General features: G+C 33.3%; 1 non-coding gene across 1 annotated transcript; it reads left to right on the top strand.

Annotated features, from left to right (window-relative positions):
- Nucleotides 1-284,232: 284,232 nt before the first annotated feature.
- LOC138387674 (U5 spliceosomal RNA) lies at nucleotides 284,233-284,349 on the top strand. Its single transcript, XR_011233945.1, has one exon. It is a non-coding gene; the product is annotated as a U5 spliceosomal RNA (small nuclear RNA).
- The last annotated feature ends 869,084 nt before the right edge of the window (nucleotides 284,350-1,153,433 follow it).

Genomic DNA, 1,153,433 nt, shown 5'->3' on the forward strand with positions numbered 1-1,153,433 from the left:
AGGTGGAGCGGGAGGTAGAATGTGATCCAGACAGCCTATTTTAAGATTGTTATAGTGATTCCAGTGGGAATGTTGAGGTCTTTTGAACTGAGATCACAACTAAGAAAAGGATTTAAGAACACATTTGAAGAAGATTAAAAATGAGAAAACAGAGAAAAGTATGTGCTATGATGAATCAGTTTTCTAGCTTTGGTTGATGATGGTAATGTAATTAACTGAAACAGAATAAAGGAGAATAAATGATTGGGAGGATGGAGGAGCAGGGGTAATGGATATGATTTTAGTTATATATAAGTAATGAGAATAAGCCATTTTAAATAAAAACAGACTTGCTTGGGTTGCCTAAGGATGGAAGGGACAGTGAGATACTCTCTCTAGGCATATTGTAGTGTCCACTTAGTGCCAATATGCTCCTTGCTTCTGTCTCTTTTCTTGTTGACTGCCTAGCGACTATTCTTTGTCATTTCCTATGCTTTTGCCTCACAGGGTTCTGTCTACCTGTCAACAATTTTCTTCCAATCACAGTGAAAGGCCAGGACAAAATGATGTCAGGGGAAAAAAACTTACACAACTACTACCAAGACTTTAGTCCCAAAATAAGAATAATCAGGCTCTTCATAGAGTCAAAAGTTATACCATCCCTTTGCAAAAGAACTTGATTTCTAAGATTAAAATTATCAAATATCAAAGAGAAAATGTGTGATTCTTTTTAAACCAGGGATTGTTAATAAAATATTTAAGTGTTGACTTAGGTAAGTGCCACCCTGAGAGAGAGATAAGGAGTAACCCAGGTAACACAGGTGCAATCAGTATAGCTAGAATAGGAGGCTGCCTATTCATTATAATGTGAAGAAGTAACCAAAGGACTCCTATATATAACTATATAAAAATATATACTTACATATTTATTATTATATATTTAAAACACTGGTCCTGTCTTTAGGTGGTGAAAACATGATGTGGCAGGTGGCAGAGGTAAAATTGCCCCTGCTAAGACATAAACTAAATGGGTTTTGGTATTGGTTGTATTAAGGACTCTGTGAACTTAAAAAGCTCAGTTAATATCTTGAAGTCCATTATTTCATCTTAAAAAAATGGCAAGATAGTAGCCATCTTGCTTTTATAACAAGGCTATTATAAGTTATCGACTGAGATTATATGTAAAAATATTTTATACACTATAAAGGGATAAACTGATGTAGAGGATTAATATTATTGAGCCAACACAGAAGTTGTCCATTAGAAGAAAAATATGTCATTTTAAAGAGATACTATCACTATTATTTATGAGTTGAAATGAACAGATTAGCTAATAAGGCCAATGAAAAATTTATATGGGGAAGTAGGTTACGAATATTTAGCAGGAGACGAACATGAGAACGTTTAGCTTCTGGGGGAAAGGGAAGCATTTTTAGAGTGAGAACAAGTTACATGGTATGAAATGGAGGTCACCAAATCAGGCTTTTCCTGTAATTTTGCATACGGCTGTCCTGTTGAAACTAATATGCATTTAAAATCTTATATTTTAAGTTCTGAACACTAACTGGATTAATGTATTTAATATTAAGGATGCAGTAACTAGGATTGTGCATTCAGATAGTAACACAGGAAAATTGAGTGCTCTTTTCCAAGTAATTCTTATAATATCCCCCTTGTGTACCCCCAATACCCCCTTAAGAGACACATGCACACACATATTGTTTCCATATATTATGCTATTTCCTTTCTCCTGGAATGTAGCTTTTAATAAACTTCATTTAGATACTATTTATCTTAGATGTTTCAGGATTCAGTTCAGGTATCATCTCCACTTTCTCAGACTGCAAATGAGCTAACTAATCTTCCTTTTTGTTTCTCATGCATCCTGTGTATAATGTGATCATGGTGCTGACTCTATTACATAGTTGCAGATAACGTTATACATAACACACATAGTATGTTTAGATGTTTTCCTCCCCCAAGAATTATAAGAGCTCTGAATTTAGGATCACATTGAATTCATCTCTGTTTTCATTGGCTCTAACACAGTGTTGGGTATGTATAAATTAAGTGCCAATAAATGTTGATGTGACTGAATATAAAGTTCTTAGAGACTGGATGATGCAAAGAGAACTACTCGGTGAACTTGTGAAAGGTGGTGGTGGGGTAGTAGCAGTGGCAGCAGCAGTAGAGAAGACAGCGTTGTGTAGGAGAAACTTTCTAGGTATACATGAGATCCTCAGATTATGAGCTTTTGTTTTTTACTCATGTATTTATTTTGGGGGCGGGTAAGATTCATGAATTCTTTACTTTGCTTCTTCAGTAAAACTATGCAACGCTTGCTATGTTCCAGACACTGTGTGTGTGGGGAAGTGGCAGGGGGAGATAAATCAGATATAGGATAGGTCTTCAGCACCCTTGAAGACTAGAGGTAAATAGAATGTACACAACTGAATGCAAGGGATGAAAGGAAAAATGAGCAGGACATGGCAGAATGGTAGAGAGTGCAGGCTCTCAGTGTGCACTGCCCATGTTCTAATCTTTGCTCTGTTACTAGCATTGTAGCCTGAAAAACATTACTTAAACTTTCTGTGCCTCAGTTTGGTTATCTGAAAAATGAAGATAATTGCACTACATACATTATTACTTTGTTGTAAACATGATGTGAGTTAGTTTCCAATAATAACATTTCTAGTCATTGCTATTTGGGGGTTTCTAAATTATCTTCTTACAACAGTGGAACTATTGTGCCAGTGAACATCAACACATTTATAGGCTTTTGCTATGTATTACTAACTTGTCTTTTAAAATTATTATACCAATTTATTTTAACAAAAACTGTTAAGGAATTTATTAGTTTTCTTGCAACCTTGCCAATATTTGCCTTTTGCTAATTTAGATGCAAAATAACATTCCATACTTTAAAAAATTTTGTATAAATATAGTTGGTGTGATCAAATATTCTTTCTTACAACCCAATTCTATGTGTACTCCTCTTTGTGAATCATTTGTGGTTTTATTTTCCTTGTTGGAAGAATGTAGGCTGAACATAAAGAGATGATTCCAATAGCCTACTTGGCATTCTATAGTAGGTATTGAGTATTTTCTTTTTTCAAAACAATTTCTTCCCATGGTTTTCAATATTATGCTCTGCTGTGTTTTCTCTAATCTCTCTTGGCTACTCCTTCTGAGCTTTCTTTGCTAGCTCATATTGTGACTAGCTTATAAATATCAATGCTCTGTATTCTCCTCATAGATCAGAAAACATGTTTATGTACCATATATATTCTGATGACTCTCGTGTTTATATTTCCAGTCCAGACTTCTATAGCCCCAGATTTGTTTACTCCAAATCTTATAGGTCACAAAGGCGACCAGTTTTAACATGTCCTAAAATAAATCTTTCATTTCTCCTACATCCCAATCCTTGTTTTTTCATAAGGTTTAAAATCTCAAATGAATAATTTCCACTACTCATGCTATACAAACCTGAGAATTTATGGTCATTTTGATATCTCCTTCATTCAAAACAATCACTGTCTTTTAAAATTTTTCCTTTTCTATATTAAATCTGTTCCATTTTCTTTTTCTCTGTATCAATCAAACTCAAGACACTACTCTTATCTGAACTACTGAAGTTGATTTGAGAAAGATCTCCTTGCAACTTACATTATAACCACAATGATGCTTTTAACATGCAAATTTGACATGCAAATTTTACGGCTTAAAACTGTTCATGATATCCTACTGGCATTAGAATTAAGATTGCTGTCCTGAATATAGTCTTCAAAGCTCTGTGTTATCTGCCCTGCCTTCTCACCGCTCTCACAGAGCACCCCTACTCCAACAGCTCTCTGTTCAACCATGTGAGCCTGCCATGCCCCTTCCCGCCTCAGGATGTCAGCGCAAGCTATTTCCTCCACACCATCTCTCTTCAACTAGATAACCCCTATTCTTTACCAGTCAGCTCTGAAGTCATTTACATAAGGAAGCCTTCCTTGAAGTCATGTCTAGACCCTGTGAGCAATGCTTACTACAGGCTGAACTTCCCTTTATGAGTTGATTATAATCATAATTAAATATTTGATTAAGTAATTCATTAAATAATTGGTTCCTCCCATAGACTGTAAACTCAACAAGGGTAAGGCTAACACAGAGAAGAAACTAATAAGTATTGATGATTTTAAAAAATACATCTTGAGCTTGTTACTTAACCTTTTTAAATGTTATATATTTAGTTTTTAAAATGGAAATTTCTGTTTTGAGTACTTCACCAGGTTACTGTAAAGATTGTCTATGATAATATATATATATAAAATCATTTGCTCACGTGACAGTAATATATAAATGTTTTTCCAATCTTATTCAAATAGACTATTTCCCCATGAAGTCTGTGGGATTTGAAATGCATACTTGAATAATGTTTAATGTTTGAAGGCTTAAGTTAGACTTGAAGGAAGCTCTGTGGTTACCCAACATGTAAAACTGACTGCTAGTTAAACTTGCTCTCTCTCCCATTTTCTGGCGGCATCTGGCAGTGTGTCATCTTTAAAGGTCAGCTAACCTTGCTTGCCTCTGGATTGCACAGTAGCCTTCTCCTGAATTTAAAAAAAATAATGTGACAACCAAAGAGAAGATCTGGGTTCTTGCTGCCTTATAACCACTGTGTTTTAGAGAATTGATATGACAAAGGTAAAGAACGTGTTTCCCTATTTGATATAAAACATTGTTATAATTTATAACTCTCGATATATGGGATTCTCAGAGGCACATGGTCTGATTATAAAATGTCAAAGAAGCTCCTCAAAGGAAGCAACAGAGTCTTTCTTCCTACCTCTTTTGTTCTGCTCCATATGGGGAGCAGATGAGCATGGCATTTAGAAGAGGAGGAAGTGGGAGGCCATTGTAAGTTTGCTTTGTTGGATCAGCTGGATCTTACAAACTAAGTCAAGTTAGTTATGACTTAGTGAGCTCAATGATTGATATATCCACCAACAAACCATGGGATCCTAAGAGATCATGCCCACTTGAAGATTATACCAGCATCAGTAATACATGTAAGGGAAAGAGACTAAATTGGGGGGAAGGACACACTTATATTCAATACTAATCCAAAGGTAAAAGCTATGCTAAAGAGATAGAATAACAGATAAATATAAAAGTCTTCAAAGGAAAACATTTAATGCACATTTTATAAATTAATCCATTTATTTTAACTTAATGTGCACTGAGTGCCCAGTACTTTCTAATCAGACATGATTATAATTATATACAAACAAAATTTAAAAATTTGGGGGAAATAATTATTCTTTAAAATTACATATGTTATTATATATAGTAAAATATATACATTATATTTTAAAATAATGATTGTTTTTCTATGTAATGAGTACAGATCACCACCTTTAAATATGGTGTGAGCTCTCTTTTTATATGTGCATGTATCTGAGTTTGTGTATATATGTGCATATTCTATCATTTATATATTTATACATCTTTGCAGGAATATAGCAAATTATTTTAGACAATAACTTACTTTAGAATTTAGAAAGATCCCAACTCACTGGTCTACCAAATTCACTATACAGACATAGAATTAGATAAATGCTTGAGAAAGTGCTAATGACAACAACAAAAAATACCTTCAGAGGAAGATAGTCTAAATTGGTTTTCATTTTTTTTTTTTTTTGGATCCTGATAGTTTTGAATTAATTTAAAAGATTCATACCAAGTCTCAAAAACTGAACTAAAAAGGGTACTATTTTTATGATTAGACTTTTCAGACTGATCTTATTATATTTTTGGAAAATTTTAAAGAGACATGATTATATTACATCTTACTATAACAAAATTTTAAAAATTGAATAATAAAATATGCTTAATTGAAAATCTGTAATATAATTCAGTATTATAAAAAAGATAGCTAAAGTGAAATGCCCCCAAATTTTGAATTGAATTCTTTATATATGATTTAAGAGTTGTTTATACAGAACAAAGGATATATGTGGGTAATGTGACTTTGACATTTATTTATTTGTTTATTGAGAGACAGAGTCTTGCTCAGTCACCCAGCCTGGAGTTCAGTGGCATAATCATAGCTCACTGCAACCTCCAACTCCTGGGTTCAAGTGATCCTCCTGCCTCAGCATCCTGAGTAGCTGAGACTACAGGTGCGCGCCACCATGCCTGGCTAAATTTTTTTGTTTTTGTTTTTGTAGAGAAGGGATCTCATTGTGTTGCCTAGGCTGGTTTCAAATACCTGGCCTGAAATGATCCTCCTGCCTCAGCCTCCCATAGTGCTGGGATTGCAAGTATGAGCTACCCCACCCAGCTACATTGACATTTAGAATGTCACAAAGAATGACAATCCAGATAACTTAAAAATCTTACTGAGTAATTTTTAATCTTTATTTCCTGTTTCCCAAACTTTATGGCCCAGTTTGATTGGATAATTGAAAATTCTTTGGTTTGTGCTGAGGAGACCAAATGTAAATTTCCTAGAGCATTTTGCAAATAGATATTGTTTTAATGATGTTTTTATTAATTTATTTCCACATAGTACTTTAACTCTTTGTGTTGAATTGTTATGAGATCTCATAATTTTCCTTTACTTTATCACTAAGAGTGATGCTGAGTGGTTGGTTCTACTTTTGTAGTCACACATCATTGTAGAGGCATTATTACTCTATAAAATTGTATTTTACTTTTTCCTAATCAGTTGTATATTCTAGAATATTTATTATGTGCTAATTTAAAATAGTTGATGTATACATCTCATAGATGTTACATATGTACACCATATTTGATATTTATGCTCTATTATTTGCTTATTTTATATTATAATTGGTCATTAACAATTTATTATATCATTTGTCAAAAAGCCACAGAAAGAACTGGAATTATATGTCTAGTTTTAATGCTCACATATAATTATTTTTAACTTCTGATTAGTTATGAAACATGCTTTGTCCTACTGGTATTTTTAATTATTCATCTTCAGTTTATTAAATGCAGAGCCTTTATTTTTCCTTTCTTTTTATTTCTTATTTCATCTCTTCATCTCTTCTTTCATTCTTAAGAGGTGAAATTTTACTTTTTTTCTTTATTCTGTTTTTTCAGCATAGTAATGAGTATGTTTGATCTTTTTTTATGCAGACATTTCCTAACTTTTTGCTGGGTTTTTGGTGATGTTCTGTCAGATTTTTTTTTCTTTTCCTACTGCAGTGGATACATTGCCTGCAGATACAAAGTAATTGCTTGTAAAAACCAGGACAATGCTAGGAGTCAGAATACAGATCTGAAAAAATAAAATGACAATAGTTAAACATTCCTATGTACCACGAGGAGCAGAGCTCATGATAATGGCAGTTTCCATGTTTCTGATTAAAGTTAATCCACAGTTAACAAGAAGTCAAAATTAATGGATTATTTAATGCATCTTTATTGAGTATTCATGCCCTGATCCCCAAACGGTTCAGCATGTTTTAAAGAATTTCCAGGTTTCTCATGCTGCAGTGTTGTGGTGGAGTATGTCAGACACTCTGAAAGTTCAGTTAATTACTACATTAGAGTACCTATCCTTCTGATCCAGTGTCCTAAATTTTTGTTGCAATTCTGAAAGTAATAAATCTCAAGGGGCTAGTTTTTATGCTATAACAATCTAAAAAGGCTTAATGAGCAATATGGCAATTGCAGTTGGTGCTCATATAAAAATCAACTTCAGATTATGCAAGGAATAATATTTTCATTTTAATTTTTTGTTTAATAAAATTCAAATTGAAATGTATCTTTAGCATATGCTGAATCAGGATTGTGTGATCTGTCTTTAAGAGTTTCTTCTTACATTTAGAAAATTTGATGTCAACAGTTTGTCTATATGGCCATTTATCCATTTACTTGTTCTTAAATTAGGTCATTATATATGAAATGTTCAATTTTGAATCAAAAGTGTAGTTTATTATATCTCAAACAAGAAGCAGTACAATTAATCAAAGTATTTGCCTAAACCACTGATACAGTTTTGCCATCTTAATGGTAGCTTGTTTATGCTAGCAGTGAAGAAGCCTGCAGAGCAAGTGGTGATGAAATCACAAAAAGCATCTTCCACAACTTGTTGAGAATTGAATATTTTTCCTTGCAGGAGTTGGTCCAAAGACTGGAAGAAGTTGTAGTCAGTTGGTGCAAGGTCTGGAAACTCCTTGAATGACAGGGAGTTTCCAAGTCCAGTCTCTTTAGTTTGACCGTGTTGTTGAGCGACAGGTGGTCATGCATCATCTTGCAAGAGGATTGGCCTGTCTCTATTGACCAGTCTCAGCTGCTTAATCACAAGCATCCTTCTCATTTCATCCAATTGGTTGCAGTAAGCATCCCCTGTAATCGACTGACCAGGTTTCAAAAAGCTGTAGTGGGTAATATCAGTGCTGGACCAGCAAACAGACATCATTAGCTTTTTCTGTGGAATATTCAGTTTTGGAATGTGTTTTGGCACGTCATGGTTATCCAACTATTGTGCCGGAAGTTTGAGATTGTTAAAAAGAAGCCATTTTTCATCACACGTAACAATACAGTGTAGAAATGGTTCACCTTTATGTTGTGACAGCAAAGAAAGGCAAGCTTGGAGACGATTTCTCTTCTGATGCTCATTTAATTCATGTGGAACCCATCTATCCAGCTTCTTTTCTTTACCCATTTGTTTCAAATGGTCCAATATTGTTGGGATAGTAATGTCAAACCTTACTTCTAATTCATGCATAGGTTGAGTTGGATTCACTTGCACTACAGCTTTCAGCTGATCATTATCCACCTTGGTCTCAGGTCACCCACATGGCTCATTTTCAAGGTTAAAATCACTGGAATGGAACTTCTCAAACCATTGAAATACTGTGTGTTCATTAGCCACATCCTTCCCAAACACTTCGTTGATATTTGGAGGTGTCTGTGCTGCATTTGTTCCATGACAGAACTCATATTCAAAAACAACACGAAGTTTTTACGTATCCATGGTTTCACGAAAGTCGCTCTAAAAAAATTCAAACGATAGTCTCAAGCCAAAACATGAGTTTGTAAGACTGAGGATGATATACCTTCATGACAAAAATAAAACAAGAAATATCAAAGTGAAATGTCAGAGATACTGTCAAACTTAGCACTTAAGGAAATCAGACATTTCATACTTAATAACCTAAAATATAAAAACACCCTTGGTTTTTCATTTTATTTTTCAGTTCACATATGTTGTTTTGGTTAGAATTATACAAAGGACAAATAACATGTTTCTTAACATTTTCCATGTGTTTAAAAAATTCAAAGTTTTATTGTTTTATATTTTAATACTTTAGGAATCAGAATACATTGTATTTTATAACCTTTGTTAAAAACATATGACCACAAGGATCTTAAGGATGTATCTGCACTCTCATATTCACTGCAGTATTATATATAATAGCCAAGATATTGAAGCAACCCAGAAATTCATCAGCAGATGAATAAAGAAAATTTGCCATGTACATACAATGGAATATTATTTAGTCTTAAAGAAAAGAAAATCCTGCCATTTTCAATAAAGTAGATGAAACTGGAGGACATCATGCTAAGTGAAATAAGGCAGTCACAGAAAGACAAATACTGCATAATTTCCTTTATATAAGGTATCTAAAACAATCTCAAAAAAGCAGAAAACAGAATGGTAGAATGGTACTTGCTAGGGGGTGGGTGTTGGGGAATATGGGGAGTTGTTCAATGGGCATAAAGTTCCAGCTATGCAATATAAATGCCTTCCAGAATTCTGTTGTACAACATAGTGACTATAGTTAACAATACAGTATTGTGCACTTAAAAAATTTGTCAAAAGTGTAGATCTCAGTTGTGTTCTTAACACATGCAGACACACACACACACAAAACAAAACTAACAAAAAAACAAACAATAAGAACACGAAGAGACACATGAAAACTTTGGGAGGCGATGACTATGTCTATTACTTTGATTATGCTGATGATTTTACAGATGTATTCATATGTCTAAACTCATCAAATTGTATATTAAATATATGTGGTTTTTGGATATAAATTATAACTCAACAAAACTGTTTTAAAAAAAGTCGAAAATGAATCACCACCACCAACAAAAATGTCATGGAACAAGAAATAGAGCATATATATTTTATACATATAGTACATACAAATGTATTTGCCTTTGCATCTCATATAAGAATTTTTGTTAGATTGTCACCTTAGTTGAATTATTTGCTTTTGTAATATAATATATAGGTGGACCTTAATATAATTGTGAATTTCTAATTTCTCCTCTGTTTTCAGAGATAACACTATGATAGAGAATGAAAGCAAAAATTTATCCTCAGAATATTGTCTGTCACATGCCAACCAACATAATTAAAGATAATAGAGATTGTCAAATTTCTTATGTATATGCATATATAATAAAAAGTGTAATGCAGGCAAAGAGTGACAGATATGTGTCATGAAGGGCTGTCATTCAGGAAAATATCTTCAAACATTCCAACTGGCTTTCACATTAAGTAGTCTACCTTTTCCAGTGCCTAATACTCTAAGGGGTGGGTTATGTGGGACTAGACAAACTAAGGGATCACAGAAATTTAAGGTATCAAGGAAACTCAAGACTATCTAGCCCAATTTTCCAAATTGTAGAATCAGAGAAAGGAATTTTTCCCAGATCTTCCAAGAAGAGGTTATCTCTTCTATGTGCTCTCATTATTCAACACTGCAGCATTTATCATAAGATGATCATTATTGACTATTTACTTGTTTGTATCTCCCATTAAATGATAATTTTCTTGAGCACAAGCACTGTGCCTTGGGCTCTGTGTCCATAGAGCACAGAGTTGTGCCCAGAAATAGGAGTGAGTATCATTGAATAAATGGATGATGACTGATTCCCTTCTACAACAAATGACCATCAATATAGATTTGAAAACATCAGGACTAGGAAACTTAAAAAAAAAAAAAGAAAGAAAATTCCATCACCTCCATTTCTAGTAAATTTTTCACCTGTCTTGATATATGTTCTGTGTTTTTGCAACTAGTACTAATTCTGTATTAGTAATTATCAGTAATACTAATAATACTGTAAATTCTACTATCTTGGATTCATAAAAATTAGGTCTTTCCTCTCTTTGAATGATAATCTCCCAAATCTTTAAAGGCAGCTATCATAGTCCTTTTTTAGGGGGGGACAGAGTCTGGCCTTGTTGTCCTGGTGGCTAGAGTACAGTAGCATCATCATAGCTCACTGCAACCTCAAACTCCTGGGCTCAAGCTATCCTCCTCCCTCAGCTTCCCAAGTAGCTGGGACTATAGGTCACACCACTGTGCCCAGCTAATTTTTTCTATTTTTAGTTGAGACACGGTCTTGCTCTTGCTCAAGCTGGTCTCAAATTCCTGAGCTCAAGTGATCCTCCCACCTCCGCTTTTCAGAGTGCTAGGATTACAGGAATGAGTCACCATGCCTGGCACCCCTTATCCATTTTACACTCACTTATGCCATCTTTTTATTCTATTTAAATTGTTGTATATTAAGTTATATTTCTGTTCAGCTCAGCAGAAAGTTATCAATGTTCCAGGCACTCTGCTAGAGGACCTGTGATTTAAAGATGAATAGACATACATTGTTCTGGGGAAATAGCAGATAAATTTATAATTTTAAAATAAAATATAGGGTTTTATCATATGACATATTATTTTAACATGTTGTGTGAAATTCAGATATGTACAAGGTGCTATGTGAACATAGTGAATAGGCTTGTAAACCAACCAAAGCGATCAGATGAGCAACTATTTTATTATTTCATTTCATCCACTTAGATGTGGCCTGTTATTCATGCCTGTTAAGATCTATTTTGCTCTTTATTCTATCATACAAATTCTGTTCCTCCCAAACTTTTCTCATCATTCACAGATTTGATAACTTTTCAAATTATATCTTCATGTTAAAAATGTTGATGAATACACGATTAGGAACTGAATTTGATGATATATCTTGAGAAACTTTTCCAAGTTTGATTCACCCATTACATGACTCAGAGAAAGATTCCTTACTGTTGATGATGAAATATTTCCATTATAAAGTTTTCCTTAAAATAGTAACCGATTATGCTGTAAAAACCAATTTCCAATAAGTAACTCTGAAGAATTTAAAGTAGTTACTTTAAAATATTTCTTATGGACTGGTAATTGCTGAAGTTCTTGCCCTATGGTAAGTTTTTGATTACAGCACAACTCTTCTGTTTTTGAAAGGTAGAATTTTGAAAACACACTTTCTTCCTATTTTATACTTCCAGGTATGGTACACAGAGAAATCCTAGTAGAGACTTATATATATTTCATTTCCTTTAAAAAACTTTTTCTTTAAAGTTTGAATCGGTGAACCTGTGTTCTGCTGAAGTGACAGGTGAAAGTGAATCAAAAATATTTTCATTTTTTTTTTTCCATGAACATTTCTCACAATAGACCTACCCAAATCCTGTGCTCTGGACCACAACTGAGTATCAGTTAGAAATGGAACAGGAGCAAAAGCAATGTAGCTACTACATTTTCCCATGGAGACAGGTGTTAATTCAAGGAACACCTAACTTAATGTGCCTCCTTAAATATTATAAGGTAGTTTTGCTTTTATATGACTTCCCTGCAGCATTGGGCCTCACTGACCACTCCTTCCTCTTTCCCTCTGCTTTCCTTGACATGACGTGTCCCAATTTTCTCACTGCTTCTTATGAAATAAGGTGTTTGGCAAAACAGGCTGTGATTCTTTTCCCTTGCTGCCGATTGGAATCACTTGGTAATCTTTTCTTTCTTTCTTTTTATTAGAAATAATACCTATTATCTTGCCCACAAGGATTGTCACTTAACAGTTTGGGTGGGGGGCAGGAAGCTTGGGCCCTGGAATTGGTAGTTTTAAAAGTTCCCTCAGGTAATTCTAGTGTGTAGCCAGAAATCAGAACCATAGTCTTCAGTTATGAATTGAACTATATGCCATTGCCTACAAAAATGTCAACTGCACATGGTTCAACCTAATATTTTTTCTTTCTATATATTTATATTTGATACAAGTTAGAAAAAGTAATCATAAAAACTATTGCTTATTTAGGACTTACTCTGTGCAAGGCACTTTACTCCTGCTAACTCATGTAATACTTGCCAAAAATCCTGTGGAGTATACACTATTAATATCCCCTTTTTTGCAGATGAGAAAACTGAAGCACAGAGAGATTCACTAACTTGCTCAAGGTCACGTGGCAGGTATTCAGATGGTGTCTGTTTATTGACTGGATTGCAAGCCCAAGGGCAGGAAACCATTGTTTTGTTAACTAATGTCTTTCAAGTGCCTGGAACAGTGTCTGGCACATGCAGAAGTTTAATAAATATTTTTTGAAAGAAAATAAGGAAGGAAGAAAGAGCATTTCATTTTTTAGAGAAGTATATGTTTGAGGTTCAAATTTGTAGTACTATTTGTGATTTGAGATTTTTCTCCAATATCTTTGAAATATTAGCTATGTAAAAAGCTAAAAATACTTTTGATGTGTAGGAAATATTTTGTAACTGACTAATGGAAAATAAACTGTCTTGTCTCAGAAAAGTCTATAACTCGGTTGGTAAAATATTTAAATCCACATTTTTATTTCCAGTTTGAGTTTGTAATTACACGGTGAGTAGTTCAAGTTTACTCCAATAAACTTAGGTGTCTTTACTGAATGGTAAGATTTGCATTGGGTGTGCTTTCACACTTATATGGGAGGTTCTTATGTTAAAGATAAAGAAACTTTTATAATTGTATCAAACCTTTTACTGCAGAATTTCAGGGAAAGGGACCTTTCTTTTAAATTGTCCCACCCTGTCAACAACCCACACGGCTTACTCTTAAAGTAAATGTTGAAGAGCTACTGTTAAATGTCACATCCACAAACAGTAAGAAAATGAAAGCAATATCTATGTTTTTCTTAAGTGCGTGTTACTATAAAATATAAAAAATGAATATTTTATATTTTAAATTGTGGATTACCACTATTACCTTATTTGTAAATAAAATTTTATCCCTGAGACCACTGGCATACCAAATTTGTTTTGCTAAAAAAAAGAGAAATATAAACTAACTTCCTCCGTTTATCCTCTAAAAGCAGGTAGGGGGCATTTTGTGGTAATGTGTGCAAGCTTACAAGGGCAGAAATCTAATTTGAGCATTTTCTGTTTAGGGAAAGATAAAGGCCTTTTTGTCTTTAGAGTAGTTATACGGAGGGAGGCATAATAGGACCGATTGCTGCTTTCCAGATTGCTTGTGAGTCATTTGGTTCTTTTATTAGCTCTTTCTTACATTATCGCCTCGTCTCCTTCCTTGTTGTTCTTCCTGTGTTTTGGACAGCAAAATTGGGAAATATGTGGCACTTGGTGAGTGGTAGAAATCAGGAGTGAATGACTGCCTAGTTCCCATGTGGTAATGTTAGCTCGCCTGCACATCTGATATTTAAGTGTCTCTCAGCACTGCCAGATGGGTATGAATCTGGGCTCCCAGGACCTGAAGTCCTAAATTGATCAAGACACATTGTGAAAATAGTATTTGCTTTTCATTGAGCTGTCTGTTCACTAGGAATGTTGCGGCTGTTCTCTGATATCTACCATTCAGAGACTTTTAGACTTTTAATTTAATTCTTCTTTAGGAGCTTTGGGGGAAGGTCTGACATAACGGTTTTGGGACAGTGGTTGGCACATGGCAAAATGTATAAAATGTTATCTACTAAGAGAAAAATTAGTTTTAGTGACAAAAAAGTCTGTTCTAGAATTAGATTTCAGATTTAGTAATTAAATCAGTCTTTAGTTTGAGGAACACTGAAAGATATCTACTTTATATAAATGTAATTAACATATATTGATTTTTATTAATTACTGTTTCTGGTCTACTTGCTGCAATACATGAGGTATAATTTAAATAGTTATTGAGCACCTCCTACAGATTTGAAAGAATGCACACTTATGAGTCACTCATGGATTTGTTGTGTGCCGCAGTATACAGGGACCATCAGTCAGTTTACTGCCTCTTGTTCCTTCCAAGTTTTTGATTGCTTCTAAAATCCCCAAAAGGACTCATTAGGCTTGCTTCCTTTCCATTTCGAAGTCCCAGTGCTTACAGCACTTTTACAAATAATGATTTGAACTTGGGTGAAAGTTTCTGGAACGTGCTGAAGATCAAACCAATCATCTAATATCAAATATTTCCAATGACAGGACCTGGAAGTAAAATATATTTCTAAAATATCCAGCATGAATTTGTTAAGAAGTTTTGTGGTAATTATACCCCAGATAATACATCCAAATAGAAGAATTCACAAGTAACAGGGAAAGATAAGTACACTGGCACTCATGTGTATGTGCAGGTATGTGCATTCAGAATGGTACAGGATAAGGAAATTGACAAAGAATTAACAAGATAATTAATGTTCTTTCTGTTTATACTTCTTTTTACAAACATTACCACTTCAAATACAACTAATTGACTTGACTTAGGAATATTACAACTAGAATGAATATCCTAAGTATTCTGAAGTTATACAAATATTACATTTCATTCCCAGAAACCAGTGTTGCCCAAGACTTCAGTGATTGTATACTTAGAGATGGGTGAACTTGTCTGGGCAGCAGGCTTGTCCCGAAGGCCACTAGAGGGTTTTGAAAATGAATTTAAAAGTCTTGGAAGAGGCACATTCTTCCAGTTTTCAACTGAATAATATTCCTTATTGAATTATACAGCTTCAACCACATATGTTACATTTATGCCTATCTCTAAAAGCATTTGAAGTTTTAGACCTTTTAGATGCTAATACCTCTGATGGAGACAGTTCTTTTTAACGAAATAATGGACTTTTTGTTATATAAAGAAAATGAATAAATGTATCTAAATAAAAAAAATTAAATACAGTATACACTTTTTCTCCCTGGAAGGTACATGTCGTTTTTTTATGTGTGTAACTAAGTATATATTTACTAATACTGAATAATCTGACTTGTGTGAAATTTCTCTTTTTAGGCAGTAGAGGGTATTTCATGGCATTGATTAATTCATCTTACGGCTTCACCTAGAACATACATATATTGCACACATACAAAACGTGATGCAAAATAGTAGAGGGATATATGTGATGAACACATCATTCCTTATTCAAAGGTATGTCTTATAAGTGAGATCTTGAGAGCTCATAGAGAATAAATCCAATATTAACTCAAAATTTTATACATATCTTTTTATAGAAAAATACTTTAAGAGCGTTTTTGATTCTTTTGTTTAATTTATTGCTGCTACTTTTCATTCTCTTGATTTATTCTCTGTTACCTTAGTTACACATTTTTTGCTCCTAATTTAGTTGACTTTACAAGTTCATAAAAATAAAACAGAACATGGCACTAGTAAATTAAAGCAAAATATCATAATTTCCACACACAAAAAAGTCACAAATGGTTTCTTCTTTTCTGGCATTTCTTTTCCTTCTGTGTTGAAGACTTTGAAGGCACAGGAAAAGGAAGAGCTTTTGTGTGTTAGTTAATCATTTCCTTGTTAACCTTTTGCCGTCAGCCACAATGAGATTCATTCTTCTATCACTGTAGACCTCATCAGCAGGAATATGCTTTTATCTTTGCCGCCTGTTTTTACAGGGCTGGAGGGAATTGGCACCACTAGGGAATCATTAAAAAGATAACGGACGAATTATTTTCTCATATCTTCATTCAGACTTCTTTCCCACTGGTGTCCTCATCCTCAGTGAGCATCAATCAGAATTATTCATTAAGAACTGAGGGATAGAAGAGTGTTCTGAGAGAGAGGGGAGAGTGGTTGACACAAACTTGGAAGCCAGTAGGACTCAGATTTAATATGTCAAAAGGAAATTTTGGGAATTTTTTCTGTGGATGCATTTGAATTAAAGTGGTTGGGACCATACAGAGGGGACTTACTCATCTTAAAGCCACAAAAATATAGGTGGCTTGCCATCTTTAAAAATTCATCTTTCAGAAATGGAGCTTCAGCACTAACTAGGACATTTGCATTTTGTAGAATAAAAGTTTCTTTTTTTAAATGGCTGTTCATGCACTGAATGACTAGTTGTTAGTAGTTAAGTTTGAGCATCTGTCTCACTCTTGTTGAGAAAAAAACTTAGTGGTGTAAGAAAAAAATGCAATGGACTATTTAAACAGGCAAGGAAGACTTTATTCAAGAATATTGCAGTAGGGGAGAAAGACGAAATTTAACTCCACTAAAACAAAAGGGGGGAATATTTTTAAATGCTGGGCTGAACTGTTGGAAAAGTACTGGAGGACTTTAGGGGTAGGCTGGTTGATATGATCAGGCTATCTGTGTTTGCTAATTGTCCCTTACTGAAGTTAGGTTCTACCCTCTTACAGAGACAGATAGGGGTGCTATCTCCTTGGATGACTACATTTTGAAGGCATGGCTCCGAGGTCCCCGTGAAAGTCCTTCCTGGGTTGTAAAATTGGCAAGAGGCTAGGGGAGAGGACTGACATCTGAAAGAGGCACAAGAAAAATTTAAAATTGAAAGTTTCCTAAAATTAATGCTCTAAGAAAAGGGAGGTCAGGACCCTGTAGACAAAAAGAAATCTGTCTAAAGTTAAGTCAAATTGAAGGAAATGTTAAGACTGTCTCAGTCGATAGTTATTAAGTATCTGTACTTACCCTGGGACTTTTCATCCTTAAACAGACGGAAGTTGGGCAGCAAGGCTAAAGCTATGATCAGATGCCTTGGATGACCGGTGCCTCAGCTGTCATCTCCCAGACTAGGCTGATTCAGACTTTCCTAAATTAGGATACATTATGGGGAGAATTGCTTCATGAAAAACCTCAGTTTAGAGAAACAATATCCCAGTGCATTTTACAGGCTAATGTAAATGCATAGACTGCAGAGGAATATCTCTTTAGAAACAACATGATTTAGCATGTCTTCTTCAGCTGTTACGGCTTAGCATGAACCCGGTCATTCTATGGTCCGAACTCACACCTTCAGGCTGTGAGGAAAGCATGATTCTATTTTTCAGATATCTTTATCATGTGTTGGTGATTATCAGATGCCAAACAGATTTCTTGACACACAGCCATCAAAAAAAAAAAAAAAAATTCTTTCAGACAATGTTGTAAGTGGCAAGATGTTATTATCTATTTCTGATATCTTAATACACATAGAAGTGACACAGACTCATGATTATAGGAATAGTGATGGAGAATATTTTCCCCATTGGAAGTATTCTTGGTTTTTAATTTTAGTTTCCCACAAATAAGCAAAATAGTGTAATACTGTGTATTTTTTACACAGAAGAAGAGTAACGTAAATTCTTTCCAGGGGCAATGAATGGAAAAATTACAAATTCTGCTTGCAGTTTTAATGTAGCTTTTCTGGGAACTCTCCCATCTTTTTCTGTTCCAACTTTAGCAGGTGGATGCACTGTATTTAACTTAAAATTGTTGTAGGCTACTTTGTAAAACATGAGCAAACTGGGCTATGAATTGAATTTTGAGGCTAACATTAAAAATATGAAGAGGGAAAATGATAGCATCACTAATGGCCCAAAATAACAGGGTTATAAATAAACTGCTCACTGTTCTCATGTCTTTTTAGTAAAGAGATCCTGGAATAATGCAACTAATCCCCAATGCCCAATTAAAGTCTCTTAACTAATTTAACAAATGCATTGTAAATGTGTAGTTGGAGATACTTTAAATAAACATACACGGCACGGAGAAAGTTTAATAGCTAAACAAATGAAAAAGCAGTTCAGATGTTTTAGCTTTCTTATTGTTCCTAGCCAAATAATCGTAAGGAAATAAAAACAGCCAAGCACAATTAATAGATGAAGCAACAGAGGGGATTTTCTTTAGGTGGTGATATTCTGATGTATTTTCCTTTTAAGAAAATCTTATGCTAAGTCAATATGACATTTAAAGATTACCAGTAGTTTTTAAAAATTAATGATTCTTTTTGATATGATCTTATTATACATAGATATTGCTTATAGTGTGGATAAGGATAGATACACACAGACATAGAGATGGCTAACATACTATCCTAATCTGTTTAAACCAGATGTATGTTGCTACAATTGATTGAAAGCTGACACATACAAAGGCATAAGATTCACAGGCAGTGTGTCCTTCCTCTTTGGCAGCACTTTGTGCAGAAGCTGCCAGGAAAATGAAGCCTATGACTTTCTGGGTAGGCTGTTCCTCAATTTCTCTAGCACAGGTTTGGTCCTGGTGGAGTTCTTCCAAAGTGTGCAAACTGCACTTCAATTAAAGAAGTCTGCAGGGCACACAGAGCAGATGAACAGCAAGTGCACTGAGATTTCTCTTGACAAGACTTTGGCAGGTGGGAAGCCCAAGTGAAAAGTGGGCATTTGGAAATACTATATAGAAGCAAATATTCAACACACCAGGGGACTGGGAAGTAATGTTGGTTTCTCATCAAGTTTCCCATTTTCTTGGAATCTCTAGAAGGAAGTGCTTGTGTTTCCAAATGATATAATGAATCCAACACATTCAAATCTGAGCAATTGCAATATCCAAACCTTGTACTTTTAAACAGCTGTCAAAAGGAAAGACAGTAGTTATTACCCAACTAGCAGCATTTTTTCTAAACTTAAATACTGATTGCATTCATTTTGGCTAAGGTTGTTCTTGGAAGCTTTAAAAATTCCCAGTGAGAGTCTTTCATTTTTGTAAGTGCAAATGATTTTGTGTTGGTTTTTGCTTAACTTCAGCAGACTTTCATGTGCATGTACCACAGAGAGAAGGTTAAGATAGCCAGAGGGTCACTGCAAAATGTTTTTCAGACTTGAACTTTTTCTCCTCTTCCTCACTTCTTTCATGTGCTGTAATCCCAAATACTATGGAATTGGAACAGAAGTATAAATTATTTTGATGGATGTTCTGGCTGCTTTATCAGCTTAAAACAAGATAATTGAATGGTTTCATCCATTTAGTTGAGACTTTCACTTCTCTGAATTAGACATTCCCAAAGGAGCCTATCTGGTATCCTTTTAATTAGAATTGCAATTATAAGTAGTTATGATTAATGGCCGGGGATAACTCAATATCTTTTCTTTCTTTACCGTATTTGATGTCTAAAACTCAATACTGCTTCGATTTACCTAAGGCCACACGGAAAACCTGAGGAGGTACGTATAGAAGCTCTGAAAGAGACCTATATGGTGAATACAAAGAGTCAGAATGATCTAATTGTGCATCCTAATTTTGTTCTGAAACCTTCTGGGGAACAAGGGTAGTTAAGAAGATTGAGTAATTTGGTAGCTAATAAAATGTATGATCTAGCCTCTAAGCCTTGGTTTCCCAATAATGAGCATTGCAGAAATCCTTTAGTCTCCCTCAGTAGCAATTTCTTCATGTCTAAAATGAAGATACTATGTTGTTGATTGTTGTGAGTTATGTGAAGAATGCAATGGGCTACATAATTCAAGAGGTTATTATTTTTAATTTAATAATAAGTATAACAATCACCTAAGAATCAAGTTGGATACAATAAATATGGAAAATTAATGAATATATAAAATTCACCAAGAATGTTTGCTTTGCTAATTTAACATCAAAACTGATTAATGTTTATTAAAGCCTTTTATCCATGCAAATTAGATAAGAATTTATTTTCCTGGCATTTGAATCATATTTTGATTTATCTAATGCCAATGACTTTGAGTTCAAAAACAAATGTTATATGATCCTTAAAATATAAAACAATTAATATGGCTGAATTGTGTAGTGAGGGTCTTTTAAAATTTGCTGTTATATGAGGCAGAGGTAGGGATTGAGGTGGGGTTTACAATATTTATAAATTATTAAAGGTGGGAAAATACCTTACTTTGCAATATCACACTTGCCATTCACAGACATGTATAAAACCTCCCCAGGAACAATAGAAATTTTCTTGGATAACCTTCCTGGTGAAATACCACACCTGCCATGACCGTATTCAAACAATAGAATCATAGAATCTGAGAGATGGGAGAGACCTCAGAAGCTACAACTGTTCCAGGTACTTTGTACCAGCTGTTCCCCACACGTAGAATACATTCCCCACAGATCATCGTAAGGCTGCCTGGCTCTTTCTGGCCACCTAGGACTCAGTTTAAACATCATGTCCTGAGAAAGGCTGATGGATCACTCAATTTAATATTAACCCCTGGGGAGGCTCTCTTCATTCGATCACTTTATTTTATTGCTTCATGTCATTGGCTATTTGTCACGTGCTTGTTTATTTGTTTGTTGCCTCTCCTCACTGCCCCTTTCACTCCTAGAAAGTAAGTACATTGAAAGAAGGGACTTTTGACCATTTGGGTCTTACTGTGGCCCAAGCATCTGAGACACAATGGTAGGAAATCAACCAATTTTTGCAAGTTGGATGAATAAAGCCCTCATTTTACCTATGAGGAATCAGAGGATAAAGCCAACTAGGGGCTTTACCCGCAGTCACACAGGTGGTCAGTGCCACCTCCAGGAATACAGTCAGTTCTTCTGACACACAGCTCAGTGTTCTGCTTACTGCACTCCCTTCCTCTTTTGCAGGGTGAGCTAGATATGCTCGGCCCTACACAAAGGGCCAGTTTATAAGCTCTCTCCATTTTCTCCTGAGCAATGAACTTTAGCAGAATTTTTCTTCAGAATAGTAGCATCACTCATCATGGTAATCTGTCCACCTCTTAATTCAGATTCCATTAGTGTCCTTCTAGTCATATAGTTCTCCCATGTTGAAGCAACAGAGAAGTCCTGTCCTCTTTGCCACAGTGTACGAAGGTATACAGAAATAGCCCATTACACATTCATTTATTTGCACATTAATTAAAAAAAATCTATTGAAGACTTATAGGCATTGCTTAGATGAAAAAGACAAATCTTGATAAAAGAGTAGGATATGAGTATACATCTATGGGTGAGCCATTGTACCCTGAAAAGTGAATGAGATAGAAACTCTTGTTCATTGTTGGTGGGAAAGCAAATGGTACAGCTACTTTGGACAGTATGATGGTTTCTCACGAAGTTAAAAAATACTCTTACTATATGACCCAGTAGTAATACTCCTCAGTATTTACCCAAATGAGTTGAAAACTTATGTCCACACAAAAATCTGCACGCAAACATTTAGAGCAGCTTTATTAATAATTGCCAAAACTTGGAAGCAGCCAAGATGTCCTTTAACAGGTGAATGGATAAACAAACTGTGATACATATGTACAATGGAATATCATTTAGCAATAAATAGCAATAAGCTGTCAGGCCACAAAAAGAAAAATCCTCAAATGCGTACCACTGAGTAAAAGAACCCAGTTTTAAAATGTTGAATACTGCATGATTCCATTCATAAGACATTCTGAAATGTAAAAATTATTGAGATTATAAACAAGTCAGTGATTGCCAAGGGTCAGGGGATGGAGAAGGAGGGATGACTAGGTGGTGCAGAGGGAATTTTTAGAGCCATAAAATGATTCTGTAGGATACCTTTATGGTGGATACATGTCATTATACACTTGTCAAAAGACATAGAACTCTACAACACCAAGAAGGAACCCTAATGTTAACTATGGAATTCAGTTAATAATATTATATCACTATTAACTCATTGTCAATTTTAACAAATGTTCCACACTAATGCAATATTAGGGGAAATAATTTTAACCTAAAATTGTTAAAAAATAATAAAGTCTATTAATTTTTTAAAAATGAATGAGATCAAATGAACATTTCTGATGGAAGCATAAGAAATCTTTGCAATTTCTTGGGAAAATTATTTATTGATTCATTTAGGAGACATTTACTAAGTGCTTACTTGGTGCTGGTCTCTGTGCCAGGCACTGAGATTCAGAAATAAAATATGATCTTTGTTATTAAAGAGCTTAGAGTCTCACAGAAGGAAATAGCTATGCAAACAAGGCCAATAATATGTGGTAGATGTTTGGGTAGAAGTGCACGTGTGAAACAGTGGGCAGTTGTACCTGTTTGGAGTGAAGTTTCAGAAAAGTATTCCCAGAGTTTTTCAACCTGGAGCCAAGTCTTTACAGCTAAATAAGAAAGGTGAATGTGTGTTGGCTAATAAATGATTCTAAAGGACAGAAATAAAGTTATGTACCATTGATTTCACACTTGGTATGGAATAAAATTAGCACATATTAAGACTGATGTTACACAATATAAAGAAGTGGTTAGGGGTCTAGATAGCCATAATAAAAGGATGGACACAAATAGTGGGAGTTAACATATAAGACATGGAAAGATAGTGACCAAGGATTCATAGATTAAATTTGTAGAGCTTAAGACTAGATCAATTCAAGAGAAACAGCTCTTGAAATGTGGTTGGAGTTCTGGATTGATTTCCTTGCATGTTTCATGTTAGCAGCTTGAGATATCTAGAAAATTTATGGCTGTAATTGCCATAAAATCTCACCTATACTTTGAATGTGATACTCCAGCCTGTCCATCTTATGGTAAGGCCAAGAAGAGCCATGGAAAAGGTGCACTTATGAGGAATGTGAGTGAACTTTGTTAGAGCTTAAGAGGTCAAGGATATTTGAGGCTAGGTTACATGGTGGGTCATAAACACGGAGATAGGGAGGACAGGAAGTTAACAAGCTGGGGACCCAAGTTCTGGGCAAACAAAGAAGCATAATTATGAGGTTAGAAGACAACTGCAAAAGTAAAGCGTAGGAAGAGTAACATAACCAACTGTCATTACCTTAAGTTTATTATGATCATAATTATTATGAACTTATGGTTTGAAAGCCTCAGTAGGGAGCTTGCAGAATTTCAGTGCAATCCAGTATATTGGAGAATGGGCATCTTCAAATGAAAGAACTGAGCATGAGGGAAGAGATGGTCTTGTTGGAGAAGGGCTGGGTTTTAATTAAAGCAAGGAGACAGAAGGACTTACCTGGATGCAATTGTTTACTGTAGGTTGTATCTTAGGTTGAGTGTTATCAGTTAAAACAATGGGTAAAAAAGCACTGTAAACAGATGCTAGACGGTGAGAAGACCATAGACTGCAGGGCCTAGTATTTGTCCAGTAACTGGGAAACATAAAGGTGAGAGGCAATGGGAACTGTAGTGTTTGATTTCTGGTACTTCTGCAAAGAATCTCTCAGGCAACCTGGTTTTAATTCTTGACAGAGTATTAGCTGTCTCTAGTATAGAGACTGAAAGGTACCTGAGGTACATTAAAGGTACCACACTTGATCATCATTCTCTCTAGATAGAAAAGATTTTCTTTTATTGTGGTTGGAGGTCTGGACTGATTTTTTTTGCCTACCAATTTAGCAAACTGAGATAGTTAGAAATCCCATAACTCTGCTAAGGGAAATTGTCACAAATTTTCAATTACAAATGAACTGTTCTATTGCAACCAGCCTTGAGGGGTACAAACTGACACTGCCACCCCCCAGGGCCTGGATATTGAATAAGGCATTGTCAGTTTGAGTGCTGACAGGTGGATGGGAGAGAAGTAGGAACTGCAGGGAGGAAAACCGCCAGAGATTAACATAGGTAGGATATAAAGAAAGAGAAAGCAGTGAAGATTGGGTTAGACACAAGAGTTAAGGTTAACTTCAGAGGGGCATGCAGTGAGAGAATCTTTTTGGATTTTTATATAGAACTATTTTTGGAAAGAAACATATTTTTGGCTTAAGTTAAAGAAACAGAAGCTTAGTTCTGAAACGTCTAATGAAACTTATTATTTTCACTTTGTCGTGACAATAGAAATTTATTTATAGAAATTGCTCTGGACTAGAAAAATGTCCTTACATAAACACACAAAAATGTATTTCTTATACTTAATCACTCTGGGGGTGTTTGCAGTTTTCTTTTGGAAGTAGCATGTTTCCAGAAGTTTTTCTTTATGGTAAAGAATATCCTATTAGGATAGGATGGATTTCAAAGAAATAGCTACTTTTATAAAGAGAAAATTATGAAGAATTATGAAGTATACTCTTAAGAAAAATCAGGTTAAGAATGACAGCTGAAACATTGGAACACCTTGTCATGTATTGTGAGCAAATGCATTACCATAGAGGGGTGGGCTTGCTTTGGATAAAAGAGACTGTTTTCCATCCATACTTACCAAAAAGCCCAAAGGAGCCAAGAATTTGGGGTTTCTAAAGATAAAATATAATAATCATCCCCACAGCCTACTCACTGGGCTTGGCTACTTGGGCTACTTATTTAAGCTGTTGGAGCTTTAGTTTCCTCAGTTACAGCTTTCTCCAAAGGGTTGTTGTGAAGAGTAAATGAAATAATGCTTAGCAGAGTGTCTGGAATATAGGGTAAGACTTCAATAAAGAAATTAATTTTGGCCGGGCGCGGTGGCTCACGCCTGTAATCCTAGCACTCTGGGAGGCCGAGGTGGGCGGATCATTTGAGCTCAGGAGTTCGAGACCAGCCTGAGCAAGAGCGAGACCCCACCTCTACTAAAAATAGAAAGAAATTATATGGACAGCTAAAAATATATATAGAAAAAATTAGCCGGGCATGGTGGCGCATGCCTGTAGTCCCAGCTACTCGGGAGGCTGAGACAGGAGGATCGCTTGAGCTCAGGAGTTTGAGGTTGCTGTGAGCTAGGCTGACGCCACGGCACTCACTCTAGCCTGGGCAACAGAGTGAGACTCTGTCTCAAAAAAAAAAAAAAAAAAAAAGAAATTAATTTTAAATGACCAGGTTTTATAAATGAAAATGACCAATGGTAAATTTTACTAAAGTCCTCATCTGTAAAGTAGAGCTATTAACAGTATCTACCTCTCCTCTCATATTAAGGTATTATGCTATCATAATATCTGTTAAGAATTCAGACAGCCCTAGACCACAGAAAGCAATCCACAGATGCTACTTCTTATGCTTATTGTATAACCTATCTTCTCTAACTTGCTCACTACTTTCTGGGTTGCTTACAACCTCTGGGGTTGTTAGCTTCTAAAGCAGAGGTTGAAAAATGGCAGTCCACATACTGGAAATAGCTCTTGCTGTATTTCGTTTTGCCCAACATTATATAAGCAATGGACTTGAATGCATATGAATGTAGCATGTACTTACTTTCTAGGTTCACACTGTCTTTTGTATTGTACCTGGCACAGTGGACATACTTAGGCCACCTGTTTGATACCAAAAATTATTTATTCTAAAATAATTCATCTACAGTGTTTTACCCTGATACCTCATTTCACTCATTATCATTTTTTAAAAATTCACTGCTTCTTTTCAAACTCTATTTAATATATGAAGAATAAAATAGTTTATACATTTGCAGAAATACTGACAATACATTTTATTGACTTTGCAATAAGAAAATGAATATTGGGTCAATATGCCATCCTGAAAGTTGCTCCAAAGAGAATTCAATTAATTACCTTAGCTGGTTTTTCATCAATGTAACATAAATAAAATGAATAATATAGATTTTCATTTCCTCATTTTTCTTTTGCTTTATGAGATATCATTCTTGAATTCTGAATTGTTAGTTGTTCACAAAAGGTGTTTTAAATTTTTTATGTAGTAGCAAAAATAAGCTTAATATAAAAATCCAATAATATTACTATATCAAATGAATGCAAAGTAATGGATACATTGTCAGGGCAAAAGAGAGGCTTTATGGTTATACATTTTTTTTTTATTTCACAGGAGGTATTAATAATACTTAGTGATTCAATGTTTATATTAATTGGTTCACTAGAATCTGTGGAAATCAAGAACACCACTTGGTAGCAGAACTAATTTTTTGAGTGCAAAAGAATGCCCATGAGATTTGTTCACTGAAACAAAGCATTTCTCAGAATAACTGAATACACAAATTTAATGGAAGGAAACTTTCATCAGACAAAAGATATTAGCTGAAATGATTTATGTTACACTTTATATTATGTTCATTTTTTGGTGGAGGTAGTTACTATAAATACTTTTATGGGCTAATAAGGATGGCATGGTTGCTAGGAGGATCCAGGAATAGAAAAAGTAATATAGGCCTACATGCCTACATAGCTAAAGTGTTTGTAGGACCTCAAAACATAAGTTAATGTGTTTCTATTTTAGTGCTACTGATTCAGCCTCTCTCTGGCCAGCTAATTCTCCATATGTTGGACCAGTAATAGTCCCCCATTTTTTTTTTCTATTTATCCTGTATGGTTTTATGGTTTTTTAAGATATATTAAGACTTTTAACTTTTCAAGTGTTTCCAGATTTTGTCAGTACTACTTGTGTGTCCAAGTTTTTATAATTCTGAAAAGATTCCCTGGTCAAATATATTTGGGATAATGTTGTATAAGAGATCTAAGAAATTCACAAAACCCATGAATATATTAAAGAGGCTAATGATGATTTATGTGTTGTAAAACCTGTTAGACTTTTTTTAAAACTCAATTTCTCACATTTTTTAAAATTGCTGACTTGTTATTATTGAATATCTATTAACTTTTCAGAGAACTAGATCAATGGATGCTGTTATAGATGTTATATCATTTTATTGCTTTATTGTCTTATTCGTTTTCTTACAACTTTGGCTTAGGATACTAATATTAACTTTGTCTCAAATTTCTCTTTTCTGTGTATCCATATATTCTTAGTATCCACTGCTGATTCATTCTCTTCTTGCTTGCTTGCAGTTTGCTTTTTCTTAATACAGGTGCCCAACAACAGGATTTCAGGTACAAGCTATGATAGAGCAGTTTGTGATAGACCAATGTTCCCGCTGAGAAAAAAGTACACCAACGAGGTCTGGAGGGGGCAAAATCCTGATTAAGCAGATTTGAGCAGAGAAGTGAAAAGATATTCTGCAACCATTATTTTTCCCCCTCGGGGCATTTTTTTGATTCTCAAAACAGAGTAAAAGTTTATATCCAGAAAGAGAGAAACTGGTAGAACTTTTGATGGTCTCATGGGCCTAGTAAGTGAAAAAAAAATTGAGAATTCAGGAGGCAGAATTCCCAGTAATAAGAGAAAGCTAAGGACTAGGCTCAACATTCTGAGAGGATAAAAAGCGAGTAGAGTCTCACTGTGGGCAGGACCTGAGGATTCTAGCTAGCATCAGTCCCGTCCCTGGCTGGACAAAGGTGATAAGCTTCCATTCCATCTGCTTGCTGAAAAAAAGGGTGAACCTTAACTGGACATAGATGGGAGGCTCATCAGAGCCTCTACATTTTTTTATGTTCGACATCTGAAGAGAAACAAATAGAAAGTGGAAACAAACACAGATGATCTAGATACTGAAATGATCACACAAGCGATTCAAAATAATGGCAATTACTATATTCAAGAAAATAAGAAAGATATTTGAAATGATAGCAAGAATGGATGAAAAGATGGAAAATGTAATGAGTGAATTAAAATCCTTTAAACTATTTTCTGAAAGAGAAAATCTAATTGTATCAGATAATCCTCTAGTGCCATGCTCATGTAAGAAATATTAGCAGGCCACTGGTTACTTATGTCAGAAGATCATATACTCCAATTTCCCTGGGCTGGAAAAGGAAACTCATATCATGTAATAAGTTGTCTACATAAGTCTCTTAGTTTTGCAAGAGCTTTGGGCTGTGGGCAGTAAGGCATCATGATGTATCTAGTGCACATTTCATGAAGTATTTAAAATATTATATGCCACACATAAGAATATGATGAAGAGATAAGAATATTCATTGCAGTACTATTTAAATATTTACTAATAAGGGCTATTTATACCATGTTAATATATTAAACATTAAAAGGAAAACAGGTACAAAAATAAAAAATATCAGTCAAAAATTCTTCAGACAATTAAAATCTTTTAAAAATAGGAATTTATAATAAAGCTTGAAATTGATCACAGTAGTAGTCATATTTATAACATAAAAATTGGCAAATGCAAATGCAGACTTTTTTCCCACAGAAAGCTGGTTCTAAAACAATTTCCATCGAAAACCAAAGACCTAGATCCCCTTGGTGATAGTTTGTAGGTTTTATATATGGTTTCTATTCACATCAAATCTAAATAATAATCTGGGTACCTTCAATAGATTTCAGGGTGAAAATACTCACATTGAAAAGTAAAAATCTAAATCATTGGTTAGGCTAATTAAAACATACTTAACATGGGTTGAAATTATGATACAAACTTTGGATAATTTTTTTTTTTTACATTTGTCTTTCAGAATTTTCTGATGTTATAGGAAGTGTACTGTAACTCTTCTTGTAAATATTCACTGTTGATTTTGGGTGTTCTTTATATGCCCTAATCCTACTTGTTAAAAAATGTCCTTTAATTTCTTTGATATTATTTTAACATCTAATGAGACCTACTGCTAAAAGTTGAGATTGTTAATGGGAAAACTAACAAAATCTAACTGGAGGTTTTCATTACGTTAACATTTTGAACCTCTGATGTCATCCTTATTAATTAGTGCTTTACTCAGATTAAAACAAACTCCTTTTACAATTTTACAAACTCCAAATTCATTTTTCATACACTTGTTCATCCTATCTATGTGGCATTCATGTTACAATCCCTGCTATCTTGTTTTATTTTTAGTTTATGCTAATTTTTTTTTCTTCCAGACGAGATCAGAAATTTCAGGATCTACAAAATCAAGTTAGTTTAATGTTACATGTCATATGTTTCATAGTAATAGTAATGTTCCCTGATGATTAATAATGCTTAGGAAGTTGATAAAATGTAACTCTGGAATTATTTTTGAGCTCTTAGGTTTTACTAAAATTTTTCCTGATGTAATAATAGTTTTCTTTCTTCACATACTTTTGTTTTCACATATAACTATATATGTGTATATATATAGGAATAGATATGTACATATTATTAAAAAGAAGGATGCTTCCTCTTGAATTTTAGTATATAGTGCTAGTGTGTATCACTTTTTATTTTTAATTATATTAGCCATACAGTTATTGTTTGATTTATTTGGACCAATGGTAGTATTTTTCGGTTTCTAAACCTCTACCTATGGTTTTTCTTTTATTTTAATTGATGCATTAGCCCAACTTCTTAAAATTATTTCATAGGCCTTTGTCATGTCATTAATAAAATACATGGTATTTTTTTATGAACTTAAGTACAATTCTCATCATATATCTCACTATTTCCCTACATAATATATGTTTTTATCAAATTGCCCGGTTGGGTTGGATTAAATGTGTTCTATAAGTGGTTGGTAAATAGAAGGATATCAAAGGTCTCTGACAGATTATGTAAATGCAGCAGAATTTCCTATGGGTCTGTCTTCTGAAACCTAGCTATAGATTATCTTTACAACTTAATTTTGATATTCCCCTATATGATCTTTCTATTTTGTCCAGGCCCAAGTCTATTTTTTGTCTGAGGCCACTGGTAGTCTATAAAAATGCAATGGAAATTTATCACTTTGGCATAAAAATTATTTAAGAATCTTTGAATCAAAAACTTACTTTTTTTTCATTTGCTTTCTGTTTTCTTGACTTGTATCTGGAGTCTCTCTCTCTGTTTGGCAATTTTTGGTTTCTCCCTACATCACTGTCTCTTTGTTTATTGATCAATACTATTTCCTGACACCCAAAGATAAAATGAAACTTCAGATTGAATGATTATTCCTTAAATGCACTGTATAGAACTTTTTGTCCACAGATATGAACTACAGAAGTAGTTTTCACTGCACTGAATTCCTGAAAACAGATTAAAGCAATAGAAGAATCAGGGACACTAGCAGATCTGTGTTCTGAGTCTGCGTCTAGGAGTTCCAGTTCCCACCTATTCCAGGGCTGTTCTTATGGGTAGGCACTACTGACAGATTTCCATTGCTGAGACCCAGTGACCCATCAGATAATGACCATTAGCTATGCACAGTGGAGGATGCTGGGAGAGTAACATTTCCTGTATCTCATTTCCTAACTTATCATTGATACTTGGGCTCTCCTAGTTGGATATCTTCAACCTGTTCATTTTCTGAAAAATTAATGCTATTTATCTGCAATTAAAATGAAAGCTTCAGTTCTATCCAAGCAGACATTATACTTCTTTGTATTTGCTAGTGGTGAATAGATAGTTATTCAATGACCAAGCATAATATCTTTGGTCATATGACCATTTTCATGGTCTATATATCTTGGATAGCCCAATAAGTTGTACTAAATGGACTTAGTCACAATATAGAAATTGACTTGTTTTACACTTTGATGATATGAACTGTATCACTTAGATTTAATTACAACCTATATCATTGATCATGTTGTTATAAAATACACTTCAAAAGATCTAATCTTACTGCCTCCTCAGGTTCCATTCAAAACCTTCAAAATGATAAGTGAATAACATATAAAAATCTTCATATGCTTATTTCTTTGTGGTTCACTTATATCTGCCTTTTAAAAAGCTTAGACCCATTACATTGTATTGGTGATTTAAAGCTACTTGAAAATATTGATAGTGCAGGATTAATAGCAACATCCAATAATCAATGCAGAAGATGGTGCAGGATGCTATTTTTAAAAGTGCCTTTTCAATGCCATCACAATCCAAGCTGCTTTCTAGTGCTGTGTTTGAAGATAATAATTCAGACTTCTTTCAGACCTATGATATTTTCTAAAATTGACAATGTTGCATAAAACATATAGGATCCTCAACTAATTAGATAACTCTTTCCAGTGATAAAATGCCACACTTTAGACAACACTGAACCCAGCGTCCTTTTTCTACTGGTCTCTGGTCTTTCAGGCAAATGGAGCTATATAGAATACTGTGAAGTCTTTTTAAAGCAGTCTTTGAGAATAATCTAGATGCATAGTTATCTGTCATCACTTAGGTGAATCCTTCTCTTGTATCACATTTTGGACTGGATAACATTTAAAGATCTTTTCCAAAGTTCTACTTTCCCTAATTCTGTGACATAAAGTTTAATAGAAAGATAGCAAAGAGATAGAAGGAATTATCCAGAACTAGGTTTGCTACCTATCTCCTAAGAGACCTTTCAGGATGGCATTAAGTGACTTGCTGAAGCTGTACAGCCACCATCAGGGAAGGTGCCTAGTTATTGAATAATACCTCCAAACCCCATACCTACATAATCATACTTCACATTCTATAAGCTGTACCCCTTTGCATTCCTCATTCCTCTGGTTGCGTTTTTTTGTCAAGAAACATATTTGCCACTGAAAAAACCATTTTGTGGTATGTATTTCATAGGTCCAAATGATTTCTTCTCTTAAAACATGTCTATTATTATTGATTTGATAAGACATATCAAGAATTTTCTCTATTAATAAAATACTTCCTTTTGTTTCTCTATAGGTGAGGAAAAACATGTACACTAGTTTAGACTCTTTTGAATTCCTTACAAATAACTTGGTTGAGTCCCTGTCCTTTGTGACAGATTTTTATTAATCTGGGAAATATGCATACTGGCTTTTTTCAAGATATACAGTTAAAGTAGGTTTGTAATTCAGATAAAGCAGTTAAAGGCATTGCCATTTAGATTCATGTTAAACATAAATTCATTTAAAACATTTTTGTGTTTATATATGAATAAAGATAATACCATAAACTGATTACTATGACTACACAAACTTACATTGTAAATTTTAAAATGGTGGCATTTAATTATACCAAATAATGTAGAGTAAATGTAAATATTTTATTCTAACACATTAATGACACATTAAACTATTAACTTCTCTTTGTTTTATTTGTCATTAACCATGACTTAGATGGGGAGGTGAAATATACTTTATGGAATAGGCCAAAGAGGCATTCTTTTAAGCATTTAATCTGAAATACACTAAAGCATAAAATATTTCTTATTTATGTTTATCTTTTTTTAATTGGTATATCATAATCATACATATTTATGGGGCACTTGTGATATTTGGATATATTCATACAATGTGTAATGTTCCAGTCAGGCTATTTAGGATACCCATCACCTCAAAAATTTATCATTTCTTTTCATTGGGAATATTTCAAATCTTTTCTAGCTATTTGGAAATATACAATAAATTATTGTTAACTATAGTTACCTCGCAGTGCTATCAAGCACTAGAACTTATTCTATCTAACTGTATGCTTGTACCAATTAACCAACTCCTCTTCATACCTCCTCCAACCCTTTCCATCCTCTGCTAAATATTATTTTAATCTCTACCTCCATGAGATCAACTTTTTCATCTCCCATGTATGAGTGAGAACATGTGGTATTTGTCTTTCTGTGCCTGGCTTACATCACCTAACATAATGACATCCAGTTTCATCCATGTTGCTGCAAAGACAAGGTTTCATTTTTTAATGGCAGAATATTAGTCAATTGTGTATATGAGGTCTATCTGGAAAGTATCCAGCCATTATTAATACAATGAGAATGGTTTGCGTGCCATCTATTTAACCTGGCAGCCAAGGAGAGTGGACTGGAATATGCGTGTGTGAGCAATGACAACTAGTCAGTGGTGTGCTAGATGCCATTGAGTGAGCATGTGTACTGTGTGGGTGGCCATCACATTCAAAATGACTGAGTGAGTAGAACAACGAATCTGCATCAAATTTTGTGTTAGGTTTGAAAAATCCTCTGCGGAAACTATCCAGATGATTCAGAAGGCTTTCGGGGACAATGCAATGAGTGTAGTGCAAATAAAAGTGTGGCACAAATGCTTCGGAGATGTTCAAGAACGATGTGCACTGTCTAGGGAATGGACACGCTTGAAGCTCAGACTCAGGGGGATGGGGGGCATGGGCAATATATATAACCTGAACTTTTGTACCCCCACAATGAGCTGAAATAAAAAAAAATGCTTTAAAAAAAAGAATCTGTTGAAAGTGATCCAAGTTCTGAAAGGTCTGCAACAAGCAGAACACCTGAGAATGTTGAACGTGTACAGGTTAGGTTAAGAGACACTGGGAGAACTGTGTGAGGTCCCAAGGTGCCTGCTTTGAAGGGAACTGAGGCGTCATTGTCCTATGTACAATGTTTCTTGTATCTTGTATCTCCTTCAATAAATGTTTCTGTTTTTCCTATTATGTGGCTGGATACTTTCCAGACAGACCTCGCATATACTACATTTTCTTTATCTGTTCATTTGTTGATGGACACTTAGGTTGATTCCATATCTTTGCTATTGTGAATGGTGCTACAATAAACATACGAGTGCAGGTATCACTTTGATATACTGATTTCCTTTCCTTTGGATAAATACCCAGTAGTGGGATTGCTGGGTTGTCTGGTAGTTCTATTTTTAGTTTTTAGAGAAACCTCCTTAGTGTTTTCCATAATGGCTATAATAATTTACATTCTCACCAAAAATGTGTAAGAGCTCACTTGTCTCTGCATCGTTGCCAGCATTTATTTTTGTCTTTTGGGTAGTAGCTATTCTAAGTGGGATGAGATGGTATTTCATTGTGATTTTTATTTGCATTTCCCTGATTAATCATGTTGAGCATTTTTTTTCATATACCTCTTGGCCATTTGTATGTCTTCTTTTGGGAAAAATAAATTCAGATTCATTGCCTGCATTTTAATGATATTATTTGTTCTTTTGCTGTTGATTTTTTTGATTCTCTTGTATATTCTGGATATTAGTCCCCTGTCAGATGAGTAGTTTTCAAATATTCTCTCCTGTTGAACAGGTTGTCTCTTTACTCTGTTGATTATTTCCTTTGTTGTGCAGAAGCTTTTTAGTTTAATATAGTCATTTTTTATTTTTGTATTTGTTGCCTGTGCTTTTGAAGTCTTAGCCATAAAGTCTTTGCCTAGACCAATGTCCCGAAGCATTTCCACTATTTTTTTGTTTGTTTGTTTTATAGTTTGGAGTCTAACATTTGTCTTTCATCCATTTTGAATTGATTTTTGTATTTGGTGAGAGTTAGGAGCTGAATTTCATTCTTCTGCATATGATTATCCAGTTTTCCAAGCACCATTTATTGAATTAGGGTATCTTTTTCCCAATATATGTTCCTGACATTTTTTCTTGGATATCAGTTGGCTGTGAATATGTGGATTCATTTCTTAGTTCTCTATTCTATTCCATTGGTTTATGTGTCTCTTTTTATGCCAGTTTCATGGGGGTTTTTTGGTTACTATAGATTTGTAGTGTATTTTGAAGTCAAGTAGTGTGATATCTCCAGCTTTGTTCTTTTTGCTTAGTATTGCTTTGCCTATTCAAGATATTTGTGGTTCCACACAAATTTCAAACTTCATTCTATGAAGAATATCATTGGTATTTTGATAGGGATTGCATTGTATCTGTAGATGGGCTTGGGTAGTGTGATCCTTTGAACATTTAAAGTTTTGATTAACATTTTAGGATGCTGCAATAACTTTTCTATACCAAAATCATAATAGAGATAGTATAAAAAAATAAAATAATAGATCAATCCTACTCATGACTACATAATAGATATAGTCTATTATAAATAGTATCCAATTGAATTTAGCAATTACACAAAATAAACCCTTATATTTATAGATTATGACTAAATAATGTATACAGCAGGAAAGCTAAACAAATGTTGTTCAATATTAGTAAAGCTATATAAACCTTGTTCCATACTAACAGATAAAAACAGGATGACTCATATGAGGATTTTAATAGAAAAAAAGAGAGCATTATTTTTCACTAACTTGATGCTTTAAAAAGGAAAAAAGAAAGCATTCATATTATGGATTAGGAATTAAACATCAGTGGGTAAAAGATCATTTTTTTGATTAATGAATAGTAATAGGACAATTAGCTTTCCATATAGTAATAGTAAAATTAGATCCTAATTTTATTCCACATGGAAAAAATAAACTCCAGATGGTTTAAGGATCTTAATGTGAAAAATAACTTTAAAAATTTATAGAAAACATGAACAAATATTTTAATGAAGTCTAGGTAGAGATGAATTTCTAAAACAAGACACACAACGAATAAATTATATGTGAAATGAGTCATTGACTAAATAAAATTAAAACTTTGTATAACAAGATATAATGATAGTTCATAGACATATAACAAATTGGGGAAGATAATTGCAATATATACAATATTGGAAGGTAGATTACAAAAATATTCTTACAAATCAATAAAAGGAAGATGAACAGTCCAACAAATATGGACACAGGTTACAAATAGGGTGTTCTTTTCTATAAATTTCATATTTGTAACCTATGTCCATTTTTGATGGACTGGACTAATTTTTTTGTGGTTACTTTGTTTTATTTGAAATTCTCTTACAAACATACCATCCACCAGTATTACCACCAGCTCTGGAGTAATTGGGGGTACCCATTCCTAGGTTATACATGTGTCAAGTTCAACAGCTTGTATGATTATCCCCCAAGTTCAGAGGTAGGGTTGCCCTCCAGGGCACTTGCTGGTCTGAGCCAAGCAGCTGCAGAGTGTTGGGAACATGTTTATCAGATGAGGCTGGGAATGCTGGTGGTAATGTTCTCTGTTCTAAGAGTGAATCATGTCTTCCAGAATAGAGATGCAGTCTTGGCCAAATGCATATTCAGCAGTATATACCTCCCATACCTGTCCAGAGGAGATGACGACTTTTACCAGTATTTCACTAGTAGTGCGAGGGTCAAGAAAACATTCTCAGCTTAGAACAACAGGCTGTTATGTGTAGTCAATCTTATACAACTCTAAGTCCCTGGGCATGAATGGCATTTGTAACCAGCAGAGACACTCTTTATAGTAGTTCAATTTTTATGTGACATTAAGGTAGTGAGAGTGAGAATTGAGTGACAGAGAGGTGGAGAGGGAAACAGAGAGGGAGAGGGGAGAAAGTGAGAAAGACAAAGAAAAAGATGAATGAGAATGCATGGGAGGAAAAGATAAAGGAAAAGCAATATAAAGCAGAAAAGGCATAGAAATGAGGTAATGACTTCTGATAATTGTGGAAATACACCACGAATATAATTGTATAAGAGAAGCAATTAGGACAGTAAGAAGGAGTGTTGAGAGCATGGCTGTAGATAGAAGAAAAAAGAATTGACTAACAAGGGGAAAAGAGAGAAAAAGGAAAAGGGAAATACTTCAAGGAATAGGTAGGAAGCAATATGTGCATTTGGAATTTTTCTTTTTTTTTTTTTTAACTTTTTTTTAGAAAGGAAACTATTGCATTTATTTATTTACTTCATAAACTTTCATTTTATTTTTATTTCAAAATATTATGGAGGTACAAATGTTTTTGGTTACATGGATTGCTTTTGTAATGCCCGCATCAGGGTTAAAAGTGTTCCTGTCACCCAGATAGTGTTCATTATACCTGTTAGGTAGGTTTTCGTCCATCCTCTCCTTCCCCTTCTTTCCTGCTTGATTTCTGTTGAGTTTTACTGCCCTCTATGCACATGTGATGTTCATCAGTTAGTTCCAATTTCACAGGGAGTACATGTGGTGTTTGTCTTTCCATACTTTAGATGTTTCACTTAGGATAATGGTGTCCACTTCCATCCAGATGGTTGCAAAAGGCATTAAGTCATCCTTCTTCATGGCTAAGTAGTATTCCATGGTATACATATATCACATTTTGTTAATCCACTCATGAACCGATGAGCATTTGGGTTGATTCCACATCTTTGCAATTGTGAATTGTGCTGCAATAAACATTTGAGTGCAGGTGTCTTTTTGATAAAATGATTTCTTTTCCTTTGGGTAAATACCCAGCAGTGGGATTGCTGGATCAAATGGTAGGTCAATTATTAGTTCTTTGAAGACTCTCCACACTGTTTTCCACAGAGGTTGTACTAATTTGCAGTTCCACCGACAGTGTATAAGCATTCCTTTCTCTCTGCATACATGCTAGCCTTTATTGTTTTTGGATTTTTTTAATGAAAGCCATTCTCAATGGGGTAAGGTGGTATCTCATTGTGGTTTTAATTTGTATTTCCCTGATGATTAGTGACATTGAGTATTTTTTCATATGTTTATTGGCCACTAGTGTATCTTTTTTTGAGAAGCTTCTGTTCATGTCTTTTGCCCACTTTTTAATGGAGATGTTTGATTTTTTCTTGCTGATTTTCTTGAGTTCTTTGTAGATTCTGGTTATTAGGCTTTTATTGGATGTATAGCTTGTGCATATTTTCTCCCATTCTGTAGGTTATCTATTTTCTCTGTTAATTATTTCCTTGGTTGTGCAGCAATATGTCAATATGTTTTGATTCTTATTTTTAGGTTCTATATACTACCATAAGGTGACACATGTTTTTGTAACAATGGAATTTTTGGTAAAGTTATAATACTGATACTGGTGGCCAAATGTGTTAGTAAATCAAGTTAAAAACTCCTTTAGGTATAATACTGATGGAAAATGACTGGCTTTAAAGGAGCTAAATTATCTAACCATCAGCTGAATTTTATACGAAATAATTCTGAAAATGTTTATCATAAGATACAAATAGTGATAAATGAAGAGAATGACTTTATAAATGGGCCAGTTGTTTCTTTAAATCTTTCCCTCCTCTATACTGAATCCTCCAAATGTTAGACGTATTTGTAATGATAACATTTTTGCTGTTTCTGTCACATGAATGCTATACTAAATGCAGATGCGCAGGTAAGTATAATTATTTTGCTGTGAAAGAGCCTTGGACAAAATTCAGGGTGTGGCCTATGTACTAAAGAATTTAGACTTGCCCAAAGAGAGGTCTGATCTTTACCCTTGGTTTCTGGTAGATAACTTACATTATGCTTGATAGGAATGTTTTTGTTAGGGTGGAGGCTGGCTATTCCAGATTCTGGGGAAGGAGGGTAGTCATACACAGTAGTCTGGGGGCTGGCAATGCCAAAAGGACCAACACTGTGACTTAGGGAGGGAACTTTGAGTCACCAGTATCAGTCAAGCTGGCGAATGAGTCCCACCACATAGGCAATCAATCAATCAGTAATGCTTACATGAGAAAGCCCCAATAAAAACTCTGGATACTGAACTCAAATGATCTTCCCTGGTTGGTAATACTCCATGTGTACTTTCATATGTAGATGCCAGGAGAGTAATGTTTTATGACTTCATGAGGAGAGGATACCCAAAGATCCACATTTGAAACCCACCTAGAATTCACCGTATTCGTTTCTTCCTTTGGCTGAGTTTTTTTCTAATTTTTATTTTTAATTCTTGTGGATACATAATAGTTCCTTGGCTGATTTTAACCTGTATCCCTTTCTGTAACAAACTATAACCATAAGTATAATAGCTTTCAATGAGTTCTGTGAGTTCCTTATGAATTATCAAACTGAGGGTAGTTTTGGGAACCCCCAAAATTGTGGTTAGTGTCAGAAGTGAGAGAGGTCTTGTGGAGGACTGTGCACTCAAACTTTGTAGTTTAACTTTGGACATCCTGTATTCAGTGATTATAGTAACTTGTTTATTTTTGTATTTGTATGAGGGTGATTTGCAGTATTTATTTGGGAACTTTTTTTTAATATTGATCCTTCATACCATCTTTATGAGGGAAGATGTTTTTACTTTGTGTGTTTTGTAACTGAAAGAAGTGATGGTGTACAGTGACAATAAATTATAGGGTGTTAAGTCAGGTGTGAAAATGGATTCCAAACCAAGGTCTCTTGACTATGGAACATACTATTCCCCAAGATTATTCTTACCCTTGGATAGTGAAATATTGTTTGTACATACTTGATATCTTTTCCTTTCAAAGTAAGTATAGTGAAATACTGCAAAAGAATTTTATTCTCTAGTGTTTAATCTAAAAAAATGCCATTTATATAATCTGTATAAAGAAAATTTTCAATTGATGTCTCAGGATTTCTTAGTTTATTATATCTTACCAACTACATTTTTCAGAATTATAATATGTAGTTAAAAGTCAATGATGTTCAAATAAAGGAAATGTGAATATGGAAAACTAACTCTTTGCCATTAACACCTTTAGAACTGTTTTCCTTTCTAGCTAAAACTCGTTATCATACATTAGTTCAGAAAGAGTCCAGCGTGATTATTTTGAAGTTCCATTCAGCTAAGAAAGCATTCTTCAGCAAAGGAGACTATGAAATTTTTCTCAAATGCTTTGGATATTTTTTTTAATTATAACTATAATAAAATTCTTAAAAGTATAATGAATTAATAAAAACACTAGCTTTTTTTCTTTGATGGATGTTATTAAACTATGTTCACAAAAGAAAGAGGACCAAATGCCTTTTCTTTTTATTTGGAAGTTTCTAACCATTTTCAGTGCTTATTTATTTAGAAGAGGTACCCATAGTTCCTGAAAGAATTTTCATGAAAATATGTTTATTTTACTAATTTGATAATTATCACAGATACAGGATACCCATCCAATGTCCATTGTCATCTGTGGTGATCTTTTTCTTGCCGTTGTACCATCTCATTATGAGCTGGCTACGTATGCTTTGCTGTCCAGACAACAGAAAGACTTTATGGTCAGACGTAGCATTGAGACTTTATGAAGTTTTGGCCTTAAAGCATTCTTAGGTAAACTGATCTTTATTGTTCATGATGTGTCTATTCTCCCAATAATCTGAGTGCAGAGAAAATGGGAAACTATATCAGACTCACTTGAAGCACTATTTTATTATTCACAAAACCCATGCATAACTTTCTCTTCCATGACCTTCCATTTAACAACCCTTGGTCTAAATAATACTTGTGTAAACATGTTAGAGAAGTTCCTTAATATTATTCTATACAGAAAGCCTCCAGAATTGGTTAATTCATGAGGCATTTGCTTTTCCATTTTTGTTGCCGTAATAATTCTTACTACCTGCTATTATTATGTTTTGTAACTTGCTTATGGGCTTCTGCAATAGTGTAGAACTGTAGCAATTTAATGACATTTCTAAAACTTTCTTATCTTTTGTATACACAGTAAAAATGATTAAGTGGCAAGCAAAAAAGTCTGAGAAACAATAGCATCCATTAATTATAGTACTACTCAAGAGGAAGAAATAGGAAACCAACAACAAATAGACTCAGTAGCAAGAAGCCAGAAGATATAGACTATAGCACTAAGAAGCTAGAATGAGGAATTAGATTCCATTGATCACTGGTGACATAAACCTCTCTGTTTAATTGATAGATTGTTGGACTTAGCCAGACAGGTAAGCCTTGCAGGCTTCTAGGCTTCTTTCCAATTCTGCACCTGAGGAAGCTGAGAAGCCTTTATTTTAATAGCTCAGTAAATGATAGTTATCTGGGCTCTTAGGCTCACAGGAGAGAGTTGCTATGGAGCTAAAAGGGATTATAATGGCATCCTAGAGGAGGATGGGGTTTATACACTGATACCCAAGGAGCTGGATATGAGTCTGCCCTATAGGGGTGGGCTTGAGAGAGAAGTCTTTAAATAAAGAGCCAGATGAAATCAGATCTGACCAGGTTTAAATAAAACTGAAGAGAAGTTTTGAGGCTTGCTTGGTTAGGTAACACATTTTTTGACCTCAAAGCATTGGGAAATACATTGTGTATTTTTCGAATCTTGCCTATATGATATATATATACTGAAACTCCATTTTAAACTAATAGTTCAAGATGGGAAAAATAACTGCTGAATACATCACATGCTTTTGTGTAAACTTTTTTTTTTTTTTAAATCAAGGTCACAAAGCATTCTAATTCAAAAGCCAGTTGCTACTACATATAGTTTTTAAAACTCTATTTGCTGTTAAAAATACTATACTCCAAAAATTAGTACATATTTGTGATAAGCAAATACCTTTCTTTCATTTAGATCTGAAATTAAGGTAGAAATATAATATATACAGGCATACCTTGAAAACATTGCAGGTCCAGTTCAGATGACTACAATGAAGTGAATTGCAATAAAGTGAGTCACACAAATTTTTTGGTTTCTAAGTGCATATAAAAATTATATTATACTATATTGCAGTCTACTAAGTGTGTAATAGCATTGTATAAAAATGTACATCCTTTATAAAAGTACTTTATTGCTAAAAAATACTAGTGACCATCTGAGTCCCCAGCTAGTCATAATCTTCTTCCCTGTGGAAGGTCTTGCCTCAATGTTGGGGGCTGCTGACTGATCAGGGTGGTGGTTGCTGAAGGTGGAGGGGCTGTGGAAATTTCTTAGAATAAGCCCACAAGGAAGTTTGCATTAATTGATTATTTCTGTCATGAATAATTTCTCTGTAGCATGAAATGCAATTTGATAGCATTTTGCGAACAGTAGAACTTCTTTCAATATTGGAGTCAGTCCTCTCAAATCCTGTTGCTGTTTTATCAACTAAGTTTTTGTAATATTCAAATCCGTTGTTGTCATTTCAACAATGTTCATAGAACCTTCACTAGAAACAGATTCCATCTCTAGAAACCACTTCCTTTGTTCATCCATAAGAAGCAACTCCTCATCTGTTCAAGTTTTCTCATGAGATTGCAGTGATTCAGTCATATCTTCAGGCTCCACTTCTGTTTCTAGTTGTCTTGCTAATTCCACAATATCTGCAGTTACTTCCACCAAGTCTGGAACCCCTCAAAATCATGAGGATCAGAATCAACTTCTTTCAAATTCCTGTTAGTGTTGATATTTTGACCTCCCATGAAGCATGAATATTCCTATTGGCATCTAGAACAGTGAATCCTTTCTAGAAGGTTTTCAATTTCCTTCACCCAGATAGATCAGAGGAATCACTCTATATGGCAGCTTTAGCCTTATGTAATATGTTTCTTAAATAATGAGACTTGAAAGTCAAAATTACTCCTTGATCCATGGGATGCAGAATAGATGTTGTGTTAGCAGGCATGAAAAGAACATTAATCTCCTTGCACATCTCCACAAGAGCTCTTGGGTGACCAGAAGCATTGTCAATGAGCAGTAATATTTTGAAAGAGATTTTTTTTTTTTTTGAGAGCAGTAGGTCTCAACAGTGGGCTTAAAATATTCAGTAAACCAGCTGCAAACAGATGTGCTATCATTCAGCCTGTGTTGTTTTATTTATAGAACACAGACAGAATAGATTCAGCATAATTCTTAAGAGCCCTAGGATTTGGGGGATGGTAAATGAGCATTAATTTCAACTTAAAATTGCCAGTTTCATTAACCCCTAATGTGAGACTCACACTGTCCTTTTAAGTTTCGAACTCCTAGGCACTGACTTCTCTTCTGCAGCTATAAAGAGTCTAGATGGCATCTTCTTCCAATAGATGGTGGTTTCCTCTACATTGAAAAATCTGTTTAGTGTAGCCACCTTCATCAACGATCTTAGCTAGATCTTCTGGATAACTTGTTATAGCTTTTACATCCGCACTTGCTGCTTCACTTTGTACTTTTACGTTATGGATATGGCTTCTCTCCTTAAACCACATGAACCAATGTCCACTAGCTTCCAACTTTTCTTTTGTGGCTTCCTTACCTCTCTCAGCCTTCACAGAATTGAATAGAGTTAGGGCCTTGCTCTGGATTAAGTTTTGATCGTCTCTCCACACCAATACAACTTTTTCCATATCAGCATTAAGGCTGTTTTGCTTTCTGATCATTTGTATGTTCACTGAGATAGTACTTTTAGTTTACTTCAATAACTTTTTTTACATTCACAACTTGGTTAACTGTGTGATGGCTGGCACAAGAGGCCTACCTCCTGGCCTGTGTTGGCATTCAACATGTCATCCTTACCAAGCTAAATCATTTTAGCTTTTGATTTAGTTAGAGATGTGTGACTTGTCCTTTCACTTAAACAGAGACAAGCCATTATAGAGTTATTAATTGGCCTAATGTCAATATTGTTGTTTCTCAGGGAACAGTGAGGCCAAAGAGAGGAAGAGATAATGGAATGGCAGATTTGTGGAGCAGTCAAAACACACACAACATTATTGATTAAGTTCATTGTCTTATGTGGGAACAGTTCATGGTACCCCAAAATAATTACAGTAATAACATTAAAGATCACTGAACACAGATTACCATAACAAATATAATAATAATGAAAATTTGTTATATTGCAAGAATTAACAAAATGTGACACAAAGACTCAAATTGAGCACATGCTGTTGGAAAATGGCACCAATTGACTTGTTGGACAAAGGGTTGACACAAACCTTCAATTTGTAAAAAGTACATTATCTGTGACACACAATAAATAAAAGTGCAATAAAATGAAGTATGCCTGTATATATGTTCTCTATATATTTATAGAAGTACTAATTACTAGATAATCACTGGTAGGCAAATTGGGCTTTTATAAGTGGACTTGAATAAACAAAGAATAAGTATTTTTCCTCTTCACCATTTAAGTCAGCCTGGCTGGGTATTTGTAGTGACATAGGGAAGCAGAGACTTAACTGTCAAGACAGCAATACCTCATAGGGTGGGAGAGAGTTTAAGAAAACTAACTCAACTGTTAGAGCTGAGAGGCAAGGGAGAGTCTGATGGAGAAATCCTATGTTCAGATATTTCCACATTCTCTGGATTCTAAGTCAGAAAAGGCAAGATAAGGGTGAGGACCAGGCTGAAGAAATGTATTTCAGCAGATGGGATGCAAAAGGGAAGATGGATTGGGGGGAGGGGGTGGGAAGAGGAAAAGGATACTAAAATCCATGGGTTTAATATTGGGGATACTTATCCACGTGTACCAGGCCCTAATCATCCAGTTGTCTCAGGGAGGTTGCCGTCATTAGGAGGAGGTAGAGAGATGGAGCTAATATTATTTCAGTATCAGGTGGTACTTTTTAGTACCAGGTCTGTTGCATAATGTCCACATTATGTCAAGGCATTTAATCAAGGGACAGCTGCTTTCTGAGGAAACAAGATTTAGAAACTTGGCAATTTGTTTAAATTTTCATGGCCAGTTATTGCTGGATTCTGACCTAGCTGTGTCCAATGCCCAGGGCTACGTATTTCCTTCTCCTTAATATTTCTATAGATTGCAGCCACACAAATGACTGAAATTGAACTAGGGATAAGAAAACTAAAATTTAATGATAGAAATTGGAACAGTCCAAAAGGAGAGCAAAGGAAATTGGAGCTTGGGAACAAGGCAGGAGCCTAACTAGCAAATCTGGGGGCAGTTCCTTGGAGTCAAAAAACCAGTCTGAGAGACCTCAGGAAAGTGGGCTTTGGAACCCAATGACAACATTGGTTTATTCCTCCTGTCAGAGCCAAAGGTTGGCTTTGAGAACAGGGAGGAGGGCTTAGATTTCAGGTGTGCAACTGTGTAAAGATAGGGAACCAGTTAGGGTTTGGTATCTGTCAGCGGAGGGAGAACAATCAGTGCTGTAAAAGTCTCTCTACGAGTGAAAGTATTACCTAAGGCATAGTGAAAGTTATGCATAAGTGAATTGCCTATGGGCCATGCTTCAGGTCATCTGTTCCAAAGAGTGATTACAGGTCATAGATTAAAAGATCATATATTTGTGTATAGATAGCTACCAGCACTATATCATCTCTTCTGAGTCTCCTAGACGCTAACGTTTATGACCACAGCTGCTAACAAGCTACCACAGTGGTTATATTGCAGGTATAATGCCGTCGAGGTAATGTTTTTAAGCTAAAATCTTCTCATTGATTTATTTTCCTGTTTCTTTTTTATTATTAAATGTGCAATAAACTTGCAATGGATTCTGAAGCATGCTCTTCTAAAATTGTTCAAGAGTTTTGAAGAAATTTGAAATTGCTCAGTTGGAAAGAATCCATTATCTTTTAACTTCATTAAGACAAGGAAAGCCAGTATCTTATGATAAATGATCACTTTTAAAAACTTATGTTTTATGTAATATTTATAGACACTAAGTCTTACCCCAGAGCCATGCCCTCAAAATAACATTTTTAATTTCTTTCTGAAAGCTTTCTGAAAATAACTATTGAGGCAACTTTACTGGACAGTGTTCTGTGGGCTGAGCTGAAGGGGTTCTGTGAAGAAGATGAAACACTACTTCCACTTGAATTCTAGTTGTTTGAATAGGCCCAGCACAAATTGTCACTGGGACATATTCTCATGATTGATTCTTTTTTCCTTTTACTCAAAAAATACCATCAAGTCTTCAAGAGAATAAAAAGAACATAAAATTGATTTGTACTGGTGAGAGCTGTTCTTTACTCCAGCGGTCCCCAACCTTTTTGGTATCGGGGACTGGTTTCATGAAAGACAATGTTTTCACAGATTGGTGGGGGGAGGAGGCAGAACTCAGGTGGTGATGAGAATGATGGGGAGCACCACTCACCTGCTGTGCACCCCCCAGCCCTGTTCCTAAGTTTCATGGAAGACAATTTTTCCATAGATGCAGGGGTAGGGGTTGGGGAGGGGAAGGCAGGAGCAGCAGAGTTCTGTGACCCAGTCCCTAATAGGCCATAGACCGGTACCCATCCATGGCCAGCGGGTTGGGGGCCACAGCTTTACTCAGTCCAGAAATCTCTAGTCTTTAATCTCTAATGGACTGTTGTTCCAGCAAGTGCACATGGCAGAGTATATTTCCAACATAGTAACCTGAAATCCCATCCAGAGTGTGGAAATTTGTATAACAGTGTGAGGGAGGGTAAAGGGTTGGATAATAGTATTTTTTAGAATCATCAGAATGAAGACAAACCAAAAAGACCCTCTGAAATATTTATCTCTCTTCCTAGGATCCTGTATTTTTGATAAAACCAATTAGAGTTGCCCATAAATTTATCTGAAATGAAAAACACTCAGGAGATTAGAACAGTGTGAGAAAAGTATAAAAGCACTTTGGAATATTTTAATTAAAAAATTTAAAGAACGAGAAAAGATAGAAGATTGCAATTCTCATTATACAAGGTAAATTTTTATTTTATTTCGTGTTTATATGTTGTTCATATTGGAAAAGAATGAAAAATTTTACATAGGATTTTATCAGGGATATAGAGGCATTGTGCTTGTCTGGAAATTTTGCTTAATTCTATGATAACAGATAGTTTCAATGCCACTTTTTTCTCAATCAATATTATGCTGAACACTGCTGAGTTAGGTAAAATGTGTGTGCCAAGCAGTATTCTTAAGTTTTACACGAAATATTTTCTTTCACCTGCTCAGCAACCTTAAGTAACAGATACTAATGGTATTCCTATTTTACAGATTAGGAAAATGGAGACAAGAGAGAAAGGCAGGTTTTAATAAGGCAAATAAAAAATGGAAGTTTTGAATCCAGCCTAAAGAGCTTTTGCTTTTATCCACTAATGTGCTACAACTTCCCATTAGCTTGAAGTAACTTCTCTCTCCTCTGAACTCTGAATTTCTCTCGGGTCCCTTAACATTTTCTGTCTTGCATTACAATAATCTGTGTGCACATTTTATCTCTCTGACAGCAGGAATAACACCTCAATCATGTTTTTAACTGCTCTACTGTCATTCACGTGTCATTCATTCAACACTTGTTGATGAATGCATAATGAAGAATTTCATTTCAGGAAAAAGTTTCTGAAAAAAAGAAAATGAAAAAGAAAATCACAGCCAAAGATAAAGGGAAAAGTAATTCTTCAAAATGTCCAATAGTAAAATAACTCTGGCTCAGTTTAGTATTCATATAAGACATAGTTTCCTTGTGATTTTCTTGAAGATCATTAAATTTGACTAAAATATCAAGACAAATAATGTAGATATTTCAGTTTTGGATGCACAAATAATAGCATTAACTGTAATTGCTTAGAAATTAAATAATACAAATTGCTTTTGCTTTAGAGTAGACTATTTTGATGGAATGATTTGCATTGTAGAAATCTTGAAATTGTTAAATTTTCTTAGTAGTATGGAAGGAAACATAAAAATTATCAAAAGAGATAATTGTTTTTAAAACCTGGGTTTTTAAAACATTTATTCTTGATAGATGGCATTACTTTGTAAAATTTAGTCCAGCTGTTTTTGCAAAGATAATAGATAAATGGTATTTATCTATCATGGATACTATTTAGGTCTGCATGTATTTATATTATAATATCTGTCTACTTACACATGTATGCACATTTTAGAAAATGTAAAATCCAGAAAACTTAAGAAGATTAAGATTACCTACAAATTTTACACATATAAAAACTTTTGAAATCTGAATAATGTCTGCATTTAATTAATAGTTTGTACCAATGCCAATTTCTTGGTGTTGAAAATGTACTATGACTATGTAGGATGTTTCATTGGTAAAGAGGGATGAAGGACAGACACACAGGCACTCTGTACTATTTTTGCAACTTCTTGTGAGTCTTAAATTATGGCAAAGAAAAAGTAAAAAATAATTATATATAAGCTCACTACCCAGAGATGACAATACTTAACATTTTTTGAATCTCCTTCTAGTGTTTAAAAAAAAAATCCTCAGAACTTCTTTCTCGCAATGACAGTCATCCATCACTTAATGATGGGGTTAAGTTCTAAGAAATATGTCATTAGGTGATTTTGTCATTGTGCAAACATTATAAAGTGTATGTGTACAAACCTAGATTATACAGCCTATCACTCATCTAGACTACGTGGTACAGCCCATTGTTCCTAGGCTACAAACCTGTACAGCACGTTTACGTACTAAACGCTATAGGTATATATATATGTAATGTCCTGATATATGATAAGTATTTGTGTATTTAAACATATCTAAGCATAGAAAAAGTACAGTGAAAATACAGAATAAAAGATAGAAATGGTACATCTGTATAGGACACTTACCATGAAAGAAGATTTCAGGACTAAAGGTTGCTCTGGGTGAGTCAGTGACTGAGTGGTGAGGGAGTGTGAAGGCCTAGGACATTACTGTACATTATAATAAACTTTATAAACACTGTGCACTTAGGTTACACTAAATATATAGAAATATTTCTTTCTTCAATAATAAATTAAACCTAGATTACTGTCACTTTTTTACTTTATCAACTTTTAAATTTTTTAACTTTTTGACTTGTAATAATACTTAGTTTAAAACACAAACACATTGTACAGCTATACAAAGATATTTTCTTTTGTTATACGCTTACTTTATAAGCTTTTTTCTATTTTTAATATTTTTTTTACTTTTTAAATTTTTTGTTGAAAACTAAGACACAAAAAAACATTAGTTTAGACCTGCACAAAGTCAGCATCATCCATATCGTTGTCTTTCACCTCCATATCTTATCCCACTGATACTATAGGTCTTCAGGGGCAATAATATGCATGGAGCTATAATCTGCTATAATAAGATTTCTGGAATATCTCTTGAAGGACCTGCCTGAGGTTGTTTTACAGTTAACATTTTTTTATAAGTAGAAGGAGTACATTCTAAAATAATGATTAAAAAGTATAATATAGTAACTATGTAAACCAGTAACATTGTCATTTATTATCATTTATCAAGTGTTATGTACTATACATAATTATATAATTATACTTTTATACAACTGGTAGCATAGTAAGTTTGTTTATACCAGTATCACCACAAATATGTGAGTAATGTGTTACACTATGATTTTATGATGGCTATGATGTCACTAGGCAATAGGAATTTTTCAGTTCCATTATAATCTTATGGAAATATTAATAAATGTGGTCTGTCATTGACCAAAATGTTATGTGGTACATGACTGTATACAAGTTTGAATAGAGTTCTATAATCTAATTATATATATATATGTCTCTATTAACTACATATCTGCATACCTACAGTGAAATAAATAAATTTATAATCTCTGATAAAGAATAATCTATATTTTAAAAAGTAAAATTTAAATAATAAGAGTAGTTTATTTGTACATAATTACAAGACTCCCTAGCAAATAAACTAAACTGCATATTCATCAGATATTTTTTGGGAGTCTAAATTTAACCTCTTTTTACTTCAAAAAGTTCTAATGAGAAGCAACACTATTCCTTGGTAAATCCCCCTGGGGAAATGACAGAAGAAAGAAAAGACAGTGAAGATTTCCTGTTTGTTATTTGTGATATACTGTGTTGTCTTATGTTTTCCCAAGATGGTGTTCTTTGTTCCTTCTATTTTCTGAGAGCATAATTGCAACTTTTTCAATATGATTTTTCCTTTTATTATAGTTAATTGTGTATACTTGAATCTGTGAAATAAAGTGAGTTTTTTAATGACACATCCCTGCCATATTTATTTCTGTATATCTCCAGACTGCAGGATGATGAATGAAGAGCGAGTTGGTTGTGATTTGCTTACAGATACCACCTTTGCTACTTCTATTTTGCCTAAGCCAAATAATTCAGTGTAATAGAAATAGAGAGGAATTAGGGAAGATAGGAATTCTATAACCTAATCTTTTAGGAAAAGTAATATTCTTTTCTGGAGGTTCTTAAGAGAAATATCACCAAATGGAAACTGGGAGCCTTTGGTAAATATTTTTCTTCTTATCTGAATATATATAATATCCATATTTCCTAAGTAAGGCATTCTGAGGTTAATGCTCCGTTTCTTGTAGGCTAACTGTCTTTCTGCACAGAGGAATGTTGAGTAACATTCATATATCTTGGAAGTAACATTCTCTAGGCCCAGGCTCCTGGATTTCAGATATGAGATGGAAGACAAGGATGGTAAACCTGCTAAAATGGAGATCAGAGGCCTTTTTTCTATTTTTATACTCAGTCTAAGTCTCCTTGATTGAACTTTTCAGTAGCCTGGCTATATTAGAACTTATATACAACAGGTATTTCTTGCATAACTGAGTATACAGAGTGAAGATTCATACTTATTGCACATTTATTTAATAAAATGACTATATATATCCTATTGGAGTGAAGCACTAAACAAAAAAACCATTATCCAGTTGTCCACTGCTAGAAGTGGTAATATTTGAACTGAAAGTGAGGAAAAATTGTTGGTTGAATATAATTCCATTTTTTTTCTTTGTAAGCCCTGCTATTCTGCATTCTTTTGGTAAACCTAAAGGTTTTAGCACTTCTCTTGTTCATGGCCAGGGTTGTTTATGTGCAATCAGATATTATATACTATCAACGTGGCTTTTCTTTTATGAGCTTGAACATGATTTTTGGTCATCCATAGTTTTTATCACCAAGACAAAAAGTTTGAGATTTTATATGGTAATGATGATACTACATTACATAAGACACTGAAGCTAACTATAACATGTTTAAGTAGATGTTCTTTGAAGCTTCTTTTTCTGTTATGCCACTTGAAAGACATTTCCCCCAGAAGCAAACTAAAATAGGACAGGAGGATAGAAAAGAAGATTGCATTTTCTTAGCCTATTTTATTTTTCTTTTGATGTAAGTTTATTTTAGCTAAGTCTAAAAATGATTCTAGAGGGAGGCAGAGCAAGATGGCCAAATAGAATTTTTCAATGATTGCCTCCCTGCAGGAACACCAAATTGAACAACTATCCACGTAAGAAAGCACCTTCGTAAGAACCAAAAAAATCAGCCCAAGAAGGCAGGGCCTTTAATAGTTGGCAAGAGTTGCAATGTTACTAGTATTAGCATGTCCCCTAGGGTAGATATAGCTGCAGTGACGAAAGGCTTAGATCACAATACTCAATACCTTTTGAAAGAAAAACCTTCTCAAGAAGGATGGTTACAAATATGTCCAGATTCCTAAGATCGGAATAAATACCTAGCTCTTCATACTCAGATGTTGAGGAATATCCGCAAACATCAGGAACGTCCAGGAACACATGACTTCACCAAACAGAGCTAAATAAGGCACCAATGACCAACCCTGGATTAAAGAAAGTATGTGACCTTTCAGACAGAGAATTCAAAACAGCTGTCTTAAGAAAGCTCAACAAACTTCAAGATAACACAGAAGGAATTTGGAATTCTATCAAAGAAATTTAACAAAGAGATTGAGATAATAAAAAAAGCTGCAATTCTAGAACTGAAAAATTCAACTGAGAAACTGAAAAAAAAAATTATCAGAATCTATCAATAGCAGAGTAGATCAAACAAACAAAAGAATTAGTGAGCTAGAAGAGAGTCTATGTTACAATACACAGTCAGAATAGGGAAAAAGAATAAAAAAGAATGAAATATGCCTATAAAATCTAAGCTATTGACCTTAAGATGTAAAGAGAGACTGAGGTAAAAAATTTTATTCAAAGAAATAATAACAGGAAACTTTCAAAACCTAGAGAAAGATATGTATAACCAAGTACAAGAAGGTTATAGAATACCAAGAAGATTCAACCCAAATAAAACCACCACAAGGCATTTAATAATCAAAAACTCAAAAATCAAGGATAAAGAAAGGATCCTAAAAGCAATAAGAGAAAAGAAACACATAACATATGAAGGAGATCTGACATATATGGCAGCATCAGACTTCTCAGCAGAAACCTTATAGGCCAGGAGGGAGTGGGAAAAAAAATTAAAAAAACTTCCATCCTAGAATATTATATCCAGCAAAATTAACTGTCAGGCATGAAGGAGAAATAAATACTTTCCCAGAAAAGTAAAAGCTGAGGGATTTTGTCAATATTAGTGCTATACTACAAAACATGCTAAAGAAAATTCTTCAACCTGAGAGAAAAGGATATTAAAAAACAACAAGAAATCATCTGAAGGTATAAAACACACTGGTAATAGTAAGTACACAGATAAGTACAAAATACTCTACCACAGTTTTTGTGGTATGTAACCCAATCATGTCTTGAGTAGAAAGACTAAATAACAAACTTATCAAAAATAATAACTACAACTTTTTAAGAAATAGACAGTATAAAAAGATATAAATAGAGACAACAAAAAGTTCAAAAGTGAGGGATGGAGTTCCAAGTGCAGAGTTACAGTTTTCTCTTTCCTTGTCTACTTGTTTTTATTTTCTTTTTTTCTGTGATCAGAGTTAATTTGTCATCAGTTTAAAATAATTGGTTAAGGCCATTATGTGCAAGATTCATGGTAACCACAAAACAAAAATCTATAATAGATAAAAAAATGAAAAATTAAAACATACTATAGATAAAATTACTCTTACACAAATGAAGACAGGAAGGAAAGAGGAAGAAATAGAGAGAGGACCAACAAAACAACCAGAAAACAAGAAAAAAAAAATGGCAATAGTAAGTTCTTAGTTGTCAATAATACATTGAAGGCAAATGAACTATATTCTCCAATCAAATGACATAGAGTGACTGCATGGATAAAATAATAGAGCTCAACTAAATGTTGCCTACAAAATACCCATTTCACCTATAAAGACACAGAGGTACTGAAAATAACAGGATGGAAAAAGATATTCCATGCAAATGGAAACTAAAAAAGAGCAGGAGTAGCTCTATTTAGATAAAATAGATTTCAAGACAAAAACTATAAAATAAGACAAAGAAGGTCATTACATGATGATACATAGGACACTAAGCAAGAGGATATATAACAACAATTCTAAATATATATGCTCCTAACACTGGAGCACCCTGATATATAAAGTAAGCATTATTGGACATAAAGAGATAGGTAGATTCCCAATACAATAATAGCTAGAAACATCAATATCCCACTTTAAGCATTGGACAGATAATTAAGACAGAAATTTAACAAAGAAACACTAAACTTAATGTGCTTAATGTGCACTATAGACAAAATGGACCTAATAGACATTACAGAACATTTTACCCAACAGATGTAGACTACACATACTTCTTTTCACCACATGGAATAGTCTTAAAGATAAACCATATGTTAGACCACAAAAAAATTCTTAAAAATACAAAAAACAAATCATATCAAGTACCTTTTCTGACTACAATGAAATAAAACTAGAAATCAGTAACAAGAGGAACTTTGGCAAATATCAAAAAACCTGGAAATTAAATAATATGCTTTTGAATGACCACTGGGTCAATGAGGAAATTAAGAAGAAAATTTAAAAATTCCTTGAAGCAAATGAAAATGGAAATACAACAGAGCAAAACTTAAGGGATATAGAAAAAGCAATACTAAAAGAGAAGTTTATAGCAACAAATGCCTACATCAAAAAAGTAGAAAAACTTCAAATAAAAAAACCTAGTGATGCATCTTAAATAACTAGAAAAGCAAGTCAAATCAAACCCAAAATTAGTAGAAGAAAAGAAATAATAAAGATTAGTGCAGAAATAAATAAAATTGAGACAAAAATAATAGAAAAGATTAATAAAACAAAAAGTTGTTTTTAAAAGGTAAACAAAATTGATAAATATTTAGCCAAACTAAGAAAATATGAGAGATGATCCAAATAAATAAAATTAAAGATTAAAAAGGAGATTTTACAGCTAATGCCACAGAAATTCAAAGGATTTTTAGAGACTCCTATGAGGACTATATGTCAATAAATTGGAAAACATAGAAGAAATGGATAAATTTCTAGGCACATAAAACCTACCAAAATTGAACCAGGAAGAAATCCAAAACCTGAGTAGACCAATAACAAATAAGAAGATAGAAGCAGTAATAAATAGTTTTCCATTAAAGAAAAGCACAGGATCCAGTGGCTTCACTACTGAATTCTACTACTATTTAAAGAAGAACTAATACCAATCCTACTTGAGCTATTCCAAAAAATTGAGGAGGAGCAAGCATTTCCAAACTCATTCTATTAAGTCAGTATTATCATGATACTAAAATCACACTAAGACACAACAAAAAAAGAAAACTATAGGCCAATATATGTGATGAACATACATGCAAAATCCTCAAAAAAATAATATCAAATTGAATTCAGCAACACATTAAAAAGGTCATTCATCATGATCAAGTAGGATTCATCCCAGGGATGCAAATGTGGTTCAACATATGCAAATCAATAAATGGGATACAGCCTATTAACAGAATGAAGGACAAAAACAATATGATCATTTCAATTGATGATGGAAAAGCATTCAATAAAATTCAACATCTCTTCATGATTAAAAAAAAATCTGAAAAACTAGGTATTGAAAGAAAACACCTCAACATGACAAAAGCTATATATGACAGGTGATCCAGCAATCTTATTGCTGAATATGTATCCAAGAGAAAGAACATCAGTATATCAAAGAGATATCTGCACTCCCATGCTTATTACTGCACTATTCACAATAGCCAAGGTATGAAATCAACTTAAGTGCCCATCAAGGGATGAATGGATAAAGAAAAATGGTACATATATAAAATGGAATAGTATTCAGCCACAAAAAAGAATGAAGTCCTGTCATTTGCAACAACATGGATGGTGAAATAAGCCAGGCATAGAAAAACAAATTTTACATGTTCTCACTCATCTGTGGGGGCTAAAAAGTTTTGAAAAATGAACCCATGGAATGAGAGGAGTTAGGGTTACCAGAGGTTGGAAAGGGTATCATGGAGTGGGGATTAAGTGGGAAAGTTAATGGGTACAAAAATATACTTTGAATGAATAATATTTGGTATTCAGTAGCACAATAGGGTGACTATAGTTAACAATAATTTATTATATATTTTTAAATAACTAAAAACGTGGAATTGAAATGTTCCTAACACAAAGAAATGGTAATTGCTTGAGGTGATGGATACCCCAATTATCCTGATTTTATCACTACACGTTATATGCCTTTACCAAAATATCACATGTGCCCACAAATGTATACAACTATTATTTACCCATAATAATTAAAATAAAAATTAAAAAATTAAAAATAGTTCAATATGTCAATAAATTATTATCTATGAATTTTTAGAATTATATAAATATATGTCAATAATTAGTAAAATTATTCTCTTAGCAAAAATGAAAAAAGATGCTTCTTTATTTTTGTCAAGGAATACATTATTGAAATGATAAAAATAATAACCTATATTTAATGTTTCCAGTTGAAAAGGGTTCTTCATGAAAAAATAAATAGGTGTTTTTAAAATTACATAGTTAAAAGAGGAGCAATTCTTTGGGTTTGGGCAGGCTTTCAGAATTTGGATGTGTTGGTTTACTTGGTTTGCATGACACTAACCACTAAATGTTTGCGAATGTGGATAAGATTAAATGAAATATTTTGCTTTCTTTCCATATAGCTTATAAATTGTACATACAGTTAACTTTTTTGCAATCCCCAAAATACAACCACAGTAAATACACATACACACCTGTGTGTATATGTATTATGTATATACGTATAATTTTAAGTTAAAGATCAATTTCACAATATTACTGAAACCCATTCTTAATAAGAAATTAACATCTTAAAATATCGTGTTACATCTACTCCTTGGAAAGTCCAAGATTAAGACATTAGCATGTTCCATGTTGGTGAGGGCCAGTCTCTGCTTCCAAGACAGTGTGTTGTTGCTGTGTCTCACATAGCAGAAGGCGGAAGGGCAAAAAGTGTCTGAGCTATTTCTCTCCAGCCGTTTTATAAGGGACTAATCCATTCCTGAGGGCCTTTCCAAAAGGCCCCACCTCTCAATACCACCACAGTGAGGATTAAATTTCAATGTGAATTTTGTAGGGGACACATTCTAACCATAACCCTCCCTCAGTCTATCTTCTATTTTCCTACATTTCATAGAGAAGTATTTCTCTACAATTGGAAAAACAATAATGCAATCCTAATAACAAAATGTGGCAGATATTCTGCTTATTCACCAATGACCATTATGGAGAGGAGAGATTTGTGGCAAAAGGGAGAATTAATGCTGATGCTCCCACCACTGCTGTTAAGTTTTAAAAAGCAACCAGAAATATAGAGATTTGTCTGAAATCCCTTGATTTTTAAATGCTGATGATACTTTGATTTTTAAAAATATACTGTATAGACCAAACAAAGCACATCTATAGGCTGGATTCAATCTGTGCTGTAGTTTTTGAAATGTGATTTAGAGACTATCATTCCTTGGTATGACATGGTTATAATCTTTGAGATTTATAATGCTGTCTTCTCACTTGAGCAGGAAAACAAACAATATTTTTATAGTTATCATTATTTCCTCTTATGCTAGAAACTTTTAATATTTTCTTAAAACTCTACTGAAAACAAAAGGTAGTATTGTATTGTTGCCTTTCAGCCAATGTTCTGAATTTCTTTGCTTGTTTTAAGTTCCTCCAGTACCAGTGTCTTTGAAAATTCTAGTTTCCAACTGCTTTTCTCAGTTTACTGTCATATTCTATGTTTGTAGATTATTTGGATGAGTGGGTCCAATGTGTTTTAACTAAAAGCACTCACAACATTCAGATCATAAATTAGACTTACAGTTTCTAAATGAATTTTAACTTGTACATTTAACCTACCTATGAATTGTATAACATTTTCTCCTTAAAAAGGAAAAATATAAACTGTTGAATGATAATTGCTATTTCCTCAGCCACATGTGGTAGTAGACTTAAAGATTTTTATTTTCCTTGGAAACTACTACTACTTATAAAGCTCATCCATCATACATAATGAGAGCTGTCAGGAATATTTAGTGAGAAATAGCTGCTTGATATGCTAATAGCAGCCCCTTAGTGAATTCATTTTGTTCTGCTTCTTGACATTAATGGTTTTCATAATCTAATGAATGATGTGTGCAATAGAAGTAAGGCCACAGGGAAAGATCATATAAAGTTAAAGTAGGAAAAATCTTTATCAGTATTTGCATTCATTTAGCAGAATGCATTTTATGTATACTTATATTTACCTTGACTTTTATTGATTTCCATTTTAAGGTATGGTTTGGAGTTGGGGATTTGAGTTTACTTACAGCCAGTTTGCCTTTCCTCATATTGCAGTAGCTTTGGTGCCTGCACTTTGGTCTGTTTAGCAAAAAATGCCAGTAAGGTGTTAATTCTTACATCCTTAGAAGTAGATGAGAATTTTGAATCCTTAAGATGCTACTGATTTATAAGGAAAAAAACAGTTGGAGCCATGAAAATATTGATGGAATCAATAATAATTTAATTGGTTAAATCTGGAGTAGCATTCTGAGCTCTTTATTATCTAGAGCTATGTGTGTGGTTAATTTATATGAACTTCCTTTGCAAGCATGGCTTTAAAAATAGGATAGATGTACATTTGTCAGGGACAGTTAAGTAGGGTGCCGCCTGAGAGTAGAGACGTAAACGACCTCTCAAGGTCCCTTCCAGTCTTGTGATTTTATGAATCCATAGTAATTAAAATGGAGTCACCCAAATCAGTAGTTATGAAAGGGCATTGTAAGTGCTTACAAGGTTATAGATACAAACAAATCTTCAATCAAGGGAATCCGTAACATTTCTCAGCAGGTTTCAATTTCATTTTTAAAACAAAATATTTAAAAGGAATATTATAATTTATTTAAATGCATTAAAATTAACGCAGTTTAAACTCTAAACAAATCATAATTCTTTAGCTAGTGAAGCATTGGTATATTTAGAATACATTTTTTTTTTTTTTTTTTTTGCTAAGCCTATCTTGTATGAATTGTATTATCGTGGAAAAGCAGTACATTTTTAGAAAGATAAGATATAAGAAGGATCTTAATTTTTAGGTTATAGAAAAAAAGGGACTTTTTTTCAAGCAGAGGAAAAGAAATTTTATTTAACTAAATATCCAGGTTTTTAATAAAACAAGTGAGTAAAATTCATAAGTACCAATGGGCTAATAAATTTCCTGATTTATGGTATTTTTATAGCCATTACTTTTTTTTTTCCAGTTCTACAGAAGCTTTTGTATTTTTGTACAGCAGTTTTGCAGTTGGGAAGTAAGTACTACCTAATTTCATATTTGTATGCTTTTATGTCCTCTGCTTGCATCATGTGTGAGTATGTTTTGTGTGACCAACCACATTGTGAGTATCTAAGCAGAGGACATCATCTCTGAATACCTGTGAGATAGATCCTCTGGGTTAGAACCAAGATTTGCCAGATGTGCGATGGTGGCCAAGATATCTACACTCTCCTGCAGTTTCCTCAAGCACATAGTGGGGATTATTATGGTACCTTTCTTGAAGGATTGCTGTGAGATTTAAAAGATAAAAATACTTAGAACAAGGCCTTACACATTAGTGCTCAATGCCTATTGGCTATTTTTATTCATTTAACAAATATGCCTACTAAGATAAAATCCTTGATCTCATGGAATTTACATTCTCATAGGCTCAGAGCATTTATTACTGTTAGGTCATACTGTGAGGTACTGAAAGGTGTTCACTAACTGTTGACTGACTGAATGAATGAATGAATGGCTGATGAATGAGTGAATAAATGAAGGAATATCTAAACTGTCACCTGCTTTCTCTTATGTGCAAGGCAGAGTGAACAAACATAACCTGTGTTAACTCATCACAGAGAAAATAGACCATCAGCCCCAGAAGTGAGCTACAAATCTGGTATCCACATCCATGCTTATTCAGCAGTGTTTGATAAAGCCAGAGTGGAAAACACATTAGGAAAGAAGGCCTGATTGTGAGCACATCAGAATGTTTTTCACTGTACAGAGGAGTGCAACAATCCCTGCATGTCAACTATTTGGCTCCCTAGTGAGTAGGGTATCAAGGACTTCTGATAAGCTTTTGGTACAAAAATAATCTTCCCTCAGGAACATCTGAAAACTCACTATTAGCAAACCGTCCCTTGGTTTTGCATGTGGATACCCAGTTTGTTAAAGCATCATTTGCTGAAAAAAACCTGTTCTTTCTCCTTTGAATTGTCTTGGTACTTTTTTCAAAAATAAATGTAAAGACTTAGTTCTGGGGTCTCAGTTCTATCCCATTGTTCTACGTCTATCTTTATTCCAGTACCACAGAGTTGTGAATACTGTAGCTTTGTAGTAAGTTTTGAAATTAGGAAGCATGAGTCACCCAAATTTGTTCTTGTTCAAGATGGTTTTCCCTAATCTGGGTCTCTTGAATTTCCGTATGAATGTTAGTGTAGGTTTATCAATTTCAGCAAAAATGCCAACTGCCATTTTCATGTGGAGTGTGTTGAATCTGTACTATTGTCATCTTAATAATATTCTTCCAATCTATAAACATGGGATGTCTTTCCATTTTTTAAAGGTTATCCTTAATTTCTTTCAACAATACTTCATAGTATTCAGTGTACACATCTTACACTATTTTTGTTAAGTTTGTTCCTAACTACTTGATTAGTTTTTATACTATTATATAAATGAAGTTTTTTATTAATTTAATTTTTGGATTTTTATTGTTAGTATGTAAGAATATCATTAATTTTTGTGTATTGATCTTGTATCCTATAACCTTGTCGTGCTCATTTAATAATTCTGATTTTGTGTGTGTATGTGCGTGTGTGTGTGTGTGTGTGTGTGTGTGTGTGTATTCCTTGGGATTTTCTATAGAAGACAATGTATAAAGATAGTTTTATGTTTTCCTTTGCAATTTAGATACTCTTTATTTCTTTATTAATTTTTAAAAATGTAAATATTACCAAAACTTCTGTGAGGCATAACACATTTAAACACCAACATTTAAAGACATTGATTTTATCAGTTATTTCTGAGTTACAAGAAAGGTAGAGGCAAGAGATATCTCTAAATTACATTATGAAAAGGAATCAATGAAAGAGAAGCAAGGGCACAGGTGACCTGGATAACTTCACTCTTTCCCTAGAATGTGTTGAGTTCTTTGCTTACTTGGTCTCAGTTTCTGTCTTTAGGGAACTTGAGAGGTATGGTAGAGTTCAGTGCATCATCATTTACTAAGAGTTCATAAAAGAGGAAATTTATGAGTAGTTTTGATTACTAATTTGTAAACCTTATCCATTCTATCAACAGATTTAATTGGTGTTTCCATTTTCAATAAGAAATGCCAGCTCATGTAAGACAATTAAATCCATATTTAACATCATAATTCTGCATCAACTCTTATAAAATACAAATCTATCACATCTACTACATTCACTTCATCCATAAATTATGTAATTCAGTTGAGAAAGTAATTAAATTTGCCTGACATGACTGACTTTCACAAATGCATCAGGTTCATTACTCATGTTTCTAATATATTTCACTTATTTGTAGTTATTTTGGTTGGTAGTTTATGAATGATTCCACAAGAGATTGAGATTTGGCTCTAAGACAGTCTGGGTAGGAATTCCCAGATAAAGTTAGCAATGAGCTTCTTCTGCTGATTGATATTTTCTTAATTAACTTTTTCCAAAGTAATAGATAGTATATTAATAAAAATTACATTAACTGGTTTTTCTTAAAGATTGGGAAATATTTAAAATTCATTATTACATAAATGTAACTTTTTCTGGGTACATGCATATTAACCTTTATCAATATGCATATATTTACAAATCATTATGTGCAAAATACATCTTGGATTTGTCACAGATTATGTCTCTTGAATGTATTAAGTCTCTCTTACTCTGATATGGAAAAGTAAAATCAAGTAAAGAAAGTGAATTATTAAGTGATTATTATATACCAGGAATTATGTGTCATTCAAACGTATACAGTATTTAATTTCTGCCTTTGAGAAGGTTAGATTATCTATATAATCTTTAAAAAAACTTAATGTATTTTATTCATTTATTTTAAGGAATGAGATGTAATGTCTGATAGTCACTTTATTTTTTATTATAATATAGTATAGTCTTAATTAAAATCAATTCTATCAGTCCAAATATATCATTTTATTTCATTTTTAAACTTTTTGTTATGAACTATTTCAAATTATACAAAAATAGAATAAAATAATGAACTTCCATGTACTTAACACCCAATTTCAATAATTATCATCTCATGGCCAGTGTTTTCTCATTTATACACCCACTCATTTTCCCCCATTCTATATTATTTTTAAAAATTCCCATAACTTATGCTAATTCCTTAATAAATATTTTACTACTTCTTAAAAATAATCATGACACCATTATAGGGTTTTAATTATAATTTCTCAATACCAAATATCTAGTCAATCATCACATTTCCAATTGTCTCATAAATGTTATAAATATTTTTGGTTGTTTGCCTAAGTGTCCAAATAAAGCATACATATTTGATTGGTTTGTATGTTGCTTGTCTCTTTTTATCTATAGATTTCCACTCTATGGTTTTTTCTCTTACAATTTATTTTTTGAAAATACTAGGTCATGTGATCTACAGTATTTTCTGAAGTTTAAATTTTGCTGATCATATCCCTTATTGATGAATGATATGATTAATGTGTTCTAATATATTATTAATATGTTCTAACATAAGATTAATTTTGTTCTATTATCTATACTCATTGTATATTGGTAGTTGAATCTAGTGAACTGAAAAGATCAGGAAGAATTTTTTTTTTGGCAAGTCTACTTCATGGGTGGTGGTGTGTTCTTGCCTTAGAAGGCACACAATATTTATATAGCTTTCTTTTCATGATGGTGGTAACTGTTGATGTTCAATCTTTAGATCCCTTAATTTGTTATAATATACATGAATTTGCACATACATATATGTGTTATCTATATATAAATAGACATACACACAGATATATACACACAAACATGTGCATATGTATACACACATGTGTGTGTATATGTGTATGTTTATATATATATATACACACACACACACACACACACACACACACACAGATTGTCTCACCAATTTGGGATATGTGCAATACATGCCTACTATAAGTGGAGAGCTGACCTGTACATGAAAAAATATTGTGGTTTTGGTTTCTTATGAGTGATTTTTCCATCCACTGGGCCAGACAGATGCTATTAATATTTTCCTTGCTTGCTTTCCTCACACAAACTTATGGGGTAATTTTTTCCATTCCATCATGGGCACTAACCTCTCCTATGCTTACTCCTACCCATAATGTCTTATTATAAAACACCCATAAACCATTAGCCATGAGTTACTGTTTACTACTCTGGTTTTGAATTATCTCTTCATTACCCAGGGATATCATATCCCTCCTTTTGAGCTTAGCTATTAAAGACACAATATTATGTGTAACATTTGTTTGTGTTTGATAGTTGGTGTTTTTCCCCCATCAGCTCAGTCAGCCATATTTCCTAGAAGTTTACTCAACATATTGTGTGTATAACATTTTTTCCTGAGATCAGATATCTTTTAAATGTGTAAACATAAGCTGGAATATAAATATCTTTTTCCTTAAAAAATTTCAATTATTCATATATAACTTCTATTAATTTTAAGTACTGTGACTGAAGATTGAATTTATTATCATTTAGTATAATGCACTTCAAATTTTATAAAATTCATATTGTAAGATGATATAAATTATTAAAATGCACATATCAAATAAAAAACTGAGACACAAGACATGTGCCCTTACCTGAAGATATTTAACAACATGCCTTCCTATGTATTAATTTATTTATGAAAATCCTAATATGAATGATTAATACACAAGTTAGGATTAAATAATGAACTATTTTTAATATTCTATAATATTAAGTCAATTTCAAAATTAAATTTCACAAAATTCATGCTGCTATTTTTTTGGAATGACTCATTTTTGCAATGAGCATCACATCTGACCCATTGTTCTGGGAAAGGTACTGGAGCTTAGCTCACAGGGATGTGTTACCTCTTCAATAGTTACTGCTTCCTTTACATCACTTGTTAATACCATTTTGTGAGCTATGATTTTTGGAATTCCTACACTTCTAAAATGATAGGCTATGGAGGCATCATTTACATTGAAATTGTATATTTATTATAGTAGGCTGCTAATTTTTAAAGTTCAATATCTCCCTAATGGTGCTCATAAGAGATGCAACTAAGCCTAAATTATTATTTTGTAATAAATACAGGGGTGAATGTTCTTATCTTTTTCTTCTTACCTAATAGGAAAGAACATTGTAGATGTCTTTACAGCATCAATAACTAAGATAAAATCAGGTAGATTTCTATTTTGTAGACACATCAGATCTGTGATACCATCAGATACATATTTAATATTTCATTTAATGTCTTCTTGGCCAAAAGCAAAGAGGTTGAATTCTTTTTCCTTCATCAGTTATCAAAAACACAGAGCATGTTACCATTTTAAAACAAATATCTATGTCAGGTTATGTCCCTACCTGTTATATTGGCAGCAAAATATACAGAAAAGGCAAACAAGCAGAATTAAACCAGGCTTTGATTTTAGGGAGCCAAACTGTGACTCCCTGGGAAAGGAGTTGTATATTTCTCATATCTTCCTACTGTATACCCACTGCAGTTCTCTCTTAGCTCTGAACACTAAGAAAAATATGATTTTCAGGAGGCTCCACAGGAAACATAACACTGTATACCAATAACGCATAAGAACTAGTCTGGACTTGAATGACTTGTGATACATCTGAGTGAAGAAAATATCTACTTGGGACAAAAGAAATGTCATGTATGGTTTCAAAAAACAAACAAAAAAGCTAACAGCATAGGCTATGAGCTGGTTATCACAATCACAGCATTCCAGTATGATTTCCTAAACTAATTTGTTGTTACCTGATGAAAGGGAACAAAACAGAAAAAGAATCCCCAGCATGTCACCTTTCATTAAAGTTGTGTTTGTCTGAGATTTTGTTATTTGCAATTGCTCATCTGTTAAATTAGAAGTTTTAATTCTTCACAGTTTGTCACCTTTTAAATTCTGCTCTGTTCACATGCACTTTTTTTATAAATCCTAAGAAAGTTGAAAATGCAATTTAAAAGCAAATTAAGTTATGCCAGCTGCTAAAATAAAAAAAACCTCTCATGTGTCATCTGCATTATGTATGCTTTAAAAAATGAGCTAGCCTCGTTTTTTTCTAAAGCATTACATTAGCCAAAGGAATGGCTTGCTAATATTTTAAAGGTCTTTCTTCTGTCATTTCTTTCCTTCCATTATATGCCAGAGGACATTGGCAAAAATAAGCAAAAAAAAATCTATGTTAATAGATATTAAAGAAAAATAAAAAAGACATATAACAAATAGAAAATATAAAATGAAATAATATATAGTAAGTGAAGTGACAAAAAGGAAAAGTGGGTACATGATACTTCCAGGGAGTTTACCAAATTACAAAATTCTAAATGCTCAAGACACATGAAAAATAATATCTCTAATAGTAAAAAAATACAAATTAAAACCAAATAATGAAACTTATTTGTGTGGCAAATTTTTAAAAGTTAAGAGGCAGTGTTGACAAAGAACACTGAAAAATGAGTTCTCTTAGGTACTTTTGATGAGAATCTGAATTGTTATAATATTTTTGCAGTGTTTATTAACACTTAGGACTGTATCTCTGGAGAAATATTATGATACAAATGCATATGCAATCTCAAAACTGTATATCTGCAAAGGAATGGTTAAATGAATTGTTATACATCTCTAGTATAAGGACTACGCAAACTTTTTTCTTCTTTAAGTAAGTTCAGTCTGTGTGTATCACCTTAGAAAAATTGCCATGATCAAGTAAGTATAACAGCAAGTTGTAGACCTATATGTGCAGCTTTTCCCATTCATTACTGGGAAAGAAAAAGAAAGTTTTTTTTTATATATATATGTGTGTGTATATATACATATATAATTACCAGCATATTTATATACACACATATATATATGATTACCTGCATGTTTAATGTTTTTATACATATGCTAAAAATTCTGTGGTTTGTTGTTATTTCTCTATATACTAAAGACTGTCTTGTGTTTTGGTTTAACTATTTAAGGGAATATTTTAGGTGGGTATAATTCATGGGAAAGAAGAAAGTTTAGTGAGAGATGGAGAGGTAAAGAGAAAAGTTAGTGGCATATATATTGACTAGTTAATAGTGATCACCACGAGAGATCTTTTCAGAGGTTAAGTGGTGGGGTTAGGTGATGGGGTAAGGACAAGTGTGAGGGTCTTTTACTCTTTTAAGTGTATAAGGCAAATAAAAAAATGATGTAGCTCATTTCCCTTATTAAAAAAATGCTTATCTTGAAAGATTGTTGTGACAACTACTATGAATATAAAGTATCAAGTGCATTCTATAGAAAAGAACAGAGAATCAATAAATATTCACTACTACCACACATACTGTTTGGGCTACCATCCTGATGCAGCCATTCCTGACACCCAGAACCACTAGGGATTGTCAGAAACATGTATCAGGGCAGAAGGTTATTTTGAAATTACTCAATAGAAGAAAATTGTAATTAGTGTTTAGATCTTGTACAGAGATAGAAGACCCAGAAATATTTTGTGAGAGAGAGTTTGGGGATACAGAGAGTTCAGTGCATTGAATCATCCCAGAGAAGTAATGTTATTTTAACTCCACTTTTTCATCTTTATGGATGTTTTAGTGTGACTGACAGGCCATTACCCTTTCATTGTTATCATACTATAACATAAATATTTTAAATAAATTGTCCTAATTAAGAATGCACTTTTCATAATCTGTCATGGGATTAGTTAAAAAATAAAAATAATGTTTCTGTTTTTTCAGAAAGCTTCTAATTTCCCATCAATAAAATGACAAGGCACAACTGAGGAAGGATAGGATTCTGCAATTTGTGTTACCAGGTTTCCAAGTAATAACAGAGGCTGACTGTAAAGTCAAGCATTGAGCTCCACATTAAAACACTTAAATGCATAAATTTTGTGTTTAACATTTTACTGTTCATTCATTTTGAATACATGTTGAAACTAGTGCAGCCTAGGGCAAATGGAAAATAAAATTAGGTTATTTCAGTTTGCTTAATTTTGCTTCAAACTATCTTTATCTGTTAGTAATTCTTTTGAGAATGTCAAGGACCCAACTAACACATTGCATTGAGTGATATTCCAGCATTATAATCATTTGGATGGAAAAGAATGTAGCATTGTGGAGAAAAAAGGTGTTCATATTCGAATTTCTAATTTTTTTCTTGATTTTGGTTTCTTGTTGTCAGCTTTTTGTATTTCTTACCAATAAGCTTACTGGAACGTATTTATTTCTTTTCTAAAAAAAGATAGGCCAAGAGCAGTGTGAATTATAGCCAATATTTCCTTTTTAGAGAAGGCCTCCTACATTCCACATCACTCAACTTGGAAAAGGGTGACTTGGGGAATAATTGCTCTGAACCTGAAGCTTTTCAAAGCATTGACACAAGATTGAAGAACTTGGGGGAAAGAAAAAAATTAGACCCTGAAAATCTTCCCTGCTTTTGTTCAAACAATCAGTAAGAAAGATACTGGCCTTTCATGTTCTCAGCAGTCTTTTTGGAACAAATAAAAGTTAGACTTCTAATTTTTTTACTTTGTTGATTTTTTTTTTTTTTTTTTTTTTGTAAAGAGGGAACAGTATAAATAAAAATTCTTGGAGACAAGTCAGGATATTGCAGCCAGTGATGCCATCAAGGCCCGGGTGCCAAGTCTCTTTATGTGTAGGTTCACTGTCTCAGAAAAAAAGAAAACGAAAGTACTGTGATTTGACCTTCTTGAATAAGCATACAATATAATTTAACAATGTATTCAGACTATTTTTACCAAATTAAATTTTACACTGATACTAATGCATATAGAGTTAATATTGAATAGAAATATTACATTTTTTGCTGCCAAAAAACTGTGTTAGAACAGTTTGCTAAATGCCTATTTATGAATCAGTACACCTGCCTTTAGTTGCCCATTCTTTTCCTTTCTTCTTTTCTTTTTCTTTTTTTTTTGATTCAAACACTATCAAAACAAATCTGCTTTGTTTGCTTTATTAACCTAGGGTATGAGAAGGTTGGTAAACTTAGTTAAAGCTGAAATAATTTACAATGAAAGTCTATAGTCATTCTAGTGAAAATTGGTTGCAGTAGGCTAAATAATTATAGGCTACTAGACTTTTACAAACTATTAATTCTTATGTTTGCTATTCTGACTCCTAACATATTTTATACATACTGTTTTACAATTATTTATTCTTTGATTCCCCTGTATATATAGAGAATACTGGGCTAAAAACTTGAGTGGATGTATGTCTATAGGCAAATAGCTTCCCTAAAGAAGCTGTTCTGTCCTCTACAAAATGGAGGGAACATAACATTTTGAGATTTATCTCATATAAATAACATACCTCATATCTCATATAAATAGTACATGGAAATCTTTTAAGATAATGCATAAAACTGGAGAACATTATGTTAAGTGAAATAAGCCAAGCACAGAAAGACAAATCTCACATGTTCTCACTCACATGTGGGAGCTAAATATTAAAAATGATTGATCTCATGGAGACAGAGAGTAGAATGATGGTTACCAGAGACTGGGAAGGGTTGCAGGGAGGGGAAATAAAGTGGGGATGGTTAATGGTGCAAAAATATAGTTAGATAGTTAGATAGAATACAAAATATTTGATAGCAAAACAAAATGACTATAATCAACAAGTTAGGGCATACTTTTTAAAATTCTTTAAACTAAAAGAGTAGAATTGGGATGTTTCTAACACAAAGAAATGGTAAATGCCTGAGGTAATGGATACCCCAATTACCCTGATTTGATTAATACACATTGTATGCCTGTATCAAAACATCACGTGTACCCTATAAATATATACAATTTTGTACCTATAACAATTAAAAATAAAAAATTTAAAAAATGCAACATTTTTAAGGCAGTTAAGAGCCTGAAATATATATATATATATTATTCAAAAGATAAATTATGTGAAGATTTTATATAGATAGATATATGTCTAAGTGTGTGTATATGTATTTACAAAGACACAGATATATATGTGTGTATCATTTGTGCTCATCTGTATATCTCCATGCATATTTAGGAAAAATTATATGTGTTGAATATGTATGTGTGATTGTAACTCCATTTGAGCTTACTTGTATAGAGGAGTACATATTTAAATGTTCATTTACTCTTGCAAATGTGTTTTTCTCTGAAACTTTAACAACTGATGCTTAACTTTGATGCTTATAGATGCTGTGGCCTAAGCATATTAGTGATAAATTTTATCAAAGTACAGATTTTAGAGATATGGTAGAAATGGTACTGAATATGAAGTCAGAATAGCTAGTTCTAAGTCATAGCTTGCTCAAATACATTGAGAGTTTTAAAAATTTTAATTATATTTTTTGCAAAATAGTAAATATGTTTCCTACTACACAGAATTATTAGAAAGTTTAAATGTGATTATACTAATGAAGGTGCTTTATAAGACCCACATGGGGCACAAGGCTACTATCTTTATACCATTATTACTATGTCAAATTTTAGGAATGATGAGTCAGGATGATTTATGTCATATGTTAGTACCTACAGCAAACTAATATATTTGGGGGATAAGGTGGGGTGTGGACAGTGATACTTTAAGGAGTGAGGATTATGTGTTCCTTCTTCTTAAGTATAGAGTTTCCAAATTATTTTTAATTCTTCTTCATGGGAGATTTGTTTCTTCTCTCTGGTTTATTTATTTATTTATTCAACAATTTATTTACATCAGTATGGACTCCCAGGACATTTATTTTATTTTGGATTATAATCTAATATAATTTATTATCTTGATCCAATTATTCCAGTTTGGGCCAGTGGGAGCTGTTTCAGCTCTTTTACAAGAGCTCCTGTGTGTCCCTTTGGACACCCATTATTGTTTGGGTTTTTTGTTTTCTTTTTTTTTATTTTGTAAGCACTTGATTACTTTTTGGCACAAGATATTCTAGGCTCATCTTGTATATTTCCTGCCAGGGTCCTAGAATCAGCCATTTCTCAAAGGAATTCTTGTTCCTCTTGTTGGAGAATGATATTAGAAATCAAGATATAGGTGCTAGGTGTGCTTGCTGCTACTGGGGTGTATTGCTTCTAGGCCCCCTGGCTGACAGCAAGAAAATATATCTGTGTGTGTCTGTCTGTCTGACTATCTGTCTATCTGCCTACCTACACTTATCCATAAATATTTCTATATTAAGTATATATATCTATATTAAGCTAAATGTGATGTCTCCAACTCTATTCCATTAATGAATGGGTTGTTCTAGCCTTCTGCCTTCTTTATCTGTAAACTCCAACTCAAATAACAAGAAACCTGGCTCCTACTATCCAGCATCAATTTACTTAGTAGTTCAATTACACTGGACATGTGTAACAGTATCAAAATTTTAACTTCTGTTAATTTTTTCTGCCACTAGATAAAGATGTTTGGCTTTCCTATAATTTCTAGTATTTAATACTCTCGTCCAGTTGATTATTTTCTCTGATCTTCTTTCTTTGGTCTGACACATTAGCTTTCTCTTAAAAGTCTTCAAAATATATTTCCTCTTCACTTATATATAATTTCTCTAATTGTAAGTTTTAGTCTCATAGTGTTTATATTAAGCTACTTCAACTTCTTTTTGAATATGTCCAGGTTATAAGGAAAGATTTATTTAATTGGTATTAATCAAGGAGAAGTCATTAAGAAAATATAAAAAATCAGATCATTAACAAATTTGGAACTGTTGGATCCTCTTAGGATTTAAATAGATGATATTAAAGAAATAATAGAATTCACATGCATCTTGAAATATACTTAAATTTTTTTATTTCTTTGATTATATGTAATTTGGTACACACTTCTTAAGTCTGCCAAGAATAGAAAAAATTAGGTGGTATCTCTGGCATTGAAAAGATAATAACCTCCATTATTAGATCAGAGACTATATAAAGCTATGAACTGTGATGTCATTTATGATGCCTTTTTTCCCTATGGAAATGACTAGCATAAGACGGCTTTGGGAATACCCAAAGAAATATTTCAGTACATAACTTTAGAGAAAAGACTAGCAATATAAAATATTTATTGCATAAATGACCTGTGCGAGATACTATACAATCTTTATTCTAGGTATGGTGGAGGTGCTACGCCATTGAAAAAAAGGCTACAATGACAGTGAAATAAATGGAAATTTATCTAGAAATATATACTTATATGAAATGAGTATAAACTTACATATATTTATTCATTTATTGACTCCTACCAATGTTACATACCAAATTATTCCCATGTATAAATTTCCATGTTACTATATTAAGGCATTTATATGTAAATCAAGGGTTCTCAAGACTTTCAACATGTAGCACCATCTTTACAATGCCTAGGATAGCCCTCCACAAAAAGAGAAAGAATCTAGTTCAAAATGTCAATGATGCTGAGGTTGAAAAACTCTGATATAAATAGTAAGGGTGAAATACTTGTTTATACTGTTGAAGATGGTGAGCAGCTGCAGGTATACATTTAATTGGAGCAATAATTTCTGATACCATCAAACAGAATTAGGCTGAACTTCATAGGTAAAGGGCATTGTCCTCCACAAGGCTGCCCTCACTTAAGACATCAGCCACAACTTTGGGGATTCTTATGCACCTACACTCTGACTAACTGGCTACAAATCCTGGAGTTCCCATGACCCTTTCAGGTTTCATAATTCACTAGAACAATTCACAGAACTCAGAAAAACACTACACTTAAAGTTTTATTATGGTCAAAGTATACAAATCAGGATCAGTCAAAAGAAGAAACACATAGGATGAGGTCTGGGAGGGTTCCAAGCATGGAGCTTCCAAGTCTTCTCCCTGTGGAGTAGGACGCACCCTTCTTCTGGCACATTGATGTGTGACAATAGGCAGAACATTGTCAACCAGGGAAGCTCACCTAAACCCCGATGTCCAGGGTTTTTGTTTGGGTTTCATTACATGGGCATAATTTAATGACTTATTGGCTACATGATTGAACTCAATCTCCAACCACCCTATGATCCCAGAGGTCAGGCTGATATCAAGTGGCTTAAAACCCCAACACTCTAATAGGTTGGTCTTCTGTTCATGGCCAAACCCCATACTGAATTATCCCTTTAGCATAAGCTATCAGGGCCCACTATGAATAACAAAGATACTCCTGTCATCTGGAAAATACCAAGGATTTAGAGACTACTTTCCAGGAACTGGGAACAAAGACCAAATTCTTTATTACACAAAAATTTGTTTTCTAGATAGATGAATCTATAGTAGTGAAATAATATTACTATAACCTGAATATTTATCAAATATACTTTCTAACACTGAATTTTACCAATGCAAACAGAAAACAGTCAATTATTAATAAATACATTTTAAATATCACACATAAAATGTAACTAAATGAAAAAAACCCTTTAATATAGAGTTAAGTTTAATGCAGAGAAAAGGATGAGTTGAAGGTAAACCAAAAAATACATGAATTTGGATACTAACCTGAAATTTTTTATCTCTTGAAGAACAAAATGAAATAGCTTAAAAGCAATGTAGAGAATTTAGATTTGTTAGAAGCATTTTTTTTCCTAACAAAAGTAGGTGTAGTTATTGAAATTAAAATTTGAGATAAATGATTTTAAAATCTATAAAAACATATTAGACAGCATATAAATACAGTAAAAAAGCATTAAAAACCTACAAAATGAAAGATTTAAAACAAAGGAAGATGTTAGTAAATTATCTTTAGAAAACCTCAGGTATTAGCTGCTAAGGGACACAGATTATGGAAAAGTATAGTTGTTAAAATCCACAGAAATAAATGAAAAGCAGCATACCTAACTCCCGAGAGTTTATCTGTATTAACATAAAACAGATTAAGCCTTTAATGTCAATAAAAGGTATTAATAGAATGATATTTAGCTTCAGACAGATGCATACAAAAATTGTATGAGAGCAGAAAGGAGGAAGAAAATAAATCATAAATATGCAGAACCCTATATTACATACTTTTGATGAAGAATTATTGAAAACTATCAGGATAAACAGAGCAAAAGCTTTGTAAGAAAAAGTCCATTAGGCAAGAAGATGCTACTACCACATCTGGAAAATGTTATATCTTTAAGTGCCAGATCCAGTTTACCAAGATTTTGAAAAACAATGGCTTTCTTTTGTAGCTATGGTTACAAAGTTTGTGGGGACAATTGTTGAAGGAGGAACACAAAGAAATATGTCCTTGGAAAGAGTGCTGAAGGATATGGATAGAAAAATAGGTTTAACTTTTAAAGGAAAAAGAAAAGCTGAATGATAGAAAAATAAAAAAAATGTTCATTATTTTCAATTTAAAATATTCTATTGGTTTGTTTCACAGAAGGAAAATAGTAATGAAAATATTTTTCTATAAAATATGTATAATTTCTTTAAAAGTACTTTAAATGATGCTTCCAGTATCATCCAATTTGTACGCTAAAGTAAATGTCTTAAGGGTTTTTTCAGCCTTCTGGTGCTAGGACTTTAACCACCATCGGTTTTCTTCATTGCCATCGAGTATTTTATGGCCTGTATGCAGAAAAGTGTGAGAGTTCTTTGGGAAAATACATTACTCCTCACAAAGAAGTACCTCCATGACATGATTCATGCAATTTCCTTGACATTTTGGACATCATTTTGACTTTTAGTCTGATTCATTGATATAATGCAAAAGAAAAACAATCATTATTTGTTGCTTTATGGTTTATAGTGTCTTTACAGTTGGACTTACCTTTATACTGAATTTCTTAAAGTATTACTACAACATGGTAGTTAGATTAAAAGATGCTAGGCAAATAACTTTAAAAATCCTAATTTGCACTTGCAACTTAATTAACATTTAAAAAATAATAATCTTTGCTTTGGTTCACAGCCTGTAACCAACTAGGCACCACTCTGAGCTCTGCACTGCTAATACTCAAACACTTCTAGGCATCCCATATCCTGGGATTGAGAACATACTTTTCTCTAAATATATAAAAAATCATCATCATGAAGGCTTTACAGAATTACTCTCTGTTGCCATTTAAAAAAATGCCACACTCTATGAATTTGAATTACCTTGTCTACCATAAGAATAGCTAAAGCAATTTGAAGCAACTGATAAAGGAAAAAATATTACCATGGAGAGATAATGTAGCAATCCATTAGCACATATTAAGATGATTTCAGAAATGGCTTTTTGATAAAAGACATGCAAACTTTATCAGGAGTGTGGGTGTGGTAACAAATGCAATGATGGCCCAGAGCTTCTTACCAGTAATATTAACTAGGGAACTAGAGAGTTGCGGAAGACTAATGTGGGAATCTAACATTACCTACCATTCCCTGTTAGAGTTACAGAGGACCTTAGAAGGCATCTAGCCTGAGCCTTCCTTTCCAGATGACTGCCTGTCAAAGGTGATTATTTAATAAACATTTGTTGAATGCACAAATAAATGAGGTAACAGAGACTTCAAGAGTCTAAGTAAATGTAGCAGAATTTTATGGCTGGTTACTAAGCAAATTGGAATTTATGTCTTCTGAATCTCTGTTTTTTCCAACCATATCATTTTTTCTTGATTGCATAGTCAATCCTGTAGTAAATAGCTATTGGTGGATACATGTTGAATTATTAACCAAAACATAGTTTTAGAACTGCTAATTTAGAACTACTACTCGACTTTATGTTGTTTCCAATATTTTATTGCCATAATCAATAAATATACTTGCATAGATTCTTTTTGGCATAGTATTAACTGAAAATTATAAATAATTGTAATTTTTCTTTCTGTTCAGTAACATTTTTGAAATTTTCCTTAACAAATACATACTAAGATAAAAATGTAAGTAACATTATTTAAGAAGGAAAAACTTTGATAGTAATCCTGTTATATGACATGACTATTGTAATGATTTAGTAAAAGAAGGGTATGTTGAAAATGTTATATGTAGGTATATTAATAACATTTTACATTTATTTTTATCTTTATGACTTCTAATGTCTTTCGCACACATCTTCACAAATAAGAAACAAATCAAAGTATAATTTTTCTCATTGAAGATTTTGAAGTAGTAGGCTTAGTGGTTGCAACATGACCAAGTCATAAAAACCTGCTGTTGTCCTAATGCTATTGCTAGTATAAAATCTGAAAATAAATAATACTACTATTAATTTGTTCTCCTTGTTTATATTTCACTCTTAATTTAGGGATAAATAGACAACTTTACCAATATGAATACATTATTTTAATAGGGGCTTGGTCATTGGGAGAAAAAGACATCATATCTTGTTACTTTTATTGAATTCATAAAATACAGCTCTTTCTCCTTTTCCGAATTGCTATTTTTTTTAGAATTGTTTGTTGATGCCTCCTAGGAAATGAAATAGTATTGCAACTAAAGCAGAGGGAGATAGCTGAGTTTGTTGAAAAGTATGAATAATGTGAACCTTCTCTTAGTAACTTTTCAGTTTCAATATTCTTCTATTTTACTGGTTTAATTAAAGTTTTCTTGGAATTCCAATTTGAAGTCCACACTTGCTCATCCTAATCTTTTCAGTTACTTCTTATCCCTTCAGACTATTGTGCCTTTGAACTCAAAAGTGGAATTATCCCAATTTGGCTGGTGACATTATATACCAAGTTTGGTGTGGACCCTGAGTGTGATTCGTGTTTAATTGCTGATACTATTATGTCTGTGCTCAGTAAAGAATTTTTCTTGCAAACCTTACTGTGAACTACACCAAAAAATAACAATTTAAGCACATAAATTATCAGTTAGAAAAATCTAAACCACATAGCTAATTAATACCACCTTCAAGTTAGTGGGAGAAATTGTGTTTTGATCTTCTAATTCTGGAGCAGTGCTAATACAGGTAGTCACATCTTTTTAATTTTTTTTGAGAGAGACATTTATATTGAATTCATCCTACCAACTTTGAAGGTGAAGGTAAACCATTTTCTCAATTGAAGAAATAAGAACAACCACTTCAGAGATGTCCTCTCTATAGTTCTTTACTACAGGACTTAAACTGATATAGAAAGGTTTATGTAATAATTCTCACTGAGTCTCCAATCTGCTTTCAACATCTTAAATTTTACTTTTTTTACAATATGAGTTTGTGATTTATAGACCTGTTACATAGCCCTATTTTTCTATATTTTTGAATTTTGTTCACAAAAAGAATTTCACTAAACTTGGTCAAAATCTACATCAAACACAAGGCCATCTATACCTAGATTCACTCTACTTCTACTGAAAGAAGAAAGATCTTGGAGATGAAGGTCAATTTAGCAGGTACTCTGATGCAAAAGTAAAATTATCCAAAACAAAACGCTAGTGTTTCATATGATTGATGCATTGTCATTCAAAATTTGGTAATGGCTAGATTTATAAGTACTGCAATTTTATTTGACAGATAATTCTGAAACTAGAATGCATGTATAAAAATTTGATTGCTATTCTTCTTTAGCAGAAATTATTTTGTTACCACCTTTAACAGAATCTCATTACTGAATGCCTGTGGGGAAGAGCTGGGGCAGATATGAATAAAATGGGAACATTTTTTTAAAGTAATACAAGGAATGGATCTTAAAGGTGTATCATTTTTATTCCACTAAAACACTATTTTGGAGTATCTAAAACACTTATGACATGCACATTTACATTCTTTTTTGATAAAATATTAAATAGGTAGCTTTAAGTAACTACATTACATGCATCAAATTGTCATACTAATTTTAGAGAGAAAAAGCAGAGCTAGAGATTATAAAAGACTCTACTAAGATTATAATCATTTATTTAAATAATTTAAAACAGTCGAAAAGTAAAAAAAAATAATTTTTGTGATGAATAATCCACAATATTTTATTGCATTTTAAAAAGTTAGGTTTATATGCTGGTTACTACATTATACATTATAAAATATTATAACAAAAAAGTATTGAGGATTTAGTGATGGTGTTTATAATTACATGTGTGATTATAGAGTTGTCTAGAGGTACTGGTTTACACACAAGTAATGATTGTTTCATAAAATAGATATCTAATTCAAAAATGGCTAAATCAGGCAATAATCATAAACATGTAACAAGCAAATCTTTACAAATAAACAGAAAATTTTATGCAACTATGCAAGACTTAATATTGTACTGGAGTATATAAAAATACTACATATTATTAACACATTCCAAACTCTGTCACATAAAGTAAATATTTATAATTAGACTGGAGAAAAATCTAAAGTGAAAATGTGCTTTGGAAAAGTTAAAAATTCATTTTTTAATATTTTGTGGGTAGGCAACATACAATGCATAGATATAAAAAATATGAGACTGTCCAGCTTATGTTATAAAATATCTTGAACACATCAAATGTAGCACATATGCACAAGAAAATAACAGCCATAAAACATTATGTTACCAATTAAATAAAATAAATTATATCAAGAGAAACATATTCAACATGTGCCCAGCAAATTATATAAAAACATATTGATGAATTGAAATTTAAATATTAGCTATTAAATGAAAAAGTAATGTGCTTTGTGCTATAATTCTGCAAATATATAAAGTAGAATGTAATTATCAAAGAGTAACTGAGTAGTCTCTTTATAGTTGTCTTTCTGCAGAAGGAACAGTATTGTGTAAAGAAACACTAGCTGCCGTAAATAATAAACCCCACCATTTCAGTTTTTTAGCACAACAGAATCTATTTCTTGCACATGTAACAGCACAGTGTGGGTCTTCCCTGTCACTGACAGTGTCCACTTTATGATTTGACCATCCCCAGGGCCTCAGGGTCCTCTGAACTTGCAAAGAAAAAGTGCAGGGGAATAGGCTGGGAAGTCATGCCCGCTTCTTAATTGCCTCAGCCCAGAAACAACATAAATCACTTTCTTTCACATTACTTTGGTGAGTGTTTGAAAATGTACCTCTAGACTGGGCAACTGCTTCCCAAAAAGCACTCTGTATCCAAGGGTCTAAATATTTGTGCCCCTCTAAAATTCATATGTTGAAATTTAATCCTCCATTGATGGTATTAGTAGGTGAGGCCTTTGGGAGGTGATTAGGTCCCTAGGGTAGAACCCTCGCAAAGAGTGTGCATGCCTTTATAAAAGAGGCACCAGAGATTTGCCTCGCCCCTTCCATAGTGTGAGCACACAGGAGTAAGGTGCCATGTATGAACCAGGAAACAGGCCCTTACCCGACTCCAAATCTGCAGGTACCTTGATCTTGGTCTTCCAGCTCCCAAACTGTGAAAAATAAATTCCTGTTGTTTATAAACTACTCACTTGGTGGTATTTTGTTCTAGCAGCCCAAACAGATTGAGACACTGTACTATGGCAGGGGAAGCATCAGTTTTGGTGCACAGTTATCTCTGCTACCAGAATAAAATATGACTAAGTTTATTGTCCATGCGGAGATACTTAGGATAACAATTTCAAATCAGATTTTTAAGAAAAAGCTAGAAATAGTTATTCGTACATCTCACACACTCACACACACAAGTACACAAACACACGTATATATCCTATTATGTGCCTCTGCTGGTAGGGTTAATTTCAACAGGTCTGTAATTAGTCTGAACTAATTGACACAAATGAGAAGTGTACCTGCATGACTCTAATCCCTAAGCATGGAATAAAAGGTATTGAAAGTAGTCCCTCTTTGTAACCATGAATCCCAACAGTTTCAAGGCAGTTTGTACCAGCTCGTCAGTATTGTTTACTGTTAACGGTGAGACTGATGATTTGTACGTGGTCTCTGTGACCTTGGGAATGGCTAGGTAGTAAGGATATGCCTAAGTGCTCAGTAGGTTATAAGAAACCACACTTTGAGCTTCCTGGTTGTAAGGTATTCTACACACACTTCGGTTGTGGTTGTTCCTATTCTGAGAGAAGGAATTGTGTCCATGTGGCCTTCACAGAGGGAAGACAATTGCAGCTATCATGTGGCCTTTCCAGTCACCTTGTTGTGAGACAGCCTTTGACTGAGATGCATACACTGACTTTGATGCTCTTACTATATTGTATCCTTTTCTGATAATAAACTGCAAATTTTTAAGCATTATCATTTTGGTTCTTATGAGTCTTCTTCAGTGATCCAACCCTGTTTAACTGTCACCCATTAGTGAAGTGCCACAGAATTCTAGTCACCACAGAAAGAGTAATGAGTGACAGATACAAAGTGGGGGAAAAAAGCCCCTGCCATTTTTTAGATACAATAACTAATAATATAATTTCAGAAAGTGGTAAAACTACATGAAGGAAATGAAATAGGGTAACAGAATCAGGAGTTACAGGGACTAGGAAGAAGCTAGCTGTGGTGCTCAGTGAAGGGTCCTAGGAAGAGGAGTCACTGGACCAAACTATAAAGATATATTAAAAAAAAAGTTAAAACAACGATGTCAAGGTCTGAGGGATAAGTATTCCTGATGCAGGAAATAGCAGGAGTGGAGACTAATTGATTTTGTACCTACTTAGCATTCAGAAGATTGAAAACAGAAACTTTTACCCATGATCATCAGAGACCTTGATAAAGCTAGAAAGAGGGTCTGCGTGGCTGATGAAGAGTGAGCAAGAGGAGGGGCGTGAGAGCCCAGGTCAGAGCGCCCTGCAGTGGCCAGAACGAGAAGAGCCTCACAGTCTTTTGGGTGGTTTTCACCCTTAAATAATATATAATTTAGATTTTGAGAAGAGATTAGACTAAGATACTTAAATTTCTGCCATATAAATATTTGTTAATCTACAGTGATTTAAATTAATTTGTTCATTACTTTGAAAGACAGGTCTTCTGGCATCATGGTAGCTAGCTAACTTTATCAGATTCTTTAATCAGCACAGGTGAAAATTGCAATTTCCAATTTTCTGAGTGCTAAGTATAAGTATAAAGTCAATGATGTGACTGTTATTATAACTTATTATTTCATGGAGTTGTATTTACAGTTTTACCTACCTCAATAGGAGCCACTAATGATCAGCATCTTTAGAAATTAGATATTGTTGTATTTTGAAGAAAATTGTTTCACTTTCTAAATGATAGAATCTGGGAATTTCAGCTCAACATAAATGTTTTAAGGTTGATACCAAAGAGTATTTGACCTATTTAAAGGACTGCTTTTAAGAATATTGTAATGGCTCCTTGGGAAAGTGGCTTTTGGCAAAAAAGTCTTATAAGGGGTTTTACAAAATTCAAAGAAAATTGTTTTAGTTTTTCTTCCTCCAATTATGTATATCCATTGATTTAAGGAGCACGTTTTTCTCCACATTTTAACATCTCTGAAACAATGATACATCTTTCAGTCAATACTATGATATTTTTAAACTGGAGATGGTTTTTCTTTATTCATGGTACATAAAATAATGCTATTTCTTACATTCAATGATGTCTTAACTTTGAAGAAATTGAGTGTATTTTTAGTGGAAAATGGCACACTTCCAAAAAAGTCTTGAAGGATGTTAAGACACACAATTTACAGCTTGATTTCACACTAGCCTAATGGATAGCTGTCTAATTCCTAAGCATTAAAGATTTTTATAATCTTGTGTTTTGTTTCTTTTGGTATCTTGTGTTTTGTTTCTTTTGGTATCATGGCTAAGGAAAGACTCTAGAAAACATTTAGTAGAATACCCTTCTCTTATAATGCATAAAGTTTGGTTTACATAAAAGTGACTAATTGCAATTTTACATCCCTATCAGTTTTGTTTTGTTTAGTGTTTTAATAGAAAAATGGTAGAGGAGAAATTATGTGTTATTAGCTAGATACCATCTTTACTTGGAATTCTCCAAACATTGATTTATCAGGTAGATGAATTAATTCTATAGAAATTTGATGATTTGTCTAGAATTACACAAGAGGTCAATGGCAGAGCCATGTTTCTTGATGAGGTCAGTGCTCTTTTCTATGAAAACATATGACAGGTCTTTGCAGAAACATCTTTGCAAAGCTGGTAGGCAAAATTATTAGTGAAAACACAGTTATATTTTTTAAAATTCAGAATATCTTAAACCACATGTCATGAAGCATTAATCCATTGGGATTTTAATAGATGATCTAAAAAATTTCTGTCAACAAATAAATTTGTCAAATGCTGAAGTTTTAAAATTTAATTTGTTGTTAAGACTTTCTGAGAGGTTTCTTTTTATAAATAGGTGGCCAGAAATTAGTTCTTTTTTTTTTTTTTTTTTTTTTTTTTTTTTTTTTTTTTTTTTTTGTTGAGACAGAGTCTCACTTTGTTGCCCAGGCTAGAGTGAGTGCCGTGGCGTCAGCTTAGCTCACAGCAACCTCAAACTCCTGGGCTTAAGCGATCCTACTGCCTCAGCCTCCCGAGTAGCTGGGACTACAGGCATGCGCCACTATGCCCGGCTAATTTTTTCTATATAGAGTTTTAGGTGTCCATATAATGTCTTTCTATTTTTAGTAGAGACGGGGTCTCGCTCAGGCTGGTCTCGAACTCCTGACCTTGAGCAATCCACCCGCCTCGGCCTCCCAGAGTGCTAGGATTACAGGCATGAGCCACCGCGCCCGGCCCAGAAATTAGTTCTTATTTAATTTTAAAACACTTCACTATATAACACTTTTATCTTAGAATATGCATCTTATAACTTCAGATATTGATATTATACTAAATATTATTTATAGAGTACTGTTTATTGTTTTTCCCATAAATTCTATTAAACTCACTAGTGAGAGGTTATATTACCCTAATTGAAATTAATCTGTTATTTACTCCTGTTATTGTTGCACATTATTTGAATAACTCTAGAACTCTAGATGTACATTCTGAATAGCATCAGAGTTATTACAAGTTCTCCAGATCCTCCTGTTCCAAGAGAATGATGATGTCTTTTTTAATCATTGAACCATCTATTTGTCCATATGCTTCATAGTTTCCGTGGTAGATGCTCAACACATAGATGTTAAAATCCAGAATGCATTTTGAACACATTGTAATCTTCTTTCTCACATAGAATGGTTATAATTTCAGTCAGCAGTATCAAATGACTCTTCCAGAGGGGAGCTGTGAAGATAGTCATATTTACTAACCTACCTCTCTCCCTCTGTATTTATCTAACCACTTATTTTCAATTCTTCTACAGAAAAAAAAAAAAAAAGAAATGAGGAGAGGCCATCTTTATTGCTTTCTGAATTTATCAAATGTGACCATGAGCTGAAGCTTTGTTCTGATATAGCTTATTTCATGGGCTTTAGGTATTATTCTAGTAAGATTTTAGTAAAATTTAGTGATAGATTATTCATATAATAATTATTTTTACTCTTCCTTGAGTACTCTCTGCTCATTATCCAATAGGATCAGATTCCCTGAAGCTCTTTTCTGTGGGATGACTCTATGTCTTCTGCACATAACTAGTAGAGTCTAACACACAAAACTAGACAGTCATTGATTATCCTATTATGTTTGTTTCCAGGGAAGATGGAAGGCCAGAGATCAGACTGGCTAAGGAAGAGAGAGAAAATGTGAGAGGAACAAATGCAAGAGCCACACAGTGGCCTCGGTGGAACAAATGATTATGGTATCCTGTGACCAGCCACACAGTAAGTACTGAGATTTACAAATTTTAATCTATAATCACAACCTAGTTAGGGGTCTTTGTGGAACATGGATTAAAATTCAGGTGTCTACTCACAGGTTGTGTAACTCTGGATTATTAAAATGTAACTTTCTAAATCATAAATTTTAGCTAAACATAGGACTTGCTTAGAAACCAGAAAAAAATCCCAAATTTATAAAATAGTATTGGTATTAATAATATTTTGTAGTTCTATTATGAAATATGAAGTACAATTGTTACTTCATTCCAGTTATGCTCCATAAAACTGATGTTATGAAATAAAAGTATCCATAGCTGAAATTTTAGTAAGAAATACAAAATTGATTTTTTTATGTATTTTTAATATTTGGTAATGGTCATTAATAAAATAAGAATACTTCAAATTAAGCAAATGATTATGAACGACGGTGGGAGTATAATTGACATGAGTTTCTGACTTTGTTAATAACTCTGTTCCAATAATGTTTACATCTTATGGATTCACTTAGTTTTAAACTTTGGTAACACAGCTATTTGAGAGTAAAGTTATAATTTTTCAGAGATTTATGAATTTCAGTCTTTAGGAAAAACAATTATTTTTTCATTCATTTGACCCATGTTCTGATTCAGAGTGTTCCCTTGGTGTTTTTAGTGTAATAAATGTCTTTCCACATCATATAATTTGATGCCCAATAAGTAAAGTATGGTTATGCTTCATTTCTGAACCATGGGAAGGCCTTGCATAAAGTTGATTAATTGGATTAGAAAATGCAGAAGACAAAATATGTTTACTTTTCATTCCTTTTCTCGCCTCCTCTCTCTTTCTATCTTGCTTTCTGTGAGATGTTTTAATTAGCCGTCCCTGAAGTGCAGCAACACATCTGATATGATCTCTCAATATGAAAAGGTCATGTCTAAATGTAGAAGAAGGTGAAACTAACATGAATCTCATTCTAAAAATGTCAAGATGTTTCTGAAGTGCTTATAATTGTCCTTCTGCATATTTTATTTGTTAAAGATTTATTACTAGTATATAGAACTTTCATAGCAAAATGTGCCATAATTATGGCAAAATGCTCAAAAACTTATTAACAAAATTCCTAGTTATTTGTCAACTTTAAAATCAGATATGCTGGGAAAAAACACCTTCATACATTAAATGATTATTACTTGTTTTTGTACTGCTCCCTGTTTAAACTATTGCTCATTTTGCACATTGGAGGTTAGAATGAAAAGCCAGTTTATTCCCTTAATTTTTCCTGATGCTATTACCTATAAAATCATGTGGTTGGGAGAAATCTCTAATATTCACCTCTTCCATTAATTTTAATTAACATTCTTTCAGTTCAGTATGATTTGGCTTAAATTAGTTCAATTTTTCCATCAATATATTCGAAACCAAGTAGAAAGGAAAAATGAGAAAATTGAGTACAATGTAGAGAAATATTCCTGTTGTTGTAGTCCAGCTACGTGTAGTGGACATCAATTTTTGTGGCCAAGTTTCCATGACCCTTTTCCTGGTAAACGTACTCATTTTCCCTCCAAAAGATCACTCATTCCTCCCACTTGTCTGACATGTTTCCAAGTGGCAATTACTCCACACAGACCCAATACATTGTTCAGGCTACTATGGTGGGTTTAGGGATAGCCACCTAAGCCACTCAGAACAATGAAACAAAATGAGTTTGGTTCAAATGGTGGGGAAAGACTCTCACTATTTTTAATTGACTGTGAATATAGGTACTTTTGGCAGCCTTCTTGAAACCTAAGGATGAAATCACATAGAGGAACAAAGAAAGAAACAGGCTTCTGATGAAACACTTTAAGCCCTAATGTGAGCCAAGACCTGAGGTTTTGAACTAATGGATTCCAAACTCTGGAATGTTCACTTTTCTGCTTAAACCAGTTCAAGTTGGGTTTTTATTTTTTGCAATGCAAAGTATTTTAAGGAATACACTAGGCAAAAAAATATTGAAATAATTTTTGAGGGGAAAAACTCTATTAACAAAGATGAATAAATAATTTTTCTTGAATAACAAGAATTTTGAGCTCAACTACTTATCTTTCTTGTAGACAATGTATAGGTGAGTCTTGTGTATTTTTTAAAATCCAGTTTGGTAGTCTCTATCTTTTAATTGGTATATGAAAGAGAATATGAGTTATTATTTTTCTGCATGTGTCTTATTTCACTTAACATAATGTTCTCTGAGATTCATGTTGTTGAAAATGGCAGGATTTCCTTCTTTTCTTTAAGGCTGAATGGTAGTCCATTGTTAGATATACTATATTTTCTTTTATCTTTTCCTCCATCGGTGAACATTTACATTGATTCCATAACGTGGCTATTGTGAATAGTGCTACAATGAACATGGGGAGTGCAGATATCTCTTTTATGTACAGTAATGTCTCACTTAATGCTGTTGATAGGTTCTTGGAAACCATGACTTTAAGTAAATCAACATATAACGAATGTAACCAAATTGGCTAATTGATATAAATAAGAGTTAAGTTTCTATGGCATATTTCTTGTCACAAAACATCACCAAACTTCTAAATAAAGACCAAAACACTTCTAATATTAAACACTGAAATAAATGTGAGTTATACATATATTTAAGAAAGATTAATAAAAACAAGTAAGATAATTATTTTCCAATTATTCTGGTTCAGAGTTCCTAGTGGCTGGAACCTAACCCAGCAGCTCAGAGTGCAAGGCAGGAGCTCATCCTGGACAGGCCACCACCCCATTGCAGGGAACACTCACACATACACTCACTCACTCATCCTGGGACAATTTAGATGTGCCAATGAACCTAGTGTTCACATCTTTGGGGTGTGAGAGGAAACCACAGTAACCCACGCAGAATTGGGGAGAACACACAAACTACATACAGAGAGTGGCTCTGGCTGGGAATCAATTTTTTTTCTTATCAATTTTACAGTGAAGCAATGTTGAACAAAACGATGTCATTTGAGGACCAGCTGTATTGATTTTATTTCCTTTGGCTATATACCCAGAAGTGCCATTGCTGGGTCATATGGTAGTTCTATTTTTAATTTTTTGAGAAACCTCCGTACTGTTTTCCATAGTGGCTGTACTAATTTACATTCCCACCAACAGTGTGTAAGGGTTCTCTTTTCTCCACATCCTCATCTGCACTTGTTATCACTTATCTTTTTGATAGTAACCATTCTAGCAAGAGTAAGGTGATATCTCATTGTGCTTTTGATTTGCATTTCACTGATGATTACTTGGTGTCAGTCAGTAAGTGAGCTGGAGTTCGGTATTTTCCTTCCCTCAGGTTGGTTAGTCTTTAGAAAAAATCCTGATAAAAGAAAGTAATTATATTGAAATATACCCAGGATTCTCTGTTTTTAATTGGACCTGCCTTCAGGGATTTTATTTAGTAGAATAAGATAACATATATTTTTAAAGCCACAAAGTGACATACCAATGGCTATTCATTGTTATCAACCAGTACAAATGCTGTGTGGAGAAGCACACATGTCATTGGCCATCAAACCAAAGGAGTTGAATAAATCGGCAACTCTTGCTGCAAAATATTGGTGAACAGCAAGGACACTGGATATTTCTAAAGGAAATTAGTTTGTTAAATATAGATGTATATATTTTTTTTTTTTTTTTTTTGAGACAGAGTCTCACTCTGTTGCTCAGGCTAGAGTGAGTGCCATGGCATCAGCCTAGCTCACAGCAACCTCAAACTCCTGAGCTCAAGCAATCCTCCTGTCTCAGCCTCCCGAGTAGCTGGGACTACAGGCATGCACCACCATGCCCGGCTAATTTTTTTCTATATATATTTTTAGCTGTCCATATAATTTCTTTTTATTTTTAGTAGAGATGGGGTCTCGCTCTTGCTCAGGCTGGTCTCGAACTCCTGAGCTCAAACGATCCGCCCACCTCGGCCTCCCAGAGTGCTAGGATTACAGGCGTGAGCCACCGCGCCCGGCCTAGATGTATATTTTAAACATTTATTTATTGATCATCACCTTATATAACATAATGTTGATTTATTCATGTAATAAAAATTGCAATAAAAGTCTAATGTGGTAATTCTCATGACAAAATTTTTTTAATTTCAAAATTGAGCTATTACCAAAAAAAGAAGTAGGAGGAAACACGCTATTAAAATACTCTTTCAAGGCAAGTATACTGTTGCATTGTTGTTGTCAAGAGAGAAAGACGCAAAGAGAGAGAGATTGAGAAATTGAGAAATTGTGTGAGTGTGTGTTTTCTATTATCTGATTAGTAAGTGAGGTGAATGTGTTTTAATATCTTGAAATTGTATTTCAGTATCTTTAAAATTCCATAATTATGTAAAATTTTCTCTAGTTAGCATTTATTTTATAGAAGGGAAATATAATTTATTTTTAGCATGTGCCTTATATTTGTTCTTTCAATGTATATTCACATCAGACAAGTAAGCATTGTTATCCCACATGTTACAGATTAGGAGACTGAGGGTCATGGATTTCAGGGTTATACAACTAGTAAATAGAAGACCAGATACAGAAACTACATAATATGACTCAAAATTTCTTGTTCTTTCCACCACATTACAGTGGCTAATATCTGAAGTATCATATAATTTCATGGTTTAAAATACTCTAAAATCATCTGGTCCAGACACTCATCCAATGTCCTGTTCATGTCTCAGCCAGGTAACCTTTTAATCCAACCATTGTCAAAGTAACTCTAATGTAGATGACTATATCTGGAGAAGTAACATTCATATAGGAAGACAAAGAATACAGTATATGTAAGGCATATTATTTTTTCCCCCTGTAACTTATTAGTCCAGCCCAATTTAACTATATGCATAATGTATTCTTAGCATTTGTTTACAGTAGCAGTTTAAGGCAGTGAATGGCATCAACTGTGTTTTCCACTAGGGTATATAAGTTTCCTTTTCATGGAAAAGTTTCATAGTAGATAATATTCTCTGGTCTTTTTTTCTGGAGGCAAGGGAAAATGAATACTTAAAACAACACTGGAACTCCAATTTAAAAAGGATTTTTTCCTTTTGTCAAAACATCTTACTTCATAACTTCAGAACTACTTACCTAAGCAAAAAAGAAAACATCATAAGCCAAACTGCTATTAATACAAAACTAACTGAGAAATAAATTGTAATGTATAGAGTAATAGGGTGAAAGAAATTCTTTGCCTTGTTTTTTCTCTTTTACGTAGTTCTTAAAATCTTGCATTCTCTACTAATTCCTCTGTAAACTCATAAGATGATAAAACATAGCCTGTTTAGCTGTCAAATGATAATGATTTCTTTTTACCTACTGTATTCCACTATTCTCTCTCTTAACAATTATAAAGAGTAAATACAATCATTTTTCTATATTTTCTATATTTACTCAATATTCATTTTTTTTACTCACTTTGGGTCTGTCAGTGGTATTTATTTCATATTCTAACTTTTTTTAAAGATGACGAATATATTTCTATGTTAAGAGTTTTGAAACTTATCCTGTGATGGCTAGATGCAATAAATTATTCATGCAGACTGTGGAAAAGAAATGGATAGAGTTTAGGGAAAGGATCAAGCTTGGGCTTCTATGGCGAGTCTTTAAGCAGACCAAGGGATATTAGTGTTTGGTTCCTGTAGGATAATAAGTACTAACATTGCTTCTCAGAAAGTGGGGCACTAGAGCTAAGATCACCACTTAAAAGCAAAACAATTGTGGTGGTAGTGGGTAACAAACAAACCAACCTACCAACCAAACTCAAAGCATTGCCTCAGCTAAATCCCATATAAAATTGTGTACATTAGGGGCGGCTAGTGAAAAGGTTCTGCTATCTAGATACCTACTGGCAGGGGGGTTATAGCTGTTACATCCTCAATGCCAGGTTGTAGGTTTGAAATTTGTATATAAGACCTGATTTTAGACTGAGGGATCAGGGAGCCAAGTGAAGGCAAATTCCAAAATGGATAGGATGGAAGCAGATGAGAGAATTAACAAAGGAAGATAAATAACAACAAAGAACTTCAAATGAAAAGTCAGACATTTTCAAAATGCACAAAGAAATGTAATTCTAAGAAATGTAGCTGGAAAAAATCAACAAACAGAAAAATGAATTCATTTCACCTAAACTTGCAATAATGGAACATCTGAAAGAACTTTAACTATATTAAGGGTCACCAAGTATTAATAATTAAATACAAATGTAACAGCCACTAAAAATATTACAAAAGTTAGTGTATTAGTGTTCTCCAGAGAAACAGAACCAATAAAATATAGAGGGGTGTGTGTGTGTGTGTCTACACATGTGTGTGTGTATATATATATATATATATATATAAAGAGAAAGGGTAGAGGGAGAGAGAGGAGAGATATCATAAAGATTATTTAAGGAATTGGCTCATGTGTTCGTGAAGGTTGGCAAGTCCAAAATCTGTAGGGTAGGCTGGCAGACTGGAGACCTGAGAAAGAGCTGTAGTTTGAGTTCAAAGGCAGCCTTCTGGAAGAATTGCCACCTCTTCAGAGGAGGTTCAGTCTTTCTCTTAAACCATTCTATTGTTTAGATAAGGCCAATCCACTTTACTGACTGCCAATACAAAGTCTACTGACTTAAATGTTAATCCTACCCAAAAAATACCTTCACCAAAATATCTAGAATATTGTTGACCAAATTTCTTATACCTTAGCCTAACCAAGTTGACATATGAAAGTAAACTTCACAGTTAGGAAGAAGTATATAAAAGAAAAGATAGAAAATATAAAAAAAGAAGCAATCAGAAAACTTGGAAACCAAATTTTATATATGTATAAAAACATACATATACACACACATCTGCATACATATATACTTTTTAAGAATAGTGCCAAGTGGTAGTAAGAAATTTGGAAAACTTAAATGCAAACATTCATGCACTATTGTGAGAGTCTACACTGCTTTGGCTATTTTGATATGCAACATCTCAGTACATTGTCAAGTTATTTGTATTTGTACTCTATATACATCTATCTCCCATCTGGCTGTGTACATCAAAAACAGGGCAAAAAAAGCCAAATACGATGAAATGGTAGTTAAAAGTGATCTTTTTGTCCCTAATTGGAGATTGTACAAGTAAATTATGATGGATATATGCTATAGAATCCTAAAAATGTTAGAAATACAAGCTAGATATAAACTTAGCAGGACCAATAACTTTTAAAAACACAATGCTGAATGACTACAGTAAGAAACAATGTGGTCTTTTTTTTTTTTTTTTTTTTTTTTTTTTTTTTTTTTTGAGACAGAGTCTCACTCTGTTGCCCAGGCTAGAGTGAGTGCCGTGGCGTTAGCCTAGCTCACAGCAACCTCAAACTCCTGAGCTCAAGCGATCCTCCTGTCTCAGCCTCCCGAGTAGCTGGGACTACAGGCATGCACCACCATGCCCGGCTAATTTTTTCTATATATATATTTTTAGCTGTCCATATAATTTCTTTCTATTTTTAGTAGAGATGGGGTCTCGCTCTTGCTCAGGCTGGTCTCGAACTCCTGAGCTCAAACGATCCGCCCACCTCGGCCTCCCAGAGTGCTAGGATTACAGGCGTGAGCCACCGCGCCCGGCCGAACAATGTGGTCTTAATGCAAGATAATTTATGTGTATTTAAAATATTCTCACAAGACATCCTGACATATTTTTAAATGGACATAAAAAATACAAAGATATCCATTTAATGCAATAGAATATTTGGATTTGGGAGAATAAAATAAGCAAAAGGATGGGATTTTAAACAATAAATTAATAAAACAAAAGAGGTGCTGTAAATAGAGTAATGATTATGTCAATAGTATAATAATTTTTACTGTCTGTATATGAGAGAATCATAATAATAAGATAATAAGATAGATAATAATTTCAATTATTAATCAGGACCTAGTGGATTCACTGCTGAATTCTACTGACCATTTAAAAAACTAATACCAATTCTACTCAAATATTCAAAAAAATTAAGGAGGAGGGATTACTTCCAAACTCATTTTGGGAGGCTAGCATTACCCTGATAACAAAACCAGACAAGGATACAACATAAAAAGAAAACTACAGACCACTATCACTGATGAACACTGATGAACACTGATGCAAAGATTCTCAACAAAATACTAGCAAACTGAATTCAACAACCCATTAAAAGGATCATTCTCAAAGGTTTAGAAAGATGGCTGACTAGACACAGGTAGTATGTGCGTCCTCCATAGAGAGTAACCAGAATGGTAAGCAGATACTCACATTTTGAACAGATCAGCTAGGAAGGAATACTAGGATTCACCAAGGAAGCAATGGGAAGCACCAAAAGTGGATAAAGAGAGGGTTCAGGACAACTTGCCTGGCCTGGCTAAGAGCTGGGAGAAACTCCTGGATGTGGGGAAACAGTAAAGAGAAGCCTCAGGGCTCCATGTTCAGACAAGCTATTAAGATCTTGACTACCTAACCCTTGAAGGTCTCAGGGCTAACATAGGGAGCTGCCTGAAGATTGTATGGAGGCATTGCTCTAGGAAGGGAACCACATGGAATCCCACAGGCATCTGAGCCTAGAGCAGCTTGAGCCAGATGCCATTCCAAGAACCTAGAAACAAGGGAACTGTGGGTGTGCTTGCAGACACTGCTTGGCTTTGAGGAGGAATAGAGAAGCCCAGGTGCTCCCACACACTCCTGGGAAGGTCTCCCCTGCCATTCTGTGGCTGCTAATAAATTGAGGTGTGAAAAAACTGCACTTTTCACAAAGCTTGCCTGGGTGGGGGCTGAGCCTTAACCATCAGTCACAGGCCCAAGGCACCATGTTGAGAGTTTGACACTGGGCTGCACCCTGCCCTGAGGCTGAATTTCGGCTGATGTAGCAGCCTGGCTGGAGAGGGGCAGGAAAAACAGGACTTCCAATATGCATCTGCCCACCATCCTGCAGGCAGCTGTGTGGGACTGAGTTGTGAGTGGACTGCACTCTCCTAGCATCTTGCATACACTGTTTGTCTGGAAGGGATGACTCCCTCTCTGATGACAGGCCCATGTCGTCATTTTAGGGGTTTAAAGCTGGTTAGTACTCCACCCTCCACCCTCTGGCTGAATTCAGTTCACCCAGCTGCAGCCCTACCCAGTTGAGGAAGGACAGGGGTGTCCAAGCTCTCCTACACATACTTAAGACAATTCCCACTGCCCTGCTACATGCTGCTGTGAAACATGGTTGTGAGCAGACTGCATTCCCCCCAGCATCTTACACGGGCTGTTTGCATGGAAGAGATTCCACCCTCTGTAGTCATAGGCCCAGGGTGTCATTTTGAAAGTTTAATGCTGGGCCTTGCCCTGCCCTTGGGCCAAGTTCAAGGTGATGTGGCTGTAGTACCATCCTGCTAGGAAGGGACAGGAGACATCAAGGTCTCCTAAGCACACTTAGGGCAATACTTACCACCCTATTACAGGAAGCGGTGGGACTAGCCCACCCAACCCACTGCAGCTACCAATAACACCAACACAGACCACTTAAGTCTCAGTGGGTGGCTCCACAACTGCTACTTCCACCTCCCGCTTCACATCAGCTTCTCAGAGGCCTGAGAACCCACCCACACACCTGGCCCTCTGCTGCAGCTACTAGCACCTGAGCAAGACATCTAAAGGCCCAAGAATTGACCTCCCTGGTCACATTAACATCACTGCAAGCATAAGCTGATCTGGGGCCTAAAATCAGACATACTCAGCTCACTGTTTCCACCACTGGGGCCCAAAGACTGGCTCAGCTGGCATTCAGGTCCCCAACAAAACTTCATCACAGACTCAACTAATTACGGTTCTAAGGAAATCACAGATACCGCTGACCATGTATACCGCCTAGGAAAGGATACAAAGGTCATGCTACTTCAGGCACCCAGAATGAAAGCCAAAGTGTTCTACTAAGTGAACAACATATATGCATCTTCAGGAAAAAAATTCTCCGTTTCAAAATCAATTTCAAATATCAGAACAAGCAACTGCTACATAAGATATGGAGATATCAATGGAAGAACACAGGAAATATGAAAAAGCAAGGAAATATGGCTTCACCACAGGACCACAACAATTGCCCAGCAGTGTATCCCAATCAAAAAGAATTCCTTGTAATGCCAGATAAAGAATTCCAAACATTGATTCTAAAGAAGTTTAATGAGATGCAAGAGAAATCTGAAAACCATTACAGTGAAATCAGAAAATCAATTCAGGATGAATGAGAAATTTACCAAGAAAATAGATATCTTAAAAAAAAAAAGCCAAAAAGTTTAGAGCCAAAAAATTCATTGAAGGAAATACAAAACACATTAAAAAGCTTCAAAAAATAGACTAGACCAAGAAGAAGAAAGAATCCCAGAACTCGAGTACAGGTCTTTGGAAATAAACTGGTCAGACAAAAATAAAGAAAAAATAATAAAAAAGAATGAGCAAAGCCTTTGAGACTGAACTTATGAATGATCAGTATTGCTGTGGGGAAAGAGAGATCAAAAAGTTTACAATTCCTATTTAAGGAAGTAATAGATGAAAACTTCCCAGGACTAGCAAGAGAGTTAGACATTCATATACAGGAGTCCCAATGATCCCTACTACTAAACCTATTAACATTTTTTAAAAGAAACAAAAAATATCACTCTCTGGATCAAGTAGGATTCCTTTCAGGGTTGTAAGGATGGTTCCACATATGCAAACCAATAAATGGGATAATTATATTAACAGAACAAAGAACAAAATCCATATGATCATTTCAATTAATGCTGAAAAAGCATTCATTAAAATTCAAGATCACTTCATGATAAGAATCTCAAAAAACAGGGTATTGAACGAACATATCCCAACACGATAAAAGCCATATATGACAGACCCACAGCTAGTATCATGCTGAAGAGGGAAGAACTGAAAGCCTTTCCTATAAGATCTTTTTCATTTCAGTAAATGGATATTCAATTCTTTCTATTGGTCAGGCAAAAATCCTTGGTGTCCATCTTTGACTTCTCCTTTTTTTCATCACCCTCCACAGACAATCCAGGGAATTTATGTTAATTTCACCTTCAAAATATAGCCTAAATCCTAAGGTTATAGATGATGTTTAAAGCTATGAAAACTAATGAGAACATCAAGGGAGTATATGTAGATAGAAAAAGAAAAAAATATGATATTAAAACTAATGAGATCATTAAGAGAGTGTATGTGGATAGAAGAAAAAATATAATGTTGTTATTTATTGAGCCTTTACTATGTGCCAAACACTTTAACATAAACAAACCCTGTTAATAGCTCAGTGTACATAATACTAGTTGTCTGTATCAGGAGTGTGGTCTCCTACAGTAAAGGGAAACTCAAGTGTCTTAAATATTTTAACAGAAGTTACTGCACCTCTCCAATGCATATCAACTTTGCCTTCTCTACTCAGGTGTTCTTGACATACATAAAGAACTATGTAGTACTACCACTAAAGTGAGAATAAGTTCTCTCTCTCACTTCCCTTACTTTACATTAGATTCAAAGAAGTGTTTACTTATGTCCCTGATGTCACAGAGTTTTTAGTGAAATAGGCCTTGCTCAGGAGTCAGATATATTAATACATCCATGAGTTTAGCCTCCAATGATTCAGTAAAGGGCATCATGTTATACTCAAACTTACCTGCTTTTATTTATCTAGGATGGCTTTTCTCCGAAGAGGTTACAGAATTCTTTAGCTAAATAGATTCATGGTGGAACTCCAGACTTATCTGAACTAATTATTTCAGCAGTATTTATTGAGAACCAACTGTGCAACAGGTATAAATTTGCACTGCTTGGGTTCTAAGCCCCTGAAAAGTCCTTCCTGGACTAACTCTGAATTTTACCAGAATTTGCCTTTTCCCAAATCTCTCTGTGTTCCCTTTCAGTTTTTAATTTTTATGCCGATCACTTGCTGTTACTTTCATGACACTTGATTTTTTTCCCTTCAGTTGTTAGGCAAGGCACATACATATTATCTGTATCTCAGCTTGAAGTTTAGTATTAGCCGTTTTCTTTGCTACAGTGCCCTTTGATATTGACATGCCACTGCGGGGACAGCATTAATGATAAACCCCAATTTGTTACTATTTTAAGTCATTTTATTCATTTACTATAGTCTGAAGAGCTAAAAGGAATACTTTTAAAAAATGACAACTGATAATTTATCTTCACTGCAGCCCCTAGAGAGACGCATCAATATCAGAGTTCCAGGGATGGCTGAGAGAGTTGATTTGTCTCCCCACACCACAGAGAAGCCTTCAGGGACAATTTGGAAGTTTGTTGGATTTTTAAGCAAACAATGAAGAAAATAGTATCTGAAGAGTGGCAAAGATTGGGAGGGGAAAAGGGAAAAGTTAAAATTGAGAAGTAATTTAGTAGATCTATAATGTGAGTAACAAATATTAATCAGTGTTAAGATAATGTATATAAAGATAGCCTTTAGTAGTATTACATAGTTTTTAATTCATCTTTTAATCAGCAAAATAAATAACTCCCAAATTCTTTTCTCTACGTCACATTGGTTTTATATCTTATTTCCTTGCTAATTTGCTTATCTTTTCCTAATTTAATCTAAAATATAAAGGAAATAAAAAAGAATCTTGTTAGTATCCTGATTCTTAATTTTGATGCTAAGCCTATTTTCCTATAAACAATTGTGTGCTTGGTTATATATTCATGAGATACAAAATAAATTATAATCTGCATTGTCTAACATTTCCCCTCATAGTTTAGCCTTATGCATGGATCAGATAATTGAGCCTGAATAAATCTCATAAGTATTGTAAGATGACATTTACATTAAGGATTTACTTTCTTTCAAGACTCAGATTTTAGACTTGAGAATCTTTAATGTAGTAAAGGAAGTCCTGTTAATTTTTATTTTATTTTAATATTTATTGAATAATAAATAATCATATTTATTTGCTTATTATCTAAGATTGAGAAATTAATACCTGGGAGAAATCCAAACCCTTAAAGAGATTATAATCTAACAGAGAAAATAGACAAAGAAATAAAATTCATTATGGAATATACTATCATGGGTAAAGCACAGGTACTAAATAAGAACATAGGAAAGGCACTTAATATAATTGTAAAGTAGTGGGGAACAATTTCTTAAGGAGTGACACCTAATCAGAGACAAGAGGCTTCACTAGAAATTATCTAGGGAAAGAGAGAGGAAAATATATTTTTAGAACTAAGAGACTATACATGTAGAGATCCAGAAACTAAATAAAACACGATATATCTGAGACCTAAATTAAAATTCCATATAGCTGGTGTGGATAAAGTATAAAGGGAAAGTGCCGGGGTAGGAAACCACAGAGCTAATCAAGGGCGTCATCTATTACAGAATAGACTTTTATGCCATGTTAATGGTGTTAGAGTTAATGCTAGAGAAAACTGGGAACAGTAGAAGTGGGATGGTAGTATATATAATTTGTGCTCTCAAAAAGGTCTCCAGTTTTGTATAGAGTTTGGCTTGGAAAGGGGCAGACTAGAAGCAGTAAAATCAGGTGGGAGTCTTTATCAGTAAGCCAGGAAAGATTTAATGCAGTTTGAATGATTTGGCCACGTTTTGATATTTAATTTTATTTTATCCTATAAGGCTCTCAATTAAAGAAAAATTTTGTCAGAAGAAGTTTTAAAGGGATTAAATTTCTCCTCCTTTGAGTTTTTTAGTACCTTGCTTAATATTATGACATTAATAACATTCCATCTCTTACTATGACTTCTGGCATTTACTTATACCCTTTCTTCAACATTTGTTGAAACCTTGGATCATGTTATTAATTTCTGAAAATTGTAAGTATATACCCATCCTCTCCCTCCACCCCCCACATCTGCCAGACACCCAATTGGTGTTATTCCCAAATGTACATTTAGGTGATGTACATAATGAGTGCGATGCGCACTGTCTGGGGAATGGACACACTTGAAACTCTGACTCGGGGGGGGGGGGTAGGGGGCACAGGCAATATACATAACCTAAACTTTTGTACTCCCATAATAAGCTGAAAAAAAAATTTCTGAATATTCAGTTGTGTACTGAAGAAGTATCGATAAAAGTGGTGGTAAATTTTTAACAACTATGTTATTATTTTACCGGATATTTTTAAAATTTATGTTAAGTCAACAATTAGATAAATGAATATTGACGTGTGAGTCAATAGATAGCATTTATGTATATTTAACTCAATCCAAAGTTTGAGCATGTTTTAGGCTTTCCCTATCCATAAATAACCTTAGAATGGACTGGGACATTTTAGTGTGAATATCTTTTCAAATATATACTAGACAGATAAGTCCAAGAACCTTGGGGGATTTTATCACCTGTGAAGGGCACTGACATGTTAGAATTGTATATATAAAGGTCTAAAATTTTATTAAATTACAATGTAGTCTTAAATTTCCCAATACCACCAGAATATAAAAGTGGTGTTAAGGCTCTGAGTTCTTCTTTGGATATCTCAAATAACTGCTCCTTAAAAGAGGGCAACTCATTTTAATGACCCGTGTTTCTTATACTCAATATTTGGTAAGAGGAATGCCAGGTGCTTTATGGGAAGGATTGGCACACGTTCAGTGTTTATCACAAGATAGTTTTAAGTTATAAATAATTTTGGCTGCAGCAGTATTCTTAGGAAAATTTTCAGCCCTATAAAAAAGATAATGTAAAAAAAAAAAACAAAAATAGATATATGATAAATTGTTACACTGACTTCTGCTATGGACCATAGTCGTATTTACTGTATGGGGATAGATTATAGTGAGAAAGCTTTATTTTTTATGTTTAGAAATATACAGAACCATAAAAATGTAATGGTTGGTTTAGCCTATAAAGAGTTTTCTAATCAGTTAGTTCCTGACAGAAGGTGGAAATTGTATCTTATGAAAGATTTATTTTATTCCTCTTCCTTTAATTTTCAGAGCTCAGGAATGCTTTGAAAATGTTAGAGAGAACCTGATAAATTTTCACTGCATCATATAGAAGTGATGTGAATATAAAACATATCAAGAAAGTACTAACTTGTTTGTACATGCTTTCCAGTTTTATTAATTCATTACACATTCATATTGATACAGATGGAAATTATAAAAGAAGTGAATTTATGGATTGAATTAACAATTTAATCTCCATGGTAACATGCAAAAATTGAGAAAGTAATTAAATATAACATTTATAGTTTTCTGAATAATTTAGTTGTCTAGTAATTATTAGCATGATTATAAAATGACATAAACAACTGTGTGGCTCAAATGTGTGATTATATACAATATATGCCAAGCTGGCACTTACTGAACATATTTTGCTGATTTTACAGGCAATTAATAAGTACTCACACAGTGCAGCTGTGCTGAAACCGCTAAATAATTTACCAGAAACTGTGTGTGTGCGTGTGTGTACGCGCGCGCGCATGCTCACATGTGATCTCGATGCACTTGCACTTGTGCTGATACTGAGCTAAATAGTACAGCTCATTATATATCTAAATATAATTTAACTACTTCAGTAGTGAAAACATTTTAAGTGGAAGCAAGCCTTATTTTTTGATCCTGTTTTTAAGCCTCATTTTGACTTCTAGACTGAGCGTATTGTCACAATTATAGTAAAAATGTTCTATTTTCATATTTTACCAAAAATGGAATCAAACTATTTAATGTTTCAGGTTTTTGTTAAAATGGCAACCATTCTAATACATTTAAAAATAACAAATTGAAATCTATATAAAATTTCTTCTCAATCTTATCTCCTGAACAAGTAGGGCCCCAGGGTGCTGAGGTCAGTGTGGAGTAGAGTTATCTCAGTGCCTGGGTTTGGTATGGGAAATGCCTTAATACCTGCTTCACACCTGCAGTTAAGGAATCAAGACAGAAATATTAGAAGCAACATATCTGTGACAGCTAAAACCTGGAGTTCAGATCAAGTCTATTTTCTAGTCTGAAAGTGGCTAATTGGAGAATGAGAGTGAAATTCTGTAGTCCACAAGGCAAAAACTAGGACAATTCACTCAAAAATATGTACATGTGTTTATGTGCCCATACATGCACATACACACATAAAGGTTTGTAACAGAAGATGGGATTGGGACCTAAGGCAACCTCTGCACAGACCAGTGAATAACTGCAGTAATTTTTACTAGCGGGTATTCATGGCAATATCAAGATGGCAGGGAAGAGTGGATGGACAATACCATAGGTACAGTTGTGTAGAGGATTTTAGCATATATGTTAACATGTAGAAGTGTTTTCCACTGAGACCCAATCCTGAAGCATTAGTCATAGATACCATTTACTGTGAATCAGCACAAGACTGTATTAAAACAGAACAAACAAAAATGAAGCAAACAAATGAAAACATACCTCTAATTCATAATGCATAATATGAAGCCTAAATTAAAGAAATACTTCTGCTTTTGAAGGCTATGACTATTGGTGAAGACTTTGATGTTGAGACATTGCAAATGTTCAAGCATAAGCAAAATGAAGGAGCAAAAATCGCTGTAATGGAAATATATATTTGGAAAGTATCTCTAGGCATAATATAATGCATTGGAAGTAGTGGGTAACTAATGCCTGGGGAGATAATGTGTTAGGAAATGATACAAAATAATAAAAAATGCTGCAAAAGAAAACAAAACTTTTGGATCAGTAATAAAACCCCGAGCAGACAGAAAGTATTTTCATGTACTCAAAGGAACATCATACAGTGTGATTCCCATCATCTTATGGCTGTCTTTACCAAAGTATGATAGTCAATGGATAAATTATTTATTTTACTCTGCTCAAGGAAGACTAAAGTAATACAAGCACAATGAAACCAACAATGACAATAATGTGAACCTCCACGTATCTTCCTCCATTGGATGTCTACTGGTTGAACCAGAGTGAGAAGCAGAGAAAATCTAGGGCACTCGTGATGGCCCTAGTTGACAGACTAGTTTGTGTTTTGATGTAGTGTCACTTTATAGGTTCTAGAAATAATGAAGAATTCTTGAACAGGGCTAAATTCCTTCTTAGACTTGGATTCACTCACCCTATTATGATAAATGTAAACCTGATTTTATTTTTAGTCAGAATCATAGAATACTAGATAACCTTTACATTTACAGACTGGTTATGACTAAGTCATTGAGTAGAATTAAATGGCCATGACTGTTGTTTTCAATATTGTATGATCAAGAATGGATATAACTAAGAATTTGTTTATAATAAACGAGGCTGTCAATCTCTATAAAAACTAGTTTTCATGTTTTTTTCTAGTTTTTCATGTTTTACTATAGAAACTAGTAATACTAGAAACTAGTAATACTAGAAAATTAGCCATTATTTAGAACTATAGTCTGTGGAAACTTATTACCCTGAGTACATAAGAAGTATATGCAGTAAAAGCTCTATGCTGAAATGTAAACATGTTTGTGATATTGTTAAAAGTACTTTCCTACCTACTGCTGCTGTTTGGTTAGCACAGCTTAGCTGAGAGCAATCAGGATTCTAAATAGTTGACTTGGAGACACACTACTACATGATGGAACTGAAACCAGTAATATAAAATAAATTCTTTATCTTGTGTATAATATTTAAACAAAAGAATAACTGGGTTCTCAGTTCTGTTCCACCGGTCAATGTCCCTGTTCTTGTGCCAATACCAAGCTGATTTAATTACTGTAGCCTTGTAGTATAGTTTGAAGTCTCATGAATTAATACCTTCCATTTTGTTCTTATTGCCTAAAATTGCTTTTGCTAAACAGGATCTTCTCTGGTTCCATATGAAGCATAAAATTATTCTTTCTATATCTGTGAAAAATGATGTTGGTAATTTAATAGGGATTGCATTGAATCTGTCGATTACTTTGGGTAGGGTAGACATTTTAACAATGTTGATTCTGCTGACCCATGAGCATGGTATGGTTTTCCACCTGTTTACATCCTCTGCTACTTCCTTCCTCAGTGTTTCATGGTTGTCCCTGTAGAGGTCTTTTACCTCCTTAGTTAAATATATTCCTAGGTACTTTATTTTCTTTGTTGCTATTGTGAAGGGTACTGAGTCTCTGGTTCTCAGTTTGACTGTTATTGGACTTTATGAATGCCTCTGATTTGTGTGTATTGATTTTGTATCCTGAGACTTTACTGAATTCATTTATCCAGGAGTCTCTTGGTTGAATCCTTGGAGTTCTATAATATCACATCATCAGCAAAGAGTGAGAGTTTGATCTCTTCTGCCCTGATTTGGATGCCCTTAATTCTGCTCTCTTGCCTAATTGCTCTCGCAAGGACTTTCGGCACTATGTTGAATAGAAGTGGAGAAAGTGGGCAACCTTGTCTGGTTCCAGTTCTAAGTAGGAATGCTTTCAATTTTTCCCCATTCAGTATGATGTTGGCTATGGGTTTATCATACATGGCTTGTATCATTTTTAGGTAGGCCCCGTCTATGCCTATTTTGTTAAAAAAATATTTGAAGTTAAAGAAGTTCAGTATAGTTTATTTTGCTTCTGAAAGCTAATGTCTGTTCTTTGATAACAGAAATGATGGAAACTGTAGATAGGATCTCCAGCTTTTCTTGGGACAATGGTTCCCTGCTTTGGTGCTGTCTCTAGCAATTGCTCCACCTGGGAAGAAGGATGAGTGGGCACTCCATTTTTATGTTGCCCTACCCTCAATCCTATCCTGAGCAACTGCTACACCTGAGGAAGAAGGGAATGCTTTATCAATCTGGGAATTCCCCAGGCCAGGCATGATAGGATTGAGAAAGTGACCTAGAGTAACCTAAGGGTAAGTATTGTGCCATTAGCTTGAATTTGCATTGTGGTTCACACACCCAAGTGGGCTTTTGGAGAGGGAGCTCACATACACAAATGGAGTTTTGAGGACACCTGTTGATCATTTGATAACATCCCACACCTGCCAAAAGTCCTTCCCCACACGGGACTAATAAAAGGAAATGATCTGAGCAGTCAGTAAGAGAGTGGATGGGTCAAGTGGGTGAGTCAGTGAGTCGGTTTGTGTCTCTCACCACTCTGGGAGATAGACCCATTTTATTCTACAATAAATCACTGCTCTTGTGAAACTGCTTCCTGCCTGAAACTGCTTCCTCTGTTGCATTGGCCCTGCTGGTGATTTTTCCAAGCAAGAAGTCAGAGGATCAGGATAATAGTCTGGATGGGACACTCTGGTGTGTCTGGTCATTCTTTGACCAAGAGCACATGAGTTCAGCCTGCCACCCTGACAGTTGTAAGTACTATTGTGGTGTGACTCAAAGAAAAAAAATTGTTTTTAAATTTTACATCTTCTTGGAGTTTTGTAAATAATCTGAGACATATGTTTTGACAAAATAGTCAAGAATCCCACAGTCTAGGATTTTACCTTACTTACAAGCTAACAATTTAGTGTGCTCCTGTTTCATGGATGCTGGGTGAAGGTATGAAAGACCTGGGAAAGAGCCAAAGGACTTTCTTACAGAAAAAGCAGTGGCCAGAGTTTCATGTTCATTTATGTCATCCAAGTTCCATAGAAAAGAAACAAATAACCCGTGAGGAATGCCCATACACGCACTGAGGTGTGTTATAGGAGAGGAATCTTGAGCTTGAAGGATTCACCACATTTATTGTGAGCAGAAACAAGACTTCTGCAGACCTCGTCTCTTAAGCTTGCTCATTGCAAACACACCCCTGAGAAATGGCCTGGATAAAGAGAAACCAAGTTGGTCCTTCCTAGCAAGAAAGTGCAAGGATTGCCTTTTCCAACAGATTTGCTTCCTGTAAAGTAGTCACCTTAATATAAAAAGTAAATACATTCATCATATATCATTTTATTTTAGTATTTTTTTTCTTCTACATTCTTTCCTATCAAAAATCTGATAGACCATTTGTAAGTTTATTTACACAGGATCTAGGTAGGGTTAGGAAATTCATGTGGTGAAACTTAATACTCAGTATGATGGTATTTGGAAGTGGTGCCTTTGGGAAGTGATTAGGTCATGAGGGTAGGGCCCACACAAATGAGTTTTAGTGTCCTTATAAAAGGGGTCCCAGAGAGCTGCCTTGCCCCTTCCATCATGTGAGGACACAGAGAGAAGTAGGCCATCTATGAACCAGAAAGTGGACCCTCATCAGACATTGAATCTGTCAGTGCTTTTATTTTATATTTCCTAGCCTCCAGAACTGTGAGAGATAAATTTTTGTTGTTTATAATCCACCCAGTCTATTGTATTATACTATAGCATCCAAAAATACTATGTTGTCACCCTAGTATATAGGTATTATAATGTTTATGTATTTCCTCCATGATTTTTGCGAGTCTGTATCATTGTATGACACATACAAATTTGGAATTTAATGATAAATAAACTTAAAACAATGATTTATTTAAAATATCTAGGACAATTTGGTGCAGATTATTGTGGTGAAGCTCATAATGAAAAAGATTATCTCTTGTTTGTCATAAAACTTAAAAAAATTTTGTATTTATAATTTACTATGGGGAACTTTTTATTATATATATGCCTTTCTCTTTGTCTCATCTTACTACTGTAAACTTATTTTCCCTTTTCCCAGTTTGTTTTATCAACATAGCTTTATATTTTGTGGCATTGTATAAATTTTTGTAAGCCATCTCAAATTTTTTGTGGAATTTGTCATGAAATAAATGTTTAAATACTTAGATCTTCCTTGGAAGATGCTTCATTTGTACATATTTCTACCAGAATTTCAAATTTTATAAAATATATTTTGTGTTGTCACTCATGGAAACAAGGAATATTATTATAAGGACATCCTTGTATTAATTAATCTGATCTTATTCTATTTTAAATTCTATATTTAGACTGTTTATAAATCTTTGATGGATAAAATTTGAAAAGGTTGGAAATGGTCAATTAATTATTATTGTGGGAAATATAATAGCTTTTGGTGACTTTAATGTAATTAACAATATAGTGACATCACTCAGGGTATAATTCCTAAATTTTTACATTTTTTTGTTAGTACTTTTTCTTTCTGTACTGAAGATATAAAAAGGTAGCTTATATTTCTAAATAAAAATTCTGAAATTTAAAGAACAACTTTTTAATTGACTTTATGCCAATTCTGAGGTTTCCAAATAGCAACTTTCAGGAACACTGAGGGCTATGTTAAATTTTTAGGGAAATTTAGCAATATCTGTTGGACATCAAGAGGACTACTAGTTTGAAAAATGCTATAGACTGAATATTTGTATCACCTCAAAATTAATATGTTGAAATCCTAATCACCATGGTGATACTATTAGGAGATATAGAGCTTTTTGGCCATTTGTTATTTAATAAACAAAACTGTTAGCTATTTCTTTTGGCTAAAAGGGGCCATGAAAAATTACTGAGATACTAAACTACTGAGAACCAAGAAAAGTTTGATAGCCTCTGAGAAAATCAGTCCATTGATTTAATAGATGGGTGTTGAATCCTATGTGACAGGTGCTGTTCCAAGTTCTAGTACATAGTGATGAATAAAACAATCATGGTTGCTGGCTCCATGGATTTTACTGTCCAGTATAGGCTTTTGCCAAGTTTTTAATCTATGACAAGACAGTAAAAGTACATGAGTTACGCTGAATACAGAGGAAATGCTATCTACTATTTATATGCCTTTATATCACCTGCAATTTATGTTCACTCCTAGATTTTTTTTTTTTTACTACATTTATTCTATGTCAAGGTTGTTCCTGGGCAACACTGTAAGACAGATGGAGTCTCCTGTATCCTTTGGCATTCTCTTCTGTGGCCTTCATCCATTCATGGCACAATTGCTCCTCAAGTCCCTGGACTATTATTAGCTTTTGTGGCTGCAGAGAATTCTTCATTTTATCCTTTCTTGTAGGCTTACATTACCAGAAATGACCCCTGTTGCAGCCTTATACCTCCCAATTTTATTCATCTGTTAAAATACTCATTTCTTTGACTAACTTGTATTTTAACAAAATAATTCAAAGGAATGGATAGTGTTATTTGAATAGAAATGTGTGTATGTACACATAGAAAACACACACACACATTCATTGAGAGTGAAGTCAGGAGAACATTATGGGAAACCTTTGGGAGAGTTTCATATTGTACCATAATACCTACTCAACTCCTCCTTTTGTACATGGAAAGCTAGATATTTTATTATCATATTTTTTTAGCACCTATCCTCATGAAGTCTCTTTGCATTCCGCCTATACCTTACCTATTCTAAGTTGGTTTTTATTATTACCTGAAAGAAATTCTCCCCTTCAGTCTCCTCACTCTCCCTTTTATGCAGGTACAATCCAATAGCATATCCCCGGTCCAAGGTCAATATTCCCTGATGTGCTAAACTATCACAATCACACTGTTTCTCCCAATTCTTGTTGCTCTTATTATTTGTACCACACCTGCTTTTCCATATGGATTTAATCTATAATTGTTAATTCTATGTTAGTTAATATTCTGTATACTGTGCTTTACTGACTAGATTGTAGATTCTTTTCAAGTATTAGCCACTTCTTTTACTTGGAAAAATTTTGTCCTGAAGTAGAAAAGTATTGTAGCCTGTTTTCATTAGAGAAATTAAGCTTGAATAAGTATCTATATGCCAACACTTTCCTGAAACATGTAAGTTGCTATAATGATAAAAACAGGGATGTAAGGCAGAGAAGAAGGGAAAGCAAAAATAAGATGGGACCTTACAGAGCTGGATACGGCTTCAGCAGAAATCAGAGCTTGGCCACGTGGAGGATCTTTGGAGAAGTTGTATGAAACCATTGAGTCGAAAGGCACAAATTTGATCTGATGGATCCTTCCTATTTTCTGTCTCTCACTGGCCACGGTTTACCCCAAAGGGTAACTTCCAGTCTGTGTTTACCAAACCCTCTGGGTCACTCCTGGAGTTTTATAATAAATTATAAAATACATTTTATAAAATTCAAAATTTTGGCAGAAATATGTAGAAATGAAGCATCTTCTAGGAAAGATCTAAGTATTTAAACATTTATTTCTTTCATGACAAATTTCAACAAAAAGCTAATCTAATGTACATTATTTTTGTTTTTTTAAGGAAAAGTAATGTTCAATATTTGAAAAACATTTTGAAATTTTATATTATTTTAAGTAAAATAATAAAGCAAGTTTAGGTTTATTCATTTGTTTAAGTCAACAAATACTTATTATGTGCCCAGATCTACTGAACATTTGTTTAGGTGATGCTGTTAGGAGAATGAACTAGTAGATAAATTACCTGTCCTCATGTACCTTACATCATAGTGCAGAGAGATGAACACATCATAAGTAAATTATGTAATATTTTAGATGGTGATAACTGGGAATGAAATAAAGCAGTGAAGTAGATAACATGTGCTGAATGAGAATGCTTAAAACTTACAATAGTAAGGTTTGGGAAGGCGTCTTTTAAAAGGTAGCATATGAGCAGAGATTCAAAAGAGGTGAATGAGCAAGCAAAGATTCAAAGGCAGGTAAAGCATTCAAGGCAGAAGGAAGAGTAAGAGCAGACTTGCTGATATGGGGGTATTTCTGATGTGTTTGAGGCAGAATGGAGGTCAAAGTAAGTGAATGAATGGGAGTATCAGGAAATAAAGTCAGAGAGAGAACGGGAACCAGAAATGTTAGTCCTTTTAAGCAATTTAAGGATTTGGTTTTTATTCTGATGGAGAGGTTTTGAGCAGAGGAGTGACATGATCTGACTTGAATTTTAACAGGATTCTTCTGACTATTCCATGAAGACTAGTTAGTAGACTATTGGAATAATGATAGCTTGGATCAGACAAGCTGGTGTGAAGTTAGATATTGTAAGGTCTAGGATTCCATGTGCTACCTGAACATCTGTGAGACTCAAAGGGCCCTAAAAGGAACTGTGAGTTTCTCTTCTCTTACCAGATATGTCCCCCATCTGGTGGGAAAGACTCCTGACCCAGCTGGTTTTCCTAACTACCTGCCCAGCTGCACGCTGCCTGATCCTTAACTTAATGGGTTTCACTTTCCTGCCAACCCACAAAATTATTCAAATAAGCCAATCACCAATGGGAACCAGAGGCCACCCTACCTGCTTATTACTGGAAAGCCTGCTTTCTGTAGCCTCTCATGGTTCACTCTGCAGAATAAGATGGTAAGGTGGTAAAAGTGGATGGGAAATGAGAGCAAGTGGATGTTTCATGAGGAGCTTGTTTCTGGAAAAAAAATGCTCTGAAGACTCATGCTATGTTTGGGGGCAGTACTATGGAGGACTATATCTCTTGGGAGAATTATCATGAGGGTGCTCTCACGAGAACGGCAGGAGAGAGTAAAAAGTTCAGGAGACACCCCTCAACTTCTTTTTTTTTTTTTTTTCTTTTTGAGACAGAGTCTCACTCTGTTGCCTGGGCTACAGTGTGGTACATCAGCCTAGCTCACAGCAACCTCAAACCCCTGGGCTCAAGCAATCCTTCTGCCTCAGCCTCTCGAGTAGCTGGGACTACAGGCATGTGCCACCATGCCCAGCTAATTTTTTCTATATATTTTTAGTTGTCCAGCTGATTTCTTTCTATTTTTAGTAGAGATGGGGTCTCGTTCTTGCTTAGGCTGGTCTCAAACTTCTGAGCTCAAATGATCCACTCGCCTCGGCCTCTCAGAGTGCTAGGATTACAGGCGTGAACCACCGTGCCCAGTCTCAGCTTCTGATTGACTGATCACACAGTTCACAAAGATTTACACTGTTAGAATCTCTAGTTGTTCCATGGGACTTATTTGGTGTTTTAGAAGGCCCCAATTCTCTCTATCTCTTGACATATGTCTCATCCTTGAAACACTCATGCATCTTTAGTTTCTATAAAATTAGGGCATGCACATGGTCCAATGCAGTACCACCTTTCTGACTTTTTGAATAGAGAAATAAATTAGCTGTCCCATGGCCACTACATTCCCTAAGTGGAAATCAAGTCTTCTATTATAAACAGCTTCAACAAAGGTAAAAGAATGACCTATCTCCTCATGAAAAGATCATTAAGACTTAAAATGTTATTTTAACATTTAAATGTATAATCGATGAAAGTATGTCTAGATAATTTTGCATTAATTTCACATTTCCATAATCACAGGCATTTATTGTGCCTGCTACTCTAAGAACACTTATGCCCACATAGTACTCTTCTCTTTGTTCGGTTAATCAGCATTAACAAAGGTGAAGTAGGCATCGCTATTTGAAAGTGAATTAAGCAATATTCATTGACTGGATTTTAGATTTTCTAACAAGTTGAATATAGTTTAAATCCTTGGTGAAAACCAAAGAGCTTGTGATACTGTAGGATTATGATCTCTGTATCACTTACTCTTAAATAATATATGATGCAGAGGACTAAATAGCAACATATTTACTCCAAAATTTAGTCTAAAATTACTTTATACCAAATTGTTAACATAAGATCATTTTCTTATAATAAGGTTCTCTTCTTAAAGTTAAGAAAAGTCCTGATTAATTGAAGCCTTGGCTATGAGTTTCTGTTAATCAAAGTTTTACTGCATCTTCTTTCCAAATTCACCTTTGATGTTAATTAGAAATTTAATTTTTAATTCTCATACCTTTGTGACTATAACTATCCTCTTTAGATATTGATGTACTTTCAATTTTTAAGACATCATTAAAAGATCATAAGCTGCAAAATATTATTTCTGACATGGGAAATCTTAATAAAGAGAAGAAAATTTCAAGTAATATATTGCAGTCATTTGTTAATAAACAGTTTGGTTATAAGCCAATCTTATAATAAATAAAATGCATTCAAGATTTAATTTTTATTAGACTCTTTATACTTCATTCTCTTCTATGATTTATCATAAGACTCATTTGAACTACAAACACTGATCTCTGGCCATCAATTGATTAAAGAAAATAGAGACCACGAAGTAAATCAAATTATTCTGTCTTTTTATTCTCTATTCATCCATGCACTTTTTGAAATTTAGTTCTTCCTAATTACTCTATGGAAGTGTAAATTACTGACACATGGCCTTTGTCTAACTCGGGACATATTTTCTACTACAATAAACACCTCCCATTGGCCCATTTACTCACTCCTACAAAATGGATTGCATTATCCAGTGACAATGGCATAACTTAGGACATTTCTTAGGTGACCAGGTAAGAGCTTTTCTATGTGCAAAGCAAAATGTACTGAAATACCAGGCAGCCATCTAAGCCACAAAATGATCCAGACTCTAGGTTTCAAAATCAAGCTACGGCATTTTAGTTCTCAGTGGTCATTGACTTTTCTTGGAGCATGTATTCAACCTCTTTGAGACAATCATATCTAAGCAATGGGTATAGAAATTCTATCCGCCTGTTTTACAGAGTTACTGTAAGTCTGTTTTTAAAATTTCTTAGTTTTCAGAGTCTGATGTATGTTTTTCTTTGCTAATTATTTAACTGGTATCTATTAGAGACAGCCTTTACCATAAACCATCCTACTCAATTAGTGTTAGGGTCATTTGACATCAAAATAACTTGGTGGTTCTTTTTTATTTTTTACCAGTAGAAATAGAAACCCCCCCAAAAATTATCAATGAATAAAACAGTGCTCTACTTTGGTGCCTCTATGCTTACTAAGTATCTGGATTTCACCCCATATTCACAACAGTGGATTTATCAGCTACTTTGAGCCACAGTGAAATTATGACTTCACTTACTTGTGAACAGGTTGATCATTCCTGAAAGAATTAGAAATTGAGGAAATTGAGGGTGAATGTAGTACTCATAGCATGAAAAAATAAATAAAATAAGGGTAAAAACATAATTTAGTCCAAAAAATAAAGATGGTAAAATTGGATCTCTGTTTTAATTCATTTTTAGAAGTTGGACAGGTGTAGGATAAGGGTAAATGGAATCCCCTAAGATGCATTTCAATAAAAAGCACTTTAGGATCACTTCGACAATTTGATAATGAATAGAGTAAGAATCATAAAATGAATTTTTGCCAACAGAACTTAGTTCAGAAGCTCAGATATGCTGTATATATCAAATACTTGATTTATGCTTTGGGTACTAAGTTGTTTCTATCAAAATGGACAAATATTATTTGTTTAGCAGCATATGCAAAACTTTCCTTTGGAAAAAGCACAATATTAATTTACCATACTGTTCTTTCTTTCTGTAAAGCAAATATGGTGGCCAAAAGCTAAAGTTTTTAAATAATCCTTCAATTAGTAAGTGTCATATATGTATCAAAGAAGAGATAATACAAAGTTAAAAAGAAATAGAAAATTCCAATAGAAACTATCTTGTTGTGTTACGAAGATCAGATACAATACTAATAATCAAGCTAATTATCAAGTTAACTAAGACCAACAATGTCAACAAGTTTCTTAAAAGAAAAGATTTTATGCTTTTGAAAGTATTGTGCAAATAGTTTTAGGAAGCAATGGTTATTTCAAAATCAAAAATATTATACTAAGATTTTTTTTTTTTAGGTAATTGGTTTATTTGTATTTTATAGAGTCTGAACTTAATAGTTGCTATACTTTATCTGTGGGCATCTGGAAAACAAGAGGCTACCTTGGTGGCCTGTCAATAACCAAGTGGAGAGGTTAGGACCCTGTGCAGCTTTCTTAGTTTTATCTTTGGTTCCAATTTGTGCCTTTGTGCCCCTGTTTTTTAATTCCACTTTTAACTTTCATGACTTCACATTTTTTTTTTATTTCAGCTTATTATGGGGGTACAAAAGTTCAGGTTATATATATTGCCCATGGCCCCCCAACCCCCGAGTCTGAGCTTCAAGCGTGTTCATTCCCTAGACAGTGCACATTGCACTCATCACGTAGGTAATTTCACTCCTTACAAAAATTCAGGCCTTACCAAAAAATATAGGTTGTGAAAGACAGAATGATTACCCTTACCTTAAAATCATTTGTTTACTGAGAAAAAATTTAAAATAAGTTTTAAATATTAGGTTTAAAGTCAAATAAACCAAGCCAGTCTCTTTGCAAAGAAGTCACTAAACTGATACATTCATTCCTTATTAAAGGCCTACCCATTTTATCTTGAAATAAATGTGAATGTTAGTAAGCTGAATTGCTGGTTTATTTTTATGTTTCTTCTGAAAAATATGAACATACTCAAGTAGCCTAATAATAATTTGTTGGTAACTGAGTGAATTCATATAAATAGTTCAACATGTGAGTAATATTTAGACATTTATTAGTCACCAAGAGAAATGATCTGGGTCATAAGAGTTCAAGAAGAAGAACATAAATTTTCAATTTGATTTGATTCACAGGATATTAATTGTCATTTCAGAAGTACTGAAGGTTTTGAACAAAACAACATTTAGCAGCACCCCAGTGCCTGTGTTCCAGCTGTATCTGCATTCTGGACAGATTGGGGGTGTGTCGCAGTGCTTAAGGATCAGCTGTTCACCATAGCCCCACTGCCAAAATGAAGGGTCATCAGACAAACACGGCATTTCTACACCATTTGCTAAAATACATGGGTAGTAAAAAATACCATGTTCATATCCAATGTGAAAATACTATTTCCTTACTTGAATCAAGGTTATATGACCTGCATTGGGTTTTAACAGAAAAATTTTAAATCAAGGACTTAAAGAAATATGTACTTCTATCTAAACACGATGAAATTGGTTGCTAAGTTTACTTAATTTCTTTTCTATAGGAATTGATATTTACTATTTATTGTCCTTCATGTTTTATACATTAGACATTAGGTGGAGTCAATAATTGAGTTACTTTTATTCAGAAAAAATAGAATATAGATATTTTTAGATATAAGGTATTCCTTTTCCTCTTCCACTTCGTTCTTCTTCTAAGATGTGCAACTTTAATTTTTAGGCTTATATATATCCTCAGAAGACCGATCAGAAGCAATAATATATTCTAACCATCCCCTGGGGAATTTATTGTAGCATTGGAAACGGGGCAGTATTTGCCAGTATTTGTCCCACTTGATAATGACTCCATGGGCTAGCACTCCCACCCTCTTCCCCCAGCAAATTGCTATAACTTCAATTTCAGCTTTCTGGAAGATGCTATCTCTAGTTACAGTTTCCTGCATATTCCTAATATGTTCAATTAACATATTGTTGTACTAGGTTATAATGTCCTGGTAGCTAGATGTTCACTTTTGACTTTCAGGCAACACTTTCAAAGAGATGTAAATCAGCCGTTGTCTATAATTTTCCTTTTCTGTTTCCTTCTCTTTTAAAACACACTTATTAGTAATAGAATTTTTCAGGCTAGGATGAGTGTGCTTAATTGGACACAGAAAATAAAGAAATAAAAATTAACTATTTTTAATATTCCTCAAAAATGTAAGAGGAAGAATGATCTTTGAAATTTAGTTATTTATAAAAGAAGAAAAATAATCATTTTCTATTATTAAATTAACATTTAGAAAGTTTCATGACACCAAAAAATGCATGGATATTCATAACATTATTTAAGTAGAGAAAACCATTTAAATGTGCAGTTAAATATGAAGTTTATGTTCCATATTTAGAAAATAAAAAGTACAAAATTCTGTTAATAAATTAAGACAAGAGATAGAGGACAGTGACTAGGTTACTTTAGCCAGTTTTCTCAACTGGGGACTACATTTCAAGATTTCACTCACTAAGCCATGACATGGCTAACGCTGAAGTAATTGGAATTTTATTGGTATCATTCCTACAATTCTAAGATGTGGTATAGATTAACATTTGTATGGTAAGATGAACAATTAATAGGGAGAAACAGACTGTTATATGAGTTAAGCAAGTCTAATCCAGTCAAGAACATGAGATGAAATTATAGAATTCATCTAATAAATTATTTAACAGAAGATTCATATCTGTGTCTTTCAGATAAACCAATAAACACATAACTGTAAGAAAAATGGTATTTCACTAGTTTTTATAAAGGACAACTTGGATTAGCTACCATGGCAAAAAATTTTCAAGGTTATTTTCTGCTAGCCTATGACACACTGATTTTTCTTCCGTGTGAGGTTTCATGGTTTCGACTGACGTGCAATTGAGCATTTGACTATCAGTTCACATGCTGGGTTTGGTGATGTGTGCATGATCCTTTCAGTATACTTGAGATAAAGTGTAATTTTTCTGTGCTCAGATTCATTGCTTTTAAAGTAGAACCCCTGATGTGAGGGACAGTCAGGACATCCATGGGTTCTAAAAAGAGTTGCTGGAAACTAAATTAAACAAATATTAGTAACCATGAAGGTTTGTATGTTTCTTAGTTAAGGTCTGTGTAGATAACTAATATTTTCTATTCTTATCTTTTATAGGCCATCTTTTTTTTTTTTAAAAAAAAAAAAAGTCTATGCTACTGCTACTTGTGAAATTTCAGAGAAATTCTTTTGAGTTTTAGAATAGGTGACAATAAAGAATATTGCTATAGTTTGAACTTAAATGAAATATTAGTCTAAATCTTTTTCTTTTTTTTACTCTGCCTCTGCCTCCTCCTCTAAATCATCTTTTTGAAACCTTTATTTTTGCTGAGCAAAGGACAGGGCTTGCTATTAAAATCCAAATAAATAGAACAAGTATATATTCTACTTATGTTGCCTCGTGTGTGTGTGTGTGTGTGTGTGTGAGCTGTATGCTTATATATTCAGGGCTTCTTTGGCTCAGTCATTAAAGAAGGATATATTCTGTCCCTATTTCATTCCTGTGATGTCAGGATGAATCAGACGAACTTCTTTTTCCTTCTTCCATAATGCCTACCCATTGCACTTTATAGTGTGGGAACTTATAATTTATTATAGACATTTCTGATTGTAATAAAGTACCGAGTCTCCTATTATAGTTATATGTTCTCTTTGATCCATCTTTTTGGAAGTAATGATATAAATAAAAAAGCTAATGATTGGGTTGTTTTACCTTTGAGATGTGCTGTGCTTTATTAATCTTGAATTGTGTGTTGAAATCCCATTCCACTTTTATGTTTTCCTGGGTTAAGTCGTTGTTTTAGGAAGCTGAATAAATTTATACAGCTGGAGTTCATTCAGATCAGTGCTCCAATATTGCTTTCTTTTACTTTTTCTTGACAATTTTCTACTTTTTTGATATATGGTACACATTTTTCCTTGGTTTGAAACTACTTGTGGAGGTATACTTCTCCTTCTCCCATCAAATGGTTGGATAAAAACGGCTATTATTCCACTCTCCTGTGAAAATTACCTGCCATTTAGTTCACATTCCCTGTTTATCTCTCTTACTTTCTTAGCTTGCAGTTGATGACCAACAACAGGCAAAAGAGCCTTTCTCCCCCTGATGCTTATTTCTGTCATCACAAGTAAACCACTATAATATCCTAGATTTCTATTTCCACTGCTTATTGTTCATATTCTCCTAAGTTATATGTTCCTCTTTATGTATAGTGCTTTTCTTGCTACCCACAGTTTTAGGTAAAAAGAAATACCTTGATTCCTCTCATGTTGGAACTTACAGTCCTGTAACTTCAAGTCAATGTTGCTGCTGAATTCATTGTATATCTCAATGCCATGGACAATGATAATCCATTACTATTGCACTTTTTTCTTAATACAGCTCCAATTCAGATTGAGCTCCTTTCTTTTTGAATTACTATTGAACATGGTTTCTGTCCACTCAAAGACAAAAATCATATCTTATTTTCCTTTAAATATCCAAACTGCTTCAGCACAAAATATATAGCCCTTAAGTCATTTTGTATAAATGACTGATTAGAACAAAGCAGTATGAAGGGTGAAGAGATTTCTGTATTACTCTGGGTTTCTCTTCACTGTGGAAGTTCGGTGATCATTTAGATAATCAGCACTTTTTAAAAATGATATTAGTGAGGAGATAAATATCTCTCTACATCATGTCTCTGCTTTAACTCTTTACCTAAGTTACTATTCTTGCATAAGTTCCCTCTTGCTATCTACAAGAGAACCAAGAAAGGAATGTGAATATTTTGAGCCCATGTTCTTTTTTATTTTTAGTATTTTTAAAAAAATTATTATGGGTAAATAGTAGTTGTGTATCTTCATAGGGTACATGTGATGTTTTGATACTGGCATACAATGTGAATTAATCAAATCAGGGTAATTGGGGTATCCATAACCTCAGACATTTATCATTTCTTTGTGTTAGGGGCATTACAATTCCACTCTTTTAGTTATTTTAAAGTATACCCTAACTTATTGTTGATTATTGTCACTTTGTTGTGCTGTCAAATATTGTTCATTCTATCTAACTGTATTTTTTCACTCATTAGCCATCCCCACTTTATCTTCCCCTTCTTGCTACCTTTCCCAGCCTCTGGTAACCATCATTCTACTCTCTGTCTCCATGAGATCAATCATTTTTAATATTTGGCTCCCATGTATTAAATGAGAACATATGACATTTGTCTTTCTGTGCTTGGCTTATTTCACGTAACATAATGTTCTCCAGTTCCATCCATGTTGTTGCAAATGGCAGGATTTCATTCTTTCTTGTGGCTATATAATATTCCATTGTGTGTATGTATGACATTTTCTTTATTATTCATCCATTGATGGACACTTAGGTTGATTCCAAATACTGACTATTGTGAATAGTGCTGCAATAAACATGGCAATGCAGATATCTTTTCAATATACTGATTTCTTTTCTTTTGGATACATATCTACCGGTGAGCTTGCTAGGTCATGTGGTAGTTCTATTTCTAGTTTTTTGAGGAAGCTCCATATTGTTCACCATGGCAGTTGCACTAATTTACATTCCCACCAGCAGTGTACAAGGGTTTCTCTTTCTGCACATGCTCCCCAGCATTCATTATTTCCTGTCTTTTTGATAAAAGCCATTTTAACTGGGGTAAGATGATATCTCAGTATAATTTTGAGTTGCATTTCTCTGATGACTAATGATGTTGAACATTTTTTCATATACCTGTTGGCCATTCATATGTCTTCTTTTGAGAAATGTCTATTCAGATTCTTTGCCCATTTTTAAATTGGATTATTTGATTTATTCCTATTGAGTTGTAACTTCTTATATATTCTAGTTATTAATCTCTTGACACATGGGTAGTTTACAAATATTTTATCCCATTCTGTGGGTTGTCTCTTCACTTTTTTGATTGTTTCCTTTGCTATGCAGAAGCTTTTTAGCCTGATGTGATCTTATTTGTCTAATTTTACTTTGGTTGTCTATGTTTTGGGGATATCACTCAAGAAGTCCTTGCCCAGATCAACATGCTGAAGTGTTTCCCTGATGTTTTTCTTTTAATAATTTCATAGTTTCAGGTGTTATATTTAATTCTTTAATCCATTTTTATTGGATTTTTGTATATGATGAGAGATAAGGGTCTAGTTTCATTCTTCTGCATATGAATATTCAGTTTTCCCAACACTAGCACCATTTACTGAAGAGACTGTCCTTTCCCTATTGTATGTTCTTGGCAACTTTGTTGAGGATAAATTCATTATAGATGTGTGGATTTACTTCTGGGCTCTCTATTCTGTTCTGTTGGTCTATGTAATTGTTTTTATGCCACGCCAGAGCCATGCTGTTTGGGTTACTACAGCCCTGAGTATAATTTGAAGTCAGTTAATATGATTCCTCCAGTTTTGTTCTTTTTGCTCAGTGTGGCTTTGGCTCTTCTGCATCTTTTATGGTTTCCTATAAATTTTAGTATTATTTTTTCTATTTCTGTCAAGAATGTCATTGGTGTTTTGATGGGAATTGCATTGAATCTGTAGGTTTCTTTGGGTAGTATGGAAATTTTAACAATATTGATTCTTCTAATCCATCAGCATGGAATATCTTTCCATTTTTTGTATCCTGTTCAATTTCTTTCATCAGTGTTTTATGGTTTTTATTATAGCAATACTTCACTTCTTTGGTTAATTCCTAGGTATATTATTCGTCCATCAATCTCCTTTGTTACTACGAGTGTGATACAAATGTGGCCTTAAGGCTAGACAGAGACTGGGGTCAGAGAAGACCTAATGAGAAGTAGAAAAATAAAGATTTAATACACTAGCAACAAATAGACTTTGATTCTAAGACAAACTTCTATATCTGTATGAAAACTTTCATACTCATAATGATTTAGTTTAATTAACAAGTTTAGCAAATCTTGACCTGCAAGGCAGGGCAAGAAATTGGTTTCAGTATTTTTAGGTGATCTAGTCTATGTTGTATATTGGAATTTTGGTTCATATTCTTAGCAAGGGACAAGCTGAGGAAAAGATAGTTTTGCTAAACTCTTTGTTAGAAAGATGAAGTAATCTCCTCTATTAACTGATAATATTGGTAATCTTGATTGAGTCTCTTAAATTGCCCTTAGTTTCCCCAATGTATAAATAAGAAAATTAGGTTTACTTTGCACAATTAAATAGAAAAACTTGCATAAAATTACCTAGAATAGATCACCCTTTCTTCCTTTCCTTCTTCTTTGCACTTTCATTTTTAAGTTTTTTCTTTCTTGTGTACTTGCTTTCTACTTTTTTCCCTTCTGTCCGTCCATCCTTCCTTCCTCCTTTACTTCCTTCCTTCTTTCCCTCTCCCTCTTTCCCTCACTCTGCTTTGAATTTTGTGTGTATATGCAGGTGTAAATTTCTTCTGCTCTTTTATCATACTATGTATGTCCAGAGATGCATAAAATTTATATGTATTTTTTCAGTATGTGGAGAATAAGTTAATGATCACATTTACCTCAAAATAGCCAACAAACTTTTAATTCAATTATTTTAAAGGAAAAATCATTTAAAAATGAAGCTCAAGTATAAACTTTTATTATATTTTGTCTATATTTTCTAAAGATGTTACACTGAAACAAGTGGGCTCAAATGTGTAATGAAATTACTCACAGCAATAATACCCATCTCAAATTGCAAGTAACAAATCTGGTCAATAACTTCTAATTATTGTGATTACATTGGATTAAATCTAAAAGAACTATAATTATATCATTCATAGGTGCAATGAAAGCTTTTTTACATTACCATAGCATTTCAACATTTTTATTAGGATTTATTCAGTAATCCTGTGGCTGTAATATGCAAGCACTTATGAAATGCAGTGATTCTTCTCTAATGCAGACTAATTAGAATGGGAGTTAAAAATAATTTATAAAAATAAAATAATACATTATGTCTATGAGTTATCCACAATAATTACAAGCTAAAAATCTTGCCAAGTTGAAATTCTTGACCTATACATCTTGAAGGCTGTATAAGATAGCTATTTGTTGATATATGAAGAAGGCATTTTAGAGGAAGGCAGAGCTTGAGCAAGGGAACAGGAAAATGAACCTACAGGCTCTGTGGAAAGTAATATGGAGATACCTCAAAGAGCTAAAAGTAGGACTACCATTTGATCCAGCAATCCCATTTCTGGGCATCTGCCCAAAGGGAAAAGAAGACATTTCATGAAAAAGACACCTGCACTAGAATGTTTATAGCAGCACAATTCACAATTGTAAGGATGTGGAAACAACCCAGGTGCCCATCAGTACATGAGTGGGTTAATAAAATGTGGTATATGTATACCATGGAATACTACTCAACCACAAAAAAACAATGGTGATCCAGCACCTCTTGTATTATCCTGGATAGAACTGGAAAAACAAGCATCACATGTGCTCACCATCAAATTGGTATTAACTGATCAACACTTATGTGCCCATATAATAGTAACATTCATCGGGTGATGGACAGTTGGGAGGGGGGAAGAGGGCATGGGTATATTCATACCTAATGGGTTTGGTATGCACTGTCTGAGGGATGGACACACTTGAAGGTCTGACTCAGGCAGGGCAAAGACAATATATATAACCTAAACATTTATACCCTCGTAATATACTGAAATAAAAAAAAAGAATGTTGAATTAGGCACAAAGACATATTTCTCATTGACTGTTGAGTGAGATGAGTTATGAGGTCCATTTTCCCTTCCAAAATGTTAGATTCTGAGTATGAGATGCATGACAAAGAGTAGTATATAAGTGTAAATATTTAAGAAAAGATAAAAGCCAAAGTTATTTGAAATGAAGAACAGCTTTCTCATTTCCAGTGTCCTGGACACCCACATAAGCATGGACTTCACAAGATAAATAGGATTTTGTTACAAAAATTAGAGAATATATGGTCCATCTCATTCATTTGAATAATTGTCATGGAAGAGTTATTTGCCTTATCCAAGTTGGCAAATACAATGACTCACAGAAGGGTTATGTGACTTGTCCAAGTTGGCAGATAGCATTTCTCCAATTTCAGGAAGAGACTTGGGCATAATTTGATTTGAATTCTCTTATATTTTGCTATTCTACATTACAATTATTTGATAACTGATAATTTAGCATGGTTGGTGTTCTTCATTTTGTGAGGCTTCATATGATCTTTGTTATCAATGTATTAATAACTTCCCTCTTTATACAATTCAAGGAAAAAATCACATTAGCAAAAACAAAAGCACAATGGACAGTCTGTTTTCCTTAAATTTACAGTTTTAATTTGGTCTGACTTACATGTCATGCTTTCAGTGGTCAATAGAAAAAAGATAATAGGCAGTCTGGCCCTTTTGGTTGAAATATGTTTAGGTTCCATTTGATTAAAATCGGCCTTTGTCTCTGTTCTTCATTTCATGATGATTTCTGGGTTTTACTTTTTTTCTTATTTCCAGATCTTTTTTTTTTTTCAATCAGCTGTGTGTAACATAACACACTTGACTGATGTTTAGAACCCCCTAATCTGAACACCTCACCTAACTCTTAAAATTTCTATCTCTTTCCAGTAAACAGTCTTCAAAATCCATCTCTGGACCCTTGGACTCCACCTGGGCACTGGCTAATTTCTTAAATAATAGTGATCTAGATATGTTTACTTCATCACTTTTATGAAGATGATGAATATTAGTTACACTTCACAAAGATAATTTTTCCACAGATGCTAATACCTCCTTAGTGTAAAAAAAATATTAATTTTGAAGTCAGGACAGAAATGTTCAATTTCAATAGATATTAGACACCAAAGTAAGTTGTGAGAAAGATAGAACTTAAATTAAAAAAAAAAAAAAACTGGCTCAGAAAAAGTTCAATGACTCATAAAGCAAAAAAAAAAAAATAAATAAATAAAAATAAAATAAAATAAGCCTCATTTGGATGAGCAAGAAAAATTGACAGAATTAATAGATGGAGCATTCATAAGCAGATTTCCTGGGATGAGCTATTGCCCTGTGTAAGTCCCAGTTTTAACCAAAGGGAGCAGAGTGGAGGTGCTGCTTCCTTTATCTCAAGGGTAGATAAAATAGGCTTCAACAGAATCCCTTAGGGAGTTTGACTTGTTCCCTACATTGGAGAGCACCACGGACTTGTACCTGATTCCCACCCAAGGATGATAAGGATAGTGGGCAGAGGACGGAGGGTGTGAAGTAACTACACTCCCACCAAAGCCTAGGGAAGGACACAGTAGTTTAACCCATTGAGTAGATGTGGGCCTCTCTGGGGAGAGAAATTGTCTGCTCCTGTATTAAGTCCTAGCCAAAGAGAGCTTCTGAAGGGTGAGAATCTTCAACAGGAGACACTAGTGTAGAGCATATCAGTACATCCAGGAGAGCGTGAGGATACTGGGAGGCCCCAGTGGAAGAAGCACCATTATCTGCTTAGGAGAATACCAGGCATCAACTGCATGAAAACTCTGCTGCCTTGTTTCTACCAGCTCTCTTTCTTTCCCTGGCTGTGGGTCAAAACATTATGTTGAATGAAATAAGCTAGGCACAGAAAGGTAAATATTGTAAGATCTTACTCCCAGCAGGGCACTCTTGTTTTGATAGATGGTTGGCTGCTTTTGGTAGGTAGAGTTTATTCCTTTTACGTTCAAGGTTATTATTAATATTTGAGGCTTTGCTCCTATCATATTTTTAATTGTTTTCTAACTGTTTTATATATTCTTTGCTCCTTTCTTTTTCTCTTATTGTGTGTCATTGTGGTTTGGTGGATTTCTGTAGTGATGTCGTTTGAGTCTTTTCTCTTCCTTTTTTGTGTGATTGCTTTAGCAGTGAGTTTTATACTTTCATGTATTTTCTTGATGGTAAGTGTCATCCTTTTGTTTCTAGGTTTATGACTCCCTTGAGCATTTCTTGTAGGGATGATCTAGTGGTAACAAATTCCCTCAGCATTTGCTTGTCTGGGAAAGACTAGCTCTCCTTTATTTATGGAAGATCATTTTGCTAGGTATAGTAGTCTTGCTGGCAGTTTTTTCCCTTTAGCACTTTCAATATATCATCCCATTCTGTTTTGGCCTGTAAGATTTCTGCTGAGAAATCTGATGTTGTTCTGGTGGGGTTTCCTTCATAGTTTTCTCTTGCTGCTTTAAGGATTCATTCTTTATCTTTTACTTGAAACAGCCAGACTATAATGTGCTATAGAGAAGACCTTTTCTATTATATTTGCCTGGGGATTGCTGAGCCTTCTGTATTTGAATGTCTAAATCTCTTGATAGACTTGTGAAACTTTCATCTATTATTACATAGGTTTTTCTTATCTCTTTTTTCTCTCTTCATCCTCAGAAATAGTGATAATTCATATATTTTATCACCTTATATTGTCCCAAATGTCATGAAGGCTTTGTTCATTCTTTTTTATTCTTTTTTCTTTATTTTTGTCTGACTGGATTCTTTCCAAAGACCTGTCTTCAAATTCTGAGATTCTTTTTTTCTGCTTAATCTATTCTATTTTGGAAGCTTTCAAATGTATTTTGTATTTTCTTAATGAATTCTTCAGTTTCAGAATTTATATTTGGTTCTTTTTAAAAATAACTATCTCTTTGGTAAATTTTTAATTCATATCCTGAAATGTTTTTCTGATTTCTTTGTACTGTTTTTTCAGGATTCTCTTCTATCTCACTGAACTTCCTTAAAATCGATATTTTCAATTCTTTATTTGAGATTTTGAAAGTTACCTTTTGATTAAGGTCTATTACTGCAGGATTATTGTGTTCCTTGGGATGTGTCATATTTCCTTGCCTTTTCATGCTTCCTACATCCTTATGTTGCTATCTGCACATGCAATAGTCATTTCTTCTTATTTTAAATTTACTTTCATAGGGGAGGACTTTTTCCCAAATATATATCTATAATGATGTTTACTTAGGGCACTTTAGGCTTTAACTCTGGATGTGTGCAGTATGATTTCTTTGGTTGTAAATAGTGTTAGTGGTATCTGTGATTTCCTTGGTGAATTAGGGTGTGGTTATTAGAGTAAACTATGTCAAAGTTGTGCTGGGGAATGGGATGCTAGGTGGGCCAATCTTCTTCATCCAGTAGTGGCAGTGGTGAGCTAAAGATCCCTATCTTTATGCTCCTGGGCAGTGTACATTGGCGTCTGTGTTGGTGTTTGCCAGCAGGCTGATTCTTGGCCTCGAGATGTCTTGCTATGATGCTGGAAGTTGCAGCAATGGATTGGACAGGTGGGTGGGTTTTTAGGCCTCTGGGCAGCCAATGTGGCATGGGTGATGCCCATAGCAGTCATGGGATGATTCTCTGGGTCCCAAATGGTATGAATTGATGTTGGTGATGGCTGCAGTGGGCTGGGTGGGCCAGTCTCCAGGCCTGCAGGTGGCTCTTGCAGGTAGGTGCCAGTTGAGATGGTAGCAGCTGGGAGTTTAGGCCCAACCTCAGGCTCCTAGGAGAAGTGCTCAGGTGCCCAAGGTGGTGGATTTGGTTGGGCAATCTTAAGGATCTCAGGCTTTCTGCTATGTCTCAGAAGGGAAGTGAAGCCAGGTGGCCTTATGTTCATGCCCTCTAAAGGTGAGAGCAGCTGCCAGCCATGGTGGATGCGGGAAGGGTGATCCTCAGGCCCCAGGTCGAGTACTTGGGAACGTAGCTATTGCACTGAGGCACTGCCACTGGAAAGAGTAGGGCCAGCCTCGGTAGATACAGCCTTTGCCAGCGGATGAGGAATGTGTGTCCTTCTCATGCCCCAGTTCTGGTAAGGCTTGCCCCCAGTCCTGGTGGAAGTAGCCTGCACCTAGTTCACACCCCAATCCTGGCTGCAGGAGTTCCCACCCACCTCATGGCCAATTCCCAGCAGCAACTCACACCCTGCTGGCATTCCAGTCTCAGATCTGGAGGAACTCATTTCCTAGCTCCAGCCCATGCCTTGCTTGCTTCTCAGCCCCAGTTACACAAATGCTTTCATCTCATACCCCAGTTGCAGCATTGACAGCCCAGGTTTATCTAACGGTTGGGCCCCAGGACAACATGAAGTCTGCCAAAAGCTAGGTTTGAAAAATCATACCTTGGTGTATCCACTTAGGTCTCAGAAAGGGTGTGAGACACAGCACAAGCTCACTTCCTGGAGCAGTTCTGTCCCACAGTCTCCCTATAGTTCTCTTAGTTTCAGGGCTTGGGAGAGTTGAGAGGCTCTCTCCCATGGCCTGGACTGCACAATTCCATGGTGGATATGTGGACCACTGGAAGTCTCTAACTCTCATCCTTTCCCTGCACTGGGAATCACTCTTGGCTCCCAGATAATCCCAGCCACACAGGCTGCCTCTCTTCCTTCTCTTTTCCTGCTTTTGGTATTTCCTGTCACTTCTCTGTTGAATTCCAGTGTCTCTTGGATAATGTATTAGCTGTATGACTGTCTGTCTATACACTATTTTGCTGCTTCTAAGTGGAGGAGGTGGGCATGAAATGCTTCCAGTCAGCCATCTTGAAGCCCCTTGGAAAAATATAGATAAGGACAGATTTCATGTGTAACATCCGTTGTAGTCTTTTGAAACCCAGATTATTTTGCCAGATACTGTTTTGAACTTCTACCATAAAATACTTTTTCATGTTAAACATTTAAAGTGACTAAAACAGCATGAGAAAAAAATCTAGATTCTATAGGATTGGAAGAGAAAAAAGTTCAAATTCATGATATTTGAATTCATTTTTCATAAAATTAAAAAATTTTTAAAAAATGTAAACAGTGGTCACTGTTATGCTTTAGAAATGTATTCATACAAAAGTCATTTGTTAAACATATTTTTTAAAACCCTCGTATACAAATAATTAACTTTTTATCTTTATAGAATATATCTAACTAAAGAGGTAAAGGACCTCTATAAGGAAAACTATGAAACACTGAGAAAAGAAATAGCAGAACTTGCAAATAGGTGGAAAACTATACCATGCTCCTGGATCGGAAGAATCAACATTGTTAAAATGTCTATACTACCCAAAGTGATCTACAGATTCAATGCAATCCCTATTAAACTACCAACATCATTTTTCACAGACATAGAGAAAATAATTATACACTTTGTATGGAATCAGAGAAGACCCCATATAGCAAAAGCAATTTTAAGCAATAAAAACAAAATGGGAGGTATTAATTTGCCAGACTTCAAACTATACTACAAGGCTGTGGTTCTTAAAACAGCCTGGTACTGGCACAAGTGTCCCTGTGGAACACAACCAAAAATCCAAATATAAAACCTTCCTTATATAGACACCTAATCTTTGACAAAGCAGGCAAGAACATACTCTGGGGACAAGAATCACTATTCAATAAATGGTGCTGGGAAAATTGGTTAGCCACATGTAGAAGACTGAAACAGGACCCACAGTTTTCACCCCTCACAAAAATCAAATCATGGTGGATAACAGACTTAAACCTTAGGTGTGAAACGATTAGAATTCTAGAAGAAAATGTAGGAAAGACTCTTACAGACATTGGCCTAGGCAAAGAATTTATGAAGAAGACCCCTAAGGCAACCACAGCAACAACAAAAATAAATGAATGGGACCTGATTAAATTAAAAAGTTTCTGCACAGCCAAAGAAACAGTCACGAGAATAAACAGACCACCTACAGAATGGGAAAAAATTTTTGCATACTACACATCAGATAAAGGACTGATAACAAGAATCTATTTAGAACTCAGGAAAATCAGCAAGAAAAAATCAAACAACCCTATCAAAAAGTGGGCAAATGACATGAATAGAAACTTCTCAAAAGAAGATATAAGAATGACTAACAAACATATGAAAAAATGCTCAACATCCCTAATCATTAGGGAAATGCAAATCAAAACCACAATAAGATATCACTTAACTCCAGTGAGAATGGCCTTTATCAAAAAATCCCAAAACAACACATGTTGGCATGGATGTGGAGAAACAGGAACACTCATACACTGCTGGTGGGACTGCAAACTAGTGCAACCCCTGTGGAAAGCATTATGGAGAGATCTTAAACAGATTCAAGTAGACCTACCATTTGATCCAGCAATCCCATTATTGGGCATATACCCAAAGGAAAAAAGGTCATTCTATAACAAAGACACATGTACTCGAATGTTTATAGCAGCACAATTCACAATAGCAAAGATGTGGAAACAACCCAAATCCCCATCAATACATGAATGGATTAGTAAACTGTGGTATATGTATACCATGGAATATTACTCAGCTATAAGAAATAGCGGAGATATGACATCTCTATGGTTCTCCTGGAGAGAGTTGGAACCCATTATATTAAGTGAAGTATCCCAAGAATGGAAAAACAAGCATCACATGTACTCACCAGAAAATTGGTTTCCCTGATCATCACCTAAATTCACACCTGGGAACGATACCAATCGGATATCAGACTGAGGTGAGGGGTCAGGGGAGGGGATGGGTGTATGCCTACATGATGAGTGCATTGCGCACCATTTGGGGAATGGTCATGCTTGAAGGTGCTGACTCGGGGAGGGAGAGTGCGAGGAGGGGATGGGTATATACCTGTATGATGAGTGCAATGCGCACTGTCTGGGGAACGGACGCGCCTGGAGCTTTGACTTGGGGGGACAGGCGGTACATGGGCAATGTATGTAACCTGAAATTCTGTATCCCCCATAATAAGATGAAATAAAAAATTCAGATAGAAAAAAAAAAGAAATATTAAAATAAGTTATTTGGAATTTTCCTATTGTGTAAGTAGTAAATTGACTAAACAAGAATAAAAACATATTGCTCTGAACTTGTGTCCTATGTGACTATCATATTAGTCATGGTAGAAAAAAAAACTCAACAGAGTATTTCATAAGAATTACTGTACCATAGTCCATTTCAAATTAAAATAAAATTGAAAAATCTCTTTAGTTAAGTTACTGTAATATTTACAGTGCTTTGTAATACCTTAATTGGTAATTTTCCCAATTAAATTATTTATGTATAACAAGATACTGAAAATATAAAATAAAGTTTTATTTTTCTAAATTAGTTTTTATAGAAACTTTAAAATGTATATTTAAGGGGGGATAGCAAGTTAGTGTATAAAATGAAATCACAAAAAAAAACATGAGATTGAATTAGAGAACTATTTTTTCAGACTTTTAATTTTTTATTTTCCTTTTTTGTTCTCCACATCCTGACATATATACTGAGCCTTCAGTCAATGAGGCTAAGAAGGGATTTCTTAGATGAAAAAGAGATCTACGCATTATCTTTAATTTTATCTCTAGTGCTCACTGATCCCCAGAACAAATATTAACTCCTCTGGAGATGCCAACTGTATGAAGAGAAAGCCCTTCTAAATTATATTATGTACTCATACAATTTTTAATAAAGCTATGTGAAAAATTAGAAACACATCACATTAGAGAATGATAGACATATTTAGACTAGTTTGCTTGGAATAATTACTCATTTTATAGATGTTGTCATGGTTGTTCAGATTTTAGTTACTGCTCCTGAATCACATGCAAAATTGAAATTTGACCCAAACATCACATGTTCAGTACAGCATGGATCTTGTGCAAGTATTTCTGCAATTACTATTTTTGGACATCAAACAGCAAAATAATGTAAAAATAACTATCTTGGCCTTCTGTCTCCATGGTAAGTAAATATTTCCCATTTTACGGATAAGAAGGTGAGGAGGTAAACACAATACATAATAGTCTCAGCTTCATAGTATGGGCAGTGGGCTTGTATCCAGTGGTTGTATCCATGGCTTGTTGCCATGAGGGTAGTAAAAGATGCTATGTGGATATAAAGGAGCTCATTGACAGGTGGAGAAAGCATCTGGAAGCCTCACTGAGATGTTCACTTTCAGTTTGGATGTTTTGACTTTATGTAGACACTTTTATTTCAATCACAGCTGTGCTTTCTTTCTTGTAATTTCTAGGGATTTCTTGATAATATATTGAATTTTGTGGAATATTGGTTATAATCCCTGTTATTGATTCAACATTTTAATTCCCCTCTCACAAATTTGTGTATACGCAAGTGGAGAGCTCTAATGAGATTCACTAACATTAACTGGAAAATTTATATAAAGTGAGAAGAAAATGGATTAAATTTGGGTTTTGCTAACATAAAAGAACAATCTGATCAATTCATCAACTGAGACTCTGAGGAGGAGGTAAAAGTGTCAAATATCTAAACAGTTTGAGTAAACAGGAATTTCAGGCATGCTAATTGGAAATTAAAATACACTATTTGGTCATTTGCTGTGCCAACCTGTAAATTTTAATATTATCTCATTTAGGTTTTAGAAAAATGTTATTTCAGTTGTTTCAATAATTTTCCTTTAAAATTTCCATGCTTATTATGATTTTACAAGTAATTTTTAAAAATTATCTGGAAGAAGAAATTGATAAATAATATATTAATAATTGCATAATAAAATGTAAAATGTACTGAATATTTACTCTGTGCTGGGCACTGCTTTAAATTCCATAGTTCATTAACTCATTTAATTCCAATGATATCCCTATGAAGGAGGGAAGATAAAATTATATTGTCATTTTTCAAACGAGAAAACTGAGGCACATCACGAGTAAGTATCCTCTTGAATGTTACATAGCTGGCAATTGACTGAGCTAACTCAAACCCAGGTTGTTTGGCTTTATAGGCTGTACTTTCTAACCACATTGCTTCCAATTTATCTCCTAAAGATATTTACATTTTCTCAATATATTATCTTATGTTGTAATGCAACCTCATTTTTAAAAATCTAACAATGTATTAAAACATTTCAGAAAATTTCAAGCCTGGTGTAAATATCAATACATATAGGAACAAAAAACCAAATCAACCTGTAGCTAAAGATTTTAAAGGAGTAGAGAAATCCAGATACCTAAATTCAACTTGCCAAATACTTATTAAATATTCTATTTTACCTTATCTTTGTGATTTTTTTTAAATCTTAGTGAAGGATTTAGTGTTGAGGACATTAATAATTATGAGCAATATACTACTTTTCTAAGCCACCATGGTACTTGTATGGAAGAATCTTATATAACAGAATTCTATGTGGACTGACTATGCATCCATTAATATTTATTAACAGGAATCGGGAGGACATTGGTACTTTAAGACAGGAGTCTGCTAACCTCCTCATTTGCCAGCAAATTAGTGAACTCCTCTTTCCTTCTCCTCAAACCACTTATTCTCATTCTTCTGATGTGGCCTCAGGGACAAGTGCCAAACTTTTTATAACAGAATTTGCCATCCTTGGGTGGGTCCCATTCATACCCCAGTGGAATGGTACCCCACAACTACTGCAAGAGGCAGGGGGCAGCCCTGGGTCAAAGCCATGGTTCTTTGCAGGCAGGAGTAGCTTCTTTTTGAGGTCAGAGAGCAAGGGACAGCCCCAGCAGCTGCCAGAGACTGTTTTAGCTCTGAGGAACTCCCATCTCTGTCTTCCCAAAGTAGATGTGGCTCCTCACAACCTGAACTGAATTGAGGAGAAGGAAACAGATTTGGGAAGAGTTGCGAGAGCCACGGTCATTTGTATGTAAATTTCCCTGGACACCAAGGCCCTGTTTCCACCCATGTTGGGGAGGGGTGGTCAGACCTCCTTGTTGGATTTGTTTTGAGGTGCTGATTTGGGGTTGGAAGTCAAGAGGTTGAGTGGAACTGGGGAACCTGGTTTGGATTGAGTTCATCTGTGGTTCTCAGGGAACCAGGGGGGATTGGGAAATGTTGGTTCATTCGTCTGAGAGAATTTGGTTTATAGTTTGTCCCCTTTTGGATTAGGAGATGCTGATTCTCAATTGAGAATTTGGTTCTCATTTTGTGGTTCCCATTTGGTCCGCCATGGCATTTTGTGTTGGGGATTCCCTGTATTGTTTGTGTTTGTTTGTTTGTAAAGTTTTGTTGCAACATAGGAGAGCTCCATCTCAAAGTCCCTTAAGAAAAACTTTGGCTGGTTAACTTATAGCTACAAACCTATGTATAAAGAAAATGGTGTTACTGTAATCCAATATATGTGTTGGGGTGTGAGGAGATGCGCCTGTTAAATGAAAATTCCCATTTGATTGACAGGCCTTGTCATTTTAGGTTGTTCATGTTGGGAATTTCCTATATTGTATGTGTTTGATTGTGAGTTTTTGGTGGCCATTGCACCTATGTCTGAAGATTATTGTGATACCACGTGTCTGGAGTGTGAGGAGAAGTGGTGGTTGATGTTCTGTGGTTTATTATGAGCTGTTCTTCTAAAATTCAGAGTTCAAATGGTCAACCTGCCACTATAGAGTTAAAATGTTAAGTCTCAAGCTCTCTGCTTGAGATAAACTCATTGTTTATGGTATATAAAATGATATGTGTTTCTATGATTTTTGATATATGAGATCCTTCTGTCCCCCACTGGAATCGCCCAGCCAGCCAGGGCAGGGTGCTAGGCGGGGCCACAGCCCAGGGGTGGAACTGCTGAGCTGCCTGCAGCTACCATCTTGGTACCTTGGGCGGGGTTGGGGAGGACACTGCCTGAACTAACTCTTCAATCCCAAGCCCAGTAAATTATGACTCAGGGTTTTGAATGGTCTCTCCCAGCAGCAAACTCAATTTGGGCCAGAGGGAACCCATAGCCGGGGTAGTGGTTGGGAATTTGCAGCAATATCAGATAGGGGCTTGAGTGTGCAAGAACAACCGGCAGGGTCCTTTGAAACCAGCCAAAGGAATAGGCGAAAAAGCCACCTCAGACTCCCAGACTGACTTTTTGTAAGCAAGAAGGGTCTTGAAAGGAATATTGCCCAAAAGTTGCAAAAGCCTCTGGATAACAAGAAGCTGCCAGGAGAGAAAATGTTTTTTTAAATCCAAGACTCAGATGGTAAAGGAGGGGGCTCTGGCTACACCTGGTTAGAGTGGTAGGTGAGGAGCCAGGCAGCAGTGAGGCAGAGTAGGCAAGTGGCTGAGGAACTTGAATGGTACTCAGTTACGTTTAAATGGCAGGATCCTGGGACTGTGTTGCCACATGGGTTAAAAAGGGCTCTCCTCTGTTTGATAGAAGTTTAGCAGGGAGCTTGAATATCCTGCAATTGGACATATTTGTAAACTTATGTTAGCCTATCTGGGGTTCCTAGAAATGGCATCTAGATCCTAGAGTTCGGACAGATGGTAAAGCCCTTGTATGGAGAAAAACAAGGAATGAGCTTTATAGTCTTAGTATAGATGCTGGGAGGCATCCCATGGCCAGTGGCATGTCAAAGCCACTGAACAATATTGTGAGAGGATGTCCTTTTTGCCTCCAAGCAATAACAGTTACTTGTGAGTTGTGTCTATTCTCAATTCTGCCACCTTTTTGCCAGCCAAAGAGAATAAGCTTTTTACAACATGACTGTTCAGAGGTTCTGGAGGCCGTGTATTCTAGTTTAACGAATCTGTCAGATCAGCTGATGCCAGAGCAAGATTGAGATCTTTTTCACTGATGGGAACAGCTTTATAGACAATGAGGGGATGGATATGCAGTGATCACGGCAGTGGCACTGCCATCTGGGACTTCATCCCAGGAAGCTAAGTTGCAGTTATCAAGAGGAAAAAGGTAAACATGTATATGGACTCTAAATATGCTTTTATGATTGTGCATGCTCATAGTGCCACTTGAAAGAAAAGGAGTCTCCTGATGGCAGGAAATAAGAATATTAAGTATGTCACTGAAATGATGGTCTCAATACAGGCTGTGGCTGAGCCCAAGCAAGTGGCAAGCATGGGGCAAAAAGAACTCAGGCCACTGGCAGAACTGCTAAGGAGGGTGCTGGAGGTGATCTGTTCCTTGGGCCCTTGATAACCTGTCAAGATTTAGAGCCACTTACAAAATAAAGACTGGGGCTCTAATATTTGGGATGGCACAGCTAAACAGAGACAGAATTCTCATAGACTTTTCTCCTACCCAAAGCTTTTGGTTTGGCCTCTTATGATGCACTTACATGATTACACACATTGGGAGCATGATACTTTGTTGGATTTGGTGGGACTTCATTTGGGAGGACCCCATTTACAATGAACTGTTTGTGTGCTTGGGGTGGTCCAAGGACAGAAAAGTGACACGCTACACAGGGAGGCCAATATGTGGGGGTCCACCCTTTTGATGATTAGTTTCACTCAGATGCCTAGGCTTGTATTGGTAGATACATTTTCAGGCTGGGTAGAGGCTTGTCCTACCCTAAGGAAAGAGAGGAGCATCTAAGGTTACTGGAATCCTTCTGGAAGAACTCATTCCAAGATGGGCTCCTACTAGGAGTTTGCCGTGTTCCTGCACCAGTACAAGAATAGGCCTCAGAGGACAATGGGATGATGGGCATCAACAGTCCAGGGAAAGAGGCCAAGCAAATGGAGAATATAACATGCTGGTGATGGAGGGTATAGACAGTCAGCTACAGAGACAGCTCAGCAGCTCGCTACCTACAGTGAGGATGTCAGCAGACGCCCTATTGCCAACAGGACCCAGGAGCACACTCCATGGATCCCTGGAAATTTTGCAAGAGTAATAATAGAGACTTCTTTGTAGCAGAGGTAACCCAGCAAGTAAACAAAGCCCTAGTCCTGGATTAGAAATTGTGTGCATCCTAGAATTGATACAGGAAACCCATCTAAAGTTGGATAAGGTATTGCCGCTTGCCCTCCTCTGGATAAAGGTGGCATTTTAGAAGCAGGTGTAAGTTAAGCCTCTAAGAAATAGTTTATGAGAGACCCTGAGGTAAGTATGGTAATATAACTATGAGTAAAAGAAAAAAGAGTAAAACAACATGTCAAAATGAGTGGGTCAGGTGCTAACCACTCTACATGAGTTTATCTCTTTCAGCTCTCTGCCCCAGTTGGAAGCAGAGAAGTGGAAGGGACCTTAGGAAGTGCGTCTAAGAACTCATACCTCATTAAAATTGTCAGAAGTGAAATCTTGGGTCCATGATACCAAAGTAAAGAGATGTATCCCCCAGTAGAGGGGCCAGCATTTAGGCAATTTAAAGCATCTGAGAAAAAGGAAAAAAACAAAAATGTTGATATTTTTGCTTAAAAAACCCAACCAACCAACCAACAAATGAATAAAAAATAGGAATCTGTTTCTAAATAAATGGTTATAATTCAATTAATTATAATAGTTATAATTCAATTTAATGATTTTCACTAGGTTCTTATTTTTCCATATCTGATTGATCTATCACCATTATCTACGGTTATTCACATTTGTTAAATTGTGCTCTGTATTCCACATAGTTTACACATTAATCTTATTTTTTAATTGTTCCACAACCCACAATATGGTAGATTTTGGATAATATGTCTTCCTTTTGCTAAATGTGTCCATAATACTGGCCTGTGCCAATGGAAGCCCAGTTTTTCATAAGCTATTTCTAGGATCTAATTACCATACTTCTATTTTTAAAATTGACCATTTATTGTAGGAGACATCAATGAATTAATAAATACTACTTCACTGAAACTAGACATTGTAAAACCTATTGTTCAGGTCTAAGGTGTCACACCACTGAAGACTCAATTTGCTACACATAATCCTGATTATTAGATATCCCCTCCCTCTGTAGTGAAGATGCCTAAATTTCAGGAATTTGACAACAAAGAGTAGTGCTATTTCAGGTACTCAATTAAGCAGTTAAGTACAAAATTCAACCTTTGATTTCTGGTCAGTAAAATGAATTTTTAAATAAACTTTGTCTCAAATACAATTGAAAAAATGGGTAAACATAAAATAAACATGTGGAGCAAGATATGAAGAAATAAAAATTCCTAATGCTTTCAGATTCAGTAATATGAAAATGTGCATTTAAATGCTTTTTATATTTTGAGCCTGTCACTAGCTCATTTAATCATTCTTGCTAGAAAATATGTATTTTAGTTTCGGTTTTTATCTTTTTTTCATGCTTGTGCCTATAGCCGGGTAAAGTTAATGAGTTAATTTTCCAGCTCTGTCCTTTCACTTTTGTTAGAATTCTCTTGCTTTGAACCACATTAAGTCTAGAAAAGCAATTAAAAATACAAGCGAAAATTTCTTCATGGGGCTTTCCTGTAGGTCTCTATTCACTTTGTAAAATTTTAAAAGTATTTTCCTCATTTGTCGTCTTTCTCCATAGAAAAGACCTTTATGTACAAACATTATGCTTTCATTATTTCATCTATGTTTAGCTCCTTTCTGTTTATGGTTCAGATCATAGGGTAAGCAGTACTGTTACCCATGGCACCCAAACTAGCAGAAACATGTAATCTGTACTAAAGTTAATATCTTACTCTCCATTCCTCTATTTTTGTAATTGATATATGTTTAAGAACAACTACAACAGTATTATTGCAAGCACTTCATGGATATTATGGCTTAAGACCACAGATCAAATAACAAAAGCAATATACACTGATCTGAATCTAATAATACTGCTTTTTAGAATTTCAGTTTGATATGAAATAGTCAATGTCTGGAACATGTGTTATTAAAAATATATCCACTAGCCATTTTGTAGAAAGGAGGGAAAGAGGAAAGATTGTTAAAGAAAAAGTGATTACAAGGTCTTTGTGTAATGTTTAATAGTTACTAGAATTGAGATGCCACGTCATTATTTTGGTTTTCATTTCTCTGTTAGTTAATAAGGGCATCCATGAATTATGTTTTCATGTAGATTGAAAGGAGCAGAAATCATGGATACATTCTCTCTTTTAAAATATTTTAAAATTGCCAATTATCTGGAAAACAATTTTTAAGACTTTAGTAATTATTTCATTAAAAAATAGATTACCCTTACAATATTTCTTGTAGCCCTATTACATATATTAGAGAACATATTCTTCAGAAAATAGAATTCCTTAAGACATTTTTGGAAAAGATTATATTTCTGTCACCCTAAAAATATATCACTTTTTTGATTCAGGACAGAATTTATCACATTGACTTAATTTTATAAAAGGAGTATTATTGATTGTGTGTTAATAAAGATGGATAGACTTTTCCAATTTGGGCATATTGTATCCCCTAGCAGGAGACTATTGTTTCTTAGTAATGTGTTTCAATGTGTGAATTTGAACATAATTTTAACAAAGTATTAATAGTGTGGAGAATAAAGGATTAGTGGAGGGCTGGAGGTTAAGTAGCTGGTTCATGCGTTTCCAAATTCTGACTAAGGAATAGAATTTGATTGCAACTCTTTCTAGAGAGTGCAAGATTTAATTAACAACATTTATTACTATTAATATATTCATTATACAAGTCTACACCTCAAAGAAAGTGAGAGAAATGAAATTCACCAAACCCATTTTGACCCACATCCTTTAAAGTGGCTATTGATGAGAGCTTTTTGTTGCCACTAGGGGGCAATTTTATATTAGACATTTTATATTCTCCACTCTCAATAAAGCAACTTCAGAGATGTCACCCTGGAATTATTGACGGACAAAGTGAATTTTGAAGGTGTAAAATCTGATGTCTGATATCAGTGGCAGCCTTAAATACATTTCAGTATTAGGCAGGCTTTTATAGCCAACAGAAATAGGAAAGGTAGCATCAGTAGGAAAAGGAGATTGTTTTCTAGAGGCAAGAGAAATAAAATAATTTTGTCGTGGCGAGAAGGGGACTAAATAAAAGCAAACCTTTTGAAGGTGACTCTGTTTGAATTATTTTGAGTGGTATTTTAATTTTAGAAGCCCATGATACAGAGTCAGAAAAAGGCCTAAGAGTATTTTTATGGTAATATTTTTTCTCATATAATTGATAACACTAGTTGATCTACTTGTTTGATTCTAACATATTTCTTTATGAAACTGTTTTTGAACAACAACAATACCTCAGCAGGCTCCAAACAATTTTTACAAAGGAAAAGAAAAGTAAGTTTCATGATTTTAAGCACTGTTTTATTATGAATCAGGTACTTTCAAAAATCCATGGAGTGTATTCAACCTGCATCTGTATTTACTTGGCATTTAGTAACAGCAAGCCTGTGGAGTCTTTCTTACATTGAAACCCCAGCTACTCAAGACCATTGTTTATCTTGGCTAAGCCTTAAAAAGAACCTCCCTCCTTGAGATAATAGAATTTCACCACTATTATCAAAATCTCACAACCAATTGCCTAATCCTTCATTGCATGGAGACACAGCTTCAGTTGTAGGGAATCAAAAGCTTTCCTTTTAGTAAGACAAAGAAAAAGAAATATAAGAAGGAAGGTTCACATGCAAACGTGAACACACATGTATAAATACATACATGTTCACATGTGTCAAAAGGAAGGCATGTTCTATATTTATAAATTGTTTGCTTTCACTTATAGCATAATAAAATATTTGCAATTTTCTTCATTTGTAGTGGTGAAGTAAGTTCAAATTAGCTCATTTTCAATCACTTTTGTTTTAATATAATTATTTATTTTTATGAAGTCCATTAATTTGCTTTTTCTTAACCACAAAACAATTATCTGTGAAACTGGTGCAGTACGGCAGTTTTTATCTTTATTTATATAACCAAGCAAAATTGCCAATAAAAATGGCCAATATCAGGTTATTTATTCTTATTAATGTGTCAGTTGCAAAAAAAAAAAAACCTATCAATCTGTAACTTTTGATAGATGCAAACTGTTTATGAAAACCACGATTAAATTATGTTTTAAATTATTTTTGAGAAAAATATAATTGAAATATGCTTGTACTAGAAGTATATTTAAAACATAAAACAATCTGGAAAAATTTTGGCTGGTACTTGCTTATTAATTTATTGGGGAATGATTGCCTTAGACTGTAGTAGATTGAGGGATCTCTCAGTTACTTTTATTGGCAACAGAGTAACTTGTAGGTAAGTGATCTTATTTCTGAATAAAATGTCTACCTAAGGATGGAGAACAATATGTATGTAAAATCCTGATCATGAGTGCAATATATCTCCATTATTTTTGAAAAAGTTAAAATGTGTGTAAAACCAAAGGCAAATAGATAAACCTTATTTATTTTAGAAACTGTATACCTTTATATACCAACTTCTTTTATAAATGTATTATAAGTGCATATAATTTTTAAACAAATATATAGCACATATAATTGTATTACCTGAAGTCAAAAATGTTTTATGTAAAAAATTAAAGTAGCACTTACTATAGAAAATTAAAGCAGCACTTTAATTTACTATAGACTATAATTCATTAGGCCATAATGTAATTATTTATAAAATACCAAAAGGTCATTATAAGGATTATCTAAAAATGTTATGTGTGAAGTAGCTTTATAAACAAAAGTATAGTGTAAACTTACCCTTAAACTCCTTGAGGTTAAACTACACTTAATTCACCTGTGTGTGTCTAGAACCTAATGCAGAGCCTGGCGTAAAGTATATGCTCAGAAAGAACTTGTTGAAATAATATAGTATGAAATTTTAGTGGAGTGCTTATCAATTCTCTGAGATATAAACAATAAAGTTTAAAATCCTGATGAAGCCCAGAATTTGGAGATTTCAACAGGGAATTCTTACGTCTGTGGCTTGATAAATAGCATGAGATTCAGTATGAGCATGTAAAATATTGATAAATGCTCTACATTTCCACTGGCATCAGTCAGAAGTCAAAATCCTATTTAAGACCTTGGGAAAGACATTTTTACTGTTTAGGTATGGTTAAGAAATAGATGTATAGAGGTTAGTGATAGAGATTTTCTAAGAAAATGGACAGTTTCTAAAGCTGCCAAATATTGACCTTTTGGATAAGCAAAGAACACAATTAACTTTTGAAGAATTGGGCCATGAAAATATTTGTTCTTTCTTATATTATTGTTTGGACCTCCGAAAATTCAGTCAAGAAAAATATAAAATGATGCTTTCCTTGGGTGACCATTTGTGCTCAACAGATGTTTGTAGACATGAAAACTTTAAAATAGTTATTAAAACAAAAACATGGCAGTCAGTGGTTTCTATAAATCATTGAAACAAGGCAAATTAGTGCCTCAGAAAAGATCAGGTTAGATGTTAAGTTCCAGATTTAAGTATTACAAATACTAATTGCAGTAAGGTGTCATGTAAAGAAGCAGTACTATACATATTGGAAGATAATATCTAGAGTAAAATTACTTTAGCTAATGCCTTGGTCTTCTAGAAAAGATGATCACATTTTTAACACCCATGTTGGTAATCAGACTTTGATGAAGTATTTTTAATGCCCCTTTGCAATTTCACTGAAACCATACTTTGTGGTTTTCCTCCTACTCTGCCCCCAAATTATAATTATAATTTGCATATTATAATAGTTTTAGAATAGAGTTGACCTCATCCACTTGGCAAAGACAATTCAGAACTCTTTAATTCTGGGTCCAAAGTTGATTCCAGAACCTTTGTGACATGCATTGCATTCTATGGTTCACAACCTTTATTGTTCATAAAAATATTGGTAATACAATCTTATCGATAAAAATTTAATGTTTTTAAGAATACTCTGCCAGGCCGGGCGTGGTGGCTCACGCCTGTAATCCTAGCACTCTGGGAGGCCAAGGCGGGTGGATCGCTCAAGGTCAGGAGTTCGAGACCAGCTCTGAGCACGAGCGAGACCTCGTCTCTACTAAAAATAGAAAGAAATTATCTGGCCAACTAAAAAAAAATATATATAGAAAAAATTAGCTGGGCGTGGTGGCACATGCCTGTAGTCCCAGCTACAAGAAGAATACTCTACCAATAATGTTATTCTAGGAGAACTTTGATTAGATTTTTGTAAACCCAGATTTCATTGCAAATTCAGCAAGTAAAATAAAACAATGATCTTTTCTCAACTTTCATAATACACATGACTTTTAAGAAATTCCAGGCCGGGCGTGGTGGCTCACGCCTGTAATCCTAGCACTCTGGGAGGCCGAGGCGGGTGGATCGCTCGAGGTCAGGAGTTCGAGACCAGCCTGAGCAAGACTGAGACCCCGTCTCTACTAAAAATAGAAAGAAATTATATGGACAACTAAAATATATATATACAAAAAATTAGCCGGGCATGGTGGTGCATGCCTGTAGTCCCAGCTACTCGGGAGGCTGAGGCAGTAGGATCGCTTGAGCCCAGGAGTTTGAGGTTGCTGTGAGCTAGGCTGAAGCCACGGCACTCACTCTAGCCCGGGCAACAGAGTGAGACTCTGTCTCAAAAAAAAAAAAAAAAGAAAAAAAAGAAATTCCAGCAAGAAGGTTTTTTGATTTAAAATAGATACAGGGCAGGCTTAGGGTACAGCCTTCAGAGTAAACATTGATTCAGACTAGGTACACAGTGTGATTTGAGAACTCAAAGGCTCATTCAACACTTGACAAATATTATTGGAGAATGTATTAGATGCTAGAATATGAATATAGCAAAAACATCAGCATAATTGAAGAAGAGAGAAAATTAAAAATAAAGGCAATATTTAAAATGTCAGATGGTGACATAATAAATGGTGAAGAAAATAAAGCCAGAAAGGTGGGAGAGAGTACAGGGGTGGTAGTTAAATTTGTAAGTGTTTTGGTAAGGAGGGGCTTCAAAGAAAATGTCCTAAAAATCTGAAGAAGGTGAGAACATGAGCCTTATGTACATCTAAGGAAAGAGAGTTCATTCAAGGCAGAGGCTTGTAGGCAGAACATGTTTCTCCTTCACATGTACATGAAATACCACTGAGGCTAGTTAGCTGACATGGAGTAACTGAGGGAGGCGATAGAAACAAAGATAAAATCAGAGTGGTTACAAAGGTTGGAACATGTGAGCCTTTGCTTGGCACTGCAAGCAATCAGGTTTCTACTTGGAGTGCGAAGAGAAGTCACTGGACAGTTTTGCAGAAAGAAGTGGCATGATTTTACTTAAGTGTTTTCCCCACTGACTCTAGAGGAGCAGTAGTAGAATAATCACCAACTGTGAGTTATCATAATAATCCAGACTCAGACCAGGGTGATAGCAGGGAAGATAAAGTGAAATGGTTGACATATGTATACATTCAGAAGATTGGCACTAATTGATCAACACTTATGCGCACGTATGGAAGTAACATTCACTGGGTGTTGAGCAGGTGGGGGAGTAGGGGATGGGTACATTCACACCTAATGGGTGCGGTGCACACTTTCTGGGGGATGGGCATACTTCTAGCTCTGACTTGGGTGGTGCAAAGGCAATATATATAACCAAAGTGTTTGTAGCCCCGTGATATTCTGAAAAAAAAAAAAAAAAAAAAAGGGAAGATTGAACTGTGCCAACAGATCAAATGTTGAAGGTAAGAGAGAAAAGTAAGGCACAGCTACAAACTTTTTGGCCTGGGCAACTGGAAGGGTAGAGTTGCTATTCCTAAAATGATGGAGGTGGGAGTGTAGACTTGGGAATGTAGGAATAGTTTTGGGCAATGTTTAAAAATTCAATTTGGGGCATCAAATATGAGATATTTGTTAACCATTTAAGTGAAAGTGTTAGTCTCAAGAGAAAAGAACTGGGCCAGAGATACACATTTTGAAGCAGTCAGCATATAGATTATATTTAAATCCATGGAGTAGGATGTAATGTCCAAAAGACTGACATACAGAATAGAACCAAGAACTAACATTGGGGGAACTCCAAAATTTTGAGGTTGGAGACATGCACTGGGGATGGAGAAGGAATGTGTTCTAGATACCAGGTGAAGAAAGTGTTATATCTTCTCTCAAATATCTTGGCTCACAGATACGCTGCTCTGTCCACCAAAGTAACCTGAGAGTCTTCTTTTAGAAACGTCAGGAAAATACACAATCGTGAATAGAGAAGAAGAATGTTTCACAAAGTTTTCATCAAATGAGTTTTTTCTTTTTTATGGTAACCTTAAGCCCTTTTCCTGAAATACTAGCAACAATTATGTCACAAATGACAGATTGACTTTTGGGGCTACACTGTAAGAAATAAATTGATATGATCAGGACTATGGCTTTTATGAATCTTTACTGTCATAAAATCTTTACTGCTGGAAGGATGAAATTAGCAGGGTGATGTTCTTTACTGTCAAGTAACTTCCAAGAAAACACAATAAGATAACTGTAAACATGAGAAACTTTTGAGCAAATGCAGCCTCTGTGCCTTTTGGCTGAAATCAAGCCTATTGAGCACATGCACACCCTGATTAATGTTATAAACTCATACATAAAGGTGCTCTGTTTGGTGTTGGAGATATTCAGATAAAAGATACCTACTAGGTTCTAGTTCTGCAAAAAGAATATAAGTTTTATAGACACATAAGCACTTGTACCTCTGAGAAGAAGCTGTAGGTAATAGTCCTCATTAATTTAGGCTGAGTTGCAGAAGAAATAAAATCTTTATATATCCAAACTACAAAAAAAAAAAAAAAAGCTTTAAACTAGAATAAAGTGCTAATCCTAAACAAGTTAAAAGAGTATGATAATGTCAGTGAAATTTATGTGAGTATGTACAGGCAGGTTAGGTATCCGCCTAAGAGGAGTTTCGAACAGACTGTGCAGGTGGGAGGGAGAAAGGAGGGAGACAATCGAGGAAGTCTTTCTGTAAGAGGTGGTACATTACACATTAGTCTCAGAGACTGAATCAAAGTTACTGGAAAAGGAAGAAAGCATATTTATGACAAAAATAAATTTAAAAATTAAAATAAAACAACATGTATAGTACAGGGCCAAAAGTTCATCATCTTTCCTGAGGACCACTTTTGTGACTGTCCTTTCTCCTTGGTTATTTTTTATGTCTTGATAGACGGTGTTTCTTGAGACCAAAGGGGAGCAAGGATTAAATCTTAAACATTTATATTTCCAGCATTTGTATTTCCTGACACTATTAAACTTTTCATAGCATCTATGATTACAATAAACCTATTTCCCATTTTGCTAGGAAAGATTAATTATGCCTGTTTTTCTGGTGTAATTCTTAATTGTGTTTCCTTTCATTTTCAAAAGTATTCTTTAGATGATAAATTATGTTGTCATTATACCTATGGAAAAATAGATTATGTTTCATAGAAATGCATTTGAAATTGCAGCAAATTTGACTGATAGATACCAGGTAAAATTCTCAGGCAAAAAGAAAAATTTAAAAAGTGACCACTATATATAAAACTATCATGAAAAGCCTAGACTTTACAAAGGGAAAGTTAATCTGATAACAGATATTAATTTATCTCTGATCATGAAAAGCCAGACCTTGGGCAAAAGGGATTAGAAGGACAAAAATCCCATCAAGTTCTCACCACTGAGTTTTTGTTTGATTTGCAATTTACTTGCATAGCCTTTAAACACCACCACCTTCAAAATCTAAATCAAGTTGTTATTGAAGTTTATTCAAATACAATTTTTGCACAGATGAGGTTTAAAGCATAAAAGCATAGTCTGTTATATTAGTGAATTAAGTATGTGTATATATAATAAAAATGTTAAAGTTTAAATTATGAAATGAAAAAAATTATAACATGTTAGAAATTTTAGTCATATTCAATAAAGGGCTGTTTGGAATTACTTATTAAAATTCAACAAATATGGTCAAAGAACATAATAGTAAATTCATGACAAAAGAAATAAAAAATTTGTGAACATGAACAAAAATTAGTGTTTTTAGCAATTGATTGAAAAAATAGATGATATATCATTTTTTTTGTTGTTGTTGGAGTAGTTTGGAAATTTTTACCAAAATATCAATTTTTGTTCTTGTTGATGCAATAATTTTCTTGTATAAATTTATAAAGAAGCACATAGATTTATAATACAGCATATGTATAAATGTATATTTTCATCACATTTCTATTGATAATGGGAGAGACTTCAATCAAAATACTGAACTATAAATAATTGGTTAATCCATATGAGGGACTATTTACAAGTCAAAAATATAAAAAGTCACATTTTGAAATATTATTTAACAAAATGTTGACATGCTCATGATACATTATACATCAATTTTCCAACTTACTGTCCTCCTTTCAACAGTTAATTTCCTTTGGAGATGGTAGGAAAGTCGAGGTTCCATCTTAAGCCTCTGATAGTTGGTCTTCCCACTAACTACTACGTAGTATCTTAGTGCAATTTCTAGATGGGAGCTGATCTTTCAAGGAGCAGTCTTCACTTCAGCGTTGGTCACTGCCTAGGATTTCTAGACAGTATCCCCTTGACACCCAAACATCTGACCTAGTCATTGAGGTTAATCTTAAAAGGAATCGCTGAAATTCTTAATAGAGAATTCTCTTACTACCTTGTGTCCTGTGGTAGGGAGGCTGGTTTTATTCTTTTCATCACATTCAATTCTCCCAATTACACATTCTTGTAAAAAATGGTTATAAAATTACATATTAGTCTTACAAACAAAATCTGAATAATAGACCTAAATTTGATAGGAATGCAGAAGATTTTATTTTATCATGGATGTTTTCTAAGTAAGCATGTATCTCAAAAATATTTTTTGAAAGAAATGCAAAACTAAATGAGATACATGATCCTGGGTTAGATCTTGAACCAGAACATACACACACACACAAATGCGTGTATATGTAAAGTTCACTATTTGAATGACTGATAAAATGTGAAAGTCTTTAAAGTAGGTAGATAATACCATTGTAATGCAAATTTCTTGATTTTGATAATAATACTTTGGTTATGGAAGAGAATGTTCTTGCTTATAGGAAATAGACATTTCAGTATTTAGAGATAAAGTGATGTAATGTCTACAACTTACTCTCACATTGTGGAGAAAAAAGTCACAGATTGCTCTGTCATCTAGAAAAAGAGAAAGAAATATGATAAAATCTAAGCACATTTTTGGAATCTGGGAGTTTTTTTCTACTATTTTGGTAACTTTTCTGAAATTATTTCAAAATTTTTTAAAAGTTTGAATAATTTTTTTCACTTTCTAACTCATTTGTTTTTATTCTTGTTTCAGCATATTGTGGGGGTACAAAAGTTTAGGTTACATATATTGCCCTTGCCCCCCCATCCCCCTGAGTCAGAGCTTCAAACGTGTCCATCCCCTAGACAGTGCGCATCGCACTCATTATGTATGTATACACCCATCCCCTCCCCCCCCATCTGCCCAACATCCCATCAGTGTTATTCCTAAATGTGCTCTTAGGTGATGATCAGTGAAACCAATTTGATAGTGAGTACACGTGGTGGTTATTTTTCCATTCTTGGGATACTTCACTTAGTAGAATGGGTTCCAAATCTTTCCAGGAAAATACAAGATGTGCTATGTCACCATTGTTTCTTATAGCTGAGTAGTACTCCATGGTATACATATACCACATAAATGTATTTCAAAAAGAATAAGAAATACACAGGCACAGATATGAATATGTATACAGTACTTGAATCTAATATGTTTGGTATATTCTAGAATTAAGTGAGAAACAAAAATAAGTTGCTGATTATAAGGCATTATAATTTAATGATTTAAAAAATGACTTCAATTTGGGAGACTTAAATTGAACTTCTGACTCATTACATAATAGCCAGGTAGCCATAATTACTTTGAACCTCATCTTATTCAACTGCAAAGTTAAGAAGTAAGAACTGCCCTAAATAATTTATATATTTATTCTATTTATTCTACGTATTCGGTTTTCAAATTGGAATGATTTGACTTACTAAGTAACAAATGCTTCATAACTAGACATAGTCAAGAGCGTGTGTATGTAAAACTGAGGATGGTTAAGAGGAGATTTTACACAGAATTATTTGAGATGAATTCTCTCTATGTCTTTCTGTCAACTATGTTCTGTAAGTCTATAAAATGTAGATAATATTGAATAGGCTAAAATGCCATACATTATAGAGTGATATGGATAACTTTAAGTTTAAAACTATGTTCTATTAATACATTGTCATATGCTTCTTCTTATTTATAATGACTTAATTATATAGCTTCAATTTTGAGATAAATTGCATTGTGGAAAGTGGATTATAAAGCTAATATACTTGAATTTTCTTTCTTATATATTGATATATAATGTATATGTATGTATGTATACATGTACACACTACACACACACATATTCCATTGTAACATTCTTAAAAATGTCTAAGCATGTCACTGAGGCCTAGAGGACATTTTGAGGACAGAGAAGATTTAAGTGTTTCAGAAAAAACAAATACCACATTAAATCTAATATGGTGAAAATAATATGCATATATTATAATGCTTTTGAACTATGCAATCCAATAAAATTAATATAATCTTTCTACTAATGGCATCATTTTCTCTTAGAAAACATTTAAATTAAATCCTATGTTATTAGGAAATGCTATAACTTTTGGAGAATTAGGTCATGTAAGAGAGTTGCATCGTAATGCACTGTAATTTGCAACCAATTTAGAATGTGTCAAGAGTCATTCAGTTCTCTGAAACCATTCTGTCATGTAGTGTTTTTTTTTTCCTTTTTAAATAATTACACAGTATATAGTTCTATCAGTCTAATCACAAATGCATATCATGAGTAGTCTTGGAGAAAGCTAATTCTTTTAAAATTATGGATGAAATAATAAAATAATTTATAATATAGAAATAATTTGCAATTTCAATGATTAATTTTCTGTTAATTTTCTATTTAAAAATGTGTGTACTGATTAAAATTATGTTAATAGGATCCGTACTAAATAATCTAGGTTAGTTAGCATATTGAATATAATGTGTTAATTTTATCCTTTAACCAGTCCTTTAAAAGTTAACTTTTACAGATAATTTATACCAGAGAATAAAATGTCTCCTGCTTATTTTAATATTTTTCTATTTTAAATTAAGTTAATTCTCTTTTAAAATTAATTTTAAGTTAGAATCTTGTTTAGAATATAAAATTTGCAAATTTATCCAAAGGGGATCTGTTTGGTTAAATTTCTGCTTCACCAGCCATCATGTACCTTGATAAAGTAAACCTGTTTAGTGAAAAATGATAGTTTGAACAGACAGAATTTGCGGTTGTATAAAATCATTTCAGAAAGTTGGTAAGGAATATCACGAGGGAAAAAATATCTAAGAGTCTTGGCTTTCCGAATTCTTTATCATGCATTAACTGGTTAATAGAACAGGCTCTAGAAATGTGAAAATGTTATTACCTGGTTCATAGTAGATATTCAATAAGTATTTGTGGAATAAATAAATGAATAAATAATTGAGTGAATATATAAGGAAAATTAGCTTTAGGAGGTCCATTGCAATCATCATTATAGAATAATCCTTTTTAAAACTGGGCATAATAAAAATTATTTTTAATAGAGCATTATTATCTTTTTTTATTGTTTCAGAATATAATGGGGGTACAAATGCTTTGGTCACATAAATTGCCTTTGTATCACCTGATTCAAAGATATAAGCATGCCCATCCCCCAGACCATGTGCACCATACCCATTAGGTATGCATTTACCCATCCTCTCCTGCTCCATCCAGGATAATACAAGAGGTCTTAGTTCCCGTTTTTATGGCTGAGTAGTACTCTATGGTACACATATACCACATTTTATTAATCCACTCATGTGTTGATGGGCATTTCGGATGTTTCCACATCTTTGCAATTGTGAATTGTGCTGTTATAAACATTTGAGTGCAGATGTCTTTTTTATAGAATGTCTTTTTTTTTTTTCTTTTGGGTAAATACCTAGTATGGGCTTGATGGATCAAATGATAGTTTTATTTTTAGTTCTTTGAGGCATCTCCAGACTACTTTCCATAGAGGTTGTACTAGATTGCACTCCCACCAGCAGTGTATGAGTGTTCCTATCTTTCCTCACCCACACCAACATTTGTTGTTTTGGGACTTTTTGATAAAAGCCATTCTCACTGGAGTTAAGTGATATCTCATTGTGGTTTTGGTTTGCATTTCTCTGATGATTAGGGATGTTGAGCATTTTTTCATGTTTGTTGGCTGTTAGTCTATCTTCTTTTGAAATGTTTTTGTTCATGTATTTTGCCCACTTTTTAATGAGGTTGGTTGATTTTTTTTCTTACTGATTTACTTGAGTTCTTTATAGATTCTAGTTATCAGCCCTTTGTGAAATATATAGCAGACAAATATTTTCTCCCATTCTGTTGTCTATTAACTCTAATGGTTGTTTTCTTAGCTGTGCAGAAGCTTTTTAATTTGATTAGGTCTCATTTATTTACTTTTGTTGTTAATACTATCTTATTTCTCCACATTAATAGTGAAATTTTTCTTAGACTGTGAAGCTTAGAAATTTTTCTTAGAACTGACTTCACCTATTACCTATTCTTCCTATTTATTACCCTAGAACATCTGCTTTCTCATTACCCTTATGCATCACTTTGAGGGCTTTGATCCTAAATGGAATTAAAAATTCTTGTAACTTTACTCTTTAAAATATAGTAATCTACCTTTAAAAATTACTTAGCACTCTGGCTAAATTCTTAGAATACAGATAGTATTTTATCATTTTTCAAAAAAGAATATTCAGAACCATTTTATTTTATTTTATTTTATTTTATTTTTTTCTTAATGATCCATGTTTATTTCCACTTAAAATTAACAGGCAAACAACTAAAACACGCCTTCATTTTTTGATTGGGTTAACTCCCCTTCTTTCATCCCATTTGGAATAACCACACTCCTCCAGATAGTTCGCAGAAACTTATTAACATTGAAAGATGTTGTTTACTGCAGAACCATTTTAGACCTCCAAAAATGAGAAGAGCTTGTAGAAAGAAGAAATTACTATATTTCTGTAGTTGTTATTAAACTATGTATGTTTGCCCTAAAATGCTTTTGTTCTGGATGGCAGCATAAGTAAATTTAAGAGAGAGAGAGAGAGAGATTATTAAATAAAAATAAGAGGTAATTATAAATTTTATGAATAAGAAAAAATGTTTGAGAGAATAAAAATGTAATTGAAGAGGGTTAGTATATTATATAATGTTGTCAGAGAAGAAATGTTTAAAGAGATCATGTATTAACAATTACCTAAATGATAAGAAATAAGCCATGAGAAAACCCAAGGAAAAAGTTTTCCAGATGAAAGGACAGCAAGGGTAATGGCTCTCGGGTAAGGGCAAGGTTGGTGTGTTTGAAGAACTCCCTTGAAGCTAGAATTCTTGATGTAATTTGGGTTCCTTCAATTACATAGACTTTACAATGGGAAGATAGAAATGATGTTCCTTCTCTTCTGCTAGAAGGCAAGATCATAGAATCTTGGGTGTTTAGAAGCTGTTGCACTGGCCATACTTACCATGCCAGAGACCCGCCATCTTTGTAAAGGAAAGCGGCTCTTTTAAGAGAGTCTTGATGATCCTAGCAACAGATATCTGACTTCTAGATGTCAGCTAAAGCAGTAATGTCCTTGAACTTAAAAGGCCAGATATTTTTCTGGAGCCCTCCAGTGATTTCATGAGCACCTAATTCCTTGTATTAAAGCTCTTGCTTGAAATGCCCAAGTCATCACTCTTACTGGTCTTTAAACTAAGGTGAATTATTGTAATCTATTTCAGCTCAGGTAGTGAGCAGAAAGAACTAAGAACTGACTCAGATATAATAACTCATCATGATGTGCTCTTTTAAATACTATTGAACATGACAAGTCCTTCCTGAGAACCAAGTTCCATGATCTTACTGCCTTTTTTAAACCTATGATAAAATTCTCTTTTATTAATTCATATTATACCCAGGTTTCCTTAAGAAAATATTTCGATTACTTTTTGCTGTTTTGATTCTTTTTAAATGATGATTTAAAATTAAAAATAGAAAAAAAATATGGAAGAGGAAAAAAGGCCTACAATCTACATGCACTATTTATTTATTTCTCACATAAAATTAATGTAATTAATGTAAATATTTTGTTAGAAAATTCAAATAGGCAAATATAAAATGACAAATGAGACTTTTATCTCTGACCATGTTCTTCTATTAAAAAATAACGTCTATTAACCTTTTTGTGTATATATCGTTACAAAAACAGGGCTCATGCTCTATATACTATTCTGCAACTTGCTTGAATCACTTTATATCTCTGAGAATACTTCATGTCAGCACATACAGATCTACCTCATGATATTTAATGAACATCTACACATTAATAGTTTATTTAGTTAATCAAGCCTCTATTTAGGCTTGGCATTTAGGTGGTTTCCACTTTTTTGCTCTCGGAAACAATATTGCCTTTGCCTCTAGTAAGTTCTTTTTGTTCTGAAATCCACTTTATCAGATATTATTGTAGCCCATTCCTATTTTATTATTCTTAATATTTGCATAGTATATTTTCCTATCCTTTTACTTTCCACTTGCTTATGTCATTGAATTTGAATTGAGTTATTTTTTTCCTTAACAAATTCTTTATTTTTTACAAGCTTCTTTAGTCATTCTTAAGGGTGGGGATTTGCTAGCAACAAGTTTTTAAAAGTTTTTCTTTATTTGATAATATCTTTATTTTTCCTTTATTGCTAAAGATTTATTTTTCTGATTATAGAATTTGCAGTTTACGGTACTTCACATACGTTTTGTCACTTTCTTATGACCTTTGTGCCTTCAGATGAGGAAAAAAACAGGTATCATTAAAATTGATGTTTCCCATAAGTATGGTGTCATTTCTCTCTTGCTGCTTTTAAAAACTTTTCTTTAGTTTTCTGTATTTCATTTTGAGAAGTGTCTTTGCATTTGGTTTTATCCTGTTTGGATTTCACTGAGATTCTTGAATCTGTAGGTTAGTGCCTTTCATTAAATTTGGGAGGTTTTTAAGATATTATTTCTTTAATACTCCTCTAGCACCCTTCTCTCACTCAGCCCCTTTGGGACTTCAGTGATATAAATGTTAGATCTTTTGCTATTTCTAATGGGTCCCTGAGGCTCTGCTAATTATTTTTGAATTTTATTCTGTGATTTAGATTGAGTAATTCTATCAATCTCTCTTCAAGTTCATTGATTCTAACATTTGTTAGAATGGTAGAAATAAACCAGGCATAGAAATATTAGTAAACCAGGCAAAGAAATATTAATAAAGCAGGCACAGAAAGACAATACCACATGATATCACCTATACGTGGAATCTAAAAAAGTTGAACTCATAGAAGTAGAGAGAGAATGATGGTTATCAGAGGCTGAGGGCAGGAGGTGGATGGGGAAAGTGGAGATATTGATCAAAGTATACAAAATTTCAATTAGACAGCAGTAATAAACGTTTATGATCTATTAAATAGAATGGTAACTATGATAATAATGCATTATATATTTCAAACATTATTTTTATATTCTGGCTGTTTTGTCTATTATATTAGCAGACTCTGGGTCCTATTTTAGTTTTTTAAATAGGCAATCACACTGTTTAGGGTTTGTATGCAAGCCCTAGTCTACATTTGTGGGCTGTGGTTCTAATGACAATTTAATTTTCAGGCCTTTGTTTTGTTATATTGTTCTATGTGGTTGATGTCATGCCACCAGGGCTTCATGTGTCCATGATGGAGCTGCTAAAGAAGGAAGAAGGAGTTCCCCCAGGCCTACCTGCCCTACTGTTGCTCTATGGGGGAAGGGAGTCTTAGGCCCACTGGGTCAAAGAGACTTCCTTGTTGGGACATGGTCTCTCTTGCCTTGCCCTTGCTGTGCAGTCGTTCTGATATCTTTCAGTGGAGGAGGAGAGTCTTAGAAAAGAGAGTGCTTGTTCTAGATGCTAATCAATAGCAGAGTGCCCAAATGATTTCCCATTTCTGGTAGTACTGGGCTCATATGGTGCTTTTAGGAGGGTTCCTATTTGATTTGGGGAAGGAACAAGCCTACCCGGGCTGCCTTCTGTTGCTAGGTTGGAGTAGGGAAATGCTAGATCTGCATCACTTTCTTCTGTTAGTGATGCAGTGGGCCTAGGAAGGTAGAATACAGGTGTAAATCAACCTGTTGGTTCTTCGTTTCCATTGCACTGGGCTCCCAAACCAGTTTCCCTTCCTCCTTGGCATTTTAGATTTCTCTTTTAGTTGCCTCTTACATTATTTCCAGGGTTTGTAAGTACAACTTAGTCTGAGGAGCAGGGAGAAATAAATCAGTTTCATCTCATCTGGACCAGAGTCCTACAAAGTCATTTTTTGCAACTCCAATTTTATGATTTCATTTTCTTGTTCTTGTTTACACCACAGGCTGCAGAATATACACTTTCCCCTTTCTTTTCCTGAAATAAATTGCTAATTTATTTATTATGATTACTGATTTATTATGATTCAGGAATGACCTAATTAACTTAAACTCTACATAAAAATAGTTATTTTAAACCCTTAAAATACTCTAATTAGGATGGGTTACTGACAACACAAAGCAATTCCTTTATATATTGAAAGTTTCTTTAAAATTAGAACCATGCTACTTGAATAAGAATAGATTCTATTTGTATATGATTTTTCAGAAACATTACCATTATATATGGTTTTATATATCTATATCACAGCTATATCAACACAATCTGTATACAAATAGATGAAGCATATTATTTTTGTTATGAAGAAATTGTTCTTCTATGAAAAAATTTGAAACATTTCTATGTGAGGATGCTATTCTTAGAAAGACAGAGTGTGATTCTCCCAAATGCTTTCACGTCCATCTGTGAAGCTAGTAAGCCTTCTAATATTATTTCAGCCAATCTTTAATGTAAGCATTCAATATTTGACTTAAAAGTTTAGTTTTTATAAATTTTGCTCACCAATACTGAGTAAGATATATATTTGAGCAACAGAATGACACTAAGCTCATTAAATACTATGTCCGAGGACAGACATAGTTTCAGTTTTTTGACCTTCGGACTAGCAATATAATAGTATTCCATCATTTATTTTTTAATTTCTAGAATTTCAAACACTTCTTTTATAAGTTATATATTTTCATTTCCATCCTGAAAATCATAGAAAAAGAAAAAACAATATCTTCCCCCTTGGTGCATGAGGTGGCTATTTCTCTCTGAAGTCTTCCATTCCTCAGGGTGCTGCCAGCTAACCGCACCCAGGGTCTCTGTTGGAAAGATCTATAGTATTTTCGCCCCTCCTGACTCTCTCTTAATCCTTCTTCCTAACGGCCCCTCTCTTTTCCTCCCTTCTCTGTGACAACCCCAGATGGATGGTACCAAAGACAGGATGAGACGATGATTTCCGTTGTTTCTACTCTCAGCCTGCTGGATGCTCTGAGAGAAGAAAGTACAAAGCACTTGTTACCTTCCTAGAAAAGTGTAAATATGGGATTCTTAATATTATTACATCAATACATTATCCTACCACAGTGAATAAAGCACTAGCTAAAATCAAATGCTTGAATCAGACAATAAATACCATAAAAGGTTGACGTGTGGGTGAGGAGTGTGATTGGCATGGAGTAGGATCAAAGTAGGTGTAGCAGAGAGATGCATTTGAAATTATCCATACAATGTAAGGCTAATGGCAGGAAAATAGCATGGCCATGATGTTAAAAACCAATTATTTCATATGAAATAAAGAAAATGAGTTAACTTAAAATGCACTTAATTTTTCTGTTTTTTAGTGGATAGACTAATATATGAAAATATAGATTGGAATTCACAACTCATGAATTTATGGCAATGAGGACTGACAGAGTAATGACAAATTAGTTATGAAAGAGTAACTGTATTGATAAATATAAAAAGGAAATAGATGAGATGATCTTTATACCTTTTGCATTAGTCAATATGTCACTATTATACTGCATGATATTGTAAGCACCTCAATTGAATGTTTGCTGGCATGTTACAAATGGCATCAGTGACCTTTTTTAATAAGAATATTTTAAGCAAGCAAGTAACAAAGATCAAAGATAAGGAAAAAAAGGAACCATGTGACTGCTGGAAAATATCAATGGCTACTCTTGTAAATGCTATAGGATTGGGCAATCTTTAATGGTTTAGATGTCAACACAAAAATAAATATGTTTATTACATAATATTATTTTGAATAATAAAATGTAATAGTTGCATTATCTAAGTGAGAAAGTACATTATTTTATTCACATCATATCATTAAAAATATATTGCTGTTACATACAACCTGAGCTGAGATGCCTGCCTGTAAGGTTATAACATTTAATACATTTTGAAAGCAGTAATAAATTGAAACAAATAATCAGTTTAACAAACCCCAGAACCAACTTAATCATAGATTATATTGACTGAGATCCCACACCAGTTGCCTGGGAGTAAAATGAACTTGCCTGTTTGTAGAGGTAGATATTGTTTATTTCAGTCTCAACTGTTCTTTTTCACAAAATATCTGACATGCGATCAATGATTATCAGACACGTTAAAAATCAAGAAGCTACAGCCCATTGTCAAAGGAGGATATAATCACTGTAATTCATCTCAAAACGGGCTAGATATTGGGATCACCAAACAAGGGAATGAATATGATTAAGGTATTAAGCAGAAAAGTTTCATGTAGAAGGGAGAAACTTCGCAATAGTCATGGAAACTAAATAATAAGAACATGAAAATTCTAGAAGTGTGATTTCAGAAGGATTCATTTAAATGGCCTAATAGCAGACTAGCCACAAGAAAGAAAAGTATCAATGAACTTGAATTTAGGTATTTAAACTGAAATACAAAGAGGAAAATAAATAAGTAAAAAATAGTAAAGAAAATTAATGCATCCAAGGTTTGTAGGATAATGTAAAACATCTAATAATATAATTAGAGGTCCAAAAGGAGAGAGAGTGGCTAAAATCTTGCTAAAATTGAAAATTACACCAACCCACAGAATAAAGGTCTTCAGCAAAATCAAAGCAAGAAAATGCAAAGAAAACTACACCTAAATGACAGGAAGCACTTTGTAATCAAACTACTAAAAAAAGTAAAGCTGAACAGCAAATTATAAGATCAGTTAGTGGAAATAAAATACATAGATGGAAATAATGTTAATCATAATATTAATAGCTCATTTTCACAGTAAATGTTGGAAGGCAGAAAATAATTAAATGGCATTTTTAAAGTTCTGAGGAAGGGACAGGGACGGTCAGCCTAGACATCTAAATCTAGCAAATATTGTTCAAAAATGAAGATGTTGTAAAGCTATTTAGAGATAGAATAAAGCACAGAGAGGTGCTTTTCAGAAGAATGGCATATCATGGCAAATTAAATCATCCCTAGCAGACCTGAACTAAAAGAAATGCTAAAAGAAGTTCTTAAGGTTGAAGGGAAATAATATCAGATCAGATGGAACACAAGATCTTCAGAAGGAACAAACATCAGAAGTGGTGTATATCTAGGAGATAGCTAAATTGTGGGTGGTGTGTGTTTATTTTTAAATAATTTTGACTATTTTAATCAAGGCTTATTAAAAATAACAAATAATAACAAGACAATGACAATATATTGTGCTTTTTATAGCAAATAGAAAAATCAAATTATAAAACAAGTTCCCTAAGGGCAAAGGTAAGAAAATGGAATTATACTACAAAAGTTTCTTATACTGTTTTAAGTAATATAATAATACTAAGGTAGCCTATGATAATTTATAAATGAATATTGTAATGTCTATCGCAGTGGTTCTCAATTGGAGGTCATTTTACCCCCTAAGGGTATCTGGTAATACATGGAGGCTTTTCTGGTTGTTACAGCTGGCTTGGGGGTGATACTGGCATCTCATAGGTGTGGGATACTTCTAAAATCCTATAATGTATGGGATCGCTTTTCCACAACAAAGAATAATGTAGCCTAAAATTTCAGAGTGGTAGATTGAGCAATCCTGCTCTTCTACTCTAGAGTAACTATTGAAGGCATCAGTACCAGAGATGAAATTCAATTATTAAATAATAGTCAATTTATCCAAAAGAAGGCAAAAGAGGAGGAAGAGAAGAACTGGAAACAGATTGGGTAAATGAGAAAGGGTAGCCACGTCAATAATTATATTTAATGAAATTGGACTAAGCATTCTAATTAAAAGGAAAGATGTGTCAAACTGCCTAAAAAATTAAGACTTACTTACTAAAGTTATGTGGGTTACAACAAACATATCTTCTATATATTGACAGAGATTGGTTAAAAGTAAAATTGTAAGAAAAGATGTAGCATGCAGGGATGAGGAGGAGGGAATCGGCGCAAACCCATCCAATGGGTACAACGAACACTATCCGGGTGTAGGCACACTTATAATCCTGACTCACACATTACAAAAGTGATCAATGTAACCAAAATCATTTGTACCCTGTAATATTTGGGGGGAAAATGTACTATGCAAACAACACAGAAGGCTGGTGATGCTATAATAATATCATATAAAGTATGTAACAAGAGACAAAAAACAAATGATATTTCATAATGATAAGACAAATTCAACATAAGAGAAAATGGTCCTGAATGCAACTAAAAACTAATCTTAAAATACATGAAAAAATAATTGACAGAATTAAAAACAGAAATAGACTAATCCCCAAACATAGTTAAATATTTTAACACCTATCTCTGTACTATTAATAAAATATATAGACCAAAAATCAGAAAAAATAGAAAAGATTTGAATACCATCAATTAACGTAACTGATATTTATGGAATACTTCCCTCAAAAATTGTAGAATACACATTGTCTTTTCAAATACACAAAGAACATTCACCAAGATAGATTATATATTGGCCCATAAAAGGGATATTAATTAATATTTTAAAAGTGAAATCACATAGAATATATTGTCTTACTATAACATTGTTAGATTAGAAATTAATAATCAGATACCTAAATATTTACAGATATTTGAACCAAAAAAATACTTCTAAATAACCCAAGACCAAGAAAAAATGTAAGGGAATCTTTAAATTTTGAGGAACTAAATGGTGAGAAAGATACAAAATCAAAATTTGTAAGATACAGCAAAAGCAATAGTTAGAGGAAATCAAATGACTTTATATTATAAAAGTAAACAAATAAAATTAATGATCATGATTGTTAGTTTAAGAAGCTAGAAAAAAGCAAATTAAACCCTAAATAAATAAAAGTATAAAATAAGAGCAGAAATCAATAAAATAGAAAATAGACACAATAGAGACAATAATACCAAAGGTTGGTTATTTGAAAAGATATTGATAACTTGATAAACCTTAGAAAGATGATTCAGGAAAATGGAGAAAGCACATATTATTAACATAAATAATCCAGAAGAAAACATGAGTGGAGATCCTATGGAAATTAAAAGTATAATAGAGAAATACTGCAAAGACATTTATATCAACAAACTTGAAAATTTATATAAAATACATAAAAACTTTGAAAAACATAAATTACTAATATTCACTCAAGAAGAAAAAGGAAAACCCAAAGAGACCCTTATTTCTTAAAATGATAGAATTCATAGTCAAAAATTTTCCTACAATGCCATTTCCATGCCCTGATGGCTTTATCAATGAATTGTGCCAACATTTAATATAGAAATATCAATGCTTCACAGACTCTTTCAGAAGATAGAGGAGTGAACAATTCCCAGCTCATTTAATGGGGTCAATAATAATCTGTTACCAAAACCTACAGAAAAAACTATAACAAAGGAGAATTACATATTAAAATTCTACATGAACATGCATGCAAAAATTCTCAATAAAATACTAAAAAATCCAGCAATACATGAAAAAGTAAAATCATCATGACTAAGTTGAGTATATTACAGGAAAGTAAATTTGATTCACAAGTTGAAATCAAGCAATGTAATACCACATTAACAGATTAAAGGTGAAAAATATCATCTTAGTATTTCAATAAATGCAGCAAAAGCATTTGACAAAATTTCATGTCCCTTTATTTTGAAAACTATCATCAAATTAAGAATTAAAGAAAACTTCCTCAAGCTATTAAAAGCAATTTTTAGAGACTTTGAGCTAATGTATATGTATGCTTAATGGTGAAACATTAAAACAATTTCTTCTAAGATAAAGAAGCGTCCGAGCATATATGCTGTCCCCAATTCCATTCAACATTGCTCCAGAGGTCCTAGGAAATGCAGTAGGCCAAAAACAAACAAAAAATCAATAATTTGGAAAGAAAAAATTAAGGCTGTAATTTTTACAGACATTATTGTTTACAAAATAAACTATATGGTATCTTTTAAAAATCAGAACTAAAAATTGAGTTTACCAAGACACAGGATTCAATATAACAAGATTCATTTTAAACATCTCAAAGTATATAATATCAAAAAAGACATCAAATAACTGTGAATAAATCTAATGAAATATGAGCAAGACCTCTACTTTTAAACTATGAAGGTTTTTTTGAGAAACATTAAAGAGATCTATATAAATAGATATATTTATATACTGGAAAATTCAGTATTAAGATTCTCTCAAAATAGACTTATAAAACTTCATGCCAGTATTTAGGAAATAGATAATCTGATTACAAAATATGCTTGGATATGTATAGGATTTACAATACCTATTTTGAATAAGAATAAAGTTGGACATCCTATACTACATAGGATTTCAGGACTTACCATATAAAACTAAGGTAATATGGAGAGTGTTTTAAAGGTTACTTAGCTTTGAATATTTGCATGACTCACAAGACACCAGAAAACATGCTCATGTCAAGCTTTTAATAAAGGCAAAGTATAAGATACAATAAGACAGAGAAAATACAGGCAAATATTGCATTTGAGACAATTCCAAATGCAGGTTCCCTGGGTTCTTGCAAAAAGATGTACTTTGTCTCAGGATTAAGCTATCAGGATTCAAATTGTTAGGTGTATTAAGGGCTCATTCCTTTTTATTGCTGAGTAGTGTTTCCACAATACTGTGGATGAACCACAGTTTTTTTCAACCATTCATCTCTTGTAGAACATTTTGGTTGTTTCCACTTTTTTACTATTACAAGTAAAGCTACTTTGAACAAACCTGTACAGGTTTTGTGTTTTCATTTCTCTGAAATAAATGCCTAGGGATGTGACTTCTGGGTCATATCCTAAGCATATGTTTAGTTTTATAAAAAATGATCAAACTCTTTTTCAGAGTAACTACTGTTTTACATTTTACCAGCAATGTACGAGAGACTGTTTTTTCATATCCTCACTTGAATTTGGTATTGCTACTATTTGTTAGATATTTTAGTAAATATAGAGTGATAACTCATTGTAGTATTAATTTGTATTTGTGTAGTGCCTGGCAATGTTAAACATCTTTTCATGAGCTTATTTGATGTCACTATAACCTTTTTAGTGAAATGTTTTTTTTATGTTTTTTGCCCATTTGCAAATTGGATTGTTTTGTTCCTGTTGAGTTTGAAAAATTCTTCATATGCTTCAGATATGAGTTGTCAGATACGTGATTTGCAAATATATTCTCCCTTTTAACAAGTGTTGCTAGAACAACTAGACTTTCATATGAAAACAGAATAAAAGTTGATCTCTTTGTCATCCAGCACATAAAAATTAATTTGAGATAAATGTTAGAACTAAATGTAAACACTGAATTATGGCACTGCAAGAAGAAAACTTGAGAAATTATGTTTCTCCCTTGTCCTAAGAGAAGGCTTCTTGACCGAGCACATTGGAATCATTAACAGAAAAAAAAAAATTGATAAATTGGACTCCAAAAAAAGTAAAAATTCTGCTCATCAAAAGACATAATTAAGGAAATGAATATATAAGCCACAAACAGGGAAAAATTACTTGCAACACATTTGTGTGACAAAGAACTATTATCTGGAATATATCAAAGTCTCCTATAAACTAGCAATTAAAAGATGGAGATCCTACTGTCAGGTTCTATTCTGAAATGTCAGTTCTTGGTACACTCATAGCCAAAGATGTACCAAAGTTAGGCAAGCATGAAAATGAGGTTTATTGAGGAGAGAAATATAGGATTGTAGGGCAAGAGCAAAATATAGGTTTACAGAGCATGATACATATGCCACCAATGATGACCGGACCCATTGTCGCCAAAAGGAAGGGCAAAGAGAAAGAGATTGGCTATGGTCTGCATCTTATTTTATAGTGCCCAGATAGGGACCTCCCTTGTGGTTCAGAGGTTACCATGGAACCACTTTGACTGAACAGTTGGGAGTCACATGACCGGAGCCTTAACTATGCATGTGCATTCTAGGTCACTTTCTGGACTTTATGGTACCCAGGCTGGTTGGCCTGTGGGCTAGAGAGTCCTCTGCATTCTGTTGCAGCTGGCCTGAATGTTCTGATTGGCAGATTCATAGGGTGTTCTCTTCTCCCCCAGGTATGGAGAATTAGGGTTGGGCCTGACCAAGATGGAAGTAACAGCACCCACTTTTGTCCTTAGGAGACCCGGAATCCCTCACTATCTACCTAACACTACTTTTTAAAAAATGTCCAAAAGCTTGAACAGATGCTTTAAAAAAGAGAAGATATGTTAATGGTCAATAATAACATATAAAGGTCTCCAGGGAAATGCAAATAAAAATCACAATAAGCTATCATTTCACACTGACTACAAGGACTAATACAAAATAGACCAAAACATTAAATATCAGTGAGGATGGAGAGTTCAGAACTTTAAAAAAATTAATTTTTAATTATTATGGGTACATAATAGTTGTATATAGGGTACTTTTGTACATTGTTGTAGAAGTTTAAAATGATAAATTGCTTTGGAAAACCATTTTGTATTTTTTAAATAAAACAAAACATATGTTTATGATATGACCAAGTAATTCCACCCCTAGGTATTTAGCCAAGGGGATTGAAAACATGTATCCACAAAAAATTTGCACAGGATGTCCATAGCAACTATATTCATTATGGCCAAAAAAAAAAAAAAAAAAAATGGAGCGAAAGGCCATTAATAGGAGAATGCAGGAACAAGTTTCTGTATATTCATACAACAAAATACTAATCAACAATAAAAAATAATTTATTGATATACATGTCTGTCAAATATATTAAAAAATTCAGATATAAATGTGTATATACTGTATGATTCCATTTATATATGAAGTCCAACAAGAGAAAAATGGATCTACAATGACAGAAATCAGAAAGCTATTGTGAGCAGAAGGGTTTGAAGGAGGGGAGTCCACTGGAAAGAGATATGAAGTTTTCTGGTGTGATGGAAATGATCCATACCTTGATTTGTCTGGTGGATACACATATGCATGCAATTGTCCAAATTCATCTGGCTAAATATTTGAAATCTGTTAATTTTGTTATATATTAATTATACCTTAATGAAAATAATACCAAGTGAAAAATAGGGAAAGGAGCTAGGAAATGCAAATGGCCACTAAGTATTTTAAAATGTGTTCCATCTCACTAGCAATCAAGAGTTCTAAATTAAAGCAACAATACGAAATAATATTTTGTCTATCAGATTAATAAGAACAAAGGATAAATGATAATTTTTAGTTTTAGCAAGTTTGTGTAACAAGAAGCCGTCATTTATCTCTATTTGCTATTACCACTCTGTCAATTGTTACAACCTGAAGAGAATTGTGTTTCTAAAACCTTACAATATATCCCCCCCCAAGCTAACATTTCCATTAAAAATATGCATATAAAATCTACTTAATTCATAGCTTCTTCATCTGTAAAAATGAGAATAATGAAACTTGCTCTACCTTATTTTAAAATAGTTTTGTATGTAATAAAATAATACACAGTATTTTGGTTAAAGTGGCTGTCCATCGTGGGATGAGGGAAAGGAGGGAGAACCGGGGGATTAACTAAGTACATAGAAGAAATGTTATATAGACCTAACTTCTTACTGTGCCATGCACAGAGGCATATGATAACATAACCTTCTGCACCTGAGTCTAAAAGAAAAACAAAGAAGCCCACCAAAACAAAAATGTATAAGACAGTAGATATGAAAGATCTTTGAAATTTCAAATACTTTACATGGTAAAACCACTTTAAATATATACTCATTATCATTATCAATTTTATTCTTCCCCTGCTGTGTTGGTCTATTACTTACTGCTTCATACTAAATACACACTGATCTGTCAAAACTTAGGGTAATGCCAAAGAAAAGATAGGATAAATCAAGTGAATAGTATAAAGATTAACACAATGCATTTATTTTTAAATGACTCCAAATTCTTCAGAATTAACTGGCTAGGAATTCAAGGCTTTCAACTCTGGCTGTATAGTACAACCACCTGAAGAAATATACTTATATTGTAAACTGTTCTATGTTTCCACGCTAGACTAACTAAAACAGAATCTCTGAGTGCCTGAGTCTACACAAGGATAGGGTTTCAAAGCTCCCTAGGTGATTCAAAGGTGCTGCTGTGAGGAAACTGAGTTAGATAAAGTTGTAGGATTAGGGATTTTACTCTGCTGTTGCGGATATGAAGAATGCTTATTTGAGTTCCTCTTAGAAATACAACATGATTTACAAATATTGTCATGGTCAGAGGTTGACTATTATACTTCTCCATTCTTTTGCAGGTAAGATCATAGTTTTAGGCTAGAAATTGTCTCCTTTGACTTGTTTTTATCACAGTTGGTTTGTTAATTAGATACAGAGTCTGGCTTCCTTTACTGTGAAATATAATTCTGTTATCAGCGTAAAACCACATTCTGCCCAAGGTGATTTCTCCAATGGCTTTAATCCCCCTTTTCAAATCCATGAAATAAAGAGCCTTCCAAATGAAGGAATGAGTAGTCATTTGGGCTAAATGAGACTTTCAGTTTAGATTTCAGATATTCTAACCCTCTGTAAAAGTTTGATAAAAAATGAACCAGAGCTTTTAATTAATTGCATACAGAAAGTTGACAGAATTCTATTGGGAGACATTCCTAATAATCCATGCACGTAAAGTAATGGGAATTGTTTATAAATACAAATGAATTGAAAGGTTTATAGCTCTGGAACATGGGTGATGAAAAATCAAACCATGGTTGGCAACCACACAATTAAATTCTCAGTTAGTAAATGATTTACTTGAGAATTCCCTTTTATCTTTGTTTTCCAATATGCTACTGGAAGCACAGAGAAAAGAAAAATCTCAGCCAGAGCTTGAGTAGGAAACTCTTGGAGAGGCTATGTTACATACATATAACTTTAATAACTCTTGGTTGGTTTGAAGATTGCTGAATTTGCATGAAAATATAGTCTTTTTCCTCTATCTCTCTGCGTGTATGTGTGTGTGTGTGTGTGTGTGTGTGTGTAGACAGACACACATATATATATAGTGTGTGTATTTATATATAAAAAGCAAAATAAAAGTTAGGATAGGAATTTAGTGATCCTTCTACAGGCAAAAATTAAAAAAAATAAAATTGTGGATTGTGAGGAAAAACTGTTATTTCTGAAAAAAACATTAATGTTGTTTATGTGATTGATGTTTGTACATTTTTACACTTCACATTTCAGGTTGAATATTTCCTACAACTAGGTGTCAAACTATAATGGTAAGTCTAGGTACTGTTCTAATACTTGGCTGTAAAGAATTTAGCTGCTTATAAAATTATTTCATACTCATATTATTAAAACAAGGAGATTCATATGCTTAGTTATTCAAATATGAACAAATAAGTTTGCGTTAAAATTATTTAACTCTTTAAAATTACTTCTGATATTTCATTACATCTTCCCCAAAATTATGTCAAGAAAAAAGTGCAGGCATTGTTCACTCATTTTATATCAATGAAAAACATCAGTGTTCTCCTGCCTGTTGGTGCCTAAGTGCCTGCTTTTGTCTGTCTTCCACACTTGATTATTGCTTTCTTGAGAGCAGGAAGCGATATTCCTGCTACTCCAATACATTATCTAGCACAGTCTCTGGCAAATATTATGCAGTTTATACATTTCTGTTTAGATAAACTGAATTAAACCTCATTTTATCTATACATACTCCCAAGCTTGATAAAATCTTTCCATTTATTCACTGAAAATCCTGTTTTGATAACTCTGATTCAAAGGATGATTTTTTTTTTTTTCCAAAGCAACTTTACTTTAGATATACAATGCTATCCCATCTTATATAGATAAATTGACCTGGGACACTCATATATTTTTCAACACTTTTCTCCTTTGCTATCAAAATAAGTGTGATTACTAAGACAAAAAAAGCTGTTCGGTAAGAAGAAACTAAAACTCAAACCTAGTCATATTAATATCTTAACTGCTGTTGAAACCTAAATAAATGTTTAACAAAGCAAGTTTGGATTTCCTTGATCCTAAGAGTTCTTGGGAAAAACTTTGCAGAACCATAAAAATATTTTATACATGCAGTGGGACAAAAATAGAAATTGGCAAAAAGAAATAATTTCTAATTACTTTTGGCAAAAGAAATATGTATTCCTGCAGAATATATTGGGAAACATTTTATAATTAAGTCTTTCTTATGAATCAATAAATTGAATATAAATTGCTTAAGATTTTTTTAAATTTTAAAAGGTTATTTTGATAGGATAGATGTAAATTTGACCTAATGTTATTTACAATACTCTATATGCTGTATATTATTCTATATTTTTTTACTCTTTTATAGTACTTTTCATGCTTTGTAAGATAAATATTACCCCACATGCGCATATAAATTAATTTTTCTTTGGGAGTGTTGTCCAGGCACAGCCTATATTCAAATATTGAAAGTGGCGCTGTTTTAAGTTCTCTTTAAGTTTAATTTGATTCAGTAAACACTACATTTTATGGCCAATGAGAACTAAAACCTAATTTCCCATAAACAATTTGATCCAATGTTGGTTAATTCGTTTCCTTCCATTGCTAGCTACACAGAATGTGGCTCTTTTCAGTCCCACACTCATACATAAAAGATAAAAATGTAGTTGTTAAAAGACTGGGACAAGATGGGTCAATATTTCTTATTTTGCAATAACTTTGAAGTATTTCACAACAGAACTTTAAGATCTCTTTTAAAAAGATATATGTTTGACAGGATGCCATTAAATCTTTAAAATAAGAGATAGTGATAAGATTTTCTAAAGAGAGACAGTATTTTCTATTTTAGCTTCAGAACTAAGGTTACCATTTTTTCACAAACGAGGTGGTTACTTTCAAGTGAATAGCATAGCTTGAGTTTTAAAATTTGGTATAGTATTTAAGTAAGTTGGCTCTATGATTTGACTGGGTTTGAAGCTTCATTTGTACAATTACTAGCTGTATGGGCTTGAATAATTATTATATATCCCTCTGTACCTTTGTTTTCTAATGTGTGAAATACCAATAGTATTAGATCTTACCTTTATAATTTTTGTAATGATTAAGTGAAATCAATACTTGCAAAGTACTGTATCTGCCATGTAGGGAGTACTCTATAAAAGTTACATGTTATCACTCTTTTAATTTTATTGAATCTAAGATGTCATTGATTGTAAGATACACCATTATTATGTAAACCACTAAAAAGAAGATGCTACCAATGAAACTGTGATAAAATGTTTTATTACTTGGAATTTATACTTTATACTTACTGAAAGAGCTCCTCTATAATTAGATGCAGATTTTTAATCATGTATAAGTCTTTTGCATATATAAGAAGGAAGAAATAAGTGAAATAAATCAGATAAGGCATTTAAAAACTTTTTAACAGACAGGTTTGACTCTTGTGAATAAGTTTCGAGTCAGCATTAGCCAATGTCCACATTTTTTCAGCCATATTTCTCTTGCAGCCATCAAGGACATTATTAACGCTGCTTTTCTTCAGGTGGTCCTTGTCTCTGGGATTTCTTCCATACCACTCATACTCACTGTGTAACTGTTCATGCCGGCATTTCCTTAATTTCCCCATGTGGCATCCAGGAAAGATTTTCAGACAACATCCGGCATTTATATTCTCTTCTCAGATGATACCTAAAGAGGTGTAGTCATCTAGTTGTACCTTTCAAAATAACAGCCAGGTTAACCATGAGTAGGCATTGACAACGGTGTCATTTCTGCTGCTTGTCCAACAGCAATCTTAAAACATCATTGATTATTAGAGGCAGTATAGATCCAGGAGAGGTTAAAATGTGGGGGAAAAAAAGAGGCTCTTTAGAATCAAGGAATTTGCTATTACAACTCTGATCTCTTTTTACCCTGTCTTTTACTTCATCCCTAGAGATTGGAGGTGGAGTGGTTTATCCGATTAGTCAATTTGTGGAAAATAAACTGATGTTGCCCAGCTTAACTCCTGCCTTCCTTTTAATAGTTGGCTTCTCCCTGAAGCACAGATGCTGTGCTCTTTCTCCCAGGGCTGGGCTCTCGGTTTGGGAGAGGCTGTCCTTGGCCCAGCCATGCCAGTGCTTGTGTTGTGAAACATGCCAACTGCACGTTTGCTGCATTTCAAAGTTTGTGTTTCAACTGAGCTGCTTTCAGTAATACTCTATTTCTTTATTTACTGATTCTTTTGTCTTTCTCTCTGTTTTTATCTGTCCTCTTCCCTCACACACCCAAAGACCACAAAGTAACACGGCCAGCAAAAGGCTTTTAAACAGTGTTATCTCTCTCCTTTCTTCTGTCACTTCTGCTTGCCTAAGCTAGATTTTATCAATGTTGGTCTTATCCTATAAATTCTTTGAAGGGATTTTTTTAAAGCTAGTTGTCTATTTTGTAAGGGTAAGTTTAATTAAAAGTAGAAAATGTCTCAAACACACCAACTACAATACATTGAAAGAAAATCAAATACATTAGAGCTCCACTGTCAACTCTTGTAGGTCATGGAACTCTAATTTCCCTTCAGGTAATGTTTCCAGATTCCTGACTAATGTCAATCTTCAGGACGTGGAAATGAGAAATCAGAATTCCCAGATGTTTTAGGAAATATTCTAATTCTAGGTTATGCTTTGTTTATGTTTAAATATTAATGAGTGAGCATAACAATGAACATATCTTTTTTCTGAAGGGGCTATACTATAAGTTTCAGGGTTTTTCTGTAAGGCAAACTAATATAATGTAATCATAAACAAATATAATTACAGTATGAACTGATATATTTCATTACCGTGTAAAAATATCCCTACTTGATTTAGACATTTAATAAAGAAAATATCAAAAGAATTGCATATTATGACAAAATAAAATAAATGTCAAATAAAAATCACTTAAAATTGATTATTTAATATTTAAAAGTTGATATTTTTAAAATTAAATTTTTAAATACACAAAACATTAATTAGCTTATCTTTGTTTTATGACAAATAATCTAGGCATAGGGAAATTTCTTTCATATTTTTGTTGACATTGATTAAATTGTCAGTAAGACTTACAAAAAGCCTCTGCAGGTTGGATGTAAGGTAACGCGTTGCTGATTTCTTTTTAATAAAGAGGAAGATCTTTCTTCTGCTTTCCCTGAGTTTGCTTTTGTGATTGATACATTGCTTTCAGTAATTCAGATTATAGATCAGGTTCTGGTTTATATTGAAATATTCCATGTCAACATTCACATCTTCTTCTCTTTGTATTGCTTCTGTTAAAGTATTTATAAAGAACTATAGCCTATAGTGAATATTCAAACACTGGAAAACATCACCAATTTCTGAAAGCTGCAGAATCCAGTTCCTTGCTCCTCAGCTAGCCATCATCTTGATACTCTAAAATTCTTGTCCATTTATATTAATATTATCTAGTAGATATTATTTTTATGGTTCTGATGGACTGAAGTGAATTTTGCTCTCAATCCCAGAACTGTAGGTTAATAATTTGGATCAATTAACTCCTTTTTGTATTGACTTCATATCCCAGAATAACATAAACGATTGGAATCTCCCTTGTAACATAGAAAATAGCAATTTGCCGTGGGTTTATCATAAATGGACTTGATAATTTTAAGGTATGACCCATCTATGCCTATTACTCAAATATAAGAAACGACAGTGATCTAGCACCTCTTATATTTTCCTGGATTGAGCTTGAGCCCATTATCCAAAGGGAGGTATCACAGGATCAGAGGAATAGGCTCCACATGTAGTCGCCATCAGATTGGCACTAACTGATCAACACTATGGTGCTCCCACAGTAGTAATATACTCCAGGGATTAGGGGATTGGGGGGGTAAACTCACAACTAATGGACGCGGTGAGCATTGTAGAGGGGAAGGGCATGCCTCTAATCCTTACTTGGGCGAGGCAAAGACATAAAATGTAACCAAACTGTTTGTACCCCCATCATATACTGAAATAAAAAAATAGCAATTTGTTTGAAATGAGAGGTTTTCATAAAGGAAAGGGTATCGTTGGTTGTTTTTAGAAAGAAATTAGAATAAATGAGCCACCATACTTCCAGGAGAGAGTAAAGTCTCTCCCTACTTCTTTTATCTATTTTCTTTATTTTTCAGTGAAAGATATTTACTTCTACTTAGGGATAATTCCAGCCATGAACTGTCAGTTTCCAACTAGTTTCATACTATGTATGGAAGGTGAATGATAAGCAGATAAATAGTACAAGAGAAACTTGGATGCCTTCACACTGATTTTAAAACTAAAATAGTCAATTCTATTAAAAAATTATCTTAAAACTGATGTTCTTGCTGTTTACACAAAGGTAAGGCACATTATAAATCAGCATGAACCACTGGTGAATTAATCACTTAGGCAACAGAATTTTTTAAAAAAGGTCAGTGATCCATAGTAACCTTTTGGGAAAAATAGATGAAAATCCTAAATCTTAAAAAAAATTGCTTATCATTTATTTTTTATTGAGTTAAACATATTTCACCATTACTGAGGAATATATAAGAACCATTCTAATGGATTTGATTTCTAATATCCTCAGCTTCTCTGTTGCTTTGGCCTGAGACTTTTAGGCATAGAGACTATAAGACAAGTTACTATTAACTTAAATTCCTAAAGTAGCCAGATTGGACTAAAAGAAATCCATACACTTTTTGGAGACTTTTTTTTTTTTATTTCAGCATATTATAGGGGTACAAGTGTTTAGGTCACATATATTGCCTTTGCCTGCCCCCCCCCCCCAATTCAGAGCTTCAAGCGTGTCCATCCCTCAGACGGTGCGTACCACACCCATTAGGTGTGTATATATCCATTCCTTCCTACCCCCTCCGATCTGCCCAACACCCAATGAATGTTATTACTATATGTGCACTTAAGTGTTGATCAATTAATACCAATTTGATGGTGAGTACATGTGGTGCTTGTTTTTCCATTCTTGTGATACTTCACTTAGTAGAATAGGTTCCAGCTCTATCCTGGGTAGTACGAGAGGGGATAGATCACCATTGTTTTTTGTGGCTGAGTAGAACTCATGGTATGAATATACCACATTTTATTAATCCTAGACTTTTGACACGTAAAACCAATTAAGGAATTACCATGGCAAAAAGGCAGGTCGGGTCTGAGGATAACAATAAAAAATACAGTAGCAATTGCTTTTAGTTTTTTAAAACTTAACAATTTATGGCTGTTAGTACAAATTCAATGTATACCAACAGATTATAGTAATAGGTATCACTTCTATAAATGTAATTCATGTGTATTTCCAAGTCAAATAGATTTTGTAATGTCACAGGTTACTCTGCGATATTTCACAAGTTCCAGGGCTGTACTGGTGTCCTCGGAGCTTCAGAATTTACTAGAGGACTTCAGAAGTTTAAGAACAGAGATGTTGCCTTATAGATCTATATCTACAGCAGAAGTCTATAGGAGGACCAAGCATCCTTTCTAAAGAAACATAATTCCCACACTGCAGAACAATGTTAGTAACTCTCAAATCATATATAAGTTCAATTAATAATTCTTTCTCTTTGGTGGCATCTTTCATCTTTACAAACATAATAATATTTAGTTCTATGAAACAGAATTAAGACAGCCAATATACTGTAGTTTATCTAGCACGATGAAGCTGGCAACCAGGACACTTTTTTTCAGTTAGAAAACTAACTGAGGCATGCAATCAATTGTTGTGTTGTCTAAAAAGCCATTATTCCATCTTTAACAGGAAGCATCGTGACAGTGAATACTTAAAGCATTCCATATCGTCACTTACTAAAATTACAGAAAATAGCTGGCATTTTAACTGGATATTGATGAAATTGGAGATCTTTGAAATCTATTAACTTGAAATACATTTCCTGCTAAAACATGATGGGAGGGAGAGGCAATAGAGAACCGATTTATTCTAATCTCCAGGATATGCTTTACGTACTTTAAAAATCAGGAGTTTCCTTTGATATATCTCTTTGGAAGATTTTCCTTTGCCAAATTACTACTTCTTCGGTGAAGGCTGATCTCTAACACATCTTTCATGATGCTTTACTTATTGGGTACCAAGAAAGCAGTTTTATTTGATATACTCTCCACCTAATTCAGGAATAACTCCAACTACATTTAGAAAGGGTTTAACATGTTAAAATATACAGTTAGTACCACCTCCAGTGCCCAGTCATCCTACCTTCTTGTTATGTAGGTGTTACTTGTCGTATTTAGGAAGGACTGATGTATTAAATCAATTTATTTATATCTGATTTTTCTAAAATGGTATTTTGTACGTCTTCTATTTCTGTTTTCATATCTATATAGATGTAACATATATACACACACACAAATATATGTATCCTATATCTCCAAAAGGACAGGAATCATGAATATTTTAGTATTACCATTATGTGAAACATGATTCTTATTAATGATTTTTCACTTTATTTTTTAACAATAAATTTAAAAATTATGAGTTTACCATAATTTAGGCAGAAAATCAATTTAATCAGAATGTCCTATTCCCCAGGCTTTCTGGCTAAACAAGATTTTATTTCTAAAACCAACAAATTTGAGAATGCTATATCTGATGATTATTTTTTCATCCTAAACTTGGTCACACCTCTGTGACTCGCCTGTGATGAATTCTCAAACTCCCCTTAGCATTAAGCCCATGTCTGTTTAAGGAGGCATGACAAGTTTCAGGTAGAAAAAGTGACAAGCAAATGTGATACATTCTAATTAGATTTTACTGTCATCTAGGCTAGGACCTTTGGTAATAATATATCCACAAGAAGTAGAAAATTGAGTATTAAAGGCTAATGAAGGAATCTTAATAAAATTTATAAACACTTACCAACTAAGTGCAAAGTCAAGCTGTTGGGTTCTATCTAATTTTATAGGTACAACATTTTCTTAGACTCCCGCTGCCTTACAATCTGAGAAAATCATGTTATTGGATAAAGGTCTCTGTTGATCAATTTAGGATTATAAAATTCCTAGAGTTTTCTTTAGAAAAAAATGTTCTTCCACATGTTTATTAGAGTATTTCCAAGCTGTGCCTCATTAGATTTTCATTTGTTGTTATTGCTGTTGTTCAATTAAAAAAAAAAAAAGCCAGTTAGGCCACAGTAGGTTAATTTAGAGAAGTTCTTAGTAACCTTTCAGAAGCTTGGTGCCAATTTGCCTGTCATTCTGTCAAAGTGTGAAACAAGTGGAGTGTAGGTAGAGGCCAAACCACTTTCCAGAGCAGCTAGGTCAGGATGGATAATGGACTATCTACAGGCTCTTTAAAACAAGGCAGACAAGAACACAGCCGAGACGCCATGAACTTTGAAAGTCCCCTCGAAATGCCATGTTTGGCACACAAACTTTAATTGCCAGTTCCTAATATGGACTTAATTTCTCAGCTATTATTTACTTTGCCTTTGATGATATTCTACTTTTTGAAAAAGTGTTAAATTTCTATTCATATGTATTTGCTCACAATAATTTTCCTAATAGAGTACCGTGTTGCTAACATTTCAAGAATATTGAAGTAAAATGTATTTTTATATAATTACCAAGAATTTTTAAACTTGAGATTTTGTGTTTTATAGAATCTATAGGTACATTTTTAATTACATTAAAATTTGTAAATAGGACTCAAGTATTTCAGCTAGTGGGAAATTTTTTAGTTTTATAAATTCTTCTAGAATATTATAACTTTAAATATGACATCTTTTACATTTTCTCTTCTGTACATTTGCAAGGCACCATCTCAAGTCAAGCTTTGGACATTGACCTTTGCTCAAAGAATATTAAATGGTTACTCTAAAATGCTTTGAATTTTTTGAGTTCATAATAAATATGTAATGCTTCCCTTATTTAATTATTAATAAGAACAAAGATCACAGTCCTCCCCTAGATTCAGCTTGTGTGACAAAAAATACATCCCTCATATCTTATTGAAAATATTCATTATCTTGTGTTTTATTTTATATTTTATAGTAGTTGGCTGGTTTCTTGATTTAGGAGAAATGCCCTCTTTAAATAGCTGCTTTATTCAAATTTATGCATTGTCAACATCTAAGTATGCTTCTAAATTATAGTTAAGTAGTTTATTTCACAAGCTCACAGAATCACTCCCACAAGAAAAACCCAACATTTCCTCCCATCACTTCCCTCACGATTATAGAAACAGAAGTATAGCACAGAGAACTTTTAAGTTTTTTTTTGTAATAATATGTTCTGCAAAATATATGGATGGTAGCTTATGAACTTTATCTCTTTCTTCGTGAGAGATAAAAATGAAACTAGATACTTCTTAATATAATTGTACTTGGTTGCCTAATTTCTCAAGTGTTATTCAGGACACATGAATACCTGTCTATTATCACAGAGACATAATTGATTTATAGGTTATACAATTTATTTATTTATTAAAAATATTTACTGTAAGCCTATTAGTCAAGTTTGTCACATGTCTGATTTGGAAAGAATTGGAGAGATGACTGCAATCTAAATCTCTGGTCATCAGCTTTCCTTACAAGTTACATATCCATAGCCAACTCCTTGGCTTTCTGGAAGGAGATACTCAAGCATGCACAAAGGAAAATTACAATGTGCCCTGATTGTTAAATAAGAATTATGCCTCCAAGTTCCAACTTTATCTAAAACCTCTGCTTCTCATAAGTTTGCCTACACTCATATATGTACCAGGGATACTCCTCTGTAGGGAGGTGTAGGCACCAGTTTTTTATTGGATTATTTGAAGATTAATTATAATTTTTGATAAGAATTTCCTTAAACTTATGGATTTCAGCCTAATAGCACCTACACTGTTCTTGCTGTGATAGGGTAAAATGATAGAAGGTGTGAGGCCTGTAAATAAGAGGCCCAACAAGGTAGGAGCCCTTACTTAAGGAGTAAAGCAGAATTTCAATGAGTGACTTTGTTATTTGTACTTTTCTAGTTCATTTTCTATTCTTAGCCATAATACATGTCTTTCATTTATCATCTTATGCCATCTGTGTTTATAGTGTACTGATCTTTATCTGATTTTATCACTTCTAACCTATGAGAACATGAACTCTCTTGGTGCTTGGTAAATATTAACTAAAGACCCAAAACCATTTCTTAACAATGTATTAAATCAGTTTCCTCTAATTCCTTCATTCCATGAATGTATACAGACACAGTCTTCTAGGTTTTTCTTAGTATGCAATATATGCATTCAGTTAATGGGGATGCAGTTGTTTAAGCTGCTTGACAATGTCATTCTTGTTATATTTAGAGAAAAATCTAATGTAAAGTCATTAAATAAATGCTATGTCTATTTTGTTTCCTGGTCACATTTGCTTTTAGACTTAAAAATTATCTCTCAACTCTTTGATGAAAGATCTACATTGTAAATGAATTCAGTTCTGGAACTACTACAGAGCACTTTGTGATAGAATATTGTCAATAAAATATCCACATATGTGGACACAACATATACAGCCAAAATAAAAAAAAAAAAAACAAAAAAACCCAGAAAACCAAATACAATTATTAAGTTACCGTTCTATAGTTCTGGTATGGAGTCTTTAGGTGGCACTGTGGTTCTAGCAGTAAATCATTTACTATTAAAAAGCCTTCCATTAGTTCTAGGATTAAGCAACTCTGCCACTAATTTTGTACTGGTTTTCATAATTATATCTTATATTTATAGAACTTATCTTAATTTACACAACTTTTTGTCATATATTACTTTATATTATTTGTAAACCTAAGAACAAAGCAAAACAACCATTTTATTCCCTTTGACAGATGGCAGAAATAAAAGTTCAGGGAAGTTAAGCAGTTTTTATAGGCCCTATAATGTCCTATAACAAATTTTGAAAAAGCAGATGTTTTACATTTCTTCATGGGAAGTTTCCACCTTACTGTATGGGTTTTCCCAAGTCTTCTAGCTCTAACGTGATTGACCCTAACTTTGTAATGGTGTCTACTTGAAGATATTAGACATGGTACACTCACCTGGATGGTGTTTCTGTTGAACACAGAGAAGTAAAGGTGTCATGGTTCTCTTAATTTCTTTATCTTCTTTTTCTTCTCTGCATCTCTCTTCATGTCTATTTTTTATTTATTTTTTTAAATTTCCCATCAAATTGGTACTAATTTCTCTCCTCATGTCTAAATAGATGATGAGATTTGAATAAGTGTTATGGTATTTAATGAACATAGTATATAAAATTGAGAACTATATGCTAAACAAGATTTTTCACATAGTCCCAAGGGAAAATACCCAAGGAGATAAATTCTTCATATAGTATTCTTCTGAAGGAATTTCCTCTTATATGTCCTTATTTTCTAAATTTAAAACCCTCTTTTAAGTTTTTAACCTATCTGTAAAAATGTGTTCTTCCAAACCTTGAATATACAGTCTCCATCCAAATTTTGAGACAATCTCACACATACTTATGCAGTAGGTATGGGACAAAAATTTATCTCCACTTTCCCAGGACTTCATTTCCCCAAACTTGACATCTCCAAGCAATAAAGGATATCTGAGGTACCAACAAGCAATTCTGTAGGTGGCCCACAGAGTAGTCCATTAGACATTCCCAGGTCCATGATCTTTCTTGGGCTAAACATTTATAAGTCAATGATCTTTCTTGGTTTTCACTGGGGAGAGTTTCAGACATGGTGATGTGATTTTCTACTTTCTCAGTTCATAACTACAATATTAAATAAGACACATGTGCACACATACATGTGTTCGTACACACACACACATGCACCCCCCTATCTCTTCCAGGACAATTAGACATTATTTTTGAGACAAAGTTCCATCTAAGCTTTCTAAGAATGAGTGGACTATTTTAGTAATTTTCCCATAGTTTGCCAGGCTACCTGTCTTTCATGGATTTAGTACTTCATATTATTATGTAGAGTGTAATCTACTTTCAAACTGCGCTCCTTTTTCTGCAGAGAATGAGATTTGAGTCCATGCTGATCCATACTCTCTTAACAACCACTTCCTTGACTATAAGACCTAACTAAGGTTTTTCTATTTCCATTTGCAAGTACTCAATTAAATTTCTCTAAAAGGTTCTTCTCTTCCCCAGAGAGAGAGAGAGAGAGAGAGAGAGAGACAGAGAGAGAAAGGAAGTATATTGTTTTAATAATGGTTGGAACTGATAGATTGATTGCAAATATGCATTTTGAAAATGAAAGCCAATGTCAGTTCTTTTTTAATGATGCTTTATAAATCCCTTTATTCTGATATCCAAACTTAACTTTTCTCTGAGTTTATGCTATATGATATAAAGATGTGTTCTGAAATGTTGACTGCTTATCATCAAATGTTGAAGGAAGAGCAGAGCCCTTAATCATGAAGAATTCAGGGTGGAGGGAAAGGTAGAGCTAGAGAGATGGAAATTGTGTACCTGGCTTACTGGTGTCAAGCAGCAAATTAATTTCACAAAAACTCATCAGGTGTCAAAATTGAGTGATCTCTAATTTCTTAATGCCTTGCTTTTAATTTTATTAAGATTCTTAATCTCATATTTGAGCAAGTAACAAGGATTATGTCTTTTCTTTCCCTCTATCACAAGATAGCATCTTTTCTTTCTTTTTTTTTTTATTTCAGCTTATTATGGGTGTACAAAAGTTCAGGTTATATATATTGCCCATGTCCCGCCCATCCCCCTGAGTCAGAGCTTATTGAGAAGGTCTTACCCATCTAGTGTTAGGAGAACAAACTTATTTATTTTCACAGTATTTCTTGGATGGCTATAGCCCAAACAAAGTTTGTACTAAAAAAGTAAAAAAAAAAATTTTATGTTTAAACACTCTTATTCATTCTTAAAGTTCTTATGAGGACATATGTACATACCTTGCAAAGTGAGCAATTAATAGAGGTGGATTTAAAGAATCACCAAAACATCCAAAAGAAAAAAATATAAGCAAAGAAATAAAAACCCTTGTAAATTAACTATTTTGTGAAAGAAGCAGATGATATCTATTTTACAGATGAAAAACCTACTTTTCCATAAAGAAGCTAAATATTTTGATGGTTTTCACTGCATTTTCTACATGGTTATATTTCCAAAACAAAATTCACAATGTAAGAAATTGTAGTGGAAACATTTTCAGTTTTAAGTACAGAAGAAACAAGACTAATAATTTATTTTTTAGAGAATCTAAATATATGTGGATGTGAGATTTATACAGATACGCAGGAGACCTTAATATATTGAAATATGTTGATATGAATAAAGCATGTTACCTTTTGATATTGTCATGGAACATATATTATTTTGATAAGATGAGACATGTATTTGCAACATTGCATATAAATCCAGATTTCAAAGTTTCACTTCCACCAAAATTATTATTTCTTAAAAAATTCCAAAATTATATTCTGAATTATATTCTGAAAAATAAGTGAAAATTTACTCAAGAAATTAGATAATGACAACCTAGAGAGAAACAAAGAATGCATACATACATATATAAAATATTTAAAACAATACACATACATAAATATATAAAATCTATATATACATTATTGTATAAAAATATTGGCAGTTGTCTACAGTATTTCTTGTGTATTGATATTTATTTTAAATGAATAAAGTCAAGGTTAGTTTAGACTCTTAATGTCAAGGAAAATGAGAATTGGGGTGAGAGAGAACCAAATTTTAGTCAAGGCTCTAACACTTTCCAGCTAAGTATTTTTAAGAAAATCTCTTATCCTCTGAAAACTTGAACTTAATTATTTTAATAAGGAGTTTTGTACCTAGCTCATGAGGTTGCTGTGAAGATGAAATGATATAACATGTATAAAATGTCTAACCAGGTGACTGGCACAGTAAGAATGTAACATATTTTAGATGTTACTCTGTTATTATGGCACCTTATATCACAAATCTCAAGTCAGCTCTTGACGTACAAACAAATGATAGTTGGGCAGATGCATTTGCTGAATTTGGTTAATGAATTTTTAAAATATGTATATTAATAAGAGTACTTAAAAGTTGCGTTATGGTAATTTGTAGACTGGTTTTCTACTATTTACTCCTTTTTAATTACATATTTTCTTATAGACAGTGTGCTTTTGCAAATATTCCTTTGTATATATTCAAATTATGAAGGTGATATTTTCATTAGCTATATTGTGAATATTAAAATGATTAATCAAAAAGGGTAACATTTAACAAAATTCACCTAACAATAAGCAATAATAGCATTTTCTGTATCTTGGCTTTGAGTTTAAGCATTTGGCTCCTTGGTTATATCAGTGATTTTGAGGAACTCTTTAGTAAACATTCTACTCCATGGCTCTAAGATGCTTATTGTTTTTCTGCATTCTGTTTTAAAAAGGCATTTTGGGGGGCTTTTTCTGACTTTAACGAATTTTGACCTCATGCAAGTTCAATATTATGTTTTTTAACTTTATTAAATTTTCTTGTTTTTCCAGTTTTACCACTGAGTACACCAAAATCTCAAAGAAATCTAAGAGTTTAAAGCTTAAATTTATGACATTTTTGAATGATAAAAGTAAGTCATTATTTTGATTTGTCTCTGGATGAATAGCAGAATTCTGTGATACAAGAGGTAGAAGGAGGCTTCCCATCATGACAATTGCTTATGTCAGTGATCAACATAGCTCATGCTTTTCAACATATAGCGCTCAAAAACTGAGATCACATTATCAAAACACCATGAAAGAAATAATATTGGAGCCTTTGGTGTTGTTAACCTATCTTCAATGTTATGCCCAAAGCCCTATCGCCACATCCCTTCTCAGGCAACCTCATCCTACTCATTTAGAAGGATGAGAATGGAGAAAGGGGAGATGTTGGTTAAAGGATATGTTTAAGTTAGACAGGAACAAAAAGTTTAGTGATCTATTGCATAGCATAGTGACTATAGTTGATAGTAATGTGTTATATATTTGAAGTGTTCTCACCACAAAAATATAATAAGTAGATGAGGTGATGGATACGTTAATTTGCTTGATTTAATTATTCCACAATGTATACATATATCAAAACATCACAATGTATTCCGTAAATATGTACAATAAAACTAAATAAATAATTGTGCATTTTTCAGTGTGGTATTTATAGACTTAGTGCAGTGCCTAACACAAATTGGGCACTAAGTAGTGATTTGGTGAATATATATTGATAAATAATTTAAATAGTGAAAAATTATAGAATGAAAATATAAATTGGAAAAATATAATAAACAGATATTTCGACAGCAAGTGCTTGTGGTTGTTACATTAGGAAAGAGAATAGACTGCTTAAAAAATTAGACTGTTATAGTTAAGAGACATACGTATTAGAAATTCTGAGAATCATTTCTGCCACCGTTTTCTACAAAGGTTAATGCATCTAAAAGGCTCAGAGAGAGAAAGGATCTCCTGAGAATTGACAATATAATTCTCTTAAGAAGCTTGGTGATTGTGGAGTGTTCTAAGTAAAGTTGAAGGGACACTTTTGCTAGGATATAAGCTGTCAATCTGTCCGCTTTAATCCTGTGCAAGAAGAACCATTTTAAATCTTTTCTCCCATGTAAGCCTTGATTTGAATGCTCTCACCCACACTAAAGTTCTTCCTAACCTCTGCAGCACTTAGAGATATGTATGAGCTTCCCCTCCTACAACACAGGTGCTGTGTGTTCCAGCCTCTCCCCTGGAAATCAGGGCTCCTGACTCCCTTAGCATCACTTGAGTAACTGGAAAGACCAACCAGAGAAATTTCTTGTTTCCTGGAAGGTACTTCCAGGAAAAATTCTAAGAAGTTTAACTTGGTTGAGATTATTCTAACATATATTTCTGGACTCATTTCTCTATTTTTGCTTCAGCACCTTCACAGACCGTCCTTACTGCCAACCTGTATAGCATTTGGAATTCGGAGTTTTCTTCCAACCCCGAGTTTCCTTGCCCGCTCTCGCAGAGGTCTTGTAGGTTCTTTTTTCAGACACTTACCAAAAGTGGGTTGATTATCTACTTCCCCCTGATGCCACCAAGTATTACCTGTTTTCCCTAGAAAATGGACAGCTGTAGTGTCTTTCAGGATCCCACCACAAGTCCTCTTTTTGGAGAAAGTTCACATTCTTTAGCAACTAACCCTCCTTTGGCAACTAACCCTCCTTTGGCAACCAGACTGATGAACCAACCAACTAAACAAACAAAATACCTTAGTCATGGTATTGCTCTACTTTCCTTCTATTTAAAACACATTCATTCAAAAAATACTTTGCATTTGTTGATATCCTGTCTAGATTTTAACTTTCCTGAAGACAGAAACCAAATTATATTTATTTATTTTCTACATAGGTCCTACTTAAATATTTGCTAAAAGAAGGAATAAGTGGAAAGAAGTTATTAATTTTTTATTTGCTTTTAATATTAATAAAAATACAAAGACTTGGCAGACTGATGTATAAAGAACTGAAGGTCTAAGAGTAAACAGCACACGAATTCTGTAGCCTTAAAAGTTATAGAGTTCTCCTTTAACTGTGATTCTGTAAGAATAAGTAAACACACTGTGCTTGAGGAATATAATTAAATTAAAGTCCATTATACTGTAGGATATATGAGAAAATTTTAAGAAGACATTCTAAATTTTTATTTCAAGTAAAGTCTTTGCTAACTAGTTGTGATCCCTCCTCCTGTACAGAACTTCTCTTGAACTTTCGGTATCGAAAGAAGGAAAAATTCCATTTTAAATCATGATTATATTCCTCCTTCTATGTCTCAGAGAAGATAGCTTTTATTATGCATGAAGAGATTTAAATCCTCAAAATGTTCTTTGTGGCTTCAGTTTCTTAATTTCTAAAGTGCTCTTTACATACTAAAAGACACTCCGTTACTTAGCAATAACATAGATGTTAACCATAATAAGAAATAGTTGAGAGCTGAGAAAGAATTCTGGGTAATTATATAAAAGTTAGGACATAAAGCATTCATTTTTACTTACATACTGATTTAAGGCTTGTAGAGTAAATCAGTGAAATTCTTTGTCATTAAATTGAGGCTATTAATAAAATGACAAATTGAAAGAGAAAAAATACTAACAGTATTTGATTTATGTGCTTTCTTATACATAACCCAGTTCATTGCCAAGGAGGAGTAATAAAAACCTTACCATTTCTGCTAGTAGTGAAAACCTTGATTTATAAACAATTAAAGTTCAGTTTAAAATAAGTATATCAGCAAGTTGCATAATTACATGCCTATTATTTTTTTACAGCCCTAGATGACAAGAGTTAGAACAAGAAAAGAAAAATTCTGTGTTTATATCTGATGCTGCAATAGCATATGCTCTTATTTCTGCTGCCTGTTACTAGAATCTCTTTCTGATATTCATTTACTCTTGAACATTTCTTTCATGTGATGCTTGAGTGAATTGTATTTGTAATTATTTAATTTTATTTAAGCATTTACTTTTAGCGAATTATATTCTTCACAAAAGAATTTCTCCTTTAAGAAAATAGACTTAATTACTATTTATTGTTCATATTTATTTATGATTCTTTCTCAAGAATTTTTACATATTAAAATTTCATCCATAATCCATGTAGCTTGACTTTTAATATCATCTCTTCTTTATTCTTAAAGTTCTCAGAGGATAATGGTCATTATAGAACCTCTGTTTAATTTATGTGGGGTGCATTTAGTTCTTGAGGTAAAGAACTAAATACCACCCTCAACCCAATACAGATTCTAAATATTTTCATTAAAAAAAAAACCTTTCCTATTGAAACACTTAATTTAAGCCAGAGTTTTAATATCCCTTTCTCTCTCTCTTTCTCGACCTTTGCTATCTTTCCACACATCTTTGGCCTTGCCTGCCTCGAAAGCACTGCTTAGATCTCATCTCCTCTGAAGCTTTCCCTGATCAATCCTACTCATTTTCAATCAATCCATTTCCTTTAGCATCTCACCACCACTTAGGTATATGTTTCAATAAGAATACTGAAGGATTGCCTCCATGTTTCTTGCACATATTCAGTGGACTTTTTACTTTGAATTTGTGTTGGGTTGCCTTCATTATTTTGTAAAATCACCTATAATTGGTCATTTCATATATTGTACCACAATTAGAGAATGTAGTGGTTAACTTGATTAAAATCCCCGATATCCCACCTGTTGACCCATGATTCAATTTTTTTTTGTTAAAATAGAACAATAATTAGTATTTTTGATGGTGTCATCATATTTCATTAAAAGTATTAAGCTTGAATTAGAGGATTCTATATGGAATATAATACATGCTTCATAAACTTTGGCTTAAATAGTCTATCTCATATCATCAAAGATATGGATATGGAAAAGAAATTCTAAGGTAAGTATTTTATAAGATGTATAGACAAATACTTAGCCATTTATTTTTATTTATTTTTAATTTTTTTATTTTAGGAAATTATGGAGCTACAAACATTTTGGTTACATGTTATGACTTTGCCACATCCCAGCCATGATTTGAGACATGCCATTTCCCCCTCTACAATGCTCGCTGTGTCCATTAGTTGTGAGTTTACCCACTCCCAACCCCCCTACCCCCAAAGAATATTACTACTGTGTGAGCACCTTAGTGTTGATCAGTCAGAGCCAGTTTGATGGCGAGTACATGTGGTGCCTATTCTTCCATTCTTGATGCCTCACTTCGGAGGATGGGCTCAAGCTCTATCCAGGAAAATATAAGAGGTGCTAGATCACCACTGTTTTTAATAATTGAGTAGTAGTCCATTGTATACATATACCATATTTTATTAATCTACTCATGGATTGGCAGGCACTTGGGTTGTTTCCACATCCTTGATATAGTGAATTGTGCTGCCGTAAACATTCAAGTGCAGTTGTCTTTATTATAGAATGACTTTTGTTCCTTTGGGTAGATGCCTAATAGTGGTATTGCTGGATCAAATGGCAGTTACACTTGTAGCTCTTTGGGGTATCTCCAAATTCTTTTCCACAGAGGTTACACTAATTTGCAGTCCCATCAGCAGTGTAAGAGTGTTTCTATCTCTCCACATCCTCACCAGCATTTGTTGCTTTGGGATTTTTTGATAAATCTTACTGAGTTAGGTGATATCTCATTGTGGTTTTGATTTGCATTTCCCTACTGATTAGAGATGTTGAGCATTTTTTGTATGCTTGCTGGCCATTATTCTATATATTTTTGAAAAGTTTCTGTTCATGTCCCTCACCCATTTATTGACAGGGTTGTTTGATTTTTTATTATTGATTTTTTTGAGTTCTAGATAGATTCTTGTTATCAGCCTTTATTGGATGTGTAAAGAACAAGTATTTTCTCCCGTTCTATAGGTTGTCTATTTGCTCTAATGATAGTTTCCTTCGCTACACAAAATCTTTTTAATTTGATCAGGTCCCATTTATTTATTTTTGTAGCTGCTGTGATTGCTTTGGGAGCCTTCTTCACAAGTTGTTTGCCTAGGCTAATGTCTGAAAGAGTCTTTCCTACATTTTATTCTAGGATTCTTAAGGTTTCATGCCTTAGGTTTAAGTCTGTTATCCATCTTGAATTGATTTTTGTAAGAGGTGAGAGGTGGGGATCCTGTTTCAATCTTCTGCATGTAGCTATCCAGGTTTCCCAGCACCATTTATTGAAAAGGGATTCTTTTCCCCAGTGTATATTTTTGTCTGCTTTGTCAAAGATTAGATGAAAATATGTATATGGTTTCACCTCTGGATTCTCAGTCCTGTTCCAAAGGTCTATATCTCTATTCTTGTGCCAGTACCATGCTGTTTTAGGTACTATAGCCTTGTAGTACAGCTTGAAGTCTGGTAGACTGATATCTCCCAGTTTGTTCTTTTTGCTGAAGATTGCTTTGGCTATACGAGGTCTTCTCTGGTTCAATACAAAGCGTAGAGGCATTCTTATACACCAATAACAGTCAAGCTGAAATTCAAATAAAAAATGCAGTACCTTTTACAATTGTCTCAAAGAAAATCAAATAACTAGGTTTATATTTGATGAAAGAGGTGAGAGACATATACAGGGAGAACTACGAAACACTAAGAAAAGAAATTGTAGAAGATGTAAACAGATGGAAAAATCTACCTTGCTCATGGATTGGTAGAATCAACATTATTAAAATGTCAAAACTAACTAAAGTGATCTACAGAATTAATGCAATCCCTATCAAAGTACCAGCATCATTCTTTACAGATTTAGAAAAAATAATTCTACACTTTGTTAGCCATTTATTTTTATTCACTAATTAGTTAATTAAACTCATTTTAAAAGAGACCAGAGCTTAAAACATTCTAACTCCTTATTCACAGTTGGCAAAAATTGAGATCTGGCAAATGTTACACTGGAGGTAATATTCAGGTACCCTAATTCAAAATATGAAACTTTTCCTCTTATTAGTATTATTGAATGTAAGCAATAGTTTTTATTTAAATTTAAAATGCTAAAACTGTATATATACAATATGCACAATAATTTATTTTTTAAAAGCCAAAATCATGGATTTGATGCTCTCTTAGAGAAAAGATAAAAATGAGTTATATTTAAATTACAAACTTCCTATGTGTAAAGTGGAGAAACAAAATATTTTAAACAACAAAACCTCATCATACTTGGTATTTTTTAGTAAAAAAGAAAAGGAATAAATAAAAAAGAGAGCACCTGTTTACCTACAGGTCCTAGGTGATTTTATATTTTTAGGTATGTCAACAGAGGTGTCTAAATTTTTGAAAAATAATTATTAATTTTTCAAGATAGTAACATAATACTATTTGAAAGGAAACTTATTATATATCTAAACTGTGTTGCACAGTTGCAATATATTGAGTGCCCAGATGGTTATTTAGTGTTTTCATTAGGAAATTCTTTCTTGGCTTTAGTCGAGAAATTTATGATTTTATGAATCTCAAGTAAAAAAATCAGTCAAGAAATCAGGAAAAAGTAAAATATATTATAATTATGTGAAAAGGAAACCTGAATCACCAAAATAGAGATCTTACTGGTTCAAAGAAATCCACCTAAGTCAAGTTGAAAGTAAGAGTAGGGAATGCTGACATGCAGAGTCATGGGTTAAGATCAATATTTCCATTTCCAAGAACACAAAGTAGAAATTCAGTCATGATTTATTCTGATCAGTCAGTCTGGGTGATAGCTGTTGCTATGTTATCATTGTATGTTTTATGTCAGCTGCTCTTAGTCAATCTTGGAAATAAAATAAATAATTATATAGTTTATATGAATAGCATACTTTATGCAAGTTATATAAAAACTATCCCAAAAATGAGTTTTGGAAGCAAAATAAATCTTTAACTTAATAATCCAACATATGATTCCATATAGTGCTATTAACCTGTTTGGAGGTCTAATGCTGCATTATCTAAATACAAGCCAATAATGTTCTCTGGTATTTTTTAGTTTGACTATTTGCTATAGGGTAAAATTATTTAAATTTTAATGAAAAGACAAAAATTATGATTTTGGGAATTCTCAATAATTTCCAGAATTTGAACTTCTTGTTCCCAAATCCCATAGATTAATACTTGTCAGGAATTTGTTAGTACTACTGTTGTGTATAATTAGTTATTACTTTCCAGCACTACTTGTATTATTGTGTTAACTTGTGTTCAGGGCTTTAATCAGGAGCTTTAGTTTAGAGCAGGGTATATATTTTCAACACTTGCTTTGAACCCAAATGTACTTACATCCTAGGCAGTGTAATGTTAACACATAATTTTATAAACTCTGAGGATGAATAGTAGATGGTCAAAATATCAATTCAATTTAATATGACAATTATTAATTAAGCATTCTCCATCTGTAAAACCTTGACAGAGATTAAAAGATTCACAGATAGTCAAGGAAAATTCCCTTCCCTGAAAAGTTCATAACGTAATGAGGGAGGCAAACTCATGAATAACCATAATTCCTTAGTAACACATATGTAAATTATCTGTTAAGGCTCATGTTATGCTACATATTTCAGAATTGGGAAACAATTTGAGTGTCTACAATTGGCTCAACCTCCTATTTAGTGTTTAAGTCTCCCATTTTTTTAAGGTTTTCTGTTATGCACATTTTATGCTTTACATTTTGTAAATACAGGCAGTAACAATAACAACATATTCACTCTGTATTGAAAAACAACTTGGGGCCAACCATAGCAAGAAGATATTTATATTTATTAATATTAGTACTCATAACACAAACTTGCAAAATAGATATCATTATCCACATTATTATTTTATGGAGGAGGAAACAGAGATCAGAGAAGTTAAATTGCTTAATAAATTATCTATAGCCTCAAAGCTTTCAGATGGGGACAAAGAATTTTCAGCAATGCTTATATGTCTCTAAGACTTATACCAAGCATGAAGTGAGACCAAGAGTCTCTGTTACAAATATAGAGTATGAGGCAGTGTGTTGTGGGGGGAGAATAGGTTTACAATTATGGATTTCTGTGTTCATATTCAAAGTTTGCCTATTCCATTTTTTCAATTAAAAAATTAATTAAAAATTTTTAAAAATTTTAATAGATTTAGGGTATATAAGTGGAGTTTTGTTAAGATAGTGTACAGTCGTGAAGTCTGGGCCTTTAGCCTACCCATCAGCTGAATAAAGTACGTTGTACCCAATAGGTAATTTTTCATTCCTCAACTTCTTCCCTTTTCCCCTCTTTTGAGGGGAATGTCTATTATTTTACTTTGTATGACAATGCATATGCATAGCTTAGATTCCACTTATAAGCAAGAACATGCATTATTTGATTTTTTGTTCTGGAGTTACTGAAGATAAGTTGCCTCCAGTTCCATCCAAGTTGCTGCAAAAGACATTATTTCATTCTTTTTTATGGCCAAGTAGTATTCCATAGCATATATATGTACCACATATTCTTATTGCATTCATCGGTTGATGGACACTTAGGTTGATTCCATATATTTGCTATTTTGAATTTGTGCTGCAATAAACATATGGGTGCAGGTATGTTTTTGATGTCATGAATTAGTTGCTTTTGGTTAGATTCCCAGTAGTGGAATTTCTGGATCAAATGGTAGGCCTACTTTTAACTCTTTGCAGAATTCCATATAGGTTATACTAATTTACATTCCCATGAATGATGTATAAACATTTCCTTTTCACTGCATCCACAGCAACATCTATTTTTTTATTTCAAAATATTATGGGGGCACAAAAGATTTTGGTTACATGTATCAATTTTGCTATGCTTGAATCAGAGTTGTATGTATGCCCATCACCCCAATAGTGTTCATTATACCTGTTAGGTAGGTTTTGCCTATCCCCTCCTTTTCCCTCCCTCCTGCTTGATTTCCACTGAGTTTTACTTCCCTATGTGCATATGTGTGCTCATCTGTTGGTTCAACATTATTATCCATTGGGGAAATTAAAAGCATAATAAGATATTACTATATACCTAGCAGATATTTAAAATAGAAAATAAGGACAACATCAAATGAGATTGTGTGAAAAGAATCATTCATACCTTGCTGATGGAAATATAAAATGGTACAAACACCCTGGGAATTATTTTGGCAACCTCCGCAGCTACCGTATGACCCCATCATTGTACTGCTAGGCATTTATCCCAGAAAGATGAAGATTCATGTTCACACAAAATCTGTACATGACAGGAAATAACCCAGATGTCCTTCAATGGGAGAATGGTGGGTAAATCAACTGCAGTACAGCCATGCCAGGTAATACTAGTAACTCAGCAATAAAAGGGAATACTTTACACATGCAGCAGCATATATGAATCTCACAAGAATTGTGCCACTTGCCAAAAGCGTGTCCCAAAAGGTTACAAACTGTATGATTCCAATAATGTAACATTCTTGATATGACAAAATTATAGAAATGAACAGTAGCTTCCAGGGTTAAGGAGGCAGATGAATATGTAGGGTTGTAAAAAGGCAACATAAGGGATATTTGTGTTGATGGAACATTCTGCTTCTTGAATGTATCAATATTGATATCCTGATTGTATTATTATACTATAGTTTTGAAAGATGCTACAACTGTAAAAAACTGGACAGAATATCTTCTTGTATTATTTCTTATAACTGCATGTGAATATTCAGTTATCCCAAAATAAAAAAGTTTAATTGTAGAACCAGAAAAAAAAAACATGAATAGCTAATGCAATCCTACATAACAAGAATAAATTGAGAGGCATCAATTTACCAGACTTCAAATATACTACAAAGCTATAGTAACCAAAACAGCATGGTTTTGGCATAAAAACAGACATAGATCTGTGGGTCAGAACAGAGAACACAGGTATGGATTCATCCTCATATTGCTATCTGATCTTCAACAAAGAAGATAAAAACATACACTGGGGTAAAGAATACCTATTCAATAAACAGTGCTGGGAAAATTGGATAGCCACATGTAGCTGTCTGAAACAGGATCCACACCTCTTACCTCTCACAAAAATTAATTTGTGATGGATAACATACTTAAACCTAAGGCATGAAAGTATAAAGAATTCTAGAAGAAAATGTTGGAAAAACTCTTATAAATACCTGCCTAGGCAAAGAATTTATGAAGAAGACCCCAAAGCAATCACAGCAACAACAAAAATACATAAATGGGACCCCTTCAAATTAAAAAGCTTCTGCACAGCTAAGGAAACAATCAATAGAGCAAATAGACAACATACAGAATGGGAGAAAATATTTGCCTGCTATAGATCTAATAAAGGCCTGATAACTAGAATCCACAATGAAGTCAAGCAAATCAGCAAGAAAATATCAAACAGCCCCATAAAAAAGTGGGCAAAGAACATGAACAGAAACTTTTCAAAAGAGGATAGCCTAATGGTCAACAAACACATGAAAAAAATTCTCAGTGTCTCTAATCATCAAGGGAATACAAATCAAAACCACAATGAGATATCACCTAACTCCAGTGAGAATAGCTTTTATCAAAAAGCCCCAAAACGACAGATGCTGGTGAGGATGCAGAGAGAAAGCAACACTTATACACCGTTGGTGGGACTGCAAACTAGTACAACCTCTATGGAAAGTAGTATGGAGATACCTCAAAGAACTAAAAGTAGACCTACCATTTGATCCAGCAATTCCACTACTAGGTATTTACCTGAAGGAAAAAAAAAAAAAAAAAAAAGACATTTTATAAAAAAGACACTTGCACTTGAATTTTTATAGCAGCACAATTCATAATTGCAAAGATGTGGAATCAACCCAAGTGCCCATCAATTCATCAGTGGATTAATAAAATGTGGTATATGTAGACCATGGAGCATTATTCAGCCATAAAAAAAAAAATGCTGATCTAGTATCTTTTGTTACAACCTGGGTGGAACTGGAGGCCATCCTTCTTAGTGAAGTATTGCAAGAATGGGAAAACAAACACCACATGTACTCAGTACTAAATTGGAACTAATTGATCAATACTTATGTGCACATATGGAAGTATAATTCAAGGGAAATCAAGTAGGTGGGAGGGGGAGGAGGGGATAGGTAAATTCATACCTAATGGGTGCAATGCACACTAACTGACTGAAGGGCACACAATAACTTCGATTCAAAGTGTGCAAAAGCAAATTATGTAACCAAAATGTATGTACTCCTATAAAATTCTGTAATAAAAAATATGTGGGATAGAATTATGGTAGTTAAAACTGGAAATGCACCAGGAACCAGATTGTTTAACCATTTTAAATGCCATACTTGAACTCCATACTTCAGCCTTTTTTACAGGTGAGAAGGAATCTTCAAAAGATTTTAAATACAAAGTATTTATAATTTGGAAATATATCATTTTTCTCTGTAGTAATGTAATGTGGTAATTTTTATGAAATTATTATTTAAGTTTAGAGAGGATGAAATTTAAATAGAAAGAGAAAGATTTTGTGAAGCAGAAGAGTCAAAAAGTTTAGACTGACTAGAAGTGGAATTGATGGGGAAAGAGATTGAGAACGTAAAATCAAATGTGACTTTATAATTTCCAGCCTGAGTGGTTGGGCAAATAGTCATATTATTAACTGAAATAGGCAAAGCAGGCAGAGCAGCAGGCTTGTGAAGAAAGGATGATTAATGGAGCTAATAAAGATTTGTTATTATATTTTAATTTGAAGTTGGCTAAGTTTAATGTGTTTGTGGGACATCCACGTGAGATATGTAGCAGACCCGAGAAATTTGAGTCTGGCATTCTGGTAGACATTTAATCTATAAAGGTTCTTGGTAGGTGTTGACATATAGATGTGAATTGAAACCATGGAATGGAAGAGAGAGCTCCAAGATTAGTGAGAGAGAACCTCAAAAAGTAAAGGAAACTTAGATATCAGCAATATTCAAAGAATAGTGGAAGGAAGGGAAAATAACAAGAGACATTGAGAAAAATCATCAGAGATACCGGAGGGTACTCAAATTAGTGCAGTTTCCTGGAAATCAAAGAAGGAATGGTCAAGAAGAAAATAATCAATGAAACCATATACTTAACCTGCAGTTTTAAAAATCAACCATCAAATTTTCAACTAGCAGATAATTTATAAACTTTGGAGTACAATTTCTATTTAGTGATGTGAATGAAAATCATATTACAGTGACAATGAGAGCAAAGCGTTTGGAATTAAAAAAGGGAAAGGAGGAGGAAGGGTAGCTGTTAGAGGTAGAAGCATGAAGTAGGGGAGAATGGAACTGCAGTTGTAGGCGAGAAGATATAAGATACTTGAATTGTTTTAAAGATAAAAGAAACATCCTTAGAGGAAGCAGAGACAAGATTTGGAGCTAGAATGATTATAAATCTCCTAGCATATTTACAAAAAACATCCATTTTTAGCCTTGAGCTTTAAAAGACTTTTTTTTCTGCAGTAGATTTGAAGGTAAAAGCAATAGGCTTACAAGGCATGGCGGGTTTTTGATGAGAATTTTCATTGAAACTGGCAGGAACATTGGGAACCAGCTGTTGGTTGTAAGTAGATCATTTTAAAGTAATAATAGTTTAAACATCTAAGGGATAATTCTAAGTTTCTGTGCTTCAGATCATGAGAATTCCCTAAGCATTTTATCCAAGAAAATTACATATCTTTCAGATATAGAATTATTAGGTGCTGTGCAATTTTTCTTTATGATGTATTTTGTCAGTGAATTAAAGAAAGCAATGTGAATTCCACAACAGGTTATTGTGATGATTATTCAGTATGTAAAAGATTATAGAAGAATGCCCTGATATTTTACTAGATATTTCACTTAGTGAGTTAGCAGAAACACCTTTTGCTATAATGTCTCTATAACATGTTGTTATAAACCCCAGTACTTATAGGAAACTATATCTCTAGATATAGGGATAGAAGTCACTTACACTAAGTTCTGGGTAGTGTGAATTTCAGTGATAATGGAGAAATACTTTTTTTTTTTTTTCAAGGATCTGAAGAGTTTTATAAAACTCTTCAGTAAAAGCCCCCATGTTTGCAATGTTGCCCCCAGGTGTCCTCACTGCCATGGACAGTCTATTGGAGATTTTGTATTCTTTTGCACCAGTGACTGAACTTCAGGAATTTCATTGGCAACACTTTGTATGTTGACACTAAATTTGTTAAATTCTGGAATCAGACTGCTTAATTTCAAAGCCTGTTTCCACTACTTAAGCTGTGTGACTTTGGTCAAGTCACTGAATCTGTGCCTCAAATTCAAAACAGTTTCTGCTATACAATTAGAGTTGTTCTGAGGCTTAAATTAGGAAAGCCTCAGATAGCATTTTTAAAGCACTTTAAATATTGTCTGTCATACAGAAAGGACTTCATAAATAGTCATTTTGTAGTTATATGATCATTCTCCTTACATAATAAACATTTCCTCATATTTAACCGGAGACCAAATAAATGGTGTTAAAATGTTAAGAATTTCAAAATTTGAATATGTAGTGTTCAAAACACTAAGTGTGTGAAATGAAGAAATGTGAATTCTGATGATGTTTTGACAAGGGACTTAATAACCTTTCAGTAGGAGGAGGTAGTTAATTGTTAGCTGGTGTTTTTATTGCCTTGAACTTTTTTCTCCCTTAAAGTACATGGAATGCCTAAAGATAACTGAATGACTGAGATGCCACCATTTTTCTCCTTCTACATATTTAAAATTGGAATGAGGAATTATTTGAAGTCACTTGGCTTATAAATAATTTCCTAAGCTAACTAAATCCTAAAATAAGGTGGAGATTTTTGGTTCCCATTGCAAACCATTTTGAATGCTACTAGGGAGCTCGCACAGAATATCCCTACAGTACTTTGCAACAGGAAGACTGAATTTCTAGTGTCAGGAATGACAGAATGCAGTTCGAACTGGAAAGCCCTGTGGGTAATTTCATTTTCATTTGCTAGTGAAGCAGAAAAATCAACATGTTGTGTGTCAGAGTACAACGAGAAATACTTCTTGGCAGTTTGAATTTTAGTCATTGGCGAGGGGGGAAATATCTGAAGTGGGCTGTCAAGGTGTTACTTCACGTAGATAACTCCGGTTTAAAGTAGGCAGGTAGTCTGCATTTCGATACTATCAAAAATAGAAGGGCCCTTTAGCTTGAACCAAATGCCCTAGGGAATTACAGCTTCTGTGAAATTTGATGCTCTTACGGCTGATTGTCAAGTCTGAAAATGAAGTAAGTCTTAAAGTCTTCCCTTTGAACATTTCTACCCTGCTTGGACTTTATAAAGCTGGAAAAAAGAAGCTGTTAAAAAGGAAAGAATAGCTATGTTGGAAATTCACACTGATCTAGAGAAGAATTTTTCAATTAAAAAGATATATCAAATGGTAATGTGATAATTCTAAAATTTAGTAAGTTGACTCCTATTTTGATCTGTGACTAGTGTTTGCATTTATATTTTACAGAATGAGAAGATAATAAGGAAAAGTTAAGAGAGATTTTTTTAAATGTTAAAGACAAACACCTTATCATTTTAACTATTTTATATTTTTTATTTATGCTTTTGCAGATTGAGTTTATTATAAAATGATGGGTGCCTATTGTAAATAAAATAATTCATGATGTAAAATGTTATAAAGTTAAATAAAAGTATTTCTTCATCATCACTGAAAATCCCGATCTCTAGACCTGACCACAATAACAATTTTCAATTTTGGTGTGATGCTTACTTACAATTAACAAAAATTAAATATCATACATTTATGTATACACACATACACATATGTATAAAAATAGACTTTGCATTGGCAAAAATGTTATCAATCTATACAGAATTACGTGAATTGCTCTTAAGACTTAATAGTGTATTCTATATTAACATGTGAAATTACATAATTACCATGGAGAAGAATATTGAATAATAATTTTTAAATATCTTTGTATATTATTTGCAACTTTTATAGGGGACAGGAAGTATTGCAAATATTGCTGCAGTTAAAACACAGAGTTGTTTGTTTTTTTAACGTAAGTCTAACATTGGAATTGTTAAAACAAAAGCATATTCTAATTATTGATAGATAATGTGCAAAATTGTCTTACATTGAAATTGTAAGAAGCCTGTTTACGGAATAGTGATTTACCAATTAGGTATGTTCTTGTGTGAAATTTTCATGAAAATTTTATGTAAGGTTTATTAGTGACGACAACAGAAGTAATCAATAAAGGAGAAGATACCTGAGTTGCCAACACAATGATGGTTTGAACAGAGTGAAAAATGCCTACTGCTGCTGAGAAAACAGGACAACAAGATCACTTGTCATGTGTCTTAAGAAATCCTCCACTTCACTAGGAATCCAGTCTGATCCTCTTCTGTAATACTTTCGCATATCTCTTTAAATTTTTATTGGTCCTTATGATAACACAATTGGCTTGGGAAACTGCCACCTGTATCTGTTCTTTGTAACTCAAATGAGCTAAGCAATCAGAAAAATCCTCTTATATGTTAAAGTTATTTAATAGGACATAAGGCTCTCTTTTCCCACTGTCTCTTTTTTTGTCCTGTTCAGCTATTTTAATAGTAAAATTAAAGTCTTTTTCAAAATTCTTATAGGATGTATAAAATAGTTATACATTCTTTTTATCTTGTAAATAAATTTAATAATTTAATATTCAAAGAACAATACACTTGTTTTTACTGTCCCAAAGTCAATTCTATCACACAAAACCTATCATTTTATGGCCATTATGCCACAAAATGCAATTACTTATTCCTCTGCCTTAAGTTGCTGAGCAAAACAAAAAACATAAACATGTAAAAAAAAATTGCCATTGCCATTAGTTCTTATTTTTGTTAAAGAGTATCTTCTGTAATTTGTCATCATTGAAGTAAGTTATTATGCTTGCTGTCATTTATGATTTGATTAAATCTATCAGTGTTTGATTTTATATCTTTTAATCTTCATCACAAGCATTTATCTATTTTCTGAATTGATTTAAAGACATTCACACTGGGGTAAATCCTTATGCACCATTAAATCACCTACCATTCTCCATCATCATGAATCCTCCCACAATGATACTAATATATTACGTTGTTTGCATATCATTTTACCAACTCCAAATAAATCCTTAGCATTCTTTTTAAATAATTACATAAATATCATTTCTTATATATATATATATATATCTCCATTTTTAACTAAATTTCCAGAAGACATTATATCATTTTGTGTTCTTTTCAAAAATTGCTTTAGTCTGCTTTATTTAAAAAAGAAATACTAAATACATGAGGAGTTGGGTTGGAAAAGGAAAAAGTAATTGCAGTTCGTGCTTTTACTACTATTAGTGTGACATTCTTTAATATACAGCATACAAAATTATCTTATTGATTGTCTTCTTTTTTAGGACATAATATGTGAAATCTCCTAATCATGTTGAAAACCTAGGCCAGACATTCATGATGTGATTGCAATTGTTTTTTTCTTTTTCCTTTAGAGAATAAAGAATAAACACTTGGGAGATCTTCTACTTGTATGCCTTTCTAGTTTACGGGGTTTTGCATTTCCATTAATTTATTGTTTCTGTTTCCATGACACGTTTTCATCATTTCTCTAAACAGATTATTTAGAATAATACAAATGTTACTATTGTCGTTATTTCTAGAAAAAGTCCTTCCCTATAAGGAAAGCCTTGGAAGCCAAGGATGAGAATAAACAAACACCTTTTGTTTTTCCTTGTAGGAAAATATTTTATGGAGATATTTATTTGCATTTGTTCCCCTTGTATTTTTCTCTCTCCCTATTTCAAGCACATAGTTTACCTTGGTGTCACCTTTTTTGGTAGAAGATCTATAGGGAGGAGCTTGAAAGCTGAAATTGCCTGTTCTTTCTTAGTCATTCCTCTTTTTCTCTCTCTTTTCTTTGTCCCTTTCTTTCAATCCTAAAAAACCTGAAGACACGTAAAGTGTTCTAAGGAGCAAAGATTGGGGGGAGTAGCTGGCAGCCAGAAAAATAGATGAAGAAGATTTTCCTGATTGGTGTAACAAGGATAAGATCTTGTCATCCTTTAATCCCACATATTCCCAATGGTTCCACCCTGTGGTTTCAGTTCATAAGGATACCTTAGATCAGCATTTAATATCTATAGCATTTATCTGAAACTCTATTTTAAGATTCTTTAGTGCAAACACTCTACCTTATATTTTGAATCTTCAGCAAATGGATCAGCACTGTTCAATAGAATTTTCTGTAGAATGGAAATATTCTATACCTGTGCTGTACTGTAATACAGTAGCTACTAACCACATGGGGATATTTAATACTTGAAATGTGGCTGTTGTGAATGACAAAATAATTTTTAAATTTTATTTAATTTTTATTAATTTAAATTTAAATAGCCACATGGGCTAATGGCTACCATATTGGGCAGTGCAGATCTAGACTAATGTTTTATATGTAATACCCTCTTAATAAGTGATTAACAATAATGAAAGAAATTCACTCCCATTTTTATACTTAAATGCATCATTCTATCATATTTCTATTATATGGCATTATTAGTGGTGCCCACTAAAAAAGAACTGTCAAAATTTTATTTAAATCTATAAGTGAACTGATATTCATATGTCTAGATTTTCCCTTATCTTACCCCTCACCATTGAAAAGAATAAAACAAACAAGAAACATGAATATATTTTTCTTAAGAGAAAGTATTTAATTATAGTATTTAGTATGTCTTTTTGAAAATAATTGTAAAATACCAGCCTACCTATCACACATAAAATAGGCAAAAATAGCATAGGCAAAAGTTATGAGTTGCAGTATTATGACAATGCATTTCATTTGCATGTGATAATTAATTACTATTTTATATTATCAACAATTGGGCCTACAGGTCTTATTAGCCAAAAGGAATTCTCTTATAATCAAAAGCTAAATAATAAATTTAATGAAAGTCACAATTTTTTTTTAATGTTATTAAGGTTAATTGTAAAATTAATTAGACCCATTTATAACTCTGATATGAAAATTATGCATGCATTTGGGGTTGACATAAATTTTGGATAGTAGTGTAAATAGTAAATATTTTGTAAAGTTTCTTCCTAATATTTTAGTAAATAAAAATTTTAAGTTTTGAAAATTTAAAATGACAGTTATGTTCTCAATGCATATATAATAATATAATTTCTCTTAGTTTTTATTTTTTTCTTCTTTCCTTAATGTTATGTTTTTGTAAAATATGCTATATAAATGATAAATGAAAAGAAATGCAAACTTGACTAGAAAATTATCTTTCTACTTACAGTCAATAATAAAGTCCTTTTCAGATAGATGTATAATCTATGTTCACTAATAAAATTTTTCAATTAGAAAATTTTAGCCTCAAAAGTTATATTTACATGTAAATTAAATTACATCTCAATGGGGAAATAAGTTCTTCTCCATTTTATGTTTTCTTACTAGGAAGAGAACTTGGTCAGCATTACCCCGTCCTCTGGGGTTACTCCTTCCCCTGAAAGAAAAATGATTTATTGGTAGGCAGCTAGGGAGGAAAACAAGATGTGTGCTCTCCTCACCTTTTCTTTTCCTTCTCAGTTGCCTGACTGCAGGGTACTCTCTTCTGCATGGACTTGTCCACTCTTTAGGATCTTGCCCTTGTTCAGCATTTCCTGAAGGTGGATGGATAAGCCTGCTTACTTATGGCATCCAGTAATATATATTAGTTTTCTATTGCTTCTGTAACAAATCACCACTAACTTAGTGGCTTCAAACAAAAAAGTATTTTCTCAGTTTCAGAAGTCTGGGTCGTCTTGGCTGCTTTCTCTGTTCCAGATTTCCCAAGACCAAAATCACAGCGTTGGGTTTTTATCTGGGGAGACTCCACTTTGAAGGGGAGACTCCACTTCTAAACCCATTAAAGTCATTTGCAGAATCCAATTCCTTGCAGTTGTAGGACTGAAATCTCTATTTCTTTGCTGGCTGTTAGTCAAGGACAGTATTTGCTTTAAGAGGTCACCCATATTCCTTCTTGTTTGTTCCATGTGGCTGCTCTATCAGTAGGCCAGTTCTCTCTCAGGCTTCCAATATATTCAGCTATTTATTCTGACACATATCTCATACCCCAGCTGGAGAAAATTCTCTGCTCTTATGAACTCATGTGACTAGAATGGGCCTGTATGGGCAATTCAGAATAATCTCTTTAAAATATGTAACCTTAATCACACTTAGAAGGTTCCTTTTATCATGTAATGCAACATATTTATGGGTTCTAGGAATTTGGGTGAGAATATCTTTAGGGGGTCATTTTCTGCCTACCACGAGTGAGTTTTATCTGGCCCTCTCAGCCAACACACATAAAGCTACATTTCCTTGAACTACATTGTGAAGCAGTAAAGGTAATATTGTGGCCTTCACATTAGCTCTTTTATTTTCTCAATTTGTTATGAAACTAGGAAAGAAAGACATTTCCTGTTTATTGGGGACATACTCAGAGACTCCAAGACTTTCACTGAAATTTTTTTATGGAACTACTTCAGAGAAAAAAATAATAATTTTTTTTTCCAAAATGGTTATCAGGACATACAACAGTAAGTGTCTTATTACAGTCAATGTAAAGCATATTTGAGAGCTTTGACAATGCCAAATTTTTAAGGGAATTTAAATGTTTTCTTAGGGCTCCTTTGTAATTCCATTTCCTGAGATACAAGCAAGAGAAGGGAGAGAATAATATTTAACTGTCCATTGATAGATATGGGCAATCAACTTAGAATTACTTAATATCTATGAATTATGTATCAGAGATGCTTTAGGAGGAAAATCTTGAAGAATATAATGACAGATGAAAATTTTCTTTTTTGGGTAATATTCTTAGTGCATATGTCTACTTTATTTTATTGTTCTCATCTTCTCTCTTTATTATGTTTAAATACTTCCTCTTTTTGAGAAGGATAAGTCTCAAATGAATTTCATGTCATAGATTATTTTATTACATTAGAACAGATAAAAAATATTTGAGGGTAACAGGCATTAGAAAATTATTCGAGGCATCTTTCCTTTTCCAATGGTTATTTCACTATTATCCTTTTTTTCTTAATTTCTTAAAGTCTATAGCTCAATCATGAGATATAACTAAAGAGAATTCACATTTATGATGCATAGGAATAACTAGCAAGGTGGCGGACCTGATTCTAAATATGAAAGTGTATGTGTGTGTATAATATATATTTCTTTATGAAATATTTCTACTGCTTGAAATAAGACAAATTGATGAAATTCTTCCCATTACAGCAGAAATAAATCTGTTCTTAATATGTTCCAGAAAGAATTCACATTCACAATTATACAAAGACACAAGCATATTTTGACAAAACACATGTTAGAGAATGCACTCGCATTTTCAAAATTAGGACAATCATTTTAACAATTCCAATGTAGCCACCAGGTACAGAAATAGTTAAAATTACAGAGAGGTAATAAATTCTGTGAACAGAGGTAAGGTCAAATACACATTATACACATTCTATGCACAAATATTCTCTACAGATCTCTTGTCTTTCACGAATGAGTAAACATTAAGACAAACAGATCTTTCAAACAAACATGAAGAACAAGAGAAACAGTGAGAAAGGAAACATCAACATAACTAATATTCAGAAAAACAAAAAACTCTTGACAGTTATTAGTCAAAAGATGAAACTTTCAGAAGACATGTTTAACATTCCTAGGATGACCATAAAATTTATCATATCAAATGGGACACTATTGAGAATGAAAAGGCGTAGTGTTAATAATTACACTAGGACAACAGCCAGAAGCCAGGAGTTACTGGAAAAATTGAAATGTATAGTCACACTAGCAATAGAATTTAATGCTTATAAATAAATATCATATGTATATAATATCATTGGAAAAAATGATACAATAAGAAAAAGAGAATAAATAGTACAGACAAAAAGCTAAGATTTTTAAAAGGGTGGACTAAGATAAGAAAGAATTACAAAAAAAATTTAGTGGTAACTGTAGAACTGAAATCTCCACAGAGTAGTTTAAAAGCAAAAGTGACATTGATAAGAACTGAATCAGTGTTATGGAGTGAAGACCTGAATAACACTCCCAGAATGCAGACCAAAGGGAGCACGCAATGAGCATGATTGTATGTTATCTGAGAAGTACGGAGAAATGATAATGAAGATTAAACCTTAGAATTACAGGCATTCATGGAGAAGAAACAGGAATGATTTGGATAAAATGTTAATAAAAAATAGTTAAAGAAAACTTTCTCTTGAAAAGAAACATATCTGAGCACGGAAAGTGAAACGGCTTCTCTGGGGTGCAAGGAGAATTAAGGAATTTCATAGCCATTCAAATTCTGTCTATCTTTATCTGATTATTCCATGAATGGAAAAAGTATTATATGATTTTAGATGGGATTTTAAAGCTAAAACATAAAACAAAAATATAAAATAAATTTACCTAAGAAGTAAACATATCAATCTGGCCTCTAAATTCTCAGCAACACTGATAAACAGAAAAGAATGAAACAAATGAAGAACAAATTTGAAGGGAGAAATTTCTATCTAAACATTAATAAAAAGATATTTTATTATTTAAAGACTCAGAAAATATACTTTTGCATGGCTCTCTTAAAATGTTACTTTAATATATGGCATTGGACTCTCTTTTAATGAATCCAAAATCAGAGCTAAAGAAGGATATTTACATGTCTTTTATGTGCAAAACACTATGGCAGAAGCAAAGATGAAAAAGATGATGAAATTGTTTTCAAGGAATTTTATACTCTATTCAGAGAAAGCTATACATATCAATTAAGGAGAAAAATAGCCCCATAATAGAGATACAGATAACACAGTTGTGTGACTTAGATTGAGGCAATGCTTAACATGCACTATGGGGATTGGGAAAGTGTCTGAATTAGTGGCATTTAGGCTGGACCTTAAAAAAGAGTTTGCAAGTTTAAAAAGTTGGGGAGGTTATTCTGAAGAAAGAATGCAGGAAGATAATGTGTGAAAAGTTTTGAGATGCTCAGGAAAAGCACTAAAATTTAAAATATGCAAAAGACTAAATTGTTGTATGAAAGAATTAAGAGTCAAATTATGGAGGCATTAAGTGCTGCACATTTTTGTGAGCAGTGAGGAACCATTAAAAAACCTCTGAAGTGGAGTCACATGTTATTATTCATGACTTTGGGAAATAAAACAGATAAAAGTGTGGATATATTTGAGAGTTTAGCTGTTAGAAAATTGAGAAATCAGTCAGCAAACTGTAGATTTATAAAGAAGAGATTGTAAGGACCTGAACTCAGGTATTCCTAATTGAAATAAAACAGGTAGAATATATTTGGAGCAAGGTTATAGAATTGACAAGAGTTGGTGACTGATTGGTTGTGGGGATGTAGGAGGGGAATGACTATGACATTTATCATTAAAAATATGTTATCAGTCAGTAAGATAAATAGCTAACACACGGGCATAATTCTGAGAACTTTATGACATCATCTCAACTAATTTTCACAGGAACAAATGATAAAGTTGTCAGACTTTGAACCTAGGCAGTTTGATTCCAGAGTCTGTATTCTTCACCATGCCATTCATCAGATTCATTTGAAAGAATTTTAAATGATCAAGGTAATTTGAAATCAAAGCAATATTCAGAGGGATATGTGAACCAGGTGTACATCAGGGCCTGTTAGAGATCTCAGAGCTTACGGTATGTTGTAGGTGAAATTACATTGTGTTTGGAATTATATAAATAGACAATGCTTTCTTACAGACAACGCTTTCTTACAGACAACGTTATTTAGGCAGAGAGTGGATGTAGAATTGAAATAATGCAAACCTCCTCAATTAATTTTTAAATCATCTTAAAGTAAGGATGGACTTTTTAGAGTGTTATTTGAATTTTCTCTCTGTAAAATTGTACTTTTAGAAAGGAATAGATAATAAATGGTTATGTGAGAAAATTTTTCTTGTAAAATGAACAATTTATGGTCTTGCTGCTGAAGATTTCATCAAAGATATGTGAAGAAAGTACTTAGACTTTACACATAAACAATGTGCTTACCTTTCTGTCAGCTTCAATTAAGTCATAATAGTTTATAGAATATAACATATCTGCTGGATAGGAATGCCAAAATGACTGCATTGTATATATAATGTGTGTATACATATACATCTACCTATGTGTTTGTTGCCTTGTATGCTTTTCTATAGCTTATTAATGTTTAGAAAATTATGCTCGCTAAGTTCATTTTTACATTGATATTCACTGAAAGATGCTTCATATTATTTGTACTACCAGTGAACATGGAATGAAGTGGAGGTAACCGAGAAATAGGTCAAAAAATAGTGCTGGGTTCTTGGTTACTTTGAGACCCTGCACTTTGAGGCCCTGCACTTTGAGACCCATTCCTAAAAAGTTTGGGCCATTCTGATAGAGATGCCTGAGGTTGGGGAACAGGGAAAGGGAGCAGCTATCACAAGCTTTTCTATTGTATTCTTTACAATACTCCCTATTTTTCAATCCACCCTCCCTTTTGCTCTTTTATTTCAATTAATATGGATTAGAGTGAAACTTTAAAGTAGTATGATACCAATTCAGTTGATCATTAAATTAAAAGAAAGATTGAAGCTCTTTTGAATATTTAAATGACTATAATATTCTGTATGCACAGATGATTTCTCCATTTTACTCAATTTTTCAGAGATTCTAAGTGGGGAGAATATATCATGCAGAAGATAAAATAGGAATGTTTACTTAAAAAAATAAAAGAAAGTACATTTTAAAGCTCTTCAAAAGTTTTCATTGTTGATAAAATATCTAATATTTTATCCATAAAAAGGACAAGAACGATATTAAATTGGAAAAACAAATACTGCCTGAATCCAAAATGAAGAAAAATATATCCTTATTTGATGTTATGACAAAATTTTATTTTAGCAGAGATCTCACTTGATCAGAAGCTGCAAGAAAGGACAGAACTCTCATCTTTTCTATCAACAGATAAAATGTGTCCAGAAACAGTATACATTGCTGGAGAATTCAAAAGCTAACCTGGGCAGTACTTTCTGCTCTACATTTTTGGTTACATTATATTGTATCTATAATTATAAAAAACCTTTCCTTTATTTAGGTGGACTTTAATTACTGACTATGTTAGAAATATATCATATATTGGATTAGATAAGGATTTTTACTGTTATTGTCTGTGGAAAAGATATTTGTGTGGGAGTAGAGTAGCAGATTTATTGCAGTGGTTGAGATATTGCATGTTGGACAGAGCCTATCTAAAAGTAAATATTCCTGTGATAGCTGAAACCTCTTAAAGGTGGTAAAAAATTAGCAGATAATTTTTTCTGTATGGTAAATTTGATGATAAATACCCTTTCTGCAGCAGATACTGAGGCTAAAATATCTTGAACTTTAAAAGAACAGTAGGCCCTCATATCCATGAGTTACTCATCTAAAGATTTAACCAACCATGGATAGAAAGTATTCAAAAAAAATATTAAATAACAATACAACAATTAAAAATAATACAAATAAAACAAATACAGTATAGCAACTGTATATCATTTACTTTGTATTAAGTTTTATACGTAATCTAGAAATGATTTAATGTATGCAGGCGGTTGTGCAGATTATATGCCAGTGCTATGCTATCTCATACAAGGGACTTGAGCATCCATGGATTTTGGTATCCACAGGAGTCCTGGAACCAATCCCTCACAGATACTGAAGGATGATTATATCAAGGTGAATAATGTTTGCATTGCAAAAAATAAAATAGTTCTATAGTACAACAGTCAATTAAGAGATAGACTAGATTGACTTTATAAGTTTCTGTAAAAATAATTAAATTTACTATTGTCCTACACCCCTGAGTTTCTGTTTATAATTGATTCCTTTGACCTTTGGTAACAAGTATCCCATTGCTGCAAGGCCTTATAATCACTGTTAAATGTTAACAAGCAAAGACTCAAAATTTAATCCCTCTATTGAAGTTTAGATGCTTCATAGTCATTTATAACAACCAAAGTATTTTTATGGTCCAAAAACTCTGTGATGGTGGAATTCAGCTCCTGTGACAGAGGAAGCATATACGAAGTCCTGTAGGTCTCTGACCAGCATTTCATTATTTTTAAAGAAAGATAATTTTCACTGATGCCAGTAACAACTTTATTTAATCATCAGAGTGCCAGGTTAATATAGTCTTGCAAATTAAAGTTCTTATATTATAGAATAAAATTTTGTTGAGTTGGGTTTTATCTTCTTTTCTCCTGCTATTAACTCTGCAGTTTTGTCTGTAAATTATAGTGGGTGACTATTTGTACAGACATGTTCACACATAAAGTATAATTGCAGTTATTAAATAATAGACTTCCATGTATGCTTTTCTCTGTCATTTTAAATGGCAAAAGATTTGCTTAGAACTTTAAAATACCAAAGAAGTATTTAAAAATACAAGAAAGAAAAAAATCAACATGTATTACTAGATTTACAAGTTGTAGATAAAAGTAAATGCAAAAATTATTTTAAATATGTACAGAAAATCAAATATGAGATTTAAGTGAAATATTTTAAGATGTATTAACAGTGGAACTTCTCCTTCCTGCTAATATGAAGTAACAGAGACTGAATTTATCCTCCCTACTAAAACAAATGAACATCTTCAACAGCAACAACAAAACCAATGATACTATAGCTTATGACCTTGAGAGAATTTTGAGCCATCAGCAAAAGATGATAGAATCCCTTCAGAGCCCTGTGGACTCCCTAAGTTGAGGAGATAGACTTTAGAGTCCAGGGGTACCAAAACAGCTACAATTCACCCAAAAAGAATCCTGGAAAGGAGAGTGTTGCCCAAAGCTATAACTCCAAAAACTTGAATAAGATCCCTTAAGACAATTCAGTTAAGTACTTATCAGTATATGCATGTGAGAAAACTACTCAAGGGTCAGGGGAAAACAACCCAAAAGATTTAGAGGTGACATGCCTCTAAGAGAGCTGAAAATAAAGTTCATTTCCACAGACAGGCTAAAAATGGGACATTGTATAGGATATGCAGAAGAGTCTCATGTCTGTCTTGGAAGATAATGAGCTCTAGACTGAGTACTGTTCCAGTACTATTTAACAAATCTTAAAAGTTAAAACCCCAAGTCAAATTGTTTCCAAATAACGTAACTACATCCCAGAACATATTTCAAGAATATTTAGAGGAAAATAAGAACATCCTGCAGTTAAGAAGATAAAATCACAATGTCTGACATTGAATCAAAAATTACCAGGCGTGCAGAGAAGTAAGAAACATTATAACCCATAATAATAAGAAAAAGTAATCATTTGAAACTGACTCAGAAGTGACACAAATATCAGACTTAGCAGCCAAAGCCACTAAAACAATTTTAACTGTATTCTGTATGTTTATAGAGTTTACAGGAGACATGGAAAATGTTTTTAAAAGATATCTAAGCAGTGATTAGTGGAAGATTTATAGCATTAAACACCTGAATTAGAAATTATGAAATATTTTAAATCAATATCCTCAGATCCCACCTTGAAAAAATAGAGAAAGAAGTACAAATTAAACCCACAGAACATAGGAGAAACAAAATAACAAAGATCAGTATGAAAATAAATATAATAAAACAGAAAATATAAAAACAATAGAGAAAATAAATGAAATAAAATGATTGTTTTATGAAAAAGATAAAATTTATTACCTTTTTCTGGTTAGATCAGGGAAAAAGAATCAAGAAGACCCATATTACCATTGACAAAGCATCCTGTGTATTTTAATTCTTCAAATTTATTTATAGAAGTAAATAGAGAATAAAATATGTTTTACCAAAATAGGTGAACTACAATAACTAAATTTAGAAAGTCACTATAAATAAATTGTAACATAGAAATAAACACCATAACTAAGAATAAAGAATTAGAGAAAGAAGCCAAAAAACAAAACTGTGTCTGAAACACTGGCTGTCAACAGAATTTAAAAAATCAGTGTAAGTGATACTACCCCAAGAGTACCCTTTTTAAAAAAATTTATGTAAGAGAATGACTTTTACAGTTAATTAGCTTCCTTCGTAGCTAATTAACTATAAAAGGAAATAGTTGAATTAGTAGCTAATTAACTAAAAAAGGTAGAAGGAAGCAATTTATAGGAGAACAAAAGTAAAAGTTATGCTATGACTAATTATCTCCCCAAAGCCACATTATAGGCAAGAAGACAATGGAGTAATAGAGTAATATCTTCATATTACTTGAGAAAATAGAATTCCATACCCAGCTAATCACTCATTTAGGGATTAAGGCATAATGAATACAATTTCACAAAAAGACAAATACAGGTGGAATGCAGCACACAAAGACCTTCACTCAAAGAATTACATGAAGATATTCAACCCGAAAGGCTGCAGTGTGATGCAAGAAGCAATTGTGAAGGAATAAGTCAGTAAGCATGAACACTCAACTTAAATTGATGAAAATAAAAATAGTAAGTGCTGGGAATGGAAAGAGGACTTGTACAGACTAAATATGGTTTATTAGCTTCCTATAGCTGCTATAACAAATTACTAAAAACTTAGTAGCTTAAAGCAAGACAAATTTATTATCTTATAGTTCTAGAGGTCAGAAATCTGAAATGGGTCTTACTGGGCTGAAATCAAGGTGCCAGTAGGGCTGCATTTCCTCTGGAGGCTCCAGGAGAAGAAAATCTATTTGCTTCCCTTTTCCTCCTTGTAGAGGCTGCACATTTCTTGACTCCTGTCCTACTTCCAGCAATCCCATCACTACAACCTGTGTTTCATCGTCACATGTCCTCTCACTCTCCCGCCTCCCTTCCCTCCTTCACTTATAAGGTCCCTGGTGATTACATTGGGCTCACCTCGACAATCCAGGATGCTCTCCCTTTTTTAACGTTCTCAATCACATTTGCAAAATGTCTTTGCCATGTAAGCTAACATAGTCCCAGGCTCTGGGAATTAGGGCACAGACCATCTTTGGTGGGACAGGAGCTTATTCTACCTATTGCAGGAAACATTAAAATCCAAGCTACAGAAGTAAAATGACTGGAGGAATCTGAGCTTAAATATCTTTAGGCCTTTGCTTATATTCTTTGAGAGGAGAATAGAGATAATAATTAACTTTAAGCATTGGTAAATCAAACTTGTTAAGAAGTAGCCATGTTAAAAATGCAATATGTATCATAGAAACCAGTGGCAGGAAAAAGAGATTTTTTAAATTGATAATATGATACAAACAGAAAAACCTAACAAGAAATAAGTCAAGAATACCATAGAAAATGATATGGAAAAAGATGGCAAATTTAAAAAAAAAATGTCCAGAATATAAAAGAGCAAAATCATCAGTATATGGACATATAAATTCAGACAAAATTAAAAACAAATAAAAACAAAAAATAAAATTATGGTAAAAGATACAGCATGTAAATTCTAATCAAGAAAAAAATGATAGTGTAGATGTATTAGAGGCTTTAAACCTGGGTTAATTCTGCACCCTGAAAGAAATTTGTTAATGTCTGTAGATATTTTTGTTTGCCACAAATTGGGAAGAAGGTGTTCCAAACACTGTAGCTTTATAATGAGCCTCAAAATCAGGTAATATTAAATACTTCAATTTTCTTCTACTTCTCCAAAATTATTTTGGCTAAATAAACAACCAAAAAATACTTTTAACAAACAACTTGTAATATGCAGTTTACATGGCAAGTTCACCTGCAGCTTTCACAAATACTGACCATATTCTGAGCAATAAATTGAAAACAACTGAAATCATTCAGAGTACATTCGCTCACCAAAACAGAATGAACACAGAAAACAATAACTGAAAGATCATGAAATGTTCAAATATTTGGAAATTAGATAAACCTCTTCTAAAGAAAACATGGATAAAAGCAAGGAAATTCAAATATATTATAAAATAAATAAAAAAACACAATGTATCAAAATTTGTGGATTGTACGTACAGAGTACTTAGAGGAAAATTATAAGCTTTAAATGCTTATCACTTTGTCATTAAACTTCCAATATAACTCTCCTTCACATAGTTGTCTTGTGAGATTGATCCTATGGGAAAAATCTAGGAAAAAAAAGTGTAAAGATTCCAAACAGCAGAAAAGTTGCAAGAAAGAGTAGAAATTAATCAGAGAAAGGAAATACGAGAAAAAGGCTATTAGGAGTCATGTATAAAATTTTAACATGAAGAATTCCATTTTTTATACCTTTTTTTCCCATTCCTGGCTCTTTCAATTGCAGATAAAAACACAGATTAACTTAAAACAAAAGATGGATTTGGTAGTTTATGCAAGCTGAAGAAAAATTCCTATGTAATTATGTATTTTTGTTGGTTGCAGTACATTTAAGTATTTTTCGGCCAACCATGCAGTGGTAAAAATACTCTCACTAAACATAATGCAACTGTATCCACAACCAACCAAAATTCACTGGAAGGAAAATAACAAAAAACAAAAACAAAATAAAAACCAGTGTCACATTCACCTATTGCATTCAGTTCCAAGTTCAAGTTTTCTCATGGATTGCATACTTAATTAATTTGGGGTGTGGGTCTTAATATTGCAACATATGGTCTCAATATTCGCGTTCCAATGTACTCAATTTATAATGGTGAAAAGCAAACAAGACCACCATTTTTAAAACTCCCACTTTGAAAATAAGAAAAAGAAACAGAAACATGATGATCTCTTGTCCACATACTATATTTTCTGAACATTAAGGATACATCTCTCCAGAGCTGGAGTTAAGTTTCTTGATCTACTGATATGTCTGAACCATATTTTCATACTTTAAGCACTGAGAACATTCCTGGTCACTTTCTTCCATGCCTACAGCTGAAAGGGGGAGAGATCTCCTGTTGGGAGCTGGAGCACTTTAGCCAACCACTTTCTGTGGGTGTGATTATGGGGATCTTTGTATCGGCTTAGAAATTGAGCTAGGACAGGTCATATTTATACTCTGTGGAATTACCTGGAAAACAAAACAAAATATTTTAAAAAGTTCTAGTTAGTTTGCTGTTTATTTCTTTGTAAGTGGCCAGCAGGAAGTAAAAAAAAAAAAAAGTTTTTAATTAAGCCAGCTTATAACATTGAATTTATACTGGAATGTTGAAGATTCTGTCTCTTCCCTCCTTCTTAAACTGCTTATTAATGGCATTTCTCTAGGCTTTTGCATTGAAACAAAAAATGAAACAATGGAATAAGATGGTCAGCATAGGTGATCTGTCTACTTGCACCCAGACTGTATTACTAACAATTCCAAATAGCAAGAATAAGTACCTGGGGAAAAATAAGAGCAGTCAGATCTCACCTTTCTTTCCCCTAGCTCCTTGTTCATTGCCTGTTCCCGTTATGTAACTTTAATGTGAATTTGGAATTTTGGCATTTGCAATTTGTCAAGGTGCCTGTTTGATTCTGTATGGTCCTGAGTTATTTGCCACAGGAAGAATATTCATTCTGTATTTCATTTCAAAGAGACTAGCTTTGATAGATTCAACTCATTGAAGGCTGCAAGAAGTATCCAAAAATACTTTAAAAGTTGGACAGGTTTCCTCCAAGTCCTCCCAAACTGCAAATTTAAAAAGACACATATCTAAGAAATAGCAGGTAATAATTTAATCATCTGCATCACTGCCAGATTTAGGGTGGCATTTTGAGTCAATTTATTGATGTGAAGTTATAGTTAGGTGACTCCATAGTTCTCTTATCCAGGTACTCACATCCTGAGTTATCTTTACATTTGACTGTATATGTTTTTTAAATTTTTTTTCTACCCCCCTTGATTGTATATGTTAACTTTGAATCTTGATTTTAATTCATTACAATATCCTCCTCCACAGTTTGAATGTAAGACGTGCTATTGGTGGGTACTGGTGTGCCTACTGCCAAGGCAACTCCAGCTAGGATTGTAGCCAGGGCATGCTGCTTGTGCCAGCAGTTTCTGCAATGATTTAAAGAGGCAGAAGGGCTGGAGGATGGGGATGGTGGCAGTCCAGAGGAGAGAAATAGAGGGCAAGTGCTCTGGGAGTACATTTAAAAGCATTCCTGCTGGCATTGAGGGTGTTCTAAAGACAAGCAGCCAAATGTGTTCATAAAGGCACTTACTGGCAGAGTTGGCAGCTGCATTTTGTCAAGCGGCTAGAAGTCAGAATCCTAAAATAAAGCTTGTAGAAAATAAGAGATGGAATTAGAAGCTTTTGATCCCTGGTAGTAGATGAATTTCTGTTTCACTTAAGTCCACTCACTGTAAAGGAAATGGGGAAGCATCCTTTTATTTTGACTGAGACAAAGTTCACAGGGCTGCTCACCTTCATATGCCATATTGTTAAGAGGTGTGGAAAGTGAGGATGCCTTCTCTCATAGAATAATCCTCACAGATACTCATCTTGGATTTTCATGCCAGGAAGATTATCATAACTGCCAGAGAACAATCAGGGTTCTTTTAGACTTGGCTGCACATGAGTGACATACATAACTATGTCTTAAGTAACCATTTTATAAAGTGCTAATTTACAAATATTTTCTCAGGTAAGAATTGAATGGTTCTCACTAATTATCCCATCACTTAACTAATACCTGGGCAGGAACTGATGGCTCGTGGTTGATTCTGCATAGGAGAAAATGTGAAGGAAGAGATGAATGCTATCATAAGAGATATTCTGCAAGAAAAGTTGATAAATTTTGAACTATAAAATTTTCCCTAGACTGTGATATATAATGAGCATCCATAACTGGCAGCTTACATATATAACTGTACTAATAGCTCAGCATTAATATCTTATAAAAATAAAAAGTAAAAGACGTCTGCAGTTTCTTCTTTTCTATTGAGCGACACTATGTAAATGGACAATGGCCAGACCATATATGAGAATAGAATGCCAAACTTACAGCAACCTTCCCAGGAAACCAACCCGTTATCTATGTTAACTGGCCCAGGAAGCCAGCCTGCTCCAAGTTAGACTTGTAGGAAGTCAGACTGCTATCTCTACCAACATTCCAGGAAGCCAAACAATAAGCCCTATGATAATTGGCCTAAAATGACCTGGAGTTGATTAATAACTTACAGTTTCCCTAATCTCTGTTTCTGCTTCTAACTTTGGACCAACTGCACAAAGCAAAGATGCACTCCTAGTCAATCACAAGATGCCCCACTTGTAGTTAGCATGCCTAAAGCTTATCCATGCCACAGCCTCTAATGAGAGTATACCTGAAGCCCTCTTATTTTTTTCCCCCGCCACTATAAAGCTTTCACATTTCCTCTGCCTGCCTTTGAGTCTCTGCCAAAATGCAAGTGTTGGTGGCTGACTCCCTTGCTATAATAAGCTCTGATAAATAGCCTTTGCTGCTTCTCATTCGGTTGGTCTTCATTTATTTCCACACTGGAATATCACGGGACCACTTTATTTATTTTTTTTTTTTCCGCTCTACAGAGTTTATTGGGTTTGGAACTGGACAAAACCACACGTGTACAAAATGAAGCTCACACTACCCCAAAGCAGAGATTGAGGGCGGGGGATCTGTTACTGGCCTTTGGGGGAGCTCCAAGGTGAGGGGCAGCCAACCCTCCCACTCTAGAGGTATGGCCACAGGGGTGGGAAGGAAAAGGGGCTCACCTGGCTTTGGTCACAGAACTCAGAGCCTGGCACTTGGCCAGGACAGATGGATGGAAGAGCAGGAGCCCCAGAACTTCCCTGCCCAGGGAGCCCGGGGACTGCTCCACCAGTCCCGCTCGCAAAGTGGTTGGTCCAGACCTAGACTCAGGGGTTGGTGCAAAGGGAAGGCAGCAAAGCAAGGGGGAGTAGGAGACACTGCTATGTGGTGGTGGGGGGTGGAAAGGGGGTGGTATGCACACGTGCGGAAGAAGGTGTGGGGAGGTGGGCTAGCTGCCACTAGGCAGCTAGCAGCGGGTTTCATAAATGCCACTGCGGCCAATGTAGCGCACCCATTTGATGACATCATGGTCGCTGTAGTTCAGCTTCGGTTCAAACACCTTCAAGTAGCGCACCTTGAGGCCAGAGGGTGCGAATGGCACCTCAAAGTTCATGGAAATGGGGGGTCGAGCCCATTTCTTCTTGTCATTGGTGGGTAGAAGTTCAATCTCTGCGCTGATCTGCGATTCCTTCATGCCTGCCATGCGCTTGATCTTCCACACGATGGCGTTCTCGCTGGCCTTGTACTTGGCCTTCCCCTTCATGCAGATCACCTGTACTTCACTTCTGGCTCAGAAGATTGAGGTGAGGATCCCAACCTCACGGGACCACTTTATAGCACACAGTTATACAAAGTGAGCATACAATCACTTCAAGATAGTGACAAGGCTTCTGCGTTCTCTTTCTGCTTCTTTCTCAATTTGACAGCCTTGTCCTTCAATTCAACACCAAGAAACATGCTTTATATTCTTGTAAAGCCACATTTATTAACTTTTCCTTTAACATCAAAACTGTATGTATTCTCTGATACTTAAATCTTTAATTTGCTCTTTGCGTTTGTTCAATCTACTGTTTACCTCCATTTATTAAGTGTTTTAAATTTTTATTTTAAGGATTATAGTTTTCAGTTTTTGATTTCCAGTTGGTTCCTTGTTATTATATTCGTGTATATTCGATTCTCATCTTATCTGCTGAGATTCCCTATCTGTTTTTATGGATTTTGAATTTTATTTTGTAGATGCTATTACCTACTCTACATTTTTGAGGATTTTAAATGATGATTTTTAAGGTACTTTAAGATTGCTTTATTATTTTTAGTTCTTTGGACATAAATTCTTCCGTTTTTCAGGTTTATTGAATAAGCATATTAGTATTAGGTTTCTGTGTATATTGTGTTAATGTTACAGCCAAACCGGCTTGTGTTGTCCACTGTACAGAGAAGAGCCAACATGCTGGGGCAGTCGGTGTTGCAGTGCAGAAAGAGTTTAGTATCACAAAGTGCCAAGTGAGGAGACAAGAGGAATTTCTCAAATCCGTCTCCCTGAGAATTTGGGAGAAGGGATTTTTAAAGATACTCTGGCAGGCAAAGGGTTAGGCAATTGGGTCTTCCTAACTGTCTGGGTTTGGGGTAAAATCATAGGGATGTAGAAATCATCTTCTCATGTTAAGTCAGTTCCTGGATGGGGTTCAGAATGCCAGTTGTGTCAATTTCTTGGTATGAATTCACTGGTCTGGGTTGGTCAGCCAATCCACCAGAATGCAGGGCCTGGAAGATATCTCAAAAAGTAGCCTTAGGTTTCACAAGGGTGATGTTATCTATGGAGAAAGTTAAGAATCTTTATGACCATCAGCTATGTGCCTCCTGAGTAGCAATTTATAGGAAATCAAACTAGGGGACAAGAGTTGGCTATTATATATTTTTATTTATGCTTGTGCCTTTTCAGAGTTTAGGCCCTTACCACAGTTCTTGCCTTGCACCCCTTTAATTTGTTAAGAGAGGTTTCAGTAATGGGGTTTTAGAACTTTTATTTTCTTTCATCCCTTTTCTCCCTCTTTTGTTTTGTGGTTCCATGATTACCTCATCCAGAGACATCCAGATCTCAAAGGTATATCTTTTATTAGTAGCTCAGACCTTCACTCCATCAAAATATTGCACTACAATCCCCTCAACCTCACACACACAATCCAGTTCCCAGTTATTGCTCTCCACCAAGCAAACCCTATGGCAGCAGTTGGTAGTTTTTCTGTATTCATTGATGAGAGTGTAGGGGAATTTTAAACTTTCCCTGTGCTCTCTGAAGGTTTGATAATTTGAATCTCTGGAATAAATTTGGCAGTATACAGATTAACAGAAGAAAAAAGCATGTAAATTTATTACCTGCATATGCACAGAAATACCACAAAATATGATTCAAAGAAGGGCCCGATGGTTGAAACTTGAATAGTGTTTTGAACTTCAGAGAGAAATAGGGTCTTGGGGCTTCTCAGAAGGAGGTGGCCACACAAGCTATGGGAAGATGAGGGGAGGAACGGCACTGCAAACAAAGATTGTCTTGTTTTGCAGATAAAGTCTGTCAAGTGGCAACTCTCAGAGAAACAGGTGAAAAGTTTCTGTGGGTGTGGTGTTCTGGACACACAGAGCCTTGGTTTGCTTTATTGCTCTCCCAGTTAATCTTCTTCAATTAATGTAGATTCCAGGAGAGGATTCATGGCAATTGCATTGCTTTTGGAGAAACTTCCCTTAGTCAGATAAGGGAAACTTTAGAGAAAACCTTTTTCTGTGTGCTTCAAGACAGAAAGGGAATTGAGAGATGGGGTGGGGGATGGTCAGAGAGACCTTGCTTTTGAGGCTGCTGCTTTTGTTCAAAGTACTCAGCATGTCAAAGTGCCATACTTTGAAGCCTCATTTTCTGAGCCCCAACAAGGTGCTAATTTCTGGCTTCATCTAGGGGAGTTGACTCTAGTCCCTCATCTCATGTGAGGGGTAATCAATTTCGTTTTCACACTGGAGTAAAATGTTGATGCCCACTGCTTATTTTGGGTCCTAGATACTTCTGTTACAGCCTTGCCTCTTAAGTCACTGCTCATCTCTGAGTTTCCTATTCTAATTCTCATGCAGAGAGATTTTATTTTCATTGCTTTAGAATGTGGTTATATATCTTAACAAAATTTCAAATATTAAGTTTATAATTTCTTTTTGTTTGGTGTAGATAAAAGTGGTTATAACCTGCCTGCCGTCTTAGTAAACAGTTCTTTGTCAGCTCTATTATTATTGTCTAGATCTCAGTCAGCATGATTTTTAGCAACAATTTTTTATCTTAGGATCTTAGGATATATATATATATGTGTGTGTATATATATATATATATATGTATGTATTTTTTTAGACAGGGTTTCAGCCTGTCACCCAGGCTGGAGAGCAGTGGCCTCATCATGGCTCACTGCAACCTCAAACTCCTGGGCTTAAGCAATCCTCCTGCCTCAGCCTCCTGATTAGATGGGACTACAGGTGAGTGCCACCATGCCCAGCTAATTTTTCTATTTACGGTAGAGACAGGGCCTCATTCTTGTTCAGGCTGGTCTCAAACTCCTGGTGCCAAGTGATCCTCACCTCAGCCTTCCAAAGTGCTAGGATTATAGACATGAACCACCGCGTTCAACCATAGGATCATTTCTTTTGACTGGAAAATTATCTCAGACTAATTTTATTTGGTTAAAAATATGTACTTTGTGTCTTTAGTTGTACTGATTTCTGTCTGCCAAGTGTAGCATGGTTAAGACAATACAATTTGAAGTCAGATCTAGGTTTGAGTCTCTGGTTTTGCTCCTTAATAGTGATTTGACATCTGGCAAATTATTTACACCTGTTTCAAACCTCCATTTCCTCATATATAAAGTGGAAATGATGAAATTATCTATATCATAGGATCCAGAGAGATGCATAACAAATAAATGGCACTTAAGCAAACACTCAGTACATGAGTTTTTGTGCCACTTCTATTGCTTTTGCTATTATTATTCTCATGCTAAAACCAAAATGCCTCCATTCTACCTTTTCTTTCTTAAAACAATTTTATCTTTCAATCTCCCATCCTATTGTTTTTTTCTTGGAATTTTTGGTTATTGGTTTGGCAATTTTAATCTAGTTATGAAAATGAGTCTATTCAAAACCGCACTTTCTATTTCAACAGCTTTTTTTCCCTTTGAAAGAAAAAGGACTAATGATTTAATAAACAATGGTAATTTTTATAAATAAGAGATTTATAGACCAAGATATGCTTTGGTCATATGAGATGTACATCATAGAAATAAATATTGATATGTAAATATGTTACACATCAATATTGTTAATATATGGAAGGCCACAGTTCACAGAACCGTATCTACCCAAGGTCATATACACAATGGAACTTAATCAAGGCTCACTTAATAAACGTCATTGTTGTAGTCTTCCTTGAGATTTTGATTTTATTTTAATTCAATGAGCAAAGAGGTAAAATATGTAATTAATGAAAGTAAGTAACATTCCCAGGGATGGAAAGGCAGCAGCATCATAGGTTTAGATGTCTTTTTACAATCTTGCATCTATAAAAAATTTATAACCTCTCAGGAATATTTGGATTGCTATTCAAATGTAGAGTTATTGCAGGACTGGTGCTTGCATTCTGATTTTATTATAAAAAGGTGTGTTTGTAATTAAATGCCATAATACCATTTATGAAGGGCAAATTTTAATGCCTATGACTCTAATAGTATCTTTTTATAACATGATCTTATGCAAGCCAGTAAAATCGTGTTATTTTACCAAAACGTTATAAAGTAAAACACACACACACACATACCCCCACATACATGAGATATGAACCTTATCTTTTAGATCATGTCTTAATATTTTGCTTCCAGAACAGCTTTAAGAAGAGATTATACTGATATTACATTTTATTTTCCATTTCAAAAGCAGTTGAATTTTTTTTTTTTGCTGAGTTTTTCATCTAACACTGAATTCTGTCATTATTCTTACTAATAATGATATATTTCTTAACTTTATTAGAGTTCATTCAGAGGAAAGACAATACTTTTTTTAAAAGCAGAAAATAATATGTACATAGAATACATAGTATTCATAGAGACACACATATATATGATAAGTTCTACAAGTTTTGATTATGTATATTTGTGGCTATTTAAAAACTTGATTTTGATAGTTGTGCTTTTTTATAGGGAGTAAGATACTTTTAAGCCAAATTAATCTCATTTTTAGTGAAACAATGACCTTTGAGTTTACAGACAACATCTGGAGGAAACAGCTGGGTAACCGATCAGGTGTTTTTTCAAGTAGAAGTGCAATGTGGTGTTCCTGTGGTACTGTTTAGAGATTTTCAATTCTCACATCATGTAGCACACAGTGGTGCTATTAATTAGAAACTGATGGAAAGCCAGAAATAAATCCTTATGTCAAGCAGAATGTCTTACATGGAGGAGATTCGAAAGTCATGCAACTTTCTGGAATTGAAATGTTCAGGGTAACAGCAAGGATAACAGACTCCCTGCTACCAAGTCAATATTTTCCAACTGCTAAATGTTAATTTCTTTAATATCCAGTTTCTGTCTTAAATGCATAACGTTAAAATGGACTTTCCTACCCTTTAAAAAAATTAGTGATACAAAAATCTATTAAATTATTCAAGTTCCATTGTATATATTTTGTAAAATAAATTAAAAAACTATGCAGTCATTATTTTTGCAAACAATAATTGCAAAGGTAACATTATCACTTCCTCTCATTATAGAGCATTTCCCCTTTCTTTGACTCCTAGCAATGATTATATATTCCCCGACCATAATACATACATCAGATGTTATTTGGGACAGCTAGATTGAACTTTTCGTAAAACTTCTATTAATAACTGCATCGGTGTTCTTAATCCCTACCTCAATACAGTGGGTAGTCCCTAGTGCGGATCTTTCTATATTTACTTCACTTGTAATGTCTGTTAATGCCTAGCCTAATTCAACATTAAAGATGACATAGTTTGCTTTTACTCAGAGCGTTTGCTGTGTACCAGTAGCCTGTATATTCCCCCCAAAACTTGTCAGAAATGCAGGGCCCAGGCCCCACCCCAGAACTACTAAGTCACTATCTGCATTTTTGCAATAGTTTTGGGTGATTTGTCTGCACATTAAAGTTTGAGAAGTCCTGTCTTGGTGAAGCAATTCTCAACCATGGCTCCCTATTAACATGCTTCTGTTAACTGAACCCCATCCCAGTGAAACGGAATCTTTGGACATGGGTACTGTGGAAGAAGAGGATGAGCTAGGCAACTGCATTATTTAAAAGCTCATAGGTGAAACTTAAAGTTAAATTGTCTGGTGGATGACAATCTACCCACATAAGAATCATCTCATAGTGCCTGTGAAAATGCCATTCCTAATTTTTCTCCTGAGATTTGCATTCTTTATGCATAGGATAGTTGGTTGGAAGTTCCCAACCAATCAGTGCACAGTCCACAATTAAACTATTGCTTTGTTATAGCTGTTGTAAAAAAATCTGACCTGTCAAAGAATTAACTTTAAAAATTATAATTTTTCTTGTATATGGAAAAAATAAGTAAGAAAGGCTTCAGGCATGTTTGATCAAAGTTGGATGTCCATTTTTCCTAAGATTTTCACAATTTTGCCTCCTGTAACACTAGATTCATCCTTAGAGAGAAAAATGCCTTTAGCAATCACAGGTTTCACTTGTAGTCTCACATGCTATCTGCTAGAGGAAAAGAACATTTTTCAGAAATTTTGTTTTTTGTTTATCAGAAGAATCAAGAGATTTATTTCTGAGAAAGTCTCAGCAAATATATCGTTCATGATTGTCTTTAAATCAACTGCTGTGACCAGGAAACTTGAGATTGGCTAAAGCCCACTGGGGACTTCAGGACTGCTACAATACAGGGGAAAAGAAAACTCTACCAAAGGAAATCAAGATACCTGTAGCAGAAGAGAAAGGAAATGGATACCAGAGAAGAAATCACCAGATATTAATTCTAGAGTTATTTTGTTAAGTGTATTTTACAGAATTAGACTTTGTAAATAGTCATATTTTTATAAAATATAGTACTTGAGATTCAATAGGTAGTCATTCTAACGTAGAAACATGAAGATTCTAGAAAAATTTATAGGCAGAAACTATTTATAACTTATAACAATAAATAAATCTTCAAAATAATGTGTTTCCACTAAAAAGCTTGAATGCCATATGTATCTCTAATTGGTGTATAGCCAAGTAAAAGAAAACTGTTTCTCAAAATTTTGCATATTTTTGTATCATGAAACTGATTTTGCTTCTTTTCAGCATGTATTTAAATTCTAGTCACAGACTCAATTTCAGCATATGAAATTTTATAATATGAATTCTATGTTACAGTTGAGATAATCAATCATGTTTCAATGTAATCCACATTGCATAGGAGACTTTTATTATGAGCATTATCGTTGTAGTATAGTAAAGTGCATTGTTAATGAAGCATGGAAAAGGAATAATTTCAACTAATAGGCATATATGTCAAATTTCAATTAGGACTATGTTAGAATCCAAAAAGAGAGATGAGCATATAAATTTAAACCTTTGACCTTCACCATAAAGTACAAGGTCTGAGAGGAAAATTAAATTATTTTGATGTAGAATACAAATTTGAATAAATTAATGTGCTCTGAAACTTTGTCATGACTCAGACTCCATATGATTTTTAAAAATTTTACATACTTGCATTTTGTACCTTTGAAATGTTTACTTCGATTCCACATATTGTAATATTAATGAATGAAAAAAATCAACAAATTCAACACAAATTTGTTGTGTGTCTACTCTGTTAGATAAACAACTGGTCCTGAATTAGTGACCCATGAAACAGAGCAGGCTTACACATTTTTTCCCTAGAAGACAACAATACTTCTTTAGTATTATTAAGTATTTAGTGAATGTTCAATTTCCCTTGTTTGATGTATATTTTTTAAAGTTTTTTTGAAATGGGTTTATTTGAGTTAGGATCTAAATAAAATTTGTAGAATTGAATTTGGTTGCCCTCTGCTTTCATTCTATCTTAATCTGTTGGATGCCTTTCGCTCCTTGCAGTTATTTTCTTCATAAATTGAGTTCTTTTTTTTCTATAGAGCTTCCCACATTATCAACTATTCTGATTGCTACCTGTAATACTTTTTAAAACATTCTTCCTTGCTCCATGTATTTTCTGTAATTAGAATTTGAGGCTTGTTCTGATTCAGGTTTGATTATATTTGTTGAGAATATTTCATAGGAGTGCAAGATTATGCACAATTTTAAAAAAATGAGTATTTTATTCAACATCTAAATGTGAAGATACCTTTAAAATGTGAGCAAACACACACATGCAGACATACACATATATTTAGGGAATCATCTTTCTCAATATAGCCATACATTGATGTTATTTCATACCTGACTTAGTGACCTATTTTTAATATATCTTCATTTCTAAAAAGGAAAAGAAAAGGTTTTAAAATTTGTGCTTTATAATCTTTCTACATTTTGTTTTAGCAAAAGTATCTTTGCTATATGACATTCTCAAGTTTTCCCCTTACTTTTAGAAGGACCTTTCCTTTTTGCTTAAAAGTAGATTTTAGCCCCTGTCCTTGGTCTTAAAACCCTATCTTTTTCTTCTTCTCAAGTCATTTTTCAGACCCACAAATATAAAAAGCAATTTATTACATAAGAAATGAGATAAACGGCATAGAATTTAAGAATTGAGATCGATGACATGCTGTATATTCTTCTGAGCTGAGGTTACCAAGGTCAAGCAGAAGTAAGATTAAGTTGTTATCCTCTGGATTCTCAAAGTCTTTTCCAAAAACATGTAGGAATGAGACATGGAGAAATTTTAATTCAAATGCCAACGGAGACTTAGTAATTTATCTTAAATGCCTAGATACAGAAAAAGATCAACAAAGTTAAAGTAATACAACATGCTACAGGCAATTGATAGAACCATCTCACAACTAAAGAGCTTGTTTGAATTAATGATGAGGGATATGTTTGTTTAGTTGGAATTAAAAACAATATATTATCTACATCACTCAGTTTTATCTAGAAGTTTAACTGGTACACAGAAAGCTTCGTAAAATTTTAAAAACACAGGAAGATAAGAGTTATTATAATTAATGTAATGATCCTAAATCTAAAGTTATTGATAGCTCCTATAGAAATTATATTAATAATGGAGGGCACATCATTATGAAAATTTCCTGAACTGTATTCTTTGACTTATAAAAGTGTTAAATGTTTGTGTCTTGTGATTGTTTCTCTACTCTTATATATCATTTAAATTTATTTCAGGAAGAGCATGTCCAATAATAAATGTAAAGTTCAAAATTAAAAACTATGTTTCAAAATGGGAACCAAGTTTATAAGTTCATTGGTATGAAAAAGAGATACCATATTCTATTATTCAGATGATTATACGTATTAGTGCAAAAATCACTTGATGTGTATGATAAGAGGTTTCTAGCAGATGTTTCTTTGATGTAAGATATAAAACAGCACATACCTCATTAAACAACACATCAAAAGCATAAAAATGCAACCACTAATCTATATTTCATAATTTCCCTATAATAACTCTAAGTAAAACTCATTGAACACAAATGAAAGAGCTGTAGAAAAAGGTGATATTAAAATTTTTATATGGTTCAGTTTTTGTTCCTTTGAATTTTATCAAAAATCTGTTGGTCCAAATTAAATATAAAAAATGAAAAACAGGTTAATATATGAGAGATAACTTAGGAACATTTCCAATAGGAACAATGACCATTTTAATCAAAAATGACCAGTTCATCAAAAATGTACCTATTATTAAAAATATTAGACTTGAGTGAGATATTAAATACCATCAAACCTAATTCCTACATTTTACAGATGAGCAAATTGAGGCAAACAGCAATGAACTAACTCGCTTTAACTCATGCAATTAATCAAATTGGAATCTTGATTAGGATTGACATTTTTAGACAGATATTTCAAAGCTCTTTCCATACTCTACCATGTTATCTTAGAAGTATACTTTCTATCTCAGAGGCTCTTAAATTCTTAGAGTTGTAAAATGTCTTACATTAGATATGTTTGCTATTCGACAGCATAAACAGAGGTCAGAGGCAGGTGTAACATATGTCATAAAACAGTACCATTATGGCAGAGAGCGCCTTTATTCACCTGCTAACTACTGACCTTTATTATCCCTCAGTTATGTCAGACAGAACCTTCACAAAACTGCTCTGACACCTTGTTTCTTATCTCTGTCATTGTTATCTTCATCCTCACCAGAAGCCTGAGCGTCTTCCTTCTATATGCTCTTTTTCTTAAGTCCTCAGATGAGGAACACATATCTCTCCAATCTATCCACTTTTCTCATCCCTAACTCTATTACTTTTGCTGTTGCCACCACTCCCTGGTACTCATCTAGGGAACCACTGTATATACTCTTCCCTGTTTTCTAGGCTCTTTGGCCTTTCTCCAACATCTGCCTAACTCTGGGGTTCTTTTCCTGACACCCTGGGAACAGATTTGTTTTCTTCCACGGCACTCCCAAACCATTCATCCAGTGTTTATTGCCCTGGCCTGAGCTGACAGTGTACTTACCTGCCTTATCCAATGCATGCTCTTTCAGAGAAGGTGTTGTATCCAAGTCACTCTTGCATCTCCAATATCTAGAATTGTGTCTGGCTTACTGTAGACACTTACACAAATGCAATAATTAAGCCATATTTTAGGAATAAATCTCTGATTACTTATTTTCATTTCCCAATTGTCTCTGAATTGTGCAGGTTCCAAAGTTTTAATAGGGTTTAGCCTATTTATTGTGTTCTATTTAAATGGATTGCTTTTATGTACTACTGAGATGAGCTCATTCTCTGGAAAATCCTACTTGATCATGAATAATTGTCCCATCTTTTCCTGCCACTATAATGTAGTTTTTAGTTTGTTTCATCCTACTGGATCAGTAATAGTTATTTAGAATTTATTTGTATCAATCTTTAGTGCAGAGATAACTAATACAAAATCATTTTACTTACAGAAAGAGTGCCCATGCAAATATCTGTATTTTATTAAACATATTCAGGCTTCAAATTATCTGTAAATATAGTTGCCATCGTGAAATTTAAATAGTCATATAATACTGAGATATAAACAAAAGTACAAAGAAAAATGATGTCAACAAATATATTATCCACCCATAATATTTACCTTTGCGGCCTTGAAATCATGTTAACATACACAAACTGTTACGTCTCTTTACATGTGATAGTAAATCACATAATCAAAAAGTTTATCATATGTTTTTACTCTAATTCACATAAATAAAGAACTGTTATATGGATAACAGACTGATATTTACTATATAGTGTCTTTGTTATATATGGTATTCACTGCCTCCTTGAGTAACTTTTTTTTTCTGTATAAGGAGGGAATAATTTGTCAATTGCTATTTTATCTGCTCTCCTTTTCCCCAACTCTACTACCTGAGTTTCATCTACTGGCAGATTTCCATGTCTAAATGAGATGCATAGCAGTTTTTTTCAAAACTTAATTGTAGAAATTCAGACCTTAAAACGTTCAGAATAATTTTGGATGCATTTGAAAATAAGCTATTTATTATTAAGTCTAAACTTATTAAATCATTTTGAAATAATGCCGGCTAACAATTATTTAGTACATACATGTGCTTGCACTAATCTCAGCATTTTGTACACGTTAGTTTATCTGATCCTCATGTTCAAAGTCTTCGGTGCTATTATCATTCTTATTTTACAGATGAAGAAATGAAGCCCAGAGATAACAAACCCAAGTTGCACAGGTTATAGTTGGTGGACCCAGATTTCGAACCCGGGCAGATTTTCTCCATCCTTTTAACTTCTTCACTATTCTGCCTGTCTGAAGAAAAAAATATTTTCACCTCCTCTCAGGCAGAAAGAATTCTAGATGTCTGAAATAATTTCATGGTTATTTTAAATAGGTTTTTGTCCTTTTAAATGTGCTAAAAATCAAACTCAAGAAAATATAATTTTCTTACAGAAATGATAGAATTATAGTCAACTTTCAATGCTCGATTCTTTAATATAAGAATACCATATTTACTAAATTAAACTTATTCTTTCCAGAAGAAATTATTTAGACTTTTGGGACCATCTAGGCAAATTACCCATATAAAAGTTCAGTCAACAAGCAGTGCTATTTTTGAATTCCTTTTGGAGAAATTTAACTGTGGAAGGACATTTTTACATTCTCAGTTTTCTAAAATGGATCATTTTAATAGTACAACTGGATAATCTACCTTGCAGAGTCATTTTTAATATGTTAGAACATCATAGCTTTCAGTATAAAGTCCTAAACTTTATACTTTACTTATTTTTATTGTATCAAGTTGGGAGGTAAGAAAATAACTTCAGAGGCATGAAACTGAAAGAACTTTTCAGAGGCAATTGTTACAGACATCTTTAATAAGTCATTTTTGAAGAATTAGGACCATCACCTAATTTTTTCTTCTCTTTTCTTTTCTGTTTTAAAGACTTCTTGAGAAATTTCTTCCCTGAATCTATCTCACTGCCTTCTGTTTTACTGCTTTGAATTTTTTTTTCTGAAACCATTTATACATTTAAAGATGATGGTCGTTGAACAACTATGAAAAAGGTAACCTTTTTGCTTCTGTCAGCTGTTACCTCCTCAGAGCTAAGAGTTTCAACTTAAAGCCTGATGTTTTATAAGATACATTGACCTTGAATTATAAAATTTAACCCTTCTCTGTACCAGCTTGTTCTTTGTGCATATAATGCTCTCTCATATTTCCTAAAGACTTGAAGAAATGTTTAAGTTGTTGCAATTCAAAAGACAAAATACCCTTTTGAAAACTTCATTTAATAAAGAAACTAAAGAAAAAATTAAAAAGTTATACTTTTACTCAGATTTTCTCCAGATTAATGAGGAAACCAGGAGTAGAAATACAGTGGAGTGGGTGGGGTATGTTTGTGTTTAGCAGAGGGTAATATTTGGGCAGACAAATATAAAAGAATAGAAGGTGTGGTCCACAGATTATAAATCATATATCTACAAGGGCCAGGGAGGAGCAGAAATGAGGCAAAGGGAACCAGTAAGGGTTGTGGCAAACCAAAGAGATGTGCCCATTTAAATGTGTCAGCTTCATCTAATTGTTGGTCTGCAGGAAAGAGGATCCATTGTAGCCAAATCTTCTCATAGTTGAAGAGATGCCTGATATCCAAATTCCATCAACTAATCAACAACCTGATCCATTATAATTTTCCATATAACGAAAAGAAGTTATTGGACACATACCATTTAGTAATACACTGCTCCACAGGATCTAACTCTAGAGTAGAAAATTTACAAGGAAATAATAATTTTAAAAATGTGTATCAACAGGAAATGTAGTCATAGAGTGGTACACAAGGCATAGAGATGATTCATAGAAGAGAGTGATCATTCTTCTGAAAGGATGAATAATAGGTCTCACAGAAGCAACAATGCAATAGTGTTGTTTGAACAGCATTTAAAGGATGAATAGGAGTTTTCCAAGCAGACTATAGAGAGAACTTTTTATGAGTTCATGATAGTACTATGTAATCATAGTTCACGTTACCTAATTTGAGTTCAGTGGGTTTAGATGTCTCTTAACCCACTTAATTAAAATAAAGTATTCCTTTAGTTAAGAAAAACACTGTAAATCTAGACCTAAAGGGTAACACTTGATTATTGTTGGGAGAAGGAATACAACTTACAAAATGGTGTTCAAAAAGGTAAAATATATTTCTCTAAATGCCTCACAATTGGCTTTTAAAACCCATAAAGAAGCATGGTGTCTCAACTACCAATTCTTTCTAAAAGAATTCTTCTAAGGTATTATTCTTGACTTGCTTGTCCTTACTATTTACGTGGATTATCTAGGACTCTTGGCCCAATAGTCTTCTTTTTATTGTGTCTAGGCCCCTTGCAACACTTTGCTGTTTTCTCTGAGCATGATGGATTTGACTGGTCCTGCATAATCTTCACTGAATCCTACACCATGTGCTGCCCCTTGATACCGTCACTTGTTTTGACAGGATAACCCTCTCCCTAGCTACCCTGTCTGGAAGACTCAGTGTTCAGATAGCAGAGTCTATTTCTCATGAAGTAGATATCGAGGAGGGATTCAAAGAAAACTGGTTCACAGAAAGGGTTACAAGTTGATAACATGAATATACTTGTGCTGGAGTTGTGTATGAAAATCATCACATTTAATCATGATTTTGTGGCATTGCTTTGAATTATTACATCACTTAATAATAAGTCCATATGACTTTCAGGAGTAAAAGCTGATTTCTTTCTGACCCTTTTATCTTCAACTTTCCTTGCATAAGTAATTTTTTGTTAATGTGTTAATATAATCTAGGAGAAAAAGATGGTTAAAGATTTTATTTTATTTAAATGAAATACTTTCTTTCTTTCCCAAAAGATCATACCAGCTACACAGCATACACACACATGCACACACACACACACACACACACAAAGATGGCTGTATTTAATTGGTGGCTTGTGTCAGAATGGTAGGCAATATTATTTATTTCAAATGTGGAAATTGAGTTTAGAAAAGGGTTAAGAAAGATACTGAGGTTTATAGGATTATCATTTTTCCAGTACTACATTGTCAAGATGGTTTTAGTATTTTGCTTGAAAAATTGTATATTAACAAAAACAAGTTTCAGTTTACATTATTCATATATAAAGACATGGTCCTGGCTGGGCGCAGTGGCTCACGCCTGTAATCCCAGCACTCTGGGAGGCCGAGGTGGGCGGATCGTTTGAGCTCAGGAGTTCGAGACCAGACTGAGCAAGAGTGAGACCCCATCTCTACTAAAAATAGAAAGAAATTATATAGACAGCTAAATATATATATATAGAAAAAATTAGCCGGGCATGGTGGCACATGCCTGTAGTCCCAGCTACTCGGGAGGCTGAGGCAGGAGGATTGCTTGAGCCCAGGAGTTTGAGGTTGCTGTGAGCTAGGCTGATGCCATGGCACTCACGCTAGCCCGGGCAACAGAGTGAGACTCTGTCTCAAAAAAAAAAAAAAAAAAGACATGGTCCTAATTCTTATCAATATCAATTTTTTGACATTGATACTTGCTATTAACTTAAAAATTTAGAATACATTGTATTGTCCTTCTTAAGATAGGTGAGCAAAATGGTAAATGTAAAATATCAATCTGACATGAGAACATTAGTATTTTCATTATTACTAAGACTTTTCAAACATGGTTAAGTAGAATTCACTCTGCTAGATATGCTAGATACTCTCTAGGTATATAAAAGTAGAGGAAAGAGAACCTATACATCTTGGTAACTTTCTGACAGCTACAAACTGGCTAAGCTATTTACATAAATTATTTTATTCTCACCATAATGTTCTGAGATTTTTTTTATTTTTTTTAATGGGAAAATTGAAGTTAAGAGCTGCTAATTACCATGTATCTCAAATAATAAGCAGCAGAGCCAGGAATTTTCTGACTTAGTAGTTCATTTTTTGAAGATATGTCTTCTGCTCAAAAAAGCACAAATGAAACGCATTTGATAGAGAAAAAAAGAAAGAGAAACATGTAAAGTAGTATGAGTGACATGTCAAATAATTGATCTATAGAAATTTAGTGATTAACTCTGGACTTGTCAATAGAATGGTTGAGAAAGTTAGACTTGTTTGAGACCTTAAAGTGAATAAAAAGTATGAGTTAAATAGTGATCAGAGAAGGATGAGGGCAATACAGCCATCCACAAATAGAATATAAAAAGTTCCAAAGAGGAGATGGACATGGGTTTTTATAAAACTTAGGAGAGAAGTTACCCTGGGAAAAGGAGGGGGATTATTTGGGGAAATAAAGAAAGAGATGGTGGAATAACACAGGGTATAGTTTAAGCATAGGATAGTGATTAGATTTTTCTTGAACTTTAGTAATTCATTTGAATTTTGAAGAGAACTGAGAGAAAATAACATGGAGTCATAGTATTTATGTAGAAGGCATGTGCTTTATAATTTCTTTAATTTCTAAAAATAATCTAACAAAATACAGACACACACATGCACGTACACACACACAAGACGATTTTCCCAAAACAAAAAGACAGGCTATTTGCATATGTGCATTTTTCATTATCCTTTATACTTATAAAGGAGAATGGAAGGAATCATACAGTATAAATGAAGAAGACAATTATAGAAAAGGAAGTTTGAGAGGATAAAAATGGAAGTCATTTGTGATCTCGTTTTGCTTCCCAAACATATAACTACCACTGCACAATATTAGAAAGAAAAAACAATGAAATGTATTTTCATTTATTAGTGCCCCATCCCAAGAGAAGCAATTTCATCTTGCTACCTCTAAACTCAAGGACTCTCTTCTTCAGTTTCTTGGGGTGAGAAGAGTCATCACTTTGAATCCAGCACTCATTTCTTTCTAAATATTGCTAATAAAATTTCAAAATGATTTATCCAAATCCACAATAGATGTCTAAGTTTTTAGGAAATTATTGTCTGAACTAGTATGTGATTTATAACACATTAATAATGTTAGCCAATTTACAAAGCATAATATCATGATAGCATTGCTCTGACATTTTGAAAATTCAGTTGGTAAGCATAAACAGCACATGATTCATTTTTAAGCAAAATCTTCAATTTGCAATTATCCTTAGTTTTGATATTTTGTTGAGAACCACTATCTCTTACACTAGCTTTTCTCCCCTCCCCTCACAAATATTACAATAGTTTTCTCACCTGACTTACTTAAATGTGAAATAATTTCAATAAAACATTTAAGAATGGCAAAACCATGATTATACAGCTATATTTTAAGAAAGCCAATCTGTTAATGTGATTATTTTTCTATAATCATATCTAAAATTCTAAATATTTGTTCATGTTATTAGAATGTTTAAATTATATTTTAAACCTCAAATGGGATAGAAATTAAAAACCCCATATATCTAGTAAGTTTTTTTCTTACATGCATTTATTGCTCTTGATTTAAGACTGAACCAGAGGAAGAAAGCAGAATCATATACATATTAGGTTCATTTATTTAAGTAAAAAGAAACACACAATGACAGGCTACCAGTGATCTATAGGTGACAATAACAGGTTGTGTGGAAAACGATTCTATGGTGAATATTTTTTTCTCAAAATGAAGCCATGTATAAATTATGAAAGAGGTATACAATGCCCACAGGGAACCGTTGACTGTACACTAAGCCAGCTATTATTACCTCATTAATCTTAATTTCCTTTTTACCTAAGAAATATCTGTGTCCCTTATGGAAGACTGTTTTGTTGTTTACATCAATATGTTCTATGTAGTTCTGAGATTGAAAGACAGTAAGCTCATAGCTTACTTTGAAACAGCAGGGAATGTGCTATCATACCCTTCTACCTAGAACATAGCAGACAAGCATAAATATTCATTCCATCTATATAATTAGAAAGATTTCTACTAAAAAAGATAATATCATAAAATTCATTGCTAAAAGGACGTGGTAATAACAATGTCTTACTGTGTTTCACTTTGTAGCAATAATGCATTCATGATAGAAACATTGTGCCTGCTAATACTGTATGCTTCTGCTAATGTACTTATTCTGAAATTTTATATTCTATTTTATATTCTGAAATTACATTTTCTTTTATATATATTTTACCTATTTATTTCAATTTTCTTTCTTGTTCTGAGAATGCATTTAGCATAATATTTTTCCCACACTAATTCACCTTATTTTATGGCTTTCTTTCCTCTTCTCTTTGAAAAGCATCTCTAAATATCTTGTGTTTGATCCCTCCATGCAGATAATAGGTAAAGTGATTACAAAGAGCTCAGATGAGAACATTCAGTGCACTAGTTTGGATCACATTGTCTCTGTTTCCTCTCTAAATTGAGCTGAATTGCAGAACTGCTTAGCATCTATTCTCCCTACTCCACTTCATTCTCAAGGCAGGGACATTGAGAGGATTCCTGTGGCTCTCCCTTTGGATCAAATTTGCAAAAGCAGAAAAGTTATAAATTAAAATGCAAAGAAAATCCCAATTGTAAATGCATCTTTCAGTTTCTTGCAGTTAACCAGCCACTGTTATAGGTCTCTGAATGTGTTTCACTTACAAGCCTCAGCCTATGCTTCTTTTGTTCCTAGCAGGGCAGACTTGCTCAAAGGAGAACGGAAATGCTAGAGATTTAGATTTGAGCTAGTAATTGCCAGTATCACTCAATGAGTCCCTGTTTTCCAGTATATTTTGGCAAGGCTGTTTGGAAGACTGCTGCAGATTTGTGACAAGCAATGGAGAAACCAGTCAAGATATGAAACGTATAAACTCTAATCCATATGAAGGAATGTAGAGAGAAGAGGGAAGGCCAGACATTGAGGCCCATACTTGTTACAGGTGCAAAAGCAATTCCAAGAATAACTGTAGATAAGATTGACAAAATGGAGAGCAGAGCGACAGCAATTAATATAGCTAATGTGAAAAAAAAGGGCAGTTTTTGTTGTGGCTGTTTTATTTTTTGCCTAAACAGCAGGCTTTGCTTTTCAGGACTTGGAATCTGCAGCCTGTTTCACTAGCCAGGAGAGGACCTAGTGAGGTGCAAATTATGGATTAGCCCTATTAACTTATAGTGACCACAGCACCTTCTGTGGTTCTTCAGGGGAGGGAAGGGGCTGCATTTCCTTTGGAAACAGAATCAGCATGATAATCAGACTCAGCAGTAAAAATAGCAAAATCTGACTTGATCAAGTAAAAAAAAAAAGCTAGGCATATAATAAATATTATTTTTATATTTCAACAATGCTGTGGGGTAGAAAGGCCTTTTATTTTGTTCCTGTTTTATTATTTATTTTCCTTTTAAATATCCATGTGATGAACCAGGCAAATGAAGATCAAATTACTTGCTTAATGTCACATAATTCGTAAGTGTGTAGCTGGAATTAAAACTCCTGTCTGTATGATTCTGACATATTTTCATTCCAGTATGCCTCAAAATCAAAATCAAAAGACTGCTTAGAAAAGCTTTATTCATATAGAAAGAAATAGATATTTATCAAGTATCTACTTGCACCAGACCAGACTCTGGGTTAGGTGCTAGGAACAGAAAGGCACATGAGACAGACTGCCTGCCCTCAATAGGCTCAAATACTAAGTTGAAAGCATTCATCCATTTAACAAGCCTTCAGTAGACACTTTTTTAAAACACCTTTCTACATTTTTAAAAAATGAGGCTCAGAGAGGCTAAATAATTTACCCAAAGTCAAACAAGAGTGTGTTTTTTCCACTATACCTTGCCGACTCATTCTGCAAACCAAATCAAATGGACCCAAAATTATGACTGAACTATTTTATTTTTTCAGCATATTACGAGGATACAAATGTTTAGGTTACATATATTGTCTTTGTCCCACCCGAGTCAGAGCTTCAAGCATGTCCATCCACCAGACGGTGCTCACAGTACCCATTAGGTGTGTCATATATCCATCCCCTCCCTCCCCTCCCACCTACCCGACACCTGATAAATGTTATTACTATATGTGCACTTAAGTGTTGATCAATGAATACCTATTTGATGGTAAGTACATGTGGTGCTTGTTTTTCCATTCTTGTGATACTTAGTAGAATGGGTTCCAGCTCTATCCAGGTTAATACAAGAGGTGCTAGATCACCATTGTTTTTTTGTGGCTGAGTAGAACTCCATGATATACATATACCACATTTTATTAATCCATTCATGTATCGATGGGCACTTGAGTTGTTTTCACATCTTTGCAAGTGTGAATTGTGCTGCTATAAACATTCTAGTGCAGATGTCTTTTTTATAGAATGTCTTTTTTTTCCTTTGGGTAGATGCCTTGTAATGAACTTTTTTTATTTGAACACTGTAAGGAATAAGAAGTTCACCTTGCCCAGCATTTGAGGGTAAAAGCTGGTGATTAATTATCTCTATATGGCTCATTGTATAACTTATCCTCCTCTCATGCCCCTTGTGTAGATACCATTTTGCTATACCCTTAAATCTTTTTAGGTAGTCTTCTCCTTTATTTCTTCTTTTTTCCTTCTCCTTCATGCCTTCATTTTATTTTTTAATGTTGTCGGTTTTCTTTAATTTTGTTTATTTTCTTCCTAATTTCCAATTCAGGTCACTTCATTAATAGACAATAATTCTTCTGGAAAAAAACCTAACAGATATGTAGAATCTGAAAAGGAAAAAGTAACAACATTTTTTCTACATGACTAAATATTTTCCTATTCAAAGAATTTTATAGGTTGATTTTTAAAGCAGTTGTAGGTAAAAAGATGCAAAATAAATGCAAATTAGAGTCAGGTGATGAGTTATTTTCCTATAGGAAATAGGTACTAGAGATTTTATGTGTTTTATAGTTATTTAAATTTTCACACATCTATCTTCTGGTGAAAAATTATAAAAATGATTGAAAAACAAAGCATTTCAGAATGGACTACTATGCTTTGATACTTTTAAGGATTTGAAAAATTAACACCAATGAAACCTAAATATTTGTAAATCCTTTACTATTTTTCCTATTATTTTGAAAAAATATTTTGAAATATACCACCAGTTAAACATGCTTTACTTTTGAAAAACATGATTTAAATTTGCTTTAACAAAGAAATATTTAAATATGCTTAGAAATATGTTCTAATATTTTTATATTTTTACTTTTAAAAAGTTTCAGTATGTAAACATGTTTATTATAGAAAAATTAGAGAAAACATAGATGTGATTTTTAGGGAAAAAATGGGAACTTAAAAACATATTACCTTATAATCAATATTCAACTATCAATATTTTTATCCATATCTTTCTGTTTTCTGTTTTTCATGCATCTTTAATATTTATTTACATACAAATTATACTTTCAAAATTTTATTATAATTTACACATTATATGTACTTGTGCTGTCTGTATGTGGGTGTACACATGCCTGTGGGCTTCATGTTTTGAATTTTTGTATAAAAAGTGTGATCAATGAAATTCTCACTTTTTTTTGTTTAGGGGACCTAGGATATGCTGCCAACTGAAGAGATAAACAGGTAATAATCATCTTTTCTTTTTTATGTGCTGTATTAGAAAACCATAAACAAATATAGTCATATTTTCTTAAATATAAGTCATAAATAGAATTTATTTGTGGTTACTTAAAAATTCTAGTGGAGAATGCACATTTGTGAACTAGAAATGTTTATCCACTGTGTGTGTATATATATGTATATATATAAAATATGTCCAATGTAAGTAAAGGATAACTCATCTGAATTACTGATTCTGACTCAGCTATTATTAATAGCTAGCTTTGTGGAATTGGCCTAATAATTTATTTCTATTTTCTTATATAAAAGAGAAATTTATTTATGTGAACACTGGATTGTTTCTTATAGCTTCAAGGTAATATCGCTTGGTGACTTAACAAATTCTTTACTATGTCAGCAGATTAAAATAGTACCTAGTTACAAGTGGGAAAAATTCAATATATATGTTGTATTAAAAGAAATTATAAGATGTTTGCAGAAAACTACAGTTCTTTTAAGTTGTTCAATAACAGAGGACATTAATTTTAAAAACAAGTTTTAATGTTACTTCAATTATAGTAAATTTTGCTTGTAACTATAATGAAGAAATTTCTCGTATGTAAAAGTGTTCAAGTATTTCCTTTCAAATCCTAATTTTCTTCATTTCTCAAAGCTGTTCTCAGTCATAAATCCTACTCCAAATGAAGGTAGTCAATATTAATGAAAAATAGAATATGTGAAAGAATACTTAGACAATTTAATTTGTCAAATGAAAATATTAATATACTTTTTGAATCATACACAAATATTTTGCTTTTTAATAAGAATAACTTTAAAAAATTTCAAGTATTCACTGTAAAACTAAACTCCTATATAACAAATATTTTAAACATTTATTTCAAATATTATTTTTATATTTCCATAAAATATTTAGTTCTATTTCTTCCAAACAAGTCCTGTATTATATGACGAAGGAAGGGAAAAAAATGTTCTAAATTAATTAATTATTAAAGTATTTAGATGCATAATGGATACTCTGATTCCCATTGCCTTTTTTTTAGAATTTTGCCTCTGGGAGTACTTGGACTTCAAAGCATTTGCTGAGGAAAGGAGTTGTATTGATGGTTAAGCTCAGAGAAAGATGCACTTGTTTTATAAAATATTTTTTACTTCTCTACAGGTTTATTAAAACATATTGAGGACAGTTCAGTATAAATGTAAAGACAAAAAAATATGAAAAGTGAATCAGATTATTCAAGATGAACATTTCCCTCTAGATATTTTCAATTATTAGAAGACCATAAAGGAATGTGTGTGCTCTAATATATATTTGGAATAATTATATCATTCAACCAAAGATATGTATAACTTTAATGGTTCTAGTTAATTCTTTTCTTCAAGATGGAAAATAGTAGCTGTGATTGAAATATATTCAGTCACCTAATTTTTTATATAATGTTATTTTCAAGAAATGTCAGATCTAAACTTTTAAGTATACAGTCACACATTAAAGTTCTTTTCCTCTTCTTTTCTTTTTTTCAATTTACTTTTCATTTTAACAGCACGAAGAAACGCATAATGTTTTTAGACACTACCACCCACCACTTTTTATCACTGTTCAACTTTATGTGCAGTATAGAAGCAAAGAACTTTGGTAAGTTTAGCTCAACTCCAGGAATTTAAGAAACAAATATAAAGTAAAGAAAAGAGAAACCTAAAAAGAGTCCTCTGTTCTGAGGTTCTCAGCCATAATGGAGTTCATATTCCAAGACACAATCGACTCCAAACTTACTGCATAAGATTGATGTGACTAGAAAATTCAGTTTATTTCTACATGGAAGTTTTCCCCCATTCATTCCTCGTGATGCATTTTCCTTTGTTTTATGGTTTGATATGAATATGCTTATTTCAATATATCTCTTGTTGCCCCTCAGATAAAACCTATTTTCAATTTCTACGTAATCTTATCCTTTACTAAGCTTTTAGCTTCCCACTTCTCAGCTTCCCATAACTATCTCCTCCCTCCAGAGTTGTTATTATGTTCAAATTTTTATCTTGCAGATTTTCATTTTCAAATGTTTATCTTATCTTTATATATAAAGTCAACTATTTCTCTATTCATTCTCAATCTCTTATTTTATCTCATTATTCTGAAATATTAAGTTATCTTTAATGTCTTTTTAATGATCTTATTTGAAAAATATATCCTATAATTTCCCCTTTTATTCTTTGAACTAATTTGATTACTTTTTTTCTTTGAGTCCTCTTGTTTTCCTTTTTATTTGTATAAATTTATGGGGGGCGTGTGCAGTTTTGTTATGTGCATTGATTGCATAGTGGTCAAGTCAGGATTTTTATGGTATCCATCACCCAAATAACATACATTGTACCCATTCACCAATTTCTCATCATCCTCGTCCTCCTCCTACCCCTTCCCACCTCCTCACCCTTCTAAGTCTACATTATTTATCATTCCACTCTCTACATCCATGTGAACACATTTTTTTAGCACCCACTGATGAGTGATATTTGTCTGTGCCTGGCTTGTTTTACTTATGGAAATGACCTCCAGTTCCAACCATATTGCTGCAAATGGCTGAATAGTTTTCCATTGTGTGTATATGCCACATTTTCTTTATCCACCCACTCATTGATGGATACTTAGGTTGATTCCATATCTTTGCTATTGTGAATAGTGCTGTGATAAACATACAAATGCAGGTATCTTTCTGATGTGTTGATATATTTTTCTTTGGGTAGATACCCAGTAGTGGGATTGCTGGATAGAATAATATAATAGTTCTATTTTTAGTTGTTTGAGAAATCACTATACTGTTTTCCATAGAGGCTGAATTAATTTACATTCCCACCAACAATATATAAGAGTTCCCTTTTCTCTAACATTTGTTATTTTTTTCTTTTTAGTAATAGCCATTCTGACTGGGGTAAGATGATATCTCATTGTGGTTTTGATTTCCATTTCTCTGATAATTGTGACATTGCGTGTTTTGTCATCAACCTGTTGGCCATTTTGTATGTGTTCTCTTGAAAAATGTCTATTCATGTCCTTTGCCCACTTTGTAATGGGATTTTTTGTTTTTTATTGTTGAGTTGTTTTGAGTTCCTTGTATATTCTGGGTGTTGGTTCTCTGTCAAGTGAAGAGCTTGCAAATATTTTCTCCCATTCAATAGTTTGTTTCTTTATTCTGTTGATTATTGTTATTTTTTATTATTTTGCTGTGCAGAAGTTTTATAGTTAAATTAAGTTCCATTGTCTATTTTTTGTTTTGTTGGCTATGCTTTTGAGGTTTTAGGCATAAATTCTTTGCCTAAACCAATGTTCAGAATAGATTTCCCTGGTTTTCTTCTGGTATTTTTATAGTTTCAGGTTTTAGGATTAAGTCTTTAATCCACTTTGAGTTAATTTTTGCATGTGGTGAGAGATATGGGTCCAGTTTCATTCTTCTGCATGTGGCTATCCAATTTTTCCAACACCATTTATTGAAGAGGGTGCCTTTTCCCCAGTGTTTATTCTTGTTGGCTTTGTCAAAGGTCAGTTGGGTGTAAATATCTGGCTTTATTTCTGGGTTCTTTATTCTGTTTCATTGATCTATGTGTCAATTTTTATACCAGTACCATCCTGTTTTGGTTACTACAGCCTTGTAATATAATTTGAAGTCTTTGTTATATAATGTGATACATTCAGCTTTGGTCTTTTTGTTCAGCATTGCTTTGCCTACTTGGGCTCTTTTTTGGTTCCAAATGAATTTTAGGATTGTTTTTTTCTAATTCTGTAAAAAATGACATTGGTATTTGGTAAGGAGTGCATTGAATCTCTATTACTTTAAGCAATATGGTCATTTTAATGATATTAATTCTTCTGATCCATGATCCTGGGATGCTTTTCCATTTGTGAGTAATCTACAGTTTCTTTTATCAGTGTTTTGTAGTTTTCCTTGTAGAGATCTTTCACTTTCTTGATTAAACTATTCCTAGATATTTGTTGTTGTTGTTGTTGTTGTTGTAGCTATTGTGAATGAGATCACCTTCTTGAGTTCTTTCTCAGCTAGATCATCATTGGTGTATAGAAATGCTACTAATGTTTGTATGTTGATTTTGTATCCTGCTTCTTTACTGAATTCACTTATTAAATCTAAGAGTTTTATTGGTGGAGTCTTTAGGTTTATCCAGGTATAAAAATCATATCATTAGGAAACGGATAATTAGACTTCCTCTTTTCCAATTTGGATGCTTTTACTTTTTAAAATAAACTTTTATTTGAAAATAGTTTTAGATTTGGAGAAAAATTGTGAAAAGAGTACAGAGTTTATATACTTTTTACACCTAAATTTTTTTATTATTGACAGCTTATATTACTATGGTTCATTTGTCATAATTAATGAAAAAATATTGATACATACATCATTATTAACTAAAGTCCATACTCTATTTATAGATTTCCTTAGTTTTTACCCAATATCCTTTTTCTGTTCCAAGATTCTATTCAGGATACCACATTATCATACATTTAGTTGTCACTCTTTTTAAAGTCCTTGGGCTAAGAAGTGATGCCTCATTTTTCATTTTTGATATTGATATTTTTTTCTTCTCTCATTTTTCTTGGCTAGTATGGTTAGGGTTTTATTAATTAAATTTATTTCTTTCAAAGAACCAGATTTTGCCTATATGCTTATTTGTTATTTTTATTAACTTTCAGCCAGGTCTTTAATACCTTAATTTAGTTTACTACTTTTTCCTCTTCTCTCTTTATTTTTTGATTATGTATTGAATGATGGTTTAGTCATTTTGTGCTTCCATAGCAACATACATGAGATTGGGTAATTTCTAAACTTCATTAACTTATTGCTCACAGTTGTGGAGGCTGGAGAGTAGAAGATCAAGCTGCTGGCAGGTTCAGCGTCTGCTGTGTGTTTGGTCTCTGCTTCCAAGATGGTGCTTTGTTGTTGCATACTCCTGAGGGGGCAAACACTTTGTCCTCTCACATGGTAGAAGGGATAGGAAGACAAAAAAGGCCTAGCTAATTCCCTCAAGTCCTTGGGTAAGTTCATCAATCCTTTCATGGGGGCTGAGCCCTCATGCCTAATCACCTCCTACGTTCTACCTCTTAATACTATTACTGTGGGATTTAAGTTCCAACATATGAATCTAAGAAAAACACATACATGCAAACCATAGAAGATAGTAAGAAATGTTTCAAAAGGTTAATATCATTGAAGAGAAACATATTTTACAAAGAAAGCCATGATATGTGCTCTTTCATCCCAGCAGCAAAACTCAATTTCTGTATCTTTTCAGTGCACCAAACTTCATAGTCTAATTTTGTGAACAAAATTTTATTCCAGACTCTTTCTTTTTGTTACTCTTTTTCTTTTATCCAGATTCCTATATTTAATTCAAATTATATTTTATTTGGTTTTATTTTATTTATAAAGAAGAAAGGTTTACACAAAAATCAATACATGTATAGGTACGTACTAAAACAGCAATTGTCGGTGGCTCACTCCATATGTTGGTGCAAACTGAAAATGGTCTTCCACTGTACCATATGCACATTCAGATATAACTATGAGGACAGTGATAAGAGGTAAATCTTCCAAACAAGCTGAAGTGTGAGGAGTAAACATGGTTATCACCTTAGTAACATGGAAGAAGTTATGAAAGGCAAGGGTACACTCAAAATCTTGAAAAGTGGTAAATGGTTTGCTTTGTTAGTCAGTGGTCTGAAAGGAGCAAGAGAGAAAGTTCAGAGACTAAGTAAGAGCTCAGGAGAAGTGGCATTCTGATGGACATATAGGAGTGTACATAAATGCAGATTGTTTTTGTCTCATGTTAAGAGAGGCACTGAAAAACTGGGTAAACAAGATGACTCATCTGGGTTGGACACGATTTGGTATCAGCCATTTCAGTACTTGTGCAATGGACCTATGAATGAAATAGAAATGGCAGCAAGGAAGAGTCTATTCATGAGCCCAGTAATATGGGACCTCTCTCATTAAGACTGCTTTACTTACTGACATTGCTGAATTTGTGACAGATGATGAGCCTTGATGTGGTGTCACTCAGTGGAAAGCTGATTGTGTAAATCCCTACTCCACGGAGGGGAGAGAGGTCTGTCATTTGTGAAATTTGAATAGTATCTAGATATGGGTTTGTTATCTCTACCCTCAGTGCCTTTTTTGTACCTCTATGCAAAGACTTTCAGAAGTTTTGATTTTACTAGCATGTGTTTCTTCTGGTATTATCTAGGACCAAAGGATGTATTTAAAACAAAGAGAGTTTGACAATGAGTATATGACCATGAGATACATTGCTCTTATCATACACTGCATTACTGAGTAGCTCCTGACCTGAAAGAACAAGAAAATATCTTCTGCAAAGCTATATACTTTGAACCAATGACTGTTATATAGTGCTGTGCTCCCAACAGGTAGATTACATGGATCTAAAAAACAAGGGTGAAAGACAGAGTGGAACCACTTCTAGTCTAATCAAGTGACCCACTTGGTGACTGTGTATTATATAATTCTTGTTCCCTGGATTTTGGGCTAGATAGGATTAGAATTCTTGATCTTCAGAAGGGTATACTGCCATCAGGTCCTCAGTAAAATCCCAGTGAATTTACAGATACAGCTTTTACTCTGTCATACCAATAGAAAAGCAGGCAAAAAAATGAGTTACTGTAATGGGATGGGAGTAATAGACCATGATCGTGAGAAGTGAGGGTTCTTATGATATAATAGGATCAGTAAAAAATATGTCCAAAACTCAAGAGATTCCTAGAAGAACCCCATGATGATTATATGTGTGATAATAAAAACAAGCAGAGTATTACATCAGCCATGTCCTAGAAAGGACAAGGTAACTGGGCCTCACCTCTCATTGAGGAAGGTTTCATGAGACCTTGCAGAAAGAAACATAGACCTGTGGAAATGTTGGCTGAAGGTGAGGAGAAATCTAGAAAGGTGGAGAGGAAAGATAATGAATTTTAATTAAAGTTTTGAGACTATGGCTTTTAATACTAACCCTCCCATTTTAAGACTTTTTAGAGATTGTGCTTAATCATCAGACTGAAGTGCCTATAACAGAGCTCACTTACTGTGGGGGACAGGAAGATCTGACCAATATAAAAAGTTGACAGTGATTCATCTACTGGTCCTAAGTTGAAATGTAGTTATTATCCTCAGGGCTTCTCAATACTTCTCAATAAGTAGGATGCAAGCATATGGTAAAAAAGGAATCATCTATTGACTAAGACAAAAAAGAGGCATAATACTATACATGCTGTTTATTAAATACCCACAAATATACCCTCTGTAATTTTCATTTAGAAAATATCTTTGAATTGAATTTTTGAATAAATATTCCAAATATACCATCACAGAATATTTTTGCACAAAATAAAAGCCTCTGTTATGTATCATGATTAGTATTACGTGATGAGCTAAGTAAATAGTGGATATATATCAAAATGATGGTGACTCAAATGGAATAATTTACAGCCAAAACCGGCAAATGTTTGTTAGCTTGAAATTGAGTGACTCCCTTTTAAATAAGCCTAAGTTTCCTGCCATACATTCTATTTGACTAGTCAAAATACAAGTCTGAATACTGCTTATGATTCACTTGGCTTACGTTTAATCTATTAATTAAACATTGTCTAATCTGTGAAATATAGGATGCTTTTGGCAGCTGTGCCACACAAGATTTAATTCTTAAAATGACTAAATTCCAATCTACTAGCCATCCAATTAATTGTGTTTCAGCACTAATCAGATGCTCTGCAGATTTCTCTGGTTTCCACCCTATTTCCAGAAACAGAAATTATGATGCAGATTCTTATATATGAATATAGAAACTAGAACCTAATCTCTGCAGCAGCTGATCAAGTGAGAAAAAAAATACTCAAATTTTTAAAAGTTGCAGCTGGATTTATTTTAAATGCTTGGTGTCTTTCAAATTCTGATTAACCTCAAATGCGCTTACTCTCTGTGGCCATATAAATCCTTTAGCAATTACGAGCTTTTTAAATATTTTGGCTTACTCCATCTGATACATGACATCTGACCAAGGGTCTTAATGTTAATATTAAATATAAGCAAAGCTTAAGTGCTTCATTCATTTTTGACAAAAATACATATAAAACTTTTAGAATTTTATTTCTTAATTTCAATAGTTCCTCTAACATTATATTAGTAAGGACTTAAGAACCCCACAATAGATAGCAGTGACATAAGATAATAGAAGATACTTACATTATTTGCATAAAAGGAAACTCTAAACATAATAATTATAAGTGATACCATCCATTACAAAACTTATATTTACTGTTTCAGTGGTCAATTCAAGATAATGTGCTAAGACCATAATATATGTTTAGCCTATAGGGAGCCTAGACTTTTTAATAAATAATTTATGGCTGAAGAAACTTCGTTTTGCTATTTTTCAGCAATTTTGATGACAATATCAGCACACATTGACAAATTAGTCGCTCTAAATAAATATCAAACTGACCTGAATTCTGGAGGTAGAAGTGATAATACATAAAAGAAATGGCCTGGAAAATACAAGGAAAACTTTTGGCGTATCAGAAAGAGATTCTTATTTAGATAACTTGCATATTATATAAAAGTAAATTCTCTTGGATTAATAAAATATATTAATAGAAACTAAAAATACCTAAGTAGAATTGTCTTCTTCCTTTCATTTCATTATGATGTGAACCAAATGGAGAAGAGTTTAGTAAAACATCTTTCTCCTACATGCCATAATTTAGAAAGATAAGAAAAATGAGCTTAAGATTTTGACACTTATGTGATGTCATGACTACTTCTGGAGTTTCAATTGGGGTGTCCAGAAGGTCTAAGTCAAGAAAATTGGCTCATGGGTGGCCCTAGAAGTATTTAGGATAAAGGGTAAGTCTAAAACTAACCTAAAACTTTGAAGGCTGCCAATGTTTATGAGCAAGGGAATAACATGATATAATCTGTGATTTAGAGCAATGACTCTTAAGACAAAACCCCATGGGGCTGCCTGATGCTGAACTCAAGAGTACCTTTATCTTAGCTATCACTGTCTGCTCCAGTTTCTTAGCCTTTCAACTCTTGTCACTTAAGAATTATCCCATGAGAGAGAAGTAGGGTTAGGCTGACCTCAAAGAGCTTCTTTCTTTTCAGAATTCTGGCCTCAAAAGTCCTGGCTTCCTTGGTATCTTTCTGATGCCTTCGAATAGAAGTTTGCTTATTTTTTTGACTGTTCCTATTATGTCCATATTTTATTATTGCTTGTTTGTTTGGGGAAGGGATGATTTGCAGGAGGCTACTTTACCATCAACAGAAGCCAAAAGCCCTCTGCCAGATTTTAAAAATGATCTCTCAATGAATTCAGAATTGGTCAGAGAACAGATGTGTTATTTTTAGGGACCCCCAAAATTTAAAAGTAGGGATGGGAATCACATAGAATGAGCGAAAGAAAAGTAGATGGAGAAACAATAGATACAGAAATGGACAAGATGAAACAGCCCGCCATGAGAAACAAGCTTCCTAGAATCTCAGTGAGAGTTTAAGAATTGTGCACAATAGAATCAGTTGTATTAATACTAACTTTTAGGTAAACATCACAATCTAAAATACCTGTCATATGATACCTTTTCATGCTAACTTTAAAAAATGCATTTTCTATATGAATAAAGTTCATTCTCCCTATAAAGGTTGACTTTGTTATATTCCTTAGCTTTTTCAACATTTAAGAGTATTTTTTGCTCATTTGGTACCATAATCAAATTGGAGCTCAACCGCCAAAGGGAGAGAAAAAAAAATGGAGACCATCTTAATGGCAGTGATATTTATCTCCCAACAAAGCCAGTGATTCTTGCTTTGGTCTATGTTAGCCTGACAAATCTTATATCCTCCCATAACTATGCCATAAAATAGGTTAAATGAGCACCCTCATCTTTTTAAATCTTAGAACACTTTGATATTAGTTTTAGTCGAGTTTTGAAACCACACTTCTCATAGCTTCCATACTGTTGACTCAAAAATTTACTCTAGCCCAGGTGACAGATGAGACCCTGTCTCACAGAAAGAAAAACAACAAACAAACAAAAAAAATAAAATAAAAGAAATCATGCTCTGTATGAGTCACTGGTCATTTGTTGTTGTTATTGCTGCAAAAAGTGCAGGAAAAACAAGCAATCTGTAGTTTGAATATTACAGAGTCACAGTTTTTTAGGTGCCTTCAAGTACAAGATTCTTAAAATCTGTAAGCTTTGTTTGATCTTATAAACAAATAAAAAATAAGAGTCAAAACAAACTTGTGTTTTTCCAAAAGTTTTCCAAACCTTTGACTGATCTTTCTGGCATTCCCAAAGATACTTTATGAACCTCTAGTGCATCTTCTAGGAATTCTTGACCAAAGTGAACCTTAAAAAAGTTGTCATAAATTTGAGTGCCTGCTCTATATAACAGATATGCAAATAAAAGCATTACCAAAATGTATTAAGTGCTCCACTGCAAAACTTCATGAATCAAACATAGGCTAAGTCACATCAAATTCTAATTCATAATGTTGTGGTTTATTCAATTTCTATTTAAAAAGCTAAAAGATTTTCAAAAGCATTTAATTTATGTAGTCTCTAAAATTTAGATCTGAGAAAGAGTAATGTTATTTTCCAAATAACAAACAATTTGGAGAGGGAAGAAACAAAAGCCTAGATAAACGATTTACTTACCTAAGGCCAACTAGTGTGTTAATGTTGAGAAGGAAACAGCATCTTGATCTATTTCCTGTGCTGTGTTCACTTGAACTGATTATATGGAAGTAGAAGGACAGGAAGATGAGGAAAAAAAGATGAGTTTTCATTTCAAGCTCCAATGACACATTTTCTGCAAGGCATCAGGCTGATCTTTTTTAGACATGCAGTTAAACCATTTAAGTTTAACCCAAGATCCTAAAAGTACACATTGCTTGAGAGTATATGAGAGGTATCAGAGTGATAGGAACCAGGAAAAAAATGACTAATAATATATTTATACATCATGGTAATTAAAATAAAATAGAAGAAGAGTTCAAACTAAGAAAGCAAAATGTTTTGCACAATTTGTAGCCCTCAGTTTGTATCTCGAATTGATATAAGATGATGCCATTTTAGAACAAGGTATATTATTAGACATTTCAAACCCTGCGTTCTTAATTCATAAAACCTAGCATCTGGTATTTTAAGAAAAGATTGTGAAACTTCCTCAGTTACCCAGCATATGGTATAGAAAGTTCTATATAAGAAATCTTTATGAAAAATGTATGATTTTGTTGTTTATATATTAAAATAGCAATTTGACTTATAGTCCTTTATCTGCTTTTATTATTTTCTTGTTTTTGGGTATTTCCCTACAAATCTGAGCATTCAAAAATACTGTATTTTTTTTATAGATATTATGTTTAAAAACCAAGAATGTGGCCCAGCAAACCTAATTGTGAGATTTTTCCATTCTCATAGGATAGAGCTACTATTTCTCACTACTGAATTGCCCTCCCTGAGTCACCAAAGACTCCATCACTCCCAACCCTCTCATTTGAAGTTAATACCATTTTAAGTCTGGGGGTATTAGAAGACAATTCTTCCAATGATTGGATTTTTACGCTGAACTAATTTTACCAGCAAGATTTGGAGGATATCTTGTTTAAAAGAGAAAAATTCCAAATCTCCCTTTGTATAAACCTCCACTGCACAATCCTAGTATCCTTTGTGTTAAACATCAGAATTGATATAAGGAAAATCTAAAGATTTGCTCAACCATTTCTACCATTCTTTATATAACTATATATTTAAAATGCAACTAATTATACAACTATATAATAAGGATTATTAATAGCTATATTATTGTATAAATTAAGAACTGTGAGTTAAAATTTTCTTAATCCTTAAACAGTCAAAGGTTGAGCATATAATAATTCATGATGTAGAATTCTTGATATTAGTCTCTCTAGAAATAAGCTCTCCTGTGCCTGTTGAATTTAATCACTTAGTGGTGAATAACACAGGGCAATCCTTAGGTGAGAGTCATTTGGAACAAGCCAGCTCGAATAGGGTGAGATAAGATATTTTAAGATAAGAAAGATTAAAGAAGAAAGTTGAAGACAAGGATACATTTTTAAGTCACTGTGAAGAAAAGAAGTATAGGAAGCCTTAGATCAATGACAGTGATGAAAAAATGAGTAACTTCAATCAAAACCACCCAAAGCATTTTATGAACCTGGCAAAATAAATTACTGAAGCCTGGGCAATTCAGATCAGAAACATAAAAACACTAACATGTACATACAAATGAAAAAGCATCACTGGTCAATCCAGCTCTTTTCTAATGTTACAGAAATTTTATTTTCATTCTATATTTCATATGATCAAAAATAATAAATATGAATTAAAAATGAGGGTTGGCAAATCTAGTTATTTTCTGGTGATACATTTATTTCACTTTTATTCCTCATTTCCAGTGATGATCAAAAATAACTTGAGAATTGAATTACTTTTGCAAGGAATCAGTATTATATACATACACCTATCATTTGAAGCTCTTCAAAACACTCATGTAATTTTCAGACATCGTACCATTTCAGGAAAGATTAAATAGTTATAAGTAATCAAATTTTTTATTCAATATTCTAAAGGCACTATTACTGGAGGTAAAATATAAATAAATATATGAAAGTTGCTATTTTTGGATACATTATATGTAAAGCACTGTTCTAAGGACGTTGTGTGTTTAATCCTAAGTACAACCCTAATGAAGTGTGTAATATTATATTGTCCTAATTATACGGATTTCTGGTTTTTTTGTTTGTTTGTTTGTTTCGTTTTGTTTTGTTTTGAGACGGGGTCTCTGTCACCCTGGCTAGAGTACAATGGTATCATCGTAGCTCACTGCAACCTCAAATTCCTGGGCTCAAGCAATTCTGTCTCAGCCTCCTAAGTAGCTGGGACTACAGGTGCATGCCACCACACCTGGCTAATTTTGCTGTTTTCTGTAGAGACAGGATCTCGCTTTTGCTAAGGCTTGTCTCAAACTCTTGGCCTCCCGCATTGGCCTCCCAAAGTGCTAGAATTACAGGAATGAGCCACAATGCTGAACCCTAATTATTATATTAATATATAAATTTAAAAACATAGGCTCCTAAGATTAATTTATTTGTTGAAGGCTACACAGCACGTACTGAAACCAGGATGCACACTTACGGAGTCTGACTCTAGGGTCCAAGCTCTTCTTACTATTCTATCTATCCGTCTATCTACCATCTATCTGTCTCTCTGTCAAACAACTTCAGTGGAGAAGAATAGGAGAACATTTCACTGAAACTCATATGACCTGAATCTGTAGTAGGCCTTTCTGAATGTCTGCCCCTAATTTGAAAAGAGAAATAATTTCCATTTCTTTAATATATCATGTGTTGAAAACTACAGAAGTAGAAGCTTAACCTAAAATATATAACTGTGCATATTATGGAAATAAATAGAAAAGAATATAATTAAAAAGATAGTAAGGGAAGAGAGGAATTAATTTGAGCTAAATTATCTCAGCTTTTAAAATAAATTGATCATGATTATGATTAGCCATATTTTATTTTTAGTAGCCATTGTATGTATGATACCATCTAGGCCAGGGTTCCTCCACCTCGGCACTATTAACATTTGAGCCAAATAATTATTTGTGTGAGAGGCTGTTTGTGCATTGTAGGATGTTTAGCACATCCCTGGCCTGTATCTACAAGATGCCAATAGTACCCTTTTCCAATGTGGTACCCAAAAGTACCTTCAGAAGATGCCGATTATCACCTGGGGGGCAAAATCTCCTCTTGTTGGGCATCAATGGTCTGAAATACTAGTGTCTGACATCACTTTGGAGAAGTTTGCTAACATGTAGGAGATTAGTAATTACTCAGACTTTTGACAGAGACTCTCTAAGTCTGACATAATCACTCATTTATAAAATGACTATTTGTAGTGACAATCATACCTTTTTAAATGACAAAATTTGTTTTGCCCATGTAATTGAGAGTTAACTGGCTGTAGTTATTAGTCCAATTGGACATGAATGTTTCCTCAGAAAAAGAAAAACTGAAATTCTTTCATGTCTGTGAAAATTTCCTCTGAGCACGAGAGTGATGAATAATACATACAAGATAAAACATGCTCTGACTCTGGTTCATGGACCTGAGATCCACAGAGAGGCACAGCACTATTACAGACTTGCTAATCATCAGACCCAAATCATTTAAGCGTTAGGCCTTAAATAGACCAAAACATTAACTATTAGGCATTAATGACAAGAAATTTGACAGACTAGGAGCCAAGATGAAGTAACACAAAATAATTTATTAAAAAACAGGGAAGTGGATATGAAAGGTATTTTGACTTTAAATTATTTTCCAGAATTAATTCATATTGTGTAGCATATTAGATCTTTAGAAGCTCTCTTCAAAATGAGGCTTAAACTTTATAATATCATTCTGCTGTTATAGTTTCTAGACTAATCAATCTAATCAGATGTGGTTCCTGACTTATATGACCCTGATGTTTTAAGATTCTAGTGTTTTGTAGATAAACATTTAAATATCTTTGTGGTTTTAATTTATATTATATTCAAATCATTTATTATGTATGTGCCTACATGATATGATGTAAGCAATCTTACAAAATTAGGAAAAAATGAATTTTATTTCAAAAAATCAAATTAAAAACAATTTATGGATAGAATCTGAACTGTTTTTGAAATTGTAAAACATGGATTCTAAGTTCTGCCTCTGCTATCTCTAAGGTATGTGAATGACTCAGTTAATACTTTTCTGTAAATTGAGGATAATATTTCTCCTACATACTTCACAAAGTTATTTTGTAAATCATATTAAATGTAAAAAATCACATAATTAACTCTAAAACCAATTTTCTTACAGAATTACTCCAAAATGATTCAGTTGCCCCATGAAAGTGAGTTGAATTGGCCTGGATTATTGTTGATCATTCATTACCCAAGGGAAATAGGACTTTCTAATCAAGATGCAGGAGGATATTAAAGTTCTATTTATGCTTTTGCCCAAGTATTGCTGTGGGTCATTTTAAGTAAAAGACCAGAAATATTTTCATGGACGAGTAGTATACAGTTGGAACTGGTGAATAATTTTTCTACTAGTATTTGTCCTGAAAGCTAATCTTTTCCCTTTAATACCAAAAAGGACAGAAAAAGTATTTTTACCATTACTATTGTAATTAGGAAGGGATATTTTCTGTGTTTAATTATTCTGTGTAATTATTTATAGAAAGTTGTGACAGGAAATAAAGTTGACTTGGGGATTGGGAATGGAAAGTTGAGAAACAAAGAACAACATATGCATAAATATGTATATGTGTATCTGAATATGTATACACATATGCATATATGGACATATATTTTATATTTTTAAGTATATAAACATATATACACATATATATAAATATATATAGCTATGTTTGGAGGAGTCAATATTATGAATGTTTTCACATTTTTGATAGAGATTTTATTTTGCATACTGCATGATTTTGTAGAGATTTAGTAGTATAATTTAAATTTTTTTCATATAAAATTTGTATAAATCTGATGGAAGGGTAAAAAGGTTTTGGTCTTTTTAGTTTTTATTTGTTTTATTTTATTTTTCCAGGCTTGAATTATTTTATTTAGAGAATATTGGTCTTATATGTCAGACAATTATTTGCCTATTGTGCTTGGCATTTAAGATTTCTGAGAAAGTTCCACTTTATCATTTGAACAATTTCTTCCCCATTATGCACAGAGTCTCCCAATGCCAACAGTTGTTGATGTCTCTGGGAACAGATGGTTTGTGGGAGGATTGTTGAGTGAGATATTCTACATCTTGGTCCCAAGACTGCACAGTTGCTGTTGGAAAGGTTACAAAAATGACAACTGGTATAGGAGAAGTTGCAACCAGAGAGTGAAAATAGCCAGACAACTGTATGGAGACTATCCAAATAAAAAGACTTTTTGATGAAATCTTGACAGCTTTTACAGAAGAAAATGCAGTGATTGCAAGAAGTTTGGATGGTATTAAGGTGGTTGACATATTGGCAATACTTTGCACATCTATACTTTAACAAGTTTCACAATTCAACTTTAGAATGATGAATCTGTGGGAGACTCTACAGCAGGATTTTCTTTTTATTGTCCTTGAGTTAGAAGTAATGAATTTGTTCAATCCCATTTGCATGTCATTTCCCTAGGTAAGCTAAGAACATTTTTCTTTCTTTTTCTTCCATTCAAAAAATGGAATGGTTATGGAAATACTGCTTATCAATTAACTAGACAGTCTTTTCCAGAGAAAACATTAATATTTGGAAAATGAGATATAGTGACTCCTGGGTTAAAGTCGGTATGAGTTAGGAACACAGGGCCCATTTCTGGAATTTCATCATTCAGCAGCATCTCTCATGGACGTTTTATAAATAAGTCCCTTTCAAACCCCAACTTAGTACACGTTAGGCTAGAAACATCAGTGGATGTGCCTTCATTTTTTAAAACTGTTTTCCTTATTTCTCTTCATCTCTTGCCTCCCTCAATCAAAGTCCATTCAATGAAATTGTTAGCATCTTTCTTCAAATTACTGAGTATTTAAAAGTATAAGAAAGTCCATAGTAAATATAGTATTTTAATTATATCATTAAATATGCATTTTTTTCTATTATTTGATGTCAACTAAATCTTACTGTTAGACTTCAATAGTAGAAGATATTCCTACTGGATATTTGGAACTGCATTTTTGCTTAACATTCAACAAGGGCTCATACCGATGCTGTCAACAGTTATATAACTTAACTAGCATTAGAAAGAGTTAAATTATGAGCCCCAAATGATGTTTTCTACCTCTTTCTTCCACTATCTTCTTCTATCACCTCCCCTTCTTTCTAACAAACCTAAAAGATGGGCCAACAGCATATTTTTGAGATTTGTAGCATATAGAATCCCTTCTTTCAAATGTGAAGGAAGTATAGGAAGGCTTAATAACAAAAGAAAATAACAAACAAAAAATAACAAAGCAAAACAGTGAAAGTGAACATAATTGGACCCTGGTCGCACACATCCTGGGAACTAGTAATCTGTATAATCAACTCTTACAAGCAACGCAAAACGGCTGTTAAACACCTCTTTGATCATTAATTGATTGGTTTCCTTCAGAGAATTAAAAATGGAAATTTCAGCTCCACGATCCTTGCTGCATCCACAATGAAATTAAATGGAAAAGCCAATATAATGCATGTTATATATTTGTGTTGACAGAAATACTGCTTCATTATGACATTTTAGTTTGTGTCATTTCTTTCAGTAGAAGATTTTCAAAATTTTCTTCCTCACACATCTTGAAATTAATTTTATGAACTGATATACACAGTCATAGAGATGCGTGGAGGCAAGTGAGAGAGAGGATTTTTTGTTTGGTTTAAATAAATTTTCTTAAACCACTTTTTGGTTTAGACAAAAATGGAACAGATAGCATAGACCGTTCCCATTAACTTCCTCTTCCTGTCCCCCTGCCACTGTTTCCCCTATCTTGCATTGTTCTGGTACATCTGTTACAGTTGGTAAACCATTATTAATGCATTACTATTAATTAAAGTACATAGTTTACATTAGGATTCACTCTTCGTGTTGTATAATTCTAAGGGTTTTGACAAATGCATAATGATATGAATTCATTGTTATCCTATAGAATAATATGCAGAATGATACAATATCATACAGAATAGTTTCACTGCCCTAAAAATGCCCTATGCACCACTTATTCATCCCTTTCTCCCACCCTCAAGCCCTGGCAACCACTACTGAGCATTTTATTGTCTCAATAGTTTTGCTTAGTGAGAGAAAAGATTTTAATTCAAATACCTCTTTCTATGAAAGAATTCTTTTTCATAAAGGATATTTCAATTTTGAGGAAAAATGACAAAAGCTGAAAAATTATATGATAGGTGCATTTGGAAGGACCAACTGTGTTAAGCATTTGCTTAGGACTTAAATGTAGAAATTTGTGTGACTAATTTATTTTGAAAAATAAAAAATATGGGCTAATGGCAACAATATAAATTTAAATTTAAATGTAGCAGCTTAAAAATCCATGCCTCAAACAAATACTTTATTTAAGTAGTTATTTTTACTGATTCTTTAGTAACTCAGAAACAATTTACAGTAGCAAATGCTTTTTCCAACATAAATGTAATAATTGGTACATTTAGTTTATGGTGGTTCCATTTGGAAAATCAATAGTGATCAGAGCAGAAGAGATTGGGGCCAAAGAGGTAAGTGGTATATGGTCACTAAATAGTTGCTTTAAAATACTGAATGGCTAACCAAAGTCACAAACAACCATGGGCAGTAGAATTTTAAGATGAAAAACAAGCAATGTGATTCAGCTTCAAACTCACAAATGATTGCTTCTTTTATAAAGTAACTTCCAATAATTCTCTGAAGAATTTTAAAGCCTCTTAAATATTGTACTCAGGAGAGGAAGCTATTTTTGCATTGGCAGCGCTTCCAAGAATGAAATTTTGGCAGGCTCAGCTCTACTTTTTTGCTGTACAGTATATGGTAATGTTCATTATGATTGTATTGAAAATGATCCATTTTGGTGTAGTACTAAATCTGCTCTAATTCAAAAATGAATTTAAATTCCATAAAACCCAAGTGTGAAGCTGAACACATTTTTCTTCCTTTATTGATAATGATTTTATCAGACTTAAATAATTTTTTAAATTTTTATACATAATGTTTAAGAGTTTGTCACTTTTTTTTTCTAAAGTTAAAAACATTTATTACATTAGCAAATCAGTAAGGCATTTTATAGGAAACTAAGAATGAGTCATGACAATCCATTAAAGACCCCAGAATTTACTTAATTCTCAATGTGAGAATGAAACAAAATCCTTATAGATTTGCTATATCAAGGACTGTAACTCTAAAAGGTTTTGCATGTTAACTGATTTAAATTTTTACGCACTACAGATGATGCATTTATTCATTATAACATCATTAAAGTAGTCCCTAATTTGTTAAATAATAGTAAATACCTCATCTATTTATTTCACAGAAAATATTATATAAAGATCAAGAGACATATTTATAATATCCAGTGGAAATTAAGATTTTTAAAGTACTTTTTTTCCAAGATGTACTTTCAAAGACAAGGTATATACAACCTATTCTATTAGATGCTGACATTTAAAAAAAATTTAAACATGCTATAATTTTCAAGATGACCACAGTATAAGTCCCACAACATAGTATGATAGAAAATATACATAGAAAAGTGATTTGCAGTTGGGAAGGAACAAAATGCAGTTCCAAAGTCACAGTTTGATCATCATTAGCTTAAGGTAACATTACCTAAATTTCTTCTGTAAAACTCTATTCCTCAAGATTCTCAATGAAAAATAAATTTGTGTGTGTATGAATGTGGTTCTCTGTGTCTGTATCTGTGTATTTTTAAAAATATATAAGAAAAATATGCAATGATTCTCTATTGTAGATTAACATGAGATATTAATATATTAATGACTTTAAAGGTAACATGCATGAACAAATACTCCCTTAACACATGTCAATAGCATAAACAGATGGATAGAAAAATCTGATATAGACAGTATTTGAATATATCAAAATTTACTCATCTAAAAGATGAGGTACAAATGCTCCTCCACTTACAAGGGCATTATGGCTCAATCAACCTATCACAAATTGAAAATACCATTTAAGTCAAAAAATGCATTTAATACATGTAACTTACAAACATCGTAGTTTAGCCTACCTTAAATATGGTCAGAACATTTACATTAGCCTACAGTTGGTTAAAATCACCCAACATAAAGACTATTGTATAATAAAATGTTGAATATCTCATGTAATTCATCAAATACTGCACTGAAATTAAAAAACAGAATGGTTGTATGGGTACTCACCATTAACATACACCACTGAAAGCACACCGGGCCTGAAGAATGTTTGAAGCATTGAACCAAAATTAATTGCTGGATGATGAGGCTGCTACAGTAATGAGGTTATCAATTTACCTCTCTTCAGATGATGCTCGAGAATAGGTGGTAGGGGAAACTGAGGCATCCATATTGGTTGATGGTTTAGTAGGCATAGTGTTCTTCAGGAAGATGTCAATTATCAGCTGTTTACCCTCCTGATCACGTGGCTGACTGGGAGCTGTGGCTGTCTACTGTTACCCAGCATTGCGACAAAGTATCATAGTGCATATTTTCAGCCTGGGAAAAGATCAAAATTCAAAATACAAAGTATGGTTTCTATTGAATGAATATGGCTTTTGACCCATCATAAAGTTGAAAAATTGTAAGTCGAACCATCATAAGTCAAATTGTCTGTGTGGTAGTATAGTAAGAATGGAGAGAGAAAACTAACATTCTTTAAGGGCGGTGAATGATTTTTTAGCTCTCAAAAGCCAGTGGGAATACAAGTACAAATAGTGACCTCTGACTGAGGGTCTTAGCTATTCTGAAATAAGTACAACTATTTTTAGATAAGTTTTCAGTAGTCTGACATGTAGTTTTGCCTGGACATATGTTATAGGCCATGCTAAGTGAGCCACATCAATCTCAAAATTATATGAAGCATAGTATTGCTAAGGTATGACACATGATATACTTAGATTAAAGCATTTTTCATGTGCCATTCTCAGTCTTTCCATGATAGCACTACATGGCCCAAATATAATCCTAAAGTACTTTTGCATTCACTCTTTCAAGAGTTCCAATTATTTCTTTAGTCCTGGACCTAGTCTTTGCATTTATGGACATATAGGAAGCATAAATTTGGGTGACCCACCCACAGGTGACATGAACTTAAATATCAATTTTGCCTTCTTGGTTAATGGGAGAGGATATGATGTATGATCTATTTGTTTGATTCTATATTTCAAGCTAGCTTTTTTTATAAATAAGATATTTGGGCCACATTTTTCTGGTTACTTTGTGCAATGTCCAACACCAGTAGCATGGGGTCAGTCCAAAGGCCTAGGAACCTGGCCTTGGTGTAGCAAGTTCCATAGCTGCTTCTGTGTAAACTGAGTGCTGAGAAGAATTAGCTCAGTTTTGTCAGCAGAGAAGCTATCCAACACATTTTCACAACACCCTGGCAAAGGCTTCAAGTGCTCTGCTTGCATTACAAGTTTGAGAAGCACTGCTTTGGGTATGATGTGATCAAGAAATCTTGGGGGCTTGCTGTTCACTGTGTATAAACAACAGAAACAAACAAAGAAAAACCTAGTTTTATATTTTTGTTACATTGGAGTTCATTGTGAGCTTTTTTTAATTTATTCAGGATATTATGGGGGTACAAACATTTTGGTTACATGTAATGCATTTGCCCTATCCAAGCCAGGGCTACAAGCGTGTCCCTTCCCTATACAGTACATTTCACTTCCATTAGTTATGGGTTTACCCCCCTACCCCACCGCTGACTGGCACCTAGTGAGTATTACTACCAGGTGAACTCATTGGGAGCTTTTTATCTATACGAGTTTCTCCATGTATAATATTGCAGAGGTTAGTGGTAGAGTGTTGGGGGGTAGAGGTGGGTAAACTCACAACTAATGGATGTAGTGAACATTGTACGGGGGAAGGGAACCCCTCTAACCCTGGCTTGGGTGAGGCAAAGTCATAACTTGTAACCAAAATCTTTGTACCCCCATAATATCCTGAAATAATAATTTAAAAAAAACCCAGAAATTAGATCATAACAAAAAAGAAAATGGCCCATGATATATGGATGTCTGCTACTGTTCCCAGCACATAGCAGATGTTTGTTAAACATGAATCTGGTCTTCAGATCTTTAAAATCTACCTGAAGAGTGTGATGATTTATGTTGCTAAGACTAGCATGACTTATTTAAAATAGTTTGTCTCATATGACAATTGCTTTCAGTCCGTGAACATTAGCCACCAATGATAAAAATAATATTTAATAGTGAAAGGAAATTTGTTAATGAGCATTTGATGTTATAGACATATACTAAGAAATTTGAAAACATTATGACATTTGATAATTATAGCAACATAGACTGTTTGCTATATTATCATTTCCATTTTACAAGTGAGAAAGTGAAACTTTGATGAGTAAAGAGTTGCTCCAAGTTTACATGCCAGTAAGTTGACATGTTCTTATTTGAACCTATGTCTGACTCCAAATTCCATGGTCACATTTAATAAGTCCCACAAGATAGGCAAGCAGCACTGTAATAGGGGCATGAGGCAAGAATTCATGGTATTAGAAGGAAAGAGGAACAATATATCACAGCTGTCTAGGAAATATAAAACTTTTCAAGATTCGAATGTCAAGGCGATGTTGTTTAGAGGGAAATTAGCTTAGGATTTCAAAGCACGATTTTAAAAAACATCACATGAAATGAATTCTCGAGGTGAGCCAAGATGGCCGACTAGAGACATAGCTTGTCAGACTGTCCTGGCTGAAGAATAGAAGGTTGGACTGAGGAGAGCAGAGAACAATTGCAGCTCGATTGTGGATCACAGGGAGAGACAGCAGAGGCACCTGGGAACCCCACTGAGAAAGGCTGCAAAGCTGAGAAAGAGGAACAGAGAGAAGAGAGGACAGTGGCATGGACCAAATCCAGAGAGGCCTAGAGCCCAGTGAAAGGGTAAGGGGGCTCCCCTCCCTACTTGGGTGACTCTAGCGAGCAGTGGCATACAGAACTGCCACCTCCTGGGAGAATGCCACAGGAGACCAAAGGGCCAGCATTCTTATACCTAGATGCCTCCTCCTTTGCACTTCCTCCATTCCTGGCACCACAGGAAGTAATTTGGCTCAAGTCAGCTTGTAGCCATGATCCCTGCTATCCCACAGCAGTAGTGAGAGTGGTCTGTACTTAGAAGCCTGTTTCTCTGTAGCAGGGGCATGTGCCTGGCTGAGCCTGCCACTGAGAGTGGAGCTGCTACAGTGGCATTTCATGGGATCACCTGCTGGTGGCTTGGACAGGCATCCCCCAGGTCATGGGAGCAGTGCAAGAAGACCAGGGCCCTTCCCCCCATTGCAACTGTGATAGTGCTTGGTACTGAGAAACCTGTTTCTCTGCAGTGGGGGCATGTTTCTGGCAGAGCCTGCCACTGAGAGTGGAGACCCCACAGTGATGTAAACTGAGAGGTCCATCAAACCTGAGTTCCAAAGAGAACTCAGGTCTAGCACTACTCTCCCTGACACCATCAGGGACTGATCTTTGGGTGCTAAGAGACAGGTTCATAAAGGCAGCCCTAGCACCCTACCAGTTGATTGAGAGGGCTAATGAGAAGCAACCAATGAAAGAACTCCAGAAATATAAAAAATCGAAGAAAAAGGACACCCCTGCAAGAAAACAATAGCTCCTTAACAATGGATACCAACCTAAATGAAAGATTAAAATGACAGATGAAGAATTTCAAATATGGATTGTAAGTAAGCTCAATGAAATACAAGAAAAAATAGAAACCAAACACAAAGAAGTCACAAAAACAATGCAAGAAATGAACGAAAAATTCTCTGAAGACATCAAAATATTAAAGAAAAACCAAACAGAACTTCTGGAAATGAAAAAGTCATTCAAGGATTTACAAAACACAATGGAAGCCTTAAGAATAGGCTAGATCAGGCACAAGAAAGAATCTCAGAGCTTTAATATAACACTTTGAGCTAAACAAGTCAGCTGAAGAGAAAAAACAGAGAAATAAGAGGAAAAAACAAAGCCTATGAGAAATGTGGAATTATGTAAAGAGGCAAAACATAAAAATCATAGGCATCCTTGAGGGTGATGAAGAAAATACACAAGGGTTGGAAAATCTATTTGAAAGAATAATCGAGGAAAATTTCCCTGCCCTTGCTAGAAACCTAGGTATCCAGATATAAGAAGCTCAAAGGACTCCTGGGAAATTTATCACAAAGGGGCAAACGCCATGACACATCTTCATCACACTGGACAAAATAAACCTGAAAGAGGTGCTCCTACAAGCCAGAAGGGATTGGAGCCCCATTCTCAGTCTTCTCAAACAGAATAATGGCCAGCCTAGAATTTCGTATCCTGCGAAACTGAGTTTCTTATATTAGGGAGAAATAAAGACCTTCTCAGACAAGGAAACACTGAGGGAAACTTGTTAAGACCAGTCTAGCCCTGTAAGAAGTACTCAGAACTGCAGAAGACTGAAACAGGATCAGCACCTTTCACCCTCACAAAAATTAATTCAAGATAGATGACAGAATAATAAACCTAAGGCATGTAATTATAGGAATTCTAGAAGAAAATGTTGGAAAAACTCTTCTAGATATAGGCCTAGGCAAAGAATTTATGTAGAAGACCACAAAGGCCATCATAGCAACAACAATAACAATTAACGGCCGGGCGTGGTGGCTCACGCCTGTAATCCTAGCACTCTGGGAGGCCGAGGCGGGTGGATCGCTCGAGGTCAGGAGTTCGAGACCAGCCTGAGCAAGAGCGAGACCCCGTCTCTACTAAAAATAGAAAGAAATTATATGGACAACTAAAATATATATATACAAAAAATTAGCCGGGCATGGTGGCGCATGCCTGTAGTCCCAGCTACTCGGGAGGCTGAGGCAGTAGGATCGCTTAAGCCCAGGAGTTTGAGGTTGCTGTGAGCTAGACTGACGCCATGGCACTCACTCTAGCCCGGGCAACAAAGTGAGACTCTGTCTCAAAAAAAAAAAAAAAAAACAATTAACAAGTGGGACTTGATTAAATTAAAAAGCTTTTGTATTGCCAAGGAAACAATCAGTAGAGTGAATAGACAACCTACAGAATGGGAGAAAATATTTGCATGCTCTATATCCAAAAAAAGGGCTAACAACCAGGATTTAGAAAGAACTCAAACAAATCAGCAAGAAAAAAATCAAACAACCCCATAAAAAAGTGGAAAAACGCATGAACATAAACTTTTCAAAAGAAGATAGACTAATCGCCAACAAACGTGAAAAAATGCTGTCTCTAATCATCAGGAAAATGCAATTAAAAACCAGGAGATATCACCTAACTCCAGTGAGAATGGTTTTTATCAAAAAGTCCCAAAATAACAGATGCTGGCATGGATGTGTAGAGAAGAGAACACTGTTGGTGGACTGCAAACTAGGACAATGTCTATGGAAAATAGTATGGAGATACCTTAAAGAACTAAAAGTAGACCACTATTTGATCCAGCAATCCCACTACTGAGTATTTACCCAAAGGAAAAAAATCATTTTATCAAAAAGACACATGCACTTAAATGTTTATTGCAGTACAATTCACAATTGCAGAGATGTGGAAGCAATCCTAGTGCCCAGCAGTACATGAATGGATTATTAAAATGTGGTTTATGTATAATGTGGAGTATACTCAGCCATGAAAAATAAAATGGTGAGCTAATACCTTTTGTAATAACCTGGATGGAATTGCAGACCATTCCTCTAAGCGAAATATGGCAAGAATGGAAAAACAAATACCACATGTACTCACTATTAAATTGGAAGTAATTGATGAACACCCATGTGCATATATAGTAGTAAAACTCAACCAATACCAAGCAGGTGGTAGGTGGGAGGAGGGCATGGGTACATTCACTTGTAATGGGTACAATACATGCAATTTGATGATGGTCATACATGTAACTTTGACTAGAACTGCACAAAAAACATGTAACCAAAATGTTTTACCCCTGTAATATCTGAAATAAAAAAAAGAGATTCTCACTTATTTTCTACTTCATTTTAAAAATTTATTATATAATGTTCTCACAGTCATCATCCATTACTTGTAATTTTGCATTCTCTTTTATGTCCTGTAGTTTAAATGCCCCCTTTAAAACTTATGTCAGTGGTTAAGACTGCGTTTGTAGCCTGTATGTCTCTGACATTAGTGACTTTAGTGTTTTTTTCCATATTAGAGACTTGGAATCCCTGTATTTCTAGGTTTGTTAAAATGTCTATCAGTATGTATATACATCTCTCATGTGCTCTCTCTCTTTCATCTATCCTGCTTTTCATCCTTCTACTGAATATTATGTCAGTTGTTCATTAGAAAGACTACTTGGTCTTTGGTATCTGGCAACTATGGCTTCAATTTCTGACCCCAACAGCCACTAACAGTGTGAATTTTGGTAGATGTATTAGTCACCTCTTGTTGCACAACAGATGACCCCAAGCTTAATGGTTTAAAAGAACATACATTTGTTATCTCACGGTTTTTGTGTGCCTTGATTCCAGGTGCATCCTCTCTGCAGCCCTAGTGCCGGGTCTCAAAAGGCTGCCATCAAGGTGTTGGAAGGGTTGGGCATTCATTCATTCATTCCAGGCCTAGGGCACTCTTCTAAGTTCATATTTTTGTTTGAAAAATTCATTTCCTTGCTGCTCTAGAACTCATGGGTGATTGCTTCTTCAAGGCATGAAAGAGAATTTTTTTGACCACAGGGAAAGCTTAACGTTAAGTCTCACTCTCAAACCTGTGTTTTCTGATCTGTGAGTATACACCAGGACACATACCTCTTAGGGTTGCTTGTGAGTATCCAATGAAATACTAACAGAGCAGTGTCTGGCACATTAAAAATGTTCAAAATATTATTCTTTTTTAATTAAAATCCAACTTTTTCTTATCAAATTAATCTGTGTCATCTTCCATTCTAGATTATAGTTGCCATTAATATTATTTACTTACACTTCTCAATTTACTTACACTTCTCAATTTCTGGGAAAGCTTTTATTAGATATTTTGTTTTAGAGAGTTTGTAAGTAAGCAAGTTAGAAACTATATCTTCAAGTATAAGGAGATATACAGATTTGTCTAGAATTAGAAACCTTGGTTTCATTATGTCTACTTTCTCAATTTAACAGTCAAGATTATGGTGAGAAAATGTGAAAATGCTTTGTTAACTATGAAACATAATGCAAATATTAACAACAAATTTTAATATAAGGCCATTAGGACACAGTCTAGGGTGAAGATAAGGAATATGTACAAGAGGAGACCAGGAGGAAATATTATAAAGAAAAAACAGAATTTGTTATAACAACTCAATACCCGTGTAATTATGTAATTTATTAATCAATATTGAAGAAGGAGGAGATTGAGGTACACAGGACTTCATGAGGCTGCCCCTTAAAGGTGTTCTACAATTTTTCTGTCAGGTCAGAAAAGCGAGTTATCCTGAGGATAGATCATCTTGTTTAAGAAAAATTAATTTTGATTGCTCCCATTTGTTATATAAGTCTAAGAGTGGTAGATCTTATTGTCCTAGGAATCTTTCATGATTGACCTTTTGTGATTTATGATGGTATTTTTCATTTGTATTGGTGCAAAAGAATTTCATTGGTAGGAAAGGGAATAAAACCTGTCTCATTATGCTTTGAGGCTCAGGGTTGTTAGGATCATTCTGATAGACAGAAATGATTCTAACTTAAATTTGCTGTCTGTAAATGTGCCGGAGTCACTAATAGAGAACTCATCATGAAGGAAAGGGGAGTCTGGACTGATGTCCTAGCTTAATATCTAGGCCTGATGGGCATCACAGGTGGGCTGGGTTTGTCCCTGCCCATGGCTGCAGCTGGACTCTTCCCCTTGGCTTGGTCAGGCACCGCCCCCAGAAGGCCATATTTGGGAACAATGGCTGGACATGACAATGTAAACTAGAGTGCTCTCACTTTAGATACCCACCAAACAAGACTCCCAGCCAAACAAGGGAGTGAAATCATATTCCTCATTAACTACTGTGTTCTCTGAAGGGATATGGTTGAGTAAGGGCTTTATTGAAGAATAGATATACAACAAAAGGTATAAAATTAGTTTTAAATATGACTTTTGTGGCAGTGAAAGATTCAAGGACAGGCAACATTTGATGTCTGCTTTTGGATTATTAAGGTTCTCCAAGCAAACTTTTGGAAAAAGATCTGGCTTTGGACTGATTAAGACTCCAGCGTTTTTTGTTAAGTTTAGGTCCCAAGAAAGAGAAACTGGATGTTGTACTAATTTGGGCAAGTTGTGGCTCAAGTGATTAATTTGAATTAAAAAGCTGATGAAGAAGGAAAAAAACAGATGTGCCTACAAAAGTACTTCACTGTCTTATTTTAATCAATGCCATCATTGAGCCATTTAACAATTATTTAACAGACATTTTTTATAACTCCTATGTGCCTGCAACTTACTATTGTGTATCAGAAGGTCAAAAAACTTCTTTGCAACACCACCAGACTATATGAGAAAGTAAAAAAACAGTATTTATTTGAGTCACCTTGCAACTAATAATGTACAGATGTCGAACTCTATTCTCAGTGTATTTTCAAGGTAAACCAAGCAGTCACCCATGATTATTTTTCACATCCAATCTTTAAGTGAGTATCAACTTGCTTTGTTCCAGTTTGTGCTTTTTCAAAGCAAAATCTCTGCATTAAAAATACAAAACTGAGTGAAATGTGCATTGAAAAGGAAAAAAAGAAAGCAGAAATGTCAGGTGGAGAATCGAAACAAGAAAGAATATCATGGGATTGATTTGAATCATAGTATACTTTCAAAGCTGACTAATAGGTTTAGAGTGGTTTCTGGCTTCTTAATGATTTGGACACTGCTCCTCAACAAAAGATAATTTATGGCATTCTATAAAAAAAACTTTTAGAAGTTCATTGTAAGATAAGATGTTTTATTCTCAAACTGAACAAATATTTAATCCACCCATGAATTTTACATTTAAATTCAACATTGTGCTTGATATTTAAGTGTATTCCAAAGTATGGATGAAAAATGCATAATCCTTGCTTGCTTTCTACTAACATACCTAACAAACACATATTTCCTAAAAACTTAGACACATTGTGATTCAATAGTAAAAGACTGGAAAATAAGTCGAGGTACAAAGGAAGAATCTGAAGTTATGTAGTTGGGAGAAAACAAATTGGGGAAAAAATCAGTAATTTTCTTTGCTTTCTGTTTATTTCAGAAAAATCTTAAAGTGGTAATTGAGTTATATTTAATTTGATATAAAGCTACAGAGGGTCAGCATACAATTACGCTTTACTAGGGGGTTTACACTGCCATTTTAAGTAAATATTTTCTTTTCATTATTACATGAGAAGTACATCATTAGTCATTGTTTTCCTGTCTTTAGACAATATGGCCACCAATATTTTCAAGGAGGTACATCTTTTGTGATTCACTGAAATACAGTGATTTTTCATTATTTGTGGGTTCAGTACTTGTGAATTTCCATGCTTGCTGAAGTTTATTTGTGACCCCCAAATCATTAATCAGGGTGCTTTTGTGGTCATTTGCAAAACAAATTCTGACAAGTACGGAGCAGAGAAAAATTTGATCTTCCCACGATGCCTATGTTCCCAGCTGAGGTGGAACAAGGCAGCGCTCTGCCTTCTTGTTTCAGTTCTGATATTTTAAATGAGTGTCCTTTATGTGGTCTCTTGGTGTCATGTTTTTTGCATTTTTGTGCTTTTTCTTGGTGATACATTGTTTAAGATGGCCCCTAAGCATAGTGCTGAAGTGCTGTCTAATGTTCCTAAGTATGAGAAGGCTGTGACCACAGACAAAATTTGTGTGTTAGATATAGTTCATTCAGAAATATGTTATAGTGCTGCTGGCTGTGAGTTCAATGTTAAAGAATCAACAATACATATTAGATAAAGTGTCTTTAAACAGAAATATACATAAAATGGGGTTATGTATTGATTGGTGAAATATTGTGACAAAAGGCATGAAAAACTTAACCCTGTATTTCCCCTAGGAGCAATGGTTCAGTATTAGCTAATTCAATGTTTGTGGCAATTTTATAGATCCCAAATAATGTGAATAGTGAGAATCAGCTACTAGAAAGAAAAGAAAATTTGACATCTAGACGACTCTGGATGATGGATTAATGTGCATGTGTTTGTGAAGAAGCAGTGGATAGGAATAGTTTTCCATTATCATAAAATCCCCGATAGGTTCTGTTAGGATTCATAATAACTATATGCTGACTCACAAAGTTGTGTGATTTCACACTGTCGACACATTAGGGTGGACATTATATAAAAATGTTTTTGTGCTAATTGACACGTATACAGAAAAATGTTACTTCCATAGAATATTACAGTTTCTGTAGTTGACCCACAAATACAGCTAGTTGTGATGCAACAGCTAACTCTAAAATACCTGTAAAGTGTTATTTATTTACTCACTTGTTTATCTAACAGTTATCCAACACCTACTATATGCTATATACTGTTCTACTTTCATAGAAAAACACCTCACAGCCTACTGAATAACAAGTACATGATTAAATCCCAGTCCCTGAACTTGAGGGTTATTTGGTAATAAAAGAAAGAAAGCAACTAGAGAGATAAGGTTCTGAATAATGAAGAAGTTTCTTCAATAGGTTTAATCTAGACAATAAACTTTGATCCAACTAAAATCAGTGAAACTTCAATAACCACTGAGTGTAATACACTTTTTGGAGTGATGTTAGTATATACTCTTAGAATGATATGAAAGTGAATAGTCACTTCCAAGTAAAAGACATAGATGGAGAGTCCTATCTCCAGAATTTACAGTATTTCATAAATTTGTGAAATTGCACATTGGAATAGAAATAGCTAAAGCAATAAAAGTATCATTTTAAAAGCTTCTGTAGTAAAGGGAAAAAATCTTACTTTGAAGATTGAACTTAGATCATTTTAAGACATATAGAAATATATTTTTCTTCCATCAATATATCATATCCCGTAAGAGAAGTTACCTATTTAACATGGGCAGGCATAGACATGTACAGGGCAAAGAAGTAGATTAGAAATGCTCAGTTGGGAAAAGTATTGGTGGATCTGACAAGACTAATAGAAATATTATCCAGGCCACTTCTTACTCATAGTTAGAAATAATGCAATAAGAAAATATAGCCATTTAATACTACATCCTCCTTTTAATTACAGGTATTTTGACACCGTTAGTAATGTTGCATAGGTTAACCATATGGTTACCTATTTTATTTGAGCAGAGTATTTGAGTCTCCTTAAATAATAGCTATTTCCCCTCATAAACTTTATTTTAATAAGTTTAAATCTCACATCAAGTCTTTATCCTGATCCCTTCTAGGCACTCCATCAATCTCACTAATCCTGCTTCCTCACTTGTGATTGCTATGCCATTGCTGGCCAGATCTTTGCCTTTAGCCTAGTCCTTTTCTCTGAACTTTAAACATATATTTCTAAAAGTTGCCCTGAAATTTCCACTTGGATGCTTCAAATGTCACTCAGAAATGAATGTGTTCAAAAGTGTTTTTTTCCCAAATATTCTCCTGTGTTCAGTGAAAGGCATAGCCGTTTCTCTAATTATAAAAGGAAGATACCTTCTTCTCCTTCACCTCACAGTCAATCGAAATTAACTCATTCATTTTTTTTGTTGTATCCACTTATGAATCCATTGTTATAACCATAGTATATGCTATCTCAATAGCTTACAATCTATTCTTTCCAAATCCACTCCTCCTCCTGTCTAAATACTTCTCTCAGCCACTATGATTTCCAACAACTGTTGGGATGAACAGTTTTCAAAAATTACTGTTTGAAATTCATCTCCATTGACTCCATCCATAATGTTTTTGTTTTCCCCTCAATTCTTTATGTTCTTAAATATACTACAATGCTCCTCTCTACCACAGAGCCTTGGTACTTTTGTTGCATTTGCTTGGCTTGCTCTTCCCCACTCCCTACACCTGTCTTTATCTAGTTATCTCCTATTCATTCTTCAGAATCAGTTCAAATACCAGTTCCTCACAGAAAGTTTTCCCCAATCACACCTTCCTTCCACTGGATTGAAAATTTCTACAATAACCCTTCATATTTATCATTGCCTGTAATAATAAGCTTAGACATTGATTTTTTTTCTGTTTTATTTTCTATTTTGAGGAAATATCTGTGAATGTACTTATTAGTTTTAAATTTTTGGTATATTTTAAAAACAATAGCTAAACGATGCTATTCTTTTGGCAGGCATTACCAGCATTCTAGAAACAAGGTGGGGCCACTTTTGCACCCAGCAGCACAGATTGTTCTGAGATCAGAGGTTGACTGGATTCTCTGTAAGATAGGTCTATTTCCTAGAAAATTTTTTTGGTTCTAAAGCTGTGGTTCTCACTCACACACCAAAGACTTTGTCATTGTATTTAAAGAAAAACAATGAATTAAATATTGTACCCTAGTTATGTGGTTTCATCTTTACACCTCCCCAAAATAATATGGCAGCAATTAGGGTAGCATTGGGAAAAAGTTTTGTCCTGAGATACTGTGGCTTTTAATGGTGGATATTTTCAGTCAGATCTTCCCCAAAAAGTAAAGAACAATGACAATGACAAAAATGAGACATTAAAATCACCAAAATGAAAATATGCATATCATTGATAAAATAAAACAAACAAATCCAGAAAAAACACATATCCAGAAAAAACAAAACTAGCTTCCCTGAGTTCAGTTCCAGGGACCTATTTAGAGAATATTATTTTCCTTTCTGTTTATTCTAAATAGTTATTTTTGATACTCAGTACTGCTGGTTGATAGACTATCCCTCAATATTCACATGGGCTTATTAGATGTTTTTTATATGAAATGTACATCAAAATTACCTAAGAAGCATTTTTAGAATTCAGATATTAAAGTTCCATCTTCCATATTGGAATTACCAGTTATGAGCCAACACACATTCAATAAATACAACAGCAAAATCTTTAACAAAAATTTGGATATGTAGCCATGATGGGGAATCACTGTGCCAAATGTTCCACACATTGGGAAGTTTTAGCTATTAAATATTTTATATGCCTAAGAGGTTCATTGTGCTTTCAAATATACTTAATAAATCATTTTTAGATTCGCTGACTTTCTTAATTTTCTTCCACAAGGTGTCTAAACTGATGTTGTCATGGACAAGTAGGATTAATTTTAGATCTTTCGTTGTAATATATTAAGGCTATAATAACTAATGTATGTCAGGCAAAGAGTAAAATAAAATGTATATAATATTACTGTATGTAGGCTGTAGGCAAAGAGAAATTTATCTGAATTGAAAGGCAATTATACATTGTTATGAAATACTGATGACAGTTTTACTTTAGGGCTATTAGCAACATAAGTCTAAATCTGTCTGGAATTACTTTAGAATCCCCTTAAATATAGAGAACTCCTTGGGCAATATTTTAATCTCTGTCAGGCAAATTTTAACAGAGGTACCATTTTTGGAGTACAAAGCAAATTCAGAGAAATTTGGCTAAAATTGTCATTGTTGTACACTGGAGAATAAATGAGTTACCAGATAGAATATTCAAGGTGCATGTACACTGAAAATCAGAGTGAAATGTTGAAGTAGATAGTCAAGTAGGTAGTTGTATAAAGCAAAATATTGTTGGCTGCATAAAAGTATGAAGGAAACTGCATTGTTTCATATACCTCAGCAATCTAACAAAATCATAAAGGATAGTTTATTTCTTTCTGTCTTTTTGCTCTGCCATTCTCATCATGTTAGCTTTAGCCACTCAGAGTCGAAAGATGACGTTAGCAGCTCCCAGGATCACACGCTCATACAATTAGCAAAGGCAGTCAAGGAGGAAACAGCCTGTAAGTTTTCTCTGCGTGTGCCATTGACCAGAACTATCCTATATGCCTGAGCTTGATAAGAGTTATTAATATAAAGCCAACTATGTTTAGCTTAGACTATTCATATTTACCTCTTTGGAGATATTATTCATCTGTGAGGGTCATGGCTATTCAGATGAGACTGAATAAACCAGGGTTCGTTAGCAAAGATGAGGAGGATGATGACTGTTGTATAGGTGACAGTGGATTCACAGGTATCAATCAGCATGACTAAATAACAAACATATGGGCAAGATTTTGTGGTCAGCAAAGTTGGAACCAGACAGCATTCACAGATTGGGGGTATAGGGTAAAGTGAACGGACACCGATAGTTTTGATTTGAGTACAGTTCTGATGCCATGGGAACTTTTAACACAGGTTCACCTGAAAAGGAAACTTTTCTTGTGGGGAAAGCAGACTGGAACTCGTGGGCCAGACTCAGAAATTGGATATAAATGTCCAAGAAAGAGAATGTCGAGGTAAACCTTAAAGATTTGTTCTAGTCCTGCTTAAATTCCTCGTTAGAGTTGATTGCACATTGTACACACTGTAGATAATTAATAAAGTATTTGAACTGATTTCTACATATATTGGATCTTATATCAATGAATAAGAGCATATACTGGTTTTTGTAGCAATAGCAAGTAAGAATTTCATTATAGGTATCACAGGTAAAATGCATTACATTACTTTCTTGTATTAAAGTGAAAAAAAATACACCTCATTCTTTATTAAGTCCTGTAGTCATTTTATTTAAAGTTAACTGCTCAACTGTTATATTTTTGGGAAAAACAATTTAACCAAGAATGATCCTTGTAAAGAAGTGAGGGAACTCAGCAGGGGATGGGGACATGACTTGAAGATCTCAGTTTATGATATTAAAACTATTGCCTTTGGAAGAATATCTCGTCATAATATTAAATGTTTACATTTATATATTATATTAGGTTATTCAACTATGGTTGCATACCAAAATTGCAAAATAGTTGATAGTAAGTTTAGTAGATTGTTTAGAGCTTAAAAAAGAACTTAATAATATTCACCAAAAAAAAAAATAAATAAAACACAAGGAATGTGGAATTAAAGTCCAATAGGCTTAGGTTTATTTAATGAAATAAATAAACCTAAGCCTTCTCATATTGAAAAGGTACATTGAGATGGAAACTATCATCCTTTCACAGTGGAGGTAGGAATTGTGGGAGAGCATGGGGGGATAAGAAAGGTGAGCCAGATTAAATGACCTTTATTCAAGCTCCCTTGAAACAAATGAATAAGACTGGCAGACTGTAAAATACAAATAGAAAAAAAAAGTCCAAATATCAAATAACACGCTTTCATCAAATAAAGCTTACAAATGTATAATTACATAGAAAAGTATTTAGTCTGGATTTTTCAAGTTAAAAAATAACATTTATTGAAAATGATTTGTACAATTAGATTATGCATAAATTAAAACTTCAATAAAATACATTTCATTATTTAAACTTCAGTATATATTTAGAACATATACATTTATCCAAATATTTCTATGTGTTTAACTCTTCTAGAGAAAGTTTTATTTAGATCAACTGCCAGAAAACTAACCACCAAATTATTATTCTATGTGATCTTCTCTGATATTTCAAAGCAAATGATACAATCTAAAGTATTCAGATGTAATAACAGCAGCAAGGAAAAATCCCTATGCATTTCCTCTTCTGTTAGCATGCAATTAAGAACTTACTTTATTGGAATAATTTTTTTACTATATTCATGTACCATGTACAATCTGAGTTTTACTTTTCAAATAATTTTCTTTAAAGACCACATAATGAAAATTATCTTCTAATGAAAAAATCCAGGGCAAAAGTTAGCAATCTAAGAGTTCTGAGGGTAAATTGGGGTTTGTGCATGTGTGTACGTACATATATAAAACTTCAAAATCAGTATCTCTTTCTAAAAAGTCCTTTTTTTTTTTTAAGATTGCAAACTATTGGTAAAAACATCCTGGTATAATTATTTATGTATATATTTTAATTCTGTATTTCATATATTTTACTAAACATGATGATTAACACACAAAACTTGACACTCAATAAGCTGTTAAATAATTTGCACTCTTATTCCTTCTGTAAATATCATGGTTTATATTTTTACTTGAATCCTTCTTCTTATACATCTACTGAAGATGTCTTGATTTATAAAAAGTCATATCTTTTAAAGAATGTAATATACGAGATTAAATTATTATATTGCATTACTGGCTACATTAGGTGGAATCCATAGAACTTTGCTGTCCATTTCGGTAGCCACTAGCCACATGTGGCTATTTTAATTTTTATTTAAATTAATTAAAATTAAATAAAATTGAAAAATTCAGTTTTTCAGTTGTACTAGTCACATATCAAGTATTCAATAGCCATATATAGTTAGTGGCTCCCATAGCACTGATAGAACATTTCCATCATTGCAAAAATTTCCACTGAAGAGCACTGCAATAGATAATACTGCACTTAGGTACATAAGGCCCAATAGAAAATTGGTCTTTTAGCTTTATAAGTAAAAATATATGGTAAATATTTCTACAATTTGATAATTAATCACTTTAGATACTCTGTGGAAATTTAATTTCTGGAAAGTATTCATCTCAAAAATTTGGGCTTAGTGTTAGAAATAGACTCTCTGAATCTGAATGGGAATTTATATCAATTGGGTGAAATTAGCCATCTTCAGATATAAGATGCTCTAAAATATAATTAATGAGTATGGATCTAAGAAGGGTGAGATTTCTAGTTAATTGTAACATACCTGAGGTAAGGTTGTCTTATTAGAGAGGAGTCATTTAAATGCACTAGGAAAAGGACTTAATATATTGCCCAAGTTTTTGGAGCAATATTCTACAGAGAGAAATGTGTTTTAAGTGCACACACACACACACACACACACACACAAACGAAATAAAACTATGCCACATTGCAGAAAAATAATAAATTACACAATCCCAATTCAACCTACATAAGTATATCCAAGAGCATACAAATATTTTTGCAATGATATTATGACAAGAATAAAATGCCATTATTTATAAAGATGTAAATTCACAAGGTATTTCCTCTTATGTTACCTTACTTTATTCCTACGTAATGTGAGAGAGACAGGATGCATAATAAAATGTTGTAGGAAAGACCTTACCTATATATTGGCCCTACCCCTGTCTAGTGAAAGTTGCAATAAATCATGGTGCACAAGCATGCTTGTGACAGTTAATTTAGTATACCAGCACCTTGGTACTGGTTAGAGAAGTGTGCTAAATGAAGGAGAGGAGAATTCAAGTTATTGGAAAATTATTGCTCTCGTTGTTAAAATGTAGCAATATAATTGAACTCCCTATTTACAAATTAACAAATCAAGCTAATTAACATATGCGTTACCTCACACACCATTTTTTGTGGTGAGAACACTTAAAATCTACTCTCAGTACTTTTCAAATATACAATACATTATTATTAACTATAGTCACCAAGTTATACAATAGATTCCCTGAACTTATTCCTCTTATCTAACTGAAATTTTGTATCCTTTTACCAACATCTCCCTAATTCCCCCTCCCACCCAATTCCTGGGAACCACCATTCTACTTTGTTTCTATGAGTTTGCCTTTTTTAGATTTCATGTATAAGTGAGATCATGTGATATATGTCTTTCTGTGCCTGGCTTATCACGTAATGTTCTCCACGTTCACCCATGTTGTCACAAATGATAAAATTTCCTTCTTTTTTATGGATAGTATTCCATTGTGGACATACACTACATTTTCTTCATCCATTTTATCCATTGATGAGCACTTGAGTCCATATCTTGACTGCCATGAATAATGCTGCAGTGAACATGGGTTGCAGATATTTCTTCGGCATACTGATTTCATTTTCTTTGGATGTATACTAAGTAGTGGGATCGCTGGATCATATGATTGCTCTATTTTTAATTTTATGAGGCACTTCCACACTGTTTTCCGTAATGGCTGTACTAATTGAGATTCTCACCAATAGTGTACAAGTCTTCCCTTTTCTCTACATCCTCACTAACATTGGTACCTTTCATCTTTTTGACAATACCATTCTAACAGGTGCAAGGTGGTATCTCATTGTGATTTTAATTTGCCTTTTCCTGGTGATTAGTGTTGTTAATCAATTTTTCATGTACATGTTGGCTATTCATATGTATTCTTTTGAGAAATGTTTACTGAGTTCCTTTTATCCATTTTTAAAATCAGGTTATTTGTTTTCTTGCTAGAGCTGGGTTTTGAAGTATGAATTAAAGTTTGTGTAGTAGAAAGAATGGGGAAATTTTAGACAGAAAGAACAGCATGAGAAAAGTCACAGAATCACAAATGCTCATGAAACCAATTTCTTTTGAGGTTTTTTTAAATAGCATGATTTTGTTTTGTAGTGTCTAGATACCCCTGAGTGAACAAATGAATTTACTTTCCATATTGACAGAGTTGAAATCCTGATTCAGACTTAAGTAAAATCAATACCAATGGTCTCACACAATGTAAGACAGCCTGAATCTGCCAGACTTCTTCTCACCTATTTAAATTACAATAGTTGTCATGGAATTATTATCATTATGAGTAATGTTTTCTTGTTTTTAAGGTATCTAGAATTATGATCAAATGTTCCTTTTATGACAGAATACACCACTAGAAATATGTATATATTTCTATATATGTATATATAAATATACATATATGTATATATTTGTCTATATATGTATATAGAAATATACATACATGTACATATTTATCTATATATGTATATAGAAATATATATGTATACATTTCTAGTGGTATATTCTGCTGTAAAATACACACACATACATAAAATTCTTGCTGAGTGTACATTTTTAGTTACATGATTAATATTGCTTTGGTGTGTTTCATAGCATTGTTGCTAAATGTGAAGATTGTATAGTTTTATATATTTTAGGGCATTCTCACTGATGTTATCACTGGGAGAAGTAGACAGGTTTAATAAACTGTTCATTATTTCATGACATGTGAGATGGAGTAAAAGCACAGATAAAAACAGAATCACATTTGCAGTTACCTCTAGAAGCAATACTAACATTACATTCCTGTGAAAAAATGTATGGTGTTTGCTAATATCTTGTTTTTCCATAAAGAATACTGCAATTTGCTGGAAAAATCTTATAAGCTAAACACAAAATAGATTAGTTCACTGTCAAGAAATTTAACTAAAATGACAGATCTAGGAAGAAAATGTGAACATGATTCAAGAAGAATGAAGTAAGACAGACAAAAGAATACTATGAACGATAGCTTCAGTAATAACGGCAGTGGGACGTAAATGAAAGGAAATAAACAGGAAGTAAGAAACCTTTCAGGGAGAAAAGGTTTAGGAGCTTAAGTGAATTGTTCCAAAAAGAATGCTCTGCAAGCAAGAAAAGTTAAGAATAAAATAAGTAAATGAATCTTCAGATACAAGGATACATGAAAATAACCCTGGGTTATTTAATAGGTTTAACATTTCTAAAAAAGAGAATCTTGCAAAATAATAATAAATTCTGCCAAGGAAGGATGCCATTGAATATTTTGACATTTAGCTCACACAAATACAAATGTAGGAATATTTCTGAGTTGATTCCTTTTGATGAAGAGTTTTCAGAGAAGAATCATGTGATTGAAACTGGCATAAATTTTATAACTTTCAATTTCACAGGAGATTTATTCTGCACTAATTTTTTCTAGTGATTATCATTATACGATTAGATATCCAGGGAATTGTTCTTATGCCAAGAATGTAATACAGCATTCTAACTTTTCCACTAGGAATTCTGTGTGGGTTAATTTATTGAATGAATGGTGACAACGAGGATTTATGATAAGAGAATGAGTCACAGGTGTTCAATTGCTTTTGTTCGTATAAATATGGGAGTGTTTCCCAATAAGCCATCAAAGAGCCAATTCACAACTGAAAAATTCAGGTTTAATAGAGAGTAAAGCATTAGCATAATCGCTGATGGCCAATAGCATGTTATCAAGCATATACGGAGTATTTAGTAGGATTCTAAAAGTCATGAGGAATAAAGAAGAGATTTAAACACGATTTTTACTTGCAATTAACTTATAATTTATTTAAAAGAAAACATTAGTATATTATTGCACTAAATGGCAGGGTAAGTCTCATATTTGCATACTATGGAATATAATGCCACTGGAGTTCAGAGAAGGGATTGTTATGTAGTTTTGAGTAGTTCAGAAGAGTTTCTTCAAAGAAATAAAACTTTATTTTATGCCTTAAAAGATGGTTAGGATTAGTCAAAGGAGAAAAAGAATGAATTTATAGAAAAGGCTCAACCCAAAGCGAGGCATATGATTTATGCATGAATCAATAAGAAAACAGAACAAAATACCTGGCTTTAAAGGACGGCGTGCTAAGGAACAGGAGAGCAAAGAGAAAAATATATTTATATTTAACCAATTTCTACAAAAGAGAAAGTTACTAAAGTTTAAACAAAAGGGAATATAAAGCCATTAGCCTTAACTTTAAAAAGGCATAACACAGAAGCAATGGAAGTTTATTTTGTTGCACTGTATTTTTCTTCCAGTCAGGGAGTGACATGATTAAGTGACTGTTCTTAGAGTATTTGTCTGAGCACAAGCAGGTCCAGTTAAGATATTTTTTTTCTTTTAAATCTAGACCTATACTGCTTAGGAGCTGGATTAAGAGTAAGAAAGGAAAATAGATACTAATAGATGAGAGATATTATAAGGGAAGAAAAATAGGGCATCTCTCAAAAAGCCCAAAGGGCAAGACAACTGAACTTATTTATCTAGGGCCTAGTAAGGACATGGCCACAAAGAGACTGTTTTTATGAGTCGTAAATTTATTAATAGTAAAACATGATTTTGGACATAGAGAGCTAGAGGATTTCAGAGTGATCATTTTATCACAATTCTGAATTTATTGACACAGTAACTAAATTAAATAAGAATATAGTAGACAGAGCCCAATTGAAGGATAAATTTTAAGAGTTCATATTTATTTTATATTTTTCAGAGCAATTTATAAAATTGTACATGTTGTACAAATCAAATACTGAAGTATGTAACAAAACTTCTATCCAAAACAATGCCAATTCCTTCTGTGTCCTCTGCAGAGGTACCACCTAATCATGGACATTTTTATTGAACTATATTTTGTGTATACATATTTATATATATACATTGGATATAGTTCCAAAAGGAGATACATATTTTACATAAAATGATATTATTCATATCTTTCTGACCCTTATTATTTTCAATGTATATTCCTTTGATAGCTTTCTGTGGCAGGATATGTGGATCTACTTTACACTTTTAAAAAGTTTATTCTGGTAGATTGAATTACTGGTCCCAATTCTGCACTCCCCTCTAACAGTATTTTAAGTCCACAGTGTATGTATGGCCTCAGGGTGAATAAAGTGTACTTTTCTGTCTCTTGACTACAAGCTTGACTGGATGATTAGCTTTGGCCAAAGGAATGTTAGTGCATATGACAAAAGCAGGTGGCAGCACTTATTCCGGTATGTTATTGCCTTTCCGAGGACAAGAGCAAACCCTGGTGTGACACAGGTACATTCTACCCACAGCTGAAGTAAATGCCACAAAGAACCCATAGATCCTCAGCCTGAAACAGATTTCCTAACACAGGCAAACTCAGACCCATGAGGGAGAAATAAATACTTGTTTTTGCATTTCACATAGACTTGTGTTTGCTTTAATGCAACAATAACTGACTAATATATATCCCTCAATATATGGGTAGTATATTTGTCTATTCATGCTATTGTTAGGCATATTTGTTGTTTACAATTACAAACCATACTGAAATTAATTCTTGTACGTATAAAGTTGTGTATATGTGGGCTTGTATCAGTTAAGTGCTTTTATTTCCAATTAATAGAATGTACCATATATAAAAAAAATATTAGAAGTACACTCATAAAGTCATTGAGCTGCTTGGAGGAAAAGCAGCAATCAAGGCAGTTCCAGACCAGAAACCAAAACAAGAGTATATCAGAAAGAAAACTTTTGGCAAGACTAAATAAATTTCCAACACTTTCTTTTGTCCTGTGTTAAAGATTCATCTTTGTAAGGGACTAATTGATTGGTTTAACTTGAATTGAGAGTATAGGAGTGGAAGACATTGCAGTACTGTTAGGGAACTGGAAAATGGTCATCCACTTCCTCTGCCTTCCACTCCCGCAAAAAAGCAAAGGATCACTGTGGTAGCTGCATGCTGCTGCCTACTTAGCTAATATGGAACTAAATTTCCCAGATTTCTGTTCTTTGTGTAAGTTTAGGAAGACAAAAATGAAGCAAGGAGCCATATGTCTTATGTTGGGTGATACAGTACGGCAGGCACTATGGCATCTTGCTCATGTTATCGGTGATCTGCTAGCTTACCAAACGGTTTTCAGAAAAAAACCTAGACCAACAGCTACCACCAGAGTTAAATTAAGAGTAATTTCACTTTTACAAGCCTGGGCTAAGTGTGCTGCAGCTCTGTGGAAAGGGTACTGGTTTCTTCTGTATGTCATCCATGGCATGGAGGCTGGAGGTAAAAGAGAGTCCCGGATTATAGTTTGTAATCCTAGGTTCCAGTTGTTCTCATGGATTTCAGTTTGTTCTAGTGAATTCCAGTTGACCTTATGAGTCTTTACTCTTCTCCAACCATTCTTCTGATCTGTGGCTGATCTGTAGGGACTTGAAACTCAATACTATATACAGAGCCAATAGCCCCACAGACTACTTCAACAGCTCCCACAATTGGATAAAGTCGAAGTCCTATAATAATTCCTTAATGCTATATCACTCATAGTAGTTCTGCTTCTGATTCTTCTTGAGTCATAACTGATACAGCCAAAACTGAAATAAAAGCCTAGGGAATATTCATAGAAATGGAATTAAGTAAAAAGCTTAATTTTTACTTAGACACTGCCAAAATATCTTCCCAAAATACTGTACCAAAATATAAATACAAAATCTTTGTGAATAGAGTTTTGACAAAAATGGTAGAGCCTCATTCATTATAGCTACTGTGAACTGATAAGGATAAGTAATTCTTGCCATTTAGTTTTCTAGTACTCCATAATTCCTGTCAATCAGTTTTAATTTTCCAACTTTCTTATTATTTTATGAACTACTTCATAGAGTTATAATAAAGTGCTTTCCCTTTAATCCTGCCTGAGTCAGTTTCTGTTCATTGAAAATAATACAATATATTTTATCCAATTTGTATGGGCATACTTATTGCTTTTGTGTTAACTTAGTACACTTTGTATATGACAAGTGTTATCGTCTTTTAAACACTATTGACTTTTATATACTATGTAAATAGTTTCTCCAAGTCTACCTTTTTTAAAAAAATATTCTCTAACTAGTTCTACATGGCAACAATAAAAAATGACAAGTATTTTATCTTCATTTAGGATTTCTTGTTTTTTTTTATTTTCCTTAGGAATATTTTTTTTCTCTTCCAAAAGTATAAACTATTTTAAGCAGCCTGAATAATATTTGAATATGTAATTCAAGTCATTTGTTTCTTTGCTGATTACCTTCAAATTGTGCTTAAAATATCAAAAAAGCTCCTTAACATGCTCTGGGAAGATGTGCATGATTTCAAACCTACCTTATTCATCTCATTCCAGGCCCTTCTCAGTTATACACTGACTTTCTCTTGGTTCTTTTAACATTGTAAGTTCTTTTCTTCCTTGTTTTTTATTGGTGTAAAGTGGTCCATAATATTCTTCTATTATACCTTAATTATGATTGTACCTAAAACTTGTCCATTTTTTTCCTTAATACTTTCTTGTTGGATTTTTTCTTGCTGAGCCTTTCTTTGGCATTATAAGATCCTTTCTCAAGGGTACCTGGTTTTCCATTCTTCAGTTGCTGGGCTTAGATATGAAAACAATAATGGGAATACTGATTTCCCCTTATAACAGCAGACATCACTGTTCAGCTCACCCACTGTTGATCATGTTGGTTTTATAAGCCAGAAAATATCTTCATTGGCTGCCCATACATTTTGCTCCTGGGGAATTCAAGTGTTAGCCATTGCCTAAGTTGTCTAAAGGTCATGAACCCCTTGATGCCGTTTTAGCCTTGTTGTTGTTCTATATTCCAAGTATATCAAACTTGCCTTTGGTAGTTATGTACCACTATTTGGCCCCTGCTATTCCACAATCTTATTACTCCCATTAGCAGAAAGAAAAGCACGGCCTTTTATCAAACTTGGTCTTTGAAATACAGTCCCACTGAGATTCTCAAGAATGCTGACACTGTCCTCACTAGTGCTTACTAAAGTGGAGAGAATGTCTTCTGGGCCATCTGGAAACAGAGTGGCCTGATATATTCTCTGGTCTCATATACTAAACATATTCTAGCATGCCTACTGCCCTTTTTATTAATATTCTGCTCAGGCAGTTCCATGAACTCCACTTCATTTGCTATAGTACATCACCGTCTCTAAACTGAAGGAGACAGACATTGCAGCATTGTATTACGGCCAGCTTCAGGTGGCCTGCCAATGTGTTAAATTCTGAGTCAGAGAGAGTGCATTCCTGTCAATAAATTCTCCCTTACCAGTCTTATATTCTACTTCCTTGGTTCAGCTCCCTCAAGATTCATGCCTACGTATGTTCTCTTTGTTCCCGCTGGTAGTTTTTAGCCAGACTCAGCAGCTTTTTTTCAGTTAATAATTTTTCTTTGTACCAGGATCTCACTTAGGCCATGCTGAAAAGTGACTGGTTACTGGTCTGAAAACAGTAAGAGAAAGGAGAACTCCTGAAGAAGACAAGCATCATCTTTTGAGGCATTCATCTCAAGTGACACCTTTCCTTTATCTCCAGCCAAATAGTGGTAGCGCTGTGGGGCGATAGTCTCCTAGGGCATGAGAAGGGAATGTGATGGCCAGCCTAGAGGTTCTAGGGGAATCTGGGAAGTTTCAGCTACTCACATGAATGCATTCAAATGTCTCCAGCAAAGTCCTCAGGATATCAGTTTTTTATTGATCACTATGAAGGCCTTGACTTTATCATAAGCAATTTATCAGGTTATTAATGCCTCTTTTATAATTTCATCACTCTTACAATTAAATTTTGAGGTTTATTTTTGGTACAGTCTATGCTCCAGCTGCAGAATGTTCTCTTTAAATGTTGTCAGGGAGGTCTTTTGGCTTTTATAGTGTATCTTGAGTTAGTAGTTAGCCGAAACTGAATATTAAACATTGTCCTTTTTTTTTTTAAGCAGTTACAAAGGAGAACTGGCTTCACAATCATTTTAACCACTATTGGCCCCCATATCTTTCAAGTGGTAGAGCTAGTACATACCGATACCTCTCTTTTCATTTACACCTTATCACAAAGCACCACTGATGAGAATGTTAAGGTGAGAGATAAGAATGAATACAAGTAATATATTATGGAGATTATTCCAAGGAGGTGGATGAGGATGTGGGGAGGTGGTCAGGGAAAAAATAAAATTCAACAAGGTTTGCATTCATGAATGGTATACTGCTGGTGCAAATGGGTTGAATCTTTATAGGAGATGTCTAAATGTATGTGTAGAACACACCTCAAAGTTTTTCATCAAGGAGCAGGGGAGCTTAGATTTTTATCCATGAACACCTGCCTTCATTACTTGAGAGTTGTTCCTCAGGACATGAACTCACCAGCTCTTCTGGCTTGCTCTGAGCCCCACCTGAGCAACTCCTATGGCCTGAGAAAGTTCTGAGCCAGAGATGCAAAGGTGCTGAAGATAGAAAGCTGTTGGTTTATATCACAGTGGTCTTCCAAGCTACAGGTACCATGTGAGACAGAATGAGGAAACATTGTTATCATTACAGAATAAGACCATGATCCAAATTAACATTCAGAATTTAATTCATTTTTCTTTAGTATCCAATATCATGTGATTAAAATCTGGTGTTTTATTATACTCAATACACTTTGAATTTTTGTATTATAATTGTGAAGAATTTTAGAGAACATTACCATATATGACAGAGGATATTTTTATTTCTTAAACCAAATAAATAGTTTTCTTTAATAATGTATTTTATGAGTGTTAGGATTTTAGTGAATATTTCAAATACTTGGCAACATTAATCAAATTGAGAACATAAATACAGTTTACAAAGACCATTTAAACAGTTATAAACATTTTGCATCTTTGTCCTTATTGACACAAATTAAATCTGAATGATTGATTAATTTGACATTTCCTATGTGTTTATAATAGTGATATTCTGCATCTCAGGGTATCTTATTTTCAGAGATATTTTAGTATTATTTTTCAAATTTTAAGTCCATTGTTTACATCAATATCTTGAAATAATGTATTAATAGTTTGATTCCAAAATTGTTTTTCCATTATTCTTAAACAATTTGCATATGTTTTATTTTTTTCTGGCTATTTGGTTAGATTTTGCAATAGCACAAAATTTTTCACAAAATACCATGAAGATTCTAGTTGAGCTAGAGAGAATTGTCTTGTTTGTTATTAAGCATTAAAATTGATGTTAAATTGAAGATAAAATAGAAAAGAAATGCATTATGCAAGGAAACAATATGATAAGAGAATTGGAACAGGAAAACAAAACCCAAAAAACTTTTCTTAAGTATTAATACTTAGGAAAGAAAATTCAAATATATTTTTTCCAGTAACAATGCCATTGTTTAGATAAGTATCATTCTGAGAGTGTGTGATAATTCTAGAGTTATTTGAATAACCAAAATTAATGTGTTTACAGATTGAGAAATATGATAACATTCATTACAAAAAGTAAAATGTGTGACTGGTTTCAACTTCTGAAAATGAATACTGTATGAATATAATGATTTCATATTGTCTAGTAAATTGATGGATCTTGCTCATAAACTCATATTTAGGTATATTATTGCATATATGGATTATTTTAAGCATGGAATTGAATTATATTCACATTTCTCCAATTATGTTTTCAAAATGAAGGCCCACTGGGCAAATGAGTATAGGATTCACCACCTGCAATAGATTGTAAATTGCTATTAAGCAAGAAGGAAGGTTATTACTTACAAATCCAATGCTAAATTTACTTCAGAACTCTAGAGCCAGATATTTTCTGAGAATTTCCTCCTCTTTCTACTCACGTTAAACTTTTATCTGTATATTACTTTTATTTTTATTTATATGAGTATATTTGTTAGACAAGTATAACATTCACTTGCCTAAAAGGAACAAGCTCTTCAAAGAGATTCTATGAGGACAGCAGTTTGACTTCATCCATGCTACCTCCCATTTCCCAATTCTCATCCAAATATTAAATACCCTTCTGTGAAATCAGTGAGACCTAGAGATCTTGAGTCGGTCCTGGGCCTAGAGAGGTCTGGATACAGGGTGCTGGTCCACATTGTTTTCCTCTCTGGTCAGGAGAGAGCCAACCAAGGAACCAGAAGTAGAAAGCTTTTGATCAAGGCTAAATGTCTCAGAATCCCCAGAAAGATTGACTGAGGAAATTCACGGGCTCTGAAAATACAGGTTTGGCTGGTTCTATTATTAGATTGCTGTGACCATCATGCTTCTCATCACTCTTCACCTTTATGTTTGCTCTGCTGATCTTGTGTCTCACATATTAATAGAATCATGGCCACAAAATGGAAAATAACTCACCAAAAAGTTGTGGGCTTTAGAATGGCAGTGTGGGGAGCTCAGTAGACCCAATGAAACCCATTTAATTGGTGGAGATTATTTGGAAAAAAAAAATCAAAGTCTCTGAAAATTGTCTTCAGGGATACAGCAAATGGAGAACTACTTATTTAGGAAGATTTACTAATTCTGAAGAACTGTGAGTGTTTGTGGCATTTGAGCCATAATCTTCTCCCACTCCTCCTCTCTCCACTCTAGCTAAGAATGATGGAAGCTGATGGACGGGATGGTGGCCTGACAGAGAGCGGCCGTCTCGGTAATAGCCGGACACTGCTATGCTAAAAGCCCCTGAACACTGTCCTCCACCCCCTCCCTTGAAGAGTTTGCAATCTGTAGAAGAAACAAGGCAGAGACATGTACTTTTCCACTAAAAGAGAATTACGATTTTTTTTTTTTTAAAACCACACTAAGAGTTTGAAAAAGAAAGAAAGAAAGAAAAAACCTCAAACGACGAAAGTTGAAACTAACTAGCCGGTCTAGAAAGGGAAGGATGCTATCAAGAGGAAGAAGGACATGATCAATGAAAGTCTCTGATGAGACAAAAAGGAATTGGTCCAAGAGTACAGACAGAGGAGGCATCAGCCTTTCAGAGTTGTGCTTCTGATTGTTGCCGTGGCTGTCTTTGTTGCCATCACCATTGCAGAGGGAAGATGGCGGAGTGGCGGTGACTGCTCGGATCTGCGCTCCGGCGACGAACCGTGGATCCAGACCTGCCACAACGCTAGAGGACCGCTCCCACACAGGAACAGCGGTGTGAATCCACGGAGAATCAGCGTGGGACAAACAGAGCAAGTGAGGTCTGAGGTGAACAGAAATTTAGATCGCGGAACTCTGCGGAAGGCGCGGAACAGACAGTAGCCAGCGGAGCGCAGGCGGCTGCGCCCGCCCCCAGGTGGGGCGGGGGCAGTCTTTAGGAAAAGCGGCTTGCGCTCCTCACTGACCTCCACCCCCAATTGCTTGGAGACCCCCTCGCAAGCCAGAGCAGAATCTCCGAGCGAGACGTAGGGCATTGCAGACAGGAGGCTTTTTCGGGAGAATAGCTTGGAACCTGGGAAGTCTCGGCTGAGACAGTCCTTAGCGAGAAGGGACGGACCTGTGCCAGGGGGGAGGGGCACGATCAATCCCCGATCAGCGAATTGCGCTGTACCTCTGCGCTACTTTTGTCGGTGGTTCTTCAGCCGGTGGCCCCCGGCGGCTTTGCCCGCCAAACCCCCCGGCAGCGGCGGTCCCTGGTCTCTGCCTGCCGGGGAGCCGGTCCCCCTCCGACCCCGGAGCGCTGCGGGCGCCATCTTGAAAGCAAAGTCGGAACCGCTCGGGAGCCATAAGGTGCCCAGCAGCTCTCTCTCCCCGGCGCCCCCCGCTGGTCTCTGGGCCCGCGCCATCTCCGCCGGCGGCACTCGGCGTGAAGGGGCGGAGCTGCGCTAAGACTTAAAATAAACACTGAGTTGCCGCTCCGGAACCAACGGAGCGGGCGTGAAGGGGCGGAGCTGCGCTAAGACTTAAAATAAACACTGAGTTGCCGCTCCGGAACCAACGGAGCCGGCGTGAAGGGGCGGAGCTGCGCTAAGACTTAAAATAAACACTGAGTTGCCGCTCCGGAACCAATGGAGCGGGCGTGAAGGGGCGGAGCTGCGCTAAGGCGCAAAAACACGATCATTGAACCGCTGAACTGTATACTTCAGAATTGTGTATCCCTTCGTTTAGTGATGCGTTGTGGTGTTGTGTAGCTCTGTTTTTGTTCTTTTGTGTTTGTGTTTTCGCTGTTTCTGGGTTAGGTCTCTTTGTGTTATTTGTTAGTTTAGTTTTTGTTTTTGTCTTTGTTTTTTTTTTTTTTTTTATTTTTTTTATTTTTTATTTTTTTTATTTTTTATTTTTTTATTTTTTTATTTTTATTTTTTTTATTTTTTTTTTTCTTTTTTTCCTCTTCTCTTCTCCTTTTCTTTTCTCTTTCCTTTTCTTCTCCTTCTGTTCTTTCTTTTCACTTCTTTTCTTTTCTTTTCTTTTTTCTTTTTCCTTATTTCTTCTCTCTTTTTGCCTTCTAACTGGGAACCCACGCTGAGCTTGGGAACGGGCCAGGCCCCTGGCTCTGGTACATACCGGAACCTGAGTAGTCACTCCCAACGCCGGCGATCTACGGGCGCGCAATAGCCATCTTGGGGCCACAGCCAAGTCACTGCGGAGCAATAGGGTGCCAAGAGGCTCCCTGGACGGCCCCCTCCCCAGGTCCACAGACCTTATATAGGGTCCCCACCCACGTCTAAACATTGACTACTTCTCCAGAAGCGAGAGTGTGGAGCCTGGTCCCTGGGGACATTGGGCCAAGGCAGACTTTTGCCTGTGGGAGTTGCGGCAAATGGGGCGCTGAGCGAGCGAGGGCACCATCCACTCCCCACAACTAGTATTTTTCCTGCAGATAGAGACAGAAACCACCCCTATAGAGGAAGAACCAAAGGGAAACAAACAAACAAAGAGAATTTTGGCCCACTACTAGTGTGGACCCTGCCTGCCCCCTGAAAGACTACAACACAGTGTCCTAACTCACCAAAGCAGTCTTGGATCACTCCAATCCTCTAGGATTGGACCCATCAGAAGCAGTCCCCCAACTGAAATAGAAAAATTTCTAATCAATTCACAACAGTCTTCCCCTCTTGCCAAAGGAAGCAATATACCTAGACTACTCCACAGCCTAAGAATAGAGCACAGAGAGTGCTGTTAACCAGACTAAATCTATAAGTAAAGATCCAACGATTAATCTAGATGGGAAGGGCCCAGCGAAAAAACACAGGAAGCACAAAGAATCAAACAGAAAGCTCACCCCCAAAGAGAAATACCGGCTCTCAACCATTTGACACAAACCAGACTCAAAACACCAACATGTCACAGGAAGAATTCCAATTATGGATCATAAACAAGCTAAATAATATACAAGAATCAATGGACAGACAACACAAGGAAAATGCAAAAAAAATTCAGGATTTGGAGGAAAAATTCACTAAAGAAATTGAAATATTGAAGAAAAACCAAACTGAACTCCTAGAAATGAAGAATTCACTCAGAGAGCTACAAAACACTGTGGAAAGTCTCAAAAGCAGGGTAGATCAAACAGAGGAAAGAATTTCAGAAATTGAAGATAACTCCTTTCAACTAAATAAGTCAGTCACAGAGATAGATCAAAAAAGTAAGAGAAATGATCTGAGTCTTCAAGAAATGTGGGATTATGTGAAGAAACCTAACTTGAGAGTTATTGGCATCCCTGAGGGTGAAGAAGACAATAAGCAAGGGTTGGACAAGCTATTTGAAGACATAATCGAGGAAAATTTTCCAGGCCTTGCCAATACTCTAGACATACAGATTCAAGAAGCTCAAAGGACCCCTGGGAGATTCATAGCAAATAGGAAAACACCACGCCACGTAGTCATCAGGCTGACCAAAATATCCACTAAAGAGTCCCTTCTCCGAGCTGTAAGGAGAAAGAAACAGGTAACTTACAAAGGAAAACCCATCAGAATTACGCCAGATTTCTCAGCTGAAACCTTACAAGCAAGAAGAGCTTGGGGCCCCATTTTCACGCTTCTGAAACAGAATAATGCCCAGCCTAGAATCTTGTACCCAGCTAAGCTAAGTTTTCTATATGAAGGAGAAATCAAGACATTCTCAGATAAACAAAGGTTGAGGGAATTCACTAAGACAAGACCAGCCCTGCAAGAAGTACTCAAAAGAGAGTTACACACGGACCAGCACAAGAAAGATCCACGAATGTAAAACTACTCAAGAGCTAAAGATCAAATTCCAGATACCACAATGGCTCAGGAGAGAAAACATTGCAATGAAGTTCTACCCAACAAGCTGAACAAAAAACCGTCTCACTTATCAGTTTTCTCAATAAATGTGAATGGCTTGAATTCCCCGCTCAAGAGACATAGACTGTCCCAATGGATAAAAAAGCACAAGCCAAGTATCTGCTGTCTCCAAGAAACCCACCTAACGAGCAAAGATGCATTTAGACTGAAAGTAAAAGGATGGAATTCGGTATTTCAAGCAAACGGTAACGAAAAGAAAGCTGGTGTGGCAATCTTAATTTCCAATAACTTAGCTTTCAAACCAACAAAAATAATAAAAGACAAAAATGGCTACTACATACTGGTCAAGGGCACAATTCAACAAGAAGCCATGACTATACTCAATATATATGCACCCAACCTAGGTGCACCTAGATTCATAAAGCAAACCCTACTAGATCTGAACCAGATGATAGATAATAATACTGTAATAGCTGGAGACTTTAACACCCCACTGACAGTACAGGACAGATCCTCTAAACAGAAAATAAACAAAGATATAATAGACCTAAATAGAATGCTAGAACAAATAGGCATGGCTGACATCTATAGGACATTCTACCCAAAGTCCACAGAATATACATTCTTCTCATCAGCTCACGGGACATTCTCTAAGATTGACCATGTCCTAGGACATAAATCATGTCTTCAAAAATTCAAAAAAATAGAAATTATACCATGCATCTTCTCAGATCACAGCGGAATAAAAGTAACAATGATCACAAACAGAAACCCTCACTCTTACTCAAAGTCATGGAAGCTAAATAACCTTCTCCTGAATAATTATTCTATAAAAGAAGAAATCAAGATGGAAATCAAAAATTTCTTTGAATTAAATGACAATGGAGATACAACTTATCAAAATCTATGGGATGCAGCTAAAGCAGTCCTGAGAGGAAAATTCATATCCATAAATGCCTATATCAAAAAGACAGAAAACATGCAAATAGACAACCTAACGAATAGACTCAAAGAGCTGGAGAAAGAAGAACAGAACGATCCCAAACCCAGCAGAAGGCGAGAAATTACTAAGATCAAATCAGAACTAAATGAAAAGGACAACAAAGAAACTATAAGGGAAATTAATAAAACAAAAAGTTGGTTCTTTGAAAAGATAAACAAAAAAGACACACCTCTGGCTAGACTAACCAAGAGCTCAAAAGTAAAATCTCTAATAACCTCCATTAGGAACATGAAAGGAGAAATCACAACCGATGCTACAGAGATACAAGATATCATCTATGAATTCTACAAAAATCTTTATGCACACAAACTGGAGAACGTGGAGGAAATGGACAAATTTTTAGAGACACATAGTCTTCCCAGGCTCAACCAGGAAGAAATAGAGTACCTGAACAGACCAATATCAAGAACTGAAATCGAAACAGCAATAAAAAACCTTCCCAAAAAGAAAAGCCCTGGTCCAGATGGGTTCACACCTGAATTTTACCATACATACAAAGAAGAACTGGTGCCCATCCTACATAAACTATTCTCCAATATTGAGAAGGATGGAGTTCTCCCCAACACGTTCTACCAAGCCAATATAACATTAATACCAAAGCCTGGAAAGGACTCAACAAAAATAGAGAACTACAGACCAATTTCCCTCATGAATATAGATGCAAAAATTTTCAATAAAATACTAGCAAATCGAATCCAAGTACTTATCAAAAAAGTAATCCACCACGACCAAGTGGGCTTCATCCCCGAGATGCAGGGGTGGTTCAACATACGTAAATCTATAAATGTAATTCACCACATAAATAGAAGCAAAAACAAAAATCATATGATACTCTCATTAGATGCAGAAAAAGCATTTGACAAAATTCAACACCCTTTTATGATAAAAACGCTTAACAAAATAGGCATTGATGGAACCTACCTAAAAATTATACAAGCCATATATGACAAACCCACAGCCAACATCATACTGAATGGGGAAAAACTGAAAGCACTCCCACTTAGAACTGGAACCAGACAGGGCTGCCCATTGTCTCCATTACTTTTCAACATAGTATTGGAAGTCCTTGCGAGAGCTATCAGGCAAGAGAGCAAAATCAAGGGAGTCCAAATAGGGAAGGAAGAGATCAAACTCTCACTTTTTGCTGATGATATGATGTTATATCTGGAAAACCCCCAGGATTCAACCAAGAGACTCCTGGAATTGATTAACGAATACAGCAAAGTCTCAGGCTACAAAATTAATATACACAAATCAGAGGCATTTATATATGCCAATAACAGTCAATCGGAAAACCAAATTAAAGACTCAATACCCTTCAAAATAGCAACAAAGAAAATAAAATATCTAGGTATATATCTAACTAAAGAGGTAAAGGACCTCTATAAGGAAAACTATGAAACACTGAGAAAAGAAATAGCAGAACTTGCAAATAGATGGAAAAATATACCATGCTCGTGGATCGGAAGAATCAACATTGTTAAAATGTCTATACTACCCAAAGTGATCTACAAATTCAATGCAATCCCTATTAAATTACCAACATCATTCTTTACAGACATAGAGAAAATAATTATACAATTTGTATGGAATCAAAGAAGACCCCGTATAGCAAAAGCAATTTTAAGCAATAAAAACAAAATGGGAGGTATTAATTTGCCAGACCTCAAACTATATTACAAGGCCGTGGTTCTTAAAACAGCCTGGTATTGGCACAAGTGCAGGGACACAGACCAGTGGAACACAACAGAAAATCCAAATATAGAACCATCCTCATATAGTCACCTAATTTTTGACAAAGCGGGAAAGAATATACTCCGGGGACAAGAATCCCTATTCAACAAATGGTGCTGGGAGAATTGGTTAGCCACTTGCAGAAGAATGAAACAGGACCCACAGCTTTCACCTCTCACAAAAATCAAATCACGGTGGATAACAGACTTAAACCTTAGGCGTGATACAATCAGAATTCTAGAAGAAAATGTAGGAAAGACTCTTACAGACATTGGCCTAGGCAGAGAATTTATGAAGAAGACCCCCAAGGCAATCACAGCAGCAACAAAAATAAATGAATGGGACATGATTAAACTAAAAAGCTTCTGCACAGCCAAAGAAACAGTCCAGAGAATAAACAGACCACCTACAGAATGGGAAAAAATTTTTGCATACTACACATCAGATAAAGGACTGATAACAAGAATCTATTTAGAACTCAGGAAAATCAGCAAGAAAAAATCAAGCAACCCTATCAAAAAGTGGGCAAAGGACATGAATAGAAATTTTTCAAAAGAAGATATAAAAATGGCTAACAAACATATGAAAAAGTGTTCAACATCTCTAATCATCAGGGAAATGCAAATCAAAACCACAATGAGATATCACTTAACCCCAGTGAGAATGGCCTTTATCAAAAAAACCCAAAACAACACATGTTGGCGTGGGTGTGGAGAGACAGGAACACTAATACACTGCTGGTGGGACTGCAAACTAGTGCAACCCCTGTGGAAAGCATTATGGAGGTATCTTAAACAGATTCAAGTAGACCTGCCATTTGACCCAGCAATCCCATTACTGGGCATATACCCAAAGGAAAAAAGATCATTCTATAACAAAGGTACGTGTACCCAAATGTTTATAGCAGCACAATTCGCAATAGCAAAGATGTGGAAACAACCCAAATGCCCATCAATACATGATTGGATTAGTAAGCTGTGGTATATGTATACCATGGAATATTACTCAGCTATAAGGAATGATGAAGATACGACATCTCTATGGTTCTCCTGGAGAGAGTTGGAACCCATTATATTAAGTGAAGTATCCCAAGAATGGAAAAACAAGCATCACATGTACTCACCAGAAAATTGGTTTCCCTGATCATCACCTAAATACAAATCTGGGAATGACACCAATTGGACATCAGACTGAGGTGGGGGGTGGGGGAGGGGATGGGGGCATGCCTACACAATGAGTGCATTGCACACCGTTTGGGGAGTGGTAACACTTGAAGGTGCTGACTCGGGAAAGGGGGGGTGGGGAAAAAAATATGAAACTATTGTTTTTAACTTGCACTGTTCACTTAATAATTTATCATGAATATTTCCCATATTATTTCATATCATTGTACAAGAAATAATGTATACATTATGAGGACATACTGTATCTAACAAGATATACTGTTAGACTCTTTGATTCTGTAAAACTAAATTGAAAAAAAATATATATATAATAAAAAAATAATAAAAAAAAAAAAAAAAAAAAAAAAAGAATGATGGAAGCTGTACTTTAGGTGAATATAGCAAAGGAAACCAAACTCCCTTTCTTCCCATCTCCCAGGCTATGGCTATGATTTCACTCCAGGAGGGACAGGACACCGACATCTACCATACCCCTTACTTTATGTTGAAGTAGCTGTATTCTAGGAAGAAACGGCTGAAAGAAAGAGGACTGGGGCTTCCTTTCCCCATCTGTATATCACAGGGCAGAATGACTACCTCAGGTGCTGCTGGTTGAGGATATTTAGCCCCAATTGTCCCCACCCCAGCTTGCTTATAGGTCAAATGTTTTGCACAAGGAGAGCCAAGCTGAGAACAGGGGCTACCACCTGCATCACTTGTTCATAGAATAGTGATATTACAGTACAGGGAGAATCAGCTGCTGTCCCTACCCTCAGCTCCAGTGCAGTGGGTCAGGGGCTTTGCCTGAGAGGAGAAACTGGCTGTAAAAACAGTTTCATAGCTTACCCTAAGGCGGAATGTTTTTATTTGAAATGAACCATGGGAAAGTTTATGCCTAAAGGTTGTGTTGAAAATAAGAAACATGTTTTTGTTGAGTAATTAAGAGTATGTTGGTAGTTCCACAATACTAGTAATGACAAGAAAAATAGTAGAGCAATTAGAAGTTTAACACAAAAATATACTCGTGTTTCTCTTCAAAATGAATAAATCTTTCACCTTTTACTAAAGATTTCCATGGAGAGGGACAGTTATGAGTTGGTAACCAAATTTTTTGAGGTCTTGCTTAGGCAAGGCTAAGGGAGAAAAAAAAAGAAGTTTAACACAAAGAATCAGGGAAAGAGGTAAGAAAGATACTCCTCAAGTCACAGAAATCCTCAGGGACTGGCAATATCCTGTGTCTGCAAAAGGGCTCAACTTTAATTGGATCAGACAGACTATGGAGCAGTTTGATATCCCTGACACTCTAGGGCATTGTCAAAAACAATAGTGCGATCAAATGACAATTAGTGGAGGCTATCAGATGGGTTTGATAAAATAGAAGATCAGCCAAAAGCTTAGTGGTAAATCAAAGAAAGTTACAGTCAAAAAGAACCTGGCTAAAATGACAGTCATCCCTGTTGATCAAGGAGACTGTTCATATACCCAAGGCTGTGCTCTCTGAGGAACAACATCAGAGGCTGCACAATGCAGAGGAAATAGACTTCACTGAACTAGTTTGAGAAGAATTAAGTTCACAGGCAAACACTAATAAGCCTTGGAATAAAGAAATCTATATGCAGAGTTGCTAAAATATATCATCTAAAATGTCTGTAATAAACAACAATAAAAACAATACATGCGAAAATCATGAAAATTATCCCATACATAGTAAAAAGAAAGAAAGAAAGAGAGAGCAGGAAAATAAAATAGAAACTTGTCCATGAGAAGCCTAGACATTGGATTGAAAAGGATTTTAAATAAGTTATTATAAATATATTCAAAGAACTAAGGTAAACTATTATATATCTAAAGAATTAAAGAAAGCTATTATAATTTCTCCCTGAAGAGAGAACATTAATAAAGACACAGAAATTATTTAAAAACATAAACCAATTTGGATTTCTGAAGTTGCAAAGTGAAATAACTACAGTGAACAATTCACTGAAAAAGTTCCAAAGAAAATTTGAGATAAATAAAATTAACAAATATTTAGCTGGAAAGATACTGAAAAAAGAGAGAAGATACAAATAATTAAAATCAGAAATGAAATTAGGGATGTTAGTACTGGCCCTATAAAGATAAAAAGAATTATTAAAAGAATACTATGAACAATTATATACCAATGAATTAGATAACTTAAAGTAAGTGAACGGATTTATTGAAACACACAAATTACCTAAACTAACTAAAAAATATAGAAAATCTCAACAGACTATAGCAAGAAAAAAGATTGATTTATCCCCAGAAAGAAAAGTTCTGGACCAGATGACTGTGCTGGAGAATTTTACTGAACATTTAAATAAGAATTAATACCAATTCTTATTGAACCATAGCAAAGGCTAGTAGTTGGGGAATAACAAAAGAAAGAAAATAACATTCTATAGGTTTTTCTTTAGCTTTATAGTGATAGGAAACAGTAGGGAGATTGACAGTGGCAAAAAGTATCAGAAAAGAAAATGGAAAATGAAGCTGAAAAGTGAAAATTAAAATGGAAAAAACAGTGACTTCACCAGAAGAGAAAAAGTGAAATTGTAAACAAGTAACGATGAAAAAAATAAAACAAACTAAGGTTGAAGAAATAAAATTAAGTATTATAGCTTTTGCACTAAATAGTAGTAGGCTAACTTTTGCTATTAAATATTAAGACTGTTTGGAAACAGACAAAATAAAAAAAAAACTACATACTCTTTCAAATGCACATTGAAATAAAGGAAGAAAATAAAGTGAAAATAAGTAATAAAATAAGATAGAGACAAATAACAGAAAATAGAAATAATAGTATAATGAACAGTAAAAATAAAAACAAAACTAAAAATAAAGAGGGATGTTATGCAATGAAAAAACATAATGTATGAAAAATATTTGTTATAATTCTGTATGCATCAAACAGTGCAATCCTTTCTCTAGGTATGTATCCTTTCTATCATATATGTAATTTATATAATATATGTGCACAGCAAAACAAGTAGAAATGCAGGAAAAAGGAAAAATTATAATAATATTGGAAAATTCTATAAAACTTTCTAAAACAGACTTCATTTCTAGTAAATAAAAATTACAAAACATTTTAAGATAGCAATAAAATGAATAATGTGATTCATAGGTGACTATGGATATTTCTGTGGATAATTCATTTCCATAAAATTGGTATTTACAATCTCACTTTTCTGCTTTACTTTTGGGTAGACAATAAACTTATTTAGAGTACTTAAAACATTTTGAAGAACAATACCTTTCTCTCACTGAAGTGTGTTGTTTTATAGTTAGTATTATCATTTGGGCCTCAAACATCAGAGAAATATAGTTGATTTCATTATTCACGGTAGTTTCGTTTTATGAAATTGCTGCATACATTTAGTAAATGAATACAGAATGTTATGAACTGAATGTTTGTGTCCCCTAAATTCATATGCTGAATCTTTTACCCCCAGTGTGGCTGTATTTTCGATGGGGCCTCCAAAGATAATATTAATAAAGCTAAATGATGTCATTAGGATGAGACCCCTGATCCAATAGGACTAGTACTCTTACAAGAAGTGACATTAGAGAACTAGAGAACACTCCCCCCACCTCCTCGTCCCCACCACACACACACTCATGAACTCAGAGGAGAGGCCACGTGAGGTTGTAGTGAGAAGGTGGCCAGGAGCCTTCAATAGAAAATGAATTAGATGGAACTTGATCTTTTAGCCTCTAGAACTGTGAGAAAATAAATTTCTGTCGTTTAAGCCACCCAGTCTATGGTATTTTGTTATGGCAGGCAGCCTTAGCAGACTAACACACTGAACCATTGCTCCTAGGGGAAATACCGGGTTAGGTTTCTACTCACCTCAGGTAACAACAGTCATCAGTGAATCAGTACATTACCTTGTTTTATGTGGGTTTCTATTTAAATTCACCGTATTTAATATACAGTGGTGATTCATTAACATTGAAGTCATAGTGGACAGTACTATAACTCCTGCCTGAATGAAGCATATAAACATTTTTCTTTTTTCCCCTGTAAGGCACATCACAGCCTTCATGCTCTTAGGACATTAGATTCACCACTATGCTTGGGGACCATTTCAAACAGCAAAATCACCAATAAAAAGCACAAAAATACAAAAATTGTGGCACTAAATAAGACCATGTAAAGGACACTTGTTTATGGTATGAGAACTGAAACAGGAAGGCAGAATGTTGCATTTTTTGATCTCATCTGGGAATGTGAACATTGACCAATGCAAACTTTATTGCTCTTGTGCATGGTCTATGAGTAACCAGAAATCTCTGCAAATATTGCTATGGGGCTTACAAATAAATTTCAGTTAATAGGCAAATTAGCAAATATGGAATCCGTGAACAATGAATATCAACAGTATCTTCACTGCTTTTCATTTAAGAGATAAGAAAATTAGAGGATACAGAAATTAAGACACTTTGTATAGAGATTCCAAGAGGAGTGAAAATGATTAGTTTTCTTTTTTTAGTATATCTTATTTAAAAACTTATTAATTTCCTAGGTTTATAGTATTTTGAGTCCTGTGCATATATATTTTGCACACACAAATGTTAGAAGAAAAATATATTTCATTTTCTTTATTTTGAATACCTAAAAAATAACTTCTCAGTTATAAATTTTTCTTATGTACAAACATTAAATTATCTGGGTCATACTTGGGTAGAGAAAGTAATCAGAGCACAAACAAAACCTTAAGTAAGGATATATTCCCCCAAATGTATAAATGCTTTTATACAAAAGGCAGTATATTTTTCTACTCAGAATATCACTGTGTGCCAAATTTTGAGCCAAATATTAAATTTTTCTTTCACTCATAATCACTTCACTAGTAAAGAAAAAATAAAACATTTCCACTTTTATCAATGCTTATACATTCTGTAAATGATTGTGAAATGAAATACATGATATGTCTCTGTCCATTCCTATCTTACAAGACCATGAAAGTTTAAGATAGAAGATGTTACCACAAAGCCTGTAGGCATTAACTAACAATTAACACATTTTACAGTTTAGCTAACTTTACATTTAAAGTAATAAATGTAATTTTTGTAATCCATTTATACTGCAGGAGAAAAATTCAATTTTATATTATTGGTTTTTCAAAATTATATTTTGTACATAGAAGAACATCTGTCCCTCTGTGTGTGGGGGCACAGGAGAGAGAGGGAGAGGGAGAGAAAGGCAATGAAAGACATTGAGAATCTTTAAACCCATGCCTGTCTTGCAAGATTTCTAGTGGTCAAGCCATTTGGATATGGTTATATGATGATATATCCATTGCTTTGCCAGGCTAATTATTAGGTTTTTATTATAGGCATATTATGAGACCTTAACTAAGTACCTAAGATGGTGCCAAAAGTGTTTGTTTTTGAGGTTACTCATTCAGAAAAAAAGTACTACGGCCCCAACACTCTAAAAGTTGAGCGAAGAATTAGCATCTAGAAGAAATCTGCAAATTGGCTCTGTTACTCTCACAAAATTACAGAAAAAATACATAAAACAGTAGGATATAGTCAGAGTCAGACCCTAAACAGACATCTACGAGTGTTAAAAGGCTGAAAATCTGTAGCAGCAGATGTATTTATATATTTGTCCTGTATTTTATTTCACCACATATGGTTCCATATTACCACTGAACATGATTATAGGACTTCTGCTCATGTTGTTACAGTGAAGGCAGTAATGCCATTTATAAACATTTTTCCACCCAGGTGTTCCAATTATATTTAACTTTATGTATTTTTCTATAACTTTTATTTTGTCATAAAGTTAGGTCACTGGAGGCAGAAAATATCACAGTAGAAGATTTTCATTTTATTTCTTTTAATAGTCTTGGCATCAAAGCGTTTAGAAAATCATGTGTATTTCTATAGTCGAGTCTATCAGTTTTATTGAAAGGTTTTCAGAACAGTCAAAACCTTACTTACATACACACAGTTAGCCACATCCCCTGGAGCTTTTGACTCCTAAAAAACCCATTTCCACCTTACCCTTGGCCTCCATCTCTAACTTTCAGAGAATAAGAAGCTGTGAAAATATATGAATTAAGAGTCACCAACCAATGAGTTGGCTTCAATAAATGGCATTTGTTATATGCACAGGCTGAAAATCCTTTCTGCTGAAAGAGAACAGGTAGTGAGGGGTTGAAAATTGACATAATTAATTTTTTATCCCTATACAATGAAAATTATTGTACTCAAAAAGGCATTGGACTTTTGAAAATAGTTGACCTTATTTGAAAGATTTTAGTTGAAAAACTTGTTTGAAGAAGCTTTTTTAACCACACTATTTTAACATGAAATCATCATACTGTGTCCCCTAGCTATAGATTAGAACTATTGAAGGGATCAACTTTGGAAATGAACTCTTTGTAAACCTACTCTTCCATCAATAAATTATCAGGTTGCTGCAGACCTGGGCAGATCAAAACAGTGGTCTGGCCCCTTTCTTCATTCTCATAGTGAAGTAAAGGAACGAAAAGCTTTGTAGACCTTGTCATGCATGATTTATATTAGCCATTCTAATAAAATCATTTCATCTTATTGAAGAAAAAGGTTGACTTATACATCTGATATTCTAACATAAGCTGGTGAGGATTGCTACAATCTCAGTAAGCAGTTCATACCTTCACTTCACAGTCTGCTTCTACCCTTATCCTGTCCTCTAAGAACATACTTTGAGAAATCCTACTTGAAACTGCTGATATTCTTTTACATTTCTCTACAGAGATATTTTTAATTACCTCTAATAAATAACATAGAGCTATAAGGGATCTTACTTATTATTCTGGTTCAAGCACTGTATTTTACAAATGAGGAACCAATTATAACACCATTTTATAAAATATTCCCAGTGCCTCAAGATTTTAGATCAATAAATGGCAAACTATAACTAGCTGCTCCTGTAACTTTTTTAGTACTTCACATAGGTTATATTTGTCCTGGTTTCTCTACTAGAAATATAGCTTCTCTATGCAATTATTTTTATTCATGCTATATGAGCCAGTTTTAATATTAAGTTCACCAAAATTAATAATGGAAGATAATTTGTTATAATTACTACAGTTTGTTTAAATGTATCTATCTGATGTATTTCTTTAGTATTATTTCCTATACTCCTAGTCTTGAACATATTTTATTATCAATTAACTGATTGTTATATGAAGGTATATAATTTTATATTAATAGTTTATATTTTGATAAGCCCTTAAAACCAGAAGACATACAACATACACATAATTGCATATGATTAATTTTGTAAGGTAAAACCTGATATATAAGAATAAACAGACGAAAATAATGGTCATGGATTATTCTGACACAATTATTTTATATGTTAAGCAGAGAATAAAGAATATAGATCCTCTGTAATATAGTTGTAAAAGTTGAATAGATATAGGAAACCTCACCACATTTTTATAAACAACATATCCAATTTATATAAAATTGATTATATATTTGACTAAAATAAAACTTCAAGTAATCTTAAAAGTAATATTTATATCAGTAAATTCTCTAACAGCAAAGCAATATGGCTCTAGATTACTAACAAAATATTAATTTTAAAAGAACACTTGGAAATTTAGTCATATCCTCCTAAATTACTCTTAAATTAAAAGGGGTAATGTGAAATTGTTAGTCATTACAAAAACAAAGTGAAATAAAAATATTATATCCAAGGGATTTTAAAAAGGTACTTCTTAAGTTTAAAAAATTAAAACTTAAGTGAACTAAGAGTTCAAATGGAGAGGCTTATATAATTTAATGAGTTTTTATTATAAAAATAACCATAGGAAAAATAACTTTTCTGTCACAATTATGCTTTGATAAGATATTAAATATATTATATCATTGATATTTATGTAAGTTATAAAGCATAATAAATATAAGTAGAATGAGTGTAACAATCTCTTGAATTTTGTATAATTCATTCCTTAAACTTTAAAAAATAATTGATACATATTAAACATACATATATTAACATATACAAATATATACCTACATATATTGAAATAATTATATATTACATATAAAACATTAAAAATAATATATGCAGGTATATATGCTTAAACAATATATTGTTCAATTTTTGCCTGTTTGTGAGCTTTATAAAAGTGGCATTTTACTGTACATACTCTCCTAGGACTTTTTTTTTACTTATAATTATGTTCCTGAACACATTGTGTATAACTGTCAGTCATTTAATTTTACTTAAGCATGATATTCTATCTTAAGAATATACAGTTCTTTACTTGATAATAGATATTTAGACTTTCTAGATTTTTATGTAGTTTCCTAAGTATTTTTATACCTGTTTTTAGTTAAACATACATTTAACTTATAATATCTTTGTTCAAATAATTGTATATATTTCTTTAGTAGAACAAACTATATCTTAAACTCCTCAACATTCTGTGTTAAAAGATTCTCAGCATCACTTCTGACTATTGACATTTTAGCATAACATCAGGTTATTGTACTTCTTTTGTTTTTAACTCATTTATGAATTTTATCACCTGGTTATTTTAAAGATTAAAGTACAATTTAAAGTGGATTATTTTGCATTTTCCATTCCATAGACTTTATAATGTACATTGTACTCAGTTTAATTACGAGCACTAGGAAATTATACAGCTTATTCTACAATTTAGCCAGTAGTTTTGGGTATACAGAAGCCATCACAACCCATGATATCAGTCAACTCAAACACTTTTAACTTTAAATTTTATATATATATATAAATAAACAGTGGTCATGCCACAGATACTTTTGGAAATAAGATATACTGTGAGTAAATAAATATATTAAAATATATATTCAATTCTGTTCAATAAAGCCACTTAAGGGTTATATTTCTGCATGCATCATATCTGCCTATTTAAAAATTTCCAGTTTTTTGTTTATTAGTTTAATTAGCTTATTAGATTTTAAATTAAAGATTGTTAACAACTATCAGTGGGTACATTCCTGGATCATGCCCATAGCTATAAATGTTGCTTTATTTTTATTTTTTATTATTATTTTTATTTCAGGATACTATGAGGGTACAAACGTTTAGGTTACATTTTATGTCTTTGCCTCACCCAAGTGAGGATTAGAGGCATGCCCTTCCCCTCTACAATGTTCACCATAAATGTTGCTTTAATTTACCTAAAATGTTGAAAGAATACAAATGCCCAGAATGAAGCAGAATACACAGATGGATGTAGGAATCTGAGAAGAGAGGAAATGGAGGTTCTCCTTATACCTGGAACTCTGGAAGGTAGAAACCTGACATCATGTCGCAGGAAGGGTAGTAGTTTAGTGACAGGTGGCTGCATGGAGTGTCTAACGAAGTTCAGAGCATCTCGTTAGAGCCGTCTGGTTGAGCTCAAGTTGTGATAGTGGAGGGTAGCATGAAACATACAACTAAGGACCATTCACCTTTCCCTGATGCTTGCAAGGTCCTGAAATGCATATGCAATCATGGGGAGAAAGAATAACAGAGCTACACTTAGATTTGGGTTATGTTTTAGCCATCCAGCAAAGTTGGGATTCAGGAAATAAATTTATTCAGTTGTAAGAAAATGGAGTTACACTTTTGAAAACCTGAGTTAATAGCCTTTGAAATTTGTCACGGCAAATAATAAGGTAGTTCTTAAAAGAATTATAGCACGAACATATTGTCCTTGACAAGGGTTTGCTAAAACCCCTTCACTACTTTGCTTCATTTAAATAGGAACTCATTTTATGTTCTTAGAAAAACTCTTAGAAAAATGTCAAATAAAGAGCCCTTCAAAAGCAGATATACTTGTTCTTAACTAAACCCATACAGTCATAAGCAAATACTGAGAAAGTCATTTAAAAATATTCTGAACTGCTTAAAATGCAATTCTTTAATTCTTATTGACATTTCAAATTGTTAAGCTTAGCCTTTTCCAAAGTTAAAGTAATCAATTTTTGTTTCTACTGTTTATAACTATGTACACATTTGCACCAACTAATAACCTTTGTTTTGGAATAAAAGATTACACATTCATTTAACTTTGCTTAGGTTCTGTTTGTTTTCAATTAAGAAGGGAAAATCCTTTCAAGCACAATAAGTTATTTATGTTTTGCTTTATTTATGGGACCAAATAAAGCTTTTGTATTTATAGTCATTGATGTTATTGAAAAGAAATTGTATTAAATGAATAGGTTGTAGTAAAAGTGAAAATAATTTAAGAGGTAAAAAATTAAATTAATTTAAAGGATATATTTATCCTTTAATTGTAATCTCAAATTGGTAATGATGAAAAGTGTGAAATTTAAAAAAATCAGAGAAAATCAGTTTTCATTTAATTCATATATTAGGTATAAATTGTCATATTCCAAAGGCACATGCATACAAAATTGTTAATATCTGTATACCTACCAAGAATTTATTTTTCTGCCATATGCTCTATTTGATATATAACATTCTCAAAACATGCATATGAAACTACAATGCTTTAAACATCTGTATGGTAGGCAGAATACTATTCCTCCTCCAAGATGTCAGCATCCTAATCCCTGAAACCTGTGGATATGTTAATGTTCATGACAAAAGAGTCTTTGCAGATGTGATTAAGGTTAAGGATTTTGAGATGGAAAGATTATTCTAAATTTTCTGGGTTGGTCCACTCTAATAATATGAGTCCTTAAAATCAGAGACTCTTCTCTGGATGTAATCTAAAAGAGATGTGACTACAGAGAGAAAAGTCAAGGACAGATTCAACTTTGCTGGCTTTAAAGCTGGAGGGAGGGGCAGGGAATGCTGGCAGCCTCTAGAAATTGAAAAAGGCAATGAAATGGATTCTTCCTTGGAGTCCACCAACACCTTAACTTAGCACAGTGAGATCTTTATCAAACTTCTAACCTCCGGAACTGTAACATATAAATTTGTGTTGTTTTAAGTCACTACATTTGTAGTAATTTGTTATAGCAGCAATAGAAAACTAGTAAAATATACAATATTTCAGGTAGAAGTATTCACTTCGTTTTTTCATTTTTTAAAAAAATTTCAGAATATTATGGGGGTACAAATGTTTCAGTTACATGGATTGCTTTTGTACTGCTTGAGTCAAAGTTTTAAGTGTGCACATCACCCAGATAGTGTACATTGTACTTGTTAGGTATGATTTCACCCATCCTCTCTTCCCCCCTCCTGCCTGAATGATTTCCCTTGAGTTTTACTTCCATTTGGGCACATGAGTGCTAATAAATTAGTTCCAATTTAATAGTAAGTACATGTGGTGTTTGTTCTTTTATTTTTGTGATACTTGACTTAGGATAATGGTCTTCAGTTCCATTCAAATTGTTGCAAAAGGCATTAAATCATCCTTCTTAATGGCTGAGTAATATTCCATGATATACATATACCACATTTGTTAATCCATTCAAGAATTGATGGACATTTGAGTTGATTTCGTATCTTTGCAATTGTGAATTAAGCAGCAATAAACATTTGAGTGCAGGTGTCTTTTTGATAAAATGACTTATTTTTGTTTGGGTAAATACCTAGCAGTGAGATTGCTGGATCAAATGTTAGGTCCACTTTTAGTTCTTTGGGGAATCTCCATACTATTTTCTGTAGAGGTTGCACTAGTTTGCAGTTCCACCAAACCAACAATGTATAAGTGTTTCTTTCTCTCCACATCCAATGCCAGGATCTTTTGTTTTATGACTTTTTGATAAAAACCATTCTCACTGGGGTTAGGTGATATCTCTTTGTGGTTTTGATTTTCAACTCCCTGATGATTAGTGAAACTGGACATTTTTTCATATGTTTATTGGCCATTAGTCTATCTTCTTTTGAAAAGCTTCTGTTCATGTCTTTTTCCCCACTTTTTAATGGAGTTGTTTGATTTTTTTTTTCCTGCTGATTTGCTTGAGTTCTTTGTAGATTTTGGTTATCAACCCTTTACTGCATGTACACCATGTGAATATTTTCTCCTATTCTGTAAGTTGTCTATTTGTTCTGTTGATTGTTTCTTTAGCTCTGCAGAAAATTTTTAATTTAATCAAGTCCCATTTATTTATTTATTTTTGTTGTTGTTATGATTGTCTTTAGGGCCTTTTCATAAATTCTTTGCCTAGGCTGATATCTAGAGGAGTTTTTCCAACGTTTTCTTCCAGAATTCTTATGGTTTCATGTCTTAGATTTAAGTCTGTTATCCATCTTGAACTAATTTTTGTGAGTGGTGAGAGAGATGGAGCCTGTTTCAATCTGCTACATGTGTCCATCCAATTTTCCGAGTACCATTTTTTGAATAGGGATTCTTTTCCCCAGTGTATATTGCTGTCTACTTTGTCAAAAATCAGATGGGAATATGTGAATGGTTTTATATCTGGGTTCTCTGTTCTGTTCCATTGGCCGATGTCTCTATTTTTGTGCCAGTACCATGCTGTTTTGGTTACTATAGCTTTGTAGTATAGCTTAAAGTCTGGTTGGTAAAGTGATGCCTCCAGATTTGTTCCTTTTTGTTTTTTAAGGTTTCTTTGACTATTCAGGCTCTTTTCCAGTTCATCCAGGCCAGGAGGTTGTTAGGTAGCTTCCCTACTGTGGAGGTCTGCCTGTTTCCCTGGGGGACAGGGTGGCTCATGGTTTAGACACTGGGGACTTGGTCACTCCCACAGGCCTAGGCTCTGGGCAGATGGGGTGTTGGTAGTGTAGGCACCATATGAACATAATGGAAGATGACTGGGCCTCAGGGATGTAGGGGATTCATGACTACTGGCCGATAGGGCAGGACACACTCCAGCTCTGGGTCTGATTTCAATATGGTACTGTGCATTAGTAACTTAGGTTGTGGGTGTGGGTGTGCAAATGGGGCTCCTATTTTGGGGTAATACAGCAGTGTGAACTCCTGGAAGCTGTCAAAACTGGATTTGGGGAATCTCCTATAGCAATGACTGCAACTGTCTGTGGTGGTAATGATGGTGACCACTGAGGATCTTAGGCAGACCTCATCACTTATTCCAATCAAAATATAGTCGTTTATTTGTTGTTTTGGTCCCTTTTTGTAGGAGGAAAGAGTGCCAGGTAACCATAATTGCCCTTCTTTCTGATATCACTGTCAAAAATATTTTTTTTTAATCAGGAAAAAACTACACAATTTATTTTAAAATTTCAAAATGGAAAAACATCTTGATTTCCATTTCAAATATCTCATTTGCCTTTTTACTTCTTTCTTAATCATATTATCACTTTCTCATTTATTGTTGGGAAATGGAAGTTACAGACAAGAGAGGTTAAATCAAAGTTGGTGGTTCAACTTAGAAATTTGCTACTGAGGTGATCATGCATGTTATATATGTCCATATCTTCTTCCTCTAGAAATACATAATTAATGATTTCATTAATGTGATAAAAATTACTAGCTTCATAAAATGAATTCCATAAGATTAAAGCCATTATATCTCTTTTTACATTTGCAATAAGATATTAAATATGACTTCTTATCAGTATCATGAATTAAATACAAAAAAGTAGAACAACCATTTTCCGAAACTGTCATGGGTAATTTTAAACTTAACAGTAATGGTTTTATTGCCAATGTATTCATTAAATCTTTTTTGAAAAGAGATCATTGTACTTTGGAAACATTCTCCTTAGCCTCAAAATGTACTGTGAAATCTCAGTGTGCCTTTCTGTCTCTTGGTAATTAAATCTATAATGTAAAACACAACTTAAGGTTAGAAGAAATGAGTATGAAACAAAGTAAGGCAAAATTATATCAGTTGGTCATATTCATCTGATTTTAGCATTGCCCAATATATTCATGTGCTTTAGACAAATGAGTGAATTTAAATTTTCTCATTAACAATTAAGACTTTGAGTTAAATATTAAAATTCTTAGGGCAAGAGTACTTTATTCTTGAGCTATATCCTTCTCCTATACTTTATTAGGGATCAGAAAATAAGCTTTCAAATCCACTAACAACTTTGGCATGATGTGCCAAACCATCTCTTTAAAGTTTATATCTTCTCACTGATAGAAATGTATTTCAATGTGTGTCTATATAATTCTCTCTTTTAAATTGAAATTGTATATTTCATTTTTAATTACATGCTCATTTTTACATAAAATTCATTGTGTATCTTAGAATAAAATAAAATTAAGAGCATTTGTGGTCAAGGATCCAAAATACGGTATGCTAATTTATTTTATCCTCTCTTAAAACTCAGTACTTAAAAAGCATGTATTTAGTAAATGACACTAAGAGATTAATAATAGGTACTATTCCATATTATATTGAGTAATAGACAAGAATAAAGAAATGCATATACTGACGATACTTCTTAAGAGAGGTAAATATTACTCTGTAAGCAAAAACTTACCAACACTGAATCCTACAGTAAATGACATACAGAATATATGTATATTTGTGAAACTAACAAGAAATCTCCCAAATTATGTGAACAAATAAAATGCCAGTTTTACCTGAATGTTTTGCAGTATAGAAGTGTGAAATTCTGATTGTCAGTTTTGGTCAGCCTTTATAAAATAGTTGTAAAACTTATAAAATAATGATCTCAGTTCTTTATTTCTCATCTGTTGCATTCCATTTATAATTTTGGCAGAGAATTCTTGATTTGCACCCCTTTGATCTTGAACATTGTTTCTCTTGAGTTAAATGAACTATTCCACATCTATCTAATAATTTTCTTTTTGCTTAACTACTTGGCTAGTATTTCAAGTTTTGTTTGCCTGAAAGCAAAAATCCATAACTGATATGCCTACATGCTCCTTCTTATGCATTCTAATTAGGAACACACATGAACACAGCTCTAAAGCCTATACCATTCGCACTCACATCTTATTTTATAAAAGAGCCACAGAAGCACTTTATTGGATGTGAAACCTAGAAATGCAACAGATTCTGTAAGGTTTCTGTTTTGGGTATTTAGTGATTGCCACTTAGCTTCAACCTCACCAAACTATGCTCTGCTTTGTGATTTTGGGTTAGGACTCTAGGAAGCACATTTCTCTTTTCCAGTTGGATCTTTATCAGTCTTGGTCAACAGAGCATTAGAAAGAAACTACTAGACTGAAGGAAGAAAAAGGGACTTGCTCCTTTCTATTTGCTCTCTGCTGTTTGCCTACGTACATTCTGTTCCTGTGGATGCTACCTTACCAGTAATTCTTCACCCCAACAGGGGGAAGTTTCTTCCTGGCGCAGTAGCTGAATCCAGTTTTTCATTTTTCCAACACTCACAGATCAGGCTGTTTATAACTTCCATCATCTTCTGAGATGCCAAAACCATCTGGCCAATACACCCTCCCCATCCCAGCAAGTAGTCTGGATTCTAGCCCCATGATGACGCTGCTCTGAGATCTGAGGCACAAAAGTAACAGCCAAGCAGGACTCCCTCAGCAAAGAGTTAAGTTTCAGGTCTAGTGGGTCTTCCTTACTTGTTTCCAATTTTAATGATTCCATTCTCTTCTATTTGTTCCTCTAGTCCTAGGTATGGTATCTGCTTCCCTAGTTGATATCTCTCTGATACTTAGTGTTCTCTTATTGACTTTTCAGTTATTTAGTTCATAACTTTATGCCTCACTAACAGTTTCTGATTTAAAATTTTCTCTGTTCAATGAGTGCAGTGTTTTTTGTCTCTTGATTGGACCATTAATGACATAGAAATTGATGTTAGAATTAGTTCCAGAAAACAGACTTACAAAGATGAAATTTTGGTATTAATTTTGTTGTGCCTTTGAGTTTGAATGCAATGATGATCTGTTAAGCAATGAAAAATAGGATGCTGGTCGTCCATGCCATTCACTGGCATCATGATTAATCATATCACCTGCGGTTGATTCCAAAAATGGGTCTAGTGAAGTAACTTTTTGGGGACCCAAGTTTCTGCTGCTTGAGTCAAATTACAGTTAAAAGTACGGTGTGTGCAATGGATTCTTCTGAATACACTACAGAGCCTACAGAAAAGGGGGGCAGGCTCATGTCTTTAAATTCTCGCCTCTAGTGAGAGTCAAATAATAAGAAAATCTCTATGGTAGCCTTTAAAAATATTTATTTCTTATAGATGCAAGGTCAATACTCCTTAAAATCAAAACACAGAATTAAATTGTGTAGGTTACACAATTGCCATTTAAGTTTCATTCATAACCTCACTGAGTCTCTCATGTGAAAAGATTGAAGTGTGGATTGGGAAGGAGTGGGAGTATGAAACTAAGCTTGGGGATATCTGGTTGGATTCAGATGAAGCTAACAATCATGTAATCTTGTAACCATGAGACACTCTGGGCTGCCTTACCAGTGGAAAAGATGTGTCATTCTGGGTCTGAGGAGACTAGCCTTCTTTGCTTGAAATTACTTCACCTGAAAAAGTTGAATTGAAAGGAGATGCCCATTATCTTCAAGACACACCCCTTAACCCTTTATTTCCACTAGCCCAATAACTAGAGTAAGAGCTCTCCATGGTCTAGAAGGGTAAGTGCAGAGTCTTTCCTGGGAAGAAATCATTTTATATAAAAAGAATTACAAGATTTTGCTAATTTGTATTTTAAAAAGCCTGGAAAACATGCATGGGAATGGATTGTAAGGGTGTTAAACCAAGAAGAATGAAATATAACAAATACCAAAATCTATTCATATGTGTACATTTAACAGAGATTTTAGATTTAATGTGTCAGCTTATGCTTCTGGGAAATATTTTATAATATATTTGGTTGGTTGATACAGACTCATAATCACCTATGGCCTAAATTAATGAAGCTGAAATGCCTGACTTTCCCTGGCATAAAGCAGAGAAAGGAATCAAGAAGCCCTTGGACATAAGGAATTTGGAATAGATTTGCCATCTATGACCTATATTCTCACTCTTCCCGTTAAATATTCCTGGAGGTCCCAGGGGACAGATTCATAAGACATTGAGAGGTACATTAGGGAGGATAGTGGGAGCCTCCTTGAAGAGCTCTGTGTGATTCTTCTCTGTGGGCCACTTATAGTGAAGGAGATGCCATCAAGTTTGGCTTTTTGATTGATGAGATCCCAGAGTGGCAAAGACCAGGTAGCAAAACTACTGTCTCTGTCAGAGTTCGGTGACAAGAGACAGCCACATCAGTAATTTGAGCAGGTGAATATAGGATAAGGAATTATTAACTACTAAGGGGTAGGGATAGTGCTAAGAAATACAGAAATGGCAGACACAGGAAGCAGGCCAGGCTAACAAGCAGAGTGAAGCTTGCTAGGTATCAACATACAGGATGCTGCTGAGACACGCTGGAAAGCTGCTGGCAGTGGTGGCCCTGAACCCAGTGGGAAGATGGCTGGAGTCCTAGAAGAACTTATTGGGAAACTACCCATGTGGGCAAAGATGTAATATTGGTGCCACTAGGTAAAGGCAAACTGCTTCAGGCAGTACTTTTAAATTGTTATGGAGAAAAATACATTAGCTAAGTCAATAGCTCAATACCAGGGACTGTGTTGATTTGTTCCAGTAAAGATATTACATGTGGAATAACAAATGTGATTGGAATCACCACCTGATTATGTTTGCAATTATCCACAGTCATTATCTAAGATCCGTCTGACTTCTGTATAGGCCAAACTGGTGAGTATAATGGGGATGTGACACTACTTTCTTGGTAGGATGAATAAGTTCTAGGTGCTTCCATTAAGTCTTTGTCCCACAAGTTGGGAAATCAATATGGATCATTCTCTGTTGTGGAAACTTAAATATGACCTTCATTCTTCAGGTCTAGAGACATTTTCTATTACATAGTGTTAGGCAGGGATCAAATCTGCAGGTGGCAGATACAGGCCAGGAGAGTGGTTCCTAGGGGAGCAGAAGCTGAGGACCAATCATGGAAGGGACTGCAGGAAAACACAGAACACCCGGCAATCATGTATGTCAATCATCTGTTAACATCCCACACCCCCGCAAGCCCGCCCTCGACCAAGCCAATAAAAGGAAACTGCCTGGGAGTCCTGAACACCTTTCTCCCCTCATGGAATATGACCCATTCCTCTCTCTTTTGAAAGTATTTTCACTTTGTGTAGCTTTCTTCTTTCTTCCTTCTTTTCTATGATTAAAGCTGTTTGTGTGGAATTGCTGCCTGCTTGCGATTCTTCCAAGCAAGGGGCCAAAGAACCAGGACAACAGTCCACCAAGATGCCGGACCTGACAATAGAGTCAGCAGTTTAGCGGGATGGCCATCTATTACATTTCTAGGGACATTAAGATCAAATAGTCACAACCAAATATCCCTGTAAAACAAGGCATTCTCATCACCAGTACTTCCCTACTTTTTTGGTAATACTCCCATCTTGCCTTTGGCAGTTAGGTGTTGCAACTTTGCTTCTGCTGTTCTGGGATTTCATCATCCCCATTAACATCAGAAAACACACCTCAATTATGGTATTCTTTACAGTTGTATCTGGCCTATAGAGGAGAGAAACCATAGACCATTTCAAGGATGCAGGGCTCTCCCAGTAATGTACTTTTCAACACCTTAAGGTAGATAGTATCTTTGGATGTTTTTGGAGGATGTCATTTGCAAGTAGACTTACAGTTTGAATATAACAAATCCACTTCAACAGTCTGATCTCTTGAAGCGTTTGATTGCTTCGGTACATCATACTAGCTCTAACATCTCAACCTCATAAAACATTGGACTCCATTGAGTTCAACTTTCAGACATTCAAACCAAGTGAACTGTTAAAGCACTTTCAATTGTACAATCTAACACATTAAATCAGCATTAACTTCTAGTGAGTCCACCCAAATTAATAAATTTGCCTTGATCTCGTATAATATTAATATATCCCTACCTCCTTGCACTAATGGTGTCAGAATCTACTTTCACATATATTCCCAACATTTTTGCTGGTATATACATCTTGTAATTCTTTTGGTGCTTAAGGAATATAATTATAAATATATATACATATGTACTTTATATACATACATACACACACAAACATGTATTTTTTATATAGAGAGAGTAATTATTTGATGTATAATCTATTTTCTTCTGGGTTATAGTGTATAATTGATCCCTAAAAGTAGGCTGAGATGGGTAGTTGTGGTAATTCCTAATGAGAAAGGGCTTGCCCCTCCAAGGGAGGATAGGGCTTCTGCTCTAGGTTATGATATTACAAGGGCTTCAGGAAAAGGTAGACTAGATCTTCAGACACAAAAGGCCAAGCTGTTTGCACTAGCAATGGAAGCTCAGAGTGACTGCAGGGTTTGAGATTTTTAGTTTCATTTGGATCAAACAGAGGTACCCATTTAAAGTTTTAGAGTGTCATTCTATCCCATTTATTGCTCTGACTTTCACATAAGAGACATGGTGAGACTCTGACTTCAACCCACTCAGTTTAATTTTGCATTTCATCTTCTGCAACATCAACCCTGTGGCTACAAAAAATAGGGTTTCTTTTAAGGCTGTCACAGAAACTGCCTGGCTCTCAGATTACAACTTCAGCTGAGAGTTAAATTACCTAAGCTTGTCATTTTTCTGTTTGTAAATGCCCAGTGCACTCAGGACATTCCATTCACACCACAGGTTTGTTGTCACCTTACTGCCATGACATTCAAGTGCAACAGTTGCTTTGGCTCCTGAAGCATTTGCTTCAGTATGCAATTAGTGAAAATCAATCATGGGTGGTATATTGATTAACTGTGACACCAGTGCATGCCACAGATTATCATCTTCCTTTCTCCCATTTTAAAAAGCTCAGTATTGCACTCAAGACCAATGACACAACCAAACCAACCTTCACATGCTGTTTTTGCATTTCCTGGGACCATTCCGGGTACCAGTTCTTTATTAGTCAAGGTCCAGTCGTAGACAGAAATTATACAGTAATTTGAATGAGCAAATTATAATGTATAAGTATAGTAACTGTTAATTCCTAGTAGGGCTTAACTCCTAAGGAGCTAATAAACTCCAAAGAATGCAGAAATAGCAGATATGGAGAGTACCTACCACCTCAAAGTCTGAGGCAGAGTAACAAAGGAAGAAACAAATTTGGAAAAGGCCCTCTATAAAGCTGAGATTCAGACCTCATTGGAGAAAGTGTGATTGTGATCCACTGAATGGTGCATAAGTTTCATGAGAAGTTCAGTAAATACAGGGTGAGGCTGCCAGGGAGGAAAACACCTGCAGAGATGCGGAGAAAACTTACTAGGAAACTGACCACTGGAATTTTTTTTGACTCACTGGGAAGCTGGCAAAGAGATCCTGCCAAAAACCACAGGGAATTCTCTTCTTACTGTACCCAGAAAACTCAGTGGGAAGCCATCAGGAATATTGGCAGAACTCACGAGGAAATCACTTTTAGGGTTGCCGTGGAAACTTGCTCAGAAGTGAGCACATAGATGTTGCATGTCCCAGTGGCTGCCATGTATTACAGGAGCAAGCAGGAGGGAACCCAGGGCAACCGGGAAGAGAAGGCCCGTCCTCCTGAAATGTCTCTCTTCCACTCACTACTAATTATGCTTGTGAGTTTAACATTGTACCAACTGACAGGAAAGAAATGTTTATAGGGTCCAGCTCCAGCATAGAAAATAATGGAGAAGATGAATGAATGGATTATCTGAGAGGTAATTAGTTACTGGAAATTCATCAAATAAGAACCTCAACCAGCTGAGGTCCTAGCTTTAGGCGAAAGAAACCTGAAATGAACAACGGAAGAGTAAATTATAAATATCAACTATGGCCTCACTTGCAGTTACAGAAATGAGGACTGTTACAGCTGTAGATAATTTCTTCATTTGCTTGAGGTCTGTGTATGTGTATATGCATATTTGTGAAAATTATTTTTCATTCTCCTTCTTCTTTTCCTACCTTCTCCCTTAATATTTTATTGAGCATTAACAGTAAAATTTAGTCTATAGTTAATAGGATATTCAAATTGGACTGAGACTAAATTTGAGGAATAATTAAAACAATCTACAGGTGAATAGTATGACTGTTTTCCAGATATGGATCTTGTAGGTGTGGGTAGTTTGTAACCCTAATTTTAAGGAGGGGATGAGAATATCTTTATTTGCAAGAAGATTAGTTGCATTTTGCTGAGTGGAAACAAGAGTTTTTTTGGTGCTTTATGGAAGTTTAAATATGTGCAAAAGGGGGTGTAAGGATGATGAGTAGTAAAAAGAGTAGACTGTCTGTTACTTTGCTATCATCTCTCAGCTCCAAACCCATCCTACTCGTCTATTTTTTGTGACACATATTTATGCTTCTCCAGCAGTCTCTACAGCCTCTGCCAAGGCTGGAAGAAGAAGAAGGCATTTATTCCTTTATGTTTCTCTCCTTTGGGCTTCCTGTTTCTTCTTCACCCTGTAGAGGTAGTATCTTCCCAGAGATGCAGCTAAGTTTGCAGATTTCTAAAACTTGTAGAAAAGTCTCATTATGCCCCTCTCAAAGACACCAGCGCCAGCCGGCTCGCATCCCTCTTCAGATGGCTGAGTTTCTTCTCTGGAGCCCCTCCCCCAAGCTTCTCAGTTTTTATAATCCTATTCTTTTCCCTTGTTTTTGTAGTTTGTTGCAGACATAACCTAAGGTGACTCTAATAAGTCAGGGTTTTCTAAAATCCACTCTCCTTGAGTATAATCAGAAACTGTGACATGCATTTAACGAAAAGAATATCGCAATGATGAAGACAGACGCAATTCAGGTCCCAAATCCGTTGATTTTGCATTCATCAAAAGGAAAATTACCCTGGCCAGGCTTGACTTAATCAGGTGAGTGAGAGTGCTTAAAAGATGGACTTGAGCCCTCAGGTGAGGTCAGAGACATGGTCTTCTACTGGCCTGGAAGAAGCAAACAACCATGTTGTAAACTGCCTATGGGGAGGGCCCCCTCAGTCCATCAACTGCAAGAAACAGAATTGTGTCAAAAACCTGAATGGGTTGGAAAGAGTTCAGATGAGAAAGTCATCTGATTGACGCCTGGATTGCAGCTTTGTTAGACCCTGAGCAGAGGGCCCAGTTAGGGCATGTCTGACTCCTGACTCACCGAAAGTGGGAGATAATAAATGTGTGTTGTTTCATGCCACCAAATCTGTGATAATTTGTCACACAGCAATGGAAAGCAAATACATATTCCTAGGTTTGGCAGCTACATTCATGGTTAGTACATTCATCAATTGCTACTTCTGTGATATTTTAATCTGCTCTTCTTACTTTTTCTGTTGCCTTATTAACAATTTTATACCTAGTTAACTATTCCTTATATGAGATTTTCCCTTTCAATTACTGGTGTTATTTCTGCCTCCTGACTGATAACAGTCAGTTTAAAGTTATAGAAACAGGATTTCTTCCTAATTGCAGGACAATTTCGACAATTGCCTATACTATAAATGCATATAACATCTAATGACTAATACAAAATATTGTGCACTTGAGATTTTAATTATTTTTGTAGAAATACAGTAAATACAAATTTATATTTTATGTGCTGTAGTCATATTTATATATGCACATTTGTATATCTAGATTCCCTGTCTATAATGATTCTGGGAAACATACTCAAAGCTCAGTGTCTAAAAGAAATAATTAGGGACAAAGTAATGTAACATAATTCTTTTAGAAATGTCTTAGCAATATGTTAATGTGTTAATATGTCAAAATAAATTATGAATTCACACATGATAAATATTAATGCAAATGAATTCACTTTAATTATTCTTAATCAAATGATTTTATAATAAGAACTTCCTATATCAATGCAGTTTGGCCTAGATTCAGAACTAAGATAAATAATATCAGCAAAGGTAACAAAAGAAGGAAATATTGAATATAGTTTGACTGTATTTTCTAAAATAAGTAATAGTTCTACATGATTTTAGAAATATTTTTCCACAAATGCTATATTGCATTCTCTATGTTTCAGGGCATTTAAACATATAACACAAATAGACAGAAATGAAACTGAGTTAAAGCAGCCTGCTGTCTGGAGTGCCGCAGATTTGTTTTTCTTCCCATTCTGGCCACTAATAGCTTATTATTTTTAGAAGTCATGTTAGGTTGCCCCTACTCTATTATCTATCTGTAATAAAATCTCAACTTGCTCCTTCAAATTTGGATTTTACAAAGATGACAAAAATAATTAATGGAGAGAGCTTTAGTCACTATGGAATGAGGAAGATATTACACAGGAGAATCTTCAGATGGAACCACAGCTCTCTGCTTGACCTTTCTCCAACCTAACTGCTCTTTTCATGATCAGCATCATTTGTATTCTGTCTCTGTGTTTTCTCTCAGGCTGCTGTATATGTGCTGTAGAAGTATGAACTCTTTTATTTAATAATATTAACTAGTTACTGCTCCAATTTGAAATAGAACATTTATTATAAAAGTAATTACTAGGAGATGTGAATGACACTCCTAAAACATCCTTTCCAACCCACATGATTAATGTAATCTCTCTCACCAGTGATTGGTTTAGAAAGGCACCTAAAAGCCACTTATAGTAAATTAGATGAAGAAAATAATTCTACTTGGAGTTTTCTAAAAAAATTTTCCTTTTTCCTAATCCAGACACAAAAAGAGATAGTTGTTATACTGAATATGAAGCCTGAAATTGCCAGTTACATTCTACAAGTCTAAGAAGGAAGCCAAAACCAAAGACAGGACAGCAAAGATATGCAACTATAAGAAAAACTTAGGCACCTAAAGTGGAGGAGTCTGGGAAAATGTCCTATGGAGGGCAATATGGAATTCATCTAATTAATTATCTCTACTGACCTGTATCCAAGAAGGGCATTCTTATGAAATTAAGTGCTGCAAACTATGCAGAATTTAGTGATGCCTCATTCCCTTAACTCTTCTCTAGATTTTAAAGTGTTAGGGAGAAGGAATCTTTTTAGTGAGAGTTTACTTTTGTAAGGGAGATTATGCACAATTTGGTTGTCTGCCTTTAATTTCCTTTATATTCCACCCTCCATTTCTCCTCCACTTCACCTGTACTGTACATTAACTACTTTTTTAAAACACATCAAGAGTTTAAAGTTATAAAAATAGCTCATTATAAAACTATCATTTATAGGTGTTTTACTCTGAAGACTTTAGTCCTTTCCTGCCCAGGATAAAATGAAAAACATTATTTACAAACTATAGCAAAGAAGGCCACTACTTTTGCTGCTTTAAAAATGCTGTTTAGTTATTTATGGACTTTGTTTTTGCATTCTGTCTCTTTTCTTAATAATGTAAAATTGCTTTATATTTATAAAGGCAACATAACATAGTGGTCCAGATCATGGATTCTGGAGCTAGATTGCCCAGGTTTTCAAATTCTGTAACTACTGCTTGTTTGATGTGTGACCTGAACAAGTTACTTACACTCTCTACTTTTTGGTTTCCTCATCTGTAAATTTTGCAAATTCAAATATAATCACACCCACATCACAGAGTTGAGCAATAAACTTAGATAATTGCTTGGCATACAGTGTTGGGCTATTACTGTTATAATGCACTTCTGTTGTCTTGGCTCCTACTCTATCTCATCTTCAAGCTTTTATTTAAAGGCAGGTTTCTTTAATTAATTGAAAAGATAGGACTCATAAATAAGTGTATGGTCCTTTCTTTTCATAAAGCAATTATTTGGGTTATTTTGTTTCTTTCAACAAATTAATTTTGTACTCTTTACACAAAAATGTCTTTTTATAATTACTAAATTTTCATAGAGTTATCTTAGTCCTGTCTAATTATTTTCATTAAAAAATTGAGGGGTCAAGATATGACTTGGGGGAACAAGCTTTATTTCTATTTTCATAAAACTTTTCTGAAAATGTTATGATATCCAGGGTACCCTCTGGGCTGGATCATGTCTTCATTCACTGATGTGTTTTATTTTCTTCATTCTGAACAAAAATTGTAAAGCCTAATGTGCAGTGGAATTTCTTCATATCACTTAGTGCTTATTCTTTTCATTTCTCTTACCTTGCATTTCTCCTGTTTGCTGCCAAACAGCATATTTACCTTGATTCTCATTTATCTTATTTGCTAATCTTCAGTATAAAGAAGGATTAAGGAACACTCAGATTGTTAATAATATTATATTGCATATTGAAATATTTGTTAAGAGAATAGATGCTGTATTGTGTTCTTATCACAGAATAATAATAATAAAGAGGGCAGGAAGAAACTTTTCCAAGTGGATATGTTTATGGCATAGACTGTAGTGATGGTTGCATGGATGTATACTTATCTTCAAACTCATCAAGTTGTATACCTTAAATAGATACAGCTTTTTATATGTAAATTGTACCTCAAAAATTGTTAAAAACAAAACAAAACAAAAAATGTTTTTCCATCATCTCCAACTATAGTTCCCTGGATTCTTAAAAATCTGAAAATGCATTTTTATGATAGTATCAATATTTTTACTTATTTTATGATTAGTGATTCTATTAGAAATAAGTCCATTTAAGTAAGTGATTATTATAAACAATTTCTAAAAAGCATGTATCGTTTTTTAGAGAGCACTCATTCAGACTAATAAATGTTTTTATTCAAATGCTATCCTTAAGTGTCATGCCTTCAAATTCACAATAAGAGTAAGTATAAAACTTTAATAATTTAAAGTTTTGGGGTAATACTCTTAAATATATGAGCTGTATAAAGACAGAACAAATTTTGTAAGACTTTTGGAAACTGCCAATACTTTTCACCTTTATTGCAGTTGGGAAAGACACATACTTTGTATTTTATGCTTTAAGAATTTATCTGGGTCCTCAGCTGACATGTGCCAGGAATTTTACAAACAGAGCAACTTTAGAAATTAATTATTGTAAAAACCTGGATGCATGTATAAATTTTGAGGAGGCTGGAGTCAGCATTATTCTATCAGTGAAGCTGTGCTACACAGTCCCGATTCAACTCCAAACCCTGACATTCACACTTATTTCAGGAGGGTTTGCAAATTATGTTAAATAGATGTGATGTTAAATCAACTTCTTCTAATAATTCTAACATCCTCACATAAGAACATTATTCCTACAGTAATCTTGAAACCTAAGCTACCTCTTACCAATTTATAGACCTAATATGTAACAATTCAACATTATTCATCATTACTTATATATCTATGATTGCTTACAGGTAATTTTTTTGCTTGGATTCTGCTAGTGTGGCCAAAATTACATAATTTCTACTCTTTTTGTTTTCTCCTAGAAAAGTATGCCCCAACAACAAAGTCCTCTAAATAGCCAAACTTGTGCTAGAGCAGTTCTGACTTCTTTTACTTAAAACTCTTCAAGTATTTGTGAACGTTCTAAATGTCTAATAACTTTTAACTTTCTTTTATTATTTTTTTCCCCAATATTGATGGAGCTATATCACATTAAAAACCAATGATCCTTCTATGGAACCATTCATACCTCTTGAAAATCTTGAACCGCTCTTAGGAAGTTCCTCTGACTGAGTGTCTTTTATTATGAAAGGTTGGCCAAATCTAGATTCACTGAGCCAGAAAATGATCAATTCATTTTTAGTCTGATTATTTGCCAGAATGCTTCCTTTAAGGCCCATTGTATTTTTTTCTGACACACAAATATTAAGTTTTCTTGAATTATCCCTAGTTCATTATCTTTAAATAAAAACACATTGTTTAATTTAGTTATTTCTTCAATTTGTTTCTATCAATATTATATATTAAGTAAATTCTTTTTTTATATTTTCCCATTAGTCAGGAAAAAAATTACTAAGCTCTGGCTATGTGATAGTGTGATACTTCTTTTCCCTCCTTTGATCCACTACTTTGGGGAACATCTTTTTATTTAGTTCTTTTCTTTCAAATCCCTGTTATCAGCTAGATGAAATTCAACTTGATTATTGAAATATTTATTTTGCCCAATTCTCTTTATATCTTGCATTGAAATTCTTCATTTTCCAAAGACTAACAAGTATGAATGTACATATGATGTTCTTCAGTTAGATAACATTTGGTCATCTCCCCATACAGTTTTCAACATTCTGGGCTTTGAGTAAATATTAATTCCCCAACAAAGCAATGAAACGTATATGATCATCTATAGCTCAAGTCCCAAAAGCCCAAACTTACTGTAGTGTACCACTTCCATAAACTATCACACTCAAGATGAAATTATCCTTTATTGTTAATCTGGTCATATGAGTTTAGAACAGAGTACAATGATTAGTTTCAGTGAGAAATCTGAGACCAACTGCTACAATATAAAAGGACTTCAGGTTCCAACTTCTTACTCAATACTAACCAAGTATTCTCTGTAAGTTATTTGAAGTTTACCTTAAAATATTAATAAAACTCAGAACCTAGGGGAAAACACTTCAGATTGTTCAAAGTCTTCCAGAACCTTCAGAATTGACTTACCTTTCTTAAAACAAGAATGGATTTTCTTTAGAGATTGTATGTTTTATCAGTCACATTTTTTAACAGTCACTAATTTTTTTAGATTCTTTAAAAAATAGTTTTATCTTTTAGCCTCTCATTGATCACTCTGTATAGTTTTCTTGGGTGACCATACCCACTTCTCTGGTTAGGCTGGCTCCTTTTGAGGGTCTTGAGGAAGAATCTCTTCCATGCTTCCCTCCTAGTTTCTGGTATCCTCAGGCATTCCTTGACATGTAGATGCCACTTTCTCTGTTTCTTTACATGGTCTTTCTTTTATGTATGTCTGTCCACATGTCCAAATTTCCTTTTTTATAAGGACACCAGTCATATTGCATTAGGACTTACATAAATAATCTTGTTTTAACTCAACTCTGTACAGAGTTTGTTTCCAAATAAGGTCACGTTATGAAATATTGAGGTTTAGAAATTCAACATATATTTTTGTGAGAACACAATTCAACCCATAACAACTTTTTTCTTCAGATTTTCGGGTATTAGCCTTGTGACTTCAGTTCTCTGATGAGTCCAAAAATAGTTATTAAGTTTTAGTTGTCCAAATTTTATTGTTGTAAGAATGAGAGAGATCTAAGCTCTTCACGTGTTGGAGCATCCCAGGGCTTTTAGTATTTATATGCTGATAGTACTCATCTATTTTAGATAGTTCTCTTGATCTTGGAATCATCTAACTACTTACTGGACACCTAAACCTGACTCAAAGATTTCTAAAAAACAATAACATATTCAAACAAATCTTGTTACTTTCCTTCAACCCACACTCAATCCTCCTCCTTAATTACTTTTCACAAAGAATAATTGAACTATTTTTTTGTGTTCCAATAAAACTTTATTTACAAAATAGTGTGGTGGCCAGATTTGGCCTATTGACCGCAGTTTGCTGACCCCTGTTTTAATCTATAGGTGCTCCCTTTCTCCTGTTTCTCTTGTATAGCTTATTTGTTGAAGAAATTGTGTCATTTGTTTTATAGAATTTCCCATAGTCTGGATTTTTTTATTTCATAATATTACAAGGGTACAAAAGTTTTGCTTACATGAATTGCTTTTGTACAGATACAGTCAGAGTTGTAAGTGTGTTATCCAGATAGTGTGCATTGTACCTTTAGGTATGAATTCACCCATCCCCTTTTCCCCTCAACCTGCTTGATTTCCATTGAATTTTACTACCATATGTGCATATGAGTGTTGATCTGTTAGTTACAATTTAGTAGTGAGCACATGTGGTTTTTGTTTTTCCATTCTTGTGATACTTCACTTAAAAGAATGGTCTCTAGTTCCATCCAAGTTGTTATAAAAGGCACTAGTTCACCAATTTTTTTTAATGGCTGAGTAATACTCCACAGTGTACATATACCACGTTTTATTAATTCACTGGTGCATTCATGGGCACTTGGGTTTTTTACAGATCTTTGTGATTGTGACTTGTGCTGCTGTAAACATTCAGGTGCAGATTTTTTTTTTATAAAATGTCTTTTTTTTTCCCCCTTTGGGTAAATACCTAGTAGTGGGAATGCTGGATCAAATGGTAGGTCTACTTTCAGTTATTTGTGGTATCTCCATATTACTTTCCATAGAGGTTGTACTAGTTTGCAGTTCCACCAACATTGTGTAAGTGTTCCTTTCTCTCCACATCCATGTCAGCATTTGTTGTTTTGGGACTTTTTGATAAAAGCCATTCTCACTGTAATTAAGTGATATCTCATTGTGGTTTTGATTTTCATTCCCCTTATGATTAAAGATGTTGAGCATGTTTTTCATGTGTTTATTGGCTATTAGTCTATCTTTTGAAAAGCTTCTGTTCATGTCCTTTGCCCACTTTTTAATGGGTTTGTATGATTTTTTTCTCACTGATTTTCCTGAGTTCTATAGAGATTCTAGTTATCAGCCTTTTACCAGATGTGTAGCATACAATATTTTCTCCCACTCTGTAGGTTGTCTATTTGCTCTATTGATTGTTTCCTTGGCTATTCAGAAGCTTTTTAATTTAATCAGATCCCATTCATTTTTTGTTGTTGTTGCTGTGATTGCTTTTGGGATCTTGTTCATAAATTCTTTGCTTAGGCCAGTATCTATAAGAGTTTTTCCAAATCCCTTCTAAAATTCTTACAGTTTCATGCTATACGTTTAAGTCTGTTATCCATCTGGAATTAATTTTTGTGAGTGGTGACATGTGGCTATCCAATTTTGCCAGGACCATTTATTGAACAGAGCTTCTTTTCCTCTGATTCAACTATTAACCATGATTTCAAGACAAGAACATATAAAGCAGTTTACACCTTTTCCCATCTCTTATCTTTGAGGGGAATAGTTGCAGGTGCAGAATAAGGCAATAGAGATGAATAAAGCAATAGGACCAAATGAAGCAAAAGAAATAGAATAGAACAATAAAATGAAAAACTGTATGACTGATTTAAAAAATAATGGACACTTAATTATTTCTTGTACTTAGGATGCTTAGAAAAGATTGACAGGAAACAAAACTGGTTAACTATTATTAGGACCAGTTTATAGTGGTGTAATACTAGGGACAGCATCTATGACCCTATGGCAAATCTGGCTCACTGCTTATTTTTGTAAATTAAAGTGTATTTTAACACAGCCACATTCACTCATATGTATGTTGTCTATATCTACTGTCATGCTACCACAGCTTATTTGAGTAGTTGTCACATTAAACTATATGGCCTGTAAAGCCTACAATATTTATAATCTGGCTCTTTACAGAAAAATATGTTCAACCTCTGATTTATTCTGTCATGTTGAATTGGTAGAAGTGTGTTTGTTTTATTTAGTTTTCTTTCAACCTAATAAGAGATATCATTATTCAAAAGGAAAGGTGGAGAAGGATTTACAGAAAGATGTTTATAGTTTTGACAGAAAATTACAGGGATTATGAAGAAACAGTCTGAAGTAATGGAAAGAGAAGTGAAAGGAAGATGGCAGAGTAAGTAATGCAAACACTCAGTTGATTAATGAAGTGGGCTGTGGCCCACAGGACAGAGAGAAATAGGAGACAGAAACTTTTTTCCTGTAGTTTTTACTAAAGGAAATAAAATGCACTGTGGAAATTTGTGTATATTTTTAAGAGAAAAGTGTTACTGTATAACATAAAAAAATCATGAAAATATGCTTTATGAAATAAAAATGATTGGAGGGATTAAAGATTGTTTTGGGGTATAATGATTGGTTACCTGATTCCCATTTTAAAGGTATAGGTAGATACGGTAGATATAAATGTAGATGATATAGATGTAGATAAATGGAAAAAAATGTATGTATAACTATAGCGATGTAAGTTCAGTATAAATATTACTGACGTAAAATATATGTAGCACACAATTTATAAATAATAAAATATATAATACTCTTTATTATAAATTATATATAGCCAATTTATTTTACATAATGCTTTCTTTGATTTTTGCTGAACTCTTATATTTATAGCTTAACTGTAGTTATAATTGACAAATATAGTTTTAACATGCATATTGTTTGATATTTTCTTTTATGTGAATAAGATGAAAGTGAGATGATGAAGATATATGTCAGAACTTTACTTCTTTGTTAATGAAATGAAGTATTTCTTGTCTGAATCTGATAATAATCCTTGAAATATGGAAAAATATTTCCTCATTTTTTGCGCTATTCATATTGTAACAGATATAGGCAAGAGACACACTTTTAAGTTTAACCCGAAACATTAAACATTTTCTCTATTACTTCTAGACAATAAATAGAACAATGAATCAAGTCTTGATTTACAGGGCTTATTGATTTTCATGAAAAAAAACACTTCCATTAAATTTTCAGCTACCAACATGATGCCAGTGAATACCCAGTTGGAAGAGGTGTGCCCCAGAACACTATTATGTGCATTTTCATCATCATGCTATGAAAGATCTAATAGTGTCAAAATCATAGATAATGGTAAAATGTAAAAAATTAAAAAGTGATAAGTTTAAGTATTTATTATCTTTGCTTTTTTCATATAACTTATAGTAAATTTATATAAATTCATTTTTAACAATGGGTGTATTTAGAAATTGTCTTGCAAAATTCCTGAAAATTTCAAAATCAGCTCTTGTAAGGCAGGACAAGGGGGCTCCAGCATACCACTGGACAAAGATAGATAAATATTTAAACACTTGTTTCTTGGATATTTAGGTTAATATTCTTAATTCATATATTAGCATTTTTCAATGATTAAAGCTCTTATTGAGAATTCAGAGTCCTGGTTGGGTCTAATGTAGATAGGTTTGAACCATTTGAAAAGTCACAATCTCCTGGACCTTTGTTGGCTCTTTGATAAAAAAAGAATTTGCCAGATTAGATGGTTGCTCTTTTCTTCACTTTATTTCCTTTTTTTCTTGTTGCCACCCTTCATCTGGCTTGTTCTACTTAAAGAAATCTTGATATAAAACTATGCATTTTGAGGGAATTTGATTTTGTTATGTGTTAACCTTAGATGAAAATATATCTCCCATTTAACACAATTCTGGTTATGGATTTAAAGTTAGTTCTGCTAATGTTTCATATTAGTAATTTAAAAGACTATAAATCCACATTTCATTTCCTTCTTAACCCATAGGGATATGAGTAGATGTGATCTCTGAATTGGTTCAAATCTTACCATTTTCTTATGCTCAATAAAATTTGTGGTGCAAGTCATCCTTTTATCTTCCTTATTGGATGAAATTAAGAAAGGATAGAATCCACAACTCACTGAACTAAAACCATAAAATAAATTTCCATCAAATGATTAATTGTTTTTTTGATAAAAATGAGCACCTGACTCGTGAGAAGAAAGACAAAGTATAAAATACTCAAAATTTCATTTCGCTTGTATTTTATATGATTTAAAAAAAAAGTCTTCTACTTTTTTATTTGAAATTAAGCTAGGAGAAAACGTTTTGTTGAGTCTTTTTTATCAACTCCCTCCCCAAATGACTACATTATTATTAATATATAGTTCATTAGTATTTTTGTGTTATAGATTCTAATGCTTCTCATGCTACTTGACAACATTAGAAATAATCACGAATACTTTTTTGTCTAGATAATTGCTTTGTAAGACTTAAAAAGTTAACTTATAGATGCAGACAGTAACAGATGTAGTAAATATGTGAAAACTTACTATACAATGTTTTTTTTAATATGCTTTGAGGAATTATAAATTTTCTGGTTGAATTTGTTCAACTTCACATATTAATGTCATGATTTAAGCGAATTTGGCATAACATTCATTATATAAAGAAGGAATGAAAATAGAAACTGTCTTACAATTAAATTTTAATGACTCAAATTATTTGTTTATTGGCTCATTTTGTTTCTTTTTCTTTTTTGTTGCCTGGTTTTTGTTTGGTTTTCTTGCTTCTGCAGAGATGCTGAATATACAAATTACACAATGAGCTATTTTTAGTATATTTTCCTCATTAGAAAAAAAATTAACACTAAAAACAGTAGAAAGTTTTTTTTTACAATTTGAATTTTATTTATTTTAAGAATAATTTTCTAATATGATGGTTTTAATTTTGCCTGAGGGTTGAGAGAAAAAATTTTTAAAAAAGACAAAGCTTTTAAGGTAAATGTATATAATGGATAATTAAATTAGATTATGAAATATGAAATAATGACAACTCAAAGGTCTATTTTTAAAAAGGGGCTCCTCTAAAAAATGTTATGGGAAATTTTAGAGGTGCTTCATGTCTGACCTTATACATGGCTGAAATAACCTTCTACCATACATGGTTTATAGAACATCAGTAAAATCTTACTTCCCCAAACTATTTTATTAATGTAATTGAAGTGACACTCTTAAAAAATTTACTTGAGATATAAAGCTTTATAGCTATAGAACACAAGTAAGGATAGGAAAAAAAAAACAATATTAGTCATTACTTTCTCATTGAAGAATTATTGCCTTGAGAAAGTAAAAATTATAAGAAATTATAAAAAAAGAACTTAACAATAATTAAACTTTTACACAAGGAATTGAAGTAAACTATAATCTAATTTAGACAAAACGTTGGGCTTTCATATACTTCACACGTATTTAGTGAGCACTTTTCTCAGTGGTGAGAACATGGCAGTGAACAGACAAAAATACATGTTCCCATGGAGCTTATATTCTACTGGGTGTCACAAAAAAATAAGTAAAATATCTAGAATGTTAGACTATATTAAGTGCTATGAATAAATAACAAAGTAAAATGGATATTGCTGAAGGTAAGACTCATATTTTTTCTTAAAACTATATAATTACACATATTCTATTGTTTTATTTTATTTTTATTTATTTTTTTATTTCAGCATATTATGGGGGTACAAATGTTTAGGTTACATATATTGCCTTTGCCCCACCCAAGTCAGAGCTTCAAGCATGTCCATCCCCCAGATGGTGTGCACCACACCCATTAGGTGTGTATATACCCATCCCCTCCTTCCCCCTTCCATCTGCCCTACAACCCATGAATGTTACTACTGTATGTGCATTTAAGTGTTGATCAGTTAAAACCAATTTGATAGTGAGTACATGTGGTGCTTGTTTTTCCATTCTTGTGATACTTCACTTAGTAGAATGGGTTCCAGGTCTGTCCAGGATAATACAAGAGGTGCTATATCACCATTGTTTTTTGTGACTGAGTAGAACTCCATAGTATGCATATACCACATTTTAATTCTAACTTTTCTATAGTTTTCAAATAAGATTCACTGTTTTTAAGACTGATTGGCCTTACCTTTCTCCATGTCAAACTCAGCTATAAATTTACTTTTTCTCTTTACAGAGGTAGAAAATGCCATATACTGTGTAAGGCAAGGTGGTTAATTGGTCGGGAATATAAGCCTTAGATTCAGAGAAAATTGAGCTTATTCTCTGAATATTATTCTCTATCAGATCAATTTATTTATATTTTCAGTTTTTATTTCTTCCTCTGTAACATGGGACAAATAATAGCTACTAGAGTGTTGTGGAAGTTAAAATAAGATGGAGTGTTTGTGTAAAGTATTTAGTGTAGAGAAATTTCATGGTATACAAGTACTTGATAGTATTTTTATTATTATTTTTAAAAGATCTAATGCCTGCTTGTTTCTAAATCCAGGGCCCTCTCAGTAATGCCACTAATAGGTATCAAGAATCTTGCAACAGCTAGATTCCTTGTTATTTCTACAGATAATAAAATATTATCTCTCCTTAAGAAATAATATACAACTAGCTGCATTTAGTTTTTAGCCGTATGAAGCACTCTAATGGCTTAGGAAAATACTGATTATGATTCATCTCACTAAGATGTATATTTCTGGTAAAATTTTACCATATATGTTTAAAAATTACTTGTTGAACTGGTAATATTTAGTTGTTTGATCAATTATAAACATATATAATGATAACCCAATATAGAAGAAAATTTTTAACATCCAGAGACTTACAGTCACAGGCAATAAAACAAAATTTATAACTAAAACCCAGACAACTATTTTGTTATAGATATCTTTGATGCAATTGTGAAGGAATTTGAATGAAAATATATTTTCAAGGAAAACAAAGGCAAGAGTAATATTTCTGTAATTTAAAGCAGATTTTGCTAAAGAAATTTTAATAAGGGTAATGGTGATATAAAATTAATATTATATTCTTTCATTAGAAAAAATAATGACATAGTTTGTTTTTAAGTGGCAGTATTCACAAGATGGAAAAAAACATATTTCTGAAACTAACGCTTGAAGTTCTGACTGGGGGGAATGGAGGATGGCGGGCGGGGATGTGTTTATACCTACATGATGAGTGCGATGTTCACGTCTGGGGAATGGACATGCTTGAAGCTCAGACTCGGGGGGATGGGGAGGCATGGGCAATATGTATAACCTGAACTTTTGTACCCCCATAATAAGCTGAAATAAAATAAATAAATAAATAAATAAAAACTGAAAAAAAATTGTAAATATGCTAGAAATACTTAGCTACTTAAAAATATTTCAGGGTATATGTAAATAACAATTTAAAAATCTCTTGTTTACTCTCTCAACTTTTCAGTTAGTTGTATGCTCACCAAGTTACAAATGGCCAGCAGCAAGCTGAAATCCATTCTCTTCCTTTACTAGAAGTAGATATTTGTATCAGTCAAGAAAAAGAAAAGACACAATAATTTGAACAAAGTTTAATGTAGAGAAATATTAGCTAGTAATAAAAACAACTACTAATGGGTAAAGAAAATTCTAAAGAATAAAGGATAAGTACATACTGGCAATAGCTAGTATTAACACCTATAGGACTTATAGCACCTAAAAAATAAAAATGTAAAGGATTCCACCCCATGTCATCCATACAGATTGTAGTGATGAAGGTGCAGTTTTCAAGGCATATTATTAATATATTGGATGTTAGCAAAGTTTACTAATGTGCTGTGATCCAGGAATGGCAAGAAGGGAAGTGTGCTCTCAGGTGTTGGCACAGCCCACTGGGAAGCCACCCACGGGGGCACTTGTGAGACTCACTGGATATCTAGAGAAGCTGTTCTCTGAGATGCCATTGAATCCCTAGGAAGCTGCCCTCTGGGATGATTTCACTGAAGCTATTGGGAAAAAACATCATTGGGTACCCCACATGCTGCTGGCCTGGCATGTGCTTCAAGAGGAAGCAGGGAGAGTACACCAACGCATCAGCTTTATTTATCATTCTAGTGAGTGCCAAATAACCACCATGATCTATTTTTTTTTAAGTAACCTCTATTTCAGAACCTTGTTTCAATCAGAAAATTTCCTGCTCCTTGCCCTGAATCTAGAGCTTGTTACTCCTGTGTAGCTTCTGGGTCTGATCAATCCTGGAGAGCAGATTCTATGTCTACTAGTTCAGCCATTCTTCAGGTCGAGTAAGTGGATGACAAAGAGGGAAGGAATAGGAAAGGAAACAGTATCCTCTTCTTTGTGAGCCAAGGTGGAAATACTGAAAGAAGAGAAGGACAGTTCTTTTAAATATAAATGGATATATAATGTATGTGAACATATAGATATACAATGGACGTGAATATATTGCTTTAAAATTATTGAGTTACACTTAAAGTAGAAGAATGTATACAAAAGTTTTTCTCAATTAACTAAAGATCTTAATTTCACTGTAAAATATATTTTTTAAAAGGCAAATACAGTTTATATAACTGAATCATTTATACCCCCATAATATTCTGAAATAAATTTTAAAAAATTGACAGGTAAGGTTAAATGAATTTATCATGTACAACATGTTTGAAGTATATATACATTGTATAATAGTTAGGTCTAGCTAATTAATAAATGCATTACCTCATAAATGTGGTGAGAACACTTTAAAAAAAGGCAAATATAAAACTTTGTAGCTGATAGAAATAATTCTCTAATATTCTCTAAATAATTTTATAATATTTCTGCATGTTTTCTGTGCAGAGGTATTTGAGATTTTGTTCCGAGCAGAGGTATTTGAGATTTTATAAACATTTTATGAATGTTTATAAAGCAAATAGCTTTGGAAGATACAGTGTTCCTTCATGAGCAGAAGGAAGATTTATCTGTTTTCAAAAATAATAAAGATAATGCTTGAACAGGTTTTTCTAGCAGCCCAAGCTAAGATCAGAGTTTCTCAGCTATGAGACAGACCCACTATGCGTCCACCATCCCCCCAAGACACTCCACATAGAGACTTGAGAATCAAGAGCAACTGAGGTGAACATGAAACTCATGCTTCCTGTTGTGCCAGGAATGATACACAATCCATTGTTACCCTGGAGTCTGTTCTCTGCAAGAATCTCTGAAACCATGCAAGGCTAGCTCTTAGCTTATGAGAGAGGTAAAATTCCATACCCTTCATAGTTCTTGAGAGTAGCACAAAAGAAATAATGACTAGACTAGTTAAAAATACTATTCAAAGCTGAATTACCAACAAGCTAAGAGAAAAACAGTTTATAATAAAATAAATTTGAGATAAGGAGCAATGCCAATATCATGAAATTGGTAGACAATTATAGCAACTTCTAAAAGATTAAAAAAAAAAAAAGAAAATTAAGGTGATATTTTTCCTTCAGTTCTCCAAATAATCTACATTGGTTTCTATGATTCTGAGTAAAATATGCATAGAATGTTTTCAACAGAGTACTGTATTAGTTTTGCATTGTTGTACAACAAATTATCACAGACTCAGTGGCTTAAAACAAAATACATTTATTGCTAGTCCAGTCACAGCCTATCAGGATCTCCTGCTTAGGGTATCACAAGGTTACAATTAAGGTGTAGGTGGGGCTGGAGCTCAGAGTCACCTCCCAAGCTCATTCATGGTGCTGGCAGAATTCAGTTCCTTGTGGTTGTAGGACTGAAGTCTCTCCACTTTGTTGACTGGGCTCTGCCCTCTGATCCTAGAGGTCCCACATTTACTTCAAAGCCAGCAGGAGAATCTCTCTCTTCAGGAAGGATGGGTCCAGTTCCTGTTTTAAAGAATTCCCAGCCAGGCCTACACAAAATAATATTCCTTATGATTAACACAAAATCAACTGATCTGGAATGTTGATTGCACCTACAAAATTCCCTCACCTTTGTCCTGTAAAGTAACCTAATCATAGGAGACTCCATCCCATCATATTCACAGGTCCTGCCTATCCTCAAGGGGAAGGGATTTTATACAAAATGCATACAGAGTTATCTTAGAATTCTTCCTCTGCAAGTACATTTAAACATAATTATAATCATGTTTATTTTATGGAATTAACAAGATAACATTTTAAAAGATAAAAATTATCTTTGTTGAACATTTAAGAAACAATATAATGCAATGGAAAAAGAACCAAACTGAGAATAAGGAGACTAGAATGTATTCTAGTCCAGATTCTGCTATTATACATTTGTTCTATTTAACAAATGTATTCTTTATTGCATTTTTAATTCATTATTGGTTACCCACTTCTGAAATGTGTTTTAGATGACACATATACAATATAAGCAGCAAAGCAAAATATGAAGAAGGAAAAAAAACAACCAAAAAAAAATATGGCAATATTTGACATCTGTGTCAGGAGACATAACACCCTGCAATGACTCCTTGTTCAACCTCTATAGATTTACCAGGAGGCAAATGAGAAAAATAAATCAAATTTGGGTTTTAAGCACTCTAGATATGAACTTCTGAATAGGAGACCAGCAATACCAATCACAAGTCTGAAGAAACACAGTTGATTTAGTCTGGCATTTGTTCTAATCTAGGTGGAAGAAAGGCAGAACAATTCTGAGGAAATTGGTGATGCTGAGTCAGGCACTAGAAATTAATATTCCATATGGTCCATATGGTCTGGAAAAAATATTATTGTATTCAATATGGAGACTGAGTTCTATTCCCTCATGCAGATGCAGCTGGAAAAAATAGGAAAGAGTTAGGAGTTTCTGTCTCAAAGGGTATAAGAAAGTCTAATAAAGAAGTCAGGTAATTTATGAGATGGAAAATCACTAGGAAGATAGGAAAAGGAGGCTGGAGTGTGATGGGCAGAATGTATCTGAGAATAAATCCAGGCATGCCAGATTCTGGGCATAGAGCCTCAAGACTAATAAAAAACAGTCCATTGTTAGATACTTTTAGGTTTCTTCAGGAAAAGAAAACCAAGCACAAAGAGCTGCTGGTTAAGACATGAGATTTATGTCACTGAAAGGAAGGCAATTGTGAATAACTTTTGGAGTGTATCTCTTGAGTTGAGTCAAAAATAACCTCTTTGGATTCATGTTTGATTCCTAGGGAAGCAAAATTTTTGTGAGTACAAACTACATACCTGTAGTTTTCAATAAACCATCACAAAAGAGCACTGCTTTGGATCTTTTTCAAACTATTACAAACATTATGAAGAGGAATTCTTTATTTTCTTGCAATAAAGAACTGGTAGTTTTAATAGCACACGTGGTGCAAAGTTTATGGGCATAGCATTAACCAGTGAATGCCTGCTGGGAGATGAATGTTAAATTAAATTGCAATATTGCGCAGAGGGACTGTGTTTGTTTTATGATCACTTGATAACACTCTCTTGACACTCTCAGAGCATATTTTTTTGTGATGTCTGTATGTGTGTGTGAGGGGAGAGTTCTATCACAATGCACCTGAAAATCAAATACCATAAATATTACTTATTAAGTAAATAAGATCTCATATGTGTCTATAGGCTAATTAGGATTGGTAAAACTCAGCTTACATTAGAAACATCTAAAAATCACTTTGACAGCTTTGTTCATTACATCTATCTATCTAAGATGTTTTCCTCTGCAATATTCAATGAAAAGAGGCTTGAATAAATGGGGTTTATTTTTCCTACTTAATAATTAAGTTCGGCGGCTAGCTTTTGTGGGTATGCCAGATTGGTTCAGTGGTTCTTCATAAGGAATGTGGTTGATATCTCATAAATTTTCTTGCCTTTCTCCACGTTTAGGCAATGCTCTAAACTTTGTGTTCACACCTTGCATTCAACTGTAGGAAATGGCATAGATTTAGGGAAAAGAATACTGAATTCTCTCTTTCATCAAAGAAAAAAAAATCTCTCTGCAAAAAGCCTTTTAGTAAACTGTCCTTAAATATCTCAACTGCCTGACAGCCTCTGTTGAACTCTAGGTTGGAGAGGTCCACATTTACTGAAATAAAGTTATCTCTACCTAATTACTTGAAGAACATGAGAGGTTTAAAAGCAAAGATGGAGAAACAATAAACTTAAGGTAATTAGACTGCCACATAATTCATCATTTAAAAATGCAGAAGAAAGTTTTTTAAAGTCATGCTATAAAAATGATTTGTCAGTTTGTGTTTCCTGAGATACTTATAGGAACTCTACCGTTTGCTATGCAAAACATACTGTAATTTGTCTTTTTTCCATTAAAACAAAGCCTGATCCCCAAGTCATTTTTTTCCCTTCAGAAAAATCTTTATAGTTTCTTGGAAATGTCTTTACCCTCAAAGACAAATTTATTCCCAGAAGATGGAGCAATGAATAGTCATTAACTGAGACCCTTTGATTCTCCTGGACTGAGTTCCTCTGAGACTCCGTCTTTCAGAGTCTAAACACTGCATGGATGTTTGTGTGATACCATCTCGTATACTTCAGGGTCATCACAGCGTGGCCTGTGGAGAGCTGACCATCCTCTCAGATTCTTTCACACCATTAATGACTCCCTCAAGTATTAAAGTCCATCCTGATTGTGAAAAATTCAGCTTTCGATTCTGCATAGCTCAAAATCTGGCATCTGATTTTGAGTCTCGGGAAGTATTCTAATAACTGAGACCTGTCAGGATGCTTCCCCAGATGATATTCTCAACCACACCTCTTCTCAGAAATGTGTTCCACCACTGGAGATTTCAGCTCTCTGACACCCAGAGGGGCTGCAGACTGTCCCCGCCGAGGGACATACTTCCTGGCTCTTTTACCTAGAGTTCACAGAACAGTTTTTTCTAGCTTCCCGAGGATGGAGTTTCCCTGAGATGGCTAACTGCATGAAGATTCAGTGTTGGCACAGCTAGGCCCTTTCTCTGCACGTATACTCGTGTAACTGTCTTGGCTTTATTGTCCCAAAGTCTCCTAAGACACAAGGAGTGCTGTTGTCACTCACGTGTCTAATACATGGCCTTATTTGTGAAAAGGCCCCATGTGGCTCACAACTGTGGTCTTTGCTGATATACTCTAAAGCAGCTCTTAGTGTCAAATCACCAGAGCACCAGAGACAGGTTTTTTTTTTTTTTTTTTTTTTTGCTGTTACATATTGCAAGAAACAGACATTCTCAAGCAACTAGTAAATATTGTGAGTGTTCCTGCTTCACAGAATGCTGTACTTTGCTTCTGGAGCACACCCATATTTTTGAAGGACAATAATTACTTCGTGTTTGATATCTTTGATGTCATGGCTCAGATGTTCGTCTGGTCATCTTGCCAGTGTGTCTTGACTGACTGAAAGATTTTTCTCAGAGTAGCAGGTGGTGATATCTGACTGGTTTATGCTCATTTCACTCATGCTGGTAGCAAAATTGTGGGTACAGGTCCTTAAAGTGTCCCTATGATTTTCTAGTTTCTTTCCCATGGGATCTTCATTCTGGGAAGGTCTCACGATAACCCTTATTTCCGAAACTCTCCGTGATACAGTTCTGTCCTTGAGTTGTTGATCCATAGTCAAGGCAAACTATGAAAGGCCTCTAACGAGGTACCAACTTGTGGCCCACTCTCCACCCACTTTTCTTTTACAGCTAACTTTACTACAGATGAGCATCTGGGATGTCTCTCTTCGGCCACATGAACTCTGAACTTCTTTGGTACTGTTGCAGTCTGTGTGTCCCCTGCTGCACCTTGCTGCAGTTGAATCCATTACACAAGTCTAGTTCTTTCTTTCTTCTCTGCTCTGTCTTGTTCAATAACTTCACTAACATGGAAGATTTTTTTCCTTCTTAATTATGGCATGGGTTCAAAGTGATGTTAAGTTGTCAGACATGGACACTGAGGATAAGCTTCTTCGTGATCATGGATGATTGTAATGTAGGGACCTAGAGAATTTAATGCCATTTCCATCTCCTCAAAGCCATAGATTAAGCCAAACTCAAAAAACATTCTTTTCCAAGTATTAGCCCCAATGTTCTAATAACACACACAGCTTTTGGTACCTGGTGACTTCAGTTATGGTCTTTAGCACTTAACTTCATCACCTTTTTTCCTGATATTAGTTATTTTACAATCATTTTTAATAAACTTTTACCTGTCAGATAACTTGAGATTTATGCAACACTTGCAATGATAGTAAAGAGAGTTCCTGTATAACATTCACTCTGCTTCCCCTAATGTTAACATCATACATAACTGTAGTATATTTGTCAAAACTAAGAAATTAATATTGGAACAATACTAGTAACTATAGGCTCTATTCAGATTCTAACAGTTTTTCTATTAATGTCCATTTTCTGTCCCGGGACACAGTCTAGGTTACCACACTGCATTCAGTAATCATGTATCCTTAGTCTCCTCTGTTTGTGACAATTTCTACAACATTCCTTGCTTTCGATGACCTTGACAGCTTTGACAAGTACTGGTTAGATATTTAGTAGGATATCCTTAAATTTGGTTTGTTTGGTGTTTTACCTTGACCGCACTGAGGTTTTTGGTTTTGGGGGAAGAATATCAAGGAGATGAAATGTCTTTTTCATTGCATCATATCCCAGGGCGTATGATAGCAACATGACCTATTGACCTGACAACTTCATTAAGCTGTTGTCTGCCAAGTTTCTTAACTGTAAAGTTAACTAATTTTTTTAAAAAAATTCAATACATTGTTTCTTGGAAGTGAGTCACTAAGTCCACTCCACACTCAAGGGAGGTTGGGAATTAAGCTTTACCTTTGGGAGTGGGGGCTATCTATCTATGTATCTATGTATCTATCATCTATCATTTAGAATTCTTCTGTAAAGAAGATTTGCCCCTTCTCCCCCATTTCATTTTTTAATCCCTTTGTTATTTGTACCAGTATGGATTCCATAGATATTTTATTCCTTGAGTTATAATCCAATATTATCATTAATTATTTGTTGCTCAAATTATTTTACCTTTGCTCATTGAGAACTTTCTAGATTGTCTCCTGTGTCCTTTTGGCATTCTCCCAAGATCCTCTCTTTTTCTGTGAGCATTTACTTACTTTCTGGTCCTACACAAAGCCAAGATCAGCTTGTATTTCCTGTGTGAGCCCTAGAATCAGCCATTTCTTCAATAAGCCTTGATTCCTTTTATTGGAGAATGACATTTAAACACCAGAATCTGAACATTGGGTATGCTAATTGCTATTGTTTGGGGCATCACTTCTTCTAGATCACCTGAGAAAACATAACTAGGAAATACATGTATATTACCAACCCAGGTATACACATATCTGCAATTATTTCTATATATGTATGAATATCAAAATAAACATGAGTTCATATTAAATGCTGTCTCTAACTTTAGTACCATGGGATTATTCTAGCAACCTCCCCTCCAAAATTACTTATTTTAACTTCTTTTTCTGACAATATTGACCATCATTCCCATTATCTGCACTTCATTTACTTAAGTTGTTCAATGAAAGTAAGTATATAGTTTCAGAAGTGCTAACCCATACTCTTGTGAGAACAGAATCCTGTGTTTAAATACAGATTTGTTTGTATGTTTTTAGTCTTACATTATCTAGTCAAAATACCATTTTCCAATTTTGTATAGATCAGCCCTCTTTTCTCCCACACCTTTCAGTGAGCTTAGGTCATAAATTTGTACTATGGTTAGATTCACTTTTCACTGTCTGCTTTCCATCTTCTGATTCCTCAACATCCTGATTGATTTTTTCCAGGAGATTTGAATTCATTGTTTGTTTATGATCTTTACATATACTCCCAGATCCCTTTCTACTTGATATTCTTTTGTGATATTAGTGGTACCCAACTATACTAGATAGTTCAACCAAAATGCAAGCATATTATACTTTTCTGATAATCAAACTATGCATAATTCATTTTTTGCTGTCTGTATTCTACCTAGAGAGACCCTAATGCCAATATCAAAATATAGTGTTGGATCTTCCCTTTTTCTTTGATTTATACTATGAAGATTGGCACAACCTGTGTGGAAGTCGACCAGTGCAACACAGCACAATTCAGCTACCAATTTGATGAGCAGAGGGAGAATGCATTTCTGGATATTTGCCAGTAGTGATTAGTCAGTAGTACACATTGACCCTTCTTGTCAGGTCTGTCTTCTTAGCAGACTGTTGCCCTGGTTTTTTGGCTCCTTGCTTGGAAAATTCACAGGCAGGGTCACTGTGACGGAGTGACCACAGACAGGAAGCAATTCTTCACAAACGACTTTCAATGCCGAAAAGAATATGCCCATCAATTCATGAATGGATTAGCAAAAAGTGGTATATGTATACCATGGAGTATTACTCAGCTATAAGAAATAATGGTGATATGGCATCTCTTTGGTTCTCCTAGATAGAGTTGGAACCCATTCTATTAAGTGAAGTATCCCAAGAATGGAAAAATAAGCACCACATGTACTCACCAGCAAACTGGTTTCCCTGATCATCACCTAAGTGCACATTTGGGAATAACACCAATTGAGTATTGGACAGAGGTGGGGGGTGGGGGGAAGGGATAGGTGTATACCTACTTGATGAGTGCAATGCGATGCGCACTGCCTGGGGAATGGACACGCTTGAAGTTCTGACTGGTGGGGATGGGGGTGGGGGGAGGGGATGGGTGCATACCTATGTGATGAGTGCGATGTTCACTGTTTAGGGAATGGACAGGTTTGAAGCTCAGACTCGGGGCGGATGGGGGGGCATGGGCAATATATATAACCTGAACTTTTGTACCCCCATAATAAGCTGAAATAAAAAAAAATAATAAAAAAATAAAACGTAAAAAATAAAAAAAGATAAAGAGAAAAAAAGTACATACATAATCATGGGTCAAAAAATATAACAGTTTAACCACATGCACAGTCATTTAAAGATACCAAAGAAATGCTGTAGAAGTTTATGAGTTTAGCGTCATTTGGAAGATATTATATATGTGCTGAATGTGTTTCTTAATAGGAAATTTTAAAGCTTTTCTTAAGATTGAATATAAAATATTGGTTCAAGAATTATGATTATGAAATGCCTAACAAAAAGTATTCTGTGAAAAATGAATAGATTGTAGAGGAATGCAAACTATAAAAAAAAAAAAAAAGGCAGGAGTACATTTCAAAGAGGAATGTCTCCACCAGTGGAGAAAGACGTTGAGGATTCCCAGGTGGTTTCCTTTTCTTGTCCTGGTCCAGGGGAGGGCTTATGGGAGGTGTGAGTTGTTATCAGACGATTGATATACATGATTGACAGGTGTTCTTATAACAAAGTTGCAGCTCCACAGGTGTGTATGCCTCAAACCCTCAAGTTCCTGCTCTTTGTGGTTGTTAGCTGTGTTTTCCTGTAGTCCTTTCCCCCTCCACCTCCACCATGGCTTCTCCACCCCTAGAAACCACCATCCTGACCTGTATCTGCCACCTGCCTAACATTCTCAACAGTGTCAGTGCTGGTACCCTAGGCTTTACCAGCTTGGGAATAAAGATAGGGCTCCTAATTTTTATGGCTTTTTATTGAGTGATGCCAGAACTCAAAGCACTGTGCCAAATACCCTCCCAGTATTTGAAATCTCATGGTTTACCTTGCATGCTGTCACAATTGAATCAGCAGTCAACTAGTTGATGATACTACTCTGATGAACATCTATAAAGTATTGCTGAAACTGCGAGGGTTTTATTGTCTTACGTTCATCCACTGAGTGATAATACATCAACTTGGAACCTACGGTCTCACTCTATGGATATCTATGGTGTACTGCTAAGTAAACCAAGAATCTGATGTTTTCCTCTGGATAAATATTGGCTCGGTAGATTGTTGTTATAGTGGAGGAAAGTTTCAATTCCCTTTTGTGGTGTTTTCATAAAGAAATCCAAAGCAAAAAAGCCTATGTTATAATATTTTACACACTTTTCATTTTCTTTTCTATTTTATTTTGTATTTTAATTGATTGATTGATTAATTGATTTCTTCTTTGTTTTGGTTCAGTTTATTTTCATATGATTGGATTGAGAGAAAAGGGTAACAGGAAGGAAAAAACACCAGTAACATTATGTTCTTCTCAGTTTTTCTCATCGTATTTGATGGCTAAAGTTTTAATTTCATGTTTATAAATTATTTGTGTCTCATTTTCCAGGTACATTGCTGGTAATGTCTTTTGTCAATCTTTCAGTGTTTTATTTCTTGCTGGTTTGTAATACTTTATATATAAATATGTAAATATATATAATTTTATTATTTTTATCAGGTATATATCTGGTATATGCTTTATAATATCTTTTCCCTACTTATGGCTTTTTTATTTGTTTCTTTAGAATTTTATATGGACAGGATTTTTTACTTTTATGTAGTCAGTATTTTTAATACTTTATATTTATGCTTTTGTTTAAGAATTCTTTACTTTGCCAAGATAACCCTTAACGTTTGTACTGCAATTTCTATTTTCCTTTCCTACTGAGACTACCCAAAGGCAAATCATAGGGTTATAAAGATATTTGCAATGCATATAAAAAACAAATACTTTATGTTCAGAATATAAAACATACTAATTAATCAATAAGAAAAAAAACAAATACATGGTTAAAGAATCTAAAAATTCACTTTATAAGAAAGGGAACTCAAATGCCTAAGAAAGATGAAAATGTTCTTAACCTCATTAGAAATCAAGTAGATACAAATTAAAACCACATTGAGATGCAATCACATACCCAAGAGATTTGAATAAATTATACAATCTGAACAAATGTTGTAGAAGTGTGGAACAGAAACTATTATATGGTGCCAATATGTAATTGGAACAACTACATTATAAAAAGATTACGCAGTATCTAGTAAGGCAGTAAATAAACATACCCTGTAACTCAACAATTCCATGCTTGGGTATATATCCCACCGTAATGGGAGTTTATGAGTACCCATAAACATGCACAAGGATAATAATAGCAGTTTGTAATGCATCAAAACTGGAAGCAACCCAAATATCCACAGAATGAATAAACAAATCATGGGATGTTGATATGAAAAGCTATACACTCATGAAAATGAAAGTATTGCATAAATAAGTGGAAACCTGGAAGAATCTTAGAGAGAGAGTAGTCAGAAACAACAGAACAGATGCAGTGTGATTAAATTTGAACAAACTCCAAACTCTGTTTAGATACAATTAAAATGATTAAGAAAAATAAGGAAGTAAAAGTCATAAATGTTGCATTAGTGATTACTCCTGGAAGGATGAAGGAGGTTATGTTGATAAAGAGGCATGTGAATGCTTCTGAAATATTTTATTTTATTTTACTTATTTGAGAATCACAGGGGAATTCATTCACAAACATGCAATTTCAAATATGCAATTTTCTCTGGTTGTCATATTTCACAATAAAATGCATTTAAAGATCATTTTAGAAAATATTATGGTTAGGTTCAACCCTATTATCTAAATAGCATAAATGTGAATACAGATATACTAATAGAAATATCTATACTATGTTATTATATATTATTTTACATTTTTGTTAATTTATATTTTGGGAGATATATATGTAAATATATATATGCTATATATAATCAGGTTTTATTCATGCAATGTTAAACATTTAAAATGTGGATCCAAAAGAAATGGAATAGTTTGTAACTCTTCATTATGTTAAGCTGTTAAGTGTGAAATATATTTTGTCTTTAATTGTGTTTGCTGACATGGATTTTTGGAATATCTAAAATTCTATGTAAAAATAATATTTTTAAGCTGGCAGATCCAATGTGCTTAAATTATTTATCACTAAAATTCACTGAATAGATTTAGCCCTATTAAAATATTCTTCAATCAACTCTGTGCCCCAGTTTTCTGACACATGGACTATTTTCATTTACTTTCAGGGCATCTCTAAATTCTGCACAACTTTTTAGTTATAATTTAAATTTTGTTGAGCCTACATTCTGTCAACCACTGAAATTCAGATATACCTGGGGATGTCTGAGAGATCATTTATCCAAGACTCTACCAGAATGAGAAACTGAACAGCCTATTAGGAAACAATACACTCTGATGTTAACACAGGGTCAGTACTATGAGAGAGAGGCAGCATAAATTAATGATTAAGAGTGAAGGTTGTAAACCAGAAGCAAGTGGGTTTAAACTTCCCTCCCCACTTCTGTTTTACATGGCTTTGAACGTGTTATTCATTCTTTGAGGGCCACATTTTCTCATATCCAACATGGCACATTAATATTACCAAATACAATTATTGTGAGGCTAAAATAAGGTAATGCATTATAAAACCTAGCTAAATGTCAGATATGTAGCTCACTCTCAAGAACTGGTAGCTCTTTTATAATATTTAATTTAAGACCTGTTCATATTACAGTTTCTAAGTGTTCAGAGGGTTGGTCTAACTGAAGAGATTATGGTGTATCTACGCTCATTGATCATAGCAATGCCTCACCTCATTCACGTGGAAGTGGCAGAGTTGGGAGGCAGGGCCAAGGGAAGAATGTAGATTTTTAGATACCAAAAGCCTTGGAAGATAACCAGAAGAGATAAATTAAAGACTAATATTTCCAATTACCAATATTAATTACATAAATGAGGGAAATGAAAGTTAGACATTACTTGGTATCTGCCAATTTGTTTTTTCAAAAAAGATAAGGTGAAATTCTAGAAATAATTGGCAAAAACAATTAGAGCTGGAGGTATATAGGAAATGGCAAAAACCTATAAAATGTACTACATACATAAATAGCATATAGCACATAAAGCTGAAGGCGATATATTTGAAAAATTAAAAAATAACCAAATATCTGAAGTTCAAACTAAAACTAAGTGAGATTCCAGAATTAAAGCAATATTCACATTTTTAAATAATAACTATGAGAATTCTCGAAAAGAAATGATCCATATCTTATATCCTAAGATGAGCTTCCAAATTCTAATATGGGCTGCTAAAACTGAAAAGTATTTGAATGTTTTATGATTAGCATGATTCTAGGATGCTGAATAGTCTTACATTCTCTTCAAAATTACTAATTCATTCCAACATTATATAGGAAGAATACTATGAGAGGATGGGATTTTCAGGACTTAGAGAAGGACAGATTTCTGAAAGGAGTTATTAATCATGTTGGGTTTAGAATATGAAATTCTTGGTTAATATCACCACTTTATAACATGGTGTAACAGTCAAGATCAGCCAGGTTATGCTGCAATAATAAATTACCCCAAAATTATTGGTTCACAGAAACATATTTCTATCTTATACGGTATGATTACTATGTATATGAATATGGCTATTATTGATAACCATGGGTAATAGTCACAATTTATTTCTATATTTATTTTTGCCTCCAGCAAAAAAAATAAATCTTTAAATGTATGGTGAGCTGTAAAGGGTTTTTAGAATAGTGAAGTATAATTTGAACATAGGCCTTTTGGATCAATATCCTAAACAGTATATTTTTCTTTGCTTACATAGAATTAGTTGCTAACACCTTTATTTGCAACTTTATTTTTGCGAGATTATAAATACCGTGATGGCAAGGGCTAAGTTTAGGCCATTCACTGTTTCATTATTAGTGCATAGCGATAAATGTCTTGACTGAAGAAACCATTAAAACACAGTATTTCAGAACATGAGAAAGAGATTTTCTTTATGCTACTAGAAAGCATTGCTAGACTATTTTTATAGCAGGGATTCAAAGATATGATGAGAAATTGGAATTCGTGTGCGAAGAGTTTTCTGGAGCTGAGGGCAGGGAAGATCTCATCCCAATGACTTACTATTAATACAAAATCATAGTCTGAAAGATGCAAATAACTATTTTCTACCTTCATGATTGTTTTAGGACAAGAAAACATATGTTTGAAATCTATATAAATTTGTACAGAAGTAAGGGAACATGTTCTTTTTTATACATTTAAGCACTGTTTTCAATTCTTTAATAACAAACATAATAACATGCTGTGTTAGTCTGCTCAGACTGCCATAAAGTATCACGGACTGAGTGGCTTAAAAAATAGAAATTTATTTCTCACAATTTTAGATGATGGAAGTCCAAGATGAAAGCAGATTTAGTTTCTCCTGAGACCTCTCTCCTCAGCCCTCAGGTAGCCTCCTTCTCTCAGTTCCCTGGCCTGGCCTTTCCTCTGTTTCTGGAGATCTGTATTGCCTAGTCCTCTTCTCATAATGACACCAGTCCCATTAGATCAGGAAGCCATCGGTTTGACCTCATTTAACTTTAGTTACTCCCTTACTGGACCTCTCTCCAAATACAGTTACATCGAAGGTTAGAGTTTCAACATAATGGATTTTGGGAGGACACAAATCAGTCCATAATGCAGTATAATTCAAAAGGAAAGGCACTTTTGAAGGATATACCTTAATGTGCCTGATTCATAAGGTCTGTGAATTATAGACAATCAACATGACAAATGAAGATAATTGTGTTAGTAAATAAATTCTTGAATTTATAACAACATCGATTAGATTTTAAAGCAAGAGTTTTCTCACAATTTTTTGAGGGAGGCAATGGTTCGTTCTTTCTTTTCTATTTTTTTGTTGACACTTGATAATTGTACATATTTATAGAATACAGCATGATATTTTGATACATGTATACAATGTGTAATGATCAAGTCAGCCTAATTACCATATCCATCACCTCAAACATTTATCATTTCTTTGTGTTGTGAACATTCAAAATCCTCTTTTCTAGCTATTCGAAAATATAGAATAAATTGTTGACTATAATCATTCCATAGTGCAATAGAACACTGGAATTTATTTCTCCTATGTAGCTGTGATTTTGTATCCCCTAACGAACCTCTTCCTATCCTCTTCTCCCCACCGCATTCCAAGCCTCTAATAACCACAATTCTACTCTATACCTCTACAAGTTCAACATTTTTAGCTTCCACATGTGAGTGAGAAGATGCAGAATTTATCTTTGCCTGACTTATTTACTTAACATAATGTCCTCCAGGCTTATCAGTGTTGCTGCAAATTACATGATTTCATTCTTTTGTATGGCCGAATAGTATTTCATTGTGTACATATACCACATTTTCTTTATCCATTCATCTGTTGATGGATACTTAGCTTGATTCCATACCTTGACTATTTTCAATAATACTGAAATAAACATGGGAGTACAGATATATCTTCAATATACTGATTTCCTTTCATATGGATAAATCTCAGTAGTGGGATTGCTGGATCATATGGTAGTTCTATTTTCATTTCCTGAGAAAGCTCCACAGTTTTCCATAATGGCTATACTCATTTACATTCTAACCAACAATGTATGAATTCCCTTTTCTCTGCATCCTTGCCAGCATTTGTTATTATTTTTTAGTCTTTTTATAATAGCCATTCTGAGATGAGATGATATCTTGTTGTTTTAATTTGCATTTCCCTAATAATTAATGATGTTGAATATTTTTTCATATACTTTTTTTGTCCATTTGCATGTTGCCTTTTATTTATTTATTTTTTCTTTAATTGCATGTTGCCTTTTAAGAAATGACTATTCAGATCTGTTGCCCATTTTTAAATCAGAGTATTTGTTTTTTGCTGAATTATTTGAATTTCTTGTATATTCTGGATATTAGTCCCTTGTTGAGTGAATAGTTTGCAAATATTTTCTTCTGTTCTACAGGTTGTCTCTTTACTCAGTTGTTTGTTTCCTTTGCTGTGCAATTTTTAGTTTGATATAGGTTGATTTGTCTATTTTTGCTTTTGTTTCCTGTGCTTTTGTAATCTTAGACATAAAATCTTTCCATAGATGAATATCCTGAAAACTTTCCCCTATGGTTCCCTCTAGTAATTTTGTGGTTTCAGGTCTTACATTTAAAGCTTTAATCAATTTTGAGTAGATTTTTGTATATGGTAAGAGATAGCGGTATAGTTTCATTCTTTCACATATGAATATTCAATTTTCACAGCACAATTTATTGAAAGACTATTATTTCCCCAAACAGTTGACTATAAATGCATGGATTTGTTTTTGGGTTCTCCATTCTTTTTAACTGGTCTAGGTGTCTGTTTTTATACCAATACCATGCTATTTTTATTACTATAGGTTTGTAAAATATTTTGAAATTAGGTAATGTGATACCTCCAGCTTTGTTCTGTTTGCTTGAAATTGTTCTGGCTATTCAGGTTTTTTTTCGTGGTTCCACACAAATTTTAGGATTGTTCTTTTTAATTCTGTCAAGTACGACATTGATAGTTTGATAAGGATTTCACTGAATAAGTAGATTGCTTTGGGCTGTATGGTCATTTTTATGATATTAATTCTTACAGTTCATGAGCATGGGATGCCTTTCCATTTTATTCTGTTCTATTCCATTTCTTTCATCAGTGTTTTATAGTTTTCATTGCAGAGATCTTTCACCTCATGTGTTAAATGTATTCCTAGTTGTTTTATTATTTTGTGGTTATTATACATGAGATTGCTTTCTTGATTTCTTTTTCAGCTATTTTGTTAATGGTGTGTAAAAATACTACTAATTTTCATATGTTGATTTTGTATCCTGTAATTTTACCAAATTTATCAGTTCTAAGAGTTTTTTGGGTGAAATCTTTAGGTTTTTTTACATATAAGATCATGTTGTCTGCATAGAGTGACAATTTTACTTCCATTTTTCCAATTTAGATGCCTTTTTATTTGTCTCTTGCCTAATTGCTCTCACTTGGACTTCCAATACTATGTTGAATAAGAAAAGTGAAAGTGGTCATCCTTGTTATCTGATCTTAGAGGAAAGCTTTAAGCTTTTTTGCCATCCAGTATTATTTTAGCTGCGGGTTTGTCATACATGGCCTTTATTTTTTTAGTATGTTCCTTCTACACCTAATTTTTGAGTGTTTTTATCATGAAGCAATGTTGAATTTTACCAAATGCTTTTTATGCATCTATTGAGATAATGAGATGGCTTTTGTCCATTAGTCTGTTGATTTGGTATATCATATTTATTGATTTGCAAATGTTGAACCATACTTGCAACCCTGAGATAAATCCCACTTGATTATGACATATTATCTTTTTACCGTGCTGCTGAATTCAGTTCGCTGGTATTTGATTGAGAATTTTTGCATCTATGTGTATCAGGGATATTGGCCTGTTTTTTTTTGTGTGTGTCTTCCTTGTCTGGTTTTGTTATCAGGGCAATGCTGGCTTGATAGAATGAGTTAGTAAGAATTTCCCCCTCTTCAGTTTTTTTTGGAATAGTTTGAGAAGAATTGATGTTAATTCTTCGTTTTAAAGTTTGGTAGAATTCAGCAGTGAAGCCACCTGGTCCTGTATGGGAAGACTTTTTATTATTGATCAATATCATTACTTGTTATTAGTTTATTGAGGTTTTCTATTTCTTTATGGGTCAATCTTGGTAGAATATATGCCTTGGGAAGAGGAGAATCTATTTTTGTTTTAAATATCTTGCCTGAACTAAAGTGGCCAGAAAAGCTATGGAACCTTCTCAACATTTCATCAGGGAAAAAAGAAACAGCTGCAAACAATTATAGTTCAACATAGTTGCCAATAATAGAATGAAAATAATTTTTAAATTTACTTTATTTTTAAATTTACTTATTAAAAACAAAACACAGCTAACTACATATATTTCATCTTAGAAAATTCAGTGAAGTTTCTTGGAAGAGGTGAAACTTGTAATTTTGAGGAAAGATTAAAGGTTATCTTCAGAGGCAGGATAGGATATTTCCTATGATTTTAGTAATATGAATAATGAACTTGTCAACCTAAAGCAGCCTGGCAGAGGTGATGAGTAGGGTAAAATGTAAGAATGGTGGGAGTAGGTATGGTGGGAAAGGACTGAAATTGGGGATATATTTTCCCATGTCAAAGATTTGGGGGAATGGCATGCAGCAAGTAGCTATATTTGGGTATAGCAGTAAAGGGCAGAATTTTATGAGAACAACACTGTAGGCTGAAAGAATCAGTTTGGAGCCATAAGCAGGAATTGTTATCATTCACTTTTGAATCTTTAGCAATTTGGAAAGTAAATTTGTAAGCCAAAATTCAACATGAAAAGAGTCAAAAGGTTCGCTTTTGTATACTAGTTTTAAAGAGAATGATTAAAGGTGTTAGTTTATAGCTCTGCACAGCTGAATGCTTCTTTTCAGTTTTCACAACAATCAGAGTGACTTAAAAAATGTCTGAATAATGAAATAAAGAAAACAAATGTACCCTCCTTCGTGGACGCTAGTCTTACCCCTATTTTCCAAGTGCATGGTCCTTAGAAGCCCTGCTCCTCTCTTCTCTGCCATGAACAAGAAAGGCACACCTCCATGCAGTTTGGGAGCTCAGGACCCAGAGGCCCTGGGTGAACTTCTCCCTGGCCTTGCCGCTGCCTCCAGTGAACTCCTAGAAAAGAAGTCCTGGGGCCTGCTGCAGGGAGTAATATCACACCTATGACCTAGTGCTCTTACGGGGAAAATCCTTTAAAATCACAACCTTTTCTTCATTCCTTCCTGGGGGTACTTAATAAAAGTTTTGTTTGTTTGCTTTAGTGAATTTAGGATATAGAAAAATAAAAATCAGGAAAATAGTTTCCATGGATTTAAACCTTGTAATACAAACTACCTTTAGGCAAGAAATACAAAATGATCTGGTTACTTCTATGGCATGGGAGGTTGGAAATAGAGAAAAAAGAGGAAAAACAGTGCAATTCTGTTTCTTGTGATACTTTATTACTTAAGATAATAAATAATGAGATGTAAACATTTCTAATGGTAGCATTTATGCTGTGTCTCCTTTAATAAATAATTTTGTCATTTTCATAAATCTCAAACAAATACATCTCTTTTAATATTGTTGGGCTTTCTCTGCTACGATTACTTAATGGTTCTGATATAACAAAATTAAAACTTTATAGAATGTTATCTGAACACTTGGGAAAATGTAGGTGTTTAATAAATACCTGATGATTAAAACTGTGAATAAATCAAATAGTTAATTCAAATTGTAAATTAGTCAGTAAATTAGGTTATAAATTTCAAAATTAGGTATTTAATAATAGTTTATGATAATCCAAAGTTATAAAATATAGGCATTTAATTTGTGACTGAATAGAAAGAAATCAAGATTGGTTTTGTGCATTGCTCCAAATCATCAACTAAATCATTTCATATATGTGAGAGAAAAACTAATAGAAAACAAAATACAAGGCAACTTTATGTCTGAAAATGGTGGTAATTGAGCTATATAACCCAAATATAGGAAATGGACCAGTTTCTGTACAGTCTTCTCTTGGGATTTAGCTTTGCAAGTATTTTGGAGCCATCATGTTTTTAAGTATAATATAGTCTTTTTCTCACTGAGAAAGGCAGGAAATTTTGTAAAGTGGCAAAACTGTTAGGTTTAGATAAGCATAAAAATACCTCATCCAATAAAGAAATTAATATTTATTATAGAGACAGATTTAAACTGTTCAAGTGAAGCTTTATATTAATTTGCATAATATTTGCTTTTTAAGATTAATACTCTTTAAAACTTATGTACTATTTAAGACTTACAAAGAAACACATATTTGACCATAGACAATTCCTTTGCTCTTGAACACCAAGAGAACTGTGACAACCAGGCTAGATTTCAGTCTGCTTAAAAAATGTGGAACAAGTTGACTTAAAACTTATTTTCCTAAAGTAGGCTTGAGGCCAATTAATAAATTTGTATGACTTTTTCTGTCCTCCTTCCTTCTCCACTTTAAGAATATCCCTATTTTTTAACCTCAATTATGGTTTTCTGATCCATCAGGAGAAATTTTATTATTGAACCGACAAAAGCAAAAACAAAAATAAGAATTAACTTACTTGCTAGCCATATTTACAATACATATATTTTTAAAATGTATAAATAAATATATAAAATAAACAGAATTGATATTTTGAGAAATTTTAAAGACATAAAATAGTTTCAGTATCATATTAACATTCCTTGATTATTTTTGAAAGTTATATTAATCAGTTTTGGTCATCTCTCATTTTTGTGAATTTATATTATATGCAATAATATTCCTGTGTCTTGCAGATATTCTTATATATTTACCTGATACTTGGCTATATCAAAACATTCAGGCAAAAAATATTATTTCTCACAAGTTAAAACATTTTAACTATTAAAATTCTTATCTAGTCTTTACAAATTAATTGATTATCTATCTTATATCCTTATCAGTTCTACCAGTATATCATTGTGAAGGCAAGAGGGATGGCCTAAGTGTTTCTGATCACTGGCATTTCAGCATTATTTATTTTGACACTGGGGACTAGAGGAAAACTCACATGCCAGAAAACATGCTAGATATTTCCAAAGTAAATAAAATAAGCTATGAATATTTAAATCCTGAATTACAATTCATATTCTTTTCAATTCTATAAGCATGTTATTCTTTTTACCAGAAACAAATTAAATCTTTGGTGCATATGACATCAGCTATAGTTACTCTAGTTTTCTGTAAACAATGCTCACAATTTAATACAAATCATAAGGTATGCCAAAAAAGTACCACATAAATTTTAACAAGCAGAGAAAAAAATAGACAACAGAAAGAGAGCTATAGGAGATACAGATACTGGTCTTTTATAGTAGGTACTTTAAAAATAAATGTAACAAATAAATACAATAAAACAAAAGAAAAAAATGAGCAATTTGACTATAGAACTGGAACCTATTAAATGATAGAGAATAAAGAATTTTATAAATTGTTATGATAGCAGATTAGACATAGAAAAAGAGATTAGTCAATTAGAAAATATCCAAATTAAATCATGGAGAATGTACACACATTAAAGAGCATAAGAACTATGTGACGTAGTAAAACAAAACAAAACAAAATCAAAAAAGCAACTAACTTGTGTAAAGTTTCAACTGAAAAGAATGACAATACAGCATAAGTAATAATTTAAAAAAATAGCCAATAATTTTTCATAGCTAAGAAAAATAACAAACCAAAGATTGAAGATTTATGAACTTCAATCATGAAGAATACAAAATGAGTCATGCCTAGGTACATCATGGAAAAATGTACTGAAAACTTAAGACAGCCAGAGGATTGAAGATGAAGGGCACATATTACCTTTAAATGAGCAAGTAATTTTCAAAAGCCAAAAGACAATAGAATAACATCTGCAGAATTATGAAAGAAAATAAATGCCAAATGATACCTTTGTTCTATTTTTAATTTTTTTGAGGAACTTGCATGCTGTGTTTCATAATGGGTATTCTAATTTACATTCCCACCAACAGTGTACAAAGGTTGCTTTCTACACATCCTGGACAAAGCTTGCTATCTTTTGTCATTTTAATATTAGCTATTATAACAGAAGTGAGGAAACATCTCAATGTGGTTTTGATTTGCATTTCCCTGTTGGTTAGTGTTACTGAGCATTTTTTTAGTATATTTATTGGCCATTTGTATGTCTTCATTTGAGAAATGTCTATGTATGTTCTTTGCCCATTTTTAAATTGGGTTATTTGTTTTCTTGTTATTGAGTTGTTCAAGTTCCTTATATATTTTGGTGCTTTATTAAATAATAACTATGTGAGGTAATGCATTTGTTAATTAGCTAGATTTAACCATTCCACAATGTATATAAATTTCAAAACATCATGTACATGATAAATACATGCAATTTAAATGTCAATTTAAAAATAAATAAGTTTGCAGAAAAAAATACTCCAGCATCTAAAGCACTTCATAAAATCTAAAAATAAATAAATAAATAAATAAACAAATAAAATAAACAAAAGATCCCTTGCCAACTCAGAGTCTATACCAAGAAAGAATTACCTTCCAAATATTTAGGTGAAATGCAGACATTTACAAAGAAACAAAAAACAGAGATAATTTGTTACCAGTCCACTGGTACTGAAAAAAATTCCAAAAAAAAAAAAAAGAGAGTGAAGATCTGAGAGATGAAAGCTGAGTCATGAAGAATAGATTGGAGACCCCAGAAAAGGAACACATGTTACTTAGTGGTAGAAACCAGAGTTCTGGCTAGCTCCACCACCAGCTAATGAAAGTAGCTACAAATAAAATAAAATACCTAGGGACGAACTTAACCAAAGAAATGAAAGATCTCTATGATGAGAACTATAAACACTGATGGAAGACATTGAAGAAGACACATAAAAAAAAATGGAAAGATATTCCATGCTCATGGATTGGAAGAATCAATATTATTAAAATGTGATTTTTCACAAAGCAATCTAGAGATTCATTGCATTCTCCATCAAAATACTAATGACATTACTCACGTAAATAGAAAAAATAATCCTAAAATTTATATGGAACCACAAAAGGACCCAGAATAGCCAAAGACATCCTGAGCAGAAAGAACAAAACAAGAGGAATGACTTCAAATTATACTACAGAGCTGTGGTAACCAAATAGCATGATACTGGCATTAAAAACAAAAACATATACCAATGGAACAGAACATAGAACTCAAATATAAATCCGCACATCTATAATGAACTCATTTTTGATGCAAGTGCCAAGAACATACATACATTAGTCAAAGGACAGTCTCTCTTCAATAGATGGTGCTGGAAAAAACTGGATGTTCTTATGCAGAAGAATGAAACTAACCCCCTATTTCTGACCATATGCAAAAATTAAATCAAAATAGATTAAAGAGTTAAATCTAAGACCTGAACCTGTGAAACTACTATTAATAAAAGAAAATATCAAAAAAAAAAAAGTTCCAGTACATTGGTCTGGGCAATGATTTCTTGAGTAATTCCTCAATAGCACAGGCAACCAAAATGAAATTGGACAAATGGGATCACATCAAGTTAGAAAGCTTCTGCACAGCAAAGGAAATAACAAAGTGAAGAGACAACCCACATAATTGGAGAAAATATTTGCAAACTACCCATGTGTCTAGAGATTAATAATTAGAATATATAAGGAGCTCCAACAGCTCAGTAGGAAAAAAATCAAATAATCTGATTAAAAAAACAGGCCAAAAATCTGAATAGACATTTTTCAAAAGAAGACATTCAAATGGCCAAAAGGCATATGAAAAAATGCTCAACACCATTAGTAATCAGAGAAATACAAATCAAAACTACAATTGAATATTAGCTCAACCCAGTTAACATGGCTTTTATCCAAAAGACAGACAATAATCTATGTTTACTAGGACATGGAGAAAGGGAAACCCTAGTACATTGTTGGTGGAAATGTAAATTAGTACAACCACTATGGAGGACAGTATGGAGATTCCTCAAAAAACTAAAAACAGAATTACCACATGATCCAGCAATCCCACTGATAGGTATATACTCAAAACAAAGGAGATCAGTATATAGAAAAGATATCCATACTCTCAAGTTTATTTCAGGACTATTAACAATAGCCAAGGTTTGGAAACATTTAATGGATGAATGTATAAAGAAAATGTGGTACATATACACAGTGGAATATTATTCAGCCATAAAAAGAATGAAATCCTTTTATTTGCACCAACATGTATGGAAATGGAGAACATTATGTTACATGAAATAAGCCAACCACAGAAAGACAAATATTACATGTTCTCACTCACATGTAGGAGCTAAATATTAAAACATTTGATCTCATGGAGACAGAGAGTAAAATGATGAGTCCTAGAGGCTGGGAATGATTCCTTGGAGGGGACTAAAGTGAGGATGGTTAATAGATACAAAAATAGAGTTAAATAGTTAGATACAATGAACAATAGTTGATATTACAACAAAGTAACTATAGTCAACAATAAGTTATGACGTACTTCAAAATAACTAGAAGAGTGGAGTTGGAATGTTCCTACCGCATAGAAATGATAAATGCTTGAGGTGATAGATATCCCAATAGCCCTGATTTGATTATTTGCTTCTACTTCAGCTTGTTTGGCTTGATGTTAGAAAATGGTTTGAGGTTTTTAGGAAAAACTGTAGGTGCTGGTGCTCAGTGAAACTCATTGTTTAATTAGAAGCAAAGATTCTGGAGTCAGAAATCTGTGATAATGTCAGTCTTTGCTTTGTCACTTATTCATTGTATGCCCTTGGGCAAGTTATTCAGCCTCTCTTAATTTCTTACTCTGGCTTGTGTCTTGTGAGAATTAACCAAGATAAATCAAATAAACATTAAGTACACTTGAAAAAAAAAGATATTTCATCATGATAACATAGTCACTTTGACAGGAAAATAAAGCGAGCCTAAATATTTATGCATCTAATAATATTGAATCAAAATATTTTTGAAAAACTGACAACTTAAAAACCATTTCTCTGTAGAATTAATGAAACAATTGGACCAAATGTTAGGAAATATACAGAGTATTTGAGCTGCGCAATGAGCAAATTTTCTTTAATTGCCACATAAAAACGATATATCTAGAAATTACAAAAGATGCCTTTTACACAGTATATTTAGAACAATTACTGAAATAAAACATCTTGTGTTGTAAAACAAATATCAACAAATTTTAAACAATATATTCACACAAATAATTTTTCTGGATACAATGAAATGCAGCTAGATATCATCTTATTAATGATAACAAAAATGCCCACATGTATGAAAATTTCTAAATAATCAATTTAACAAAAATTAAAATGTAATGGAGATAGGAAATATTTTAACTGTATACAATGAAAAGATGACATATCAAAACTGGGATACAGTAAAATAAATAACTAAATATATAGCATTAAATGCATATTTAAAAAAGAAGAGGGGCTATAGTCAAAAATATAAGCATATATCTCAAGAACCCAGATAAAGAACAGCATACTGCACTCAGATAAAATAGAATAAATAAAATAATAAAAGGCAGAATTAATAAAATGTAAAAAGACATAAAAAAGAAAATTTAGAAGCCCAAAATTAATCTTTTGAAAGATTACTAAATTCTTTAGTTTTTAGAGTAATCAATAACCAATCAATCAGTAAAAGTGATAAAGACATTGAGAGACAACAAATTACCAATGATGTTGGGAGATAAATAGAGGGCTGTGACTACTAAAACTATGAACACTGAAAAAAGAAAAAAATAACACATATATTGTAAATAACAATACTGTTAAATTTGAAAATTTAGATTAGATGAACTAAAGAAATGAGAAAAACTGAGCAAAGAATGAGTAAAAAGTCCCAATAGCTCTATACCTATTAATGAAATTTAATCAGTAATTAAAAACTTCATAAAGGAAAAAATTTTAACTCAGCTTTTTTCCAACTGAATTTTTCCCAATATGTGACAAATTGTTGAGGGTTAGGGTGGAGACATGAGAACCCCAGGAGTGGGACATTTCTTTGCCACAGAGCAACCTGTGGACATGTCAGTTCACTGAGCAAAAGCTGCTTGACCTTGAGGGGGACATTCCACTGATCAGGGATGTCTGCAAATGGACCCTGCCTTGAAGCCTGAGAGCTACAGCCTGGATGTCTGCAAATGGATTTGTAATCCAAAGGCGAAGGGTGGAGAGAATGATCAAAGGATATCAGCCCAGCAGATAAGAGCGGTTTACTATTGTAAGCCTGAGGCAATGTTCCTATCTCTCTCTTGAGTTCATGTCTCAGTAAATGAGGAACTAGATAAATTGGAAAGAAGTACCTGGTCTCTTTGTTCCCATTTAGATTATACACTGTATTGCTAACTCATGAGCTTTTCATGTGAAATCATTGTAATCTATAACATGAAAAAGAGAATAAAAACCGGTGCTAGACTTCAGTCAGTACCACCTGGCTCATGGGAATGCTGGTGGAGCCCTGACCTCCCCACACCCTTTCCCTTTACTTTTTGTGTCTCTGTCTTTGTCTCTCTCATCTGTTGCAATGCACACTGCCCATGGACCCAGTTATATCGGGGACGTCTCTAACCCTGGATAACCAATAACATCAACCTTACATAAAAATTTCAGATACTAGAAAAGAAAGAACACCTTAAATTACTTAATAAACATAGGATAATCTTGATAATATAACTTGATATTACAAAAAGTAAAACTAAAGGGCTCTCATTACCATAGATGAAAAATCCTAAATAAAATATTAGTGAACCAGTGATATGTAAAAAGAATAGTTTATAATAACCAATGAGCTTCATTTGAATTATGTACATTCATTTAATATTAATAATTCAATCATTATTAGTTAACATAGCATGTGAATAAAGTGTATGATCTCAATTGATCCAAAAATATTGATAATGTTAAGATCCATTTATGATTTTTTTAAAAATCTCAGAAAACTGAGTTGTATGTTATATACTTCCTTATTCTGACAAGGGATATTTACAAAAAAAGCTTATAGCAGACAATATTTAATAGTGAAATATAGGATGATCTCTTCCTGAAGAGACTGGAATAGTCTGGAATGAGATTATAATTATTGGATACATCTATTCAATATTGTGTTGGATATCCTCTTTGGTATAATAAAGCCCTTCACTCAAAAAACAAACACACAAACAAACAAAAATTAATATAGTGATTGAAAAGGAAGAAGAAGAACTGTCATTATTTTCAGATAAAATATCTGTAGAAGTAGAAAATGAATAATTAATAAAGTTAATAAGTAAATTTTGTAAGGTCACCAGATATAAGCTCAATATAAAACAAGTTTTGTACATTTATAAACTAGTTAGTTAAACATACAAAATTTAATAAATAAAAATATTACAAAACATCAAAATATCAAACACTAAGCACCTCTACACCGAAAAATATATTGAGAAATCTACTGAAACAGATGTTGATCATATTTATGGATTGAAATATTAAATGTTAAGACAGTGTTTTCTCAAGTTGACCTACAGGTTTAATGTAATACCAATCAAAACTTAGGAGATTTTGTTTGCAGAAAATTTTAAGATAATTCCAAAAATTTATCAAAACTCAAAGACAGCATAACCATGCTATTTTGAAGAAAAAGTTGAAGAGATGCAGAATGAGGACTCTGATTTGGTATTAAGCTACAATATTTTTTAATTTTTTTTTTATTTTAGCATATAACAGGTGTACAAATGTTTAGGTCACATATTGCCTTTGGCCCACCCCAGTCAGAGCTTCAAACATGTCCATCCCTGAGACAGTGCTCACCACACCCATTAGGTGTGTATATACCCATCCCCTCCTCCCCCTCCCATCTGCCCGACACCTGATGAATGTTATTATTATATGTGCACTTAAGTGTTGATCAGTTAATGCCAATTTGATGGTGAGTACATGTGGTGCTTGTTTTTACATTTTCACACATCTGATAAAGGGCTAATAAACAGAATCTACGAAGAACTCAAGCAAATCAGCAAGAAAACATCAAAAAACCCCATTAAAAAGTGGGCAAAAGACATGAACAGAAGTTTTTCAAAAGAAGATAGAATAATGGTCAATAAAAATATGAAAAAATGCTCAATGTCTCTAATCATCAGGGAAATGCAAATCAAAACCACAATGAGATATTACCTAACCCGGGTGAGAATAGCTGTTATCAGAAATTACCAAAACAACAGGTGCTGACATGTATGCAGAGAGAAGGGAATACTTACCCATTGTTGGTGGGACTGCAAACCAATACAAACTCTATGGAAAGTAGTATGGAGATACTTCAAAGAACTAAAAGCAGACCTAGTATTTGATCTAGTAATCTCACTATTGAGTATTTAGCCAAAGGAAAAAAAGACATTTTATTAAAAAGGCACTCGAATGTTTATGACAGCATAATTCACAATTGCAAAGATGTGGAAACCTAAGTGCCCATCAATACGTGAGTGGATTAATAAAATGTGGTATATGTATATCATTGAGTACCTACCACTCAGCCATAAAAAAAAAAATGGTGAATCATACCTTTTGTAACTTGCAGATGGAACTGGAGACCGTTCCTCTAAGTGAAGTACTGCAAGAATGAAAAAACAACCACCACATGTACTCATTACTAAATTGGAAATAATCAGTCAACACTTAATGTGCACATATGGAAGTAAAACTCGACGGAAATCAAGCAGGTGGGTGTGAGGGTAAATTCACACCTAACAGGTACAGTGCACACTATCTGGGTGATGGGCACACTTATAACTTTGACTCAAACTGCACAAAAGCAAAACTTTTTTTACCTCAGTAATATCCTAAAATAAAAAAAAATAATAAAGGAATAAAGGGATATCTGATAGACTTATCTGGAATCATGGATATTGTGAGATTGTAAGTCATACTCTAAGTAACCAATAAATAGATTCAATACAATTGCAGTCCTAATTCTAGATGGTGTTTCCTGTGTCTTTACATGTGTGTGATGATTTATCAACTGATTCTAAAATTTTTATGGGGGGAAATTTATAGAGCCAAGAATTGCTCTCAAACCCAAAAATCTAAGTGGGTTTTTATACATACATTATATACATTTGTTTCTCCCTCAGTAATATATATGGTAACCTAGGGATTGTGGCACTTTCCGTCTTGTGGCTTTGTCATGCTCTAGAGCTCCAGAATCCCCTTAATGGTGCTTCTTTCTCTGACTGGGAGATGGGGAAAGATAAAAACAAAATCACAAGCAATTATTTTTTATGGGCAATTCCTTTTTTATTGCACACATATTTCAGCTTACCTTGTATTGATCATAAATAGGTCTCGTGGCCTCATCTAAAATTATAAATGAGGCTGGGAAAGTTATTCTATTTCAACTCCCTGGAAAAGAAGGGAGCACAAATACTAGAGATCACCAGCAATTGAATTCATAGCAATTGATGCTATAATGATAATTAAAAATACTATTTTTTTCTGGGGGAAATGCTGTATCAATTATATCTTACAACTCTTCAGGTTTCCATCACCAAGACGATTTCCTGAGAATTTAAAAGCCTGATGCTTCAAAATGGAATAGACTTGATTTGCTGACTTATCAGTTATTATGTAAAACTTCTAAGAACAGTCCTAAAGCCTAACAACTAATTATGAAATTCAATTTCATTGTGAGCCAGGGTTTTATTTGTCTGCCTTTCAGGGGATCAAGAAAAAGAAATCGTATGCAAGAGTTGTCAAAGCACTAATAATACAAACTTTTTAAAAAACGAAGCAAAAGTCCCAAGAAGAAAAATGTTAATGCAAGTGAGCAGAAATGTATTCCAAGTCTTCAGCTATTAAATATTTTGCATATGAAAGCCTTTGCAATATTTGCTATCATTATTGTAAGCTTCAAATACATCAGCTTTCATTTTCTAAACTGTAAAAAGGAAACAAACAAATGAAATTAACTCCACTATGTTTCATACAGATGTGCAGAGACACTTAGACTGTGTGTTCTATTTTCCTAACCAGATGCTTGGGGATATGCCATGGCTGGATGGTTTCTTTTTCATCCAGTTATTGTTTCACAGGCAGCATGATTCTTTGTGGACTACAGTGTAAAAGCCAAAGAAGAAACATGATAAAATGAGAACATATATCCTAATAGGTTTTACATTTTCAGTACTTAAAGCAACACATAAACAGAAACATTAAAAAAGTTTTTAAAAAGTGAAAAAATTATCATTCAAACTGAACTGTGCTTTTGTTGTGTGTCAGGAGCGGGGACAGAATTTTGCTGTTAATTTCTCAGACCCTTTGGTTATGGAGTTTGTGTGTGTGTGTGTGTGTGTGTGTGTGTGTGAGATTTCCCTATATGATGTGTTTAATTTAATCTCAGGGAAAAATAAGAAAACAGATTCAGGGGAGCCCTGCTCTCCAACAAGTCAGTGGGGAAAAATATACTTAACAGAGCAGAATATAAAAATACAGAATATAAAAATACAGAGTATAAAAATATAGACCTCAGAATTACCATATCTTGTAAAGCCTAGAAGACCCCAGAACAAACATTTTCTGTAGTTGTAGCATTACTTATTCTCCATGCTCATTAAATCGTATGATGTTCTTATTCACACTCAGTGATTTTTACATGTTTCTCAATTAGGCAACAAATATAATGTTTATGCAATGTATGGCAGGAAGAAGATATGTGTTTGGGGATACTCCAGTTAACTGAAAATGAGCTTCTGCTATTTGTGTATGTATCTCAACTATAGACCAATAATCTTTTCTTATATAGATATAATAGTATGTTTAATAGTATATTGTTTTATAGGGAAAAGACATTCTACAAATAGACAAATGTTTATTTTACCTGTATATGGCTGCACTAAGAAGAGCTACTTTAATATGTATTTGTTAAATACTATATTATCTAATTGTGATCATTTTCTAGTAATCACATCATTTAATACCATTATGGAAATGACTGATAACTCTATCCTTAAATCAACTGAAAACTTCAAGGATTCATATAACTCTTCATTTTAAATCCCCACAGATATTTTTACACTAAAGTGTTTATAGAAATTGGGAACAAACTTACTATTAATGGATAATATAATTAGATAAAATATAATGCTTTTATAATTTTTTTATAAAACAAAGGTTTTAAAAAACTAAATTAGACATATAAATCGACCCACAATATAATGTTGCTTGAACAGAGTAAGATAGCAGAAGTCTTTTTCTTTTTTTTTTTTTTTTCTGGTATTGGTAGAATTTTCTCTACCTCATTTTTTCTATGACATTCAATTGTTTTCTTTTGGCTCTAAGAAACACAAATAAAACTATTTGGTTCTACAGAGAGTTGCCAAGTATTGTTCCCTGACATCTAACAACAGATTTAGACATTTAACAAAGTCTGAGTTAATTAGAATGCTTTCCTGGTATTTTAAAAAATAGGATTAAGAAAAGAGTGATTGTTTCTCACTTTAGGGAAAGTTTGGTGGATGTGAGCCAGTGTGTAGTCGGTAAGAGGGAGAAGTTGAGATGAAACATAGAGCATGGTGCCTTATGCCACATAAGGCACTTGAGAATGGCGGGGCATGTTTATACCTTATATATTGCAGAAGAAGTAAAGGAGAGCATGCAAAGATGAAGAAAAGTAGTTGCCTGGTGGTGAGGGGCAGGTCCCAAATGCAGATAAAGAAAAAGAAAAATATGAATTGTTATGATCAGTTTAGGAAGGTTTTATATAAGATCCAGAATTTAAGCATCAACTAAGATATGCAGAAAAGAAAATTCAAAGCATTAAATACAATTTAACATGCTCTGTGTTGACTCACTAAGAGGAATTTGGGGACCTTCATATCAGAAAATAAATTAATTACATTAGGTGAAATCACTTACAATTACAGTGGAATCTTGCTATTTTGTAATTTTTTCACTTTCAATATTGTAACTAAATGCCAAATATTTACACATCCATTTGAATAACTTTTCAACTTAAAGACCAATACTGGAAAATTAGGAAATTGGGAGATTTTTATTTTTTAAATAAAATGCTGTTTTGTTGATTTAAAATTTTTTTCTTAAGAAATTTTTTAAACATACACAAAAGTAAATAAAATTGTATAATGAACCCTAGGTATCCACCAATTTGCTTCAGTAAATATGACCAATTTTTTCTGTGTTTAACTCCACCATCTACTTTTCCCAAGTATGTTATTTTGAAGCAAATCCCATAATATCTTATAACTTGTTTCTAATTCTTTCAGTGTTTGTCTGATGACATGGCCTATAAACAATGACATGTCAGTAGCAATGAGCAAATCTAGCACCCATATATTAATCTCTAAATACCTTTGCTCACTTAAAAAAACTAGAGCACTTCAGGGGAAATGTTGACTTTCAGGCTAGGGCAGAGCCTAGAAATTCATTTGCCATTGTAGCACTAAAACATAACAAAAGCAAAATAATGAACAAGAAAGGGACATGCCAAAAGAGCTCAAGAGAGCTTCCAATGGCCAAATTTAGGATATTGAAATAATTATTGCAACAACTTATACATTATTAAATAAAATAAGAATCCATAAGGCCATATTTATAATAAATAAGCATATATATATATACATAAATAGAAAGTAAAGGCTCTTTCTTAAATCACAATGCTCATTCACTAATGTAAAAGTGTTATTGCAATAGTAAATCACCATTTTCCTGTCATCATAGTAATACTTAATTCAGGCAAGAATGATCAATAGATGCAAAAACTAGCAAGGAATAAGGTATTTAAATACATTCAAAACTTCTGCCCACCAATTACTTATTAATTAAAGTAAGGAAAAAAGGAGTAATCTTGGAGTGGAGAAACCTGTCAGACACCATATTAAGCAAGTGATCAAAGTTAACTTCACTAATAAAGGTACCAACCAACATCGTAAGCCTCCTTGTGTGGTACTCTGAGAATGACACAATATTATTTATTATATTCTTACCAAAAATGTGTGACTTGATGATTATGAAGAAACATCATAAATACTCAAGAGGATGGAGATTCTACAAAATAAAGGGGTTAAGCAGCTCCTAAATATCAGCATAGTGGCAGCTATTACTTTGACATGTCACACCTCCATCAACTGGTAAGACATTAAGTTCAAATGGATTTATAAAATTGACAACTTACAGAAATAGTAACATATTGGTGCCAGTTTCCTAAGTTCCAATCCCAGAAGGTGACACAATGAGTGCCAGATGTTGACTGCATATAGTGGAGATGTTTATAGAAGAAGTACCCAGAAATTAGGAGATCCTAATCTTATACAGGGCTTGCTAGCAAACTTGAGCATTCTTTTCTCTGGAGTAAGTCATTTTGATTCTCTCTCTTTTACATTAATAATAAAGAGAGAGGAGAGAGAGAGAGAGAAAAAAAAAAACCTGAGCTGTAAGCAAATCTCTCAAAGGAGGCAAAAAGAAGTTTTCTCTTTTTATTACTTTGGGATGTATCAGGTGAGGAGGCTGTCTTGATCTTCACTACATAGGAATGCAAATAAATTTTCTCCAGAGAGAGTTACTTATCCATTTTCAGAGGAATGTCTGCTTATGCAAACATTCCTGAAAAGGTAGTCCTGGAGCAAATGAGCTGATAAAGCTTAGATGTACAGAAAGTGAGAGATTTATGGAGATTTGTCTCCCCCCAAAAAATGACCTCTACTGTTAAAACACAAATGTCAGTTTCATTATAGACAAAGTAAAACACAGGAGAAAAACAGCACAACCCTCAGAAAATCAGCTATTATGATGCTATATGAAATGGCAGACTCTGCTCAGTTCCTGCCCTTGCTATAAATAGTGCAGCATAAAATAACAATACAGCTACTTCTGCTTCTCAGAAGCAGGTTTCCTAAACAGAAACAGTAATTTCTAACAAGAAATTGCAACAGGAAACTGACTGCATAATCAAGAAGATCAAGTACATGGGGAAAATAACATCATGAAAAAAATCCAATGAACTCAATTATTGAGAACGCTGAAACCTTATTGAATACAATTAATAGAGTAATCTTGCTAATTCTTTAAATTAAATATAATGCTTGAATTCAAAATTATAAAACACGATGCCACTTAATGAAGGCTAGAATATGGTTGACTTCCATTGGCTTATGGATATCAACTAAATTAAGAGCTCAGAAATATAGAAGATCATTGTTTGAAACAAATGAACGAGCAAAGAATTGCATGTATAATATACAGATGAGCAGAGGATGAAAGTTGTTACAATGACTTCTGAAATCATTATGCTGATATCGCTACATATTTATTACAATAATAAGTGAATAAGAGTTGGATAGTATGAAAACATTAAGTAATGAGGGTAGATTGGGAAGTTCCAAATTCTATATAATCAGAGTTCCATTACAGGAGAATAAGCAGAAAAACAAGAGAGAATGATGAAATATCTACTAACAAAATTCTCAAGACCTGAGGAACTGACCTGTCAAATGGTGAGAAGCAATGAGTAAAGATTTCACAACTACAGCTATATTCATAAAACTTCAGAACGTTAATAATATTAAATCTTAAAATCTATTTGAAAGAAATAGGGAGAGATACAACCTTCAAAGTGGTACAAAATTCAGATAATTGCTATACATTCCATAGGAAAGTGGAGCAACTTTTTAATGCTCTCTTAAGGGCCAGTGTGCTTCTTAATATCAGTTTTATTAATATATGAGAAAATTCTAAAATTTCTTCCTATATGGTTTGTCAATGAAGCTACAGAACAGGTAGGTATTGCTTAAGATCGTGGGCTTCAGAAAAAGATGGCATGAGTTGAAATCCTGGTTCAACTGCTTACTGTCTAAGATCAGCCTTGGTAATTACCAACACCTTGGTCTCAGTTTTATCATCTACAAAACTGGGTAAATAATAGCAATCAATTCATGCGGCTTTTGTGAAAACTGAATGAGTTTGTAAAGGTAAGGTAAATAGGATAAATATTTATGGTTCATGGTCATTGTTTAATAAATACCAGAGGTTTAGTTTATTTTAGTAAACAAAGTCTTATAGATAGATACATTCTGCTATATATTTGTTTTTCATCTGACTAAAAAATATCAGTTGTATTTGAAAAGTTAAAAATTTTATTTCATATATTCCTGTTTTAATAATAGATTCAGCATTCACATTGAATTCCCAGGATCAATAGGATTATTCAAATATGTTTAAGAAATACAAGTGATATCAGCAGAAATGGTAGAAAAAGGATCTCTGAAAATTCTGTTCCAAAAGCAATAAAAAACCAAAAACCAGGCAAAAATTATAAAAACCAACTTTTTCAGGACTCTTGAAATTAACCAAAAGCTTGCAACAATCTGGGAAATATTTATTTAGAAAAACTGCTGAATATTTGCAAGAACAATGAGCACTGTTGCATTTTAGCTTGTGCTATCATCATTCCCCTCTCACCAGCTCTCTGGTGGCATTAAAACCAACGGCCTCACAATCATGGTGTCTATCAGCAACCTAGTAGCCAGTGAAGGGGGCAGAATGGGGTTGGAGCTTCTTCCAATTCTCATTCCAAGAAAGCTGTCATTATTTGACGTGTCTGGCAGGCCTGAGGAAAATCTCACTCGTAAGGCTTCTCTTTATTTGACTTTACTCACAGACCACCCATTGTGTGTAGTCTTTCTCAGTGCCATTTGTTAAAAATAATCAGTGTAGTTGTTCAACATGGCAGATGGCTGAGGCAGCAATGACAGGTTGGGCAAACAATACGATGAACAAAATATTTAAATGGAAAGGCTAGGAAATAGATCACCATAGAAGACAGTGGAAAACTGATACGTTACTGAGAATCTAGAAGACTCTGTTATGGTGATCTGAGATTAGTGATCTTTGATGTTACTATCTAATTGTTTTGGAGAGCCACAAACCATGCCCATATAAGATTGCATATTTAATTGATAAATGGTGTGTGTATACTGACTGTTTTACCAACAAGCTGTTCCCCCATCTCTCTGACTCTCCTTGGGTCTCCCTATTCCCTGAGACACAACAATATTTAAATTAGGCCAATTAATAATGCTACCATGGCTTCTAAGTGTTCAAGTGAAAGGAAGAGTCACATGTCTCTAGTGTGTGACTTTTAAATCAAAAGCTAGAAATATTTTTAATATTAGTGAGGAAGGCACATCAAAAGCCAAGAAATGTCAAAAGCTAATCCTCTTGTACTAAACAGTTAGCAAAGTTGTGAATGCAAAAGAGAAGTTCTTGAAGGATATCAAAAGTCTGACCCAGGGCGTGGTGGCTCATGCCTGTAATCCTAGCACCCTGGGAGAATGAGGTGGGAGGATTTCTTGAGCTCAGAAGTTGGAGACCAGCCTGATCCTTGAGCAAGAGTGAGACCTTGTCTTTACCAATAAAAAAAAAAAAAAAGAAAAAGAAAGAAAAAATTAGCTGGGCATGTTTGTGTGCACCTATAGTCCTAGATATTCAGGTAGCTGAGGCAGGAGGATCTCTTGAGCTCAGCAGTTTGAGGTCTCTGTGAGTTAGACTGATGCCATGGCACTCTAGCCAGGGCAACAGTGTGAGACTCTGTTTAAAAAAAAAAAAAAATCCTACCCAGTGAAGGCATAAATAATAAGAAAGCTAAATAGCCTTATTACTAACATGGAGAACACTTTAATGGTCTGGATAGAAGATAAAACCAGCCATGACATTCCCTTAAGCAAAAGCCTAATCCAGTGCAAGGTTCTAACTCTCTTTAATTCTGTGAAAGCTGAGAGAGGTGAGGAAGCTACAGAAAAAAGTCTGAAGCTAACATAGTTTGGTTAAATGAGGTTTAAAGAACAAAGCCATCTCCAGAACATAAAAGTGCAAGGTAAAGGGACAAGTGCTCATGTGTAAGTTGCAGCAAGTATCAAGAAGATCTTGCTAAGATAATTGGTGAGGGTAGCTTCACTAAACAACAAATTCTCAATGTAGATGAAATATCCCTCTCTTGGAATAAGATGCCCCATCTAAGACTTCCGTAACTAGGTAAGTGAAGTCAATGTCTGGCTTCAATACTTCAAAGAACAGGCTGATTGCCCTGTTAGGAGCTAATGCACATGGTGACTTTAAGTTGAAGCCACTACGTGTTTACCATTCTTAAAATCCTAGGGCCTTGAAGAATTATACTAAACCTGCTCTGACTGTGCTTTATGAATAGAACAACAGAACCAGGATGACAGCACATCTATTTGTAGCATGGTTTAATGAGTATTTTAATCCCATTATTGAGACCTAATGCTCACAAAAGATTCCTTTCAAAATATTACTGCTCATTGACAATGCACCTGGTCACCCAAGAGCTCTGATGGAGATGTACATGGAGGTTAATATTGTTTCTATGCCTGTTAATGTGACCTCCATTCTACAGCCCATAGAGCATGAAGTGATTTCAACTTTCAAGTCTTATTATTTGAGAAATATATTTCATAAGGCTATAGCTGGCATAGACAGTGATTCCTCTGGTGAATCTGAGCAAAGTAAATTGAAAATTTTCTGGAAAGCATTCACAATTCTTGATGCCATTGAGAACATTCATTATTCATGGGAGGAGGTCAAAATATCGACATTAACAGGAGATCAGAAGAAGTTGATTCCAACCCTCATGAATAACTTTAAAGGGTTCAAGAATTCTTTCAGTGTAGGAAGTAACTGCAGATGTGTGGAAATAGCAAGAAAACTAGAATTAGAAGTAGAGACTAAAAATTTAACTAGATTGCTGCAATCTCATGATAAAACTTAAAAGAAATCAATGAAGTTTTAAATAAATGAAAAGGCACCACATTTACATGGTTTGGGAGATATTGGTTGACAAATGCTATCCCTATCAAAAACCCAAGTTTCATATTTGCAATAATAGACAAGATAATTCTAAAATTCATATGGAAATGCAAAGAACTTGGAATGCCCAAAGCAATATTGAAAAAGAAGAAAAGTTTGAAGGAAGGACTCACACTTATAGATTTTAAAATTTACCAAAACGTTGCAGTAAGTGGGACTGTAGTACTGGCATAAGGATAGATATATAGAAAAATAGAATAAAATTGAGTTGAATAACTAACCCATGCATCTGTAATAAATTGCTTTTTGACAAATGTGCCAAAATCATTCAATGGGGAAAAGAATCTTTTTGACAACTAGTGCTGGGAAAACTGGATATCCGTATGCAAAACAAAAAATTTGGATCTCTATGTCATACCATATACAAAAATTAACTCAAAGTGGATCAAAGAACTAGTGAATGAGTTAATACTATAAAACTTTTAAGGAAAACACAGGATTCCATATTCGTGACCTTAGATATAATACCAATAGTGTAAGCAAGAAGGAAAATGTGTAAATTAGAATTCATCAAAATTAAAAGGTTTAACTGTAAATGATACCACCTAGAAAGTGAAAATACAGTACACAGAATAGGAGAAAATATTTTTAAATTACATATCAGGTAAGGTACTTGTATCTAATATGTATAACAAATTTACAACTCAATAATTTAAGAAAAACACAATTTTAAAATAGGCAGATAATCTGTACAGATATTTCTCCAGAGAAGATATACAAATAGCCAACAAGCCCATGAAAAGGTACTCAACATCATTGGCCTTTAGAAAAATCCAAAGCATAATGAGATATCATTTTACACCTACTAAATGAAAATAAATTTTATTTTTGGCTAAAATCAAAAAGATGCTGGTAATGATGTGGAGAATTTAGAATCCTCCTCATTGCTGGTTGAAATGAAAAATGGTTTAGCCACTTTGGAAAACAGTTCAGATGTTCTTCAAAATATTAAACATGGAGTTATTATCGGCAATTCTACTCCTAGATATATAATCAGGTAAAATAAAATATATAAATAATAAAATATATAGTAAATAAAATATATACATATATGTTGCATATATATATACTTGTATATGATCAAAAACTTGTACACAAATGTTTATAGAAGCAATATTCATATTCATAAGTGCCTATAGTTGGAAACTACCCAAATGTCCACCAACTAATGAATCGATAATCATTAATACAATGATAGATTACTTGCAATTTAAAGGAATGAAATACTGATACATGCTATAATGAATTATTCTTGGAAACATTATGTTAAGTAAAAGCCTACAAAGGAAAAGACCGCACGTTTCATGATTCTATTTATATGAAATGCCAAGAATAGACAAACTCCTGGAGGCAGAAAGTGGATTAGTTTTTTCCAGTGGCTCAGGTCTGGGAGGAGGAGAAGGAGAAATGACTGCTAATGTATACAGGGCTTATTTGTAGGGTGATACAAATGTTCTGGAATTAGCCAGTTATAATGGTTGCATAACTCTGTGAATACACTAAATACCACTGGGTTGCACACTTTAACACATTGACTGAGTTGTATTTAACTCAGGCTAGTTTTGAGCCCAGGGCATCATGAAACAAAACCCTGCAATAGGTTCATGAAAACTTACTTGTTGATGTTCTTATTGTTACAATTAATTTTGACATTTTAATTCTAAAAACGTGGATTGTGTTCCATATAACTCACACACAGAAAACAGTAAAAAAAAAAAAAAAATACAAATTAGAAAAGATCCTTTTGTTTTAATAAAAAACTGTGGCCCTAGGGAAAAATTTTTTTTTCTTAGTGTGGAAGTCAATGTGTTAAAAAGAGTGAATTTTATAGTATGTGAATTATATCTCAATATGAAAAGAAATACATGGGAAAATAGACTATATCAAATAACATTTTAATGTTTTCCATTTTTCTGTCTTAATTACTTTAATTATTAATAAATTCAGAGAAAGAATGGTTGTTAGAAATGGTGAACTGGGGATTGCAACAGAAATGAAGAATTCTTACACCTATGAATTTAAGAAGCATGGCTACTAACAGACATTACAAAGAGAACCCAGTATGGCATTGGACAGGTTACATAATGTCTCTGGAGATAATTTACTAATCTGTAAAATGAATGTGACTACCCAGTCAATGTCAGCAATGATAAAAAGAGTTAATGTAAAATGCAAAAGATAAAATGAAAATTCTAAAACCAAAATATTCAATATGTTTCTTAATCTGTCAAATATCTAGTTTGTTCCCTATATTTTTGAGATAAAATTCACGAAGATAGGCATAAATACATGCACTATAGAAAGTTCACTTATTAAAATATTTTGTATTCTGAACAATTTTCTTTTCATAGTAAATGCATTATTCATGATTGTGAAAGATTAAATATATTTCCATTTTGATACGAGTGACATTAAAGAAAAGAGATGTTAATAAATTAATATTTATAGTTTTTTATTCCCACAACAAACATAAAACCCAATATATGTCACCTGTTGTCACAGATTATTTTTATGTCTTTAAATAATGTGCTGTGCTTTTAATCAGGAGATAGTAAAGAAGAAATTTTGTTTCATTATTTTTTAAATGGAAAGGCATAGTATTTTAAAATTTAATTTTCAGATATAAAATTGTCAGGGAATTTCACAGTATCTTAATATATATTTCTTGTTAATGATATAAAATCTAGCTCAATGTTATTATGACAAGGCACTATTAAAGGCATTTTATGACTTTTAATCATTATAGTCTGTCCTATATGACTTTTAATAACATAATCATTTTAGCCTGTTCCTACATGACTTTTCATTAATAACATTTTGATTTTGACAACAAGTTTTTTAAATATTTTCTATTTAGAAATCAGTGCATGTATCACAAGTTCCAAATTTCTTTAAATCCTTCATCAACAGAAAGAATTCAATTCCTGATTGAAGGGAATGAGAGTTTTCATATATTTGGATGGAGAGTGGTAGTAAAGCAGGGTTTTTTTGTTTTGCTTTGTTGTTCTATTTCTATATTTGAAAGTCTATAATATAACTATTCATGAATAGTACCTATTACTTAATTTTATCTGATGTTCTCTACCTTTATTTTCACTCATGGCTTCTGTGGTTTTATCTTTTAACTATATCACGTGCACTCTTCTGAGATCTAGATAATGAAGCTTTTGTATAAAAAAATCACAATTATTTTTACTTTCTTTTTTCCTATAAATAAAAGGATAACGTCTTACATTGGGACATTAAATTGTTATAAGTAAGCTCAAAATACCCTTCAACCTGAGCTATGAAAGAATCAGTGCATTCTGAGGAGATTAATGGACTTATTTCAAATACTATGTTTATCTACACACTCAGTAAATAGTAATATGTGGTATATAATTTCAAAAAGTTTATGAAAAATCTAGAAGTTATTCTTTGAACCTTATTGATGATAAAACTAGAATGTTCTAACATTTGAGTAGAACCCTTTATTTTGATTATTATATATACTAATAACAGCATGATAAACATAATAATTTCAAACATTTATGTTTTATGTACCAGGCATTTACATATTTTGACTCATTTAATATTTATAACATATCACAACCTCCATAGGAAGTGGGATTGTTATACTTACTTTGCAAAATAAAAATGAGCTACAAATTGGTTAAGTAGTTTGTCTAACTTATCCCACACAGTAAGTATTAGAGCTGAAATTAAATCCCAATTAATGTTTCCAGTTTCTACCCCTTATAATATATGAGTAATATTAGAGAGATATTTTTTAACATATTCTTAATTTTCCCTCAAAGAACTACAAGTAGACCTACTATTCTATCCAGCAATACCACTGCTGGATATCAGCTCACCAGAAAATTAATCATTATATCAAGAAAACACATGCACTTGTATGTTTATTACAGCACAATTCACAATTGCAAAGATATGAAATCAACCTAAGTGCCCATCAGCTGATGAGTGGATAAAGAATACACAAATACACACATACATACACACACATACACACACACACACACACACAGAAAATACTACTGAGCCATAAAAAATGAAGTAATGTCTTTTGCATCAACTTGGATGGAACTGGAGGCCATTGTCATAAGTGAAGTAATTTAGGAACTGAAAAAAAATATTGCATATTCTCACTTATAAGTGGGAGCTAAGCTATGGGTAAGCATGGTCCTACAGATTGGTAAATGGACAGTGGAGACTCGAAAGGGGTTGGGAGGAGAGTGAGGGATAAAAAATTACCTACTGGGTACCATTTGGGTGATGGGTACACTAAAAGCTCAGACTTCACCAATATACATCCCATCTATGTAACAAAAAGAGCTTGTACCCCCTAAATCTACTGAAATAAAAAGTAAATAAATAATATAAAAATAATGTTCCATGAGAAGGGCTTAGGAGTGAATCAGTATCATTTAGGGACTTGATAGAAATTTAGCTATACTCACTTTGGACTTACTCAAACAGAAACCCTAGAGTTTGGGCCCAAAAATATGTGTTTTAGCAATCTCTCCAATTGATTGTGATGCTTGTTAATGTTTGAGAATCAGTGATATAGCTCAACCTTTAAACTTATAGATCAGGAAATTGAAGTTAAAAAGTTATCATGTACAATACAGTATTATTAACTATAGTTTTCATGTTGTACATTTGAGCTCTGGATTTATTCATTCTACATAATTCCAGCTTTATACCCTTTGATGGTCCCCCTTCCATTTCCCCTTCCAACCCTACCTCTGGTAACCACCGGTCTACTCTGTTTCTATGTAATTGATACAGGTAATTTTCCAAGAGAGTAGATTATAGGTATTCTTTCAAAAAAAAAAAAGGAAAGAAAGAAGGGGAAAAAAGGTACCTATATGAGATGATGTGAATGTTAATTTGCTTGATTGTAGTAATCACTTCACTATACATATGTATATCTAGATAAATTTATCAAAGCATCATATTATATACATTAAATATGTACAATGAAAATCAATGGGGAAAATTAACATGACTTATTTTGGGGCACAAAGAGGGCCAAGATAGAAGAATAACTTAGTATTAACTAATGATAACTGGAATTAAATATACATAGTAAAATAGATGATAGATGACAGGTTTTTATTCTGTCCTCCAAATAAAATGGGTTATAGATCTCCACAGGCGTTTGTGCAAGCTTTGAAAAGAACTATTGACCTCTAAGTAAAAGTCTAATGCCAAAATTTAAACTTGCTTCACTGCCACGGTGATTCATTGAACTTTTTATCGAAAAATTCTAAAGAGTAAGGGCAAGAATAAATGGATACAATGGTATTATAAATTACTTAAAGGCACAACAAGGCATAAGAAAGAATATAAAATGGATCTATTTATATTCAATTTTAATTTTGTAAAATAAAATTCTATATGGATGTGTTGGGTCTGGGTCCACTTCTGATGGTCTCAAATAATTCACCAATGAGCAGTAGAGGGTATAATCACATAGTGAAAACTCATTTTTTGGAGACCCATTACTGTGTATGCTGAGAGGGCATATTCTCAAATGAATGGATGCATTTTGAATTTGGAAGACATCCTAAAAGACAAAAGTGTTTCTAGTTTACTCAGTGATCCAAAGGAATACCTGTTCAAGTAACACCCACCTCATATGAATGAAGTCTTAGTCTGGAGGCAGGCAGACATGGGCTCAAATCTCAACACAACCACTTGTTATTTACATAGTTATGGAGAGATCCTTCATCTGTTTGCTCTTCCTTCTTGTCATAAACTGAGAATAATATTAACAACCTGTTTTTAGGTTCATTTAAGAAATAAATAAGCTAATTTAGAAGGCATATATTACTGATTCTCTGAATCATGTTGTGTTCAACAATTGTTATTTCTCTTCTCTTTTTTTAACCTTCTTTTCCTGGAAGCTCTGATAATTAGAATATAGTTAACCATACACTGTAATTAATTCATTAATTCATTCTTTCAGTAATTTTTTCATCTTCTGCACAATACAAGTTTTGTGTCAAATGCTAAGGGCATAAATGTGGTAATTGCATTAGTTCATGTCTGTGTGAAGCTCCCAGTCAAACAAATAGACATGAAAAAATAATTTCAATATAGAAAGGTTTAAAATATATCAAAAGTATAAAATGACTGAGGTGACTTTATATGAATTTATATCTGAATTAATCAGAAAGATTATAAAATAAGATGGCATATTGAAAATTTATGCAATTTTATCATTATTTGTAAATGGATCAATCATCTTTCTGAAAAAAAGGCAAGAGAATTATCTGAATGTTCCTATGTTTGGGAAAAATTATGTATTTAAAAATAGATACAAATAAATAACTTTTCTTTATACTTGCAATTGGTAAATATGCTAAGAAAATGTCCTAGTCACAAAAATAAGTGAACAAGATTTCTAAGAATAATCTCAATGAACATTATTTAAAACACATATGCATTTAATAAACATTGTTATTCATAATATTTGAAATGTATATGTGGCACTGACTAAATGAGACTTTTTTTGGTTCTCAAATTTATACAATCCTATAATATAGTTTTTAGAATACAGACTCTTTATTTGCCAGGAATTTATCTGTTTTTTCAATATTGTTTCCCTAGGAAGCATTAGAACAATATCTGAATCACATGTATGTGACTGATCACTTATGAAAGAGGGATCATATGAAAACAGCCAACATTGGAGGCACAGAGGGGAAAGTGAAATAATAAAGAGATAAAATCATTAAATGAATAGTAATCCAATTTTAAAAATAAATAGAAGTATGGGGCAGGTCTTTCTGAATACCTAATGGTTACAAAAATGTTTATATTACCTCTAAATTGAAATGCTTAGAAATCATAAAAATCGTATAATTAAAATTAAATTAAAGACAAAATTTAGGATATGATACTTAAAACATGTATGATATAATCTTATAAATTCTTGATTTCTTTTGTATGTGATATCTTGTGTCCTCCCTTTGAAAATAACTGGACTTCCTGTTGCCAAAAATAGGGTCAAACTAAAAAAGGAACTGTCTATAAATATAAGGGCTTGACTATGTAAAGATATGAATAAATTTCACATTTGTTCTCATCCTTATGTGTGGTTTTGATGACATAAAAAGTAAAATGTTAAATTTCAAAAAAAAATTAAAAATGCTAAACAACTTTAATAATTTCTTTTAGTAAATTTTTATTCAATCATTTTATTTGAAAGTATAAAATCAAAATAAAAATGAAAGAACTCACTAGAAAACAACCAGTAAAGGATATATGTAGTTCTAAAACTATGAAATAAGTTGTTATTATGTAAGTGAGAAATTGTCTAGCTCATTAAATAATTACAGAAATGCAAACAAAAATAAGCAAAACATAATATCTTTCTTGTCAAATTGTCAAAAGTTAAGAAATATAATGAATTTAATTGTCAGTGAGGTCACTGTAAAAATATCTCTTAGCAATTCTAGTAAAGTTTAAATGATAGATTACTATAAAACAAATTCTTGATAATTGCCAGAACCTTCAAATTATTCAAGGTTGAATTATATAGGGGAAAAAAGGAAGCAACATACATAATCATTTGAAGGAGAGTATTTAATTAGTGGTAAATGAAATTAAAATATTATACAGCCTTTAATATCATAATAGGTTGATGATTTCTGATGTTTTTAAAAATGAAATTATGCATATGAAAAAATTTCTGAATATAGCATTTGTGTTAAACTCTTAATGTAATTTTTTTGGATATTGCTGGTGAGGATATTTTCTTTATGTATCATGCAAAGTCCAAATTCCCTATAATTCATGCACACACACACACAAACACATACTTACATATATAAATTCTAAAAACTCTCTCTCTCTTGCCTACCAGTGTCTAATGGAAATAAAATAATAGACTAATAGACCCAGCTTTGAAACTTTACTTAAAAAGATATTTTTGGAGCATTTAGCATTTTCTGTACAATATCTTTAAAAATTGTGATACATTAATGTATTGGACAAATATATATTTATATACAATGAAAGTATTAAAGTCATCAAAGTTTTGTGAAGTAATTAAGTTGAGAACAAGTTAGAGTTATAAATGCACACCTAGTTTATTATGTATATTTTGTCAGCACGTTTTTGTTTATCAACATACTAGAACTCAGAGGGAAATTTTAATCTTGTTCCTGTACTAAATGCCTATGATATATTTGCATTACATGTTTCAGATAGACTCAAATCCTTATGATTAATCATTAACTCACAGCCGCAGAAACAAATTTGACTTGTCTTTTGAATTGACATGTTGCTTCAATGAGCAGGATTATTTGTAAAATGTTATAGACAGCCAATATCTGTAAAGGTGGTCTCCTAGAAGATAGACCAATTTTTTAAATGAAGGATTCAAATTCAGTTATCTATCTTAAAAGCAAATCTACTTACATTATATGGTTCACTTTTCTCAGCCACTTTCTGAGCATACAGGAATTAGAGATTTTGAAAGAGAATGATTATCCTGCAATTATTATCATTGTGGTGGCACACTATTTCTGTCATTGTAGTTAATATGAGTGATTATATAATTTGACCCTAAAAAAGGCATGACTTTGTCCAAATTTGAAATAAGAAATTATGCACTGGAAAAGGAATTAGAGTGAAATAAAAAAATCAAATCTTGGAAGAGACATACATTTTCCTGAGACTCACAAATAGTCTTTATGCCATTATCCATTTATTAAATTGGCCTATAAGTACATTCTCAAAGTTCAGATGAATGATCTGCTCACAGTATTAATCCCCGCTGAATATGTTTAGATCAAAGCTTTATGACCTCTATTTATTATGGCAGACAATGCTACCAGAAAATATCCGCTTTTAAAATCTTATTATTGTCAAATTCTTTATCTAGACCAGTGACTTGACATTCTCGCATGAGTGAGCATTAAAGCTTTTGCCTTTTTAACCTCATGATCCTAGAGCATAAATCATTTATAACAGATTCAATTCTCTATGTCTTTTCAGTGTTATTGGAGTCTTATCTTTCATTCTGGTCTATGTTTTCAGTTTAATGTATCCAAAGCCTGCTTTCTTCCCTTTCCTGCTTTCTTTCCCATCTTCTCTTTCTGCACTCTTTCTTTTCCTCTTCCTTCCTCCTTCCCTCCCTTCCTTCCTTCTTTCCTTCCTTCTTTTTACTTTTTTTTTGGAAACAAATAATTAGGATATTAATCTTTCTGGTAAAATAAATTATGTGCAATATTTTGATTTTCTGTAATGTCTCTAATGTCTTTGAATTTAAAATAATACATACTGAATTAGTGTTTATGTTTATTTTACAACACAACATTTGCGAAACATGAATGAAAGCCCTTATTTTGTTTTTGGTGTCATAGAAAAATTCCCTGCATTTAAAGAAATAGATATCACTACACTCGAGAAAATAGATTTTACTACATAAAAGAAAATAGAAAATACAGATGAGCCATAGCATTTTTCAAACTGAGTTGCTAATTCTTAAGTAGAACAATTTGATATATGCAATTTGGCCTTCATGAAGAAATAGGTTTTGCCAAAGAAAATGACTATATTTGGATGGCTTAAGATAATCATTAGAAAGTTTATATACTGAGACTACATTTTATGACTTTCTTTAATATAAAAATCTTGTACTAGAATATTGATTAAGGAAGGAAATGTAATTGTACTAATTATACTCTATCATGCACTGTTGTCATATAGTATTATACTTCTATATTATATACTATTAAGCTCTATTTTGCTTTATTATAAGGTAGTAAAATAACCTTATTCTTTATGTCACTAACATGTAATTCACATTGTTCAAAATAGTAACTGTCTCAGTTTTACAGATAAGACCACTTTCTTTCCCTATCAGTTTTTTTCTATACTATCTATTGGTAGACAGAGATGTGTTTATTTATCTGACATTTCCATCTTGTCTCTTATAATCATGTTGTTTCTTGTCCAGAGATGCATTTTTACAGTATTTCTCCTGCAGTCAGGCTCCACAGCTGCACATTCATTTCACAAAGATAAGAGATTTAGATCAGCAGTCTTCAACATTTTTGGCACCAGGGACTGGTTTCATGGAAGATATTTTTTCTGTAGATCTAGGGGCTGGAGGTATGGCTTCAGGATGATGATTCAAGCACATTATATTTGTTGTGCAGTCAAACCTTTCTGCTAATGATAATTTGTGTTTGCAGCTGCTCCCCAGTGCTAGCATCACTGCCTCAGCTCCAGCTCAGATCATCAGGCATTAGATTTGCATAAGGATCCTGCAACCTAGATCTTTCTCATGTGCAGTTTACAGTGGGGTTCTCACTTTTATGAGAATCTAATGCTGCCACTGATCTGATGGAGGCAGAGCTTATGTGGTGATGCAAGCAATGGGGAGCGGCTGTAAATACAGATGAAGTTTCGCTTGTTTACCCACCACTAATCTCCTGCTGTCCGGCCCAGTTCCTAACAGACTACAGACAGGTACTGGTCCGTGTCCTGGGGGTTGGGGATTGTGGATTTAGGTAATGATTTTACATAATGTTATTACAGGACATATTTCTCCTTCTTCTATTTTAAGGTGGGCCTAAGGCTATAGGGAAGAGTGATGTAAAAACTGAAATGCTTTTCTTTAAAACATTTGTCAAAGATTCTGTATAAAGTCCTTCTCTTCTCATAATCAAATGTTAATGAAAGCATGCAAAGAAATGTAGTGTTTTATGTAATCAACATTTGCTTTGGTAGTTTTGTGTTGGGTAAGAAGTCCTAGAAACATTATCAGTAATATGAATATTTGATATCATCACAAATTTTGCAAAATATGACTTCAATAAGCAGATACCTCTAAGTGTTCACTCAAATTATCTTCCTGTTAGGTCTGTAAGACAAATAGTACTCGATATTGTCACAAAGCAGAAATCACATTTAGTCCAGCTCTTACAAGAGTCTCTCACTCTGTATTAATCAACTTAAAATCTATTTTTCTTGGCCAAATATTTACATAAAAGCTTTGATCTCATATTCTTATGCCTACTAGATAGATAACATATGATTTTTTCCCATTAAGTTCTACATAGTGTCATTAATATATCCATTTATTACATCACCTAATACGTAGTGAAAATTTACAAATGAGTAAGTTATTTTTCAGACATTGGCTAGAACCAATATGACTAAATCACTTTCCATGTAGTTCTGATGCCTAAAATCTTACAGACCACAGAACTATATACAACAAAAGAAAAAAAAAAAAAGACTGGCACTGCTGGTGCAACATCAGGAGACAACATTTTGACTTAAAGCTGGAATCCTCATCAAGTGATATTTATTTTTGAAATTTTCTCATTTTTTGTTTTAATTTCCTTCTGTGGCTTTTTGTTATTGATAATATTATCAATTGTATATGATTACTATCTCCATCTCTTCTCTCTCATATTGGCCTTGCAAGACAATTGTCATACTTATTAATCTTTTTCAAATGATAGCTTTTGGTTTTATTATATCTATTTAATTATTTTCAGTTCTTAAATCATTTATTTCCATTCATCTAGCTGTTTTAGGAGAAGATAGGTTGCTTTTCTTTACAGCTTCTGTAGTTGAAGGTCTAATTTTTTATAGTGTTTCTAAATTTTTAATCAATGATTTCAAGAGCATAAGTTTCTATTTCCCAGTTGATTATTGCTCTTAAAATTTATCTTCATGGTTGTTATATTCTCTGATTTTAATATTTTTCAATGACTTAAATGAGAAATATATTTCTTGTTTGTTATTCTGTCAGCTACCTTGTCAGATTTCATTTTTCACAGAATGAAAACTTTTGAAATAATTAAAAATAATATGTATTTTCAGAGTTAGAGAGGAACCCTGTTGTAACCTAATGTATGTGCAATCTCTCTTTGACACACACACAATTGTTTATTATGCAAATGCTACTATTCTAGGTTTATTTTTCTCTTTTATAATTTAAAATAAATTTTATAGATTTTTCCATATCAGCATATATAGATCTGGCTCTATAAGCTGCTTTAGTTTCCATTGTAGGAAGTTATCATCACAAATTGTCATTTCTCCTCTAATTATTTTGACATTTGTGTTACTATCAGAATCAAAGAGATAACCATTGTGCATAAGTTTATAAATATAAAAGGAACTAATACACATTGAGTAAATTACTAACAATGAAATTGCTTAATTATTTTATAAAATTTTTCATAAATTTCTATAGCATTTTGAAGATGCTTATCTCCACACTCTCACAGTTACTGAGCATTATCAAGCTGAAGATGCTTATCTCCACATTCTCACAGTTACTGAGCATTATCAGGCTGCTAAGTTATTTGGAATTTGAAATTTATTAATTAAAAGTAGAATTGAGTATTTCAAATGTTTCATGGCTTTTCTATTACTTTCTGTAAACTTTCCATTTCTGCATTTTATCTTTTAAATTGAAATTTTTTTCAAAAAAACTATGGTGAAAAAATGCTTGTTTCATATTCCTGCATGATTACTTCCCTGTTTTCACTTTATTTTTCAAATATAGTAAATATAATAGACATTTAAAAAATTTTTACATTGGCTTTCCACTACCTTTTTGTTTATCATGTTTTTAGGTTTGTGCTTTGATTTGGCTTTAGACTTTCAAAATAGAGAGCCATAAACAAGTAATAGAGCCCTAAACAAGAAATAGGAAGTCAGAAGTAGTAATAATTTTAAATTGCATATCATCATGAAATAAGGCATGGTTTTTACTGTAATTTACAAATATTAATCACAAAATCCATTGGTTTTAAAGGTAATATTTTATTTTATTTTATTTTATTTATTTTTAAACAGAGTATTGCTCTGTCTCCTCTGGTAGAGTGCAGTGGCATCCTCATAGCTCACTGCAACCTCAGACTCCTGGACTCAAACATCTTCCTGCCTCAGCCTCCTCAGTAGTTGGGACTACAGGAATGCACCACCACACCTGGCTAATTTTTCTATTTTTTAGTAGAGATGGGGTCTTGTTCTTGCTCAGGCTAGTCTTGAACACCTGTCCTCAAGTGATCCTTCTGCCCCGGCATCCCAGAGTGCTAGGATTACAGGTGTGAGCCACCATGCCTGGCCTGGGCTCTTTCTTAAGTTTAAGATATAAAAAATAAAAATATCATAGATAGCTGCATTTGATTAGTGCTTACCATATAATTTAATATTCTTTATCAAGGAACAGACTTTAAAAACAAAAGTAAACATCTGGATATTTTGTTTTCCCAGTACACTGGAAGAATAGGAATTGCAAAGGAAACTTAAGAAAGACTTAAATAGTTAGAAAAATGTAGCATGTTCACACATTCAAAGACTCAACCTTGTTGATCTGACAATTCCCAATAAATTGGTCTTTTAAACCAAATAAATCTCAATCAAAGTTGTAACTGTCTTTTCTTTTTGGAAGAAATTGACAATATGATTTAAAAAATTTGTAGGCAAAGATAACAATAGCTAAATATTTTTGAAAAGCTACAAAGTTAGAGGACTTACAATACCTTATTTTAAAATTTATTAAAATTTACTCAAGTCAGTGTGGTTTTGGCATATATATGGATATATATATATATGCATGAACAGAATGAAATAGAAATCCAAAAATAAATTCACACTTCTATTGTCAATTGATTTTCTTCAAAGTTGCCAAGTGAATTCAATGACTAAAAAAATTCTTTTCAATTGGATGATAGAGAAACTGGATATAGTATAGAAGAAAATGAAACTAGGTCCCTACCAATTATAACCAATACAAAAATTATATGTTATGCATATAATTAAATATAACTAATTTTATATATAAAATATAATAACTCAAAATATATCATAAACTCAAACCTAAGAGATAAAACTACAAAACTTCTAGAATAAAACATTGGAGAAAATCTTTGTGACATTAGGTTGGGCAAAGGTATTTTAAACCAGACAAAATACAATAATTATGAAAAAATAATAAAAATGGACTTCCACAAATTAAAACTCTTGCTTTTTGAAAGACAAGCTATGAAACAGAGTAGAGAAATTATCTTATTTTAAAAATCAGGAAAATTCCAAAAGTACTAAAGCACATGAATTTTAAAGGGTCAAATGAGTGTTCAACACAATGGGTGAAAACAGACCATGTAAAAGCTCATTGTAATAGATAGTTTCGATGTATTGCTCACATTTCATCAGCATTCATCTTTTCATACCAAGGCAGCTTACGACAAACAGGTGTGACTGTCTTACTGAGGGCTTTTATTCCTGGCAATGATTGGTGGACATTTGGTCCCAGTGCATGGGATAAGGTGCAAGTGTCAATAACCCTGGACGCAGCCCCTAGTCATTGATTGATGGGCAGTTAACAGATAAATATATGGACCCTTTTTTGGACCCTTTATGGTTAGGTAAACTTTATCATATTTTCTACAATCTTACCAAGAATCCCCAGTGTGATTTTGATGCAGTACCCTCAATGATAATAAAAAAAACATTTTATGGGCTTCCTCCCTTCCCCTGTCTCACTTGTCCATCCCACAATCACTGTTTCCTGAGATGGCCACCCCAACTGCATGTAAATCCTTATTTCAATGTGTGTTTCTAGGAGAAATTAAATTAAAACACACATCATTCTCCAACTTCACAACAATTGGGTCTCAATCCAAACAAACAAACTAAAAGGCTTCCATGGAAGTTTCCAGGTTTGAAACAGCATCAGATATCAGAACTTCCTGAAAGGCCATAGGACAGTGATGCCATTTCTGCAAAGTTATTGGGGGAAGTAACTTCCAACCTGTATTTTAACACTGAACTAAGATATCAGTTAGATTTCAGGGACAAATACAAATATTTTCAGACTTTAAATGTTTAAAAAATATTATATCCAACATATTATTTCTCAGGAAACACTAGAGTTATAAGAACTCATAAAATTTAGTAAAATATTATCTAAAAGATGGAAGTATAGACTGTTCAGTGGATTTGAAAGTGTGGAAAGGACATATGTTCAACTGGAAAAGAGTTTAGGATTGAATATTTTTATAGTGTATAGAAAATGAAATAAAGAAAACACAAGACTGGAGAAAATAAAATGTAAAGAAAGGAAAACTAATATGGTATATGCCACATGTCTGTCGTGAATAGCATTTGTATATTAATGAAATATAATAAACATTTGATATATGTATATAGGAAGGAAGGAATGAGTATATAGATGAATAAAACAAAAGAATTAAACCCTAATTATTCATGTTATAAAGTCAATGGAGTGCACAGAGATTAAAATAATTAGCAAATGAGTATATTATTTAGCAGTATGGAGATAAACATTAAAATAAGCAATGGGAAAGTTGAATGTGGTATATATTTACCAAGGAATACTACTCAGCCATATAAAAAGAATGAAATCATGCCTTTTGTAATGACATTGATAGATCCAGAGGCCTTAAGTAGAATAACTCAGGAACAGAAAAGTCAAATGCCACATATTCTCACTGGTAAGTGGGAGCTAAATATTGTGTACACATGGTCATAGAGAATGAAATAATAGACATTGGAGACTGAGACAGATGTGAGGGTGGGACGGGGTGAAGGATGAGAAAATACTTAATGGGTATAATGTGCACTATTCAGGTGATGGCTACACTAAAAGCCCAGACTTTACTGCTATACAGTATATCCATGTAATGAAACTACATTTGTACCCTCAAAACTTATAAAATTAAAAAATAAAAATAAATAAATAAATGAACAAAATTATACTAACAGCAGATCCACTAAATGTAGTTATAAAAATTGATGAAAATAAAAAGATAGAAATATAAAAGAATTGGAATATAGAATATAGAAACATTGGAGAACAAAAATGAGAAAAATTATTGCATTTTCCAATAAGCTTTAGATATTGCCTGACTGTTTACGTTATGTATATGTTTGAACAATTTTAAAATGTTATAATTCTTAAAAGCGTGGTATTAATTTTCTATATAATGCTGCTTCTATCTTCTTGCTAGAAAGTTCAGTTTTTCCTTATTATGTAAAAGAGTTACTAAATAATTTCTAACAAGAGAAATATGAAAAAAAATACTTTTGTAACTTAAGTTGGTCTTTTATTTGCGAAAATATATTGATAATACTCTAATTACAATATTTCAATTTTATGTTTTGCTATTCCCTAGAATCCAGGTAACCTTTGACTGGTTCCGTCTATTCTAAATGCAGAGATTTAATCAACATCAATGTAAGTGTATTTCCATTATTTTAATGAGGATGGCTTTTTATATGCAAAATAATTTTGGGTGCCATTGTTTCCATTGACACGGAGGCCGATTTTGTGGATTGGATGGATAAAAATGAGTGTATTTTTATTCCTTTGCATTATTTTAAATCAGTAATGTGAAGTTTCTGTGTGTGTGCGCGTGCGTGCGTGTGGGCACAAGAGAGAGGTATTTTTATGTTATATATTTTAATCTTGTACATATATTTATAAATATACTTCTTATATCACTTATAGTTCTAGTCATAGAATTATCTTCTAAACCTACAAGAAAGTAAGATATATTTAGTATGGCTTTTAATGTTTAATAATTATTTTTTGAGTAATATCTGAAGTAGCAGTTCAGATTTCAGAATTCTTTTCATATTTCCTAAGATTCTTCAGGTCTTGCATGACATGAGACCTTTCTAAAATTTACTTGAACAGATTCCATTCAGGCATAATTTTCACCTTTGATTCTGGATATATAAAAAGAAAATAATGACTACTTCAAAGTAAGGGAAGAAGTAAAATTCATAACAGACATGTATATGTTAGAATTTATTGTTAACTTTAGTTAACACTAAAGTTAACAGTTAATTTTTAAGTGGAAAACCAAAAATAAAAGGAAAATAAATAATTTCTTTAACGAATGGTCTGTGATAGAAAATGGGAACATGTTACTATGGCAATAACATGATTAACAATTAATTTTTATTTTATTATATGTATGTATCTAATATGCTCAAAATGTATATATAAATTACATATATAATTTGGTAACCAATGTTGAAATTTATAATTATTTACGCATTTCTGAGATTATGTAATTTTATGAGTTCATATTTATAAAAGAAGACACATAGTGGAATTCTGACTCTCAATTATTTCAGTTTTTCAGTCTCATTAAACTATGGCTTAAACAGATGTGCCCTCAGTATGTAGATCCAGTTTATATCTTAGCTTGTAAGAGGTCTTCTCCTTTGTTTTTTAACAGATTTTTATAAAATCATGGCTTAGGGAAAAAGAATACATGTGAATAAATGATAAAATAACATTGTATTATACATAATTAGTAAAATTAAAAAAAAAAACCTATAGAGTATGAAAAAAATACATTTAAAGTAACAGCAAATGCATGTATTTTAGAAAAATGCCCTGCTGTTTTTTCAGGAAAAAAAATGGAGGATATTCTTCACAGAGGAACACTAAGAGGAAACTTTGAGTGGGTTTTCAAAAACAAACAAAAATAATCTGTTAAAGTATTTTCAACCATACTCATGATACTCAAAGGTGCCCTGAATATCACACTGGAGTACATGGTCCCTTTAATATTTACATACCTATAATAGTAATGGATGATTAAGATATGGTTTGATGAGATCATCCATTAAAATGATCTAATTACATTTCTTAATGAAGAGTTTATCAGATAACCTTTATGTTTCCCAGAGAATGTATTACATTGTCTGGGTGGTTGTTTGTAAATAATTATCAAATATTATAATCGGGCCAGGCACAGTGCCTCGCGGCTGTAATCCTAGAACTCTAGGAGGTTGAGGCAGAAGAATTGCTTGAGGTCAGGAGTTTGAGACCAGCCTGAGCAAGAGCAAGACTCCTGTCTCTACTAAAAATAGAAAAAAATTAGCCAGGCATGGTGGTACGTGCCTCTAGTCCCAGCTATTGGAGGCTGAGGCAGGAGGATTGCTTGAGCCCAGGAGTTGAGGTTGGTGTGAGCTAGGCTGATGCCATGGCACTCTAGCCCGGGCAATAGAATGAGACTCTATCTCAAAAAAAATAAAAATAAAAAGATTATAATTTGTTTTATAACAATAGCATCTTTCTTGGCTCTGATGTAATAGAAGGGTTTTCCTTTTTCTCATGTGGTAAGAATTAAGTTCTTTCTTGATTGCTCATTTTAACAGTTGAGCTCACCTTAACAGGGTTCTCTGTTCACCTTAAACTGTAATATGCCAACATTATTAGTTTTCATGCTTTAGCTTTCTGATTTTCATCATCTTCTGGAAAACATATAATTAAAAGGTAGAGAAATTATGGGTAGTTTGCTTGGGGATAATTCTACTTTTGGTTCATTATTTTGGACAATATTCCATACATGAAAATCCAAAAGACTTTTAATTTTCATAGGCTGCAAAACTAAATTAATTTAATTTAATTGCTTTGATCCAAATTACTGCTAAAAATATAACATTAGAAAATAAATCGCAACATTACTTATCACCCATAGTGTATAACAATGCAAATACAATGCTGTTCTGCACAAAATTACACAAATTAATAATCTTATATATTGTGAAGTTATTAAATTCATAAACATTGGTATGTAGTATTCATAGAATACAATTTAATATGGTGTATTAATATGCTAAGCACTTTTGGGTTTTTTATTTTTATATTTTGTTACACCAAGGTTTTTTCAATACATCACTACTATTGCGAAGATCTATGATATGATAAATTCCAGTTATAGATTTTAGATATTTGCTTTATTTTACAGTTTTAATTTTCTTATATTAAATATATTTTAATTCATCTCAAGAAAAAAATCACATTAAATAAAAAACTATGACTATCAATTGAAAGCATCCATTTAATCATTAGTTTAATTAGTTACACATGTTGTGACTACCTACAAAAATTCAGGTATGTACTGGTCACTGGAAACACAAAACTGAGAATGCATGGTCCCTGCCCTTAAGGACTTCAGAAGTTGAAGAGACAGACACATAAACCTTTGACTATAATCCAGTGTAATTAGATTGTAATGTAAAACCAGAGAAGGTTGTGCTTAGCTCTGCTTTAGTGGGGAGTTAATGATTTCAAAGAAGAGATGATGCTCACTTTAGTGTGTGGATAAAGAGCTTGTAGGCAAATGGAAAAATGAACAATGGCATGACAAATCCACCAGTTACATGGTACCCCTGTCATCTCAGTTTCCCTGGTAGATATTTCCTTACCCTTCACATCAGTACAGGACTACAGGCACAAATTAACAATAGAGAACAGCTTGCACATACACCAAGTTGTTTGTCCTGGGCTAAATTATGATACATCAACATGAAAGTCGATATTGGGTTCAGAATTCTTCAATTCAGTCTCCAAGTCTGGAGGGAAATCAGATGTGCACAAATGATTATAAAGGAGGCTTCATGTTACTTTGTTGCCCAACCATAAAAATTCTTTATATCCTTTTAAGAAATCATGATTTGAAGATGTAATGTAAAGGACACACAGGAACAGGTTTGCATTTTAGAAACAATTTTGGAAACAAGTAGGATTGGAGTGAGAAGACATTAGAAGAGATCAGGTAAGTTAAAAGTAATCAGAAAATAATCCAGTTGGAATATGATGTAGACTGGACTGTTAGTGGTTCTAGACAGACATTTTATAGATCCAGTCTGACAGACTTCTCATTGACTGGTGTGAAGCATGGTGCAGTAGCAGCCTGAACTCCTGGAACAAAAAGACCAGAGATTGAAGCCTGACTTGAATACTTACCAATTCCAGACCTTGCACAATATTCCTAGAATCTTCAAACCTCAGTTTATCCCTTCCTAAAAATGAGGTAATTGTTTTACTTCATAGATTTACTCTAAGAATTTAATAAAACAATAATAATCATCTGGCATATAACAGATATTCAATAAAATGCTGCTGGAACTATAATTGAACAATAGGGAGGGAAAGAGACAGCTATAACTTGAGACCAGCAGAGCTTTATTTCTGATTATTTGTTATTTGCTCATTGTTAGCCTTACACTAATGACTTACCCATCACACGTCTCTCCTTATCAACTGAATGAACATGCTGGAACAGCTCAGTGGTTAGTACAGAAATACTGCTGGTTTGCACCTCACCTACTTGTGTGGTTGTGCCTCACATTGCAGATGGCTTTGCTTTGGGACATGGCTTCATTCTTGGTTCACATTCTTCCCTTCAGTGCTCTTCATTTTAATTTCTCAATTCAGCCTAGAAGGAAAACATTTAGAAATGGCTTTTACTCCAATTTGGTCATGTGTGGAGAAAAGATCATTTTGCCAAATGGTAGTTCAAAATGGAAAACCCGCTATTCACATTTCAGAAATCAATTCTGGTCACTAAGTCTGTCAGGAGCAGAAACGAAGCCAAATGTCAGAGGGGTGAGGAACCTGCAAATTTCTGATTTTGAGATTGTTCTCTTTTAAGCACCAAAGGAGGCGAGAAAAGCTTCATCTTTCTCTGCTGTGCTTCTTTTAATAAAAAGATTTTGTTCTGTAAAATTTGGATTCAGTCAAAAGGCTGCACTCAAGGATTCAGAAGGACACAGGTTCCCCACCCCTTTTTCTCTTGTTTTTAAGGTATTATATCATGATATGAATATCTTGACTTCATTTAAATGGTTTTATGTTTATTTTAGGTCATATTTTTTCTTTTTAATTTGGAGGTAAGATCCACAGCATCTAGTTATAACTGAAAGTTTCCTCAAATCTACCAATACTTCTCATTTATTCACTACAAAAATTTGGTATAACACTTAAAGTGCCCAATCATGTAGTTTTGTTTTTTTCATAAATCAAACATGCAAACACAATGAATAAATAAGCAGTCAGTTGGTAGATTCATGGCAATGAATGGAGTGGAGAACATTTGTTCAGCTTGACAAGTACAAACATTTCTCTGCTGATGATTTATATAAATGTTCAAGGTGTATTTATTTTACTGGGAGAAAAAAACTGTAGAAACTATAAAGTGCACGGGAAAGTGTGTGTTATTGGAATGTCTGATATTATATATAAGTTATAACATGAATATATCAGAGTGACTTTGATAGTCCTACAACTGTAGTTTCTCAAAAAAGAGAAGATGGAATAGTCTCTGTGATTATTTAAATGCAAGTCCAACCCAAGGTTGCAATACATTATTTTTATAGTTTTCTGGTGCTAGAGAGTTTAAGTAAAAAATATTTCTAAACCTATCAAATTTCTAAAACCATGATATAAAACTTACAAAGATCTATGATATGGAAGAAAAACATTGGGACAACCAAGTATCCTTGATCAGACCCAGGGAAGAACAAATTATACTTTCAATACAAAGACCCCTGAGAGTAAATATCCTAATTTTGTCAATAAAAGAAAGCACTGAAGAAGGAAAATATCTTCTAACTATCAAATGTGTCACTGCTATAACTTGTATCATTGACAGAATGTGTGGTTTCTGCAAAACAAAGATTTAAAAGAGTCCTATTAAACATAAAAACAAAACCAATTATACTTTTGGTGTATATTAGCTTGGATTCCCTGGAAAGCACAGCCTGAGACACAGGCTTAGAAATATGATAGCAGGACATAGGATTAAGGGAGAAGAAAACAATGAAGGAAAGGACAATAGAAAGAATAGGAGTATTAAGATGGACACATGAAGGACAACTGAAACTGATTCTTTTAGGGCATTATGAGGAGTACTATAATGCACTTTAGAATTTTCTATCCTGCAGGGCAAAAGGGAGAGGCTTTTATCCACTGGACTGGCTTCAGTCCTCAAAGATCAAATGTGGTCCCAGAATCCTTAAATCCCCAATACTTCTGAGTTGTGCATACCTCCTCCGTTTTAGAGTAATCTTGTTTGTCAGTGGCTCTAATAGTTCGGAGTGGTGGGAATTAAGTATGATTTTTTGTTCACATCTCCTTCTTTCCTTCATTCCTGATCTTCTTCTGTGGTCACAGGGTAGGGAGAAAGCATAAAGGAAAGATCATATCTACTCAATTAAGTAAAGTTGTAGTCTTCTCCTTGGTTGACAATGGCCCATGCTTATGGGCTAGATGTGGGCAGAAAATGACTCAATCCTGTAAACCCACCTAAATAATGATTCTCCCTTGTGATATCTGACAGCTCTTTCAGCTGACTCACACCTATCAGCATGCACACAATAGCTTGGTTCACAACTCCGCACACCCACATTGATACCATTTGAACAAGATGGAAGTTCCCAATCTCATCTACCCTCTCCAGTCAACTTTCAAATCCTAAGACCATTATCTGTGTCACTCTTGGACCTTGAGAAATGCTGGGGCCAGTGGTGCCAATTCTGTCCTTTCTCTATTTGGAAGTTCTTGACCATATTCCTTGTGAAAATTGAATGGGGTTAGCAAAATGAATGCTACATTATGCTGCCCACATCAATCCCGGTAATGAAGGGCTTATTTCCCCAGCAGCTGGGAGTGTTGCTAGAAAACAGTCCTTAATTGTTAGTCTTAATGGGGATTTCCTTGTTAAAGAAAAGTGCCTTGTCCAAAGTTGTGCTTTCTTCCAGCGTGGCCTACATCCAATAACTTCACAATGTAAGAGTGTAAAGGACTGGCTTTACAGCTTACTTGTGGTCAACCTGGAATAGCTCTACTCTCTGTAGGGTTGACTGAGCCCTTCACTGTAACTGTATTGAACCATAGCTCAACTTCCCTCTCTGTCCATTCTTAATTCCTTGCCCTCCCTTCCACAGGTGTTGGTTTCAAGAGTGCTCCCTAACAAACATCCTTTTTCCTGCAGAATTTGACCTGAGAAAGATGGCAAGGAACCCTCTACTCTTAAGGGGAAGGAATATCCTCTTTCCAGAACACTAAACTCCCACAAACAGACAATATTTTCTCTGGGGTGGAGGTGGAGTAGAGGCTAGGGAATTTAGTGCCTGTTCTGTATTTTTTAAGAAGCTTCACAGAGTAAAGGTTGTATCCCATCTCTAATATCTCTCTGGACATACAATTGAAGAGTCATTAGCTCCTTTTGTCCTAGGCTGAGATTTAGCCCCCATTACTGGACAATAAGACAACTCTCAATATCTGGTTACATTTGATTTCTCTTTTTCCTTCTGAGGACACCAGCTCTTTGGTGTGAGTTTAAGTTTTATATATTTTTCCTCTTCAACATAGAAAAAAATATTTACTTACAGGTTAAATATTGCAGTAGCTAATTGAGAAGAGTAAAACTAATCTAATATATGATTTATACATATGTACATGTTTTACATTTAAGTGTCTTATATATTTAATGATATCTATTAGCAACACAGTTGAATATGTCTTAACTTTCACTAGACTTAAAAGCTAAATCCATTTCTTATATTTTTTCTTCAGTGAGTCAGCAAATACACACTATTTCTTTAGTGATCTTTCAGATTTTCGTTATAATGTATTACTGCTCTTTTGCTTGTATGTTTAATATTACACTGCTTTGTCTTAATTTACCCTTCAGTTACTGAGGTGAAAATTCTGACCTAGAGCATACTAATTACTCGGCTTATTAGCTTCACATTCTATCAGTAATGGGGTGATAGCCAGCATAATTACTATGACTTGAAAAATTATGCTTTGTTTTACTATCATGAACTCTGAGACACTCTCAATTTTTTGTACAACTCTTCTAAGGTTGTTAAACACAGTTGTTCATATGTTTAACTTTTAAGAAAAAGAGATTTAAGAACTTTTTTTTGAAAATGCCCTTTCAATATTAGATATCAGTCTATGTAGACCAATAAAAGTAACACAACTAGAATTTTCACAGCATCTTTCATCTTTTCAACTCTCTATTTTGTGTGGATTAAAATTTTCTCATTTAATAAAATAGTTTTTCTCCTATTAGAGTGTTTTTCAGATTATTATAAAAAAATTATTTTAGAAAATAATTCTCAATTCTGGACTCTTCATGGCATATTCAATGCAAAGTGAAAGTGAACAACCTGGAAGATACCACGAATTCCTAGAATGGACTCACCAGGTGGTTGGTTTATGTCCATCAACAAACCACATATGCCCCTCCTAAATCTGCATGCTTGTTTACTTGAAGGCAATACAGGAATGAAGTAACTGTCCTTCCCTTGCTAGAAACATCAATCCATTCTTTCATTATTTGTAGATTATGAAATCATAAGTTATAGGTAGAAATTTATTGAAAACAAATAGTTAATTCCTTGTACTATATAAGACTCTCATAATATTTATTAGCTTCTTTAAATTCAAAGGGATTTTATTTTTTCTAGTTATGTTTAATATTTTCTTCCATGCCAAATGTCATGTCTGACTCTCACTAAGTGTAGTTACAATTTTTGTTTACTAGAACAGAGTTTCATTCATTTTTATAGTGATTCATGTCAATGATTGTGTATTCATTTATTATTCTGTTTTAATGTAATTAATATGTTGGGTAATTACAAATCCAATGCCTGCAAAACACAAATCAAATTAGGGGAAAGAGGGTGAGGAATTTTAATTACATGAAATAAATAAATATTTTACATATAAAATAAATAAAATTGCTAACATTAATTAATTGATTAAACACTAATTTCATGTATATTCTGTGCCAGATATTTATTAAGTATTGGAAATATGGTAGAAAACAAAACAAAATAAAATCCTTCTCTCTATGAAGGTTACATTTTAATTTGGAGGTGGGAGAAAAGTTTAAAAAATAAAACATAGATATATAAATATTGTCAGTCAAAAAATACATTTAAGTCTGGGAAGACGAAAGGTAGTGCTGGGAAAAATTGGGGGAGAAGAGTTATTTTTTAAAACAAGATCATTTGGAAAAGTCTTACTAAGAAGAAATTTCTGTTTAATAAATCACCTCAAAATGTAGTGGCTTATAACAACAAATGTTTTTCAGGTCTTTCTTATTATTTTTTTTTATTTGTGTAAACTTATGAGGTGAAAATTGATTCTTGTTACATACAAAAATGAGCATTTTGTGACAAAGATTGAGTATGACTGGTGAAGTCAGAGCTTTTAGGGTATCCATCCCCCAAATAATGTACAGTATACCCATTTAGTAATTTCTCATCATCCACCCTTTTTCAGCTCCCTCTGTGTCTCCATTGTCTATCATTCCATACTCTACAACCATGTGTACGCATTATTTAGCTCCCATAAGTGAGAACATGTGGTATGTGTCTTTCTGTGTTTGACTTGTTTCAATTCACTTAAGATAATGGCCTCCAGTTCTAATCATGTTGCTGCAAAGACATGATTTCATGTTTTTAATGCCTGAGTACTATTCCATTGTGTATAAGCACCATATTTTCCTTATCCAGTCATCCATTAATAAATACTTAGATTCACTGCATATCTTTGCTGTTGTGAACAGTGCTGTGATAATCATATGGGTGCAGGTATCTTTTTGGTATAATGATTTCTTTTCCTTTGGGTGGATAACCAGTATTGGGATTGCTGGATCAAATGGTAGTTCTATTTTTAGTTCTTTGAGAAATTTTCATGGTGTTTTACATATTGGTTGTACTAATTTACATTCCCTTCAACAGTGTATAAAGAGTTCTCTTTTTCCCACATATTCACCATCTGCTATTCTTTGTCTTTTTAGTAATAACCATTCTGACTGGTTTAAGATGGTATCTAACTGTGGTATTAATTTGCATTTCTCTAATGATTAGTGATGTGGAACATTTTTTCATATGTCTGTTGGTCATTTGTATGTCTTCTTTTGAAAAATGTCTATTCATGTCCTTTGCCAACTTCTTAATGGGAATGTTTTTGTTGTTACTGAGTTGTTTTTCCTTTTAAATTCTTGCTATTAGTCCTCTGTTCAATGTACAGATTGCAAATAATCTCTTCCATTATGCAGGTTGTCTACTCACTCTATTGATTATATCTTTTGCTTTGCATAAGATTTTTAGTTTGATATAGTACTATTTTTCTACATTTGTTCCTGTTGCCTGTGCTTTTGAGGTCTTAGTCATGAATTAATTGCCTAGACCTATGTCTAGAAGAGTTTTCCCTAGGTTTCTGTTTAGTGCTTTTATAATTCTAGGTCTTTTGATTTTTGTATATGGTGAGAGATAGGGGTCCAGTTTGATTCTTCTGCATATGACTATCTAATTTTCCCAGCACCATTTATTGAAAAGGGTATGTTCTTGTCAATTTTGTCAAAGATCAGTTGGCTTTAGATATGTGACTTTATTTATGTGTTCTCTATTCTGTTCCATTGATCTATTTGTCAATATTTATTCCAGTACCATGCTGTTTTGCTTATTATAGCCTGGTAGTACAATCAGAAGTCAGGTAATGTAATGCCTCTAGCTTAGTTCTTTTTGCTTAGGATTCCTTTGGCTATTTGGGATCTTTTATGATTCCATATGAATTTTACAATTTTTTTTCTAATTCTGTAGAAAATGACAGTGATATTTTGATAAGGATTGACTGGAATCCATAGATTGCTTTGGACAGTATGGCTATTTTAATGATATACTCTTCTGATCCGTAAGCATGGCATGTTTTTCCATTTGTTTGTATCATTTTAAATTTTTTTCATCAGTGCTTTGTAGTTTTCCTTGGAGAGATGTTTCACCTCCTTGGTTAAATATATCCCTAGGCATTTTTTAATAACTGTTGTAAATGGGATTGTATCCTGATTTGGTTCTCAGCTGGATCATTATTGATGTGTAGAAATGCTACTGATTTCCATATGTTGATTTTGTATTCTGAAAGATTACCGAATTCATTTATCAAATCTAAGAGTTTTTTGGTGGAGCCCTTAGGTTTTTTTAGATATAATATTATATTATCAGCAAAAAAAAAAAATAATAATTTGACTTCCTCTTTTCCTATATGGATAACTTTTATATTTTCCTCTTCTCTGATTGCTCTGTCTAGGACTTCCAGTACTATATTGAATAGGAGTGGTGAAAGTGGACATTCTGGTGGTGTTCCAGTTCTTAGAGGGAATGCTGTCAACTCTTCACCATTAATATAATATTGTCTGTGGGTTTTTTGTATATTGCCTTCATTATTTTGAGGTATGTTTCTTCTCTGCCTAGTTTCAGAGGATTTTTATCATGAAAGAATGATGAATTTTATCAAATATTTTTATGCATCTATTGAGATTATTATGTGATTTTTGTCCTTGATTCTGCTTAGGTGGTGTATCACATTTATAGATTTGCATATGTTAAATCATACTTCCAGTTTGGGCCAACCAGATAATTCTACTGGTTTGGGCCATACTCAGTAAATCCTTGCTAGACTCACTCATACATCTACACTCACAAGGTGAGTTATAATGGCTGGGTGATCGAAGATAGCACCTCACAGATCTAGCAGCTTTCAGGCTATTGACTAGGGTGACAGAAATGACTGGACCACATGTATATCATCTTCTACGAAGCTAACTCAAGATTGTTCACTTGGCAGTTTGGCAAATTTACAAAGATACAAGCAAATGCATACAAGGCCTATTGAAGCATAGCCTTTAACTGGTACATTACCATATCCACTGTATTTTATTGACCAAAGCAAGTCACAAGGCTGGCTCAAGTTTAAGAAAAGGGGAAATAGATTCTTCCTTTCAAGGGAGAACTTGCGAAAAATCTATTGCTAAATACCATGGATATAGTCAGGGAAAAACTTATGGTCATTTTTTGTAACCTACCTCCATGACATTAAAGCGAAATCTGGAAGGACTGAGAATACAACCTGATCCTAAGATTTCTGTCTGACTAAAGGTAAAATCAATGTTAGTAACTCCCTTTCCATTATATTCCTCAAATCAAATCTAGAAATAATTATTATGAGATATGTCTTGGGTAATGTGTTTAACAATTTTAAAATGAAATGAAAGAGAAAGGTTATTTGTATATTAATTATTTATTCAAAATGATTCAGTGCATCCCTACTATAGGTCAAGAATTCTGCTTGATGAGCAGAACAGTGCTTTCCTGCAGCGAAAATTTTTATTTGCCTAATTCTCACTGTTGGTCAGGACTCTTACTTCATCTGATAGTCACATGGATCTTTGTCTCCTTTTCAAAACTCTTTCTAATTTTAATATATTTAGAGAGACAGAAAACAAACAATAAAAATAAGTTAAGTGTCATGCCAAGAGAAATATAATACACATATGCACAGGCAACTAAACAAGTGAGAAAGGTCAAAGAAAATGTCAAGAAGGGAGGGATGAGCTGGGTCCTGAGGATGAGTAGACATTGGCCAGACAGAATTATGGGACAGGAATTGACTGTACCCTAGAATCTAATAAAAAGTCTAGTATGATCAGAGGTTTTGGGGAGACATAAGACATGACAGGAAAGTTTATGGTTCCATAACTATGTGGTTATCTTTAAACTGATGTCACTAGGGCAGCAATTGTAAGCTTTAAGTTTTAGTAAATATTAGTTGTATGGAATTTTTATTTTTGGTATGTCATTATGCCTTATGTTAGCTTTAGCAATGGCTGTCTACAGAGAAATTAGCAAATTACAGTTTTGGGGGGACAGGTAAATGGCTACCATGGAAACCTTGGTAAATATGGTCACAGGAACCTCACTGTGTGGGCTTGCAACAGAAGACCTTAAACCTTTTGCTTTTTCCAAAAATTGCAGTGAGAGAGATAAACAGGGAAAAAAGAAAACATACGAGACTTTTCAGCTCAGTGAAACTACAGTAAGAAAAGGAGAGTGTTTCTGTAAAACTATTTCCTGTTTTTACTGTGATGCTCAGCAACTCTGCAAGCTGCATCTTTAAACTTCGGAAGCAACTGAGTCCCATAAAACATAATGATATTCTGGCACTACAACGTTAGCTCAACATATGAGTAAATTGTGTTAGATTCGCAGGACAGTTCCATTCCTGTTAATATTTTATAATTCATTTGGGTTGATTAAGGTAAACTTAAACCATGTGGTGAAAGTTGGTTCTGAGCCTGTTAATTTTAGAAGCCATGACCATGAGTTCTGTGTCAGAGTTTCATTCACAGAAGGGTGTTTAATTTTTAAAAAGAAATAAAGGAATATATTATTTAAAAATAAAACAGCACAATGAAATTCCTAAATCACTGTAAATCCGAAGGCAAAAGACAGTAAAAAGCTCTATACTTGAATACTCTGTCTTTGGGGATTATATTTACTCAGAAAATCAAAGAACTAAAGCTTCTTGGAAAAAATGCTTCAGAATTAAATATGAGAACTCATTAGCTAGAGAAAGTGAGACTTTTCCTTCTCAGACAAGCTTACATCTTAAAAGACAAAGTAGAGAGCTATGAAGGAGAAAATGAGAACTCGAGGGCATAGTAGATGAGTGTAAAAAAGAAATGGATATACACCCAGAACTATGTTCTTAAAGAGGGTGAGCCAGAAAAGTGGAGTGTTTGGTTGTTGCTAGATCAGAATTAGTGTCTGGGACTTAACACATAAAGGGAAATGAAATACCAGAGAGCAGAATACAATGACTACACTAGAGGAAACCAAGATTCAGATTCTTTTAAGATGCATTCACATAAAGTTGGATAAAAAACATTTTTTTAAAGAACAATTTGATGATAATCCCTAATTAGGACAATAGAAGCAAGTGGTTAATAATTGTTGATCATCAACTTATAAATACCAATTTCAGCAAAAAAAGTGAGTGTGATTGCCCAGTGAGACATTTCAGAGTGAGATGAGCAGAGCTTACAAAGTGATTCCAACATTTTTTTCTGGAGTTTACTGTTTGAGACACAGGTCTAAATGTTTCATATTGAATTTTTTGATATTCACAACAAACCAATGGGTTGGGTACTATTATTATGTCTATCTTATAGAGATATTTGATAAATTTTCCAAGCTCACGTTGCTTGTAAATGTCAGAACTGAGAGTCAAATTAAGCCAGTAGGCACTACAGCACATATTCCTATTTCATGTTCTAAAAAAGGACACTGATCTGGAGTCTACATAACACTCATGTTTAAGGATTGGAAATGGAAAGGACATATAGTAACTTTTGATATCTGTTGAAGACATGACATAGCACAATGATCAATTTATTCAAATGCAAGGGTAAGTACTATGTGCTCAAAATAATAATCTTCTAATAATGTAACTTAACCAAGGATGTCTTGATTTAAACTCATAGGTTAGTGAAGTATTAGATAAATTACATGATTCTCATGTTATCTTCTCTAGATTTTTCCCTATGCTAAGTTATTCATACAAGTTGGGGATAAAGCAGTAAGACTGCATTATATAGTAAAATTAATCAGAAGTGCAAACCTACTCATTAAGGCAGTTCTGAGTTTTAGAAATGAAACAATAGAGTGGCTGCGTTGGAATTTTACTATGAAAACTAAGTCTCATAACCCTGCTTTCTTACTGGAAGGGGCATCTCATTTCTACACAGAGATGAAATGCCAGGATGTTTGAGGCCTAAACCAGAATTTTTCTCAGGAAAATAATTTATTCCCCCAAACTATCAAGATTAAAATAAGTCCCCAAAATTTCACCATCTAGAGATTATTTTAACCTAATACTTACATGGGTGTGATAGCCATTAAATCAACCACAATATGTCGATTTCTGACTAATATTGTCTTTTGCTTGTGTCTGCTGTATAAACTTACACTTCATTTGTTTTCGAAATGACCTGAAATCTAATGCCAAATAAACATCCTCCCCTCCAATTTTATAAAATGAATTCTAAGCTGTAATGCCTGTCAAAGTAGTTGGCAGGTGCTATATAAATATTCAGATACATAGAATCTATGAATATTTATGTGCTAAAGTTGCATTTATTTTTACATAGCTTATAAATAAATAGGCAAAGACCTGCAAAAGAAAACAATTTAGTAGTGTCAGGTGGTCTATAAATAAATTCATCTATGTGTGTGATACCGATTCAAAATTAATTCAAAGTAGAATACTAAACATTTTTATCATTAAACCATTTTTTAAAAATCTGAGTCTAATAGTTAACCTGGTAAACTGAACATAAATGGATATTTTAAAATTAATCTTTCTAAACTAAGATATTATTATTTGCATATGTGAAAATAATTAGAAAAGCTAAATGGTTTGGTTTTTGTTTCCTCTTATAAAAAATTCTACAGTACTTAAACATATAACCATGTTGGAAGGGAAGAAATTCTATAGGAGTTGCACTTGTGTGTAAATAAGTGTGAATCATCACTCCTGTTCTCTCTGTTCTGACATAAACTGACAGAATGACTTATGTAACAGTAACTTATCAGCACATTTGGGTAGAATATGTAGATTATGATGTCCAGTTCATTAATGGGATCTCTGTGTGGGATAATGACTATTGCTCAAAGGCTAAAATAATTATTTAATAAGAAAATTTAACTTCATTGTTGTCAGGGTTTTGACAGTCCTTTTAGTATAGTATTTGAGGATTTGGGGTTTATAATAGAAGTCAAAGCTTAATCTGATTTCAATAACCTAGAATCTTTTATTTTCCTTATGAGGTCAAAGTGCTGAATGAAAAGCCAGCAATGGTAACTACTCAGTTTTGAATCAAATGTGTCTATTTATAATGGAGACTTGTATAGATTATAAGAAAATACTGTCCTCTACACTCCATAATTTAATCTTCATCTACTTTCAATCCCATCCAAAATTAAACCACCCACATTGTGCCACATTGTGTGGATGAAGTTTGGGAGGAAGGAATAATAGGGAGCACCAGGGTAAATCTGCTTGACATTAAAACATATATCATTTCTCCAAGGAAGTTTCTTCCTACCACTTCCTTGATATCCTTGAAATCTACCAGAGTTTATTAGATAATCCAGAAAGTATTTCCTCCCTCTGTGCTAAGTGTTAACTAATTTTCAATTTGGAAAAAAAAATAAATGTTATAATTTTATATGGAAAAGTAGTTACAGTTGTGAACATTTATTAGAAAGTGTTATTCACGTGGAAACTTCTAACAATGCAGAAACAATTTATAATTTCTGATGCTTTAAGAAAAGGGCCTTTGATTTTGGTGAAAATCCCACTAACACTAGAAGTCTTTCAGAACCTGTAAGCCTCCTGTATTGCATGTAATTTTTTGAAATGTCAATATTTATTTTTTCTGGGAAAATGAGTCATAGACTTTGACAGCTTGCCAGAGGGTACATAGACCACAAAATATTAAGTAACACTAGTTAAGATAACATTCCTACTACATGAACATATTTGGAAAATTAGTTTAAAGCCATAAACCAGAATATTTTTCTTGTCTAATTACCTGCACATAGTTTGGAGTTGGATCAATTGGAATTTATTTCAGATTAATTCAAGAGATGTGACTTTGTCCCACAATAAGTAGGATGCCTGCTCAAATTGTTGATGTCTATACACAAATTCATACTAGAAAGTGAAAAAGCTATTTTTAGAGTTATGTTTGCTTCACTTCTACCATAGAAAACTATTTTATAAAAGGTGATAAGGTGACCTGGTTAACTATTTGATGTATTGTATAGCCTAGCTAGTGCCACCAGTTGTTATAAAAGAAACTACAATTCTGAGTATGAAATAACAAACTTAAATTGAACTTTCTGAAGAGTCAGTCTGTTCGTTGGAAACTGTTTATTTCCCATGACTTAAATGGTGTTCTTATGGACAATAAACCATAGCGTGTGAATAGTCTTCTAAAATGTTTGAGAGGGTCACTACAACCATACAAGAGATAAATGCCTTAACTTAAAAAAAATGCTTAGCTTAGTACTTGAGAAATCTGCAACTTTTAAGAGTGCACATTTCACTTTTAAGGGTTTGGAGTTGTAGAAGCTTTCCTTTGGTAGATTTTAACAGAACACTTTATTGCATGTAGTATTTACTTTCATTTTTAGCAATAGAAAAGTCAGGACATGCTCTCAAGGATGCTTGTATCATAAAACCATGTCCCATTCAGTCTGGCTCATAAGGTCATATCTAAGTTAGTATTTACTCTTTGCTCAAAATTTTACATGGTACAATAAACACAGAGTTGTTCAAATTGCCTGTTATTATTAATTATGCATTATGCTCTAAAATGTACTTTGAATTTTGAAGAATATTTTTTCAGACATAGAACATTTTAAATTTATCAGAGTGGTTTTATCAAGTACAGATTAGTACAATAATTTTTTAAACTGTATATTTGGGAATTCTTATATGAAATGCTGAAAAGTCTTATGCAGAAATAATATTCCCAGATAAATAAGTTTTATATAAACTGGGATAAACAAAACTAAATGGGCTTCATTTTTCAGAGCCTTAAATTATTATAGATTATATATAAAAATATACATATAATTATGTGTCATTTTACATATGTAATTATATTAGGCATACAAATGTATTATACATAGTGTCATCTAACTTAGTAAAACATATTTTTTCACAGAGCAGTTATTAACAATTTTTAGAACCAGGTGTCCTTTGGCCTTTACTTGTGAAATCTAAGTTGTACCCAAATTTAAGTTTCAATTGAAAAATTCTAAGTTGAAAAAAAGGTATTTTCAACTCTTTTTTTCTTATGGTTATTGGATGCAGGAAGTGATAACATAGATATGGACACAAAATGCTTGATCTACCCAGTGTCTCCTCATGATTTAGCTGCTGATAGTTAAACCTATAAAATAATTAAGAAAACTAAGTCTTTATTTAATTTAGAGGAGGTCTTAAAAATGAATATCAAAATTACAATTGTTCCTGAAGCAGTCATTAAAAGTGAAATCATTAATAAAATTAGTAGGCAAGAAGGAATGTCTTTTGGTACTGAAATTACTGGTGATCAATGTTATGAACTGTTACTAAGCTATACAATAATTTTAGAGACCAAAGAGCAAAATGTTATCTGAGTGGCTAATTGGACCTAGTAGAGTATTACAGAAACATGTTTAGAGAAAAAAAGATGATAAAAACAAATATGTATTGTGTATAAATGTGTATTTCATTATTTTTTTAAAATTGGGCATGATAACATAGTTAAATGTATAGTGGCAATCTCTTTGAGATACAGTCATTATTTTTAGTCAAAATCAAATTATCATTAAGTATTAAACAGATGTGGTAGACTGAAAGAACTTATCAATAGCCTTAGTAGTTTTTAAATAGATAACAACTATCTCTGAACATTATGAACAGTATCTCTTTTCACCTTCAGAAGTTGAGAAGAGATATATAAAATTGATGACAGGTGCAAAATTATATCCATACCTCCTTGTTGAGAGTCTTAATGGTATTTCAGAAAATAAACCTTAGTTATCAATAACATCAAAATAAGCTCTTTTAATAAACAGTTTAACATTTAGAAAATAAGATCTGAAATTTCCGTATTAATCTTAATTGTATTAAATCCAGGTACTAAGCTATTATTCAATATTTTTGATAGATTGGATTGCCACTTCAGATTTGGTATATAGTTCAGATTGGATTGCCACTTCAGATTTGGTATATAGTTCAGATTGGGCACAACAACCAACAGTAATGCAAGTCCTTGAAATTTAAATGTTGACCTGAGAATTTGAGATGGTAGCTTGTCTTTATACACCCAGCATTTCTGAAAGAAGTTTAGGCAATGAAAATGCATCAGTATATTCTTAGAGAATATAAAAGTATGAATTCAAAGGGAATAAGACCAATAAAAATGACTTTTGACTCAAGTTAATGGAAAAAAGTAGACTTTTTGTTAAAGTAGTGAAATCCATTTCTGAATTCATACTATTCTCTCTAAAAATAAATAAAACTACTTTGTGTCAAATCTATGTTGCTAGACCTTCATGAGTTTTACTACTCATAAAGGATGACTTAATGCCTTTTGCAACAATTTGGATGGAACAGGAGAACATTATCCTAAGTAAAGTATCTAAAGAATGGAAAAACAAACACTACATGTACTCACTACTAATTGGAACTAACTGATGAGCACACTTGCCTATAGAGGGAAGTAAATCTCAATGGAAATCAAGCAGGGGAAAGGGGGGAGGAGGGGATGGGCGAAAATCTACTTAACAGGTACAATGAACACTATCTGGTGATGGGCATGCTTTTAACCCTGACTCGAGTGTTACAAAACAGATCCAAGTAACCAAAAACATTTGTATTGCCATAAAGCTTTGAAATAAAAAAAGAGTTTTAAATTTGATAAAATAAAAAGTTTCTGGTTAAAACAAGCTAGATTTTAATAACCAAACATTAACTGCATTTTTAAGTATCTATATGTATATTTGATAAGCCACCATGTATATGCTTTAATCTTCTTTAAATTTTAACTTCCATAACATATTGAATATTGAAATGTTTGTTAAAAATTAAAAATTTGTGTAAGTATAAAATATGTAGAAATTACTTAAGAATGAATTATTTTTAATAATTTATGAAAGGTATGTTTTAGATAAAATTATTTTAAAAATATAGATTATTTAAACTCTATTACTTCTTGGTTTCTCAAACTTCCAGGTGGCAAATTTCTCATGCCTGATGATTTTTTAAAGGAAATACATTTCTAATATAAATTTAATTATTATAAAAAACTGAACTTATTTAAAGTAAATGCCAAGTAACAAATGAATAAATATTGCTGTATTGAAGCATTTGTAATTTTAAAAATATATATAGGCACATTGTGAGGACATAATGAGATGCAGTCACTGAAGAAGAACTTGGAAATAAGATAAACTGAGTTGCCCTTCAAGTTAACTCATAAAATAATTCTGTGATAAAATCATGCAAAATCTTATTGAAAGAGAAAGGGTAACAGAGGTGAAAGAAAACTTGATGTTAACACATACCAACAAAATGTTGATCAGAAATGTACATTCATAAGCAATAAAAAACAGAAAAAGAAAATTCATAGGGGACATTTTCAAGCTTCTTCAACTTGTATATAAATCGTAAGAAACAGGAAGTCACTTAAATGTCCTTAGAGGAAGTAATTTTGTTTGAAAGACTTAACTATGAGGACAAGTCTCTCTTCCATTGACTCTCTTTGTAGACTGACTTCCTTATCCTAGCCAACACAACCTCTACTCTTTACCCTTTCTGTTTACATGGATATGTATACTGTTTCAATTTCAACATTTCAAGGTAATGCCATTATTCCTATTCTCATTCACAATTCTGAGAGAAAACTATGAATAACTCATCATTTTGAAACAGAACACATAGTGGTTATAGGTGGCTTGCCAGCCTGGGGATGAGTTGTTTATGGTCAGGGACTCACTGTTGTGCCCAATAGCTAAGGCCAGTGGTTGGTGCAGAGATATAATCACTTGGCAACAGGAGAAATGGTCAAGGCACATGTCATATTAGAATTAGTAAGGGCAAAGCAGACAAAGATCAATGTATCCATTTCAGTTCTCACTCAACCCCTGTGCAGGGGAAAGTACACCCTAGCCCAGATCAAGTCTGTCTGACTGACAAGAATTATCCACATACAGTGGAAGCATGAAGTATGAAGTCTTCCCTCATCTCACGGCTTCAAGACTATGTATCTTTTTTTCATTAAAGTAAATTAATTAATTCATGTATTTTTACTTATGTAAATTTATTTATTTTAATTTCAATACGTTTAGGGGGTGCAAGTGTTTTTTGTTACATGGATGAATTGTATCATGCTGAAGTCAGAGTTTTCAACATGCCTGTCACCAGAATAGTGTATATTGTACCCAATAAGTAGATTTTTTATACCTCGCCCCCCTCCTTCCCTTTCTCCTGCCTAGTTTCCACTGTTTATTACACCCTTTTATGACCATATATGCCCATTTATTAGTCCCGTCTTATACGCGAGAACATGTGGCATTTGTTTATCCAGTCCTGAGATACTTCACTTAGGATAATGGTCTCCAGTTCCATCCAAGTTGCTGAAAATGTTATTTCATCTCTTCTTATGACTGAGTAGTACTCCATGGGGTGTGTGTGTGTGTGTGTGTGTGTGTCACATTTTCTTTACTCATCAATTGATAAGCACTTAGATTGGTTCCATTTCTTTGCAATTGTGAATTGTTCTTCAATAAACATTCAGGTGCAGGTTTCTTTTTGGTATAATGACTTATTTTCTTTTGGGTAGATACCCAATAGTGAGACTGCTGGATCAAATGGTAGGTCTACTTTTAGTTCTTTGAGGAATCTCCATACTGTTTTCCATAGAGGTTGTACTAATTTATATTGCCACCAATAGTTAGTTTATAAGCATTCCCTTTTCACTGCCTCCATGCCAACATCTATTGTTATTTGACTTACTAAAAATAAGCCTTTAAATCTTAAAACTGATTCTTCTCATTCAGACTTTGTGCTCTTCCTACAAATTTCTGATTACAAGGCATGTTCCCTTGTACCTTATCTCCTTAAAAATATACTGGAAGGAGAACATGCTGGTCGGTTTCACTAGGCAGTTATGTAATTTGATACATTAATTAATGGACATACTATTTATGAAACTGTTTCTTTTGTTTGTTATTGTGAATCAATGATACCTTTACCTGTCAACTTTAAGAAACTGATTAATTCAAGTCTCTGAACCTGCAAAATTGAGTGCCAGATACTACAATGAGACAACCTTATGAAGATAATTGCCAATTGTAGAGGCCTTTTGACAGTCACTTAGCAAGCTGACCTTCTCCAGCTAAGTGACTTTCTTTCATAGGTCTACCAATCATTTTTTCTTGTTTTTTTTTTTTAATTAATGTTATCATAGAGAATACACATACATTGCCCTACATACATACATATACTCATACCTATAAACACATATAAAAATACTCACTATAAGGATTTGTTCTTTAATTATAAATACTAAATTTCAGGAAAATATTTAGTTTTCTAGATTATTAACAATTGCTATGAATAATTCAATTAATTTAACTTAAGTCTCTTACTTTATGATGTATCACTTGCATGTCCCTCTTTCTGAATATTGCCCTAATTATTTCTGACAGTGTAATATTTATTTTAATATTGCTGTCAACTTTCATACCTAAAATTGGTTTATTTGCTTTTTTGTCCCATAGTATTAAAATAAAGAGAATTGATAGAGTTCTCTTAATGTTGCATAGAATGCTTATATTTTACTGTTAATATCAGTTTGGATTATAGAAAATAGTCAATATTCAAATTTTATGACCTAAAATCATCATACTTTTTTATGATTCACACTAATAATTCCAAAATGCATTGTATTTAGAAAGATGGTGGTGTTGAATTTCCCCACAAGATTGTATTGTGCCTCTTCATACAGAAATATATAATTAATTCTTTGATTCTCAGCAGTTTGTTTGAGGACTGCTTTACACTTCCAATCACATAAAATGGTGGTTAAACTATTAAACCTAAAGGTAGATCTGGTATCAAGTCCTTGCTCCACAACTTATTATCTGTATGAGCTTAAAGAAGTCCAATCCTCAGTTTCCTTACCACAGAATTGAAAGAGTAACAGTATGAACCTCATATAGTGATTGTGAGGGTCAAATGAGATAATTCATGTAATTATTTAATATTGCATTTACTAATATTAAAACCTTTATAAATGTTTGTTATTAGTACTTCTATTATTAATTATTATTTCTTGTCTTCTAAAATAAATAAAAAGAATGCTCTTGGGGGAAAGCTTCAAATATGTTGTGAATTCCTAACTTCAGGATTGTCTAATCTCATCTAACTCATATTCTGTGTAGATGTTTCCATGCAAAAGTGATAATCAAATGCAAAAGTGTGCTAATAATCTAAGCACCCGGCTCAATCTAAAGTAACATATAGTTATTGAGACGTAGTATGTGTAAATGACTATTCTAAATGGCTGAAGCCTGAATAGGGTATTACAGGGAGAAGGAATGTCATAAAAAAAGGATGAGTTTTCCTAGGGAGTGTTCAAATTGTAATGAGTATTCAGTTTTTACTGTAACCAAGAATCTATGTAGATTTGTAACTAAAGAAGGCAGGGGAGAGTGTTGGGGAGCATGCTCAAGAACCTCAGTTAACTATAACTGTAACATACAACTGCACAATTAATAGAAAGCAAGAACTGCCCTGCTAAGCCTAGTCAATCCACAGTATCATGAGAAATAATAACATGTTGTTGTTTTAAGCCACTAACTTTAGGGTATTTTTTATTATTATGCAGCAATGGATAACTAGAGCACCAGGCAATCTTTTATTGTTTGTTTGTTTACAGCAGCAAATAAGCACAAATCAACAATCATAATTATACAAACAACAATAGCGGTAATAAAGATATTTACTTTTGTGTTGAACCAAAATATATTTTCAGGAAATTTTACTGAAATAAGGCCAATTTGTCAGAAATAAAGCTTTTGTTAAAATACTAACTTTAGCAGATGATCATGAATTTAACTTTGTCAAAAGCTCTGTTTCAGTTTCCTATCGATTTCAAATGATTTGTGGACAAGTTAAGAAAATCTCCTTTGGAGGATTTGCACCTAATTGGATGTCTCTCTCTCATGCATCGCTATAACCTAGGCACTTACTGGATGTGGAATCTTGTGCACAATGGATTTCTGTCCGAAAGTGTCAACTTCTATGCTGAGCAGTTATTCAGAGCAGCACCATGTACATGGGAGAGAGTTCACTCAGCTCCCCTGTTGGTTTTTACCTTTCCCTGGCGTCCTCTCGGTGATGCAACCAGGGGATGTACCTCATGAACTGATCTTTTCCCCAGAAAAGATAGTGAATATAAGGGGAGGATTACAGCCTAGAAATAGGAAGAATGTTATTTGTAATGAATGGAGCTTTAAGTAGTATTTTAAAAGTATAATTGGAGTCAGTGGACTGCCTGGAGGAATTTTCTAATAAAAAGGGCACTTTGGTTCCCCTGATCATCACCTAAATACACATCTGGGAACAACACCAATTGGATGTCAGACTGAGGTAGGGGGCGGGGGAGGGGATGGGGGTATGCCTACACAATGAGTGCATTGTGCACCGTTTGGGGAGTGGTAACACTTGAAGGTGCTGACTCGGGAAGGGGGGGTGGGGAAGGGAGGGATATATACCTACATGATGGGTGCAATGCGCACGACCTGGGGAACAGACACGTCTGGAGCTCTGGCTTGGGGGGAAAGGCGGAACAGGAGCAACGTATGTAACCTGAAATTCTGTATCCCCCATAACAAGATGAAATAAAAAAAAAAAAAAATTAAAAAAAAAAGGGCACTTTTTAAATTGAGAAAATCTTCTATGTTCTTGAAGATAATAATGATCTACTTTTTAGTTCTCTCTGTCTTCCCCTCTTCCCCTCCCCCTTTTCCCCCATGTTTCATATACATACACATACACACACACACACACACACACACACGAACACACACATACAGTTTATCTTATTTGACACATATAGAGACCCAAAGAGAGAAAACTTTTTGAAATGATTAGATTAATAGTTAATAGAAAATAATTTTTCTTTATTTTTAACTACATACAGGCTTATATTAGTAGACAGTAACTGGCAATTGTTTTGTGGTAATTTATTCCTGCATTTAAAAGGCAAGAGTGGAATTTGAAACAGAGTGTAGAGTTTTACAGAGAAAAGAAATTTTCTGATGTTCCCAGTTAAACACCTATTACAGATGAATAAATTGTGGAAACTTTTATTTTTTTTTCCATAAATTTCTGAGAATGAATCTTGTTTAAAATGCCTCTGTTTCTCTTTTTTAGCTTCTATATTTTATGTTGGATTATTACGGAATGTAGCTAATGTTAATCTTCCATTGTGAAAGTTAAATAACAGGCTTAGTTTTGCTTCCTTTCTAGCCAAATGCATAAGGACTCTTAGGTAGCCCATAAAAAAACCTTCTGAGATGCTAAACAAGGATAATACCAGGTCTCTTTTAGCAAAGACAATAAAGTAGAAATCTAAAAGTATTTGAAAACTACCTGATTCTAGTCTCCTCATACTTACGAATGCCCATGACCATGCTTCCTCTCTCTCCCTCTCTCTGTCCCCCTCTGTGCTAAATAGAATTCAAATTTTTCTAAGCATTTTGTTTTGTGTTTAAGTAACTAGGTTCCACAGTATATTAATAAAGTTATAGTTTCTTGCATTAATGATGTTAGGCAGTTATGGCAAAATAATTTTCCACAGCATGCTTTAATTTTCTCATGCTAGAACTAGGAAAAGAAAATCAACTTCTCACAGAATACCGAATACCCTCTGCTTTACTCTCCTCCTGCTAGCGCTAAGATGAAAGAACTGAGAGAACTCACGTACAATTAGAGGAAGAGAGAGAATAGTGAAAAAAGCAAAATGTCTTAATTCAGAATACTTGGGATTAGACAACCCATGTAATTTTTCCTTGGACTATATTTTTGGGACCTTGGGCTGAAATAATACCTTGCCCTATGCACAGCATATATGTGTAGAAATCTATATGTACATAGGCAAGAATGTAATAATACGTGTGAAAAGAAAAACATTTTTTTGCCTCCAAATCTAAACTTCCTTAGAACTTCCCATCTGCTCAGAAACAAAAAATATGATATTGTTTCCTCTAAGAAATATATTGGATAAAGAATCATTTTGACTTGGACATTACGAATTTGGCCCCTGTTCGTTTCAAAGCATTCTCTATGAAATCTCTTCTCTTTCTTCTCACCAGGTGCAGTGACAAATGTTGACTATTTTGCATGGTATGATCATACACTTAGTTTTCTTCTGCACATAGGTGGGGTATGGAAGCAGAAATTTGTCACCTAATCCTCACCTCTACCAAATACTCTACTCTATTTATATCACCAGGTGGCAACTTGAGCCAATGGTCAGCATTCCTTAGGACTAGCTAAACTAAGTCTCCTAGATAGAACAATCGTGGTCTCTTCACTTTGAGCTGGGCCATTATTCCAGGCTGTCCTCCCTCAAGCCCCAAAGCATTAAGTACTTCTCTAGGTTTTTCAGGTAGCAAACTTCAGCTGAGAATCAAGACTAGTCTCTGTATTCAGAAATTATCATCTACCTCCTTGGCAGCCCTCTGTACCCCAATTAACTAGGGAGAATAAAGGAAGAGTATGCTACTTTTATTGTTTCTTTAGCATAGTTCTTCAAATTCTACTTTCATTTCTCCAAACCCTTATTGTCTACTTTGGTATCTAGTCTCCCAGCAGAAAGTTGGGATGTATGGGAAAAGAGTATTTTGTGCTTATTCTCAAATTCTTTTGTCTCCTTCTATACTAGATCTCTAGCAAATCTTGCAATTCATTGTCTTTGTCCTTGCCCAAATCTGTTTGTATATGCAGTGTATATTTGTGTAAGGTGGAGGTCGGGGAACATAGGGGATTATGAAGCAGAAGTCCGTGTCCTTCTCATTCCGTACCTCAAGTTATTGCTGCAAGTAAACATTTTGTATCTCACCTGTTTACAAAAATATTCTATTATGGTAATAAATGTGCTCTAGTGATACCTCTGAAAGCAAAACATGCCATAGATGTTTCAATTCTAGACCACCTATAATTACTAGAGCGAGGTGCAATGTGTTCAGTATTTCTTTAGATGAGTATTTATTGTACTATTCCCAAAAAAAAGGTGGTTTCCATGACAACCTTGTCTGCAGATAGTTTCAGAATAGCCTTTTTACAGCTTCAGAATCATGAATATATTTTATCCACTTGGAATAAAAGAAAGCAAAACAGGTTTCACAATTAATTTATTCAATATCAGAAAGAACTATTCCTCTTTGAGCTAGCTTTCACACATGCAAAATATCATTAACAATAATGCTCTCCAGTATTGTAGGAGTGAGGGAGAGGGAGGAGAGAGAGAGAAAGAGAGAGACTGATTCTTCCCACTTCTCCCAAAAGATGGCAGCTGTTCTCTGATGAGAAATTAAAACTTCTTTGCCTATTTCCTTAAAAAGCACACTGTAGCTGACTGAAGTGTATGACAATAAAGACTGTGATGTCTCAAGTCAGTATGTCTAGAATATGCTTGTATTTGATGTGTATAGGAGATTTATGCTGTATTTATTTTCCTTTACTTTAATAAGTATTTAGCAAGCATCTTTTAATAATTAGCACTATGAGGTTCCTAGAAGTTAGAAAATGAATGTGGCCATGTTACTGCCCTGGAATAACAAAACATCTGAGAGTGGAGTAGATGATTCTTGAAAAAGTAAGGTAACACCATGATTGCTGACAGATAGGAACATAATGGGCACAGAGAGGATGTATATCACCCAGTCTGAATGTGTAGAAAAGTCTTGAAGGGGCATTTTTACAGCTGAGTATTTAAGGATGAATGATAAAATTTCATCAAGTAGAAAGAGGGTGGGGAAGATGTTTTAAGTTGAGGGGTAGAATAAGATATGATATGATAAGAGACAAGATATGATAGATAGGAGAAACTAAATGCATAAAGGTATACTATTAATGTTACTATAATATTACTATATAATTACCATAATATTATTACTATACTATTATTATGATATAATAATATCAACAAATTAGCAAATGAGGCAGAAACATGAAGTAAGGTTTTAGAAAGGTAAAGATTGCAAAATATAATTAATAATATGTGATAATTGAATACACAGAAATACCTTTATGGGTTTTTGAGTTCTTGCTTCTAACACAGATCTGGTGACATAGTTTAAGGAAATGCCAAGGGAAACTCTTCTCAGTTCAATGAACACTTTTTAAAGGCTCCTTTCAGGTTGGTACAGGATATTGATTGCATTAGTTGCATCCTTTAGCTATATAACATCATAAGAAAAAGTAGAAACACTGCTTACTCTCCCAAGACACACATCAAGTTCCAAGGTAAACTCCTAGTGTCCTAGTGTCCTTTCTCTCCATTAATGTATGCCAAATCCCTTCACTGAGTGAGATTACGGGATGTTCCCTTCAGCGTGCAACCCCTTTTGCCTCCTTAAAAAAATAACAAGAGGCAGCAACAACAACAAAAAAGCCTTAATGTTTATCCTGGAAAGTTGCATATATATGTATTCTTTGACAATATATTAATAAAAGCAAACATAAAAGTAAAAAGTACGAAATACATAAGAACTTGTGTGTGATATAGCTATGACCAGGACTATGACCTGAGGGCCTACTGCCTTCATCGCTACAAAAGTCACTGTCTAGGGTCTTTAGGGTTAAGCAAGAATATTTTACGAGGTCACTTTAGGTCTTTATGTGACTCACATTGCCACTAATTTTCTCCTAGGAACCTAGAGTAAAAGGTTTTTATAAAATGACTATTTGGCTCTTATTGAATGGGGTTGGAAATATTTGTTGCCACTTTTAAGGTTCATTATCTTCATTTGTAAAATGAAGGAATTAAAATAGATAATTTACAAATTATATGAGAAAAAATGGAAGATCTCATGTTCTTAAAATTCTCAGTAATTCAGATATCTTTCCAGTGCATTTCATTTTTGAAGCTGTTCCCATTCACTAATTTGCTCCTTCTTAGAAAAACATTCTGACCATTTGGTAACCTCCATGACAACTGTGCTTCTTACTACTTTACTTAAGACATCAAGACCCATCAGTGGTTCCTGTTTTCCAATGACTTTTTAATTAGTTTATTGAATCTTTGAACCATCTCCCTAGAGCTCAGAAATTTCTGCTTCTCCAATTTAACTTTTCCTTGTCAATTACTTTCCATAGCCTTTATTGGAGTACCAGCCTTCCGGGTGCCTCAAGAAGTCTAGTAATGCTCATTATTAGAAACAACAAATGTTTTGACTAAATTTCACTTTCAGTAACTACATTTGAGATATTTTATTAGTTAGGAAACAATAGTGGAACAAGATAGAAGAAAAATATTCTAGATCAAAAACTCAAAATTATTCCTTTGGAAAGTCTCTGTGTCAAATAATATCACTAGATATGAAGATCAGGAGTTTACAACACACTTAACATACATCAATAAATGTGTAAGATATTTCGCATGTTTTACATAAGTAATCCTCAAAATATACTGATGATATTAAGTGGAATCCAGATTTTTGTTTTATTTTTTTTGTTGTTGTTCTTTAAATAAATAAGGAAACTGGATTTCAAAGAGATTGAATAACTTGCTCTTTCTTATATATCTGCAAAGATTCAAACAGATTATTCAGACTCTGAAGCTTAAAGCCACATTTTTTTTCTATTTTTTCTAACTGCTTACCATAGTAAGAAATTTTGCAGAAAAATTTTTGGTGGGTTTCTCTTCCTCCTTATGAGATTTTACTTTAATGAATGCCTGTATTTCACTACAGGGATTCAGACAAACAGCATTTTTCATGGAAGATACATGCCTTAGGCTCCGAAATGATCTGAGGCCACATTATTCTCCTTCAGGGTTTGGTTCGAGAGCTATTCCCATGATGATGTACTTTGATGTACATTAAATTTATTCTTTTTTTAAAGCTGTTTTCTGATTTATCTTAACATTGCCACTAGTTCTATTTTAATTAATTGTGTTTGGGTGTATTCTCAGGGACTCTCCAGAAAAGTATGCTTCCTCAGAACTCAGTCAAATTGATTAAGGAATCAAAAGATAGTGTTCTGGTCCATGGATTGCCACTTATAGCTGAGTGATCTGAACCTCAAAAAAAAAGGGGAGGTGTTGCTTAACCTCTCTAAAACTTTCTTATTTCATTTGTAATATAGTGACTGGACATACAAATTTCTAACTTCCCTTCCAATCCTGATATTATGAAAATCTTTGATATTTTCTGTATACTCAGCCTCCTGTACACAGTGTCACATAATCTGGGTCTAAACTCCTGTCCAGTAGTCTGAAGAATTTTCCCCTAGAAAGCTCAGTTCTCTTATTTCTACACAGAAGACAATCTTGACATGCTTTCTACAACCATCAAGATGTGCTCCCTTCTTACAGGTTTGTTCTTCATTTAAAAACAAGAAACACTGCTGGCAACATGGTTTATGACTCATTCTACTTCAGTAGAGAGGCATGTCCTATAGTAGTCAATAGTTGGAAAAATCAGATTTTCTTGACAAAAAGGATTTGGGGCTGGGAGGCAAATAAAGACAGTTAATATAAATATTTTAGATGATCAGGATAGTATTAATTTACACCCTCATTCATTTACTTTATACCACCCATATTTGTCTTCTTGCTATTTCTTAAACATGCCAAGCATACTTTCACCTCAGTCTTTGCACTTGTAAATACCTCGGCCACTAAGCCATTTCTTTCAAATGTACACATGGTTTACTCCTTTTTTGAAGGGGTACTCCCTCACCATCCTATTTAGACTATTACTTTTCACTCCAAAAATTCCATCCTTTATCCGTATGTTATTTTTCTTCAAAGAACTCAAAAACATATTCATATAATGTCTCTCTCCTTTCTTTATAATTTAAACTTCATGTAAGGATTTGCCTTGTGGTTTGCCTCCATCTAACTCTCATCTCAGTAAATAATAACTGTTAAAACCTCCTCAACACTCATCTAATTTCTACCAGAATTCTGACTATGACTCTGGAACCTTTGAGGACTTCTAGTCAACTAGTATCTGATAATGTGTCAATATTCACATGTTCCTTCTTAATTGAAATTAATTAATCCCTTCTTAATTGGAAACAACATAATGGACCTGAAATAAACCTATCACATTCTTTTCCCCTCAAATTAGTACTAAGAAAGAGGCTGGGAGTTGGGACTAGAGTCTTGGCAAAGAAAAAGCTCTGGAGAAAGTGTTTTTGATCAAAGATACTGAGTTACCCACTGTTACATTATTCAAATACTCATTAATTAATTCCACAAATATTCATTAAACACTAATCATTTGCCAGAAATTGTATTGTATGCTCTTGATACCATGGTGAAAACAAGACATGTTTATTACTTTTAGGCAAGTGATGACTTATTAAGAAATATTAACACATAAATAAGCAAATATAAAAATATGACTTAAGTGCATGGTAGGAGAATTAGATTGAAGTACAGGGGAGCTTTGAGAGTATAGCATAACATAACATAAGTGTCAGGCCAAGTTCTCTAGTCTAAGATTAAAGTGTGATGAAGAGTTAGCTACTTAATTGGCAAGAGGCAGGATGAGTGATGGGGTATTCAGGACAGAAAATTTGGCATCATAGAAGGACTGAAAGCAATTCAATTTGTAGCCATGGAATAAAGAGCCATTGAAAAATTTTATGCAGGGGAATGTCAACATATCTGTATTTTAAAAAATCACTCTAGTAGCAAAGAGAAGAAACAGTATTAAATGACAGCAATACTGACAGAAACGGACAACTTAGGGGGCTCTCATGCTCATCTGGGGGAAGAAGGATGTTGACATGAACTAGTAGTATCAATAGTGTCAATGAATGTTTGTGAGAGGTTGAACTTAACAGACATAATGAAGGATAAAGGGGAAAACAACATCAGAGACTACACTCAGAGACTTCAGTGGGTTTATTCAGAAAAGAATGTCATTCACCTTACTGAAATACATAAAGAAGAGAATTATGTTTGTTTTGTTTGAGGCCTGGGGAAAAATGCAGTTTATTTTTGGGTTTAGATAGAGGTGGCATTGGGTCTGAATCTTGGCTTTTAAAATCTGGAAAGCAAGCAAAGGACTGACTGCTTTTCTGGCAATCAGAAAAGTGCTGAAATACCTGCACAGCATCTTAGAGACTATAAGGTCAAGAGGTAGTGAGCATTACTAAGAAAGTCTGGGCCACTTGAAAGTCATGGTAGGATGGTTTAGGGACACCTAATAGAAAGCCTGGTGTTTAGGACAGAGCAGATAGTGGGCCCTGGGGAAGTCCCAGGACAAAAGTCAAACATTTCAGGAGAGAGCTTTTCTGGTAAGGGTTGTGTATATGGATGGGTAGATGGATATAAAAACAGGATTATCCAATCATACTCCTTCCCAGTAGGAAAGCAGCCTGCAGTAGTTGCAAGCTTCCAGTCAAAGACAGCCTGAGGTGGAAGGAAGAGAGAAAATTTAACATGAATCTAAATATCATCATCTGGATAAAATCTTTTATGATGTCCAGTTATTGAACGGAGACATTGATTGTGACAGAACAAAATCATAGGACTGTTTCTTACCTAAAAATTAACAGAGTAGGGCTATTGCAATTTTCAGGAAGAAAAATAAATGACTCCAACTGTATAATGTCAAAAGAAAAAGAGGGAAAAGGATTCAAATCAAGCTTCGATCATGATCTTGCTCAGTGCTTAAGATGTCTGTTACGACAGCATAGCCCTCGGTCAGCTCTTCATCCTGACCTTTCAGTATGTTTCAGACTTATGGGGAGTTGTTTTTTTGAGTTCCTAAAATACACCAAACTCTTCCTTACAATAGGTTATTTGCACATATCATTTTGTCTGCCAGAAATGTTTTTTTTCCTGGTCACTTGCATAATTGGTCCTGTCTGAGAATTTCTTGTCAGGTAAGAGCTTGGGCTATTGGAAATGTCTTTTCCTAGCTCCTGCCACATAGATTGATGGACAGATAAAGAGGCAAAGGGGGAGAGAGAGAGATAGAGGGACTCACATAGTGCTTCATTCATTTTCATATGGCATATCACATTTTTATTTACATGTTTATTTCTTTGCTTGTTGCATATCTTCTCCAGTAGACTGTAAGTCTCATGAAGGCAGGGATGACTGTTCCCTTTTCACATACATTGCTTATCTAGCACCAAGCTCTGTACACATGGTCACTCATTCAATATTTATGGAATGAAAGAGTGAATATACTGGGATTTATAGTAAATCATTATTGAAAAACTTAATTTCCCAATAACGACAGAAATTGAATAAATTATAGCACATCCATATATTGAAATATTTAGCCACAAAAATTATGTTTAAAATATTCTCCATGATAAAGAGAATTGTTTAACAATAACAATGAGCAAAATTTCAGGCCATAATACTACATGTACAGTAAGATCGTGATTTTACGTACATTTTACTACTATGTGTAAAATGTACTTTGTGGTATGTTAGAAGTCCATTCTTAATACAATTGTACAATTTAGATAATACAACTTTTTTATAGATTAAAAACCCATGATTTATAGAGAAAAATACGCTTAACATCATATTGCTGGCAAATAGTTGTATTGAAACATGAATCCAGTTCTGACTTAAACATCATGTTCTTTGCCAATAAGCTACAAGGTTACATGTTAACAGTGAATGTCTCTGATTGGGAGGAATAAGAATGTTTAAGGTTTTGTTTTTGTTGTTTTTTTATTACAAATTTCTTAAATTTTTCTTCTTTAATAATTGGTAAATATTACATTTGACTTCAGAAGAAATAACAGTTCTCTCAAAAAATAACCAAACCTAAATTTTGTGTGTAATGATAAGGATACTTTCAGTTTCAAGATTTTTTTCCCTCTCCAAAATGGTTGACCTTTTAAAGTCTGGTGGTGCTAACACATTAGCTGACTTAACTGTCCTTCTGTACCACTCAATATCAATTTAAAAAGACTTTAAGTCTTTATAGGAATCATTGTTCAGTTAGCTTTATTTTATTACTATTTTTTTTTAAATTTAAGAAACGTGTAGATATAGAAAACTATTAGGAAGTTTATTATAGAAAGCATAGTAATTAAAAACTTGCAAATGTCTGCTTTTCTACATACTTGGAATATTCACTTTAAATATCTAAATTTGTGTGTTTAAATTTATGTAAACACACCTAATACAGGATTAGTATAGAATTGATATCCCTTGTAGATGGATATTAATCTCAAGTAAGTAGGTTTGCTTTCTGCAGTGTTATATGTTAGCAACATTAAAATTACTTCCTGTATATTTTAGACCTAAGCAAATGAATTAATCTATTGAGGATAGTGGGAGCTGTATTTTGCATATTTTTTTAAAGAGAATCACAATCGAAAGAGCAAAGACTAGACTAGAATGTATCCTCTGATGTTAGATTGAAATTGGAGGAGTCAATATGACATCTGTATCTTTATCTATATCTATTTGATATATATCTAGATCAATCTATCTATTTACATATATGGAAGTTTAGAGAGAGGGAGGGAAAAATTTAGAGAGAGAAATATATATATGTGTATGTATCCCCTCAAATATATATATTTTATAAAATATAATATACTATCATTATTGTTTTATTTTATACATTCATGTATTGTATAATCATTTATATATTACATATTTATACATTATATATTTATGTGTATGCATTTTATATATTTCATGTATGCTTATATTTTATAATATATAGTCAGTCCTCATTATTCATGGATTACATATTTGCCAATTCACCTACTTGCTAAAAGATATTTGAAACACCACATTCAATATTAGCAGTGCTTTCATGGTCATTTGTGGACAAGAGCAGACAGGTGAAAAATTTGAGTTGCTGGAGGCATATATTCCCAGTTGATATTGAATAAGGGGACTTTCTGTCTTCTTATTTCGGCTCTCATGCTATAAACAAGTGTCCTTTTCATGGATGAGTTAGTACCATGTTTTTTCACATTTTTATGTTTTTTAATGGTCATTTTGTGTGTAAAATCGTCCCCAAGTCTAGTGCTGAAGTGCTGTCTAGTGTACCTAGGCACAAGAAAGCCATTATTTGTGCCTTACACAGAAAATACTCTTGTTAGATAAACTTTGTTCACACATAAGTTATAGTGCTGTTGGCTACAGGTTCAATGTTAATGAATCAACAATGAGATACATTCAGAAAAAGGAAGAGGAAAGTTGCCAATCTGTATGTGCAGCCACTCTGGAAAATGTTAAGGTGAGATGTATAGTGTATGATAAGGCTATGGAAAGGGTGGAAAAGCAGCAAAATATGTGCATTGATGAGATGACCAAGGAAGACAGCATAGTAAACAGTGTCATGAGACTGACAGCTGAAGAGAGTAGGGGCTGCATATGTTACCCAGGGCCAGGAAAATGTCAAACCCTTTGTGGCTAGTGTTTTATTATAAAGAGAAACTGCATACAGTCAATTGTTTGTAAGAAATATATGTTACAATAAAAGATCTTTAAACAAAAACACATATGTTCAAACAGTTGATGAAAAGATTGTACCCACCAGCTTGCAGGAACCTAACCCACCTCCTAGGAGCACTGGCTTAATATTCACTAATCCGGTGTTTGTGTCCACTCTATGGACTACAAGTACTACACATAAGATTTATTTTCTCTGTCTCTCTCTCTCTCTCTTTTCTAACTCTTTTCATTGACAGTACTTAGAAACAAGGAAATACCATTTTCATTGAACAAATCTAGTACCCAGATCTTGTTTGCTAAAAACCATTCACTACTAAAAGTAGCCAGGGATTTTTGGAAACTTGAGTGATTACAGGGATGCAAAGGGAAAGTACAAGATGAGCCTGGTGCATTTTGTTGTTCCAGACAGTTAGAAGATCACTGGGGCATGTGAAGTGAACACTGAAGCCAATGCAAGGGGCACTGGTCGAATCGGCCAATTCTACCATGAAAACAAGTAACACTAATAACGATTGCAACGCCAAATAAAATAATTAACATGATTAATAATTTAATAATGATCACAACTCACTGAATAAAATGAGAGTTTATGCTTTTATAGTGAAGAAAGAAGAGAGAAAGAAAAATAAAGAAACAAAAAAACAAAGATAGTTTTTCCTAATGATGTAATGCTACCTAATAAATATAGAGTGATTGATGGATTTAAAAAAACAGATGGCAAAAGTCTGATGAAGAACAGAATATATGCATAGTCTCAAAGTATCTCCCAACAAAGGGAGAGGAAAATGAACTTTACAATGGTCAAACCTGGAGGATACATATGTCATCTGAATGATCCAAACTGACATTATCACTATTGGGACAAACCTACATAGGCGCTTCATGAGAACATTCATTGAGAAAGACACAATATCCCTTCAGTGGCATTCTTGCCAAAAATACCTGACCTGATTCTAATCAGGAAGAAATGGCAGAATTACTCAAAATTGTTCTTCAAAATCATTGGCCTGTTCTCTTCAAAAAAAGTCATTTTCAGGAAATACAAAGAAAGGCTGAGAGGCTGTTTCAGATTAAAGGATACTAAAGAGTCATGACAATTTAATGAAAAGTATGATTCTGGTTTGAACATTGAGCTGGAAAAGTGATGAAATTTGCATAGAGACTCTGGTTAGATAATAGTACCATAAAATTTTTAAATTGTCTGATTTTGATAACTATACTGTGGTTAGGTAAAAAAAAGTCCTTTTTCTTAACAAATATACACTGCAATTTTTAAAGGTAAAGGGATATAATATTATATTTTTATATTACTTTTAAAAAGTTTACAAAAAATATAACATATAGTATATATATATGTTCATATATATCTGTGTGTACATATGTGTTCATACAATGCTAAAGCAAATGAGGCAAAATGTAAAAAATTCATTACTCTGAGTAACGGGTGTATGGGAGTCCTTGTATTATTGTAAAACTTCCTATAAGTTTGAAATTATATCAAAATAAAAAGTTACAAATTAAAAAACTGCGTTTTTAAATATAAGACCCCACATGACAGTATCTTAAAATGTTAAAGAAAACAAAGCATTTTTAAAGACACAATATAGGCTGAACAATTTTTGACAGATCTTGCAATGATGATAAAGATTTTTCTTCAGATGGCAGTTACCAAAAAAAAAAAAAGAAAAACTTAAAAAACCTGTTTTTCTCCTCTTCAGAAGCTACTCAAACTAGGTGAAAATTTAAAGAACTGAAGTCCAGTGCTTGCTGTCGTATATGATATTTAATTCAGAATCTTAAATGTTTTACAAGAATTTAGTTCATTGCCAGTGGGAATTATTGTTAACAATTGATTGTTATAAGAAAATAATCTAAAATGTCCATTTAAAATCCATTAATTCTAACTAAATTCATGTTAATACTTAACATTGTTTATTCTCTAGGCTTTGCATATATCTTTTTAAATAGGAATACTACATGTCTTTCTCTGATTTTAACTATGCCATATTTGCAAATGTAAAAATATATATATATATATATATATATATGGGGAGACGGTAATTTTTGACTTAGTGAAAAAAATGATTACTATTTAAAAATAAGATAGTGACAAGAAAATTATAGGTGTGTAGTAATGCTAGTTCTTCAGCCTGTTATTTTAGCACATAATGTGTGTTAAGAACATTATCTCTGAAGTCTAATTACCAGGGAAAACTCTGCTCTTGACACTTACAAGTTGTGTGATATTTGGCAACTTAGTTATTCTATCAAGACTTTAGTTTCCTCATCTGTAAGATATAGATAATAAGTGTTGTCTATTTCATAGGATTTTTCTGATAAACACATACATTAATATACGAGTGATTGCATATCAAGCATTAAACCTATCTGTTCTGTCTTAAATTATTAATAATAATGCTAGATATTGTTATTCTCAAAATTGAAATAAATTAACAATCTTTCAATTTATTGGGACAAAAACAATGGTATATTGCACTGAAAATATTTCCCTCAATCTATATCTACCTCACAATAATTGAAAAACAAGGGACTTCATGAAAATAACAAAAGATTAATGAATAAGTGTCACCCATTTTTATTTCTACTGAACACTTTCATTATATTTTACTTAATAGCCACCAAGTCTTATTTCTAATTTACTGTTCATTTTACTTCATAAATCTTTTATCCTTCTTGTCCTTCACACAGTTCTTGCTCTATCCTTGTAAATATTTTCCACTTTTATGTCCTTCATTTACAATTCCTTATAATTTCATTTATTTCCTTCTATAGAGTACTTTTTCCATTTGATTTCCTAAAATATTTTCCCTGTTTTGCTGTCACTTACCTACAGTCTGCCAGAGTCTGGTTTCCTCTGTGTTATGAAGAATGTTCCTCTGAGGCAAGAGCCCTTTGGAGAAAGATGCTACAGTGCTAATCTCTCAGGGCTTCATTTCTTAGATTTTACATCACTTCCCAGTGAGAGTAGGGGCAAACAGCATAGGGCACAAAGCCTGGGTTCTCACATGGCCTGTTGCAGACTTGTGTCGTAGCAGCTGGATGGAGAGAATCTCTGGAAAGGTAACCCTTCCAGGCTGCCACTCAAGAGCTACCATGAAGGCAACTCACTTCTCCATCCACATGGCATGCTACTTCTTACCAGGGTGATAATTCTTTGTGAGTGCCCCATGTATTCATAACACATGTCTCAGAAAATATAGATTTGAAAAACACACATGCCTGTTTGCAACTTGTTTGAATAAAGATAATATTGACAGTAGTGCTGAAAATCCTAAAAACATTTCTCTCTACAGAATGACTGGTTGAAGATTTTACTCGAAACTCAAGAAGGAAAGTAAATATCATCATGCTTCAGGCATGATTTGTAAAAAGCAGGAAAATGTTAAAAGGAAAATAAATGGATTTGTAAACCTCTCTGCATGTATATTCATATCAACTCCTATATCAGCTCACAATAAATCCTATACTATTTCTATCAGTTAAAAGCAAACCACTTATAAATATTAGTAGATATGACTTTAAACCTCTTGAAAATATTCCCTTAAAGAACAAGCTACTTAGATTTCTAAATGATATATTTATCTATTGATGATCTCACTTTATTCTTGTTCTTTGTTTAATAAAGTTTGAAATGATTTTATTATAATTAAAATGCATAAATTATAAAATTATCATGAGATAGCCTGCTAACATCTTCCTTCGGAAACTTCTGCAATACTTCTCTGGCTTCTATTTCATGACAATCAATTTTTGCTAAAGTTATATCTGTTTGTGTTTATTTTTATCTTTATTTTACTTTATTGATGTATAATTGGCAAATAAAAATTTAAGATATATAATCTGATGCTTTGGTATACATATACATTGTGAAATGATTATCAAAATAAATCTAATTAACACATCTCTTAAATGGCATAGTTACCATTTATTTAGGGGTAGTGAGAACATTTAAGATCTACTCTCTTAACAAATTTTAAGTATGTAATATGATATTATTAACTATGGTTACCATGCTATACATTAGATCTCCAGAACTTACACTTCCTGCAAAACTAAAACTTTGTAACCTTTTATAAAATCATGATTTGATTTTTAGCTTGTGAAGTTTTAATAAACAGGAATCTTACATGTTAGAAATGCCAAAATTCATTAAATTAATAGTAGGAAAAGTGATAATTCCGTCTCCTAAAACTTTCATTTATTATTTGATATTGCTTTTTGTCCATGTACTGTGAAACAGCATTCTTATAAAATGAATCTTGCTGAAAAATATACTTTAACTTACTGTTTTGTAAGGATCTGGACTCAAGAAAAAACATGCCCAATTTTCTGCTTTTTCCAGATCTACTTTTTTGTTGTTGTTCTAAGTAGGAAGACAGGCTTTTGTTATGATAGTTATTTTAAAAGTTAGAATTGCAAATAAAATAAAATTGAATAATATTAATTAAGGAAATTCCAGTTGAAAGAAGGAAACATATAAATGTTTGTTCATCAAGGAAATTCTACAGACAAGCACTTCAAATTTAAATTAAAAAAATAAACTACCTGTAATTTAATTCTATCCTCAGTTACCCCATTCATGTTGCTTTCATGTCTCCTCAATTAGATTATTTTCAGTTGTATCTAATGTACTGAAAATGTCTTTTTCCTTTTTTATTTATTTTCATTTTTTAATTCCTGCATAAAATTAGCTCTCAGAATCTGTGGTTCCAGCAGCAAAAGAAGATACACATATATATATATATATATATATTAATTGAAATAATTTTATATTGCAAAATAATAATCTTCATTGGTCAATCTATATCAATTTAATCAGGCATTCATTTCCAGATATTTTAACTTCAGTTGCAATAGACATATTCACACCACTGTAATATGCTTCTCTATGCTGAACATAAAAAATTAAAGTGTAGGCCAGCTTCAGTGGCTCATGCCTGTTAATCCTAGCACTTTGGGAGGCCAAAGTGGGTAGAATACCTGAGGCCAGGGGTCTGAGAGCAGACCGGGCAATATTGCAAGACACCATCTCCAAAAACAAATTTTTTAAAAATAGCCAGGCATGGTGGTGTGAGAAGTAGTCTTAGCTACTTGGGAAGCTGAGTCAGGAGAATCTCTTTGTTTGAGCCCAGAAGTTCAAGGCTGCAGTGAGGGATGGTTGTGACTCTGCACTCCGGCTTGAATAAGAGAGCCATACCCTGTCTCTAAAGAAGAAAAAAACAAAAACAATAACAGCAACAACAACAACAACAACGAAACAGTAAAGTCTTTCATCTGAACCTGATGATATCTGAAATTTTTTCATCAGTTTTTTAGAATGGACCTTATAAATAACTTCTAATATGAGTATTCCAGAAGATTTTAAAGATATTGCAAATGTAGCAGAAAAGAAACGGGAACAATGCTCTACAATGAAAACTAAAACAAACAAACAAACAAAAAATCAACAAAGTATTTGCATAACTGTTACTTTGATATTGTGGCTCATAAGAAATTTATTTCTTCTAATACATTGTTTTTTTTTTTTTTTTTTTCAAATCTCTGGCAAGGCTTCTAAATAAACCCTAATCATTAGAATTGTGATTATGTTTTATTTAACAGGGTTATTGGCTGATGGTTGGAGATGAAAATCACAAATATTTCCAAATCATGTGAAAACAAAACTAGTAGGAATGGTATAAAATATAGACTTTATTAAAAATATAGACAATCTAGGTGGTGAAATGTAGCAGAAGCATTGTCTGTTTTGCTTGTTAGGTCCTTCTTCATCATTTATCTGTTATTTTCCTTCCCAGCGAATGGACCTAAAATTGCCTCAGGAGCTCAATGTCACCCAATTTCATTATAAATAAGATTCATAATAATGGCAATTTAACACAAGTCCTGTTTTATTGTTGAATATGTGAAGCTATTTAAAAGATGAGTCACATAACCCATTCATTCTAAGGGGAGAAATGCTTTTATAATCTTTCATATTCCAGCAACTGGGTGTTCCTGTGCCATTTGTGGATTGAACCAAAAAAGCAGTCTTATCAGTGATTTTTTAGGATGTTTTACTCTTCCTACTGATGCTTCAACAACTTAAAACATATACAACAGAATGTACACTGTTATATTTTCCTTATAATGAAGACAATCTTCATTTTATATTTAAAGCAAATTAACTAACACTTCTTTTATCTTATCATTCAAAAAACTTTATGGTTTTCATTTTATGTTAAATTATGCATATTTTTGTTAGCATATATTTATTTACCAACATGTCAAATATGTAAGGAGGATTCTTGGTCTTGTAATTAGTAAGTAGATGTGACCTCCACTGTTGATTATGACATTTCAAAATAGTCATCTTCCAATATATAGATGTTTTTGGTTATTAAATATACTGCAATTTAATTATTTCAAAAGACACATTATTTATTTAACCATAGCCAGACTAAAAACTAACCAGCTCATGCTCAAATATTTACAAATTGACTTATATGCAAAGGAAATTTAAAACCACAAAAAAACTATTTAAGTAGGAAAAGGTTCATCCTCTATTTCCCTATTTCAGCAAGACTTGGACAAGTACAAGAGGATAACATGACATCTTTATTGTTAGCTAGATGCCTAGAACTTTATCTAACATGTTTACAAAGCTGTTTAAAGAATATCTGAGTAGAAAAATAATTGAAGTTTCAGACAGTAAAATATTGAAGAAGAAAAGTGTATGTATTTCCTTGATAGAAAAGATGTGTCTGTCCGGGGTGTTCTGAAAGGGAAAACCAACTGAATTGTAGAGTATAATTGAAATCATTCCCTCTCAGAAGTTGTAAACAGGTTATTCCTATCTGCACCTATAGTAGCAGAGCACAAGCCAGAAATTGAGTTTTTACAGTAAAGGGAGTGTGAGTTCAATTATCATTATATTTTTGTTGTTATCTTTATCATTATTTTAATTTTAGGGAACTGTGGGGGTTGGCAGAAAGCAACATTTGAATTTCTGAGATATTTTTGAGTGAATCAAATGTAACCTTACCAGAATGTACCCACTGGGGCTGTGTTTCAGCATCTTTTCTTTTCCCAGTTTATTACATTCTTAAAATAATATATTATACAGAAGCAAAATATTCCTAATCATCTACGAGCATGTAGATTAAAAGGAAGTCGATTTATTGGTTGAAACTGAAGTTCAAGACTTAGTAAACCCCATCTAAGGTTGGTGTGGCTTCTTTGAAGGTTTCAGTGTGCTCAGATATTTCTGTGTGAGTACCATCCTCGGTGGGTATCTCTGAATACTTGAAGGTCAGATTGCACGCTTCTGCACCAGCTCTGCGCTTGGAGCCTTGGATTGTTTCTGTCCTTGTTAGTCTTTGCTTCAATCCATGATTGTCCTGTGTCCCATTTGCTCCAACTTAAAATGCCATATTATGTAGCCATTTGGTCGCTTGGAAGAAAATAAGCTAAAATAGAAATTCTCATATAGAATTATTATTTTTTGAAATTTCCAATTATTACTTCTGTATTCTGAATTTTATAATCAGAAAAAAACTATGTATGTTAACTAAGAAGTTTATTTGTGCTCCTCTTTATAAGGGGCCTTTAAATTGTTGATATTTATTTTAAACTCGTGAATGGTAAAATTGCAATTATTTTAAAACTTTATTCTGATCTTATAAAATCAAAGGAGAAAAACGTTTTATAAATATTATAGCATTCACCAGTTTTGTAAAAAACTGTACTATTTCTTTAAACTTTTGATTTGTTTACATAAAGAATTTTTACCAATTATGCTTTCATAAAGATAGTTAAAAATAGAAATTATTGGAAATTTAGAAAAGATATATTTCAAAGTAAAATGTATAACCTCAAATAAAACCCTAAAAATTCATTTTTAGGTAATTTGAGTTTTAGTTACTTAGAGATATAGAACTCAAACCACAATGGTACCTGAGTATAGATAATTTCAGAACTCTCTATAGACTTTTAAAATAGAACTCCTTTAGAAAGTTTTAAATCCATCATTTAGTTTTAAGGCTTTGAATAATTTTTAAATAGAGCCATGCTTAACTAGAAAAAGAATTCTGAGCTCTAGCTATTGGTCCCTGGTCTCATTTAGGAGAGCTGAAATTGGACTTGTAGAGGGGGTAGATTTGATGTTGGAGATGAAGTAGACTCACCTGAGATTGGAGTAGCAGTGATCATGCATATTCCTGGGATAACTATTTCATTCCCTAGACTCATCCACTGTCTGAGCTTGGGAAGTTTGTTCAAAGATAACAGCTACAAAGAAATTAAATGTGTAAGTGAAGTAATAGTAGCAATTTCTACCTTCTATATATTTCTCCAGCTCATTTTCTCTTCCAGTTCCCAAATCCTTTACTTTAATTCTCCCCTCTATCATTTCTATTCTCAATTCTGTTTCCCAGTGATATATGTATGTGTGCATGTGTGTCTATCTTCTACATTAAAACCATCCTACTTTATGTTTTTAATTGCAGTCAAAAGTATCTAGATTTATGTCTATCTATTTATATCTATCAATATAAATTTATACATATCTCTATCTCCTGTCTTTATCTATAGCATATCTAGATAGATGATTGATTGATAGATAGAATAGTTATTGGTTACTATGTATCCTTTTTATCATCTTTCCCCCCTCCATTGTATTAACACTCAGTGAGAGTGAAACTGCATTGATATCCTTTACCACTACCTACAACATTGTTTCTCACACAAATAATTCATATTGAATAAATTGATTGCTGAATGCTGCCTGGTAGGAGAATGACTGTACCCACTGATACACTACTAAAGGGTATGAATTAATTTTTCTCCTGAAAATAAGTTAGCCTATATGTATAATATAACATGGATAAGAACTTAGTACACACTTTGTCCCAGTAATTGCTATTTGGGAGTTTATGCAAACAATAACAACAACCACTACTACTATTGGTAGTAGTATTTCCCAAAAAAGATGAGCCAACCCAACCCATCATGTTAGAAATCTCTACTTTTTTAAGCTTGTGAACTTATCTCATTTGCACCCATACTTTCTTTTCATTTTCCTATTATGATAACAAAGGCATCTCTGCTCATTTCTAAGGTTACTTAACTCGGATAAAATTGCCTTCTGTAACATATATAATGAAGTCATTCTATTGTTTCATTAGTTTATTGATTTTTCACACTTTCTTCAAATTCTCCCTCATATAAGCTCATCTACCTTTACAAAAAGGAAAAAAACAAAACAGAAATAAACAAAAAACCTTCAGAATCCACAACAACCACCAGTGATTACCTTTTGCTATTGTCTTTCAAATCTACTTTTTGGAAAAAGTTTCATAAAAAATTCCCTTCATTTCCCTTATCAGGTACTCTCTCCTCAATGTATTTTCTAGAAAATCTATGACTCCCTCAATACATTATAGAAAAGATCATGAATGTCTTACGTATTACCAAACACTAACGATAACAACAGCAGCAGCAAAGATAGAAATAGCCAGTGCTTGTACTCCTTAGGCAGTGTGATATGTATTTTCTGTGTATATTCTCATTTAATCCCTATAGAAATCCCAGAGTATAGTTACCCCTGTTGATCCCCTACACAGTTGATAAAACTGCTTTAAAGAGTGTATATGATTTTTCCAGAGTCACAGAGCCGGTAAGCAGCCAAACTGGGACTTAAACTACCTCTGACACCATTGTTCATGGTGCTTACAATTATATTGTAGTGTTTCAAAAGTTCTTTAAAATATTTGACAATATCTATATTTTCATAGATTTTTTGTGGGTTTTTTTTTTAAATTTCAGCTCATTATGGGGGTACAAAAGTTCAGGTTATATATATTGCCCATGCCCCCCCATCCCCCCGAGTCTGAGCTTCAAGCGTGTCCATTCCCTAGACAGTGCACATCGCACTCATCATGTAGGTGTGCACCCATCCCCTCCCCCACCCCATCCCCCCCCAGTCGGAACTTCAAGCGTGTCCATTCCCCAGGCAGTGCGCATCGCACTCATCAAGTAGGTATACACCCATCCCTTCCCCCAGCCCCCACCTCTGTCCGATACCCAATTGGTGTTATTCCCAAATGTGAACTCAGGGAAACCAGTTTGCTGGTGAGTACATGTGGTGCTTATTTTTCCATTCTTGGGATACTTCACTTAATAGAATGGGTTCCAACTCTCTCCAGGAGAACCAAAGAGATGTCATATCACCATTATTTCTAATAGCTGAGTAATATAATTTAAACATTATAAGTGTTTTACTGATGAGAGAGGACCTTATAGTCACAAAACTGTTAAATTCAATATCGGCTTTTCTATTTTTTTTCTAATTTACTTTTTATCAGTTGAATATTTGAAAAAGTGCTAAATAAAGGTGTTTACTTAGGACAGTAGTCATAGTATTTAGTTAATATTGAAATAACATATATAGCCAAATAACTTCTAGAATAATTTGTATGACTTACATTTAACTTTTGGATATAATTTATACTTTACCCATCTGAAAAGTCCAACAAAATTAAGCACTTTTTATTATAAAATTCTAATAGAGGGTAAGCAAGGAGTCTGTGTATTGGATGTGAGAACAAATGGCAATAAGTACCAGTAATTACCCTCCCAACCACATGATAGAAAATTCTTAAGGCTCTGAGTACCCATTGCCTCTCAACAAATGATTTGCTGACATGTTAGATGCAATATTTGTGACTTTTTAAAAAAAATTTTGGATGTATTACTTAGCTTTATTTCGAGAGAGAGAGAGAGAGAGAGGGAAATAAGTTATAATCCTATAGAATGTATAGTAGGTGAGTCACAACACTCTTGGTTTATGAGACATTTGAAGCATAATCCTTCCCACCCCTTGTCTTGGGTCCTGTCCTTAAGAATGAGAAGGAAGGAAAAGATCTATATTTCATCACCTAGAAATGTAGACAGTCCAACGATTAATAGTTCAACTGCTGTACAAGGTGTCAAATTTAATACATCTGTACATTCCTCTGGTTGGGGTGTTGTAGATGAATATTTGTTTTCCCCACCTTGTTTTGCTTACTGATTCAAACCCCTTCTTATTTTGTGGAAAACCACAGGTGTAAGGCAAGCCAGTTTCAGAGGCAGGCCATTGCTTTCAAATCTGAAGCCAAAGATTTACACACTAAGAAATGCATGAAGATATTAATTTAGATTAGTAAAAATGTGAGGAATATGTGTGACAAGAGATTCTGAAGGAGCTAAATCTAGAGGAGAAGAACTTAGTTTTTAATCAGCGTTGCTTTTTTCTCTATATAGATGCACTTGCTGGGAATCCTGGATTCAGTGTTTGAGCAATCTAATAATGTCCTCTACTAGTTGACTAAGGGTCCTAAAAGCTGCCAGAGTCATAGTCAGGATTCTGGTAGAAACCAGATGAGTATTTTACTTCAATTTTTGATCACTTTTATTTTCTTCAAGCATTTTTTTACATATATATTTATAAATTTTAAAGTTGAAATTGAGGAAAAATCCTAGGCTTTTTCTGTAATTCTTTTCTCTGAATAATGAAGCTTTGCTTGCATAAATATAATTTAATTTTGTTTTTTGTTTTCATTGAAAATGAATAAAAGTGGATGTTTTTTCACCTCCTCCCCTCTGCACCCAGAGGCTCAAAATAAACACCATTTTGCTACACATGAGGCTTCATGTCACTCTCTCTTGACTAGGACCTAACACCTATTGGCATTGCCAAGACTATAAAGACAGGGGTTAGTGCATGTATTATGTTAAATCTCAAGCTTTCTCTTGAAAAATTAATTGAAACCTGGGAAACAGGAGGAAATCTCTGCTTTAGGTTCTCTTACAGTTATTCTTAGCCTCTGAAGTCTGCACAAAGTACCACTTTGGCAAAAATTGCAGTGACTTTTTAAGTTCTAACAGCATAGTATATGTATGATAAAAAGTAACAAGGAAGTAGTAGCTTTCCATTTTTTAACTAGTTTTAAAATCAACGTGATCCCCAAATTACAAAATTATCCAATTCACTTCATGAACACAAATGAATTCTAATATATTCTTCTGAAAAATCAATACCGATAAATCATTAATAATGATAAAGCTATCATTTTTAACAACAATGTACAAAACAGGGATGCCTGTGTATCTTTTGACCTAGCAAGGGATGTATCTGAATTTTTATACAGCCCTACAATTATAATATCAGGATGGATGAATAAAAATGCTGCTATGCACCTGAAAATGTCAACACTTTAACACATTTAAAAAATTTTACAGAACAGCTAGTGCCTCAGCTTTGACATTAAAAAAAATCAGTTTATGAGAATTTTAAAAATTGTATACTCTTTACACTGGTTATAATAGAGTATTTACCTTTTAAGATTGTCAGATTCCCTAAGGAACAATTCCACTACTGCAGGTTACAAATGGGTTGAAGAACAGAAAAGATAAGAAAAAAACAAATTGAAGGTATTTTCTAAGCCATCAACTCTTTCTGACGTAAAATAATACATTAAGTTGAATAATTCTGAATCTGAAAGCACCAGTTTTGGTGTCATGCCAGAATTCAATTTTTTCCCCCTCAGAGCATATGTCAACGTTTTTCAAAATGCAATATATATTCAGACCCATTTCAATATATGTGTTTATATATATATTTACTTTAGTTATACGTTAAGTTATATAACTAAAGTAAGCCAATTAAGCATCAAAAATACTAGAATTTAAGGCTTTATAAATTATTGAAAAATAAACATTGTTCTTAAGAAACATGTTCCAGAATGTTTTGAATTATATATGGGTATCACATAAAAGAGCTAGTTGTAGCAGGGGTGTGTCATACGAAGGGTTTTCTTTACTTATTTTCTTTTATACCATACCATTCTTGTGTCATTTCTCCATTGGGCACTCTCTCTTTTCCCTTCCACACTACATACTCAAAGCAAGTGTGTTGTTTTCAAAGCGTGACATTCTTATTGCTGCATCGTATAAATCCTTTCCTCTTTATAGATACAGAACTTTTCTTAGAGAGGGCAACAGTGACAGGACAGGGATTGTAACATTTCTGTTTAAAGTCCATGCTCTATCTCAGAATATCCTTCTCTGTATCACAAGCTTATGTCTTCAAAGGCCTTTCAAAGTGGCACAGTATTAAATTGATAGAACATTCTATGCTAACTCAGAAAGTTAGCAAAGATGTAGGCATTTCACTTTGTACTCAGAAACAGATAATTAGCATATTGACAGGAACATTTGCTTTTTCTTATAGTTAATCTATGGGTAATACAGATTCTTTAGCAAAATCAGCAAGGTTTCTAGGTTTGACCATAGGGGTATCCATTTTCACAAATTTGCTTTTATTAGTACAACTTGCAATAAGGTTGATCTCATACTATCTCAAATATATAGTTTTTTATTTTTTATTTTTATTTTGTTTTTTTTTATTTTTATTTATTATTATTATTTTTTATTTCAGCTTATTATGGGGGTACAAAAGTTCAGGTTATGTATATTGCCCATACCCCCCCATCCCCCTGAGTCAGAGCTTCAAGACTGTCAATTCCCCAGACAGTGCGCACTGCACTCATTATGTAGGTATGCACCCATCCCCTCCCCCCATCCCCCACATCTGTCTGACACCCAATTGGTGTTATTCCCAAATGTGCACTTAGGTGATGATCAGGGAAACCAATTTGCTGGTGAGTACATGTGGTGCTTATTTTTCCATTCTTGGGATACTTCATTTAATAGAATGGGTTCCAACTCTCTCCAGGAGAACAAAAGAGATTCTATATCACCGTTATTTCTTATAGCCGTGTAATACTCCATGGTATACATGTGCCACATTTTACTAATCAATTCATGTATTGATGGGCATTTGGGTTGTTTCCACATCTTTGCAATTGTGAAAAAATGCTCAACATCTCTAATCATCAGGGAAATGCAAATCAAAACCACAATGAGATATCACCTAACTCCAGTGAGAATGGCCTTTATCAAAAAGTCCCAAAACAACACATGTTGGCGTGGATGCTGAGAGACAAGAACACTCATTCACTGTGGTGGGACTGCAAACTAGTGCAACCCCTGTGGAAAGCATTATGGAGATACCTTAAACAGATTCAAGTATACTTACCATTCAATCCAGCAATCCCATTATTGGGCATCTACCCCAAAGAACAAAAGTCAATCTATAAAAAGACACCTGCACCTGAATGTTTATAGCAGCACAATTTTTTATTTTTTTATTTCACAATATTACTGAGGTACAAATGTTTAGATTACATATATTTCTAGCAGAATTTCAAAGACAAAATTATACAATACATTATTCTTTATGTCACATACTGAAATTATGATTAAGATTTATTTCTATATTTTATTTTTAAAAACTATCTTAGAATTAAAACATAAAATGATTTTTATAATATAGATAATATTTTAATAAATTCAATTCCTTATTATAAGTAAAACATTTTAAACTGTTTATTATCCTGAAGGAAATTATATATTTTTTTATTTCTCAGGCTTCTTTCCTTCTTGCTATAAAAAACAGATATAAGAAAATGATCTTTTTTTTAAATAAAGTATGTTAAACATAAATTATCCAATGATTTTCAAAACACCTGTTTTTTAAATTATTATTCAAAATCTGAATTCAACTTTAAAAAAATTTGAGGGTAGAGACTAAGCCTGACACCCTTGTTGCTTCTTTCCTTTCAGGAATAGTTTAACAGTGAAGCTGTTACCTTTACATTGAGATACACTGAAAACTCCTGAGTAGGCAGTTCTAGGGTGATTATGTACATCTTACTTTGCCTGGCACAGACGCAGGTCACATAAAATGCCCAGTTTGGATGACAAATTATGTGGTTGCTCAGGGCAGTCCTATATGGAATAATTTTTACTTGCCTGTTTTTGTTCTTCATTATATTTCTTTCCTGGTTATTTTAAAATATCCATATTAAAGGGCTTACTTTATATTACCTGTTAGCTTATCGATGCTTTCTTTGATACCTATTTAACATTTAGAAGTAAATCAAATAAAAGTGCTTGCAATCCCCAATGACTCACTCTTTAACTCTGACTTTCAGGAGAATTAGCCCTTATATTAATAATTCTCTGTTCATGAATGCCTGAGGAATTAGTGTGGAACATTAGTTGGGAAAAGCTTAATGGTAAACATACCCTGAAAGGAAATATAGAGAGAAAACAAAAGGTTATTAATTTTCACACATTTAAAAAGAACATGTTCTAAAAATTCCAATTCATATCTATGTGTTCTAGAACAGTATTAACCTTAAATATTTTAAAGTAATATTTAATAAAATAAATGCATGTAGATGAATTTTTATTAATGTAAATATAATAGGAAATAAAATTATACCTGCAATATATGAGGAAAAAAGATCAAGTAAAACAAAGCAAACAAAGCAACATGTCTATACCTTATCTTCTTCCACATACATATTCCCAAGTATTTTTTTTTAGTACCAATCCAAGTCTGAAGTATATGTTTACATTTAACTAATCTATGTTTCCCTCTTGGAAGATACATATGTAAATAATATGCATATAAATGTACATGTATCACTGTACCCATCACATTGATTATATTCACTTGTTTAAATTTTTTTCTTATCCTTAATTATATTTAGTAAGTGTTAACTGAGTATCTACTATAAGCCTAAGCTCTCAGAGCATTGGGGAAATACATAGCCATTACTTTGACAAAGTTAAAACAAAACATACACACACACACATACACACACACACGCCAGGCTAGTGCCTTAGATAAGCTCATTTAACATTTTGTAACCATGGGGGTGTGTGTGTGTGTGTGTGTATATCTTCAAGTTGGTGATATGAAATGAATGCTAAACCAATTTTCCCTTATGGCACTGAGACAAATAAGAAAGAATGGTGAAAACCTTTGGTTGTGTCTGAACGAGTTGTAGTGCGTTCCTGGGCTGTGTGCATTTGCCCAAGCCAGGTCCTAGCATACTGGCTGCTTGAGGATGGGAGATCCCTTGTAGGGTGTTGGACTTGGAGCAGTTCTGCTGGCCCTTCTGGGGTGGTGGGAATTCTGGGGTAGGGTTTTGATGTCCCAGTGCAGCACTGGAGACTTGGGGATGGTGTCTCGGGCCCAGTGGGAGTTCTGGAGGCACAGAGGTGGAGCACTGGGCTCTGGTGTGATGGCCTCACAGCTGGGACTGGGGAGGAGCCAGAAGCAGAGCTTCTGAGCAGGGCCACTTAGATGGTGAGGCTGATCTGACCTGGATGGCAGGGTCAGGGCCAAGCAGGAAGAAGGCAATTGGGGCCTGGAGGGAGAGTTGGAGATGAGCGAGTAGCAGGTTGTTTTTCTGGCGCAGCGGCCCAGTGGATGCCAAGTCAGGTGGGAAGATGTCAATTCCTGCAGTCCGGGGACTGTGGAGGTTTCTACTCCTCACCCAGGACCTGCCAAAGTGGTCTCCCAACGGCTCTCAGGTCGTAGACTGCTATGCCCAGGCCAGTTCCCATGCTCAGCTCCCTTGCACTCTAGGAGAGAAGTGCTTGGCTCCATTTCACCGGGTACAGCTCAGGGAAGCCAGAAGTCAGTCCACTCCCTCCGCATCCCAATGCAGACCTGGGGCAGTGTACCTGAGAGCTCAGGATGCCTTTAGCTGCTGTCTAATCCCCACCATGCCTGTTGTCTGGTGCAATGACTCTGCACAGACTCCAGGCAGGTCCCTGGTCTGACCAAGCATCGGTCTGTGGGGGTGGTGGGAGCCATCTTACAGTGCAGTTCATACTTCACCAGCAGGGCAGGCGTGGCGTCCCAGCACTCTATTCTCCTGTTGTTCCCCGCATGTTTTTTGATTTGGTTATATGTATCAGGCTCTCACCTTTTGTTTTACCACTCTGATTGTCCTGCATTGCTTCTCTGTGACTTCACAGTGCTGCTTCAGAGAAGAAGGATCCATAAGTAGGAAGCTGCCTGTGCCTTTCACTTCTTTCCTTAGGAGTGGTGCGCTGGCAGGCTGCTTCTAGACAGCCATTTTCAAAGATACAATTGATTTTTAAAACAGCGACAGGAAAAGTCCGTGTCCCTGCAGCCACCACATAAGATGATGGCCAAATATCACCTATTTTGAATGAGCATCCCAGGAAACTGAGGAGTGAAAATCTCTATTAACAGAGCCCTCTACACTAAACAAACCCTATAATGAGGACATCGAATGAAGGTGTATCTTGGAAAATGTTCTCTTAAGTGTGATGTTTTGAAATTTGAATTATGATCTCTAAAACATGTGGAATAAGAATGTTATCACTTGAATTTTTTATTGAAATATCATCTGTGTTCTATTAAAGATTGCCTAATTATGTCAGAAAGTTGCATGTATCATTTAGGAAAATTAAATGCATTAAAATTTGTAAATTTTAATTTTAAAAGCATAATAATGAACCATGGTTTAGTCAGTTTGCTACTTTAGAATTCTGATAATTTGAACATTTAAGAGTATACTTAATGGAATTATTGTTGTTCATATGATGTTATTAAAAATCATAAGTACTATAGTTTCTGAAACTCAGAAAGGAGGGTAAATTTTTACAGGCAATTTAAGTCTGTAGAAATCCCTGCTCCACCTCTAGCCTTGAGTAAATATTAAGTTATTAGACATCATCCAGTAAAAACACCTGAAATGGAGCACTATGAAATGCTATTTTATAGTATACTGGCAAATTTTTATTCGTATCACACTAAAAACAGTCTCCAGAAAGCATTTACTTAGACCTATAAGGTATTTGTTTTTGACAATTCTGTTTATTTTTGTTTGATTTAAAAAAGGGTCTGCAACTATAATATCCTAGGATTAACTTTTTTAAGAAGAGAATTTGTTTTAAACGTTTTATATAGTTATGAAAAAAATTCTGCTGTTCTCTATATTCAAAAGGTCCCACTGATGACGATGATATTACTCACGTACATTGAAGACAGCATGCAGGATTGAGTATCTAAATTCTTTATATCCCTTATAAAATTTTATTACTTATGAGCACTGAAAAGTTACAAGAAAATCATTCAGAATTGCAGAGCTGTCACTTGATTATCCTGAACTTAGTAATATTGTAAAAGAAGCATAAAATACCAAGATGGGGAAAAAAAGAGGTTAAAAAAAGAGCAATAGTAAAAACTACAGTGCAGGATATTAATTGTATTGAATCGTGTGAGTTTCTGACAGATAATAAACCAGTGATAGATGTGATCTCTAAAATTGCATGTGTATCATGAGCTGAACCCTCAGTCTAATACAGGGTCATTGGATTTTACAGTCTCATAAGCTTCCAGGACTTTGCCTGGCACATCAAAACAATTGCTTAATGTGCAATAAATTCTACAGCTAGCCATCTGCTTACCCTCTTGACCTTTAAAATTTTATAAAAACTCAAGCCCATAATTTCTCACTTCATGAACCACCAGATTTTTGGAATATGTTATAGTCTGGGGTTACTTCATCTTTTTTATGAAACCAAAGAGACTTAATATATTGGATAATATTTGGCAGTAACATGCCTTTTTCATTGAAATGGTTATGAGAGCAATCACTAGAGTTAATAAGATTTGGGCTATTTCTACCCATTGTGTAGTTGGATATGCTCATTTAAACAAATGTTTGCTAGTTATGGGGATTCTTAAACTAAACAATAATGCAAATTCTAGTAAGTTACAAATCCAAAAAAGTTAAGAAAGCCAGAAAAATGATTAAAAAATATTTATGCATTGGTAATATCTAACTTTTTATTTGCATGAATAGAATATATTTTTTACTTTTTTGGTTTAGTCTGTGAACAGTTTACTTAATCATGTCATGGAGAATTTCCCATCGAAGAGGCATGACAATATATTAAGCAATTTAAGAGAAGTTTAAAGAACAACATCTCTAGTTTTGAGATTATAAACTCTTAGGGTGAGAAGGATTAGAAATCTGAGACAAAAGTAAATCATGTAACTTGCTCAAGTTTCCATAGCTAGTGGCAGAGCTGGGGAGGATTCTAGAATTTCTAATTCCTTACTCAAACCTCCTATTATGTCCTAAGCATATCCCAACTTTTAGCCTTGAGAATATTTATACGTACACACACACACACACACACACACACATACACACATGTTGGTAATTAAAGAAAAACTGCCAATTGGTCCAGACTGATGCATGAAGGGCAAGTAAGAGAATACGATGTGATTTCTCACCTGCTACTTTAATATCTATCTTCATTTTGAACTGAAAAGAGTCCACTGAGATTTGCAAAGACGTGATCATGACAGCTACTACCAAAACTGAGAATTATAAGATTTAGTCTCCTTTCTTCCTTCCTTCTTTCTTTCCTTCCTCTTTCTTTCTTTCCTTCCCTTTTTTGTATACTTTAATCAAAATTTCTTTTCTCAAGGAAAACCTTGAACAAAATTTGGAAGGATAAGAAATAAAATTTATTCAACTCTATCAAGCAATTCCATTCATTCCATTCATTTGAAAAAATTAAAAGGAAATTCTTTAAACATGTAGGTAAATATGAAAGTGAATAACCTCCAGAAAATTCACATATTTAATCTATTATCATAAGTTTCTCATAGAATTATAAAACCCTACACCTATTCTGAATTAACATATTATTTATCCTTTTAAGGAAAATATCTTCTTACAAAACTGTGAATTGTAGTTGTCTCTGATATCTAAAATATAAAAAATTCCATAAAGGCAAAACACTTGCAAAGATTTAGTATAAGTTTTCACAGCAAGGGAAGTAACATTTAATGAAAGTAGTGGAGTAAAACTAAGAAGAAAGTTTTATATCAAAACAACTAAATAAATGGATTAAATTATTGCTCGTTACCATTCTTCAACATTTGCTATCCACACAAACATACACATACACATAGATACACACATACAGAATACATGTAGACATAGCACTGCCTTCTTCTTTTGTTAAAATCATGATCCTAAGAATAAAGAATTGGGCATCACTGGGCAATGAGCTTGAAGAAATACTGTGTATTGTATTAAAATTACTGCTTTTATCTTTTCGTATTTTTTCCCATTTAATTAGTTAAAGATCTCCAGTACTTTCTTGTAACATAAAAGACCAAGAGAGGTATAAAATTAATTTTTCTTGACAAGACTTGCAGTGTCCAGAAAATACATCCACTTTATACTTGCCAGATGTCAAGCTGGAACTCAAAGAATACACCTTCTTTTGAAAAAAAGGAAGCTTGTACTATGATAGAGCATCCAGAGAAACTCAGAGAACCTCCCAAACCATCACTGAAAATAGCCTTATTTCATCACTATATAAATAAACATATTCTACTTCAGATCACTTTAATATTCTACAATTACAGCAAAACCAGGAGAGAAGGCACTGCAATGATCTCTAACCAGGCATAATATAATTAATTTTCCAATCAAGCTATGCAAGACAGGAAAGCAAAATGAGGTAAACATGTGTTCTTCTATTGTAGGTTTGGTGTTTTTTTTGTGTGTGTGTGTGTGTGTGTATCATGTGAGGAATGAAATACAAGGATCTCCATTTAAAAATAAATAAAATAAATAACCTAAATTTATAGATGCCATCTCCCAACTACAATAGTGATGCCTAAATATCATACTGAAAAATTACTTTCCTTTAACATGCCACGATAAAAATAAACATTACAAGATGTCACCATATGGCAAAACAGTAAGATTTATAAATAATTCTCCTTTAATAGGTAAACCTGTCCAAATGTTTGATCTCAATACTATAATTAATTAGAATTTGGTGTGTTAATATTTGCTTTGACATTTTGTCTTCCTAAACCAGACTTTTAAAAATTGTGTATTTTTTTTCTGCCTTTTGTAATACCAGAAATGCTTTCACTGGTCAGTCTATTACTTTTATTCACTCATCCATTCACTTATTCAAATTTCTACACTATTAGTACTTATGCATGGGGAAGGTATTATGCCAAATAGAAAAACTGCTTTCTCAAAAGCAACATCTACAAACCTGTCCACTTAATGTTTAAAAGGCGCTATTTGTGATGATGGTAGACAGGTTAATGTGGTGCAAATAGCTTCAGTTTGGATATAGACACAGCTAAATTTAAATTTTGGGTGGTGGTGGAGATCAGAATTCAACTTCTCTGACTCTCAGGAATTATAATATAAATGGTGGTTTGCTTAGAAATTATTGAAACAAAGGATCTAGCCTATCATGAACTCTCAATAGATGGTCAGTGAAAGTGAGATCAAAGAGAAAACATGAATGGCATAGCTGAGCTATCTATTAAATTCAAATTATATAACTGAAAGTATATTGTTGATTAACATCAGATCAGATGTATTATATTTGTGTACAGGAGATGCCTTATATTAATACTATCAACATAAATAAAATTAAGCAGTGTTTCAAACAATTTAATTGTAATTATAAATACTTTTTGTCCTTCTACCATTTTGAACAACCTCATCAAAGATATTCTTAAATCCATAATAATGACAGTCTGAGAGTTTGTCTCAACTTTAACAGTTAGATGACACCATACTGAACCAAGGGAAGACAAGAAAATATTCTGTGTGAAACAATGTACTTTGTAATTTTAATATGTTATCTCACATAAATTTACTAAATTGCATCTTTGTTTTAAAATCAAGAAAATAGGCAACTTCTCAGGCCCTCTCCCCCGGGACCTGAGAACCTCGCCCGGGCCCCTCTCTCTTGGGACCCGTTACCCTTACCCAGGAGTGTTCAAAAAAAAGAAAAGAAAAGAAAAGAAAAGAAACCACCAAAAGTAAAGTAATTTGCACAAATTTACTATTTTTATTTTAGGTATTGTTGCTTGTCTGCTATTCTCCTGCCTCACCACATTCCCTCTTCTTTACTGTTTTTTTAACCCACTAAAGTGTACATCCTCATGAGGCTTTTTAAACATGCTGTTCTTCCACATTAGAATATTTCTTCAGAACTTCTAAGATTGATACTCTTACTTCTTATACTATTTAAGTCTGAGGGAGTAATACCATCTCTATCAAGACGCACTTTCTGATCATCCAATCCAAAATAGCCTTTTTGACTTTCTCTCTTTCCACATTATTTTGATTTTCCCCCCCAAAGAACTTACTACATGAAATTATAGCATATGTTTTTTTCTCATTGCTATCAGTCTTTCTCACTAGAGTGAAAATTCAATAAAAGTAGAAATACATTTTTTTCCCCTGAAGAATCGCCAGTGCCTAAATAGAATGGAGCACACTGAAGTCCAAAGTTCATATTAAATATCTGTTGCATGAAGGAACAAATGGATAATCAATGCTTAGATTAAATAATAACACCATGAAAAGAGAAGGAGGGGTAATTATTAGAAAAACACAAGAAAGGTGGCTTCTTTCTCCCAATTCAAGATTTCAGATCCCCTGTACAAAGAAGCTAATTGGCTCAACTTAGGTCAGTTGACCACAACTATATCAAACCAGGGTGACAGAGTTAAATAATGTAGGCACTACGGGCACACTTTTGTGTTTTGTTGCTAATTCTGAAGAAGAGAAAAAGCCGTGAGCTCAACAGACAACCAAAGAGAAGATTACCAGTTAATCACAATCTTAAGAAATAAACAGATTTTCAAAATGCCCCTATTGACAATAGTTCTTGACGTGATTGGGTGATAAAATATTTTGTATTTCAACTTAGTTTAACAATTTTCTTGGCCAGGCATGGTGGCTCACGCCTAGTAGTTCTAGCACTCTGGGAGGCTGAGGTGAGAGGGTCACTTCAGGTCAGGAGTTCGAGACCAGCCTGAGCAGGTCTCGACGCCATCTCTACTAAAAAACAGAAAAAACTAGCCGGATGTGGTGGTGTACGCCTCTATTCCCAGATACTTGGGACCTTGAGGCAGGAGGATCGTTGAGCCCAGGAGTTTAAGGTTGCTGTGAGCTAGGCTGATGCCACAGCACTCTAGACAGGGCGACAGAGGGAAACTCTGTCTCACCCACACACACACACAAATGCTCTATTATTATACATTTGTTTTCTAAGATTTAGAAATCAGTCATTTGTCCCTTAGTCACAATTCAGCTAAATTGTTTTATTAAATCAAGAATTTGAAGGAAGTGAATATGGGAAGAGAGCTAAGGGTATATTTTATTACCTTTGTTACTTCTAAAGAGAGAGGGGGAAAATAGCTTTAAATAATACAGGGTAATACAGGAAGTTCAATATCAAATAACGTGTCATAAGGCAGAAGAGGTATATGAAGTTTCTTTTTCTTTTTTTTTAAATTAATTCGACTGCAATAGTTCACATAATCTTGACATCAACATTGAAGTATATTAGTTACTCCATATCCTCTTCAGCATGTACGTGAAGTTTAACACACAACAGAGAAAAATTACTTACTTTGAATTTTTGCCATAGCTCCACCAGTTTAGTTTTAGTGTGTAGCTCAACTTCTACTTTCATTATAAAATTGTTTAAAATATATAAAGACTGTGGGCACATTGATTAAAATTCAAAAAGTCATTATCATGTTGAAATGCACAATGGCATGAGATTGAAATTAGATAGAAATAGTTTTTAATCTTTGCCTGATCTGTGTGGGATTTGGGCCTGAGGAACCCTAGCCCCATAAGCAAGTATTACTTGTCTTTGATTCTTGAAATAGTTATGTGTAAAAGGAGAATGATAATTATATCATAGAAATTTTGAAAACCATACAAGATGATATATTGAAAATACCACATAATTTTTGTAAAATGCTCTTTAAATAATTTCAAACAAGACTAATGATGACGTTTATATGTAACTGATTATCCTACAGCCACTAAAATGAATATGGAAGTTCCTTATGAACTGATATACTGTTAGATTAGATAGACAAAGCAAGGAGAGAATAGTGTCCATTTTATGCTCTTTTTTGTTTGAGAAGTGGGAAGATATATAATGTAATATGTAATAACTGCAAAATTAGTTTGTGAATGAGACATGAGAAATTGACATTTTTGGTTGCCTCTGGATAGAAATGAGTGAATTTGCCAAGAGTGAGAAAAAATAATTTTCTTTGTATATCTTTATGTCCACTTTAAATTGTGAGCTGTGGGAATGTATTGCCAATACAGAGATGAATAAACGATGTTGAAAGCTAAGTAAAATACCCCTTTCCCTTTTCTTCATGGCTTTTTAGAGAGACCATAGGTAAAGGAAATTTGATGCAAGCATTACAAGTTTTAGCAGCTAAGATTAATTATTTTTTAAATAAGTATTGAATAAAGTCATTTTAGATTATAAAACTATTCTTTCTCCTAATTAATCCCTTTTATTTTGGTTTAGAATTAAAGACTTAAGTTGACTGTTACTGAAAACCATACTCAAGTGAAAATTATTTTTCACCTTTAGTATATGTTAGCCTACCGGAAGAAAGAAAAAACTAGGAAAAAGTATATGCACTATATAAAATGGGTTTATCATATAAAGATAGTAACTACATGCTTTGTCCTTTATGTTTAATGAGTCTTGTATTTAACTTATTTTGACCTAATCTTATTATCAGCCCAAATATCCATTCAGCATTCAATGTTTTTCTAACAGTTTAGAAAATGAGGAAAAACAAATATTACACATGCTCTAGTTTATTCTCTAGTAGGATCCCCCTGCTCTGTGCTTGCTAAACTTCTGATGCATATAGTAGTTATTTTGTTTCTGAAATGCAAAAGTCCCAAATATTCAAGTTAATCTTTACATGTTAAGAACATGTTCTATTCTTTAGAATATTATTTCCTATATCAAATAATTCAAAAATAATTATTCAAAATGAGAATGTAGGAAAAACTTATTTTAGGATATTGTGAACTGAAGCACAATAATGTTTGTTAGTAGTAAAATAACAATGTCTGATATCTGTGTAGTGCTTTACACTATCACATGTAACATCTGATTTGATTTGTGCATTTACATGGAGTATGGATGTTTACCAACACCAGTAGTAATTCATTATTTTTCCCATTGCTGAACATGGCATAGGATCAAAATAAAATTTGACATGAACAAAATATGTAGTTCAGCAGAGCATGTAGTTCATAACAAATCTTTTTCCCCCCATTGAAAACCAAATCTGCCACAGATTTCATGGCATATTGCCCGAAGGGTAGTGTTAGAAATGCTATTCAGAGTTAAAAATTATGTCTATGTTTCGCTGGCACTTATGTTCAAGTATAGTTGTCTGATCACATTTTAAAATAGGCAAAATTCCATTATGACAGATGGACAGAGCAGGAAGTGCCAACTCTCAGTGTGGCAGAATCATTTACAAAAGCCTTAAGTAGAAGGGCAAGAGAACAAGAATGTTCTCAAATTTATCTATCATTAAAAAGAAAATATTGTTACTTCAGTTAAGGTTTTGGCACTTAGGATGACCAGTGAATCATACCTTTAACATTGTGGCAATTATGGGTAACAACAATGACAAAAATTGCATTGATCTGAAGAATCCAGAGATGGCATAAGGTCCTTCAGCATGCAGAGTGTTACAAGAGTCACTAGAAACAAATTGAAAGGATGTTGAAGAAGGGATAAAAGCATTAAAGGCATTGTTAGATAACCTGGCCTTTAGCAGCTTATTCAATCCTTCAATTCAGAACCTACATTACTTTTATTCTTCTGCAAAATTTTATAGACACGTGGTGGCACCGAATGATATCTACATGGAATCCCTAAAATGATTTGATATTCTAAAGGTGCAGATCGTGATTTCAATTTGACTTAGGCTTTTATTCAGAAGATCAGCATGAGCTGATTTTCATGTTAGAAATATGTAGACCTGTGGTGGTGGGGGGTGGATTTTTGAAATGGCTAAATTAATGCATAAGAATAGAAGTGACACATTAAGTTGGATTAATGCAATGGGATAACATTTTTGACCAAACTGTAAACACTATTTGATTAAGGATGGTAAGTCTAGCCTTTCAGCATCCTAGATATATTAGTTTTCTATTTCTATTTTTACAGTAACAAATTACCATAAGTAGTGGTTTAAAACAACAGCAATTCATGATCTTACAGTTCTGTAAGTTGGAAGTTGCACACAGATCTCACCGAGCTAAAATCAAAGCTTTGGCAGAACTGTATTCTCCCCTGGAGGCTCTAGGATAGAATTGGTTTCCTTGTTTTTCTAGCTTCCACAGACTGCCTGCAATCATTGGCTCATGATCTCCTTCCTTTATCTCCAAAGCTGACAACTTTGCATCTTTCTGATCATTCCTCTATAGTCACAGTTCCCTCTGACTCTCTTCTTCTGCCCGCCTCTTACACTTTAAAATACCCTGTGATTACATTGGGTCCTCCTAGATAACCTGGAACAATCTCCCTGTTCTAAGGTCAGCTCATTTTCAACCTTAATTTCATCTTCAGCCTTAATTCTTCTTTATCATATGATTTATCACATTCACAGTTTCCAAGAATGAGGATGTGAACAACTCTTTTTTGGAAGGGGTGAGGGAAAGCCTTACTGTCCCTATCACAGTAAGCCCTCTAGACTCCAAAGATTCATGTTCATCTCACATGTGAAATATATTCACTTTTCGCTAAGGTCTGCAAAATGTCTTAACTCATTAGAGTATAAACTTAAAGTCCAAAATCTAGTCTTAATCTCATCAGCTAAAAAGTTCCAGATTACATCATCTAAATCATCTAAATTTGATTTGGGTGAGGCTTTGGGTTTCATTCATCCTAGAGCAAAGTTCTTTTCTGCCTGTAGACCTGGAAAACTAGAAAACAAACGTAGATATTCTCAGTCAAAAAGGGAGAAAATAAAAGGAAAAAAGAAATCACTGTTCCAAAGTATTATGGAAATCTAGCTGGGCAAACTCCCTTGGTTTCAAGGCCTGGGAAAAAGGTGCTGCTGCTCTGCCTGCTGGGCTCCGTGGCTCCTTTCTCCGAGACATTCTTCCATTTTCATAACAGGCAGCCCATGTTTGTAGCACAGTAGTTTTATCAGACTTTCCTGCCTTTAGACTTTTGGGAGGGTCTGACAACCTTTTTTCATTTCATATTCACTGTCCATTCAAGTCCAAAATGACAGCATTTGTTTTTTTAAACTTATTTTTAGTTATTATGGGTACATAGTAGTTGTATATATTCACAGGATACATATGATGTTTTGATATAGGCTTGCAATGTGTGTTAATCAAATCAGGATAATTGGGGTATCCATAACTGCAAGCATTTATGCTGGCATAAAATTCTCAAAAATTTTGTGGTTTTCCTGTGTATGTCAGGGTAATTTGCTCCACTGGGCAAGAGGTTTCCACACAAATATTTCGTAGAGAACTTCATAATTTTTTTGTGGCTTCTGCTGAGAAGGTTTAGGAAATCTGTGAATCACACACTTAACCTCTTCAAATTGCCTTTCTGAGACTAAATATTCTAATCTTTTTATCTTTCTGAGGTATTAGCAAAAATTTGTAAGGAGTCTGCCTACAGGCCAATATCCAACCTAAGATTTTTTGAGTCCAACCATAGGGCGTAACAGGGCTTTGCCTGGCAGGCCTCATGAGAGCAAACTGTCCTCTCACAGCAGACTTGGTGCACAATTAATGCACTGTAGCTTTCTGGAAAGAGTTGTAATCACCTACTCAACTCTAACCCCACTCTCCCAAAGCCAGCCATGCTCATAAGCATGTCTGCATTCCAAAACAAGTGCCGCTGTTGGAAGCCTTCTTGTCAGGAGCCAAGATCTCATTATTGGAGGCTTGGACTGAGGCACTTTCCTCAGCTTTGACCTTTCCTCTCCTAACCCTGCCATCTCTCCCCACTTCCTAGCCCACAGCTTAATAAATAGGCAGGGACCTTTTTCTTTCAGGCTCTTGGATTGTAAGGTGATGATTCCCCTTGTCTATTCTGTACCCAGTAAACTCTCTCTGAGTGCCGTTCCATGGGGGAAACATGGAGTATTAGCAAGCTTCGCCTCTTTATTGCTCTTGATTTCAGTGTCATAGCAAGTGAATAAAGGTTTGATTGCTACTTACAGTTTGTCTATGTTCTAATTAACCACCTCAACTCTTGATTGAGGTGAGATAGGTTGTACTGTAACACCCTCACCATTTCTTTCCTGAGAGTAAATCTCTTAATTTTCTACCTTCGACATTTGGGAAGACTGAGAATTTCCCAAATTGTCAAGTTCTGCTGCCTCTTTGCTTAACAGTTCTTTCATTATTCTATTTTTTCCCTCTCATTTTATTATGAGCAATAAGAAGAAACCAGGCTGTCCATTCAACTCTTTGCTTGAAATCCCCTCATCTAAATGTCTATTTCCCTTACTGACACATTCTGCTTTTCATATAACTATGGGACATAATTGTGCTAAGATTTCTGTCAGTATATAACAAGGATCTCCTTTCCTTGCATTTCCAATAGCATATTCCTTATTTCCTTCTGAACCCTCACCATCAGTTCCTTTAATGTCTATATTTCTACGGTCTGTTCACTATTATTTAGTTATCTAAATTAGTATGCTTTCTCTACCATGCTCCTTATTTTCTTCTAAATCTTCCCTAGCAGAATTGTTAAGATCCATATTAACACTAAAAGTTTGCTCAAGGCAATTTAGGCTTTTTCTATTAATATCATGCTCCCCAAAATTCTTCCAACTTCTTTTCACTGCCCAATTCTAAAGCCACTTCCACATTTTATAGGTATTCATGACAGCAGCATCCACTTCCAGATACCAAAATCTATAGTAGTTTTTTATAGCTGTTATAGCAAATTACAGAAACTTAGTGGCTTAAGACAACATACACTTACTATGCTTATCAGATGATAAAACATAGATCAGAATCTAACATGGTCTCACTGGTCTAAATTCAAGGTGTCAGCAAGACTGCATTCCCTCGTGAAGGTTCCTTGCCTTGTTCAGCTTCTAGAGTCTATCTGTATTCACTGGATCATGGCCCCCTTCTTCCACCTTCAAATCTACCAACACTGCATTTCTCCGGTTAAATCTCCGTTTCTCTTCTTCTGTCTCCCACTTACACTTTTATGGAAACTTTTGATTAGATTGGGCTCACCTAGATAATCCAGGATAATCTCTCTATTTCATGGTTAGTAGATTAACAACCTTAATTCCATTTGCAATCTTAATTCCTTTTGTCATGTATCCTAATATATTCACAGGTTCCAGGAATTAGGACACAGGCATCTCTGGAAGGCTATTTTTCTGCCTACCACACAAAGATTAAGAAACACCATAAAATGAATATATATTATTAAAAAAAGACAGATTCACATGCTAAAGCTTATTACATTTCTACCAAATGGTATCATATGCAGAAGACTTTGCAAATGCCAACACAAAGATTCCTATTGTTTAATTTTAGGATGAGACAAATAAATTGGCCTTAAGAAAACTCTTTCCATAGAGTTCTTATGATTAGCCAAGTTTGCAATCAAAATTTTAATGAAGTCTCAATCTATTTGAGATATCCAGTGACATAGTCTCCCCTAGAAATTATAACTATTGCAAGAAAAACTGGTGAAAACATAACCTAGATATTAATAAAGATGCCTAAGTTTTAGGTTGGTTTCTGCCATTACAAGAAATATAGGACCTTGATTTCTCTAGCATACATTTTATTTTCTGGAATATAATGAATCTTTGAAAATACAAATGATTCTGTGGTGAATTGGAGATCCTGGCCCCAATCCCACTCAGTGGGGCTGGCTGAAAATGAAAGACTGCCCCACCATACTTGCTGATGCACACCATTTATCCAAGTTAATGTTTGTGCTTCCCTATATAATCACTTGCTGTTTTGGGGTGCAAGACAGAGAATTACCCAGCTGGCCACCCCTGGAGTTCTGGCATGTAAGCTCGCTGAATAAGTTTATGTCTCTTCTCTGGTCCTCCAGTTTCATTCTTTGGTATCGGTTCACATTATGCAGAGGCTTTAAAGGCTCTTAATCAGCAGAACAGGTGTAACATTGATAAAAGTGCTTTGCTAACTTAAATTTTATTCTATTTCTATTAGGTAGAAAGTGAAGGACTCTGGCCCTCCTAGGTACAAAGGCAGGCACATTGAGTAATTGCCACATCTGGGGGATGAGGGAGCACCTTACCAATCCACCAGTCAGAACTTAGTGCATCAACGGCAAAAGAATGCAGAGGATTCCCTAGATGGTGAGCCAAGCAGCGCAGGTACAGTAGGGTCTGGAAGGTGACCTAGAACAACCTAATGCTAATTATCATGTCATTAGCTTAAATCTACATTGCGGTTCACCCTCCAAATGTACTTTCAAAGAGGCTCATGGGAGATCGGCATGTGCAGTAAGACTCAGGTTATACAACTCCCAACTGTCCATCAAAGTGGTTTGATGGTGATGTCTGAAGCCCCAGGAGGGTCCAATCCAGACACTATAAAACAAGACCCCAGACCATAACCAAGGCCTTTTTGTTACAATAGGGGGCCCGCTCGTCATCTGTAGTGAATGTATCTTGCTCTTACTTTGTGATCCTATCTATATCTTGCTCTTGCTTGTAAATCTATCTTGTCCTTCCTTGATAAACTTCGTTTCATGCTTGCCTTGCTTTTGGTGTGTCTGGTCATTCTTTGGCCAAGAGCACACAAAGAATCGAGAAAAGAATATGACTCAACAGAAGTTCAAAACAAGAGCTTCTTTTTAAAATGATTGCTGGCCACCCAACACATACACAAGCATTTTCTGGTGGTCTTCAATCTAATTTTTATGAATTAGCTACTGGTTCATGCCCTTACTAAGATTTTGGAGTTGGGGTAGATATTTAAACTGTGCTTTAAGTACCCCCTTTTCTTACCTATAATGACACCTCAATTTAATTATGGTATCAATTTCTTAGATCTAATGACATTTAATTTCAGAAGCAGACATCAAAATTATTCATTATTTTAATGCTTTCTTACATTAAATAAGTAATATGGTAACACTTGTTAGTTTGTTTATTCATTTGCTTAAAACTTGGTGTAGTTACCATATTATCACCAACTACTATTTTCTGTTATTAAGGTGTATGACCACACATGATATATGCATACATAAAGAATTTTTTTTAAGCAGAAATGCATTTTCACTCAAAGGAAGAAAGAAACCTGGATTACCAATAAACTAAACTACAAAATTAACACAAAACTTTTGATAATGTAATCAAATAATTATACATGAACTTATTTATCTAGTTATGTACCATGAGCTATAGAAAGAAAATGTCATCAAATAAGTAAAAAACCCAGCAAATTAGCTTTAGCTACAGACTCCCTAATCAGTATGTCTTCCACTTAACTGTGGATGCTGATGGCTTGCACTATCCATCTCTATTTCTCAATTAACATTTGAAATGATGCTTGTCCCAGAGGAAAGAAATGTTAAATGTAAGACACCTTCATATTCAGTCTTGGTATTAATAATTTTCTAGCCAAATTTGGAGGGGATAAGATTTCTTTCAATATCTTCCCAGGGCCAACTTTGATGTAAAACATAAAACATCAATGCTATAAAACAATTATTATATAATTTACTTCTGGATTTATCATATAACATTAACAGATGTTGAAGCATTTTTGAAAAGTGTTGTGAATATTCATATATTTTTTTTCATTCCTCTGAGATTAGTGAAAAGAGATACATAGAATCTTGTACAGAAAAGTTGAATGGTTTCCAAGATCCCAGAGTGACACTGCAGATGTAAAAATCTCAGTCAGTTCAAAACCTTGTCTGTTACAGGATTGCCAATCCTTGACTTAAAAAAGGGGAGGGATTAATCATATAATCAAATATTATAATAGAACACATAGAAATCTTTAACTGTAATGAAATGGGTTCAGGAAATGTAGGAAAAGTAATTGGTTTCTTGAAAACTACCTTTCAAGCATCATAGGACTAAAATATGGTAAGAGAGAATGAACTTTATTTGAACTCTGCAGACTAACATTTTTTGTCATTGTTAATATGTTTCACTTACATTAACAGGTCTTTATGAGTTCTCTCTTGTGGCTAATCTGAAATATAAAAAAGCCTGTTTTCTTCATTTACCTATGATGGCACTGCATTAGGGAGATAAGGCACTATAACTGCCAGTGCTATGAGAGATTTGTATTTCAAATTCTTTTCTGGAGTAGTTTCTTAAATCTGTTGATGATTAAAATACATATTTTATGTTGCTGTTATAGAATAGAATATATTTTCACCAATTATTTTTCCCAGTTATTTCCAAACATATCAGAAGAATTGTAAACCAAATTATAACTCCAATATTATCCTAGGAAATAGTAATATGTTTTCTATGTATAGATAAATACAGAGTGTACATGAAGCATATTTTGTCTCAACAGGGAAATGCTATTATAACCCTTTTTGTCTTTCATGAATATGTTGGGGACTTAGCCTGTTTTGTATGCTTTAGAGTTGTGCTCTTATGTGTCTTCATCCTACAAATACTTTTTTTCTCTGCCTTTCATATTGTATGATTGTCTATCTTGGAATTTGTCATTTTGGTTCGTGTCTAGTTTACCTTCTTTAATAAATTACAGTCATCTTGAAAATAAGATTCATGTCTGATTTAACTATACACATCCCCCAACTGTTGGTGCAGTGCCCTGATATATGGTAAGTAATTAATGTAGAATGAAATTTTGAATTCTCATAATCATAAAATTTTATTGAATATGCATAATATATGTTAGTCTGCAGAGACAAGACTTTGATAAATCCAGAAGTAAATTGTATAATAATGGTATTATAGTATTGGTGCTTTATATTTTACATCAAATTTGGCCCTGGGAAGATATTGAAAGAAATCTTTGGTTGAAATTTATTGAATATAGAGAGCAATTTGGGGCATTGACAGTATGAGTTTTCTTATCCATATATAATATCTAACTAAATATTTATCTGGATCTTCTTTAACTCTTTTTTCCATATTGTACTTATACATCATTTCACAAAAATTGATTTTAAGTACTACATATATATGTGGTAATATAAATGCATATTGAAAATATTTGTTTTGTTTACCATTTTTATATAGGAATACATTGGTTCTTGGAAATTGGTTTTATAGTGAAATACCTGGAATAATTATTATAATAACATTTAATATTTATTCATCTTCTTTTTTAGAAGATTGCCTTGTAAGTGGCTAACAACTGCATTTTTGTCTGTATTAAAATGTGTACCTTTTACCAGAGAGTTTTGTATTTTGTATATATGGGTGAGAAAATTCATATTGTCAATGTCCCCAAATTGATCTCTATATTCAATAAATTTCAACAAAAATTTCATTTTCTCATTCAAATTCTAAAAAATCAAACTGCCAAGAACAACCAAGGTACTTCTGGTGAAAACAAACACATTAAAAATTATAAACAAAGTTGATGGCCTGAGCTGTGTGATTTTAATTTGGGCTTTGTAAGACAGGACATTTCCAGGCTCAGGCAGTTAGGATCGAATGGCTTTGGATAGTGGGCACAGCAAGGTGAGACTTTGAAGTGAGTCAGGATGATTAAGCTGCTAGTTTTTGTAATTTAGCTTTCTAGTTACTTCCCAGCCTTATCTTCCTGGAGCAGGTATTTCCTAGAGCAAGCAGCTAAGTTATTTTTGTCTGGCCCTGGTTTTGCTTAGCACAAAACAAGTCAGATGTTTCATCTCAGTATTTTTTCACATGACTATAGGAAAGTGTGTTTGTTTCAAGTATTGTTTAACACAAGTACAGATTATTTTGGTTTCAATTCTTATTTGTTAATGAAATAACTATGTATTAATGAATATACATAATCCTATTGTACATTATAATAATATGATTAATAATTATACTTTAATAATTATAATATAAAATAATTATATTATATATTACATATAACATAATATATCTATATACAAATTATAGACACATATCTATAGATGTGTGTACATGTATATTATTAAAATTTTCAAAATCTGCTCCAAAGTAGTAAGAAAATTATTTTAATTATCCCATTATTATTTGTTTTCCAAATACAATTTTATTTTAGAAAATTTTTTCAAAATAATTGCTCTAATGCTAATGAATATTTATCTTACCAACTTTAAGGTTGGCCTTTCATTAGCAGATTATGTTTATGCTTAGCATGTCCTTAGTACAAATGTCTGTCACTCAAATGACCTGTTCCAAAGAGACATGTTTTGTTGATCGATTGCTGTGTTTGTGTTTTCATCACCAACAATTACTGATGGATGGAGTAGACTTCCAAATGAGAGTGTTGATCTCCTGCCACATTTTTTAAATCTTTTCTCCTAAAATCCAACATTAATATCATCAATGTCATAGTTAAAATGGAGAAAATATCACCTCATTTCTAGAAATACATAGAAAAAAGTTAAAGTTCTATGTATAGTCCAAAATTTTTTATTCCTTTTGTATTTATTTCTACTAATTACTAGTAAACTGGGCATAAAAATGACAGTACAAAATTTTCTGAAATGCATTATAATTTTTTAGCCACCAGAAATTTATATCTAATAATTGAACTATTTCTAGTCTTTTTACCAATTTATAAGTTAGCAATCAAAAATATTTCCTAAAGATTACAGCAGGACAACCTTTTAGAAAATGCATTCCTATATTTCAAATGAATCCATTGTTATGAGACATATCTTGTGAACAGCCCAGAAGTACCATTTTTATTCTTCTTTCTCAGAAATGTTAAGCAATATTTTTTTTTCAGAGCATGAAGGGACAACTGAGTCAAGCTCTATAAGCTTCTGTTTCATTATTTATGAAATAGGAATGATTATGTTAAATGCAATGTGTTGCAATTAGAATTAAATGAGTTAGCCTCGTAGGATGCTTTGTGATACTGAGTAAATGCTTCTATATATTAGCTATTATTTTCTTTAACTAGACTAACTTGATAGATAATGTGAATGACAATGGTTTATTGAACTATTACTTCATCTATTAATAAGAATAATATATATATGAAAAGAGTATGGATATAAAGATTTCTCCTTTTTATTTCTAGGAGTGAGTATATTAGAGATTTTATTTTACTGATTAATATTGATAATAAATAAATTAGAAAAAAAGTTGGGGAAAGGAACATAAAATAGTAATTCATGAAAGATCCCTCATGTAACAACCATTAAGGGTTTTGGAATAAAAATTATGTAGAATCTTATTACAAGTTTTGTTCTGACTTGGAATTTCATTCACTTGATTTCTGTAAATTGACTCTTTATTTCCAAAAGAGTACATCAAACTAATTTATTGGAAGATTAAAGGGGTATTTGATTTCTAGGAAGAGGTTTTGCAACCTATTCTCAAAAAGCACTTAAGAAATAATGATTATTCATGCCTACCCAGTTATTCCAAAAAATAGGAAAGAAATAATGATTAAAATTTATTATGAGTGCAATGTGCACCATCTAGGGGATGGACACACTTGAAGCTCTGACTCGGGGGTGGGAGGCAAGAGCAATATACGTAACCTAAACTCTTGTACCCCCATAATATGCTGAAATTAAAAAAAAATATTACCTGAAAGTTGTCATTAAAAAAAATGAAATGGGCTATACATCCAAAATCAAATAATGCCAATAATTATTCTAATAAGCTATAAATAAACTAGTTACTATTATTTGATGTCATATCTACTTAAGAGTTCTCAAAATATATTTAAGTATTCATTGAATAAAATGCATTTTATTACATTAACATAAATTCAAATTCTTTTTAGTTCTAGGTTATATTTTACCTTTCTTTTACTACTAGCACAGATATATATTCATGTTTCTATTAATTCATCAAATATTTATTTAGGACTTTCTATTTATCAGATACTATTCTAGGCTCTGGGGAATACAATAGTGATAAAATATATTTAAAAAAGAAAGCAAAAATACCTACACCCATGGAACTTACAGTCTAGTTGGAAATGAATGACAATACACAAAGGTATTAAGTAAATTCATATTTTGTTAGATAATTAGATGTGTAACAAAGGAAAATAAACTAGGAGAAGGAGTAAGGAAGTTGCCCAAGTTGAGGGGTTGGGGGCGGGTAGTTTTAAATAGAATGGACAGGAAAGGCCTCCTTGAAAAGGCCAAATTTGGTAACAGAGTCTGTCTTCACCTACTTTTAGTGAAAGTGGAATCTATATTGATAGCTGGAGTATGGAGATTTCCAGCTTTGGATATGAGTTGGAGAGAACAAAGGTGATTTTTTTTCCCCTGGCAATTTGAAAAATAAATTTGTCATTAATAGAGAACAGACCAGAGGAAAAAAAATGTATGAAGAGATAAGTCAGGTGTCTCATTTTGAAAATGCAAACTTTGAGACACTTCCGTGTATATATCAAGTAGAAAGTTAGATTTGTAAGTCCTGGGTTCAGAGGCAAGTCTGGATATGAGAAGAAATGAGAGAAAATTGAGAGTTGCTATCAGTTATTATACATGTCTGAGAAACTGTGTGTGTGGGTGGGGGAGTATATATGTGTTTATCACCTAGTTAAATTTGGATTTCAGATAAACAATGGATAATTTTAATATAGTATGTTCCATGTAATTTGAGACAATTTCACATGGACATATGTATACCAAAAAATTATCAGTTGTTTTTCTGAAATTCAGATTTAACGGAGCATCCTGTATTTTATGTCAATCCTGTGCTTACATTAAATGTAAAACTGTAGGCATTTGCAGAAAAGAGAAAAGGTTCAAGGGGGACCCTGAGCATCCCAATGGTTGGGTTGAGGAGAACAGAAGAAAATGCTAAAGTAGGATGAGGAGGAGTGGCCAATCAGGTAAGAGGGAATTACTAACAGATGAAAGAGCAGAAAATACATCCTTAAATAGATGAGAGAAGTAAAAGATCTAGTATAAATGCGGAGGGATTGGCTTTGCAGGAGCATGGACACCTTATGCACAGAAACAAGTATAAAGGCAGAATATATGACACAGACGCAGGTAGTTAAGAGGTATGTGTGTACACACCTGTGTGCGCAGCAGGGCAGAGCTAGCTTGTGTAAGTCCTCTTCAGATTGCTTCCATTTTACCAGTGAAATATACAGTAAGGCCATCAGTCAAGGTGGGGGAAGAGCTGATAGAAAATATAAGGAAAACATAAAACAAGTATAATATGCCCTTTTAATTTTACTACACTTCATTCTGATGATCTTCAGTAAGTGTTAAAAGTACTTATGTATAGTAGATAAGAAAAAGATTTTAATTAAGCTAGCAAAATAATTTTATCTACTGAAAATGCATAATGTAGGTTTTTGAAATAGTAAGTATTAAAATAGATCTTGGCTTCTTCAACTCTTTACTCAGCCTTCCAGGAAAATGTAAATTATCTTTGCTATGATGTGCTATTAACCTTAAGTGTGTCGAGCAATATACACGTAAGACAGAGATTTAAAAGCTGCACTGATCTAGAACTAGGTCATGGTCATCAACAGGGAAGCAATATACTGTATCTTCCAAACCAAGACGTTTTTGAGAGTGTAAAGGGAAACTGGTAGTAACTGTTCTGGGGCAACAGGCGGAAACTAGGACCCTTCTAGGAAACCTGGAATGTTTATTCACAAGCAAGCATTAAGAGGCATGAGAACAGAGATAACTCTGTGACTTGGCTGGGAAGCCTATGGAGGAAAACAACAGCGCTTTGATATGGTAAGACTTGTTAGTATTGCATTGTACTATGAAGAAGGCTTATTTTTTACAGATTTTTATAAATTCGTATATTGACAAATGCCCACAATAAAAAAAAAAACTTGACTTCCTTTATCCAGTGAAGACAGGGAGGCAATACATTTAAACCAATAAACTCTCTCTAGCCTCCAATAAAATTGATGTCCCAAGATAGAATTCTCTTACAATAGCACAAAAGAAGGTGTGGCAAAATTGTTTTCTCAGAGTCAGATTACTTTTGGTTTCATCATGTTATCTCAATGTAAAAATGACTTATGAAACTCTCAAAGTGGAATCATAGTCTATCCTCCTTTTTTAATTATGAAGATTTATATTCTGATATCTTGACTAGTCAGCCCCACTATGGAGAGCAGCCTATTAATTGCCTGGGGTAATCATATTCTTCATGCTCTGCAAAGACATGTTAGGAAAACCTATGATAAATAGTATGCAACAATAAATAATCATGGGCATAGTTTCTTTTTTCTTCAAGTTGTGAGTACATATCTTAAATCAATAATATACATCTATCAATTTCAATAGTTAATAAAATTAACATATGATTATCATCAATTATCACATACCATAGAAAATCATTTTTTATAAAGGTTCATAGAACCTTAACTCCAGTCCTTTTTACATGTTGCTATTATTGTATGCAATATAGCATTGAAAGTTATTATCTGCTCAGTTTGCCTGGTCACTAATGCTTAATTCATTTATCTCATTTAGACCTCCTATCTAGCCAGCTCTCAGGACTGTCTAATTGACCACCAAACATTCCTATCACCCATCTAATGATCTTTTTCCCCTTGGCCACAGCTCTGAATCATTATCATCCTTATTTTTTTATTGGATACCATGAAATTTTCTCCTTAGTTTTCTCTGCTAAACTCACAGTTTCTTCTAAGAAAAATTGCCCCTCTCTTTGACTTTGCTCATGGTGCAATATAAGAGTTTACCCTCTAGGTAGTTATGTTTTGTGTAGTAGGAATGGTCATTGATTTGAAAGCAATTGAGCTATAATTTTGTTGTTGTTGTTAAAAGGCAAGTTGAGCTTATTAATTTCTTTCTCAATGTCTTTTGGGGTCTCTCTTGCTCTCTCTCTGGAATTTAAGTTGAGAAATACTTAGTAAATAGTTCAGTTAATTCAGGAAACTGCAGTTGAAAGATGCATACATAGAAAGAAGCCATGAGGTATACCAAATGAGGGGTCACAAATATATCCTGATTAAAGCAATGACATAAAATCAGAAGCTATGTGCACAAAAAAATGATGGTATAAAGCACACAAAGATATAAAAGCAATCATCCAGCCAATTCACAGAGAAAAGAGCTGGTTGAAAAAAAAGTGAGTGTGCTAGAGATGAACTCTGTCTTCTTTCTACTGAGCTTTTCGAGTTGCCTATTTTCTCCTGTCTCCACAAGACCTTTCCTCGTTGCACATCTCATTCATTGTTAGGCTGAGATTTTATCCTTTTTATTTCTGAATGTTAATTTTTGCAGTTACATCCCTTCCCTTGCTTTAACTGGTCTAAGCAATGAACTATGTCTTACAAACGAGAAGGCCTTGCTAGAACACCACAAATCAAACTGCAGCCAGAGCCCCCTCTTTTAATAACACCAACCTCATTATGTGTGCTACCATAACGCGGTTTCTAAACCCTTCATAAAATTATATGACACAGACTGCATATCAAACTTTACTTTGCAACTTGTACTTTAGACATACTCATACCCGCCCTCCCCCGTTGCTATGTTCTCATTCATCAGCTATCAAATTATGTGATACCATCTCTAGAAAGTTCTACTTGATTCTTGACCAAAAATTCGGGGTTGTGTGTTTCTTTTATGTATTCCTGTGCGTTTCCTGTGCGTTCCCCTTTAAAATGTATCACTTTTCTTTATTGTAATCTACTGGTTACTTATCTGTGTAAGGATCTGCAAAATTGAGTGCATGAGAATTCTAGTAGGTCTATTCCTCAGACAGCAAAAAGGAGTAGGCAGCACTGACATTATACTACACTTTTCTCAAGGGCATGCGAACAGACAGCCCCCTGTCTCAAGATGGGGCTTTTGGAAAGGAACAGTGAGTGCGCAGAGCAGAAAAAAGGGAAGAATTAAGAGCAGCATGGCATTGATGGGCCTGTGTGAAGATAAGCGGGGGTTTAAAGCAGCTCCCGTGAGTGTGGAATTTTGGGAAAATATAATTTAATGGAAAATATATATAATTTTGTTCTGTAATGTCCACTTCATTCTATAAGTGCATATTCTGTGTTTTCAACAAATTGTCAGCACAAATCTAGATTACTCTTCATTTCTACTGAAGTCCAGCTGATACACACACACACAAACTCCTACTATGGCATCATGACATCATCCTGAGTTAGGACCCTAATGCTTTTTTGGCTTTTTTCTAATGTTTAAGTATTTGACATTGTAGGCAAAAGTCTAAATTTTGGGTCCTAAGATACAGTAGCTACTCTCAGAATAATACCATATTCTGTGTTTTAAAGCAAGAGCACACATCTGCCAGGATCACTTGCCTTGTAGATAAAAGCTTTGTTTTCAGAAATGTTGCGATAATAAGCAGGTATTGTATAAGTATCCATGTGGAACAGGAAATGAACATAGCAATGCATAATTTGATTCCAAAGTTTGAGAAGTTCTGCAGTATTTAGGGGGTATACAGTTGCTATTAGTAAATAACTGTGATAATTAAGAATGAAATAAATTTGTTTTATTTTGTATATTCTTTTCTCAAAGTAATACTAAATTTTTAGAAAATAGTTCATGATGATGATTTTTGGACCTAACTTCTCAATACAATGTAGCTGCTGTATTTCTTTTGCCTTGGTGCACCGGGAAAAAAAATCTTACTCAGACACTAAAGGCAACATGAAATGAGAAAGTTTAGAAACTGCTTTTATCTGCTGTTTAAGGCTCCAGGAATTTACTTTATTGTACCTTTGGTTCTTTACTACTATTAATATTTCCTTAACTCTACCCCATTTTATCTTATTTAAGCCTGCTTATTCCTCCTTTTCTTTAGCAAAATACTGGACATTTGACAAGACTAGGCCTCCACCTTTTGAAAGAATTTTGACACTTGTCTCTCACACTTTATTATCCAAATCTGTTTCCAAGTGACCTCGTTGAAGCTCTAGGTTATTTTGTAATAAAATATAAAAGAGATTATAATCCACTCAATGCAAAGATAAATTAAGTGCAACATAAAGATTTTGCACTTAAAGATTTTTAACTCTGTTTAGGCACACACGGTTTAATTTTGGATTCTGCTGCTTCAATTTTTTTTTTATCAAAAATTTAAAAAAAGTAAAAGAGAAGGATGTTTACATCTAATATTCAGATAGAAGAGCCTTAAATTACTAACAAGTTATACCTGATTTTCTGAACAGTACTTATTTGAAAAATATGGGCATCTATTTTAATGAGTCCACTCAAGTACAATCTCACTCATTGTTCCTGTATTTATGATCTAGTGACATTACACAGTATGGGACACATTTTCTAAATTAATTTACATTGCCAAGAAATTGAAGACAATTTATAGGAAGCAAAACATATTAGATGATTTTTTTTATTAAAGTCTTCTAACACTGTTACTATTACTTGATATTCTGCGTCATAGACTTTCAATCTGTATATATTATTGTGGATGGTCCATGCTGTAATTGCCTAATTTTTCGGTAAACCATGATTTCACATGCAAAAATTAAATCTAATATGAATTTATTTTTAATTATTAAACCATAAATAACATTGCCACTACTTCTTGGAATCAAGCCTGAATTAAAAAGGCCTTTTAACGCATTTCTTCTCCATAACATTAACGTGTTTTAAAGCAAGATGCTGACAATGTTGCCAAATAATGAAAGCATCTCTGTTTGAGTTCAAGCAATAAAGATTCCTAAGTATATCTTCAGACCAAAACGATTCATTGCTGGTATCTAAAATACTAAATCTAAATTATTCATATGCTAATATAGTATTTCTATAAAATTTGTACTTTCCTTCATGACAATTTTTATTTAAATGTATTTAAGATGAAAGATTTAAAGAGAAATATGTGAAAGCATTTTATCTATGTAATTCACAGAAAATCAATTCTGTTAATGGTTGCTTCTTTGGTTGAAGTTAGAATTTATGCTTAATTCTATGTGTGTTTGCTAAATTTGAGTGTCTGTTTTTTTAAAAAGATGATCAGTTGTAAAATATGTTCTTATTAATTTTGACTGGATAGATGTTGAAGTGGTTTACAACACAATTTATTAATCATTTCCAAAAATAATTTCAGTTTCTAAAATAGCATGACTAGCATATTTGACAAATGTATTGAAGAGAGCACATATTTGAAATAGAAATCATTTCTCATTGTTGTACTTCTGGAGAAAAACTCTGAGCTATATTGTTGGGCAACATCATACCACCATGAACACTGTGACAATGGGCTCTTACGCAACCAGGCATAATATTGTACTTCCCTTATTCATTCATTTATCCCCATGCATAGATGACATTTTTGTACTTTTTTTTTCAAACTCCCAATAAACTCATCTCAATCCTCACTCTTTCAAACCACAATCTGGCTTTATACTTCATTGAGAAAACTGAGGCAATTGTGAAAAGTAGATGTACTCTTTATTCAGTACAATAGTGCATAGTAGTAGTGAAAGTGAGCATCATTGGCTTGTACCTAATCTCTGGAAGAAATAACTCAGATCTTCACCATTATGTGTGTGATCATTCCTAGGATTTACACAGTTGCCCCTTACTAGTTTGAGGATGTTTTCCACTATTCCCAGTATACTGACAATTTTGATTATTAATAAGTGTTAAATGTTTTTAAGGGCTTTCAAATGCTTTCTCTACATCTACTGAAATAATAACATGGTCACTCCTCTATCCTGTTAATACAGAGAATTATGTTAGTTGTTTTTAAATATTAATCCAACCTACAATACTAGAAAATCCATCTTGGTCATGATACTATCCATTATTGGATATAATTTGCTAATATTGTAATAATAAGAATTTTGTTTATATTCATAAAGGACATTTTAACAATGGGTTTTGCAACTGTAAAAAATATCCTTGGATTCCTCCATAACTGTGTAAGAATCCATGAATTTATTCTACTTTTCTATTTCCTCTCTCTTCTGTTTCCACATATTTACTTTTGTTAATTTTACTTTGTCAATATGCATATCAGTTATAGATTGGTTACCTCCTTTGTCTCAAACTTTTAGTCTTTGATCTGTATCTAGATATATAAGTAAATATATAAATATATTTGATATTTAAACATATAAATATGCATAAAAAACACATAAATTTACACAAATATACAGGTAAATATTGGTGAATATATTTATATATAATATATAAATAAATATATTTTGGTTCTAATTAAATATGCATACATTTTGCTAAAATTTTCAGTATAATCTCTTAGTTGGATGAAGCTCATTTTCTAGCAAATTTTTCAGGAGGATTCTAAGTGTCGTGCTTTTTTTGTTTTTTCATGCTTAACAGATTTTTGTAGACGTAATTCTTTAAGAACAGTGAAGCTACATGTAAACTCTTTGGCTCACATTTTCTTTTTTTGAGTTCCTTATTGAATTGCATTGCCTGCTCTGTCAAGAATCAAGAAGTCTGACACCAATCTTTTTTTGTTTTCCTTGTAAGTAAACTTGGTCTTTGGGCCTGAATGCCCTAAACATTGTTTGTTTATTGTCTAACACTTTTGATAGGACCAATATTGGAGTTTATGTATCTAGGTCAATATTCACAGATGAATAAGCTTTTTCAGCATACAAATTCAAGTATCTTCTGGTTTCTAGCAGATGTTCTAAGGTATAGTTTACATCTTATTCTGTTAAATTATTTTGTTTTTCACAGTCCAAATATATACAGAAATGTATGTGTTTGTGTATATGTGTGTGTGTATTTATTGAGAGAGATAGGGAGAAAGAATCAAGAGAATGAAAAGTCAGAAAAAGGCAAATAAAATCAATCTGTAAGGAAATGTTAGATAAAAAACATTCAACAACTACTTTGTCATACTTGAAAATCGTTGCATAAGATGTCTAATTCATATCGTTAATTTTGAAGCATTGTATTTGCTTTGTAGTTTCTTTTGGTGGGGGTATTTTTCTTAGATTTTTTTTTTTTTCCTTCAACCATGAGTTCTACAATTCCAATCCAATATAGCAGGGTTCATTCCAGCCTTGTACCTTTCCTTATTTGTAACTTCTTTTTCTGATCATAAAAAATCTGGTTCTTATTACCTATATTTTGTGATTTGTTCAACCTCAGTATATGCATTAATCCATGTACACATATTACATTTGCTTGTTCAAGCTCAGTATACACATTAATCCACTGCCCGATGTTTCTAACCAGACAGTGATGTCTCTAATCAGTAGTATTTTCAAGAGGCAGAGAGAAAGAATAAGGCTAAAGCCTGATGAGCAAGGTAGAGAGAGGTGAAAGTTGAGCTCAGAAAATTAATCTGGGGCCTAGATTCAACTGTGAGCAAAAAGCTTGGCAAAGAAATATGCTAAAAGTATTAACCATACTTGGCTTACCCAGGGTTGGAGCAGTCATGAACAAAAGCATGAGTATAATATTGACTCTCAAATATCATGTAGGTTGATTTTGATTCACTTCCACTTAAGAAAGAGGAGACTCAAAGTGCATTTTGGCTCCATTCCTAGAAGTAAGAATTTGTATTCATTTCCTTTACACATTCCTACAGCAGAGTTTCCTAGTGTATTTTCCAGAGAACGTAATATTTTTTAAGATGTTCTGTATCAAGAGGTAAATGTTCTTAAGAAAAACATTTAATTTCTTTTTCGCTGTACATTTCTGGTATATATTTGACTATCATTTTATTTTATGTAATTCCCATGAAATGCTTCAGGTCAGTGCTGTAGAGCACACTTGGGGAAACATTCCTTTAAGCCAATAAGATTCATTATAACTACAGATTTATTGTAACTTCTTTTCAGGGATAAGAAATATACAGAGGCTTGTCAAGGAGAACAACATTATTAGCGCCAGGTTTGAATAGAGAAACACCAATTTAAGTGGGTTTAGTATTCATGGAATACACATTCCCCAGTAAAATTTTCCCTCTTTAGTAAAGAAGCACAGACCAGGAATTGGAAGAAATCCATCTGTCTCGTAACCAAAGGCCACTTCTTTAGAAGAGTATTCATTTAAGTAAACTGGACATAATATTTCCAAAAGTGAAATTTATGAGGAATTTTATAAGCTCTGAATCTCTCCAATGAATCAGTTACCAAAGCAACTACATTAAATAACTTGATTACAGAAGACAGAGAAGATTTCAAGTATGTTATTTCACTGCTTTTCTTCTACCAGAATTTTAAAGCCAAAATTAAAAGTAGCGTTGTGAAATCTGAAAACTTTCCTTTGGGACAAAAGAAAAGTCATAATTTTAGGAAGAATATAAAATAGATTATTAAAAGAAAATGATATTTCTGATTTGGTCAACCCGCTCTTCTTCTTCACTGCTCCAGAAATTTCAGAGTCTTATTATGCACTCTAAAGTGCTTTAGTAAATTTCCATTTGCAGAATTTTGTGTTAATGCAGTGAATGTATATGGAAGTAGCACTCTTCAAAGTTGTTTTATATTGTATACAAATTTTAAATGACTGTCTATGATTTGTTGGGTATTTACCAAATGGATGGAAGTAAAATATAGTCATATATGAATTTAGCCTCTTATAAATTTGAATATATAGATTTGAATGAGCTATAGAAGCGAATTATACTTCCTCAGTTGGTTTCATAGGAAAAAATAGTCATATTTTTATACCCAAAATGAGAGGTTTAGTACTTGCACACAAAAATTGAATAGTTGAGAGAGACAGAGGAATAGAGAGCCATGTATCATTGCATCATGCATATTGATTAATTTAAAAACTTCTGTTTAAACTCCTGCTTAAAAATTATATAGTGTAATTTCAAAACCTGACATAAATGGCAATGAAGACCAATGAAGTTTCATTAGTTGCTTCTTGCTTGCTGTCATTGAGTCCATATAATTAAATGAGTGGATAGAAAATCAACTTATATAAATACATAACTGCTGCAGTATTATTCTTAGGGTTCGACTCTTTCTCCATCTTTGTAAAAATTCAACTTTAAAGTTGTGTGTGTGGGTATGTGTGGACAGATTTTGTGTTTTGAAGGGAAAAAGATCTAGAGTTTGAATACTTACTCTCCCATTCTACCTGCATGTCCTTGGTAAATTTACCAACATTTAACACCACAATTCCCACATCTTTGAAAAAAAGAATGATAATTATTACCTCAATGTGCTGCTAAATATCATTTCAAAAAATATATTTTTGTGCTAGAACCAGCTCACAATGGCTTTCAAAAGCCAAATGTAGGCATCTATTTCCAACTCCTGATCAGTGACATTATATTGACAGCTTGAAAGTAGCCATTGTGGAAGTAGTCAAACCATGGAAATCAATACACAAGATATATCAATACCATCATGCCCAGGAATCAGTTTATATAGCACATCACATAATGACACATTAAATGGTCTTTAATTATTATTAATTTAAATAGTAGCTATATCTGGGCTCATGTATAAATTATGAATCTATAAAAGTATCTAAGAGACTTTGAATACAGATAACCCTAATTTATAGCTTGAGGATCAGTAATATATAGAAATAACAATAACAAAAATTTTAAAATCCTGAATTTTGAAATTAATCTTCAGTGGCTCTCTTAATATATAGACACATTTATTTAGAATTAGACAACTTTTCTAGAACTTTTTGATTAACATAATTCTATTACTTCTATCATTTCAAATTATTTTATTTATTTAAATTTTCTTTTGGAGTTCAGAACTGTTTTTGTAATTTCATTTTGACATGTATATTTTGTTAGGAGTACTCAACTTCTCTTAGAGTCTATGATTTTATGCTACTCTGAAAATAAAATTCTCTAAATTCTTAAAACAACATAAAACGTATTTTAACATCACATTATAGTGATTTGTTCTGGGCAAAAATAACAAAGTGAATCAATTTCTGTGGTTGCCATTGGCAGGGCAATACCCTAGATTCCCATTAAGTCCAATCCTATAATGTTGGTAACAATTTTTTTTAGCTCTGCTTTGTATCATGCTGTGAATTTCAATAGAAATACTGGTTCCAAATTTTCTTAATGGCTTTTTTGCCTACAGTGTGCATTTAGTTATGAGTAGGTAACTCCATGTGCCAGCTTTCAAAAAAGGATAAAATATAGTAGATTATTATAATTATTATATTTCAATGAAGAATTACTCTTGGTGTTAGAATTGGGAATGCAGTAGAAGTGCACAGAAGAAAAAATAAATAAAATAAAATATATAGGACTGTACACAGTAAGGTTAATTCTTATGAAAGGAAAATATATACCCTTCACTGGTGATTTTTCTCTGTTGTTAAAAAGTACATTGCTGGTATTCATGTGTGATTGAATCATAAAATGCATCTCTTATGCATTCTCTTTTCTTGGGCACTTTTCATGTTTCTCCATATTCTCCACAATGTGGAAATCAGTCTTTAGTTTTAAATGACATTTTGAATAGCAATGCTAATTTATTTTTCTCTATATATAAAATCTTAGATCTGCAACAAAAGTTACAAATAGGTTGGTAAATATTAAAAAAAAAAAAACACTTTTCACCAAGAAAAGTAATAATAAAGCACTTGGGAAAGGTTTTATATTACATTTTCATGACCAACCACTTTAGAACATCTGGTATTAAGTTTTAGAGTAGGAGATTATGTCTACCTCTATAAATAATACTCGAATAAATATCATACTGGATTTGACTTTGAAACTATTCTATTTGTTTTGGGTTTCTTAATCTAGTTAATTCTAAGACAAAGGAGTCATTTTATATTTAAGTATTTGATCTCAAAAGGATATGATAGAAATTTCTGCTTCCATCTTGAAAGAGAAACTTATACTAGACAGATGTTCCATTATAAACTACTAGAAAACTGGAAACACATATCTATTTTTTAAATTTTTTTTTATTTTAGCATGTTATGGGGGTACAAATGTTTAAGTCACATGTATTGCCTTTGTCCCAGCCAAATGAGAGCTTCAAGTGTGTCTATCCCCCAGACAGTGCACACTGCACCCATTAGTTGTGTATATACCCATCCTCTTCTCCCCCTGCCATCTGACGGACACCCGATGAATATTATTACTATATGTGCACTTACATGTTGATCAGTTAATGCCAATTTGATGGTGAGTACATGTGGTGCTTATTTTTCCTTTCCTGTGACAATTCACTTAGTAGAATGGGCTCCAGCTCTATCCAGGATAATACAAGAGATGCTAAATCACCATTGTTTTTTATGGCTGAATAGAACTCTATAGTATACATATACCACATTTTATTAATCCACTCATGTATGGATGGGCACTTGGGTTGTTTCCACATCTTTGCAATTATGAATTGTACTGCTATAAACATTCTAGTGAAGATGTCTTTTTTATAGACTGTCTTTTGTTCTTTTGAGTAAACGTCCAGTAATGGGATTGCTGGTTCAAATGGTAGTTCTACTTGTAGCTCTTTGAGGTATCTCCATATTACTTTCCATAGAGGTTTTACTAGTTTGCAGTCCCACTGACAGTGTATGAGTGTTCCTATCTCTCTGCATCCACGCCAACATTTATTGTTTTGGGACTTTTTGATAAAGGCCATTCTCACTGGAGATAAGTGATATTTCATTATGGTTTTGATTTGCATTTCCCTGATGATTAGAGATGTTGAGCATTTTTTTATATGTTTCTTGGTCATCAGTCTACCTTCTTTTGAAAAGTTTCTGTTCATGTCCTTTGCCCACTTTTTGATAGGATTGTTTGATATTTTCTTGCTGATTTTCTTGAATTCTAAATAGATTCTAGTTATCAGCCCTTTATTGGATGTGTAGCATGTGAATATTTTCTCCCATTCTGTAGGTTGTTCGCTTGCTCTTGTGATAATTTCCTTGGCTGTGCAGAAGCTTTTTAATGTGATCAGGTCCTATTTATTTATTTTTTTTTGTTGCTGTGATTGCCTTTGGGGTCCTCTTCATAAATTCTTTGCCTAGGCCAATGTCTCTAAGAGTTTTTCCAACATTTTCTTTTAGAATTCTTATAGTTTCACGCTTTAAGTTTAAGTCTGTTGTTCACCGTGAGTTGATTTTTGTGAGAGATGAAAGGTGTGGATCCTGTTTTAGTCTCATACATGTGGCTATCCGATTTTCCCAGCACCATTTATTGAATAAGGATTGTTTTCCCCAGTGAATGTTTTTCTCTGCTTTGTCAAAGATTAGATGGCTACATGAGGATGGTTTTATATCTGGGTTCTCAATTCTGTTCGATTGGTCTATGTCTCTGTTCTTGTACCAGTATCATGCTATTTTAGTTACTATAGCCTTGCAGTATAGCTTGACATCTGATAAATTGATGCCTCCCAATTTGTTCTTTTTTTCTTAGGATTGCTTTTGCTATGTGGGGTCTTCTCTGGTTCCGTATGAAGCAAAGCGTTATTTTTTTCTCAATCTGTGAAAAATGATGTTGATGTTTTAATAGGGATTGCATTGAATCTGTAGATCACTTTTAACAATGTTGATTCTGCCAACCCATGAGTGTGGTATGTTTTTCCACCTGTTTACCTCCTCTGCTATTTCTTTCCTCAGTGTTTCATAGTCTCCCTGTAGAAGTCTTTTACCTCTTTAGTTAAATATATTCCTAGGTATTTTATTTTCTTTGTTGCTGTTGTGAAAGGTATTGTGTCTTTGATTTGGTTCTCAGTTTTGCTGTTGTTGGCGTATAGGACTGCTACTGATTTCTCTACGTTGATTTTCTCAACAAAATCCTAGCAAACTGAATTCAGGTGCTTTTCAAAAAAATAATCCATCATGACCAAGTGGGCTTCATCCCAGAGATGCAGGGATGGTGCAACATATGCAAGTCTGTAAATGTAATTCACCACATAAATAGAAGCAAAAACAAAGACCATATGATCCTCTCAATAGATGCAGAAAAAGCATTTGACAAAATTCAGCACCTTTTTATGATAAGAACACTTAAGAACATAGACATAGATAGGACTTACCTAAAAATGATACAAGCCATATATGACAATCCCACAGCCAACATCATACTGAATGGGGAAAAATTGAAAGCATTCCCGCTTAGACTGGAACCAGACAAGCTTGCCCTCTGTCACTGCTTCTATTCAACATACTGCTGAAAGTCCTAGCCAGAGCAGTCACACAAGAGAAGGAAATCAAGGGCATCCAAATGGGAGAAGAAGAGGTCAAATTATCTCTCTTTGCTGATGATATGATCTTATATCTAGAAAATCTCAAAGATTCTGCCACGAGACTACTGGAATTGATAAGCAAATTCAGCAAAGTCTCAGCTTGGAAACACATATCTAAATTACTATTTTTATACATTGGCTAAAAGGCAGCACAGGATTACAATTTCTGAGAGGAGGGAAACAACCTAATTTCATCCCTGTTTCTTAGAGACACATTCTATACCATGGCACAGGAACTAGGAACTCTCACAGAACATAGTTGTCTTGCGCAATTGAGAAGACAGCGGTATGACTGAGTTAGCTGGAATTGGAGGGTAGATACTGTAAAAGAAGTGTCACAGCCTTTTTTATAACCATGCCCTCAAGTGGTTTCCAACGATCCAAAGTAGCATTACATTTAGCAAAGTAAAAAGTTGATGGACTTATCCATGAAACTACTGGGACTAGTGCGTTGGTAGATATCATCATCATTATTAATAAGGCAGATTTAGTTGCAGAAAAAGATTTAAACAAATTAAGAACAGCCGTTTGATTAAAAAATGAATGAGATAAACTTTAGAAACACATAAATTAATAGTTGATGTCTTTAATATATTGGATATTTAAGGATTGCTCAAACAATCAAAAAGGAATTTAAAGAAAAAATTCAGGATGTACTTACAAAACAAACTCACCTTAATCCAATTATAATTACACTCACAGTTTTATTACAAGGAAATTCATTGGACAAAAGTCTAAAAATAGTCATTCAAAATTAGCTGTGATTAAATAATGGTAGACTAGGAAGATTTTTCAACTAAAAGGGCTGATATCAAAGGCAATCAGAGAAATATTGATCCAAGGTGCCTATTAGGTATTCAGTTTAAAGGAGACTTCAGTGATCTGGAAAGATAACACAGAGGAAAAAATAGATTGGTCCTGATTGGTGGGATTATAATTAGGAATATTTTTACATGACTATTTATGGTCATTCTGATATCACATTTAAAAAGAAGGCCAAGTTTGTCTTTTATACCAGAAATATTTCTTACCAAAGTAATTTTTTAATCACAACAGAAATAAAATTTTTACTGGGTAGTTCATGCATCTAATTATTTACATTATTTATGTTATGAATTGTGATGTGTTATTTTAAGTATTTTATTTTGGGTAATGTATAAGATATAGTAATTAGTACTATAAAATATTTGACATTACAATAATGAAATAAAGCGTTCTCTATGAGGCCTTTTTGGATTGTGTGTATGTTTGTATGTATGTAAAAAGATGTTTCACTAAAGTTATCTTTTAAAATTGTATCTTTAGAGTTTACATCTGTTGATTTTGACATATGTTGAATCTCTTGGTAATAGTGATGACAAAACTTACTTTAAAATTGTTCCTTTTCCCTAGTACTTCAACTGACTGAAAAGATAAAATAATTTTCATTATGTTATAATAAATTTCTAAATGCTTAAAATATCAATTAAGAAAACAAGGAATAAGGAAACTGTTTGAAACAAACCTGTTGTTTTGGAAGACCATTTAAGTTTACTGGTTTGATAAAAACAGAAAAGAAAAATAATCACTTCAGTAATAAAAAGCATAATATTATTACAGTTCCTGCAGACTATCAAAGGACAATAAGGTAATATATGATAACCATATATCAATAAATTCAATATCTTAGAGTAAATGGATAGATTAATTGAGGAAATTTGAGTAGTCCTATTTTTACTAAATAAATTCATAACTTATAAATTATGAATTTATAAATTTACCTTTCCACAAAGAACATTCCTAGTCCTGATAGCTCACTGTTGAATTCTATAATAGAAAAATTAACAAAATTTTTCAGAACATGTAAGAATATGGAATAGTTCCAAACTTACTGTATTCAGCCTGAATATCATGATTCAGAAAACTGAGAGACATTGCAAGAAAAAAATTCATTGTGAACCTATAAGTAAAAATGTTTTAAAAATGTAATATTATTTTAAAGATAATGGGTCATGAATAAATGAGATTTTTCCAATGAATGCAGTTGATTTAGCATTCAAGAATCAAGGAAACTCACCATACAAACAGAACAAAGGTGGAAAATTATGAGATCATCTTAATAGATGCCAGAAAGGATATTTGGCAGAATTCAGCATCAATTAATGATACATGCTTGCTCTCTGCAGACTAGGAATAGGTTGCAGAAACTCTTTCAACCTGAAAAGGATATCTGCAAAAAAGCCATCAAATGTCCTAAAAAATGGTGAATAGCTGAACACTATATCTTTATGATCAGGAAGAAAGCAAAAATGTCAATTTCACTATCTCTGCTCAATATATTTATGTAGGTGATACCCAGTGCAATAAGACAATAAAACAGGCTATTTGATTAGCACATTTTAGGTATCTATAAAAACAAGAAGATACTACTAGAACAAAAAAGTGAATTTAGCAGGTCAAGATAAACACATAAAAATAAATTGTGTTTCTATAACTAGAAAAAGAGCAAGTGAAAAATGAAACTTAAAAATAGTATTCACAATGGCAAAAATATAAAATACAAAGGATATTTTAAAATATAACACTTGTACAATGAAAAACATAAAGTATTGCTGAGAGTAATTAAATAAATGAAGAGATATACCATATTATTTGGTCAGAAGGCTCAATATTCTTAAGATGTCAGTTCTTTCCAAATTGATCAATGGATTCAAGGCAACTCCAATCACAATTAAAATCCACATATGATTTTTAGAAATTCACATGTTGGTCTAAAATTTAAATTTTAAATTTATTTTGTGTGTATGTGTGTGTATGTATGTGTATGTGCATGTGTGTGCATATGTCCACATGTGTATATGTATGCATTTGTATATGTGTCTTTGTATTATATTTGCATTGTGTATGCATATGTGCACATGCACATGTGTGTGCTTGTGTGTATATCTGCATATGTAAGCGTGTATGCTTATGTGTGCCTGTGTGTACCTGCATTTGTGTGTGCATGGAATAAGTTAAGAATTTACTCTAGCTGAAAAAATTTCAGAGGAATTTACTACATGATTTCTAGACCTTTATGGACACCAAACAAGTTAAAGGAAAATGTGACCATAATAAAAGATATATAGACCAATGAGATGTAATATCCATAACTGTGGCTACAAATTTAAAGTCCATCCATTTTCAACAAAGGTGCCAAGAAACTTCAATGGGAGACAGCATTATCTGTTCAAGAAATTGTGTAGTAATGACTTGATATCCCTATTTTTAAAAATAAAACTCAACCCTTATATCATGACAGATGTAAAAATTAAACTGCAAACCAGTATTTCCAACCCCTAGTACAATGATTAAAATCAAAGTGACTGAGAAATACCAGATTTTGAAGAGGTAGTACAGCAAATTGGAAACCTTGTACATTGATAGTGGGATTGGCAAATTTTGTAAGGGTTTTAGAAAAAGTTTTGCAATTTTTATAATGTGTGTTTTTATCATATGACCAGAAAATTTTACATTGTTTACTCCAAAATAATAGAACTATATATTCACACAAAAACTTGTGTATAAATATTCATAGGAGCTTTACTCATAAAAGTAAAGTCAAAATGGATATTATCTATTAATGGAGCACACATGTCTAAATAGTATCCATATGATTTAATGATGTGATATTATATAGTTTATCTATGTTTTTATTGTTTTTTGTGCCAAATTTGGAAGATGTATAATTCTAGTTATAAATTTTGAGTAAATTCCATCAAATATATTCCAAATTATTAGAATTGTCATGTTTAACCAGTTGAACAATAAGCACCAAGCCACATGAAGCTAACACATGATAAAGGGCTGAGGTGAGAGTAATTTTGCTGAGAAAGCCAACTTTTCCTACTGATAAAACTGCACAGATTAACTTGCCAGACTAGGGCAGATGTCCTAGATTCTAAAGTATAGACCTATTTATTCCTGGGAGAATGAAGCCAAACGTGTGTTTTCTGTGGATGGGAAGAATTACAGAAGCATAAGGACAGAGCTAGGCTGAGTCTGACTGTTCTTCTCTTGCTAAATTTACAAACCAGATAAGTCACAGCCCCTTTCCTAAGATGGGTTTAAGAAAAGGGGCAGAGAAAGGCTGGGAGTGTTGCACTAGTGAACTTCTTCAACATGAAGAAAAGCATCAACAGTACCACTTGTTTGAACAGGGTTCTCAAAAATGACTACATTAAATGTCATTCAAAATTTGGGTACTTTTATATTATCAAAATATTTCAAAATACACTAATTAATAGTAGGAATTTAGCTGATTAATACAGATAAGATTACCATACTTAATTTGTGTTTATAATTAATTTTGTTTACATTCTCAAAAAATTTCTGAATATTTGTAATTCAAATAAAGTGTTAGAAACATAAAGATATAGATGTTAATCACAAATGTTTTATTTTTTCATAAAATAGTCTAAAGAAGATATACACACTAAGTCAGAGAAATGTATTTCAAACAATACCTTCTGGGAGTTTGTCTTAACAGTCTTTCTATAAATAGAACATGCTCTGAAAAGTAATAGTTTTAGTATACTAATCAATAAATTGTCAGTGGCATTCTAACAAGATTTTGTCTGGAATGTAATGTGCATAATACTCCAGAAAGTTTCCTCCAGATACATAGAAAAATATAGCAAATCAAATTCCTTTTTAACTTAATGTGTTGGCAAATGGTGGGGCATCAATAAGTCACGTCTCTTGAAATCTGAGATGAATCTTCAGAAAATGAAAGAGAGACATGAGGGAGACCTTTCCAAGACAAAAGCATCTTAGCATGAACATGTTATGAAAAACTGAACTAAAAACAAAACATGGATTTAGAAGATTATCATTGTACACACAAGGATTGCCTTTGCACACTATAGGTTATCAAGATTTGGCCTCTTCTCTGTTTTCCACAGTGGACCAGTGGCTGTTCTTGGAAACACTCAAACCACCAAAATACCCAACGCTTTATGTTTTTGCTGTGTTTTGTCAGGGAAATTTTCAGAGATGATTGTCAAATTATGCTGACAAAAATATATGTCTGTTTTGTTGAAAATAATTGGAATATAGAAAAATAAAGAAGAAAATGAACCAAGTGTTCAAAACTGGTAAGACTAAATTGGAAACACACTAAAAACTATGGAAAACAAAGTAAATGAGCTCTTTTAATATGTGAAGAATAAAAAAGATTGCCTGATAATTATTTAAGGATAGAGTTCAGAAGATTATAGCAAGCCAAACTTGATATACAGGGAACTTAATTAAATCAATCTCTGACTTCATTATTCAATTGAGAAAAATAAAGAATCAATCATGCAATTAACTTTTCTTTTTGGCTGGGCGCCGTGGCTCAAGCCTGTAATCCTAGCACTCTGGAAGGCTGAGGCGGGTGGATTGTTTGAACTCCAGAGTTCGAGACCAGCCCGAGCAAGAGCGAGATCCCGTCTCTACTAAAAATAGAAAGAAATTATATGGACAGCTAAAAATATATATAGAAAAATTAGCCGAGGATGGTGGCGCATGCCTGTAGTCCCAGCTACTCGGGAGGCTTAGGCAGAAGGACTGCTTGAGCCCAGGAGTTTGAGGTTGCTGTGAGCTAGGCTGACACCACGGCACTCTAGCCCGGGCAACAGAGTGAGACTCTGTCTAAAAAAAAAAAAAAAAAAAAAAACCTTTTCTTTTTGTTGTAAGATTTTTATATGTATTTATATATAGTGTGCGTATGTGTACACACACATTCATTTTTGCACACATTTATTTCTAAAGTGTCCATAGCTAATTATTGAATATATTTTATTAGTCATTGGTATTACTTGGAAGAGCAAAAATTCTTAATATTTCTTGAAAATTTTACTAAAACATTAGATTTTTGAATCCATTGCAATATAAAATATTTTGTTAATGTAATTCCTTTCAAAATGATCACTCTATTAAACCATCTGTTTAAAAAAGTTAAATATTATCTCTTTTAAAATATTTAATGCCTTTATTTCCCTCAGGATACCAATTGCAATTAGATGACATGGTATTATCCAGTGTTTCCCTTAACTGTACAGCGTAGGCTGAGCAACAAGTGTTCAGTCATTTACTTTGTCTTTACAGGTAACTTTATGCATAAAGTTATATTTTGAAGTCAGACAAAAATGGCTAAGTTAAAATTTATTTGATTTGACTGGTCACAATATGAGCGATATTAGATCTTAGTACTAGTTTGGACGACAATAGGGACAACCTGTCAAAGCTTGATTATAGCTGGAAATAGCCATCTCCATACTAAAGCTGGGTTCCAGACAGAGGAAACACAAGTAGATCCACAATGTATTTATTCTCACACATCTAGAGGTGTATAATCAATAGAACTTTTATTCATTGGAACATAAAAATCAATTTTCCCCTTTGGCTTTTATACTTAATCATTGGCACAAATAATCATATATCAATCATTAATAACATTTAGTACTTATAATGAAGTATGTCCCCCAAAAAAGTTTTAAGTTGAACTCCTAACACCCTAAAATTAAGCATATACATTGCATGGAAGAGGAAAACAAGACAGAGTATTCAAATAAATCCCCCTAGTTCACATAGCTGGTAAATGATATAACTAGTACTGGAATGCATATAGATGGACTTCATTACCTTTGAGTTTAACCACTTGATTATGACTGCTCTCTGGATCTAGCTATCTATGTATGTTTCTATTAATCTAATATCCATTCAGTCATCCATTTATTCATTTATCTACCTATTCACCTATCTTCCTAACTGAATATTCAATATATTTCTAGATTTTATTTTGAAATTTGTTATATGTTGAAATTACATGTCACGTATAAATAGGTTGCATTTAATAATTCATTTATTTGAGAACTACAGTATAAATTTTATTTTAAAAAGAGTTGATTTTTTATTATTGAGTTGTGTGATTGCCTATATTTTTGGATATTAACTCTCTATAAGAAATATGGTTCTCAAATATTTTCTCTCAATCCATAAGTGGTCTTATGGAGTTCTTTAAAATTTAACAGAAATGGAGGTCATGAAATTAAGTTAAAGTTAATTTTTCACATGCAATCATATAGAGCATCTGTCCAATTTATAGAGTTGGTAATTGAGATAAATACTGAAGCTCAAGTTGTCAGAGTGATGACCTCCAATTTGACAACTGAGTCCTGCAAAATGCTTTGGTAACCTAGAATGTCAGAGAGATGGTAGAGGATTTCAGTTTTCCAAAATTAGAAACAAGTTGAAAATCTGGAAATCTTGGTGTCAGAAGACAGGAAAAAGGCTCAGGTAAATGACATCAATGAGAAAACATAAATTCAAGAGCTTCTGTCATTAAGACAACAAAATATCAATAGTAATACCAATCAGAGCCTACTTTAAGCCCAGGATATTTTGACCCTCTGTATATATACTTCTCTAACCCCATTTTCTCTAGCTTTTGCCACTTGCTGCATTCTAATAGGTTTATATTAATAATACTGCAAAGGTAGCTAGCTAATGCTGTTATGTGCATAATACAAGACTTCAGCTCACTGAAAAAATCATTTTATTTCATCAGCCCACATTTTGGGGTTACATGTACTTATTAGCATATTTATCTTCTTTGCATATACCTCCTTGCATTTATTGCTGTCTGCTATTGGTGAAATTTCACAGCTTCTCAGCTGTATCACTGTGGCTGCCCTTTCTTAGTGTTCTCATCTCTGCAAAGTTTCTACATCCAATACAATGCTGATATTCTTTGTCTCCTTTTTGCCATGGCTTTTCACTTTTACAAGTGTCCACTTATTTCCAAGTTCTTCAAATTTGAGTGATAACTTTTTTTCTCTTTTCATTTCTTACTATTCACCATGAAATAAGTTAAATGAGTAAATTGTAACTTTTTTTTTAAATTTGAACAGTTCAGACACATGGAAGAAATACTACCAAAAATTCCTATACTTCCTTCAACCGAGTTTTATCCTTCCACTCTGTCTCTGTCTCTCTCTCATTGTCTCCTGTTTCAGAGTAAGTTTCTGATATTATACCTCTTCCTCTGTCCCGACCCGCGGGATCAGTTACTTGTGGGACCTGTGGAGGAAGGAGTGGGAATTCGGACGGGGCGGGAGACACAAGAAATGGAGACAAGACAGAATTCTGATCAAGTCTCGTTTATTGGCGGTTGAACAAAGGCTTAAGTAGGGCAGAAAGAGGAGGTAGGAAAGGTGGTGTAAATATTCCCATGTATGGAGATTTTTCAGGCACTCAAGGGGCACGTCACAGTGGGGAACTGGAAACTTACAAATTCCTTTGCAAGTCAGACCGGCCATTTCAGATAATCAGGCTGTTTCACATGGCTCGCGACCATTTTGAATAAGCCATTGCCCGGCCTCCTGGCTCCGGACATTCCTCTGTAAATATTTCTTTGAGTATAGCACCCTTAACAAAATGTGAAAATTAACATTAATATAGCACTATTATCTAATCTAAAGATATTTTCAGGTTTTGGCAATTATGCCAAAAATACCATTTATATCAAAAGAAGATTTTGGATCATGCATTGCATTCAGTTATCATGTCCTTTGGTGTTCTTTACTTTGGGATATTAACATTTTCTTTTAGAGAACAAGTCAGTGACTGTGCATACCAGGCAACTGAATTTGGATTATCTGATGTTTCCAGATTCAGGTTATCAATATTTTGTCAGAAACACCATAGAAGGGATGAGTTATTCTCAATGCTTCATGTCAGTTGGCTTAATATATCAATATATCTCATTTCTGATTATATTAACTTGATCACTTTATTAAGTTGCTCCTGTCTTGTTTTTCCACTATCTTGTGAGGACATTGAGACGATGTAAATATTTCGTGACTCCTCAAAATTTCACTGACTACTTTTAGTATCCACTGTGAGTCTTGCTGATCATAGCTCACTGTAACCTCAAATTCCTGGGCTAAAGCGATCCTCCTGCCTCAGCCTCCTGAGTTGCTGGGACTATAGGCCTGCACCACCACCCCCGGCTAATTTTTAAATTTTTGGTAGAGATGGGATCTCACTATGTTGCCCAGCCTGGTCTTGAACTCCTGGCTTCAAGCAATCCTCTTGCCTCAGCCTCCCAAAGTACTGGGATTACAGGCATGAGCCACTGTGCCTAGGTATATGTGACATTCTTATGGTTTTCTGTACCCTTTTTTGTATCTCATTTTTTAGTATTTCTTTACATTCAGAAACACAATTTTTTTTCAGGTTTTACTTGTACTTTTCCTGCCCCAACCTGGAGTCAGGCATTTCTCCAAAGATGCTTAGTTCTTAGAGAGATAGGATTGAGAAACAATGATTTGGCTGTAGGTACATGATTGCTCCTTGATTGCTATTGCTTTTATGGCCCCTCAGAAAATACAACCAGGAATTAAGACCTCATGGACTGTTTTCCTTATCTTCAATTATAAGTTGGATTTTCTTTATAAGTTTTCCATTTCAAATATTTTTTCTAGAGCCCTTATTAATTTTTATTTTACTTCCATTTTTTACTTTATATTTCTGCTTTTCTTTAAGATTCTTTTATGAGTTTCATTCCAATCATTTCTTCCTTGTACACCTTGTCTGTGTTGCTGATATAGATTAGATAGAGCAGCACCTGAATACCCAGGTATATTTTCAAAAGCTTAGAGCACTATTCCTTCAAGAATGGTAAAGGATGAATTCAAACCCAGGTGTTGTGACACAGATCTAAGCATTTACTCAGTCTATGTAAAGAAAAGCATCACAAAACTAAGCAACTCTTACAGGGTGACTAATAAAAATGTGTTGAAGTCCTAATCCCAATGCCTGGAAAAGTAGCCTTATTTGGAAACAAGGTCTTTGGAGATGATCGAGTTAAAATGATTAATGCTGTTACCATGGGAGTGGGTTTGTTATTGTGGGAGTGGTTTCCATGTAAAAGGGCAAGTTCAGTCTTCACTCTCTCTATCCCTCTCTTGCCCTGTGACGTTTTACCAGGAATGATGCAGCAAGAAGGCCCTCACCAGGTACCACCCCCCGTGAGCTTGGACTTCTCAGCCTCTAGAACCATGAGCCAATAAATTTCTGTTCATTATAAATTACCCAGTCTCAGATATTCTATTATAGCAGCACAAAACAGACTAAGAGAGGAAATTATTAATGGGAAGTGAGGCTGTTGCTGTAACAAATACATGAAAATATGGAAGAACTTTGGAAATGGATAATGAGTACAGACTGTGAGATTTTGGAGTAGCAGGATAGAGAAAGCCTAGACTGCCATAAACACAACATTGAGGATTCTGGTGAGGGCTCAGAAGAAAAGGAGAGGTGTAAGGAAAGTCTCAAACCTCTTAGAGATTACTTAAGTGGTCATGATCAGAATGTTGGTAGACCAGCCTGAGCAAGAGCGAGACCCCGTCTCTACTAAAAATAGAAAGAAATTATCTGGCCAACTAAACATATATATAGAAAAAATTAGCCAGGCATGGTGGCACATGCCTGTAGTCCCAGCTACTCAGGAGGCTGAGGCAGTAGGATCGCTTAAGCCCAGGAGTTTGAGGTTGCTGTAAACTAGGCTGACGCCACGGCACTCACTGTAGCCTGGGTAACAGAGCGAGACTCTGTCTCCAAAAAAAAAAAAAAAAAGAATGTTGGTAGAAATATGGACAGGAAAGGCCATTCTAATGAGCTCTCAGATGGAAAAGAGAAATAGCTTATTAGAAACTGGAGTAAAGTCCATTCTTGTTATGAAGTGGCAAAGAACTTGGCTGAATCGTGTTCCATGCCTAGGGCTTTATGGATGGCAGATTTAAAGGGCAATAAACTAGTATATCTGGCAAAAGAAATATCTCAACAACAAAGCATTCAGCCTCCACACTGAATGTATTAATATTAATGCTGTTATCACCGGAGTGGGTTACCTTATAAAAGGACAAGTTTAGCCATCGCTTTTTCTTGTCCTCTCATGTCCTCTTTCACCCTCTTGCCTTCCACCAAGTGATGACATGGCAAGAAGGCCCTCAGGAGATGCCAACATCTTGATGTTGGACTTCCCAGCCTTCTGAAATGTGAGAAAATTAATTTCAGTTCTTCATAAATGACCCAGTCTTAGGTATCTTCTTATAGCAGCACAAAATAGACTAAGATAGGCCTCATGAATCCCTGACTTCTCTTCTCTTATTCTAGGATAAAATGTTTTTATTTACTTGACAAATATTTCTTATTTCATTGTTATGTAGCTTCAGTTTATTTTTTTGAAGCTACTCTTGTTTCCTCCTCTTCTGCATGCCCAAGTGGATGTAATTACTCAATATCCTGAGTGTGATATCCTGCCTATACCTTATTTGTAAAGTTTATGTTATAATTATCTGTAAACATGTCTTTTGCTTTCAATAACTGTATTTTTTAGGGTAAGAAATTTTATTCTGGTTATCCTTTTATTCTTAATATGTATCATAGTGCCTGGTGCATGAGAATTTATAGAATAATGTTTACTGATGAATTGATAAAGTCATGTTTCTGTTCATCATTAGCAAAAGGTCACAGGTTATTGTATATACCTCACTCATACTCCAGTTCTCTAATTCCTCATGCATAGACCATTTGTTTGTCTTGGATTTCCTGGAAACTTCATGGTTTGTACTTACTGTCCTGACATCCTCTCTGGTTGAGATTTTCCCACATTTATCATTTTCTAAATGAATATGATCATTAATGGTTACTTTAAAATAAGCTGCATGGGTTGGATGGAACTCCAATATGTATTTCTACTTTAAGTCACAGTCTAATCTAGTAAGAGATATTACAGTGACTATTACTCTCACTTTAACTGGTTGTTACATCTGAAAGATGAGCAACAAAGATTCATTTCTCTTTCCATCTTTTGAACAAAACAATGGACACCTCCATTTTAAGAACAACATGCTACGAAACAAAGTTTGCTTTAACAGAGGCAATTAAAAGAGCTAACTTTTTCTGGTGTGTGGGTGGTGGGAAGTACTGGATCTTGTTGCTTCTGCTGGCCACTTGATTTGCCACTATGTACAGTCAGATATGCAATGGCCTTTCATGAAAAGTTCATGTAAAGGAGTGACTTCTCATCAGGCTTGATGCAGTGGCTTGTACAGGATCCTGGATTTTGGATTCTTTTTGACTTTGTCTTAACATTGTTTCCAGTGAGTTGTCTCAATTACCCCCAGATTCTCTTTCTGGTGGCAAGATGATTATAGCCCCTAAATTCCTAGTCCGGGAGAAAAAAGAGATCTTTTATATATGTCTCCACAGTTTCTGAGATTCATTCTAAATAGATGGGCTTTGGATATAGTCACGATTTAATGTGCTGTTTGACTTAAGTCCTGTCTTTCCCTGGAAGAATCCAGGGGAAATTTCTATGGAGACCCCATGAAGTGCCCTTAAGTGGTATCTGGAAGAAGAATGGATATATGGCAGCAAACAAAAATACCAATTACACTAACACCTGAAATGTGCTAGATGTTTTATAAATAACAGTTTTCTTTTCTTTGTAAGCAATGCTAATTCTGTAAGTCTGCTCCCAAAAACAGTTTTAGTTTTTCTCACTGAGCTAGTTATACAGGTCAAATTTTCAGAATAATTTAATATACAAGGCTTGTCCTATTCATCACATTTAATGTCTGGCTGTTTTTAGTGCCTTTTGGGTTTCCACAGGCATTACTTTTGGTTAAAAATAACAATGTACTACTGTGAACATTTGGAAAAGAAATGTGTGCTTTTCACATGCTCTTTGAAAGTTTATAAAAATACTTTGGTGTATTTCACCATCCATTAAATTAAAAGAATATTACATGATAATATATGAGAATTTGTTAAAAGATTAAATAAGAGTAATTAGTCATAAAAGAGGAAATAAAAATAGTAAATTACTAATATTTTATTTTCACCCAAAAATGGCTATTAAATGCCCGGAAAAAAAAAAAAAAGGAAGAATCTTGTTATCCATAGTGTGTTTGCTATTCTTGAGAAGAATTTGATTGCTAACCACTGGAGGATGTTTTGATGACCCCTGACTCAGAGCGTGACTTCATTTTCATGTCAGAGAACCAGAGGGTTTGCTGAGAAACAATGAGGAAATGCTTCGAGTTTTCTTCTCATGGTTTCTTTCTTATATACTTTTTTTAATCTTTGGAGAAACATTTGTAGTCCTGCTGCCTGTAAAACTGAATGTATTCTGCAAAACTTGCAAAGCTAGTAACTCATAAAATATTCCTGAAGTTGGCAAGTTTCACAAGATGAAAGGTTCACACAGCTCAGACAAGTAACTGAAAAGGAGACTGGTGTGGTAGGCACCAGCACAGCAGTTTAAACCTCATGCTGCATACAGGGCTGCAGTTTGAATTCTTGTCATGGACCAGGGAAGATAATACACCCACCCACCATGCTTATCCTTCATGGGTGTGTTTAAGCATATTAGGCCTTTCTGAAAAAAAATTAAAAATATTCACAAAACACAGTTCTATCCTATGTTCCTTTTTTTTTCCTTAAGGAAGATTAAAATTTTCCTTATGAAGAGTATTTTCACATTTATATTTAGCTCTTTTTGCTCTAGCTTGAAAAGCAGGTCTCTAGTTTCTGCCAGCACTTGTAACCAAGGAGAATGATTACCACATGCAGGTGTTGCTGATTGGTTGGAATTGAAAGCTGCACAGATTGGCTTGAAGGTCTGATCCTGTCTCTCTATCCCCTAATCTCAGTTGCTTCTGCCAAATGCCAATAGAGAGCAATCATATCTGTTTTGACTGACAGCATAGCTAACAAGGAGGATCATTGTCAATACATCATTGGTGTTTGTGAAAAATTATATATATATACAGTCATGTATCGCTTAACAACAGGGATACACATTCTGAAAAATGCTTCGTTAGGTGATTTTGTCATAGTGTGAACATCATAGCATGTACTTACACAATCCTAGATTGTATAGCCTCCTACTGACCTAAGCTATATGGTATAGCCTATTGACCTTGCCAACAAACCTGTACAGCATGTTGCCATACTAAATGTTGTAGGCAACTGTAATGCAATGGTAAGTATTGGTGTATCCAAACATGTCTAAACATAGAAAAGATACAGTAAGCATACAGTATTATAATTGTATGGGACCATTGTCAAATATGCACTCTATCATTGACTGAAATGTCATTATGTGGCACATGGCTGTATAAGATACAGATATATAATTTTATATATAAAAATGGATAAACGTTATTGTCTACAAGTTTTTTATTTTTAAAAGGACTACTTATGAACACATTTTAGCAAACTAAATGGATCTGATGTGAAGAATTATTTTATTATTAATTTCCCAAACTACTTTGAATTAACATCTTAAGTAAGAAGAGGATGTGAAAAAAATCTCCTATCTAATGAATAGACATTAAGGTCTATGGCACGAGAATTTAAAAAGTATATAAAATAATTATGAGCCCTTGTAGATGATATATAAAACCTTATTAGTTAAATGGACTGTGTCATCATTTATGGAATATATAGAAGCTCTGTCAATATGTTTTCAGGTAGCCAATCTTTGAGATTAACTAAAGTTTTCCATTCTCTTTTGAAAATATGCCAGCTTGTCTCCTATAGCTAGTAAGCACCTCTCTCTTCTGCTCCATACCTTCCGCACTTCTTACTTCACCTCATAGAACCAAGGCTAGATATTGTGGATGAGGTCTTAGGACAAGTTTTATGTAAAATAGTGAAATACAAATCAGCAAATGAAGTCTCAAAGGAAAGGATTTGTCCTTGTATCATAAGGTGACTGTGTTTTTACTTGAAATAAAATTTAAAGTATGTCTATTTTTTATTGTCATTGTTCCTTTATGATTTCCTGCTTTAACTTACTTTTTCAGTTAACTAACCAAATAATGGTCCCAATCAACTAAGATAAAAGGGCTTCTGCTATAGAAGTTTTATGTATTCAGCACAAAACATAGATTTTTAAAAAATATAGTAATGGAACTAAAAATTATATTTTGATCTCAGGATATTTTAAATGTGTCTTCGTTTTTCCTTTAATTCAGAAATCCTCTAACTTAGAAACTAAATATATGGAAAATTCCATGTGCAAATAGTAAGAGGGCAAGAAAGACTGACCTTACATTTGCCAGGTTTTTAGAGGCATATTAAAACCTCTACCTACTATTGAGGTCTATTGCCTCAAATGATACTATCCTTTCTAGAATTTTTTTTCTTTTTTTATTTCAGAATATTATGGGGGTACAAATATTTTGGTTACATAAGTTGCTTTTATACCATGCCCAGCCCCTAGATAGTGTGCACTGTACTGTTAGGTGTGCAATTACCCAGCCCCTCCCCCCACCCAATCCTTGATGATTACTTCCATATGTGCACATACATGTTGATCCATTAGTTCCAACTTAATGGTGAGTACATGTGGTGTTTGTCTTTCCATTCTTGTGATATTTCACTTAGAAGAATGGTCTCCAGCTCCATCTAGGTTAATACAAGAAGTAGTTCACCATGTTTTTTTATGGCTGAATAATGCCCAATGGTACACATATACCACATTTTATTAATCCACTCATGTATCGATGGGCACTTGGGTTGTTTCCACATCTTTGCAATTGTGAATTGTGCTGCGATAAACATTTGAGTGCAGGTGTGTTTTAAAAAATGTCTTCTTTTCCTTTGGCTAAATACGTAGTAGTGGGATTGCTGGATCAAATGGTAGGTCTACTTTTAGTTTTTTGAGATATCTTTATACTCTTTCCATAGAGCTTGTACTAGTTTGCAGTCCCCAGAGCAGTGCATGAGTGTTCCTATCTCTCTGCATCCACAGAAACATTTGTCGTTTGGGAACTTTTGATATAAACCCTTCTCACTGTAGTTAAGTGATATCTCATTGTGATTTTGATTTGCATTTCCCTGATGATTAGAGATGTTGAGCATTTTTTTCATACGTTTGTTTTCCATTAGTCTATCTTCTTTTGAAAAGTTTTTGTTCATGTCTTTTGTTCACTTTTTAATGGGGTTGTTTGATTTTTTTTCTTGCTGATTTGCTTGAGTTCTTCATAGATTCTATTTTCGGCCCTTTATTGGATGTATAACATGCAAATATTTTCTCCCATTCTGTAGGTTGTCTATTTACTCTAATGATTGTTTCCTTGGATGTGCAAAAGGTTTTTAATTTAATCAGGCGCCATTTATTCTTGTTGTTGCTGTGATTGCTTTTGGGGTCTTCTTCATAAATCCATTGTGTAGGCTGATGTCTATAAGATGATTTCCAACATTTTCTTCTAGAATTCTTATAGTTTCATACCTTAGGTTTAAGTCTCCTTAGGTTATCCAATATGTGTTGATTTTTGTGAGTGGTGAAATCAGATCCTGTTTCAGTCTTCCACATGTGGCTATCCAGTTTTCCTAGCATCATTTATTGAAAAAAAGTCTGCTATTAAAGACTAATTAAGACATTGTTTTGCATGTCTTTCTGTTATAAAGAAAGAATAAATGAATCAATGAATAAATACCTCCATGAGAAATTCTCGTAACTTCTTACTATTTTCTTTTTACATTTTATACTTTACTGTGTTCTGTTAACATTTATTAATAGATACAAATGAGAAAGTAAAGGACCAGCCCCTGACATTCAGGACCTGGCCTGGTACTCTCAGCAAGGTCTTTAGGTCTCCTGTTGAACATAAACTATTTCATAGGACCCCAAAATCAGATAAGACCACTCGGTAACCATGATAGATAATGACAAAAATGATAACATTCCTTAATTTTGCCTAAACATAGACAAACATGAATGTTGTCCAAGCCACAATATACCAGAAAGAGCCCTCTCTTGGCTGGTATGTGACTGCTGTTTCTTCTTCAATTACATTAGCCTGATTCTAGTCTATTTTACCTATAGATAAGATTTTGTGAGATACTCAATCATAGAATTGCTCTCACTTCATGATTATAGACAATCCAGGGAAAAGTCCTGCTTCCTTAAACCCTTCCCCAAATAACTGTATCAAAACCTAGATCTTAGAGTAGGCTTTTTAGCACCCTCTTACTAAGATAAAACAACATTTCCTCATTGTAGAAGATACTTCTTGCTGCAAACAAGAATAAACTCAGTTGTGTTCCTACTGGTCTTTGCCTATAGGATATGAACACAAGAAACAGAAAATAGATTGCAAGTGTTTAAAGACTTCATTGGAATGTGGAGAGGTACTATTTAAAGTTTTAGAAGAATACAATGCAAGAAGGCAGAGATAATGGGAAGCAAAGATCAAATTTCTCTGCTCTTAGAATTTTACATAGCTCCACGCTAGAGAGTATTGTAACTTATTGATCAAATTATCCAGTTCAATAAAAGTATGGTGAATAGAGGCAGGAAAGCTGTTTCTGTATGCTCTGTTTAAATTTCAATTAAGTTTCCAGCTGGATATCTCCAAAATATAGTAGAACCCTCATGGGAATGGTATTTTCCTTGTTCTATTTTGAGATTCTTTAGCAATATCACCTTATAGCAACAGCTGTTCAGACACCTTATAGCACCAGCTGTTTAGAGCACTGGAATTGGTATGAATTTTTCTTCTACTGCCTGGCAAGTTGAAAAGCTGTTAAATAATTTCAGTTCATTTCAGGTTCAGGTATCCCTAGGAGCAATTGTATTCACGCAATCAGAAGGGAAGGTACTAAGATTGCAAAAGAGAAATTAAGAAACTTAATGCAAACTGCTGTCTGTTGGAAACTCCAACTGGGATTTTATTGCCAAACACCAGACATTAGAAGATCAGTAGCTAAATTAGCCAGAGTAAACATCCTGAGGTACAAAACTAGTGCCAGCTCACTGAACTAATAACAAGGCAAGTGGGTTGGCAGTGGGGCTGAGGAAAGACCTAAGTAAATATGGACAAATTCAGTATCTGTTCATATATTTCTTGGCACCATTTGAAAAAAATCTGTCTGAATAAAATATTCAATTATAATGATGTAGAATGAAATTTTGGAATAGTTTGTGCTCTTGATTATAAAATAAATAGCTATATTAGGATTAAATATTATGTATCTAATTGGAATGCTAATGTAAATACCTCATGGAATTCATTAAAATAATTAAAGTAATCCTAATTTAATGGTCATACATTGAAAATATAGATCTTTAGTGGCATTACTTATTAAAATAAGCACATGTAATACACATTTTCCTTTTGCTTTCTCTTTACTGTACTTTTTTCTTCTGCTTAAATTCTCAATATAAAAAATTTTATTGTTATAATGCGCATATAAAAATTGTAGAAACCATAATTTTACACTTAATGATTTCCTTCCATACTGACCTGATCTATATAATCAGCACTCAGATCAAAAGACAGAATATTTTCAGCATGCTTGCTCTTGTCAATTATTTTAATGTGTACAATAAGATTACATTCTTTACAGAAATGGAATTCTCTACCATAACTGAGATGGATAACTATCATTGTTGCTATTATTATTGCTAGTCTTTGTTTTAGTAGTAGTGTAGTATTTAACATCTTAGCTCCCTGGCCATGTTTGAATAAAATGCTGATGAAATAATTGAAATTTCAAGTACCTGAATTTTAATTCTTAAAAAACAATTTTGATGTGAGGTTTTATTCACCCAAGTTACAGCCCATGATGAGTTTGAACTTTGTCCCACAAGCAACGGGAAAGCCCTTACAGAAATTTTCACATTCAAAGGTATCATTACATTTTTGTTTTGGAAAAACAAGATTTTTCAGGAATACAGGTGACAAATTTTTAAGAATAAAATAGAGATGAGGTACAGAAAAATGATTGAGAAGGCACATGATTAGATAAATTATAAAAGTTAATGATATCTAAGTGTGAAGGTAATGGAAAGTACTTGGCAATAAATGAGAAGAATAATAATCATATCTAAACCACTGATTTAAAGATGAGGAGCTGATGAGGAGCTGGGACAGAAAAGAGTAGTAGTCTCAAATTCCAGTTTGGTGGAAGGTCATATCATTAACACAGAAAAATATAAGAGGAAGAAGTAAGAACTAAAGGCATGTATATTTGCATGGCTCCCAGCAGATTGATTTTATATCAAAATAACTCTTTATGAAAAAGAGAATAACAATTACATTATGGATTAATTATTTAATCCCTAGCCAAATATATGCTGAGAAATTATAAAAATAATATTCTTCATTTGGGTATCAAATAAGCCCTTCCAACTTAATATTTCCAACCTTAGATCCTGATGTTCTCCCTCAAACCATGCCCTCCTACACCTCCACATCTCAGTTATTGCTCACATACACTGATGGGGAAGGATTCACCACAGCACTTCCAGGTTCAGGTCAACAACATTGGAATCATCCTTAACTTGACTCTTTCTCGTAATCTATGTCTGTTCCATCAGTAAATCCTTTTTGCTCAGCTTTCATTATATAGTCAGGATTTCACATTCTCCCCTAACAGATTACCAGTATACTGATTTAAGTCACCATCCTAGCTCCTCTGGATTATTGAAATAATTTTATAGCTCACCTTCCTACTTCTGCCCTTAATGCACTTTCATTTATTCTCAATATGGTAACGAGGGTGATTCTGTTAAAATATATCATATGATGTCACTTCTCAGCTTGGAATCTTCTAATTCTTTCTCATCTAGTATAGAATTGAAGCCAAATTCCTTGCTTAGAATGAAAAGTCCTGCAATACATTATTCTGTACCATTTGTTTGATTACAGCCACACAGGCATGCTTGCTGCTCCTCAAATAAACTTAGCATGCCTTTGCCTCAGGGCCTTTAAACATGATATTTTTTTTTCTGCCTAGAGTATTCGAAAGAAGAAAAAAAAAAACACGCAGAAAACACATGGCTGTTTTCGTTGGTTCTTTCAGGTCTTTACACAAAGTCATCTGAAAAGTGAAGCTTTCCCTGGTCACTTTCGTTAACAGTGTTCCAACCCTTAACCACTTCAAATTTTCTCCTTTCCCACAGTTTTCATACACGTACACACCCACACATATTTTTAAGTAGGGATTTTTGTCTCTTACAACTGCATCTGTAACACCCAATGGATGTTCAGTGTACATTTGTTCAATGTATAGATATTTAAAACTAAAGCAATAATAAAGGTTGGCAACTTTGTTAATTATATGGTATAAAGTGAATATTAATTACTAGTTAAACAGATTTGGAGATTTCTTTAGTAAATCTTAAGAATATGAATCCTCCAATACCACTATCACTGGACTTTATATTAAAATAATTGCTGTAGATTCATACAGATATCTACACATCTATAGTGTACAACTGTTAAGTTCCTGATTATTGTGTAAGATGGAATCATTGGAGAAAATTAGGAGAAGGGTACGCAGGGTGAATCTGTACTTATTTCAAAATGAAAAGTTTAGAAAGTAATTATGTTAGGTAGCTCTAATTTTACTTGATAGATTACCCTTAATTGGTTTGTATTTATTTTCAGAGAAATGCCATTATATTTTTTCTGGCTTAATTCCTAGTTTAAAAAAATTTCATTGTAGAGTAAAATTCCTGCTGCCTTTTTTTCACTCTCCTTTTATTTGTTTTAAAATAAAACTAACATGACAGTCACATTGAAAAATTTCTCATAACAGAAATCTTTTATTAGGAAAATGTGTTTAAGACCCATGCATTGGCTCTTTCATCATCAAACTATTCAAGAATCTGTTTCTAATAAAACATACACTTTTTACTTAAAGTTACTTTACCTTTGAACACTTGAAACACTTTGATACCTAATGAGTCGTTTCAATCTTTTTAAATATAACTGACTTTTTCAAATATTTGTCTATTGACTAAAACCAATTAAGTTTATACCATAATACAATAACTTCCTTAGTTGTTTCTTGGTATCTAGGGATGAATTTTTCTAGATGATTTTTATTTCCTTCACCATAATTGCCTATATTTTTTTCTTATGCTGTCTCTAATTTTCTCCCATTTTATGCACATTCTCTCTTCTTTTTCTTCCACTGCTTCCAACCATTTGTGGACACAGAAAGAAAACTTTTAAACTTTTATTATTAAATAATTTCTCTTATTGCTTTTTCTTAGAAAGAGGTGAATGTTCATTTCATCTTCATCAAAATTAGCACCACTTTCATACACTTGATAATATTCAGTGCTATTTCTTTATTTTACATTGAAATAAATTCCATTGCAGATCATCTTTATCAAAATGATATGAGATGGAATGACATTTACTTTTCATGTCTCTACTGTAACCTGGCACACTTTCTCAATTTTGCTTTGTCTTTTCTGATCTTAATATTACTTTCAGAAGTAAAGCTTAATTATATTGTAGGATGTCCCTCAATCAGGATTTATCTGCTATTTTTTTTCATGATTAGATTCATTTTATACATTCCTGCTGTGAATGTTGTTTTTTTTTTTTTTTTTTTTCTTTTGCTCTCAGTCAATGGGATCAAGAGGAATAAGGTTCTGGTTTGTCTCAGTATTAGTGATGAAAAATTTGATCACATTCTTAAGACGGTGTCTGTTAGGTTTCTATACTATAAAGTTATCACTTTTTACTTTGGGATTTATGAAAATACAGTAAAGAAATATTTTGAAACTATATAAATAGCCTAATGTTCATCAAGTTTTCACTTGCTAGTATTAGCAACCATTGATTATTTTCTAATTCTATCTACACCTATGTAGATATTGATATAGTTAGCTTCCTATTATAAGGAAGAATTCTTCCTTTACCTTTACATATTTATTTGTTTATATCAGTTTGTGCTTACTAATTATTGTTTTATTCAATGAGTTTAAAACAATTACTCCATTTATTTTGATATGCAAATTGTCTATTTGATATATCTATCTGTCCATAGTGAAGTGCCGTCTACTTATGTCACTATTCCTGAGAAACAGAAGTCAGAAATTTCTGTATTTCGGTAAATTAGTTAGTCATGTACATTATATATCCCTTGAGGAAACTGAGTAAACATATATTTTGACATTGAAAGATATGAATATTCAAACTAAATGTGATTAAAGACTACATATAGCATCACAGTCAAGTCTGGTTTTGCCTTTAAATGAGTGTGGTAAGATTTTGGTTTTCAAAGATTTGGGAATTTAGGTATCTGAATAAGGCATTGTAGACCTCTTCCTGGTTTTTCTCCTATTCTATATAATGTATTATCTTAAGTTTCTAAAATGTATATCATATTTATATTGTGTAATGTTGAGGATAGTTGTAAAATTTAGAATTTCAACATGATCATGAGGCTTTCTTAGGATTTAGGGAAATTATATTATTCTTGGTTTATATATTAATTGAAAATGAATAAAGAGTTAAAAACCATGTTGGAAAATTTATTAAATTTTAAAGCCTGCTTAAGACAATATTTATGAAAACCAATAGATTTTTTATATTATTTTTATTATGGCTATTTGCTTCATAAATAAAAGTTTTATTTATATTTATGTGTTGTCTAATCAGTTGTGCCATGATACATCATTAATGTTCTGGGGATTTTGTTATTTATATCAAAATATATAAACTTGTTAAGCATTCCATATTAATTGACTAAAAATTATCTGAAAAGTGGTTCAGGTAAATTAAACTCAAATCTGAGAATTTTAGATTAAAAATTTACTCTAAGAAATTCTCCTTCCCAGGAAGATTTTGTAGCAGAAAAAAACAAAAAAGCAAAAAGCAAAGTATACAGGAGCATATGTTAGCCTACCTGAAACTAATTGCAGGATCCCTTAAAATAGGTTACTCCCTAGTTCAAAGATAAAACTTGATAGTTTTCTCCCCTGCATTGTCCTGCTTCTCAGTGAGGTAACAGGCTGCTGAGTGAAAACACTACAACTGCAAGATGAATGGAAAAGTTTTGTTGCCAGGGAAACCCCTTCTAGGTGCCCTGTGGTCCTCATGTACTTCTCCCCCGCTTTTTTTTTTTCTCAGAGAAGCAGTTTATTGATGGTACAGGAAAAAGATTGAAACTAACATGCATTCATAAAATGGGAGTATATTTCATATAAAATATCAGCACCTTAAATCCATCTATTACTATTTTACCATCTCTAATAATATGTAAAATAACTGTTATTAAATGGAAAAATTAGGTCCTTCATCTTTGTGTATATTATTTAATTTTGTTGTTGCCCTCAAGGCTTCCATTAAATGTGTCATGTCTTAGACATATGGAGTCTAATTTGGTAGAGAACTATTGTGATTTTTACCTTTTCTGTTTTTCGTACCCTGCTGTGTCAATGCATTATCTATAATAGTTTTTCCACATTACTTTTAATTTATGCCTGGAAAAAAAGAACACCTACATAGTTTGTCTAAAAGCGTTTTTCCCTGGGAGTAAAAGGATTGCCATTTTTACATGCTGACCTGAAGTGAAAAGGAATAAAAATGAGATCTATTTTCATTTTCCAAACATGGCCTTTGAAGTTTTCAAAGTGAACCTTGATAGGGAAAAAGGCCAGATAAAAATGTTACTACTGCTCTGGCCTCAGGAAGAAAAAAATCAAAACAGCAATTTCCCATGGTGATTCCCTTTCCTGAGACTTGATCATTAAACCATCATGCTGTTTGACATTCTTTACAGACATATAGCACTGCTTCAATTGGAGCTTAATTTGAGAAATTATCTTTTCTTTTTTTTTGTAATACTGTAACTTTAAAACGAGTAAAATAAAGACATTCCTCCCATTGGGATGAGTGCCCTCTGTACACCCAAAAATGTTATTTTACTTAGATCCAATGGACTAAATCTAGATTTGAGAACACTGGGGAGCTCTGTACTTGAATGGCATTGTCTTGGCCCCGATAGAATTGTTTTTACTGAATTGCACTTGGCCATGTTACCACCAATTTATCTTCTGGACATTAAAAGAAACAATCATAAGAACCTTGCTAGCTTTCCTTTTGTGTTGGTGTTATTGAGGACATCAGTCAATGGATAGAATAGCTTCCTCTTTACAGTGTCCCCAAGGAGAAAGTCCTCTCAAGCCTCAATACTAATAGAAAGTATATCTCCTTTAAACAACGGGCTCCCTCCCTCCTCACCTACCTAACATTATAGATGCTATGTCTCTGATTTTTATCCTGATTGCTTTGATCATTACAAATTTTAGAGACAACAGTTTAGTACATCTCTGCGCCCACTCAGGACTTTATGGTAGGCATTTCCATCAGCTTATCTTAACCCTAACTTTGTTATTTACTTTCCCATGCTTTAGTTTCTTCTATTACTCAACTGTTTCTTGTTACCTTTTATATTGTAGTCATTTTCAATATAAAATACATAAAGTAATTAGTAAGTGAGGTAGGTGTTTAAAAGAATATTTTGGCTTTTTGTATGGAACTGAAACTCAAATGTATTCTTTATAATTAAAGACTACTTGAGATAGTACTAACTGGATTAAATATATTTTCCTGTTATAGACAGGGTGTCTGTGCATGTGTGTGGCGGTGATGGAGAGCTATTTAATTCCTGAGTCTAGACTCTTCTTTAGGTTTGTCTGCTTAATCTCCTTACTCTTTAATCCATGTCGTTATCTTAGTGGTTTCATATTTCTTTTGAAGCTATGCTTTTCACTGTCTCTGCAAGTACTTCTAAATTTCTTGTTGTGTAGTTTAAACTTGAAATTTCAAGTAGTGAACTGACAAAAAATTAATTAAGGTGTATAAACTAACTGGATATTGTATTCAGTAAGTCTCTGAGAGGTGTTTCATCTGAGCGTCAAGGGGCATAAGCAGTACACTGCTGACGTTAACATAAAACCACTTCTCGAATACATTTCTATCAGATGTTATTTCAACAGATGTTTTATGCACAGGGATAGTCTTATAGAAATCTCCAAATAATAGTTTGATTAGTTGCAGAGATGAAATAAAAACAAGTGAAAAAGGAGGCATTGAGAAGAGGCTGGAATTTATTGAATATTTACTACATGCCAGACACTAGGTTTTCACATTTGGATTTTTTTTAAAAGATTTTGCTTAGCCTTTGAAGGGCAACAATATTGACATACCTTTGTAATGTGCCCTCTTTTAATAGACATAGAAATTATCTGTGGGAGAATAGTAAAATAGGTAGCTATAAAGTGGCACTTTTAGAAAAGAGCTGAAGCTAAAAACAGAAAATGGTCTTATTTATTTTTATTGTTCTGTTGTTAGAGTGCTAGCATCTAAAACTTTCCCTTTTCAGACATTTGGGAAGCTCAAAACTTCCCAGAAGCTTTGAATTGTCAAATTCAATTATTTTGCCACAGATACCTAACTTTTCTATTATTATTATTATTTTTTTTTTTTTTTGAGACAGAGTCTCACTCTGTTGCCCAGGCTAGAGTGAGTGCCGTGGCGTCAGCCTAGCTCACAGCAACCTCAAACTCCTGAGCTCAAGCGATCCTCCTGTCTCAGCCTCCCGAGTAGCTGGGACTACAGGCATGCACCACCATGCCCGGCTAATTTTTTCTATATATATTTTTAGCTGTCCATATAATTTCTTTCTATTTTTAGTAGAGGTGGGGTCTCGCTCTTGCTCAGGCTGGTCTCGAACTCCTGAGCTCAAACGATCCGCCCACCTCGGCCTCCCAGAGTGCTAGGATTACAGGCGTGAGCCACCGCGCCCGGCCTCTATTATTATTTATGACCCTTACCCTTTTATTATTGTTTCTATTCTTTTCATTTTTCCAAATTGGGTCCATACTAATTCTTGGTTATAGGAAAGCAATAAAATAATTATAAAATTTACATTTTGTTTTCTATTATTTTTTAGGATTTACATGAAAAATAATTATCTGAGGGGAGATAGCAATGGTTTGGGTAAAGAATAATTTTTACTTTTAGTAAATGGGAAGGGGATATTCTCTTTGACAATTCACCTCCTTCTTTTTGCTTTAAACATTCAGGATGTACCATATCATTTTTCTCTGTTTGCCCTCTACCTTCTGTGCATCCCTCTGCGTGGAAGAGGCCTAATAGACATAATTGAAAAGGGACAAAAAATATCTGGGATTTGGCTAGAAGCTTAAAGCCCTGAATTAATTTTATAAATTAAGTTTAATAAAGAACCCCAGTAATCATACCCTGCATGAATAGGATTGAAACTTCAGATGACTTAGCAGTTTCATCTACATTAACTTATTTGATATTAAATGTCACCCTTGGACATACATTGTACATGCTCTTACCTTAGTGTCCTTATACCAGCCCTTGTTTCTGCCTGGATTGTTGTTTCCCTCTCTTCTTTCACATTTTTCCTCCAGTGTGACCATCCAATGGGGGCCCATACTGATTACTCTACTTAAAACTACACTGTCCCTCAATCCTGATCTCTCTTTTGCTGCTCTTTTATTTCACCACATCTATTAGTTTCTAATGTAATATGATTTTGTTTATTACATCTCTCCCTCCACTAAGAGGTAAGCTCCATGGGAGGTTACATTTATTAACTTATCCCAAGGTTTTAACATGGCATGAAGTAGGAGTTCAAAAAATATTCATTCAGTGAGTGAATGCATTTTTACAAGCGTTAGAATGAAAAGGAATGCAGATAGTAGAGTCTATGATAGAACAACATTTTATTGAATGAGATTTTATTTATACTAGCTAGTTGATAAGAGACAGTATGATGATTACTGAAAAACAACTCCATGTATGAATAAAATCTTTATTGCAAAAATATAAAGAAAATAATAATTTTGTGTTAAAATTGTGAAATATTAAAGAAAAAAGAGCTAAAGAATAACTGAAGATTTTCATTGTAGAGAGGTGCTTAATTTGACCAATGGGTATGCACATTAAGAAATTGCATAAATGTGAATTCAAGGCCATGAAACACTTTTTTCCCATTTTTAACCTTTTTTGACTGTGAATTGACTTATGCCATTAAATTATTAATAGTTGTGAAGCTTCATAGTGACTAGCTGGTTATCCAGGTTATATATAATCAGGCCCTCCTCTGAATTTATTTAGATCATTATATTTTTCTTAGTTGAACTTTGAGACATTTTATTCAAAAAATACGTATTACTTGTTAGAAGTAAAGATCTTTATGATCTCTTCTGTGAATGATTTTTATATTCCCCAGTTGGCCTACCACAGTGGATTTCATGTGCCATCAACAAATATTTGTTAAGTGAACAGATACATGATTACAAGTGAAGATTGAAAACTAAACCTTTTGAAAATAAAAGCACCTTTTCCTTTTCAAAGACGAAACTTCTTTACTGCATGGCATCTTATAGGTGAATTTTTGGGAGGCTATTATATCAATTATCACCTTAATAGAATTGAGAAGATAATTGTGCAAGATAACTTATGATATGCATTTTTTATTATCTCTTTTAGTCTGGCTCCAAATTATGGAACTAGACTCCAAGACACATTCTTGGTATTCATGAAAGTAATAATATTGGGAAGCTGTTTTTAAATACTTGGATATTTGACATGCTATAGGAAAACACTTAAATGATTAAAGTTTTTCATTACTACAGGTTATCTGACATATTTTGGGAAATTTCTTGCTCCTGTAGGATTTTATCACAAACCATTTCATATAAATAGATGAAATTCCTACTTTTTGTTAAAATTCTCTTGACTTACAACTGGAGAATGTACCAGATACCATATCCTAGTACCATAATAGAAGAAGGCAGACTGTCTAGGCAATGTGCTCATCTGGTGATGTCAAACCTAGTGCCTGGCATGGCAATAAATATGTCCTCTTATTCCCTCTTCTTTGCAACTGTGAGATGTACATATATACTGTGAGGTGCTTTATACTGTGAAGCAGAAAATATTCTAATGGATCCATTCTCTTCAGTGTGACTCATTGCATGAATCACTGTTAGTGAGACTATATATTTATTGACTAAAATAAACTTATAGGTGAGATTACTCTGTCAAATACAGCAGAGAAGAAAGTGGTAGGCAACTGCTTTTGCTATTTGTCTACTATGTACAAACACAATAATAGGAAATTTACATACATTTTAAATATATATACCTGAGGAAGTTGATGATTTCCATATTCTAAAAATGAAGAAACTGAGAATCAGAAAGAAGAAATAGCTTCTAATGGGGTATATAGTTATAAAATGGCAGATTCAGAGTTCAAAAAATTGGTATTAAAGCCTTAAATCCCATTTCCTTCTACTGCATCCAAACTTGTCTGCCGATGAAAATCATCTAGACCTGTCACTGAAATAAATGTTCCAGGCCTTCCCCTCTGAGATTATACTCTAGTTGCCCAGGGTACTTTCCAGTAGTCTGGGTTTTAATAAGGACCACACATAATTCTTATCATCAGTTAATTTTTAAAAACACTGTTCTACTATTTGCTACTTTTTCTGCAGTTATAAAATGTCTTTGTTATATGTAAGAAACAGAATTTTAAGTGGCTCTTCAGACACATAGCTTTGATATATTTATGTTGCTTTTGCATTGTATTTTCTCCTAAAGTCTCTATAACCTTTCAAAAATACAAAGAAATTACCAGAGAATGTGATAGAAAGCCAGGGTTGTGATGTGTAGGCAGGTTTAATTTTTTAAATGTTTTTCCTGATGCTTAATAGACACAATACTTACTAGATCTAAGCCACTCTATGAAGATGGATACATTTTCTTATACCTGGATTGGTCCCAAAAGCACTGTCTGTGGGAAGACCTTATTGTTTTAATCGTACACTTATACTTGGCTGTGTGGAATCTGGGCAACAATGTTAAATTACATTTCTCAGTAGCTTCAAGGCTCTGTATCTGTAATTAGTGGCTTCTGTTCTTTATTACACTGATCAGTAATGCAGCTCTATTCATCACCATGTCTCAGTTAATTATCCTTGCTAATGATTTTCATGGTGAAAAGAATCTATAGGACCCATTTGTAATGATAGTTTGCATTGAGATTATTGGATGGTATGACACCACAGTGAGCTGATAAACTGTTGGAGAGATATTACCATGGGAGTTGGTTACCTTCATTCTATTGTATTTGCTTTGATTGGGGAGAAGTTATAGAAGAGGGAATGCAACATAATTTTGCATTTACAAGATTATAATACTCCAGGTGTTCAAGGCAGTGGGGAAGGAGTCAACCATAACACAAAGAGAAAATTAAACTTCCTCTGCATGCTTGGGCCAGTAGGTGGCTAAGTTAGGTGGCTCATCCACCTAAAACTGAAATTGCGTATGAGTAAATGAAATTGCTTTTTCATCATGTGTTTAAATTTTTAATATCCAATGTAGAGAAAATAAATCACACTGTGATTTTTCTTTTCCTTTTGGATTAATAGTAAGAATTTTGGAATAAATTACAGGTCTCTGGTAGTTATCTGTTAATATTGAAGAATTTTCAATTCTTCAATATTAACTTCTTTTGAAAACCCACATTATTATAAACCTAATATAAAGATATTTAATTTTAAAAAGATGTTAAAAGTTTTTAGCTTTATAAAATGTATTGAAATTAGTGTTAATTAGAAGAAATTTCACAAGATTATCGGTAAAATTTTTAGAGAAAATTAAAAATCTTCAAAAATTTTCTAATGTTCTTTCTTGTGAAAAGCATATCAGACATATATCGAATAATCTTCTACCTTCTTTTAAAAATACTTTTTCTGTAATGAGAAATGAGTGTTTGAAAAATCAAAGAAAAAATGCCAGTATAAATTATTGAATAAAAATGTCACTGAGACATGACATCCTTCAAAATCAGATAAAATTTTATAAGTTTATTTTGGTTACACAAGTTACTTATTACTGTAAAAATTTAAAAGACATTTTTTTCTTCATAACTCTATTCTTGTTTATTCTCATTCAAATTGTTTTCTTTTTATGAAGTTTATGATTGCATTCAGAATGTGAGTGAAGGACACTAAAACCTGTGAAATACGATGTTAGAACTGATATTTGTTGCCAGATTCCAAATTAAAATGGATAAGTTATAATAATTTTGTGCCTATAAAAAAGGGAATAAAATCTCATAGTGAACTAGGTGAAATTATTTGGCTATATGGATTAATAACTCCTATGGGAGTCAATTCCAAAAGAATACATTTTTTAAAATACCTTAGAAATTAAATTCATTGTCAGCTATTAAAATTTATGGCAGTAATAAGACTGAATATAATAACAGAACAAATTAGTTTTAAACAGTTCTTAACTACTGAGCCATCTTCTTGACAAATTTTATGTATGTTCTCATTTACATTATTTTTCATGGTTGTCATCTGGAAACAGTAGCTTGAATCATTGTGAGAAAATACATAGTATAAAATGATTCAATAAGGGCCAGTTTTCAATATATCATTAAATTTCTGACTGCTAGAAATTCTCAAAGCACAGGGTCTGGCTTCTCAAAATTTGAAGACATATTTTGAAATCAAAGAAAATCAGATAATATCATGAAACCAGCCAATAATACCCCAGCCAAGAGAATTATCCCACCAAAGGTAGAAGATGTTTTATACTTAAAAATCTAGTTCTCTCTCTTTTACTGTCTACCTATCATCTGCTATCTATCTCTATCATTTATCTATCTATTACCTTTCTCTCTTTTATTTGTCATGTATCTATTGATATTGTCAGTCTTTCTGTGGCTTCTGGTTATGAAGAGGGGCAAATTTTAATGTCATACTCTCCGAAAACAAGAGGGTAGGGAAAGACAGGCTTGGGTTCCAGAAGTGGATGTGCTCACTCCACCCAATTCCACCCTGCTCTCTAATAAAGCCCTTTGGGACAATGAACTTTGAGAGTTAGTGTCCTAATAAGTATCACCAACATCTCTACAGTATCTTAGGCTCATTGGTGTCTTAGAACCCTGGCATGGCTTAGATGATCATATGGTCCTGGATACATAAACTGGCCCGAACATGCTGACTTTGAACAAATCAGTTAAGAACTCTGAGACTCATTTTCATCAAGTGTAAATTGGGTAGAATAATAACACACACCTCATAGGGTTTTTTTTAAATTATTCTTATTTCAGCATATTGTGGGGGTACAAAAGTTTAGGTTACGTATATTGCCCTTGTTCCCCCACCCCCCGACTCAGAGCTTCAAACGAGTCTATCCCCTAGACAGCGCGCATCGCACTCGTTATGTATGTATACACCCATCCCCTCCCCCACCCACCTCTGCCCGACACTCGATCAATGTTATTCCTAAATGTGTTCTTAGGTGATGATCAGTGAAACCAATTTGATGGTGAGTACATGTGGTGCTCATAGCGTTTTATAAAGATTAACTGAACCCAACCAGGTAACTACTATATGACAGGGAAATGACACACGGATCAACTTTTCATTCCTATCTTCATTTCTTTAGCATCTAGTTCATATATTTTTCTCATTTTTTCCTAGGATATCAGTCATATGCTATACACATGGCATTTATTTTTTTCTCATTATATTAGTTATCTTTGGCTTTTGTTTCTTATAGAGTATTCCTTATAGGATATAAAAATATGTAACTATGAATATCAATTTTCATATATTGTTTCTGGTTTTGTTGCTGCTTAATAAAAGCTCCTGCAAAATCTAATATTATAATGTAAGGGGATGAAGAAGAGAAGGGGTTTTAGTCTCAATGTATTCAATAGCAATGAGGCACCACAACTGAGGGTGGGAAGATCTTTTAAGATGAAATTGTTCTAGTCTTTACATGATGAGATTATGGCCTGATGTGGGGCAATAGTGTTGATGATGAAGAGGCGAGAAAAGTTTAAAAATATGTATATTTAGGCAAAATTCAGAGGACTATATGATACGCTTAGGTAGGAGGCCAGAAAAAGTATATCATTCAAACTGAGTAACTAATTATTTTGTGACTGGAAGTAAGTCACTTAACCTGTGTGGATATCAGTCTTCTTATCTATAATATAAAAATACTAGATTCAATTATCTTTAATGTCCATGCCATGTGTGAAATTTTAATATTTGGGGAAAAAAGGCTCTGTAGATTCAAAGTGATGAATACTATCTCTGTCTATTAAAAGAGAAAACATATGAACAAATGAGCAAATACAAAAAAAAGTACATGTAAATAAAAGTGGGACTTTACTTACTTGAAAATTCAACTCTCCAGAATATGGATAAAATTATAATTAGAAGAAAAATAAGTCTGAGTAGCCAAAATATACATGACAATGAACACTGCATATCACCCATGGTGGATAGCAAATAATTAATGTGGCAACATAAAGCATTTTCTATGAGTCAAAAACTTTTCATCACAGCTGTATTTGTGAACAGCTTGAAAGGAAAAATGCAGGGTTTCAGTTTTCTGAGAGGTGAGAGTATCTTCATCATTATGGTGCTCAGAAACTAGTTTCTCTAGGAAAATACAGATATTCTGAAAGTTTTAAAATTAGAGCTTCCAGGTAAATGAGAGAGCTATCTCTCATTTGGCAAACAGTGAAGACAGTATGTCAAGGAAAGAGATTCAAATTATTCTCCTCTCCGAATACTCATATTTATTCATCTATCCATAACCTTTTATTCTATATTCTCAAGATTGTTTCTTTTCAATAGCTATATTGAAATGAGATGCTAAATTAACCCAGCTCTTTCATATACTGTACCTCAACATTTGAATCATGCATATATCAATTATTTTAGAATGGTTCTCCATAGATATTCTAATGAAACCAAAGTATGCATAAAAGAGGAAATGAGATATTTTCTAAAAATAAAATTAGCCTATCAATGCCTTCATAAAATTAGAAAGACTTCCTTATATTTTGTACTATGATTAAGATTACAGACAACAAGCTGGAAAATTGAAAGCTAAAATTTATTCTGCGCTTCTATGTGCCAGATATTTTGCACAAGTATTTTACACGTGTTTTATTCCATTAAACTCACAGCATCTTGGTGAAATACTAGGTAAAGCTAACACCATTTTACACTTGAAGGAGCCATCTGTAAAATGGAGCAAAGAATTAAACTCCAGGGTAACAATTTTTATAAATTCAGAGATGGAGGAAACTCCCAAGAATATGACTAATAATAAAGCAAAAGTAAAGAACTTTCCACAGTGTTGGTACTTTCACTCTATTTTATTTTATTCCTTCAAAAATGCTTTATCTTAGTGCAACTCTACAAACTTACATCAACCTTGAAGGGAACCTGACAAAGAATAAAAAAAAAAAATCTGTGTTAACATCTGACACTCAAGTTGTTCCACTTTAAAAATATCCATTTGATTGTGATTAAATATTTATTTTCTTCAGGGAAAAGTTTGAAGTGTCTACTCATTGTCGGCAAAAGTTGTTTTTATTATCACACATCTTTTCCAAAATAGTAAAGCATGAATATTAGTCTTCATCTTTTGATATTTGAAGATTTGTTTTTCAAACAACTTATTAGTTTTCATGAAGAAATAGAATGGATAGTATTTTTTCATAAAATAGTGAAGTCTAAAACATACCTAGCAAAAATTGACACATAGGATAGCTGTATACCAAAGGATATCTGCTAAGCCATGAGTAGTGAAAGATACTAAATAAAATTGACAAAATTGAATGTTTTATTTATCCTCAGTACTCAGTGTAATTTATATATAAAATAGAATACAATTTTATTATAGATTACTTCTTTTTATTGGTTTGAATTATTTCATGCAGGCATTTTATTTTTCTTAAATGTTAAGTATCTCATTTTATAGCACCATAACTTATTACAATTCTATATAGCAGAAACCTATATAGAGAGATGTATTATAAATATTCTCTAAAAATTTACAATTTGAAATTATTTCAATCCATTCTACATTGTGAAAACAATAGACTTGAGATTCATTTATATCAGGAAGTATATAATAATATATTCTTTTAAAACTTTAAATATCGGCCTATGCATTAAGTGCTATAAGAAGACATTAATAAATATATTTGTTGAAAACAAAAATGTATTTTAATGACCTTTAATATCATCTCTAACTATTCAAACTACTGCAATAAAAATGTACTATTTATGCATCTTCTTACTGATTTCCAATAGAAATATGATGTAAAGACTATTTTTGGTACAGGGAGTACTGTGTCTTGAAATACAATGAACATTTAATATGCGTAGCACTTACTGGAATGTCCACATTTGAAGTGCTCAGTAGTCACACATGGCTAGTGGCTACCACAATGTACAGTACAGTTATAGCAAATAATCTGCAGAACCAAAGCACCCTTATTTACTTTTCTTTTCAGTGATAACATTATCAATGCTAATATTTTTTTCTTTTTTTAAACTCTGATTTTATCACTTATTTTTCCTTAGCATTAAAGTTCATTTTAGCAGTTTAATATAACAAAGGTCTTAAGGGTGGCATTGAAAGTAAAATGAAAAAGGTATCTATTCTGTTATGTGGGCAATGTGATTAAAAAACAAAGAAATTTTGAAACAGGAGGGGTAAATGTTGGAATGGGAGGCAAATACACAAAAATAATTCTCAATTTATAATTTCAAGATCATTCAATATTGCTTATTATAACAGTGGGGAGGGATATCATAGGAATATCATCCATGTATTTTATATCCAATAAATGTCTAGTCCAGAGGATGATTTAACTATTTTAAAACTATTTCATTTCGTAGGAGTCTAATTTTTATTTTTTAGTATTAATCATCACTGCATCATAAAACTTTAAATTGCTCTGAAGCTCATATAGCCTACTTGATTTTTATCAGTATGGCTAATCAATTTGTTCAGACTATTCAAGTCAATTTATTCAGACTTTTAGTTTGACTAAGGTCTAAAGTTAACTGAACCAATTTGATAAATTCATATTTTCCCTTTAATAGACAGGGACAGCACTTATCATTTTGAGTCCCTAGAGACTTTTTCCCCCAAATTCTTATAGAATCTTAGAGATGGAATGGATTTGGAGATAATTGAATCCTACGCTTTCATATTATAGATAAGAAAACTGAGATCCAGAGAGGTTAAGTGACTTGCTACAGGTCACAAAACTAATTAGTGACTCAGTTTGAACTAGTCATTATTTTCTGACTTACAGACTAATGCGCTATGCTCCTTACCTTATCTTCAAAGTATTCAATAAACCACAATGAATTTTGTCCTCTTTTAAACACCTCCTCCTCTTACCTGTTCTACAGAAAAGAAATTTTCTGATATACAGATTAATATTTTTTGTATTACTATATTTTGTCCTATTTCTCTTTTCTCACATCTTCTTGATTAGAATATGGCTTGTTCATCTAGCTAGTATAATGTATATTTAAACAAGAATAGAAGTGATGTGTAAAAAGTAGTCTTTAATTAGGAACTTGAGAATAAGACATTTAAAAAATGGAGATTCCTTATTGGAATAAGTGGAAAATATATTTGCTTATGTTCCAATAATATTTCTTTCTCTCACTTCTTATCATCAGCACATTTCTGGCATTACATCTGGAATTCATCAATTAATACATAATGTGAATTACAAAATGTAGAGACATGAAACTACGTACTTTTGTGAAGCAATGCATTAATCACATGTTGAAAGTAGATGTGCTATTTTGGCATTTTGAAAGGAGTTTAACCATTTGTGCTTAGATTTTAGTTAAGATTATATCTTTTATGTCATTCATTCTTTCATTCCTTTTCTCATTTAACAAATATTCATTATTTTCTATGTGCTGGACAAACTTATTTGGTCCTGAAGCTGATATTCTATTTACAAAAATGAAAAAGAATTAATAAAAATAAAATTATATGTATTACAAGAGAAGAGAGAGTTAAAGGAAAGAAATGCCTATTAAATGGTTTGGTAGAGATAAACTTCAATAGAAGATGAACTGCACAGAGGGAGTGAACATGCCATGTGATGTCTAGGAGAAAATCAGTCCAGAATGGGGGAACAGAAAGAGTGAAAGTTATATCCTGGGTAGGGAACACACTTGCCATGCTCAAGAAAGGACAAGAAGGACAATATAGCAGGAATATACTGAGTGTGGAGGAAACTGGTCAGAAGATAGTTGAGATATTGAAATGTTTGAGAGCATAAGTGTCATATGATCTCATATATGTTTTAAAAGAATTATCCTGGTGCTGTGTAGAGATTTACTTAGGAGAGCAAAGAGAGGAAGTAGGAAAGTCAGATAGTGTGTGCACAGTTGGGCACAGGCTGCAGATTAAAGTGGCTTAGATAGAGTAGTATCACAGGCAAAGGTGAGAAGTTAAGTTTGGGATATATTTAAGATGTAAAGATAACTCTAAAGAAAGAAATCGGTGAAAAATGAACACTAATTTACTACAATATTTAAAATATATGTATTTAGGTTGGGAAATATATAGCATGTTTTTATGCTGATGAGCAAGATTCATTTTCAGGCAAACATTTATTAAGCACACAGTATGTGCTGTCATTTTTTCAGGTATTTAGAATAAAGTATTTAATAGATTTTTTTTAAAAAAAGGTCTTTCTTGTTTTCTTCTCCTGGGCCTTATGTTTTAGTGAGAGAAGACATAAAATATGTATAATTTACAGATAAATAATACATAAGGTGATGATGAGTGCTATACACTTATATATATGCATATATATGTTTATATATACAGTTGTTCCTCAGTATTAATGGGGAATTGGTTCCAGGACCCCCCAGAAACCAAAATTCACGTATGTTCAAGTCCCTGATATAAAATGGCATGGTGTTCGCATGTAACCTACCCACATCCTCCTATATACTTTAAGTCATCTCTAGATTACTTATAATACCTAATATAATGCTTACAAATAACTTCATTCACCAGAATTCAATATAGTGCTCAAAGAGTGGCAAACTGAAGTGTTGCTCTTTGGAACTTTGTAGAATTTTTGTTCAAATATTTTTGATCAATGGTTGGCTGAATCCACAGATGCGGAACCCAGGGATACGGAGGGTGAGGTGATGTACTATGGTCAGGTGATGGTGAGTGCTATACAGTAAAATAAAGCAAGGTCAGGGACATAGGGAATGATAGGAGATATAAGGAAGTATTTTATATTTGACTATCAAGGAAGGCAAGGAACTGAAGACTTGGAGAAAACAGCAACTGCAATGGCCTGAGGATGGAGGAAATATTTTCTTCCTGTGTTCTAGGAACAGCCAGAAGGTGGATCAGTGACTCAGTTGAGAGGAAGGAGGAAGAATGCTAGGAGTAGAGGTTATGGAGGTAGCAGGGCATAGATCACAGAACTCCTTTAGGACATGGTTAGAAATTTGAAGTTAAATCCAATTAAGTGAAAGCCTATACAGGATATTGAATAGAATAGTGAGATGATTCAACTTATATTTAAAGGGATTATTCTGACTGCTGTATTGCAGAGACAAGGGAGATGGAAAAATGGAAACACAGGTTTGAATTGACAAGTCCAAGTAAAATTTGACAGTTACTTGGATTAGGATAGTAGTAGTGGAGATGGTTGAAAATTATCGTATATTAGACATATTTTGGAGGAACAAAACTTTTTAATTTTTTTTTTTATTTCAGCATATTGCAGGGGTACAAATGTTTAGGTTACATATATTGCCTTTGCCTTGCCCAAGTCAGAACTGCAAGTGTATCCATTCCCCAAATGTTGTGCACCTCACCCATTAGGTGTGTATATACCCATCCCCTCTTCCACCTTCCCAACTTACCCACACCAGATGAATGTTACTACTGTATGTGCACATAAGTGTTGATCAGTTAATATCAGTTTGATGGTGAGTACATGTGGTGCTTGTTTCCATTCTTGTGATACTTCACTTAGTAGAATGGGCTCCCAAAACAACAAATGTTGGCATGGATGTGGATAGATAGGAGCACTCATACAGTACTGGTGAGACTGCAAACTAGTACAACTTCTATGGAAAGTAATATGGAGATACCTCAAAGAGGTACAAGTAGAACTACCATTTGATCCACTGGGCATCTACCCAAAGGGAAAAAAAGACATTCTATAAAAATGACATCTGGAGGAAGAGAACTTCCATGACTTGACAAGACATTATGTGTGGAGTTTGACATTTAATGTAGTAAGAATGACTATGAGAAGATTGTTTTGTAGGTGAAATAAGAGTTAGAAGTTAGACATATTAATTTGGGATTGCTATAATAACTTAACTAGTTATATTGAGCAGGAAATTAGATGTCATAGGGAAAAAAGTGCTGAAATTATAAATTTGAGTGTCATTAATTTATACACAAAATTAAAATGCTTTAATACCCCATAATCTTATCCTTGAGATTTAAATTATAGAAAAGTAGATTTTGGATGAGAAGGAATTTTATCTGCATCAAATGACAGTCCATTAATGCCTTGTCATCTTTGAATTTTGTAATATAAGTACTTGTAGCACAATGAAACATTGTAATTCAATGCTATATCAAAATATAAGCAACACGGTTTACTACTTTTTGCTTGTCTTGATTGGGCAAAGGTTAGAAGATACAAAATGGACCAAAATGATCTTTAATGTAAATATTTCAAATATAGTAGAGCTCCTGTTAAAATAAATTTCTTTTATTTTATTATCAATGTCCAAGATATGTCAAACAAATATTGTTATAGTGTCACTGCATATCACAACGTGATATTACTTGTAGATAGGTATGTACAGTTTGATTACTTTCAGCATTTTCCAAATTTTGAGTAAATAAAATGCTTCAGCGTTAGAAAAACTATCACAGGGCAACTTTCTTAACTACATTTTGATCTCTAGCCACAACTCCTAATCTTGTTTTTTTTTTTTTTTGTTGTTGTTGTTGTTGTTGTTGACATTGTTTTTTATTTTAAATGGATCATCAGAAAAATTACCGCCAATTTTCTGAATATTTGATGCAAAAGCTGAACCAATAGAAGTAAAGATATTGGCAGTATTAGAGTAATTGTTTCATTATTTTACTTTCACCTTCACACAGAAATCAATATTTGAACTTTGCAGGAATGCACAACCATGAAATCTTCTATTTAAGAGTATGATCAAATATTTTCAATTTAATACAGGTGTTGAGAGAGCTTCACTATCCACAGAAGACATGCCCCTTCAGGGCCAATACCACCCCCAACTATCACTTGCACAGGAATACCTCTGTGTGTGTGTGTGTCTGTCTGTCTGTCCCTTTCTGACACAGGGACTCACATGCATATACACAAACACAGTGTGGCAGACTGAGACATTAAAAAACATCACAGCAGCTGGCAAAACAAACAAACAAAAAACTTTGTGAATAGCTGCAACGTGGCTTTTTATTTTACACATTTAAATAAAAGGTCACTTTCCAAAACACTCTAAATTTAAAGTAAAAGCTTTCTTCCGTTTCTACCAATTATAACAATGAAAATATTATGATATTTAAACTTATTTAAATAAGTTTATGAAGAAAACTTTCTGGAAAGCAGAATGCAACAGTTAAGCCTTCTCTTTACAAACACTTGTGTTTTAAGTGTGATGCTTAAAATTAGCAATCCTATTATAATTTTATTCATTAATTTTTCTAATTTAAACATAAAAGGGGTCTTGCTTTAGGTGCTAGATTATTTTATATAAATGATGGGCAAATTTACTTTATGATAGAAGCTAGCATAATTTCACTATATGTGTTTACTTCAGAGTTCTGCCATGGACTGTTATGTTTTTACTAGAATCTGGTTAAAAAGCCTTTCTTCCAGCCTTAAGGGGCTGATGACAGAGCAGAATAGGCATCTTGACTTTCTAGCTAGTAACTTGCACCACTGAATCAGAAGTGCCCTTAGCACAAATGACAGGACTGCAAAGACAGCTATAAAGTAAATTGCAACTTATAATCAGGACCGAAGTCCAATTACTTGCCTATTCTAATGAATTATAAAGATTTTAGATAGATTGCATCATTTTCTGTTAGGGAGTGTTAAATTCCTCAATTTTATTTATTTATTTATTATTATTACTTTTTTTTTTTTTTTTTTTTTTTTACATTTTGAGTTGACGGCATTTGTATGAACATCCCTAATTCCATATGTGTCCTGTATGGTTCAGTTTTTGTAAATAAGGATTTATAACAAATTAATCTGAAACATTCTGTATGTCATCTTTATAGAGCTACGCGGAAATCATGCATACATTATGAGTAAGTCATGTGAATAGCTACAAATTTCACTTCTTTATTAAGCCAAATCATTTCTTTTTAGTTTCCTTTTATTTAGAATTAAGTACTTTAGTTTTTCTTAGTGATGTGACGTTGTGTGTGTGTGTATATCTTAATAACCTATTTTTCTTGTCCACGACTCTTTAACTGTCTCAATCTTTCTTTTTTCCCCCTCTCCTTCCCTACAAACCCTTCTGACATTAAATATTCACCACAACACAAATTTCCTGAATATTACTCAGAGGGATGAAAAGGTTTTAATACTTAGTTGCTATCCTAAGAAGCGTGAATAATCATCTTTCTAAATATTGAGTTTTGTTTTCCTGTTTAAACAGGAGTCATGATAGTCTCATGTTCACCCTATCTGACAAGACCCTCCAGAAAAAACAATTATAAAATCTGGAGAGTGGGGCAGATTTCCTGATGGAATTAGAGAGTGAAAAAGCTGAAATAAACTGGACAGGAAATTGTATTTGAAAAAATAGGTGCTGGGTGAGTTTTCCATCTTTGTGGCATCTGACCTAAGAGCTAGCCCTAATTTGCTCATGCCAGTTAGTTAAATCTGTGGTAGAAAACCCACAGTTTTTTTTTTTTCCTTCAGAATATTACAGGGGTACAAACGTTTTGGTTACATAAATTGCTTTTGTATCATTTGAATCTAGGTTATAAGTGTGCCTATCTCCCAGATAATGTGCATTGTACACATTAGGTGAGAATTTACAGAAGTCTAATCCCCTTCCCCTCTCCCACCTGTTTGATTTACAAAGAATATTATTTCCATATGTGCACATAAATGTTGATGGATTAGTTTCAATTTAATGGTGAGTGCATGTGGTGTTTGTTTTTCCATTCTTGTGATACTTCACTTAAAAGAATGGTCTCCAGTTCCATCCAAGTTAGTATAATACAAGAGGTGTTAGTTTACCATTTTTTATGGTTGGTAGTACTCCATGGTATACATATACCACCGCTTATTAATCCACTCATATACTGATGGACATTTGGGTTGTTTCCATATCTTTGCAATTATGAATTGTCCTGCTATAAACATTTGAATTCAGGTGTCTTTTATATAGAATGTCTCTTTTTTTTTTTTTTTTTTTGAGGCAGGGGTAAACACCCAGGAGTGGTATTACTGGATCAAATGGTAGTTCTACTCTTAGTTCTTTATGGTATCTCCATATGATTTTTCATAGAGGTTGTACTAGTTTGCAGTCCCACCAGCAGTGTATGAGGGTTCCTATCTCTCCACATCCATGCCAACCCACAGATTTAATGTTTTGAATATCTATAGACATGGCTTAGGGCAATCACAAGCAGTAGAAAATGAAGGACAATTTGTATGAAGGGACAGAGCCAGAGAAGTATGGCCTCAAATTCTGTGTATGAAATAACCCCTGAATCATGCACATGTGGCATATATGGGACAGGCTGAAGGTAGTTGAGACAAACATAACTCAATATTTGAGGTGTTTTCTTAATAAACAACAAGCAGAATTAATACAAAGGTAATGACACCTAAACACAAATTACTAAGAACCAAATATAAATAGAAAAATTATGAAGCAGTATTCTTCTTTTTGCTCTTCCAGAGGTCTAGTCATTGTTTTCCTTAAGCATCATTAGATACTATTAACACATTCCTTTTACCTTATGCTATAATATCTAAGATTCTTGTACAAACTGCAGGTTTCAGAGTTGTTAAAAAATTATATCAAAACTTTAAAATAATTTATTTTTTAATTTTTATATTTATTTTTAATTATTATGAGTGCATAATAGTTGTATATATTTATAGGGTACATGTAATGTTTTGATACAGGCATAGAATATGCAATAATCAAATCAGGTTAACTGGGGTATTCATCATGTTAAGCATTTATCATTTCTTTGTGTTAAGAACATTCCAATTCCACTCTTTCAGTTATTTTAAAGTATACAGCAACTTACTGTGGACTATAATCACTTTGTTGTGTCTTCTTTTTGGAGAAATAACTATATTAACTACCATTAGGAAAAAGGTGGAATTAAACAAACAAAAAAAAACCCTTATGTTTCTGATTTAAATATTTAAACTTTAAATTCGAAAATAGAATGTAATGCCAAAATTAAATGGGTTAATGTCTCAACCTTTATGAGGTAATTAAGTCAGCTGATTTCTATAGAAGAGTAATGTTATTTTAGTTATTTAGAAACTGTTCTATATGAAACAGATCTGAAAGTCAAGGGCTCTGGGCAACAATTTACATTTCGAATCTTTTTGCTGACTTGGATTTCCAAACAGAAATGGCACTGCTCATTGGAGAATTACATATATTTATGTAATCAATAAACTTTTTCTTAGTTGGTATACCTACTTTCATAAAAACATTCTCAGGTGGTTTTATTTTTACACCATGGCCATGAAATAAAACTTTAAATCATTATAATTTGGGGACAGGATTTCTCATGAGCTAAATATTCTAGGCCAGGTGTTGCAAATTAATTTTGCTTACACTGTCTCAACATACTAAGACTAAAAGAAGCCAATATTATAAATAGAAAATTGACAAACATTGGAGATAGGTTAAGATCATCAGAGACAGAAAAAAATAATGCACACAATCTTTTTGAGCCTGCTCATGTCTGAAAAATAAAACAAATAATTTTATAGCATTTCATTGTTAAATAAGCTAAGATAAATGTAGTGTTTGAAAGTAATATATTAAATATTTGGAAAAGTCTGCTTATTAATACAGTGATTTATATTGTAAGATAAATACTTTAAATTGTGTAATTTACTTATTTTAAAATAATAAGACAATGATGGTGATTAATTATTTCAAGTCAAATAACAATGCATAATAATACCAGTCAATTAATAGTGATTGTATGTTATTGAAGAGCCTTAGAACTGTTGCTGTTAGTCACATTTGTATCCTTCATATCATTGATTGATCTTTTAGTGAGAATTCCCTCTTTTCTATCAAGTTGAAATTAGTAGTGGGATAATATCTCCTATAATAAAACCCCAGTATCTACCTAGAATTTGTTTATCTAGTCTGACATTCTAAAAAGGACTTAGCACCAGTAAGGCATAAACAGATTCTTAACCAGTGATCTGTATATAGTTTTATCCCTCACCTCCAAAGTCACAAAGCTGTTTTAGGAATATCCATCAACCTAACTAAGATATAACTCTTTCAGTGTGCATTTACAAAATAAAATTGTTCAGTGAACCATTATGAATAAATACCAGTACATCAGTTAAGCAACCAAAACCAAAGAAATAAAGAAAAACAACAAAAAACAGCCTGTATTCTATAAATTATTTCTTCACTTATTAAAAATAGTCACTAAAATAATATATTTTATGAAAGTTATAAAAAATTATTCAAAACAGAATGATTTTAAAAATCATTAGGAAATAATACAACATGGCACAAACCTATCAGTTCAGTTGTTGGCTATAAGAAAAGGGTAAGAACATACTTGTATGCTGCAGATGAATTTCAGCTGATACTCCTACCAAACCAGAACAACTGAATATATCAACTGAAATTTTGCTCCAAGATTTGAATATATCAAATACTAATTTGAACCTAGCCTAGTACTCACATTAATAGTATGTGGCTTGCAGTTGACCATTTTATAAGCTGAAAATTTAACTAATTTATAAAGTCATCATCAATTTAATCCTCACATTTAATTATTAATTGTGAATTTTTTTCAACTTCTATCTTCTGTCTAATGAATGATTTATTTGGTTTTATGTCAACCGAATGTTTGCCTGTTTAAAAGAGCAAATCTTGGTCTTGTTTTAAAATGTAATTTATTAGAAAAATCTTTCTCATAAGTTTGTTCTTCCACTCTCTTGACATCATTACTTTGGTTTCATTTTTATTAGATTGAAGAACTCCCTTGAGGTTTTTTTTTTTCAAAAATTGCACATATTTTCTAAAACCTTGCATAAAAAAATAGAATTCCTGAGTCTCAAACCTCTTATTTCAAAGCTTTTTGAGGTGTTTCCAGTGCCTTCAGGCATTTGGTTTTACAGGTAAGAAATATGATTTTACAAATAAGTAATATGATGTCAGTTGGATTCTCATTCCTTTGTAAGCAACGAATGGAATGCCAGTAACATATTTTCATATTTTTTTTACTTCTTTTCTTCTTTTTCTCTCTCTCATTCTCTCTTGCTTTTGCTCTTGTTCTAACTCTAATTCTTTCTCCCTTACTAATAACCTAACCCTGTCAGAAGCTCAGAATAGGTATTGGGGCAATGTCTCTCATGATTAACCGCAGTTTAAACTAGGCGGTTATGTACATAGCCTTAATTTTAAAAGATTACTCAGCACTTCAATTATTTTTAGATAAGGTTATTACTTCTATTATTTACATCATAATAGTCTGTTATATTATTTCCTTGTCTCCTATGATTTGTGTATGACACACTCTGCTCTAATCTTCATGATTTTATTTTATACTTACAAGCAATTTTTATGTTTTTGTGCCTTTCTGGATTTTTTAAAAACTTTATATTATTGTGGTGAGAACACAAGGTCTGCCCTCGTAACAAACTTTTAAATGTACAATATTGTGAACTGTTAGTAATATATACAGCAGAGCTTATTAATCTTGAATAATTGAAACTTTATGCCTGTTGATTAGCAATTTCCCATTTCTCCCTCTTACCTAGTCATGGACAACCGCCATTCTAGTCTCTGATTCTATGAGTGACTATTTTAGATACTTTACATAATGCAATCATGAAGTATTTATCCTTCTGTGACTAGTTTATTTCACTTAACATAATATCTTCAAGGTTCACCATGTTGTCTCATAAAGCAGAATTTCCTTCCTTCTTTAAGATAATGTTAATAATGTTCCAATTCATATATGTACCATACTTTTGTCATAAGGCATTTGTTGTAAGATAGAACTAGTAGTGATGAAATCTCTCAGATTTGTTTGTCTGGGAAAGTCTTCATCTTTATTTTTGAAGAATAGTATCATATTCTGGGTATAGTATTTAGGGCTAGCAGTTTGTTTTTCTCTCCACACTTTGAATATAGCATTGCACTTCCTTCTGTCCTACAAGGTTTCTGCTGAGAATTTGGCTGATAGTCTTCTGAGTGTTCCCTTGTATATAACAAGTTTCTTTTCTCTTGATGTTTTCAAAATTATCTCCTGGTCTTTGATTTTGGCAATTTGATCATCATATTTCTTGTGGTTTTCTTTGGATTCATCTTATTTGGAATCACTTAGTCTTCCTGGGTCTGGGTTTCTATTTATTTTCCCAGATTTGAAAATACTTCTTCCATTTTTTTTTAAATAAGATTTCTGATCCTTTCTTTTTTCTTCTTCTTGGACTCCTGTGATGAGTCCGTTAATCTGCTTTATTTTGTCCTACAAGTCCCTTAGACTTCCTTCACTCTTTTTAATTCTTTTTCCTTCTCAGGCTGGATAATTCCCAATGACCTGTCTTTAAGTTCACTGGATCTTTCTTCTGCTTGATCTAATCTACTATTAATCCCTCTAGAGGATTTTTAATTAAGTTATTATATTATTTAGCTCCATAATTTCTGTTCGGTATTTTTTAAAGTTTACTGTCTGTTTGTTGAAATTCTCACTTTGATTGTGCATTGTCCCCTTACCTCAGTGAGCATCTCTATGATGGTTATTTGAATTCTCTAGCAAGTGAGCCATATATCTATTTCAAGAGACGCAGTTTGTGGAGATTTATCATGTTAATTTTCTTGAAACATATTTCTTTGTTCTTTTCATTTTCGCTGACTCTCTGTGTTGGTGTCTGCACAACAGATACCTCTCCTAAACATCACAGACTGGTCTTGTACTAGAGAATATCTCATCAATCAGTCTGGTCAAAGATTCTGTAGACCTCTCAAACCTTTGTGTTGATCCAATCTGCTTTCTTTGTTCTTAATGATCTCAGAGTGTCTGCAGTGCCATCTAGTATCAGCACTCTGAGACAAGTCTACAGAAGTCTAATTCCAAATATTGTGTGGTGCAACACAGCCTTGTGCCTGCAAGACAGAGCAAAAAATGTATGGTGAATAGCACTAATGACTAGTGCAGTTCTAGTCACTAATTATTTGTTAACATTTTCAGTAACATTTCAAAAACCAAAAAGTCCAGGATATCTTGTCATGTATCGTAGTCTCTACATTACAGTATGCTTCATGGAAAATTCTACATTAAATGTGGATATGATAACTCTTTATTAGTAGACCTATGAATCAAATGATAAAAAGATACATTACCTTTCTCAACACACACACACACACACACACACACGCACACACTCACACAGTACCACTTTATTACTTTTTATTCCTGACTTCCCAGCAGGAAGCTCATTTGAGCTGTCTCTTATTTATTTTTATTTTTTGGTAGTGCATTGTCAAGTACAGTTAAAAAGAATAAACATACACTGCTAAACAAATTTTTTATATTTCTTCTTATATGACTACAATTGTGTTTATTGGGTACATAATCTTTCCAAATTATCTTAGTTTCTATTTTATTGATCATTATCCCTTTAATCTTCTGTATCTGTTTCCCATCTTCCTACTACTCAGTTTATGTATTATTCAGATTCCTTCAGAAAAATAGTACTAATAGACTATATGTAATATAGTATATAACATATACACACAGATATGCATATAGAAAGAGATTTATTATGAATGATTGGCTAATGCTGTTATAGAGCCTGAGAAGTCCCATAGTGTGTCGTCTGTAAGCTAGAGGCCCAGGAAAGTCAGTAGTATGTGACTGAGAACCAGCGAATCCAAGGTATAAGTCTCATTTTGAGTTCAAAAGCCCAAGAACCAGGAGTTTCAATGTCTGAGGGCATGGAAAGATGGATATACTAGATCAAGCAGAGAGTAAATTTGTCCTTCCTCCAGTTTTTTTTTTTTTTGTTGTTGTTGTTGTTGTTGTTGTTGTTCTATTCAGAACCTCAAGGAATTGGATGATGCTCACTTACTTTTTTTTTTTCCTCCAGATACTGAGGGTCTCTTCTGGAATCATCCTCACAGATCACCTAGAAATAATTTTTTACCAGCTATCTGGGCATATCTTAGCCCAGTCTAACTGACACATAAGAATGTCTATAAAACAACACCATACACTTTAGGTTTTTATTTGATGTTAAAACCTTATTTATAGGTACTAATTTAAGTATCATTTAAGATAAAATTGGTTATATTATTGTAATCAATGTCTTCAGAATTTTAGCTTTATTTCTTACTTAGGTTTATTTTAGAAGATTTACTCTGGACTCTTGGCTGATTGATCAGGCTGAATTTTAAATTCTATGTATAGGAAAGAGAAAGAGAATATGAAATGTCCACCATCTACTTTTAAAATTTTATACTAATTTTTCTGCTATTACTACAAAGATAATTTTTCTCATTGGAGAAAATATCAATTTTCTCTTTTATTCTTTATTCAAATTGTCCTAGTTTCATCTATCTATCCATCTCTCTATAAAGATATACATACATATATATTTAAGAATGAGATAATGCTCCAGAAAATTTTAAAAATTATATAACTTATTAAAGAAAATATTATGGATTAAGCTCCTAGCATTTTTTTCTTCTCTTTGAAAAGAGTTTCCTGATTCTTATTGTTGTTGTTAATCAAAGTCTAGGTGAGATGTTAAATGAAAAAGTTAAATGACAAGACAATAATCAACATATGATGGGCAGTATTACTACATATACAGTCATGTGGAAGAAATAGAATGGCATATATAGGATAGGAAAACTGGATTTTACCATGGTCTTCATATTTAATATAAAAATGGAATTCATAATGCAAATTGGTGTCTTATCTCACAGCTACACTTATTAGATCAGTGTAAAGTATATCTTTATTATGGAAAGAGTTGGAAGAGACTTAACAGTTTGTCGCCAATACATATTATAATGATACAACCAACTCCCCTTGTTCTAATTTCATAAAAATCAGGCAACCTTTTTATTATAACAATGACTCTGGCAGATTTTTTTTTACAAGAGTATTTTTATCAGAGTATTCTACTTGCATTACAGTTATATTTGATATGACATAAAAATAATTTGGCATCTTAATTCATACAATGATTTCTTTGATTTATATGCTTCGAGACCATTTCAAAAAGAACCTTACATGGTTAGCAAAAGTAAGTTTCTAGAATTGCAAAACCAAAACTGGACTTTAAATTATAAAGTCAAACAAATTGTCCAAATGCACTGTCTCGAACGTTTTCTTTCCTGATACAATTCCCTTAAATTCCTGACAATAAGAAGTAGATAGTTTAAAATAATAATATGTATGCATACACAGAGATAAATTTAATTAGGATGATAAAAACAAAATTCCAATCGAAACACGGACTGAGGATTTTCTCATAACAAGCGTATTCACCACAATTCTTGAATGTGGCAGAAAAACTAAAGTTTTGTTTGTGGAAATATCACAAATGTAAATAAATCATCACCAAGAAGATGGAAAATGAGTTAATATACTATATTCTAAATTTTCAAATACAAACTAATTGACAAAAATGAAGGCCATATACAATATGTTGCACTATAATGTCAATATTTTAACAAATAGTATTTTAATAGCCTTCTGAAAAGTTTTATTTAATAAGACAATACAGGCCATTATGATTTCATTTTTTTGCCCCAAAGTATTTGCAAGAAAGAAAGAAACTTAGTGCTATTTCAGAAAGAGAATATTGTTCAAGAAACATCTATTTTATTTTGCTTTGCTCTGAACTTTTGCTCTTCGGCATATATAGCTATGTATTTTTTAACCTGAAATATTTTTTTCCTCTGCTCTACTTTACTAGTACAGTTTTTTCTAGAACTGCCAATCTGTTCTAGAATCCCAAGTGCTCTGACTCTTCTTTTTTTAAAAGTTATTTTGTGAAAAATAACCTAAATTTGTAGTGGCTTATTATTTAGTATTTTTGTCTGAATTAACACATTGATTAACAAATGTCTCATTATAAGAAATCTGAAAATACTTTCTTACCTAATAAAAATACTCTTCACTACCTTTTGTTCTCCACAAATTTTGTGAGTAAATATTTTAATTGTGGAAATTTTCCTGCAAAATAGGACATTTTATAAGATTCGGTGATTGTGGTACTTTTGAAAAACAATTGTTCAACCTGTGTTAAATATCTCAAGGCAGAATTTAACATGAATGACTTTCATCTTTACAACCTCAATTTAAAACTCATATATTTTATTGTGTGTGGAAATAATTTTAACAATTAGCCACCTGCCCATCATTTTAGAGCAAGCAACGCTCACTGAACCTGCAATTAACCAATTACACAAAAAATTATCTTGTTTGCAATTGTCAACAGGAAAATTAATTCACAAGCAGATTCCGCTATACTGAAGGAGTACTGGCTTAATGGCTTGTTTGTAATCTGGTATATAGCGTGCCACTTTTTTTTACAGTAATGACTTCATAAAATAATTATCAGTTTTATCGCACTAGTTTTCAGTTGTATATATAATGAGCTTCAGCACTATTCTTCTCTTTTGTTTTCTTTCACAGAGAATATTTGTTTTTCTTGAAATGTTAACTTTGTGGAATAAGGATGCTATTTGTAAAAATATTTCATTTGCTCAGTTGATAAGTATAACAGTTTCTTAACTTAAGGGATCTTAAAGGGAGCATTTGTATTTCAAGTAAAGATTTTATTACTATTTATTTCTTGACTACATTAAGATATGAAATCAAACAGTTATTTTTACTTTGTTTGGATCAAAGACTCAATATGTTGAAAGCTTAAAACATTTTCCAACTGACCCATTCCTCTCCCTGCTTCCCCCATCCACTTCTAATGCACAAAGTTTGTGTGCAGTTTTAACAGGATCACAAATTTTACAGACAGCAGGTTAAGAATTCTGTATATTTCTAATGTTTAGGAGAAAAATATGCTGGAGATTATAACTTTGCTTTTATCAAAACCCTTCTCATCATTCAAAGTCAAAATATACATTTTAAAATGGTTTAAAAATTTAAATCAAATGCTCTATTTTTAATATTTCAGTTCTACCTGTGTTATGCATAATTAGAAGTCCCAGTACCTTACATCCCATCAGCATTTTGCTATCTTTTATAAGTATTAAAACAATTTTAATAAAGGAACAGCTGACATTACATAAACCCATTGATATTAGAACAATTTGAACAATCAGTTGCACATTTATGGCACTGAACAGTTTATTTCTCTGGGGAAAATTTCAAATTTATATTAAACCTATTAAAAATAAAAGCAAATGGCAATGAACTAAAAAATGATCAATTTTAATTTCACCATCTGTTGATACTATTACCTCTGACCGTTAATATCAGAAAGAATAAACTTGCTGGGTACAGTGGCTCACGCCTGTAATCCTAGCACTCTAGGAGGCCAAGGCAGGAGGATCCCTTGAGGTCAGGAGTTTGAGACCGGCTGGAGGAAGAGTCTCTACTAAAAAATAGAAAAATTAGCCAGGTATCCTGGCATGCACCTACCATCCCAGGTACTTGGGAGGCTGAGGCAGGAGTATCACTTCAGCCCAGGAGTTTGAGGTTGCAGTGAACAAGGCTGGTGCCACGGAACTCTACTCAGGGCAATGGAGTGAGACTCTGTCTCAAAAAAAAAAAAGAATAAACTTTAAATATTTCTCCAAAGTTTCCACACAAATTCTTAATATGAATATTTGAATATTAAAATAAATAATATGCACATAATATTTTATATTATGCCTATGTTCATCTTAGAGTACTAAAATAAACCATCAATACAATTATATTATTATTTAATTTTTTTACATAAATAGCAATATTTGAAAACCTGTAAGTTGTTATTCTTTGCCTTTTTCCATTAATACACCCAATTCCACCAAGTAGAACATGTTTAGATTTTGAGGTAAGATTTAATATAATATTCCTACAGAACTCTTATTACCACTTTCTCACTCTACACTTGTGTGGGCTCCACTTGTTCAGAGTTACTTAGTGTCACCTGAAGGGTTTCAGGTCACTCTGGGAAACCATGCCAGATTGATTCCCTCCCTTTAAGGTAACACTTTTCCATGTCCTAATCTATGGCCATTTATCAAGATCTTAAGTTTTCTAAAGATGGTTTCCAAACATAATGAAAAAAGCAAGACTAACTACTTCCTTGCAAGTATATCCTTCTCTTATATATGATATTGAAATATAATATGTCCCTGTAGTAACAGAAATGCAAAAAATAATAGTCTAAAGTAAGTGCTCTGCCCAAAGAAATATCTATTGTATATAAATATTTGAAATCATTTTGAGTTATGCTAAACCCAGTTCATTTTCCTCTTGGGTCTTTTCTCATCACAGGTTGATGAAATACTAAAATCTACTAAAGGCAGGGAGGTTGTTTCACTCTGTGCTCTACTATAATTCTTTTACATGCAAGCATTAACAAGGCTTGTTTTTTTATGATTTTTTAGCATCTTAAAATGATTACAAAAATTTATTTAAATTTTTTGTAAAAAAGGCAATATTTAAATCAAATAATTCATTCCTTTAAGATATATCTCTTACAAAAGGAGCTTTGGGAATGTAGATTTCATGACCAATATAAAGTATTATGTTGATAACTGATAAAATGAGTATATATTTCATAGTATTAAGTTTTTTTATGTTTGTTCCAACAGGAACAAAATATTTTAATTATATTAAGTGCATACTTTAGGAAGGAAAGGATTAGAAAAGTATAGCAATTTTCTACTGAGATACTAATTTATCCTGATAGCAGATTTTAGTAACAATATAAAAGGATACTTGTTTAAATTATACATTAAGAATAGACAATAAGTTTAAAATTATGTTTTCCATCATTGGCTCTGTTTCACAATATATGAAATCTAGTTGAGTTTCATTTAGTAAAATATAATTTAAAAAAGAAATTGAAGAGGAACAGAGAAAACTAAACTGAATGAAAAATCATGCATTAAAATGAATCAATTCACATGAAATTAAAACTTCAAAGAAAAATAACATGTAGTAAACAATGTACAGAAATTAAGTCCCAGAAACATAAGGAGATTGTATTAACTCATTTTTTCTTGTGGTAGTGAATTGGTTTTGACACTCATAATCTCTCTGTTCCTTATGGACACTTTTTAAATTAAATTCCAAATCAGAACACTTGGAAAGAAGAATCAACTATTTTAATGAAATAATTTGTTTTCACAAAACAGTTAACTTATCAGTTAATATACATTTATATTTTAGATACATTTTATACAATTTTTACATTTAGTCACTCAGCCTTGGCATCTTTTTTAATATTTATTTCATTCCATGTTAATAAACATCATTTATGTTCTTAGTTTTAATTTATTTATAGTAATTTTAAAGTATTTTAGCCTTGAAATCTTTCTTTTAAAGAAAAATATACCAAGAAATTCAACATACAATTAGCTAGAAAAAAAACCATTCCTAATGGAACGAGCTCAGAATTTAGAACTCTACCTACAAAGCTACTTCTTACCCAGTGATGACCCTGAGATACCTTTAAACAAATGAAAACATAAGAATTGGTGATATACTCCAAACATATCCATTCCCAATGCATTATCTTCACTGTTAACAAGTTGGCATGGCTCCACGTCAAGGCCTGCAGTACTCAACAGAACTTCCTGAAGAAATTCATAGTCTAATTAAAAGGAGACCAGGAAGAGAGAACTCCTGATTTCTGGTTTGAAAAAAATATATATATCTATACTTTAATCTTAAAAGTAGGATATTTCTTTAGTTGTATGATTACCACTATTTATTTTGCAAAATGTAAATCCTCTGAAAGATTGGTACTTTTAGGCATAGGGGTATAAACAGGAAATGTTATTGCTTTGTTTTGTTTATCCCAGAAGTTTTTTGGGAGATTTCAGTTGTAAGAACCATGTTATATTTAGTTGAAGCTGAGCTCCCACTGGTGAGCTTCTTGTCAACCATGTCCCAGACAGTCCATGTTCAGCCATTTTCTCCCAGGCTGCCATTTCCCTGAAGGCATCCTTCATTGACACAGACTTTCAAGAACAACATAAGCTTGATTTCCTTCTACAATGCTCATTTGACCCAAGGGAAATTCAAGCTTTCTTTCTCTAACAAATGGCAACACTACTTGCCAAATAGCCACTTGATTTCCTGAAAAATTAATTGGTAATTTATAAGACTTCTCTTTCCCTCCACCCCTGCTGAATGCTACTTTGGGAGGATGGGCATTTGACTAAATGAGAGTATAGGGAAACACTATGAAGCATATAATATGGATTTGGAAGCATAGGCTCATTGATGTCAATGAACAGCCACATAACAATAAGAACTCACTACAACTATGTCATTTACCAGACTAGAAGCATCTTGGCATTATTTATTGGTATATTTCTAGCACAGAGCACAGTTAGGCTATACTGTATTTGTTAAGTACATACATTTGTGGAGATATTACATACAAATCTGGGAATTGTTGGAAAAGTATTGTTTGAAGAGAGAGGAAGCATGGGAAAATGATCTATGAAAGAGTCAAGGAAATTCTTTTTATACCTCCTTGATCTGCCATTTTTGTATGTTGGGATATCTTGAATTTAAGCCTTGGAAGATTATTATTTATTAGAGTGTGGAAAGATTTTGCATTTGCTCTTAGAACTTTGCTTTGGCACTCACCATTAAAATTCATTTCATGTTAAATATATATTCAGAAGATTTTAATATAGTTGCATTTATCAATCCCAGTGCTGAGTAACATTCATATGGGTAAATCCTTATGACAGGTTATAAATAAATAGTGTGAATGTCAACAAGCACAATTTCAGCCACAGAGATAGTAACTCTGTATATGAAATTAGTTTAAAAAGAACCTGTGCAATACTTTTTTCAGTTTTCTATTCCTGAATTTCTCTTCTTAATAACTGCTCAATGCTTTTATTTTATACATGATTTCTCTAATGTTTCTCATAAGGGAAGCTATGAAATTTTTAGTTTGGATGATTTTATTAGATGTAAACTTGTTGAAAGTAAAGTTGAAGACTTGTATTGACACTTTGTTTTTATAGGAAGAAAATGATGTTACTTAAATTGTTTTCATATATAGAAAGTCTGAGGAATAGTTCACATAGGTGTAGGAAGGAAAAATTATAAGCACCTTACAAGTCTCAACTTTATTGTTTGTTTATGACTTTATATATTTTATTCATATTAATAGCATAGTATGTATTATTTATATATTTTAAATGTATATGTAATATATAAATTATTGGAAGGCCATCGAGTCCAGATTTCTCAAACTGTGGATATTAGAGGATCCTGAATAGATAAATGTGGTTATGGCTCTGTTTCAATTTCTATTTCTAGAGAAAGAGACACTTAAATTTATACAATTATAAATAAATAATAGAAGTATAATAATGGCTATTGATTAGTTTATTTAACCAGTTGGTATATTGGTCACTAACAGCTTTAATGGTTTTGACCATAATATGGTTTTTGAGTATCTTTATTTATAGTCATCTATTGTTTATTAGAGAGTTTTTTAAAAAACAGGAAGCTTAAAACTAAACTGAAGGAAAAAATGATTAGACTTCTGCTTTCTGTTAGGATTTAATAAGTCATTACTATAGCAACACTACCACTAAATCAACTTAAAAGCAAACAGTAAGTCTTCCAGCTATGAAAAAGTTAGTGGCATAGAACTTGGCATGCTACCTTAAAAATCTAGAACACTGGGCAATATATATAAAACAACCAGTTTAGGCATTGAAACAACAACCTGTGTATAACTATAGTCACTGAGAGAAGGAAAACAAATAAAGTGACTCTAGTAATCCTTTTGGTTTTCAGTCAGGACAAAAATTTTGAGCCATGGAAAGGAGATGACAACCCAAGCAGAGAATGGAGGTTACTCTGAGTTAAGAAGACAGAAGTAAAGGTGACTGAAATTTATGAAGCAGAGTACTGGAAAGGAATGAGTTACAGAGAAAAATAACAGTAACAACAAAACTTCAAAAATCTGCAGACATCTTCCCTTGAGGCTTTTCTAGATGTTACTATACACGTGTTAGGAGAAACTATTAATACGTGAATAAGCAAAGACTGATTACCAGGAAGCTATAGACTGAACAATTCTTAGAATATACACAGGGCTTACATGTTCAAATTCTATTCAACCAGAGTAGAAAGACCTTGGTAACCACTGAGTGATCACTAGAGCCTCCAAAAAGGTCATGCCTTAGAATTAAGAATAAACTAGCACTGGTGTACATTAGACCCAATCTAATGAAGCAGAAAACAAGCCTCAAGTGGTCAAATTGATCTGAAAGTAATTTGAATTTCTTCCAAAATAAGTTTTAAATTCCTTAAATGCAGACAACAAAATCCAAACCCTTTATAAAATAATACACAATGCCAACATGCAATCAAAAAATACTAGACATCTGTAAAAGCAAGGAACAAGAGAGTTGAAAAATATCTTTACAGGGCAGAAATAAAAAAAAATAACCCAGAATTCAATACTTACCACAAATATCTTTGAAAAACTAACTGCAGGCCGGGCGCGGTGGCTCACGCCTGTAATCCTAGCACTCTGGGAGGCCGAGGTGGGCGGATCGTTTGAGCTCAGGAGTTCGAGACCAGCCTGAGCAAGAGCGAGACCCCACCTCTACTAAAAATAGAAAGAAATTATATGGACAGCTAAAAATATATATAGAAAAAATTAGCCGGGCATGGTGGTGCATGCCTGTAGTCCCAGCTACTCGGGAGGCTGAGACAGGAGGATCGCTTGAGCTCAGGAGTTTGAGGTTGCTGTGAGCTAGGCTGACGCCACGGCACTCACTCTAGCCTGGGCAACAGGGTGAGACTCTGTCTCAAAAAAAAAAAAAAAAAAAAAAAAAAAAAAAAAAAAAAAAAAAAAAAAAAAAAAAAAGAAAAACTAACTGCAATAAAAAATATTTAAAAAAACCAAAAGATGGTAAAGTCATTGCTGTTGGACAGTCGTAATGAGAAATGGCAAATGAAGTTCTTCAAATTAAAGATGATTGATACCAGAAGGAAATTATGACTTCAGAAAGTAATTAGAGTGCTGGAATTAATAAATAGGTTGGCATAAATCAAGACAGTTTCTTGATTTTTACTGTTTTCAAAAGACAATTGTTTAAAATAAAAAATAACAATGTATTTTGGGCTGAAAGCATATGTACTTTAAAACATTTGACAAAACTATCAAAAAGTATAAAAGAAAATGGAAATTTGTGTGTTAGTTTCTTATATATAAGATGACTTCATAATATGTAAAGTAGATGTGATAAGTTAAAGACATATATTGTAAACTTTAGAGGAGCAATACATGCACATGCATGCTCAAGAATCAAACAGTTTTAGCTACCAATTTAAAAATGGAGATTAAATGGAATTTCAAAAAAGTAACAAACAAATAGGAAATGAGAAAAGAGAAAAAAGAAGCCCCAGTGAATCACATAAAAAACAAATGTTGAGATGGTAGAATTATCCCAACTAAGCAAATAATTATATTAAATATAATGATCAAAACATTCCAATTAAAATGTAGATATTGTCTGATTGAATTTTTTTTAAAAAAAGACCCAACTAACTGATGTCTAGAGTAAAAATATATGAATGAAGACAAATGTAGTTTAAATATATAAGGAGGAAAAAGATACACCATCCAAACAATAATCCTAAGAGCACTGATGTGCATGTATTTAGTTTATACATTCAAGATAATTGAAACAACAATACAAGAAAGACAAATATGAAAAGAAAAAATGGATAAATCTATAATTATGTTTGGAGATTTTTATCTCTCTTAGCTTAGGAATTTATAGAAAAAGCAAACAAAAGAGTGAGGAAGATTACAGAAGACTTGAATAAAACCTTCAACCTACTTATCTAATTGATAGCGAATATCCCCATTTATATAGACACGTTTATCTTCACTGAGTTTCTCTGGCTGCATATCTAGGGTCTCTCAAATGGTACAATGTCAAATTATTGTTTGTTTTATTTAAATTAAATTTATACTCATAATATATTTTCCCTAAATTCATCTATTAAAATATTTTTTAGTACCTACTATGTATAAGTGACTGTTCTATTATCTGAGGACACAGTGATGAATAAAGCACACATATTTTCTTTCCCTTTTAGTGTTTATATCCTAATGCAGAATTCAATGATGAACACTTTAAGAGGATATTTAAAATGCAATCAAAATTGTGATAATAATGTGAAAGGAGAGGGATGTGACAAGAGCATATAACAAGATGCCCTGAGTAAATATGTTGATGCTATTATGCATGAGAAAGATATTTAATATAAGACAAAAGAGACATATTATCAAATATAAAATCAAATAATTTAAGGAAAACTTTGTATTGTAAATTTTAGTAGGTTAATTCGCATGATTTGTATTTTCAAAATATAATCCCTACCGATTTCCATTGAAAAGACCTAGACCAGACCCAACACCAACACCATAGTTTCTAAATACAATTTTCCAATAAAAGAAACTTTGGATCCTTGTAAAAAAAAAAAAAAAATAATGCTAATTGCAGATTGAAGACAGTGAAAGTACCAGGTGAGCCTGTAAGTTCTTGTGCCAGAAAGCAAGGAAATACTCAAAGACCAATGGAGCCACGTTGAAAGGGAAGAAGGACCAGCTGGAAGGAGAATGAACGAGATTCAGACAAATTGCATTACTGTTAAACTCTATGGATAACCAGTGTTTGCAGAAAGTTCCAAAGTCTAACTCCCTTATTTGCAATTCTCAAAAAGAAAACCAAACTTTATAAAGTAGAAATGAAAACCTTAACCAAGTAATTAAAATTGGCATTACTAAAATTGGGACAACCTGCTGTTATATGTCTACTGATAAGATAAAATGTGCAGCACACATCAAGACCTATAAAGTAGTTTCCTAAATACATGCAATTTACATCTATATATTTATTTACACCTAATTTTCATTTCAAAGGGATATTCGAGGTATGAAAAAATTCAATATTATCACAAAGAATGTGATAGACACATTCAAGGTCTGAGGCATTCTACAAAGCAAATAATTTACTGTCTTCAAAAAGACAATATCTGAAAAACATATATGTGGCAGGGATTACTACTCTAAATTAAAGAGATTAAACATATATGGAAACCAAATGCAATATATGACTTTCAATTAGATCCCAGTTCAAACAAACAATATACAAACAGAATATGTAACATATATTTGGGAAACAATTTAGGAAATATAATTAGTTAATATTAGTGATTATTAATAATTTTCTCAGAAGCGATAATGACATTATAGTTTGATAGAAAACTAATCTTTCTAATAAGATGGATCTAACTATGTGATGTCATGAGGTATATCAATCACAAAGGGCAAAACTTTAACATAATACTGAAACAATTGTGGGATACTTATATTCATAGTATTACATATACTGTAATTATACAGTATTCAATGTACTTTCCATTTTTAAAATTGTTTGAAATGTTTGAATAATAATGATGGAAAATAAAATAAATAAGAATGAATTAGAAATAAAATTAAAGTGCCCCTATAATCTTCTCTTTATTGAAAATGCAGAGAAAGTTCTTACAGAGATAATGATGACTGCACCTTCTCCGGGCACAACCGTTCAACAGTAAAACCTGGCAGTATTATACCCCTCATTGTCTGCACTCCAGGCTCTTTCTACTTATTCCCAGTGTCTGATGTGACATGCTCCTTCCCATCTCAAAGATAATGAACTTTGTGTTACATTTTCTGGGCCCTTTCCACTCCCCTGCTGCCACTCCTAAATCCACCTACCTACCTAGGTCACATACTCTCAAGCTAGTTCATTTCTTTTCATTTTTAAAGGCAGCTCCAATTAAACTTCCTCAGATAAGTTTTCTCATATCCATCCAAGACAGGTCAGGGCATCTTGTTATATGCTCTTGTACATCCCTCTCCTTTCACACTATTATCACAATTTTGATTGCATTTTAAATATCCTCTTAAAGTGTTCATCATTGAATTCTGCATTAGGATATAAACACTAAAAGGGGAAGACAATATGTCTGCTTTATTCATCACTGTGTCCTCAGATAATAGAACAGTCACATACATAGTAGGTACTCAAAATATTTTTAATAGACAAATTTAGGGAAAAATATATTATGAGTATAAATTTAACTTAAATAAAAGAAACAATAATTTTGCTTTTCTCATGTTTTACTCAATAAGATTGATAAATATGCAAGTTGTCCTCAACTTTAAACTAAAAATGTTTACTAACATTTAACCAAGAGCTCTCCTTTCCTTTTGTAGAGTCATTGAGAATAATACTGTGGAGTTCAGGATAGAGATCAATTGTAAATCCCCAAATGAGGCAAGCATCCAATACAGGATTATTCCAACTGGTAAAATTCTGATGTGTTTGTTTATCTTCTTAATACCTTTAAACATACAGTGTGAAGGTCTGTTGATTGTATTGATCACAGAGCATCCTGTGGAGTTTTGTGTTACTCCCTTCCAAATAATAGGCTCACCTTGAAAATGTAAAGGTCAAAACATGGTAAAGGTTAAAACTTCTTGATTGACAAGCATTTATTTCTTTCATGAGATTAAGTTTCCCCTAAGTCATTGTCACCGAATTTCTTCTGCCAAAAGCTATAAACCTTGTCCAAAAACCATGGCAATTGAATGAAAATAAGAAATAGAAATAAATCAAACCAAGCCATGAGAGAATTGCTAAGGTAATCAGGCTTCCTTTGATAGAATATTGTAACCTATATTTATTCTAAGGGTTTTTCCCACCAGATATTCATATTTTCTAACATCCAAAATGAAATTATTAGACTGGCTTTTGCACAGTGACATACAATTATATGAGAAAAATCTTTTAAATGTTAATCAATTGATCATGTCAGTTTTCTTTTAAAAGAAGTTCTAGAATGTGATTGTAAGGTACCTTTAGACATCATTTGGAAGATTCAGTGTTGCTAAGAATGAGTATAAAGTTTCAATTATGCAAATTAATAAGCACTAGAGATCTGATACACATTAGAGTTCATATTGTGTAACGTACAATTAAAAATATATTCAGAGGATAGATCACATGTAAGGTGTTCTTAAAACAACAAAATAAAAAGGATAATTTTAAAAAAGGATTTGCATCAACTTTACTTCAGGACAACTAACTATATGTCTCTCTCATTTATATCTTAAAGCTGAAATTAAAAATAAGTAAATAAATAAAACAAAAAGAAAAATAATAACAAAAAGATGCAGTACCTCATTTCAATCATAGATCCATGTAGGGCTGCAACACTGTTTATTGTTTGTTTTAGTTGTGGTTTTGGTTTTGTAATGGAATAATGCACTCGTATGACAGGGTTTCTGTGTTCAGAGCAGGCAGGAATGTGGCTACCTTCCAAAATGAATTATACATCTATATTAATTTGATAACTATCATTATGGAGAACATATGCTTATATGATTACAAAAGTAAGAAATGTGATTTAAAAGTATTTATAATTGTGTGTAGCTTCTTATTACATTCCAAAGGGGCTGATTAAAATAGTTAATTTAAAGATGCATAAACTCTTTAATAACAAATATTTTTAAATGCTACAAATTCAGAACTTTACTGTACTTACTGAAATGGAATATGATAAATTAATTTGAACATTTGCCAAAGTAATTGTCCTTCAGACAAAGGCAGCTAAGAGATTAGAAACAATCAAATAATTTCTTTATTTTTCTGTACCCGTATGCATGTAATTTGGCATCATAATCTTTTTCTTCTTTCCAAATTTGAAAATATTATTTTGCCTTCAAAGACTTACCTCAAGTTAAAATATTTGTACTGACTCAATTATAGTAGACTAATTCTTCTATATTCAAACTTATTATTCAAAATAATATTGTTAAACTTATTCAAAATAAGTTTGAATACCAACTCTATCACTTAACAGCCACACAAAGGAGGCCAGGTGTCCTGGTGACAGCTAGAGAAATTTGATATTTCCATCAGCCTGTGTGAAGCTGAGACACCTAGACACCTAGACACACATACCATTATTTAGATATATATATATATGAAGGATAGTGTAAGTAAAGCATTTATCTTTTGTTTCTTACACCACAGAAATTTCAGTGTAATCCTTTCTAATACAGAGTAAGAGTAGCAGGATATAAATGCTGGACATCTCTAATCATCAGGGAAATGCAAATCAAAACCACAGTGAGATATCACTTATCTCCAGTGAGAATGGCCTTTATCAAAAAGTCCCAAAATAATAAATGGTGGCGTGGATGCAGAGAGATTAGGGACACTCCTACATTGCTGGTGGGACTGCAAACTAGTGCAACCTCTGTGGAAAGCAATATGGAAATACCTCCAAGAGATACAAGTAGAACTACCATTTGATCCAGCAATCCTATTATTGGGCATCTACCCAAAAGAACAAAAGACATTCTATAAAAATGACATCTGCACTAGAATGTTTATAGCAGCACAATTCACAATTGTGAAGATGTGGAAACAACCCAAGTGCCCATCAATACAGAAGTGGATTAATAAAATGTGGTACATGTATACCATGGAGTTCTACTCAGCCACAAAAAACAATGGTGATCTAGCACTTCTTATATTATCCTGGATGGAGCTGGATCCCCTTCTACTAAGTGACGGATCCCAAGAATGGAAAAACAAGCACCACATGAACTCATCATCAATTTGGTATTAACTGACCAACACTTAAGTGTATATATAGCAATAACATTCATTGGGTGTCAGGCAGATGTGAGGGGGATGGGGGTGGGTATATATACACCTAATGTGTGCAGTGAGCACTGTCTTGGGGATGGACATGCTTGAGGCTCTGACTCAGGTGGGGTAAGGGCAATATACACAACCTAAGCATTTGTACTCCCATAATATGCTGAAATTAAAAAAAAAAATTTAAATAGAAAAAAAAAGACTAGTTTTCTAAATCATCCTCATATACAAGTGAGCTGAAAAGTATCACCGTCCTTGTAGCAGAAAGGGAACAAGAACTGGCTATTAGTGAGCACTAGTGATGTCTACCTAATCATCCTCTTAAAAAAATTTCTTGGTCTTGAAATGGAAATTCACAAGAGACTACCACAGCAAGGGCAGAAAATGAAGACTTCAGGTATAAGACACGAGGTGCACAAGGTTTTTGACTGATGTGGTGAAGACTAACATAAGAAGTATTATAAACTGTACACAGTGTATAAAAGATTGCCTCCCCCAAAGTAAAAAACAACCTCTCATCCCTGCAGATTGAATGAAAAATAGTGATACGATTTACCACTTCTAAGGATAAACAAAGAGACCTAAAAGATTGAAAGGCTCTTAAAAATAACCATTTGGCGGTATAATATTTTATAATGGCTTGTAGCTTTTATAATTGTTTCTCACTGTGCCTGAGAAAATCAGAGGAGTGAAAGCAAAAAAACACAAAGGCAGCAGAGAAGTCAGTGACAGGCTCCCCACTGAGTGCCACAAGCTCTATTATCTCCTGTCATAGCAACTCCTCAATCAAAGGCAAATAGTGCTCTGGAAGCAGGAGATGAAGGAAAAATAAAACGTACGCAAATTACCCAAATTATAGTACAAACTACTACTGATGATACAGTTAATAATAGAAAAGGGAAGGCATTTTCCCCCAATTTATTTTTTAAATTCTAGCAAAAATTATATCCATTTGCTCTCTTACATGAGATAGAATGTGTTCTCTGGATAATCAAAGAGATGGCTCTTTTTTTTCATTTATAACAGGTATTTCAGAGTGTTCTTGCCTGTATTATAAACAGAAGTTTATAATATCAGTTTGTTCTCTTCTTAAGCTTTCCATTCACTGTGCAGATCATGGAGAGTCATAGTTCTTTCATAAATATTAATTTAAGGTTTGCTGATGTATGTTTTAACTTTGAAGTGTATATTTGTACATGATATGACTGATACGCTTCAACAGGAAAGACATAAGGGCACATGATTTGCTAAATATTGTATAAGTGCCTTTTATCTATGTTTTGGCCATAATAGTAAATACCAGTTTTGTATTTACCAAACATACCAATGAACAATAATATTAAAATTAAAGAAAATACTCTTAAAGTGCTTATGCAACAACAAAAAATAATTTTTAGGTAATTTAAAAATAAACCCTGACTGACTCATGAAGAGAATTGAGAACTTTGATTTCTTCATCTGCTTTTTAATCTTACTATTTTTTTAAGAACTGCATAATCTGCACACTAACTCTGGCTGCTCTGCATTAAAGACTTTACTCTGAGTGACCCTATTATCTGCAATGAAAAGAACGAGAAGACTATGTATATAATTATATATATTATTCATATATGCTTGCATATATATTCATTCAAATGATCCCCTTATAATTTATTTCCATTCTCAGTTTCCATAATCGACCCTAAGTTCTAGAAATAATTCATTATTTAAATTTCTATGTTTTTAATTACATAATTGCATTTGTATTATACAAAGATAAAAAGGGAAAATATTTTGTGTCATGAGTCCAAAAGGAAATCTCAAGGAAAGAGGAGTGATCAGAAAAAGAAAATCATTATTTTGAGCTGACGCAAGCATCATTTCAGTTTTCATTAATTTTCTGTCAGCTTAGTACTCTAACCAGGTTTAAGTTCTGAGAAAGTTCTGTATTGCAGATGTCAGTATTAGGTTTAGGTATGAATTGCACTATTCTACAAATAAAACTGCTGTGGCAGCAAATCCATAAGAATAATCTTGCAATTAGAAAACTCTTTGCAATATTTTCAGAAAATATCCTAAAGAGGCCTGTACTGAATTCTTTAATTTTTCAATAATAACCTTGAGTTATGGAAATAAATATAACTTTTTAAGCATTAATATCATTGAGGATATTTACGTGTCTCTATTTTAAAAAGAGAGAATGTTATGTAATTCAGTCCAGTGATTAATATCAGATTTTGTGAGGTTATTAGGTACTATAGAAAATTAAATAATTGAATAGAACTGAAAAAATTCCATTATACAGGTTTCAAGTAGTGTAGACATAGTTATAAAGAATGATATTATTGCTAGTAACTCATTTAATCCTCACTATCCCATACCTATGAAGTATATACTGTTGTTATCCCTATTTTCTAGATGGGGAGATGGAGGAGCAGAGGTAAAATAATTTGCTTGAGGTTATTCAGCCTGATACTTAAGAGTGGCAATTTAATTTAGGTAGTTTAGCCACAGAGTCTATACCTCAAAACAATAGTATAAAGTGTCAGTTTTTATTTACAGTCCCTTAATTTTACTCAGGAATTTTTTGATTTGGTTTCTCTCATCTATGGGAATTTTGTGTACAGATATCATGTTTTAATATTTACAAAAAATGAACAAACATAAAACATTACAGATCATTGATTTCTATTTTGACTGAGATACGCAATCTGGTACGAGGCTGAATATTAATCTGCTTACCTGCCCTCAAAGGAAAATCTCTTCTGTCTCTGAAATTTTTATATGACACCCAGGACTGTTTTTCCCTTGATAAGACTGGGATAAAAAAGATGGAAATAGAGTATAGCCAGGAGGTGTTACTGTTGTCTTTGTGACTGTTCTTTTCTATCTTGTTTTTTTTCTTTCAGTTTGTGAATATGTAACTCAGTCTCTCCTGTTTCACTTTGGCCCTGTTTTAATCTTCACAGAATTCCTTTATTTGCCCATCTCTTTAGCTAACCACTGCAATCATGTGAGTTTTTACAAACTTAGAAGCTAGGGAATACTTCATAAGAAAGCTAAAACCTCTATTTTATCTGAATTTATTAGAAGACACAGTGATAGACTGAAAAAAAGTTATACGTAAATATCTTCATATAATTATAATATATCCATGTTTTCATCCAGATATTATGTGGATAACAGCTACTTCAAATTCAAAGATTTTTATTATTGTTTTACTGGTGAAGAATACTTTCCGACCCTTACCGCATATGCATGTGCATACCCACAAACACACACAATTTATGCACATGGTTTAAAAAATGTAAACTAGATAGATATAATTAAAACCAGCAATATTACTTAGGAAATTATCTGACATGTAGTAATCCATAATTAAATATTATTATTATGAATGTTATTGTTTTGCTTTGTATGACCTCAGTTGTGAACAAATGTGAACTTGAAAGAGCCAGACCTTCATAGATCCCAAATGGCTAACTGGGCCTGAATTTAAAATAGAGCCAAGGGGCCATTTGATGACTAGAGGACACATATGTACTCTGAGTTCCCAGAAACCCTGCACCTGTTTAACTTTGGGACTTTCAGAACTCAATTGAACCAACCAATTAGAGCTCACCTGATTCAACCAATCAGGATTCAGCTGTATCAGCCAGTAAGCCACTACTGTATAGCCCAATCAGTACTCCATTGCACTGAACAATCAGAACTAAGCAAGTTAGAATATTTCATTTGCATAAACAGACCGGATAGGGAACCTGGGCAAAAACTGTTGCTATGAAACTCAAACCCTCTCTTTGTTCTCTGTAAGCACCTTTGTTTTGCCCCAAAGGCTGTGTCTTCCTGGTATGCAAACTATTCACAGAATAACGTCTTTCCTCCAAATTCCTTTTGCAGAAAACTTTTGTTCACATAGTTATCCTGGTAACATAGTAAAGCCTATTGGTTTTATTTAAGCAACAATATGGAAGGTAACACTATAGGGAAACAATTTGATTAGGGAAAATCACCTCTTCATTACTAACTTTATAAACCTTATTTCATGAGAACCAGCATGAGCCACTATAAAGCATAGCATACTTTCCTCTTGATATGAAAAACTCCACATCTTATTTGAAACTGCAATCCTAGACCCACAAGTGAAATGTGAATGGCCTCTTGCAACACATTTCAGGTGAAAAGGAATTGAAGGTCACAAATTTGTCCAGACATTTTTCCAATACAAAATGAATAAGAGAAAAATTCCAGTTTTATTAGAATTGTGTATGATGCTTTCCCCCTCTATCTCTTTTTGCAAAAGAAATTTAAATGACCAAAACTTGGGCAAAACTGTGATAGCCTGATCAGTAATCTCATGTGAATCTTTCAAGTATAACAGTATATGTAGGGACTGTAAATTTTCTTCTTTCACAAAGTTCATTCAGTTTTGATTAGAACCACAATTAAGACATAAGCTAATGGAGGAAATGCAAATGTGATTAACTTGTTTTTAAAACATTTCAGTGTGGTGGACATGATAAGTTTTTACTGCATGATTAAAAATCATAGTCTCAACCAACAACGTATTTCCTTAAAACTAAGTAAAGACATGTTAATATGTATAGAAGAAAAGAAAAAATAAATTAAGAAGTTGAAACTGTTCTTTAATGAGCTGCTACTCTTGAAGTAGACAAAGCAAAGTCTTGGATATCTAAAATTCTACATATTATTTCACACATTGTATTAATAATTTTTTCTGCTTCTTTTTCCAAACATACTTTTTCATCTTCATTCTTAAAGCCACTACCATGTCCAATTTCACATATCACTGAACACTGAAATACTTTATTAATTAGCTGCTTAGCTGCATTTTTACCCTCCATCTCCTGCTTGGATCAATTTATCTATTTATCAGCCTATTCTTCCTAACACGCTGATGCAGGATCTGTTAACTGGTCCAGTAAAAATAACCCTTCTTCCCAAGTTCTCAAGAAATTGGAAAATAATATAAAAACATAAAGCAAATTGAAGAACAAAATATCAATATACCAATAAGGATAATGTTAGATATAGTTAATATTAGAGCCAAATGTGCCTTATAACTGAACCCAAAATTTGGCAAACTTACAAATCTAGACTGAGAAAGTGCTAGACTGGTACAGATCCCAATGAAGTGGCTTCATTTGAGAGGAGCAGAGGGAAGGCAAAACTACCACCTCAAGAGAAATGGGGAGAGGTGAACTTATGTGAAATGTTCTTTTTTAATTTCCCAACCAGATAAACTCTAGCACTCCAGGGACAAAAGGAGTAGAGGGATGAGGAAAGTCTGCTTCCACATAGAAGACAGCATCAGGAGTGGGGAATAAATATTTCCACTAACAACTCTTTTCACGATGCTACTGTCACTTAATAATTTATATTGATTTTACCTCTCATATCAAGCCCTAAATCTTCTGCACTTCAAGAAACCTCATATACTTTTTGCTCCCTCTCTTGACAACCCTATTCCCTAATTCTCTGTATTCTCCCATGAGTTTTGTCCATCAGAGGTCTTCATTATTTTTCACCTATACATAATGTCTTAATTTACAAAGGCATCCCTTCCTCATTTGGCCTTATAAATCATAATTCATTTTCCATCTGAAGCCCAATCTTTTCCAAATAGGTATCTTAACCTATTCAACTTCTCACTGAGTTTTTTTCTTTCACTAAAGTTCTTTCATTACTAAAAACTTGAGTAGTTAAATTTTGTCTTCTTCACTGAACTATGAGGCTCTTAAAGTATCTGATTACACAGCATAGTACCTAACACATAGTTGACAAATTATCTACTCATTAAATAGGAATGATCAATTAAAATATAATTTTCACATACTCAGAGTGTTGAATATTTCTGTGATTTTATTACTGCATTTTATAAAAATTAAAGATATAGCATCATTATTTATGATAGATTGAGAAATACAACAAATTTTTTGTACTAAATCCTACATTTCCATTACTTTTTCATCATCAGATCAAACATAAATTACATATAAGGACGAAACTGGAGACATGAAATACGTTTTTTCTCACAGACATGTACAATTAAGAGAGAGAAATCACCGAATTCTAAATGGTTAAGTCAAACAGGGTTTGGTGGATTCAAAACTGGTGCTCTGGCTTTTGCCATGAAGGTTTCATGAAGAGAGCAGTTCTGTGACTGAAGAGTTGAAAGCCTCCACAAATGATTTTCTGATGAAAGAAAACACTAGAATGGTAAGAGAACCTTCTAGGAGGTTTGGAAATTTCTTATGAATTGAGAGAACTTACACACACTTAACACTGGGAGTTTTCTGAGTCACAGACCCTACAAATGTGCTTATTGCTGTTGGGTCCTGGAGGAAGAAAAATGGAGAAATGGTTAAGTATGATAGATGAAGGTGGTAAGTGTTCAACAACCAGTTTTAGGGGTGAAAGTGAAAGGACTTTAATGTGTAGCATTGGCTAAAGTTTCCTCAGTGTAAATATTCCCACAATGGCTGCTTTCAAGCTACCAATATGAAGCCACTGAATAGAGAAATGAAAAGAGATGTACGTAATATGTACGTAATTGGCCCCAGCAATCCAGTAGAGAGACTCCAGCACTACACTGGCTTGATGAGTGTTGCTGTTCGCTTCAGGTTTCCGTGGAGACAACTTTCATGCGGACCCATTTTCTAAGCTTCCCATTGTGCTAAAAATGTACTATGTGTTTAAACCTCACTAAAATTTACATGCACATATGCCAATTTATTCTTCTTGTACTTCCTAATATCTTGAGGATATAAACATATGAACCTGTGAAGATAGAAATGGGACTAATATACAGGGGAGACAAAAATGCTTGAATAAAGAAGAAAGATTGGAGAAGGTGTTCCGACATTGCACCAGAATGTAATTGAATATTGACCTAAAGAATACATTATTTTAGACAGAATGAACTAAGACATTTGAAAGTTGGTTTTTGATGCAGAATGGAAATGAGGTACATATAATGAGGATTCATTAGTGAAATAGTGTTTTGTGAATTATCTAAGCTGCAACTATGCAGGTTTTGCATATTATACAAGATGTGTAGAACTAAACTTTCCATTCCAAATCATTTAAATCTACCACAATTTTCATTCCCCTCATGCTCATCTCTTTTCCTTTTCTTTCCCTTCTAAACTCCAGTTTCCAAATCTAGTAAGATCTTTCCCCATTTCTTTCTGGTCCTTTATTTTCCATGTCTAATTTTTGCAACTCTTTCTTTGTACTTTCCATATTTCCATTCTTACCTCAGGCTATTTATGCTATGGACTATTAATTCTCACAAGGTTTTTCTTTCTTTTTTGTTTGTTTGTTTGTTTGTTTGCAAATGTTGCCCTTTCCTTATTGGAGTCACACTTAACTGCAACTTGCACTGTAGTTTTATTGCCTATCCCTTCTTCAAGGAACTGTACACTTCAAGGAACTGTACCCTGAGCCAAATTGAAGTACTCCGTATTCCCCCAATTATAACACACGTTTATATCTTCTTACTTTTACTGGGCTGCTCCCTCTTCCTAAAACACTCTTCCTTCAATTTGTCTCTTTGGATCATATCTCCAATGTTATTTCATTATAAAGAAACTTGACTCAATGAGTTGGACTTGGTTATATCCTATTCTGTGTACTTTTTGTGATACCCCTTTTTATTGTAGATGTCTTTCATAGGTGTCTACTTGTTCAATGTTGAGTCCTTACAGCAAAGGGGAGATGTGTTAGTCTTTGTATTACTATTAATAACATCTATGACAGGACTGGAAAATGTGGCCATGAGAAAAAAAAATGTTATTAAAACTGGTGTGTGTGAAGGGTCTTTATAGACACTGAAAGCATATCATTGTTTTCCATGATGTTTTTCGCAGTGATTGATTCCAGGGTAAACTAGGATGGGGCTGATTTTTTTTAAAAAGTTTAAAGGGTTACACTACAAAATTCTAGGCAAGGGAAATGAAAAGAAGCATAGCAGAGCTCAAAATTTAGGATAGTCATGTCCCATAATCGGTAGCTGTGAGAGTATAATGAAGGGAATGATTTATATATTATTCTCACAGTATATATTGTGATAAGATGGTCAGTATTTTTAAGAGCATATTCTTTGGTGGCTTGTTAAATATCTTCTATATATAAAAAGGGGATCCTCTGAGACTTTAATAAGGTGTGCTTCTATAAAAATAAATTTTGATTCATTTAACATACACAAAAACTATCCATAGCAGCAAAATCCTAGAATTAATGTGCATAGTATTGTGGTATATATCAATTAATATGTGGTAAATATTTATAAAACAACATAATTGCCTATGTATTATGTGTCAAATACTACTTCAAATATTTTATATGGATTATGTTATTTTACAAAAACTTATCCCTGTTTTACAAATGAGAAAATGAAAGCACAGAGTGTTGAGGTGACTTGGCTATGATAGTATAGAGTAGCTGTGGAATTTCTATTAAAATAGATGCATATTTTACTTCAAAGAACATGCAATCACTTGAATGTGCTACCTCTTTAGGAAGTAGTGATTTCAAATTTTTGCCTTTGAATTCAGAAAGTGGAAATCTTGGAATTGTGCATGTGGCAAGACATGATTTTATTAGCCATTCCTAGAAGATTCCAGTAGTTACTCGTGTACTGTGAGAGAAATGTATTTGCACGATGGCTGTATCTGGAGAGGGTTCCATATATGGATTTCCAATCAGAATTCACTAAATCGTGGGAAAAATTGAAAAAATTGGCTACTTTGTGAATTGTTCTAGTTAGCTGGCACACCAAAATCTATACCCAATCCATATCCACTTCACAGGGGATTAACATTGTGAAAGATTTAACCAGAGTTTTATAACATGTTGATGGCTCTACAGTTTGAACAACAGGAGGGGAGGAAGCATGTTACATTTCAGATCAATGTCAATGTCACTAGGAACTTTATATTCTTTGCCTTATATCCAATGCCAAGGAGATTGATCAGAACTTTGGAAGTGCTGCAAAGTTTTCCTGAATGAGAAGCACAAACAAAAAAGCCTCTAAGCAAATAAGTGCCCTGTCAATTGTGTCTTTCTTTGATTCTTGTTTCTGTCCCATTGGTCCAAGTTTCATTAGGGCAGGAAAACGTCTGATTTGGGTCACCATTATACTTACCATTGGAAGCACAGTGCCTGAAACAGAGCAGGCATATATTAATAGTAAATCTTGATTAAAGCAATGATTAATTACTCATACTGATGAGAGAAGTAGAAGTTGCGTGGAACCTATGTTTGTTTCATACTAGATCCTTCTGAAGAAGTAAGAAACAAACAGTATTTCAAACTCAGAAAGCTGCAGCTTTACAGTGAAGATTAGGAATTATTATTTATGAGGAGTAACTTGTGCTAGGATTTCCAAACATGCATACTGAAAAGTAAATGTTCCCCTATCTTTATTCAGGGTGAATAAAGCATTCAGAAGGAAATGCTTGTCTCAGCGGTACCTTTAAAATAGCCAGGGCAATAATATCAGTAAGCAGGAGCACCACTGCACACTGTGATGTATTGTAAACTGTATGTAGCAATGTTTTTAGTCTCTTATCCTTAGCACTGCTTGAAGGCGGAGAATATCCTAGGAATAAGAGAAGAATGAACTAGAGTTCAAGTAATCTAAGGACATGTCACAAAATTCCCACGTGTGACCCCTTTCTTCCTTAAGAATAGTGTCCTGGCAAAAGTGTTATAATGTTTAAACCATAGAACAATTTCATATTCAAAGTTTTATGTTTATTAAGGTTTTCTTTCATGTCTTCAGAAAAAAGGAAGAGGAAAAGGGCATTTCATGAAAGGATTTTATTCATCTAAGAACTATGATAAAAATTTACATATTGTTTTCATTATTTTGAAGACACCTCTTGGTCATTGTCCACTGCTGTTTACAAAATTGGAGGAATTCATTAAGAATTAAACCAAGCCTCATATTGGAGTTTATATATTCAACTTTTATTTCAGGACTTAAATCTAAACTGTAAATGAACATTATGCATACTAAGTGCTGTAAGTTTTAAATTTTGGGGAGCTGATCGTGTTTTTCCTAATCAGCAGACATTGAAAACACATTTCATTTAAGTTTCTTGATTAAATACATTATTCAGGTAGTTAAGCCTTCACAAATACACCATATGCATGCTAAATATGAGAGACATGGCTCTCAGATCGGAGTCAAGAATTCTCTTTTGCATGACAGAACTTTAACATAGCTGGCATGTTGTGAATTTAGATATTTGTAATTAATTGCCTTTGAAAATAATTTTGTACAAAGAAATGTTTATTATTATTTTTATTGTGAATGATAATCAATAGCATTTGTTTTTGACCTGCTTCTTTCTTCATTAGTTGATCAAATTTACTTTTAAAGTCAGAGTACATATAGAAGAAGCTATTTCTTCTTAATCAAGTCATTTAAGTCCTAGGACTCAAATATTCCAGGCTCTAAAATTTATTTTTTACATAACATGTCCAAGGTTCTAAAAAATAAAATAAAATAAAATTTATTTTTAAAAGTAGCTTTAGCAAAATCTTAAATGTTATTATTCATATCTACATTATCCTCATAAATTAAAACTAAAATATATAATGTAACACTTCGGTTTCATTTGAAAATGTATTTGTGTGTGTGTGTGTTCATGTGTGTGTATGTATTTGTGTGTGTATGTGTTTTGTCTTCTGTTATATCCCCAGGGGAGAAAAGCAGATAACAGTGCTTGATATGAATATACACATTGACATACACACACAAAATATATGCTAAATATCTTGGTTGAATAAATAAATGAAACATCAGTATTATGGAAAATTTCAAGTAGAATCCTTGGAGACAATCTGCCAGATTTCAAAACATATCTGCACTGGTTTCTAGAAATGTCATCTTGTGGAAGTTAACTAACTGCTCTAAATCTTTATTTCTCCATCAGAAAACAGAGATAATAAACATAGTGTTGTAATGAGGTCTAAATGAGATAATCTACATAGTGAGTATGCAATAAATATAATCTATAATTGTTTTTAAAATACAATTACTAGAATTAATGAGAATGTGACAGCAATTTGGGATGTTAATGAGAATTATTGATCATAATAATTTATTAGTTTACCCAATCAGTTAAGTCTTTTAAGTGTCCCAGTCCTCTGGCATTTGAGAGATCAAAAAGGAGATAATTTTACACGTCTTGTAACATGCAGATGCCGCTTACTAGTTCCATTTTTAAATTATGAAAGATTTTCAGGTATTCTAAATCATTAACACATTTTTTAAAATTTTAATTAGTGAAAAATATTTATGCTTATTAAAATCTTCTTGTTTATTATCTTTGAGCTTTTTCATAACTTGTTCTAGTACCGCTCCTTTGAGCTTATAGTCTTCTGTGAGCTATAGTTACCAAATGTATGAAAAGACCTGAAAATTAGAGTAAAGCTTTTATCAAAACTGAGTAAATTAAATTTGTACTTTTCATACTAGAATTAAACTTTAAAAATTTCTCGACACAAATCTTGTAAAGAAAACAATATAATAGCTTATTCCAAATGTAATAGTTCAATGTATTTTAAGGAATTATGTGGTTCTAAAACAGTTTTACAGTTGCTGCCCATTGCTGTCTAATATTGCAGTCACCAGTCACACATAGCTAGCTGTTCAGCACCTGAAATGTTGTTTGTATGATGAAGGAACAAAATTTTTTATTTAATATCAATGAATTAAATTTAAGTTTAAATAGATACATATGCTTAGTGGCATTGGACAGTGCAGCTGAAGTGAAAGGTATAAATGGTAAGTTCCACATATAAATCTGGACATGTGGTTTCAAATAAAGTACTACTATAAAAAAGGAATTTTTTTTTACTTTCTATAGTACTTTTATATTTTTTCTTTTTGATAATATTAGAACATGTATCTTCCCCAGAGGTGCACTCCCATGTGCTCTCTGTCTCTCTCCCTTTCTCTGTCTGTATGTCTGTCTTTTATCTCTTCATTTGTCTACATACTGTATCGCATGTTTCTCCTAGTCATATATATCTAGTCCCACTTCAATGAGAGAAGGGAGTGAAGAAAATCAGCTAAATACATGGTGCAGAAATGAAAAATTTTAACCCACTTGCCCATTTGGTATCTCCTTGTTTCTCCTACTTTCAGAGATAGGTAACCATTTATTTTTTCATTGAATGATAAATATAAGCTTTACTGATCTAATTTAACTTTGAAACCTCTATTTTCTGGGACATGTAATTTTGAGAGTAGAAGTACTCCATTATCCATCTCAACATTCAATGCAACATAATCTAATCTTTGGAAGATTTTAATCTATTGGGATTTAATCTATGCTGTGCTGAGAAGGCAGCAGTGAATATATCTGTAAAGTTTCTTAGTTTTCTTTATTAATTTAAGTCATTAGAAGATAAAAGAAAAATGTCAGCTACATGATTTTGGTTTTTTGGTCATGCAGCCTATTGAGAGCACACTCTCCCCAGGGGACAGATCTGAAAGCTGTCCATGTTTTGCCTTTAGATATGTTTGGGTCATGTACATCAGCTGAATCTATAGGAAAAAATGTCTTGATTAATAAAATTTCTCTCTAAATATGATAAAATAATTGAAACAATGATAATTTGATTTATATTCCTTTGTCAGGGATTTGGGAAGAATTAAATCAAAGGGAAGTGCTAACATTATGGATAGTCATGCTCTGGTACGAGATAACCAAGAAAAGGGAGGGAGCTCTAGGCCAGGTATGAGTTTCAGTCGCAGACTAAGGCCATTAAACTTTTCATAACATGTACTTTATTAGGGTATTTTCTTGAGCTCAATTTCTCTGACTTCATCTTCTCATCTCTAAGACCTCACCCCCAACAGTCATTGTTGGAGGCAGCAGCAGATCTTGGAATTGTTCCAGAAAGAACTTATAGCACTATACCTTCAGTAAGGGCCAGCCACAACCATCTGCAGAGAACAGATTTCTGGCTGTAAAGTATCATACCATGTGACTGGAGGTTGAAATATAGACACTAAGATTTTGTGTAACTCAATGTTTTATTGTGGTAGTGGTTGTTCACAAGACCTAAATTATTAGGTCACTTCTCTTTCTTAATTAGCTTGTTTTAAAAGTCTGGGGTTTTGTAATAATATACAGACAGAGGTACTCAATATCTGTAATTTAGATGACTAAAGAAGCTGTTCCACACACTGTTTTGAAAAAGATCGTATGTGTATATATGTGTGTGCATGTTCATGTGTGTGTCTAATTCAAGGTGAGAGAGTTACTGAGATAGTCTGTTAGAGACAGTGCTGTGGGGATAGGGAATGGCAATCTAAGAGAAGATCATAAATAGACCCATGAAGGTTAGAAATTAAGAAAAATGTTAAAAATTTCTGAAAGGTTGTGGAGTGTAGATCAGTAAGTGCTTTGGATCTCATAGAGAATTGTACTCCAATGGCCAGGGGAAGTAGTCACTGGCTTTTTTTATGTGGGAGTGGCATGATGGCATCCAGCTGTGTTTGAGAAAATAACCCTAATAGCAATGTATGAGATAATGTATAGAGAAAAGAGGCTGAAAATAGGGAGCAAAGTTAGAAAATGTTTTTAATCGTCTGGATTAGGGATGATGAGGTCCTGAACTAGAAAAATATATATAGGGAAAAAACTCTAGTCTATTTCAGTGGAAATACACATTAGAGAAAAACATGAAAGGCATATTGAAAGTTAAAAATATTTTTAAAGACTTCTTGACCTTGTGACTGAAAATATAGTGGGATATTTAACAAATAGAAGAAATAAATAGAGAAGGAATTTTGACAAATAAAGGTAGTCAGCTGTGTTTTAGATTACCAGTGCCATCCTGGATAAATTCAGAAAATACATGTATCTATTTGTATCTATCTTGATTGAGGAGAAAAGATAAGAATAGATATGTGGATTTAGGAAGTATTCGTATGGTGATATAATTAAAATTTTTATGGTGGATGATGTATTCTTGAGAGAAAGCTTAACATGTAAGTGTGAATTAACAATTTTGAAGGGTGGAATAATTCTGAATGATGATCAGGTTCAATTTGTGCCCATTAATTAGAATTATTGACAGTGAATAGTGGGCTACAAAACTCCTTGTTTGGGGTTGTTGTAAAGGCCTTCAACACAGGCATTGAATATCGTTCTAAGGCTGATAAAAAGGGTGAGGTCTTTTTTTGGTAATATTTAATTTTTTGTCAACCTGATACTTAAAATGTTTGATACATGAATACATTTGTAAAAATGTTTGTGGCAAAGTGCAGTATTTATATTCACTTAAATTTGTTAATTATATTTGTCAAAAAATTGAATCTGAAAATATTCATTGATCTTGAGATATTTAACTCACTAATTTTGACTTGACTCATCTTACTGTAATTAAAATAACCGGTTAAAATACCTTTCCATATATCCTTGAAGTTTAGAGGGAAAAATACTTTCCTACCTACATAAGTTGTATAGATAAAATTAGGTAGTGATTATATTAGAAATAATATCAAACAAAAACATAATTCAGAAAGTCCATTTTTTATAATTTTCTGAAAATTAAATAATATCTAAGATAATGAAAGATGCTTGTTTATGAAAGATGCTTTAAAATAGCGAGGTTGTATAACTTCTGTCACATACTATGTTTTTAGTTATTAAAACCACATGCTCATGCAAGAGATAGCTATTAAAGAGTTTTATCAGATAAGAATTTATGAAAAATTACTGATGAATAGTCATTTCTCATCTCTCACAGCAAAAATCAAATAAGCCATTTTTTAAAAAATGTTTTAATGCTGACTATTTCTCAAGAACCCACCTCATACTGCTACCTATTATTAGACCTTATCTTCTTTCTCCTATTTTATTTTTGACATTAGCCTTCTTATTTATTGTCTTGCTTTTACTGTTCTTCTCTTTCATTTTCTCTTTTACAGAGGAAGGAAGTAGTCCATTAAAATTCCTGTTAAACATTTTCCAGTGGATTCACCTAGAGTAAAAACAAAATATTTCTTATGGCCCATCTCCTACAGTCCCTACACACACTTGCTTTTCTGTTCTGATTTCAAGTCTGCCAAGAATATTGTTGATTCAGAGCTTCCACTCTTGCTGTTCCATCTCCCTAGGATGACCTTACATTATCCTCTCCCTCACTTCATTCTTTTATCTACTCAATCAATTATTGCCATCTCAATAAATAAATAAACAAACAAACAAAACCAACAAAACCCCACAATTCTTGGATTATTCTATTTGTTCCCACTGATTTTATTTTTTATATCATTTTCATTATATAAAATTAAATAAAATATTAATTATTTTTGGCCTATCCCAGTGGAATATAAGGTCTATATTTGCAGAATTTTGTTTGTTTGTTTTCTTTGCCCCAAAATTATCAGTGCCCAAAATAGTGCTTGACACAGAATAGTTACTGGATATGCTATGCTGAATGAGTATCATTCATTTATACTCATTGTATAAATGATGATGTATTGAATGAATAATGTCAGAGCTATGTTAAGTCATATATTATATTAAAGCACATACTTTCATTAATCACTATTTAGGAACATTAAATTGTTGATAATTCTTTTAAAGAAATACTTAGAAGTCTTTCTTCTGCTTCCCCCCCCCCCAAAACATCTATTTTTATGTATCATTAAAACAAAAGTCATGTGAATAACACCTGGATGGGAAACATTATCAGTTATATGGTTTGCTAGTTTCCACTTTTTATATTGCTTTCTTATCAGTAATTGAGACATCAATATTTCATATACGCCTGGAAAATTTTTAAAAGTAGTCTTTTTACAGCCTTGAAAAACTAGTTAGAATTTATTTTATTTATGTATTCCTTAAAGCAACCTTGATGTTTAGCTATATCTAAAGGTATGCATATTAAAATTGCATACAACTCTGTGTGAGATTTCCAATATTAAAATTTATGCTGTCTAGTTCTTGGAAACTATTATTTCTTGTGTGTAGAAAAGTTTGCAAGTTGAGCTTTTTGTGACAATTATAAGTCTTCTGGTTTATAAGAGGCATTTCTATGATTAGACCTTGGAGATTGGAAATTTAAATAACAAAGAAGATCTAGACCTTTAATTTTTATTTAGACAATATGAAGTCTTAATTTTCAAAGAGAAAACAGACTGATGGAAATAGAAAAATCTGTATGCTTGTTTTAAAAATAAAGAATCCCTGGCCCACCCATAGATGTTCTGAATTAGAATCTAATGAGGTGGTCCAAGAGTCTTGTTTTATAGATGCTCTGTGTCTTTGCTACTCAAAATATGGTCTGTAGGCTGACAGCAGCAGCTTCACTTGGGAATTTTTCAGAAATTCAGAATCTTAACCCACCTTCTGGACCTACTGAGTCAGAATCTACATCTTAACACAATCCACAGGTGATTTCTGTGCACAAGCATTCTGAGAAGCAGCAGTTTAGATGATTTTGATGCCTAGCTGGATGTGGAAAATAATGGATTCTGGAAGCTCTATAGTGTAGCATTAGGGACTATGGATAAAAGGCAAAAATGGCTGGAAGCAATCTTTCACAGAAATGATTCTGAAATCTAGCCATTGATTTCTGTGCCTTTTAAGCTAGAAGAGCTCTCTGCTCTGTCCCATTTCAAAGGATTTATCAAAGCAAAGCGTGTGCAACTACTAAATTCAAATTGTTTGACATCAACATCCCTGAAGTATAAGCTCTTAACAGACATGAGCTATTTCTGCTTCTTAAAACTCTTGCTATATCCTTGTATAAGTAATTAGTTTATTCAAGCTAATGAAAATATATTTTTGCTCACTAGAATTTTGAATATTTCTTAAAATTGAAATTATATAGGAGTAGAATTTTAAAAAGTCAATGTAATAACAATTATTTAATGACGAGTGTCAATGTCCTACATGTAATATAAACCGGCCACTTGAAATTCCTCTTTTACACTCTTAGCACTCCCAAAAATACATTTCCCATTGACATAAAGCAGACTTATCAGAAATATCTATGTGGAAAAATTGAGAACTCCAGCAAAATTAACTGAAAATATATTTTTACATCTGTTGATGTGAAATAGTTTGCTTTTAAGGAAAAATTCATGTATATGACTACGTATGGTGCCAAAGAGAAGTTATGAAAAGTAATTGCAAGATTAAAAATATATATACGTAAACCTTTTTTTTTCCTATAAACCACTGTTATTTAGGACTTACTACCACCACTTACAGGTCAACTTAATCTTAGGGAATGCACAGGGTCTCAGACTCCCTATCCTTTACTAAACAAATTCCACTTTGGCAACAATAGAAAACATGAATGCTATATGAAAAAAAAAATAACTTTTTTAACAAAAAATAATTGACATAGTTTCTATTGTTTTTTTAAAATACAACTTTTTAAAAATTATGTGTTAGTACTGTGCCTGAAAAGTAATTTTATCCTTGGTTTCTTATTCTGCACAGTAACTACATTTCCTTTATTTGTTACTTTTTCCTAAGAACATTCATTTTTCCAAGTTTTGGTATAAATGGTTTATTCAATATGGTGAGTGATTATACAAGCAATTCAGTTATGAAAAATAAAAACACAGTTGTTGGTTAAAATGAAATCATTCTGTTCTGAAGTTTTTACACAGTGTTTAATTATTATAAAGCTTACTTTGATATATAGCATAGAACATTTATTTTTGTTTTGGAACGTAGTTGAATATGAAATAAAACATAATCTGGCCGGGCGCGGTGGCTCACGCCTGTAATCCTAGCACTCTGGGAGGCCGAGGTGGGCGGATCGTTTGAGCTCAGGAGTTCGAGACCAGCCTGAGCAACAGCGAGACCCCATCTCTACTAAAAATAGAAAGAAATTATATGGACAGCTAAAAATATATATAGAAAAAATTAGCCGGGCATGGTGGCACATGCCTGTAATCCCAGCTACTCGGGAGGCTGAGACAGGAGGATCCCTTGAGCTCAGGAGTTTGAGGTTGCTGTGAGCTAGGCTGACGCCACGGCACTCACTCTAGCCTGGGCAACAAAGTGAGACTCTGTCTCAAAAAAAAAAAAAAAAAGAAAAAAGAAAAGAAAAAAGAAAAAAAACATAATCTCATTCTATCTGTAATAAAACTAAATTTAAAATGAAAGCACCTGCAATAAAACTGAGTTTACAATATTAGAAATTGTATATTTGCAGTTGCTATTTATGTTTCCCTGTAAATTTTTACAATTTCCTTATGACTAAAACCTGAACTTATAACTAAAATGAGGTGACTACCTAATAAATTATAAAAATAAATCATTATATTGAAAAATGTATATAGTATTTCAGCTATTTCTTTTTCTTATTTTTATTTATCTTGCAATTATTTTTGTTGTAGCTCCTTTCTTTTTTCTAGTTATGTTGACACTAAATATTTAAAATTAATTTCTAAGACTAATATGGTCGAAGTAGTTCCTTTTGACTTTATAATTTTAATCCATTTTAATTTTAATCTATTGCCTCCCCCCAAAAAAAATAAAAGAAAAAAGAAAGCTGCTTTAAAAATTAAATACACACACACACACACACACACACAAACTTCTATAGGGATTAGAATCCTGGAATCCTTCATTCAGTTTTGAAAATGTTATAGGGTGACACAAAATAAGGGTGGATAGTTCAGTGGTTAACCTGTTAGTCAAAACTCTTGTTACACTCAACTCTAGTATCAGATTTATGTATAACAAACTTTCCTGTCAATAAAATACTTTTGTAAAAAGAGCTTTATATATTTTATCAGTTTCAATTAAGGAAAATTATTGATTGACAGTCGAGGCCATGTAATTTGGGGGAAAATATGTTACAATTAGGTGTACTACTCTTTAAAAAAATAAAAGTCTGGTATGGTTGTGATTTCAGTGGTTGTTATTGAATTCTTCATAGATACTTGCAGTAAATGCTGTGTACAACTTTTGAAATTTTCTCTAAGTTTAAGAACAAATAACGCAGTCAAAGTTGCAAGAATACAGTTAATTAGCAGCCCAGACAGGTCGCTGTGTGATGAATCCAATTACCAAAAAATGTTTATATAATTGTAGCTGGCAGTTCTCGCTAACTTTCATTTTTACTATTATATAATCATGTATTTTTATTTTTGCACATTCCCCAACACAAGATAAATCTGATGATGAGATTACATTCCAACTCTTAAAATGTAAGGGAAAATGCTGTGTTGAACTTTTAGGAAATCTTGTTAGAGAGAAGAGGGCATGTGCTCTTTCTTTTACTATTTTCTGCAATGCAAGTATGCTTAATGTTTCACTGGCATCTTACTCAACTATTATGTGACCTTAATAAGCAATGGAAACACCTGGAACAACCAGTGGGGCAAAAAAGAAATTAAAAAGGAAATTTGAAAATACCTTGAGACATCTGAAATGCAAACACACACAATAAAACTTATGGGATACACCAAAAGCAGTAAATACTAAGAAACAAGTTAGTAGCAATAAATGTCCACGTTAAAAAAAGAAAAAAGATCTCAAACAAAAAATGTAAATTTACACCTCAAAGAACTAGCAAAAATCCCCAGCAAACTAAGGCCGCTGTTAACAAAAAGGAAATAACAAAGATTAGAAATAAACAAAATAGAAAATAGAAAAAAAATTGAAAAAATTAGCATAATAAAGAGTTGGTTTTCCGAAAAGATATGCAAAGTTGAAAAACTTTTAGCTAGATTAGGAATAAAAGAGAAAAGACAAATATATAAAACCAGGAATGAAATAAGAAACATTAATGTTGATGCCATAGAAATAAAAAGGATCATAACAGATTACTATGAACAATTATCCAACAAAACTGGATAACCTAGAAAAAGTGAATAAATTCCTAGAAATATACTATCTACCAAGACTGAAGTATGAAGAAATAGAAAGTCTGAACAGATGTATGACGAGTAAGAAGATTGAATCAATAATCAAAAACTGTCCAACAGAGAAAAGCACACACCAGATGGCTTCACTAGTGAATTCTACCAAACATTTAAAGAAGAGCTAAAATCAATCTTTCTTAAACTCTTACCAAAAAAATTAAGAAAATGAAGAAGAGAGAACACTTTCAGACTCATTTAATGGGGTCAGGACTACCCTAATATTAAAGCCAGACAAAGCCACCACAAGCAAATTAAACTATAGGCTAATATTCCTGATTATTATAGATACAAAAATCTTCAATAAAATACTAGCAAAATGAATCCAACAGCACATTAAAAAATTATAACTATAACCAAGTGGTATTTATCCCTGGGATGCAAGGATATATCAACATACAGAAATCAATTAATGTGATACATCACATTAACAAAAGAAAGGATAAAAGCCACATTATCATCTCAATAAATGCAGAAAAAGAGTTTGACAAAATTCAACACCCTTCCATGACATAACTTCTCAAAGTATATAAGAAATGCACCTCAACATCATAAAGGACACATATGACAAGCTCACAGCTAACAAACATTATATTAAACAGTGAAAAGCTGAAAGCTTTTTCCCTAATATCAGGGACAAGACAAAGACATCCACTCTGCCACTTCTATTCAACATAGTACTGGAAGTCCTAGCCAGAACAATCAGGCAAGAAAAATAATTAAAAGGCATCCAAATCAGAAAGGAAGAACTAAAATTTTCTCTGGATGCAGACAACATAAGCTTATATACAGACTATTTGAAAGATTTCATCAAGAAAGAACTATTAAAAATACTAAATAAATTGAGTTATGTTGCAGGATACAAAATCAGTATACAAAATCAGTGTGTTTCTATATACTAACAACAATCTGAAAAAGAAATTAGGAAAATAAACCCTTTACAATACACCAAAAAGAATAAAATATTTAGGAATAAACTTAGTAAGGAGGTAAAGACATATATTAAGACATACAAAACATTTATGAAAGAAATTAAATAAGATACAAACAAATGAAAAAGCACCCCATGTTCATGGAATGGAAGACAATATTGGTAAAATATCCATATGGCCCAAATCGATCTACAGATGCAATGCAATACCTATTAAAATCACAATGGCACTTTTTACAGAAATAGAAAAAAAATTCCAAATCCATATGTAACTGCAAAAGAACACAAATAGCCAAATCAATCATGAGGAAAAACAGAGCTGGAGTCATACCATTTCTTGATTTCAAAATATATTACAAAGCTACAGTAATCAAAGCAGTATGGTACTGACAAAAAGATAGACATATAGAACAATGGAACAGAATAAAAACCTCAGAAATAAAACCATGCCTATATGATCAACTGATCTTCAGTAAGGGCAAAAATACACAATGGAGATAGAATTGTTTCTTCAACAAGTAGTGCTGGCAAAACTGTATATCCTCATGAAAAAGAATGAAATTGGACCCTTATCTTACACCATATACAAATATCAACTCAAAATGGATTACACTTAAACTTAAAACCTGAAATTATAAAACTACTAGAAGAAAACAGAGGAAAAGCTCATGATATTGGTCTTGGTGATGACTTCATGGATATGACAACAAGAGCACAGGTAATAAAAACAAAAATAAACAAATGAGACTATATCAAACTAAGAAGCTTCTACACAGCAAAGGAAACAAACAACAGGGTGAAAAGACAACTACGGGTTGGGAGAAAATATTTGCAAACCACCTATTTGATAAGGGGCTACTCTCCAAAATATATGAGAAACTTCTACAACCAAATAGCAAACAAACAAATGAACAAAAAACTAATAACCTGATTAAAAATGGATTAATGACTTGAATAGACATTTGTCCAAAGAAGACATACAAATAGCCTATAGATGTATAAAAAATGTTCAAAATCACTAATCATCAGAGAAATGTAAATCAAAAGCACAATGAGTTATCACTTCACACTGGTCAGGATGGTTATAATATTAAAGTGACAAGTGTTGGCAAGAATGTGGAGAAATTGGAATCCTTGCACACTGTTGGAAATATAAAATGGTGCAGCAACTATGGAAAACAGTATGGAGGTTTCTGTAAATACTAACAATATAACTACCATATGATCCAAGAATTTCATTTCTGGGAATTCATCCAAAATAATTGAAAGCAGGATTTTGAAGAGATATTAACATTCCTGTGGTCATTGTAATACTATTCACAATAGCCAAAATGTGGTAACAACCTAAATATCCATCCACAGATGAATGGATAAATAAATGTCTCTTATATGTATATGAAGCATACTATAATAATTTATATATATATGTATATATAAAGGCTGTCTGAAAAGTATCCAGCCATTGTTAATATTAATGTAACAAGAAGAATTACATGGCTGGATACTTTCCAGACAGCCCCTATATACCGATGTATGTGTGTATGTATATGTGTGTGTGCATACACACACACATATACATACACACGCACATATATGGGCTACTATCCAGCCTTATAAAAGAGGGGTTATGTTATAACATGGATTAACCTTGAGGATGTAATGCTAAGTATAATTGGCTAGTCTCAGAAAGGAAATATTACATGATTCCATTTATATGAGGTATCTAAAATAGTCAAATTCATAAAATCAGATAGTAGAATGGTGATTGTTAGGGGCTGTGGGGAAGGGGAAATGAGGACTTACTAATAAATAGACATAAAGTTTCGGCCTAGCCAGATGAATAAATTCTAAAAATCTGCTGTACAACATTGTACCTGTAGTCAACAATTATATATTGTACATTTAAACATTTATTGATAGGGTAGATCTCGTTAAGTGTTCTTACTACAATAAAATAAAATATATAATAATAATAAAAGGAAATAATGGAAACAATATCCTGGGTATAGAGCAAATAGATGTGAACTTGGGTCCCTCACGCCATTGGGAAGCTGCCAGACTAGCTCTGTACTGGCTTGCTCTGAACATCTTTTACATCAAAAGTAATTCATATTTAACTTGTTCAAGCTAGAGTTTTTATTTTGCTTTCAGCTTATCAACCATACACTCATATGGTATGCAAGAAGAAGGTTCATGCAGTTGAAACTTTGTTTATACAGGAAATGCCACATAATGTGAGATACATAATGTTGGCTAATTTTAGCAATACTATTATGTGCATGGTTAATGGTAAAATATTCTTGTGATTATGTGGAAAATAGGAATCTGAAAAGTAGTTGTATTCAGAAGTTCAGAGATGTTTTAAAATTATCCTTATTTTGAAGGTGATGTACAACAAAACCATGCACTGAGGGCTCAGGTTTCCACTTTATGGTTATTTTTAACTTTTAAAAACAGTACATCTGTTTGTTAATTATTTGTTACCTTGGATTTTCACTTTAGTTTCCACATCAATTTTACTGATTTCTTTCCTGAAATATTTTATATTTGAAATTATTTCCTTTAGAGCCTTCTTTTATTGGCACCTGCAGCATTTTGATTTTTTCTAAATCTCAGGCTCTCAATTAAGACTAATTCACTTCATTGTTTGCAAACAAAGCATCAGTTCCCCCATGAATGCAGAATTAAAATGATCTGGCTATCCTGAAAATATAGCCTAAGTTCACTAAAATGTTTCTATTAAAACAGATGCCAGAATACAAGTCTACTCAGATGTTGCCACATAATTTTGATTTGTTACCTTCCGTTTAAGTTTCAGATTGTGTATACATAAAGCTGAATCTTTTAAGTACATACAAAATCCTGGCTGAATATATTGGAAGACAGTACAAACTCATCAAAGATGATTGAGCTGGAGGAAACTGCCTAGATGTTGGTTTTCCACAGATGTACTGAGAATCATTAGTACTAGGTTATGATGAGCTCAAAAACATTTCAACTTTTCAAAATATAAACATCACCAGTAATGGTATGCAAATTACAGTAATGGTGGTAAAAAGTTTTAGCACCATAATAATATTCCATTTTAAAGTGAAAACATCTGTGAAATACAGTAATTCATTTTCATCAACTGACTTTGCAGAGAATATTCTTTTTCCATAGGAACATCTATTTAGTAGTGAGAAACAGCTAAAAATCAAATAAAATTAATGACACCGTATTCTATGGTTCTTGTTTCAGAGTTGTCACCATTACATAGTGTTTTTTTTTTTAATTTTTCTTTTTTATATGCAAGAGAAAAAAATATTCACACTGCAATTACATGTTGGCTTCTAGAAGAAAGGGACCAAAGAATCATCTCAGCTCACTTTTGTCCTAGGCAATTAAGGGTTTCCTTGCTTACTCAAAAACAGCATTTGTGGACTCACACTGTGAGCTCAGCTCAGTTCGCAAGGGTTATGTGTTTTACTTAAAAGTTGATATAAAACCATAGTATAAAAAGCAGACTGATAATTTTCCCAGGGTATCCTCTCCCCTATGTGTCCTTCCAAGCCTGTGTGTATGGAAGTTTTGGATAGTCTGAATCTTTTATATCTAGCATTTACTTCTGAGATCAAAATTATTGGTTAAATAAAGGATAAAATTATCTTTCATTATTACTTTACATAATATTAATTAAGTTTTGATCCAGGGGTATGTCTATAAATGTATTTCAATATTCAGTACTTTATCTTACATGACAACCAATGGAAAAGAATATTTTGAGTGTCTTGCTTATGGTTTGCCTACTGGAACATCAAAAGGAAAATCACTAGGAGAGGTATGTTTACCTATCCCACACAATGCAGAGACTGCACAAGTTAATACTAAAAGAATTGTGACTGATGGTGTTTGGGGTACACCTTGTTTCTTTTTTTTTTTTCCACAAAATATGATTTTTTTACATGTTTCCCTCTCAAACCTTTAGAAACCACTATTAAAATAATAAGAAATTTTATTACTATACACTGTGGCATTGTGGATAGATTTCTTTAGCTTGCTGCTAGGATGGAGGATAATGAGGTGCTGTTTATTTTTTTCTTTAATCTCAACAAAGAAAATTATATGGAAATCACCACTGTAATATATTGTATCTTCATTACTACAGGGAACATAGAGTTTAATGAGAGAGAACACTAATCATAAAAATTACGTTTTGGAAAGACAGTAGTCTCAACAGTCATACCTGCTTAAGGAACAGAGACAAAATTCCTTCCTGGAGCATACTGTATTGGCAGAGATTATAAATTTACCTTTGTACATGTTATCTTTAATGTTCTGGGCAGGCTGCCACATAGATTCTTCCCTTAAAATCTGAGAAGCAGGATATCTTATTACCTTCTATCTTGGGGGTAAAGAAAACAATGGTAAAAATAAATTCAAATTCTCAAATTCACTTTGCTCTTTGCTCTGATATAATAGTGTTGTACTATGGAGAATATGTTTTAAGGAAATCCTTTATTGCAATTTGGTTTCCAAGAAATTTTTAGAGAGCATGTTGAAATGCACCATGGCTGGCAGTATAATGTCTCAGCATTTCTTCCTTATAAGTAAATAGACAGAAGCCTTCACATCTGCTAGGATGCAATAGATTATATTAAATCATGCAATATCCCCATAACATCGGATATTTTTAAATTTTAAAAATATTTTCAAAAATCTATTACTTAAAAATGGGAAATTTCTTCAATGATTAATTTTTTTTTAAAAAGAACTAGTTTTGAATTATATTCTTAAAGGTAAACTAATTATTTAGGAAAAAAAACAGATGTTTTAAAATCTGTAGAAAGCCTGTGGAAAAATAAAACTTCTTATTACAACCTTAGACATGTTAAAAACCACATAAATATACAACTAAAAATAACATTTTCAATATTAGTGCTTGCTGCTGATTGTTAAAATCTTCCATTTCTAAATTATTTTTTGCATTCCATCCAAAGATAAAGACAAATATTATAAGATTACAACATTTTCTAGAAATGAATACATTTGCAATACTCCTTATGTTTCTATGTGTAAAAATAGTTTTGAGAGAATATAAGCAAACTAAAGTATTATGAAAACTGTCTAGATGGGCCCTGTTATTCATTTATTATGGTTCGCTTGCTTTAAGCAAATTAAAGTGAAAAGGTGTTAATTAAAATATGTATTTAATATAAATAAAAGTGATGAAACACTCTTTGGTACAATATGACACAATATTTAATTTTATTCAAATATTTTTACAAAGTTTAGTTTTATGTTGTCTGGCTGATTTGGCTTGTTAGATGAATTCATAATCAGAAATTTTATTCTTTATTTAGAAATAAACCACTCATTAGGAGATGATGGACTAAATATAAGTTCTGTTTCTACTTACAAATGACTAATTGCTACAGGAATTAACCCCTCACTGTAAAAAACTAGCAAGTTAGATAAAGTATATGAAATAATGGTTTTCCAATTTTAGACAAAAGACAGTACAGAAGCATAATTCTTGAGGAAGGGGAACAAATAAAGTGGATATTACTATTGCCCAGCTTATCAGCTGGAGGTAGTTTCCAGGCTACAGCATAGGTAGGGAGAACTGAAACACAGCCCAGTGGTCTCACCTAAGCTGAGGTGAAAAGATTAGAATTCAGGGATACTGAGAATTTTCAGGGTAAAGTAATTAGAAGGACAATAATTTACAAAGAGAGAGAGAGCTCCAGAAATCTTCCACAGGGCTTGCTAACGATGCTAGCTTGGTACTGATATGCACATGTAAGAGAGGAAACTCTCACAGATGAACAAAGAACCACCAGGAAGCATCAGATAAACACTTCTGGGGGATCAAACAAGGCTGGGAACAATCTGTGTTTCTACAGTGTAGATATCTAAAAATCTGTGGGGCACTGGGTAGAGTCCTCAGCAATATGCCTTCGCAGAGGGGTTAAATTATGCCAAGAATAAGGGCTTCTCTGGAACTACAATTAAAAACAAAAACAAACAAAATGCAAGCCTTGAAAAACACGTCTGAAAGTAACTGAACTATGTACTAGAATAAAATTCAGTACTCCTTAAAGGAATACAACAAACTCCTGCAGCCAACAATGTAAAATTTCAATATCTGGCACCCAAGTAAAAAACGTCACTATACAAAGAAGTAGAGATGTAATCAATAACCAGGAGTAAAAACATTAATAATAGAGATCAATAGAAAAACTCAGAAAAGATGAGGTTGATGGAATGATTAGACAAAACCTTAAAACAGACATAATAAATATAGTAAGTATACTAAAAATATAAAGGAAAGCATATGCATGATGAGGAGAGAAATAGTTGATGTTAAAAAGACTAAATGAATTTATGAAGAAGACCCCAAAAGCAATCACAGCAACAAAAATAATATATAAATGGGACCTGATCAAATTAAAAAGCTCCTGTACAACCGAGGAAACTATCATGAGAGCAAACAGACAACCTACAAACAGACAAACAGACAATCTCCTAATGGGAGAAAATTTTCACATGTTACATACCCAATAAAGGGCTGATAACTAGAATCTATATAGAACTCAGAAAAATCAGCAAGAAAAAACAAACAACCCTATCAAAAAGTGGGCAAAGGCTATGAACAGAAACTTTTCAAAAGAAGACAAACTAATGGCTAACAAACATATGAAAAAATGCTCAACATCTCCAATCATCAGGGAAATGCAAATCAAAACCACAATGAGATATCACTTATCTCCAGTGAGAATGGCCTTTATCAAAAATTCCCAAAACAATAAATGTTGATGTGGATGAGGAGAGATAGGAAAACTCATACACTGCTGGTGGGACTGCAAACTAGTGCAACCTCTGTGGAAAGCAATATGAAGATATCTCAAAGAGATGCAAGTAGAACTACCATTTGATCCAGCAATCCTATTACTGGGCCTCTACACAAAAGAACAAAAGATATTCTATAAAGAAGACATCTGCACTCGAATGTTTACAGCAGCACAGTTCACAACTGCAAAGATGTGGCAACAACCCAAGTGCCCATCAATGCATGAGTGAATTAATAAAATGTGGTATGTATATACCATGGAGTTCTACTCAGCCACAAAAAACAATGGTGATATAGCGCCTCTTGTATTATCCCGGACAGAGCTGAAATCCATTCTACTAAATGAAATATCACAAGAATGGAAAAATAAGCACCATCAAATTGGTATTAACTGATCTACACTTAAGCACACATACAGTAACAGCATTCATTGGGTGTCGGGCAGGTGGAAGGGAGGAGGAAAGGATGGGTATATACACACCTAATGGGAGTGGTGTGCACCGTCTGAGGCATGAACATGCTTGAAACTCTGGCTTGGGTGGGGCAAGGGCAATATTCGTAACCTAAACATTTATATCCCTGTAATATGTTGAAATAACAAAAAAATTCAAAAACACGCAATGTGGTATCCTGGACTGGATTCTGTAATAGAGAAATGGCATTACTGGTGAAACTGGTGAAATCCAGAAGTACTTGGTGTTTAGTTAATGATAAAAATCCAAAAGTGATCCCTTAATTTTGACAGATGTCCCAAGGCAATATGAGATTTTCACATTAGGACAAGCTGCATGAAGAGTGCAGAGAGATGCTCTGTACTGTCTTTGCAACTTTTCTGTAAATCTAAAATTATTCCAAAATAAAAAAGTTTATTTTTAAAAAGAAATATATTTAAGTATATTATTATGAGACACAGGTTATTAGGTCAAAGAATATTACCAGAGATAAAAAGCTCATTTCTTATTTATAAAGGAGACATTTAATTGAGAGGACATAACAATCCTCAGTGTTCTTTTGCACTTAGATAGAGTTTCACAATGCCTGGAGCAAAACTTATAGAAATGACAGGAGAAATAGACAAATCCATAATTATATTCAAAGATTTCAACATCCTTAACTTAATAATTGATACAACAGGTAGAGAGAAAATCAGTAAGGATCTAGGAGACTTTCATAACACTATCAAACAACTGTATCAATGAGTAACTTTTTAAAGTTTTTAGAATACCAGCTTGCACCTTAATGATGGAAAAAACAGCCAGTTCTGAAGATGCAAAGAGCCTGTATAGAAAAGATGTTGAGTATTGCAGCATTTGGCTCTACAAGAACCCCAGAGAGAACTTGATACAGATAGTCAGATTCCGCATGGAATCTCAGTGACAATTGCCTTATCCAATTCATGTCTAAAACACGTTCCGGAAAGAACATGGCTGATGTAGCCTCAGTCGTGGGATAAAGAGCTGAGCCGAGTGAGTTGCTTCTCTCTGCAGACTAGAAGAGGACTCTGCAGTTAGGGACCAGGCTGGATTGTTTTAAAAGAATCCCACTCAAACGGGAGCATTTACAACAGCAGAAAGAAGCTGGAAGTTACTATGGTACATAGAACCTCAGATGGAAATGGTCTGAATTAAGTAGCCAGATGAAAAACAGAGCCCCAGAGCCCCCATTTCCAGTGGGGAAATGTCTAGAAAAATTATGAAAGCACCCCATATGAGCAAGTATTAGCTTTATACACCATCCATGTTCAGAGGGAGTCAACACCATAATAGCATTCATCAGGGAAATTGTTCTTGCCTCTTCTTCTTCGCTGACATGACTATATTTTCTCTAACCACAAAGCTATCCCTTTTGTCATGCATTTTACTGCACTTGTTACCAGATACTGAGAAAAATTGTATAAGCTTTTAACTAGACTCAGATGAGTCTGGCATTTAGTACAAAAAATTATGCCCCCCCCTTCCCACGCTACCAGCATGGAATTCCATGCTTATGTTTACTAGAATAAAATAGATTGGTGAACTTTGAAAAATATTGTCTTCAATATTCTGAAGAATAAAAATATGCTGAAAAAAATGATGAAACTTCAAAATCAAAGAAGTGACCAAATCACCTTTCAAGACATTAGGGAAAATGACTGTGATGACTGGAAAAGGTAAACATCTCAATAACTATGAAGTTGATGGATCCTTAGGTATAAAGACCTCTCTTGGCACACATTATACCCAACGGTAGTTGTGTTCTTTTCCATAGATGCCAAGAGAGAGTAGTAGTTCCACATAAGTGTCTTGAGGCTTTATTGATTGTCTTGGGCAAAGAAAGACAGGTGAACTTCATTAAATACTTGTGCAATTATGCTGCAAACTTATTCAAAATGAGATCCCATGGTTGCACAGTAGAATGCATTTATGACAAGCACACCCTTGAACATGATTACAATGAAAGCTGTGTCAGGCTATTTTACCTACAGCCATGGATTACAACATTCTGAAAGAAAACCATTATATGCACATATGTATACACGTACCCACACATTTAAACTCACACATATACATAATCACACATGTATGCATATGCATTTATATGCAGATACACATATGATATAGATATATAACTGTTTAATGCTATCATATGAAACCTTAATATGGCAATAATAAACATAGGATTAACCCTAAAGACGGTAGGTTTTATACTGTAATGAAATATCAGGAAAATATTCTACCGTGTTTCAAAACCTTACTCTTAATATCAGAAAATTCTATTTCTAATTAAATTGGTATTTTTTGTGTTAAAATCAGGCTATTTATAATTGTTTATAAAAAGTTTCTTTTAAGGTTAAGTGATTACAGAGGGAATGTATTTGTGCATCATTGTTTTAGGAAAAAAAGTGAAGTGAACAGGGAGTGACTGAACCCAGATTCAGGTTCCACCCTTGGCACTTAGTATTAAAATTTTCTATATATTACCAACCATTAAACTTTTTCTTCATGTATAAAGATCTTAGATAAATTCTGTCTCTTTCTTCTTTGAAATTTCATGATTAAAATGTATTCATAAATATACATTGTATTTCCAAGCTCTTTTATGTAATAACTTTGCATTAATATGTGTAAAAAGGAGATAATAAGAGAAGATAATGCAAAAAATCCAAGATAATCTTCTATAATAATATGATGAGAAAATTGGCTATTGATTCACTGATTCTCTGAATAAATTTGTCAAATTACTAGATTTTCTTATCCTGTGTTCATCTCTGAGAGCTCATTCTAACACCTAATTATTTGAATCATGAAGTTCAAAAAATCCTCTCTCAAGTGAATCATTATAGACTTGATGAAAATGCTGTTTCTTATGTCTCTGATGCTTTTTCCATATTTCCCAGGCTGAAAGGTTTGTTTCCTCTTAGAGACTCACCAAATCTTTCTATATGGATTATGGCCCGTGGGGTAAGAGTGAGTGGCCACCAGGCTCTCTATGTGCTGGCTGCTGCTTCAGACTTTATTCTCCTTCTTTCTCACTATGCTGCAGCTACATCATCCGTTTAGTTCTTTGATCCCTCCAAGCTTACTCCTACCTCAGGGTGTTTGCTCTTGTTTCTTCTCTGCTTGAAAATTTCTATAGTAAATCTTTGCTCAGGTAACTCCTTCATATCATTCAGGTGTTAAGTTACTTCTTACCTCTTCAAAGAGGATTTTCTTATTATATAATCTAAAGACAGCCTCTTCCACCCCAATCATTGTCCCTTCTACTACCTTATTTTGCTCTTGGAACTCCTCCTTATCTACAAATATCCTTTTCCTTTTATCTTTACTTACCATCTGTCTCTCAACCTCTGTACCAGAGTGGTCCTGTATATAGACACTAGCTACATGTGGCTGTTTAAATTTAAATCAACTAAAATTAACAATACAGTTTCTTGGTTGCATTAGACATATAAATTTAAGACTTCTCTGTCTCAATATCTGAATGTTGCTAGGGGCTACCACATAACACAGCACAGACCATTTCTATCATTTTAGAAAGTTCTAATGGATAATGCTGCTCTGCCACATAAACTTCAAGAGTTAAGATCTTTGCTGATTTGTTCACTGTTGTATGTCTAAAGCCTAGAAGAGTTCTAGGTACACAAGTATTACATTAGTATTTGTAGAATAGATTGTTAAGTAAAAGCCAGCACATTTTAGCCTCCTCCAATAATAAAAAAAAATGAACTACTTTGCAAATGAGTAGACAGCAAAAGAGCACAAGGCCTAATAAAGATATGAAAGATGTTGCAGATTTTAGGTAAACATTTAAATTTCAGAGAACTCAATCTCTTGTTCTTTTGCTCTCTTTCACCTTCTTTCTTTCTCAAATAGACATAGAGCAATTATAGAAAATTTCTCTTTTACATATCCTTAAAGATATAAGAAGTAGCTCCATCCATAAAAATAGAGAAAGCAGCTATGTAAAAAAATCAGTTTAAGATAAAGAGTAATTACATGTAAATGAAAACCATGATTGGTAAGTGCAAGTCCTTGATTGAAGCAGTAAACAGTAGACTAATTAGTACAGAAAACTGAACAACTATAGGAGAACACATTTGCCTAGGACTCTAAAAAAATGAGAGAGGGTATAGAAGTTAAACTTCTATAAGTGAAGATCATATCCAGGAGATTCTATCAATAGATAAAAGGCGACATAAACCTAAATTCTCAAGATTGAGTTTCAGATATAAATGAGCTAAAGGAGACAAATAAATTTAAAAAATAATCCCATATCAAAGAAAGAGGTAAAAAATGTCCTAAAGCTTACACACCTCCACCCTCAACCAACACACGCAAAAGACTTTTAATACAAAGAAATTTAAGAATTTTTCTGCCACAGTAAATAACCAAATGAATAGAAGAACATCTACAGAGTTTTCCTTTTTGGTAGGAAGGTGATCAAGGGAATGAATAGTGAGACTTATGGAAAAGGATTCACCCAATTATACTCATTTACAATTGCAAATTAAGGTGAACTTTGGCTTTCACTCAATCTGAGACTTCCAGACAAAGTGAGTTGTCTATTCTATTAAGGGAATCAAGGCAGAACAATAATCAATGGCAATAGCATAGCTTGCACTCCTGCTGGATTGATGAGGTATGAGTGGATATGTATTGATCCATGTCTCTGATTACTGTCAGAATTCTAACTGTTCACAGATGGTAAAGAAATTAAGATACTTAATCATTTTTATCAGGATGTGGCCTCCTGAGATATTTTCAGAACTGGTATTAATGTTCCTTTCCACTCAACTTTCACATAAGAAATTTGGGCATATATAATAAGCCTGATCTGTGGTATAGTCAAACGATTGTGGTATTAGAGCCTGTGAATGAAGATTCAAATATTTAACCCTTGTAAAATAAAGCTTTCGTACATCAGGATATCTGAATAGCAAGATCAATAATTTCATCTTCCAATCAGGCAATCACAAAAGACAGAGGAAGATAAACCAATAACATTAAAAAATCAAAGAAAAATTCCAGAGGTAAGGTGGTTAAATTGATAGCTGAAGTATTTTATCATGAATCCAGGATCTTTCCATCCTGCCATTCTCAGCTTTGACTTCAGGCCAGCTCCTCTTATAGTACTAAAATTCCTGCCACAGCTTTGGGCATCATCTGCTGACACCATAGCTTCATTGTAGGAAAATAGACTATATGTTCCTGCATGTGTCCTTTTGATGAGTCTGGAAACCTTTTCCAGAGACACCCAGCAGGCTTTCTCTTTCATCTAATTGATTGGAATCGTGTCACTTAACAATTGCTAAAGCAATCACTGGCAAGGGAGATGAGATTGCCAGGATGGACTTCAACTAGTGAGAATTTACCTCTGAGCTGGAAATAGAGTCACTCAAAGCTGGTTACTTCTAAAATTTTGTGGTTTAATTAATAAGAAAGAAAGGGGGAGTGGGTGTTGAATAGGCAGCTAACAGTGCTGCCGTACTACTCAACCCTCAAAACTAGTTTACAAAAACAAATGGCATCTGTAGCAAAAAGCTGCATAGACAAATGAAGTGTCTTGAAAATCTATTGTGTTGTTGCACAGTAACTACTGGTTTGATTTCATCTCTGCCAGTTGGGTATGGAAAAACAATAGCTGGGCTATAGCTGCTTTGGCCTTCTCTGAGTGTAGCAACATATGGCTGCACCACAGGGCACGGAGGACAGGAAATTGCTATTTATAGCTTCAGATGGAGAGACAGGTAGCAATGCCAGAAACCAGTAGGTCTCTGGAGCTAAGATAGCCTCCACTTTTCTGACAGATGGCACCGTGCAGGAGAGAACCAACCTATTGGGCCTACGAGGCTTAGATCTCATTAGGTTCACTAGATGCAGGAGTGTATTTTGAAGTTGAAATCGATAGGGTTGTTGGAGAGCAGAATTTATGTTTCAAAGAGGACCATTCTCCCAGCAATACAATGGCTGAATTATATAGTAGAAAAATTGGAGTGCACATTTTTTTATGTTAAAATGACACAAAATTATTAAATAAAGTATTATGTGTATATATATATTTGTTTATATATGTATGTGTGTATGCATGTTTATATATATGTGTATATATACATATATCTTTTATATGAGCCAAAGAATAATTCAAGGTCATAAGGTCCTTCAGTATGGTATCTATAAACCCCCGTGAAGTCCTGTAGCTTCACATCTGGTTAATAACAAGCTCCAGTGTATAGAAAGCTATCATTTGACTTCCTTCCATGAGAGTATTTGCGTGATGCATATCATCTCATGCATCAATTTGTACATACAGTACAAAGGAAAAATGTACTTTTTATGTGAAGAAATTATAAACTGTAAGAGCTTACATTTTAGTTAGACATTTTTAATTATGCCAAAATAGAAAAAACATTTAACTGAATTTAGTAATGTAATATGAAATAACAGATCTTACCAAATTAGAGAACAAAAGACTAAGTGGTTGAAAAATTTGCTCACCTTCAAAATAGACTTAGTTCAGGAAATGTTGCACCTGCCTTTCATTATAAGTATAAAAGGAAAATTTAATCTTCAAAATATAATTGTATTTTGTTACCTAATATCCAACATTAATAAAAGAGTAACTATGAAGTTCAAAATGATGTGCTCTTGATTTCTTTCTTTCTTTTTTTTTTTTTGAGACAGAGTCTTTGTTGCCTGGGCTAGAGTGAGTGCCGTGGCATCAGCCTAGCTCACAGCAACCTCAGACTCCTCGGCTTAAGCAATCCTACTGCCTCAGCCTCCCAAGTAGCTGGGACTACAGGCACGCGCCACCATGCCCAGCTAATTTTTTCTATATATATTTTAGTTGGCCAGATAATTTCTTTCTATTTTTAGTAGAGACGGGGTCTCGCTCTTGCTCAGGCTGGTCTCGAACTCCTGACCTTGAGCAATCGCTCACCTTGGCCTCCCAGAGTGCTAGGATTACAGGCGTGAGCCACCGTGCCCGGCCTGCTCTTGATTTCTAACCTCTATTTTTTTCTACATCTTATGCAAAAGAGTAAATGCTATTGATACTATTTGTCACCTTTTACCTTAAGATCCTTTATGCACTTTGCAATGGCATTGTGAATGTAAGAAGTCATTTGGGAATAATTTGGGACATTTAATTATTGTCATGAGAAAAATATATTAAATTATTAATGGAGTTATATATTTATGATACACCAATAGACTTTAAAAAGAGTGGAAATGATTGCAATTTACAGAAAAATGGTACACTATTCAGTACATACACCCTAAATAAATAAATGTCATTTGGCAATAGGATCATTTAATAAAGTGAGGCTTTATCACTATTAGTTTTTTTGTAAAGGAAAAAATATTAAAAATGCATCAAGCAGAGTACTTAAGAAAAATGAAAAGAACAATTAATTTGAAATGACACAAATAATCTTAATACAGTACATGCTTAAATATTACGTATATTGTAGTATATTAACAATTGCAATAATGTAGGTGTCTTATACTGCAAAATAATTTAAATTGCTGTCTCTAAGAAATAAAAACAACTGAGAATATTGTGGAAAATTAACTGAATGTTGCAAATGATTATTTGGCCCACTTATCATGTTAGCCTGCATACATAATTATTTTACACTTTAGAAGAGCTACTAAATACTATTAATAGTACTTGCTATGTTGTTCTTTGTTGAAATAGTCATAGTAATTATGACTATAGATTTTTTTAAAAATCACCTACCATAAAGTGACTATATTGAATTCTTCAACTGTAAGAAAAGTAGTTTAAATATAATGAGATCGTGATACATAAGCAAGAAAAAAGGAGGAGGGATCTCGTGAATTAATGTTGGTTTCTAAAACGTGGTATATGTAACAATTTTTGAATACAAGTTTACATATTAGCAAAACGATGTTAGGATTATTTTCATGTAATTTCAATGAGATTTATCTTTAAGGATAAGTCAACACATATTTATTAAATGCTATGTATTTAGAACTAAAATTTGAATGCACAAGCAGTATAATTTGTGGTACATAAATGGTTAAAGCTGCAGCTATACAATTCACTTACTCCCTTTACCTGGAGAAACAGGAATGGTGCTTCTAGGAAGGAAAAAATTCTGGAGATTCAATCTAATCTCCTTATAAACTTATAAACATTATAATGGCAGATCATCTGATAAGAAAAAATATCTAGCAGAAGAATGCTAGCCTATGGACTACTTATGGCAGATAGGACTACTCATGGTAAACTTACCTGAAATCTGTAGTTTATGGAGAATGGCTCCCTGGAAAGTGACAACAAAATTATGCAGGTATCTACAACATGGAGATGTTTCATGAGCTAAATGGCTCCTTCATGTGAATGAGGTGACTATATCACTCCTAGAAACCTCAGCATAGTGCTAATGCATCTGATCTTAATGGAAAGTATCTAGGAATCCCTGAGGATCCTTGACTTCCCCATGCCTTGTGATTAAATTGTCAGTAAAGTTTGATAAGAACACTGAATAATAATAGCTGTGACTCTTGTCAAGGCTTGACTATCCTTACTATCTTACTTTGTACTCAGGCATTTATTGTAAAATGCAAGCCAAAAAGCAGAAAATACATGTACAATGTTAATATGCCATGTGTTGACTATAATTATTCTGCTCAAAATATCTTCTTCTTAAATTTCAACCTGTGGTTTTAAAATTTTCATTTTAACTTATCAATATACGTAAGTTAGGCAACAGCATTGCGGAGAAAAGTGAAAATTGTAGAGTCAGATAGGTTGAGTTCAAATCCAGATTTATCATTTAAAAGAAACTATCCACTTTGGCTTCACTTTTCATTTTTGGGAAATGGATGTATTACTAGAACCTGACATACTTGTTCTGAAATTTTTATAACACATCATATATAAAACACATAAAATAATGTTATAAATAGTATGTGTACCAATCTACAAGTTTGATATGGTCTTGTGTATTGTCCTAACATCTTAATATCTGGTTTATGTCCAAACACATGTCTAAATTGAGCCCTCTCAAATTATAGATGCTCAAAAGACCAATGAGTCATCATAACATTTTCTCTTCTGTTCATATCTAGCGCTGTGTTACAGAGATTTAGCTATAAAGGGAACAGACTTTATCTCAATTCCACTTCTATAATTAATGAGTATATCATAGTATGAAGAAATGTTAGCAATAGTTAAAGGTTAAATGAAAGACAAGCTATAGACATTGTTTGGATAAGTCAAACAATGTTTACTTCTCTAAGATACAGTAGAACATCAGTGCAACTTCAAATATGAAATTGAGTAATGTCCTATAATAGGAGTAAAACTCACTAGCCCCAGTGGTAAACTAGCAACCACAGAGTGGCTAATGATATGTTTTTTTATTAATGAGGGTCATATTTAAACTTTTGCAAGCATAATTGTTTTCTTCCATATCAGGCTTGTTAGAACAGTATTTGAGGAAACTTTCTTTTTTATTTCAAAGTATTATGGGGATACAAATGTTTTCGGTTATATGGATCACTTTTGTACTGCTCGAGTCAGGGTTAAAAGTGTGCCCCTCACCCAGATAGTGTTCATTGTACCTGTTAAGTAGGTTTTCACTCATCCCCTTCTCCCCCATTTCTCCTGCTTGATTTCCATTGAGATTTACTTCCTTCTATGCACATGTGTGCTCTTCTGTTAGTTCCAATTTAATAGCGAGTACATGTGGTGTTTGTTTTTCCATTCTTTAGATCCTTCACTGAGGATAATGGGCTCCAGTTCCATTCAAATTGTTGTAAAATGCATTAAGTCATCCTTCCTCATGGCTGAGTAGTATTCCATGACATATATATATATATACCATATTTTGTAAATCCATTCATGAATTGATGGGCACTTGGGTTGATTCCACACCTTTACAATTGTGAATTGTGCTGCAATAAACATTTGAGTGCAGAATGTTGAGTAAACTTTTTTGAGGTGCCTAGAGAGGTACACTAAAGAACTCTCAAGAATAATTCATTGTGGCATAAAAGCCAGTATTCAAAAGCTAAGATGAAACAACAAATAAGTAAAAGGGCCTTAGGTCCTTTTCTCCCATCCAGTTTAAGTAAGGGAATAAAATGGGAAGAGCAGAATGAAAGAATACCGGAGCCCAGAGTGAGTAAGAAGAGAGTTGGTTGGAGCAATGTGAATGAAAGAACAAGCCTTAACTCATGGTACCATTGCTGATATTCTGAATTCTTCAAGGGTTTAAACTGCTACTGGTGGAGGTGAGCTCACTGAAATGAATTATAGATTAATATTTTGAATTTTATCTTCATATGTAGTTGCAGGAATTAAATGGAACTGTTCATATCACAAGGTGTTTAAAAAATCTATAGGTTATGTGCTAAATGTCAGCAAGGTTCATGGTAGGAAGATATGACAAAAAAGGAAAAAGCCATACAATGAATAAAAATTGAAATCATTTCCTGGTTGCTATCTGTCAGGTACAGGCATTAAATAAGCCTATAAAAGTTATGCTTTTTATGTATATAGTCTTACAACATCCTTTTCCATTTATCTATCAGGATCTCCAAGCTTAAAATATAAAACAGAACAACAAATCCATTAAGCTTGAAAACATCTTATCATGCATTATTTAAAATAGATTAGACATTGTAGAAACATGGAAATATTTTTACGTCTAGCTTTTGTTGAGTATACAAAAATAGCAAAAATTGAAATTTTTTATCTACGTATAACGTAAAAACTAAAACACTAGTTTTAGTGGGTTTGGGTAAGAATTTGGGGATTTTTTTCACTAGTTTTAAAAATGTGAGCCTTCTTATTCACTTTTTAATAAAATTGCTTGAATTAGCTAAAAATTAAAAGTGTTTGACTTTTAGAAGAAAAGAGTTATAGAAAATAGTATTATAAAATGTCTAACTGAATATAAAATAGCTTCACTTTGCATTTACTGAAGGACAATTTAAGTATTAAAATTCACATTGATAAAACTTGAATTTGATACTTTTTAATATACTTTAAGTTTCTTGATTCCTCATAGAATATATATTTGACAGATTTTCTACCAGAAAAAGAAAAAATAACTGGTTTAAAGTACTACTTGGACAGAAGTATTCATATGATCCCAACATGTTTTGACATTCTTTAGTTTAGCCCACTATTTCTGAGTGACATTAAGCACTTAAAAATCAGTACAAATGGGGTGAAAAATCATTTATTCTCTAAGAATGTCCTGTCCTTGCAAATGAAAAGTATCTACTATGAGGGAATATTTGACTGGACATATAGTTCATTGGGATATGGCAGATGTTTTGTGAAGTTAATGATCATAACCTTTTCGTGCATTCTTATTTAATAATTTCTAATATATCTCTCCAGATATGAGCACTATATATATGTGTCTCTCTCTCTCTCTATATATATATATCTTACATAGTATCCTAAATGTTGGCAAAATCATTTTGTTGCAAATTTGCATATTATACTTAATGGTAAATTCTTGTTCTTAAAAAATTGTTTAATTTCAATATAATCCTCTCAATAGTGCTTGAGGGTATTAAGAAGTAAATGAATTGAATTTTATGACAGGAATTGAACCAAAAACTTCTGAATAAAATTAATATACTATGAAGTCCCATGGATTGTTAAATTATTTGCCTAAATGCTAAAATTCTCTGTCTAGCTTCACATACTTGTTACACTGGCACAGTTCTCCAGGAGAACAAAAAATAATGGCACTTCATTGGCCAGCTCAATTAAATCTGATTATCATTTCTTATAAATTTTAAAATACTTATATACAACTTATTTACCTCTCTTTCAAAAAAGTCAACAGCTTTATGTCTTTTGCTATGGATATTTAATGTATCATTTCTTTAAAATGATATATAACTATAAACTTGTCATGTTTCACAAATTTACCTCCTTTATGTAAATTAAAACACTAGTTTAATTTCACTTTTACCAAGAAATCTTGCAAATATAATAAGACTTTCCAATTACTTTCCTGTGACATCTTTGGGGCCCAGTAGCAGTTGTTACCGTGTTCTTGACACAGGAAAGTAAGTTGTAATGCTGGGAATCACTGGAAGTCCAAGTAGGTCTTTGGCTTTGCTCAGGAAAGAATTCAGGAGTGAGCCGACAGTGTAAAGTGAAAGAGAGTTTTATTCAGGAAGTGTAGAAAATCGACTCCACAGAGTAGATTCTAGTTCTCCCTGTGGAGGAACCACACCCATGGTTCCGTTAGTCCCTTTATTTAAGCAACAGCTTAATTACAGTCAAAACAAGGTGACGAATACTCATGATATTTCTTGGAAAGGAGCTGTGTTTTCCTAGAATTAGGGTGACACCCTCCTTTTGGTTAAATGCGGTCAAGTCAGAAGTGTCATGGCTTCAGGTGCATGATGGCAGTGGAAGGTTTTCTTAGACACTTTTATGGTGAGGGTAAAATGAACCTGCACAGTCAAGAAGCAGTTGATTTCTCTGCCATCTTGGTTCTAATTCATTGGAACTTGTCCTGCCTCCATTTTGTTTTGATCAAAGTGGTTCAAGACTGTTTTGAGACATCCTGACTCAGTTAAGCAATGCCTGCCAGTTCCCTATCTCACTATGAAGTATTACTTTAGGCAACATATCAAATTGGAATTCTTCTTCAGTATCCTTTATTAGAAGAAAAAATAAAAAGCCTACCTTTTAAACAAGTCAAGCAAATAAAAAGGTACACTATTGTGTGCTAAATGACATGTAAAATATTTCTTTTCAAAGACACTGTGAGTACTCCAAGGAAAATGATAAAATACAATTATGTTGCTTATGGTCTGTGTCTAAGAAAAGCCATCTTAAAGGAGGTAGCATTGTTGAAGACTCCAAGGTACAGTGTAGAAAATAATTTCACCTCAAAAAAAAAATGGCTGTGGAAATGAATTGATTCTTGAAAAAGGAGTCCTTTTTTCAGGAATTGCAATTAGTTCCATGTTAATGGTATGTCAATAGAAGAGTGGTTGTGGCAGACAACCATAAAGCTTGCATAAGAGGGTTGTGAAGGAAATATTCCTTTGTACAACCATCAGCAAATAGGCTGAACCTTAGTTTGAGTTGCAAACTGCAGTGTGCCTAATTTACAATTTATTTAAAGTTTTGCTTTGCCTCATACTGGTTCCTTCAGGTACATTTATGGCCAAATGGTTAAACTAAACTTTCAACACCAGTTGGATAGGTCAACTACCAGAAATAGTCTAAAACTGAAAGCTGACATAAAGCAGGAGCTATTTCTGTTAAAGTTCATTTTGCAGAGTTCTTATGTAGCACTAAATAAAAACAGCACTAAATTTCCCAACTGCCTCTGCTAATGTAATCATGTAGGTTAGAATCTTCTCTCTGATTATTGCCCATTTTAGCTTACTAAATGTACATCCACATACTGTGTTTTCTTCTGAGGATGGAAGTTTCTGTGCCAGTCTTGTGTTATGGAATTGCACTTTATTTTCTATCATTTACATTTCTGATCTGATTTTATAGGCAGGTAGGCACATTGATGGACATTTTACATTTCAGTGCAAAATATTTGTTATAGCCACAAATTATTTACTACTATCATTAAGTTAAACTTCTTTATTGATATAAGCATATTGCTATTTTCTGAACATCTTATAGCCTACTTTATGAAATTAGATACAACTTAAACTGTATAAATTGATTTCATCTCTCTAAATCAGTGGGTCTCACACTGGAACATATTTGAATATATATTAATGTACAATCTTTGGAGGAACTCAAAACACGCATTCTAAAGCCCACTCTCAGCTACTCCTATCTGAAGTAGGGTCATGCTCAGAAATCTGTCATTTTATCAAACACTTCAAGTGATTCTACTTCATATAATCTTTCTGAGGTCACACTTCAAGAAATACTAATCTATACATTATAGGCAGTGATACTTTAGAAAGAAAAAAGATGTAGTTTTCTTAACTGCTTTTGTTTTGTTTTTAAGAAACCATTGTAGGAGACTGGCTAATTATTATTAATAAATAATACAAATAAAGAAAATTCCTTGTAAGATAATAGATTTTACATTTGGTAATTATAAGCTACACGTTAATATAGTGTTTTTTTAGTGATAAATATCTCTTTCACACTGCTTTGGGCCACTATACATATTTATTAATATGAACGAATGATTATATAAATGTGCTTGTACTGAGGAGAAAATTGAAAACAACTATCTTCAATTGATTAGAAGCTGAATTAGAATCTGATTTATTTAGGAGAATGACAGTTTAAGCTGTGTATAGTTTTATTATTGTCATTGCTGTTGCTGTTTTTTGAAACTTCTAAAAATCCCAGATGGGGATCTAACAACTGCATATTTTTAATGGTTATTATTAGCATCGCTATTTTGGATGACACACTACCTATGATAAGCTGAACTGTGATCCCAGAAACACTGATTCACTCTATATTATTCTCTTCTAAAGTTAACTGTGCTTATTTTATTAAAATGACACATAAAGGGATATTTATCACATAATTGTAGGGGAACTATAAGACACAAGTCACTATTTTACAAGAATTGATTTTTTGTACAGTTTAAGATACCTCTGACTATCTCCTACTGCTTGCTCACATCATTAGCTGCATTTTTCCTCCAGGGGGTTGTATGCATTAGGATTTAACCAAGAAAACAGACATAGCTTTACATTTTAAAAAAGAGAAAATGTAATGCGAGGGTTTGGTTATACAAGTCGTGGAAAAGCTGACAAGCCAAGCAGGGCCTGGTGAGACCACACTGAGATTAGCAAGTGCAGGAAGTCTCTACTATCCCTAGAGTGAAGAACAAAGGCGGTGGTGGTGCTCCTAGAGACCAGCGCCTGGGTATCCTGGGGAAGATGGAACCAGGAAGCCAGGCCCGGGGGAGACACTGCCTGAGGCAGAGAGGAGCAAGGACAAAAACCCTAGCTTTTGCCTAGGTTTCTCCTCTAATCATGCATCAAAAGTCTTTGTTGACAGTAACTAGACAGCATATGAGTGACAGACCAGCTGCCCTGGTAGAGCAGATTAAAGGAGGTCACGGATCTGAGGACAAGAAGACCCAGGATGTGCACAAGGCTCCAGTGAGCTTGCACTTGCCTTCTGCCTACTTGCCTCTGATTCTGCTTTTGTAAAACATCAGGTTTGGAGTGACAAAAAAGTACAGTTGTTCCCACCTTGGTGATAATACATTTCTAAGAAATTTAAAAAATAATCCATGAATTAAATAATCTGTGTCCTTTCCCCTTAATGTCACAATGGTGAGCAGAAACATTAGGTCACTTAAGCACAAAAGCTCAAGTGATCTAATTATAATCACAAGATATTTCCCCATTGTGCTGTTTAATAACAATAAGGAGAAGGAAATGGGGAATGATACTTTCTCTTGAAGAGATTTTAAAAGGTTAGGGGATATGCCTGAAATATTTTAAAATTCTCTTTAGTATTCCAGTGTCAAAGATAAATAAGGCTGGACATAAGTTAAAGCCATAGGGATAAATGTACCTGGGAACTATTGACATAGTGAAGAGGGTCCAGCATGAACTGAACTCATCTGCACGGAAACAAAAGGCTGGAAACTTTCTAAAGGCTGGGGTGTGTTAAGAGGAAAGCGCTGAAGCTAAAGTGTCCGAAGCAGGGTGGTCCCTGTGACTAAGCCATCTGAGCTTGTTAGCTGGCATTTATCTAAGAAGAACAAACGTAGCCAGTCTTTATGAGAGAGGCAGTGGTGCAAGTTAGAGCAAGATGGCCATGGAACTTAGGCCTCTATCTTCCTGCTAGGACTGAGAAGAGGAGGGAGCTTTCTCTCTCTGAATGTGTGCATTTCAAAGATAGCTCTCAGTTTGGGGGGGGCGGGGCGTGGGAAACACTCTTATGTGGTAGATTTACATCCCAAAGGGCAGAGAAAGTGTTTATAATTACAAGCTTGCTAAAGCAACTGCCCCAAGAGCAGGTTTAGGGACCTATCTGCCTATCAGGAAGTTTTGGCTGGAACAAATATAAATTATCCTATGAGGCTTATTAAGGCGGGGGATGGGGGATGGGGGTGTGTCATCCTAGAGATATATCTTTAAGCTTCTAGAAGCCATGCTAGAGTTTGGTCAAGTCTCTTAGTGCAGACGTGGACCTAGTCCTTATGTGCTGAGAGTTATGCAGTTCTCACCAGCAATTCTCTTAGCCACATTCACAATATATTGTTCTCTTTGTCTAAGGAGACATTTTATTGATGAGCAGCTCTAAATGCTAAATGTTAACATGAAAGGAGGCTATCACAATTCAATAATGTTGGTGATCTATTTGCAATTTAGCAACATTGCTTTTCTATAAAAATGAGAATCATAGCGAAAACTCTCTATCATGATAATCATGATTATAGACTGAAAAAACAGGGGCTAGGAGAAGCTCTTGCCTCCAATCAGAGGGTGAGAATGTAGATAAGATGGAACATGAACCCAGACATTTGGCTTTAGAGCTGAGTCACTTTTACACTGGCTCTACCATAGCGTCCCGATCTTGACAAGAGAGAAATCTTTAAATGTTTGGGGCTGGAATAAATAAATAACAACTCAGTGTATTTAGAGAAGTTTCATGATTTACTTCCAAAAGATATTACAGAAAGTCTATAGTTAGAAATTTAAGATCAAAATAAATGTATGGTCTTAAATTGGGAATAATTTCTATAAAATAGATTTCAAATTTTGTTAATGCCTTATATATCACAATTTTCTGTAAGATTTTATTCGAAACAAAGCCTTTCTACAAAAAAGTCAAGGTTGAAACCACCAATCTACTATTTAAAAATCCATGTACAAAACAAAAGGGGGCTATAATATATAAATTAGAATGTCAAAAAAGAAAATAAATAAATAGATAAAATATTAGTGCAAAGATATTTTTATCTCTAATAGTTAATTTGAGTTTACAGATGGCATAATTCTGGATTATTTAATTTTAACCTAAGAAAATCTGATAAAACTTTTATTTCTTATACAATAATAAAAGGTAAAGCACATTTAGAATTATATTTTTTTTTGTTTTCATAGTTTACTCTGACCCATTCTAATAGTATGTAAGACCATTGGCATAAAAATAATCTTTGTTTTGAAATCACAATTATTGATCTTTGTAAAAATTTACAGGCTTAAAAAAAAACCCCTTTTTTTTGTACTTTTTAAATAGTCATGCATTCAACAAAATGGCATATAACAGGACTTGGCCCCAAACCCACAATATTAATAATATAGTTTATTGTTATATAATTATATGTTATATATAATATGGTATATTCTTGTACTCTTTATTTAGAGTCTTACAAGCCACAGGTAAGCAAAAGAGGGACACGCCTCTCCCAATTCTTTCAACAGCTTACAAGACAGATGCTGTGGACAGGCACTATCAAACATTAAATAAACTTGTACTTCATAGAAGAAACTGTACTGCTGTTTCTTCCATTTTATCATTTATTTCTTTTTAAATTGACAAATAAAAATTGTATATATATTTATGGTGCACAATATGATGTTTTGATATATGTAAACATTATGGAATGGCTAAATCAAGCTAATTAATATATCCATTATTGTACGTACTTATTTCATTTTTTATGATGAAACATTTAAAATCTATACTCGTAGCAATTTTCAAGTACATAATACATTGTTATGAATTAGAGTCACCATGTTATATGTTGAATCTCTTAAACTTATTCTTCATGTTTAACTGAGATATTGTATCCTTCACCAACATCCTCCCAACCCTCCTTCAACCCCTTAGCCCCTGGTAACCATCATTCTATTCTGTGCTTTTATGAGTTTGGCTTTTTGAAATTTCACATATAAGTGAGATGATGCAGCATTTGTTTTTTTTGTGCTTAGCTATTTTACTTAACATATTGTCCTCCAGGTCATCCATATTGTCACAAATAACAGGATTTCCTTCTTTCTTTTCAGGCCAAATAGTAGTCCACTGTGTATACATAGTACATTTTCCATAATGAACATGGGAGTGCAAATATGTCTTCCACACACTGATTTCATTTCCTTTGGGTATATATCCAGAAGTGGAATGAATTAAGATTTAAAGTAACACCTAAAATTGTAAAACAAACAAAGGAAAATGTTGGGGAAAAGCTTCCAGAAATTAGTTTCAGCAAAGATTTTTTGGCTATAACCCCAAAAGCACAAATAACAACAAAAACAAAATAGACAAATGAGGTTATATAAAACTAATAAGGTTCTGTGCAGCCAAGGAAGCAATCAATGGAATGAAAAGACAACCTACAAAATGGAAGAAAATATTTGAAAACCATACATCTGATAAGGGGTGAATAACTAAAATATATAAGGAACTCAAACAACTTAATAGCAAGAAAAGAGATAACCTGATTAAAAAATAGACAAAGGATATGAAAAGGTATTTCTCAAAAGAAGTTACACAAATGGCCAATAGGTACATGAAAAAATGTTCAACATTACTACCCATCAGGAAAATGCAAATTAAAACCACAATGAGATATCACCTTACACCTGTTAGAATGGCTATTTATCAAAAAGACAAGATATAAGTTTGTTGAAGTTGTGGAGGGAAAGATATCCTTTTACACTGTTGGTGAGAATATAAATTAGTATAGCCATTATAGAAAACATTATGGAAGTTCTTCAAAAAAATAACTCAATGCCATGTTTCTTGCATTGTATATTGAAGTGTGAAAAGTGCCTTGTTATAAGGAGAACTATTTGAGAACCATGCAGTTTGGTTTAGATATGTATTATTGAAATTACCTAGTGTTTATAATGCCTGGGGACACTGGAATCTTTGGTAAATTGCAGCACACTCTTACAGGAGTGAGAAAGCTCCTCTGGAACGTGGGAAGGTGAGTTTAATTGCAACCCACTCCTGCTTGGAGAAAGAGAAAGCTCTGTTTTTAACCTAGCATATTGTCCAAGAAATCCAAGTGGAGTGACTTTTGATAAGTCTATTCATTAAGCAAAATAAATACTGGTGAGCCTAGTGAAAGATAAGCTCTGGAAATATTACCTAAGTGTTTATAACTTCTACTTAATCAGACTTTCAGTCTTCTCCAGCTTATTGGTGGGTGTTCCTATTAGGGTTAGCATGGTTGATATGAAAGTGGACCCAAAACATGTTGGAAAAGCTTGCAATTTTGCTATACAATGAAACCAAATTAAAAAGAGGCACATTTTATTGATGATTTTCCTAGTGATGTGTAAGAGCTTCATAGCTTCCCTTTGGCTACATTGAAGCACAAATTAAGCCTGAGCTGACAAATTCATCGTTCTATTTTCTAGTTTCAAAATTGCTTTATGAAATATGTGAGGAATAAATGGTGCTGCAAAAAAATCAATGTTTCTGTGTGTTTTTTGTCCTAGGAATATTTAGGTAGGCATTTTTCATTATTTTAATAAAAACTTAGGGATATTTTAAGACTTACAGTGCTATAATAATTTATAAGTGTGTTTAACACATTGACTTCCACACTAGAAAAAGAATTTTTTCCTTGGGGCCACTGTTTTTTATTACAAAAATAGAATAAAAACTTCAAAAACTAATTCACAAATTCAGAGGACATAAGAAAACCAGCATGGTTCTTGTAACTAATCATATAGTTTAATAACTGTTTATATGCTGGAAGCTTTTTTTAAATTTTTTTGTGAATCTTTTACCATAGGGAAAGCTTTCTAATTTATTGAAAAATTTGTTATTTTTTGTTGTTTTCTGTGCATGAGTTATATGCAATACAATCCATGTTTTTAGAATTAAATTGTCAATATTAATTGTAACCGTAAGAACATCAACAAGGTAAAGAGACGTGTGAGTTATATATCCTTCACAAGGCCCTGAGCTCAAAACTAGCATGAGTTAAATATAACTCACATGGCAGTTAATGAATTAAGAACAAGAGTGTTGGGAGAAAAAACTCTAACCGTTTCTTTCCTCTGCTCTCACACCAACACAACGACAATCAACAGAGAATGCTACTGTGACCAATGTGGGGATAGAGTTCGCCACCAACAAGCAGCACACACTAACTGGGCATCCTCCAATTCAAATTTGACACTACTTGCCTTTAGACAACAATTTCAAGTCCAGGCTTCCAGAACTTCTGACCGATTGGCTGCAAGTTGGTGTTCCTGTGACCCCCTCTTTGAGTTTGATTAATTTGCTGGAACAGCTCACAGAATTCACAAAAAACACCTAATTTAACAGTTATTGTGCAGGTTATTACTAAGGATACAGATGACGAGATGTGTAGGACAACGTATGGGGCAAGGGGTGGGGGGCTTCCATGTCCTCCCTGGGGCGTCACCTGCCAGAAACTGCCACGTGTTCATCTATCCAGGCGCTCTCCAAACTCTGTCCTTTTGGGTTTTTATGGCATCTTCATTATGTAGGCATGATTGAAGTGTGGACAACTGTGTCAAAATTTGACTGAACACAAAAAAATATGATCTAAGCACAGCAAGACCTAACTATTTAGAGTCTTCTTGGCCTCTCTGTGTAGCATTCCTTCATCTACGGTATTGGTCAGGAGCCTCTCTGACAGGTGAAAAGGAGGTTGGAGAAGGTCAGAGAGAGAGAAAGATTCTGTTTTCTCTGGTCTGTTGCTAAGGCCTGAAGTGTCCCAAAATTATCATAAGGACTAAAGGAGTTTTGAGCCAGGGACCGTGACATTACAAAGTGCATATGCTGCAAATATCTCAACAAGTTCAAAATAAGATAGAGCTTATATGTGAGAATTGTCCCTTGCTAAGAAATTGTTCATCTGATTATTTTACTTGAACTGTAATACTTCTGATTTAAAATGTATTTTTAAAGACTATATAACATATATTAGGAAGAAGATAAAACTTAAAAAGTATATACAGGGTGTCTCAAAAGTCGCCATACAAAGGAAAAATCTTGTAAAACTTTGCAATGAATATATTGTCAATAAAGGTACATTTGGCTACAATTTCCCCTTTTCCCTATGTATGGTGACTTTTGGGACACCCTGTAGAATTAAATATTCCGATTTTGCAAAGAAAATAATTTTAAGGCATACCTAATGTTTTAGCTTATGTATAAACATGTTATTGTATTACTATTTTCTTCCAAACACACAAAATTTCTTCAACAAATTTAATCTGTTAACTCAAGTACCTTTCAGTCTCTATAAACTAAAACTGGATACCTAATGTGGCATTTTAATTTCATACTTTGTTGCTGAAAATGTATACAGTTGTTGGTACAATCGCATATACACATCTCAGCATGCTAGATAATAGTTACCTAGTCTATTATCTAATTTGGGGGGGCCAAAATACTTGTAATATCCTAAAAAAATTAATGTGTCAATTTACAGTATCAACAAAGAGGCAGATGTTTTTTAAAAGCTCACAAAATGCACAAATGTCTTCTGTCAGTAAAATACAATTGAGGAAAACTTTTATTACTGTATCAGAACATTGTAAAATTTCATGAATAAGAATTGTCAGAACACTCTTTGGGATACCTTGAAAGAAGCAATGCCAGAATGATCAATTTAACTTATTGCATAATTGCTAACAAAGAATCAAAACAGTATAATGCATGTGCTTTTTGATCTTGAAATGCTATTTTTGTTCCTTTATACTGCTACTAAGTAAACCAATTGAAAATAATTATAAATTAACCAATTTATCATAAAATTTACATCCTATTTAAATTTTGATTTGGATGTAAAATATGAAAGATTGATTTATGTGAGTACAGAAGTCTACGTAACTATAAAGTATAATTAGGTGAGAATTTTTAATATGTTATAAGATGGTAATTAATAATGATCTTCTAGCTGGATTTGCCACGTACCTTTACTTTTCAGGTTGTAGAAGAAAAGCTGGCCTGTGCTTTACTCATAATACCTAAGGAGTTACCAAGGCTTCCTTAGGCTTTTTTGTTTAATTGCTTTAACACCCAATTGTTTATCATTAGTAACTTGAAATAACTCCTTTTTTTCCCTCTAAAATTTAAACATGTCATAGTACTCAAAATAAATGCTAAATTTAGTTCATAGGAAATCTTAAATTTAGCAAATAAAAAATAAACAGAAAATCATATGGTTCAATCTTGCAATGTTTTAAAATTTCATTAGGGCTTTTCTGTGTAAATTTCTGAACCTGGCTTATTAGACAGCTAATATTTTAATATCTCTACTGGTTATAATCTTAGTAAAAATCCCTCCCCCAAATTGCCCCATAATATAGAAGAAGCAACAATAACAGCAAGAGCAAAAACATCCAAGGAAAACAGAATTCCTTCAGACAAATTTCCTCAGTATGCTTTCTTCTCTGTTTCCTTGTTTGTCTCTTTGGTGCCCACCTCTATAACCCTAGACTTGATTGTGTCTTTTTACTCTTCAGTTTTGGTTATGTGTTCAGACAATCTGCCCATTTACCCAATGCCTCCGTTGTCCTCAACTGAGAGTCCCACTGAAATCTTCTGCTTTCTGATTTTGATGGCATCCACAGCTTCAGATGAGAAGGACCCTGAGACAGCAAACACTTGCTTTGCCAAGCTAACTTCCACACTTTCCACAGAATGAGAATTTCTTCATAAATTTAGAAATTACATACTGTGTGCCAATATCTACTATGTATGAAGTTCTGTTTTTGTTCCGGAGGGTTCCGTATAAGATAACAGATAATCCTCAGTGAGCTTAAGTCCTATCAGATTCTTCAAATAATAAATAAGTACACTATATAACCTATAAGTCAAGGTTGTGAAACATATTGTAAAAAATACAAAGCAGATAAAAGGTAATCATGATTAGTTATCAGTAGAGTAGTTTAGTCTGGTAGAGTGGTCAGGGAAGACCTCCCTGAAAAGGGAATATTTGACCACAATCTGAAAATGTTAGTGAGCAAACAATGGAAATATCAGAGAAGTATATTTGTCAGAAGGTAATAGTTTAGAAGAGGCTATATTAATTTAAAAAAACCTCCAAATCTCAGAATTTATCACAAAAGGTTTTTACTCAAAGTAAATTCCCATGCCAGGTTGGACAATGGTACAAGTTAGCTCTATGCCATGTCATGATTCAGAGGTTCAGGTGGTTCTAATCTCATGACCTCAAAAAGTTGTTTGAGGCAGATGAGAGGAAAAGAGTGGGCATACTTCCTCTTCAATGTCTCAGGCCAGAAGTAACACACTTACTCACTGTCCTTTGGCAACAATAGTCACATGACCCCAGCTTAACTTCAAGGAAGGCTTGGAAATACTGGTAATTGTCAGGGGGCAAGAATGTTTTCCAGAAATTTCAGGCATATGAGGCCACAAGTATAGTATCTTCTTAGGTTTCCGACTCATTAACTTTGAAAAATTCTACCTTGGATTAAAAGAAAAGTGAGAACATAACCTTCATGACCATTTATCATTATTGTTTATTCATTTCTGCTGTCTCAGTGTTCAATCAAGTTGAATTCAACTTTTGCCCTGGCTTAGCTTTTGTCTTAGATTTTTTTTTTTATTATTTTTTAACAGATTATGATCTGCAACTATGAACTAGGTAGACCTGAACTTTGAACTTTCAGTTTACATTACTTTAAAATATGATTACATTTTTAAAAATCCATTGATAGTTCTTCTCTCCCATCTTTATACTTTCCAGGAGAGTATGTATAAGGCCGGATGATAAATTGAGATGTGCTCAATTACAAAGACCTCACTTCATTTGGGTTTGGATGCCTATAAGAGAAGTATGTGATGATTCTGCCTGCTAGGCTACATGGCATACCAGTTTTATAGGCAACTGTAAGGCCACCCAATTGGTGGAGCCAGTCAGAAACATGGGAAGTTGAGCATATATGAACTATGTGCATGAAATGGAGGCTGACCATCCCTGTCCTGTGGCATATAGAAAGTTGTCTGAAATCTGTCACATTGGTTTTACATTCATTTTATAGTATAAATCTCCAACTATTAAATATCAATTTATGTTATTGTTAGGTAATGCCTTTCAATTTTGCAATGAACAGAAATGGGCTAAAATATAGAATATGTTTAATTATTTTCTCTCTTTAAGACAATTGGTGATTGCTGTGTATGTTAGACAAAATTTTAACAGACATTTAACATCTACCATGGGAACTGTAGTTACATAATTACCAAAAGAAATCAGAAGACGTATATTTTGTGACATTAAAAAAAACAAAACACAAAAATCAGAAAACACAAATTGAAGAACATCAGAACTTTTTATCGTTGTTTTAAAAAGACTGTGCCTAAAGATAACTATTTAACATTTGCAATAGCAGAGGTGCTGTTACTTTAATGAATGAAGCATGGCTTTACATTTAGATTAAATGACAGTTCTAAATTCGTTAGCTTATGTTTTAATCTACGTTGTGTTTTGCATTCAAACTGTTTGCCATAGATATGAACTGTTGATATTCTTGCTTCATTAACAAAGAGTTAAAAGATGGCAGTTTTAAAGTAGTATTGTCAGATGGTTCAGATAAAAAATTGGAGAATTACAATAATATTTGTTTATTTGTTTGTTTTTAAGGTTTAATTCAACCATGCAAATGATTTTCAGAAAGTCAGATTACTGGTGAACTTTCATTGTTTTTTTTAATTTCTGAATGTTACCAGGGTACAAACACTTTGGTTGTATAAATTGCCTTTGCACAGCCCAAGTCAGAGCTACAAGCTTGCCCATCCCCCAGACAGCACACACCCTACCCCTTAGGTGTGAATTTACCAATCCCCTCCTCTCCCTCCCACCTGCTTAACACCCCATGAATGTTACTTCCATACTTGCACATAGGTTTTGATTGATTAGTAGTACCAATTTAATGATGAGTACATGTAGTGTTTTTTGTTCCATTCTTGTGATAATTCACTTAGAAGAATGGGCTCCAGCTCCATCCAAGATAATACAAGTAGTACTCCACCGTATACCAATAATCTTTCATTTTTTCATATAATTTGTGGAATGAGAGTAAAGCTTATAGAAATCCCTTCTGTCATAATTGAAACATCTGAAATTAATGACATTATACATTTACTAAAATGTTCAATATTGAAGATATATATTTTTATTATATTATAACTACAATGTTTGACAGGGTGGATTATCATGTGAAAAACAGTCTTCTTCCTAAAGTAAGAAACCTTTGGGACAGAAATATACCAGGAATTATTTGTCACAAAGTCATAATTTAAAATTGCATCTAAAAAGGAGCAAAAATCTACCAATCTAAATTCAAGCTATAATTGTTACAATGTACAAATATTTTTACACATATACAGAGTAATTAGATTTTTAGAATACTTTTTGTAAAAAAAGTTGATATATATACACACACACATATCTTTCAACATGGGTATAAAGGGCTTTTTGATAAAAAAAATTTCATCATCAATTGGATTTTTGAAATATTTAAACCTTTGGAGAATTATTTTATACATCAATTTATGTCTTAAAAGAATGTTAGACCTTCTAAGTGATACCTCTCAATTGGATTCCATTATATTCAATATCAGTTGGTAATTCTTAGTAAAAATATGAAAGGATGATACTAACCAAAACCTCAGTTTTGACACTTTTATGAAGTTGCAATAGTTGAAAACAAAGCTTGCTCTAACACATAGGATCATGTTGTCAAATCAGACTCCTATGAATCAGAGATCTTATCCAATATTAAGGTTTAATAAATAATTTTAAAGGTATAAAGACTCAAAAAGTACAAGAAGATCTGTGGCATTAAGAATGACTCTGATGTAAGCATTTAAAGAATTATGCTGGATACTAAGTCGAGATAGACTATCAGGCAGACTGAAGCAGGGAGACTTAACAAGCTACTGCTGTAAGCAGTAAAAGCAGGTGTATGAGCAGAACAGAAGAGATACAGTATTTCCTCATGACTTGAAGTGACTCCTGTGTCCCTTCATGGTGAGTTCTACCTATTGAAAACAATAGGCACGTTGCTTTTTAATATATTTGAAATATTTTAGAATCTATTATTGCTTAAGTTCTCAAAACAAAAATCAATCAAATCATTTTTAAAAAATTTTGAACAATTTACATACATTTTCACAAAGGAAGGAAATACGTAATTTCTTTACATAGCAAGAAACATATGTATACCTTATGATATGTATGCACATATATAAACAAAATAAAAATTTTTCTTAAATAAATTTCTTTTAAAAGATACACAAGTATTATGTACTCATAATTAAAAATAAAATAATGTTTAAAAAAGGAAATGAAAACCATGTTCACAACTGTAGCAATGAAACATTTTTGTCAAAGGAAAACACTAAAGTTTTTATTAGTTATGTGTTTGGAAGGCAATATCATAGAGATAAATCATTATATTAAAAATTTTTAATAGAAAAATAAAGCTTATGTAAATTTCCACTGAGTAAATTCAAGATGTTTATAATATCATGCATACATATTTTAAAATATCACAAGTTTTAGCCATAATAACAGATAAATAATTCAAATGAAGTTTCTAATCACTGATATAGGCTTACTGTATTTGGTGTCTTGTGGATTTTTAACATTTTAATTTACTTAAAATAACTTCAATTGTTTAATTGCTCTTAGAGAAAGGGTAATTTAACAAAATTAACCAGACATGAGAAGAATTTTTATTAGGTAGTGATGTTGTTTATCTCAAGGACTTCATCAGCAATCAGATGAGACCACTGAATCAGGATTACACTAATGTTTGCTGCTATTTAATAAAAATAAATAATCCAAAAAAATTAAGTTGGGTTTATTACCATAATACATTTTGCTGTATTACTCATATTTATGTTAAACATTCTCAGAGTAATGAATTGATCTTTAAGAAAAACACCTCTCCCACAGATCCTAATTGTGAAAGGCCCCAGAAATCTGACAGCTGAGTGGGATGGGCCTACACTGCACTGAAATGGGAACCTAAATTAGACATAGTGTCAGTTTTATTATGACACTGCACTATACAGTTAAATTAACGAAATAAAACTCTTCCCGAGTCTTAAAAAACAAAGATATTTGTTTGGTTGTTTTACTGTCAATGATGGATTGATTACAATAAAAAAATTAGGGAAATTGCCTGACATTTAGTTGGTTTCTCCCTAAAGGTATGGGAGATGAAGTCCCATATTGGGTTTCAATGGGGACCAAAAAAAAGGCATCTTTTGCTTTTACTCTAACTGGTAGAGGTTGTTTAATAATGAGTCCATGTTTTATTTCACTGTCAAGGGTGTAAGGGGAAACGATATTTTTTTATTAATTCTTATTTTTCAGTAGCACTTATACACTGCCTTATTGAGTCAAATGCATAATAAACATTTACTAAAGTTTATAAGCATGCTTGAGTATGATATAATTCAATCAAATGCAACTTCAATGGCCTAAATATGTGATGTAACATGCAAGCTTTTGAAATTATTACCTTTATAAAAAACGTGCTTTCTTGTTTATCCTTTAAAGAATGCTATTTTTATTAGCATAAGGTGTTTACAATTATAAAATTTGTGGCATAGTTTTGAACAAATCTAAAAGGTTCTTTAGTGTTTTGTTTATAACTTCATATATGCATACAGCACAGAGGAAAATCAGAGGATATAGGATTGATTGACTTAGAATTTTCTGATTTGGTCTTAAATAGTTTCAAAAGGCAATATTTAATTAAAGTTTTTTCCTAAATTAGAGCACCTTTATTCCTTTAAAGATGTGGGATTTGATGGTTTTACTAACTAATATTAATGAAATATATTTAGTTTCTATAAAGGAAATTTTAAAAAGATGAAAAGTAAGAAAACTGTATGTCCGTGTCTGTGTGTGTGCATGTGTGTATGTAAAACATATATCTGTAAATCTAAGATAAGCTACTCTGGATGTGTAACTTACTCTGATACCATCATATGCACATTTTGCTGCTTCTGTCCTTTAAGGGATATTCTCCTAGAGTAGTATGCATTCAATCCCATGAAAACAAACACATGCATACTCTTTTTATTATATCAATTACAATTTTCATGCTACAATTTTTCCTTCTATTTTTAATGAATTAATGATTGATTTAGGACTTTTCCCTTGAAAAGTTAATAATATAATTAAAGAATTAAGATTGCTTTTTTTGGTAAAATCTTGAATTCTTTCTGTACGCGTTTTATACCTGGAAAGGCCACATTTAGTGACTATGGTGTGGAGAGAAGTCTAAACATCTTTATCCTTTCTGCTCGAAATTCAAATGGCTAACGTCATAACATCTACATTTTTATTATGCTATTCATCTGCTTATTATTTAAAATACATCTAAATAAATTAATTTGGTAGGTGAATAATTATAAAAGACAATAGGAAACCTTTTTAATACATAGAGCTTGTATCTAGAAATATCATTTTTACTTTTTATATCACAGTATGGTTCTGTTGGTAAATAAAGCTTTCTGCTTTAATGTTAATAACGTTCTTATTCAAAATAGTTTCATTTTACCTAATTTTTCTTCCTTTTTTATGTCTGTAATGTAAGGAAATGTACTAACTGTTCCTGGGAAAATTCATGCTTAAAATACAGGCAAATTTCACTGGATTTTTTGCAAGCAGCACTTGGGACTAACAAATCAATTTAGACTTAAATACTTGAAGTGCACAGGCTTAAAAAAGTACGCACAGTATAAAGATTTTCAATCTGTATAAAATTAAAATGACTCTTTCCTGTGGAAATTCTCAGAGCTGTCATACCTTAACGTGTCAGATTTGCTATACAAGTAACTTCCACTTACAGCAGCATAGATTTTTGGTAAATATATAAATAACAATGATTTTCAGGGATCTGATTCTGTTTGGCAGTTGCAAACAGTGATAAAAGGCCCACTAGAGTGCATTATGGTTGTTTTATGTGTTTTGGAAAATGTGTCTGAAGTGCAGACCCCTATTAGCTTCCTGCAAATTGATAGGCCCTGATGCCCTGTGATTACCCACAAGTAGAACCCCCCGAGGAAGTGTAGACTTTGCTTTCTACCCATGCCCAGTCTGTCACAAAATTCTACCTTCTGAAGCTGTTTTATGGTAGTTTTGACCTGGTCATAACCCTAATAGGGTGGTGTTTCTGAATGAGTAAATTAGTTATTGACTGAAAGAAAACAGTAAATCTGTTATTTAAAAAGTGGTAACTAGCTAGTTCCATCATTATTTTTCTTGGAGTTTGAATTTGTGAGCCAATGATTATCTTTTACTTTTGCTGCCTAAGGAAATGTGTACTACCATTCTGTTTGTGTACATAAACATTTATACTAATGCTAAATTATGAGAAAACTAGACATTTCAAGCTAATTACCTATTATTTCACTAAATTACCTTACAAAGACCATCATTTTGTCTTCTCTATAGTTCTATGGCTGATTCACTGCATATTGTTGAAAAGCATTCAATGAATTTTATATAAATAATACTAGGGAAAAAAAAGATAAACCAAAGCATATGTGTACACAGAGGCCGTGTGTGTGTGTGTGTGTGTGTGTGTGTGTATGTATGTGTGTGTGTTGCTTTTAAATAAAGGATAGATTGAGTGGAAGTAAAGAAAAAGTTCAGGACAAACAGGAACCAAGGTCTGACCTGAAAAACATAGTGATCTATCTCAGACAGACTGACAGATTGCCTAAATTAAGAGAAGCATCTGAAAGTTTAGGCAGGAGCATGACCTTTAAGTTTCTTTTCAATTCTCAGAGTCTACAATGTTCTGTATAAAACTTGAGACTGAAGAATGGTTGAGAATAAACTGTGGCAGACCATCCTGTCACAGACTCTTCAAGGAAATTGGAGCCACCATCCATTTGTGAAAGTAATGGAATATATATGTGTGTGTGTGTATGCATGTGTGTATGGGTGTGGGTATATTTATATATATAAGAAAATTAGGCCAGCTGACAATCAGTGTGTCATTCAAGGCAGTGCCTCATTACCTTCATGGTCTAGCAGGCTGGCGTCAGGGCTCTAAAGGAGTAAGCAGAAGTGCAGCATTATATTGGCTAAAGCAAGATGGGGAAAAGCTTATTTGGTGAAGCTGTGAAGTCACATTGAAAAGAAGATTACTCCAGGAAGGGGTAAAGAAAAGCTAAAGAATAGAAAGGAATTTCTATTAAATCAGTCCAACATTCACCTCAGAGGATGCACTTTATTAGATTATTTGCTCACTTACTTTCCATATTTCATTGATTCCTGTTAGATTTTTTAAAAGTTTTCTTGGCAGAGTTCAAGACGACAATTATAGAGAGTTTTTGTGTGGTAAATTTTAAAAGGCTTCCTATTTCAGATAATATTTTACCTAAGTTTAAAAGATTTTAAAAAGTTTTGAAAGTATGTGTTCATTGTTTCCTATTAACAATTCTATTAAATCTGTCGTCAATCTGAAGTTTTTTCCTTTGTGGTTGATCTGCTCTTTTATTCTATATTTCACATTTTTTTCTTTCTTTCTAATATTCTTAGATTTCTGTTTACAATACGTAATTGTGGCATTTTGTTTGTTGTTTTCTCACATATTTATCTCTTTTTGGCTCTCTGAGATCCAGCAATCTGAAAATGTTCATCTTTAATTCTAGGTGACATCCAGTCATTATTAATTCAAGATTTCCCTTTTCCATCTAATTTATGCCTTTCCACTTGAAACTTATATTGCATTACTGTTATCCTCCATGGGTCTTATTTTTTTTTTGTTTTGTTTTCCATCTCTTTATCCATTTTTGATGGCTTTTGAAATAAGATTTCTGAACTTATAATTTTCTAATTCATTCTTTGTGTTTTGCCATTCTATTGTTTAAAAGTTCCAGATTTCAACTTTTATATTTTTTTATACCCAGTGTTTTCAGTTGATTCTTTATAATGGCTTTTCTTTCCTTAAGTTTCTGATATTGCTTTTTTATTTCCTTTTTCTCTCTCTCTAAGGATATTTATTATTCATGTTTTGAGTTCTTGTCTTGGTGATTTATTTCTTCTGATTCCTCTGTATAAATTGTATCTTAGTCTGTTTCTGCTCATGTATCAGAATATCTAAGACTAGGTAATTTATAAAGAAAATAAATTTATTTCTCACATTTCTGGAGGCTGGGACATCTAATATCAAGGTGCCGGCATCTGGTGAGGGCACCCTTGCTGCGTCATCATCCTATGGTCGAGGGTGAGAGGGGGTGAGAGGGCAAGAATGAAAGGAAAGAGCACTAAACTCACTTCTGTTAACAAACCCACTCTCCAGATAATGCCATTAATCTATTCATGAGGGCTCTGCCTCTGGAAGGTCCCACCTCTCAACACTGTTACATTGGGAATTAAGTTTCCAACACATGAATTTTGGGGGACACATTTAAACCACAGCAAGTTGTTTAGTTTACTGTGAGTTTTCTTTGTAATAGTGCTTGCATTCTTCCGAGATCTTATAAGATTTCCTATTTCCTCACATTGCATGAAAATCATTAGACAACATGCTGGAATCTGAGACTTTTGACCCACCACATGAATTAAGTAGGGTGAAACCTTTAGGGTCAGATAAACTCCCACGTTGTAATGTGGTTTCATTCCCTTTGACTCAGGAAACCTCCCAGTAGGCACCGCCCTTTTCCACAAATTACCTCTGCCTGTTGAGCTAGTCTGTGTTATTGTGGTGGCAAGGGAAATATCACGTCTGGTAAGCTAAACTGCTCTTGCTAAAATGCTTCTCAACCCAGCAAAATCCCGTCTCTGCCTAATGTTGCAATGTCTTCAGAGTCAGAAGCTCATACAGCTCTTGTACTGGTGGCAGCAGGAGAGGTCATAATGCCCTTAGGGCACTGTGAGTGAGAGATAGGAGCACAGCAGATGGCTGCCATGCCACCTGTGTTACGTTCATGGTGCCTGCTCTTCCACCTCACTAGCCTGCCATTTACCACCACTACCACCCCCTCACTATAATCTTGCCACATTCTGTCTTCCTGAGGATTTTCCAAGGTTCAGTTTTTGTTGGCTTTGTGTGTGTTTTATAGCTATTAGTTGGCTCTGGGATCTATCTCTCTGTCTCTGATTTCTATGCCATCCCCAAGGGTTAAATTTGGTCAGAGCCCGCAGCTCTCTTAATTTTATGACATTCTGCCTGGAGGCAACTTTTAAATAATTGTTATTGCCCCTCCTTCATTAAAATTAGAGGCACATTCTAATGACAATTTAAATTCTTCTCTCCAGTTTTAGCACTGCACTCCCTATAAATGTCTTTAGTTTATAATGAAAATAACATTTATTGGCTTTTCCAAAGCTTGCTGAAGAGCAGACCTATAGCATGATCCAAATTTTCATGCAGAAATTATTAAGAATTTACATCCCCAAGTCAGGACTAGGGCACAGGGGTATGCAATTTTCAAAACCATCCTGAGTGATTCTCATTTACTTGGTCCATAGCCCATATTCTAAAGTAATTGCTAAGGGCAATCTTAGTGAGTGTAGCACAGTAGAAGCTAAAGGATGTCTGTTACGAACCTCTCATGCCCCTTCAAGGAAATAGCCTAACTTCTTAAGAAATTGTGTGCCCCTTAGGCAAGGGTGAATAACATTTTTCAGCATGCTACTTTACAAAGGAATTTCTTAGACAAAGTTGTTCCAGTTATCTCACATATTACTGGCTATCCATATTAAAAATACTACCAAAAACATTGTACCCCTCAAAGTCTAATATGCAGATTATATACTTTTTTATTTTTACAAATTTCATCTAAATTTGGTGTTATATTCGCAGGAATGCTAGTATTAATCTCAGGTTAGTTTTTACTCTCTGGTTACAAACAGATTTTTTTTTTTTCTCTCTCATAATGTGGGTATTCTAGCTTAGCTCTTGGGTGAATACTTAATTCACAGTGTACCACAGTACTTAAAACAGATGAATCTTAAAATGCTGCCCATATGTCTAGTGATTCCCCCATTTTGCCTAGGTTTTCTCCTTAAATTCACCAATTTCTCTGGCTCAGAATGTTTTTCTTTTTAATTGCAAGAATTATGCCCTCACTTTATAATCATAGTTATGATCACTAGAGATTACACTAAAAATTTCACAGGGCTTATAGAAAATGGTTTTGTAATAATTACTGCAAGAAACAAAAATTCATAAACCTCACCAATGTTTTAATTCCTTTAATGAATGTTAAAATACAAGATACAGGTAAATTTTGCAATTTAAGCAGTTTCAAAATAAGACTCAAGGTTTAATCTAGACTTTGTCAATCCCCTACTATGAACTGACTCTATTTTAGCTTCATGCAATCACATATGGTATTAAGTGAATTTTTCTTAAATTGTTACTAAAATTAATGGAGCAAATGTGGAAGGGCTATTTCACATAACACACGTGCGCACACACATTTATGTAAGATCACACCAAAGAGTTCTATTTTCAAGAATCTATTAGTCACCATTGTGTGGTCCCTCATTTTTCTTCCATCACCAGTAACTATTGGCTTTACCACTACCTATCAGGAAAGTTCTTCTACTGTTTAGAAGAAAATCTATCTTCTGCATAGTCTCATGAAGAACAAATCAATTTGCTTTTCCCAAGCTTTGTGTAATAGACCCTGGAGTCTGTTTCCTATGTTACCTGATCTAGAAAATGTTTCTTCTTCTTACCCCATTGTCCTAGAAGACCCAGCAATTATTTTCTCTTCCCTTGCCTCAAGCCTCCAGCCAACAAATTTTCTCCTTTCAAATGCTCATCTTTCCTTTTTTGTAATGATGGAGCTATGATTAGATGTCTGTTAGCCTTTCTGATTTTACCTGTCACAGTTTTCAGCACTTAATCTCTATGTGATTCATTGTACAAAATTCTTCAAATGTTTAAATCTGTCTACCTAGATCATCAATTCTTTTCAGACATCTTATATTTACTGCTTAACTCACTTGTTGAGCTTTTGTCAATTATAAATATTGACAATTTTTTTTAATTCTCCAAAATCTACTTGATGTTTTTAAAAACAGGCTTGACAACTTTGACAATAGCATGCTTTTTACTTATATTTTCAACTTCATGTGCATGTATGTACTTATATTTTTAAAATATGTTTTATATATTTTATGTGTATGTTTATACATTTGTGAGTATTTTAAAACTCATATTTTGATTTATTTCTCTATTATTAATATCTGAATCTTTTACGGGACTGATTTTGAAGGACTGCATTTTGTGATTTTCATGCGTATTGAAACTTTGTTGGTAAAAGATTTTAAGTCTTGGATTGAGTTGTATTTTTTTCCACAGAGGAATTAAATTTATTTTTGTAAGTTGCCAAGGGATGCTAACAACCTAGAGCCATCTTAATCAAAATTGGGCCCTGAAGCATCTTGTGCCACGTAGGTAGTTCAGATTCAGGCCAGGAGTCTATGTGAGGGATGGTTGAGCTTCTCGGTGGAGACATTTTTCTCCTTTACTCAGAGCCAAGATCTGAGCAAATAGGTTTCCTTACTGCTCTTTATAGTTGAGTTGACTTTTATGGATCGGTCGTTCACTGACTGTGTAGTCCTTTGAGGCACGTGGATTTATGAAGGTGTCTCTCTTCTCACTGTTCTGGCATATTCTCAAGCCTTTGCCTCCAGTTATCAAAGACGACAGTAAAATTGCAGCTTGAGGTTACATGAACTTTCAGAACATCCAAGGCAGCAGGTATATTATGATTTATCTTTGTTTGTTTTATTTGTTTGTTTGTTTGGCTTTTAGGAGATTTGCCTCACTTCTTGCAAATTCGGTCATGAATTATGAGAAGGTTTTTATTTTGGTTCATTTTATTTAAGTTTTAAAGTTTTGAGCTCTGCTTTTTGAGCTATAAATTATCTCTATGGTTACTGCCTTCTCTGTTCTATAGGACCTTATGTGTAATGTTACCTACTGATGTTCAGAATTTTATATATCAATCATTTGTTTATAAGTTTGTATTGAACTAATTGAGGGCAATTATTTTCTCTCATTCATTTATTTATTCTAATATCCTAGCAAGGTGGCTGGTATATATTTGTTTCTTAGCACTGTGTGTCAAATAAGAATGACCCATTGATATAAAATCATTTGAATAGATTTCCTTTCCTTTCTTGACAATGCCACTCCATGGAATAAAATTAGGAGTTTGACACATTCAGAATCTGTGTAACAAATCAAACATAAAACAAAAATGGTTTTTACCTCATTGAAATCTTCTATTGAGATTTATACAAGATTTTATCCTTCTGTTATTTAAATATAACATATATACACATATGTATATCTCTATACACATGTATACATAATTATACTTATATACAGTTAAATATGTAAAAACATATTTATGTATGTGTATATATGTATACATACATGTATATTGAGGGTAGAAACTAAACTTTATTTGCAGAATGTATAGCAATATGTATATAAAAGCGACTCATTAAAAGCAGAGAGAATGTAATTTAATATATTAAGAAATACACTTGGGTGATAATTTGCAGTACCATTTATTTATTAAACAATTTTATGTATTTTCACAGTGGCTTTCTAGAAATTTTAAGAGGATAAATAAACACACTTAGATACAAACTAAATCTGTGTTCTTGAATTTTCCAATGAAGTAATTACCAAATTCTAAAGGTGTTGAAGGACTCAGTGTTTCATTTTTTAAAAATGCACAAGGATAATTAAAAAAACATCATTTCATGTTTATTGCTAAAATACATCTATGTAAGATGTCACAACTCAAATTAGTTTGGAATTATTTTTAATATTTTCCACATATGAACTGGTCATAGGAATATGTTCTTTTCTTAAACAGTTTAACAGATTTCTTAATATAAAGTATAAATTAGTTTTTAAAAGTAACAATATAGCAATGTTAAATTATCAAGCCATATTAAAATTTAGCAGAGAGCATTTTCCTCTTTGAAAGTATGTAACCCACCTTCAAGCCCCTTAGTTGCCATGACCGTTCTTCTGTAATAAAAGCATAATGATTTTTATGATACTGAAAACATTATATTTGCTACTTAATTTAGAGAAAAATAAGTGACGTTTTCACATAAGTTAAGAAATAAGAGAAATAAAGACATTGTGTGACATTTGTTTATTGTAACATTTTAATTACAACCTTATAGATGCTGATAATTATAATTAATTTATAATGAAATAACATTTCTGAGTTCTGAGTTCTGCCATGTTTTCTTGACTATGTTAATTTTGTTAAAATTCAGGTAAAATTTTACCCCATGATATGTGCACATTATAATTCTTTTTGGATAATTATGCTGATAAAATCTTGTGCAACTGAGAAAATCATTTATAAATAGAAATTAAATGAAAGAATTCATTTCTTTCCTCAACAAATTATGTTAAGTATGTTATTCTAAAACTTACTATGTGTTCGATTACAACTTTACATCACCCAGCCTGAGCAAGAGCGAGACCCCATCTCTACTAAAAAATAGAAAGAAATTATATGGACAGCTAAAAATATATATAGAAAAAATTAGCCGGGCATGGTGGCTCATGCCTGTAGTCCCAGCTACTCGGGAGGCTGAGACAGGAGGATCGCTTGAGCTCAGGAGTTTGAGGTTGCTGTGAGCTGGGCTGACGCCACGGCACTCACTCTAGCCTGGGCAACAGAGTGAGACTCTGTCTCAAAAAAAAAAAAAAAAAAAAAAAAACTTTACATCAGAGTCAATAAAATTTAATATGAGGTAGCCTAATCACTATCATTTATTGAACATATATGATACTACTTAAATAAGTTCAGAGTAATGTGCTGTGCACACAGAAATAAGTGTAACACATATCTTATCTACTATTTGTCTATATCTCTATCTAGTCTCTTCATTCATGCTTCAGAATAACCTATATGGTGCAGTGTAAAGATGAGATGAATAAGACATGATGAAATTAACAAAATTTCTCAGGATAAGTGGCAGAACTAGGAATAAAATGCAAGCATTTGAGTACAGTGATAAAAGAGTGTTCAGCTTTAGAATAGAACATATGGATTTTACTTTTAAATTTTCCACTTAGATTTATGACCATAGATAAGTTATGTAGTATTTGTTAGCCTCAATTACCTAATCTATCAATTAGAAATAACAATAGCTACATGACATGCTTATAGTTAAGATTTAAAAAGATCATATTTGAACTTTACATGTCCTCATGTAGTTAGCACCAAAAGAGGTTACATGATGTTATTTATATATGTAAATTGTAATTAAAATAAATTTTAATTAATAAAATAAAATATATTTAGGAATTTGTTTAATTAATAATAAATGTCTTTTTATTGTTGTAAGTAGATTTTTTTCTCTTTTTTTGGGTAACTAATAGTAACATTAAAAACATTTGAAATACATAGATACACACATAAACATATATATTAATTATATATACTTTATTTTTTTGAAAAACAACATTTTGAGTGAGAATTGGTAATGTACTTACTTCCATTACAAAAATTACGAGGACCTTATGAACTTCCTTCTAATACTCCCATTTTTAACCATAACAAATTTAGTCTTGGTGTGCTTCAATTTCATCCGTAAGGTGATCATTGATGATATCACATTCACCTTTGAAATTTTATATTTTTCAAATATCATACATATCACTAATATCATTTACAATGTGTCTTAGCATTTTTTTTTTCAAAACGTTGTAAGGTGTCTCTTTTTCCGATTAAATGTTATTTAGTGCCTTTCTCTCTTTTCCTTCAAAACATATGAGAGGACAACAGCAACAACATGTCTGCTGGAGTTTATATTCCAGTGGGAAAAGACACGAAACTTTGCTTCTTTTTGCATTTGCCTTATGATCTAAGCTTACAATTCCTCCAGATAGCTATTCTCAGCGGTAGTAAATAGAATGCTGGCTCAGAAGAGGTTGTCAAAAAATAAGGAGCTGTTACAAGAACGTTTCTCAGCTCTGCAGAATAAAGATGTGATCAATAAAATGATAGTTGGGTGTCAGGAGGGGGGAGATGGGATGGGGAAGGAGGAGATGGGTATATACACACATAATGGATGTGGTGCGCACCTTCGGGGGAATGGACACACTTGAAGCTCTGACTCGGGTGGAGCAAAGGCAATATATGTAACCTAAACATTTGTACCCCCGTAATATGCTGAAATTTAAAAAATAAAAATAAATAACTAAATAAAATGATAGTTGGAATCCTACAGCTACAGCCCTCTTTCACTATTCACCTTTTCTCCTATGCGTGACTTAGTGGATCCTTTTCCTTCTGGAAGCCTAGATGAGCATAACCTAAGAAATCCCCTTTAGGGGAGAGCTGAAGAATTTCCCTATGTCTTTGGTTTCTTCTCTCTCTGCTCTACAGCACATTTAGGACCAGTCGCATTTTTTTGCCCTTCCTGGCCAGATGACTCTACATATCCTGGAAAATAGTCTCTTCTGATCTTTTTCTCCTATTTTTTCTCCTTTAGCATAGATCATTTTATAACAGAATAATAAAAGTCAAAATTTCTGTTTGCCTTGGGAAAATAAGCAAGTCTTTGATTGTCTTGGTTCAAGGTTTCTAGGGCATCACTTGCAAAGGAAAACAAAGAAATTATACTATCTTGCTGCAATTCTTCACACGGACTCTAGTAAAACTTAATTTATTAATAAAGTGTTTTTTTAAGTATGACTTTCTGGTCATTGACCAGAGCATATAATGTCTCTCGGACTTCTTAGGGTTAAATTTTCTGAAGTAGGATTTCAGTATAAATGGTCAAAATATTAATATAATTTTATTTTGCTAGCATATTTTATAAGATTTGAACATTTACAGAAGCCACAGTGGATTTCCTAAATTGGTCATGGTGGGGATTGGGTAGAGGAATGTGAAGAAGGGGACCTTGAAGCCAGGACAGGAAAGTGATCTGATCCTTTGTCATGCCCTCTCAAAAAGATTATGAATTTCTTATGACAGACTGCATATCAATCACTTCTTACCTTAACCTCACATGGTGCCTAGTGTCTAATATATGCCAAATAAATTAGTGAATGGATATATCATCGTATCTCTAATGTAATCATTTCTGCACAGGTATTTGGCCTGTAAGGCCAGGTTTGAAGTTATGACTTCTTACTTTTCTGGCATCAGTCCTCAGTTTCTATTGTTCTTACCATTATTCACTGCAGTTTATCTACATTTGCTTTCCAGAAAAAAAAAAAAAATCATGTTTCCTGCTAAAGTCTTTGTACTTGGTATTTCCTCTGATTGAAATCCATTGTCCCCAAATTTTAACATCCTGTCACTTTCTTAACATTAGGCCTCAGCTAAGATATTACTTCATTAAAGAGGCCGTCGTTGTCAGCCTATCTAATGTGGCAATCCCTCACCAAAACCAACTGCTCTAGTTCACCCATTACGTAGTATGTTTTTTCCATTTAATTTACCAATACCAAAAATTATTTTAGTTGAATATTTATGACTTTACTAGGGCAGAGACATTTTCCTTGTTATCCAAATGTTATCCTTTTGATAATGCCTAACACACAGAAGATACATAATACACACTTGAGTTCTTGAGTGAATAAATAGTGAGTATTGTTGTGTGTGTGTATAAGCTGTGGTGTGCTGGGAAATGTTTAACAACCAGCTCTCTGGGAAATAAAAAGACCTGTTTTGTAGCACTTGCTAATTTCCACGGGATAAATAATTTACCATGGCCAATTTCAAGCTACCAATATGACCTTATAGAATTGGAGTTGGGAAGATATGCATACATTCATCCCCTTTGGTTCAATGCAAGTCAGCTTGAGCCAGCTCCAGCAACATCCAATCTGTTTCTTCCATTAAGTAGATGTTCTTTAACAGATATTAGGATGTGTAGCCTTTAAATGTTTCCAAACTCTGGCCCCAATTTACATTTCCCAACTTGTTGGCTTCCAGTTTACTGGACCAGCTGGTCACATATGCTCATTTGGTTGTTAATTTGCAATTTACGTGTCCCTACTTCTTCTCTCTAGCACTGTCTACTAATACTTTAAGACAAAACTCAAAAGGAATTTGCATTTTATAGTTTCCATCAAATTAACAATTTTTCCTATATAGTCAAATAATTTTGATTTATCTATATTTTGTGTAGGTAGTAGAATGCTTAATAGACAAGGGGATCAAAAATATGTGTCTATTTTATTGGCCTTTAATATTTTAGTGGTTTTCAAATGAGGTAAAAATTTAAGTTTAAAAAAGAAAATAATACTGATTCAGGGTTTCTTCTCAATAAGAATGCATAACTTTTTATAACCTTATGTTTTTCTAGTGGATAGTAAATTGTGATACACAGCACCATAGCAAGTTGTAGAGACACATTTTTCTTCTCTTAAGAATTACAGGTGGTAACTCATCAGCAAAACATAAAGGAAGACAAAGTGAAAGAGGCATGCACACGCCTACCCTTGCAGTGCCTCTGTTTAAACCATTCAGCAAGGTACAAGCCAAAAGAATTTTAAAATCCAACCTTTGAAAAATGGTTAGTCACAATCACAGTATGTATTTTGAAGACAGTGTTATGAAATATGATTCATCATTTTATTTAAAAATGACCCTCTATCCCAGCCCACTTATGAGGATTCTGTGTGTAGGGTTCTGCAATCAAAGCTGAAGTTAACAGTAAAGTCTAATTTTTGTTTCCACTTAAACTTTGTGGATAATGATGCATGTATTCTATAGCAGGATTACATTATTCTTAGATCAGTTGGCCAAATATCATAGTAACATCTAAATGAATCATATCATTATTTAGAAAGGAAAAAAATTATAATGTTCACATACCTTGAAGAGAACTGAAAATCAATGCTTCTGAAATGGCCATCAGAAAGAACTCACTAATTTACTTAATGAAATCTTTCTGTGATATACAAACAACAGATTTTCTTAATCAATTTAGTTTACACTAAGAGGAGGCTGTGTAGCTTTCCATATGGTAAAAGATTCGCAAAAAAATTTAAAAAAAAAAAGCTTCCAGCACATAAACAGTTATTAAACTATATGATTAGTTACAAGAACCATGCTGGTTTTCTTATGTCTTCTGAATTTGTGAATTAGTTTTTTATTGTAATATAACAGATTGCCACAAATTTAGCAGCTTAAAACAACATATTATCTCACAGTTTCTGTGATAAGAATTTCAGAGTTTAGGTAAATCTTTTTTTATTATGATGGTAAGAACACTTACTATAAAATCTACCCTATTAACAGATTTTTAAGTGAAAAATACAGTACTGTTATCTATAAGCACTATACTGCTCAATAGATTTCTAGAACTTATTCCTCTTGCATAACTGAAATTTCATACCCATCAATTAGCAGCTCCCCATCCTCCAGCCCCTGGCAATCACCATTCTCTTCTTTGTTTCTGTGAATTTGACTATTTTTAGGTAAGTCTTTTGCTTAGGGTCTTACAAGGCTAAAATCAAGGGATCGGACTGTGTTCTCCTTTGGAGGCTGTACTGGGGAAGAATCCACTTCCAAGTTCATTCCATTGACAAGCTTCATTTCCTCATGGTTGTATGACAGAGGGCCTGGCTTTTTACTAGCCCTTGTCTGGAGGCCACCGTGAGGTCCTAGACACCTACTGTAGCTATTTTCTTGCCATGTGGCTTTCTCCTTAGTCAACTTATAAGATGGCAGTTTGTATTTTCAAGGCCAGTGGAAGACCACCTCTAAGGTGTTCTGCGCATGTAGATGAACCTAACACCATTATCTTTCCCATGTAATGTAACCAAGTCAAAAGCAATCACCTTTGTCATATTCTATCTGATAGAAGCAATTCACAGAATTACAGGCAAAAAGAGGGACTTATAGAAGGACGTCACTCATTGAGAGTCACTTTGCTGTGTTGTGCCATGCCCTTATACTATTACAATAGCATATTTCCCCTAACACCAAGAGAAGTGAGTACAGAATGTTGGTAGAAGGTAAACAGATTTTTTATTAATAAAAAATATCTTCACAGTGCTTTAGCTCTAAACTGTCTCAATCTCCCTCCCTCCCATTTAACAAAAAGAGTCAATTTTTGTCAAATTTTAAAGAAGATATTTTATTTTGTTCTATGAAGTCAAAAATGCTGGAGATATTCCCTGACATGCTATTTAATGGAAAAATAAAACCAAATCTTATTTACCAATGAAATTATTGAGAAAAGTGGAAGCCTACATTTTTATTTTTTTCTGGACTTAAATTGTACCCATTTTTATTTATCCACAAAATCAGGTCAGCAGTAAAATACAATGGGTTAAGTTTGGCAATGAAAAATATCAGGAGTTTGTGGCTTATGCAGATGTGGACATATTAATATAGTATTTTCTGAATGTTACAGTTTCCCACATATTATCAATTTCTAACTGGCGTCGCTTTAATTTATTTCACCATGCTAAGTTCAAAAAATCAGTCAGGCACCGTACTCATTTGTTTTGATAGTTTTTATTTTAAGATTCTTTCTTTTTCTCCCTTTTTATTCCAGTGCTCTGTGTTCCCGATGTACTTTCACTTTTACCATCCCAGCATAGCAGTGTCACGCATTAGCAATTTTCTTGAATAAGGCAGGGCACACCATGAGTTTCGGCACTTATATTAACTGTTCTCCTTAGTTGGTGTTTATTTCAATCTCAATACTCTTGTGAGGTACAGAGGTGAGAAAAAGAACAGAAAAAATGATAGCACTTTCCTTCAACTAACAACATGTAGTAGAGATTCAAGATAATTGAAACAGACAGACAAAATAAAACAATTAAATTTTTATTTCCTTTTTAAATTTAGCTCCTGGCGCTCGCCTAGTACAAATTCACACATAGAAGAAATAGAATAGGGGCTGGGATAAAGAAGATTGAGAAAGCTAGACAACAATAAAAAAAATCTAATTTTATTTTTATTTGACTTTCAACCAAGAGACCAAGTGTTGAAATCAAAACAAACCCTAAGGCTTGTACATGCCAGTATCCAATGCACTCAACAGACAGCAACTTGCAGTATTATATTGAGTAAACAGCTTCTTGCCTGATGGAGAAAATAAAGCAAAAACTCTGAACAAATTCTGTTCAAATTTGGATTACAAATTTTGATAGTGTATAAAGAAAAACAACAAAATAAAAACTTCAACTGAACTAATGATCTCACAAATAAAAATACTAAGCTACCTTTGTTTGTGAAGGTAAACCCTAAATATATTAAGATTTATGTATTGATCTGGACTTATTAACAAATTATTGAACTGGGAGAATGCCTTTTAAAAATTAATTTAACTGTTCAACGTGGAGTTACATGAAATCATTTTTAGATAATATTTGGTGGTAAAACTGTCATGATTCTACTTTTTTTATAAGGTTAGAAAATAAGCATTATGTCACAGTTTATTTTTCATTAATGTTCTCACAATGTTAATCCAAAATCTTGAGTTTCATCATTAATGTGCATAAATTTAAAATGGTTATCACCATGAACATCACATAGAACTTCCATCTATGTTGAGTATGTATTCTTAATTGTGAAGACTGTATTTAAATGCACATTTTTTTGATCTGTGAAATTATGAGAAAATGATGTAGTTAAAAGTAATAGATATTCAGTTACTGGTAAAATAAAGTTGTCTTTCCAAAGTTTAGGGTATTAAATAAAAGCCAAAAAAGAATGAAGTGCAAAACAATATATTTGGGAAAAATAGACAAGCAACAAAAATTGACAAGGTCCAATTAACATCTCAAATTTAATGCATTCAAAACTGAACTTATCATCTCCTCCTATAAATGTGATCTTCCCCCAGTGCTTCCAATCCCAGTAAATGGCATTTCCATTTCTCATGTGACTCTGAGTAGAAATCTGGGTGTCATTAATTATACCTCTCTTATACTCTGTTCACATCCAATCTATCACTAAGTCCTGCTCTTTTATGCTTCCTGTATTTCAATAATCTCTTTTCTTCATTGTCACTGCTATCACTTTAGCCCTAGCTGCTGTCACCTTCTATCTCTTCTACTTCAGGAAGCCTGACAATGCCTCTTTCAACATCTCCTTTTACCTTTCTCAGACCTTCCTTATTACGATAACCAGAGTAGTTTTAAAAAATACAAACTGGACTACATTATTCTTCGTTTTGAAAGCCTGCAAATGGCTTCGTAATAGACTAAGGATTATATTCAGAATCTTACACATGACTGACAGATTTCTGCATGTGTTCCTGTCCCAGAATATCCCCAGGCTTTTCAAGTGTGTCCTTTTATTCACTGCGCTTCTGCCTCACTATCATTGCCACCCATGTCTTACTACCTGGTACCTTCGCTCTTCTCAGCCTTTTCACTTGACATATTCTTAACTCATCTTTTGGTAACTAATCAAATGTCACTTTATTTTTTACTCTATTATAGATATTTTCTGTTATGACCTTGCATGTCACACTGTTCTGATTAAATTTAATTGTATCATTTAGATTCCTTATTAAACTAAAAGTTAATCATGAGGACTTTCTTTCTTTTCTAAGATTAATATGAAACAACATGGAAGAACCTTGAGGACATTATACTAACTGAAATAAGTCAGTCACAGAAGGACAAAAACTACATTATTCCATTCATATGAGGTTTCTAAAAAAATCAAACTCATAGAAGTAAAGAATAGAATGATGGTTGTCAGAGGCTGAAGGGAAGTAGAAATGGAGATTTGCTGCTAATCAACATATATAAAATTTTAGTTACGCAAGCTGAATAAGTTTAGAGGTCTGATGTGTAACATAGTACCTATAGATAATATTTTACACTTAAAAATCTCATGTTAAGTGATGTTACCACAGTAAACAACCAAAAATGTTTATCATAGTATTTTCCTGAATCGAATGTGTTACCAGCAAATATTCTTTAACATAAAATATAAATAATTTGCTCTATTTTTTAACATTTTTGGTCACAAATGACAAAAATGAACACAAATTCGTTTGAGTAGAAAAAGAATTTAATGGCTCATGTAATCTAAGGAAGGAGTCAACCACAAGAAAGGCAAAGATAATTGTGGACATCAGGTGTAATTGACCATGGGGACTCAAAATACCATTGAGATACTCTGTCCTTTGTTACCTATGTTTCCCTTAACATTCTCTCTCGCTTTCTACTTACTCTTTCAAAATGAAAGGAGGGCAATTACGGTCTAAGCAAAGAAATAATAGAGAAAAAACCCTACGAAATTACTGAACTTCAATATAAATCCAAAGTCTTTAAATAAAGACTTAAGCAATTTAACCAGTGTAATATATATATTACATGTAATATATATTATATTATATATATAAATAAAACTGTCCTACTTCAGTCACACTACAAAGTTTGAACTTCATTTTCTCTCTAATGATATAAATTGACTTGCAAGAAAAGCTGCAAGTATCTTTCAGGGAAAGAAAATGGATTGTGGTTTCAGAAAATATTTACAGTACAATGTTGTTCCTGCAGTTTTGTTCAATAAAGGACTACTGTGTTGCTGTTGCTCAAGATGTGAGGCTGGATCTTTCCTACTGTTGTTTTGTTAGCAGAGTCATGCAATTGACAATAGCATCCAAAAGAAAGTAGCATTTCTCAATACTCTAATTTCCATATGTAGCCACAGAACTTCGCACAGTATGTGTTTGAATCTAATTTGCTTCCTTTCTTATTCGTACATAAAATATATGGTTTCTAAATTGGTTTAATGGAAGCAATTATCAGAACAATATTCACTGGAAGTGCTGTGCATGAGAAAAATCCATAAAAATAGAAAGTACATTTTCTAGACAGAGTTGTATGATCGTTTTAGCTCAAGAAGTAAGTAGATCAGCACTATGTGATTGAATAGCATCCTTATTAATCTATCTTGATCTCAATGTATTCTACTATAATCTAAACTCCTTGAGGATTACTGGGACTTTGTTTTGTTCAATACTAAATTTCCATTGCAAAAAACAAGTAAAAATTTTCCTATCATTTCATATATATGTGCTTACTGATGTTCATACTTCTAACTTTACTGGCTTTTTCTTGTAAATCTCTAACACCCACGTTTACAGTCATACAAACACTTGTACGTAGTACCTGTTCGGAAAGCTTTACGCAAGAAACTGGCAAATATTTAAGCTATATCAAGGTGGGCTCTTCTTTTCCACAAATAAAATAACAATTTATAAAAATAGTAGTAGAAATTATTATTTACTTACCAATTTAAAAGTCGTGAAGAACCAACAGTCCACAGCAAGTGGGCTGTTCTTGTCTGAATGACATATACCACAGACTCTCCATCCAGATCTAAAGACTTTTTGTTTCCCAGCAATTATTGAGTGGCTAGAATATAGAGGAAAGTTAGTTCCTAAATTTTAGTTTTATTCATTTTACTAATGCCAGTCATTTCCAAAAAAATGGGACGTCTTTCCTGCTCTTTCTTTTCATGCTAAATTTATACCCCATTTGTTCACCTTTAAACTGGAATCTCATATCCCAAAGCTTTACAGAGTAAAGCAATAATGCTGAGTTTTTGTTGTAGAGGGATAAGAATAGAGATGCTTGTAGAGCTTACAAAGAGAAAGTAATAAATATAGGTAGGGTGTCATTGACAAAAAAAAAGACTCCTGTGAAACTGTTATCTCGTTTGAAATATGAGATGAGAGTGGAAGGTAAGAGAGTTGGTAAAGTAAACATGAATAGAAAATAGGCAGAAGAATTAATATATGCAATCCTACTTACTCTCTCATTTGTGCAGCTATAGAAATATATTTCCAATCAATACTTCTCAGAATTATAGCCTTTAGTATATTTTATATGAGGCCTCATACAATCTCAAAATTCAAGTTATCTATAAACCTAAAGGGAAAAAGGAAATAAGTATTTTTCCTAAAGCATCGTATAGACAAAATGTGTAAAGCTTCAGAAGCTCAGAATAAATTACAAATATTTAAGAATAAAAATTGATTGGAAATATGAGAACCTAGAGGTAGTTTTGAAAAGTATTATATAATTCAAAAGCACTTGTTAAAGTAATCAACTATAAAAAGGTAATGATAAAAATGGAATCCAAAGTTTCTTCTGGATCTCTTCATTGGCTGAAAGACTTATAGTACAGACTAATACTCTTTTAATTCATATAAAAAGTGCAGTTTTTAATATGAAAATTTAAAAACAGATGGTAGAAACTCTCCATGGCTCATTGTAAATTGTCTAACAAGGTGTGTCAATATTACCCACAAATGATTATGCTTGGAAACATTACTCATTTGTTGGCTAGGGCAGATTATAAAAGGTTTAGGCAGAAGTCTATCTGTGAGTAAACACTAAATAATTAGTTTCTGTGTATAATTCACAGACAGATTAATGATATGAGGATGATGAAACAAAATTAATTGTTTAAATTAAATATAAAGTCATCACTTCTCCCTCATTTTCCCACATCGTCTATTAGACAATATTTCAAGAGATAATCCCAACATTCAATATCTACCAGTCTTAACAGCAAATTATCTTTCTTGCCTTTTCTCTTGTTATTATGCACCCATCTACAAAGATATCTTCTAGAAAATATATCTTCTTGCTTCTGTTTTTTAAATTAGATTTTACCTTTCCTTATTTTGTTCAAATCTTCACGTTTTTAATAATCACAAATGTATGCTATCCCCAAATCTTCCCTGATTTCCTGAGCAGGAAGTAACTATATACTCATGGCAATCTCTCTAAAATGGTTGTAGTTTGTATATAACTTGTATTTTGTTGTGTGATTTCACTACTAGATTTTAAGCTCCCTTAAGACAATCCATCATTTTACTATTCCCATTTACACTTAAAAGAGTGCCTTGTACCTAGTAATGTTTTTAGTGTTTTCTGAATAAATATTCTGACTACACAGACAGAGATCATCTACATGATTTCAACTAAATTCTAAAAATATGTACCAAAATGGCAAAATGCTGTGATTAAAATCCCTAATTGATTAATTATCACTAGGAAAATTTCTAAGTAATCTTATTAAATAATTGTCACCTTCAATCAGTTTTCATTTACACTTAGAACTCATGTCAAATGATGACATTCTGGGATTCTGAATTGGTCATTAGAAAAGTCATTATGTTTAACAGAGTATTTCTCCTAAAAAGTAGTTTGACTGTTGGCAGAATTTTGTACGTTGTCAAAGCAAATGATGATACTTAACATTTAATCAAAATCATTTCTCAAGAGCAAGTTATCTTGTACAAATTTTCTTTCCTTTCTTAGTAATTTAATGACTATAAATGATTAGCATTGCTTATTACTTCATTTTAATTATATGTCAAAGGATCATGGTATTTTGGACAACCTGTTATGTTGACACAAATGTTGTTTTCTACTGATTTAAACTGTTATAGCAATCTTTTAATATATATATGTTTATATAACTGCATCTTCTAAATGATAACAATAATTTTAATAATCTTCCATAAAGGCAAAATTTTACCATTTCCCAGTTATGGAATAGTTTCCAGATATGTTTATTGTCAATATGAATAGAAAAAAATCTTTGCCCAATATTTTTTCCTTTTATGCATGGATCATATCATATTAACAATTTATTTTATAATGTTATTTATATCATTAATATTGTAGTTTATCACGTCTCTTTGAAATATATGTTAATTCTTGATGCCTTCTATATGAGCAAACTTTTCTTCAAATTCCATAACTTGAATGATTTTGCAAGTAGAAATACATTTAAAATAATATTAATTTGTAATTTTTCAGGACAGATATCTGATTTCCCAATGTTGTAAAGAGGTGTTTATTTGCACGTTGTATTTAATTAAGAAAAATTTAACTTTGTGACAATCATTAATATTTCCTATTCCCCTTATCATAGATAGTTTTCTATAAGCGTTTAAACTGCTAGCTCCATAAACATCTTTCATACAAGAATTATTCAGTTTAAAAGTACAGCAAAATAGAGAGAGTATGTTTACCCAGAATTAAAAGTACTTTACTATTACCCTCAATATGCTTTAACCTATATAGATGTAGGTTACATTTTGTCATTGAAATTCTATTAAAGAAAAATGCACTTGGTAGCCAAGTTGTCTAAAGATGTGTATGTATACGCAGTGAACTTTAAAATTATAGGTTGAAATAGATACATATTTATCAGTTATTGTAATTTATAATATAAACCAGCTGATCTCAAAGTATGATCCAACAACCTGTGGAGTCACCCAGACTCTCTCAGGAGTCCATGACACCAAAATTCTTGTCAGAATTATAATTATCTACTTTTCCACTATGTTTGCTATGATGCAACAAAAACACTGATGGCCACTGCTAATGTCTTAACAAGAATTAAGGTGGTGGCACTGTGCTGTTCTAGCTGTCATGGTATGCTTCAACACTATGCACCATATCACGAGGAACATCTCAGTGAAAATTTAGAAAACATATGCTACTGCTCTAAAGTATCAGAGGCCAAATATATGCTAATTCCAATTAGATTAAGTGATGTCACTTCTTAATCAGAGATTTACACTAATGCATAAATGATATGCAATATATGGAAAGAGTAGTCATAGATTTCTAGATTTTGAAGAAAATAAAGTATAAATACATTATCTTAAAAAGCCTAAATGCCACTGTGGCTAATCAAGAATGCAAATATTTATGAACTCCTCAATGTATTTCCAAAGGGTACCAACCAAATTAATGTCAAATAATGAAAAACAAAGGAGAATACAAGAAAGACACTGATGTTTTTTGAAATAACAATACACCAGACGCTAGGGGTGGAACTTTACATGGTTTATCTCAGTTAGTGATTCAGAGATAGATAATCTATTGGATATCCTGAAATTTAAATTTATACTACAGATAATCAGGGAGAGAGAATAACTATTTTCTAGTTGTGAAGTCTTTAGTTTTACATTAAATAGTAGCAGATGAACTGGAAGTCTTTGAACTCTGTGCTTAACGCTGATTCATTTTGATCCTCATTCTTTTCAACATTTGTAAATATTGTCCAGTAATGATCGCAACTTGTAGGTCTGTTATTGCTTACAAATGTACGGTGACCGCATCATCACTCCATCAAACTCTAAGCCATTGATAACACTGTAAAGCTAGCAGTGCTGTAAGGTTGTTGGTGATTAGGTTGATAGTCTACAGCTGCGCTCAGAGCTAAGGACCAAGGAAGGAGGAGGGGGTAAGATATGCAAAAAGAGAAAAAAGGTGTCTTTCCTCAAGAATTTACCATTCAAAAGAATATTAGAGACATATTCTTGCACTTTGAATAAGCATGAAAAATGTCTGAAAAAGATGATTCTAAAGTAGAGTTAAGTTAGAATCACTGGAGAAATGAACAATGTCTAAAAGAAGATTTACAGAAAATTTACAGTATATTCAGGACAAAATTTGTCAAATACGAACCTAGAAATAATTTATATTTCCAAATATTTAATACTCATTATGTGATGAAGTAAACTGTATTAAATAACTTTCTTTTATCTGTTAATTTGACTTGACACATCAGGGTCAAATAGGCAAAAACTCACTGATAATGCAACTTTGAAGAAAAGGAAAAAATGTATATTGTGAAAATGTAGGACATTTGCAAGCAGAGTTCACCAAATAGTCAACAAAGGGATTGCTTAATCCTATATTAACTAGAAATTAATTCATAAAATGGAAGCCCACCCTTTTTTGGAACTGATTAACATGAAATAAATAAAAAGCATATTTTCACACATAACTTATACCCTACCATTTAATTAAAATGGCATAGAAAAATAAGAAAGAATATTATCTGCAATATTATTTGACTTAATAATGACAAGATTTTACTATAATAAAATTTGTCTACCAAAAGAATCTAACTACCAGAGGCACAAAGCTCGGAGTATATTTAAGGGCATCAATAACACTTAAATTTCACAAAGACGGAAAAAATGAAATGCCCACAAATACATATTAGTATATATTAAAAAGTTGAATATTGCCAAGGTGGCTTGGTAGAGGGAATACGCTATTTTACAAGTAAAGCTATAAAAATTAACTATTAGAATATAAGAAAAAAGCAAAATGTTTAGACCTCAAATCTACAGTATACACCAAAACACTGCATTAATAATATAAAATAAGATAATTATTACTAAATATGCTTTTAGGGTTAGAAATGACATTTTAGAAGCAAACAATCACAATTTTAAAAAACATAGAAACCTAAACAAAATAAAAAAGACAAAATTTCAGTTAAACTTCCTACTTAATAAAATACAACATAAATTAAAATGGAAAATTATATAAATTCACACAATATATAAACTTATATGACAAAAATAGTGATTCACCCTAATATATAGAGTTTTTATAATTCATGTGCTTTTATAATCATTTGTATTAACAAACAAGTTAATGTGACAGCACACAAAGAGGCAGAGTCACAAAGGAGGGGTAAAGTGTTGAAATATATCTAAACTCATTTCCAATAAAAAATATAACTGAAAGCAGACTTTTTTCAAATTTGCTTTGGAAGTAGTAATATATGTATCAAAAACTACTAACTTCACTAATACCTCTCTTACCTGTACATATATCTAGACAATGTAGACAATTGTTTTTCCTAATCTTATATTTTTACCTCAAAATCATGTCTAAATATTATTTTCTATAAAATGTTTTATGCATACCGTTTATTAGATTAAGAACATATCCACTGATTTCTAGTTTACTAACTTTTATTTATAATCATGAAAGCCAGTTGAATGTGTTTTATTCATATAGGGAGACAATGATACAACATTAATATAAAGTTTTAAAAATTCTATTTATGTTGGGAATTAAATTCATTAATAAGAATGTTTTAAAAACTTGCATTTCTTTAAAATAATCAACTTATGCTTAATATTTTATTTAAAATTTTCTTCTAATATTACATTTGAGAGATAGTTTATTTTCTTCCTAAGCAAGTTGTGGTTTTGCATTCCACAAATTTTGATACTTAAGGTAATTTTATCATTCAGTTCCATTGCTTACTAATTCCATTGTATTTTTTTCCCCTTATCCTATGTATTATTTAGAAGTGTATTTCAAATTTCAATATAGGGAGTTTTCAAGTTATCTTTTACTATTTTTCTAGCTTATCCAAAAGGACACTAATCTTTAAAGTGTATTGAGACATGTTTATGGTCAGTATGTGAAAAATATCTTGAAAATTATTTGATGTGTTTGGAAAGGATCAGTGTCCTGTAATGGATGAGAGTTCTCTATATTGACATTAAATCAAATCTGTTAGCCATATTTTCCAAATCTTGTATGTTATTACATAATCTTTTTTGCCTATTTTTTTGTCAAGTTGCAGAGCAATATTTATAAAAATGTACTAGCATAATTTTGTATTTATCTATTATTTTCTAGTAGACCTTTCAATGTTTGCTTCTTACTTTCAAAGGCCATGTTAATAAAAGATGTATAATAATTTAGAATTGTCCTTTCCTTCTTGGTGACTTAAACTTTTTATCCTGATAAAATGTTTTTCTATATCTCCAATGATGCTTTTTGACTTGACGTTTACTTTTCTATTCATATATCTATACCATCTTTCTTTTGTTAATATTTTCAAGTTATATCTTTTTTCCAAACATTCTTTTTTATCCATTTAATACTCAACTATTTTAGATGAATAGTGGAATCATGTTTTTTTTTTTTAATTTATATAATTCAGTCTGGGATATTTGTGTTTTAATGGAACACTTAATACAGGCATAGTTTTCTTTTTCTAATTTTAATTTTTTAAATTTTGGAATATTATGAAGGTACGAATGTTTTGGTTACATGGACTGCTTTTGTACTGCTTGAGTCAAAGTCATAAGTGTGCCCTCACCTAGTTAGTGATCATTGTACCCATTAGGTATGATTTCAACCATCCCCTCTTCCCTCCTTCCCTCTGCTTGATTTCTGTTGAACTTTGCTTCCATCTGTGCACATGACTGCTGATCAGTTTCAATTTGATAGTGAGTACATGCAGTGTTTGTGTTTCCATTATTTTTATACTTCACTTAGGATAATGGTCTCCAGTTTCATCCAAATTGTTGCAAAAGGGATTAAGTCATCATTCTTCACGGCTGAGTAGTATTCCATGGGGTGCGTGTGTGTGTGTGTGTGTGTGTGTGTGTGTGGGTGTGTGTGTGTACATTTGGGGAAAGGAATCAGCAGTTGGCCTCATTGTCTTTTTTTTTCTTTCTTTTTTCCTTTTTTTCTTTTTATAAAATTTCAAAATATTAAGGGGGTACAAATGTTTTAGGTTACATGGATCATTTTTGTAATGCTTGAGTCCTGACTATAGGTGCCCATCACTCAAATAGTGTTCATAGTACCCATTCAGTTGGTTTATTCCCCTCCCTCTTTCCCCTTCCCCCTGGTTGCTCTCCACTGAGTTTTGGTTCCCTCTATGCACATGTGTGTTCATCAGTTAGTTCCAATTTAATAGTGAGTACATGTGATGTTTGTTTTCCCCTTCGTACTATACTTCACAGAAGGAAAGTGAATATTTATGTTGGCATCATTTCTAAGATTAGTAGTGTTACATAATTTTATAAGTGAAATGACTCCCAAAGATCCTGGTCTGAAACTAATTTTTCCTAATTATCGACCTACCTATATATCTCATCTATTATCTATCTATTTAGTCAGTAGATATATACTGAGTATTCTTTGTATTGTTCTAGGAAGCATGGCATTTTTATACACTGCTGGATGAAGCATAAATTAGTTTAAAATTGCTGAAAGAAAGTATCAAAATTTTGAACATCTTCAATCCAGGAACACAGGTCCAAAAACTTACTCTAAGGAAGAAATTAATAGATATATATAAAGATTTAGCAAGAAGGATGGTCACTGAGGCATTGTTGAGAATAAACAATAAAGCAAACATTAAATAATAGAAATTCTTGTTAGGGGACTTTATCAACAGCAACATAGGAACACGGAACCTCTTGGTAACAGAATCTAAAGAATATCGTTCCTGATATTCTCAGGTTGTGAGATCAGAGATGCCCTTTTCCTTCTAAGAATGAGGATTATGATATGTTTCAGTTCTGCTAAGTAGCTTGTGCTATTTTGAGGTTCTCCTATTCTCAGGATCTTCATTTGCCTCATTCATTCCCTTTATTTCTTTGTGTGGAGATGTTGATACTAGGCAACTCTCCTGGCTTTTACTAGTCTGTCCCTATTTCTTAGTTCTTTGTGTACTATTTTGAAGAGATACCTTGCAATCAAGTTTATTGTAAATATTGTCTGTAAGTGTTGTATGTATTTTTATGTTCAGATTCAGGAAGATTCAAAATTAGGCTTTTGTCACCCCACCATTTTCTAGGAATTCCTTTACCTACCATTTTAAATGTGAGAAAATGTGGTTTTTTTCTTATTAAAGAATAGATGGAAAAACCGTGACATTTTCTAAAATAAATCAACAACTGAAACGATGGAAAAATAAACATCTTACCACAAACACAAACTTTAGTAATAAAGAAGATGAATTCCTTATTTGACTGTCATAATGACTAACATTTATCATAGATGCTCCTTCAAATGTCTTTTTGTTTTTTTTATTTTTGTTTTCATTGTATCTGGTTACTGTGGCAGAGACAGTTATCTTTTGAAGTTATGCCTAGAATGTGTATCCTAGAATCAATAAAAATTACATGTGTGAGCGAATGTAAAATTTCCCATGGAAGGTGTGTAAGTATTGGGAACAGACTTATAAAATAGCTACCTATAATGAATGCATAGATTTGAGTTAGTAACAACAGGAATTTGCATTTATGACTTTGAGTCATACACTTCATTCACAGGTTTTATTAAGAATATTAAATCAATAATTATCATGCTAATAAATTGTAGATTACTGTTTAACTTTCTTTGTTTTAGTTAAACTCTCAATCTCTCTGACTGATGTTATAGCAGTTCCAGCAAAGACCTGGTAATGATAAGACTGAATTAAGTTTTTAGTACTCTATAAGTCAATTATTAGCTTTAGGAATCACAAAGAATAGCAGAATAACAAGAACATAGTATTAAATTACTAAGAAAATGAAGATATTAGGACTGTAAAAGCAGTAATAAGATTAGGTAAAAACCTATTATAGTTCAGATCCAGTAATATTTAAGAAAAAATTTTGTTAATGCCAAGTAAAAACAATTGCATTCCTTTTCCTTTAGTTTGTTTTAATGATTATGACTAATATCTTTCAGTATATAACAAACTGAAAGTGTAGTAGTCTTGAATTGTAACCTCCGTACTAGCATGGGATGGAGGCTACATTAACCTTACAGAATTTTATACAAAGCAAGAACATCATAAATGCTTACTGCCTGTATTTGTAACTCAGGGGCAAAGAATTCCAGTTTGCTATAGCCACAATTTTTGTATGCTTCCTTTGAGCTCTTTGAGGGCACATAGAAAATAGTGCTCACTTGAGAGTGTTAAAATGCTTCTTTACTTCTCCACAAACAAGATAGGAAAGGGAAAGGGAAATTTCAAAAAGCTAGGACCTAAAAGTCATCCCTTTAAAAACTAAATCCACTGAATTAGATTAGATGGAAAGACTACATCATTTCATATTCTCCTACGCAATATCCATCTACTCAAGGATTTCAATAAAGCTCCACATATATTTCCTTATTAATAGAACTTGCCTTATACACTACTTGTTCAACTTTCTGTTTTTTGATACTTTCTCCAACCACTTCCCCTAGGATTTTTGCTTTGTCTGTTAAAATGGAAATAGCAATACCTGCCACTGCATAGCTCACATTTTTAAATATATTACACAATGTAAACCAGTTTCGCAAACCTTATATATTCTACAAATGAAAGGTAATATAATGATAATACTTCACCTCTATAAAATATAGAATTTATTCATGCATACTTTTTTTGTAGATATTCAGTTCTGTGAGTATTAATTAGATAAAGAGCTATTGGTATAGTTAGAAAATATAGCACTTTGAGGGGAAATTGTTGAATAAATCTCATACATAATTAATGGTGCATACCATTGTGAATATCATCATGTTGAAATGGAGGTCACAATTAATGAATGGCTTAAAAGACAAGACAAATAATGGATACTGATTCTTCAAGATTAAATGGAATTTCACATGAGTAATTTATTGCAGCATTGTTTATTAAAAATACCATTCATATAAGAATACGTCTGCTTTTATTATATGATTTTTCAATTTAGAATCTTTAAGCAGTGTCTCTGAATATATCTAGACACATAAAGCATTGGCTATGTAAGTTCATATCTGTTTTGTATCTTTAATGTGTTTTTATGGATATTTAAATGAATACTCAACATGCAAAATCATTCCAGGAATAAATTGTGCCCACTATTTTTAGCAGTTAGGAAAGTTCATTTGAAAGTTAATGCCTGTGACTGTCATAGGTGAAGTGCTAATAAATTAGCCTCAGGAAGGGACATGACTTTCTTGACTGTTTTACTTGAAGACTTTATAAATGCGTGTTATGTACTTTATGATTACAGATATCATTAGAAAGTTCCAAATGTTAGGATTTCTTGCTTAAATCAATTTTTAAGGCTGGATGCCTATAATCCTAGCACTCTGGGAGGCCGAGGTGGGAGGATCGCTCAAGGTCGGGAGTTCGAGACTAGCCTGAGCAAGAGTGAGACCCCATCTCTACTAAAAATAGAAAGAAATTAGCTGGACAACTAAAAACATATAGAAAAAATTAGCCAGGCATGGTGGCGTATGCCTGTAGTCCCAGCTACCCGGGAGGCTGAGGCAGAAGGATCGCTTGAGCCCAGGAATTTGAGGTTGCTGTGAGCTAGGCTGATGCCACGGCACTCTAGCCAGGGCAACAGAATGAGACTCTGTCTCAAAAAAAAACTATTTTTAAATATTTAAATTTGAATAATTTTCTCTTTATATGTTTTTGTATTATTAGTTATTTTATTGGCTATATAACTATTAGTAGGTTAGCAGACTAGCATTTATTTTTGGGTAGAGAGCAAAAGTTGAAAAGTTATATAAAATATTTTTATAATTTTGAGCTTATATGAGGCACAAACTCAAATTTGTTGATGTCTAGTGTAGCTTAATGTACATACTCGGGTCATTAAATTGTTTATGAGTTACTAGTTTCAAATATATATCTCAAAATTCAAAAGAATATATCATCATAAATATAAATATTTATAGCATTTACTTTGCTTTTATAAGAGCAATTTGGGAAAGAAGCATTTGAAACCCTCACTTTAGTTTCCCACTAAATTCTAGGGATATATTGAGTTTTTTCCTTCTTTTTTTTTTTTTTTTGTTGAGACAGAGTCTCACTTTGTTGCCCAGGCTAGAGTGAGTGCCGTGGCGTCAGCTTAGCTCACAGCAACCTCAGACTCCTCGGCTTAAGCGATCCTACTGCCTCAGCCTCCCGAGTAGCTGGGACTACAGGCATGCGCCACTATGCCCGGCTAATTTTTTCTATATAGATTTTTAGTTGTCCATATAATGTCTTTCTATTTTTAGTAGAGACGGGGTCTCGCTCAGGCTGGTCTCGAACTCCTGACCTTGAGCAATCCACCCGCCTCGGCCTCCCAGAGTGCTAGGATTACAGGCGTGAGCCACCGCGCCCGGCCTTCCTTCTTAATGTATTCATAAAAGTAATTGTCTCCTGAACAAGCTATTCAGATGTTTTCTGACCTGCTATAACTTTCAGGAATTAGAGTGATACAAGGAGGAAAGAAATTTCAACCATCATTAATCAATGGATTACTTTCTTTAAAAAGTCAAAGTAAAAGGCATGCATTTAAATTTAGCAATGGTTTTAGGTGCATTAAAGTTGTAACGAGCCGTATTTCTTTCCTTAATTGCATTTTCTTGTGCAAAGGTAAGAAAGTATAGAATAATTCAATTACATAAAACTTCTAAATTTATAAGCATTTAAAATTTTTAAAAATAATTGAATGATGTCAAAAAGAGTTTTATTGACATTATAAAATTGAATTAATCAAATAATCTAGTCTATGATCTTAAGAAAAATGCAACATTAATTCAACTCTCATAATATTGTGAGTACTGACTATTTGCTTCATACTTTTATGGAAACATTCGAAACTAATAACTATAGAAGGTTTACCATTTTTTCCATAAACTGTGATAATAATACAAAACGAGATACATAATTCTGACATATTTAAGTTATTCATTAATTTATAACTTTCTAATGTTCCCTTATTACATGATCTCACATCACAAGTGTCCCACCTCTCATGTCAAATGTTTTTTGCTGCTTGCAGATAAGCAAAAACTCTCTTTGAACAATGTCTCCATTGTTACAAGCTCATTAATTGCAGAGCACTAGTGAAAAGAGACCAGCGATTGTGATCCTGTGGGGTACTTGCTGCATGATGTGGCATGTTAGTGAACCGCAGTTTCCTCGTATAGAAATTTGTAAAAAAATACATCTAGCAAAGAGGAATTTAAACAAAATTTATATAGTGTTTACCCTATAGTATGTTTTTAATAACTTTTATATTTTAGAATACTTGTAGATTTACTGCACAGTAAGTTTTCATTTATCTACACCTAGATACTGGTATTACTAACATTCTACACTACATTAATATGGTACATATCGACATGTTAACTAAAATCCATACTTTATTTAGGTTTTTTTTTAGTTTTTACCTAACCTCTCTTTTCTATACTAGAACCCCATCCAGGATACCACATTGCATTTAGTCATGATGTCTTCATAGATTTTTCTAAACTCTGAAAGTTTCCCAGACTTTCCTTGTTTTTCATGACCTCACCAGGGACCAGGTATTTTGCAGAATAATCTTATTGAGCCATGATTTATTCATGATTAGACTTGAGTTAAGGATTTGGGGGAAAGAGGTTTTCGTCTTGCTCATTCCCACACACACATTTCCCAGCTTCGGGCCCAGACTGCAGGCACACAGGGGTTCAGTGGGTCTGGGGGGATCGTATGATGCCAGAGCCTGGACATTCCAGGTGGGCTGCCTTGCAGCGGGAGCAACAGAGATGTCAAGAGTGCTGGCTTTCCTCCATCCAGACTCTTGTCCTTCCCTTCCCCTCCCCCACCCATGGCTGCCAAGAGAGAAAATTGAGCCACTATACCAAGGATTCCACAGAGAGTAAAGCTCAAACCTTTCCTATTGGAGTCCTGCAGCGACTTGACGGTTGCTCAGACTGAGAGCTCCCTGCTCACTGGCCCTCCTGGTGCTGCTGGCATAGTGGCTCTGTAACAGTAGAGCACACACCAAAGGCGAGGGACGTGAAACCTGCTTGAGCACTTCATAGGCAACTCGGGACTAGTGTGCTTCTCACTGGCATGGTCAGGGATTGATCTTTTGGAGATAGATATTCAATTTTGTCAAAGTCTTTTTATGCACCAATTGAGATGACCATATGGGTTGATTCTTTAGTGATATGATGAATTAAGTCATTTCAATTAATTTTGCATATAATCAGTTTTTTATTTCATCAACTTTCTTTTACTTTTTTTCTCAATTTCATTACTTCTTCACCTTTTTAAATCATGTTTGGAGTTTAATTTGCTCCTATTTTACCAGGTTCTTAAGAAGGAAGCTTAAGTAATTGATTTTGAACTTTTCTTCTTTTTTAATATCAGCATTTTATGTTCTAAATTTTTCCCAAAATGTTGGTCCACCTCATATTTATGTTTTTATTCCACTATAAATATTTCCCAATTACTGTTGTGATTTCCTTTTAGACTCATGGACTATTTAGAAATATGTTGCTTAATTTCTAAGTAACTGTAGATTTTTCATATGTCATTCTGTTATTTATGTCTAGATTAATTATATTATGGTCAAAGGAAAGATTAGGTATAACTTTTATGTTTTAAAATTTGCTGTATGCCCCAGAATACTATGTGTCTTATTTCATGTGCATTGAAAAGAATTTGTATTTTGCTTCTATTGACAGTAATCTTGTATAGAATATTTGTTACTAATATTTTCTATATTCTTAATGATTTTCTGTCTACTTGTTCTATCCATTTTTAAGCAGAGTATTGCAGTAAACAATAAAAAATGCAGAGTTTTCTATTTCTCCTTTCAGTTCTACTTGCTTTTACTTCATGTATTTTGAAGCTTTCTTGTTTGATGCACACATATTTTGTATTGTTATCTCTTCCGGGAGATTTGACTCATTTTTCATGTGTAATTTACTTCATATGTAATATTCCCTGTGTTGAAGTCTACTTTGTCTGATGTTATTATAGATACTCTGGCTTTCTTTTGAATAACATTTGCATCATGTGTCTTTTTCATTATTTTTACATTTATACTATGCAATCTTTATATTTAAAGTGAATTACTTACGAACAGGATATAGTTGAGTCTTGGTATTTTATCCAGTCTAAAATAAATTTATTTAGTTAATATGTTTAGATCATTCATAGTCAATGTAACTTTTGATATGGATGGAATAAACTCCCATATTGCTAGTGTTTTCTATTTGTTATCTTTTTTCTTTATTTACTCGTTTCTGCCTTCTTCTACATTGTTTTGATTATACTTTTTTATCTCCACTATTAGTTTATTATTTATACCTTTTCTTTTAACACTTTTAATAGTTGCCCTAAGGTTTATAATACACTTCTTTTATTAAACATAGTCTATCTAAATAATATTGTACAACTTCATATAGGATAAGAATCTACTATACATGTAGTATTAATATAAACATTTAGCTAGAGCAGAAATCATGAAAATTTAAAATATTACTGTGTTTATGTCAGCTATAGATGGGTTCCCACTTGGATAAGCTTCTCCTGGCCAAAGATAAGAAAATATGAATATCAATAAGAATTATAACTGTGATTGATTAAAATAAACACAAATATGTTTAAATCTTTGAATTTAAAAAGATAATTTAAGATAGGAAAAACCTATTGGTAACTTTTGAATGATGCTAGTGCATCTACTTAATATTTTGAAAATAATTCTTAAATAAAGGGTAAAAATTCCACATTTCACCTGCATTTTTTAGTATTAATTGTACCTTAGAGTAACCAAATTGTTGATGTGAAAAAAAAATGTATTCTTATAGCATTATAAATCAAGGTAACATATTTTAATAAGAATGATAACTTATAAAATGTCTGTGTTTGGCAATCTGAATGAAATGGTGATTCTGGGCAATGTTCTAATAACATAAACATAACATGGCATTTTATGCCTCCTAAGGGAAGTTCACAAGAACAATTTTGATGTGCTCTTGCTAAAAAATTGACCCAGAATCTTATCAAGCTTGTCTCTAGGTCTAGCTACCCATTTACAGGAACCAGAAAGGGCAAAGAAACAAGTTTAATTATTCCACAGGGAGACCATCTACAAAGATTCAAATGGTGGAGAATGCTATGAGATAAACCACTGGTTTCTTTAACAAATAAATTGCAAGGGAAAAAAATGAGGAGAGCAAAGGTTAACCTATTTATTGTATGCAAAGAAGTTTGTCAACCAATTGCAGTCTACTGGCTTTATTGAATCCTGATTCAAACTAGTGGTTCTCAACTAGGGGTGCTTTAGCTCCTCAGGGGAAAGATGGAAATACGTGGAGAAATTTGTAATTGTCATGACTGCTGAGGAGGGATGCAAAGGGCATCAAGTGACAAAGCTACAGACACTGCTATACATTTTATAATGCACAGGACAACTCCATCCCCTAACAAATAATGATCAAGCCTAAAAAGTTAAAATAGCAACAGTGCTTTGGTTGAACAATCCAGATTCAAACAAATACACTTAACATATATTCATGTGCATGCTGATTCTATAATAGAAGGCATAGATATATATGTACACAGGCAATTGTATGAAAAGTTCAATGAAAATAGAGAAATAATAGTTTTAATAAATGTATTCCTTAGTTTTACCAAATTGATGCAGAGTATCAATATAAACTGGATTCTTTATTTTATTTTATTTTTTAACCTTGAATCCAGGATGGGGGAGGAGGGAGAGAGAGAGAGAGAACCTAATATATTCATTAAAATCAGTTTTGAAATCAGGTTTTCTGTCTCAAGGGTATGTAATAACTAGAAAACATGGGTAATAAGATGTTGAGAATATATTGCTACATGTTAAAATACCCCTCCCAGGATTTTGTTAAATAATTAATTTTTCTAATATGTTTTCTGAAATTATTTATTTTGTATTAGAAGAATTAGATAATTTTGATATTTTTCCTTAATGAAAATGTCTTATAGAACAAAAGAGACAATTTGAATTGACAATGTTCTTATTTTTCTAATTTTTTTTCTGGATTGAAAACGGGAACATACACACCATCTTAATACATTCTAGGTAAATATTAGTAACTATTATTAATACTTATCAAGTACTTACTGCATTCTAAGCATCCTGATATGTACTTTGGACTAATTATATCATTTAATTCTCAGGAACATATTACCACACATAAAACTATGAAGGAGATATTATCAACCCTATTTTACATGTTTAAAAAGGTTAATAAGTTAAGATGATAAAGTATTTTCCTGTGAAGAGGTGATAAAGCCAAATTCAAGCCCAATTCTCCCTGATTAAAACCCATTTTCTTAAACATTTGTTGTAACATTGACAAAAATCAAAGAAACAAAATATTAATTTAAAAGAATCTGCTTCTCCATTTCATTCTAAGTGAGTTTTTTAAAAGAACTATAGTGTGAAGTTGATGACAGACATCCATGCATATTCTTATTGCTGTTATTGTGAAACCCTCACCAGGTGGAGTTCAGTATATATATGGTTATACTGGAAACATATTAAGTTCCAAGAGGCATCCACTATTCATAATACTTATTATTCTGATATAAATTTTCATCTTTCAACTTACTAATGTGATCTAAAAATATAAATATGGTTTGTGAACGTGGCAAATTATATCTCAGTAAACTATCTCTTCAGTGTCTTTGGTTCTTATGACAAAGGAAGTTCTTGGGAAGTTGCATTAAAATATATCATCGATCTCAAATAACTATTATAAATGAATCAATTGCAAGAAACCACTAAGTGATAATCTCATTTCCATAGAAATGGCCTCATTATGACTAAATACTGAAAATGTATGAGGACAGTATTGTTTAGAGTAAATCTTGCAGCACTTTCCTTTCTACTAACTCATATAAATATCTTCTCTCATGTTTAAAATTAAATGATTTGTATTCATCATACACATAAGGAGACATTCTCGTATTTTCACTATTAACTATTATTTCCATTATTTGTGTAAGTTTATTCAGGCCTCCAATGACAACTGAGTTGAGTAAAATATTTTTGCATATTTTTAAATAAAATAGGCTTCTTTTCAAACTTATAAGCAATACTTATCTTTTCTTTCTACTTTTTATTTAACAAAAATGCAAGATAATGAGCTGTATGTAAATAGATTGTTATGAAAATAAACACCTACCTTTTTTTTTTTGTCCTTTGACCAATTTCTTAAGCCTAATAATCTCTGTCAACCCAGACACTCAAATTAATAGGAACACATACATATAGTATGTAAGGGCATCAGCAGTTGTACACTTACTTACATAGCAAACACTAATAACGTCTCTTGCTATTCCCTCTTAATGCTTTTGTAAAGAAAAAAATATTTTTACAACTTTGGGTATTGGTATAGAAAAACCATCAATTTACAATGCCTACAATTTAGAAAAAATAATAGTTTTGTTCTTTCAAAATATGCTTGTTACCACTAATGCTCTCAAGAGCAAATATAAATATTTTATAGTCATTGTTAATAAATAAATAGGAAGTATAAAACATCTGTACAAAACCAAAGACTTTGTCACTTCAAAAGTAAAAATCCAGGGAAGATATGACCACTATAAAGGGAAGATTAGTAAAAGTAATAGCATATATATATAATAACTTTCCTCACTTGAGACCTACTATGTTCCATATGTTGTACTAAGTACTTTATATGTACTATATCAAGCCAATAACATTCTAAGAGAATACTCAATAAACCTGCAATAAACCTGCCCAAAGTTATATAGCAAGCAAATAGTAGATCTAAAATTTAAAACAGCAAGCTTGGTTTCAAGGCCTAGCTTGTGCAACTGGAGGAGAGTCTATGTCAACTTCACTTACTATAATATAAGTGACAAACTGAAACTAAAAGAAAACATCTAGCTTAAGGTAGCAAATTATTGATCACACGTCACTGCTAATGTAAGTTGTTTGGCTGTTTTCCAATGCCAAAAAAGGATTTTAAAAGGCCATATAATTAGGAATTGTCATTTGCTATAATTATTGCATAAATCTTTTGTCTTAATACATATTGCTTCAAACACTTATGTCAAATGCCTGCACTTGTAAGAAACTGAATTCTCTAGACAATGACGTTAAGCAAAAGCCTATCTGATAAAGCTCTTACAAGATAGCCATGAAAGAGTTTTTCAGAAACTAACTCATGTCCTTCTGTACTTTTATTTTGCACACAATTCTAACAAACATATTTATCTATTTCCTAGCTTACATCAAATTAGAAATAATAAGGAGAAGAGGGTGCAAGAGTTGTTTATACTCAAAGCAATCACAGTTTGTAACTGTGACTGGCAGCATGTATGTAAGGCCACATCTTCTTACCTGTACAGAACACGTAGAAGTATTTTTCAATAACTTCATTTTAAAAAAATGTTCAGGTGGGTTGCTCTCCAAAAAAAATGACAATGACCAAAGTACAAATTATGACAGAGAAATTTATTTAACTTTTTTTGAAGTGAAAATTAATTTAGTCTTTCTCAAGCTACTATTCTGCAGAGCAAGAATCATTTTCACTGTAAAGACCTCAAAGATAAGGCTTTAAATATATCTCAGCTGAAAGAAAAAATATTCCTTATGTTTGAACTGTTTAGTCCATCTTATTTTATCAGCCATAACTTATCTCTTGCCTAGCTTTATTTTGTGGAAACATTGGGCTCCAAAGTAAAAACAAACAAGGGAAATGTCTACTTTTCATCAAAACTATGCTCACCATAATAAAGCTATATAAAAATCTGTATTTTTAACTTGCTTAGCATACCGCATGACACATATTAGAAGGTCAACAAATATAACTATTATTATTATGATGATGATTTTTTAAATTACTGTTAATGTTATATTAATGGTGGATCATGGGGGAGCTTCAAAAAAAGACATGTAGGTGGACCGTCTCCTGGATTTATATAGGATACTATATTTCAAATAAAAATTCAACTTTTTAAAGAATTTGTTGAGAAATTTACTATTTAAACTAAACTATCTCTGTAGTAGAAATTTTAGGCAAGTTATCTTTTAGATCTACTAGCAATCCTTAAATTTATAACTCTACAGATAATTAGTTTTGCCACTGGCATATTGAAGAAAGAAGAAAAGATGATGGACGTATACATACCATGTAATGATTGGCAAGGGAATGCATGTGTCAAGATAAATCACAGAAAACCGACCAGAGACTGAATGAAAACAGGCTAAAAAGGTATTTTCTTTCTTATGAGACAAGCAGTCTTACAGAAATCACTCTGCAGTTCCAGAAAAGATGATTGGTAATCATCTCTTATTTCTTCCAAAATGTCTTTCCCTCGCAACAGGAGAGATCATAGGACTGTGGCTTTGATTGAGGTTGAGCATGGGTTCCTGGGGCTGCAGACCCCTGTGAGCTTTGATGTCCAACTCGTAGAATCTCTCTTAAAACTGCTCATGTCCCTAAAATTTCCTGGGGTCACACAGCTGTAATGATGATATGTCATCTTCTAAGATATAACAAAAGGCTACCATGTAATAAAGTCAAGTAGCAACCTTAAGATGAAGTTCACATTGAATTCCATAAATATATAAGGAAACAATCTATAAATTACTTTTAAGCAGTTTAACCTGAAGTATATTTAACAAGTAGTAGTGTTTGAAACTAATATGCTCTCTAAAATATTCACAAGTCTAATATTTGAAAGAGATATTCCTAAACAATCTATGTATAATTTCTAAACTTAGGCATTGGAATTAAAAAAAAGAGAGAAAGAAGAAAGTTGTAAGTTTCTTGAACTAAGAATAAGGTTGCTAATAGTGTAGACCCAGGAGCAAAGCATCCTTGATTGAAAATCCAAGATTTACCATTTAATAGATAATGCTTAAATTCTCTCATCTGTAATCTCAGGGTGATCATAGTCTCTGCATCAAAGGATTGTTATGAAGATTAAATAAGCTAAGTCCTATAAAACACTTAGAGGAGTGTCCAGCACATAGTAAACTCTATAGAAGTATTAGGCTATTCTTGTATTTCTCATCTTATAAAAATAGAAGCAAGGTCATAATGAGACATGGAGTAAATTAGTAAGTATCATTTGAATATATCGAAAACAATATAGGTAGGTAGTGCTACATAAGACCCACAGAATGTTTTGATTTGTTAAATTTATTTAAAGAATTATAGAAAATATTGAGTAATTCGTAATTAGACTTTTACTCTTTTTATTGTAGTTTCTGAAGCTCTAGACTAAGAAAATATAAGCCCCCATAGGTAGAGAATAACTATACACCAAAACTCATTTCTTGTTCATCGTTGGCATATGGCTACATTTCCCAGTATCCTTGTAATCAGGACATATAGGACTGAGTTATTGCCACAAAATATGAACAGGAATGGAGCACATCATTTCCAGCCTTCGTCTTGAACAAATATCCACTTACAATCCCTCATGCCCCTTCCTCTTCCACTGGCTATTGCCTGCAAAATATTTTCAGAAGACATATGTTGAAGATGATGAGACTACAAGATTGCAGTGGCCTTTCACCCAGAATTACCAATTGTAGTAGAGGAAGAGAGCCATCACATCAATAAGGAACACTAAATATTCATTGTACATGAGTGAAAATCAAATATCTATGCTTTCTCATTATTTGATTTTTTTGTTAGGGACCAAGGAATTACTTTAACTAATGCATCTCTGCCCCAGAATCTGATGTAGGTGAGTCAGGCCGGTGAAAAATATAATTTTTCCCTGATAATGGTAGCTTTCTTTGTATGTAAGGTTCAAAATGTTAACATCCTCCAATGTTCCCACCCTCATGCACAGTCACCACCAGAGATTAATCAAGATGGCTGCATCTTAGTTATAGAAGCCCCAGTACCAAATTCTTGTCTTCTACAGATGAAGTATCAAAGAGCATTTGAGACATACTTTCTTAGTCATCTCTGGTGTGATGGAAGTTCTTAAGGTTTAAATTTTCCTAATATGTTTTATTTTGCTAACTTTTTTATGAGTGTCTTAGAAGAAAACAAAATACATCTCAAGTCCTTAGGCTGAATTCAGCTTTTGTAGTTTGAAGATTCCTACTCATCCATATTTAAATAAAACATCAGTTTGCAGTAATGAGTCCGTGAGTAACCTACCTTAATTAACTACTTGAGGGAAGTAATAAAGAAGTAATTTAGTCTACTCATTTTCACAGGATAAATTGAAATCACTGAATGATTTTCTCTAGTATTAAAAAAAAGACTACAAAGAATTGGTATGTGTTTTCTTTTTCTATTGGAAATCATTACTCACGATTTTAACTATTTTTTAAAGGACAATATCTGTGTACTTCTATGTAAATATTTTTTAATAAAATGCTTCACATATTGTCTTGCAGATCATTAGGAAGAATATCAAATTAAACACAAGCTGAAAGTGATAAAATTATAGTGCTGAGATAATAGCTTTTACCTTATTAAAAAAAACAAGACAGAAATGTGATTGGGCCATTTTATCATGGACATAACAAAGGTACTTGCTTTGAAAATATACATAAAATATTTATATTTTTTCTAATTATACATTCTATCAGAAAAAAGGAAATACAGGGAAATAGGAATGTGCTATGTATTTTCTTGCATTTCCCAGTCATTGCATTTGACAAAAAAAAAAAACAAAGATTAACATAGAAACAAAATTTGTGAAAGAGAAAAGTGTCATTTTATGGAATCTTTCACTGCCTTATGATGTTTTAATTTCCTCCTGATATTAAGTATGTCACATAAATATATATGTTTTAAAAAGTATAAATATACAGATTGGGTGTTGCTAATATCCGGGAAGCATATATGCAGTTATTTATTTCCCCTCATCTCCAGATTCACTGTTAGACTTCTTTGTGGGAATTAACATAAATCTGTACCCTTAAACTTGAATGCAAATAGACAAGGATAAAAATATATAAATAATAATTGACCTGTAGAAAGAAATATATGCATTAAATTCTTTTGGCATTGGAAGTCACCTTTGTTTGAGAATACAATGTACCATTAATGGAATGGTTGCAAAGATAAAAATAAAAACAGGGTGTCTTTCATGAATATTTATAGAAGTTGCAATTTCATTTATCTATTAAAAACCCTCTTATTGTTCTAACTTTCCTTTCCTTGACTTTCCACATTTGATTAAAAAAATATGAACAGCTCTGTATCACTTTCATCTCTATCTGGTCTATCCTGTTTCCTTTCTAATAAGCAAGACTTTCTTTTTTTCTGCTATCATCCCATCACTTAAAAGAATTTCATTAGTGTTTTTATTCTAATTTAGCACTCTTTCACAATAGAGAACATAAGAATTTCTAAGGAATTATTCCTTTATTCAGTGTGTTATCTACATTCATGACTTTTGTTCTTGAAAATGTGTGTGTGTGTGTGTGTTGAAATATGGACCACAAAACCAATTTATGACCCATATTCCTATTAAGAAAGGGTAACATTCATGATAACAGCAGCTGCTAAGTACATAAAAGTATTTTCTTTGCTAAAGACTTGTCCGCAAAGGTGGTTCTGCAAAATTGTTTCATGCCATTATGCCATATTGTCCATTGGAATTATTTCCAAAAGTTCATGGTTATAATTTGAAAAAACTCCATTCCATACTCATATAATTTTTAACTCCATCCCTTTGGCTAGTCAAACAGCATTTGCTAATGTGTATATATATATCATAGTATAGAATTTTGTTCCATTAAGTATCCTTTAGTTTGGAATATGGGAAATATTAGTTATTGTGGCCACGTTTTAAAAACAATATTAGCAGAGTACATAATATTAAAATAACATCACATATTCATTTAATACATATTTCCTGAATTCCACTCTTTTGAGGGTATCAACTTAGGCACCAAGTAGATATTCTGAAAAGAGTAAGATTATGTTCTTTTCCTTAAGGAGTATATAAATTCAGAAATTGATAAGTTAATACATACTGTACTGTTTTGAATCTTTTTATGAAATAGTCTTTTTGGTAATACAGATTTTCAGAGACACTCAAAAGAAAAAGGCAGGAATATTCAAACACTTTAGAAAAAATGACTCTTCTCTTTTCCTTAGAAAAGGATGTGGTTTTGCTGATGTTAAATTTGGCCCAAGTACAGTAAAAGTCTAATGTTACATATTTGCTTATAATGATGTTTGTTTGTTTGTGCATGTCTTTGATGAAAGAAGATGTAAGTTTGAGAACTAAAAGCAATAACTTAGGAAGACTTCTTTATTAACTATACCAACCCCTTACTTGTAGATAGAATATCTTCAACAGCAGTAAATTCCATAGGAGATTTAGAGGCAAGGAAAAATATCACAAACAATATACTACCACTGGACCTGTTATATGAGCCTGCCTTTTTATAATTAATTTTTCTATATTTATTAAATAAGTTGGTGACTTATAATAAAGATATGTGTGTTTTCTCTTAACCCAAAGGAGTCAAGTTAAAAGCATAAATCATGTATGATTATATAAAAGTAGGTATATCATACAGAATATATTGTATACTATCCACACAAATAGAGTGTTCTAAAACTTAAATGAAATGAAAAATGTCTGTATAAAATTGTATTAGCTGCCTTTGTGTTTTAACAATGAACCCTAAAATTTTAGTGGATTATAACAACAAATATTCATTGCTTGCACACATTATATTTAAGCGGTTGTGGATCAGCTAACATCCCTATGCTCCCTGAGTTTTTTCATTCCAGTACTGAGGATGAAGTAACATATCTTATTTAAGACAATGATTTTTTACTTAAGAGAGGGCAGTTGGGGGGGGAGGGGATGGATATATTCACACCTAATGGGTGCAGTGAGCACAGTCTGGGGGATGGACACGCTTGTAGCTCTGACTTTGGCGGAGCAAAGACAATATATGTAACCTAAACATTTATACCCCCGTAATATTATGAAATGAAAAATATATGTATATATATTTAAAAAAAAAAAGAGGGAAGGAGAACAAAATCGAATCATACAGTAGCTCTTAAAGTATCTGTAGGACATGGCTTACATGAGTTCTTAGCAGATGGCCAAACCCACGGAGAGAGCAGTGGTAGTACATTCCCACACAAGTATACCAAAAGACATAGGGTCACATGCAGGAACACACAATCCTTTTACATGGAAGAGGAGAGCAAATTATAGAGTGCGATACTATAATATAACACAGTTAGCATTAAGAAAGTTTGAATGAAGAGGGTTATCTTTGATCTGTTTTGATTTGACCAAGGAAGCTGGATGGGATTCTAAGGGAGAAATGGAAAGTTAGCTGTTTTGTTCTGGCAGAAAGAAAATCTAGAAATAACAACTAGTGATAGAAAAACCGAGAATATATCCTAATAATAATAGACAGGACTAATATTGCTGAAACTTTTCAAGTGTATGGTATAATTATGCTTTTTATACTGGAGATTCAATAAGGCATTCCGATGTTCAATTTATTCTGAAGACTGAGCCATTCTAAAACTCTCATTCTTCTGAAGCCCACTTCCATATATACTTTTTACTTATTGAAAATTTTTTAGGTGTTTTTTTAATAAAATATGACATATACAGCTTTTCCAAAACCAGGATGTAGGGTATTGCAGATGGCAGGAGGCAGGGTATCCATCTCTGTGACTTCAGGTTTCCATAGGAAACACTGCATGAAAAATGTTACTTATTTTCCCATCTTTCTGCACAGGATGAAGACTAATATATCTGATTGGTTATTTTTGTAGAAAGAAATGATTGAGAACAGCTCAGGCCCTTCTGGGTTCTCTTTTATGTTTTAATTCAGTTTGCCAATAGAGAAGGTTCATGCTGTCATCCTCTCTGCCATGAAATTAAATACCTGTACCTGGGGGGGGATTTTGTGCTTATCCAACTGCCCATAAAACTTAGTGGATGAGTCTGTCTAAATGAGAGAATGTTAGCACAACTCTTTGTAAATATGTAGCAGACAAATTCTCCAATTAGCTAATTATGACTAATGCTAATGTTTTTATCTCAAGCTTTCTCTTCTATAGATAACCTTATGATTAATAAGACTGAAACTTCTAGGGAAAGCAGTAATTCTAAGCCTCAGAGAGGTACTGTATTATTATACAGTATTATTAAGTATATTATAGTAATTATAATACAGTAATTATAATATAATACTGTATTATTAAGTAACATATTCCTGTATATTCTACTCTGTCCTAGGACCCAGCAATAAAAATGACTGGACAAGTCACTGATCTTATAAAATTATTCTTCATTGGAAGAAGACTAATATAAGTCAATTAAAAGTTAAGATGATTTAAATTATGAAAATTGCTATGAAAAAATAAAAACTAATATGAGAGAGACTTAGGGAGGTGTTTTTGATGAATATTCAGTTTTGGACTGTTTCAGGATTTCATCTTTATCCAACCATTGTACTGAACCAAACACTTGCGATTGTCAAAAAGAATCCATTTTTCATCAGATCTAACAATATAGCATAGAAACGGTTTGCCTTTATGTTGTGACAGCAAAGAAAGGCAAGCTCTGGTATGATTTATCTTCCGATGTTCGCGTAATTCATGTGGAAGCCATCTATGCAGCTTCTTTACCTTGTCCATTTTTTCAAATGGTGCAATATTGTTGGAATAGTAACATCAAACCTTGCTGTTAATTCACGTGTAGGTTGAGATGGATTTGCTTCCACTACAGCTTTCAGCTCATCATTACCCACCTTAGTCTCAGGTCGCCCGCATGGCTCATTTTCAAGATGAAAATCACCAGAATGGAACTTCTCAAACTATCAACATACTGTGCGTTCATTAGCCACATCCTTCCCAAACGCTTCATTGGTGTTTCAAGTTGCCTGTGCTGCATTGGTTCCATGACACAATTCATATTTGAAAATAAGATGAATTTTTGACTTATCCAGGGATTCACAAAAATTGATCTAAAAACAATTTGAAAGATAATCACAAGTCAAAACGTGTGTTTGCAAGACTGAGGATATACACTCACAGGAAAAATAAAACAAGAAGTGTCAAAGTGAATGTCAGAGATATCAACTGTCAAACTTAGTACTTAAAGAAATCAGACATTTCATAATTAATAACCTAATAGCTTTTGATTTAAAGTGAGAGATGGGTGACTGTTCCTCTCACTTGAACACTGAGAAACCATTGCTGGGTTATTAACTGGCCTAAGTTCAATATTATTGTGTCTCAAGGAATAGAGAGGCACAAGGAGAGGGAGGGAAGTAGGGGAACAGCCATTTGATTGAGCCGTCAGAACACACATAATACTTATTAAGTTTGCCATCTTATATGGGCATGGGTCATGGCCCCTAAAACAATACAATAGTAACATCAAAGATAAGTAATCATAGATCACTATAACAGATATAATAACAAAATAGTCTGAAAAATGTGAGAATGATCAAAATGTAAAACAGAGACATGATATGATCACTTGCTATTGGAAAAATGATGCCTATAGATTTGCTCAAAGTAGCCTTGTCACAAACCTTCAATATATAAAAAACACAAAATCTGCAAAGTACAACAAGGTGAAGTTCAATAAAATGAGGTATGTCTGTATATCAAAAGTTGATGAACAGAAGGCTTATGTTAGCAACTTAAATGAAAAATCACTCACTTATTTTCTAGATCTAGGCCATTTCTAAGACTTTGAGGCCATCCAACGAAGAGGAAATTTTTTACCCCTTGAAGAAGGACTTTGAAATGCCACTGTAAGAATATATGTGAAATATTTCTTACTAATTCTTCAAACGGACCCATGACAATTTGCTACAGTAATTTTAGACAGGGGAAAAGGGCATATCCAAATCCTTTGAGAGCTACTGGATTCCAGGTCTGAGATGACAATGATACAAGTAATCCCCAAGTAGAGATATACGAAGACCACCCTAAACTGATTTCTTATTCAATAATTTTCCCTGATAGTCTAATGGGTACAAGGACCGTTCTACGTTCATTTTCCTTTCTGGAATGCATGGTCAGGATGAAACTACTGAATACTCACAGAGTTCTCTGGCACATAAAGTAAAAAACACCTTGGAAAGAAGGTCAAATGCAAGCTCTTGAAAGTACCCACAACCCTCTTCCTCTAGTCACCATGAAGCAAGTAAAATCAGAAGTAATGCTGCATACTGGCAGGAATTGCAGAGATAATTGTTCTCATTATCATCTGCTTAGTTCACCAGTATGACCACTAGAAAAAGTAGATGGATAATGGAAATGACAATTGACTCCTGAAAATGTAATCAAATGATAATTCCAATCATAACTGCTGTGCTGATGTAATGCCTGCACTGAAACACATTGTCACAGACTCTGGAAGTTGGTACGTAACTATTGATCTTCTGGCGAATACATTTTTTCAATCCCTATCAGGAAAGAGACCAAAATAATTTGCATTCACATGGGAAAGAGACCAGTTCATATTCAGTAGGTTTTCCCAGGGCTATGTTAATTCTGTTCTCTATTACAATCTAGTCCAAAAGAACCTTGATTGACTTGACATTCTTCAAACATTTGCAAATATCACACTGATCCACTATATTAATGACATTGTGCCTCTCAGGCCTGGTGTACAGAAAAAGGCAGGTACTTTGGATGTCCTTGTAAAGAAAATGAATTGCAAAATCTGGGAGATAAACCTGAGAAAGATTCAAGGGTCTACAAATTGATGGAAATTTTAGAAGTTCATTGATCTATATGATGTCAGAATGCTTCCTCTAAGGTAATGCAAGGGCAAACAGTGTTTGATGGAACTCTTTGAGTTTTGGAGGTACCATATACCACACTTTAAAATATAGTATCTATCACTATCATAAATACTATTTTTTGACCACTTTAGTTGCTGTCCCAAAAGACTTGCAGTTTTGAGTGGTACCCATAGAACAGAGGGTTCCATAGCAGTTTGGAACTCACCCACAAGCGGTTTTGCCACTCAAACCAGGCCGATTCCGTGATTCTAGAGATGGATGTTTGTGGAATTGATGGCAAGTCACTAGAACAGCAGGGAACTATTAAAATTAGAAAGTCTTTCAAATAGGCCTCTAAGGTAGGGTAAAGTCAAACAGAGTGTTCGTTGAAACTTTTGACCCAAATAGAAAAGTAGTTAACCATGGGACATCGAGTAACCATACGATAGGAATTACCTGTCATGAGCAGAATATTTTCAAACTGGTCAGGTCAAAAGTTCAGGAGGAGTCCATTATATGATGGAAAAGGTTTATTCAGGACTTGGCCTGAGCATGTCCAGATGGCTTAAGTAAATTATACAAACAGGCAATTCTGAAACCATGCCATCTACTTCCATTGAATGGCACTTCTTACTCAGCCCACACCTATGAACTCATGGAGAATTTCTCTATGACGTGCTGGTAGAAAAAGAAAAAAACAACCAGACGCAGTTCATACATGATTTGCCCGATATGATGCTGTGAGTTGACAAAAGACTGTTGCCTCACTATGGCCTAACTCAAAGGTGGCTCAAAATAACAGTGGTAAATGAGCAGAGATGTTAGTGATACACATGGTTATCTTCTTGGTATGGAGGAAATTGTGTTCTGAAATTGGATATACACCTAGCCAATGGTTTGGATGTTTGCCAAAGGTCAGGTGATTGGAAAGAGAGAGGTGTCTGGTGAAAGAGAATTATATTAGTTTCCTATTGCTCCTGTATCAAATTATACACATTTAGTGCCTTAACACAACACAAATGTATGATTTTATATTTTTGGAGGTCAGAAATGTCAAAATGGGTTTCACTGTTCTAAAATCAAGAGTTCGGCAGGACGACATTCCCTTTTTGGAGGCCCTAGGAGAAAATATGTTTCTTTGCCTCTTCCAAATGCTAGAGGCTACTTGCATTTCTTGGCTTGGAGCCACCTTCCATATTCAAAATCGGCAATGGCCAGTCAAGTTTTTCTCATATCACATCACTCTAACACACTCTCTCTTCCGCCTTCCTGTCCGACTTGTATAATGACCCTGTGATTATCTTGAGCCTACTTGGATAATCCACAATAACCCCCTTATCAAATCAGCTAATTAGCCATATTAATTTCATCTGCAATATCTTAATTCTCCTTTGCCATGTACCTTAAAATATTCATAGGACATCAGAGTCAGAACTTGAAACTCTTTGGAGGACCATTATTCTGCTTACCACCCATGCAGAAATTCCTTCCTGTGGAAGTGAACATGAAGTGTTTAGATACTGGGTTTTCATGTCAATGTCCACCAGAGAGCCTCTGGTACAGAATAAGGAGTAGTATACTGTATGATTTGTCCCTGTAGATCACCAGTGTGTCCCCTAAATTGCCCAGTTTTTACATAATGTTCCCAGAAGATCCTCAGCAGGTTTAAGCTCCATTTGCCTAGACCAGTACTCTCTGCCACCTTTTCTCTCCCCATTCCAACTTTCCTGAGTCCTTTATAATAATTTTACAAATAGTGTATATTGTCAATTATTCCATTATTTTAATATAACATAGTGATTGAGATATCAGGCTTAGGAATCAAAGAGATATTTATTTGAATCTTAACTGTCATGTTTAATAATTCTATAACCTGTAATGTGTTTAAATATTCTGGTCATTAGTTATCTGTAAAACAAGATAAACAATACCTAAGTAAAGTGTTATTTGGAAGGTAAAGAAGTAAACAGAAAACTAAGACAATTGCTAGATATAAAAATGTTTCCATTAAATGGTACCTATTTGTATTAGTAGTACTAAAATTAGTTATTTTTTAATGATAAAGATCTTTTAAAGGATATGGAACATAAATGAAAAAAAATCAAGATATTTATAGTAATCATATTTTGCCTCTTTTATATAGTTTTCATATTTCACATCTCTGAACCATATATTAAAAAATAAACCATATATTACTGCTATAATCAGAAATAAAATCATTAAAGACCCTACATGATCAAATTTTTATCAACAATTCTACCCTATATTTCATTTAGTAATTCTCAGTGTCTATGGTTACTGAATTAGAGGCCACCATGAAAAAAATCACTGATAGTATATAATTGCTGTATAAATAATCATGGTGACCATGGAAAACTCATATAGAGCACTGAGGTCAGGATTATAGATTCTAGGTCAAAACTAATGTTATTAGTACAATAATAAATAGATGTGGGTGAAAAGAACACAAAAAGTTTGATGCAGTCCATAAAATATTACCATGTAAAATGTTGGAAGGTATAGTTTTTAACAGTACAAATGGAACAGGACTATAGGGGCAATGGCCTGCCCTCATCATTATATATTATGACTTTTAACCCAGGCCTTGGACTTTATTGTACTTAATGATGCAATTACTAGGTGTAATACTGAGTGCTTTGAATACCAAGCATGAAATGCTGTGTAAATGACTTGAGAGAGCATAATTGTGTGAATGGGTTTTGCTAATAAGCTTTGCTCCTCAACTCTGCCCTTGTAGGGCAAATCTGCCAAATTCAATGTCACCAATTCAAGAATTAAGGTCTGGAGTAAGAACCAAATCAAAAATCACAAGAGTTAAACAAGAGGAATCTAGGGAGAAAAGCAGAACTGTGCAATTCAATCACCAAGTCCCTCACACAACAAATGTTCCGTGTCACATGAGATATATATTACATTATATATTACAAACATTCACACGTGTATTTGTGTGCGTGTTCAGAGACACAAGGCTTTCCTCATCACGAGCGTGTGTCTCACCAATATTTCACATTTGAAAATAGTTTTATTTTCAAAGTAGCCCTTATGATGAGTTAGAAATATCAATTTCTGCTTGCCTCATCAAGATCTTTGATTAAGGATATCACAGGTAGAAAACTACACATATCAACTTAGTGAGGCTCTAAATATAGTAAATATAATCAGCACTTTTCTTGTAGCAAGAGATTAAGGATGCCTTTTGAAAATTGCTTAACTTGAGAAATAGCCATCTAATTAAAAAATGAACCAAAACTTCATTTCCTGTATGGCTAGGCATGGATTAATCTGTACAGAATAAACAATATTATAATTTCATAAAAATGAATTAAGAATCAAAATGAAATTTTTAATTTACATATCCTAAGTGCTATAGGGTTCATAAGTTCATCAGCTAATCTTTTAATGCAGTCAGAGGTTTTTTTTTTTTTCACTCCCTTGCACCTCTTTTCTCAAAAATTGCTTTCTTGAAGTTTTTGTTTGTTTTTATGGAATATCTATAGCATGAAAATTATCTTAGACTGAGTGAACCTCAAGTAATTGAATGGTGGTATGTATGTGTATATATACACAACCTAGGGTAATTTTCATATTATAGACATTATATATAGATAACAGATAAATAGAAATAAATACAGATATATATATATATATATATATATGTAAATAGATATCTTTATCACTTTCAATCCATAATGGGAACATACTTATATTTAGTCTTCTATATTCTGTCCATATCCTAATAATTATTATATAGTCCATATATACTGCTAGAAAATAATTTTAATCTGGTTCCTACTGCCCATAACTACGGAGAACTCTCTTTTTCTCTTATTTACTTTAAAGAAGATTTAAACTGTATTTATTGTCATATCTTTTATATAATACAATTAAAAGCAGAATAAAATTTATATAATTAAAATTAAGTCCGAGTTTGTTTAGATAACATTCAAGAATTTGTTAAGTAAATGATTGTAAATATCAGTATTATTTGGCCAGAATCTCTAATCTCCTCATAATTAAGCAGTTAGAAAGTAGAAATTTAAATGTCAAAGAGTATTTCCTTTAAAATCACAATAATTTACATTAAATTTTTTAATATGCCTTTGAAATGGGTGGTTTTTGTATTTAAGGACAAATGAACATTCCCCAAAAGATTATTTGTCTCTTTCCAAAACTTTTCTTATGATGAGAAAATAAGAGTTCTATAAAATTACCCAAATAAACAAGAATAAGAAATATACTCAGTCTTTGGATTAAAAATGAGTACAAATACTTCACAGCTCTTCATATCAAGAGGTACAGTCTGTTTCCTTGCCCTTTGAAAATGGATTTTGCAACTTGCTTTGAATAATCAAACATAGCAGAAGTGCTGTTGTGTGGCTTCTGAACAAGACTTCAAAAAATCTCCCAGTTTTCTATGCTGCCGTCTTAGATCTATGAAACTAGATCTGGATATTCTGACAGGGAGGAGACATGGGAAAGAAAGGGATGCATTTTGGACAACACTCACAACAAATTACCTGATATGTAAGACATGTCAGTGACAATGAGACCGTGGTGAACCCTGTAGCTCAAGGGGACCATCAGTACACTGCAGCAGTATCAGTGACATCAGGGGAAACCACCAGAAGAAACATGCAACTGAGCTCAGCCTTAAATATAGAATTTTTTGCATATTTAAGCATATTCCTGATTGTTTTAAGCTTCTAAGTATAGGGGCAGCAAATATGTCAAAAATATTAATTATCAAGTATTTGTTTTCCTTATATTAATATTTCTCTTAACCTCTTTCCCCACTCTCTTTCTCTCTTTCTTTTCCCCTCTCTTTCTTTCTCTCCTTGCTTCTCTCTCTCCCTTCCTGTTCTCATACACACAATAGAGAGGCATACCCCTGGGTATGGACATTAATCAATTTCAGTAGCTGCAAGTATTAATGTGAATAATCAGCATATGTTTATACTCATATATTTCAAAATTACAAGTAAAAATGACTTCATGGATTGATGACACAGAAATATCAATATGATCTGTAATAGTCTTACCAATTTATATTTTTAATTTGAAAATCTCTGAGAACAAACTGTTTTTCCAATTTATTTTTAAGTAATGATTTTACCCACAGAAAGCCCCATTTAAAAGGCAAGTGATATCTGGATTATTAATGTTTTAACTGATATCATCTGTAAGCATATGAACATATTGGTAAAATATTCTTAGAATAATTCATACAAACAAAACTTATAAATTTTGATTTAGAAAGGTCTTGCATGAGAGCAGACAATTGTCAAGCAGACCAAAATGAGACCTTGAATGTGAAAATAAACTTCACAATTTGGCCTGGGGATAACCTCGATTGTAATGATTAATTTGAATACCATTAATTTCTCTACCCTGAAAACTAAGTGCTTATAATCCCCTTTCTCAAAATAAAGGAGGCAATTGTACCCTTTTCAAATAAACTTGATTAAAATTTTAACATTTTAAATATATGTGTAGTTAACTAAAATAAAATTTGTATCATAAACATAAAAGTTAAAGCATTTTAAAATTTTCATCAGTTGATAAATATATTGAGTTATAAAACTAATTATATGAAATTTAAAACTATTAACAACGTATAGCATATAACCTTGTAAAACATGAACATGAATACAAATAAGATAATAAAAATATTTAATATTTCTGAGTTATATGTTAAATGAATAAATCAAAATGAAACTTCTTATATTCATTTCTTCCAGTAAATAGTATATTTTTCATTTTTACAGCTTTACTCTGAAAGAAAACTATAGGCACAAAGCAATAAAAACCTAAAATATTTATATCTGCTTCTGCATTACATGCCAATTTACAGAAAATAATTCTGGGAAATATTTTCAATTTCAGATTTCTGCTTATTCAATAAATATTTGCCGAAGTAGGTTACCAGATTTTTTTAAAACCCTCATAATTTCACAAGAATGAGCAAGGCCAGTCATTGTTAGACATACAGAAATGGTTAAGCAAATCATATATGCTCTGACAGTTTTTTATGATCCTATGTAGAATTATAGCTAATCATATTTAAGTTTGATGTAAAGTCCTGTCATTTTATTCTAAAATTATCCTAAATAATTTTTTGCATTTTCAGTTATAACAAAAGGTTTGAAGAAATAGCCACATACTTGAGGAAACAATGTGGTACAGTTAACAAGTGATTTTGGAATTTTTAAATCTAAATCTGATTCCTAAATATTTTATGTTTATATTCTATGTGGATGCTAGTGCTTTTGTGCTTTATGTATTGACCACATTTCCCTAGTGATGTATCATTTTTTTTAAAGAAATACTTTCATCAAATTTGAAATAGTGTGTGTCTAAATAGAAATAAAAAAATTCTACATAAGATTGGACATTCTTTCACCTTGGGTTTTATAAGAATTTAATGACCTCTGAGCCACCTAGGGTGTTTTGAATGCTCCACTTTCAAAAAGCATGGCCAGATAAAAAAGTTGCATAAACAGGAAACAAGATTTATATTCTATATTTTCTCACATTTTTGGAACATTTATTCACTCAACCAACACTTACTAAGTACTATTTGCGAGGTTCTAGAATAAAGAGATGAATATAATAAATACTTGGGAGTAAGGGAAGGGAAAGGAGATATTTTGGGACTCTGTGGTGCTTTGATTTCATCTCCTATCTAGATACAGGCTTTTGCAATATAATGACAACAAAATTTTCTGTGGGCAATAGAAATATGGTCATTATAGCAAGAAGAAGGAGGGATTGGACCTACTTTTCAGCAGCAAGAGTTAGAGTGGGGTGGAAAGTATTGGATAATATTTATTTCTCCTCCATTTTTGAAAGATAGCTTTGTTGTGTATAGCAGCAGTCCCCAAGCCTTTTAGCACCAGGGACCAGTTTCATGAAAGACAATTTTTCCACAGATAGCGGGTGGAGACAGAACTTAGGCAGTGATGGGAGATATGGGGCGGCTCTAAATACAGATGAAGTTTTGCTTGCTTGCCTGCCACTCAGCCTCTGCTATGCAAAGTACAGCATACTAATATCATATGGATTGAATTCAAATTTTTGCTCTAGTGTCTATTAGTTAAGCATCTTTAAATGAGCTATTTAATTTTTGTACCTGAGTTCAATTATGTGTATAGTGCGGCTAATAATAGCAATGCATTTGTGGAATAGTTACGGAGATGAAAAGAGATAATAAAGTGCTTGGAACAGTACCTGACATATCATATCAATGGATTGCTTATTATTATAATTATAATTTTAATTATTTTAATCCTGAAGTCCTCGCACCACATCATACATGCCAGGCTCTTTCCCCACAGAATTTCACATACACTTCTGCCCAGGTGATTCTTTACTCCATTCTTCACACATTGCCTCTGTTTATCCAACATCATTAACTCCACAATGCCAAGGACCTAGACAAAAAAAAAAAAAGCAGTTAATCTGTGTCTGCTCAACCTGTATGGTGTGTTCTAGAGCAAGGGCAGCTCAGATTCAAAATGTCTTAACTTAGACTAATTATCTTTCCTGATTCTGCTAACAAAACAACTGATATATAATAGCTTTTCCATAAAATTAGTTCAATAAAATATTTCAAAATTTCTAGGGAAGTCTCTACTCAACTGAACTACGATAGGCCAGCAAAATCACAGGTCATGATTTGTTTTTGATGAATCTTGATTATATCCATGGTCTAATCTTTATGAACATTTCCCGTCCCTTTAAGTTTAAGGTCAGATGCTCTTAGTCTTCTTTGACGTTAGTATAACAAATGAAATACAGATTGCTTTGTGTATTAATGTCACAGTGGTTTTTTGTTTGTATATTTTTTACCTTGTTTTTAATGAGGTAATTCTATTTGAGAAGTAAAATAGTTGGCAGACTAGGAAAAATTTTTATTTACTTTTATTTTTATAATAAAATGTGGTATTAGTAAATGATGCTGAAGCTAAATGTGACACAGTTTTGTAAATATATAAGAAATAATAAATTAGTGAGTGGCATTGGGTAAATTGCAGGGATGATTAAAAACAGATAAAAAAGTTTTCTGTGTGCTAATATGTAGTTATCATGAATCAAACCAGGGATATATAAAATGGGTATTTGAGGAGGTGCATTGATAAATTCTTTTGAGCATACATAGGGTTAAGATATAATAATGAGCCTAAAAAATGTTTACATTTGAAGGGCTTTACATTACTGTTTATTCTAAATCCATTATTTTTCCATTAAGGACACAGGCTCAGAGATGGTAAGCTATTTATTCAAGTTAATAGTAGTTGCTAAGACATGAATCCAAGCATCTTACTCCCAAATTTTAGAAATATTTTGATATCCAACACCACAGAAAAATTTTGTGAGGACTTTTTTTTTTTTTTTTTTTGTAAAGAAAGAGCTACTAATATATCATGGGCACAAAACCAACAAGCTCCTTTAGCATTTTGTAGATATTTCCTTAGATATAAAATAAAAGCTGTGGCACAGACCCTTTAACCTAATAACATATATAAATTTAATGTTCAGGTAAGGTATTAAAACCCTTAAGGACCACTTTGAAGAGGAAGAGAAAAGTAACCTTGAATTTCAGGAAAGGGAAAAAAATATTAAACATACTCACATGCACAGCTATTTTTCAGGTGGATCAGCTCGATAAAAATTATGACCTTTTTCTGTACCTTATTTTATTTTCCAGACCTAAAAATATTGCCAGTGCCTGAGGCGTTAGTCAGAATGAACCTCCATTATCACTCCAGAGACTTGGCATTTTCCTCATTAGGCTCCATAGTATCTGACTGAGTGACCTTGTTTGGTGAGAAGACACAGATGGAGTCTGTCAGTAAATCTTGTTAATGTAACAAGTATTCCTACTGTTAGATGAGTGTTGCACCTGATACTGGCATTTCTTCTCTTAGTAAACAACCCATATTCCCTTTCCAACATGGGTCTCTTCCCTCATGCCATCAGGTTTTTCAGCATTAGCTTGTTCTAAGGATTATCTAAAAGAATGTCCCTTGCTGTGAAGGCGAGATGCTCTCTCTTTCTGAATAGCAAACTCTTACTGGCTTTTCAAAGATATAAAGATGACATTAAATGTGGAACACATAAAACTAAACCGAGTAGACTCCCTCCATGCTAAACAGTCCTTTAGGTGAAAAATAAGATTTATTATCAAGTAACTGCAGCTATAATTTGTCATTTCTCCCTATTATCATGTTTTGTGATGTAAAAGAGCTTGAAAAAAGGAGATATTATATTCTCAGTTTGGGGAAGAAAGATCAGGATATGCTTCAATGTTTATGATAAGTGGTACAGTGGCAGGCTGTATCATAATCTTTGGAAAAGACATTTAATTCCTAACAATTTCAATATATTTATAAAATTAGCTAGCAGTTACTAAAAATAACAACCTTTCAGGTCTAGTGGGAGGATCAAAGGCAATAGTTTGAGACTATATTTGTTTCTCTTCTAATGAATACCACAACTTTACTGTTACCTCTGTTTCCACCTCTTCACAAAGGGTCTAAGTTCAAAGAGGCTCAAAACACAACGTTTACCACTATTTATAAGTTACAAAACTCTATGTCTACTTATAATTATAAATATGTAATATAAAACAAAAACAGTCACAAATGCACAGCAGGGAGCATATTATGAATCATAGTAAATATTTAATATGTAAAAATTGTAATTAAAAGTGAAATTTTTGAAACTTAGAAGACATCTGTAAAATATTGAAGACAATAATGATGTATAAATATTAGTAATATTAACTCATTTATAGAGTCTTAGTTACACTTTTATTGAAAATTATTTAACTTTATGTTTTCATTTGAGGTAACTTAGTAGCTTTTAACCGGAAAAAAATTATTGCTCCATAACTTATCAATGTGTCCAGTCCTCTGTACTAAATGCAAAGTACTGCACTAAATAAGCCCGGAGGGTCATTAAGGGCTTTGTGTGTAGAAGGGCTTGGTAGAAAGAATAAGCTTTTCCTTAGTATCTATAAAGCCCCAGACACTGAGATCAAAAGAAGAGTCATAAACTTGAAAGATTAAAATGTTCTTGACCATATTCTAGTAATGAGGCAGAAAATAACTCAAAAATTATGATGGAGCTACCCCCCAATATGTATTATGTAAAATCTCAGAAGTGGGAAAATTAACTAGATGGCAACAGGCTAGGGATTTTAGCTGAGCTTCTAGGAACTTTATACTTATTCTGAAGTTTAAAAATTGAGTAGGATTAGACATACATACAGAAAATTCTTGCCAGTCAATGTAATGACATCTCCAAAAGCTCTGAGCTATGAAAAAAATGCAAATATGTTCACAAAAACAAGCTAGAGGCTAAAAATGTCACTGGAGATGTAGGTCTGGGCCAGAGATTATTTATAAATATATTCTAAACTAAGGGTATAAATTTAACCAGAAAGCTAGATCTTAAAGAAGAGTGATATAATTTAATCCCAGTAAAATATCTGTCCAGGGAATAGTATAATTAACATTTTGTGGAACACAAAAACAAATATCCAAATAGGCTAACTTGCTATTCAAGGTTAAATGCTGATCTAAACCATATATCTAGTGTGACTTGGTAGATCCACAACACTGGCCTACCTCGTAAAGAAGGCATGCATAAATCGAATGATTTAGGTATCTATGCTAGGAAATAACATGCTGATGTAATTAAAAAAGGGATGCCCCACAGGAGAGGAGATATTTCTATGATGGTCATGTGAGACAGCCCTCGGGATCCTCTCCCCAGAAAACTGACCATAACTGATGACAATTTAAATCTCCCTCACTCTTGCTCACACACACACATACACACACACACACACACTTTTTATAGACGAGGACATTTTAAGTTAAAGAAGATTCACTCATTTATCCAAGAGCATTTAGCTACTAAATAACAGAATGCTATTCTTTGGATTCAGAACTCATTATGCTAAACTGACTCAAACAAAATTGGATGCCAGTTCTACATGTACCATCACAATAATGGATGGATACAAATTATGATAAATGTACATAGGGAAATAACGTAAGGAAGGAAAATAAATAAACTAGAACTACATGTACTGGCAATGAATTTCACAAACAAAAAATTAAGATTAACACTGCATTTATGCATTTCACTTACCCCTCTGACACCTAGCCCAGTATTATTTGAAAATAATACATCATGATTTCTATTTTTACATTAGTTATATTATATATAAAGCAGAAAAAGAAAGAGGATAAATACAAAGTTTCTCATAAACTATGTCACCATTGAGGTATTATTATTATTGGTTTAAAGAAATGTTTCACTCTACCAAATAATCAAATATAGACTTGTTCATCATCATGTAAAAGATTAGTAAGTTATTTTACCTTCTTCAAGTGTCATGCCTGAATTTTACAACGACTCTCAAAAAAATCCCATAACTTTATGCTGGGAGTTGGAAAGAGAGGGAGCCTCATTTTCTTGGTGCTCCATTCTAGAGGAAAGCTTTCATTTCATTCAGCTGGGGTTAGTGAGGCGCTGGATTGTGACTCAAATGCCTTAGATTCTTACTGTTCTTACCAAGATTTAGTATATTTTTTTGAATAAATATTTCTTCATTTCTTGAATAATTTTAGGACAATTTTCAGAGACTTTAGATGTGTGTGTGTGTGTGTATACACACACAGACACACCATATATATATGTAATGTTCTTAAAACTTCATTTAGGATTATATGGATTCTATGAATTCACATAACACAGAAAAGGAGCTCCTGGTATTTCATAAGTGCCCAATAAATTGTAGCTGTAATTATTAGTATTTTACAATTGAAGACAGTGATGTCATGCACTTTTTTGTACATGTCTTCTAGGGAATAGTCTTCCTAGCATATATACATAAGAATGGGACTGATGATCATAGAGTATTTGAATAAATCGCTTCCTCATTAGCTTATTTTTTCTTTTTAAAAATATCTATCCCTACTTTTATCCCCCAACGTAGAAATATGTAAGGTAGCTGGTTCCTTCATTAAAACTTGGTATCTTTACCTTTTATATGAATTGTGTTTGTTTTATTAATTTTGTTAAGAAACATTCACTAAATACTTACTTTACACTATGCACCACGCAGTGGAGATGGAAGATTTAGTGAGCACTGTACTGCCCTCAAGCAGCTCAAGGTGTATAGAGTGGGGTAGGAATAACATAGACATATACTATAAACTGCAAAATATTATTACCTTATAATGGAGGTAAGCAGCCACCTTGCTAAATGTTACATAGAATGTTCATATTTAATGGTTATTAGGTCTACATTCATAGGAATTATAATAATAAGCCATTTATTTGTTTTGTTAGCTTTTAGGCTGTTAGTTTTTCATGAGAGTAAATAATGCTGTGAAAAATATTTTTGTACATAAAACTTGAATAATTTTTAGATTCATTTGCTTATTTATTCATTTAATTAAAACATTTATTAAGCTTTTGCTATGGTTTAAGCCCTGTGTTGAGAGCACTGAATTCTTTCCTGAGAAGGTAAGCTCTGATACAGGATGGAATGAACAAAACATCAAGGGATAATACGTAAACGTAAAATTTTTTGAAATGTTTGTTCATGTTGTAAATTTTACCTTTTAATTAAGATAGATGCACACTAGCCTGATTTTGGCTCTTTATCTGTATAGATAAATTATATGTGGAAAAGGTTGTGTTGTCACAGCTATGCCATCTTCCCACAATCATAAATAATTTGCAGTTAGCATAAGTGATGGAAATTTTTAGCAAAGAAATCCTCTGAGTGGCAGGTCTAATAACACCTTGTCTTTCCTCCAGTCCGTTGTTGATATCTAAACATCTTATAAACATATTGTGATACTGGAAAATAATTATATTCTGAGTTGAGCTTTAGATAGTTCTCTCAACCAGAACACTAAGCTCTTCTGGCAGATGGAAATTGAGAAGCCCAATTTTAAGGCAGTGGAATTCAACTTGACAGGGAAAGAAAAAGATAAGTGAATTTATGTCTAAAATATTCCAGGCAAGAACAAAATTCAATTAATATATTTTGCTTAGAATTATTTTGTGCTGTGAAAAATATTCCACTTTTGTTTATTTTAAAATTATATTTAACGTGTAGATATTCTGTTTTATATGACAACATGCAGGAGATGATGTACTACATCTCCTTCAATTAAAAAAAAACTGGAACATCTATGCAGATTTCTATTGTGTTGCAGTTCTCTAGTAGAAGACACTCTACTTTTGCATTTTGATAACATTTTCCATTTGTTCCTAGTTTTACCAGAATGATCTTTAGTCTGGATTTTCAGTGTGTCATTCAGTTTACAGTAGTAGTAGTTATTATACATAAATATAATATAACATTATAAAACAAATTCACTTCATATGGAAACAATTTTCACTTGTTAAGAATTTTGTACAAATCTGTCTGTTGAAATGCCTGTCTAAAAACCAAGGATTTCACCTTTCTAGATAAGCAAGCATTCTTCTACTTATCAAGACAATATCATAAAAGTATACCAAACTGAATCTTGTATCTGAGGTGCTGTATTCTTCTGATTTTAAGAGCATAATCAGCACAATGCTTCTCATTTAATGTTCCAATTCACTTACTCTGTTTCTCTCCATAGCAGAGTCACCTGCTTCTCAATCTGCATATGGACTGTTTTCCATCTTCTCTAACCCATGTAATGTCTCCATGAAAGAGGATTTGTAGTTTCTATCCCTGAATTTTTCTATATAATTCTTCTAACAAAAACTCTGCCATGATATTTGGAGCCTGGTTGCATGTTTATCTCTGACTATGTCAGAGTTGGACTGAAAAGACTCAAGGGCCAAAGAAATAAGGGGTTGATGATTTTGCAATGATACCTCTTTCCCTGAATGAAATAGTTCCAAAAGTGAATTGTATTTGAGTCCAATTAAATAAACTAAAAAAGTAAAGTGTTTATTGCCAGCAATCTGATCATGGGTTGAAATTCATCTCAGATTATTTTTCTAACCAATGCTTGATGATTATAATTAGAACTAACATGTATTGAATGTTTACTATGTCCTAGTAAGTGTTGAAAGTGTTTATATGTAGTGAGGTGTTAATCCTGAATTTACTCCACATGAGGAAATTAAAATACAGATAAGAAATTGGTACAAACTCACTGGTAAGGGCAGTAGCCAGGATAAAGAACCAGCTAATCAAGCTCCACAGTGCACTCTCCTACCCATCCTGCTATATTCCAAAGGTCCTGTATCCTGAGAATCATATCTTGGTTATTCTGTTCCTCCCATATAACAGAGGATGATGTTCCCATTAAAGTAAACAAACAGCATTACTATGCACACATAACACATTTATATTTGAGTGGATGTTAATGTTATATTTTTATTTAAAGTATGGCTATTCTGACAGGAGTAATAATGATTTCCAAATGAAATAAATTGCTAGGAGTATGCACATGCCAATCAGAGTAAAGGATAATGCAATAATGCAAAATGACCAAAGGATGTTTAGAAAATGACAAATTCATAAATTCAAATGTAAACATAGAATCTGCTGGAATTTGAAAACAGAAAATATTTCAGGAAGGCAGAAAACTGCAAAACAAAATCTGCGGAAATATTTTAAAAGGGCAAAATCCACAGCTCTGAGTGTGTGTGTGTGTGTGTGTGCACACGTGTGTGTAGTTTTGAATGATTATATTAAAATTGTGTTAGCCTTTAATTTTCACATTGCTTATTATGAGAGATTCAAGGAAGAATTCAGAAAAGAATAGTTACACACAGAAAAAGTATTGAATGTCTCAAACAGGTTTTTTAATCAAGAATTGAGTGTGAATGTAGATTTATTTTTTAATACTAAAATTAACTTTTTAAGAAATATTTTATGTCAGATTATTACTTATCAATTAACTAGCTGAATAATCATGCTGTATGAAAAGAAAAAAGGATGGATTTCTGCAACTCTTTTATGAGGAATAAAATGAATTCCCCATTCTTTATAGATAATAAGAATGTCAATTTCATAAGAATATATTTACTAAACCTCTGTTTCTCTTGAAAAATCTTTTTTCTTTTTTTCTTAGGGCACTTAATATAAACTTATTTACTAGTTGCCACTGTTTTCCTGAGTCTACCCTTTTACTCTTTTTATGGTGACTTGTAACTTTTTCTCTGTAAAAACCGTTTGTGTTCAATAATGTGCTATAAGCCAGATTCAAAAGCTATTTAGAGTATTTCACTCCTGAAAATATGTCTATTACAGTTTCTACTTGATGACTGAAAGAGGGCAAAGAATTTACAATTGCAAGGTTTCTAAAGGCCTGTGGTCAGGAAAAAACCTGCTTAAAGTTTAGTTAGCTAAGGGGAATCTTAAGGAACTCATGGTTATGGATTATGACAAAGTTGATAAAGCCCAAAATTTAAATACAACCATTACTAGAGAAGTGTAGATAGCCAGAAAAAGAACTAAAATATTTTAAAAGTAATTTAATTTGCAGTGGTTGCTTGAGGGGGGAGAGGTAGGACTGGTCTGGCAGAGAACTATTGCTTTTTACTTTAAATCATTCTTTACTATCTATTTATCCATGTTTATACACTATTTTAATACATATATACACACATATAAATGTTTATATAATATGTATATATGTAACTTTAGTGTTCAAAGTCATAATTTCTTTATGATCTCAGAATTATCATACATTTTTCTTTCCTTCATTTTATTGATTCTTGTATTTTCCTTAATTGTTTTTTAACTCAGATTTGCCTTATTATTCTTTCATGGTTTTCATTTTCATTCATTGCTACTATTTAGTGTCATTTTCCATTTTTTTATTACTTCTCTATATGCCATTCTATCAATTTTACTGAAAATTGTATACTGAGCTTTTTTTTGTTTGTTTGTTTTTGGTTTTTTTTTTTTTTTTTTTTGTTTTGTTTTGAGACAGAGTCTCTCTCTGTTGCCCAGGCTAGAGTGAGTGCCGTGGCGTCAGCCTAGCTCACAGCAATCTCAAACTCCTGAGCTCAAGCGATCCTCCTGTCTCAGCCTCCCGAGTAGCTGGGACTACAGGCATGTGCCACCATGCCCGGCTAATTTTTTCTATATATATTTTTAGCTGTCCATATAATTTCTTTCTATTTTTAGAGATGGGGTCTCGCTCTTGCTCAGGCTGGTCTCGAACTCCTGAGCTCAAATGATCCGCCCACCTCGGCCTCCCAGAGTGCTGGGATTATAGGCGTGAGCCACCGCGCCCGGCCTATACTGAGCTTTATAGATGTTTATCTAAGTATAGGGATGAATTTAAATTAACATGGGCATATTTTCTCAGGTTTAAGACAGCATATAATAAAAATGGACCAGATTATCTTGTAAAAATCATCAGTTTGTTGAGAGATTGATGCGGCACAAATAATAGGTGATAGCCGCTCGTAACCTGACTTGAAGTAAGCCATTAATAACTATTTATTCTAATGTTCCAGTTTTTATATATATAAATCTCTCATTTTTGCATTATCTTATTATAAAGAATAGAGATAGGAAGAATTATAACAGAAAATACATTTGAATTATTTTTTTCTGTTGTGCATGTAACTGTGAATATTTTTTATCAGCTATTATATTGTCTCTAATAAGTGGCATGATATAACACAATTGTCTTAACTAATTCAAAGTAATTTCCAATAAAAGAAAACAATGGTACGTTGTTTTTCTCATATCCTTACGGATAGGTGTATAAGTATTCAGTATCTACGTACTGAACATCCGTGCAAGTAATCATCTATGAGGGCATTGAATGTGACACTGTAAATATTACCAACAAATTATAGCCCTCATTGTAGAAAGAAAGTGTTATTTTCTTCTACTGTATTAATATAGCATAGCTAATAGCCATGCTGTAGTTTTTTAATATTATATTATCAGAAACAATTTTAACTTAGAAAAACAATAATGAATTTGAAGATAACCTATTTGTATGATCCAATGAAAAGAATTCTCGCTCAAAGCAAAAACTAGGCGAATTTCAGTAAGATTTACTTATAAAGTGATTTTTAAAATATATATACATTATTTTTTTTTATATGTTATGAGCAAAACACCATCTTCACACTGGGTACCAAATTTATATAATTGTAGAAGTTGCTAAGCTGAAGGTGGTCATTAAGTAAATCACATAAAATCTTTAGTATTTTAATGGAAAGGTCAAAACAACTAATAACATAGTAACACAAACATACTTTAATATAAATATTTCTGCCATCTTCTCAACACAATGAATGACTTTCTAGAGACTATTGCCTAAGTATAATTATCATCAAGGCAGTTGAACACATACTTGTATGTATTGTTTCCAAAAATTAGTATAACTGAATCAGCTAGAAAATGTATGTAAAAGGGAGTATAACTATTTATGCCACAGCACAGCCAGTGGGGCTATGCTAAACAGCAAATATTATCTGTATCTCGTGAGACCATGTGAGGTGTGAACAACCCTGTGAATGATAGAAAGTAAAACGGCTATGGCTCCTGAATCAAAGGCCTGCATCATACTGGATGTTGACATTGATTTACATGAATAATTATTCTGCATCTTTCTTAATAATGATAATAACCTGCACTGTGCCATGTAGTACTGTGCCATGCAGTACTTTAATCCTTAACAAATATTTAAAACTTGTTAAATGCTGTGGAGAATACAAAGCTAAAAACAAAATCACTGGGCTTTGGATATTTTCTAACTGAAGAGAAAAGACATGCAGACATGAAAAAATAAATAATATTAAATAAAATAGATGATTATGAGCCAAATATCTTTTAGTTATTAAGGGGCAAATGTCAAATGAAAGAAACAGTCAGATTCTATCTTATCTTTAGAAATTCTCTGATTACCACAGCAGGACGTGATAAATATCTTTGCTGATTTTACACACACACACACACACACACACACACAACCCATATGCACATATATGCATTGTGCACATATATGCATATATGACATATCACATATATGTAATATACATGTAATTTATTGCTCTATCAATTTGATCAATAAATTCCTTTTTTATGAATTTTTGGTGCTACTGTATTCTATTTTCATAACTTTTAAAAATAATCATTATTGTTTAAAATATATGTCTTGACCAACTCAGGCTGCCATAAGAAAACACTGTAGATTGGGTGGCTTAAACAACAATAATTTATTTCTCATAATAAGTCTTGTGACAGAGGGAATGCCCTGAAAAAATATTTTATGTTTTTTTGAAACTTCCCACACTCTATTTTTGAGAACTGAAACCTGCATCCCTTCCTCAGGCCAGTGGTAGAGTGGAGCAAGGAGAAGAGCTTTTGTTCTTATCTCAGGTGGTGCCAGTCCCTGGGTGGGTGGCTGGCTGAGTACAAAGGCTTTGTCTTTGGCAGAGATGGGACCATTAGAGTAGTTAATCACAATAGCCTAAAACTAAGGGGCCCTCACTTTAAAAGCTCTGTATTTCTGCTTATGTCCAGGAAATTTGGATTTTGAGATGAGAAGGTCTACCATTTTTCCTTCTGTGCTGGCAAAGTAAAATCTCTTTCCTCATCCCCAAAACACTTGTCCCTGTTCTTCTGATTTGGCCTCATGGACAACTGCTGAGTTTTCAGTAACAGTCTAAGATCAAGGTACCAGCATGACTGGGTTTTGGTGAAAGCTGTCTTCCTGACTTTCAGATGACTGCCTTATGGCTTTGTATTCATATGACATTTCTTTGGTATGTGTGAACAGAGATAGAAAGAAAGCTCTCTGGCTTGTCTTTTTTTTTTTTTGGCCATTGTAATTATATGTATTCACAAGGTATAATTTGATATTTTGATACATATATCTGTTGTATAATGATTCAGTAAGGATAGTAGTGTATCTATTACCTCGTGCATTTATCATTTCTTTGTGCTGAGAACATTCAAAAGCCTCTCTTTTAGCTATTTGTAATAGGTTTGGCTTAACTTATATTTTCCTGGACATTTTAATTTACATTTCACACAGTAAGAGCTCAATAAATGTCTTCTAATTTTAGGCAACATTAGTTGGGTGGTCAAGTTGGGCAGATGCAAAGAAAGTCAGCTGCTTACATACCAACATGTCCCACATATTAATTTTTGGTTTAAAGAATTTTTTTTATGGTCCATGTGTGATCCACAGGTTTTTAGTCCAAGAAGCTTAATATATGATAAATACACAGATAAATAACATATTATAAATATTAAAATAGATATTGCATGTGTCCCAGAGTGGCAATTTTAATGGTGTACCTATCATATATGAAGTAGATGTTTTTTCTCTAGACAGCAAAATTAATTTCAGAAATAATCCTGTAATAATAGGTAATAAATATTTTCTTGATTCATTATTTTTAAAACACTTATTAAAGAAGAATACATTTCACATTTAAAATTATTATTTAATATTCATTAACAGACTAAAATTTACACATACGAAAAACATAAACTTTATAGTTCACACTCTGTTTCACAGTCTTAAATTTTAAACACACATAAAAACTTCAAATGACCACATACTATGACAGCATTTAGTATGACTTATGTTCTGTTACTTCATATTTATAATCACTATCCTATTATTGTTTATTGTGAAATTACTTCTTAACATCAGGACTCTGAAGAGCCATAGGGGCATGGAGACACAAATTTCCCTAGAAGCATGTTTAACAATTCTCAACCACTTTGCATTTAATCTCAGAGCAAATACATGAGGCTGAGTTCATGTGTGTTGAGGGTTAGCTGTGTAATTGAGAGTTCTTATAATTAATTTTATGGTAGAATAAAATATTTGCGAAATGAAATGTCATAAAATGTGCCCATCTGACACTTGTATATGTATTATTAAAAATTTACAGTAGCCACAAAGATTGTTTAGAATTTAGAATGATAAAAGGTATTTCCTTAGAGAAGTATTTTATGGCTGACATTGTTTAGAATTGTTGGAACGTAGTGATAATAAAATGCAGGCCATCTTTTAGTGATCTTTTAGTGAGTGCATGATTATTTTAAAATGTACGTAGGCTGTATAACCCATTTATCTTGCTCTCAGGACAGACTCCTCCCAGCCAGATCATTTTGATTGATTGAAGGTTTTTAAGAGGTTCAAAATTATTTCATATATTCACCTCTTGGCTTAGTCCAACTAAGGTTCGTGGGGTGTTAGTTTATCATTGATAAACAATATTGTTCCCCCTACATTGATGTTCTTCAAAGGAATCCTCGGTGTAGGTCTTTTGTAGCATCAATGGAAAAATCATATCTTATAAATGCATTATGTCAAGTGGGTGCTTTAAAATGGTCTCTTATTTGTTGTAGTTTTTAATTGTATATTTCAACACTCTCCCCCCTCTAAATAAAATTCCTGAATTCAGTCCACAAAAGCACAAAAATGGATAGATTGCTACAAAAGAACAGAAAATAGGTGACAGCAGATTTTACATCGGCAATAATGGCTAGAAAACAACAAAAATGGCTAGAAAAAATACATATTTTTGAAATTAGAATTTTTCTCTTAGGAGAATTTAAGGTTTAGAAGTAGACAACCCATGAAAAATGCAAATGAAAATGCTTCATAGTTAGAATAAGTTGAAAGTGTATGTGATGTTTTAGGGAATAGGTCTTATACGATGAGCTGCCTCCTGACTATGGAATTTGGACCACACTGCTCTATGGGTTTCCAACTTATCAGCACCAAAATCATGAACCAATTACTTAAAATAAATCTCTATTTGTCTCATCTATATCCTAGAGGTTCTTTTTCTCTAGAGAACCCTGACTAATAAAATAACCTTAGAAAATAAAGGAGGAAAAATTGCAAACATTCAATTGTCTGCTTTCTTTGATAGTTATGCAGAAACCACCAAGAAAAACATTGAGTCAATTTGGTCTTTTTAAAAGATATCTTTACTAAGACAATAAAAGTAGTGTTTCTCCTAATGATCTCTTTGAGGTTTAGCTTCTCTATTTTTGTCTCCCTATACTCTCAACACATACCTGAAACACGGATATTACCAGGAATAACTGCCGCTCAATTCACTCTAAAAAAGTATTTGAGTTTCCAGAGGCATGACTAGTCCATGAAAGAAATGATATAGTTCAGAACTTCCCAATGCCTAAGGAAGATTAGCAGAAATACATTGACTATTTAAAATTTTATTAGATATCAATCAAACCTCTACCAATTTGTCTGAATGCTGGTCAGTTCATAACAAGGTGACACATGGATAAAGACTGCCAAACTGGGATTAGTTTGAAAATTGTAAGGACTCTAAAATGCATAAGACATTCAAAACAAAAGGGGCTTTGAACAGCCCAACACTTGTAAGAGAGTCATACCCAACTTCTTCTGGACTTTAATAAGATCTGTGTCTGTGCTTAGAGCTTACCCAATGAGGCTTGTTACCTTGTTTTGCTGCAGCACATTCTAACTTTTCTGAAAGCGTGAACAAAGATAACGTTTCTTTTCTCAGAAGTTGCATGTCTGAAAATATCTTTATTAGACTCAAATTCTCAACTGGGACTTTGCTTCAGTAGAGAATTCTATTTTTAAAATATTAATAATTTTCTGAGTATTTTGTATTGTGAACGTTTTCCTCACTATTTCTAATTTTTAATGTTGCCATTACAAATACAATGCCATTCTATCTCTTGACTCTTCATTTAATTGGATGTTTACTTTACAGAATCTTTAGGATCATCCCATTTTTCCATGTTCTGAGATTTCAGGATGTGCATGGGTCTTTTGCTGTAGGATATTTTTTATTAAGTGTTTGGTACTTGATGTCTTTTATGTTTTTCTGAGTCTTTGTTGTTATTGTTATTTTTAGCACTTGAGGTTTTTTAATCTTGAAGATCATGTCCTTTGGTACTGGAGAATAATCCTGAATGTCGCTTTGATAATTCCCTGTATTACATTATCTCTCTCCCTCTTTCCTGAAACTCTTATTATGATATTTCACCTCCTGAACTAAAGTTTTAATGTTCTCACCATTTCTCCCCAGTTTCTGTCTCTATGTCTTTATTTTCTCCAAATTCTGGGGAAAATTCTTCCCTGTATAGTCCAACAGTTATATTGAATTTTTATTTCTTTTACCATAGTTTTAATTTTCAAAGCATCTTTTTGCTTTGAATACTCATTTAATCTTTTTAAATCTTAGATTAATCTTATTAGATTCTTTAATCTAATAATTTAATTACAGTCTTTTTCTCATTGGGATAAAAACTTAGTCATTTGGATAGTTTTCTGTTCCCCTGCTGACTCAGCTTCACCTTGATACCTTGCTGGTGACCTCTTCTATATCTCATCATCAAGATCTGCAATCTCTTTAGACTACAGAAGAACCGCAGGCAGCTCAGAGAGTTTTACTTCATAGCCTTTTTGCCTGATCACGCTGTGCTGTAAAATTGCTGTGACCACACCATAGGCAGCTGTTGGTTGTTAAGGGAAGGATCTCTTTTCAGATCCTAAATGAACATCAGAGCCAGTGACTCCTTTCTTTGCCCTAAGAAGTTCTTTTCTGTATCTAATGTATCACTCCCTTTTCCAAAAAGTGAGAAATCCAGCAGTCACATTAAATCGTTACTTGTCTCTGTTCCTTTTCCCCAATAGGTTCAAGTAGGGAAATCAGCTGACTTTGCTTCCACTCCTCTATTCTTTTTGTTTAACTGATACAGGTGAATTTTGCCTCCTGTCTGGCTACAGGGAAACTCAATTATTGGAATCCTCTGGAGTAGATTTGTTGCTATGGTAAAGGAGAATAAAGAATTTAGACAATTCATTCTCAAGATAATAGCTGGACTTTCAAAGTTATTGTTTTGTACATAATACAATTTGAATGTAAAAAAAAATACTGCTTAAGCATTTCTCCTTTCATTCCATCTGTAACACCTTTTAATCTTCCTCTAAGCAGAAGCAGCAGGGTGGGCCAGGGCAAAGGCCAGCTACTTAGGAAAGTTAAAAGCATTATAATTTTAAAATAAATTGCTTCTGTTAGAGAAGCTTATTTAAAAGCTCACCAAATCTGCCTACAAAAGTCTATTCCTTTTGTTTACTTTACTTTACTATTACAGTTTTTACGTATTTCTTAATTTCCTTGTTTAATTAAAAATATTAGATACTTTAAAAATAAGAGTAATGGAGGCTTTATAATGAAATATATCACTTCTCTCCTCTTACCTAACCAATTCCCAAAACACTTTTTTAAGTAGTAAATATTTTTTAATGTTTTTAATAATTAAGGTAAATGCATGGATTTTAAGTTCATTTGAGTGAATTTTAACCAAGGAATACACTTATTAAGCCCACTCCTCAGAGAACATTTTCATCAACCTCAGCTAATTCCCTTATGTTCCTTCAGAGTCAATTTTCCACACTGCAAAAGCAAACACTGCTTTGATTTCCATCACAACATATTACTTCTGCCTCTGATCTGAATGAAATCCTAAACTATGCACTACTTGTGTCTCATTCCTTTCACTCAGTATAATGCTTTTGAGATGAATCCATGTTGCCATATGCATTAGTATTTCATTACTTTGTAGTGCTGTATATATATCATCGTAGTATAGTCGCCCTCTACGTTCATGGGTTCTGCATCCTTGAATTCATCTGACCATAGATAAAAAACACTTTCAGAAAAAAATTCATGTCTGTACTAAACATGTACAGACTTTTTTTCCTTGTCATTATTCCCTAAATGATGCAGTATAAAAATATTTACATATAATTTACATTGTATTAGGTATTATAAATAATATAAAGATGATTTAAAGCATACAGGAAGATGTGCATAGGTCATATGCAAATATAATGCCATTTTATATCAGGGACTTGAGCATCCAAGAATTTTGGTATACGTGAGCTGGAGGTCCTGGAACTAATTCCCCATGGATACCAAGGGAAATTATATTTAATTTATCTAGTTTCCAATTGGGGGCTGTTATAAATAAATATGCTAAAAACATTTTAAGTGTTTTGGGGAGACATATGTTTATATTTCTCTAGGAGAGATACCTAGACATGGAATTACTAGGTTACAGGGTAGACATAAAATTGAATTTATAGCAAAGTGCCAGTGGTACAAAGAAGTTGTATCTTTTATTTCCAATTTGGATGCCCTTAATTTTTTAAATTTCAAAACATTAGGGATGTACAAATGGTTTTGTTACATCGATAGCTTGTATAATGCTTAAGTCAGAGTTTTTAGTGTGCCCATCACCAGAGTAGTGTTCATTGTAGCTGATAGGTAAGTTTTCACCACTCACCCCCTTAATTTCTTTGTCTTGCCTAATTACTGTGTCTAGGACTTTCAGTACCATGTTGAGTAAAAGTGGTGAAAGTGAGCATCATTGTCTTGCTCAAGATCCCAGAAGAAAAGCTTTTAATTTTTCTGCATTCAGTATGAAACTGGCTGAGGGTTTACCATATATAGCCTTCATTGTTTTGAGATATGTTCTTTTTGTACTCGTTATGTTGAATTTTTCTTGTGAAGGGATGTCAACTCTTGTCAAATGCTTTTTCGGTAGGTAGTGATATGATCATATGGTTTTTGTTCTTGATTCTGTTATTGCAATGTGTCATATTTATTGATTTGCATATATTGAGTCATCTTTGCGTCCCTGGGAAAAATTCCACTTGATCATGGTGTATTAGCATTTTGATGTGCTGTTGGATTGGGTTTTCTAGTATTTTGATGAAGATTTTTTCATCTGTATTAATCTGGTACACTGGCCTGTAGTTTTCTTTTTTATTGTGTCATTATCTGGGTTTGGTATCACAGTAATACTGGCCTTGTACAATGAATTTGAAAGTATCCCCTCCTTTTCCATTTTTTAGAATAGTTTTAGTAGAATCAGTATTAGTTCTTATTTAAATATTTGTTGGAATTCAGCAGTGAAACCATCAGGTCCTGGACTTTTCTTTGATGGAACACTTTTTATTACTGCTTCAATCTCATTACTTTTTCTTATTATCAGTCTTCTCAGGTTTTCTATATCTTCTTGGTTTGATCTTTGTAGCTTGTATGTGTCCAGGAATTTACACACTTCATCTAGGTTTTCCAATGTGTTGGCACATAGTTGCTCATAATATTCTCTAATGATTCTCTGTATTTCTGTGCTATCAATTGTAATGTCTTTTTCATTTCATTTAATTGGATCTTCTTTTTCTTAGTTACTCTGGCTAAATGTTGTTGAATTGTGTTTATCATTTCAAAAAAACTTTTGTTTCATTGGATTTTGTATTTTTTTTAGTCTCAATTTCATTGATTTCTGCTCTAATCTTCATTATTTTTTTTATTCTATGTATTTTGGGTTCAGTTTGTTCTTGTTTTTCTAGTTCCTTGACGTGCATCATTAGGTTGTTTATTTGAAGTCTTTTTACCTTTTTGATATAGGCATTTGCTATAAATTTTCCTCTTAGCATTGTTTTTGCTGCATTCCATAGGTTTTGGTATGTTGTATTTCCATTTTCACTTGTCTCAAGATCTTTTAAAAATTTTCTTCTTAATTTCTTCATTGATCCATTGTTTAGAAGCATCTTGTTTAACTTCCATATATCTGTATATTTTCAAAAGTTTCTCTTATTATTGACTTATAGTTTTATTCCATTCTGATGACAAAAGATACTTGACATAATTTTGACTTTTTTTAAATTTGTTAAGACTTGTTTTGTGGCCTAACATATGGTCTATTCTAGAAAATGTTCCATGTGCTGATGAAAAGAATTTGTGTTATGTAGCAATTGGATGAAAAGTTCTGTAAATGTCAGTTAGGTCTATTCAGTCTAGCAAGTAGTTTAACTCCAATGTTTCTTTGTTGATTTTTTTTGTCTGTTGATTTTTATTTCTGTCCATTGCTCAAAGTGGGATATTGAAATTCTTTATTATTTTTGTATTACAATCTACCTATCCCTTCAGAACTATTAATATTTGTTTTATATATTTGGATGCTCCAGTGACAGGTACATATATATTTATAATTGTTATATTCTCTTGCTAAATTGATCCATTTACCATTATATAATGACCTTTTTTGTCTCTTTTTACATATTTGATTTAATGTCTATTTTATCTGATATAAATATAACTACTTCTGCTCTTTTTTAGTTTCTACTTGCATGGAATATATTTTTCCATCTGTTCACTTTCAGTCTATGTGTATCTTTATAAGTGAAGTGATTTAATTGGAGAAATTAGTCCATTTATATTCAATGTTATTTTTGATAGGTAAGGATATACTACTACCTTATTACTTGTTTTCTGGTTGTTTTGTGACTCTTCTCTTTCTTTCTTTATTTAAACTGTCTTCTTTTTGTGTTAAATGGTAGTACATTTTAATTTCTTGTTTTTTATTTTTAGTGTATCTATTATAGACTTTTGCTTCATAGTTACCATGAGGTTTACAAAAAACATCTTATAGTTATAACAAGTTATTTTAATCTAATAACAACTTAAGTTTGATCACAAGGAAAAGAAAAGAAATAAACAAAAATCTTAAAAAATTCTACACTTTAACTCTTTCCCCTCCTCATTTTGACTTTTTGTTGTCTCAGTGTACATTTTTATTGTCTATCTCTTAGTAATAAAATTACTAGGTGGCACCTTAAGCCCAGATTTAGCACAACTCTCACAAAAGTTCAGAGTGCTGTAGTGCCAAAGGGAATGGGTTGTCTCAAGAGGAATGTCCTAGCTATGTGGAAAGGCTGGCTAGGAGTTTGTGCCCAGAGGACTCATGGAGCTTGCCTCCTACCGTGTGGTGATGCTGAACTGCCTCTCTGATTTGATATCTCCTTTGGTTGAGATAAAGACCAGTGCCCGAGTTTTGCATGTTGACTGATGCTAGACTGGCCTCCACTATTTGTCTCTAATTGCCCTCAGAAGTTTTCACCCTACAAGGGCTTGTGATGCCTTCCGTACATTGAGTAGGAACAGTTTTCTTGCAAAAAACAAAAACAAAAACAAAAACAAAAACAAAAACAAAAACAAAAACAAAACCGTGAGATAGTGAGGAAGCTGTCTGTCTACCTTCATCTTACTTTTTCTAATGTAGAAACCATGAGTCTGGGATGACTTTTCTTCACAGTGCCTGGCATATTTGGGGAAGGGTGTCGTGGTTATAGAGGTCCATTTCTCTTACCCTGTGCTAGTGTTTTTATATTTCTCTACCTCCTGAGATTGTTTCAGCCCCAGTTTTGAGTTCTGGGATATTCCTAGTGATAATCTTGGCACCGAATAGTTGTTTTGGTTTTCTTTGTGTAGAGTAATGACAAATTGCTTCTACCCCACCATTTTGGTGACACTGTAAGCACTTTCCTAACATTATTTTGTATTGTAGGATCTCACCATGATTCCATATTACATTTTGTTGTCATGTCTCCTTAGGTTCTTTTGCTAGAAGAGGTTGTCAGACTTCCCTTTCTTATAATGACCTTGACAGTTTTGAAACATGATAGGCAGATATTTTGTAAAATGACTCTAATTGAGATTCATCCAGTGTTTTTCTTATGATCAGACCAGAGTATGAGTTTGGGGAAGGAAAACTACATACGTTAAGTACCATTTTCATCTATAATGTCAAGGGTACATATTATCAGCATGATTAGCAGTGTGGATATTGACCTCAATTATCTGGCTAAGGTATGGTACTTTTGTTATGTTTCTCCACTGAAAAGTCACTTTTCTGCCTGCTTTACATATGTCACACTTCAGAAAGAAGGCACTATGTACAACTCATATTAAAGGGCAGTGGGGAGTTATCTTCCACCTCCTTGAGCATGGGCGGGGGGGTGCCTCATAAATTATTTGGAATTCTTCTATGTGGGAGATATGTATCTCCCTCAATTGACTGATGTTTTTAAAATATTGAAGGAACAATGGCATAAATGACATTTAATCATATTGTTGGAACTCAGAAAATATGCTCCAAAGTACGGCATGCTAAGTGTTTTGAACTAAAGGAGGAATAAGCTACCCCCTACCCCACAAGAACATTTCTCTCGCTGTTCTTCAAATTAGGAAAGTTCCTCCAGAAGGATTGCAATCTTCTTGAGTCCCCCTCCCTATAATCTCACAAAGGGAGAAGGTTAACTCCCAGGAAAGAAGACTAGACACCATACACAGAGGCCAAAGGAACTTTGTCCCAAGCCATTCTCTGTTCTTCAGGCCCATTCGTCTCCCATACAAATTATCTACTCTTCCTCTAAAATTGCGTACATCTCTCTCATCCTCCTCCCCTATGAAGAGGATATTTAAGTTTCAAACATCTGCCCTTTGAGTTTTATACATTGTATGACTCCTGTGCACTTGCATATTAATAAATTTGTATGCCTTCTCCTCTTAATCTATCTCTTGTCAGTTTAATTTAGCATACTAAGTTATCAACACTTAGGAGGGAAAGTTTGAACTTGCCTATAATATACTTACTGATTTAGTTTTATTATTATTCTGTCAAGTAATTTTGAAGCACTGTTAATGAGAATTATTGTTCTTTTTCTTTCATTATAATGTTTTGTCGGGTTTTGATATTAAGAATATGCTAGCCTAAAAATATGACTTGAAGAGTTGAAAAGAGTGCCTAAAGTTTATATCATTTCATATTTGAATGTTTGATAGAATTTACCAATGAAGTCATCTAAGACCAAAAGTTCCTTTGGGGAAAATTTGGATTGCAAATTAAATTTTTTAATACATAAAGTATGTGGTAGTTTTCAAGGGTTTTTATTATTTTAAATTGTTAAATTTATTGGCCTGGAATATCTAAAAAACTTCTCAATTGAATGGGGCCTCTCTGGTACCCTAGAAGGATCTCCTCTTCCTTTTGCATAATCTCCTCCCTTTGATTGTGGAATCTATTTAGTAACTTTCTTCTAAAAAGTAGTACATACCTGTGTGTCCTCTATTTTATGTTCAGTAAATATTCCATAATACTTGAACTTCAAATTCTAAATTTTACTGCTATTTCAAAGCACTTTTTGAATAAAACTATTTGAACCAGAACATTAAATAGTAAAACATTGAGAGCATCAAAATTTTAGGTTATAAAAGTAAATTCAAAAATAATCTATATCTATATAAAAGATTTCATTGAGTTTTTTAAAATGACATATTTTAAAAATATTCTTTTATTAATCTTTTTTTTTATTTTTGGTAGCAAATATATTTGCAAAGAACAGATGTGTGACCTTCTGCAGCATTCTCAATTTAGCTTTAATGAAAAGCACTGTCAAATAACAAAATACTTTCATCATATTATTAAATGAAAGCCCACATTTTCCTTGATGATTTTATTTTAACACATTTACTTATCTTTCTACCTCCAAAGTTCTCCTCTACTTTCTAAAATATGAAGTCAAGTAAGCAATCTCAACTGTTGTCTGTACAGCTAAATAAATACCATTCATTGAGCAAAAATTCCTACATATTTTTTAAAACATCTTTATTGAAGCATAATTTATGCACCATAAATTCACTTATTATAACTATACATTTTGATGAGTTGTGGTAAATATATACAGTTGGCATCTGAACTAGGGGCAGTCTTGTGGGATTCTAGTCTTGTGGGAAGTCCATAAATTATGGAATCTGACACTAAATCCACACACATAGTGTTCAAATTGAATTGAATTATAGGACATCCAGCTGGTATTGGAGAATTTGTTGGTGTGGGAAACGCACACACATACACACACACAAACGCACACACACATATTTGGTGCCAGAAGTGGTGTTAGAAAAATGGGTCAGGGATTTTTTTACCCTGGTTGTTAGATATAATAAAGAAAGCTAGCATAAACATTTGAGTACAGGATTTATGTGTACATGAGTTTTTAATTTCTTTGAGTACATAGAAGTGGCATTGCTGGATTGTATGGCAAGTGTATGTTTAATTTTATTAATACATTATCAAGATGGCTTACACTTTACTGCTTCTAGTAAACCTGATAATTTATTTTTGAAAGCTGTACATTGTTATTTTTGCATTTTTGGTTGCTGGATTTGGCTGTATGCCTTTAAAGAGTGTTGTTTTTCATGGCATGTACATAAGTTTTTTTGGATTTCTCTACAGTCCACTTTCAACCCCTCAGGCCAGTATCATATTTTTAAAATGTAAATCAGAACTTATTGCTCCTTTGTTTAAAATCCTCAGTGGCATCCAGATGTCCTTAAGACAGACAATAAGGACAAATATGATCTGGCCCTCAAATTAGTCTTAGTGTAAGAAGTCCTATTACATAAATGTAGTACAGCATTTGTGTTGGCATTTCCACTGTTGCTATGTCCACTTTTTCCCTTGGGCTCATTTCAGACTTTCTTCTTCTTTTAACCTAGTCACATGCATCTTTTAGTTGTTCCTTGAATAAGTGAAAAACTAAGTGGGTTTAAGTGGGTTTCTGAGTTAGATATTTTATGTATGCTGTTACCTTGTCTAGGAGGCCTTTCCCCAGTTATCCTCATAGATCACTATCACACCTTTTTCAGGTGACTGCTCAAATGCCATCTACTTAGTAAGTAATTAACTCACGACATTTTTTACATTTTATGTTTATCTCATCAATTACCTTGGAGAATACAGTATTATAGAGTGAAATCCATGCAATTAATATTATTTGTTCTTAGATTTTTTCAAATACTTTGCCTATTTCATTTAATTTTTTAGATGCCATCTAGAATTAGTTATAGAATATTTGATTTCATAACACATTTCTAACTTTGCCCAAATATAAAGTCTTAGATTACATAATTACAGATTTGGAGCAAATCAATATTTTAAGTGAATGAAATAATGCTGAATTGGGGAAATATTGGCAAGTATATAAAATGGCAATAACAGCCAATTTATATTATATATGGGATATTCAATTTGATTTTTAATTTTTCATTTACATTGTATCCACAACTCCAGCTGCCAAATTAGTTTGGAAGATTAGTAACACTAATAGATAAATGTGGCTGAGATTCTGTGGTTTTTCATTATTATCACACTCTTCTAAAGCCTCATTTGAGTCTCCCTGAGCCTCTCACTTCTCACTGTTCTCCCAAACTCCTTTATGTAGCTTCCTAAGCCTGAAACACTCTGGCTTCTGTCTATCACTCTGATCTCATTTTCTACTCTCTTTTCCCTCCGCTTCTCTAAGGCTCTCTAGAGGTTTTTAACCTATTTTTTTCTTTATTTTTTTTAGAGACAGCGTCTTGCCCTATCACCCAGGCTGGAGTGTAGTGTCGCAATAATAGCTCATTGTTACTCTGAACTCCTGGGGTCAAGTGATCCTCCCCATCTCAGCCTTCCGATAGCTGGGACTACGGGCTTGTACCACTACCCGGCTAACTTCTATTTTCTATAGAGACAGTTTCTTGCTATGTCACCCAGGTTGGTCTCGAACTCCTGATCTCAAGCAGTCCTCCCCTGTCAGTCTCCCAAAGTGCTGGGATCACAGGCATGAGCCATTGCATCCAGTTTTTAGATTCTGAGGACTGTCTGTGGGTTTTTGCACTGCCTGTTCCATCTGCTAGAAATGTTCTTCCTCAAATATTGGCCATTGCTGACAATATTTAGTCACTTAGAGAGCAGACAGGTCTGTTTAAATTATCCAATCAGTCTCTAAAATATTTCATTTATCTTATTAGCACAAAACGCTTTTTAACAACACTATTTGTTTACTGAAGTGAATTTAGCTAGAATATAATGAAGCTTAAGTTTCAGGGCACTTGTTTTACTTATTTTTTGTGCCCCACACAAATGCCCAGGAAGGGATCTTAAAAATGTGTCCATGTTTTCAGATATTTTTGTAAAATTTACCAATGTAATTCAATGGCTTGTTTAGACTACTGTCCCTTTCCATTCTGACGTCTGTCACAATTCTTTTTTTCGATCAGGCAGTGTTAAGTGCCCATGAGCATTTCTGAAATGTTTAAGTGGAATTGAGGTTTTGAATATATTTAGTTTGGTTTAATGGGACACATTGGTGTGGTTCCTGGTATCTTCTGTGCATATTTGGTTTACCGTTGACCATCCTGATGTAGGAATGACTTTCATAAATACTTTGCAAATAATACAAACTCACTCAGCTACACCCAGCATCCTGATGCAAACATGAAGTGCCAGTGATCTTTTCTCAATATTACATGTGCATGGTACCTAGTATTGAAAATATGTGGACAGTGGTGAAGAAAAAAAGAATAATCCTCATCTGGGAAGATCCTTACAATTATCAGATATATAAAATTGTAAAAAAGGATTTAGTATCTATCCAAGCTTAGTTAAAATAGAGATTCTCTTCTGATAGGAATATACTTAATAATATAATTTATAGCATCCTCTAAAATATTTTAAAAATGTTATTGGCATTATGCAAAAGATAATTTATCAAAATTCTAGTGTTTAAAGGAGAAAATGAAATCGTATGCAATTGAGAATTAAGTCTGTCTATGAAGGTGCATGTTTTTTGTATCTGAGCATACCAGATAGGTCTTTAGGAGCTTATGAATTCTGTCTTAAAGTAACCTGGGATTCCAAATAAAACAACCCCCCAAATTGCAATAAACAAAGTAAAATCCACCTGAAAAAACAGGTAGTCAAAATCCTACAGATATTTATTAGTAAGCCAAGGTCCACACATACACACATACATATATACATAAAATCAATTTAAAAATGAATTTTAGTTGCTTATGTATATAACTAAATTTTATTTTATTTTTTCTTATGATGGAAATATCTATGTCTCTGAAAGACGTAAGAATGTAAGCTTAAAGAAAGAAGACTGAAGGGCCCTGAAAATACCAAAAATTCTTATTTAACAAAGTTGAATATGAACACAAAACTCATGAAGATAAGGAAAATATCAAGAAATAAATATAATGTAAATGATTATAGAGGAAATAAAAGATTTTGTAAAACTATGTCAATCGGGAATGTACAAACAGTAGTAGTAGCCTCACATTGATGAATTCATTGACTCTGGAAAGTAGCATATTCTTTCATCATGACCTGTTATGATGAGCAATAATGTATACCAAGACCATTTAATAAAAGATATTTTGTTAAAATTAGTGACCAAAATAAGATCATCAGACAGATATACAACAGAGATACTTCTTAAGCATCTAAAGTAAAAAATATATTAAAATGTAATTTATGAAAATTAATGATTTTTAAACTGATTTTTAACAAAACATAATAAATCAACTGGTTTTTCAGCCTGGGTAAGTACACTAACCACCTTATAAAGACTTCATTGAGCACAGAAGATTGTGCTAATTTGAAATATATATTAGTCAAATAAAATGCACTAGACCAGGCCGGGCACGGTGACTCACGCCTCTAATCCTAGCGCTCTGGGAGGCGTAGACAGGAGGATCGCTTGAGCCCAGGACTTTGAGACCAGCCTAAGCAAAAGCAAAACCTGGTCTCTACTAAAAATAGAGCATTAGGCGGGACCCCTGGTCCCAGCTACTCGAGAGACTCAGGCAGGAGGATCATTTGAGCCCAGGAATTGGAGGTTTCAGTTAGCTGTGATGACCCCACTGCACTCTATCCTGGGGTGACAGAAAGACTCTGTCTCACAAAAAAAAAAAAAAAAAAAAAAAAAAACAGAAAGAAAGAAAGAAAATGCACTAAGTGAACACTGTTGAAATGACAACAAATGAGTTAATATATATTACATTAACTTAGTTGATAAAACAGGGGCAGAGTTTGAGAAAAGTAAATCAATGCAGCAAACTTCCTTGCTGTCTTATTTCAAGAAATTTCCATAGCTAACCCCAGCTTTCAGAAACCACCACATTGATCAATCAGCGGTCATCAACATTGAGGCAAAATCCTTCTACTGGCAAAAAGATTAGTACTCATTGAAATTGCAGATGATTGTTAGCATTTTTTTAGCAATAAAGGATTTTTTAAATTAAAAAAAACCCCAAATAACACAACACATTCAGTATTATTTTGAAATCTTGAAATTAATAAGTGTTGCAGTTACTATATTTTTAATTTTTTTACTTTTGAAGGTAAGAGAGATTTTTCCAAAAATGGTGGTTTTCAAAAGAACAAAAACATAATCTAAGTACAGGAAAACCTCATTCTATTGTGTGTTGTTTTCTTGTACTTCACAGATATTATGATTTTACAAATCGAAGGTTTGTAGCAACCTTGCATTGAGCAAGTCTATCAGTGCCATTTTTCCAACATGTGCTCAGTTTGAGTCTCTATATCACATTTTGGTAGTTCTCACAATATTTCAAACATTTTCATTATTATTATATCTATTAGTTATCTGTAATCAGTGGTCTTTGATGTTATTATTGTGATTGTTTTGAGGCACCACATACCATGCCAGTATAAGAGAGACAACTTAACTGACGAATGTTGTGTGTGTTCTCATTGCTTCATTGCTTCTCTGCTTCACTGACCAGCTTGCTCTCCCTCTTCTAGCAGTCCCCTATTCTGTGAGACAGAAAAGTATTGAAATTTGGCCACTTAAAAACCCTACAATGACCTCTAAAATGTACAAGTTAAAAGAAGGGTCACTTGTCTCTCACTTTAAATCAAAAGCTAGAAATAAGCTTATTGAGGAAGGCATGTTGAAATCTGTGTTAGTCTGAAAGGTAGGACTTTTGTGCCAGTTAGCTAAGCTATAAATGTAAAGAAAAACTTCTTGAAGGAAATAAAAGTGCTTCTTCAATGAACATGAGAATGATAAGAAAATAAAACAGACAATGTTGATGTAGAAAAAGTTTTGTGGTCAGAAGAGAAGATCAAACTAGCCACAACGTTGTCTTAAGCCAAAACCTAATCCAGAGCAAGGTGCTAAATCTATTCAATTCTATGAAGGCTGAGAGAGGTATGGAAGCTGCCCAAGAAAATGTTGAAGCTACCAAAGACTGTTTCATGAGGTTTAGCAAAAGAAGCCATTTAACATAAAAGTACAAGTGCTGATGTAGAAGCTACAGAAAATTATCCATAAGATCTAGCTAAGACCATTTATAGAGGGGGCTACACTAAACAACAGATTTTTCAGTGTAAGTTAAGGGTCTTATATTTGAAGATTATGTCATCTAGGACTTTCACAGTTAAGAGAAGTCAATGCCTGGATTCAAAGCTTCAAAGGACAGGCTGACTCTCTTGTTAAAGGATAATGCAGCTGGTGACTAAGTTGAATCCAGTGCTCACTTACCATTTAAAAAATACTAGTGTCCTTAAGAATTATGCTAAATCTACTCTGTCGACTCTATAGGTGGAGCAGCAAAGCCTAGATGACAGCATGTCTGTTTGTGGCATGGTTTACTAAACAATTTAATGTTACTATCAAGACCTCCTCAGAAAAAAGATTCCTTTCAATATATTACTGTTCGTTGACAATGTACCTAGAACCTAAGAGCTGTGATGAAAATATACAAAAAGATGAACGTTGTTTTCATAACTGTTAACACAACGTCCATTCTGTAGCTCATGGATCAAGGAGTAATTCCAACTTTAAAGTCTTGCACCCAAATGTTTATAGCAGCACAATTCACAATTACAAAGATGTGGAAACAACCCAAGTGCCCATCAATACATGAGTGGATTAATAAAATGTGGCATATGTATACCATGGAGTATTACTCAGCTATAAGAAATAATGGGGATATAGAATCTCTTATGTTCTACTGGATAAAGTTGGAACCCATTCTACTAAGTGAAGTATCCCAAGAGTGGAAAAATAAGCACCACATGTACTCACCATCAAATTGGTTTCACTGATCATCACCTAAGAGCACATTCAGGAATAACATTAATGGGGCGGGAAGATGTGGGGTGCGGGAGGGGATGGGTGTATACATACATAATGAGTGCGATGCGCACTGTCTAGGGAAGTTTGAAGCTCTGACTCAGGGTGGGGTGAGGGGGCAAGGGCAACATACATAACCTAAACTTTTGTACCCCCACAATACACTGAAATCAAAAAAAAAAAGAGAATTCCAAATAAAACCTCTATAGAGTGGCAAAAAAAAAAAAAAAAAGAAATATATTTTTGTAAGGCCTTAGTAGCCATAGATAGTGATTCCTCTGATGGACCTGGTCAAAGTAAATTTACAACCTTCTGGAATGAATTCACCATTATAGATGCCATTAATAATATCATTATTCATGGGAGTAGGTGAAAATATGAACATGATCAGAAGTTTGGAAGAAGTTGACTCTAACCCTCAGGGGTGACTTTGAGTGGTTCAAGACTGTCTTCAGTGAAGGGAGTAACTGCAGATGTGGTAGAAATAACAAGAGAACTAAAGTTATTATAGAAGTGGAACCTAAAGATGTGACTGAATTGCTGCAATCTCATGATAAAACTTGAACAGATAAGGAGTTACTTCTTATGGATGAGCAAAGAAAATGTGTTTTTGAAATGGAATCTACTCCAGGTGAAGATGCTGTGAACATTGTTGAAATGATAGCAAAGGATTTAGAACATTCCATAGATTTGGTTGTTAAAGTAGTAGCAGGTTTTGAGCAAATTGACTCCAATTTTGGAAGAAGTTCTTTTGTTGCTAAATTACTTTCAAACAGCATCACATGCTACAGAGAAATCTTTCATGAAAGGGAGAGTCAATCGACAAGGTAAACTTCACTGTTGTTTTATTTTAAAAAATTTGCACAGTCATCTCAACCTTCAGCAACCACTATCTTGATTAGTCAGCAGCCATTAACATGAAGGCAAGATTTTCCACCAGCAAAAAGACTATGACTCCCTGAAAGCTCTGATGATCATTAGCATTTTTAATAAATAAAGTATTTTTTAATTAAAGTATGCACCTTTTTTAGACATAATGCTATTGTGCACTTGATAAGCTACAGTGTAGTAAACATAACTTTTATATGCACTAAGAAACCAAAAAATTCATGTGACTCACTTTATTGTGGTGCTTGCTTTACTGTGGTGGTCTGGTGCCAAACCCGTAATATCTCCAACATACGTCTGTAAATGCTAGATCTGATGTATTATTTTATAGACATTGGAAAACTGTTAACATTTTGAAAGGGTGATTTATTTATCCCAAAAGTAGTAAAGAATTAATCAAAACAATGGCAAAACACTCACAAAATGAATTGATATATCAAATAGACAATAAAATCTCTTTTTACACAAAATACTAACTAGTTGGCAACTTCCATGGCCTATTACTGTAAAAAGAAACTCTAAGAGTGATTGTTAAATTTTTTATTAGAGAAAAATATCTCTTTGTGGCTTGATTCAACCAAGTGAAACAAGTTCTAGATAACTATAACCGGCTTTTGAACAACATTCATCACCAGTCACACCACAACAAAGCTGTTTTTAAAGGTCTTATAGAAAGGCTGCTGCGCTATTTAAAACCTTATTTATGCATAATATGTGCTGCGCACAGCTCATTTCTTTAATCTTGTTGAAGAAAATGCACAGCTCCTGAAGTTGTTGACTACTTTGGTATTTTGAAATAATTATGTGTTATTTTCAGTTCAGTGATAGATGGAGTATTTTAAATACACTTAAGTTGATTTTTTAATGAGTAAATGTAATGATATAGTTTGCAGATTAGAAAGCTCTCCAAATCTTACAATATGCATAAAGCAACATTTTAAATACAGTAACCTATATTTTTAAACATTGGGAATGAAACTCGAATTCAAGTGAAATGCAAAACATTCAAGACTCTAATTAAGTTGAAAAAAATTTAAGAGCATTTTGGCAAGACATTTGGACTATTTTAATAAAATAAGTAAGAAATTGAAGTATTCTGATTTGTATATATATGAATGGTAACACATTCATTCACTGTTATATTTATTTATTAAAGAACTGAGAAAAAAATCCAAGTAAAATGTAATGAAAAAGATATGAAGCAGAAGTGATAAAGTTAACAATATCATAAATAGGAATTATTTTGACTTTTGGAATGACATTGTAACAAAACCATTTTTATATCATAGCAAAGCAATAATTCATTAAAGGCAAAAGATACATTTATATAATGAAATTGGAATGTATGCAAACATTGGGAAATATTTAACTTTCTTATTGACTTTACACGAAATGCTAACCTCAGTGAGAATAATATAACATTGTAATAGTCAACCATATAATGAAACATGAAGGACAGCTGACTTAAAAAGTTCCCAATTCCAAAAGGACTTGTTACTCCACAGAAAATTTTAAAATGCAGAGTACAGTTCATATATGAAAAATAACTTGATAAAGGATTTCTAAAATTTTACCACAATCCTAACAAATTGCTTAACATTTATAACAAGGAATTTTAAAATTAAAAGAAACTTTTCTGTAGGTTGAAAAATAATAATGATTAACAAATTTTAATTGTCTACACAAGAAGAAAGATGAATTACTTTCTAACCTCTGTTTTAAAAATAAAATTACAAAATTGTTGGCACATGTAAATATTTTCAAAGTATATGTAGCCAAAAGTGTAGGATAAGAAACAAAAAGCATGCTGTTATTTAAGCTATATTGCATTGTCTGTGGCCATAAAAGCAAAGCTGACTAAATGAGCTACCTCAGTTTTGAGTCCAAAACTATGGATTCTTTTAGTATCTTAGCACGTTTTTAAAAATGAAGTATTCCCTGATTTAAAAAAAAAATGTATAGAGCTGGTAATATATGTATATTTTTTATCTTAGACATTTAGAGCAGAAGCAAAGAGATAAAAAAGCTTACAAAGATGGTAGAGGAGTTCACGAGGTTAATGAATAAAGAGCACTTTGCTTTATCTATAAAAGAGGAGATGTGTGCCTTAACACTTGGAAGTAAATGAAAACTAAAATGTTAACAGAAAATAAAATTAGAATCATTAATTTCTTGCTAAAACTAATTAGTAAAAGTCAATTTAATTTATAAAGTAATACAACTTTTATTTTTATTTTGGATTACTGTTATGAACTTAATTGTGACCACCCCCCTTCCAAATTCATATGTCAAAGCCCTAACTACCAACATTAGTGCATTTGGAGATGGGCTCTTTAAAGAGCTATATAATTATGTTAAAACAAATTCGTAAGACTCGGCTCTAATCCAATGTGTCTGCTGTCCTTTATAAGAAGAGGAAGAGACACCAGGGATGTGCCCACAGAGAAAAGGCCAAGAAAGGACACAGAGAGAAGCTACCTATGTGCAAGCCAAGGAGAGAGGCCTCCGGAGAAACCAGACTGACAACAGCTTGATCTTGAACTTAACTCCAGAACTGTGAGAAAGTAAATCTCTGTTTAAGATACCCAGTCTGGTATTTTATATGGCGGCCCTTACAAACTAATACAATAGCAATACAATTTTTAAATTAGACTTTGTTCTGCTTTATATGATATCTACCATTGTAAATGAAAACGTGAACTCTGAAATTTATTACTTGGATTTTGAGACCTAAAAGTTAGCTTTTATTGGTCTCTATGAAAAGTAGTCTACTAATTGCAGAGTGCCAATAACTATCTGAAAAGTGGCCTGATCACTCATAAAAAATATATTAAGGTTCTTATGGTGATTTTTAGAAGGAAGATGTACTCTATAGGTTTATATGTAAGTGAAACCGAAAAATCATGCCATATTTATGCCTTTGAAAAAAAGCATAAAAAGCATTTGCATTATGTCTGGAAAGACTTAGATTTATCTGTATCTATTTTTAAAGCCTCATTTTAAAAATTCTTTCTGCAAATCATATTTTAATTACAGATAGTGATTAATTTTAACAAAGTGTTAAATAAAATTTTATTGTTAATTTCTTTTTAATTAACTTGCAGAAACAACCCTGAATGCTAAGCTTACCTGAGGCACCGATTAAAGCTTTAGTCCAGCAATACTATAGGCTTGAGGGGAAATGAGGCTAGATGTAGAAAGTGAAATACATGTTGATGCCTTAGGAATTAACCATACTGACGCAAGCAGTAACCAATAAGGAAAAATATACCTTAACAAATACGTTAGTGTTAATTTCTGTTCCAGAGCTTGCTCAGAATATTGCATTATATTTCCTTGTTATGTCTTTTTCAGGCTTCTCTTGGCTAAGATCATTTCTCACTTTCCTTGTTTATAATGAATTTGACAGTTTTGAGGAGTATTGGTCAGGTATATTATAGGACTCTTTTTTACTGGAATTTATCTGATCTTTTATGAATAGACTGGGGATGTGGGTTTGTGGGAGGAAAATCGCATGGCTAAAGTGCCATTTTCATCACATCATATCAAGGGTACACATTATCAACAGGATTTGTGAATGTTAATATTGCTCTTGAACATTTGATTTAAATAGTGTTTGTCAGGTTTTTCCTCTGTAAATTCACTCTTGTCCCCCGCCCCCTTCCATACTGTTCTCTTTAGAAGGGAGTCACTATGCACATCTCACACTTAACAAGCACAGTTTTGTTTGCTAACCCTCTTTAGTTTGGATGCTCTACATAATTTATTTGTAATTCTTCTGCATGGAAGATTTGTTTCTTCTACCTCACTTTTTAATTTAATCATTTATTTATGTATATATGTATTCATGAACACTTATTTTATATTTTGGGTTATAATCTAACATTACCTTATTTATTGTACTGCCCAAATTATTCCAGCTTTGGCCTTGGCCTCTTTAAATTGGTTCCTGTGCCCCTATGACATATCCCAAGGATGGGTTTTTATTGTTTGGTTGGTTTTTGTTGTTTTGTTTTGTTTCTGAGCACTTCTTTACTTTTTGGCACTGCAAGATGTTCCAGTCTCATCTTATATATTTTTTGCCACAGCCCTTAAAACATCCATTTCTCCAAAGAACTCTGGTTTTTTTTTCTTGGATATTGGTATTAGAAACAAAGATCCAGGTGCTAGGTGTGTTCATTGCTAATGGAATATCATTATTTAGGACTTTTCAGCTGACTGAAAAAAGAAATGTGTGCATATATACTAGTTTGTGTGTGCATATGTGTGTGTGTAAACATATGTATTATGTATGTATGCTGCCATGTGTATCTATATCAAGTTAAACCTGAGTTCTTAGAGAGGTCTCCAACTCTATCTATTACTACATAGATCATTCTAGCTTCCTCACTTTGAGGATCTTTAAATTTCCACTCCAACAGTACAGTGAGAAACCTGGGTCTCGGATTCACTATGCATTTAATTAATTATTCGATTCCAATATACATGTATAACAGTATCAGGACTGTTATCATAAAACGTAAGTATACACTAGTTAATGTGCAGTTTCTTTTTATTTCAATCTTACAGACTCCATTAATTTCCAAAGATACTTAGGGCAGCACACTTTCCCCCATCACTTTCAGTGAGATTATCTTATACATTCTTAGTACAATTAGAATATCTTGTCACAATCTGCATCTTTTCTTTGATCCTCAGATATCCAAAATTCTTTTAAGTTGCATACATTAAAGTTCACTTTTTATGTAGTAAAGTTTTGTAAATCTTGACAAATGCTTAATGATTCAAAAGAGACCTACAGGTGTGGATGTTTTCACTGGTGAATTCTACCAAACGTTTAAGGAAGAAATAATACAAAATCTGTATTATCTTTTCCAGAAAATAGAAACAGAAGAAACACTTTCTAATTCATTTTATGAGGTCAGCATTACCCTAATACTAAAACCAAATTAATGCATGGTAAGAAAGAAAAATTATAAACTAATATCTCTCATTAACTTAGATGCAAATATCCTCAAGAAAATACTAGTAAATAGAGACCAAGAATGTATAAAAAGAATTATGTACTAGACATAACTTCTAGTTATGCAAGTCTAGATTAATATTCAAAAACCCAATCAATAAAACCCACCACATAAACCCACTAAAGAAGAAAATTGATATAATAATATTAGTTGACACAGGAAAAGTATGTGACCAAATCCAACACTGATTCACAATAAACTCAGTAAACTGAAAATAGAGGGAACTTCCTTAATTTGATTAAAAAAAAATCTTCAAAACACCTACAGTAAACATCACAATTAATGATGAAAGAATTTTCCCCCTAAGATAAGGAGCAAGGCAAGTTTGTCCTCTCTTCTCACTCCTCTAAAACATTGTACTGAAAGTTTTAGCCAGCATAATAAGTTAAGAAAAGGATATAAAAAAACATAGAGAATGTTTAGACTAGATACGAAAGTGCAATCCATAATTTCTTAAATGATAAATCGGAGTTCATTCAGGAAAAAAAAACTATGAAAAAACAAATAATTATATCAGAATATTTTTTATATATCAATAGTATTAACAGAATGACCAACAATCCAAAAAATTGGGGAAAAATATTGAAAAGAAAATTCACAAGAATGATATATGAACAGACAGCAAGTAAAATAAGCTCAACATTATAGGTCACCAGTGAAATACCAGTTAAAGCCACAGTGGGATACTATTCCTTACCAACTAGAATGGCTAAAATTAAAAAGACTGATAATACCAAGATGGAATAATGCGGAGCAATTAGGATACTCACAAATTGCTGACAGAAATATTAAATGGTAAGACCTCTTTAGAAAACAGTTCATCAGTGTTTATAAAATTAAACATAGCTTTTACTGGAATTGATTCATCAATTCCACTCCTGGTATTGATCCAAAAGAAATAAAAACATATATGTATCTACACTAAGACTCTTACAGAAATCTTCATAACAGTGGAGTACTACTTGATTTTAAAAGGAAGAGATTGCTAATACATACAACATAGATTTCAAATACAGTATACCTAGCAAAAGAAGGTAAGTGCAAAACAGTAATACTTTCTGATTCCATTTATATAATATGTTAAATAGAGGAAACAACATATAGTGACAGAGAAGATCAGTGTTTGGGGTCAGAAGAGAGTGTGACTGTGCGCACGGGTGGCTGAGGGAACACTTTAGAGTGGTACAAATATTGCATTTGTTATGTGTAGTTTAGCAGTTACATGGTCATCTATATTTGTCAAAACCTATAAAACTCTAGACTTAAATTAGCCCTTAGGAGCCTATGTAATTATTGTTCGATAAAGGTAACTTTTTAAAAGAAATTATTACATAGCTTAGCTATTATGGCTACCGAAAAGGAAGAGAGTTAAAAGGGTAAAAGATTAGGTCAATTCTGGACATGTTGGTGACTTTTCATCTTCCTGGAATTTCTGATAGAAGTGTCCTGGTGGGAGTTAGAACTTCTGTACTTCACAGAAACTTCTGATCTGTACCTCATAGATTTGATAGACTTCAAAATGGCATGTTATTAAGCCCATGGGAATAGATAAAACTGCCTATGGAGAATGATTTAGTGTGACCATTAAACCTGCCACAACCTTCTGACACTAATGCAGACATGACTGAGCAACCGCATTCCAAGGCAGGGACATCACATATTCAGTGGAGGCCCCTCAATGCGATAATTCCAAACGGGCACCACGTGTGCACAGCTGACTCCCTCTAATCAGCAGAGTGGTCACCTGACCTGCAAACCCAGGAATCAGCAGCTAACCAACAACGGTCAGGGTAGGCTCAGGTCTTTCAGCTTTAAAGGGCTTATCCCGTTTGTCCTCCCCTTAAATCTATGCCAGAGACCTGACCTGAACTTCTGCATTGTGTATTCAAGCTTCGGCCTCTAGGAGTCTATATGCATGTATGTATATGTGTATGCATTTAAACAATGAAATGAGGAAAGATCTCTGAAGCTCATTTAAGACACAAAATTTAGAGTACCAATGAACAATGGAAACATTCAGAGATAAGAAGAAAATGAGAAGCATGGCAAAAATAATTTTCAAGGATGAGATAGCACAGTTTAAAATGTGAAAATACTGAAAAATCTTTCAGTGGATTTGGCACTTAGGTGTTAATTAGTGAAACTGAATGAACATTGCATTGGATTGAATAATGAACATAAATTTTTGCAAAATGGTAATAATTAGTGTAGGTAATAATTCGAGAATGATAGAAAAAGTTGGTAACTAGAGACGCTTGAGGAAAATTGTGTAAAAACAAGTGGAAATATAGCCTGAGAAAAAGGTGGTGCCATAATATCAAAAACATGACAATACCAATAAATATGAGAGTCAAAAGCCCAGCACTAATTGCTGAGTCCCCAACTGGCTGCTGGCTGACCATCTGACCAAATTCTGACTGCGACGGGTGCACCTGACATCCTTGACAAATAAATATTTTTGATAGGACCTCCAGTTTCCTTTTGAAAAATAATATTTTACATGAAGTGCATAATTCAAGGGAAGATATTAGCTTAACATTATTGATGTTAATAGCTAGGCTATTCAAAAAGTGAATCTATTCACCTTTATTTTCAGTGTCTTTAAATACGGACAGAAACAAAAGCTGGAAGGAAAGGAAAGAGAAGCCACTTTTCTTTCAGACTGTAAACCCCTCTGTTTTTCATTTTTCAAAGAGAAAATAATAATTTTCTTCTCTCAATCTTAGCTCTGCACCTTTAGATTTGTTTTTTTATTATTTGTTTATTACTTTATGATTTATCTTTTATTATTAAAAATTTCCTGCTTAAGTGCCCCAAATAGCTATTAATACAATGCATATGGGCTTATAAAACAACCAAGGCTTGCTTCTAACCAAGGCTGAAGTTTTTTAAATATGAGTTCTAGGAATGAAACTGTTAAAGAGTATATGTAGACTATCTTGTGCAGAGAAAAGTTTTAAGAGTATAAAAAGTGATTTTGTCCTAAAGTCAATGACATCAACAAAATTATTCAGATGTGTGAGAAAGTCTCAAAATAGTTCCAACCAGGTCTGACGAGGTACATCAAAGATGAGTTTCCCGTAGGCTGCAAATCAGAGAGAACCTCTACTTTAAAAAAATGAGGCTGGTTATTTAGCTTCTCTTTGCTAAACTACAGAGAACTACACAGGTTTGTTGCTACACCATGAGAAAGGATTTATTGTTAAACACTTAGAGTGCTGTAAGATAAAGTGGTCTATTAGGCTACATGTACACCATCCTGCCACTTCACCTCTTATTAAAGACCATTCTGACAGCCCAGGCAGGGCTTTCAGAGGTTTGGAGAAGTGAAAAATGCTCTTCAGTGCGTTTTTACTTGCAGAGGGCGCAGACACTCTGGCACCACATTTGACCAACTACACTCTCAGGAGTGCCAGTTTTCTATAGCAAAAACTGGCAACTATTTTCTTAAGCTTGAAGGCAGAATTTTTTTAGAGTGAGAGTATTAACATTGGGTGTGGGGTTTTCCTGTACACATATATGACAAGTAATGTCAATGTATATCTAGAGAGATTCCTTATATGATTTATTTCAGTTATCTTTTATACTCAAACCAAACATGTAATGAGCATTTACTATATGCCATTGTTTCGAGCATTTTATGTACATTATCTCATTTAACACTTACAGCATCCATGTAAGAAATGAACTCCAAACACCAATGAAAATATGCTACATTAAACAATCTATCTGGTGTGGTCATTACTTAGAATTCAAACCAGGCATACTTCAAAACGGCAAAACTATACTACTTCAAGCAAATATTATCATGAGAAATTTAGAAATATTTAGTTTTTGATCTATTATTGGGTCAAGAAAATAGATTTAAAAATGCTCATCATCAGTTTTCAGCCCTTTATTTTGCATTAGTAAAGCAATAACAACAGTAGTTTGTCCAAAATAGTCTCCTGCTTAAAGTGAATCAGGCTTATGCGTAAAAACATCAGTCAAAAGTGAGTGCCTCGTTCTGATATAGTCTTTTTTTGCCATCAGTGTTAAGCTGAAAGAAGTCCATTTCTGAGGGGAGAAGGTAGAAAGGCTATAAATATATGGAGCCATATTGTTTTCTTCTTGTTCAAATGCTGCTGTGAGACACCATTCAACTCCTGGCATTCCTCTTCAAACCAGCTATTTAATTAATTGAAGGCCCAAGAAAAGCCTCAGCTTGATCTGAGAGCTGTCATTCCTATCACAACTCCAGCCAGCCATCTGCTCCCTCAGGATGCTGAGCTTGTGAGCGTCGTACTGAGACCAACATAGTCTTTGTTCTTGGGAGGCCACAGGTGATTAGTGCTACTACCTCCAATTTGATTGGGTGAGTCCCTACTAATAGGTCACTGCTTTAGAACCTGAATGTTTCCGTTGCTTAATTTGTGGCTCTTAACTGAGTGGTTCAATGTGCTCATGGGAGTTGGGCAAAAACATGTTGCAACAATTAGACGTGACCTTTGCATGATCTCATTGGTTCCAGCAGATAAGGTACGGGCCAACAATCTACCCTGCAGAAAACAAGACCAGAGTCTTGAAACCACCGTGGAAACTGTAGATATCCTAGACTCCATTTTCAGTGCTTAAGAACAAGCTTAAGACCAAGAGTGGGCTAGGTCTTAGAAAAGACAACCTCTAATTCCTAAATATTCCATGTGATTTTCTATAAATTTGCGAATTGTCCTAAGGAAAAAAAGATCTTGATTTGCTCTTTATCTAACAATCCTAGGAACACTCTTATTTCTCCAGTAAGCTTAGCAAAATCCAGCAAAATAGGAGGCACTTGCTAAATGCTATTGGATAATTGCAAATTGCTGAACAAATAATTCGATAACGGTTTTTTATCATGTCTCTTCAGATTCAATTTTTAAATTATTGAAAATCCAAATTGAGTTTTAACAGAAAACATGTTGTACTCATTTCAAAGCATGCAGCATTTTATAAATTCTGCTCTATAAGTTTGCTGCTATTTTCACCTTGCCTTGCAGTTTTCTCTCTTTATAAATTATTACATAATGTCTATTACAATTTCAGAAAGAGAGATCACACATTTCCGTGTATGCTTATAATTTATATAAAAAGTTGATTTTAAAATATCATCTAATTTATTATTTGTTTTATTATTTCAGTAATTGAAATACTGATTATAACCTCCAGACTGAGAAAGAAGAGACTATTCCCAGGTCAAATATTTCATCAAAAACTATATAAAGAACACACTCCCAAAAAGTAAGATCCAGCTAATAATTTTCAGATAGATGTTCAGGTAATTTACACAGTCCTGAAGTCTGGGCGAAATTTGGTGCACAAGGACCCTGTCCCTGAATGTACTGTCAGTGTGTGTAATACATAAGTTGCAATAGTGTCACATGGTGGTTACTTCATGAGAGACACATGTTTGACAGATTTTGCCAGAAGGAGAAATGATTTTGTTATCTAAGTACATGGCCATGGTAGAAAGATCATGATTTTTAAGCCAGCCACATAGAAACCTCAGAGCAATTAATAAATCCCCTCTAGCCTCATTCTTTCCCTTTGTTGTTCCAAGTTTTGCCTCTTGACCTTATATTTATTCCATTCTGTCATGGCTGCGACATGTAGGAATACTGTTGGCATGCTACATTATATCAGACTATGGCTATTTAAAATTCTATATGCAGTTAGAATTCTCTTTCAGGACCCAAAATCTATGCAAACTTTTAAAACTTCAAAATCCTTATTCAGTAGTTTCCCTGTGGATATTTAAAATGTTTGTGAACATTTTGGGATTTTTGTATAAAATACTGTTTTGTATAAAAAAGGCTTTTATATAAAAACATTAATTTTAAAGTAAAAAAATAGAGAAGATCAACATCTGGAATTTTTTAAAAATGTCACAATGGGGGTAGATTTCTAAGGAGTACTTTGCAGGTGATAATAAAATCCTGAAAAGTAAATGAAAACAGGCATTAACACGCTTAAATAAAAGAACAGTAAGTCCTGTGGAAATATATTGAGGAGTAGAGATGGAATTATCTTCCAGTTTTTCTGAGAGAAATATTTTTAGACGTGTAAGAGGGGGCATTTCAAAATCGACGTTAGAATTAACCATCATTTGAAGGAATATTTTTGGATAATCTTGCTATCTGTAAGATAAGAGGGAGAATGCTACATAAATAACATTTTTTTTGCGGTCTTGCTCTCAAGAACTTCATATACTTCTTGATTTGGAGATAGTGAATAAAATAGCATAAAATCCTTCCCAATTCCAATGATTATTTTTATACAATCCATAAGACTAAAATAATATTTTCCCTATTTTTGTCTTTAGTCAATATTTTTTCCTGATTTTTAAAATAAAAGGAATTTTTAACGAATATTCAGGTTACTGTTCTTTCATTTTCCTTCTTTTTCATATTTGTGTATGTGTATTTCTAGTTTTAATATAAAAAACAGAAAATTAGGTCAATTTCCTTGTCAGGAAAACTGTAAAACTGTATGAAATGATCAGACTGCTTTTTCACATAATCAGTTAACAAACAACATTACACCCACTTATTTTTTCTATGGCTTTATACACATTGTTGTCAAAGTGACTGACAGCAACAATAATAAAACAACAAAGCATAGATAAATACCAGAGAACAGAAACTGAAACAGAAAACCCTTATTTTCCTAGGACTCTCACAGGCCGTTCACTAACAATAAGAATGATGAATATGATAACATGCATATCAATGAATTTTCAACAACACTTTTCGTTTTGTTCACACTCATATTTATCCAGTTGATTAAGGCAATTTACATAATTTAGAGGTAATTTCTTTCAGAAAGTCATGATAAAATGCTCTGATTGCAGTATGCCAAACTCTTTACACGTGCAAGTTTTTCCAAGGAAGCCTAGAAATAAACAGGAAAAAAGGTGAAAATACTTCTAGATTTCCAAAGTAGATTTTCATAATCTATCTTTATTCTTTATCTCCTTAAGTCCTTAAAACATAAAAGCCCATGTAACAAAAGTATGATTTAAATAGTAGCCCCATATTTCATTTTGTGTTGTTCGTGAGTACAGCAGGCAGACTCTAAGATAGTCCTCAATGATTTCCTCATATTTAGTTCCTCCTCATATTTATGCCCTTGTGTTATCCCCTCCTCTGGATCATGGGTTGGATTTGGGTTTAATAACCCATCTCTAATGAATAAACTATGTCAGAAGTTATGGGGTTTTAATTCTGCAATTAGGTTATACAAAAGATTGTAGCTTCTGCCTTGGGGGCTTTCGTTCTCTGTCTCTCACATTCTTCATTCACTCTTGGGGAAGCAAGAGCTATGAAGAGACATATAGGGCAAAAAACTACAGACAACAGTCAGCAAGGACCTGAGGCCTGCCAAATGCCCTGTGAGTGAGGGTGGTAATGGATTTTTTCCAGCTAAGCTTTTCGATAAGACAACAGGCCTAACTGAAAGCTTAACTACAGTTCCATAAGAGTTCTTGAACCGCTCAGTTGACCCATGCCATATGAGAGTTTCTGATGCAGAGAAATTTTAATAAAATAAATGTTTATTATTTTCAGCTCTTAAGTTTGGAGCTAACTTGTTGCACAGCAATTGATAACTAATAGTGTTTTTGTTTTATTTTATTGTTATTGCCATTTATAATGCTGTGAAGTGGTAAGTCCGCTAGATTACTACTAAAATCTAAAGTTTACTTTGGTGAAGGCCCTTCACACAACTTTAAAGAGTATACAAATGTCGTTGAACTATCCATTCTAGGATGAGGCAGATTTCATGCCTTAGAGATTCCCAGGAGGAAAAATTTCACAGCAGATTCTGTTTAGATAGAATATCTGCAAGGACTTAGATTGCAACAGTTCTGACAGAGTCCTCTGTTTTGGGGATCCACCAAATGATTCTCCTACCTGTGAATTTTCTTGTAATTTAGCATTCAACTGGATCTTTTGGTATTATTGTTTATAAAAATTGGTCTTCATACATTTGTGATTGGTAAATTTCATCATAAATTAAAATTGTGAAGTACTTAAATTTATCTTAGTATTCATATATTTGTTTTTAAACTTTTTCTTTACTTTTAAAAATTTTAACCTGCAAGGCAGAAAAGGTAATGTCCTTACCCATCACAAGATTCATTCCTGACACTCTCAAACAAAAGACTTATCAATGAGAGCCTACAAAGACCTAGTGAAACTTGGTGTTTCTATGGACAGTCATAAAATAGCATAATTAGAGGACAAAAGAGTATGATCCAGTTTATGGTAATAAAATGGGGAGAACTCAGCAAGGCCAGTTTATTTAGATTCTTCGTGGTGTCCTTGATTGACATTTTTTCCCTTGGGGTGTCAATGAAGGTCTTCAGGGGAGATGGGAGGGAGGTCAGAGAGTGACCTTCCTTCCTACTTCTGTGGTTTTCTCAATTTCCTTCAGCTTAAAATATTTAATATGCCAAGGTGCCATATTTTGTTCTGAACCCTGACAAATCATTTTCACTCATGCCTTAGGTTTGAAGAGCCTCCCGTTAGACCTCCATTACTCCAGTGTTTTAGTCCTTTTAATTGATTTGCCTCCTCTCAGAAGGAGGAACATGACAATCTGGTGTATAGCATCTTCTCAGGGGTTTTTGCCAAAATATTTGCCTGACTCTTTCTCTTAAGATTTAATGACTAGCCACAGATATTTCTGCTAGTAATGGATTTAAGTAAATCCTTATGGATTTCTGGAGTAATAGAGGAAATTTGGAAAAATATTTTGTGGGAAATAGTGACCTTTTATAACATCACTCCATTTGTATCAACAATGTCATAGCTAACTACTGGAATTAAGAGAAAAACAATCTCATATGCATTGTAGAAAGCTGACAGTAGATAGACTCTGCTGAAATACTGTTTCATCTTGGGTGTTCTTATTTGCCTTAAATAACCTGCCCTGAGGGAGCATAACATATTAGTATAATTGTGAGTAAAGTTTATATAATTGTTGTTGCTATAAAGAATGAAATAGCATAGAGAAGGGTATCCAAAATCTATCTAATCTAGTTTTAGAGCACATTATTATTCTAAGTAATGACTGTAACTTTAGGTCTGCTGATAAACTTCCTTATTATTCAGCTTTTTAAAGAGATATGTGTTTGTAGATTTCTTATTTAGTTGCTATATTCCAAGAAAATCTTGGTTAGAGAAAGAAATAGATAAATGCCAATGGGGGAACAGCTTTTGAATCTGAATGAACTTTGTGACCCACTTGCCTAAAATCTCACTCCTAAATCCTCAGGAATCACAGAGAACTTGGGCTTCCTGAAGTTGACACCAGTGCTCTTTACTAAGCCACTGTGCCAAAATTATTGTTGCTGCAGTTACCAAAGAAACACAAGGAAACAGCTCATGTCACAGAATATAAAGACATAAATAAATAAAAACAACTCTGTCTAAAAGATTGCAGTTTCTGAGTTCTCTTGAAATTGCTGCAACTTTTTTCAAACTCTCACATTTTCTTTCAGAAACTTAGTGGCCTTAAAACATGTCCCTTTCTAGGAATTATACATGTTCACTCCAGTAGCAGACTTGCACTGCTCTTCTAAAAGTGAGACTGACCTCGAAATTTTTTTGCCTTTTTCTTTAATTTCCCGGGTAGAAATTTGAAATTTAAGTCAGCAAAGGAAAAACTCAAGGCCAGCATTGTGGGTTCTGCCTGTAATCCTAGCATTTTGTCCGGTTAATCATAACATTAAAACTGGTATTATAAAAAGTCGTAAAGTAGCTTATGACTATTTCTTTTTATCTGAACTACATTTTGGATCACTTTAAAGAGCATCAGTCATTTGATAGTCAACAAATATTACTTTAGGCACTATCCTAAAGAGAAGATATATAAGTGGTAGACAAAATACATATTTAATCTCTGATCTCACTGGAGGCAGGATCCATTGTGATTAAGAATTCAAATTGCTTTGGTTTGAATCTTGACTCTGTCATTTGCCAAAGCTATACAAATTTAGGAAAATTACTAGATTTTTTTGTTTCTCAATTTCTTCACAAGTAAAATGGAATTAAAATATGAGGTCTGCCTGGAAAGTATTCAGCCATATAATATAAAAAATAGAGACATTTATTGAAGAAGATACAAGATACAAGAAACATTGTACATAGGATGACAACACCTCAGTCCCCTTCGAAGTAGGCACCTTGGGACCTCACACAGTTATCCTAATGTCTCTTAACCCAATCCATACATGTTCAACATTCTCAGGTATTCTGCTTGTTGCAGACCTTCCAGAATGTGGATCACTTTCAACAGATTCTCAACCATTTTGAAGCGTTTGTGCCACACTTTTATTTGTGCTGCACTCATTGCATAATCCCCAAAAGCCTTCTGAATCATCCAAATAGTTTCCTCAGAGTAGTGTTCAAGCTTAACACAAAATCTGATGCAGATTCATTGCTCTACTCGCTCAGTCATTCTGAAGGCAATGACCACATGGTACACATGTGCACTCAACGGCATCTGGAGCCCCACTAACTAGTACAGTGAAGTTGTCATTGCTTACACATGGGAATTCCAGTCCACTCTCCTTGGCTGCCAGGTTACATCAATGTTGCACAAACCGTTCTTCTTATATTAACAATGGCTGGATACTTTCTGGACAGATCTTGTATATATAAAACCCATGGGGTCATTGGAAATGAAGAATAGAAAAGTAATAATTCCTATTATACACCTTATACTCTGGTAGCAATTAACCCAATAATTAGGCAGGCTATGTGTCTATAAAGATGTTGAAATCATTGTGGAAGCATAAGACAAAGGTACCTAATTAAAATACCGTAAAATTTGTCAAGGGCAGCAAAAATTGTTTCTGCTCTTTAAATATTTTCCTTCTTATAAGGTACTAGTAAAATTCTTAAACATGGTGCTAGATTTCCCCCAATAATGCCATGCATTCTTTATCTAATATATACTGTATATTAGTTCTGTTAAAAAACTTTAGAAAAATTAAATTTAACAGAGTTTAACTGAGGAAAGGACAATTTATGAATTGAGCAGCCTCCAGAATCAGCATAGGATCACAGGTACTCCAGAGCTGACACATGGTCAGATAACATTTAGCAACAGAAAAAGGACAGAATGTACAGAAAAAAGTGAGGTATAGAAACAGCTGGATTGGTTAAATTGGGTGTTTGCCTTATTTGAATCTGTTTTGAAGAGTTAACTGCCTAAAGTTGATTAAAGTTCAGCTGCTATGATTGCCTGACGCTTGGCTACTTGTTACAAAACCATTTTTCTTTGAGCATTTTTTTTGTTAAGTCAAGTACAGTATTATATAATACAGTATCATATAATACTATTATATAACAACATTATTTGTGTTTCCTAGATTTTGCAACTTTAATCAAAGGTAGGACTAGAGGAATTAGGTATGGGAAGACAGGTAGTACTATATAGTTTTGGAGGAGGCATAGCTTCTGATATTTAATTTTCAGATATTGAAACAAAAGAAACAAAAGTAAATCTGAAACATCACCACAGATACATCTATTAATTAACAATATTAATAGATGTATCTAATTAATAGATGTATCTGTGGTGATGCACATTTCCCCTATAATTCGGCAGAGCTGTTCTACATGAAGGCACGATAACTAGAAATTTGGCTATAAAATTTAAACAACCACCAACTACTCAGATATGGGAAATTTAACCAGGATCTAATTAGACTCAATGTAGGGAAAAGTTAAATGCAGAAATTTAGTTTATTAACAATGATCACATATTATAACATCTCATTTTGAACTAGCATTAGATTTTGGTGAAAACAAATGAACAGATAAACAATACAAAATAGAGAAACACGAATATGACCCTGAAAGATAAATAGCATAGCATCTCCAGAATAGGAATATATATTTTCTACAGAAACTAAAAATTTAAACAAAATAAAAATTTAAATTTAAACACTGAGAAAAATTTAAGGATAAAAGAGTAGGCAAGGATGAGACACAATAGCATAAGGAGTTTACAAGGTCATAACCTGGGATGCAAAGAGAGTAAGCTGAGAAAAGAAGAGAAATAAGTGGTGAAAGGAAAATTTTAGGGAAACTCAAATGGCAATAGTAGGTTGAACAAGAAAAGTCAGATACAATATAATACTTACTGTATGATTCCATTTATATAAAATTACAGAATAGTCATGGTGACAGCGTTTCAGTGATTACCTTGACCTGGGGTAGCAGAAATTGACTAAACATACACATCAGAGAATTTAATGGTGGTGAATAAAACATTCTGTATTTTGACTGTGTGATGTTTACAGAGGTATAAACATTTGGCATAATTTGTTAAATATTTAAAAAGTAGCTGTAATTGTATTTAAATTACATCTTAATAAATTTGATAAAAATGATGAGATAAAATATAATATGTATAAAGATCAAGTATAAAATGAATGGGGAAATAAAACTAATAGAAAGTACTAAAATAATTTTAATATATGTACATTAAGATCTATTACATTCCACATAAAATGAATGAGATCAGTCTCATGCAAAATTGTATCCTAGTAAAATGCTCAAATTAAAAACATAAAAAAAAAACCCTAGCGGGGAGGAATAATTAATACCTTCTCACTTCAAAATAAATCGCACAGACTTCCTGTAGTCAATGCCTATAGCCAAAGAAAATGCAGAAATGTCCTTGCTTTGAGAAAAGGAAACTAAGTTTTTCTTCTCATATTATTGCCACAAAACATACAATTTTTAGCTGATAAGAAATGAGAAAACATCCATTCTTAATGCCCTTGGTGGGAATATTTGAAAACATTCTGCAAGTACATAAAAATTGTATTATAATTTATGAAGCAAGAAACTGGATGATGAAAAATAAGATGAGTTAATTTCTATGTTGTGGTTTCAAAAAATGAGTGCAAATATCAAAATAAATCCTTATAATGGAAGAGTTATAAAAGCATCTGACTTAGAATAATCTGGTTTTAAATTCCAGATTTTAACAAGCTGTAATTTTTATCAGATTATCATTTTTCCATTATTTAACATTAAAAATAACTGCTATGGGTTAGATATACATATTTTAATATTTTTAAGATACCAAACTAAAAAAAAAAACAGTGAAAAGAGTATGTTAAAGCTGAAAAGTCAGGAAAGTTGGTAGTTAAGAGGTACATATTTATAACTACTACTCTCTGTTACCTATTCACATGAATAATCATATTATAAACAGAAATGATTAAAACAATGGCAAAATCTCAGTCTTCCTTAACCACTAGATCAGACAGAGGCTAACATATATACCTGTGACTGGAAGTAACGATACAGACACTAGCTATTAGAGATGCAAATTCTGTGTTCTTTTGTGGGAAGATTGTAGGAAGGATCACTAATTTTATGACTTCTTGAGGGTAGTTTAATGAAATGAGATGGACTGAATCCCTCAAGACACAGGAGGACTCACTCTCTAATCTTGCAACACACTAATCCCATTGACATTGGGAAAGAACTTTATCTCTTTGGTGAAGTTGAAAGAGCATGACCTTCCCCAATTATACATAGAGTCCACAAATGTAAATCTAATATAAATCCATAATTTCCACTGTATAAGTGTGTTCAATGCTATTCTTTGAGGAAAGAAGGATCACTCTTACCTCTCACAGCTTGTTGAACTACAACCAGCCAGAAAAATCCAACAGTTTGATCATTTGCTTTATGTGGTGGGAGTTTTTAATATGATTGCACAAGTAAATAAGTATTCAAAAAATTACTTACCATTTAATGCAGCAGTTGTCTACTGAGCATTGGATCATCCGTGGACTTAAAAAATATTGATGACTGGGACCTGCATTCAGAGGTTTTAATTTAATTTGCCAGAGAACAGCCAGGCAGTGAATTGTTAAAAGCTCCTTAGATGAATCCAATTACCTGCCAATGTTGACAACCACTGTGATTTAAAGTGATAGAAGTTATTAAGAAAAACAATTACAAAAGTGTATCAAACTATGGCAAATTTCATGGAAAAATACATACACATTTAATGAGTTTTTAAAGGATATTCAGGACGTTATTTATACAAAATAAACAGAGCCCAGGATCAAGTTCTTTGAAAAATTGATGTGTTCAAATTAAATTTCCATTTGAGGAAATAAAGAATAGAATGGACAATGGTGAAACTAGGGATATTGTCAAAGAATTAGATAGCATCTAATTTGAGATTCTTTGAAAAGAAATGTCTCAAATAATTAGATAACAGAACACATCAAAAGTAGAAACTTAGAATGTCTATACTACCAAAGTGATCTAGAGATTTAATGCAATCCCTATTAAAATAACAACATCATTTTTTGCAGATCTAGAAAAAATAATTCTATGCTTTGTATGGAACCAGAGAAGACCCCATATAGCAAAAGCAACCTTAAGCAAAAAGAACAAATTGGGAGGCATCAATTTACCAGACTTCAAGGTATACTACAAGGCTACAGTAACTAAAACAGCATAGTACTGGCACGAGAACAGAGACATAAAGCAATGGAATGGAACTGAGAACCCAATGTAAAACCATCCTCATATAGCCATCTAATCTTTGACAAAATGGGCAAAAATATACACTGGGGAAAAGAATCCTTATTCAATAAATGGTGCTGGGAAAAAATAAATAGCAACATGTAGAAGACTGAAACAAGATCTGCCCCTCTCACCTTTCACAAAAATCAACTCATGGTGGATAACAGTCTTAAACCTAAGGGATGAAACTATAAGAATTCTAGAAGAAAATGTTGGAAAAACTCTTATAGACATTGGCCTAGGCAAAGAATTTATGAATAAGACCCCAAAGGCAATCATAGTAGCAACAAAAATAAATAAATGGGACCTGATAAAATTAAAAAACTTCTGCACAGCCAAGGAAACTATCCCGAGAGCAAACCGACAACCTACAGAATGGGAGAAAATATTTGCATGCTACATATCCAATAAAGAGCTGATAACTAGAATCTATGTACAACTCAGGAAAATCAGCAACAAAAAAATCAAACAACACCATCAAAAACTGTGCAAGGGACGTGAACAGAAACTTTTCAAAAGAAGATAGAATAATGGCCAAGAAACATATGAAAAAGTGCTCAACATCTCTAATCATCAGGGAAATGCAAATCAAAACCACAATTAGATATCACTTAACTCCAGTGAGAATGGCCTTTATCAAAAAGTTCCAAAACAATAAATGTTGGCATGGATGCAGAGAGATAGGAACACTCATATATTGCTGGTGGGACTGTAAACTAGTACAACCTCTGTGGAAAGCAATATGGAGACACCTCAAAGAGATACAAGTAGAACTACCATTTGATCCAGCAGTCCCATTACTGGGCATCTACCCAAAGGAACAAAAGATACTCTATAAAGAAGACATCTGCACTAGAATGTTTATAACAGCACAAGTCACGATTGCAAAGATGTGGAAACAACCCAAGAGTCCATCAATACATGAGTAGTTTAATAAAATGTGATATATGTGTACCATGGAGTTCTACTAAGCCACAAAAACAATGGTGATGTAGCACCTCTTTTATTATCCTGGATGGAGCTGGAGCCAATTCTACTAAGTAAAGTATCACAAGAATGAAAAAACAAACACCACATGTGCTCACCATCAAATTAATATTAACTGATCAACACTTATGTGCACATATAGTAGTAACATTCATTGGGTTTCAGGCAGATTTGAGCGGGAGGAAGGAATGGGTACATACACACCTAGTGGGTGTGGTGCACACCTTTTAGGAGATGAACACACTTGAAGTTCTGACTTGGGTGGGGCAAAGCAATATATATAACCTAAACATTTGTAGCTATAATATGCTGAAATAAAAACAATAAAATACAAAAGTAGAAACTATGGAATAGTAGACATTGAAGTTAGATTAATAGATCAAATTCCTGTATGACAAAAATTTCAACTGAGAATATAATAAAGAAAGAGGAGCATCAGTCAAAGAAAATGATCACATATAATATTTTATTTGTTTTGTTTTTTAGGCTTTCTTCACAGCTTGGAAGTAATTCTAAAGTGTTAGGTCAGATGAAAAGACATATATTCTGGTTAAATTAGTGAATTACAAGGCTAATAAAACATTCTACTAGTTTTCAGCAAAGAGAACACTATTAGCTTCATTTAAAAAAAGTGTTTTTTTCAGAATCAAATTTCTTCTGTTGATTTCAAGATAACTATAGAAGCTCTAACACTTTATATTTTCAGATTCAAGTCTTGTGATTACAAGTATATGTTTCCAAATATCTTTTTTTTAAAAAAGGAACAAAATTTGGGTTCTTTGGCTTTTCTTGACTAATCATCCAATCTCTGAAAAATCATGGGCCCCAAGAAAATAATCTTTCACTAATTATCTTCCACTAGGTCACATAAACACACATGGTGTTAAGGGTGGAATTAGTTTTGTCCAAAGCATATGAGAATTAGTAAATAGTGGCCCCTCCCTAAAGCCAAAACATTATGTTTATAATAAATTTTCACCATGAAACATAAAGCTGTTAAAAAAATTTTATCGAACAGTCAGCATGGTATTAAAATACACAAAATAAAACAACTTCTAAACGGCTGTATATATGGATAGAGAGGGTCTTGGCAGCCATACTTGGTGTCTTGAGATTGTGGACAGTCATGAGACAGAAGCCATATTATTTTGTGCTCCAAAGGAGGGTATTCAGAAGAGCTAAGTGAGAGTTGGCAGACCGGAAAGGAACTGGTGGTCAGGATGAGTATATGAGGGACATGGACAAACGCTGCACCCTTGTGGACATTGAAAGATATCTAAAGAGACATGCTGTCACCTTGTTGCTAGAAATGAGTATCCTACCATGGATAATGGAAGATGGCTTGTCTAACAAAATTGGATGAGCCTAAGTATCATCAATCACGGGATTCTTTGCTGTTTTGGCTCAAGATCACATCAGGAAAAACTCCTTTGCAATTGATCACACTATCAATGATAGGTAAAATATTGCTCAAACAACTTTTGAAATTGCTATTGAGATGAGTTTCTACCATTTGTTACATAATTCTAATTCTTGATAGTCATCTTTTGAAAAGAATCAGACAAAAATAATATTTTCTAAATGTATTTATCCTACAAAATATACAATCATTTGAACATTGCAATTTGGTTTTGTGATAAAGTATTTTGGATCATAAAATGTATATCTAATGACAAAAATTCTCTTAATACAGTGTATGTTAAACAATCAGGGTACAAGACTGTGTACATCGGGTGATTCCAGATTTGAAAGACTATAAATGGAAGATAAAACAACTCTATCTATGTATCTCTATATCTATATATCTATCTGTTAACTCTTTCTTTCTCTGTCTGATTTTAAACTGTAGTTATTTCTGTCAGTTAAAGTTCTGGAGAATTTTTTATTTGTTATATTTTTAATATTTTATCTTTTAATATGAGCAACTCTTTTATATAATTTAATGTGTAATAATACTAAGCAAATAATATTTTATCAATTTTAACTTCTTTTAGTAAAAATGTATATGAATAAACAGTTTTAAAGAATTTAACCATAGATTTTATTTTCACTAGGGAAACTATTATCTCTAAATTGAATAATTATATCTTAACCACTAAAGGACATTAATTTGGCAGTAGAAAATGCTAATGACAATGGTGTACAGTACATAGAAGATATTTAATTTATTGAAGAATTGACAAGGCAAAAGGAGGCATCAAGTAGGGAAGTAACAAAGGGATAGTACATCAAGTAATTAATTTTATCAGTTTTGTAGGGCTGCCATGACAAATTATTGCAAACAAGGTGGTTAAAAACAATAGAAATCTATTATCTCACAGTTCGGGAGGTCTGAAGTCTAGAATCAAGGTGTCAATCAAGTTGGTTCCTTCTGAAAGCTCTGAGAAAAACTCTGTCCCTTGCCTCTCTCCTAGCTTTAGGTTGCTGCTGGAAATCCTTAGTGTTCCTTGGCTTGTCGATTTACATCACTCCAACCACTGCTTCTGTCTTCACATTGCTTTCTGCTCTGTATATATGTGTCTGTCTGTCCAATCTTCCTGTCCTTTCTCTTATAAAGACACTAGTTACTAAATTTATGGCCCACTCTATATCCAGGATGATTTCATCTCAAGATCTTTAGCTATTAATAATAACATCTTCAAAGACTCTATTTCCAAATAAGGTCACATTCTCAGGTTCTGAGTGGCCATGAATTTAAGGGGTACCCACTACAACCCACTAAGTTATACATTATTAAAATCTTAAAAAATTAGCCTTTCTAACAACAGAGAAAATAAGTACTTTTAAGGTTTTAGTATCTTTAAATTTTTAGTATTTACACTCAAGAACATGATATTAGTAAAAATCTATCTAATACTTCTGATTTTTGAATGATAATTTAGGTGATGATTTGCAAAAATAAGTAGAAAGTTTAAAGTTTAAATACTTTGAGTATAAAGATTGTGGACATAGTCCTTAAGTATTTGTGTTTGTTTTTGAAATGTAACTTTTATCTCCAAAATATTGAACGTTTTGATTCTACTTAACAAATAAGAATTTTAAACTTTAGTAATAGTTTCAATAAAAATTATGAGTTATTTCATCTCAATAAGTGTTTCATGAGGTTTAATATTGCTTATTAAATCACATACATTTGTAATAAATTAATCAAACAAAGAAAGTGAACCAAGTTCAACAACTTTCGAAACATGACATTATCATTCAGTAAATTAATAGAAATTCATTGAAACTTATAAGCTTTAAATAATTCACGCTGCATTAGCTTTCAAGTTTAAATAACTTTATATGACTTACATCTTGCTCTTAAGATGTAAAAGCACACAATATAGGTTTAGACTGAAGGAATTGGAAGATAAATTTATAATACAAATTATAAATTTGTAAATGTTTAAAGTTTTACAAAGATGATGTCATTCTTTCTTCATCTCTATCTGGTAAAAGTAAAATTTGAATAGATACAATGCATTTATTTTAAAATCTATAAATATCAGAAAGAAATTATTGTAGCAATATATATTTTCTTTGGTTATATTTATCAGTAAGCTAATTAGGCATATGCAGATAGGTATAAATGGAACAAGATTAAATTGTCTATGAAACATTCTTTTGCTCCTAATCTAAAAACAAAACTTTAAAATGCCCTGTAAATTGCTTGTAATGGGCTTGAGATCATAAGCATTAGATAGCTGAAACATCAAAGTGGAAGTCACATTTAACTCTTGATTCCTGCAATTTATATTTAAGATAGCAGCATTAGGGGAGATGTTCTAGTCATTTAAGAGTGGCTTTAAGAATTTTAAGAGAGACAAACCCTGGAGCTTCTTTCTGATTAAATCAATTGAGAAAGAGAATGAGACTCTATTGGGCTGAGGAGGCTCCCTGTCTTTAATTAGGGCGTTTTCTTGACCAGAAATGTTTATCCATCTGATACATGGTCACCTTCAACTTTTTTTCCTAACAGTTACTGAAACTTTATGGGTTAAGGACCCTCTTCTGAAGCTCCTTCCACGATGCATGCAGTTTAGTGTATCTGGACTGAGCACTCCCTCCGTGAGATAAGGAGAACTGGAGGAGCATGCGTTTTCTGCTACTTCGCTGAATGTTTTTTCCTCAGCGAGGGCACTTTTACACTTGCACCACGTGCGGCCAGTGATGCAGTGTCTGAATCTAAGCCCACTTAGCATCATACTGTTATTACTATCATGAACATGTAAGCTAAACAGAAGTTATTTGACAGCATAAATAATTACGATATTAGAATTTGCGCTATTTTCTTCTATCTTTAGGCATAGAAATAATGTGGTCTCAATTTGTGTTTAAGATTGTGTATCATATAGGATACATTGTCTTTCTGAAGGCAATACATTTCCCTATACTGTTGGACCTATAATGAAAGGAAAAGTTTCTAAGAGTACCAAAAATATTTTATGAAACTTAGAAAAAATATGTAAATTTGGTCATTTTTAATTCCAAAGAGTATTAAACTCTTTGGAAAAGAGTTTTATCCAAACTCTTTTCTAATATCCAAAGATATTAGTTTTATCACTCAAGATAATGCAAGAAAACACAATTGCTGCTTTTACTGATTTTTTTCTTCACCAGTGGTAGTATGTTATGTTATGACGGTATTGAACTTTCATAAATCCCAAAGAAATGTACTTCTTTTATTTTATTTTATTTAGATATTTTGGCACAACTTTGGGTTGGCAACTTGATATATCTCAGAGACATAGAAAAGTTATTAGCTTCATATGTTTCTCTGAAGAGAAATCTAAGAGGTGACATTAGCAAAACCACGTTTCTTTTCTTGTTTTTACTTTTATAGTACTTTCTATTTTTAATGAAATACTTTTTTTCTGAAAAGCAAAAGGAAAATATTACTATATTGCAAAAGCCAAATTCACCAAAGTATAATAATTTACTAAATAGGATTCAAAGTAAGAGTAGGGGAGGTATGTGGTATTGATGTTTGACATCAGTCATTATGGATTGATGTCAATGGCTAACATTTGTTCGCCAATAGCTATTTTCTGTCCTATATTTAATTTATATGGTAAACATTAAACATATGTATCTCATTGCTCATTATTGGAGTGCTGTTTCCTTGTAATTATATCTGAGATTCATTTTTAGTATTGCAAATAGCTATTAGGTTATGGGAGACATAATGTGAATAACAGGTCACTTAAAAATATAGAACAAGAAAGAAATTTACCTTGGTTTAAGACCCATTATATGTCAGTCATATAAATATTGCTCTCACATGTCATTTAATCCTTAGAAATTCATATAAAAACATTGCCCTTATTAATAATTTACAGTTTAGGAAAAAGTAACTTAGAACTGTTTCCTCGATGGCATAGAAGTATTATTTTAGAGAATGAATACAATGCCGGGTTCTAATTAATATTAAAATCCATTACCTCCACTTTCACTGTGTTTGGACTCCCATATAAATGATGCCTTAGTCTCCTTTACATGGAAAAATACACATAGGCTGCTGGGGATCAATATTTTTCAAATGACCCTCTACAAATATTGCTCCATCTCAACGTGTCTCCATAGGGCCACCTCCAATAGTTTCTTCTTTGAATATGAGAAGAGGGCATATGATTAACTCATGCTAAGTTGTTAAGATACCTCTGTGTTCATTTATGTGTTCTTGGATGACTTTAGCTGTCATCCTTTCTGGGAGATAAAATGCTGGCCCGTTATAGCATTTTGCAATCTCCCCTAGGCAAAAGAGAGCTGTCTCAGAAAGAGGTGAATTAGAATTTATAGGTTCAATGTTGTCATTTGTCAGCCTTCCCTTTCAGGGGCACAAATTGAATGATTTACCATGAGTAGATAATAGCTTAAACCAACTAATAATAACTTCGTGGGAATTAACAAAAGCTCAAATTGTACAAACATTTAAATGAATGCTATTATTCACTTCTCTTCAAAGTAATCCTCCAGGGAAAAATAAAAAGCAAAGGAAACAGCAAAAATTTAATTGATAATGTTGTTTTAAATAAAAATGGATTATGCATATTTTAGCGTGGAAGACTTGGGAAAATTGTGAGTTACAGCAAGACAAAGATTAATCTAGACTATCAGTCTTGGAAAACTTCCCCCCATTGGTGTAGGGTTTTTTTTTTTTCATAAACTTTTCTCAAAAACAGCATGAAACAAAATCACATTATAATATAAACTAATGCTAATGTTATTAAAAATAATTCCTTATAATGCAATGGATTTACATTTTAGAAAAAGCAAAGATATAAAACAATGGGATGAAGAGATGTCCAGAAATTCAGTGGATAATGGATGGTGAGTAAAGACCTTTTCTTTCCATCCTTAACTCCACTTCACTCCAGTACTCCTGCTAGCATACACATTATTCTACCCCTTTCTATATTATCTGGCAATGAATAATCATTTTTCCCATTTGATTTATAATAACTTCTCTCTTTTCTTAAATTATTTATTTACTTTATACCAACTCCTTTTACTGATATATAATATTGCACATATTTATGGGGTACATGTATTTTTTGATACATGCATACAATGTGTAATGATCAAATCAGGGTAATTGAGAAATCCATCACCTCAAATATTTATCATTTCTTTGTGTTGAGAATATTCCAAATCTTCTCTTCTAGTTAGCAACAAGATTTACCTTTAATTTTTCATGACTATTTCTTACACACTCATTGAAAATTATTCTTCCAATTATTTGCCTTACTTACGTGTGAAAGATAAAGAGGAATCTACCCTCCATAGCTACTTTCAGACTACTTTTATGCACTATGGTTTACAAACATCTTTTCTTTTGAAAGTAGATTTTTTTCTTTTTACTTAAATTTAACACTACTGGGTTCATAGACACTGTCTTGCATTCCTAAATTAATTTTGGGGGCTGGATCACATTTCTTATATAAAGATTAATTTAAAAATTCTCAAAAAATATTAGATGACATACTAGACACTAAAGAATATAAAAGATAATAAAAACAGTCAAGAAAATTAAGAAGAATTTTTTTTAAAGTTTAGCAATAAATGATTAATATACAGATAAGCAAAAAATATCCAGCATAAGTATAATAGCTGAAGAAAATAATAGCTGAAGAAAATAATAAAGAAAGAAGAAAAAATAATGCAGCAATATTGTCATTCTAATATTAAAAACACTCAAATTTAAGAATATATACCTTAAGATAGATATATACTCTATGTATATATATGATATGTATTGATATATAAAAGGCATATGTTGTATACATGGAGAAGTCCACCCACAACATCTCTGAGACATAATGCAGTCAATCTATCAACTCTTAAAAAATAAAAATGAAAACACTCTGACCTTCAGGAAAAGCTGAAATAATTTATCAAGAAAATAGATTCAGTTGTTATATGACTTCTTATTATCAATATTTGATACAAATATTGTTATAAGTTATAAACCAAGAAATTTATTTTCAGAAAATCTGACATTCACAGATCTGGGGTTTGATCAAATTGTTTTAAATATGCAAAATAATATATTAGGAAACAAACTTTAATAAAATACAATTATTAGAAAAATTTGGCAAATGATTATTAAGTGGGGATTTTGATTATAATTGGAGATAAGGGAGAAAAAATATGTAGATGCTATATGTACTGATAAGGTGGAAATAACCCAATTAAAAATGTGAGAAGAAAGGGATATGAAGGAAATAATTGATTTTCTTATATTGAAGGTGGAGGTCAAATTAAAATACAAAATTAAAAAGGTGAAGAAGAAGAGAGAAAAGAAGAAAAGAAAATTACAAGTATAACTTACAAATAATGGTTTACATCTTAAAGTAAAAAATTATAATTCTCTCTTAGGTGTTAAAAAGACTATCAACTAAATTTAAAATATATACGTAATAAAAGTACATAATAACTTTCATAACAATAAGAACCTCAGACCAATACTCATGGTCATAAACTAAACAAAACAAAAATCTTAAAGAATTTCTATTAATATCAGGAAAAAGGCAAGGATGTTCACTCTCACCACAGTATCAGGAATAAAAAAAAAATCTCATTTCATCTCTATCATTCAAAATTTTATTAGAAATCTAGACAACATAAGGAAAGGGAAAAAAGGCATTCGTGTCATAAAAATGAAAATAAAATTGTTTTTATTCATTGATGACTTAATTGTACACTTGTAATCCAAATAATCTTCACACTTTATATTAATAGGGAATATATCAGTGCCACTGTATACAAACTCAACATACAAAATGTAATTATATTTCTATATAGTGGCCACAAAGAGAAAGTAATTTTCCGAAGATACAAAATTTAAATGTGTCAAAATAAAACAGGTTGGGGAAGGGGTCAAGATGGCAGCTGAGAAACACCTCCAGCCAGAGCATCTCTGCAAGAAGGAGAAATTTTACACCAAAGAGAAAAAAAAAAAAACAGAGAAACATAGATGGGAGGAGGGTGGGAAGGAAGAGTGCCTGCACCTATGGGAGACTCCACAGGAAGTGGTTGCAGAGCAGAACCGGAAGGAGAAAGGCAGAGGCAGGGATTAAACCCGGAGAGGCTTGGAGACCAGTGAGAAGGGTAGGTGGAGTGGTTAAAATTCCCCTCCCTTGCATCTTAGGCTGCTGGCAGGCTCTGGAGCTGCTGGAGAGACCTGCCAACACCAGCCCAGAGACTGCTGCTGCCAGTGAGAGGACAGTCTCTTGCAGACAGGGCACAAGGCTTCCAGCTCCCTCAGGGCCTTCCGCCCCACAGACCGGAGCAGGTTGGTGTGAGGAGGAAGCTCTATGGCTCCAGCGTGCTCCAGCGCAGTCTTCAGAAATTGGAAGAAAAGGCGAGTGGCAGCGGACAGGTGAGACTTGAGACATGCTCTTTATTGTGGCAAGGAGGAGACACAGCAGCAGTGAAAAGCTTGGCCGAAAACATGGCAAGCGCTTATATATGGCTCTGAACAATAGTGGTAACATGTCATGCGAAAACATGGTCACATGGGTTCACATAGGAGATAACAACCTGGTTACATGTTGACTCACTCCTCCCTGGAAGGCTGGCTTAGTGGTGGCAGGGGTGGAGGAAGGGAAGGCCGGAAAAAACACTGAGGCAGTTATTTTAGTTTGGCCTAAGAAACCTATTGCATTTCACCTCCTAGGTAATAGGTTTTGCGGCTGACACAGGGACCCATAGGGAGGCCCCTTGGGTGCAAAGGCCACAAAAACAATACAGGGAACAAAATAGTATCACCAGACCACAGTAAGCAGCTCCTAACACTAAAAGAGTCCATTCCCTTCATTGGTGTAATGGCTCTCTAATTAACTGTTGGCTGGCCTGTATTTTGCCATCAACTTCCTCCAATGCAGAGGAAGGACCCTCCTGGTGATCAGGTATATACACAATATTCAGTATGTGTGACTGCGCATGTGCCTCCTTCAGCTGAAGTGAGATCAAGGGCCATGCGGTTTTGCAAAACTACCTTTCTCATCTGAGTGACCTCACCCACCAGGAGGGCCCGAGCAGTATGCTCCACTAGAGCATTCACTTCTATCTCTACCTGAATGGCTCTACCCCCAGGAAAAAGACTGGCTACTGGGTAGAACCACCATGGAGTCCGTTTCACCAGATGCCATCCCAGTTATGTGGCTTCTCAGTAAAAGTGGGGAGGAGCTTTCCCGGGATGTATGGCTGTCCCCACGTATATCTTCCCATCTAATGAGTGGGAAGATAAAGCCACCCATGTCTTCCACATACTCACAATGATCCCTGGAGCACTCTGTTGGTGGGGACAGTCCCCGCCAGAGGTTTTCTACTATACCAGTGTTATTATTCCAAGTACTGTTTACACAAAACTTTTTTAGGATTTATTCCACTGTGTGGTTTCTTGATCCCATTCCCTGTTCTATATATAGGAGGGCTACTTGGTGCAGTTTTATTTGTTTCACTAATAGTCATCCTGACTGTCCCAAATGTCATATCCCAAAGTGGGATGTGGGCACAGAGTCCATCGCAGGTGTTTCTCGACTACCCTGTGAACCAGATCGTAGTCAGCATCCTGGGGCCCCCATGTGGTCAGAAAAGTTCAGTTCTGTAGGGAAGCAGGGGTGATGCTCCAGGGCAGGCCACCAGAGGTTTCCACCAGGAACTCCATGCAGACTCAGTAGTGAGAAATGTTTGTGACTTGAGTGTAAGTGTAAGCCTGGGAGGCGATGCTGTTAGGCTGGATTACCTTGGTCAGTAAGAAAGAGTAGACAGGGGGACCACTACGGGTAATTCACACCCTTCAGGCAGCACACAGGCTGTCTGTCTTTCCTGAGACAAGATTGTGGCTGGAATTGCCTTTTGTCCTGGGTGAGGTACCACACAGTCTCACCTATAATAGGTTTGTTGCCACCCCTGAAAGAACAAGACCCCTTCTTCCTCCTCATCCTACCTGACATGAAGGCAGTGAGGATGAAGGCCTTTATCATGATCCACTTCCACTTAATGAATAGCAAATGTATTTTCTCTTCTTATGATTTTCTTAATAACATTTTTTATTTAGCTTACTTTATTATAAGAATACAATGTATAACACATGTAGTATACAAAATATCCACTGGTCAACAGTAGGCTATTAGTGGTTAAGTTTTGGGGAGTGAAAAGTTATACATGGATTTTTGACTGCATGGGGTTGGTGCTCCTAACCCCTGCATTGTTCTTGGGTCAGTTGTACTACTATCATTCCACAGGAAAATATCCTTAATCTATTAATACCTTATTATGACATTTAATTCTGATAATGAATTTCAGTCTGGTTAAACGTTTCTGCAATTTTACAATGAATGTCAATAGAAAGATCATAATAAAATCATGGGGATTTGATTTTCAACCAAATATAATTGTCTAATAAAAGTAGTAAGCTTTACCTTTAACTTAGTATTTTAACACATTATTTCAACAAACACTAAATCTAGACAAAAGTATATTTTAAAAAGAATCTTATTCTACTCAGTTTTTTTCTGTTCTCTCTTTTAAAACTCAACTTTTAAAAAATGTACCCTGCAATTGTAACCGATTGTCTGATTGAGCATACCTCAGTCAACATAGCCAAAGCCATACATTCAAAAATAACAAAAAAACTATGGAACTGTAATGGCTTAATTTGTGTTAGCATAATACAGACTGAAATTCCATATAGAGTACTACAGAATATCCCAGGGTTGATTTTCAGATGCTGAATCGGAGATAAATATGTCCTTATGTTTCATTCTAAGTTACTGTACAGTAGTTTCACCTGCTGAGAGGTTGAATTTCATGATGGTTGTTGAATAAACCCTGAAGTCTTTCATGCAAGAGCTTTAGGGATTGTTATATTTTCCATTCTTATGTCAAAAGCATAATAAAGATAAATCTCAGCAGTGTGGTAGACACACACTGGGCAGTGAATGGCTGTTGTGATCTGTTTATTTTCACAATGAGTACATGAAGAGTTTGTACTTGAGCTATAGTATATCATTCATAATATTTTTTAAAAATACATATAAGGGGCTAAAAATGTGGCACTTGACATTAAAAATACTTACTTCCAAGTCATGTGGCTTTATTGTATATGTTTATCCCAGAAGATAGAAGAAAATTACTTTAGGATCATTTGTAGTGAAATTAAATTGTTTTGGTATGATTATTGAAGAACATACTCTATCTGTCATAAATATATAAATATGCTCTAGTTATAAACATATAAGTGTGATGAGATATAAATATAGGCACAGATATATTTTAAATATGGACAGATATATTTTAAATATAGACCAATATATTTTATGATCATATATTCTGATTATGTATTCCATACATTATATATAGTCTAATATATATGCATAAGTAAAGAGAGAGAGAGACAGAGAGCTAGCACAATTGCTATGAGTATAACAGGAAGATTAAAAGAGATAATGTTTATGGTATGCCTATTCCTCTTTTGGATAAGTAGTAAATGACCAACATATAACAGGTACTATTGGAATTTTTTTCTTATAAATGCCTTAATTTGTAACAAAATATGCATTTATTAAATTTTAAACCTAAATAACCATTATTGCATATTTTCTTAGAGATTTGAAAAAAAGGAAAAGGAGTAAATGGAAGGTGTAAAGTTACTGGGTTCATTCTGCATTGACAATCAGCATGCAGGACCAGGAAGCTCCGCTGTGCCTTAAGGCTGATGGAGCCCCCTCCTGCATCCAGTTACAAATGCTCATCTGTAGTGATTTTTCTAGCCAGAACTGCTTCCAATCCATTATTTTCAAAGTGGAAAGCGAATTAAACATAACCTCATTACTAAGCAGTTTGCACATCATGGTATCACTTCCCTCAGGCAGCACTATTGCTTTTGCACCTAGAGATGTCTACCCACACCTTTATCTTCCCCTTTCTTCTTTATAATAGGAAAAAAAACATTGATTTCAAAGGCTAGCACATGCATATTCTCTATTTTTTTCTATGAATATGGTCTTGCTCGGAGTCGGTTATAATGTAGGTCTGAGAAACCACACTTCATTCTATCTTACATGCACAGGTAAATTTTTAAAAGTACAAGTGTGATCCAATAAGAGAAAGTTTGGGAAACTCTCTGGAAAGCCACACACAATTTTGCATCTGTGTGAAAGGTAAAAAATATGCAATTCCTTACTATTAAAATCGGTTTTGCTCTCTTTCTTTCTCCTTCTCTTTAGAACTTCAAAATGTATCTTCAATGAAATATTAATAGTTCTGTATTTCTGCAGAAGTGTGAAATAATATCTTGATTGTTGATTAGTACACACTTAATAAAGCTATAAATTATTTCCAAGGAGCCATATACCTGATTTTAAAAACAGCATTAATCCATAATTCTTATTATGGAAAACTTGGGGCAATGATAATTATTGTTAAATTGTAAAAAATGACAATTTTCTTTAAAAACTCTGTTCTTACTTACATAGAAGTACCCAGATTATTAAAATAATCAAAGGCCAAACTCTACATACCCATTGAAAGAAGAGATGCCATGTGTTTTTCATTGTCAGATAAAAGAAAAGTAGGAGATTGGAAGAACAGAGCTCCTACAGAAAAGCATAACAAACCAGGTCAGTCCCAGCATTATAAACATATGAATTGGACCACAAGACCTTATTAGTAATATGTGTATATTCATCAAGCCACAGTGAAAAATAATTTTCTATCTTCATTTCTTCTATGAATTGGTTCTTCCATATTGCTAGTCAGTTCTTGTGTGTGATGAGTGTTGGTTTCATTGAAAAGTCTTCATAAATTTCTTAGTATTACCAGACATTTCAAGCAAATATCTTTGGTATAGACTTTCTCCTGTATCTTACAGGCCATAAAGTACTTTGCACATATGCTACTGTACCATTTAAATTCAAATTGGGTGTTTACCCAAAGGAAAAAAAAAATAGAGATTCTATAATAAAGACATCTGTACTCAAATGTTTATAGCAGCACAATTCACAATTGCAAAGATACGAAAACAACCCAAGTGCCCATCAATACATGCCCAGCAACCCAATGAGTGGATTAATAAAATGTGGTATACGTATACCATGGAGTACTACTCAGCCATAAAAGATAATGGTGATCTAGCACCTCTTGTATTATCCTGGGTGGAGCTAGAGCCCATTCTTCAAAGTGAAGTATCACAAGAATGGAAAAACAAGCACCACATGTACTCACCATTAAATTGGCACTAATTGATCCACACTTATGTGCACATATGGAAGTAACATTCATTGGGTGTTGGGCAGGTGGATCCCCAAAGGAGGGGATGGGTAAATCCACACCTAATGGGTGCGGTGCGCAATTTCTGGGGGATGGGCACACTTGTAGCTCTGACTCTCCGAGTGGTGCAAAGGCAATATATGTAACCAGAGTGTTTGTACCCCTGTAATATTCTGAAATTAAGGAGAGTACCTTAGCTCTCTTCTTTCTGGTTTTGCACCTCACTATCCAGCAGATGTTGTTGCTCCAACTCTGTGCACTTTTACACAACAGGAAGATGGAAATCTTTCTACTGAAATTGTAAACTTTTTATTTATTCTGTATTAACTTTGTCTTCATTTAGACAAAAGCAATATAAAGAAGTAATTCATCCCGTCATTCTGTGCTGATTTCTTATCCTCCTCCAGAATCTTCTTCCTGTTTTTGTTCATTGTCACATGACTTCAGTTTTTGTTTTGTTTTCTTTTTTCTTTTTCTTCTTAACTCTGTTCAGAATTTAGAGATGTTATTTATGGAAGGTAGGGTTAAGAAAGAACTAGTCATACTGAAACTTAACTAATGTATTGACATCTAACCTAAATTTTAACTTGACAAAAGAAATTGATTATATATTTTATTTCTATAATAATATATAAGACAATAATTTTCCCCTTTGAATATTTTTATTTTGATCTCTACTAAATAAGTGTATATTGTGATAAAAAATCAATACTAGGAAGAACAAATACAATTTACACAATATAAGATTTAAATCATTTTGTAGCTTTTGTCTTGGGTGATAATTGAGATGCTACAAAGATAATGGATTTTAATTAATAATAGTGACGTTACTGAATGAGTAAACTAATTTTTTACATTTGATTTTATCTATCTTTATATACTACAGCAGAATGTTGTTAATGAGGCTTTTATATCAATACTATAAACAGCACTGCTTCTTTTATGGGATACTAACTAATTAATGATTGCTTAGATGTTTTTAAAGTTCAATTTTTTATATTAATTTTCCTTTGTATAGTGGTTAAAAGACAAACTTTGTAATCAAATAAACATGATTTCAAGTCCCAGCTCTTTCATTTATAATCTGTAGAAACTTTGACAACTGTTTTAAGCATTTTAATCCTCATTCATAAAATTGTGCACAAAAGTATACAATACAAGGATTTACTGTAAATGAGAGTAGAATCAGTCACATATCATATTGACTTAACATATTTATCTCACTCTCTGGCCTCATTAATTGAAAAAACTAGTTACTGAGTATGTAGTTTAAACTATATTTCTCTGAAATTATGGAGTCATTTGCCTTTAAATATTATATCAGTATAATATAAACAATGGTCTAAATATATTTTCACTTACGGATTTCCAATTACATTTGTCCCTCTCTCTCTTATTTCTCTCAATTTTATCCTTAGCCAAATAAATTTTTCTCAATATACAAATAAAAATTACATGTATTCTCACTTTATAGTAATTTGGGGGAGTTTTAATTTATTATAAGTCCTCTTACTTTATGATACTTTGAGTCTTCATAGAATTAAATGTCTTAATGACAATTTCTTTTCAGAATATGTGCAGCTCAACTTTTAATTTTTGTGAATTTCATAAGGACATGTTAGGAAATCCAATCTATTTGCTTCAGTTGGAAGATACATGACTCAAAGCTCCATTGGCAAATAAGAAAAATGTGGACCATAAATCATGGCAGGTATTCTTAATAATTCTCAGAATATTTCTTATTAGCCAAAGTACATTTTGTTAAAAAATTGAAAGTATTAAATTTCTTACAAAATATTTTAATGTAAGAATGTAAAACTATATGCAAAGTATAAGCAAGAGTGTGTGTTTGCTGTAAAAGTAAAACAAGCTATCCCACTCTACTTTCTTAAAGCAGAAAATATTGAGGATGCTAGAAGAAAAATTTATTGCCTTATGTAAATTTTGAGGAATATATAATATGAAGTATCTTTAAGAAAGGTATTGTGGGATCTGTGGAGGTCAGAGATAGGGAGAATAGGTCCAGTAATTGTAACCATCTAAGTATTCTGTCCACATATATTGATAAAATATTTATGTTCAGAGTTATCTAAAAAGCAGCATTTCTGTCCTTGATCTTTTATCTTAATTGTCTTTAAATAGCAGTTTATTGTGAACAATCAGAGTTTTAACTACAGTGCAGCAACATTAACAAGCATTGTGGGCAGTGAATACTAAATTAACACAAGTAGTTAATTTTATTAAGCTGCCCTGTATGTGTTTGCCTTAAATATTTGCACTTTGGACAAACATGTCTATTTAGTTGCTTTAGCTGATAATGCCAATATAATTACAACTGCTCGCTAATAGGGGCACTAATGTCTACTACTTTGAGTTTAATTTCACCAATTATGTCTTTGGTTAAGTAACCTACTAGTCATTTAGCTAAAAGACACATTATGCCCTGATACTTATAATGTGGTTGGTCCCGTGTAACAATAAACGACTATTTTTGGGGGGTTAGCAAACTTGAAAACTTTTGGCTTTTAGATGGTTAAGAGAATATAAAAAGTAGTTAATGTATTTTTATCTAAAGATCTGCAATTAAATAGCAAGCACTTAAGGTCACATAGTTTTCATTTTTCCCTCACATAATACAATATTGTTACTTCTACATGTAAATATCCTCATAGGACATTAAATAATTAAATACAAGGAAAAATGCTAAGAAATACAGAGTAAAGAGTTAGTACTTTGATTAACATTCATAAATACCAGCTTAAGGCCAACAACAAAAAAATGCCAGACTTTGTAAAAATATTATATTGTGTTAATTAACACATAAATTTGTCTAATATTTTGGCCAGTATGTAAGAGTGGATACTTTTTAAATAAATTGAAAATATATAATAAGTGAATTCTACACAATTCATCACAAGTTTTTACAATATTCTAATAACATAAAATGTGACATATTTATTCAAATTTTTAAAACTGAGGGAAGAACTACTTAATTGTCAGCCAAGTGGCACTCTGAGTTACTGTGTTTCTGAATTTTTCTATCATTCAACAAGTACAAATACACAGTATTAGAGACTACTATAGAGATAAAATGATTGGGTTGATCAAAGATGGATACGATTTAACTTGAACACCAAAACTTAATTCTTACATTCATTGAGAAATTTATATTTATAAAATAAAGGCAATTTTAGAGCAGGCTGCTAACAGTGATGGAGACTACTAAAGCTCTTAAGTACATATTTATTCTAGCTTGGTAATGCTTTAAAATCAAATTTCTTGTTGTAATAATTGATAGATTCATGTTCAATGGTAAGAAATGAGATAGTTATTCCCTATGCAATTTCCCAAGTTTCCCCCAATAGTAATATTTTACACAACTAATATAATAGCTAATCAATATAATGACATTGATATGATCCACTGATCTTACTCTGATCCCCCCAGTTTAACTTGTGCTCATTTGTGAAGGGGTGTATGTGAGTGTATGTGTGCATGTCTATCTATAGTAAGTTCTTAACAATTTTATCACCTGTGTAGGTTTGAGTATCCACCACCATAGCAAGATATTGGACAGTTCTAACACTACAAAGATTCCTCCAGATTTCTCCCATGCCCTTTTCTAGCCACACCTTCCTCTCTTTTGCCTTGTACCAATACCACCTCCATCACCACCACTTCCAAATCCATCCCTAGTTGTTTGTCCATGGCACCCACAAATATGTTCTCCATTTTGAAAATTTTATCACCTCAGAAATATTATATGAATGGAATCATATGGTATATAATCTTTTGAGTTTGACTTTTTCACTAAGTTTAATTCCCTAGAGATTCATCCAAGTTGTGTGTATATCAATAGTTGGTTTCTTTTTATATGTGTAGTATCTCATGGTATGCATGTACCACAATTCACTTAACTATTCACCTGTTAAAGAACATCTGTGCTGTTTCCAGTTTGGGACTATTACAAATAAAGAAAGTATGAACATACTTGGACAGATGTTTTTTGTGAATGCAGATTTTTCTTTCTCTGGGATAAATGTCTACGGGTGCAACTTCTGGGGCATACAGTAATTATATAAAAATGTTCCATTTTAGAAGAAATCATCAAGCTGTTTTCTACCACCAATGTATAAGTGATTCAGTTCTCATATATTTGCCATATTTGTGCTGTTATTGTTGTTTGGTTTTAATTTTAGCTATTCTGTTATGTTTGTAGTGATGTCTTATGATGGTTTTTAATTTGAATTTAAATGATGATTAGTGATGTTAAGCATGTTTTCATGTGCTTATTATCATCTGTACATCCTGTTAAGTGAAATATCTGTTCATGCTCTTTGCCTATTTTCTAATTGGATTTTTTTTGTTGTTTTGTTTTAGTTTTGAGAGTTCTTTTTATACTCTAGATTTTGATCCTTTTTCAGATATGTGATTTGCAAATATTTTCTCAGAGTGCATAGCTTATCTTTTCTTCTTTACATAGTCTTCCACCTAATGAACATTTTTAATTTTCATGAACTCCAAATTATTTTTCCTTTTGTCAATCATGAATGTGGTATTAAATATAAGAATGCTTTGCTTGTATTTTTTAAGAATTTTATATTTTTGCAGTTTACATTTAACTCCATATAATTGATTGTGAATCAATTTTGTATAAAATATGAGGTTTATGTCAAGGTTCTTTTTAATTTTCCCTCTGAACAAATGGTTCCTGTACCATTTTTTAAAAAAATCTATCCTATATACACTTAGTTCCTCTTATACTTTTCTCAAAAATCAGTTGAAATATTTGTGAACGTCTATTTCTGTTTATTCTATTCCATCTCATTATTCTATCTATCTATTCTTTTGCCAAACCACTCTGTCATGCTTGCTATAGCTATATAGTAAGCCTTAGTATTGGGTAAAGGGATGTTTTTCATTTTATTTTTCTTTGTTAAAATTACCTCAGCTAGGTCGGGCATGGTGGCTCATGCCTGTAATACTAGCATTCTGGGAGACCGAGGTGGGCGGATTGCTTGAGCTCAGGAGTTTGAGACCAGCCTGAGCAAGAGCAAGACTCTGTGTCTACAAAAATTGGAGAAATTAGTGGGCATGGTAGCATATGCCTCTAGTCCCAACTACTTGGGATGCTGAGGCAGGAGGATTGCTTGAACCCAGAGGTTGGAGGTTGCAGTGAGCTATGATGATGCCACTGCACTCCAGCCTGGACAACAGAGCAAAACTCTGTCTCAAAAAAAAAAGAAAAGAAAAGAAAAAAAGAGATTACCTCAACTAATGGACCATAATCTTTCCATATAAATTTCAGAATAACTTTGTCTGTGTCTGCAAAAGAGACTTTCTGGAATTTCAGTAGCATTTACCTTAAACCTATGGATCAATTTTGGAAAATTGACATCTTTATTACATCAAGTCTTCTAATCCATGAAAAGGCATGCCTCTGTACTTAAGTCTGATTTGATTTCTTTCAGCAGCATTTTGTAATTTTCAGAATTCAGAGCCTGAACATGTAAATGTATATTAGAGTATTTTGTAATCGTAAGAGTTCTTATAAGACAGAGACAAAGAGAGGTTTGATATACACAGAAGAGAAAGTGATGTGAAGATCAAGGTAGAGACTCAAGCGATGTTGCTACACACAAAGGAATGCCAGCAGCTACCAGAAGCTATAAGAGTCAAGAAATGTATTCTCTCCTTGAGTTTTTACAAGGAGCCATCTCTGATGGCACCTGGATTTTAGTCACATAAGACACAAAACTCTAAAAGGATAAATCTGTATTATTTTAAGACCCTAAATTTATGGCAGTTGATTATAGCAGCAGTGGGAGATTAATACAGGCTTCCTCCTCTTGTTCTGTCTGGAAGAGATTGCAGAAAACTGATGTTAATTCTTTAAATATTTGGTAGAGTTCCCTAGTGAAATCATCTAGAACTGGAAATTCCCTATTCAGCAGCTTAGTAAATTTTGAATTAAATTTATTCAGCAGTTAAAGAGCTATTCAGTGGTCTCTTTCAACTTGGTTGAGTTTTGGTTGTGGTTTTTGAGGAGTTGGTTCATTTCATATAAATTGTTTAACTTGTGAGTGTAAGGTTGCTTGTAGTATTCCCTTATCATCTTTTTAATGGCTTCAGGATTTGTGGTAATATATCCAATTTTACTCCTGATATCAATGATCTCTCTCTACTGTTGTCAGTCTTTCTAGAGGTTTATAAATTGTATTGACAATTTCTTTGTATTATATTTTGTTTTATTGATTTTTATCTATTGTTTTCCTAATTTCAGTGTAATTGTTATCTGCTAGTATCTTTATCATTTCCTTTCTTGAGTTTGCTTCTTCCTTTGCTTTGAATTTATTTTGGTCTTTGATTTCTGGTTTCTGGAGATGGGTTACCACAGCATTTTGAAAAGAACTTTTACTTGAGAGTCTACTTGGATTGTGTTATTCATTTAGTTAAATGAAGAAATTAATAAGTTATAATACAGGAGTAAAATGGACAATGAAATAAAATTTATCACAGCTAAGTTTTTCTAACTCTAATACTATATTAATAATTACCTAGAGTTGAGAATGCAGACGTGGATTTGAAGGTAAAAGAAAGAAAAAGTATGCAGGTAAAAATTAACATTTTAAAATCATACAAATCATGCAAAAGCAGCTAACTTCAGTCTTTGTATTTGTGTTTGCGCATCTGTAATATGACATGATGTTTAGTATCAAAGGCATTGTGGAGAACTGGAGTCACAGACTAAAGATATTTGAGGACCATTGTAGAGAATTTATGTGCTGCCCATAGCAGGGTTTAAAAACTTTACTGGAATGTCATTTTTTAGATTTATTTCTAAAATAAATTTTGATACTACTAAAAATTCACAGGTCTTCATATTAATACAAGCACATTCCTGGAACCATGTAATTTATCATGTGTATCAGGTTTTTTTTTGTCTACATAGCAGAAGACAGACAAATAATCTTTATTTTTATTATAGTGTTTTCTTTAAAGACCCTTACTCTATGCCAGTAATAGTAAATCAGACTTACAGAAACAATACTGCCTCTGCAAATCCAGAAAGACAATCAAGATGAGTATTTTTTCTTGTTGTCAGTGACAAAAACCCAAGGAAACATTAATTTCTAAACTTGAATATTCTCTGGTGACTTCCCATTCTGGTAAACTTAAACATTCTCTGGTGACATGTGAACAGATTATCAATTCAGTCAATATGACAGCTGCCTACTTAATTGGAGGATGTGCTGTGGAAATGTGAGGCAGAATTTGCTGCCTTAGCAATAGCACACAAAAAACCCTCTGTTGCATATATCCCAAATCATTAATTACCCCAAAAGCAAGATTTTAACAAGTACACTTGTTGCCTTCGTAAGCCAATATGCACCTTTTTATGTAGAGACAACAGATTTTTAAAAGTCTTGTATCAGAAGAAAAAATGCAGCCAATAAACCAGAAATTATTATTGTTAATATTTATATTTTTCTCAAATTCCAGAAATATTATCATATATTTGCCACCTAAAAAGAATATATAAGTCTCTTACTAGGTAAACATACATATCAGACTCCCACTGTTTTCTTTTCTTTACTTTTTTTGTTGTTGTTGTTCAGATAACATGCCACTCAAGGAATAGTGACTTAAAAAGTAAGTTTTTCTACAAAACAGAATTCTGTGATTTGTCTATTCAAAAATGCCAATGATGGGTGTAGACAAAACCACTCTCTTCAAATTTTTAGTTCAATTTCATCACTGGGAAGTTGACATACTTGATGAGAATGAAATATTATTCATGTTATTATTACTTATGTGTAGGCAAATAAATTTATTAATCTAAGAAAACTTTTATGGAATATTATGAATGAATAAACTAAAGCAGAAATAATTCTGGGCATAACACTTCTAAGTAATAAGGATTTCATATTTTTGAAAATAATGATAAGTAAAAATATAACCAGTTTATTTATATTTAGGTATATTGGCCTAAATAAAAATAATTGCTAATGATAATATTGAGACTATAAAGCAAAAATTATCCTTTTATCATTAATAAGATGCATTTAATATTTATAAGATGATTTCGGGGGGGCTTTAGTCAATTCATATATCTATAAATTAAATTTCTTTGTCACCTATACATGCAATACTATGAAATAATCTCCATTGAGTAATTTCTCTGGGTATCCTTTTATTATGCAGTGTCTATACTCCTTCAGTATGCTGAGTAGCACTTGACATTTCTTCATTTCTGGGAGCCAGTTTACACTCCAGTGGCTGCCAAATCTGTAAAGATGGCTCGGATTTTGAGAGGGAGAATTTGCATGACATATTAAATATGCATATCTCAAGGTTTTGCAAGCTTTACTCTTTTGTTTAAAAGATCAACAAAACATCAGTTACAATGCTAACAATAATTCTATCTAAATCCTGTTTTATAAAATTATATTTTAAGAAAATTACATGCTCAGAATTTAGGCTAAAATATAGCACAGTTATAAATAGTTCACCTCTGCAAATTTTCTGTGGAGGTTATATTTCTTATTGAGGATCTTGTTCATTATGGTATTCAATGTATCGTCTGCAGTTCTCAAGGAATTTTAGGTCAGAAAAATCCTGATTTACTATTTAATCTATATCTGCAATATTAAGGCCATTAGTGTCATGCAGTTTGTATTCCTCCTTTCGCCTTATTTGAAATCTCAAGCATAAATTTTGCTCCCATTTCTGTTATATTGCTGATATTGTAACATAATATTATTCAGTGTGTCTTCAAGAATGTTCAAAGAATTTAGATCATAAAAAAACTTGATTTCCTATTGATTTTAAAAGATGATCAGCGTCATGTTAGTTCTGTTTCTGCTTTTGCTCTATTTTAAATCTAAGATATAAATTTGTCCTCATTTGATATAGTTTTCTTTAACTTTATTTGAAAATATTTCAAATGTATAAAGATCTTTATAAACATGTAACGTCCATATGCCAATGACTGTTTTTAAATAAAGTAATATATGACATTTAAACTCAAACCTCATTCATTTAAAAAAAAAATATTTCACAGTCAGTGCATCCCTGGTATGTCCTTTTCTAATGGCATTTTTTTTCTCCAATAAGATGACCATTTTGTCTGAATTGTATGTGTTTCACTCCAAAGCATGTTGCTGTGTAATTATTTTTTTACACATATACATAAAATCTGTAGGATTTTTTGACTTTCTAGATTAATTTCTAGGTCATTTAATTTATTAACAGATTCACAGATTTCTAAGGGAAAGTTCTAATATTTGTGATGTGAATGTTAGTATCCATGAGTAGCAGTCACATCTATCTTGTTTTTATTCTTCCAAATATTTTATAATTTTATTCAAAAAAGGTTTGCATATCTTTTTGTAAATTTATTCCTAGAGAATTTATGCTATTATAATGGCATGCATAAATTTTCCCCATTGTATGTTTTAAATGTACAATCTGGTGTCATATGTAGGATCACTGAACACATACTAGCTCCACACAGTTTAAATGTAAAATCAATTTTATTAGGTAAATTTTCAAGCACAGAATCAGCAAAGCACTCAGCATTCCCCAAACTCTCATTACCCCAAAAAAGTTGTGCTTAGGCCAATCAGGAGGAAGCACCAGAGAGAATATTCCAGAAGAGGGTCCCATCCTAATAGTTCTACAAAAGGAAAGAAATAGAAACTTCCTCATCAAGGATATGGCCTTTTAGGAAGATGGATCTCACAAAGTTTAGCTGCTGGTAGCAGTTTATACTTGATGGAAACACTCAAAATTGATGAAATAGTTTTTGGTAAATCACTAAATGTGGAAGGAAAATAGATACCTCTGCTATGTAGTGTTGTCTTTCTTTAGGAAGAGAATTGTTATATATTATTATTTTTTATCTTACCTCCAGAAACCTTACTATGCTCTTAGTAAACAAAACATTTTGCCTCTATATTTTTTGATACATTATATAAACCATCATATCATCTGCAAATATGGAAAGTTTAGCTATGCCTTCCACTATAGCTGTCTCTCTTGTCTTATTCTTGTCTCTACAAGAATGTTTCTAGACTTAACACTTTACTGTTCTGCGTGCACTGTAGCTTTTTGCTAAAGACATGTATCATTTTTAAGGAAATTCCTTTTCATTTTTAGATTGCTAAAATTTGTTTTATTTTAAATTCATGAATTAGGGTATAAGTATATCAAATATTTTCCTGTACTCACCAATATCGTCTTTACTGTCATGTGGATATCAAAATAATTCTGTACTTTGATATAAACTATACTTATTCATTATTTACTTTTATAAAAGCTGCTCCATTTGATTTGCTAATGTGTTATTTTAAATGTTTTCATCTATGTTTTTATGTGAGAGTAGTCTGTAAACTACGTGTTATGTTTTTCCTCTCCAACCCATTTTGGTATCAAAATTTACACATCTTCAAAAAAAATAAGATATATAGCTTCCCTATTGATGTAAAATTTTTATTTCATTTCAATGGTCTTTGATATATTTTGATATTATGTTTCTCCTTCAGTCAATCATTTTAATTTGCATTCTCTAGAATTTTAAAAAATATTCCACATTTTAAAAAATTATTGACATAGATTTGTTCAATGTATTATTTTAAAATAACCTTAGTGTTTCTTAGGATTTTTTAATCTAATTATTCTATAAATATATTTTCTTGACATGATGTATGAAGGGTTTGAAAGTATACACAAAAATAATGGCAATTGATTTAAAAAGTCTAAAAATTACTCTATTGTTGCTAATATATGCAATTACTTAACTGTTTGAAGGAGGACACTCATGACTTAGCAACAGTCTCTACTTCAGAGAAACAAACACATCTTGATAAAATCATCATGAAGACTCCCAGTAGCCTCATTCTGGTAAGAATTTAATGAGGTCTGTTTTTTATTTTCTTGAGGTTTCTCTTATCTTTGTGATCCCTCCAATTACTTCTGAGGTTTCTGGTTATATCTCTATTTATCATAAGGTGTGAACAAAAAACTCAGCACACTTCTGAATTCATCAGAAGAAATGAGGAGGAGAGATCAATAGTCAATTTTCCGTCATTACTTGCTTATTTTCCATCTGTATATCTTCTTTGGTCAGGTGTCTGTTAATGCCTTTGGTGCATTTTTTAATTGAGATTTTTGATTTCTTATTGTTGAATCATAAAGTTTCTTGTATATTTTGAATAATAAAACTTTATCTAATATGGTTTTTGCAAATATTTTCTCTCAGCGTGTTGGCTTGTCTTTTTAGTCTTTTGACAGTGTCTTTCATAGAGCAAAAGTTTGTAATTTTAATAAAGTCTAGCTTATCAATTATTTCTTTCATGGATTGTACCTTTGGCAAAGTATCTAGAAAGTCATCCCCAAACCCAAGGCCATCTAGATTTTCTCCTGTTGCCTTCTAGGAGTTCTGTAGTTTTGCATTTCATATTTAGGTCTGTGATCCATTTTGAATTAATTTAGGTAAAGACTGTAAGGTTTGTATCTAGATTCAATTTTTTGCATGAGTATATCCAGCACTATTTGTTTAAAAGATCATCTTTCCTCCATTGTATTGCCTTTGTTTTTTGTCAGAGATCAGTTGACTATATTTGTTAATATATGGGTCAATTATTAGGCTCTCTATTCCAATATATTTGTCTATTCTTTCATCAATGCCACACTGTCTTGATTACTATATAGCATTATATTAAGTCTTGAATTTGGGTAGCATCAGTCCTCCAACTTTGTTCTTCTCCTTTAATATTGTGTTGGCTATTCTGGGTCTTTTGCATCTCCATATAAACTTTAGAATTAGCTTGTCAATATCCAGATTTTGATTGGGATTTGCATTTTTTAACACAAAGAGAGTTCTAAACTTATTTCAAATTGTTTTTATCACATCATCATTTTTCTTGGAAATCATTCCATATCAATTCATATAGATCTTTCCCACCATTCACATGGTATTTAAAATAATTCTCCTATTGATAGATATAGAGAATATTTCAATTAATTTTATCACTATTCTACACAATGATTTAATAAGTATATATATATGACATATACACGCACACACAAACATGCACACACATATATGCATATGTTTATTTTAGTTTATAGTCTTGGATAGATCTATTTCTATTTGACACATGCTGCCAAATTCTTCCAAAATATTTTAATATATTACATTCTTGATAACTGTTAAGTGTGTCCATCTCACCATATGCTTTCTTACATAACTGTTAGTGAAGTTTTGGATTAAAAAAGTATTTTTTGCATTTGCATATTTCTTATTACTTCTGCAATTGAATATATTGCCTTAAATATACTAGCTATTATAATTGCTTTGTAATTTTACCACATCATCATTTTCTAAATCTCAAAGTAGAATTATGTCTGTATCCTCCACCTCCTTCAACCATTGCGTGGAAGAAGAAAAGTTGATTTTCATATTACATTATAAATATGTTTGTATCTGTTTTAATGGGCTATCAAGGTCTGTTGTTAAACCCAGAGAGTAGAATCTGATATTTGCATGGACAAACAAGGTTAAGAAGTGATATAGGCAGAATTTAAGTGAATGATTAAAAAGTGGATTATTGAAAGGTGGATCAATACCAGAAGTCAATGCTGATACTGATAGAAGTTATCTGGTGGCAGTGTGCCAATAGCACTAGGTGTGAAAATATCCTTCACTTGATTCGAGGTCCTCGTGATTACACACTACATACAAAATGAAAATCCATATACTAACAATTGACAGTCCCTCGGAAGGCCTGTAGAAAGAGAGTGCTTATTCCCTTTTTCTACTCACATATTCTTTGTGGATTGTATTCGGGTGCACAGTACTCATTAATCACAACCACAGATGCATGCATTTCATTTGCTTGGTGGTTTGAAGAGGCCTAAGAAGTTTTTGTGCGTTGTTTCCATTGTAGTGGAGCCAAGTGTCTGCTGCTGCACCTGCTCACTGTCTGCCTGGAGAGTCCAGGTGATTCATTCTGGAAGTGTGGGGAGTGGATGTTCATACAGCTGATTTGAAACCATTAGAGGGAGCTATAGCTCGCACCTTTGGGCTGCTATAACAAAACACCATAAACTGAGTAGCATATAAGCAACAGAAATATTTATTTCTCACAGTTCTGGAGACTGAGAAACCCAATTAAAGCACTAGCAGATTTAGTTAGTATCTGACGAAGGCTTTCTTTTCAGTTTATATGGCATGTTCTCGCTTTGTCCTCACAAGGTAGAAGTAGTGAATGAGTTTTCTGGTGTCTCTTTTTTATAAGGGTATTACTAATTCCATTCATAAGGACTCTGGCTTCATGACCTCATTATTAATACCTTCGAAATGCTCTACCCTCTAACACCATCACCTTGGGGGTTAATACTTCAATACATGAATTTTGGGGGGACATAAATATCCAGACCATAAGAGCCAGTGTGCCAAACACACTTGGGTATTTCATTTGCAAATTTATAAACCACCTTCTTTTTACAAATCTTCTTCACCACAAATGATTTCTTCCTTATATCTTCCACAAAATCCACTGTCACTATGACTGCCAAAGCTACAAATAAAAAGGTATAAACTACTTTCCGCTAATGAGCTTGAAGGTAGGGATTTAAATGGTTGCCCTTTCTGCCCAGTATCATCTTAATATTGTTTCTATAATGGAAGGCCAATGTCTACTACTTGTTAAACATTAAGGAGAGATTAGCATCTAAGTACAGGGTATTTTGAGCTGGGACTTCCTAAATTAGAATCTCATTTTAGATATAGTATGTCCATAGAGGTGTTAGTTAACGTGATTCAGTTAAATGATTCAGTGTCCTCATTTATAAAATGGAGATCATAGTAGTTGTGAGGTGGCTATGAGGATGAAATGATATGTAAACATTAAGAACTCTGCCTGGTTCAGAGTAAGTATCATATAAGTTTTAGCTATTATTGTTACACTTATTATTACGTAATATCATTTAGACCAGATAAAGCTCTATGACAATAAGACTAATCATGGGCATGCAAAGAGTTAAATAACCTCAAATTAGACTACTTACTACATCTCAAATTAAAATTACAGAACTGCCTTTTTATTTGTTTAGGGCCCTTTATATTAGCTATTTGCTTGTTAAGTGCTTTTTGTATTAGCTCTTAGGTTCTCAGAATGATTTTTAATACTATAAATCTTAAATCCAAAGAAAAGAATAAACAAAAGTGCTCTATATCCTAGTGTAAAGATACTCAGACTATTAAAAGAGTAGTCAAAATTTCATTAAAGAAATTAAGAATATATGTATATACATATATATGTATGTGTATATATACTATGTTAACTCTTTAATATTATGTAATGTCTACTATATAGAGAGTTGTGCTAATCTTTTAATAGCATATTATATAAATATATATTATACATCTATGTTATTCACATCAGTTATTGAATAATAGTTATTATGTAAGAACTGCTATGTAAAAGCAAAGTATAAGTATCTTGTTTAAAGGTACTATGATTAATTTCTACTTTTTTAAAGAATATATTTTAATGGATCAAATTAAAGAGTCCTTGCTTCCATTGTTTTCCTATTTAAGACCTAACACCCTTTAGAAATTTCAAATTGATAGATACAATCATTCATTAATTTTGGAATTTACTTATTCCTACTGCTGTTTATTTCTATGTTAATGAAATTTCCAGTATTTGTATAGATTACTTGTTACATATATGAATCTGAAAAGTCTAGGTAATATAAAGGTATATATATTTTTCACTTGTATAATGGCATGTGTTATTAAAATTCTACATAGTCAATTATTCTGTTTTTCCATAACAAGTGTGACTGGCCATTTTCATTTATGAAAGTACTAGAATTTTATTATTAAATAATTGAATAAAAGCTGTCACATAGGTCATTGTAAAAATATTGATACAAAGATAATAAGTTCTATTTTATATATGTTAATTAATTCCATTAATCTGTCAACAAATATCTGAGCACTCCAAAATTAAATGTATTGAAATCTAAAAGCAAACCTAACTATTCATAATTTACTAAGCAACTCACATAACTTACTAACTTGACTAATTTAAAATGTTCCCTTTGGCAATGTATGTTGTTCCTCAAGCTACTATAAAAATAATAGGTTGATTAGCCAGTAGCAATACCATGATTATAAATTAGTTATATGGTAATTTAAATAAATGACAAATGTGTGTGGAAAAGTATACCTAATTTAAATTCTGAAGCTATGCTCTGACAGAGGCAGCTCTCATTAGAAATGGCAAAGGCAGTAGGTAGACAGTGCCAAAATGACACAGACAGTGCATTCAAATACAGACAGTATGCTTGTATTTAATAAGCACAGCAGGTGAACAATTGGATTTGAAAAGGAAATTAAATGGGCTGACCCAAATGCTGAGACATTTATTGTGTAGCTCTACACTTTCTATTCTATGATGACTGCAAAGCTCTTTTGTAAACCAATATGAAGAAACACTATTAGAGCAATTGTGCATCAATTAAGTTTGTAGCCACAGGAGGAAACACAAACACAATTTCAAAAACAGTCAAATTCAATCTGCTTTTATTTTCAAGCTGTTGTCCTCTCTAACCTTTTATTCTCTATGCAGTAAATGTCTATTACGAATTGGGCATTTTCTTGCACTCAGACCATTTCTTGATGGTTGATAAGAATTTAGGATGAAAACTTGCTAGGACTTGATATACGATATACTACTTTTCAACATAATAACTTTTCGAAAGAAACATTTGACCCCTCTAGTGTCATTTCTATTATTAAGCATTCATTTGTTCTATTCTTCCATATATTGTGTAGTATGGTTAAAACTTCCTAATAAAACCTATTTGCCTCTATCTTGACAAAGGTATTAACTTCTGTGAACCACAAAGCTGAAAGTCACTAACTTACTACAGATATGTGGAAAGATATCTGTAGTTATTTTCCTATGTTAAAGGAAAGACTGATATGTAGTAAGGAAGAAAAAACTGGAAAATTGGAGAGAAGGCCGTAGGTTCATCTGTGGTATTTTATTATTAGGCATCTACCCATTATACCCAAATGTATTTATGGACACCAGTGCAAAGGTCAAGGAGTTATCCTAAGGCATTCTGGCCATAAACCGGTGTTTTAAATGGAGGGGAAATAATTCAGGCTTAAAAGCAGGATAAAATAGTTGGTCTAAGAGCAGAGTGGAAGATATGAAAGCAGGACACAAGATGTCTCGAGTAATTATAAAGATGCATCTAGTCTCTAGTTACTTTTGACAAACTGTTGTTGTGATTTATGGCAGAGGTTTGTTTATAAACCCATTTCTGCACAGACACATTGAAAAGCATTTATCATTCTGCTTGGCCTTCCTTATTAATAAATGTCACATAAACATAACCTAAATCTGGAATCTTGCTGGTTTGGCACATGAGCTAGTGGTGTCTCTTTGACTACCTTCATTTTTCTATTGACCTCTAACAACCATAGAGTATTTGATAGTGTGTGTCCTTAGCCCCTATGTTGTATTTGCCAAGCAGGGAAAAAAACTCATCCAGAGTAATGGAGGTCAGCAAGGTGATATTTATCAACAACAGGCAACTCAATATTGATTTTAGTTTAAACTCTCTACCCTACAGCTCTTTTCAGTTAGTAATTCAGACTAGCCAATACAAAAGCTTTTCTAGCTTAAGGAAGTATGTATGTTGACAAAATCAAATTAATCAATAAAAGTATCAGTCATCTTGATTCCAGGTAGTAAATGAAATATCCAGTTAAGAGAGTGGGAAATTAACTATGGTAATTTTTTAAATCCTGAAAAATCTGATTTTTCTATGGATTCCCCCACTCTTCCTAAGATGATATTACTTTTAAATTGTCACTCTCTTCTTTAGAAATTGCTATCTGTAATTGTTAATATATTGAAATTTAATGGTATTTCACATGGGTATTGTAATGATTTATAATTATCAATTATATGAAAGTATTATGAATATTTAATTGTAAATGACTAGGATGTAATACAAAATTAGTAATAAAAAGAATCTAGCAAATAGGTACAATATTTGACAAATAATGATGAGTAATGCATTAAAAACTTGAGAAAAGCATTAATTTTGTAAATGACACTGATACATTACCATGTTGATTATCTTGTCTTTAAAAAAGGTATAAAAATTTGTTGATTGGAGTGTTTAGAGAATTGTTAAATAAGTTAATGTTCATTTTTGTATAACTTTTGTGGCTACCTATATGAATTAATACATTAAACATGCATATTTTCCAATATAATCAATATAATTGTTAATAATAGTGATTTTTCTTTTCTTGTCCCATGTGAAAATTGGAAGAATCTTCTATTTATAATGCTCTGTGTTAACTCTTCAAAATCATTTTCCTCTTTTAGTCAAATGATATTTTTAGTTATTTATTCATACGGGTATCAATTGCCAATGAAAACTGGACTGAAAATTAAGGAAAATGATTAGAAAAAAATAAAAGCTGTGAAATGAAGAACATTTAAATTTTATATGGTAATAGGTATATAACCTATTATAGAATTATAGAATCAGTGATATTATATATACATATATGTTTAATATATATTTGCAATAGATAATTACATGAAGAAGACAAAAATGCAACAAAATGTTTATGTATACATTCTTAATACATTTATGATAAAGCAGGTATTCAGTTAAAATCTGTTAATGTTTTTCATCATTTCAATTGGGTATATGTTACTTATAGAATACGGATATAGTTTGGGGACATAGAATTGACTATAAATTTGTACTGTTGTACTCCTGGATTTTGTTACAAAAAGATGGCATGGGGAGCTTTCATTCCAAGGATGATAAGGGTCATCCAAAGCAATTTTAAGCAAAAAGAATAAATCTGGAGGTATCAAATTACTCAAGTTCTAATTATACTACAAAGCAATAGTAACCAAAACAACATGGTACTGATATAAAAGTAAAGACATAGATCAATGGAACAAAATAGAGAACTCAGAAATAATGTCAAATACCTACAAACAACTGATCTTTGACAAAGCAGACAAAAATATAGATTGGGGAAAGGATACACTATTCAATGTATTGGTGCTGTGAAAATTAGATAGCCTCATGTGGAACAATGAAACTGGATCCCTATCTCGCAGCATATAAAAAAAAATAACTCAAGATGGATTAAAGACTTAAATATAAAACCCCAAACCATAAAATTCTAGATGGTAATTTAAGAAAAATTCTTTGGGACATTGGCCTAAGCAAATAATTTATAACTAAGCCCCCAAAATCAAATACAACAATCCAAAATCGGTAAGTGCAACTTCATTAAACTAAAAAGCTTCTGCACAGCAAAAGAAATAATAATCATAGTACACAGACAATGTACAGAATGGGAAAAAAATATTAGCAGGCTCTACATCTGACAAAGGACTAATATCCAGAATCTACAAGGAACTTAAACAAATCAGCAAGAAAAGAAAAATAACCCCATTAAATAGTGAGCAAACGGTATGAACAGAAATTTTCAAAAGAAGAGAAAACAAATGGCCAAAAACATGAAAAAATGCTTAACATCAGTAATCATCAGGGAAATGTAAATTAAAACCACACTGAGATACCACCTTAAACCTATCAGAATGGCCATTACTAAAAAGTCAATAAATAATAGATGTTGGCATGGATGTAGTGAAAAGGGAATGCTTATACACTGTTGGTGGGAATGTAAATTAGTACAACCTCTGTGGAAGTCAGTATGAAGATTCCCCAAAAAACTAAAAGTAGACTTACAAATTGATCTAGTAACTCCACTACTGGGTACCTACCCAATGGAAAAGAAGTCATTATATCAAAAACCACCTGCACACAAATGTTTGTCACAGCACAATTTGCAACTGTAAAGATGAGGAAGCAACCTAAGTGACCATCAACTGATGAGTGGATAAAGAAAATGTCATATATGTAAATATATACACACACATATATACCATGGAATATTGCTCATTCATCAAAAGGAATAAAATAATGTCTTTTGCAGCAACTTGGGTGGTACTGTAGGCCATTATGCTAAGTGAAGTATCTCAGGAATGGAATAACAAATACTGCATGTTCTCACTTATAAGTAGCAGCTAAGCTATGGGTATGCCTGATCATACAGAGTGGTACATTGAACACTGGAGACTCAGAAAGGGGAAAAGTATGTGGGTTAGAGATGAAAAATTGCCTATTGTGTACAATGTACATTATTCGAGTGAGGGGTTCACTAAAAGCCCAGATTTCATCATCATATAATTCATCCATGTAACAAAAATCCATTTGTATCCCCTCAGTTTATTGAAATAAAATTTTTATGAATCTGAATTTCTTTTACTTATTATAAAAAATGAATTGCAGTTGTTATGTTATTAGGTTGGCAATTTAAAATTCTTAAGTGAAAAATATAAGTGACATATATATAAAATTTACCACAGCAAAAAGAAATAAAGTATGGCTTTAATTTTACAACCTTTGAAATATACTGAAAATAATGCATAGCAGAAAAGGAGAAAGTCTTGGGGAAAAGGGCCAGTTAGCCTTATCTGCCAATTATCCACATCACCTTCATATGTTCTGTACATAATTTATCACCATACAGTGTGACCTCTGATAGTATCATGGACATTTTCAATACTATTTATATAGATAGATTATGGTACTAGATTTCATGAATTTTGATGAAGTTGAATGATCCTGAAGCTTGCTTGCAAAAAATCCAATAATAGAGGAATATGAAATAGTTTAGCTTGCTATCTCTTGTTTGTACAAATAGTTTTTAAGACTAGAGTCAATTCACTTGAATTGTGTTTCTCAATCATTGAGTAGCAGTTTCACTGAAGAAGTTTATCACTTCATAGTTATAACCTTTCTAAGTGACCCAAAATTGACAAGAAAAGTCATGATCATTTCTGGCATTTGAAACAGGACAAAAAATTATTCATTCAAGTTTTCATGGCTATTTTTCTTGAATATCCTTTCAGAAATCTGCATTGCTTTATTTGCCTTTTCCTATTTGTATAGTCAGTAAATTTATAAGATTAAAAATTTTGCTATATTTTAATATAATACTCTCTCCTTTTTTTCTCTCTCACATTATTCTAGTTAGTAAAGATTTTCCTACATTATGTTTTTTTTCAAAATATTTGACTCTAGAAAATTTCATATTAATGTGTAGCTCTGGCTTGGGCAAGGCAAAGACGTTATATGTAACCAAAATGTTTATACCCCCATAATAATCTGAAATTAAAAAAAAAACAATTCCCATATATTACAGGACATAGTGGAATATTCACTGTCATACAGCCTCCTGCCAATAGAACATCATGTCTTTTCCTTTCCTAATATGAACTGATTCTTATCTTACTCATTTGTGATAATGTCTTGTTTTCTATATTGTTTAATAAAAACTTTGAAAACCCAGCTATCTGCAGTAACCAATATGGACTCTAATACCATTTACATAAGAATTATAAGAGCAGTATATAATCATTGTGAGTTATATCAATCTACCCTAACCAAAGCAAGTAACACCTAGAAGGAACTAGTACCTTGCCAAGTATTTAGCCTATGTTAAATACTTCTTTATGGATTACATAAACATTTAGAAAGACAATATAAAAATATCTATGAATTTTCAATAATTATTCCATTCATTTATTGTTCCTAAAATTTATCTTTCACCTTAGAGAAAACTTAGGCTCAATTTCTTCTTTGTAATGGAAACTTTGTCAGTCTTCAAAACCACAGCACACATACCTTCATATTCCAGATTATTAATTTAACAGTTAAATTGTAGGCAAAAAATTTGAACCTGATATAAGACTATAAACATGATAACATTATTTATGTAAATACTATTAATTAAACAAGTTATAAGAAGCATAGCAGACATTTGGGTTAGTCACATTATCTTCTATTTTTTTCTAAGTTCTTTATATTTTTTCCCGGAATACTCCTTCCCAAATAAATTAAACAATTTACTGATGATATTTTCAGGCACTGTATTAGTCACAAAATAACTTACTGTTATAAATATTCCTTGAAATTACTGCACAACACAACTTAATTTGTAAATATCCATGCAATTAACCAAAAATTCCTGTGTTAGCTTGGACTTTCATAACAAAGTACTATAGACTGAGAAGCTTAAACAGCAGAAAATTTTTTTCTCACAATTCTGGAGGCTGGAAATCCAAGATCAGGATGCCAGTATGATTGGGTTCTGGTGAGTGATCTCTTCCTAGCTTGTAGATAGCTGTCTTCTCACCAGGTCCTCATAGGGTGGAGAGAAAGAGCACTGGGTTTTTTTCCATTTCTTGTAAAAGCAGGCACTAATTCTATCGGATCAGAGCTGCACTCTTATGACTTTTCTTTTATCCATAATCACTGCCATACTGGCCTTATCTCAATACCACATAGGGGTTTAAGGCTTCAACATAAGAATTTTGAGGGGACACAATTCAGTCCATATCATTTTACCCCGACCCCCACAAATGTATGTTCTTCTCAATGCAAAATATATTAATACTATTCCAACAGCCTCAAAGTCTTACCTCATCCTAGCATAAACTCTAAAGTCCAAGTCCAAAGTCTCATCTAAACAAACATTATATTAAACAGATATGGGTGACACTTCAAGTATCATTTATCCTGAGATACAGTTCCTCTGCAACTATGAATCTGTCAAAACAGACAAGTTATGTACTTCATCAATATAATGGTAGGACAGGCATAGGGTAAACATTCCCATTCCAAAAGGGAGAAGCAGGAAGAGGTGATGGATCTCAGTCAAGTTCAAAACCTAGCAAGGCAAATTTCATTGTACCTTAAGGTTTGAGGGTAATCCTCATTGGCTCAATGTTCCACCTTTCATGCCCACTGGAGCAGCAGTCCTGTCCTATCTTCTGGACCCACTGGAATGGGGTTCCTACCCCCATGGCCCTGCAAGGTGGAAGTTGAGCTGGGTCTCCACAAGGTGCCCCCATCCCCCACAAGTCTTCAGGGAAATTCTTCCCGGAAGGTTTAGGTACATACCATCTGGCCCATTGAAACTGAGATTGTAGCCACACGTTGAAACCAAGAAAACAGCTCTAATGATCTCCTAATCACCTTCAGGGTTATTCTTTTTTTGTCTTAATGAATAGCATGTTTGCAGTCAAACAGCTCCATGATCCTGTCTTGTAGAATCCAAAGTAGTCTGCCAGCCTTTCTTCATTCCATCTCACTTTTCTGCCCACTTTAGTTCAAACTAACTGTTTAGGCTGGTATAATCCCATCTATAGTCCTGGATTCTACTGAAATGCATGCCTATTTTCCTGAGTCTCATGATCTCTTTATTAATTGGCTACTCAGCCACACCATTAGTGCTCTCTTTAGAACAACCTTTCTCATTGTTTACAATTTGGGTAGGCTGACATTTTTTCTAACATCTAAGTTCTAGTAACTTTTTGCTTAATAATCACTTCTGCAATTCATCTCTCTCTTACTGTATTTTACTATAAGCAGTCAGGAGTAACAAAGCCACTCCTTCCACACATTTGGCTTAGAAACCTCCTCAGCAAAATATCCATTTTTCTCTCTCAGAAATTTGACCTTCCACAAAACATTACAGCACAATTCCTCCAAGGTCTTTGCTGCTTTATTATAAAGATTGCCTTTTCTCCGGTTTCCAGTAACATGTTTCTCATTCCTATGTGAGACCTGACCAGAATGTCTCCTAATGTTCATAATTCTGCCTACATTCTGTTTATGATTATTTATGTATTCTTTAAGAAGCTTTCTCTCTGGCTCTCCTCTTTTCTTTCTGAAGTCTCAGCAGAATTGTCTTGAAGTCCATATTTTAGAATGTACCTCAAAAACTCTTACAGCCTCTTCCCATCAACCAGTTCTAAAATTACTGCCATATTTGTAAGTGTTATAACAGCAACCCAATTCTTGGAACCAAAATATGTCTTAGTCAGATTGGGTTGCCATAACAATATAACTTATACTGGATGGCTTAAACAACAGAAATGTATTGGTCATAGTCCAGGAGGCTGGAAATATGACATCAGGGTGCCAGCATGTTTGAGTTCTGGTGAGGGCCCTCTCCCTGGCTTGAAGACGACAACCTTCTCATACTCTCACATGGTGGAGAGAGAAAGCTCTGGAGTTCCTTCTTCCTCTTATCAGGGCAATAATTTCATCATAAATATCCTACCTCAGCGACGTTATCTAAACCTAATTATCTCCCAAGGATCTTATCTCCAAATACAATGACACTGGGCTCCAGGCCTTCACATATGTATTTGCGAAGGTCCACAGTAGAGAAAGTGATTATATTTTGCATGTGGGAAAAACGTGAATGTTTTGTGATTAGATAGTAGACTGTGGAAATTGAAAATGCCACAAGTTCTTTCATACTTCCTCCATCAAAAATTAAGGTCTACTTCACTCCCTCTTGTATCTGGGCTTGTTAAGAAACTACTTTGAATAAATATGTTCCATACCTAGTCTTTTAGAGGGCTAGAAACCTCTTATTTTTTACTTTGGAGTCCTGAGCCATCATTTAATTCAGATTATCCTGCTGGAGTGGCAATGATACTATTATACAAGGAGATGGAAAGAGGCCTAGCTGAGCCCAGCCTTCCAGACTTCCCACCATGGCATCAGGCCTATGAGTGATGCTATCTTACACTCTTTACACTACCCAGCTGTTATCTGAAACCTACTGAGTGACCCCTGTAGATATCACATATAGGAAAATAGACCTGTCAATCCTGCCTGAATTACTCCCCTACAAAAATACTAGATAAAATGAAATCATTATTATTTTAAACTGCCACATTTTGGGGTAGCTAGCTATTAAGGAAAAAACCAAAACAAAGTACCAACTACTGCACTTTTGTGCCTTCCCCTTGTCTGCAGCAAACATTTTCCTTGGAGATTGGGGTGAGCCTGAACAAAGAAATACTGGCTTAATTGGCTTAATAAACAAAGTTAGTAAAATGCGTAGGAGAGAGGTTACTTTTTTTCTTTCTATAGTTGAGTCATATTTTTGTGGGAAGCTTGAAGAACATGTCTCACTTTTATGTTATTTTATTATTTTTATATGATCTGCTTGCATTAACTACATTTCCAAATTCACACATACAATTCTCAATAGGTATACATTAGTTCCACTTATGTGTTAAGTTTGGTGTTTTCATTTCTAGTCTGAAATTGGGAATGTGGCTGATTTAACAACCTGCTCATATAAAAAAGACTATTATTCAATACGATGGGACCTGCTGGGAACAATTTCTTGGATCACATCACAAATGTTGTCAATGGTAAAATGTGGATACTGTGACAGACGGAATACACAATTCACTTAAAGACATTCTTACAGTTTAAAAAAATTGCATATGTGAACCCTAATCTTTCTATTAGATGAGAAAGGGAAGATTTTTGCCCTGGGTCTTGAGAATAACGTATCACATAACTTCGTGTTATTGATGATTACTTTTTAAGAATCTATGCCCATACTAAAGGATTATTTTCAAAATACTTTATAAAGGTACTATTATTTATCTTTGTGACTCCATCTGGTTTAATATGAACTATAATGACAATACCTGTAGAGAACATTCTAGGAAGGGAAGATATCAGTCTGGTTTCCAGCACTTCCCATGGATATGTCATGCAAAGCAGATGGCCGAAAGTCATTTTATATTATTTACTACCTATGTTAAAAGTTGTATCAAATTTCACCAGCAATTTAGTTTATCATGTTAAAAGGTGTATATTTGTTTGATTATTAATTAACCAAATCATTCATTCCAGCATTTCCCAACTTCTTCCATGTAGTGCTTACAGATGTCAAAGGAACCATTGAATTTAAGAAATCTTGGTGAGAAAAATGAGCCATAATTTTACCTTCAGACTTTCTCATAACTTTTATTATATTACTAATGATTGTGAATTTTCAAAAAAAGCTATAAAATAACAATGTGTTCCAAGGTTATTGGATCATGGGGCAACTAACACACGCAATATGTTTTGCAACTAGAATCTTTGAATGTTGGTTTATTCATTTAAACGTTCTGGAATTATTGTAAACAACTATGGTGATCAAAGCTATAGAAATGTAGGATGCAATCAATGTTAAGGGAATGCTAAATTCTAGAACCAAATTATTACCTATAGTGAATGAGAAAAACCTGGCAATCTTCGCACCCCATGCCATCTATAAGTGATATGCTACATATGACTTACGTTCCTCTTGAGAAAAGGAAAGAATAAGGAAAATGACTTTATTTGTGAGTTGTTTCACCTTGCCATCAGTTCATGCTTGGCTTTTCTTTTCTACCTCAGAACAATTTATACTATGGACACAGCAAGTTGCTGCACAGGGAAAATGTTACACTAACCTAAAAATGAGCTGCGAATTGCCCTCAAGTGGAGAGTCCCAGCAGTGTAGCTGCCAGATGTCAGGCTCACTGCAGTTAAACTGTGGGAACTACTATATTTCCACATTTGTAATTTGTGGTTCCCATACATGTGGAGTTCTATTTCCACACACTGCACAAGAAACCATTTGTATGAAGCATAAAGTCATGAGCGAGTTTGATATTTCTGTTCTTTAAGATTATTTTTATAATGATTTGATAATAGAATTTTCAATATAAAAAGGAAGAGCTTTTTAAAAATGAATATAAAAATTTTAGATTATGTACATTAGTACTTTCTGATCTCTTGAAATATGACTCTAACTCCACAGTTAGATGTTATTTTAGTGTTACTAGAAGTGGCTGCTTTCCTTTCACTCTTATTTGTTATACTCTTGTAATATTTAAAATAAAATTTATTTAAAGAACAATTTATTAAAATAAAATGAGATATTTTAAATATCATTGCTGAATCTATTAGGAGTGTATGTAGACAATAATCATTAATATAATTTCTAAGGCTCTCACAGAAATATTTGAGGGTAATAACCTAAAACAGCCTCAAATCTGCTGTTATAGATAAATAAATAAATAAATTCTAAAACATGAGGAAAACAACTTAACCTCAAAAGGTATGTATTAATATTTATTAGTTAAAAGCCAATGACAATAGTTAATTTCAAAAAGTAATAATCCCTTAGAATATGGATTACCTTTATGCAACAAAATACACGTTTAGACTTTAGAAATATAATCAAAAATCCATATTCTGAAAGCTAGCTAAAATTTTATTGTGTATTTTTTAAACAGCTTATGTTTTCCATAATTAAACAGAACAGCTTAGATAAAACAGGTCAGAGATGTTTTAGCTGGTTATTTTGACTTTGTTTCTATAGCATTTGCTTCTTTGAGAACTAAAAAATAATTGAAAATAAGCTAAACTTTTGTGTTCTACAGGTAGCACATGGAAACTCCTCTAAAATAATTAGAAGCTATGAATATATGTCTGAGATGGAATTTTACTATAATTTATTTGATATGTTTGCACTATTAGCCCACATATTTTACCATGAAAAGTTCTCAATTGATAGAATAAGCCATTTTGAATATAACCGTGGGTAGATTAATCATTTCTTTATTTTGGAAGATAAAATATCACTTTTAAATATTCTAGACAAGCAAAAATGATTTTCTTCTCAAATCTCAAAAAAAGAGGTAAAGCATAACTAAGTCAATAAGTATGAAAAGCATTATATTTAAGATTCACTTACGTAGATTTACATTTTTGTTCCATGGAAAAAGAAAGACAGTTAATATGTGATTCTACACTAAGTTGAAGATTGACAGGAGTGTGTCTCTCCCTGTCTTTGAAATTGCTCAGCCAGTCTCATCGGCAACCCAGTCTCACACGGGCGCTGTACTGCCGTCTGCCATCCCTGTTTCCTTCTAGGCTTTGGATAGACTCTGGATAAAATGCTTGAAGCAGATTTTTCATTTTACTTCATCTTACACTTTGGGCTCAGATGAGCAATGATTTCACAATAATTAAATATTATAGCTTAAAAGATAGACTTTAATTACTAATTTATTAAAGAATATTAGCCTACATACCAGTAATTTAAAATTAATTTATATTTCACTGTAAATATCCATTTAAGTTCTAGATTTTTAAGTAAATTGAGTAAGCAATCATTTACCATAAATAATGTAAACATCACATAGGTATTTAAAAGAAAGGAGAATATCTAAACCTCATTTTTATTTTCCTTTGCTATAGACAAAAGGCTTTATGATTTTCATCAGAAAAGTAAACTTCAGGGCAACCTTAGTGACCTAACCAAAGATATATAATTTCCATTGACTGGTTTATTCATTCATTTATTTATTCATGTGTCTGTTGATATGTTTGATATTTATTGTAGACTTTCTACATGTTAAAATTTTTTAGTACTGAACACCTAATGAATATAACTTGCTGAACAAAAGAAATGCCCTCCTGAATCTTATATGGTCACACTCTTCTAAGATATGAAAAAAATATAAGGACAAAGTGCACAGTGATTCTATAACCTACATTGCAATACTGAATAGAAGTGGTGAGAACAAGCATCCTTACCTCATATCCTGGGAGGAAATTCTTTCATCATTAAGTCTGCTAATTTTCAAAGATGTCTTTATGAGGTTGAGGAAATTCTTTTAATTTCTATTTTGCTAAGAATTTTTGTGAGGAATAGATGTAGGTTTCCGTTGAATTTTTGGGGGCATATATCAAGATGATCATATAGTTTTTAAGAAATCATTACCATGGCAAATTCCATGAACTGATTTTCTTTTTTTTTTTTTTTTTTTTTTTTTTTGAGACAGAGTCTCACTCTGTTGCCCAGGCTAGAGTGAGTGCCGTGGCGTCAGCCTAGCTCACAGCAACCTCAAACTCCTGAGCTCAAGCGATCCTCCTGTCTCAGCCTCCCGAGTAGCTGGGACTACAGGCATGCGCCACCATGCCCGGCTAATTTTTTCTATATATATTTTTAGCTGTCCATATAATTTCTTTCTATTTTTGGTAGAGGTGGGGTCTCGCTCTTGCTCAGGCTGGTCTCGAACTCCTGAGCTCAAACGATCCGCCCACCTCGGCCTCCCAGAGTGCTAGGATTACAGGCGTGAGCCACCGCGCCCGGCCCATGAACTGATTTTCATATGCTATACTAGTGGTCCCCAACCTTTTTGGCACCAGTGACTGGTTTCATGGAAGACAATATTTTCACAAATGAGGATGGGTGGGTGAGAGGGAGGCAGGGCTCAGGAAAGGATGCCAGCGATGGGGAGCAGCTGTAAATACAGATGAAGCTTCTTTGCTTGCTTGCCTTGAGTTGCTCACTTGTCCCTCACCTCTTGCTGTGTGGCCAGCTCCTAACAGGCCACGTACTGGTAACGATCCACAGCTGGGGGTTGGGGACCACAGTGCTAAACCATCTATGCATTTATAGGAATGCTTTGTCAAAATGTTTTTTTTTTTTCCTTTTTATCTATTGTTGAACTCAGATATGCTACAATGTTTTTAAATAAATTTTGTACCTTTGTTCATGACATACATTGATGTATAATTTTATTTTCTTATAATGAACTTTCTAGTTTTATTATCAGGGTAAAACTAAGTTCTTAGAAGGAGTTGTGTAGAATTAAATTATTATCAATTTTCTCAATTTTTTTATGTAGAACTATTATATCTTCTTGTAATATTTGGTAGAATTCACTACCGAAGAAATCTGGGTTGGAGATATCTTTGTGGGAAAATTTTAGACAACAAATTTAGCAGGTAACCATTCAGTTTATTTATTTCATCTTAAGCAGTCTTTAATAGTTTGTGTCTTTCAAGGTATAATATTTGTCTAATTAATATAAATTGTCTAACTTTTAGGTATACACTCATTCAAAGTATTCTCTTATTATTGTTTAAGCTTATGTAGAATTTTTAGTAATGTCACCTCTCTCATTCATGATCTTGGCCACTTATGCAGTTTCCTTGTATTCATGATTAGTCTGGTTGGAATTGTATCAATTTTACTATGGTTTTCCAAAGAATCAGTTTTTATACCCATTAATTTTCTGGTTTTCTCAGTTTTATATTTCATTGTATTCTTCTTTGATTTATTATATTCTTTATTATGGTTACTTTCTCTTCCATTTGTTTTTCTATTTCTTTTTTTTTTTTTTTAGGCAGGACTTGAGGTTATATATTTGAGACCATTATTTTTTTTTTCTTTTATGGGTATTCAATACTATAAATGCTACCCCTAAGCAATACTTTAATGCCATTTCACAAATTCTGATATATATTAATTTTATTCAGTTCAAAGTACATTAGATTTTTTTTTCTTTTACTAATGGATGCTTAAAGTATGTTATTTGATTTCCAGATACTTGTGGATTTACCAAAGATACTTTTTCTATTGGTTTCTGAAGAATTCAATTGTGGTCAGATGAAAGGTTTGCAAGAATTGTATCATTTCACATTTATTAAAACTTGTTTCATAACCCAGAATATTGTCTATCTTGATAAATGTTCCATGTGCAATTGATAATAATGCATATTCTGCTGTTGTTGAAAGCAGTGTTCACTGAATTTCACTTTAGTTAAATTGGTCAATAGTAAGATTCTAGTCAAATATCTCCTTGTTGATATTCTGTCTGCTTGTTTTATCAAAGATTAAGAGAGGTGTACTTACATCTTTGACTATAGTTGTTGATTTGTCTATTTCTTCCTACAGTTCCACTATCCTTTTCTTAAGGTTATTTGAAACGCTCCTATTTAGGGCATAGATATTTAGGATTTTGTATGACTTTTTGATGAATTATTCCTTTTATCATTAAGGAATTACCTTGTTTATTCCTGGTTATTGATCTTTGTTCTGATATCTACTTGTCTATCTACTTGAAAAGGCTCTCCTTCCTCCACTGAAGTATACTCTCACTTATGACAATATTCAATTGGTCATATTTGAGTGGATCTGTTATAGAGTTCTCCATCCTGTTACTTAGATTTATCAGTTTATCCTTCCACCAGTACCACACTGCCTTGATTGGTAGCTATATATTATAGAAAGCCTTAACATCATTATAGAATGGTTCCTCACACTTGTTTTTTCTTTGTTCAGATTGTTTTATCTATTCTAGGATATATATACTGCCATATAACAATTAGGTAAGCTTATCTATGTCCACAAAAATCTTGCTTGGATTTCAATAAGAGTTCCATTAAATCTACAGACTTAAACTGAAAAAACATGACATATTTTCTCTTGAGTTTTCTAATTCCTGAACATGTCTCTACATTTGTTTAAGTTTTTGATTTCTTTAATCAGCATTTTGTAATTTTCAGCCTACAGATACTATAAATATTTTGTTAAGTGTATACTTAAGTATTTGTTTTCTTCAAAGCATTTGTGAATGGGATTATATTTTTTAATTTCAGTTTTGTCAGGTTCATAGCTAATATACATAAATATACTTGCCTTTATGTGTTTATCTTGTATCCTCAAAGCTGCAGAACTCACTTTTTAGTTGCAGGAAAGTTCTCGTTTCCTTTTTTGTTTTTTAATTTTTCTTCTTTTTGATTTATTTGAAAATTTTGTAGAGTTTCATATGTAGACTTTCAGAAGAAATCCTTTATCATTAATTAGCTGCACCACTATAAGTAATACATCTTTTTTGTCTGCTTTCAAGACTTTGTCTTTACTTTTTAGAATTTTAGGATTAACCTTTAGGTTTAACTTATTTGGAATTTGCTCAGCTTCTTAAATCTTTGGCTTTATATCATTTACCGGATTTATAATTTTTCAGCATCATTGACCCCCAAACTCTTTCAACATTATCTACCTTTCCTCTTTCCCTTTGGAACTCTGATGATTCAAATGCTGGATCTTTGTAATTGTCCTATAGATCCTTGAGGAAGTTTTTTTTTCAGGCTATTTGTCTGTTGTTTAGATTAGTCTATTTTGTCCATTGTTCAGTTATTCTCTCCTCCATCCTCTTTTATTTACTATTGAGCTTATCCAGCAAGTTTTTTACTTCTCGTATTGTTTTTTTTCAGTTCTATAATTTTTATTTGGTTCTTTTATATAATATGAATTTCTTTGTTGAGGTTTTCTATCCTTTCAAATGTGTGAAGATAATTTGTAATTTCTTATTGAAACATTTTTATAATTGTTGATTTAAAATACTTGCCAGATAATTCCAACACCTATTTACTTTGGGGCTGGAGTCAGTTAATTTTCTTTTTTCATTCAAGTAGTAGTGATTTACTTGGCTATTACTACAGGTGTTTTATGTTCATATCCAGGACACTGGCTGTTATATTGGGAGACTCTGTGTCCTGTTAATTCACCTATTTGAGTAAGTGGTGATCCTTTTACTGTTAGCAGCCTTCAAGTGGAAGTTTTTCCAAGTTCTTGGTGATTATCAGGAAAAGAATTCAGGATGCACCACATAAGCCAAGCGAATGACAGCATTTTATTGAAAGCAAAAGTACAGTCTCAAAAGACAGTAGGCAGGCTCAAAAAAGAGCAGCTGCACCAGGAGGAAGTGGTATTCGGTCTTTTGAATTCTTACTAATTGGGGGAAGAATATTCAAGGCTAAGGGATTGGCTTTTACTAAGAATTTAGGTAGTAATTCCTATAACTGAGTTCTGTCCCATTTTCATACTTTATATGGTTATTTTGGAACTGTCATGCTGATTTCAAGAGCAAAAAAATTTAAACCCACAATGTAAATAATACTGTAATTAGCCAAAGTTCATGTAGGGTGACAGAGGTAGCTGACAAGTTGGTTGAAGCCAGTTTTTGCCTGTGGTTATCAGCCCCTCTAGTTAGCTTCTGCTTGAGGGTTGTTTACTTTAATATTGCACCCAATCTCAGTCCCTGCATCTGGTCTCAGCCCTATCTTTTAGTCTCCTACTCTAACATTACTGTGGTCTGAATGTGTGTGTCACCCAAAAAATTTATATGTTGAAATCTTAACCCTCGAGTTGATGGTATTAGGAGGTGGAGCCTTTGGGAAGTGATTAGGTCATAAATATGGAACCTTCTTTAATGAGATTAGCACCCTTACAAAAGAAGCTCAAGAGAGAGAGCCCTCAGATCTTCCAGCATGTGGGAATCCACCAAGAAGTCACTGTCTGTGAGTCAGAAAGTGAGCTCTCATCAGACACCAAATCTGCCAGTGCCTTGATCTTCGCCTTCCCAGTCTCCAGAACTGGGAGAAATAAATTTCTATTGCTTATAAGTTACCCAGTTTATGGAATTCTGTTATAGCAATCTGAATAAACTAGGATAACTGTTTAGGATTAGCATGAAAGTCCTGCCCTACATTTATGGGCTTTGAATCCAATGACAATCTAATAACATTCAGAGCCTTTGCAGTGTTATTATTGTCTACTTAGTTCATATCTTGTTTAGTTTATCTATTATCTCTGCTGGTACTGTCTGAGGGGGTGGAATGGGTTTATCCCAAGTTGGAGTATCTCTAGCCAGGGGAGGGGAGTCTCAGAGCAGTGGAAAACAAGACATTTTCCTGGCTAGGCATTTCTTGTAGTAACATCTCCCTTCTCGTGGGCAATAGACAATCCTCCTCACAGGAATTTTTTTGTGCCTGCACTTCCCTACCAATGTCCTTTATCCATCTGGGTATTTCTTGGCCTTTAGGAGTAGTCTCTATTTCATAGAGAAAAAGAGGACTCCTAAGCCAACCGCTTTCTTTAGCAAGGTCATTCTTGGTCTTTCCCCCAGGCTACCTAGGTACCTCTACCTGAAACCTCCCCTAGTGTTAACGTTTAGCAGAGTCCATCAATCCTTTGATTCACCTGGTGTTGTCAGAGGGGCTCCTGCTTGAATCAGGGGAGAGATGATGATGAGTTTGTTGCTTTTTGTTGCTAGGTTGGGGGACAGGAAGTGCCATAGTGTGGTTTCCTCCTGATTTGCAGGGGCATGTAAAGATGTTCTAACTCTAATCTTCCTCTAGGGATAAGGTGGTCTGCTTTGCTACTTTTCAGATACTTTCTTTGGTTGTCTTTTGTGTTATTTGCAGGGTATATAGTTGTACTAAGAACTCTATATCATATAATCCAGATCAGAAATAAATATATACTTTTAAAAGATAAGTATGAGTTAGCTGGGTTGATATTAAAGGTTTCTCCATCAATTGTCTGTGTTCATTTTGCCTTATTCAAAAAGAATGATAATCAAATCAATAAGAAATTTTTAAGAATTACCATTAGTAAGTCCAATATACATACTTTTTTGAATTTTTGAAATATAGAGGGTTTTCCATAAAAATACCAGATTATTATCACATTGTCTTTCATCAGTTACCTTCTTCCTGTGTTTTTGAATTAAGTAATTAAGTGTAGATTGTCTTTGGTTTAGTACCACAAATTGTGTTTAAATTTTAACTAGGCTGATGCCATTGAATAGTAAGTATTGATAATTAATTTGTTATATTTCTTACTATCCAAACTACATGAATGGATACTCTTGAAAGAGTTGTCCTTTTGAAGTAAGGTCTGAATTGCAAACTAATTATTTGTCAAGTAATAGAGCACAGCAAAACAGAACTTGAATGAGCAAAGAAAAAATTCTTCTGCCCTATGATGTCAGTGTACTATAAACATGTTGTCTTTAGTTTAAACAATAAAAACATTTCACAGACTGATTTAGAGCAAAGGAAAGAATTTTGTGAAATATTTTTTAGGGAAAGCACTTTAATTTTTTTATTATTACAAGTCCACAATTGAAGGAAAAATGAAGTTCAATTAAAAGTTGAAATAGTGCAAACATGAAAATGACCTGCTTTCTTTCAGTAAGCCACTAAATGTTTTAAAAGAGGTTATCTATGATATAAGATCTCTTATTTTATATCATTTGCAACTTGCTGTCCTCTACCTGAATGCAAAGAGGTATGGCTAACAATTAGTTCATCAAGAATAGCAAGCCATGTTTGCAAAACTATATGTCGTAGAATTCACTAATCTAAAAGGTTTTTTTTGTTTTACCATATTTTGCTTTAAAGTTATGGTTAACAAAAATGTCAAAAATGCATTCCTGAAAAAGTACTCTCACTGGGAACAATTAATTGTATAGTACTATAGTTTTATTTAATAAAATTCAAGATCAATTTTATTCAATTATTTTTATAGATTTCATTAATGCAACATGAATTATTTTTATACTTTAAATGAAATTTTTGGGGGGAACCTTCTATGAAAATATGTTGTTAATAACACTACAGTATCATTTTACATTTATGTTTGCTTATATTTTTCCAGCTGTTTTCTCTTCAGTGTAGAATTTTACTAATTTATGCACCATCCCTTGCCATAGTAATAATCACAAAGTCACAGCATTTTTTATTTCCTTACAAATGTTTTACATACATCAGTGAACACATAGATTAGTTGAAATAATTACAAGTGCTTTCAGCCTGGCTACAACATTTCTGTGATTCAGTATGATTTGATAATTTTGCCAGTTACTAGTAATCAACAAGAAATTGGTTTATACTTGATTGTAAAATTAATATGTGAAAATAAAAACTAAATGAAATTAAAATATTGTACATAAGTAGTGAATTGCCAATGTCTTTAAACCTCATTTTAAAATCTCATAAATTTTCAATACAAAATTAGAGCATTATAAGGTCTTGGAAAGGTTTAAAGTAATCTTACCAAAGTGCATGGGATCATTTTGTTATTCCTCTTATCATTCTAATAGGAGTATAAGTAATTTCAAAAGACTAAAGATAAAATATATAACTAAAAAGAGACAAACATTGCATTGTGCTCAAAAATTACAGGATAGCCTGTTATCTCAAAACAATGAGATAATGAGATGAACTGTGTCTGTATAATAGGAACTCATAGTTCCCTTGAAAAATCCTTCTTTCCTATAGAAAAAAATGTTTTAGAATGGAAAATCCCTCTTGGCATGGACAAGATAGAACATTCATGCTCACATTGATAAGAAAAATTACTTTAATATGGTATACAAATATATTTCTTTCATAGATTAACAATATGTAACAAACTGGTTATGTCAAGCATCTTTTTTCTTAAATCTGGTATATTGGTATTATTCACAAATTATTTTATTTGCCAGAAAATTCCTGAATTTTGTAGTTACAGTCTAACAGTTTTATTTTTCTAAAAATATGTGTAGGCATATGGATCACAATCCTTGTGTTTGGATCCTAGCTCTGCCCTTACTGTGTAACAACCTTACGTTTGCTACTTATAAACCTGTGCCTCAGGGGTTTCATAAGCAAAGAGGGGATAATAACAGTGTATGAGTCACAAGATTGCTTTGAGAATTATGACACATCATAAGACCTTAATACATATTTTATTGTTATTTACCATATTTTTAGAAATATGTAATACATGGAGCTCTCAGTCATTGTTTTGTGAAGAGTGCTTACAAGAGTTATTATTTTAAGCATTTACAACCTTTTCAGGGACTAATCTTAAATGTGATTTACTAAGAAAGGAACTTTGAAAATTTCAACATAAATTACTAATTTATATACTTATACATAATCTCCTCAATACTTCCATATCATATAATTTGAATTGTGTCAAATTGCACTTGTTTATGAGCTCCAGTAAGAGTATTTTGGCTACATCTACATTTACTAAAGTAAAACTGGAGTGGGGTCTACCGAACTGTATGAATACCTATGGATCCAATGACATAAATGTTTTACATTTCTAACTTTTAATTATCTGAACTCAGCACACCATTTATTTTCTATAAATGTGCCTCAGCAGATTTTCTTAATCTACTTGGCCACATAGAATGTACCCCCAAGAGTTGCAAAATCTAACTACGTTTTTCAAATGTTAATGTGTGATACAGCCCCACACTTCACATTTTTGAAAGTCTATACCCATATTTTTCTCATTATCTTGTATAATTAATATTATATAATCTCAGATATATATGATATCTGGTTATCTACCACTTATTATACTACACTTGACCATGGCATGGGGATGATTCCTGCTATGGTTTGATATAGTATGTTTGTGACCACCAAGACTCATGTTGAAATTTGATTTCCTATGTGGTAGTGTTGGGAGATAGGGCCTGATGGGAGGTGTTTGGGTTTTGGGGGTGGGTCACTCATAAATGTCTTAGTGCAATTCTCGTGGTTGTGAGTTGTCACTCACTGGATTAGTTCTCTGCAGAGTGGGTTGTTATAGAGCCAGGACATCCCTCAGGGTTTCTTTTTTTGTATGTGTCTATATTCGCTTCTCCTTTGACCTTTTCCACCATGTTTTGACCTAGCACATGGCCCTTATCAGAAGCTGAGCAGATGCTAGTGCCATGTCTCTTATACTTCCTGAAGAACTGTAGAGTAAATAAATTTTTTTCTTTATTAATTATCCAACCTCAGGTATTCCATTATAGCAACAAATGAACTAAGACAATTCCTTTACTGATTATTTCTAATAATAGCATCACTACTGTTCAGTGTAATTCCAAGTAACAGTTTAGAAGGTTTTAAAAATAGATTAGAAAGATGCTCCTATGGTAAGAGAGTCTTGAAAAAATATGTTGTCAGGTAACAACTTCATGCCCTTTTCATTATAGCACAATACAGACAATATTAAGTACAGAATAACCCATTTGCCTGAGGTTTAAAATCTTCGCTATGAGGGGAGATGTATCTCAATGCTTGATATTCCTGTAACATTTGTCTGCAAACCTTCTTGAGATAAACTAGGTCTGATGATTGAAAAATGAAAAAGTGAACCAAAAATCTTTTGAATAGTTTCAAGTTTTATTTTTAATACAAATGACTCAGTTGTCAAGCTGCGTGCTTAACAAACTACCAGCCCAAAACATAGCAATTGCTAGGAAATGTAACTTTAAAGACATCACTAGGACAGTCCTCAAACTACCTGTGTTGGACCTCATAGGGGTGAAGGTGGATGTGATTATATTAATTAAAGGACAATACCAGAGATTCTTGTGTCTATGACAATGTCTGTATTTTGACTAATGGTGAGTACATAAACCTAATGTGATAAAATTGCATAAGTCTAAATTCACACACCCATGCTAAGAACAAGTCAACCTGGGGAAATCTGAATATAGCCCATAGTTTATATAGATGCTCTGGTTATAATATTGCACTATAGTTTTGTAAAATCATCATCAAAAACATCTCCAGAAATCCCAATTGTTAAAACTTTTATGAAGAATGTGATCCAAACTGTGTCAAAATATGCACAATGTATATTTTTCATTGCATTTTCATACATTTCTTTGCAACATTTGTAACTTCAAAATACCAGACAAAATTTATTCCAGTACTTTTCCAAGTATTAAATGGAGGACATTGCTACTCTATGATTGTATACAAAGAATCTATGTGGAGTTTATCAGCTTCAGGGGAGAAATTTACAAACATATTTTATCTATATGCACTCAAAAATTGAAATTTAAGATAAATTCTAACAGTCGTTCATGTGCTGTACAAGTTTAGTCTCAACTAATATTGAATTAACAGAGTTCTATTCATCATAGCTAACATATTTTCATGATATTTACATATTACAATTTAAACTTGCTAAATATATATTTTTACTTTTTTAATATATAACAGCGTATTCCCAATACATAGAAATGGATCAATACACAAATGAGATTTATTGAACATGAAATAACATGGAAAAGCACAATCAGTGAACAGGATTCTAACATGAATGTAAAAGGTGAATCTGTCTGTTGTAATTTTATGTGTCATAATTTTCCCAAATGGCTGAAAAAGATAAAAAAAAGATGAAAAGGAAAAAATATTTACACAACAGATTTATTGGACAGGCAATCTATTGTCTTTTTCTCCACTGCATTGTTTGTGGGAAAATTTATTAAGCACTCACATAGAGTCATTTATTTCCAAAGCCCAGCAAAACTGATAAACACACTGAGGTGTTTTTTAAAAATATTAATCATACAATTATTTCCAACATTAAATTGAGAATATTGGAGAATTTCAGCAGTATGCATTAAAACGTAAAAAAAAGCACCATCATCACAAATAATTCTAAAAAGAAAAAAAAAAGTTGAAAAAGGCTGGCAAAAGTCTTGAGAAATCAAATCATCTTTAATGTTACTTTTCAGTGTTAGATGTGACATATATAAATGGCTTAAAAGTTAGAAGAATTGTCATGTGCATATGCTAGCACGTTTCACTTTATGGATGACTAATGTCACTGATTTTCATTGTATGAATCAAATCTTTGCATATGAGCAGTAGATAAGTGAGGGAGGACTGTGATGACCTTTTTATTTTCTGTATAGGTGGAAATCCACACCAGAATGGAATAACTTTATTGTTTGGTTAGCACATGTTTATGAGCTGAGCTTAAATAAGAAAAAATTTACTTTCACACAGCACACAAAGATGTAAAGGTCATTGAAAATCAAGAAGTGGGGAGGTAGGGAGGAGGAAAGGGATAAAAATCTACTTATTGGGTACAATGAATACTATTCAGGTGATGAGCATGCTTAAAGCCCCGATTTAAGCATTATAGAAGATATCCATGCAACAAAAACATTTATATCCCCTTAATATTTTAAAATCAAGAAAGAAAAGATGCTCTTAGATGAGTACAACTAATGTAAATGTAATTTTTGCTAAAAATAGTTATTTGTATGTGCTAGATTATTGATGAATGCCAATCAACACATGCTTATATGACAAAAATAAATTGGCAGTCAAAAACATGGCACTTGATTTAATTCAGTACTAAAAGAAATAATAGGTAGTGTGACCACTAACAGATCATTTAACTGAGGGTTCAACTTATTAGTGAATTATTTCCAGAAACTGAGAGAGAGCTCTGGACTACATTGATATATGGAACTCTTCCAGCTTCCAAGGGAAAGATAATCAAATAAAAATGCCAGTACAGACCATTTCTAAGATTACAAGTAGCTTTTTCAAAAACCACTCAATGACATTACAGTAGGGCTTAATATGTTTTTACATTTTGGGTTCCTTCATTTTTTTTTCCAAATTCAATGTCTGACACAAAATATTTAAAATAAAAAGAAAACCGGACACTACCACCAATGTTCTTGAGGATTTTGATTAGTGACTAGGTAAGCATACAAACAGTGATACCATTACATAAGTTAACTAAAAACCCATAGTCCTGAATTCAATTATAGAAGTATCATTATGAACTCATAATTTAATTTATTCTGTTGGATTTTCTGTCTGCTATTGATATATAGGAAATCTTTATATATAGTTTTATATATGTTTGAGATATATATATATACACACACACACACACACACAGAGCAAGTATCTTCTCCCAATTGATTTGTTCTAGTTACATTTATTAAAAGATCATAATTTTTCCACTACTGTGCACTGTCTTCTTTGTTATAAATCATGTGTTAGTTTCTGTACTATTATGTTCCATTTTCTATTTCTTCACCAATACTTATCATAATTAAGTGATACCTTAGTTACCATAGCTTGTAGTTCATCAACATATTTGTAATGTAAATTCTTCAATGTGGTTCTTTTTATTCAAGATTACTGGGAGTTTTATTGCTTTTTTCCATATATACATTATAGAATATACTAGGATTGGTAATACACTGTTGAGATTTTGAATGAAATTGTGTTCAAAATATAGATCAATTTTGAGAGACTAGACTAGCTAACGGACGTCTCTAAGTAATATAATCCATTCACTTGGGATTTACTGTAATCAGTAATGTTTTATAGACTTGCATATTATTTTTAAAATTTATTTCTAGGTAACTGATTTTTATACTGATGAAAATGGCATTATTTTAATTTATTTTTTTTCTTTTTTAGTAAAGCATATATTTCTAACTGTTATCTGGATTTAGAATTCTTGCTAAATTTTTAGAATTATTCTAATAGTTTGTTGATTCTTTAGGCTTTGTATCTACACATGTTGTTTCTGCAATAATCACAGCTTTATTTCCTCTTTCTCAAATTGAATCATTTTATTTGTCCTTGTTTTTAAATTGGGTTAAATTTCTAATGTCATATTGAATAGAAATGATAATAGGCAACGTCTCTCATTCCGTATTTCAAAGGGGAGAATGCCAGTAATTCACCCTTAAATGAAATATTTGCTATAGAATTTTTTAGCTATTCTTTAACACATTGAGGGTACTTTCATTCATAGGATGCTAAAACTTTTCAAATTACAGTAGTCCTCCCTTAATTTTAGTTTTACTTTCTATGGTTTCAGTTATATGCAGCCAACTGTAGTCCACAAACAATAAATGGTAAATTCCAGAAGTAGACAATTCATAAGTTTTAAATTGCATGGCATTCTGAGTACTGTGATAAAATCTCATGCAGTCCTGCTCTGTTAGGCCCAGAATGTAAATCATCCCCAGGCTCCTTGCACATTAGTCACTTAGTAGGAGGCATGGTTATCAGATTGACCTGTTTTTAATCTCAAAATATTATGGTATTATGGGGGTACAAATGATTTTGGTTACATGGATCACTTTTGTAATGCTTGAGTCTGGGTTAAAATCGTGCCTGTCACCCGGATAGTGTTCATTCTATTTGTTATGTAGTTTTTGCGTCCATCTCCTCTGCCCCCTTCCCCTTGTTTGATTTCCATTGAGATTTACTTCCCTCTGTGCACATGTGTTCTCATCAGTTAGTTCCAATTCACTAGTAGTGAGTACGTGTGGTGTTTGTTTTTCCATTCTTTAGATACTTCATTTAGGATAATAGTCTCCAATTCCATCCAAATTGTTGCAGAAGGCATTAAGTTATTCTTCTTCATGGCTGAGTAGTAGTATTCCATGGTATACATATGCCATATTTTGTTAATCCACTCATAAATTGATGGGCATGTGGGTTGATTACGTATCTTTGCAATCATGAATTATACTGCAATAAACATTCAAGTGCAGGTGTCTTTTTGATAAAATGACTTCTTTTACTTTGGGTAAATACCCAGTAGTGGTAGATCAAATGGTAGGTCAATTTTTAGTTCTTTGGGGACTCTCCATGTTATTTTCCAGATTGACTGTTCATATCAGGTATTGCAGTGCTTGTGTTCAAGTAACTCTTATTTTACTTAATAATGATCCCCAAGTGCAAGAGGAGTGATGCTGACAATTTAAACATGTCCAAGAGTAGTCATAAAGTGCTTCCTGTAAGTGAAAAGTTGAAATTTTCTACTTAGTAAAAAAAAATAGATGAAGTTGCTAAAATATATGTTAAGAATGAATCTTCTATCCATAAAATTGTGAAGAAAAAATAGATCTGTACATTGTGTGTTTGTGTGTGTGTATGTGTGTGTTCTATATCTAGTTTCAGCCATCCATTGGGGGTCTTGGAATATACCACCCTCAAATAAGTGGGAACTCCTATATAGTGGCACTGGTTTTCAAATTATGTTAAATAACATTACCTGTGGTGTACCTAAGTCATTTCCAAGGAGATATACATGCACAGACCATTGTAAGAGAAAGTTTCTAGATCAACTTCAATGTCTTTTCTTTCCTAAAACTAATCTGCTAGAGAATATCTATTCATCTAAATACATATGTACAGTTGTACATACATACATAAATACACAAATGCATACATATATGCCTACCTACACATAAACACATACATAAATACATCTGTATGTACCTACCCACATACATATATAAGACTATCTCTTACACATACAGAATCTAAACAGATTCAAAGAAAGAGACATGTTTAAATATTGGGATCTGACAGGCATTCTTTAATGAAGGCATCTCCCTGCCTAATATAGCTTTTCTAAGAAGATGAAGCATGACCTTCTGAACAAGTTTTCTGTGGCCCTGTGTTTACACTCTGAATCTGGATATATTGTAGACTAGGGTAAGAACAGTAGCAATTTTTGCTTCACTACCTTTCTCCTCTATCTATTAACCATTGTAGAGAATTCATTACTCCCCAGGAAGAATCCCAAGGGAGCAAAGCAAATACAGCATCACTAAGTAATACTGAAAGGGGCAGAACCTTATTTAATCCAGGTATCAAACTCAGGGCAAGGTTACATGCCTCCTCTGTCTATCCTGATTTTTTTTCTCTGGTTTATTGTCTGTGTTGGTTTGCTGGGTCTGTTACAAAGTAACATAAACTGAGTGGCTTAAAACAACAGAAATGTATTCTCTCACAGTTCTGGAGGTTATGAATTCAAAATCAAGGTGTCCATAGGGCCATATTCACTCCGAAGGCAGTAAAGAAAAAATCCTGCATTGCTTCTTTCTAGTTCCTGGTGGTTGCCAGCAGCCCTTGGCATTCCTTAGTCTACAGCAGCATCACTTCCGATCTCTGCCTCCGTCTTTGCATGGCCATCGTCCACGTGTTCATGTCTGTGTGTCTTCACGTGGCATTCTCCTCTCTGTATCTCTGTGTTCAAATTTCCCTCTCCTATAATGGCATCAATCGTTAGATTAGGGTCCACTTTAACCCAGTATGGCCTCACCCTAACGTGATTACACCTGAAAGGACCTCATTTCAAAATAAGGTCACATTCACAGTTACCAGAGTGTAGGATTTGAACAAATCCTCTTGCAAAGCACAATTCAATTCACAACTCTTTCAGTCTGTCGTCTGCCAATCTATCAATCATCTACTTAAATATCAATCTATCATGTTTATCTAATTTATTTAATATAGAGTTAGAAAAAATGGATATGTGTCTCAGGGATACACATTAACATGTTTATTGAAATTGAAAATGAAGTCAGATATTTTCGTGTATGTCTGATAAGAAAGATTTATTTGACATTTAGAACTGGTTTTTCAATTAAGAATTATGTGGTCAATTACTGTAAATTATGATTTTCATTATCTTGATAAAAATATCTTTAAAGCATGTTAAGTGATAAAAAAAATTCCCTCTATAGTGTCCTTAATTATTGCTATTCTTTTATTTGTTCCGAATAACATTTATTATCTATATTTCTTCTGCTTACACAGTTTCAACCCCATACTTCTTACCTTACTTCTTTATATGTATAACCATTTATGCTTATTATCAGAATTTTAAAGAAAACATTACTATCATATTTTTCTGTTTTCCACAGAAAATACATTTTTAAAGTTTTACTTTTCCTCTATATCTTGGGGGACACTTTATTTTTCTAATAGTTTCAAAATTATTTAAACTGATAATTGGGTTTAAATAATTTTGGGATCCATGCTTGACTTTTTAAAAATTGACAAATTGTATGCATTCATGGAATAAAACATGATGTTCTGAAATATGTATACATTGTGGAATGGCTAAATCAAACTAATTTACATATGACATGTCACATACTTATCAGTTATTTGTGGTGAGAACATTTAAAATCTGCTTATGTTTCTTTCAGGATAGGCAAATCTAGGCCCTTCATTTATTTTACCCAGTATTTAAGGTGTACTTTAATCTCTTTTCTGTCCTCCGATCCTTTTCTGTCTAATATATTTTAAAATATGTCCTTTTTGTTCTCATTTCACTATGGTACATATATTAATGACCTCCACCAAGTAAATTTGTGTGTCTAAAAGTCATTTAGCATGTGCGGAGGGATACATGTAGCAGGCTCTTTTAAAGTTGTAATTGTTCTAGAATCAGGCATGGTTGACAATCTTTGCTCATTCAGATTAATACATGACACATCCAATCAGACACAAGTCTATGTTCTTCCAAATTTCAACCCTTATGAAATATCTTTCCTGATAAAAACTATGAATTTTTACATTAAATGCACTAAGACCTATTCTTTCCTATGGCCTGCCATGTATTTTCCCTAGATAGCATCATGAGAGATAGAAAAAGAAATCTATGATCAGCACTCATGTTCACAGATGGAAGTAAAACTCAGTGGAAATCAAACAGGTGGGGGGGGGGGAAGGAATGGGTGAAATTATACCTAACAGTTACAATGTACACTGTCTAGGTGATGGGCACACATAACTTTGACTCAAGCTGTACAAAAGCAATCCATGTGACCAGAACATTTCTACCCTCATAATATTATGAAATTAAAAAAAAAAAAAAAGAGCGATCTAGGTGGTAGGGATGACTTGCTGGCTTTTGTGTGGCAGAAGGTTTACACCTGATTATCTAATCTGTGTTATGCCAGCCGTCCCCACTTAGGGGAGCTAGTGGCAAGAACTGAAATATTTCTGAACAAAGCTGTCCTTATTTTGGTTTAGAGGATTCTGCATGCACAAATTAGCTGTATAGAAATACTGATGATGCAAGCAGTGGTAGTACTTTAGATACTTCCCTGAAAAGTAATTAAAAAGAAAATACCATTGTTAATAGTTGTCTGTAGAAGGATAATTGTGAAAGCTGTATTTACATTCTATTGATTTGCTTCAACTTAAATGTATCTATGATATTTCATTTAATCTCATTTCATGAAGGACTTAAAGCTGTGTAAAAAAAGGCACTTGAAACATTTTAAACATACAGAATTGAAGTAAAAATCCAAATAGTAAGAAATATAAATATACATAGAAATAGAAGACCAAGTGTTTGAAAATACAACTATGCACATTAGAAAATACAACATATTTTATAGGCCAAATTAAAACAAAAGGAACTAATTGTCATAATTATAGAAAAGCAAACTTATCTGTTTTAGAGGAAACAATTTTTTCTAATATTGATTTCCAAAATAAATATTTCATGTGTTCATTTTTAGAAAGTATACTGTGTGATATAATGTACAATTGTCACAAACCCATCTTGAAACAGGTGCAGTAAGGAATTTCATGTGGTTATTTCTTATCCTGAAATATAAATCAAGGGAGCAGCATTAAAATGAAATTCTGTAAAGGATATTCTGCAAGGTGTAATATTATTTTCTGAAAATCTATAATAGATGTAGCAGGTAACCTGCCTGTGGCACAAATGTTTACATAAAAATTGTTTAAAAACAGTTATTTCCTGGCTTATTACCACTGGTTAGATTAATGTAACAATCTTCTATGTTGGCCCTATTTTCTGCACCTCAGATATTGAGGAAGCCATTTATATACTAAGAGATCATGTGTCAAGATTGCCTGAGATGGTCCTGAACCAAGTCTGTTGTCTTAGAATAATTATTAATAGCCCCCTTTTCATCCTCAGACATGTCCAGGTTTGGATAATAAATTATATTGCTACCTTCCTTATTCTTAGGTTTATGATGCTATCCTTTGTGTCTTAAGCATCATAGTTACCAACTCAAGCAGTTTTTCAGCCTGACCAATGCTGGGCACATACAGGTATTTCCTTCCTACTCACTTTTGCTATCACATCTGATTTTTGCTATTACTTCTAGTATAATGACATAGTAAATGATTAACAGCATATGCTTTGGGACAGGCAAACCGCTAGGGTTCAAATTCTTCCTTGACCACTTATTAAGTGTGTGACCTTCAGTGAGTTATTTGTCCTCTTTGTGCTTTGGTTTACTCACCTATAAAATGGGGATAGCAATAGCACCTATTGTAGTTATTAAGAGTGTAAAAGTTCACATGTGGAAAAAACTGAGAACCTGGTCAGTGTAAGCATTATCTGTTGTCCTTCTTGGCTATGCCCAACCTTCTCTATTTGTGCCAACTAGTCTGAATTAGTTTCCAGGTTTTGGATTTTTCTGAAACATTTCCCAGATTACAGCCCTTACTTCTACTGTCCTCACATGTCACATCCAGAGCCTTTAGCTCAAACTTGCTGTTCCTTACAACTCAGGGGAAGCTCTCTTAGGAAGTAAAGTTACTAAAATGTAAAGAAAATCCTAAACTGCACTGTACTGTGGAGTAAGAGAGATTTTATTTTTCTTCCTTTATGCTGACATTCATGGGAAAGTGATACTTTCAGAGAGAAATTATCATGGAAAGGAACAGGAAAACAAGGCAGAAATATAAGGTGATAACCTGAGTCAATGAAACAAAAAGAGTATATGGATCAAATATTGGAAACCAAAGGCTAAAGATCTGCAATATGGCTTAAACTTGATCTACAAAATATGGGGTCTACAGCCAGCAAAATGTATCCCAATCTTTATAAGCCGAAGAAGCTAAAGCTGTTATTTAAATTTGTGCCTGCTAACGTTCATCATAAGTCAGACAGCTGATGAAGCCTGGGGATAAAGCATACTAACTCCTTTATATGTAAAAATATGAAAAAAGTGCAGGTTGAAAATCATACTTCTTTGATTCTCTATGCTATCTACTGCCATTAATTAATCATAATGCTTATTGTTGATTAATTATAAGGCAATTAATTTTTTAAAGTATGTTAAATAAAAATAAAGTGAAAACCACATATAGGAAATATTCATAGAACATATAATAGACAAGGGAGAAATAATTTGTCAAGTGGCGAGATGGATCTTGCAAACATATTACACATACATTTAGTTAGAAAAAATGGCAAAAAGTTAAATTAGAAAAATGACATGTATAAATGAGTAAAAGAAAGAAAAAAATCCCGTGAGCCAATATAAAGACAATGAACATTATGTAAATTTTGTTCAAATGCATTGCTGAAATCATATTGTGTACATGCCTGTGGCTGGGAACAATTGAAACACAGAGACTTGAGCCTGTTGTGCCATCAGCCAAAGGGCAAATATAGGCAGAAACAAACGTAGCAACACCAGCTAAAACAAAGATGTAAGTCAGCTGTGTAGGAAAACTAAACAAAACAAAACTTTTTGGTTATTGTTACATGCAACATATTGAGATATGTCCCCCTTGACCTGCTATGAGAATTCCAAACCTCTTTTCTGCCAAGAAGTTTGCACATCCAGAAAGGCAGATGACTCTGTCAGTGACCTTGCTATTGAAAAGAGGTAAATAGCCTGCAGCAGCAACAGGACCTTGACACTGAAGCTAAAAGTTTCTCTCATTGCAACCCTCTAAGCACTTAGCCCAATAAATTGTTGCATTTGTCTATTAGGCATAAATAGCTCATTCAGTCTGGCATTGTATGAAAAGTTAAAGAAAATGAAACATAAAACGTAATACATTATTTACATATCTGCAACCTGGTAGCTATGATTGAGCTGACACAAAACACAAGTTATGACATTAAAATCCTGTTGTTCTTACATGCAGAACAATTTCAGACTACTTTCAGTGGTAATTTTAGATCTAAGAGATAGGTGGCAGTCCTTATTTTCAGTTAGTAAAATTGGCTGACCAAGCCTAACAGTTGTTATGCCATTAAAAGGATTCTAAAAATTGTTTTGTAACAACCTGGGATGGAACTGGAGACCATTCTCCTAAGTGAAGTATCATAAGAATTGAAAAACAAAGATCATGTATACTCATTATTAAATTGAAACTAACCTATCAGCACTCAATGAGCACATATGACAGTAAAACTCAATGGAAATTTAGCAGTTGGGCTAGGGGAGGAGGAGATGGGTGAAACCATGCCTAGCAGGTACAATGTACACTATCTGGGTGATGGGCCCACTTATACTTTGACTTAAGCTATACAAAAGCAATCCATGTAACCAAAACACTTGTACCCCCATAATATTCTGAAATTTAAAATAAAAGAAGTTAAAAAGAAGAATATTGTGAAGTACACAACACCAATACTGTTGAAAATTCATATTGGTAGCATAAACGTTTAGTTAACTAAAAATTTATATTTGTGTGTATATATATATATATAGTACATAATTGATTTGCAATACATGTTTATTATCTCTTTTTAAAGCTATAAAAATATCCTATTTAAATTGTCATATACCTTCATAAACCTTAATTTTTAAATATTGATTTCTAGGACTTTGGAAATATTTTTAAATACATTTATATACCAAAAAGCATATAAATATATATCAGAGACTTATTACCAAACCTGATCTAGCAGTTAACATAAATATACCTAAATAAAAACTCTTTTTAATTTAAATATCCACCAAAACCTCTCTTTATAAATTAGAAAATTAAATTATTTACATAGAAACATATAAATGGCAATTGATTATTGGAGTTTTTTATAAAAACAACTCAAATTAATGTTTATCATGTTACTAATATTTCCCAAGTAAAAAAACCCTCTAAATTAATAATCACTATTGTAAACACTTATTAACCAGTATAAAATTTAAATATTGCTTGAATTTATTATCACTTTTTGTTCTATTTGGATGTTTCCTTTTTAATTAAATTATCAAATAGCTTTAGTTACTTGATTGAATACAATTTATGCAATATGGATTATCACTATATTAGCAGTATTTGAAATAAGAAGCCATGATGGATTAAACTGTGAATGTTATTGAAATATGTCCTATGAAAAAATACACTCCTTTGACTATGAAAGATATTGATAAGATATTGAACAATTGTAAACATCATAAAAGGTATAGACAGTACATCTTTCAAAAACTAACAGGCATTTTTAATTAATTTAAAAGGCCAACCTGGCAATATCACAAAATGTAATTTTGAATATTTCTGAGAATCTTCTAGATTCATTAACATATGAACCAATCCTCCCACTTTTAGTCTACTAGCGTTTGTGTCCAAGGCTGAGACCTGCAGGTGATATTCATTAATCTAAAGGCAGAAAAGAAAACTTTCTCTCTTAGATACACCCACTCCCTCCCATTCCTCTCTAGTTTCCCCAAAGGGAGTATCCTTTCCTTTAAAGCTAAGTGATTCCTAACTTCCTCTGGCTGTGGCTATCTTTCCCTAAATAACTGATAATAGCAAAATGATATGAAGAATGTAGGATATTACAGCAACCTCCTAGTTATCTAATCTATAATATTCATTTTCTACCATTTATCTATTCAAAAAATTTTAAAAAGAAACAAATCATTCTACAAAAATATTCTGTTATAGCCCATTTTCTGAGCCTTTACAGAATGGAATAAAACGACCCAAAGATTATATACTGAAATAATTTTGGAAAAGGTATCATTATCCATCATATTTTACAGAGCAATCAGTGGTATTTTTTATTCTATCCCATAACCATTTATACAGATCAATAGCACACTACCAGTACTCTAATTAACTTCTATATGTGGAGATTGGTGTTCTAGTGAATGCAATGAGTTTTGCTACTTAAATTTGTGCAAAACCAATGGTCAATAAGTTTTTCTCTGATCATGATTTTAAAAGTATATATTTTGAAAGTATATATTTAATGTGTGTATAGATTTAGGTGAGGACAAGCATTTTATTGACATTTTTGAAACAGAATATATTTCATTTTTAAATATTCTCTTCATAAAACATAAGCTATTTTACCAAAATTAAATATTATCTCTCGATGGCTTATTTTAGTCTGTTAATTAATTGTGCCTAATGCTTGTTATTGTCAAAAAGAATCCAATTTTCCTCAGATGTAACGATATGGTGTAGAAATGGTTTGTGTTTATGTCATAATAGCAAAGAAAGGCAAGCTTCGAGACAATTTCTCTTCAGATGCCTGTTTAATTCATGCGGAACCCATCTATCCAGATTCTATACTTTACCAATTTGTTTGAAATGGTCCAATATTGTTGGAATAGGAACGTCAAACCTTGCTGCTAATTCACATATAGGCTGAGATGGATTTGCTTCCACTACAGCTTTCAGCTCATCATTATCTATCTCCCTCTCAGGTCGCCCACGTGGCTCATTTTTCAAGATTAAACTCACCAGAAGGGGGAGAACTTCTCAAACCATCAATGTACTGTGCCTTCATTAGCCACATCCTTCCCAAACAACTTCATTGCTATTTTGAGCTGTCTGTGCTGCACTTGTTCCATGAAGAAACTCATATTTGAAAATAACATGAATTTTTGACTTACCCATGATTTCACAAAAATTGCTTAAAAAAATTTTTGAAAGATAATCACAAGCCAAAACAGGTGTTTGAAAGACTGCAGCTGTACCTTCACAATAAAAATAAAACAAGAAGTGTCAAAGTGAAATGTCAGATATATCAACTGTCAAACTTATTACTTAAGGATATTGGAGATTTCATAATTAATAGCCTAATGTAAATATCACCGTCATGGATTACATGAAATACTTTTTAGCCATATAAAATGGCTATATTATTATTATAAAATAATCTAAAATTACTAATAGTGTAAAATTTTTTAACAGCCATATAATTTAATATTATGCAAGTACTAAAATCATAATGTTGAATAATATTAAATGGAAACATGCCAACATAAGTAATGCTATATAGGAGTATATACTGGACTATGTAGATATTCTGAGTAAAATGTGCCATTTAGGCATATAGCAATTATTTGCCTGTTAACTCCAGCTGACGTTATCACACTCAGTTGAATTATAAATCATTTATATTTTTCTTATAACTCATCTTTGATTTCTAGATACTCTATAATGAACATACATCACTTTCGTAGTAAGAAAAACATGTTATTTAAAAATAAACAATAAAATGCAGTCTGGGAAGAAGATCTCTGGCCTCATTTCGTTAATATATTACCGTGGGTTCATATATAAGTTAGCTATTTTATGTCTTGCAGAGTTAGGTGCTGTAGAACAAATTTAGTAAGTTTTAATGGGGGAAAATAGCTCATGGAGAAATAGAATACCAAAAGGGGAATAAATGTCATCTGCTTTCTGTTTAGCCTACAGCTCAAACTATCATCATATCAGAGACCAGTATGGCTCTTGAATCAACACTTCAAAATTGAACTAACAATTAGCAGTGATTTAATTTTTAAAAAAAACACAAAATATAATATTCCTTTATTTTTTAAAATTTGAATGCATTTCATAGTCTTCAAACAACTATTTTTAGTATTTTAACAATTGCAAAATTTTCCTAAGTTTATAACAAATTCCATGAGATACAAAAGGTTCTAACTTTCTTTTTAGGCAAGTCTCAAGAAAAGTTTCAAAGCACAAGGAAGAAGTGCATTATTATCTTTATAAAAATAGAAAAAATAAATTTATATTTTTAGTAGACTGAGAAGACAGGACATTTGAGTGGGTTTGGGAATTATTAATTAACTTGTATCGTATAATGTCCACTTGGATTCATTTTTCTTGTGATAGGAAGTTGATAACAAGACTAAAGTCAACAGGGCACAACAGCAAGATAGTATTTTAAAAGAAGAAAATTGAGGAAAATCCCAGGAGTTTATTCACCTATGAAGAGTAAGGTCATGAACAATGGAACTATGGTGCACATTTAGACATTACGTGAATAACAAAAGAAAATATTTTACAGAGTTTGAAATTTCTTTTTAATTTTTTATTCATATGTAATAATTGTACATATTCATGAGTACATGTTTTAATTTGATACAAGCATATAACATACAATGATCAAATCAGGGTAATTGGGACATGATTCATCTGAAACATTTATCATTGCTTTATGTTGGGAACATTTGAAAACTTCTAGCTATTTTGAAATATAATAAATTATTGTTACCTATAGTTGCCCTATTGAACACTAGAACTTTTTCCTTCTATTTAACAGTATTACCTATTAACTGTTTGAAATTATTTTCAACATAATTTTGTTTCTGTACCATATACATTACCACCATATACATTATTTTTTTTTCAAAGAATCAATATATCACTCATTTCCTCTAAAAGTAGCTGTTTTTAATTTGGCCAGTTTATTTGTCAGGAAATCTTTCATGTACTCATACAAATCAATAAAAATCTAGGAGGAATGTGAAATGATTATATTTTAAAATGCAAATACTTGTGTCATAGCAGGAGCTCAATAAATGATTACTGTCTCTGCTATCCTTTCTCCCAAAACCCCCTCCAACCCAACACACACACGCATACATTCCATACTTGTGTCATATAGACATTTTTTGCATATTGTTGTGGTTTGAAGTAAAGCTCTCTTTCATTCTTAGGCCTGTGGGCTCTGGACTCCACTGCAGGAGACCATGCAAAATACATTGTTGCCACTTCCTGGTATGTGACTTTGGAAAATTCATGTAACTCTTTCCATCTCAGTTTCTTCATTACAAAATAGAGGCAGTAACAACACTTTCTCCATAATGTTGTCATGAATATTAAATGGCATAATATATGAAAATACCTAGTACAGTACCTAGCAAGTAGTAAGAAATATATGTTAACCATATTGTAGTCTTTTTATCATTATAATCAGTATCTATTATATTACACATCTTTTTTCTTAGCTTTATTTTTAATCACTCTCAACTAATGAAATTTCTACATTGACATGTATCTTCTGTGTCTTATTCAACATAGTAGAAACTCATTAAATTGTTGAAAAATGGCATAAAACTATAAACATATCATTCATACAAAAAGGGAATCAATTTTCAATATTCTCATTCATCAAGATTTCACAGGTATGGCCAATATGGAGTACATGTTATTATTTTATCTAACAAATTGGATATGGTACAGGTTAAAAAGTAATTTAAATATAACACATTTCTTATAAATTTGAATCCAAGTTTAATTTATGTATGTGTAAATGTAGCAAAAATGTGTTATTGTCTTGAATATATTCACAGCCAAATATTTCACAGCAGATTCAGAATAATGGTAAAATAAAACCATAAGCATTTCCCCCATCAAACATGTCAGTTGTTGGCAGGAAATAAAAGAACACAAATTCTCTGTCCTCTACTTTCCCATTCAGCACCATACATTACTATGTGCCTTTAATAGCATGCCTTTCAGCATGCCTTGAATAGCCAGTGAGAGAGGAATTTGAAACAAAAAGCTGAGAAATGAAAAAAGTAAAAAGACAAAATGGGCAAATCTATCAGCCTGCTCATAAATTATCAAGCAGAAATCTGAGCTGACAGATTCACCTTTCAGAAGGTTCACTCCTCCTTGAGGACTGACTACCAATCACTGACAATCAAAATAAAAATGTGTATGCTGATGATGAAAGAAATAAAAGTCATGGCTAATTAAACTCTGAATAGAAAAAAATCATTTTGAAAGTTTGCAAAAAGATTATGAGCATGTGATATAAGAAGCAAAACAGGTGATGAGTATACAGAAAATTATCTTTTAATTTACCTTGAAGAGAAGGAGAAAGGGGAAGGGGGTAGCAAGGGAAGAAGAGAGGCAGAGAAGGAAAGAGGGAAAAGAGGGAGGAAACTAGATTAGTAATAAAGTCTTCCCAATTAAAAATATGGAATAAAAATAAAATTTTTACTTTCCTTGAAATTCAATATTAATAAAATTCATGCTGTACCATGAAACTGAAAGGTGAAATTATTCATAATCTAAAATAGACAATGATAAATCAACATCATTTTCTTAGTATTCTCAACATTTTCTTTATTTAACCAGGAAGGATAACTTGAGAATTTCTTGTCCATATGTATAGCAGTAGACAGTTAATTATGGAAATTGAGCACTGTTCATCATTTGTCAAGCCCATACCAAACAGATAAAAGGAAAATTATTTGTCAAATGTTTTAATCCACCCAAGTCCAATCTATTAATTAAAATGTTACATTTTTTATGAGGTACCTTCAAAAACAATGACTATGAGGAATATTAAAATAGGAAGAATATTATAATGGGATCTTTTGCTCTTTCTTGCCCTCTCTCCCTCTCTCTTTATATGTATATATATGTATATATATATCATTAACATGTCAGTTACTCCCTATACTTGCCAAAATAAATTACAAATAAATATATGTGAATACAAATAATAATATGTTTTTTCTTTCTTTATAATTCCATTAGAAACAGAAAAATTGAGCATTCAAAAGCAGGGACAATTTTGTTAGATTCATTTTGACTATTATTAATGAGACATATCAGGTTTGCAATAAAAAGTAAATTGGGCTTATTTTATCATGAAGTTATTTAGAAATATGTATTAATACATCTAAAATCAATGAGATAACATCAGTATATTAAAATGTTGGTTATTGGCAAAGTAAATACTCTGTATAATTTCCATGGAAATGTTGAATATTCGTGTCATTGTACCTTCTTCATAATCTTTAAAAATTCACATATGATATATCAAACAGATTAGTATAACATATACGATATAATAAATATTATTGTGTGCTCTCTCTTCATGGCTTTGAGGATAATACATGTAGAAGAACTTTGTAAATTGTAAGTTTGCTATGATATATAATCATAATTATATACAAAGTCTTTAATAATACTTTAGGGAAGGGAAAACATTTTCCCTCTCCTATCCTAGGTTCTCTGACTGAAACTCTGTAAGGTAGACTGGCAAAAGACAGATTAACAAGAGAAAAGCAAACAGAAGTTTGTTGGTATGTGCATTGTGCTTACATGTGGGACCACTCCAAGATAAGTCATTCAGAGAGGTGGTTAGAATTTAAGGTCTATATGTTTAACCTAGTAAGAAAAAGAGAGGGGAGGGAAAGGATATTTATGCAAAAGCAAATGACTTTTTGATAAGATAAATTGGCTTTTAGGAGAATAGATAAGAAATATATAATCCTATGAAAAAATGTCTGTCTGAGTGCGGTACAGACTTCTCTTCCTTGAGAAGAGACTAGAGTTTTTCCTGGAGAGAGTGTTCATGACAATTGAAACTCATATGCCTGTAGCTCCAATAAGTCTTATGACATAGTGTTTGGGGTGTCATATCCTGATCTCCTTTAATACCAACCTCTGAGTTTTATGCTTTGGTACTCTCTATCAATACCTTTGGTAATTTATAGGATATGTAGAATAAGAAAGATGAAGTCATTATAACACACATTTTAGATATGAAAAAATGGGTGAATGGCCATGACATTTACTAGGGTAGTGTTTCTCTTTTTATTCCTGATTAGTTTTACTATTTGTCAATTTGATTATTATTTTCAAACATCTAGTTTTTGGCTTTGTTAATATTCTCTGTATGTCTATTTTTTACTTCATTCACTTTTTATGATTTAAATAAACATAACGTAATATAAGGTTTGATGTGAAATTAAATTCTCAAATTTAAATTTTCTATATGTTTGTATTTGTTTAGTTTAATAACTTTATTGAGATATAATTCTCATATAAAATATCTACATATTTAAAGTAAATAATTATTTTTTAATTTATTACATAGTTCTGCACCTTCTAATTTTAAAATATTTTCATTACCCCCACTATCAAGACTGCTATATTCATTATCAATCACTTTCCATTCTCCCCTCTTTTCATACTACATAATCACTACTTTATTTTCCATATATGTAGATTTTCCTATTCTGTGCATTTCATGTACTTGGACTCATACAATGTGTGGTTGGCTTCTTTTATTTAACATAACATTTTCAGGGTTCATCCATGTTGACCATTTATCGGTATTTCTTTATCTTTTATCAACAAATAATATTCCATTTTATGGATATACCCCATTTTCTTTATTATTCATCAGTTTATGGGCATTAGGATTGTTACCAGTGTTTGACTATTATGAATAATGTTGCTATGAACATGCATCAATTTTTGGATATATATATATATGTTTTCATTTCTCTTGGATATATACCTAGTAGTCAAATTGCTGGGTAACTTTGTAAATCTATGTTTAAATTTTTGAGACACTGCAAAACTATTATCTGAATTACTTATAGAATTTTATGTTTCCAAATAAATGTAGTAGGATTCCAATTTATATTCTTGTTACAGTCTATCTTTTTGATGATAGCCATCCTGGTGGGTATGAAGTAGCATCTCATTGTCATTTTGATTTGCATTTCTACAATGCAAATAAGGCTAATAAGATTGAGAACTTTTCATATGCTTGTTTGCCATTTGTATATCTTCTCTGGAGAAGTATATATCCAAATCTTATGACCAGTTTTAATTGAACTATTTGTCTTTTTATTATTGAGTTGCAAGTATTCCTTATGTATGCTGGATACAAGTCTCTTACCAGAAATGTGCTTTGGAAATATTTCCTCCATTTCTCTGTTATTACTTTAATGTCTTTATTCTTTGAAGCACAATAGGTTTCATTTTAAAAAAGGATAGTTTATCTTTTTTTTTTATTTTGTTGATTGAACCTTTGTGTCATAAATTGCCTGACCCAAGGTCATGAGATTTATATCTACATTTTCTTCTAGAAGTTTTTTATTTTCATTTAAGTGATGATCAATTTTGAGTTAATTTTTATACATGATGTGAGGAAGAGATCCAAAGTTATTTTGTATGTGGAATTCCAATTGTCCAGCATCATTTGTTGAAAAGACTATTTTTTTTCAATTGAATCATCTTAGCATCCTTTTGAAAATCAAATGACAATAAATGTAAGGATTCAAATAGAATGGAACAGACAGATTCTATTGAATAATCAAAAATATTCTGATGTTTTTTGTGAGCTTTAGCATACAGAATATTTGTGTTCTTAAAAATGAGCAAAACCTCATGGAGCTATATTCCCACTGGAATATGAACTCGAAGATTTGGTATTGTTATTTTAGAATGTAAACTCTTGTTCAATTCAAGCTGTAGGTTAGCCAATCTGTTAGTACACAGTATTAGACATTTCTGAAAAACATTGTAAATGCTAGTTTATTGCTCATTTATGGTCCCTAAAGTCTTTCTTAGAATTCCCAAAGTAGATATTTATATCTGTAGGGAAAATATGCATCAAAAGCCATTTAAATCAATAGCTCTATCAAGTCTCCCCTTTGACAAATTTTGATATACTGGGAGATGTACAAATATTAATTTATCAATTCAGAGTGTAAACATAGTGGAGGGAGAGATATAGTGCTACAACTTCCATACTATTTGTGGCCCCTGTTAAGATATTTAATAGTTTCAATATGATTATCAGGACAGGGCTTAGTTAGCAAAGATAAAACAAATTTTGTTAGGCAAAATGATGATCATTCTTAATGGTCATGAGGGGAAACATAGTCTTATGCTTGCATATTTTCATGTGAGACAGAAGGGACACACACAAAAAAACCTTTTCCTGAAAGATATATTTTTCCTTTTGATGAGTTGTAGCTATTATTAAACAATTAATGCTGTCCTTCTAAAAGGAGGTACCACGAAAAGCTAAAATGCAAGAAAAAAGCGTCTTTGGGTGGATAGACAATTACTTCCAAATTTTAGGTAGGCCAAATTTTTGAGAGTTCATTTTGCTTTTGTCTCTTTTATTTCACATTAATTTATTTTAGCTTGTATGTCCCAAATATTTATGAAAAGATTTCTCCTGTAAATTAAAAATGAAGCATTGATTCATAACTGAATAAACCCAACTGATCCCCTTAGAGATGATTAAAGAACAGTTAGCAGCAGTGTTCTGCATTGTTACACTTGTGTAACCAATTTCATCTGGGTAGAACTGTCCAATCATTTTCAAATATATATTAGTGAAGCATTGTAAACATTACTGTGTGCTAGTTTAAACAGAACAATAAAATATGCACCCATTTATGTAAATCATGAAGCTACTTTTTTCTTACTGTTTTCTATATGGCTTTTTAAGTAGCAAAATCAGCTAAAGGTCAAATTAAAGACCATATAATTTATAGTATAGAGAAAAAAGCTCATCTAAGTATCTTAGTTTAGTAAATTCTAAACCTATAAGATAAAAATCTACTTTGAAAAAGTTTATTTTGCTTCTGAAAGCCAGGGATTTGCAAATTAAGACAGAATCTATTTTTCCAAAGGCTGTTTTCTTTTCTTAATTATAATTTATACTTTATTTTCCTTTTTAGCAAATGAATCACTTTGCCTACCATTTCAGCAGCCAACCTTTCAACGAGCTGTTTAAAGATTGCCCACATTTGTCAGCCCACCAGCTTCACTATCATTAACCCTGTCTGAATTTATGCCAAGCTGCCACTTTGCTTCAGCTTGCATAAGTACAGTTTGAACTGGTGGCATCAGTTCTCTCATTGAAAATACCTATGTAGCAAGTGGGAGGATCAAACCTGTCATGTTTTGTCAAGTTGTTTAAGTGCATATTTAGGAGGTGACTTTTGAGAGTTTATTCATGATTACAAGTAATATGGTTCAAATTCAGAGGAAGGCAATTTTTTCTCAAAAACTCTTTCTTCATTTCTCCCTCTCTCGCTCTAATCTAGCCTCCCTCCCTCTTTCTCCTCCTCCTCTCTTTCTTTTCTTTGTTTCCTTTTTCTTTCCTTCTTCCTTTTCTTTTGTTTTGGAAAAGTAGGGATTTGCAAATTAAGACAGAATCTATTTCTAAAGGTTGTTTTCTTAAGTATAATTTTTACTTTTCTTTTTTCCTTATCCCTTCATTTCTTCTTTCTTTTCTTTTTACTTTCTTCTCTCTCTCTTCCATTTTATCTCTCCTCCAATCATACGGGAATAATGTAATAGACTAAAGGAGAATATTTTATCACTATTGTGATAAAATATACTCACATTGACATATTGTGTGGGGTTGGAGTTTTTGCCTACTGTCTCAATCCATTTGTGCTGCTATAACAAAATAACATAAACTAGGCAGTTTATAAACAACAAAAATTTATTTCTCACAGTTTGGAAGGCTGGTAAGTGTAAGATCAGGGTGCTGGCAGATTCAGTGTCTGATGAGGGCCCATCTTCTGGTTGAAAGAAGGTTGTCTTTTCTCTATAACTTCACATGGAAGAAGGGACAAGGTTTTCTCTGGGGTTTCTTTTATAAGGGCACTAATCCATTCTTGAAAGTTTGAAATTATCTTCCAAAGGCCCTGTCTCCTAAAAACATCATCTTGAAGGTTAGGATTTCAATATATGGATTTTTGGGGGAGATAAAAACATTTAGATCATAGAATTTACCAAATATGAGATGTGTGAAAATTTTTTATTAGTTTTACCTTCTGTCTAATCTCATATATGAAATTGAACAAGAAAAATCTTTAGATTAGGAACAAACATTATTTTTTCAGAAATTTCATTTGAGTATCAATTTTTCATGAAGGAAAAAAAAAAAAGGAGAAAGAGGAGGAAGGGGTGATAAGAAGGAGATCACAAAGGCCTGCACAGTGATGTGGTCCTTGGAGTCATAGCAACCTGTGTGTTGGTATTGTCATTCAGCTTCATAGAATATGACCAGACAAGTGTTGATTGAAGGAAGTGGGTTTTACATAACCACTCAACAAGGTGAGCCTCTTTCTCCTAATTGGTATCTAGGTTTCAGGTAATATTAGTTTTCCTTTGATATATTTAATCAATTGGTCTCCTTGGTACCAAGAGCTCAAGTTAAGGAAGTTAAGTCTGACTCCATTTGAGTTTGTTACCGAAACACATGAACTGATGTTTAAACATCACACAATAGCAGAAATTTTGAATGCAATATATCTTAATCAGGGTGAAGGGCGGCAGCCATAATAAAAGATTCCTCCATTCCCTCCTAATTAACACTATTCCTCCAAATATCATAAGATATGATTGTTCAATGTATTTTTCTTCTCATTCTTTTTTTTCCCCTAAGTTCCAGAAAAGAAAATCATGTCTCAAACATGATTGAAATCTTGCACGGAGAGAATGTCAGTGTTTTTCACTACTGAATCACTCAAACAAACAAACAAAAAAACCTACCACATAGTAGACATTCAGTAAATATTTCTTAAATGAAAAAATAAAAAGTACTGATCAACTTCTTAAATATATTAATGTCTCTTGATATGCTGAAAACCAGATTGATCTTCACCTTTATTTCATTGCCCAGCAATTCTAAGGAACTCCGAGGACTTTTTTTTTTTTTTTTTTTTTGAGACAGAGTCTCACTCTGTCACCCTGGTTACAGTGATGTGACATCAGCATAGTGCACAGCAACCTCAAACCCCTGGGCTCAAGTGGTCCTCCTGCCTCAGGTTCCTGAATAGCTGGGCCTACAGGCGCGAACCACCACATCTGGTTAATTTTTTTCTATTTTCAGTTGCCAGGCTAATTTTTTCTCTTTTTAGTAGCAACACGGTCTTGCTTTTGCTCAGGCTGGTCTCAAACTCCTGAGCTCAAGGAATCCTCCCACCTTGGCCTCCCAGAGGGCTAGGATTACAGGTGTAAGCCACCGTGCCCGGCCTGAGGAACCTGAATTATACAATATCTCTTTTATTTTGATATGTCCTTTTGAAATAAATAACAAAAATTATATTTTAGAAGGCCAAATGCTCAATTCTACATTAATTACCAGGAAATTTTTGAAAGTCACACCTGAAAATTAAATAACCTACATGGCTAAATTTTTAAATATTCTGTAATACACACATAACCTGTTATTTCAAAAGATAAAAACTAATTTTGCATTGTAGAGAAAAAGTAATTTAATTGAGCATGACTTATTTTTGTTAAGTGGACATATATTTATCTATTCTAAAATTTTTCCACATACTTTTGGCAATTTGAATTTGCTAAGTGCCTAATTCCTAACAGTTCATATGCTTATTATTTATTGTGCATGACGGGATGAGTTGAAGAATGGAAGATTTCAAACAAAATTTTATGCCTATAAGAGGGTGATGGATGTATAATATAAAAGGTGCCACCCATATAGTTTGTTACAAAAACATAAAAGATTATAAAGTAGCTCTAGTGTATGATTTAACATCTTACTTGTACTTAACTTATCTAATAACTTCAAATTTCCAAAGAATGGAAATGTCTAATAGGATGAAAATTATTGTGACTTGTAAAACTGTAGAGCTGAATTTTATGTTATATTTACTTTTAATTAATTTAAGTTGAAATAGCTGTATGTGACTACCTAGCAGCTATTACACTACAAAGTATAGATCTAGAACATATCAGATAGCATGGGAGAATTAAACAAAAATTCAAAAACAAAAAATCCTTTTTCTAGATACTGGAGCCTATTTCAAGGTATGGTGGCTTTCTAAGTACCCAGTAGGATGATATGTGACTGTCACATTCAGACTGTAATTGTAGAAATAACAGAAATTGTTTTAAACAAATAAGAACTCAAGTTAATGTTTCAAAAGAAGTAAAAAAAGTCTGTAATAATGAATGAAAAGATAAATACCCCACTACCTGCAATGTCCTTCAAACTTCACTGTTCAGGCACAGAAATAATCACCACAAATGAGAATCAAAGTCATGAAAATATGATTACATTACAGTGAAAATATTATGCTTACATAGATAGACTAGTATAAAGATTTATACCTAAAATAGTTACGTGTAAAAAATGCTTGCATGTAAATGAGAAAGTTCGCTTATATGTGTCCTTCTCCTTTTGGGGTTGGTTGATTAATGTGACAGTTCATTCAATTTATGCCTTCCTTACTCCTTTCAATAAGCATTCATAGTTGTCCTACTGTTTGCCAGTGCCTGTGCTAGCTCCTGGGATATGACTGTGAAAGACACTCTCTTTACTACAACACAGCTCAGAGGTTATTGGGAATTCTTACAAGTAGCTGAATATTATAGCTGGGGAATTAAGTACTGTTATAAAAATATGCAAACATTATTGTGGGGACACAGTCACAGAATGAAGAGCCAAAAAGGTTTACTAGTAGATAGCCACTTGAGGTCAGAAATCATTTTTCTTTATTGTCATATCCCCAATTCTGAGCAATTATTTATATGAAACTCTATTTTATTATCTTATAAGAAATTAACTTCTGCATGGACACTTGAAGGATTAGCAAGATTTAGACAAGTAGAATAAAAGTTGAGAGAGGCATTGTAGGCAGAGAGAAGGGATATGCAAAGTACAGACACACAGATTGCCAAGACTACTGGGGAATTTAAGCCTGGACAAAGGGAAGGAAAATGAAACAGATGAAGTAGGACAGATAGGGTTCAAATAAAGGCAGGGCCTCTGTAAAGAGTTTAGATTTTATTATGAATGATGTCTGTAACCACTGTAAGACTTCAAATTGCTGACTAATTTTCTTAAGACTCAGATTTATATCACTCAGGCCTTGAGTACCTCACGATTTGCGTGGCTGCTGTAATGATATGCTGGGGCACTGTATAAATTCAAGTTCATAGACATTAATGAATAATATCCCTATTAATGATGGCACCATCAAAAGTATGTGTATCTGATTTACAGTGACATTCAAAGGACTTATTATTGAATAATGAAACATTATTTAATGTGGAATAGAAGGGGAGAGAAAAGTTAATATAAGTCTGTGATGGACTTAGAGATCAAAGAGGAAGCATATTGAAAGCTCCTCACACTAACTGGTATCTAGCTCTTTCATGATGGGTCTTAAAAGCCTTAACTTAGTAATGTATAAATATGAAGTTATTATTTCCTTCTAAACAGCAAATAATATATAATAAAACAAGAAAGCTAAAGGTCATAAGAGTAATTCATTATTTGTAAGATCATATTCTAAAAAATTGTCATACAGATTAAAATAAATAACTTTATTCATATACATATATAGAAGAATAGAGTGAAAATAATAATGGGTATTGTATATGTGTTCCTTGTTTTCAATTTTGGGAAAAATGTGGTTGTCTTATTAATTTCACTATCCACTATATTTTTTTAAGAAAAATATAACATAATGTAATATACTTTCTCAAGCTGAAAGTAAATATTAATCACTTTTTATCCAGAACAATATGTTCTCAGAAAATGTGTAAGCATATCTTATTTATGATTATACTGACCAACATCATTCAAGATAAATATCTGTAGTGATCTTTAAATATAAGGCAACAGATTTTACCTTTATGCATAATGTTGATATTATTGTTAAACTAAATTATGATATTTTAACTGTATACTTTTAATATTAAAATGGCACCTCTATTTAAGAATGCCTCCTGCTAAAAAAAATGTTGAAAGGGATACTTATAGAAACATGCAAGAATCACTTAAAATAATTGAATTTAAAGTAATATGATGCTTTGAACATTCTCCAACAAACCAGTAAACAAAGATTCATAGAATAACAAAGCAAACAACTAATTTCATGTTGTCTTAATAAATTATCTTTTGAAAGATAAATATCAAATCATGGAAAGTAAAACTAATGCATATTAACTCATTTGTTTTAGATTTCTTGAAATGGGAAAAAATAATAAATCTACTAGAGGTTTCTTATTAGAGGAAAATCAAAAAGAGTATCATAGAAATGTTCAAGAAACAAGTAAATTAATCTGGCTCCTGTTACCTCTCCCTTGGACAGTAAAACAATGTGTTCTTATATTCTCTACTGTCAGTCTTACTCTCTTTAATATGCTTGAAATGTAAATATGAAAATGATCCACCTGGAGCTCAAATTTATCACATCACTCCTCTTTTAAAACTTTTGCAATGGTTTCTTCTTGCCTGAAGGGTAAATCCAAGCTTCTTATTGTGACCCAAAATACTTTTCTTGGGATCTGGCTCTTGTTTTGGGTTTCAGTTTTAACCTCTTCTGTCAGCAACCTGGAGGTTCACACTCCAGTCACTGCAAGTGATGTCTACTTCTCAGCATTTAAAGGTATTCTATCCCTTGAGACTTTTCACCCAATCCATCTAGCTTGGAATGTCATTCCTTCTATCATCACTCTACCATGTTTTCAGATTTGTTTTAAGCATCAACCCCTCAAAAACATCTTCCAAAACAGTCTAATATAAAGCCAAGAACACAATCTGCTTTATAATTATTTCCAAGTGTATTTTAGGGATTGGAATGTTATGATAGCAGTGAATTTTGATAATAGGCACTGAGCTTTTTTTCCCCCCTTTCCCTTACTTCTTCTCCTTTTCTTCTACATCTCGTTTTCCTTCTTCTTCCAGGCCCTTCATGTAACACAGCCTTCTATACCTTAGGGGCTCAATAAATGTTTGTGGAAGAAACAGATTTGGTGAACTGAGAATAAATAATTTATGTGTTAGTGCCTAGATAGTTAACAACCAAAACTATTTCCCTTTGTATCTAATAATACGAAATATCAGATAACAATGCATCTGTAACATGCAGATACTTTTCATTCCGTCTTCTAATTCCCATCTTTACTGAGCTCCTGGTAATTCTTTCTGCTTGGTTTTAGTTCTTTGACCATTTTCTTGAAAACTAACTTAGAATATCATATCTTTCTTTTGAATTTATATAATTATGACATTTAACATGTACAATAAATATTTATTTTTAAAAATATATTAATTTTTTTTACCTTTACCTTCTGTAATTCCACTATGTCTATATTTGTACAGGCAACAATCACCTCTAGTTTACCATGATAGCTTCCCTTTTCTTCAACCTAGAGTAGATATTTGACCAGAATATTCTTTGTTAAATATCATTTCCACCAGGATTATTTCATTGCTAAAAACATTTAGTAAAATCCAATGCCATATTACTTGAATCCAATGTTTAAAATTTCAGTTGAAACAGAATGTTTTGAGTACTAAATATATATCTGCTATTCTAAGAATTTGTACATACAAAAATAAATAAATCAGTGATATCCTTGAGGAGCCTGCAACCTTGTTGGAGATGCAGATCCATGAACATATCAATTCAGTACACCATGCTCAATATATATATGTGTGTGTGTGTGTGTATGTATGTATATGTGTGTGTATATATATAATACAATGGAAGGGTTTTCCAGTTTCAACTCAGACATGTAAAGAGCTCATAATTTATCATTCCTGTCCTTATGACAAGAAAAATTCGGAGAAATTGGAAATCAATGACTCTTGTCAGACCCAGAAGAGGACTGAAGTTTCAGGAAAAACTACCAGTATGGAATCTGGAGACAGGCTCTTCTGGAGAGATACAGCAACTGATTGTTAGTTAATGTAACCAGAACAATTACATAAAAGAATTGTGTTGACTATAACCAGTTTTGTGGGATCCTAATCCCTTCTATTATAAAATATATAAAACCAAAGTATCTGTTTAGGATAAGCTTCCATTAATCTTTGACCAAGAATTTCCCTGTCGATGTGCTTTGTGAGTACACAAGAGGGATAAAATGCTTATTAGCAAAGTAGCACTGGACCTGTGTCTAGAAGAATAATAGAGTGACATTTAGAGATGAGGGGGAAATGTATTTCAAGTGTGGGCAAAACCATGGTGGGAATATTTATTGTGTTTTGAAGGCAAAATATATTGAGATAGCTCAATACAGAAATGTCATAAGAAACTATTTTTTGTCATGTCATTCCAAGAAAGGCTTTAGGTATGATATAATATGTTCATTTACAAATGAGTAACTGAGACCTGTGGTAATCTATATTTTTCTCTCATATCCCTCTAAGGCACCAGAATAGTGCTAGCATTTATGTAGGTAAAGAATAAATGTTAGACTGATTAACTAAAAAATTTTTGTACATACATGACAAACAGTTTAGGCTGCTCTTGTATAGAAATGTGTCCATACTCTGGAGCAAGCCTGATACCTGTCAGACATTTGTACAATACTAAGTCCTCTCAGCCAATTAGTTTCCTTCCTGAAACATTCAAAACCATGAGGAAAATTGTAATAAAAATTGACTATTTTTATTGTTCTAAGCTACTGTAGACAAATATATTACCCTATAAATAGCAAGAAATGGATAATAAAGAGCAATTTTTCCTGAGTTTTATAATCAACAAAGAGATTGTAAACTATAAATGTTCTAAGAATTAGCATAACCAAACTGATGTTTAAGTTAATGAATTTATTAAAACACATTTTAATGGAATATTTTATTACTAGAAAACATTGAAATTCACTATAATTGCATATCAGACTCATAAAAGAAGGTATACAGTAACATTATACAGTTCTGAGGCAACAATATGTCTGGTCAATGGAATTTTGGATCAAATGTCTGGAGACCACAGTTCTCTTTATTGCTCAAGGGACATGTGCACATTCTTAGGCAGTCTTGGAAATTTCATGACTTCTGTTATCCTTCACTTAACTTTTTTTATTTAAATATAAGATATTACATTTCTAGCAAAAATTAACATGATTAAGTATTCTAAGTTTAGTATTACTATGCTCATAAGCATAATGAAACCTGAAGTTCAGTAATATTTCATGGATCTAAGACACAGCTTTAAAAAGTAGAATAATATGTAATACAATACATAAAACACAAATATGACAATGAAATTATTCTGATCTATATCTACCCAGTTTTAAGACTTACATTAAAATTTGTAAATATGTAACTTATAGGGAAAGCAAAGATTTTCACTGGCATTTTAATAATTTGCCCAATTTGAAAAAGACAGCCTATGGATAAGTAGATCAACATATTATGTTTAATGTATTTTTGTTTTTGTAAACAGTCCATTAGATCATCAGTTTCATCACCAAAGAACAATTTGGTCGCTGCAATGGTGGGTGTCTAGTAATCATCCTTTCTCCACATTGTAAATGGCAATTAAAGTCATTTACTCACTGGAAACTGCTATACTTTATTTATTTCACAATAAAATTATTAGTTCCTGTAAGACTTGTAGAGTGGTTTAATCAATACAAATGCTGTTTATGCTATTCTGTTAATAACAACAATTCCTTGTCTCAAAATACTGTCCTGGAGAAAATTTTTAAAGAAATAAAAACTTTTTTTTTTTTAGTCAGAAATGAAAACTATGCCTGAAATAATTGTCTTTATGTAGGAGTTTTTTTAGCTGTATTTTTATTTAGTTTTCTAACCTGGATTTCAATATATTTCAAAAGTGCTTAGTAAATAAAATGCATATCTTCTCCCTTACCAAAAAATAGTAAAACTTAGGATCTTATTTTATAGTTCTTGAATATTCACACTTATATTTCTTATCCTGATTATTGACTACTAGTATCTTTATTACAGATTATTTTAAAAAAATCTTTGTTATATATGTTTTATTTCCTTTACTAAAGTACAATTATAAAATAATGTTTACGATAGTATTAAAAATAACAATTGTGTTAATTGTTTAAATGACAATTATTTAAATAAATTTCAGACATTGTAGAAATATTAATCAACATGTATGTTACTTATGGAACCATAAATCAATAATTGTGATATATTTATTAATTGTATTTTCAGGGAAAACCTTATAGAATTTTCCAATAATTTTCATAGACGTTGAGACAGGGATGAGGAGGTACTTCAAGTAGAAAAATTCAGTATGATTCTAGTCCTTTTCAACTACACCACTTCATGAGGCAGTTTTAGTTGTATCTATTTAATCTATTGGTATTTGGATAATTTTATTAAGAAAAACTTAAAAATGTACCGAAATACTTCGGATCTAATCTATTCTCCTCTTTTCAAAAACAAAAAAGCCACAGCATAAAATAATTATTTTTTCCCCAGAAAGAACATAATTTTAGTGCAGAAATTGGATAACTGGATATGTTATATATATTTTTTTAAATTAAACCAAATTGTCCCTACCTAATAGCTACATTCTCACCACCAATTTGCTCCATGAATTTTGCTACACTTAGGAACTAAACATTAGAAATGGAACCATTAGCAAAATAAATCCTTCTATATTATTTAGATATGGAAACCCTTCAGTTTGGCTTAGACACTGATAAAACTGTTCATGATTCCAATTCATCATAAAGAATCAGTGATTTTGATATGTTAAAAATATCATGAGGCTATCTTATCAATGGGTGAGTACAAATGGTAAAATTCCCCTTTGAAATATTTTGTTTTTTACCATCTTCATGGCAATCAAAATATATATTTTAAGAGAAGACACCTGATTTTATTTAAAACTCATATTCATGACATTGATATTTTAATCATTCAGCTTCCATATGCATTGATAAGATTAGGTGCTAAAAATGACTGCAAGTACGGATATCAATTCCTTTCATCAGAAACTGTCTGGATAAATTGATAGATTTGGACCACTGTTGTTGAAGTTATCATTTGGTTGCTTACACTGTGATTGTAATAAGAATTGTCTGCCATAATTCATTCTGATAAATTTTGATATCCTCATCTGCTCAATTTTCACCACCTAAACACTCCAAAATAGTACTGTCTGCAACCTCTTTCCTTCTGCCCTGCTTTATTTTTCTTCAAAGTGTCATTACCTACTGCCTGCTGATAAGAAAATTTGCTGTCCACAAGGGCAGGGAGCTTTGTCTCTTTTACTCAACATTTCATTTCCATTACCAAGAACAATGTGTGTTCTAACTAATCACTCAGGAATTTAATATGTTTTTGTTGAGTGGATGAATTTTAAAAAAAGAAGAAATAGTGAATAAATAAACTTGACTTGGTGCACACACAAAAAATCCATATATCCAATATCTCCATTGTTTTTTTGGGAGCTAGTTCTTTAACTTTCTTTAAAAATTACCAACATTACTTAAAACAGCCTCTGTTACTTAAAAGTCCAAACAAAATGCAAACTAAAAAACTGTATTCTGTAGTTTTTAGGACTCAGTGTTATCATACCTGAAGTTATGATGAAAAGTCTTTATTATATTTTAAACTATTAGTTATGCCTAAGAAATTGAATAGTTTTACATGCAATACAATTCTTAAGTTTTCAGAAGTAGCAATAGCTTTCACCAAAGTTTAAAAAGGAAATGTTGTCCTTAAATCCATAATATAGATAATATAATTTTAAATTTATAAAATAAAAAAGTACAGCTTAAATTTCAACTCTGCTTTCAAAGTTGGCAGGCAGTTAATATCCAAAGTTCTGAAAGAACATCATGCTAGAACTTAAAAACTTTGTTTTGGTTTGCTATGTTAATTTGTGATATCACATGTTAGTTTTCAAGTACATAAACTACTTTTAGGTTGTATATTAGGGGCTTTTGAATTTAGCAGATTCATTGTTTTGCTTGTGTGCAGACTCAAATTCAACAATATTACCCTATGCTAAGTCCCATTCTGGAAATACCAGTCTAAAGCTTGACACCATGAAGAGTTAATTGACATAAGTTACTCATTTCATACTATTTTTATGTTCGCCAAACACCGTCTGCTTTCCACAGATGTCTGCCACACATAAACGTGTTCTTTATGCAAGTGGGGCTTTTCTGGTCTCTGGGAAAATTACATTTGGTATTGCTAGTTAATAGATCAGCATTATAATTATATATAGTTGACTTTAAGACACATACTTACATCCACATCTGAAAAGTTGAACTTGATCATAGTGAGTGCATCAAAATAATAAATTCTTATGTCATGTCTTAGGAAATACTTACTTTAAACATTACTAACTTATCTAGATTATATTTGTCTGAGAGCCTACACATTAGAAACTGCAAAAATGCATTGGCTAATATCTTCTAAACATTATAGTTTTCATTAGACCTTTCTTTTCCTATCTTCTTCCCTTTCTCTTCTTCCCTCCCCTCCTTCCTCCCTTCCTTCCTTCCCTTCACTCTTCCTTCCATTCTTCTCTTCTTCCTTTCAATACAAATGTTGGCAAGTAGTAAACATGGAAAAAGAAACATTGTGTATTTTTGGAGCCAAAACATACAATCTGAAACAGGGCTCTCATTACTATAGTTTCATCATTTGTAAAATAAGCAGGTTGTATGTCTAGTGTTCAAGCCCTTTCTAATTTTTTACTTTTATATTGGTTATCACTTTGGACCTCTTCCCAATCTATATTCTCATGAAGCCATACTGTTAGAGCATATAATGTGGGAGCGTACAATGATCTGACCTTTTCCTGAATATCCATTAATTTTCTACACTACAGTTTCGTTGTATAGAATAAAAACAATGTTCTCTATGCTCATTGCACAATTATCTTGAAATGCCAACCTAATCTTCTGTTCAGATATGACAAAGGATTGGATGTATCATAATGATTTACTACATTTTATTTAATTTTTATGCTATGTAAATCTGCATAAAGCATAAATGAGGTTAAGGAAAATATATGATATTTAAGGTGTTGTTAGCAAATTATTATAAAATGGGTAATAATAACTATGTATAAATAGCTTAAATTATATGGGTTCAGGTACCTTACTGTCATATAACTTCAAATAGCACATTAAATAACACGCAACCAAATATAAAATTATGGCTGGGTGCGGTGGCTCATGCTTGTAATCCTAGCACTCTGGGAGGTCAAGGTGGGAGGATTGCTTGAGGTCAGGAGTTTGAGACTAGCCTGAGCAAGAGTGAGACCCCTGTCTCTACTAAAAATAGAAAAAATTAGCTGTGGTGTGCATCTGTTGTAGTCCCAATTACACAGGAGGCTGAGGCAGGAGGATGCTTGAACCTGGAAGTTTGAGGTTGCTGTGAGCTAGGCTGACACCACGGCACTCTAGCCCGGGCAACAGAGTGAGACTCTGTCTCAAACACATACACACACAAAATAAATAAATAAAAATAAAAATAAAACAAACATAAAATCACTTGTAACACTGAGATCCCGTACCTGTGCCCTAACAAGGTTTTCTCCTCAAATCATGTAAAGCAGCTTGGGATGCAACCAATGAGTATACGCATGTAATCCTATCAACTCCTCATAAAGCTGGTGCTGATTTACTATTTTGAAAATAATTCATTCATTTTGATCGTCATTCATCCTTTTAATTGTCTGTCTTTTCATAATCCTATTTGTTTACATACATTAATATGGAAAATAAATAAAATGTAAACATAAGTCAAGCAAAGTTCTTCCATAGAGCATCCTCAAGTACAGTGTGGGAATTTATAATTAGTAGCTAAACAGAGTTTTTACTTCAATTTTATAATTATCAAACCTATTCATTAAATATCCTTGAAATTTTAAAAATGCTACTAGTAATCTCCAAAATATGTATGTCATCTACATTATTATACTATATATAATATATATTACATACAACTACATGTATAGCCTGTATGCCTAATTATATAATAAATATAGGTTTTAAAAATTTATATTTGTATAAACTCTGTGAGGTTGTCAGAATAAATCTTACCCTCAACTCATAGATGGTAGTAGTCAGAGAATTCAAATGCCTTACCCATGCTGCTATCTCTGCTAATTTTGGCACTATTGTCAGTAACTGATCTTCTGAATTCTTGTCTATTATTTTCCCTATTTAAAAAACTGTAACATTAATGATAAAGTAATCTTTATGGTTTATAATGACCACATTCTCATGGGTCAATAATCACTATTAAGGAATCTCTGAATGCAAAATTACAACTTCCCATAATGGTTCTAACGGAACTTTTGGTTATAGAGTCAATACACTCCTTCTGAATAAACTGCCCATTATACATAGGATGTAATTGTGTGGAGAAAAAAATGACTGTAATAGCACCTGCTGGTCTTTCCTTCCAGCCAAGTCATTTTGTAACATAAATTTAGTGAGATCCAATGAAATCTCCAGATATGGAAACTTTATATAGCTATTATTATAAATTTCTATACTTGAGGCTGCATCTGTTTAAGCCATTCTTTCTTTGTTTAATTACATTTTGAAATATTAAATTTGAGATCTTAATTTTCCCTATCATACTACTTATTACACACAAAAATGAAATTATTCCTAAACAATTTATTTTTGCCAATATTAGTCCCACCTTTATCTGCAACCAAAGAAATGAAACTACCTTTTGAGGAATGGTCTCCTAGATTCTTGGATTCTTATGCTCAATTAGCTACACGCTTCAACTGAAGAAAAATTCCCTTTCGGACAGATGGCAAAGATTTATCCTATATTTGGAATAGGGCTTTCATTATTATAGTTTCATCATTTGTCAAATAAGCAGGTTGTATGTCTAGTGTTCAAGCCTTTTCAATTCTAAAGAGTCTATCAAAATTCTACTCGTTCTCTACAAGAATTAAATGGTATTTCTCATTGACATGTGGCATAGCCCTTGAGGAAAATGGTTTTATTAATTTTGGAAAATTTTCAGAAACTCCCCAACCTATTTTTAACATAAGGCATTTAATATAGAAAACTGGTTATGCAGTTGATGAGGGAGCCAAACAGGGGTCTCTGAGACAACCTAGATACCGGCAACAATAGGACCTCTACCATATCTAGGACAAGAGATACCACAGAAGAACATTGTGAAGAGCTCAGGACCTGGCCATTTGTGAGGCATTGAGCTCTGACCTTCCCATCCAAATAAGCTCTGTATTTACCTTTACTCTGTAATTCTATTCTCTTTCTACTAGATTATTTAATATTCATTGTGAAATATCAAGTCACCCTTGAGTACTCTTTCTCAGTCCCTTCATTAGCAAATTATATAGTTTCTTCCCATCTACTAATATTTATCATTTTCTATTCACTTTATCACCTAGTTATTATATAATAAAATTCTGATTAGACATGTTGTTTCAACATTTTTTCATCTTCAAATTATATTTGCATTAAGAGACATTTTTCCAAATCCCAATATTCAGTATTAAATCCCAATTCTCAAAAGAATCAATAACTTCTGATCAATGATTAGAAATATAGTATCAAATGTTTCTGAATTTGCCATCAAGTTCCTTTCCCATGACCTTGTGCTTCAACCATTCCTGAGTAATTGTATTTCTCCAGAACTGGTCTGTCCCTGGACTCAAACTATTTTGAAGCTTGGAATATTATTTTATCATGCAAATGATTAAAATTTTACTACCTTCTTTATCTTATTTCCTTCAGTTCCACCAACAGGAGTAATCTGTTCTAACACTTTGATTTTCCTACACTTTTATTTTATAACCCTTTTTAAAATTTAGTTTTAATAGAATTCTCTATAGTTTTTATATTACTGTAATTTTGGTAAAACATTTTACATCTTCTACTAGGCAATAAGATTCTAGAAAGTATTAGCTATGTATTTTTTCTTGACTTAATTTGCTACTGTGGCCATCGAATACCTTGTATTTCACAGGTACTTGTATATGTTAAATGTACTTTAATTAGGTGTTTAAGGTATGGTTTCTCCCTTGCTTAATATAAAAAATAGAACTCTTTGTGTGGAGCATATAGAAAAAAAGTGCATATATAAGTAAATTTTTGTAAACTGAATCAAATCTTACTGTGGAGGTTTATAATTCCAAAGATGCATTTACCTTTATTTCTTAATGGACTAAGATTGCTAAAATTTCAGTGTAAAGTTTTCTGCTTCAAACTCTCTGGTAAATATTTAGTAGTTCCTAAGCAAGTAGCTGTATTAACTATGGATAATTCCACACAAATGTGAATGCAAATGTTTTAATTTATTTACATTTATAAAGTGGTAACTATATACTAACTCTGCATAATCCCTTCCTAATAAATACTTTGTTCACTTACTAAATTTTCCAAAATACATAAAGTGACCATGTCCTAAATCTCAGCCTAATTTAACAATACCTAAGAGAAACAATTATTCTATAGATCTCATTGATGACCCACCCACAACTGCTCTTGTAACTTAAGTTTATTACAGGAACTCTATATGTAGACCATATGATTATTGTATCTGAGATTCAGAGGGTTGTTAATACAAATTTCCCTCTTGGTGAACTTGTAGATAAGCATAATATCAATGCCATTTTAACTGCACACTCCACTTGCTGTATAAAAATGAGTCAAAATTCTTTTAGAGAAAACGTGGTTTGTCATACAGTCAATTTTTGTGGAAGTTTACCAGTAAAAACTGTTAAAAAAGCTATTGTGTTCCTCTAATATATAAACTACTTAGCAATTTTGTCTTGGAATATAAAAACATAAACAAAACAACTTTCAGGGAGATTGTGAGACCAGTATAAAAACTAAATATTACCGCATTTGAGAATTTCAGATGTACGCTTTTATATCCTTTGCACCTAAATGCAATGACAAGGACCATCAATGCAGCTATCCGGTTTCTATTTACGTGTGCATCTCATATGACTGATTTGTTACCTGAGGTTCCTTCCGCTCAGTGTGTACGTGTAGTCCTTACTCAGTCACTGTGGCCCCTACTGCAAGTCCATGATCAATTGCTGCTTTAGAAGCAGCTTTTTTGCCTCACGGACTGAATGATTCATGGGCTCCAAAAGAACAATCCCACTTGAGATGACAGGATGACAGCGTGATGTGTCTGCTGCTGCCATTTCGCAGAGCTGATGCCGATGGGGATAAATCTGTAGTTTGTTTCAGCATTTATCTGCAATATGTTTTTCTTCACTGCATGAGTGTAGTCTGCCCTAATGCTCCACAAAAGCTTTACCATCATCTATTCTCTTCCAGCCTCCAACTCAATAGGACTGAGTTGCTAGGAGTCTATCTTCAGTATTGATACATAGTATGGCACAAATACCTGCCCAAAGGCAAGCTCCTTATTCTTATGTAATTTCATAGTTTTATAGTTATATTAATCCTTAGCAAATAACCTCAAGACATCACACAAGTAATACAATTAACAAAATCTCACCAATTCATGAATTTATATTTTAAGAGGGTTATAACAAGAATTACCTGATTTTACATTTATACATGCATATTTTTATTGTTGAAAATCAATGATATAAAATAAATGCTCACTCTAGGAGAAAAAATATTTTAAAAGATACTGAATATATATGTATAAGCTGATATACGTATCATATATTATGATATATATGTATATATAAATATATATTAAATTATATAAATAGAAGATTATTTGGTCACTAAGATAAATATTCAAAGTATCTATTTTTATAACACTGTTAATATCACACATATGCTAAAAATATTTTAACTTAAACGAATCTCCTTTTAAATGTTATTTATTTCACAGGATTCATCCTTACTACTGTTACTCTAAATTTATTAATTTTCTATGATATTAACTTATTTCTAAATGTGATTATGTAAAAAAATATTAAATGATTATATAATATTAAGGAGGTAAGATAAGTGATGAAGGAAATAAAAAATAACTACAAAATTAGGGGGAAAACATCACTGAGAAAAAAATGTAAATAAAGAATCATTCTTTTCAAAATTTAACCAATGGTTTATTATATATTTCAAAATAGCTAGAAGAAAGATTTAGAATGTTTCCAACACAAAGAAATGATAAATTTTTGAGGTGATAGATATTCCAATTATCCCAATTTCATCACTACACATTGTTTGCATGTAGCGAAATACCACAAAAGTATGTACAGACATTACGTATCAATTAAAAACTAACCAAAAATTAGCGTGCACCTTCCAAATGTCAAGTACAAGGTGCACAAAGATAAATAAACATACTCCACACTCTATGGAATTCGTAGCTGAGTGTGAGATCAGGACATAATCTGAAAGTGTCAATGTGTAAGAATAGGCCAGTAACAGAAATATGCACGAGTACAGATATACTTAGGTTTTAGAGGATGTGAGGGGGAAGAGGGAAAGAATCATGTAGTAGAAACAATATCATCTGGATCAGATTTTATTTTGTGTCTATGATGCAGTAGAGTGAAGAAACATAAAAATAAGCACTTGAAATGTATAAAAGTTTGGAGGATTGTGTGCAGGAAACCCTGAGAATTTTACAGTTCTGAATCCAAAGTATGAGGTACAGAGATGCTGGACAGAATGAAGGTAGACCAATGCAAATATGAGGTAGACAAAGGGCAGACATTAAAAAACAGACATCGAGGACATTGTTATGATATTTTTAAAGTAAAGAATCTTAATAACATGACTTCTGTTAGGTAATTCAGCATTTGGAAAACGTTTATAGTTAGAAATTTGTTGTGATTTTTGTAGTAACAAAAAAGTCTCCTAATTCCAAAGTAGCTTTTATAATTTGCTTCCACTGGCTAATTCTTCAAAAGAATCGATAGTTGTATTTAAGTTTTAAAAACTTCCATGATAATAATTCCTGTTCTACTTGAAAATTTCTCTTTAAAAATTGTCAATTTACTTGATGTGAATTTTTTTTCTTTTCTAAAATGCTTTTTCTAGTACATAAAATTCAATTTTACCATTGCTTTCAGTACAATGCATGCCTCTGTATCACGAACTTCACCACAGTTGATTGGAGACCCCAGAGCCACACTAAGATGTGCCAACGGGTGACAACATGGATGAGTAATGATGCAATAGGCTACATCCTTAATGTATAAAATTAAAATATTTCTGATTACTTGAAGAATTCAGACTCACAATTGAATCTAAAAAATAAAATGAAAGAACATGTTTAGGTTAGATATATCTAAATTCTAAATAACTATGGAATTTTCCAACTACAATGTAACATAGCTCCTGGAAGATAATAACCATGAATATTTAACTAGATGCTTAAGACATGATCTGATGATTGTAGTGCCTAAAATTAGGGGGAAAACATTACATTTTTGTCTTTCTTTTCCACTTAGTGTCCACTTTATAAATCATATCACTACATACAACTTTTTTTTTATTTCTTCAGTGTTGCCTTTTTTACATATGTGGCCTTAGCAAAACATCTTTATTTATACATTTCACTCAGTTCTATTTGGAATTCGCACTTGGTAGAAGTGACTTAATTGAGAAGACAATTCTATGTAAATCCATTTAGCACTTGCTTTTACAAATTGAGAACTGATGTTGAGAGTCAAATATTAATTTACCACAGTGTTAATTTACCCCTTACCTCAGCATTGATGTCTGATTAGATATTGTTTCTAGAAGCTTCCTATTCTATTGAATGATTAAACTTCAGTATATTTTGCATTGTAATGCATTTAAATCCTTAGGGTACATCTTCTTAAAGCTTATGATAGGAAAACATTTCCTGGGTACACTTTATATTCATTATGTATAGATTACAATGGATTTTCAATAAAGGAGGACAAGCTAACCATTAAACTCATGTATGATAAATTTGAAGCAACTGTGCTTATTCTAGCTGGAAACCATCACCATGTGTCAAATGCGGATGACAGGCCAGTGTAAATTCCTTCTGTAGTGCACATTAATTACAGTAACTCTGTGCTCAAGATTTTTGAGTATAAGCTTATTTAAATCCCATATATGTTACAAAAGAATCTGTTCACATTGCATCAAGTTTTTCTATTTTAAATTGGAATATTTGTAACTAAGATATATTTTCTGATCAGCTATACTTAACCCTACTTTATGGGCCTTATTTTTTACTAAAAATGTAAAAATTACATATAAGTTAATGATGAAACTATGGCCATAAGTTAAAGAACACACACACACACACACACACACACACTTATAAAGTCTTCTCAGCTAAATTTAATATTTGTCCTTTGATTTTGATTTCTGATAGTTATTTTAATCAGCAGATTCTGTGGCTTTTGTGAATTACTCTTAGACAGTGCAGTGGTATCAAACAGTCTTTTTAATTCCCCATAATGCTATTGCAATTAGCACATTCTTATAGATGCACAGTCTGAGGGTAAAAAGATTAAGCAGCCTGTTCAAAATTACAAAACAAGTGAATGACAGATCCAGGTTTCAAATCAAGATCTGCTGATTTGTAATTTTTTTTTTTTTAATTTTCCCCATGAACCTTATCAGAACTGACAAATGTGACCTGAAATTCATTTACATCAGCATTAAATTATCTTCAAGTAAGGTAAAGATTCCAAAATTAACCAACACTAGTGCTTTGAGTATATTTAAGAAATTGTTTCTGTAGCATTCTGGCTTATTGCTGGTTTTTTCTCTTATAAAGTCTATTCTCTTTGGCTGTGAGAGATTTTATTACAGACCAATCAGTAAAGACATCTTGATGTGCCATCTGGAATGAAAGAGGACTAAAGGAAAGAAATGAGGAAAGGTTAAAAAACAACCAAATCGATGCGATGTAGAAAAAAAATTGCTTGAGGTAGGATATAATTGAATAAAGACATACACGGTGTAGATAATGTCAATGTAAGTTATTGCTTTTGGCACAATGTGTGTGGTAGTTGAAAGACCACATACGTAGAATAAATATAAGTTTGAGTGGGGCAAATTCTACACAAGGATGACTTTTAGTCATTTTGGGTTAATTTTCATTTTAGACTAGATCCCCAAGTGCTACAGACCAATCAGAATTTCATCTTGTCTAAGTAATAAGGTCTCATCCTTTGAAGGACTGAAAGCCACCAAGTAAAATAACTATAATAATTTCATAGCATTTTTTCATATTCACCTATTTGTTGGTAAATGTAAAACTTTAACGACTTATTTAATATAAAATTTAATATCATTATATTAAAATCTCATCACAGTGTGATATCACAATGTAATAATAATACCTTTGTTTTTTACTATTTAAGGGAGTACCCAGGAACTCAGATGGCTGATCTAATTTTGCTGCTTACCTTTATCTTTACAGTGACTTGGACAAGTTGGTACAGTCTGACTATCCACTATCTGAACTGCTTCAAACCGTAAGTGCTTTGGATTCAAATTTTTCTCAAATTTTGGAATATTTGCATAATATACTTACCTGTTGAGCATCCCAAAATTGAAAACCCCAAATCTAAAATGTTTCAATAAGCATTTCCTTTAAGTATCATGTTGGCTTTCAAAGTTTTCCATTTTAGAGCAACCAGTATCATTATCTCCATTTTAAGATGAAGAAAAAGATGCTCAGATGTTAATAATTATTCCAACATCACATAGATATAATTGATAATAGTATGATTTGAAACCAGGTTTATTTGGCTTCAAAGCTTACCTCTATTCTTCACTTTGCACTGTTGCCCAGGCTGAATTTTGTTTTCTATATGTCTCAGGTCATTTTCTTCCTCCTTTTTTTGTTCCCCATCCATCTTTGAATTCATATCTATTAAATAGCAAGTCCAATTTCCCCATCTCATGCCCCCAGTCCCTGGAAACCCCTATTCCACTCTCTGTTTCTATGAAGTAAAATATATTCATTACTTAATATAAGGATGACTAAGTTCTACAGTTTGCCATTTAAAATTGTGGCTATACTTTATTGTACACTTAAAATTTTGTTGAGAGAGTAGATATCAAGGCAAACATTCTTTCCTCAATAAAAAAAGAAAGAGACTATTTTGCTAGTATGTTGGAAATTGCAAATTAGTAGGTTATTCATGAATTTTGGATAATATTGATTTTCACTTAAAGATATTGTGGATAAACAGTAAAAGGTAGACTTTATTTTCATAGCAACCAATTCATAAGCTATGATTCTAGTATAAAATATATTAGGTTATTAAATATGGAGTGTCCGATTTCCTTAAGTACTAAGCATGACAGTTGATATCTCTGACTTTTCATTTTGACATTTCTTGTTTTTCCTTTTTTTTTTTTATTGTGAAGGTACATCCTCATTCTTTCCAATGCATGTTTTGGCTTGTGATTATCTTTCAATTTTTTTTTAGAATAATTTTTGTGAAACCATGGGTAAGTCAAAAAATTGTGTTATTTTAGAATATGAGTTCCATTGTGGAACAATGCTGCACAGACTGCTTGAAATATCAATGAAGTGTTTGGGATGGAGGTGGCTAAAGAATCTGTAGTATGGCAATGGTTTGAAAAGTTCCATTCTGGTGATTTTAGTCTTGAAAAAGAGCCACGTGGGCGACCTGAGACCAAGGTGGATAATGATGAGCTGAAAGATGTAGTGGAAGCAAATCTATTTCAACCTATGCATGAATTAGCAGGAAGGTTTGGTATTACTATTCCAACAATATTGGACCATTTGAAACAAATTGGCCAAGTAAAAAAGCTGGATAGATGGATTCTGCATGAATTAAATGAGCATCAGAAAAGAAATCGTGTCGAAGCTTGCCTTTCTTTGCTGTAGTGACATAAAGGAAAACCATTTCTATACCATATTGTTTTGAGTGGTGAAAATGGATTCTTTTTGAGAATCACAAGGGTTTGGCACAATGGTTGGATAAAGATGAAGTGCTGAAACACAGTCCAAACCTGAATATTCATTAAAATAAGCTAATGGTGTCTGTTTGGTGGTCCAGCACTGATATTATCCACTACAGCTTCAATGAAACCCGGTCAATGGATTACAGTGGATGTCTACAGCAACCAATTGGATGAGGGTACTTGTGATTAAGCAGCTGACATTGGTCAATAGAGACAGGTCAATAATCTAGGAAGACAAGGTTGGACCACATGTTGCACAAATAACGCTGCTCAAACTATATAGGCTGGACTTGGAAACTCTTTGTCATTCGCCGTATTCACCATACATTGCACCAACTGACTACCACTTCTTCCAGGCTTTGGACTACTTATTGCAAGAAAAATATTCAGTTCTCAACAAGTTGTGGAAAATGCCTTTGGTGATTTCATCTCCACTTGCTCTCCAGGCTTCTTTGCTGCAGGCATAAACAAGCTACCATTAAGATGGCAAACTGTGTGATTAATTGCACTGCTTTTTGTTTGAGATATAATAAACTAAACTTTTGATTCTAAATCGGACATTTCATATTTAATGACTTGATATTAATCACTAGACTATGTTTACCTTATTATAGTTTATGGAAAAAATATCAGAAAATTAGCATATATTTGTTGTGCTCAAGTGTGTTTTACATGTTTAAAATTATTTTTATATAATATATTTGGGTGTTTTTTTTGTAGAAAAATAGCATATACTATTTTCTTGTTATATTAACATAATAGGCACCATATTAGAAATTGTGGATAAGATGCATAAGACATTCCCTACTCTCATAAAGCACAAAGTACATTGTTGGGGATACATAAAAAATTATGCATTTCCTGAAGAATACAATGAGTTACATAATAGCTATGGGCATAGAGCTACAAGAGTTCATATAAAGAAGAGTTTATGTTGGGTGAAAAAGGAAAGATGGTGGATAGTGGAGACAACTTTTTAAAAATAAGTCTACATAATGAGTGCAATGCGCACTGTCTGGGGGATGGACAGGCTTGAAACTCTGACTGTGGGTGGGGAAGGGGGGGGGAGCAAGGGCAATATACGTAACCTAAACTTTTGTACCCCCATACTATGCTGAAATGAAAAAGAAAATGTCTAGTAAAGTGTCTGGCATATAATAGATTTAAAATAGGTAGTACCTATTATTGTTCTTCATAATAATTAAGGTGATTATTTTTAAAAACATAAATAAAATGTTCAATTAATTGAATCACAATAAAAAAGTCTGCAAAATAAAATTGGCAAAATAGCTATGTGTATGTGTGTCTGTACATATACACGGATATGTATAGATTTACAATTTATAAGATATATAAACAACTGTTGAAGTGTAAAAATTATGGAGCAAATGAGACTTACTACATGACAACAAACCTTTGCCTACTTTGCCATTTTTTCTCCTGCCAACCCTCTTCCCATGCTTTAAAATACACAAGCACAAACGTAGGTGCTGAGATTATGTTTTTAATTGATCTCTATCCCTTGTTATTCTCATTGGTCTCTCAGGAAGAATAAGCTTTATATAGAAGCAGAACAATTGTAATGTTTTATGGAACACAGTGAAAAGATCTCATAGGCTATGACCTTATTACTTAATTATAAGAGAATAATGCTTGAACCCATTTTCTAGGCTTAAAAGGAGCCATATTTTATTTATTGTGCTAGCTAAAATAAATAAAGAGTTAATTTTTAAGAGTTGCAGTTTAGTACCTAAGGGGATGGTGCTCATAATTTTTTCACTCTGTATATGGAATACTCATTGTGCTCCTGTACATTATCGTACGTTTTATCAGAGACACTCTTAAGTCAGAACAGCTAGTGATCCCTGTGTCCATATGTATAGATGTGTGTGCATATGTATATGCATATACACGTATAAAATGAGATCGTGGGGAAAATTCATAGGGTCAATTAATACAGAAAAAATATGTCATTGAGATATTATTTCATGCACACACAGGTCATTTGTCTTCAGATGTCATTAACATAGTCTTGATTGCAATTTCAGACACCGTTTCAGTAATTTATCAGTTATTCAGAGGCCGATAATTATACCTGTGAATTATTTAATTTAGCCCTCTTCTTTCTGCACATGCCTGCCATTTATTCTTTTCACTGCTTATTGGTACCTACACCTAAAGGTGATAAGAAACAGAAGGTGAAAATTAAATTTGACAATTTTTCTACTTAGTATCTTTCATAGTAAATGATATAAAATGATTGGCTACATTGACTTTTCGGGGTTAACTTTGTATTTAATTTTTCTTTATGACTTCTTACTGTGGCTGGATCTACACTGGTGGAAGAATATACATCTTATACTTGTGGACTCCTGTCACAGAAATTACTTTTTAAAGACTATCCTGTGACTGATGTAATGGGCTGGAAATTAGTGGACATAGAAAGAAAAGAAAAAATAATAAAAAAAACTCTAGGTAGTTTACACAACAGTAGATATTTGAATTACATTTTTATGCTGAGTAGTGACGGATCTCCTGCTATCTTTAAGTCAGAATGACCATCCTGTTGTAAAACACACAAGAAAAAGGAGTGAAATTCAAGAAATCACCAATTTAATGTAGAGCAACTAGAAAGGTAGGTTAGCACATATTCACAGTAGCTTTTTTTTTGTTTTTTTGGCCAGAATGAGATATTTGAGTTTCTTTAATTCGTATTGATTGGTGCATCTTTAAAGACTTATCTGCACAATAACTATTTCGCACTGAAATTTTGAGAGGAAATTTATTTGATGTCTAACATCTGATTATTATAATGCCCAGGTATAATAGATATAAGAATTAAAACAGTCTCTAACCTCAATATGTGTTTTAATTATTAGCAGCAAAAGTGAGGACCTAAATAGAATAGAAAAATGAGAAGGAAACAAAGAAACCTAACATAAATACATTTTAGAAATGGAACTTAAGCATTAACAATTGAATGGCTTGGGAAAGATAGATAAGGAAAAAGATGTTTTAAACATATTCCAATATTTTATGCCCAGGTTTCTGAAAGTAATTGAAACAAATAGTAACAACATCAGTCTTAAATAAGAAAAAAATAGTTTACATTTATGAGAATTGCCTAAATTTCAATAGTCTATCAACAGCAAAGATTTAGCTGACATGTGGGCCCTGACACCTCCCCAAAGCGGCAACTTTCTACAACTGGTAATTTGTGACTGATTACTTTCACTTAGCATAATGTTTTCAAGGTTTATTCATATTAGAGCATGCATTAATCCTTCTTTCTTTCTAATTGCTGAATGATACTTCATGTATGGACATATCACATTTTGGTTATCCATTGAATTTTTAATGAATATTTGGTTAGTTTCTACTTTTTGGCCATTATAAATATTGTAGCTATGAGCATTTGCATACAAGCTTTTGTATGGACATAAGTTTTTATTTCTCTTGGGTATTTATCTAGAAAAAAGAATTGTTGGGACACATGATAACTCTATGCTTAACCTTTTAAAAGTAGCCAGACTGTTTTCAAAAACAGCTGCATCATTTTATATTCCCACCAGCATTATATGCAGGTTCTATTTTCTTCACATTCTTGTCAGTACTTGTTATTTTTTGCCTTTTTGTTTATAGAGTCCTAGCAGGTGTGAATCAGTGTGTCTCACTGTGCTTTTGATAACCATTTCTGTCTAATGAAATTCAGAATCTCTTCATGTGTTTATTGGCCACTTATGTATACTCTTGGAACAAATGTCTATTCATGCACCTTTCCCATTTTAATTGCATTATTTGTGTGTATATTTTTGAGTTGTAAGCATTCTTTGTATATTCTAAATACAAGTATTTTATTAGTTAGATAGATGATTTGCAAGTATTTTCTAGAATTCTATAGGTTTTATTTTCACCTATTAAATGATGTCTTTTGCACTTAGAACACTTTTATACTAATGAACTTCAATTTATCTATTTTTCTTTTGCTGCCTGTGCTTTTGGTATCATATCTAAGAAAGATTTTCATAACCAAAAGTCAGAAAGATTCAGTCCTATATTTTCTTCTAAATGTTTTATGATTTTGCTTTTATATGTATGCCTATGATCCACTTTGAGTTAATATTTGTAAATGGAGTGAGAAAGGGGCCTATCTTTATTTTTTGCATGTGGATAGTGTATAAAATTTTGAAGGTGCCATTTATTGAAAATCTAGTTTTTTCTCTATTGAATTGGCATGGTATTCTTGTTTTCCATAAATGTGAGTGTTTATTTCTGGATGTTCAATTCTATTTCATTCATCTATTTGGCTATCCTATGCCAGTGCCACACTTCCTGAGTTACTGTAGCTTTATAGTAAGTTGTGAAATTGGGAAGTGATTGTCCTCCAACTTCATTCTTCTTTGTTAAGATACTTTGGCTATTTAGGGTACCTTGCAAATCCGTGTGTATTTTAGCATCAATTTAGCTTGTCCATTTCTTCAAATAAACCAGCTGGGATTTTGATAGGGATTGCATTCAGTCTATGCAGATCCATTTGTGGAGCATTTCCTTCTTTATAATATTGTCTTCAATACATGAACAAGGTCTTGTTTATTTATTTCGGTCTCGTTTACTTTCTTTCAACCATGTGTTGTGCCTGTCATAGTATAAGTTTTCATTTATTTTGTTAAATTTATTCTCTTTTATTATTTTTGATGTTTTTAAAAATAGAAATGTTTTCTTAATTTCATTTTTGAATTCTTCATTTCTAGTGTATAGAAATGCAATTGATTTTATATCATGATATTATATTCTGTAACCTTGCTAAATTTGTTTATTAGTCCTAACAGTGTTTTGGTGGACCCCTTATAATTTTTTATATATAAGATAATTTCATCTGCAAATAGAGATAGTTTTATTCCTTATTTTCCAATTTGGATCCCTTTTATTTCATTTTCTTACCTAATTCACTTGGCTAGAACCCTCAAAACAATATTGTATAGGAGTGGTGAGAGAAGATATCTTCGTTTTGTTCTGATAGTAGGGAAGCATTCTGTCTTTCATTATCAGTGCTTTTAAGTGTGGAAATTTCACAGATGACCTTTATCAGGTTAAAGTTCACTTTAATTTCTAGTTTGTTGGATGTTTTTAATTATGAAGTGGTGTAGGATTTTTCAAATTCTTCTTCTGCATCTATTAAGATGGTCATAAGGATTCTGGTTTTAATTCTATTGATATGTTGTATTACATTAATTGGTTTTCAAATGATAAGTCAACCTTGCATTCCAAGTGAGTGATAAGTTTCATTTGCTTATACGACTTTTTGTTGTTGTTATTGCTACATTCATTTGCTAGTAGTTTGTTGAGAGTTTTTGTGTCTTTGTTCATACTTTTGTCTGTAATTGTCTTTTTTTTTTGAAATTTTTTTTTCAGTTTTTCTTTGAGAATACTGGCCCCATAGAATGAATTTGGAATTGTTCTTTCCTTTTCTATTTTGTTGGAAGAGTTTTTGTACAATTGGTATTAAATCTTCCTTAAATATTTGATGGAGTTCACAGGTGAAACCATCTTGGTCTAAGCTTTTCTTCGTGGGAATTTTTAAATTACTAATGCATTCTCTTTGCTTGTTATAGTCTATTTGCTTTTTCTTGTTTCTTTAATTTGTTTTGGTAGTTTGTGTTTTTCTATAAATTTGTCCACTTCATTTAAAACAAAACAAATGAGATAAATTAGTAATTTATATAGAAATGCAATTGGCAAATAGTTGTTCATAGTATTCCCTAATAATCCATCTTATTTCTGTAAGGTTGATAGTAATTTTTCTTCTCACATTCCTAACTTTGTTTAATAATTTAAGTATTTTCTCATTTTTTTCTTGGTCAGTCTAGCTAAATTTTTGTAATTTTTTTGGCTTTACAAAGAACCAACTTCTGGTTTTGTTGACTTTCTCTGTTCTAATCTCAATTTCATTCATATTTGTTCTATACTTTATTATATATTTCCTTCTGTTTGCTGTAGGTTTTGTTTTTATCTTTTTTGCCAAGGTCTTAAGATAGAAGATTAGGCCATTATTTTGAGATCTTTATTCTTTTTTTAAAAATATATAAACATTTAATGCTATATAATTCTCTCTAAACATTGTTTTAACTACATTCTATATATTTTTAAAATAGATTTTACTCTACATATTTGAGATTTGTAACATAATATTATGGGATACATAATATTAAAATGATTATAATAGCAAAGCAAATTAACATATCTATCATCTCACATAGTTACTTTTTGTGACAAAAGCAGGTAAAATCTACTTAAATAACAAAATCCCTAATCCAATTAAATTTTACAACTATAGGCCTCATGTTGTACATTAAATTCTTAGACTTATTCATCCTACATATTTGCTTTGTGTTTTTTTGACCTATATCTCCCTATTTCCTCCCTCCATCTACACTTCTGGTAAACACTGTTTCATTCTCTCTATTTGTATAATTTGATCTCTGTTTGTATTAGATTCCATGTAAAATTGAGATCATGCAATATTTAATATTTTTCTTTTTCTGTGTCTGGCTTGTTTCACTTAGCATAATGTCCTCCAGGTCCATCCATGTTGTGTTATATGCCAGAATATCTTTTCTAACACTGAATAATATTCTATTGTGTGTGCATGTGCATGTGTATAAAGAAAATCATATTTAGGATATCTCCATATCTTGGCTATTGTGAATAATGCTGCTGTGAACATGGGAGTGTTGATATCTTCACAAGGTGGTGATTTTATCTTTTTTTATTACTATACTCTGAAGAGGGATTACTGGGTCATATGGTAGTTCTATTTTCTAATTTATTCATAAACTTTTATACTATTTTCTGTAATAATCACACCAATCTACTTTTTCCTAGAACCAACAGTGTTCTAGGGTTCCCTTTCTCCACACCCGTACCAACAATTGTCACCTCTTGTCTTGTTGCTAGTAGCCACCATAACAGGTGTTAGATGATATTTCATCATGGGTTTAATTTATATTTTTCTGATGCTTGATGATGTTGAGCACCTTTTCATATAACTGTTGCCGATTTTTATGTTTTCTTTGAAAAAATGTCTGTTCAGGTCCTTTGCACATTTTTAAATCAGGTTATTTGTTTTCTGCTATAGAGTTGTGTTTTTTATAAATTCTGGATATTAACCCCTTACCAGATATATTATTTACAAATATTTTCTCACATTCTATATGTTGTCTTTTCATTGTGTTGTTGTTTCCTTTGATGGGCAGAATGTTTTTAGTTTGATGCAGTCTCATTTATTTAGTTTTGCTTTTATAACATGAGCTTTTGGTGTGATATTCAAAAAATTATGGACAAGGTCCATGTCAAGGAGCTTTTCCCCTACATTCTCTTTTAGGAGTTTTATGGTTTCCAGACTTACATTTAGGTCTATTATACATTTTGAATTGACTTTAATGCATAGTATAAGATAAGGACCTGAAATCCCAGCACATTGGGAGGCCAAGGTGGGAGGATTGCTTGAACCCAGAAGTTAGAGGTTATAGTAAGCCATATTCACAGTACTGCACTCCAGGCTGGATGACAGAACAAGGCCTTGTCTCTAAAAGTAATAATAATGATATTATTATTTTTTTAAAAGACAAGGGTATATTTCATTCTTTTGCATGTGGGAATGCAGTTTTCTCAGCACCATTTATTGAAGAGACTATTCTTGCCCCATTATGTCCTCTTGGTGCTCTTGTTAAAAATTAGTTGACCATATATATTTGGATTTATTTCTGAACTCTTTATTGTGTTCTGTTGGTCTTTGATTATGTTTTTATGCCAGTACTATACTGTATTGATTAGTATAGCTTTGTAGTATAGTTTTAAATAGAACCACTCACTGGCCCCAAGTCAAATAATGAGGCAGTAAAGTGTCATTCTCCTGTATGCCCAAAGGAAAGCACATATGGTAGGCATGAAAGTGAGATGATTCTACAACATTCTTGAATATGATGCGTCTGAAATACTTGCAAATGGCCAGCTGGACATCTTTACAGGTCTTTAGTTTCCATCCCACAATATGAATTTGAACTAATTTACTTATTTGGAGTACAGGCTATTTACATTGGCAGTTTTTTTTTGCTTTAAGAAAAGGTAATCATTATCATCCTTTGTCAAACACATAATTACCTGCCTGGTGTAATGATAGCATGACAAAAGAATATCTCTATCCCTCTTAACTCTCTAGTTTTCTGGTGTTAATATCAATGGGGGGAAAGAATAAGTGCATGTAAAAAGTATCCTGTGAGATTCAAACAAAATATTAGAAAAATAAAATTTGTCCTGTATGTATTAAATCATCAAATATTTATTGAAAGTCTACTATGTAGCAGGAACTTTTTTTTTAAAGGCAACCAAGAAAATGAGATTTATTGAGGAGAAAAAGATAGGATTATAGAGCAAGAGCAAGATATAGGTTTACAGAAGGAGATACATACACCACAGATGACGACCGGACCCATTGTTGTAGCAAAAGAGAGCAAGGAAAAAGTGAGAACTGTTTTAATTATTAGTGATTCAGCAATTAATGAGAGAAAAGGAGCTAAAATAAAAAGAGATAAAGTAGTAATTGTTATAGAGTGATATTGATAAATATTGAGGATAAAAATCCTGCCAATGATAATGTACAACATAATTAAATCAGTTGTATTTAGATCAAATTTGAATGATACATTAAATAGGCAAAATATATTTTTGTCTCTATATTATGATATTGGTTAGAGCTGTTTATTGAACTAAGATATTTTAGGACTTGCAAAGTACTCTGAAGCATATGCATGAAATGCACAAAATACTTAAGCCCTTAAATTAAACCATATGTATGTGTGTGTTTTCCTGACTTGCCTGTAGTTCTAAAGATCAGTGAGCTTAGGAAGGTTTTGAATGTGATTGCTAAATTTTCAAATCACAACTCACTATTTAGTAAACTTGTTTCCCATCTTGAAGCACTAGCTTCTGAAATAGTTGGTATTTATCTAAAACACAAAAATAGACATGAAAATAGTCCTTCTCTGGAATTAGGGAAGTGTGAGTTTGTAATGTACTATATACGTGAGGCTTGGTCACCCACCCACACCTTCTTGTTGAGAGACTCTGTTCATACTCTAATCAGCAAGACTCTGAAATGTGGGAATTTGGCTGAAACTGACTTCCTGTTTCTTGCCAGCACATCTAAGAGATAGCACTGTTGGGAGTGTGTTGGAACAGAACAGACAGCTGTCCCCAGTCTTAAAGGTTCATCTGGTGTATTAGTTTAGAAAACCAGCTTAGGCCGGGCGCGGTGGCTCACGCCTGTAATCCTAGCACTCTGGGAGGCCGAGGCGGGTGGATCGCTCGAGGTCAGGAGTTCGAGACCAGCCTGAGCAAGAGTGAGACCCCCGTCTCTACTAAAAATAGAAAGAAATTATATGGACAACTAAAATATATATATACAAAAAATTAGCCGGGCATGGTGGCGCATGCCTGTAGTCCCAGCTACTCGGGAGGCTGAGGCAGTAGGATCGCTTAAGCCCAGGAGTTTGAGGTTGCTGTGAGCTAGGCTGACGCCACGGAACTCACTCTAGCCCGGGCAACAGAGTGAGACTCTGTCTCAAAAAAAAAAAAAAAAAAAAAAAAAAAAAAAGAAAACCAGCTTGACATCAATTTAACCTTTAAAGGGTATATTTAAAAACAAATTTCTTGTGCAGTTGTCTATTAAAAGAATATGAATTATTTTCCCACTAGTAAAAAGTCTGTGGTTCAAAATTAGCCCTTTATAGAGTCTATGTCCTAAGGGAGAACTAGTGGTTTCAGTAGTTAGGTTATCTGCACCACTGGGATTCAACTAATTAATTTTGTTTTCTAATAGTATACCTCAAGGAGGTCACATTATTAAACTTTGATTGAATGAAATGGCAAGGCCAGAAAACTTTGACAAGCAATAAAAATTGCCTACAATTCATAGAATTCCAGAAAATCTAATACTACTTATTAATTACAACCAGTAAGAGTCAGTGGTGCTGTGCTAAAATTAAAAAAAAAAAAAATGCTGTGACAACTGCTATCATTTGGCTTCAAGCAAGTTAATTTCCTTGATCTGCACTCATCTGTAAAACAGAAACAATGAGAATAATTAGCTCAAGTGGTATTTTGAGAATTAAATACTGAATGTAAAAATATATGTATTGAGAACCACAAAAATATAATATTATAATATATTTTTAAAAAACGCTAAAACATTTGTCTAAAAATTCTATGCCTTTGGACATGACCTACTCAATTCCTTTTAATAAATGCATTCTATTATATATTATTTGTCACTGAATAATCAAAGTACTACAGAGTAGACCCAGAGGGCTCTATACCAACAAGGGAGAAATCTCATAATAAAATGCAATTGTTGTACCAAGAGGTTTCATTAACACTTGATGGGACTCCCTATGAAGGGTTTTACCTTTCTGTACTTAATTACTTTGTTCATAGACTCACTTGCTTTTCAGAGATTTATCCATTCATACCCATCTACTTGAATGCAGAGAAATTACCCTAGCTATTAGTCTCACTACGCAGAAAAATTTCCCAATCCCAGATATCTCCGATGTTCCTAACACAATCTTAGTGAGGAAGTCCATCAAAAGTTCTGTCATCTTGGGGATCTGCTATCCATCTGGAAACATTACTTTTGTTAATAAAGAGTCCATAAATGATCTTACTGAAGTTCTATCTCCCTTGTTTTCTGTGATGTACCTTAACCAAATCAAGTGATGCGACACATCTCATAACCTGCCTTTCTTCCACTGTTATCTCTTCTCCTAACATTGGTCAAATCACAGCTGAAAGCAGATCGTTTGTATTTATGATGCTGGCTAATGTAAACTCTGCAAAGTTGCGCTGGTTCTGAAACACAATTTGAAAATTAAAGAAATTGAAAGAAATTGAATTGTCTTCATACTGAAAATGTAGGTAGGAATAATATATATTAATAGTTAACTGAGATCCCAATACCATTTATAGTGCTACCTTTGGGCAAATATATGAGAGGCATCCAGCACGACTGGCTGAGAAGGGAAAAATGGGATTTTCTCTCACATAGCAGAGTGGCCTACAGAACAGAACCAGAGGAGTAGCAAACAAAAATTAGAAACTCATAGCCCTTGACACTCCTACACATCAGTATTACTTTAATATCTCTTTCTCTTTCTCTCTCTCTCTCGGGACTTTAAGTGTTTAAAGGAGATGGGATTAATTTTTTTGGTCATTTTTGTATATATTAAAGAGTTAACATTTACACATACAATCCTCCAACTATATTTTAATTTTATCCACTATAGAAACTGGCATTATATATTAGAATTATGAATTGGGTCTTCAATATACATATGCATGGGTTTCCCCTGGCATTCTGATTCGAAGTTTCCAAACATGAGACCAGTGAATATCTAGCTTTAAAATGTCCAACAGGTGATTCTACTGTGAACTCATAATTATATACTAATCTGTAAAATTTGGCCTTCATTTTCCAGTAAGTATGGCATTTAAGAGAAGGTTTTTATTAACCATCTTACTCCTGTATACTGGTCTTCAGTGGAGAATGACGTCATGCCGAACGAGGAGGAAAAGTGAGGGATGTGGAATGAAACAGGTATCAGTTATCCTCAGGTGATAGTACTTAGTGAGATACTAAATTTGCATAACATGGAGCATCAGTAAAATTCTATGACTTTGTTGAGAAAAGCTGACCTGATAGAATTCAGGTTTTATAACAAAATAAATAATCGTATTATAAAATAATAAATACACATGATAAAAACAACAAATATTGAAATATTCTTTTTCCTACTCACCAACTGATCCTCCCAATTCCTAATAGTTAACTAGGCAGTTAACAGTTTCTACATTAAACTTACAGAATAAAAAAAAAGTATGCATTTTAATGCATACACTCCCTTTTGTTTAATTAAAAGAGAAAGACTGGTCTTTACCTTTCTTTTTCTTTGTAAAGTAATATATTTTGGTAATCTCATAAAATAAGCAAAATGTGGATATCATTTGTCACATTTATATGACATATTAATATAAGAATATGGCTCCATGTAGTAGGACATTTTCACATTGGTTGATTCTGATGTGAAGCCCCTGGTTAACAACACTTCACGAAGCTAGATTCTAATTTTCCCTTAACTGTGCACTGTAGTAGATGTCAGGCTGTTTGTGGGATTTTGCTATTACAGAAAATATTGCAATAATTTCTCTTTATGCTTGTGTTAGCATATCCTACAATATATTCCTGGAAGAGATACTTCTGAGTCAAAGAGTATTTCTCTTATTTATTCTGGTATTTTGTTATATTAATATTATTTCACCCTTGGTCTAAAAAATTACCAGTTGAAATTCTCATCAATAGTGTAAGAAAGCTTTTTTTTTCATGCCCTTATCAACAGTGATTTTTATAATTCCTTTAATTTTTATACATAGATTTAGGTATTTCTCTATTTAATTATCATTACAATCAATAGTCTTGAATTGAGCAACAAAGTATGACCCCAAAATTCTCATCTAGTCAATCTAACCCAAATACTTACATAACAGGGATATCCTATGGGACTGTTCCAGCCATTATAAAGGTATCAGTTCCATTAATTTCACTTCCTCCTCTATGAGTCATGTATGTGTAATGGGAAATATATTCTGGCTATTTGCCAATATAAAAAAATAACATATCATCCACTCTAATTGAAAATATGTTCATTTAGAAACTCATAAAATCTGCAGCTTGGTTGAGAAAAATCTTGCTTCATTGGGGATTTCAAATTTACAATTTAATTAGACTCAGGATATACTTCTGAGAAACTAAATTTTGAATGCAAGAAAGGAGATATGAAGATGTAATTTCTTTATTATGTGAATAGCCTCACACACAGATATTTGAAGAGCTTTCTGTATTATCTATGGCTCTGTCTACACATGAAATAGGATATTGAAAAATTAAAAAAAGTCATGGAGACTATAAGAACTCTGAAGCTTAAAAAATTATGTTAGTCTCTTCTCTTCCCCCCAAAAATTGCTTTTCTTACAACTGATGGCTACCGAGTGGCAAAAGGCTGATACCAAGTATACCCTGGGGACAAACTCTTCCATGAAGAGTTGACAGTTCTCAATCTGAAGCACAATTCACTATCTCATTATTGACATTGTTTAAAGTTTTAGGATATGATAGAATAAACATATTTTCTGATAATAGATAAGTTGATGTTAAGATGGTTTTCTTGTATTCTTTTCATTGCTTCCTTTTGATGTTGATAACCTGACAAGTTAATCCAGTCACTTGCATTTTCTGGGCAAAGAGTAGAGAAGTTTGCCACTGGCTTATGGAATCTTTGTACTATTCAGTGCAGGGGCCCTCAGTCCTGGTATTTGAGATGCATATATAAAACTATTGAAAATGGAATAATAAATTTTGTGATTTATCTAACTCATTTTTCTAAGTACAGAATTTTTCTGAATTTTTTTTGACTTGCCAAACAGATCTACATGAGAGAAAATGTACATGTTATTTGATCTTCCTTTATTTATGGTATGGTAGATACTTAGGTAATATAGGTAATAGCTAGATAGATGGATGGAGGTCTGAAATCATTAGTGTCAAACTTTTAGCAAAACTTTCAACTGTAGAGTGCAGATCTGGTAGGTAAGACAAAAATCTTTCATTTTTTACACTGTTCAAATCTTCATTATTTCATTTTATTTTTTGTGCCTGTTTTTCATAACAACCATAAGTACAAAATAATTTTTAGGCATATTTGATCCTTGGGCACCTTCATCAGTAGTTGTAAGGAATTAATTATTATTGATTATACCCTAAGCCTTGGGGATAATTTCTCTTTCTAGGTAGATAAAATGTTAATGATTTCTTTGAAGAAGACTGTCCACTACAAATTTTGGAAATAATATAAATGTTCTATTAGCCATACTGTCACTAGTCTCATGTGGCTAGTGAGTACTCGAAATGGGATTGAGGGACAGAATTTCAAGTTTTTATTTCAATTTAAATAGACACACATGGATAGTCGCTACCCTACTAGAAAGGGTAGCTCTAGATCATAATCAAAAGTTCTCGTTCCAATGAAAGTTAATCATGTAAAATGCTTTATTGAATGTTCTGAAAAACAGACTGATCATCATAGTACTTCCTTAGAGGGACATGTTTCAATTTTTTTTGCTACATCAGCGCCTGTCATTAGAAACAAGAGATGTGCTTCCCTGGTTACTCCCTTGTCTATTAAGTATTACAGCTCAGCCATTAGAAGTCGAAACAAGAAAGTATTGGCTCAATTGCTTGATCTTACTAAGGGAGACTATGCTTTTTATACTCAGAAAAAAAAAATAAAACTACAAATCCAGTACAAAGTTGTTATTTGTGTACTTGTCATGACACATGTAGTTAATAAACAAACTTATTCTTCTTTTCCTATCCCAAGTTCAGATAATCACAAGTAGAATTTTTAAGAAGTTCTCCTATACTATTCCATAGTTTAATTTATGGATCCTTTGTTAGAAACAGAATATTGGTAAGATTATAACTATATAAGGAGTATATTGATTCTTTTGATTCTATTCTCCAAGGCAAAAGATTCAGTTAAAGGACATTTATACTAGCCCACAGTTCAAGTACAAAGATTTCTCTTCTTAAAAAAATTAAATAAATTAAATAAAAATATACAAAGTACCAAATAAGTATAAGGCCCTAAACTAAGGAATAAAAATGAAAAAAATGCCTTTATTATCAATCTACAGACAAACAACAAGCATAGATTAAAGGCATATATTTGGGAACCTTTTGGGGTTTTATTCTTGTATAAGTAAAATATTTCTTTTTTTTCCTGTCACAACTAAGCTCTGTACTTGCTATGTGATAAAAAATAAGCTTGGAAATACATTTTAAGCATTATAATTTTAAGCATGAAAATATTTACATATAGATTTATATGTATATAAATTTTAGCATTTATTTTATATATGTATATGCATATGTGTTACTGTTGAAACCCTTAAGCATTAAAAATTCATACATTAAAAATGATAACACAAACTTTCTTCTAGTTTTATTACACACAAAATAAAAATGAGGACACTATATTCCATTTCCAGTATTATGGATATAGTTACTTTTAATTGATTATTATTGTAGCTTTAGGATTTTTCCTCTTGAAGTTTAGATCTTGGGAAATTAGAATGAATAGGAAATTTTTACTGTCTTCATGCCTTCTTTTCATGGTTCATGTTGATATGCTTTACACTAAAATTCCATTAAAATGTTCTGAAAGAATTTCAATCAATTAAACAAAAATAGCAAATTAACCTAACAATATCCTGTATTGATTTGATGCATTTAAACTAATTACTTGAAAGCATATCTCCCTCTCTGAAGAACAATATCCTGTATAGCAAGATTGTATCATCTAACATATAAATAACCTAAGCTAACACAAATATATACTTAATTTTCCATTCAGAATTACCACTGCAGGGTGTTAAACAGTTCTTGCTGTAATGAAAATGTTCCAATAATGAATTAAACAGTTTAAGGATTGCCATAGTGCTTTAAAACAATTCAGTGTGGAACTTAATCTTTAGACCTACTGAAAATGTGCAACCATTTCACCACTATGAACTAACCTACTTTAAACATGTTGTTCAGAGTTACCAGAACGTTTATAGATGAGTTGAAGAGTGTAATAGCAATAACAGGATGATGATTTTACCTTAAAGATGAAACATCAGAGAGAGAGAATTTACTTTACTAAGTATTTCTATACAGATATATCCCCAACTGTGTAAATACTAAAGCTTAAAGGTAAGCAAGGAGTGTCAAGAATATATTGAGTTGTTTCGATATTTGCTATAAAATTACATCTTTAGGTGACTAGGACTATCTAAATCAGTAATAGATAAAAAGAAGTATCAAGAAAAAGGAAAGAGAAGAGCAAGATAAAAGATGCATGTGTTAGTCCATTTTGTGTTGCTATAAAGGAATATCTCAGCCTGGGTAATTTATAAAAAGAAGAGGTTTAGGCTGGGCGCGGTGGCTCACGCCTGTAATCCTAGCACTCTGGGAGGCCGAGGTGGGCGGATCCTTTGAGCTCAGGAGTTCGAGACTAGCCTGAGCAAGAGCGAGACCCCCATCTCTACTAAAAATAGAAAGAAATTATATGGACAACTAAAAATATATATAGAAAAAATTAGCCGGGCATGGTGGTGCATGCCTGTAGTCCCAGCTACTCAGGAGGCTGAGGCGGAAGGATTGCTTGAGCCCAGGAGTTTGAGGTTGCTGTGAGCTAGGCTGACGCCACGGCACTCACTCTAGCCTGGGCAACAGAGTGAGACTCTGTCTCAAAAAAAAAAAAAAAAAAAAGAAGAGGTTTATTTGGCTCACAGTTCTGCAGACTGTGTTTATGAAGCATTGTGTCAGTATTTGCTTCTGGTAAGGGCTTCAGGGAGCTTCCAATAAAGGCAGAAGGTAAAGGGAGGGCAGGTGTGTCACATGGTGAGAGAAGCAAGAGAGAGGAGGAGGTGCCCGGCTCTTTTAAACAACCAGTTTTCACATGAACTAACAAAGCGAGAACTTGCTGATTATCACAGGGAGAGCACCAAGCTATCCATGAGGGATCTGCCCCCATGACCCAGTCGCCTTCCACCAGACCCTACCTCCACCCCTGGAGATCAAATTTCAACATGAGATTTGGAGGTGCTAAATATCCACACCATATCAATGTATTATGTAGACATACATATGTAACTGAGGGACATCTGGGTGTACACATATATAACACGAGTATGCAAAAATCACAAGGTAGATTCCAGAATGTGGAGAAAGGAGCAGGAGATACAGATAAGGACTAGGCTATGAGACAATGGAAATTTTCTCCTCATTTAAAGATTTTTGTGTATTTATTATTGTTTATTCATGGAAGTGTTAAACTAAGGGACTTAGTTTGTGCTGCTATAACAAAATACCTGAGTCTAGATAGTTTATGTAAAAGAGAAATTTATTTCTCACAGTTCTGGAGGCTGAAAAGTCCAAGACCAAGGCTCCAGCAGGTTTGGTGTCTAGTGAGAGCTGTTTTCTGCTTCCGAGATGGTGCCTTGTTGCTGCATCCTCCAGAGGGGACAAATGCTCTGTCCTCACATGGCAGAAGGGAGGGAAGGACAAAAAGAGTTTGAATGCTAGGTCTTCACATGGTAGAAAAGCAGAAGAGAAAAGAACCCACTCCCTCAAGCCCTTTTATAAGGGCCCTAATTCCACCCATGAGAGTCATCCTCATGACTTAATCACCTCCCAAACCTTTTAACACTACCTTTTAACACTAACACATTGGTATTAAGTTTCAACACATGAATTTTGGGAAGGCACATTCAGATGATAGCAGGGATGACAGAAAGAAATCTGCAGTTTGGAGGAATTTTAGAGGTAGAGTGATCACAAAAGTTAGTGGCAGTAGTGGGGGATGTAATGAGATATTAATGAGGAAGAGGATGACTAAAGAAATAATGAAGAGTTAGGCTTTTTACACAGTTGGAACATATAAATTTTTTAATTTTATTTTTAATTATAATGGGTATTTAATAGTTGTATATTTTTATAGAGTACATGTGATTTTTTTTAAAAATGTGATTAACTACAATAGCAATAGAGAGAAAAACAAGGTGAATAACTTTCATGTTTCTAGATCATGTATAAAAAATGACAGAAATGCATAGTGAGGACAGGAGGAGGAACAAAGAGTGGAAGAAATGATGATGTGAACATTGGACTCTTCAGATTAACTAGGAGTGAGAACATTTGCATTTTGCTTTGGAAATGATTCCCAATATAGGATAAAGATGTACTTTAAATAAGAAAGAGTTACCAAAAGAAATCACCTATGAAAGAAAAGTGAATACGAAACATCACTTAATAAAATGTGCTATGTGGTTTGCCTCAAACTATCATGGAACTAATCAAAGAGGCGTACCAGCCCTTAGATCCGAAACCTTTTCAGGTGCACACAATAGATCATGAATATTCCTCAAAAAAAGAAGCAATAACGTGTTTGCTGGCCAGTAGTTTTAATGCCTTTAATTATCTTATTAGATGGACACACCAAATTATTATTTTGCTAAATCTCTAGAGAGACATTTGTTTCAGTATAAATTGAAAGTTTGTTTCACTTAAACTTTCACTTCACAAGGGCTGCTCTTTCTGTCCTTAACCTAAATTTGAGAATCAGTACAATGCTCATATTCCCAGCACAAGTCTCATGATAATGCAATATTTTTGGTATTATTTGGATCTAAAACTCTATACTGATGCCTGCTTTTGACTGCAACTGTTTAGTTATACTTGAACTGCTACCACTATACCTATAATCCCTAGAAATTTTATAAAAGCATATGACTGTTGGAGGGAAGAAAGCAATGAGAAAAAATGAGAACCTGAAGGAAGTTTACTTGATTCACTGAGGAGTAAGGTCATACTATTTATGAGTTTATTAGATTGTCTTATACCAGAATGCTTAGAGCTCGGGACACTTAGAGAGATTCTGTGAAACTTTAAGTATTTCAATGATGATACTTAGGTCTAAGTTTTCTTATTTGTTTATTTATTTATTCTTAACTCTACAAAACAATTTTAATATGAGATGGACAAAATAATTATGTCTTCTTTGGATTAACATCAACATTGTGTTTTCTGTACATACAACATGTGAGAAGGATGAAAAAGGAGAATCTCTTTTAAAAATGTTTTAGCCTATTTTTTCATGTTTTATTTTCATGTTAACTTTTTATGTGATACAAGTATATTTTTAAGTACAAGATAAACCTGATTTCACAAAAGTTAGGAATTTGATAGATAAAATGCTGCAAAAATTAAAAATATAATTTTTAATAGTTGAACAAGACAGCTGTTGCTAGGAGAATGATCTGAAAATGCTATAATAATCAAGGCAATCATAAACCAAAACCAAAAGAAAAACATAATATATTTTTTATGTTGAACTATAAATGAAGCTGAAGATGTGTAGAGACAGAGAAGAGATGTTAACTTGTCAGCCCTGAATGCAATGACTAGTTATTTCTGGTTTTGTTTGTTTTGTTTTGAGTTCCTTGTAAAGGATAACCAAACTAATACAAAGTAAAATAACTCAGAATGATTTGTGTATATCATTTCTGAATCTCTATTTTTCTTACACATTTGAGCAAGGGATAATAGTCAAATAATCATTGCTATAAGCAGGATGGATAGAAAAATCCTCATTTTGGGGAAATGGAATAGTGTGAAGTGAATTCAATGGTCCTTGTGAATTAGTATTTTTCTTGAACAATAAAATTAGTTTATGGTAAAGATATGATCATTTTAAGCCAGATGGTTTTGTCATTGCTGTAATTTTTAGAGCATTTTAGAAAATTCCCCTTGGGTTCTGTGAAGCACTTCTACAGTACTTGGTAACATGTGTCAACCCATCACTTTTATTTATGACCTTGAATTTTCCCCATTACAACTAGTTCCTATTAGTCAAAAAAAAAAAGAAGAATGTGTAAAGATGATGGTAATGAAAACCATGAAGATATTTTAATATGGGGAGGGGAGGCAAATAAATTCATCTTGTCAGGCACAGAATTTTTTTTTTCAATTTCAAAGCAAGAGTTTTTTAAAATTTTTTAATGAAAGTGACAGAATGTCTAAATATGTTCCAGAGAGCTGTCAGTAATGATAGTTTGAGAGAAAGAACTGTAAATAAAGTGATAATTGCTTTAAAAGATTTGTATAAATTTATGTTCCTTAAATAATAGTATAATAATTAAACACAAAAATCTTGAAAATTTCAATATAATGTGCTCATTGAACAAAATTCTCCCATCCCACCCCCAGAAAAAGCAAATATAAAATGATCAACATAACCCTTGGGATAGATTCCAGATTTGAAAAATAAAGTATTATTTTAAAAAGGCCTTAAACCATGACATCTTAGATGCATAGAGCTTGTATATGAGCTGACTATAAAACGTTAAGGGACAGATTAACTTTTAACACTAGTGAATATAAATTGGTTATCACTTTCCTTTTAATAACATTTGCAACACATTTGAACGTCATCTATTAGAGCATTGGCTACATATGTTAGCACAATGCATTTAACAAAATGTTTTTTCCTACGAAAGTCTGGAAAATGCTTGGGAAAAAATTAAAACCAAGTACGAGAGATTAAAAAATAACAATCAATGTAGTAAAAAATATTGGAAATAAGGGGTAGATACAAACACTACAAAGGGATTTGTAAACATTGAATTTTACCCAAAGACTGCAGTGGCATCAGGACAGCAGATGGCAAAGTGCTAACAGCACAGGAAGACATCTAAAACCACTGGAAAGTATATTTCAAGAAGCTATATGAGGTACCAAGGGACCTTATAGACAGTACCAAGTGTGAGGCAATCATCTGCACAGCCATAAAATAACCTTCCCCTTTTCTGGCAGAGAAAGAAACTGCAGTAAACAAGCTCAAACTGGGAAAGGCACATGGTACAACATTACAAATGAACTCATAAAGGAAGTGGCAACTGTGCACTTAGTGTCCTTCATAAAACCTGTCAGTGGACAAATGGGAAACAAGGGACTGGCTGAGTACCAGTGCAAATCAATCCGCATAACACTCCCCCTAACCAGCCAGACAGGAAAGAACTGCTGAACATCATCGTTCTCACATGTAAATGTTAGGCTGCCACATACTTGAAACTGCCTGCAAAGAAAGGCAGACTAGGGGTCAGAGCAGAATAAGGTGAGAATTACAGAAAGAAGAGAAGATAATATTTCTATTTTAATCTGATGAGATAATCCAATCAGACTTTCCACTGGGATTTCGCTGATTACAAAGGTCTTTAGGCCATTGAGTGCAAATTGAAAGAGCTTATAATAATTTATAATGATAACATGATTGTAATAGTGTAGATAATCACATTTCCAGAAACAAAATATCCTGAACACACATCTTATAGTGATCCAGCAAGTATGAGGATTAAACACATTATGTACCATGAATTTGGTAGATATCTGAAGCCTCAGCCTGAAGGAAGAAAGGAAGGAAAGGAAAGAGGGAGGGAGGGAGGGAGGAAAATTTTTAGAAAGATTTTTAAAAGATTTTGAGCTGTCATTTCCATTTTTAACTAATGAAATCAAAATTCTGTTTGGACTTTTCCCTATGCCTCTATTCTTTCAGAATACTGTACTTTGGTTTTTCTTACTGTGTGTGGGATGGTGGGAGGGACGGGGGATGGAGGGGTGTGAAGGGTATTACAGTTTTCCAATTTCTTTGAGCTAAAGACCACCAGGAGCACTAATTGAACAAGCTGAGTTCAATTCAAAAATACCTGTAGAAGAGGAGAATGCAGATGTGAGGACCTGTGAGACATCTCGATAAGAGAGTGTTAGAAAGGGATTATAAGATTGTGGCTTATGTTAGGTGATTTGGGGGAGAGTTTCAGGAAGTAGGTCTTTGATCTAGAAGCAGGAAGCAGTAATAATTCTATGATTGGGTACCTTAGTAAAACTAGAAGGAGTGGAGCCCTTAACTCGGCTAAAGCTGTAATTGGTAAAGAAGCAGTGTCAGTCCTATTAGCCAGAATAAAGGGTATTTGGTCATTTTCATGGTTAGATAATAATCATATTTGGTCTGTGTTTCTATATAAGTATGGATTGGTCTTGTCATTGTGGTCACAGAGTGGCCTCATCTGATGTATATTCTATGAAATAGTTTATGTTCAACAGGACAGGAAGGCCTAGCTGTGAGTGCCAGGCCAGCTTGCAATAACGACAAGTCCCAGCTGACATTGCCAGGCCAGCAATGAATGTCAGGGGATCCTTTTGTCTTTGTCAGTGTTATGCAGCAAACCCAGCTAATGTCAAATGAGTTGCTATATTTCACAAACAGCTGAATATAATAATGATTCCTTACTCTCCATTATTGACCTAGCCCAATCTCTATTGCATTCTAGACCTGAATATCCTTACCTTGCTTTGTAGTACCAATGGATATTTTGCATATTCAATAAGTGTGATTTGTGTTTAAAAAAAAAAAAAACAGAGAAAATTATATTTTCTCTTATAAACATGGTACTCTTTAGTGTTTTTTATTTTGAACAATTTCTGAACCAAAATCCTTGTAGATATCTTTTACTTCTGATCACCTTTCTCTTACTTGCATATACAAATTATTACCAAAGCTTGTAGATTCTAACCAAGAAACATGTCTTAAATTTATCTTAAACTTTCATTCTCCTTGCCTAGTTTATACTCTTGACTTTTACTACACAGTCTAGTATTCCTCTATCACCATCCATTTAATTTTGTTTTTTGCGTTTCTAAAACACACATTAGATTTAGTCGTGTCATGTGGTGAGATAAATGAATGGCCTAAAATGAATTAAAGGATTTAAATAGGCTCTGTCCTCTAATCATGGATAAGATAGGATCCTGGTACATTTTGTACAAGAATAACTTACATTCTACCAATAGATTACTTAAGCCATTTGTAAGAACCCAGGCAGAATTTTTTGGATCAACCACACTTCCTCCTGTTTCCTTCCTAATGATATCCCTTTCTTTTTGATATCTAAGATAGAAAGTCAGCCACAGGACTTTTAGCTTTTCCCTGGAAAACTGATCTTTTGAGGGACACAACACAGTCAGGCCATAGTCCACAGGGTGTTTCATTACCTCATGTGCTAGGCTGGTGCTCTTTAAAAATCCCAAACATGGTACAGTAACATCATACCTTGGGACAAAGGGAAGGGGAGAACAATACAGAAAACCCAATTCAAACATATGGCTCCAGGATTATGAATAGATGGACATGTGCTGCCTTTCATGGCATAATATGGGTAGGGTATTCCCTGCTCCCCCAGGTATGGAGAATTAAGGTTGGGCAGGACCAAGATGGGGGCAAGAGCACCCACTTTTGTCCATGGGAGACCTGGAATCCCTTGCCTGTAACCTATGCACATCCTCCTGTATACTTTAAATCATCTCTTGACTATTTATAATACTCAATATAATTTAGAAGCTATGTACATGGTTGTTATACTAAATTGTTTAGGGAATAATAAGGAAAAAAGTCTGTACATGTTCAGTGCAGATGCAATTTTTTTTCAAATGTTTTTGATCTGCGGTTGATTGAATCCATAGATGCAGAACCCACAGATACAAAGGACAGACTGTAATTAGTTATCTGCACAAACTACCTACCTCTAATAATTCATATAATGCTAAGAAGGCAAAACTGCATTTAGCCAATAAACCAAAAGTGTAATTTGTGATTTTAGATAGATTTAATTGTGTACCTTTGCTACTTTAATGGCCATGGCTTCCTGCACAGTTGCTTACATATTGCTGCATTTCCTGTATTTTCCTCTTTATATATTTTTCTTAAATATTTTTAGAGCAAATTTGAGATATTATATCCCTTTGTCCTTAAATATTTGTGTGCATCCCCTAAGAACTAAATATATTCTTAACCATAGTACAGTTAACAATACATACTAATATAATATAATATGATATAATATACTACATATTATTTTGTAGTATATTTCTCAATTTGGGCTTGCTTCCTGTTTCCTAATAAATAAATTCAAGTGATGCATTTTAGCAGGAATACCACATAACAAAATATGTTTTTAATGTGTTTTGTTAGTTGAAAAATTAAATTTTGGGGGACTATCAGTAGCCTAGAATGAAACAGAGTTAATAAAATATAAATCTACAATTCATTCTAGAAGTTGTTTTACAAATTATAGTTTCCTTATACTTACTTGGAGTGATGAATTACTTTATCATGAACACTTCACCTTTTGTTGTGACTTTTTGGCAAGAACAGTTTCAATATATCAAATACGTACTGTCACAGAGAAGCTTTTGAACAGTGGTGGAAATTCTTACTGTTAAAGGATTTCTTTAAGTCATTTTAAGTTCTGTAGTTTCCCAATATTATTGTGACTATCAATTATTTTACCAAAGATCCATTTCAGATTTTCTTAATAGGAATTTCTAGTTAATAATGTCAGTTATCTAAGTTTATTGTGTATAAGCAAATCAAGGATTATAATTAATTTCGTCACCAAAGAAAACAATTTAAGTTGATGGAGGTTGGTATAGCTTCCTTTGTAATTATGTAATAATATGCATTAAATTTCAAGCATACAAATGTTATTTTCATTTCTAATAATTCTTTGTACTTAGACTCTTGATGATTTATAAGTTGTCATTACAAAAGGCAAACATATAAATGAAGAAAATTAATCTTGGAGAAAGCCAAGTATGTAGGGTTAGAAACTTCAACCTCAATGATCAGTCAATGTGAGAAATAAAGTCTGCAATTAATATGATGCTGATTAATGCTCAGGTGAAATGTACTATTACTATTGTGGATATACTCTCATTGGTTTTATAAATCATAATATTTAAAGCTTAATTTTTAATATTTTTGATTCATGATAAGAGCACAGAAGCCTTTCTAAGGAAGACATTTATTTGGCTCATCAAGGATGTTCACTGGGGTGAGAGGAGTTCTAATTGTCTATTGCTGCATTTTAAAGCATCTCAAAACTGAGTTGCCTAAAACTACTATTTTATTTTGCTCACAATTTTGAGTCTAGTTTTTGAGAAGTGCCTGTCTGGATGGTTCTTCTCTGATCCATATGAGATGACTGGTTTTGGGATAATAGGATCCATTTCCAAGATTGCTTTTTCCCTGACATGTCTGTCACCTTGGTGCTTGTTGTTCTCTCCTCCTCTTCACATGGCATCTCGTTTTCTGGGGAGTCTCAATGTAGCTTGGATTTCTGGTATATGAACCGATCAAGGCCCTATCCCTGGAAGTGGCATGAGTGGAGACTTCACGTTAAACTTTCTGTCTCCACTCTCAACATCACCTGTCACTGTGCTTACTATATGTTGCTTTTCCTTGCATTACTTTATACTAAAAGCAAAGGAACAAGCAAAATCTTTGATAAAATTCTCTGTAAGTACTCCATTTTATGTACCATAGTTAGATCAGAGAATCCTCTGGTTAATATAAAAGTAATATATAAGCAAGAAGCATAGCATTGTTTTTAAGTAATATAGAAAATATAGATTCTTGGTAGTGTTATATACTGACATTGTAAAATCAAAATCTTGTTTAAATTCCACATTATAAGACATTTTAATTTTATATTGTTTCTCAACATTATTGTGACTATCAATTATTTTACCCAAAATCAATTTCTTAGCTTCTTAATAGAAATTTATAGTTAATAATATCAGTTATATGGGTTTATATAACCAACTTAGGAGTTATATAATTATATTTTGTCATTAAAGAAAATGATTTAATTTGATAGAGGTTGGCATAGCTTCCATCATAATGATATAAGAATTCACTTTGAGTTTTAAGCACTGAAATACGTTTTCATTTCAAATAATCATGTGGAATTATCTAAACATACAATGCTTTGCTATGTGTGTTTTATTTGATACTTCCAGTGATACTGACTTTTTCAGAGCATTAAAAGAAATAATGTGTTGATTTTCACTCTTTTTCACTCTTATGACAAGAAGTATAATAAGCGAGGGTAAATAATATCAATTTTTAGAATGCATTAAATATTCATAAGGATACTGAAAAGTAATTAGAAGGTAGTTTTTTTAAATAGCCTGCAGTCTGTATATTTATTCAAATATTTATAAGCTGAAAATTATAAGCCATTTAGGATTATGAATGTTTCCACTGGTTTTTGTGCTATTCTAAAATTCAGTAAAATTCTCTCACTGGTAAAATCCAAATTTCCCATAAATTTAAATGCTTGGAAAGAGGTAATGACATATTCAGTACCAAACAGAATCTTTAAATTATCACCAATAAAATTAGTGAGGCTTGCTGGATATCAACAGCAGTACGTAAGTAGTTATGCATACAACATGAGATGAGCTATCACAATGGAGAACATCGAAGAATAGATTGAATCTCAACGATAACCCAGAAGAATCACCAACTAGAGTATAAAAGTTTGGATGAAGACGTGAAGTTATTCCTTATTATATAATTATTCCATTCCAATTTATCATGATAATGCTGTCATAATAAAGAAAGGTCAACTCTTGTTTACCACATAATTTTCTAAGAAAAAAGATATTTAACAGATTTTTAAAAATCATTATTCAATTAAATGTATTATTTCATAATTTAAAGCTTTAGCCTTTGGATATTGAGCTTATGCAATTATCTAGAATACTGCACTCCACTTGAGTTCAGAACAAATGAGACATCAATGTGTTAATAATTAGGAAATCAATCCTTATGTATTTTTAAAAATAAGCACTGAAGAGTATAAACACTAAAGGAAAGAAAACATTTGTATTCCCACAAATTTTATAACCTAGATGAAATGGGTCAATTTTTTGAAAGACACAATCTATAAATAAACTCATACCACAAGAAATACATATGTGTAAACATATATATAGTAAATAAATTGAATCAATAATTAATGGCCTTCCAAAACAGAAGACTCAGATGGGTTCACTAGTGAATTCTAGCAAAGGTTTAGGGAAGAAATTATACCAATTGTCTATAATATTTTCCAGAAAATAGAGCAGAGAGAATGCATCCTAATTCATTCTGTGAAACAACATTTACCCTAATATCAAAACCAGATAAAGACAATATAAGATAGGCAAACTAAAAACCAGTACATCTCATGAGTATAGATGTAAAAATCCTTGACAAAATATTAGCAAACCACATACAATAATGTATAAAACACATTATATACCACAATGAACTAAGATTTATGCCAGGTATGCAAAGCTGTTTCAATATTAGAAATTAAATCGGTTTAATCCATCACATCAACAGGCCAAGTACACAGACATATAATTATATCAATAGGTATAGAAAAAAAATTTAACAAAATCCAACAGTCGTTTATTAGAAAAAATCTTAGTTATCTTGATAAACACCATCTATAAAAAAGCTAATGCCATATTTAATGGTAAGAAATTAGATACTTTCCTGCTAAGATAAGTAACAAGACAAGGATGTCTGTTCTCACCACTCTTATTCAATATTGTACTGGAAATTTTAGCTAATCCAATCAGAGAAGAGAAGAAAAGAAAAGAAAAATGCACAAATAGGAAAGCAAGACGTTCTGTAGATGACATAATTGAATATGTAGAAATGTTTTTTAATTCAATAAAAATGAAATCCCTTCTGGAGCTAATAAATCGTTAAAGCTCAGTTGCACAATACAACGTTAATATTCAAAAGCCAATTGCTTTTTTATATACTATCATTTACATAAGGCATCACACAACTATAGTTACATATACAAACTGAGATGAGCTATTACAATGGAGAACACTGAAGAACTTAAAATTATTTAACCTAAAATTTTTTCACTTCTAAAAATTAAATACTTAGGTATAAATCAAATAAAATATGTACTAGATCTATATGAGTAAAACTGTGAAAGTCTAATGCAAGAAATCTAAAGAAATGGAGAGAGATTTCACTAAATGGATAACAAAACTTAATATTGTCAGGATGTCAGTTCTTCCCAACTTGATCTAAAATCACTAAAAGCTCAATGAAAATACCAGTAAGTTATTTTGTGGATACTAATAAACTATTTCTAATATTTATTTAGAAAAACAAAAGACCCAGAATAATCACAAAAATGTTGTAGGGAAGGATAATGATGGAGGACTGGTATTACTTGACTTTAAGACTTACAAATTATAGTAATCAAGACTGTGGTATTGGGGAGAGAATAGACAAATAAATCAATAGAACAGATGTATTCCCAGAAATACACCACAAAAATATAATTGATCTTTGGAAAGGGAGAAAATGCAATTCAATGAAGTACAGTCTTTTTACAAAAGGGTAGTGAAACACCTGGAAATCCACATGCATAAAAATGAATCTAGACACTGATTTTACACTATTCATAGAAATGAAGTCAAAATTACATAAATAAATATAAAATGCAAAATCCCTAGAAGAAAACAGGACAAAATCTAGGTAACCTTAGGCTTGACAATGACTTTTCAGATACAACTCAAAAGCACAATCTGTGAAAGAAAAAATTGGTAAATTAGACCTCATTAAAATTAAAAACCTGAAAGAACTGTTAAGAGGACACAAGCCACGGACTAGGAGAAAATGTTTGCAAAGCACATATCTTGCATCCCAAATAAGCCAAGAAGCCTTCAAAGTCAACAATAAGATAACAAACAACCCAATTAAAATAGGCAAATATTTGAACACACGTCTAACAAAAGAAGATAAAATAGCAAATAACTAATCATTGAGACATCCAACATGAGATGTGAGAAGGTAATTTCAAGTTAAAACAATAATATACCCATACATCCATTAGAATAGCTAAAATTCAAAGCACTGACAATACCAAGTACTAGGGAGAAGTGGAGAAACAGGAACTCTAATTCATTGCTGGTGGGAATGCAAAATGGTGCAGTTATTTTGGAAGGTATTTTGGCAGTTTCTTCTAAAGTAAACATACATTTACCATAAGATACAAAAATTTTACTCCTTGATATTTACCTAATGGAGTTGAAAGTATAGCGTTGACACAAAACCTGCACACAAATGATTATAACAGCTTTATTCACAATTGTCAAAACTTGGAAACAACCCAGATAGATGTATGGATAAATAAACTGTGATGCATCCATGCAGTGCAATATGATTCATCAATAAAAAGAATGAGCTATTGAGCTATCATACCACAAAAAGATATGGAAGGATACTTAATGCATATAGTGCAGTAAAAGAAATCAGTCTGAAAACACTACATACTGTATGATTCCAATGATTCCAACTATGTGACATTCTTTAAAAGGCAAAACTATGTAGACAGCAAAATGTTCATCTATTGCCAGGTGTTCAGGCATAGGGAGGGGTGAACAGGTTGAGCCCGGGGCGTGTTTAGGTCAGTGAAATTATTCTGTATGAAACTCTAATGGAAGATACCTGTCTTTCTTCATTTGTTAACCCAAAGAGGGAACTCTAATGTAAACTATGGATTGTAATTAATAATAATGCATCAATATTGGCCCATCAATTATAACAAATGTATCACCCTATCACATTAATACAAGATGTTACTATTAAGGAAACCGTGAGGAAGAGTTAGGGGGTATGTAGAAACTATACTTTCTGTTCAATTTTTCTGTAAGTCAAGTGAATTAAAATAAATTCATTTGGATGATATTTTATTGTGAAGTGAAATTACTTTGACGTTACTAACAAACATGTTATCAGATTAAAAAACAGTTAAATGTGAATCTGTGTTAAACACATATTTCACTTTTATTACTTAGGTTCTTGTTACAAATCTATTGAAGTGTTATTTTAAATTACTTTTATATGGTACAAAACACACAATAACACATCTACCTAAATACTTTTATATGAATCCTAGAAGAGTTGCTCTATTTTGCTATTTAGGCTTGATTTATTACTCTCTTTATAGCACTTCTTCTTTAATCAAATCATTCTCTTTAAAAATGCTCTTGAGAGCTTTCTTTCTCATTCTTTCATGACAGTATAATTGATAAACAGTTTATAATCAATTTACAATGCAAAAAAGAAAATATGGTAAAGAGTAATAGTACAACTACAGTGTTAGTACTCTACAGATTATCCACAAATTACAACATAGAATATCAGCTTTCGTTTGACATACAGTATTTATTAAAAAATTCATCCCATGTGAATGTTATAACTTTTCTTTCAAAGACTTTATTTGGAGGGAGGATAGCATTATTTAATCTTCTGTAAGATCAAAGGAGGAATAGGAATATATTCATACAATTCTCACCACAGTATAAGGGTGAGAAGGGGAAATATCTTGAATTTCAATGTAAGCCTTACCTAACATCTACAGTAAATCCCACAATAAGTTTTATTATTGAATACATTTTTTTTTTACCTTTTCTAACTAGAAGGCATGAGTCATATTCCACACATTTTTTAATCTAAAAAACGTGCTAATTTCTCCCAAACTATAAAAGAAGTATTTGTATAGAAAAGCTAACTCCCTGTTGTAATTTCAATCCTAAATTGAATGCATAGTAAATGTATAGCTTTTATTGCCATTTCGTTTTTGGGTGACCTGCAGATAAATCTTTTGCTTACATTGGCAATTATATAATGAATCCTGAGTCAAATTTTTGTGTGTTTCTTTATTTGCTTTACCTAGTATATACTAGTCAAAACTGGGAAAAAAGCAAATAATCATAGAGAAATAGAGATAAAAATCAACATATTCCTTCATTTGTATCACAGTTCTGTGAAATAATAATTTGGTAGTGAACAATAATCAGTTCCATAATTTTGACTAAGAAAGAAGAAATCAACCACAAATAAACATTCAGCATCTACATGCCACACATATTTATTTTAAAAAAATCTAGAAATAACCAGCCTGAGCAATATAGCAAGACCCTGTCTCTACAAAAAATGGAAAAATTAGCTGGGTTTGTTGGTGTGCACCTGTAGTCCCAGATACTTGGGAGGCTGAACCAGGGATCCCCTTGAGCCCAGGAATTTGAGGTTGCAGTGAGCTTTGACTGCATTACTGAACAGGCTACAGTGAGACCCTGTGTCAAAAAAAAAAAAAAAAAAGAAGCAGCAGCAGCAGCAGCTAGAAATAAAATGTTACGTTGGTACTGCAGGATATTTAATGTCCTTTTATAATTTATTATTATCATAAAATATTATTATATAATTGTTTTTAAATGTGCCACTATGCTTATTCTAATCGCTGGTAAAACAAGTATTCAGCAGGCTTTATGCAATCTACAAATTATTTCAATGAAAATGTAGTCAGAGTCCAGTCAAGAGATAAAAACAATATCAGTGATTCAAAAGGAAAATTTTATCATAAATATTTATTAACTAATAAAAGTGATTATCTACTAAAAAGAGGAAATGGAGCTTCTGAGAAATAAAAAAATAGAAAATGTAGAAAGTAGCTTATGCATCAAGGGAAAACATGGAATAAATTAAGAATATATAACAGGACACTGCTTCCCAGATGAGGAGCAGACATTTCTGAAGTAGTGTGGCTGCCACACAAACAAGCAGCATGCTATACCGATGGCAAAGAAACTTCTTACAGAGTGTGGATTGGAGCTAGTGTGCAGAAGTGGACACTCTGGCTGAGAAATTTGCTAAAAGATTCAAGTGGGCTAGACTAGTCCATAGAAACTGCACAATAGGAGGCCAAGAGGTTCACCTGACAGTGGCAGTGTGCCAGAGCTGAAGCGGTCTGCAGGACTACTGTGTAGACCCACTGAAAACTGAGCACCACTGGGCCTCCTGCACACCTATTCACAGGCATCCACACCATTGTAGAAAACAGAGCACATCATAAGTACACATTGCTTTAGTCTAATTGTGCCACGTAACAAAGGAAAAATACTGAGTCTAGCTCTGGTATCACAAAGTGGGATAAAAGGAGGTAGAAAACACTGTTTTCACCTAACAAGATGCAGCTATCCTCAGTACAAGTGGAAAAATTCCAACACTTTTCTGAAAATGAGAAGGCACACAATTCCAAAAGTTATTTTATCAACAGGTAGCTACAATAATTACTTCTCAAATTATTTTCACAGTTTCACTGAATGCTCTGCTACCTAAATAGTAAATTAGAAAATTAACTTCCAATAACAGGAATATAAAATATTGGGAAAGAGAGAGAAGAAAATATTTAAGAAATACAAAGAAATAGATGCACATGAGAAGCAAAGAAATAAATATGTAAATCTTCTATAGACCTAATTTCTGTGATTGGTTTTAAGACTATAGTTGTTATCTGTGCCATCCATCTTCCTCAGCCCAGAAAGAAAACCCTTCAGACAGAACCTCAACTTTTTGGGTTCTTTATTCAGTGAGTTGATTCAGATCTTTATTCCTTAAGGTTCTGGGTCCTCAAATGTTCTGTACGAAATATGACCTTAAGCATAGAAAGATGCAGTATTTTTTTAGCATTTAATTTGTAACTTAGATCCAGGATCATCATCTCAATTTGAAAATCGTTTATTTAAAAGTTACTGATGAGACAATATGTATTTGTTCATGCCGTTTCTGAGCCTAGCACATTTCCAGTGAAAGCAGCCAACATAAAAATCACTTTTTAACGTTTCCTTAAAAAGCTTAAAATATAAGTTAAGACAAATAGAAGTAACTTTGCTTTTTTGTCATTTTTTTTATTTCAGCATATTACAGGAGTACAAATGTTTAGGTTACATATATTGCCTTTGTCCCACCTGAGTCAGAGCTTCAAGTCTATCTATTCCCCAGACAGTGCCCACTGCACCCTTTAGTTGTAAATATACCTATCCCCCTCCCACCTGCCCAACACACGATGAATGTTATTACTATATGTGCATTTCAGTGTTGATCAGTTAATATCAATTTGATGGTGAGTACATGTGGTGTTTGTCTTTCCATTCATGTGATACTTCAATTAGTAGAATGGGCTCCAGGTCCCATCTAGGATAATACAAGAAGTGCTAGATCACCATTGTTTTTTGTGGCTGAGGAGAACTCCATGGTATACATATACTACATTTTATTAATTGACTCAGGTATTGATGGGCACTTGGAGTTGTTTCCACATCTGTGCAATTGTGAATTGTACTGCTATAAACATTCTAGTATGGATGTCTTTTTTATAGAATGTCTTTTCTTCCTTTGGGTAGATGCCCAGTAATGGGATTGCTGGATCAAATGGTAGTTCTACTTGTAGGTTTTTGAGGTATCTCCATATTACTTTCCACAGAGGTTGTACTAGTTTATGGTCCCATCAGTGGTGTATGAGTGCTTCTATCTCTCCACATCCACACCAACATTTATTGTTTTGGGACTTTTTGATAAAAATCATTCTCACTGGAGTTAAGTGATATCTCACTGTGGTTTTGATTTGCATTTCCCTGATGATTAGAGATGTTGAGCATTTTTTCATATGTTTGTTGGCCATTAGGCTATCTTCTTTTGAAAGGTTCTGTTCATGTCCTTTGCCCACTTTTTAATGGGGTTGTTTGATTTTTTTCTTGCTGATTTTCCTGAGTTTTATATAGATTCTAGTTATTAGCCCTTTATCAGATGTATACCATGTGAATATATTCTCCCATTCTGTAGGCTGTCTGTTTGCTCTCGTGATAGTTTCCTTGGCTGTGCAGAAATTTTTTAATTTGATCAGGTCCCATTTATTTATTTTTGTTTTTGCTGTGATTGCCTTTGGGGTCTTCTTAATGAATTCTTTGCCTAGGCCAATGTCTGTAAGAGTTTTTCCAACATTTTCTTCTAGAAGTCTTATAGTTTCATGCCTTAGGTTTAAGTCTGTTATCCACCGTGAGTTGATTTTTGTGAGAGATGAGAGGTGCAGATTGTGTTTCAGTCTTCTACATGTGGCTATCCAATTTTCCCAGCACCATTTATTGAACCATCCTCATATATCCATCTAATCTTTGACAAAGCAGCTTTTTTTTGTCATTTAAGAAAAGAACACCTAAGCAAAAAAAAAAATAAATAAATAAAAATATATAGATGATGTGGCAGGGTGTTATTTTTGAAATGGCTTCCAATTGTTATTTTTCCCTTTGCCTACCTCCTCACTGTGCACTGTAGCACACACAGATGCATAAATATATATAGGCCTATGCACACACACTCACTACAGCAGACACTATATTTGTTATTTAGTTATTTATTTTTTAAAACAGGATCTCACTCCATTATACAAAATAGAGTCCAGTGGCAATCATAGCTCACTGTAACCTCCAACTTCTGGGGCTCAGGTGATCCTCCTGTGTCACTCCCCCAAAGTTCTGGGATTACAGGTGTAAACCACCATTCCCAGCCACATTCTTAATTATTTAAAAATATTTTGGAGGGGAAAAAAAAAGAAAATACTTTACTTTTTTTCCCAGAAGTATAAGTCCATTTATGAAAATTGTTTTAGATGCTTCTAAGATTAACAACATAAACCAAAGTATAGGTCTAAGGAAAAACATTAAAAATGAAGGACAGGTATACACATAAGTCAATAAAATAGAATTGAGACTCCAGAAATAGACTATGTGTCAACTGAGTTTTGAGAAGAATGCCAACAGCATTTGATGGAGAAAAATAGTCTTCTTAAGAAAAAACATGGGGACAACTATATAGCCACATGCAAAAGAATAAATTAGATTCTTAGTTTATACCACATACAAAAATCAACTCAAAATGGAACAAAGACCTAAATGTGGGATCAAAAACTATAAGACTCTGAGAAGAAAATATAAGAGTAAATCTGAATAATATTAGATTTGTTAATGAATATTTTAGATATATCAAAAGTCATGAGTTACACAAAATAGATACATTAAACTTTAGCAAAATTAAAAATATCTATGCTTCAATGTGCAGTATCAAAAAAGTGAAAAGATAACTCACAGAGTGGGGAAAATATTTTCAAATCTGTAGAGAGAGAAAAGTAATCATTGCATAAGGTGGAAGGTAGTGATAGCTAAAAGGTATGAGGTTTCTTTTGGAGGTAAGGAAAAAAGTCCTACAATTGACTGTGGAGATGGTAGTACATATCCATGAATGTACTAAAATTATTGATTTATACACTTTATGTGGGTGAATGATATGACATGGATTATATCTCAGTAAGATATTATTTATTTTTAAATAAAAAGGCCAAAAAAGACATTTCTCACATGTAGAGAATGAGCTATAAATACTCTTAGAGTGTAACATGGGGGGAATGAGTGTATAGTAAAGCGGAGTAGAGTGGAGAGAAGTGGAGGAAATGAGGGCTTACATTAAGGTATAATGGAGTTACAAGCTCTATTCCCTGAGCAGTGTCTGGAATCAGAAAATCAGAATGACAAAAACTCATGACTGACTGACAGCAACAAAATATAGCACTCCAGGAAGCCTCAATAGCTAAAGTAGTCAAGAGATTATGAATGAGAGATATAGCACCTTGTTGGAGGTAATGTCTAAGAACCAATAGAGCTAACAATATTTTGACTAATTCTTATGTAAAAAGGTGATTAGGAAACCATATGCCCCTACTGGCCAATGCCTTGACATGAAATAAATGCACAAAACTTGGGCACAAACTCTGAGAAGAATTGGAAGCTCCAAATTACAATTTCAAGTTTCTGTTGTTTTAATGAAATTAGACCTGGAATGGGAAAATAAAGTTATATTTTATATATACCTGAGATTCTGAAAAATGATTTATATTTATCACACTTAAAATGTAATAACTAGTGATAAAAGTAGAGGAAGTTAGAAATTAAGGAAACTTTGCAAATTTGTGGTTTTTAGTCTTAATATCCAATACGGGAAAGCTTTCTTCAGGAACCAGTGATGTTTCCATTGAACTGAGAATTAAGACTGTCTTCTGGCTACTCTTATTCTGTTAAGGGATGGGTCAAAAAGTAAGTTACTGCCATAGCTAAGATGACTGATCCTATTTATCAATAGGAAGTAGTGTTGTAGAACATAATTGAACTCCTGTAAAACCTAAAGGTATTCTTTGCCCATTACAACATGGATGGAACTGGAGACCATTCTTCTAAGTGAAATATCATAAGAATGGAAAGACAAACACCACATGTACTCACTATTAAAGTGGAACTAATTGATCAACACTCATGTGCACATACGGTAGTAAAACTCAACAGAAATATGCTCCTTTGGTCAACAGTCTCTGCGGTTTACTCCTGATTTGCCAGCTTTCTAATACTGGCAGAAGTAGAAGATCCCCATATAGACAAATTTGGTAGTAATCCTTTAGTTTTATTTCTTGGAGATACTAATTAGAGGCTATTCTTCCATCTCTTCCAACAACGTAGTAAACATTTATTTTCTTCATTAAATCTCTTTTTCTTTAAAATAGCTAAAGTGATTTCTGTTAGCTGCAAACAAATCCTGACTAATACACTGAGATTTAATTAGAAGGCTCAAGGAGTGACAAGTCTAAAGGAGACTAGACATAATCATATTATACTGATAGATTATCAAGAAAATGAGTATCCTAATGAAATGGCCATCCTCTCTCCAAATTTATCTTTTAATTTCCAGGCAACCTTACTGTCAAAACACTTCTGGCCAATTTAAAACCATAGTTTCAGTATCTTAAAATAACTTTTCTTATTTTAATACTGACAGGACAAAATCTACTTGAATAAACAGCAAAGATCTCAATCAGCTACTGACTGATTTGCTCAAGCACTTGATTGTTAATCAGTAAGGCTAAAATCTCCAATGGGTGCCAAAGTTTCAAACTTTTGAAAAACTATTCTGCTGTATTCTCTTAGATATATTTAATAAAATCAATATGTTTGTTTATATAGAATTAATTAAACTCACAATTCTCAATGATTTATACATGTAAATGAGGAGGCTTAAAAAATGTTATTAAGGAAATTTCAAAACATACAAATACAAGAGGAATATAATATTCCCCTATATATCCATTTGCAGATTCAGTAGTTATCAACATGTTCCAATATTTTTATTTCTTCTCACACCTATTGTAGTTTTTCTGGAATGCTTGAAATAAAATCCAGATATTATGTAATTTCACTAATGAATATTCTCTAATAAATAACTTCCCCTTTAAAAAATGAACCAAAATACCATTATTTCAACCAGAAAAAATAATTGTTCCTCAATATCATATGAAATCCATGCCATATCCAATTTTTCCCAGTTAACTCCAAACTATCTTTCTACTGTTGGTTTGTTTGAATCAGAATCCAAACGTAGTGGTTTTTTTTTTTTTTTTAATAATGTATTTGTTTTCTAACATGATAGTTATATTAAAATTCCAGAATCATGGCTTAAAACAACACAAATTCATTATTACAATTCTGTAGGTCAGAAGTCTGATAGGGTCTCACCAGGCCAAAATTAAGGTATTGGCAGAGGTTTTTCCTTCCTGGAGGATCTCAAAAAATTAATTTCCTTGGTTTTCCTGCTTGTAGAGACTGTTAATATTCCTTGAAATATGGTCTCCTTTCTTCATCTTCAGTCAGCAATAATGCATCTTTCTGACCCTTCTCTTGCCTTCACCCAGATATTCAAGGATAATCCACTCATCATAAGGTCTGTAATCTCAATCACATCTCCAAGTCACTTCTGCAATTTAAGATGACTTATTTAAAGCTTCAGGGGATTAGGATGTTAATATCTTTGGGGGAGCAATATTCTGTTTATATAAAGGTATATCTATTATATGTTTTGTTTTTTATTGCAGATTTTAGCTTTTATTTATTTATTTTTTGAGATGGTTATATACTCACTGGAAGTTGCAAAAGAGTATTTAGATTCTAGTGAACACTTCTTCCTGCTCCCTCCCATGGTGACACTGTATCAGCTTCAGTTCAATAGCTCAAGCAGAAAATTGACTTTGATAAAATGCCATTAATTAAACTGTAGAAATTGTTTAGTTTTCATCATTTTTACATGCTTTAATTTGTATGTAAGTGTTCATGCATGTAGTTCTATCTAATTTGATCACATGTATGTATTTATGTGTCCACCACAGTCAAAATACAGAACTGTTTCATCATTGCAAAGATACTATCTGTACTGCCTTTGTGTACTCACCTGCCCCACCACCATCCTTGTCCCTTGGCAATTGTTAATTTGTTCTCAATTTCTCTAGTTTTGTAATTTCAAGAATATTATGTAAATGGAATTAGAGAATATGAAAGCTTTGCAATTGGCTGCCTTTTTTCACCAAGTATAATATTCTCAAAAAACATCCAAGTTGCTATGTGTATCATTAGTTAGCTGGTTTGTATTCATAAGTAGCATTTCATTGCATGGATGTAACAGAATTTATTTAACCATTTATCCACTGAAGGACATTTGGGATGTTTCTAGTTTTGAACTATAGAAAATAAAGCTGTTAGAAACCTTCGTGCCCAGGTTTTTATGCAAACGTAAGTTCATTTTATCTGGGATAAATACCCAAGAATGTAATTGCTGGTCATGTTGTAAGTACATGTTTCATTTTATAAGAAACTACCAAACTATTTCCCACAGCGGCTATGCCATTTTACATTTCCACCTGCAATGTACAAGAAATAGTTTTTCTCTATTCTTGCCTGCATTTGGTGTTAACATTATTTTTTTAATTTTAGTAACTCTAATAAGAATTTAGTAATAACTCATTGTGGTTTTAATTTGCATTTCCCTAATGGCTAATAACGTTGAACATGTTTTCATGTGCCTTTAAGATTTTAGAGACAGCCTTACTTCATAATTCAATGAATATTAAATATAACTATGTACTTTGTACTTAGTAATTCTGATTATTAGTAAAAATAAAAGCTCTTGTAATATTCCCTTGTGATTTATGTACAGTTATGAGGCTTATGAAATACAAATTGCATAAAGGAAGATATAGCTAAAGCAAAATTTCATTAATCTGTTTTCCTCTATTTCATAATATATGATAATTCAGGCAAATGCTGCTGTTTTTTCTTTTTCCCTAAGTAAACTCTTCTTTTTAGAAAGTAAATTAAGAATGAAAAAGAAAAGAATATACATTTTTATTCTATATTTTACTTTAGTTTTCAACAAACATAAAACAATATTATGTATTAATTTGGAATAAATGTAAATAAATTAAAAAATATAAATGGTACACTGTCATTATATGCACCAGCTTCCAGACTAAGGAAACATTTCCAGTAAGGGAGGAAAAAGTAGGATTGGTAGGATAGAGGCTTTGCTTTGTGTTTAGCACTTTGTTGTTATTTTGTAAAATCAGATATCTGATGCAAATATGACAGAATGGTTAACATCTTTTAATACTGGATAGTAGTATAGCAGTGGTTATTATACAATGTTTTTGAATATTTATGGTTGAAATTTTTAGGAAAAAACATAAAAAATGCAAAATTATTATTATGTATTTTTATTATGTCTCCATTATGTCAGCAATTGTTCTAAACCCTTAGAATATCATCTTATTTAATTCACACAAAATACTTATGATACATGTATTATTTTCCCCATTTTTCAAATAAAGAAACTGAAATATAAAGAATTTCACTAACCTCTGAATGGAAAACCTAGGATTCCTACAAAAGTCCTCTAACTCCAAAGCTAGGCCTTTTAACTACTAATGTTTATTCATATTTATTATTCTACACATTACAAATAGTTTCCCAATTACTCATTAACCAATTTAGATATAGGTAATTCTAGACTACATAAAAAGTGGCTTGTAAGTTATTTTGTGTTTAAATTAATTATTTGTACAGAATTTAATAAGTTTTACAATTTAAAATGTTAACCATCATATTTTGGCTAAATTAAGTCTAATAAATTATATACTACAATAAATAGGTTTTGCAAGCATATTGATTATAATCCATATCCAAATATTTTAAAGATTAGAAGGTGATATTTGCTCAACATCTTCTGTAATAACTTAACAAGAAGAAATGGACATTTCAGTTATGTAACATTAATTTTTTCCCTGAAGTGTAAGTCATACATTTCACTATCATGATTTGAAAACTTTGATAATACTGATACTTTCGTATTTTATCAAGTAATTCAGCTGTTGCTTTTAAGTATCTATGGTTCAGGATCTACATAAATATTTAAAAACTGAGTAGAGTTGCATCCTTTTTGCTGATTTTTTTGAGTTGCAGTTTTAAAGAATGTTGATAGAAACTTCAAAAGAAGTTTTCTGTTGAGAGAATATTTAGTGATTATTGATTCACACAAAAAACCCTTCAGTATATGGTACTATGAAAGCAATCTAAGATAGTAAATATTTTAATGACAGAACATGGCAGAATAGAAAGAGTCAGGAATTGGTCCCTCCTTGCAAGCAACTATGGAGCTGGAAACATCAGAATCAAGTATTTCAGAACTCTACACTCTAGTTGAACACTCCTACTTTGTAGGACAGTGCTTTTTGGAGAAAAAGACTGATAAATTTCAGTGAATTTCAGCATTTTGAACCAGCGGCCAGCCCCATGGCAGACAGCTTCAGGGATGGTGGTCTGTCTGGTTTACTCCAGCCAGGATGGGCAATTGTGACCTCATCCTCCAAAAAGTGAGGCTGATTGGCATTTCCCTGATGATTAGAGATGTTGAGCACTTTTTTATATGTTTATTGGCCATTATTCTGTCTTCTTTTGCAAAGTTTCTGTTCATGTCCTTTGCCGACTTTTTAATGGGGTGGTTTAATTTTTTTCTTTTTAGTTTTCTTAAGTTCTATATAAATTCGTGTTATCAGCCCTTTATTGGATGTGTAGCATGCAAATATTTTCCCCCATTCTGTAGGTTGTCTATTCACTCTAATGATAGTTTCCTTGGCTGTGCAGAAACTTTTTAATTTGATCAGGTGCTATTACTTATTTTTGTTGCTGCTGTGATTGCTGTGGGGGTCTTCTTCATAAATTCTTTGCCTAGGTCAATGTCTATACGAGCTTTCCCAACATTTTCTTCTAGAATTCTTAAGGTTTCACATCTTGGTGGAGATAATCTCAAAGAACTAAAAATAGAAATACCATTTGATCCAGCAATCCTGCTACTGGGTATTTACCCAAAGGAAAAAAAGACATTTTATAATAAAGACATCTGCACTCAAACATTTATGGCAGCACAATTCACAATTGCAAAGATGTAGAAACAACCCAAGTGCCCATCAATACATGAGTAGATTAATAAAATGTGGTACATGTATACCATTGAGTTCTACTCAGCCACAAAAACAATGGTGATCTAGCACCTCTTATATTATCCTGGGTGGGGCCACAGCCCATCCTTTGAAGTGAAGTGTCACAAGAATGGAAAAACAAGCACCACATGGACTCGCCATCAAATTGATACTAACTGATCAATACTTAGGTGCTCACATGGGAATAATATTCATAGGGTGCTGGGCAGGTGGGAGGGGTGGAGGGTTTGAGTAAACTCATAACTATTGTGTGCGGAGCACACTGTATGGGGGATGGCTATGCTTATAGCTCTGGCTTGGGTGATGCAAAGGCATTATATGTAACCAAAGCGTTTGTACCTCCATAATATTCTGAAATTTTTTAAAAAAGAAAATAAATTAATTAATTAAAGAAAAAAAGGAAGGCTGTTGTTTTGATCTGCCTAGTGGTTCACTGAGGATGAGGCACAGGCACAGACACTGGCTATTGTTTCAACCCCAAAGGCTTAAGTAGTTTCCTCTATAGTGGCCATCAAGGGGATTCACAGAGACAGAACACTTTTTCCCCCTTTTCTTTTTGGAGCCAGGTATTTAAGGAAATCTCTGTTAGGTCACCGACTGACCATGGAAGTAATGAAATCAGTGACCACTTATAACAATGAATATAGTTTTTGCAAATACAGTTTGGAAAAGTCAACAAAAATAGATAAGCATAGCCTTCATTAAGCAGCAACAGCAATCTCTGGGGAGGCGGGGATCTGATTTCTAGAGTTATATTTACAATATTTAAAAACTCCAGTTAGCAACAAAAAATTGGAAATCATACAAAGAAACATGTTAAGTATGGCCCATTTAAAATTTACTAGATAAATGTATCATCTAATATGTGAGTTAAAATCCCTTCATCTGTTAAACTCATAGTTAAAAATGTTAATAATGAGATATTCATGATTTCGACATTGTATAGGTTATGACTTTGAAAAGTTTCCTGACTTTAAGAAACTTACAACCAAGTGGTAAGGTAAATGTCAGATTTGAACTTGTCAGATGCAAATTGAGATTGTGTTGTTTCTTCCTTAATGATCACAGGAAATTTCTCTTTTTTTATTTTAAAATGTTAAGGGTGTGTGTGTTTGTTACATGGATATCTGGTATAATGCGTAAGTCAGGGCTTTTGGTGTGCCCATCACCAGAATAGTGCTCATTGTACCCAATAGGTAAGTTTTTACCTCTCACTCCCCTCACTCTTACCCCCCTCCCATTCTTTCATCTTCTTGGTTTCTCATGTCCTTTTAGCATCTTGTGCCCATCTGTAACCATTGTTTAGCTCCTACTTATTAATGAGAACATGTGGTGTTTGGTTTTCCATTCCTGAGATACTTCACTTAGGATAATGATCTCCAGTTCCATCCAAGTTGTTGTAAATGACATTATTTCATTCCTTTTTATGGCTGAATAGTACTCCGTGGTATATATACACCAGATATTCTTTATCCACTCATCAATTGATGGGCACTTAGATTGATTCCACATCTTTGCAATTGTGAATTGTGCTGTGATAAACATTCAGTGCAGGTGTCTTTTGATAAAATGACTTCTTTTCTTTTGGGTAGATACCCAGCAGTGGGATTGCTGGATCAAATGGTAGGTCTAGAGGAATGTCCATACTGTTTTCCACAGAGGTTGTACTACTTTGCAGTCCCACCAACAGTGTATCAGCATTACTTTCTCTCTGCGCCCATGCCAGCCTCTATTGTTTCTTGACTTTTTAATACTGGTCATTCTGATAAGGTTAGATGGTATCTCATTGTAGTTTTAATTCGCATTTTCCTACCATTAGTGCTGTTGAGCATTTTTTCATACATTTCTTGGCCATTTCTTTATCTTCTTTTGGAAAACGTCTGTTCATGTCTTTTGTCTGCTTTTTAATGGGGTTCTTTTTCTCTTGCTGATTTGTTTGAGTTCTTTGTAGATTCTGTATATTAATTCTCTTGACAAATATAGTTAAGGAATTTCTTTTGAAGATAGAGTTGTGGAGTTGTGGATAGAGCAAAAGACGGTGAGGCAGTAAGACTAATTACCGGAGAAGTCCCAACTTACAAGTGCCTTTCAGAACTGATCAGGCTAGGTCTTGCATTTGTCATTTCTCTTTTACTATGAAATGCTGATGAACACCTCTAATTTTATGATTCAGAAGATCAAATAACATTCAGTTCATGTTGTATATTTTTCATTAAATTGTTATTGATTGTTCCACGGTCAGATGTCCTAAGTCAACAAGGGAGTAGAGTGCGACAGAGGCTTTCAACTGCATAATGATTGTTAGCAGAAAAAGTTAAGGACTTATACAACACCTAAAGAGTTTACATGTGACTCTAGAGGACTTCTCATAGAATATCTATATCTATTATGATAATTTTCAGAAACATTGGGTCTTTTTGGTCATAAGGATTCCTTTGTAGGGCCACTTGTACCTCAGCCTATTTCCACTGCAGGGCCTCTCTAGCTCCAAGATACATTCAAAATTAGCATGCCCGTGATTACTAAATAAAAGAGTAATCAGAGTATATTATGTTTGTTGCCTCCAAAATCCAGAGTCCTACCAAACCATATGATTCTTGCTTTGGGTGAGTGGTACAATGCACAGTGATAGCAATTCCTCACACATTTTATGGGACTTTTCTAAAACACACTGAACTCATAGTATGACTAAAATTACTGGGATACCAGTAAGTCCACAGATATAGCAAACACTAACCTTTCTTTTAGTTTATATGTATATTCCCTGTTCTGGCAAAAAGATGTTTTGCTTTAAATAGTACATTTAAAGCATAGTGCTGTTAGTACTCATGAACCAGATTGAGATTCCATGGGGACTGGGAATGTCAAGTTCCCCCCACAACTACATTTGTACGAAAGCAGGGCAGTTGATATAGCCCCAAGGTACGATAATGAAAGTATTTGCCTTTGTCACATAAGGTCAAAATATTTCTAATAAACTTTTCTGATGGGAATAGAAAAGAAATCATTTCTTTTTTTAATTTCAGAATATTACGGGAGTGCAAAAGCTTTGGTCACATAAATTGCTTTGCACCACCTGAGTCAAAACTACAAGCATGCCTATCCCCTAGACTGTGTGCACCGCACCCATTAGGTATGAATTTACCCATTCCCTCAACTCTGCTCCCACCTGCTTGATTTTCAATGAATGTTACTTCTATATGTGCACATAAGTGTTGATTGATTAGTACGAATTTAATGGTGAGTACATGTGGTATTTGTTTTTCCATTCTTGTGATATTTCACTTAGAAGAATGGACTCTAGTTCTATCCAGGTTAATACAAGAGGTATTAGTTCACCTTTTTATGGCTGAGTAGTACTCCATGGTATATATATACCACATTTTATTAATCCACTCATGTATTGATGAACATTTGGATTGTTTCCACATCTTTGCAATTGTGAATTGTGTTGCTATAAACATTTGAATGCAGGTATCTTTTTAAAAGAATGTCTTTTTTTCCTTTGAGTAAATGCCCAGTAGTGGGATTGCTGGATCAAATGGTAGTGCTATTTTAGTTCTTTGTGGTGTCTCCATATTACTTTCCATAGAGGTTGTACTAGTCTGAAGTTGCACCAGAAGTGTATGACTATTCCTATCTCTCTGCATCCATGCCAACATTTGTTGTTTTGAGACTTTTTGATGAAAGCCATTGTCACAGGAGTTGTGTGATATCTCATTGTGGTTTTGGTTTGCATTTCCCTGATGATGTTGAGCATTTCTTTAGGCTAATATTCCATGCTCCAAGGCATGTGTTAATTTGCTCCTTCAAAAATATCACATCTAGAACCTCAGCTTTAATTCGTCAAGCTACATGATTAAATTTTTTATTATTGCAGTTATTCTAAAGATGCCATCTGACTTTTGCACCTAGTAATTGAAAGTTTCTGATCTTAGCAATTTCTCTAAGGATGCTGTATTACTTTTGCCTTAATGTTTTTGCTGGTATTGTGATGAGGAGGTGGGCATATAGACAATTATAGGTACTTTTATGTGGCTCTCCCTAACAAAGTTGTTCTCACTTTGTGGGTCAGGGAGTAAATGAGGGCACTATGCCAGCTAAGTTTTTCCATACCTACTAAATATTCTGAAAATAAGTGTAGGATTGATGTGTTGATCACACTGCTAAATGTATTCAAGCTAAGATTTCTTCTATCATCTTATCACCATATGCCTCAATCTAATTTGTGACCTGTATAATATTTTGATTCTGAATGGAATAGCAGCAGTCTATAAGTATTTACTAATGCCAAGAAAGTCTATTTCCCTTTTTTCATTAATTTTTTCCCCAGTAAATTACCACAGATACTTCTGTGGGGAAATTCAAAGTATATACTACTCATAACAGGGGTTCAACCTTTAAGAATAGACTTATGCTTAGCAGTTAGGTAACAGGTTATTAATTTCCACTTTTACCATTGAATTTAAGTTTGTAGTCATAAGAGATAGAAATTTTCTATCTGTTTATGTGAAGCATATTGCAATTAGAATTTTCATCTACATCAATTCTAGTGACTTATGATCAAAATCAGCATCACTGCAGATTTCCTCAGGGGTCATAGTCCTTTGATTACTACTCTATTTCTGTGGCATGTTGTAATTATACTTGTCTTCTAGATTTTTAGGAATCCATTATTCCCACTAAGGAACCCAATTATACTTTATCATTTTCATGATCACCCAGAGTAGAAAAGAAAGCATCACTTTGTGAAGATGCTGGGCTCCCTCACCTTACTGATACAGATACTAATTTAATGGTAAAGAGAATGACCTCTGTGGTCCTACTGATTATGGTTAGGGTTAGGATGAGCAGTTTGCACATAATATATTCATTTCAACATTTTCTGAAACACCCTTCTTAGAATCTTTCTTTTTCAGTATGTTAAGGGATTTCCAGCATATCTATCCTCATTCATTTTCGGCTGCCATTGAGCTCAAGCTTCAATTAACCAATCTAGCAGATGATTAAAACCAGTCATAAGTACTTGAGGAAACATATTAAGTCACAAGTGACTCAAATATGTGAGCAACCCAATCCCAGAACCACTAAGGTGTGTCTTCTAGCACTAGTCCTGGAAAGAAATTATCATTCTGATCAGAGTCCAGGTAGGACATGAATAACACACACAAATCAGTGTAAGTGAAAAGAGTTTAATAAAGGAATTGTTTACAATAATGTGGTAAAACAGTAGGAACAGGATCATGGGAAACAGCCACCTATTGCTATAATTTACTGGTGACTTCTTGACCTCTCAGGCCAGTTGGTAGGTAAATCCTATTTCTATTTTACAGTGAAATGCTACTGATACTGTTCAATTTTATCTTTACTTTAGTGATTTGTGAATGGATGAAACAACATTTTGCAGAAATAATGAAATGGTCTATTTGCTCACATAAAAAATAGATCTTCACTCTTTTCTTATTCTTCATCAAGCATAAAAATCACAATGTTAACAAAAAATCTGTGATCTAAAGGAAAATAAGCAGTATCATATAGAATCAACTGGGCATTAACTGAAGAAGATATTAAAATGCTTTATTTAAATTTAATATGTCTCACATCTCATGGCTTGTATAACATACACACATACAGACGTGTATAATGGTTTTGACTTCAAACACTAATGTATTCTGGTTAGAATAATACTGCTAATGCTACTAGTAAATGATTAAGTCTTACCTTGTGTTATGATGTGCCACAAAGTCTTCTAAGCATCTTACTTGGATAAACAAATATGTGGTCAGGTCTAGTCTGGTTTTGCAGTCTATGCCTTCAGCATATTATTCTAAATATCACAATACCATTGCACAAAACAAATTAGGCAAAAACAAAAAAAAAACAACTTAGCAATAATATGATTTAAAAAATGATTATCTATGCAAATGTCTTACTTTCTAAAAAGTATTCTTTGAAATGTTAGACTAAAGGGCAAACCACCAGTAGCTCTAACATCACATATATTTGCATCGTTTTTATCATATGCAAGCAAAGCTTCATGGGAATAGCAAAGAGGCTGCCATATAAAGTCATGAAAGGAAGAAATAAAGTGGGAAGAGGTATATTAGTCAAACTAATAGCTCCATCAGTGAGGACAAATAAAGGTTACATGTTCCCTGGAAAGACTTGTTATATAAGAATAAAATTGATAACATAATTGACTCTACCCATTGATGCTTTCTCACATAGTTTCTCTCCAGCTAAGAGGGCAAGTTACTCTTTAGGAAAACCTTTAAGAAAAACTTAAAGAAAATATCCATCGAATTGAGCTCATTTTAAGAAATTTTCGTCTAAATAGACCCTGAGTGTTCAATGGTCATGTACTGAGGCTTGAAGAAATATCGCTCAGTCTATTAATGAGAAATAAAGAAAAATTTGGTTTCTTCTCCTGTAAATCTGAATTAAATAGAGCTAGTTGTGCTCACTAGTGTGGATAGAATGTCCTTTGTTATTACGACTCATAGGTAGACATTTATAGATTCAGATTGTAAAAAGTCTCATTAAAATGATTCATAGTCTTTGAATTAAAATAGTGTTTGGTGAAGAGCTCGTAAGCAGACATTTCCAGAGCACCTAGGGTTTTATTCAAAAACATAGAAAACTTGAGTATACTTTTGGAGTATGTGTCTTAACAAGGGTTAATGTTTCAAAAATTCAATCAGGAATATAGAATAAGGAAATTTTTGTTTTCTGAAGTGAATCCTAGGTGTGGTTGATAATAAAAATCACACAGAGAGCAAGAAAAATTGGGGGTAAAGGAGAAGGACTTGAATTAAAGAGTGAAGAAAACATCCTACTGTGGTATCCATTCTCCATTTGGCACTGGTCTGGGCTAAACTCATTATTGGAAATATGACACCCCGAATAAAGAAAGTACTTGATACAGGCGATTTTAGACTCATGGCACAGTTCATCTTTGAATTCCATCTGACAAAACACTGAAGACAGAGGCCATTTCCCTTCTTGAATCAAACCATTTGGGTTCTGGATCTCCAAATTTGAACCTGGAGATTATGGAATTTTACTATTTTTATCAGAAATTTGGTGTGAGTATTAACATTCTCAAGAGTCCAGTGACACCTGGCTGGCTCTAATATCTGTACTTTTGAAATGGAGCCCACCACAGAGTTTTACACTGTAACCACTACACAGAGACTAATAATTAAGGGGAGATTGGAAGCTGAAAAGGAATACATCAGTGGACATATATTAGGCCCTCTTTGGGGTCACCCAGAAGTTACTGGGGTAAGACCAAAGTATAATTTAGTATCATCTTCCTAAGACAAGTTGAGAGACAATGTGATAAAGAAACTTTGTGAAGCAACTAATTTTACTTTTTACCATATGATAAGAACCAAAATACAGGGGCAATTTGTGGGAATTATCAAAAAGAAGTTAAGGTATTACTCATCTGTGTTGCTCAGAGAGATCAATGTGCAAAGAAAGCAGGTTGGTGCACTCTTTAGTACTATATGTTAGTTAGCAAAATACACAGGAAAAGAGTCCAGGGAGGTTATGATGTTGCAAAAAGAATTTTTTGAATGATGGCCTGGAACAATTAAAAATAATAATCCCGAGCTAACTCTGAGATGTGTTTCTCTAGTAAAATTATATAAATCAATATTTATGGAAATGAGAAATAATGATTTGATGTATTTGTTGATACACAGCCTTACACAAACAGTTAAATTTATAAATACCAATAAGATATATTCCTATAACTTCTAAATTTATTATCCTTAATTTACTCAGTATTATTTTTTCTGGAAAAAATATTAAATTATGACCTAGCTTTAATCTCTTTAGTTTAGGAACATAAGTGCCAGATATGAAGACATTTTTCAGATTAGGCACCTGTTATGGCCTGAATTCTGCCCTCCCCCTCAAATTCGTATATTGAAATCTAACCCTCAATGCTATTGTATTTGGAAATAGGGGCTTCAAAGTAGTCAAAAGGGTGAAGCCCTAATCTAATATGTCTGGTGTCCTTTCAAGAAGAGGAAGAGACACTTGGGGCACACATGTAGAGAGGAAAGACCATGTGAGGACACAACAAGAAGGCAGCCTTTTGCCAGCCAAGAAGAGATGCTTCAGGAGAAGCCAAATCTACCAGCATCTTGATCTTGGACTTTCAGCCTCTAGAAACGTGAGAAATAATTGTCTTTTATTTAAGTAACTGAGACTGGGGTATTTTGCTATGGTATCCCTAGAACACTAATACAGTACCTCAAACATGAAGAAATTATATTAAGTCACCAAAATCTAGCTAAGCATGTAAGTATGTAGCACATATGTGGCTTATAGGTTATATAAAGTAGGAGCAATATTTGTATCATGCAACCCTGATAGGACAGTGAGCACAAGTGACTTTTAAATTAGAAGCTATAAAGAAATAATCAATGTAGAATTTTTTAAAAAACAAACAAAACATCATGAAGTCTACACAGTATCTGTTACTTGAATCTGTGCTTTATATGCATGTGTGCACACTCACTCACACACACATACACACAAAAGACACACACACACCATGAAAATTTTAAGGAAATAACTCTTATCTATGGAGCTGAAGACTTGACCTCCATTTTTGGTACTGCCACTTACTTGCCTGTATAAGTGAATGTGATTTTTAGTCTGTAAAAACTTCATTTGTCCTAGCAATGCTATAGTTTTCTTTTCTCTAAAAAAAGCATAATAATGTCTTCCTAGTGCCCCTTACAATAGTGATATCAAATGAAATAATCTACAAAAAAGGCCTTTTGAAAACTACAAAGACTACTAAAAAGGTTAGAGAGGTTATAACATTGACAAAAAAACAAAAGTCTTTAATAAAGTTTAATTGTTTTTAATTTTCTTTTTTTGGTGAAGAAATTGGACCATGAAAACTTTTACAAATTACTGAATAAAAATAAAGCTAATCCTGTGCCCTGTTTAGCATTTTTCTGTGATGTAGTAAATATTTGTTAGTCATCAAGCTTAAAGTGTGTTTGATTATGCAGGAGTTTGGTTTCCACTTGATTGCCTGGCTGCTAAATGAAATATTTTCTTAAATTTAATCCAAATTCATCTGCCAGTTTTTTATATGATTAAAGATACTGTAAAATACTCTTATTAGGCTTGGTTTTAATGTCACCCAAAGGTAACACTTCAAAGAATAGGTTTCATCATTTTATTTTAGTTTTTCTTCCAAATAGAATCTTGTGTGGCCTTCAGAATTTATTGTTCTCATTATACCCTAAAAGCCTTCAATTGCCATAAACTTTTTCAGACCATGGGTCAGCTTAGAATAAGCTTATCATTTCCAACAGTGTGATTCTATTTTAATCACCGTCCTTTCTGGATAATCAAATTGTCATACTTGAATAAACTATTATACATTCTGATTTGATAAGAAAAATAAACATATTTACCACCTAGAAGCCAAGACACTAAATAATTGTAACTTGTTTTGGAGAGTTGTGTATATGCAGTAGCAAAAAATGACTATACTAAAATTACTCATAAATTATATCATCTAGCTACCAATCATTTATTTTTTAATGTTTACATTAAAATATCTGAGGACAATACAGGAAAGAACAATGAAAATAGCACTTCAATAGGAGTAATAAAAATTTAATGATACCATTGAGAGTTACTATACCTACCCTCCCACATGTTCGCATTTTTGTTTGTTTGTTTTACTCTCCTGATTGATACCATCTTTAAATGAACCTCTTTTATCTAATCTGTAAGGAGCACAGGCAGGGCCAGAGTAGCAGTTGCATTGATTTAAAACTGTGAAGTTGCTATTAGTGATGCTTATAGTAATAATGCTATATTCATCTCCCAAAAAAAGGGAGAAATGATTTCTTTGCTTTTGAGATAAGCATATGAATGATGAAGGGATTTTCAACCATCTCAGAAAATGGAGAGGTTCTCTCACAATGAGATATGCAGTGTCAAGATACACCTGCACTGTTGGGCACCATCAGATGTGAGACATCTTTCAAGTTTTCTATCAGACTTCCATAACATTGTGATTAGAAATGCAATGTACTTGCCACAGGGAGAATGTTGACATTTGGTAATTTGAAAGAAAATTGTTAAAAGGAAAAAAAAAAGAAATATTCAATATTTTAAACACTAGTTTATATGCCCAGCAATCGTCGTCGTTAACCAATTGTGTAAATGCTGTGGAAACATGCACTTTCCATCCTTGCTTCTGCAATTGATGACTTACAAGCAGTTTTTTGTTCATAGTAAAGCATTTTTAAGGAAACAAACCTTAGATTGTCGTCACAGATAGCAGCATATTTTTAGCTATTAAATGGTTATGGACACCAATTCTAAATGATTCCTATGCAGAAAATAGTTAATGTAGCAGGCCTGGGACTGTTATTCATAAAAAGGCCCTCTTACAAGGTTGTCTTTTGGGAGGGTTCCTGCAATTTCCTAACTGATAAGAGGGCTCACTGTGCCTAAGCTGTTTGTGCAAATAATTTGGTTTATGTGGAACACCTTCTTTCCTTCTTGCGAGCATGGAATTGGGGGATGTGCTTTGGAGTGGGCGTCTGCATGACCAGCCTCCAGTAAAAACCTTGTGCACCAAGTATCTAATGAGCTTCCCTGGTAGACATTTCATATGTGTTGCCCCAATTCCAGGCTAGATGTAATTAAGCACATCTTGTGTGACTCCTTGGAGAGAAGACACTTGGATGGTTGCTCCTTATTTCATTTAGACTTCATTTATTTGCCTTTTTCCCTTGTTGATTTTTTCTGTGTATCCCTTCTTTGTAATAAATCATGGTCATGAGTACAACAATATACTGAGTCCTGTGAGTTCTAGCAAATAACTGAACCTAGCGATTATCTGGAGATCCCCAACACACTTCTTTTTTTCTTATTTGAGCAAACCAACTAGCATGTATTTTCATATAACTATAATTTTATTCAAATTTTTAACTAAGCTGAGCATGATACTACTCATGTTACCAATTACGAGGTTATTATCTTTCCTAACATTTAATTTATTATATAATGTAATTATATAACTGTTGCTTTCAAATTTGAAAGTTGTAAAGATTATTTTGAGGACTAGTATGAAGTATATACTAATCTATGAGATCAGTTTTTTGAAATATATTGAATGGTAATTATTCAAAAATTATTTCAAAAAAATAGTTTAAGAGGTCAATTAGAAAATGACTGTATAGACAGAGCCTAGCCTCCTTCATGGAGATGAATCAGAATAGTAAGTAGATTCTCATATTTTGAAGAGATCATCTAGAATGGAATAGTAGGATTTACCAGGGAAAGAATAGGAGGCGCTGAAAGTGAGCAGGAGAGGGGTCAGGGCGACTTGCCTGCCAGGGCTGATTTACAGCTAGGAGAAGCTTCTGGCCACAGTGAAACAGTAAGAGAGAAGCCCCCAGGGCTTCACTCCCCAAGATGAACATTTAAGATCATGGCTACAAAAGAACCCCTCAATTCATGCAGTTCTCAGGCCTAACATAGGGAGCTGCTTGGAGATTACACACAGATATTATTCCTCAAAGGGAACTCATGCAAAATCCCGCAGGCTTCTGAGCTTAGAGCAGCTTGAGCCAGGCATCATTATGAAAGTCCAGATATGGGGGATTTGCACGTGTGTCTGCAGCCAACATTCAACTCCAGTAGAGACAGAGGAGCCCAGGTGCTCTCATGCACCCCTGGGAAGCTCTTCACTGTCCTGCTGTGAACTGCGTTTGAGACTAAGATGTGAGTAGACAGCATTTTTCAGTTTCTTACCTAAGCTGCCTGCCTGGGTGAGGCTACAGCCTTTCCAGTCGTAAGTCCAAGGGGCCATTTTGTGACTTAGACACTGGATGGAACCCCACTCTCAGGCTGTTTGGGCTTGACACAGCTGCAGGCCCCACCTGGCTGGGGAGGGGCAGGCTTTACAGTATGCACCTGGAATGCTGCCCCTCATCCTGCAGCCAGCAGCTGTGGGACTGAGCCTCGAGCCAACTGCTCCCCATAGTTTCCTGCCAGCATTGCGTGACTGAGAAGGAGCCCGTGTTCTCTGGTCACAGGCTCAGGGCACCACTTTAGGAGTTTGAAGCCAGGCACTGCCCTGCTCTGGTGCTGAGTTTGAGCTGACACAACGCTGCCCAGCTGAAAAGAGACAAGGGAGCCCAAGCTCTCCTACATACACTTGGTACAATTCCTACCACCCTGCTACAAGCTGAAGTATGAATGAGATGTGAGTGGATGGCATGCCACCCAGTATCTTGCCCACACTGTTTGCCTGGAAGAGGCCCCACCCTCTCTGATCATAGGTTCAAGGCACCATTTTGGAAGTTTAAAGTTGAGCAGCCCAAGAAGGGACATAGAGAAAGGGACTTCCCCTCCCCCAACCATCCAATGCTGCAGACATAGATGCCTCTGTTCCCAAGCATGAGTTATTGGTACAGATGAGCTGTGGGGCAACCAGTTCTAGGTTAGCAGAAGAGTACATCTCCAATAGTACTTTGCTCACTACACCTGGGTTCTTCGTGGAAGATGAGGTTCATTTCCCTCCCTTCACAAACAGGCAATGGTTTTACAGTTGTCCCAACCTGGTAATATCAGCCTCTGGGTCTCTAAATTACTAAATCCACAGCCACTGTTCCCTAGCACCAACTTGGACCAAAACATCCTTGGAGGACCAGTGGATCCCAGGGGATCTTTAGGTTTCCTGGAGCTTAGACACTCAGGGTGGGTTGTTTCCAGCTGACAGGAGAGTGAAGCATGCCAGAGGGCACCTCAGGAGAAAGAGGACTATTGCCCATTATTCTGATTTAGAAAAATAATCCTAAGCTTCATTTGGAACCAAAAAAGAGCCTGAATAGCCAAAGAAATCCTAAACAAAAAATAACAAATCTGGTGATATCACATTACCTGACTTCAAATTATACTACAAGGCTATAACAACCAAAACGGCATGGTACTGCTATAAAAGCAGAGACATAGACCAATGGAACAGAACAGAGAACTCAGAAATAAAACCATCTACCTACAACCAACTGATCTTTGACAAAGCAGACAGCAACATACAATGGAGAAAGGAAGCCCTATTCAATAAATGGTGGTGGGAAAACTGAATAGCCACATGCAGGAGAATGAAACAAGACACCTATCACTCACCATAAACAAAAAGTAATTTAAGATGGATAAAAGACTTAAATGTAAGGCATGATACCAAAAAATCCTAGAAGAAAAAGTAGGAAAAACTCTTCTAGACATTGGCCTAGACAAAAAATTATGACTAAGACCCCAAAGGCAAATAGAGTTAACAACAAAAATAAATACATGAGACTTTTGATTAAATTGAAAAGCTTCTGAACAGCAAGGAAATAATCACCAAAATAAATAGATAACCTGCAGAATGGTAGAAAATATTCATAAACTAAATATCTGACAAAGGGCTAATATCCAAAATATATATACAAGAAATATAAAGTAGACAAAAGCCATGAACAGAAGTTTTTCAAAAGAAGATAGAGAAATGGCCTACAAATGTATGAAAAACAGCTAAACATCAAAAATTATCAGGGAAATGCAAATTACAACTACCATGAGATACCACCTTAATCCTCTCAGAATGGCCATTATTAAAAAGTCTGTCGATGCAGAGATAAAGGAATGCTTATACACTAATGATGGGACTGCAAATTAGTACAACCTCTTTGGAAAACAGGATTGAAATTCCTCAAGGAAAAGTAGACTTATCCATGTTCAATTACTATGATAATAATAATAATAAACTAACAACAACAACAACAACAAAAAGAAAAGTAGACTTACCAATCAATCCAGCAATCCCACTACTGAGTATCTACCTAAAGGAACAAAAGTCATTTTATCAAAAAGAAACCTGTACTTCAATGTTTATCACAGCACAATTCACAATTGCAAAGATGTGGAATCAACCTAAGTGCCCATCAATTGATGAGTGGATAAAGAAAATATGTGTACACACACACCCCACATGGAGTACTATTCAATCAGAATAAAGAATGAAATAATGTCTTTTGCAGCAAATTAGAGGGAACTGGAGACCATTATCCTCAATGAAGTATCTCAGGAATGGAAAACAAACACCATGTGTACTCTCTAATAATTGGAAGCTAAATGATGGGCACACACAGGCACAAAGAGATGTAAAGGTCATTGGAATCCAAGAAGGAGAGAGGGTGGGAGGAGGTGAGGGTAAAAGCTTACTTATTAGGTACAATGAACCCTATTCTAGTGATGGGCATGCTAAAAGCCCTGACTTAAGCATTATACAAGATATCTATGTAACAAAAACATTTTTACCCCTTAATATTTTGAAATACAATAAATAAATAAACTTACACAAAGGTAATTTTAAGACTTTTCTGTTCACCTTCCCACCTCCTCCTTACCCTCCCCTCAAAGTCTATCATAAATATTCTAGTTCTGAAAAATACAATGAATCATATTTTTCATATGAAGAATTAAGTACAACAAAAGCAGTTAATAGAGGATTCAGCAATGCATATATACGATTTTGTTCAACACTTTAATTAAAAGATAAAATTGAAGTAGAAATTTCTAAACAAATAACTAAAATAAACAACATAAGGAGAGAAATGGTTTTAGATAAATGTTGATTGGAATTCTTGACATTGCAAATATAAAGACAGAAATATTATGAAAATGAATGTTATGATGAAGCCATGGCCACAAACAAAACATAGATAAGGCAAGTGAAATAAACAAATAAAGTAAGTTGGTTCCTAATGTTGTTGCACAGAAAAGGATGACAACTTTGCATTAGCAATTGTTGCTATGGAAAAATATGGTCATTGTGTTACCAGATCATCTACTTTGCAAGGAGAAAATATGTAAATGTACTTGTGGTATCTCCTATATCTTTAATTTTAGCAACAAATACACTTCTTTTTAATTCTGATATGGAATGAGCAAAAATATCTTATTGTCAGATTAAGCTATGGACTTCCAATTTTTGTTGAAATATATGGATTTTTTAATTGTTTTTATTTCAGCATATTATGGGATGCTGAGCCTGGTAAGAGAGAGAAGGGAATATAACCCCAGAGAACTGCAGAGCTAGTCAACGTACACTGGCATGAGTCAAGAAAATATACATGGGACTAAATCGTGAGGAAGATGGATCAGGGAGGTAAGGAAGTAAAAGTTGGATAAGAGACCGTGTATTGATTTGGGAGAACTCTTCTGGAATCACTAAAGTATTGACTGTCCTGGCAATGACCCCAATAAATTGCCTGAACATGATTCTAGGAAGAAGAATGGAAAAAGTGAAGATATACTAAATGAAGTAGATACGGTATAAGAATGATGAAAGACAAGGGAAGAGAAGATTAAAAGGCTCAAAGAACTGGACATACTAGAGTGAATATACTATATAAGGCAGAAACCTACCAGAGGGTTATGTTTTATCAGAGATCCCAAGGCATGCACTGGTGAAAGAGACATGAGCATCTCTAATAAGTTCAGTGGAGGCTCTCCTCTGTAATCCAAGACTGAGCATACGAGATGCTGTTATATTAATAGTATAGGGATTACTCAGAGCAATGTGAATGAGAAAACTCTGAAATAAGAGGACAAATGGCAGCACTTAAACATTACAAGCAAAGGAGATGCAATTGTAATGAGGCGCAAGATCAGAATGACATTGGGGAAGCCTGACTTAGGGAGAATTATGGAGATAGACAAGAACTCATCATCCCTACAGACAAAACATATGAGCAGCTACACAGATTAATGATCCTCAATCAATAAAATGAAATTAAGGATGGTTGATTACAAAACTGAGAGAAATCACCCCAATAATATAGTGTTAGACTGAGCCAGTTTTTGGACTTATCAACTACTGACTCAAGGAGATGCTGGGTCCACATGAGAATTTCCCTCATCCTTCCCCCAAAGGCATCTGTGGTCAATTATTTAGCCAGTGACTCAGGTAACCATTCACTGAGAAAAAGTAAATACTCAAACATTTTGAGGACTGTTGAATATAAGGTCTTTCGTATAGTAGATACACAGAGACATTGTGTCATTATTGATTCTCTTAGAGTGGGGACATGTGAAGACAGGTAATAAATGAGGCCCTGGACTATAATGTGACTTACAATGGTTCTACCAAGTTTTTGGACCCCTTTTCCCAATTGTACAATTACAATAGGCAGGTATTGTAGTTAGTATAACCTTTGCATGGGTTACTTTGTCTATAGGGTTAGAGAACTGGGAAAAGGAAGTAGAAGCCTCCAAAAAAGCCTCTACCAAATTAAAATAGTAATTTGAATACAGTCTTGCCTACCTGGGAAAATGGCAGAAAGCAGTACCACCCTTAAATTTCTAAACAGTGATGGTCCTCATCACATTTTTATGTAATTCACCAGTGTGGTCTGTAAAAGACAGATGAAGCTTTGGGGATGGTAGATAACTACCGCAAAATCAACCAGATTATAGGACCAATTACATCTGATGTCTCAGATAGTAGAAAAGATTCACATGGTTTTGGAGAGACAATACACAGTCACTGATGCCAACAAATATTAAACATGAGAAATACTTCACATTAAGAAATACATCACATAATACTTGTGATGGACAGCAATATACTTTTACAGTCTTAGCCCACGATTATGTTTCTACTCCTGCCTTCTGTCATGACATAACTAAAGAGACCTGAATCAGCTGATCATCACACACATCACAGCAGTCCACTCAACCAATGACTTCATACTAATAAGACTTAATGAGCAGCCAGTCTAGGCATTGGTGTAAACAGCTACATAGGATCAATCAAGCCTCCAGATTCTTTGATACTTCATGAAGTATTATTGGTGGGAAAAAATGATGTGGATTTTAGGGCAAACTCTAAGGGCCTGGAGTGAATTTTTACACAGACAGTTCCTGCCTTACAATGGTTTGACTAACAATTTTTCAAATTTATAGTGGTGCTAATATGCATTCAGTAGAAACCGTACTTCAAATTTTGAAGGTTAGGTGTATTAAGTGTATTTTCGACATGATATCTTCAAGTTATGATGGGTTTATTGTGTCATAATCACATTGTAAGTTGAGGAATATCTGCAATTTTATGTTGCCGAGACATCCCTTTTGAATAGAAGCTTAATTTTCTCATACTAGAAGCAGAGTTTAGTCACCCTTGACATGATTTCCAGTTCTCTACCTCCTCCCACTTCCTCAATGTGATTGATTCAGATATTTATGTTATACAGCCACCTCCTGCTGACCACTTCCCTATAGAACAACTACCTACATCCAACTTGACTCACCCGACAGAGCCCCACACCCTGCATGGACTGTGCAGATTTGCCATAGTGACCCCCTCTCAGCCACAGATGCCGCCACCAGAGCTCATGCCTGGTTGCTCTAGACACACAAGTTAGAACTCTCCAAGGGAAATCTGCTTGGGTAATTAATGCACCAGAGCCCAGTAAAGACTTTAACCCACAGGTCCTTCTCTCTCTCACTTCCCACTTGCTGGTTGAGCATGCGAGTGTGTGTGTGCAGGACAGTTCCCCACTTCCTGTTGGCTCTGTGAGATGTGCTTCCCTCTTCTTTCTGGGATCTGTAAGTAAAAAACTGTTTCTTTTATTTCATGTGTTTTGTTTTGCTTCCCCTTCTGTCACTCACCTGAACAACACACCCAAACCTCGCTCTTCTCCTGGTCAGGGCTCTTCTAGAGAGTGCCTTTCTTGGTAGGAATACATTGGACATAGGTCAGACATGAGCCACAAGGGCATCTGCCAGTATAAACAAGTTTCCTGTGAGAGGGACACATGGTCATTGGTGGTATACTTCGGCATTAGGCCACCTGCCAGGATAAAGAGGTATTCTGTAAAAGGCATACTGTAAACATTCACAGCCACCTGTCCTGGAACCCCATCAGAACAAGGCTAGAGTTTGTATCCATCTTGAGAGAGATCTCAAGGCCATAGTAGAGGAAAATACAACAGATCCTATCAGATTCCGGAGCTGTCTATAATGGAGTATTATAAGTCTTTCAAACACACACACACGTACACACACACACACAAATATATTAGCAGTAATGTTCAATACCTCTATATTGGAAATTTTAAAAGATAAATCACTTTACATTTATATGCACTAGTCTTCTTTGCATGCAATCTTAGTTTCTAATAAGTCTCTTCTATGACATCCCTGTGCACTGCCCATGTGCACCAGGATGTTCATTCCTTTTACCAGTATTCTTACTAGAAACCACAGAAAATCCTCCGTTGATTAAAGTCTACTTTATTGAAATATCTTTATCTAATGCATTGCTAATGAAAATTGCTTCCTCAAATATATTCTGAAAATTACTGCTATTGCTACTTATTACTGATTAACTAGATAAGGTTTTTTCTCCTTATGCACATAATTCTGCAGCTTCTGCTCTTTGTCAGTGAAGTTTTTCTGCGAATCCTTCCCTGCATCCATGGTTCTTCTCATGCTCCTGCTTGAAACACACACACACATACACACACACACACAAATACACACACTACCTGCACACATCTTTCTGGAACTAGAAGGATTTTATTCTGCCCAGCTTTGTCTGAAAGAACAAATTCACAATTGAGATCTAGCTAGAAAGTATTTTAATGTTAAGAAAAAAATGATCTCTTTAAAAATATTAAATCTCCTTTTATAGCTCTGGAGCAGCTGTGGAGTTTTACATTTTATCCATCACAAACCTACATTTTCTTATAAAAATACTATGTATATATAGTTATAGTTATATCACTTCTCATGAAATTTTTATGTTTTTGAGTGACTGGCCTAATTCTTGGGATTCATGGATAATGTAAATATATTTATTATTTAAAGTATTAGGCTCTATTATGTATATTAGCAAATGACCCAGTGCAGCGGCCTCCAACGATTTTGACACCAGGGACCAGTTTCACAGAAGACCATTTTCTAGGGAGGATGGGGAGCAACTATAAATAAAGATGAAGTTTTGCTCACTTGCTGCCACTCACCTCCTGCTGTGTGCCCCACCCCCTTCCTCAATTTCATGGAAGACAATTTTTGCCAAGAACAGATTTGGTGGGGGGTTGTGAAGCTGCCCAGTCCCTAACAGGCCACAGCCTGGGAATTGGGGACTGCAGACCTAGTGGCAGTAGTCATAGATCAATAGTTTAAAAATAATTAATAAGTTGTATGTTCAATAGCATATACTTAATTAATTACAATATAAAGTGAACAATCACTATTTTAAATATTTATTTTTAAATGTTTATATTTGGCAGAGTCTCACATTTTATTATAATTAGTCTTTGGAATACACTGCACAAGGGAATCACATGTATTTTAAAGTCAAATTAAAAATCGCTTTCACAAAGCATTTTTGAAAAAGATTCAGCTATTTATTTTCACTTGATCTTAATTCAAGGAAATGTTTAAGATTTCAATTTCTCTTTCTTACTCTGGTTACCTTCCATTATTTTAGTTTAAAATCTACTATTAATTCTGAGTAATGTGGAAATATGTAAGTATTATGGTATCTAATACTTTTCTGAGAATTTTTTTATCCTCTTGAAAGGGTTGGACTTTAATGACCACTTATAAACTCATTTCATTTTTTAAAGTGCTGTTGAGCTATTTGCTACAAAGAGTGCAAAAAGAAATATCTGATACCTTTCTTGACTAGAAACTACAGAGATATTAACATATTTTTTGACAATGTAAAAAAGCCTCAGGAGCATTTTTTTTTTATCAGATGTTCCTTATACTTGTGATTTTCATCTCTAAACAGAAAAAGACAAGCCATGATCCTTCTTGCCTCCAAGTACTTAGAAAAAGATGTGTTAAATGCTAACAACTGCATGTGTCAAAAAATGACATTAGCTATCTTTTTAGCTTTTAAAACTAAAAGCTCAGAATGTCACAGGATTTGCTGAGATTTGGATGTATATATTGAGCCAAGGTTGTATGGTGGGCTATAAATGAAAAAGTATGCATTCACAAACTTATAGAGAAAATGGTAGGCATTAGTGAATGTTCTAGCAAGAGGTTAGGGAAACTACTGTGAAATAGTGGAATGTATTTTCTTTTTTATCAAATCAGATTATATGTTCCCATTTAGAAATTGTTTACCTTTTAGTAACCTGTAGCATTGCTAAATCTTTCTCTTTTCTGTTTTTGTTACTTAACCATTCAACTCAGTGTTGTGGGCTTGAATATTTAGCATACACAAGGCAGGAATGTATAAGATACAGTCTTTCCTAGCTCTTTGTTTACTGTCTTTTCTGCTATTTCATCAAATGCTTGTAATACTATGGTCTTAATTCTCATAACAATTTCTTAACTGCTTTTTCATTTTCTTTGTTCTTTTTGCATTACAGTTTGACTTGTCTTACTTTCAAACCTCAACTAGTAGTATTCTCATGGGACCAAAGCAAGATTAAACAAGACTGAGATGTTCAACGTCCTTGAGTTATTGGTTGTATTTCCCTGGGATCAAGTGCAAATTTTAAACAAAAATGATTTTCTGTTTAAATATGTAAATCTGTTGTGTAGATGTCAGCCTCTTGTCAAAATATTTATTTCAAGAATGTTGAGTAGGGACAGCCTCAGTCTGTTTGACAATTTCATCCATTATACAATTTCCATAGCAAATAAAGAACTTAAATTTACCTATTTAATACAGCCCATGTTTCCTAAGGTTGTGAGAGAAACAAAATTAAACATGATGAACATGTAAGTTCTTATCTTTCATTGGTGGTGAGGAAGCTATTGAATAGTCTTAGTTAAATATTAATGCACATTCTACATGTAAGTGAAAATATTTTCAAAGTTTTTTTTCTCTACCTGATGTTATTTTCTAGTGAAAAATAACTTTACTTTCAAATCTACAAGTTGCTAGAACACAAATTATCAGCACTTTATCTCATTTTGAAAGAAACGTTTCCATCACTGATTTTCTCTAGTGGGTAACCACTCAAGGAATTTAGTTATATTAATTAGTTACACATAAGCAAGGATTCTGCTTATATAAAACAAGGTTAAAATAATTTCATACTTGTATTGGAAAAAGAAAACTTATCATTCCCCTAAGCATATATCGCTTTTGATTTTTTCCCATCACAATGTAAATTCTCTATAAATATCTCAGGGGGATGGGGGGTCATGGGCAATATATATAACCTGAACTTTTGTACCCCCATAATGAGCTGAAATAAAAAATAAATAAATAAAAAGAAAAAAATATTTGTTTAATGATAAATGAATTTAATACATAAATGATTATATAATCTTTCTGAGGGTTTTCCCTCATGCTGAATATTAAGCTTTAATCTTGAATATAGTTCTAATGTTTTTATTCTCATATTTTTCATCATGAGCTAAGATATTTAACTTAAATCTTTTACATTTTGAAAAATGTAATACTAATAGTTGATACTTATTATGCATTTACTATGCCCTAGATACAGTTATAATTATTTACCAAGAATTGATTCACTTAATCTTCTCAAATCTTAATGTCAGCACCATTATTCTCCAACTATATTATTAGAAGATAGTTTTAAGAAGGATGTGATCATGATAGGCAGATTTAAATTTGCTAAAAAATAAGGACGATTGATCCATTATTTAAAATTAATAGTTTTACTGTAAATATTACTTCTTTCCTGGTCTTTAAAATAATATGATTAGACATTATTTCTAACTGAACTACTATCATATAACTGGCAGGTAAACACTTATGGGGAGATATAACTCACCAAATTTTAAAACTCAATTTGTAAACTTTACTAAACTAAAATAATTCACAAATTAAAGCATCATTCTCCATTACTCAATGGCCCAGCTAATCAAAATGTTGCCTATCAAAAGAACAATATATAAATACAGGGATTTCTTGGCCAATTTTGAGATAAATATTTACCTCTTGAGAAGTATGGCAATTGATTTATGATTATTAAACCAATGGGTCAGTGTGTAATAAAAAATTAATCTCTAAAGTGATCTTGGGGACATTATAAAAAGGTGCATGCCCAGCTAACTCGTCCTCCACCCTACCAGGTATTGTGCCTGGGTACCACCCAGAGCCTACACCACTCCAGTTGAGGCTGTGCTTTTCAGCATCACTTTGGGGTGCTCTTTCCATCATACATTAAGATGTACCTGACCTCACTGATATTAGGGATACTAACATTATTATAGTGATCTTTTTTTCTTTCTAAAGATAATTCCTTAACCCTAAGTAGCAAGTCTAATGGTGAAAGCATTAGACTCTGAGATCAGGGAATTAATAAAACATTCGGGGTATCTGATACTCTTTAAATAACATCATTTGCAGCACTTCAAATTCTAGTCACCTGGACCTTAAAAAGCAAAACAGGCCAATATGCCATTTCAACAGAGAAAAATTTAAAATTTTATGGCATTCTATTGGCAACAAATCAGTTTCCTCAAATGCCAATAGCCGTGACTGTGTAAGTATACGGGCTGGCCATAATTTGTTTCACCATAGGGATGCTGCTCTCTCTGTATAGGATTAGGCAGAAGATAATCAGCATATGGAGGAAGCACCCTACAGAAGAGAACAAGAATCTATCAAGTGGTTTTCATTTTTTGTGCTCTACTTGTTATTAAAATTGAAGCTTCTTCACGCCTGTAATCCTAGCACTCTGGGAGGCCGAGGTGGGCGGATCGTTTGAGCTCAGGAGTTCGAGACCAGCCTGAGCAAGAGCGAGACCCCATCTCTACTAAAAATAGAAAGACATTATATGGACAGCTAAAAAATATATATAGAAAAAATTAGCCGGGCATGGTGGTGCATGCCTGTAGTCCCAGCTACTCGGGAGGCTGAGACAGGAGGATCGCCTGAGCTCAGGAGTTTGAGGTTGCTGTGAGCTAGGCTGACGCCACGGCACTCACTCTAGCCTGGGCAACAGAGTGAGACTCTGTCTCAAAAAAAAAAAAAAAAAAAAATTGAAGCTTCTTCATTATTTGCTATTTTTATTATGTTATGAGAAAAATAAATATTAAATATTTTACTACATATTTTTGACCAATAAATATTTTTGTAGGTTATAATAATTATAAAAGCATGTTTTAAAGTGTACTTAAAACACAAAGTACTACTTTTATGTTCCAAAATTTTCAATCAAAATAGGAAGCCCAATTTACCCCTTACCGGCTCCTTAATATGATTTCCCAAATGCAAATCTAACTCAGATTGAGGAAACCAGCTGTGAAAGTGTGTTGTATTGACAGACACTGTGATTTTAGCAATGTAATTTAGTGCTGTGCAGCTTTAGTGACCTTTCAAAGACTAAAATAAAAACATTGTTCTCTGTGGTCTGAATCATTTCAGCTGCTTCAGCTCTTATACTTTGTAATATAAACACTTCAAAACAAAGAAAGCCAGGAGTAATACAAGGTGAAAGAAATTTTTAATAATTATAGGACAGAGTGCCATAACCCATATTGTAATAATTTTCCAAGATGAAGAAATAGTCATTTATTTTTCCTCCATTTTGTCTAGTTGTTACATAAAAGTTTGTTTTACTTATATTTTAAAAGTTTAATTGTTAGAACAAATAGAAAAGTTGACAACACTTTTTTTTTTTTTCCAGAGACTTTAGAATATAAAGGCTAAGAATTGGGATTTGTAGTCAGACTATCTGGATTCAATTTCTGGCTATATCACTTATTAGGTTGGTCATTCTTGGTCAGATAAGGAGTTATGCAATTAATTTTTATCAGTTTCTCCATCTGGTGGTTTTTATACTCCTAGGTCATATGATTACTCAGATCATTAAATAAAACATTTGTAAAGTTCATCAAATATTACCAGACACAAAGTACTCAGTAAATATTATTGATTTGTTTATATTTTTCTCATAAATAACCATGAAATAAGGTCCTAAACACCGAGTTTATGCACTCTAACTAAACTACCCCAGCTTGTCTAATTTTAATAATCTCAAACAGGCAAGGGTTACTTATTTAGATAACTGAATTTTCCTTAACCTGATGATGCAGTTGATTTATAGAGAAAGATTTTTGATATTACAACATTCTGTTGGTGCTTGTATATTTTTATCCTTGTGGTAAGGTCCTTAACATATGGGACAAAGTATCAAGGAAAAATATTTTTAAAAATTAATTTAAAAAATTAGTGCTGAGTATTTCTTGCAACATTAAGTTCTGTCATCAAATTCATTTCGTGTCTCTTCCTGTCATAAGCACCTAAAGTTTTTCCCTCCTGTGACTCACACTGTTAGTTCAGTGCCAGATAAAAAGTCACAGTTTTGCTTTATCACTAGAAAAAACATTGAGATGAAAAAACAACAGTGTCTCATGAGATGACTGCCTTTTACAATATGCCAAAAAGATTAAGGCTTGGATGTTTATGATAAATTAGTATAAATTTTGGGGCTATATTTTTAGATTATGTGTGGTGGAAAGAGCCAATTAAAAATGCTTGTAAACTCATATATGTTTGCATACTTTCCTAGACTGAAAGGCTTCACTATTGATTAAAAACAAATATGAACAGAAAATAATTTCTTAATTTAAAAATACCATTTAGTTTAAATTGACCTTTTATGACAAGTGTGAAATACTATGAAATAAAAGAAAATAATCTTTTTTCACTTATATTAGATGAGTAATTATAAATTAAGTAGAATTTTTCTGTTAAAATGAAGATTGATATATCCATCTTGTCTGTGACAACATTTTAAGGTTATAAGGGCATAATTCTGGTACTTACTGTTATCTTTTTTCTGATAAATTGGCCCAATTTTTATGCTTTCATATTACTAGTCACTTACTTCTTAGATAAAAAATTAGTAAATACTATACTAAAAAGCTTTAGGAGACTTCTTCTTCCAGAAAGATGGAATTAATGTACATTTCTCTATTCCTCCCACTAAATCCAGCTAAAACCCTGGACATTATATGTAAAACGAACATCATCAGACTCTAAAAACTAGAGAAAAAAGGCATACAGCTGGGATAACTTGGGAACTGAGGAACAACATTCTAGAAAGGTCCCAGAGTTTTCTTTTTGCTTCTTGTATCCCAAAGTAAATACCGGAGAAGCTGGCAATCCAGAAATACCAATGAGCACACAGACACAAAGCCCCAAGAAAATCTCACTCTCTCCGGCTCTAGGACCAGGAAAGGGGCTGCCTACCAAGTCAGAAAACTTTCCAACAATAACCGTTTCTTTCCAGCTAAACACCACAGATAAAACTGTGGCCCTTCATCCCCACCCTTGCTAGCAAAGGATAAGTGGAGATTCTAGAGACTTTCACTCTCTACACTTACAAGAATCTGTCCCTGTGATGTGAAAGAAGGCCAAGTTTGGACATAGAATTGTCATCCTTCAGGACTGCGTAAGAAGGTCCTCTTTAATTTGGTGTCATTGGAGACTGGGTGAGTATGCTGCACTCCCTTCCTCACTGATAATAAAAAAACATAGTCCTCCCACTCCCCAGTGGGATGGTGTCATAGTATCTAGAGGAGATTCCGGACCTTCAGCACTTCTTCAGAGGTAAAGAGACCACACCCCTCTGATGGGTCATCTGAGCCACATGGACGCAGGAAGGCAGAGCACTCCTTGCTCACAGCCAAAATGATATCGGTGGAGGCATAGTGCATACTAGGGCAATCCTGAATTTCCAACCTTACTCAGCAGTAATAAGAAGCCCCTCCAGGTCAATTGAGGCCGAGCAAAGGCCAAGTGGAGAAGTGGAATCAATAGAGCCCAAGTGGGGAACCTGGACTTCTACCCTCACCTGACAGTATGGAGCCAGCAACCCCCTTCTGTAAACCAAGTGGTATTGTAAGAGATCTTCTAAAACATGAGATTTAAATATCATCTAGAGCTTCATAACATAGTTCACAAACAAGTTTAGGCCACAATCTAAAATCATTCACCATATCAAGAAAAAAGATCTCAGAATGAATGAGAAGAGACAATTGACAGCTCCCAACACTGAACTGACACAGATGTTAGAATTATCTGATAATGACTTTAAGGCAACCATCATGACAATGTTTCAATAAACACTTCCAAATGTGTTTATAACAAATGGAAAAAAAGTCATTTTGAAGCAACAGGAGAGTATTGGCAAAGAAATAAAAAATATAAAAAGGAACCAAACAGAAATTTTATAACTGAAAAACATAATTACTGTAACAAAAGAAAAAGCAACCCTCAGTGAAAGGCCTCAAGAAGCATGGAGAGGACACAGGCAACAATTAGCAACTGTGAAGGTGTAATGAGATAAATTATTCAACCTAACAGAGAAAAATTATAAAAATGAGCAGAAACTCATTGACTATGGTACTAAAATAAAGGCTAACATTTGTGTCAACATCATTCAGAGGAGAGAATGAGGGTAGGATGGAAAAATATATTTGAAAAGATAATGACTAACATGTTTAGAAATTTGGCAGAGAAGCATAAACCCACAGATTCAAGAAGTTGAATAAATTGCAAAGAGAATAAACTCAAATATAGTTGTGTGCCACATAACATTTTGGTCAACAACGGAGCGTGCGTAAGATGGTGATCTCATAAAATTATAATACCAATTTTTTTGGACCTTTTCTATGTTTGGGTATGTTTAGATACACAAATACTTACCATTGTGTTACGAGTGCCTACAGTATTCAGCACAACAACATGCAATACAGGTTTGTAGCCTGGGAGCAATAGACTGTACCATCTAGCTTTGTGTAAGTAAACCCTATGATGTTGGCACAATGATGAAGTCACCTAATGACCCATTTGTCAGAAAGTACCTAGTCTAGTCGTTAAGCAGTGCATGACTGTAAATCCAAAGCAAAAGACATCACAGTCAAACTTTTGGAAACTAAAAACAAAGAAAACAATCTTGTTTTGAAATCAGTGAGAGAAAGGACACATTACAGGTAGGGGGGAAACCAATTTGATTAACAGTGATATTCGTATCTGAAGCCATGGGGGCCAGAAGAAAGTAGCACTTGTTTCAAGAGCTGAGAGAAAAGAAGTACCCTAAATGAATAGTTCCAGGGAAATAGTTTGGCCTGTTTAAAAAGAAAAAAATACTAACTACACATATACTTACCATATGGGTCAGCAATTGCACTCCTAAGCCTTTACCCCAGAGAAATAAAAACTTATGTCCACACACAGGCATTTATACAATTGTTTAATTGCTCATAGAAGCTTTACATACTATAGTCTAAAACCAGAAACAACCAAAATTTTCATTAATAGGTGAATGGTTAAACAAACTGTGGTGAATCCATACCATGGCATACTTCTCAGCAATAAATAGGAATGAAATACTGATTTACACAACAATTTTTAGATGGTTCTCAAAGCTATAATGTTGAGTGAAAAGGTCTATCTCAAAAAATCACAGACTATATTATTCCATGTATATATATAACATCTTCAAAATGATAAAATTATAGAGATGGAAAATTGATTTGTGGTCACTAGTGATAGGGATATTGGGGAGGAATAGAGTTGGTCTGACTATTAAAAGAGTAACAGGAGAAAGAACTCCCTGGTAATGGCATAGTTTTACTTCGTAATTGCATGGATGGTAACACAAGTCTACACATGTGACAAAATGACACACACACACAAACATTGAGATCCCCCTTTGGGAGTTATTAATAAGAATGATAACAGTATATTCATTTGGTGGTATTTTTAGTTTTATGTAATGGTTCCTTTTTGAAACTGAAAGTCAAATATTTTATAAATATACTTTATGCATGTTTCTCCATTGTATCATAAGAAACCTACTCTGAGAATTTGTAAAGGCATTCATTACCCTGGTGAATTGATGGCGGAACAATGCAAATTTTTTAAAAATGAGATTTTGAAGAGTTCTTTAAACAAAAACACTAAGGACTTGAGTCCACATAGCTTTATTTGACTATATTACATGTACTTAATGAATAAAATTAATAATATTGAATAACAAAATATATTCTGCATATATTTAATATATGTTTCTAACCATGTTGTGAAGACACAATATGTTAACAATAAATCTAAAAAAGTGCTAATAATTAATTTATTAATTCAATCATTGGTGTCACTGCATTGTTTTAGGCACTGAGGGCAGAGAAGTGTCTAAAACATAAATCATTTTCTTCTCAAACATCTCACACTCATAGTGTAGGACATAAAATCTAAAATAGATCGGATGAGTAATAGAATATAAAAAATGTTGCTTTTAAAATATCAAGTAAAAATTCTTGCTCTTTGGATCACTCACTTCCTTTGGCTTCTGTGGAATTATTCATGCCTAGTTTTCCTCTGATCTCTTTTTCTTAGATTCCTTTTCAGGTTGCCTATGATACTTTGTTCCACAGAATTTATTCCCAGTTTCTCTTCCTTTCTCCTGCCATAAATCCCCCCTGAAAATCAACTAGACTTCTGTAGCTTTGATCATGAGCTACATGTTGATAAGTCCCAAATACATGTTATAGCTTATACAACTTTTTCTGGAGTTATAGTTTCTTAACTTCAGTTTCTGCTTGGATTACCTGAATGCATTTCAAGCTCAACACATTTGAACCAAACTCATCATTTTCCCCTCCTGCCTCCCACAGCCCAAATATGATCCTTCTACGGCATTTCCTCTTCTGTGAATGACATCACAGTACACCCACAAGCCTATGCCAGCAACCCTGAAACCATCTTCCTCCCTCTTTGCTCCATCCCTAAAGCCCACTCACATCAAATAGAGTATGTGCTACTGAGTCTTCCTCCGTGGTTACTTTTCCCTACTCTTACTGCCCCCAGGCTAAGATTACAATCACTTCTCAGTAGGATTTTTGAGATAATTTTCTAATTGATCTCACTACTTTCCTCTAACTTACTATGTACAACACATTCAGACTTTTTAAAAGTATATGTGAGAAAGACACTATTCTGTTTTATATTTGGTTCAATGATTTCCCAGCCTTTGATGATAATGTCCACACTTTTAAAGGTGGCTTATAATGCTCTGTAAGATCTGGCTTCTGTCCTTCTCTCCTCCATTTTACCTTCTATTTCCCCACTCGATATTTTATATTCTAGCCACACTGTATTTTAAAAATTTTTTTAATTAAGCCATACCCCCTCCAGCCTTTGTGTAAGTAATACTGCCTCTACTTGCAGCACTTTCCTTACCTTCTCAACTTTCATTTGGAGAACTTCTAACCATTATTTAGTTCTTCACAAAAACATGAATTTCTCTAGGAAACTTACCTGAACTGCTATTTTTAGTTATATACTCTCAATTTGTGTCAGTAGTTCTTTTCTCATATATTTTTTGTCTTATACCAAATCAATTTAAGATTATTGACCCATGCTCTTTGATAGAGGCTGATTATGATAATGGTGATAATAATGATAATATCATCACCATCTGATAATTGTGGGGTTCTCTGTGTGAGGCATTCAAATCTATTTGCTATTTTATTTTATAGACTTTACCTTTTTAAATTAATTTTTTGTGGTAAGAATATGTAACACGAGATCTACCCTATAAATAGAAATTTACGGGTGTCATGCAGTAGTGTTATCTATGGGTAAAATATTATAAAGCAGATTTCTAGACCTTACTCATCTTGCATATCTGAAATTTAACACTCATTAATAAGCAGCTTTCCACTTTCCCCTCCCCAGAGCCCTTGACAATCACCCTTCTATTCCTTGTTTCTATGCCTTTGGCTATTTAGATACCTTATATACATAGAATCATGTTGTATTTGTCTTTTTGTGACTGGCTTATTTCAATTAGCACAATATACTCATTCATCCATGTTGTGTCATATTAGATTTTATCTTGATTAAAAGTATATTTACAAAAATTAAAGTTTTACATAATTGTACGGTAACTTTTAACTCCTTAGCTATTCATAAGTATTTGTCTAAATTTTTAAGATTTATATGCTTATACTTATATCCCTACTTCTTATTTTTCAATATTTAGTTTTAGCTATGAAATTAACACCAAGATATGAAAATGTACCTCTTCTTACCCTTATTAAATATGAAATCTGAAATACTAAATCCAATTTTGAATCAAAAATGTAGTTTATTATATCTCAAACAAGAGGCAGTACAATTAATCAAAGTATGTGCCTAAACTATCCATACAGTTTTGCCATCTTAATAGTAGCTTGTTTATGCCAACAGTGAAGAAACCTAGAGAGCAAGTGGTGCTGAAATTGTGAAAGGCTTTTTTCGCAGCTTGTTGAGAATTGAATATTTTTCCTTGCAATAAGTGGTCCAAAGCCTGGAAGAAGTAGTGGTCAGTTGGTGCAAGGTCTGGTGAATACGGTGGATGACAGAGAGTTTCCAAGTCCAGCCTCTGTAGTTCGAGCAGCATTGTCTGTGCAACATGTGGTAAAGTGTTGTCTTGCAAGAGGATCAGCCTGTCTCTATTGACCAATCTGGGCTGCTTAATCACAAGTCTCCTCATCAATTCGTCCAGTTGGTTGCAGTAGACATCTGCTGTAATCAATTGACCAGGTTTCATGAAGTTGTAATGGATAATACCAGCACTGGACCACCAAACAGACACCATTAGCTTTTCTGAATGAATATTTGGTTTTGTACTATGCTTCCGCACTTCATCTTTCTCTCACTATTGTGCCAAATACTTGTGATTGTTAAAAAAATTCATTTTTCATCACACGTAACAATATGGTACAGAAATGGTTCACCTTTATGTCACGACAGCAAAGAAAGGCAGGTACATAAGACATTCAACTAATTTTACCTTTTTGTGCGGGGTAAACTATTTCAATGTAGACTATTTTTTTATTCTGGGAATTTTTTTTTTTTTAATTTTTTACCATTTCTTACTCCCAGATTCTCTGTTTTGTTTTTTGTCTATTTTCTTTTTCCAAGTGATTATGTTTAGATATATCTTCTGGGCTAGACTTAATTTTATTTCCTTTAATTTCTGTGATTTTACTGCTCTATTTTATAAGGTCTTTTTTTCAATTTCAATATTTACACAAAGTTTTGTTGTTGTTTTTATTTTTACTGTGGTCTCTTCTTAAAGACTTTTTTATAGCATCTTTAGGTTCACAGAAAAGTTGGAGGAAATTACAGAAATTTCTTATATAGTACAAACCCCATGGATGCACAGCCTCCTCCATTATGAAAATTTCCAACTATAATGTTCTATTTGTTACAACTTATGAACCTATGTTGATACACATATTAACCCAAAGTCCATAGCTTGCATTAATGTTCACTCTTAATGTTGTACATTCTATGGGTTTGGACAGATGTATAATAACATAGACCCACTATTATAGTATTATACAGAGAATTTTCACTGCTGTAAAAATCCTCTGTGCTCCATCTATTCTACTCTTCCTCCACCCAACCCCTGGACACCACTGATATTTTTACTGTCTCCATAGTTTTTTCTTGTCCAGATTGTTAAATAGTTGGAATCATGCAGTATTTAGCCTTTTAAGATTCTTCTGAAAAAATGCATATTACTTCTTTTACTTAGTAATATGAATTTAACTTTTCTCCATGTCTTTTCAAGGCTTGACAATTCATTTATTTTTAACACTTAATAATATTCCATTGTCTTTATGTGCCACAGTTTATTTATTTATTCACCTACTGAAGGACATCTTGGTTTCTTCCAAGTTTTTTTTGTTGCTGTTGTTGTTGTTATATGGATAGCTTTTATAATGCGTTAGTCAGAGTTATAAGTGTGGCCATCATCCGAATAGTGTTCACTATACCTGTTGGATAATTTTTTACCCCTCCCCACCTCTATCTTGCCCCTGTTCTTGATTTCCAATGATTATTACTTCCCTCTATGCCCATGTGTGACCATCAATTAGTTCCTAATATTAGAGAGTACATGTTGTATTTACTTTTCCATTGTTGAGATAGTTCTCTTAGGATAATGGTTTCCAGTTTCATTGAAATTGCTACAAAAGATATTAATTTAATTCTTTTTATGGCTGAGTAGTACTCCATGGTTTATATATACAACATTTTGTTTATCTACTCATGAATTAGTGGGCACTTGGGTAATTCCACATCCTTGCAATCGTGAATCTGCTGCAATAAACATTCAAGTTTTAGGTTTCTGTTTGACAATATGACTTCTTTTCCTTTGGGCAGATACCTGGGTTGAGTGGTACGTCTACTTTTAGATACCTGGAACAAGGGGTACATCTACCTTTAGCTTTTTAAGAAATCTCCATACTTTTCCCATAGAAGTTGTACAATTGCAGTCCCACCAACAGTGGGACTTTCTCTTACGAACAAGAAATAAAGATTTTTTTTCCAGACAAGTAAACACTGCAGAAATTTATCACAATCAGACCTACCCCACAGGACATACTCAGAATTGCATTATACATGGATCAGCACAATAAATACCCACCAGTGTAAAATCACCCAAAAGCTAAAGCTCACAGCTCACATAAAACCATAGCACAAGAGGGAAAACAAAGCAATAAGGTGCTACACAACATGATGAACAGAACAGCATCCCACATATCAATTCTATTACTCAATGTTAACAGTCTGAATGCCCCACTCAGGAGACATAGGCTGGCTGAATGGATAAAAAAATACAACTCAAGTACCTCCTGTCTCCAGGAAACATATCCAACCTAAAAGGACTCACATAGACTCAGGGTGAAGGGATGGAAGAAAATATTCCATGCAAACAAAAACCAAAAGAGAGCAGGTGTAGCTATTCTTATACCAGATAAAATTGACTTTAAATCACCAATGGTAAAGAAAAAGATGGTTATTATATAATGGTAAAGGAAGCAATTCCACAAGAAGACATAACAATACTAAATATTTATGCACCTAACACAGGAGCTTCTAGATTCATAAACCAAATTATAATAGATCTAAGCGAAGAGATAAACAGCAGCATCGTAATTGCCAGGGACTTCAGCACTACACTGACAGAGCTGGACAGATAATCAAAGCAAAAAATAAATATGGAAACACTGGACTTAAACGGGACTCCAGAACAAATGGGCCTAACAGACATCTCAGAACATTCTACCGAAAAACTACTGAATGTACATTCTTCTTATCAGCACATAGGACATTCTCTAAGATTAATCATTTCTTAGGCCACAATATATGTCTCAAAAATTTCAAAAAAATCAAAATCATACTATGTATCTTTTCAGACCAAGTTTTGACAATTATTAATAAACCTATTATATATGTCCATGTACAGGATTTTCTGTGGACTTAGGTTAACTCCTCTGAGTAAATACCAAAGAGTGCAATTGCAGGATTATATAGCAAGAGTATGTGTAGTTTTGTAAGAAACCACCAAATTCTCTTCAAAGTAGCTGTATCATTTTGCATCTCCACTAGCAGTGAATGAGAGTTCCTGTTGCTCTACATCTTTTCAGCATGTTTTCAGTGTTCTTTTGCCTATTCTAATAGATGTGGTGACATCTAATCTTTGTTTTAATTTGCATGTCCTTGGTGACATATGATGTGGAGGAACATCTTTTCATATGCTTTACTATGGCCATTTTTTTAATATTCCAAAGCAATTTTGTACTTGGAATAATTCACTTTTATAATATTCAGTTTTATTCCACCAGTAGCATTTTTCTTCTTGAAAATTATGATAGTTCTGAATTTTTTCTTCTCTGCAAAAAAATCTATCTTTCCTCCCTATGACAGTTTTTCTATATCTTTCATAATAGATACTTTCTCAGATATATGGTGATCCTTGGCTTTCTGCTCATGTTTTAGAGTTCTTTACTAAGAATCTCACTGGAAATTCTGAGTAAGTTGATTGTCCAAACGCTTCACTGAGGATGGACTGTATACATTGTTTCACTGGGGAAACTTCATTAACAGATGAACTATAGCCTTCTGCCCAAAAATATAGTTCTGTCTGCCAGGATCTGGGAGCCATGAAGGGGAAAAATGTTGACAGTCACAACCCTCAGAATGCATACGTTCACTTGGTCTCCCTATTTTCCATTCATTTCTCCTAATAGCCACTAAATTCAGTGTTCCCAGTCCAGTAACCCCCTATTTTATACCCTATGGTGTTCTCCTCTACTGACGTTACACTGAATAATGGAGAAGATCCGTACTCTTTCTAATAAATGAAAGATTTTACATGTTTTGCCAGTTTCTTTTTAGCTCCAATTCACACCCACTAGCAGAGCTATCTGAAAATATGTAGACTTTGAGTAAATATTGTTTTCCTCTTGGCTTTCAACTGTATTGGCCATAGATTCAGTATTTAAGATTTTGAGTCAGTGACAATTCACTCTTTAGTTTTTCAATTTCTACAACTTTGCTATGGTCTTTTCTGCTCTTCTCTATGCTTTCCAGTCATGCTTGCAGTTTGCTGCATTTTATTGAAGTTTGGTAGATAGTGAAATAAAATGTATGTGTTCAACCTGTGACTTTATGTCTACAATCTCATTTAAGCTTCATAATTACCCTATGAAATAGGTACTATTCTCATCCCCCTTTAACACATAAAATAAATAGGGGCACAGAGAAGTCATTTACTTTCTTAAGGTCACAAAACTGGGAGTGGTAATTTCAAGACACAATAAGAAATTAAATTTACATTTGTGAAGCTTAGTCTTTACCAGAGAAATGAAAAATATCTTCCCTTAATCCTGTTCATAGAAAGCATCAGTACTTTCAGGACACCTTTTCCCGGAAAGAAGGCTCAATTGCTCATCCCAGCAACTACCAATGATAGAGGTTAGCATTCAAGATGAAATCTATTTGTCATCTGTGATGGAAGCTTAAAAACAAAAGATAAAAAAATAATGGCTAAAATTTATTAGGCACTCTATTGTTCTCTGTAATTTGTATATAATTTCAATTTTTAAAAATAATTCTTCAATATAGATGTCTTTTCTCCCTCAATGCATGGATGAGGAAACTCAAGAAAGCTTAAACAACTCATCATTAGTTTTATTCATTTAAATCCATAGTTTGTGATATAACAGTTAATTATTTGATTTTAGAGTCAAATATAACTGTGTCTGAATCCAAGTTCTGCCATTTACCATCCGGATTGGCTCAAGTTCCTTATTGCCCTTATGTCTTAGTGTCCTCAACTATAAAATAAGGATTACTGAATTGAGAATGAAAATAACTATTAAAAAATGAAAATTAATTCAATCACTATGTGTGATTTATGTATATTAGTCACCAATGTATCACAGGCCTTGGGAATAGTGTCTGACAAACCGTAGGGTGTATGCATACACATGGGCATGTGTGTAACAAAGGCATATATATTATTTTAACACAATGTATTTAAATTATTGCTGTATCCCGCAGAGAAATGTGTCTTCCCTCTCTTAAACAAACACTGAAAAATGGTAGTTTCAAAAACTGTTAGATTTTCAGAATATGCATTTTTATGAATTTGAAATATTGTCCTTTAAATGTTGTACTGCATCCAAAGCTTCAGTCATTCTGCAAATGGTGATCAGTGCGTGAGGAAAGCATTAGCTTTATTGCTAGCTACATATTACAGTAAGGCAGGTGGCAAAGAACCTGTCGCCAGAGCTTTCCAGCCTGTCCTTCTCACACTTGTGAGGCTTATGAAAATTAACCGAAGCACAAATGCTTCAGTAAAAATGCACTCACACTCTATTTAAAGACACATTTAGCAACATGCTGCTGGGAAATTTTTTCAAATAATTATAACGAAAATGTAAAATAAAGATAGTTGGACCTTGCCATATGTCTGTGTGTTTTAATTAATCACATCAATCTTAGGCAGGCTTTTATATTTGTTACTATATATATACACATATATATATTTATTTCCTTCTTTGGAGTGACATAAGGAAAGCATTTATTTGAAATTTGGAGTCACTCATTTTGATTACCTTTGTGACCTATGCAGAAAAATATAGGCTTGGCCAATTATTTCTCTACTAGAAGATAGTTCTTTTGAAGTGGGAATATTAATAATGAGAGATAAAACAAACAGAGGAAAATAGAGGAAAAACATTAGGGTATACGGAGAGAGAGTCTTAAACTGTATATTTTTTTCCTCTTTTAGAGACATATAAAATTGTAACTTTCCTTCAACAGAATAATACAGAATAGAAAGAATTCACATATATCTGAAGGCATTTGACCATAACAATTGTAAATAAAATTGGGGCTGGATGCCTTTCTGGATCACGAAGCCTGAGGGATTGCAGACCAAGGGACTGAAAGCATTCTGCCCTGAGCTGTAAACAATGCAGTCAACCTGAGAAGCAGAAATGGGCAAAACTGATTAGGGACACAGAGCTAGAACAGAGAAAGAAGACTTATTGACTCCTCTCAGGGCTCTTTAGCTTCTCCTGGATATATATATATTGCCATTTTTCTAAAGATAAGAGAATGGTAATTAAGGAAAGACAAAAAGCATAGTGGTCCAACTCCCTTTTATAAGTGATTATATAATTTTCATTTTATATTTGAAAAACTGAGCAAATATCTACCCTGACATTAGGTGGCAAAGAATGCTTTTAATCTAGTTCTTGTCTCCAAAACCTGTTCTTTCCATTTCACAATTGTTTCATAACCCAGAGTAATTTTTGGATCACATTTAAAAGGAAAACATTAGATCCTCAATATTATATCTCAATTCCAAGTATGAGCAAAAAAACCCTAATCGAATTGTTTTTCCTGAAGATATATCTTAATTTTATTACATAAGATTCACCTAATATATTAAAAACAAATGACCTAAACCATAAAATTAACTATATGTACATGTGTGTATATACCTAGGGGGTGGAGAGAGGACCTGTGTGCATATATGTTGGTGAATATGTACATATATATATGTTTTCAAATAATTCTTGAAACGTCAAGAACACAAGTATAGCCATAGGTGAGAGACTCTGCACTTTATCATGACACCATACATTTTTGTGTTAACACAGAAACTGAGTTGTAATGATAACTGATAATAACCAAGTCATAGTTTATATTTTTTAGAAAGCTGCAGTCTATTCAAATCCATATATTATTTTCCTTTTAACAAATAACTTGTAACCTCTCTAAAATCCATTAAGAGAATATTTTAAAGAGTTATTAAAGCTAATTGTATACATGATGTGACATTAACCAACACTATTCCAACACCTTGACCTATTGCTAGGGGAATAAATAAATTCTGTGTATATTATTAACTGACAGCCATTTAGTTCTTATTTACTCAGCCTATGATAAAGATAGTCAGCTTTACTTTTAGAAAATTTGTGTATCATTTACCGAATGAATTTATCTGGAAAAGATTCCCGAGAACAATATATTTCAGTAACTGGTCAATTTGCACTAATGAGCATTTGCTTGAGGGGAAAAATAATGTTTTCTGAGCAAGAGAGAAGGACACGAAGGAGGCTACAGTGCTAACATGCTGAGATGATTTCTCCCGCTAGGTCCTCTCACATGATGTCTCAAATCTCACCTCAAAGCTTCCTTCTATCTCAGGGGCCTTGCATGTAAACACTTTCCCTTTTAGCCTTATCTGTTCCCTTCAGATTCACACTTCTAAATTTTATTTCTTTTAAGATCTCTCTCATCTTTTTATATGCTTCTAATTTTATACCTTATATATTATCTATTTCCAGTAAAAGAGAAAGAGGGAAAAAAAAGGAAGACATTCTCTCTCTCCATAATATACTGACTAAAAGTAGGTGCCACTAAATAAGATTAAAAAGAAAACCATGGGACATATGAGGTTCCATGCTCTAAAGCTCATTGTATAGACAAAGAATTACATAAGCATCTACTTTCATTTGAAATTGGAAAAAGAAAAAGAGTTCTTGGAAAGAAGCCGCTCTATAGTATAATGAAGAGAACACAGCCAGACTACATTTTTTACCTAAATATTTAACTTTTTTAAATGATTTAAATTAAATAAGAAAATGGGTAATTTCTTACACACAAAAAATATGTCACAGAGTCATACCATACTTGAAACTCAATTTATACATATTGATTGTTTGACAGTAACTATAATTCAAGCATCTAATCAGTATTGGCTTTACTTATATTACTAAATTACCCCTGCTTGCAGAACAGGTATTTTTTTTTTTTCAGTTCTCCCCCATATTCTCCTTAATGATAGAAACTGACTCGATTTAACTAGACAAAGTTTACCTCTGGTATGTTATCTGATGTCCCGTAAATAATATTTTTTCATTCTTTAGGCTGTAATGGTCAAAACAATATGTTTTCTTTCCCATAAGCTCCTCCAGAATCTGAATTAATTCACTCAAAGTGACTAGCAAATGTATTTCCCCTTCCTCACTCTAAAGATGTATCAATTTATTAATAAAATGTTCTGTTTGTGAAGGCTTGGGAATTTCTTACTTTGCAAAAACAATATTTTGTAGGCAAATCTTCGTATCAGAATGAAGTTTCTTTAAATGGCCTCCTGGCACATTCATAAACAATGCACAATTAAAATATATTGAATGAATGGGATTAATTTTACAAGTCTCAAGGCAATCTAGAAGTGATCAGATTGTTCACCAGGCTAATACAATTCATCGGGATCTCTAATTCCTTATAAGCATTTTATATAAAATATGTATTTTTAATTTAAGAATTTTTTCTAATAAGTAGATACAGATTTTTTCTAAATAATGAACTTTCTGAAACTTTTAAAAATGAATAATATTTGCATTCTGAGACTATTTATTACCATTTTAATATTAATCTAAGTATATGTGTTTGCATTTGCAATTAAATACATATTTTTCTAACTAAAACTCACTAGCTGAGGTGATCTGAGCTGATCATAATTATAAGCCAAGCTTTATTTCTTGTACTTCAATAATAATCAGTTTTATCCAATGCAAATATTAATATACTTTGTATATTTTTAATAATAAATTCCTATAAAATTACTGTATATTTTTTGCAAAAAATGTGACTATTCTTACAATTATGATCTTAATGCTTCTCTTGAATTGATTAAACTGTAGTATTATATAATCATTCATATTCTGTGACAATTTCAGTTACTTAACATTGAAAATACATTGGTACCATAAAATATATATTTCTCCCCTATAAAACGTGCAACTGACTGAGCATTCTTTCTTTGCCATTCAGCAGATCTGTGATACATAATTCATTTTCTATGTCCCATCAATTCCCATATAGATTTGCTATGACCAAATTTATGATATGAGTTTAATGGCTTCCAGAAGCTAGTTTGCCAATGCCATGGTTATAAGAATGGCTTCATGGGATTTTTATGCTCCCTGACCACCTACTAATACGATGGAAAATGCAGTCTGTACTGTTTGCTTCTTGACAAGTAGGGAGGAACAATACAGAGCAATAGAAGAAATTATTTGAGAATATATTTCTTGATCATTCAAGACAATGTTTCCATTGTATCAAAACTAATTTTAAGAGACTTTTGAGTTATAATTAATTTATGGTATTGCCAAGAAGTAGTTTATGAATAGAAACAGACACAGAAAGAAGTTTTGCTCACCTGAATTTATCAAATTTAGTTCTCTTTTATAATAGTACCTCAAGGTTCATGTAAGACATAGTACAGTGGGTCTAAGGCTTGATTTATTTTTTACTAGTGTAGTGCATGTGTGCATGTGTATGTTGTAGATATACCCCAAAGTTGGAGTTCCAAGGATATGGAATCAGGATTTAATTTCCCAATAGCTTTCAAATTTCTCATGAGGAATAGTTACTTGTGAGCTGAATATGAGAAGAGGAATGATAACCAGAGAAGCCTGATTTGCTAATGTACACATCCTCACAACTCCATTCTCCAACTCATTTATACTATTCTTTTGGGAACCTCATTCCTTTCTAATTTTAAATTTGTTATGATCATAATCTTAGGTGATATATTATCATGTAAGTGTAATTAATTGGTGTTACAGACGATAGCTTAAAGAACTCTTTTATTTTGCCTTAAATTGGACATTTTGTGCATTGCAAAATTCTATTTGATAAATATGGGATCACTAATCCTTCAGAGCATCTGTAGTACTTAAATTCTTTTCCTTCTTCCCATTTACATGTATCTCTCTGATATCACTGATAAAGCTTTCATTGATCATTAGATCACACAATCCCCTACAACAAATTCTGGCCACTGAATTGTATAGTATTCATTCATATGGAATATTTACTACATGTATCCTTTAATTCCTTTCACCATAATCACCAACTTAAATTTACAAAGAAATGTTACCAATTGTTATGCATGATGCACAAAGATTTACAGGGAAATTACTATACAAATAATTTTTATATTAATGATTATTGTTAACAGATTTGTCCAATTCAACATTCACCAATGTTAAATTGGGGATTTCTTATTTGTTTTTAATCTTGGGGTAAACAAAAATTCCATTAGTTTGTAGGTATTCATATTAGTTTAAAATATTTTGAATACAATTGACAAAAACAAACATAGTGTGGAAAAAAAGGAAAAAACTATGATTTAATACTCATACCAATATTAACATTATCATTAATTAAATTTATACAATTTTATTATTATAGTAAGTAATTAAATAGATATCACTGAGTACTTGTTATGGACCAGATAGCATGTGAATCACTTTATATATGTTATCTCAACCATCACATCAACTTTATGAGTTGGGCATTACAATATTTATGTTACTACAGCATAAATCAAAACTCAGGCTAAATTATTTACCCAAAGTTATACGGCTAGTAGGGAGGAAAGCTAAGTTTAGAACCCAAGCATCCAGGCTCTTTCTTTCCATTTAATATACTTTCTTATCCCGTACATGTTACTGGTTTCACACATAAGATGCCATGTCCTTGATGTTGAATGTCTTACAAAATAGTTGTTGAGGGAAAGCTAATGAAACCCACATTCTATGGCTGAGTAGTATTCCATGGAGGGTGTGTATGTGTGTGTGTGTGTGTGTGTGTGTGTGTATGTGTATAACACGGTTTTTTAGTCCACTCATGAATTGATGAGTGTTTCAATTGATTCCACATCTTTGTGATTGTGAATTGTGCTGCAATAAACATTTGAGTACTCAGCCATAAAAAGAAATGAAGTAATGTCTTCTGCAGCAACCTGGATGGAAATGGAGAACATTACCCTAAGTGAAGTATCTCAGAAATGGAAAAAACAAACACTGCATGTACTCTCAAATAATTGGGAGCTAATTGATGGGCACACACAGGCACAAAGAGATGTAAAGGTTATTGGAAATCAAGGATGGGGAGAGGGGAGCAGGGGACAATGAACACTATTCAGGTGACAGGTACACTAAAAACTCCAACTTAAGCATTATAAAAGGTATCCATGTATCATAAATATTTGTACCCCCTTAATATTTTGAAATAAGAAAAATCCATATTTACTTCAGTGCTTTAAAAAAAATCAAGGAATATTTTTAATGTTGACTTCAAATACCCTTTGATCTATAATTGGCAAGAACTGCCTGAACTTTTGGATACTCACTGTATCCTCACATACACAGATCTAGAGTGATTCTTTTCTGACTTTTGTCCTCTAGATTTCTTGAAGCAGATTCCTTGACTCTAGCTTTACTTACATCAACAAATATATTTTCTTACAACTGCTAGTCATTTCTCTCCATCCATACCATCCTTGTTGATGGGACTCACTGCACCAGGTGCTGGTGAAGAAGTAGTGAACACTTTAAGTTAGGTCTTAGGTCCACTGTTTACTAATCAAATTAACACAGTCACAATAGCTTGATCAGAGAGAAAGGTGTTGCTAGGAAAGAGAATAGTGGCATGACGGGAGGAAAAGCTTGGTAAGTGTATAGTAGATAGAGCAGCGGAGTGAGCAATGCTATCTACTGGTGAATAGGTTACATTATCATGGTATTTCTCCTAGGCCAGAAGTGGGGAACTTGTGGCCTCAAAGACACATGTGGCCCTCCAGATCCCCAAGTGTGGCCCCTCGATTGAATCCAAACTTCAGAGAAAATTTGGATTCAGTCAAAGGGCCACACTCAATCAATGATCCAGAAGGACACATGTGGCCCCAAGGCTGCAAGGCACTATGTGCCTTTCCGTAAAACAACCTTATTCCTGCTCTTACTACATTTTCCTTAGGGTTAATACCTGGATTTTCAGTTTTTCAATTTCCATGAAATATTGATAATAATTATTTGGGTTCACTTAACATTTTACATGTTGCAAAAGACATGCTTATATAGCACTAATAGTAATTGTACTTACCAAGGCTTTTCTATATCCAATAGTTTCAGAGGGACCTAATATTTTACTTTTAAGAATCTTAAAACACATTCTCAGGAGGTGTTATATAGAAAGCTTTAGGTTTCCAGACCCTAAAAGTAAACACACGTATGTCCCACCAGGCAATGTTAGAAAATTACATATTCTGAGTGTCAATTTTCATGTTGTCAAGTTCAGTCAGTTTTCAAAATATCGCATATGTTCTTTTCTAGTAAAAAATACACTGACATTAAAGTCATGTCAAACTCTCCAGAAAGATAATAAGAAAAAATACAAGATAATTCAGTTCTTTGGCATAAAATGATAAATGAGTCATGCTGAAAAGTGGGCAGCTACATCACATAAAAAGATAACGACTAAAAGCTTTCCAAATAGCCATCTGACTCAAGCCAAGTAGGTGGTCAGCATGCTGGTTTGGCAGAATGCGTGGCTGATTGCCAGAGTATTTTTGAGCAAAGCAGCTATTCATTTTACCTGCAAAATCGACAGTTCATTTTGACATTGCACATAATAAAAAACAAATCAATGGCTATTTTTAGGCTAAACTAATAAAGAGGTACTACAAGTAAAATAATAGTACCTTTTTTCTTCATGGAGAACACTCTAACTGATAATGTTTCTATGGCCTATTTTTTTGTGTCATCATGTGTTTTTGATTTAAATTACATCAGATAAATGGAATGTAGCTTTCAGCAGTACTATTATGACCATTTTGAATTCAGGGTAGGGGGAGGTTTAAACCTGAAATACATTATGCTTTTTCTAAATGTATTCATATTATTTTAATACATGTATGCCTACATCTAATACTCTTTTTACTTATTAGTCATTCAATCTTAATTCTTGCTACAAGTCTCATATAATATCTATAAGATATTATTAATAGACAGAAGATAGAATGAGAAAATAGAATCTAAAACAGAAACTGACTCTGTTTTCTGTGAATAATTCATTTAACACATTGTAATATATTTATATATGAATATAAGTATGCATATGTATATGAATATGTATATATAAACCATATATGTAAAACACAACAAAAGGATTGAAGCAATATTTAAAATCCATCTAAGAGATTTAACAAAAAATGTTGATAAATAATAAACAAATATATTATACATAAATATAATTAAAATAAAAGCTCTAAATAATTTCAACTACAAATGGCTCCTATATCTATTTAGAATATATAGGTGTGTACATATAAATATAAAATATTAATAGTGTTAATATTTTACTATATACAGTACATGCAATGAATAAATATACATGAAATATGAATGCTAATATTCCACAGATTACCAATTAAATATGTTTTAATGCATATAATATACTTTTCTAATAGATAATTGCAGAATAATAGCAAAAGCTGTCATCTCAAAAAGGCATTTGATAAACCTTATATAGGAGGGCAAGGTGATTTAACCAACTAATACAGATAATTTTAAAAATCACTATGTGTGTATATATGTATATATATGTACATGTGTTTATACATGTTATTTTACTAAAAATTTTTTACCTCTTTCCTATGGAAAGTCCAAGAAAATATACCTGTAATACATATTATATAGTAGATACAAACACTAACTTAAGTACATGTTTCTTTGCATATATCCATGTGTACTCACATATTATTCAGAGTATGATATTGTTTATAATAATACTAAAATTAAACATTTAAAATTCATTTATAAATAATAGTGTCAAGGCAACGTCATCTATCCTAGTAAAACTATACATAATGTAATCAGTAATACAATACCTTAAGCTGCCTGTGCTTTAGCTTAAAGTCTTTCAAATGGCTGGGGGCAAATAATTTTCCACATGTAAAAAATTTAACTTTAATAACTCAAGCCTCTATTACAACAACAAATAAATAAAACAAAAATTTATGGCTTTTTGGTTAGTAGATATTCTAATATAATAAAACAAATTTCTAATACTTACAGTGAAGGTATTAGCGCTGTATTTATGTCAGAAATGAAGTATGGCTGTGGAATGAAATGCAATGAGCAACTTACCAACAGAAATATGGATAATAATTAAAATTTTAGGAAAAATTTGCAATGACTCTGTTGCATTAGTCCAATTTTTGTGATCATTTCTTTTTTTTAATCTAGCTATTATCTTTACTCATCACTCCTTATATCACTAAAAATATTAACATTATGACATTCTAGTTTTTTGACAGGAAGAATGGATATGCATATTTCTATAAATTAAAGATATATATAGATATTATATATGTGTGTGTATATGTATATATTTGGAATACATTGATTGCTCTTAATTCTTATGAGCTAATTATTCTATGACTTTTTTTCTGGGTACCAGTAATTCCAAAAGGAATTAGAAAGCCTTCAATGAAAGTTCTTGACTAAGCAAAAAGTATATGCCAAAAAGATATGCTGCATCATACATATCAGCCCTTCTTATTAACTGAAAAAAACCTTGCAGAGAGTTGAGATAGCTTTTTATAATGACATCTCTGATTTATGCTAGGAAGTGTTGGAATACAACGTGACCCCATTTTAGTAGTGATGATTGTCAAAGAAATGTTATTGATTCATGTCTCAGTTGAAGCAGAAAAATCAATACCAGACAGCTCTAGGGGAGATGTTTCTAATGGTTTTACTGTTTTAGAGTCACCTGGGAGAGGCCTTTCAAAGACAATCAACATGGCCAAATGAGATCAGTCCATCTATATTGTGAACCAAGTCCAGGGGTCTCAAAATTTAATTTGGAAGGAATCTATCTTCATTTAATATTTCTAGCAAGCATAATAATTTTATAAAACTTATGTAGATTATCACTCAGATATATTTGATTGTTCTTATAATTCATGAGAAAACTTTAAATATATATGTTGTTCCAAATATGACCTTATTTATATTTTAACAGGAATTCCTCTTGTTAATAAATCAGAATAACATGGTAAGCAATAAAAACTCTGTACAATTTGTTTTGTTGTCCACCTTTTCCAACAGTCAGCTTTAGACTTTTTGCCTATCTTTTCAGTTTTCCCAAATGGCTGGTGGTAATGAGATAATTTTGTGAAGTTCTTATCTGTATATTTTCCAAATGTGAAAGGCAATGTAGCCTATTCAGTATAATATGTAGAAAAACAATATAATCTCCCCTCAAAATACTTCCAATATACTGATTTTTGTGACATGGAATTGAAATTTTGAGTAGTGTTTTGAGATCCTTTAGTGGAAACACATTCAATCAGACAATCTCATTGTAAACTGTTTTTGCAAAATCAAAGGTAATACTTAACAAAGCCTTATCAGCTAATTAGTAGGGGAGAACTTTTCATAACGTATCTTAGATAATCTGGCACACATGGTATTTTATAGGTTATTCAACATACAAATATATTCCAGGGCAAAATCTCTTTTTAATGAATGTTTTTATTCAAATTGTTCTTGGACATGGTGCACGCTCTGTGAGAAAAACAAAATGATTCATCAGTTTTCTGTATTTGAGTTTCAAGTGGCATAAACCAAATTCAAACTGTCTAAAAAAATATGGGAATGTATTGACTTACATAGTTGGAAGATTCAAGGTGTAGTTGGATATAGAGAATCAAGTGTTAATAACGTGCTTCTCTGTTTTCCTGGTTTTACTTTTTTTCTGGCATAATCCAGCAACTTCTCTCCCCGTGGAGGTAATTCTTTCCCCTGCCTAACACTTTAGATAGCCCTAAGCTTATGTGACGCTAACAATGTAAAACCTCAGTGTAAAGAATACCACCCTTACTTTCTGTGTGTCCCAGTGTCCATATAATCTCTGAAAGAAACATCTAATTGTGTTTGGGGTCATGTATTATTGCTTGTGTTCTGTGGTGCACTTGTGATGGGAGAGTTTGCTCCATTTCTTTGACAACCCTATCATAGAAAGGGAAATATATTAGGCACAAGATTTTTTTTCCTAAAGGAGGGGAGAGTCTAATTAATCTGAAATAGCAACCTAATGTATCCCATTTCACAATACTTCTAACTCTACAATAATTTGCTCACTAAACTAATCCCTCTCACAATTGCTTTGCCTTTGAGTATTATTTTCTTGCTAATATTAAAAATAAAATAATTGTTCATACTTAGTATCAATAATTCTCCCATTGGTAGTTTATGTTTCTTTTGTTGTTGCTGTTGTTCCTTTATCCATCTTTTTTTCTGGTCTTTATATACTTAGATGATTATTAATCAACATATCTTCTCTATTTCAACTCCTTGTTTTTAAATTCTTGTGTCTGATAATCTCACAGTAACGGAAACTCAAATATAAACATCTTTTAAAGAAAATAGTTGTACTTTTGTAAATCCTGGAAAAATCCAAAATGTCATTATGTTGAGTAAAATCCCTTTAAGGAAAAAGAATGTGCAATTCATTTTTCTATCCTCAGATTCTAGCATAGTGACAAGCACTTGTTAGATAAATGGCAGGTATACTAAGGTTTTGATCAGTATTCTTATTTAAAACTTGCTTAAATAAAAGGGAAAGTACAAAAAGACAAACATAAATCAATAGATTCACGTAATTGAAAAACGAAAGAAGATACCAACTTTAGGCACTGTTGAATCAAGGATATGAAGACATTTTTAGTATGCTTTCTTTTTATCCCTCAACTCTTTATGGAGGTCTCATTTTCTCTTACAAATAGAAAAGATGACAATAAGCAGCTCTGAGTTAGGGTGCATTTATGGCTTCTAATTTCAAAGGCAGACCATTTCTGTTCCAACATCCTTATACAACTTTTTTTTTTTTTTTTTTTTTTTTTATCTGAATGTCCAAGAGATATCTGCTTTAGCTAATGTAACCTTTTGGAGATCTTATATTCCCCTCCCAATATCACCAATACAAAATAAGATCAATGTTTACAATATCATTCTTAGCAAAGAATTAAAATGTTTCTACACATTTTAATCAGGCTCTGCCCTGAAACATCTACATAGCCACTTAGGAAATAATTGGGAGTCAGCTCTTGCCAACCCATGCTACCTAAGCTTAATTCAGGGATTCGGGGACTGTGACAATTTGAAATTCTGCTGCATTCTTCCTAATATGTAAAAATCATTCTCTGAATCACTCCAGTATTGATCCCTTTTCATGGGTTCCAATTCTTAACCCTTAGTCCCCACATGAGGGACTAAGATGGCTTGAGAATAATGCATTGTGTTCTGGTATACATAGTGCCCTCAGGAAAAGAATTGATTGTAGAAACAATGGAAGCTGATTATGTTGAATCTATCTTGTGCTATCAACAGTGCTAAACATTATTTCACTTAAATATTACTGAAAACCCTGAAGAAACTATTAGTCCTCTTTTATAAAAGAAACTAAACTTTGGGGAGGTTATAATTTTGTGAAGATCAAAGAGCAGATTTGAATTGGGACTTAGGTCTATCTAAATACAAAAGCAATGTTCCTAATAAATATCTTATCCTAACTTACATGTAACAGAATTATTTTATCTCAACCTTATTTGTAAAGTAATAAGAGCTAAAGAGAGATTTTTCAAGAAAGAAATTCTTCTTCATATTATTAGAAAATGAAATGGTCACAATATCATATGTCCAACAGTTCCTTAAAATGTAAGAGTTTTTATGAGTAGAAATTTATTTTAGAACTGTGCCCATCAATGCATTCTGTAGTCCTATGGCTGAGAGAAGAATTGCTGAAGAATCTAAATGAAAGACAAGGGGGATAAAATTAAATCATGAACAATGGTAGTTGGAAGATGACATACTTGACTAGATCCTGAACCAGGGAAATTTAAAAAGAAAATGTCACTGCAAATGAAAAGTTCTTCAGCAAAGCCTAAAATAAATGCCAACTTGAGACCTGGCAGAAAAGTCTAATTCTACACATTTTTTCTAAAAAATGAAACAATTTAAAAAAAAAAAAAATCTCCATTTAAAATAATGGTTATGTATCAAACTAATGGTACATTTTACAACAAATACATAAACATAAATATTTATAGAAAGGGTTCTTACTGTGGAGAAGTTTACCTGAGATGTTAACACTTCCTTTTTTCTTTTTTTTTTTTTTTGCTGAGAACTTTACTTGTATTTTTTCATTTAATCCTCTCAGCAAACCTAAACATATGTACTACTATCATTCTAGTTTTTTTTTTTTTTTTTAATTTCAGCTTATTATGGGAGATACAAAAGTTCAGGGATACTTCACTTAATATAATGGGTTCCAACTCTCTCCAGGAGAACCAAAGAGATGTATCGCTGTTATTTCTTATAGCTGAGTAATACTCCATGGTATACATATACCATAATTTATTAATCCAATCCTGAATTGATGGGCATTTGGGTTGTTTCCACATCTTTGCGATTGTGAATTGTGCTGCTATAAACATTCGGGTACAGGTGTCTTTGTCATAGAATGACTTATGTTCTTTCGGGTAGATGTCCAATAATGGGATTGCTGGATCGAATGGTAGGTCTATTTGAATCTGTTTAAGGTATCTCCATAATGCTTTCCACAGGGGTTGCACTAGTTTGCAGTCCCACCAGCAGTGTATGAGTGTTCCTGTCTCTCCGCATCCACACCAACATGTGTTGTTTTGGGGCTTTTTGATAAAGGCCATTCTCACTGGGGTTAAGTGATATTTCATTGTGGTTTTGATTTGCATTTCTCTGATGATTAGGGATGTTGAGCATTTTTTCATATGTTTGTTAGCTGTTCTTACATCGTCTTTTGAAAAATTTCTATTCATGTCGTTTGCCCACTTCTTGATAGGGTTGTTTGATTTTTTCTTGCTGATTTTCCTGAGTTCTAAATAGATTCTTGTTATCAGTCCTTTATCACTTTTAAAATTAAAACAATATCAGAGGTGTTTCCATATGTTCAAATACATTAAATATGTGTAGTTCTTTATATACCAATTATACCTCAATAAAGCTGATTTTTACAAGTTTCCAAATTTTTAAAGTTCTTAACATGAGACTTGCCATATCAGCAATGCTTAACAAAATGAAATATTAAAAAAAAAAACTTTTGAAAGAATTTTAGGATGGATTTAATTTTTTTTCTCCCTAATAGCACAAAGCAAAAGTCAAGGGAAGGGACAAAGCAACTGATTATGGTCTATGGTCAAGTGAGGAGATCAGCAAATCTTTTCCCCAGGAGGCAATTATAAAGCTGAGAAAAATTGCAATGCCATCACCACCATTAAAAATAAATAAAGGAATAAACAAACAAACAAACAAACATAAATAAAACATTGACCAAAGGCACAACCTCCTAAGAAGAGTATAGCTTTAAAAACTGCTGAACTTCAGGAAAACATGGTGTGAATCTCTGGTGTTCTGCCCTGGGACTGCTCCCATCTCTGCTGCACTCATCCCAATGCCCATGCCCCAGTTCTATTCATATAGACTTTCTCCCAGGTTAAAATAGGCTGTGAGGACTGGCAGGCAACCAGTACCTTTTCTTGCCATGGTAGAGGGAGGCTTTCTCTGTTGAAGCCCATGCCCAGCACTACTGACTGTGGAAATGAAAAATTATTTCAGGACCAAGGGAGCTCGAAAGGCTTGGGTCTACTAGCCTGAGATTATGATCATAGTTGGAACAAGCATAGTTCTAGCTGACGCTGTGCAAATCCAAAGAGAAGGTCAGAGAGAGGGAAGTTAGAGAGGGTGGAACCCTGACCAACACTGAATTTCGAATGCTCTCCCACCTTTGCCCAGATCCACTGGCAGAAGATGGGTGACTTTACTGGTTCCTGGTGTTTGAGCACAACTGCTATCCAGTCATTGACTGATCAACAAGCTATATAGACACAGAGCAACTACTAGGAAGAAAGCCAGGTTTATGAATAAAAAAGAATATACAAAAAGGAAAAAAAATATAACACTGAGACATTAATGCCTCCACATTGCTACTGTAATATATAGTAATTAAAATAATATGGATAAACATATTGACCAATGGCACAGAAGGGACGGCTCAGAAATTGGTCTACACAAACATGAAAAAAATATATATCATAAAAGAGGCAATGCAATTCAGTAGGCATAGAACCATGAAATAAAGTTTCATACCTATATGAAAAAATAATAAAATTGGATCTTCTGTCCACAGTCAGTTCCAGATAGCTTAAAATTTAAAAATGAAGCCCAAACTTTTATAGGAAAAAAATAGAAGAATGTTTTTGAAACCTTGTGATAGAAAAATTTCTTCACAGAAATATAAGTTAGATTTGTAATTCCACTGGACCAAATTTAGTAACCTCTTAAGAAGAAAAACTGTGATACATATAAGCAAATCTAGGTAGATTTTGATAGAGATATTGCCATACAGATACAAATATGTATGAATACGTACACATATGAACATTCCCTTAAAATTATGCAACACATTGAAGATATGAAATATAAATAAATCTTCAAGCAATATGAATAAGTGACTTACAGTAGATAAAATACATGTCCAATTAACACATAAAAAATGTTCTATTTCAGAGATAATAATTGAAATGAGTCAAAATGAGATCTTGTAGCTCCATTATTTTGCAAAAACAATTATAAAATCTTACCTATTAAAAATTGGTGAGGATGTGGATCAATAGAATTCTTTATACGTTGCTTGTGAAAATGTAAATTGGTGTAATCAATTTTGAAATTAACTTAGTATCATAGCCTTTTAAATTTGAAGGTGCACATACCGTTCTTTCAGGTAAATTTATTCACTGACACTTATATAATATGAACAACCTAAAGGCAAATCAGTCAATATATATGCTCTATACATGTAATGGACTACCTTACCACACAAATAAGTGAATGTCCTCTACCTACATGAATGTGAGTTTGGAAGACAATTTTCTAAGGCATTTCTGCACATCTCGTAAATGTTTTTGTTCTGAAATATTTTTCAAGGATGTTTATAAGCAAACAAGCTTGGAAGATAGAGTGTCTTCCTCTAGGGGAGAGGGCAGATTTGTTTACTATTCAAGAATATATATACATATATATATGTATGTGTGTGTGTATATATATGTATAAAATATCTCCATCTGGTGCAAAGTTGAACAGATTAACTAAGGGCCTCTTTTAAAAGATTGGGGATCCTAAGCTCCAGGTTCCTTAATGTGACAAAGACTTACTGTGGGTACAGAATTCACCTAGCCATGACATATCACCCCTATGGGATTGGGGGGCAATGTGCACCCGTGAGAACATGCAAGTCATGCTTCCTGTTGTGCTGGGAGTAATCAACTTTTTTGTCTCTACCCAGGAGTCCTTTGTGTTCTGACAGAATCTTTGAAATTCTAGCAGACTAGCTCATCAATTTTCAAGTACAGTAAAAATCTCAGACTCTTCATGGTTTTTGATGTGTGAATACATTTCAAAACATAATGTGATTGAAAATAAGATGATACAGGAGAAATGTACATAATTATTTCATTTATATACATATTAAAATATACAAAACTAAATAATATATAGGTATCAGGCAAAGATAAAAATAAAAGCAAATTAGTGTTCACACAAAATTTGTAACTCCATATGCTTCTGGGAAAGGGAAGGAAATAGGATTAAGGAGGTGCATGAGTGGATTTTCGTAATTATCAGGAAAGTTCAATTACTAGTTATGTGGGGCTTTCTTTTACAATTCTTTGTAGGACTATGTGTTCATCTGTTGTATTTTATAAATATATTTAAAATGTAAATATAAATAAAAAATACAGATTGACCCAAGAATTTCCAAGCAAGTCAAGAAACTTGGCGGGCTTAGAGGCTATGATCCCATAGTGACATTAATATTTATGTGTGTGTGTGTGTTTTCACATAAAACTCTGCATTATAAGTATACAAGCTGGCCAGACCTTCCTTCTATGATTCATTGTTAGATTTTTGCAGGGCAAGTTGACCAGGGACTTAGGTGTGTGTGTGTGAGGTGTTGAATAGAATGTGGCCAATAGAAGGAGAGTCTTTGAAATAATGGAATGAGAAGTCTAAGGAAATTAAGAACATAAAATTAGGATGAGGCAGATAAAGATTAGGAGATAAATACAGGTAGGAGAAAAAGTTTTAGTGGAAGTAATTAAAGGAAAGGTTTAAAATGTATTTCTTGTTGAAAAGTGTAAGATTCCATGAATATTCTAGAGGTTGAATAGCATCTGAAATACTACTTCAATGATGACTGTGCAGATGTGGCTCACCTAAAGTTGAATGGAAGAAAAGATCATTGGAATTAAGGAAATAACAATGCTGCTTTGAAAGAATTATTTTATGGACATTTAATTTACACCGAATAATGGACACAAGTGAACCAGGAAAGACTGTAACCAAAAGTGGTTGGTGCCCACATCACCAATACATGTAAAGAATAATTTAGAGGTTGGTACATGCAAATGATGAAAATAGTAAAACATTGTTATGCTTGAAATCCTGAATGATAACATATTAATGATTACAGATAAGGCTGGAATAATTATTTTTACCAAAAGAAACACATTGTTATGACATTGTAGAAATCATTAACACATTCAGAAGTATAGGTAGGAATCAAAGAGCCATTTTCAAAAGTGTTGACTTTAATAATGATCATCACCAAAATAGTTCTGATTTTAAAGAAATTTTACATGTGTGTACTAGTATAATTTTCTTGGTTGCTAAAATCTTTAACTCTTATTTTGCATAGTGAAATATGCAAATTTATTTTTCAAATATTCAATATTTGTATTAATATTCAAATATTTAAATATTACTACCACTAGTAATAGTAATTACTATTTATTTATTTACTATTCAAATATTTTTACACCTATTAGTAAGGAGCAGCTTTGTCCCCTACCCTCAAGATATCACTTCGATCCGCAAATAAAGTATAACTATCTGCTATCTGGATAGCAGGTAGCCTACAAGACCCACTTCTACCCTGGTGTGGCACCAGTCTTTAAAATATTTTGACAATTACCCCTGTGTATATGTCTATCTGCATACAAAATGTCATATGGATATATCTTAATATCAAAGACACATAATTTTTGACAAAGTTTTGATCATCTCATTACTCTCTTTATAAGTTTTATCAATGGATTCTCCTTTTTGTTATAAAATCTGCCTCTAGACTAAGTAAAGTCTTCTTATCATACATGCTTAGAGCATCCTGTATTTTTCTTCAAAGTACTTATAACAATTATTAATTATACATTTTTATAATTATTAGATGAACATCTATTTTTATTAGAATATAATTTTCAAGTGAATATGAATAATATTTTACCATTCAGTCTCCAATGCTATCACAATATAAAAGCCCCAAATTATTTTAAATGAATAAATATAGAGACCTGAAGATGATATTCCTGAGTAAAATAAAAGTTCAATGAGTCAATGAATTAATGGATGGATGGATGAATTTCTTTCAAAAGGGCCTTTTTTTAAAAAAAGAAGATTTGCATGGGCTCTAGAGACAAAGTTATCATATTTTCCTCTGAGCAGAATTCTCTTCTTCATTATTAATTAAAATGGAAAGGTTGCTGTGAATGTTTGTTTTACAAGAGATGATTTATGGCTGTCTCATCTCAGTGCACAAGGACATTATAATTTGACTAAGCATTTCTCTAACAGGATGAATTTAGTTAGGCAAAATATTTTTAAAGGCCATCATCAGTATACCAATGTCAAATCATCAGTGATAAATTGCATTCATAGATTTAACATTTGAAACATGTGGCATTTGGATAGAAAGTACATGGAGAATTTATTTCTCTCTTTTTTATGACCTTGATAAACTTTGAAATGTATTTTCTAAAGTAACACCTTTTACCCTACATGTTAAGTAACACTTAGCATACTGATTCTCCATTGTTTTTGCATTAAGTGCTACTCTAAGACTGTAATAAATATTTTAGTCCCATGTGACACTTAAAGACACATATACATATGTGTTTATAATTTTGTGCATACTTTCAGAGTTTTCATGGAGCCAATCAATTCAAATGTTTAAGAATGTTAGAAAAGTAAGAAAGATTATATAACTAATTTATAGGTCACAATATGAGATTTGAAAAATGGACACATATATAAATATATGTATAAATGTATAGGTACAAATAAACATGGTATAAAGATATATGTATAAATATATACATACATAAGCAAATGTATGAGTTAAGACAGGATGTTTCAGCCAAAATTTACTTTGAATTTTGAATTATTAATTTATCTGTAAAATGTTCTCATGTTAAAAATTTATATAGCATTTGGAGTTGATTAAAAACTCTCATCACACTAGACTAAATGTGCTAAAAAAATCCTCTGCACGTACTGCTATGTTCTTCAATCTTAATACTATTCTTTTGCACAAAAGAATTCTGAAGAGACCAAAGTTCACTGGTCTCCAGAGCCTATATATAATATTCAGCATCACAAATAAATTTTATGTAGCTTCTGCTACTACCATAAATTCTAATTTTATATTTTATTTTGTAGACATTAACTCAATAAATGCTAATTTTTAATGGTATATGAAGAGAGAAGAAAAAATAAATGTTGGTAATAATCTGCCTAATGATAACATCTCATGAGGAATTATTATGCTACAAAAGTACTTGTTTTCGTATTTTATTTCTCTTGGAGGTTTCTTTGCCATTGCACAGAAACCGTAAATTCTCAGTCAAAGCACATATTTTCCAGTCTTTAAATAATATTTTACTATCATATTATATAACATATCTCTTGTTCTCTCTGACACCATGTCACAAAAAGAAAACCCTTGTAAAGATTTATAAGCAGGTTATATATTTTTCTCTCAAGATGAGTGTCCAAGAACTATAACCTATAATATTAGGGGTTTTGATGATAAATTTACCTTTTCCTTTATCCAAAATGTTAAGGGTTAAGTGAAAAAATACTGAAAGATTGGACCTTTGATAAAGAACAAAATCAAGGCCAAAGTTTTACTTAATGTCTTGAAATATGTCACTAGTTCTCTTCACAAATATGCATAAATATACAGAAAATAAACTTCATCAATGAATATTAAAATAACATTTTTTTAAAAGACAGGATCTTACTATGTTGCCCAGGCTGAAGTACAGAGGTTATTCACAGGTGTGATGAAAGTACACTGCAGTCTCCAACTCCTGGGCTCAAGAGGTGTTTCTGCCTCAGCCTCCTGAGAAGCTGGGACTACAGGCATGCACCACTATGCCCAACTCTGAAATAATATATTCTTAATTCAAAATCATTCTATCTATACCTGAACAAGTTCTAATATTTTAACCCTGTCCTTGTATTTCTATACAAAATTCACATATTGCTTTTAACATACATTTCCAAATCTAATCATGGAGAAATATCATGTCAGTTTCCAGTTACAGAAAGAATACTTCCAACCATTGAAGCTTCCATTAAAGACTTAATGTTTTGCAACACCATTTCTGGTATTAATACTTTGTGACATACAATGTTTAATACCTCTTCGTGGTTCTAGGCTAGAATATCTTAATGAGATATTATTTTTCTACATTGATTTTGTCCTCATGGAGCTATCACTATTGCTTACATAAAAAAATTATATAACCAACTTCCATTTTATGTTTCCTACAGGTATGTGAGTTTCTTTTCTTTTCCATAATTTGTCTAAGACTATTAATGCTAATATGTTTATATTTTTACCCTTTTTTTTTTTTTTTTTACCAAATTCTCTAGGAAGTCTCATTACTACAGAGTATGGATTCCTAAATCTTTTGAGCCTTAAATGCCTTTATTGCCATCCCATCAGAGACTGTTTATTTTCACTTTAGACTGTGAACTATCCCCAGCCCATAGAACCTCCACAGTCAGCTATTCATTTTGTGGTGTAAACACCTGCTTCCTGCATTCAGTTTTGGTTTACTTACAGAATTCCTCTGTTTGTAAGAACCAGCACTTCCCAAACCTATGTCAAATTTAATGGAAATACATGGGGCCTTTCAAGAAAAAAAGCAGACTCAGGACAATGTAAGTAATCCTTAAACAGTCTTCCAGACTGCTGGCATTATGCAGGATTTTACTTTTAAGCTTGGCTTGCCAGGAGTTGCCCCTGGGACAGAGTGACTCATTGTTGGTCAGTGTTTGATCAAAAGTTGTTTTAAGCCCCTGGTACCAATGAGTTTTCTCCTCTGTGTTGATGGCTTTGTTTGTGGTCTGATGATGCTTTCCAGTCTGCCCCTACATCCTTTTCCGACTGCTGCTGAGAGGGTACAGCCTAGCTCATTTGCACAGCTTTTCCCATCTCCACAGTTGACTGTTATCCCAGGAAGGTTCATCATAGCTATTTCCTTCCTCTGTTTTCTCCACTAAACTTCTAGCTATTCTGCCATTTTGTTTATATCATGTAGCTACCAGCCTTCTGTCAATTGCTGTCTACCAGTATCTCCATTGTTTCAGATAGCATCCTAAGCATTGAGTTCTCCATTCTCTGTTTCCAGTTGAGTTAGTCCCTTCATAACTTTGCACATAGTCTAATCCCTCCTTGTATCATGCCCTTGTGTCATTGCACTGGAGCTGCAGCTGGGGTGGGTATCCCCTTTTCCTGGAGTGACACCACGTTCTATGAGTAAGCACTTGGGAGGAGATGGTAGCCCATGATCTTTTTGTCTTGCTCCTGGTAGCCTGGAATCTTAGCTCTATGAATAAGCTTAAACAGGGATAATCATGTCCCCAATATTCTTGGCCTGCCATGCTTAGACTAGGGCTACTGCCCTGAAAATGATCTTGGAAGCCATTATAGAGACTTGGTTTCTTCAGCCATGCCTACCTGGAATAAAGCTTCCAGAACATGGAGTTAGGGGAAATAAGAAACACCAGCAGTCAATCCCTCCTATGATAAAACCACACTGGGAGCTGGGGGTGGAGAGACCCCCCTGTTTTGGCAGCACAGGACTGAGGTAGATTTTTACAGCATAGAGCTTCAGGGGCTGGTAATGGAGTAGACTGTGGATCATATGCCGTAGACCTTAGCTGTTTTTACCAAGATTTAATAGCTATTCTTCAATGAATGCTTCTCCAATTTTTGTGTGCCCTTAGGACAAATTCCAGAGACTCTAGTTATTGTCAGTTTTATAATTTTTACCAGTTAAATTGTTGTTTCACTGGGGAAAAGAACTGAAATTTTTACTGTGTCATTCCAGAAGCCCCATCTTTTTTATGTTTTGAAGAGTGGTCTTTTAGTAATTTCCTTGGCTTTCAAACATGTGTGTACGTGTGTGTGTTACATTTTATTTTGTTTTAGTGAAGATTTGGGAGAAGGGTAGATATTTCTAATAGCAAACATATCTTCTATAATATCATTTCTCATTCTTTATGTTAAAATGGTAGGGCCTTCAATGTCCAGCTAAAACTATATTTTCCCCAATAAACATTGTTTTACATCCCCAGATACATAAGAAAAGTAAAATATTTTCAAACAATTAATAAGGTTGTGTTTTATATTGAATTAAATTATAAAATATTTAATGTGAGAGGCTATGTTCAAGACTTGCCTCCAATTTCTAAAATAACAGAGTGCCAATATTAAGTGTTATTTTCATGATTCTTTTGGAAAGACCTGACTAGAAGGCAGCACATGCTTATGTTTGTACTACTACTTGTGCAAGGGAGTTAAACATTTATTGTAAAACACACTGTCAAACATACTTTTTTATCATATTGATTTTTTTTAACAGAATCATTCTGATATTTCAAAAAGGCTTGTCTTTGAAGGAAAATCATGCTTTCTGAGATTCTGTAATTTTTTGATTTTATGATAGAATCTGTACAAATGATTTATAATTATTTAATATCTTACGGTTTCCAAAAATTATCATAAAATAGCTATCTGTTTGAAAACCCATAGACTTACCATGAAATAGATTTATATCCTCATTTTAAAAGTCTGAAAAATAAAAGAGATATATGAACTAGTTTGCCTAAAACTATTTGATAAGAAACTCTCATCATTTTAAAAATGAGGTTTTCCATATCCATGGCCTAATTTTTCATATGCTATAATTTTATTAATATTGAGAAATTACAGGTTGTATGTTGGACATTAAAATAAGCCCTTAATAATGTTCGATAAAAATAAGCACTTAATAAATGTTATGATGTATTGTCATCATTCGATTAATAAGGATTGTATAAGTCCCCTAATTTCCAATATATCTGACCTTAGCAAAATTGGCAGTTATATTTCACATAGTCGTATGCTCGTCTATTAACTATGAAATTTGAATAAAATAAGGAACTTTCAACATGAAATCGGTTACTAGTTTCAAGGAAGACCTGTTTCACCTTTGAAAATGTTATCATGTATAAAAGGGAGTCAAGGTTTAATACTTTGAAGTTGGGTTTTCTTTTTTTTTTCTCTACTCTGAATAATGTCATTGGAGAAACGCCTGAATGCTGATAGATTAAACACAACCGCCACTGAAGTATGACTTTATTCTTTTACAGATCATTTTAGATGCAAAGATCAAAAATCAGAAAAGAAGAGCAATGAAAAATGGAAGAGTTTTAGAGCTCTGATTTTATAGTTATTTAATGGTATAGTGTAAGGTTACAAATATAAGTCAAAAAAGGAATATAAACCCTGCTCTCAAATACTGATGCAGAATATTCATTTTGAGGTCTCCTGATGGTAAATGTCTTTCATGGAGGTAGTCTTGGTTTTAGGTACTTATTTTTACTCTATTGCTCCTCATCTGCCATTTATCTTGGCCAAGGTAAAGAAAAACATAGCATCACACATTACAAAGTGCTATTCCCTCCCAGAATATGTTGATTTGAAAATCAACATAATTTGAAGTGCATATTTGCATGGGATTGGATAGTAATATTTACAAAGTGTTTGATACAGATTCTCAGTTAAATGAAAGCTTAGTTACAATTTTTTAATAATTTGACTGTATTATTTATGTCCATTAAAGACAAATCTTAATATTTCCATTGACAGAGCAGCTCATACTCACAGAATCAAATGCATCATTAATTATTGTTTTTGACTAAGAAAAAGAAATACCTATAGAACACAAACATCAGTACACCTCAGCATATAGGACAATGTCTTGCGCATACTTTTTAAGACTTTATTTTATAGAATGGCTTTAGATTAGCAGCAAAATTGAGAAGAAGTTACAGAGATATCCCACAATTGTCCCCACACATTTATAGCCTCCTCTATTATCAACATCCCCCACTGGAATGTTATATTTATTATCGTTAGTGAACCTACATTGACACATCATTATCATCCAAAGCCCACAGCTTACACTAGGGTTCACACTTGGTGTTTTACGTTATGTGCATTTGGACAAATGTATAATGGTGTGTACCCACCATTACAGTATCATACAGAGTAGTTTTACTGACCTACAATTTCTCTGTGCTCTGCCTTCATACTTCCATATCTCTTAGCCCCTAGAAACCACCAATCTTTTTACTGTTTTATAGTTTTGTCTTTCTCAGAATGTTATATAGTTGAATCATATAATATTTAGCCTTTTCATATTAGCTTATTTCATTCAGTAATATTTATTTAAATTTCTTCTATGTCTTTTCATGGCTTGATAGTTTATTCTTCTCTAGCACTGAATAATATTCCATTGATGAAGATATGACATCTCTATGGTTCTCCTGGAGAGAGTTGGAGCCCATTATATTAAGTGAAGTATCCCAAGAATGGAAAAACAAGCATCACATGTACTCACCAGAAAATTGGTTTCCCTGATCATCACCTAAATACAAATCTGGGAAGGACACCGATTGGATATCAGACTGAGGTGGGGGGTGGGGGAGGGGATGGGGGTATGCCTACACAATGAGTGCATTGCGCACCGTTTGGGGAGTGGTAACACTTGAAGGTGCTGACTCGGGAAAGGGGGGGTGGGGAAGGGAGGGATATATACCTACATGATGGGTGCAATGCGCACCACCTGGGGAACAGACACGCCTGGAGCTCTGACTTGGGGGGAAAGGCGGTACAGGAGCAACCTATGTAACCTGCAATTCTGTATCCCCCATAACAAGATGAAATAAAAAAAAAAAATTCCATTGTCTGCATGTACCATTGTTTATTATCAATTCACCTACTGAAGGGCATGTTGGTTGCTTCCAAGTTTTGGCAATTATGAATAAGGCTGCCATGAGCATCCATGTTCAAGTTTTGGTGTTGACATAAGTTTTCAACTTTGGGGATAAGTACCAAGGAGCACAATTGCTGGTAACAATATGTTTAGTTTTGTAAGAAACCACCAAAGGCTCTTCCAAAGTAACTGTATTATTTTTCACCTCCATCAGCAATAAACAATGCTGTTTCTCCTCATCCTCACCAGTATTTGGCGTTACCAATATTCTGGATTTGGGCTATTCTAAAGGGTACAGGGTGGTACCTTATTGTTGTTTTAATTTCCATTTTCCTAATCACATATAATATGGAACATCTTTTCAGATGCTTATTTGCTATTTGTAGGTCTTTTTTGGTGACAAAAATGTTAAAGTCTTTGGCTCATTTTTAATTAGGATCATTTTCTTATTGTTAAGTTTTGAGGGTTCTGTGCATATTTTAAATAATAGTCCCTTCACAGATATATCTTTTACAAATATTTTCCTCCAGTCTATGGCTTAGCTTTTTATTCTCTTGGAATGTTGTCTTTTACAGGGTGAAAACTTTTAATTTCAGTGAAGTCCAGTTTATCATTTTTTTTTCTTTCATGGATGTTGCCTTTGCTATTGTATCTAAAATATCATTGCCACACCCAAGGTCATCTCAGTTTTCTTCTATGTTATCTCCTTGGAGTTTTATAGTTTTGCATTTTACATTTAGGTTCATGATCCACTTTGAGTTAATGTTTGTGAAGGATGAAAGGTCTTCATCTTAATTCATCTTTTTACATGTGGGCATCCAGTTGTTTATCACTGTCTGTTGAAAAAGCTATCTTTGCTCTATTGTATTATCTTTTCTTCTATGTCAAAGATCGGTTGACTACATCTATATTGATCTATTTGTAGGCTATCAATTCTGTTGCATTGATCTATTTGTCTGTTTTTTCACCAATCCCACACCATCTTCATTACTGAAGCTGTATATGTCTTACAGTCAGGAAGTGTCAGCCTTCCAACTTTATGCTTTTTGGTCAATATTGTATTGGTTTTCTGAGTCCTTTAACTCTCCACATAAATTTTAAAATAAATTTGCTGATATTTAAAACATAACATTTTGTGATCTTGATAAGCATTGCATTGAATCTGTATATCAAGTTGGGAAGAATTGACATCATGGTAATATTTAGTCTTCCTATCCATGAATATGGAATATCTCTCCATTTATTTTGTTCTGCTTTGATTTCTTTCAATAGTGTTGTGCTTTTTCTTCACATAGATATTATACATATTTTGTTAGATTTATACCTAAATAATGTTGAAGGTATAGTGTAAATAATATTATGTTTTTAATTCAAGATCCAATTGTTCATTATTGATATTTAGGAAAGCTATTAACTTTAGTATATTAACTTTGTATCCTGTAAATTTAATATAGTGCTTATTAGTTCGATTGTCAATTCTTTTGTGTTTTCGACATAGACAATCATGTTATATGTGAAAAAAAGACAGTTTTATTGCTTCCTTCCAAATCAGCGTACATTTTATTTCCTTTCCTTTTCTGAATACATTAGTACTTCCAGTACAATGTTGAAGAGGAGTGGTGACAGGAGATATCCTTGCCTTGTGCCTGATCTTAGAGTGAAAATTTCAAATTTCTCACCATTAAGTATGATGTTAACTGTAGACTTTTGTAGATTTTTTTTTTAATCAAGTTGAGGAAGTTCTCTTCTGTTTTTAGCTTCCTGAGAGTTTGTTTGCTTGTTTGTTTTTCTGGTTATGAATGGGTGTTGAATTTTGTCAAATGTTTTTTCTGCATCTATTGATATGATTATGTAATTTTTCTTCTTTAGTCTATTGGTGTGATGGGTTACATTAACTGGTTTTCTAATGTTGAACCAGCCTTGCATACCTGAAATATATTCAATTTGGTAATGGTGAATAATTTTTTATACATTGTTATATTCCATTTGCTAATATTTTATTGGATATTTACAAGTAATATTAGTCTGTAGTTTTCTTTTTTTGTATTTTTTTTTTTTGTATGGTTTTGACATTAGGGCAATGCTGGCCTCATAGTATGAGTTAAGAAGTTATTTTCTCTGCTTCTGTCTTCTGAAAGAGATTGTATATGATTGGTATAATTTCCTCTTTAAATGTTTGGTAGAATTGACAAATGAATGCATCTGGGACTAGTGCTTTCTCTTTTGGAATGTTCTTAATTATTGATTCAACTACTTTGATACATATATGTATATTTAGATTGTTTCTTCTTGTGCAAGTTTTGGCTGATTGTGCCTTTCAAGGAATTGATCCACTTCATCTAGGTTATGGAATATGTGAGTATATAACTGTTCATAATATGCTTATTATCTTTTTAATGGTCATAGCATCTGTAGTGATGTCCTTTCATTACTTCTGCTTACTTTAAATTTTATTTTCTCTTCTTTTTCTAGTTTTGTTCTGTAGAAGGTTAGATCTTTCTTAATTTCTAATAAGCATTCGATTCTATAAGTTTCCTTCTAAGTACTGCTATCAGTGTATCCCAAAATTTTAGAAAGTTGTGTTTTTATTTTCATTTGGTTTTAAATATGTTTGAATATCTCTGAGATTTCATCCTTGACTCATGAACTACTTGAAATGTATTGTTTAATCACTATGTGCTATAGGATTTTCCAGTTGCTTTTTTGTTATTGACATCTACTTTATTCCATTGTACTCTTAGTGCAGAAATTATATGATTTCTATTATTTTGAATTTTTGAGGTGTGTTTTATGGCCCAGAAAGTAATCTATGTTGGTAAATGTTCCATGTGAGCTTTAAAAGTATGTTTATTCTACTATTGTTGAATGAAGTAGTCTATATAGATATCAATTATAGCTAGTTGATAGATGGTGATATTAAATTCAACTATGTCCTTACTGATTTTCTGCTTGTTGTACGTATTCATGTCTGATAGAAGATATTGACTTCTCCAAATATAAAGTACATTAATCTAATTCTCCTTGAATTTCTATCAGATTTTGCCTCTTATATTGGATGGTTTGTTATTAAACACATGCACTTGAAAGGTTGTTATATCATCTTGGAGGACTGTACCCTTTATCATTATGCAATGCCCCTTTTCATCCCCAGTAAATTTCCTCACTTTAAGGTTTGCTATGTCTTAAATTAATAGAGCTATTCTTGCTTTCTTTTTATTAGTGCTAGCATGGTATATCTTTCCCTATCTACTCTTTTTTATAACTGATAATAAAAGTTGTATATATTTATCATGTACATGTTATTTTGAAATATGTATACATTGTGGGAGAAATAAATATAGCTAATTAATATATCCATTACCTCACATAGTTATCATTTCTTTGTGGTGGGAACACTTAAAGTCTATTCTTAGCAATGTTCAAGAACAACATACATTGTTGTTGACTGCAGTCACTAGTTATACCATAGATCTCTTGAACTTATTCTTCCTAACTGAAATTTTATATCCTTTACCAATGTCTTCACAATGCTCTGATCTACTTACTTTTAATCAATATGTATCTAAATATTTAAGTGAGTATCTTATAGGTAACATATAATTGGGTATTATTTTTTGATCCACTCAAAGAGTCTCTATCTAATTGGTGTACTTAGACCATCATCGGCATTCAAAGAAAGCAGTAATATAGTTGGATTGATATCCCTCCTATTTGTTACTATTTTCTATTTATTACCCTTGTCCTTTATTTTTATTTTGTTTTACTATGCCTTTTCTGCTTTTTTTGGTTTTCATTGAGTATTTTATATGATTACATAATCTCTCTTTTCTTATCATTATGTATTATACTTATTTTTTGTACTTTTTTAGTGGTTCCCTAGAGTTTGCAATATACATATGCAACTAACCTAGGCCCACTGTTTGAACAAAACTATACTACTTGAATGTTTTAATTCCTCCTCTCCTTTCTTGTATCATTGCTGTCATTCATTTCACTTATATATAAGCATACATAAACATGCATATATATACACACATAGATATAAAATATGTCCATATGCATATATAATTGAGTACATTGTTGCTATAATTATTTTGAACAAACTATTATCTGTTAGGTCAATTAAGAATAATAAATATAAAAGGTTTTATTTTACTTTCACCTGTTCTATCTTTGATCTTCTTCTTTTCTTTATGTAGATCTTAGATCTTAGTTTGTGACCTATGCTGTTTCTCTTCTTTTTAAAGAACTTCTTTTAACATGTCTTGCACAAAAGGTGTATTAGCAACAAATTCCTTAACTTTTTGTTTGTCTGAGAAAGTCTTTATTTCTCCTTCACTTTTCAAGGATAATGACACAGGATACAGAATTCTAGGTTGATGTGTTTTTTTTTATCCTCTAAACACATTAAATATTTCATTCTACTCTTTTCTTGCTTACATAGTTTCTGAGAAGAAGGCAGATGTAATTCTTGTGTGTGTTTCTCTTTAGATAAGATGCTTCTACTGGGCTTCTTTCAAAATTTTCTCTTTATTTTAGATTTTTCTGTAGCTTGAAAATGATAGGCTTAGGTATAGTTTTAGTTTTAGTTTGTTTTGTTTTATTGGGCATTTATCCTGATTGTTGTTCTCTGAATCTGTGGTTTGGTATCTGACATGAATTTGGGGAAAGTTTTCAGTCACTATTGTTTCATATATTTCTTTTGTTCTATTATCTCTTTCTTCTCCTGGTATTTCCATTATGCATGTACTACAACTTTTATAGTCATTGCACAGTTCTTGGATATTCTAGTCTTTTTTTTTTTTTTTCTCAGTATTTTCTCTTTGATTTTCAGTTTTGGAGGTTTCTATTGAGATATCCTAAAGCTCAGAGATTTTTTCCTAATAAGCTCATCAAAGGCATTCTTTATCTGTTACGCTGTTTTTGATCTCTACCGTTTCTTTTGGTTCTTTGCTAGTATTTGCATCTCTCTGCTTATATTTCCCATCTGTTCTTGCATGCTGTCTGCTTTATCCATTAGAGCCTTTAGCTTATTATTTATAGTTGTTTTAAATTCCCTGTCTGATAATTCCAAAATCCCAGCCATGTCTGTTTCTGATGCTTGCTCTGTCTCTTCAAATTGTATTTTTTTCCCCTTTGGTCTTGCTTTTATGGTGTTTTTAATATGCCTTGTAATATATTTTTGACAGCCAGACATAATGTACTGAATAAAAGAAATTGCAGCAAATAGACCTTTAGTAATGTGCCAGCAATGTGTAGGGGAGAGGAAGCTCTCTATAGCCCTATGAATATGTGTCAGTATTTCAGTGAGCCTATGCCTCTGGACTGTGAACACCATGTTTTTTTCAGTTTTTTTTCTCTCCCCTTAGGTGGCACAAGATACTTCTCTTCCCCTAGGTCAGTTAGGAAGACCAAAAGATTAGGCTCTGGTTAACTAGTTTTTCTTGAGAGCAGATCTTGTTAAAAACAATAGAGTGCCCTGGTATATTTCAAAATGATTCCTTTTTCCTACCCCTGCTGAAAGCAAGAGCATATTTTTCTCTAATATTTACTGTGAGGACCTGGCAGAGTTCCCAGAGGTAAAACTCACAAAATTGTGGGGACCCCCTGGGTTACCCTGGCATTTTTAACTATCAGTCTTGTCCACACCCAGCATCCAGAAATTCAACTACAGCTCAGGTTTTCCCAACCCAGCACTAGTCTCCACACAGGCCTCTTTGCTCCAGTAAGTTTTTCTCTACAATTGTCCACCTGGTTTTCCTTAGTTCTGGGGACAGTCGTTTGCCCCATGACCGCACTTCTCTCATGGATCTAAGAGTTGTCCACTTTCAGTTGGTTCAGTTTTTTACTTATTGTTAAGACACAGCAGCAATTTCCATGCTCCTTTCATGCAGAACCTATTTATGCATTTTTAAGTGTAATCCAGCTTTATTTTCAAGTATTAGTTTGATTTAGTAATATAAAATAAGTGAAACACATTATTTTATTATTTTATCTACATTAATATTTATGTTTTGTTATACTAGTAAAGTGACTATGTTATTCACTTTGTATTAATTAGGAAGACTTGAATAAAGTAAGTTTATTGTAAGAGGAAAAAAATTATACAATCAAATGATCTTATAAAATGTTGAACAGAATAGAAAGTAGAGAGTAAATGAAACAGCTTAGCCTAGTTCCATGAATAGTGAGAAGAATGCTTTTATAGCATTGCCGGCCAGGTGCAGTGGCTCATGCCTCTAACCCTGGCACTTTGGGAGGCTGAGACAGTAGGATCACTTGAAGCCAGGGGTTTGAGACCAGCCTGGGCAATGTAGAGAGAATCCATGTCTATTAAAAAAAAAAAAAAAATATATATATATATATATATATATATAGAAAAATTAGCTGGATGTGGTACCACAGATTGTGCCCAAGGATCTGCTAAGCAGCCTATTCCCCACATCCCTCTTGTGCACAAAGCTGGAAGAATGACCAATATTAACTCCTAGCTCATTATACCACTAAAATTCCTGTCCTGGGAAGGACTTACCCACCAATTTTTGGTCATGCGATATATGTACTAACATGATTTCTCACTGCACTTGTATGCTCTGTGCTCTACCCCAAATATGTAATAATGATGCTCGTTCTCTTCATGCATTATTGATTTCACCTCCAGAAAAACCCCCGACCCTGTTGGTTGGGGAAGCAGATTTGAGGCAGTTTATTCCTCCCACTTCCCAGTTGATGCATCCTCTGCAATAAATTCTTTCTTGTTTGATAATCCTCCTTTCTCAGTAATTGGCTTTCTATGCAGTGAGCAGAAAAGGGAGCCCACCTTGCAGGTTCATTAACACTACCTCATTCTCTTCCAATTCAAAGAAGTTCTTCAGTGATATTTAGCATTTATTCTTTTCCTTATATGCTTGGATTTTATGCTACCATATGATTTCAAAATTACCATTCTGACATAATTTTTTTCTTCCTCTCATTTTACTATATTTACTTTACTTTCAAATAAAATGCTATTGGCTGCAAATAACAGAAATTCAAGGTTAGTTCAAGTGCTCAACAAAAACCTTTCTTTGCCTCTGTTCTGACAATGACAGCCCAAAGCAAGAAGAATATGAAGGCTCATCATTCATTTCGAGTGCAAGAGAGAAAAAGAGTTACTTTTGCTTCCTGTTGTTTTCTCTTTCAATAGTAAAATGTTTCCTTGATAGTATATGTTTGCTTGACTTGTTTTCAAATAGGCTCTAGAGCAGTCATTGTGGAGGAAGATGGAAATGTGATTGCTTTAGACTCTTTCTATCTCAGATCCTCAGAGCTGCGGTCAATTTCCCAATTTGAATACTTGCAGAAAGAGGGGGATACCTGGAATTCCTGTTGAAGATGTAATTGCAATGTCTTTTTCAGCTTTTGTCTTTTTTTCACACCACATGCTATCTTGGCCACCAACCATGTTCCAATACTTCCCAGGATAACAAAATTAGTGGAGTTAGTTCTGTCATTTTGTACTAGTATCTTGAATTATGGATCAACCTGTCATTTAACCACAGAAAATAATTTCAAAGAAAATAGTCAAAATCCAAAAGAAAATATAAAGAATTATGTATGTATATATACGAGTATGTTTTCATTAATTATAATGTTAATTATTTTATGCTTAAAACACATGTACTTACCCTTAAATTGGTACTATTAAAAATAGATTAGTACTTATGTGCACATATGGAAGTAACATTCTTTGGGTGTCTGGCAGGTGGGAGAGGGGAGGTGCTGATGGGTAAATTCACACCTAACAGATGCTCTTCATGCTGTCTGGGGGATGGGCACACTTGTATCTCTGACTTGAGCAGTACAAAGACAATTTATGTAACCAAAGCATTTGTACCTCCATAATATTCTGGGAAAAAAATATATATTAGTCAGTTATAATTTTTTTAAAAGTTTACCTAAATGAACCTGAAAAATTTTTTCACGATTATACAAGTTCATTACAACTGTCTATTATTGCTTTCTAGATGGAAAAAACTTGGGATTATAAATTATTGTTTTGCAAGTCATAGTGTATACAACAGCTTTAATGGAAAGAAAAATATTCAGTTTTCAGATTAATACAAGAAGAAATTGCTGGCTGAGGAGAGGTTGTTAGCAAAATGTTCTCATTAGAGAAGAAGTAAATTTAATTATCTAGGTCTTACAGTGGAACAAATATTAGAGGAAAGAAAGTTTCTTTTTAGTTGAACTCATGTTCTGGCCAAACTCTCCAAGGTTATATTAACCTAGAACTGTCAAAAAGTGCAGCTATTATAGCTTAAACAGGCTAAAATGTTATTTTTCAGAAACAGGTATTTTATAGAAAACAAGAGGATTCAGCAGACAGCACTTCTACTTGTTCTCTGAGGCGAGCTAAGCAAGACTTAAATAAAATACACTAAAATTATAAAAATAAAATTAAGTTGATGAGCAAATTAAGTAATATTTCATCACTGAATTGGTGAATCTGGCTGTATAATATATAATATCAGTGACTAGAACATTTGCAGTAAATACCTATGAAAAATGATATATAATGAAGAGATTTTATTTAACATATTGAGCCACAGAAATTGATAATAAAATTAATAAATATGTTAAACTTTAGATTTCACAAGAAAAATCTGACTATATAATTCTAAAATAAATTTATTTAATAACATAAAAATACACAAACACACACAACATGAGGATAAATAATACTAGGTATTTAAAATGACAGATAATTTTTAAATATGGCAAATAAACATAATTATTTAACATATTTGTTATGACTCTAGGAAACTCATAAAATTCAAGAACAAAATTTATTTTAATACCATTTATGGTTTTATACCTTATTACAACTTCTTTGTAAAATAAGTAGCTTCTAAACACGTGAATATCATTTTACATAATTTCCTGGACCTATGCTCTAAGCATAATCTAAATACAATAAAAATTTCTATTGTCTACAAACATACATCATAAATGAACTAAGTAAAGCTTATATTTACATTTTAATTATTTAATTTTTTCATTCTCTTTTATATTTAAAAAAGTTATTCTGGCTTTCTGTTTTTGATATTGTTTATTTAACATGTGCTTTTGAATAAGGGCATTTTAATTGTCATAGAAGTTAAAAACAGACATCTTGGGAACCAAATATCAAGAGAGAATCTTTTATCTTACTAATAGTCCCTAGAAACTAACTTTGGTTTTTTTGGAAATTATGTTTATTATAAGAGTTTGCAGACTATGTTCTTTTTCTTTCTTATATTGGTTCAATGACTTTATCTTCCTTAGAGAAACAAGATTTTACAAGACAGCATATCAGAACATTGCTATATCTATAGCATGTTAACCAGCATACAATTACATCTTACCTATAATACATTTTCAAACAAAATTATCTTCATCTTCCATTGCCAGTTGTTAGAATGGCTTTAACTTTTGCTTTTCAAATAGGAGGAAAAAAAACATCAAAATATCTTCAGAAAACAATCTCTAATAAGAAAGCTAATGTCTCTTTTTTTTATGTTTAACAATCAAAAGTAAATAATTTTAAATTATTCAAACAAAATCTCTGTCTTTCCCATTTCCAGCCAATTACAGATTCTTCACATAACATTCTAGGTAAATATTAATATTACAATTATATCTGAATGGTTGCGTAGTTGAATAATAGATGTAGTTCTTAATGAATATTACTCATCTAAAATTTGTCTGGCATTAGTTTATAAATATGTTTGTATTTTAACTGTTTGAGTTCTATTTACTCACAGAAATTGAACGCAAGTACTTTGTTATACACCAGCATGGTAAGTTGCCTAAAATGCTATCACATGCCCAAACAATTCCTAAATTCATGCCGATGAGATGCTGAGTAGAAGACCCAGCTAGCCCATGGCCAGATTCCTACCTCATGGAAACTATGAGGTAGTAAATTTGTTATAAAGCAATAGAAAACTAATACAGATGGCTATCACAGAAAGGATATCTGAGTTATAATCTTGTTTTCCCCCAGAAGTTATGTGGGAGAATCTGGTAGTGACAAGTATGGCATATTTAGATTTAGAGAATTGCATACGTACTTTTGCCTTGTACCTCAGGAATATATTTTAAATTGTGCTCTAACCAGACTAAAGATTTTGTTGAGGTGACCCCCAAGATCCGTTCTGATTCAAGAATTTTCTGTAGTTGATATTCTGCAATATATGTATACACAAAGGGAAAAAGGATCTCATAGACTTAACAGTGAAAAAAATAAATGCATACATATATGTATGTATGTGCATATATTTATACACATATACATTATATAATACACAAATATATGTATACATATATATTTTATATATTTATGTATGCATGCATATTTGTGTATATTTAATTGCTTGGTTTGAATGAGCATTTAGTTTCCAGAGGGCATATAAGGTCTAATTTTCTTTAAAGGTATCATATGATGGTAGTTTTTCAGTTTTTTATCTCAAGATAAAGTCTGAAATTCTAAAAAACTACCTTAGTCATGAAAGCTTCTGCATAATTTTACCAAGTTGGTTATTTTGTCTTTGGAAGAAAGCAATAGCAATTTGTTAAAAATAAATCATCAGTTAAAAAAGTCCAGGTCATCAACATGGGGGGAAGTACAACATAAACCAAGAGCCATACAAGGTGTCCACCAATTTTGTCTGTGCTTGATTTTTTTTTTTCTGATTCCTTAATAGCAATTCAATAAAGCCTAATAAACAGAAAATAAATAAATAAATAATATACATAGGGTTACTCTTCAAGAAAAAATGTTACTCTTTCCATTTTCTAAATATGGAATGAAATGAGGGTATGACAAGCTAGCAATTTTGGACTATGTTTCAGTGACTCTAGCTTCCAGTGTGACATCGAATCACATCCAGGGCCTAATCATGTAGGAAGTCCATTTATCAACATACATACTTGCTCATAATTAATGATAATTCATCAAATCAAAATATAATTTGTTTTCTTTTTAGAAGTTTTAAAAATAAAAGAGAAAAGAAATCTTACTTTAAATTTGGAGATATTGAAGACAGATGACCTATGATCATTTTTTAACAGGACATGATTAATCAATACCTTGTAATAAAAATAACTGCTGAATTAACACCTTTTCATAATATTTTATCTATACAATTAAAACATAATTAAGACAGATCAGGAAATGCAATATTTCATGGTTTAAAGTGTTAGACTTTGTTATAAAAAACATGATTGACACACTCCCTTCACTATTTTGTTCCATGATATGATTCCACTTTTTTTATATTAACTTAAAATTTATAGGTATAAAGTTAGTCGACTTGTAAAAATCCACTGGAATAACATAAGCACTGTCCCACCCTGGGGCATATGTTTATGAATTTTACTATCTAATATCCTTTGGCTTGCTTCTTTACTAATATCACACATTTATAGAAACACTTTCTGAATAGTCCACACAAAATGGTCCCACTCCGTCACCTTACTCACCTTTTTTTTCCTTTTTGACATGTATTACTACTTGCTTTTATAGTCTTTATTTACTTGCTTCTAAGCTTATTATCTTCCTCCACCCAACCCTCCAACAGAACACTTTAAGCAAAATATCCCAAGTGACCTGTTCCACAGTTTAAACATAGCACAGTTTTAAAGGCATAGTTATGTATTGAATGTGCATTTATCTTTAAAACATTGAAAGAAAAAAAAAGCATTCTTTTACAGAAAATAGCAGATATTAAATCTGGATTCTATAACTAAAGAAAATATCCTTTTTACAAAAGGCAAAATAAAGATTTTTTTTTTAGATTTCAAAAGCTGAGATGATCCATTGCTGTCCATTGCCTCCTTGCACATTTTTATAGAAGGAGGTGCTTCAGGGAGAAGGAAATGATACATAAGAAAAATCTGAGTCTATGTAAATTTTTCAAATGTAATTTAATTTTTAATAAACTTCAGTTTTTAAATAAGTCAGACCTTGATTTTATTTTATTTTATTTTATTTTTATTTCAAAACACTTAGGAGGTATAAATGTTTTTGTTATGTGAATGAATTGTATCATGCTGAAGTCAGGACTTTCAGTGTACCCATCACCAGAATAGTGTACACTGTTCTTGATAGGTAGGCTTTTATCCTTCTTTCCTTTCCCACCCTCCCCCCTTCTTAGTTTCCAATGTCCATTAAAACTCTTTATGACTGTATATAGCCTTGCTTCGCTTCCACTTATAAGTGAGAACATGTGGTATCTCCTTTTCCCATTCCTGAGATCTTTTACTTAGGATAATGTTCTCCAATTCCATCGAAGTTGCCACAATGATGTTATTTCATTCTTTTTTATGACTAATACTCGATGATATATATATACATATGTGTCTGTGTGTACACACCACATTTTCTTATTGCAAAGATAAGCTTCATTTTTAAAATATACTTTGTTTTACTAACAAAAAATGTGATGATAGAAGAGTGTTCCCATATACCTCACAGTTTCTCTGTTATTAGCGTCTTACATTAGTATGACATATTTTTTATGATTAACAAACTGATATTAATACATGGTAATTAAATAAAGTTCATATTGTATTGAAATTTACTTAGTTGTTGCCTAATGTTCTTTTTCTGATCCAGTATTCCATCCAGGATTCAACATTATCTTTATCTCCCTGTGCTCCTCTTGGCTGTGACAGTTTCACAAACTTTCCTTGTTTATGATGACCTTGACAGATTTAAAGCATTATCAGAGGGTTTCTCACTTGGGATTTGTCTATAATTTAATTTTAATGAAATACTTTTACATGGTTCAAAGCTTATAAGCAAATAAAAAATGTCTACAAGGAAAATCTCTTTCCTATATATGACTCTGTCTATCTACTAAGTTGCCCTCTGCCTATATATTACAATTTTTATAATTTTCTTTTTATTCTTTTCCATATTTTAGTCAAATAGAAGCAAATTTCAAGTAGATATTTTTATTTACTATTGTTTCTAACATTCAGGTAAGTATATGCACTTCTTTACACCCTTTTTTCTCTATCATTATATAGAGATTATTTTGTGAAATCTTTCTTTCTTTGTAGAATTCTAGTATGTGTATACCTTGGCTTATTTAACTTATTTAACTAATTCTCTACAATAAACATTTCAAATATTTCTCATCTTTTCCTATTATGAAGATGCCTCAGTGAAAAATTGAGTACTTATATTAACACATGTATTTGTTTTCATTTGACTAATGTATATTTGTTCATCCTTTTATTTTTAATTCTTCAAAATCACTATTTTTAGGTGTGCCTTTTATGTGAAACCATTTTTTATCAATTGTAGAGTTAGACTTATTTGGCTTATTGGTATGTTAGGTATGGTTAATATCTTTCTGAACATTTATATGTTCCTTAAAATGTGTTCTGTTTTCTTAAAAGTTTGGTATTAGTTCTCATATTTAGGAAAGTTCATCTATTTATTCTGGCATCTACCTTTATATATATGCCATTTAATGATATCTTAATCAAAACTCCTTAACATAAATATCATAATTTCTAATCTTTGCTTTGTATTTTTAAAATAACTTCTAGGACTTTGTCAGCTATTAACTCTTAGCTATTACATATGAAACAATTAGGAGATTCTCTACTCACCCTTTTCCTCCATTTTTATAAGATTTTTGTTTATACATTTTCTACTAATTTTATTCTAGGAGTCACATACCCTCTTCTTTGTTTTACTCTTAATTCTATAATTAAAAACATTCAATATTCACTCCAGATGTTTTGCTTGTTTTTCCAACCATTAATTGTCCAAGTGAAATTTGTTCTCTAGAACATTTGTCTGTGGCCTCTAGACTTCTAAACTCAATTTCTAATTGTCTAAACACAAAAGTTTGTCTTTGTCCTTACATTGATAAGTTTGGCTAGATAGAATATTCTGTGTCCTTGTGATCTTTCCTCAAGTATCTTATAGATGTTGTTCAGGTGCTTTCTGACAAGAAGTATTCCTCTTGAGAAGTATAGCAGCCTATTTTTTTCCTTTATGTGTGATTTAGTATTTTTTCTAGATGCTCAAACTATTCTTTAATTTTAATGATGTTACTTTGTCTTTTTAAAAAATATATTTTCTAAATTTCATCAGCTCCTTTACATACCAATCTATTTTTGCTGTATAGTATATTTTCAAGGCTATACTTGCTTTATGAACTTTTTTTTAGTCTCTCTAAGAATATTAGGTAACTTTTTTGATTTGGAGCATTATTTTCTATTTATAAAGATTTAAAATTTTTTTTGACTTTTATTGTTGCTTTAACAAAAAAGTTAAAAATCAGATCCTCTGGGTAGCACTTCCTCTGTTGACTATGTGTTTTCTTGCTCTTTTCCTAGCTTTCAACTTCTACCTACTTTTATGAATTGCATTTCATTGGTGAGTTATGAGATCTGTAGCCTTTGATACCCCAGATTATTTTACAACAACTTTCTCTGCCTGTATTACCAGTTATGCTCTGCTCAATCATTCTTACTCACAGAAGTTGCCTCTCAACAAGTATGTTGTAGATTTATGGGATTTGCTTGCTCACGGTCACCTCAAAAGTTTCTAATCGCCCCCTAACACTTTCATGGCTTCCTATGTGGCTCAAGTCTTAGCAAGCTCTCACACATATTGTCAGCTTCAGGGTCCTAAAAGGAAATGTATGAACACTCAAATTAGGAAATTTTTTTGTACGTTCTTTATAAAGAGCATATTTACAAGGTGAGGATGGCTAGAAACAGAAGGAAATAGTGCAGGAAAACCACAACATGTAGCAGCAGAGGAACTCTAAATCTCCCAGGTATGAAGGGCCATGGGGAAGAAGTGGCTAACAAACCTGGAAAGAGAGAGGTAGGTACAGAAAGTTGTGTTTAAAGAAGTAGTCACATCCATCTGAGGGACACAGACAACCCAAATACCTCCAAACAGATGAAAACAGTGGACTAAATATATTTACACCAATATAATTTCTCCTCTGGATTTCCTATGAGGATTCTGCATAGGTGAAATAGAACCAGAAGCCAAAGAACTCAGCTTCCCAAAGCAAAAAGCAAGGGAAGAAGAGTGTAGAGTAGATTTGAAGCTACAAATAGAAGATCTAGCAAAGTTCACCACTTTGTTCTCTTGACTTTTTACTTTTGTCCTTTATTCAGGTGAAAATTTGTGTTCCCATCTCAGGGGATACACAAAATATAATCATCTGCTAGTAACTCTTTGATTATGAGTGCTCTCAATTTATTTCCATTATGTTCTTCATATAAAGTACTGGTAATATATAGAAAAAATATATACAATATAAATTATAGCTGTTACAGTCCTGAGCTTTGTAGATGGTCATGAACCATAAGTTAGTAAAAATATACTATACCCTCATGCACTAATCATTTCCTATCACCCTTACCCTTTTCCACATCACAGATAGATTAGTGTTTTGACTCACAATGTTATTTTTGCAGAATTTGAGTTACTACTGACATTTTTTAGTAGAAGCACCATTTTCCAATCGCCAGAACTATTAGGAAAGGGAGTTTTAGGAAGGATCACAGTGAATTCTTTCTGATTTCCAAATAGTTTTCTTGTCCCTGATATGTATGAACAGCACAATTTTCCCTAGCAATCAGGATCAATCAACACTGTAGGTTCCATGTTGATTAGTTATTTAATCTGGATGAGAGGGATTGTCAAATGGTGAGGACATCTTTCATTTTATAATTTATTGGAATCTTTACAGGATTTCCTGATAGAATCAGGCTTCCTTTGGGCACTATGACCTACAAGCACAGGTCCAAGGTCATGGGAATAGGAAACAAACATTCCTCACATATGTTGTTAAATATAATAATGAGAGAGGCCACTTCTATCTCTCCTATTGATTTTGGAATTTTTGTTTCTGGCTATGGAGGAGACTGCATCATATATCGGCTCATGATTTTACACAAATGCCACATCTTATAGGCTAAAATCCCACTGTAACAGGATCGTATTGGCCACCTGTTGCCCTAACTGAGCCCAAGGAAAATCATTACACTGTTCTTTCAAACCAGATGCTACTGGTTAATGGAACACATGATAAGACCAGTGAATTTCATGCGTGAGGTATGCTATCCCACTATCCTTCACATAAATCTCCCAGTAAATGATTTTATGTAGAATATCATCATGCTGTATACAATGTTCTATAAATCTATGAATGACAGTACTGACAGAAGTGCTATATGCAAAGGAGACAAATCAATACTGAAAATATGAGTCTATCCTTGAGTGGATAATTGTTATTACAATGAGTAGTGTTGTCTCATGTAATCAATCTGCCACAGGGATGCCAGGTTATACCCTTTGAGGAATGATGCTATGCTGATGGTTTATTTCTATACATATAATGTGAATTATGTTAGAAATCAAGAAATCTATGATTGACTGTATCTTAAGTCCTTCATCCCCCTGCCAGATGTTCTTCCTTTTTTTTCTATATCCTCAACAATGGCATTTCAGTCTTCTTACTTGAGAGAAAAATACTCATGACTCATTCCTCTGTTTCACTACCCATGTTCTATCAGTAACCAAGTCCTGAAACTCTATTCAAAATGCCCCACGAATCTGTTCCTTCCTCTTCATTCTCTATATCACTGCCCATCCCACAGATTTTTCTAATATTCCTTGCACCACAGGAAGAGTATTCTATCCATTCACACCGTTTCCAGTGCCTTCCCTTACTACATTGTACCCAGACATCTTTCTTAAACAAATGCAGATATGTCATTTATTTTCTTGTTTAATTAAGCTAGTCTTCCTTAGGGTTCATTATAGAATAAGAGACTCATTAAAATCTGTCTTCACGCTACCTTTCCAGCGCTCCTTGTCATCTATGTACTTCCCCCCATAGATTTTACTTTCTAGGCACAATGTTCCACATCACTAAGTATTCAAGAATATACAGATAGATAGTACATAATATGTTTATGGTATTATGTTCTATGCATTGTGATTTTTATTGTACTTCAAAATGCAGTTAGGCTTGTATGAATGTAATTGGAAGCTAAAGTAAATAAAACAGATTCCAAAATAATAGATGTTTTCAATCTGAAATATATTAGAATCAGTAATTATTCATCAAATTGGGAAACCTCAAGAGCATTTTTGGCCTTCTTCAATTTGGCAAAATAATAAGTTGTACTAGTCATTTTCCTACATGAATATTTATTTCCCTCATTTATTCAATTACTATTTAGTTTTTAAAATGTTTGAATTTCTATATTCTCATAAATACAAAAGCAAGTACTGTATGTAGAAGTATTAATGTTCACATAAAAGATTAATATAGAGACATTTATTTATTTTTAAATAAACCATTTAATGCAACAATAGTTTTTTTATAGTCTTAGTACCAGATATAAATTGATCTTTTGAAAAGCACATAATAATGCCGATTAACAAGGTATATACTTCTGCTATTTATTTTCGCACGAAGTATAAACAGCATGACATTTAGTATCCAGTCACCTTGTATAAAGGGTTTTGTTTTGTCTGGTCTTGCTTTGCTTTCCATTGATTAGATGGGTATGGAAGCAGAATTTCTTTGTCACTTCACTGGAAACTGTCTGGATAGCAACAGAGTGTATAATAAATCAATTCGACCAGGAGAACTGCTCACAACCAAAGTCAATATTGTAGTATAAAGTACCCATAACAGGAACCCAAATGAAATAAACCTCAGCACCTACTTCATCAGAGAACTTCAAAGTTTAAAAATGTGATAATGCCATATGTTTATTATTTTAATCAATATTCAACGGGGTAAATAAATGCTGAACATATTTTTGGAAGTGGAAATAATAAATAAAATAATTGGCTACCATTTTAAACTGGTAGTTACAGTTCAAGATATATAGCATGCCTAAACAGAAATTCTACTAAATTCCATCTGAATTATTCAATACCTCATTCTTCACTAATGGTTGTTATTGATTTTTTTTAATTCTGTAAACTATTCTGAATTCTGTTTAGTAGATATTGAAACTATTCTGTGCATTTTACAAATATATTACTTCTCCTACATATCCCTCATTTTATTTGCATTTCTGAATCATTTGATTTTCCACAAAAACTAAAATTAAAAACATTACCATTCTGTTGTTGCAATTATTTACATTTTTGAAATATCTTTTGCAAATTCTGCTAATCTTAAACTAGAATGATAGCTTTGTGTCATTTCTTAGGACTGTTATCACTAATGCCTTCTGTGAACTGTTTCTGTAATACTGGCCATGATTCCGGAGAGTATAGGTCTCCTTGATATTTCAAACCAACCTTGGAGTTCTCCTTCTTGCTAGGTGATTCATAATTCTCCATCAGTTCACTTCACACCTGGGCCATGCACCACTTACTTCTCAGATGACAAATTGCATGCTAGAAGCAGTTGCCTTAGATTGACAAAAAGAAACTTTCCAACCATGAAACTATATTTAGTTCAAAGACTAAGATATTTTATAGATAAAAAGATTGTACTTCTTGATAATGCAGGCCTAAAATAATTTGAAAACTCTGAAGTATTTTAAAAATATATATGGAAACATAAAAATATGTTAAATTTAGCTATTTGAAAAATAAGTACATATATGTAATCTCAATATATGTTACCTAAATATTTGTACTCATGTAATATGCTGAAATAAAACAAAATAAAAAAATTTAAAAAGTGAATTTCCACATTTTTTAAACCAATTCTAAAATAGTTGCTGTTAATCCTCATTTGTGGATTAAGAATAGATTTCCATCTCACTAATAAAATATGTATACATAAAAACTTTTACAGACATTATTGTCCCAGCAGTGGCAAAGTATTAAAAGCAAAACTGTAAAAAATAGAACCAACATTTATGATCTGTTAGTTTTCATTTAATTTTTAGAAAATGCTTTAACACAAATTATTACCGATAAAATTCAGATAAAGTATGAGTCAAGTAAAAAAGCTGTTGAAAATATTCTTATAAAAATAAATTCAAGGTGCAGCCAGATTTTAAAACAAAATTTACTTATTATTACAACAGATTATCAGTTCTGTATGTCTCAGGGATTTTTTTTCCATTGGCATTTAATAATAAAATGGTTATAAGATTTCTTAATAAATCAGACAAAGACTAATACTATATGCTAGATGTCTAAAAGAAAAACAAAATACTAACACTTGCACTCTCATAATTTCAAAACCATACATACATTATCTCAATTAAAGATTATTTGGGTTCAAATCAAAGAACATCCATAAATTAAAGGAAATGGTAGGTTGATTTATTTTTCAGAAAAAGGAAACATGTAGGTAAGATTTTAAATATTCCACAAAAAGCTATAGGAATTTTTCAACAAACAGAAAGTTAGATGACATCTAATAATAGTTAAAAATATATTCAATGGAGAATATCCATAATTTATAGCTTTATTTTAACCCCAACAGTTAGAAGACTGAGAATATTTATAAATTTCCTATTTTATTTTATTTATGTCTGAATGAGAGAGAAGTATTCTGCTGAGGCTGGAGAAAAAGCTACTATGGGTACAATTCTGAGGTGCTAGAGATAATAGAGACTGGGAAAGGGAAACAAGAACATGTAACATTTATAACAAGCTTATAAAAGATTGTTGGACAGGGCTTGGAAGAAAGCTTCTTGATTTTAGAGCAGACTACATAAAAACTATCAAGGTGGTGAGCTTCCTTCATCACACATGTAATCGCATTTAGTTTCCAGTAACAGAGTCTGGTCTATCTGTGGTTAAGAGCACAGATACTGAAGTTAGACTGCCTGACTTTAAATTCTAGTTCTGACATTTCAAGAGTACATGCAAGTCCAAAGTGTGCTTTGGATAATTAAATTTTCTATACCTCAATATTCCCATATATAAAATGGGGGTGGTAATAGTATCTATATCAAAAAGTATTTAAAAATTAACACACTTTTTTAATGTTTATTATCTTTTTTTTTCAGGATATTATGAGGGTACAAACATTTTGGTTACCTTTTATGTCTTTGCCTCACCCAAGCAAGGATTAGAGGCATGCCCTTCCCCTCTACAATGCTCACCGCATCCATTAGTTGTGAGTTTACCCCCTCTCCAAATCCTTCCCTGGAGAATATTACTACTGTGTGAGCAGTGTTTATCAGTCAGTGCTAATTTGATGGCAAGTACATGTGGAGCCTATTCCTCTGATCTTGTGATACCTCACTTTGAATAATGGGCTCAAGCTCTATCCAGGAAAATATAAGAGGTGCTAGGTCACTGTTGTTTCTTACTATTGAGTAATATTCCATTGTATACATATACCAAATTTTAATAATCCACTCATGAATCGACAGGCACATGGGCTGTTTCCACATCCTTGCAATAGTGAATTGTGCTGCCATAAATATTCGGGTGCAGATGTCTTCATTATAGAATGTCTTTTGCTCTTTGGGGTAGATGCCTAATAGTGCTATTGCTGAATAGAATGGTATTTCTATTTTTAGCTCTTGTGATATCTCCAAATTCTTTTCCATAGAGGTTGCACCAGTTTGCAGTGTAAGAGTATTCCCAACTCTCCACATCCTCGCCAGCATTTGTTGTTTTGGGATTTTTTGATAGAAGCCAATCTCACTGGGGTTAGGTGATATCTCATTGTGGTTTTGATTTGCATTTCTCTAATGATTAGAGATGTTGAGCACTTTTTTATATGTTTGCTGACCATTATTCTGTCTTCTTTTGAAAAGTTTCTGTTCATTTCCTTTGCCCAATTGTTGATGGGGTTGTTTGATTTTTTTCTTGTCTTTTTTTTAAGTTCTAGGTAGATTCTTTTTATCAGCCCTTAATCGGATATGTAGAGAGCAAATATTTTCTCCCATTCTGTAGGATGTCTGTTTGCTCTAATGATAGTTTCCTTGGCTGTGCAGAAGCTTTCTAATTTAATCAGATCCTATTTATTTATTTTTGTTGCTACTGTGATTGCTTTGGGGATCAACTTCAAAAATTCTTTGCCTAGGCCGATGTCTGAAAGGGTCTTCCCAATATCTTCTTCTACAATTCTTAAGGGTTCATGCCTTAGGTTTCAGTCTGTTATCCATCTTGAATTGATTTTTGTGAGAGGTGAGAGGTGAGGATCCAGTTTTAATCTTCTGCATGTAGCTATCCAGTTTTCCCAGCACCATTTATTGAAAAGAAATTCTTTTCCCCAGTGTATATTTTTGTCTGTTTTGTCAAAGATTACCATACGCGGACAGTTTCATCTCTGGATTCTCAGTCCTATTCCAAAGTTCTGTGTCTCTGTTCTTGTGCAAGTACCATGCTTAATTACTATAGCCTTGTAGTACGGCTTGAAGTCTGGTAGACTGATACCTCCCAGTTTATTCTTTTTACTTAAGATTGCTTTGGCTATACGAGGTTTTCTCTGGTTCCATACAAAGCGTAGAATTATTTTTTCTAGATCTGTAAAGAATGATGATGGTACTTTGATAGGGGTTGCATTAATACTTTTAAACAGTGTTTAGCACAGTAGTATATAACTATTAGCTATTACTGTAGTAACTTGAAAAATAGAGGATAGCATTACTTTCAATTTACAAATGAGGAAACTCTTCAATGAATTTATCTTTACAATGAAACTCAAACTACATAAGGGGAGTAAGAATTGTAAAACTCCGCATGTTTTCACACTTTTTCTTTATTATTGCTGTTTTCCCACCACTTTGCATTTCTGCTTTGGGTACAGACTAAGCCTTCCTTCTCCGGATTCCTTAGACCAGTATGCTTTCTCTCCAGCACTTCTTATTTGCCTTATTCTTACCTACCAGATTTCAGTTCACGTTGATTCTTCTATCCAAGTAGTCCCCACCTGTCTTCCCTTGCTCTTCAATACCATAGCCAAATCCCTCCTAGAGAAAAAAGAAAAAAAAAAAAAAAAAGACATTCACTTGGAGCAGCAGTATTGCTGGGGGCTCACCAGGAGGAGAAGCAAGGCAGGAGAAGTGTCATGGTCCCTAAGCCTACACTTTCATCAAGAAAGAATGTATCAGGATCACAAGCCACAAAAAAACAGAGAAAAAAGAAAACCAGAACTTAAAATGTTTCAAAGTTGTCATGTTTTTCTATACTTATTTAATGCTATTCATGAATTTTTCTGTAGGCTTTAATTGAAACTTGATGGGATTTTACTTGTATATCTCCTATAATGCCTAATTTTTTTATGGAATAAGATACAAAATATCTAGGATACATAGTCAATAAAATATGAATTTTAATGCTTTACAAGTGCAAAGCAAGTAAAAAATGCTATTGTAAATGCCTCTAGTAGAAAAGAAAAAGAATCATACCCAACGTTATACTATTATAAGAAAATATTTTGAATGAGTCCATACAAATCAACCTGAAATCTTGAGAATAAATTCTATTATCCTAAATAAAATTGAAATTATTTTAACCCACCTCTACTCAAACAAAAATCATAATTTCCTTGAAAAATTCTCTTACCTAAACCAACACATTAATATGTCATGATTAATTAGGATATCATATATGGAAATGAACAACCCTCTTTGTATCTCATTTAAAGCCATCATTTAAGTCAATTTAGGGAGAAAAGACACACCCATATTTTTGTGAGAATGAGAACAATCAAATAACCTTTATCAAATCTTTTGAAAATAAAGAAAAATAATGTGAGGGAAATACTGTGGGCATTATATTTGGAATTACATTGCATGTGCATTCATTTCAACTATATTTAATATTCTTGTCTTTATATAAAATGTCTTAGACAAAAGACAGGTGAAATACTTTGAAAGATAAAAAATAACAAATGAAATAATCTGGGCATTTCTTGGAATCAATTCACTCACTGAGCTTTTACCCAAAAGTGAGCTTGAAATTTAGTTTTCTTGTTTCCCTAGGCTTAGAAGCCTGGGCCCAGAGCTGAATAGTTCTCTCTTCATGCTCAATATGATTCTAGTATTTAAGGACATTTTATTTATTTATTTATTTTTGATACAACACAGAACCCATCAGTGTAGGTCAACTACCTCAACTGATGTAAAACAGAACTCAATGCTAGAAGAACATTTGGGTGAGTTATAGCAAGTGTTTGGGGGAAAGTATGTAGGTCTTCAACATGGCAACTTTCTAGAACTTTAAAGGGTAATTTGACTTTATATGATTTCTACATTGGATGTTAGACAAAGGATTTCCAAAAATAATTTTGCCTTAGCTATTTGATTGTCAAGAGTAATTTTGACTTAAGAAACTGAATCTCACCAAATATTCAACATCACAGTATTTAGAAAGAAGAGTAACTCCACTTCAGTTATGGCAACTACTATTCTATTTTAATATGATGAATATTTGCCAAACAAGTTTATAGAGTAGGTGCTATAATTCTGCTCAGAACTCTAATATCTCAAAAGGAAAATAAAGCATAATATTTGATTTCACTTTATTACCTTCATTGGTTTGTTTTACTTAAGCCTATATTTCTGGTGAATTTTTATAGTCTTGTGCTATATTATTTGTCTTTCTTTCATATTCCAGTTTCTTTAATATTTTACTTTGCTCGTTCCACAAATCTCTTTCCTTTATTCTTTCATATCTATATATTTCACATTTACACATGCTTGCGTATCCTAAACAGAAAATAAACAGCATATTTTAAATTCATTTAGTTTAGTGTTTCAATGTATAGTTCTGCCAACACAGATTTCAGTACTGTGTGTATTTTTTCAAAAAGGAGCCCTGACTATTTGCCATCATCAATATTTCTGCATAAAATTGCAGCCTCTATGCTATTTTATAAATGCATTTGTATTGATAAATGAATTGATAAATATTAATACAGGCACAAACCTATAATCCTAGCAGCTTAGGAGGCCAAGGTACGAGGATCACTCATGGCCAGGAGTTCAAGACCAGCCTGATCAACATAGAAATCCATCTCTACAAAAAATTTAAAAATTACTTGGATGTTCACTTGAGCCCAGGAAGTTTGAAGTTGCAGTGAGGTGTGATGATGCCACTACACTCTAGCCTAGGCAACAGAATAAGACCCTGTCTCAAAAAAAAAAAAAAAGTAATATAATTCTATAGTTGCAGTGATGATTCTGAAGGGAATATATTTCCTCAGGCTCCTCCAAGGGTCAGGTTGACTATCAGTCATACAGATTTGAATTGACTCGAGATGACCTAAGGTGCTAAAATCATTTCACAGGCTTAGTTCATTATTAAGTACCGTAGTTTTCATGTTGGCATCTTCAAGACAATTAATGAAACCAATGAAATGATAATAAATCCTTTAGCAACTTGAAGCTCATTATACTGTTCTGTATATTAACAAAAAATAGCATGTAATAGTATTCAAATAATTGATGGATCTATAGCTTAAATCATGTGGTATATTCTCTTCGTAAGTATACTTTCTATTTTAGAAAGAATTCATATAAGGAATACATTTTTATGTAATAAATAAGAAAATAAATATCCCTGCATTTTCAGCAGTATTACATTGTGTCATAATAATCTGAACACTTGTTTTGACTTACCTTAATGATTAAAAGGAGTTAATAAGAGAAATCCATATTTCTCACAAATATATTTCTTCTCTTATCTGAAAATAAAACAGATACCAGACTCATGTTATAAAATTAGAAATAATTAATTTTAATATTCAAAAAATGATATAAATTTACTGCAAGATTAACAGTTTATAAAAAATGATTTAACCACAGTATTTTTAAGGAAATGACACTTTTATCTTGCTTCAACAATTAGAATCTGTTTTTATAAAACTCTTAAGGTTCAAGTGAAGGGAAATATTTAATAAATCCTTAATTGTATTAATTCTGAAAAGGTGGTTTGATCAAAAGGTATCTGATTTTAAGATTTCCTTCTTCACACAATTGTATGACAATGACTTTGATGAGCATTTAATGAATATTTTTGAAAAATTCTGTATGAAATAGTTTTAGCTTTCTCTTAAAGGGACTTGCCTTAAAATATTATAAATAAATTCATTGTCTTAAAATATTGAACCACTTTTATGTTGATTCCATTACCAAAGAACAACTATGCAGCTGAAATTGATTCACAAGAATACACAGAAAAACCTTTAGGAATTGCAAGAGCATGAAGCCAAGCACTTTTCAATTCTTTTTTTTTTTTTTTTTTCATTAGAGCCAGTGTCTCGCTATATTGCCCAGGCTGGCCTCAAACTCCTGGACACAAGGGTCTTCCTGTCTCAGCCTCAAGAGTAGCTGAGACCATAGGTACATGCCACTCTGCCCAGCTACTTTTCTAGTTTTGACTTCTAAGTATAGAACCTAAACCTGAGGCAATCTACACTGTGCTTCAGCTGATATCACAGCAGTCACTGCTTCAGATATTTTTGTTAAGAGTCCCCAGATATATTAAAATGCAATTCATCAAAATGCAGCAATCCTTTCCATTCTTTCTACCTGAAATATATTAAAAACTCAGAATAAAGACATTCACTTTGGAATATCACTGCTATATAAAACTAATAAATGAATAAAGCAACAATCACTTTGCTAACAAAGTAAATTCAGGAAAAATGAGTGTTTTAGATGTTTTATTTTGACTTTTAAAAAAATTATGCTAAAAATGCTTTATTAACAGTTTTGTTAAAAATTATTATTCTATGGGTTTAATTGCTCTGAGCAATTAATTATGTAACCTTGTTTGAAAATTTCGATAATATACTGTCCTTATTCCTTAGACATAGACTGATAGTAATAGTGTAACCTGGAGATATTTTAAGGCTATTTTTGTTGATTCTACTTGAAGATTGGCTCATTACTTTTGGCATGCATTTCAACATTCTACCATTGTCCTACAATTTTCTGGTGTTCATTTGTCACACTGACAGAAACCAGTTTAAAATTTAAATCCATATCCCTCCTGAATCCCATAAAAGTGTTTGTAGGCCAAAACCCATGCAATGACTGATGATGCTTCTGTCAGATGCCAGTAGATGCAGCAGAATTGCTCAACAAGTTTTTTAACAAGATAAACAATAAGGCAGATTACAGAAAAACAAATGACTTATCATAAGGTTGCTCCCATGGCATTCTTCATATTTGTCCCCTGAAGTTATTTCCACAAATAAAGTATTTCAAAAGTAAGAAGTATTCCTACACCTAGATTTATATTTAATTCCTAGCTCATTCAGTTTAGTATTTGTGAAGGAAGCGTACACAATTAAAATTTGTGATAACAGATTCCTAAAAATGCACTTTAATTTAAACAAATTTTCCTATCTCAAATATATAAATTGATAGGATTTGATTTCATGCTAACTTTACAATGAGTTTATTCATCATTATGACCTAGTTCTCTTTGTTTATAGATTTCCAGTATCAAAACTATTACCAATTAAAATGTTTGTCCTTTACACCAGCGTCTTTCCAAACCTAAGCCATGGAGGATTATCACTGTGTATTCTCATCCCAACACAAGCCATAGTACAATGTGTGTTATTATAAGAGACTTTTTTTTTCCGAACTACATATTTAAACCTACAATAAAAGTCACAAAAAGTACGACATTAAAGGACAGAGCTATATTGATGATTTTACTCAGGCACATGAAGTTCTTACGTTCATCCCATTCCTCTCGTGACAAACATATGAATGCCCAGGTTCAATCATGTGTCATGTGCATTTTATCTGGTCTAAGTGATAAACAGTTGGAAAATATAACAGTTTATTGATTTGACCAGCTCAACTGTTTTAGTACCTTATATAAAAAATTAAAGTTACTATATACTGCTTTTGTGTATACCTCTGTTACATTTGTCTATTCAATAAAGGTTAGCTACTGGCCAAGAAATTAAGTACTTGGGTTCCTGAGACTGCTATAAACTTCTGATATAACATGAAGATGTGCACCATACTGTATTACTAGGGGAGTTCTAAATATCACCTTACTTATTAAAATGAGTATAATTGATTTAATTCTTATAAAATAAATTAGAAAATTGGCTTAGCTCGATTATTTATATTTTTGATATTGAATTATAGCATAATACTAGTTGTATCATTTTAGATAGTTTGAAAGCTTTAAGTTTTAATGCCTATAACTCACATAAAAATTTATCAGAAGAAAGTTAAAAAAACTGTAAAAGACTATGTTGATATCAGATTGTGGCCCATGTATCACAGAAAGAAAAGCAGCAAATGATTACTGAAAGCATTTTTCAGAATAACACATAAAAGGCATAATTAGTTATTAATTAATATTAGAAACATAATTTTTATTCATCCATAAAATGCATTAAAGTTGTACAGGAAAAGAGCCATGATTAGAAGTGCAATTATATTGATTCAATTAACATGAGTATACAACTAAATTACCGAGATAGCAAAAGCCCATAATACAATCTCTCTAATGGAACAAAGTTAAACTATGGGGAATTTGTTTTTAAGACAAAAATATATGTACACTGGAAAACATATTGTAAATATTTCAGAGGCCTAGTGGCTGTGAAGTTTTGATACCACCTTTCACAGTTAAGGTTCCTGAAAAATGTAACAGTAATGAAAATTTCATTATATTTTTTTCTCCCCTCACTATGCAACACTGATCTTCAACATATTTATTCAATACAATATTTGTAGGAAAAGTTTTATATATGATAACTTAGTTTTATTCTAATATTAGCCTCCAATTTTCATTAAAAGTTTGATTTGTGCCTACTACTCAATCGTGTTTTATGATTAAATTCCTTCCATGGTTTTTTTCAGGTGAGTTAGCCCTGAGTGATAGTTTGGTATCAATGGCTCCCTTGAACAAATACTTCTCCACTCCATCTCATCACCCACCACACATTCATCCACTTTTTGACATCTATAAATATTTTAATCATCTGAGAATAAAGCTTTCACTCATTCCTATAAGGAAAGATGTTTCTCCACTTGAGTCAAAAAATAAAACAAAGCAACAGTAAAAGAAAAGAAAAAGAATTTGCCTCCCACTTTGTCCTACTCATTGTAAACAAAAATAATAAGATATACTTTGCACTTGAATTTACTCAGTGTGCCCTTTACTTAGCATTGTTTTGTGCCCTTCCTTTTGCAATACTTAATGCTGTTGAACAGAGGTAAAAAGCAATTCATTACAAAGAATAGTCACTCAATCTCTATTTTGGAAATGTAGATATGAAAGAAAAAGTTCACAAAGTGAAATATAATACTGGTGTCAGTATCTTGATACAACCTGAAAAAGAAATTAGAAACTGGTTAAGCAAATTGAAGCAAAATATTTTATTTTTTATATTAATAGGCTATTATCTCAGGGGATGACTATGCAAAAAATATGTAACTTTTATGTTTAATTTTGGATATTAATGTAGCCACATTCCCAGTAGACACATAGAGCATATCATAACCAAAAATACATAATGTATATTTTTCTAAGCTTTTGTATTATATATTTTCTTGCAGGCAAATTCATATTGAAAACACATTTTAAAACTATTAATTATCTTGACAGTAAAAATGGCTATCCCTACAGGGTATTCAGTAATGAAATTAAAATTAATTTAAAATTTAAATTATTTTTTCTCACTACATTTAGCAGAAATATTACAAAGTCAGACAATAACTTAAATAAAAGATTTTTTTTCTGCTAGAAGGTAAAAACATTGATCCAGAATGAAATCATCAGAAAAGTTTACAATTTTCAGAACCCCACAGGAATATTTTATGGAATTTAGGAAGCAAGCTAAAAATGTATGACTGTAATACACTTTAAGACAATGCATCATTTTAAACTTATTATATGACAAACATATATTGGAGTTAATTTGTTGAAGTCTTTACTACACTTATCCTAAAATATTTTTGTAATTATATACTTAAAATCAATAAATACTAATAACCAATGAATAGTTATTTAAACATAAACCTTGAGTTTATTAAATTTTAATTTCTTGAACAAATGTAAATATCTCTGGAAAGCTTGAATGGGGAAAAATTGAAAGCATTCCCACTTACAGTTGGAATCAGACAAGGTTGTCCACTATCACCGCTTCTAGTCAATATAGTGCTGGAAGTCCCAGTCAGGGCAATCACACAAGAGAAGGAAATCAAGGACATCCAAATGAGGGCAGAAGAGGTCAAATTATCACTATTTGCTGACGATATGATCTTATATCTAGAAAACGCCAAAGATTCTGCCATGAGACTACTGGAATTGATAAACAAATTCAGCAAAGTCTCAGGTTACAAAATCAATGTACAGAAATCAGTACCATTCCTATACGCCAATAACAATCAAACTGAGAATGAAATCAAAGGCAATACCCTTCACAGTAGCAACAAAGAAAATAAAATACCTAGGAATATATTTAACTAAGGAGGTAAAAGACCTCTGCAAGGAGAGCTACAAAATACTGAGGAAGGAAATAGCAGAGGACATAAACAGGTGGAAAACCATACCATGCTCATGAGTCAACGTTGTTAAAATGTCTATACTAGTCAAGGTGATCTACAGATTCAATGCAATCCCCATTAAAATATCAACATCATTTTTCACAGATCTAGAAAAAATAATACGTATGGAACCAGAGAAGACCCCATATAGCAAAAGCAATCTTAAGCAAAAAGAACAAATTGAGAGGCATCGATTTACCAGACTTCAAGCTATTCTATAAAGCCATAGTAACTAAAACAGCATGGTACTGGCACAAGAACAGAGAAACAGACCAATGGAACAGAACTGAGAACCCAGATGTAAAACCATCCTCATATAGCCATCTAACCTTTGACAAAGCAGACAAAAACATACACTGGGGAAAATAATTCTTATTGAATAAACAGTGCTGGGAAAATTGGAGAGCCACATGTAGAAGACTGAAACACAATCTGCACCTCTCATCTCTCACAAAAATCAACTCACGGTGGATAACAGACTTAAACCTAAGGCATGAAACTATAAGAATTCTAGAAGAAAATATTGGAAAAACTCTTACAGACGTTGGCCTAGGCAAAGAATTCATTAAGAAGACCCCAAAGGCAATCACAGCAAAAACAAAAATAAATAAATGGGACCTGATCAAATTAAAAAGCTTCTGCACAGCCAAGGAAACTATCATGAGAACAAGCAGACAACCTACAGCATGGGAGAAAATATTCACATGCTACACATCTGATAAAGGGATGATAACTAGAATCTATATAGAACTCAGGAAAATCACCAAGAAAAAATCAAACAACCCCATTAAAAAGTGGGCAAAGGACATGAACAAAAACTTTTTAAAAGAATTAGACTAATGGCCAACAAACATATGAAAAAATGCTCAACATCTCTAATCATCAGGGAAATGCAAATCAAAACCACAATGAGATATCAGTTAACTCCAGTGAGAATGGCTTTTATCAAAGAGTCCCAAAACAATAAATGTTGGTGTGGATGTGGAGAGATAGGAACACTCATACACTGCTGGCAGGACCGCAAAAAAGTACAACGTCTGTGGAAAGTAATATGGAGATACCTCAAAGAACTACAAGTAGAACTACCATTTGATTGAGCAATCCCATTATTGGGCATCTACTCCAAAGGAAAAAAAAAGACATTCTATAAAAAAGACATCTACACTCGAATGTTTATAGCAGTGCAAATCACAATTGCAAAGACGTGGAAACAACCCAAGTGCTCATCCATACATGACTGGATTAATAAAATGTGATATATGTATACCATGCAGTTCTACTATTCTGCAAAAAACAATACAAGCACCTCTTGTATTATCCTGGATGGAGCTGGAGCCCATTCTACTAAGTGAAGTATCACAAGAATGGAAAAACAAACACCACATGTACTAGCCATCAAATTGGTATTAATTGATCAACACGTGCACATTGAGTAGTAACATTTATTGGGCACGTGGGAGGAAGGAGGAGGAAATGGTTATATTCACACCTAATGGGTGCAGTGCACACTATCTGTGGGATGGACACACTTGAAGCTCTGACTTGGGCAAGGCAAAGGCAATATATGTAACCCAAACATTTGTACCCCTGTAATATGCTGAAATAAAAAATAATCATTTGACCATATATGGGAAAGTTTATTTCTGGGTTCTCTATTCTACTCCATTGGTGTGTATGTCTATTTTTCTACTATTCTATACTGTTTTGATTACTATGCTTTTAAGATTAATTTTACTTATTATCAACTTATAGAGGAACATCACTTCAGTGGTTTGGATTCTTACACATTTCAACATACTATACATGGGGACCCCGGTTTCTATCTTTTTTTAATCTTGGTGTTAAAATGCTGAAATAATCCCATCTGCATAGAATTAGTGCCCTCAAGACCAACATTATGTTACGCCTACCTAAGGTTCCTTTGTGGAATCTGGATACTTTTATTTCTCATTTCAATTCAATTGTTCTGCACATGATATTTTCTCCAGTATTTCCAAATATTTTTGGTACATTTACATCAACTTAGTTTCCCATATTGCTGGGAATCCCAGAGTATACCCATTATTTGAAGAGACACGTCAAACAAACCTAAAGTAAATAAAAAAATAAGAAATAAATAAGAAAATTTTAGTAAGAGTTATGTGGCAATATATTTTTCCATTCTTGGGATACTTAGTAGAATGGGTTCCAGCTCTATCCAGGAAAATACAAGAGGTGCTATATCGCCATTGTTTCTTATAGCTGAGTAGTGCTCCATGGTAAACATATACCACATTTTATTAATCCACTCATGTGTAGAACATCAGGAAGCAGAAGTTTCACTGGAAAAAATAAACAATAATTTATTGATGATGCTTTCCATTTGTACTTTAATATGTTACATCATTTTTAATGCCACATTATGCATATAGAAAATTAAAAAATTATGAGTAAATTTCATGTGTGTAAGTACATTCTATTTGTATTTAAATTAAGCATTTATCAACAAACAACAAAAAGTTAAGCCTTTTGCAAGCAGGTTGACCTCTGCTTTTGTTTCTTTATGAAATAAACATACTACACTTTGTTAATTTTAGCCCAATCACTCCAAAATCTATAAGACTTAAAAAAATGCAAAACTTATTTTAGGGAAGAATAATATCAGTGATACTTAAACATTTCAAGATTAGTTTTAATTCTCATACATAAATTTAGGAAGTTAAACTGTATAATATTTGATCTGACAAAGAGCATCATTGGAGCTCGATAAATTTCAATGTTCATATGTATGGTATCATATATTGAAAATAAAAACATGAAAATAAAATGAGATATTTCATTTTCAGTTTCCTAGGTAAGGGAAGTTCATGTCTAAGAACATACAAAATTCCCCCAAGATTTATAAATCAAAAAGTCTATTTTGGCAAGCGATATACATCATTAGTGCTGTCTACCCCAACCAAGAAAATATAAATTTATTTATCAGTAAAAGTTAGCTGAAAAGACATGGTCATCAAAAGGGTCCTCAGCATTTCTAGGGATAGTCAAATTTCTAACTAAAGAGAAAATGCAGCTGTCTGTCATTCTAATCGCTGGAACTCAAGGGCACATCCACAGATCCTCTCTCACTGACAGATCACTTAATGCCTACCTTCAATTTTTTCTTTTATAGAGGAAAATTTAGAAAAAAAAAAAAAGAAGAAAGAAATCCTGTAGAATCTAGTATCCAGAACAAAACTAGTGTCTCAGTAATATGAACAAAAATATCCAGAGAATAAAGAGTAATTATAAATGAATTTGTCCTTGTCAAATTTTTCAAAACAGAGTGATCCTTTTCTCTTCAAATACTTGAAACTTCTGAATAGTCTTCAATGAAGTGCATCAAAATGTTTTTCCAAATGAACCTATTTATAGTAGAGAATATTCTATATCCATATTTTAACAAAACTTTTTCAAATGTGTTATGAGACACCGGCTCCATTAATGTCCAAAACTTTTTGCCTGTGGATAGTTCCCTCCCCCATATATAGTTGTATAGTAGTTTAGATATCAGTACATATACTGTATTAAGCAATGAATTAGAATGATAAAATGCTTTAACAAAGCAATGACATTAGATATGTTGACAAGAACTTCAGGTGATCTGTTTAACAAAAATTGATGGTTTACTTTTAAAGTTAAAATTTTGTGCATTAAAGGAAATTTTTAAAACTCAAAGATTTTTAAAACATTTTAAATTTTAAAAATATGTTCTCAGTTTTGCAATTCTCCTCTGATTTTGCCAATATGTTGAATGAAAGTGTCCTATGTGCCGATTAATTTATGAGCAACTTTAAAATATTTGGAGAAATACTAAGCATTTTGAAGTAGTTAACATCATTTAATCAACCTGTAACATCAAAAGTTAATCTCTTCCAAGTTTATTATATAAACAACTAGGCCATTTCTGAAGTACATATCACATGTTCTCACTTCTTTATCCTCAATTATATGTGGCTTCCTTTGCTTGAAATATAAACAAAACAATAATGACAACAATCTGTACACTATACTTCAAACAAGACTTTTTGTGTTGGAGCAAAACCAAATTTATGTCAGGATTGCAGTTAACAACCAGCTCTATTGCCTTCCAATATACAGTGGTATGAAACTTCATTGAATAACATATATTACAACTACTATATTCTGTTGTGTTGCAGGATGATAAAAATGTTGATTAATAATTTGAGTTTTTTATTTTTCTTTCATTTTAATATAGGAAAAAATGGTACAAAAACATTTGTCTATAATTAGCTGTTATGATTCTTTCATTCTTTTACTATCATAAAAGTAGTGTACAACCATGAAATAATTCAAACACAGGAGGAAATAGAAGTAAAAGTAAATCTCTTGTTTCCAATCATATTTTCCAAATCTTCTTGATTGTCTTATAATGTATGATAACAGTGTCGTAGTGCAAAATTTTTACATGAGTACTAACACATACATATATAATTCTCTTTTATTTATTTATTTATTTATTTATTTTGAGACAGAGTCTCACTCTGTTGCCTGGGCTAGAGTGAGTGCCGTGGCGTCAGTCTAGCTCACTGCAACCTCAAACTCCTGGGCTTAAGCGATCCTACTGCCTCAGCCTCCCGAGTAGCTGGGACTACAGGCATGTGCCACCATGCCCGGCTAATTTTTTGTATATATATATATATTTTAGTTGTCCATATAATTTCTTTCTATTTTTAGTCACTCTTGCTCAGGCTGGTCTTGAACTCCTGACCTCGAGCAATCCACCCGCCTCGGCCTCCCAGAGTGCTAGGATTACAGGCGTGAGCCACCGCGCCCGGCCTTTATAATTCTCTTAATAATAGGAAATCTAACAAGAGTAGTTTTCTGAATTTACTTTTCCTCTCTTAATATATCTTAAACATATTTTATATGGACAAATAAAGATCTAATTTATGCTTTTTAAAGATTAATATACCAAAATTTAAACACTTTGTACTAAACAAAATATCTTTCTTATTGGGGTCCTTTTGTTTAATTGCTCTTAGCACAGTTCTTGACCATATATGTAAACATTTCCCTTATAGTCCTTGGAATGAGACAAGCTTTAATATCAAATTTTTTAAAATATACTTCATTTTAAAATATTTTTTAAAAATAAAATAAAAATCAATAATTATAAATTTATTTATGTGTTTACTTTTGTTGTTATTATTATTTTACTTTAAACCATTTTCATTTTCACATACTCTCTGGAGCCTTTCCTGTTAGTAGTTTCTTGTATTCAGGAATATAAGGTATTTGAGTTTTAAAAACTTCCTTTAACAAATGAAATTTTAAATTTAAAAGTAAACTATCGGCCGGGCATGGTGGCTCACACCTGTAATCCTAGCACACTGGGAGGCCAAGGCAGGAATCACTAGAGGTCAGGAGTTCGAGACCAGCCTGGGCAAGAACGAGACCCCATCTCTACTAAAAAATAGAAAGAAATTAACCGGACAACTAAAAATATATAGAAAAAATTAGCCGGGCATGGTGGCACATACCTGTAGTCCCAGCTACTCGGGAGGCTGAGGCAATAGGATTGCTTGAGCCCAAGAGTTTGAGGTTGCTGTGAGCTAGGCTGATGCCATGACACTCTAGCCTGAGCAACAGAGTGAGACTCTGTCTCAATAAATAAATAAATAAATAAATAAATAAAAGTAAACTATCGATTTTTGTTAAAAAGGTCACCTGAAGTTCTCTTCAACATATCTAATGTCATTGCTCTGTTAAAATTAATTTTGAAATTAAATTCAGAGAATTAGTTTCATTGTGCATCAGTTGATATTCCAATTGACAGGCATTTTTTTCTGTTTTAAGAAAATGAAATTGTAATTGTTTTCATGCATATTATTGCTTGAGGACACATTTGAAATGTAAAACTACTGTTTAACTCTTTTATTTCATTTTTTTAAATTTCAGATCACAGCATATCTGTGAGATGTAAAATGTATGAACATTTCAGAATTTTGGCTTTCAAAATGGTTCTATTCCTCACATTCCTGCCAGATGAATTCTGATTCAATTCCACACTGCTGTGTGATGACTTTATTTTTCCTTTGAGGAATAAATATTATCCAACCTGAAAGGAAACAGAGATACTTAATTTTAATACTTAAAACTTATTTAAGGAAAATATAGATTCCTATAGTTTTCACAAAACTCCATCTTAAAATACACATCATTTAATTTTAAATAGCAGACAGTGAATTTACAATAAAATGAGTTGCTCATGAATAAGCAACAGTTAGGAATTTGATTTCATCATTTGTTTCAATGCCAAAATGAAATTACTTCATTAATTTATCGCAAAAACTTTAACCTTATTCATTCTGAGGGTCACAGGTCTTAGATACACCAGATGATTCATGTAAATGAAGAAGGCTTCTATAACAGATAATAAGTGGTAACATATTCAGACAGGATGAAATAAGAAACAGTGATTATAACCTGTTACGGTTCCCTGCTGAGAGTTGTGGTAGAAAAACCTGTGAGGGAACTATTTGTTTTGCTGGAAGATGAAATGTCTCATACAATATAGTAGAGAAAAATAGTTCAATAGAAGTTCTAGATTCAAATCCTGATATTATAATTAATTTGCTTAGAAAACACCAACAAATAAATGAAACCCCATGCAATTCACCGTCCTCACATGCAAAGCCTCAGAGCCTTGTGTTGAGCCTTTTCTTGACCCAATCCTTGAAGTCAGTCTGTCCTGCTTGGATGTCATGACCGAAAAGCCATATGCGAAGTAATAGTAATGAAATAATGTGGTTGTTGTAATACTTTAAAATACCTAATTCTCATGGCATTTTGATAATTAATTGCAAAGCAAAATAGTTATTAAATTCAAATAGGCCACACGATTAATAATTTACAGTATTATTTTATATTGAAGGAAGAATTTCCAATGGCAGTGAAAGAGAAATGTTACTGTCCCCAGGGGGTGGGAGGATTTCCTCCTTGGATTTCATTAAATTGGAATATGACATTAAAAGTCTATAAGTCTTCATTTATTCTTATAAATTTAAGTTGTATGCTTGCATGTTAAATGGTCCAGAAAAAAATGAGTGAGAAGGCTGATTGCCAAATAAACAATGTTTGCTTGTGAGCATAAAAGACCACTTGGTTTATGCTAATTTAATTAATCATCACCTAAAGGAGACACAGTACCCTGGTACTTAATGTACTGGAAAAATATACATAGCATTTGACAATATTTTGTACTACTGAGAAGTAACATTGTGCTCTGACGTTGTATTAATAAGTCACTAAGATAGCTTCCAACAGGGATACAAGATCATGCTTTCTACCTTTAATTTTGAAATAAGAATTAATTCCCAGGGTACAAGTCTTTATGATTTTAATTTTCTATCACTCTACTTTAGTAGCCTTTGATACAACTCATGAATGAAAATTTGTATTTTAGGGAAACAATGTAATAATGAAGGGACTCAGAAATATCATTAGAAACAAAATACTGAATTTATTGCTATCAATTTTACTTGTGCGATGCAATTATGTAATTTCTTCAGGTATATTTTTATGAACTTGATGGAATACTGATAACTCGCCTTAGCCAAGAAGATGAAAGAACTAATTGCTTTGCATTCACTACCTGAGTGGCTGAAGGGTGAAAAGCTAAAACTCAATTTATCCAGTAATTGCTACATTTGTGAAAAACAGCATCAAACCTTGATGTGTTTTACTGGAGTCTCTTGGGAAGGCTCATGTCTAATTTTTGTGCTCATTTTATTGCTAATATTATAGTTCTCTGACTCTTCTATTTTCTCTTGCAATTACAAGGTTTCTTACTGCATTGTGAATATTCCTCTGAACTAAGATTAGCTTAACTGAACTTCCTTTGATAACCTGCCTACTTATCAAATGTGTCAGACCTAATGCATTCAGTAACCACAGAAAATCAATGAACAGCACACTTTTCTGCTTCCTGCAATGATCAATAGGATTCACATAATGGGTGGAAAATTTTTAATCCTGACAACCCAGAATCTTCTTAGCATAAATCTCCCCTGCATTATAACCTCTCCATTTCCCACTTCTTGGGTTTGCAAGCATTGAATAATATCTATATAGAAGATGTATTATGAAAAGTAATACAATTAGAACTTCACACTTCAATGATAATGAGTTAAATCCCAAAGGACCACTTTCTAGACAATGTGTAGTCTATATTTTGCATTTGAAAACAACAAACTGAAGATATTCTGTTAAAATATAAGAATTGATTTAAAAGCAACTCTATTCAAACTTGTATATTATGGGAAAGAATGCTTTGATTTTTTTCTAAATTAAGGTTAGCAAGTCTTATTTGAGGTTTTTAAAACTGAAATTATTATTTTTTAATTTTTTTTAAGGAATATATGTCTCAGAGACGAAGAATCCAAGGACCTTTAAAGTTGTAATGTTCAACAGTGAGGTTTGGGGAAATAAAGAGAAAGGAAGCTCCACAAACAATCTAAATAAAATTTGTTTAGAATTTAGGTTTTCTGTCATGAATTTATTGTTCATAACTCCATTCATTAACTAATAAATTAATTCATCCCCAAAATAACAATCAATTCTCTTCTGCATGACATGTACTCTGTTAGCTGTGTTAGGTGCTAGACATACAGAGACAAAGACATCTTTAGAAAGCTAATATTATACTTACATATGCATGGAAAAATTTCAATTTAGTGAAGCCAGCCTAAGTGTGTGTGTGTGTGTGTGTGTGTGTCTCAAACAAGCTAAATAAAAACATGGTTTTAAAACTATATTTGAAGCTATATTTCAAGGGCAATAAAGAATCGTAATATTCAGAGATGTATTTACATATAAGTTGTTATGTGAGTGAAAGGACAGACCTCACATTTTATTCATCTTTGTAGCTAGCATTTGCACTGGACATGATACATTTTGTGTGTGAGCATGTGCATTTTTATCTGTGTGATTGCTCCAGTTTTTCTTCTCTTTTTTCCTTAATCAATCTTCTTCCCTGATTTTGCTGGATCACAACATAATTGTTAACTCTAATACATTCTATTTTTCATAATTTTCTATTCTACTTTCCTAACAATGAAAACAAGCACTCCCAAATAGTTAAAATTACTGTTCCTCCCCTGAAAATTGAATTTATAAAAGTGTTCTATGCTGTTTTCTTGCATTTTAGAAATAATTGCTCATATTAGTCTTCTTGTTCATAAATAACCTTAGATTATAAAGTTCCTTTCTTGGACAACTTTTATTATAATTATGTCAATCTATAATCCAATCATATACATGAGAACAATCAATACACAGCATATATTATTGATTGTATAAGATCTTAATATCCATGTGATAATAGGCCCAACATCTTTTAGCATGCATTTCATATTAATTATATTTAGTGCAATAAATGTACTATATTTGTGGTTTCATATGGATTTGTGTGTGTGTGTATATATGAATAACATATACATAAAATTTTGTATTATATTTGTTAATATCTAAAATTTTCCAATACCCTCCCGTTGATATTAGGGTAACACTCCAATTTTTTTTTGGTAGCAGAAATTCGAAAGTAGACTGTCAGTATATGAATTCCATTGAGACTCATATAAATTCATGTTTTGTACTTGCAGTTATAGCAAATTATTGTTTTCCTTTAGAAAATACCTTACAAATACATTTATATATATAGTAATACCACTGTGTAAACATTCACTCCCCTACCACAATATATGATCTAAGAGATTGTCTATTTTGAAATAGTATCAACAATTATATATCTGGTCAGTAGTTTTCTGTTCTCAAGTTGTAAAGAATGTACTAATTTTGTTACATATAAAGTTCTACCAATTTTATCAGCTATACTGTGTTTATATTTCTTCTACTTTGTTTTGTACTATTGTATAAACTCTTATCTAAACATATGACTCAAATACCTAAATCATGTGAATACTTTAAAACAAGTCATATAATAAGAAGTTAGCTAAATTCTTCCATATAAGCAAAAATTTTTAAATACTTCATGCTATCATTCACTTTAACATAAGTGAATCAGAGATATTGATGAGAAGGCAGATGATTAATATAGTAGGGTTTTCTTTTTTTAGCCTTATATGTGAGAAAGTAGAAACAAAAATTACTGCTTTTAATCAGAATAAATCAGGTTTAAAATACACCCTAACAGTCCCTCATGCCTTATGTCACCTCAAGTTATCTTCTGTCACTGGTACTGAACAATCTTTATAGGGCAGCATTCATCAGAGCTGTCTAGTCAGCATCCAAAGGGGTAGGAATATTACCAGCAATCACCTGAGCAACATAGACCTTGCCTTCTATTCATAGATTATTTTAATATAAGACACTACCTTGAGGTTGAATTCTACAGCAACTACAAGAGTTTAACAAGTCTCTTGTTAATAACAAGAATTAAAAATACTCCTCTTACCATTCCACATACTACATCTTGTCATCCAGACATTTGGATATCTTACACATTCCATGAATTATGAAACCATAGACTTCTCTTTGGCCTTTTCCTATAATGCATCTAATTCGCTAGTTATTCAAATCCCTTCTCTTTTTATGGCCTCAGTAACCTGTGGGGATAGAAAGAATTGCCAACAAATTCGAATGTGAAATACTGAAAGGTCAAAGCTGTAAAAAACTCTACTTAATTCTTAAGAATATTTTAGGTCCTAAATTCTGTTTCTACTGAGTATTAAAATCTTAAAAATAATAAAAGTAGTTAATTCCTGTCCTAACAATTCAAATGACAAGTAATCAATGGGTGTCTTATTCTTCTAAATCTGAAAATTTTCATTCAGCTATAAAAATGCTTTAGGGACACCCTTTTTTATTAATACCTGTTCCCAATTCTAATATGCTCCTATTATCTCATAACTGAATAAGGAATAATTCTGTAAATTTCTTTTAATCTATACTTTTTTTGAGAAGACAATAATAAAATTTCTTAAAACTGTTTAACCTTGGCCAAGTTCCTCATTTTCAATAGCTTTACAAAATTAGCAATTTTACTTCTCTCTAATACCATTTCCAATTCTGAAATTTTGAACATCTTTTATTTCTAAGGTAAATCTATAATTTCCCAGAAAATTAACTAGTGAGATAATGGATAGATGTTTGTGTAGCCTCCTCTTATGATGTGTCTCTTTGCTGAAATTATACTTTTCCTTTCAAGAGCTTACAGTTGCTATATCTAACCCAGTAGTCTGGTCAGCTGGACTGGCCTCCACCTATCACTTGGGGATAATTTATACTCTGACTTCCACGCCCCGATACCCTGGAGCCATGCTGTGTTTACCACTTCTCCTTGAGAGCAGATTTCTTATGCCTTCAAAGGTGTCATTTCTGTAATCCAATAAATTAATCTAAGAAAAGATATTTATGAATGTAGGGTAGACTACTTGCATGCTAAATTTTATCAATCATAATTTCAACTTCCTACACAAAATAATTCCATCTTCATTTTTCAGCCATTTGGAATAGTTATACTGTTGGTTATTTAATGGCTTAGAGGAAGTATGATGTAAGGAAAGATATTTTTTATGTATGAGGGATTCTGAGAGTATTCTGTAAACCTCATTACATAGCATTCTATCACTATTCTGCCAAGGCAGTTTATTTTATGCCTGTTATAAATCAGTTGGCACCAGGTAATTATTTGGTGCCCTTTTCGTTACTGAAAGTATTCCTATTTAGGAAAGAAATAATATAATTTTCTTTCTATTACTTCATTTATATACAACTCTGCTTACAATTCTGGGGCAGCATAACACAGGCTGAAATCACAAAATTAACCTCTCAGTAAAGTGTATGACATAAGAAATTTCTGTTTTCTATTTTTAATCAAAATAGCCATGCAATTTTTGTTGTACAAATCAGCTTCCTTGTATTTTATATCAATACATACGTGCTGTTGTGTTTACTGTTCTATTGAGAAAAACAAAATTCTAACTGTAAAGGTTGAAATGCAGAAGGAAACAAAACTTTCTGTATTTCAGAAGGAAATGTATAAAATAATCAAAGAACAAACAAAACCATTTTACTTGGTGATTGAATGGAGCAGACTTGTTGAGAGACCCTTTCTTATTTGTGTCCTGAAATGAAGGAGAAAGGTGCATGTATTTATTAACCATCAATATTCTGTGAAAAAATTTATCTACTTCTTTAGACCATATTGCCAAGAAGGTCACCTCTGAATATGCCCTGTACATGCTATCTTGTCTTGGCTGCATGGCCCAAAAGCTATGGATATTTTCTGATGCCACAGAATATGCTGGAAAATATATAAATACCTATGGTCTGCAAATGATTATATTGTATATATATTTTAAGGAGGTAAGTGTTGGGGTAAAAAATTATCAGTGTAGAAAGAAAAAAATCACCAATTCTCTCTATATGCAACTTAAAAATATATATTTTTCCAGTTGGATAAGTCATTGTATGGGCTTACTGAATTATCTTCCCACATGCATTTCAACCCATTAATAGTTTCATAGTAATAGAGGATGTATATGTTTCAGATTGATCAATTTGCTGGCTATTAATCCACTGAAAAGAACTATTTCCTTCCTTGCAAAATTGTTTCCTGTGGATATGTAGAGCCTCCTAATGGCTAATTGTCTCCAATGGCTACATTTTCCTAATCATTTAAACCTCTCCATACAGATTCAAAACTTTATCAAAGCATAATTTAAAAGAATTATCCTGTGTTCTCATTATTTTAAGTAATCTTTGAATCTTTTTTGCCAAGTATATATTAGATCATGTTTTTAAAGTAAGTATTGTTAAACCTACAGAGTGTGTGTGTGTGTGTGTGTGTGTGTGTATTTTCCCCCAAGAAAATGCCAATTAACATGAATCTTACCTGTAGGTTTTTAGAAGAGAAAAACACAGAACAACATTTTTCAGGCTACTGTACATATATTTGATTTTTTCAGATGCTAACCAGTGAAAAAACAGAGATAAGTGAAATGTTAAACTCCTGGGAAAATAATAACATAAAACTCTCCATCAAGGTGCTTCAAATACAGCTTCTAGTTTAGTACTAAATATGAACAAGGACTCAGAGTAAATATCACATGCAAATTATTTTCTGACATAACTGCACCTACTTTGTGCCAAAGATAGCCCAGGGCATGAGGGGCTATGAACATTTTGCCACCACATGTTCCTCCTAACATTTCCTCTGTGGAGATTCAACTTAATATGTGTCCCAAATTAAAAACAGGTATTTGTACAAGTGCTAGAAAGAGAAGGGAAATAGGGAAGACTAATAAAAGGAGAATTCCAGTTCAATTCAGTCTATGCTTCTTAACTTATCTATTATTAAATCTCTGTCTACTTAGTTTGCTGAGATAGGCCTCAATCTAAATGCCCATTTCAACTGATATTTTTCAATTCCAATATTATGCCCCACTGATATTAAAATTTGCTACTCCTTTCTCATATTTCTCAAAATAGAACAGCTCATGTTCCAATTGTTCAGCCTCTGGACATGAGAGTCGCTAATGCTGCGTAGCCCTCATGCAGAGGCAAAGGAAGTCAGCTGGCCTCAACATCCTAGTCTTCCACTTGCCATTCCAGGCCTTGGAGTTAATCGTACTTACTCCAGAAGTCTTTGATTAAATAGTAAATGCTTCCTCCTAGGAGCAACATGTTATGTCATTATCAACCACTTATTTGGTATGAATTAATTTTTCAGAAGATGGTAAGAAAATGAACTGGTTCTACTTTCCTCTGATTTGAGGTATTTCTCTGGAGAGTGACCATAAACTCTAGCCCTGCCCTGATGGGGCTACAGGGGATTTGGTCCTGGATGTTTACAAAGTGATTTTCAGAAGATAACTTTGTCCTGGTGGACAGCCTAATGTTGAAGTGTCTGACCCATGACCAGGTGTCCTCACAGGAAACTTACTTATACTGCCAGACACCTTTGTGGCTTTTGTCTCACCTGTGTCCAGTATATTCCTATCAAGATAGCCATTCTCTAGGAGTGCCCTGCCTGGAAAGTAAGATAGGGTGTGTAAGTCAATCAGGTGAAACAGAGGACAGCAACTCAATAAAATAGATGAAGTAACAGAAGCAGTGTTTTACTTGAATATCCCAGGGAATAGAGGGCAGCATGCCTCACAGGGCCAATGGGAAGCGGGGAGATATCCAGCACAGGCATGCTTAAAAAGCAGGTGGTGGGGAGTGAGAGAGAGAGATCTCTATCTGCAGGTTTCTAAAGACTTTGCTGGGGTCCAGGACATTACCCAAGCAGGTTTCCCTTGGGAGTGGTCTAATTGATGGCTTTAGATCAAGCAAGCCCAAGCTCCATGGAGTCATGCTGTGGTTGAGAGGTGGTCACAAGAGCATATCTGCACAGTCCGTGAAAGGTGTGTGGATCAGTGGGGTGAGTCTAATAAGTTGTATCCAGCTGTCCCATAGAAAGGTCGTCAACAGGAGGTGCTTGTGTAAGGCAGATATCTGGATTGATCGCACTGAGAAACTGGGAGGAAGTAGAGAACTGGGAACTATGTTAAGGATGAGTAATAAGCTCTACTTCTGTTATGAGAAAATTAAGTCTATATTCAAAATTGATGCTAAGGAAAAATAAAATTACAGAAATTCACTACAGAGTCTTAGATCGTGTATGCTTTGAGGAGGGAAATCAGAAATAGAGTATCCCAATGAAGCTAAAATCAAGTTTTAACCTAAGAAGTGAACTCTCTAAAGAGTACATGAGAGTACTAGGTACCTAGTAGGGAAAGATATGAAGAAACAGAAATAGAAGGTAGTGATAGTAACTTTCACTTACCTTGGTAATGCCTCAGAAGCTATTAAACATGTTGACATTGGTCCTAGGTGATTATTTCTAGCTGTAGTTATTTGATAAAAACTTCCACCTTTTCTGACCCCAGAATAAAAATAGTAAACAGTAGTTGTAAGACAGGATGATATAGTATTTAAGTGATTTCATGTCTACTGCTTTGCAGAGAAATCAGGCATGGAAGTCTTATCAAAGATTTCAAATGGTCTATCTGAAGAGGTATGCTATATGAATTATTACACTGAAATTAAGTGGAAGCTGTTATAGTTTCAAAGTGGATGGCAGACTGTAAGATGAGTATCAGCCATTTGCACCCATTAAATGATGCCACGTTTCTCATAAATGTAACACTAGGCTAATGAAAATGAAGGCAGAGACTGAGAATTGGAGCATTGCCAATGGGTCAGTCCCTGGAGGGTAACTCTAGATAGGTCATTCTAAATACTGAAACAAAGTATTGAAACATGATGAAAATATTTACCATCACTGGTTTTAAAACATAACATATAGATATAATAAATAAAATGTTGTAGTTCTGAGAAAGCTGTAAATTATATAAGTTTTTTAATAGTACATATAAAATATATAATAAATGGTACATATAAAAAAGGAGTGTTACAAGCCAATGAGAAAAGTTGGAATGATTATTTAGCAAATAATATGAACATGTTTCACTAAATTTGGAGGAACGTGAACTAAATTTATGAACTGATATAGGAGTGTCTAAAGGAAATAATACATGAATCACTGAATTAAGTAAACAGTGCTTCTCTGAGTTCATAAATACAGTACGATACTGAATTATAAGTTATTGAATTAGATGTAAAAGTATTTTAAAGAATTTTCTTTTAGTTTAAAATCATTTCACACAACTGATTTCTTTGTACAACCAACATAAAGAGTGATGACAGCTCCAAAATAGCCATTCTGATTCCATTTCTTCTCATAAAGCTCCAAGCAAGCAGGACTATAGCAATCAGAATGCTATTAGATTTTCTATGTAAATAATACCACTGAAAATCAGAATTTGGATCAATTGACAAACATCTGCATGCAAGAATTTCTTTGTGAATAAAAAGAAAAGTATAACTTGAATGTTTACATTTATAAAACAAACTCTTGATATAAATTCCTTACATCTTCCTTCCATAACAATAATATTCCAGAAAGAATTAACATAAGGGTCAAGGTCAGAGTAAGAACCCATCACTACCTATATTTGGGAAGTGTCATTATAAAGCACATTTGTTTCAAAGGATTCATTTAGGTCTTAGACTCTTGCATCCCCTATGGGTTTTTTTTTTTTTCTGCATTTCTTTATAAAATAAATGTTTTCTTAGCATATATTTTCAGGGAATCTAATCTATGGATAACTGAGGATTCCCCAAAGAAGAAATTCTGCCTATGGACTGCAGTGTTTCCTACCAGAGTTTCCAACCTGTCCTTCCTGACAGCCTGCCCTATGAATTTTACACTTGCCTAGCCAGCCTCCCAAATCATGTAAGCCAATCCTTGTAATAAGTGTGTGTGTGTATGTCTCTCTCTCTCTCTCTCTCTATATATATATATGTACGTGCACACACACACACATATATATATAAAGTGCTTGTTCTCCTTCTTTGATGAAGCCCTGGCTACTGATGCATATCTGTAGGCTTTTATGTATCTCTATGATATGATATGTGGGGTGTGTATTCATACATGTACATATATATGCATATGTGTATATATAAATGTAATGTGTATGTATTATCTGTGTACATATTTCATTTTTCCATCCTTCAGAATATTCAAAAACAAATTTTATTTATAATTTGAAAATGTAATTATTGAGTAGCAAATGAGAAAGTATTGAAATATTTACATTCCTTTAATTCAATAGCTAATATTGACAACATATAAATATTGTTCCTTAAAATATTTTGCTAACTATATTGTTCATTGTCAAAATTGAAAAGACTACCATTCCCATATTAAAGTGTATTAAATTATGTTAAAATATTATTTATATTTAAACATAACATTTTTTAGAAATAAAATGGTATTTCTTTTTGAAATTCTACCCAAAACATTAGCTGATTGCTAGCATCAAAACTGAGTAATGTATTAATATTTTTTAAATGTATGAAACTGGATTTTTATTTAGAAATATTTATTACCAGTAATAATTATAATAAAACAATAATTTATTTTTCAAAAATAGAACACATTAATTAAAATGTTAAATAATATCCATGTGTAAAAGATACAGAAAATTCCCTGATATAAATAATTGCAATAAGTAGTATTCAGACTTTGTAGGAAGAGGTTACAGTGAAGTTGGTTGGCATTATAACTTGATGGTGCCCCTACAGAGTGCTCTCTGGTGGCAATGGCCACACTTACCGTTTTTTGAGCCAAAATAAGCACAAAGGAGATGATTACAATCCAATCGTTTTTTCATGCTGCTAAAATTCAGCAAGCTTATCTAGAAAAATATAGTTCCAGTATAATTTCACCTGTTAAGAATGTTTGTATAGTAGTAAGTTTAAAAATATTTTCTTAAAATTTTACTATAAATTATTGTAGCCATCAATAATATTTAGGTCAAATGCAGAGGCAGAAAGAGTTGAAGCAGAGGGTGTGACACGTTTTGGTTGAGGAAGAATGCCATCTTCTATCTTTCATGCTAGTACAGTGAATGCTTCATCCTGGCATTTCTCAGTCTGAAAAGGATAGTTAAGTTCAGAAAAGCACATGCCATATCTTCATGGATTTATGGAGCAAAGAAAGAATATTTTCCAATACAGTTGAGATTAGGCTGAACTAGCAGTCAACCATGAGATCAAATCTGATAGCTGTGGAGTGAAAAACCCTCTATCCAAAATTTCCTCCGAGTGCCTCCGACCTGCTCCTGAGCTTGGAACATCTATTTTGCAAGATCTTTTCCTTCATGAGATAAAGAATCTCTCCTATAAAATGCCAAATCCCACTGGAAAATCTGTTATGTTATTCATTCATATTTTATTCTCTCAAGAATTTAAGTATTTCAAGGAGAGATAAAATTGATTTACTAATGGACAAGAGTGAAATTATTAGGGTTAAAAAGCCTAAAAATATTCAAGACCTGATAATTTGGAGAAACTAAATGGTACATTATGAGGAAGGAGAAATTAGAAATAAATATAAATAAAAGTAAGACAAAATACGACAGCCTGCGTGCCTCCCTCTCATATATGCTTAATATGGCAAATATCTTCAACATTTTTTTCTCAGCTAAATGACTCAACCATAGCAATGGGTCTGATGCTTCATTAAAAAAGACTTTGGGGAGGTATCTAAGAGGGAAATGGCAGTGATGTATCATTCTCCCCATGCCTCTCTTTTTTAATACTTTGTATAAATGTCACTCCTTGTTCTCATGCCAACTATGACTGCAGTTACTGCTACTTTCTGTCTAGTTTTTGGAGGGGGATTGAATTTTCATCCTTGGTGCATAATGGTCACTGAATAAGTAGGTGTTTGGGAGGAGGGCATAATTAAAAGGGAGCCTTCAAGTTCCACATGGCACTAATTACCAACACTTGCATTGCATTTACTATTTGCATGACCCTCTTTTAAGAATGTTCCCTGCAATATCTCATTTACTTCTTTTGACCAAAATTCTATACATAGGTAATAATTCTATCCACAGATTAAAAGCTAAAGAACAGAGAGTTACAGCAACACGCCCATGGTCATAAAATCAGAATGTGAAATTGCTGCTCCAAACAAAGAGGTCTATGATCTAAACCACTGTATTGTGCTGCCTCTGTGAAATCTATACAACTGAGAAAAACAAAGAAACTGGATGCAGTCACCAGTGAGTGAGACTATTGATGCGTATTCTGTCATATCCAGGAAAAAGCAGCCTCTGATTTTCTCTCTTTGCTGCATTGTTGAGGTACAAAGCTGGTTCCATTATTACTATTGTGTTAACAAATAAACAAACAAAAAAAGACACAAAAGCCCTGTAGGATGCTGGTAGTGTGCTGAGCTTGCAGCTGGAGCTTATCTTTACTGACAGGCAGGTGTACTATGCATGTTATTACTGCTGGTTCCTTTGTTTAAAAGTATCACACTTCTTTTTACTTAATGCAGTTATAAATCTGACTTTTGTGTTTGCTATGCACATAAAATAGAGAAATCAAACAATATTGGTCTGAATGGGAAAGGACAGTTCAAACATTATGATCAGAATTAAAGCCATTAGCTAGTGTGAAGGAGTAGGATGAGGAGGCTCTTGTAAAGAACAAATGTACCGTAATGGGTCACAAATAATATCAATGTTTTACCTCAGTCATGAAACTTGGGAAAGGTCGATATGAAGAACTATACATCTTGAGATGTGAATAAGTTGCTGGATTATTGGCCCTGTCAGAATCCACAGGGAAGAACATAGGAGCAGAGAGCTGCTAAGTAAATACTGAGTAGACAGAATACAGTGTAATTTTAGGTTTTGATAGGCTTTGGCATGGGAAGAAACACTGAGAAAGAAGTAATCAAAAACAACAATATAGGTTAGATACCGGGAAATTGAAGAATGTTTTCAGTCTACAGGATGTACTTTATTTCCCATTCTCTATTGAAGATGTACAACACCACAGAAAGTTTGCCTCGCTCCCAATTTTAGCTAAATGAGCCCTAATTCATGAAAACCATAAATAGTATGCTTTTCCCATAGAAAGATAAATATGAATGACAGAGTTTAAGATAGCACACATTCTCTTAATGTTTTCAAGTACACAATTAAGCATGATATTTGTATTCTTGTAGTTAAAGAAAAACCTCCAATTTCCGCTGGTTGATAAATCTGATAATATACAACCAGCCGACAAAAACACATGGAACATATCTCGTGAATTTTTGAAGCTCAAATGAAAGAGTAAAAGACAATGTATATATTTGTGGATATAATGATATGAAAACAATCACATTTTCAAAATAAGCAATTGGATTTATCACATTATTAATACAAATAATGTATATTGGGGTTTGAATTATGTCTCCTCCAGAAATGTGTTCAAGTCCTAACCTCCAGAACCTGTGAATGTAACCTTATTTAGATATACAGTCTTTGTACATATAATTAGTGAATGTGAGATCATATTGGAGTAGAGTGGGCCTTAATCCAGTATGGTTGGTGTACTTATAAGAAAAGGAGAGAGACATACAGGAAGAATGGCAAGTGCCAATGAAGGCAGAGATGGAAGTGATGCACCCACAAGTCAGGGAATGTCAATGACTGCAAACATTGTTGACAACTATTGGAAGCTAGAAGAGGCAAGAAAAGATTCTCCCCTACATGTTTCAGACAGAGCAGGGAACTCCTCACGCCTTGATTTCAGACTTCGAGTCTCCAGAACTGGTAGGAACTGCTAGGCAATAAATAATCTGTATTTTTTAGCCATTTAGTTTGTGGTACTTTCTTATGGCAACTCTAGGAAACCGATACAATGTATCTATTTATTTTTAAGCTGTTTCATGAATCTTTCCCTCGATAAGAACTATTAGAATTATTTCTATTTCATACTTCATTTAAAACAGAGGAAAAAAAATAGTGAGAGGGAAGAAAAAGGAAAAAAGAGTCAATGAGAAGAGAGAGAAAGAGGCATAACCTCCAAGAAATTGCCAATAGTAGCCTAAAAGGAAACAAAGGGGATTTGGTTATGTTTTTGTATCGTAATTAACTACGTCTAGTCTTCTGCCACACATCCTCTGCCTTCGTTTAACTCCAGTTCTCACTCACTACGGTGGCAACTGGCTGCCCTAGGTGTACCTTCACCTTGTCGGAACTTCACCTTGGGGGAACTACTTACCTCTTGGATTGTGCCCCAGCCTTTCTCTGAGAACACAGGACTCCAGGAAGTGTCAGGTAAGTCATTCTTATTTGAGCACAAACCTGAAATCACAAGTGGTTAGGAAAACCTAAGAAACCTCTTCACTAATTAGAAGAAAGAGCCCTTATTGCAAGGGCTCAAGTCCGAAGTGCATTCTACAAGGTACAGTTGCCCACGTAAGTAAGCAGCCCAATAGCATGCCCTAAAATTGGTTTTTCAGTCTTTCCTGCTTAACACTACTGTTCCTTAGGATATCACTTCCTAAAATGATGTAAGCTTTTGTCCCAGGCCCTGCTTCAGGCAAGAAATTAGGCTAAGAAAACTTTTCTTATCTAAAACATTCCCCTCTACATTTTGTAGGGGTAATAAAATACTTAATGAAAGAATAATATAATAGATTTTAATATTTACTAAATATTTCTATTTAGTACTGAGAAAAGCTTCATGTAACAAATAACATATAGCCTTTTCTCATTTATAAAGAGGTTGAAAACACCTTTTATTATATACAAAGAAATCTGTGTTAATTTAGTACTATTGAATATCTTTCCACTTTTTTTTTGTCAAAGCAAATACAAGAATGAAAATTAAGGTGGTAATTATTTTCCTCCTACTTTAAATTGTAATATTTTGGTTGTCTGAGTAAAGTGACAACAATAATTATTAATACATAATATAATAATTATATATCATATTTATCATATATCATATTCTACATTTAATAATTTTCTTCAATATATAATTGTATATTATAATTATGCATAATACATAATATTAACATATATTAAAAATAATTATTATATAACTTAGCATTTACTGATTAGTTATGATTAACCTAGAAATACTCTTTGTACATTACTTGTTAATGCATGTTATTTGATCTTTGAAAAAATCTCATATTATATGTACTATTGGCATCCTGTTTCATAAGAAACAAAGCGAGACAGAGACGTTTTAGACACAGCCGTACATAATGTACCTCTTTCTTCCAAGTGACCACAATCTCACTATTTTGCCTCATGAAAACAGAGTTAAAGCCACCCATTCCAGCGTCAGTGGGCTTGTTTTGTTTTATTTTGGTTTTGCCTTTTGATTTATATCCTACTTTTTAATTATTCAATTATATTCACCCTTTCTGACATAGAATCTCTCATGTGGCATGTGCTGGGGCTGAGGCTGGAGAAATGAGGACAATAACACACACAGTACATGGAGGAAAGCCCTGAGATGAATTTGTTGACTTACTGACAGGTATGATATGGTAGTTTCTGATATGGCACTACACAGGTATTTGTGCACATTTTAAATGTCAAATATCTTTGGGCCTAAATATTTGAAGCTCTCTAAAAAAAGCTGGTGTGAATTTTTTCTATTTTTAAATTAAAGTAGTACCTGTACAGAACAACCATGATAATAATGATAGCAATAATAATAAGAAAAAAAAAAAACACTTCTATCAAATCTGTTTTGTTCCATACATATAAAGAACATCTGCTTTTGTTCCATATGCATAAAGAACATGTGTTCTTTACATGTCTAAGCAAGCTCATGGAACACTTAGAATAAATTTGTGAGATGAACATTCCTACTACTCTCGATTTATAGATGAGAAAACCTAAGTGCAAAAAGATTGAATAATTTATTCAAAGTTTATTTAAATAATAGAGTAAGTTAGTTAAGAACTAGAGTTAAAATTGAATGCAAGCATGATTCTCAATTCCAGAGCAGAACCATGACCTGTTCAGCCTCTTCTTTACAGCAATACTACACACAACACTCACAGACATACATAAACACTCATGTGTAAGCACATTCATACGTACATATCTACATCCATAAAAATGGGAAAATTTTTGAACACTATCTTTTGTGTAATTTTGGAAAAAGAATCAACAAAAGGTAAAAAGCTTCACCAACTAATATATGCAGGTTTATTATAGGAAGCAAGATTCAAGATTGAATTTGTTTTATGCCACCATTTATGTTAAAACTTATTTTTTTAAATAATAAAACAAATGATCATAGAGAAAACACATCTCAAACATAAAAATCAGAAGGATGAAAGCTAAAGCCTTGAAAAACAAATCACACACTGCAGGGTTTATTTGCAATAAAATAAGCAAATAAAATATATTGACAAATAAAAAAACATTAAACAGAAAGAGAAACTTTACATGGTGATAAAAGACTCAAATAACCAGAAATATTAACATTTGACACCTACTTTCCTAATATCACATCTTCAAAATAAATGGGGCAAAACTTAATAGACCTCCAGGGAAAACTTGGAAAACTGAAAACTCCAACATTATGTAAGAGATGTTAACAGAGTTCTTTCAATTATTGATAGGTCAAGCTGATCAAAAAAAAAGTTATAAAATATTTGAACAACACATTAAAAATTTTTGAGTTAATGAACTTATGTAGGTAGATGCCTATTTACAACAGATAAAACATATAATTCTTTCAAAAATTGACTCTATGTGAGAATTTAAAGTATCATTTTTTTTGTATATGTAGTTTGGTAATCATCTCTCTGTGCTTGCTATAATAAAACATATAGAATATTATTGATTATTTTTCAAAGCTCTCCTTGTAAAGATCTCATGAGAAACTAATGTAGTATATATAAAAATGTTTTTAAAATTACTCTAAGTTGTTCTTTCTTAAGTTATAGAAGGGTAGTAATGGTTTCAAAAGTGAGGCAATTAAGACTTTGTCTAATATCCACTAGCAAACCAATTACAAATTTGGTCTATGGCTATTGACTGCTCAAAGACATCAAATTATGCATTGCACTCTTATTAACTCCCTAAAAGGGCAACATCTTTAAAAAATAGTATCCAAGAATACTTTTATCATTTAATTCATTTTGTATGAACATAATATAAATGTTCTGGATAGAAACTGACCTTTAAAATGACCACTGCAATTTAGCCCTATTAGTAACCTCTTGTAGAGTGAGATACAATCATTAAAACTTGGAAATGACTTCAGGTAGAGACATACGCTATGAAAAGTTTTATGTTGTACTAAAAAGGAATTTCTAGTCACTGTACAATAGCTGGACCACTGAGAAACAGTGAACACGCCCACTAGTACTTAAAAATAAAACTAGAAAGAAATCATTTAAATTGTATAATGAGAGAAGAGAGACTGATGGTTTTAAAGTGGTAAATTCTGCCCTTTCTTCTCTTGAAATCCCTTCAAAACAGCAACAGGAATAGAAACTGAATTTTCTTCATCCATAAAATTTATAGACATCTGTGACAATAATTACAATATACAAAGAAATAAACCAGAAATGAAAATGGCAAATCATCTAGTGGAGAGAAGAAATTTTAAAGAAAAATGTTAAATACAATAAAAGCACTAAATAAAGTTGAGATGACAAACTGAAAACATGAGAGATTATCTGAACATATGAGCACCAGTCCCCATCCACATCAGGACAATTGGGATTCCCTTAGTTACTCCTGTAGAAAGCAGAAAAGTGTTATAAGCTAATTATAAAGATTTGTGCTTAATTACTCTATTTTTATTCATATTTCTCCCATCCCTAGTCCTTGTCTGTGGCTGCTTTCTCTGAATCTGAAGCCTCTTGTGTTCGTTTTCCACGTAGCTTCACTGTATCAGCTACTAGAGACACACATCTTGCAGAGAAGTGAGAGTCCTTCTCTAGAGAAGTTCAAATATTTCACAGGAAAAAAGAAATCTACAGTTATAGCATTTGGGGATCTCTGACAGAAAATCAGTTATTCATCATAAACCCATCAGTTACTGAAACCAAAAAATCCAAACCAGCTTTAGTGAGCATCATATTAAATATGAATTGGGCAGCCATAAAATAGTAGAGGTTTGAGGAATGCCTTTAACGTGAAAGAGAGAACAAAACATATTAGGGTCAGATACAAAATTAGGACTAGGAGACTTCACATATACTTGTTAATTTACTCTAAGAAATAAAATGAAGAAAATACATGAAACATTTTTTGAAAGCTATGAGAAGAACCAATCAGAAAGCAAGAAGCAATGCTTACAAATTAAATATATAACTGATTTTTTAAACTAAAACCAAGAGTCTTTTCTAAAGACTAAAATAAAAGACCAAGAGAGAGGGAAAATTAGAGAAGATAAATGTAGAAATTCAAAATATCTGATTAATAAGAACTAGAGTGAGAACAAAGAAAATGGTAAAGAGCAATTTATCAAAGAATTTCTAACTACAAAAAGGCAAAGCATTAATAATTGCAGAGCTTGAGACATTAAAGAGAAACCTGAAAAACATCTAGAGAGAGTGTTCTCTTATACCTTTCCAAAATCCACTCCTGTAACTGCCCTGCAAATTTAGAAATTGAATCATACTCTTTTGAACAGAAGAATAAAGGACTCCAGGAACAAAGTATCAAGGAAAAAAAATAACCTAAAATTATTATTTTTTTTCAGCATCAAGTAAATGTGAAACATTTTACAGAGCTGTTGTGGAAATACTTAGCTATAATTAAAAGATAACAAACCAAAGGAAAAATGAAATATGTATTAACTCCAGGAAAAAAGATAGGTTTATAAGAAAAAATGGAAAGTTAGTAGATTATTTTGCTCAATAGTGAACACTGTGTGTGCTTATATGTGTGTGTATGTATATATATATATATATATATAAAATTAGAAATCAATCTATAAGGATAAACCATCATCGTGATAGAAATTATAGGGATGTCACTGAGAATATCAGAGAGAAGAAGGGGTTTCCTAACCTTATATATTAGAATATAAATAAATGATGTTTAAAATTTCTTACTATAGATAACAGTGTAGGATATTATTTTAAAATATGAATATATACAAAATATATTCATAATAGAATAAACAGATGAAAGAAGTGAGAGTAATTACTTTTGGTACAGGTAATTATTATTAAATCTAAATTAGTGGGTTTTTTTTCTCTCAACACTGAATATTTCACTCCACTTTTGTCTTGCTTGCATGGTTTCTGATTAGAGTCAGTTATAATTCTTACCTTTGTTCCTGTATAGGTAAGATTTTTTTGTCCTCTGGCTTCTTTTTGGATTTTTGTTTTTTCTTTCTTAGATTTTCTGTACTTAAGGATAACATGGTAGGTGTGGTTTTCCTGATATTTATCCTACTTGGTGTTCTCTGAGCTTCTTGAATCTGTGGTTTGGTGTCTGATATTAATTTGGGAAAATTCTCAGCCATTACTATTTTGCATCACACATTTTAAACAGCAGCTTGATTAAAATATTACATTTACTTTATATTTACAAAGAGAGAAATCTAGCTATGAAACTTAAAGCAAGGCAATAGTATAAGATTGTTTTTGACTAAATATTTTCTGACTCTTTGGTTAGTTTTTTTGTAGGCCAGCAAGAAATACCTTTAGTCCTTTCAAAAAGGAGATATATATATATATATATATATATTTAAAATCAACTATTATATATATAACATAATTTTATAAAGCATTGTTTATAAAATATTGTTTCTTAAAATCTCTGATATAGTTATAGTTGTTTTATAATCCTCATGTAAAACATGAAAAAATAAGAAATATTATGTTATGAGAACTCTTAGAGACTTTAAGAGATTTACCTAAAAGCACAAGGCTAATGAGTAGTGGAAGGAATCCATTGTCCTCTCTGTAACACTATATTGCCTGACCATACACAATGCTGTTTCTCCATTTCACAGTACCCTATAAGTGAATTATTCTGAAATGCCAAGGGATTGAATAAACTTCTTGCTAACTCTTTCAGCAATCAGCATCATTTCTGAGAACCCAATTCCTTTTTATATCACAAAGACTTCAATGCATTTACTTGTGCCAGTTACTTTTATAAGTACTTTCATACTCACTTGATGCTTAGTTGCTCTGGTATGCTACTCAAACAGGTCCTCTTCCTTGCAGAACTGGAAGCTCTTATTGTCTAAGCTGTTTGGAGGGCAGGCTTCATTGCCCAAGTTCACCACCCTTTCGCCTTCCCTGGTTAGCCTATATCCAATAACGCCTATTGATGAGGGGCAAACAAAGCTTGACTCTCTTGCTTCAAGACAAGCTGATTCTGAAGGGCAATCCAAATACAGAATTCCTTGGTCTAGGCCTAAGCAACTGCATAATTTAACTTGTTCTGCCCAAGCCTAGTTTCTTCATTCTCTCAAGGGAGGGTTAGTTCCAATAAACTTTCTGTATTCTAATCTCTGTCTCACAGGTATCGTTTTAGTCAGCTTGGAATGCTGTAACAATACTATAGACTGGGTGGCTTAAACAACACACACTTCTTTCTCACCATCTGTGAGACTGGGAAGTACAAAACAAAGGTGCCAGCCACTGTGGTTGCTGGGGAGGGCCCTTTTCCTGGCTTGTAGGAGGCAGCCTTCTCTCTGTTCCACCATATGGTGAAGAGAGAGGAAACAAGTTCTATGGTGTTTCTTCTTACAAGGGCCTCATCCTCATGACCTCATCTAAATCTCATTACATCCCAAAGGTCCCACCTCCAAATACCATCATATTAGAAGTTAAGGCTTCAATAAGTGAACTTGGGGATGACACAAACGTTAAGTCCTTAACAGGTATTATAAACACATGAGCAAATAGAGGACCTGGGGGGTTAAATAACTTGCCCAAGCTATTAAATGCTTGAAGTAAAATTATAACCCAGGCAGTTTGGCCCCAAGATCTTAAATTAATTCATACTAACATTAGAGTCCTATTTGTTAATTCACCAGCTGACTGTCCACATGAGCAATAATTCAGGGATGTGAGATATTTTATTTAAGATTCCTAAATCAAAGTTTACAAAAGTTCTACCCCCCATGTTCACCTCTGTCACCTTACATAAATACTCTTGAACTTGATCCTTATTACCACCAACTACTCCTCCCCACAACCCACTAAGATTGCATAAATTCAAATTAAGGGTATATAAGGCATTGAATATTGCCCTTAGGGCATGCAAAATTTTATTTAATGGACCTGAAATTTATGAGCAGTCATTCCTAAGGTTTTCCCAGGTGGACACCCTAAAATATGGGTGGGCATCCTATCTATCTCTTATTCTGCCTGATCATAACCCTTCTCTTCTCAAAGGTGGGCTCATATGGCCCTAGGAGTTTGCTATGCCTCATGCTTCCTCTAAATAGCGGTTGTTTACATGCGAGTTGAATTCATCCATACTCTGACGGAAGCCCAACAGAATCCAGACATCACAAAAATACAGAGACCCAGGGGCCCAAGGTAGTAAGTGGACTATACATTTTTACCCATCATAAATTTGTATTAGGCCTAATTATTGTACATACCCTAATTTAAAACATAAATCATTTACATGTATATTAACCATTTTTTGTACTTTATTTCTCTGTTGATGTACAGTATCTTCTAAATTCCACAGTGCCTTATTCAAAGTAGATTTTATATAGTGATTTCATAATGATTCTATTAGCTAGGATCATCTTGTGCCTGTATCCTACAGAAGGGAAAGTTAAATAGAATCTATTTAGCAGCAGGAGAGGGACTCTCCAAAGAGCTTGCAATAAGTGATCTTGGCAGTTAAAGAAAGAGGAGGCATTTTAATTTAAAGCCTTTAATCTTATAAATTGAATAGAATATCACCCTTGAAGTTGCAGTGGAACATCTTTCTACAAAAAGATTATCTGACATGGAATTCCAGAAATCTCTATCCTCTGAAAAATGCTATATTATATGTTTCACATAATTCTACCCTTGTATATTTCAATATAGTAATTTAAAAATGTTATTTTGAATGTTTACTTAGCCACATTTGGATACATACATTATTTTGATTAACTCCTAAGTTGCCAATAGGTTTCTGTCAGGAAGTGTGATATTTATTTGAAAGAGGTTACAGATAAAGCCATTTTGGGGGGTATGAAGTGGATCACAGATATTAGTACATAGGAGACCTTAAAATTAAGGGAATTTTTATATCTAATACTCTAATAGATATGTTTAGAATTATTATAAATTTTAAAGTATAAGCTATGTGTTAGTCTTTTCAAAATATGGATTCTTTAACAAATAACACTACAACAAATATAGGACCCAGTTTGTCTAACACTCATTGAAGTTACTGTCTAAAATCTAAGCATATCAATATGTTTCAAGTGAAAAACTACTGATGTTGCTACTACTTTCTTGAAGGGTGAAGTGATTATGCTTAAAATTCTACATGCATTTTTCCACCGTAAAAATCTGAAATTATAAACTGATATAATAAATTACAAAATATGCATTTGAGAATTTTTAAAAGGATTGAGATATTGTTTACTGCATATCATTTTCTTCCCTGTGCTTTTAACATACTTTTTATCATTTTCTAATTTAATAGAGATAGACTAGGTAACTATTTTAATTTGACAACTCCTGTGTACTTATAATAAAGTATAATTTTAATGGGTTGTTATAATAAAATTTACTATAAATGAATTTCAATACATTTTTAGAAAGAGCCTTATACAGAGCCCTGTGGGAGAAAAAGAATGAGCGCGAGGAGAATTTGACCTGTGATATAAGCTCAACAATTGTCTTGGCCAACTTGTTGGGGAGCACTGGAGCTGGAATGGCCCTGAAGAGCTATCCTAAGTATGGCAGAGATGACCAGGACATCATACTACCTCACTGAACAAACATTCATGGGATACCTTGAGAAGGGGTGTAATCTTGGGCAAGAGGCAGCTGAGTCAGTCTCCGAAGGAACTTAGTCAAATATGCCTACCAACGGAACTCCCAACAATTAAGACACCATGCTGTTTGGGCAGTGCATCACAGGGTCCAACAGTGAATGACAGAGGGGTGTGTGTGTGCGTGTGTGTATGTGACTACTTACAATTCTTTCCCCTGAACCCCTTTCTAAATCATGAGAAGGCAAAAAAGATAGGATGAACAACTACCTTGAGAAACAGTCTTTGAGGACAGAAGTGTAAAGAAGATTTTCGGGAGTTAGCTATATGTTGTGTGGAAAAATAATCTCTTCATCATCTTCTTAAGACCTTTAATACTTTTCAATACCTGTGGACTAAGACTTTAATATCTTTTGGTTGTAACACTAGGCTGACACTGGCTTTAAACTGCACATGGGATCAAATTGTCACTCTAGAACTGAATTTTAGACATACAAAGAAAAAAAGTGAAAGTTACCTTGATAAAAACTATAATTATTGGACTCTCTCCTTCATGTATAAAGAAATTTTGTAAAAATGTCTCAGAGTAAAGTGACAACTTTGAGTAAAATGCAATTTATCTGCCAAATGTATTACAAATATGTAAAATAAAATTTTAGAGTTATTTAACTTTGTATTCACTCCTGAATGTGAATTCTAAGAAGTGGCACACTGAAAATCAGGATTTGACCCAGCCTCCAAAAATATACAATTCCCTAAAATTAGAGTCTTTATTACACAAAGTAATTAATCTCAAGTAGAGATCATAGAACTGGCAAAGTCTTTAACATACTCTTTGACTGAGCTAGAAACCTAAATTTAGGATGATTTTTGAAGCACAGCCAGGCCCTCAAATCACCAGAAAAGGCCACTTGCCTAGAGAAGTTACAGAGGTTACAAATTTCACAGTGATTAGTTTATTTCTTTTGTGAATCAATTTTGAAATTTTCAGTAAAATATATTATCAATTCTCCATCTTTAACCATTTTTAGGCAGAAGCTCAAAGCTTGAATCTACAGTCCACAAAATTATACTTAAGATTTTTGTTGGTTTTGTTATTGCTTATTTTTAATCAAGATGATCAGTTAATCAGTATCTATAGCCTCTACCTCAAAAAAAAATGACAAATGTAATTACTTCCTCTTCCTCCTTCTCCTTTTCTGTTTTACTGACCTGTTTTGTCCACACTTGCACTAATGACCAATGCCACACTCTCTTCATTACTAGGGCTCCCTAAGAAGTCTTATTATCTGGTAGAATAATTTGTCCAATTTTGTTCTTTTTCAAGATTGAGTTGGATATCTGGCCCCTTTGTATTTTGGTGTACATTTAGAAAGTGGCAATTACTACAAAAAACAAATACTGGAAATTTTACTTAGATTACATTGAATCCATAGATCAATTCTGGGAGAATTGGTACCTTTAAATTTATTAAGTGTTCTAATCCAAGAATATTACTTATCACTATATTTATTAAGATACACTTTAATTCTTCTCAATCAAGGTATATAATATTTCTGTATAGGATTCTTGCATATTTTTCATAATATTTAAGCTCAGGATTTGATTTTTTGATGCTGTAAATAGTATTTCAAAATTTTTATTTTATAATTTTTTTGTTATTGAGAAATGCAATTAGTTTGCATAATAATACTATATTGAACCACCTTGCTAAAATTACACATTAAATCTAAACTTTTATTTAGCTTTTCTTTTTTATTTCATGCATATGCCATTAGGCTGTCTGGGAACATTGACACTTTTACTTTTTACTTTCAAATTTTATTGTGTTTTATTTATTTTTCTTGTCTGATTTTATAGATTGAGATCTCCAGTACACTATTTTAGAGAAATGATGATAGCTGGTATTCTTATCTTATTCTTCATATAAGAAAAGCTTTCACCATTGAATGTGATGTTTTAACATTAAATGGAAGGTTCAGTTCAAAATTATTTTATCAGATTGACACAAATAAGATAAATGTTTCTTTGTATCTCACTTTTACTAAGAGGCTTTTTGTTTTGTTTTGTTTTACATCTATTGAAATAATCATATGCTTTTGCTCTTTTCCTGTGTATTATAGCTCCAAACTGAATTAAAATGTGTTAAATAAATCTAGCGTTTCTGGCATAAACTCAATAGGTCAGATTCAAGATAAAAGTTCTTTTATCAAGGCAGGTCCATATCCTCTTTCTCTGAATCAGAGTGGATTCTGTAATGCTTTTAGCAATGATAATATGATAGAAGTGTTGCTGTGGCTGTTTTGAGGACAAGGTCTCAAAACTCTGGCAGGCTCTTCTTCCTATCTCTTGCAACACACTTTCTTGTTGCCCTGAGAAATGTAAGAATCTCAATTTTTCTGAGCTGACCATGATGTGAACAAGACCAAGCTATCTATGTGGACAGATAGAGTGTGTGTATGTGTGTGTGTGTGTGTGTGTGTGTGTATGTATATATATATATATATATATATATATATGGAGAGATGCCTACTGGAAGTGCAGTTGAGCTGGAAAAGAAAGAGCTGTGTTGCCAGGTGCTGGGGCAGTCAACTAAACAAGGCAAAATGAAAGAGTTAATTCTTTCATCATTTACTACAATGATAGAAGCAAAAGTCTAAAACCAAATAAAGCACTGTCTACCCATATTTCATTTCTCCCATGAAACAATGCACTGGTGAAGGTTCAGGTGGAACAATAGAGATATAGAGGTCATCTTACTGTTGCAGGGGTCAAGAACAAAAGGCCCTGGCAGTTTTATAGATCATGAAATGGGAGAAAGGGTGAGTAGGGAGGGCTACAAGTAGACTGAGTCAGAGTGGGGAGAAGCGATTTCAAGTTTTCTCTCTTCTCCCCCAGGGTAAGGAGGACTGGGGAGAGGTACCTGAAGAAGAGCCTGAGACCTTGACTGCAACTCCCTTCAGAGACTGGACGTACTGGCTGTTCACCAAGTGTGGTGTGGGAGAGCAGCTTACCCCACTGAGGTCTGCCAGGTGAAACTTTTGTAATTAACTATGATCAGGCCTGAAAAATCACACAGTGGTTTTTAAGCAGTGGGGGACACTTCTCCATGTCCCACCAGATCCTGCTGTCCCAGCCATTCCAACTCAGAATGAAGAAACATGAGTGAAGAAGTCTTGAGAGTCCTTCAGACCAAACCAGCATTCAACGGCAGCTGCATGAAAGACTTTGAGCAGGAACATTCCCTGCTGACCCAGTCAACCCAGAGAACCATAGGTTTTAACGGTAAACTGTTGCTTTAAGCTATTCCATTTTAGGATATTTTCTTATGCAGCAATAGATAACTACAATACATTTCAAAATCGAACAATATATGATAGTTTGTTTTTGTATATTTTATAAATCCTATTTAGAAGACATTTCTTCCAACGTGTTTCTAGAAGAATTTCTGAAGGAACACACTTTACAAGTTACATTACGTTATACATTAATCTCAACTTTTATTCATCTTTACTGATATAAATTAATTCTATATCTTAAGTAGAGAACAAAAGTCAACTTATGTGTTTATATATTTATGTGATTTTTGTCCCAGCTTCAAACAAGCTTTCTTTAAATTAATTAGGGAGGAATTTCTCACCCTATAAAGCACTATTCAATTTCAATAAACACCACTTTTCTTGTAGTATTCTTGTATATAAACATTTAATGTTACTACTTTTTTAATATTCTTTGACTTGATGTCATTATGCATTCTGAAAGGGTCACTTTATGTCTTTGTCAATTTCAGCATGTCTGAGAAGTATGGAATAACATACTATGGCCAATTTATCATATCTCTAAATTTGAACATACAATATTCCCCCTTATCTGCAGGGGATATGTTACAAGCCTCCCAGTGGATGCCTGAAACCATGGATAGTACTGACTTCTATAAATACTATGCACAGATTTCTTTTCCCTTATTCACAATTACATGGATAAAATATTCATTCTTACCATAGATTTTAGCAATCTCAGCGTACAATTTTTTTTCTTTTCCTATTAATTCAAGAACTTTCACCTTTTCACTTAAAGGAAGCATTTTACAAATTGCCAGCATCACCACTCTTGTGCGTTGGGGTCATTATTAAGTAAAATAAGGGTTACTTGAACACAAGCACAGCAATACCATGACAGTCTTTCTAATAACTGAGATGGCTACTAAATGACTAATGCCCAGAGGAGAGTCTGGATACAGACCCTGGGTAGATGGTGGGGGAAGGTATGAAATTTTTTCATACTTCTCAGAACAGTGAGCAATTGAAAACTTATGAAGTGTTTATTTTTGAAATTTTTCATTTACGATTTTCAAACCCCAGTTGCCTGTGGGTAACTGAAACGGTGGGTAGCAGGGGATTGTGGTAAATAGCTTCTGTTAAGGAGGATTTAGGCTTGATGTCTTGTTAATTTTAGCAGAAAGTTACCTTGTTCATAATTCACTCAATTATTTTACCTCTTTTAGTATAATTATGATTTTTAAACATTTTCAACATTAGTTAACCCTTTAATTTAATGTTACCATTTAATTTCATAATTTCATATTGATTTGGCTTACATTTATTTTGCAATAGTAACATAGTGCCAATTACGTTATTAGAATGATATTTTCTGGCAAAGATAGAGGAAGCACTAGCATATTTCTTCCTAAAATTATTAAGTATTCCATACCAATGATTGTTTTGTAGGATTTCACATGAAGCAAAAGTAAAAATAATCAGCCTTTAATGTTAAAATTATTCTGAATGTATAATTTCATATGGAAGACTGAATTACTAATCTTCTACTGGCTTCTACATAAGCCCGGCTTCATGTGAGGATATTACCTGAGCATATTATTAATTTCTTTCTACTGAATTATCCAAAATTGCTCATTTTAATGAAATAAAAATAGAATATTTTCTGAAAGAACACAAAATAATTTCTTTTTGGTGGTATTTATCTTCTCCTGTGTTTATGTAAAATTGTAATATATTGAAATCTAAAAACAAATCTTTGTGATTTTTGCTGGTTCTTGATAATTTTAAATGCATATACTTATTGTGTTCAGTGCTATTTTCAAGTGAATAATTTCGACCATATATATACATTACTCAAATCTATATAATTATTGATTTCAAATCACAAATTTTATAGGATGTTAATAATTGTTTTTTTTTTAATATGTGTGTGTGTGTGTTTTGTACTAGAAGCCCAAGTGTATTTAATGGTAATGGTAACGGTTCATTTTCTTACTGTATTTTACAAAGATGTGGCAAACTTTCAGATCTGTTGTAGGAATTGAATATCAAATGGCAGAGGTTGCAAAGGAGGTTGATGTACAGATTCTAAGTATGATCTTTGGATCTGAATCTGCCTCTCTAGGGACTGGGGAAATCCCTTGCACACTGGAAGCCTCAGCACTATCATTATATAGCACCTACTAAATTAGGTTTTGAAAATCAAATACAATAATGTTTATACAGTGTGATCGGCAAAATAATGACTCCACAAAGAAGTTTACAATCTAATTCCCAAAACCCGTGATTGTTTTATATTTATATTTCCTTAAAATGGCAAAGGGATTTTTACATTCATGATACAGTTAAGGATTGTAAAATGGGAAGATTTTCCTGGATTATGCAAGAGGACAGAATATAATTAGAAAGGTCCTTCTAAGAGGGAGGCAGAAGTGTTGAAGGAAGCTGAGGCTGGAGTGATATGGCCACGAGCCAAGGCAATGTAGGCAGCCTCTGAAAGCTGAAAAAGGCAAGAGACGAGTCTCCTCTAGAGCCTCAAGGAGGAACACAGCTCTGCTAACACGTGACATTAGCTCTATAATACTGTTTTGGACTTCTGACCTCTAGAACTGTAAGATAATAAACTTGTGTTGTTTAAGTCACCAGGTTTGTGGTTAGTTTGCTATAACATTGATTAAAAAAACTAATACATACAGCATTTGACATATGGCAAGCATTTGCTAAATATTAGATTAATTCAATTAAAATAGTTTTATCAGTTAGTACTTTTTCTTTTGTACTCAGGAGCCATGAATTAACAGGAGACAATGGAAAGAGTAAAGACTTGAGAGTAAGAAATGAGTTTAAATCTAGTAATCTCTATTATCTGCACAAAAATGGGTAAAATATTTTATCTATAAAATTTTCTTTTATAATTTTTATAAAGAGGGTACTCTATCTGCCTTAAAGTATTGTGCTATTTAACATGATAATGTATTAAAAGCAATTGCTTAAGTGAGTCTGGGCCAACAAAATTAAATGTTTTCAATTTTATTTAAATTTAACAGTAACAGAAAAAGTTTCTTTTAACGTGGGCACATTAAACATTAAGTTTCCATCCTGCTTTGTATCTCCAGTGCTTAATTCTGTGATTGTTGTACAGTCAGTGTTTAATATGTGTGTATTGAATGAAATCAATTAAAATGTTTTTGCCATTCTATAACAGATGATTATTTTGAGGTGAGTAGTTTTTAGATTTTGGAGTAACTTTGCCATTAATTTAAATTGCTGTGAAAATCAATATAGCTCACAGCCAAAACCAGAGCCCAGGGACTTGAATCCTGACTTCACAATGTATTTATTAACTGCATTCTTGGGCAATTACTTTACCTCTCTTTGTCTGTTTCCTGTTCTTTAAAACAAAGATAAAAGCGGGTGGTACTTCGGTTTTTATATTAAATGAGCTGATTCATGCAGCGTGCATAGAATAATTTATGTCAGATATTTACATGAATTTCTGCCTTTTATATACATGGAGTGCAGATTCAATTTGACTGTCTCACACCATGGAGGTTTACAAAGAGGATATAAAAATGCTGGTAAGAAATGTGAGTGTCTCTCAAATCCCAGAGAATCTGGAGATGGAAGAATCCACTGTGCAGCTCCAAGTTCACTTTCTACCACTACTATTACTTCTCTTTCTGTGATCACTACAATCCCTACTCTCTACACCAGATATTTTTAGCCTTGCTTGCACATTAGAATTATTTTAAAAGTTTATACAAATCATGATGCCAAGTCACATCCCAAATCAATAAATCCAACATCTCTAAAAATAACAATTAGGCATCATTACTTTTAAAACACTTTACAGGTGATTACAGTGAGGGGCCAACATTGAAAACAACTGTTCTCTTCCACAGATATGTTCACTGCCCCATAGTTTCTGGTGACTCCTAATTCTTAGACATTCATCTGTTCACATGTCTTATGAACTAGGGTGTTAAATAACTGATTTATGAAATTATTTTAACTGTTTTTACTTGCTATTAACAAAATATCATGACTCTCTGCAAATATTTTCTAATTCTAATTCCTGAAGGTATATGATTGACTGGAAGACTATAACCCACTGATTGAAAATATATTTCTACCTTTAGCATCACCGTTAACCACTACCCAGGTTATGCCTTGGTTACCCACAAGTAAGATATCAAGCCTTGATTTAATCACCTATGACAAGTCAAGGGCTTATTTCTTAGAGATGCTTTCTCAGGTGGAGACTGTGCACTGGAGCAGATTCTCATGGAAAGGGACTGTAAGGGTGGCAATAAGCATGGGAAACCCGTCCAACTCGTGTGAGTCTCCATCGCCTTGAGGAACATCAAAAAACCCTTTTCTTTGCAATATTATAAAATGTAGATTTTGACACAGTAAGGGTCTTTATTTTAATATTTTGTCTCTGACACTTTTGTAATAGAAAATTTGCTATGAGGACCTTTTATACTTTGATGAAAACTACCACATTCTAAATGCATTATCTATTAGTAGACAGGCTCTTCATTTCTTGTGATATATGTGCTAAGACTCTCTTTTCTCTCTCTCTCTCTCTCTCTCTCTCTCAGAATTTGTTAGTCATTTTCTTCAGTTATTTCAATCCATGAACACAGGTACTTTTATTGCATATTCGATCACAGACATCACACTTTAATGTTAAATTTACTTCTTTCTTTTGCAGTCACTGAAATCACTCCTTCAAGTCAACCAGTCCTAACCTCGGAGTCCCTTTTTACTACAGTAGTTACAGCTAAGTCTTGAGTTAATATCTGTCAATGGTTGAAATTGGATCAAATAGCTGCTGGATATTTTCAAGGACAGATTGTTTTAGTGACTGCCCTAAATCGTGCTAATTCTCCTTTTTTAACTTCTATAAGGAAAATCTAATTGTGTGGATTATAGGAGTGTTTTTAAAATTCCATACAAAAGCTTTTTCTTTCTTTACTTTTCCTGAAGATATGCTAACTTATAACTGTGTTATTTATTTCCCCTGTCCTTCTGGCTGTCTTTCACCCATTGGTCCAGAGTACTGGTTTTAGACATCTGTTATGATAGATGACAGCATTCCTATCTTTCCATTTTTATGTTTGAAAATGTAAGTTAAGTAAAAAGGGATGTGAATGGAAGAAAGAAGAAATATATAAAAAATAAGAGATAGGGATTTGTAAATTAGTGAACATATCTGATTTATTCTGTGGATTCTACATTATTCATTTTTAGTTATGAGACAACATGAATTTTAAAACTGAATTTTGTACAAATTTGTTGAAGTAAATGTCAGTGGCTCAATATCCAAATAATGTAGAATTCTAAATTATTTCCAATTATTTAAGTAATTTTAGTTTACAAAACTAAATGAAATTTTGTGCCTAAGTTCTATTTGCCTCTTTTCCGTTTACAAATCAGGAAAAGAGGTGCAATCAAAGTGAAAGAGCAGAGGAGAATTAGCCATGAAAGAGCATCAAAGGAAAGGAAATGGTAGTGTTAAAATAGAATGAACAGGGATATTTTCTTACTCTGAAGTGGGTCTTGCTGTGTTAGCCAGTCTCTCCTCATGCTAATTTCTCTTCTTCCTTCATCTGTTACAAGATTTCTCCCAACTTTCCTTATCTGGCCCAAATTCCCAAAAGTGTATCAGTGCTAGGGACAGTTGTAACCCTGCTCTCAAGCAGTCTAAACTCTACAAGTATAAAATATTCTCAGCATATATACTTAAACATTACTTCTATTCCTTCTAAGATGATGATGGTTTTATCTGATTAATCAAAATTCTTAGCAGAGGCAATTTTTATCTCAACCAAGCAATAAATGTGATTTTGACATTAGCATTTATTAAATAATAACTTTTATTTATTACCAAACTTGGAACTTTTTTCTAATTATGTGCATAAGATATGAGTAAGAACAGCAAGATGGTAGTATAGTGGAGGAAGCTGTGTTTGGTCACTGAGGGTTTGTGAAACCCATAAATCATGCCACTGAGTTCCTGCTTTACTCAAATATTGAAGCTAATTGATGATACTATTCCATCTTACTAATGCTTATTAAAGCTTAATTCCCCATTAGTTTTATTTTTTAATGCCTATGCAAGAGATTAATGTGAAAAAGAACTCTTCCTTTATATATAGGAAACAGCATCTATGAAACATATATGAGAAATTATGCTAAATATGGTGTAAATCTACAGTGAACAAAGTCGATATCAAGAAGCTATAAGATTAATATGTTGACTGCCCTGTCCCAAATTGCTACAGAACATTTCTTTAGGCTATTTTCTAAACTGGCTGCTCTCTAAAAAAGGCTCCAACTGTTTTTTCCTTCTTGCAATCATTCAAGATAATTAGCAATATTTAGAAATTTAGCCAAGTGTTTCACATTCCCTATGTAGATCTTGGCTTTTTGCCAAGTAAAAATTTCAAGGTGTTGTGCTCCTTAACTCTTCAGAAAAGATGCTTTTCAGAGACAATGAGGTGTCAATTATCCTAAATTGCTCTTTAGTTTTCCATCTTTTTTAAACATCTATCATTTTTAACAGACAGTATTTCTGAATGGACTCTGACTAAAATAACTGTGTGCATATTTTCTCTCTTAATGAGAGCTAATGCATAAGAAACCAATGTACAACAATGGAATGGAATAGGTATGGTATTCTACTTCCTGTGTGTGCATGTGACCTCTTTGCTCTAAAAATGTTCTTTCTTGTTCTCTACACCAAATAGTCTTATGTGAAAATAACAGAAAGGTGTTGGAAGTCTAGTATAAAACACATAATCCTCAAATATCAGAGCCTTTTCTGATAGCTCTAGTTTTCCAAATAAACATTAAATTATTTTATATTGAATTAATTGAGAATGTGTTAAAGCATGAAATTTCTCATTTGAATCGTGGAAGAAAGTTTGTACAAACAGAAAATCATAAGCTGTATAACTTTTAAAAATCTTACTTGATTGATATCTTTTATAACTTTTATAAAAAAATTTGTGAAAAATTGCAAATACCTTCATTTCAGTTCATTATATTGGGATTTGATTACTCTTGATATCAGTGAAATGCTACTTTAAATAAATATTCAAACACACTGTCAAAAATTTCACTGGACAAATTAGACAGGCAAGGAAGACTTTATTCAAGACTGTTGCAGCAGGGGAGAGAGATTGAACTCAGCTCTATTGAAACAAAAGGCAGAAGAGTTTTCAAGTGCTGCAATAAACTAGTAGAAAATTATTGGAGGATTTAAGGGAGAAGATGGTCAATGTGATTAGGCCATTTGTGTTTGTTATTTCTTGCTTATTGAAGTTAGGCACCTACCCTCCTATAGAGACTGGGAGATAAGACAATATCTTTCTTGACGTTTATATTTCCAAAAGATGTCTCCAGGTTTTTGAGATAGACTTTTCTGGGTTGTAAAACTTGCAAGAAGCTAGCAGAAGATTTACATCTCAAAGAGGCAGAGCAGGAATTTACAGCTGAACATTTTCTAAAGTAAATGCTCTAACAAAAGGGAGATCAGATGCTTGTAGTCAGCAAGAAATCAGTCTAAAATTTAGATAAACTGAAGAAAATATTAATAACATCTTGGTCAAAACAAATAAAATAAAAGCAAAATTTACTCCTTTTGGAGCCTCTCTGTAATGGCACATCTAGATATCAATTGTTCTAAGGATAATGGAATTTTGATTTTCAAAAATATAGAGTACATTCATTGTAGTTTTATTTTATAATTTGTTTCAAATATTTGAAAAATAGTGAAGAGGCATTGCATTCACTGTTCAGTGTCCTGCATCTTTCCAGGTAAATCTTTTTCACCCTAAGCAGAGTAATCCCATTGTAATGTAAGATGACCTGTAGCTAATCATGGTAATTAGAAATAATATCACCTTTTGTATTTCACAACTGTTAGAATGACAATGGCAACATTTAAACAGTCTAATAGTAATTTTTGAAGACATTTACAATTTCAGAGATTTCTGGCAGATTTGTTGGCTCATTAAACTTCACCGAGCTTAGTTTAGTAGGCAAATGAAAGTAACTCAATTTACAAGCTCTTGAGCAAAATACGTTCCTTTAGTTCACTTGGCTAATTATCTATATGCACATGGAGATCAGGACATCCTTCCAAACAAAAATCAATTTTTAATCATTTCAACCTAAGGGCTTTAAGTATTAAAACAAAAATATTGGGTCTCTAGGAGTATGAATGCCATTGTCTGTAAATGTATTCCCTTTACTAGATGCCTTATTTCTCTATCCTCATATTAATACTCATTTGGAAATCCATGTTTCTGCTGAAATGGGTCTAAAACACTTTTTAAAATTATATCACCAATTTAATAAAAACACTTAAAGAAATGGCGAATATTTCTTTCACTTTCTATGATTAAGATACTAAATATTTTGCATACATTAAGCCTTTCATTCTCTTACGATGTCTATGAGGTAGGTTCTATTCAGGGTCTTATTTTACAAATGAGTTAATCAGATTGTTCAAGATCACGTAGTAAGTGGTAATCAGAATATATCACAGACGGTCTGAATCCAGAATGTACCTGTTTATCATTAAGCTATATAGTCCATGTTCTTATAAAGTTCAGAATTATTAAAGGTCATAGTCTCTTTCATAAAAGAGAGTGTAACAGTGTTTGATAGACTCATAGCTTGTGTTGGCCTTTGGTTTTAAAAAATTAATTTAAATATTTCCTGAAAATTAGAAAGGGAAGATGTATGCATAGTTTATACATTTTTTCATGATTTTTTTCTTTGAATTGAATTCATTGTAAACAATAATTTTGGAAACATTAATGGTGATTTTAAAAAGAAGAATACCTTTCCTAATATCATCTTCACATAGATTTTCCCCAAAATTCGGTAAAATACAAAAATTTTAGTTGACTACTGCACATAATGTTTTGAATGTTGTTCCTTTATGCTTAACATTTATAAAGGGTGGGGAACATGCAGCCTCAAGGCCACATGGGGCCCTCCAGATCCCCAAGTGCGGCCCTTAGACTGAATACAAATTTTACAAAACAAATTCTTTTTTTTTTTTTTCATTTTCATATATTTTATTTCATTTGCTGTTGAATTTTCTTTTTTTTTTATTTTTTTTATTCTTTTTTTATTTTTTGTTTGTTTTTCAGCTCATTAAGGGGGTACAAAAGATCAGGCTATATACATTGCCCATGCCTCCCCATCCCCCCGAGTCTAGCTTTAGTTGTGTCCATTCCCTAGGCAGTGCACATCACTCTCATCATATAGGTGTGCACTCCTCCCCTCCCCCCACCCCATCCCCCCCAGTCAGAACTTCAATCGTGTCCATTCCCCAGGCAGTGCACATCGCACTCATCAAGTAGGTATACACCCATCCCTTCCACCCAGCCCCGACCTCTGTCCAATACCCAACTGATGTGAATCCCAAATGTGCACTCAGGGAAACCAGTTTGCTGGTGAGTACATGTGGTGCTTGTTTTTCCATTCTTGGGATACTTCACTTAATAGAATGGGTTCCAGCTCACTCCAGGAGAACCAAAGAGATGCCATATCGCCATCATTTCTAATAGCTGAGTAATATTCCATGGTATACATATACCACATTTTGCTAATCCATTCATGAATCGATGGGCATTTGGGTTGTTTCCACATCTTTGCGATTGTGAATTGTGCTGCTATGAACATTCGGGTGCAGGTGTCTTTTTTATAGAATGACTTTTGTTCTTCTGGGTAGATGCCCAGTAATGGGATTGCTGGATCGAATGGTAGGTCTACTTGAATCTGTTTAAGGTATCTCCACATTGCTTTCCACAGGGGCTGCACTAGTTTACAGTCCCACCAGCAGTGTATGAGAGTACCTGTCTCTCCACACCCACGCCAACATGTATAGTTTTGGGACTTTTTGATAAAGGCCGTTCTCACTGGAGTTAAGTGATATCTCATTGTGGTTTTTTTTTTTTTTTTTTTTTTTTTTTTTGTTGAGACAGAGTCTCACTTTGTTGCCCAGGCTAGAGTGAGTGCCGTGGCGTCAGCTTAGCTCACAGCAACCTCAGACTCCTTGGCTTAAGCGATCCTACTGCCTCAGCCTCCCGAGTAGCTGGGACTACAGGCATGCGCCACTATGCCCGGCTAATTTTTTCTATATAGATTTTTTTTAGTTGTCCATATAATGTCTTTCTATTTTTAGTAGAGACGGGGGTCTCGCTCAGGCTGGTCTCGAACTCCTGACCTTGAGCGATCCACCCGCCTCGGCCTCCCAGAGTGCTAGGATTACAGGCGTGAGCCACCGCGCCCGGCCTCATTGTGGTTTTGATTTGCATTTCCCTGATGATTAGAGATGTTGAACACTTTTTCTTATGTTTGTTAGCCATTTTTATATCTTCTTTTGAAAAATTTCTATTCATGTCCTTTGCCCACTTTTTGATAGGGTTGTTTGATTTTTTCTTACTGATTTTCCTGAGTTCTAAATAGATTCTTGTTATCAGTCCTTTATTTGATGTGTAGTATGCGAAAATTTTTTCCCATTCTGTAGGTTGTCTATTTACTCTTGTGACTGTTTCTTTGGCTGTGCAGAAGCTTGAACAAATTCTTTTAATAAAGGGATTTGTTATGTGAAGTTTGGATTCTGTCAAAAGGCCACACTCAAGGATCCAAAAGGCCACATGTGGCCCCGAGGCCACAGGTTCCCTACCTGACCCAGCACATGTGAAATTATTTCATGCTTTTATAGCTATCAAATACTATAAAAATTACCATATATTTTGATTCAATTTAGTGATTCAATTTACTGAAACAAAATATATGTGTGGTGCATATTTTATTTTTTGAAGAGTAGCAATATTAGCTTCACATTTTGTACTTTATTGATTTTACACAATAAATCATGTTTTCTTGTTGTTAAATCCCTCCTTGTCAATCATCACACCACACTTCTATCTTTCTTTGCTATCAGTGTATGATTTGTTTATAATTGTATTATGGCTAGATTCTCTTCTAGGTTAGATATATTTTATTAATATATATGGTATGATATACATATATATATTATATATGGTAGGAAGAAAAGTGCATGAGAGCTGCTATGTTTAGTTACAGATACCTTTGGTTATGTTTTTATAAGTTATTTCCTATTCTCTAATTTATGTGGGAATGTATATTCCTTTCAGTGGGAATAAGTTGGAATAAATGAATCCTTTACATTACATTTTATAGCCTTTTCAGGGCTTAGAAAATATAACACTGGTGAAACCACAGCTTTGTGAACGTTTTTTTGTTCTGTAGGGCACAATATCATACCTACCTTCAGAAGATTCACTAAAAGGCATGATCTTGATTTATTCACAATAATGTAATGTCTGCCATTTATTGAGAGTTTAGTATATATTTCACCAAATATATGAATCATTTTACATGCACTTGCATCATTAATCTTTAAGACCATCTGGTGAAGTAGAATTGTTTTCTCCATTTTTCAGATGACTAAACCAAATCTTAGAGATGATAAATAGTTTTCCCAAGGTCATACAGCAAATAATTCTGGCTCAAACCAGAATTTTAAACCAGGCCTAACTGACTCCAAAGTCTATTTGTTTAAATAGAATCCTGGCTCCTTCTATTATTTGTTTTAGTTTATCCTGATGTGTATAAGAATTATGAATTAAGTCATATTTAATCCAAGTATTTTACTCAAATCTGAACACTTAAATGTGTAAAACTTATTTTTAATATCTCTCATTTTATGCAAATAAATAGATTTATCTAGTTCTGTCTCTCTCCACCCACCTGGTTAATATTTACATTACCTACATTAATTTCAACAGCATGCCTTCTCAGTTCAACTCTATAACATTTATGCTGTGGTGGTTAGCCTCTTTTTATTTACAAATTTAAGCTATTCAATAAAAACAAGTTTAATTATATTCGACTATTGTATCAACAACAAATAATAGCCAAAATAATAAATAACAAATACTTTCATATTCATAATAAATACTTGGAATGGAATAATAATATATCCTACTCAAGACCCAGTTTTGGATAAACTTCTAATATGTATATCATTTGTGAGGAGGTTAAGTAATTTTGAAAGTAAGTAAATCCAATAATTTATCATTATTAAGTATCTTTTCTTTTTCTTAAAGAAAAATATTTATGTGTGAATAGCCTTTTTTAAAAGCATTGTACCTTTAAACAAACATCTTTTGTTACAATTAAACCAAGCCCAGAAGTTTGCCCACAACTGCTTATACGCTCTCAAAAAACTTGAAACCATTTCTGAAAATATGTAATAAGAAAAAAGATAGAGAAAGCAATGTATTCATTTTCCATGGGCATTGTCTTGTATTGAAAATGATTACTTTTTGCTCAAACTCAAATCCAAAATTCATAGTAGAATAAATTAGACAATTTTATTTTATTGAAAGACTAAAATATTGTTGATTGGCTGATGTATAGAATGTTATGTTTCTTCCAAGATTTTACCTCTAAAGTTCCTTGAAAAACTTATTTAAAATTTAAACGTATACTTTAGAAAATAACTTAAAGTAAACTAAGTTTTATTGTGAATGATTGCCAAATCATATTGTGGGAGAAATATCACTGAGAGAAAGGATATTGTGTGTACTAAAAAATATAGGCTTTGTTTTGGGCTTTGTTTATCTGAACAAGACACATTTGCATCAAGAGTCCATTTTTAAAAATATTCTTCTAGGCAGAAGTGGAAAAAATTTGATGTGTTCTAGAAATGATCAGAAGCAGGGAAGCTTAACTATAGTCAGCAATGATGTGTTTGGAGCCTATAGATAATCATAACAGGTCATTGAAGGGAAACAGGATTTTATTTTATTTAATCAGAATTCTATAATATATTTAATCAATGGAGTAATTTGATCATATATAGTTTTAATGGGCTATTGGTCACTATAGGAAGATTCAATTTCGAACGACAAGAAACAGAGAAAGCAGGGAAGTTACCTCATTGTAGGAAACAATGGTGGTTTAGATAGGGAGGAGGTGGTAATGCAGATAAGGATAGGAGAACAAAATTTGCACATATAGTTTCTTTATACAGCTTCTATATACTGTTCTATATACTGTTTCTATATACAGCTATACATTTCTCTTGAGAGAGAAGTTAGTTGATGTGATAGAGTTAAACTTTGCTTCTTACTGATTAAACAGGAATAAAATGGTTTCTTAGAAAGACTGAAAGAGTTGGAGTTCACTTTGGTCATGGCCTCAAGTAAATTCTGTGAATCTCAAATGGAAATCTAATCTTCAGAATTCTGACTTGGAGGTTTATAAAATACAAGAATAACATCTGTAAATAACATTTACCAAGTCCTATAATTTATCAACATATCCCTATATACTCTTCCTCTTGCAGTTGCCATATCTACCGAGCTGTTTTCTCTTTCAACTATAGATTTTGCAGACCATGCTGCTCTCCAAGTTAAAGATGCACCACTGTAAACGACTAACGCCCAGGATATCTCACATTCTAGGTAAGGGACTTTGGTTATGTCTTGGCTTACTTTAGATTCATCATCTATCATTTATCCCTTTGCATTCCATGTTCTAACAATAATGTAATGAGTCATGCCTCTCTATCTTTGGATAAGCTTTCTCTCCATCTAAATGGACCTTATCAGATTCTTTGTCCAGAAAATTTAGACTTCCTTAAAAACCCAATTTAATGCATTGCCTCCATGGGATACCAGTACGTAATGAGGTTCTCTTCCCTTCTTCCATGTAGAGAAGGGATAATGAATCTCCTTTCATTTTCCAGATGTACCCCAAGTATGCTTTTATATTCTCATTCTAGCATATTTTAATATAGTTAAATGGTTGCAAATCTATCTTTCCCATTAGATTATGAATACTTGATTAGACCAAGAACTATGATTTATCCATGTACGTTGCCAGAGTCAAGAAGAGTAACCTACATATAATGGATGCTCAATAAATGTTGCTGGAACTACTTCATGAACATGACGACTAAAATGTACATGTCTGCTAACAAGTTTGCTGAGTAACAGGTGTTATTTCTGAGATTGATTTTTTCCCTTGTTAGTGAATCCATTCCAAGTAAAGCAAAAAAATCTATATTTACTAGTTTCCCATGTGTTTTCTCCCTTCTTTCCCTCGCCCCACCATACAATTTACCAAACCTGGCTTAGAGAATTAGATATATATGAAAATAATGGTTTGTGTATATATGAATGTGGGAAAGACAATGATTTTTATATAAAATTTATTACTGTTGCTTTTGTATGCAGATGTATTTTTCTGTTATATGGAAAAATCTTCCTAAAATTAATAATTATTACTTATATGATACCAAATAAATTACTATAAAAGTGATATTTTCAGGCTCAGTCACCGATTTTAAACTCTATTATTTTTGTTTTATCTTTTTTAATGTTGTATTTGTGTTTCTTGTGCTTAGTCTAAGCTTATGATTTTTATCTTTATTAAATAATATCCTTTAAAATATGCCTGAAATTCATTATAAAAACTCCTCCAATTTGTTATAAAAACTCCTCCAATGTCCCTTAGACAAGAAAAACTAATGATGTGTCAGCAATTGCTTGGGATGGTTTGAAGTACAGTGATACAAGGTTTGCAATCTGAAGCATGACAATGAGGTATTATTCCATATATTGGACATGTAAGGTTCTTAGTGGTTTTGATCATAAAACAGAAAAAGAGAATGGAATCTTTGACATGAAAAGTATTTCACTTTCTTTTTCTATATGTACAATGGCAGGTGTTTATTATTTGGTAAGAATCACTTTCTAATATTATTTTTAACAGGAGAAGTACTATTTTGACCTCCAAAATGCCATGCTTTGAGGGTAAAATGCCATTCACAATGTGTTTTAATAAAAGCGATTCACCTTGGAAAAGGCAAGCATCTGTCAAATGCCTGATCCTGTGTACTCTGATCAGAGCTTTCAGTAATGCTTGAAGGTACAGTAGAGGCAAAAAAGGAATTAGTTGGGAATGCTAGTTTCCTTGATATTACCCTTACCTTAAATAAAACTGGTAGAAACAAAGTCAGCTTTAGATCAATTCTTTTACTGAATGTGTTGTAACTACTTAAAATGTTCCAATTTTATATTAAGATGTTCTGCCATAGTTCAATTTCCCAGTGGCATATAAACAAGTAGAGATGATTAGTAACTTTTATCAAAGACATTATGAAGAGCGAGTATACTATTTACCTTCGATAGAAAGCTTACAATAATTCTAATGCCTGATATTTTTCTTGAGTAGCTACTTTGTGGTATAAAATATTCTAAGCACATTATTGATAATGACAATTTGAGGGACATCCCATACAAGTTTCTTCCTCCCTTATCTTGCAGGACTGGGAAGCAACAAGCCATCCCTACTGCACAGAATTATTGGAAGGATATAAAGAGAGACTTAAAAACATCAGAACCTTTTTCTTTGAGTATAAATTTTTGTTTTTAAAGTCCTAACTAGTAACCTAGGAGTGTACAAAGAGTTCCAGTTCTTGACTACTAACAATATCCATGAGTATCCATGCTCCAGGAATTGTTTTCTCCCAGTATTTTTCCTCAGATTTTTCTCACTGTAATAATCCCATTACACTTCATTTATTCATTCCAGCATATGTGCCTAATTTATGGCAAAACAATGAGTAGGTATGAGAGTCCAAGGCATAACTTGGACATAACTTGACACCTAGGTCAAGCAGGACACTGAGTTAAATTTTACCTGCTGGGCTTGGTGTGTCAAAATTTTGCTTTTTTCCTGAAGTTAAAAAGAAAGAGCATTTCCAAGGTGTGTTTCAGAGTGAAATGAGAATTTCAACAAGCACTATATATGGTTGGGCAGAGGCTAGGTCTCCAAAGGTTAGTTAGCACTTGTGAATTATTTGTGAATTCTGCCTGCCTTATTTGATAAACTAAGTTAAGAAGATGTATTTTGGGACTTATTTAGTCATTTTTTTAACTAATTAGAATTTTTAGTGATCCAAATTCTAAAATCACTGACTACAGTAAATTATTAAAGATAACTTTATTAATTCTTTTGTTAATTTGAAGAACATAGAATTGACTGATAATCACAATGGAATGCTAAACCATTATGTAAACATAGAGTATTAAGGATGGGAGCATTTTGATAATCTCCAACACCTGGGCAAAATTAATCATTAGCTTATAAGGAGAGACAATCTTTTACTCTGACAGATGAATACAGAAGCAAAGAAAATCATATGGTATTAATAAATTTTAAGAGTAAATATTTTTAAAGGATTATCTGGAAATTTGTTGGGGTATAATACAGGAAAAATATAATATCTTAAATATGAAATTCAGCAGAAAAATTATTTCCTAGTTTTCATGTTCCTTATTTCCCAAAAAGAGAAGTATTATTCCACATTTCAGCATTTAGGCAGAAAATTAATTTTTATTAGCAAAGCTTAGCAGCTATCAGGAGGAGGACATTTTAAGTTTCAACACTTTAATTATGTTGCCCACAATTTCTATCAAAATATATTAATAACTGCAACAATAGCAACTTATTATATGTAAATAGTACTTTAATATCTCTTTTCATATCTTACAAAATCCTGTGCTCGAAGAATGAGAGCTTGTTGTCAAGATAAGCAACCACCTAGATGGGAATAATTCATGTCAGATATTACATTTTCTGTCTGCAAATTACTTTTGAAAGGTTGCTCTTTGAGGCATTTCTAAATGTGTTTACAAGCAGCTTGGAAGGACTTAATTTAGGATACCTTTCTTTGGCCTAAAGGAATTCCTATTTATTATTTACCTTATAGTTGGCAGGATTTCCCAAACACTATTTGTACCATTTGTTAATGCTTTTAAAATCTGTTTAGGGCTTTAACTACTATATATTTATATAGCATGAAATGTTTTCCTTCACTCTTCTTACACTCAATATACATTCTTTATACCTTAGCCCAGAAGATTTCCAAAATTCTTCCCAGAAAAAGCTCTGAATCGACCTGAAAATTAGGAATAGTGGAGCTTGTTGTCCATTCTCACCTATAGAAATTTGTTGATAACAGAATCATTCTGCATTTTTGGTAGAAAGACCTTAATTTGTATTTTTTCTAGATTATTATTATCCTTTTTCTCAATTTTCTTATTTATGCTTTCTCCACTGAAATAGGGAAATTTCTTAGTGTAGTTAATCTATGGAGTCTCTAAATACAACTTCATGTAAGAATAAGCTTAGTCTTGTCCAAAGTTAAACTGCTAAACATATAAAAACAAAGTTATTAAGACATGGCTTTGAGTTAGTATTGGGATGTTTTGCTATCTGATTTTTCTTTTTTTTTTTTTTGAGACAGAGTCTCACTCTGTTGCCCAGGCTAGAGTGAGTGCCGTGGCGTTAGCCTAGCTCACAGCAACCTCAAACTCCTGAGCTCAAGGGATCCTCCTGTCTCAGCCTCCCGAGTAGCTGGGACTACAGGCATGCACCACCATGCCCGGCTAATTTTTTCTATATATATTTTTAGCTGTCCATATAATTTCTTTCTATTTTTAGTAGAGACGGGGTCTCGCTCTTGCTCAGGCTGGTCTCGAACTCCTGAGCTCAAACGATCCACCCACCTCGGCCTCCCAGAGTGCTAGGATTACAGGCATGAGCCACCGCACCCGGCCTGATTTTTCTTAATATGGAAAATGTTTTTCAACTGATATGTGTTCATTCATCTCTGCAGTCATTTCTAATTTATTGATTGAACAAGTATTTTTAAACAAATATGCTTGATGTTGTAGGAGAACTACAGATAAAATGAACTTGAATAAAAAACTGTGAAGAGGTTAGGGCAATTATTATACTATCAAGAAAGGGTATAAGTACAAATACAGTATTAATATAATGAGCGATGTACTATGCACCAGTTTTTACACAAAGGATCTGACAACACAGAGGAAGGAGAAAATAGAGTTAACTGAGTAGGAAAAGCACTACATGAGAAATGATCTTGAAGCAAATACTAAGAGGAAAAGCTTCTCAGGCAGTGAGAGGGGATAAGAATGTCTCAAAGAAAGAAATTACCAAGTACAAAGGCTTGGTGGGATAAAAAGCAATATTTGTTCAAATAACAGTGAACAAGTGAGCCTGCAGAGTGGAGGCCATGGGGAGCAGGACAGAGAATGAGAGTTCATCCACTTCTGTTAAAGACATGGAAACATGTGTGGTACTAACTTCTGACAATGTTTTTAAACATATTTTCCTGCTTAGCTTCCTGAGTTGAATCAGCTAGAATTTAATCTTGAACTTCAGCAAAGAACATACTGTTGATAATATAAATTCAACTACATTGACCGCTTAGAACTTGGCCGAAACCTGTAACCTGAGGCATCTTCCAAAACCTTTCAGGTGAGAGCATGAGTATTAATCATAGACTAGACTATTAAAATTCATTGAGCTATATAACTTCATAGAACAATTTATTAAGAAATACCTAGCTTGATGTCTTGATCAATGTGGTTACCATTTGCCAAGTATTCCCTCACTACCAACCACATGGTAGGATTATATTTTCTAGCTCCCTGTTGGTTTGATGTGACCACATGGCCAATTCTGGCCAATGAGATGTAAGTAAAATCGATGTATGTAACTTCTATGCCAGAGCATTTAATTGCTAGCATTAAATTATCTTTAGTTCTCCCTCCACCCTCCACCTGCCTGCCAATAGTAACCTGCCATGTTCTTAATAGCAACTTTTTGTTTGTTGGGTCCCCAAGGGATGCAAACAAGGACAGGCATGTATTCAAAAAATATTGACTATATTTTTTATTGCATTGCTGGAGTTCTTTATATGTTTTATGAATGTATTCTCTCAGCCTATGGCTTGGTTTTTTCATTAAAGTGTCTTTTAAGTTTTTCTTTTAATTTTTCAAAAAAATATTATAGATACATAATATACAAATATATGGGATGCATGTGATATTTTGATACGAGCATATAATATGTAATGATCAAATTAAGGTAATTGGGATATCCATTGCCTCAAGTATTTAGCATTTCTTTGTGTTAGGAACATTCAATTCTACTCTTTTAGTTATTTTGAAATATACAATAAATTATGGTTAACCATAGCCATCCTACTGTGCTACCGAACACTAGATCTTTTTCCTTCTAACTGTATTTTTGTACACATTAACCTTCATCTAACCTCAGTTAAAACAGCTTTTATCAAAAAGACAGGAAATAATGGATGCTGGCAAGGATGTAGAGAAAGAGGAACCCTTATACGCTGTTGATGGAAATGTGAATTAATATAGCCATACTATGAAAACAGTACAGAGGTTTCTCAAAAAACTAAAAATAGAGCTACCGTATGATTCAACAATCTCACTTCTGGGTACACATCCAAAAGAAAGGAAGTCAGTATATCAACTGCACTTCCATGTTTGTTGCAGCACTATTTACAATAACTGGAATCAACCTAAGTGTCCATCAACAAATGAATGGATAAAGAAAATGTGGTATAGACACAATGGAATATTATTCAGCCATAAAAAAAATGAAATCCTGTCCTTTGCAACAACACGGATGGAACTGGAAGACATTATGTTAAGTGAAAGAAGCCAGGCACAGAAACACAAATATCACATGTTCTCACTCATATGTGGGAGCTAAAAGAAAAAAAATGAACTCATGAAGATAGAGAGTAGAATGATGATTAAATAAAGCTAGGAAGAGTAGTGGGGAGTGGGGTATAAATAGGGAATGCTTAATGGGTACTAAAGTGTTTTCAGAAAAGCAACACTATATAATTAGTGCCATCTATTTTTTTTTATGTTTACCACTTTCTGCTTCCTAAGAAATCTTTATCTATAAAGATTTTCTCCCATCTTTTCTTAATTTTTGTGGTTTTAATTTTAATGTTTAGTTCTAGTATTCACAGTGTTTTGTGTCCAAAACAAGTTTTAAGGATTACTCTGATTTTTCCATATGAATATCCAATTGTTTCAGCACGATTTTTTGAAAACTGTAGGCTTTCTACATTTAATGACCTTGGCACTTAGTAAAAAATTCAATTGACCATATATGGATGTATCTATTCCTAGAATCTAATATTTTATACAGATCTCTATATATATTCTCATAGCTTTCAAGTTATATACATATTTAAAAATTTATCCCTATGTGCTTCATATTTTGGAAAGTATTAAAATGATCTTATTCTTTTATTTTACAAATGTAAGTGTACAGGGACTTAACTTGTTTGTGTGTATTAAAATTATGCTCACAATTTTTGAAAATGCTTTTATTTCTAATAGGCTTCTTGTGGATTCCCTAGGATTTTCCAAGTACTCAGTTATATTCTCTGAAAATAAAGGCAACTATGTTTCCTCCTTTCTAAAGTTTATGATTTTTCTTTCTCTTTTTTATTACACTTACTAGTGCCTCCAATAAAATAGTGAATAGAAGTGGTAAGCATGGGCATTCTTATTTATTCCTGATCTATCTCTTTTTTATGGGGTGGAGGGATTTTTAAATCTTGCTCCTTCAGTATGGTATTAACCATACGGGGATGTTTTTACCTGTTTGTGGATGGCATGTATCAGACCAAGGAAGTTGCCTTCTGTAACTAGTTTGCTGAGATTCTTTACCTTAATTAGTGGCCAAATTTGGTCAAATATTTTTCTACTTTGATAGCAATGGTTATGTGACTTTTTCACCATTTTTATGTTAAGATGTTTAATTACATTGATTAATTTTCTAATGTTGAATCAATTTTACATTTCTGAGGTAAAACCTTTTTGACTATAACAGCACACATTTTTGTCTTGCCAAGACAGAAGCCAAAGAAGAAAAATTTTTAAATTAAAGAAACTCTCAACATAAAATTCTATGCCAAGTGAAAATATCTTTAACATATATTTATCATTTTTAGCACTCTTCATTCTTTGTGCCAATCCACATTTGCATTTGTTATCATTTTCTTTCAGCCTACAGAAATTTTTCAACATTTTTATAGTTCAGATCTGTTGCTGACATATTTCTTTCCTTTTTTTAAACCTGAAAACATATCCTTTTCACCTTCGTTTTTAAAGGATACTTTTACTTGGCATAGAATTCTGTGCTGATAATTTCTAAAATTAATTTGAAGACAGATCTTCATTGGCTTCTGGCTTGACAAGACAAGAACGATGCTATTTTTCTTGACTTTGTTATTATGAATAAAATTATTTTACCCTCTGGCAGATCATAGGCTTTTTTGTTTGAGGTATGGAGTAACCCTTATACTTGTCTGTTTCAGACTTTCTGCTATGGTTTACCCTTTTGTAGTTTCTATGAAATGCCTCAGATTTTTAACAAGGACTCTTCATTCTAGCTGGTCATTACTCAAATGTCTCCTAGCCTTGCATGAGCTTTGGCATACAACTTCTTTTTTTTTTTTTTTAACATTTTATTTTTATTTATTTATTTATTTATTTTTTAGTGAGACAGAGTCTTACTCTGTTGCCCGGGCTAGAGTGCCGTGGTGTCAGCCTAACTCACAGCAACCTCAAACTTTTGGGCTCAAGCAATCCTTCTGCCTCAGCCTCCCAAGTAGCTGGGACTACAGGCATATGCCACCATGCCCAGCTAATTTTTATATATATATATATATATTTTTAGCTATCCAGATCATTTCTTTCTATTTTTAGTAGAGACGGGGGTCTCACTCTTGCTCAGGCTGGTCTCGAACTCCTGACCTCAAGCGATCCTCCTGCCTCGGCCTCCCAGAGTGCTAGGATTACAGGCGTGAGCCACTGCGCCCGGCTGCATACAACTTCTTGATTATTCTTTCCGGCTTTATAGAGTGTTACTTTCTTCAAGTATTTCGTACTATTCATCAGCGGGTCAAGGGCATCCTGATGAAGACTGATTTTTTTCTCCATGCAGCTTCCACGTCTTTGGACATTTACTCTGCAAATTCAAGGTGCCTCATCTTACCTGAATTCCAGTCTTTCCCCCCACCCCTCAATTCACAGATCTGCTATGTTCTTCTTAAATTACCCCTATCTACAGTGGAGGAGACAGCACTCTAAATATTTTTATGTTTCTGCATGGTCAAGGCTTTCTGGTCAAAGAGGCACCTGCATTATAGAATGATTAAATGATACACGTCTTGGAAGTTAGAATTTTTTTAAAAATATTAGGCAATAGAATCCTATCACTTTTTCTTACTTAAAAGTTTCCTACTTTTAAAGTTTATCTTCCTAATGGATAATTCATTTCCCAAAATGCCTAATATTACACATTCTGCCTTTCAGAAATGAATAATTATTAATAGTAAACACTATATGTTATAATTTTATATTTCCATTTATTTTATTTTTAATCCAATTGCTTATGAAAATAATTAACAGGAGCAAAAATAGAAACGTTTGATTCAGAAAAAAATTACTAGAACTTTGCACAGACCTATTTCATCAAGTTACTTAAAGTACCATCCACCGAAAGACTAGAAACAGTGCTACAAAATGAGACTATGTGTTGCAAACATTTTTGCAAAGCAGGAAACAGGTGTAATTTCCATTCAAATGATAGCAGGTTAATGTTTAAATTGTTACTTTGACCTTTAAAAAATTTATTCTATCAATAGTTTAAGCTGAATTGTGGTAATAGTCATTAAAGTAATACTCCAGGTGGGTTTATAGCTACGTGCCAGTGGAGTTTCACCATATCAATGCCAAGGGCAGATTCTCAGACCCTTAATCCTTCTGAAAATTTCATTACTGCTCAAATTATAAAAAACAAAGTTTAGACTAAAATATCAAAACTGTAATAATATATAATGTTGAGATCAAAATTGGCACTTCTCTCACTATGAATGCACTCACACAATCAATCATAGCATGATATGAAAATATCTCAGTTTTTAGTAATTTAAGGAGGTCATATGAGAGGGAAGTAGGTCTAGTTTCTTAGAAACTTTGTATTGTATTATTCCTCTCTTACCTTAAGGTAATTTAATGAAAGAGAAATAACTACATATTTACCTTTTTTGGTATTAGAGATATCTAGTAATTACTATATCATATAATCCTATTGAAGCAGATCAGGTAATAATGTGGTCATATAAGAAATACTATGTATAGAAGTGAGTTTCAATCCCAGAAACTCAGTTTCATAAATCCCAGAAATGCAGATGCTTTGCCCTTCTTAGTGTAATTGACAAATAGCTGAATATATAATACAATTAACTCCAACCCCCATGCCCTAAATTTTCTACCAATCCAGTAATTCTTTGAATTTTGAAAAGTTAATTTGACTACTTGTAGCTATTGCATAACTACTAGAAAATTTTGTTGTTAAGAAAGCAAAAAATTTCCTTTAAAAATGTCAATTTTGAGAGGTAGAAATATGGCCTACCTATTTTTTATAATTAATATATGTTTTCATTATTACTTATGGTTTTATATAATCTGTATATTTTATTTTTAATAAATACTACTGTTAACAATGAAGGAGATATCACTTTATAAAATAGTTGGACACTTTTCTTAAAAGTTAAACATATGCCTACTGTATAATCCAGCCATTTTATTTATAGGTATTTACCCCTGAGAAAAAGAAATTTATATTCATATGAAGACATAAATGAATGTTCATATCAACTTATTCGCAATAGCCAAAAATTGGAGATGACACAAATATCCATCAACAGGTGAATGTACAAATTTGGTATAACTATACAATGGAATACTTCTCAATAACAGGAATGAACTATTAATACACATAACAAAATGGATGAATCTCAGACTATGCTGTATACATAAGCCAGATCAGAATGGGTAATATACTGTATTATTCTATTTCTATAAAATTATATATAGTGTAGACTAATCTGTAGTGGCAGAAAGAAAATCAGTGATTGTTTGCTTAGGGATAGGATTTTTCAGGAAAGGATGGGTGGGAGGGATTCTTTTCGTACAATGAATGTATGTTCACCATCTTGATTGTGGTGATGGTTTCACACACACACACATCAAAACATTCAATTGTACACTTTAAATGTATGCAGCTTATTGTATAAAGCTATTTTTATTTTTTAATTTTTATATTCCTTTTTTGTGTTTACACGAATTTATGGAGTACACGAGAAATTTTATTACATGTATATAATGCATAGTGATCAAGTCATTGTATTTAGAGTGGGCACCTGAGTACAATATATTTTTGTTCAGTGCACTCATATCCTACTCTGCTGTCAAATATTGAATTTATTTTTTCTATCTTACTGTAGTTTCATACCCTTTAACTTACTTCTTTCCATCCTCTATGCTTCCTCGCACTCACCCTTCTCATTCTCTGTCATCTATCTTGCCACTCTCTAGCTTCATGTGTACAAACATTTTAGCTTCCACATATAAATCTAAACATGCAATATTTTTCTTTTTATGCCTGGCTTATTTCACTTAAGATAATGACCTCTAGTTCCATCAATATTTCTGCAAATGACATGATTTCATTCTTTTTTTAATAGCTGAATTGTATTTTGTTGTGTGTATATATATACAACATTTTCTTTATGTATTCCTCTGTTGATGGACACTTAGGTTGATTCCATATATGTGCTATTGTGAATAGTGCTGCAATAAACATGCCAGTGAAGGTATCTCTTTGATATATTGATTTCTTTTCCTTTGGCTAGATATCCAGTAGTGAGATTTCTGGATTGAAAGATAATTCTATATTTAGCTTTTTGAGAAATATCTATACTCTTTTCCATAGTGGCTGAACTAGTTTATATTCCCACTAAGAGCGTAAAAGAGTTCTTTTTCTCCTCAACCTTGCCAATATCTGTTATTTTTTGTGTTTTTCATAATGGCCATTTTGATGAAGATAAAATGATATCCCATTGCAGTTTTGATTTGTATTTCTCTAATGATTAGTGATGTTGAGCATTTTTTATATACCTGTTGGCCGTTTGTGTGTCTTCTTTTGAAAAATGTCTATTCATGCACTTTGCCTACTTTTTAATGGGATTATTTGTGTCTTTTTCCTCTTGAGTTGTGTGAGTTCCTTGTAAATTCTGGATATTAGTCCCCTGTTGTATACACAGTTTATAAATATTTTCTCCCATTCAACAGGTTGTCTCTTCATTCTATTGAGTATTTCTTTTGCTGTGCTTAAGTTTTCAACCTTTCTCCATTCAGTATAATGTTAGCTGTAGGTTTCTTGCATACTGCCTTTATTATTTAGAGGTACATTCATTTTATATCTAGTTTGTTGAGTGTTTTTATCATAAAAGAATGTTGAATTTTGTCAAATGCCTTCTGTGCATCTATTGAGATGAGCATATAGTTTTTGTTCTTAATTCTATTGATGTGATGTATTATGTTTATTGATTTGCATATGTTGAACCTTCTTTGCATCACTGGCATAAATCTCTGCTGACTGTGGTATATTATCTTTTTCATGTGTTGTTGGATTCTATTTGCTAGTATTTTGAGGATTTTTGTGTCTGTGTTCTTCAGGTATGATGGCCTGTAATTTTTTTGTTTGTTTGTTTTGTTTGCTTGTTTGTTGTGTCCTTGTCTGGTTTTGGTATCAGGGTGATGCTGGCCTCATAGAATGAGTTAAGGAGAGTTACCTCCTTGTAGATTTTTTTGAATAGTTCCAGGAGGATTGGTATTGGTTCTTCTTCATATATTTCGTCGAACTTGACAGTGAAGCTATCCAGTCCTGGGCTTTTCATTGTTGAAAGACTTTTAATCAACATTACTGATTCGCTCTCACAACTCATTGTTCTATTCAGGTTTTCTATTTCTTCCTGATTCAATTTTGGTAGGTCATATGTTTCCAGGAATTTGTCTATTTCCTCTAGATTTTCTAGTTTGTCAGTGTATAGTTGTTTATAATAGTCTCTGGTGATCTTTTGGGCTTTGGTATAAGTTGTAATATCTCCTTTTTTCATTTCTCAGTTTTATTTGATTATTTCATCTTCTTTTCTTTGTTAGTCTAGCTAGTAGTTTACAAATTTTGTTTATCTTTTCAAAGAATCAACTTTTCATTTCATTGATCCTTGTATTGTTTTTATAAAATTATCCACAAAAATATTTATGCTTTCTAGAGCAATGAACAGATGTATAGATGTAAGACATATCTTTAGGTGCCTACAGAGTTTTGGAGGACATTATTTGCCCAAAACCTATAGAAATGTTTCTTTTTTATTTATTAGTTTTGTTTTCCTCATCACATGAAGAAAAATCAGGCTTATTATGTTTCTCCTTTCTTAATTAGGTTTTGATGCTTCTGAAGCTAATAGAGTTTTATGTATTGAGCATTGGAATGACTGCCAAAGAAGACAAGATAGCCCAAAGCAATCTAAATACTGCAATAATAAACAAAGGATAACTCATTTTAATATCTTAATAGTCTATTTTCACATTGTCTTTATCAAGATGTGTTTGGAAAACAGCTATTTAAAAACACCAGAAGATCCAAAAATGACTAATTATCTAATTAAACCTCAAAAAACCATATGACCTGCTTAAAAGGGGTAGCTATAACAACAAAATAGCAATTATAAGCACAGGCATACTATGCTACTTTTAGGATTACACTTATAAAAGAATAACATTTGGAAAACTATATCTAGGTTCCTTAAGATATATATTTAGAATAAAGAAAACACAGTATTACAAATCACTATAAGAGTTTTTAATGTAAAAATTTATCTTAGAATACTTTTAGATTTATAGAACAGTTGCAAGGATAATATAGAGAGCTCCCTTATAACCTATACCCACTTCTATTATTAATATCTTCCATACATAATGGTGCATTTATATCAGCTAATGAATCAATTTTGATACATGGTTATTAAACAAAGTACATATTTTATTTATATTTTATTTTATTTAAATTTATTTAGTTAGCTTTTTTTTTGTACCTAACATACATTTTCTATCCCAGGATATTTCATCCAGGATCCACATCTTATTTAGTAGTCATGTGTCCTTGGGCTCCTCTAGACTGTGACATTTTCTGGCATCCATGTTTTTGATGACCTTGAAAGCTCTGAAGACTACTGCTCAGGTATTTTTAAGTGTTTCTCAATACTGGATTGTCTGAATTTTTTCTTGTGACCAGACAGCAGTTATTGGTTTTGAGAGGAAGACTAAAGATTTAAAGTGCCATTCTCATCACATTTTATGGAGGTTACATATCATCAACATGTTTATTTAATTGATTATGTTAGCATTGATTACATGGCAAAGGCAGTATTTCCCATGTTTCTCCAATGAACACTAAATTTTCCCCTTCTTTTTATAATGTACTCATTGGAAGGATGTTATGTTTCACCTCCTTGATGCATCAGTATCTACATAAATATTTCGGATTCTATGGTACAGAAAATTTGTCTATTCTCCATTTATTCATTTGTTCAATCATATATTTATATCAATTTTGATTCATTGATATTTATTTCCTACTTGGGGTTATAATTTAATAGTACATTACTTATACCTTGCTCAAGTTGTTAAAGCTTTGGCCATGGGCAACTCTTTTAGTTTGCTCCCATGTTCCTTTGACAAACCTGAATTCCTTTTGTTTTATGAACACTTCCTTTCTGGCATGAAAGTATGCTCCAGGTTCATCGTGCATATTCCCTGCCCTGTCCCTAGAATTAGTCATATCTCCAAGTTTATTTTGTTGAAGAATGGCAATAGAAGCCAAGATGTTAGAGATACATTCATATTAATTTTTAAACTTATTTTTTCCTAAGTCATTTCCCCTGTATACTACATTAACATATTGGAGATAAGACATTATAAATTCTTAACCAAAATCCTCATACTTTGTAATATATTCCCATTTTTATAAGAAGATTTAATGTTCATGTGAATAAATGAGGCAGCTAAAAAGCATATTCAAAGTGCATTATAGTAAAGTAGAAACATATGGAAGCCTGACATAACAAAGCCTGCCAGTCATTAAGCTCTCATGCCTGCCTACCTCCCACCTTCCTTCCTACGTATTCATGGGCTTATGATCATTCACAAGGTATGATGCTGGTTACTATAAAATTAAAAGGTAAACATGTATTCTCCTCCCTAACATAATAAAATTAGGCTAAAAATATTACATGTGTAGTTTCTTCCCCTACCTGCTTCTTTTATTTCCCTGGGTTTTTTTTTTTTTTTTCCTTTTTTTTTTTTCCTTCCTTGCCTTTTGAAATTTCTCCCTATTCATCTATTCCTAAACTTTTTTATCTTCCTCATATACAGATATCACATCTATCATGCTATCCTCAAAAATTCCATGGTTTATTAAATGAAAGAAACAAATCTCTAGAGTAAGAGAAAAAAATGCAGATTATACATTTTAAGCAGACTAAAACCGAAAGTCATGCTGAAATTTTATAAATTAAAAAGATCAAAATCATCTATAAACCAAACAAATATAATATACAAGATTCTCTTCATTTAAATTCTCCCAATGTCAGCATTATGGCCAGGTAATTGAGAGTATATTGCTAAAATTACTAAATTTTCTTATTTTCATATACTAAAAAGCAAGACAATATAAAACATTTTCATGATGGATTCCTTCAATCTCACCATAATACATTCAACAAAATAAGTCACAGAGAAGTGATAAGAAAGTTGAGTTCAAGTGTCTAATTCCAGGTCACTATACTTTGGTTTTCTCACATTCAACATTCTATTAAATGGAGAAATTAAGAATTCCTCTTTTACTTTTGATTTCAGCAAATAGCACTAGTGCACATTACAAAAGAGGGAGGGAGAACTTAAGAAGTGAGCTCCACAAAAAAGAAAAAAAGAACAAGAAAAGGAAAAAAGAAAAACAGAGAATGTTCAAAACAGCAATGCTTTAGAGAATACATGGCAAAATATTAGTCTTCAGTAGCCTCTTGGGATGATAAAGCTCCGAAACATGGACTAAGTTTCTGTTCAGATGTTGATTATCTGACATTCCATGGAGGCTGAAATTCTCTAGCTTGACACTGTCTACCCTTCACCATTCTGTTACTACTGAGCCTTTAGTATGGGCTTTGACAGTAATTGTTCCCTGGGAAAGGCTGAGGAATGGCATTTTAAAAATAAACTGAGTTGGTCGGGAACGTGTCTTCTCATAATTAAACATGTTCTTTTAACCCTTTGGGGTTAAAAGTGGAGATTTTGAAAATTTACATGGAGACATTAAAACGTTTGAGGCTATAAAGGAACGATAGGATTTTTATTAGTGGATGTAGATCATACTAGTTAAAGCAAACCTGATTCTACCCAGGCATTGTTTTGGAAATAACTCAGCATAATACGAAATTAGGGACAATTTAAATTTCTTTGGATTTTATTTTTATTTAAAGTAAATAAGAATTTAGGAATGTGTATTTTTAACATGCCACCATAAAATCATTTTATTTTTAACATAATCTCTTTTATCTTTGGATTTTAATTTATAAGGGGATGTAATTTTCGTACAGTAGTCCCCCGTTACCCTATCACTTTCCATGGTTTCAGTTACTACTGGTAAACCACAGTCTGAAAATATGAAGATATTTTGAGAGAGAGACAGGCCATGTTCACATAACTTTTATTACAGCATTTTGTTATAAATGTTCTGTTTATTAGTTACTGTTGTTACTCTCCTACTATGCTTAATTTATACATTAAACTGTATCATAAGTATGTATACATGGGAAAAGACATAGTACAGTGTATATATGGGGTTCAATACTCTTGGAGTTTTCAGCCATCCACTGGGGGTTTGGCATGTTCTCCCTGCAGATATAGAGACTGCTGTAGTTTTATTTTTCCCCTAGGGATTTTATCAGGAAAGAGTCAAATTTTGGTTATCTCCATATTGTTGGCATTTTGTAATATTATTAAAATCTTTATGTCATCTTTTAGTGTCATTCTAAAATCTTTAATGAGCTATACTGGACAATATTATGATTGGGTATAATTTGGACAAACAAACAGAGTGTGAATGATATTTCATCATTTTGCTTTAAAATTAATTTGAATAAATAATTATTCTTCAGAACCACTTCTTGACCTCTGAAAGCAAAATTTATGTTGCTCACACTCACACCCTAAGGAGGGCTTATTGTTTTTAGGAAAGTGAATGAGGACTTCTCTAAGAAACTGCTGATATTTACAGAGGGGGAGAGCCAGACAACAGTCAATAATTAAGCCCAATGGTTCAGGAAAAAGACAAAAATGTTAGGCAGAATCTTAACTTTCCATTTTTTCCCCAGTATTGAGAGTCCTGCATTAGAATTATTATCTCATCAGATAGGCAAGTTTGACAGCAAAACACTACAGAAGCATGATTCAACCATTTCCTATTGCTTCTTCTGTTCTTGTATAGAGGCATGCATTCTTGCTACCTCAACATTATAACTTTTACACATCCAGACCACCTTTCACCCAGCCTTGCCTTTAATTTGATAAGCATGATTATTCACTTTTGACTCATTTCCCTACTCCATTTGGTCAGTTCCAAGCCATGACCTTCCTATATGGCTTTACACATTAATAAAGATGTCATCTTGATCACCTCCTGCCACTCTCCTTTGTCAATCTCTCAATAAGTTTCAAACCCAGGAAGAAAGATTGATATTAATTATTGACATCTTAAATACCCCAAATGTCATATTATGTTGTAAATGCTCTCAGATGACCTGCATTCTTATTCATTTCCACAGTGCTATTTTCCAATGGGTCTTCATTGTTCTATTTCAATGGAAGGGTCACATAAATTTACCTTAAAAATAGTATGAGGCTGGGCATGGTGCCTCACCCCTGTAATCCTAGCACTCTGGGAGACTGAGGCAGGAAGATCACTTGAAGTTAGGAGTTGGAGACCAGCCTTAACAAGAGACCCCATCTCTACCAAAAATAGAAAAACTTAGCCGGGCATGGTGGTGTGTGCCTGTAGTCCCAGCTGCTTGGGAGGCTGAGGCAGGAGGATCGCCTGAGCCCAGGAATTTGAGGTTTCAGTAGGCTATGATGAGGCCACTGCACTCTACCTGGGGCCACAGAGCGAGACTCTGTCTAAAAAAAAAAAAAAAGTACAAAAACTTCAGGGAGGGTGAAATAGGGATCAATAATTTCTTTTCTTTTCTTTTCTTTTTTTTTTTTTTTTTGAAACAGAATCTCTCTCTGTTGCCCGGGCTAGAGTGCCGTGGCGTCAGCCTAGCTCACAGCAACCTCAAACTCCTGGGCTTAAGAGATCCTCTTGCTTCAGCCTCCCGAGTAGCTGGGACTAGAGGCATGCACCACCATGCCTGGCTAATTTTTTCTATATATATTTTTAGTTGGCCAGATAATTTCTTTCTATTTTTAGCAGAGACGGGGTCTCGCTCTTGCTTAGGATGGTCTTGAACTCCTGACCTCGAGCAATCCTCCCTCCTCAGCCTCCCATAGTGCTAGGATTACAGGCGTGAACCACCGCGCCCAGCCTGGGATCAATAATTTCTTAACTTAAATTTTAAAGCAGAATGAGATCTTCTGTGACTTGGTTCCATGACTGTACATATTTATTATGCACTACTCTCTCTCCTTCTCTATTTCCATTTTCCATATAGCAGCCAAAGGAATGTTTAATGCAAATTTGATCATCTGATTCCCTTGTTTAAAAGCACTTGCTGGTTGTCTTTGCACCTAGGATAAAAACCAAAACCAATTCTGATTACAAAATGCAAAATGATCTGGTCACTGAAAATCTCTGCAGGATGACCCAGTGTAATCTTCCCACTTATTTCTGTCCTATAGTCATACTGGCCTTCTCTCAATTTTCCAAAAGCTCCCTGTGCAACCACAGAGTCTGCAACTGTTGGTCTTTTCACCAGAATAATCTTGTATTTTCTCCCCCACATGCCCTACCCTAATGTCACCTATTCAACAATAAATTTCATTGAAAATGTCACTTCATCAGGGTTATGGTGAGCCATAGCACACTATGATACTCTTAATTTGGGGGTGTGTGTTTGTACATGTGTAAATCACAGTTTGAGTATTTATACACACACACACACACACACACACACACACATATAAAGTGTGCATGTATATAGCACTGTGGCTCTTTGATTTTCTGATTCATTTAGTTAAGGTCTGTCTTCCCCAGGAAACTGTAAGCTCCATGAGAACAGGAACAAAGTTAGTTATGTTAGATTTTCTCACTGTTTTATTGCCAGAACTAAGCAGAATGTATAAAGCTTCTGGACTCCTACTGAATCTTGAATAAGTGAATAAATTGCCTCATCTATTTTATACTCTTTATTGCTCTAAAGGTAATTTTTTGTGTGTGTGTTTGCATACACAGGAGGGTTTTGATGATTTAGACAACCTGCAAATGCTTAAAAAATTAATGAGAGAATAAAATGGATGCCAGATGTTTCTTCCATTTGGCAACTGTCTGGACCTTGAAAAAAATCTTTTAATATAGGCTTTTGTGTTTCCTGACTACATAGTTTTACTCTTAACTTTTCTTAAAGAAATTGTTCCAAAAAGAGCATGAAGAATCTAAAGACATCCAGTCCCAGGGGGAAGAAAACAATCTTAAATTGGATTAAAAGTTAATGAAATATTTTATTACTGCATTTTACCATAGCATTTGCAAATTGTATCTAAGCATCCCAATAATTTTAAAACCACTCTCCTCATCTCAATCAGTGAAGGGCTGTGAAAAAAGTTCTCATTTTATGATCCAGAAAGTCTCATGCAAAAGAAGAGAAATTAGGTTATAAAAAGAAGGTACTGTATAACTTGCTTAATGGCCTGTAATCTGCTAAAAGTACAGCTGTGGTAGGCTGTTTAACAGGTGTTATGATTATGGAGCATAGCAAACATGTTAGGCTTTGTAGTGCATTTAATACCTATAAACAACTGGGCTAATTTGGACAAGGCTAATGGATTAGTTCAAATGACACTCTTGTAAAAGGTCTGTGATTATGTTGTAGAAATTTGACTGAAATTCTAAACTTAGCAAGGTGTTCAGCTTTCGAATGACTAGAATACTATTTTTAATATTCTAGCACTGAATTTTAATGTTATTCTCTTAATATATAACATTTTACTTTTGAATGGGGATATTCATTCTTACAGCATTCTAACAGTTTCCACTAACAAAAAAACATAGCTTAGAATGTTCCAATAATTCTGCTGTAATAGCCCATGTAAGTCTTGAAAAATGAGCAAAAATCCTTGCCTTTAAACCATCAGAGCAGATTATTTGTGTTTTTTCTGCCAAGCAATTAACCACACTTGTGTTATATAAGCACCTCTGTATAAAGTGACAGGATTTTATGTATAGATTTAAAGCCATTTATTTTATAACTGAAGGAGGCTTTTCTGATATGAGTAACTTAATACAACAGTATGTGGACCAAAGCAAGGTATGACTTGCCTAATGGCAAAAAGATGGGAAAAAAAAAAAAAAAAGGAAAAAAAAAACAACATATATAACAGAACCAAGATACATTTTGGAAAATTCACTAAACTTCAAGAATAAAGAATGGATGAAAACATCATGTAGGGGACAAAAGGAAAATGGTAAGTCATCTGGCATGGGCAACATTACATATTGACAATTTCAAGGGAGGTATTTGCTTGATGAGTCTCCACTCAGAAGACAGCATTTGCCTAGAGGTACAAATTTAGGAATCATTAGCAGATATATTTTGAATCATTTCAATAGGTAAAAAAATAAAAATAAATCTAGCAAGAGATGGGAAAAAGCCATAAGACCAACTGCTGAAGAGCAATTACATACACAGGTGTAAAGAGTAGAGGCAGAAGGAGGGTTGAGAAGGACAGAATAGTTAGGTACAAGGCAAACCAAAAGATTTGGTATCATGGAAACCAAGAGCAGTAAGTCTTCTGAGAAATGGAAACAGAGTGGTTTAAGGTTCTGTTGAATATTGTTGAAGAAATAACAATGTCTATTAGGCACGAACCATTTTGGTGGATTTGTAATGGGGGAAGCATACACTGGAGAGTGTTCAAATGTAAATTGAGGCTTTTATATCTCTGGCAACATGCAAGCAAGTAAACTGAAGCCCCATTTGCATTTGCTACTAATCACCTAAAAATTATAGATAAAATATAATCAAACCTCAACTAAAATTCAATGCTGAACTCTGAGGAATGTAAAGGAAAAACTTAGGATAATTGATATTAAAGAAAAACTGAAATTATAATTGGCAAGATAACACTAATTCTTGAATTAAATATTTCTTTGAAATACCTAGAATGGTGGTCTGAGGATCCAACTAGAAACAACAATAAACAATGCATCAAAGTAACAGTAACTGAAAGAAAAAATTAAGATAATCACAAAAATTAATACAGTACATACTAAAAGTTAGTAGAAAAATCAATAATAATAAACTATTGTCAAAATTGATTTTAAAGAAGTATAAAGAGTTATGAGAATATAACATATGTAAAATCAGGAATGCCTAGAGATATAGAAAATAAAATTAACATTTAAAATAAAAAAGTATGCCAATAAAATTGAAAATTTGAATCATTTTCTAAGAAAATGCAGGTTACTAAGCTGATATGAACAGAAATAGAACACATAATTTTAATTAAAATAACTTGTAAAAATTTGCAACAGTAGAAAATAATACACACATGCAAGGCCCTTTAGCTTTAAAGGTCAGTTCTTCCCAACTTTCCTAAACAGGTTATACATATCTTATATAAATTATATAAATATAAATGTTATACATATATAAATTAAGGAAAAATTAACATTTTAAAAAAGAATTCTCCCCAATCCATTTGAAAGACAAATATAATCTTGAAACCAAACCTAGCAAAGACAGTTCATGTAATTATAGGCCAATCTAATGAATGTGATGCAATAATAAATAAAAAAATCCTCCAATGTCTTAAATTTTGCCTAATAATTAATTGAGGCACATTTTAGAAATGGAAATATTATATTAACGTTGGACAATAAGAAAAGTAATCACATTAACAGATTAAATGATGAAAATATATAATAACCTCAGTGAACACAGCAATTAATTTGAAACATCTTATAGCCACTAGTGTTAAAAACCAAAAAAACAAATCATTTCCTAGAATAAGTGCTTTCTACCAGAAACCTTAAGCAACATAATATTTAATGGTGAAAAATAAATGTGTTTTCCCTTAATATAAGGTGATAAATGGATGTTGCTTGGTATTAGCTCTTCTATTTAACTACATTAGCAGACCTAGGTAATGCAGTAGATCATACACACACACACACAAACACACGCTCACTCAGATATAAATATATGCTTAAAAGATGTAGATACTACAATGGAAAAAAAGACATCAATGAGATACATTTATAACAAACAAAAAATTTAGTATATTTCTGACAATAAAACTGTAAGGTTTTTTTGATTGGCTGGCGCCAGAGAAAGAAAGATGAGCAGAGTTGAAAGGAATAAGTAAAGAGGCTTTATTGGGGCACTCCTGAGTGAGGGTAACGAGTCCCAAGAGAGGGACCCAGGTGAGATTTTCAGGTCCTGAGAGAGAGAGAGACCCAAAAAGTCGCATCGCCCAGAAGTCTGAGTGAGTTTATATATGTTTTTAGGGTTGGGGGTAGGGGTTTCTTTGTCAGGAAGATTTATGGTGGGGAGAGCAAGGAATCGTCCCTTGCAGTTTTAGGGCAGGTATTGAGAAATAGGAGGGGCCAGTGGCATGTGTGGACTCTAGGGGCCAGTGGCATGTGTGGACTCTAGGAACCAAGACTCTTATCAGGGTAACCATCCATATGTGGTTATTCTTTAACTTAGCTGGGCCTTGCAGGCATTGTCCTCGGCAGGTCTCGTGGGCTGCTTCTTTTTCCATTAGAGAGAGGGGAGGGATGCCCGCCACCAGCCTTACATTCCAGCCTTTTAGTGATAATAGGGTGCCTCGGCCTGTCTGGCTACTTGCTGCTTTTCAGGGGTGTAGTGGGGGCTATGGGCTGGAGCTGGCTGGTGGAGGGGTGACTGGAAAGGGAGAGTAGGGATGAAGAAGCATCTGATTTACTGCCACTCTGGATAATTCCTGCAGGAGGCGTTGGAGAAACTGTAAAAGACAGGGGGCAAAGAGAAAGATTAGGCAAATAATGACAATTAGTCCTATTTAGGGTAACAGCCAGGTGGCTAGTGGGGACTGTATCCATCCGAGGGGGGATGTATTCTGCCAGTGGCGGTTGTGTAGTTCTTTGCTCAGGGTGTCGAGTTTGTTTATGTTTTGTTCTATAAGGCCCAACTTGTTGACATAGTAGCAGCATTCCTCAAGGAGGAAAATGCAGGTTTCTCCTTTTTCAGCCGTTAATAGGTCTAGGGCCCTCCGGTTTGGGAGAGCTTCCTGAGCCAGAGAAGTCAGTTGTCTCTGCAGGGAAGCTAGTGACTCGGACGTGGTTTCCAGGGATAGCTGTAGGCGATCTGCAAAGTCTTGGGCAGAAATGACACTGTGGCCCAGGGCGCCTCCCGCAAGCCCTGAGGCTGTGATGGAGGAGACCAAACTGAGACGCACTATGACCGGCAAGAAGATGGCTTGTTTTGAGCAGGGTCCCGGGAGAAGCCACCCAAATTCAGACTCACCATATAGAGTTAATTGAGGGAACACCATGACAGGGAAACAAGGACCCGGGGTGGATGTATTGATGCATCGGGTAAGTGTTCCATTGCACCAGAAGAACTGTCCTGGAGCAGAAGAGGTGGTCGTGGTCACAGTATGGTTAGTAAGACAGCGTCCATGAAGTTGTAGTTTGGGATCAGTGAGGGAGGTGAGGTAGCACACGCGATCTGCCTAAGGTTGGCCTGTGGGCTCAGGTTCCCAAAGGGGCACACGAGTGAGCAGAGTGGAGCATGAGGGAGCTGATGAAGGAGTCCTCTGGGGGTTAGAAAAGTTTAGGGAGACAGCGGCCAGTAGGGGTCGCTGAAGAGAGGCGCAGATTATTTTAGAGGAGTTTAGGAAGGTGAGGGTATGCTGAATAATATTTAGCCAGGAGGTAAGAGGGGGTGTTTAGGGTGGGAGGAAAGTTGTAGGGTGAAGAGTTTTAAGAAGTACCGAGTCGCCGGGCTGTATATCCATATGAAAGATATCAGAGTTGGTCTCCGGAGACTGAGGCAGATATTGGTCTGCGTGGGCATGGAGAAGTTGCCTGAGAGGTAGAGACAATGGCATAGGCCGCCCAGCGTTTGCCATCCTCACCTGTGACTGAGCTGTCATCAATAAACAATGTTAAGTCTGCCCCAGGGAGGGGTTGGTCTGAGAGGTCGGGCCTGGGGGTAACAGAGGCCGCAATCATCTCAGCACAGGAATGGGAGGATAGGGTGAAGTATTTATAAGAGAGAATCACAAAGTTTTAGGAACTCATGGCAGACAGCCTGAGGGTTTAACAGAGGGCCAGTGGAGGCATCACGTGCTGCCTCATAAAGGGGTTTGGCAAGGAGAGAAAAGTTGGGGATCCAGTGTTGGAAGAAACCAATGAAACCAAGGAAGGAAAGAATTTGTTCAGCAGTGGTGGGAGGCTGGAGGTTGCGAAGGGCCTGCTGGAGATCAACAGTGAGATGATGGGAAGTAGGGGGTGAAACTAAATCAAAGGTATGTGACAGTAGGCTTAGACAGCTGAACTTTGGAGGGGGACACCTCGTAGCCCTTAGAGGCAAGAAAGTTAAGTAGATAGGCAGCGTGTGTGTGGCTGTCAGAGTATGAGGGGCTGCAGAGTAATAAATCGTCCACATATTGGAGGACAGTACTCGTCTATAAGGGGCACTGAAGAAGATCTTGGGCGAGAGTCTGACCAAAGAGGTGGGTGCTGTCCCTGAACCCCTGGGGCAGGACAGTCCAAGTGAGTTGTCAAGACATGTTTGTGTCAGGATCTTCCCACGTGAAGGCAAAGAGGTTGTAGCTGGCTGGATCTAAAGGAATGGTAAAGAAAGCATCTTTGCGGTCCGGGACAGAAAAGTGGGTGGTGGAGGGCAGAATATGAGAGAGTAAAGTGTAGGGATTAGGCACTACAGGGTGTGTGGGGACAACTGCCTCGTTAATGACTCTGAGGTCCTGGACTAGCCGGTAGGAGCCATTTGGCTTTTTTACTGGGAAAATGGGTGTGTTATAGGGAGAGTTGGTAAGAATTAAAAGTTTTTCGTGCAGAAGACGTTCTATAATGGGTTATTAGACCTCTGCGGTGGGTTGATGAAATACGGAACCGTGGCCGGGAAGGGAAGGATGAGGGGTCTTTGAGTCGAATGAGGACGGGGGTGTGGTGCGTGGCCACCACTGGGGTAGAGGTGTCCCAAACCCGAGGGTCTATGAGTTCAGGCGGGAGGGGGTATGTAGGACTTGGTAAGGCAGGAGAGGCTGTGGGCAGAGCTGAAGAATCTGGAGAGAAAGATAAAAGGAGGGCGGAAGTTCTGGAGGAAAAATGGAGGGTTGTGCCCAGCTTGGTTAATAAGTCCCTTCCCAATAGTGGAGCGGGACAGGAGGGCATGATAAGGAAGGAATGGGTGATGGGATGGTCATCTATTAGACAAGTTAGGGGACCCGTGGTGGGGGGTCCAGAGGGATTGCCATCAATACCCATGACCGACATCTGGGAAGGATAAGTAGGGCCTGAAAATGAAGGCAGGACAGAGTAGGTAGCCCCCGTGTCAACCAGAAAGGACACTGCCTTACCCGCTACCTTGATTGTTACCCTGGGCTCAGCGAGGGTTATCGGGGTCGCCGAGTCAGGGCCTCTTCCGTCTTTAGCAACCAGACCCAAAGCTGCCATCAGCAGGTCTAGGGATGGAAGGACTGACCCTCCGGACTTCTGTCCCAAGGGACAGTCACTTTTCCAGTGTCCCTCTTGACCACATGCTGGGCAAGGCTTGGTAGGTCGACGTGCCTGAGGGCAACGCTTGGCCCAGTGGCCTTCCTTACCGCACTTGAAGCAGGTGCCTGGTGGAGCAGGGCTGGTCGCCTTAGATGAGGTTGATGGTTTCACGGGTCCCACCAGCCTCAGGGCTGCATCCAAGGCTTGGGCCTGCAGGTGTGCCTTTTGGTGCACACAGGCCTCCTTTTGGGCCTCTGCCTGTTCATCTTGGGAATTAAAGATTTTAAATGCCATATTCACCAGGTCTCGGATAGGGGTCTGAGGGCCCTCCTCTGACTTTTTGAGTTTTTTTCTGATGTCAGGGGAGGACTGAGTAATAAAGTGAGCTGCAAGGACAGTAGTCCCCGCGGGGGAGGTAGGATCTAGACAGGTATGTTGGATAAGGGCGTCTGTAAGGCAGCTGAGAAAGGCCGCGGGGTTTTCGTCTGCCCTTTGAGTGCTTTCCTTGAGTTTATCATAATTTACAGCACAGTGGGCAGTGGCCTGGAGGCCAGCAAGGACACACTGCAACATCCAGTCCCACTGTTTCCTGCCTTCCTGGCCAGCCGGGGTGTGGAGTTGGTATTCCCATTCTGGCTCTTAGCGAGGGACAGCCTTGGCCCCTACTGGCATAGAGCGGTTTGTAAGATGGACTTGGTAAGCATGTCCCTGAGCCGCTGCCCAGACGTGCTCCTTTTCATCAGTAGTAAGGGTAGAGGATAGTATAACAAAAATATCATGCCAGGTAAGGTTGTTGCAGCCCGATTACAGAATGGGGAATGAACACATAAACATACATATAGACACACAGAAAAAACACACGGACACACATAGACAGTAAAGACTGCAGTACGGAAAGCAGCAGCAGTCGCTTTATTGTTATACTCCTTTTGTCCAGCAGCTACTTCCTGGTACATGACTATCTTTAGAGCCCTGAGGTGACATGTTCCATTTCTTATGGAAATTGCTCAAGGGAAGGCAAACGTTTGCATCTTAACCTTTGGACCTCATTACCCGTGTGCAGGACAATGAGACACACCTTGGCTATTTGCCATAGGAAACAGTTTGTCTATTTCAATAGGCCATAGACCTCTAGCTCCAAGAAGCATTCAGCAGTCAATGGGCCGTCTCCGGACCGTTCTGGACCCATTGACCTTTGGACCCAAGAAGCACGTCCAGCTTCGCTGACTCTGAGCTCAAGCCAATTCTTGCTCAGGGATGATCCCTACAAAGGTCATATGCCTGTGTCAAGTAACGGAACTCTTTGGTGTAGGCTGTAGGGTCACTAGAAAACAAATCTAGGTGCTTTTCAATCTGAGAAAGGTCAGAAAGGGAGAAGGGAACATGCACCCGTAAGACGCCCTGGGTGCCGGCCACCTCCCGTAAGGGACAGAGGAGAGACTGATCGGAGGGGTTTACTGGAGAGTGAGTGTGATGACTGATGGGAGACATCGGCGGCTAGCAGCTGGGTGGCGTGGAAGGGTGGGGGGGGGCGCATGCGGGTATGGTGGAGGTCGAGTGGAGGGAGAGCTGAGTGAGTCAGGTGTATCTGAGAAAGCAGAAGGGGCATCTGAGGAGACGCCTGGTGGAGAGTTAGAGGAAGAAGGGGCAGAAGGCAGTGGGGGACCCCGCGCAAGGAGGACTTGTGCAGGATGGCAGGTCAGACAGAGAAGGACAGGAGCGCAAACAGAAAAAGGCTTGGCCATATGGGATCTTTGACCATTTGCTGTTCCTGTGACAAAAGTTATCAAGGTCCTGTAGAATATTGAAACCGAAAGTCCCATTTTCAGGCCATTGGGAGCCATTGTCCAATGTATACATTGGCCAGGCAGTGTTGCACTAAAGAATGAGGTGTTGTGCCAGATGCCTAAATTCAGGGCCTTCAGATTGGCCAGCAGACACCCCAGGGGCATCTTGCGGGGAATTTTGGTCACCCATGTCACCTCAACCCTGATGGGGAAACAGCCAGGAACAGTTTCCTGGCTACGGAGGCAGCAAAAGTCTAGGGGGACATCTCTGCCCGAGACTGGTGTGCTGGTATGGAAAGGGATGAGAGGAATTCAGGCGTCCCCGAATAGTCTCAGCCCTTGGAACAGAGGAGCCTCCCACGTGGGCCCACGGTTTAACGGACAGGGAACAGCTTCCCGGAGGGAATGGAGGCTCCTAGAGGATCCGGGTTGGGATAACATAGGGTGACTCACCCAGGCCGAGGTAGTCAATCAGGGACTCAAAGGCAGTCAGCGGAGGTCCCCGTCTGGAATGTGAGAGTTCGTGGAAGGGGGTGGCACAGCCAAACGCCCCAGAGAGGGCCGGGGTAGCGAAACGCCCCTCCCGGGTTTCAGCACCAAAATGTTAGGTTTTTTGGATTGGCCGGAGCCAGAGAAAGAAAGATGAGCAGAGTTGAAAGGAATAAGTAAAGAGGCTTTATTGGGGCACTCCTGGGTGAGGGTAAGCAGTCCCAAGAGAGGGATCCGGGTGAGATTTTTCGGGTCCTGGGAAAGAGAGAGAGAGAGACCTGAAAAGTTACGTCACCCAGAAGTCTGAGTGGGTTTATGCATGTTTTTAGGACTGGGGGTAGGGATTTCTTTGTCGGGAAGATTTATGGTGGGGAGAGCAAGGAATTGTCCCTTGCAGTTTTAGGGCAGCTATTGAGAAATAGGAGGGGCCGGTGGTATGTGTGGACTCCAGGAACCGAGACTCTTATCAGGGTAACCATCCAGGTGTGGTCCTCCTTTAACTTAGCTGGGCCTTGCAGGCATTGTCCTTGGCAGGTCTCGTGGGCTTCTTCTTTTTCCATTAGGGAGGGGAGGGGTGCCCGCCATCAGCCTTACAAAAACGACTATACAAAAATAAAATACTTTTTTAATATTACAGAAACAGATTTAGAAAAGACACTGTAAAGAAGTAAATATAATATAATAATAGCCACAGAAATATAAAGGAACTAATAATGCTAAAATAATATGAACAAGACCTTTATGGATAAAAGTAGAAAACTATAATGTAAGACAATAAGGAAATCTGAAATATGAGAAGATAAATAACACTTTGCAAATAGAAATTCAGTACCATAAAAAACTCAGCACTTTCTCATATTAATATATAAATTTAATAAGAAGATCAAGAGGGATGTTCTAGACATTGGCAAGTTGTTTCTGGGATTGTAAAGAAGAGCAAAATGCACAGATTAAAAAAAATTTTTGAAGAAAAACAAGATGGATAACCTATACTGACAGCAAAACTGATTTAAAAATGATGGTGACTTACATTTCCAACCATGATGAAATAATTAGAATTATACTTACCACCCTACCAGAAACAAATAGAAAGCTGGAAATAAAAAAGGCAATGATTTTTTAAATAAATTTTTTGTATATAATTGAATTATATAACATGATGTTATAGATATAAATAGCAAAAACATTACTATAGTGAAAAAAATTAACATATCCATCATCTTACATAGTTCCCCATTTTTTTTGTGGCAAGAACCATTAAAATCTACTCATTTAGGCCGGGCGTGGTGGCTCACGCCTGTAATCCTAGCACTCTGGGAGGCCGAGGCGGGTGGATCGCTCGAGGTCAGGAGTTCGAGACCAGCCTGAGCAAGAGCGAGACCCCGTCTATACTAAAAATAGAAAGAAATTATATGGACAACTAAAAATATATATAGAAAAAATTAGCCGGGCATGGTGGTGCATGCCTGTAGTCCCAGCTACTCGGGAGGCTGAGGCAGTAGGATTGCTTAAGCCCACGAGTTTGAGGTTGCTGTGAGCTAGGCTGATGCCACGGCACTCACTCTAGCCCGGGCAACAGAGCAAGACTCTGTCTTCAAAAAAAAAAAATAAATAAATCTACTCATTTAGCATGAATCCCACATACAGCACAATTTTGTAACCTATCATCCTCATGTTGTACATTAGATCTCTAAACTGGTTCATCCTATGCATCTGCTACTTCATATCCTCTGACATACATCTCTTCATGTCCTCCCCCTTATATTGCCCTGGTAACCATTGTTTTGTTCTCACATGTAAGTGAGATCATGCAATACTTTTTCTTTCCATGTCTGGCTTCTTTCACTTAGCATAACATCTTCTAGGCTCATCCATGCTGTGGCAAAAGGCAAGATCCCATTCTTTTTTAGAGTTGAACAATATTTAATTTTATATATCTATACTATAGTTTCTTAATCCATTTATCATATCTTGACATCGTGAACAGTGTTGCAATGAACATGGGAGTGAAGATTACCTATATAAGGTAGTGATTTAATTTCCTTTGGATACATGCTCAAAAGAGGGCTTGCTGGATTATATGATAGTTCTATTTTTAATTTCTTTAGAAATCTCCTTGCTGTTTTCCATAATGGCTATATCAATCTACATTCCCGCCAGTAGTTTACAAGAGTTCACTTTTCTCCCCACGTATGCCTATATTTAATATCTTTTGACTAAAAAGGCAATAATTTGGCCAATGTATTGTAGTAGGAAGGCCCAGGCAACCTTTCTTCTATACTGCCCTCTCACCAGTAATGCAGGCCACACAACAGTGAAAAGGAATCTGAAATCTCTAGGGAAAAGCTAGTTGACATTGGGTAAGGTAAAAAGAAAGGAAATTTACAGTGCTGATGTGTTCCTCATCATCATCATCACCATTAGTCCTGGATGTAGCTCTCCATCTTTATCATGAGCAAAATGAAAATGAATGGAAAGACCATTGTGAATACATTCTACACAATAACAAAAGTAGCAAATATAACATGCTAAAAAGAGATAAAGAACTCAGTCCAGGAAAAAAAGCACACTACAAAGAAAAGAAAGAAATACTTCCCAAAGCCTCCATGCTTTAGAAGAAATATAAAGCATGAAATAATTACATCAAAGAAGTAATCTGAGCTTAGAAGTATCCTTCACTGTAAATATGATCAATTTAATTAATGTCAACACTCAAAAATGTCTAAAGTACACTTAGTTCATATAAATGAGGCCTGAAATTTAAGGAGATTTCAAGCACATATTGAAAAAATTTACCTTCTACTAAAGTGTACTTTGTGATGCTATATCTATTGAATAATTGCTCACACCCAGGCAACCTTAATGTCCTCATTAATTTTGGAATTGTTAAATGAATTATTGTACATCTATATGATAGAATAATACACTCACTAAAATTTCAGTTTTCAAGGAATATGTAATAAGATATGAAAATATTAAGTTGAAAATGCCAATACTATATATAATACCACATATAAGTTATAATTTTTACTAGTGTATATAATATGTATATATTTGTATATATGTGTATATATACATACATATACCTTTATATTATATACACATTTAATAATTACTTTAAGGAAATAAAGTATTTCACACAAATTAGTAAGCTATATATTATAGAGTTTCTGGCTTTATGCTTTTTTACATTTTCTAAATTCTACTAATGTGAATTTTATAATTAAAAAATATATAAACTTGAATAAAGGGAAAATCATGAAAACACCAGTGAAAAACAAAAGTCTCTCGGTGTTTTGGAATTACAAATTTAGAGTCAGGAGTTCTGGTATATCAGGTATAAAAAGAAAATACCTACAAGATGATACACAAAAAAGAATATTTAGAGTTGTACACCAAAATTGCAGCAAAATGACATGGAGAGGGTACACATTTAATATCTTCTTCACCACATTTTTTCATTTAATATCTTTAGAAATGTTTCCTATGGAAATAAATCTCAAGTCCTATAATCAAAGCCCTTCAGAAATTTTAGTGGGAATAATATAAGTGCATTTATATTTTAGCAAAGTGAAAACTTGGAATGAGCTTACACTTTACCAGAAAGCAGAGAAAGTTGCACCTTCAGTTTGTGACCAAAGACTTAGGGTCACATTTGGCAAGCAAGTGAAATAAATACCTGCTGTTCACAGTTAAATATCAAGAGCCTACAGGTGAGGTGTTACAATCATGGTAGAATCGTAGAGAGAAGCAAAATTTAGACATCAGTGGCAACAACTAATTTAATAGGAGACAGAAAAATAGGGAATGGCTAACTACATATGACAATTATTTCCCTAGTAATCATATTTTTGATGAAATTGTGATGTCTTTTTTTTAAGAAGCATCTTCATGTCTTCCATTTCTTCACACAGAGAATTCATGTACAATATAACATAATGCCTATAGAGCCATGGTTAGTATGCAAAAACTCAAGTCTTAGAATTGGGTGAAAAAGCATGACTTTCTCATTTTTGTTCAATCAGGCCTTTACTCCCCAGTTCTATAGTTGAGTTTTCTTGTTTGCTTTTCTGTTATACAGATCAAAATAGGATTTAATGAATTGTTTATCAGTTTTGGTTTTAAAACCCACAATTTCAATTATTCACCACAAAAACATTCCTGCTGATCACACCATTTTCATAACCTATCTTACCCTTAATGACAACTGTTCTTTGCAGTTGACATTTCACTATCCAGCTTTTGTCACTGCAGGATGCCAACAATGCCAATGAAACCAGGAATCCCATTTCAAAGACACTTCCCACTGTTATTCACAAACTACAGAGAAAAAACACTATAGCACTTTTCAAATATGCTAAATCTCTCTTCAAAATTATCCAAAATGCCTTAGATAAAGAAATTTTGTTCTATGTCCTCTTCTGGAATGCATTTAGATAGTCATTTCTATAGATATTTAGGTTAATTTTGCTATATTAAACTGAAGAATTTCTGACATCTCAATCTACAGTAGGCAATACTGAATAGGCCACTAATGAAAAATAAAAACAAAAAACCTTTGAAAAAGTTATATGATTTATAGCTGTTTAAGTTAGTATTATTGAAAAATTTCTATTAATTCATATCAATATATTTAGTCTAATATAAAATGATCTGTCTGTCTTAACACAAGAAGTATATGTTTTCATACACATTTCTCAGATTATTACTGTTATAAATTAACATAATATTTGTATTCTTTTATTGTATAATCTTCATTCTTCAAGTTCTTGATACACTGAAGCATGTGAGAATCTGATTCTAGGTATTGATCTGGAAGTTGTGGAGGAAGAAAGGTGAGAACCACCAGGAGAAACGGCATTGCTTACAATGGGAACATTTCAGGAGTGCTGTTTTTTTCTCTTTCCTTTGCTCTCCACACAACGTCAACAACACTTGAGCATAAATATAAATTCAAGTGAAAGTGAACTGGAAGCGATTGAAATTGATAAGATCAAGGCTCTTCATATCCAAAGAGGTTTTTATTTTTCTGGTCTTGGAAACTCCCTAATTGAAATGTAGTAATGACTTCTTCCATTTTTTGTAATTAAACTGCTTCATTAGAGCATGGTTTACATTAAAAGGTGTGCCTTCTTTTTTTTTTTTTTTTTTTTAAGAGACAAGGTCTCACTCTCTTGCCCAGGTTGGAGTACAGTGGCATAATCATAACTCACTGAAAACTTAAACTCCTGGGTTCAGATGATACACCTGCCTCAGCCTTCCAAGTAGCTAGGACTACAGGAGCATACCACCACCCCTAGCTACACTTTTTTGTAGAGATGGGGTTACATTATGTTACCTGGGCTGGTCTTGAACTCCTGGCCTGAAACGATCCGCCCACCTCAGCCTCCCAAAGTTCTGGGATTACAGGCATGAGCCACAGTGCCCAGACTGTACATATTTAATGTATGTTATTTGGTGAGTTTGGAGATAAATATACACCAATGACACTGTTAGAGCAGGAGATTAAAAGACAGGCCTGAGATCCAATACAGGAGTTTGCAGATCAGGTACAGGTGTTAAAGTAAACAACCTTTAACAAAAGGTGCTGATAACCACAGGCAAGAACTGGCCTCAGTTGGCTTGTCAGTTATTTCTATCACCTTACAAGAATTTTGCCTAATTACATCATTTACATTGTGGTTTTAAAATTTCTTTGGCCTTGAAATCACCATGTCAGTTCCAAAATAACCATATAAACTATGAAAATGGGAGGGTACCCAATTCTAAGAATTACTAACAGAATTCTTAGTAAAAGCTAACCCTCTGGCCTTGAATACTCTTCCCCTCAATTAGTAAGGCTATAAAAGATCTAAAACCACTTCCTCTTGGGGCAGCTGCTCTCTTTCAAGCCTGCCCACTCTCCTTCTTCACAATGTACTTTCACTTCCACAAACAGCTGTCACTTGCTTGGCTTACGTGGCACATCCTGAAATTCTTTTCCCATGGAACACCAAGAACTTGGAAAATCCTCCACTCCGAGGCCAGTAACAAAACCATCACCATAATCAATGCCATAAATATATCCATCACCTGCAAAAATTTCTCCTTTTTTGTCCTAATAACACTTAACATCAAGTCTATCCTCTCAGATTTTTTAGTTATACAGTACAGTATTGTAAACTATAGGCACTATATCCTGCAGTGCATCTTTGGGATTTATTTATCTTATATAACTGAAACTATGTACCTGTTGACCAATACCTCCCTAATCTGGCCATATGACAATGATTGCCTCTGACAATAAAAATCTGAATGCTGGAATATCCATCATAGATGTTTCAGAAGAGGAAGAACCAAAAGACACAAGTTTTTCATACCTGTCCATTTGATCACACTTCTTTCTTCTGTCTGCCAGTCTCACAGGAGTGCATCTACCTGAAGAAACTTCACTTCAAAGGAGATTGGGAAATGTTATTTTTTCTTGTGTTTTTCTAATAATTTTCTAGCTCTAGAGTACATGAAATCAAGCCAGAAGGAGGATAGAATGAAGACTGAAAGAACTTAAACAAATATTAAATATGCCCAGCTTTCTCACTTTAGACATGGCTGTGACTTACAAGCCTCCTTGTATGATTTGAATGCAAATAATCTCTCTTGGAAAAGAAAAAGACATGATGAGGAAGTGTATGATTAATGACCTAACATTTCAGTTTACCAGATAAAGCACTTTTCCCCTCAGTTTGCCTCCAGATAGTATTTGGTATTCATTTTCTAACACAATTGGAACTAAATTATACCAAATACAAAAATGTACAAATCTAAAATAGTATGAAATATGTATGATCAATTGTGCAGCCCAAGAAAACTCTTGAAAAGATAAACTAATTCCAAAATGATGTATTTCATACACAATTATACAGTGCACTTCATTTCAAAATACTTAAAACAGTTCTCTATATCCTGGAATGAGAAAAAAAGTTCTCCCATTCATCCAGCTGTCAGTAAAATAGAGTTAATAAAGACATGTCAGAATTATATACATTGTTTGGAATAGTGATTTCCTGGCAGGAAATTAATAAATGAGCTAACTTAAGAAAGTACTAAAAATGATTTAATGTCTTTATATGAATTAATTGTCTATGGTACTCTGCCATTTTGCTTATAATCCTTCTCATATCAAACTAAGATACCAAAGGGATTATTAAAACACTTAATTACAGGTGTCTCATGACAATAGAGCTTTGATGTCATGACACCCTATATCCGTGCATTGCCAGACCACTTGGGAAGGGATGAGCAAAAAGGTGGTCAAAAATTAATTTCACAACTTTTTTTTTTTTTGCTCTCATCTCCTTGAGTGTATAAAAGTGGTAATGTCAAAGAGGCAAATGGGGAGATAATGTTTTTAGAGGGAATTTCTAGTACCGTGTGAGTCTGACCCCTTTCTTGGCAGTTAAAATAGAAGATGAAGCTTCCATTTCATTTTCAACCCAGTCAGAGGAGTTTCAAGAGATCATGAGGAGACCTCAGCCTTTTTCCCTTGACATCTCGGGGAAGGCGGAGTACAGTGGCTAGCTCCGTACACAAGCCTAGAGAAGCCTAAAAGCCTGAGAAGATGACTGGCTGCCCATCTGATTGACTGAGGTGAGACGGTGGTCTACAAAATGGTCTTGATATTCAGAGGATGTCTAGGCAAAGGATACAGACGTATTCCTTTTAGATGTAGGTAATGAAGAGAACTTAATTCAGATCTGCTTTAAAGGGACTTTTTCCAGGACAATTACCTGGTGAAACTCCGGAAGAGAACATCTATGTGGAGGTGAATATCGTAAACCAGAAGTTGAGAACAGAGTGCTAAGCTACCAGATGGAGGAGAGAAATGTTAAGGAATTATAGATCTATAGTAATGGAAAGTCTCTGAAAAACCAACAAATTCAATCCAAGTAGAAATTTTGTTCTAAGTATCATCATTGGCTGTAAGAAACCAACACAAGTTCTTATCAGTGTCAATTATTTCTTGACTTTTACTTCTCCTCCCTATTTCTCCTCACTCCAACTCTGGAAGAATAAGAAAATGAGGCTGAAATACTAGGAGTGAGCTGAGGTGTAGAAGAAAAGCAACACTGCTTAACAGAAGAAAAGTAATCACACTTTCTTTCCCTACTTCAGACTTCTGTATAAGCAGCAGCCTGAACTGAGGGGGAAGAGTAACTTGAATTTTTATTGAAGGTGATGTGATTATACAAGAGTCAGAGATGTGACTATATGCTAGACTCATCATGATATTATTGAATTATGACTTTTTAGGGACTAAAGTGATTTGTATTTAAGAGTGTCAATAAAAAGTCTTGGGAAATGTCTTAGATTTTACTCAAGTGCAAGGGCAAGTTAGACCTACAGAATGGGTTGATATGGACAATGTGAACGGAAAAAGTTGTATTATTATTGCCCCTTGCACACTGCAAATTCAAAATAATGCCAAAGATGAGAATTATTCGAAACTTTTTGTTAGTTATTTTTTCCTCTATCTCACTCATAAATATGCAAACACATACATATTTTAAAATTATTTTATCATAAACACTCTTGGAAAAATGAATAAAATACCTAAATAAATATATGGTGGAAATAAAGGTTTATCAGAATATACAAGTTCAAAATTAACCTCTATTATTCTGTAGTGTTTTAAATTTGAATATTATCTAAAAAGATCTTGCAATTTTTCAATGAAGATTTTTTTATACAAGAAATCTTATACATGTCAGAAACATGAAAACATACTTTTATTCTGTGTTTACACTGTAAGAAGAATCAAAAAGGAAAAATATATAATTATATTGTCAGTTGATTTTACCTATAATTGTAGTGAAATTCTGTGAGTTTCTATTAATTACTTAATAACTGATCCCCTAGGCTAAGCCAAGTATCCTAGTTATAAACTGCTACAACGGTATAACATTTTACTTTGAAACACATATAACAACGGTAATAAAATGATTACTTATGGAGTTATTTGTTTATTATCTCTCTCCCTTGGGGCTCTGTAAGGTCTATTTTGAAATATCATTAAAGAATAAATACTTTGCATACTCCCTTACCGATTGAGGGCATCATTGCATGCATTATCTCATTCAAGCCTCACTAGAAACCTGAGGGAGCTTTTATTAACTTTATTTAAAGAAAACTAAAAATCAAAGTATCTAACTGGTTGGCTCAACAGTACATAAAGTAATCATTGAACCGTGTGCCTACATTCTTTTTTCTAAATGTATTTCATATTCATCCTTTCCTATGCAATCTCACTGCTACAATTCTGGTTCATTAATTCATATCTGGTTTACTGAAATTACTTTTAAGGTAAGATCCCTGATGCCTCTATGACCTATTTTTCAATCTATATAGCGGATTTTTTTCTAAAAGTTCAATGTATTTTTTTTGCCTGTGTTTTAACCTTTGTAGATGTGAAAAGGAGAGAAAATTTACGGTATGTTAATATATTTTGGTACTTTGTTAAACAAAATAACCTTCTACTGCACAGGAACTGCTTAACATACAAATGAACCTGTTACTTTAATTGCTGTATTTCACTGAATATTTCCTTTTGTATTCTGCGGCATTCAACTGCCAGTTAACCTTACACAAATTATGCCATAAGTTACATATAAAAATACTTTAAGCATAGAAAATGTCCTTTGTGTTGGTATAGTATAAGGATGAATGTCACAAGTGCAAACACAGGACAAACTATGTTTTTCTCAAAGTAAAAATGCACACTTTAAGTCTACTCTTGTCTATTATAATGTGGGTACTTCCTGGTTTTGTGTGCTCATGTTATTTGTTATGGACTAAATGCTTGTGAATCCCCCTCCCCCAATTTTGTATGCTAATATCCTATCCCTCAGTGTGCTAGTATTAGGTGTTATAGACTTTGCAAGGTAATTAATTAGATCATGAGGGTGCAGTCCTTATAAATGACATTAGTGTCCTTATAAGAGGGCTCCAAAGAGCTCTCTAGCCCTTTTTCCACCATCTGAGGCTACAAAGAGAAGTTGGCAGTGTACAGTTCAGAAAAGGGCCCTTGCCAGAACCCAGCCAGGCTGGCCATGCCGACTTCCAGCCTCAAAAACTGCAACAAATACGTTTCTGTTGTTTATAAGCTACCTAGCCTGTGGTACTTTGTTATAGCAGCCTAAACTAAGATATTATTTTAGACTTAGTTGAGTTATTCTCTACAATTCCTGCAAGTGAACAGAAGGATTGAAAAATGTATTTATGCTAGCTAGCTAGAGACCTAAAGAAGAAAACAAAGGCCATTATCAGGTAACCTCTTGTTTTGCTTGTAAGCGAGATTAAAAAGAAAAGTACATCTTTTCTGCTACCACAACCATAAACTTTGTTATGGACTGAATGTGTCCCCTACAAATGCATATGTTGAAGCCTTAACCTTGAGTTTGGTCATATTTGGAGATGAGGACTCTAAAGAATTAATTAAGGTTAAATGAGGTCATAAAAGTGGAGCCCTGATCCCATAAGATTGGTGTTCTTATAAAAATAGACACCAGAGAGCTCACTCACTTTCTCCCCATGCGTAAAGAAGAGGTCATATGAGCACACAGGGAGGAGGCCGCCATCTGCAAACCCTGAGGAAAACTTTTACCAGACACCAACCCTATTTTCACCTTGATCTTGGACTTCCGGTCTCAAGAAATGCAAGAAAATAAATTTCTGTTTTTCAAACCATCCGGTCTTTGGTGTTCTGTTACGGCATCCCTAGCTAGCGGAATAACACATACCTCTTTGTGTACTTTTTAAACAATCTGACCCTCCTATTTTTGACTCATTAACATAATGTCTGCCCCCCCAGCAAGAAATTTATTTATTATAATGTATGTAAGATTCAAATTGTGCAAATTTTTCCAAAGGTTAATCAGTTCAGTTCAGAGAACATTGCACTCAATCAGAATCCAGTGACAAATAGAGGACAAAGCCAGGGGATTATACTAATTTATGACTCAGGGGGATTAGAAAAGAGAAATTGGTGGTTAGTTTCATTAATTTAAATGTGTGCCTTATGTTTCTTACATTTCTGAAAGTAAAACCCTGGGTTATCATTATAATGCTTAATTTGATCGCCTCACATGAATGACTTGGGAGACAAGGAAATAGAGATAATCTGTTCCTAACACGGGGGCAATTAGCGTTTACGTAAGCTTGTACCTATGCAAAAAAGCCTATGCAAACTCTGTGTACCTATGCAAAAAAGCCATGGAAACCTAAGAGGTCTTACCCTGCATAAAAGAATCCAAGTAATCTTTAAGGTGCCAATAATTGTACATGAGAGCAAATGCACACCCTAGAATGAGAGCAGAGAGCAAGCAAAGCATACTTAATAGATTCATGTATTTTTCAGTGTTTTCTTTAAGAATATCTTTGTTACTCCTCTCTGCCTTGAAAGTTATACCACCTTACCCAAAAACATACCTTTTACTTGGTAGGTAGTTCACACGCATCTGTAACACCACCTTGGTTAATAAGAAATAGTCTTTCAGCTCCAAATATTCAAAGGTTCAAGCATCACAAAGCTAGATCTGGGGCTCTGCAAACTACTGATAGGGAGAAATAACGGGTTATTGAAGGCAGAAAGCCAGTAGTAAGACTTACTGCTCCTGATTGCATGCCATTGCACTTGGAGTAGCCCCAGCAATGGCCCTGCAACCTGGCAGCCACAGCTGGTTCTAGCCTTTACCTTCTTTCAGCATTTACAGAACCAACCTGAATGCAAATCCTTCAGATTTTAACAGAGGTGCAAGAGATCCAGCTTTTTCGAATCTATTCTCCTAGATTCTAAATACTGTAACACCAACCTCTTTTCTTTCTTCCCCTAGTTCAGAGGTTGACAAAATTTTTAGTAGAAGCTCATGTAGTAAATATTTTAGCTTCTGAGAGCCAAAAGCAAAACTGAAGTAGTATACAGCCACTTATATAAAAATTTCAAAATGTAAACATCATACTTAGTTTGACTTGAAAAATAGGCAGCTAACTGGATTTGGCCAACAGGGCATAATTTGCCAACCCTGCCGTAGTCCTCCAGGTGTAATCACTTCCTGCATTTACTATTTGTGTGCTACCTTGTTTTTTTTTTCTTTCTCTTTCCTTTCTTTATCTTCCTGTGACTGATGCACATGATATTGATAAACCTGCATTAATTTTACCATTCTTCTGCTCAAAACACCCAGGATACTGAGAAAAAGGAAGGCAAAAGAAGGAATAAATATGAAATTCCATTATTATACATAAAATGAGAAAATCACTCCTTTTAATTTTGATGAAAAGAGATATTATATAGCACTCAACAAATAGAAATCTGTCTTGTCTTTTCCTTATAGAGAAAAAATTGAAAAGTTCATCCATCCTTAAACTGGAAAGGAAGCAGGATGTTTTCTTTGATATCCATTATTTTTCAATTCTGAGAAAGAAGAAGACCTAGATAAGATGAAATTTTGACACTTGAGTCTTAGTTTGTTGAAAACATCCTCTGAGAGAAAATTACAGAGGAAAAGGGTATAAATAATTGAAACCATATTGTATAATTCTGAGACTGGATCAAGAATAACAGAAGGCTAGAAATAATTTTCATTTCAAATTAAAAATTAGCAAATATACATAAGATTTATATGCTTTTTAAACAATTGTTCTAAACATTAGTGCCTAAAATTTGGTAAATGTAACTGTTTTGACTTACACATCTTCTGTTGATAGAAACATACAAGTTCATAATTTGAAATGTGCACTTTGAATTTGAGTCATTACCTGTAATTTTGCTTCAAAATATGACACCAGCATATATCCAACATCTTATGAAAATTCACCTTATGTACTCATAAGGTGAAGTTTCAGTATATGAGGTAAAAATCTGAGTTATAGAGTTCAAGTAGAAGCAATAGCACAAAAAATTATTTTTTGTCAATTTAAGGAAAAGTAAAGTGACAGTGTAATATTGATTTGACATTCTATCTCATACAATAGAACTGTCATTACATCCACTTAATTACATTGGTCAATTGTGTAGAAAAGACACATATCTACTATCTTTCAACTTATTGGACAACCATTGACACAGTGAAAAGAAAGCTTTTCTGAGACGATCCATGGAGTTGGCTGTCCCGTGTCTCATCTGTGGATAAGGTTCCAGAGCACCACGGAGAATGCTTCCTGGACATAATACACACGCTGTCTCTCAGCCTGGGCAAATGTCAGCCAATTTAGCTTCAGGCACTTCAAAGTACAGTCAGACTCAAAGACATGGAGACATCAACGGCTATGGTTTATGATATAATAAAAATAGGTAAGTTATACTAACAAGTGTCAATTAAGATTGGAGTCACCATGTTACAAACGAGTGAATTATGTTCAACACTAGGTTGAATAGAAAGTAACATATTCTTTACATGTATACTTCTTTAATTATAAATATAGTACATCAATTTTTCTTTCAAGCCACTGTACAAATACAATCATTTTGTGTGACAGTTTTCTAGCGATGTTGTAACAAAATACTGTAATCTAGATGGCTTAATCAACTGAAATTTAATGTCTTAGAATTTTGAAGGCTAGAATTTCAAAATCAAGGTGTTGTTAGGGTTGGTTACTTCTGAAGCCTGTGAAGGAAGGATCTATTCCAACCTTCTCTCCTTTCTTATAGATGGCTGTTTTCATGTTCATACAGAATTCTCCCTGTGTATACTGTATTTGTGGCTATGTCCAAATTTCCCCTTTTTTATAAAGAAATGAATCATATTGGATTGAGTGTCCACCCTACTTCAGTACGACCTCACCTTAACTAATTACATCTGCAATTACCCTATTTCCTTCCAAATAAGCTCATATTCTGAGGTTCTTCTAGTTAAGACATCAACACATGAATTTTGAGGGAAACAGAATTCAACTCAAAACATACTGTCTGTTGTAGGATCACAAGATAGACTGTCATTAACCATATCACACACTGCTAGTGATAGATGCAAAAATCCTACATTCATGCAGCTATTCACATTTGTGTGTATGTTACATACACTTCTTGACATTTCCCCTTATGATGATTACAATGTTGTTAACAATATTAAGTAATTGATGGACTAGAGGTGTAGCAGAGAGAGTCGGAGTAAGGATCAATGGTGAATGAGAAATAACGTGATGACTGTACACCACAACGTGATGATTATGCTGCGTTAGCAGGGAAGCATGCTTCACTAAATTCTCTTTACCTAAGGCTGCAAAATATGTCCTTTATGTGGCATTATTATGTCCACATTAATTTTAGTGTCCCAAGTGATGCACTTTTGCCAACCATCATCAAATAACAAGAAGAAACAAATTTATTAAAAGCTGGCTTAAAAAAAAACGGCATATTTTCAATTATATTCCAAATGGTCCTGGATATTGTAAACAGATGCACAAGAAGAGAAATTTAAAGCACATCTTTAAAAAATAGATTACCTTAGCTGAAACACTACTTTAAGAGCTTCTAGCTACTTAGTGTTTCTTAATGAGAAAAATTATGGACCCAAGATGCCTTTTTATATAACAAATCAATAATGTTTTAAAAAATCAACACCCATGACTTATGGAGGTGACTGATTCAATCCAAGCCAGTGCCTTAAAAACCACATTAAGTATTTGTATTTTACATATTTTACAATTACATATAAATTATTATTTGGCAATGTACTATTATTAAAATTCACTTGTGAAAATTGTACACTGCTATATTTTCTGCTTCAACAACCCTCAAGGGAAAATCTTTTGTGTTTCCTGGAAAAGACCATACATACATAAATTACTCTTTAAAAATCAATCATTAGAAAGCTCACCTGAGAAATATAATTGTATGGTGATGTACTTCAATTGCAAAACTACAAAATGCAAAATTGATGCTGATTTAGTGTTATCAAATTAAGAACAGTTCTCAGTAAACCTAAAGATTGGGATAATCTTTGAGGTACAAAAATGAATTTGCATGCAGGTTATGAGTCTTAAAATTAATAGAAATTATCAGTACATTTTAATTATTCCTTCAAGTTATGGGTTTATCAACATAATGAATGGACTTATCATTTCTAAAGGTAGGAAAGAAAATATGGCCTGTATATTTAAAAAAGCTTATTGTGGGGAAATGCTTTTAGAAATTTCGAAGTTACAAACATATAAAATGAGGACTTACTATTGCAGATATCTCCAACATGTTAAAATAAATATATATTCACAAATAAATTCTTAACACTGCATAAGTCACTATGAGCCAAAAGGTAGGCATTGTAATCTTTAAAACAGGATACATTTCTTAGCAAATTTGGGACAATATGATAATACAGGCATTAAGTGTAACACTGATTATAATTGAATGTAAAATATTGAATAAACAAAATATATGAATGCTTTGTGTGTGTATGTGTATAAGAGAAAACCAACTCATCACTATTGTAGATCACTGTTATACCATATTCTTACAGTGAAATTTGTTAATTAAAGGGAAAGAAAATTTAGCCTAGCTTGTTAGAAGAAACTATAATTTATTCTCGCTTGATGAAAGAGAGATTTTTTTCCCCTTTTTAAATCCTTTTTTAACATGAGAATGCCAGGTAATAATTGCAAAAGTAATAATGTTCAAAGTCACCCTTGTAACCCTTAAATAATTGATTCACGTAAGGATCATCCTTGGATGCTAAAAACCAGAATTTGAAGAGGTGATGAAGACTGGTTAATTACAGAGGGCCAGTATATTATCCCACAGTTTACTTGTTAATTGTACAGAGGGAAATAATTTACATTCACAATGGAAAAATCCAGTGGTTACAACCACAACTGGGCAAGTAAAAATCACATCATTAAAATGAGGAATAATAGGGCATAATGTAGATTATAAAATGATACAACATGAAAAACTACAATATATATACAACATGAACGATCATCTGTGGAATATGCTTGCGAAAATTTCAATCTTAATCTCCAACTTGTTAGTACTAATTTTTAATTTATAGGAAAGGCAGGAAATAAGGAAGCATGTTAGGTGACATCATGAGGCAACATTTAGATAAATTCATGTTGTGGGCCTTTTACTTTTAATGCAACTGGTCTGATCTCCTTTAAAAGCCAAGATTGTCGGAAAGGAACATGTGTGAGAGAAATAGCAGTGGTCACTGTGCTACTCTACCCTCTTGCTTTACTACTTCCTTGTGTGTCATTCTGGCTCCTAACTGTGAGCACCTGATTTATCTTCCTGAAAGCTTTTTATTGCCACCAGGGAACAGTTTGCTGCCTTTCACGTGAATAAGACAAGATGTGTCAGGGAATTAATGTTTTGGGAAGAAGACCTCAAACTACGATTGACTCGAGTTAGACATAAATACTCCAGCTCGCTTACTGACCCTGCTGGGTGATGGGAGGGGGATACATCTGAGGTGTGTGCTCTCTCTACTCTGGCTTCCAGAGTTTCCCTAGAGAGATTAGATTTAGACACTCACAGTGATAGTTGAGTTGGTAATGCACCCTTTTTTGGCTGCCTTCCTTTCCCTCTCTCACTTCCTCAATCCCTACCTGTGTTTTCTTCACCTCTCTAATAATTACTTATGCTTGAATCACCTTCCGGTCTACTCCTGGAAGAACCCAAGCTAAGACAGGGACATTTTCATGACAGAAGTTGAATCCAGAAAGATCACAAGCAATCAAATATACATGAATCTTATTTGTATTCTGGTTTAAAAAATGGCAAGAGATATATTGGGAAATTTTAAGGAATTCAAATTCATTTTGTTAGATATGGTAATATTTGGCTCATGAAAAAGAATATTTCTCCTATTCTTAGGAGATGGCTGCTTAGGAGATCTCAAGGGTGGCATGTCATGATATCTGCAGCTCAGTTTCCTGTGGTTCCATAATAGTTAAGTAAATGCATCAGAGAGATACAATGCATGCACACACGCACACACAGATATTGATAAATTAATCAAATATGGCAAATGGCTAAGAATATTGGACATACATATCTACAAGTTTTATCAAAAACTTGGCTTTAAGAAGAAGCTGGTGGTAATAATTTTAATGTAGTTGTATTAATAACTTTACTCACCTTAAGGAAATATTGTTATGCATCTGCTTTATTCACAGAGACATGTAGTATACTAAGGGAAAAGAGGAGAACAAGTCAGCCCCTGATATCACATAGTTTATAATTACTTGGAGGAACCATCGTTTAAACAACTAATTATCCATTTATTTAATTAGAGTTGTGGTAAGTTCAATGAAGGAGAACAGAGTGCTAACATAACATAAATGGGGGTATGACTTTATCAGTGGGGCAAGGAGAAAATTCTCTGTAGAATCAACATTTAGGCTAGTAGCTGAAGGTGTGTAGAAGTTAGCTCTGTGTATGTGTGTGTGAGAGAGGGAAAGAGAAAGAAAGAGATTGTGTACATATGTGTACATGTGCACAGAAGTAGAAATCATTGTATTTATAAATATCTCAAATTAGAAAGAAAACAAGTATGTTTAAGGGAGTGAAAAACAGCTAATGTGGCCGAAGTCCAAAGAAAACCATATGGGGAAAAGTGAGGCAGGCAGAACATGGATTATGCATAAATCAAAGAGCACCTTTTAGGCCACGTTGCATGTCACTCTTAATTGTAATGTGGAAAAGTCAAGAAGGCTAAATGAAATTTGGTATCTGTATTTGTATTAAGCATGTCCTTTTATTCTGGTGCTTTTTACTCCGACACCTTGGGGCCTTGCTGACATCAGAAGGACTGCCCCTCCCAGGGTTAGTTAATTCCTAGACGTGGCAAGCAACTCACCCAGGAGCCTGCTATCTGTATGCAAATCAACCAACCTGAAGCTCATATCTCAACCACCTATTTTATCAGGCTCTCGCAGGGTTTTCACATTCAGGCCACTATTCTCCTACTCTGCTCACTCTGCCTTGCCCATTCCTTCCCCTAAAAACACAGTCAGGGGTCTTGTCTGTTTTCCCCTTGTTCGTGCTGCTCCCTGACTGATCCTGGTGCTTCCCGGGTGACCCTGCATGCTGTGGTGTGCCCTCTCGGGAAGTGTGACTGGCGAACTATCTTTTCAGTGGCAATTGTCTCCTGATCTGTTGGCCTCATCATACCTAAATAATAACAAATTATACATTTTAAAACAGTATTCAATCCTGGCACAACAGCAAAAGAATATTAGTGAAAAACAATGAACACTGAATAAAATATTTGTTTAGCTAATAGTATGGAAACAATGTTAATCTCTTAGTTTTGACAAATATACCATCCTGTAGGCTAATAAAATTAGGAAAATGTGTCTGAAGGTTGTTCAGGAACTCTGTACTTTTTTGCAAGTTTGCTGTAAATCTAAAATTATCCCCAAATAAAATTTGCATTAAAAAAAACCTTTACACACAAAGAAAGCAAGAGTAGCTATGGAAGTGTTAGCTGGAGACTGTAACAAAAGGATAGATGTATGGATTAGGTTGATTTCCTCAAAGATACCTATTACCTATTCTCACTTCTCTCCACTGAGGAGGTTTTTTGAACTACACAATTGATGAATTACAACCATTGATTCATAATTATAGCTTGATGGGATCTAATTAAAGAATAGGGATTTAGTCTCCTGTTTTCTTCCCTATGGACAATTTTGAGGCACATTTTCCACCATATTTACCCTGAAAACTCAACACTTTTCCCTGGTAGCCTGTCCCAGGACTTCTTAGCTAACAGCCTGAAACCGTATTCTTCAACTGGTGTTTATCAATAAACAATAAATAAAAAGGTGACACATTTGCGTATTCCTGATTTCTGTGTCTATCTCTTACTGGATTCCAAATTCTGCTGTGGAATAGAGGCATCATATATTAGCTCCTTCAAATCCAAACCAAAGCAGGAAAAAAAATGAGAAGACTTTGTCTTAAAAACTCAATTCCGATTTCCATTTGTTCATACCCATCTATACCTAAACTTTCAGAATTAGAATCCATTTTAATAAAATTTGAGGAGCTTCTTAAAGCGTAATTTGTGCTGCAGCAATACTTCTTGTGCTTCTAATTTACTGAGAAGGCATGTTATCCTCTACTTTCGGCAACACCAGAAGTTTCCATTAAAAAAAAAGAGAGAGAGACAGACAGAGCTCATTTTTTCATTTAGTTCAAATGTTTTGTGTGTGTTTTCATCAGCTACATGCTGACTGAGAGAACACAGAGATGTTGCCACAGTTGCTGGCAAGAATTGGGCAGGAGGGAAAGGACAATGTTTGTAGTCACACTTCACCTTTATCACTTTGGCCAACAGCTCTCAATCCCAAGCGAGAGCTGTTGTCTGTCAGGCTGTTTGCCGGTGAATCACATAAACTACCGCTTTTAGGTAGCCTTGACTTTGAGGGATGAGAATAGTAATACCTATGTTCTCATCCCACCTTTGCATGTATCCTTTTAATGTGTATTTGTTGCATACATTCATGAGGAATGTAAGCATTTGACATGGCTAATTTCCTTGATATAAATCCAGTGATGTTATTCAATAACGTTAAGAAGCATTACCTATTTTTAAAGTCTAAGGAAACTTGGAAAGTAAATAATGCATCATATTCCTTTAGGTCTTGAATTCAAAAATCTAAGCCCTCTCTCTATAGAGAAAGAATAGTTGGCTTTCAGAGATAGACATGCTTGCTTATCTTCGCTGAACAGAAATACTTAATACCACACATTCCTGCCTACCAATACACTGTAGTATGCAACTCAGCATGCTGTTTGATTTTATGATTTGATTCATGATAGTCTAGTATATAGCTACAAATTTATATATTAGAAAGGCACATACAAGTAACATTTTTGACATAAGTTTCTTTGTAATTACCTCACTTCTCTTAAATGAAATTATGTTCAGAAGCAGCTTTTTCAAAATAAACCTGGATAAGACATAAACATTCAGGTTTATTTCACAGAGCACATAAGTAATACCTCAATTTTAAAATAATTGTGTTGTATGAGAAATGAACTCATTGAAGGTCCCCCACAGAAAAATCTGTTATACACAGAAATAAAAATTGATCTGGACTTTTATCATCTAAAAATCATATCCAAGTATGTTTCCTACAACATTGTTTATTTATATATGTTAATTTATACTTAAAAATTACAATTTATCTTGCTTTCCAAATGAAGTTGAAATGTCCTCACATATTATTGGGGACTTTTTTTGGTATTCTGTATTTTACAGTTTTGCCATCTGTTGAGTACTAATTATTGTAACCAGAAATATCTAAAATGGCATTTTAATTTTCATCTTTCTGGAAGGTGAGCTACCTGATCTCTCTGATTTGGTGAAATTCTTCATTGTTCACATAGCATAGCATCATGACTATTTCTTGCAATGCATTTATCACATGTAAAAAGTTGTATTTGCTCTGTAATTATTTAATTAATATTTGTCTGCTATCCTAGATTATAAACTCCATTAGAATTAGAACTATATTTTTATGACTATTTTATTCCCAGTATTTTCCACTATGCCTAGTATATAAAAGATGTTAAAAAATCATGTTAACTAAATTAATGTATGACTCTTACACTTGAAATGTTATTATAAATGTGCTTTACTTTGTTTGAAAAAGTTCTAAATCACTAACCACATGCCTAGTGCAGTACAAAACTTTGGCCCCAAAAATATTTAGTCTAGTTTTAACTGCATGCATTTTGAATTAACCCTAATTAGAAAACAAAACAAAATAAAACTTCATCAATGGCAGTAATGACTTACACAGTGTTTAGTATTTATCAAGTGTCTTAAATTTTGGTATGCATTTTACAAACTTCTATTCCTCAGAATAACTATGAGAGCAGAATTATAATATTTATTTAATCGATGAGCAAATTAAGACACAGAGAGGCTAATTTTCCCATTGTTTTATAGCATGTGGAATTTGAATTCAAACTCAAGAGGATTTGACTCCAAAACTTAACTTTCCTTAATCCATTATGATTTATTGGCCCTCCAAACTAAACTAAAACAGCATGTTTTAATAGTTTTCATTCCAAGTTCTTTAGGTTTTTATATTCTATCTTTTTTATTCAAATATAACCCGGTATTTCAACATTTCTTTTTTTTTTATTTCAGCATATTACGGGGGTACAAATGTTTAGGTTACATATATTGCCTTTGCCCCACCCGAGTAAGAGCTTCAAGCATGTTCATCCCCCAGGCAGTGCGCACCACACACATTAGGTGTATATATACCCATCTCCTCTCCCCTCTTCCATTTGCCGACACCCGATGAATGTTATTACTGTATGTGCACTTAAGTGTTGATCAGTTAATACCAATTTGATGGTGAGTACACGTGGTGCTTGTTTTTCCATTCTTGAGATACTTCACTTAGTAGAATGGGCTCCAGCTCTATCCAGGATAATACAAGTGGTGCTAGATCACCATTGTATTTTGTGCTTGAGTAGAACTCCATGGTATACATATACCACATTTTATTAATCCACTCATGTATTGATGGGCACTTGGGTTGTTTCCTATATAAAGTTGAACTTTCATTATGCATACATCAAAATGTATATATACCAGTATGTGTATATGTACATATATATGCACATATGTACTCTTTAATTATATCAAGATCAAATTTTGATTATATGTATATATACTTGATAAATATTTTGTTGTATGTAGACAATTTGGTGTGCTGTCATGAGCTTATAAATTATAAAAAGAAAAAAAAAAAGGAACAATGCCAAAGCTTATGAGAATTTGATTGGAGTAGTGTATCAATGACCAGCATCCTATGAAATGATAGATTTCACCTAAATATTTTCATTGGCCTTCCTCTATGTATCTAAAGTAAATTCTTCCTTTTCCTATGTAAATCATATTCCTGGCACAGTGATCTAAAAGTTAATCAGCTCCTAACTCCTCCATACCTGTTAGTTTTCGAATTTGTCGGGTTCCACTTAAAATTTCTTTCCTCATAATCAGAATTAAACAAAGTGAATGCACTGTGAATCATTCTAGAATGTGTATTGCTTATACCTCTAATTATAGGCATTGAAATAATTGTACTTTCTCTAATAAACTCTTTTGCTTGGAGGAAAAACAAAACAATGTCTTTCACTTTACACAGCTACAAATTAGAGACCAAGAATAACCTTTCACATATCCCAGGCACTGCCATCTAATTTGCAAATGGGGGTCATGAATCATCTAATCAGACAGGCTTTATGTGAAATGACACACACTACACAGCATTCACAATGTAGATCCTGGCTGCACAGGGTCATGGGTCAATTGATTTCTTTTCTCTGTTGCTATTGTTCATGTCAGCCAGTGGATTTTTAGATTTAAAAAATAAAACATGGGTTATTCTAGCCCAAAAATGTTGCTAATTAGAAATATTTAACTAAATACACAAAATTAAAGCCTAGATAAATAGAACTGCTACTTTTATGGAGGTTGAATGAATGTCAACACTGTCTTTGTACATTCCTGGAGGTTTACCACCCTGTTTTTTTTTTTTTTTTAATTAAGTGTTTTTTATTTATTTATTATTTTTGCAGTCATTTTTGTTTCTCGCTGATAGTGTTACTTTAGTCATGGGTAGTTACTTCACCTGGTTTTAGGATCACTTTAGTATAACCATTTTTGAGTTTTCATGTGGCCTTTTCCTTATAGTACAGTACCAAGGAAATTTCCTTTGGGAAGGACATAGGACCCCAGAAACAGCAAATCAAAAAAGAAAGGATTGAAGGAAAAATTGCGGAAAAAAACAATAGAGCTTCTTTCTGTTTATTGTTAGCTGTATATAACTGGTTCTACAAAATCACATTTTTTTGGGTAAAGGATTATTCATTGTTGCTGCCATAAAGTTCAACTCGTGTTTAACTAAGGATTGACCCTGACAAAGAATGACAGGTATTTCTCTTTACAGCTTAAATAATTTTACCATGTTGGAAGAACATGAGTACAGATTATAGTTCATTGGATTAATTGTTTTGAAATGAACTATTCTTTAGAAAATGTATTTTAATTATCTCACATACTGAGCATAAACTGCTATTTTTTTAACATTCAGTTAATATTTTAAATCCTCATAGTCATAATTTATGAAATGTGACCCCAATGTATAGATTGGATATGAATGTATATTTCTTTAAAATATGGTAATAATACATAGGCATGTTTTACATAATCCTCTGTTAACAAATATAATTTTTATATATTCATCTTTACTTTCCTATGAATATACCCTTTCATTTTTATTTCTAATGGCTGTATAAAATATAGTTATTTTGTATATACTCACCATATCCACATAAGAAAATACAAAATATTTAGCAAAAATGAGAATAGCAGTTACAATAGAAATTTTGTACACAGTAGACTTACCAGAGCCTTTGCCTTAATATATTATACAAAGGTATGCGTGTGTGTGTGTGTGTGTGTGTGTGTCTTTATACGTTATCATTAGGGCATCCTAATTGGTTCTATATAATTCCATGCAAAGGTAATAATAATATTTAAATAGTTCAATGGCTAAGCAGAAGGGTTGTTTTTGTTGGAACCCCATCAAATATTCAGTAACATCCACTCTATCCCACTAGTAGCCTGAGGGGCTGAGGGCATACAATCTTAGGGATACACATGTAATCTTTACATGAGTTAGAAAGCTGTGCTTTAGATAAAAATTTAAAGGAGAGACATATTTGGAATGAAAAAAACTGTATGACATTAAAATAGTTATTTCTTATCTCACATCTTTATCTTTAAAAAAACTAAATATATTATTTATGAATAAAATTCCACATTAAGTTTTCTTAGATGTTAAAAAGTGGCATTGTGCTTAAAATATCATACATCATGGTAAACAGAAATATACTTACATTAAATCAGTGACAAGAAAATACTTTTTTGACATGTTTTCAATATTTTAATGTTATTTGTAAAATATCCTCAGAAGCTTTTCTGAAAAAAGCAGCTTCAAAAATGTAAATTTATTATAATAAATATTTGTGCTAAATTGATGAGATTTATACATTATTGTATATCTCCAATAAGAATTATTATAAAATTATAATTTACCATGTGATCAATCTATTGTATTACCAACTATAATTTATTAATGTCTTTATAATAAATATTGGTACATTTAAAAAAATAATGATATGAAAACAAATTTGATAAGTTTTTTAAATTGCATATATAGTTTCAAAATAGCTCTCACTAATTATTTAAGAAAATAAATAATGAATGTGATCTAAAGTTTTTATTCCATAATTGTAGTATTCATCAATATATTAGTAAAAAGATAATGAATGCTAAGGATAAAGTAATTCTAAAAGAGGTATGCTAAATAATATATTTTTCTGGATTTTTAATTAAATGCCAAAATACTTTTGTAAACAAGAATCCAAAGTGTATAAACTAGAATTATTTCCTCAACAGAAAATTTAAATAATGTTATTGTGTAACTATTTTAATTAACAGACATTTGATACTTTTTCAAAATAGCCTTATTTAGATATAATTCACATAACATAAAATTCACCCTTCAAAGTGTACAATACAATGATTTTATTATATTCACAATATTGCATAATCACCACAATGTAAGTTTACAAAATAAGTCTCAGATAATTTAGAAAAATTAAAATAATGCCATGTATCTTCCCAGACCACAATGAAATAAAACTAGAAATTAATTCCCAGAGCAACTATCAAAACTTAACAGAATACATGAAAATTAAACAACCTGATGCTGAGTGATTCTTGGAGCAATGACATTAAGATAAAAATCAAAAGATTTTTCAAATTGAACAATGAAAGTGACACAAGATTCCAAAATCTCTGGGATATAGCAAAAGCAGTGCTAAAAGAGAAGTTCATAGTCTTAAATGCCTACATCAAAAAGGCAAAAAGATCACAAATTAACAAATCAATATCACACCTCAAGGAGCTAGAAAAAGGACAAACCAAATCCTAAGCCAAAAATAAAAAAATTCAAATGATCAATGAGACAAAAAGTTGGTTTCTTAAAAAGATAAACAATATTGATAGATCACTGCCTAGATTAACCAGAAATAGAAGAGACAGAACTCAAATAAGCTCAATCAAAAATAAAAAAGAGATATTATAACTGATACCACAGAAATACCAAATATTATCTGTAACAACTACCAAAACCTCTACACACAGAAACTAGAAAATCCAGAGGAAATGGATAAATTTTTGGAAAAACACAACCTCCCAAGCATGAATCAGGAAGAAATAGAAATCTTGAACAGATCAATGAGTAGTGAGATAGACACAATACTATAAAAAAAATTCCCAATAAAAAAAACCCAGATCAGACAGGTTCACAGTTGAATTCTACCAGGCCTTCAAAGAATGGACACCCACCCTATTCAAACTGTTCCATAACATCAAGTAGGAGGGGAATCTTCCCTAACCCATTCTACTAGGCTAGCAGCACCCTGACACCAAAGCCAGGAAAGGACATAACAAAAAAAGAAAACTACAGACCAATCCCATCATGAACATAGATGTAAAAATCCTCAATAAAATACTGGCAAACTAAATTCAAAAGCACATAAAAAAGATAATTCACTGTAATTAAGTGGGCTTCATCCCAGGGATGCAAGGATGGTTCAATATACACAGATCAATAAATGTAATTTGCCACATAAACAATACCAATAACAAAGACCATATGATCATCTCATTGAAGTGAAAAAGCATTTGATAATATCTAGCACTCTTTCATGATAAAAACCTCAAAAAAAACTAGGTATAGAAGAAACACACCTCAAAATTTAAAAGCCATATATGACAATTTCATAGCCAACATAATACTGAATTGGGGAAAGCTTTAATATTAATATTTTGGCATCTGTTTCTCCTGTGCTCAATTCTTTTGACTTTGATGACAGGAATTTGGGGGAAAATTTCAAATAATATTTGCATTGTTTAAACATAATTTCAGGCCACATATTTGCTTGGGGAAGTAGTTTTCATTTAGGTTTTATTGACTTATTTTATGGATTGATGTAAATATACTGATAGATGATTGGAAAGTTGTACATATTACCTTAATATGTAGAATTTTTTTTCACCAATATTTTATACTAAACTGTTTAAAAATCTTCTTTAAACTTTAGCGAGTGTTACGAGTTCAGTTTGCTGTATAAGATGCCTTTGTAATGAGTGTCACAAACAGACCATTGCATATTAAATCATTTTATCTTAGGAAAAATTGGTGATGACATATAGTTCACACACACACACACACACACACACACACACACAGCTAAACACTCTCAAACAATTATTCCAGAATAAACTCAATTTATAAACACATGGTAGATGCTTTTCACAGAGCTGAAGAATGTCTTTATTTCTTCATTAGAAATGTGGACTTGAGGTAATTTAACAGACAGCCAAATACTATAATACTTATCTACTGGGAAACAGTATTCCATTAATCTTAATTAATTTTCTTCATTTATGGCAATCATTTTAGAATGTAAAATAAATTTGGGGATGTGTAGAGTATCATTAGAGATTATCAGCCTATTGATACTAACAGATACTAAATGTGAAATCCTATGCTCTTAAAAAAGTAACAAATTATTTGATAAGAATGGAAGTCAAGGAAAATAATATTTCATTAGGAAATCGCTCTGTCTTAGCAAGTAATTTTAAATGCACAAACACACATACCTACACACACATATATATATATAAAAATAGAGTGTGTGTGTGTGTGTATATATATATATAGAGAGAGAGAGAGAGAGAGAAAGAGAGACAGAGAGATGTTCCTTCTTACATACCTGATTAAATATACGTGATTTTAAAAGTATTGTTGGGAAGTAAATATGAATATACATAAAAAAAGTTTTATATAGAAAGTGGTGCTATATTAGTTGAATGATAGCTTAGGAAAAAGCTGTGAATTATTAAAATCAACAGACTAGAAAGTATTTGATATATTCTTTTATATTATCAATCCTTTAAAATCTATTTCATTTCCCTTTTGAGTTATTCTAAATTGAAACAGAAAATGTAATATTTGCCTGTTCTTTGAAAGAGATATTTTCTTAGTATATTTTATTGGCATCTAAATTTATATCTGAAGTGAAATCTAACTTTTTAAAGGTTATAAATGAATAACACTGGAGATGAAGATATATGTGATGATACTATTTGAAAAAGAATTGAAGAAGATACTATGTCAATTATACATTGAAAACTAGAATTATTGAAGTTTCACTTTAGAAAGTGAGAATTTCAGAGTTTTTTTAAATATTAATTTTCTTGTTAGTGTTATTTACATTTATTATATAGTATAACTGAAAAAATATAATAGTTGTGAAAATATTTATTTGAAGGAAGAAATAATACTAAATGTTTAAACAATAAATATTTTATTTGACTCTTTCTGACAGCTTTTAGAATAAACTATTCTGTAAAAGTAAAAATAATAGAAACATGAATGTTTGTTTTTATAATCAACACATCATGGATCAAACCAGAAAAATGTAAAGTTATCTAAAGATAGATAATAATTATTAAGACAATAAGACTTCATTGCTATCAGAGTGAATGTTCAAACATATTAAGAAAAAGAATCTATCATTCTAAAGGCATCTTTGTCAGTCACTGATATCCTTGCCCAAGAACATAAATATTGAGGCATTGGAGGTAGTTGTATTTCCAGTATGAGACAGATTCATCTAGATTCACCAGACTAAAATAAAATGGCCTCATTCTATACTCAAATTGGAAGTATGAAGAGAATGTATCTGGTACCCGTGGATATATTTTTAGTGCCAATTAATATTCTACTTTATATGTCTGTTATGAGTTTGGTTGTTATGAGTAAGACCTTGAGAATTATATTCTATGACAGAGATTGCTACTGTTCACAAATATTCTCTAAGTCTTGCTAAACATGTTGATATAGTATAGATCCCAGTTCCCCAGCCCCCAGCATCTGGGGGAGACCATAAGATTGATGTTTGCTAATAAAATGTGAATGGTGGCCGGGTGCGGTGGCTCACGCCTGTAATCCTAGCACTCTGGGAGGCCGAGGCGGGTGGATCGCTCAAGGTCAGGAGTTCGAGACCAGCCTGAGCAAGAGCGAGACCCCGTCTCTACTAAAAATAGAAAGAAATTATCTGACCAACTAAAGATATATATAGAAAAAATTAGCCGGGCATGGTGGCGCATGCCTGTAGTCCCAGCTACTCGGGAGGCTGAGGCGATAGGATCGCTTAAGCCCAGGAGTTTGAGGTTGCTGTGAGCTAGGCTGATGCCAGGGCACTCACTCTAGCCTGGGCAACAAAGCGAGACTCTGCCTCAAAAAAAAAAAAAAAAAAAAGAAAAAAAAAGTGAATGGTAGTGAGAGGTGGCATTCCTAGGCCAAGATAGGTAAAATCAAGTGTGTCTTTTCCCCACTCTTTTTCTAGGAATGCTAGACATGCAATACAAATATTCTAAATACTAATATTAAACATTCCTTCCTTAATTTAGAACTCCTAAAGATATGCATGGTGAATAATGTAATTATTTCTAATACAGTAGAATTCTTACAGTAAATTCTTACAGATCATCATTTTTCTTTACCTACCAAACCAGTTACTTTCTCTCCTCTATTCATCACGTATCTCCTGAAGATGATTTCAGCAATTGTTTATAAATGTTCCTATCTCTATAAAAACATACTCTTAATTATATAGTAATACAAAACAAAACAAAAATTGCATAAAAATTAAAGTTTGATTGCTTATATAAACAAAATGTACAGCCTTTTGAATATCACTGTTCCTTATATCTGCTCTAATTTTGGTTGCTTCATGAATAGCTATATATGGTGCAGGTATACCTAACACATCATCTTTTAAAAATCTTTTTAAGCTGTGTTTTATTTTTACTTTAGCTTTTGGTTTCTATTCTTTGAATTCAGATGTCCTATTGATCTCTATTTTTATTACCAGAACATGCATCCTTTGTCCCAGAAATACTTTCCCTAAATCCAAGTTTATCTGTTGATCTTATTCTTATCTTAAAATTTTCTCAAATATAGTAGCACCTTTATCTTTTTCAGGAAAATGAGTAGTGTTAATATATTTTGCATGATTTAAGCATCCAATTTTTACCACAGCTGTCCATTGGGATTTTTTCATGCAGGTCATGCTTCTATTCCCCAAAATGAACGTAAGATTAGCAAATTAATTTTATATGCTGAATTAAATATATGTCAAAATGATTAAATATACATATAATCACACACAATCTATGAATATATATTACCTCTATGTATGTTCTAGCTATTTACTTATCTTTCTATAAAGACAAATAGACAAATGTTGAAAACAGAAACATCATTTCAAGTTGGTTCTTCGAGTAGGTAAATTTTCAATTCATAACTTCAAGTAGGTTTATATTATGTTATATTGGAGCTTCAATATAATATAGACACTTTTAGCTAGATATATGAAATTCTCCCAAAATTCAAATGTTAAAGTAGAATTTTTCTACAATTATATTTCTTTAATTTTTAGACATTTCTGAATACCTACTATGCCCAGATTCTCTGCTATAAAATAATGGTAATAACTGCAAGGAATTTACATCCAAAATAATAGTTTCTCTAATGAAGGAATGATCTTACGGAGTTTCACTCTTTTTCAGTTGATATGGGAATAGTAGCATCAACAAGGTAAGATGAGTGTCTATTTTTCCTACCAGTGTGAAAACCAAGTAACAGTAATGGCACTTTGGGGATTTCAGCTTCACTGGAAAGTCTGATATCTACTTTAATCAGGAAGAGCATCTCAATATATTTTTTAAATAGTAATAATATTTTAAATTATTCAACTAATGCTTGTTCATATTTAACAAAAAAAAATTATCTATAATTTGGGTAATATTTTATAGGGCCCAGAGAAGGATAATTTGGCAGTTATGGGAAAAATAAGATTTCAGTATCTGTGACCATTATATCTTTAATGGAAATAAATCGATTAACATTTTTATCTTGGGTAACCACTTGTTTTCTGTGACTCTCATCCTCAGGAATTTAAATCACTGGAATGAATGAATTTGGCCTACCATGAGTCAAATAGCAGTCCTGCTATATTCAATCAGCTGTGACCAAGATAATGGGATCACATACCAAATAGCAGAGTATAGAGAAATGGACAGGAAGGAATATACCTTCGTACCTCTAAACATTTACTTTTTCTTCAGTTACAAATTACTACATAAAGATTGCAGTAATTCTTATGCAATCACTGATGCAGATTTTGATTTGGTATTTGAATGCTAAACATAGTTTGTGGATGAAACTGCTGAAAATGATTAATAATCTGGAAGTAATGTTTGGAGCATTTCTCAGCTACACATACTATCTAATAATTTGGAACTAATCGATGGGCACAAGGAGAAGTAACAGTCATTAGAAATCAAGAATGGGGAGGAGGTAGGGGACCTACTGGGTACAATGGACACTACCCAGGTGGTGGACATACTATTAATAATAGTCCTGACTTAAGCATTATTAAAACGATCCATGTAACGAAAATATTTGTATACCCTTAATATTTTGAAATAAAAAAATTGTCAAATATGCTAAAACCACATGATTGTAATAAGAAAAATTTCCGTAAATGAGAAGAATACAATGTTGACCACAATATACGGGGGCTTCACATGATTCCTACCTGTTGATTCTTGTACCTTTGTGTAGTCTCCCTCCCTTGAGTATGGATGTACCTGTGACTTGTTTCCAAGTAGAAGATGACAAAGGCAACTGGATGTATGTAATTACATGTAGGTGATTATGCTCTTAAGATTGTAATGCCCAGACTCTTTGAATCTCTCTCACTCCCCTCCCCCTCTTTCTGGCTTTGAAGAACAAGCAGCCTTTTTGGGAAACACTATAAGGCAAAGAATTGTGAACAGCCTCTAGAAATTGAGGTGGGCCTGTCACTTATGGCAGAAAAAAATAAACCCCAAGTCTGAAATCTAAGGAAATGAATTCTGCCAGTAACATGAGTGATCTCAGAAGCAGACCCTTCCCCAGCAGAGACTCAGAGAAGACTACAACCCTGGTTGACAGCCTGACTGCAAACCTGCACGTTGGTAAGCAGAGAAACCAGCTTACCATGCTGGAGCCCTGGAATGTACAGAAACCATGAGAAATGATGTTTAAATATGTGAAGTTTGTGGTAATATTGCTATGCAATAGATAACTATACCAAATACTATAGTTTTATAAAAACAATAATTAACAATATTTGCCATGGCAGCCATTAACTGGTTGTCATTAGAAAAAACAAAAAACGAAAACAAAAACCTTCTCAGTTACTGATCCTAATTTTGAGTGGGTTTTTTAATATTCATGAACCTACTCTCCTCTTTACCTATTTTATATCTATTTAAATTTTACTTATAGGAGAAATCTTTCACATATGGATTGCAACTCTCAAAGGGTTAAACTGCAATATAACAATCTTACTAGGAAATGTATCCTTTACTCCTTGATGAAGTATTTATTTTCTGGATACTATGTCACTGCATGTAACAGTCTAGGTGTGAAAGTATTTAATGATTCTAACCTGCTGTGTTTCAATTACTTCAATTTTTATCAGTTTTCCACTAATAATGCAAGATAGAATCAAGGAATCTATGATCAGGGCAATTACCACTTCATTATGAAATTTTAGGAATTGTTAATAATGATGTTCAGCACTTTTGCATTTTTAGTCTTTTAAATTTTTGTTCATAAACCAAAAGAGGAAAATTCATACTAGCTATTCTAAAAATATAGAAGCAACAGTTGAATTAACTATGCTAAATGTCTTTTTTTCTGGTAAATGAATGCTCACACACATAGAAATTATAATTGTTAATTATTTAAAATAGAAATAAAGTTGCTTTCTGATATCAATAGGCTAACATTTTAATTTTGACCATAGTTCTGCTGTTTGTCACTAAAATCTCCTAAAAGTAGAAAGAAGAAACAATTAACTATTTATGAACTAAACTATTTAATATATCATAGCTTAGAATTATACTTTATAGTCCTAAAATTTGAAAACCTATTATAAGATCTTGTTTTGAAAAAAATGTCTTTTTGTTGTTATTTAAAACAAACTAATATTCAAAGTTAGGGTTATACCTATTTGATACCTAAATTTTAATAAAACAGGAAGAGACTTTACTTCAGTATCCTCAATCAGTTCTTAGACCAAAAAACAAAAGAGAAAGGTGTGTATATGTGTACACATGTATGTTTTTAAATTATCCAATGAAGATAGGAATACATAGTGTATAAGTGCTGCCTGAAAACAATAAATAATTGTTATTTACAACCTTAATCAATCTTCTAAGTCAGTTTTGGTAAACTTTTTCTGTGACGGGAAAGACAGTAGATATTTTCAGCTTTCTACTCCATAAGTTCTCTGTTGCAACTATTCAACTCTGTCATGTAACATGAAAGCAGCCATAAATGATATGTGAATGAATGAACATAACTGTATTCCAATGAAAGTTTATTTAAAAAAACAGATGAAGGGCTAGATTTGACCCAAAGGGCTGTAGTTTGCTGACCTCTGTACTAAGGGAATTCAAAAGCATGAGTCTCAGTAATCAAAAGACCTGTTATTTATCCCATCATCACGATAAACTAAGATATGATACGAATTTGAAGGTTAGAGCTGGAATAGAAGCAAAAATTAAAGTATATGTCAAGGTTGTGAGGAATTTTTACTTTCCAGGTTGAGACAGAGAAATGTGAGTGAGCTAAGAACTCTGTGAGAAAAATGTCAGACAGAAAACCCATCAGTATGGCATTGCCTAAAACAAAAATTAGAGATCAAAATATCAAAGGGACATTTTTAAAGCCATGTGCTATAATGGGCTTGAGATAAACTTTTCCTGCCTACTCTCATAAAAATCTGTATTTAAGTCTGCATTGTTCACTCAAATTGTTTCAGTGAGTAAGTAAGTTTTGAGGACTCCTAGAGAGTTGAATTTTTGGCATTAGGTTGATGTGGAGCAAGAACCAGAAAAAGAGCTAGAAAATAAAGTAAATTTTATGTAACTTTCTTTTACCCTTTTCTAGGAGAGGTCTGGGCAGGAGGCTTTCTTAAGTGGGCAAAGGCTAATGTTCCTTAGTGAGATCAAATCTGCTTTTAAAAGCACACAGAAAACCACACAGGGTTTATTCTTGTTAGCATTATTCCTCCCAGAATAGCCAATAAAATGCACTCAAATAAAACCAAGTCGTCTTTCCTAAATTTCCCCAAGAACTCCCTAAGACCCCATAATATTTTATTTTTCTAGTTTATCCTTTCTTGTTGGCCTCTCCCATAAACTCAGATGTGGGTAAGTAAAATCCAAGCATGCTTTTATCCTTCCTTGTTTTACTCCAAAATTGTGATACTAAAGTATTTATTGCATGATTCTGATTGTTTTTTAACCAATGACCAAGAACCAAGAGACACTACATGATGTTACATTCTCTGAAATGAACATTTAATGGATAAGGTTTTATATATATATTCAAATTATATATACACACACACATACATAGATACATGTATGTACTTATATATGTGTGTAAACATACATATATATATACTTAATTTGTTTTATCTAAACTATAAACTAAAATGCCCTAGAAGAGTCAAAAACTGTTATGACCCTGGAAATAAGTAATTTTTTTGTTTGACATTCTGTTTTTTTGTATGTATATCTCATGGATAGAATTTTGATTTATTTGAACATATTTGTTTGGCTCCAATCCAAAATGAGAAAATATGCAAATTCATATTCTGGCAGTATTGAAACAGGAGACTAAACATTGAACTATAGAAAGTTAAGACATGGCCATTACGAGAGTGTAAGTCCGGTTGTCATTTCCGTATCTCACTATTCATCTTTTTTAAACTTTGGCAAACACCAAGGTAGATAATATTTTAGCTTCTGATTTTCAACTTATCATCCTTACATAAAATATTATCATCAGAGTAAAAACTTCAAGATCCTTATTATTCCTGTCTTTATTAACATAATCTAACTTCAGGAATTTTCTATAATCCTAAACTACCAAGACTATAATCTTCAGAATCTGTTAATCTGCTTTTTTAGCCTATTGCAGCTTGTAATTCTCTTCCATTTCTGTGTGCCATAGGAGCCACTTCTATAATCTTTCCCTGAGATTCCACGGATTTTTAATAGCTATCACAGAAGAAATATTTACTGTGGTACATAAATGGGTAATATAGGCTGAAATTCTTAACCCCTCCTGTAGCCAGCCTTTTTCACTCTGACTCATAAAAAAGGGAGAATATGTTTCTCCACTCTTTTGTGGCAATTCTTGTGTTTTGCCTTGTTCAATGGAAAAGGAGCAAACTTGGTGCAAGAAAAGACTTGAAAAAGTGCCTGTGTATGTCTATTTCTTCTCATGAAGAAACTACCCCCGTCAGGAGAACATGTCTTGGCAACACTGTGGCAAAGCTGTGAGAGACATGTGGAAGAAGCAGTTGACTCGGTAAGGCCATCCTAGACCAAACAGCTGTCCTGAGCCGAACCACTAGCATCCCTAAGTAATATCAGGTAAGATAAGGTCAGCTGGATCTAGGTCAGGTCATCAAAATTGTATAAACAACCCATAAACACATGAAAATAATAAATTTGGGGTCATATGTTACTTGGAAATAGCTGAATAAAGGGTTTATAATCCAATGGCTACAGGATATGCCTCACATTTCATAAAGATTCATTGTTTTGCTCCAAAAAGAAAGGGGGTAAAATATAAACATCTGTTCTTCTATCTTTGTCATGTGTTAAATTTAATTAATAGCGTCTTTCCTTTCTATCTTTGATGATTTGTGAGTATGAATAGTGATAAATACAAGATAGTTTTTTGTATTAAATTTATGTGTTTTTTAATTATTTCATGTTCAACTGTAGTTATCCAGGTAAACTATAGTTTATTCTACTTTTACTAGGATTAATAATTGACTTAAAAAGAAAACAGCAATAAAGAATATTTTAAAATAGTGCAGAAATAGCACCCCCTGCCGTCTAGCTCTCTTATTTTTTGTCAAGTAATATTCACAAGCAATCTCCTGACTTCTACTTTTCCTCTTTATCCCTAATACTTCCTATACCAATATTGCCTAACAGTTCTAATTAAACCAACTGCCAATCAAATAACTCCTGGCCCTGTGGTTTGCGTTTTGTGTGTACATATCCAGATAAGGAAGGTGTACATTTGAAGCACTTCTTTATGCTCTTATATGTACTAAACATCCTCAAAAAATTATAGTCATTGAGCTTTTTTGATTGATCTGGAGAAACATAATTAAATCACTCCTCCAATGCTTCATTTCCCTAATCTGTCTACAGGCATATTTTACTGATGCTAGTTACATCACCCTACTAGGTTGATGTGAAAATCAAATGAAAAATGCTTTGAAAACTGCTTTTAAACTCTAAAAAGCTATACAAATGATAAAACAGCCATCATAATAACAATAAAACCTATTTAAAAATATCTGTAATGTCATACATTCTTATTTAATTAATTATTGTGGTTGTAATAATTTGATATAGGTTAAGCATGAAGTTAAGGAGTTTTTATTGATGTTGTGAATAAATTTATGAAAACAAATGAGTAGAGATTCATCCTGGTAAATTTAGTTAGCCTAACTTAACAATGTCAATTTCCCTACCTCTCACCATTAGATGAGAATGGTCATCTGGAAAATAGAAAAAAAAAAAAAAAAAAACCTTGACAAATGCTAAGTATACACAATAAAATGACCATCACAGAGATATTAAATAGAAGGAATGCAGTCTAGCGTAGAACCAGAAGTCAAAGTTTTGAGAATTTATATTGAGTTCTGTCTGTGGGTTACCTTGCAACCTAAAGAAAAATAATTTTCCATTTTCTTCATGCTTCATTATGTTCCTTTGCAAGGGTAATATATCATCTGCCACATAGAAACCTTAATATCACTGAACTTCCTTAAAAGAAAGATAATGTGTACACAAATAAAATATGCTCACCTTAAATAATACCCTTTAAAAATTTTAGTAAAACAAAAGGAGTAAAAATAAACCAAAACTTTTTAATTCTTACCATGTTCTAAAACACGTTTCCAAAATGAACCATGATATATTTGATTAATAGAATGCCCCTGTATTTAATTAGTGTTCGTTGGTTGTCCATACTGTGTAAAGAAATACGCATGAAATATTTGTTTTATATAATAAACATCATTACTATAAACAAAAATAAAAGTATTTCAAAGAGATATTTGCATATACATGAACATTTGATTTTATTTTATTGTGTTTATAGATGTGAAGGGAAATAAAATGATCTTTCTCTTTTCCAACAATTCAAGAATCTCTCTGTGTATTCATTACCACTAACTGTACAGTTAAAATAATAAAGATGGTAAATTATATATGTATGTTTTACCTCAATAAAAATAAATTAAAAATTTAAAAAATGAATTCTCCGAAAAAAGAAATGTAGACTAAAAGAAAAGAACAAATTTTTTTCAGGTTTAAGAAAAAGGAATTATTTGATGTAGGCCAATGTTGGAAAAACTCGTTATTTTCTCCAAAGCCTTCTTTCTTTAATTTCTAAAATTTGTTTCATATTTCAGAAATTCTAAGGCACTTAAGTAATGTGAAAAAAATCAAGCTAGCTGAATGCAGTAATAACAAAATACCTGTTCTATTAAAACTTCAATGTTTAATCTTAAATACCCAAGTCTGAGTTCTATAAACATGCTTTTTATTTAGTTTTTGGAGTACTCATTAGTCTTTAAGATATTAAAAATGGTTGTGTATCTTCCAGCTTATTCTTTTACATTCTTAGTTTCAAATGGAAAGGTGGCATGCCAACATTGATGGCAATTAACTCTTACAGCAGTTCCTTGTGAGCTTTAGGCAAGTCTGACTTTTTCATAACTATAAAAAATGTGTCAACTAGTAAGTTCCAACTCTTTTACTTTTGACTATTTATTCAGTTTAAATAGCTTTCTTAGATTGTCATATTTTATTTGTAGTCACTACCAGCTGCAAAAACACTTGCTTCTTATGATAATCATAAAAAGAACTGTTGTAGAAATGTGAAATGATATTGTTTCCTTCTCATTCTGATCTCCCATCAGCAATTTACAATTTTGAAGCAGCATTAGCACAATATAGTAAGAAGCAGCTGCTTAATTTACCTTAACTGTTAAGCAATATCTCATTTTATCTAGATAGCAAATTCAGCAGATTCTTGAGAGCATGTGTTTATTGTTCTTCTAGTGCTCACAGAAAACCATACTGGATGCTTTATTCTCATAAGACAAAGGTTCCAGATAATCATATTTTGCAAGTAAAAAGACAACCACAGTCTTTTCCCAATAGTGGCTTTAGTCATTCGTTATATCACATTGTGCCAGATCCCCAGGATACAGGAAACAAATGGAAATAAGAAATAATTCAAGCTGACCTGGTAACACTACTGCTTCCAATGTATGATCAAGGTTTAAAGAGCAGTAGAGAAAGTTATCCTGATCACATTTGTTTCTATGAATGTGTGTCTGTGTCTCTGAGAGTCCATCCTTAGTCAAATAGGGAAATTACTGAGCTTTAAAAATACTCTGAAATGACTCAGACACTATATTGACAAACGCAACAAAGGAAACACTTCAACATATGACAAAACAGCTTTATTCTTTGCTACAAATAATGTATCATATTTAAAAGGTGGGGAAGACTTTTATAGTAGGGTTGAAGAAGTGGTCACGATACATTATTATTTTATTATTATCATTTAATCTATGGTTAAATGTGATTTACTAATACTTTATTGAGGATATTTCTTTTTGTGTTCATAAGTAGAATTGCTATTTTCTTTTTTCTTATTGTCCGCATCAGGTTTGGTACCAACATTATAACATGAACTGCATCATAATAGAAATTCCTTTTCTTTGCTCTAGAATGATTGTATAAGATTGCGATTATCCATTTCATGAATTTTTGGTAGTAATAACCCTTAAAAAACTGCTTTTTTGTGGTGAAAATTTTTAAATAATTATTAAGCCAGTTTAATGGTTTCAAGATTGACTGAAAATATTTTCAATTTGTGCTTAAGTCCATTTTGGTAAACTATTTTTTTACAAATTTATTCATTTTATCTGATTTTTGAACTATATTTGCATAAATTTGTTGATATCTTTGATAGCCTTATACCTATGTCATTCTTTCCCTTGCATTATTAATTTTTGCCTATTTGGCTTTTAAACTTTTTTAAAAATTATTTTAAATATTCTAAGTAATTTGTCTTCCCGTATAAACGGTAGAATCAATTCTTAAGTAAAGCTTGTTTGAATTTTGTCTGGGATTGTGCTAAATCTATAGAAAAATTTGGGAGAACCAAATTTCTAACAACATTGAGTCTTCTAATGTATGTACAGATGTTTATTATTTCATATAGGTCTTTAATTTATCCTAGCAAAGTTTTATAGTTGCCACTCTACACAACTCTAAATCAATAGATCATGGAAAGCCACCAAAACCTAAATAATATAAATATAGAAAAAATTTAATACAAAAAAGTCATTAAAAATATAGCAAAGAGTTAGTTCAACTGCACAGTTTAGAGGAAACAGTCTATACACGAGCACCCTCACTTATGAAACTAATTGCAAATTGGAGGGGATTCCCAAAATCACTCTCAGTTTTAATAATTTGCTAGAAGGAATCACAGAACTCACTAGAAGCTGTTATACTCATATTTAGAGTTTATTACAAGGAGTGATGCAGATTAAAATTAGCCAGGGAAAGAAGCAGAATAAGAGTTTTAAATGTAGAGCTTCCAGCTGTCTTCACCTTATGGAGTCAAGGCCACATTAGTCTCCAGGCATCAAGGTGCAATATGCGCGGAATATTGTAACCAGGGAAACTCACCCAAACCTCGGTCTCCAGTGTTTTTATTGGGGATCCACCATATAGGCATTCTTTGCTGCCTACATGGCTGTTCTCAGTCTCTATCCCCTCTGTAGGTCACCAGATAGTATGTGACTCAATATCCCTACCTTAAAGTTATTGTTGGTCTTTTTGGAGTGATCAATCCCTCCCCAAAGGACACATTATGGCCAGCTTCAGTGCTAAATCATATTGTTAAACTATCTGGTTGTCCAAGGCCTAAGGGAAACAAACACAATCTTATAAGGCAAAGGCCAGACCCCTTTTGGGGCAAGATTAAGTTATTTAATAAAGAAACACATCATAATCAAATTTTAAAAAATGAATACTTATCAAAAAAAGTTTTGAAGCAGTGAGGGCAAATACTGTTTTAAATAAAGTATTTATTGAAACAAAGCACACCTATGTATACATGTATATCTATTGCCACATTTGTAGTACAATGGTGTAATTGAGGAGTTGAAAAAGAGACTTTATGACACACAACACCTAAACTATTTACTATTGTTTCAAAAAAAAAGTTTACCAATCTAGATCTAAATTATAATGAAAATACAAAATATCAAAATTTGTGGGATGCAGTTAAAGCAATCTTAGAAGTAAACTTATAAATGCCTATATTAGAAATGAAGAAAGGGATAAAGTCAATGATTAAACCTTCATCCTAAGGAGTTTAATAAGAAAAACAAAAAAGACAATGACAAGGTTCATAAACTTGGAAAGGAGGGCTGTATTTCTCAGAAAGGGTTGGAGCCCACAGGCTGGCCCTCTTGAAGGCTGAGAAGCACAGCCTCAGGCAGAAGCCCAGAGCAAGCACTTGGAGGGGAGTAAAGGGAAAAGGAATTTATGCTGAGTCAGGTGGCCAAATATACATATTTAATAAGCCATAAGAGGACTTATGAATATTTATGAAGGGAGAAACATGCACATGCATAATTTAGCTTCATGCCACTCTATGGGTCATGTGTTAAAAAATGGTGACAACAGCGTCATCCCAGGGTGGAGTTTTTGGTCCTCTGACATCAAAAGGTGAAGCAGAGAACACCAGGGCCCTCCGTGTGCATGTTCCATAGGCTGACCAGAACCACTCCATGGTAGGTGGTCACTTCTCTGGAAGGATTGCTGGCCAGTTGTTGTGTCATAACAGCAAAAGGGAGGAGCAATTACAATTACATGGGGCTGGTTTCTGTTTAGCCCTTGAGAAAGAAATCCTAAGGGGGTTAGCAAGGGGGTGGGTATAAGGAGGTGTGTTCAAACTCGCATCCCATCACGGCTGGAAACTCAGTTTTTTAAGGTTTCTCTGGGATCCATTTGGCCTCGAGTGATTCTGTTCAGTCGGTTGGAAGGATTAGGATTTCATTTTTATTTATCACCTCAAGGAAAGTAACTTTGAAAGGGCAAATTGGTTTTTTGTTCTCTTGTTTTTGCTTACGTCACCTTTTTTCTGCCTTTAAAATTAACTGCCTCTGCTTAGTTCATTGGAACCCTTATTCTATAAAGTAGAATACAAAATAGAATGAGGTGTTGCCAGATTTTAGAATTGCAAATAAAAGCCACTTAAGATCTTGAAACTAAATTTGTTGTAATTTTGTTTTTTAACACTCATAATCCTTTCACAAATCTACATGTGGTAGATTTTCAAAATAGGGTCAGTCATCGCTAGTATAAATATATGCTGATGTGCAGGCCTCTTTCAGATGTGAGAAAACCATGAGGTTCCTATTGAACAAATTATTCTATTTTTTTAATGTAGGAGATTTCTGAAGGATTTTTGGGGTCGTAAATCAAACTTCAATAGAAAATTGTTTTTACTTTTCAAAACATCATAAATGAAAATCTTATGTTACCTGTTAGTCTGTCATTCTCAATAGCCAGATCAATATCAATTATCATCAAAGCAGTATTGTACTATAAATTGTGTAGAAATCATGGTAAATAATCCTTAGATCTAAATACTAAAAAGTGATATGATTGATTGACAAGATTTCTAACAAAAAATAAAAGTAAAGGGGAACATGGATCCAAAGCAAATGGCTAGAAATGAACATCAGGTTTTTTTTAAAGAACTTGCTGAAATATCAACCTAGATAGGACAGTTTTCATAAGATATCTCAAATAGCTTGAAACTCGGGAGGCTGAGGGGGCAAGGGCGATATACGTAATCTAAACTTTTGTACCCCCATAATATGCTGCAATAAAAAAAAATAAAAAAATCTCAAATAATGTGATTATTTTAACAAGTTTAAGCACCCAAAGAGACATGTTCCCAAGTAAATGAATCACTTCTAAGCTATTTGAATATATTTTGAACTACTGATCACTTAGTTTTAAAATAGTCAAATTATAAAAAGGAAAAATACTTTTAGCTTTTCAAACTTTTCTGAAGACATTAAATGTAAAAATAGATGACCAAATGCTAGCAACGTTTTTCATTACCTATATTTTATATGCTGAAAATGTAATAGTGGAAGGCAATTTAGGAGATAATGATCATGAATTGAAAAGGAATGAAAGAACCAAGAAAATGGACTTTAAAAACGTATGCATCAGCAAGCTCAAACAACTGGTAGGAAAGAACACATTGACAGAAAGTCTATAGCAAAATTGGAAGCTGGCAGTTTCTAAGATGTAATAATAAGCACAAAGAAATAAACTATACCCAAGAAAATAAAATATGAAAGAGTCACCTGGTAGATGATTTGAATAAGGTGTGGACTTTTTAAAGAGGATTAAGTATGGGAAAATCACAAAGATAAGTATACAAGTATAGTTCAAGAATCTTTGGGCAGCATCAGAAGGACTGAAGTCAAAATAAATTGCAGCTAGCACAGAGTCTTTAAAATTAGATGTGGAGAAATGGGTTAACATCTATGGTGATGAAAAAAGATCACAATTATAAAATATTAATAAATATCTAAGCTAAAATTTTCATTTTATTAGTTGTTTTACCCTTTCTCCTTACTAAAAAATCTTATAATATATGGGAAGAAATACATGTAAAATAGCTCTTACAAAGGAGGTGTTCAATAACTTATTTATCATCAATTTCTCTACAAAAAATTGAGTGCTTACATCACCAGTTGTACATTTAAATGCTAATTTTTAGAACATCAAATGCCTGATAAGGAACTAAGGTGGGGGCTTGGATAGCAGAGAATAAAATCAAAACCTAATTAAATATTACTTTTTAGAATGAGCTATTTTGTGTGATAGTGAAAAGTTTACTTTCAATTAAAACAAAAAATAAATACCATTTACCATTATATCTATATATTGTGTAAGATTAATGTATAGGGAAAGCAAACAAGTCAAGCTTGTTAATGTGAAATTCATCTTTTTCCTTAGCTGTCTAGACAACTTCATAAATTCTAAGAACTACTGACATACAAGGTGAAAGGGCCTCATAATCAATTAGCAAGAATATTGGCCCCTAGATAATCATGAGTTGACTTTAAGAGAAAACTGAAGGATTGAGTATCTAGTTCACAATAAAGGTAAAAACAACAACAAATACTAGATGACAACAAAGAAATTTTTTTAGTAATTAAATTGGTTTGATTTTTAAAAAACAGATCGATTCACAGCAGGGAAAAAAAAAACATAACATTTAAATAGAGGTTTAAAAAAGGTGTAACAACTAAAAGGAAAATGTTCTTCATCTCCATTGCCACCAATCAAATCCAAGTTTCAGTCACCTCTTGCTTGTGCTGTCATAGCAATCCCTAGGGACACATTAGTATACCTCAGTCTAACATTGAGCTTCTCAAATCTATTCTATATCCATAAGAATGTTTCTAAATGGCAAATCTGAATTGTGTCTCTCTCCTTCTAACTCTAAAATTGTTGCTACATTACATACATCAAAATAATATAGGAGTATTTTTTTTTAAATGAACATTTCTGATCCCTACTCCAGATGTAAGTAATTAGAATCTCACATTTTTAAAAAAGCTTCCCAAGTATTTCTTAAACTCACAAACATTTGAGAATCTTTGTTTGAGACAAATTTAAATGCCATATGGCAATGTAATTTACCGGATCCTGCAGTTTCCTTTCCCTGTATTCCACCCCAGAGTCATCTTTATTGCCTTCAACTTTACCGTCTGTCACTTTTCAAATTCGCAAGCCATGCAATAGTTTTCCTTCCTCCTGGAAAACTTCATGACCCCCTAGCCCTACCTGACTTTACCTGTTCCCTTTATTTGACTAACTACTAGTCATCGATTAACAAACAAAAAATACTGTCTTCAAGAATGCCATCCCTAGCCAGTAGATTTTTCTGATTGGCTGCACATTGAAATCACCTGTGAACTTTAACGACTATTAATGCCTGGATCCTAAAAGGAAAGATTGTGATTTAATTGGTCTAATGGGAAGACTGGACACTGAGATCACTAAAAATTCCCTTGGTTAGTCTATGTACAGCCAGGATTGACAACCACTGCTCCCTTCTAAGCTTGATTTTCCTGCTCCTTTGCTCACTTATAATAGTACATTATCTTTTTCCTTATCAAAACTTGTAGCTCACTTTATTGAAATTACTATGTGTCTATAAACTACTGGGAAGAGAAACCTTATGTCTGTCTTTGAATCTTCTATCTACATAATGCTGAGTACAGAGAGACAACTTAGAAGTAACTAAAAAAAAAAAAAAAAAAAAAATCTGTTCAGGCCTGGCGCGGTGGCTCATGCCTGTAATCCTACCCCTCTGGGAGGCCAAGGCGGGTGGATCGCTCGAGGTCAGGAGTTTGAGACCAGCCTGAGCAAGAGCGAGACCCTGTCTCTACTAAAAATAGAAAGAAATTATCTGGCCAACTAAAATATATATAGAAAAAATTAGCAGGGCATGGTGGCGCATGCCTGTAGTCCCAGCTACTCCGGAGGCTGAGGCAGTAGGATCGCTTAAGTCCAGGAGTTTGAGTTTGCTGTGAACTAGGCTGATGCCACGGCACTCACTCTAGCCCGGGCAACAGAGTGAGACTCTGTCTCCAGAAAAAAAAATCTGTTAAATTACTTATAAAATGAACGATTTTGACTCATCACAAAGCATTTTAAATGCTATTTTGATAGTCTTTCTCTTGTAACACACCTGTTCTAGAATATGAGATTCCAGAAGCAATTGTGTTTCTTTAATTTTTATATCTTAGGAGGCTAGAACTATAAATGTGCAATGAATATTTTAAAAATAAGAAGTGAAATACAAAATAAACTAGAACAATGTTTAGATAAATTGAAATAATGAAATCTCTTTAAATAACCTAAACCATATAGAAGCACTTCTTTGGAAACTTATTTATAGACTGATTAGCTTTAAATGACTATATACATTCATTATTAGTTCATTAACTCTTTTCTGGACAAACTGTTTCTTAAATGTGGCTGAGCATTAAAATCACTTGGGAAGATCTTTTCAAATGTAGATTCTTGAGGAACTGAATTCATAATCCAAGATATGGGCCCAAGAAACAGAATTTAAAAGAAATAAAAATAGGGACATTTTCTCTCATTATATCTACTAGTTTTCAACTATAGACCTGTTGTTTGGGGAAAATGACTCAAGATCCTATATAGAAAAAATTCACTAGCATAGTTAGAGTAGTTATATTATTTGAAAGAATGCTACTTTATCTCATTTAAACTGTTCCATTAGTTTGATTTTTAATTAACTTGTCTTTGATTTAACTTGTCTTTAACGCTATCTGTATTTCACTTCCTACAATGACTTTTAGAATCTTAAGAAATTTACTTCATCAAATCTCTAATATAATAGTTTTGTTTTGATATCAAGCTTTTACTTCTAAAAATTATTATAACTAGGTCTTTGAGGGGTGGTTAGAAGTGTGTTAAAGGAGGGGAAAAAAAGAGAAATACTTTTCCACAGGAGAGCAAAGGCTCAAAGGGTATAAAAGTGCCCTATATTTTCAGGGATTGTTGAGATGTTATTACAACACAATGGGAAATGGCAGCAAATGAGTCTTCAATAAATTCTAGGTAACATTCCTTAGGGTCATTGTCAGACAATATATCAGAATTTTGTTTAGGAAAATATTGTGTGTGTGTGTGTGTGTGTGTGTGTGTCCAATTTAAAATTAGGTTGGTCAAATAAAAATTTTAGAATACTTTGTTCAAAGTACTAATTAATTTTATTAGGGCATAAGTAAATTCAGCTGTGAATGTTTTAGAATTTAATGACTTCCTGATTCAGAGTGAATTCAGCAATAAAAGCTAATTAGAAGGGAAATGAATGCCTAAAATATCCCTCGTGTACATAAAAGAAAAGTATAAAGATCATTAATTGAAATTAAAATTTAACAGTATACTAATGTATCATGACATAAAATTCCATCTGTTATACAGCATCACAAAAACAAAAAAAATACATAGGGAATAGTTCAATTTTCTTAGGCTTTGGCTGGCTAATTGCTCATTAATAAGAATGTATTTGTATAAAAAATGGTGTTGATAGTAAGAATTCCAGTATACACTGTAGTCAGATTTCTTTTTTTTCTTCTCTAAGCCCAATCCCTTTTGGTAAAAGAAGTCTAGTTGGTAAAGTGCGACAAAAATACTGTTTCTAATAGATTTAAAGAAATTTTAACATCATAAATTACATGCTCCTCACATAATATGTACATATTTATGTTTGAATATATGTATATTTATATGTGTGTATATATATATGAATTCTCTATAAATTATAGGCATTAATGTTGAGGATACAAATTAAATAAACATATCAAAAAGGAAATTATGACATCATTTCTTCTGCATAAAAAGCTTATATAGTTTATTTGAATTAAGAAACTGTCTACATTTGTTCTAGTCAACATTTCTATATTTTCTAGCACCATAACATTATCTTAAATGTATCTCATATTTTTTTGCATTTAAAATGTGACCCTGGGGCGGTAGCTCATGCCTATAATCTCAGCATTTTGGGAGGCCAAGGCAGGAAGATGGCTTGAGCCCAAGAGTTCAAAGCTGTAGTGAGCTATGATCACACCACTGCACTATAACCTGGGTGACAGAGTGAGACCCTGTCTCTAAATAAATAAAAGACAAAATAAAATTTAAAATAAATAAATAAAATGTGACTCTAAAATGTAGCATCTTGGTTTGCCTGACTGCATGTAATACTAAACTGAAGAGCAAGGATTGTTTCTGCATATAAACTATCAAGGAAAAACTAATTAATAGAAATTACCACAGGTTCTGGCACTACTGTGAAGCATTTGCATGATAATCATTTAAGAAGGAAGATATCTTTGTGACATCATACTATTTGGATATAAGCAAAGTGTATGTTTTAAAATATTAAGTCATATGAACCTGTCCCTATAAAAACATTGCATGAAGTTTAAGTACAAAAGATTTAAAGCAAGGGCAAAGCTATTAAATATGTGAATAAATATGTTAATATCAAGATTACTTATAGCAGCAAAATAAAGAAACAAACAAATAAAAAGAATCAAAACCAAAACAATAGGAAACCAACTTCAATTTCCAGGAAAAGGCAAATAATCACCTATATTATTTTTCATCCATTTAAAATACTAAACATAAAAACCTGCAAGTATGAAAAAAATTAATCTATATCATTGAATTTAAAAACAGGAAAAAAAAGAAAAGGATATACTATGATTAGAGGTGGTATAAGCTATTTAATATGTTGAAAAAACATGATATATGGAATACAATAAAATAAAATTTACTTTGGGATCTATCTGTCCTTCAGTATTTGGATCCTATTTCTTCCATGATGTATTATTGGGTAGTATTTAAAATGATTGCCAATGTTCACTCCCACTCCCACTCCCCTTGCCTTCTTTAGTTAGTGTTGAGAGTGTAGTTACTTTTAAAATATAGAATCCTGATCTCCTTTTGCCCTGTCAATAGGTGCTTTGGCTTTCTCAGGTCTGAATCAAACAGGTCCTCAGTGTCCTCCATATGCAATGAACACACATTAGGCTTTCTAGGTGGTCCAGTTGCAGGCTTCCTTGCATCCACTGAATTTAGGCAAGGGGCAGATATCTCCATACTCTGACCCTTGGTTGGACATTCAAAACACAGTTTTCTCCAAAGATGCCCTCCTTATGGAATCCTCCCACCTGTATATTTCGATCCATCTTGTATAGATTTCTATATCCTTGACCTAACCGAGGTGTTCCAGAGTTAGAAAACTGCTTCTACAAACTTCCTTTATTAATTCTGCACCAGAGTTTAGCACCTCACTTTGGTATTGTACAGTAATGATTTCCACAGATGATTTATGTTACTCATGAGGACATAATAGTGAGAGATTGACATCTGAATAACTTCATGATTTCCTGAAACAATAATCTTTTGAACTACCTTTTCAAATCACTGAGCATTTTCTAAATTCCATAGAGTTTTGAGGAAAGTTAGGTCTCTTACAATATTTCAGCTAGAACTTTAGTCAAAAATATATTCTTTTTAATTCAAGTGGATATAAGAAAACAACATAGGTTATCCATTATTAATGACAAAAATTTTCAAAGTGGAATGGTGGGCAACCATATATAAATTAAAAAAAAAACAACAGAAAAAAATCTTCTAAAACAGAATATCATTTGTTTTAGAAGATAACCTAAGACAGGCTATTACAAGGACAGAATATTAGCTGTCAGGTACCATGGATTTATGTCTTTATTCTAACATACATAATTTGAAAAACAAGAGTAGATAAGATAATCCCTCCAAATTAAGTTCATCTAAATAATGTCTGATAATTACTGTTTTTCTTATCTCCCAGAGTTGTTAAGGTCATAAAAGAAAATGTGTATGAAAGTGATTTGTAAATTGAAAAATACTATATAATGAATGCTCCAGGATATGCAATTCATATTGATTGACAATACTATGGACAAAAAGTATATAATTTAATAAATTTCTAAGTTTAATTTGTGGATTATTCTAGAAATTCATACTGAGAAACCACATCCTTTATATGTACACAATTTTTACATTCTATATGATATTTGGCTGCTGCTGCCTTTTCTCTAATGATAACTGGCACCCTATTGAACAAATTTCAATGACCTCTATAAAAATCTTGTTCCTTAACTAACTCCTTGACCTTTTGAGTTGTTTCCCAGAAACGGTGGATTTTCTGCAAGACAAAGGGGCTGAGATTCTGAAGGTCTATGGGCAGACTTCCTGACAAGATTCACCATCCTCCACAACCTGTCCCCAATGCGCCTAGTCCCTTGTTAGTTATACTATGACCTGCCCCAAGGCACATGACCCATCCTTTAAAAGCCAGTGACCTTTGTTAGTTGGGGAGATGGATTTGAGGCAGCTTTGCCCGTTCTCCCAACAAGACATGTGTCCTGTTAAAAAATTCCTTTCTTCCTTGACAATCCTCATTGTTTCAACAATTAGATCTTTGTGCAATGAGAAACTAGACCTAGGCTGAAACCCACTTACAGTTTTAACAACAGTATGATCAGCTTTGAGTGTTCTGCTTCCCTTTCTGTATTTATTTCAAATTCTGACAACTGATTAATGATCATCATAATCTATTTGGCCTTTATTTTTAATTCTGTCAAAATCTTAGCCAGTATTTTGAGGATTTTGAATGAGACTCGGAGGGTGAGGGGAAACTTCCCCTTTCCTCCAAAAGTTCACTGAAAGATCAACTCATAATTAAGTCATATTAGTAAAAGAAAGTTTTATTTACCATGGGCATGAGGAGAATCATGGAGTGATTACCCAATATCCAAGTGGGATCCAGATATTTTTATACACTCCTTTTAGAGGTGAGGGGGAGATGAGGAATATAAGTAATTCTGTTTAGGGGAAATAAATGGTTGCTAGGGAGGATAAATAGATACTTGGGAGAATGAATGGATGGGGGAAACAGATTAACTTGGATATGACTCCCTTTACAAATTAAATTAACCTGAGAGACAGATATTATATTTAAAATGATTTGGGCCAGGTCTGGTTGCATTCTTGATTTTCTTTCCTGCAATATGGTGAGATAGCAGGGAGGGGAAAGGACGTCAGTTGTTCTTTTGATGGGTCCATCTGGTTATGCACATAGAGGGAAAGCCCCTTCCAGTGCCTGTTGATCTCTAAGGGCCTTTAATTCAAAATACTCTTTATACCAAGGAGTAATATTTTGGAGTGAAATTTCCTGAGCTTTTGTAATACTATCAGATTCACTATATTACAATTTCTATGAGGGCAGTTTATTTGTCTGGCACATAAAATTAACCATCATAGGCAGGAACCACCTTGATTCTGCTGTCAGTCACTATTTTCCCCCAACATCTGGCACAATGTGCCCATAAGTGTTTAATGAATATCCATTAAATTACGTTTTAAAGTTGACAATAAAAATTAGCATGCCAAAGATTTCCTTCATGTTTAATTCTATGAATTTTTATATACCATGTAGCAATTTTAATATAAATTAAACCTTCTCAACTTATGATAGTAGTAAAGTCCATAATACATTTCACTAAGTCAAAATTAATTTTACTGAAATATTTTCTTGGAATATATTATATATATGTATCTGATACATTGCACTAAGTCTATGCCCTTTGCCATATGACTTACATGCCATCTCACTAAAGAGATGGAATCTGTTTCTCCTTCCTGTAGATCTATGCTGGCCTTGTGACTTACACTGGCTACTATAATTTGTTAGAAGTGAAAATTATGTGGGTTCTGAGCTTAGGTGTTAGAGGTTTTGTATATTTTCACTCACTTGCTTATACTCCTTTGCTACAATATGAGACTGTGGTCAGGATAGCAAGCTGGGGGAGGCCTAGTCATCCTCAACAATCCAGCCAACACCTAGATGACAAGCCGCCAACAGACACTCAAACATTAGAAGTGTGAGGGAGCACACTTGAGAACAGGTGACCCACTAAGTCCAGTCAAAATAACTGAACTACTGTCCAATATGCTATGTAAATACTTATTGTTCTAAGCCACTTATTTTAGGGTAATTCATTATGTAGTATTATTGTATTACATAGCATTATCATTATTATATAGTTATTATTATAGTTATGGTGTTATATAGCATTGTTATACAGTATGTGTTATATAGTATTTCACAGTACTAGATAACTGATACACAAACTCTATTGCTTACTTTTATTACTCTTTTGATATTAATTGATTATTTAGACCATCAGAAGATATGCACAAGCATGAAATTTACCTAAATGCATGCTAAAATAAATTATCAAATAACTCAATATTTCAGCAGATTTGGGAAAATACACTACAATAAAAATCAACCATTTTGAAAGTAAGATAATGAGCTACAAGGTGGCAGACAGTGTGAAATGAATATTCATATGAAAAAGAAATATACATTGCTGAGTTACTCTTCATTGCCTTGTTCAAGTTGCAGACATTAATTCAACCTTTATTTTTCACTGCCGTGTTAGGTTTCACTAGGCACAGTTAAGTTCAAATAAATATTCTTTGTGTAAATGACTACCAAACATTCAACTAAAATGCTTTTCACATTTGGACCAACGAGGTATGCAACTCTGTTCTAGGAAATGCTATTTGAAATAAATTTGCACTTTACTGGGTTGTATAAACATCTTTATTTCTAGGTAATAATAGTTAATTTTTCTTATTTTAATATACTGATTAGGACAACCATCAGGTACACCCTTGATGTTGATCTTGGTGGAGATGGAATGCTAGAACTCTTTACCCATTTCATTGACTTTAATTCTTTCTACATTCTACTGATAGAATAATTTTCTTAAACATTGTCTGATTGTATTGCTACCAAATTCAAGAACCTCATCATTTGTATCTCTACTGTGTGTGTGTGTGAGTGTGTGTGTGTGTGTGTGTGTGTGTGTTTGGTTTCCTGTCCAGAAGGTTAAGACCTTTCTGGACTTCTTTATTGATTATTTTTGTTTACTTGTTCCCGTTTATCCATATGGATTTTTAGCCACATAGACATCTCCCGAGACTTTATGCTCAGAGTGTTTTCTATTAGCCATAAGAGAGAGGGTTAATGTTATGTGAAAGGAGACTGACTGATAAAATTAGCATGAAGAGAAAAAAATAGCTACATGGTCATCATACTAATTCATGCTTATTTTCAGATCAAGGGAGCAAGGAAAAAGCTAGGACACAGCAACTAAAGCTGCAAGTGTGGTAATTATTACAATTAATGTCTTGGAGGCAACTAGCTGATGTTCAAGCTATGCCTCAAGCCTCCTAGTGGCAAGCCACTTGACCTCTGTGAACCTCGGTTTTTTCATCATTATAATGAGCTATTTTGCCTTAATGATCACTAAAGTCCCTTCAATTATGATGCAGAGAAAAAAAATGGGAAGGACGCACATTTAGAAAACAGAAATTTGAATCCTGGCTGCTTTATTTAACCAGTTATGTGACTTTGTGCATGAACCATTTTCACCCTGAGCCTTAGTTTTGTCATCAGTGAAATACATTGGAAAGTTGTTGAAACAATCATATGAAAAAAAATGTATATTAAAGCAATACAATCAGTAACTGTATTATATCAATATTAATTATTGTCATCATTTCTGTGTTTGATATGAGCCAGGAATTGAAAAAGCAAAATGAATTAACAGTAGTTTAATGACTGGTGTGGATATATTTCAGACTCCATGAGAAAAAAAGCAAGGCAAAATAACAGGTTGAATAAAGTGAAAAATTATCACAGTGAAAATATTTGAACCAGTAATTTCATTAAACTGGTAGTTTTTACAAACTTTTTTATTTTGAAATAATTATAGACACCCAGGAAGTTGCAAAATAGTTAAGCTAGTAGTTTCAATATGATTTTCTTTTAAAATTAAATCTCATTGTTAGTAACAGACACTTAAATCATAGGCACTAGGCTTTGGAGAATAGAAAAAAGAAAGGTCCAAAATAATAAGCAAGTATATTTATAAAGCTATCAAAGCAAGTTAAAATTCATTAACTCAAGAACATATACATACATATGTGTATGTGTGGGATATACAGGTATATCTCAGAGATATTGTAGGTTCAGTTTCAGAGCACTGCAATAAAGTGAATATCTCAATAAAGCAAGTAACATTATTATTTATAGTTTAGTATATTAATTGGACAGTGACATTATGTCTCAAAATACACATACTTTAAATGAAAAAATACTTTATTGCTAAAAGTGTTAACAATCCTATGAGCCTTCAGCAAGTCATAATCTTTTTGCTAGTGGAAGTCTTGCCTCACTGTTGGTGGCTGCTGACTGATCAGGGTAGTGATTGCTAAAGGTTGGGGTGCCTGTGGCAATTTCTTAAAATACAACAACAATAAAGTTTGCCACATCAATTGACTCTTCTTTTCACAAAAGATTTCTCTGTAGCATGCAATGCTGCTGGTTGATGGTATTTTACCCATAGTAGAACTTCTTTGAAAATTGGAGAAAATCTCAAACCCTACTACTACTGCTTTATCATCTAAGTTTACATAATTACTAAATCCTTTGTTGTCATTTCAAAAATGTTCACAGCATCTTCAGAGAGAGTAGATTCCATCTCAAGAAACTTTATTTTTTTTTTTTTTTTTTTTTTTTTTTTTTTTTGAGACAGAGTCTCACTCTGTTGCCCAGGCTAGAGTGAGTACCGTGGCGTCAGCCTAGCTCACAGCAACCTCAAACTCCTGAGCTCAAGCGATCCTCCTGTCTCAGCCTCCCGAGTAGCTGGGACTACAGGCATGCACCACCATGCCCGGCTAATTTTTTCTATATATATTTTTAGCTGTCCATATAATTTCTTTCTATTTTTTTAGTAGAGGTGGGGTCTCGCTCTTGCTCAGGCTGGTCTCGAACTCCTGAGCTCAAACGATCCGCCCACCTCGGCCTCCCAGAGTGCTAGGATTACAGGCGTGAGCCACCAGGCCCGGCCCCATCTCAAGAAACTTTATTTGCACATGCATAAGAAGCAACTTCTCATCTGTTCAAGTTTTATAATGAGATTAAAGCAATTCAATCACATCTTCAGGCTCCACTTCTAATTCTAGTTCTCTTGCTATTTCCACCACATCTGCAGTTACTTCCCACACTGAAATGTTGAACCCTTCAAAGTCATCCATGAAGATTGGAATCAACTCCTTCTAAAGTCCTTTTAATATTGCTACTTTGACCTTCTCCCATAAATCATGAATTTTCTTAATGCCATCTGGAATAGTGAATCCTTTCCAGAAGGTTTTCAACTCACTTTACCCAAATCCATCAGAGGAATCACTATCTATGGCAGCTATAGCATTCTGAAATATATTTCTTAAATAATAAGACTTAAAAGTCAAAATTAGTCCTTGATCTATGGCTGTAGAATGGATCTTGTGTTATCAGGAATCAAGACAATATTAATGTCCTTGTACAGTTTCATGAGAATTCTTTGCTGATGAAGTGAATTGTCAGCGAGCAGTAATATTTTGAACAAATCTCTTTTTCTGAGTAGTAGGTCTCAACAGTGGGCTCAAAATATTCAGTAAACCATGTTGTAAACAGATATACTGTCATTCAGGTTTTGTTGTTCCATTTAAGGAGTACAGGTAGAACAGATTTAGCATAATTCTTAAGGGCCCTAGGAATTTTGGAATGTTTGAGCATTGGCTTCAACTTCAAGTCACCAGCTGCATTAGCTCCTCGCAAGAGAATCAGCCTATCCTTTGAAGCTTTGAAGTCAGACATTCTCCTCTCTAGCTATGAAATTCCTAGATGCATCTGTCTCACCTCTCTCAGCCTTCACAGAATTGAAGAGAGTCAGGGCCTTGCTGTGGATTAGGCTTTGCTTCAGAAAATGTCGTGGCTGGTTTTTTGATTATCTATCCAGACCACTAAAACTTTCTCCATATCAGCAATAAAGCTGTTTCACTTTCTTATGATTCATATGTTCACTGGTTTAACACTTTTAATGTTGTTCAAGAACTTTTCCTTTGCATTCACATCTTGGCTAACTTTTGGTGCAAGAGACCTCAACTTACTTTTGGCCTCTTGGCTTTCAATATGCCTTCCTCGGTAAGCTTAATCATTTCCAGCTTTTGATATAAAGTGTGAGATGTGTGTCTCTTCCTTTCACATGAACACTTAGAGGTCATCGTAGGGTTATTAACTGGCCTGCTTTCAATATTGTTGTATTTCAGAGAATAATGAGGCCCAAGGAAGGGGGGAAGAGAGATGGGTAAACAGCTGGTGGGTATAACAGTCAGAACACATTTTTTTATTAAGTTTGTTGTGTTATATGGGTGTGATTTCTGGCACCCCAAAATAATTCACAATAGTAATGTCAAAGATAGCTGATCACAGATCTCCATAACAGATAAAATAATAATGAAGAAATTTAAAATATTATAAGGATTATCAAAATGTGGCACAGAAATAAAATGAGCATGTGGTCTTGGAAAAATGGCACCAATAGACTTGTTTTATCCAGGGTTGTCACAAATTAATTTGTAAAAAATTCATTATCTGTGAAGTGTAATAAAGCAAAGCACAAGTAAATGAGGTATGTCTATATTTGTAATTATTATGATTTAACCAGTATATTTGAGCTTAAATTATGAGCAGTAAAACTGATTAAATTAACATATTGAATGCTTTATTTAAATATTTCACCCTTAAGGTATTATTTTAATATGCTGGTGAATTATAATTTTTACTGGCTACTGATCCTGGGAGCACAGGAACATGGCTTGAACAAATATATTTCAGACTTACCAGTGGAAACTTTGAGGCTCAGGAAGCTTAATTGACTTGCTCAATCTTATTGACTTGAATGATAATAAGCCACAGTTAGGTTTATTATAATCCGATCAACATGAGCTGATCAGATTCCTTAATGAGGAGGGATAACTAAAATAAAAATATAATTAAAAACTTTTACATTAGAATAACAATTTAAATCTAGATCTCCAAGCATGATTCTTCAGAAAATAAATAAATAGTACATGGAGAGGAGCCATTTGAGAGAGTAAAGGGTAGTACAATGTAGCACTTTATAACCAAGGGTTTTGAGAAGAAATGGGCAGAATTCCAAACCCACACCCATTCTACAATACTTGTAAAATCTTAAGCAAAATTTTATAATCATTCCTAACTTCATTTCCTTAGTTGAGAGATCTTTATCTCCTACAACGGTGTGAGAATTAATAAGATAATTAAATAAAGATTTTATTTAGCACTAGATCTGACAGATGTTAAATATATAGCAGATAATGACTTTTATTACTGAGAAGTCAGTTGATTGATTCCTCTATTCCTTTATTCATTAATTTTTCCAACAGAATTTGTTGAGTGTCATATATGCACTCAGTGATGTGCTAATCACTGTTCCAGGTCCTGGAGCTATAGAATAATTATTGTAGCTGTTAGAAAACAAAACCTTGAATTTGCTAAATGGAGACGAATTCAATTTTTTTAATTGAGATAAATGTGAGAAAGCATTTGCTTATTCTAGTAAAGCTGCTCATATGCTTTATTTTTAAAATATCTTAAAATATTAATAATAGAATGCATTTAATTTAATTACTGTTTTCTTAGAAATTTTCTTGCACTAATAACTTATTAATAACAATATTAATTGCTTTAGGTATTATAGGCTTTATTATATTTGTGACTTCAAATTGCTGGTGTGTTAGAAAAGTCACTAATGTATTTACAAACATTATTGTTATAACATTGTTAGAAATAATTATCTCCTTTTATTATACTATCTATTACAAGCTGATTTAAGTCACATCATCTGCATTTATTAATATATGTACATATAATTGAACTTCATTAATTTGTTAGTTTCTCATGAAGTACTTATTTAGTATAAAGATTCAGCATTAGCTATTATAGGTAATATAGAAGTTATATAAAATATTTTCCTTTTAGTTGTATATTTTAAAATCTAAATGAATAAAATTGTATTATGTATTTTAACCTAAAAACCCTTTGCTATCAAATTCACTTCTTTGATTGCTTAGTTTTGTTATTTCTTTTTTATTTTCCTTCTCGCATTTCTTCTATGGTCTATAGTCTATAATTTGAGAGAGTGGTAGTTTGTGAAGGGAATGTCACAACTTCAGAATATTGTTCCTGGACTTCACTGTGTCAGATAAGCCATCCTTTCCCATTTCTTTAACTGAATTGCCAGTGACACTCTACCTAGGCTCTCCCAAGCTCAGCAAATTTCCCTAATAGAACTAAGTTATCTATCATAATTTCCTGCTTATAGCATAATTCCTTCACTCCCTCAGTCTAGAATCATCTTTGATCTTCTTCCCTCCATCCTTCTTTACTCAGTTAGTCAGTTTCAGTCAGACTTCAGGTTATCTCTGCGCCTTAAAACTTCCAGTGACGACACCCACGTTTGACCTCAGTTCTTGGCTCACCTGTTGTGGTAACTCTGCCTATTTGCCCTATCACCATCTCTCCTTCCTCCCAATCACCACACTTGCAGTCAAAAGATGACAAGGAATACTGGAAAGATCACTAGGAAATCTCTTCACCCTTCCTCTGATTCATTCTCTTATTACTCTGGGACAGCAGTAAAAAGGGGACAGATGTCTCTCATTTAATTGCTGCTCTAATAGTTTCTGTCTTGATTGTTGCTGCTGATCTATCTAACCATCACCTGGCTATTAATGCTTATGCATGGCCCCGTCAACATGCCAGCTCTCTCATAGGTGTCTTCGGCAGATTCTTCAAAGGGTTATCATTAAACTCTCCTAATATGAGAAACATAGTACCAGTTCTAGCTCCTTTATTTAGTAGTACTCCTACAGCAGTATCCACTGTGGTCTTTTGCTGTTAAAGGCCCATTTTGGCAGGTATTTGTCTAGGATGAGCCAGGGCAAGAGTACTCAAGTATAGCTATCTTCCATTTGGTCCACTTAACCCTCTGGAAACTTACTCATCTTGTTAATCTAACTATGGGAACTGAGACTATTCATCTACCACCCCATCTCTTTTCTCATTATCTCTCCCCACCTACCTTTTTCGTTGCTCAGGTACGCATACAGCAGATCAACAAATATGCCTTCTAGGAAATTACTCAGCTAGACAATGAAATGTGAGATACTTTGAATAGTTACAGATACTTGGAGCCCTCTTTGCTTGGATTTGAGAGGGGAGAAGAAATGCTACCTTATTATGCTCATAATTCACAACCCAAGGGTTTTTCTTCCTTTCTCCCAATCCCCAATCATCTTATATGCAAGAGATTTGTGGTATGTGTGTATGGAGTGAGAGAGGGATAATACAGTGTCTTGGTGCAACTTAAAGACAAGTCCTCCCCCTAGAGCCAAATCTCATCTCCTGGACACACAATATCTGTTACAAAGAGTCTAGGAAATACCAGAACAGCTTTAGAAAATAGAGAAGATTGCTTGACTTTTAATATTAACACATGGCCTACTAGTATAATGTAGGTGGGTTCGAGAATACCATCAATTAAGACCTGATAGAAGTGACAAGGTGTGCAATACCAGATTCTGGCTAATTGAATCTGTTTTGGAAATTTCAAATCTATATTTAAATTAAGACTTATGTCTTATTTCGCATAGGTTGAATATTTATAGGTGAAAAGAAAATATCTACTTTTCTTTTATCTAAATCTGATCTCAATTTTCACTATGAAATTTGTAGCCATTCTTTCTATCTGATCTAGACATCATTGTAGAGTAATCTCTAAGCAAAATGCCCATTAATTATATATTTAATATATGTGTGGTTTTAAATGCTTTTATTAGACCACATGGGTCAATTTGATTATTTTTTCCTAGAATTATAGATAAATGCTTCAAGTCTTAGTTCAAATATTATCTTCTCAGAGGGACATTAACTGACTACTCTCCACCTGCTTCAATTACAATTTTCTCATCCTACTTCTGTCCTATATGGTAGAAATCAACGTGTATAAATATATTATGTTTATTTACTCACTTAACTATTCATTGTCATTCTCTTCCAATTAAAATATAAACTATTTGAAAACAGACAGATATTATTCCTGTTTTTGCACTGCAATGTACCTGTTACTTAGGACAGTGCCTTACACAGAGCTGTTGTTCATCAAATATCTCTTGAATAGATGATTAAAAGAAATAAAAACTACATACTAAACTGTTAAGAGCAGTAGAAAAAACAAATGTTATTCTGTCAAGTTGGAACTGAATAAAAACTCAATAGATATTGATTTAGTACTTTATTTCTACTCTAATCTTACTAAACAGCGCTCTATGAATTTGCAGTGGTTGAATGATTGGAAGTGTGAATGAGTGGGTGAATACATTCTCAGTTACTGTCTGCTGATAACTCTTTTCTCTTACATTCTCCCACATTTGTGTGTGCACTTTGCTCACAAATCAATAAAAAGATCTTTAATTCAATTTCTCCTGTACTTTAGTCACATCAGATAACATAACTTAAGATGTACTATTTTTTTAAAATGTGTTTTGCAGTTTCTTTGAGATAAAAAAGATTCAATCCTTTTATGTGTCTATGGGGAGGGGGCGTTGGGTGATCATTCATTTTCAATGAATATCTTACAATTAAGCAAAATACAGTTTATTTTTTATTTGGAATAGAGAATATGAAATTAAGAATGAATATATTTCCAATGTACCATTTCAATGTATAGTTTACGTACTATTTTTAAAATTCGTATGGTTTTTTAATTTGAAAAACAATAGGAATCTCTTTCTCTAAATTTTAGAAACAACACAAATATAATGAAAATGTGAATATATATTGAGAAATAACCTCTAAGCCTCTTTCCCTAAAAAACACTTTTCTTAATATTTTGCTTATTTTAATTTTTACTCACATACATTCATATTTTCTTTATAATTATAATCATTAGTTACATACAGTCTTATTTTTATAAGAATGGCTATTACTTGTTTTTTCTATACAGCCACATGGGTTATAACTATGGTTACTAACTTATAACTATCCTAGTCGTAGGATGCATTTCTACATTTTTAAGTAGCAATTTCTACGTTATTGTTATAAATAAGAGCCTGGTGAACATGCATATGGATTTTCCCATGCGTTTGATTATTTCCATGTATGTGCCTGTAAGCAGAATCACAATAGCCAAAGACAATGAATAAAACATCAGCTTACCTAACTTGGTGAATATTCTGGTCTTCCAAAATGTTTACCTTTTAATATTAGGTACTTCTTCTCTGATCCTATAATATAGAGTCTATTTGCTGATTGTTCAAATAACATAATTATTCTTATTCTAAAATATAACGCCTTGATCACTTTAGTAGGAACAAAGAAATTTGAATATATTCTTTATATTTAATACAAAGTAAATTGTTTTACTAAAGATAAGGGCTGAATATGACATAGGAGACTCTTAAAAATTCTAATTAGCTACTTAATGAGACTGTAGGAGGGGGCTAAGACAGTTTTTTCAATGCAGCAAAAAAAATAGAAAAACCCCCCAAAGAAGTAAATTTATATATTTAAATTATTTTCAAACCTATCCTCATGGATGAAAAAATTAAATACATAATTTACTTTATCCAAATTATGAAACCAGGATGAATATTAACTGGAGATTAAAAGAAGAAAACTTATCTGTAATGAGTCTTCAAATACTCTGCTAAGAATATCAATCCAACTTTTTTTTTTTTTTGAGACAGAGTCTTGCTTTGTTGCCCAGGCTAGAGTGAGTGCCGTGGCGTCAGCTTAGCTCACAGCAACCTCAAACTCCTGGGCTTAAGCGATACTACTGCCTCAGCCTCCCAAGTAACTGGGACTACAGGCATGTGCCACCATGCCCGGTTACTTTTTCTATATAGATTTTAGTTGGCCAGATAATTTCTTTCTATTTTTAGTAGAGACGGGGTCTTGCTCTTGCTCAGGCTGGTCTCCAACTCCTGACCTCAAGCGATCCACCTGCCTCGGCCTCCCAGAGTGCTAGGATTACAGGCGTGAGCCACCGCGCACGGCCCCAACTTTACATAGAGAAAAACAAAACAATCTTTTACTTGCCAAGTTTTCTCCACATTTAAATTTCCATTTGATATGATTAATTAAATATATTTTAACATGAATTAGAAAGTACTTAATGGTTCTTTGATTTGTATGGATTTCACAGATGGGGTCAAAATGGCTTAATATTTAACTTTCCATTCTAAAATTAACTAAACATATTTTTGCTTACAGTATTCACCCCAACCCTCCCTCACAGCTACATCATTTGTTTTCCCTTTAGCGTAGTCAAAAAGCAGGAAGAATTGACAGAAAATTACAGATTCTGTAGTTCAATATCTTCTCCTAAGAAGTAGTTAATTATTCTGTTACTTCCTTAAAGAAATAGTAAGTTTATATTTAAAATATCTTATAGATAAATGATTAGAAATTTAAGCTAATTAAATAAATTTGGCTCAAGTAAAAAAGCACGTTATTTTTTCTTTTCTTTTTTTTTTTTTCTTTTTAGAGATTTGTTCTCACTGTTGCCCACTCTGGAGTGCAGTGGCAAGATCATAACTCACTAAAGAATCAAACTTTTGGGTTCAAGGAATCCCCTGCCTCAGCCTCCCAAGTAGCTGAAACTACAGGTGCTTGCCTCTAAACTCAGCTATTTTTTTTGTTTCGTTTTGTTAGACATGGAGTCTCACTATGTTGTTCAGGCTGGCCTCTAACTCCTGGCCTCAAGTGATCTTTCTAGCTCAGCCTCCCCAGGAGCTGAGATTGCACACATGAGCCACCATACCCAGCTATAAATATATTAACAACAGAACAACAAGAACCACCACCAAAAAAATAGGAAGAATATCCTTTCTTAAATTCACCTGTGTTTCAGCTACTAATATCTAATAATTCTCTCAGCTCCCTCAAAATTCTTCTAATTTGATGCTTCTGATCTTTAGGAAACAAAGATAGTAAATGTACATTTTTTTTTAAAGAAAGCAAAAATAATCATAATTAGGTGCTGATTGGACAACTCAGGGGTCCTCCAATTAATAAAGTGCATAATAATCAGTGCAAATTTAGCACACAGCATACTGAGAGTGAAGTTTCCCTATTATCTATCTATTATGGAAAGAACATGTTCGTTTGTTCTTGCTTGCTTTTTTTTTTTTCTTCTTCTTCTTCTTCTTTTTTTTTTTTTGTACACAGTCATGTTTTATTTGAAAACATGTCTACACTGCATTGAGCACCAACACAGGTGTGAACAAGAAACCCACAGTCCTGTCCCAGCAGTGTATGACTTGGGGTCGACTGCTGTTTTTCACAGGGGGGCGGGGAGAGGAGGATGGGAAAGAAGAAATGACATTATTCCTAACTCCTGTTCAGGAATCTGAACAACGAAACTGAGTTATTCAAACCTCAAACAGCTCGTCTAACTTCCCTTCTCTCAATCAACTTATGTTCAAACTTGGAACCCCGGGCCAGTGGGGAACGCACAGCTGGATTTGGGGAACACACAGACACACTGTTTAAAATGACATCCGCACAGTACTGTGAAATACAGGAGGAATGGCCCGTGCTTCCGACTGATGGTTTACTCTTTCCTGTTTTATGAACTCTCACAAGTGCAGAGGCTATCAGAATTTCACAACTGCAATCACGACCTAGCATCTGCTTGGTCTAAAAACTTTCTGTTTAGGAAAAAGAATTCAATGGATTTACGGGACGAGAAGGGCCGAGACAGAACTGCCTCTTGGGCTCCTTTCTTTTGATCTCAACAGGGCGACCCACAGAAATTTGTGCTTACATCCCAAAGACTGGGGACGTCTATTTTTATATCAAGTCTTTAAATCCAGCTACTTTTAAAATATTAATATTGTACAAGATGATTTTCTTCCCCCCACATCTTTTCTCTGAGGCAGAGACAAACGCTAGAAAACTGGCCGTCTCCACGCCAGAGGGCCACATAGGGTTTCTCTCTGTTTGGGGGCCAACACGGTTCTCGGTTTCTGGAAGGCTTAAGTCTCCTGCACCACTAGACGTCCAGCAGCTTCCTTGGCATCCAGGGCCCTGAGATCTCCACGTCCCAGAGCAAAGCGGCCTCTCCAGAGAATCTGGGTCCTAGGGAAGAGAGGAGGCTGCCCCCCTTAACGCTGGTGACCCGTCTTCCGAGTGGAGCTGGGGGGGCAGCTGGGAGCAAGCTTTGAGTCATCGAGTCATCACCGAGAAGGCTTTAGGTAAAGCAAGCCTAGAGGCTGCCTGGGGGCCTTATGAGAAACGAAGTGTCTTCTCCAAAGTATACACTTCCTGTTTACGATCTAATAGTTGTCTTTGAAATGAGGTATCTGGACCAGCTAAAAGGCAGCTGCTCATCGCCTATTACCCAAGTTTAGATTTTTGTACCTAATTATTCACACCAGATCGGGATTAAAAAAAAAGAGAAACCAAACTACAGTAGAACGTGTACATTTCAACAGATCAGCAATTGCAAAATGCTGGTGCAATTTAGGAATGTAGCACTGGATCCAAGGACTCCGTTGATATAAATATTTCCAGATCCCTTTGCATTTTAATAATAACAGGAATGGTCAGAAGGAAGACACATGATTACAGTTTCTAACATCAACAGTGATAATGTCTTAGTTGCAAGTCAGTTCAGGTAGTTCTGCTCTGTTTTCTAGGCAGTTTGTCTTTTAAATCATCCCGCCGCTGCCCGGCGCCAAGCACGGCCGGGCCTCTCCAGCGCCCTGCTCCGCCGCGCACTCCGCCCCCGCCGCGCTGCCCCTGCCCGGCCTGTGGCCGCGGAGCTGCTTCATCTGCCCCCAGCTCAGAAGCCAGCCGCTCGGCCCCGAGAGAGCAAGTCAGCCGGAAAGATGTGGAAGGTGCCAGTTCTGCTCTTCCTTTTGGGAAGTGCATCGCTGTGGGTCCCGGCAGGAGGAGCCAGCACAAGCTGGCCAGAAGATGACATTGAGACCCCAGGTGTAGAAGTTGGCCTTATGACTCCAGGTGCAGAAGATGTGGCAAGCCCAGGTGTAGAAGATTTGACAACCCCAGGAGCCACTGAAGAGCCCTCTAAGCCTGCTGGCCTGACAACCCCAGTGGCAAAGAGTACAACGAGCCTTGACATCGAGGATCGGCCAACCCTGGGAAGCACAGTCCGTGCCAAAGAAGAGACCCAGAGCACCACAGTCCCAAATGTGGCGACCAGCCACTCCACAGACAAAGCGGGTGGAGAGACACGGATAACAATTGACAAAGATGGTTTGACGACAGTGACCCTGGTTGGAATCATAGTTGGGGTCTTACTAGCCATCGGCTTCCTTGGTGGGATCATCCTTGTGGTTATGAGAAAAGTGTGGGGAAGGCACTCACCCTCAGAGGTGAAGGATCGTGCCCTACTGCCAACACACATTAAAAAGAGAATTTCTGACTCCCCCCGACCCCGTCCCTGAGCTTGTGGGAGAAGATGACCCATGAAATTCTTGGCCACCCCACTCAAAATCCGTGGCGATCCCTCTTGCCACACGTAACCGAAGGAAAGACAGCTCACCACACTTGGCTCCTCTAAGCATTCGCCTTTTGACAATTTTCTTGAATATAAATCTTCTTTTTTTTTTTTTGCTGTAACACAGGAAACAGTTTGCATTACTATTATGCACAAAGGGACCAGGTTTCAGGTCATCTTCAGTTAGAAAAAACTCCTTCTTATAAAAGGAAATTTAGCATTCCTTGTCCAGCAGGGATGCTGGATGCAAGGTATAGCCAGTGGGAGTAGATTTGAGCAAATCTGAAATCTAAACTTTATTGAGGGAAAAAAAAGGCCTTTCTATACCAATAAGAAATTTGCAATTCATATCTTGAAAAGAATATTGAAGGAATTAATCAATCGCTTGTGGCAATAGCACTGTTAAAGAGTGCATTTTGAAATACCCCCCAAATTAGAATCCAATGGGATACCACCAAACACTTACTAGAATGTAAGAAAAATTTCAATTCTATATGAAATGATTTAGAGACAACAGTAAAAACAATCAAATGTTCCATAAATCTGTTTTGCAAATCTGTCAAAAAATATTCTATACAAAATTGCTCATAACCTCTTTGACATGGAATAAGGATGCTTTCTTGTATCTCATGCAATGTAAAAAAAAAATAGAGATAGCTTAATTCCTCCAGATTTATAACAGGGAGGAAAGCCATTTAAATAAGGATAATTACATGTTTTAAATCTGGAGAGCAGCCTTGATAAATTTTCCCATTTGTGACAAGAACATCTGACCCCATCTTAGTTTCTGTCATGTCCATTTTTGTATAAAAGAGCATATTTCATAAATAATATCTGAAGTTGCAAAAAAAATAAAATAAGATCATCTTTGAAATATTCTGAGGAAATGGTTCTTCTCTGGGATCATGATGAAGAGAAAAGAAAATACTGAACTCAGATGAAGGTCTGCAACTTAAATGATACTGATAAGCGAATTATTCCAATTTATCTCAAAATATGGGCCAAGGCCACCTGCACTGGTATTATCTGTATTATGTGTTAAAAATGCAGATTCCTGTGCCCACAACAGGCCTGTGGGATCAGAATTCCTGAGGATGAGATGTAGATATGGAGTTCATATCTACAAGCATTGAGGTGATCCTTATGCAGGGTCCTTATTTTATTAATATATTCAGGAATAAAACTTACTTGCAGCTTTGTCATGACAACTACATAAACTTGGTAAAGTTATTAGGAAAGAGCAAGCTCAAATAATTTAAATATTCTCATCATTTCTCCTTGACATAGATTTTGTTATATTTTTCTTGTCTTGATCTTCTTTTGGACAAGTAGTTACTTTGAAGCACATCTCAGCTTACTGATTTGCTTTCACAGACAATGGTTTCCATGTATAACCATGCCCATAACCATTGTAAAGGCAGACCCCTATTTTGTTTGTTTATTGATGAACTGTGTTAGTTGTCCATAGACTAATTCATGATCTTAAGAGCACAGTAAGATATTACTTCTGAGATATTGTGGAAAAGTCATATAAGTCCTCAGAGGTTAGCTGCTCCATATATTGACAGCGCCAAACTTTCTATATATTATAGAACATATTCAGGTGTGACTTACTTGTTAAAAGTAGACATTAGGGAATCTCTTTTAAAGCTGGATGTGAAAAAAAAGTGTACACTTTCCCGTTGATATTTTAAAATTATTTGCGGGTATATTGAGGGATCAATGATGGTGATTAATATGGCGCTTCATTTGCATACAATATAAAGGAAAAATAAAAATCTTAGGACCCTCTAAAATTCATAATGCCAAATGGGAGAACTGAGTCACACAAGCACTGCCATCCTCTCCCCAATGAAGTACAAGTGTCCTCTTTTAAGAAATGAAGGGCCTTAGAAAATGACTAAATGGGTCTTTTTTTGGTCAACTGGGTGTGGGAGGAAGAAAGGAAGCCTGGCTGGCAAGGTGGTCTTGTTATGCAGATGAGCCTCATGATAACAGCCCCCAGGGAAATGTTTTTACTCAGAACTTTAAGGGTGTCCTACTCTCGGCTGAAACTGTCCCAGATCAAATAGGCAGAGCCTGGCCGTATTACCAGAGATTCTCACAGAGACAAATTTCTCCCTCAGTCCCCCCATCTAGACAGCTTTATAGCATTATTTCTGTTTGCCAGTAGCCACCTCAAAATATGACAAAGAAATGCATTTTGGGTTAAACTATTTCTTATTTCCTTCAGCTCTAAAAACAAAACAAAACAACAACAAAACCCTTCAAGATATACAGCCTCCATAAAATGAATGCATGTCAATTATAACCTTAGGACAGTACCATAAATAAATCCTTACATGTGGATTACAAGTTTATCTCTACAGATACAAATCAAGGAAGAGAAAAGATCACTCTTCCACCAACGCTGAGAAGATTCACATTGACTATTTCTTCTACTCCCTTTTTCGAATGTTCACCTTGTCCTATGTAGATGTACTGAGCACCAAATAGAACTTCACAAGAATACCATCCAATACCTCCATTGCCCCTCCCTTTTTTCTCTGCACCCTTTAATATGAGGTTCTCAACCTTTTCTACAGAAAGCCCAGTCCACAACAGATACTTTGTGGACTGTGCTTTTCCTGGGTGCATCCTTCAAATCTTGGCTTAGTAAACTTCAATCGAGTATGACTTTCCTGTTTTCAGTCATTTATTATTTAGTTTAACAGCAAGTTGTCTGGTATTACTTATTATGTAAACAGCAAAGGATTCAGGGACACGGATGAAGATTATTCTAGAAATAGGTTAAGAGTTTGTTGAAGTTGAGTGAAGAGGTCAAAAGAATGACATGAGAAGCAGAATGGCAGTCAGCCCATTACCTCCTGCCTGATAGTAACAACCTAAAGCCCAAAATAGCATATATTTCATTTTTTATTTTGCATTCAGTTTAGGTTGAATTATATAGGATTTTTTGAATTGTAAATTTAAGTTCAAACAAGCTTGCCCTGGTCTCTATAATAAATTCACTGTTATACTTTCTATAACTCCAGTCATCTTGTCGAAGGCATAAATACTACAGATACCTTACAATGTGGAAAACTTTTTCTTTCTTAGGTGGATTTTCTACCAATTTCTATTTGTATGTCCCTCTAATTATTCAAACTTCCTAAAATTGGAAATAGGATGAAGATAATTTTTAGTATCATGAATCCAGGAATACCCAATCTTATAGTTCAGCATCCACTCAGAGTTTATTTTCAGGACCTGTGAAGAAAATAATTAAACAAGGGAAAGCAACTAGCTATTACTAGGGGGAGTTTTTGCTCCCAATCCACAATGTAGTAGTCAAATGTGTGAGGCTAACAACCTGGAAGAATTTTTGTCTAGTTTTTCTCGACCCAAATGATTTACATTTAAAGCAAAGGGAGGTCCAAATTCTCACAATTATTACCACCTGTTCACAATCTGAGAGTAAACATTCTCATCTGAGGAAAGTCTATGTATGGACTATCTGTCATTAAGAATCATAATACAGCTTAGGAAGGTAAAAATTAGCCCTCCGGGTATGAGACTATTAAAAATGTTTTTAATGGGACTTGGACAAGGCCATAAAGCCAATGTGTCTGTGTAAGGCTACACCACAGATTAAACAACAACAACAATAACAAAAATAAACCAAAAAAACCCTAAGCTAAAACCCTTTCTCTCTGAAGGACTTGCTGCTTTCCTACCAATAATATCCTCAACGTCACTGCATTCTTCCTGCTTCATGAACCAAGATTGCTGAGATACCCAATTCCTGAATGGTTGTGGGATATAATTGACATAAAATAACTGCACATGTTTAAAGTGTGCAATTTATTTTTTGATATATTAATATGTAGACACACATGAATCCAACACCACAATCAAGATACTGAATGTATCCATCAGAAGAAAAGCTTTCTGTTCCCCTTTTCCTACTCCCCCTGCTGGCTGGCTTCACATGCCCAGGCAATCACTGATCTTCTTCATGTCACTACAGAGGTGTTTGTATTTTTTAGACATTTTTGTCAGTAATCATACAGTATGTACCTTTTTTTTTTTTTTTCTGGTCTGTCCTCCTCCACTCAGCAACTTGCTTGAAGATTCATGAATGTTATTGTGTAATCAAGAGTTTGTTCCACTTAATTACTGAGTAACCATATAGCACAATATGTATGTCTGTTTACATATTGATAGCCATTAGAGTTGTTCTAATTTTTGAACATATGTTTTCATGTCCCTGGGTAAATATCTAGCATTGGAATGGCTGAGTCATATGGTAGGTTTATGAAAAAGTTTTTAAGAACTTGTTAATCTATTTTCTAAAAGTGTATATACCATTTTACAATCCCACTGCCAGTGTATGCACATTCCAGTTATTTTGAATTCACTCCAACACTTAATATGGTCAGTCTTTTTAATTTGAGACATTTTAACAGGTGTGTTGTGCTATCTCATTTGATTCTAATTTCTATTTCCCTAATGACTAATGAATCTGAGTATTAATATTTTTATGTGTTAATTTGTTGTCTGTGTATGTTCTTTGATGAAGTATCTGTTGGTTTCTCTTCTTATTGAGTTTGAGAGTTTTTATACATTCTGGATACAAGTACTTAATCAAATGTGTGATTTTAAAATATGTTCTCCTAGTTTGTAGCATGTCTTCTCACTCTCTTACTAGTGCCTTTTGAAGAGTCTAAGTTCCTCATTTTGATGAAATCTAATATAACAATTTGTACTTTAATGAATCATGGTTTTGGTTTGCCATCTAAGAAATTTTTGCACGATCCAAAGATAATTATATTTTCTATTATCTTCTCAAAGTTTTGAAATTTTGAAATAGATCCTATTTCTTCTTTTTGCTTAATACTATATGGACAACTGGTTTCCATCATGATTTGTTGAAAATGCTATCTTTTCTCCGCCAAATTACCTATGAACATTGTAAAAATCAGTTGAACACATCTGTATAGGTCCATTTCTTAACTCAAATTAGATCCATTGATCAATCAGTTGCTGATATTTATACCAGTACCATACTATCTTGAATATTGTGGATCTATTTTAAGTCTTGAAGGTATAAGTCAGGAGTTGTAAGTCCTCTAACTCGTTTTTTGTAAGTTGCTTTTGGTATTCCAGATTCTTAGAATCAACTTGAAAATTTCTACAAAAAAAGGTGTTTGGGGTTTCGATTGGACTAGTGTTTAATCCATAAATAAATTTTCAACAAATAAATATCACACAGAATATTGAATTTTCTGAGACATTGACATATACTCAGTTTCAATTTATTTAGGTTTTTAATTTTTGTCAGCAATGATTTGTAGTTTTCAGTGAAGAGGATTTGCAGGTCTTTCATATAAATATCTCATATTTTTAGTACTATTGAAAGTTGTATTTTTAAAATTTAATTTATGAGCATTAGTTGGTAGTATATAAAATATAATTGATTTTTGAACATTGTTCTTAAATTCTTCAACCATGTCAAATACACATAATTGTTTGAAGAGAGCTGTTATAGAATACTCAAAATTGTCTACATAAATAAGCATATCTTCTCTGAATTAAGAGAGTGTTACTTTGTCCTTTTCAATCTGAATGCTTTCTGTTTCTTTTTTTTCCCTAATTGCCCTGGCTCGAACTTCCAGGAAAATACAGAATAGAAATGGCCAGAGTGGATACCCTTGCTTTGTTCCTGAGCTTAGAAGAAGAAAGCCAGAAAGGCACTCTCATAATTAAAGATGATGTTATCTGTAGGATTTTCAGCAGAGTACTTGATTAGGTTGAATAAACTACCACTCAATTCCTAATTTCCTGATAATTCTTACTAGGAATGTATACCGGATTTTTGTCAAGTGATTATTCTGCTTCTATTTAGATGATCTTTGGAAAATTCTATTCATGTGGAAAATATATTGATTATATTTAAAATGATAAATCAATCTTGCATACTTGGGGAAAACTTCTTGCTTAAGGCAGATCATCATTTTTTAATATAAAACTGAATTTGATTTTCTAAGATTTTATTAAGAATTTCTGCATCTTTTTTCATGAGCCATATTGCTCTATTTACTTTTATCTCAAATACCATAATTTCTGTCTCTAAAAGCTTTGTGTTTTTTTTAATTGTCCAGGTCCATAGCAAGAGCGCTAGTGAAAAATAATATTTTATCCAAAACTTATCAAAAGTTTCTCTAGACTAGGGATGAGCAAATTAAACAGCCAAATTCAGATTACTATTTGAAAAATCTGGCCATGCCCTTCATTTATGCTTTGCTATGTCATTATTTCTGCATTCAAATGCCAGAGATGAACAGTTGCAACAAAAACCCTTTGACCCAGAAATCAAAAATGATTTACTTTCTGACCCTTTACAGAAAATGTTTGATAAACCTTTGGTCTAGATCTGAACTGTCTAGCACATGGCCACTATCCCTGTGTACCTTTTAGAGTTTTTAATCTAAGCTAATTAAAATGAAATGAAATGAAAAATTTAGTTTCTTAGTCACATTGCATTTCAAGTGCTCTATAGCCACATGTGGCTTCTGGGCTCATACAGAAGATGTCCATCATCACAGAAAGTTGTCTTGGACAGTGCTTGGTTTAGTCTTCCCATTTCTGGACTTCTCAGGAAGTTTCACTGGCTACCTGCAAGCACTATCAGAAGGCACTGAGAGGAAGCCAGAGAACAGGCAATCCCACATGCCACCCCTGTCCTGTTAGGAAGAAAACAAAGTGCTTATCTCATCACTGAACTCTTTTCTAGGTTCGACCCACCTAAATAGCATCTAAGAAAAGATTTTTGATTCAGGAAAACACAAAGAAAATGGGATCAAAGACTGTCTTCAGCCACTGCTGAGAAGTTCCAATGTTTGTGATATTTTTTTATTAAAAATTTTATAGAAAATTTCAGTATAACTTTGTAGTTTAGAGTAATTAATATTTTCCTTATGTTTATGGGAAGAAAAAATGTAAAACTTTGATTTGACACTTCTGCTTTCTCATGCATTTAGTTAATAAGCTTAAGTCACTGTGAAAGGCCTGTCTCATGAGTTTGCCATTTAATTGGTTTATTTTTCTGGTAGACAGAACCGAAGAAGTTTCCATGTGTTTTAATTAAATAGGTATGCAAGCTAGTCCAATAATTTTGATCATCATGTATAACATTATTTTACATAAAATATGTTATTATGTAAATAGGATTTTAAAATAAAACATTGACAAAATACTTCAGCTAACTGTTCCAGTTAATTTTTCTCCAGCTAGGGTTCATTTTTTTTTTTTTTTGTAATAGGTAAAATTTACTTTAAACAATAAACACTGGATAATAGAGGAACCCATACCAGGGCCAAAAGAAACTCAAGCAATGGAATTATATATTTTTTCAATTTAATGACCATTATTATCAGTAACTGTATAGAAAGTTTCCCTAATAAAGGATCAAATACAGTCTTTTCCTTCCAGAGCATGTAGACAAACAGAAAGACTAAAAACAGTATTTAATAAAATTTAAGATGTTATGCTTGTTTTGCAATTTAAGCACCTACATTCTACAAATATAAATAAGCCGAAACTTGCGCCAAACAAAAGTTGCAAAGTAAGACAAAACTGTAAGCTTTTTCCATTTCTTAGGAAAAAAGTTCCCTGAAGTGAATTGTAAAGTTTTTATGTTTATTATTGCCTTCTGCATTTGTTTTAACCCCTCAATTCAATGTAATTAATTTTGCATTTAACCTGTCAATTACCTTTTAAAGAGATTTTTTACAAAATGAGAAAAATAGCTTTTGTATTTATTTATAATTTTCTCTGTCCAGGGTTTTCTTTCCTCATAAAGATACAAGTTTTCATCTGGTATAATTTTTTTGTACCTACAACCTTCCTTTACAATTTAATGTGGTGCAGGCTTACTAGGGATAAAGCTCTAAACTTAAGTTTTTCTGAAAATAGCTTTATTAACCTTTATTTTTGAAGGATACTTTAGCTGGTATAGGTTGACTTTTTTTCTTATGAGCACTTTAAAATGTCATTTCTTTGTCTTTTATTCTTCATCATACTAGATAATGAAACCTATAGTCACTCTTTTTATTGTTCCCTATGCATTTATTTTTTCCCTTCTGGCTGTATTTTTATTTATTTATTTTTGAGACAAGGTCTCACTCTGTTGCCTGGGCCAGACTGTGGTGGTGGGTGGTGTCATCACAGCTCACTGCAACCTGAAACCTCAAACTGTTAGTTTGAGGCTAGTTTGAGGTTCTGTGATATAACCGTCAATTATGTTGATAGTGTTTGTTGTTCTGGTCTTCTATAATCTTACTGATTGTTATTTATCTGTTTTATCAACTACTGAGATAGGAGTGTTAAAATCACTAAACACAATTGTAGCTTTGTCTAATTCTCTTTCAATTTCTATCAGGTTTTGCTATATGTCCTTTAAAGTTCAGTTATTAGGTGCCTAAGTGATCCTCTTGTCTCAGCCTCCCAAGTACCTGGGACTACAGGCATGTGCCACCATGCCCTTTTTCTATTTTTTTTTTTTTTTTGGTAGAAATAAGGGTCTTAATATATTGCCCAGGCTGGTCTCAAACTCCTGGCCTCAAGTTATCCTCTGGCGTCAGCTTCTCAAAGTGCTGGGATTACAAGCATGAGCCACTTCACCGGGCCCCTTCTGATTGCTTTTAAATCTTATTCTTTACCACTGTTAGCAATTTGATAATGAAGTTCATAAGCATAGCTTTATTTTTGTTTTAACTAGTTTCTCTCTGCAGAATTTCTGGATTTATAATAATTATAAAATATGTAAGACTGTTGGTTGTCGTTTCTTCAACCACCTCCTCTCATTTTCTGAGACTCCAGTATGTTGTAGTTCTAGATGTTATCCCATGGCTCCCTGAGGCTGTGTCCGTTTTCTTTCCACCTTTTCCCCTTTTGGTGTATCATATAGAACAGTTTCTATTCCTATGTCATCAAGTTTACTAATGCTAAATTTTGTTGTGTCTAACATAGTTTTAATCTCATCCAGTGAAATTTTTGTTTCACATATTTTATTTTCCTCTCTAGAAATTGGTTTATTGTGACTGCTATCATTAAATACAAAAACAGGTCAGTTAAAATCACAGAAATTTATTCTCCCTCAGTTATGAAAGCCAGAAATCTTAACTCAATGTGTCAGGAGGACCACACTTTCTCCAGAGGGTCCAAGTTCTATTCTTTGCATCCTTCTACTTCTGTTAAATGCTTGGCACTGCTTGGCATTCCTTCGCTTGAGGCTTCATTATTCCAAATCTGCCTCCGTATTCATATTGATTTCTCCTCTGTGTGTGTCAGACTCCATTGGCACCTCTCTTATGGGAATACATGTGATTAAATTAATGGCCCACACAGATAATCTAGGAAAAGCTCCTTCGCCCAAGAGTTTTAATTTAATTATACTTTGTCATATAAGGTAATTTTCACTCTTTTGGCAAATAAGGTGATAGTCACATATTATGGGAAAAGAAAATGAATATATCTTTGCAGGATGTGGCCTTTTTTAGTCTACTACAGCCTGACTCCTGGCCTCCCAAGATTCATGTTTGATCCACACACAAAATATTCATTCACCCATCCTAACATTCCCAAAAGTCTCAATCCACTATAGCATCTATTCAGGACCAAAACCTCATCTAAATATCATCCATCCCAAATTTCATCATCTAAATCAGGTACATGTGAGAGTCTTGGTATGATCCAGAGGCAAAATTTCTCTTTTATGGGGTTTATAATACCAAACCAGTTCAAAATCCAGCAGTGAAATTTCCATTAGGTTTTAAGGCCTGAAAATATATATTTTTTTCCTGACTTATAGCTTTGCCTTCTGGACTCAAGAATCTGACTGTCCTTGGAGTCATTTTTCCTTTTTTCTTGAAGGTTAACAACACGTTTGCCTCTGAATAGTTTTATCAGCCTGTCCTGCCTATAGAATTTTGACAGTCTGACAGATTTTTCTCTCATGTCATACTGGCTCTGTTGCTTTGAGTACAGTGTATCTGTTGATACATCATGCTAAAAAATCTTGTCGGTCACCTATGTATATCACAGGGATTCAGACCATTAGATGGAAGGGTCCTCCACAGATATTTCCTGGATAATCACGTCCCTATTCTTGCTTTCTACTGAAATGGTTGAGTTGATTCATGAGTCACATGCCTAATGTTTTCAGCAAAATTTGCTCAACCACACACTTGGGCTTCTTTCCAGAGCACATCTTCTTAAAAGTGAATCTTCTAATTTTAATATCTTTTGCAATCTGGATAGGCTGAGAATGTCACGAATCATCGAATACTGGTTTAATTTTTCTTAACAGTTCATTTCTCAGTTTATCTCATTTTGCTCACATTTTATAGTAGCAAGAAAAAACCCAGGCTGCCCCTTCAACACTTTGCTTGGAGATCTCCTTGGTTAAATATCCAATTTTATTACATACAATTTCTGTTTGCCACCCAACAGTAGAACACGATTCAGCCAAGTTTTCTGCCACTACATAACAAGGATAGCCTTACCTCCAGTTTCCAATAACATCTTCCTCATTTTCTTATAAGCTTTCACCAGAATTATCTTTAATGTCCATATTTCTACCAATAGTCATTTTAAGGCAATTTAGAATTTTTCTATCATGTTTCTCAAAATCCTACGCAGTGCCAAAGTCTGCAATGCCATAACAAATTACCACAAACTTGGTGACTTAAAACCACAGAAATTCCATCTTTCACAGTTCTGGATGCTAAAAGTCTAAAACCAAAGTGTAGACAGGGCCATATTCCATCTGAAGGCCTTAGGAAAGAATCCATTTCTTGCCTTTTTCATCTTCTGGTGGCTGCCGTCCAGCATTCATTGACTTGTGACTACATCAGCTCAAGCTTATTCACAAAGCTTTCTCCTCTGGGTGTCTAAACTTACTCTGCTTCTCTCTCGTAAGGTTACTTGGAGATTATATTTAGGGCTCACACAGATAATCTAGGATAAACTTCTTCTTTCAAAATCCTTACCTTAATCACATGTTCTTGCCATATAAGGTACTATTCGCAGGTTCAGGGGATTAGGTTATAAGCATATTGTGGTCAATATTCATCCTACCACATTTCATTTAGATTATTTATATATTTCATTTATCTCCTCACTATACACATGTTTTTCTATAAACCTTTGTGCAAATTTATATCACTAATTCTGTTGTCTCTATTATGTCTGGGTCTTTTTTCAATTGATTGAAATTCCTCCTGGTTATTCTTTACATGTTCCTGATTATTTCAATGTGCAATATTTTTTTTAATTGCATGCTGGATGTTGTGAATTTTACATGGCTGTGTAATGGAATTCATTGTTTTCATTTAAAGAGTATTGGGCTCTGTTCTTGCAGATAGCATAAATTGCTTTTGGATTAGCTTGATCCTTTCAAGATTTATTTTTAAGCTTCTATAGAATGGGCTTAGGGATGCTGTCATTGTAGGGCCAATTTCATCCTTCTATTTAAGTGTAACATTTTGGGGTTCTCAATAAATTCCCTATTCTCCTCTCTGATTGGTCAGAATTTGAGCATCTTGTAATGTTGACTTGTTAGTCATAGCTCTTGAGATTGGTCTACTATTAAGTGCCTAGTCATTCTTTTCCCAGGTAGAGAGTTCTACCCTATGAGTGGTTTAGTATTCAGCCAAACACTCAAGAAGAACCTAGGCAGAATTTTAAAGATCTTTTCTGGAACTATGTCTTTTCAAGAGCTTTTATTCCTTAAATTCCAGATATATCAAGATATTTGAACTCCAGTCTTTCTCCTGAACTGGACAAGGCCACTTGTGCTCTGTGTGCGTGTGTGTGTGTGTGTGTGTGTGTGTGTATACATCATGTCAAAGAAAAAGGTAAAAATTCATACATTTGGCAAGGAAAACCCATAGAATGGGAAGTAGGCCTCCAGCCAAAATCAGACAGGTACTTTCAGGGAAGGGAGTGTGAGACAGAGATTTATGCTGAATGAGTTGTCTAAGTATACATATTTAATAGGTTATACAAAGAGTTATGAATATTCACAAAGGGGTACTAACTCATGTATATTGAATAAACATGTGTGTTACATACCCATGTACACTTTGAGGTAGATACTTAACATTTAAATGCATTACAATTAGGCCCTACCTGCCAAAAGCTGAAGAAGGAACATGAAAGCACTCAGTGCACAGCCTCCATAAAGTGGCCAGAACCAGTCCATGGCTGGTGATCTCTTAATCAGTGTCTTGTCCCGTCAAAACTGTAGTCAGAGCTTGTAAACAGGGGGTCAGTTAATCAGTGTCTGACAGTGAGTGAACTTCAATTGTTTCAAAATTGCATATCTTTAGGCCAGTGCTTATTTATCTTCAAGAGAAAAAATATTCAAGGCAGTTAAAACATAGTTCATTCTTTAAGTGAAGTGGTATGTGACTAGTCATTGCCTGGTATAGTCTTAGGTCCTGTTTATAATTTGGTACCTTATTTCCACGAAGAGTCCAATCCATTGGTCATATTATCTCTATTTTAACATTAATGTTGGTCAGTTATCATGTCAAAATGGCAAAAGGGAGAGGGTATAACAAGGAGTGTCTGACCTCCTGTTCTGTCATGGCTGGGAACTCAGTTTTTAAGTTTTCTCTGGCATGCCTACAAAGAACTGGTACCCATACTGCAGAAATTATTCCATAACATCAAAAAGGAGGGAATCCTCCCTTCTATGGAGCCAGTATCACCTTGATACCAAAGCCAGAAAATACATTACAAAAAAAGAAAACTATAGCCTAATATCTGTTGTGACTACAGATGTAAAAATCCTCAATAAAATACTAGCAACCTGCATTCAACAGCATATCAGGAAAATAATCCACCACAACCCAGTGGGCTTCATCTCAGGGATGCAAGAATCATTCAACATTTAGAAATCAATAAATTTGATTCACCACATAAATAGAAGCAAAAACAAAGACCATATGATCATCTCTATGGATACAGGAAAAGCATTCAACAGAATTCAGCACAGTTTCATGATAAAAAACCCCCCAAACCCAGGCATATAAGGAACATATCTCAAGACTGTAAAAGCCATATATGACAAAAGCACAGCACACATCAAACCGAATGGAGAAAAGTTGAAAGCACTCCCACTAAGAACTGGAACAAGACAAGTGCTCCCACTGTCACCACTTCTATTCAACATAGTGCTGGAAGTCCTAGCCAGAGCATTCAGGCAAGAGAAAGGTATAAAGGGTATCCAAATTGGGAAGGAGGAAGTCAAACTATCACTTTTGCTCATGATATGATCTAATATCTAGAAAACAAGTACTCCATCAAGAAACTCCTGGAACTGATAAATAAATTCATCAAAGTCTCAGGTTACAAAATCAATATACACAAATCAGTAGCATTTCTATACACCAATAACAGTCAAGCTGAGAGTCCAATCAAAGACTCAATATCATTTACAATAGCCCCAAAGAAAATAAAATATCTAGGAATATACTTAACCAAGGAGGTAAAAGATCTCTATAAGGAGAACTATGAAACTCTGAGGAAAGATATCGCAGATTACACAAACAAATGGAAAACCATATCATGCTCATGGAGCAGTAGAATCAACATTGTTAAAATGTCCATACTACCCAAAATGATTTACAGATTCAATGCAATCTGATCAAAACACCAATGTCATATTTCACAGATCTAGAAAAAATAATTCTATGCTTCATTTAGAATAAAAAAAAGAGCCTGATGAATAGCCAAAGCAATCTTATGCAAAAAATAAATAAATAAATAAATAAAATAAATAAAATCTGGAGACATCACATTTCCAGACTTCAAACTACACTACAAGGTATAGTAACCAAAACAACAGACAGGTATTGTTATAAAAATAGAGACATAGACCAATGGAACAGAATAGAGAACCCAGATGTAAAACCATCCACATATAGTCAACTGATCTGTGACAAAGCAGACAGCAATATACACTGGGGAAGAGAAGATTTATTCAATACATGGTGTTGGGAGAATCGGATAGCCACATACAGAAGAATGAAACAGGATCCATATTTCTCACCACTCACAAAAATTAATTTAAGATAGATAAAAGACTTAAATATAATGCATTAAAATCTAAAAATTCTAGAAGAAAATGTTGGAAAAACTCTTCTAGATATCAACGCAAAGAATTTATGAAGAAGACCCCAATGGTAATCACAGCAACAAGAAAAATAAACAAATGGGACTTGATTAAATTAAAGTCTCTGCACATCTCAGGTAATAATCAACAGAGCAAATAGACAACCTACAGAATGGGAGAAAATATTCACAAGCTATACATCCAATAAAGTGCTAATAACCAGAATCTACAAATAACTCGAGCAAATCAGCAAGAAAGAAACCAAACAACCCCATTAAAATGTGGGCAAAAGACATTAACAGAAGCTTTTCAAAACAAGGTAAACAAATGGCCAATAAACTTATTAACAATTAAGCCATTGTTTTAATGGACAATCCCAAAGAGCATGCATTAAATAAATTATTTGTGGAAAAAATTTTACTGAGATTTTGTTGCTGAATGAATGAATGCTTACAAATAGATATGCACAAAAACTGTCTCTATGAATATTCCTTTAGAATGTGAACATCTATGAGAATATGTGGTATTTTGTCTTTGGAATGCCTACAATTCTGTACTTTAAAATTGTGCCTCAATTATGCTATCATTTTTCCCTATTATCCATAATCAATCAAACCAATTTCTACTTAGACTAATATAACAACTTATTATATATGGCATTTATGCATTTAAATTCATATGCTTATTTTTCAAAGTCTTTACCAATTATAAAATACTACTTGGTGCCAATGTGATTTTTAAACATGAATGTGAACTTATCCACTTAGATGTAGTAATCATGTGGCATTACTTAGGTATGTATGTGTGGGATGAGAGAAATTTTGTGATTTTTTTAAAGTAAAACAAAATAGAAAAATTTTGATAATTCTTGAACCTCTAAGAATAGTTCCATGAACCAATAAGGGTCTGAATCTTAGGTGAAGAACCAGCCTTTGAATTGTGTGGAATCACTGAACTAGTAAGCAAAAGAAGGATTAAAAATAGATATGCACTAAATAAAGACTGAAAAATGTACATGTGATATGTCCAGCATTAGCGTTATTTATTTTGCTGTACAATACTCTCAATTTGCAAATCTAAGTACTGATGAACCTGAAATCATTTGTCACATTGACTTGGAAATGACCTCAGATCCTTTGGGTTAATGCTTTAAGCTTGCATTTTTGCCATTTAAAAAAAAATCAATTAATGTAACCATAAGAACTGTGGTTAGAATATTTGACTCATTTTGAATTATTAAATTGACTTTTGCTTATTCTGTATAGTGCATTTGTAGCTTATTAGAAAGGGGGAAGGTTATAATAGTAAAGGCTTCCAGATCTATGCATTTTTAAGACTTCAATAATCATTTTGCACTCAATATCAATTAATCTTACTTGGGTGTTGATGTCAACTTTACTGTTACTTTAATCATATTTTAAATTGTTGGGGAATCATTTATGCAGAAAAATAATAAGACTTTCCAGTAAATATTATACTATATAGGATATTTTAAATTGATTTGTCCACTCACTTTAATTTAAAAACACTCATACAGTAAACAGAAAACATCCTATAACAGATGTTTGTTCACTCTTGAGATTTTAAAATAGTAAATATGTTTACTACTTGAACAAAACCAATACTTTAAAATTTCTTACATATTTTACTCCAAACAAAGATAATCTCCCAAAATAATGGGTTAGTAAAACTTAAGACTATAGACTTTGAAAACAATTTTTGATATTTTTTTTAAATCTGCTTTAATCATTTATCAAATGTAAATTTTTGTACTCTGGAGATTAATTACATTTTGGTGCAATATAAAGAAAATAGTTCATCTTTCATAACCATCTAGCTCTTCTTACTTTGTCCACAGAAGCTTTTTTAAAAAAATAAACTTTTTATTTTAGAATAATTTTACAGTTACAGAAATATTGCAAAGATAGTACATGTATCTTTGGGATATCTTATACATCACACATCCAATTTCCCCTGTCATTAACATTTCACATTAGTATGGTACATTTGTTAGAACTAATAAACTGATATTGGCATGTTATTATTAAGTAAAATCATTAATTTTTACCTGATAATCATTTTCTGTCCCAGAATTCCATTTAGGATACCACATTACATTTAATTGTCATGTGTACTTAAGCTCCACTACGCCGTGATGATTTTTCAGACATTCTTTATTTTGAGTGACCCTGACAATCTTGACTAATACAGCACTAGTCACTATTTTTGTAGACTGTACATCAGTTTGGATTGTCTGATACTTCTTTCATGATTAGACTAGGGTTACGAATTTCTGAGTAAAGTACCATTCTCATCATACCATATTAAGGACACATATTATCAACATGACTTACCAGTGTCGGTGTTAACCTTTTCCATCTGAGATAGTGTGTGTAAGTTTTCTCCACTGTGAAGTTACGTCTTTCCTCCTTCATCATACTAAACTTTTGGGAATGAAGTCATTATTTGCAGCATTTACCTAAGAGTGGAGAATTGTGATTCACTTTCTTAAATGTGGAGTATCCACATAAATTATCTGGAATTCTGCATATGAGATTGGTCTATTCTCACCTCCATTTATTTGTTTATGCCATCATTTATTTATATCAGTATGGACTCATATATTTATTTTATACTTTGGGTTATGATCCAATATTACCGTGATATTTGTTTTTGTTTGTTGTATTTTTTTTCTCGTTTGCTTAAATGGTTCCTGCTTTAGGTATTATGATTTCTTTCAGTTGGCTTTTGTGTCCCTATGACATTATCTCCAAGCTCTTGTTTTTCCTGCACTTCTTTAATTTCTGTCACTTCAGGTTCATCTTGTTTACTTCCTGCTGTAACCCCAGAAGTAGCCATTTCTCCAATGAGTCCTGATTCCTTTTATTGGAAAATGACATTAGAAACCAAGATCTGGGTATTGATTATTCCCATTCCTTTGGGGGTGTTATTGCTTTTAGGTCCTTTCAGTTAACAGAGCTAGGAGATATATGTGTATACTAAGCCATATATACACATATGTCTATGATTATTTCTCTCTATATAATATATATTACATAATATATATGCAAAATTCCAGATAATGTATGTGCATACTACTTCTTCAGTTCTAATTCAGTGCCCCATGGTTTAATCTTCCCCCTTGCTTATTTATTATTTGCAATGCCAATAATAAGAAATCTGGCTCCCACAATCCTCCATCGATTTATTTTTTTGTTCATTTTCAGTATACATGTATAGTGGTTTCAGAATTATTAACTCATACCCCCAAGGGAAACAACTCTTCCAATTAGAGTACAGTGTTTATATACAATTCCTTTTATCTTCAGCTTTATATTCTCCACTCCCTTCATCACCCACCCCTGAATTTCATTCAGTGAGATTCTTTCAAACAGTTTTAATTCAGTTACATTATTTTGTTAAAGTTCCCTTCCTGGGGTGTCCTGATCTCCTAATTATTTTTTAAATTTCCATACATTTTTGCTCCCTTTGTGTGTTGACAGGTTCTTTGGATATTGACCAATGCACAAATGTCATGTATCCCTTGCTACGTAATCACACAGAGTAGTTTTACCAAAAAAAAAAAAAAAAAAAATCCTGTGCTTCATGTATTCAATCCTCACTTCCCTTCATAAACTTCTGGAAACCATTGATCTGTTTTTGTCTCTCTAGTTTTTTCTTTGTAGAATGTCATAGAAATGGAATGATTCAGTACATAGTCTTTTCAGACTGTTTATTTTCTAACTTAGCAATATGCATTTAAGGTTCATCCAAGTTATTGTGTGAGTTGATTATTTATTTCTTTTTATTACTAAATAATATTACTTATATAGATGTACCACAGTTTGCTTTTCCATTTCATATTGAAAGACATCTGGTTTTATTCCAGTGTTTGGCAATTATGAATAAAGTAGATATGAAATATGTGTGTTCAGACTTTTGTGTTGAAATAACTTTTCAAATCAGTATGCGTAAATACCTAGGACTACAATTTATGGATTGTTTAGTAAAACTAAGAATAGGATTATAAGACACTGCAAAACTTTCCGTAGTCTCTCATTGATGATACTTTTAGCCCTACTAGATATCTAATGAAGAAATTGTTCTTTGGATGACAAAATATTAGGGCTAATATTTTAAAGCAATAATTCAATTTGATAGCAAAACATCAAAAAGTAGCAAAATAGAAGTAATATAAACTGAAATTAAATATCTTTCATTAATAGTTTTATAACACCTTATTAAATTCAGAGAGGGACCAAAGAGTTTGACCATACCATTATCCAAAGCTAACTATATTGGGGGAAAATTCATTTATTTTATATGCTCCCCCCTTACGGCAAGAGCCTTGTGGAACAGAATGGGTACATATATTCCTTAATAGCTGAACAATCTGTCATTCCCTGGACAATAACTTATATAATACTACAGCAATATTTCTGATAAGGAAAAAGTGTTTTCTAGGGGATAGTTCTCTGAAAAGAGCAGACTGGAGTAGTGATGCAGCTCTGTGATATGTTGAAGCTATATACTCACCCACTTTACTTCATTCTCTAAAATTGTTTTTTGTATCCCAGTGAAAATGACCCACAGTCAATTTGTATCTGCTCAAGATATATGTAATTATAGAAGAAATCCTTGCTGCAGATTTTTCACCCACTCATACTTGTCTTTTTTTAATACTTTACCCTACCAACACAAATGTTTTCATAGAAAGGAATTTATTTAATCATATTTGTTTCTGTTTCACTGGTAAAAAGGAATATCTATTAAATATCACTAACTTTATTTTATGTTTATACACCCCAAAAAGTTGGCTAAAATATGGTATGCAAACTCATATATATTCCAACATTTAGCAGTAGGAATCCTCTTCCTCACAATTCTAAGTAACTGATTTTATAATTATAGTACTTAACCAGACTGAAATGGTAGACAGTTGTAAAAGTAAAAGGGAGTTAATCATGAAAAACATAATATTGGAACATAAAATTAATTTGTGATTATATGGTCAAAATTATTTTCAAACTATGATTATTGGAATTTCAGAATTTTTATGAAGTGTCACAGGGAGTAACTGCTAGGCTTGTGCCTTATTTAAAACATCACTACTTTCAAATGTCTGATACATTTGAATCCTATGCTAAAAGGCTGTTGAATAGTTTTTAAAACAACTGATCCACCCAACTTACTCTTTGGTTGTGAGTAAACTGAGAATGTAAGTGACATGAATCAATAAAAAAAAAAACAAATTTATTCAGATTTCAGAGTACAGCAAGGAGGGCAGGGCTCATATAACAAATATTTAAGGGAAATAGGACTTTTTAATTCACAGAAACAAAGACTTTTGGAGGAAAGATAATATTCTTTCATATGTGTGGCTGTCATGGCCAAGATGCTTTAGATTTATTTTTAATCCCCAAGGAAGCTACAGATGGATAGCACTTTTTTATTCTAATTCTAAGGCCTGTCAAGATTAAATGAACAATATTTGGAAGTGATCATGAACGTGTCCCTGGATTTCAAGAATTGCCTGTATATCCACTTGGTAGCCGCATGATATGGTGTAGACTCCAAGGAAGTGCAACTTTGTTAAAATTTATATTTACATTTCATACAGATAAAGTACATTTTTCTCATAGAAGAAATATGCTATAACATTCTGTGATAACCAAGGAGAGTGCTGCTGTGCCATTCCAAGCTTGAAGAAAAGGGATTCTGCATGCAACGATTGAACCTGTTTCAATAATCTTCCTGAGTTATTTGACCTTACTAATTACATAACAGATGTTTTTAAAAAGCTCAGTCCCCTAAATCACTCCATTGAATTTATTTTCTTAAACCACCATTCTCAGCATACTATTTCCTTACTCATAAACACAGAAATGATTCAACTGTGCAGAGGAAAAAGCTCAAATTACGTACTGTGGCATTCAAGGTCTACCACTGGAAAATTACTTTTCCAAAATTATTTCCACGAATTACCAGTATGAACACTTACTTTGCTCTTACAAAATAACCCACTCATGGTTCCTCGAGTAAATTCCGTTCTTGCTCATTTCTCTATTTTTATCTCTATCACATACTCTATTTCTATCTCTACTTTTATCTCCAAATCGCTCTGTCTCTAACTCTATCCCTTTCTTTCTGTTTCTGCATTTGATACTTGAGTGGATACTCATTTCAGATTCCTTTACTATCGTCTACTTCTCTACTTGGAGTTTTGTTAGCCTCTTTCTTGGGTGTATTTTTCTCCTCTTTCTATACTGTCTCTTTAAGCAATTTTTTCTCTTTCCATGTCTTTAAATACTACCTAAATGCTAATGTATCACAAATGTGTATTCCCAGCCATGGCATTTCAACTGAGTTCCAGACATTTATACAGCTATCCCTTCTCGGCCTTTTGGCTAAGATCAAGTGTAGACATTTATACAGCTGCTTACATCACATCTTCACTTGGATATCCAACAGGTATCTCATCAAAGTTAGAAGATATACCACTGCACTCTCAGTTTTCTTTCTCTTAAATTGTTCCTTCATAATTATTTCTCATCTCTGAAAAGGGATCACAATCCATCCATTTTCTCATGTCAAAAACCTATATGCTTATTTCCATGCCTTCCACTTCTTAGCTTTCAGCAAGCTTCACTTATTTTATCTCCAAAATACTTTTCAAATCTATTTCTCTAAATCTCTCCTGTCAATATCCTTGTCCAAGCAAATTTCACTGTTTGTCTGGAGTACTAAAATAGACTTATTTCTGGAAAATTTATGTAGCTATACTTAAATACCATAAATTCACTCATTTTAATTATATAGTTCATTAATTTTTTAGTAAACATGAGGCCATCACAATTCAGTTGAAACATCTCCTTCACCCCATAAGTTTCTTTTGTGCTAAATTCTACTACTACCCCAGCCTTAGGCAACCACTGCTCTGCTTTTGGTTTCTATAAAATTGGCTTTTTTGGAAATTAAATATAAATAGAATCATATGTTTTGTGCCTGACATGTTTCATGTAATGTTTTTTAAGTTCCTAGGACAATGTTGTTTTATGATCATTTTTATTGTTGAATAATATTCCATATATTATATAGTAATGTATCTATAGATATACCATTTTCATGGCATAAAATTTGTGATAGGAGATTTTGAGACTCAAACTTTGGAATTAAAAATCTTATTTCTCTTTAAAAAAATCTGGCTCTTGCATTTAAAGACTTGGTTTTCAAGACTATTGTCTTTAAAATGAGATTCACTTATTTGACTTATTTGGAAATTGAAAATCAAGAAAACTAAAAACTTAACTCTTTTTTCTGTAGGTAATCTCAGGTTTAGAGTTTGTATTTAATTGTGGGAGGATATCTGAGAACGAAAGAATCACCAAGAATAAACATCAGATAGATTAATATATCAAAATATCCTGCTTCATATAGAAAGATACATATAAAGATAAATGATGAACTTGTACAAAAGTGACTTCTTATTTTATAGAAGGAGAAATTTTAGGATATATGTGGTATGGCTATAAATTCTCTGGACTCATGACTGAACATCATTTTCTTGCCTTCCAATTAAAAACTTATCTCCAATTGTACTTACATTTGCTACATAAATCCCTGACTCCCTTTTAGATCTGTGAAGATCTGTAACAATATAATTAGATTCATTCTAATCTGGTTGTTTGGCTTATCCATTTATTTAATCAGCATCCAAACCTCCGTATTATTATCTACAGAATAAAATATAAAATCTACATTAACTCAGTATCTCTATGTACAAAACAAACAAACCAAAACCCCCAAATTTGGTATAGGACCACTAATACAATGAAGAAGCACATAGCTTAAGAAAGATACTTATAGAGTTAAAAAGTGTATGTGTGTGTGTGTGTGTGAGTGTGTTGTAAAGAGATGAGATGTCAGGGTGAAAAATGGCCAGAACTAAAATATTACAAAATGGAGAATTCAAATGCACAATTATGTATTGATTGATTAATTTTAATTAATTTTACAATAATTACTAGATTAATTTTATTATATCTCATCTCCATTTTCAGCCCTTTCCATCAGCACTATCCACTTTCCACCATGCCCTTCTTTCCTTAAACATTTTTTTTTCATATTTATGTTGAAAAACATCTAAGATTTAGCGCTGGGTGAGAATAGATGATGCTGTATTAGTTCCTGATTGCTGTTGTAACAAATTATCACAAAATGAGTGGCTTAACCCAACATAAGTTGATTATCTTATGGTTCTGAAAGTCAGATATCCAAAGTTGGTCTCATTTAGCTAAAGCCAAGTTGTTACTAGGACTAGTTTCTTCTGGAGCCTCCAAAGGAAGAATCCACTTTGTTTTTTTCGGTTTCTAGTGGGTACCCGCATTCCTTGACTCATGGCCCCTTCCTTCATCTTCAATGCTAGGAGTGAAACATCATCACATCTCCTTCACTGACTCTGCTTCTGTCTTCAAGTTGCCTTTTCTCTGACTCTCTTGCCATCCTCTTGTGAGAACTCTGTCATTATACTGGGGCCACCTGGATACTCCAGGATAATCTCTTCATCTCAATAATCTGAATTTAATTAAATCTATAGTGTCTCTTTTGCCATGTAAAGCAGCATATATAAAGGTTTGAGGATTAGGGCTTTCACATCTTTGGGGGCCATTATTCAGCCTATTGCAAATCCTAAGGGATTACACCTTAATTGTTTCATCTGAATTCTTAAGGAAAAATTATCCTCTTTAGCTATCTCAATGTTCACTGTGCTCAAGTAATTCTTACTTACAGTAACTTTTATTGAGATGCTTTCTAGTCTTCAGGGCCAAGTCTATATCATCTCTTCTAATAAGCCTTTCCTCAACTGTTTAGCCCAGGGTGATTTGCCACTTTTAAAAAAATGTTTAGCATTTATTACAAGTATTTACCTACCCTAATCATGAAGTACCTTGAATTGCTATTTTTATTTTTGTTTTGTTTTTCATTTTCAAATTGATTGATAATTGCTTAAAAGAGTTGTCAAGTATTCTTTGGCCTTTTAAAAAATGTTAGGAGCTAAATATTTACAGATTAATTTTAAGTATATTTATTCAAGTAAAAAAATCAAAAACAAACTGACTCTAATCCACTCCATAAAAGTGAGTGTTTTCTTTTCTTTGTCATTATATCTCTTCTTATCCATTTTTGTCCACCACTAAAGTGCCATGATTATAACTGCTAAAATTTGAAATGCATCTTTCATAATAGACAATCTACTAAATTGATTTTCATAGAGTTCTAGGGTTAATGACATAACCTGGAATACTATGAATCTCCTTTATTCAACATCTGTAACTGTTATAGAATAAATATTATTTTCAAAAAATCACCTGCAATTTTTCTTGTCTTCATTTCATCTACCCTGTGTATAAGTATTCTTTTTATGTTAAAAATATATAGACAATGTATTTTTCTTGGACTGTTAAGGCACAAAAATGAACTAATATTTTTATTAGTTTCAAGGATATTTATGCATATATAAAATTATATATTAATATTAGTGAAAGAAACATCCATATTTTATGATGAGCAAATGTTGGAAATTATCCTCGAGTCACTGTGTTAAGTGAATTCTCAAACATTTCCTAATTATTTACCTCTAAATTTAGATTAAAAGAACTTTTAGGCCGGGCGCGGTGGCTCACGCCTGTAATCCTAGCACTCTGGGAGGCCGAGGCGGGTGGATCGCTCAAGGTCAGGAGTTCGAGACCAGCCTGAGCAAGAGCGAGACCCCGTCTCTACTAAAAATAGAAAAAAATTATATGGACAACTAAAAATATATATATAGAAAAATTAGCCGGGCATAGTGGCGCATGCCTGTAGTCCCAGCTACTCGGGAGGCTGAGGTAGGAGGATCGCTTGAGCCCAGGAGTTTGAGGTTGCTGTGAACTAGGCTGATGCCAGGGCACTCACTCTAGCCTGGGCAACAAAGTGAGACTCTGTCTCAAAAAAAAAAAAAAAGAACTTTTAGAGAAAGTCTACTTATTTCTCACCGATGTATTCAAGTGGATTTTATTTAAATATTATTTTCCAGAACAATGTTATGGCCATAAGAATCCCTTCTGAAGCATAGTCTTTTTAAAAAATGTTCAAGCCTCATTTCTCTAGGCATCATTAGTATCAGTTCCCAAATACTTAAATGTGGCTGAAAACATCAAATTGATAACGTTCAATTATACCTTAATGTGAAAAACATCTCAATTTGAAGAACCAGGCATCCCTGAAGCTTCATTGAAAGAGCCAATTTAATAGCACAAAATAATTATATACTTATTTTATACATAAAATATACAAATAATTTGAACTCTAATCTCTTAATATGAGAGTCTAGTTCATTAACCCAAAACACTGAATACACAAGTCTCCTGATGCTGAAATACACTAGGGAGACTCGCACTGTAATGCGTATTGTAATGATTCGCTGTCAAGTAAGGGAAGATTTCCTTAGTTTCAGCCATGGAACCACACTGTATTACCACACATGGGGTTCTTCTCAGCATTTTGCCATCTGAAATAAACATGAGGGCAACTTCCATAAAAATGATTTATTTTCTTTTTTAAAGAATATGCTTATTATAAACCAGCATACTACAGCACGTTGGAGAGGAAGCATGGGTTTCATTTCCAGTAAGAATGGAATAATCAAATGTGTTTTATTATATTTATGTTAACCTTTGTAGAAAATATAGGAGGTATTTTTATGGTCTTATCAAGAGCAGGAGATGAAAAGAGCAAAATAGTCCATGGACCTTGAGAATTTGGTACCATTGTCATTATTAGGTTTTAGTTCCTGGGCCTGGTATGACTATTCTGTTCATGAAAGTAAAGCAATATGTCAAAAAGGCAATTTTAGTTGTTTTATATTGGCTTTCTCTGATGGTTTAATTTAATATTGAAAGTGTGTGATTCTTTCTTCTGAAATCCACTGCTCAGAACATATATTCCTGATGTTTTCAATAAAATAACTAAGAAATTTGGAAAATGAGTGAAAAAACTTTGGATACATTTGAAAAATACTGAGTTTGGCTTTTGTTCCTCTCAATTTTGGTATGAGGTTCTGTAAGTGTGTAAGGATATATTGGAGTCCTTTAATGTTGATGGGATTTTTGGAAACATTTATAAATAACTTTAGGCAATTGTTAAAATGGGGAAAAAGTTTTCCCAACTCCTGCTACAGGATTATTCTATGTGTGTAGTATGCTATCCTATACATAGTTTTACTATTCTCTTTCTAGCTCATATAGTAAAGAAATGAAGGAAATCAAAGCTTTATTTTTCTCCAATAGTCTCCATGTCTCCATTTCATTCATGTGCAGCACCAACTCTAAATTCATACCACTGATTTTTTTTTTTTTTTTTTTTTTTTTTAGTGTCTGCATTTCTTTCTCATTTTTATTGTGGTAACATATACATAACATACAATTTTGTGCCTACATTTCTAAGCCTATACATACTTTTTTTTTTTTTTTTTTTTGTGGTTTCTTTCTTTTTTTTTTTTTTTTTTCAATTTAATTTTACAGAATCAAAGAGTCTAACAGTATATCTTGTTAGATACAATATGTCCTCATAATGTATACATTATTTCTTGTACAATGATATGAAATAATATGGGAAATATTCATGATAAATTATTAAGTGAACAGTGCAAGTTAAAAACAATAGTTTCATATTTTTTCCCCACCCCCCCTTTCCCGAGTCAGCACCTTCAAGTGTTACCACTCCCCAAACGGTGCGCAATGCACTCATTGTGTAGGCATACCCCCATCCCCTCCCCCACCCCCCACCTCAGTCTGATGTCCAATTGGTGTCGTTCCCAGATTTGTATTTAGGTGATGATCAGGGAAACCAATTTTCTGGTGAGTACATGTGATGCTTGTTTTTCCATTCTTGGGATACTTCACTTAATATAATGGGTTCCAACTCTCTCCAGGAGAACCATAGAGATGTCGTATCTTCATCATTCCTTATAGCTGAGTAATATTCCATGGTATACATATACCACAGTTTACTAATCCAATCATGTATTGATGGGCATTTGGGTTGTTTCCACATCTTTGCTATTGTGAATTGTGCTGCTATAAACATTTGGGTACATGTGCCTTTGTTACAGAATGACCTTTTTTCCTTTGGGTATATGCCCAGTAATGGGATTGCTGGGTCAAATGGCAGGTCTACTTGAATCTGTTTAAGATACCTCCATAATGCTTTCCACAGGGGTTGCACTAGTTTGCAGTCCCACCAGCAGTGTATTAGTGTTCCTGTCTCTCCACACCCACGCCAACATGTGTTGTTTTGGGTTTTTTTGATAAAGGCCATTCTCACTGGGGTTAAGTGATATCTCATTGTGGTTTTGATTTGCATTTCCCTGATGATTAGAGATGTTGAACACTTTTTCATATGTTTGTTAGCCATTTTTATATCTTCTTTTGAAAAATTTCTATTCATGTCCTTTGCCCACTTTTTGATAGGGTTGCTTGATTTTTTCTTGCTGATTTTCCTGAGTTCTAAATAGATTCTTGTTATCAGTCCTTTATCTGATGTGTAGTATGCAAAAATTTTTTCCCATTCTGTAGGTGGTCTGTTTATTCTCTGGACTGTTTCTTTGGCTGTGCAGAAGCTTTTTAGTTTAATCATGTCCCATTCATTTATTTTTGTTGCTGCTGTGATTGCCTTGGGGGTCTTCTTCATAAATTCTTTGCCTAGGCCAATGTCTGTAAGCGTCTTTCCTACATTTTCTTCTAGAATTCTGATTGTATCACGCCTGAGGTTTAAGTCTGTTATCCACCGTGATTTGATTTTTGTGAGAGGTGAAAGCTGTGGGTCCTGTTTCAGTCTTCTACAAGTGGCTAACCAATTCTCCCAGCACCATTTGTTGAATAGGGATTCTTGTCCCCAGGGTATATTCTTTCCCGCTTTGTCAAAAATTAGGTGACTATATGAGGATGGTTCTATATTTGGATTTTCTGTTGTGTTCCACTGGTCTGTGTCCCTGCACTTGTGCCAATACCAGGCTGTTTTAAGAACCACGGCCTTGTAGTATTGTTTGAGGTCTGGCAAATTAATACCTCCCATTTTGTTTTTGTTGCTTAAAATTGCTTTTGCTATACAGGGTCTTCTTTGATTCCATACAAAGTGTATAATTATTTTCTCTATGTCTGTAAAGAATGATGTTGGTAATTTAATAGGGATTGCATTGAATCTGTAGATCACTTTGGGTAGTATAGACATTTTAACAATGTTGATTCTTCCGATCCACGAGCATGGTATATTTTTCCATCTATTTGCAAGTTCTGCTATTTCTTTTCTCAGTGTTTCATAGTTTTCCTTATAGAGGTCCTTTACCTCTTTAGTTAGATATATACCTAGATATTTTATTTTCTTTGTTGCTATTTTGAAGGGTATTGTGTCTTTAATTTGGTTTTCCGATTGACTGTTATTGGCATATATAAATGCCTCTGATTTGTGTATATTAATTTTGTAGCCTGAGACTTTGCTGTATTCGTTAATCAGTTCCAGGAGTCTCTTGGTTGAATCCTGGGGGTTTTCCAGATATAACATCATATCATCAGCAAAAAGTGAGAGTTTGATCTCTTCCTTCCCTATTTGGACTCCCTTGATTCTGCTCTCTTGCCTGATAGCTCTCGCAAGGACTTCCAATACTATGTTGAAAAGTAATGGAGACAATGGGCAGCCCTGTCTGGTTCCAGTTCGAAGTGGGAGTGCTTTCAGTTTTTCCCCATTCAGTATGATGTTGGCTGTGGGTTTGTCATATATGGCTTGTATCATTTTTAGGTAGGTTCCATCAATGCCTATTTTGTTAAGCGTTTTTATCATAAAAGGGTGTTGAATTTTGTCAAATGCTTTTTCTGCATCTAATGAGAGTATCATATGGTTTTTGTTTTTGCTTCTATTTATGTGGTGAATTACATTGATAGATTTACGTATGTTGAACCACCCCTGCATCTCGGGGATGAAGCCCACTTGGTCGTGGTGGATTACTTTTTTGATAAGTACTTGGATTCGATTTGCTAGTATTTTATTGAAAATTTTTGCATCTATATTCATGAGGGAAATTGGTCTGTAGTTCTCTATTTTTGTTGTGTCCTTTCCAGGTTTTGGTATTAATGTTATATTGGCTTGGTAGAACGTGTTGGGGAGAACTCCATCCTTCTCAATATTGGAGAATAGTTTATGTAGGATGGGCACCAGTTCTTCTTTGTATGTATGGTAAAATTCAGGTGTGAACCCATCTGGACCAGGGCTTTTCTTTTTGGGAAGGTTTTTTATTGCTGTTTCGATTTCAGTTCTTGATATTTGTCTGTTCAGGTACTCTATTTCTTCCTGGTTGAGCCTGGGAAGACTATGTGTTTCTAAAAATTTGTCCATTTCCTCCATGTTCTCCAGTTTGTGTGCATAAAGATTTTTGTAGAATTCATAGATGATATCTTGTATCTCTGTAGCATCGGTTGTGATTTCTCCTTTCATGTTCCTAATGGAGGTTATTAGAGATTTTACTTTTGTGCTCTTGGTTAGTCTAGCCAGAGGTGTGTCTATTTTGTTTATCTTTTCAAAGAACCAACTTTTTGTTTTATTAATTTCCCTTATAGTTTCTTTGTTGTCCTTTTCATTTAGTTCTGATTTGATCTTAGTAATTTCTCGCCTTCTGCTGGGTTTGGGATCATTCTGTTCTTCTTTCTCCAGTTCTTTGAGTCTATTCATTAGGTTGTCTATTTGCATGTTTTCTGTCTTTTTGATATAGGCATTTATGGATATGAATTTTCCTCTCAGGACTGCTTTAGCTGCATCCCATAGATTTTGATAAGTTGTATCTCCATTGTCATTTAATTCAAAGAAATTTTTGATTTCCATCTTGATTTCTTCTTTTATAGAATAATTATTCAGGAGAAGGTTATTTAGCTTCCATGACTTTGAGTAAGAGTGAGGGTTTCTGTTTGTGATCATTGTTACTTTTATTCCGCTGTGATCTGAGAAGATGCATGGTATAATTTCTATTTTTTTGAATTTTTGAAGACATGATTTATGTCCTAGGACATGGTCAATCTTAGAGAATGTCCCGTGAGCTGATGAGAAGAATGTATATTCTGTGGACTTTGGGTAGAATGTCCTATAGATGTCAGCCATGCCCATTTGTTCTAGCATTCTATTTAGGTCCATTATGTCTTTGTTTATTTTCTGTTTAGAGGATCTGTCCTGTACTGTCAGTGGGGTGTTAAAGTCTCCAGCTATTACAGTATTGTTATCTATCATTTGGTTGAGATCTAGTAGGGTTTGCTTTATGAATCTAGGTGCACCTAGGTTGGGTGCATATATATTGAGTATAGTCATGGCTTCTTGATGAATTGTACCTTTAATCAGTATGTAGTAGCCATCTTTGTCTTTTATTATTTTTGTTGGTTTGAAAGCTAAGTTATTGGAAATTAAGATTGCCACACCAGCTTTCTTTTGGTTACCATTTGCTTGAAATATCGATTTCCATCCTTTTATTTTCAGTCTAAATGCATCTTTGCAGGTTAGGTGAGTTTCTTGAAGACAGCAGATACTTGGATTGTATTTTTTTATCCATTGGGCCAGTCTATGTCTCTTGAGCGGGGAGTTCAAGCCATTCACATTTATTGAGAAAACTGATAAGTGAGACAGTTTTTTGTTCAGCTTGTTGGGTAGAACTTCATTGTGATGTTTTCTCTCCTGGGCCATTGTGGTATCTGGAATTTGATCTTTAGCTCTTGAGTAGTTTTACATTTGTGGATCTTTCTTGTGCTGATCCGTGTGTAATTCTCTTTGGAGTACTTCTTGGAGGGCTGGTCTTGTCTTGGTGAATTCCCTCAATCTTTGTTTATCTGAGAATGTCTTGATTTGTCCTTCGTATAGAAAACTTAGCTTAGCTGGGTACAAGATTCTAGGCTGGGCATTATTCTGTTTCAGAAGCGTGAAAATGGGGCCCCAACCTCTTCTTGCTTGTAAGGTTTCAGCTGAGAAATCTGGCGTAATTCTGATGGGTTTTCCTTTGTAAGTTACTTGTTTCTTTCTCCTTACAGCTCGGAGAAGTGACTCTTTAGTGGATATTTTGGTCAGCCTGATGACTACGTGGCGTGGTGTTTTCCTATTTGCTATGAATCTCCCAGGGGTCCTTTGAGCTTCTTGAATCTGTATGTCTAGAGTATTGGCAAGGCCTGGAAAATTTTCCTCGATTATGTCTTCAAATAGCTTGTCCAACCCTTGCTTATTATCTTCTTCACCCTCAGGAATGCCAATAACTCTCAAGTTAGGTTTCTTCACATAATCCCACATTTCTTGAAGACTCAGATCATTTCTCTTACTTTTTCGATCTATCTCTGTGACTGACTTATTTAGTTGGAAGAAGTTATCTTCAATTTCTGAGATTCTTTCCTCTGTTTGATCTACCCTGCTCTTGAGACTTTCCACAGTGTTTTGTAGCTCTCTGAGTGAATTCTTCACTTCTAGGAGTTCAGTTTGGTTTTTCTTCAATATTTCAATTTCTTTAGTGAATTTTTCCTCCAAATCCTGTATTTTTTTGTGTTTTCCTTGTGTTGTTTATCCATTGATTCTTGTATATTATTCAGCTTGTTTATAATCCATAATTGGAATTCTTCCTGTGACATGTTGGTGTTTTGAGTCTGGTTTGTGTCAAATGGTTGGGAGCTGGTATTTCTCTTTGGGGATGAGCTTTCCATTTGATTCTTTGTGCTCTCCGTGTTTTTTCGCTGGGCCCTTCCCATCTAGATTTATCGTTGGATCCTTACTTATAGATTTAGTCTGGTTAATAGGACTCTTTGTGCTCTATTCTTAGGCTGTGAAACAGTCTAGGTATGTTGCTTCTTTTGGCAAGAGGGGGAGACTGTTGTGTATTGTTTAGAGATTTTTCTGTTTCCGTTGGGGGACTGCTTCCGATGGGTCCAATCCTAGAGGATTGGAGTGATCCAAGACCGCTTTGGTGAGTTAGAACACTGTGTTTTGGTCTTTCAGAAGGCAGGCGGGGTCCACACTAATAGTAGACCGAAATTCTCTTTGTTTGTTTCCCTTTGGTTCTTCCTCTATAGGGGAGGTTTCTGACTCTATCTGCAGGCAAGATACTAGCTATGGGGAGAGGACGGTGACCTCGCTTGCTCAGCACCCCAGTTGCTGTAGTTCCCACGGGCAAAAGTCTATCTTGGCCCAATGTCCCCAGGGATCAGGTTCCACACTCTCGCTTTTGGAGAAGTATTCAGTGTTTACACTTCGGCGGGGATCCTATATAAGGTCCGTGGACCAGGGGAGAGGGCCGTCCAGGGAGCCTCTTGGTACCCTATTGCTCCGCAGTGACTTGGCTGTGGGCCCTAGAATGGCGATTGCGTGCCCGCAGATCTCCGGCCCTGGGGGTGACTGCTCAGGATCCGGTATGTACCAGAGCCAGGGACCTGGCCCGTTCCGAAGCTCACCGTGGGTCCCCAGTTAGAAGGCGAAAAGAGAGGAGAAAGAGAAGAAAAAAAAAAAAAAAGAAAGAAAGAAAAGGAAAGAAAGAAAAGAAAGAGGAGAAAACGAAAGAGAAAAGAAAGAAAAAGAAGAAAAAGAAAGAAAGAAAAAGAGAAAAAAGAAAGAAAAAAGAAAAAAAAAAGAAAAACGCAAAAAGCCAAACCAAAAAACACCAAAAACGCCAACAAAAATGAACAAAAACAAACTACATAGCACCTCACCACACCGCAAGGCAGAAAGATACACAAATCTGAGGCATATAATTCAGCGACTCAATGTTTTTTTGTTTGTTTGTTTGTTTTACGCCTTAGCACAGCTCCGCCCCTTCACTTCCGCTCGGCTGGGTCCGGAGCGGCCATTAGATGTTTTTGTTTTTACGCCTTAGCGCAGCTCCGCCCCTTCACTTCCGCTCGGCTGGGTCCGGAGCGGCCATTAGATGTTTTTGTTTTTACGCCTTAGCGCAGCTCCGCCCCTTCACGCCCGCCCGGCTGGGTCCCGGGTGGTTTCGCAGTGGATTTCAAGATGGCGTCTGCGCGCCCGCACAGCTCTGAGGGTGGTGGGGATCCAACCTCCGCGCTCAAAAAGGCGCGGCAGCCAGAGGCCCAGAGGGCAAAGGTGCCCGCCGGGGCTGTCCGGCTCGTGAGCCGCCGGAAAAAAAAAAGAAAAAGAAAAGAAAAGGGAAAAAAAAAAAAAAAAAAAAAAAAAAAAAAAGGCCAAAACCAAAAAAAACAAACACAAACACAAACACAAACAAACAAAACCCAGAAGAAATTTACCAAGAATAAAATATACAGTTCGGCGAGCCTATTCTTCTTGTTCGTGGTTTTTTTTTTTTTTTTTTGCCTTAGCGCAGCTCTGCCCCTTCACCCCGAGCGCGGCCCCGGCATATCCCACACTCCTGGCGTTGGTTCAGAGACCAGCGGAGGGTGCCGGGCAGAGAGAGCTGCTCGGCACTTTATGGCTCCCGAGCGGTTTCGCCCTCGCTTTCCAGATGGTGCCTGCAGAGCTCCGGGGCTGGAGGAGACCGGCTCCCCGGCAGGCAGGGACCGCCACTGCCCGGGGGCTGGCGAGCAAGGACACGCACCAGGGGTGACCGGCTGGAGAACCGCCAAAAAAGGAAGCACGGGCAGAAAGAGCCGCTGGGCACTTTTTGGCTCCCGAGCCGTTTCGCCCTCGCTTTCAAGATGGCGCCTGCCGAGCTCCGGGGCTGGAGGGGACCGGCTCCCCAGCAGGCAGAGACCGCCACTGCCCAGGGGCTGGCCAGCAAGGACACGCACCGGGGGTCACCGGCTGGAGAACTGCCGAAAGAGGCAGCACGGGGTACGACGCTATTTGCTGTCCGGGAGTCTTTTGTGTTTTTCCGCCCTGGGGCAGATCCGTCCCTCCTCGCCAAGCGCTGTCTCAGCTGAGATCCCCCAGGTTCTAAGGTAATTTCGCAAAAAAGCCTCCTGTCTGCAATGCGCCACGTATCCCTCAGTGATTCTGCGCTGGCCTGGGTCAGGGCTCTGTTCAATTGGGAGCGGAGGGCTAGCCGCTTTCCCGAGAGGCTGCATCCACCCCGGCTGGGGGCGGGTGTATCCGACCCGCACTCCGCTGGCTAGTGTCTGTCCCGCGTTCCTAATATTCGTTCACCTCAGACCTCACTCGCTCTGTTTGTCCCACGCTGATTCTCCGTGGATTCACACCGCTGTTCCTGTGTGGGAGCGGTCTTCTAGCGTTGTGGCAGGTCCGGACCGATGCCTTCCCTCCCAGGAGCGCAGATTCAGGCCGTCACCACCACTCCGCCATCTTTGATCTCCATACCACTGATTTTTGAAATGAATCTATCTCCTTACTTGATAAGAAGGTCTAGAGTAACTAACAGAGTAAGCAATTTATAGAGGATAGAATGTTGGGCATTCAAGACTAGGTTGCTATAAAAGCTAGACATAATTATATCTTGAACACCAAGCTGTTGATTTAAATAAATTGTGGGAATGCTATAATAACATGGCATTATATAAGTGAGTGTTCTTTTAAGTATTGTTAGGCAGGGACCAAATCTGAAGGTGGAAGATACAGGCCAGGAAGGCAGTTCCCAGGGGCGGAGAAGCCGGGAAAGGGACTGCAGGAAAACAAAGCTAATAACCTGAAAGAGCAGGAACTTGAGGGTTTGAGGCGCACACACCTGTGGAGCTGCAACTCTGTTATAAGAACACCTGTCAATCATGTATATCAATCATCTGGTAATATCTCACACCTCCTGTAAGCCCGCCCCAGACCAGGTCAATAAAAGGAAACAACCTGGGAGTCCTCAATGCCTCTCTCCACTCATGGAGACTGACCCATTACTCTCTAGAACATACTCTCACTTTGTATAGCTTCATTCCCTTCTGCAATAAAAGCTGTTTGTGTGGAATTGCTTCCTGTCTGTGGTCATTCCATAGCACCTGCCCTACTTGTGAATTTTCCAAGCAAGGAGTCAAAGAATCAGGACAACAGTCCACCAAGAGGCTAGACCTGATAGTATTAACAGTTATCATTTAAATTTTAAACATATAGAGACTTAACTTTTAGATTTTTGTCTGTAGTTTATATAAACTCCTATCCTAACAAAAGATAACGGCTGGTTCTTTTATTATCTTTTCTTTTTCCTAAAAAAAAAGGAAAATTTGTTGATGAATTTTTAAAATTTGTACTTTTATCTGGTGTTTGGAGGTAGTTCCATCTTTCTACGATGAGTCAGGGAAAATTTTTGAGAATGATATAGTACTCTGAGATTTAGCTGATTTTCTGGGTTACGCTTTTGGCATTAGATGATTAGTAAGATAACATGCGTCAAAGTAAATGAATGAATATTTTAACTTATATAAAATTTGTGTTTTACGAAAATTTTGCCACCAAATATTGACCCCTAAACTCAACAAATAATTTGAATGCATTCTAGGGAATTATAAAGGATAGGCAATGTTAAAAATTACTTTAATTATCATTTGAGTAAGTTTCGTAAAATAAATGTTTAGCAGTTTGTTGCAGAAGTGTAGGCATACAGACTGTCAGAATCAGAACGGTGTCCATGGTCTTATTAAATTTTTTATACCTCCAAACAGCCATTTTTCAAACTTGTTAATACTAGGAATATTGTGGCATTTGTTAAATAATGTTGATATATAAATTAATAAAGAGGGATTTATAAAATTATCCCTCTTTTTATAATCCTGATAATTTTTAAAAATTTAAATGAAGTAAATATAAATTTTACAGAATTTATATTTCTCTTATTTCCATAATTTTAACATAATTGTGAATCATTTAACTTCTTTATGTGAGCCATTGTGTTAATAGATAAAAATATATTATGAATAAAACTACTTTATTGGAATTAATGTTTTCATTCAGATGGCTCTATTTTTTATTAAAAAATATTAAATACTCATATATGCCTAAAGATATTAGAAGAAATTATCTTCCTCGACCCACAGTTTTCATTGAACTGACTAAAACTTATTGAGTATCTAGTATGTACTCAGAACTTTGTAAGACTGGATTGTCAGTTATAAGAAAGATAAAAATAAAAGTCCTCCTTCACGGGAAACCATTTTTAATGAAAAGTGTGATGAGTAACATTAAAAAAGAAGAATAGAGTTACAAGAGAGATATATGACAAAAGAATATAACAAAAATCTAGTAATCTAGTAACATAATCTAGCTTTGTTAGGGAGGAAGATATATGGCCAAGGAAACCTTTCTTGAGAAAAAGAAATTTCAAAAGAGACTTGCTGGATGCATAGATACTAACTAAGTGAAGAGGGAGTAATGCATTTCAAAGAGAATGGAATGTTTAAAGGATAGAAGGTAAAAAGGGAACTTGGCAAATTCACCAAGAGAAAACATGGGGAATTATTAAGAAGAGAAAATAGCCAATAGGGACATGAGTTGAACAATCTTACAAGTCATGGTAAGAAGCTAAAAGTAGATCCTGACACAAAAACTTAAATGTTTTTGAAAAGGTCTGATGTAATTCCATGTTTGTGTCAACACGTCTTCTGACTTTGGGTGAGCATTGTCATTGTACCAAAGTTGTACCCAACTCCTCTACAGCTATCAGTTTTAATCTGATAAGGCACTAATCTGAGAAGTCACTTTAAGTTTTCTTTCCTACACATTTAAAAGGTGTCATTTCTGGTTGGGTTTTAGGTCCAGTGTCTCTAGTGCTCTCTATAAGAGTGTATTAGATTTGAAAAGTTGACATAACAAAGTGCCACACATTGGGTGGCTTCAAACAACAGAAACATACTGTCTCATAGCTCTGGAGACTGGAAGTCTGAGATTAAGGTGTTGGCAGGTCCATGTTCCCTCTGTAACCTGTAGGAGACTCTTTCCTTAGCTCTTCCTAGCTGCTGCTGGTTTGCTGGCAATCTTTACCATTTCTGGCTTGCATAGACATAAGTCCAATCACTGTCTTCATAATTATATGACATTTCCCTGTGTGTCTTCACATGTCAATTTTTTTCTAAGGGCACCAGTCATATTGAATTATTGCTCACTTTGCTCCATTATGACCTTATCTTAACTGTTTACATCTACAAATGACCCTATTTCCAAATAAGGCATATTCTGAAGTACTGTGTCTTTGTGTTTCAACATGTCTTTTTTGGTGTGATACAATTCCACCAATGACAAATAGACCAGTATATCTAATCACATTGTACTTAATTTTACTCTGAATATAATAGCAATTATACAGAAATAACAAGTTATGTTTTTAGAAACACTACTTGGCAAGAAGTAAGTATGATTTATGTGACAAATTATTAGTGATATCACTGGAAAAAATAAATCCAAGCAGTATAGAAAATGTTTGTATTTTTTTAGTCCTTTCTCTCTCTTTGTCATACCGAATTTAATGACAATTATTATAAAAACAATCAATTGAAAATATGTGCATCATGTAAAAATCAAGCTAAAACTAGGTTTTAGAAATTATGAACAGAATAATATTGGAATAAGAATCTTGGCTCTGAAAATTTTAAATGTCATTATCTTATAATCTCTATTCATGAACCATGCTGGCAATGTAAGGTCAAGGTATATCTCTATTTAGGAGTTACATAAAGATTCCTAAAGTAGAAGTTATGGAGATGGAATGCATTGAAAACATGGTGATTAAATTACAATTCTAAGTGCTATTCCTTTTCAATGACATCTTGAGGGCTCAGTTTTTCATATGAGATATTATACTCAGTGATTAAGGATTTCATCAGAATTCTTTCCTAACAACACACTAAGGATAATGTTCTCATCAAGACGTTTCTTAGAAAGAAAATTTCTTCTTATCATGATTTGCTCTCCCATTAGTTTTCTTATCAAAAATATATATATGATTATTGGTATCTCATTTACTGCAGAGACTAAATTTCTTCTGTCAAGAAGATTCAAGTATATTTTGAAGTCAAATTTTCATTGTGGAGGATAGTTGAATTTTGATGGGTAGTAGATAAAAATATATAATTCTCAGCTGGAAAAGAAACATATTAATAGTTGTGGCTATGAGAAAAATGTAATGAGAATGCAATAGACTGTTCATTCAAGCTTGGGTTAGAATCCTACCTTTAAACCTACTAGCTCTAGCAGATATCTATGGGTTTTGTCTGCCCAATAACTACTCCTCTTCCCCTTCTTTTGGTAATAGCACTTTAGTTGAGTTTGGTTTTCCAGCTTTATCCCTTTAATTCAGTTTTGGTGGGACTGCTATTCAAAGCACCCTGTCATTCCGTAGTCAATAATTGGATATATGAGGAAAGCAAGGCTACTCAATCTCTATCTCTTAGGAATTTAAATCTTGAGTAAAAAAGAATGAAAATGTTTGGAGCTTTTTGCCGCAAAGGTAGAGACCTTAGGAGACTAGCCATTAATTTTGGCTACTGGACTTCAGTGTATGCTTAGGCTCTCATCTTTAATAAAGCAATATCTTACATTTCCCCTCTATTCTATTAGTTATCTTATGTCCTTGTACCTTTCACTAAAGTTAGCCAAAGTTATTTTCAGTTATTTGTACCAGCAACAATGGCAACAACTTCTGTAAAAAAAAGATTCTGTTTGATCAGCCTGTTTAGTGTTCGGAAAAGTACACACACTTATTGAACTTCAGTTTCTTTACTCTCAAAAGAAAGAATGATATACTTTTCAAAACTATATAATATTCTGATTGCTTATAAGAAATACAAGTAAATGAGATTGTCTATATAAAGTTTTCATGACAAGGACTAGCAAGTAACAAATACTCAAAAAATAATATTTTCTTCCTATTCCTTTCTTCCTTAATCTTAAATCAAGTCAACTGAAAACACTATCTGTTGGAAGAGCATCGCAGTTATTTTAACTATTTATACATTGTATCAATTCATAAACATATACACATTATTAATCATACACATGCATGTTATTTGTTCTGTTTCTCTGGATAACCCTGACTAATACAGAATTTATCTAGTGTCCCTGAAGGCAGTTCAAGAAAGCTTGCATGGCTACCATAGGCCCAGGCCAGGGTGGCCAAGGATGATTCTGGAGCCTAATATCTAATGAAATTTTGCCCTGTTAAGTTTTGGGCTTGTTTGGGACCAATGGCCCTTTATTCTTTCTGGTTTCCCCCTTTTGGAAAGAAAATGTGTTATCCCACATGGGAATGGAGATAATGATTTGATAGTTGCAGATAATATTTGTATGATCCTACATTTCCTCTCAATTCCAGTAGCCACAGGTATCACTCTAACACTATGTTACTAAAATTACTTCTCATTAATCCTCTTAGTTCTCCCATGATAAACTCTCTTTATTAGAAAAAGCATGAGGGCTTCTATCACAATGTAATATGGAATGGATAAGGTTTTAATTTCAAACTCTCTAGTGGCAACACATCTTTTGACAAATTGTATCAAATCTTCCCATTGTTGCCTTCAAAGCTTCCTACTAACAGCCCATTTTCATGTCTGATTCGTATTTTTTCCTGTGTTGCTCACAGTCATGTTATTTCTTTCAGGGGTGGGAGGGACCTATTTATTTTTATTTTTATATAACTCTGTATTCCATTTGCCTATTATATCTTATACCCTTGATAATTTTTTCAACAAGCTTATTTACAAAAATATAAAAGGAAGAAAATATACAAATATGAAAAAGCAACACTCTAAGTCAAACAAAAGTAAGAATTAAAGTGCTATTAATTATGATTATGTGCTTTTAGTGGCCTGATAAACAAAGGTTAGCTAATGTTTATATAACTTGCTGAAAGCCAACACTTAGATCTTTTTCCAAACATAGTAGAAAATACTTGCCTGGATTAAGTTTTCATTTGAATTTGAGTTGTGGTAGTTACAAAAAGTGAAAATTGTATTTTGGGGAGCATAGTTATTTTTCATAGGTATTATTTTTTAACTATGATTTTAGAAAATTCTGTCAAGTGAATGTATTTTTCATTCAGTGTTTTGTTTTTTCAAATGCTTTAACAAAATAATTTGCTAATTGTAAAGGAGACCCCTTTCTTACATTGACATTTTGGAAGAATGCACTTTAGAGAGTGAATACATAAGCCAAAACTTTAAAAATTAATAAAAACATGAATAAAGTACAAACAAAATAAAATATGCTCTACTTAGTTTACGTACATTTAAGAGTGTTTTTTAATTAAAAGTGCTCTGAAATCTAAACATTACAGTAACTAAATACTGTTTAAAGTACAGTAATGATTACTTAATACCATTCCAAACATTTGGACCCCTTAATAACTAGGTAAATTCAAGAAAGAGGTGCACATTTACAGGTTTAATAGGTATGTTTATGTAGCCATGGGAATATAACTTTAACTTTTGTAACTTTAATCTGTAAATAATATTTAACATTGTTAAATATTAATGTTTCTTTACGTTAAAGTTGGATAAAAGAATGTAGTTTAACTTCTTTCAAACTACCTGTTACGTGTAAGTAAGTGTTGAATTTGTGTGTCCACAAATATAATAAAAGAACAAAATTTAATACCAAGTAAAAGAAGTCATAGGACTGGGGTTTCAAGTGTAACACAGAGTTTTCATATAATTAAAATTCTAAAAGAATTGTGTGTGTGCATAAATATATGAATGTATAATCTAATCTTATACACACATACATGCATGAACACAGACATATCCCTTTTCTTTTAACTGTAGCATTTGATGTTTTATATTTTTGATCTTTTGTATAAATTGACTCCTTTTAAGTCTGAATCACAGAATATATTTTATTGTAAGAACAATTAAAAGTATCTAAATTAGAAAATCTAATCATTAGTATTATCTGGTGAATAACTGATGAAAAGAAAATGTTGCTGTCAAAATTAATAAGTAATTAGAAGCATCATTGATCACTTTATTTGCCTTGTAGATGAATTCACAGTAGGAATGTATTTAAGACAAGAAACACTAAAATGTTTATGCAGTTTATATTTTAAAATGTATTTTTCTTTTCAATGTTATATAATGTTTAACAAATCAAGTTAATCATCATTTAAAGGTTTTTCCAGAGTATGTATTTCATAACATTTTTATAAAAATTGTGTAACAATTATAAAAAAGCAAATGTTCTCCGTCTACATTAGCACAGCAATTAGTTTTTAATTTCAATTTCCTTGAAAAGCTTCTGTTAACACATGTATGCATATGTATTTGTCCAAGAAAAAAGTAGAATAATAATTTTTTCTCTCCCACTCCCCACATTTTTATATAGGTTAATTGATATGTAAAATTCTCAGTCCATTCTTGTCTATTTTTCTACGGCCATCATTGTTGTATTTAATCAGAATCATCACTAAGCACATTCTGAACTCTATGACCATTTTTAAAGCTACAGAATAATATGATTATGTAAATATTAAACTGGTTAACATTATGTTACTTGTATATGCTATAAATTGATAAACTGACATAAATTTAGCAAAATTCCCCAACCAAGTGTTATAACCAAATTTTATAACTTTCTTAAGAATTTCTAAAGTATTTTTATAATGAAATACTGGTGTAGAACTATTTTTCCTTGAGTGGAATCTAATACAAAGCCATAGAAACCTTCCAAGCATTATTAACTATTGAAATATCTGAACTGAGTGTTTGCAAACACCTTTATCAGGGGCTTTTTTGGCATATTCTTCAAGCAGTTTTATTTAGGGAAAGTTTAAGATAAACAATGATAACATAAATATATGATACTTTATTCATGAATTGCTTTTACGTCTTTGTTTTAGAATTTTTAAAACTGGAAATTTAGAAAATATTTTTATCACAATATATTGATGTTTCTTCTACATTTGAGTAACTTCCTTGAGTCATTTTGCAGTCGGTTGAATTTCTTAACTCCTCCATCCAACACAAATGAAGTCTGGTGAATTAAATCAATACTGTCTTAATATTTATTCTGATATATTAACATTAAGTCATATTTGCATGCAAAGGTGATGACAAAATACAACCCAATATATCAAGTCAATATCCTTGTACGTATTGGACTGTATTGGCTAATTTGTCCAGTGATGGTTAACATTAAGTATAGTCACAGCACCTGCCTACATAGAACACCACAGAACAATTTCCAGGAATCAAGAATAAGATGTTTAAACTTATTCACGTGAAATATTTTGAACAGCTTCTGGTTCCAATTAATTATTGCATAAATGTGCATAATTTTCTAGCCTAATTTGCTGAAAAGGAATGAAATAGGAAAGCAGCTTAGTTTTTAACAAATCCTTTCAGTCAGTAATACTAAGATCAAACGTAGATAAATCTTACCTGACAAGCAAGCTATGGTATAAGGAGTGCTACATTAATTTCAGCCTCACTTTTCTGTCTTTTCTATCACGTAACATAAAGAAAATAACACAAATGTCTTTTTCAAAAGAGAGAACAATGAAACAATAAAAATCCAATGCTAACAGAATCTGTCAATTGTAAAACAATAAAATATTCAGAGCAATGAAGTCAGTTGCCTGCCACTGGTAAGGAATGGAAGAGGAAAATCAATATTTATTTCTCTGAGAGTACCAATCCTGGCTTGTAGTATTGATATTTTCAACAGGATGAAAAAGCTTTTCACAAAAAGACTTTCACTGAAAAAAATTATCTAAAAGGCATTCTATGCATTAGGTTAATTATTATATCATTACAATAGATATTTTAAAGGAATGTAAAGTTTCCCATGTTTACTATTAATATGAAATATCTTGGTTCTAAGCATTACTAGAATTGGCTATGTTGTATTGTAGAGATTGATCAATTTCAAGTATATATATATTTTTACTTCAACAAGCAGTTGTGCTTAAATAGAAATTTTTTTCTCTGTAAGGCAAACAAAGAAAGCTTCCTATCCTCAGCTCACAGCCCAAGATGCTTGCTGATCACAGCATTTATTGTTGGCACCTTTAACAAATCTCTGTTTGCTTCTTTGGCCTACCACTCTTGGGGACACACCTACCGATTAGAAAGACACTGCTGTGGGTGACTTTTGACTGTTATTTAACTTTGATGCATCTGAGATCTCTTTAACTAATGCTAGCTTGCTGATCTTTGGCTTTAAGTGGAAGGAATTTATTTGAAAATGAAATGCTTCTTGGGACATTCCCTAGTGTTAGAACCTTGATCTAAAAATGAATCATTTGCTCTCCATTGACCTCTGTGTTCTGTGTACTCTGTGACCTAACATTATTTAAATATAATAGCTATCATTTTCCTCTTAAGACAAAATAGAGTTAAAATGAGCAAAGGCACAATACTTGTTTCTTTACTAGTTTTATTTGAAATGCTTCTGCAATGAACATCAATAAAAATGTTCATTTTCATGAAAACATCATTTTTTCTAAAAACTAACTAGAATAAGCTTTTCATAACAAGATAGATGCACATTAACACATGGATTTCTATTCTTCCTTTCAATTAAGTGATAAATGGATTCTCAGGATGAAGAAAAGTTTGCTTTAGGCAAGAAAATAAATACTTATCCAAAAGAATAGATACAAGTATTTATTAATAGATATATGGGAATGAAAGGAAAGTGACCAGGTGAATAAAATCTGTAGGGTCATATTTTAGCATGTTAGATAAACATAAGAATTAAACCTTACTAATGAATTACCTATGATTTATAATTTATATTTATATAATTTAGTTAAAACGTTGACTACTATGATGCAATAAATAAAAGCTTTCATCATAAAACCATCCCTTTTGAGAAGATAAATTATTTATGTGACACCACCAATTTTTAGAGATATAACAAAGCTTATTCCGTCAGTCATTCCTCATTCTTGCCTTTTTTTTTTTTTTTTCTCAGTCACTAAGACTCTCCATAAACATATTTAAAACACAAATAAGACCCCATTGAATCTTTGGCCACTCTGATTGGCCATAAACCCAAGAAGAGGTAATCCTGAGTCTTCAGCTAGCTTGAACATGATCATGGCTCAGTGATAACATAAACCAATATCTGATAGTCTTGATTCTTTAGGTCAGCCTTTTTACACTCTCTGGAATCCAGAAGTAAAATTCCCCACAGTAAGGACAATGCTAACCTTTTAAGCTGTAATATGTTGCTCCTATATTGTTTTAGACATATTTACAATACCAAAATATCCTGAGCAAATCAAAATTAATTTTAATATGGCAGACAACAAGCAAAAATAGAATCATTAACTACTTATAATTAAAAATATAAGTGCAAACTGAGATGGAAATGTGGTGTTTCTGTTATTGAAAAGTCAGGTGTAGACTGCTGTTAGGTAGAGGAGCTCAGGCAAATTCTAATTGTCACAGTAGTATACGAAAACCTCTCTACCCAAAGCAGTGTAAGTTCCTCCAAAATAATGTTTTGGAGTCATGAATGAATCAGAGAAATCCATGTTTATGTGTGGTGTGTTTTGAATATTCAGTTTCTCAGAGTATTGTTTTATTAAAGCAAAAACAATTTTTATGTATTATAAAAATGTCCTGGTTCAGTTAATATTCTTTGTTTCATATAAGTTCATGCTTATAATGAAATGTAATTTAACACTTTCCTACATTTTCATTGTAAATAGAGGAGTTACTCTGTGTATGTAAACAAGAAAAAGAAAGACTAATTATAAGTAATTAAATAATTCTAAGTAATTGAAATATGTATAAATTGCTAAGCCATAATTTCAAAATATACTCATATGGTATCTATAGATACATAAAGACATTTCATTTTGCAATTAATTTACACCGTGAATGTAAGCACATTCACATTTACATTGAAAAATCTCTAAAATTGCTTCAGTTAATATAATCATTAAGCAACTTGACATTTTATATTTTGAGATATTATTGTTTTTAAATATGCAAATGTTTTTGTTACAGAAGTTGTATATGACAATATTTGCAGAAGACTCAATCCACAACCTGAATACTTCTTACTGATTTCTTTGATTACCTGTAGAACGTACTATTGTCCTTCACTGTACAGTTGTTCAAGAAGAAGTAAAACGTTGCCTCTCAACTGTTCTATTTCTACTCTACTCTTTTAAATCTGTTTTCAGCACAGCACATACACTAATCCTATTAAAATGCCCATTGAACTATGGCAGCTGTCTGTTAAAAATCCTCCAATTCCTTCCTGTCCTCTTTGAAGTAAAATCACAGTAACAGAAAAATAAAAATGGTGTAATAGCCAAAGTGTCTGGTTCCATGTTACCTCTCTTACTCCCTCTCCTAGATCTTTTCCCCTAACTTAGTCTGCCATAGCCACATTGTCCTTTTTGTTTCTTACAAGATAGTTTCCACTTTAAGGCATTTGTTCTTGATATTTTCTCTAGAAAACTCTTTCCCCAGATGGCCACCTGGTTTGCTTTATCATCTAACTCAACTCTTTATTTAAATATCAACTCTTTAGAGAGGCTTTTACTGACCTCCTTAATTAAAATTTTATGAATACCATCCTAATAATGGCTGTTCCACTTTTCACTTTTAATTTTTTCTATAGCACTTATTATTAATACCACCTAATAAGCTAATATGAGTTTACTGTCTGTTTACACTATCTAGCTCAATGAGGGCAAAGGTTTTATAGTCACAGTCCCTAGATTACTACCTAACACATAGTAGGTACTCTATAAATATTTTTGAATAAATTATTAATAACAGATGACTGAGTAAATGTCATTTTATTTATTTTTTTATTTTATTTTTTTTTTATTTTTTTATTTTTTTTTTATTTTATTTTTATTTTTTGTTTGTTTTTCAGCTCATTAAGGGGGTACAAAAGATCAGGCTATATACATTGCCCATGCCTCCCCATCCCCCCGAGTCTGAGCTTTAGTTGTGTCCATTTCCTAGACAGTGCACATCACTCTCATCATGTAGGTGTGCACTCCTCCCCTCCCCTCACCCCATCCCCCCCAGAGAGAACTTCAAATGTGTCCATTCCCCAGGCAGTGCGCATCGCACTCATCAAGTAGGTATACACCCATCCCTTCCACCCAGCCCCGACCTCTGTCCAAAGTAAATGTCATTTTATTTGGATTGTGTGATGACTTGTCAACTTTGTCTTCTAGGTTTACCAACACTTGTGGTCAAACTGATGAATTTTACCTTTGATTGATATACTCCAAACTGAGATAATGAATTCTAGTAATCAAGGTCAATATTTGTCAAACAAAAGTATCATGTCATGATATAACAAAAGGACAATGAACTAGAAGTTAGGAAATTTTGGTAGTAGTCCAAATTATACAAGCATTTGTTCAATTGTTAGCTTCATATCTTTGTCTCTGAAATGAGGACCCTGGATTAGGTGAAAAATTGTGAGTCTAAAGAATCAGGAGTTATTGGCACAATGGAGATGGAGATGTATAATATTTGGAAAATTATTCTAAGAAGTTAATGCACATAGGTGTACAAGTATAGTCAGTGGATCAAATAATATTTAGATCAACTATATATGTGTATTTCTATTTTTCAAACATGTGGATATTGGTGTGACTAAGTATAAATTTCAAAAAATACTATATTGTATCAAAATAAAATTATTTAATGAGATCCTAAAATATGTTGGTCACTATGCTAAGTGGTATAAGTAGGTAATAAAAGCTATGTGCGAATAATCATAATTTCATGTTCATCTTTGAATCATAAAATTGTTTCCTGAAAGATCAGAAAGCAAAAGAACACTTAGATAAACAGAAATTGCATCCTAATTAACACTACTTTTTCAATTCATCATAGTGGATAGAAGATGCTTTTCCATCTATTCTTATCTTTATTTAATTTTAGATTTTTATACAATTTTCTTCAATTACTTTTTGCAGATAAATCTGAGTCTCATTTTCATACTAAAAAATGCATGGGCATAGATTATTTCAGTTTATTATGTCTCATGATCTCAGTGTGCTTCTAAATGATAAGTGTTTTAAGTTTATCTAATAATTGAAATGTAGGCAAACATAGGTTGAATTTTGGGGTATTTCATCATTTTCTTCATTGGTTAACCTCTCAATCATAAACATTTGACCAGTTTTGCAGAATGCAATCAGCACACACTTAACTTTTCAAAGGGTGCATGTAGAATTATTGTGGCATATTATTCACAAAAGTCAAGTACGCTTGAATTTCATTTGAATTAATTGCTTGGATTAAATGAAAATTAGCTATAATTATAAAAATTTAATGTGTTTATAGCTATATGTTGGAAATATTCCCTGAATCGTCATGTGCAGAAACTTGATTTCTAAGGTATTAAGGAAGATCCATGTTTTGGAAATGATATTGATCAATAGAAATTAGTAGAAGTTACTGTATTTATATTTATAATGTTAATTCATTCTCTTTAGTTAAGTGTTATAGTATTTACACTTCCTTATAATTAAGTGTATTTAAGAGATAATATAGGAATTATAGAATAAATAAATTTTAATAGCATTACTTATCTACAGAATGAACAGTGCATTTTGCATGCAATAGAATGCCTCTCAGGTTCTGGTCTTTTTTTCCCTAGTCTCAGCTCCTTGAAGTTTCCAAACACTGAACAGTCTAGAGTATTAATCACCAGAATTACTAACTCCTCTTATACCTCTATGCCTTCACACCTGGTGTTCCTGCTCCCTAAAAGACTTTTCTGATTGATTTTTCCCTTTCTGCCTCCTTCTTCCACTATTCCACTACAGAATAGATGCAAAAAGTAATGAACTTTCCTAGATTTTTTTTAAACAAGATGAAAACACATTTTATTTTATACCACATGATATAGGCATAGACAATGACTTCAAGTAAATTCAAATATTAATGTAAACATAAATGTAAGAATTCTTATATCCCTCATCTAGTTACTATACTCTTTATGGAGATGATGCCCATATCTTCAAGATCCTTTTAGTTTAATGAGGAGTATCTGAAACCTCAGAGATGAATACGATTTGGTTCCATAATAAAGTGAAAATGTATGTAAGAAGTGCAAATTTGTGAGAGTGATAGCAGACAAGCATAGAAAGGTAGCCAAGATCAGGTTATGAATTACCTTATTAACACCATGCTATAACCAACTGAGCTAATTGACCATCTAGCCATAAATAAAATTCTGCACAGTTATATTATCTTCTGAGCAGATGATAGAACACCAATGAAGATTTTCCATGCTGTATATGGAACTATATATATTTAACATGGGATATGTTAATAGTATAAATTAATATATTTAATATTTTACACATGGAGTGAAATCTACTGAAACTAATGGAAAATACTTATTAGTATGTTTAGCGAATATTTGATGCAATTTTGTCTGCCCAGCATCTATTCTCACTCCTTCAAGAAGAATTCTATTTTATTCTTTATGGTACTGAACCTTTTCCCACTCATTCAATATAGTTCAAGCAGGGCTGATCCCACTCTTAGCTCTATGCATAAAATCATAACTCAGGTTTGGAAAACTCATCGCAACTCATAGCATTATCTGAGTGACTAGGTATTTGATGGCCAACGGGAATAAACTTTGGAGTTACCCCTAGAGACTTTGTTTTTTAAGTGTCTGAGTAACCTAGTGAAATCAGAAATTATTTTGACACCTCATAGGATAGTCTGCTTGAGAAGGAAGTAAAAATAAAGAAAATAGGAGATATGAGGGAAAGGACAGTTAGGGCCATGGCAATGTGATTAAATCCCTGGATCGTTTTAGCCTATAGCCACATAACAACCCAAAGAGTCATGCATGACTAATACAAAATATCTTCATCATGGCAATACTAGATTTAAAAAATGTTTATGAATCAATTCTATACTAAAACATTTTATCAGATATTTGAACTCTTTTAACATTTTAATAGTGTTAAATTTTATTTAAAAATAATTAGATAAGGACTTGCACTATGTAAAAAAAAATACACCATTCTTAGGTATTTAAAGATTGCAGACATTGCTAAACAATTTAATATGGAATTCTATTACTTGGGTCACTCACTAATCTGTTGCTAACATTACTAAGACACAGTTACAGAAATCCCGTTGAAGAATTCCTAGACTTTCGTGGCTCATCTTTCAACTTCTTAACAAGCTGGAGGAGGATGTTGTACTTGCTGAGTTCTCTGTAGAAGCTATGGCAATTCTAGGCTCCTTCAGAAGCCTTAGAACCAACAGTTTTGAAAGAAGTAGTTTATATAGAAAAATGACCTTTAACATTTTATTTTGACTATATTAATATATTTTAAAATATTTATCAAACTTTATGTCCCAATCATTTTCTTAATTGCCATCAGTAAAATGGTGAGCAAAAATAAACATGGACTCTGCTGTTATGGAGCTTTTCGGCTAATTTGGAAGCCAAATATTAAGCAACTATCACACAAAAAAAATTAATGATGAAAAACTTATGTACCTTCTCTGAAAAATGTAATATATATACATAATACATCTATAACACTAAATCATATGTAATAAAATAATAAGCAGGAATATATGACAAATAGCAAGGAGAAAAATCTGTCAATAGGAACAGACCCAAAAATGATAGAGATGATAGAACTACTCGATAAGAATGTTAAAATAGCTATTATAAATATGCTTCAAATATCAAGGAAGTAGAGAAGAACATGAATAAGCTAAATAAATGGAAGCTATTAAAAGTCACAAATGAGATATCAAAAAATTAAAATCCAGTATCTATAATGGTAGATTGTACAGCACAGAAAAAAGATCAGCATATTTGAAGCTAGATAAGCAAAAACTTACCAAAATAAAACACGGGGGAAAAAAAAGGATTGAAAATAATAAACAGAGCATCAGTGGATCCTGGGGAAAATATCACATAATTTAAATATAGGTAATTGGTACCCCAGAAATAGATGACAAACAGGAAAAATAACAACATTTAGAGAACTAATGACAAAAACTTGTCCAAATTTGTTGAAACTAAATCTACCATTTCTTGAAACTAAATGACCCACAAGCAAAAGAAAAGTAGAAAATAATCCCAAAGCTCACTATAGTAAAATTGCTGCAAACTGTTGTTATGAAAAGAAAACCACTCTATACAGAAAGAAAAATCTTCAAAGTACCAGAGAAAATTATGTTAAAGTGGGGGAAAAGAATATCCTAATAAACTGTGACAGCTTCCATAGTCAAAACAGAAGAAAACACTCCTTAAAAATGATAAATTCAACTGTGTAAAAATATTCTAAAAACATAATTGTTAAACAAGAAATCCCCTGTTTGTAAAGAAATATTTGTAAAACATGTAACAGATAATGGATTTTATTCAGAATATGTAAAGAACTCTTACAATCTAGTAATAATAAGATAAACAACCTGATTTCCCTAAAAATGGGCAAAGTATTTGAATAAACACTTCACTATAGAAGTTATATGATTTTCTATTAAGTACATAAAATGATACAAATTAAAACCACAAGGATATCACCACACACCAACTGAAAAGGCTAAAATTAAAAGGACTGACAATAAATAAATCAAGAATTAGGAGCATTAGAAATTTTATACATTTCTGGTGAGAATACAAAATATCATATCAACTTTGGAAAGGAGTTTTGCAGTATATAATAAGGTTAAACAAGCCGTTATTGTATGTCCCAGCAGTCCCACTTTTAGGTATTTTCCAATGAAAATGTACATTCATTAAAAAAAGTAAGCTGATGTTTATGGACTTCTTATGTTATATCTATAAATGGGAGGCAATATGAATGTTCATCAAGATAAACACATTGGCTTATCCATATAATGGGATATTAATCAGCAATAAAAATAAATTAACTATTGATACATGCAACAACATGGATGAATCTCTAAAACACATGCTAAATCAAAGAAACCAGGCACAAAATAGTCTGGAATTTTTTATTTTATTTATATGATAATTTACAAAAGGCAAAACCAGAGAGACATAAAGCACAGCAGTGGTGTCCATAGCCTGTTGGTTGAGGAGGGGTTTAATTATGTTCATGTGAGTAACTATTTCAACTTTTCCTCTTTCAGTATGATGTTGGCTGTGAGCTTGTAATATACATGACCTTTAAATTGTGTTTGGGTATGTTCCTTTTATACCTAATTTGTTGAGAGGTTTTATTTTAAAGGGATGTTGAATTTTATCAATGCTTTATTTATTGAGATGATCATATGATTTTGTCCTTCATTCTGTTGATATGATGAATTGTGTTTATTGATTTGCTTATATTGAACCATCCTTGCATCCCTGGTATAAATCCCACTTGATCAAATGTATAATCTTTTTGATGTGCTGTTGTATTTCTTGAGCATTTTATTGAGGATTTTTGCATTTATGTTCATCAGAAATATTGGCCTATAGTTTTCTTGGGGTGTGTGTTCTTACTTGGTTTTTGTTACAGTATAATGATGGCCTTGTAGAATGAGTTTAGAAGAATTCCCTTTCCTTCAATTTTCTGGAATAGTTTGAGAAGAAATGGTGTTAATTCTTTAAAAGTTTGGAAAGATCAGCAGTAAATCCATGTGGTCTAGGGCTTTTTTTTGTTGGGAGACTTTGTATTACTGGTTCAATCTTGTTACTCCTTATTAGTCTGTTGAGGTTTTCTATTTCTTCCTGGTTCTATCTTGGTAGGTTGTATGTGTTCAGAAATTTACCCATTTACTCTAAGTTTTCAAGTGCGTTGTCATATAGTTTCTAGCAGTCTCTAATGATTCTCTATTTCATTTCTTTCTTCTCTGATCTTTATCTTTTTTCTGATTATGGGTTTGATTTGTTCTTGGTGTTCTAATTCCTTGAGGTGCATTGTTAGGCTGCTTAGAAATCTTTCTACTTTTTTGATGTAAGTGTTTATTGCTATAGACTTTCTTAGCACTGTTTTTGCAGTATCCTATAGCTTTACATACATTGTGTTTCTATTTTCATTTGTTTTAAGAAACTTTAAATTTCCTTCTTTCTTGACTCATTGAGTGTTCATGAGCATGTTGTTTAATTTCCATGTACTTATAGTTTCCGAAGTTAATTTTGTTATTGATTTCTAGATTTATTTCATTGCAGTCTGAAAAGATACTTGATGTGATTTCAATTTTTAAAAATATGTTGAGGCTTGTTTTTTGGCCTAGCATATGGTCTATCTTGGACAATGTTCCAAGTGCTAATGAGAAGTGTGTGTTATTCTGTCACTGTTGGATGAAATGTTTTATAAATGCCTGTTAGGTCCATTTAGTATATAGTGATGTTTACATTCACTGTTTCTTTGTTCATTTTCTGCCTAGCTGATCTGTCCAATCCTGAGAGTGGGTGTTGAAATCTTCAAGTATTGTTGTACTGGGGTCTACCTCTCCCTATATATTTAACAATATTTGCTTTACATATCTGAGTGTTCTGGTGTTGGTGTGCGTATGTAGATATATATATACACACACACACACACATATATATATCTACAGTTGCTATATTCTCTTGATGAATCAAGTTATCATTATAAAATGACCTGCTTTGTCTCTCTTTACAGTTTTTGACTAAAGTACAGTTTACCTGATATAGGTATAGCTACTCTGGTTGATTTTTGGTTTTTGTTTGTGTGGAATATCTTTTTCCATACCTTCACTTTCAGTCTGTGTGTGTCCTTACAGTTGAAGTGAGTTTTTTGTAGGAAGCATAAAATTGAGTCTTATTTTTTAATCCATCCAGCCAGTCTATGTCTTTTAAATGGGGAATTTAATCTGTTTACATTCAAGGTTATTACTGATAGATGACGACTTATTCCTGTCACTTTATTAGTTGTTTTCTGATTGTTTTTATATACCCTGCCTGCCTGCCTGCCTGCCTTCCTCCCCTCCCCTCTTCTCTTCTCTTCTTTCTCTTCTATCTCTTCTCTCTCTCTCTCTCTCTCTTTCTTTCTTTCTTCTATTATTGTTTATCTTTGCAGATGGTGATTTTCCATAGTAATAGGGTTTTATTCTTTTCCCTTTCTCATTTGTGTATCTACTCTTTCAGTGAGTTTACATTTTCATGTGTTTTCATGATGATAGTTATCTTTCTTTTGCTTCCAGATGTAGGACTCCCTTAAGCATTTAAGCATTTCTTGTAAAGCCAATCTAGTAGTTATGAATTCCCTTTGGTTTTGCTTGTTTATTCTTCCTTTATTTCTGAAGGATAGCTTTGCTGGGTATTCTTCCCTGGAAGATATTTTCTTTCAGCACTCTGAATATGTCATCCCATTCTCCCCTGGCTTGTAAGTTTTCTACTGAGAAATCTGCTGTTAGTCTAATAGGAATTCTCTTAAATGTACCTTGACACTTTTATTGTTTTTAGAATTTTCTTATTGCCTTTGACTTTGACAGCTCGACTATAATGTGCCTTGAAGTAGACCTTTTTGTGTTGAAACAATTTGGAAGTTTTTGAGCTTCCTAAATCTAGATATCCATATCCCTCCCAGGACTTGGATATTTTTCAGCTATTATTGGATTAAATAGGTTTTGTATGACTTTTCCCATTCATTCTCCTTCAGAATTTCCATAATGAAAATTCAGTCACTTAATTGTGTCCCAGAGGTCCTGTAGGGTTTTTTTTTTTTTATTCTTTTTTGTTCCTTTTTTCTAACCAGGTTACTTCAATAGACCTGTCTTTAACAATATTCCGGTTAGTGATATAGAACATGTAGTATATTCCAGTGGACCTTATTCTTGTCCCACAAGGTACTGCTTCCTATCTGGAGCCATAACTAAGTCTTCTAAAGGTCAGACCAGTGTTCTAATGGCCAGCTCCTGCAAGATGGTGTGGAACAAGGTTAGACCAGTATGGTAGCCAGCTCCACAATGACCCCCAAGAAACCTTGCCTCCTGTTATTTACATACTTGCATAGTTCTTCCTACATTGTAGCAGACTATATTTGGTCTGTATGAGCAATAGAATGCTACAGGAGTGATGGTATGTCATCTCTGAAAATAGGTTAATAAAAAACCTATGACTTCACGTTGGCCTGTCTCTCTTTGGGATCTGAGAGAAGTCATGTTATGAGAAGCCCAGCAGAGAGTCCCAAATAGCAAAGAACTGAAGTCTCCTGCCAATAGCCATGTCAATGAGCTTGGAAGCAGATCCCTCAGGCCCAATCAGACCTTCAGACTTGACTGTGACCTAATGAGAAACACTCATGGGAAACTCTGAGCTAAAACCACCCAACAGTTTTTTTTTTTTTTTTTTTTTAATTTCTGACCTCCAGAATATGAGTAGCATAAGAAAAATTTGTTTAAAAATTTATAAACCTAAAGACTTAAAGTCTATAAGTTTGAGGTGATTTATTACATAGACATAAATAACTGATACAACCAGTGAATTACATGATAATAAGCTACACTTCATTTACTGAAAATGCATTTCTTAGAAGCCACACCATGTGGAGTAATGAGGCAGTGAATAAGCCATTATCTAAAACTGCGGAAAGTAGTTTGGGCACAAAACCTGAGGGCAGAAAAGGCAAATCTATATTGAAGGTAAGTTTATTTCAATGAGATCAAAGTGCTACCCTTCAGAGTACAAATAGAGCACACAGAGACAAGACTCTGTCGCTGTGGGCACTTTTCCAAGACTTGAGCAACTGGATCACTATGAATTCTAGGCTTCTAGTGTCCCTTGTTGCTTATCTTAAGTAATAAAATTGCTTCACTTAGCATCTGCGAGTGATCTGTTTCACTGGACTCATACAAGTAGTAGGAATTGCAGCCCAAGATGCAGGGGGAAGAAGTAGTAACCAGTGCATTGTGATTCTGCTTCACACAATCCATTATAAAAGTTCCAAGTTACATACAAAATGCATATAAATATATAAAAGCTAATGTGCTTCAGTGTTTAAATCTGCTCTAACAAAAACTGAATGTATTCTTTATGGGTTAGTAATTACATACACCACATAGAAATGAAAAACCTGAATTAATTTCTAGAATAATATATAGTTATTTTATATATATAATATACTGAATATATAATATATGTGGAATATTACATATTAATATATAATAATATATTCTCCTTATATTTTTGAGGACTAAATTTTGAAAATTATTTCTATTTTAAACCACCAGCACAAGAAAGTAACAACAAATAAATTCCTATGTCAAATTATTCTGTTTAAACTAATAAGACTGATGCCCTAAAATTACTTCTGTAAGGCTTCACCATGGTGGTGTTTTAAATCAGTCAAACATTTATTCCAATATATAAATATTAAATAATACTATGGGAAGAGGAGGACATTTGTTTGATCTAAGTTATAAAATAGGTCTAGAGATTTGCCTTTCTCCTTTTTATTGCCATCCTGCCCTCCCAGTCTCCTATCTTGCTGCTTTTCATCATGCTCCTTTACGGACACATCAGACTTGTAGAATATCTATCCCCTCCCTTTATTTAAAGTCCTATAGAATTTCATTAGGCTCTTTTGTCCTTGACTCTCTGTGAGCATTTTGTGTTATTCCCAATTTATTATCGTTTATTATGAATTCATTATCAATTTTCCCCTGTTGAGAACTAAACTTTAACTTTAACTACAAGGTCCAGTATTGGAGGGTTTATAGTGTACTCCGGAGTACTGGGGATAAGGTGATACATTTAAATTTAAATAAAGTTCTTTGAACCACACATTCCCAGGATCTCTAAAAATTCTTGATGGTCTATATATTAATAGCTCCAAATCATCTCAGATTAGGATTTCTTGAATGGAATTTTTAGTCCTAGCTCTTTTATATTGTGTCCCTCCTCCTACCCCACCCTTAAATGTCATTTCACAATGTTGAGCCCCTTTTCAGGATGGCATTGCTCTCAATAATGTATGCTGATTATTTTGGGACTATATGGAGGTATTTAAATATAACATAATATAACAACTAGTAAATGACTGAATGTTAGTCATCACTTTGGGGCTTCTGACTCTTCTTGCAACAGGAAATCCTCTCTTATTTTCTTCAAAGGTGTGGTTTAGTGCGGTAACAAGTCCTTCCCACACAAATCCTGTTATATTATTAAGCAAAGCATTTCAGTCCAAAGCAGTCAATTAGTATTATATCTATGTAAAATACAAGTTCCATGTTGGATAAATTATGTTGATGGTTTCTAAACTAAAAGTATCTTTCTGATTTTGACAAGTATTTTTCTTATTCTCTTCCTATCTTTGTAATCAATTTTGTATATCTCCTAACTACCTCTTGTTAGTCTTTCTTTCTTTAGCCATGAGTCCATTCCTATCAAAGATATCCTAATTCTTCCATTCCCAGAGAGTCTTCCTTCTCTCCAAATTATCTATAACAATCATCAATCCCTCCCACCTGGACTGTGGCAATGACTTTTAAATTAATCTTTGCACTATTGATGTTTCCTTGCTCCAATTGATTCAAATGTTTGTAAAAGAAATTGGACAACAGCAGTTTAGTTAGGTGTAGCACCTAAGTTAATAGTAAAAATTTTTAAATTAAACTTAAACCTTTTATCGCTTTAGCTCTTTATCCCAATACTTAATAGTTCCACAGCACATTTAGTATAAAAGTGCATGTTGTTTGCCTAGTATTTAAGGCCTTCTGGAATTCAATGTTATGTGCACCTTAAGTAGCTCCAGGCCATTTACTCACTGTCTCCTGAATGTACTAGAGACATCCTTGTCTTTGGCCTTGGCTCCTGCTGCTGAACCTGCCTGTCTTATATTTTCCTTTCTTTTTCCATCTATACATCATCTATTTTTAAAGGCTCAATGTAATTTTACCTCTATCTTTATTTCTTCCTCTGATACTGCTGGGAAGAATGACATCCATAAATTCTGCCTAACTGTGAAGGGGAAAGTAGAGAGTCAGGCAAGTCAACAATTGTAGATTCAAATATTAATAACTCTGGATGAATTTGATCCACCCTCACACAGGAACTCCACCACCAACCACCACGGTAAGTTTTAGGAATAAAGTAGGCACAGGGTACTTATTCAAGTTCTATTCTCAACCCCAAATAACTGTTTAGAACAATAAAACCCTAGCAAAATATTTTAAAATATTTCATTAGATAATAAGTTACTTTCTGTTCCTGGTTCTGGTGGTTGCAAGGTGTCTTTCAAATGTATGTTCTTATTTGTATTCATTAAAAGGGTTGATTATTAAGATAATGTTAACTGTATAAAAAGGTAAGATTTATTAGTTTACCTGAAATAAAAATCATATCAAAGGTGTGTTTAAAGTAATTAAATGCAATGTGTAGTAATTATAGGTATGTTAAATTATAGATACTTGAAAATATTTTGAAGTCTTTGCTTTATATTATGCTTTTCAAATGAAATGAATTTTGATGAAACATATCATAGCAGTACAGAAAGGTGTTATCTGTCTTCATTTTGCAATTAAACACTACAAAAAAATCACTTCATATTCTGAAATTTTCCTCTAAGTGATATAATATATGGTGTTGTCTCCAGTTATATAATTTTAAGAGACAGCAAGCTGCAAATTTGAAAACTGATATTCATGTACACATAAGAACAAAATAAATAAATTTCAGAAAGAGACATACATCTCTGCTAGAGAGTGGAAATAACTTATAGTAAAAATCATCATCTTTTTATGAAACAAAATAAATCTAGTATAAAAATAAATTATGGGTAGATGTGCAGTAATCTATTAATTATGCTTCCATCTCTATAGGGTTCATAACTTATGGTGGACTTCATTCTAAGTCTTCATTATTTTTCTTTGCACTTGTCTCCAAAACTTCCGTATCTCTGGTGATCATTAAAAGTATGTATTTAACACCCCTTGGTGGATTTATTTCCTTTGTAAATAATCCTCGTGGGCCCATTAATTCTATCACTCCTATCCAGATTTTATTTTCTCTCATCATAAAAATGGACATTGACTTTAGCAATATTCTCTCTTTATTGATAGTGACAGCTTCTAAATCTTGGCATGTTGACCCAGGTTAGCAAAAGGTTGTAATGGAAGGACAGTTGAAACTTATTTTATGAATAAAACAATGGAAATATCTAAAAAGCATTGCTATATAGCAATTAAAAATTTTGAGAACATATTACTTAGATTACTATTCAATGACATATAAGTTATGTGCCTTTTAAAAATAACATTTCTGGTTCCCTACAAAGAATGCCCATTATAGATCTTCCTAATCTACCCCCTACTATCTACCTCCTCTATATCACTGTCTTTTTTCTTTCTTTTTTCTATATTCTGCTATCAAAGTTCAGTAAATGTTTCCATCATTCATTATGAGCATTGCTGTTATTTAAAATTCTCTAGGTGCATCTGATTTATAGTGGAGTTAGTCCAGGGTATGTATTTTGTTTCAAAATCAAAACTAACTTTTTGTATTTTGTGACATCTCAATACAATATCTTCTGGTTATTGGAATGACTTACCGAGAAAAAGAATTTTAGAAAAGAATGGGGCAAATAATCTTTTACAGACAACTGGTGAGGACTTTTAGTCAGTCTTCACCTTGGAATCAGAGAAAAGCCAGTACTAAAATGACTGCAGTAAAGCCTACTAAATACTAGTGTTAGTGAACATTCTTCTTAGGGTTTACATATTGAGAACCATGTATCTTATCATGAAACAAACAAAATCAAAAGCTCTGAAGAAAGGTATGTGGCAATTCAAAATTATCAGTGGAACTAAAAAATGTTAAGATAAAATATTGCATTGTCTTTCTTAATTGGGACATTATGATTTCCACCTAAATGGTCATCTGTAATGAAGGAAAGTCTTTGCCTCTTCTTACTCAATTCTTATGTTACTAAAGGTCTGCTCTATCAGGCAGTCTACACTTTCTCTCTTTAAACCAGAGCCAATTCACCTTACTTCACATCTTAGTCTGCTGGAGCTTCCATGATATAATCTCATAGACTGAGTAGCTTAAACAACAGAAATTTATTTTCTCACAGTTTTGGAGGCCGGAAGTCCTAGATCAGGGTGTCAACATGGTTAGGTTTCTGGTGAGGGTGCTCTTCCTGGCTTGGCTTGGTCTGCCTTCTTTTTTTTCTTTTTCTTTTTTTTTTTTTTTTCTGCTTTGGGCCTGTTTTATATCTTCCTATTAGAGTCTAAGCTCTTGTTTTTGATCATTGTTGTATCCTCAGTCTTTGCGTGGTTCTTGGCATATAGTTAGTGGTTAAACATTTAGTGAATGAATGGTATCAAGCATGTAGTAGAATCTGTGGTTGAATAAGTTGAAAAGTAAAGGGATTTTTGAAAAGAAGAGTTAGATGGTTTGTTTCATCAATGTTAGTGTATATTCTAACAGTATTGTACTGGAAAAAAATGAGAAAATGGAACAAAATATGAAGGCCAAAAGCAGTCTAGAGTATAAAGGCACAAATGCTATAGATAATAATGTTGGCCTTCCAACCAGAGGGAAATGGGTAAATGAATATTTAATAAAAATGCTAGCCAACCTATCAACTATTTGGGAAAATTAAACTATGGACCTGTCTTTGTCCGCCTTCTTGCTGTGTGCTCACATTGCCCTTCTTATGTGAATGTGCATGGAGAGGAGAGATCTCTCTTTCTTTTCTTGTAAAGCCACCAATCCCATCAGATTAGAATCCCACCCTAATGATATCATTTAATCTAGTTAGCCCCTCAAAGTTTTATCTCCATAAACAGTCACAATGCAGGGGCTGGGGCAGTGGTTAGGGCTTCAACATATGAATCTTGGCAGGGGGCAGAGGGAAATTTAGTACATAGCACTACACTTTATATCCAAAACCTGATCTTCTTTTAATTTAATGATGTTCCAAGATTTACTGTACACTTATTGTATAATAAAGGCTAATTAGTATCCCATCTTATAATTGAGAGGAGAGGCACGTTGCCTTTTGCCCACGTGGACCCAATTCCAAATACATTTGTTTCCTCTAGTTCTCATTCAGTTTCTAATAATCCTGATGTTTCCCACCATCCTGAAGCATCTGGCTTGATAAAACAGTGGAACCCTGACTAATGCACCTGGTCTGAATTTATGACCTAGTTAAATTTATTTTGGGTGCAGATAACAGAAAATTATACTGGCCACTTAAATTAATAAAGCAAGTTATTGGTAGGGTTCTGGGGCATTAGACATATTACAAAGAATAGCTGAATTATCATAGCTAAGGATGTGGTAAAACAGGTCCCTCCAAGAGAACTCAGCAGTAGAAATTCTTTCCAGAACCTGCACAAATGAAGTTCGGATCCAGTGATACTTTATTTCTGTGCTTACCAGGGACAAATATTTTTGTTTTTACTTTGACATAAAATCTGATCGGCCCATTTGGATCAGATACCTGCCTTTGAGTTAATCACATAAAGTCAATCGGTAGGATTATATTGTATATGACCACCGGAACCCTCTTTTCTGTATTAGGAGCTTATCTAAAAGAGGCAGCAATAAGTTGTGAGCTGGAAAGTTAGTTCAAGAGATATTTATATTGATTGAAAAACATTGACAAATATAAAAAAAGAAATATGACAAATATGCTGAATAATAAAATATGGGGAATAATAAAAACAGTACATTTAGATCTACAGAGCTTTTGCTAACTAAAAACGATAAAGCTCAAAGTGAAAACATCCAAAGCATCACATTCCTCTATTCTTCACTATTTTATATCACAATAATTATCTCCATGGAGTATTAGCAATATTGGACAAGGAATAAATCTAGATTATACAGCTAAGCACAGCATTCTTTCTTGGTTGAAACAGAGATGGTGATCATACTGAAACACCCTCTGCTCAATATTCTCCTGAAAAATTCCACTGGGTTTTATCCAAACTAAAGATAATTCTCTAATGCTTTACTTTACTCAATAGATTTTAAGTATGTTCATGCTTTAAAAACATCCATACTAATGTGTTTACTGTAATGCAACAGAATAATCCCCAAATGCTCAACTCTTTTAACCTACTAAGTGAATTTTTTTTGGATTATCTCACTCATTGTAATGGTGATTAACAGCATTTGTTACAGAACTTAGGATCTAATAGTATACTCCAGTGGGCAGTCATACAAAATAATATATGACTATAGTCATCAGCCAAGGATGATGTAGTCATAGCGTTAAATTCTACATTTTCTTCAGAACTTTTGTTGTTCACATTTTACTATGTTATACTTTAAAAGACTAATTTTGTGATTTTATTGTACCCCATTAATTCTGTGAAAATGCTATATTTACTTATATTATTAGACTTGCATGTTTTCACTTCAGCCTGTAATTTATGTGGATAACATTAATAGGTATATCATATCTATATTAAAAGATATATTATATCTTTTAAATGGAAATTCTATAGCAGTATTGTCTAATGCAGTAGCCATTAGTCAAATGTGGCTATTGAGTATGTATAATTTGACTAGTACAATTGACATGTGCTATAAATGTAAAATAGACACTGTATTTTGAAGACTTAGTATGAAAATATATTAAATGATTTGATAATCTTTGATCACATGTTAAAATAATATTTAAGAAATATTGGTTTAAATAAATATATTATTAAAAATAACTCTACCTCCTTTAAAATTACATATGTGGTTACATTATTTTTCTATTAGATAGTGCTGGTCTAAAGTTAAAGCATGTGCTATGTAAATGTTTTAAAGCAATGCCTTTCTAATCAACAGGACATAAATCAAAATTACTGCTGATAAAACACTAATCAGGCAATAGCTTTATAGTTTTTTCTGCTTGAAACCAACTGACAGTCTCTCTCATATCTGTCATTAGGTGTGTGCTCACGGGGTTTGCTGACAAAATTATTTTGTAACTAAAGAAAATGTTATCATTAACATTTTATTATGGAATGTATTTCTAAACCAGGCACTGTGGCTCACACATATAGTCCCTGATACTTGGGAGGTTGAGGTAGGAGGATTGCTTGAGCCTAGAAGTTTGAGTCTATCCTGGGCAACATAGCAAGACTCTGTTTCTAAAAAAAATTTAAAAATAACTTTTAAAAATTTAAAAAAGAGTAGGCTTCTATTCTCAGCTAAGAAAAAGATATTTTAATATTGGATAGTTATTTTTGTAACATGGCAAATATGTCCAATATGTTGTTCTATGGAGTCAATTTGCTACTTAAACATACTTTTATAGTGGAGTCAATCAAATGACCCATTTCCTTTGTGGAGATCCCACCTTCCCTAGCACTTGCTTCACCTTGACCACTGCTTCATTGCAGATGAATTATAGCATAAAATACTATATATGAACTAGTGGATTATTTCCATTCCCCTTAGTATCTAGTTTACAATGAACAGATTAGGTGAATGACTCCTTTTTTAATATTCAATTTATTCAAAGGAGAGAAAATATAGTGTTATGGACTGAATTGTATTCTATTAGGTTATTAAGTATGAATGTCCAATTTCCTTAAGTACTAACTTTGACAGTTGATATCTCTGACATTTCACTTTGACATTTCTTGTTTATTTTTATTGTGACGGTACATTCTCAGACTTTCAAATGCAACTTTTAGCTTGTGATTACGTTTCAAATTTTTTTAGAGCAATTTTCGTGAAACTGTGGATAAGTCAAAAATTCATGTTATTTTTGAATATGAGTTCCATCGTGGAACCAATGCTGCACAGGCACCTCGAAATAACAAAATGTTTAAGAAAGATGTGGCTAATGAACACACAGTACATGGATGGTTTGAGAAGTTCTGTTCTGGTGATTTTAATCTTGAAAATGAGCCATACAGGTGACCTGAGACCAAGGTGGATAATGATGAGCTGAATGCTGTAGTGGAAGCGAATCTTTTCAGCCTATGCGTGAATTCGCAGCAAGGTTTGAAGTTACTATCCAAACAATATTGGATCATTTGAAGTAAATCAGCAAGGTAAAGAAGCTGGATAGATGGGTTCCGCATGAATTAAACAAGCGTCAGCAAAGAAATACTCTTGAAGGTTGCCTTTCTCTGCTGTCACAACATAAAGGTGAACCATTTTTACATCGTATTGTTATATGTGATGTAAAATGGATTCTTTTTGACAATCGCAAGTGTTCAGAACAATGGTTGGATAAAGATGAAGTGCTGAAACACAGTCCAAAACTGCATATTCATCATAAAAAGCTAATGGTGTATGTTTGGTGGCCCAGCGCTGGTATTATCTACTACAGGTACGTGAAACCTGGTCAGTTGATTACAGTGGTTGTCTACTGCAACCAAGTGGATGAAATGATGAGGATGCTTGCGATTAAGCAGTCAAGATTGGTCAATCGAGACAGGCCAATCCTCTTGGACGACAATGCTCGACCACGTCCCACAAACAACACTGTTCAAACTACAAGGCTGGACTTGGAAACTCTGTCATCCACCGTATTCACCAGAACTTGCCCCAACTGACTACCCTCTCTTCCAGGCTTTGGACCACTTCTTGCAAGGAAAAATATTCAATGCTCAACAAGTTGTGGAAAAGGCCTTTCACAATTTCATCGCCACTCACACTCTGGGCTTCTTTGCCACTGGCATAAATAAGCTACTGTTAAGATGGCAAAATTGTGTCAATATTTTAGGTCCATACTTTGATTAATTGTGCTGCTTCTTGTATGAGATATAAGACACTATACTTTAGAAATTAAAAATTTCATATTTAATGACCTAATACTAAAATTCCTATGTTGAAGCCTTCACCCGCTATGTGATGGCATTTGGACATAGATTCTTTGGGAAGTATTAGGAGTTAGCTGGGATCATGAGAACAGGGCCCTCATGATGACATTAGTGCCATAAAAGAAAAAAGATGCATCAAAACAGATGTGGTGGCATGCTCCTGTAGTTGCAGCTTCCTGGGAAGGCAAGACAGGAGGATCACTTGAGCCCAGGAATTCAGGGCTATAGTGCATTATAATCACACCTGTGAGTAGCCACTGCACTCCAGCCTGAGCAACATAGCAAGACTTTGTCTCTTAAAAAAATAATAATAAATTAAATAAATAAATAAATAGAAATGCCAGGCTTGCTGGCGTGTGATGGTATAGCATGAAGGTGACTGTCTGCAAGCTAGGAAGAAAGCTCTCCCCCCCAGAACCTGACCATGCTGGCACCCTGATCGCAGACTTCCAACACCCAGAAGTGTGAGAAAATAAACGTTTTCTGTTTAAATCACTTAGTCTCTGACATTTTGTTATATCACCCTGAACAGACTAAGACATGTAGAAACAGAATTCATAATAAATATTATTTATAATAAATTTTTTCATGTTAAATATTCAAGGAACTCTGAGAATTAGCTGGATTTCAGGAAAAGTTTTGTTATTTTCAGAAATTGCATTTGATTATTGCTCAGTTAGGTGGAATCATATATATTTCACCAGGAAATTTATTGAAAATTTTTTACCCTTCTAAGAAAGTATGTGAAAATAGGTTAAAAGTTCCCTTAACATCATATCATTTTTGGTTAATTTTATACAATTTGTGTAATCAATAGCAGAAGTTTCATAATATGCAATTTTCTTATATATTTACTATTCATGAAACTTTTGCTTCTAAGGTAGCCCTTTACAAGGCTGTCACAATTTGCATATTGGCCAAAATTTCTTTATATATTTATCTATTTTCAGGATTTGAAATATGTTTTTGATCACCATCATGTTCCTATCTGAGTAAGTAGGTTTTTTTTTTTTTAAATAAAATAAAAAGCTGCACTGTTTAAGACAGGAATATTGTAGAATCAATAATCTGGTTAGTCATGTGAAAGTACTTTAGTTTTGACCACAAGAATACATTTTTAATTTGTCTAAATTCCCCTTTTCCTCTGTATAGACTCAGACTTGATATATGGTTGTTAATTAACTTATAACAAATTTATTAACTTTGAAATATTTCAAATACGCTATTGAATAAATTGCTTGCCTTTGATGAAGAGACTGCTACTTATTTCTGAGAATAAATTTTTTTATGTTCATTCATTCATTATTGTCCAAATAAAGTCATAATTAATTTGAATAAAATTTGGATTTTTTTAAAGTTATTTTGCCATTAATGGTGAATTTTTTCTAATTTTAATATTTACTTATTCCTATGACAGTGACAAACATAAGCAATGTTTTACAAATGGATTCTGAAAACTGTGACTCATAAGAGATGACATCTATAATTGCATTTGAGTATTCTCTTACATGTGGTAAAATAGGAATATATTAAATCACACTTGACACCCCTAGCTAGTCTTTACTGTTTTCATTTCTGGCCCAGATCCCAACCTAGAAAACCAATAAATTCTTCTTTATAAATAAAAATCTTTCCTGTTGCTATGTTTATCGGTCTTTTAATGGTTGAGTGGATCCCCTTGGTGCCATCACTATTATTACATCCCATTAAATAGTCTTCCATAGTCTTAGGCCAAAGATGATTTTTTAACTTTCATTCTAAAACAACACTAGGATATTAGTATATTTGTCTTTGGCAAGGAAGCCTCTGTCTGCAACATCTCATTGAGGCTAAATTCTGCAAAAAGCCAACTTTTTAGTGGATTTTTAAAACGTGTAGTTTCCTGATGGAATATCAGGTTAAAGATGAAATTATTTTCTCTTGCATTAATGAAATCTTAGTATTCCTTTCCATCTAGGATCCAGATCCTTAGATATCCTAATGTACTTTATTCATCAATTAGGCCTAGCCATCACATCATATAATAAACATACTACAAAGGAGACAATGCTAGTGGTTTTCAGAGTCTAAAGTTCTATTCAAAATTCTAATTGTAGCCTTTCTATATTAACTAACTGAACTATTAATATATGCCTGTAAGTAAACTTTCTGTAAGACACATCAAGTTCATTAGCAGTAAATAGTTCACATTTGTGACTGTATTATTTTTCTATACCTTCATGTGAAATTAGAATATGATATTGAAAAAAAGTATTGACTATATTCTCAGTGCTTGCAATAACAGGTGATCAATTTCAAAGATGATCTTTTTTTCAACGTTGACCTGCTTGATAATATTTTGTCTGTAATTCTATCACTTTTATGTCCCTATGATAAAGGCCTATTCATTTTGAAAATCTATTGCCTTTCTCATATTTTTCCACACAGGAAACTGTACATTAGGTTACATGCAAACTTAGACAGAGTCACCACTTAAGTTAATTACAAGAAATTATTTTACTACTTAGCCTTGAAATTTTATGAGGTTAATCAGTTGAAAAGAAAAAAATATTGAATGCAATGTAAATTTTAATTTATATGACTTTTCTTCTTTCTGAGTGTACATGTTAAATCCTTGAAAATACCTCAAAGAATTATAAATCTTTTTGTTTGTGTATTCTCTATAGCATGAAAATATATTCAGTGAATTTTATTGGTTATAAAATAGAGGACAATTATATTCAATTAATGCATTAATGATTTGCATATATTATGATTAATTACCTTATATAACATTGCTATTTTCAAAATTAGAACGTGTATGTTCCCATTATTATTTCTAATTCTAATTAATTTCCCAAATAATAAAAACCTTTAAAAATCTGTATACTGTATTCTAATGAGAAAAATTATTTGTTGTCTGAAAAATAAATTTTGATTTAGTGTGCATAGCAAACATAAATTTAATATATTAACAACTTTAATAGAGAAATCAAAAATAAGCCCAATATGTTTTTAAATACTATTAATTAAACAATATCAGTGTTATTTGAATATGTAACTGTACGTAAATCATTAAATTACCTAATAATACATTTGTATATGTATAGATATAAAATCTCATATGAAGCATTATATCTATTTGTAAACATTTAATATTTTCCATAAGGTAAATCAAGCAAACTGAAACTGCCCTTTATAAAATAAAATTAATGAAGGGCTGCAAGGTGAGAACTGTGGTAGGGGCCTAAACTCTGTAAAGGTATGGACATAGTTAAAAAATAACCTATCATTGTTCCTAACTTGCTTTCCTATAATTGCTTACTGCTCAAGAGCAAGAAGACAATTTCCACATCCCCTATGATTTCACCCCCAATCCAACCAATTAGCAATACCGATTTGCTAGCCTCCTGCCTGCCAAACCATCATTAAAAACCCTAGTCTCTAAATTTTTGGGGAGACAGATTTGAGAAATTTCTCCCATCTCCTCACTCAGCTACCTCACAATAATTAAACTTTTTCTCCACTGCAACACCTGCTGGCTCAGCGTATAGGCTTCCTTCTGTTCACCAGGCAATAGAACCCAGTTGGATGATAACAAAATGTTAAATGCATTTATAATAATGTGAGTATAGCAATCCTCTTCAATCTGTCTTCTTGTTTTAATTTTATATCTCCTTTGTATACTTTTCTTTTTGAGTTAACCTTCAAATTAAGTACCAGGCCAACAGGAATAGAAAACCATAGGTGGTGCTTTGAGGAAATAGGATTGATAATAATTCAGGAAGAGGAAGCATCATCATTGTTTCATTATTCCTTTTAAGAGCAAAGATGGACTAGATGGTATTCAGAAGCAAAAGATTAAATAAAAATATTTAAAATTACACAAACACTTGGTGCTAAAATAACTTATCACCTATTAATAAAAATAACTACTTTTTTATGTACTAATAAATACAAGCCAGTGTTACCACCCAATTGGCTTATATTGTTCCCTGCACAGAAGGAAGTTGATACTCTGAGACAGCAAGGGTTGTAGCAGAGGAAGGGTTTAATATTGCAGGGCATTGGATGAGAAAATGGAAGGAATTAATCAAATCTATCCCCCTGAAAATTTTTGGCCTAGGGTTTTTAAAGATAATTTGGTGGACAAAGGACAGGGAATTAGCTCTGCTGATCAGCTGGAAATGAACTTATAGGATTGCAAAGCAGAAATTATCTTCTTGTGCTGAGTCAGTTCTCAAATAGAAGGTTGCAGGATCTGTTGAGTCAGTTCCTAAGTATGGCCACTGGTCCGGTTGGGTTGGTGTCAGTCAGCCCACCCAAATGCTCAGTCTGGAAAATACCTCAAAGACCAGTCATAAGTTTTACACTGACATTACCTACAGTAGCAATTAAGAAAGCTATGAATCTTATGACCATCAGTTACATGACTCCTGAGTAGCAAGCAATGATAGGAAAGCTGGCTAGGGAACAATGGCTGGTTTTATTTTTTAAATATGTCTATAACTTTGCAGAGTTCAGGTTCCTACCAGGGTTCCCACCTTGTAACCCTTTATTACTATTATAAAGGGCAGTATTAATTCTCCCTGGGCTTGATCCCACCTCATTACTGAGTTGCAGGCTAACAAGATGGAAAAGGGCAGATGATTGATCTGGCTTCTTCCTGCTGACAAGGGCATAGTTAAGGTTGAGCACAGGGCAATGAAATCATTCTGCAGTTGTCTGTAAGTATTCATGGGTGCCAGGTTGTGGACCTAATGTTTGCATGACAAGAACATTAGTATTTTAATACTCTCATTTACAGTGTTAGCACAGTACTTAAGTGAACAGCAAACTGTAAGACAGATAATGAGCCTTAGGATAAGAACTGAGCGTTCCAGCTTCAGGAGTCCTTGCAGAATTGATCTGAAGTTCTGGGGATCCAAAGATCTAAGTAAATAACCCCCAAAACTATTCAGGGGTGGGGTCACTAGTAGAGCCCTGTTGTAGCCACATAGCTTGTTGGGAAATTTTTTCTGCTCCGGTTTCGATTTCTCCCGGAGTATTTATATAGATACAGCAGGCAGTGTTTAACACCACGCAGATCCCCTTGTTTAGCCAACAGAAAATCTAGCACCGCTCCATTACCTAAAACTACCTGAGCTAGCGAATTGAAGGATCTTTTCTGATCCCTAAGGTTCCCTGCAGTTTCTTCCACCAACAGTCCTAAGAGTTGCAGACAGATTTCTAATCATGTCTCTGTTGGAATATACTCTGTAACTAGGGACCAGTACTCCCAGAAAGCTTTGCCACCAAGTGTCCTCGTATCTTCCTGGCAACCCTCTCTTAAGTCTGTGGGTAAAGGGGTGGAAACTCATAGTTAATCTTTCCTAGTTCAGGTAAGGAAAGACCCAGTTGCATGAATGGAAATTCTCTGCAGATGTAAACCCCGCCCCCAAAAGACAGCTTTGAGGCATTACTTCTGTGGCAACCATCCCAAAATAGGTCAAAGAAATATATTTTAGGGTAAAATTTCTAATTTACTTCAGTCCTCACTTTGAAACTAAAAGGTTCCACATATTAAAACCCACACAAGCTGATAGCTTTGGAGAAATTTGAGTTAGAGGTTGCAAGATAGATGGAGGAGTGAATAGATCAGTTTAGTTAAACAGCTGTGTCCAATTCCAGAGGCTGGCATTTTAGATGTGCTTTCAAACAAGAAAAACAAAGGTTAATATTTGAAACAATTCATACGGTAGATTCCTTAGTGTCTGGAGGGCATCCAGCTGAAGTGTCTAGATGTTAACCTCAAAGCGTCTTCGGGTAAAGTGGCAGTAGGCAGTGGCAGTCTGACAAATTTTCTCACTTGGCGTTTGTATGTCAGAAGGTATGTTTGCAGGGCCTCAGTAAAAGACAGTGATGATTTCATTGAGTCCAAGTCAGAAAAATGGAAGAAAAATTTGAAAACATTTGGAGACTTATAGGCTGGAAAGATACATGACTTAGTTCAAATTATTAGCAAATGACAAAAACTCAAAAATAGATAAGGCTAAGATCTAATAACACGTGGACTATAGTTTTTGCTGAAACAATTTTTTTCTATCTCCAGTTTCCCATTTTTACCAAGGACAAACCGTAGTAGGACCAATGTATTTGCAAAATACATTTTAGTCTCATTAGATTTAGCCTGATTATTCGCATAAAGTGCAGTAAGAATAATTATTGGCCATATAGACTTTTCTATTTTAAAAAAATGACTTGAACTTTTTCATAAGCAATGTCAGGTTAGATTTAAAAACCTCTTGAGTCAAGCCAAGGATTTATCTGTGCCTTAGATACTTGTATGAATTGGATAAATTCCTCTTTTCTGGAGATCTCAAAGTAACTTGGTGTTCCTAGACCTGTCAGAGGGTGGCATTCTTTATGTACCACAGATCAGGAAATGTTATAGGCAAGGTACTAGGACAGTTTTTCCAAAGGGTTTTTTATTGGCACTATAAAGTCAATCTAAATTCCTCAAAGCAGTATGGACATATGTGAAAATATGCCATTGCAGGCAAAGCCTCGGTAAAATAATAGCTGTCTCCAATTCTATCCTCTTACAAAAGAAAGCAGATTCTTATTGAACTTACACAAATAATTATATTGCCATAAATTAAAAATACTCACAAATAGTTTTCAAATTCTGAAGAAATCAAGAGAACAATAAATGCTTAATATTTTGCTTACAAAAATATACCTTACTAATTCGTCGTAAGCTATAAATAGTAAAAAGTTTTCTTGACTTCTGGAAAACAAAACACAACTAGTAATGCTTCAAAAAAAAGTCATAAAAAATAGTTCAGTCCCATATAATTAATTTTTCCTCTGTTTGAGGTTGGGTTAGGCATTCTTGTGAATGCATGAACTTTTTAATTAAAATCCTGGATATTTGTTTTGTTTTTGTCCGATGGAATATAATCTCTAAAGTTAGCAGAAACCTGTATTCAAGGGTACTTGTTAATACTTTCCATGACTTTCTTTGAAGAAGCAAATTTTGGCTGTTGCCAGTTAAAAACTGCTTTTTGAGAAGAATAAAAGTAAAATAATAATTGTGGATGGCAAAAAGCCTTAGAATAGTTAGACACAATTGACAAAGAAAGTTGGTTATTTTTGTGACATACAACAATTTAACATAATATACATAAGTACTATTGATAACATCCACTAAAACGTGTCAGAACTTTAGGAATTTCAGACAATTTTGGAACACATCTTAATAACATGTATATATAAGTATAACCCAAAGAAAGTTAAATACTATTTCATATTCAACAATGCTTCCTGTGTGGCTTAAACATACCAAATAAGACTAATATGTCTCTCTTGGACATTCAGTGGCTCTAATATTTTAAAAGCTATTTTGAGGTAAAAAAAAAAGAGTTTAGAATTTTGATTTTGGAAAGTTTATCAAATATCAAAGGTTTAAAACATTTGTTATCACAAAATAGGATGATGTTAGTGTAAAATAATTCATTTAGTCAAAGTAATGATTCAAAGATTTTAAAACAAAAAACTTTACTGTTTGATAGGAGACTTAGTTTCCCAAAAAATCGTGAGACCTGATAAAGACAAACTGAAGTGCAAGCTACTAAAAAGGCAAACTGGATCTGTGTCTCTTTCTCTCTCCCTTCTTTTATTTGTAGTTCACTCAAACAGTAGACAAAAATCTTTTTTTTTTTTTTTTTTTTTTTTTTGAGACAGAGTCTCACTCTGTTGCCCAGGCTAGAGTGAGTGCCGTGGCGTCAGCCTAGCTCACAGCAACCTCAAACTCCTGAGCTCAAGCGATCCTCCTGTCTCAGCCTCCCGAGTAGCTGGGACTACAGGCATGCGCCACCATGCCCGGCTAATTTTTTCTATATATATATTTAGCTGTCCATATAATTTCTTTCTATTTTTAGTAGAGGTGGGGTCTCGCTCTTGCTCAGGCTGGTCTCGAACTCCTGAGCTCAAACAATCCGCCCACCTCGGCCTCCCAGAGTGCTAGGATTACAGGCGTGAGCCACCGCGCCCGGCCGACAAAAATCTTTTATCTCTTTTAACATTACATGAGAATCTTGTCTAAAAGAGAAAACCAAATTTTACCTTTGCATTAGTGCATTATTTACATTAAAGCTAATTTTAATAAAACTTCATAAACAAATTTATTTAATATTTGGACCACAAGATTTCTATAAACTTTTTATCATCTTTTATAATTTTATTATTATTTTTCTTTCTCAACATTTTATATCCATTTCATTTTATCTATCATTCTTTTTATTCTTTTAATTTGAAGTAATCTCTAAAACTTTCAAATTAGGAAAAAATTTTTTTTTTTAACAAAATCCATATATCTATGCCTTTTAATAATTTTTTAACAAAAAGACCGTCCTATCTTTCTTATACACTTTGTATACAGAATTGCTTCTCTTATATCTAATAGTTTTAATCACACATAATTATAATGTTAACTCTTAGTAACAATTATTTTTAATGACAAACATAGGAAGTTAAAGTAACTTTGAACTATTATCGGGCCTTATATTTTTTAGCACACATAAATATGCTTATTATGTCATGTCAAAATAAGATGCCAAAGTATATAAAATTATTCTTATGTTTAATATTATTTTAATATTTAAATTTACCTAGTAATGACTCAGACATTTCATGATCATCTATTATTTAATTTAACATAACATGACTTTAAGATTTTAGATTACTGAAAAGAATTTTGAAACTATGACACGACTACCTTTGTCATTGTTCCCCTCAGTCATCATGGGTCCCAAGTAGCCATGTGGCATCTGAGGTTGCCCAGGAAGGGCTCTATGTAGAGCTCAGGACTGAGGATAAAGCTGTGGAGGTGATGTCTGACCCTTCCCAGCATAGCTGGAAGGCATGTCTGGGCCAGGGAGAATTTCACAGGTCTCCAGGCCTTACCATGGCCTTTTGTTTAAAGCCTAGAATTTAATGGCTGTATGACAGAAGCTCACAGGCCTGTCAATTATCAAAAATTTTACAGAACCAACAGTTTTATAACCATAAGCCATTTAGCCGAGATAGTATAAACCTGCCTAACCAGTAACGTTGAGAAAAAAATATCAAATTTTGAAGATGTTTTTATTTTATCAACAATTTTAGAACTATATTTATCAATGATTACTAAGGTCGCATAATCTTGAAAAGCATTTGGGCTAGGTCTTTAACTTAAGAGTACTCTTATTTTTAAGTTAATTTGGTGCTATGTGTAGACAATATATAAATATATGTATAGACATACCTACTTAGACATAACATGCAATATTCACATGTATATACAAGGGCTTTATAGTCTTGATTTTAGAATTTTAGTCATAAAAGAAGTAAAGCTCACTAGTTTAAAAGAACAATTAAATTCAAACTATGCCTTAGTAAATGGAAAAGTTTAAAGTGTGTGTGTGTTTTTTTTTTTATCTGCTTCACTTGGCCTGAAACCCTCACTGGGTTTTAGAAAAAACAGGGCACAATTTACATCTGAAAGCACAGAGAGAGAGAGAGAGAGAGAGAGAATCTCTCTCTTTCTTTTTTTTTAAGAAGAGGTTTGGGTGTATCAGTTTGAGGAAGATTAAAATGTCAAAGTAACATGAAATCTTAGGAATTTACCATAAGATGTTTATACAGTGACACACAGATCAGCTTAGAGGAAACTCAAAAATGCCTCTAAAATCACCAGCTAGATATTAGAATGTCACAACTTGAAGACCAATTTAGCTAGGTAGAGGGCCTTTTGTTTTCAACTGAATCACACAAGTCAGGGCAGAGCCCACAATGAATCTTCTGTCCCCAAAAGAAAGACAGAGATGTTGTGGGGTCAAGCCACTCTTTCTTATCTAACACACAAAGAAATAAAAAACCCTGAAGGTGTATTCAACTGCTTCTAATATTGTAATTCTTGTCTAGCCCTTATATACACCAAGGTCAATCATTTTTATAATACAAAGTAATATCAGGTACCCCCAAAAGCCAAAGAGGTAACATGATACAAAAGAGAACAGTCTTATTCCTGAGAGGAATCTATCCATGATTCTTGAGACTCTTTGAAGATCCCCAAAAGGGGGTGAGTGGTGAGTGGCACCTTTTTCTGAGTTTCTTAAGGGATCTGAGTCATTAGAAGTTTCCTCTAGGGTTTTTTTTTTTTTTTTCTTTTTTTTCTTCTCTTTATGTGGTACCAAAGACTACAAAGAGAAAAGAGAAGTAGGGAGGAGTAAAAGTAAATGGGAACTGATTTTAGCTGGGAAAGCAGCTGATATTTCTGGCTTTGAACTTTTTTTTTTTTCCCCCTAAAAGTACCCTCTTAAGTGAAACCATTAAGCTTTAACCAAGGTTATAACTTAATCAAGGATGCATGAGTTGTCTCTGAAGAGGCAGAAAGCAGTTTTCACAAGAACTAGAAACACCATAAAAACAGCTTCAAGAAATGAAGGTTTTCCTAGCCACAAAGGAGTATAACCCACATTTCTGTCCAGACATACCCTCAAGAGTCTCAGCTTCTCAGCTGATCACTTACATATAAATGTCCAACATTCCCCTGCAAAATACAGGGAAGGGAAAAGAATCAATAAATAGCAAAAGTTACACAATATCCAAACAAAACCGACTGGTTTCCTGAGTGGCAATCAAACCAGGGCTGCTGGGGGGAAAGCACAGAACTTTAACCATTAGGGCACAAGGTAAATTGGCCTTTGTTGTCATTCCTGCAGGGGCAGCTATTCTTGCTGAGGCAGAATAAAAAGAATTTTTATCTTTGATTTAGGTCAGGGTTTTTTTTGCTGTTTAATATTGTCAAAAGAACTTTTAATGCTAGCCATCACATTACTATGTATCTTTTAAAAAATTTGATCTTTCCATAAATATAAATAAGGCATTTGCTTGGAATAAGAGATCTCTAAAATCCATTTTTTCCTAAATTTAGGAGTCTTATTAAAGGATCCATCTTTTGGTCATTAACTTACATGATGTCCAATGGCCTCTTTAGAGAAGAAGCAATTCCAAAGGTCCCCTTATTCTCAGAAATAGGCAAGGATAGGAGATGACAAAGGTCCTTTTGAATGGGGCTTTTTGTGACAAACATTCCCTAGAGCTTGCCACATTCAGAACAAATTTAAAAAATCTCAGGTTCCCAGCCATTTTCAAGCTGGCCATCAAATGAAACCCAAAAATTATGTCCCTAGATGGTGGAGACCAAGAGAGAGCACTCCCATATGGTCACAAGACGAGCTCTCAAGGACATAAAACAAGATCAGAGGAAACTTTATCTGGTACCCCTCCTTATGACAGAACAACACAAAAAGACAGAAAAAGGAAAACACTATGTCTGGGAAGAAAGGGATTGAACAATATGAATTTATATCACAAATCATCAAAAGTACACCAGAGTTGCTACAACCCAAAACTAGTCACATATTTTTTTATTAAATATTAATCAAAGACAAATAAGTTAAACAAAAAGGCCTTTGAAAAGAAGTCAAACCCTAAAGTCCAAGAATGTTCTTCCAGAGAGATTCTTCATCCAAATGGGGAGAAATCTCCCCAAGACAAAACTCTTCCTATAATATAGGGAGAGCTGACCAAGACACATGACAGGGTCACAACACCTCCAGAGAGGCAAAAAAATCAGGAGAAGAAAGGAAGTACTCAGTATGGTTAGAATATTCATCAAAGATGTCTTCTAATTCCACACACTGTTTCTCCACTGCAAGCAAGTCCAGGCACTGTGGGTTGACAATGTCCTACCAATGGAATGGCACCAGCAATGGCCCTCAATCCAAGAGGACTGAGTAGCCATGAGGGTGAGCCTCTAAATCCGCACCACTGGCGAGAGGCCACCTAACCAGGGCAAGTGCCCACAAGGGCGATCCTAAACTAGCCCCCACAATTTTACTGTTACTGCCCAACCAGGTTATATGGTCCACTGCAGAGAAGGAAGTCGATACACTCAGACAGCAAGGGTTGCTGTGGAGAAAGAGCTTAATATCACAGGGCACTGAGCAAAGAGATGGAAAGAATTTCTCAAATCCATCTCCCGAGAATTTTTGGGCCAGGGTTTTTAAAGACAGTTTGGTGGACAAAGGGCAGGGGAATTGGGTCTACTGATTGGCTGGGAGTGAACTCATAGGACTGGGATGCAGGAATTGTCCTACTGTGCTGAGTCAGTTCCCTAGCAGAGGTTTGTGGGACCTTTTGAGTCAGTTCCTATGTATGGCCCCTGGCCTGGTTGGCATCAATCGGTTCACGTGAATGCAGAGTCTGGAAAATATCTCAAAGACCAGTCTTAGGTTTTACACTAGTGATGTTACCTATGGAAGCAATTCAGAAAGCTACAAATTTTATGACAATCAGTTACAGGACTCTTGAGTAGTAAGCAATTATAGGAAAGCAAGCTAGGGAACAATGGCTGGTTATTTGTTTTTTAAACTATGTCTATAACTTTGCAGAGTTTAGCTCCCAACCAGAGTTCTCACCTTGCAGCTCTTCATTAATTTTATAAAGGACGGTTTCAGTTTGCTTGATTTTTGCCCCACAAAAGACAGCATTGCAGCCTGTGAGACCCATAGCTGCCATCTTAAAATATGTCAAAGAAACATGTTTTGAAGTAAAATATTTCTAATTTTCTTCTGTGTTCTAAGGCCACCTATAAAATCACACAGTTTTTCCCACCTATAAAATTAAATAACACTAGTTCTTTTTACTGAGATATGGGAAGTCAAATATTGAGTTGGCAGCATTAAATTAGAGGGAGCCTGGACCCTGAGTCACAGATAAAGTAAAATCACAGAGGATTTACCTTTACCTTTATCTGAGCAAGAAATAATTTTTTGTAGTACTAAGTCACTGCAATTTGAGGGGTTTATTTAGTTTATGTGTAAGCACAATGTGGCCTAGCCTAACAATAAGGAAAGTTCATATCTGGAAGTACTGTGCATTCCTAAAAAAATTCTAAACTAGGTGAAGTTGACTAAGTAGTTAGGCAGTAGCTTGCAATAAGATGACTGAGCTCTTCTACTGTTTCTACCCCAAGACTAAGCACTCTATGTTTTATTTAAAATATGCCTATTCAACAAATACTTAATAAAATCCTATCTATAAAATGTCAAAGATTTTGGTTTCTTAAAAATATACAAGACACCCTGTTTCAAGGCGCATACACGATAATAAAGAAGATAGATATGCAAGAAAATAATTGATATTTAGAATGATATGTCACTATTAAGTAACATATCAAGTGCTAAGGGAGTATAGAGGATATGCTATAAACCAGACTTGGAGGTAGCAAGGAGGGCTTCACAGAAAAGGACATCCTTAAATAATGTTTTAAAGGAAAAACAAGAGTTTGGGAGACAGAATTGACTATTGTCCAAAGAGAGTGAACAGCAATGTGCAAAGGCAAAAGAAAAATAATAATAACAAAATAAAAAAGGCAAATTCAGGAAATCCCAAGAGGCCCATAGTGCAGGAGTGAGAAATGGCAGTGCAACGCATCTGAAAAAGGTTTGCAGAGCCAGATAATATAGGTTTTTGTAAAAATACAAAAATAATTTGTTTATATCTAATGAGTAACACTAATAATATGTTGAAATTATATAAAGGGTTAATGAAAGAGTGAGAGAGAATGAGAGAGAGATTTGAGGCAGGAAGAAAGGTTAAAAAAAGATATCGTTGTGGTGGTGAAGGAATGTTGAAGTCCTGAATTAATCAGTGGTCAGTGATAAAGTGGAGTAGTGAAGTATTTAGGAATCAATTAGATGTGTGGAGGGAAAGAAAAAGGAGAAGTGGAGAATGGCTTCCTGAATTGGAGCTTTGTATATAAAATGTAAGTAGATACACTACTAGATAAATGCATATGTTGGAAGAGGAAATTTGGGGACTATCCTAATGAGTGCTCCTAATAGCTGTTTTGAGGGGCCTACGGGACACACGATGAATTATGCCCATTAGGCAGAGAAATTTGATAATCTCATTATATTACAGGTATGAGGTTCATCAATCTTGTCAAACAAACATAACGTCTGGAAGAAAAAAAAATCTCCAGAGGCCAGAAAGTAGTTTTATGCAGGTCTCACAATTCCCCCTTTATCCAATTATCCTGGCTTGTAATGTATGAACACTGTGATTTTTTTCTTTTAAAAAAAAATTATAGTAAAGCATATTCAAATGTATGTAGGTTAAAAACTACAAGGGCAATATAAAAAATGTAACTGCTATTCTATGATGTCTTCATTTCCTAATTTGAGGTTGCCAGATTTTCTAATGTGTTTATGTCTCATTATAATATAGATTATATCAATCAGTGTATTGGTCTTTAGTTTTGCAACTGTTATAGAACAGGTGTCATGTCTTTAAAAGTGTTTCTGGGTAATGCCAAGCACTGAAGCATCCACCTGAGGGAGCTTAATACATAACCATCCAGATGCTCACCATTTATAAACTACTCCCTGGGTATAGGTTAGGCACTTTGGCAATGTGTCAATGTGTTAATAAGTGTTATTCTGATTTTTATTATTTCATGTCATTGAGGTATTATAGAGTAATAACTTTAGTACCCTTGCTCATAATCATGATTATTATCAAATAATGAACATACAAGTTCTTTTAGAGTATGTGCTAGATACCATGAAGAGTTCATTAACACCTTTGGAAATTGAGAATTAATTGATGATAAAAATTCAATGTTTTGTGCAAATAGCATATTCACTTCTATTTTTTGGTTAAGTTTTTTTTTGTTTTTTTTGGAGACAGAGTCTCACTCTGTTGCCTGGGCTAGAGTACCATGGCGTCAGCCTCGCTCACAGCAACCTCAAATTCCTGGGCTTAAGCAATCCTCAGCCTCCCGAGTAGCTGGGACTACAGACATGTGCCACCATGCCCGGCTAATTTTTTCTATATATTTTTAGTTGTCCAACTAATTTCTTTCTATTTTTAGTAGAGACGGGGTCTCACTCTTGCAGGCTGGTGTTGAACTCCTGACCTCGAGCAATCCTCCCACCTCGGCCTCCCAGAGAGCTAGGATTACAGGCGTGAGCCACCACGTCTGGCCTTTGGTTAAGTTTTAATGTATTATTTCAATTCTACATTATTTTGCTCCTGAAAATTTAAACGATATGCATTTTTAGATCCTTTTTTTCATAGATCTGTATCATGTCATTCAACTTTTTAACGCTAATGTCTAAGTTTATTTTTCAGAAAATATTGCAGGTAGTCTACAGTACGTTTTGCACTAATCTGGTTTTATGATTTTTTGCATGAATAGATATCAATATTAGAGTATAAACACATCTAATAATATGAATATGCCCCAGTACAAGTGTGATTTTTCACAAGGAATCATGGCTTCACTTCTTTTATAGTCTCCACATTTTACAGCATATTTTTTGCCAGACATTCATAAGCCAAGAAATCAGATGCCATATCATAATTAACATCATTGAACATGATGCATATGAAAAGTTGTAATTATGTTGAATTGGCCTATACAATCATGAAAAATTAATGAAGATGATTTTAATTCTATAGAAAATTATGAACATTGAAAAAATAATTTTTGACCCTGTTATTGGAGATCATCTCATCGCTACCATCACCATCAAATTTAAACAAAGTGAGAAGTAGATATAGTCTACTTTAAACCTCAGTCTATGTACATAATTGATTTTATATACATGAAATTCATCACAATTGAATAAGTTTCACCCTCATATAAAACCAAATATATTTAAGAATTCTGGATGGTAATTTTTGCAGAAGTCATATGACATCTTTCTGCAGTGCAGTGGAGGAGCTGTAATTATTGCTAGACCTCATTTCACTATTCTCATATCCGTTGTTATAGTAGTTGCCAAGAATTTTACAGCTAAAATCCTTCAACTGGCTGATGTCCCTTAAGGATAATAAATTAACAGATTGTGTCCCTGTACTTCCATGTTCACCCTGATGTCCTCCTTAGAGGCTTTTAGCAATGAGACAGCTGTATTGTTTTGTTTGGTTTTAAACAAACCAATAATTAATGATAAAATCCCAGTAAAAAATAAACATCAATTAACACTTCAAATTGTAGAAAGCTCAATATCAATAAAAGTGCAATTTTACAAAAGAAAGTCATGGTATAAGCCATTTTCAAACATTAGCTTGAAAATAGGGTATGAAAATATAAATTATTTAATTTTTTTATCATTACTGAAATGTATATTGATAGACTTGACATTATTCTTAATACCCATAACAAATTAAATTCAGATATTCTTAACTGTCATATATTGTTAAGAGACTAACATTTTAAATTAAAAGGGATGTAATTAATTTTGTTGATTAGAATAAAAAGTGTGTCAATAATATCTGATTTTAACTTTATGATTGTCTTAAACAAAAATAGTTATGACAAAAACAAAAGAAGAACATGGAAATACAATTGATCTTCACTACTCTTGGATTCCATTTTTGTACCACATTATTTACTATAAGCTCCAGCTATGCTTTTACTTTTTCATTTTCAAATTTTGTGAAGAGATAAGTATATTTTCAGAGTTACAAAGCCATTATCTATAACCTATGTTTTAAATTAATAACTCTCAAGATCAGGAAGAATAAATGGGAAAGGAGCAGTTATATTTTGTGTTTAAGAAAAATAAAAGGTATAACCTGTAGTTACAGCCAAAGAGTAAGGTCTAGATAAGTATGAGAGACCAAACCACAAATGTTGAGTAACAACAGAATTCCCAGGAAGTGTTATGTGCCAGAAACATCTCAATTATGTTGGTTGATAGCATGAGCCAATTAATCAGTCTTGATAAAAGAAACAAAAAAGAGGTTAAAGTACTGCCTTTTCAAACTCATCTTATTACCTCCTTTACTGAAGGCTTAAAGCCAAATTAAAGCAAGAAGCAGCTAGAGGGCTGAATATGTCGATGGTAAAAATATTGGAATAAGTACATGAATACTTTAGTGGAACTTTTTGCGTTTTTTCCCCCAAGGAACACAAATCTAATAATATAAAGATCCTTCAAATTGATAGTTCCTTAAACTCTGTAAGATTCAATACATAATTCCATTCACACTGGATGTGTCGTGTACTGTGCATATGCAGCAATTTGTAGACAATTTTCATAAAATGGAGCAAATTTCTTCATTTGAAAGAGGTTCTATTGCATCAGTGTCACCATAGATTGTATTTTTCTGACCTCAGAAGAGCACAAGTTACATTTCATTTGTTTTCACTAAATTCTAGTCTGATGGTAAGATCTAATTTTTATTATTTTTGATAGAGGAAAAAAGAACTTAAATTGCTAGTCAAGAACAAAGTCAAGAGACTTAAAGGTTTAAACATTCTTTATAATGTTTATGGGTTTCTTTAATGGGGTCTGGATATGGGATTAATGCTCATAATTTTTAAAAATCAGCTCTATAATTCCTCATAAGATTTGGACTGTATATTTCATAGATACAGTTCAATATTGTGGTATCACTTTTCATTTGTCATCTAGCCCATATGTTCTTGATTCAACATATTTTCAGTAAAGTCTACAAATATATTTCAAAAACTGTATTTGAAATTATTCTGCCAAAAGTGATTGGATTAATGATATTATTAAGCTGGAAGCCAGAATAATACAATAGTATAAATAGTGTGTAAATTTTATAAATTAGGGAAAGAGAGAGAATTTTGTAATTCATGAAGGTACTAAATCTATAATTTCCTATGCAGGGAAATATGTGAACATTAATTCTGACACCAATCCTTAAAATACTATCATGGAAGTCAAACCACATTATTTCCCAACAAAATGGACAATAAATAAACATCTAACACAGAACATATTAAAAAAAGAATGTGGCTAAAATGGGCTTCAAAATTCATTTTAACATTTAAAATAAGTTCATGTTTGTATTAGTCTTTCTGAAAATCAATACGAAGTCTTATAAATCTAAAAATTATGAATGATCTTAAATTTTAAAATAACAGAACATCTACTTTTAAGAAAGATGTTTTGTTAGATATTTGACTTTAGACATTCTATCACACACAATTAAAAATACATAACAATCTCTCCATTCTAATTTAACAGATATTTCTTCCCATAACCATCTCCTTCAACAAGATAATTTACAAAATGGTACATAGAAGTACATTCCATAGGATACCAAGTTACCCATAAGTAACTCAAATTGATTATAAATTCTAACTAACTGTACTGTCAATCCAACTTGTCTTATAAAAATTACCGTGAATTAATGGAACAATTTAAATATCATGAGGGTTCAAGCTATCCATCTTTTTTTGTAGAGAAATTTTTCAAATTCTTTTAATAAATAATACAATGACATTTGATATAATTAGGTTCAAAACCTCTCATGAAATAGCATCCATTTAACAGTTTGTATTTAACAAACTACCACAGCTTTAGGAAAAAAAATTCACAATGAGCAGTTAAAGCAAATGTCATCTCTTACTCAACCACTTTTATTTATTTAGTGGAGAAAACATTAATAGAAATTCAGATACATTAGTACAGTATAATAACCCCATTACATTAATAATTCAGATGACACTGAGAGGTTAATTACATCTAAAGTGAATAGGTTTTGTTCATAATGTTCTTTTATTCGGACGCTGCCCACTCCACCTCCATAAGAAAATGTATTAATACTATGTTTTCCTCCTGATCTTCTAACAAAATGATGCATATGTGGGCATACATTTTTTAATAAAGATGACTAAATCACTCATTCCAAACCTATTACCACCTTAAAAAATAATTTGACATTTTAAACAATGTTTTTGTTAGAACATTTTAAAACTGATTAGTACCCTAGAGAATTACTATATGAAAAAACAGAAGAATTACTAAACCCAATTCCAAAAGTATTATATGTGGCATACATTATATACAATATTATCTTCATTTATTGAATGATTATCTTGTCCATTAACTCAACCAACATGTACTTTGCTAAAGATATAAAATAATAAGCACAGAGAGATGTACTTGCCTCAAGGTGCTTGCAATCCATTGGGAAAGATTGGTAATAGTCAATCACACAAATAAATGTACAATTACAATTAAATGATAAAATGAGTACTATAAGGGGAGAAGTCATGTAATAAGGGCAACTTGGTTTACAAAACCAAATGAGTATGAAGAAACAAAAACATTGCTATTAATTAGTTTATGTATTTCAAGGCAAGAACTTTAGAAGGTGTCACTGAAGTAGAATAGAATGTTTTTAATAGCATACTGGGGAATATTGATTTTAACATGTAGGTAATGGGATTCATTAAATGTTTAAAATAACCCAGTATTAGCATGACAACAGGCATGATTGGCTTGATAGAAAAGAATAAATTGAGTCAGAGAAGCTTCCTAATATCTGAGGAACAAGATGATGAGTTTCAGTTAGAACACTGACGATTAGAAATCTAGTGATTTGTAGTTTTCTGATATATAAATGGATTTTTACTAATACATTGTGAGTCTCTGCGACTTTGTAATAATACTTTCCTGTTTGTAAAATAGGTATTGTTATACTTAGTTACTAATCTGACATAAAGGGACATTCCATATTTTCCTAATAACTTTTTTAACAATTTATCTTCAAGAAAAGGGATAATAATATTTAAAAATTACTTTGTTGATACGGAATTTTTTCCCCCCATTGTTCCAATGCCATGTTTTATAGAAAGAAAACAGAATTAAGAATACTCGTTGGTGCCTTTTGGTTTAACCAACTAAAGAATTCTGCAAATTGTCTATAGCAATACTATATACTATAATATTATAGCACTAAGCCACATCTGTACCATGAAAATCTACCTAGCTGTAAATAGGAGCAAATTATTGATATATGCAAAAAACTTGATGAATCCCCAGAGGATGATTCTCAGTGAAAAAAACTAATCTCAGATGTCACATAATGTGTGATTCATTTATACAGCATTTTTAATGATGAAATTACATAAATGGAGAACAAATGAGTTGTTACCAGGCATTAAGGAAGTGGGTGGCTATAAAAGGGCACCACGGGGGATCCTTGTGGTGATGGAAATACTCTCTCTCTTTCTTGGCTGCATCAACGTCAATATCCTAATTGTGATTCTGCAATTACCTCAAAAAGAAAGGTTAACTAAAAACTACAGTAAGACTTAGGAATACAAAAAATGTTATCACACCAAATTTTATATGCGCAAAGTCACTTAATACAAACTACAAACATAATATAGTATATTCACTAATATAATTAAGTAATATCTTCTACATATAGACAAAATGACCAAAAGTCTGTCTTTCTGTTGTTATTTTTTTGTAAAAAGTAAAAATGGGCAACCTTTGCTAAGTGTTATGTGTCAAACTCTGTCCTAAGTGCTTTCTCTACAAATATATACTTAATTGTAGCACAATCTTATAGGACAAATATTTCACTCTCTCCATTTTACAAGGCAGGAAACTAAAGTGCAGAGATGTAAGGAACTTGTTCAAGGATATGTAGCTAATAAGTCAGGGATATGTGTGTACATAAATCTACTAATTTTTCTCCCATAATGTAGAGCTGTTAATAGATATTATATATGGTATCAATAATGTATGATAAGTCAATCATAGTGATTATCATTTGAAAAAGTAGCAACAGAACAAAAGCCATTTAAAATTTATTAAGCATGTCTAAGATCCCATTATTGGGCATCTATCCAAAAGAACAAAAGACATTCTATAACAAAGATATCTGCACCCGAATGTTTATAGCAGCACAATTCACAATTGCGAAGATGTAGAAACAACCCAAGTGCCCATCAATACATGAGTGGATTAATAAAATGTGGTTTATGTATACCATGGAGTACTACTCAGCTATGAGAAACAATGGTGATATAGTACCTCTTGTATTTTCCTGGAAAGAGTTGGAACCCATTCTAAGTGAAGTATCCCAAGAATGGAAAAATAAGCACCACATGTACTCACCATCAAATTGGTTTCACTGATCATCACCTAAGAGCACATTCAGGAATAACATTAATTGGGTGTCAGGCAGATGTGGGTGGGGGAGGGGATGGGTGTATACATACATAGTGAGTGTGATGCGCACTGCCTGGGGAATGGACACGTTTGAAGCTCTGACTCGGGGGTCAGGTGGGGGGGCAAGGACAATATACATAACCTAAACTTTTGTACCCCCACAATATGCTGAAATAAGAATAAAAAAAAATAAAAAAATAAAGATCCAAGTCAGTGGACTTTTAAACAGGAAAAAAAAAGTATGTCTAAGAATGTGTGCTTATAAACAATTACAGGAAAATGTGCTATGCTGAGTCTGATCTTTTGCCCTACAATATCACTTTTCATAAGTCAATCATTACTTAATGATATAATTCCTACTAAAAATGTTTTATATTATAATCTCTTCTACTTTGAATCCAGAAGCATATGACAAATAGTAGCTATCAAGTATTTTATTAATTATCTTATAGCAAGTGAATGAAATTGGCACATTTGCCAAGCCAAAGAACTATTCTTTTTATGGCTAAAATCAACAATTATTTTAAGTAGCAAAATTGGAAATTATATGAGGCTCTATGGAAGAAAGCACAATATTTTGATTTAATTAAATATAAATCATTAACATGTTTGAGATTCTACAGGCACTACTAGTTCCCTGAAAGTATATAAAGATATATCAGGAAAAAAAGTCCTCTTTCATACAACAGTCTTAATTTAGTATGAACATGAAGCAGGTAAGACATATATATATAAATGCCTTCCAATAGAAGAAATGATATACAATTGGAAAGGTATATATGAAGCATAACTAAGAGAAAAAGAAATCTTTTATGAGTGAACTTAGAAAATTTACATCTTATTAGAGCCCAAATTTCCTCCTCACTGAGTTTGGAAACTTTTTGTAGTCCTCAGAGTCATATATAAACTTTTGTGACTATTATCATTTGGTAGGGTAAAGTTCACAGCAAGAGTTAGAAGAGAGATGAGATCAGAAAAGCCAGTGGATGACAGGATCATTCTGCTTTGATGTGCAGTTCTTTCCATTGGTCTGTACCTGCAACTGTTCTTCACAGGACTCACTCGGCTTTCGGAAGGGCCAGTGACCCCTCTTCACAAACTGCTATGGAGAGCCAGAAGGAATTGACACTTATGGGAATAGGTGAGTCCAGCTCCCTTGCTCCCACAGGATGATGCTGAGGGTAACTTATACCAAGTATTTCCCTAGTCTGAAGCCTTTCCTCTGTAGAACTTTGAAAAGAAATTGCACTCCTTCAAGTTGTCTTCTCTTCGCAGACTTGTTTCTTCCATTTCTTCAGTGGTTTCTCTAGGGAGCACTCTTTTAATAAATCATATGCCCATAGTGTATATTAATTTCAGGGTATGCTTCTGACTCAAGCCATAAAAGATGGCTCTTAGGATTACAATGAAAGGGTAGGATATCAGTATTCTGAAATACAATTAAAAGAATAAGCAGTTTGCATTGAAAGAATATCATATATTCAGGAAAGCATGGAACATTTCCAAGAAACTAAAATTTCTGTGTGTTGAATAAGAGAGAATGTTTGTATCTATTAAGGATGCTCATAACAACCAGATGAAGAATTTGTCCTTAATTCAATAGATGAAATTGAATCTAAAAGACTTGAGCTTGCTGAGTGTAATGATGACCATAATTTAAGAAGTTAGGATTTGTTTCTAAATGCAGAATTTAAAGAGGATGTGTACCAGTTTCCTAGGGCTGCCACAACAAATGACCATAACTGGGTAAGTTAATATAAAAGAAATTTATTCTCTCACAATTTTGGCAGCCAGAAGTCTAAAATTAAGATATATGCCTGGCCACACTCTTGTATCTTTCAGCTTTTGATGGCTGTCAGCATTCCTTGTGGCTGCATTATATTAATCTTTGCCTCCATCTTCATATGTCCTTCTCCTCTGTGTCATCTCTTCTTCTGTCTGTTGATTCAAGGCATGAAGAGCCCAAAGTGGCTGAGTAGTAGTCTCAATTTCCAGTACAATGGAATTATTTCTGTTTCTTATAAGGACCCTTGTCTCTGGATTTAGAAATTACCCAGATAATACAGGATGATTTCATCTTGAGTTTCTCAACTTAATTACATTGCAAAATGTTTCCAAATAAGGTCAGATCCACAGGTTCTGGACTGAGGAGGTGGGCATATCTTTGGAGGGGGGAGCACCATTCAACCCAGTGGAGGTGATCAATGATTTAACAATCAGATCCACTTGCTCCTAAAAAAGCAAAAGAATCTCAGCTGAAGAATTGCTAAGACTGATTTGAGTTCAAAGTCAGGAGGTCACAGGCCAACACTTAACCCCAAAAGTTATTTCCCTAAACACTGAGAGCAAAACTATGAACATTTATAAACAAAATTATGAGAGACTCCAGATTCGATGGTGAGTTTTCAATGAAACCAAGGATCCCCAAGACAGTAATGTGTCCTTTGAGAATGAAAAAAGAATGATGATTAATACAACCTACAGGTTATAAAAAACTAGGAGGCATAATTGAAGCCTCAGTTAGAGGATTTAAATTTAAATATGTACTTATCCAATTATATTTCAAATCTAAGATTTTAAAAGTTGAAATATTATGATATAAACTTATGTTTTGCATATATATGCAAAAACACATGTGCACACACACACACACATACACACACCTATTTCTCTCTCTCTTCAGAATGAAGGCCAAATGTTAATGAAAGCACTTGATGTATTAAAAGTATATCTCCAACCATCTCACTAAACGAGTCTAGAATTGTTTTCCTCTGTATACACCAGTAGCCATGAGGATCAATCTAATATATATTTAAGTTGGTGCAAAAGTAATTGTGTTTTTAGCATTGTTGAAATTTGCCATTTGATATGGAATACATTCTTAAATAAATGTGGTTATGTTATACATCACTTTAATGTGTATTTCTCACTTCATGTTTTTTTGCTAATTACTTATTACTTGCTGTTTATTTTATATTTATTTTAGACTGGAATTTATGTTAGACAAAAAGCAAATTTGAGCGATTTTCTTATCGGAGTTTGTAAAGCAGGGAAGACAACTGGCAACATCAATAGTGCAATGGCTGAAAAACTTCTAACAAATGTACAGTGCAATGGTGGTTCAAGAAGTTTTGCAAAGGAGATGAGAACCTTGAAGATGAAGAGCGCAGTGGCTGGCCATGGTAAGTTGACAATGACTAATTTATTGAGAGCAATCATCGAAGGTGGTCCTCTTATAACTACACAAGAAGTTGTCAAAGAACTCAAGGTCGACCATTCTACAGTCGTTTGGCATTTGATGCAAGTTGGAATGGTGAAAAAGTTTGATAAATGGGTGCCTCAAGAGCTGACCGAAAATCAAAAACGTCCTTGTTTTGAAACGTCATCTTCTCTTCTTGCACACAACAACAATGAACCATTTCTCAATCAGACTTCCAGCTGTACAAATCACTGGGTATTACAGTTTTTATTTTCTATCCATTTAATTCTGATTTCATCTCATCTGTATAAGTAGTTCCTTAATTAAAGTTTATGCATTTTAAATATTCCAGATTATTTTTACAACCAGACCATGACCGATACAATGATTTACTAATGTGGTATAGTATTAACATAATAGAGATAAAGCATTCAAAAATTTTGGTTAGGATTAAGTATAAATAGGTACTCAGTTATACAAGCAAATATTATTTTTGTTTTAAATCTAGTATACTTGTTCTATTTTAAGAGATTTAAAATGCCTTAGAGATTCAGCTATTTTAGAATTTAATTTAGAGTTTAAAATGTTTTAAGGGGATTTAATTCACTAAGTTTGCAAATGGTATTAATTGTTCAACAGAATTTAATTTTTCAAACATAAGTTAATTCAATATCAGTCAAAGAATAAAAGGAATTGAGTACTGGTAATTTTAAAAACATACAAGATTATAGGGAAATTCACTAGATTTGTACAGGATATTTAAAGTTGCAAGAGAAAATTGGTTATTATGTTCATAATATTTATGATGTTCCTAATCTTAAAAAACTGATTATTGATTAGTACACACAAAAACTCCCTTAGATACTAAATACTCAAGATAAGATGTGAATGGTGCAATATATCTGTCCAATAGTCAAACCTCCTCTAAAACCTTTGTTAATATAATATAATTGTAAAGTTAATGGTAAAATTGAATCAAAGGAAAGAAAAAAACATTTTAAATATTTTCCTCCCTTTTTAAAAGATATTGAAATAATCCAATGACTTTTAGATAAACTAGATGTTATTTTAATGAAGAAGTTAAGTAGAATCATTTAAATTGATAATATAATGTTATCACATTGCAATCTCCATTGTTTATTAATCTGTCCAAGATAAAGTAACAAGGTCAGACTTTATTGTTGAAATAATTTATCAATTTCCAAAGCTGAATTAATTGTGCAGGAAAATTTTCAGTAATGGAGCTGATGTCTCCTCCTTCTCTGGCTGCACAGACTGTTCAAGGTGTAAGTTTGCTTTCCATTTTGTCGGACTGTGAACAAACTTGTGTAACCACTGTAAGTCTCCATTCTTAACTAGCAGGAAAATGCCTTAAAAAAGACATCTGTTTCTCTGTTATGAGCAATTTTGATGAGTATAAGAAGGTAAAAGTTCATATTGCTATTTGTTACAAAGTGTTCACCAAAAAATTCCAGTGTTTTTGATTATAGTATTTGAATTCTTCTCATCATTCAGAATTAATATTCCATACTTATCTACAAAACTTCATTTTTATTTCTTTTTTTGTAATTTTTAATAAGGGGACATTTATTTTATTTTTAAAATGTTTAGCTTTCTTTGTATTAACATAGTTTTAAACTATACTATTTAATTTATGATTTTTATTGTTTAATATTCTCATCTTATGTTGCACCCATCTTTCCATTAGATTTTGCTACCTATAATTTTATGATGTTTTGAAAATTTTATAGCCTTTTGTGACTTTTAATTCACTTATCCATAATCTCCTAATTCTTAAATATTTTTCTTGAGCACTTAATTCAATTTCATATATTTTATATTTTGTCAAATTATATTTTCTTTCAAATTGAAAAATTTCTTTCCATTTATTTTGATTATAGTTTTGCATTCACTTTTCAAAATTAAACGTTTGTTCTTAGTGAGTTAACTTCTAAAGAATAGGAAGACATTCCTCTGTATTAGGCTGAATAATGCTCTCAAGATATTCACGTTCTAGAAGGAGTGAATATTATTTTATGGCATAGAGAATTTATGGATGTGATTAAGATATGGACCTTGAGATAGATTATCCAGGTGTGCACAATCTAATCACTTAACTTCCTTAAAAGTGAAGGAGGAAAGCAGAAATGTGGGTCAGAGAGAAGAGAAGAACAGAACAGAGATTTGAAGTATAAAAAGGCTCAACCTGTGCTTGCTGGATTTTAAAGGGAAAGGGGGAAACATCAGCCAAGGAATAAATAAGTGTGATGCCCAGAAGATGAGGACAGTCTTCATTTGGCTTCATTTGGCAGCCAGCAAGGAAATAGTGACCTCTGTGGAAAACTATATCTGATTTATATACTATAGAAACATAAAACAATAAATCTTTGTTGTTTCAAGTTACTGAATTTTGGTAATTTATACCACAGCAATAGAACACTAATGTATCTCTAAAATTTCATTTTAATTTTTATCATACACAGAGTACAAAATAATATACAGAGACAAAAATGAAAAAAGACAAAAAACAAAACAAAACAAACAAACAAACAAACACACCTTCAAACTCCAGCTTCCCAGTGCATGCCTCACCATATCTGGCCCAAATTCCTGTGGGGAAACTACTTTGACATTTTCTTTTTATATTCTCCTAATGAATATAGTGAACTTTTTTTTTTTTTAGGAAAAGGGTAATTCAAGTTGACATTATTTATTGACCCATACAATGAAATAGGAATTTTTTTCTCAGTTACATACAATAATCTTCCTTACTCTTTTTGACTGTCCATTTTTAATTTATCTGGTTACATTTTCCACATGTTTACCATTATATTTTCAAATAAGACAATTAAACCTCAATCCTTTTTAATTTTATTTCACACAGTTTTTTTTTTTTAAACAACAAATTATTTTCATTTATTTGTTTTGTATTTCAGCATCTTACAGGGGTAGAAATGTTTGGGTTACATATAATGCCTTGGCCTCACCCAAGTCAGTGCTTCAAGTGTGTCCATCCCCCATTAGTTGTGAACATACCCATCCCCTCCTCTCCCCTCCTACCTGCCCAACACCTGATTAATGTTACTACTATATGTGTATATAAGTGTTGATCAGTTAATACCAATTTGATGGTGAGTTCCTGTGGTGCTTGTTTTTCCATTCTTGTGGTACTTCACTTAGTAGAATGGGCTCCAGCTCTAACCAGTATAATACAAGAGGTGCCAGATCACAATTGTTTTTTGTGGCTGAGTAGAACTCCATGGTATACATATACCACATTTTATTTATCCACTCATGTATGGATGGGCACTTGGGTGGTTTCCACATCTTTGCAATTGTGAATTTGTGCTGCTATAGGCATTCTAGTGCAGATGTCTTTTTTATAGAGTGTCTTTTTTTCCTTTATGTAGATGCCCAATAATGGGATTGCTGGATCAAATAGTAGTTCTACTTTTAGTTCTTTGAGGTATCTCCATATTACCTTCCATTGAGTTGTACTAGTTTGCAGTCCCACAAGCAGTGTATGAGTGTTCTTATCTCTCTGCATCCACAACAACATTTGTTGTTTTGAGACTTTTTGATAAAGGCCATTCTCACTGGAGTTAAGTGATATCTCATTGTGGTTTTGATTTGCATTTCCCTGATGATTAGAGATGTTAAGCATCTTTTCACATATTTGTTGGCCATTAGTCTATCTTCTTTTGAAAAGTTTCTGTTCATATCCTTTGCCCACTATTTAATGGCGTTGTTTGATTTTTTTCTTGCTGATTTTTCTGAGTTCTATATAGATTCTAATTATCAACCCTTTATCAGATGTGTAACATGCGAATATTTTCTCCCATTCTGTAGGTTTGTCTGTTTGCTTTCGTGGTAGTTTCCTTGGCTGTGCAGAAGCTTTTTAATTGGATCAGGTCTCACTTCTTTATTTTTGTTGTTGCTGTGATTGCTTTTGGGATCTTCATAAATTCTTTCCCTCAGACGATGTCTGTAAGAGTTTTTCCAACATTTTCTTCCAAAATTCTTACAGTTTCATGCATTAGGTTTAAGTCTGTTATCCATTGTGAGTTGATTTTTGTGAGAGGTGAGAGGTGCAGATAGTGTTTCAGTCTTCTACATGTGGTTTTCCTTACACAGTATTATATTATTGTCCCCACAGTATTATATTATATTATTATTGCCATTCCACTCATTTCTCCTCTTTCTGAAAGAAATATAATAATGATAAAAAGTAGAGCAAAGAGGTCAATAAAAAATTTCCTGTATTTCCTAGAACTTGCCATTCTATGTCTCTATTCCAAAAGCCCCAATGTTTCCTGTTCTTTTATTCTTCTAAGTTTCCATTGTACCTTATAATGCACACCTATTTTATTTTAAGTGATAAAATAAATGATTTTTGATGCTTGTGATCAAGAGTTTCAATTAGTATGACAAGAAAACATTAATATCTTCTAAAAGTGTATTGTCATTTTTATTAGCTAATTAGAGCTGTGTAGGCCATATGTTTCCATCTCGTTTTTGTATTCTGTATTGAATACAGGGGAACTAAGAGAGAAGTAGTTTACTTTTGTAGCAACTGTACGCTTTCCCTTCATTTTGTCACTTTGTTCTCTGATCTTATCACTGAATGTTCACATTTTGTATTTTAAGCCACCTCAACTACTTTATTGAACAAGAAAGGGCATAAATTAATATAAGATGCCCATTTCTACTTTATTGTTCCCCTAATTTATAAAATAATTAAAATTATAGAGTATGATCACTACTACCTCTCTGTTTTTATATGTTATTAATGGTTGAATATAATTATGAGATAAAATATTAATTTTCATTTTCTATTTCTCAGAACTCTGGGTCTTTGAGGAAGTGTTTTAAGAGTTTCAGAATATATAATAAAATAGTTTCTGACAAATAGTTAAATTGCTAATGAACAACTTCATAATTCTCTTATAAACTGGTTTTCCTTGTATAAAATTATATGAAAAAAATCGTGCTTTGCTAAAAATATTTGACACCCTGCAATAGAAAAGGGCAAAGAAATTTCATAGACTTCTATTATGAGCAACAGTCTGATGCTAGTGATATCCTCAGTTTAGGGAAAAAAAATTATTTAAGATCAAGAAAATTTTCAACAATATCTTATTACCAAATTTTTTATCTAATAAACCCAAATTTCTGTGGTATATATTTAAGTCAAAGTTAACTCTATATGTTAATACAATAATTTTTCAAGGGTATGTAAATTTTATACCAGAAACTAGTCAACATTTCTTTTAGTCCTTATATAAAAAATGACTAAATTTTAAGCCTAACAACCTCTTTCCTGCATACAACAACAACAAAAAAATACAAAACCAAAAATTTATTAGTAATTTTATAAGCAGGAACACACTTCATTCACTAATTGTTCTGGACTCACTATAAGTCAGCATTTTTATCACCATACCAAGTATTAAAACACTTAATATAATCTGTTGTGTTACAATGCATACTTAGTTCATTTGTGATAGGTAAAAAGGAAAATTCACTTATTATGTTACTTGATTTTTACTGGTTTACACATGGCTTTTTCCTGCATGTTACTGTGATGTACCACCAACTAGTAGAAGCTAAATGCAAAATATAGTAGCAAAATGGGAGGCAACATGAGGTAGAGTTCCATACCTAACACCATACTTTCCATGTTCTTGCTGTTGGATACCCAATCTTGTGAATCTTGTTTTTGTCTCGATTACTTAGTATCACAATCATTCCTTACACCCCCTTCTATTACATGATCTCCATTTTTTTATTCTTTAAAGTTGTGTTTACTATAGTATTTTTAAATTACTTATTAGAAATTTAAAACTTTTTAACTGTGTTTTCATAGAATTTTAGTTACAAAGCAGCATTTGTTTTGAGGAGATTGCTCCTAAATTATTTTTTTCATAATTCCCTTATAGTTACAGAATGCATATATCATGTTATAAAGGAACACCTCTAATATTTTAACTTTTGATATTGAATTGCATACAATCCTCTGTACTTGTTATATCTAGAAAATATATGTATCACTTCTCCTATTACTACTGTACTACCATCACCATTACTGCTATCACTACCACCTGCAAATATTATTTTTTGTGTTGTCATCACCATTAACATCACCTCCAAAACTACTATTTAAGTCACTACCCTATTCTTGGTATTCATGAAATACTTTCATATGTTGTTCTGTCAATTTCTTATTTTAGCCTCAATAAATGTAAACATATCAGATTTATTTTATAAATAGTATTAAAAATAGCTTTATTATTTGTGTAGCAGGCTTTCAGTTTGAGCTTTAGTTTTCTAGTAACTCCTCAACAGACTTTAACAAATTCAAAGTGGCTCAACAAAGTGGTTTAATTGGCATTAGAAGAAGCCTATTTGTATATGGGCCAAGGATCACCCCGGGAACAAACTCAACTTATACATAGGGATGAAGTTTTTATATAATTATTTACGGATAATTTCTGGAAAACAAATAGGGGGAATTAAGAAGAGTGTGTTTTTGTGTGTCTTATGAGAAAAGATGTTGAATCATTTCTTTCATGAGAATCCATCCTAATGGAAAGGGATCTAGAATTGTTGAGCTTGATCCATGAGAAATATTTTAGTTGTCTGAGGGAGAAGTGATTCTGTATATTACTTTAGTTATTTGAATTTGCACCAAGGAGAGCAACATTAGCACCTAACATATGGGAAAACAGTGGTCACTATAACAAGCTGGGACACTGAGCCAGATAGATCCACATAAAGTAACTGTGACACACGGTAATGTAACAGGCATACGGTAGAAACTGATTTGTTCCTGAGGACTAATGAGGCGTTGTAAGAGATTTGGAGAAATTCTTAATAAGGTAGGTGGGCTTCTTAATAAGGTAGGTGGGCTGCAGGTATTTTGCTAAAAAAATGTATATGAACAAAGATATAAAACAAGGGGAATTTTTAACAACTTATTTTAATATATATCCATTGTCATCTAAATAAAACATTTTTGTTAGAGAGTATATGATTTACTTATAACCTTACTAATATCTCAAAAAATGAAAGTAATCTTAAGTGGTGCTTATAGAAAGACAAGAATAGTAACATTAGTTACCTTCTTATTAGATAAAAAAGTGATTTCATATCTAACTTATTCACAATAGGATTAAGTGTTTGGTTTTTTAGCAATATGTTGCAATCTAATGATAAACTAAATGTGAATGTAGTGGAGAATGGGAATGTAGTATAAGTCATGAAGTTATTTAAGCTTTTTTCTTGTCAATAAGGTAAATGCACAATAAAATACAAAGATCAAAATAAATTAATTTTGTTTGTATTTTAGCAAAAAGTATATGTGAAACAATTTTCTTTAGGAATTACTCTATGATTTTGTAGTTTTTATCCATATGGCTACCTTTACTAAATTGACCTGCAAACAAACTCTCCTATAAGCATTATGGACTTTCATTTATGAAAGAAAATAACATATCAAACTTACTTTCCCACTGTAAACAATTATAAAACTGAACTAAATATATGACCCCCTCATTTTTTTTTTTAATTTTTTTGTTCATTGGCAACAGAACAGTACTGTGATCCTTGAACATAAGGAAACAAATGAAGTGAGCACCACTCTCACCCTGGCAACCTGCCTAGGAACATTTTCCAGACTGTGGCTTAGGAAGGTGGAACTCAAGTACCAGCAAGTCTTGGTGAGCTGAGGAGGGAGAGATAACATGCAATCCTGCTGAATTATTCATAGTTAGAATATGTAGTGTGGTGAGAGAGAAGAAGGGACATTCTTAGGAGGTATCTTCAGAAGTTGGCTCAGGGGTTCTCCTTGGCAATGACTGAGCTGTATATGCCAAGGACAAGGACCCACTGGACTCACAGTGAATACTTGATATAGGCATCAGAGACAATCAGAAGTACAGGGATTTTGCTGTGCTGGTATATGTTTGAGTTTCTCCCAAACCAGATTAATGAGATCTTGCTGAGCATTTATTTCAAGGCTTCCACATGAGAGTCCTGAAAGGTCAGACATTAAGAATGCAATCTCTAGAGTAAGTACTAACACTATACACTATACACTAACACTAATACTAACACTAAGTATTCCCTAACACTAAGGAGACAACAGAAGTAAAATAAAAAAAAAATAGAGACAAAAACATTAAACCATTCTGAGAAGACCAAGATGAACGTCAGTACTTTTAAATTCCTGCTATTACTAAATTCAATAACTTTTAAAGGAAGAACATATAATCAATATTCACTAAAATGCATCACTCAGAATGCCAAACAGACAATAAAAAATTACAAGATATGCAAAGAATCAAGAAGATATGATCCATGAGCAATAAGTAATAAATCACCAAGTAACTGTAAACTTTCTCTTATACTCTGTCCTAATGAATGCTCCTTCTCTGGTAACTGCAGTGACTCTGAGCTGCACTTTGTTCCCTAGTTCACAAGGGGAGTCAAGAGGGTAGAAAGGAGATATGCTGAAATCACACTTCAAATCGAAGTCTTCCCATTGTCTTTAGTTCTGGCTTCTTTCAAGTTACTTTGTCCTTTATCTTTTAGTAATCCTGCTTTTGAAAAGATACTACCTTCTAGATGCTCTCTCACAGAAACTAATATACACATCTCTCATAAGCATACTCTACAGAAAATATGTAGCAAAAAATAAATAAAATACTAAAATAAGTTTAATACGTTCTATTTTCTTCCATTAACATATACTTAAAATGTATGCTTCATCACAATTTTAAAATAAGCTTAGAACATCATGCCTAATAAGTAAATATAACATATTTTACTACTATTTATCAACTTAAATTTGTCATAAAATATTTTATCACTTATTTACATGTCAGAATATTAATTATTCTTGTAAATAAGAAGCAATATTTTTTCTTTGTAAATTTCTCTCCTGAAGTCACATATCTAAAATATAACACATGAACACTTCCAAGGCAACAAGCATTCAAGTTCCCAGTCTGTGGTACAGGCTACATAAAAGTGAGAATCATTTGTGGTGAAGTGGACACAACAGATGCATTCTGAATCTTTAACTTGCAGTCGTGATAGTGTGATCTTGAAATTAATATTTAGTTATAACTTCAATTACTTCAGGCCATCTCATGATTTGTAAGAACCAAATTATTTTCCTTATATTTTTTCCTTATATATTTTTCCTTATATATTTTGCTTATATCTTTTTCTGTTTCCTGAAATTCATTCCAATACAATTAGGAATCAGGTAATCCTAATATATGTAGAATAAAAGGTTACAAAGTATTTACACTGTTTGAATGGCTTAGAACAGAGGTGGGAACCTGTGGCCTTAAGACAACATGTGGCCTCCTAGATCCTTAAGGCCCTTAAGATCCATTTGGATTCAGTCAAAACGCTGCACTTAAGGATCTAGAAGGCCACATGAGACCTTCAGGCTGTAGGTTCCCCACCCCTGATTTAGAGGTATGGAAGCTCTACTGGTGAACATTTAGGAAAATTTACCACTTATTTTTTCACTCTCTTTTTATCAATCATTTTAGTCAGTATCAACTTTCCTAATCAGGAAATGGGTAACCAGGGAAGTAATTTTACAGAAGAAGCTTTCAAATATTACTCTATGTATACTCATGAGGAAATTCTTTACTTGTCAATACTTATGAGATAACCAGAATGCCTTTTGAATATTAAGATTGCTCTTTTGCTCATGGAAAAGTATACAAAGAAAACATTTACCACTGCAGTTAATATTCTGGGATTATTCACTGAAATCATTAACTGTCAACAGAGGAAAACGGATATTTGTAAGTATCACAGAGCAAGTGTTTAGATTTTTTTTAAAGTGGCACATTATAAGCAAACCTTTTCTTGAAATGTCACCAATGATCACCCATTGCTTTAAATTTGTTTTCCCCATTGTCAAGAACTTGTTACCCTCACCCAGCTGTACTGACAGATGGTTGGTAACTTCCTTACTATTATACCTTGAGTTACTGCCAAGTGTAATTCCAAGGGATTGAGGTGTTCATAAATACCACTGTGATGTACTAACATTAATGTAGCATTAGCAAGGTTTTTGAGTCCTTAGTGCACAGTATATTTAAGCTTAATATTCTTATCAATGTACTTGGAAAATATAGTTTAGATTACATAGCTATTATACCAGCAGGCAACTGACTAAATTGTAATCAAAAAGCAATAAACAGGGGTCAGAATGGAGGCAGGGGATATAACCAATTGGTGTCCTATAGGATTAATCTTAAATTCAGGGTTTTATGCTTTCATCAATGTCCAGAATGATGGATTGAAAAGTATAAAAATTCTGCTTGTACATCATGCCACATTAGGCTAGGTTTTACTTTGGATAAAACCATTGGAATTCAAAGTGTTCTTCATAAAAAGAAGAAAAAATATATGACTAACATGGTGAAGGTCAATAAAATAATACTGGTGGTGAAGAAACAATCTACCAAATTGAAGAACAATTGTTGGTTCTATGATATTACAAAAGAAAAGAACCACATTATAAGTTCTGTAAAAAGTTTCTTATGGATATTAAAGAGAAGACAATTCAAGGTGAAATGAGGCTTGTTTGTTATTGAGTCTATTCTCTATAGGAGTCTTCTTTTGACTAAAAATATATTAAATATGCATTTTAAAGAATTTAAATGCAGATTTAAGTAAAGAAAAAATGAAATAGGTAGCGCATGCTAAGCACATATGCTGTCTCCTCTTATATTTAAAACCCTAAAAATGCAGAGGATATATATTTATATATAAATATAATCTATCCCTGGCTGAATGACAAGCTATGGTGATTTCATGAATAATGGCAGTCAAAGGAGACTGTATTGAAGAAGAACTTAGAGCCTTAAGTATGCACAGACATGGACTGAAGATTAAATAATATACATGTGATTCCAGTGTTACAGAGGGAAGTGATAGATATTGATTGCTAAAGGGAGCTTTTGGAGAATTTGTAGAGGTGGTGGATCCATTTTTACTTATTAAATCTCTTCTACTTAGGTGATATAGAGACAGACTTTTCTCTCCTCTAGGTGGGGCACTTGAATCATAAAGAAGATAATTTAGTGGCTATGACCAAAGAGCAAGGTAATGGATAGGAACAAGAAAGTAAGCAAGTGCAGATCAAGAAGAATAGTGTTATAAGAGGCGGAAAGAAAAGTTCAAGGATCTTTCTTTTAGGTGATTAACCAGGTCATCACACCCAGCAAAAAGTCCAGCCTTTCTTCCACTATCACTGAAGTCAAGGTTCAATATGTCCATAACTAGTTCAAATGTGACCTCATAAAGAGAGGCTATCTTTGCCCAACTATCTAGGATAGACCATGCCCTCCTATAACTGTCTACTGTATTGAATAATTTTAATTTTATTAGAACACATATCAGTATTTAAATTATCTGGTTCATTTGTGTATACCCCACACAAGCAAAAACATACACCACATGCATAAACACAAGGATATGTATATCATGAAGTCATATTAAAGTGTTCAGTTTTAAGACTTCTTCCCCCAAAATATCAGGACATTTATAAAATCTCCATGATGGTGCAATTAAAGTTAAAATTGATCACAAGAATTAAAAAATGTGCACTAATAATAACTTGGGAATCAAAGAAAGAACTAAATGGGGAAAGCAATGTACTTTAATAATAGTGTATTTCAAAATGTTCGTGAAGTAGTGAACAGTACTAGGAGGGATTATCATAACCTTTAATGCTTATGAAAGACAAAAAAATTAATCAGCTAATTGTCCAAATTTATAGGTTAAAAATAAAAATTATAAAAACTCAAAGAAAGCAGTTAGTAGATAATAAAAACAATGTTTCAGGAGGCAGCAGATGTTATAAATTATAGTATAAAGAATTATTAACTATTTGCAAGAAATTAGTTACTACTAATAAATTAGTTATTACCGGGAGTCATAAGAGAAGTATGAGAATACTCTAGGCCTACAGGAGTAAACCCAAGGGAAGAACAATAGAGGGTCCCCTCTCTAAGGCTGAGATTTAGACTTCATTGGGGAGGATGTGCTTGGAACCATCTCTGGACAACTGGGAAGTTTACCAGGTTGCCCCAGATTAGAACTGATCCACAATCTGTGGGCTTGTGCTGGTGGTTAGAGAACCATGAGCTGGGGCTGCCCACTGGGGTGTCAATGAAACTCAACAGGAAGCTGGCAACAAGGGGTCTTTTGAATTAGTTGGGAAGCCACCTGTGTTAAGTGAGTAGGTGAGGTGGAGAAGGGTAAGGAGAAGATTGATGAACTGGGAAGTCAGCCAGGGCACCCATGGAACTTATAATGAAGCTGGCTCTGTGTTACTGCTAAACATACTGTGGGTAAGAGTCTCTAATCATCCCATGTACCAGCAAAGCACCTGTGAAAGCCAGAAGCAAAAAAGCACACTAAAATCCGCAAGAGAATTCTCTTTCCTCTGAGTGCCTCTCCTGTGCCCTCTACTCACAGGGCTCTGAGACAGCTGGAAAGAGTTTCCAGATTGGTTGAGAAACTAAAGATGATTTAACAAATGATGCTGGGACAATACCTTATCTATACATTAAAAAAATAGAAAAATAATTTTGTTCCCTAGTATGGCTCAAATATACAAATCAATTCCAGATGGATTATGAACTTAAATTTGCAAAAGCAAAACTTTAAAGTTTTAGAAGAATATATAGAGGAATATGAGAATGGTTTTTTAACTTTGTGGTAGAGAAGACTTTCTTACATAAGATGAAAAATGCAGAAAAATTGACTTTATAAGGAAATATGGATACATTTTACAACATTAAAATTAAGACCCCGATAAATATGATTTGCAAATTAGAGATGAAAGTCACAATATAGCTGATAAAGTTTTAGTAAAAAATAAAAAATTCCTATAAATCATTAAGAAAAGAAAAAAATTAAATTAAAATTGACAAAATTCATGAAAACATTTTATAATGGAAGAAAAGCATATGACCAATACACATTTTTTTAAAAAAACACCAGTATACTTTTAAAAAGATGCTTCATTAGTGGTCAGAAAAGCAAAACTATATAACTTATGCCCAATAGATCTCCAAAAAATACATAGTGTGATAATACAAAAATTTTAAAAAGTTGGTACAATCATTTTAGGAATAATATAGTAAGTTTGAATATTTAAATAGCCCTCTTTACAGAAATTTTGTCATTTGGCTTTCATCTAAGAGAAACAGTCCAGCATCAATATTTGTAAGAGTCAAACGTTGGAACAACCCAAATGTTCATCATTTCAAATGAACAGGTGAAAGGGTATAAATATATATATATATATAAAATCATTCTTATATTCCCCTATTTATGGATATATAGCTATGAAAATAGACTACATCAATATGCAAAAACATGGATGTATCTAGGGAACTCCATAGCATATAAACGTGTGTATATGTATAGTATATGATATATATATGAATATATATAGTATACAGCTGTGGTCCCCAAACCCCGATCATTGGCCTGTTAGGGACCAGGCTTCAGAGCTCTGCCACCCCCTTCCACCATCCCACCCAAGTGGAAAAATTGTCTTCCAATAAACTTAGGAACCTGGGGTGGGGGCGCACAGCAGGAGGTGAGTAGTGGGTGAGCCAGTGAAGCTTCATCTGTATTTACAGCTTCTCCCTATCCTTCACATCACCATATAAGCTCTGCCTTCTGTCAGATCAGCAGCAGCAGCAGCATTATTAGATTCTCATAGGAATACCAGCCCTACTATAAATTGCACATATGAGGGATCTAGGTTGGGTACTCCCTATGAGAATCTAATACCTGCTGGTTTGAGTTGGAGCTGAGGCAGTGATGCTAGCGCTGGGGAGCAGCTGCAAGTAGAGATTATTATTAGAAGAAAGATTTGGCTGCACAATAAATGCAATGAGCTTGAATCATTTCTGAAATCATTCCCCTTCCCTCATCCATGGAAAAATTGTCTTCTATGTCTTCCATGAAATTGGTCCCTGGTGACAAAAAGGTTGGGGACCGCTGGTATAGAGGACATACATAGCATATAGTAAACAAGGTTTATAAGAACACTATAGTATGAAACCAGTTTGTGTCAAATTCAAGAAAATATACAGTACATTGTTTAGACATATTTATATATAATATTTAATAAAAAATGTAAGTAAAATAATAATAAATACAAAACTTTGGACAATACCTATATCCAAGGGAGAAGAGGATGAAACAAAGGAAGAATATATAGGGAGATTCAAGTTATTGATAATGTTTAGTGGGTCTCCATATGTTCACTGTATTGAACATATGTATATAAATATATACTTAAATTATAAATGTTTAAAAATGTATATTTTAAACTTATATATTTGTATATTTTATATAATTATGCAGGTATGTTATAAAATTATATGTTCTTTTGAAATATTCAAATACATAATAAAGAACGTTGAAAATGTTTGCTTATATTACAAATTAATGTGCTCAGTTACACATTAAACGATACAGAATTGTCTATTCAAATCATTTACCTAAAATGTATTTATCCAATATTTTCCAAATCAACATGTGTGCAGTGTTAACACTCTTGTCTTCCTGCTTCATTCTTTTTGTTATTGCTGTTATTTAAACTGATACTAAAAAATAAGATGTTTTCTTATCTTTTAAACAAAGAATATAACCTTACTACATTATGTAATATGCTGATTTCAAGGTGCCAAGGTAATGGCACTGAATGCAGTGTTAGGAAGAGGTGTACACAATCAGCTCCAACAGCTATAAAATGTTAGGAGAGAGTTTTCTGGTCCAAATACATGGGCTTCCTACTTCCTTTGGAGTGTACACAATTATTTCATAGTCTGGATACAATAACATTGTAACCATATCTATCTTGATATACATTGTGGTTGTTTTTTTTTTTTCAATTTAAAATATTTGATGCATTTTACTAAGAACACTTTCATTTTGCATAGATTTCAGGATCAAAGGATATTAACACTTTAAAATAAAAATAATGTACATATTTTTCTAAAAGGTAGCAGCAATTTAGACCTAGATATAGCAATTTACGAGAGTATAACATTCTATTCTCCATCACAGATGGATATCATTGAGCCAAATGTTTTACAATTTTATTTTTGCTTTGATTCATAATCTAAATCTTTTAAAAAATCTATTGAGAAAAATTCTATGGCCCACCAGGTGGTCTAACATGGTGAATGTTGTATATGAATATGAGCAGACTGTGTATGGCACTATTCGTGGATGTGCTATAAATTACTGAGAGAGAAGAATTATAAATTCTAATTATGATGGTCTATGCAAGTTTTTCTCCCTTTAATTCCATCTCTAATTCCATTACTTTTTTTCTTTGTTATTATGTGGACATACATTTAAGATTGGCCTTTCTTCCTGGTGAACTGACATTTACTGTTGTATAAATATTTATTTCTAGTGATATTGATCTCACAGTCTATTGTATTTGATATTACAATTACCACAACTTTCTTGTAGTTAGTATTTCATGGTATACCATTTTGTATCTATTTATTTTAAAACTACCTGTGTCTTATTTTTAGAGTGCTTTTTATAAATAGGGTGTAGCTGATCATGCTTTTTTATCTGATTCTTGAAAGTGCTATTTTCAGATCATTTCTATTTATTGCAATTTTTGAAATATATAGGCTCATATATATATATTTAATTTTTCATGTCTGTTCTTCGTTCCTCCATGTTTTCTTTCCTGCCTCCTTCAGGTGAATTGAGTATAGTTTTAGTTTCCCATTTTGTCTCCTTTCTTGATATTTTAGTCACGCCTCTGTGTGTATGTGTGTGTATGTATGTGTCTGCATCTATTTTTGTGTGGGTATTTTAGTAGTTGTTATAGATATTACTATATGGATCTTTAATTTATCATTTTGATGTATTGTATTAGTTCTTGAACAATTAAAAACTTCAAAATAGTGAATATTCAAGTATTATCATTTTGCTGTTTTTTGCTCTTAATGTACTACATTTTCTTGATAAAACATTATACCCCACATTACATTTTTTCTATTTTGCATTTATGCAGTCACTATCTTTTAAAGAAATGTATAAGCCTATATGTACATGTATATGTATATGTTTGTGCATGCATATGTATGTGCATGAAAAACTAAGAAGTCTTTATATTTCCTTACCTTTGCACCCCTTCAGGTGTTTCTCATCCTTTTCCTCCAGGACTGGGTTTCATTCTAATTTTCATTTCTCTTAAGCTTAAAAATTTTCTTTTAGCATTTTTCATTTTAAAAGTCTGCTGGAGATACATTGTTTCAGACTTTGAAAACATCTTAATTTCACTGTTGGGGGTGGGTATATTTTGTGGGATATCAAATATTTTTTTCTGTTGTGTGCTTTAAAGATGTGATCCCATTTTATTCTGCTCTTTATTGTTTCTAATGTGAGCTCAACCATTCCTTTCATTATCATTTTCCTGTATATGATGTTTCTTTCTTTTTTTTTTTTTCTGGCTGCTTTCAAGATCTTGTGTTTATTGTTGACTTTCACCAATTTGACTATGTCTTTTCTATATGTCACTTTCTCTTTCTTCATTTTCTTTGGTAATTGTTGAGCTTCTTATATCTGTGATTCCATCAATTTTGGAAAATGGCCGTTATTTTTTCAAATACTTATTTTGGCCTTATTCCCTTTCTCTTCTCCTCAGTCATAAATTATACATATATCATATATTAGACCATTTGATATTTTTCCATAGATATTGGATATTTTTGTTTGGTGGTTTGTTTTTTGTTTTGTTTCACTTTTTATTGTCTCAATACTTTTTATTGATCTGTCCTTAATTTGTTCCTTCCTTTGCTGGGTTTGGTTGTTGATAAATCCATCACAAGAAATTCTCATTTTTATTTTAATTCTGACATTAACATTATTATTTTTTAAACTTTCCATCTTTCTAATGTGACTCCCATAAGTTCATATCTGATGTACATTTTTAGTAGATTCCTTATAGATTCTTTAACCATTATATAATAGCTTCTGCAGTTCTGTCTAATAATTCCAATGTCTAAGCCACATCTTGTTCTATTAGGTAATTTGATTTTGAAGATGGGCCAATTTGTTTTGCTTCTATATTTGTCTCTTTTTTTATGATTGAACATTAGATATTATGTGTAAAGGAACACTGGAGAAGGAAAACAGAATATTTATGCCGAGAAGAGGTCGTGTTCCTTTGTTGGTCAGGCCACTGGTGTTAATATAGTCTATGGATGAGTTGGTTTTGACAGTGCTGTTACTCTAGTTAGATTTAGTTCATCATAGGTTTAAAATGATTTAAGTGTGGAATTAGAAATTATCCTTTAACAAGGTTTGGGATCTGAGTGTCTGTAGATTTGATCCATTTTCCTGCCCTGGTGGAATGCCTTTATAGAGCCTACATAGCATTTAAACCAATTTTAAAATGTTTTCTTTTTGTCTTTTTGTTTGTAGAAAGCAAATTGTATACGATTTCAAATACCAAGACATTAGAAAATAGCTAAGTTGTTGCTGCAGTTACTAGATGAAAGTGTCAGGCTTTTTTTCTTAAACTCTCAGAATCTCTGCAGTCTCTCTCTCTCTCTCTACACACACACACATATATACACACATCTACATACATACATATATATTCCTTACCAAAGGCAGCCTGCTTTAAACTATATTAAAAGTGAGATTAAAGCAAGGAAAGGAAAATATATTTTTCTGAAAGAGAGATGATACCTGCCAGGACAGAGAATTGAATTGAACTGAATTGAAAAGAATAAGTTAGTTACTTTGAAAGGGTTTCTTCAGTACAGCTTTCCATTCTTCTTGTCTTCTGTTGCTATAAAATGTTTTGCTGAAAAGAGGGGAGCTCATAATAATTTGCATTTGTATTACACTGTGTGAAAGCTGTTGGTGTTTTGGATTACTGGAGAGATCTGGGTGAGATGGCAGAGGGTCTGTTCAGTTTATTTCCATCCCAGGGAGCATCTTTATATATTTCTCTTTTTAAATATCACAACGGCACTGAGGAAAGCTTCTAAATTGCTCCATGAGGGAAAGAGGGACCACAATAAGATGTCTCCATAAGGTGCAGTTATTACAGAATAGGCCTGAAATTGATTACAGTAGTATTAATACTATAAGATTAAAAAGTAGTGATTCCAGGAAGAGCATTCTTTGCATTTTCTAAAGTATAGAGAAACCACTCTTACCTTTCTGTTATCCCTGAATCCAAATGTGTCCTATTTACCATACATTTAATTAATTATCTCTTGAGATGCATGCAAAAATAGCTCCATGGAATCAAAGAGAAAAAACCATCACTCTGTTCTATGTTCTGAGATGATTATATATCTTTTTAATTTGGGAATATGTGGCTACATCTTTTCTCCCACCACTGTACTCTCTTTAGATCTTTACCCAACTCTTGCCATATTTTAAAATGTTTTGTTTCCATGTTTTTCCTCCTTCATTTCTGGAATGGTGTCTTATTCATCTTGGAATGTATGCCATGTGTATCAGGCATTGTGTGGGCCCTGGAAATAAAGAGGTGAAAGGGATCTGACCTCAAGGAATTTAACCCTGGGAGATAATGGATATGACTCTGTCATTTGACAAAGAATTACTGGGCATTTCTATATTCTGATTGCAATATTTAAAAATAACCATTGAGTTGATTGATTTTTCCTTTTAAAATGTCATGAATGCTTGATATTCAAATGTTGGGGGAAAACAATATAATAGGCACAGAACATGCATATATATATATATATATACACACACACACACATATATACACACACACACATATATACATGTGTACGTATGTGTATGTATATATATATATATATATATAACTCTTTTCTGGAGTATTAAAATTGGACCTACTTTTGTGAATGTTCAACTTATAGGTACCCCTTAACTTTTTAAATTTATAAATGTCATTGCAATAATATCAGACCTATTTTATTTCAGCCATATATAGATTCAATATCTGAGTTTACTCCAAATCTTGTTTCTCAAATCTTTAAACTATTTTCAGATAGTCTCAGAAAAAGTCTTTTCGACTGTAGATATAACAAGTTGTGTGGCAAATATTGCCATGATTTTATGTCACCTCAGAGATGCTTCTATCAGCTCTCAATTCTGAATGACACTAAGTGTTGGTCTTTTGGCATGAAGAGTTACAGGCATGCCAGTCACAAAGGGGAGAATAGTCTATGCAGAAGTCCTAAGACTTATGGACAAACTTTTCCACTTTATACTTGGGCATTTTGATTTCTTAAATTAATTGGGATTAATTAATTTGTATAATAAACAAAAACATAAACTTTCCTATTATCTTAAATGCAAAGAATGCAAGATTTATTTTAGAACTATAGGAGAAATACTAAGCTCTTGGGAAAAATTCACCTATATTTTTAAAAATGTATTTTTAATGCCATTATATAATTACATTATTTAAGGCATTTTGGAGATTATAGGGTGAGTCTCAGATGTAACAACATTTTTTTTAGTGAACTAATATGCCACTTATGAAACCACCTTATGAAACAATACTGTTGCTTTACCTGTCTGAGTACCTCAGTCCATGCCATATCAAAGGTGTGTTAATTTAATTCCTGGCTGTTTTTGGATCTTCCTTTGCTTCGCTATTCAATATGGGCTACTTAAAATGCCATTATGTCAATTCCTATTCCTCTGGAATTGCCATCAACTTATATGAGTAATTATTCTCATCTTATATTCAAATTTGTTTGTAGAACAACTTGTTCAAATATTAGAAAGTCGAAAATGTTAACTCAATATACCTGGCTCTTCCACAGACATAAAACAACAACATGGATAAACCTAGAGGACATTATGCTAAGTGAAATAAGCCAGTGAAGAGGGACCAATACTGTAAGAGTCCATTTATATGGGGTATATAAAATAGTCAATTTCATAGAAGCAGAATATACAATGGTTGCCAGGGGCTGGGGAGGAGAGGAAATAGTTGTTGATCAACAGCTATGAAATTTCAGTTATGCAAGAAGTTCTAGAGATCTTCTGTACAAGCAAATGCCTTTAGTTAACAATATGGTACTATACACTTAAAAGTTTGTTAGGGGGATATATCTCATGTTAAGGGTTCTTACCATCAATAAACAAACAAACAAACAATCCACAAAAAAACCACAATACATACATGCAAAAAAACACACAAAGAGACATGAGGAAACTTTTGGAGGTGATGGAAATGTTTTATTACCTTGATTGTGGTGATGGTATCATCAGTATTTGCATATGCCCAAACTTACCAAATTATATATTAAACATTCACAGTTTTCATTATATATCTATTATATATCAATTATACCTAAAGCTACTAAAAACATTCCAATATCTGAGCTCTCTTCTAATAATTGACTATAGATAAGATCACACAATATATCCTATTGACTTATTTAAGATTTTTTTTTACTACAACTTATATTTTCAAGGTTAACTGGCACAATATATATATTGCATCTTATAATTGTGGAATGAAGACCACCAGTTGGTACTACTCACAAAGAGGGTAAACTAAAATGTGTATGAATATTTTAAATTGTTTTAAAATATATGCATTACTGCCTTTTCATGATTTTGAGGCAAATAATGTTGGTTGATTTAGACAATACTTGTAATACCTGGTATCTCTATAACCTTTCTTTAATAGAAAAGCTTTTTGGAAAAATTGTAGAATTTACTTAATGTATTGTTTATTTTAAAGTTTTGGGGCTTAGATTTATTTAATAAGGACCTAATATAAGCCTTAAATATAAATAAAATAAATCAGGAGAACACAACTGCTTTACCAAGTGACTCTAAGTAGTGAATTGGCAATGTAACACAAAGTCAGTTTTTTCACCAAAGTAGGTTTTGAACACTTGAAAAATCAATTTAATATGTTTATAAGTAAATTTTAATATTTTTTATTGATATTTTATCACCTTTTTTTATAATAGTTTCCTTAATATCAGATAATCTAATAGGTTAAACCAATAAATAAGTGGGCATATCATATCATAGGTTGATACCTGTCTAAAAAATGAATTAAAAAACTATAAAAAAGAAGATGCATGAATTTGGATTCAAGATTGGGTTAGAATTCTGATTTCTAGAAGAGGTTTGTGGAAAAGACTAAAAATAACATAATATTACTAACATGGTGTTTAGCACAATGAGCACTAAATAATGATAAACATTTTAATATTACTAGTGATAATAAAAATACTATATTTAGAAACATTTTAAAACTCAGTCTCTGTGGGTTACAATAAACTGCCAACAAAGTATTGTTCCAAATTACATGAATAAATTTAACTTTCAGAATCAAAATTACTCTAACTCTCCAGAGCCCAAGAAACTGAAAAGCATGAGTCAACACAATTATATGATGGAGAAAGAGTAGATTTAGTAACTTAAATTAACTAAAAATAAGTAATTTGAAAAATAATTTTTAAAAACCTACACAAGCATGACTCTAGTTTGACCTTCGTCTAACTACAAAAAAGAAGCATTGTTTTTTAACATGCCTTCTCATGACCTATCTATACATTGTTGTAACACAGATTCCTGAATCTAACCTCAGATCTACTGAATCAGAATTTTTAGATAGTGGGCCCTTTGAATATGAATGACTAGCTTCCAAGATAAATTTAAAGTTCATTAAAATTAGAAACCTTTAGCTCTATTTTTCCATTCACTTGTGATATATATGTGTGTGGGGGGTACATATGCATAAATATACATGTATGTGTGTATATATATATATGTTCTAATTTGTTTTATCCATTTAACCTTATTACAACAAAAAAAATGGCAGGGATCAACAAAGAGAATAATCAGCCAAGCATACAGCAGTCAAGAACTTAGACGTGTATAAATGGTTATATCAGGATCCCCAATATTGGCTATGCTCTTTTAGCTTCTTTACATCCTTTACCATCATCAGAAACAGTTTTGCTTTGACAGCTCCAGTTCGATTATCTTTACAACTTATAAAAAATATTTCCTGATTTTGCAATCTCTGCCCATTTGAGCTTTTTTCTCATTGTGCATTATTTTCTTCTGCTCTATGATAATCCATGACATATAATCTAGTCCATTTACTTTGAACTCCTCCCACAAGACACTTGTTTGTGTGGTGTGCTTCACTGGGTTTTATATAATATAAACTCAAAATCTATATATAGTCATGGGAACTGTATATATCCCTGTTTTTAAAAATCTTTTATTTACCTTTCCACTGGATTGATTGTAAGTTCATTCTCCTTCTTATCCTCAGGTTCTCTGGAGATTTTATTTTTTATTTTATTATTTTTATTAATATTATGCAGAGCAAATTAATCCCATATCTATTCCATATCCTGAGTTCTATCTTTAATTACAAAATCCTGATCTAATTTGTCCAGCTATGCAAAACAGCCTAATATACACAATATAAGGCCATAACTCAGACTTCCACCATACCATGGAATCCATTATACCATACTTTCCATACCCCGCAAAAACAGGATTGCCCATGATTGACAACGACTTTAAGATTTCAGTTATCCTTTTTCTTGTCTAGTCACAAAAGAGATCACACTGTAGAAATTTAGTTGTCAATTTAAATATTTATGCTACCCTTCTAGGAAGCAGAACTAGCTATAGTCCAATCTGGTTTTATTAATTTTTAACCACTTTTATGCATGTGTGTGCACATACACACACACACACACACACACACACAGAGTCAAACTAGGAAATACAATATGTATTTGATTGCATGAAACAAATTTAAATGGTGTAAAAGGTAAGAGGATCAATGTAGTCTATTGAAAATTTAGCTCACAATTCATAGACTTTTTGAAATTACACCATTTACTTTTCTTTGCTAAATTACAGATTCTTCATTGGACAGATGTAGTAATACCTGCCTGTACAATTAGTACTTAGCAGAGTTCCTGGAATACAGCAAGTGGCCAATATGATATACCTATTGTATTACAGAATTTGAGAATTAAAGTAACTTAAATCTTATCAGATATAAACTCATTTTATATATTAAACAGACCAAAAGAGATGCATTCATTTGATCAAAAACATTTATAAGAGAAATGAAAAGGAACAGTGTTCTAGGCATCAAGAACAGAAAGTGGAAAAACCTTTGGTGAGGAAAAACCAGGTGTGGGGATCCTGCAGCCTTAAGGCCACCTGTGGCCTTTTAGGTCCTTAAGTGTGACCTTTTGACTGAATCCAAATTTTATAGAACAAATCCTTTTATTTTTATTAATACATTGTTGTTCATCTGTTACACTTTAAATTTTTAATGAATGTATTTAAAATATTAATGCCAAAGAATAAAACAAGTTTCAACAAAATGATGATATATGCAAATCATCTGAAGAATATGCAACTATTATAGAGCTATTAATTGGAGAATACAAGTCAGTCTCACTGACTTTGAGAATCATGACATCACACTCAAATTAGCATTCCAGCCTCACCTCGCTGATATCACCAGGGCACCTAAAGAACTACAGATGGAATTGATTGAACTCTCAGTAGATGGCATTTTATTGCCACTGTTTGATGCTAAGAAAGATCCAATTGAAATATGTAAACATGCAACAGAATACCCATGCCTTCAGCAATATGCCCTAAAAATGCTTTCTTGCTTTTCAATCACTTATTGCTGCGAATTTACATTCTCCTATCTAAACCAAATCAAGACACCCTTAAGGTCACAAATGACTGATACCCATCTAGAGGATCAACTGAAACTGTGGACCACCCTGATGCAACCAAATATTCAAATGCTTTCCAACAAAAAGAAGACACAACAAAGTCATTAAAAGGTTAGTTAACTTTAAAATTAATAAATAGTTTTCATTTTTTGAAATTATTAAGTACATAGTAGTTAGCTTTTTACAAAATAATGTACATTTTAAAGTATATCTAATTGAGGTTTCTTGAATGCAGCCTTATTTGATTACAGCTAAATTAATGTGGCCTTCCAAAATGAAACGTTTCCCCACTTCTGGGATAGACCATAGTGACAGACTGAGAAAGTGTAATCAGTTGAGATGGCTGTATTGTGATCTGATACCACTGCAAATATCACTTCTAAGGCAAATGCACTAGTGAAAGAATTTTAACAACTATTCACATCTGAATTGTCTTAACCATTTCATCTTTGAAACTAAAACAATCTGTCTGTAGTGAGAGAATTGAGAGTTGATGGTTTGGAGAGGAAGAGTTAGCAACAGTTTAATAGGGAGACACTTCAGGAAAAGGCAGCCTTCAGTGGAATTCTGACTACCTGAAGAAATAGTAGGAGTACAATTCAGATATAGCCAAAGACAAAATATTTTGCTATTTTTATGGTCTTACCTACGTTTGATACTCTGTGTGTGATTTTTTGACTCAAAAATGTTATTATAGTACCTTAAATTGATTGTTGTTCTGTTAACCCAAATCTCAGTTGATTGAAAGAATACTCTTCAACTTATTTTGTTCTTCTGGAATGATCAAGAATTTTTTAAGCACCTGCTGTGTATCTGACACTTGAAGGCACTTACAATTTAACTGTAGATGTTCAAGAAACAACTTAAAATCAATACCAAAAACTAAAGGATGAGGCAAGGTAACATGGAATCAGAGGGTAGATTGATTGGTACAGTTTCAAGATCTATAAGCATCCAGAGAAAGAAGATCGCAGTGACTGACGATTTCAGAAAATACTTATAGAGAGGAAGAAATAAGAGGAAGTACAGGATTTAGATTGATGTATAGGAGGGGCAGGGCTTTTCAAGAAGAGGTACCATGAAGTTAATACAGAGAAAGAAATGAGCATAATATATGCCATTTTTGTAGGATATGGTTGTAATTTTAGTGTCCAATTCCTTTCTCTGATCTTCACTTCTTACTTAAGTTAATATTTTCCTTGAGTATTTATTCTTTCTATTTTTTTGTGGGGGATAGTTAATGACAGGTTCTGATTTAAATTATCTATAAAATAAATCATCATTTTATACTTATTCTATCACAATTAAACAAATGTTCAAATTATTTTAACATAAAGCATAAAATGTTACTCCTACAGATAAAAAATCTAAAAAAATATAGAATAAAAAAAAACGCAAGATAAAGAAGCTAAAACAACTTGATTCTTCATTTAACAGTAAGGATTCTTTCAGGATGGTATTTTGTTACATTATTAATGATATATGGAACCTGATACATATATAACAGAGAATGAAGGACAAATGGGAAAATGTACAGATTTGAAGATAAGGAAAATTAATAAATGTAGTGATCCTGTTGGTTTGATTTTTCTTTCCATATTTTATGAAATAAAATTTATTTTTTCTATCTTAAAAATATATGTTTACTTTAGAATTTTGGAAGCTACAATTAAAGGAAAAAGCCTTTGTCCCTCTATTTGAGCTTTTTCCAGTTTTTGTATAATTATGTTTTGTTTTTCTTTTTTACATTAATTGGGATCTTCCTGCATATGTAATTGAGTAACTTCTTTTCATTTATTGACATAATATAGATAGTGTTTCAATTTGGTATAAAATCTTGAAAAATGTAATTTGAAATATCCTGTTGGATAGATGTGTCATCATTTTTATCATCAGCACCATTTTCATCATCCCAATGGCAGGTACTACGTGACCAGACATTATGGATATTTGCAGAAAAAAAAATCTTGCTTAAATATACAATAACCATTGTTATTATTATTATTGGAGCCATGGAGGATATAGAGGTAGAGAGGTTAAATATTGTGCTTATATCATTAATAATTGGCATAGTCAGGATTAAAATAAAGTGTGTTGGACTTTTATCCACCTAACAGAAGTTTCAGGTTGTCATTTCCTGGATCTTGCTACCAGGATTTTGTGCAAATTGTCTTCCATGTTTTTATTTTTATGTCTTTACTAGTGAATTGGAATGTTTCAATTATATTTTCAACAAATGTCATAAAAAATATATTTTCTCGAACCTTCTCAAACTTTGAAAAACTCAAAATATCTGTCACATGCACTCCAATTTAAATAAGTATAAATTATTGAATAAAAATCTCCCCTCCTCAAGTCTCTCTACATGTTTCTCCACCAGTTTTAATTGACTATTTCAAAGTTGTCATTTCTTATTCTGTATGTTTATAGTTTGTATAATTTTAGAGTTTTAGAAAACGTACTTATATGACAAATATACGTAACAATGTGGATAGGGGATTTTAATTGC

This window comes from Eulemur rufifrons, chromosome 1 (assembly GCF_041146395.1).
Source record: "Eulemur rufifrons isolate Redbay chromosome 1, OSU_ERuf_1, whole genome shotgun sequence".
Classification (NCBI taxonomy): Eukaryota; Metazoa; Chordata; class Mammalia; order Primates; family Lemuridae; genus Eulemur; species Eulemur rufifrons.